The sequence below is a fragment of the Schistocerca serialis genome, chromosome 7 (genome assembly GCF_023864345.2).
Source record: "Schistocerca serialis cubense isolate TAMUIC-IGC-003099 chromosome 7, iqSchSeri2.2, whole genome shotgun sequence".
Taxonomy (NCBI): Eukaryota; Metazoa; Arthropoda; class Insecta; order Orthoptera; family Acrididae; genus Schistocerca; species Schistocerca serialis.
In genome coordinates this window covers 5,824,438-6,977,870 of record NC_064644.1, presented here as the reverse complement: position 1 = coordinate 6,977,870, position 1,153,433 = coordinate 5,824,438, and positions in this window count along the sequence as shown.

Below are 1,153,433 nucleotides of genomic sequence, written 5' to 3'. Positions count from 1 at the left end.
ATTACGGTCCCATTGAATACATTTTCGGAGAGAGGAACATGAGTTGCACCACAGGGCAGTGTGGAGGGTTTCGTGCACGATACATTTTCTTTCTTCGGTAAGCATTTCCTTGTGTTTTACACTTTTGGAATTTTGGTTTCTGACGTTGATTATAAAATGATCTTTTTTCCTTTTTGAAATGTACTAACTCGATTTTTTTTCACAGCAGGTCAACTGGTGTGTGGTTGCAACATTACAGTCCCATTGAATACATTTTCGGAGAGAGGGACATGAGTTGCACCACAGGGCAGGGTGGAGGGTTTCGTGCACGATACATTTTCTTTCTTCGGTAAGCATTTCTTTGTGTTTTATACTTTTGGAATTTTGGTTTCTGACGTTGATTATAAAATGACCTTTTTTCCTTTTTGAAATGTACTAACTCGATTTTTCCTCACAGCAGGTCAACTGGTGTGTGGTTGCAACATTACGGTCCTATTGAATACATTTTCGGAGAGAGGGACATCAGTTGCACCACAGGGCAGGGTGGAGGGTGCCGTGCACGATACATTTTCTTTCTTCTGTAAGCATTTCTTTGTGTTTTATACTTTTGGAATTTCGGTTTTTGACGTTGATTACAAAATGACACTTTTCATGTTTGAAATGTACTAACTCGATTTTTCCTCACAGCAGGTCAACTGGTGTGTGGTTGCAACATTACGGTCCCATTGAGTACATTTTCGAAGAGAGGGACATCAGTTGCACCACAGGGCAGGGTGGAGGGTGCCGTGCACGATACATTTTCTTTCTTCGGTAAGCATTTCTTTGTGTTTTATACTTTTGGAATTTTGCTTTTTGACGTTGATTATAAAATGACCTTTTTTTCTTTTTGAAATGTACTAACTCGATTTTTCCTCACAGCAGGTCAACTGGTGTGTGGTTGCAACATTACGGTCCCATTGAGTACATTTTCGGAGAGAGGGACATCAGTTGCACCACAGGGCAGGGTGGAGGGTTTCGTGCACGATACATTTTCTTTCTTCGGTAAGCATTTCTTTGTGTTTTATACTTTTGGAATTTTGGTTTATGACGTTGATTATAAAATGACCTTTTTCCAGTTTGAAATGTACTAACACGATTTTTCCTCACAGCAGGTCAACTGGTGTGTGGTTGCAACATTACGGTCCCATTGAGTACATTTTCGGAGAGAGGGACATCAGTTGCACCACAGGGCAGGGTGGAGGGTGCCATGCACGATACATTTTCTTTCTTCAGTAAGCATTTCTTTGTGTTTTATACTTTTGGAATTTTGGTTTCTGACGTTGATTATAAAATGACCTTATTTCCTTTTTGAAATGTACTAACTCGATTTTTCCTAACAGCAGGTCAACTGGTGTGTGGTTGCAACATTACAGTCCCATTGAATACATTTTCGGAGAGAGGGACATGAGTTGCACCACAGGGCAGGGTGGAGGGTTTCGTGCACGATACATTTTCTTTCTTCGGTAAGCATTTCTTTGTGTTTTACACTTTTAGAATTTTGGTTTCTGACTTTGATTATGAAATGACCTTTTTTCCTTTTTGAAATGTACTAACTCAATTTTTCCTCACAGCAGGTCAACTGGTGTGTGGTTGCAACATTACGGTCCCATTGAATACATTTTCGGAGAGAGGGACATCAGTTGCACCACAGGGCAGGGTGGAGGGTTTAGTGCACGATACATTTTCTTTCTTCGGTAAGCATTTCTTTGTGTTTTATACTTTTGGAATTTTGGTTTCTGACGTTGATTATAAAATGACCTTTTTCCTTTTTGAAATGTACTAACTCGATTTTTCCTCACAGCAGGTCAACTGGTGTGTGGTTGCAACATTACGGTCCCATTGAATACATTTTCGGAGAGAGGGACATGAGTTGCAAAACAGGGCAGGGTGGAGGGTGCCGTGCACGATACATTTTCTTTCTTCGGTAAGCATTTCTTTGTGTTTTATACTTTTGGAATTTTCGTTTCTGACGTTGATTATAAAATGACCTTTTTTCCTTTTTGAAATGTACTAACTCGATTTTTCCTCACAGCAGGTCAACTGGTGTGTGGTTGCAACATTACGGTCCCATTGAATACATTTTCGGAGAGAGGGACATCAGTTGCACCACAGGGCAGGGTGGAGGGTGCCGTGCACGATACATTTTCTTTCTTCGGTAAGCATTTCTTTGTGTTTTATACTTTTGGAATTTCCGTTTTTGACGTTGAATACAAAATGACACTTTTCATGTTTGAAATGTACTAACTCGATTTTTTCTCGCAGCAGGTCAACTGGTGTGTGGTTGCAACATTACGGTCCCATTGAGTACATTTTCGGAGAGAGGGACATCAGTTGCACCACAGGGCAGGGTGGAGGGTGCCGTGCACGATACATTTTCTTTCTTCGGTAAGCATTTCTTTGTGTTTTATACTTTTGGAATTTAGCTTTTTGACGTTGATTATAAAATGACCTTTTTTTCTTTTTGAAATGTACTAACTCGATTTTTCCTCACAGCAGGTCAACTGGTGTGTGGTTGCAACATTACGGTCCCATTGAGTACATTTTCGGAGAGAGGGACATCAGTTGCACCACAGGGCAGGGTGGAGGGTTTCGTGCACGATACATTTTCTTTCTTCGGTAAGCATTTCTTTGTGTTTTATACTTTTGGAATTTTTGTTTCTGACGTTGATTATAAAATGACATTTTACCAGTTTGAAATGTACTAACACGATTTTTCCTCACAGCAGGTCAACTGGTGTGTGGTTGCAACATTACGGTCCCATTGAATACATTTTCGGAGAGAGGGACATCAGTTGCACCACAGGGCAGGGTGGAGGGTGCCATGCACGATACATTTTCTTTCTTCGGTAAGCATTTCTTTGTGTTTTATACTTTTGGTATTTTGGTTTCTGACGTTGATTATAAAATGACCTTATATCCTTTTTGAAATGTACTAACTCGATTTTTCCTCACAGCAGGTCAACTGGTGTGTGGTTGCAACATTACAGTCCCATTGAACACATTTTCGGAGAGAGGGACATCAGTTGCACCACAGGGCAGGGTGGAGGGTGCCGTGCACGATACATTTTCTTTCTTCGGTAAGCATTTCTTTGTGTTTTATACTTTTGGAATTTTGGTTTCTGACATTGATTATAAAATGACCTTTTTCCTGTTTGAAATGTACTAACTCGATTTTTCCTCACAGCAGGTCAACTAGTGTGTGGTTGCAACATTACGGTCCCATTGAGTACATTTTCGGAGAGAGGGACATGAGTTGCACCACAGGGCAGGGTGGAGGGTGCCGTGCACGATACATTTTCTTTCTTTGGTAAGCATTTCTTTGTGTTTTATACTTTTGGAATTTTAGTTTCTAACGTTGATTATAAAATGACCTTTTTCCTGTTTGAAATGTACTAACTCGATTTTTCCTCACAGCAGGTCAACTGGTGTGTGGGTGCAACATTACGGTCCCATTGAGTACATTTTCGGAGAGAGGGACGTGAGTTGCACCACAGGGCAGGGTGGAAGGTGCCATGCACGATACATTTTCTTTCTTCGGTAAGCATTTCTTTGTGTTTTATACTTTTGGAATTTTGCTTTTTGACGTTGATTATAAAATGACCTTTTTTCCTTTTTGAAATGTACTAACTCGATTTTTCCTCACAGCAGGTCAACTGGTGTGTGGTTGCAACATTACGGTCCCATTGAATACATTTTCGGAGAGAGGGACATCAGTTGTACCACAGGGGAGGTTGGAGGGTGCCGTGCACGATACATTTTCTTTCTTCGGTAACCATTTCTTTGTGTTTTATACTTTTGGAATTTTGGTTTCTGACGTTGATTATAAAATGACCTTCTTTCCTTTTTGAAATGTACTAACTCGATTTTTCCTCACAGCAGGTCAACTGGTGTGTGGTTGCAACATTACTGTCCCATTGAATACATTTTCGGAGAGAGGGACATCAGTTGCACCACAGGGCAGGGTGGAGGGTGCCGTGCACGATACATTTTCTTTCTTCGGTAAGCATTTCTTTGTGTTTTATACTTTTGGAATTTTGCTTTTTGACGTTGATTATAAAATGACTTTTTTTCCTTTTTGAAATGTACTAACTCGATTTTTCCTCACAGCAGGTCAACTGGTGTGTGGTTGCAACATTATGGTCCCATTGAATACATTTTCGGAGAGAGGGACATGAGTTGCACCACAGGGCAGGGTGGAGGGTGTCGTGCACGATACATATTCTTTCTTCGGTAAGCATTTCTTTGTGTTTTATACTTTTGGAATTTTGCTGTTTGACGTTGATTATAAAATGAACTTTTTTCCTTTTTGAAATGTACTAACTCGATTTTTCCTCACAGCAGGTCAACTGGTGTGTGGTTGCAACATTACGGTCCCATTGAATACATTTTCGGAGAGAGGGACATCAGTTGCACCACAGGGCAGGGTGGAGGGTGCCGTGCACGATACTTTTTCTCTCTTCGGTAAGCATTTCTTTGTGTTTTATACTTTTGGAATTTTGGTTTCTGACATTGATTATAAAATGACCTTTTTTCCTTTCTGAAAGGTACTAACTCGATTTTTCCTCACAGCAGATCAACTGGTGTGTGGTTGCAACATTACGGTCCCATTGAATACATTTTCGGAGAGAAGGACATCAGTTGCACCACAGGGCAGGGTGGAGGGTGCCGTGCACGATACATTTTCTTTCTTCGGTAAGCATTTCTTTGTGTTTTATACTTTTGGAATTTTGGTTTCTGACGTTGATTATAAAATGACCTTTTTCCTTTTTTGAAATGTACTAACTCGATTTTTCCTCACAGCAGGTCAACTTGTGTGTGGTTGCAACATTACAGTCCCATTGAGTATATTTTTGGAGAGAGGGACATGAGTTGCACCACAGGGCAGGGTGGAGGGTGCCGTGCACTATACATTTTCTTTCTTCGGTAAGCATTTCTTTGTGTTTTATACTTTTGGAATTTTGCTTTTTGACGTTGATTATAAAATGACCTTTTTTCCTTTTTGAAATGTACTAACTCAATTTTTCCTCACAGCAGGTCAGCTGGTGTGTGGTTGCAACATTACGGTCCCATTGAATACATTTTCGGAGAGAGGGACATGAGTTGCACCACAGGGCAGGGTGGAGGGTTTCGTGCACGATACATTTTCTTTCTTCGGTAAGCATTTCTTTGTGTTTTATACTTTTGGAATTTTGGTTTCTGACGTTGATTATAAAATGACCTTTTTTCCTTTTTGAAATGTACTAACTCGATTTTTCCTCACAGCAGGTCAACTGGTGTGTGGTTGCAACATTACGGTCCCATTGAATACATTTTCGGAGAGAGGGATATGAGTTGCACCACAGGGCAGGGTGGAGGGTGCCGTGCACGATACATTTTCTATCTTCGGTAAGCATTTCTTTGTGTTTTATACTTTTGGAATTTTGGTTTCTGACATTGATTATAAAATGACCTTTTTCCTGTTTGAAAGGTACTAACTCGATTTTTCCTCACAGCAGGTCAACTAGTGTGTGGTTGCAACATTACGGTGCCACTTAATACATTTTCGGGTAGAGGGACATCAGTTGCACCACAGGGCAAGGTGGACGGTGCCGTGCACGATACATTTTCTCATTCGGTAAGCATTTCTTTGTGTTTTATACTTTTGGAATTTTGGTTTCTGACGTTGATTATAAAATGACCTTTTTCCTGTTTGAAATGTACTAACTCGATTTTTCCTCACAGCAGGTCAACTGGTGTGTGGTTGCAACATTACGGTCCCATTGAGTACATTTTCGGAGAGAGGGACATGAGTTGCACCACAGGGCAGGGTGGAGGGTGCCGTGCACGATACATTTTCTTTCTTCGTAAGCATTTCTTTGTGTTTTATACTTTTGGAATTTTGGTTTCTGACGTTGATTATAAAATGACCTTTTTTCCTTTTTGAAATGTACTAACTCGATTTTTCCTCACAGCAGGTCAACTGGTGTGTGGTTGCAACATTACGGTCCCATTGAATACACTTTCGGAGAGAGGGTCATGAGTTGCACCACAGGGCAGTGTGGAGGGTTTCGTGCACGATACATTTTCTTTCTTCGGTAAGTATTTCTTTGTGTTTTATACTTTTGGAATTTTGATTTCTGATGTTGATTATAAAATGACCTTTTTTCCTTTTTGAAATGTACTAACTCGATTTTTCCTCACAGCAGGTCAACTGGTGTGTGGTTGCAACATTACGGTCCCATTGAATACATTTTCGGAGAGAGGGACATCAGTTGCACCACAGGGCAGGGTGGAGGGTGCCGTGCACGATACATTTTCTTTGTTCGGTAAGCATTTCTTTGTGTTTTATACTTTTGGAATTTTGCTTTTTGACGTTGATTATAAAATGACCTTTTTTCCTTTTTGAAAAGTACTAACTCGATTATTCCTCACAGCAGGTCAACTGGTGTGTGGTTGCAACATTAAGGTCCCATTGAATACATTTTCGGAGAGAGGGACATGAGTTGCACCACAGGGCAGGGTGGAGGGTCCCGTGCACGATACATATTCTTTCTTCGGTAAGCATTTCTTTGTGTTTTATACTTTTGGAATTTTGCTTTTTGACGTTGATTATAAAATGACCTTTTTTCCTTTTTGAAATGTACTAACTCGATTTTTCCTCACAGCAGGTGAACTGGTGTGTGGTTGCAACATTACGGTCCCATTGAATACATTTTCGGAGAGAGGGACATCAGTTGCACCACAGGGCAGGGTGGAGGGTGCCGTGCACGATACATTTCCTTTCTTCGGTAAGCATTTCTTTGTGTTTTATACTTTTGGAATTTTGGTTTCTGTCGTTGATTATAAAATGACCTTTTTTCCTTTTTGAAATGTACTAACTCAATTTTTCCTCACAGCAGGTCAACTGGTGTGTGGTTGCAACATTACGGTCCCATTGAGGACATTTTCGGAGAGAGGGACATGAGTTGCACCACAGGGCAGGGTGGAGGGTGCCGTGCACGATACATTTTCTTTCTTCGGTAAGCATTTCTTTGTGTTTTATACTTTTGGAATTTTGCTTTTTGACGTTGATTATAAAATAACCTTTTTTCCTTTTTGAAATGTACTAACTCAATTTTTCCTCACAGCAGGTCAGCTGGTGTGTGGTTGCAACATTACGGTCCCATTGAATACATTTTCGGAGAGAGGGACATGAGTTGCACCACAAGGCAGGGTGGAGGGTTTCGTGCACGATACATTTTCTTTCTTCGGTAAGCATTTCTTTGTGTTTTATACTTTTGGAATTTTGCTTTTTGACGTTGATTATAAAATGACCTTTTTTCCTTTTTGAAATGTACTAACTCAATTTTTCCTCACAGCAGGTCAGCTGGTGTGTGGTTGCAACATTACGGTCCGATTGAATACATTTTCGGAGAGAGGGACATGAGTTGCACCACAGGGCAAGGTGGAGGGTTTCGTGCACGATACATTTTCTTTCTTCGGTAAGCATTTCTTTGTGTTTTATACTTTTGGAATTTTGGTTTCTGACGTTGATTATAAAATGACCTTTTTTCCTTTTTGAAATGTACTAACTCGATTTTTCCTCACAGCAGGTCAACTGGTGTGTGGTTGCAACATTACGGTCCCATTGAATACATTTTCGGAGAGAGGGATATGAGTTGCACCACAGGGCAGGGTGGAGGGTGCCGTGCACGATACATTTTCTTTCTTCGGTAAGCATTTCTTTGTGTTTTATACTTTTGGAATTTTGGTTTCTGACATTGATTATAAAATGACATTTTTCCTGTTTGAAATGTACTACCTCGATTTTTCCTCACAGCAGGTCAACTGGTGTGTGGTTGCAACATTACGGTCCCATTGAGGACATTTTCGGAGAGAGGGACATGAGTTGCGCCACAGGGCAGGGTGGAGGGTGCCGTGCACGATACATTTTCTTTCTTCGGTAAGCATTTCTTTGTGTTTTATACTTTTGGAATTTTGGTTTCTGACATTGATTATAAAATGACCTTTTTCCTGTTTGAAATGTACTAACTCGATTTTTCCTCACAGCAGGTCAACTGGTGTGTGGTTGCAACATTACGGTCCCATTGAGGACATTTTCGGAGAGAGGGACATGAGTTGCACCACAGGGCAGGGTGGAGGGTGCCGTGCACGATACATTTTCTTTCTTCGGTAAGCATTTCTTTGTGTTTTATACTTTTGGAATTTTGGTTTCTGACGTTGATTATAAAATGACCTTTTTTCCTTTTTGAAATGTACTAACTCGATTTTTCCTCACAGCAGGACAACTGGTGTGTGGTTGCAACATTACGGTCCCATTGAATACACTTTCGGAGAGAGGGACATGAGTTGCACCACAGGGCAGGGTGGAGGGTTTCGTGCACGATACATTTTCTTTCTTCGGTAAGCATTTCTTTGTGTTTTATACTTTTGGAATTTTGGTTTCTGACGTTGATTATAAAATGACCTTTTTTCCTTTTTGAAATGTACTAACTCGATTTTTCCTCACAGCAGGTGAACTGGTGTGTGGTTGCAACATTACGGTCCCATTGAATACATTTTCGGAGAGAGGGACATCAGTTGCACCACAGGGCAGGGTGGAGGGTGCCGTGCACGATACATTTCCTTTCTTCGGTAAGCATTTCTTTGTGTTTTATACTTTTGGAATTTTGGTTTCTGTCGTTGATTATAAAATGACCTTTTTTCCTTTTTGAAATGTACTAACTCAATTTTTCCTCACAGCAGGTCAACTGGTGTGTGGTTGCAACATTACGGTCCTATTGAATACATTTTCGGAGAGAGGGCCATCAGTTGCACCACAGGGCAGGGTGGAGGGTGCCGTGCACGATACATTTTCTTTCTTCGGTAAGCATTTCTTTGTGTTTTATACTTTTGGAATTTTGCTTTTTGACGTTGATTATAAAATAACCTTTTTTCCTTTTTGAAATGTACTAACTCAATTTTTCCTCACAGCAGGTCAGCTGGTGTGTGGTTGCAACATTACGGTCCCATTGAATACATTTTCGGAGAGAGGGACATGAGTTGCACCACAAGGCAGGGTGGAGGGTTTCGTGCACGATACATTTTCTTTCTTCGGTAAGCATTTCTTTGTGTTTTATACTTTTGGAATTTTGCTTTTTGACGTTGTTTATAAAATGACCTTTTTTCCTTTTTGAAATGTACTAACTCAATTTTTCCTCACAGCAGGTCAGCTGGTGTGTGGTTGCAACATTACGGTCCGATTGAATACATTTTCGGAGAGAGGGACATGAGTTGCACCACAGGGCAAGGTGGAGGGTTTCGTGCACGATACATTTTCTTTCTTCGGTAAGCATTTCTTTGTGTTTTATACTTTTGGAATTTTGGTTTCTGACGTTGATTATAAAATGACCTTTTTTCCTTTTTGAAATGTACTAACTCGATTTTTCCTCACAGCAGGTCAACTGGTGTGTGGTTGCAACATTACGGTCCCATTGAATACATTTTCGGAGAGAGGGATATGAGTTGCACCACAGGGCAGGGTGGAGGGTGCCGTGCACGATACATTTTCTTTCTTCGGTAAGCATTTCTTTGTGTTTTATACTTTTGGAATTTTGGTTTCTGACATTGATTATAAAATGACATTTTTCCTGTTTGAAATGTACTACCTCGATTTTTCCTCACAGCAGGTCAACTAATGTGTGGTTGCAACATTACGGTCCCATTGAATACATTTTCGGAGAGAGGGACATCAGTTGCACCACAGGGCAGGGTGGACGGTGCCGTGCACGATACATTTTCTTTCTTCGGTAAGCATTTCTTTGTGTTTTATACTTTTGGAATTTTGTTTTCTGACGTTGATTATAAAATGACCTTTTTCCTGTTTGAAATGTACTAACTCGATTTTTCCTCACAGCAGGTCAACTGGTGTGTGGTTGCAACATTACGGTCCCATTGAGGACATTTTCGGAGAGAGGGACATGAGTTGCACCACAGGGCAGGGTGGAGGGTGCCGTGCACGATACATTTTCTTTCTTCGGTAAGCATTTCTTTGTGTTTTATACTTTTGGAATTTTGGTTTCTGACGTTGATTATAAAATGACCTTTTTTCCTTTTTGAAATGTACTAACTCGATTTTTCCTCACAGCAGGACAACTGGTGTGTGGTTGCAACATTACGGTCCCATTGAATACACTTTCGGAGAGAGGGACATGAGTTGCACCACAGGGCAGGGTGGAGGGTTTCGTGCACGATACATTTTCTTTCTTCGGTAAGCATTTCTTTGTGTTTTATACTTTTGGAATTTTGGTTTCTGACGTTGATTATAAAATGACCTTTTTTCCTTTTTGAAATGTACTAACTCGATTTTTCCTCACAGCAGGTCAACTGGTGTGTGGTTGCAACATTACGGTCCCATTGAATACATTTTCGGAGAGAGGGACATCAGTTGCACCACAGGGCAGGGTGGAGGGTGCCGTGCACGATACATTTTCTTTGTTCGGTAAGCATTTCTTTGTGTTTTATACTTTTGGAATTTTGCTTTTTGACGTTGATTATCCTATGACCTTTTTTCCTTTTTGAAAAGTACTAACTCGATTATTCCTCACAGCAGGTCAACTGGTGTGTGGTTGCAACATTACGGTCCCATTGAATACATTTTCGGAGAGAGGGACATGAGTTGCACCACTGGGCAGGGTGGAGGGTGCCGTGCACGATACATATTCTTTCTTCGGTAAGCATTTCTTTGTGTTTTATACTTTTGGAATTTTGCTTTTCGACGTTGATTATAAAATGACCTTTTTTCCTTTTTAAAATGTACTAACTCGATTTTTCCTCACAGCAGGTCAACTGGTGTGTGGTTGCAACATTACGGTCCCATTGAATACATTTTCGGAGAGAGGGACATCAGTTGCACCACAGGGCAGGGTGGAGGGTGCCGTGCACGATACATTTTCTTTCTTCGGTAAGCATTTCTTTGTGTTTTATACTTTTGGAATTTTGCTTTTTGACGTTGATTATAAAATGACCTTTTTTCCTTTTTGAAATGTACTAACTCAATTTTTCTTCACAGCAGGTCAACTGGTGTGTGGTTGCAACATTACGGTCCCATTGAATACATTTTCGGAGAGAGGGACATGAGTTGCACCACAGGGCAGGGTGGAGAGTGCCGTGCACGATACATTTTCTTTCTTCGGTAAGCATTTCTTTGTGTTTTATACTTTTGGAATTTTGGTTTCTGACGTTGATTATAAAATGACCTTCTTTCCTTTTTGAAATGTACTAACTCGATTTTTCCTCACAGCAGGTCAACTGGTGTGTGGTTGCAACATTACGGTCCCATTGAATACATTTACGGAGAGAGGGACATGAGTTGCACCACAGGGCAGGGTGGAGGGTTTCGTGCACGATACATTTTCTTTCTTCGGTAAGCATTTCTTTGTGTTTTATACTTTTGGAATTTTGGTTTCTGACGTTGATTATAAAATGACCTTGTTTCCTTTTTGAAATGTACTAACTCGATTTTTCCTCACAGCAGGTCAGCTGGTGTGTGGTTGCAACATTACGGTCCCATTGAATACATTTTCGGAGAGAGGGACATGAGTTGCACCACAGGGCAGGGTGGAGGGTTTCGTGCACGATACATTTTCTTTCTTCGGTAAGCATTTCTTTGTGTTTTATACTTTTGGATTTGTGGTTTCTGACGTTGATTATAAAATGACCTTTTTTACTTTTTGAAATGTACTAACTCGATTTTTCCTCACAGCAGGTCAAATGGTGTGTAGTTGCAACATTACGGTCCCATTTAGTACATTGTCGGAGAGAGGGACATGAGTTGCACCACAGGGCAGGGTGGAGGGTTTCGTGCACGATACATTTTCTTTCTTCGGTAAGCATTTCTTTGTGTTTTATACTTTTGGAATTGTGGTTTCTGACGTTGATTATAAAATGACCTTTTTTCCTTTTTGAAATGTACTAACTCGATTTTTCCTCACAGCAGGTCAGCTGGTGTGTGGCTGCAACATTACGGTCCCATTGAATACATTTTCGGAGAGACGGACATGAGTTGCACCACAGGGCAGAGTGGAGGGTTTCGTGCACGATACATTTTCTTTCTTCGGTAAGCATTTCTTTGTGTTTTATACTTTTGGAATTTTGGTTTCTGACGTTGATTGTAAAATGACCTTTTTTCCTTTTTGAAATGTACTAACTCGATTTTTCCTCACAGCAGGTCAGATGGTGTGTGGTTGCAACATTACGGTCCCATTGAATACATTTTCGGAGAGAGGGACATGAGTTGCACCACAGGGCAGGGTGGAGGGTTTCGTGCACGATACATTTTCTTTCTTCGGTAAGCATTTCTTTGTGTTTTATACTTTTGGAATTTTGGTTTCTGACGTTGATTATAAAATGACCTTTTTTCCTTTTTGAAATGTACTAACTCGATTTTTCCTCACAGCAGGTCAACTGGTGTGTGGTTGCAACATTACGGTCCCATTGAATACATTTTCGGAGAGAGGGACATGAGTTGCACCACAGGGCAGGGTGGAGGGTTTCGTGCACGATACATTTTCTTTCTTCGGTAAGCATTTCTTTGTGTTTTATACTTTTGGAATTTTGGTTTCTGACGTTGATTATAAAATGACCTTTTTTCCTTTTTGAAATGTACTAACTCGATTTTTCCTCACAGCAGGTCAGCTGGTGTGTGGTTGCAACATTACGGTCCCATTGAATACATTTTCGGAGAGAGGGACATGAGTTGCACCACATCGCAGGGTGGAGGGTTTCGTGCACGATACATTTTCTTTCTTCGGTAAGCATTTCTTTGTGTTTTATACTTTTGGAATTTTGGTTTCTGATGTTGATTATAAAATGACCTTTTTTCCTTTTTGAAATGTACTAACTCGATTTTTCCTCACAGCAGGTCAACTGGTGTGTGGTTGCAACATTACGGTCCCATTGAATACATTTTCGGAGAGAGGGACATGAGTTGCACCACAGAGCAGGGTGGGGGGTTTCGTGCACGATACATTTTCTTTCTTCGGTAAGCATTTCTTTGTGTTTTATACATTTGGAATTTTGGTTTCTGACGTTGATTATAAAATGACCTTTTTTTCATTTTGAAATGTACTAACTCGATTTTTCCTCACAGCAGGTCAACTGGTGTGTGGTTGCAACATTACGGTCCCATTGAATACATTTTCGGAGAGGGGGGCATGAGTTGCACCACAGGGCAGGGTGGAGGGTTTCGTGCACGATACATTTTCTTTCTTCGGTAAGCATTTCTTTGTGTTTTATACTTTTGGAATTTTGGTTTCTGACGTTGATTATAAAATGACCTTTTTCCTGTTTGAAATGTACTAACTCGATTTTTCCTCACAGCAGGTCAACTGGTATGTGGTTGCAACATTACGGTCCCGTTGAATACATTTTCGGAGAGAGGGACATGAGTTGCACCACAGGGCAGGGTGGGGGGTTTAGTGCACGATGCATTTTCTTTCTTCGGTAAGCATTTCTTTGTGTTTTATACTTTTGGAATTTTGGTTTCTGACGTTGATTATAAAGTGACCTTTTTCCTGTTTGAAATGTACTAACTCGATTTTTCCTCACAGCAGGTCAACTGGTGTGTGGTTGCAACATTACGGTCCCATTGAATACATTTTCGGAGAGAGGGACATGAGTTGCACCACAGGGCAGGGTGGAGGGTTTCGTGCACGATACATTTTCTTTCTTCGGTAAGCATTTCTTTGTGTTTTATACTTTTGGAATTTTGGTTTCTGACGTTGATTATAAAATGACCTTTTTCCTTTTTGAAATGTACTAACTCGATTTTTCCTCACAGCAGGTCAGCTGGTGTGTGGTTGCAACATTACGGTCCCATTGAATACATTTTCGGAGAGAGGGACATGAGTTGCACCACATCGCAGGGTGGAGGGTTTCGTGCACGATACATTTTCTTTCTTCGGTAAGCATTTCTTTGTGTTTTATACTTTTGGAATTTTGGTTTCTGATGTTGATTATAAAATGACCTTTTTTCCTTTTTGAAATGTACTAACTCGATTTTTCCTCACAGCAGGTCAACTGGTGTGTGGTTGCTACATTACGGTCCCATTGAATACATTTTCGGAGAGAGGGACATGAGCTGCACCACAGGGCAGGGTCGGGGGTTTCGTGCACGATACATTTTCTTTCTTCGGTAAGCATTTCTTTGTGTTTTATACATTTGGAATTTTGGTTTCTGACGTTGATTATAAAATGACCTTTTTTTCATTTTGAAATGTACTAACTCGATTTTTCCTCACAGCAGGTCAACTGGTGTGTGGTTGCAACATTACGGTCCCATTGAATACATTTTCGGAGAGGGGGGCATGAGTTGCACCACAGGGCAGGGTGGAGGGTTTCGTGCACGATACATTTTCTTTCTTCGGTAAGCATTTCTTTGTGTTTTATACTTTTGGAATTTTGGTTTCTGACGTTGATTATAAAATGACCTTTTTCCTGTTTGAAATGTACTAACTCGATTTTTCCTCACAGCAGGTCAACTGGTATGTGGTTGCAACATTACGGTCCCATTGAATACATTTTCGGAGAGAGGGACATGAGTTGCACCACAGGGCAGTGTGGGGGGTTTCGTGCACGATGCATTTTCTTTCTTCGGTAAGCATTTCTTTGTGTTTTATACTTTTGGAATTTTGGTTTCTGACGTTGATTATAAAATGACCTTTTTCCTGTTTGAAATGTGCTAACTCGATTTTTCCTCACAGCAGGTCAACTGGTGTGTGGTTGCAACATTACGGTCCCATTGAATACATTTTCGGAGAGAGGGACATGAGTTGCACCACAGGGGAGGGTGGAGGGTTTCGTGCACGATACATTTTCTTTCTTCGGTAAGCATTTCTTTGTGTTTTATACTTTTTGAATTTTGGTTTCTGACGTTGATTATAAAATGACGTTTTTTCCTTTTTGAAATGTACTAACTCGATTTTTCCTCACAGCAGGTCAACTGGTGTGTGGTTGCAACATTACGGTCCCATTGAATACATTTTCGGAGAGAGGGACATGAGTTGCACCACAGGGCAGGGTGGGGGGTTTCGTGCACGATACATTTTCTTTCTTCGGTAAGCATTTCTTTGTGTTTTATACTTTTGGAATTTTGGTTTCTGATGTTGATTATAAAATGACCTTTTTCCTGTTTGAAATGTACTAACTCGATTTTTCCTCACAGCAGGTCAACTGGTGTGTGGTTGCAACATTACGGTCCCATTGAATACATTTTCGGAGAGAGGGACATGAGTTGCACCGCAGGGCAGGGTGGAGGGTTTCGTGCACGATACATTTTCTTTCTTTGGTAAGCATTTCTTTGTGTTTTATACTATTGGAATTTTGGTTTCTGACGTTGATTATAAAGTGACCTTTTTTCATTTTTGAAATGTACTACCTCGATTTTTCCTCACAGCAGGTCAACTGGTGTGTGGTTGCAACATTACGGTCTATTGAATACATTTTCGGAGAGGGGGACATGAGTTGCACCACAGGGCAGGGTGGAGGGTTTCGTGCACGATACATTTTCTTTCTTCGGTAAGCATTTCTTTGTGTTTTATACTTTTGGAATTTTGGTTTCTGACGTTGATTATAAAATGACCTTTTTTCCTTTTTGAAATGTACTAACTCGATTTTTCCTCACAGCAGGTCAACTGGTGTGTGGTTGCAACATTACGGTCCCATTGAATACATTTTCGGAGAGAGGGACATGAGTTGCACCACAGGGCAGGGTGGAGGGTTTCGTGCACGATACATTTTCTTTCTTCGGTAAGCATTTCTTTGTGTTTTATAGTTTTGGAATTTTGGTTTCTGACGTTGATTGTAAAATGACCTTTTTTCCTTTTTGAAATGTACTAACTCGATTTTTCCTCACAGCAGGTCAGCTGGTGTGTGGTTGCAACATTACGGTCCCATTGAATACATTTTCGGAGAGAGGGACATGAGTTGCACCACAGGGCAGGGTGGAGGGTTTCGTGCACGATACATTTTCTTTCTTCGGTAAGCATTTCTTTGTGTTTTATACTTTTGGAATTTTGGTTTCTGACGTTGATTATAAAATGACCTTTTTTCCTTTTTGATATGTACTAACTCGATTTTTCCTCACAGCAGGTCAACTGGTGTGTGGTTGCAACATTACGGTCCCATTGAATACATTTTCGGAGAGAGGGACATGAGTTGCACCACAAGGCAGGGTGGAGGGTTTCGTGCACGATACATTTTCTTTCTTCGGTAAGCATTTCTTTGTGTTTTATACTTTTGGAATTTTTGTTTCTGACGTTGATTATAAAATGACCTTTTTTCCTTTTTGAAATGTACTAACTCGATTTTTCCTCACAGCAGGTCAACTGGTGTGTGGTTGCAACATTACGGTCCCATTGAATACATTTTCGGAGAGAGGGACATGAGTTGCACCACAGGGCAGGGTTGAGGGTTTCGTGCACGATACATTTTCTTTCTTCGGTAAGCATTTCTTTGTGTTTTATACTTTTGGAATTTTGGTTTCTGACGTTGATTATAAAATGACCTTTTTTCCTTTTTGAAATGTACTAAATCGATTTTTCCTCACAGCAGGTCAACTGGTGTGTGGTTGCAACATTACGGTCCCATTGAATACATTTTCGGAGAGAGGGACATGAGTTGCACCACAGGGCAGGGTGGAGGGTTTCGTGCACGATACATTTTCTTTCTTCGGTAAGCATTTCTTTGTGTTTTATACTTTTGGAATTTTGGTTTCTGACGTTGATTATAAAAACCCTTTTTTCCTTTTTGAAATGTACTAACTCGATTTTTCCTCACAGCAGGTCAACTGGTGTGTGGTTGCAACATTACGGTCCCATTGAATACATTTTCGGAGAGAGGGACATGAGTTGCACCACAGAGCAGGGTGGAGGGTTTCGTGCACGATACATTTTCTTTCTTCGGTAAAAATTTCCTTGTGTTTTATACTTTTGGAATTTTGGTTTCTGACGTTGATTATAAAATGAACTTTTTTCCTTTTTGAAATGTACTAACTCGATTTTTCCTCACAGCAGGTCAACTGGTGTGTGGTTGCAACATTACGGTCCCATTGAATACATTTTCGGAGAGAGGGACATGAGTTGCACCACAGGGCATCGTGGAGGGTTTCGTGCACGATACATTTTCTTTCTTCGGTAAGCATTTCTTTGTGTTTTATACTTTTGGAATTTTGGTTTCTGACGTTGATTATAAAATGACCTTTTTTCCTTTTTGAAATGTACTAACTCGATTTTTCCTCATAGCAGGTCAGCTGGTGTGTGGTTGCAACATTACGGTCCCATTGAATACATTTTCGGAGAGAGGGACATGAGTTGCATTACATCGCAGGGTGGAGGGTTTCGTGCACGATACATTTTCTTTCTTCGGTAAGCATTTCTTTGTGTTTTATACTTTTGGAATTTTGGTTTCTGATGTTGATTATAAAATGACCTTTTTTCCTTTTTGAAATGTACTAACTCGATTTTTCCTCACAGCAAGTCAACTGGTGTGTGGTTGCAACATTACGGTCCCATTGAATACATTTTCGGAGAGAGGGACATGAGTTGCACCACAGGGCAGGGTGGGGGGTTTCGTGCACGATACATTTTCTTTCTTCGGTAAGCATTTCTTTGTGTTTTATACATTTGGAATTTTGGTTTCTGACGTTGATTAAAAATGACCTTTTTTTCATTTTGAAATGTACTAACTCGATTTTTCCTCACAGCAGGTCAACTGGTGTGTGGTTGCAACATTACGGTCCCATTGAATACATTTTCGGAGAGAGGGACATGAGTTGCACCACAGGGCAGGGTGGAGGGTTTCGTGCGCGATACATTTTCTTTCTTCGGTAAGCATTTCTTTGTGTTTTATACTTTTGGAATTTTGGTTTCTGACGTTGATTATAAAATGACCTTTTTCCTGTTTGAAATGTACTAACTCGATTTTTCCTCACAGCAGGTCAACTGGTGTGTGGTTGCAACATTACGGTCCCATTGAATACATTTTCGGAGAGAGGGACATGAGTTGCACCACAGAGCGGGGTGGGGGGTTTCGTGCACGATACATTTTCTTTCTTCGGTAAGCATTTCTTTGTGTTTTATACTTTTGGAATTTTGGTTTCTGACGTTGATTATAAAATGACCTTTTTCCTGTTGGAAATGTACTAACTCGATTTTTCCTCACAGCAGGTCAACTGGTGTGTGGTTGCAACACTACGGTCCCATTGAATACATTTTCGGAGAGAGGGACATGAGTTGCACCACAGGGCAGGGTGGAGGGTTTCGTGCACGATACATTTTCTTTCTTCGGTAAGCATTTCTTTGTGTTTTATACTTTTGGAATTTTGGTTTCTGACGTTGATTATAAAATGACCTTTTTTCCTTTTTGAAATGTACTAACTCGATTTATCCTCACAGCAGGTCAACTGGTGTGTGGTTGCAACATTACGGTCCCATTGAATACATTTTCGGAGAGAGGGACATGAGTTGCACCACAAGGCAGGGTGGAGGGTTTCGTGCACGATACATTTTCTTTCTTCGGTAAGCATTTCTTTGTGTTTTATACTTTTGGAATTTTGATTTCTGACGTTGATTATAAAATGACCTTTTTTCCTTTTTGAAATGTACTAACTCGATTTTTCCTCACAGCAGGTCAACTGGTGTGTGGTTGCAACATTACGGTCCCATTGAATACATTTTCGGAGAGAGGGACATGAGTTGCACCACATCGCAGGGTGGAGGGTTTCGTGCACGATACATTTTCTTTCTTCGGTAAGCATTTCTTTGTGTTTTATACTTTTGGAATTTTGGTTTCTGATGTTGATTATAAAATGACCTTTTTTCCTTTTTGAAATGTACTAACTCGATTTTTCCTCACAGCAAGTCAACTGGTGTGTGGTTGCAACATTACGGTCCCATTGAATACATTTTCGGAGAGAGGGACATGAGTTGCACCACAGGGCAGGGTGGGGGGTTTCGTGCACGATACATTTTCTTTCTTCGGTAAGCATTTCTTTGTGTTTTATACATTTGGAATTTTGGTTTCTGACGTTGATTATAAAATGACCTTTTTTTCATTTTGAAATATACTAACTCGATTTTTCCTCACAGCAGGTCAACTGGTGTGTGGTTGCAACATTACGGTCCCATTGAATACATTTTCGGAGAGAGGGACATGAGTTGCACCACAGGGCAGGGTGGAGGGTTTCGTGCACGATACATTTTCTTTCTTCGGTAAGCATTTCTTTGTGTTTTATACTTTTGGAATTTTGGTTTCTGATGTTGATTATAAAATGACCTTTTTGCTTTTTGAAATGTACTAACTCGATTTTTCCTCACAGCAAGTCAACTGGTGTGTGGTTGCAACATTACGGTCCCATTGAATACATTTTCGGAGAGAGGGACATGAGTTGCACCACAGGGCAGGGTGGGGGGTTTCGTGCACGATACATTTTCTTTCTTCGGTAAGCATTTCTTTGTGTTTTATACATTTGGAATTTTGGTTTCTGACGTTGATTATAAAATGACCTTTTTTTCATTTTGAAATGTACTAACTCGATTTTTCCTCACAGCAGGTCAACTGGTGTGTGGTTGCAACATTACGGTCCCATTGAATACATTTTCGGAGAGGGGGACATGAGTTGCACCACAGGGCAGGGTGGAGGGTTTCGTGCGCGATACATTTTCTTTCTTCGGTAAGCATTTCTTTGTGTTTTATACTTTTGGAACTTTGGTTTCTGACGTTGATTATAAAATGACCTTTTTCCTGTTTGAAATGTACTAACTCGATTTTTCCTCACAGCAGGTCAACTGGTGTGTGGTTGCAACATTACGGTCCCATTGAATACATTTTCGGAGAGAGGGACATGAGTTGCACCACAGGGCGGGGTGGGGTTTTCGTGCACCATACATTTTCTTTCTTCGGTAAGCATTTCTTTGTGTTTTATACTTTTGGAATTTTGATTTCTGACGTTGATTATAAAATGACCTTTTTTCCTTTTTGAAATGTACTAACTCGATTTTTCCTCACAGCAGGTCAACTGGTGTGTGGTTGCAACATTACGGTCCCATTGAATACATTTTCGGAGAGAGGGACATGAGTTGCACCACATCGCAGGGTGGAGGGTTTCGTGCACGATACATTTTCTTTCTTCGGTAAGCATTTCTTTGTGTTTTATACTTTTGGAATTTTGGTTTCTGATGTTGATTATAAAATGACCTTTTTTCCTTTTTGAAATGTACTAACTCGATTTTTCCTCACAGCAAGTCAACTGGTGTGTGGTTGCAACATTACGGTCCCATTGAATACATTTTCGGAGAGAGGGACATGAGTTGCACCACAGGGCAGGGTGGGGGGTTTCGTGCACGATACATTTTCTTTCTTCGGTAAGCATTTCTTTGTGTTTTATACATTTGGAATTTTGGTTTCTGACGTTGATTATAAAATGACCTTTTTTTCATTTTGAAATATACTAACTCGATTTTTCCTCACAGCAGGTCAACTGGTGCGTGGTTGCAACATTACGGTCCCATTGAATACATTTTCGGAGAGAGGGACATGAGTTGCACCACAGGGCAGGGTGGAGGGTTTCGTGCACGATACATTTTCTTTCTTCGGTAAGCATTTCTTTGTGTTTTATACTTTTGGAATTTTGGTTTCTGATGTTGATTATAAAATGACCTTTTTGCTTTTTGAAATGTACTAACTCGATTTTTCCTCACAGCAAGTCAACTGGTGTGTGGTTGCAACATTACGGTCCCATTGAATACATTTTCGGAGAGAGGGACATGAGTTGCACCACAGGGCAGGGTGGGGGGTTTCGTGCACGATACATTTTCTTTCTTCGGTAAGCATTTCTTTGTGTTTTATACATTTGGAATTTTGGTTTCTGACGTTGATTATAAAATGACCTTTTTTTCATTTTGAAATGTACTAACTCGATTTTTCCTCACAGCAGGTCAACTGGTGTGTGGTTGCAACATTACGGTCCCATTGAATACATTTTCGGAGAGGGGGACATGAGTTGCACCACAGGGCAGGGTGGAGGGTTTCGTGCGCGATACATTTTCTTTCTTCGGTAAGCATTTCTTTGTGTTTTATACTTTTGGAACTTTGGTTTCTGACGCTGATTATAAAATGACCTTTTTCCTGTTTGAAATGTACTAACTCGATTTTTCCTCACAGGAGGTCAACTGGTGTGTGGTTGCAACATTACGGTCCCATTGAATACATTTTCGGAGAGAGGGACATGAGTTGCACCACAGGGCGGGGTGGGGGGTTTCGTGCACCATACATTTTCTTTCTTCGGTAAGCATTTCTTTGTGTTTTATACTTTTGGAATTTTGGTTTCTGACGTTGATTATAAAATGACCTTTTTCCTGTTGGAAATGTACTAACTCGATTTTTCCTCACAGCAGGTCAACTGGTGTGTGGTTGCAACATTACGGTCCCATTGAATACATTTTCGGAGAGAGGGACATGAGTTGCACCACAGGGCAGGGTGGAGGGTTTCGTGCACGATACATTTTCTTTCTTCGGTAAGCATTTCTTTGTGTTTTATACTTTTGGAATTTTGGTTTCTGACGTTGATTATAAAATGACCTTTTTTCCTTTTTGAAATGTACTAACTCGATTTTTCCTCACAGCAGGTCAACTGGTGTGTGGTTGCAACATTACGGCCCCATTGAATACATTTTCGGAGAGAGGGACATGAGTTGCACCACAGGGCAGGGTGGAGGGTTTCGTGCACGATACATTTTCTTTCTTCGGTAAGCATTTCTTTGTGTTTTATACTTTTGGAATTTTGGTTTCTGACGTTGATTGTAAAATGACCTTTTTTCCTTTTTGATATGTACTAACTCGATTTTTCCTCACAGCAGGTCAGCTGGTGTGTGGTTGCAACATTACGGTCCCATTGAATACATTTTCGGAGAGAGGGACATGAGTTGCACCACAGGGCAGGGTGGAGGGTTTCGTGCACGATACATTTTCTTTCTTCGGTAAGCATTTCTTTGTGTTTTATACTTTTGGAATTTTGGTTTCTGACGTTGATTATAAAATGACCTTCTTTCCTTTTTGAAATGTACTAACTCGATTTTTCCTCACAGCAGGTCAACTGGTGTGTGGTTGCAACATTACGGTCCCATTGGATACATTTTCGGAGAGAGGGACATGAGTTGCACCACAAGGCAGGGTGGAGGGTTTCGTGCACGATACATTTTCTTTCTTCGGTAAGCATTTCTTTGTGTTTTATACTTTTGGAATTTTGATTTCTGACGTTGATTATAAAATGACCTTTTTTCCTTTTTGAAATGTACTAACTCGATTTTTCCTCACAGCAGGTCAACTGGTGTGTGGTTGCAACATTACGGTCCCATTGAATACATTTTCGGAGAGAGGGACATGAGTTGCACCACAGGGCAGGGTGGAGGGTTTCGTGCACGATACATTTTCTTTCTTCGGTAAGCATTTCTTTGTGTTTTATACTTTTGGAATTTTGGTTTCTGACGTTCATTATAAAATGACCTTTTTTCCTTTTTGAAATGTACTAACTCGATTTTTCCTCACAGCAGGTCAACTGGTGTGTGGTTGCAACATTACGGTCCCATTGAATACATTTTCGGAGAGAGGGACATGAGTTGCACCACAGGGCAGGGTGGAGGGTTTCGTGCACGATACATTTTCTTTCTTCGGTAAGCATTTCTTTGTGTTTTATACTTTTGGAATTTTGGTTTCTGACGTTGATTATAAAATGACCTTTTTTCCTTTTTGAAATGTACTAACTCGATTTTTCCTCACAGCAGGTCAGCTGGTGTGTGCAACATTACGGTCCCATTGAATACATTTTCGGAGAGAGGGACATGAGTTGCACCACATCGCAGGGTGGAGGGTTTCGTGCACGATACATTTTCTTTCTTTGGTAAGCATTTCTTTGTGTTTTATACTTATGGAATTTTGGTTTCTGACGTTGATTATAAAGTGACCTTTTTTCATTTTTGAAATGTACTACCACGATTTTTCCTCACAGCAGGTCAACTGGTGTGTGGTTGCAACATTACGGTCCCATTGAATACATTTTCGGAGAGAGGGACATGAGTTGCACCACAGGGCAGGGTGGAGGGTTTCGTGCACGATACATTTTCTATCTTCGGTAAGCATTTCTTTGTGTTTTATACTTTTGGAATTTTGCTTTTTGATGTTGATTTTAAAATGACCTTTTTCCTGTTTGAAATGTACTAACTCGATTTTTCCTCACAGCAGGTCAACTGGTGTGTGGTTGCAACATTACGGTCCCATTGAATACATTTTCGGAGAGAGGGACATGAGTTGCACCACAGGGCAGGGTGGAGGGTTTCGTGCACGATACATATTCTTTCTTCGGTAAGCATTTCTTTGTGTTTTATACTTTTGGAATTGTGGTTTCTGACGTTGATAATAAACTGAAGTTTTTTCCTTTTTGAAATGTACTAACTCGATTTTTCCTCACAGCAGGTCAACTGGTGTGTGGTTGCAACATTACGGTCCCATTGAATACATTTTCGGAGAGGGGGACATGAGTTGCACCACAGGGCAGGGTGGAGGGTTTCGTGCACGATACATTTTCTTTCTTCGGTAAGCATTTCTTTGTGTTTTATACTTTTTGAATTTTGCTTTCTGACGTTGATTATAAAATGACTTTTTTTCCTTTTTGAAATGTTCTAACTCGATTTCTCCTCACAGCAGGTCAACTGGGGGGTTGGTACAACATTACGGTCCCATTGAATACATTTTCGGAGAGAGGGACATGAGTTGCACCACAGGGCAGGGTGGAGGGTTTCGTGCACGATACATTTTCTTTCTTCGGTAAGCATTTCTTTGTGTTTTATACTTTTGGAATTTTGGTTTCTGAAGTTGATTATAAAATGACCTTTTTCCTGTTTGAAATGTACTAACTCGATTTTTCCTCACAGCAGGTCAACTGGTGTGTGGTTGCAACATTACGGTCCCATTGAATACATTTTCGGAGAGAGGGACATGAGTTGCACCACAGGGCAGGGTGGAGGGTTTCGTGCACGATACATTTTCTTTCTTCGGTAAGCATTTCTTTGTGTTTTATACTTTTGGAATTTTGGTTTCTGACGTTGATTATAAAATGACCTTTTTCCTGTTTGAAATGTACTAACTCGATTTTTCCTCACAGCAGGTCAACTGGTGTGTGGTTGCAACATTACGGTCCCATTGAATACATTTTCGGAGAGAGGGACATGAGTTGCACCACAGGGCAGGGTGGAGGGTTTCGTGCACGATACATTTTCTTTCTTCGGTAAGCATTTCTTTGTGTTTTATACTTTTGGAATTGTGGTTTCTGACGTTGATTATAAAATGACCTTTTTTCCTTTTTGAAATGTACTAACTCGATTTTTCCTCACAGCAGGTCAACTGGTGTGTGGTTGCAACGTTACGGTCCCATTGAATACATTTTCGGAGAGAGGGACATGAGATGCACCACAGGGCAGGGTGGAGGGTTTTGTGCACGTTACATTTTCTTTCTTCGGTAAGCATTTCTTTGTGTTTTATACTTTTGGAATTTTGGTTTCTGACGTTGATTATAAAATGACCTTTTTCCTGTTTGAAATGTACTAACTCGATTTTTCCTCACAGCAGGTCAACTGGTGTGTGGTTGCAACATTACGGTCCCATTGAATACATTTTCGGAGAGAGGGACATGAGTTGCACCACAGGGCAGGGTGGAGGGTTTCGTGCACGATACATTTTCTTTCTTCGGTAAGCATTTCTTTGTGTTTTATACTTTTGGAATTTTGGTTTCTGACGTTGATTATAAAATGACCTTTTTTCCTTTTTGAAATGCACTAACTCGATTTTTCCTCACAGCAGGTCAACTGGTGAGTGGTTGCAACATTACGGTCCCATTGAATACATTTTCGGAGAGAGGGACATGAGTTGCACCACAGGGCAGGGTGGAGGGTTTCGTGCACGATACATTTTCTTTCTTCGGTAAGCATTTCTTTGTGTTTTATACTTTTGGAATTTTGGTTTCTGACGTTGATTATAAAATGACCTTTTTTCCTTTTTGAAATGTACTAACTCGATTTTTCCTCACAGCAGGTCAACTGGTGTGTGGTTGCAACATTACGGTCCCATTGAATACATTTTCATAGAGGGACATGAGTTGCACCACAGGGCAGGGTGGAGGGTTTCGTGCACGATACATTTTCTTTCTTCGGTAAGCATTTCTTTGTGTTTTATACTTTTGGAATTTTGGTTTCTGACGTTGATTATAAAAACCCTTTTTTCCTTTTTGAAATGTACTAACTCGATTTTTCCTCACAGCAGGTCAACTGGTGTGTGGTTGCAACATTACGGTCCCATTGAATACATTTTCGGAGAGAGGGACATGAGTTGCACCACAGAGCAGGGTGGAGGGTTTCGTGCACGATACATTTTCTTTCTTCGGTAAGCATTTCTTTGTGTTTTATACTTTTGGAATTTTGGTTTCTGACGTTGATTATAAAATGACCTTTTTTCCTTTTTGAAATGTACTAACTCGATTTTTCCTCACAGCAGGTCAACTGGTGTGTGGTTGCAACATTACGGTCCCATTGAATACATTTTCGGAGAGAGGGACATGAGTTGCACCACAGGGCAGGGTGGAGGGTTTCGTGCACGATACATTTTCTTTCTTCGGTAAGCATTTCTTTGTGTTTTATACTTTTGGAATTTTGGTTTCTGACGTTGATTATAAAATGACCTTTTTTCCTTTTTGAAATGTACTAACTCGATTTTTCCTCATAGCAGGTCAGCTGGTGTGTGGTTGCATCATTACGGTCCCATTGAATACATTTTCAGAGAGAGGGACATGAGTTGCACCACATCGCAGTGTGGAGGGTTTCGTGCACGATACATTTTCTTTCTTCGGTAAGCATTTCTTTGTGTTTTATACTTTTGGAATTTTGGTTTCTGATGTTGATTATAAAATGACCTTTTTTTCATTTTGACATGTACTGACTCGATTTTTCCTCACAGCAGGTCAACTGGTGTGTGGTTGCAACATTACGGTCCCATTGAATACATTTTTGGTGAGGGGGACATGAGTTGCACCACAGGGCAGGGTGGAGGGTTTCGTGCACGATACATTTTCTTTCTTCGGTAAGCATTTATTTGTGTTTTATACTTTTGGAATTTTGGTTTCTGACGTTGATTATAAAATGACCTTTTTCCTGTTTGAAATGTACTAACTCGATTTTTCCTCACAGCAGGTCAACTGGTGTGTGGTTGCAACATTACGGTCCCATTGAATACATTTTCGGAGAGAGGGACATGAGTTGCACCACAGGGCAGGGTGGGGGGTTTCGTGCACGATACATTTTCTTTCTTCGGTAAGCATTTCTTTGTGTTTTATACTTTTGGAATTTTGGTTTCTGACGTTGATTAAAAAATGACCTTTTTCCTGTTGGAAATGTACTAACTCGATTTTTCCTCACAGCAGGTCAACTGGTGTGTGGTTGCAACATTACGGTCCCATTGAATACATTTTCGGAGAGAGGGACATGACTTGCACCACAGGGCAGGGTGGAGGGTTTCGTGCACGATACATTTTCTTTCTTCGGTAAGCATTTCTTTGTGTTTTATACTTTTTGAATTTTGGTTTCTGACGTTGATTATAAAATGACGTTTTTTCCTTTTTGAAATGTACTAACTCGATTTTTCCTCACAGCAGGTCAACTGAAGTGTGGTTGCAACATTACGGTCCCATTGAATACATTTTCGGAGAGAGGGACATGAGTTGCACCACAGAGCAGGGTGGGGGGTTTCGTGCACGATACATTTTCTTTCTTCGGTAAGCATTTCTTTGTGTTTTATACATTTGGAATTTTGGTTTCTGACGTTGATTATAAAATGACCTTTTTTTCATTTTGGAATGTACTAACTCGATTTTTCCTCACAGCAGGTCAACTGGTGTGTGGTTGCAACATTACGGTCCCATTGAATACATTTTCGGAGAGAGGGACATGAGTTGCACCACAGGGCAGGGTGGAGGGTTTCGTGCACGATACATTTTCTTTCTTCGGTAAGCATTTCTTTGTGTTTTATACTTTTGGAATTTTGGTTTCTGACGTTGATTATAAAATGACCTTTTTTCCTTTTTGAAATGTACTAACTCGATTTTTCCTCATAGCAGGTCAGCTGGTGTGTGGTTGCAACATTAAGGTCCCATTGAATACATTTTCGGAGAGAGGGACATGAGTTGCACCACATCGCAGTGTGGAGGGTTTCGTGCACGATACATTTTCTTTCTTCGGTAAGCATTTCTTTGTGTTTTATACTTTTGGAATTTTGGTTTCTGACGTTGATTATAAAATGACCTTTTTTCCTTTTTGAATTGTACTAACTCGATTTTTCCTCACAGCAGGTCGACTGGTGTGTGGTTGCAACATTACGGTCCCATTGAATACATTTTCGGAGAGAGGGACGTGAGTTGCACCACAGGGCAGGGTGGGGGGTTTCGTGCACGATACATTTTCTTTCTTCGGTAAGCATTTCTTTGTGTTTTATACATTTGGAATTTTGGTTTCTGACGTTGATTATAAAATGACCTTTTTTTCATTTTGAAATGTACTGACTCGATTTTTCCTCACAGCAGGTCAACTGGTGTGTGGTTGCAACATTACGGTCCCATTGAATACATTTTCGGAGAGGGGGACATGAGTTGCACCACAGGGCAGGGTGGAGGGTTTCGTGCACGATACATTTTCTTTCTTCGGTAAGCATTTCTTTGTGTTTTATACTTTTGGAATTTTGGTTTCTGACGTTGATTATAAAATGACCTTTTTCCTGTTTGAAATGTACTAACTCGATTTTTCCTCACAGCAGGTCAACTGGTGTGTGGTTGCAACATTACGGTCCCATTGAATACATTTTCGGAGAGAGGGACATGAGTTGCACCACAGGGCAGGGTGGGGGGTTTCGTGCACGATACATTTTCTTTCTTCGGTAAGCATTTCTTTGTGTTTTATACTTTTGGAATTTTGGTTTCTGACGTTGATTAAAAAATGACCTTTTTCCTGTTGGAAATGTACTAACTCGATTTTTCCTCACAGCAGGTCAACTGGTGTGTGGTTGCAACATTACGGTCCCATTGAATACATTTTCGGAGAGAGGGACATGACTTGCACCACAGGGCAGGGTGGAGGGTTTCGTGCACGATACATTTTCTTTCTTCGGTAAGCATTTCTTTGTGTTTTATACTTTTTGAATTTTGGTTTCTGACGTTGATTATAAAATGACGTTTTTTCCTTTTTGAAATGTACTAACTCGATTTTTCCTCACAGCAGGTCAACTGAAGTGTGGTTGCAACATTACGGTCCCATTGAATACATTTTCGGAGAGAGGGACATGAGTTGCACCACAGAGCAGGGTGGGGGGTTTCGTGCACGATACATTTTCTTTCTTCTTTAAGCATTTCTTTGTGTTTTATACATTTGGAATTTTGGTTTCTGACGTTGATTATAAAATGACCTTTTTTTCATTTTGGAATGTACTAACTCGATTTTTCCTCACAGCAGGTCAACTGGTGTGTGGTTGCAACATTACGGTCCCATTGAATACATTTTCGGAGAGAGGGACATGAGTTGCACCACAGGGCAGGGTGGAGGGTTTCGTGCACGATACATTTTCTTTCTTCGGTAAGCATTTCTTTGTGTTTTATACTTTTGGAATTTTGGTTTCTGACGTTGATTATAAAATGACCTTTTTTCCTTTTTGAAATGTACTAACTCGATTTTTCCTCATAGCAGGTCAGCTGGTGTGTGGTTGCAACATTAAGGTCCCATTGAATACATTTTCGGAGAGAGGGACATGAGTTGCACCACATCGCAGTGTGGAGGGTTTCGTGCACGATACATTTTCTTTCTTCGGTAAGCATTTCTTTGTGTTTTATACTTTTGGAATTTTGGTTTCTGATGTTGATTATAAAATGACCTTTTTTCCTTTTTGAATTGTACTAACTCGATTTTTCCTCACAGCAGGTCGACTGGTGTGTGGTTGCAACATTACGGTCCCATTGAATACATTTTCGGAGAGAGGGACGTGAGTTGCACCACAGGGCAGGGTGGGGGGTTTCGTGCACGATACATTTTCTTTCTTCGGTAAGCATTTCTTTGTGTTTTATACATTTGGAATTTTGGTTTCTGACGTTGATTATAAAATGACCTTTTTTTCATTTTGAAATGTACTGACTCGATTTTTCCTCACAGCAGGTCAACTGGTGTGTGGTTGCAACATTACGGTCCCATTGAATACATTTTCGGAGAGGGGGACATGAGTTGCACCACAGGGCAGGGTGGAGGGTTTCGTGCACGATACATTTTCTTTCTTCGGTAAGCATTTCTTTGTGTTTTATACTTTTGGAATTTTGGTTTCTGACGTTGATTATAAAATGACCTTTTTCCTGTTTGAAATGTACTAACTCGATTTTTCCTCACAGCAGGTCAACTGGTGTGTGGTTGCAACATTACGGTCCCATTGAATACATTTTCGGAGAGAGGGACATGAGTTGCACCACAGGGCAGGGTGGGGGGTTTCGTGCACGATACATTTTCTTTCTTCGGTAAGCATTTCTTTGTGTTTTATACTTTTGGAATTTTGGTTTCTGACGTTGATTAAAAAATGACCTTTTTCCTGTTGGAAATGTACTAACTCGATTTTTCCTCACAGCAGGTCAACTGGTGTGTGGTTGCAACATTTCGGTCCCATTGAATACATTTTCGGAGAGAGGGACATGAGTTGCACCACAGGGCAGGGTGGAGGGTTTCGTGCACGATACATTTTCTTTCTTCGGTAAGCATTTCTTTGTGTTTTATACTTTTTGAATTTTGGTTTCTGACGTTGATTATAAAATGACGTTTTTTCCTTTTTGAAATGTACTAACTCGATTTTTCCTCACAGCAGGTCAACTGGTGTGTGGTTGCAACATTACGGTCCCATTGAATACATTTTCGGAGAGGGGGACATGAGTTGCACCACAGGGCAGGGTGGAGGGTTTCGTGCACGATACATTTTCTTTCTTCGGTAAGCATTTCTTTGTGTTTTATACTTTTGGAATTTTGGTTTCTGACGTTGATTATAAAATGACCTTTTTCCTGTTTGAAATGTACTAACTCGATTTTTCCTCACAGCAGGTCAACTGGTGTGTGGTTGCAACATTACGGTCCCATTGAATACATTTTCGGAGAGAGGGACGTGAGTTGCACCACAGGGCAGGGTGGAGGGTTTCGTGCACGATACATTTTCTTTCTTTGGTAAGCATTTCTTTGTGTTTTATACTTTTGGAATTTTGGTTTCTGACGTTGATTATAAAGTGACCTTTTTTCATTTTTGAAATGTACTACCTCGATTTTTCCTCACAGCAGGTCAACTGGTGTGTGGTTGCAACATTACGGTCCCATTGAATACATTTTCGGAGAGAGGGACATAAGTTGCACCACAGGGCAGGGTGGAGGGTTTCGTGCACGATACATTTTCATTCTTCGGTAAGCATTTCTTTGTGTTTTATACTCTTGGAATTTTGGTTTCTGACGTTGATTATAAAATGACCTTATTTCCTTTTTGAAATGTACTAACTCGATTTTTCCTCACAGCAGGTCAACTGGTGTGTGGTTGCAACATTACGGTCCCATTGAATACATTTTCGGAGAGAGGGACATGAGTTGCACCACAGGGCAGGGTGGAGGGTTTCGTGCACGATACATTTTCTTTCTTCGGTAAGCATTTCTTTGTGTTTTATACTTTTGGAATTTTGGTTTCTGACGTTGATTATAAAATGACCTTTTTTCCTTTTTGAAATGTACTAACTCGATTTTTCCTCACAGCAGGTCAACTGGTGTGTGGTTGCAACATTACGGTCCCATTGAATACATTTTCGGAGAGAGGGACATGAGTTGCACCACAGGGCAGGGTGGAGGGTTTCGTGCATGATACATTTTCTTTCTTCGGTAAGCATTTCTTTGTGTTTTATACTTTTGGAATCTTGGTTTCTGACGTTGATTATAAAATGACCTTTTTTCCTTTTTGAAATGTACTAACTCGACTTTTCCTCACAGCAGGACAGCTGGTGTGTGGTTGCAACATTACGGTCCCATTGAATACATTTTCGGAGAGAGGGACATGAGTTGCACCACATCGCAGGGTGGAGGGTTTCGTGCACGATACATTTTCTTTCTTCGGTAAGCATTTCTTTGTGTTTTATACTTTTGGAATTTTGGTTTCTGACGTTGATTATAAAATGACCTTTTTTCCTTTTTGAAATGTACTAACTCGATTTTTCCTCACAGCAGGTCAGCTGGTGTGTGCTTGCAACATTACGGTCCCATTGAATACATTTTCGGAGAGAGGGACATGAGTTGCACCACATCGCAGGGTGGAGGGTTTCGTGCACGATACATTTTCTTTCTTCGGTAAGCATTTCTTTGTGTTTTATACTTTTGGAATTTTGGTTTCTGATGTTGATTATAAAATGACCTTTTTTCCTTTTTGAAATGTACTAACTCGATTTTTCCTCACAGCAGGTCAACTGGTGTGTGGTTGCAACATTACGGTCCCATTGAATACATTTTCGGAGAGAGGGACATGAGTTGCACCACAGGGCAGGGTGGGGGGTTTCGTGCACGATACATTTTCTTTCTTCGGTAAGCATTTCTTTGTGTTTTATACATTTGGAATTTTGGTTTCTGACGTTGATTATAAAATGACCTTTTTTTCATTTTGAAATGTACTAACTCGATTTTTCCTCACAACAGGTCAACTGGTGTGTGGTTGCAACATTACGGTCCCATTGAATACATTTTCGGAGAGGGGGACATGAGTTGCACCACAGGGCAGGGTGGAGGGTTTCGTGCACGATACATTTCCTTACTTCGGTAAGCATTTCTTTGTGTTTTATACTTTTGGAATTTTGGTTTCTGACGTTGATTATAAAATGACCTTTTTCCTGTTTGAAAAGTACTAACTCGATTTTTCCTCACAGCAGGTCAACTGGTGTGTGGTTGCAACATTACGGTCCCATTGAATACATTTTCGGAGAGAGGGACATGAGTTGCACCACAGGGCAGGGTGGGGGGTTTCGTGCACGATACATTTTCTTTCTTCGGTAAGCATTTCTTTGTGTTTTATACTTTTGGAATTTTGGTTCCTGACGTTGATTATAAAATGACCTTTTACCTGTTTGAAATGTACTAACTCGATTTTTCCTCACAGCAGGTCAACTGGTGTGTGGTTGCAACATTACGGTCCCATTGAATACATTTTCGGAGAGAGGGACATGAGTTGCACCACAGGGCAGGGTGGAGGGTTTCGTGCACGATACATTTCCTTTCTTCGGTAAGCATTTCTTTGTGTTTTATACTTTTTGAATTTTGGTTTCTGACGTTGATTATAATATGACGTTTTTTCCTTTTTGAAATGTACTAACTCGATTTTTCCTCACAGCAAGTCAACTGGTGTGTGGTTGCAACATTACGGTCCCATTGAATACATTTTCGGAGAGAGGGACATGAGTTGCACCACAGGGCAGGGTGGGGGGTTTCGTGCACGATACATTTTCTTTCTTCGGTAAGCATTTCTTTTTGTTTTATACATTTGGAATTTTGGTTTCTGACGTTGATTATAAAATGACCTTTTTTTCATTTTGAAATGTACTAACTCGATTTTTCCTCACAGCAGGTCAACTGGTGTGTGGTTGCAACATTACGGTCCCATTGAATACATTTTCGGAGAGGGGGACATGAGTTGCACCACAGGGCAGGGTGGAGGGTTTCGTGCACGATACATTTTCTTTCTTCGGTAAGCATTTCTTTGTGTTTTATACTTTTGGAATTTTGGTTTCTGACGTTGATTATAAAATGACCTTTTTCCTGTTTGAAATGTACTAACTCGATTTTTCCTCACAGCAGGTCAACTGGTGTGTGGTTGCAACATTACGGTCCCATTGAATACATTTTCGGAGAGAAGGACATGAGTTGCACCACAGGGCAGGGTGGAGGGTTTCGTGCACGATACATTTTCTTTCTTCGGTAAGCATTTCTTTGTGTTTTATACTTTTGGAATTTTGGTTTCTGACGTTGATTATAAAGTGACCTTTTTTCATTTTTGAAGTGTACTACCTCGATTTTTCCTCACAGCAGGTCAACTGGTGTGTGGTTGCAACATTACGGACCCATTGAATACATTTTTGGAGAGAGGGACATGAGTTGCACCACAGGGCAGGGTGGAGGGTTTCGTGCACGATACATTTTCTTTCTTCGGTAAGCATTTCTTTGTGTTTTATACTTTTGGAATTTTGGTTTCTGACGTTGATTATAAAATGACCTTTTTTCCTTTTTGAAATGTACTAACTCGATTTTTCCTCACAGCAGGTCAACTGGTGTGTGGTTGCAACATTACGGTCCCATTGAATACATTTTCGGAGAGAGGGACATGAGTTGCACCACAGGGCAGGGTGGAGGGTTTCGTGCACGATACATTTTCTTTCTTCGGTAAGCATTTCTTTGTGTTTTATACTTTTGGAATTTTGCTTTTTGATGTTGATTTTAAAATGACCTTTTTCCTGTTTGAAATGTACTAACTCGATTTTTCCTCACAGCAGGTCAACTGGTGTGTGGTTGCAACATTACGGTCCCATTGAATACATTTTCGGAGAGAGGGACATGAGTTGCACCACAGGGCAGGGTGGAGGGTTTCGTGCACGATACATATTCTTTCTTCGGTAAGCATTTCTTTGTGTTTTATACTTTTGGAATTGTGGTTTCTGACGTTGATAATAAAATGAACTTTTTTCCTTTTTGAAATGTACTAACTCGATTTTTCCTCACAGCAGGTCAACTGGTGTGTGGTTGCAACATTACGGTCCCATTGAATACATTTTCGGAGAGAGGGACATGAGTTGCACCACAGGTCAGGGTGGAGGGTTTCGTGCACGATACATTTTCTTTCTTCGGTAAGCATTTCTTTGTGTTTTATACTTTTGGAATTTTGCTTTCTGACGTTGATTATAAAATGACCTTTTTTCCTTTTTGAAATGTACTAACTCGATTTTTCCTCACAGCAGGTCAACTGGTGTGTGGTTGCAACATTACGGTCCCATTGAATACATTTTCGGAGAGAGGGACATGAGTTGCACCACAGGGCAGGGTGGAGGGTTTCGTGCACGATACATTTTCTTTCTTCGGTAAGCATTTCTTTGTGTTTTATACTTTTGGAATTTTGGTTTCTGAAGTTGATTATAAAATTACCTTTTTCCTGTTTGAAATGTACTAACTCGATTTTTCCTCACAGCAGGTCAACTGGTGTGTGGTTGCAACATTACGGTCCCATTGAATACATTTTCGGAGAGAGGGACATGAGTTGCACCACAGGGCAGGGTGGAGGGTTTCGTGCACGATACATTTTCTTTCTTCGGTAAGCATTTCTTTGTGTTTTATACTTTTGGAATTTTGGTTTCTGATGTTGATTATAAAATGACCTTTTTCCTTTTTGAAATGTACTAACTCGATTTTTCTTCACAGCAGGTCAACTGGTGTGTGGTTGCAACATTACGGTCCCATTGAATACATTTTCGGAGAGAGGGACATGAGTTGCACCACAGGGCAGGGTGGAGGGTTTCGTGCACGATACATTTTCTTTCTTCGGTAAGCATTTCTTTGTGTTTTATACTTTTGGAATTTTGGTTTCTGACGTTGATTATAAAATGACCTTTTCCTGTTTGAAATGTACTAACTCGATTTTTCCTCACAGCAGGTCAACTGGTGTGTGGTTGCAACATTACGGTCCCATTGAATACATTTTCGGAGAGAGGGACGTGAGTTGCACCACAGGGCAGGGTCGAGGGTTTCGTGCACGATGCACTTTCATTCTTCGGTAAGCATTTCTTTGTGTTTTATACTTTTGGAATTTTGGTTTCTGACGTTGATTATAAAATGACTTTTTTCCTGTTTGAAATGTACTAACTCGATTTTTCCTCACAGCAGGTCAACTGGTGTGTGGTTGCAACATTACGGTCCCATTGAATACATTTTCGGAGAGGGGGACATGAGTTGCACCACAGGGCAGGGTGGAGGGTTTCGTGCACGATACATTTTCTTTCTTCGGTAAGCATTTCTTTGTCTTTTATACTTTTGGAATTTTGGTTTCTGACGTTGATTATAAAATGACCTTTTTCCTGTTTGAAATGTACTAACTCGATTTTTCCTCACAGCAGGTCAACTGGTGTGTGGTTGCAACATTACGGTCCCATTGAATACATTTTCGGAGAGGGGGACATGAGTTGCACCACAGGGCAGGGTGGAGGGTTTCGTGCACGATACATTTTCTTTCTTCGGTAAGCATTTCTTTGTGTTTTATACTTTTGGAATTTTGGTTTCTGGCGTTGATTATAAAATGACCTTTTTCCTGTTTGAAATGTACTAACTCGATTTTTCCTCACAGCAGGTCAACTGGTGTGTGGTTGCAACATTACGGTCCCATTGAATACATTTTCGGAGAGGGGGACATGAGTTGCACCACAGGGCAGGGTGGAGGGTTTCGTGCACGATACATTTTCTTTCTTCGGTAAGCATTTCTTTGTGTTTTATACTTTTGGAATTTTGGTTTCTGACGTTGATTATAAAATGACCTTTTTCCTGTTTGAAATGTACTAACTCGATTTTTCCTCACAGCAGGTCAACTGGTGTGTGGTTGCAACATTACGGTCCCATTGAATACATTTTCGGAGAGAAGGACATGAGTTGCACCACAGGGCAGGGTGGAGGGTTTCGTGCACGATACATTTTCTTTCTTCGGTAAGCATTTCTTTGTGTTTTATACTTTTGGAATTTTGGTTTCTGACGTTGATTATAAAGTGACCTTTTTTCATTTTTGAAGTGTACTACCTCGATTTTTCCTCACAGCAGGTCAACTGGTGTGTGGTTGCAACATTACGGACCCATTGAATACATTTTTGGAGAGAGGGACATGAGTTGCACCACAGGGCAGGGTGGAGGGTTTCGTGCACGATACATTTTCTTTCTTCGGTAAGCATTTCTTTGTGTTTTATACTTTTGGAATTTTGGTTTCTGACGTTGATTATAAAATGACCTTTTTTCCTTTTTGAAATGTACTAACTCGATTTTTCCTCACAGCAGGTCAACTGGTGTGTGGTTGCAACATTACGGTCCCATTGCATACATTTTCGGAGAGAGGGACATGAGTTGCACCACAGGGCAGGGTGGAGGGTTTCGTGCACGATACATTTTCATTCTTCGGTAAGCATTTCTTTGTGTTTTATACTCTTGGAATTTTGGTTTCTGACGTTGATTATAAAATGACCTTATTTCCTTTTTGAAATGTACTAACTCGATTTTTCCTCACAGCAGGTCAACTGGTGTGTGGTTGCAACATTACGGTCCCATTGAATACATTTTCGGAGAGAGGGACATGAGTTGCACCACAGGGCAGGGTGGAGGGTTTCGTGCACGATACATTTTCTTTCTTCGGTAAGCATTTCTTTGTGTTTTATACTTTTGGAATTTTGGTTTCTGACGTTGATTATAAAATGACCTTTTTTCCTTTTTGAAATGTACTAACTCGATTTTTCCTCACAGCAGGTCAACTGGTGTGTGGTTGCAACATTACGGTCCCATTGAATACATTTTCGGAGAGAGGGACATGAGTTGCACCACAGGGCAGGGTGGAGGGTTTCGTGCATGATACATTTTCTTTCTTCGGTAAGCATTTCTTTGTGTTTTATACTTTTGGAATCTTGGTTTCTGACGTTGATTATAAAATGACCTTTTTTCCTTTTTGAAATGTACTAACTCGACTTTTCCTCACAGCAGGACAGCTGGTGTGTGGTTGCAACATTACGGTCCCATTGAATACATTTTCGGAGAGAGGGACATGAGTTGCACCACATCGCAGGGTGGAGGGTTTCGTGCACGATACATTTTCTTTCTTCGGTAAGCATTTCTTTGTGTTTTATACTTTTGGAATTTTGGTTTCTGACGTTGATTATAAAATGACCTTTTTTCCTTTTTGAAATGTACTAACTCGATTTTTCCTCACAGCAGGTCAGCTGGTGTGTGCTTGCAACATTACGGTCCCATTGAATACATTTTCGGAGAGAGGGACATGAGTTGCACCACATCGCAGGGTGGAGGGTTTCGTGCACGATACATTTTCTTTCTTCGGTAAGCATTTCTTTGTGTTTTATACTTTTGGAATTTTGGTTTCTGATGTTGATTATAAAATGACCTTTTTTCCTTTTTGAAATGTACTAACTCGATTTTTCCTCACAGCAGGTCAACTGGTGTGTGGTTGCAACATTACGGTCCCATTGAATACATTTTCGGAGAGAGGGACATGAGTTGCACCACAGGGCAGGGTGGGGGGTTTCGTGCACGATACATTTTCTTTCTTCGGTAAGCATTTCTTTGTGTTTTATACATTTGGAATTTTGGTTTCTGACGTTGATTATAAAATGACCTTTTTTTCATTTTGAAATGTACTAACTCGATTTTTCCTCACAACAGGTCAACTGGTGTGTGGTTGCAACATTACGGTCCCATTGAATACATTTTCGGAGAGGGGGACATGAGTTGCACCACAGGGCAGGGTGGAGGGTTTCGTGCACGATACATTTCCTTACTTCGGTAAGCATTTCTTTGTGTTTTATACTTTTGGAATTTTGGTTTCTGACGTTGATTATAAAATGACCTTTTTCCTGTTTGAAATGTACTAACTCGATTTTTCCTCACAGCAGGTCAACTGGTGTGTGGTTGCAACATTACGGTCCCATTGAATACATTTTCGGAGAGAGGGACATGAGTTGCACCACAGGGCAGGGTGGGGGGTTTCGTGCACGATACATTTTCTTTCTTCGGTAAGCATTTCTTTGTGTTTTATACTTTTGGAATTTTGGTTCCTGACGTTGATTATAAAATGACCTTTTACCTGTTTGAAATGTACTAACTCGATTTTTCCTCACAGCAGGTCAACTGGTGTGTGGTTGCAACATTACGGTCCCATTGAATACATTTTCGGAGAGAGGGACATGAGTTGCACCACAGGGCAGGTTGGAGGGTTTCGTGCACGATACATTTCCTTTCTTCGGTAAGCATTTCTTTGTGTTTTATACTTTTGGAATTTTGGTTTCTGACGTTGATTATAAAATGACGTTTTTTCCTTTTTGAAATGTACTAACTCGATTTTTCCTCACAGCAGGTCAACTGGTGTGTGGTTGCAACATTACGGTCCCATTGAATACATTTTCGGAGAGAGGGACATGAGTTGCACCACAGGGCAGGGTGGGGGGTTTCGTGCACGATACATTTTCTTTCTTCGGTAAGCATTTCTTTTTGTTTTATACATTTGGAATTTTGGTTTCTGACGTTGATTATAAAATGACCTTTTTTTCATTTTGAAATGTACTAACTCGATTTTTCCTCACAGCAGGTCAACTGGTGTGTGGTTGCAACATTACGGTCCCATTGAATACATTTTCGGAGAGGGGGACATGAGTTGCACCACAGGGCAGGGTGGAGGGTTTCGTGCACGATACATTTTCTTTCTTCGGTAAGCATTTCTTTGTGTTTTATACTTTTGGAATTTTGGTTTCTGACGTTGATTATAAAATGACCTTTTTCCTGTTTGAAATGTACTAACTCGATTTTTCCTCACAGCAGGTCAACTGGTGTGTGGTTGCAACATTACGGTCCCATTGAATACATTTTCGGAGAGAAGGACATGAGTTGCACCACAGGGCAGGGTGGAGGGTTTCGTGCACGATACATTTTCTTTCTTCGGTAAGCATTTCTTTGTGTTTTATACTTTTGGAATTTTGGTTTCTGACGTTGATTATAAAGTGACCTTTTTTCATTTTTGAAGTGTACTACCTCGATTTTTCCTCACAGCAGGTCAACTGGTGTGTGGTTGCAACATTACGGACCCATTGAATACATTTTTGGAGAGAGGGACATGAGTTGCACCACAGGGCAGGGTGGAGGGTTTCGTGCACGATACATTTTCTTTCTTCGGTAAGCATTTCTTTGTGTTTTATACTTTTGGAATTTTGGTTTCTGACGTTGATTATAAAATGACCTTTTTTCCTTTTTGAAATGTACTAACTCGATTTTTCCTCACAGCAGGTCAACTGGTGTGTGGTTGCAACATTACGGTCCCATTGAATACATTTTCGGAGAGAGGGACATGAGTTGCACCACAGGGCAGGGTGGAGGGTTTCGTGCACGATACATTTTCTTTCTTCGGTAAGCATTTCTTTGTGTTTTATACTTTTGGAATTTTGCTTTTTGATGTTGATTTTAAAATGACCTTTTTCCTGTTTGAAATGTACTAACTCGATTTTTCCTCACAGCAGGTCAACTGGTGTGTGGTTGCAACATTACGGTCCCATTGAATACATTTTCGGAGAGAGGGACATGAGTTGCACCACAGGGCAGGGTGGAGGGTTTCGTGCACGATACATATTCTTTCTTCGGTAAGCATTTCTTTGTGTTTTATACTTTTGGAATTGTGGTTTCTGACGTTGATAATAAAATGAACTTTTTTCCTTTTTGAAATGTACTAACTCGATTTTTCCTCACAGCAGGTCAACTGGTGTGTGGTTGCAACATTACGGTCCCATTGAATACATTTTCGGAGAGAGGGACATGAGTTGCACCACAGGGCAGGGTGGAGGGTTTCGTGCACGATACATTTTCTTTCTTCGGTAAGCATTTCTTTGTGTTTTATACTTTTGGAATTTTGCTTTCTGACGTTGATTATAAAATGACCTTTTTTCCTTTTTGAAATGTACTAACTCGATTTTTCCTCACAGCAGGTCAACTGGTGTGTGGTTGCAACATTACGGTCCCATTGAATACATTTTCGGAGAGAGGGACATGAGTTGCACCACAGGGCAGGGTGGAGGGTTTCGTGCACGATACATTTTCTTTCTTCGGTAAGCATTTCTTTGTGTTTTATACTTTTGGAATTTTGGTTTCTGAAGTTGATTATAAAATTACCTTTTTCCTGTTTGAAATGTACTAACTCGATTTTTCCTCACAGCAGGTCAACTGGTGTGTGGTTGCAACATTACGGTCCCATTGAATACATTTTCGGAGAGAGGGACATGAGTTGCACCACAGGGCAGGGTGGAGGGTTTCGTGCACGATACATTTTCTTTCTTCGGTAAGCATTTCTTTGTGTTTTATACTTTTGGAATTTTGGTTTCTGATGTTGATTATAAAATGACCTTTTTCCTTTTTGAAATGTACTAACTCGATTTTTCTTCACAGCAGGTCAACTGGTGTGTGGTTGCAACATTACGGTCCCATTGAATACATTTTCGGAGAGAGGGACATGAGTTGCACCACAGGGCAGGGTGGAGGGTTTCGTGCACGATACATTTTCTTTCTTCGGTAAGCATTTCTTTGTGTTTTATACTTTTGGAATTTTGGTTTCTGACGTTGATTATAAAATGACCTTTTCCTGTTTGAAATGTACTAACTCGATTTTTCCTCACAGCAGGTCAACTGGTGTGTGGTTGCAACATTACGGTCCCATTGAATACATTTTCGGAGAGAGGGACATGAGTTGCACCACAGGGCAGGGTGGAGGGTTTCGTGCACGATGCACTTTCATTCTTCGGTAAGCATTTCTTTGTGTTTTATACTTTTGGAATTTTGGTTTCTGACGTTGATTATAAAATGACTTTTTTCCTGTTTGAAATGTACTAACTCGATTTTTCCTCACAGCAGGTCAACTGGTGTGTGGTTGCAACATTACGGTCCCATTGAATACATTTTCGGAGAGGGGGACATGAGTTGCACCACAGGGCAGGGTGGAGGGTTTCGTGCACGATACATTTTCTTTCTTCGGTAAGCATTTCTTTGTCTTTTATACTTTTGGAATTTTGGTTTCTGACGTTGATTATAAAATGACCTTTTTCCTGTTTGAAATGTACTAACTCGATTTTTCCTCACAGCAGGTCAACTGGTGTGTGGTTGCAACATTACGGTCCCATTGAATACATTTTCGGAGAGGGGGACATGAGTTGCACCACAGGGCAGGGTGGAGGGTTTCGTGCACGATACATTTTCTTTCTTCGGTAAGCATTTCTTTGTGTTTTATACTTTTGGAATTTTGGTTTCTGGCGTTGATTATAAAATGACCTTTTTCCTGTTTGAAATGTACTAACTCGATTTTTCCTCACAGCAGGTCAACTGGTGTGTGGTTGCAACATTACGGTCCCATTGAATACATTTTCGGAGAGGGGGACATGAGTTGCACCACAGGGCAGGGTGGAGGGTTTCGTGCACGATACATTTTCTTTCTTCGGTAAGCATTTCTTTGTGTTTTATACTTTTGGAATTTTGGTTTCTGACGTTGATTATAAAATGACCTTTTTCCTGTTTGAAATGTACTAACTCGATTTTTCCTCACAGCAGGTCAACTGGTGTGTGGTTGCAACATTACGGTCCCATTGAATACATTTTCGGAGAGAGGGACATGAGTTGCACCACAGGGCAGGGTGGAGGGTTTCGTGCATGATACATTTTCTTTCTTCGGTAAGCATTTCTTTGTGTTTTATACTTTTGGAATCTTGGTTTCTGACGTTGATTATAAAATGACCTTTTTTCCTTTTTGGAATGTACTAACTCGACTTTTCCTCACAGCAGGTCAGCTGGTGTGTGGTTGCAACATTACGGTCCCATTGAATACATTTTCGGAGAGAGGGACATGAGTTGCACCACATCGCAGGGTGGAGGGTTTCGTGCACGATACATTTTCTTTCTTCGGTAAGCATTTCTTTGTGTTTTATACTTTTGGAATTTTGGTTTCTGACGTTGATTATAAAATGACCTTTTTTCCTTTTTGAAATGTACTAACTCGATTTTTCCTCACAGCAGGTCAGCTGGTGTGTGGTTGCAACATTACGGTCCCATTGAATACATTTTCGGAGAGAGGGACATGAGTTGCACCACATCGCAGGGTGGAGGGTTTCGTGCACGATACATTTTCTTTCTTCGGTAAGCATTTCTTTGTGTTTTATACTTTTGGAATTTTGGTTTCTGATGTTGATTATAAAATGACCTTTTTTCCTTTTTGAAATGTACTAACTCGATTTTTCCTCACAGCAGGTCAACTGGTGTGTGGTTGCAACATTACGGTCCCATTGAATACATTTTCGGAGAGAGGGACATGAGTTGCACCACAGGGCAGGGTGGGGGGTTTCGTGCACGATACATTTTCTTTCTTCGGTAAGCATTTCTTTGTGTTTTATACATTTGGAATTTTGGTTTCTGACGTTGATTATAAAATGACCTTTTTTTCATTTTGAAATGTACTAACTCAATTTTTCCTCACAACAGGTCAACTGGTGTGTGGTTGCAACATTACGGTCCCATTGAATACATTTTCGGAGAGGGGGACATGAGTTGCACCACAGGGCAGGGTGGAGGGTTTCGTGCACGATACATTTTCTTTCTTCGGTAAGCATTTCTTTGTGTTTTATACTTTTGGAATTTTGGTTTCTGACGTTGATTATAAAATGACCTTTTTCCTGTTTGAAATGTACTAACTCGATTTTTCCTCACAGCAGGTCAACTGGTGTGTGGTTGCAACATTACGGTCCCATTGAATACATTTTCGGAGAGAGGGACATGAGTTGCACCACAGGGCAGGGTGGGGGGTTTCGTGCACGATACATTTTCTTTCTTCGGTAAGTATTTCTTTGTGTTTTATACTTTTGGAATTTTGGTTCCTGACGTTGATTATAAAATGACCTTTTTCCTGTTTGAAATGTACTAACTCGATTTTTCCTCACAGCAGGTCAACTGGTGTGTGGTTGCAACATTACGGTCCCATTGAATACATTTTCGGAGAGAGGGACATGAGTTGCTTTACAGGGCAGGGTGGAGGGTTTCGTGCACGATACATTTCCTTTCTTCGGTAAGCATTTCTTTGTGTTTTATACTTTTTGAATTTTGGTTTCTGACGTTGATTATAAAATGACGTTTTTTCCTTTTTGAAATGTACTAACTCAATTTTTCCTCACAGCAGGTCAACTGGTGTGTGGTTGCAACATTACGGTCCCATTGAATACATTTTCGGAGAGAGGGACATGAGTTGCACCACAGGGCAGGGTGGGGGGTTTCGTGCACGATACATTTTCTTTCTTCGGTAAGCATTTCTTTTTGTTTTATACATTTGGAATTTTGGTTTCTGACATTGATTATAAAATGACCTTTTTTTCATTTTGAAATGTACTAACTCGATTTTTCCTCACAGCAGGTCAACTGGTGTGTGGTTGCAACATTACGGTCCCATTGAATACATTTTCGGAGAGGGGGACATGAGTTGCACTACAGGGCAGGGTGGAGGGTTTCGTGCACGATACATTTTCCTTCTTCGGTAAGCATTTCTTTGTGTTTTATACTTTTGGAATTTTGGTTTCTGACGTTGATTATAAAATGACCTTTTTCCTGTTTGAAATGTACTAACTCGATTTTTCCTCACAGCAGGTCAACTGGTGTGTGGTTGCAACATTACGGTCCCATTGAATACATTTTCGGAGAGAGGGACATGAGTTGCACCACAGGGAAGGGTGGAGGGTTTCGTGCACGATACATTTTCTTTCTTCGGTAAGCATTTCTTTGTGTTTTATACTTTTGGAATTTTGGTTTCTGACGTTGATTATAAAGTGACCTTTTTTCATTTTTGAAGTGTACTACCTCGATTTTTCCTCACAGCAGGTCAACTGGTGTGTGGTTGCAACATTACGGTCCCATTGAATACATTTTTGGAGAGAGGGACATGAGTTGCACCACAGGGCAATGTGGAGGGTTTGGTGCACGATACATTTTCTTTCTTCGGTAAGCATTTCTTTGTGTTTTATACTTTTGGAATTTTGGTTTCTGACGTTGATTATAAAATGACCTTTTTTCCTTTTTGAAATGTACTAACTCGATTTTTCCTCACAGCAGGTCAACTGGTGTGTGGTTGCAACATTACGGTCCCATTGAATACATTTTCGGAGAGAGGGACATGAGTTGCACCACAGGGAAGGGCGGAGGGTTTCGTGCACGTTACATTTTCTTTCTTCGGTAAGCATTTCTTTGTGTTTTATACTTTTGGAATTTTGCTTTTTGATGTTGATTTTAAAATGACCTTTTTCCTGTTTGAAATGTACTAACTCGATTTTTCCTCACAGCAGGTCAACTGGTGTGTGGTTGCAACATTACGGTCCCATTGAATACATTTTCGGAGAGAGGGACATGAGTTGCACCACAGGGCAGGGTGGAGGGTTTCGTGCACGATACATATTCTTTCTTCGGTAAGCATTTCTTTGTGTTTTATACTTTTGGAATTGTGGTTTCTGACGTTGATAATAAAATGAACTTTTTTCCTTTTTGAAATGTACTAACTCGATTTTTCCTCACAGCAGGTCAACTGGTGTGTGGTTGCAACATTACGGTCCCATTGAATACATTTTCGGAGAGAGGGACATGAGTTGCACCACAGGGCAGGGTGGAGGGTTTCGTGCACGATACATTTTCTTTCTTCGGTAAGCATTTCTTTGTGTTTTATACTTTTGGAATTTTGCTTTCTGACGTTGATTATAAAATGACCTTTTTTCCTTTTTGAAATGTACTAACTCGATTTTTCCTCACAGCAGGTCAACTGGTGTGTGGTTGCAACATTACGGTCCCATTGAATACATTTTCGGAGAGAGGGACATGAGTTGCACCACAGGGCAGGGTGGAGGGTTTCGTGCACGATACATTTCCTTTCTTCGGTAAGCATTTCTTTGTGTTTTATACTTTTTGAATTTTGGTTTCTGACGTTGATTATAAAATGACCTTTTTCCTGTTTGAAATGTACTAACTCGATTTTTCCTCACAGCAGGTCAACTGGTGTGTGGTTGCAACATTACGGTCCCATTGAATACATTTTCGGAGAGAGGGACATGAGTTGCACCACAGGGCAGGGTGGGGGGTTTCGTGCACGATACATTTTCTTTCTTCGGTAAGTATTTCTTTGTGTTTTATACTTTTGGAATTTTGGTTTTTGACGTTGATTATAAAATGACCTTTTTCCTGTTTGAAATGTACTAACTCGATTTTTCCTCACAGCAGGTCAACTGGTGTGTGGTTGCAACATTACGGTCCCATTGAATACATTTTCGGAGAGAGGGACATGAGTTGCACCACAGGGCAGGTTGGAGGGTTTCGTGCACGATACATTTCCTTTCTTCGGTAAGCATTTCTTTGTGTTTTATACTTTTTGAATTTTGGTTTCTGACGTTGATTATAAAATGACGTTTTTTCCTTTTTGAAATGTACTAACTCGATTTTTCCTCACAGCAGGTCAACTGGTGTGTGGTTGCAACATTACGGTCCCATTGAATACATTTTCGGAGAGAGGGACATGAGTTGCACCACAGGGCAGGGTGGGGGATTTCGTGCACGATACATTTTCTTTCTTCGGTAAGCATTTCTTTTTGTTTTATACATTTGGAATTTTGGTTTCTGATGTTGATTATAAAATGACCTTTTTTTCATTTTGAAATGTACTAACTCGATTTTTCCTCACAGCAGGTCAACTGGTGTGTGGTTGCAACATTACGGTCCCATTGAATACATTTTCGGAGAGGGGGACATGAGTTGCACCACAGGGCAGGGTGGAGGGTTTCGTGCACGATACATTTTCTTTCTTCGGTAAGCATTTCTTTGTGTTTTATACTTTTGGAATTTTGGTTTCTGACGTTGATTATAAAATGACCTTTTTCCTGTTTGAAATGTACTAACTCGATTTTTCCTCACAGCAGGTCAACTGGTGTGTGGTTGCAACATTACGGTCCCATTGAATACATTTTCGGAGAGAGGGACATGAGTTGCACCACAGGGCAGGGTGGAGGGTTTCGTGCACGACACATTTTCTTTCTTCGGTAAGCATTTCTTTGTGTTTTATACTTTTGGAATTTTGGTTTCTGACGTTGATTATAAAGTGACCTTTTTTCATTTTTGAAGTGTACTACCTCGATTTTTCCTCACAGCAGGTCAACTGGTGTGTGGTTACAACATTACGGTCCCATTGAATACATTTTTGGAGAGAGGGACATGAGTTGCACCACAGGGCAGGGTGGAGGGTTTCGTGCACGATACATTTTCTTTCTTCGGTAAGCATTTCTTTGTGTTTTATACTTTTGGAATTTTGGTTTCTGACGTTGATTATAAAATGACCTTTTTTCCTTTTTGAAATGTACTAACTCGATTTTTCCTCACAGCAGGTCAACTGGTGTGTGGTTGCAACATTACGGTCCCATTGAATACATTTTCGGAGAGAGGGACATGAGTTGCACCACAGGGCAGGGTGGAGGGTTTCGTGCACGATACATTTTCTTTCTTCGGTAAGCATTTCTTTGTGTTTTATACTTTTGGAATTTTGCTTTTTGATGTTGATTTTAAAATTACCTTTTTCCTGTTTGAAATGTACTAACTCGATTTTTCCTCACAGCAGGTCAACTGGTGTGTGGTTGCAACATTACGGTCCCATTGAATACATTTTCGGAGAAAGGGACATGAGTTGCACCACAGGGCAGGGTGGAGGGTTTCGTGCACGATACATATTCTTTCTTCGGTAAGCATTTCTTTGTGTTTTATACTTTTGGAATTGTGGTTTCTGACGTTGATAATAAAATGAACTTTTTTCCTTTTTGAAATGTACTAACTCGATTTTTCCTCACAGCAGGTCAACTGGTGTGTGGTTGCAACATTACGGTCCCATTGAATACATTTTCGGAGAGAGGGACATGAGTTGCACCACAGGGCAGGGTGGAGGGTTTCGTGCACGATACATTTTCTTTCTTCGGTAAGCATTTCTTTGTGTTTTATACTTTTGGAATTTTGCTTTCTGACGTTGATTATAAAATGACATTTTTTCCTTTTTGAAATGTACTAACTCGATTTTTCCTCACAGCAGGTCAACTGGTGTGTGGTTGCAACATTACGGTCCCATTGAATACATTTTCGGAGAGAGGGACATGAGTTGCACCACAGGGCAGGGTGGAGGGTTTCGTGCACGATACATTTTCTTTCTTCGGTAAGCATTTCTTTGTGTTTTATACTTTTGGAATTTTGGTTTCTGACGTTGATTATAAAATGACCTTTTTCCTGTTTGAAATGTACTAACTCGATTTTTCCTCACAGCAGGTCAACTGGTGTGTGGTTGCAACATTACGGTCCCATTGAATACATTTTCGGAGAGAGGGACATGAGTTGCACCACAGGGCAGGGTGGGGGGTTTCGTGCACGATACATTTTCTTTCTTCGGTAAGTATTTCTTTGTGTTTTATACTTTTGGAATTTTGGTTCCTGACGTTGATTATAAAATGACCTTTTTCCTGTTTGAAATGTACTAACTCGATTTTTCCTCACAGCAGGTCAACTGGTGTGTGGTTGCAACATTACGGTCCCATTGAATACATTTTCGGAGAGAGGGACATGAGTTGCACCACAGGGCAGGGTGGAGGGTTTCGTGCACGATACATTTCCTTTCTTCGGTAAGCATTTCTTTGTGTTTTATACTTTTTGAATTTTGGTTTCTGACGTTGATTATAAAATGACGTTTTTTCCTTTTTGAAATGTACTAACTCAATTTTTCCTCACAGCAGGTCAACTGGTGTGTGGTTGCAACATTACGGTCCCATTGAATACATTTTCGGAGAGAGGGACATGAGTTGCACCACAGGGCAGGGTGGGGGGTTTCGTGCACGATACATTTTCTTTCTTCGGTAAGCATTTCTTTTTGTTTTATACATTTGGAATTTTGGTTTCTGACATTGATTATAAAATGACCTTTTTTTCATTTTGAAATGTACTAACTCGATTTTTCCTCACAGCAGGTCAACTGGTGTGTGGTTGCAACATTACGGTCCCATTGAATACATTTTCGGAGAGGGGGACATGAGTTGCACTACAGGGCAGGGTGGAGGGTTTCGTGCACGATACATTTTCCTTCTTCGGTAAGCATTTCTTTGTGTTTTATACTTTTGGAATTTTGGTTTCTGACGTTGATTATAAAATGACCTTTTTCCTGTTTGAAATGTACTAACTCGATTTTTCCTCACAGCAGGTCAACTGGTGTGTGGTTGCAACATTACGGTCCCATTGAATACATTTTCGGAGAGAGGGACATGAGTTGCACCACAGGGAAGGGTGGAGGGTTTCGTGCACGATACATTTTCTTTCTTCGGTAAGCATTTCTTTGTGTTTTATACTTTTGGAATTTTGGTTTCTGACGTTGATTATAAAGTGACCTTTTTTCATTTTTGAAGTGTACTACCTCGATTTTTCCTCACAGCAGGTCAACTGGTGTGTGGTTGCAACATTACGGTCCCATTGAATACATTTTTGGAGAGAGGGACATGAGTTGCACCACAGGGCAATGTGGAGGGTTTCGTGCACGATACATTTTCTTTCTTCGGTAAGCATTTCTTTGTGTTTTATACTTTTGGAATTTTGGTTTCTGACGTTGATTATAAAATGACCTTTTTTCCTTTTTGAAATGTACTAACTCGATTTTTCCTCACAGCAGGTCAACTGGTGTGTGGTTGCAACATTACGGTCCCATTGAATACATTTTCGGAGAGAGGGACATGAGTTGCACCACAGGGAAGGGCGGAGGGTTTCGTGCACGTTACATTTTCTTTCTTCGGTAAGCATTTCTTTGTGTTTTATACTTTTGGAATTTTGCTTTTTGATGTTGATTTTAAAATGACCTTTTTCCTGTTTGAAATGTACTAACTCGATTTTTCCTCACAGCAGGTCAACTGGTGTGTGGTTGCAACATTACGGTCCCATTGAATACATTTTCGGAGAGAGGGACATGAGTTGCACCACAGGGCAGGGTGGAGGGTTTCGTGCACGATACATATTCTTTCTTCGGTAAGCATTTCTTTGTGTTTTATACTTTTGGAATTGTGGTTTCTGACGTTGATAATAAAATGAACTTTTTTCCTTTTTGAAATGTACTAACTCGATTTTTCCTCACAGCAGGTCAACTGGTGTGTGGTTGCAACATTACGGTCCCATTGAATACATTTTCGGAGAGAGGGACATGAGTTGCACCACAGGGCAGGGTGGAGGGTTTCGTGCACGATACATTTTCTTTCTTCGGTAAGCATTTCTTTGTGTTTTATACTTTTGGAATTTTGCTTTCTGACGTTGATTATAAAATGACCTTTTTTCCTTTTTGAAATGTACTAACTCGATTTTTCCTCACAGCAGGTCAACTGGTGTGTGGTTGCAACATTACGGTCCCATTGAATACATTTTCGGAGAGAGGGACATGAGTTGCACCACAGGGCAGGGTGGAGGGTTTCGTGCACGATACATTTCCTTTCTTCGGTAAGCATTTCTTTGTGTTTTATACTTTTTGAATTTTGGTTTCTGACGTTGATTATAAAATGACCTTTTTCCTGTTTGAAATGTACTAACTCGATTTTTCCTCACAGCAGGTCAACTGGTGTGTGGTTGCAACATTACGGTCCCATTGAATACATTTTCGGAGAGAGGGACATGAGTTGCACCACAGGGCAGGGTGGGGGGTTTCGTGCACGATACATTTTCTTTCTTCGGTAAGTATTTCTTTGTGTTTTATACTTTTGGAATTTTGATTTTTGACGTTGATTATAAAATGACCTTTTTCCTGTTTGAAATGTACTAACTCGATTTTTCCTCACAGCAGGTCAACTGGTGTGTGGTTGCAACATTACGGTCCCATTGAATACATTTTCGGAGAGAGGGACATGAGTTGCACCACAGGGCAGGTTGGAGGGTTTCGTGCACGATACATTTCCTTTCTTCGGTAAGCATTTCTTTGTGTTTTATACTTTTTGAATTTTGGTTTCTGACGTTGATTATAAAATGACGTTTTTTCCTTTTTGAAATGTACTAACTCGATTTTTCCTCACAGCAGGTCAACTGGTGTGTGGTTGCAACATTACGGTCCCATTGAATACATTTTCGGAGAGAGGGACATGAGTTGCACCACAGGGCAGGGTGGGGGATTTCGTGCACGATACATTTTCTTTCTTCGGTAAGCATTTCTTTTTGTTTTATACATTTGGAATTTTGGTTTCTGATGTTGATTATAAAATGACCTTTTTTTCATTTTGAAATGTACTAACTCGATTTTTCCTCACAGCAGGTCAACTGGTGTGTGGTTGCAACATTACGGTCCCATTGAATACATTTTCGGAGAGGGGGACATGAGTTGCACCACAGGGCAGGGTGGAGGGTTTCGTGCACGATACATTTTCTTTCTTCGGTAAGCATTTCTTTGTGTTTTATACTTTTGGAATTTTGGTTTCTGACGTTGATTATAAAATGACCTTTTTCCTGTTTGAAATGTACTAACTCGATTTTTCCTCACAGCAGGTCAACTGGTGTGTGGTTGCAACATTACGGTCCCATTGAATACATTTTCGGAGAGAATGACATGAGTTGCACCACAGGGAAGGGTGGAGGGTTTCGTGCACGACACATTTTCTTTCTTCGGTAAGCATTTCTTTGTGTTTTATACTTTTGGAATTTTGGTTTCTGACGTTGATTATAAAGTGACCTTTTTTCATTTTTGAAGTGTACTACCTCGATTTTTCCTCACAGCAGGTCAACTGGTGTGTGGTTACAACATTACGGTCCCATTGAATACATTTTTGGAGAGAGGGACATGAGTTGCACCACAGGGCAGGGTGGAGGGTTTCGTGCACGATACATTTTCTTTCTTCGGTAAGCATTTCTTTGTGTTTTATACTTTTGGAATTTTGGTTTCTGACGTTGATTATAAAATGACCTTTTTTCCTTTTTGAAATGTACTAACTCGATTTTTCCTCACAGCAGGTCAACTGGTGTGTGGTTGCAACATTACGGTCGCATTGAATACATTTTCGGAGAGAGGGACATGAGTTGCACCACAGGGCAGGGTGGAGGGTTTCGTGCACGATACATTTTCTTTCTTCGGTAAGCATTTCTTTGTGTTTTATACTTTTGGAATTTTGCTTTTTGATGTTGATTTTAAAATTACCTTTTTCCTGTTTGAAATGTACTAACTCGATTTTTCCTCACAGCAGGTCAACTGGTGTGTGGTTGCAACATTACGGTCCCATTGAATACATTTTCGGAGAAAGGGACATGAGTTGCACCACAGGGCAGGGTGGAGGGTTTCGTGCACGATACATATTCTTTCTTCGGTAAGCATTTCTTTGTGTTTTATACTTTTGGAATTGTGGTTTCTGACGTTGATAATAAAATGAACTTTTTTCCTTTTTGAAATGTACTAACTTGATTTTTCCTCACAGCAGGTCAACTGGTGTGTGGTTGCAACATTACGGTCCCATTGAATACATTTTCGGAGAGAGGGACATGAGTTGCACCACAGGGCAGGGTGGAGGGTTTCGTGCACGATACATTTTCTTTCTTCGGTAAGCATTTCTTTGTGTTTTATACTTTTGGAATTTCGCTTTCTGACGTTGATTATAAAATGACCTTTTTTCCTTTTTGAAATGTACTAACTCGATTTTTCCTCACAGCAGGTCAACTGGTGTGTGGTTGCAACATTACGGTCCCATTGAATACATTTTCGGAGAGAGGGACATGAGTTGCACCACAGGGCAGGGTGGAGGGTTTCGTGCACGATACATTTTCTTTCTTCAGTAAGCATTTCTTTGTGTTTTATACTTTTGGAATTTTGGTTTCTGACGTTGATTATAAAATGACCTTTTTCCTGTTTGAAATGTACTAACTCGATTTTTCCTCACAGCAGGTCAACTGGTGTGTGGTTGCAACATTACGGTCCCATTGAATACATTTTCGGAGAGAGGGACATGAGTTGCACCACAGGGCAGGGTGGGGGGTTTCGTGCACGATACATTTTCTTTCTTCGGTAAGTATTTCTTTGTGTTTTATACTTTTGGAATTTTGGTTCCTGACGTTGATTATAAAAACCCTTTTTCCCTTTTTGAAATGTACTAACTCGATTTTTCCTCACAGCAGGTCAACTGGTGTGTGGTTGCAACATTACGGTCCCATTGAATACATTTTCGGAGAGAGGGACATGAGTTGCACCACAGGGCAGGGTGGAGGGTTTCGTGCACGATACATTTCCTTTCTTCGGTAAGCATTTCTTTGTGTTTTATACTTTTTGAATTTTGGTTTCTGACGTTGATTATAAAATGACGTTTTTTCCTTTTTGAAATGTACTAACTCAATTTTTCCTCACAGCAGGTCAACTGGTGTGTGGTTGCAACATTACGGTCCCATTGAATACATTTTCGGAGAGAGGGACATGAGTTGCACCACAGGGCAGGGTGGGGGGTTTCGTGCACGATACATTTTCTTTCTTCGGTAAGCATTTCTTTTTGTTTTATACATTTGGAATTTTGGTTTCTGACATTGATTATAAAATGACCTTTTTTTCATTTTGAAATGTACTAACTCGATTTTTCCTCACAGCAGGTCAACTGGTGTGTGGTTGCAACATTACGGTCCCATTGAATACATTTTCGGAGAGGGGGACATGAGTTGCACTACAGGGCAGGGTGGAGGGTTTCGTGCACGATACATTTTCCTTCTTCGGTAAGCATTTCTTTGTGTTTTATACTTTTGGAATTTTGGTTTCTGACGTTGATTATAAAATGACCTTTTTCCTGTTTGAAATGTACTAACTCGATTTTTCCTCACAGCAGGTCAACTGGTGTGTGGTTGCAACATTACGGTCCCATTGAATACATTTTCGGAGAGAGGGACATGAGTTGCACCACAGGGAAGGGTGGAGGGTTTCGTGCACGATACATTTTCTTTCTTCGGTAAGCATTTCTTTGTGTTTTATACTTTTGGAATTTTGGTTTCTGACGTTGATTATAAAGTGACCTTTTTTCATTTTTGAAGTGTACTACCTCGATTTTTCCTCACAGCAGGTCAACTGGTGTGTGGTTGCAACATTACGGTCCCATTGAATACATTTTTGGAGAGAGGGACATGAGTTGCACCACAGGGCAATGTGGAGGGTTTCGTGCACGATACATTTTCTTTCTTCGGTAAGCATTTCTTTGTGTTTTATACTTTTGGAATTTTGGTTTCTGACGTTGATTATAAAATGACCTTTTTTCCTTTTTGAAATGTACTAACTCGATTTTTCCTCACAGCAGGTCAACTGGTGTGTGGTTGCAACATTACGGTCCCATTGAATACATTTTCGGAGAGAGGGACATGAGTTGCACCACAGGGAAGGGCGGAGGGTTTCGTGCACGTTACATTTTCTTTCTTCGGTAAGCATTTCTTTGTGTTTTATACTTTTGGAATTTTGCTTTTTGATGTTGATTTTAAAATGACCTTTTTCCTGTTTGAAATGTACTAACTCGATTTTTCCTCACAGCAGGTCAACTGGTGTGTGGTTGCAACATTACGGTCCCATTGAATACATTTTCGGAGAGAGGGACATAAGTTGCACCACAGGGCAGGGTGGAGGGTTTCGTGCACGATACATATTCTTTCTTCGGTAAGCATTTCTTTGTGTTTTATACTTTTGGAATTGTGGTTTCTGACGTTGATAATAAAATGAACTTTTTTCCTTTTTGAAATGTACTAACTCGATTTTTCCTCACAGCAGGTCAACTGGTGTGTGGTTGCAACATTACGGTCCCATTGAATACATTTTCGGAGAGAGGGACATGAGTTGCACCACAGGGCAGGGTGGAGGGTTTCGTGCACGATACATTTTCTTTCTTCGGTAAGCATTTCTTTGTGTTTTATACTTTTGGAATTTTGCTTTCTGACGTTGATTATAAAATGACCTTTTTTCCTTTTTGAAATGTACTAACTCGATTTTTCCTCACAGCAGGTCAACTGGTGTGTGGTTGCAACATTACGGTCCCATTGAATACATTTTCGGAGAGAGGGACATGAGTTGCACCACAGGGCAGGGTGGAGGGTTTCGTGCACGATACATTTCCTTTCTTCGGTAAGCATTTCTTTGTGTTTTATACTTTTTGAATTTTGGTTTCTGACGTTGATTATAAAATGACCTTTTTCCTGTTTGAAATGTACTAACTCGATTTTTCCTCACAGCAGGTCAACTGGTGTGTGGTTGCAACACTACGGTCCCATTGAATACATTTTCGGAGAGAGGGACATGAGTTGCACCACAGGGCAGGGTGGGGGGTTTCGTGCACGATACATTTTCTTTCTTCGGTAAGTATTTCTTTGTGTTTTATACTTTTGGAATTTTGGTTTTTGACGTTGATTATAAAATGACCTTTTTCCTGTTTGAAATGTACTAACTCGATTTTTCCTCACAGCAGGTCAACTGGTGTGTGGTTGCAACATTACGGTCCCATTGAATACATTTTCGGAGAGAGGGACATGAGTTGCACCACAGGGCAGGTTGGAGGGTTTCGTGCACGATACATTTCCTTTCTTCGGTAAGCATTTCTTTGTGTTTTATACTTTTTGAATTTTGGTTTCTGACGTTGATTATAAAATGACGTTTTTTCCTTTTTGAAATGTACTAACTCGATTTTTCCTCACAGCAGGTCAACTGGTGTGTGGTTGCAACATTACGGTCCCATTGAATACATTTTCGGAGAGAGGGACATGAGTTGCACCACAGGGCAGGGTGGGGGATTTCGTGCACGATACATTTTCTTTCTTCGGTAAGCATTTCTTTTTGTTTTATACATTTGGAATTTTGGTTTCTGATGTTGATTATAAAATGACCTTTTTTTCATTTTGAAATGTACTAACTCGATTTTTCCTCACAGCAGGTCAACTGGTGTGTGGTTGCAACATTACGGTCCCATTGAATACATTTTCGGAGAGGGGGACATGAGTTGCACCACAGGGCAGGGTGGAGGGTTTCGTGCACGATACATTTTCTTTCTTCGGTAAGCATTTCTTTGTGTTTTATACTTTTGGAATTTTGGTTTCTGACGTTGATTATAAAATGACCTTTTTCCTGTTTGAAATGTACTAACTCGATTTTTCCTCACAGCAGGTCAACTGGTGTGTGGTTGCAACATTACGGTCCCATTGAATACATTTTCGGAGAGAATGACATGAGTTGCACCACAGGGAAGGGTGGAGGGTTTCGTGCACGACACATTTTCTTTCTTCGGTAAGCATTTCTTTGTGTTTTATACTTTTGGAATTTTGGTTTCTGACGTTGATTATAAAGTGACCTTTTTTCATTTTTGAAGTGTACTACCTCGATTTTTCCTCACAGCAGGTCAACTGGTGTGTGGTTACAACATTACGGTCCCATTGAATACATTTTTGGAGAGAGGGACATGAGTTGCACCACAGGGCAGGGTGGAGGGTTTCGTGCACGATACATTTTCTTTCTTCGGTAAGCATTTCTTTGTGTTTTATACTTTTGGAATTTTGGTTTCTGACGTTGATTATAAAATGACCTTTTTTCCTTTTTGAAATGTACTAACTCGATTTTTCCTCACAGCAGGTCAACTGGTGTGTGGTTGCAACATTACGGTCCCATTGAATACATTTTCGGAGAGAGGGACATGAGTTGCACCACAGGGCAGGGTGGAGGGTTTCGTGCACGATACATTTTCTTTCTTCGGTAAGCATTTCTTTGTGTTTTATACTTTTGGAATTTTGCTTTTTGATGTTGATTTTAAAATTACCTTTTTCCTGTTTGAAATGTACTAACTCGATTTTTCCTCACAGCAGGTCAACTGGTGTGTGGTTGCAACATTACGGTCCCATTGAATACATTTTCGGAGAAAGGGACATGAGTTGCACCACAGGGCAGGGTGGAGGGTTTCGTGCACGATACATATTCTTTCTTCGGTAAGCATTTCTTTGTGTTTTATACTTTTGGAATTGTGGTTTCTGACGTTGATAATAAAATGAACTTTTTTCCTTTTTGAAATGTACTAACTCGATTTTTCCTCACAGCAGGTCAACTGGTGTGTGGTTGCAACATTACGGTCCCATTGAATACATTTTCGGAGAGAGGGACATGAGTTGCACCACAGGGCAGGGTGGAGGGTTTCGTGCACGATACATTTTCTTTCTTCGGTAAGCATTTCTTTGTGTTTTATACTTTTGGAATTTTGCTTTCTGACGTTGATTATAAAATGACCTTTTTTCCTTTTTGAAATGTACTAACTCGATTTTTCCTCACAGCAGGTCAACTGGTGTGTGGTTGCAACATTACGGTCCCATTGAATACATTTTCGGAGAGAGGGACATGAGTTGCACCACAGGGCAGGGTGGAGGGTTTCGTGCACGATACATTTTCATTCTTCGGTAAGCATTTCTTTGTGTTTTATACTTTTTGAATTTTGGTTTCTGAAGTTGATTATAAAATTACCTTCTTCCTGTTTGAAATGTACTAACTCGATTTTTCCTCACAGCAGGTCAACTGGTGTTTGGTTGCAACATTACGGTCCCATTGAATACATTTTCGGAGAGAGGGACATGAGTTGCACCACAGGGCAGGGTGGAGGGTTTCGTGCACGATACATTTTCTTTCTTCGGTAAGCATTTCTTTGTGTTTTATACTTTTGGAATTTTGGTTTCTGATGTTGATTTTAAAATGACCTTTTTCCTTTTTGAAATGTACTAACTCGATTTTTCCTCACAGCAGGTCAACTGGTGTGTGGTTGCAACATTACGGTCCCATAGAATACATTTTCGGAGAGAGGGACATGAGTTGCACCACAGGGCAGGGTGGAGGGTTTCGTGCACGATACATTTTCTTTCTTCGGTAAGCATTTCTTTGTGTTTTATACTTTTGGAATTTTGGTTTCTGACGTTGATTATAAAATGACCTTTTCCTGTTTGAAATGTACTAACTCGATTTTTCCTCACAGCAGGTCAACTGGTGTGTGGTTGCAACATTACGGTCCCATTGAATACATTTTCGGAGAGAGGGACATGAGTTGCACCACAGGGCAGGGTGGAGGGTTTCGTGCACGATGCACTTTCATTCTTCGGTAAGCATTTCTTTGTGTTTTATACTTTTGGAATTTTGGTTTCTGACGTTGATTATAAAATGACCTTTTTTCCTTTTTGAAATGTACGCACCACAGGGCAGGGTGGAGGGTTTCGTGCACGATACATTTTCTTTCTTCGGTAAGCATTTCTTTGTGTTTTATACTTTTGGAATTTTGGTTTCTGACGTTGATTATAAAATGACCTTTTTTCCTTTTTGAAATGTACTAACTCGATTTTTCCTCACAGCAGGTCAACTGGTGTGTGGTTGCAACATTACGGTCCCATTGAATACATTTTCGGAGTGAGGGACATGAGTTGCACCACAGGGCAGGGTGGAGGGTTTCGTGCACGATACATTTTCTTTCTTCGGTAAGCATTTCTTTGTGTTTTATACTTTTTGAATTTTGGTTTCTTACGTTGATTATAAAATGACCTTTTTTCCTTTTTGAAATGTACTAACTCGATTTTTCCTCACAGCAGGTCAACTGGTGTGTGGTAGCAACATTACGGTCCCATTGAATACATTTTCGGAGAGGGGGACATGAGTTGCACCACAGGGCAGGGTGGAGGGTTTCGTGCACGATACATTTTCTTTCTTCGGTAAGCATTTCTTTGTGTTTTATACTTTTGGAATTTTGGTTTCTGACGTTTATTATAAAATGACCTCTTTCCTGTTTGAAATGTACTAACTCGATTTTTCCTCACAGCAGGTCAACTGGTGTGTGGTTGCAACATTACAGTCCCATTGAATACATTTTCGGAGAGAGGGACATGAATTGCACCACAGGGCAGGGTGGGGGGTTTCGTGCACGATACATTTTCTTTCTTCGGTAAGCATTTCTTTGTGTTTTATACTTTTGGAATTGTGGTTTCTGACGTTGATATTAAAATTACTTTTTTTCCATTTCGAAATGTACTAACTCGATTTTTCCTCACAGCAGGTCAACTGGTGTGTGGTTGCAACATTACGGTCCCATTGAATACATTTTCGGAGAGAGGGACATGAGTTGCACCACAGGGCAGGGTGGAGGGTTTCGTGCACGATACATTTTGTTTCTTCGGTAGGCATTTCTTTGTGTTTTATACTTTTGGAATTTTGCTTTCTGACGTTGATTATAAAATGACCTTTTTTCCTTTTTGAAATGTACTAACTCGATTTTTCCTCACAGCAAGTCAGCTGGTGTGTGGTTGCAACATTACGGTCCCATTGAATACATTTTCGGAGAGAGGGACATGAGTTGCACCACAGGGCAGGGTGGAGGGTTTCGTGCACGATACATTTCCTTTCTTCGGTAAGCATTTCTTTGTGTTTTATACTTTTTGAATTTTGGTTTCTGACGTTGATTATAAAATGACCTTTTTCCTGTTTGAAATGTACTAACTCGATTTTTCCTCACAGCAGGTCAACTGGTGTGTGGTTGCAACACTACGGTCCCATTGAATACATTTTCGGAGAGAGGGACATGAGTTGCACCACAGGGCAGGGTGGGGGGTTTCGTGCACGATACATTTTCTTTCTTCGGTAAGTATTTCTTTGTGTTTTATACTTTTGGAATTTTGGTTTTTGACGTTGATTATAAAATGACCTTTTTCCTGTTTGAAATGTACTAACTCGATTTTTCCTCACAGCAGGTCAACTGGTGTGTGGTTGCAACATTACGGTCCCATTGAATACATTTTCGGAGAGAGGGACATGAGTTGCACCACAGGGCAGGTTGGAGGGTTTCGTGCACGATACATTTCCTTTCTTCGGTAAGCATTTCTTTGTGTTTTATACTTTTTGAATTTTGGTTTCTGACGTTGATTATAAAATGACGTTTTTTCCTTTTTGAAATGTACTAACTCGATTTTTCCTCACAGCAGGTCAACTGGTGTGTGGTTGCAACATTACGGTCCCATTGAATACATTTTCGGAGAGAGGGACATGAGTTGCACCACAGGGCAGGGTGGGGGATTTCGTGCACGATACATTTTCTTTCTTCGGTAAGCATTTCTTTTTGTTTTATACATTTGGAATTTTGGTTTCTGATGTTGATTATAAAATGACCTTTTTTTCATTTTGAAATGTACTAACTCGATTTTTCCTCACAGCAGGTCAACTGGTGTGTGGTTGCAACATTACGGTCCCATTGAATACATTTTCGGAGAGGGGGACATGAGTTGCACCACAGGGCAGGGTGGAGGGTTTCGTGCACGATACATTTTCTTTCTTCGGTAAGCATTTCTTTGTGTTTTATACTTTTGGAATTTTGGTTTCTGACGTTGATTATAAAATGACCTTTTTCCTGTTTGAAATGTACTAACTCGATTTTTCCTCACAGCAGGTCAACTGGTGTGTGGTTGCAACATTACGGTCCCATTGAATACATTTTCGGAGAGAATGACATGAGTTGCACCACAGGGAAGGGTGGAGGGTTTCGTGCACGACACATTTTCTTTCTTCGGTAAGCATTTCTTTGTGTTTTATACTTTTGGAATTTTGGTTTCTGACGTTGATTATAAAGTGACCTTTTTTCATTTTTGAAGTGTACTACCTCGATTTTTCCTCACAGCAGGTCAACTGGTGTGTGGTTACAACATTACGGTCCCATTGAATACATTTTTGGAGAGAGGGACATGAGTTGCACCACAGGGCAGGGTGGAGGGTTTCGTGCACGATACATTTTCTTTCTTCGGTAAGCATTTCTTTGTGTTTTATACTTTTGGAATTTTGGTTTCTGACGTTGATTATAAAATGACCTTTTTTCCTTTTTGAAATGTACTAACTCGATTTTTCCTCACAGCAGGTCAACTGGTGTGTGGTTGCAACATTACGGTCCCATTGAATACATTTTCGGAGAGAGGGACATGAGTTGCACCACAGGGCAGGGTGGAGGGTTTCGTGCACGATACATTTTCTTTCTTCGGTAAGCATTTCTTTGTGTTTTATACTTTTGGAATTTTGCTTTTTGATGTTGATTTTAAAATTACCTTTTTCCTGTTTGAAATGTACTAACTCGATTTTTCCTCACAGCAGGTCAACTGGTGTGTGGTTGCAACATTACGGTCCCATTGAATACATTTTCGGAGAAAGGGACATGAGTTGCACCACAGGGCAGGGTGGAGGGTTTCGTGCACGATACATATTCTTTCTTCGGTAAGCATTTCTTTGTGTTTTATACTTTTGGAATTGTGGTTTCTGACGTTGATAATAAAATGAACTTTTTTCCTTTTTGAAATGTACTAACTCGATTTTTCCTCACAGCAGGTCAACTGGTGTGTGGTTGCAACATTACGGTCCCATTGAATACATTTTCGGAGAGAGGGACATGAGTTGCACCACAGGGCAGGGTGGAGGGTTTCGTGCACGATACATTTTCTTTCTTCGGTAAGCATTTCTTTGTGTTTTATACTTTTGGAATTTTGCTTTCTGACGTTGATTATAAAATGACCTTTTTTCCTTTTTGAAATGTACTAACTCGATTTTTCCTCACAGCAGGTCAACTGGTGTGTGGTTGCAACATTACGGTCCCATTGAATACATTTTCGGAGAGAGGGACATGAGTTGCACCACAGGGCAGGGTGGAGGGTTTCGTGCACGATACATTTTCATTCTTCGGTAAGCATTTCTTTGTGTTTTATACTTTTTGAATTTTGGTTTCTGAAGTTGATTATAAAATTACCTTCTTCCTGTTTGAAATGTACTAACTCGATTTTTCCTCACAGCAGGTCAACTGGTGTTTGGTTGCAACATTACGGTCCCATTGAATACATTTTCGGAGAGAGGGACATGAGTTGCACCACAGGGCAGGGTGGAGGGTTTCGTGCACGATACATTTTCTTTCTTCGGTAAGCATTTCTTTGTGTTTTATACTTTTGGAATTTTGGTTTCTGATGTTGATTTTAAAATGACCTTTTTCCTTTTTGAAATGTACTAACTCGATTTTTCCTCACAGCAGGTCAACTGGTGTGTGGTTGCAACATTACGGTCCCATAGAATACATTTTCGGAGAGAGGGACATGAGTTGCACCACAGGGCAGGGTGGAGGGTTTCGTGCACGATACATTTTCTTTCTTCGGTAAGCATTTCTTTGTGTTTTATACTTTTGGAATTTTGGTTTCTGACGTTGATTATAAAATGACCTTTTCCTGTTTGAAATGTACTAACTCGATTTTTCCTCACAGCAGGTCAACTGGTGTGTGGTTGCAACATTACGGTCCCATTGAATACATTTTCGGAGAGAGGGACATGAGTTGCACCACAGGGCAGGGTGGAGGGTTTCGTGCACGATGCACTTTCATTCTTCGGTAAGCATTTCTTTGTGTTTTATACTTTTGGAATTTTGGTTTCTGACGTTGATTATAAAATGACCTTTTTTCCTTTTTGAAATGTACGCACCACAGGGCAGGGTGGAGGGTTTCGTGCACGATACATTTTCTTTCTTCGGTAAGCATTTCTTTGTGTTTTATACTTTTGGAATTTTGGTTTCTGACGTTGATTATAAAATGACCTTTTTTCCTTTTTGAAATGTACTAACTCGATTTTTCCTCACAGCAGGTCAACTGGTGTGTGGTTGCAACATTACGGTCCCATTGAATACATTTTCGGAGTGAGGGACATGAGTTGCACCACAGGGCAGGGTGGAGGGTTTCGTGCACGATACATTTTCTTTCTTCGGTAAGCATTTCTTTGTGTTTTATACTTTTTGAATTTTGGTTTCTTACGTTGATTATAAAATGACCTTTTTTCCTTTTTGAAATGTACTAACTCGATTTTTCCTCACAGCAGGTCAACTGGTGTGTGGTAGCAACATTACGGTCCCATTGAATACATTTTCGGAGAGGGGGACATGAGTTGCACCACAGGGCAGGGTGGAGGGTTTCGTGCACGATACATTTTCTTTCTTCGGTAAGCATTTCTTTGTGTTTTATACTTTTGGAATTTTGGTTTCTGACGTTTATTATAAAATGACCTCTTTCCTGTTTGAAATGTACTAACTCGATTTTTCCTCACAGCAGGTCAACTGGTGTGTGGTTGCAACATTACAGTCCCATTGAATACATTTTCGGAGAGAGGGACATGAATTGCACCACAGGGCAGGGTGGGGGGTTTCGTGCACGATACATTTTCTTTCTTCGGTAAGCATTTCTTTGTGTTTTATACTTTTGGAATTGTGGTTTCTGACGTTGATATTAAAATTACTTTTTTTCCATTTCGAAATGTACTAACTCGATTTTTCCTCACAGCAGGTCAACTGGTGTGTGGTTGCAACATTACGGTCCCATTGAATACATTTTCGGAGAGAGGGACATGAGTTGCACCACAGGGCAGGGTGGAGGGTTTCGTGCACGATACATTTTCTTTCTTCGGTAAGCATTTCTTTGTGTTTTATACTTTTGGAATTTTGGTTTCTGATGTTGATTATAAAATGACCTTTTTTCCTTTTTGAAATGTACTAACTCGATTTTTCCTCACAGCAGGTCAGCTGGTGTGTGGTTGCAACATTACAGTCCCATTGAATACATTTTCGGAGAGGGGGACATGAGTTGCACCACAGGGCAGGGTGGAGGGTTTCGTGCACGATACATTTTGTTTCTTCGGTAGGCATTTCTTTGTGTTTTATACTTTTGGAATTTTGCTTTCTGACGTTGATTATAAAATGACCTTTTTTCCTTTTTGAAATGTACTAACTCGATTTTTCCTCACAGCAAGTCAGCTGGTGTGTGGTTGCAACATTACGGTCCCATTGAATACATTTTCGGAGAGGGGGACATGAGTTGCACCACAGGGCAGGGTGGAGGGTTTCGTGCACGATACATTTTCTTTCTTTGGTAAGCATTTCTTTGTGTTTTATACTTTTGGAATTTTGGTTTCTGACGTTGATTATAAAATGACCTTTTTCCTGTTTGAAATGTACTAACTCGATTTTACCTCACAGCAGATCAACTGGTGTGTGGTTGCAACATTACGGTCCCATTGAATACATTTTCGGAGAGAGGGACATGAGTTGCACCACAGGGCAGGGTGGAGGGTTTCGTGCACGATACATTTTCTTTCTTCGGTAAGCATTTCTTTGTGTTTTATACTTTTGGAATTTTGGTTTCTGACGTTGATTATAAAATGACCTTTTTTCCTTTTTGAAATGTACTAACTCGATTTTTCCTCACAGCAGGTCAACTGGTGAGTTGTTGCAACATTACGGTCCCATTGAATACATTTTCGGAGAGAGGGTCATGAGTTGCACCACAGGGCAGGGTGGAGGGTTTCGTGCACGATACATTTTCTTTCTTCGGTAAGCATTTCTTTGTGTTTTATACTTTTGGAATTTTGGTTTCTGACGTTGATTATAAAATGACCTTTTTTTCCTTTTTGAAATGTACTAACTCAATTTTTCCTCACAGCAGGTCAACTGGTGTGTGGTTGCAACATTACGGTCCCATTGAATACATTTTCGGAGAGAGGGACATGAGCTGCACCACAGGGCAGGGTGGAGGGTTTCGTGCACGATACATTTTCTTTCTTCGGTAAGCATTTCTTTGTGTTTTATACTTTTGGAATCTTGGTTTCTGACGTTGATTATAAAATGACCTTTTTTCCTTTTTGAAATGTACTAACTCGATTTTTCCTCACAGCAGGTCAACTGGTGTGTGGTTGCAACATTACGGTCCCATTGAATACATTTTCGGAGAGAGGGACATGAGTTGCACCACAGGGCAGGGTGGAGGGTTTCGTGCACGATACATTTTCTTTCTTCGGTAAGCATTTCTTTGTGTTTTATACTTTTGGAATTTTGGTTTCTGACGTTGATTGCCCGCATCTCGTGGTCGTGCGGTAGCGTTCTCGCTTCCCACGCCCGGGTTCCCGGGTTCGATTCCCGGCGGGGTCAGGGATTTTCTCTGCCTCGTGATGGCTGGGTGTTGTGTGCTGTCCTTAGGTTAGTTAGGTTTAAGTAGTTCTAAGTTCTAGGGGACTTATGACCACAGCAGTTGAGTCCCATAGTGCTCAGAGCCATTTGAACCAGCCATTTTGACGTTGATTATAAAATGACCTTTTTTCCTTTTTGAAATGTACTAACTCGATTTTTCCTCACAGCAGGTCAACTGGTGTGTGGTTGCAACATTACGGTCCCATTGAATACATTTTCGGAGAGAGGGACATGAGTTGCACCACAGGGCAGGGTGGAGGGTTTCGTGCACGATACATTTTCTTTCTTCGGTAAGCATTTCTTTGTGTTTTATACTTTTGGAATTGTGGTTTCTGACGTTGATTATAAAATGACCTTTTTTCCTTTTTGAAATGTACTAACTCGATTTTTCCTCACAGCAGGTCAACTGGTGTGTGGTTGCAACGTTACGGTCCCATTGAATACATTTTCGGAGAGAGGGACATGAGATGCACCACAGGGCAGGGTGGAGGGTTTTGTGCACGTTACATTTTCTTTCTTCGGTAAGCATTTCTTTGTGTTTTATACTTTTGGAATTTTGGTTTCTGACGTTGATTATAAAATGACCTTTTTCCTGTTTGAAATGTACTAACTCGATTTTTCCTCACAGCAGGTCAACTGGTGTGTGGTTGCAACATTACGGTCCCATTGAATACATTTTCGGAGAGAGGGACATGAGTTGCACCACAGGGCAGGGTGGAGGGTTTCGTGCACGATACATTTTCTTTCTTCGGTAAGCATTTCTTTGTGTTTTATACTTTTGGAATTTTGGTTTCTGACGTTGATTATAAAAACCCTTTTTTCCTTTTTGAAATGTACTAACTCGATTTTTCCTCACAGCAGGTCAACTGGTGTGTGGTTGCAACATTACGGTCCCATTGAATACATTTTCGGAGAGAGGGACATGAGTTGCACCACAGGGCAGGGTGGAGGGTTTCGTGCACGATACATTTTCTTTCTTCGGTAAGCATTTCTTTGTGTTTTATACTTTTGGAACTTTGGTTTCTGACGTTGATCATAAAATGACCTTTTCTCCTTTTTGAAATGTACTAACTCGATTTTTCCTCACAGCAGGTCAACTGGTGTGTGGTTGCAACATTACGGTCCCATTGAATACATTTTCGGAGAGAGGGACATGAGTTGCACCACAGGGCAGGGTGGAGGGTTTCGTGCACGATACATTTTCTTTCTTCGGTAAGCATTTCTTTGTGTTTTATACTTTTGGAATTTTGGTTTCTGACGTTGATTATAAAATGACCTTTTTTTCCTTTTTGAAATGTACTAACTCAATTTTTCCTCACAGCAGGTCAACTGGTGTGTGGTTGCAACATTACGGTCCCATTGAATACATTTTCGGAGAGAGGGACATGAGTTGCACCACAGGGCAGGGTGGAGGGTTTCATGCACGATACATTTTCTTTCTTCGGTAAGCATTTCTTTGTGTTTTATACTTTTGGAATTTTGGTTTCTGACGTTGATTATAAAATGACCTTTTTTCCTTTTTGAAATGTACTAACTCGATTTTTCCTCACAGCAGGTCAACTGGTGTGTGGTTGCAACATTACGGTCCCATTGAATACATTTTCGGAGAGAGGGACATGAGTTGCACCACAGGGCAGGGTGGAGGGTTTCGTGCACGATACATTTTCTTTCTTCGGTAAGCATTTCTTTGTGTTTTATACTTTTGGAATTTTGGTTTCTGACGTTGATTATAAAATGACCTTTTTTCCTTTTTGAAATGTACTAACTCGATTTTTCCTCACAGCAGGTCAACTGGTGTGTGGTTGCAACATTACGGTCCCATTGAATACATTTTCGGAGAGAGGGACATGAGTTGCACCACAGGGCAGAGTGGAGGGTTTCGTGCACGATACATTTTCTTTCTTCGGTAAGCATTTCTTTGTGTTTTATACTTTTGGAATTTTGGTTTCTGACGTTGATTATAAAAACCCTTTTTTCCTTTTTGAAATGTACTAACTCGATTTTTCCTCACAGCAGGTCAACTGGTGTGTGGTTGCAACATTACGGTCCCATTGAATACATTTTCGGAGAGAGGGACATGAGTTGCACCACAGGGCAGGGTGGAGGGTTTCGTGCACGATACATTTTCTTTCTTCGGTAAGCATTTCTTTGTGTTTTATACTTTTGGAATTTTGGTTTCTGACGTTGATTATAAAATGACCTTTTTTCCTTTTTGAAATGTACTAACTCGATTTTTCCTCACAGCAGGTCAACTGGTGTGTGGTTGCAACATTACGGTCCCATTGAATACATTTTCGGAGAGAGGGACATGAGTTGCACCACAGGGCAGGGTGGAGGGTTTCGTGCACGATACATTTTCTTTCTTCGGTAAGCATTTCTTTGTGTTTTATACTTTTGGAATTTTGGTTTCTGACGTTGATTATAAAATGACCTTTTTTCCTTTTTGAAATGTACTAACTCGATTTTTCCTCACAGCAGGTCAACTGGTGTGTGGTTGCAACATTACGATCCCATTGAATACATTTTCGGAGAGAGGGACATGAGTTGCACCACAGGGCAGGGTGGAGGGTTTCGTGCACGATACACTTTCTTTCTTCGGTAAGCATTTCTTTGTGTTTTATACTTTTGGAATTGTGGTTTCTGACGTTGATTATAAAATGACCTTTTTTCCTTTTTGAAATGTACTAACTCGATTTTTCCTCACAGCAGGACAACTGGTGTGTGGTTGCAACATTACGGTCCATTGAATACATTTTCGGAGAGAGGGACATGAGTTGCACCACAGGGCAGGGTGGAGGGTTTCGTGCACGATACATTTTCTTTCTTCGGTAAGCATTTCTTTGTGTTTTATACTTTTGGAATTTTGGTTTCTGACGTTGATTATAAAATGACGTTTTTTCCTTTTTGAAATGTACTAACTCGATTTTTCCTCACAGCAGGTCAACTGGTGTGTGGTTGCAACATTACGGTCCCATTGAATACATTTTCAGAGAGAGGGACATGAGTTGCACCACAGGGCAGGGTGGAGGGTTTCGTGCACGATACATTTTCTTTCTTCGGTAAGCATTTCTTTGTGTTTTATACTTTTGGAATTTTGGTTTCTGACGTTGATTATAAAATGACCTTTTTTCCTTTTTGAAATGTACTAACTCGATTTTTCCTCACAGTAGGTCAACTGGTGTGTGGTTGCAACATTACGGTCCCATTGAATACATTTTCGGAGAGAGGGACATGAGTTGCACCACAGGGCAGGGTGGAGGGTTTCGTGCACGATACATTTTCTTTCTTCGGTATGCATTTCTTTGTGTTTTATACTTTTGGAATTGTGGTTTCTGACGTTGATTATAAAAACCCTTTTTTCCTTTTTGAAATGTACTAACTCGATTTTTCCTCACAGCAGGTCAACTGGTGTGTGGTTGCAACATTACGGTCCCATTGAATACATTTTCGGAGAGAGGGACATGAGTTGCACCACAGGGCAGGGTGGAGGGTTTCGTGCACGATACATTTTCTTTCTTCGGTAAGCATTTCTTTGTGTTTTATACTTTTGGAATTTTGGTTTCTGACGTTGATTATAAAATGACCTTTTTTCCTTTTTGAAATGTACTAACTCGATTTTTCCTCACAGCAGGTCAACTGGTGTGTGGTTGCAACATTACGGTCCCATTGAATACATTTTCGGAGAGAGGGACATGAGTTGCACCACAGGGCAGGGTGGAGGGTTTCGTGCACGATACATTTTCTTTCTTCGGTAAGCATTTCTTTGTGTTTTATACTTTTGGAATTTTGGTTTCTGACGTTGATTATAAAATGACCTTTTTTCCTTTTTGAAATGTACTAACTCGATTTTTCCTCACAGCAGGTCAACTGGTGTGTGGTTGCAACTATACGGTCCCATTGAATACATTTTCGGAGAGAGGGACATGAGTTGCACCACAGGGCAGGGTGGAGGGTTTCGTGCACGATACATTTTCTTTCTTCGGTAAGCATTTCTTTGTGTTTTATACTTATGGAATTTTGGTTTTTGACGTTGATTATAAAAACCCTTTTTTCCTTTTTGAAATGTACTAACTCGATTTTTTTCTCACAGCGGGTCAACTGGTGTGTGGTTGCAACATTACGGTCCCATTGAATACATTTTCGGAGAGAGGGACATGAGTTGCACCACAGGGCAGGGTGGAGGGTTTCGTGCACGATACATTTTCTTTCTTCGGTAAGCATTTCTTTGTGTTTTATACTTTTGGAATTTTGGTTTCTGACGTTGATTATAAAATGACCTTTTTCCTGTTTGAAATGTACTAACTCGATTTTTCCTCACAGCAGGTCAACTGGTGTGTGGTTGCAACATTATGGTCTCATTGAATACATTTTCGGAGAGAGGGACATGAGTTGCACCACAGGGCAGGGTGGAGGGTTTCGTGCACGATACATTTTCTTTCTTCGGTAAGCATTTCTTTGTGTTTTATACTTTTGGAATTTTGGTTTCTGACATTGATTATAAAATGACCTTTTTTCCTTTTTGAAATGTACTAACTCGATTTTTCCTCACAGCAGGTCAACTGGTGTGTGGTTGCAACATTACGGTCCCATTGAATACATTTTCGGAGAGAGGGACATGAGTTGCACCACAGGGCAGGGTGGAGGGTTTCGTGCACGATACATTTTCTTTCTTCGGTAAGCATTTCTTTGTGTTTTATACTTTTGGAATTGTGGTTTCTGACGTTGATTATAAAATGACGTTTTTTCCTTTTTGAAATGTACTAACTCGATTTTTCCTCACAGCAGGTCAACTGGTGTGTGGTTGCAACATTACGGTCCCATTGAATACATTTTCAGAGAGAGGGACATGAGTTGCACCACAGGGCAGGGTGGAGGGTTTCGTGCACGATACATTTTCTTTCTTCGGTAAGCATTTCTTTGTGTTTTATACTTTTGGAATTTTGGTTTCTGACGTTGATTATAAAATGACCTTTTTTCCTTTTTGAAATGTACTAACTCGATTTTTCCTCACAGCAGGTCAACTGGTGTGTGGTTGCAACATTACGGTCCCATTGAATACATTTTCGGAGAGAGGGACATGGGTTGCACCACAGGGCAGGGTGGAGGGTTTTGTGCACGATACATTGTCTTTCTTCGGTAAGCATTTCTTTGTGTTTTATACTTTTGGAATTTTGGTTTCTGACATTGATTATAAAATGAACTTTTTTCCTTTTTGAAATGTACTAACTCGATTTTTCCTCACAGCAGGTCAACTGGTGTGTGGTTGCAACATTACGGTCCCATTGAATACATTTTCGGAGAGAGGGACATGAGTTGCACCACAGGGCAGGGTGGAGGGTTTCGTGCACGATACATTTTCTTTCTTCGGTAAGCATTTCTTTGTGTTTTATACTTTTGGAATTTTGGTTTCTGACGTTGATTATAAGAACCCTATTTTCCTTTTTGAAATGTACTAACTCGAGTTTTGCTCACAGCAGGTCAACTGGTGTGTGGTTGCAACATTACGGTCCCATTGAATACATTTTCGGAGAGAGGGACATGAGTTGCACCACAGGGCAGGGTGGAGGGTTTCGTGCACGATACATTTTCTTTCTTCGGTAAGCATTTCTTTGTGTTTTATACTTTTGGAATTTTGGTTTCTGACGTTGATTATAAAATGACCTTTTTTCCATTTTGAAATGTACTAACTCGATTTTTCCTCACAGCAGGTCAACTGGTGTGTGGTTGCAACATTACGGTCCCATTGAATACATTTTCGGAGAGAGGGACATGAGTTGCACCACAGGGCAGGGTGGAGGGTTTCGTGCACGATACATTTTCTTTCTTCGGTAAGCATTTCTTTGTGTTTTATACTTTTGGAATTTTGGTTTCTGACGTTGATTATAAAATGACCTTTTTTCCTTTTTGAAATGTACTAACTCGATTTTTCCTCACAGCAGGTCAACTGGTGTGTGGTTGCAACATTACGGTCCCATTGAATACATTTTCGGAGAGAGGGACATGAGTTGCACCACAGGGCAGGGTGGAGGGTTTCGTGCACGATACATTTTCTTTCTTTGGTAAGCATTTCTTTGTGTTTTATACTTTTGGAATTTTGGTTTCTGACGTTGATTATAAAATGACCTTTTTTCCTTTTTGAAATGTACTAACTCGATTTTTCCTCACAGCAGGTCAACTGGTGTGTGGTTGCAACTATACAGTCCCATTGAATACATTTTCGGAGAGAGGGACATGAGTTGCACCACAGGGCAGGGTGGAGGGTTTCGTGCACGATACATTTTCTTTCTTCGGTAAGCATTTCTTTGTGTTTTATACTTTTGGAATTTAGGTTTCTGACGTTGATTATAAAAACCCTTTTTTCCTTTTTGAAATGTACTAACTCGATTTTTTTCTCACAGCGGGTCAACTGGTGTGTGGTTGCAACATTACGGTCCCATTGAATACATTTTCGGAGAGAGGGACATGAGTTGCACCACAGGGCAGGGTGGAGGGTTTCGTGCACGATACATTTTCTTTCTTCGGTAAGCATTTCTTTGTGTTTTATACTTTTGGAATTTTGGTTTCTGATGTTGATTATAAAATGACCTTTTTTCCTTTTTGAAATGTACTAACTCGATTTTTCCTCACAGCAGGTCAACTGGTGTGTGGTTGCAACATTACGGTCCCATTGAATACATTTTCGGAGAGAGGGACATGAGTTGCACCACAGGGCAGGGTGGAGGGTTTCGTGCACGATACATTTTCTTTCTTCGGTAAGCATTTCTTTGTGTTTTATACTTTTGGAATTTTGGTTTCTGACGTTGATTATAAAATGACCTTTTTCCTGTTTGAAATGTACTAACTCGATTTTTCCTCACAGCAGGTCAACTGGTGTGTGGTTGCAACATTATGGTCCCATTGAATACATTTTCGGAGAGAGGGACATGAGTTGCACCACAGGGCAGGGTGGAGGGTTTCGTGCACGATACATTTTCTTTCTTCGGTAAGCATTTCTTTGTGTTTTATACTTTTGGAATTTTGGTTTCTGACATTGATTATAAAAACCCTTTTTTCCTTTTTGAAATGTACTAACTCGATTTTTCCTCACAGCAGGTCAACTGGTGTGTGGTTGCAACATTACGGTCCCATTGAATACATTTTCGGAGAGAGGGACATGAGTTGCACCACAGGGCAGGGTGGAGGGTTTCGTGCACGATACATTTTCTTTCTTCGGTAAGCATTTCTTTGTGTTTTATACTTTTGGAATTTTGGTTTCTGACGTTGATTATAAAATGACCTTTTTTCCTTTTTGAAATGTACTAACACGATTTTTCCTCACAGCAGGTCAACTGGTGTGTGGTTGCAACATTACGGTCCCATTGAATACATTTTCGGAGAGAGGGACATGAGTTGCACCACAGGGCAGGGTGGAGGGTTTCGTGCACGATACACTTTCTTTCTTCGGTAAGCATTTCTTTGTGTTTTATACTTTTGGAATTGTGGTTTCTGACGTTGATTATAAAATGACCTTTTTTCCTTTTTGAAATGTACTAACTCGATTTTTCCTCACAGCAGGTCAACTGGTGTGTGGTTGCAACATTACGGTCCCATTGAATACATTTTCGGAGAGAGGGACATGAGTTGCACCACAGGGCAGGGTGGAGGGTTTCGTGCACGATACACTTTCTTTCTTCGGTAAGCATTTCTTTGTGTTTTATACTTTTGGAATTGTGGTTTCTGACGTTGATTATAAAATGACCTTTTTTCCTTTTTGAAATGTACTAACTCGATTTTTCTTCACAGCAGGTCAACTGGTGTGTGGTTGCAACATTACGGTCCCATTGAATACATTTTCGGAGAGAGGGACATGAGTTGCACCACAGGGCAGGGTGGAGGGTTTCGTGCACGATACATTTTCTTTCTTCGGTAAGCATTTCTTTGGGTTTTATACTTTTGGAATTTTGGTTTCTGACGTTGATTATAAAATGACCTTTTTTCCTTTTTGAAATGTACTAACTCGATTTTTCCTCACAGCAGGTCAACTGGTGTGTGGTTGCAACATTACGGTCCCATTGAATACATTTTCGGAGAGAGGGACATGAGTTGCACCACAGGGCAGGGTGGAGGGTTTCGTGCACGATACATTTTCTTTCTACGGAATGCATTTCTTTGTGTTTTATACTTTTGGAATTGTGGTTTCTGACGTTGATTATAAAAACCCTTTTTCCCTTTTTGAAATGTACTAACTCGATTTTTCCTCACAGCAGGTCAACTGGTGTGTGGTTGCAACATTACGGTCCCATTGAATACATTTTCGGAGAGAGGGACATGAGTTGCACCACAGGGCAGGGTGGAGGGTTTCGTGCACGATACATTTTCTTTCTTCGGTAAGCATTTCTTTGTGTTTTATACTTTTGGAATTTTGGTTTCTGACGTTGATTATAAAAACCCTTTTTTCCTTTTTGAAATGCACTAACTCGATTTTTCCTCACAGCAGGTCAACTGGTGTGTGGTTGCAACATTACGGTCCCATTGAATACATTTTCGGAGAGAGGGACATGAGTTGCACCACAGGGCAGGGTGGAGGGTTTCGTGCACGATACATTTTCTTTCTTCGGTAAGCATTTCTTTGTGTTTTATACTTTTGGAATTTTGGTTTCTGACGTTGATTATAAAATGACCTTTTTTTCCTTTTTGAAATGTACTAACTCGATTTTTCCTCACAGCAGGTCAACTGGTGTGTGGTTGCAACATTACAGTCCCATTGAATACATTTTCGGAGAGAGGGACATGAGTTGCACCACAGGGCAGGGTGGAGGGTTTCGTGCACGATACATTTTCTTTCTACGGAATGCATTTCTTTGTGTTTTATACTTTTGGAATTGTGGTTTCTGACGTTGATTATAAAAACCCTTTTTCCCTTTTTGAAATGTACTAACTCGATTTTTCCTGACAGCAGGTCAACTGGTGTGTGGTTGCAACATTACGGTCCCATTGAATACATTTTCGGAGAGAGGGACATGAGTTGCACCACAGGGCAGGGTGGAGGGTTTCGTGCACGATACATTTTCTTTCTTCGGTAAGCATTTCTTTGTGTTTTATACTTTTGGAATTTTGGTTTCTGACGTTGATTATAAAAACCCTTTTTTCCTTTTTGAAATGTACTAACTCGATTTTTCCTCACAGCAGGTCAACTGGTGTGTGGTTGCAACATTACGGTCCCATTGAATACATTTTCGGAGAGAGGGACATGAGTTGCACCACAGGGCAGGGTGGAGGGTTTCGTGCACGATACATTTTCTTTCTTCGGTAAGCATTTCTTTGTGTTTTATACTTTTGGAATTTTGGTTTCTGACGTTGATTATAAAATGACCTTTTTTTCCTTTTTGAAATGTACTAACTCGATTTTTCCTCACAGCAGGTCAACTGGTGTGTGGTTGCAACATTACAGTCCCATTGAATACATTTTCGGAGAGAGGGACATGAGTTGCACCACAGGGCAGGGTGGAGGGTTTCGTGCACGATACATTTTCTTTCTTCGGTAAGCATTTCTTTGTGTTTTATACTTTTGGAATTTTGGTTTCTGACGTTGATTATAAAATGTCCTTTTTTCCTTTTCGAAATGTACTAACTCCATTATTCCTCACAGCAGGTCAACTGGTGTGTGGTTGCAACATTACGGTCCCATTGAATACATTTTCGGAGAGAGGGACATGAGTTGCACCACAGGGCAGGGTGGAGGGTTTCGTGCACGATACATTTTCTTTCTTCGGTAAGCATTTCTTTGTGTTTTATACTTTTGGAATTTTTGTTTCTGACGTTGATTATAAAAACCCTTTTTTTCTTTTTGAAATGTACTAACTCGATTTTTCATCACAGCAGGTCAACAAGTGTGTGGTTGCAACATTACGGTCCCATTGAATACATTTTCGGAGAGAGGGACATGAGTTGCACCACAGGGCAGGGTGGAGGGTTTCGTGCACGATACATTTTCTTTCTTCGGTAAGCATTTCTTTGTGTTTTATACTTTTGGAATTTTGGTTTCTGACGTTGATTATAAAATGACCTTTTTCCTGTTTGAAATGTACTAACTCAATTTTTCCTCACAGCAGGTCAACTGGTGTGTGGTTGCAACATTATGGTCCCATTGAATACATTTTCGGAGAGAGGGACATGAGTTGCACCACAGGGCAGGGTGAAGGGTTTCGTGCACGATACATTTTCTTTCTTCGGTAAGCATTTCTTTGTGTTTTATACTTTTGGAATTTTGGTTTCTGACGTTGATTATAAAATGACCTTTTTTCCTTTTTGAAATGTACTAACTCAATTTTTCCTCACAGCAGGTCAACTGGTGTGTGGTTGCAACATTATGGTCCCATTGAATACATTTTCGGAGAGAGGGACATGAGTTGCACCACAGGGCAGGGTGGAGGGTTTCGTGCACGATACATTTTCTTTCTACGGAATGCATTTCTTTGTGTTTTATACTTTTGGAATTGTGGTTTCTGACGTTGATTATAAAAACCCTTTTTCCCTTTTTGAAATGTACTAACTCGATTTTTCCTCACAGCAGGTCAACTGGTGTGTGGTTGCAACATTACGGTCCCATTGAATACATTTTCGGAGAGAGGGACATGAGTTGCACCACAGGGCAGGGTGGAGGGTTTCGTGCACGATACATTTTCTTTCTTCGGTAAGCATTTCTTTGTGTTTTATACTTTTGGAATTTTGGTTTCTGACGTTGATTATAAAAACCCTTTTTTCCTTTTTGAAATGCACTAACTCGATTTTTCCTCACAGCAGGTCAACTGGTGTGTGGTTGCAACATTACGGTCCCATTGAATACATTTTCGGAGAGAGGGACATGAGTTGCACCACAGGGCAGGGTGGAGGGTTTCGTGCACGATACATTTTCTTTCTTCGGTAAGCATTTCTTTGTGTTTTATACTTTTGGAATTTTGGTTTCTGACGTTGATTATAAAATGACCTTTTTTTCCTTTTTGAAATGTACTAACTCGATTTTTCCTCACAGCAGGTCAACTGGTGTGTGGTTGCAACATTACAGTCCCATTGAATACATTTTCGGAGAGAGGGACATGAGTTGCACCACAGGGCAGGGTGGAGGGTTTCGTGCACGATACATTTTCTTTCTAAGGAATGCATTTCTTTGTGTTTTATACTTTTGGAATTGTGGTTTCTGACGTTGATTATAAAAACCCTTTTTCCCTTTTTGAAATGTACTAACTCGATTTTTCCTCACAGCAGGTCAACTGGTGTGTGGTTGCAACATTACGGTCCCATTGAATACATTTTCGGAGAGAGGGACATGAGTTGCACCACAGGGCAGGGTGGAGGGTTTCGTGCACGATACATTTTCTTTCTTCGGTAAGCATTTCTTTGTGTTTTATACTTTTGGAATTTTGGTTTCTGACGTTGATTATAAAAACCCTTTTTTCCTTTTTGAAATGTACTAACTCGATTTTTCCTCACAGCAGGTCAACTGGTGTGTGGTTGCAACATTACGGTCCCATTGAATACATTTTCGGAGAGAGGGACATGAGTTGCACCACAGGGCAGGGTGGAGGGTTTCGTGCACGATTCATTTTCTTTCTTCGGTAAGCATTTCTTTGTGTTTTATACTTTTGGAATTTTGGTTTCTGACGTTGATTATAAAATGACCTTTTTCCTGTTTGAAATGTACTAACTCAATTTTTCCTCACAGCAGGTCAACTGGTGTGTGGTTGCAACATTACAGTCCCATTGAATACATTTTCGGAGAGAGGGACATGAGTTGCACCACAGGGCAGGCTGGAGGGTTTCGTGCACGATACATTTTCTTTCTTCGGTAAGCATTTCTTTGTGTTTTATACTTTTGGAATTTTGGTTTCTGACGTCGATTATAAAATGTCCTTTTTTCCTTTTTGAAATGTACTAACTCCATTATTCCTCACAGCAGGTCAACTGGTGTGTGGTTGCAACATTACGGTCCCATTGAATACATTTTCGGAGAGAGGGACATGAGTTGCACCACAGGGCAGGGTGGAGGGTTTCGTGCACGATACATTTTCTTTCTTCGGTAAGCATTTCTTTGTGTTTTATACTTTTGGAATTTTTGTTTCTGACGTTGATTATAAAAACCCTTTTTTTCTTTTTGAAATGTACTAACTCGATTTTTCATCACAGCAGGTCAACAAGTGTGTGGTTGCAACATTACGGTCCCATTGAATACATTTTCGGAGAGAGGGACATGAGTTGCACCACAGGGCAGGGTGGAGGGTTTCGTGCACGATACATTTTCTTTCTTCGGTAAGCATTTCTTTGTGTTTTATACTTTTGGAATTTTGGTTTCTGACGTTGATTATAAAATGACCTTTTTCCTGTTTGAAATGTACTAACTCAATTTTTCCTCACAGCAGGTCAACTGGTGTGTGGTTGCAACATTATGGTCCCATTGAATACATTTTCGGAGAGAGGGACATGAGTTGCACCACAGGGCAGGGTGAAGGGTTTCGTGCACGATACATTTTCTTTCTTCGGTAAGCATTTCTTTGTGTTTTATACTTTTGGAATTTTGGTTTCTGACGTTGATTATAAAATGACCTTTTTTCCTTTTTGAAATGTACTAACTCGATTTTTCCTCACAGCAGGTCAACTGGTGTGTGGTTGCAACATTACGGTCCCATTGAATTCCTTTTTGGAGAGAGGGACATGAGTTGCACCACAGGGCAGGGTGGAGGGTTTCGTGCACGATACATTTTCTTTCTTCGGTAAGCATTTCTTTGTGTTTTATACTTTTGGAATTTTGGTTTCTGACGTTGATTATAAAATGACCTTTTTTCCTTTTTGAAATGTACTAACTCAATTTTTCCTCACAGCAGGTCAACTGGTGTGTGGTTGCAACATTATGGTCCCATTGAATACATTTTCGGAGAGAGGGACATGAGTTGCACCACAGGGCAGGGTGGAGGGTTTCGTGCACGATACATTTTCTTTCTTCGGTAAGCATTTCTTTGTGTTTTATACTTTTGGAATTTTGGTTTCTGACGTTGATTATAAAATGACCTTTTTTCCTTTTTGAAATGCACTAACTCGATGTTTCCTCACAGCAGGTCAACTGGTGTGTGGTTACAACATTACGGTCCCATTGAATACATTTTCGGAGAGAGGGACATGAGTTGCACCACTGGGCAGGGTGGAGGGTTTCGTGCACGATACATTTTCTTTCTTCGGTAAGCATTTCTTTGTGTTTTATACTTTTGGAATTTTGGTTTCTGACGTTGATTATAAAAACCCTTTTTTCCTTTTTGAAATGTACTAACTCGATTTTTCCTCACAGCAGGTCAACTGGTGTGTGGTTGCAACATTACGGTCCCATTGAATACATTTTCGGAGAGAGGGACATGAGTTGCACCACAGGGCAGGGTGGAGGGTTTCGTGCACGATACATTTTCTTTCTTCGGTGAGCATTTCTTTGTGTTTTATACTTTTGGAATTTTGGTTTCTGACGTTGATTATAAAATGACTTTTTTCCTTTTTGAAATGTACTAACTCGATTTTTCCTCACAGCAGGTCAACTGGTGTGTGGTTGCAACATTACGGTCCCATTGAATACATTTTCAGAGAGAGGGACATGAGTTGCACCACAGGGCAGGGTGGAGGGTTTCGTGCACGACACATTTTCTTTCTTCGGTAAGCATTTCTTTGTGTTTTATACTTTTGGAATTTTGGTTTCTGACGTTGATTATAAAATGACCTTTTTTCCTTTTTGTAATGTACTAACTCGATTTTTCCTCACAGCAGGTCGACTGGTGTGTGGTTGCAACATTACGGTCCCATTGAATACATTTTCGGAGAGAGGGACATGAGTTGCACCACAGGGCAGGGTGGAGGGTTTCGTGCACGATACGTTTTCTTTCTTCGGTAAGCATTTCTTTGTGTTTTATACTTTTGGAATTTTGGTTTCTGACGTTGATTATAAAATGACCTTTTTTCCTTTTTGAAATGTACTAAGTCGATTTTTCCTCACAGCAGGTCAACTGGTGTGTGGTTGCAACATTACGGTCCCATTGAATACATTTTCGGAGAGAGGGACATGAGTTGCACCACAGGGCAGGGTGGAGGGTTTCGTGCACGATACATTTTCTTTCTTCGGTAAGCATTTCTTTGTGTTTTATACTTTTGGAATTTTGGTTTCTGACGTTGATTATAAAAACACTTTTTTCCTTTTTGAAATGTACTAACTCGATTTTTCCTCACAGCAGGTCAACTGGTGTGTGGTTGCAACATTACGGTCCCATTGAATACATTTTCGGAGAGAGGGACATGAGTTGCAACACAGGGCAGGGTGGAGGGTTTCGTGCACGATACATTTTCTTTCTTCGGTAAGCATTTCTTTGTGTTTTATACTTTTGGAATTTTGGTTTCTGACGTTGATTATAAAATGACCTTTTTTTCCTTTTTGAAATGTACTAACTCGATTTTTCCTCACAGCAGGTCAACTGGTGTGTGGTTGCAACATTACAGTCCCATTGAATACATTTTCGGAGAGAGGGACATGAGTTGCACCACAGGGCAGGGTGGAGGGTTTCGTGCACGATACATTTTCTTTCTTCGGTAAGCATTTCTTTGTGTTTTATACTTTTGGAATTTTGGTTTGTGACGTTGATTATAAAATGTCCTTTTTTCCTTTTTGAAATGTACTAACTCGATTATTCCTCACAGCAGGTCAACTGGTGTGTGGTTGCAACATTACGGTCCCATTGAATACATTTTCGGAGAGAGGGACATGAGTTGCACCACAGGGCAGGGTGGAGGGTTTCGTGCACGATACATTTTCTTTCTTCGGTAAGCATTTCTTTGTGTTTTATACTTTTGGAATTTTGGTTTCTGACGTTGATTATAAAAACCCTTTTTTTCTTTTTGAAATGTACTAACTCGATTTTTCATCACAGCAGGTCAACTGGTGTGTGGTTGCAACATTACGGTCCCATTGAATACATTTTCGGAGAGAGGGACATGAGTTGCACCACAGGGCAGGGTGGAGGGTTTCGTGCACGATACATTTTCTTTCTTCGGTAAGCATTTCTTTGTGTTTTATACTTTTGGAATTTTGGTTTCTGACGTTGATTGTAAATTGACCTTTTTCCTGTTTGAAATGTACTAACTCAGTTTTTCCTCACAGCAGGTCAACTGGTGTGTGGTTGCAACATTATGGTCCCATTGAATACATTTTCGGAGAGAGGGACATGAGTTGCACCACAGGGCAGGGTGGAGGGTTTCGTGCACGATACATTTTCTTTCTTCGGTAAGCATTTCTTTGTGTTTTATACTTTTGGAATTTTGGTTTCTGACGTTGATTATAAAATGACCTTTTTTCCTTTTTGAAATGTACTAACTCGATTTTTCCTCACAGCAGGTCAACTGGTGTGTGGTTGCAACATTACGGTCCCATTGAATTCCTTTTTGGAGAGAGGGACATGAGTTGCACCACAGGGCAGGGTGGAGGGTTTCGTGCACGATACATTTTCTTTCTTCGGTAAGCATTTCTTTGTGTTTTATACTTTTGGAATTTTGGTTTCTGACGTTGATTATAAAATGACCTTTTTTCCTTTTTGAAATGTACTAACTCAATTTTTCCTCACAGCAGGTCAACTGGTGTGTGGTTGCAACATTATGGTCCCATTGAATACATTTTCGGAGAGAGGGACATGAGTTGCACCACAGGGCAGGGTGGAGGGTTTCGTGCACGATACATTTTCTTTCTTCGGTAAGCATTTCTTTGTGTTTTATACTTTTGGAATTTTGGTTTCTGACGTTGATTATAAAATGACCTTTTTTCCTTTTTGAAATGCACTAACTCGATGTTTCCTCACAGCAGGTCAACTGGTGTTTGGTTGCAACATTACGGTCCCATTGAATACATTTTCGGAGAGAGGGACATGAGTTGCACCACTGGGCAGGGTGGAGGGTTTCGTGCACGATACATTTTCTTTCTTCGGTAAGCATTTCTTTGTGTTTTATACTTTTGGAATTTTGGTTTCTGACGTTGATTATAAAAACCCTTTTTTCCTTTTTGAAATGTACTAACTCGATTTTTCCTCATAGCAGGTCAACTGGTGTGTGGTTGCAACATTACGGTCCCATTGAATACATTTTCGGAGAGAGGGACATGAGTTGCACCACAGGGCAGGGTGGAGGGTTTCGTGCACGATACATTTTCTTTCTTCAGTGAGCATTTCTTTGTGTTTTATACTTTTGGAATTTTGGTTTCTGACGTTGATTATAAAATGACTTTTTTCCTTTTTGAAATGTACTAACTCGATTTTTCCTCACAGCAGGTCAACTGGTGTGTGGTTGCAACATTACGGTCCCATTGAATACATTTTCGGAGAGAGGGACATGAGTTGCACCACAGGGCAGGGTGGAGGGTTTCGTGCACGATACACTTTCTTTCTTCGGTAAGCATTTCTTTGTGTTTTATACTTTTGGAATTGTGGTTTCTGACGTTGATTATAAAATGACCTTTTTTCCTTTTTGAAATGTACTAACTCGATTTTTCCTCACAGCAGGTCAACTGGTGTGTGGTTGCAACATTACGGTCCCATTGAATACATTTTCGGAGAGAGGGACATGAGTTGCACCACAGGGCAGGGTGGAGGGTTTCGTGCACGATACATTTTCTTTCTTCGGTAAGCATTTCTTTGTGTTTTATACTTTTGGAATTTTGGTTTCTGACGTTGATTATAAAATGACCTTTTTTCCTTTTTGAAATGTACTAACTCGATTTTTCCTCACAGCAGGTCAACTGGTGTGTGGTTGCAACATTACGGTCCCATTGAATTCCTTTTTGGAGAGAGGGACATGAGTTGCACCACAGGGCAGGGTGGAGGGTTTCGTGCACGATACATTTTCTTTCTTCGGTAAGCATTTCTTTGTGTTTTATACTTTTGGAATTTTGGTTTCTGACGTTGATTATAAAATGACCTTTTTTCCTTTTTGAAATGTACTAACTCGATTTTTCCTCACAGCAGGTCAACTGGTGTGTGGTTGCAACATTACGGTCCCATTGAATACATTTTCGGAGAGAGGGACATGAGTTGCACCACAGGGCAGGGTGGAGGGTTTCGTGCACGATACGTTTTCTTTCTTCGGTAAGCATTTCTTTGTGTTTTATACTTTTGGAATTTTGGTTTCTGACGTTGATTATAAAATGACCGTTTCCTTTTTGTAATGTACTAACTCGATTTTTCCTCACAGCAGGTCGACTGGTGTGTGGTTGCAACATTACGGTCCCATTGAATACATTTTCGGAGAGAGGGACATGAGTTGCACCACAGGGCAGGGTGGAGGGTTTCGTGCACGATACATTTTCTTTCTTCGGTAAGCATTTCTTTGTGTTTTATACTTTTGGAATTTTGGTTTCTGACGTTGATTATAAAATGACCTTTTTTCCTTTTTGAAATGTACTAACTCGATTTTTCCTCACAGCAGGTCAACTGGTGTGTGGTTGCAACATTACGGTCCCATTGAATTCCTTTTTGGAGAGAGGGACATGAGTTGCACCACAGGGCAGGGTGGAGGGTTTCGTGCACGATACATTTTCTTTCTTCGGTAAGCATTTCTTTGTGTTTTATACTTTTGGAATTTTGGTTTCTGACGTTGATTATAAAATGACCTTTTTTCCTTTTTGTAATGTACTAACTCGATTTTTCCTCACAGCAGGTCGACTGGTGTGTGGTTGCAACATTACGGTCCCATTGAATACATTTTCGGAGAGAGGGACATGAGTTGCACCACAGGGCAGGGTGGAGGGTTTCGTGCACGATACGTTTTCTTTCTTCGGTAAGCATTTCTTTGTGTTTTATACTTTTGGAATTTTGGTTTCTGACGTTGATTATAAAATGACCTTTTTTCCTTTTTGAAATGTACTAAGTCGATTTTTCCTCACAGCAGGTCAACTGGTGTGTGGTTGCAACATTACGGTCCCATTGAATACATTTTCGGAGAGAGGGACATGAGTTGCACCACAGGGCAGGGTGGAGGGTTTCGTGCACGATACATTTTCTTTCTTCGGTAAGCATTTCTTTGTGTTTTATACTTTTGGAATTTTGGTTTCTGACGTTGATTATAAAAACACTTTTTTCCTTTTTGAAATGTACTAACTCGATTTTTCCTCACAGCAGGTCAACTGGTGTGTGGTTGCAACATTACGGTCCCATTGAATACATTTTCGGAGAGAGGGACATGAGTTGCACCACAGGGCAGGGTGGAGGGTTTCGTGCACGATACATTTTCTTTCTTCGGTAAGCATTTCTTTGTGTTTTATACTTTTGGAATTTTGGTTTCTGACGTTGATTATAAAATGACCTTTTTTTCCTTTTTGAAATGTACTAACTCGATTTTTCCTCACAGCAGGTCAACTGGTGTGTGGTTGCAACATTACAGTCCCATTGAATACATTTTCGGAGAGAGGGACATGAGTTGCACCACAGGGCAGGGTGGAGGGTTTCGTGCACGATACATTTTCTTTCTTCGGTAAGCATTTCTTTGTGTTTTATACTTTTGGAATTTTGGTTTGTGACGTTGATTATAAAATGTCCTTTTTTCCTTTTTGAAATGTACTAACTCGATTATTCCTCACAGCAGGTCAACTGGTGTGTGGTTGCAACATTACGGTCCCATTGAATACATTTTCGGAGAGAGGGACATGAGCTGCACCACAGGGCAGGGTGGAGGGTTTCGTGCACGATACATTTTCTTTCTTCGGTAAGCATTTCTTTGTGTTTTATACTTTTGGAATTTTGGTTTCTGACGTTGATTATAAAAACCCTTTTTTTCTTTTTGAAATGTACTAACTCGATTTTTCATCACAGCAGGTCAACTGGTGTGTGGTTGCAACATTACGGTCCCATTGAATACATTTTCGGAGAGAGGGACATGAGTTGCACCACAGGGCAGGGTGGAGGGTTTCGTGCACGATACATTTTCTTTCTTCAGTGAGCATTTCTTTGTGTTTTATACTTTTGGAATTTTGGTTTCTGACGTTGATTATAAAATGACTTTTTTCCTTTTTGAAATGTACTAACTCGATTTTTCCTCACACCAGGTCAACTGGTGTGTGGTTACAACATTACGGTCCCATTGAATACATTTTCGGAGAGAGGGACATGAGTTGCACCACAGGGCAGGGTGGAGGGTTTCGTGCACGATACACTTTCTTTCTTCGGTAAGCATTTCTTTGTGTTTTATACTTTTGGAATTGTGGTTTCTGACGTTGATTATAAAATGACCTTTTTTCCTTTTTGAAATGTACTAACTCGATTTTTCCTCACAGCAGGTCAACTGGTGTGTGGTTGCAACATTACGGTCCCATTGAATACATTTTCGGAGAGAGGGACATGAGTTGCACCACAGGGCAGGGTGGAGGGTTTCGTGCACGATACATTTTCTTTCTTCGGTAAGCATTTCTTTGTGTTTTATACTTTTGGAATTTTGGTTTCTGACGTTGATTATAAAATGACCTTTTTTCCTTTTTGAAATGTACTAACTCGATTTTTCCTCACAGCAGGTCAACTGGTGTGTGGTTGCAACATTACGGTCCCATTGAATTCCTTTTTGGAGAGAGGGACATGAGTTGCACCACAGGGCAGGGTGGAGGGTTTCGTGCACGATACATTTTCTTTCTTCGGTAAGCATTTCTTTGTGTTTTATACTTTTGGAATTTTGGTTTCTGACGTTGATTATAAAATGACCTTTTTTCCTTTTTGAAATGTACTAACTCGATTTTTCCTCACAGCAGGTCAACTGGTGTGTGGTTGCAACATTACGGTCCCATTGAATACATTTTCGGAGAGAGGGACATGAGTTGCACCACAGGGCAGGGTGGAGGGTTTCGTGCACGCTACATTTTCTTTCTACGGAATGCATTTCTTTGTGTTTTATACTTTTGGAATTGTGGTTTCTGACGTTGATTATAAAAACCCTTTTTCCCTTTTTGAAATGTACTAACTCGATTTTTCCTCACAGCAGGTCAACTGGTGTGTGGTTGCAACATTACGGTCCCATTGAATACATTTTCGGAGAGAGGGACATGAGTTGCACCACAGGGCAGGGTGGAGGGTTTCGTGCACGATACATTTTCTTTCTTCGGTAAGCATTTCTTTGTGTTTTATACTTTTGGAATTTTGGTTTCTGACGTTGATTATAAAATGACCTTTTTTCCTTTTTGAAATGTACTAACTCGATTTTTCCTCACAGCAGGTCAACTGGTGTGTGGTTGCAACATTACGGTCCCATTGAATACATTTTCGGAGAGAGGGACATGAGTTGCACCACAGGGCAGGGTGGAGGGTTTCGTGCACGATACATTTTCTTTCTTCGGTAAGCATTTCTTTGTGTTTTATACTTTTGGAATTTTGGTTTCTGACGTTGATTATAAAATGACCTTTTTTCCTTTTTGAAATGTACTAACTCGATTTTTCCTCACAGCAGGTCAACTGGTGTGTGGTTGCAACATTACGGTCCCATTGAATACATTTTCGGAGAGAGGGACATGAGTTGCACCACAGGGCAGGGTGGAGGGTTTCGTGCACGATACATTTTCTTTCTTCGGTAAGCATTTCTTTGTGTTTTATACTTTTGGAATTTTGGTTTCTGACGTTGATTATAAAAACCCTTTTTTCCTTTTTGAAATGTACTAACTCGATTTTTTTCTCACAGCAGGTCAACTGGTGTGTGGTTGCAACATTACGGTCCCATTGAATACATTTTCGGAGAGAGGGACATGAGTTGCACCACAGGGCAGGGTGGAGGGTTTCGTGCACGATACATTTTCTTTCTTCGGTAAGCATTTCTTTGTGTTCTATACTTTTGGAATTTTGGTTTCTGACGTTGATTATAAAATGACCTTTTTTGCTTTTTGAAATGTACTAACTCGATTTTTCCTCACAGCAGGTCAACTGGTGTGTGGTTGCAACATTGCGGTCCCATTGAATACATTTTCGGAGAGAGGGACATGAGTTGCACCACAGGGCAGGGTGGAGGGTTTCGTGCACGATACATTTTCTTTCTTCGGTAAGCATTTCTTTGTGTTTTATACTTTTGGAATTTTGGTTTCTGACGTTGATTATAAAATGACCTTTTTTCCTTCTTGAAATGTACTAACTCGATTTTTCCTCACAGCAGGTCAACTGGTGTGTGGTTGCAACATTACGGTCCCATTGAATACATTTTCGGAGAGAGGGACATGAGTTGCACCACAGGGCAGGGTGGAGGGTTTCGTGCACGATACATTCTCTTTCTTCGGTAAGCATTTCTTTGTGTTTTATACTTTTGGAATTTTGGTTTCTGACGTTGATTATAAAATGACCTTTTTTTCCTTTTTGAAATGTACTAACTCGATTTTTCCTCACAGCAGGTCAACTGGTGTGTGGTTGCAATATTACGGTCCCATTGAATACATTTTCGGAGAGAGGGACATGAGTTGCACCACAGGGCAGGGTGGAGGGTTTCGTGCACGATACATTTTCTTTCTTCGGTAAGCATTTCTTTGTGTTTTATACTTTTGGAATTTTGGTTTGTGACATTGATTATAAAATGACCTTTTTTCCTTTTTGAAATGTACTAACTCGATTATTCCTCACAGCAGGTCAACTGGTGTGTGGTTGCAACATTACGGTCCCATTGAATACATTTTCGGAGAGAGGGACATGAGTTGCACCACAGGGCAGGGTGGAGGGTTTCGTGCACGATACATTTTCTTTCTTCGGTAAGCATTTCTTTGTGTTTTATACTTTTGGAATTTTGGTTTCTGACGTTGATTATAAAATGACCTTTTTTCCTTTTTGAAATGTACTAACTCGATTTTTCCTCACAGCAGGTCAACTGGTGTGTGGTTGCAACATTACGGTCCCATTGAATACATTTTCGGAGAGAGGGACATGAGTTGCACCACAGGGCAGGGTGGAGGGTTTCGTGCACGATACACTTTCTTTGTTCGGTAAGCATTTCTTTGTGTTTTATACTTTTGGAATTGTGGTTTCTGACGTTGATTATAAAATGACCTTTTTTCCTTTTTGAAATGTACTAACTCGATTTTTCCTCACAGCAGGTCAACTGGTGTGTGGTTGCAACATTACGGTCCCATTGAATACATTTTCGGAGAGAGGGACATGAGTTGCACCACAGGGCAGGGTGGAGGGTTTCGTGCACGATACATTTTCTTTCTTCGTAAGCATTTCTTTGTGTTTTATACTTTTGGAATTTTGGTTTCTGACGTTGATTATAAAATGACCTTTTTTCCTTTTTGAAATGTACTAACTCGATTTTTCCTCACAGCAGGTCAACTAGTGTGTGGTTGCAACATTACGGTCCCATTGAATACATTTTCGGAGAGAGGGACATGAGTTGCACCACAGGGCAGGGTGGAGGGTTTCGTGCACGATACATTTTCTTTCTTCGGTAAGCATTTCTTTGTGTTTTATACTTTTGGAATTTTGGTTTCTGACGTTGATTATAAAATGACCTTTTTTCCTTTTTGAAATGTACTAACTCGATTTTTCCTCACAGCAGGTCAACTGGTGTGTGGTTGCAACATTACGGTCCCATTGAATACATTTTCGGAGAGAGGGACATGAGTTGCACCACAGGGCAGGGTGGAGGGTTTCGTGCACGATACATTTTCTTTCTTCGGTATGCATTTCTTTGTGTTTTATACTTTTGGAATTGTGGTTTCTGACGTTGATTATAAAAACCCTTTTTCCCTTTTTGAAATGTACTAACTCGATTTTTCCTCACAGCAGGTCAACTGGTGTGTGGTTGCAACATTACGGTCCCATTGAATACATTTTCGGAGAGAGGGACATGAGTTGCACCACAGGGCAGGGTGGAGGGTTTCGTGCACGATACATTTTCTTTCTTCGGTAAGCATTTCTTTGTGTATTATACTTTTGGAATTTTGGTTTCTGACGTTGATTATAAAAACCCTTTTTTCCTTTTTGAAATGTACTAACTCGATTTTTCATCACAGCAGGTCAACTGGTGTGTGGTTGCAACATTACGGTCCCATTGAATACATTTTCGGAGAGAGGGACATGAGTTGCACCACAGGGCAGTGTGGAGGGTTTCGTGCATGATACATTTTCTTTCTTCGGTAAGCATTTCTTTGTGTTTTATACTTTTGGAATTTTGGTTTCTGACGTTGATTATAAAATGACCTTTTTCCTGTTTAAATGTACTAACTCGATTTTTCCTCACAGCAGGTCAACTGGTGTGTGGTTGCAACATTACGGTCCCATTGAATACATTTTCGGAGAGAGGGACATGAGTTGCACCACAGGGCAGGGTGGAGGGTTTCGTGCACGATACATTTTCTTTCTTCGGTAAGCATTTCTTTGTGTTTTATACTTTTGGAATTTTGATTTCTGACGTTGATTATAAAAACCCTTTTTTCCTTTTTGAAATGTACTAACTCGATTTTTCATCACAGCAGGTCAACTGGTGTGTGGTTGCAACATTACGGTCCCATTGAATACATTTTCGGAGAGAGGGACATGAGTTGCACCACAGGGCAGGGTGGAGGGTTTCGTGCACGATACATTTTCTTTCTTCGGAATGCATTTCTTTGTGTTTTATACTTTTGGAATTGTGGTTTCTGACGTTGATTATAAAAACCCTTTTTTCCTTTTTGAAATGTACTAACTCGATTTTTCCTCACAGCAGGTGAACTGGTGTGTGGTTGCAACATTACGGTCCCATTGAATACATTTTCGGAGAGAGGGACATGAGTTGCACCACAGGGCAGGGTGGAGGGTTTCGTGCACGATACATTTTCTTTCTTCGGTAAGCATTTCTTTGTGTTTTATACTTTTGGAATTTTGGTTTCTGACGTTGATTATAAAATGACCTTTTTTCCTTTTTGAAATGTACTAACTCGATTTTTCCTCACAGCAGGTCAACTGGTGTGTGGTTGCAACATTACGGTCCCATTAAATCCATTTTCGGAGAGAAGGACGTGAGTTGCACCACAGGGCAGGGTGGAGGGTTTCGTGCACGATACATTTTCTTTCTTCGGTAAGCATTTCTTTGTGTTTTATACTTTTGGAATTTTGGTTTCTGACGTTGATTATAAAATGACCTTTTTTCCTTTTTGAAATGTACTAACTCGATTTTTCCTCACAGCAGGTCAACTGGTGTGTGGTTGCAACATTACGGTCCCATTGAATACATTTTCGGAGAGAGGGACATGAGTTGCACCACAGGGCAGGGTGGAGGGTTTCGTGCACGATACATTTTCTTTCTTCGGTAAGCATTTCTTTGTGTTTTATACTCTTGGAATTTTGGTTTCTGACGTTGATTATAAAAACCCTTTTTTCCTTTTTGAACTGTACTAACTCGATTTTTTTCTCACAGCAGGTCAACTGGTGTGTGGCTGCAACATTACGGTCCCATTGAATACATTTTCGGAGAGAGGGACATGAGTTGCACCACAGGGCAGGGTGGAGGGTTTCGTGCACGATACATTTTCTTTCTTCGGTAAGCATTTCTTTGTGTTTTATACTTTTGGAATTTTGGTTTCTGACGTTGATTATAAAATGACCTTTTTTCCTTTTTGAAATGTACTAACTCGATTTTTCCTCACAGCAGGTCAACTGGTGTGTGGTTGCAACATTACGGTCCCATTGAATACATTTTCGGAGAGAGGGACATGAGTTGCACCACAGGGCAGGGTGGAGGGTTTCGTGCACGATACATTTTCTTTCTTCGGTAAGCATTTCTTTGTGTTTTATACTTTTGGAATTTTGGTTTCTGACGTTGATTATAAAATGACCTTTTTTCCTTCTTGAAATGTACTAACTCGATTTTTCCTCACAGCAGGTCAACTGGTGTGTGGTTGCAACATTACGGTCCCATTGAATACATTTTCGGAGAGAGGGACATGAGTTGCACCACAGGGCAGGGTGGAGGGTTTCGTGCACGATACATTTTCTTTCTTCGGTAAGCATTTCTTTGTGTTTTATACTTTTGGAATTGTGGTTTCTGACGTTGATTATAAAATGACCTTTTTTTCCTTTTTGAAATGTACTAACTCGATTTTTCCTCACAGCAGGTCAACTGGTGTGTGGTTGCAACATTACGGTCCCATTGAATACATTTTCGGAGAGAGGGACATGAGTTGCACCACAGGGCAGGGTGGAGGGTTTCGTGCACGATACATTTTCTTTCTTCGGTAAGCATTTCTTTGTGTTTTATACTTTTGGAATTTTGGTTTTTGACGTTGATTATAAAATGACCTTTTTTCCTTTTTGAAATGTACTAACTCGATTATTCCTCACAGCAGGTCAACTGGTGTGTGGTTGCAACATTACGGTCCCATTGAATACATTTTCGGAGAGAGGGACATGAGTTGCACCACAGGGCAGGGTGGAGGGTTTCGTGCACGATACATTTTCTTTCTTCGGTAAGCATTTCTTTGTGTTTTATACTTTTGGAATTTTTGTTTCTGACGTTGATTATAAAAACCCTTTTTTCCTTTTTGAAATGTACTAACTCGATTTTTCATCACAGCAGGTCAACTGGTGTGTGGTTGCAACATTACGGTCCCATTGAATACATTTTCGGAGAGAGGGACATGAGTTGCACCACTGGGCAGGGTGGAGGGTTTCGTGCACGATACATTTTCTTTCTTCGGTAAGCATTTCTTTGTGTTTTATACTTTTGGAATTTTTGTTTCTGACGTTGATTATAAAAACGCTTTTTTTCTTTTTGAAATGTACTAACTCGATTTTTCCTCACAGCAGGTCAACTGGTGTGTGGTTGCAACATTACGGTCCCATTGAATACATTTTCGGAGAGAGGGACATGAGTTGCACCACAGGGCAGGGTGGAGGGTTTCGTGCACGATACATTTTCTTTCTTCGGTAAGCATTTCTTTGTGTTTTATACTTTTGGAATTTTGGTTTCTGATGTTGATTATAAAATGACCTTTTTTCCTTTTTGAAATGTACTAACTCGATTTTTCCTCACAGCAGGTCAACTGGTGTGTGGTTGCAACATTACGGTCCCATTGAATACATTTTCGGAGAGAGGGACATGAGTTGCACCACAGGGCAGGGTGGAGGGTTTCGTGCACGATACACTTTCTTTCTTCGGTAAGCATTTCTTTGTGTTTTATACTTTTGGAATTGTGGTTTCTGACGTTGATTATAAAATGACCTTTTTTCCTTTTTGAAATGTACTAACTCGATTTTTCCTCACAGCAGGTCAACTGGTGTGTGGTTGCAACATTACGGTCCCATTGAATACATTTTCGGAGAGAGGGACATGAGTTGCACCACAGGGCAGGGTGGAGGGTTTCGTGCACGATACATTTTCTTTCTTCGTAAGCATTTCTTTGTGTTTTATACTTTTGGAATTTTGGTTTCTGACGTTGATTATAAAATGACCTTTTTTCCTTTTTGAAATGTACTAACTCGATTTTTCCTCACAGCAGGTCAACTGGTGTGTGGTTGCAACATTACGGTCCCATTGAATACATTTTCGGAGAGAGGGACATGAGTTGCACCACAGGGCAGGGTGGAGGGTTTCGTGCACGATACATTTTCTTTCTTCGGTAAGCATTTCTTTGTGTTTTATACTTTTGGAATTTTGGTTTCTGACGTTGATTATAAAATGACCTTTTTTCCTTTTTGAAATGTACTAACTCGATTTTTACTCACAGCAGGTCAACTGGTGTGTGGTTGCAACATTACGGTCCCATTGAATACATTTTCGGAGAGAGGGACATGAGTTGCACCACAGGGCAGGGTGGAGGGTTTCGTGCACGATACATTTTCTTTCTTCGGTATGCATTTCTTTGTGTTTTATACTTTTGGAATTGTGGTTTCTGACGTTGATTATAAAAACCCTTTTTTCCTTTTTGAAATGTACTAACTCGATTTTTCCTCACAGCAGGTCAACTGGTGTGTGGTTGCAACATTACGGTCCCATTGAATACATTTTCGGAAAGAGGGACATGAGTTGCACCACAGGGCAGGGTGGAGGGTTTCGTGCACGATACATTTTCTTTCTTCGGTAAGCATTTCTTTGTGTTTTATACTTTTGGAATTTTGGTTTCTGACGTTGATTATAAAATGAGCTTTTTTTCCTTTTTGAAATGTACTAACTCGATTATTCCTCACAGCAGGTCAACTGGTGTGTGGTTGCAACATTACGGTCCCATTGAATACATTTTCGGAGAGAGGGACATGAGTTGCACCACAGGGCAGGGTGGAGGGTTTCATGCACGATACATTTTCTTTCTTCGGTAAGCATTTCTTTGTGTTTTATACTTTTGGAATTTTGGTTTCTGACGTTGATTATAAAAACCCTTTTTTCCTTTTTGAAATGTACTAAGTCGATTTTTCATCACAGCAGGTCAACTGGTGTGTGGTTGCAACATTACGGTCCCATTGAATACATTTTCGGAGAGAGGGACATGAGTTGCACCACAGGGCAGGGTGGAGGGTTTCGTGCATGATACATTTTCTTTCTTCGGTAAGCATTTCTTTGTGTTTTATACTTTTGGAATTTTGGTTTCTGACGTTGATTATAAAATGACCTTTTTCCTGTTTGAAATGTACTAACTCGATTTTTCCTCACAGCAGGTCAACTGGTGTGTGGTTGCAACATTATGGTCCCATTGAATACATTTTCGGAGAGAGGGACATGAGTTGCACCACAGGGCAGGGTGGAGGGTTTCGTGCACGATACATTTTCTTTCTTCGGTAAGCATTTCTTTGTGTTTTATACTTTTGGAATTTTGGTTTCTGACGTTGATTATAAAATGACCTTTTTTCCTTTTTGAAATGCACTAACTCGATGTTTCCTCACAGCAGGTCAACTGGTGTGTGGTTGCAACATTACGGTCCCATTGAATACATTTTCGGAGAGAGGGACATGAGTTGCACCACTGGGCAGGGTGGAGGGTTTCGTGCACGATACATTTTCTTTCTTCGGTAAGCATTTCTTTGTGTTTTATACTTTTGGAATTTTGGTTTCTGACGTTGATTATAAAAACCCTTTTTTCCTTTTTTAAATGTACTAACTCGATTTTTCCTCACAGCAGGTCAACTGGTGTGTGGTTGCAACATTACGGTCCCATTGAATACATTTTCGGAGAGAGGGACATGAGTTGCACCACAGGGCAGGGTGGAGGGTTTCGTGCACGATACATTTTCTTTCTTCGGTAAGCATTTCTTTGTGTTTTATACTTTTGGAATTTTGGTTTCTGACGTTGATTATAAAATGACCTTTTTTCCTTCTTGAAATGTACTAACTCGATTTTTCCTCACAGCAGGTCAACTGGTGTGTGGTTGCAACATTACGGTCCCATTGAATACATTTTCGGAGAGAGGGACATGAGTTGCACCACAGGGCAGGGTGGAGGGTTTCGTGCACGATACATTTTCTTTCTTCGGTAAGCATTTCTTTGTGTTTTATACTTTTGGAATTGTGGTTTCTGACGTTGATTATAAAATGACCTTTTTTTCCTTTTTGAAATGTACTAACTCGATTTTTCCTCACAGCAGGTCGACTGGTGTGTGGTTGCAACATTACGGTCCCATTGAATACATTTTCGGAGAGAGGGACATGAGTTGCACCACAGGGCAGGGTGGAGGGTTTCGTGCACGATACATTTTCTTTCTTCGGTAAGCATTTCTTTATGTTTTATACTTTTGGAATTTTGGTTTGTGACGTCGATTATAAAATGACCTTTTTTCCTTTTTGAAATGTACTAACTCGATTATTCCTCACAGCAGGTCAACTGGTGTGTGGTTGCAACATTACGGTCCCATTGAATACATTTTCGGAGAGAGGGACATGAGTTGCACCACAGGGCAGGGTGGAGGGTTTCGTGCACGATACATTTTCTTTCTTCGGTAAGCATTTCTTTGTGTTTTGTACTTTTGGAATTTTGGTTTCTGACGTTGATTATAAAAACCCTTTTTTCCTTTTTGAAATGTACTAACTCGATTTTTCATCACAGCAGGTCAACTGGTGTGTGGTTGCAACATTACGGTCCCATTGAATACATTTTCGGAGAGAGGGACATGAGTTGCACCACGGGGTAGGGTGGAGGGTTTCGTGCACGATACATTTTCTTTCTTCGGTAAGAATTTCTTTGTGTTTTATACTTTTGGAATTTTGGTTTGTGACGTTGATTATAAAATGACCTTTTTTCCTTTTTGAAATGCACTAACTCGATGTTTCCTCACAGCAGGTCAACTGGTGTGTGGTTGCAACATTACGGTCCCATTGAATACATTTTCGGAGAGAGGGACATGAGTTGCACCACTGGGCAGGGTGGAGGGTTTCGTGCACGATACATTTTCTTTCTTCGGTAAGCATTTCTTTGTGTTTTATACTTTTGGAATTTTGGTTTCTGACGTTGATTATAAAAACCCTTTTTTACTTTTTGAAATGTACTAACTCGATTTTTCCTCACAGCAGGTCAACTGGTGTGTGGTTGCAACATTACGGTCCCATTGAATACATTTTCGGAGAGAGGGACATGAGTTGCACCACAGGGCAGGGTGGAGGGTTTCGTGCACGATACATTTTCTTTCTTCGGTAAGCATTTCTTTGTGTTTTATACTTTTGGAATTTTGGTTTCTGACGTTGATTATAAAATGACCTTTTTTCCTTTTTGAAATGTACTAACTCGATTTTTCCTCACAGCAGGTCAACTGGTGTGTGGTTGCAACATTACGGTCCCATTGAATACATTTTCGGAGAGAGGGACATGAGTTGCACCACAGGGCAGGGTGGAGGGTTTCGTGCACGATACACTTTCTTTCTTCGGTAAGCATTTCTTTGTGTTTTATACTTTTGGAATTTTGGTTTCTGACGTTGATTATAAAATGACCTTCTTTCCTTTTTGAAATGTACTAACTCGATTTTTCCTCACAGCAGGTCAACTGGTGTGTGGTTGCAACATTACGGTCCCATTTAATACATTTTCGGAGAGAGGGACATGAGTTGCACCACAGGGCAGGGTGGAGGGTTTCGTGCACGATACATTTTCTTTCTTCGTAAGCATTTCTTTGTGTTTTATACTTTTGGAATTTTGGTTTCTGACGTTGATTATAAAATGACGTTTTTTCCTTTTTGAAATGTACTAACTCGATTTTTCCTCACAGCAGGTCAACTGGTGTGTGGTTGCAACATTACGGTCCCATTGAATACATTTTCGGAGAGAGGGACATGAGTTGCACCACAGGGCAGGGTGGAGGGTTTCGTGCACGATACATTTTCTTTCTTCGGTAAGCATTTCCTTGTGTTTTATACTTTTGGAATTTTGGTTTCTGACGTTGATTATAAAATGACCTTTTTTCCTTTTTGAAATGTACTAACTCGATTTTTTCTCACAGCATTTCAACTGGTGTGTGGTTGCAACATTACGGTCCCATTGAATACATTTTCGGAGAGAGGGACATGAGTTGCACCACAGGGCAGGGTGGAGGGTTTCGTGCACGATACATTTTCTTTCTTCGGTATGCATTTCTTTGTGTTTTATACTTTTGGAATTGTGGTTTCTGACGTTGATTATAAAAACCCTTTTTTCCTTTTTGAAATGTACTAACTCGATTTTTCCTCACAGCAGGTCAACTGGTGTGTGGTTGCAACATTACGGTCCCATTGAATACATTTTCGGAAAGAGGGACATGAGGTGCACCACAGGGCAGGGTGGAGGGTTTCGTGCACGATACATTTTCTTTCTTCGGTAAGCATTTCTTTGTGTTTTATACTTTTGGAATTTTGGTTTCTGACGTTGATTATAAAATGACCTTTTTTCCTTTTTGAAATACACTAACTCGATGTTTCCTCACAGCAGGTCAACTGGTGTGTGGTTGCAACATTACGGTCCCATTGAATACATTTTCGGAGAGAGGGACATGAGTTGCACCACTGGGCAGGGTGGAGGGTTTCGTGCACGATACATTTTCTTTCTTCGGTAAGCATTTCTTTGTGTTTTATACTTTTGGAATTTTGGTTTCTGACGTTGATTATAAAAACCCTTTTTTCCTTTTTTAAATGTACTAACTCGATTTTTCCTCACAGCAGGTCAACTGGTGTGTGGTTGCAACATTACGGTCCCATTGAATACATTTTCGGAGAGAGGGACATGAGTTGCACCACAGGGCAGGGTGGAGGGTTTCGTGCACGATACATTTTCTTTCTTCGGTAAGCATTTCTTTGTGTTTTATACTTTTGGAATTTTGGTTTCTGACGTTGATTATAAAATGACCTTTTTTCCTTTTTGAAATGTACTAACTCGATTTTTCCTCACAGCAGGTCAACTGGTGTGTGGTTGCAACATTACGGTCCCATTGAATACATTTTCGGAGAGAGGGACATGAGTTGCACCACAGGGCAGGGTGGAGGGTTTCGTGCACGATACACTTTCTTTCTTCGGTAAGTATTTCTTTGTGTTTTATACTTTTGGAATTGTGGTTTCTGACGTTGATTATAAAATGACCTTTTTTCCTTTTTGAAATGTACTAACTCGATTTTTCCTCACAGCAGGTCAACTGGTGTGTGGTTGCAACATTACGGTCCCATTGAATACATTTTCGGAGAGAGGGACATGAGTTGCACCACAGGGCAGGCTGGAGGGTTTCGTGCACGATACATTTTCTTTCTTTGGTAAGCATTTCTTTGTGTTTTATACTTTTGGAATTTTGGTTTCTAAAGTTGATTATAAAATGACCTTTTTTCCTTTTTGAAATGTACTAACTCGATTTTTCCTCACAGCAGGTCAACTGGTGTGTGGTTGCAACATTACGGTCCCATTGAATACATTTTCGGAGAGAGGGACATGAGTTGCACCACAGGGCAGGGTGGAGGGTTTCGTGCACGATACATTTTCTTTCTTCGGTAAGCATTTCTTTGTGTTTTATACTTTTGGAATTTTGGTTTCTGACGTTGATTATAAAATGACCTTTTTTCCTTTTTGAAATGTACTAACTCGATTTTTCCTCACAGCAGGTCAACTGGTGTGTGGTTGCAACATTACGGTCCCATTGAATACATTTTCGGAGAGAGGGACATGAGTTGCACCACAGGGCAGGGTGGAGGGTTTCGTGCACGATACATTTTCTTTCTTCGGTATGCATTTCTTTGTGTTTTATACTTTTGGAATTGTGGTTTCTGACGTTGATTATAAAAACCCTTTTTTCCTTTTTGAAATGTACTAACTCGATTTTTCCTCACAGCAGGTCAACTGGTGTGTGGTTGCAACATTACGGTCCCATTGAATACATTTTCGGAGAGAGGGACATGAGTTGCACCACAGGGCAGGGTGGAGGGTTTCGTGCACGATACATTTTCTTTCTTCGGTAAGCATTTCTTTGTGTTTTATACTTTTGGAATTTTGGTTTCTGACGTTGATTATAAAATGACCTTTTTTCCTTTTTGAAATGTACTAACTCGATTTTTCCTCACAGCAGGTCAACTGGTGTGTGGTTGCAACATTACGGTCCCATTGAATACATTTTCGGAGAGAGGGACATGAGTTGCACCACAGGGCAGGGTGGAGGGTTTCGTGCACGATACATTTTCTTTCTTCGGTAAGAATTTCTTTGTGTTTTATACTTTTGGAATTTTGGTTTCTGACGTTGATTATAAAATGGCCTTTTTTCCTTTTTGAAATGTACTAACTCGATTTTTCCTCACAGCAGGTCAACTGGTGTGTGGTTGCAACATTACGGTCCCATTGAATACATTTTCGGAGAGAGGGACATGAGTTGCACCACAGGGCAGGGCGGAGGGTTTCGTGCACAATACATTTTCTTTCTTCGGTAAGCATTTCTTTGTGTTTTATACTTTTGGAATTTTGGTTTCTGACGTTGATTATAAAAACCCTTTTTTCCTTTATGAAATGTACTAACTCGATTTTTTTCTCACAGCAGGTCAACTGGTGTTTGGTTGCAACATTACGGTCCCATTGAATACATTTTCGGAGAGAGGGACATGAGTTGCACCACAGGGCAGGGTGGAGGGTTTCGTGCACGATACATTTTCTTTCTTTGGTAAGCATTTCTTTGTGTTTTATACTTTTGGAATTTTGGTTTCTGACGTTGATTATAAAATGACCTTTTTTCCTTTTTGAAATGTACTAACTCGATTTTTCCTCACAGCAGGTCAACTGGTGTGTGGTTGCAACATTACGGTCCCATTGAATACATTTTCGGAGAGAGGGACATGAGTTGCACCACAGGGCAGGGTGGAGGGTTTCGTGCACGATACATTTTCTTTCTTCGGTAAGCATTTCTTTGTGTTTTATACTTTTGGAATTTTGGTTTCTGACGTTGATTATAAAATGACCTTTTTTCCTTTTTGAAATGTACTAACTCGATTTTTCCTCACAGCAGGTCAACTGGTGTGTGGTTGCAACATTACGGTCCCATTGAATACATTTTCGGAGAGAGGGACATGAGTTGCACCACAGGGCAGGGTGGAGGGTTTCGTGCACGATACATTTTCTTTCTTTGGTAAGCATTTCTTTGTGTTTTATACTTTTGGAATTTTGGTTTGTGACGTTGATTATAAAATGACCTTTTTTCCTTTTTGAAATGTACTAACTCGATTATTCCTCACAGCAGGTCAACTGGTGTGTGGTTGCAACATTACGGTCCCATTGAATACATTTTCGGAGAGAGGGACATGAGTTGCACCACAGGGCAGGGTGGAGGGTTTCGTGCACGATACATTTTCTTTCTTCGGTAAGCATTTCTTTGCGTTTTATACTTTTGGAATTTTGGTTTCTGACGTTGATTATAAAAACCCTTTTTTCCTTTTTGAAATGTACTAACTCGATTTTTCATCACAGCAGGTCAACTGGTGTGTGGTTGCAACATTACGGTCCCATTGAATACATTTTCGGAGAGAGGGACATGAGTTGCACCACAGGGCAGGGTGGAGGGTTTCGTGCACGATACATTTTCTTTCTTCGGTAAGCATTTCTTTGTGTTTTATACTTTTGGAATTTTGGTTTCTGACGTTGATTATAAAATGACCTTTTTCCTGTTTGAAATGTACTAACTCGATTTTTCCTCACAGCAGGTCAACTGGTGTGTGGTTGCAACATTATGGTCCCATTGAATACATTTTCGGAGAGAGGGACATGAGTTGCACCACAGGGCAGGGTGGAGGGTTTCGTGCACGATACATTTTCTTTCTTCGGTAAGCATTTCTTTGCGTTTTGTACTTTTGGAATTTTCGTTTCTGACGTTGATTATAAAATGACCTTTTTTCCTTTTTGAAATGCACTAACTCGATGTTTCCTCACAGCAGGTCAACTGGTGTGTGGTTGCAACATTACGGTCCCATTGAATACATTTTCGGAGAGAGGGACATGAGTTGCACCACTGGGCAGGGTGGAGGGTTTTGTGCACGATACATTTTCTTTCTTCGGTAAGCATTTCTTTGTGTTTTATACTTTTGGAATTTTGGTTTCTGACGTTGATTACAAAAACCCTTTTTTCCTTTTTGAAATGTACTAACTCGATTTTTCCTCACAGCAGGTCAACTGGTGTGTGGTTGCAACATTACGGTCCCATTGAATACATTTTCGGAGAGAGGGACATGAGTTGCACCACAGGGCAGGGTGGAGGGTTTCGTGCACGATACATTTTCTTTCTTCGGTAAGCATTTCTTTGTGTTTTATACTTTTGGAATTTTGGTTTCTGACGTTGATTGTAAAATGACCTTTTTTCCTTTTTGAAATGTACTAACTCGATTTTTCCTCACAGCAGGTCAACTGGTGTGTGGTTGCAACATTACGGTCCCATTGAATACATTTTCAGAGAGAGGGACATGAGTTGCACCACAGGGCAGGGTGGAGGGTTTCGTGCACGATACACTTTCTTTCTTCGGTAAGCATTTCTATGTGTTTTATACTTTTGGAATTGTGGTTTCTGACGTTGATTATAAAATGACTTTTTTTCCTTTTTGAAATGTACTAACTCGATTTTTCCTCACAGCAGGTCAACTGGTGTGTGGTTGCAACATTACGGTCCCATTGAATACATTTTCGGAGAGAGGGACATGAGTTGCACCACAGGGCAGGGTGGAGGGTTTCGTGCACGATACATTTTCTTTCTTCGGTAAGCATTTCTTTGTGTTTTATACTTTTGGAATTTTGGTTTCTGACGTTGATTATAAAATGACCTTTTTTCCTTTTTGAAATGTACTAACTCGATTTTTCCTCACAGCAGGTCAACTGGTGTGTGGTTGCAACATTACGGTCCCATTGAATACATTTTTGGAGAGAGGGACATGAGTTGCACCACAGGGCAGGGTGGAGGGTTTCGTGCACGATACATTTTCTTTCTTCGGTAAGCATTTCTTTGTGTTTTATACTTTTGGAATTTTGGTTTCTGACGTTGATTATAAAACGACTTTTTTTCCTTTTTGAAATGTACTAACTCGATTTTTCCTCACAGCAGGTCAACTGGTGTGTGGTTGCAACATTACGGTCCCATTGAATACATTTTCGGAGAGAGGGACATGAGTTGCACCACAGGGCAGGGTGGAGGGTTTCGTGCACGATACATTTTCTTTCTTCGGTATGCATTTCTTTGTGTTTTATACTTTTGGAATTGTGGTTTCTGTCGTTGATTATAAAATGACCTTTTTTCCTTTTTGAAATGTACTAACTCGATTTTTCCTCACAGCAGGTCAACTGGTGTGTGGTTGCAACATTACGGTGCCATGGAATACATTTTCGGAGAGAGGGACATGAGTTGCACCACAGGGCAGAGTGGAGGGTTTCGTGCACGATACATTTTCTTTCTTCGGTAAGCTTTTCTTTGTATTTTATACTTCTGGAATTTTGCTTTTTGACGTTGATTATAAAACGACCTTTTTTCCTTTTTGTAATTTACTAACTCGATTTTTCCTCACAGCAGGTCAACTGGTGTGTGGTTGCAACATTACGGTCCCATTGAATACATTTTCGGAGAGAGGGACATGAGTTGCACCACAGGGCAGGGTGGAGGGTTTCGTGCACGATACATTTTCTTTCTTCGGTAAGCATTTCTTTGTGTTTCATACTTTTGGAATTTTGCTTTTTGACGTTGATTATAAAATGGCCTTTTGTCCTTTTTCGAAATGTACTAACTCAATTTTTCCTAACAGCAGGTCAACTGGTGTGTGGTTGCAACATTACGGTCCCATTGAATACATTTTCGGAGAGAGGGACATAAGTTGCACCACAGGGCAGGGTGGAGGGTTTCGTGCACGATACATTTTCTTTCTTCGGTAAGCATTTCTTTGTGTTTTATACTTTTTTAATTTATGTTTCGGATGTTGATTATAAAATGACCTTTTTACCTTTTTGAAATGTACTAACTCGATTTTTCCTCACAGCAGGTCAACTGGTGTGTGGTTGCAACATTACGGTCCCATTGAATACATTTTCGGAGAGAGGGACATGAGTTGCACCACAGGGCAGGGTGGAGGGTTTCGTGCACGATACATTTTCTTTCTTCGGTAAGCATTTCTTTGTGTTTTATATTTTTGGAATTTTGCTTTCTGATGTTGATTATAAAATGACCTTTTTTCCTTTTTGAAATGTACTAACTCGATATTTCCTCACAGCAGGTCAACTGGTGTGTGGTTGCAACATTACGGTCCCATTGAATACATTTTCGGAGAGGGGGACATGAGTTGCAGCACAGGGCAGGGTGGAGGGTTTCGTGCACGATACATTTTCTTTCTTCGGTAAGCATTTCTTTGTGTTTTATACTTTTGGAATTTTGCTTTCTGACGTTGATTATAAAATGACTTTTTTTCCTTTTTGAAATGTACTAACTCGATTTTTCCTCACAGCAGGTCAACTGGTGTGTGGTTGCAACATTACGGTCCCATTGAATACATTTTCAGAGAGAGGGACATGAGTTGCACCACAGGGCAGGGTGGAGGGTTTCGTGCACGATACATTTTCTTTCTTCGGTAAGCATTTCTTTGTGTTTTATACTTTTGGAATTTTGCTTTCTGACGTTGATTATAAAATGACCTTTTTTCCTTTTTGAAATGTACTAACTCGATTTTTCCTCACAGCAGGTCAACTGGTGTGTGGTTGCAACATTACGGTCCCATTGAATACATTTTCGGAGAGGGGGACATTAGTTGCACCACAGGGCAGGGTGGAGGATTTCGTGCACGATACATTTTCTTTCTTCGGTAAGCATTTCTTTGTGATTTATACTTTTGGAATTTTGCTTTCTGACGTTGATTATAAAATGACCTTTATTCCTTTTTGAAATGTACTAACTCGATTTTTCCTCACAGCAGGTCAACTGGTGTGTGGTTGCAACATTACGGTCCCATTGAATACATTTTCGGAGAGGGGGACATGAGTTGCATCACAGGGCAGGGTGGAGGGTTTCGTGCACGATACATTTTCTTTCTTCGGTAAGCATTTCTTTGTGTTTTATACTTTTGGAATTTTTGTTTCTGACGTTGATTATAAAATGACCTTTTTCCTGTTTGAAATGAACTAACTCGATTTTTCCTCACAGCAGGTCAACTGGTGTGTGGTTGCAACATTACGGTCCCATTGAATACATTTTCGGAGAGAGGGACATGAGTTGCACCACAGGGCAGGGTGGAGGGTTTCGTGCACGATACATTTTCTTTCTTCGGTAAGCATTTCTTTGTGTTTTATACTTTTGGAATTTTGCTTTCTGACGTTGATTATAAAATGACCTTTTTTCCTTTTTGAAATGTACTAACTCGATTTTTCCTCACAGCAGGTCAACTGGTGTGTGGTTGCAACATTACGGTCCCATTGAATACATTTTCGGAGAGGGGGACATGAGTTGCACCACAGGGCAGGGTGGAGGGTTTCGTGCACGATACATTTTCTTTCTTCGGTAAGCATTTCTTTGTGTTTTATACTTTTGGAATTTTGGTTTCTGACGTTGATTATAAAATGACCTTTTTTCCTTTTTGAAATGTACTAACTCGATTTTTCCTCACAGCAGGTCAACTGGTGTGTGGTTGCAACATTACGGTCCCATTGAATACATTTTCGGAGAGAGGGACATGAATTGCACCGCAGGGCAGGGTGGAGGGTTTCGTGCACGATACATTTTCTTTCTTCGGTAAGCATTTCTTTGTGTTTTATACTTTTGGAATTTTGCTTTCTGACGTTGGTTATAAAATGACCTTTTTTCCTTTTTGAAATGTACTAACTCGATTTTTCCTCACAGCAGGTCAACTGGTGTGTGGTTGCAACATTACGGTCCCATTGAATACATTTTCGGAGAGGGGGACATGAGTTGCACCACAGGGCAGGGTGGAGGGTTTCGTGCACGATACATTTTCGTTCTTCGGTAAGCATTTCTTTGTGTTTTATACTTTTGGAATTTTGGTTTCTGACGTTGATTATAAAATGACCTTTTTTCCTGTTTGAAATGTACTAACTCGATTTTTCCTCACAGCAGGTCAACTGGTGTGTGGTTGCAACATTACGGTCCCATTGAATACATTTTCGGAGAGAGGGACATGAGTTGCACCACAGGGCAGGGTGGAGGGTTTCGTGCACGATACATTTTCTTTCTTCGGTAAGCATTTCTTTGTGTTTTATACTTTTGTAATTGTGGTTTCTGACGTTGATTTTAAAATTACCTTTTTTCTTTTTGAAATGTACTAACTCGATTTTTCCTCACAGCAGGTCAACTGGTGTGTGGTTGCAACATTACGGTCCCATTGAATACATTTTCGGAGAGAGGGACATGAGTTGCACCACAGGGCAGGGTGGAGGGTTTCGTGCACGATACATTTTCTTTCTTCGGTAAGCATTTCTTTGTGTTTTATACTTTTGGAATTGTGGTTTCTGACGTTGATTTTAAAATTACCTTTTTTCCTTTTTGAAATGTACTAACTCGATTTTTCCTCACAGCAGGTCAACTGGTGTGTGGTTGCAACATTACGGTCCCATTGAATATATTTTCGGAGAGAGGGACATGAGTTGCACCACAGGGCAGGGTGGAGGGTTTCGTGCACGATACATTTTCTTTCTTCGGTAAGCATTTCTTTGTGTTTTATACTTTTGGAATTTTGGTTTCTGACGTTGATTATATAATGACCTTTTCTCCTTTTTGAAATGTACTAACTCGATTTTTCCTCACAGCAGGTCAGCTGGTGTGTGGTTGCAACATTACGGTCCCATTGAATACATTTTCGGAGAGGGGGACATGAGTTGCACCACAGGGCAGGGTGGAGGGTTTCGTGCACGATACATTTTCTTTCTTCGGTAAGCATTTCTTTGTGTTTTATACTTTTGGAATTGTGGTTTCTGACGTTGATTTTAAAATTACCTTTTTTCCTTTTTGAAATGTACTAACTCGATTTTTCCTCACAGCAGGTCAACTGGTGTGTGGTTGCAAAAAACGGTCCCATTGAATACATTTTCGGAGAGGGGGACATGAGTTCCACCACAGGGCAGGTTGGAGGGTTTCGTGCACGATACATTTTCTTTCTTCGGTAAGCATTTCTTTGTGTTTTATACTTTTGGAATTGTGGTTTCTGACATTGATTTTAAAATGACCTTTTTTCCTTTTTGAAATGTACTAACTCGATTTTTCCTCACAGCAGGTCAACTGGTGTGTGGTTGCAACATTACGGTTCCATTGAATACATTTTCGGAGAGAGGGACATGAGTTGCACCACAGGGCAGGGTGGAGGGTTTCGTGCACGATACATTTTCTTTCTTCGGTAACCATTTCTTTGTGTTTTATACTTTTGGAATTGTGGTTTCTGACGTTGATTTTAAAATTACCTTTTTTCCTTTTTGAAATGTACTAACTCGATTTTTCCTCACAGCAGGTCAACTGGTGTGTGGTTGCAACATTACGGTCCCATTGAATACATTTTCGGAGAGGGGGACATGAGTTGCACCACAGGGCAGGGTGGAGGGTTTCGTGCACGATACATTTTCTTTCTTCGGTAAGCATTTCTTTGTGTTTTATACTTTTGGAATTGTGGTTTCTGACGTTGATTTTAAAATTACCTTTTTTCCTTTTTGAAATGTACTAACTCGATTTTTCCTCACAGCAGGTCAACTGGTGTGTGGTTGCAAAAAACGGTCCCATTGAATACATTTTCGGAGAGGGGGACATGAGTTGCACCACAGGGCAGGTTGGAGGGTTTCGTGCACGATACATTTTCTTTCTTCGGTAAGCATTTCTTTGTGTTTTATACTTTTGGAATTGTGGTTTCTGACGTTGATTTTAAAATGACCTTTTTTCCTTTTTGAAATGTACTAACTCGATTTTTCCTCACAGCAGGTCAACTGGTGTGTGGTTGCAACATTACGGTCCCATTGAATACATTTTCGGAGAGAGGGACATGAGTTGCACCACAGGGCAGGGTGGAGGGTTTCATGCACGATACATTTTCTTTCTTTGGTAAGCATTTCTTGTGTTTTATACTTTTGGAATTGTGGTTTCTGACGTTGATTTTAAAATTACCTTTTTTCCTTTTTGAAATGTACTAACTCGATTTTTCCTCACAGCAGGTCAACTGGTGTGTGGTTGCAACATTACGGTCCCATTGAATACATTTTCGGAGAGAGGGACATGAGTTGCACCACAGGGCAGGGTGGAGGGTTTCGTGCACGACACATTTTCTTTCTTCGGTAAGCATTTCTTTGTGTTTTATACTTTTGGAATTTTGGTTTCTGACGTTGATTATAAAATGAACTTTTTTCCTTTTTGAAATGTACTAACTCGATTTTTCCTCACAGCAGGTCAGCTGGCGTGTGGTTGCAACATTATGGTCCCATTGAATACTTTTTCGGAGAGGGGGACATGAGTTGCACCACAGGGCAGGGTGGAGGGTTACGTGCACGATACATTTTCTTTCTTCGGTAAGCATTTCTTTGTGTTTTATACTTTTGGAATTGTGGTTACTGACGTTGATTTTAAAATTACCTTTTTTCCTTTTTGAAATGTACTAACTCGATTTTTCCTCACAGCAGGACAACTGGTGTGTGGTTGCAACATTACGGTCCCATTGAATACATTTTCGGAGAGAGGGACATGAGTTGCACCACAGGGCAGGGTGGAGGGTTTCGTGCACGATACATTTCCTTTCTTCGGTAAGCATTTCTTTGTGTATTATACATTTGGAGTTGTGGTTTCTGACGTTGATTTTAAAATTACCTTTTTTTCCTTTTTGAAATGTACTAACTCGATTTTTCCTCACAGCAGGTCAACTGGTGTGTGGTTGCAACATTACGGTCCCATTGAATACATTTTCGGAGAGAGGGACATGAGTTGCACCACAGGGCAGGGTGGAGGGTTTCGTGCACGATACATTTTCTTTCTTCGGTAAGCATTTCTTTGTGTTTTATACTTTTGGAATTTTGGTTTCTGACGTTGATTATAAAATGACCTTTTCTCCTTTTTGAAATGTACTAACTCGATTTTTCCTCACAGCAGGTCAGCTGGTGTGTGGTTGCAACATTACGGTCCCATTGAATACATTTTCGGAGAGGGGGACATGAGTTGCACCACAGGGCATGGTGGAGGGTTTCGTGCACGATACATTTTCTTTCTTCGGTAAGCATTTCTTTGTGTTTTATACTTTTGGAATTGTGGTTTCTGACGTTGATTTTAAAATTACCTTTTTTCCTTTTTGAAATGTACTAACTCGATTTTTCCTCACAGCAGGTCAACTGGTGTGTGGTTGCAAAAAACGGTCCCATTGAATACATTTTCGGAGAGGGGGACATGAGTTCCACCACAGGGCAGGTTGGAGGGTTTCGTGCACGATACATTTTCTTTCTTCGGTAAGCATTTCTTTGTGTTTTATACTTTTGGAATTGTGGTTTCTGACATTGATTTTAAAATGACTTTTCTTCCTTTTTGAAATGTTTTAACTCGATTTTTCCTCACAGCAGGTCAACTGGTGTGTGGTTGCAACATTACGGTCCCATTGAATACATTTTCGGAGAGAGGGACATGAGTTGCACCACAGGGCAGGGTGGAGGGTTTCGTGCACGATACATTTTCTTTCTTCGGTAAGCATTTCTTTGTGTTTTATACTTTTGGAATTGTGGTTTCTGACGTTGATTTTAAAATTACCTTTTTTCCTTTTTGAAATGTACTAACTCGATTTTTCCTCACAGCAGGTCAACTGGTGTGTGGTTGCAACATTGCGGTCCCATTGAATACATTTTCGGAGAGAGGGACATGAGTTGCACCACAGGGCAGGGTGGAGGGTTTCGTGCACGATACATTTTCTTTCTTCGGTAAGCATTTCTTTGTGTTTTATACTTTTGGAATTGTGGTTTCTGACGTTGATTTTAAAATTACCATTTTTCCTTTTTGAAATGTACTAACTCGATTTTTCCTCACAGCAGGTCAACTGGTGTGTGGTTGCAACATTACGGTCCCATTGAATACATTTTCGGAGAGAGGGACATGAGTTGCACCACAGGGCAGGGTGGAGGGTTTCGTGCACGATACATTTTCTTTCTTCGGTAAGCATTTCTTTGTGTTTTATACTTTTGGAATTTTGGTTTCTGACGTTGATTATAAAATGTCCTTTTTTCCTTTTTGAAATGTACTAACTCGATTTTTCCTCACAGCAGGTCAGCTGGTGTGTGGTTGCAACATTACGGTCCCATTGAATACATTTTCGGAGAGGGGGACATGAGTTGCACCACAGGGCAGGGTGGAGGGTTTCGTGCGCGATACATCTTCTTTCTTCGGTAAGCATTTCTTTGTGTTTTATACTTTTGGAATTGTGGTTTCTGACGTTGATTTTAAAATTACCTTTTTTCCTTTTTGAAATGTACTAACTCGATTTTTCCTCACAGCAGGTCAACTGGTGTGTGGTTGCAAAAAACGGTCCCATTGAATACATTTTCGGAGAGGGGGACAAGAGTTGCACCACAGGGCAGGTTGGAGGGTTTCGTGCACGATACATTTTCTTTCTTCGGTAAGCATTTCTTTGTGTTTTATACATTTGGAATTGTGGTTTCTGACGTTGATTTTAAAATGACCTTTTTTCCTTTTTGAAATGTACTAACTCGATTTTTCCTCACAGCAGGTCAACTGGTGTGTGGTTGCAACATTACGGTCCCATTGAATACATTTTCGGAGAGAGGGACATGAGTTGCACCACAGGGCAGGGTGGAGGGTTTCGTGCACGATACATTTTCTTTCTTCGGTAAGCATTTCTTTGTGTTTTATACTTTTGGAATTGTGGTTTCTGACGTTGATTTTAAAATTACCTTTTTTCCTTTTTGAAATGTACTAACTCGATTTTTCCTCACAGCAGGTCAACTGGTGTGTGGTTGCAACATTACGGTCCCATTGAATACATTTTCGGAGAGAGGGACATGAGTTGCACCACAGGGCAGGGTGGAGGGTTTCGTGCACGATACATTTTCTTTCTTCGGTAAGCATTTCTTTGTGTTTTATACTTTTGGAATTTTGGTTTCTGACGTTGATTATAAAATGAACTTTTTTCCTTTTTGAAATGTACTAACTCGATTTTTCCTCACAGCAGGTCAGCTGGCGTGTGGTTGCAACATTATGGTCCCATTGAATACTTTTTCGGAGAGGGGGACATGAGTTGCACCACAGGGCAGGGTGGAGGGTTACGTGCACGATACATTTTCTTTCTTCGGTAAGCATTTCTTTGTGTTTTATACTTTTGGAATTGTGGTTTCTGACGTTGATTTTAAAATTACCTTTTTTCCTTTTTGAAATGTACTAACTCGATTTTTCCTCACAGCAGGACAACTGGTGTGTGGTTGCAACATTACGGTCCCATTGAATACATTTTCGGAGAGAGGGACATGAGTTGCACCACAGGGCAGGGTGGAGGGTTTCGTGCACGATACATTTCCTTTCTTCGGTAAGCATTTCTTTGTGTATTATACATTTGGAGTTGTGGTTTCTGACGTTGATTTTAAAATTACCTTTTTTTCCTTTCTGAAATGTACTAACTCGATTTTTCCTCACAGCAGGTCAACTGGTGTGTGGTTGCAACATTACGGTCCCATTGAATACATTTTCGGAGAGAGGGACATGAGTTGCACCACAGGGTAGGGTGGAGGGTTTCGTGCACGATACATTTTCTTTCTTCGGTATGCATTTCTTTTATGTTTTATACTTTTGGAATTTTGCTTTCTGACGTTGATTATAAAATGACCTTTTTTCCTTTTTGAAATGTACTAACTCGATTTTTCCTCACAGCAGGTCAGCTGGTGTGTGGTTGCAACATTACGGTCCCATTGAATACATTTTCGGAGAGGGGGACATGAGTTGCACCACAGGGCAGGGTGGAGGGTTACGTGCACGATACATTTTCTTTCTTCGGTAAGCATTTCTTTATGTTTTATACTTTTGGAATTGTGGTTTCTGACGTTGATATTAAAATTACCTTTTTTCCTTTTTGAAATGTACTAACTCGATTTTTCCTCACAGCAGGTCAACTGGTGTGTGGTTGCAACATTACGGTCCCATTGAATACATTTTCGGAGAGTGGGACATGAGTTGCACCACAGGGCAGGGTGGAGGGTTTCATGCACGATACATTTTCTTTCTTCGGTAAGCATTTCTTTGTGTTTTATACTTTTGGAATTTTGCTTTCTGACGTTGATTATAAAATGACCTTTTTTTCCTTTTTGAAATGTACTAACTCGATTTTTCCTCACAGCAGGTCAGCTGGTGTGTGGTTGCAACATTACGGTCCCATTGAATACATTTTCGGAGAGGGGGACATGAGTTGCACCACAGGGCAGGGTGGAGGGTTACGTGCACGATACATTTTCTTTCTTCGGTAAGCATTTCTTTGTGTTTTATACTTTTGGAATTGTGGTTTCTGACATTGATTTTAAAATTACCTTTTTTCCTTTTTAAAATGTACTAACTCGATTTTTCCTCACAGCAGGTTAACTGGTGTGTGGTTGCAACATTACGGTCCCATTGAATACATTTTCATAGAGAGGGACATGAGTTGCACCACAGGGCAGGGTGGAGGGTTTCGTGCACGATACATTTTCTTTCTTCGGTAAGCATTTCTTTGTGTATTATACATTTGGAATTGTGGTTTCTGACGTTGATTTTAAAATTACCTTTTTTCCTTTTTGAAATGTACTAACTCGATTTCTCCTCACAGCAGGTCAACTGGTGTGTGGTTGCAACATTACGGTCCCATTGAATACATTTTCGGAGAGAGGGACATGAGTTGCACCACAGGGCAGGGTGGAGGGTCTCATGCACGATACATTTTCTTTCTACGGTAAGCATTTCTTTGTGTTTTATACTTTTTGAATTTTGGTTTCTGACGTTGATTATAAAATGACCTTTTACATGTTTGAAATGTACTAACTCGATTTTTCCTCACAGCAGGTCAACTGGTGTGTGGTTGCAACATTACGGTCCCATTGAATACATTTTCGGAGAGAGGGACATGAGTTGCACCACAGGGCAGGGTGGAGGGTGTCGTGCACGATACATTTTCTTTCTTCGGTAAGCATTTCTTTGTGTTTTATACTTTTGGAATTTTGGTTTCTGACGTTGATTATAAAATGACCTTTTTTCCTTTTTGGAATGTACTAACTCGATTTTTCCTCACAGCAGGTCAACTGGTGTGTGGTTGCAACTTTACGGTTCCATTGAATACATTTTCGGAGATAGGGACATGAGTTGCACCACAGGGCAGTGTGGAGGGTTTCGTGCACGATACATTTTCTTTCTTCGGTAAGCATTACTTTGTGTTTTATACTTTTCGAATTTTGGTTTCTGACGTTGATCATAAAATGACCTTTTTTCCTGTTTGAAATGTACTAACTCGATTTTTCCTCACAGCAGGTCAACTGGTGTGTGGTTGCAACATTACGGTCCCATCGAATACATTTTCGGAGAGATGGACATGAGTTGAACGACAGGGCAGGGTGGAGGGTTTCGTGCACGATACATTTTCTTTCTTCGGTAAGGATTTCTGTCTGTTTTATACTTTTGGAATTGTGGTTTCTGACGTTGTTTATAAAATGACCTTATTTCCTTTTTGAAATGTACTAACTCGATTTTTCCTCACAGCAGGTCAACTGGTGTGTGGTTGCAACGTTACAGTCCCATTGAATACATTTTCGGAGAGAGGGACATGAGTTGCACCACAGGGCAGGGTGGAGGGTTTCGTGCACGTTACATTTTCTTTCTTCGGTAAGCATTTCTTTGTGTTTTATACTTTTGGAATTTTGGTTTCTGACGTTGATTATAAAATGACCTTTTTCCTGTTTGAAATGTACTAACTCGATTTTTCCTCACAGCAGGTCAACTGGTGTGTGGTTGCAACATTACGGTCCCATTGAATACATTTTCGGAGAGAGGGACATGAGATGAACCACAGGGCAGGGTGGAGGGTTTCGTGCACGATACATTTTCTTTCTTCGGTAAGCATTTCTTTGTGTTTTATACTTTTGGAATTTTGGTTTCTGACGTTGATTATAAAATGACCTTTTTTCCTTTTTGAAATGTACTAACTCGATTTTTCCTCACAGCAGGTCAACTGGTGTGTGGTTGCAACATTACGGTCCCATTGAATACATTTTCGGAGAGAGGGACATGAGTTCCACCACAGGGCAGTGTGGAGGGTTTCGTGCACGATACATTTTCTTTCTTCGGTAAGCTTTTCTTTGTGTTTTATACTTTTGGAATTTTGGTTTCTGACGTTGATTATAAAATGACCTTTTTTCCTTTTTGAAATGTACTAACTCGATTTTTCCCCACAGCAGGTCAACTGGTGTGTGGTTGCAACATTACGGTCCCATTGAATACATTTTCGGAGAGAGGGACATGAGTTGCACCACAGGGCAGGGTGGAGGGTTTCGTGCACGATACATTTTCTTTCTTCGGTAAGCATTTCTTTGTGTATTATACATTTGGAGTTGTGGTTTCTGACGTTGATTTTAAAATTACCTTTTTTCCTTTTTGAAATGTACTAACTCGATTTTTCCTCACAGCAGGTCAACTGGTGTGTGGTTGCAACATTACGGTCCCATTGAATACATTTTCGGAGAGAGGGACATGAGTTGCACCACAGGGCAGGGTGGAGGGTTTTGTGCGCGATACATTTTCTTTCTTCGGTAAGCATCTCTTTGTGTTTTATACTTTTGGAATTTTGCTTTCTGACGTTGATTTTAAAATTACCTTTTTTCCTTTTTGAAATGTACTAACTTGATTTTTCCTCACAGCAGGTCAGCTGGTGTGTGGTTGCAACATTACGGTCCCATTGAATACATTTTCGGAGAGGGGGACATGAGTTGCACCACAGGGCAGGGTGGAGGGTTACGTGCACGATACATTTTCTTTCTTCGGTAAGCATTTCTTTGTGTTTTATACTTTTGGAATTGTGGTTTCTGACATTGATTTTAAAATTACCTTTTTTCCTTTTTAAAATGTACTAACTCGATTTTTCCTCACAGCAGGTTAACTGGTGTGTGGTTGCAACATTACGGTCCCATTGAATACATTTTCATAGAGAGGGACATGAGTTGCACCACAGGGCAGGGTGGAGGGTTTCGTGCACGATACATTTTCTTTCTTCGGTAAGCATTTCTTTGTGTATTATACATTTGGAATTGTGGTTTCTGACGTTGATTTTAAAATTACCTTTTTTCCTTTTTGAAATGTACTAACTCGATTTCTCCTCACAGCAGGTCAACTGGTGTGTGGTTGCAACATTACGGTCCCATTGAATACATTTTCGGAGAGAGGGACATGAGTTGCACCACAGGGCAGGGTGGAGGGTCTCGTGCACGATACATTTTCTTTCTACGGTAAGCATTTCTTTGTGTTTTATACTTTTTGAATTTTGGTTTCTGACGTTGATTATAAAATGACCTTTTACATGTTTGAAATGTACTAACTCGATTTTTCCTCACAGCAGGTCAACTGGTGTGTGGTTGCAACATTACGGTCCCATTGAATACATTTTCGGAGAGAGGGACATGAGTTGCACCACAGGGCAGGGTGGAGGGTGTCGTGCACGATACATTTTCTTTCTTCGGTAAGCATTTCTTTGTGTTTTATACTTTTGGAATTTTGGTTTCTGACGTTGATTATAAAATGACCTTTTTTCCTTTTTGGAATGTACTAACTCGATTTTTCCTCACAGCAGGTCAACTGGTGTGTGGTTGCAACTTTACGGTTCCATTGAATACATTTTCGGAGATAGGGACATGAGTTGCACCACAGGGCAGTGTGGAGGGTTTCGTGCACGATACATTTTCTTTCTTCGGTAAGCATTACTTTGTGTTTTATACTTTTGGAATTTTGGTTTCTGACGTTGATCATAAAATGACCTTTTTTCCTGTTTGAAATGTACTAACTCGATTTTTCCTCACAGCAGGTCAACTGGTGTGTGGTTGCAACATTACGGTCCCATCGAATACATTTTCGGAGAGATGGACATGAGTTGAACCACAGGGCAGGGTGGAGGGTTTCGTGCACGATACATTTTCTTTCTTCGGTAAGGATTTCTGTCTGTTTTATACTTTTGGAATTGTGGTTTCTGACGTTGTTTATAAAATGACCTTATTTCCTTTTTGAAATGTACTAACTCGATTTTTCCTCACAGCAGGTCAACTGGTGTGTGGTTGCAACGTTACAGTCCCATTGAATACATTTTCGGAGAGAGGGACATGAGTTGCACCACAGGGCAGGGTGGAGGGTTTCGTGCACGTTACATTTTCTTTCTTCGGTAAGCATTTCTTTGTGTTTTATACTTTTGGAATTTTGGTTTCTGACGTTGATTATAAAATGACCTTTTTCCTGTTTGAAATGTACTAACTCGATTTTTCCTCACAGCAGGTCAACTGGTGTGTGGTTGCAACATTACGGTCCCATTGAATACATTTTCGGAGAGAGGGACATGAGATGAACCACAGGGCAGGGTGGAGGGTTTCGTGCACGATACATTTTCTTTCTTCGGTAAGCATTTCTTTGTGTTTTATACTTTTGGAATTTTGGTTTCTGACGTTGATTATAAAATGACCTTTTTTCCTTTTTGAAATGTACTAACTCGATTTTTCCTCACAGCAGGTCAACTGGTGTGTGGTTGCAACATTACGGTCCCATTGAATACATTTTCGGAGAGAGGGACATGAGTTCCACCACAGGGCAGTGTGGAGGGTTTCGTGCACGATACATTTTCTTTCTTCGGTAAGCTTTTCTTTGTGTTTTATACTTTTGGAATTTTGGTTTCTGACGTTGATTATAAAATGACCTTTTTTCCTTTTTGAAATGTACTAACTCGATTTTTCCCCACAGCAGGTCAACTGGTGTGTGGTTGCAACATTACGGTCCCATTGAATACATTTTCGGAGAGAGGGACATGAGTTGCACCACAGGGCAGGGTGGAGGGTTTCGTGCACGATACATTTTCTTTCTTCGGTAAGCATTTCTTTGTGTATTATACATTTGGAGTTGTGGTTTCTGACGTTGATTTTAAAATTACCTTTTTTCCTTTTTGAAATGTACTAACTCGATTTTTCCTCACAGCAGGTCAACTGGTGTGTGGTTGCAACATTACGGTCCCATTGAATACATTTTCGGAGAGAGGGACATGAGTTGCACCACAGGGCAGGGTGGAGGGTTTTGTGCGCGATACATTTTCTTTCTTCGGTAAGCATCTCTTTGTGTTTTATACTTTTGGAATTTTGCTTTCTGACGTTGATTTTAAAATTACCTTTTTTCCTTTTTGAAATGTACTAACTTGATTTTTCCTCACAGCAGGTCAACTGGTGTGTGGTTGCAACATTACGGTCCCATTGAATACATTTTCGGAGAGAGGGACATGAGTTGCACCACAGGGCAGGGTGGAGGGTTTCGTGCACGATACATTTTCTTTCTTCGGTAAGCATTTCTTTGTGTTTTATACTTTTGGAATTTTGGTTTCTGACGTTGATTATAAAATGACCTTTTTTCCTTTTTGAAATGTACTAACTCGATTTTTCCTCACAGCAGGTCAGCTGGCGTGTGGTTGCAACATTATGGTCCCATTGAATACTTTTTCGGAGAGGGGGACATGAGTTGCACCACAGGGCAGGGTGGAGGGTTACGTGCACGATACATTTTCTTTCTTCGGTAAGCATTTCTTTGTGTTTTATACTTTTGGAATTGTGGTTTCTGACGTTGATTTTAAAATTACCTTTTTTCCTTTTTGAAATGTACTAACTCAATTTTTCCTCACAGCAGGTCAACTGGTGTGTGGTTGCAACATTACGGTCCCAGTGAATACATTTTCGGAGAGAGGGACATGAGTTGCACCACAGGGCAGGGTGGAGGGTTTCGTGCACGATACATTTCCTTTCTTCGGTAAGCATTTCTTTGTGTATTATACATTTGGAGTTGTGGTTTCTGACGTTGATTTTAAAATGACCTTTTTTCCTTTTTGAAATGTACTAACTCGATTTTTCCTCACAGCAGGTCAACTGGTGTGTGGTTGCAACATTACGGTCCCATTGAATACATTTTCGGAGAGAGGGACATGCGTTGCACCACAGGGCAGGGTGGAGGGTTTCGTGCACGATACATTTTCTTTCTTCGGTAAGCATTTCTTTGTGTTTTATACTTTTGGAATTTTGGTTTCTGACGTTGATTATAAAATGACCTTTTTTCCTTTTTGAAATGTACTAACTCGATTTTTCCTCACAGCAGGTCAGCTGGCGTGTGGTTGCAACATTATGGTCCCATTGAATACTTTTTCGGAGAGGGGGACATGAGTTGCACCACAGGGCAGGGTGGAGGGTTACGTGCACGATACATTTTCTTTCTTCGGTAAGCATTTCTTTGTGTTTTATACTTTTGGAATTGTGGTTTCTGACGTTGATTTTAAAATTACCTTTTTTCCTTTTTGAAATGTACTAACTCGAGTTTTCCTCACAGCAGGGCAACTGGTGTGTGGTTGCAACATTACGGTCCCATTGAATACATTTTCGGAGAAAGGGACATGAGTTGCACCACAGGGCAGGGTGGAGGGTTTCGTGCACGATACATTTTCTTTCTTCGGTAAGCATTTCTTTGTGTTTTATACTTTTGGAATTTTGGTTTCTGACGTTGATTATAAAATGACCTTTTTTCCTTTTTGAAATGTACTAACTCGATTTTTTCTCACAGCAGGTCAGCTGGTGTGTGGTTGCAACATTACGGTCCCATTGAATACATTTTCGGAGAGGGGGACATGAGTTGCACCACAGGGCAGGGTGGAGGGTTACATGCACGATACATTTTCTTTCTTCGGTAAGCATTTCTTTATGTTTTATACTTTTGGAATTGTGGTTTCTGACGTTGATTTTAAAATTACCTTTTTTCCTTTTTGAAATGTACTAACTCGATTTTTCCTCACAGCAGGTCAACTGGTGTGTGGTTGCAACATTACGGTCCCATTGAATACATTTTCGGAGAGTGGGACATGAGTTGCACCACAGGGCAGGGTGGAGGGTTTCATGCACGATACATTTTCTTTCTTCGGTAAGCATTACTTTGTGTTTTATACTTTTGGAATTTTGCTTTCTGATGTTGATTATAAAATGACCTTTTATCCTTTTTGAAATGTACTAACTCGATTTTTCCTCACAGCAGGTCAGCTGGTGTGTGGTTGCAACATTACGGTCCCATTGAATACATTTTCGGAGAGGGGGACATGAGTTGCACCACAGGGCAGGGTGGAGGGTTACGTGCACGATACATTTTCTTTCTTCGGTAAGCATTTCTTTGTGTTTTATACTTTTGGAATTGTGGTTTCTGACATTGATTTTAAAATGACCTTTTTTCCTTTTTAAAATGTACTAACTCGATTTTTCCTCACAGCAGGTTAACTGGTGTGTGGTTGAAACATTACGGTCCCATTGAATACATTTTCGGAGAGAGGGACATGAGTTGCACCACAGGGCAGGGTGGAGGGTTTCGTGCACGATACATTTTCTTTCTTCGGTAAGCATTTCTTTGTGTATTATACATTTGGAATTGTGGTTTCTGACGTTGATTTTAAAATTACCTTTTTTCCTTTTTGAAATGTACTAACTTGATTTTTCCTCACAGCAGGTCAACTGGTGTGTGGTTGCAACATTACGGTCCCATTGAATACATTTTCGGAGAGAGGGACATGAGTTGCACCACAGGGCAGGGTGGAGGGTCTCGTGCACGATACATTTTCTTTCTACGGTAAGCATTTCTTTGTGTTTTATACTTTTCGAATTTTGGTTTCTGACGTTGATTGTAAAATGACCTTTTTTCCTTTTTGAAATGTACTAACTCGATTTTTCCTCACAGCAGGTCAACTGGTGTGTGGTTGCAACATTACGGTCCCATTGAATACATTTTCGGAGAGAGGGACATGAGTTGCACCACAGGGCAGGGTGGAGGGTGTCGTGCACGATACATTTTCTTTCTTCGGTAAGCATTTCTTTGTGTTTTATACTTTTGGAATTTTGGTTTCTGACGTTGATTATAAAATGACCTTTTTACCTTTTTGAAATGTACTAACTCGATTTTTCCTCACAGCAGGTCAACTGGTGTGTGGTTGCAACATTACGGTCCCATTGAATACATTTTCGGAGAGAGGGACATGAGTTGCACCACAGGGCAGGGTGGAGGGTTTCGTGCACGATACATTTTCTTTCTTCGGTAAGCATTTCTTTGTGTTTTATACTTTTGGAATTTTGGTTTCTGACGTTGATTATAAAATGACCTTTTTTCCTTTTTGAAATGTACTAACTCGATTTTTCCTCACAGCAGGTCAACTGGTGTGTGGTTGCAACATTACGGTCCCATTGAATACATTTTCGGAGAGAGGGACATGAGTTGCACCACAGGGCAGGGTGGAGGGTTTCGTGCACGATACATTTTCTTTCTTCGGTAAGCATTTCTTTGTGTTTTATACTTTTGGATTTGTGGTTTCTGACTTTGATTTTAAAATTACCTTTTTTCCTTTTTGAAATGTACTAACTCGATTTTTCCTCACAGCAGGTCAACTGGTGTGTGGTTGCAACATTACGGTCCCATTGAATACATTTTCCAAGAGAGGGACAAGAGTTGCACCACAGGGCAGGGTGGAGGGTTTCGTGCACGATACATTTTCTTTCTTCGGTAAGCATTTCTTTGTGTTTTATACTTTTGGAATTTTGATTTCTGACGTTGATTATAAAATGACCTTTTTTCCTTTTTGAAATGTACTAACTCGATTTTTCCTCACAGCAGGTCAGCTGGTGTGTGGTTGCAACATTACGGTCCCATTGAATACATTTTCGGAGAGGGGGACATGAGTTGCACCACAGGGCAGGGTGGAGGGTTTCGTGCACGATACATTTTCTTTCTTCGGTAAGCATTTCTTTGTGTTTTATACTTTTGGAATTTTGCTTTCTGACGTTGATTATAAAATGACCTATTTTTCTTTTTGAAATGTACTAACTCGATTTTTCCTCGCAGCAGGTCAACTGGTGTGTGGTTGCAACATTACGGTCCCAATGAATACATTTTCGGAGAGAGGGACATGAGTTGCACCACAGGGCAGGGTGGAGGGTTTCGTGCACGATACATTTTCTTTCTTCGGTAAGCATTTCTTTGTGTTTTATACTTTTGGAAATTTGCTTTCTGACGTTGATTATGAAATGACCTTTTTTCCGTTTTGAAATGTACTAACTCGATTTTTCCTCACAGCAGGTCAGCTGGTGTGTGGTTGCAACATTACGGTCCCATTGAATACATTTTCGGAGAGGGGGACATGAGTTGCACCACAGGGCAGGGTGGAGGGTTTCGTGCACGATACATTTTCTTTCTTCGGTAAGCATTTCTTTGTGTTTTATACTTTTGGAATTTTGGTTTCTGACGTTGATTATAAAATGACCTTTTTCCTGTTTGAAATGTACTAACTCGATTTTTCCTCACAGCAGGTCAACTGGTGTGTGGTTGCAACATTACGGTCCCATTGAATACATTTTCGGAGAGGGGGACATGAGGTGCACCACAGGGCAGGGTGGAGGGTTTCGTGCATGATACATTTTCTTTCTTCGGTAAGCATTTCTTTGTGTTTTATACTTTTGGAATTTTGGTTACTGACGTTGATTATAAAATGACCTTTTTCCTGTTTGAAATGTACTAACTGGAATTTTCCTCACAGCAGGTCAGCTGGTGTGTGGTTGCAACATTACGGTCCCATTGAATACATTTTCGGAGAGAGGGACATGAGTTGCACCACAGGGCAGGGTGGAGGATTTCGTGCACGATACATTTTCTTTCTTCGGTAAGCATTTCTTTGTGTTTTATACTTTTGGAATTGTGGTTTCTGACGTTGATTATAAAATGACCTTTTTTCCTTTTTGAAATGTACTAACTCGATTTTTCCTCACAGCAGGTCAACTGGTGTGTGGTTGCAACGATACGGTCCCATTGAATACATTTTCGGAGAGAGGGACATGAGTTGCACCACAGGGCAGGGTGGAGGGTTTCGTGCACGATACATTTTCTTTCTTCGGTAAGCATTTCTTTGTGTTTTATACTTTTGGAATTTTGGTTTCTGACGTTGATTATAAAATGACCTTTTTCCTGTTTGAAATGTACTAACTCGATTTTTCCTCACAGCAGGTCAACTGGTGTGTGGTTGCAACATTACGGTCCCATTGAATACATTTTCGGAGAGAGGGACATGAGTTGCACCACAGGGCAGGGTGGAGGATTTCGTGCACGATACATTTTCTTTCTTCGGTAAGCATTTCTTTGTGTTTTATACTTTTGGAATTGTGGTTTCTGACGTTGATTATAAAATGACCTTTTTTCCTTTTTGAAATGTACTAACTCGATTTTTCCTCACAGCAGGTCAACTGGTGTGTGGTTGCAACGTTACGGTCCCATTGAATACATTTTCGGAGAGAGGGACATGAGTTGCACCACAGGGCAGGGTGGAGGTTTTCGTGCACGTTACATTACCTTTCTTCGGTAAGCATTTCTTTGTGTTTTATACTTTTGGAATTTTGGTTTCTGACGTTGATTATAAAATGACCTTTTTCCTGTTTGAAATGTACTAACTCGATTTTTCCTCACAGCAGGTCAACTGGTGTGTGGTTGCAACATTACGGTCCCATTGAATACATTTTCGGAGAGAGGGACATGAGTTGCACCACAGGGCAGGGTGGAGGGTTTCGTGCACGATACATTTTCTTTCTTCGGTAAGCATTTCTTTGTGTTTTATACTTTTGGAATTTTGGTTTCTGACGTTGATTATAAAATGACCTTTTTTCCTTTTTGAAATGGACTAACTCGATTTTTCCTCACAGCAGGTCAACTGGTGTGTGGTTGCAACATAAGGGCCCCTTTGAATACATTTTCGGAGAGGGGGACATGAGTTGCACCACAGGGCAGGGTGGAGGGTTTCGTGCACGATACATTTTCTTTCTTCGGTAAGCATTTCATTGTGTTTCATACTTTTGGAATTTTGGTTTCTGACGTTGATTATAAAATGACCTTTTTCCTGTTTGAAATGTAATAACTCGATTTTTCCTCACAGCAGGTCAACTGGTGTGTGGTTGCAACATTACGGTCCCATTGAATACATTTTCGGAGAGAGGGACATGAGTTGCACCACAGGGCAGGGTGGAGGATATCGTGCACGATACATTTTCTTTCTTCGGTAAGCATTTCTTTGTGTTTTATACTTTTGGAATTTTGGTTTCTGACGTTGATTATAAAATGACCTTTTTTCCTTTTTGAAATGTACTAACTCGATTTTTCCTCACAGCAGGTCAACTGGTGTGTGGTTGCAACATTACGGTCCCATTGAATACATTTTCGGAGAGAGGGACATGAGTTGCACCACAGGGCAGGGTGGAGGGTTTCGTGCACGATACATTTTCTTTCCTCGGTAAGCATTTATTTGTGTTTTATACTTTTGGAATTTTGCTTTTTGGCGTTGATTATAAAATGGCCTTTTTTCCTTTTTGAAATGTACTAACTCGATTTTTCCTCACAGCAGGTCAACTGGTGTGTGGTTGCAACATTACGGTCCCGTTGAATACATTTTCGGAGAGAGGGACATGAGTTGCACCACAGGGCAGGGTGGACGGTTTCGTGCACGATACATTTTCTTTCTTCGGTAATCATTTCTTTGTGTTTTATACTTTTTGAATTTTGGTTTCTGACGTTGATTATAATATGACCTTTTTTCCTTTTTGAAATGTACTGACTCGATTATTCATCACAGCAGGTCAACTGGTGTGTGTTTGCAACATTACGGTCCCATTGAATACATTTTCGGAGAGAGGGACATGAGTTGCACCACAGGGCAGGGTGGAGGGTTTCGTGCACGATACATTTTCTTTCTTCGGTAAGCATTTCTTTGTGTTTTATACTTTTTGAATTTTGGTTTCTGACGTTGATTATAAAATGACCTTTTTTCCTTTTTGAAATGTACTAACTCGATTTTTCCTCACAGCAGGTCAACTGGTGTGTGGTTGCAACATTACGGTCCCATTGAATACATTTTCGGAGAGAGGGACATGAGTTGCAACACAGGGCAGGGTGGAGGGTTTCGTGCACGATACATTTTCTTTCTTCGGTAAGCATTTCTTTGTGTTTTATACTTTTGGAATTGTGGTTTCTGACTTTGATTTTAAAATTACCTTTTTTCCTTTTTGAAATGTACTAACTCGATTTTTCCTCACAGCAGGTCAACTGGTGTGTGGTTGCAACATTACGGTCCCAATGAATACATTTTCGGAGAGAGGGACATGAGTTGCACCACACGGCAGGGTGGAGGGTTTCGTGCACGATACATTTTCTTTCTTCGGTAAGCATTTCTTTGTGTTTTATACTTTTGGAAATTTGCTTTCTGACGTTGATTATAAAATGACCTTTTTTCCGTTTTGAAATGTACTAACTCGATTTTTCCTCACAGCAGGTCAGCTGGTGTGTGGTTGCAACATTACGGTCCCATTGAATACATTTTCGGAGAGGGGGACATGAGTTGCACCACAGGGCAGGGTGGAGGGTTTCGTGCACGATACATTTTCTTTCTTCGGTAAGCATTTCTTTGTGTTTTATACTTTTGGAATTTTGGTTTCTGACGTTGATTATAAAATGACCTTTTTCCTGTTTGAAATGTACTAACTCGATTTTTCCTCACAGCAGGTCAACTGGTGTGTGGTTGCAACATTACGGTCCCATTGAATACATTTTCGGAGAGGGGGACATGAGGTGCACCACAGGGCAGGGTGGAGGGTTTCGTGCATGATACATTTTCTTTCTTCGGTAAGCATTTCTTTGTGTTTTATACTTTTGGAATTTTGGTTACTGACGTTGATTATAAAATGACCTTTTTCCTGTTTGAAATGTACTAACTGGAATTTTCCTCACAGCAGGTCAGCTGGTGTGTGGTTGCAACATTACGGTCCCATTGAATACATTTTCGGAGAGAGGGACATGAGTTGCACCACAGGGCAGGGTGGAGGATTTCGTGCACGATACATTTTCTTTCTTCGGTAAGCATTTCTTTGTGTTTTATACTTTTGGAATTGTGGTTTCTGACGTTGATTATAAAATGACCTTTTTTCCTTTTTGAAATGTACTAACTCGATTTTTCCTCACAGCAGGTCAACTGGTGTGTGGTTGCAACGATACGGTCCCATTGAATACATTTTCGGAGAGAGGGACATGAGTTGCACCACAGGGCAGGGTGGAGGGTTTCGTGCACGATACATTTTCTTTCTTCGGTAAGCATTTCTTTGTGTTTTATACTTTTGGAATTTTGGTTTCTGACGTTGATTATAAAATGACCTTTTTCCTGTTTGAAATGTACTAACTCGATTTTTCCTCACAGCAGGTCAACTGGTGTGTGGTTGCAACATTACGGTCCCATTGAATACATTTTCGGAGACAGGGACATGAGTTGCACCACAGGGCAGGGTGGAGGGTTTCGTGCACGATACATTTTCTTTCTTCGGTAAGCATTTCTTTGTGTTTTATACTTTTGGAATTTTGGTTTCTGACGTTGATTATAAAATGACCTTTTTTCCTTTTTGAAATGTACTAACTCGATTTTTCCTCACAGCAGGTCAACTGGTGTGTGGTTGCAACATAAGGGCCCCTTTGAATGCATTTTCGGAGAGGGGGACATGAGTTGCACCACAGGGCAGGGTGGAGGGTTTCGTGCACGATACATTTTCTTTCTTCGGTAAGCATTTCATTGTGTTTCATACTTTTGGAATTTTGGTTTCTGACGTTGATTATAAAATGACCTTTTTTCTGTTTGAAATGTAATAACTCGATTTTTCCTCACAGCAGGTCAACTGGCGTGTGGTTGCAACATTACGGTCCCATTGAATACATTTTCGGAGAGAGGGACATGAGTTGCACCACAGGGCAGGGTGGAGGATTTCGTGCACGATACATTTTCTTTCTTCGGTAAGCATTTCTTTGTGTTTTATACTTTTGGAATTTTGGTTTCTGACGTTGATTATAAAATGACCTTTTTTCCTTTTTGAAATGTACTAACTCGATTTTTCCTCACAGCAGGTCAACTGGTGTGTGGTTGCAACATTACGGTCCCATTGAATACATTTTCGGAGAGAGGGACATGAGTTGCACCACAGGGCAGGGTGGAGGATTTCGTGCACGATACATTTTCTTTCTTCGGTAAGCATTTCTTTGTGTTTTATACTTTTGGAATTTTGGTTTCTGACGTTGATTATAAAATGACCTTTTTTCCTTTTTGAAATGTACTAACTCGATTTTTCCTCACAGCAGGTCAACTGGTGTGTGGTTGCAACATTACGGTCCCATTGAATACATTTTCGGAGAGAGGGACATGAGTTGCACCACAGGGCAGGGTGGAGGGTTTCGTGCACGATACATTTTCTTTCTTCCGTAGGCATTTCTTTGTGTTTTATACTTTTGGAATTTTGGTTTCTGACGTTGACTATAAAATGACCTTTTTTCTGTTTGAAATGTACTAACTCGATTATTCCTCACAGCAGGTCAACTGGTGTGTGGTTGCAACATTACGGTCCCATTGAATACATTTTCGGAGAGAGGGACATGAGTTGCACCACAGGGCAGGGTGGAGGGTTTCGTGCACGATACATTTTCTTTCTTCGGTAAGCATTTCTTTGTGTTGTATACTTTGGAATTTTGGATTCTGACGTTGATTATAAAATGACCTTTTTTCCTTTTTGAAATGTACTAACTCGATTTTCCCTCACAGCAGGTCAACTGGTGTGTGGTTGCAACATTACGGTCCCATTGAATACATTTTCGGAGAGAGGGACATGAGTTGCACCACAGGGCAGGGTGGAGGGTTTCGTGCACGATACATTTTCTTTCTTCGGTAAGCATTTCTTTGTGTTTTATACTTTTGGAATTTTGGTTTCTGACGTTGATTATAAAATGACCTTTTTCCTGTTTGAAATGTACTAACTCGATTTTTCCTCACAGCAGGTCAACTGGTGTGTGGTTGCAACATTACGGTCCCATTGAATACATTTTCGGAGAGAGGGACATGAGTTGCACCACAGAGCAGGGTGGAGGGTTTCGTGCACGATACATTTTCTTTCTTCGGTAAGCATTTCTTTGTGTTTTATACTTTTGGAATTTTGGTTTCTGACGTTGATTATAAAATGACCTTTTTTCCTTTTTGAAATGTACTAACTCGATTTTTCCTCACAGCAGGTCAACTGGTGTGTGGTTGCAACATTACGGTCCCATTGAATACATTTTCGGAGAGAGCGACATGAGTTGCACCACAGGGCAGGGTGGAGGGTTTCGTGCACGATACATTTTCTTTCTTCGGTAAGCATTTCTTTGTGTTTTATACTTTTGGAATTGTGGTTTCTGACGTTGATTATAAAATGACCTTTTTTCCTTTTTGAAATGTACTAACTCGATTTTTCCTCACAGCAGGTCAACCGGTGTGTGGTTGCAACATTACGGTCCCATTGAATACATTTTCGGAGAGAGGGACATGAGTTGCACCACAGGGCAGGGTGGAGGGTTTCGTGCACGATACATTTTCTTTCTTCGGTATGCATTTCTTTGTGTTTTATACTTTTGGAATTGTGGTTTCTGACGTAGATTATAAAAACCCTTTTTTCCTTTTTGAAATGTACTAACTCGATTTTTCCTCACAGCAGGTCAACTGGTGTGTGGTTGCAACATTACGGTCCCATTGAATACATTTTCAGAAAGAGGGACATGAGTTGCACCACATGGCAGGGTGGAGGGTTTCGTGCACGATACATTTTCTTTCTTCGGTAAGCATTTCTTTGTGTTTTATACTTTTGGAATTTTGGTTTCTGACGTTGATTATAAAATGACCTTTTTTTCCTTTCTGAAATGTACTAACTCGATTATTCCTCACAGCAGGTCAACTGGTGTGTGGTTGCAACATTACGGTCCCATTGAATACATTTTCGGAGAGAGGGACATGAGTTGCACCACAGGGCAGGGTGGAGGGTTTCATGCACGATACATTTTCTTTCTTCGGTAAGCATTTCTTTGTGTTTTATACTTTTGGAATTTTGGTTTCTGACGTTGATTATAAAAACCCTTTTTTCCTTTTTGAAATGTACTGACTCGATTTTTCCTCACAGCAGGTCAACTGGTGTGTGGTTGCAACATGACGGTCCCATTGAATACATTTTCGGAGAGAGGGACATGAGTTGCAACACAGGGCAGTTTGGAGGGTTTCGTGCACGATACATTTTCTTTCTTCGGTAAGCATTTCTTTGTGTTTTATACTTTTGGAATTTTGCTTTTTGACGTTGATTATAAAATGACCTTTTTTCCTTTTTGAAATGTACTAACTCGATTTTTCCTCACAGCAGGTCAACTGGTATGTGGTTGCAACATTACGGTCCCATTGAATACATTTTCGGAGAGAGGGACATGAGTTGCACCACAGGGCAGGGTGGAGGGTTTCGTGCACGATACATTTTCTTTCTTCGGTAAGCATTTCTTTGTGTTTTATACTTTTGGAATTTTGCTTTTGGCGTTGATTATAAAATGACCTTTTTTCCTTCTTGAAATGTACTAACTCGATTTTTCCTCACAGCAGGTCAACTGGTGTGTGGTTGCAACATTACGGTCCCATTGAATACATTTTCGGAGAGAGGGACATGAGTTGCACCACAGGGCAGGGTGGAGGGTTTCGTGCACGATACATTTTCTTTCTTCGGTAAGCATTTCTTTGTGTTTTATACTTTTGGAATTTTGCTTTTTGACGTTGATTATAAAATGACCTATTTTCCTTTTTGAAATGAACTAACTCGATTTTTCCTCACAGCAGGTCAACTGGTGTGTGGTTGCAACATTACGGTCCCATTGAATACATTTTCGGAGAGAGGGACATGAGTTGCACCACAGGGCAGAGTGGAGGGTTTCGTGCACGATACATTTTCTTTCTTCGGTAAGCATTTCTTTGTGTTTTATACTTTTGGAATTTTGCTTTTTTACGTTGATTATAAAATGACCTTTTTTCCTTTTTGAAATGTACTAACTCGATTTTTCCTCACAGCAGGTCAACTGGTGTGTGGTTGCAACATTACGGTCCCATTGAATACATTTTCGGAGAGAGGGGCATGAGTTGCACCACAGGGCAGGGTGGAGGGTTTGGTGCACGATACATTTTCTTTCTTCCGTAAGCATTTCTTTGTGTTTTATGCTTTTGGAATTTTGCTTTTTGACGTTGATTATAAAATAGCCTTTTTTCCTTTTTGAAATGTACTAACTCGATTTTTCCTCACAGCAGGTCAACTGGTGTGTGGTTGCAAGATTACGGTCCCATTGAATACATTTTCGGAGAGAGGGACATGAGTTGCATTACAGGGCAGGGTGGAGGGTTTCGTGCATGATACATTTTCTTTCTTCGGTAAGCATTTCTTTGTGTTTTTACTTTTGGAATTTTGCTTTTTGACGTTGATTATAAAATGACCTTTTTTCCTTTTTGAAATGTACTAACTCGATTTTTCCTCACAGCAGATCAACTGGTGTGTGGTTGCAACATTACGGTCCCATTGAATACATTTTCGGAGAGAGGGACATGAGTTGCACCACAGGGCAGGGTGGAGGGTTTCGTGCACGATACATTTTCTTTCTTCGGTAAGCATTTCTTTGTGTTTTATACTTTTGGAACTTTTTGTTTCTGACGTTGATTATGAAATGACCTTTTTTCCTTTTTGAAATGTACTAACTCGATTTTTCCTCACAGCAGGTCAACTGATGTGTGGTTGCAACATTACGGTCCCATTGAGTACATTTTCGGAGAGAGGGACATGAGTTGCACCACAGGGCAAGGTGGAGGGTTTCGTGCACGATACATTTTCTTTCTTCGGTAAGCAATTCTTCGTGTTTTATACTTTTGGAATTTTGCTTTTTGACGTTGATTATAAATAGACCTTTTTTCCTTTTTGAAATGTACTAACTCTATTTTTCCCCACAGCAGGTCAACTCGTGTGTGGTTGCAACATTACGGTCCCATTGAATACATTTTCGGAGAGAGGGACATGAGTTGCACCACAGGGCAGGGTGGAGGGTTTCGTGCACGATACATTTTCTTTCTTCGGTAAGCATTTCTTCGTGTTTTATACTTTTGGAATTTTGCTTTTTGACGTTGATTATAAAATGACCTTTTTTCCTTTTTGAAATGTACTAACTCGATTTTTCCTCACAGCAGGTCAACAGGTGTGTGGTTGCAACATTACGGTCCCATTGAATACATTTTCGGAGAGAGGGACATGAGTTGCACCACAGGGCCTTGTGGAGGGTTTCGTGCACGATACATTTTCTTTCTTCGGTAAGCATTTCTTTGTGTTTTATACTTTTGGAATTTTGGTTTCTGACGTTGATTATAAAATGACCTTTTTTCCTTTTTGAAATGTACTAACTCGATTTTTCCTCACAGCAGGTCAACTGGTGTGCGGTTGCAACATTACGGTCCCATTGAGTACATTTTCGGAGAGAGGGACATGAGTTGCACCACAGGGCAGGGTGGAGGGTTTCGTGCACGATACATTTTCTTTCTTCGGTAAGCATTTCTTTGTGTTTTATAATTTTGGAATTTTGGTTTCTGACGTTGATCATAAAATGACTTTTTTCCTTTTTGAAATGTACTAACTCGATTTTTCCTCACAGCAGGTCAACTGGTGTGTGGTTGCAACATTACGGTCCCATTGAATACATTTTTGGAGAGAGGGACATCAGTTGCACCACAGGGCAGGGTGGAGGGTTTCGTGCACGGTACATTTTCTTTCTTCGGTAAGCATTTCTTTGTGTTTTATACTTTTGGAATTTTTGTTTCTGACGTTGATTATAAAATGACCTTTTTTCCTTTTTGAAATGTACTAACTCGATTTTTCCTCACAGCAGGTCAACTGGTGTGTGGTTACAACATTACGGTCCCATTGAATACATTTTCGGAGAGAGGGACATGAGTTGCACCACAGGGCAGGGTGGAGGGTTTCGTGCACGATACATTTTCTTTATTTGGTAAGCATTTCTTTGTGTTTTATACTTTTGGAATTTTGCTTTTTGACGTTGATTATAATGTAGCCTTTTTTCCTTTTTTAAATGTACTAACTCGATTTTTCCTCACAGCAGGTCAACTGGTGTGTGGTTGCAACATTACGGTCCCATTGAATACATTTTCGGAGAGTGGGACATGGGTTGCACCACAGGGCAGGGTGGAGGGTTTCGTGCACGATACATTTTCTTTCTTCGGTAAGCATTTCTTTGTGTTTTATACTTTTGGAATTTTGCTTTTTGACGTTGATTATAAAATGGCCTTTTTTCCTTTTTGAAATGTACTAACTCGATTTTTCCTCACAGCAGGTCAACTGGTGTGTGGTTGCAACATGACGGTCCCATTGAATACATTTTCGGAGAGAGGGACATGAGTTGCACCACAGGGCAGGGTGGAGGGTTTCGTGCACGATACATTTTCTTTCTTCGGTAAGCATTTCTTTGTGTTTTACACTTTTGGAATTTTTGTTTCTGACGTTGATTATAAAATGACCTTTTTTCCTTTTTGAAATGTACTAACTCGATTTTTCCTCACAGCAGGTCAACTGGTGTGTGGTTGCAACATTACAGTCCCATTGAATACATTTTCGGAGAGAGGGACATGAGTTGCACCACAGGGCAGGGTTGAGGGTTTCGTGCACGATACATTTTCTTTCTTCGGTAAGCATTTCTTTGTGTTTTATAATTTTGGAATTTTGGTTTGTGACGTTGATTATAAAATGACCTTTTTTCCTTTTTGAAATGTACTAACTCGATTTTTCCTCACAGCAGGTCAAATGGTGTGTGGTTGCAACATTACGGTCCCATTGAATACATTTTCGGAGAGAGGGACATGAGTTGCACCACAGGGCAGGGTGGAGGGTTTCGTGCACGATACATTTTCTTTCTTCGGTAAGCATTTCTTTGTGTTTTATACTTTTGGAATTTTGCTTTTTGACGTTGATTATAATGTGGCCTTTTTTCCTTTTTGAAATGTACTAACTCGATTTTTCCTCACAGCAGGTCAACTGGTGTGTGGTTACAACATTACGGTCCCATTGAATACATTTTCGGAGAGAGGGACATGAGTTGCACCACAGGGCAGGGTAGAGGGTTTCGTGCACGATACATTTTTTTTCTTCGGTAAGCAATTCTTTGTGTTTTATACTTTTGGAATTTTGCTTTTTGACGTTGATTATAATGTGGCCTTTTTTCCTTTTTTAAATGTACTAACTCGATTTTTCCTCACAGCAGGTCAACTGGTGTGTGGTTGCAACATTACGGTCCCATTGAATACATTTTCGGAGAGAGGGACATGAGTTGCACCACAGGGCAGGGTGGAGGGTTTCGTGCACGATACATTTTCTTTCTTCGGTAAGCATTTTTTTGTGTTTTATACTTTTGGAATTTGGTTTTTGACGTTGATTATAACGTGGCCTTTTTTCCTATTTGAAATGTACTAACTCGATTTTTCCTCACAGCAGGTCAACTGGTGTGTGGTTGCAACATTACGGTCCCATTGAATACATTTTCGGAGAGAGGGACATGAGTTGCACCACAGGGCAGGGTGGAGGGTTTCGTGCACGATACATTTTCTTTCTTCGGTAAGCATTTTTTTGTGTTTTATACTTTTGGAATTTTTGTTTCTGACGTTGATTATAAAATGACCTTTTTTCCTTTTTGAAATGTACTAACTCGATTTTTCCTCACAGCAGGTCAACTGGTGTGTGGTTGCAACATTACGGTCCCAATGAATACATTTTCGGAGAGAGGGACATGAGTTGCACCACACGGCAGGGTGGAGGGTTTCGTGCACGATACATTTTCTTCCTTCGGTAAGCATTTCTTTGTGTTTTATACTTTTGGAATTTTGCTTTTTGACGTGTATTATAATGTGGCCTTTTTTCCTTTTTTAAATGTACTAACTCGATTTTTCCTCACAGCAGGTCAACTGGTGTGTGGTTGCAACATTACGGTCCCATTGAATACATTTTCGGAGAGAGGGACATGAGTTGCACCACAGGGCAGGGCGGAGGGTTTCGTGCACGATACATTTTCTTTCTTCGGCAAGCATTTCTTTGTGTTTTATACTTTTGGAATTTTGCTTTTTGACGTTGATTATAAAATGGCCTTTTTTCCTTTTTGAAATGTACTAACTCGATTTTTCCTCACAGCAGGCCAACTGGTGTGTGGTTGCAACATTACGGTCCCATTGAATACATTTTCGGAGAGAGGGACATGAGTTGCACCACAGGGCAGGGAGGAGGGTTTCGTGCACGATACATTTTCTTTCTTCGGTAAGCATTTCTTTGTGTTTTATACTTTTGGAATTTTGGTTTTTGACGTTGATTATAAAATGACCTTTTTTCCTTTTTGAAATGTACTAACTCGATTTTTCCTCACAGCAGGCCAACTGGTGTGTGGTTGCAACATTACGGTCCCATTGAATACATTTTCGGAGAGAGGGACATGAGTTGCACCACAGGGCAGGGAGGAGGGTTTCGTGCACGATACATTTTCTTTCTTCGGTAAGCATTTCTTTGTGTTTTATACTTTTGGAATTTTGGTTTTTGACGTTGATTATAAAATGACCTTTTTTCCTTTTTGAAATGTACTAACTCGATTTTTCCTCACAGCAGGTCAACTGGTGTGTGGTTGCAACATTACTGTCCCATTGAATACATTTTCGGAGAGAGGGACATGAGTTGCACCACAGGGCAGGGTGGAGGGTTTCGTGCACGATACATTTTCTTTCTTCGGTAAGCATTTCTTTGTGTTTTATACTTTTGGAATTTTTGTTTCTGACGCTGATTATAAAATGACCTTTTTTCCTTTTTGAAATGTACTAACTCGATTTTTCCTCACAGCAGGTCAACTGGTGTGTGGTTGCAACATTACGGTCCCATTGAATACATTTTCGGAGAGAGGGACATGAGTCGCACCACAGGGCAGGGTGGAGGGTTTCGTGCACGATACATTTTCTTTCTTCGGTAAGCATTTCTTTGTGTTTTATACTTTTGGAATTTTGCTTTTTGACGTTGATTATAATGTGGCCTTTTTTCCTTTTTTAAATGTACTAACTCGATTTTTCCTCACAGCAGGTCAACTGGTGTGTGGTTGCAACATTACGGTCCCATTGAATACATTTTCGGAGAGTGGGACATGGGTTGCACCACAGGGCAGGGTGGAGGGTTTCGTGCACGATACATTTTCTTTCTTCGGTAAGCATTTCTTTGTGTTTTATACTTTTGGAATTTTGCTTTTTGACGTTGATTATAAAATGGCCTTTTTTCCTTTTTGAAATGTACTAACTCGATTTTTCCTCACAGCAGGTCAACTGGTGTGTGGTTGCAACATGACGGTCCCATTGAATACATTTTCGGAGAGAGGGACATGAGTTGCACCACAGGGCAGGGTGGAGGGTTTCGTGCACGATACATTTTCTTTCTTCGGTAAGCATTTCTTTGTGTTTTACACTTTTGGAATTTTTGTTTCTGACGTTGATTATAAAATGACCTTTTTTCCTTTTTGAAATGTACTAACTCGATTTTTCCTCACAGCAGGTCAACTGGTGTGTGGTTGCAACATTACAGTCCCATTGAATACATTTTCGGAGAGAGGGACATGAGTTGCACCACAGGGCAGGGTTGAGGGTTTCGTGCACGATACATTTTCTTTCTTCGGTAAGCATTTCTTTGTGTTTTATAATTTTGGAATTTTGGTTTGTGACGTTGATTATAAAATGACCTTTTTTCCTTTTTGAAATGTACTAACTCGATTTTTCCTCACAGCAGGTCAAATGGTGTGTGGTTGCAACATTACGGTCCCATTGAATACATTTTCGGAGAGAGGGACATGAGTTGCACCACAGGGCAGGGTGGAGGGTTTCGTGCACGATACATTTTCTTTCTTCGGTAAGCATTTCTTTGTGTTTTATACTTTTGGAATTTTGCTTTTTGACGTTGATTATAATGTGGCCTTTTTTCCTTTTTGAAATGTACTAACTCGATTTTTCCTCACAGCAGGTCAACTGGTGTGTGGTTACAACATTACGGTCCCATTGAATACATTTTCGGAGAGAGGGACATGAGTTGCACCACAGGGCAGGGTAGAGGGTTTCGTGCACGATACATTTTTTTTCTTCGGTAAGCAATTCTTTGTGTTTTATACTTTTGGAATTTTGCTTTTTGACGTTGATTATAATGTGGCCTTTTTTCCTTTTTTAAATGTACTAACTCGATTTTTCCTCACAGCAGGTCAACTGGTGTGTGGTTGCAACATTACGGTCCCATTGAATACATTTTCGGAGAGAGGGACATGAGTTGCACCACAGGGCAGGGTGGAGGGTTTCGTGCACGATACATTTTCTTTCTTCGGTAAGCATTTCTTTGTGTTTTATACTTTTGGAATTTGGTTTTTGACGTTGATTATAACGTGGCCTTTTTTCCTATTTGAAATGTACTAACTCGATTTTTCCTCACAGCAGGTCAACTGGTGTGTGGTTGCAACATTACGGTCCCATTGAATACATTTTCGGAGAGAGGGACATGAGTTGCACCACAGGGCAGGGTGGAGGGTTTCGTGCACGATACATTTTCTTTCTTCGGTAAGCATTTTTTTGTGTTTTATACTTTTGGAATTTTTGTTTCTGACGTTGATTATAAAATGACCTTTTTTCCTTTTTGAAATGTACTAACTCGATTTTTCCTCACAGCAGGTCAACTGGTGTGTGGTTGCAACATTACGGTCCCAATGAATACATTTTCGGAGAGAGGGACATGAGTTGCACCACACGGCAGGGTGGAGGGTTTCGTGCACGATACATTTTCTTCCTTCGGTAAGCATTTCTTTGTGTTTTATACTTTTGGAATTTTGCTTTTTGACGTGTATTATAATGTGGCCTTTTTTCCTTTTTTAAATGTACTAACTCGATTTTTCCTCACAGCAGGTCAACTGGTGTGTGGTTGCAACATTACGGTCCCATTGAATACATTTTCGGAGAGAGGGACATGAGTTGCACCACAGGGCAGGGCGGAGGGTTTCGTGCACGATACATTTTCTTTCTTCGGCAAGCATTTCTTTGTGTTTTATACTTTTGGAATTTTGCTTTTTGACGTTGATTATAAAATGGCCTTTTTTCCTTTTTGAAATGTACTAACTCGATTTTTCCTCACAGCAGGCCAACTGGTGTGTGGTTGCAACATTACGGTCCCATTGAATACATTTTCGGAGAGAGGGACATGAGTTGCACCACAGGGCAGGGAGGAGGGTTTCGTGCACGATACATTTTCTTTCTTCGGTAAGCATTTCTTTGTGTTTTATACTTTTGGAATTTTGGTTTTTGACGTTGATTATAAAATGACCTTTTTTCCTTTTTGAAATGTACTAACTCGATTTTTCCTCACAGCAGGCCAACTGGTGTGTGGTTGCAACATTACGGTCCCATTGAATACATTTTCGGAGAGAGGGACATGAGTTGCACCACAGGGCAGGGAGGAGGGTTTCGTGCACGATACATTTTCTTTCTTCGGTAAGCATTTCTTTGTGTTTTATACTTTTGGAATTTTGGTTTTTGACGTTGATTATAAAATGACCTTTTTTCCTTTTTGAAATGTACTAACTCGATTTTTCCTCACAGCAGGTCAACTGGTGTGTGGTTGCAACATTACTGTCCCATTGAATACATTTTCGGAGAGAGGGACATGAGTTGCACCACAGGGCAGGGTGGAGGGTTTCGTGCACGATACATTTTCTTTCTTCGGTAAGCATTTCTTTGTGTTTTATACTTTTGGAATTTTTGTTTCTGACGCTGATTATAAAATGACCTTTTTTCCTTTTTGAAATGTACTAACTCGATTTTTCCTCACAGCAGGTCAACTGGTGTGTGGTTGCAACATTACGGTCCCATTGAATACATTTTCGGAGAGAGGGACATGAGTCGCACCACAGGGCAGGGTGGAGGGTTTCGTGCACGATACATTTTCTTTCTTCGGTAAGCATTTCTTTGTGTTTTATACTTTTGGAATTTTGCTTTTTGACGTTGATTATAATGTGGCCTTTTTTCCTTTTTTAAATGTACTAACTCGATTTTTCCTCACAGCAGGTCAACTGGTGTGTGGTTGCAACATTACGGTCCCATTGAATACATTTTCGGAGAGAGGGACATGAGTTGCACCACAGGGCAGGGTGGAGGGTTTCGTGCACGATACATTTTCTTTCTTCGGTAAGCATTTCTTTGTGTTTTATACTTTTGGAATTTTGCTTTCTGACGTTGATTATAAAATGGCCTTTTTTTTTTTTTGAAAAGTACTAACTCGATTTTTCCTCACAGCAGGTCAACTGGTGTGTGGTTGCAACATTACGGTCCCATTGAATACATTTTCGGAGAGAGGGACATGAGTTGCACCACAGGGCAGTGTGGAGGGTTTCGTGCACGATACATTTTCTTTCTTCAGTAAGCATTTCTTTGTGTTTTATAATTTTGGAATTTTTGTTTCTGACGTTGATTATAAAATGACCTTTTTTCCTTTTTGAAATGTACTAACTCGATTTTTCCTCACAGCAGGTCAACTGGTGTGTGGTTGCAACATTACGGTCCCATTGAATACATTTTCGGAGAGAGGGACATGAGTTGCACCACAGGGCTGGGTGGAGGGTTTCGTGCACGATACATTTTCTTTCTTCGGTAAGCATTTCTTTGTGTTTTATACTTTTGGAATTTTGCTTTTTGACGTTGATTATAAAATGACGTTTTTTCCTTTTTGAAATGTACTAACTCGATTTTTCCTCATAGCAGGTCAACTGGTAAGTGGTTGCAACATTACGGTCCCATTGAATACATTTTCGGAGAGAGGGACATGAGTTGCACCACAGGGCAGGGTGGAGGGTTTCGTGCACGATACATTTTCTTTCTTCGGTAAGCATTTCTTTGTGTTTTATACTTTTGGAATTTTTGTTTCTGACGTTGATTATAAAATGACCTTTTTTCCTTTTTGAAATGTACTAACTCGATTTTTCCTCACAGCAGGTCAACTGGTGTGTGGTTACAACATTACGGTCCCATTGAATACATTTTCGGAGAGAGGGACATGAGTTGCACCACAGGGCAGGGTGGAGGGTTTCGTGCACGATACATTTTCTTTCTTCGGTAAGCATTTCTTTGTGTTTTATACTTTTGGAATTTTGCTTTTTGACGTTGATTATAATGTGGCCTTTTTTCCTTTTTTAAATGTACTAACTCGATTTTTCCTCACAGCAGGTCAACTGGTGTGTGGTTGCAACATTACGGTCCCAATGAGTACATTTTCGGAGAGAGGGACATGAGTTGCACCACAGGGCAGGGTGGAGGGTGCTGTGCACGATACCCTTTCTTTCTTCGGTAAGCATTTCTTTGTGTTTTATACTTTTGGAATTTTGGTTTCTGATGTTGATTATAAAATGACCTTTTTTCCTTTTTGAAATGTACTAACTCGATTTTTCCTCACAGCAGGTCAACTGGTGTGTGGTTGCAACATTACGGTCCCATTGAATACATTTTCGGAGAGAGGGACATGAGTTGCACCACAGGGCAGGGTGGAGGGTTTCGTGCACGATACATTTTCTTTCTTCGGTAAGCATTTCTTTGTATTTTTTCTTTTGGAATTTTGCTTTTTGACGTTGATTATAAAATGACCTTTTTTCCTTTTTGAAATGTACTAACTCGATTTTTCCTCACAGCAGGTCAACTGGTGTGTGGTTGCAACATTACGGTCCCATTGAATACATTTTCGGAGAGAGGGACATGAGTTGCACCACAGGGCAGGGTAAAGGGTTTCGTGCACGATACATTTTCTTTCTTCGGTAAGCATTTCTTTGTGTTATATACTTTTGGAATTTTGCTTTTTGACGTTGATTATAAAATGACCTTTTTTCCTTTTTGAAATGTACTAACTCGATTTTTCCTCACAGCAGGTCAAATGGTGTGTGGTTGCAACATTACGGTCCCAATAAATACATTTTCGGAGAGAGGGACATGAGTTGCACCACAGGGCAGGGTGGAGGGTTTCGTGCACGATACATTTTCTTTCTTTGGTAAGCATTTCTATGTGTTTTATACTTTTGTTATTTTGGTTTCTGACGTTGATTATAAAATGACCTTTTTCCTTTTTGAAATGTACTAACTCGATTTTTCGTCACAGCAGGTCAACTGGTGTGTGGTTGCAACATTACGGTCCCATTGAATACATTTTCGGAGAGAGGGACATGAGTTGCACCACAGGGCAGGGTGGAGGGTTTCGTGCACGATACATTTTCTTTCTTCGGTAAGCATTTCTATGTGTTTTTCCTTTTGGACTTTTGCTTTTTGACGTTGATTATAAAATGACCTTTTTTCCTTTTTGAAATGTACTAACTCGATTTTTCTTCACAGCAGGTCAACTGGTGTGTGGTTGCAACATTACGGTCCCATTGAATACATTTTCGGAGAGAGGGTCATGAGTTGCACTACAGGGCAGGGTGGAGGGTGCCGTGTACGATACATTTTCTTTCTTCGGTAAGCATTTCGTTGTGTTTTATACTTTTGGAATTTTGCTTTTTGATGTTGATTATAAAATGACCTTTTTTCCTTTTTGAAATGTACTAACTCGATTTTTCCTCACAGCAGGTCAACTGGTGTGTGGTTGCAACATTACGGTCCCATTGAATACATTTTCGGAGAGAGGGACATGAGTTGCACCACAGGGCAGGGTGGAGGGTTTCGTGCACGATACATTTTCTTTCTTCGGTAAGCATTTCTTTGTGTTTTATACTTTTGGAATTTTTGTTTCTGACGTTGATTATAAAATGACCTTTTTTCCTTTTTGAAATGTACTAACTCGATTTTTCCTCACAGCAGGTCAACTGGTGTGTGGTTGCAACATTACGGTCCCATTGAATACATTTTCGGAGAGAGGGACATGAGTTGCACCACAGGGCAGGGTGGAGGGTTTCGTGCACGACACATTTTCTTTCTTCGGTAAGCATTTCTTTGTGTTTTATACTTCTGGAATTTTGGTTTCTGACGTTGATTATAAAATGACCTATTTTCCTTTTTGAAATGAACTAACTCGATTTTTCCTCACAGCAGGTCAACTGGTGTGTGGTTGCAACATTACGGTCCCATTGAATACATTTTCGGAGAGAGGGACATGAGTTGCACCACAGGGCAGGGTGGAGGGTTTCGTGCACGATACATTTTCTTTCTTCGGTAAGCATTTCTTTGTGTTTAATACTTTTGGAATTTTGGTTTCTGACGTTGATTATAAAATGACCTTTTTTCCTTTTTGAAATGTACTAACTCGATTTTTCCTCACAGCAGGTCAACTGGTGTGTGGTTGCAACATTACGGTCCCATTGAATACATTTTCGGAGAGAGGGACATGAGTTGCACCACAGGGTAGAGTGGAGGGTTTCGTGCACGATACATTTTCTTTCTTCGGTAAGCATTTCTTTGTGTTTTATACTTTTGGAATTTTGGTTTCTGACGTTGATTATAAAATGACCTTTTTTCCTTTTTGAAGTGTACTAACTCGATTTTTCCTCACAGCAGGTCAACTGGTGTGTGGTTGCAACATTACAGTCCCATTGAATACATTTTCGGAGAGAGGGACATCAGTTGCACCACAGGGCAGGGTGGAGGGTGCCGTGCACGATACATTTTCTTTCTTCGGTAAGCATTTCTTTGTGTTTTATACTTTTGGAATTTTGGTTTCTGACGTTGATTATAAAATGACCTATTTTCCTTTTTGAAATGAACTAACTCGATTTTTCCTCACAGCAGGTCAACTGGTGTGTGGTTGCAACATTACGGTCCCAATGAGTACATTTTCGGAGAGAGGGACATGAGTTGCACCACAGGGCAGGGTGGAGGGTGCTGTGCACGATACACTTTCTTTCTTCGGTAAGCATTTCTTTGTGTTTTATATTTTTGGAATTTTGGTTTCTGACGTTGATTATAAAATGACCTTTTTTCCTTTTTGAAATGTACTAACTCGATTTTTCCTCACAGCAGGTCAACTGGTGTGTGGTTGCAACATTACGGTCCCAATGAGTACATTTTCGGAGAGAGGGACATGAGTTGCACCACAGGGCAGGGTGGAGGGTGCTGTGCACGATACACTTTTTTTCTTCGGTAAGCATTTCTTTGTGTTTTATACTTTTGGAATTTTGGTTTCTGACGTTGATTATAAAATGACCTTTTTTCCTTTTTGAAATGTACTAACTCGATTTTTCCTCACAGCAGGTCAACTGGTGTGTGGTTGCAACATTACGGTCCCATTGAATACATTTTCGGAGAGAGGGACATGAGTTGCACCACAGGGCAGGGTGGAGGGTTTCGTGCACGATACATTTTCTTTCTTCGGTAAGCATTTCTTTGTGTTTTATACTTTTGGAATTTTGGTTTCTGACGTTGATTATAAAATGACCTATTTTCCTTTTTGAAATGAACTAACTCGATTTTTCCTCACAGCAGGTCAACTGGTGTGTGGTTGCAACATTACGGTCCCATTGAATACATTTTCGGAGAGAGGGACAGGAGTTGCACCACAGGGCAGGGTGGAGGTTTTCGTGCACGATACATTTTCTTTCTTCGGTAAGCATTTCTTTGTGTTTTATAGTTTTGGAATTTTTGTTTCTGACGTTGATTATAAAATGACCTTTTTTTCTTTTTGAAATGTACTAACTCGATTTTTCCTCACAGCTGGTCAACAGGTGTGTGGTTGCAACATTACGGTCCCATTGAATACATTTTCGGAGAGAGGGACATGAGTTGCACCACAGGGCAGGGTGGAGGGTTTCGTGCACGATACATTTTCTTTCTTCGGTAAGCATTTCTTTGTGTTTTATACTTTTGGAATTTTTGTTTCGGACGTTGATTATAAAATGATCTCTTTTCCTTTTTGAAATGTACTAACTCGATTTTTCATCACAGCAGGTCAACTGGTGTGTGGTTGCAACATTACGGTCCCATTGAATACATTTTCGGAGAGAGGGACATGAGTTGCACCACAGGGCAGGGTGGAGGGTTTCGTGCACGATACATTTTCTTTCTTCGGTGAGCATTTCTTTGTGTTTTATACTTTTGTAATTTTGGTTTCTGACGTTGATTATAAAATGACCTTCTTTCCTTTTTGAAATGTACTAATTCGATTTTTCCTCACAGCAGGTCAACTGGTGTGTGGTTGCATCATTACGGTCCCATTGAGTACGTTTTCGGAGAGAGGGACATGAGTTGCACCACAGGGCAGGTTGGAGGGTTTCGTGCACGATACATTTTCTTTCTTCGGGAAGCATTTCTTTGTGTTTTATACTTTTGGAATTTTGCTGTTTGACGTTGATTATAAAATGACCTTTTTTCCTTTTTTAAATGTACTAACTCGATTTTTCCACACAGCAGGTCAACTGGTGTGTGGTTGCAACATTACGGTCCCATTGAGTACATTTTCGGAGAGAGGGACATGAGTTGCACCACAGGGCAGGGTGGAGGGTTTCGTGCACGATACATTTTCTTTCTTCGGTAAGCATTTTTTTGTGTTTTATACTTTTGGAATTTTGGTTTCTGACGTTGATTATAAAATGACCTTTTTCATGTTTGAAATGTACTAACTCGATTTTTCCTCACAGCAGGTCAACTGGTGTGTGGTTGCAACATTACGGTCCCATTGAGTACATTTTCGGACAGAGGGACATCAGTTGCACCACAGGGCAGGGTGGAGGGTGCCGTGCACGATACCTTTTCTTTCTTCGGTAAGCATTTCTTTGTGTTTTATACTTTTGGAATTTTGGTTTTTGACGTTGATTATAAAATGACCTTTTTTCCTTTTTGAAATGTACTAACTCGATTTTTCCTCACAGCAGGTCAACTGGTGTGTGGTTGCAACATTACGGTCCCATTGAGTACATTTTCGGGGAGAGGGACATGAGTTGCACCACAGGGCAGGGTGGAGGTTTTCGTGCTCGATACATTTTCTTTCTTCGGTAAGCATTTCTTTGTGTTTTATACTTTTGGAATTTTTGTTTCTGACGTTGATTATAAAATGACCTTTTTTCCTTTTTGAAATGTACTAACTCGATTTTTCCTCACAGCAGGTCAACTGGTGTGTGGTTGCAACATTACGGTCCCATTGAATACATTTTCGGAGAGAGGGACATGAGTTGCACCACAGGGCAGGGTGGAGGGTTTCGTGCACGATACATTTTCTTTCTTCGGTGAGCATTTCTTTGTGTTTTATACTTTTGTAATTTTGGTTTCTGACGTTGATTATAAAATGACCTTCTTTCCTTTTTGAAATGTACTAACTCGATTTTTCCTCACAGCAGGTCAACTGGTGTGTGGTTGCAACATTACGGTCCCATTGAATAGATTTTCGGAGAGAGGGACATGAGTTGCACCACAGGGCAGGGTGGAGGTTTTCGTGCACGATACATTTTCTTTCTTCGGTAAGCATTTCTTTGTGTTTTATACTTTTGGAATTTTGGTTTCTGACATTGATTATAAAATGACCTATTTTCCTTTTTGAAATGAACTAACTCGATTTTTCCTCACAGCAGGTCAACTGGTGTGTGGTTGCAACATTACGGTCCCATTGAATACATTTTCGGAGAGAGGGACATGAGTTGCACCACAGGGCAGGGTGGAGGTTTTCGTGCACGATACATTTTCTTTCTTCGGTACGCATTTCTTTGTGTTTTATACTTTTGGAATTTTGGTTTCTGACGTTGATTATAAAATGACCTTTTTTCCTTTTTGAAATGTACTAACTCGATTTTTCCTCACAGCAGGTCAACTGGTGTGTGGTTGCAACATTACGGTCCCATTGAATACATTTTCGGAGAGAGGGACATGAGTTGCACCACAGGGCAGGGTGGAGGGTTTCGTGCACGATACATTTTCTTTCTTCGGTAAGCATTTTATGTGTTTTATACTTTTGGAATTTTGGTTTCTGACGTTGATTATAAAATGACCTTTTTTCCTTTTTGAAATGTACTAACTCGATTTTTCCTCACAGCAGGTCAACTGGTGTGTGGTTGCAACATTACGGTCCCATTGAATACATTTTCGGAGAGAGGGACATGAGTTGCACCACAGGGCAGTGTGGAGGGTTTCGTGCACGATACATTTTCTTTCTTCGGTGAGCATTTCTTTGTGTTTTATACTTTTGTAATTTCGGTTTCTGACGTTGATTATAAAATGACCTTCTTTCCTTTTTGAAATGTACTATCTCGATTTTTCCTCACAGCAGGTCAACTGGTGTGTGGTTGCATCATTACGGTCCCATTGAGTACGTTTTCGGAGAGAGGGACATGAGTTGCACCACAGGGCAGGTTGGAGGGTTTCGTGCACGATACATTTTCTTTCTTCGGTAAGCATTTCTTTGTGTTTTATATTTTTGGAATTTTGCTTTTTGACGTTGATTATAAAATGACCTTTTTTCCTTTTTGAAATGTACTAACTCGATTTTTCCTCACAGCAGGTCAACTGGTGTGTGGTTGCAACATTACGGTCCCATTGAGTACATTTTCGGAGAGAGGGACATCAGTTGCACCACAGGGCAGGGTGGAGGGTGCCGTGCACGATACATTTTCTTTCTTCGGTAAGCATTTCTTTGTGTTTTATACTTTTGGAATTTTGGTTTCTGACGTTGATTATAAAATGACCTTTTTTCCTTTTTGATGTGTACTAACTCGATTTTTCCTCACAGCAGGTCAACTGGTGTGTGGTTGCAACATTTTGGTCCCATTGAATATATTTTCGGAGAGAGGGACATCAGTTGCACCACAGGGCGGGGTGGAGGGTGCTGTGCACGATACATTTTCTTTCTTCGGTAAGCATTTCTTTGTGTTTTATACTTTTGGAATATTGGTTTCTGACGTTGATTATAAAATGACCTTTTTCTTAATTGAAATGTACTAACTCGATTTTTCCCCACAGCAGGTCAACTGGTGTGTGGTTGCAACATTACGGTCCCATTGAGTACAATTTCGGAGAGAGGGACATGAGTTGCACCACAGGGCAGGGTGGAGGGTTTCGTGCACGATACATTTTCTTTCTTCGGTAAGCGTTTCTTTGTGTTTTATACTTTTGGAATTTTGCTTTTTGACGTTGATTATAAAATGACCTTTTTTCCTTTTTGAAATGTACTAACTCGATTTTTCCTCACAGCAGGTCAACTGGTGTGTGGTTGTAACATTACGGTCCCATTGAGTACATTTTCGGAGACAGGGACATGAGTTGCACCACAGGGCAGGGTGGAGGGTTTCGTGCACGATACATTTTCTTCCTTCGGTAAGCATTTTTTTGTGTTCTATACTTTTGAAATTTTGGTTTCTGACGTTGATTATAAAATGACCTTTTTCATGTTTGAAATGTACTAACTCGATTTTTCCTCACAGCAGGTCAACTGGTGTGTGGTTGCAACATTACGGTCCCATTGAGTACATTTTCGGACAGAGGGACATCAGTTGCACCACAGGGCAGGGTGGAGGGTGCCGTGCACTATACATTTTCTTTCTTCGGTAAGCATTTCTTTGTGTTTTATACTTTTGGAATTTTTGTTTTTGACGTTGATTATAAAATGACCTTTTTTCCTTTTTGAAATGTACTAACTCGATTTTTCCTCACAGCAGGTCCACTGGTGTGTGGTTGCAACATTACGGTCCCATTGAGTACATTTTCGGAGAGAGGGACATGAGTTGCACCACAGGGCAGGGTGGAGGGTTTCGTGAAGGATACATTTTCTTTCTTCGGTAAGCATTTCTTTGTGTTTTATACTTTTGGAATTTTGGTTTCTGACGTTGATTATAAAATGACCTTTTTCCTGTTTGAAATGTACTAACTCGATTTTTCCTCACAGCAGGTCAACTGGTGTGTGGTTGCAACATTACGGTCCCATTGAGTACATTTTCGGAGAGAGGGACATGAGTTGCACCACAGGGCAGGGTGGAGGGTTTCGTGCACGATACATTTTCTTTCTTCGGTAAGCATTTATTTGTGTTTTATACTTTTGGAATTTTGCTTTTTGATGTTGATTATAAAATGACCTTTTTTCTTTTTGAAATGTACTACCTCGATTTTTCCTCACAGCAGGTCAACTGGTGTGTGGTTGCAACATTACGGTCCCATTGAGTACATTTTCGGAGAGAGGGACATGAGTTGCACAACAGGGCAGGGTGGAGGGTTTCGTGCACGATACATTTTCTTTCTTCGGTAAGCATTTCTTTGTGTTATATACTTTTGGAATTTTGGTTTCTGACGTTGATTATAAAATGACCTTTTTCCTATTTGAAATGTACTAACTCGATTTTTCCTCACAGCAGGTCAACTGGTGTGTGGTTGCAACATTGCAGTCCCATTGAGTACATTCTCGGAGAGAGGGACATGAGTTGCACCACAGGGCAGGGTGGAGGGTTTCGTGCACGATACATTTTCTTTCTTCGGTAAGCATTTCTCTGTGTTTTATACTTTTGGAATTTTGGTTTCTGACGTTGATTATAAAATTACCTTTTTTCCTTTTTGAAGTGTACTAACTCAATTTTTCCTCACAACAGGTCAACTGGTGTGTGGTTGCAACATTACAGTCCCATTGAATACATTTTCGGAGAGAGGGACATCAGTTGCACCACAGGGCAGGGTGGAGGGTGCCGTGCACGATACATTTTCTTTCTTCGGTAAGCATTTCTTTGCGTTTTATACTTTTGGAATTTTGCTTTTTGACGTTGACTATAAAATGACCTTTTTTCCTTTTTGAAATGTACTATCTCGATTTTTCCTCACAGCAGGTCAACTGGTGTGTGGTTGCAACATTACGGTCCCATTGAATACACTTTCGGAGAGAGGGACATGAGTTGCACCACAGGGCCGGGTGGAGGGTTTCGTGCATGATACATTTTCCTTCATCGGTCAGCATTTCTTTGTGCTTTATACTTTTGGAATTTTGGTTTTTGACGTTGATAATAAAATGACCTTTTTCATGTTTGAAATGTACTAACTCGATTTTTCCTCACAGCAGGTCAACTGGTGTGTGGTTGCATTATTACGGTCCCATTGAGTACATTTTCGGAGAGAGGGACATGAGTTGCACCACAGGGCAGGGTGGAGGGTGCCGTGCACGATACATTTTCTTTCTTCGGTAAGCATTTCTTTGTGTTTTATACTTTTGGAATTTTGGTTTCTGACGTTGATTATAAAATGACCTTTTTCCTGTTTGAAATGTACTAACTCGATTTTTCCTCACAGCAGGTCAACTAGTGTGTGGTTGCAACATTACAGTCCCATTGAGTACATTTTCGGAGAGAGGGACATCAGTTGCACCACAGGGCAGGGTGGAGGGTGCCGTGCACAATACATTTTCTTTCTTCGGTAAGCATTTCTTTGTGTTTTATACTTTTGGAATTTTGGTTTCTGACGTTGATTATAAAATGACCTTTTTCATGTTTGAAATGTACTAACTCGATTTTTCCTCACAGCAGGTCAACTGGTGTGTGGTTGCAACATTACAGTCCCATTGAATACATTTTCGGAGAGAGGGACATGAGTTGCACCACAGGGCAGGGTGGAGGGTGCCGTGCATGATACATTTTCTTTCTTCAGTCAGCATTTCTTTGTGCTTTGTACTTTTGGAATTTTGGTTTTTGACGTTGATAATAAAATGACCTTTTTCATGTTTGAAATGTACTAACTCGATTTTTCCTCACAGCAGGTCAACTGGTGTGTGGTTGCATTATTACGGTCCCATTGAGTACATTTTCGGAGAGAGGGACATCAGTTGCACCACAGGGCAGGGTGGAGGGTGCCATGCACGATAGATTTTCTTTCTTCGGTAAGCATTTCTTTGTGTTTTATACTTTTGGAATTTTGGTTTCTGACGTTGATTATAAAATGACCTTTTTTCCTTTTTGAAATGTAGTAACTCGATTTTTCCTCACAGCAGGTCAACTGGTGTGTGGTTGCAACATTACAGTCCCATTGAATACATTTTCGGAGAGAGGGACATCAGTTGCACCACAGGGCAGGGTGGTGGGTGCCGTGCACGATACCTTTTCTTTCTTCGGTCAGCATTTCTTTGTGTTTTATACTTTTGGAATTTTGGTTTCTGACGTTGATTATAATATGACCTTTTTCCTTTTTGAAATGTACTAACTCGATTTTTCCTCACAGCAGGTCAACTGGTGTGTGGTTGCAACATTACGGTCCCATTGAATACATTTTCGGAGAGAGGGACATCAGTTGCACCACAGGGCAGGGTGGAGGGTTTCGTGCACGATACATTTTCTTTCTTCGGTAAGCATTTCTTTGTGTTTTATACTTTTGGAATTTTGCTTTTTGATGTTGATTATAAAATGACCTTTTTTCCTTTTTTAAATGTACTAACTCGATTTTTCCTCACAGCAGGTCAACTGGTGTGTGGTTGCAACATTACGGTCACATGGAATACATTTTCGGAGAGAGGGACATGAGTAGCACCACAGGGCAGGGTGGAGGGTTTCGTGCACGATACATTTTCTTTCTTTCTGTAAGCATTTCTTTGTGTTTTATACTTTTGGAATTTTGGTTTTTGACGTTGATTATAAAATGACCCTTTTTCCTTTTTCAAATGTACTAACTCGATTTTTCCTCACAGCAGGTCAACTGGAGTGTGGTTGCAACATTACGGTCCCATTGAATACATTTTCGGAGAGAGGGACATCAGTTGCACCACAGGGCATGGTGGGGGGTTTCGTGCATGATACATTTTCTTTCTTCGGTAAGCATTTCTTTGTGTTTTATACTTTTGGAATTTTGGTTTCTGACGTTGATTATAAAATGACCTTTTTTCCTTTTTGAAATGTACTAACTCGATTTTTCCTCACAGCAGGTCAACTGGTGTGTGGTTGCAACATTACGGTCCCATTGAGTACATTTTCGGAGAGAGGGACATCAGTTGCACCACAGGGCAGGGTGGAGGGTGCCGTGCACGATACATTTTCTTTCTTCGGTAAGCATTTCTTTGTGTTTTATACTTTTGGAATTTTGGTTTCTGACGTTGATTATAAAATGACGTTTTTCCTGTTTGAAATGTACTAACTCGATTTTTCCTCACAGCAGGTCAACTAGTGTGTGGTTGCAACATTACGGTCCCATTGAGTACATTTTCGGAGAGAGGGACGTCAGTTGCACCACAGGGCGGGGTGGAGGGTGCCGTGCACGATACATTTTCTTTCTTCGGTAAGCATTTCTTTGTGTTTTATACTTTTGGAATTTTTGTTTCTGACGTTGATTATAAAATGACCTTTTTCCTGTTGGAAATGTACTAACTCGATTTTTCCTCACAGCAGGTCAACTAGTGTGTGGTTGTAACATTACAGTCCCATTGAGTACATTTTCGGAGAGAGGGACATCAGTTGCACCACAGGGCAAGGTGGAGGGTGCCGTGCACGATACATTTTCTTTCTTGGGTAAGCATTTCTTTGTGTTTTATACTTTTGGAATTTTGGTTTCTGACGTTGATTATAAAATGACCTCTTTCCTGTTTGAAATGTACTAACTCGATTTTTCTTCACAGCAGGTCAACTGGTGTGTGGTTGCAACATTACGGTCCCATTGAATACATTTTCGGAGAGAGGGACATCAGTTGCACCACAGGGCAGGGTGGGGGGTTTCGTGCACGATACATTTTCTTTCTTCGGTAAGCATTTCTTTGTGTTTTATACTTTTGGAATTTTGGTTTTTGATGTTGATTATAAAATGACCTTTTTTCCTTTTTGAAATGTACTAACTCGATTTTTCCTCACAGCAGGTCAACTGGTGTGTGGTTGCAACATTACAGTCCCATTGAATACATTTTCGGAGAGAGGGACATGAGTCGCACCACAGGGCAGGGTGGAGGGTTTCGTGCACGATACATTTTCTTTCTTTGGTAAGCATTTCTTTGTGTTTTATACTTTTGGAATTTTGCTTTTTGACATTGATTATAAAATGACCTTTTTTCCTTTTTGAAATGTACTAACTCGATTTTTCCTCACAGCAGGTCAGCTGGTGTGTGGTTGCAACATTACGGTCCCATTGAATACATTTTTGGAGAGAGGGACATCAGTTGCACCACAGGGCAGGGTGGAGGGTGCCTTGCACGATACATTTTCTTTCTTCGGTAAGCATTTCTTTGTGTTTTATACTTTTGGAATTTTGGCTTCTGACGTTGATTATAAAATGACCTTTTTTCCTTTTTGAAATGTACTAACTCGATTTTTCCTCACAGCAGGTCAACTGGTGTGTGGTTGCATCATTACGGTCCCATTGCGTACATTTTCGGAGAGATTAGATTAGATTAGATTAGATTTACTTTCATTCCAATTGATCCGTAGTGAGGAGGTCCTCCAGGATGTGGAACATGTCAGAAAAACAACAATACATGACAAATATTTAAACTAAAACAAATAAGCTAATGTACCATTCCACAGGTCCCAAGTGGAATGATCGTCATTTTTTAATGAACACTAAGAGTCATTTTACAAATATTATTGCACTGAATTTAAAATAAAAAAGTTTTATATTTATTTATAAGGTAAGAAACATGTAATACAACCACTGTAATACTTATTTACAATGAACACATTACTGCACTAAAATGGTGCAGAAGTTAGATTATACTTACTCACACACACACACACACACACACACGAATTTTCAGTGAACACATTACTGCACTGAAATTGTGTAGAAGTTATGTTGTACTTATATACAAATCAGTTGGTTTTCCTCAGAAATTCATCAATGGAGTAGAAGGAGTTGGCCACCAATAAATCCTTTAGGCTTCTCTTAAACTGAATTTCATTGGTTGTTAAGCTTTTTATGGCTGCTGGCAAGTTATTGAAAATGTGTGTTCCTGAATAATGCACACCTTTTTGTACAAGACTAAGTGACTTTAAATCCTTGTGAAGATTATTCTTATTTCTAGTATTGATTCCATGAATTGAGCTGTTGGTTTGAAAAAGTGATATATTTTTAATGACAAATTTCATTAAGGAATAAATATATTGGGAAGCTGTAGTTAGTATCCCTAGTTCCCTAAACAGGCTTCTGCAGGATGTTCTTGAGTTCACACCACATATAATTCTTACTGCACGTTTTTGTGCCCGGAAAACTTTAGCTTGGCTTGATGAATTACCCCAGAAAATAATCCCATATGACATTATGGAATGAAAGTAAGCATAGTATGCCAGCTTTTTCATTTTTATATCCCCTATGTCTGACAAAATTCGCATTGCAAACAGAGATTTGTTAAGACGCTTCAGCAGTTCTGTGGTGTGCTCCTCCCAGTTGAATTTATTATCAAGCTGTAATCCCAAGAATTTAACACCGTCCACTTCTTCTATCTTCTTGTCATCATATGTTAGACATATACTCTTGGGACACCCCTTGCAAGTTCTGAACTGCATGTAGTGTGTTTTTTCAAAGTTTAGTGACAAAGAATTGGCTAGGAACCAGTGATTAATGTCTACAAATATTTTATTGGCTGATCTTTCTAAGACTACACTTGATTTGCTATTTATTGCAATGTTTGTATCATCAGCAAACAAAACAAACTTGGCATCTGGTAATGATACTGATGAAAGGTCATTGATATACACAAGAAAAAGTAAGGGCCCCAAAATGGAACCTTGTGGGACCCCACATGTAATTAGTTCCCAGTTGGATGATGCCTGATAGCTTGATACATGTCTCTTTCCTAATAACACCCTTTGTTTCCTGCCAGAGATATAAGATTTGAACCATTTTGCAGCATTTCCTGTTACACTATAATATTCTAGTTTACTTAAAAGGATATTGTGATTTACACAGTCAAATGCCTTTGACAGATCACAAAATATACCAGTTGCCTGCAATTTTTTGTCTAATGAATTAAGTACATTTTCACTGTAAGTGTAGATAGCCTTCTCAATATCAGAACCTTTTAGAAATCCAAACTGTGACTTTGACAGTATGTTATTTGAGATAAGATGGTTATAAAGACGACTGTACATTACTTTTTCGAAAATTTTTGAGAATGCTGGCAACAGTGAAATTGGACGGAAATTTGATGCTATTTCTTTATCTCCCTTCTTAAACAGTGGCTTAACTTCAGCATATTTCAGCCATTCGGGAAATATTCCACTGATAAACGACTGGTTACACAGATAGCTTAATATGTTACTTAGCTCAGAATCACATTCTTTAATTAACTTTGTTGATATTTCATCATACCCACTAGATGTTTTTGATTTTAAAGATTTTATGATGGACATTATTTCTGTTGGGGTAGTGAGGGTCAAATTCATATTATGGAAGTTACTTGAAATGTCTGGTCTAAGGTAATCCATAGCAGCATCTACCGAACCTGACAACCCCATCTTTTCTGTAACAGTTATAAAATGTTTGTTAAAAAGTTCTGCAACACTATACACATCTGTCACCAATGCATCATTTACTCTTAATGCTATTTGTTCCTCTTCATGTCTGGTTCTACCGGTCTCCTCCTTCACTATATCCCATATTGTCTTTATTTTGTTATCTGATATGACTATCTTTTCCTTGTAATATATTTGCTTTGACATCCGTATTACAGTCTTTAATATTTTGCAGTATTTCTTATAATGTGCTATAGCATCAACATTGGAAATGTTTCGGATTGACAGATACAGTTTTCTTTTTGTTTTACAAGATACCCCTATTCCTCGAGTAATCCATGGCTTCTTTGTAGACTTTGCTCTAACCTTGGTAAGTTTTGGGGGAAAGCAGTGTTCAAATAAGGTAAGCACTTTATTAGCAAAAATGTTATATTTTTCATTCATGCCATGAGCACTGTAAACATCAGTCCAGTGAATGTCTCTGAGGAGTGTCCTAAAATAATCAATTTTTGGCTTACTGATTACCCTCTTGAGCTCAGATTTAACAGATTTTATATCCTGTTCAGTATTAACATTTAACAGAAGGAACTGCATGTCATGGTCTGAGAGGCCATTGACTATTGGTTTTGTAATATAATTTTGTTCATTTGACTTTTCTATAAAGATATTATCAATGGCTGTTTGTGAGCAAGTGGTTATCCTAGTGGGGAACTTTACTGTGGGAATTAAGTTGAATGATAGTGTTACTAACTCAAATAGGTTCTTATTGGGAGAGTCTTTAAGGAAATCTACATTGAAATCACCAGCAACCACTATTTCTTTGTTTTTGGTTGTTAAATGGGCCAGTACAGCTTCAAGGTGGTTTACAAACAGATTAAAGTTACCTGCAGGTGCTCGATATACACTTAATATTATGAAAGATTTTTTGTGAAAATCTAATTCTGTTGCACATGCTTCCATATGCTGTTCTAGGCAAAATTTATGAATGTCTATGTTCTTAAATTTATGACAGTTCCTGATGAATGTGGCAACTCCTCCTTTCTCCATTTCTGATCTACAATAGTGAGATGCTAACCTAAACCCTGTAACACTTAAAAGTTCTATACCAGTGGTCACATGATGTTCAGAGAGGCAGATTATGTCAGCTGGGTTTGAAGACTCTAATTCATCTGTGCAGATAGTTAATTCATTAATTTTATTTCTCAGTCCTCGAATATTTTGATGCAATAAAGATAGCTGACATTTCACATTGACTGACTTAAAATTGGATGGAGTTAAAATATCTGCTGACAGTTGAAAATTCTTAACCAATGGCTGTTTATGTTGATGTAATAAGCTGGAATTATGTTTTTTGATTTCTTTCTCAAACTGAAGGTTTGTCTCAGTTCTAACCTCTCTTAAAATTTGTTTTCTTTCTGTCCTCCCTACCCTAAAAAAGGGTCTTTTCTGAATCCTATAACCACTGGTATTTTACCACTCATGACAGTGCCTCCCCCCTTTAACTTTCCTGCTATTTCCCCAGCCAATTTACCCTTCCCCTTCCTGTTGAGGTGAAGGCCATGCCTAGTATAATCCCACCTACTGACAGAATCAACATGAACCACACCAATGTGTGACCCCGCACCCGACATGAGCAGCCGTTCCAGCTCCAAATTAACTCTCTTGACAGAAGAGTTCAAATGAGGTCGGTCATGGCGCCCAAGAACAGATACAAACTCAACACTGGTATGCCTCGATGCTGATGCAATCTTCGCCAGGTCACACTCTATGCTGTACCCAGGATCTCTGTCAATACTGTTACCTGCCCCACCCACTATAACCACGGTGTCTTCCTTAGTGAAATCTTTGCAAAGTGATCCTAAATCCTCTGTCACCTGCTCCAGACCAGCACTAGGTTTAAAAAAATTGGTGACCTGGTATTCTGATCCTAGTTCATCCTGCAAGAGTTGGCCAACACCTCTTCCATGGGAACTACCTAACAACAACACTTTCTTTCTCTTTACTGATTTCCCTACATTCTTACTTTTCAATTTGCTGCTGAAAGTTTGTTGTGCCCTGTCTACACCTGTAACTGCTTGAGGCTCACCAGCTTCTAACTGAAGCAACAGGTCAAATCTATTTTCCACATTCACCATAAAGCTGTCAGACAAAGTTCTAGGCCTGTTCCTCCTGTTGCCTGTTGCCACTTCCCACCTCTCTTTACCCTTCTCCCTCCTTAACCTGTCAAGATCTCCCCTGGCCTTGTCTAACTCAGCCTGAAGGGCAGCAATTTTCCCCTCCTGTTCCAGTATCTTCCTATCTCTACTACAAATCCTACAAAACCACTGATGAGTCTCATTTACTTCCCCTATTCCCACGCCACTACAGTCACCCACATGGAAAAAACTACAGCACCCATCACACCAAAGCCCCGACCTAACAATTCTACGGCAAGTCAAGCACTTTTCACTCATGATAAACGTAATAATTTATTAAGAATAAGTCAGTTAAATTACAGATATACACGAAAATATGGTTACACAAATTTGGCCTATACGCAACTGTGTGTAAACAAAAACAAAAGTGCAAAGTTTCTGAAACAACAAGTTAAACTTTACGCTACTTTCCGGAATGCTAGTTAAATAATGAAGAGGTACGCTAAGTTAAATTGCTGGAGAGAGCAAGGAACAACTAAACGAAATTCTATAGATTTGCTGCAGCAGAACGTAAACAGAAAATACGACTGTACGGTCTTTTCGCGTTTTCTGCTATATTACGTAATGAGAAATGAAACCTTTAATGGTACACTTAAACGGCACACTAATACACTTATTTACCACGTAATCAGTACTAATCTATGTGTTTTATAATCTAAAATAACTTATCTTTACGAGAACACCAAACCTCGCGCTAGTCGCTTGGCTGCAGGGCCAGGGACATGAGTTGCACCACAGGGCAGGGTGGAGGGTGCCGTGCACGATACATTTTCTTTCTTCGGTGAGCATTTCTTTGTGTTTTATACTTTTGGAATATTTGTTTCTGACATTGATTATAAAATGACCTCTTTCCTGTTTGAAATGTACTAACTCGATTTTTCCTCACTGCAGGTCAACTGGTGTGTGGTTGCAACATTACGGTCCCATTGAGTACATTTTCGGAGAGAGGGACATGAGTTGCACCACAGGGCAGGGTGGAGGGTGCCGTGCACGATACATTTTCTTTCTTCGATAAGCATTTCTTTGTGTTTTATACTTTTGGAATTTTGGTTTCTGACGTTGATTATAAAATGACCTTTTTCTTGTTTGAAATGTACTAACTCGATTTTTCCTCACAGCAGGTCAACTGGTGTGTGGTTGCATTATTACGGTCCCATTGAGTACATTTTCGGAGAGAGTGACATCAGTTGCACCACAGGGCAGAGTGGAGGGTGCCGTGCACGATACATTTTCTTTCTTCGGTAAGCATTTCTTTGTGTTTTATACTTTTAAAAATTTGGTTACTGACGTTGATTATAAAATGACCTTTTTCCTGTTTGAAATGTACTAACTCGATTTTTCCTCACAGCAGGTCAACTGGTGTGTGGTTGCAACATTACGGTCCCATTGAGTACATTTTCGGAGAGAAGGACATCAGTTGCACCACAGGGCAGGGTGGAGGGTTTCGTGCACGATACATTTTCTTTCTTCGGTAAGCATTTCTTGTGCTTTATACTTTTGGAATTTTGCTTTTTGACGTTGATTATAAAATGACCATTCTTCCTTTTTGAAATGTACTAACTCGATTTTTCCTCACAGCAGGTCAACTGGTGTGTGGTTGCATTATTACGGTCCCATTGAGTACATTTTCGGAGAGAGGGACATCAGTTCCACCACAGGGCAGGGTGGAGGGTGCCGTGCATGATACATTTTCTATCTTCGGTAAGCATTTCTTTGTGTTTTATACTTTTGGAATTTTGGTTTCTGACGTTTATTATAAAATGATCTTTTTCCTGTTTGAAATGTACTAACTCGATTTTTCCTCACAGCAGGTCAACTGGTGTGTGGTTGCAACATTACGGTCCCATTGAGTACATTTTCGGAGAGAGGGACATCAGTTGCACCACAGGGCAGGGTGGAGGGTGCCGTGCACGATACATTTTCTTTCTTCGGTAAGCATTTTTTGTGTTTTATACTTTTGGAATTTTGCTTTTTGACGTTGATTATAAAATGACCTTTTTTCCTTTTTGAAATGTACTAACTCGATGTTTCCTCACAGCAGGTCAACTGGTGTGTGGTTGCATTATTACGGTCCCATTGAGTACATTTTCGGAGAGAGGGACATCAGTTGCACCACAGGGCAGGGTGGAGGGTTTCGTGCACGATACATTTTCTTTCTTTGGTAAGCATTTCTTTGTGCTTTATACTTTTGGAATTTTGGTTTCTGACGTTGATTATAAAATGACCTTTTTCCTGTTTGAAATGTACTAACTCGATTTTTCCTCACAGCAGGTCAACTGGTGTGTGGTTGCAACATTATGGTCCCATTGAGTATATTTTCGGAGAGAGGGACATCAGTTGCACCACAGGGCAGGGTGGAGGGTTTCGTGCACGATACATTTTCTTTCTTCGGTAAGCATCTCTTTGTGTTTTATACTTTTGGAATTTTGCTTTTTGACGTTGATTATAAAATGACCTTTTTTCCTTTTTGAAATGTACTAATTCGATTTTTCCTCACAGCAGGTCAACTGGTGTGTGGTTGCAACATTACAGTCCCATTGAATACATTTTCGGAGAGAGGGACATGAGTCGCACCACAGGGCATGGTGGAGGGTTTCGTGCACGATACATTTTCTTTCTTCGGTAAGCATTTATTTGTGTTTTATACTTTTGGAATTTTGCTTTTTGACATTGATTATAAAATGACCTTTTTTCCTTTTTGAAATGTACTAACTCGATTTTTCCTCACAGCAGGTCAACTGGTGTGTGGTTGCAACATTACGGTCCCATTGAATACATTTTCGGAGAGAGGGACATGAGTTACACCACAGGGCAGGGTGGAGGGTTTCGTGCATGATACATTTTCTTTCTTCGGTAAGCATTTCTTTGTGTTTTATACTTTTGGAATTTTGGTTTCTGACGTTGATTATAAAATGACCTTTTTCCTGTTTGAAATGTACTAACTCGATTTTTCCTCACAGAAGGTCAACTGGTGTGTGGTTGCAACATTACGGTCCCATTGAGTACATATTCGGAGAGAGGGACATCAGTTGCACCACAGGGCAGGGTGGAGGGTGCCGTGCACAATACATTTTCTTTCTTCGGTAAGCATTTCTTTGTGTTTTATACTTTTAGAATTTTGGTTTCTGACGTTGATTATAAAATGACCTTTTTTCCTTTTTGAAATGTACTAACTCGATTTTTCCTCACAGCAGGTCAACTGGTGTGTGGTTGCATCATTACAGTCCCATTGCGTACATTTTCGGAGAGAGGGACATGAGTTGCACCACAGGGCAGGGTGGAGGGTTTCGTGCACGATACATTTTCTTTCTTCGGTAAGCATTTCTTTGTGCTCTATACTTTTGGAATTTTGGTTTCTGACGTTGATTATAAAATTACCTCTTTCATGTTTGAAATGTACTAACTCGATTTTTCCTCACAGCAGGTCAACTAGTGTGTGGTTGCAACATTACGGTCCCATTGAGTACATTTTCGGAGAGAGGGACATGAGTTGCACCACAGGGCAGGGTGGAGGGTGCTGTGCACGATACATTTACTTTCTTCGGTGAGCATTTCTTTGTGTTTTATACTTTTGGAATTTTGGTTTCTGACATTGATTATAAAATGACCTCTTTCCTGTTTGAAATGTACTAACTCGATTTTTCCTCACAGCAGGTCAACTGGTGTGTGGTTGCAACATTACGGTCCCATTGAGTACATTTTCGGAGAGAGGGACATGAGTTGCACCACAGGGCAGGGTGGAGGGTGCCGTGCACGATACATTTTCTTTCTTCGGTAAGCATTTCTTTGTGTTTTATACTTTTGGAATTTTGGTTTCTGACGTTGATTATAAAATGACCTTTTCCTGTTTGAAATGTACTAACTCGAATTTAGCTCACAGCAGGTCAACTGGTGTGTGGTTGCAACATTACAGTCGCATTGAATACATTTTCGGAGAGAGGGACATCAGTTGCACCACAGGGCAGGGTAGAGGGTGCCGTGCATGATTCATTTTCTTTCTTCGGTAAGCATTTCTTTGTGTTTTATACTTTTGGAATTTTGGTTTTTGACGTTGATAATAAAATAACCTTTTTCATGTTTGAAATGTACTAACTCGATTTTTCCTCACAGCAGGTCAACTGGTGTGTGGTTGCATTATTACGGTCCCATTGAGTACATTTTCGGAGAGTGGGACATCAGTTGCACCACAGGGCAGGGTGGAGGGTGCCGTGCACGATACATTTTCTTTCTTCGGTAAGCATTTCTTTGTGTTTTATACTTATGGAATTTTGCTTTTTGACGTTGATTATAAAATGACCTTCTTTCCTTTTTGAAATGTACTAACTCGATTTTTCCTCACAGCAGGTCAACTGGTGTGTGGTTGCAACATTACGGTCCAATTGAGTATATTTTCGGAGAGAGGGACATGAGTTGCACCACAGGGCAGGGTGGAGGGTTTCGTGCACGATACATTTTCTTTCTTCGGTAAGCATTTCTTTGTGTTTTATACTTTTGGAATCTTGGTTTCTGACGTTGATTATAAAATGACCTTTTTCCTGTTTGAATGTACTAACTCGATTTTTCCTCACAGCAGGTCAACTGGTGTGTGGTTGCATTATTCCGGTCCCATTGAGTACATTTTCGGAGAGAGGGACATCAGTTGCACCACAGGGCAGGGTGGAGGGTTTCGTGCACGATACATTTTCTTCTTCGGTAAGCATTTCTTTGTGTTTTATACTTTTGGAATTTTAATTTTTGACGTTGATTATAAAATGACCTTTTTCCTGTTTGAAATGTACTAACTCGATTTTTCCTCACAGCAGGTCAACTGGTGTGTGGTTGCAACATTACGGTCCCATTGAATACATTTTCGGTGAGAGGGACATCAGTTGCACCACAGGGCAGGGTGGAGGGTGCCGTGCACGATACATTTTCTTTCTTCGGTAAGCATTTTTTTGTGTTTTACACTTTTGGTATTTTGGTTTTTGACGTTGATTATAAAATGACCTTTTTCCTGTTTGAAATGTACTAACTCGATTTTTTCTCACAGCAGGTCAACTGGTGTGTGGTTGCAACATTACGGTCCCATTGAGTACATTTTCGGAGAGAGGGACATCAGTTGCACCACAGGGCAGGGTGGAGGGTGCCGTGCACGATACATTTTCTTTCTTCGGTAAGCATTTTTTTGTGTTTTACACTTTTGGTATTTTGGTTTTTGACGTTGATTATAAAATGACCTTTTTCCTGTTTGAAATGTACTAACTCGATTTTTCCTCACAGCAGGCCAACTGGTGTGTGGTTGGAACATTACGGTCCCATTGAATACATTTTCGGAGAGAGGGACATGAGTTGCACCACAGGGCAGGGTGGAGGGTTTCATGCACGATACATTATCTTTCTTCGGTAAGCATTTCTTTGTGTTTTATACTTTTGGAATTTTGGTTTCTGACGTTGATTATAAAATGACCTTCTTTCCTTTTTGAAATGTACTAACTCGATTTTTCCTCACAGCAGGTCAACTGGTGTGTGGTTGCAACATTACGGTCCCATTGAATACATTTTCGGAGAGAGGGACGTGAGTTGCACCACAGGGCAGTGTGGAGGGTTTCGTGCACAATAGATTTTCTTTCGTCGGTAAGCATTCCTTTGTGTTTTATACATTTGGAATTTTGGTTTCTGACGTTGATTATAAAATGACCTTTTTTCCTGTTTGAAATGTACTAACTCGATTTTTCCTCACAGCAGGTCAACTGGTGTGTGGTTGCAACATTACGGTCCCATTGAATACATTTTCGGAGAGAGGGACATGAGTTGCACCACAGGGCAGGGTGGAGGGTTTCGTGCACGATACATTTTCTTTCTTCGGTAAGCATTTCTTTGTGTTTTATACTTTTGGAATTTTGGTTTCTGACGTTGATTATAAAATGACCTTTTTTCCTTTTTGAAACGTACTAACTCGATTTTTCCTTACAGCAGGTCAACTGGTGTGTGGTTGCAACATTACGGTCCCATTGAATACATTTTTGGAGAGAGGGACATCAGTTGCACCACAGGGCAGGGTGGAGGGTGCCATGCACGATACATTTTCTTTTTTCGGTGAGCATTTTTTTGTGTTTTACACTTTTGTTACTTTGGTTTTTGACGTTGATTATAAAATGACCTTTTTCCTGTTTGAAATGTACTAACTCGATTTTTCCTCACAGCAGGTCAACTGGTGTGCGGTTGCAACATTACGGTCCCATTGAATACATTTTCGGAGAGAGGGACATCAGTTGCACCACAGGGCAGGGTGGAGGGTTTCGTGCACGATACATTTTCTTTCTTCGGTAAGCATTTCTTTGTGTTTTATACTTTTGGAATTTTGGTTTCTGACGTTGATTATAAAATGACCTTTTTTCCTTTTTGAAATGTACTAACTCGATTTTTCCTCACAGCAGGTCAACTGGTGTGTGGTTGCAACATTACGGTCCCATTGAATACATTTTCGGAGAGAGGGACATCAGTTGCACCACAGGGGAGGGTGGAGGGTGCCGTGCACGATACATTTTCTTTCTTCGGTAAGCATTTTTTTGTGTTTTACACTTTTGGTATTTTGGTTTTTGACGTTGATTATAAAATGACCTTTTTCCTGTTTGAAATGTACCAACTCGATTTTTCCTCACAGCAGGTCAACTGGTGTGTGGTTGCAATATTACGGTCCCATTGAGTACATTTTCGGAGAGAGGGACATCAGTTGCACCACAGGGTAGGGTGGAGGGTGCCGTGCACGATACATTTTCTTTCTTCGGTAAGCATTTCTTTGTGTTTTATACTTTTAAAATTTTGGTTTCTGACGTTGATTATAAAATGACCTTTTTCCTGTTTGAAATGTACTAACTCGATTTTTCCTCACAGCAGGTCAACTGGTGTGTGGTTGCAACATTACGGTCCCATTGAGTACATTTTCGGAGAGAGGGACATCAGTTGCACCACAGGGCAGGGTGGAGGGTGCCGTGCACGATACATTTTCTTTCTTCGGTAGGCATTTCTTTGTGTTTTATACTTTTGGAATTTTGGTTTCTGACGTTGATTATAAAATGACCTTTTTCCTGTTTGAGATGTACTAACTCGATTTTTCCTCACAGCAGGTCAACTGGTGGGTGGTTGCAACATTACGGTCCCATTGAGTACATTTTCAGAGAGAGAGACATCAGTTGCACCACAGGGCAGGGTGGAGGGTTTCGTGCACGATACATTTTCTTTCTTCGGTAAGCATTTCTTTGTGTTTTATACTTTTGGAATTTTGGTTTCTGACGTTGATTATAAAATGACCTTTTTCCTGTTTGAAATGTACTAACTCGATTTTTCCTCACAGCAGGTCAACTGGTGTGTGGTTGCAACATTACGGTCCCATTGAATACATTTTCGGAGAGAGGGACATCAGTTGCACCACAGGGGAGGGTGGAGGGTGCCGTGCACGATACATTTTCTTTCTTCGGTAAGCATTTTTTTGTGTTTTACACTTTTGGTATTTTGGTTTTTGACGTTGATTATAAAATGTCCTTTTTCCTGTTTGAAATGTACTAACTCTATTTTTCCTCACAGCAGGTCAACTGGTGTGTGGTTGCAACATTACGGTCCCATTGAGTACATTTTCGGAGAGAGGGATATCAGTTGCACCACAGGGTAGGGTGGAGGGTGCCGTGCACGATACATTTTCTTTCTTCGGTAAGCATTTCTTTGTGTTTTATACTTTTAAAATTTTGGTTTCTGACGTTGATTATAAAATGACCTTTTTCCTGTTTGAAATGTACTAACTCGATTTTTCCTCACAGCAGGTCAACTGGTGTGTGGTTGCAACATTACGGTCCCATTGAGTACATTTTCGGAGAGAGGGACATCAGTTGCACCACAGGGCAGGGTGGAGGGTGCCGTGCACGATACATTTTCTTTCTTCGGTAGGCATTTCTTTGTGTTTTATACTTTTGGAATTTTGGTTTCTGACGTTGATTATAAAATGACCTTTTTCCTGTTTGAGATGTACTAACTCGATTTTTCCTCACAGCAGGTCAACTGGTGGGTGGTTGCAACATTACGGTCCCATTGAGTACATTTTCAGAGAGAGGGACATCAGTTGCACCACAGGGCAGGGTGGAGGGTTTCGTGCACGATACATTTTCTTTCTTCGGTAAGCATTTCTTTGTGTTTTATACTTTTGGAATTTTGGTTTCTGACGTTGATTATAAAATGACCTTTTTCCTGTTTGAAATGTACTAACTCGATTTTTCCTCACAGCAGGTCAACTGGTGTGTGGTTGCAACATTACGGTCCCATTGAGTACATTTTCGGAGAGAGGGACATGAGTTGCACCACAGGGCAGGGTGGAGGGTGCCATGCATGATACATTTTCTTTCTTCGGTAAGCATTTCTTTGTGTTTTATACTTTTGGAATTTTGGTTTCTGACGTTGATTATAAAATGACCTTTTTCATGTTTGAAATGTACTAACTCGATTTTTCCTCACAGCAGGTCAACTGGTGTGTGGTTGCAACATTACGGTCCCATTGAGTACATTTTCGGAGAGAGGGACATCAGTTGCACCACAGGGCAGGGTGGAGGGTGCCGTGCACGATACATTTTCTTTCTTCGGTGAGCATTTCTTTGTGTTTTATACTTTTGGAATTTTGGTCTCTGACGTTGATTATAAAATGACCTTTTTCCTGTTTGAAATGTACTAACTCGATTTTTCCTCACAGCAGGTCGACTGGTGTGTGGTTGCAACATTACGGTCCCATTGAGTACATTTTCGGAGAGAGGGACATCAGTTGCACCACAGGGCAGGGTGGAGGGTGCCGTGCACGATACATTTTCTTTCTTCGGTAAGCATTTCTTTGTGTTTTATACTTTTGGAATTTTGGTTTCTGACGTTTATTATAAAATGATCTTTTTCCTGTTTGAAATGTACTAACTCGGTTTTTCCTCACAGCAGGTCAACTGGTGTGTGGTTGCAACATTACGGTCCCATTGAGTACATTTTCGGAGAGAGGGACATCAGTTGCACCACAGGGCAGGGTGGAGGGTGCCGTGCACGATACATTTTCTTTCTTTGGTATGCATTTTTTGTGTTTTATACTTTTGGAATTTTGCTTTTTGACGTTGATTATAAAATGACATTTTTCCTTTTTGAAATGTACTAACTCGATGTTTCCTCACAGCAGGTCAACTGGTGTGTGGTTGCATTATTACGGTCCCATTGAGTACATTTTCGGAGAGAGGGACATCAGTTGCACCACAGGGCAGGGTGGAGGGTTTCGTGCACGATACATTTTCTTCCTTCGGTAAGCATTTCTTTGTGCTTTATACTTTTGGAATTTTGGTATCTGATGTTGATTATAAAATGACCTTTTTCCTGTTTGAAATGTACTAACTCGATTTTTCCTCACAGCAGGTCAACTGGTGTGTGGTTGCAACATTACGGTCCCATTGAGTACATTTTCGGAGAGAGGGACATCAGTTGCACCACAGGGCAGGGTGGAGGGTGCCGTGCACGATACATTTTCTTTCTTCGGTAGGCATTTCTTTGTGTTTTATATTTTTGGAATTTTGGTTTCTGACGTTGATTATAAAATGACCTTTTTCCTGTTTAAGATGTACTAACTCGATTTTTCCTCACAGCAGGTCAACTGGTGTGTGGTTGTAACGTTACGGTCCCATTGAGTACATTTTCGGAGAGAGGGACATGAGTTGCACCACAGGGCAGGGTGGAGGGTGCCATGCACGATACATTTTCTTTCTTCGGTAAGCATTTCTTTGTGTTTTATACTTTTGGAATTTTGGTTTCTGACGTTGATTATAAAATGACCTTTTTCATGTTTGAAATGTACTAACTCGATTTTTCCTCACAGCAGGTCAACTGGTGTGTGGTTGCATTATTACGGTCCCATTGAGTACATTTTCGGGGAGAGGGACATCAGTTGCACCACAGGGCAGGGTGGAGGGTGCCGTGCACGATACATTTTCTTTCTTCGGTAAGCATTTTTTTGTGTTTTACACTTTTGGTATTTTGGTTTTTGACATTGATTATAAAATGACCTTTTTGCTGTTTGAAATGTACTAACTCGATTTTTCCTCACAGCAGGTCAACTGGTGTGTGGTTGGAACATTACGGTCCCATTGAATACATTTTCGGACAGAGGGACATGAGTTGCACCACAGGGCAGGGTGGAGGGTATCGTGCACGGTACATTTTCTTTCTTCGGTAAGCATTTCTTTGTGTTTTATACTTTTGGAATTTTGGTTTCTGACGTTGATTATAAAATGACCTTCTTTCCTTTTTGAAATGTACTAACTCGATTTTTCCTCACAGCAGGTCAACTGGTGTGTGGTTGCAACATTACGGTCCCATTGAATACATTTTCGGAGAGAGGGACATGAGTTGCACCACAGGGCAGGGTGGAGGGTTTCGTGCATGATACATTTTCTTTCTTTAGTAAGCATTTCTTTGTGTTTTATACTTTTGGAATTTTGGTTTCTGACGTTGATTATAAAATGACCTTTTTTCCTGTTTGAAATGTACTAACTCGATTTTTCCTCACAGCAGGTCAACTGGTGTGTGGTTGCAACATTACGGTCCCATTGAATACATTTTCGGAGAGAGGGACATGAGTTGCACCACAGGGCAGGGTGGAGGGTTTCGTGCACGATACATTTTCTTTCTTCGGTAAGCATTTCTTTGTGTTTTATACTTTTGGAATTTTGGTTTCTGACGTTGATTATAAAATGACCTTATTTCCTTTTTGAAACGTACTAACTCGATTTTTCCTCACAGCAGGTCAACTGGTGTGTGGTTGCAACTTTACGGTCCCATTGAATACATTTTTGGAGAGAGGGACATCAGTTGCACCACAGGGCAGGGTGGAGGGTTTCGTGCACGATACATTTTCTTTCTTCGGTAAGCATTTCTTTGTGTTTTATACTTTTGGAATTTTAATTTTTGACGTTGATTATAAAATGACCTTTTTCCTGTTTGAAATGTACTAACTCGATTTTTCCTCACAGCAGGTCAACTGGTGTGTGGTTGCAACATTACGGTCCCATTGAATACATTTTCGGTGAGAGGGACATCAGTTGCACCACAGGGCAGGGTGGAGGGTGCCGTGCACGATACATTTTCTTTATTCGGTAAGCATTTTTTTGTGTTTTACACTTTTGGTATTTTGGTTTTTGACGTTGATTATAAAATGACCTTTTTCCTGTTTGAAATGTACTAACTCGATTTTTCCTCACAGCAGGCCAACTGGTGTGTGGTTGGAACATTACGGTCCCATTGAATACATTTTCGGAGAGAGGGACATGAGTTGCACCACAGGGCAGGGTGGAGGGTTTCATGCACGATACATTATCTTTCTTCGGTAAGCATTTCTTTGTGTTTTATACTTTTGGAATTTTGGTTTCTGACGTTGATTATAAAATGACCTTCTTTCCTTTTTGAAATGTACTAACTCGATTTTTCCTCACAGCAGGTCAACTGGTGTGTGGTTGCAACATTACGGTCCCATTGAATACATTTTCGGAGAGAGGGACGTGAGTTGCACCACAGGGCAGTGTGGAGGGTTTCGTGCACAATAGATTTTCTTTCGTCGGTAAGCATTTCTTTGTGTTTTATACATTTGGAATTTTGGTTTCTGACGTTGATTATAAAATGACCTTTTTTCCTGTTTGAAATGTACTAACTCGATTTTTCCTCACAGCAGGTCAACTGGTGTGTGGTTGCAACATTACGGTCCCATTGAATACATTTTCGGAGAGAGGGACATGAGTTGCACCACAGGGCAGGGTGGAGGGTTTCGTGCACGATACATTTTCTTTCTTCGGTAAGCATTTCTTTGTGTTTTATACTTTTGGAATTTTGGTTTCTGACGTTGATTATAAAATGACCTTTTTTCCTTTTTGAAACGTACTAACTCGATTTTTCCTTACAGCAGGTCAACTGGTGTGTGGTTGCAACATTACGGTCCCATTGAATACATTTTTGGAGAGAGGGACATCAGTTGCACCACAGGGCAGGGTGGAGGGTGCCATGCACGATACATTTTCTTTTTTCGGTGAGCATTTTTTTGTGTTTTACACTTTTGTTACTTTGGTTTTTGACGTTGATTATAAAATGACCTTTTTCCTGTTTGAAATGTACTAACTCGATTTTTCCTCACAGCAGGTCAACTGGTGTGCGGTTGCAACATTACGGTCCCATTGAATACATTTTCGGAGAGAGGGACATCAGTTGCACCACAGGGGAGGGTGGAGGGTGCCGTGCACGATACATTTTCTTTCTTCGGTAAGCATTTTTTTGTGTTTTACACTTTTGGTATTTTGGTTTTTGACGTTGATTATAAAATGACCTTTTTCCTGTTTGAAATGTACTAACTCGATTTTTCCTCACAGCAGGTCAACTGGTGTGTGGTTGCAACATTACGGTCCCATTGAGTACATTTTCGGAGAGAGGGACATCAGTTGCACCACAGGGTAGGGTGGAGGGTGCCGTGCACGATACATTTTCTTTCTTCGGTAAGCATTTCTTTGTGTTTTATACTTTTAAAATTTTGGTTTCTGACGTTGATTATAAAATGACCTTTTTCCTGTTTGAAATGTACTAACTCGATTTTTCCTCACAGCAGGTCAACTGGTGTGTGGTTGCAACATTACGGTCCCATTGAGTACATTTTCGGAGAGAGGGACATCAGTTGCACCACAGGGCAGGGTGGAGGGTGCCGTGCACGATACATTTTCTTTCTTCGGTAGGCATTTCTTTGTGTTTTATACTTTTGGAATTTTGGTTTCTGACGTTGATTATAAAATGACCTTTTTCCTGTTTGAGATGTACTAACTCGATTTTTCCTCACAGCAGGTCAACTGGTGGGTGGTTGCAACATTACGGTCCCATTGAGTACATTTTCAGAGAGAGAGACATCAGTTGCACCACAGGGCAGGGTGGAGGGTTTCGTGCACGATACATTTTCTTTCTTCGGTAAGCATTTCTTTGTGTTTTATACTTTTGGAATTTTGGTTTCTGACGTTGATTATAAAATGACCTTTTTCCTGTTTGAAATGTACTAACTCGATTTTTCCTCACAGCAGGTCAACTGGTGGGTGGTTGCAACATTATGGTCCCATTGAGTACATTTTCAGAGAGAGGGACATCAGTTGCACCACAGGGCAGGGTGGAGGGTTTCGTGCACGATACATTTTCTTTCTTCGGTAAGCATTTCTTTGTGTTTTATACTTTTGGAATTTTGGTTTCTGACGTTGATTATAAAATGACCTTTTTCCTGTTTGAAATGTACTAACTCGATTTTTCCTCACAGCAGGTCAACTGGTGGGTGGTTGCAACATTACGGTCCCATTGAGTACATTTTCAGAGAGAGAGACATCAGTTGCACCACAGGGCAGGGTGGAGGGTTTCGTGCACGATACATTTTCTTTCTTCGGTAAGCATTTCTTTGTGTTTTATACTTTTGGAATTTTGGTTTCTGACGTTGATTATAAAATGACCTTTTTCCTGTTTGAAATGTACTAACTCGATTTTTCCTCACAGCAGGTCAACTGGTGTGTGGTTGCAACATTACGGTCCCATTGAGTACATTTTCGGAGAGAGGGACATCAGTTGCACCACAGGGCAGGGTGGAGGGTTTCGTGCACGATACATTTTCTTTCTTCGGTAAGCATTTCTTTGTGTTTTATACTTTTGGAATTTTGGTTTCTGACGTTGATTATAAAATGACCTTTTTTCCTTTTTGAAATGTACTAACTCGATTTTTCCTCACAGCAGGTCAACTGGTGTGTGGTTGCAACATTACGGTCCCATTGAATACATTTTCGGAGAGAGGGACATCAGTTGCACCACAGGGGAGGGTGGAGGGTGCCGTGCACGATACATTTTCTTTCTTCGGTAAGCATTTTTTTGTGTTTTACACTTTTGGTATTTTGGTTTTTGACGTTGATTATAAAATGACCTTTTTTCCTTTTTGAAATGTACTAACTCGATTTTTCCTCACAGCAGGTCAACTGGTGGGTGGTTGCAACATTACGGTCCCATTGAGTACATTTTCGGAGAGAGGGACATCAGTTGCACCACAGGGCAGGGTGGAGGGTGCCGTGCACGATACATTTTCTTTCTTCGGTAAGCATTTCTTTGTGTTTTATACTTTTGGAATTTTGGTTTCTGACGTTGATTATAAAATGACCTTTTTTCCTTTTTGAAATGTACTAACTCGATTTTTCCTCACAGCAGGTCAACTGGTGGGTGGTTGCAACATTACGGTCCCATTGAATACATTTTCGGAGAGAGGGACATCAGTTGCACCACAGGGCAGGGTGGAGGGTTTCGTGCACGATACATTTTCTTTCTTCGGTAAGCATTTCTTTGTGTTTTATACTTTTGGAATTTTGGTTTCTGACGTTGATTATAAAATGACCTTTTTTCCTTTTTGAAATGTACTAACTCGATTTTTCCTCACAGCAGGTCAACTGGTGTGCGGTTGCAACATTACGGTCCCATTGAGTACATTTTCGGAGAGAGGGACATCAGTTGCACCACAGGGCAGGGTGGAGGGTTTCGTGCACGATACATTTTCTTTCTTCGGTAAGCATTTCTTTGTGTTTTATACTTTTGGAATTTTGGTTTCTGACGTTGATTATAAAATGACCTTTTTTCCTTTTTGAAATGTACTAACTCGATTTTTCCTCACAGCAGGTCAACTGGTGTGTGGTTGCAACATTACGGTCCCATTGAATACATTTTCGGAGAGAGGGACATCAGTTGCACCACAGGGGAGGGTGGAGGGTGCCGTGCACGATACATTTTCTTTCTTCGGTAAGCATTTTTTTGTGTTTTACACTTTTGGTATTTTGGTTTTTGACGTTGATTATAAAATGACCTTTTTCCTGTTTGAAATGTACTAACTCGATTTTTCCTCACAGCAGGTCAACTGGTGTGTGGTTGCAACATTACGGTCCCATTGAGTACATTTTCGGAGAAAGGGACATCAGTTGCACCACAGGGTAGGGTGGAGGGTGCCGTGCACGATACATTTTCTTTCTTCGGTAAGCATTTCTTTGTGTTTTATACTTTTAAAATTTTGGTTTCTGACGTTGATTATAAAATGACCTTTTTCCTGTTTGAAATGTACTAACTCGATTTTCCTCACAGCAGGTCAACTGGTGTGTGGTTGCAACATTACGGTCCCATTGAGTACATTTTCGGAGAGAGGGACATCAGTTGCACCACAGGGCAGGGTGGAGGGTGCCGTGCACGATACATTTTCTTTCTTCGGTAGGCATTTCTTTGTATTTTATACTTTTGGAATTTTGGTTTCTGACGTTGATTATAAAATGACCTTTTTCCTGTTTGAGATGTACTAACTCGATTTTTCCTCACAGCAGGTCAACTGGTGGGTGGTTGCAACATTACGGTCCCATTGAGTACATTTTCAGAGAGAGGGACATCAGTTGCACCACAGGGCAGGGTGGAGGGTCTCGTGCACGATACATTTTCTTTCTTCGGTAAGCATTTCTTTGTGTTTTATACTTTTGGAATTTTGGTTTCTGACGTTGATTATAAAATGACCTTTTTCCTGTTTGAAATGTACTAACTCGATTTTTCCTCACAGCAGGTCAACTGGTGTGTGGTTGCAACATTACGGTCCCATTGAGTACATTTTCGGAGAGAGGGACATGAGTTGCACCACAGGGCAGGGTGGAGGGTGCCATGCATGATACATTTTCTTTCTTCGGTAAGCATTTCTTTGTGTTTTATACTTTTGGAATTTTGGTTTCTGACGTTGATTATAAAATGACCTTTTTCATGTTTGAAATGTACTAACTCGATTTTTCCTCACAGCAGGTCAACTGGTGTGTGGTTGCAACATTACGGTCCCATTGAGTACATTTTCGGAGAGAGGGACATCAGTTGCACCACAGGGCAGGGTGGAGGGTGCCGTGCACGATACATTTTCTTTCTTCGGTGAGCATTTCTTTGTGTTTTATACTTTTGGAATTTTGGTCTCTGACGTTGATTATAAAATGACCTTTTTCCTGTTTGAAATATACTAACTCGATTTTTCCTCACAGCAGGTCGACTGGTGTGTGGTTGCAACATTACGGTCCCATTGAATACATTTTCGGAGAGAGGGACATCAGTTGCACCACAGGGCAGGGTGGAGGGTGCCGTGCACGATACATTTTCTTTCTTCGGTAAGCATTTCTTTGTGTTTTATACTTTTGGAATTTTGGTTTCTGACGTTTATTATAAAATGATCTTTTTCCTGTTTGAAATGTACTAACTCGGTTTTTCCTCACAGCAGGTCAACTGGTGTGTGGTTGCAACATTACGGTCCCATTGAGTACATTTTCGGAGAGAGGGACATCAGTTGGACCACAGGGCAGGGTGGAGGGTGCCGTGCACGATACATTTTCTTTCTTTGGTATGCATTTTTTGTGTTTTATACTTTTGGAATTTTGCTTTTTGACGTTGATTATAAAATGACATTTTTCCTTTTTGAAATGTACTAACTCGATGTTTCCTCACAGCAGGTCAACTGGTGTGTGGTTGCATTATTACGGTCCCATTGAGTACATTTTCGGAGAGAGGGACATCAGTTGCACCACAGGGCAGGGTGGAGGGTTTCGTGCACGATACATTTTCTTCCTTCGGTAAGCATTTCTTTGTGCTTTATACTTTTGGAATTTTGGTATCTGATGTTGATTATAAAATGACCTTTTTCCTGTTTGAAATGTACTAACTCGATTTTTCCTCACAGCAGGTCAACTGGTGTGTGGTTGCAACATTACGGTCCCATTGAGTACATTTTCGGAGAGAGGGACATCAGTTGCACCACAGGGCAGGGTGGAGGGTGCCGTGCACGATACATTTTCTTTCTTCGGTAGGCATTTCTTTGTGTTTTATATTTTTGGAATTTTGGTTTCTGACGTTGATTATAAAATGACCTTTTTCCTGTTTGAGATGTACTAACTCGATTTTTCCTCACAGCAGGTCAACTGGTGTGTGGTTGTAACGTTACGGTCCCATTGAGTACATTTTCGGAGAGAGGGACATGAGTTGCACCACAGGGCAGGGTGGAGGGTGCCATGCACGATACATTTTCTTTCTTCGGTAAGCATTTCTTTGTGTTTTATACTTTTGGAATTTTGGTTTCTGACGTTGATTATAAAATGACCTTTTTCATGTTTGAAATGTACTAACTCGATTTTTCCTCACAGCAGGTCAACTGGTGTGTGGTTGCATTATTACGGTCCCATTGAGTACATTTTCGGGGAGAGGGACATCAGTTGCACCACAGGGCAGGGTGGAGGGTGCCGTGCACGATACATTTTCTTTCTTCGGTAAGCATTTTTTTGTGTTTTACACTTTTGGTATTTTGGTTTTTGACATTGATTATAAAATGACCTTTTTGCTGTTTGAAATGTACTAACTCGATTTTTCCTCACAGCAGGTCAACTGGTGTGTGGTTGGAACATTACGGTCCCATTGAATACATTTTCGGACAGAGGGACATGAGTTGCACCACAGGGCAGGGTGGAGGGTATCGTGCACGGTACATTTTCTTTCTTCGGTAAGCATTTCTTTGTGTTTTATACTTTTGGAATTTTGGTTTCTGACGTTGATTATAAAATGACCTTCTTTCCTTTTTGAAATGTACTAACTCGATTTTTCCTCACAGCAGGTCAACTGGTGTGTGGTTGCAACATTACGGTCCCATTGAATACATTTTCGGAGAGAGGGACATGAGTTGCACCACAGGGCAGGGTGGAGGGTTTCGTGCATGATACATTTTCTTTCTTTAGTAAGCATTTCTTTGTGTTTTGTACTTTTGGAATTTTGGTTTCTGACGTTGATTATAAAATGACCTTTTTTCCTGTTTGAAATGTACTAACTCGATTTTTCCTCACAGCAGGTCAACTGGTGTGTGGTTGCAACATTACGGTCCCATTGAATACATTTTCGGAGAGAGGGACATGAGTTGCACCACAGGGCAGGGTGGAGGGTTTCGTGCACGATACATTTTCTTTCTTCGGTAAGCATTTCTTTGTGTTTTATACTTTTGGAATTTTGGTTTCTGACGTTGATTATAAAATGACCTTATTTCCTTTTTGAAACGTACTAACTCGATTTTTCCTCACAGCAGGTCAACTGGTGTGTGGTTGCAACTTTACGGTCCCATTGAATACATTTTTGGAGAGAGGGACATCAGTTGCACCACAGGGCAGGGTGGAGGGTGCCATGCACAATACATTTTCTTTTTTCGGTGAGCATTTTTTTGTGTTTTACACTTTTGGTATTTTGGTTTTTGACGTTGATTATAAAATGACCTTTTTCCTGTTTGAAATGTACTAACTCGATTTTTCCTCACAGCAGGTCAACTGGTGTGTGGTTGCAACATTACGGTCCCATTGAATACATTTTCGTAGAGAGGGACATCAGTTGCACCACAGGGGAGGGTGGAGGGTGCCGTGCACAATACATTTTCTTTCTTCGGTAAGCATTTTTTTGTGTTTTACACTTTTGGTATTTTGGTTTTTGACGATGATTATAAAATGACCTTTTTCCTGTTTGAAATGTACTAACTCGATTTTTCCTCACAGCAGGTTAACTGGTGTGTGGTTGCAACATTACGGTCCCATTGAGTACATTTTCGGAGAGAGGGACATCAGTTGCACCACAGGGCAGGGTGGAGGGTGCCGTGCACGATACATTTTCTTTCTTCGGTAAGCATTTCTTTGTGTTTTATACTTTTGGAATTTTGGTTTCTGACGTTGATTATAAAATGACCTTTTTCCTGTTTGAAATGTATTAACTCGATTTTTCCTCACAGCAGGTCAACTGGTGTGTGGTTGCAACATTACGGTCCCATTGAGTACATTTTCGGAGAGAGGGACATCAGTTGCACCACAGGGCAGGGTGGAGGGTGCCGTGCACGATACATTTTCTTTCTTCGGTAGGCATTTCTTTGTGTTTTATACTTTTGGAATTTTGGTTTCTGACGTTGATTATAAAATGACCTTTTTTCTGTTTGAGATGTACTAACTCGATTTTTCCTCACAGCAGGTCAACTGGTGTGTGGTTGCAACATTACGGTCTCATTGAGTACATTTTCGGAGAGAGGGACATCAGTTGCACCACAGGGCAGGGTGGAGGGTTTCGTGCACGATACATTTTCTTTCTTCGGTAAGCATTTCTTTGTGTTTTATACTTTTGGAATTTTGGTTTCTGACGTTGATTATAAAATGACCTTTTTCCTGTTTGAAATGTACTAACTCGATTTTTCCTCACAGCAGGTTAACTGGTGTGTGGTTGCAACATTACGGTCCCATTGAGTACATTTTCGGAGAGAGGGACATGAGTTGCACCACAGGGCAGGGTGGAGGGTGCCATGCACGATACATTTTCTTTCTTCGGTAAGCATTTCTTTGTGTTTTATACTTTTGGAATTTTGGTTTCTGACGTTGATTATAAAATGACCTTTTTCCATGTTTGAAATGTACTAACTCGATTTTTCCTCACAGCAGGTCAACTGGTGTGTGGTTGCATTATTACGGTCCCATTGAGTACATTTTCGGGGAGAGTGACATCAGTTGCACCACAGGGCAGGGTGGAGGGTGCCGTGCATGATACATTTTCTTTCTTCGGTAAGCATTTCTTTGTGTTTTATACTTTTGGAAATTTGGTTACTGACGTTGATTATAAAATGACCTTTTTCCTGTTTGAAATGTACTAACTCGATTTTTCCTCACAGCAGGTCAACTGGTGTGTGGTTGCAACATTACGGTCCCATTGAGTACATTTTCGGAGAGAAGGACATCAGTTGCACCACAGGGCAGGGTGGAGGGTTTCGTGCACGATACATTTTCTTTCTTCGGTAAGCATTTCTTGTGCTTTATACTTTTGGAATTTTGCTTTTTGACGTTGATTATAAAATGACCTTTTTTCCTTTTTGAAATGTACTAACTCGATTTTTCCTCACAGCAGGTCAACTGGTGTGTGGTTGCATTATTACGGTCCCATTGAGTACATTTTCGGAGAGAGGGACATCAGTTGCACCACAGGGCAGGGTGGAGGGTGCCGTGCATGATACATTTTCTATCTTCGGTAAGCATTTCTTTGTGTTTTATACTTTTGGAATTTTGGTTTCTGACGTTTATTATAAAATGATCTTTTTCCTGTTTGAAATGTACTAACTCGATTTTTCCTCACAGCAGGTCAACTGGTGTTTTTTTGCAACATTACGGTCCCATTGAGTACATTTTCGGAGAGAGGGACATCAGTTGCACCACAGGGCAGGGTGGAGGGTGCCGTGCACGATACATTTTCTTTCTTCGGTAAGCATTTTTTGTGTTTTATACTTTTGGAATTTTGCTTTTTGACATTGATTATAAAATGACCTTTTTTCCTTTTTGAAATGTACTAACTCGATGTTTCCTCACAGCAGGTCAACTGGTGTGTGGTTGCATTATTACGGTCCTATTGAGTACATTTTCGGAGAGAGGGACATCAGTTGCACCACACGGCAGGGTGGAGGGTTTCGTGCACGATACATTTTCTTTCTTTGGTAAGCATTTCTTTGTGCTTTATACTTTTGGAATTTTGGTTTCTGACGTTGATTATAAAATGACCTTTTTCCTGTTTGAAATGTACTAACTCGATTTTTCCTCACAGCAGGTCAACTGGTGTGTGGTTGCAACATTACGGTCCCATTGAGTACATTTTCGGAGAGAGGGATATCAGTTGCACCACAGGGCAGGGTGGAGGGTTTCGTGCACGATACATTTTCTTTCTTCGGTAAGCATTTCTTTGTGTTTTATACTTTTGGAATTTTGGTTTCTGACGTTGATTATAAAATGACCTTTTTCCTGTTTGAAATGTACTAACTCGATTTTTCCTCACAGCAGGTTAACTGGTGTGTGGTTGCAACATTACGGTCCCATTGAGTACATTTTCGGAGAGAGGGACATGAGTTGCACCACAGGGCAGGGTGGAGGGTGCCATGCATGATACATTTTCTTTCTTCGGTAAGCATTTCTTTGTGTTTTATACTTTTGGAATTTTGGTTTCTGACGTTGATTATAAAATGACCTTTTTCATGTTTGAAATGTACTAACTCGATTTTTCCTCACAGCAGGTCAACTGGTGTGTGGTTGCATTATTACGGTCCCATTGAGTACATTTTCGGGGAGAGTGACATCAGTTGCACCACAGGGCAGGGTGGAGGGTGCCGTGCACGATACATTTTCTTTCTTCGGTAAGCATTTCTTTGTGTTTCATACTTTTAAAAATTTGGTTACTGACGTTGATTATAAAATGACCTTTTTCCTGTTTGAAATGTACTAACTCGATTTTTCCTCACAGCAGGTCAACTGGTGTGTGGTTGCAACATTACGGTCCCATTGAGTACATTTTCGGAGAGAAGGACATCAGTTGCACCACAGGGCAGGGTGGAGGGTTTCGTGCACGATACATTTTCTTTCTTCGGTAAGCATTTCTTGTGCTTTATACTTTTGGAATTTTGCTTTTTGACGTTGATTATAAAATGACCATTTTTCCTTTTTGAAATGTACTAACTCGATTTTTCCTCACAGCAGGTCAACTGGTGTGTGGTTGCATTATTACGGTCCCATTGAGTACATTTTCGGAGAGAGGGACATCAGTTCCACCACAGGGCAGGGTGGAGGGTGCCGTGCATGATACATTTTCTATCTTCGGTAAGCATTTCTTTGTGTTTTATACTTTTGGAATTTTGGTTTCTGACGTTTATTATAAAATGATATTTTTCCTGTTTGAAATGTACTAACTCGATTTTTCCTCACAGCAGGTCAACTGGTGTGTGGTTGCAACATTACGGTCCCATTGAGTACATTTTCGGAGAGAGGGACATCAGTTGCACCACAGGGCAGGGTGGAGGGTGCCGTGCACGATACATTTTCTTTCTTCGGTAAGCATTTTTTGTGTTTTATACTTTTGGAATTTTGCTTTTTGACGTTGATTATAAAATGACCTTTTTTCCTTTTTGAAATGTACTAACTCGATGTTTCCTCACAGCAGGTCAACTGGTGTGTGGTTGCATTATTACGGTCCCATTGAGTACATTTTCGGAGAGAGGGACATCAGTTGCACCACAGGGCAGGGTGGAGGGTTTCGTGCACGATACATTTTCTTTCTTTGGTAAGCATTTCTTTGTGCTTTATACTTTTGGAATTTTGGTTCCTGACGTTGATTATAAAATGACCTTTTTCCTGTTTGAAATGTACTAACTCGATTTTTCCTCACAGCAGGTCAACTGGTGTGTGGTTGCAACATTACGGTCCCATTGAGTATATTTTCGGAGAGAGGGACATCAGTTGCACCACAGGGCAGGGTGGAGGGTGCCGTGCACGATACATTTTCTTTCTTCGGTAGGCATTTCTTTGTGTTTTATACTTTTGGAATTTTGGTTTCTGACCTTGATTATAAAATGACCTTTTTCCTGTTTGAGATGTACTAACTCGATTTTTCCTCACAGCAGGTCAACTGGTGTGTGGTTGCAACATTACGGTCCCATTGAGTACATTTTCGGAGAGAATGACATGAGTTGCACCACAGGGCAGGGTGGAGGGTGCCATGCACGATACATTTTCTTTCTTCGGTATGCATTTCTTTGTGTTTTATACTTTTGGAACTTTGGTTTCTGACGTTGATTATAAAATGACCTTTTTCATGTTTGAAATGTACTAACTCGATTTTTCCTCACAGCAGGTCAACTGGTGTGTGGTTGCATTATTACGGTCCCATTGAGTACATTTTCGGGGAGAGGGACATCAGTTGCACCACAGGGCATGGTGGAGGGTGCCGTGCACGATACATCTTCTTTCTTCGGTAAGCATTTCTTTGTGTTTTATACTTTTGGAAATTTGGTTACTGACGTTGATTATAAAATGACCTTTTTCCTGTTTGAAATGTACTAACTCGATTTTTCCTCACAGCAGGTCAACTGGTGTGTGGTTGCAACATTACGGTCCCATTGTGTACATTTTCGGAGAGAGGGACATCAGTTGCACCACAGGGCAGGGTGGAGGGTGCCATGCACGATACATTTTCTTTCTTCGGTAAGCATTTCTTTGTGTTTTATACTTTTGGAATTTTGGTCTCTGACGTTGATTATAAAATGACCTTTTTCCTGTTTGAAATGTACTAACTCGATTTTTCCTCACAGCAGGTCAACTGGTGTGTGGTTGCAACATTACGGTCCCATTGAGTACATTTACGGAGAGAGGGACATCAGTTGCACCACAGGGCAGGGTGGAGGGTTTCGTGCACGATACATTTTCTTTCTTCGGTAAGCATTTCTTGTGCTTTATACTTTTGGAATTTTGCTTTTTGACGTTGATTATAAAATGACCTTTTTTCCTTTTTGAAATGTACTAACTCGATTTTTCCTCACTGCAGGTCAACTGGTGTGTGGTTGCATTATTACGGTCCCATTGAGTACATTTTCGGAGAGAGGGACATCAGTTGCACCACAGGGCAGGGTGGAGGGTGCCGTGCATGATACATTTTCTTTCTTCGGTAAGCATTTCTTTGTGTTTTATACTTTTGGAATTTTGGTTTCTGACGTTTATTATAAAATGATCTTTTTCCTGTTTGAAATGTACTAAGTCGATTTTTCCTCACAGCAGGTCAACTGGTGTGTGGTTGCAACATTACGGTCCCATTGAGTACATTTTCGGAGAGAGGGACATCAGTTGCACCACAGGGCAGGGTGGAGGGTGCCGTGCACGATACATTTTCTTTCTTCGGTAAGCATTTTTTGTGTTTTATACTTTTGGAATTTTGCTTTTTGACGTTGATTATAAAATGACCTTTTTTCCTTTTTGAAATGTACTAACTCGATGTTTCCTCACAGCAGGTCAACTGGTGTGTGGTTGCATTATTACGGTCCCATTGAGTACATTTTCGGAGAGAGGGACATCAGTTGCACCACAGGGCAGGGTGGAGGGTTTCGTGCATGATACATTTTCTTTCTTCGGTAAGCATTTCTTTGTGCTTTATACTTTTGGAATTTTGGTTTTTGACGTTGATTATAAAATGACCTTTTTCCTGTTTGAAATGTACTAACTCGATTTTTCCTCACAGCAGGTCAACTGGTGTGTGGTTGCAACATTACAGTCCCATTGAGTACATTTTCGGAGAGAGGGACATCAGTTGCACCACAGGGCAGGGTGGAGGGTGCCGTGCACGATACATTTTCTTTCTTCGGTAGGCATTTCTTTGTGTTTTATACTTTTGGAATTTTGGTTTCTGACGTTGATTATAAAATGACCTTTTTCCTGTTTGAGATGTACTAACTCGATTTTTCCTCACAGCAGGTCAACTGGTGTGTGGTTGCAACATTACGGTCCCATTGAGTACATTTTCGGAGAGAATGACATGAGTTGCACCACAGGGCAGGGTGGAGGGTGCCATGCACGATACATTTTCTTTCTTCGGTAAGCATTTCTTTGTGTTTTATACTTTTGGAATTTTGGTTTCTGACGTTGATTATGAAATGACCTTTTTCATGTTTGAAATGTACTAACTCAATTTTTCCTCACAGCAGGTCAACTGGTGTGTGGTTGCATTATTACGGTCCCATTGAGTACATTTTCGGGGAGAGGGACATCAGTTGCACCACAGGGCAGGGTGGAGGGTGCCGTGCACGATACATCTTCTTTCTTCGGTAAGCATTTCTTTGTGTTTTATACTTTTGGAAATTTGGTTACTGACGTTGATTATAAAATGACCTTTTTCCTGTTTGAAAAGTACTAACTCGATTTTTCCTCACAGCAGGTCAACTGGTGTGTGGTTGCAACATTACGGTCCCATTGAGTACATTTTCGGAGAGAGGGACATCAGTTGCACCACAGGGCAGGGTGGAGGGTGCCATGCACGATACATTTTCTTTCTTCGGTAAGCATTTCTTTGTGTTTTGTACTTTTGGAATTTTGGTCTCTGACGTTGATTATAAAATGACCTTTTTCCTGTTTGAAATGTACTAACTCGATTTTTCCTCACAGCAGGTCAACTGGTGTGTGGTCGCAACATTACGGTCCCATTGAGTACATTTTCGGAGAGAGGGACATGAGTTGCACCACAGGGCAGGGTGGAGGGTTTCGTGCACGATATATTTTCTTTCTTCGGTAAGCATTTCTTTGTGTTTTATACTTATGGAATTTTGCTTTTTGACGTTGATTATAAAATGATCTTCTTTCCTTTTTGAAATGTACTAACTCGATTTTTCCTCACAGCAGGTCAACTGGTGTGTGGTTGCAACATTACGGTCCCATTGAATACATTTTCGGAGAGAGGGACATGAGTTGCACCACAGGGCAGGGTGGAGGGTTTCGTGCACGATACATTTTCTTTCCTCGGTAAGCATTTCTTTGTGTTTTATACTTTTGGAATTTTGGTTTCTGACGTTGATTATAAAATGACCTTTTTCCTGTTTGAAATGTACTAACTCGATTTTTCTTCACAGCAGGTCAACTGGTGTGTGGTTGCATTATTCCGGTCCCATTGAATACATTTTCGGAGAGAGGGACATCAGTTGCACCACAGGGCAGGGTGGAGGGTTTCGTGCACGATACATTTTCTTTCCTTGGTAAGCATTTCTTTGTGTTTTATACTTTTGGAATTTTGGTTTCTGACGTCGATTATAAAATGACCTTTTTCCTGTTTGAAATGTACTAACTCGATTTTTCCTCACAGCAGGTCAACTGGGGTGTGGTTGCAACGTTACGGTCCCATTGAGTACATTTTCGGAGAGAGGGACATGAGTTGCACAACAGGTCAGGGTGGAGGGTGCCGTGCACGATACATTTTCTTTCTTCGGTAAGCATTTTTTTGTGTTTTACACTTTTGGTATTTTGGTTTTTGACGTTGATTATAAAATGACCTTTTTCCTGTTTAAAATGTACTAACTCGATTTTTCCTCACAGCAGGTCAACTGGTGTGTGGTTGCAACATTACGGTCCCATTGAATACATTTTGGGAGAGAGGGACATGAGTTGCACCACAGGGCAGGGTGGAGGGTTTCGTGCACAATACATTTTCTTTCTTCGGTAAGCATTTCTTTGTGTTTTATACTTTTGGAATTTTGGTTTCTGACGTTGATTATAAAATGACCTTTTTTCCTTTTTGAAATGTACTAACTTGATTTTTCCTCACAGCAGGTCAACTGGTGTGTGGTTGCAACATTACGGTCCCATTGAATACATTTTCGGAGAGAGGGACATGAGTTGCACCACAGGGCAGGGTGGAGGGTTTCGTGCACGATACATTTTCTTTCTTCGGTAAGCATTTCTTTGTGTTTTATACTTAAAGAATTTTGGGTTCTGACGTTGATTATAAAATGACCTTTTTTCCTGTTTGAAATGTACTAACTAGATTTTTCCTCACAGCAGGTCAACTGGTGTGTGTTTGCAACATTACGGTCCCATTGAATACATTTTCGGAGAGAGGGACATGAGTTGCACCACAGGGCAGGGTGGAGGGTTTCGTGCACGATACATTTTCTTCCTTCGGTAAGCATTTCGTTGTGTTTTATACTTTTGGAATTTTGGTTTCTGACTTTGATTATAAAATGACCTTTTTTCCTTTTTGAAACGTACTAACTCGATTTTTCCTCACAGCAGGTCAACTGGTGTGTGGTTGCAACATTACGGTCCCATTGAATACATTTTTGGAGAGAGGGACATCAGTTGCACCACATGGCAGGGTGGAGGGTGCCGTGCATGATACATTTTCTTTCTTCGGTGAGCATTTTTTTGTGTTTTACACTTTTGGTATTTTGGTTTTTGACGTTGGTTATAAGATGACCGTTTTCATGTTTGAAATGTACTAACTCGATTTTTCCTCACAGCAGGTCAACTGGTGTGTGGTTGTATTATTACGGTCCCATTGAGTACATTTTCGGAGAGAGGGACACCAGTTGCACCACAGGGCAGGGTGGAGGGTCTCGTGCACGATACATTTTCTTTCTTCGGTAAGCAATTCCTTGTGTTTTATACTTTTGGAATTTTGCTTTTTGACGTTGATTATAAAATGACCTTTTTTCCTTGTTGAAATGTACTAACTCGATTTTTCCTCGCAGCAGGTCAACTGGTGTGTGGTTGCAACATTACGGTCCCATTGAGTACATTTTCGGAGAGGGACATCAGTTGCACCACAGGGCAGGGTGGAGGGTTTCGTGCACGATACATTTTCTATCTTCGGTAAGCATTTCTTTGTGTTTTATACTTTTGGAATTTTGGTTTCTGACGTTGATTATAAAATGACCTTTTTTCCTTTTTGAAATGTACTAACTTGATTTTTCCTCACAGCAGGTCAACTGGTGTGTGGTTGCAACATTACGGTCCCATTGAATACATTTTCGGAGAGAGGGACATGAGTTGCACCACAGGGCAGGGTGGAGGGTTTCGTGCACGATACATTTTCTTTCTTCGGTAAGCATTTCTTTGTGTTTTATACTTAAAGAATTTTGGGTTCTGACGTTGATTATAAAATGACCTTTTTTCCTGTTTGAAATGTACTAACTAGATTTTTCCTCACAGCAGGTCAACTGGTGTGTGTTTGCAACATTACGGTCCCATTGAATACATTTTCGGAGAGAGGGACATGAGTTGCACCACAGGGCAGGGTGGAGGGTTTCGTGCACGATACATTTTCTTCCTTCGGTAAGCATTTCGTTGTGTTTTATACTTTTGGAATTTTGGTTTCTGACTTTGATTATAAAATGACCTTTTTTCCTTTTTGAAACGTACTAACTCGATTTTTCCTCACAGCAGGTCAACTGGTGTGTGGTTGCAACATTACGGTCCCATTGAATACATTTTTGGAGAGAGGGACATCAGTTGCACCACATGGCAGGGTGGAGGGTGCCGTGCATGATACATTTTCTTTCTTCGGTGAGCATTTTTTTGTGTTTTACACTTTTGGTATTTTGGTTTTTGACGTTGGTTATAAGATGACCGTTTTCATGTTTGAAATGTACTAACTCGATTTTTCCTCACAGCAGGTCAACTGGTGTGTGGTTGTATTATTACGGTCCCATTGAGTACATTTTCGGAGAGAGGGACACCAGTTGCACCACAGGGCAGGGTGGAGGGTCTCGTGCACGATACATTTTCTTTCTTCGGTAAGCAATTCCTTGTGTTTTATACTTTTGGAATTTTGCTTTTTGACGTTGATTATAAAATGACCTTTTTTCCTTGTTGAAATGTACTAACTCGATTTTTCCTCGCAGCAGGTCAACTGGTGTGTGGTTGCAACATTACGGTCCCATTGAGTACATTTTCGGAGAGGGACATCAGTTGCACCACAGGGCAGGGTGGAGGGTTTCGTGCACGATACATTTTCTATCTTCGGTAAGCATTTCTTTGTGTTTTATACTTTTGGAATTTTGGTTTCTGACGTTGATTATAAAATGACCTTTTTCCTGTTTGAAATGTACTAACTCGATTTTTCCTCACAGCAGGTCAACTGGTGTGTGGTTGCAAAATTACGGTCCCATTGAGTACATTTTCGGAGAGAGGGACATCGGTTGCACCACAGGGCAGGGTGGAGGGTGCCATGCACGATACATTTTCTTTCTTCGGTAAGCAATTCTTTGTGTTTTATACTTTTGGAATTTTGGTTTCTGACGTTGATTATAAAATGACCTTTTTCCTGTTTGAAATGTACTAACTCGATTTTTCCTCACAGCAGGTCAACTGGTGTGTGGTTGCAACATTACGGTCCCATTGAGTACATTTTCGGAGAGAGGGACATGAGTTGCACCACAGGGCAGGGTGGAGGGTTTCGTGCACGATACATTTTCCTTCTTCGGTAAGCATTTCTTTGTGTTTTATACTTTTGGAATTTTGGTTTCTGACGTTAATTATAAAATGACCTTTTTCCTGTTTGAAATGTACTAACTCGATTTTTCCTCACAGCAGGTCAACTGGTGCGTGGTTGCATTACTACAGTCCCATTGAGTACATTTTCGGAGAGAGGGACATCAGTTGCACCACAAGGCAGGGTGGAGGGTGCCGTGCACGATACATTTTCTTTCTTCGGTAAGCATTTCTTTGTGTTTTATACTTTTTGAATTTTGGTTTCTGACTTTGATTATAAAAGGACCTTTTTCCTGTTTGAAATGTACTAACTCGATTTTTCCTCACAGCAGGTCAACTGGTGTGTGGTTGCGTTTTTACGGTCCCATTGAGTACATTTTCGGAGAGAGGGACATCAGTTGCACCACAGGACAGGGTGGAGGGTGCCGTGCACGATACATTTTCTTTCTTCGGTAAGAATTTTTTTGTGTTTTACACTTTTGGTATTTTGGTTTTTGACGTTGATTATAAAATGACCTTTTTCCTGTTTGAAATGTACTAACTTGATTTTTCCTCACAGCAGGTCAACTGGTGTGTGGTTGCAACGTTACGGTCCCATTGAGTACATTTTCGGAGAGAGGGACATCAGTTGCACCACAGGGCAGGGTGGAGGGTGCCATGCACGATACAATTTCTTTCTTCGGTAAGAATTTTTTTGTGTTTTATACTTTTGGAATTTTGCTTTTTGACGTTGATTATAAAATGACCTTTTTTCCTTTTTGAAATGTACTAACTTGATTTTTCCTCACAGCAGGTCAACTGGTGTGTGGTTGCAACATTACGGTCCCATTGAATACATTTTCGGAGAGGGGGACATGAGTTGCACCACAGGGCAGGGTGGAGGGTTTCGTGCACGATACATTTTCTTTCGTCGGTAAGCATTTCTTTGTGTTTTATACTTTTGGAATTTTGGGTTCTGACGTTGATTATAAAATGACCTTTTTTCCTGTTTGAAATGTACTAACTAGATTTTTCCTCACAGCAGGTCAACTGGTGTGTGTTTGCAACATTACGGTCCCATTGAATACATTTTCGGAGAGAGGGACATGAGTTGCACCACAGGGCAGGGTGGAGGGTTTTGTGCACGATACATTTTCTTTCTTCGGTAAGCATTTCTTTGTGTTTTATACTTTTGGAATTTTGGTTTCTGACGTTGATTATAAAATGACCTTTTTTCCTTTTTGAAACGATCTAACTCGATTTTTCCTCACAGCAGGTCAACTGGTGTGTGGTTGCAACATTACGGTCCCATTGAATACATTTTTGGAGAGAGGGACATCAGTTGCACCACAGGGCAGGGTGGAGGGTGCCGTGCATGATACATTTTCTTTCTTCGGTGAGCATTTTTTTGTGTTTTAACCTTTGGTATTTTGGTTTTTGACGTTGGTTATAAGATGACCTTTTTCATGTTTGAAATGTACTAACTCGATTTTTCCTCACAGCAGGTCAACTGGTGTGTGGTTGCATTATTACGGTCCCATTGAGTACATTTTCGGAGAGAGGGACATCAGTTGCACCACAGGGCAGGGTGGAGGGTCTCGTGCACGATACATTTTCTTTCTTCGGTAAGCAATTCCTTGTGTTTTATACTTTTGGAATTTTGCTTTTTGACGTTGATTATAAAATGACCTTTTTGCCTTTTTGAAATGTACTAACTCGATTTTTCCTCGCAGCAGGTCAACTGGTGTGTGGTTGCAACATTACGGTCCCATTGAGTACATTTTCGGAGAGGGACATCAGTTGCACCACAGGGCAGGGTGGAGGGTTTCGTGCACGATACATTTTCTTTCTTCGGTAAGCATTTCTTTGTGTTTTGTACTTTTGGAATTTTGGTTTCTGACGTTGATTGTAAAATGACCTTTTTCCTGTTTGAAATGTACTAACTCGATTTTTCCTCACAGCAGGTCAACTGGTGTGTGGTTGCAACATTACGGTCCCATTGAGTACATTTTCGGAGAGAGGGACATGAGTTGCACCACAGGGCAGGGTGGAGGGTTTCGTGCACGATACATTTTCTTTCTTCGGTAAGCATTTCTTTGTGTTTTATACTTTTGGAATTTTGGTTTCTGACGTTGATTATAAAATGACCTTTTTCCTGTTTGAAATGTACTAACTCGATTTTTCCTCACAGCAGGTCAACTGGTGCGTGGTTGCATTACTACAGTCCCATTGAGTACATTTTCGGAGAGAGGGACATCAGTTGCACCACAAGGCAGGGTGGAGGGTGCCGTGCACGATACATTTTCTTTCTTCGGTAAGCATTTCTTTGTGTTTTATACTTTTTGAATTTTGGTTTCTGACATTGATTATAAAAGGACCTTTTTCCTGTTTGAAATGTACTAACTCGATTTTTCCTCACAGCAGGTCAACTGGTGTGTGGTTGCGTTTTTACGGTCCCATTGAGTACATTTTCGGAGAGAGGGACATCAGTTGCACCACAGGGCAGGGTGGAGGGTGCCGTGCACGATACATTTTCTTTCTTCGGTAAGAATTTTTTTGTGTTTTACACTTTTGGTATTTTGGTTTTTGACGTTGATTATAAAATGACCTTTTTCCTGTTTGAAATGTACTAACTCCATTTTTCCTCACAGCAGGTCAACTGGTGTGTGGTTGCAACATTACGGTCCCATTGAGTACATTTTCGGAGAGAGGGACATGAGTTGCACCACAGGGCAGGGTGGAGGGTTTCGTGCACGATACATTTTCTTTCTTCGGTAAGCATTTCTTTGTGTTTTATACTTTTGGAAATTTGGTTTCTAAAGTTGATTATAAAATGACCTTTTTCCTGTTTGAAATGTACTAACTCGATTTTTCCTCACAGCAGGTCAACTGGTGTGTGGTTGCAACATTACGGTCCCATTGAGTACATTTTCGGAGAAAGGGACATGAGTTGCACCACAGGGCAGGGTGGGGGGTGCCATGCACGATACGTTTTCTTTCTTCGGTAAGCATTTCTTTGTGTTTTATACTTTTGGAATTTTGCTTTTTGACGTTGATTATAAAATGACCTTTTTCCTGTTTGAAATGTACTAACTCGATTTTTCCTCACAGCAGGTCAACTGGTGTGTGGTTGCAACGTTACGGTCCCATTGAGTACATTTTCGGAGAGAGGGACATCAGTTGCACCAAAGGGCAGGGTGGAGGGTGCCGTGCACGATACATTTTCTTTCTTCGGTAAGAATTTCTTTGTGGTTTATACTTTTGGAATATTGGCTTCTGACGTTGATTATTAAATGACCTTTTTCCTGTTTGAAATGTACTAACTCGATTTTTCCTCACAGCAGGTCAACTGGTGTGTGGTTGCAACGTTACGGTCCCATTGAGTACATTTTCGGAGAGAGGGACATGAGTTGCACCACAGGGCAGGGTGGAGGGTTTCGTGCACGATACATTTTCTTTCTTCGGTAAGCATTTCTTTGTGTTTTATACTTTTGGAATTTTGGTTTCTGACGTTGATTATAAAATGACCTTTTTCCTGTTTGAAATGTACTAACTCGACTTTTCCTCACAGCAGGTCAACTGGTGTGTGGTTGCAACATTACGGTCCCATTGAGTACATTTTCGGAGGGAGGGACATGAGTTGCACCACAGGGCAGGGTGGAGGGTTTCGTGCATGATACATTTTCTTTCTTCGGTAAGCATTTCTTTGTGTTTTATACTTTTGGAATTTTGGTTTCTGACGTACATTATAAAATGACCCTTTTCCTGTTTGAAATGTACTAACTCGATTTTTCCTCACAGCAGGTCAACTGGTGTGTGGTTGCAACATTACGGTCCCATTGAATACATTTTCGGAGAGAGGGCCATCAGTTGCACCACAGGGCAGGGTGGAGGGTGCCATGCATGATACATTTTCTTTCTTCGGTAAGCATTTTTTTGTGTTTTATACTTTTGGAATTTTGGTTTCTGACGTTGATTATAAAATGACCTTTTTCCTGTTTGAAATGTACTAACTCGATTTTTCCTCACAGCAGGTCAACTGGTGTGTGGTTGCAACATTACGGTCCCATTGAGTACATTTTCGGAGAGAGGGACATGAGTTGCACCACAGGGCAGGGTGGAGGGTTTCGTGCACGATACATTTTCTTTATTCGGTAAGCATTTCTTTGTGTTTTATACTTTTGGAATTTTGGTTTCTAACGTTGATTATAAAATGACCTTTTTCCTGTTTGAAATGTACTAACTCGATTTTTCCTCGCAGCAGGTCAACTGGTGTGTGGTTGCAACATTACGGTCCCATTGAGTACATTTTCGGAGAGAGGGACATGAGTTGCACCACAGGGCAGGGTGGAGGGTGCCATGCATGATACATTTTCTTTCTTCGGTAAGCATTTTTTTGTGTTTTATACTTTTGGAATTTTGGTTTCTGACATTGATTATAAAATGACCTTTTTCCTGTTTGAAATGTACTAACTCGATTTTTCCTCACAGCAGGTCAACTGGTGTGTGGTTGCAACGTTACCGTCCCATTGAGTACATTTTCGGAGAGAGGGACATCAGTTGCACCACAGGGCAGGGTGGAGGGTGCCATGTACGATACATTTTCTTTCTTCGGTAAGCATTTCTTTGTGTCTTATACTTTTGGAATTTTGGTTTATGACGTTGATTATAAAATGACCTTTTTCCTGTTTGAAATGTACTAACTCGATTTTTCCTCACAGCAGGTCAACTGGTGTGTGGTTGCAACGTTACGGTCCCATTGAGTACATTTTCGGAGAGAGGGACATCAGTTGCACCACAGGGCAGGGTGGAGGGTGCCATGCACGATACATTTTCTTTCTTCGGTAAGCATTTTTTTTGTCTTATACTTTTGGAATTTTGGTTTCTGACGTTGATTATAAAATGACCTTTTTCCTGTTTGAAATGTACTAACTCGATTTTTCCTCACAGCAGGTCAACTGGTGTGTGGTTGCAACATTACGGTCCCATTGAGTACATTTTCGGAGAGAGGGACATCAGTTGCACCACAGGGCAGGTTGGAGGGTGCCATGCACGATACATTTTCTTTCTTCGGTAAGCATTTTTTTGTGTTTTATACTTTTGGAATTTTTGTTTCTGACGAAGATTATAAAATGACCTTTTTCCTGTTTGAAAAGTACTAACTCGATTTTTCCTCACAGCAGGTCAACTGGTGTGTGGTTGTAACGTTACGGTCCCATTGAGTACATTTTCGGAGAGAGGGACATCAGCTGCACCACAGGGCAGGGTGGAGGGTGCCATGCACGATACATTTTCTTTCTTCAGTAAGCATTTTTTTGTGTTTTATACTTTTGTAATTTTGGTTTCTGACGTTGCTTATAAAATGACCTTTTTCCTGTTTGAAATGTACTAACTCGATTTTTCCTCACAGCAGGTCAACTGGTGTGTGGTTGCAACATTACGGTCCCATTGAATACATTTTCGGAGAGAGGGCCATCAGTTGCACCACAGGGCAGGGTGGAGGGTGCCATGCACGATGCATTTGCTTTCTTCGGTAAGCATTTTTTTGTGTTTTATACTTTTGGAATTTTGGTTTCTGACGTTGATTATAAAATGACCTTTTTCCTGTTTTGAAATGTACTAACTCGATTTTTCCTCACAGCAGGTCAACTGGTGTGTGGTTGCAACATTACGGTCCCATTGAATACATTTTCGGAGAGAGGGACATGAGTTGCACCACAGGGCAGGGTGGAGGGTGCCATGCACGATACATTTTCTTTCTTCGGTAAGCATTTTTTTGTGTTTTATACTTTTGGAATTTTGGTTTCTGACGTTGATTATAAAATGGCCTTTTTCCTGTTTGAAATGTACTAACTCGATTTTTCCTAACAGCAGGTCAACTGGTGTGTGGTTGCAACGTTACGGCCCCATTGTGTACATTTTCGGAGAGAGGGACATCAGTTGCACCACAGGGCAGGGTGGAGGGTGCCATGCACGATACATTTTCTTTCTTCGGTAAGCATTTTTTTGTGTTTGATACTTTTGGAATTTTCATTTCTGACGTTGATTATAAAAGGACCTTTTTCCTGTTTGAAATGTACTAACTCGATTTTTCCTCACAGCAGGTCAACTGGTGTGTGGTTGCAACAATATGGTCCCATTGAATACATTTTCGGAGAGAGGGCCATCAGTTGCACCACAGGGCAGGGTGGAGGGTGCCATGCACGATGCATTTTCTTTCTTCGGTAAGCATTTTTTTGTGTTTTATACTTTTGGAATTTTGGTTTCTGACGTTGATTATAAAATGACCTTTTTCCTGTTTGAAATGTACTAACTCGATTTTTCCTCACAGCAGGTCAACTGGTGTGTGGTTGCAACATTACGGTCCCATTGAGTACATTTTCGGAGAGAGGGACATGAGTTGCACCACAGGGCAGGGTGGAGGGTGCCGTGCACGATAAATTTTCTTTCTTCGGTAAGCATTTCTTTGTGTTTTATACTTTTGGAATTTTGGTTTCTGACGTTGATTATAAAATGACCTTTTTCCTGTTTCAAATGTACTAACTCGATTTTTCCTCACAGCAGGTCAACTAGTGTGTGGTTGCAACATTACGGTCCCATTGAGTACATTTTCAGAGAGAGGGACATGAGTTGCACCACAGGGCAGGGTGGAGGGTGCCATGCACGATACATTTTCTTTCTTCGGTAAGCATTTTTTTGTGTTTTATACTTTTGGAATTTTGGTTTCTGACGTTGATTATAAAATGACCTTTTTCCTGTTTGAAATGTACTAACTCGATTTTTCCTCACAGCAGGTCAACTGGTGTGTGGTTGCACTGTTACGGTCCCATTGAGTACATTTTCGGAGAGAGGGACATCAGTCGCGCCACAGGGCAGGGTGGAGGGTGCCATGCACGATACATTTTCTTTCTTCGGTAAGCATTTTTTTGTGTTTTATACTTTTGGAATTTTGGTTTCTGACGTTGATTATAAAATGACCTTTTTCCTGTTTGAAATGTACTAACTCGATTTTTCCTCACAGCAGGTCAACTGGTGTGTGGTTGTAACGTTACGGTCCCATTGAGTACATTTTCGGAGAGAGGGACATCAGTTGCACCACAGGGCAGGGTGGAGGGTGCCATGCACGATACATTTTCTTTCTTCGGTAAGCATTTTTTTTTTTTTGTGTTTTATGCCGGCCGAAGTGGCCGTGCGGTTAAAGGCGCTGCAGTCTGGAACCGCAAGACCGCTACGGTCGCAGGTTCGAATCCTGCCTCGGGCATGGATGTTTGTGATGTCCTTAGGTTAGTTAGGTTTAGCTAGTTCTAAGTTCTAGGGGACTAATGACCTCAGCAGTTGAGTCCCATAGTGCTCAGAGCCATTTGAACCATTTTTTTTTTTTTTGTGTTTTATACTTTTGGAATTTTGGTTTCTGACGTTGATTATAAAGTGACCTTTTTCCTGTTTGAAATGTACTAACTCGATTTTTCCTCACAGCAGGTCAACTGGTGTGTGGTTGCAACATTACGGTCCCATTGAGTACATTTTCGGAGAGGGACATGAGTTGCACCACAGGGCAGGGTGGAGTGTTTCGTGCACGATACATTTTCTTTCTTCGGTAACCATTTTTTTGTGTTTTATACTTTTGGAATTTTGGTTTCTGACGTTGATTATAAAATGACCTTTTTCCTGTATGAAATGTACTAACTCGATTTTTCCTCACAGCAGGTCAACTGGTGTGTGGTTGCAACGTTACGGTCCCATTGAGTACATTTTCGGAGAGAGGGACATCAGTTGCACCACAGTGCAGGGTGGAGGGTGCCATGCACGATACATTTTCTTTCTTCGGTAAGCATTTTTTTGTGTTTTGTACTTTTGGAATTTTGGTTTCTGACGTTGATTATAAAATGACCTTTTTCCTGTTTGAAATGTACTAACTCGATTTTTCCTCACAGCAGGTCAACTGGTGTGTGGTTGTAACGTTACGGTCCCATTGAGTACATTTTCGGAGAGAGGGACATCAGTTGCACCACAGGGCAGGGTGGAGGGTGCCATGCACGATACATTTTCTTTCTTCGGTAAGCATTTTTTTTTTTGTGTTTTATGCCGGCCGAAGTGGCCGTGCGGTTAAAGGCGCTGCAGTCTGGAACCGCAAGACCGCTACGGTCGCAGGTTCGAATCCTGCCTCGGGCATGGATGTTTGTGATGTCCTTAGGTTAGTTAGGTTTAGCTAGTTCTAAGTTCTAGGGGACTAATGACCTCAGCAGTTGAGTCCCATAGTGCTCAGAGCCATTTGAACCATTTTTTTTTTTTTTGTGTTTTATACTTTTGGAATTTTGGTTTCTGACGTTGATTATAAAGTGACCTTTCTCCTGTTTGAAATGTACTAACTCGATTTTTCCTCACAGCAGGTCAACTGGTGTGTGGTTGCAACATTACGGTCCCATTGAGTACATTTTCGGAGAGGGACATGAGTTGCACCACAGGGAAGGGTGGAGTGTTTCGTGCACGATACATTTTCTTTCTTCGGTAAGCATTTTTTTGTGTTTTATACTTTTGGAATTTTGGTTTCTGACGTTGATTATAAAATGACCTTTTTCCTGTTTGAAATGTACTAACTCGATTTTTCCTCACAGCAGGTCAACTGGTGTGTGGTTGCAACTTTACGGTCCCATTGAGTACATTTTCGGAGAGAGGGACATCAGTTGCACCACAGGGCAGTGTGGAGGGTGCCATGCACGATACATTTTCTTTCTTCGGCAAGCATTTTTTTGTGTTTGATACTTTTGGAATTTTGGTTTCAGACGTTGATTATAAAATGACCTTTTTCCTGTTTGAAATGTACTAACTTGATTTTTCCTCACAGCAGGTCAACTGGTGTGTGGTTGCAACATTACGGTCCCATTGAGTACATTTTCGGAGAGAGGGACATGGTGATGGGTAACAGCGGCTGGAAGCCGACTGTTGGACATGAGCTGCACCACAGGGCAGGGTGGAGGTTGCCATGCATGATACAATTTCTTTCTTCGGTAAGCATTTTTTTGTGTTTTATACTTTTGGAATTTTGGTTTCTGACGTTGATTATAAAATGACCTTTTTCCTGTTTGAAATGTACTAACTCGATTTTTCCTCACAGCAGGTCAACTGGTGTGTGGTTGCAACATTACGGACCCATTGAATACATTTTCGGAGAGAGGGACATCAGTTGCACCGCAGGGCAGTGTGGAGGGTGCCATGCACGATGCATTTTCTTTCTTCGGTAAGCATTTTTTTGTGTTTTATACTTTTGGAAATTTGGTTTCTGACGTTGATTATAAAATGACCTTTTTCCTGTTTGAAATGTACTAACTCGATTTTTCCTCACAGCAGGTCAACTGGTGTGTGGTTGCAACATTACGGTCCCATTGAGTACATTTTCGGAGAGAGGGACATGAGTTGCACCACAGGGCAGGGTGGAGGGTTTCGTGCATGATACATTTTCTTTCTTCGGTAAGCATTTTTTTGTGTTTTATACTTTTGGAATTTTGGTTTCTGACGTTGATTATAAAATGACCTTTTTCCTGTTTGAAATGTACTAACTCGATTTTTCCTCACAGCAGGTCAACTGGTGTGTGGTTGCAACGTTACGGTCCCATTGAGTACATTTTCGGAGAGAGGGACATCAGTTGCACCACAGGGCAGGGTGGAGGGTGCCATGCACGATACATTTTCTTTCTTCGGTAAGCATTTTTTTGTGTTTGATACTTTTGGAATTTTGGTTTCTGACGTTGATTATAAAATGACCTTTTTCCTGTTTGAAATGTACTAACTCGATTTTTCCTCACAGCAGGTCAACTGGTGTGTGGTTGCAACATTACGGTCCCATTGAGTAAATTTTCGGAGAGAGGGACATGAATTGCACCACAGGGCAGTGTGGAGGGTGCCATGCATGATACATTTTCTTTCTTCAGTAAGCATTTTTTTGTGTTTCATACTTTTGGAATTTTGGTTTCTGACGTTGATTATAAAATGACCTTTTTCCTGTTTGAAATGTACTAACTCAATTTTTCCTCACAGCAGGTCAACTGGTGTGTGGTTGCAACATTACGGTCCCATTGAATACATTTTCGGAGAGAGGGACATCAGTTGCACCGCAGGGCAGGGTGGAGGGTGCCATGGACGATGCATTTTCTGTCTTCGGTAAGCATTTTTTCGTGTTTTATACTTTTGGAATTTTGGTTTCTGACATTGATTATAAAATGACCTTTTTCCTGTTTGAAATGTACTAACTCGATTTTTCCTCACAGCAGGTCAACTGGTGTGTGGTTGCAACATTACGGTCCCATTGAGTACATTTTCGGAGAGAGGGACATGAGTTGCACCACAGGGCAGGGTGGAGGGTTTCGTGCACGATACATTTTCTTTCTTCGGTAAGCATTTCTTTGTGTTTTATACTTTTGGAATTTTGGTTTCTGACGTTGATTATAAAATGACCTTTTACCTGTTTGAAATGTACTAACTCGATTTTTCCTCACAGCAGGTCAACTAGTGTGTGGTTGCAACATTACGGTCCCATTGAGTACATTTTCGGAGAGAGGGACATGAGTTGCACCACAGGGCAGGGTGGAGGGTGCCATGCACGATGCATTTTCTTTCTTCGGTAAGCATTTTTTTGTGTTTTATACTTTTGGAATTTTGGTTTCTGACGTTGATTATAAAATGACCTGGTTCCTGTTTGAAATGTACTAACTCGATTTTTCCTCACAGCAGGTCAACTGGTGTGTGGTTGCAACATTACGGTCCCATTGAGTATATTTTCGGAAGGAGGGACATGAGTTGCACCACAGGGCAGGGTGGAGGGTGCCATGCACGATACATTTTCTTTCTTCGGTAAGCATTTTTTTGTGTTTTATACTTTTGGAATTTTGGTTTCTGACGTTGATTATAAAATGACCTTTTTCCTGTTTGAAATGTACTAACTCGATTTTTCCTCACAGCAGGTCAACTAGTGTGTGGTTGCAACATTACGGTCCCATTGAGTACATTTTCGGAGAGAGGGACATGAGTTGCACCACAGGGCAGGGTGGAGGGTGCCATGCATGATACATTTTCTTTCTTCGGTAAGCATTTTTTTGTGTTTCATACTTTTGGAATTTTGGTTTCTGACGTTGATTATAAAATGACCTTTTTCCTGTTTGAAATGTACTAACTCGATTTTTCCTCAGAGCAGGTCAACTGGTATGTGGTTGCAACATTACGGTCCCATTGAGTACATTTTCGGAGAGAGGGACATGAGTTGCACCACAGGGCAGGGTGGAGGGTTTCGTGCACGATACATTTTCTTTCGTCGGTAAGCATTTTTTTGTGTTTTATACTTTTGGAATTTTGGTTTCTGACGTTGATTATAAAATGACCTTTTTCCTGTTTGAAATGTACTAACTCGATTTTTCCTCACAGCAGGTCAACTGGTGTGTGGTTGCAACATTACGGTCCCATTGAGTACATTTTCGGAGAGAGGGACATGAGTTGCACCACAGGGCAGGGTGGAGGGTGCCATGCACGATACATTTTCTTTCTTCGGTAAGCATTTTTTTGTGTTTTATACTTTTGGAATTTTGGTTTCTGACGTTGATTATAAAATGACCTTTTTCCTGTTTGAAATGTACTAACTCGATTTTTCCTTACAGCAGGTCAACTGGTGTGTGGTTGCAACATTACGGTCCCATTGAGTACATTTTCGGAGAGAGGGACATGAGTTGCACCACAGGGCAGGGTGGAGGGTTTCGTGCACGATACATTTTCTTTCTTCGGTAAGCATTTTTTTGTGTTTTATACTTTTGGAATTTTGGTTTCGGACGTTGAGTATAAAATGACCTTTTTCCTGTTTGAAATGTACTAACTCGGTTTTTCCTCACAGCAGGTCAACTGGTGTGTGGTTGCATCGTTACGGTCCCATTGAGTACATTTTCGGAGAGAGGGACATCAGTTGCACCACAGGGCAGGGTGGAGGGTGCCATGCATGATACATTTTCTTTCTTCGGTAAGCATTTTTTTGTGTCTTATACTTTTGGAATTTTGGTTTCTGACGTTGATTATAAAATGACCTTTTTCCTGTTTGAAATGTACTAACTCGATTTTTCCTCACAGCAGGTCAACTGGTGTGTGGTTGCAACATTACGGTCCCATTGAGTACATTTTCGGAGAGAGCGACATCAGTTGCACCACAGGGCAGGGTGGAGGGTGCCATGCACGATATATTTTCTTTCTTCGGTAAGCATTTTTTTGTGTTTTATACTTTTGGAATTTTGGTTTCTGACGTTGATTATAAAATGACCTTTTTCCTGTTTCAAATGTACTAACTTGATTTTTCCTAACAGCAGGTCAACTGGTGTGTGGTTGCAACGTTACGGTCCCATTGAGTACATTTTCGGAGAGAGGGACATCAGTTTCACCACAGGGCAGGGTGGAGGGTGCCATGCACGATACATTTTCTTTCTTCGGTAAGCATTTTTTGTGTTTGATACTTTTGGAATTTTGGTTTCTGACGTTGATTATAAAAGGACCTTTTTCCTGTTTGAAATGTACTAACTCGATTTTTCCTCACAGCAGGTCAACTGGTGTGTGGTTGCAACATTACGGTCCCATTGAGTACATTTTCGGAGAGAGGGACATGAGTTGCACCACAGGGCAGGTTGGAGGGTTTCGTGCACGATACATTTTCTTTCTTCGGTAAGCATTTTTTTGTGTTTTATACTTTTGGAATTTTGGTTTCTGACGTTGATTATAAAATGACCTTTTTCCTGTATGAAATGTACTAACTCGATTTTTCCTCACAGCAGGTCAACTGGTGTGTGGTTGCAACATAACGGTCCCATTGAGTACATTTTCGGAGAGAGGAACATGAGTTGCACCACAGGGCAGGGTGGAGGGTTTCGTGCACGATACATTTTCTTTCTTCGGTAAGCATTTCTTTGTGTTTTATACTTTTGGTATTTTGGTTTCTGTCGTTGATTATAAAATGACCTTTTTCCTGTTTGAAATGTACTAACTCGATTTTTCCTCACAGCAGGTCAACTGGTGTGTGGTTGCAACATTACGGTCCCATTGAGTACATTTTCGGAGAGAGGGACATGAGGTGCACCACAGGGCCGGGTGGAGGGTTTGGTGCACGATACATTTTCTTTCTTCGGTAAGCATTTCTTTGTGTTTTATACTTTTGGAATTTTGGTTTCTGACGTTGATTATAAAATTACCTTTTTCCTGTTTGAAATGTACTAACTCGATTTTTCCTCACAGCAGGTCAACTAGTGTGTGGTTGCAACATTACGGTCCCATTGAGTACATTTTCGGAGAGAGGGACATGAGTTGCACCACAGGGCAGGGTGGAGGGTGCCATGCATGATACATTTTCTTTCTTCGGTAAGCATTTTTTTGTGTTTCATACTTTTGGAATTTTGGTTTCTGACGTTGATTGTAAAATGACCTTTTTCCTGTTTGAAATGTACTAACTCGATTTTTCCTCACAGCAGGTCAACTGGTATGTGGTTGCAACATTACGGTCCCATTGAGTACATTTTCGGAGAGAGGGACATGAGTTGCACCACAGGGCAGGGTGGAGGGTTTCGTGCACGATACATTTTCTTTCGTCGGTAAGCATTTTTTTGTGTTTTATACTTTTGGAATTTTGGTTTCTGACGTTGATTATAAAATGACCTTTTTCCTGTTTGAAATGTACTAACTCGATTTTTCCTCACAGCAGGTCAACTGGTGTGTGGTTGCAACATTACGGTCCCATTGAGTACATTTTCGGAGAGAGGGACATGAGTTGCACCACAGGGCAGGGTGGAGGGTGCCATGCACGATACATTTTCTTTCTTCGGTAAGCATTTTTTTGTGTTTTATACTTTTGGAATTTTGGTTTCTGACGTTGATTATAAAATGACCTTTTTCCTGTTTGAAATGTACTAACTCGATTTTTCCTTACAGCAGGTCAACTGGTGTGTGGTTGCAACATTACGGTCCCATTGAGTACATTTTCGGAGAGAGGGACATGAGTTGCACCACAGGGCAGGGTGGAGGGTTTCGTGCACGATACATTTTCTTTCTTCGGTAAGCATTTTTTTGTGTTTTATACTTTTGGAATTTTGGTTTCGGACGTTGAGTATAAAATGACCTTTTTCCTGTTTGAAATGTACTAACTCGGTTTTTCCTCACAGCAGGTCAACTGGTGTGTGGTTGCAACGTTACGGTCCCATTGAGTACATTTTCGGAGAGAGGGACATCAGTTGCACCACAGGGCAGGGTGGAGGGTGCCATGCATGATACATTTTCTTTCTTCGGTAAGCATTTTTTTGTGTCTTATACTTTTGGAATTTTGGTTTCTGACGTTGATTATAAAATGACCTTTTTCCTGTTTGAAATGTACTAACTCGATTTTTCCTCACAGCAGGTCAACTGGTGTGTGGTTGCAACATTACGGTCCCATTGAGTACATTTTCGGAGACAGCGACATCAGTTGCACCACAGGGCAGGGTGGAGGGTGCCATGCACGATACATTTTCTTTCTTCAGTAAGCATTTTTTTGTGTTTTATACTTTTGGAATTTTGGTTTCTGACGTTGATTATAAAATGACCTTTTTCCTGTTTCAAATGTACTAACTTGATTTTTCCTAACAGCAGGTCAACTGGTGTGTGGTTGCAACGTTACGGTCCCATTGAGTACATTTTCGGAGAGAGGGACATCAGTTGCACCACAGGGCAGGGTGGAGGGTGCCATGCACGATACATTTTCTTTCTTCGGTAAGCATTTTTTGTGTTTGATACTTTTGGAATTTTGGTTTCTGACGTTGATTATAAAAGGACCTTTTTCCTGTTTGAAATGTACTAACTCGATTTTTCCTCACAGCAGGTCAACTGGTGTGTGGTTGCAACATTACGGTCCCATTGAGTACATTTTCGGGGAGAGGGACATGAGTTGCACCACAGGGCAGGGTGGAGGGTTTCGTGCACGATACATTTTCTTTCTTCGGTAAGCATTTTTTTGTGTTTTATACTTTTGGAATTTTGGTTTCTGACGTTGATTATAAAATGACCTTTTTCCTGTTTGAAATGTACTAACTCGATTTTTCCTCACAGCAGGTCAACTGGTGTGTGGTTGCAACATAACGGTCCCATTGAGTACATTTTCGGAGAGAGGAACATGAGTTGCACCACAGTGCATGGTGGAGGGTTTCGTGCACGATACATTTTCTTTCTTCGGTAAACATTTCTTTGTGTTTTATACTTTTGGAATTTTGGTTTCTGACGTTGATTATAAAATGACGTTTTTCCTGTTTGAAATGTACTAACTCGATTTTTCCTCACAGCAGGTCAACTGGTGTGTGGTTGCATATTACGGTCCCATTGAGTACATTTTCGGAGAGAGGGACATGAGTTGCACCACAGGGCAGGGTGGAGGGTTTCGTGCACGATACATTTTCTTTCTTCGGTAAGCATTTCTTTGTGTTTTATACTTTTGGTATTTTGGTTTCTGACGTTGATTATAAAATGACCTTTTTCCTGTTTGAAATGAACTAACTCGATTTTTCCTCACAGCAGGTCAACTGGTGTGTGGTTCCAACATTACGGTCCCATTGAATACATTTTCGGAGAGAGGGACATGAGTTGCACCACAGGGCAGGGTTGAGGGTTTCGTGCATGATACATTTTCTTTCTTCGGTAAGCATTTTTTTGTGTTTTATACTGTTGGAATTTTGGTTTCGGACGTCGAGTATAAAATGACCTTTTTCCTGTTTGAAATGTACTAACTCGATTTTTCCTCACAGCAGGTCAACTGGTGTGTGGTTGCAACGTTACGGTCCCATTGAGTACATTTTCGGAGAGAGGGACATCAGTTGCACCACAGGGCAGGGTGGAGGCTGCCATGCACAATACATTTTCTTTCTTCGGTAAGCATTTTTTTGTGTTTCATACTTTTGGAATTTTGGTTTCTGACGTTGATTATGAAATGACCTTTTTCCTGTTTGAAATGTACTAACTCGATTTTTCCTCACAGCAGGTCAACTGGTGTGTGGTTGCAACATTACGGTCCCATTGAGTACATTTTCGGAGAGAGGGACATGAGTTGCACCACAGGGCAGGGTGGAGGGTGCCGTGCACGATACATTTTCTTTCTTCGGTAAGCATTTTTTTGTGTTTTATACTTTTGGAATTTTGGTTTCTGACGTTGATTATAAAATGACCTTTTTCTTGTTTGAAATGTACTAACTCGATTTTTCCTCACAGCAGGTCAACTGGTGTGTGGTTGCAACATTACGGTCCCTTTGAGTACATTTTCGGAGAGAGGGACATGAGTTGCACCACAGGGCAGGGTGGAGGGTTTCGTGCACCATACATTTTCTTTCTTCGGTAAGGATTTCTTTGTGTTTTATACTTTTGGAATTTTGGTTTCTGACGTTGATTATAAAATGACCTTTTTCCTGTTTGAAATGTACTAACTCGATTTTTCCTCACAGCAGGTCAACTGGTGTGTGGTTGCAACATTACGGTCCCTTTGAGTACATTTTCGGAGAGAGGGACATGAGTTGCACCACAGGGCAGGGTGGAGGGTTTCGTGCACGATACATTTTCTTTCTTCGGTAAGCATTTCTTTGTGTTTTATACTTTTGGTATTTTGGTTTCTGACGTTGATTATAAAATAACCTTTTTCCTGTTTGAAATGTACTAACTCGATTTTTCCTCACAGCAGGTCAACTGGTGTGTGTTTCCAACATTACGGTCCCATTGAATACATTTTCGGAGAGAGGGACATCAGTTGCACCACAGGGCAGGGTGGAGGGTTTCGTGCACGATACATTTTCTTTCTTCGGTAAGCATTTTTTTGTGTTTTGTACTTTTGGAATTTTGGTTTCGGACGTTGAGTATAAAATGACCTTTTTCCTGTTTGAAATGTACTAACTCGATTTTTCCTCACAGCAGGTCAACTGCTGTGTGGTTGCAACGTTACGGTCCCATTGAGTACATTTTCGGAGAGAGGGACATCAGTTGCACCACAGGGCAGGGTGGAGGCTGCCATGCACAATACATTTTCTTTCTTCGGTAAGCATTTTTTTGTGTTTTATGCTTTTGGAATTTTGGTTTCTGACGTTGATTATAAAATGACCTTTTTCCTGTTTGAAATGTACTAACTCGATTTTTCCTCACAGCAGGTCAACTGGTGTGTGGTTGCAACATTACGGTCCCATTGAGTACATTTTCGGAGAGAGGGACATGAGTTGCACCACAGGGCAGGGTGGAGGGTGCCGTGCACGATACATTTTCTTTCTTCGGTAAGTATTTTTTTGTGTCTTATACTTTTTGAATTTTGGTTTCTGACGTTGATTATAGAGTGACCTTTTTCTTGTTTGAAATGTACTAACTCGATTTTTCCTCACAGCAGGTCAACTGGTGTGTGGTTGCAACATTACGGTCCCATTGAGTACATTTTCGGAGAGAGGGACATGAGCTGCACCACAGGGCAGGGTGGAGGGTTTCGTGCACGATACATTTTCTTTCTTCGGTAAGCATTTCTTTGTGTTTTATACTTTTGGAATTTTGGTTTCTGACGTTGATTATAAAATGACCTTTTTCCTGTTTGAAATGTACTAACTCGATTTTTCCTCACAGCAGGTCAACTGGTGTGCGGTTGCAACATTACGGTCCCTTTGAGTACATTTTCGCAGAGAGGGACATGAGTTGCACCACAGGGCAGGGTGGAGGGTTTCGTGCACGATACATTTTCTTTCTTCGGTAAGCAATTTTTTGTGTTTTATACTTTTTGAATTTTGGTTTCTGACGTTGATTATAAAATGACCTTTTTCTTGTTTGAAATGTACTAACTCGATTTTTCCTCACAGCAGGTCAACTGGTGTGTGGTTGCAACATTACGGTCCCATTGAGTACATTTTCGGAGAGAGGGACATGAGCTGCACCAAAGGGCAGGGTGGAGGGTTTTGTGCACGATACATTTTCTTTCTTCGGTAAGCATTTCTTTGTGTTTTATACTTTTGGAATTTTGGTTTCTGGCGTTGATTATAAAATGACCTTTTTCCTGTTTGAAATGTACTAACTCGATTTTTCCTCACAACAGGTCAACTGGTGTGTGGTTGCAACATTACGGTCCCATTGAGTACATTTTCGGAGAGAGGGACATGAGTTGCACCACAGGGCAGGGTGGAGGGTTTCGTGCACGATACATTTTCTTTTTTTCTTTAAGCATTTCTTTGTGTTTTATACTTTTGGTATTTTGGTTTCTGACGTTGATTATAAAATGACCTTTTTCCTGTTTGAAATGTACTAACTCGATTCTTCCTCACAGCAGATCAACTGGTGTGTGGTTGCAACATTACGGTCCCATTGAGTACATTTTCGGAGAGAGGGACATCAGTTGCACCACAGGGCAGGGTGGAGGGTTTCGTGCATGATACATTTTCTTTCTTCGGTAAGCATTTTTTTGTGTTTTATACCTTTGGTATTTTGGTTTCTGACATTGATTATAAAATGACCTTTTTCCTGTTTGAAATGTACTAACTCGATTTTTCCTCACAGCAGGTCAACTGGTGTGTGGTTCCAACATTACGGTCCCATTGAATACATTTTCGGAGAGAGGGACATCAGTTGCACCACAGGGCGGGGTGGAGGGTTTCGTGCACGATACATTTTCTTTCTTCGGTAAGCATTTCTTTGTGTTTTATACTTTTGGAATTTTAGTTTCTGACGTTGATTATAAAATGACTTTTTTCCTGTTTGAAATGTACTAACTCGATTTTTCCTCACAGCAGGTCAACTGGTGTGTGGTTGCAACATTACGGTCCCATTGAGTACATTTTCGGAGAGAGGGACATGAGTTGCACCACAGGGCAGGGTGGAGGGTTTCGTGCACGATACATTTTCTTTCTTCGGTAAGCATTTTATGTGTTTTATACTTTTGGAATTTTGGTTTCTGACGTTGATTATAAAATGACCTTTTTCCTGTTTGAAATGTACTAACTCGATTTTTCCTCACAGCAGGTCAACTGGTGTGTGGTTGCAACATTACGGTCCCTTTGAGTACATTTTCGGAGAGAGGGACATGAGTTGCACCACAGGGCAGGGTGGAGGGTTTCGTGCACGATACATTTTCTTTCTTCGGTAAGCATTTCTTTGTGTTTTATACTTTTGGTATTTTGGTTTCTGACGTTGATTATAAAATAACCTTTTTCCTGTTTGAAATGTACTAACTCGATTTTTCCTCACAGCAGGTCAACTGGTGTGTGTTTCCAACATTACGGTCCCATTGAATACATTTTCGGAGAGAGGGACATCAGTTGCACCACAGGGCAGGGTGGAGGGTTTCGTGCACGATACATTTTCTTTCTTCGGTAAGCATTTTTTTGTGTTTTGTAGTTTTGGAATTTTGGTTTCGGACGTTGAGTATAAAATGACCTTTTTCCTGTTTGAAATGTACTAACTCGATTTTTCCTCACAGCAGGTCAACTGCTGTGTGGTTGCAACGTTACGGTCCCATTGAGTACATTTTCGGAGAGAGGGACATCAGTTGCACCACAGGGCAGGGTGGAGGCTGCCATGCACAATACATTTTCTTTCTTCGGTAAGCATTTTTTTGTGTTTTATGCTTTTGGAATTTTGGTTTCTGACGTTGATTATAAAATGACCTTTTTCCTGTTTGAAATGTACTAACTCGATTTTTCCTCACAGCAGGTCAACTGGTGTGTGGTTGCAACATTACGGTCCCATTGAGTACATTTTCGGAGAGAGGGACATGAGTTGCACCACAGGGCAGGGTGGAGGGTGCCGTGCACGATACATTTTCTTTCTTCGGTAAGTATTTTTTTGTGTCTTATACTTTTTGAATTTTGGTTTCTGACGTTGATTATAGAGTGACCTTTTTCTTGTTTGAAATGTACTAACTCGATTTTTCCTCACAGCAGGTCAACTGGTGTGTGGTTGCAACATTCCGGTCCCATTGAGTACATTTTCGGAGAGAGGGACATGAGCTGCACCACAGGGCAGGGTGGAGGGTTTCGTGCACGATACATTTTCTTTCTTCGGTAAGCATTTCTTTGTGTTTTATACTTTTGGAATTTTGGTTTCTGACGTTGATTATAAAATGACCTTTTTCCTGTTTGAAATGTACTAACTCGATTTTTCCTCACAGCAGGTCAACTGGTGTGTGGTTGCAACATTACGGTCCCTTTGAGTACATTTTCGCAGAGAGGGTCATGAGTTGCACCACAGGGCAGGGTGGAGGGTTTCGTGCACGATACATTTTCTTTCTTCGGTAAGCATTTTTTTGTGTTTTATACTTTTTGAATTTTGGTTTCTGACGTTGATTATAAAATGACCTTTTTCTTGTTTGAAATGTACTAACTCGATTTTTCCTCACAGCAGGTCAACTGGTGTGTGGTTGCAACATTACGGTCCCATTGAGTACATTTTCGGAGAGAGGGACATGAGCTGCACCACAGGGCAGGGTGGAGGGTTTTGTGCACGATACATTTTCTTTCTTCGGTAAGCATTTCTTTGTGTTTTATACTTTTGGAATTTTGGTTTCTGGCGTTGATTATAAAATGACCTTTTTCCTGTTTGAAATGTACTAACTCGATTTTTCCTCACAACAGGTCAACTGGTGTGTGGTTGCAACATTACGGTCCCATTGAGTACATTTTCGGAGAGAGGGACATGAGTTGCACCACAGGGCAGGGTGGAGGGTTTCGTGCACGATACATTTTCTTTTTTTCGGTAAGCATTTCTTTGTGTTTTATACTTTTGGTATTTTGGTTTCTGACGTTGATTATAAAATGACCTTTTTCCTGTTTGAAATGTACTAACTCGATTTTTCCTCACAGCAGATCAACTGGTGTGTGGTTGCAACATTACGGTCCCATTGAGTACATTTTCGGAGAGAGGGACATCAGTTGCACCACAGGGCAGGGTGGAGGGTTTCGTGCATGATACATTTTCTTTCTTCGGTAAGCATTTTTTTGTGTTTTATACCTTTGGTATTTTGGTTTCTGACATTGATTATAAAATGACCTTTTTCCTGTTTGAAATGTACTAACTCGATTTTTCCTCACAGCAGGTCAACTGGTGTGTGGTTCCAACATTACGGTCCCATTGAATACATTTTCGGAGAGAGGGACATCAGTTGCACCACAGGGCGGGGTGGAGGGTTTCGTGCACGATACATTTTCTTTCTTCGGTAAGCATTTCTTTGTGTTTTATACTTTTGGAATTTTAGTTTCTGACGTTGATTATAAAATGACTTTTTTCCTGTTTGAAATGTACTAACTCGATTTTTCCTCACAGCAGGTCAACTGGTGTGTGGTTGCAACATTACGGTCCCATTGAGTACATTTTCGGAGAGAGGGACATCAGTTGCACCACAGGGCAGGGTGGAGGGTGCCGTGCACGATACATTTTCTTTCTTCGGTAAGCATTTCTTTGTGTTTTATACTTTTGGAATTTTGGTTTCTGACGTTGATTATAAATGACCTTTTTCCTGTTTGAAATGTACTAACTCAATTTATTCTCACAGCAGGTCAACTGGTGTGTGGTTGCAACATTACGGTCCCATTGAGTACATTTTCGGAGAGAGGGACATGAGTTGCACCACAGGGCAGGGTGGAGGGTTTCGTGCACGATACATTTTCTTTCTTCGGTAAGCATTTTATGTGTTTTATACTTTTGGAATTTTGGTTTCTGACGTTGATTATAAAATGACCTTTTTCTTGTTTGAATTGTACTAACTCGATTTTTCCTCACAGCAGGTCAACTGGTGTGTGGTTGCAACATTACGGTCCCATTGAGTACATTTTCGGAGAGAGGGACATGAGCTGCACCACAGGGCAGGTTGGAGGGTTTTGTGCACGATACATTTTCTTTCTTCGGTAAGCATTTCTTTGTGTTTTATACTTTTGGAATTTTGGTTTCTGACGTTGGTTATAAAATGACCTTTTTCCTGTTTGAAATGTACTAACTCGATTTTTCCTCACAGCAGGTCAACTGGTGTGTGGTTGCAACATTACGGTCCCATTGAGCACATTTTCGGAGAGAGGGACATGAGTTGCACCACAGGGCGGGGTGGAGGGTTTCGTGCACGATACATTTTCTTTCTTCGGTAAGCATTTCTTTGTGTTTTATACTTTTGGTATTTTGGTTTCTGACGTTGATTATAAATGACCTTTTTCCTGTTTGAAATGTACTAACTCAATTTATTCTCACAGCAGGTCAACTGGTGTGTGGTTGCAACATTACGGTCCCATTGAGTACATTTTCGGAGAGAGGGACATCAGTTGCACCACAGGGCAGGGTGGAGGGTGCCGTGCACGATACATTTTCTTTCTTCGGTAAGCATTTCTTTGTGTTTTATACTTTTGGAATTTTGGTTTCTGATGTTGATTATAAAATGATCTTTTCCCTGTTTCAAATGTACTAACTCGATTTTTCCTCACGGCAGGTCAACTGGTGTGTGGTTGCAACGTTACGGTTACATTGAGTACATTGTCGGAGAAAGGGACATTAGTTGCACCACAGGGCAGGGTGGAGGGTTTCGTGCACGATACATTTTCTTTCTTCGGTAAGCATTTTTTTGTGTTTCATACTTTTGGAATTTTGGTTTCTGACGTTGATTATAAAATGACCTTTTTCCTGTTTGAAATGTACTAACTCGATTTTTCCTCACAGCAGGTCAACTGGTATGTGGTTGCAACATTACGGTCCCATTGAGTACATTTCCGGAGAGAGGGACATGAGTTGCACCACAGGGCAGGGTGGAGGGTTTCGTGCACGATACATTTTCTTTCGTCGGTAAGCATTTTTTTGTGTTTTATACTTTTGGAATTTTGGTTTCTGACGTTGATTATAAAATGACCTTTTTCCTGTTTGAAATGTACTAACTCGATTTTTCCTCACAGCAGGTCAACTGGTGTGTGGTTCCAACGTTACGGTCCCATTGAGTACATTTTCGGAGAGAGGGACATCAGTTGCACCACAGGGCAGGGTGGAGGGTGCCATGCACGATACATTTTCTTTCTTCGGTAAGCATTTCTTTGTGTTTTATACTTTTGGAAATTTGGTTTCTGTCGTTGATTATAAAATGACCTTTTTCCTGTTTGAAATGTACTAACTCGATTTTTCCTCACAGCAGGTCAACTAGTGTGTGGTTGCAACGTTACGGTCCCATTGAGTACATTTTCGGAGAGAGGGACATGAGTTGCACCACAGGGCAGGATGGAGGGTTTCGTGCACGATACATTTTCTTTCTTCGGTAAGCATTTCTTTGTGTTTTATACTTTTGGAATTTTGGATTCTGACGTTGATTATAAAATGACCTTTTTCCTGTTTGAAATGTACTAACTCGATTTTTCCTCACAGCAGGTCAACTAGTGTGTGGTTGTAACATTACGGTCCCACTGAGTAAATTTTCGGAGAGAGGGACATGAGTTGCACCACAGGGGAGGGTGGAGGGTTTCGTGCACGATACATTTTATTTCTTCGGTAGGCATTTTTTTGTGTTTTATACTTTTGGAATTTTGGTTACTGAAGTTGATTATGAAATGACCTTTCTCCTGTTTGAAATGTACTAACTCGATTTTTCCTCACAGCAGGTCAACTGGTGTGTCATTGCAATATTACGGTTCCATTGAGTACATTTTCGGAGAGATGGACATCAGTTGCACCACAGGGCAGGGTGGAGGGCGCCGTGCATGATACATTTTCTTTCTTCGGAAAGCATTTTTTTGTGTTTTATACTTTTGGAATTTTGGTTTTTGACGTTGATTATGAAATGACCCTTTTTTCCTTTTTGAAATGTACTAACTCGATTTTTCCTCACAGCAGGTCAACTGGTGTGTGGTTGCAACATTACGGTCCCATTGAGTACATTTTCGGAGAGAGGGACATGAGTTGCACCACAGGGCAGGGTGGAGGGCGCCGTGCATGATACATTTTCTTTCTTCGGTAAGCATTTCTTTGTGTTTTATACTTTTGGAATTTTGGTTTTTGACGTTGATTATAAGATGACCTTTTTCATGTTTGAAATGTACTAACTTGATTTTTCCTCACAGCAGGTCAACTGGTGTGTCATTGCAATATTACGGTTCCATTGAGTACATTTTCGGAGAGAGGGACATCAGTTGCACCACAGGGCAGGGTGGACGGTGCCGTGCATGATACATTTTCTTTCTTCGGTAAGCATTTCTTTGTATCTTATACTTTTGGAATTTTGTTTTTTGACGTTGATTATAAGATGACCTTTTTCATGTTTGAAATGTACTAACTCGATTTTTCCTCACAGCAGGTCAACTGGTGTGTCATTGCAATATTACGGTTCCATTGAGTACATTTTCGGAGAGAGGGACATCAGTTGCACCACAGGGCAGGGTGGACGGTGCCGTGCATGATACATTTTCTTTCTTCGGAAAGCATTTTTTTGTGTTCTATACTTTTGGAATTTTGGTTTTTGACGTTGATTATGAAATGACCTTTTTTCCTTTTTGAAATGTACTAACTCCATTTTTCCTCACAGCAGGTCAACTGGTGTGTGGTTGCAACATTACAGTCCCATTGAGTACATTTTCGGAGAGAGGGACATGAGTTGCACCACAGGGCAGGGTGGAGGGCACCGTGCATGATACATTTTCTTTCTTCGGTAAGCATTTCTTTGTGTTTTATACTTTTGGAATTTTGGTTTTTGACGTTGATTATAAAATGACCTTTTTCTTGTTTGAAATGTACTAACTCGATTTTTCCTCACAGCAGGTCAACTGGTGTGTCATTGCAATATTACGGTTCCATTGTGTACATTTTCAGAGAGAGGGACATCAGTTGCACCACAGGGCAGGGAGGACGGTGCCGTGCATGATACATTTTCTTTCTTCGGAAAGCATTTTTTTGTGTTTTATACTTTAGGAATTTTGGTTTTTGACGTTGATTATGAAATGACCTTTTTTCCTTTTTGAAATGTACTAACTCGATTTTTCCTCACAGCAGGTCAACTGGTGTGTGGTTGCAACATTACGGTCCCATTGAGTACATTTTCGGAGAGAGGGACATGAGTTGCACCACAGGGCAGGGTGGAGGGCGCCGTGAAAGATACATTTTCTTTCTTCGGTAAGCATTTCTTTGTGTTTTATACTTTTGGAATTTTGGTTTTTGACGTTGATTATAAGATGACCTTTTTCATGTTTGAAATGTACTAACTCGATTTTTCCTCACAGCAGGTCAACTGGTGTGTCATTGCAATATTACGGTTCCATTGAGTACATTTTCGGAGAGAGTTACATCAGTTGCACCACAGGGCAGGGTGGACGGTGCCGTGCATGATACATTTTCTGTCTTCGGTAAGCATTTCTTTGTGTTTTATACTTTTGGCATTTTGGTTTTTGACGTTGATTATAAGATGACCTTTTTCATGTTTGAAATGTACTAACTCGATTTTTCCTCACAGCAGGTCAACTGGTGTGTCATTGCAATATTACGGTTCCATTGAGTACATTTTCGGAGAGAGGGACATCAGTTGCACCACAGGGCAGGGTGGACGGTGCCGTGCATGATACATTTTCTTTCTTCGGAAAGCATTTCTTTGTGTTTTATACTTTTGGAATTTTGGTTTTTGACGTTGATTATAAGATGACCTTTTTCATGTTTGAAATGTACTAACTCGGTTTTTCCTCACAGCAGGTCAACTGGTGTGTCATTGCAATATTACGGTTCCATTGAGTACATTTTCGGAGAGAGGGACATCAGTTGCACCACAGGGCAGGGTGGACGGTGCCGTGCATGATACATTTTCTTTCTTCGGTAAGCATTTCTTTGTGTTTAATACTTTTGGAATTTTGGTTTTTGACGTTGATTATAAGATGACCTTTTTCATGTTTGAAATGTACTAACTCGATTTTTCCTCACAGCAGGTCAACTGGTGTGTCATTGCAATATTACGGTTCCATTGAGTACATTTTCGGAGAGAGGGACATCAGTTGCACCACAGGGCAGGGTGGACGGTGCCGTGCATGATACATTTTCTTTCTTCGGTAAGCATTTCTTTGTGTTTTATACTTTTGGAATTTTGGTTTTTGACGTTGATTATAAGATGACCTTTTTCATGTTTGAAATGTACTAACTCGATTTTTCCTCACAGCATGTCAACTGGTGTGTCATTGCAATATTACGGTTCCATTGAGTACATTTTCAGAGAGAGGGACATCAGTTGCACCACAGGGCAGGGTGGACGGTGCCGTGCATGATACATTTTCTTTCTTCGGTAAGCATTTCTTTGTGTTTTATACTTTTGGAATTTTGGTTTTTGACGTTGATTATAAGATGACCTTTTTCATGTTTGAAATGTACTAACTCGATTTTTCCTCACAGCAGGTCAACTGGTGTGTCATTGCAATATTACGGTTCCATTGAGTACATTTTCGGAGAGAGGGACATCAGTTGCACCACAGATCAGGGTGGACGGTGCCGTGCATGATACATTTTCTTTCTTCGGTAAGCATTTCTTTGTGTTTTATACTTTTGGGAATTTTGGTTTTTGACGTTGATTATAAGATGACCTTTTTCATGTTTGAAATGTACTAACTCGATTTTTCCTCACAGCAGGTCAACTGGTGTGTAATTGCAATACTACGGTTCCATTGAGTACATTTTCGGAGAGAGGGACATCAGTTGCACCACAGGGCAGGGTGGACGGTGCCGTGCATGATACATTTTCTTTCTTCGGTAAGCATTTCTTTGTGTTTTATACTTTTGGAATTTTGGTTTTTGACGTTGATTATAAGATGACCTTTTTCATGTTTGAAATGTTCTAACTCGATTTTTCCTCACAGCAGGTCAACTGGTGTGTCATTGCAATATTACGGTTCCATTGAGTACATTTTCGGAGAGAGGGACATCAGTTGCACCACAGGGCAGGGTGGACGGTGCCGTGCATGATACATTTTCTTTCTTCGGTAAGCATTTCTTTGTGTTTTACACTTTTGGAATTTTGGTTTTTGACGTTGATTATAAGATGACCTTTTTCATGTTTGAAATGTACTAACTCGATTTTTCCTCACAGTAGGTCAACTGGTGTGTCATTGCAATATTACGGTTCCATTGAGTACATTTTCGGAGAGAGGGACATCAGTTGCACCACAGGGCAGGGTGGACGGTGCCGTGCATGATACATTTTCTTTCTTCGGTAAGCATTTCTTTGTGTTTTATACTTTTGGAATTTTGGTTTTTGACGTTGATTATAAGATGACCTTTTTCATGTTTGAAATGTACTAACTCGATTTTTCCTCACAGCAGTTAAACTGGTGTGTCATTGCAATATTACAGTTCCATTGAGTACATTTTCGGAGAGAGGGACATCAGTTGCACCACAGGGCAGGGTGGACGGTGCCGTGCATGATACATTTTCTTTCTTCGGTAAGCATTTCTTTGTGTTTTATACTTTTGGAATTTTGGTTTTTGACGTTGATTATAAGATGACCTTTTTCATGTTTGAAATGTACTAACTCGATTTTTCCTCACAGCAGGTCAACTGGTGTGTCATTGCAATATTACGGTTCCATTGAGTACATTTTCGGAGAGAGGGACATCAGTTGCACCACAGGGCAGTGTGGACGGTGCCGTGCATGATACATTTTCTTTCTTCGGTAACCATTTTTTTGTGTTTTATACTTTTGGAATTTTGGTTTTTGACGTTGATTATAAGATGACCTTTTTCATGTTTGAAATGTACTAACTCGATTTTTCCTCACAGCAGGTCAACTGGTGTGTCATTTCAATATTACGGTTCCATTGAGTACATTTTCGGAGAGAGGGACATCAGTTGCACCACAGGGCAGGGTGGACGGTGCCGTGCATGATACATTTTCTTTCTTCGGAAAGCATTTCTTTGTGTTTTATACTTTTGGAATTTTGGTTTTTGACGTTGATTATAAGATGACCTTTTTCATGTTTGAAATGTACTAACTCGATTTTTCCTCACAGCAGGTCAACTGGTGTGTCATTGCAATATTACGGTTCCATTGAGTACATTTTCGGAGAGAGGGACATCAGTTGCACCACAGGGCAGGGTGGACGGTGCCGTGCATGATACATTTTCTTTCTTCGGTAAGCATTTCTTTGTGTTTTATACTTTTGGAATTTTGGTTTTTGACGTTGATTATAAGATGACCTTTTTCATGTTTGAAATGTACTAACTCGATTTTTCCTCACAGCAGGTCAACTGGTGTGTCATTGCAATATTACGGTTCCATTGAGTACATTTTCGGAGAAAGGGACATCAGTTGCACCACAGGGCAGGGTGGACGGTGCCGTGCATGATACATTTTCTTTCTTCGGTAAGCATTTCTTTGTGTTTTATACTTTTGGAATTTTGGTTTTTGACGTTGATTATAAGATGACCTTTTTCATGTTTGAAATGTACTAACTCGATTTTTCCTCACAGCAGGTCAACTGGTGTGTCATTGCAATATTACGGTTCCATTGAGTACATTTTCGGAGAGAGGGACATCTGTTGCACCACAGGGCAGGGTGGACGGTGCCGTGCATGATACATTTTCTTTCTTCGGTAAGCATTTCTTTGTGTTTTATACTTTTGGAATTTTGGTTTTTGACGTTGATTATAAGATGACCTTTTTCATGTTTGAAATGTACTAACTCGATTTTTCCTCACAGCAGGTCAACTGGTGTGTCATTGCAATATTACGGTTCCATTGAGTACATTTTCGGAGAGAGGGACATCAGTTGCACCACAGGGCAGGGTGGACGGTGCCGTGCATGATACATTTTCTTTCTTCGGTAAGCATTTCTTTGTGTTTTATACTTTTGGAATTTTGGTTTTTGACGTTGATTATAAGATGACCTTTTTCATGTTTGAAATGTACTAACTCGATTTTTCCTCACAGCAGGTCAACTGGTGTGTCATTGCAATATTACGGTTCCATTGAGTACATTTTCGGAGAGAGGGACATCAGTTGCACCACAGGGCAGGGTGGACGGTGCCGTGCATGATACATTTTCTTTCTTCGGTAAGCATTTCTTTGTGTTTTATACTTTTGGAATTTTGGTTTTTGACGTTGATTATAAGATGACCTTTTTCATGTTTGAAATGTACTGACTCGATTTTTCCTCACAGCAGGTCAACTGGTGTGTCATTGCAATATTACGGTTCCATTGAGTACATTTTCGGAGAGAGGGACATCAGTTGCACCACAGGGCAGGGTGGACGGTGCCGTGCATGATACATTTTCTATCTTCGGTATCATTTCTTTGTGTTTTATACTTTTGGAATTTTGGTTTTTGACGTTGATTATAAGATGACCTTTTTCATGTTTGAAATGTACTAACTCGATTTTTCCTCACAGCAGGTCAACTGGTGTGTCATTGCAATATTACGGTTCCATTGAGTACATTTTCGGAGAGAGGGACATCAGTTGCACCACAGGGCAGGGTGGACGGTGCCGTGCATGATACATTTTCTTTCTTCGGTAAGCATTTCTTTGTGTTTTATACTTTTGGAATTTTGGTTTTTGACGTTGATTATAAGATGACCTTTTTCATGTTTGAAATGTACTAACTCGATTTTTCCTCACAGCAGGTCAACTGGTGTGTCATTGCAATATTACGGTTCCATTGAGTACATTTTCGGAGAGAGGGACATCAGTTGCACCACAGGGCAGGGTGGACGGTGCCGTGCATGATACATTTTCTTTCTTCGGTAAGCATTTCTTTGTGTTTTATACTTCTGGAATTTTGGGTTTTGACGTAGATTATAAGATGACCTTTTTCATGTTTGAAATGTACCAACTCGATTTTTCCTCACAGCAGGTCAACTGGTGTGTCATTGCAATATTACGGTTCCATTGAGTACATTTTCGGAGAGAGGGATATCAGTTGCACCACAGGGCAGGGTGGACGGTGCCGTGCATGATACATTTTCTTTCTTCGGTAAGCATTTCTTTGTGTTTTATACTTTTGGAATTTTGGTTTTTGGCGTTGATTATAAGATAACCTTTTTCATGTTTGAAATGTACTAACTCGATTTTTCCTCACAGCAGGTCAACTGGTGTGTGGTTGCAACATTACAGTCCAATTGAGTACATTTTCGGAGAGAGGGACATGAGTTGCACCACAGGGCAGGGTGGAGGGCGCCGTGCATGATACATTTTCTTTCTTCGGTAAGCATTTCTTTGTGTTTTATACTTTTGGAATTTTGGTTTTTGACGTTGATTATAAGATGACCTTTTTCATGTTTGAAATGTACTAACTCGATTTTTCCTCACAGCAGGTCAACTGGTGTGTCATTGCAATATTACGGTTCCATTGAGTACATTTTCGGAGAGAGGGACATCAGTTGCACCACAGGGCAGGGTGGACGGTGCCGTGCATGATACATTTTCTTTCTTCGGTAAGCATTTCTTTGTGTTTTATACTTTTGGAATTTTGGTTTTTGACGTTGATTATAACATGACCTTTTTCATGTTTGAAATGTACTAACTCGATTTTTCCTCACAGCAGGTCAACTGGTGTGTCATTGCAATATTACGGTTCCATTGAGTACATTTTCGGAGAGTGGGACATCAGTTGCACCACAGGGCAGGGTGGACGGTGCCGTGCATGATACATTTTCTTTCTTCGGAAAGCATTTCTTTGTGTTTTATACTTTTGGAATTTTGGTTTTTGACGTTGATTTTAAGATGACCTTTTTCATGTTTGAAATGTACTAACTCGATTTTTCCTCACAGCAGGTCAACTGGTGTGTCATTGCAATATTACAGTTCCAATGAGTACATTTTCGGAGAGAGGGACATCAGTTGCACCACAGGGCAGGGTGGACGGTGCCGTGCATGATACGTTTTCTTTCTTCGGTAAGCATTTCTTTGTGTTTTATACTTTTGGAATTTTGGTTTTTGAAGTTGATTATAAGATGACCTTTTTCCCGTTTGAAATGTACTAACTCGATTTTTCCTCACAGCAGGTCAACTGGTGTGTCATTGCAATATTACGGTTCCATTGAGTACATTTTCGGAGAGAGGGACATCAGTTGCACCACAGGGCAGGGTGGACGGTGCCGTGCATGATACATTTTCTTTCTTCGGTAAGCATTTCTTTGTGTTTTATACTTTTGGAATTTTGGTTTTTGACGTTGATTATAAGATGACCTTTTTCATGTTTGAAATGTACTAACTCGATTTTTCCTCACAGCAGGTCAACTGGTGTGTCATTGCAATATTACGGTTCCATTGAGTACATTTTCGGAGAGAGGGACATCAGTTGCACCACAGGGCAGGGTGGACGGTGCCGTGCATGATACTTTTTCTTCCTTCGGTAAGCATTTCTTTGTGTTTTATACTTTTGGAATTTTGGTTTTTGACATTGATTATAAGATGACCTTTTTCATGTTTGAAATGTACTAACTCGATTTTTCCTCACAGCAGGTCAACTGGTGTGTCATTGCAATATTACGGTTCCATTGAGTACATTTTCGGAGAGAGTGACATCAGTTGAACCACAGGGCAGGGTGGACGGTGCCGTGCATGATACATTTTCTTTCTTCGGAAAGCATTTTTTTGTGTTTTATACTTTTGGAATTTTGGTTTTTGACGTTGATTATGAAATGACCTTTTTTCCTTTTTGAAATGTACTAACTCGATTTTTCCTCACAGCAGGTCAACTGGTGTGTGGTTGCAACATTACGGTTCCATTGAGTACATTTTCGGAGAGAGGGACATCAGTTGCACCACAGGGCAGGGTGGACGGTGCCGTGCATGATACATTTTCTTTCTTCGGAAAGCATTTTTTTGTGTTTTATACTTTTGGAATTTTGGTTTTTGACGTTGACTATGAAATGACCTTTTTTCCTTTTTGAAATGTACTAACTCGATTTTTCCTCACAGCAGGTCAACTGGTGTGTAGTTGCAACATTACAGTCCCATCGTGTACATTTTCGGAGAGAGGGACATGAGTTGCACCACAGGGCAGGGTGGAGGGCGCCGTGCATGATACATTTTCTTTCTTCGGTAAGCATTTCTTTGTGTTTTATACTTTTGGAATTTTGGTTTTTGACGTTGATTATAAGATGACCGTTTTCATGTTTGAAATGTACTAACTCGATTTTTCCTCACAACAGGTCAACTGGTGTGTCATTGCAATATTACGGTTCCATTGAGTACATTTTCGGAGAGAGGGACATCAGTTGCACCACAGGGCAGGGTGGACGGTGCCGTGCATGATACATTTTCTTTCTTCGGTAAGCATTTTTTTGTGTTTTATACTTTTGGAATTTTTGTTTTTGACGTTGATTATGAAATGACCTTTTTTCCTTTTTGAAATGTACTAACTCGATTTTTCCTCACAGCAAGGTCAACTGGTGTGTGGTTGCAATATTACGGTCCCATTGAGTACATTTTCGGAGAGAGGGACATGAGTTGCACCACAGGGCAGGGTGGAGGGCGCCGTGCATGATACATTTTCTTTCTTCGGTAAGCATTTTTTTGTGTTTTATACTTTTGGAATTTTGGTTTTTGACGTTGATTATGAAATGACCTTTTTTCCTTTTTGAAATGTACTAACTCGATTTTTCCTCACAGCAGGTCAACTGGTGTGTGGTTGCAACATTACGGTCCCATTGAGCACATTTTCGGAGAGAGGGACATGTGTTGCACCACAGGGCAGGGTGGAGGGCGCCGTGCATGATACATTTTCTTTCTTCGGTAAGCATTTCTTTGTGTTTTATACATTTGGAATTTTGGTTTTTGACGTTGATTGTAAGATGACCTTTTTCATGTTTGAAATGTTCTAACTCGATTTTTCCTCACAGCAGGTCAACTGGTGTGTCATTGCAATATTACGGTTCCATTGAGTACATTTTCGGAGAGAGGGACATCAGTTGCACCACAGGGCAGGGTGGACGGTGCCGTGCATGATACATTTTCTTTCTTCGGTAAGCATTTCTTTGTGTTTTACACTTTTGGAATTTTGGTTTTTGACGTTGATTATAAGATGACCTTTTTCATGTTTGAAATGTACTAACTCGATTTATCCCCACAGTAGGTCAACTGGTGTGTCATTGCAATATTACGGTCCCATTGAGTACATTTTCGGAGAGAGGGACATCAGTTGCACCACAGGGCAGGGTGGACGGTGCCGTGCATGATACATTTTCTTTCTTCGGTAAGCATTTCTTTGTGTTTTATACTTTTGGAATTTTGGTTTTTGACGTTGATTATAAGATGACCTTTTTCATGTTTGAAATGTACTAACTCGATTTTTCCTCACAGCAGGTCAACTGGTGTGTCATTGCAATATTACAGTTCCATTGAGTACATTTTCGGAGAGAGGGACATCAGTTGCACCACAGGGCAGGGTGGACGGTGCCGTGCATGATACATTTTCTTTCTTCGGTAAGCATTTCTTTGTGTTTTATACTTTTGGAATTTTGGTTTTTGACGTTGATTATAAGATGACCTTTTTCATGTTTGAAATGTACTAACTCGATTTTTCCTCACAGCAGGTCAACTGGTGTGTCATTGCAATATTACGGTTCCATTGAGTACATTTTCGGAGAGAGGGACATCAGTTGCACCACAGGGCAGTGTGGACGGTGCCGTGCATGATACATTTTCTTTCTTCGGTAACCATTTTTTTGTGTTTTATACTTTTGGAATTCTGGTTTTTGACGTTGATTATAAGATGACCTTTTTCATGTTTGAAATGTACTAACTCGATTTTTCCTCACAGCAGGTCAACTGGTGTGTCATTGCAATATTACGGTTCCATTGAGTACATTTTCGGAGAGAGGGACATCAGTTGCACCACAGGGCAGGGTGGACGGTGCCGTGCATGATACATTTTCTTTCTTCGGAAAGCATTTCTTTGTGTTTTATACTTTTGGAATTTTGGTTTTTGACGTTGATTATAAGATGACCTTTTTCATGTTTGAAATGTACTAACTCGATTTTTCCTCACAGCAGGTCAACTGGTGTGTCATTGCAATATTACGGTTCCATTGAGTACATTTTCGGAGAGAGGGACATCAGTTGCACCACAGGGCAGGGTGGACGGTGCCGTGCATGATACATTTTCTTTCTTCGGTAAGCATTTCTTTGTGTTTTATACTTTTGGAATTTTGGTTTTTGACGTTGATTATAAGATGACCTTTTTCATGTTTGAAATGTACTAACTCGATTTTTCCTCACAGCAGGTCAACTGGTGTGTCATTGCAATATTACGGTTCCATTGAGTACATTTTCGGAGAAAGGGACATCAGTTGCACCACAGGGCAGGGTGGACGGTGCCGTGCATGATACATTTTCTTTCTTCGGTAAGCATTTCTTTGTGTTTTATACTTTTGGAATTTTGGTTTTTGACGTTGATTATAAGATGACCTTTTTCATGTTTGAAATGTACTAACTCGATTTTTCCTCACAGCAGGTCAACTGGTGTGTCATTGCAATATTACGGTTCCATTGAGTACATTTTCGGAGAGAGGGACATCTGTTGCACCACAGGGCAGGGTGGACGGTGCCGTGCATGATACATTTTCTTTCTTCGGTAAGCATTTCTTTGTGTTTTATACTTTTGGAATTTTGGTTTTTGACGTAGATTATAAGATGACCTTTTTCATGTTTGAAATGTACTAACTCGATTTTTCCTCACAGCAGGTCAACTGGTGTGTCATTGCAATATTACGGTTCCATTGAGTACATTTTCGGAGAGAGGGACATCAGTTGCACCACAGGGCAGGGTGGACGGTGCCGTGCATGATACATTTTCTTTCTTCGGTAAGCATTTCTTTGTGTTTTATACTTTTGGAATTTTGGTTTTTGACGTTGATTATAAGATGACCTTTTTCATGTTTGAAATGTACTAACTCGATTTTTCCTCACAGCAGGTCAACTGGTGTGTCATTGCAATATTACGGTTCCATTGAGTACATTTTCGGAGAGAGAGACATCAGTTGCACCACAGGGCAGGGTGGACGGTGCCGTGCATGATACATTTTCTTTCTTCGGTAAGCATTTCTTTGTGTTTTATACTTTTGGAATTTTGGTTTTTGACGTTGATTATAAGATGACCTTTTTCATGTTTGAAATGTACTAACTCGATTTTTCCTCACAGCAGGTCAACTGGTGTGTCATTGCAATATTACGGTTCCATTGAGTACATTTTCGGAGAGAGGGACATCAGTTGCACCACAGGGCAGGGTGGACGGTGCCGTGCATGATACATTTTCTTTCTTCGGTATCATTTCTTTGTGTTTTATACTTTTGGAATTTTGGTTTTTGACGTTGATTATAAGATGACCTTTTTCATGTTTGAAATGTACTAACTCGATTTTTCCTCACAGCAGGTCAACTGGTGTGTCATTGCAATATTACGGTTCCATTGAGTACATTTTCGGAGAGAGGGACATCAGTTGCACCACAGGGCAGGGTGGACGGTGCCGTGCATGATACATTTTCTTTCTTCGGTAAGCATTTCTTTGTGTTTTATACTTTTGGAATTTTGGTTTTTGACGTTGATTATAAGATGACCTTTTTCATGTTTGAAATGTACTAACTCGATTTTTCCTCACAGCAGGTCAACTGGTGTGTCATTGCAATATTACGGTTCCATTGAGTACATTTTCGGAGAGAGGGACATCAGTTGCACCACAGGGCAGGGTGGACGGTGCCGTGCATGATACATTTTCTTTCTTCGGTAAGCATTTCTTTGTGTTTTATACTTCTGGAATTTTGGGTTTTGACGTAGATTATAAGATGACCTTTTTCATGTTTGAAATGTACCAACTCGATTTTTCCTCACAGCAGGTCAACTGGTGTGTCATTGCAATATTACGGTTCCATTGAGTACATTTTCGGAGAGAGGGATATCAGTTGCACCACAGGGCAGGGTGGACGGTGCCGTGCATGATACATTTTCTTTCTTCGGTAAGCATTTCTTTGTGTTTTATACTTTTGGAATTTTGGTTTTTGGCGTTGATTATAAGATAACCTTTTTCATGTTTGAAATGTACTAACTCGATTTTTCCTCACAGCAGGTCAACTGGTGTGTGGTTGCAACATTACAGTCCAATTGAGTACATTTTCGGAGAGAGGGACATGAGTTGCACCACAGGGCAGGGTGGAGGGCGCCGTGCATGATACATTTTCTTTCTTCGGTAAGCATTTCTTTGTGTTTTATACTTTTGGAATTTTGGTTTTTGACGTTGATTATAAGATGACCTTTTTCATGTTTGAAATGTACTAACTCGATTTTTCCTCACAGCAGGTCAACTGGTGTGTCATTGCAATATTACGGTTCCATTGAGTACATTTTCGGAGAGAGGGACATCAGTTGCACCACAGGGCAGGGTGGACGGTGCCGTGCATGATACATTTTCTTTCTTCGGTAAGCATTTCTTTGTGTTTTATACTTTTGGAATTTTGGTTTTTGACGTTGATTATAAGATGACCTTTTTCATGTTTGAAATGTACTAACTCGATTTTTCCTCACAGCAGGTCAACTGGTGTGTCATTGCAATATTACGGTTCCATTGAGTACATTTTCGGAGAGAGGGACATCAGTTGCACCACAGGGCAGGGTGGACGGTGCCGTGCATGATACATTTTCTTTCTTCGGTAAGCATTTCTTTGTGTTTTATACTTCTGGAATTTTGGGTTTTGACGTAGATTATAAGATGACCTTTTTCATGTTTGAAATGTACCAACTCGATTTTTCCTCACAGCAGGTCAACTGGTGTGTCATTGCAATATTACGGTTCCATTGAGTACATTTTCGGAGAGAGGGATATCAGTTGCACCACAGGGCAGGGTGGACGGTGCCGTGCATGATACATTTTCTTTCTTCGGTAAGCATTTCTTTGTGTTTTATACTTTTGGAATTTTGGTTTTTGACGTTGATTATGAAATGACCTTTTTTCCTTTTTGAAATGTACTAACTCGATTTTTCCTCACAGCAGGTCAACTGGTGTGTGGTTGCAACATTACGGTTCCATTGAGTACATTTTCGGAGAGAGGGACATCAGTTGCACCACAGGGCAGGGTGGACGGTGCCGTGCATGATACATTTTCTTTCTTCGGAAAGCATTTTTTTGTGTTTTTTACTTTTGGAATTTTGGTTCTTGACGTTGACTATGAAATGACCTTTTTTCCTTTTTGAAATGTACTAACTCGATTTTTCCTCACAGCAGGTCAACTGGTGTGTAGTTGCAACATTACAGTCCCATCGTGTACATTTTCGGAGAGAGGGACATGAGTTGCACCACAGGGCAGGGTGGAGGGCGCCGTGCATGATACATTTTCTTTCTTCGGTAAGCATTTCTTTGTGTTTTATACTTTTGGAATTTTGGTTTTTGACGTTGATTATAAGATGACCTTTTTCATGTTTGAAATGTACTAACTCGATTTTTCCTCACAACAGGTCAACTGGTGTGTCATTGCAATATTACGGTTCCATTGAGTACATTTTCGGAGAGAGGGACATCAGTTGCACCACAGGGCAGGGTGGACGGTGCCGTGCATGATACATTTTCTTTCTTCGGTAAGCATTTTTTTGTGTTTTATACTTTTGGAATTTTGGTTTTTGACGTTGATTATGAAATGACCTTTTTTCCTTTTTGAAATGTACTAACTCGATTTTTCCTCACAGCAGGTCAACTGGTGTGTGGTTGCAATATTACGGTCCCATTGAGTACATTTTCGGAGAGAGGGACATCAGTTGCACCACAGGGAAGGGTGGACGGTGCCGTGCATGATACATTTTCTTTCTTCGGAAAGCATTTTTTTGTGTTTTATACTTTTGGAATTTTGGTTTTTGACGTTGATTATGAAATGACCTTTTTTCCTTTTTGAAATGTACTAACTCGATTTTTCCTCACAGCAGGTCAACTGGTGTGTGGTTGCAACATTACGGTCCCATTGAGTACATTTTCGGAGAGAGGGACATGAGTTGCACCACAGGGCAGGGTGGAGGGCGCCGTGCATGATACATTTTCTTTCTTCGGTAAGCATTTCTTTGTGTTTTATACATTTGGAATTTTGGTTTTTGACGTTGATTATAAGATGACCTTTTTCATGTTTGAAATGTACTAACTCGATTTTTCCTCACAGCAGGTCAACTGGTGTGTCATTGCAATATTACGGTTCCATTGAGTACATTTTCGGAGAGAGGGACATGAGTTGCACCACAGGGCAGGGTGGAGGGCGCCGTGCATGATACATTTTCTTTCTTCGGTAAGCATTTTTTCGTGTTTTATACTTTTGGAATTTTGGTTTTTGACGTTGATTATGAAATGACCTTTTTTCCTTTTTGAAATGTACTAACTCGATTTTTCCTCACAGCAGGTCAACTGGTGTGTGGTTGCAGCATTACGGTCCCATTGAGTACATTTTCGGAGAGAGGGACATGAGTTGCACCACAGGGCAGGGTGGAGGGCGCCGTGCATGATACATTTTCTTTCTTCGGTAAGCATTTCTTTGTGTTTTATACATTTGGAATTTTGGTTTTTGACGTTGATTATAAGATGACCTTTTTCATGTTTGAAATGTACTAACGCGATTTTTCCTCACAGCAGATCAACTGGTGTGTCATTGCAATATTACGGTTCCATTGAGTACATTTTCGGAGAGAGGGACATGAGTTGCACCACAGGGCAGGGTGGAGGGCGCCGTGCATGATACATTTTCTTTCTTCGGTAAGCATTTCTTTGTGTTTTATACATTTGGAATTTTGGTTTTTGACGTTGATTATAAGATGACCTTTTTCATGTTTGAAATGTACTAACTCGATTTTTCCTCACAGCAGGTCAACTGGTGTGTCATTGCAATATTACGGTTCCATTGAGTACATTTTCGGAGAGAGGGACATGAGTTGCACCACAGGGCAGGGTGGAGGGCGCCGTGCATGATAGATTTTCTTTCTTCGGTAAGCATTTCTTTGTGTTTTATACATTTGGAATTTTGGTTTTTGGCGTTGATTATAAGATGACCTTTTTCATGTTTGAAATGTACTAACTCGATTTTTCCTCACAGCAGGTCAACTGGTGTGTCATTGCAATATTACGGTTCCATTGAGTACATTTTCGGAGAGAGGGACATGAGTTGCACCACAGGGCTGGGTGGAGGGCGCCGTGCATGATACATTTTCTTTCTTCGGTAAGCATTTCTTTGTGTTTTATACATTTGGAATTTTGGTTTTTGACGTTGATTATAAGATGACCTTTTTCATGTTTGAAATGTACTAACTCGATTTTTCCTCACAGCAGGTCAACTGGTGTGTCATTGCAATATTACGGTTCCATTGAGTACATTTTCGGAGAGAGGGACATGAGTTGCACCACAGGGCAGGGTGGAGGGCGCCGTGCATGATACATTTTCTTTCTTCGGTAAGCATTTTTTTGTGTTTTATACTTTTGGAATTTTGGTTTTTGACGTTGATTATGAAATGACCTTTTTTCCTTTTTGAAATGTACTGACTCGATTTTTCCTCACAGCAGGTCAACTGGTGTGTGGCTGCAACATTACGGTCCCATTGAGTTCATTTTCGGAGAGAGGGACATGAGTTGCACCACAGGGCAGGGTGGAGGGCGCCGTGCATGATACATTTTCTTTCTTCGGTAAGCATTTCTTTGTGTTTTATACATTTGGAATTTTGGTTTTTGACGTTGATTATAAGATGACCTTTTTCATGTTTGAAATGTACTAACTCGATTTTTCCTCACAGCAGGTCAACTGGTGTGTCATTGCAATATTACGGTTCCATTGAGTACATTTTCGGAGAGAGGGACATGAGTTGCACCACAGGGCAGGGTGGAGGGCGCCGTGCATGATACATTTTCTTTCTTCGGTAAGCATTTTTTTGTGTTTTATACTTTTGGAATTTTGGTTTTTGACGTTGATTATGAAATGACCTTTTTTCCTTTTTGAAATGTACTAACTCGATTTTTCCTCACAGCAGGTCAACTGGTGTGTGGTTGCAACATTATGGTCCCATTGAGTACATTTTCGGAGAGAGGGACATGAGTTGCACCACAGGGCAGGGTGGAGGGCGCCGTGCATGATACATTTTCTTTCTTCGGTAAGCATTTCTTTGTGTTTTATACATTTGGAATTTTGGTTTTTGACGTTGATTATAAGATGACCTTTTTCATGTTTGAAATGTACTAACTCGATTTTTCCTCACAGCAGGGCAACTGGTGTGTCATTGCAATATTACGGTTATATTGAGTACATTTTCGGAGAGAGGGACATGAGTTGCACCACAGGGCAGGGTGGAGGGCGCCGTGCATGATACATTTTCTTTCTTCGGTAAGCATTTTTTTGTCTTTTATACTTTTGGAATTTTGGTTTTTGACGTTGATTATGAAATGACCTTTTTTCCTTTTTGAAATGTACTGACTCGATTTTTCCTCACAGCAGGTCAACTGGTGTGTGGCTGCAACATTACGGTCCCATTGAGTACATTTTCGGAGAGAGGGACATGAGTTGCACCACAGGGCAGGGTGGAGGGTTTCGTGCATGATACATTTTCTTTCTTCGGTAAGCATTTTTTTGTGTTTTATACTTTTGGAATTTTGGTTTTTGACGTTGATTATGAAATGACCTTTTTTCCTTTTTGAAATGTACTAACTCGATTTTTCCTCACAGCAGGTCAACTGGTGTGTGGTTGCAACATTACGGTCCCATTGAGTACATTTTCGGAGAGAGGGACATGAGTTGCACCACAGGGCAGGGTGGAGGGCGCCGTGCATGATACATTTTCTTTCTTCGGTAAGCATTTCTTTGTGTTTTATACATTTGGAATTTTGGTTTTTGACTTTGATTATAAGATGACCTTTTTCATGTTTGAAATGTACTAACTCGATTTTTCCTCACAGCAGGTCAACTGGTGTGTCATTGCAATATTACGGTTCCATTGAGTACATTTTTGGAGAGAGGGACATGAGTTGCACCACAGGGCAGGGTGGACGGTGCCGTGCATGATACATTTTCTTTCTTCGGTAAGCATTTCTTTGTGTTTTATACTTTTGGAATTTTGGTTTTTGACGTTGATTATGAAATGACCTTTTTCCCTTTTTGAAATGTACTAACTCGATTTTTCCTCACAGCAGGTCAACTGGTGTGTGGTTGCAACATTACGGTCCCATTGAGTACATTTTCGGAGAGAGGGACATGAGTTGCACCACAGGGCAGGGTGGAGGGCGCCGTGCATGATACATTTTCTTTCTTCGGTAAGCATTTTTTTGTGTTTTATACTTTTGGAATTTTGGTTTTTGACGTTGATTATAAGATGACCTTTTTCATGTTTGAAATGTACTAACTCGATTTTTCCTCACAGCAGGTCAACTGGTGTGTCATTGCAATATTACGGTCCCATTGAGTACATTTTTGGAGAGAGGGACATGAGTTGCACCACAGGGCAGGGTGGACGGTGCCGTGCATGATACATTTTCTTTCTTCGGTAAGCATTTTTTTGTGTTTTATACTTTTGGAATTTTGGTTTTTGACGTTTATTATGAAATGACCTTTTTTCCTTTTTGAAATGTACTAACTCGATTTTTCCTCACAGCAGGTCAACTGGTGTGTGGTTGCAACATTACGGTCCCATTGAGTACATTTTCGGAGAGAGGGACATGAGTTGCACCACAGGGCAGCGTGGAGGGCGCCGTGCATGATACATTTTCTTTCTTCGGTAAGCATTTTTTTGTGTTTTATACTTTTGGAATTTTGGTTTTTGACGTTGATTATGAAATGACCTTTTTTCCTTTTTGAAATGTACTAACTCGATTTTTCCTCACAGCAGGTCAACTTGTGTGTGGTTGCAACATTACGGTCCCATTGAGTACATTTTCGGAGAGAGGGACATGAGTTGCACCACAGGGCAGGGTGGAGGGCGCCGTGCATGATACATTTTCTTTCTTCGGTAAGCATTTTTTTGTGTTTTATACTTTTGGAATTTTGGTTTTTGACGTTGATTATGAAATGACCTTTTTTCCTTTTTGAAATGTACTAACTCGATTTTTCCTCACAGCAGGTCAACTGGTGTGTGGTTGCAACATTACGGTCCCATTGAGTACATTTTCGGAGAGAGGGACATGAGTTGTACCACAGGGCAGGGTGGAGGGCGCCGTGCATGATACATTTTCTTTCTTCGGTAAGCATTTCTTTGTGTTTTATACATTTGTAATTTTGGTTTTTGACGTTGATTATAAGATGACCTTTTTCATGTTTGAAATGTACTAACTCGATTTTTCCTCACAGCAGGTCAACTGGTGTGTCATTGCAATATTACGGTTCCATTGAGTACATTTTCGGAGAGAGGGACATGAGTTGCACCACAGGGCAGGGTGGAGGGCGCCGTGCATGATACATTTTCTTTCTTCGGTAAGCATTTTTTTGTGTTTTATACTTTTGGAATTTTGGTTTTTGACGTTGATTATGAAATGACCTTTTTTCCTTTTTGAAATGTACTGACTCGATTTTTCCTCACAGCAGGTCAACTGGTGTGTGGCTGCAACATTACGGTCCCATTGAGTACATTTTCGGAGAGAGGGACATGAGTTGCACCACAGGGCAGGGTGGAGGGCGCCGTGCATGATACATTTTCTTTCTTCGGTAAGCATTTCTTTGTGTTTTATACATTTGGAATTTTGGTTTTTGACGTTGATTATAAGATGACCTTTTTCATGTTTGAAATGTACTAACTCGATTTTTCCTCACAGCAGGTCAACTGGTGTGTCATTGCAATATTACGGTTCCATTGAGTACATTTTCGGAGAGAGGGACATGAGTTGCACCACAGGGCAGGGTGGAGGGCGCCGTGCATGATACATTTTCTTTCTTCGGTAAGCATTTTTTTGTCTTTTATACTTTTGGAATTTTGGTTTTTGACGTTGATTATGAAATGACCTTTTTTCCTTTTTGAAATGTACTGACTCGATTTTTCCTCACAGCAGGTCAACTGGTGTGTGGCTGCAACATTACGGTCCCATTGAGTACATTTTCGGAGAGAGGGACATGAGTTGCACCACAGGGCAGGGTGGAGGGCGCCGTGCATGATACATTTTCTTTCTTCGGTAAGCATTTCTTTGTGTTTTATACATTTGGAATTTTGGTTTTTGACGTTGATTATAAGATGACCTTTTTCATGTTTGAAATGTACTAACTCGATTTTTCCTCACAGCAGGTCAACTGGTGTGTCATTGCAATATTACGGTTCCATTGAGTACATTTTCGGAGAGAGGGACATCAGTTGCACCACAGGGCAGGGTGGACGGTGCCGTGCATGATACATTTTCTTTCTTCGGAAAGCATTTTTTTGTGTTTTATACTTTTGGAATTTTGGTTTTTGACGTTGATTATGAAATGACCTTTTTTCCTTTTTGAAATGTACTAACTCCATTTTTCCTCACAGCAGGTCAACTGGTGTGTGGTTGCAACATTACGGTCCCATTGAGTACATTTTCGGAGAGAGGGACATGAGTTGCACCACAGGGCAGGGTGGAGGGCGCCGTGCATGATACATTTTCTTTCTTTGTTAAGCATTTCTTTGTGTTTTATACATTTGGAATTTTGGTTTTTGACGTTGATTATAAGATGACCTTTTTCATGTTTGAAATGTACTAACTCGATTTTTCCTCACAGCAGGTCAACTGGTGTGTCATTGCAATATTACGGTTCCATTGAGTACATTTTCGGAGAGAGGGACATCAGTTGCACCACAGGGCAGGGTGGACGGTGCCATGCATGATACATTTTCTTTCTTCGGTAAGCATTTTTTTGTGTTTTATACTTTTGGAATTTTGGTTTTTGACGTTGATTATGAAATGACCTTTTTTCCTTTTTGAAATGTACTGACTCGATTTTTCCTCACAGCAGGTCAACTGGTGTGTGGCTGCAACATTACGGTCCCATTGAGTACATTTTCGGAGAGAGGGACATGAGTTGCACCACAGGGCAGGGTGGAGGGCGCCGCGCATGATACATTTTCTTTCTTCGGTAAGCATTTCTTTGTGTTTTATACATTTGGAATTTTGGTTTTTGACGTTGATTATAAGATGACCTTTTTCATGTTTGAAATGTACTAACTCGATTTTTCCTCACAGCAGGTCAACTGGTGTGTGGTTGCAACATTACGGTCCCATTGAGTACATTTTCGGAGAGAGGGACATGAGTTGCACTACAGGGCAGGGTGGAGGGCGCCGTGCATGATACATTTTCTTTCTTCGGTAAGCATTTCTTTGTGTTTTATACATTTGGAATTTTGGTTTTTGACGTTGATTATAAGATGACCTTTTTCATGTTTGAAATGTACTAACTCGATTTTTCCTCACAGCAGGTCAACTGGTGTGTCATTGCAATATTACGGTTCCATTGAGTACATTTTCGGAGAGAGGGACATCAGTTGCACCACAGGGAAGGGTGGACGGTGCCGTGCATGATACATTTTCTTTCTTCGGAAAGCATTTTTTTGTGTTTTATACTTTTGGAATTTTGGTTTTTGACGTTGATTATGAAATGGCCTTTATTCCTTTTTGAAATGTACTAACTCGATTTTTCCTCACAGCAGGTCAACTGGTGTGTGGTTGCAACATTACGGTCCCATTGAGTACATTTTCGGAGAGAGGGACATGAGTTGCACCACAGGGCAGGGTGGACGGCGCCGTGCATGATACACTTTCTTTCTTCGGTAAGCATTTCTTTGTGTTTTATACTTTTGGAATTTTGGTTTTTGACGTTTATTATAAGATGAACTTTTTTCCTTTTTGAAATGTACTAACTCGATTTTTCCTCACAGCAGGTCAACTTGTGTGTGGTTGCAACATTACGGTCCCATTGAGTACATTTTCGGAGAGAGGGACATGAGTTGCACCACAGGGCAGGGTGGAGGGCGCCGTGCATGTTACATTTTCTTTCTTCGGTAAGCATTTCTTTGTGTTTTATACTTTTGGAATTTTGGTTTTTGACGTTGATTATAAGATGAACTTTTTTCCTTTTTGAAATGTACTAACTCGATTTTTCCTCACAGCAGGTCAACTTGTGTGTGGTTGCAACATTACGGTCCCATTGAGTACATTTTCGGAGAGAGGGACATGAGTTGCACCACAGGGCAGGGTGGACGGTGCCGTGCATGATACATTTTCTTTCTTCGGAAAGCATTTCTTTGTGTTTTATACTTTTGGAATTTTGGTTTTTGACGTTGATTATGAAATGACCTTTTTTCCTTTTTGAAATGTACTAACTCGATTTTTCCTCACAGCAGGTCAACTGGTGTGTCATTGCAATATTACGGTTCCATTGAGTACATTTTCGGAGAGAGGGACATCAGTTGCACCACAGGGCAGGGTGGACGGTGCCGTGCATGATACATTTTCTTTCTTCGGTAAGCATTTCTTTGTGTTTTATACTTTTGGAATTTTGGTTCTTGACGTTGATTATAAGATGAACTTTTTTCCTTTTTGAAATGTACTAACTCGATTTTTCCTCACAGCAGGTCAACTTGTGTGTGGTTGCAACATTACGGTCCCATTGAGTACATTTTCGGAGAGAGGGACATGAGTTGCACCACAGGGCAGGGTGGACGGTGCCGTGCATGATACATTTTCTTTCTTCGGAAAGCATTTCTTTGTGTTTTATACTTTTGGAATTTTGGTTTTTGACGTTGATTATGAAATGACCTTTTTTCCTTTTTGAAATGTACTAACTCGATTTTTCCTCACAGCAGGTCAACTGGTGTGTCATTGCAATATTACGGTTCCATTGAGTACATTTTCGGAGAGAGGGACATCAGTTGCACCACAGGGCAGGGTGGACGGTGCCGTGCATGATAGATTTTCTTTCTTCGGTAAGCATTTCTTTGTGTTTTATACTTTTGGAATTTTGGTTTTTGACGTTGATTATAAGATGAACTTTCTTCCTTTTTGAAATGTACTAACTCGATTTTTCCTCACAGCAGGTCAACTTGTGTGTGGTTGCAACATTACGGTCCCATTGAGTACATTTTCGGAGAGAGGGACATGAGTTGCACCACAGGGCAGGGTGGAGGGCGCCGTGCATGATACATTTTCTTTCTTCGGTAAGCATTTCTTTGTGTTTTATACTTTTGGAATTTTGGTTTTTGACGTTGATTATGAAATGACCTTTTTTCCTTTTTGAAATGTACTAACTCGATTTTTCCTCACAGCAGGTCAACTGGTGTGTCATTGCAATATTACGGTTCCATTGAGTACATTTTCGGAGAGAGGGACATCAGTTGCACCACAGGGCAGGGTGGACGGTGCCGTGCATGATACATTTTCTTTCTTCGGTAAGCATTTCTTTGTGTTTTATACTTTTGGAATTTTGGTTTTTGACGTTGATTATAAGATGAACTTTTTTCCTTTTTGAAATGTACTAACTCGATTTTTCCTGACAGCAGGTCAACTTGTGTGTGGTTGCAACATTACGGTCCCATTGAGTACATTTTCGGAGAGAGGGACATGAGTTGCACCACAGGGCAGGGTGGAGGGCGCCGTGCATGATACACTTTCTTTCTTCGGTAAGCATTTCTTTGTGTTTTATACTTTTGGAATTTTGGTTTTTGACGTTGATTATAAGATGAACTTTTTTCCTTTTTGAAATGTACTAACTCGATTTTTCCTCACAGCAGGTCAACTTGTGTGTGGTTGCAACATTACGGTCCCATTGAGTACATTTTCGGAGAGAGGGACATGAGTTGCACCACAGGGCAGGGTGGAGGGCGCCGTGCATGATACATTTTCTTTCTTCGGTAAGCATTTTTTTGTGTTTTATACTTTTGGAATTTTGGTTTTTGACGTTGATTATGAAATGACCTTTTTTCCTTTTTGAAATGTACTAACTCGATTTTTCCTCACAGCAGGTCAACTGGTGTGTGGTTGCAACATTACGGTCCCATTGAGTACATTTTCGGAGAGAGGGACATGAGTTGCACCACAGGGCAGGGTGGACGGCGCCGTGCATGATACACTTTCTTTCTTCGGTAAGCATTTCTTTGTGTTTTATACTTTTGGAATTTTGGTTTTTGACGTTGATTATAAGATGAACTTTTTTCCTTTTTGAAATGTACTAACTCGATTTTTCCTCACAGCAGGTCAACTTGTGTGTGGTTGCAACATTACGGTCCCATTGAGTACATTTTCGGAGAGAGGGACATGAGTTGCACCACAGGGCAGGGTGGAGGGCGCCGTGCATGATACATTTTCTTTCTTCGGTAAGCATTTTTTTGTGTTTTATACTTTTGGAATTTTGGTTTTTGACGTTGATTATGAAATGACCTTTTTTCCTTTTTGAAATGTACTAACTCGATTTTTCCTCACAGCAGGTCAACTGGTGTGTCATTGCAATATTACGGTTCCATTGAGTACATTTTCGGAGAGAGGGACATCAGTTGCACCACAGGGCAGGGTGGACGGTGCCGTGCATGATACATTTTCTTTCTTCGGTAAGCATTTCTTTGTGTTTTATACTTTTGGAATTTTGGTTTTTGACGTTGATTATAAGATGACCTTTTTCATGTTTGAAATGTACTAACTCGATTTTTCCTCACAGCAGGTCAACTGGTGTGTCATTGCAATATTACAGTTCCATTGAGTACATTTTCGGAGAGAGGGACATCAGTTGCACCACAGGGCAGGGTGGACGGTGCCGTGCATGATACTTTTTCTTTCTTCGGTAAGCATTTCTTTGTGTTTTATACATTTGGAATTTTGGTTTTTGACGTTGATTATAAGATGACCTTTTTCATGTTTGAAATGTACTAACTCGATTTTTCCTCACAGCAGGTCAACTGGTGTGTCATTGCAATATTACGGTTCCATTGAGTACATTTTCGGAGAGAGGGACATCAGTTGAACCTCAGGGCAGGGTGGACGGTGCCGTGCATGATACATTTTCTTTCTTCGGAAAGCATTTTTTTGTGTTTTATACTTTTGGAATTTTGGTTTTTGACGTTGATTATGAAATGACCTTTTTTCCTTTTTGAAATGTACTAACTCGATTTTTCCTCACAGCAGGTCAACTGGTGTGTGGTTGCAACATTACGGTCCCATTGAGTACATTTTCGGAGAGAGGGACATGAGTTGCACCACAGGGCAGGGTGGAGGGCGCCGTGCATGATACATTTTCTTTCTTCGGTAAGCATTTTTTTGTGTTTTATACTTTTGGAATTTTGGTTTTTGACGTTGATTATAAGATGACCTTTTTTCCTTTTTGAAATGTACTAACTCGATTTTTCCTCACAGCAGGTCAACTGGTGTGTGGTTGCAACATTACGGTCCCATTGAGTACATTTTCGGAGAGAGGGACATGAGTTGCACCACAGGGCAGGGTGGAGGGCGCCGTGCATGATACATTTTCTTTCTTCGGTAAGCATTTCTTTGTGTTTTATACTTTTGGAATTTTGGTTTTTGACGTTGATTATAAGATGACCTATTTTCCTTTTTGAAATGTACTAACTCGATTTTTCCTCACAGCAGGTCAACTGGTGTGTCATTGCAATATTACAGTTCCATTGAGTACATTTTCGGAGAGAGGGACATCAGTTGCACCACAGGGCAGGGTGGACGGTGCCGTGCATGATACTTTTTCTTTCTTCGGTAAGCATTTCTTTGTGTTTTATACATTTGGAATTTTGGTTTTTGACGTTGATTATAAGATGACCTTTTTCATGTTTGAAATGTACTAACTCGATTTTTCCTCACAGCAGGTCAACTGGTGTGTCATTGCAATATTACGGTTCCATTGAGCACATTTTCTTAGAGAGGGACATCAGTTGCACCTCAGAGCAGGGTGGACGGTGCCGTGCATGATACATTTTCTTTCTTCGGAAAGCATTTTTTTGTGTTTTATACTTTTGGAATTTTGGTTTTTGACGTTGATTATGAAATGACCTTTTTTCCTTTTTGAAATGTACTAACTCGATTTTTCCTCACAGCAGGTCAACTGGTGTGTGGTTGCAACATTACGGTCCCATTGAGTACATTTTCGGAGAGAGGGACATGAGTTGCACCACAGGGCAGGGTGGAGGGCGCCGTGCATGATACATTTTCTTTCTTCGGTAAGCATTTTTTTGTGTTTTATACTTTTGGAATTTTGGTTTTTGACGTTGATTATAAGATGACCTTTTTTCCTTTTTGAAATGTACTAACTCGATTTTTCCTCACAGCAGGTCAACTGGTGTGTGGTTGCAACATTACGGTCCCATTGAGTACATTTTCGGAGAGAGGGACATGAGTTGCACCACAGGGCAGGGTGGAGGGCGCCGTGCATGATACATTTTCTTTCTTCGGTAAGCATTTCTTTGTGTTTTATACTTTTGGAATTTTGGTTTTTGACGTTGATTATAAGATGACCTTTTTTCCTTTTTGAAATGTACTAACTCGATTTTTCCTCACAGCAGGTCAACTGGTGTGTCTTTGCAACATTACGGTTCCATTGAGTACATTTTCGGAGAGAGGGACATCAGTTGCACCTCAGGGCAGGGTGGACGGTGCCGTGCATGATACGTTTTCTTTCTTCGGAAAGCATTTTTTTGTGTTTTATACTTTTGGAATTTTGGTTTTTGACGTTGATTATGAAATGACCTTTTTTCCTTTTTGAAACGTACTAACTCGATTTTTCCTCACAGCAGGTCAACTGGTGTGTGGTTGCAACATTACGGTCCCATTGAGTACATTTTCGGAGAGAGGGACATGAGTTGCACCACAGGGCAGGGTGGAGGGCGCCGTGCATGATACATTTTCTTTCTTCGGTAAGCATGTTTTTGTGTTTTATACTTTTGGAATTTTGGTTTTTGACGTTGATTATGAAATGACCTTTTTTCCTTTTTGAAATGTACTAACTCGATTTTTCCTCACAGCAGGTCAACTGGTGTGTCATTGCAATATTACGGTTCCATTGAGTACATTTTCGGAGAGAGGGACATCAGTTGCACCACAGGGCAGGGTGGACGGTGCCGTGCATGATACATTTTCTTTCTTCGGTAAGCATTTCTTTGTGTTTTATACTTTTGGAATTTTGGTTTTTGACGTTGATTATAAGATGACCTTTTTCATGTTTGAAATGTACTAACTCGATTTTTCCTCACAGCAGGTCAACTGGTGTGTCATTGCAATATTACGGTTCCATTGAGTACATTTTCGGAGAGAGGGACATCAGTTGCACCACAGGGCAGGGTGGACGGTGCCGTGCATGATACATTTTCTTTCTTCGGTAAGCATTTCTTTGTGTTTTATACTTTTGGAATTTTGGTTTTTGACGTTGATTATAAGATGACCTTTTTCATGTTTGAAATGTACTAACTCGATTTTTCCTCACAGCAGGTCAACTGGTGTGTCATTGCAATATTACGGTTCCATTGAGTACATTTTCGGAGAGAGGACATCAGTTGCACCACAGGGCAGGGTGGAGGGCACCGTGCACGATACATTTTCTTTCTTCGGAAAGCATTTTTTTGTGTTTTATACTTTTGGAATTTTGGTTTTTGACGTTGATTATAAGATGACCTTTTTCATGTTTGAAATGTACTAACTCGATTTTTCCTCACACCAGGTCAACTGGTGTGTCATTGCAATATTACGGTTCCATTGAGTACATTTTCGGAGAGAGGGACATCAGTTGCACCACAGGGCAGGGTGGACGGTGCCGTGCATGATACATTTTCTTTCTTCGGAAAGCATTTTTTTGTGTTTTATACTTTTGGAATTTTGGTTTTTGACGTTGATTATGAAATGACCTTTTTTCCTTTTTGAAATGTACTAACTCGATTTTTCCTCACAGCAGGTCAACTGGTGTGTGGTTGCAACATTACGGTCCCATTGAGTACATTTTCGGAGAGAGGGACATGAGTTGCACCACAGGGCAGGGTGGAGGGCGCCGTGCATGATACATTTTCTTTCTTCGGTAAGCATTTCTTTGTGTTTTATACTTTTGGAATTTTGGTTTTTGACGTTGATTATAAGATGACCTTTTTCATGTTTGAAATGTACTAACTCGATTTTTCCTCACAGCAGGTCAACTGGTGTGTCATTGCAATATTACGGTTCCATTGAGTACATTTTCGGAGAGAGGGACATCAGTTGCACCACAGGGCAGGGTGGACGGTGCCGTGCATGATACATTTTCTTTCTTCGGTAAGCATTTCTTTGTGTTTTATACTTTTGGAATTTTGAGTTTTGACGTTGATTATAAGATGACCTTTTTCATGTTTGAAATGTACTAACTCGATTTTTCCTCACAGCAGGTCAACTGGTGTGTCATTGCAATATTACGGTTCCATTGAGTACATTTTCGGAGAGAGGGACATGAGTTGCACCACAGGGCAGGGTGGAGGGCGCCGTGCATGATACATTTTCTTTCTTCGGAAAGCATTTTTTTGTGTTTTATACTTTTGGAATTTTGGTTTTTGACGTTGATTATGAAATGACCTTTTTTCCTTTTTGAAATGTACTAACTCGATTTTTCCTCACAGCAGGTCAACTGGTGTGTCATTGCAATATTACGGTTCCATTGAGTACATTTTCGGAGAGAGGGACATCAGTTGCACCACAGGGCAGGGTGGACTGTGCCGTGCATGATACATTTTCTTTCTTCGGTAAGCATTTCTTTGTGTTTTATACTTTTGGAATTTTGGTTTTTGACGTTGATTATAAGATGACCTTTTTCATGTTTGAAATGTACTAACTCGATTTTTCCTCACAGCAGGTCAACTGGTGTGTCATTGCAATATTACGGTTCCATTGAGTACATTTTCGGAGAGAGGGACATCAGTTGCACCACAGGGCAGGGTGGACGGTGCCGTGCATGATACATTTTCTTTCTTAGGTAAGCATTTCTTTGTGTTTTATACTTTTGGAATTTTGGTTTTTGACGTTGATTATAAGATGACCTTTTTCATGTTTGAAATGTACTAACTCGATTTTTCCTCACAGCAGGTCAACTGGTGTGTCATTGCAATATTACGGTTCCATTGAGTACATTTTCGGAGAGAGGGACATCAGTTGCACCACAGGGCAGGGTGGACGGTGCCGTGCATGATACATTTTCTTTCTTCGGTAAGCATTTCTTTGTGTTTTATACTTTTGGAATTTTGGTTTTTGACGTTGATTATAAGATGACCTTTTTCATGTTTGAAATGTACTAACTCGATTTTTCCTCACAGCAGGTCAACTGGTGTGTCATTGCAATATTACGGTTCCATTGAGTACATTTTCGGAGAGAGGGACATCAGTTGCACCACAGGGCAGGGTGAAGGGTGCCGTGCACGATGCATTTTCTTTCTTCGGTAAGCATTTTTTTGTGTTTAATACTATTGGAATTTTGGTTTTTGACGTTGATTATAAAATGACCTTTTTCATGTCTGAAATGTACTAACTCGATTTTCGCTCACGGCAGGTCAACTGGTGTGAGGTTGCAACATTACAGTCCCATTGAGTACATTTTCGAAGAGAGGGACATCAGTTGCACCACAGGGCAGGGTGGAGTGTGCCGTGCATGATACATTCTCTTTCTTCGGTAAGCATTTTTCTGTGATTTATACTTTTGGAATTTTGGTTTTTGACGTTGATTATAAAATGACCTTTTTCCTGTTTGAAATGTACTAACTCGATTTTCCCTCACGGCAGGGTAACTGCTGTGTGGTTGCAACATTACGGTCCCATTGAGTACATTTTCGGAGAGAGGGACATCAGTTGCACCACAGGGCAGGGTGGAGGGTGCCGTGCACGATACATTTTCTTTCTTCGGTAAGCATTTCTTTGTGTTTTATACTTTTGGAATTTTGGTTTTTGACGTTGATTATAAAATGACCTTTTTCATGTTTGAAAAGTACTAACTCGATTTTTCCTCACAGCAGGGCAACTGGTGTGTGGTTGCAACATTACGGTCCCATTTAGTACATTTTCGGAGAGAGGGACATCAGTTGCACCACAGGGCAGAGTGGAGGGGACCGTGCACGATACATTTTCTTTCTTTGGTAAGCATTTCTTTGTGTTTCATACTTTTGGAATTTTGGTTTTTGACGTTGATTATAAGATGACCTTTTTCATGTTTGAAATGTACTAACTCGATTTTTCCTCACAGCAGGTCACCTGGTGTGTGGTTGCAATATTACGGTTCCATTGAGTACATTTTCGGAGAGAGGGACATCAGTTGCACCACAGGGCATGGTGGACGGTGCCGTGCCCGATACATTTTCTTTCTTCGGAAAGCATTTTTTTGTGTTTTAAACTTTTGGAATTTTGGTTTTTTATGTTGATTATAAAATGACCTTTTTCATGTTAGAAATGCACTAACTCGATTTTCCCTCACAGCAGGTCGACTGGTGTGAGGTTGCAACATTACAGTCCCATTGAGTACATTTTCGGAGAGGTAGACATCAGTTGCACCACAGGACAGGGTGGAGGGTACCGTGCACGATACATTTTCTTTCTTCGGTAAGCATTTTTTTGTGTTTTGTACTTTTGGAATTTTGGTTTTTGACGTTGATTATAAAATGACCTATTTCATGTCTGAAATGTACTAACTCGAATTTTCCTCATAGCAGGTCAACTGGTGTGAGGTTGCAACATTACAGTCCCATTGAGTACATTTTCGGAGAGAGGGACATCAGTTGCACCACAGGGCAGGGTGAAGGGTGCCGTGCACGATGCATTTTCTTTCTTCGGTAAGCATTTTTTTGTGTTTAATACTTTTGGAATTTTGGTTTTTGACGTTGATTATAAAATGACCTTTTTCATGTCTGAAATGTACTAACTCGATTTTCCCTTACAGCAGGTCAATTGGTGTGAGGTTGCAACATTACAGTCCCATTGAGTACATTTTCGAAGAGAGGGACATCAGTTGCACCACAGGGCAGGGTGGAGGTTGCCGTGCATGGTACATTTTCTTTCTTCGGTAAGCATTTTTTTGTGTTTTATAGTTTTGGAACTTTGGTTTTTCATGTTGATTATAAAGTGACCTTTTTCATGTCTGAAATGTACTAACTCGAATTTTGCTCACATCAGGTCAACTAGTGTGAGGTTGCAACATTACAGTCCCATTGAGTACATTTTCGGAGAGAGGGACATCAGTTGCACCACAGGGCAGTGTGGAGGGTGCCGTGCACGATACATTCTCTTTCTTCGGAATGCATTTTTTTGTGTTTTATACTTTTGGAATTTTGGTTTTTGACGTTGATTATAAAATGACCTATTTCATGTCTGAAATGTACTAACTCGAATTTTCCTCACAGCAGGTCAACTGGTGTGTGGTTGCAACATTACGGTCCCATTGAGTACATTTTCGGAGAGAGGGACATCAGTTGCACCACAGGGCAGGGTGGACGGTGCCGTGCACGATACATTTTCCTTATTCGGTAAGAATTTTTTGTGTTTTATACTTTTGGAATTTTGGTTTTTGACGTTGATTATAAAATGACCTTTTTTCCTTTTTGAAATGTACTTACTGGAATTTTCCTCACAGCAGGTCAACTGGTGTGTGGTTGCAACATTACGGTCCCATTGAGTACGTTTTCGGAGAGAGGGACATCAGTTGCACCACAGGGCAGGGTGGAGGGTGCCGTGCATGATACATTTTCTTTCTTCGGTAAGCATTTCTTTGTGTTTTATACTTTTGGAAATTTGGTTTCTGTCGTTGATTATAAAATGACCTTTTTTCCTTTTTGAAATGTACTAACTCGATTTTTCCTCACAGCAGGTCAACTGGTGTGTGGTTGCAACATTACGGTCCCATTGAGTACATTTTCGGAGAGAGGGACATCAGTTGCACCACAGGGCAGGGTGGAGGGTGCCGTGCATGATATATTTTCTTTATTCGGTAAGCATTTCTTTGTGTTTTATACTTTTGGAATTTTGGTTTCTGACGTTGATTATAAAATGACCTTTTTTCCTTTTTGAAATGTGCTAACTCGATTTTTCCTCACAGCAGGTCAACTGGTGTGTGGTTGCAACATTACGGTCCCATTGAGTACATTTTCGGAGAGAGGGACATGAGTTGCACCAGAGGGCAGGGTGGAGGGTTTCGTGCACGATACATTTTCTTTCTTCGGTAAGCATTCCTTTGTGTTTTATACTTTTGTAATTTTGGTTTCTGACGTTGATTATAAAATGACCTTTTTTCCTTTGTGAAATGTACTAACTCGATTTTTCCTCGCAGCAGGTCAACTGGTGTGTGGTTGCAACATTACGGTCCCATTGAGTACATTTTCGGAGAGAGGGACATCAGTTGCACCACAGGGCAGGGTGGAGGGTTTCGTGCACGATACATTTTCTTTCTTCGGTAAGCATTTCCTTGTGTTTTCTACTTTTGGAATTTTGGTTTCTGACGTTGATTATAAAATGACCTTTTTTCCTTTTTGAAATGTACTAACTCGATTTTTCCTCACAGCAGGTCAACTGGTGTGTGGTTGCAACATTACGGTCCCATTGAGTACATTTTCGGAGAGAGGGACATCAGTTGCACCACAGGGCAGGGTGGAGGGTTTCGTGCACGATACATTTTCTTTCTTCGGTAAGCATTTCTTTGTGTTTTATACTTTTGGAATTTTGGTTTCTGACGTTGATTATAAAATGACCTTTTTCCTGTTTGAAATGTACTAACTCGAGTTTTCCTCACTGCAGGTCAACTGGTGTGTGGTTGCAACATTACAGTCCCATTGGATACATTTTCGGAGAGAGGGACATCAGTTGCACCACAGGGCAGGGTGGAGGGTGCCGTGCATGATACATTTTCTTTATTCGGTAAGCATTTCTTTGTGTTTTATACTTTTGGAATTTTGGTTTCTGACGTTGATTATAAAATAACCCTTTTTTCCTTTTTGAAATGTACTAACTCGGTTTTTCCTCACAGCAGGTCAACTGGTGTGTGGTAGCAACATTACGGTCCCATTGAGTAAATTTTCGGAGAGAGGGACATGAGTTGCACCACAGGGCAGGGTGGAGGGTTTCGTGCACGATACATTCTCTTTCTTCGGTAAGCATTTCTTTGTGTTTTATACTTTTGGAATTTTGGTTTCTGACGTTGATTATAAAATGACCTTTTTCCTGTTTGAAATGTACTAACTCGATTTTCCCTCACGGCTGGGTAACTGCTGTGTGGTTGCAACATTACGGTCCCATTGAGTACATTTTCGGGGAGAGGGACATCAGTTACACCACAGGGCAGGGTGGAGGGTGCCATGCACGATACATTTTCTTTCTTCGGTAAGCATTTTTTTGTGTTTTATACTTTTGGAATTTTGTTTAATACGTTGATTATAAAATGACCCTTTTCATGTTTGAAATGTACTAACTCGATTTTTCCTCACAGCAGTTCAACTGGTGTGTGGTTGCAACATTACGGTCCCATTGAGTACATTTTCGGAGAGAGGGACATCAGTTGCACCGCAGGGCAGGGCGGAGGGTGCCGTGCACGATACATTCTCTTTCTTCGGTAAGCTTTTCTTTGTGTTTTATACTTTTGGAATTTTGGTTTTTGACGTTGATTACAAAATGACCTTTTTCATGTTTGAAATGTACTAACTCGATTTTTCCTCACAGCAGGGCAACTGGTGTGTGGTTGCAACAATACGGTCCCATTGAGTACATTTTCGGAGAGAGGGACATGAGTTGCACCACAGGGCAGGGTGGAGGGTTTCGTGCACGATACATTTTCTTTCTTCTGTAAGCATTTCTTTGTTTTTTATACTTTTGGAATTTTGGTTTCTGACGTTGATTATAAAATGACCTTTTTCCTGTTTGAAATGTACTAACTCAATTTTCCCTCACGGCAGGGTAACTGCTGTGTGGTTGCAACATTACGGTCCCATTGAGTACATTTTCGGGGAGAGGGACATCAGTTACACCACAGGGCAGGGTGGAGGGTGCCATGCACGATATATTTTCTTTCTTCGGTAAGCATTTCTTTGTGTTTTATACTTTTGGAATTTTGGTTTCTGACGTTGATTATAAAATGACCTTTTTCCTGTTTGAAATGTACTAACTCGATTTTTCCTCACAGCAGGTCAACTGGTGTGTGGTTGCAATATTACGGTTCCATTGAGTACATTTTCGGAGAGAGGGACATGAGTTGCACCACAGGGCAGGGTGGAGGGTGCCGTGCATGATACATTTTCTTTCTTCGGTAACCATTTCTTTGTGTTTTATACTTTTGGAATTTTGGTTTCTGACGTTGATTATAAAATAACCCTTTTTTTCTTTTTGAAATGTACTAACTCGGTTTTTCCTCACAGCAGGTCAACTGGTGTGTGGTTGCAACATTACAGTCCAATTGAATACATTTTCGGAGAGAGGGACATCAGTTGCACCACAGGGCAGGGTGGAGGGTGCCGTGCACGATACATTCTCTTTCTTCGGAATGCATTTTTTTTTGTTTTATACTTTTGGAATTTTGGTTTTTGACGTTGATTATAAAATGACCTATCTCATGTTTGAAATGTACTAACTCGATTTTTCCTCACAGCAGGTCAACTGGTGTGTGGTTGCAACATTACGGTCCCATTGAGTACATTTTCGGAGAGAGGGACATCAGTTGCACCACAGGGCAGGGTGGAGGGTGCCGTGCACGATACATTTTCCTTCTTCGGTAAGAATTTTTTGTGTTTTATACTTTTGGAATTTTGGTTTTTGACGTTGATTATAAAATGACCTTTTTCATGTTTGAAATGTACTAACTCGATTTTTCCTCACAGCAGGTCAACTGGTGTGTGGTTGCAATATTACGGTTCCATTGAGTACATTTTCTGAGAGAGGGACATCAGTTGCACCACAGGGCAGGGTGGACGGTGCCGTCCCCGATACATTTTCTTTCTTCGGAAAGCATTTTTTTGTGTTTTATACTTTTGGAATTTTGGTTTTTGACGTTGACTATAAAATGACCTTTTTTCCTTTTTGAAATCTACTAACCCGATTTTTCCTCACAGCAGGTCAACTGGTGTGTGGTTGCAACATTACGGTCCCATTGAGTACATTTTCGGAGAAAGGGACATCAGTTGCACCACAGGGCAGGGTGGAGGGTGCCGTGCATGATACATTCTCTTTCTACGGTAAGCATTTCTTTGTGTTTTATACTTTTGGAATTTTGTTTTCTGACGTTGATTATAAAATGACCTTTTATCCTTTTTGAAATGTATTAACTCGAATTTTCCTCACAGTAGGTCAACTGGTGTGTGGTTGCAACATTACGGTCCCATTGAGTACTTTTTCGGAGAGAGGGACATCAGTTGCACCACAGGGCAGGGTGGAGGGTGCGGTGCATGATACATTTTCTTTCTTCGGTAAGCATTTCTTTGTGTTTTATACTTTTGGAATTTTGGTTTCTGACGTTGACTATAAAATGACCTTTTTTCCTTTTTGAAATGTACTTACTCGAATTTTCCTCACAGCAGGTCAACTGGTGTGTGGTTGCAACATTACGGTCCCATTGAGTACATTTTCGGAGAGAGGGACATCAGTTGCACCACAGGGCAGGGTGGAGGGTGCCGTGCATGATACATTTTCTTTCTTCGGTTAGCATTTCTTTGTGTTTTATACTTTTGGAATTTTGGTTTCTGACGTTGATTATAAAATGACCTTCTTTCCTTTTTGAAATGTACTTACTCCAATTTTCCTCACAGCAGGTCAACTTGTGTGTGGTTGCAACATTACGGTCCCATTGAGTACATTTTCGGAGAGAGGGACATCAGTTGCACCACAGGGCATTGTGGAGGGTGCCGTGCATGATACATTTTCTTTCTTCGGTAAGCATTTCTTTGTGTTTTATACTTTTGGAATTTTGGTTTCTGACGTTGATTATAAAATGACCTTTTTTCCTTTTTGAAATGTACTAACTCGATTTTTCCTCACAGCAGGTCAACTGGTGTGTGGTTGCAACATTACGGTCCCATTGAGTACATTTTCGGAGAGAGGGACATCAGTTGCACCACAGGGCAGGGTGGAGGGTGCCGTGCATGATACATTTTCCTTCTTCGGTAAGCATTTCTTTGTGTTTTATACTTTTGGAATTTCTGTTTCTGACGTTGATTATAAAGTGACCTTTTTTCCTTTTTGAAATGTACTAACTCGATTTTTCCTCACAGCAGGTCAGCTGGTGTGTGGTTGCAACATTACGGTCCCATTGAGTACATTTTCGGAGAGAGGGACATGAGTTGCACCACAGGGCAGGGTGGAGGGTTTCGTGCACGATACATTTTCTTTCTTCGGTAAGCATTTCTTTGTGTTTTATACTTTTGGAATTTTGGTTTCTGACGTTGATTATCAAATGACTTTTTTCCTGTTTGAAATGTACTAACTCGATTTTTCCTCACAGCAGGTCAACTGGTGTGTGGTTGCAACATTACAGTCCCATTGGATACATTTTCGGAGAGAGGGACATCAGTTGCACCACAGGGCAGGGTGGAGGGTGCCGTGCATGATACATTCTCTTTCTTCGGTAAGCATTTTTCTGTGATTTATACTTTTGGAATTTTGGTTTTTGACGTTGATTATAAAATGACCTTTTTCCTGTTTGAAATGTACTAACTCGATTTTCCCTCACGGCAGGGTAACTGCTGTGTGGTTGCAACATTACGGTCCCATTGAGTACATTTTCGGGGAGAGGGACATCAGTTGCAGCACAGGGCAGGGTGGAGGGTGCCATCCACGATACATTTTCTTTCTTCGGTAAGCATTTTTTTGTGTTTTATACTTTTGGAATTTTGGTTTTTCATGTTGATTGTAAAATGACCTTTTTCATGTCTGAAATGTACTAACTCGAATTTTGATCACATCAGGTCAACTAGTGTGAGGTTGCAACATTACAGTCCCATTGAGTACATTTTCGGAGAGAGGGACATCAGTTGCACCACAGGGCAGGGTGGAGGGTGCCGTGCACGATACATTTTCCTTCTTCGGTAAGAATTTTTTGTGTTTTATACTTTTGGAATTTTGGTTTTTGACGTTGATTATAAAATGACCTTTTTCATGTTTGAAATGTACTAACTCGATTTTTCCTCACAGCAGGTCAACTGGTGTGTGGTTGCAATATTACGGTTCCATTGAGTACATTTTCGGAGAGAGGGACATCAGTTGCACCACAGGGCAGGGTGGACGGTGCCGTGCCCGATACATTTTCTTTCTTCGGAAAGCATTTTTTTGTGTTTTATACTTTTGGAATTTTGGTTTTTGACGTTGATTATAAAATGACCTTTTTTCCTTTTTGAAATGTACTAACTCGATTTTTCCTCACAGCAGGTCAACTGGTGTGTGGTTGCAACATTACGGTCCCATTGAGTACATTTTCGGAGAGAGGGACATCAGTTGCACCACAGGGCAGGGTGGAGGGTGCCGTGCATAATACATTTTCTTTCTTCGGTAAGCATTTCTTTGTGTTTTATGCTTTTGGAATTTTGGTTTCTGACGTTGATTATAAAATGACCTTTTTTCCTTTTTGAAATGTACTTACTCGAATTTTCCTCACAGCAGGTCAACTGGTGTGTGGTTGCAACATTACGGTCCCATTGAGTACATTTTCGGAGAGAGGGACATCAGTTGCACCACTGGGCAGGGTGGAGGGTGCCGTGCATGATACATTTTCTTTCTTCGGTAAGCATTTCTTTGTGTTTTATACTTTTGGAATTTTGGTTTCTGACGTTGATTATAAAATGACCTTTTTTCCTTTTTGAAATGTACTAACTCGATTTTTCCTCACAGCAGGTCAACTGGTGTGTGGTTGCAACATTACGGTCCCATTGAGTACATTTTCGGAGAGAGGGACATGAGTTGCAACACAGGGCAGGGTGGAGGGTTTCGTGCACGATACATTTTCTTTCTTCGGTAAGCATTTCTTTGTGTTTTATACTTTTGGAATTTCTGTTTCTGACGTTGATTATAAAGTGACCTTTTTCCTGTTTGAAATGTACTAACTCGATTTTTCCTCACAGCAGGTAAACTGGTGTGTGGTTGCAACATTACAGTCCCATTGGATACATTTTCGGAGAGAGGGACATCAGTTGCACCACAGGGCAGGGTGGAGGGTGCCGTGCATGATACATTCTCTTTCTTCGGTAAGCATTTTTCTGTGATTTATACTTTTGGAATTTTGGTTTTTGACGTTGATTATAAAATGACCTTTTTCCTGTTTGAAATGTACTAACTCAATTTTCCCTCACGGCAGGGTAACTGCTGTGTGGTTGCAACATTACGGTCCCATTGAGTACATTTTCGGGGAGAGGGACATCAGTTGCACCACAGGGCAGGGTGGAGGGTGCCATGCACGATACATTTTCTTTCTTCGGTAAGCATTTTTTTGTGTTTTATACTTTTGGAATTTTGGTTTATGACGTTGATTATAAAATGACCTTTTTCATGTTTGAAATGTACTAACTCGATTTTTCCTCACAGCAGTTCAACTGGTGTGTGGTTGCAACATTACGGTCCCATTGAGTACATTTTCGGAGAGAGGGACATCAGTTGCAACACAGGGCAGGGTGGAGGGTGCCGTGCACGATACATTTTCTTTCTTCGGTAAGCATTTCTTTGTGTTTTATACTTTTGGAATTTTGGTTTTTGACGTTGATTATAAAATGACCTTTTTCCTGTTTGAAATGTACTAACTCGATTTTTCCTCACAGCAGGGCAACTGGTGTGTGGTTGCAACATTACGGTCCCATTGAGTACATTTTCGGAGAGAGGGACATCAGTTGCACCACAGGGCAGAGTGGAGGGTGCCGTGCACGATACATTTTCTTTCTTTGGTAAGCACTTCTTTGTGTTTTATACTTTTGGAATTTTGGTTTTTGACGTTGATTATAAGATGACCTTTTTCATGTTTGAAATGTACTAACTCTATTTTTCCTCACAGCAGGTCAATTGGTGTATGGTTGCATCATTACGGTCCCATTGAGTACATTTTCGGAGAGAGGGACATCAGTTGCACCACAGGGCAGGGTGGAGGGTGCCATGCACGATACATTTTCTTTCTTCGATAAGCATTTTTTTGTGTTTTGAACTTTTGGAATTTTGGATTTTGACGTTGATTATAAAATGACCATTTTCATGTTTGAAATGTACTAACTCGAATTTTCCTGACAGCAGGTCAACTGGTGTGAGGTTGCAACATTACAGTCCCATTGAGTACATTTTCGGAGAGAGGGACATCAGTTGCACCACAGGGCAGGGGGAAGGGTGCCGTGCACGATGCATTTTCTTTCTTCGGAAAGCATTTCTTTGTGTTTTATACTTTTGGAATTTTGGTTTTTGACGTTGATTATAAAATGACCGTTTTCATGTTTCAAATGTACTAACTCGATTTTTTCTCACAGCAGGTCAACTGGTGTGTGGTTGCAACATTACGGTCCCATGGAGTACATTTTCGGAAAGAGGGACATCAGTTGCACCACAGGGTAGGGTGGAGGGTGCCGTGCCCGATACATTTTCTTCCTTCGGTAAGAATTTTTTTGTGTTTTATACCTTTGGAATTTTGGATTTTGACATTGATTATAAGATGAGCTTTTTTATGTTTGAAATGTACTAACTCGATTTTCCCTCACAGCAGGTAACTAGTGTGTGGTTGCAACATTACAGTCCCATTGAGTACATTTTCGGAGAGAGGGACGTCAGTTGCACCATAGGGCAGGGTGAAGGGTGCCGTGCACGATACATTTTCTTTCTTCGGTAAGCATTGTTTTGTATTTTATACTTATGGAATTTTAGTTTTTGACGTTGATTATAAAATGACCTTTTTCCTGTTTGAAATGTACTAACTTGATTTTTCCTCACAGCAGGTCAACTGCTGTGTGGTTGCAACATAACGGTCCCATTGAGTACATTTTCGGAGAGAGGGACATAAGTTGCACCACAGGGCAGGGTGGAGGGTGCCGTGCACGATACATTTTCTTTCTTCGGTAAGCATTTTTTTGTGTTTTATACTTTTGGAGTTTTGGTTTTGACGTTGATTATAAAATAACCTTTTTCATGTTTGAAATGGACTAACTGGATATTCCCTCACAGCAGGTCAACTAGTGTGTGGTTGCAACATTACGGTCCCATTGAGTACATTTTCGGAGAGAGGGACATCAGTTGCACCACAGGGCAGGTTGGAGGGTGCCAAGCTCTATACATTTTCCTTCTTGGGTAAGCATTTTTTTGTGTTTTATGCTTTTGGAATTTTGGTTTTTGACGTTGATTATAATATGACCTTTTTCATGTTTGAAATGTACTAACACGTTTTTTCCCCACAGCAGGTCAACTGGTGTGTGGTTGCAACATTATGGTCCCATTGAGTACATTTTCGGAGAGATGGTCATCAGCTGCACCACAGGGCAAGGTGGAGGGTGCCGTGCATGATACATTCTCTTTTTTCGGTAAGCATTTTTCTGTGATTTATACTTTTGGAATTTTGGTTTTTGACGTTGTTTATAAAATGACCTTTTTCCTGTTTGAAATGTACTAACTCGATTTTCCCTCACGGCAGGGTAACTGCTGTGTGGTTGCAACATTACGGTCCCATTGAGTACATTTTCGGGGAGAGGGACATCAGTTGCACCACAGGGCAGGGTGGAGGGTGCCATGCACGATACATTTTCTTTCTTCGGTAAGCATTTCTTTGTGTTTTATACTTTTGGAATTTTGGTTTTTCATGTTGATTGTAAAATGACCTTTTTCATGTCTGAAATGTACTAACTCGAATTTTGCTCACATCAGGTCAACTAGTGTGAGGTTGCAACATTACAGTCCCATTGAGTACATTTTCGGAGAGAGGGACATCAGTTGCACCACAGGGCAGGGTGGAGGGTGCCGTGCACGATACATTCTCTTTCTTCGGAATGCATTTTTTTGTGTTTTATACTTTTGGAATTTTGGTTTTTGACGTTGATTATAAAATGACCTATTTCATGTCTGATATGTACTAACTCGAATTTTGCTCACAGCAGGTCAACTGGTGTGTGGTTGCAACATTACGGTCCCATTGAGTACATTTTCGGAGAGAGGGACATCAGTTGCACCACAATGCAGGGTGGAGGGTGCCGTGCATGATACATTTTCTTTCTTTGGTAAGCATTTCTTTGTGTTTTATACTTTTGGAATTTTGGTTTCTGACGTTGATTATAAAATGACCTTTTTTCCTTTTTGAAATGTACTAACTCGATTTTTCCTCACAGCAGGTCAGCTGGTGTGTGGTTGCAACATTACGGTCCCATTGAGTACATTTTCGGAGAGAGGGACATGAGTTGCACCACAGGGCAGGGTGGAGGGTTTCGTGCACGATACATTTTCTTTCTTCGGTAAGCATTTGTTTGTGTTTTATACTTTTGGAATTTTGGTTTTTGACGTTGATTATAAAATGACCTTTTTCCTGTTTGAAATGTACTAACTCGATTTTTCGTCACAGCAGGGCAACTGGTGTGTGGTTGCAACATTACGGTCCCATTGAGTACATTTTCGGAGAGAGGGACATCAGTTGCATCACAGGGCAGAGTGGAGGGTGCCGTGCACGATACATTTTCTTTCTTTGGTAAGCACTTCTTTGTGTTTTATACTTTTGGAATTTTGGTTTTTGACATTGATTATAAGATGACCTTTTTCATGTTTGAAATGTACTAACTCTATTTTTCCTCACAGCAGGTCAACTGGTGTGTGGTTGCAACATTACGGTCCCATTGAGTACATTTTCGGAGAGAGGGACATCAGTTGCACCACAGGGCAGGGTGGAGGGTGCCGTGCACGATACATTTTCTTTCTTTGATAAGCATTTTTTTGTGTTTTGTACTTTTGGAATTTTGGTTTTTGACGTTGATTATAAAATGACCATTTTCATGTTTGAAATGTACTAACTCGAATTTTCCTGACAGCAGGTCAACTGGTGTGAGGTTGTAACATTACAGTCCCATTGAGTATATTTTCGGAGAGAGGGACATCAGTTGCACCACAGGGCAGGGTGGAGGGTGCCGTGCACGATACGTTTTCTTTCTTTGGTAAGCATTGTTTTGTGTTTTATACTTTTGGAATTTTGGTTTTTGACGTTGATTATAAAATGATCTTTTTCATGTCTGAAATGCACTAACTCGAATTTCCCTCACAGCAGGTCGACTGGTGTGAGGTTGCAACATTACAGTCCCATTGAGTACATTTTCGGAGAGGTAGACATCAGTTGCACCACAGGACAGGGTGGAGGGTACCGTGCACGATACATTATCTTTCTTCGGTAAGCATTTTTCTGTGTTTTGTACTTTTGGAATTTTGGTTTTTGACGTTGATTATAATATGACCTATTTCATGGCTGAAATGTACTAACTCGAATTTTCCTCACAGCAGGTCAACTGGTGTGAGGTTGCAACATTACAGTCCCATTGAGTACATTTTCAGAGAGAGGGACATCAGTTGCACCACAGGGCAGGGTGGAGGGTTTCGTGCACGATGCATTTTCTTTCTTCGGAAAGCATTTTTTTGTGTTTTATACTTTTGGAATTTTGGTTTTTGACGTTGATTATAAAATGACCTTTTTCCTGTTTGAAATGTACTAACTTGATTTTTCCTCACAGCAGGTCAACTGCTGTGTGGTTGCAACATAACGGTCCCATTGAGTACATTTTCGGAGAGAGGGACATAAGTTGCACCACAGGGCAGGGTGGAAGGTGCCGTGTACGATACATTTTCTTTTTCGGTAAGCATTATTTTGTGTTTTATACTTTTGGAATTTTGGTTTTGACGTTGATTATAAAATAACCTTTTTCACGTTTGAAATGGACTAACTGGATATTCCCTCACAGCAGGTCAACTAGTGTGTGGTTGCAACATTACGGTCCCATTGAGTACATTTTCGGAGAGAGGGACATCAGTTGCACTACAGGGCAGGTTGGAGGGTGCCAAGCTCTATACATTTTCCTTCTTCAGTAAGCATTTTTTTGTGTTTTATGCTTTTGGAATTTTGGTTTTTGACGTTGATTAAGATATGATCTTTTTCATGTTTGAAATGTACTAACACGTCTTTTCCCCACAGCAGGTCAACTGGTGTGTGGTTGCAACATTATGGTCCCATTGAGTACATTTTCGGAGAGATGGTCATCAGCTGCACCACAGGGCAAGGTGGAGGGTGCCGTGCACGATACAATTTCTTTCTTCGGTAAGCATTTTTTTGTGTTTTATACTTTTGGAATTTTGGTTTTTGACGTTGATTATGAAATGACCTTTAACATGTTTGAAATGTATGAACTCGATTTTCCCTCACAGCAGGTCAACTGGTGTGTGGTTGCAACATTACGGTCCCATGGAATACATTTTCGGCGAAAGTGACATCAGTTGCACCACAGGGCAGGGTGGAGGGTGCCGTGCACGATACATTTTCTTTCTTCGGTAAGCATTTTTTTGTGTTCTATGCTTTTGAAATTTTGGTTTTTGACGTTGATTATAAAATGACCTTTTTCATGTTTGAAATGTACTAACTCGTTTTTTCCTCACAGCAGGACAACTGGTGTGTGGTTGCAACATTACGGTCCCATTGAGTACATTTTCGGAGAGAGGTACATCAGTCGCACCACAGGGCAGGGTGGAGGGTGCCGTGCACGATACATTTTCTTTCTTCGGTAAGCATTTTTTTGTGTTTTATACTTTTGGAATTTAGGTTTTGAAGTTGATTATAAAATGACCTTTCTCATGTTTCAAATGTACTAAATCGATTTTCTCTCACAGCAGGTCAACTGGTGTGTGGTTGCAACATTACGGTCCCATGGAGTACATTTTCAGAGAGAGGGACATCAGTTGCACCACATGGCAGGGTGGAGGGTGCCGTGCCCGATACATTTTCTTTCTTCGGTAAGCATTTTTTTGTGTTTTATACTTTTGGAATATTGGTGTTTGACGTTGATTATAAAATGACCTTTTTCATGTTTGAAATGTACTAACTCGATTTTCTCTCACAGCAAGTAACTAGTGTGTGGTTGCAACATTAAATTCCCACTGAGTACATTTTCGGAGAGAGGGACATCAGTTGCACCACAGGGCAGGGGTGAGGGTGCCGTGCACGATACATTTACTATTTTCGGTAAGCATTTTTTTGTGTTTTGTACTTTTGGAATTTTGGTTTCTGACGTTGATTATAAAATGACCTTTTTCATGTTTGAAATGTACTAACTCGATTTTTCCTCACAGCAGGTCATCTGGTGAGTGGTTGAACATTACGGTCCCATTGAGTACATTTTCGGAGAGAGGGACATCAGTTGCACCACAGGGCAGGGTGGAGGGTGCGGAGCTCTATACATTTTCCTTCTTCGGTAAGCATTTTTTTGTGTTTTACACTTTTGGAATTTTGGTTTTTGACGTTGATTAAGATATGATCTTTTTCATGTTTGAAATGTACTAACACGTCTTTTCCCCACAGCAGGTCAACTGGTGTGTAGTTGCAACATTATGGTCCCATTGAGTACATTTTCGGAGAGATGGTCATCAGCTGCACCACAGGGCAAGGTGGAGGGTGCCGTGCACGATACAATTTCTTTCTTCGGTAAGCATTTTTTTGTGTTTTATACTTTTGGAATTTTGGTTTTTGACGTTGATTATGAAATGACCTTTAACATGTTTGAAATGTATGAACTCGATTTTCCCTCACAGCAGGTCAACTGGTGTGTGGTTGCAACATTACGGTCCCATGGAATACATTTTTGGCGAAAGTGACATCAGTTGCACCACAGGGCAGGGTGGAGGGTGCCGTGCACGATACATTTTCTTTCTTCGGTAAGCATTTTTTTGTGTTCTATGCTTTTGAAATTTTGGTTTTCGACGTTGATTATAAAATGACCTTTTTCATGTTTGAAATGTACTAACTCGTTTTTTCCTCACAGCAGGACAACTGGTGTGTGGTTGCAACATTACGGTCCCATTGAGTACATTTTCGGAGAGAGGTACATCAGTCGCACCACAGGGCAGGGTGGAGGGTGCCGTGCACGATACATTTTCTTTCTTCGGTAAGCATTTTTTTGTGTTTTATACTTTTGGAATTTAGGTTTTGAAGTTGATTATAAAATGACCTTTCTCATGTTTCAAATGTACTAAATCGATTTTCTCTCACAGCAGGTCAACTGGTGTGTGGTTGCAACATTACGGTCCCATGGAGTACATTTTCAGAGAGAGGGACATCAGTTGCACCACATGGCAGGGTGGAGGGTGCCGTGCCCGATACATTTTCTTTCTTCGGTAAGCATTTTTTTGTGTTTTATACTTTTGGAATATTGGTGTTTGACGTTGATTATAAAATGACCTTTTTCATGTTTGAAATGTACTAACTCGATTTTCTCTCACAGCAAGTAACTAGTGTGTGGTTGCAACATTAAATTCCCACTGAGTACATTTTCGGAGAGAGGGACATCAGTTGCACCACAGGGCAGGGGTGAGGGTGCCGTGCACGATACATTTACTATTTTCGGTAAGCATTTTTTTGTGTTTTGTACTTTTGGAATTTTGGTTTCTGACGTTGATTATAAAATGACCTTTTTCATGTTTGAAATGTACTAACTCGATTTTTCCTCACAGCAGGTCATCTGGTGAGTGGTTGAACATTACGGTCCCATTGAGTACATTTTCGGAGAGAGGGACATCAGTTGCACCACAGGGCAGGGTGGAGGGTGCGGAGCTCTATACATTTTCCTTCTTCGGTAAGCATTTTTTTGTGTTTTATACTTTTGGAATTTTGGTTTTTGACGTTGATTATAAAAAGACCTTTTCCATGTTTGAAATGTACTAACTCGATTTTCCCTCACAGCAGGTAACTAGTGTGTGGTTGCAACATTAAATTCCCACTGAGTACATTTTCGGAGATAGGGACATCAGTTGCACCACAGGGCAGGGTGGAGGGTGCCGTGGACGATACATTTTCTTTCTTCGGTATGCATTTTTTTTTGTTTTATACTTTTGGAATTTTGGTTTTTGACGTTGATTATGAAAAGACCTTTTCCATGTTTGAAATGTACTAACTCGACTTTCCCTCACAGCAGGTTACTAGTGTGTGGTTGCAACATTAAATTCCCACTGAGTACATTTTCGGAGATAGGGACATCAGTTGCACCACAGGGCAGGGTGGAGGGTGCCGTGCACGATACATTTTCTTTCTTCGGTAAGCATATTTTGTGTTTTATGCTTTTGGAACTTTGGTTTGTGACGCTGATTATAAAATTACCTTTTTGATGTTTGGAATGTACTAACTCGATTTTTCGTCACAGCAGGTAACTAGTGTGTGGTTGCAACATAACGGTCCCATTGAGTACATTTTCGGAGAGAGGGACATCAGTTGACCCACAGGGCAGGGTGGAGGGTGCCGTGCACGATACATTTTCTTTCTTCGGTAAGCATATTTTGTGTTTTATGCTTTTGGAATTTTGGTTTGTGACGTTGATTATAAAATAACATTTTTCATGTTTGAAATGGACTATTTGGATATTCCCTCACAGCAGGTCAACTAGTGTGTGGTTGCAACATTACGGTCCCATTAAGTACATTTTCGGAGAGAGGGACATCAGTTGCACCACAGGGCAGTTTGGAGGGTGCCAGGCTCCATACATTTTCTTTCTTCGGTAAATATTTTTTTGTGTTTTATACTGTTGGAATATTGGTTTTTGACATTGATTATAGAATGACCTTTTTCATAATTGAAATGTACTAACTCGATTTTCCCTCACAGCAGGTCAACTAGTGTGTGGTTGCAACATTACGGTCCCATTGAGTACATTTTTGGAGAGAGGGACATCAGTTGCACCACAGGGCAGGGTGGAGGGTGCCATGCATGATACATTTTCTGTCTTCGGTAAGCATTTCTTTGTGTTTTATACTTTTGGAATTTTGGTTTTTGACGTTGATTATAAAATGACCTTTAGCATGTTTGAAATGTACTAACTCGATTTTCTCTCACAGCAGGTCAACTGGTGTGTGGTTGCAACATTACGGTCCCATGGAGTACATTTTCAGAGAGAGGGACATCAGTTGCACCACAGGGCAGGGTGGAGGGTGCCGTGCCCGATACATTTTCTTTCTTCGGTAAGCAATTTTTTGTGTTTTATACTTTTGGAATTTTGGTTTTGACGTTGATTATAAAATGACCTTTTTCATGTTCGAAATGTACTAACTCGATTTTCCCTCACAGCAGGTAACTAGTGTGTGGTTGCAACGTTACACTCCCTTTGAGTACATTTTCTGAGAGAGGGACATCAGATGCACCACAGGGCAGGGTGGAGGGTGCCGTGCACGATACATTTTCTTTCTTCGGTAAACATTTTTTTGTGTTTTGTACTTTTGGAATTTTGGTTTTTGACGTTGATTATAAAATGACCTTTTTCATGTTTGAAATGTACTAACTCGATTTTCCCTCACAGCAGGTCAACTGGTGTGTGGTTGCAACATTACGGTCCCATTGAGTGCATTTTCGGAGAGAGGGACAACAGTCGCACCACAGGGCAGGGTGGAGGGTGCTGTGCACGATACATTTTCTTTCTTCGGTAAGCATTTTTTTGTGTTTTATACTCTTGGAATTTAGGCTTTTGAAGTTGATTATAAAATGACCTTTCTCATGTTTCAAAAGTAATAACTCGATTTTCTCTCACAGCAGGTCAACTGGTGTGTGGTTGCAACATTACGGTCCCATGGAGTACATTTTCAGAGAGAGGGACGTCAGTTGAACCACATGGCAGGGTGGAGGGTGCCATGCATGATACATTTTCTTTCTTCGGTAAGCATTTCTTTGTGTTTTATACTTTTGCAATTTTGGTTTTTGACGTTGATTATAAAATGACCTTTAGCATGTTTGAAATGTACTAACTCGATTTTCTCTCACAGCAGGTCAACTGGTGTGTGGTTGCAACATTATGGTCCCATGGAGTACATTTTCAGAGAGAGGGACATCAGTTGCACCACAGGGCAGGGTGGAGGGTGCCGTGCCCGATACATTTTCTTTCTTCGGTAAGCATTTTTTTGTGTTTTATACTTTTGGAATTTTGGTTTTTGACGTTGATTATAAAATGACCTTTTTCATGTTCGAAATGTACTAACTCGATTTTCCCTCACAGCAGGTAACTAGTGTGTGGTTGCAACGTTACACTCCCATTGAGTACATTTTCTGAGAGAGGGACATCAGATGCACCACAGGGCAGGGTGGAGGGTGCCGTGCACGATACATTTTCTTTCTTCGGTAAACATTTTTTTGTGTTTTGTACTTTTGGAATTTTGGTTTTTGACGTTGATTATAAAATGACCTTTTTCATGTTTGAAATGTACTAACTCGATTTTTCCTCACAGCAGGTCGACTGGTGTGTGGTTGCAACATTACGGTCCCATTGAGTGCATTTTCGGAGAGAGGGACAACAGTCGCACCACATGGCAGGGTGGAGGGTGCTGTGCACGATACATTTTCTTTCTTCGGTAAGCATTTTTTTGTGTTTTATACTCTTGGAATTTAGGCTTTTGAAGTTGATTATAAAATGACCTTTCTCATGTTTCAAAAGTAATAACTCGATTTTCTCTCACAGCAGGTCAACTGGTGTGTGGTTGCAACATTACGGTCCCATGGAGTACATTTTCAGAGAGAGGGACGTCAGTTGCACCACATGGCAGGGTGGAGGGTGCCGTGCCCGATACATTTTCTTTTTTCGGTAAGCATTTTTTTGTGTTTTGTACTTTTGGAATATTGGTGTTTGACGTTGATTATAAAATGACCTTTTTCATGTTTGAAATGTACTAACTCGATTTTCCCTCACAGCAGGTAACTAGTGTGTGGTTGCAACATTAAATTCCCACTGAGTACATTTTCGGAGAGGGGGACATCAGTTGCACAACAGGGCAGGGTGGAGGGTGCCGTGCACGATACATTTTCTTTCTTCGGTAAGCATTTTTTTGTGACCTATACTTTTGGAATTTTGATTTTTGACGTTGATTATAAAATGACCTTTTTGATGTTTGGAATGTACTCACTCGATTTTTCGTCACAGCAGGTCAACTGGTGTGTGGTTGCAACATTACGGTCCCATTGAGTACATTTTTGGAGAGAGGGACATCAGTTGCACCACAGGGCAGGGTGGAGGGTGCCGTGCACGATACATTTTCTTTCTTTGGTATGCATTTTTCTGTGTTTTATACTTTTGGAATTCTGGTTTTTGGCGTTGATAATAAAATGACCTTTTTCATGTTTGAAATGTACTAACTCGATTTTCCCTCACAGCAGGTAACTAGTGTGTGGTTGCAACATTAATATCCCACTGAGTACATTTTCGGAGAGAATGACATCAGTTGCACCACAATGCAGGGTGCAGGGTGCCGTGCACGATACATTTTCTTACTTCGGTAAGCATATTTTTGTGTCTCATGCTTTTGGAATTTTGGTATTTGGCGTCGATTATAAAATAACCTTTTTCATTTTTGAAATGTACTAACTCGATTTTCCCTCACAGCAGGTAACTAGTGTGTGGTTGCAACATTAAATTCCCACTGAGTACATTTTCGGAGAGAGGGACATCAGTTGCACCACAGGGCAGGGTGGATTGTGCCGTGCACGATTCATTATCTTTCTTCGGTATGCATTTTTTTTTTGTTTTATAGTTTTGGAATTTTGGTTTTCGACGTTGATTATAAAATGACCTTTTTCATCTTTGAAATGTACTAACTCGATTTTCCCTCACAGCAGGTAACTAGTGTGTGGTTGCAACATTAATTTCCCACTGAGTACATTTTCGGAAAGGGGGACATCAGTTGCACCACAGGGCAGGGTGGAGGGTGCTGTGCACGATACATTTTCTTTCTTCGGTAAGCATTTTTTTGTTTTCTTTACTTTTGGAATTTTGGTTTTTGACGTTGATTATAAAATGACCTTTTTGATGTTTGGAATGTACTAACTCTATTTTTCGTCACAGCAGGTCAACTGGTGTGTGGTTGCAACATTATGGTCCCATTGAGTACATTTTTGGAGAGAGGGACATCAGTTGCACCACAGGGCAGGGTGGACGGTGCTGTGCACGATACTTTTTCTTTCTTTCGTATGCATTTCTTTGTGTTTTATACTTTTGGAATTCTGGCTTTTGGCGTTGATTATAAAATGACCTTTTTCATGTTTGAAATGTACTAACTCGATTTTTCCTCACAGCAGGTCAACTAGTGTGTGGTTGCAACATTACGGTCCCATTGAGTACATTTTCGGAGAGAGGGACATCAGTTGCACCACAGGGCAGGGTGGAGGGTGCCGTGCACGACACATTTTCTTTCTTCGGTAAGCATTTTTTTGTGTTCTATACTTTTGGAATTTTGATTTTTGACGTTGATTATAAAATGACCTTTTTGATGTTTGGAATGTAGTAACTCGATTTTTCGTCACAGCAGGTCAACTGGTGTGTGGTTGCAACATTACGGTCCCATTGAGTACATTTTTGGAGAGAGGGACATCAGTTGCACCACAGGGCAGGGTGGAGGGTGCCGTGCACGATACATTTTCTTTCTTTGGTATGCATTTTTTTGTGTTTTATACTTTTGGAATTCTGGTTTTTGGCGTTGATTATAAAATGACCTTTTTCATGTTTGAAATGTACTAACTCGATTTTCTCTCACAGCAGGTCAACTGGTGTGTGGTTGCAACATTACGGTCCCATGGAGTACATTGTCAGAGAGAGCGACATCAGTTGCACCACATGGCAGGGTGGAGGGTGCCGTGCACGATACATCTTCTTTCTTCGGTAAGCATTTTTTTGTGTTTTATACTTTTGGAATATTGATGTTTGACGTTGATTATAAAATGACCTTTTTCATGTTTGAAATGTACTAACTCGATTTTCCCTCACAGCAGGTCAACTGGTGAGTGGTTGCAACATTACGGTCCCATTGATTACATTTTCGGAGAGAGGGACATCAGTTGCACCACAGGGCAGGGTGGAGGGTGCCGTGCACAATACATTTTCTTTCTTTGGTATGCATTTTTTTCTGTTTTATACTTTTGGAATTTTGGTTTTTGACGTTGATTATAAAAACACCTTTTCCATGTTTGAAATGTACTAACTCGATTTTCCGTCACAGGAGGTAACTAGTGTGTGGTTGCAACATTAAATTCCCACTGAGTGCATTTTCGGAGAGTGGGACATCAGTTGCACCACAGGGCAGGGTGGAGGGTGCCGTGCACGATACATTTTCTTTCTTCGGTATGCATTTTTTTGAGTTTTATACTTTTGGAATTTTGGTTTTGACGTTGATTATAAAATGACCTTTTTCATGTTTGAAATGTACTAACTCGATTTTCCCTCACAGCAGGTAACTAGTGTGTGGTTGCAACATTAAATTCCCACTGAGTACATTTTCAGAGACGGGGACATCAGTTGCAAAACAGGGCAGGGTAGAGGGTGCCGTGCACGATACCTTTTCTTTCTTCGGTAAGCATTTTTTTGTGTTCTATACTTTTGGAATTTTTATTCTTGACGTTGATTATAAAATGACCTTTTCTATGTTTGGAATGTACTAACTCGATTTTTCGTCACAGCAGGTCAACTGGTGTGTGGTTGCAACATTACGGTCCCATTGAGTACATTTTTGGAGAGAGGGACATGAGTTGCACCACAGGGCAGGGTGGAGTGTGCCGTGCACGATACATTTTGTTTCTTTGGTATGCATTTTTTTGTGTTTTATACTTTTGGAATTTTGGTTTTTGACATTGATTATAAAGTGACATTTTTCATGTTTGAAATGTACTAACTCGATTTTCCCTCACAGCAGGTAACTAGTGTGTGGTTGCAACATTAAATTCCCACTGAGTACATTTTCGGAGAGAGGGACATCAGTTGCACCACAGGGCAGGGTGGAGGGTGCCGTGCGCGATACATTTTCTTTCTTTGGTAAGCATTTTTTTGTGTTCTATACTTTTGGAATTTTGATTTTTGACGTTGATTATAAAATGACATTTTTGATGTTTGGAATGTACTAACTCTATTTTTCGTCACAGCAGGTCAACTGGTGTGTGGTTGCAACATTACGGTCCCATTGAGTACATTTTTGGAGAGAGGGACATCAGTTGCACCACAGGGCAGGGTGGAGGGTGCCGTGCACGATACATTTTCTTTCTTTGGTATGCATTTTTTTGTGTTTTATACTTTTGGACTTCTGGTTTTTGGCGTTGATTATAAAGTGACCTTTTTCATGTTTGAAATGTACTAAATCGATTTTTCCTCACAGCAGGTCAACTAGTGTGTGGTTGCAACGTTACGGTCCCATTGAGTACATTTTCGGAGAGAGTGACATCAGTTGCACCACAGAGCAAGTTGGAGGGTGCCGTGCACGATACATTTTCTTTCTTCGGTAAGCATTTTTTTGTGTTCTATACTTTTGGAATTTTGATTTTTGACGTTGATTATAAAATGACCTTTTTGATGTTTGGAATGTACTAACTCGATTTTTCGTCACAGCAGGTCAACTGGTGTGTGGTTGCAACATTACGGTCCCATTGAGTACATTTTTGGAGAGAGGGACATCAGTTGCACCACAGGGCAAGGTGGAGGGTGCCGTGCACGATACATTTTCTTTCTTTGGTATGCATTTTTTGGTGTTTTATACTTTTGGAAATCTGGTTTTTGGCGTTGATTATAAAATGACCTTTTTCATGTTTGAAATGTACTAAATCGATTTTTCCTCACAGCTGGTCAACTAGTGTGTGGTTGCAACATTACGGTCCCATTGAGTACATTTTCGGAGAGAGGGACATCAGTTGCACCACAGGGCAGTGTGGAGGGTGCCGTGCAGGATACATTTTCTTTCTTTGGTATGCATTTTTTTATGTTTTATACTTTTGGAATTTTGGTTTTTGACGTCGATTATAAAATGACCTTTTTCATGTTTGAAATGTACTAAATCGATTTTCCCTCACAGCAGGTAACTAGTGTGTGGTTGCAACATTAAATTTACACTTAGTACATTTTCGGAGAGAATGACATTAGTTGCACCGCAATGCAGGGTGGAGGGTGCCGTGCACGATACATTTTCTTTCTTCGGTAAGCATTTAATTGTGTTTTATACTTTTGGAATTTTGGTTTTTGGCGTCAATTATAAAATGACCTTTTTCATGTTTGAAATGTGCTAATTCGATTTTTCGTCACAGCAGGTCAACTGGTGTGTGGTTGCAACATTACGGTCCCATTGAGTACATTTTTGGAGAGAGGGACATCAGTTGCACCACAGGGCAGGGTGGAGGGTGCCGTTCACGATACATTTTCTTTCTTTGGTATGCATTTTTTTGTGATTTATACTTTTGAATTTTGGTTTTTGACGTTGATTATAAAATGACCTTTTTGATGTTTGGAATGTACTAACTCGATTTTCCCTCTCAGCAGGTAACTAGTGTGTGGTTGCAACCATAAATTCCCACTGAGTACATTTTCGGAGAGAGGGACATCAGTTGCACCACAGGGCAGGGTGGAGGGTGCCGTGCACGATACATTTTCTTTCTTCGGTAAGCATTTTTTTGTGTTCTATACTTTTGGAATTTTGATTTTTGACGTTGATTATAAAATGACCTTTTTGATGTTTGGAATGTACTAACTCTATTTTTCGTCACAGCAGGTCAACTGGTGTGTGGTTGCAACATTACGGTCCCATTGAGTACATTTTTGGAGAGAGGGACATCAGTTGCACCACAGGGCAGGGTGGAGGGTGCCGTGCACGATACATTTTCTTTCTTTCGTATGCATTTTTTTGTGTTTTATACTTTTGGAATTCTGGTTTTTGGCGTTGATTATAAAATGACCTTTTTCATGTTTGAAATGTACTAAATCGAGTTTTCCTCACAGCAGGTCAACTAGTGTGTGGTTGCAACATAACGGTCCCATTGAGTACATTTTCGGAGAGAGGGACATCAGTTGCACCACAGGGCAGGTTGGAGGGTGCCGTGCACGATACATTTTCTTTCTTCGGTAAGCATTTTTTTTTGTTCTATACTTTTGGAATTTTGATTTTTGACGTTGATTATAAAATGACCTTTCTGATGTTTGGAATGTACTAACTCTATTTTTCGTCACAGCAGGTCAACTGGTGTGTTGGTTGCAACATTACGGTCCCATTGAGTACATTTTCGGAGAGAGGGACATCAGTTGCACCACAGGGCAGGTTGGAGGGCGCCGTGCACGATACATTTTCTTTCTTTGGTATGCATTTTTTTATATTTCATACTTTTGGAATTTTGGTTTTTGACGTCGATTATAAAATGATCTTTTTCATGTTTGAAATGTACTAACTCGATTTTCCCTCACAGCAGGTAAGTAGTGTGTGGTTGCAACATTAAATTCCCACTGAGTACATTTTCGGAGAGAATGACATCAGTTGCACCACAATGCAGGGTGGAGGGTGCCGCGCACGATACATTTTCTTTCTTTGGTATGCATATTTTTGTGTTTTATACTTTTGGAATTTTGGTTTTTGACGTTGATTATAAAATGACCTTTTTGATGTTTGGAATGTACTAACTCGATTTTCCCTCACAGCAGGTAACTAGTGTGTGGTTGCAACATTAAATTCCCACTGAGTACATTTTCGGAGAGAGGGACATCAGTTGCACCACAGGGCAGGGTGGAGGGTGCCGTTCACGATACATTTTCTTTCTTCGGTAAGCATTTTTTTGTGTTTTATACTTTTGGAATTTTGGTTTTTGACGTTGATTATAAAATGACCTTTTTCATGTTCGAAATGTACTAACTCGATTTTCCCTCACAGCAGGTAACTAGTGTGTGGTTGCAACGTTACACTCCCATTGAGTACATTTTCTGAGAGAGGGACATCAGATGCACCACAGGGCAGGGTGGAGGGTGCCGTGCACGATACATTTTCTTTCTTCGGTAAACATTTTTTTGTGTTTTGTACTTTTGGAATTTTGGTTTTTGACGTTGATTATAAAATGATCTTTTTCATGTTTGAAATGTACTAACTCGATTTTTCCTCACAGCAGGTCAACTGGTGTGTGGTTGCAACATTACGGTCCCATTGAGTGCATTTTCGGAGAGAGGGACAACAGTCGCACCACAGGGCAGGATGGAGGGTGCTGTGCACGATACATTTTCTTTCTTCGGTAAGCATTTTTTTGTGTTTTATACTCTTGGAATTTAGGCTTTTGAAGTTGATTATAAAATGACCTTTCTCATGTTTCAAAAGTAATAACTCGATTTTCTCTCACAGCAGGTCAACTGGTGTGTGGTTGCAACATTACGGTCCCATGGAGTACATTTTCAGAGAGAGGGACGTCAGTTGCACCACATGGCATGGTGGAGGGTGCCGTGCCCGATACATTTTCTTTTTTCGGTAAGCATTTTTTTGTGTTTTATACTTTTGGAATATTGGTGTTTGACGTTGTTTATAAAATGACCTTTTTCATGTTTGAAATGTACTAACTCGATTTTCCCTCACAGCAGGTAACTAGTGTGTGGTTGCAACAGTAAATTCCCACTGAGTACATTTTCGGAGAGGGGGACATCAGTTGCACAACAGGGCAGGGTGGAGGGTGCCGTGCACGATACATTTTCTTTCTTCGGTAAGCCTTTTTTTGTGATCTATACTTTTGGAATTTTGATTTTTGACGTTGATTATAAAATGACCTTTTTGATGTTTGGAATGTACTCACTCGATTTTTCGTCACAGCAGGTCAACTGGTGTGTGGTTGCAACATTACGGTCCCATTGAGTACATTTTTGGAGAGAGGGATATCAGTTGCACCACAGGGCAGGGTGGAGGGTGCCATGCACGATACATTTTCTTTCTTTGGTATGCATTTTTCTGTGTTTTATACTTTTGGAATTCTGGTTTTTGGCGTTGATAATAAAATGACCTTTTTCATGTTTGAAATGTACTAACTCGATTTTCCCTCACAGCAGGTAACTAGTGTGTGGTTGCAACATTAAATTCCCACTGAGTACATTTTCGGAGAGAATGACATCAGTTGCACCACAATGCAGGGTGCAGGGTGCCGTGCACGATACATTTTCTTACTTCGGTAAGCATATTTTTGTGTCTCATGCTTTTGGAATTTTGGTTTTTGGCGTCGATAATAAAATAACCTTTTTCATTTTTGAAATGTACTAACTCGATTTCCCCTCACAGCAGGTAACTAGTGTGTGGTTGCAACATTAAATTCCCACTGAGTACATTTTCGGAGAGAGGGACATCAGTTGCACCACAGGGCAGGGTGGATTGTGCCGTGCACGATTCATTATCTTTCTTCGGTATGCATTTTTTTTTTGTTTTATAGTTTTGGAATTTTGGTTTTTGACGTTGATTATAAAATGACCTTTTTCATGTTTGAAATGTACTAACTCGATTTTCCCTCACAGCAGGTAACTAGTGTGTGGTTGCAACATTAATTTCCCACTGAGTACATTTTCGGAAAGGGGGACATCAGTTGCACCACAGGGCAGGGTGGAGGGTGCCGTGCACGATACATTTTCTTTCTTCGGTAAGCATTTTTTTGTTTTCTTTACTTTTGGAATTTTGATTTTTGACGTTGATTATAAAATGACCTTTTTGATGTTTGGAATGTACTAACTCTATTTTTCGTCACAGCAGGTCAACTGGTGTGTGGTTGCAACATTATGGTCCCATTGAGTACATTTTTGGAGAGAGGGACATCAGTTGCACCACAGGGCAGGGTGGACGGTGCTGTGCACGATACTTTTTCTTTCTTTCGTATGCATTTCTTTGTGTTTTATACTTTTGGAATTCTGGCTTTTGGCGTTGATTATAAAATGACCTTTTTCATGTTTGAAATGTACTAAGTCGATTTTTCCTCACAGCAGGTCAACTAGTGTGTGGTTGCAACATTACGGTCCCATTGAGTACATTTTCGGAGAGAGGGACATCAGTTGCACCACAGGGCAGGGTGGAGGGTGCCGTGCACGACACATTTTCTTTCTTCGTAAGCATTTTTTTGTGTTCTATACTTTTGGAATTTTGATTTTTGACGTTGATTATAAAATGACCTTTTTGATGTTTGGAATGTAGTAACTCGATTTTTCGTCACAGCAGGTCAACTGGTGTGTGGTTGCAACATTACGGTCCCATTGAGTACATTTTTGGAGAGAGGGACATCAGTTGCACCACAGGGCAGGGTGGAGGGTGCCGTGCACGATACATTTTCTTTCTTTGGTATGCATTTTTTTGTGTTTTGTACTTTTGGAATTCTGGTTTTTGGCGTTGATTATAAAATGACCTTTTTCATGTTTGAAATGTACTAACTCGATTTTCTCTCACAGCAGGTCAACTGGTGTGTGGTTGCAACATTACGGTCCCATGGAGTACATTGTCAGAGAGAGGGACATCAGTTGCACCACATGGCAGGGTGGAAGGTGCCGTGCACGATACATCTTCTTTCTTCAGTAAGCATTTTTTTGTGTTTTATACTTTTGGAATATTGGTGTTTGACGATGATTATAAAATGACCTTTTTCATGTTTGAAATGTACTAACTCGATTTTCCCTCACAGCAGGTCAACTGGTGAGTGGTTGCAACATTACGGTCCCATTGATTACATTTTCGGAGAGAGGGACATCAGTTGCACCACAGGGCAGGGTGGAGGGTGCCGTGCACAATAAATTTTCTTTCTTTGGTATGCATTTTTTTCTGTTTTATACTTTTGGAATTTTGGTTTTTGACGTTGATTATAAAAACACCTTTTCCATGTTTGAAATGTACTAACTCGATTTTCCCTCACAGGAGGTAACTAGTGTGTGGTTGCAACATTAAATTCCCACTGAGTGCATTTTCGGAGAGTGGGACATCAGTTGCACCACAGGGCAGGGTGGACGGTGCCGTGCACGATACATTTTCTTTCTTCGGTATGCATTTTTTTGAGTTTTATACTTTTGGAATTTTGGTTTTGACGTTGATTATAAAATGACCTTTTTCATGTTTGAAATGTACTAACTCGATTTTCCCTCATAGCAGGTAACTAGTGTGTGGTTGCAACATTAAATTCCCACTGAGTACATTTTCAGAGAGGGGGACATCAGTTGCACAACAGGGCAGGGTAGAGGGTGCCGTGCACTATAACTTTTCTTTCTTCGGTAAGCATTTTTTTGTGTTCTATACTTTTGGAATTTTTATTCTTGACGTTGATTATAAAATGACCTTTTCTATGTTTGGAATGTACTAACTCGATTTTTCGTCACAGCAGGTCAACTGGTGTGTGGATGCAACATTACGGTCCCATTGAGTACATTTTTGGAGAGAGGGACATGAGTTGCACCACAGGGCAGGGTGGAGTGTGCCGTGCACGATACATTTTGTTTCTTTGGTATGCATTTTTTTGTGTTTAATACTTTTGGAATTTTGGTTTTTGACGTTGATTATAAAGTGACATTTTTCATGTTTGAAATGTACTAACTCGATTTTCCCTCACAGCAGGTAACTAGTGTGTGGTTGCAACATTAAATTCCCACTGAGTACATTTTCGGAGAGAGGGACATCAGTTGCACCACAGGTCAGGGTGGAGGGTGCCGTGCACGATACATTTTCTTTCTTCGGTATGCAATTTTTTGTGTTTTATACTTTTGGAATTTTGGTTTTTGACGTTGATTATAAAATGACCTTTTTCATGTTTGAAATGTACTAACTCGATTTTCCCTCACAGCAGGTAACTGGTGTGTGGTTGCAACATTAAATTCCCACTGAGTACATATTTGGAGAGAGGGACATCAGTTGCACCACAGGGCAGGGTGGAGGGTGCCGTGTACGATACATTTTCTTTCTTCGGTAAGCTTTTTTTTGTGTTCTATACTTTTGGAATTTTGGTTCTTGACGTTGATTATGAAATGACCTTTTTCAAGTTTGAAATGTACTAACTCGATTTTTCGTCACAGCAGGTCAACTGGTGTGTGGTTGCAACATTAAATTCCCTTTGAGTACATTTTTGGAGAGTGGGACATCAGTTGCACCACAGGGCAGGGTGGAGGGTGCCGTGCACGATACAATTTCTTTCTTTGGTATGCATTTTTCTGTGTTTTATACTTTTGGAATTCTGGTTTTTGGCGTTGATTATAAAATGACCTTTTTCATGTTTGAAATGTACTAAATCGATTTTTCCTCACAGCAGGTCAACTAGTGTGTGGTTGCAACATTACGGTCCCATTGAGTACATTTTCGGAGAGAGGGACATCAGTTGCACCACAGGGCAGGGTGGAGGGTGCCGTGCACGATACATTTTCTTTCTTTGGTATTCATTTTTTTGTGTTTTATACTTTTGGAATTTTGGTTTTTGACGTCGATTATAAAATGACCTTTTTCATGTTTGAAATGTACTAACTCGATTTTCCCTCACAGCAGGTAACTAGTGTGTGGTTGCAACATTAAATTCCCACTGAGTATATTTTCGGAGAGAATGACATCAGTTGCACCACAATGCGGGGTGGAGGGTGCCGTGCACGATACATTTTCTTACTTTGGTAAGCATTTTTTTGTGTCTCATGCTTTTGGAATCTTGGTTTTTGGCATCGATTATAAAATGACCTTTTTCATGTTTGAAATGTACTAACTCGATTTTCCCTCACAGCAGGTAACTAGTGTGTGGTTGCAACCATAAATTCCCACTGAGTACATTTTCGGAGAGAGGGACATCAGTTGCACCACAGGGCAGGGTGGAGGGTGCCGTGCACGATACATTTTCTTTCTTCGGTATGCATTTTTTTTTTGTTTTATAGTTTTGGAATTTTGGTTTTTGACGTTGATTATAAAATGACCTTTTTCATGTTTGAAATGTACTAACTCGATTTTCCCTCACAGCAGGTAACTAGTGTGTGGTTGCAACATTAAATTCCCACTGAGTACATTTTCGGAGAGAGGGACATCAGTTGCACCACAGGGCAGGGTGGAGGGTGCCGTGCACGATACATTTTCTTTCTTTGGTAAGCATTTTTTTGTGTTCTATACTTTTGGAATATTGATTTTTGACGTTGATTATAAAATGACATTTTTGATGTTTGGAATGTACTAACTCTATTTTTCGTCACAGCAGGTCAACTGGTGTGTGGTTGCAACATTACGGTCCCATTGAGTACATTTTTGGAGAGAGGGACATCAGTTGCACCACAGGGCAGGGTGGAGGGTGCCGTGCACGATACATTTTCTTTCTTTGGTATGCATTTTTTTGTGTTTTATACTTTTGGAATTCTGGTTTTTGGCGTTGATTATAAAATGACCTTTTTCATGTTTGAAATGTACTAAATCGATTTTTCCTCACAGCAGGTCAACTAGTGTGTGGTTGCAACGTTACGGTCCCATTGAGTACATTTTCGGAGAGAGTGACATCAGTTGCACCACAGAGCAAGTTGGAGGGTGCCGTGCACGATACATTTTCTTTCTTCGGTAAGCATTTTTTTGTGTTCTATACTTTTGGAATTTTGATTTTTGACGTTGATTATAAAATGACCTTTTTGATGTTTGGAATGTACTAACTCGATTTTTCGTCACAGCAGGTCAACTGGTGTGTGGTTGCAACATTACGGTCCCATTGAGTACATTTTTGGAGAGAGGGACATCAGTTGCACCACAGGGCAAGGTGGAGGGTGCCGTGCACGATACATTTTCTTTCTTTGGTATGCATTTTTTGGTGTTTTATACTTTTGGAACTCTGGTTTTTGGCGTTGATTATAAAATGACCTTTTTCATGTTTGAAATGTACTAAATCGATTTTCCCTCACAGCAGGTAACTAGTGTGTGGTTGCAACATTAAATTTACACTTAGTACATTTTCGGAGAGAATGACATCAATTGCACCGCAATGCAGGGTGGAGGGTGCCGTGCACGATACATTTTCTTTCTTCGGTAAGCATTTTATTGTGTTTTATACTTTTGGAATTTTGGTTTTTGGCGTCAATTATAAAATGACCTTTTTCATGTTTGAAATGTACTAATTCGATTTTTCGTCACAGCAGGTCAACTGGTGTGTTGTTGCAACATTACGGTCCCATTGAGTACATTTTTGGAGAGAGGGACATCAGTTGCACCACAGGGCAGGGTGGAGGGTACCGTTCACGATACATTTTCTTTCTTTGGTATGCATTTTTTTGTGTTTTATACTTTTGAATTTTGGTTTTTGACGTTGATTATAAAATGACCTTTTTGATGTTTGGAATGTACTAACTCGATTTTCCCTCTCAGCAGGTAACTAGTGTGTGGTTGCAACATTAAATTCCCACTGAGTACATTTTCGGAGAGAGGGACATCAGTTGCACCACAGGGCAGGGTGGAGGGTGCCGTGCACGATACATTTTTTTTCTTCGGTATGCACTTTTTTTGGAATTTTGGTTTTTGACGTTGACTATAAAGTGAGCTTTTTCATGTTTGAAATGTACTAACTCGATTTTCTCTCACAGAAGGTAACTAGTGTGTGGTTGCAACATTAAATTCCCACTGAGTACATTTTCGGAGAGGATGACATCAGTTGCACCACAATGCGGGGTGGAGGGTGCCGTGCACGATATATTTTCTTACTTCGGTAAGCATTTTTTTGTGTCTCATGGTTTTGGAATTTTGGTTTTTGGCGTCGATTATAAAATGACCTTTTTCATGTTTGAAATGTACTAAATCGATTTTCCCTCACAGCAGGTAACTAGTGTGTGGTTGCAACCATAAATTCCCACTGAGTACATTTTCGGAGAGAGGGACATCAGTTGCACCACAGGGCAGGGTGGAGGGTGCCGTGCACGATACATTTTCTTTCTTCGGTAAGCATTTTTTTGTGTTCTATACTTTTGGAATTTTGATTTTTGACGTTGATTATAAAATGACCTTTTTGATGTTTGGAATGTACTAACTCTATTTTTCGTCACAGCAGGTCAACTGGTGTGTGGTTGCAACATTTCGGTCCCATTGAGTACATTTTTGGAGAGAGGGACATCAGTTGCACCACAGGGCAGGGTGAAGGGTGCCGTGCACGATATATTTTCTTTCTTTCGTATGCATTTTTTTGTGTTTTATACTTTTGGAATTCTGGTTTTTGGCGTTGATTATAAAATGACCTTCTTCATGTTTGAAATGTACTAAATCGAGTTTTCCTCACAGCAGGTCAACTAGTGTGTGGTTGCAACATTACGGTCCCATTGAGTACATTTTCGGAGAGAGGGACATCAGTTGCACCACAGGGCAGGTTGGAGGGTGCCGTGCACGATACATTTTCTTTCTTCGGTAAGCATTTTTTTTTGTTCTATACTTTTGGAATTTTGATTTTTGACGTTGATTATAAAATGACCTTTCTGATGTTTGGAATGTACTAACTCTATTTTTCGTCACAGCAGGTCAACTGGTGTGTTGGTTGCAACATTACGGTCCCATTGAGTACATTTTCGGAGAGAGGGACATCAGTTGCACCACAGGGCAGGTTGGAGGGCGCCGTGCACGATACATTTTCTTTCTTTGGTATGCATTTTTTTATATTTCATACTTTTGGAATTTTGGTTTTTGACGTCGATTATAAAATGATCTTTTTCATGTTTGAAATGTACTAACTCGATTTTCCCTCACAGCGGGTAAGTAGTGTGTGGTTGCAACATTAAATTCCCACTGAGTACATTTTCGGAGAGGATGACATCAGTTGCACCACAATGCGGGGTGGAGGGTGCCGTGCACGATATATTTTCTTACTTCGGTAAGCATTTTTTTGTGTCTCATGGTTTTGGAATTTTGGTTTTTGGCGTCGATTATAAAATGACCTTTTTCATGTTTGAAATGTACTAACTCGATTTTCCCTCACAGCAGGTAACTAGTGTGTGGTTGCAACCATAAATTCCCACTGAGTACATTTTCGGAGAGAGGGACATCAGTTGCACCACAGGGCAGGGTGGAGGGTGCCGTGCACGATACATTTTCTTTCTTCGGTAAGCATTTTTTTGTGTTCTATACTTTCGGAATTTTGATTTTTGACGTTGATTATAAAATGACCTTTTTGATGTTTGGAATGTACTAACTCTATTTTTCGTCACAGCAGGTCAACTGGTGTGTGGTTGCAACATTACGGTCCCATTGAGTACATTTTTGGAGAGAGGGACATCAGTTTCACCACAGGGCAGGGTGAAGGGTGCCGTGCACGATATATTTTCTTTCTTTCGTATGCATTTTTTTGTGTTTTATACTTTTGGAATTCTGGTTTTTGGCGTTGATTATAAAATGACCTTCTTCATGTTTGAAATGTACTAAATCGAGTTTTCCTCACAGCAGGTCAACTAGTGTGTGGTTGCAACATTACGGTCCCATTGAGTACATTTTCGGAGAGAGGGACATCAGTTGCACCACAGGGCAGGTTGGAGGGTGCCGTGCACGATACATTTTCTTTCTTCGGTAAGCATTTTTTTTTGTTCTATACTTTTGGAATTTTGATTTTTGACGTTGATTATAAAATGACCTTTCTGATGTTTGGAATGTACTAACTCTATTTTTCGTCACAGCAGGTCAACTGGTGTGTTGGTTGCAACATTACGGTCCCATTGAGTACATTTTCGGAGAGAGGGACATCAGTTGCACCACAATGCAGGGTGCAGGGTGCCGTGCACGATACATTTTCTTACTTCGGTAAGCATATTTTTGTGTCTCATGCTTTTGGAATTTTGGTTTTTGGCGTCGATAATAAAATAACCTTTTTCATTTTTGAAATGTACTAACTCGATTTTCCCTCACAGCAGGTAACTAGTGTGTGGTTGCAACATTAAATTCCCACTGAGTACATTTTCGGAGAGAGGGACATCAGTTGCACCACAGGGCAGGGTGGATTGTGCCGTGCACGATTCATTATCTTTCTTCGGTATGCATTTTTTTTTTGTTTTATAGTTTTGGAATTTTGGTTTTTGACGTTGATTATAAAATGACCTTTTTCATGTTTGAAATGTACTAACTCGATTTTCCCTCACAGCAGGTAACTAGTGTGTGGTTGCAACATTAATTTCCCACTGAGTACATTTTCGGAAAGGGGGACATCAGTTGCACCACAGGGCAGGGTGGAGGGTGCCGTGCACGATACATTTTCTTTCTTCGGTAAGCATTTTTTTGTTTTCTTTACTTTTGGAATTTTGATTTTTGACGTTGATTATAAAATGACCTTTTTGATGTTTGGAATGTACTAACTCTATTTTTCGTCACAGCAGGTCAACTGGTGTGTGGTTGCAACATTATGGTCCCATTGAGTACATTTTTGGAGAGAGGGACATCAGTTGCACCACAGGGCAGGGTGGACGGTGCTGTGCACGATACTTTTTCTTTCTTTCGTATGCATTTCTTTGTGTTTTATACTTTTGGAATTCTGGCTTTTGGCGTTGATTATAAAATGACCTTTTTCATGTTTGAAATGTACTAAGTCGATTTTTCCTCACAGCAGGTCAACTAGTGTGTGGTTGCAACATTACGGTCCCATTGAGTACATTTTCGGAGAGAGGGACATCAGTTGCACCACAGGGCAGGGTGGAGGGTGCCGTGCACGACACATTTTCTTTCTTCGTAAGCATTTTTTTGTGTTCTATACTTTTGGAATTTTGATTTTTGACGTTGATTATAAAATGACCTTTTTGATGTTTGGAATGTAGTAACTCGATTTTTCGTCACAGCAGGTCAACTGGTGTGTGGTTGCAGCATTACGGTCCCATTGAGTACATTTTTGGAGAGAGGGACATCAGTTGCACCACAGGGCAGGGTGGAGGGTGCCGTGCACGATACATTTTCTTTCTTTGGTATGCATTTTTTTGTGTTTTGTACTTTTGGAATTCTGGTTTTTGGCGTTGATTATAAAATGACCTTTTTCATGTTTGAAATGTACTAACTCGATTTTCTCTCACAGCAGGTCAACTGGTGTGTGGTTGCAACATTACGGTCCCATGGAGTACATTGTCAGAGAGAGGGACATCAGTTGCACCACATGGCAGGGTGGAGGGTGCCGTGCACGATACATCTTCTTTCTTCGGTAAGCATTTTTTTGTGTTTTATACTTTTGGAATATTGGTGTTTGACGTTGATTATAAAATGACCTTTTTCATGTTTGAAATGTACTAACTCGATTTTCCCTCACAGCAGGTCAACTGGTGAGTGGTTGCAACATTACGGTCCCATTGATTACATTTTCGGAGAGAGGGACATCAGTTGCACCACAGGGCAGGGTGGAGGGTGCCGTGCACAATAAATTTTCTTTCTTTGGTATGCATTTTTTTCTGTTTTATACTTTTGGAATTTTGGTTTTTGACGTTGATTATAAAAACACCTTTTCCATGTTTGAAATGTACTAACTCGATTTTCCCTCACAGGAGGTAACTAGTGTGTGGTTGCAACATTAAATTCCCACTGAGTGCATTTTCGGAGAGTGGGACATCAGTTGCACCACAGGGCAGGGTGGAGGGTGCCGTGCACGATACATTTTCTTTCTTCGGTATGCATTTTTTTGAGTTTTATACTTTTGGAATTTTGGTTTTGACGTTGATTATAAAATGACCTTTTTCATGTTTGAAATGTACTAACTCGATTTTCCCTCACAGCAGGTAACTAGTGTGTGGTTGCAACATTAAATTCCCACTGAGTACATTTTCAGAGAGGGGGACATCAGTTGCACAACAGGGCAGGGTAGAGGGTGCCGTGCACTATAACTTTTCTTTCTTCGGTAAGCATTTTTTTGTGTTCTATACTTTTGGAATTTTTATTCTTGACGTTGATTATAAAATGACCTTTTCTATGTTTGGAATGTACTAACTCGATTTTTCGTCACAGCAGGTCAACTGGTGTGTGGATGCAACATTACGGTCCCATTGAGTACATTTTTGGAGAGAGGGACATGAGTTGCACCTCAGGGCAGGGTGGAGTGTGCCGTGCACGATACATTTTGTTTCTTTGGTATGCATTTTTTTGTGTTTTATACTTTTGGAATTTTGGTTTTTGACGTTGATTATAAAGTGACATTTTTCATGTTTGAAATGTACTAACTCGATTTTCCCTCACAGCAGGTAACTAGTGTGTGGTTGCAACATTAAATTCCCACTGAGTACATTTTCGGAGAGAGGGACATCAGTTGCACCACAGGTCAGGGTGGAGGGTGCCGTGCACGATACTTTTTCTTTCTTCGGTATGCAATTTTTTGTGTTTTATACTTTTGGAATTTTGGTTTTTGACGTTGATTATAAAATGACCTTTTTCATGTTTGAAATGTACTAACTCGATTTTCCCTCACAGCAGGTAACTAGTGTGTGGTTGCAACATTAAATTCCCACTGAGTACATATTTGGAGAGAGGGACATCAGTTGCACCACAGGGCAGGGTGGAGGGTGCCGTGTACGATACATTTTCTTTCTTCGGTAAGCATTTTTTTGTGTTCTATACTTTTGGAATTTTGGTTCTTGACGTTGATTATAAAATGACCTTTTTCAAGTTTGAAATGTACTAACTCGATTTTTCGTCACAGCAGGTCAACTGGTGTGTGGTTGCAACATTAAATTCCCTTTGAGTACATTTTTGGAGAGTGGGACATCAGTTGCACCACAGGGCAGGGTGGAGGGTGCCGTGCACGATACATTTTCTTTCTTTGGTATGCATTTTTCTGTGTTTTATACTTTTGGAATTCTGGTTTTTGGCGTTGATTATAAAATGACCTTTTTCATGTTTGAAATGTACTAAATCGATTTTTCCTCACAGCAGGTCAACTAGTGTGTGGTTGCAACATTACGGTCCCATTGAGTACATTTTCGGAGAGAGGGACATCAGTTGCACCACAGGGCAGGGTGGAGGGTGCCGTGCACGATACATTTTCTTTCTTTGGTATTCATTTTTTTGTGTTTTATACTTTTGGAATTTTGGTTTTTGACGTCGATTATAAAATGACCTTTTTCATGTTTGAAATGTACTAACTCGATTTTCCCTCACAGCAGGTAACTAGTGTGTGGTTGCAACCATAAATTCCCACTGAGTACATTTTCGGAGAGAGGGACATCAGTTGCACCACAGAGCAAGTTGGAGGGTGCCGTGCACGATACATTTTCTTTCTTCGGTAAGCATTTTTTTGTGTTCTATACTTTTGGAATTTTGATTTTTGACGTTGATTATAAAATGACCTTTTTGATGTTTGGAATGTACTAACTCGATTTTTCGTCACAGCAGGTCAACTGGTGTGTGGTTGCAACATTACGGTCCCATTGAGTACATTTTTGGAGAGAGGGACATCAGTTGCACCACAGGGCAAGGTGGAGGGTGCCGTGCACGATACATTTTCTTTCTTTGGTATGCATTTTTTGGTGTTTTATACTTTTGGAACTCTGGTTTTTGGCGTTGATTATAAAATGACCTTTTTCATGTTTGAAATGTACTAAATCGATTTTTCCTCACAGCTGGTCAACTAGTGTGTGGTTGCAACATTACGGTCCCATTGAGTACATTTTCGGAGAGAGGGACATCAGTTGCACCACAGGGCAGGGTGGAGGGTGCCGTGCAGGATACATTTTCTTTCTTTGGTATGCATTTTTTTATGTTTTATACTTTTGGAATTTTGGTTTTTGACGTCGATTATAAAATGACCTTTTTCATGTTTGAAATGTACTAAATCGATTTTCCCTCACAGCAGGTAACTAGTGTGTGGTTGCAACATTAAATTTACACTTAGTACATTTTCGGAGAGAATGACATCAATTGCACCGCAATGCAGGGTGGAGGGTGCCGTGCACGATACATTTTCTTTCTTCGGTAAGCATTTTATTGTGTTTTATACTTTTGGAATTTTGGTTTTTGGCGTCAATTATAAAATGACCTTTTTCATGTTTGAAATGTACTAATTCGATTTTTCGTCACAGCAGGTCAACTGGTGTGTTGTTGCAACATTACGGTCCCATTGAGTACATTTTTGGAGAGAGGGACATCAGTTGCACCACAGGGCAGGGTGGAGGGTACCGTTCACGATACATTTTCTTTCTTTGGTATGCATTTTTTTGTGTTTTATACTTTTGAATTTTGGTTTTTGACGTTGATTATAAAATGACCTTTTTGATGTTTGGAATGTACTAACTCGATTTTCCCTCTCAGCAGGTAACTAGTGTGTGGTTGCAACATTAAATTCCCACTGAGTACATTTTCGGAGAGAGGGACATCAGTTGCACCACAGGGCAGGGTGGAGGGTGCCGTGCACGATACATTTTTTTTCTTCGGTATGCACTTTTTTTGGAATTTTGGTTTTTGACGTTGACTATAAAGTGAGCTTTTTCATGTTTGAAATGTACTAACTCGATTTTCTCTCACAGAAGGTAACTAGTGTGTGGTTGCAACATTAAATTCCCACTGAGTACATTTTCGGAGAGGATGACATCAGTTGCACCACAATGCGGGGTGGAGGGTGCCGTGCACGATATATTTTCTTACTTCGGTAAGCATTTTTTTGTGTCTCATGGTTTTGGAATTTTGGTTTTTGGCGTCGATTATAAAATGACCTTTTTCATGTTTGAAATGTACTAACTCGATTTTCCCTCACAGCAGGTAACTAGTGTGTGGTTGCAACCATAAATTCCCACTGAGTACATTTTCGGAGAGAGGGACATCAGTTGCACCACAGGGCAGGGTGGAGGGTGCCGTGCACGATACATTTTCTTTCTTCGGTAAGCATTTTTTTGTGTTCTATACTTTTGGAATTTTGATTTTTGACGTTGATTATAAAATGACCTTTTTGATGTTTGGAATGTACTAACTCTATTTTTCGTCACAGCAGGTCAACTGGTGTGTGGTTGCAACATTACGGTCCCATTGAGTACATTTTTGGAGAGAGGGACATCAGTTGCACCACAGGGCAGGGTGAAGGGTGCCGTGCACGATATATTTTCTTTCTTTCGTATGCATTTTTTTGTGTTTTATACTTTTGGAATTCTGGTTTTTGGCGTTGATTATAAAATGACCTTCTTCATGTTTGAAATGTACTAAATCGAGTTTTCCTCACAGCAGGTCAACTAGTGTGTGGTTGCAACATTACGGTCCCATTGAGTACATTTTCGGAGAGAGGGACATCAGTTGCACCACAGGGCAGGTTGGAGGGTGCCGTGCACGATACATTTTCTTTCTTCGGTAAGCATTTTTTTTTGTTCTATACTTTTGGAATTTTGATTTTTGACGTTGATTATAAAATGACCTTTCTGATGTTTGGAATGTACTAACTCTATTTTTCGTCACAGCAGGTCAACTGGTGTGTTGGTTGCAACATTACGGTCCCATTGAGTACATTTTCGGAGAGAGGGACATCAGTTGCACCACAGGGCAGGTTGGAGGGCGCCGTGCACGATACATTTTCTTTCTTTGGTATGCATTTTTTTATATTTCATACTTTTGGAATTTTGGTTTTTGACGTCGATTATAAAATGATCTTTTTCATGTTTGAAATGTACTAACTCGATTTTCCCTCACAGCAGGTAAGTAGTGTGTGGTTGCAACATTAAATTCCCACTGAGTACATTTTCGGAGAGAATGACATCAGTTGCACCACAATGCAGGGTGGAGGGTGCCGCGCACGATACATTTTCTTTCTTTGGTATGCATTTTTTTGTGTTTTATACTTTTGGAATTTTGGTTTTTGACGTTGATTATAAAATGACCTTTTTGATGTTTGGAATGTACTAACTCGATTTTCCCTCACAGCAGGTAACTAGTGTGTGGTTGCAACATTAAAATCCCACTGAGTACATTTTCGGAGAGAGGGACATCAGTTGCACCACAGGGCAGGGTGGAGGGTGCCGTTCACGATACATTTTCTTTCTTTGGTATGCATTTTTTTGTGTTTTATACTTTTGGAATTTTGGTTTTTGACGTTGATTATAAAATGACCTTTTTGATGTTTGGAATGTACTAACTCGATTTTCCCTCACAGCAGGTAACTAGTGTGTGGTTGCATGGTTGCAACATTAAATTCCCACTGAGTACATTTTCGGAGAGAGGGACATCAGTTGCACCACAGGGCAGGGTGGAGGGTGCCGTGCACGATACATTTTCTTTCTTCGGTAAGCATTTTTTTGTGTTCTATACATTTGGAATTTTGGTTTTTGACGTTGATTATAAAATGACCTTTTTCATGTTTGAAATGTACTAACTCGAATTTTCGTCACAGCAGGTCAACTGGTGTGTGGTTGCAACATTACGGTCCCATTGAGTACATTTTTGGAGAGAGGGACATCAGTTGCACTACAGGGCAGGGTGGAGGGTGCCGTGCACGATACATTTTCTTGCTTTGGTATGCATTCTTTTGTGTTTTATACTTTTGGAATTCTGGTTTTTGGCGTTGATTATAAAATGACCTTTTTCATGTTTGAAATGTACTAAATCGATTTTTCCTCACAGCAGGTCAACTAGTGTGTGGTTGCAACATTACGGTCCCATTGAGTACATTTTCGGAGAGAGGGACATCAGTTGCACCACAGGGCAGGGTGGAGGGTGCCGTGCACGATACATTTTCTTTCTTTGGTAAGCATTTTTTTGTGTTTTATACTTTTGGAAATTTGGTTTTTGACGTTGATTATAAAATGACCTTTTTCATGTTTGAAATGTACTAACTCGATTTTCCCTCACAGCGGGTAAGTAGTGTCTGGTTGCAACATTAAATTCCCACTGAGTACATTTTCGGACAGAGGGACATCAGTTGCACCACAGGGCAGGGTGGAGGGTGCGGTGCACGATACCTTTCCTTTCTTCGGGAAGCATTTTTTTGTGTTCTATACATTTGGAATTTTAATTTTTGACGTTGATTATAAAATGACCTTTTTCATGTTTGAAATGTACTAACTCGAATTTTCGTCACAGCACGTCAACTGGTGTGTGGTTGCAACATTACGGTCCCATTGAGTACATTTTCGGAGAGAGGGACATCAGTTGCACCACAATGCAGGGTGGAGGGTGCCGTGCAAGATACATTTTCTTTCTTCGGTAAGCATTTCTTTGTGTTTTATAATTTTGGAATTTTGGTTTTTGACGTTGATTATAAAATCACCTTTTTCATGTTTGAAATGTACTAACTCCATTTTCCATCACAACAGGTCAACTGGTGTTTGGTTGCAACATTACGGTCCCATTGAGTACATTTTCGGAGAGAGGGACATCAGTTGCACCACAGGGCAGGGTGGAGGGTGCCGTGCATGATACATTTTCTTTCTTCGGTAAGCATTTCTTTGTGTTTTATAATATTGGAATTTTGGTTTTTGACGTTGATTATAAAATGACCTTTTTCATGTTTGAAATGTACTAACTCGATTTTCCCTCACAGCAGGTAACTAGTGTGTGGTTGCAACATTAAATTCCCACTGAGTACATATTCGGACAGAGGGACATCAGTTGCACCACAGGGCAGGGTGGAGGGTGCGGTGCACGATACATTTTCTTTTCGGTAAGCATTTTTTTGTGTTCTATACATTTGGAATTTTGGTTTTTGACGTTGATTATAAAATGACCTTTTTCATGTTTGAAATGTACTAACTCGAATTTTCGTCACAGCGGGTGAACTGGTGTGTGGTTGCAACATTACGGTCCCATTGAGTACATTTTCGGAGAGAGGGACATCAGTTGCACCACAGGGCAGGGTGGAGGGTGCCGTGCATGATACATTTTCTTTCTTCGGTAAGCATTTCTTTGTGTTTTATAATATTGGAATTTTGGTTTTTGACGTTGATTATAAAATGACCTTTTTCATGTTTGAAATGTACTAAATCGATTTTTCCTCACACTAGGTCAACTAGTGTGTGGTTGCAACATTATGGTCCCATTGAGTGCATTTTCGGAGAGAGGGACATCAGTTGCACCACAGGGCAGGGTGGAGGGTGCCGTGCACGATACATTTTCTTGCTTTGGTATGCATTCTTTTGTGTTTTATACTTTTGGAATTCTGGTTTTTGGCGTTGATTATAAAATGACCTTTTTCATGTTTGAAATGTACTAACTCGATTTTCCCTCACAGCGGGTAACTTGTGTCTGGTTGCAACATTAAATTCCCACTGAGTACATATTCGGACAGAGGGACATCAGTTGCACCACAGGGCAGGGTGGAGGGTGCGGAGCTCGATACATTTTCTTTCTTCGGTAAGCAATTTTTTGTGTTTTATGCTTTTGAATTATGGTTTTTGACGTTGATTATAAAATGACCTTTTTCATGTTAGAAATGTACCAAATTGATTTTTCCTCACAGCAGGTCAACTAGTGTGTGGTTGCAACATTACGGTCCCATTGAGTACATTTTCGGAGAGAGGGACATCAGTTGCACCACAGGGCAGGGTGGAGGGTGCCGTGCACGATACATTTTCTTGCTGTGGTATGCATTCTTTTGTGTTTTATACTTTTGGAATTCTGGTTTTTGGCGTTGATTATAAAATGACCTTTTTCATGTTTGAAATGTACTAACTCGATTTTCCCTCACAGCGGGTAACTAGTGTCTGGTTGCAACATTAAATTCCCACTGAGTACATATTCGGACAGAGGGACATCAGTTGCACCACAGGGCATGGTGGAGGGTGCGGAGCTCGATACATTTTCTTTCTTCGGTAAGCAATTTTTTGTGTTTTATGCTTTTGAATTATGGTTTTTGACGTTGATTATAAAATGACCTTTTTCATGTTAGAAATGTACCAAATTGATTTTTCCTCACAGCAGGTCAACTAGTGTGTGGTTGCAACATTACGGTCCCATTGAGTACATTTTCGGAGAGAGGGACATCAGTTGCACCACAGGGCAGGGTGGAGGGTGCCGTGCACGATACATTTTCTTTCTTTGGTATGCATTCTTTTGTGTTTTATACTTTTGGAATTCTGGTTTTTGTCGTTGATTATAAAATGACCTTTTTCATGTTTGAAATGTACTAACTCGATTTTCCCTCACAGCGGGTAACTAGTGTCTGGTTGCAACATTAAATTCCCACTGAGTACATATTCGGACAGAGGGACATCAGTTGCACCACAGGGCAGGGTGGAGGGTGCGGAGCTCGATACATTTTCTTTCTTCGGTAAGCAATTTTTTGTGTTTTATGCTTTTGAATTATGGTTTTTGACGTTGATTATAAAATGACCTTTTTCATGTTAGAAATGTACCAAATTGATTTTTCCTCACAGCAGGTCAACTAGTGTGTGGTTGCAACATTACGGTCCCATTGAGTACATTTTCGGAGAGAGGGACATCAGTTGCACCACAGGGCAGGGTGGAGGGTGCCGTGCACGATACATTTTCTTTCTTCGGTAAGCATTTTTTTGTGTTTTATACTTTTGGAATTTTGGTTTTTCAAGTAGATTATAAAATGACCTTTTTTATGTTTGAAATGTACTAACTCAATTTTTCCTGACAGCAGGTCAACTTGTGTGTGGTTGCAACATTACGGTCCCATTGATTACATTTTTGGAGAGAGGGACATCAGTTGCACCACAGGGCAGGGTGGAGGGTGCGGTGCACGATACATTTTCTTTCTTTGGTAAACATTTTTTTGTGTTTTATACTTTTGGAATTTTGGTTTTTCATGTTGATTATAAAATGACCTTTTTCATGTTTGAAATGTACTAACTCGATTTTTCCTCACAGCAGGTCAACTTGAGTGTGGTTGCAACATTACGGTCCCATTGAGTACATTTTTGGAGAGAGGGACATCAGTTGCACCACAGGGCAGGGTGGAGGGTGCCGTGCACGATACATTTTCTTTCTTCGGTAAGCATCTTTTTGTGTTTTATACTTTTGCAATTTTGGTTTTTCATGTTGATTATAAAATGACCTTTCTCATGTTTGAAATGTACTAACTCAATTTTTCCTCACAGCAGGTCAACTTGTGTGTGGTTGCAACATTACGGTCCCATTGAGTACATTTTTGGAGAGAGGGACATCAGTTGCACCACAGGGCAGGGTGGAGGGTGCCGTGCACGATACATTTTCTTTCTTCAGTAAGCATTTTTTTGTGTTTTGTACTTTTAGAATTTTGGTTTTTGACGTTGATTATAAAATGACCTTATTCGTGTTTGAAATGTACTAACTCGATTTTCCCTCACAGCAGGTAACTAGTGTGTGGTTGCAACATTAAATTCCCACTGAGTACATTTTCGGAGAGAGGGACATCAGTTGCACCACAGGGCAGGGTGGAGGGTGCCGTGCACGATACATTTTCTTTCTTCGGTATGCATTTTTTTGTGTTTTATACTTTTGGAATTTTGGTTTTTGGCATTGATTATAAAATGACCTTTTTCATGTTTGAAATGTACTAAATCGATTTTTCCTCACAGCAGGTCAACTAGTGTGTGGTTGCAACATTACGGTCCCATTGAGTACATTTTCGGAGAGAGGGACATCAGTTGCACCACAGGGCAGGGTGGAGGGTGCCGTGCACGATACATTTTCTTTCTTTCGTATGCATTTTTTTGTGTTTTATACTTTTGGAATTTTGGTTTTTGACGTCGATTATAAAAAGAACTTTTTCATGTTTGAAGTGTACTAACTCGATTTTCCCTCACAGCAGGTAACTAGTGTGTGGTTGCAACATTAAATTCCCACTGAGTACTGTACTGGATGGCGGGTATGGGCAGGCGGTGGGCGTTATGGAATAATAGAGTAATTTTTAGAGAAAGGCCATTTATTGGGTAAAGCATGTTGAAAAGGGGCTACATATGCCTAGGGAGGTGAGGGTGAGCCAGAGCTTGCAATTTGGCGAACATTGTTCGCGAAGCTACCGAAAGTTGTTGTCTGCCAAAACTAAGTCCACAGTGCCACAGCACCGGGAGAAGCTGGAGAATGTTCAAAGCTACAGGGCGCGCATCCGACTCGCGGGTGAGCAAGAATACAAGAGAGCGGGCCCGGCGACGGGCGGCCGGGTATGTTCGACGCACCACGCGGCTTCCTCCACCCTGATTGGTCAGGACCGAGCAAACCGTGCGGGCGGCATGGAACTTTCCAGAGCGTTGCCTGCTAAGCGACGCCTGGGGCGGCGTTACCTCGTCAGCACTTGAGAGAGGCGCGTGAACAAGGTGCCCTTCATCGGTGCTGACTTCCTGTTACTAATCCGTGGGACGAAAGACTTTACAGGCAGCTAACGCTGCCGGCTGTGGCTTGGCCGCAATGGAAAAATGAAGTTACTGGTTGGAGGCTCATATAATAAAGTAAAATCTCCTATTGTCTGGCTCATCCTTTACATTCCTCCCCCTTTCGTGGGAGCGGAGAACGTACGTGAATTCGCTCAATGTAATTATTATTTGAATGTAAACAAATTTAGCTTGTAAAGCAAAGTAAACATTACTTGATTAAGAATGGCCCTCACGGAAGACGGCAGGGGTCTTAATCTATGGGAGGGTATAGAGACTCTAAAGACCTCCTAAGGGTCGCAAGGGGACTTACACATGTCAACAATATTGTGTGTATACAAGAATCATCATAAAACATCAAAACATCGTAAAACATCAGAACATCATAAAATATCATAGAATATCAAAACAAAATTAGAACAAAACATAACAGTGTGAATTAGGTAAACATGCTAAGTGTTCTTGTCGCTAAGATGAGGTAAAAATGTCTTTTTTTTTTGCTTTTGTTTGAATAAGTTGAAAATTTAAACACATCACCACTGATGAGTCACGGCGAGGGCGACAGACGCGAGGCGGCGTGGGGTGTTGTCCTCAGCGGGCAGTGCGCAGGCTGCCGGCAGGAAGGGGGCGTGGCCGTGGCCAGGTCCGTGCACTGGAACTCAGCGCAGGGGGAGTATGAGGGGAGATTCACACGTTTCAAAACACAGTTGAAAAGGGAGTTATTACTAAGAGACCACTTCACTACACTAGTTTCTCCAATATTAGAATTGCACTCTTAAAACTAAGGGAGGGCACATGCCTGATAGGTTCTTGTTTTCTCTTTATTGTTGAGTTTAGTTTGTGGCTGTTTACCATTCATTTAAGTGCCAACAGGCGAACGTAAGAAATTTGTCCTTTTTCATGTTTTAGCAAATCATCAGTTGACGATAGGTGATCATTTGATTTATTAGATCAAGTTGGCAAGTTAGCTGACAGAGGAACCATGAATAGGCTTTCAGGTATAAAAAACATAATTAAAGGGGTGTGAATACTAAGTAAGCCGTAGTGGCATGAAAGGTTATTAATGGTGTTCCAACAGGAACCGTTTGCTGAAGATCTGCGCGGAGGCTACGTCAGAGTGGCAGCTGACTGCAAGGCCAATCTCGCGCTAAGTCAGGCAGGCGCGCGGCAGATAATTTCCAAGGCCAGCGCGGCGTCGGGGCTGCACGCGGCAGCTGAGAAGCGAAGCCGAGGGGGCTACGAGCGCAAGCAGTGCGCACGTGCGCGGCGCAGGAAGCATGCGTCAGGTTTAAGAGCGAGAGAGAGATGAAGCATACCGACGCTGTTCACTGCGCCGTCTGTACTTCACACTCTATCCACATGTTCTTGGGCTCCTGCGCCCGATGAGCGTATTTATCTGCTTCGAAGTGAGAGGTGATGAATACAAATGTCACAAAAAGGGGTATAACATTACTGAATAAAGGGGAATAGATATGCGTAATCGATATGTTTTTTTTTCAACAATGACCAACAATACAGAAGTGGAATTACGCGTGACAAAGCTAGATGAGTTACTCAGTGGGTTCTGTTTAAAATTACATTATGCATTAGTAAGTTGGTTCGTAACCAAGTTCCTATGAAATCCATTTTAGCCCAAACATAATTGTTATAAAAACATGAAAATATAAAAGCGAAGTACACAAATATCATATTAAATTTACTGCATATTCCATATCGGTAAACAAAGAAAGTTAAGTGCCTCTTTGGGCTGACCCTCTACGTGTAATAACATTCACATTTTGAGAAGAATTTTCTCGTCACTCAATATATTTGCTGCACGCCGTTAAGTGAGAGTGACGAAGAAAAGTGACACCAGTTTGGTGCAGGTGGGACATAGATTGTGTCGTAGGATGTCAACGCTGTTGCTAACGAAAGGAGAGAAACAAAACTCGACGATGTCCATAGTGGACACAGAGAGTATAAGGAATTGGATTAGAAAAGACTAATTTGAGCGTAATTTCTGAAGGACTTTCCCTTTATGAAGGTATAGTGCACGGCGCATCGTTGACAAGACGTTATCGCCTACTTAACTGTGTATATGACAATGCTGCGACTGCAAGATAGCTGCTACTTACTTCTTCCTAAAACACGGCTTCTCTCACTTAAAAAAAAAAATCTTTACTGTGCGACCAAATTCGCCGTCTTTATCCTCTCAACATCTTGCGACTAACTTTACTTTGCGACCAAATTCGCCGTCTTCATCATCTCAACATTTCGCGACTAAACTCGCCGTCTCTATAACACCATGGTGCTGGCCTCCTTGGGCCCAGCTGGTTGCTTAAAACTCCGTCTATCATTGGTTATCTCGCAGTGTCCTGGGACACGTCATACAGTTAAATGCTACTTCTTCAATAGTCGGTATTCCTTCGGAAAATACAATGGGAAAACAAAGAAGGCTCAAGGTTTTGAACAGAGATTTCCGCTTACTGGCGTTTAGCTGCGGGCTAGACGCGGTTCGCATCTGACGTTGCCTGATCAGCTGTCGTCAGAGAGCACGGAACACTGTTCTCGTGAACTCTTCTTCGAGATGGAAGATCAAAGTCTGGGCTGAATAGTTTTGTGTGTTGAAAGTTGACAGATCAAAGTGGGTAGAACGGACTATGCCGCGAAACGGAAAAGTGAAGAAACGACACAGACAGCTAAGGGACCACGCGGGTGCCAGCCGCGTCACGTAAGATACGTGCCCTTGCGGGTGGAGCATGACTCTTCAAGGGTTGTTCTGTTGATAGTGCAAAGATGAAAGTGGGTAGAACAGACTATGTCGCGGAACGGAAAAGTGAAGAAACGACACAGACAGTTAAGGGACCGCGCGGGTGCCAGCCGCGTCACGTAAGGTACGTGCTCTTGCGGGTGGAGCATGACTCTTCAAGGGTTGTTCTGTTGATAGTGGAAAGATGAAAGTGGGTAGAACAGACTATGTCGCGGAACGGAAAAGTGAAGAAACGACACAGACAGCTAAGGGACCGCGCGGGTGCCAGCCGCGTCACATAAGGCACGTGCCCTTGCGGGTGGAGCATGACTCTTCAAGGGTTGTTCTGTTGGTAGTGGAAAGATGAAAGTGGGTAGAACAGACTATGTCGCGGAACGGAAAAGTGAAGAAACGACACAGACAGCTAAGGGACCGCGCGGGTGCCAGCCGCGTCACGTAAGGCAAGTGCCCTTGCGGGTGGAGCATGACTCTTCAAGGGTTGTTCTGTTGATAGTGGAAAGATGAAAGTGGGTAGAACAGACTATGTCGCGGAACGGAAAAGTGAAGAAACGACACAGACAGCTAAGGGACCGCGCGGGTGCCAGCCGCGTCACGTAAGGTACGTGCCCTTGCGGGTGGAGCATGACTCTTCAAGGGTTGTTCTGTTGATAGTGGAAAGATGAAAGTGGGTAGAACAGACTATGTCGCGGAACGGAAAAGTGAAGAAACGACACAGACAGCTAAGGGACCGCGCGGGTGCCAGCCGCGTCACGTAAGGTACGTGCCCTTGCGGGTGGAGCATGACTCTTCAAGGGTTGTTCTGTTGATAGTGGAAAGATGAAAGTGGGTAGAACAGACTATGTCGCGGAACAGAAAAGTGAAGAAACGACACAGACAGCTGAGGGACCGCGCGGGTGCCAGCCGCGTCACGTAAGGTACGTGCCCTTGCGGGTGGAGCATGACTCTTCAAGGGTTGTTCTGTTGATAGTGGAAAGATGAAAGTGGGTAGAACAGACTATGCGCGGAACGGAAAAGTGAAGAAACGACACAGACAGCTAAGGGACCGCGCGGGTGCCAGCCGCGTCACATAAGGCACGTGCCCTTGCGGGTGGAGCATGACTCTTCAAGGGTTGTTCTGTTGATAGTGGAAAGATGAAAGTGGGTAGAACAGACTATGTCGCGGAACGGAAAAGTGAAGAAACGACACAGACAGCTAAGGGACCGCGCGGGTGCCAGCCGCGTCACGTAAGGTACGTGCCCTTGCGGGTGGAGCATGACTCTTCAAGGGTTGTTCTGTTGATAGTGGAAAGATGAAAGTGGGTAGGACAGACTATGTCGCGGAACGGAAAAGTGAAGGAACGACACAGACAGCTAAGGGACCGCGCGGGTGCCAGCCGCGTCACGTAAGGTACGTGCCCTTGCGGGTGGAGCATGACTCTTCAAGGGTTGTTCTGTTGATAGTGGAAAGATGAAAGTGGGTAGAACAGACTATGCGCGGAACGGAAAAGTGAAGAAACGACACAGACAGCTAAGGGACCGCGCGGGTGCCAGCCGCGTCACATAAGGCACGTGCCCTTGCGGGTGGAGCATGACTCTTCAAGGGTTGTTCTGTTGATAGTGGAAAGATGAAAGTGGGTAGAACAGACTATGTCGCGGAACGGAAAAGTGAAGAAACGACACAGACAGCTAAGGGACCGCGCGGGTGCCAGCCGCGTCACGTAAGGCACGTGCCCTTGCGGGTGGAGCATGACTCTTCAAGGGTTGTTCTGTTGATAGTGGAAAGATGAAAGTGGGTAGAACAGACTATGTCGCGGAATGGAAAAGTGAAGAAACGACACAGACAGCTAACGGACCGCGCGGGTGCCAGCCGCGTCACGTAAGGTACGTGCCCTTGCGGGTGGAGCATGACTCTTCAAGGGTTGTTCTGTTGATAGTGGAAAGATGAAAGTGGGTAGAACAATGTCGGGGAACGGAAAAGTGAAGAAACGACACAGACAGCTAAGGGACCGCGCGGGTGCCAGCCTCATCACATAAGGTACGTGCCCTTGCGGGTGGAGCATGACTCTTCAAGGGTTGTTCTGTTGATAGTGGAAAGATGAAAGTGGGTAGAACAGACTATGTCGCGGAACGGAAAAGTGAAGAAACGACACAGACAGCTAAGGGACCGCGCGGGTGCCAGCCGCGTCACGTAAGGTACGTGCCCTTGCGGGTGGAGCATGACTCTTCAAGGGTTGTTCTGTTGATAGTGGAAAGATGAAAGTGGGTAGAACAGACTATGTCGCGGAACGGAAAAGTGAAGGAACGACACAGACAGCTAAGGGACCGCGCGGGTGCCAGCCGCGTCACGTAAGGTACGTGCCCTTGCGGGTGGAGCATGACTCTTCAAGGGTTGTTCTGTTGATAGTGGAAAGATGAAAGTGGGTAGGACAGACTATGTCGCGGAACGGAAAAGTGAAGGAACGACACAGACAGCTAAGGGACCGCGCGGGTGCCAGCCGCGTCACGTAAGGTACGTGCCCTTGCGGGTGGAGCATGACTCTTCAAGGGTTGTTCTGTTGATAGTGGAAAGATGAAAGTGGGTAGAACAGACTATGTCGCGGAACGGAAAAGTGAAGAAACGACACAGACAGCTAAGGGACCGCGCGGGTGCCAGCCGCGTCACGTAAGGTACGTGCCCTTGCGGGTGGAGCATGACTCTTCAAGGGTTGTTCTGTTGATAGTGGAAAGATGAAAGTGGGTAGAACAGACTATGCGCGGAACGGAAAAGTGAAGAAACGACACAGACAGCTAAGGGACCGCGCGGGTGCCAGCCGCGTCACATAAGGCACGTGCCCTTGCGGGTGGAGCATGACTCTTCAAGGGTTGTTCTGTTGATAGTGGAAAGATGAAAGTGGGTAGAACAGACTATGTCGCGGAACGGAAAAGTGAAGAAACGACACAGACAGCTAAGGGACCGCGCGGGTGCCAGCCGCGTCACGTAAGGCACGTGCCCTTGCGGGTGGAGCATGACTCTTCAAGGGTTGTTCTGTTGATAGTGGAAAGATGAAAGTGGGTAGAACAGACTATGTCGCGGAATGGAAAAGTGAAGAAACGACACAGACAGCTAACGGACCGCGCGGGTGCCAGCCGCGTCACGTAAGGTACGTGCCCTTGCGGGTGGAGCATGACTCTTCAAGGGTTGTTCTGTTGATAGTGGAAAGATGAAAGTGGGTAGAACAATGTCGGGGAACGGAAAAGTGAAGAAACGACACAGACAGCTAAGGGACCGCGCGGGTGCCAGCCTCATCACATAAGGTACGTGCCCTTGCGGGTGGAGCATGACTCTTCAAGGGTTGTTCTGTTGATAGTGGAAAGATGAAAGTGGGTAGAACAGACTATGTCGCGGAACGGAAAAGTGAAGAAACGACACAGACAGCTAAGGGACCGCGCGGGTGCCAGCCGCGTCACGTAAGGTACGTGCCCTTGCGGGTGGAGCATGACTCTTCAAGGGTTGTTCTGTTGATAGTGGAAAGATGAAAGTGGGTAGAACAGACTATGTCGCGGAACGGAAAAGTGAAGAAACGACACAGACAGCTAAGGGACCGCGCGGGTGCCAGCCGCGTCACGTAAGGTACGTGCCCTTGCGGGTGGAGCATGACTCTTCAAGGGTTGTTCTGTTGATAGTGGAAAGATGAAAGTGGGTAGAACAGACTATGCGCGGAACGGAAAAGTGAAGAAACGACACAGACAGCTAAGGGACCGCGCGGGTGCCAGCCGCGTCACGTAAGGTACGTGCCCTTGCGGGTGGAGCATGACTCTTCAAGGGTTGTTCTGTTGATAGTGGAAAGATGAAAGTGGGTAGAACAGACTATGCGCGGAACGGAAAAGTGAAGAAACGACACAGACAGCTAAGGGACCGCGCGGGTGCCAGCCGCGTCACATAAGGCACGTGCCCTTGCGGGTGGAGCATGACTCTTCAAGGGTTGTTCTGTTGATAGTGGAAAGATGAAAGTGGGTAGAACAGACTATGTCGCGGAACGGAAAAGTGAAGAAACGACACAGACAGCTAAGGGACCGCGCGGGTGCCAGCCGCGTCACGTAAGGCACGTGCCCTTGCGGGTGGAGCATGACTCTTCAAGGGTTGTTCTGTTGATAGTGGAAAGATGAAAGTGGGTAGAACAGACTATGTCGCGGAATGGAAAAGTGAAGAAACGACACAGACAGCTAACGGACCGCGCGGGTGCCAGCCGCGTCACGTAAGGTACGTGCCCTTGCGGGTGGAGCATGACTCTTCAAGGGTTGTTCTGTTGATAGTGGAAAGATGAAAGTGGGTAGAACAATGTCGGGGAACGGAAAAGTGAAGAAACGACACAGACAGCTAAGGGACCGCGCGGGTGCCAGCCTCATCACATAAGGTACGTGCCCTTGCGGGTGGAGCATGACTCTTCAAGGGTTGTTCTGTTGATAGTGGAAAGATGAAAGTGGGTAGAACAGACTATGTCGCGGAACGGAAAAGTGAAGAAACGACACAGACAGCTAAGGGACCGCGCGGGTGCCAGCCGCGTCACGTAAGGTACGTGCCCTTGCGGGTGGAGCATGACTCTTCAAGGGTTGTTCTGTTGATAGTGGAAAGATGAAAGTGGGTAGAACAGACTATGTCGCGGAACGGAAAAGTGAAGAAACGACACAGACAGCTAAGGGACCGCGCGGGTGCCAGCCGCGTCACGTAAGGTACGTGCCCTTGCGGGTGGAGCATGACTCTTCAAGGGTTGTTCTGTTGATAGTGGAAAGATGAAAGTGGGTAGGACAGACTATGTCGCGGAACGGAAAAGTGAAGGAACGACACAGACAGCTAAGGGACCGCGCGGGTGCCAGCCGCGTCACGTAAGGTACGTGCCCTTGCGGGTGGAGCATGACTCTTCAAGGGTTGTTCTGTTGATAGTGGAAAGATGAAAGTGGGTAGAACAGACTATGTCGCGGAACGGAAAAGTGAAGAAACGACACAGACAGCTAAGGGACCGCGCGGGTGCCAGCCGCGTCACGTAAGGTACGTGCCCTTGCGGGTGGAGCATGACTCTTCAAGGGTTGTTCTGTTGATAGTGGAAAGATGAAAGTGGGTAGAACAGACTATGCGCGGAACGGAAAAGTGAAGAAACGACACAGACAGCTAAGGGACCGCGCGGGTGCCAGCCGCGTCACATAAGGCACGTGCCCTTGCGGGTGGAGCATGACTCTTCAAGGGTTGTTCTGTTGATAGTGGAAAGATGAAAGTGGGTAGAACAGACTATGTCGCGGAACGGAAAAGTGAAGAAACGACACAGACAGCTAAGGGACCGCGCGGGTGCCAGCCGCGTCACGTAAGGCACGTGCCCTTGCGGGTGGAGCATGACTCTTCAAGGGTTGTTCTGTTGATAGTGGAAAGATGAAAGTGGGTAGAACAGACTATGTCGCGGAATGGAAAAGTGAAGAAACGACACAGACAGCTAACGGACCGCGCGGGTGCCAGCCGCGTCACGTAAGGTACGTGCCCTTGCGGGTGGAGCATGACTCTTCAAGGGTTGTTCTGTTGATAGTGGAAAGATGAAAGTGGGTAGAACAATGTCGGGGAACGGAAAAGTGAAGAAACGACACAGACAGCTAAGGGACCGCGCGGGTGCCAGCCTCATCACATAAGGTACGTGCCCTTGCGGGTGGAGCATGACTCTTCAAGGGTTGTTCTGTTGATAGTGGAAAGATGAAAGTGGGTAGAACAGACTATGTCGCGGAACGGAAAAGTGAAGAAACGACACAGACAGCTAAGGGACCGCGCGGGTGCCAGCCGCGTCACGTAAGGTACGTGCCCTTGCGGGTGGAGCATGACTCTTCAAGGGTTGTTCTGTTGATAGTGGAAAGATGAAAGTGGGTAGAACAGACTATGTCGCGGAACGGAAAAGTGAAGAAACGACACAGACAGCTAAGGGACCGCGCGGGTGCCAGCCGCGTCACGTAAGGTACGTGCCCTTGCGGGTGGAGCATGACTCTTCAAGGGTTGTTCTGTTGATAGTGGAAAGATGAAAGTGGGTACAACAGACTATGTCGCGGAACGGAAAAGTGAAGAAACGACACAGACAGGTAAGGGACCGCGCAGGTGCCAGCCGCGTCACGTAAGGTACGTGCCCTTGCGGGTGGAGCATGACTCTTCAAGGGTTGTTCTGTTGATAGTGGACAGATGAAAGTGGGTAGAACAGACTATGTCGCGGAACGGAAAAGTGAAGAAACGACACAGACAGCTAAGGGATCGCGCGCATGCCAGCCGCGTCACGTAAGGCACGTGCCCTTGCGGGTGGAGCATGACTCTTCAAGGGTTGTTCTGTTGATAGTGGAAAGATGAAAGTGGGTAGAACAGACTATGTCGCGGAACGGAAAAGTGAAGAAACGACACAGACAGCTAAGGGACCGCGCGGGTGCCAGCCGCGTCACGTAAGGTACGTGCCCTTGCGGGTGGAGCATGACTCTTCAAGGGTTGTTCTGTTGATAGTGGAAAGATGAAAGTGGGTAGAACAGACTATGTCGCGGAACGGAAAAGTGAAGAAACGACGCAGACAGCTAAGGCACCGCGCGGGTGCCAGCCGTGTCACGTAAGGCACGTGCCCTTGCGGGTGGAGCATGACTCTTCAAGGGTTGTTCTGTTGATAGTGGAAAGATGAAAGTGGGTAGAACAGACTATGTCGCGGAACGGAAAAGTGAAGAAACGACACAGACAGCTAAGGGACCGCGCGGGTGCCAGCCGCGTCTCGTAAGGTACGTGCCCTTGCGGGTGGAGCATGACTCTTCAAGGGTTGTTCTGTTGATAGTGGAAAGATGAAAGTGGGTAGAACAGACTATGTCGCGCAACGGAAAAGTGAAGAAACGACACAGACAGCTAAGGGACCGCGTGGGTGCCAGCCGCGTCACGTAAGGCACGTGCCCTTGCGGGTGGAGCATGACTCTTCAAGGGTTGTTCTGTTGATAGTGGAAAGATGAAAGTGGGTAGAACAGACTATGTCGTGGAACGGAAAAGTGAAGAAATGACACAGACAGCTAAGGGACCGCGCGGGTACGAGCCGCGTCATGTAAGGTACGTGCCCTTGCGGGTGGAGCATGACTCTTCAAGGGTTGTTCTGTTGATAGTGGAAAGATGAAAGTGGGTAGAACAGACTATGTCGTGGAACGGAAAAGTGAAGAAAAGACACAGACAGCTAAGGCACCGCGCGGGTGCCAGCCGTGTCACGTAAGGCACGTGCCCTTGCGGGTGGAGCATGACTCTTCAAGGGTTGTTCTGTTGATAGTGGAAAGATGAAAGTGGGTAGAACAGACTATGTCGCGGAACGGAAAAGTGAAGAAACGACACAAACAGCTAAGGGACCGCGCGGGTGCCAGCCGCGTCTCGTAAGGTACGTGCCCTTGCGGGTGGAGCTTGACTCTTCAAGGGTTGTTCTGTTGATAGTGGAAAGATGAAAGTGGGTAGAACAGACTATGTCGCGGAACGGAAAAGTGAAGAAACGACACAGACAGCTAAGGGACAGGGCGGGTGCCAGCCGCGTCACGTAAGGCACGTGCCCTTGTGGGTGGAGCATGACTCTTCAAGGGTTGTTCTGTTGATAGTGGAAAGATGGAAGTGGGTAGAACAGACTATGTCGCGGAACGGAAAAGTGAAGAAACGACACAGACAGCTAAGGGACCGCGCGGGTGCCAGCCGCGTCTCGTAAGGTACGTGCCCTTTCGGGTGGAGCATGACTCTTCAAGGGTTGTTCTGTTGATAGTGGAAAGATGAAAGTGGGTAGGATGGAGTATTTCGCGAAACTGACAAGTGAAGAAACGACACAGACAGCTAAGGGACCGCGCGGGTGCCAGCCGCGTCACGTAAGGCACGTGCCCTTGCGGGTGGAGCATGACTCTTCAAGGGTTGTTCTGTTGATAGTGGAAAGATGAAAGTGGGTAGACAGACTATGATGCGGAACGGAAAAGTGAAGAAAAGACACAGACAGCTAAGGCACCGCGCGGGTGCCAGCCGTGTCACGTAAGGCACGTGCCCTTGCGGGTGGAGCATGTCTCTTCAAGGGTTGTCCTGTTGATAGTGGAAAGATGAAAGTGGGTAGAACAGACTATGTCGCGGAACGGAAAAGTGAAGAAACGACACAGACAGCTAAGGGACCGCGCGGGTGCCAGCGGCGTCTCGTAAGGTACGTGCCCTTGCGGGTGGAGCATGACTCTTCAAGAGTTGTTCTGTTGATAGTGGAAAGATGAAAGTGGGTAGAACAGACTATGTCGCGGAACGGAAAAGTGAAGAAACGACACAGACAGCTAAGGGACCGCGCGGGTGCCAGCCGCGTCTCGTAAGGTACGTGCCCTTGCGGGTGGAGCATGACTCTTCAAGGGTTGTTCTGTTGATAGTGGAAAGATGAAGGTGGGTAGACAGACTATGACGCGGAACGGAAAAGTGAAGAAAAGACACAGACAGCTAAGGGACAGGGCGGGTGCCAGCCGCGTCACGTAAGGCACGTGCCCTTGCGGGTGGAGCATGACTCTTCAAGGGTTGTTCTGTTGATAGTGGAAAGATGGAAGTGGGTAGAACAGACTATGTCGCGGAACGGAAAAGTGAAGAAACGACACAGACAGCTAAGGGACCGCGCGGGTGCCAGCCGCGTCTCGTAAGGTACGTGCCCTTGCGGGTGGAGCATGACTCTTCAAGGGTTGTTCTGTTGATAGTGGAAAGATGAAAGTGGGTAGGATGGCCTATGTCGCGAAACTGAAAAGTGAAGAAACGACACAGACAGCTAAGGGACCGCGTGGGTGCCAGCCGCGTCACGTAAGGCACGTGCCCTTGCGGGTGGAGCATGACTCTTCAAGGGTTGTTCTGTTGATAGTGGAAAGATTAAAGTGGGTAGAACAGACTATGTAGCGGAACGGAAAAGTGAAGAAAAGACACAGACAGCTAAGGCACCGCGCGGGTGCCAGCCGTGTCACGTAAGGCATGTGCCCTTGCGGGTGGAGCATGACTCTTCAAGGGTTGTTCTGTTGATAGTGGAAAGATGAAAGTGGGTAGAACAGAATATGTCGCGGAACAGAAAAGTGAAGAAACGACACAGACAGCTAAAGGACCGTGCGGGTGCCAGCCGCGTCTCGTAAGGTACGTGCCCTTGCGGGTGGAGCATGACTCTTCAAGGGTTGTTCTGTTGATAGTGGAAAGATGAAAGTGGGTAGAACAGACTATGTCGCGGAACGGAAAAGTGAAGAATCGACACAGACAGCTAAGGGACAGGGCGGGTGCCAGCCGCGTCACGTAAGGCACGTGCCCTTGTGGGTGGAGCATGACTCTTCAAGGGTTGTTCTGTTGATAGTGGAAAGATGGAAGTGGGTAGAACAGACTATGTCGCGGAACGGAAAAGTGAAGAAAAGACACAGACAGCTAAGGCACCGCGCGGGTGCCAGCCGTGTCACGTAAGGCACGTGCCCTTGCGGGTGGAGCATGACTCTTCAAGGGTTGTTCTGTTGATAGTGGAAAGATGAAAGTGGGTAGAACAGACTATGTCGCGGAACGGAAAAGTGAAGAAACGACACAGACAGCTAAGGGACCGCGCGGGTGCCAGCCGCGTCTCGTAAGGTACGTGCCCTTGCGGGTGGAGCATGACTCTTCAAGGGTTGTTCTGTTGATAGTGGAAAGATGAAAGTGGGTAGAACAGACTATGTCGCGGAACGGAAAAGTGAAGAAACGACACAGACAGCTAAGGGACAGGGCGGGTGCCAGCCGCGTCACGTAAGGCACGTGCCCTTGTGGGTGGAGCATGACTCTTCAAGGGTTGTTCTGTTGATAGTGGAAAGATGGAAGTGGGTAGAACAGACTATGTCGCGGAACGGAAAAGTGAAGAAACGACACAGACAGCTAAGGGACCGCGCGGGTGCCAGCCGCGTCACGTAAGGTACGTGCCCCTGCGGGTGGAGCATGACTCTTCAAGGGTTGTTCTGTTGATAGTGGAAAGATGAAAGTGGGTAGAACAGACTATGTCGTGGAACGGAAAAGTGAAGAAACGACACAGACAGCTAAGGGACCGCGCGGGTGCCAGCCGCGTCACGTAAGGTACGTGCCCTTGCGGGTGGAGCATGACTCTTCAAGGGTTGTTCTGTTGATAGTGGAAAGATGAAAGTGGGTAGAACAGACTATGTCGCGGAACGGAAAAGTGAAGAAACGACACAGACAGGTAAGGGACCGCGCAGCTGCCAGCCGCGTCACGTAAGGTACGTGCCCTTGCGGGTGGAGCATGACTCTTCAAGGGTTGTTCTGTTGATAGTGGACAGATGAAAGTGGGTAGAACAGACTATGTCGCGGAACAGAAAAGTGAAGAAACGACACAGACAGCTAAGGGACCGCGCGCGTGCCAGCCGCGTCACGTAAGGCACGTGCCCTTGCGGGTGGAGCATGACTCTTCAAGGGTTGTTCTGTTGATAGTGGAAAGATGAAAGTGGGTAGAACAGACTATGTCGCGGAACGGAAAAGTGAAGAAACGACACAGACAGCTAAGGGACCGCGCGGGTGCCAGCCGCGTCACGTAAGGTACGTGCCCTTGCGGGTGGAGCATGACTCTTCAAGGGTTGTTCTGTTGATAGTGGAAAGATGAAAGTGGGTAGAACAGACTATGTCGCGGAACGGAAAAGTGAAGAAACGACGCAGACAGCTAAGGCACCGCGCGGGTGCCAGCCGTGTCACGTAAGGCACGTGCCCTTGCGGGTGGAGCATGACTCTTCAAGGGTTGTTCTGTTGATAGTGGAAAGATGAAAGTGGGTAGAACAGACTATGTCGCGGAACAAAAAAGTGAAGAAACGACACAGACAGCTAAGGGACCGCGTGGGTGCCAGCCGCGTCTCGTAAGGTACGTGCCCTTGCGGGTGGAGCATGACTCTTCAAGGGTTGTTCTGTTGATAGTGGAAAGATGAAAGTGGGTAGAACAGACTATGTCGCGGAACGGAAAAGTGAAGAAACGACACAGACAGCTAAGGGACCGCGTGGGTGCCAGCCGTGTCACGTAAGGCACGTGCCCTTGCGGGTGGAGCATGACTCTTCAAGGGTTGTTCTGTTGATAGTGGAAAGATGAAAGTGGGTAGAACAGACTATGTCGTGGAACGGAAAAGTGAAGAAACGAAACAGACAGCTAAGGGACCGCGCGGGTACCAGCCGCGTCACGTAAGGTACGTGCCCTTGCGGGTGGAGCATGACTCTTCAAGGGTTGTTCTGTTGATAGTGGAAAGATTAAAGTGGGTAGAACAGACTATGTCGCGGAACGGAAAAGTGAAGAAACGACACAGACAGCTAAGGGAACGCGCGGGTGCCAGCCGCGTCACGTAAGGCACGTGCCCTTGCGGGTGGAGCATGACTCTTCAAGGGTTGTTCTGTTGATAGTGGAAAGATGAAAGTGGGTAGAACAGACTATGTCGCGGAACGGAAAAGTGAAGAAACGACACAGACAGCTAAGGGACAGCGAGGGTGCCAGCCGCGTCACGTAAGGTACGTGCCCTTGCGGGTGGAGCATGACTCTTCAAGGTTGTTCTGTTGATAGTGGAAAGATGAAAGTGGGTAGACAGACTATGACGCGGAACGGAAAAGTGAAGAAAAGACACAGACAGCTAAGGCACCGCGCGGGTGCCAGCCGTGTCACGTAAGGCACGTGCCCTTGCGGGTGTAGCATGACTCTTCAAGGGTTGTTCTGTTGATAGTGGAAAGATGAAAGTGGGTAGAACAGACTATGTCGCGGAACGGAAAAGTGAAGAAACGACACAGACAGCTAAGGGACCGCGTGGGTGCCAGCCGCGTCACGTAAGGCACGTGCCCTTGCGGGTGGAGCATGACTCTTCAAGGGTTGTTCTGTTGATAGTGGAAAGATGAAAGTGGGTAGAACAGACTATGTCGTGGAACGGAAAAGTGAAGAAACGACACAGACAGCTAAGGGACCGCGCGGGTGCCAGCCGCGTCTCGTAAGGTACGTGCCCTTGCGGGTGGAGAATGACTCTTCAAGGGTTGTTCTGTTGATAGTGGAAAGATGAAAGTGGGTAGACAGACTAAGACTCGGAACGGAAAAGTGAAGAAAAGACACAGACAGCTAAGGGACAGGGCGGGTGCCAGCCGCGTCACGTAAGGCACGTGCCCTTGCGGGTGGAGCATGACTCTTCAAAGGTTGTTCTGTTGATAGTGGAAAGATGGAAGTGGGTAGAACAGACTATGTCGCGGAACGGAAAAGTGAAGAAACGACACAGACAGCTAAGGGAACGTGCGGGTGCCAGCCGCGTCACGTAAGGCACGTGCCCTTGCGGGTGGAGCATGACTCTTCAAGGGTTGTTCTGTTGATAGTGGAAAGATGAAAGTGGGTAGAACAGACTATGTCGCGGAACGGAAAAGTGAAGAATCGACACAGACAGTTAAGGGACCGCGAGGGTGCCAGCCGTGTCATGTAAGGTACGTGCCCTTGCGGGTGGAGCATGACTCTTCAAGGGTTGTTCTGTTGATAGTGGAAAGATGAAAGTGGGTAGGATGGACAATGTCGCGAAACTGAAAAGTGAAGAAACGGCACAGACAGCTAAGGGACCGCGAGGGTGCCAGCCGTGTCATGTAAGGTACGTGCCCTTGCGGGTGGAGCATGACTCTTCAAGGGTTGTTCTGTTGATAGTGGAAAGATGAAAGTGGGTAGAACAGACTATGTCGCGGAACGGAAAAGTGAAGAAACGACACAGACAGCTAAGGGACCGCGCGGGTGCCAGCCGCGTCACGTAAGGTACGTGCCCTTGCGGGTGGAGCATGACTCTTCAAGGGTCGTTCTGTTGATAGTGGAAAGATGAAAGTGGGTAGAACAGACTATGTCGCGGAACGGAAAAGTGAAGAAACGACACAGACAGGTAAGGGACCGCGCAGGTGCCAGCCGCGTCACGTAAGGTACGTGCCCTTGCGGGTGGAGCATGACTCTTCAAGGGTTGTTCTGTTGATAGTGGACAGATGAAAGTGGGTAGAACAGACTATGTCGCGGAACGGAAAAGTGAAGAAACGACACAGACAGCTAAGGGACCGCGCGCGTGCCAGCCGCGTCACGTAAGGCACGTGCCCTTGCGGGTGGAGCATGACTCTTCAAGGGTTGTTCTGTTGATAGTGGAAAGATGAAAGTGGGTAGAGCAGACTATGTCGCGGAACGGAAAAGTGAAGAAACGACACAGACAGCTAAGGGACCGCGCGGGTGCCAGCCGCGTCACGTAAGGTACGTGCCCTTGCGGGTGGAGCATGACTCTTCAAGGGTTGTTCTGTTGATAGTGGAAAGATGAAAGTGGGTAGAACAGACTATGTCGCGGAACGGAAAAGTGAAGAAACGACGCAGACAGCTAAGGCACCGCGCGGGTGCCAGCCGTGTCACGTAAGGCACGTGCCCTTGCGGGTGGAGCATGACTCTTCAAGGGTTGTTCTGTTGATAGTGGAAAGATGAAAGTGGGTAGAACAGACTATGTCGCGGAACAAAAAAGTGAAGAAACGACACAGACAGCTAAGGGACCGCGCGGGTGCCAGCCGCGTCTCGTAAGGTACGTGCCCTTGCGGGTGGAGCATGACTCTTCAAGGGTTGTTCTGTTGATAGTGGAAAGATGAAAGTGGGTAGAACAGACTATGTCGCGGAACGGAAAAGTGAAGAAACGACACAGACAGCTAAGGGACCGCGTGGGTGCCAGCCGCGTCACGTAAGGCAAGTTCCCTTGCGGGTGGAGCATGACTCTTCAAGGGTTGTTCTGTTGATAGTGGAAAGATGAAAGTGGGTAGAACAGACTATGTCGTGGAACGGAAAAGTGAAGAAACGACACAGACAGCTAAGGGACCGCGCGGGTACCAGCCGCGTCACGTAAGGTACGTGCCCTTGCGGGTGGAGCATGACTCTTCAAGGGTTGTTCTGTTGATAGTGGAAAGATTAAAGTGGGTAGAACAGACTATGTCGCGGAACGGAAAAGTGAAGAAACGACACAGACAGCTAAGGGAACGCGCGGGTGCCAGCCGCGTCACGTAAGGCACGTGCCCTTGCGGGTGGAGCATGACTCTTCAAGGGTTGTTCTGTTGATAGTGGAAAGATGAAAGTGGGTAGAACAGACTATGTCGCGGAACGGAAAAGTGAAGAAACGACACAGACAGCTAAGGGACAGCGAGGGTGCCAGCCGCGTCACGTAAGGTACGTGCCCTTGCGGGTGGAGCATGACTCTTCAAGGGTTGTTCTGTTGATAGTGGAAAGATGAAAGTGGGTAGAACAGACTATGTCGCGGAACGGAAAAGTGAAGAAACGACACAGACAGCTAAGGGACCGCGCGGGTGCCAGCCGCGTCTCGTAAGGTACGTGCCCTTGCGGGTGGAGAATGACTCTTCAAGGGTTGTTCTGTTGATAGTGGAAAGATGAAAGTGGGTAGACAGACTAAGACGCGGAACGGAAAAGTGAAGAAAAGACACAGACAGCTAAGGGACCGCGAGGGTGCCAGCCGTGTCATGTAAGGTACGTGCCCTTGCGGGTGGAGCATGACTCTTCAAGGGTTGTTCTGTTGATAGTGGAAAGATGAAAGTGGGTAGGATGGACAATGTCGCGAAACTGAAAAGTGAAGAAACGACACAGACAGCTAAGGGACCGCGAGGATGCCAGCCGTGTCACATAAGGTACGTGCCCTTGCGGGTGGAGCATGACTCTTCAAGGGTTGTTTTGTTGATAGTAGAAAGACGACAGTGGGTAGGATGGACTATGTCGCGAAACTGAAAAGTGAAGAAACGACACAGACAGCTAAGGGACCGCGTGGGTGCCAGCCGTGTCACGTAAGGTACGTGCCCTTGCGGGTTGTACGTGACTCTTCAAGTGTTGTTCTGTTGATAGTAGATAGACGAAAGTGGGTAGGATGGACTATGTCGCGAAACTGAGAAGTGAAGAAACGACACAGACAGCTAAGGGACCGCGCGGGTGCCAGCCGCGTCACGTAAGGTACGTGCCTTTGCAGGTGGAACATGACTTTTCAAGGGTTGTTCTGTTGATAGTGGAAAGATGAAAGTGGGTAGAACAGACTATGTCGCGGAACGGAAAGGTGAAGAAACGACACAGACAGCTAAGGGACCGCCCGGGTGCCAGCCGCGTCACGTAAGGTACGTGCCCTTGCGGGTTGTACATGACTCTTCAAGTGTTGTTCTGTTGATAGTAGGAAGACGAAAGTGGGTAGAACAGACTATGTCGCGGAACGGAAAAGTGAAGAAATGACGCAGACAGCTAAGGGACCGCGCGGGTGCCAGCCGCGTCACGTAAGGTACGTGCCCTTGCGGGTGGAGCATGACTCTTCAAGAATTGTTCTGTTGATAGTGGAAAGATGAAAGTGGGTAGAACAGACTATGTCGCGGAACAGAAAAGTGAAGAAACGACACAGACAGCTAAGAGACCGCGCGGGGGCCAGCCGCGTCACGTAAGGTACGTGCCCTTGCGGGTGTAGCATGACTCTTCAAGTGTTGTTCTGTTGATAGTAGAAAGACGAAAGTGGGTAGGATGGACTATGTCGCGAAACTGAAAAGTGAAGAGACGACACAGACAGCTAAGGGACCGCGCGGGTGCCAGCCGCGTCACGTAAGGCACGTGCCCTTGCAGGTGGAGCATGACTCTTCAAGGGTTGTTCTGTTGATAGTGGAAAGATGAAAGTGGGTAGAATAGACTATGTCGCGGAACAGAAAAGTGAAGAAACGACACAGACAGCTAAGGAACCGCGCGGGTGCCAGTCGCGTCACGTAAGGCACGTGCCGTTGCGGGTGTAGCATGACTCTTCAAGGGTTGTTATGTTGATAGTGGAAAGATGAAAGTGGGTAGAACAGACTATGTCGCGGAACGGAAAAGTGAAGAAACGACACAGACAGCTAAAGCACCGCGAGGGTGCCAGCCGCGTCACGTAAGGCACGTGCCCTTGCGGGTGGAGCATGACTCTTCAAGGGTTGTTCTGTTGATAGTGGAAAGATGAAAGTGGGTAGAACAAACTATGTCGCGGAACGGAAAAGTGAAGAAACGACACAGACAGCTAAGGGACCGCGCGGGTGCCATCCGCGTCACGTAAGGTACGTGCCCTTGTGGGTGGAGCATGACTCTTCAAGGGTTGTTCTGTTGATAGTTGAAAGATGAAAGCGGGTAGATCAGACTATGTCGCGGAACGGAAAAGTGAAGAAACGACACAGACAGCTAAGGGACCGCGCGGGTGCCAGCCGCGTCACGTAAGGCACGTGCTCTTGCGGGTGGAGCATGACTCTTCAAGGGTTGTTCTGTTGATAGTGGAAAGATGAAAGTGGGTAGAACAGACTATGTCGCGGAACGGAAAAGTGAAGGAACGACACAGACAGCTAAGGGACCGCGCGTGTGCCAGCCGCGTCACGTAAGGCACGTGCCCTTGCGGGTGGAGCATGACTCTTCAAGGGTTGTTCTGTTGATAGTGGAAAGATGACAGTGGGTAGAACAGACTATGTCGCGGAACGGAAAAGTGAAGGAACGACACAGACAGCTAAGGGACCGCGCGGGTGCCAGCCGCGTCACGTAAGGTACGTACCCTTGCGGGTGGAGCATGACTCTTCAAGGGTTGTTCTGTTGATAGTGGAAAGATGAAAGTGGGTAGAACAGACTATGTCGCGGAACGGAAAAGTGAAGAAACGACACAGACAGCTAAGGGACCGCACGGGTGCCAGCCGCGTCACGTAAGGCACGTGCCCTTGCGGGTGGAGCATGACTCTTCAAGGGTTGTTCTGTTGATAGTGGAAAGATGAAAGTGGGTAGAACAGACTATGTCGCGGAACAGAAAAGTGAAGAAACGACACAGACAGCTAAGGGACCTCGCGGGTGCCAGCTGCGTCACGTAAGGTACATGCCCTTGCGGGTGTAGCATGACTCTTCAAAAGTTGTTCTGTTGATAGTGGAAAGATGAAAGTGGGTAGAACAGACTATGTCGCGGAACGGAAAAGTGAAGAAACGACAGAGACAGCTAAGGGACCGCACGGGTGCCAGCCGCGTCACGTAAGGTACGTGCCCTTGCGGGTGGAGCATGACTCTTCAAGGGTTGTTCTGTTGATAGTGGAAAGATGAAAGTGGGTTGAACAGACTATGTCGCGGAACGGAAAAGTGAAGAAACGACACAGTCAGCTAAGGAACCGCGCGGGTGCTAGCCGCGTCACGTAAGGTACGTGCCCTTGCGGGTGTAGCATGACTCTTCAACGGTTGTTCTGTTGATAGTGGAAAGATGAAAGTGGGTAGAACAGACTATGTCGCGGAACGGAAAAGTGAAGAAACGACACAGACAGCTAAGGGACCGCGCGGGTGCCAGCCGCGTCACGTAAGGTACGTGCCCTTGCGGGTGGAGCATGACTCTTCAAGGGTTGTTCTGTTGATAGTGGAAAGATGAAAGTGGGTTGAACAGACTATGTCGCGGAACAGAAAAGTGAAGAAACAACACAGTCAGCTAAGCGACCGCGCGGGTGCCAGCCGCGTCACGTAAGGTACGTGCCCTTGCGGGTGTAGCATGACTCTTCAAGGGTTGTTCTGTTGATAGTGGAAAGATGAAAGTGGGTAGAACAGACTATGTCGCGGAACGGAAAAGTGAAGAAACGACACAGACAGCTAAGGGACAGCGAGGGTGCCAGCCGCGTCACGTAAGGTACGTGCCCTTGCGGGTGGAGCATGACTCTTCAAGGGTTGTTCTGTTGATAGTGGAAAGATGAAAGTGGGTAGACAGACTATGACGCGGAACGGAAAAGTGAAGAAAAGACACAGACAGCTAAGGCACCGCGCGGGTGCCAGCCGTGTCACGTAAGGCACGTGCCCTTGCGGGTGGAGCATGACTCTTCAAGGGTTGTTCTGTTGATAGTGGAAAGATGAAAGTGGGTAGAACAGACTATGTCGCGGAACGGAAAAGTGAAGAAACGACACAGACAGCTAAGGGACCGCGCGGGTGCCAGCGGCGTCTCGTAAGGTACGTGCCCTTGCGGGTGGAGCATGACTCTTCAAGAGTTGTTCTGTTGATAGTGGAAAGATGAAAGTGGGTAGAACAGACTATGTCGCGGAACGGAAAAGTGAAGAAACGACACAGACAGCTAAGGGACCGCGCGGGTGCCAGCCGCGTCACGTAAGGCACGTGCCCTTGCGGGTGGAGCATGACTCTTCAAGGGTTGTTTTGTTGACAGTAGAAAGACGACAGTGGGTAGGATGGACTATGTCGCGAAACTGAAAAGTGAAGAAACGACACAGACAGCTAAGGGACCGCGTGGGTGCCAGCCGTGTCACGTAAGGTACGTGCCCTTGCGGGTTGTACGTGACTCTTCAAGTGTTGTTCTGTTGATAGTAGATAGATGAAAGTGGGTAGGATGGACTATGTCGCGAAACTGAGAAGTGAAGAAACGACACAGACAGCTAAGGGACCGCGCGGGTGCCAGCCGCGTCACGTAAGGTACGTGCCTTTGCAGGTGGAGCATGACTTTTCAAGGGTTGTTCTGTTGATAGTGGAAAGATGAAAGTGGGTAGAACAGACTATGTCGCGGAACGGAAAGGTGAAGAAACGACACAGACAGCTAAGGGACCGCCCGGGTGCCAGCCGCGTCACGTAAGGTACGTGCCCTTGCGGGTTGTACATGACTCTTCAAGTGTTGTTCTGTTGATAGTAGAAAGACGAAAGTGGGTAGAACAGACTATGTCGCGGAACGGAAAAGTGAAGAAATGACGCAGACAGCTAAGGGACCGCGCGGGTGCCAGCCGCGTCACGTAAGGTACGTGCCCTTGCGGGTGGAGCATGACTCTTCAAGGGTTGTTCTGTTGATAGTGGAAAGATGAAAGTGGGTAGAACAGACTATGTCGCGGAACAGAAAAGTGAAGAAACGACACAGACAGCTAAGAGACCGCGCGGGGGCCAGCCGCGTCACGTAAGGTACGTGCCCTTGCGGGTGTAGCATGACTCTTCAAGTGTTGTTCTGTTGATAGTAGAAAGACGAAAGTGGGTAGGATGGACTATGTCGCGAAACTGAAAAGTGAAGAAACGACACAGACAGCTAAGGGACTGCGCGGGTGCCAGCCGCGTCACGTAAGGCACGTGCCCTTGCAGGTGGAGCATGACTCTTCAAGGGTTGTTCTGTTGATAGTGGAAAGATGAAAGTGGGTAGAATAGACTATGTCGCGGAACAGAAAAGTGAAGAAACGACACAGACAGCTAAGGAACCGCGCGGGTGCCAGTCGCGTCACGTAAGGCACGTGCCGTTGCGGGTGTAGCATGACTCTTCAAGGGTTGTTATGTTGATAGTGGAAAGATGAAAGTGGGTAGAACAGACTATGTCGCGGAACGGAAAAGTGAAGAAACGACACAGACAGCTAAAGCACCGCGAGGGTGCCAGCCGCGTCACGTAAGGCACGTGCCCTTGCGGGTGGAGCATGACTCTTCAAGGGTTGTTCTGTTGATAGTGGAAAGATGAAAGTGGAAAGAACAGACTATGTCGCGGAACGGAAAAGTGAAGAAACGACACAGACAGCTAAGGGACCGCACGGGTGCCAGCCGCGTCACGTAAGGCACGTGCCCTTGCGGGTGGAGCATGACTCTTCAAGTGTTGTTCTGTTGATAGTGGAAAGATGAAAGTGGGTAGAACAAACTATGTCGCGGAACGGAAAAGTGAAGAAACGACACAGACAGCTAAGGGACCGCGCGGGTGCCATCCGCGTCACGTAAGGTACGTGCCCTTGTGGGTGGAGCATGACTCTTCAAGGGTTGTTCTGTTGATAGTTGAAAGATGAAAGCGGGTAGATCAGACCATGTCGCGGAACGGAAAAGTGAAGAAACGACACAGACAGCTAAGGGACCGCGCGGGTGCCAGCCGCGTCACGTAAGGCACGTGCTCTTGCGGGTGGAGCATGACTCTTCAAGGGTTGTTCTGTTGATAGTGGAAAGATGAAAGTGGGTAGAACAGACTATGTCGCGGAACGGAAAAGTGAAGGAACGACACAGACAGCTAAGGGACCGCGCGTGTGCCAGCCGCGTCACGTAAGGCACGTGCCCTTGCGGGTGGAGCATGACTCTTCAAGGGTTGTTCTGTTGATAGTGGAAAGATGACAGTGGGTAGAACAGACTATGTCGCGGAACGGAAAAGTGAAGGAACGACACAGACAGCTAAGGGACCGCGCGGGTGCCAGCCGCGTCACGTAAGGTACGTACCCATGCGGGTGGAGCATGACTCTTCCAGGGTTGTTCTGTTGATAGTGGAAAGATGAAAGTGGGTAGAACAGACTATGTCGCGGAACGGAAAAGTGAAGAAACGACACAGACAGCTAAGGAACCGCGCGATTGCCATCCGCGTCACGTAAGGCACGTGCCCTTGCGGGTGGAGCATGACTCTTCAAGGGTTGTTCTGTTGATAGTGGAAAGATGAAAGTGGGTAGAACAGACTATGTCGCGGAACGGAAAAGTGAAGGAACGACACAGACAGCTAAGGGACCGCGCGGGTGCCAGCCGTGTCACGTAAGGCACGTTCTCTTGCGGGTGGAGCATGACTCTTCAAGGGTTGTTCTGTTGATAGTGGAAAGATGAGAGTGGGTAGAACAGAATATGTGGCGGAACGGAAAAGTGAAGAAATGACACAGACAGCTAAGGAACCGCGCAGGTGCCAGCCGCGTCACGTATGGCACGTGCCCTTGCGGGTGGAGCATGACTCTTCAAGGGTTGTTCTGTTTATAGTGGAAAGATGAAAGTGGGTAGAACAGACTATGTCGCGGAACGGAAAAGTGAAGAAACGACACAGACAGCTAAGGGACCGCACGGGTGCCAGCCGCGTCACGTAAGGCACGTGCCCTTGCGGGTGGAGCATGACTCTTCAAGGGTTGTTCTGTTGATAGTGGAAAGATGAAAGTGGGTAGAACAGACTATGTCGCGGAACAGAAAAGTGAAGAAACGACACAGACAGCTAAGGGACCTCGCGGGTGCCAGCTGCGTCACGTAAGGTACGTGCCCTTGCGGGTGTAGCATGACTCTTCAAAAGTTGTTCTGTTGATAGTGGAAAGATGAAAGTGGGTAGAACAGACTATGTCGCGGAACGGAAAAGTGAAGAAACGACAGAGACAGCTAAGGGACCGCACGGGTGCCAGGTGCGTCACGTAAGGTACGTGCCCTTGCGGGTGGAGCATGACTCTTCAAGGGTTGTTCTGTTGATAGTGGAAAGATGAAAGTGGGTTGAACAGACTATGTCGCGGAACGGAAAAGTGAAGAAACGACACAGTCAGCTAAGGAACCGCGCGGGTGCTAGCCGCGTCACGTAAGGTACGTGCCCTTGCGGGTGTAGCATGACTCTTCAAGGGTTGTTCTGTTGATAGTGGAAAGATGAAAGTGGGTAGAACAGACTATGTCGCGGAACGGAAAAGTGAAGAAACGACAGAGACAGCTAAGGGACCGCGCGGGTGCCAGCCGCGTCACGTAAGGTACGTGCCCTTGCGGGTGGAGCATGACTCTTCAAGGGTTGTTCTGTTGATAGGGGAAAGATGAAAGTGGGTTGAACAGACTATGTCGCGGAACAGAAAAGTGAAGAAACAACACAGTCAGCTAAGCGACCGCGCGGGTGCCAGCCGCGTCACGTAAGGTACGTGCCCTTGCGGGTGTAGCATGACTCTTCAAGGGTTGTTCTGTTGATAGTGGAAAGATGAAAGTGGGTAGAACAGACTATGTCGCGGAACGGAAAAGTGAAGAAACGACACAGACAGCTAAGGGACCGCGCGGGTGCCAGCCGCGTCACGTAAGGTACGTACCCTTGCGGGTGGAGCATGACTCTTCAAGGGTTGTTCTGTTGATAGTGGAAAGATGAAAGTGGGTAGAACAGACTATGTCGCGGAACGGAAAAGTGAAGAAACGACACAGACAGCTAAGGAACCGCGCGATTGCCATCCGCGTCACGTAAGGCACGTGCCCTTGCGGGTGGAGCATGACTCTTCAAGGGTTGTTCTGTTGATAGTGGAAAGATGAAAGTGGGTAGAACAGCCTATGTCGCGGAACGGAAAAGTGAAGGAACGACACAGACAGCTAAGGGACCGCGCGGGTTCCAGCCGCGTCACGTAAGGTACGTACCCTTGCGGGTGGAGCATGACTCTTCAAGGGTTGTTCTGTTGATAGTGGAAAGATGAAAGTGGGTAGAACAGACCATGTCGCGGAACGGAAAAGTGAAGAAACGACACAGACAGCTAAAGAACCGCGCGATTGCCATCCGCGTCACGTAAGGCACGTGCCCTTGCGGGTGGAGCATGACTCTTCAAGGGTTGTTCTGTTGATAGTGGAAAGATGAAAGTGGGTAGAACAGACTATGTCGCGGAACGGAAAAGTGAAGGAACGACACAGACAGCTAAGGGACCGCGCGGGTGCCAGCCGTGTCACGTAAGGCACGTTCTCTTGCGGGTGGAGCATGACTCTTCAAGGGTTGTTCTGTTGATAGTGGAAAGATGAGAGTGGGTAGAACAGAATATGTGGCGGAACGGAAAAGTGAAGAAATGACACAGACAGCTAAGGAACCGCGCAGGTGCCAGCCGCGTCACGTATGGCACGTGCCCTTGCGGGTGGAGCATGACTCTTCAAGGGTTGTTCTGTTTATAGTGGAAAGATGAAAGTGGGTAGAACAGACTATGTCGCGGAACGGAAAAGTGAAGAAACGACACAGACAGCTAAGGGACCGTACGGGTGCCAGCCGCGTCACGTAAGGCACGTGCCCTTGCGGGTGGAGCATGACTCTTCAAGGGTTGTTCTGTTGATAGTGGAAAGATGAAAGTGGGTAGAACAGACTATGTCGCGGAACAGAAAAGTGAAGAAACGACACAGACAGCTAAGGGACCTCGCGGGTGCCAGCTGCGTCACGTAAGGTACGTGCCCTTGCGGGTGTAGCATGACTCTTCAAGGGTTGTTCTGTTGATAGTGGAAAGATGAAAGTGGGTAGAACAGACTATGTCGCGGAACGGAAAAGTGAAGAAACGACACAGACAGCTAAGGGACCGCGCGGGTGCCAGCCGCGTCACGTAAGGTACGTACCCTTGCGGGTGGAGCATGACTCTTCAAGGGTTGTTCTGTTGATAGTGGAAAGATGAAAGTGGGTAGAACAGACTATGTCGCGGAACGGAAAAGTGAAGAAACGACACAGACAGCTAAGGAACCGCGCGATTGCCATCCGCGTCACGTAAGGCACGTGCCCTTGCGGGTGGAGCATGACTCTTCAAGGGTTGTTCTGTTGATAGTGGAAAGATGAAAGTGGGTAGAACAGCCTATGTCGCGGAACGGAAAAGTGAAGGAACGACACAGACAGCTAAGGGACCGCACGGGTGCCAGCCGCGTCACGTAAGGTACGTACCCTTGCGGGTGGAGCATGACTCTTCAAGGGTTGTTCTGTTGATAGTGGAAAGATGAAAGTGGGTAGAACAGACTATGTCGCGGAACGGAAAAGTGAAGAAACGACAGAGACAGCTAAGGGACCGCGCGGGTGCCAGCCGCGTCACGTAAGGTACGTGCCCTTGCGGGTGGAGCATGACTCTTCAAGGGTTGTTCTGTTGATAGTGGAAAGATGAAAGTGGGTTGAACAGACTATGTCGCGGAACAGAAAAGTGAAGAAACAACACAGTCAGCTAAGCGACCGCGCGGGTGCCAGCCGCGTCACGTAAGGTACGTGCCCTTGCGGGTGTAGCATGACTCTTCAAGGGTTGTTCTGTTGATAGTGGAAAGATGAAAGTGGGTAGAACAGACTATGTCGCGGAACGGAAAAGTGAAGAAACGACACAGACAGCTAAGGGACCGCGCGGGTGCCAGCCGCGTCACGTAAGGTACGTACCCTTGCGGGTGGAGCATGACTCTTCAAGGGTTGTTCTGTTGATAGTGGAAAGATGAAAGTGGGTAGAACAGACTATGTCGCGGAACGGAAAAGTGAAGAAACGACACAGACAGCTAAGGGACCGCACGGGTGCCAGCCGCGTCACGTAAGGCACGTGCCCTTGCGGGTGGAGCATGACTCTTCAAGGGTTGTTCTGTTGATAGTGGAAAGATGAAAGTGGGTAGAACAAACTATGTCGCGGAACGGAAAAGTGAAGAAACGACACAGACAGCTAAGGGACCGCGCGGGTGCCATCCGCGTCACGTAAGGTACGTGCCCTTGTTGGTGGAGCATGACTCTTCAAGGGTTGTTCTGTTGATAGTTGAAAGATGAAAGCGGGTAGATCAGACTATGTCGCGGAACGGAAAAGTGAAGAAACGACACAGACAGCTAAGGGACCGCGCGGGTGCCAGCCGCGTCACGTAAGGCACGTGCTCTTGCGGGTGGAGCATGACTCTTCAAGGGTTGTTCTGTTGATAGTGGAAAGATGAAAGTGGGTAGAACAGACTATGTCGCGGAACGGAAAAGTGAAGGAACGACACAGACAGCTAAGGGACCGCGCGGGTGCCAGCCGTGTCACGTAAGGCACGTTCTCTTGCGGGTGGAGCATGACTCTTCAAGGGTTGTTCTGTTGATAGTGGAAAGATGAGAGTGGGTAGAACAGAATATGTGGCGGAACGGAAAAGTGAAGAAATGACACAGACAGCTAAGGAACCGCGCGAATGCCATCCGCGTCACGTAAGGCACGTGCCCTTGCGGGTGGAGCATGACTCTTCAAGGGTTGTTCTGTTTATAGTGGAAAGATGAAAGTGGGTAGAACAGACTATGTCGCGGAACGGAAAAGTGAAGAAACGACACAGACAGCTAAGGGACCGCACGGGTGCCAGCCGCGTCACGTAAGGCACGTGCCCTTGCGGGTGGAGCATGACTCTTCAAGGGTTGTTCTGTTGATAGTGGAAAGATGAAAGTGGGTAGAACAGACTATGTCGCGGAACAGAAAAGTGAAGAAACGACACAGACAGCTAAGGGACCTCGCGGGTGCCAGCTGCGTCACGTAAGGTACGTGCCCTTGCGGGTGTAGCATGACTCTTCAAAAGTTGTTCTGTTGATAGTGGAAAGATGAAAGTGGGTAGAACAGACTATGTCGCGGAACGGAAAAGTGAAGAAACGACAGAGACAGCTAAGGGACCGCACGGGTGCCAGCCGCGTCACGTAAGGTACGTGCCCTTGCGGGTGGAGCATGACTCTTCAAGGGTTGTTCTGTTGATAGTGGAAAGATGAAAGTGGGTTGAACAGACTATGTCGCGGAACGGAAAAGTGAAGAAACGACACAGTCAGCTAAGGAACCGCGCGGGTGCTAGCCGCGTCACGTAAGGTACGTGCCCTTGCGGGTGTAGCATGACTCTTCAAGGGTTGTTCTGTTGATAGTGGAAAGATGAAAGTGGGTAGAACAGACTATGTCGCGGAACGGAAAAGTGAAGAAACGACAGAGACAGCTAAGGGACCGCGCGGGTGCCAGCCGCGTCACGTAAGGTACGTGCCCTTGCGGGTGGAGCATGACTCTTCAAGGGTTGTTCTGTTGATAGTGGAAAGATGAAAGTGGGTTGAACAGACTATGTCGCGGAACAGAAAAGTGAAGAAACAACACAGTCAGCTAAGCGACCGCGCGGGTGCCAGCCGCGTCACGTAAGGTACGTGCCCTTGCGGGTGTAGCATGACTCTTCAAGGGTTGTTCTGTTGATAGTGGAAAGATGAAAGTGGGTAGAACAGACTATGTCGCGGAACGGAAAAGTGAAGAAACGACACAGACAGCTAAGGGACCGCGCGGGTGCCAGCCGCGTCACGTAAGGTACGTACCCTTGCGGGTGGAGCATGACTCTTCAAGGGTTGTTCTGTTGATAGTGGAAAGATGAAAGTGGGTAGAACAGACTATGTCGCGGAACGGAAAAGTGAAGAAACGACACAGACAGCTAAGGAACCGCGCGATTGCCATCCGCGTCACGTAAGGCACGTGCCCTTGCGGGTGGAGCATGACTCTTCAAGGGTTGTTCTGTTGATAGTGGAAAGATGAAAGTGGGTAGAACAGCCTATGTCGCGGAACGGAAAAGTGAAGGAACGACACAGACAGCTAAGGGACCGCGCGGGTGCCAGCCGCGTCACGTAAGGTACGTACCCTTGCGGGTGGAGCATGACTCTTCAAGGGTTGTTCTGTTGATAGTGGAAAGATGAAAGTGGGTAGAACAGACTATGTCGCGGAACGGAAAAGTGAAGAAACGACACAGACAGCTAAGGAACCGCGCGATTGCCATCCGCGTCACGTAAGGCACGTGCCCTTGCGGGTGGAGCATGACTCTTCAAGGGTTGTTCTGTTGATAGTGGAAAGATGAAACTGGGTAGAACAGACTATGTCGCGGAACGGAAAAGTGAAGGAACGACAGAGACAGCTAAGGGACCGTGCGGGTGCCAGCCGTGTCACGTAAGGCACGTTCTCTTGCGGGTGGAGCATGACTCTTCAAGGGTTGTTCTGTTGATAGTGGAAAGATGAGAGTGGGTAGAACAGAATATGTGGCGGAACGGAAAAGTGAAGAAATGACACAGACAGCTAAGAAACCGCGCAGGTGCCAGCCGCGTCACGTATGGCACGTGCCCTTGCGGGTGGAGCATGACTCTTCAAGGGTTGTTCTGTTTATAGTGGAAAGATGAAAGTGGGTAGAACAGACTATGTCGCGGAACGGAAAAGTGAAGAAACGACACAGACAGCTAAGGGACCGCACGGGTGCCAGCCGCGTCACGTAAGGCACGTGCCCTTGCGGGTGGAGCATGACTCTTCAAGGGTTGTTCTGTTGATAGTGGAAAGATGAAAGTGGGTAGAACAGACTATGTCGCGGAACAGAAAAGTGAAGAAACGACACAGACAGCTAAGGGACCTCGCGGGTGCCAGCTGCGTCACGTAAGGTACGTGCCCTTGCGGGTGTAGCATGACTCTTCAAGGGTTGTTCTGTTGATAGTGGAAAGATGAAAGTGGGTAGAACAGACTATGTCGCGGAACGGAAAAGTGAAGAAACGACACAGACAGCTAAGGGACCGCGCGGGTGCCAGCCGCGTCACGTAAGGTACGTACCCTTGCGGGTGGAGCATGACTCTTCAAGGGTTGTTCTGTTGATAGTGGAAAGATGAAAGTGGGTAGAACAGACTATGTCGCGGAACGGAAAAGTGAAGAAACGACACAGACAGCTAAGGAACCGCGCGAATGCCATCCGCGTCACGTAAGGCACGTGCCCTTGCGGGTGGAGCATGACTCTTCAAGGGTTGTTCTGTTGATAGTGGAAAGATGAAAGTGGGTAGAACAGCCTATGTCGCGGAACGGAAAAGTGAAGGAACGACACAGACAGCTAAGGGACCGCGCGGGTGCCAGCCGCGTCACGTAAGGTACGTACCCTTGCGGGTGGAGCATGACTCTTCAAGGGTTGTTCTGTTGATAGTGGAAAGATGAAAGTGGGTAGAACAGACTATGTCGCGGAACGGAAAAGTGAAGAAACGACAGAGACAGCTAAGGGACCGCGCGGGTGCCAGCCGCGTCACGTAAGGTACGTGCCCTTGCGGGTGGAGCATGACTCTTCAAGGGTTGTTCTGTTGATAGTGGAAAGATGAAAGTGGGTTGAACAGACTATGTCGCGGAACAGAAAAGTGAAGAAACAACACAGTCAGCTAAGCGACCGCGCGGGTGCCAGCCGCGTCACGTAAGGTACGTGCCCTTGCGGGTGTAGCATGACTCTTCAAGGGTTGTTCTGTTGATAGTGGAAAGATGAAAGTGGGTAGAACAGACTATGTCGCGGAACGGAAAAGTGAGGAAATGACACAGACAGCTAAGGGACCGCGCGGGTGCCAGCTGCGTCACGTAAGGTACGTACCCTTGCGGGTGGAGCATGACTCTTCAAGGGTTGTTCTGTTGATAGTGGAAAGATGAAAGTGGGTAGAACAGACTATGTCGCGGAACGGAAAAGTGAAGAAACGACACAGACAGCTAAGGAACCGCGCGATTGCCATCCGCGTCACGTAAGGCACGTGCCCTTGCGGGTGGAGCATGACTCTTCAAGGGTTGTTCTGTTGATAGTGGAAAGATGAAAGTGGGTAGAACAGCCTATGTCGCGGAACGGAAAAGTGAAGGAACGACACAGACAGCTAAGGGACCGCGCGGGTGCCAGCCGCGTCACGTAAGGTACGTACCCTTGCGGGTGGAGCATGACTCTTCAAGGGTTGTTCTGTTGATAGTGGAAAGATGAAAGTGGGTAGAACAGACTATGTCGCGGAACGGAAAAGTGAAGAAACGACACAGACAGCTAAGGAACCGCGCGATTGCCAACCGCGTCACGTAAGGCACGTGCCCTTGCGGGTGGAGCATGACTCTTCAAGGGTTGTTCTGTTGATAGTGGAAAGATGAAAGTGGGTAGAACAGACTATGTCGCGGAACGGAAAAGTGAAGGAACGACACAGACAGCTAAGGGACCGCGCGGGTGCCAGCCGTGTCACGTAAGGCACGTTCTCTTGCGGGTGGAGCATGACTCTTCAAGGGTTGTTCTGTTGATAGTGGAAAGATGAGAGTGGGTAGAACAGAATATGTGGCGGAACGGAAAAGTGAAGAAATGACACAGACAGCTAAGGAACCGCGCAGGTGCCAGCCGCGTCACGTATGGCACGTGCCCTTGCGGGTGGAGCATGACTCTTCAAGGGTTGTTCTGTTTATAGTGGAAAGATGAAAGTGGGTAGAACAGACTATGTCGCGGAACGGAAAAGTGAAGAAACGACACAGACAGCTAAGGGACCGCACGGGTGCCAGCCGCGTCACGTAAGGCACGTGCCCTTGCGGGTGGAGCATGACTCTTCAAGGGTTGTTCTGTTGATAGTGGAAAGATGAAAGTGGGTAGAACAGACTATGTCGCGGAACAGAAAAGTGAAGAAACGACACAGACAGCTAAGGGACCTCGCGGGTGCCAGCTGCGTCACGTAAGGTACGTGCCCTTGCGGGTGTAGCATGACTCTTCAAGGGTTGTTCTGTTGATAGTGGAAAGATGAAAGTGGGTAGAACAGACTATGTCGCGGAACGGAAAAGTGAAGAAACGACACAGACAGCTAAGGGACCGCGCGGGTGCCAGCCGCGTCACGTAAGGTACGTACCCTTGCGGGTGGAGCATGACTCTTCAAGGGTTGTTCTGTTGATAGTGGAAAGATGAAAGTGGGTAGAACAGACTATGTCGCAAAAGGAAAAGTGAAGGAACGACACAGACAGCTAAGGGACCGCGCGGGTGCCAGCCGCGTCACGTAAGGCACGTGCCCTTGCGGGTGGAGCATGACTCTTCAAGGGTTGTTCTGTTGATAGTGGAAAGATGAAAGTGGGTAGAACAGCCTATGTCGCGGAACGGAAAAGTGAAGGAACGACACAGACAGCTAAGGGACCGCGCGGGTGCCAGCCGCGTCACGTAAGGTACGTACCCTTGCGGGTGGAGCATGACTCTTCAAGGGTTGTTCTGTTGATAGTGGAAAGATGAAAGTGGGTAGAACAGACTATGTCGCGGAACGGAAAAGTGAAGAAATGACACAGACAGCTAAGGAACCGCGCGATTGCCATCCGCGTCACGTAAGGCACGTGCCCTTGCGGGTGGAGCATGACTCTTCAAGGGTTGTTCTGTTGATAGTGGAAAGATGAAAGTGGGTAGAACAGACTATGTCGCGGAACGGAAAAGTGAAGGAGCGACACAGACAGCTAAGGGACCGCGCGGGTGCCAGCCGCGTCACGTAAGGTACGTACCCTTGCGGGTGGAGCATGACTCTTCAAGGGTTGTTCTGTTGATAGTGGAAAGATGAAAGTGGGTAGAACAGACTATGTCGCGGAACGGAAAAGTGAAGAAACGACACAGACAGCTAAGGAACCGCGCGATTGCCATCCGCGTCACGTAAGGCACGTGCCCTTGCGGGTGAAGCATGACTCTTCAAGGGTTGTTCTGTTGATAGTGGAAAGATGAAAGTGGGTAGAACAGACTATGTCGCGGAACGGGAAAGTGAAGGAACGACACAGACAGCTAAGGGACCGCGCGGGTGCCAGCCGCGTCACGTAAGGTACGTACCCTTGCGGGTGGGGCATGACTCTTCAAGGGTTGTTCTGTTGATAGTGGAAAGATGAAAGTGGGTAGAACAGACTATGTCGCGGAACGGAAAAGTGAAGAAACGACACAGACAGCTAAGGAACCGCGCGATTGCCATCCGCGTCACGTAAGGCACGTGCCCTTGCGGGTGGAGCATGACTCTTCAAGGGTTGTTCTGTTGATAGTGGAAAGATGAAAGTGGGTAGAACAGACTATGTCGCGGAACGGAAAAGTGAAGGAACGACACAGTCAGCTAAGGGACCGCGCGGGTGCCAGCCGCGTCACGTAAGGTACGTACCCTTGCGGGTGGAGCATGACTCTTCAAGGGTTGTTCTGTTGATAGTGGAAAGATGAAAGTGGGTAGAACAGACTATGTCGCGGAACGGAAAAGTGAAGAAACGACACAGACAGCTAAGGAACCGCGCGATTGCCATCCGCGTCACGTAAGGCACGTGCCCTTGCGGGTGGAGCATGACTCTTCAAGGGTTGTTCTGTTGATAGTGGAAAGATGAAAGTGGGTAGAACAGACTATGTCGCGGAACGGAAAAGTGAAGGAACGACACAGACAGCTAAGGGACCGCGCGGGTGCCAGCCGCGTCACGTAAGGTACGTACCCTTGCGGGTGGAGCATGACTCTTCAAGGGTTGTTCTGTTGATAGTGGAAAGATGAAAGTGGGTAGAACAGACTATGTCGCGGAACGGAAAAGTGAAGAAACGACACAGACAGCTAAGGAACCGCGCGATTGCCATCCGCGTCACATAAGGCACGTGCTCTTGCGGGTGGAGCATGACTCTTCAAGGGTTGTTCTGTTGATAGTGGAAAGATGAAAGTGGGTAGAACAGACTGTCGCGGAACGGAAAAGTGACGAATGACACAGATAGTTAAGGGACCGCGCGGGTGCCAGCCGTGACACGTAAGGCACGTGCCCTTGCGGGTGAAGCATGACTCTTCAAGGGTTGTTCTGTTGATAGTGGAAAGATGAATGTGGGTAGAACAGACTATGTCGCGGAACGGAAAAGTGAAGAAACGACACAGACAGCTAAGGTACGGCGCGGGTGCCAGCCGCGTCACGTAAGGCAGGTGCCCTTGCGGGTGGAGCATGACTCTTCAAGGGTTGTTCTGTTGATAGTGGAAAGAAGAAAGTGGGTAGAACAGACTATGTCGCGGAACAGAAAAGTGAAGAAACGACACAGTCAGCTAAGCGACCGCGCGGGTGCCAGCCGCGTCACGTAAGGTACGTGCCCTTGCGGGTGTAGCATGGCTCTTCAAGGGTTGTTCTGTTGATAGTGGAAAGATGAAAGTGGGTAGAACAGACTATGTCGTGGAACGGAAAAGTGAAGAAACGACACAGACAGCTAAGGGACCGCGCTGGTGCCAGCCGCGTCACGTAAGGCACGTGCCCTTGCGGGTGGAGCATGACTCCTCAAGGGTTGTTCTGTTGATAGTGGAAAGATGAAAGTGGGTAGAACAGACTATGTCGCGGAACGGAAAAGTGAAGAAACGACACAGACAGCTAAGGGACCGCGCGGGTGCCAGCCGCGTCACGTAAGGCACGTGCCCTTGCGGGTGGAGCATGACTCTTCAAGGGTGGTTCTGTTGATAGTGGAAAGATGAAAGTGGGTAGAACAGACTATGTCGCGGAACGGAAAAGTGAAGAAACGACACAGACAGCTAAGGGACCACGCGGGTGCCAGCCGCGTCACGTAAGGCACGTGCCCTTGCGGGTGGAGCATGCCTCTTCAAGAGTTTTTCTGTTGATAGTGGAAAGATGAAAGTGGGTAGAACAGACTATGTCGCGGAACGGAAAAGTGAAGGAATGACACAGACAGCTAAGGGACAGCGCGGGTGCCAGCCGCGTCACGTAAGGTACGTGCCCTTGCGGGTGGAGCATGACTCTTCAAGGGTTGTTCTGTTGATAGTGGAAAGATGAAAGTGGGTAGAACAGACTATGTCGCGGAACGGAAAAGTGAAGGAAAGATACAGACAGCTAAGGGACCGCACGTGTGCCAGCCGCGTCACGTATGGCACGTTCCCTTGCGGGTGGAGCATGACTCTTCAAGGGTTGTTCGGTTGATAGTGGAAAGATGAAAGAGGGTAGAACAGACTATGTCGTGGAACGGAAAAGTGAAGAAACGACACAGACAGCTAAGGGACCGCGCAGGTGCCAGCCGCGTCACGTAAGGCACGTGCCCTTGCGGGTGGAGCATGACTCTTCAAGGGTTGTTCTGTTGATAGTGGAAAGATGAAAGTGGGTAGAACAGACTATGTCGCGGAACGGAAAAGTGAAGAAACGACACAGACAGCTAAGGGACCGCGCGGGTGCCAGCCGCGTCACATAAGGCACGTGCCCTTGCGGGTGGAGCATGACCCTTCAAGGGTTTTTCTGTTGATAGTGGAAAGATGAAAGTGGGTAGAACAGACTATGTCGCGGAACGGAAAAGTGAAGGAACGTTACAGACAGCTAAGGGACCGCGCGGGTGCCAGCCGCGTCACATAAGGCACGTGCCCTTGCGGGTGGAGCATGACCCTTCAAGGGTTTTTCTGTTGATAGTGGAAAGATGAAAGTGGGTAGAACAGACTATGTCGCGGAACGGAAAAGTGAAGGAACGATACAGACAGCTAAGGGACCGCGCGTGTGCCAGCCGCGTCACGTATGGCACGTTCCCTTGCGGGTGGAGCATGACTCTTCAAGGGTTGTTCAGTTGATAGTGGAAAGATGAAAGAGGGTAGAACAGACTATGTCGTGGAACGGAAAAGTGAAGAAACGACACAGACAGCTAAGGGACCGCGCAGGTGCCAGCCGCGTCACGTAAGGCACGTGCCCTTGCGGGTGGAGCATGACTCTTCAAGGGTTGTTCTGTTGATAGTGGAAAGATGAAAGTGGGTAGAACAGACTATGTCGCGGAACGGAAAAGTGAAGAAACGACACAGACAGCTAAGGGACCGCGCGGGTGCCAGCCGCGTCACATAAGGCACGTGCCCTTGCGGGTGGAGCATGACCCTTCAAGGGTTTTTCTGTTGATAGTGGAAAGATGAAAGTGGGTAGAACAGACTATGTCGCGGAACGGAAAAGTGAAGGAACGACACAGACAGCTAAGGGACCGCGCGGGTGCCAGCCGCGTCACATAAGGCACGTGCCCTTGCGGGTGGAGCATGACCCTTCAAGGGTTTTTCTGTTGATAGTGGAAAGATGAAAGTGGGTAGAACAGACTATGTCGCGGAACGGAAAAGTGAAGGAACGATACAGACAGCTAAGGGACCGCGCGTGTGCCAGCCGCGTCATGTATGGCACGTTCCCTTGCGGGTGGAGCATGACTCTTCAAGGGTTGTTCGGTTGATAGTGGAAAGATGAAAGAGGGTAGAACAGACTATGTCGTGGAACGGAAAAGTGAAGAAACGACACAGACAGCTAAGGGACCGCGCAGGTGCCAGCCGCGTCACGTAAGGCACGTGCCCTTGCGGGTGGAGCATGACTCTTCAAGGGTTGTTCTGTTGATAGTGGAAAGATGAAAGTGGGTAGAACAGACTATGTCGCGGAACGGAAAAGTGAAGAAACGACACAGACAGCTAAGGGACCGCGCGGGTGCCAGCCGCGTCACATAAGGCACGTGCCCTTGCGGGTGGAGCATGACCCTTCAAGGGTTTTTCTGTTGATAGTGGAAAGATGAAAGTGGGTAGAACAGACTATGTCGCAGAACGGAAAAGTGAAGGAACGACACAGACAGCTAAGGGACCGCGCGGGTGCCAGCCGCGTCACATAAGGCACGTGCCCTTGCGGGTGGAGCATGACCCTTCAAGGGTTTTTCTGTTGATAGTGGAAAGATGAAAGTGGGTAGAACAGACTATGTCGCGGAACGGAAAAGTGAAGGAACGATACAGACAGCTAAGGGACCGCACGTGTGCCAGCCGCGTCACGTATGGCACGTTCCCTTGCGGGTGGAGCATGACTCTTCAAGGGTTGTTCGGTTGATAGTGGAAAGATGAAAGAGGGTAGAACAGACTATGTCGTGGAACGGAAAAGTGAAGAAACGACACAGACAGCTAAGGGACCGCGCAGGTGCCAGCCGCGTCACGTAAGGCACGTGCCCTTGCGGGTGGAGCATGACTCTTCAAGGGTTGTTCTGTTGATAGTGGAAAGATGAAAGTGGGTAGAACAGACTATGTCGCGGAACGGAAAAGTGAAGAAACGACACAGACAGCTAAGGGACCGCGCGGGTGCCAGCCGCGTCACATAAGGCACGTGCCCTTGCGGGTGGAGCATGACCCTTCAAGGGTTTTTCTGTTGATAGTGGAAAGATGAAAGTGGGTAGAACAGACTATGTCGCGGAACGGAAAAGTGAAGAAACGACACAGACAGCTAAGGGACCGCGCTGGTGCCAGCCGCGTCACGTAAGGCACGTGCCCTTGCGGGTGGAGCATGACTCCTCAAGGGTTGTTCTGTTGATAGTGGAAAGATGAAAGTGGGTAGAACAGACTATGTCGCGGAACGGAAAAGTGAAGAAACGACACAGACAGCTAAGGGACCGCGCGGGTGCCAGCCGCGTCACGTAAGGCACGTGCCCTTGCGGGTGGAGCATGACTCTTCAAGGGTGGTTCTGTTGATAGTGGAAAGATGAAAGTGGGTAGAACAGACTATGTCGCGGAACGGAAAAGTGAAGGAACGATACAGACAGCTAAGGGACCGCGCGTGTGCCAGCCGCGTCACGTATGGCACGTTCCCTTGCGGGTGGAGCATGACTCTTCAAGGGTTGTTCGGTTGATAGTGGAAAGATGAAAGAGGGTAGAACAGACTATGTCGTGGAACGGAAAAGTGAAGAAACGACACAGACAGCTAAGGGACCGCGCAGGTGCCAGCCGCGTCACGTAAGGCACGTGCCCTTGCGGGTGGAGCATGACTCTTCAAGGGTTGTTCTGTTGATAGTGGAAAGATGAAAGTGGGTAGAACAGACTATGTCGCGGAACGGAAAAGTGAAGAAACGACACAGACAGCTAAGGGACCGCGCGGGTGCCAGCCGCGTCACATAAGGCACGTGCCCTTGCGGGTGGAGCATGACCCTTCAAGGGTTTTTCTGTTGATAGTGGAAAGATGAAAGTGGGTAGAACAGACTATGTCGCGGAACGGAAAAGTGAAGGAACGACACAGACAGCTAAGGGACCGCGCGGGTGCCAGCCGCGTCACATAAGGCACGTGCCCTTGCGGGTGGAGCATGACCCTTCAAGGGTTTTTCTGTTGATAGTGGAAAGATGAAAGTGGGTAGAACAGACTATGTCGCGGAACGGAAAAGTGAAGGAACGATACAGACAGCTAAGGGACCGCGCGTGTGCCAGCCGCGTCACGTATGGCACGTTCCCTTGCGGGTGGAGCATGACTCTTCAAGGGTTGTTCGGTTGATAGTGGAAAGATGAAAGAGGGTAGAACAGACTATGTCGTGGAACGGAAAAGTGAAGAAACGACACAGACAGCTAAGGGACCGCGCAGGTGCCAGCCGCGTCACGTAAGGCACGTGCCCTTGCGGGTGGAGCTTGACTCTTCAAGGGTTGTTCTGTTGATAGTGGAAAGATGAAAGTGGGTAGAACAGACTATGTCGCGGAACGGAAAAGTGAAGAAACGACACAGACAGCTAAGGGACCGCGCGGGTGCCAGCCGCGTCATATAAGGCACGTGCCCTTGCGGGTGGAGCATGACCCTTCAAGGGTTTTTCTGTTGATAGTGGAAAGATGAAAGTGGGTAGAACAGACTATGTCGCGGAACGGAAAAGTGAAGAAACGACACAGACAGCTAAGGGACCGCGCTGGTGCCAGCCGCGTCACGTAACGCACGTGCCCTTGCGGGTGGAGCATGACTCCTCAAGGGTTGTTCTGTTGATAGTGGAAAGATGAAAGTGGGTAGAACAGACTATGTTGCGGAACGGAAAAGTGAAGAAACGACACAGACAGCTAAGGGACCGCGCGTGTGCCAGCCGCGTCACGTAAGGCACGTGCCCTTGCGGGTGGAGCATGACTCTTCAAGGGTGGTTCTGTTGATAGTGGAAAGATGAAAGTGGGTAGAACAGACTATGTCGCGGAACGGAAAAGTGAAGGAACGATACAGACAGCTAAGGGACCGCGCGTGTGCCAGCCGCGTCACGTATGGCACGTTCCCTTGCGGGTGGAGCATGACTCTTCAAGGGTTGTTCGGTTGATAGTGGAAAGATGAAAGAGGGTAGAACAGACTATGTCGTGGAACGGAAAAGTGAAGAAACGACACAGACAGCTAAGGGACCGCGCGGGTGCCAGCCGCGTCACGTAAGGCACGTGCCCTTGCGGGTGGAGCATGACTCTTCAAGGGTTGTTCTGTTGATAGTGGAAAGATGAAAGTGGGTAGAACAGACTATGTCGCGGAACGGAAAAGTGAAGAAACGACACAGACAGCTAAGGGACCGCGCGGGTGCCAGCCGCGTCACGTAAGGAACGTGCCCTTGCGGGTGGAGCATGACTCTTCAAGGGTTGTTCTGTTGATAGTGGAAAGATGAATGTGGGTAGAACAGACTATGTCGCGGAACGGAAAAGTGAAGAAACGACACAGACAGCTAAGGGACCGCGCGGGTGCCAGCCGCGTCACGTAAGGCACGTGCCCTTGCGGGTGGAGCATGACTCTTCAAGGGTTGTTCTGTTGATAGTGGAAAGATGAAAGTGGGTAGAACAGACTATGTCGCGGAACGGAGAAGTGAAGGAACGACACAGACAGCTAAGGGACCGCGCGTGTGCCAGCCGCGTCACGTAAGGCACGTGCCCTTGCGGGTGGAGCATGACTTTTCAAGGGTTGTTCAGTTGATAGTGGCAAGATGAAAGTGGGTAGAACAGACTATGTCGCGGAACGGAAAAGTGAAGGAACGACACAGACAGCTAAGGGACCGCGCGTGTGCCAGCCGCGTCACGTAAGGCACGTACCCTTGCGGGTGGAGCATGACTCTTCAAGGGTTTTTCTGTTGATAGTGGAAAGATGAAAGTGGGTAGAACAGACTATGTCGCGGAACGGAAAAGTGAAGGAACGACACAGACAGCTAAGGGACCGCGCGGGTGCCATCCGCATCACGTAAGGCACGTGCGATTGCGGGTGGAACATGACTCTTCAATGGTTGTTCTGTTGATAGTGGAAAGATGAAAGTGGGTAGAACAGACTATGTCGCGGAACGGAAAAGTGAAGGAACGACACAGACAGCTAAGGGACCGCGCGGGTGCCAGCCGCGTCACGTAAGGCACGTGCCCTTGCGGGTGGAGCATGAATCTTCAAGGGTTGTTCTGTTGATAGTGGAAAGATGAAAGTGGGTAGAACAGACTATGTCGCGGAACGGAAAAGTGAAGGAACGACACAGACAGCTAAGGGACCGCGCGGGTGCCAGCCGCGTCACGTAAGGCACGTGCCCTTGCGGGTGGAGCATGACTCTTCAAGGGTTGTTCTGTTGGTAGTGGGAAGGTGAAAGTGGGTAGAACAGACTATGTCGCGGAACGGAAAAGATAAGGGACGACACAGACAGCTAAGGGACCGCGCGGGTGCCAGCCGCGTCACGTAAGGCACGTGCCCTTGCGGGTGGAGCATGAATCTTCAAGGGTTGTTCTGTTGATAGTGGAAAGATGAAAGTGGGTAGAACAGACTATGTCGCGGAACGGAAAAGTGAAGGAACGACACAGACAGCTAAGGGACCGCGCGGGTGCCAGCCGCGTCACGTAAGGTACGTGCCCTTGCGGGTGGAGCATGACTCTTCAAGGGTTGTTCTGTTGATAGTGGGAAGGTGAAAGTGGGTAGAACAGACTATGTCGCGGAACGGAAAAGAGAAGGGACGACACAGACAGCTAAGGGACCACGCGTGTGCCAGCCGCGTCACGTAAGGCACGTGCCCTTGCGGGTGGAGCATGACTCTTCAAGGTTTGTTCTGTTGATAGTGGAAAGATGAAAGTGGGTAGAACAGACTATGTCGCGGAACGGAAAAGTGAAGGAACGACACAGACAGCTAAGGGACCGCGCGGGTGCCAGCCGCGTCACGTAAGGCACGTGCCCTTGCGGGTGGAGCATGAATCTTCAAGGGTTGTTCTGTTGATAGTGGAAAGATGAAAGTGGGTAGAACAGACTATGTCGCGGAACGGAAAAGTGAAGGAACGACACAGACAGCTAAGGGACCGTGCGGGTGCCAGCCGCGTCACGCAAGGCACGTGCCCTTGCGGGTGGATCATGACTCTTGAAGGGTTGTTCTGTTGATAGTGGAAAGATGGAAGTGGGTAGAACAGACTACGTCGCGGAACGGAAAAGAGAAGGGACGACACAGACAGCTAAGGGACCGCGCGGGTGCCAGCCGCGTCACGCAAGGCACGTGCCCTTGCGGGTGGAGCATGACTCTTCAAGGGTTGTTCTGTTGATAGTGGAAAGATGGAAGTGGGTAGAACAGACTATGTCGCGGAACGGAAAAGTGAAGGAACGACACAGACAGCTAAGGGACCGCGCGGGTGCCAGCCGCGTCACGTAAGGCACGTGCCCTTGCGGGTGGAGCATGAATCTTCAAGGGTTGTTCTGTTGATAGTGGAAAGATGAAAGTGGGTAGAACAGACTATGTCGCGGAACGGAAAAGTGAAGGAACGACACAGACAGCTAAGGGACCTCGCGGGTGCCAGCCGCGTCACGTAAGGCACGTGCCCTTGCGGGTGGAGCATGACTCTTCAAGGGTTGTTCTGTTGATAGTGGGAAGGTGAAAGTGGGTAGAACAGACTATGTCGCGGAACGGAAAAGAGAAGGGACGACACAGACAGCTAAGGGACCGCGCGGGTGCCAGCCGCGTCACGTAAGGCACGTGCCCTTGCGGGTGGAGCATGAATCTTCAAGGGTTGTTCTGTTGATAGTGGAAAGATGAAAGTGGGTAGAACAGAATATGTCGCGGAACGGAAAAGTGAAGGAACGACACAGACAGCTAAGGGACCGCGCGGGTGCCAGCCGCGTCACGTAAGGTACGTGCCCTTGCGGGTGGAGCATGACTCTTCAAGGGTTGTTCTGTTGATAGTGGGAAGGTGAAAGTGGGTAGAACAGACTATGTCGCGGAACGGAAAAGAGAAGGGACGACACAGACAGCTAAGGGACCACGCGTGTGCCAGCCGCGTCACGTAAGGCACGTGCCCTTGCGGGTGGAGCATGACTCTTCAAGGTTTGTTCTGTTGATAGTGGAAAGATGAAAGTGGGTAGAACAGACTATGTCGCGGAACGGAAAAGTGAAGGAACGACACAGACAGCTAAGGGACCGCGCGGGTGCCAGCCGCGTCACGTAAGGCACGTGCCCTTGCGGGTGGAGCATGAATCTTCAAGGGTTGTTCTGTTGATAGTGGAAAGATGAAAGTGGGTAGAGCAGACTATGTCGCGGAACGGAAAAGTGAAGGAACGACACAGACAGCTAACGGACCGCGCGGGTGCCAGCCGCGTCACGTAAGGCACGTGCCCTTGCGGGTGGAGCATGACTCTTCAAGGGTTGTTCTGTTGATAGTGGAAGATGAAAGTGGGTAGAACAGACTATGTCGCGGAACGGAAAAGTGAAGGAACGACACAGACAGCTAAGGGACCGTGCGGGTGCCAGCCGCGTCACGCAAGGCACGTGCCCTTGCGGGTGGAGCATGACTCTTCAAGGGTTGTTCTGTTGATAGTGGAAAGATGGAAGTGGGTAGAACAGACTACGTCGCGGAACGGAAAAGAGAAGGGACGACACAGACAGCTAAGGGACCGCGCGTGTGCCAGCCGCGTCACGTAAGGTACGTGCCCTTGCGAGTGGAGCATGACTCTTCAAGGGTTGTTCTGTTGATAGTGGAAAGATGAAAGTGGGTAGAACAGACTATGTCGCGGAACGGAAAAGTGAAGGAACGACACAGACAGTTAAGGGACCGCGCGGGTGCCAGCCGCGTCACGTAAGGCATGTGCCCTTGCGGGTGGAGCATGACTCTTCAAGGGTTGTTCTGTTGATAGTGGAAAGATGTAAGTGGGTAGAACAGACTATGTCGCGGAACGGAAAAGTGAAGGAACGACACAGACAGCTAAGGGACCGCGCGTGTGCCAGCCGCGTCACGTAAGGCACGTGCCCTTGCGGGTGGAGCATGACTCTTCAAGGGTTGTTCTGTTGATAGTGGAAAGATGAAAATGGGTAGAACAGACTATGTCGCGGAACGGAAAAGTGAAGGAACGACACAGACAGCTAAGGGACCGTGCGGGTGCCAGCCGCGTCACGTGAGGTACGTGCCCTTGCGGGTGGAGCATGACTCTTCAAGGGTTGTTCTGTTGATAGTGGAAAGATGAAAATGGGTAGAACAGGCTATGTCGCGGAACGGAAAAGTGAAGGAAAGACACAGACAGCTAAGGGACCGCACGTGTGCCAGCCGCGTCACGTAAGGCACGTGCCCTTGCGGGTGGAGCATGACTCTTCAAGGTTTGATCTGTTGATAGTGGAAAGATGAAAGTGGGTGGAACAGACTATGTCGCGGAACGGAAAAGTGAAGAAATGACACAGACAGCTAAGGGACTGCGCGGGTGCCAGCCGCGTCACGTAAGGCACGTGCCCTTGCGGGTGGAGCATGACTCTTCAAGGGTTGTTTTGTTGATAGTGGAAAGATGAAAGTGGGTGGAACAGGTTATGTCGCGGAACGAAAAAGTGAAGGAACGACACAGACAGCTAAGGGACTGCGCGTGTGCCAGCCGCGTCACGTAAGGCACGTGCCCTTGCGGGTGGAGCATGACTCTTCAAGGGTTGTTCTGTTGATAGTGGAAAGATGACAGTGGGTAGAACAGACTATGTCGCGGAACGGAAAAGTGAAGGAACGACACAGACAGCTAAGGAACCGCGCGTGTGCCAGCCGCGTCCCGTAAGGCACGTGCCCTTGCGGGTGGAGCATGGCTCTTCAAGGGTTGTTCTGTTGATAGTGGAAAGATGAAAGTGGGTAGAACAGACTATGTCGCGGAACGGAAAAGTGAAGGAACGACACAGACAGCTAAGGGACCGCGCGGGTGCCAGCCGCGTCATGTAAGGCACGTGCCCTTGAGGGTGGAGCATGACTCTTCAAGGGTTGTTCTGTTGATAGTGGGAAGATGAAAGTGGGTAGAACAGACTATGTCGCGGTACGGAAAAGTGAAGGAACGACACAGAGAGCTAAGGGACCGCGCGGGTGCCAGCCGCGTCACGTAAGGTACGTGCCCTTGCGGGTGGAGCATGACTCTTCAAGGGTTGTTCTGTTGATAGTGGAAAGATGAAAGTGGGTAGAACAGACTATGTCGCGGAACGGAAAAGTGAACGAACGACACAGACAGCTAAGGGACCGCGCGGGTGCCAGCCGCGTCACGTAAGGCACGTGCCCTTGCGGGTGGAGCATGACTCTTCAAGGGTTGTTCTGTTGATAGTGGAAAGATGAAAGTGGGTAGAACAGACTATGTCGCGGAACGGAAAAGTGAAGGAACGACACAGACAGCTTTGGGACCGCGCGTGTGCCAGCCGCGTCACGTAAGGCACGTGCCCTTGCGGGTGGAGCATGACTCTTCAAGGGTTGTTCTGTTGATAGTGGAAAGATGAAAGTGGGTAGAACAGACTATGTCGCGGAACGGAAAAGTGAAGGAACGGCACAGACAGCTAAGGGACCGTGCGGGTGCCAGCCGCGTCACGTGAGGTACGTGCCCTTGCGGGTGGAGCATGACTCTTCAAGGGTTGTTCTGTTGATAGTGGAAATATGAAAGTGGGTAGAACAGACTATGTCGCGGAACGGAAAAGTGAAGGAACGACACAGACAGCTAAGGGACCGCGCGTGTGCCAGCCGCGTCACGTAAATCACGTGCCCTTGCGGGTGGAGCATGACTCTTCAAGGGTTGTTCTGTTGATAGTGGAAAGATGAAAGTGGGTAGAACAGACTATGTCGCGGAACGGAAAAGTGAAGAAATGACACAGACAGCTAAGGGACCGCGCGGGTGCCAGCCGCGTCACGTAAGGCACGTGCCCTTGCGGGTGGAGCATGACTCTTCAAGGGTTGTTTTGTTGATAGTGGAAAGATGAAAATGGGTAGAACAGGCTATGTCGCGGAACGGAAAAGTGAAGGAACGACACAGACAGCTAAGGGACCGCACGTGTGCCAGCCGCGTCACGTAAGGCACGTGCCCTTGCGGGTGGAGCATGACTCTTCAAGGTTTGATCTGTTGATAGTGGAAAGATGAAAGTGGGTGGAACAGACTATGTCGCGGAACGGAAAAGTGAAGAAATGACACAGACAGCTAAGGGACTGCGCGGGTGCCAGCCGCGTCACGTAAGGCACGTGCCCTTGCGGGTGGAGCATGACTCTTCAAGGGTTGTTTTGTTGATAGTGGAAAGATGAAAGTGGGTGGAACAGGTTATGTCGCGGAACGAAAAAGTGAAGGAACGACACAGACAGCTAAGGGACTGCGCGTGTGCCAGCCGCGTCACGTAAGGCACGTGCCCTTGCGGGTGGAGCATGACTCTTCAAGGGTTGTTCTGTTGATAGTGGAAAGATGACAGTGGGTAGAACAGACTATGTCGCGGAACGGAAAAGTGAAGGAACGACACAGACAGCTAAGGAACCGCGCGTGTGCCAGCCGCGTCCCGTAAGGCACGTGCCCTTGCGGGTGGAGCATGGCTCTTCAAGGGTTGTTCTGTTGATAGTGGAAAGATGAAAGTGGGTAGAACAGACTATGTCGCGGAACGGAAAAGTGAAGGAACGACACAGACAGCTAAGGGACCGCGCGGGTGCCAGCCGCGTCACGTAAGGCACGTGCCCTTGAGGGTGGAGCATGACTCTTCAAGGGTTGTTCTGTTGATAGTGGGAAGATGACAGTGGGTAGAACAGACTATGTCGCGGTACGGAAAAGTGAAGGAACGACACAGAGAGCTAAGGGACCGCGCGGGTGCCAGCCGCGTCACGTAAGGTACGTGCCCTTGCGGGTGGAGCATGACTCTTCAAGGGTTGTTCTGTTGATAGTGGAAAGATGAAAGTGGGTAGAACAGACTATGTCGCGGAACGGAAAAGTGAAGGAACGACACAGACAGCTAAGGGACCGCGCGGGTGCCAGCCGCGTCACGTAAGGCTCGTGCCCTTGCTGGTGGAGCATGACTCTTCAAGGGTTGTTCTGTTGATAGTGGAAAGATGAAAGTGGGTAGAACAGACTATGTCGCGGAACGGAAAAGTGAAGGAACGACACAGACAGCTACGGGACCGCGCGTGTGTCAGCCGCGTCACGTAAGGCACGTGCCCTTGCGGGTGGAGCATGACTCTTCAAGGGTTGTTCTGTTGATAGTGGAAAGATGAAAGTGGGTAGAACAGACTATGTCGCGGAACGGAAAAGTGAAGGAACGGCACAGACAGCTAAGGGACCGTGCGGGTGCCAGCCGCGTCACGTGAGGTACGTGCCCTTGCGGGTGGAGCATGACCCTTCAAGGGTTGTTTTGTTGATAGTGGAAAGATGAAAGTGGGTAGAACAGACTATGTCGCGGAACGGAAAAGTGAAGGAACGACACAGACAGCTATGGGACCGCGCGTGTGCCAGCCGCGTCACGTGAGGTACGTGCCCTTGCGGGTGGAGCATGACTCTTCAAGGGTTGTTTTGTTGATAGTGGAAAGATGAAAGTGGGTAGAACAGACTATGTCGCGGAACGGAAAAGTGAAGGAACGACACAGACAGCTATGGGACCGCGCGTGTGCCAGCCGCGTCACGTGAGGTACGTGCCCTTGCGGGTGGAGCATGACTCTTCAAGGGTTGTTTTGTTGATAGTGGAAAGATGAAAGTGAGTAGAACAGACTATGTCGCGGAACGGAAAAGTGAAGGAACGACAGAGACAGCTAATGGACCGCGCGGGTGCCAGCCGCGTCACGTAAGGCACGTGCCCTTGCGGGTGGAGCATGACTCTTCAAGGGTTGTTCTGTTGATAGTGGAAAGATGAAAATGGGTAGAACAGACTATGTCGCGGAACGGAAAAGTGAAGGAACGACACAGACAGCTATGGGACCGCGCGTGTGCCAGCCGCGTCACGTAAGGCACGTGCCCTTGCGGGTGGAGCATGACTCTTCAAGGGTTGTTCTGTTGATAGTGGAAAGATGAAAGTGGGTAGAACAGACTATGTCGCGGAACGGAAAAGTGAAGGAACGGCACAGACAGCTAAGGGACCGTGCGGGTGCCAGCCGCGTCACGTGAGGTACGTGCCCTTGCGGGTGGAGCATGACTCTTCAAGGGTTGTTCTGTTGATAGTGGAAATATGAAAGTGGGTAGAACAGACTATGTCGCGGAACGGAAAAGTGAAGGAACGACACAGACAGCTAAGGGACCGCGCGTGTGCCAGCCGCGTCACGTAAATCACGTGCCCTTGCGGGTGGAGCATGACTCTTCAAGGGTTGCTCTGTTGATAGTGGAAAGATGAAAGTGGGTAGAACAGACTATGTCGCGGAACGGAAAAGTGAAGAAATGACACAGACAGCTAAGGGACCGCGCGGGTGCCAGCCGCGTCACGTAAGGCACGTGCCCTTGCGGGTGGAGCATGACTCTTCAAGGGTTGTTTTGTTGATAGTGGAAAGATGAAAGTGGGTAGAACGGGTTATGTCGCGGAAGGGAAAAGTGCAGGAACGACACAGACAGCTAAGGGACCGCGCGTGTGCCAGTCGTGTCACGTAAGGCACGTGCCCTTGCGGGTGGAGCATGACTCTTCAAGGGTTGCTCTGTTGATAGTGGAAAGATGAAAGTGGGTAGAACAGACTATGTCGCGGAACGGAAAAGTGAAGGAACGACACAGACAGCTAAGGAACCGCGCGTGTGCCAGCCGCGTCACGTAAGGCACGTGCCCTTGAGGGTGGAGCATGGCTGTTCAAGGGTTGTTCTGTTGATAGTGGAAAGATGAAAGTGGGTAGAACAGACTAAGTCGCGGAACAGAAAAGTGAAGGAACGACACAGACAGCTAAGGGACCGCGCGGGTGCCAGCCGCGTCACGTAAGGCACGTGCCCTTGCGGGTGGAGCATGACTCTTCAAGGGTTGTTCTGTTGATAGTGGAAAGATGAAAGTGGGTAGAACAGACTATGTCGCGGTACGGAAAAGTGAAGGAACGACACAGAGAGCTAAGGGACCGCGCGGGTGCCAGCCGCGACACGTAAGGTACGTGCCCTTGCGGGTGGAGCATGACTCTTCAAGGGTTGTTCTGTTGATAGTGGAAAGATGAAAGTGGGTATAACAGACTATGTCGCGGAACGGAAAAGTGAAGGAACGACACAGACAGCTAAGGGACCGCGCGTGTGCCAGCCGCGTCACGTAAGGCACGTGCCCTTTCGGGTGGAGCATGGCCTTTCAAGGGTTGTTTTGTTGATAATGGAAAGATGAAAGTGGGTAGAACAGACTATGTCGCGGAACGGAAAAGTGAAGGAACGACACAGACAGCTAAGGGACCACGCGGGTGCCAGCTGCGTCACGTAAGGCACGTGCTCTTGCGGGTGGAGCATGACTCTTCAAGGGTTGTTCTGTTGATAGTGGAAAGATGAAAGTGGGTAGAGCAGACTATGTCGCGGAACGGAAAAGTGAAGGAACGACACAGACAGCTAAGGGTCCGCGCGTGTGCCAGCCGCGTCACGTAAGGTACGTGCCCTTGCGGTCGGAGCATGACTCTTCAAGGGTTGTTCTGTTGATAGTGGAAAGATGAAAGTGGGTAGAACAGACTACGTCGCGGAACGGAAAAGTGAAGGAACGACACAGACAGCTAAGGGACCGCGCGTGTGCCAGCCGCGTCACGTAAGGCACGTGCCCTTTCGGGTGGAGCATGGCTCTTTAAGGGTTGTTTTGTTGATAATGGAAAGATGAAAGTGGGTAGAACAGACTATGTCGCGGAACGGAAAAGTGAAGGAACGACACAGACAGCTAAGGGACCACGCGGGTGCCAGCTGCGTCACGTAAGGCAAGTGCCCTTGCGGGTGGAGCATGACTCTTCAAGGGTTGTTCTGTTGATAGTGGAAAGATGAAAGTGGGTAGAACAGACTATGTCGCGGAACGGAAAAGTGAAGGAACGACACAGACAGCTAAGGGAGCACGCGGGTGCCAGCCGCGTCACGTAAGGTACGTGCCCTTGCGGGTGGAGCATAACTCTTCAAGGGTTGTTCTGTTGATAGTGGAAAGATGAAAGTGGGTAGAACAGACTATGTCGCGGAACGGAAAAGTGAAGGAACGACACAGACAGCTAAGGGACCGCGCGTGTGGCAGCCGCGTCACGTAAGGCACGTGCCCTTGCGGGTGGAGCATGACTCTTCAAGGGTTGTTCTGTTGATAGTGGAAAGATGAAAGTGGGTAGAACAGACTATGTCGCGGAACGGAAAAGTGAAGGAACGACACAGACAGCTAAGGGACCGTGCGGGTTCCAGCCGCGTCACGTGAGGTACGTGCCCTTGCGGGTGGAGCATGACTCTTCAAGGGTTGTTCTGTTGATAGTGGAAATATGAAAGTGGGTAGAACAGACTATGTCGCGGAACGGAAAAGTGAAGGAACGACAGAGACAGCTAAGGGACCACGCGTGTGCCAGCCGCGTCTCGTAAGGCACGTGCCCTTGTGCGTGGAGCATGACTCTTCAAGGGTTGTTCTGTTGATAGTGGAAAGATGAAAGTGGGTAGAACTGACTATGTCGCGGAACGGAAAAGTGAAGAATTGACACAGACAGCTAAGGGACCGCGCGGGTGCCAGCCGCGTCACGTAAGGCAAGTGCCCTTGCGGGTGGAGCATGACTCTTCAAGGGTTGTTTTGTTGATAGTGGAAAGATGAAAATGGGTAGAACAGACTATGTCGCGGAACGGAAAAGTGAAGGAACGACACAGACAGCTAAGGGACCGCGCGTGTAACAGCCGCGTCACGTAAGGCACGTGCCCTTGCGGGTGGAGCATGACTCTTCAAGGGTTGTTCTGTTGATAGTGGAAAGATGAAAGTGGGTAGAACAGACTATGTCGCGGAACGGAAAAGTGAAGGAACGACACAGACTGCTAAGGGACCGCGCGTGTGCCAGCCGCGTCACGTAAGGCACGTGCCCTTGCGGGTGGATCATGACTCTTCAAGGGTTGTTCTGTTGATAGTGGAAAGATGGAAGTGTGTAGAACAGACTATGTCGCGGAACGGAAAAGTGAAGGAACGACACAGACAGCTAAGGGACCACGCGGGTGCCAGCCGCGTCACGTAAGGTACGTGCCCTTGCGGGTGTAGCATGACTCTTCAAGGGTTGTTCTGTTGATAGTGGAAAGATGAAAGTGGGTAGAACAGACTATGTCGCGGTACGGAAAATGGAAGGAACGACACAGACCACTAAGGGACCGCGCGGGTGCCAGCCGCGTCTCGTAAGGCACGTGCCCTTGCGGGTGGAGCATGACTCTTCAAGGGTTGTTCTGTTGATAGTGGAAAGATGAAAGTGGGTAGAACAGACTATGTTGCGGAACGGAAAAGTGAAGGAACGACATAGACAGCTAAGGGACCGCGCGTGTGCCAGCCGCGTCACGTAAGGCACGTGCCCTTGCGGGTGGAGCATGACTCTTCAAGGGTTGTTCTGTTGATAGTGGAAAGATGAAAGTGGGTAGAACAGACTATGTCGCGGAACGGAAAAGTGAAGGAACGACACAGACAGCTAAGGGACCGCGCGTGTGCCTGCCGCGTCACGTAAGGTACGTGCCCTTGCGGTCGGAGCATGACTCTTCAAGGGTTGTTCTGTTGATAGTGGAAAGATGAAAGTGGGTAGAACAGACTACGTCGCGGAACGGAAAAGTGAAGGAACGACACAGACAGCTAAGGGACCGCGCGTGTGCCAGCCGCGTCACGTAAGGCACGTGCCCTTGCGGGTGGAGCATGACTCTTCAAGGGTTGTTCTGTTGATAGTGGAAAGATGAAAGTGGGTAGAACAGACTATGTCGCGGAACGGAAAAGTGAAGGAACGACACAGACAGCTAAGGGACCGCGCGGGTGCCAGCCGCGTCACGTAAGGCACGTAGCCTTGCGGTCGGAGCATGACTCTTCAAGGGTTGTTCTGTTGATAGTGGAAAGATGAAAGTGGGTAGAACAGACTATGTCGCGGTACGGAAAAGTGAAGGAACGACACACAGAGCTAAGGGACCGCGCGGGTGCCAGCCGCGACACGTAAGGTACGTGCCCTTGCGGGTGGAGCATGACTCTTCAAGGGTTGTTCTGTTGATAGTGGAAAGATGAAAGTGGGTAGAACAGACTATGTTGCGGAACGGAAAAGTGAAGGAACGACACAGACAGCTAAGGAACCGCGCGGGGGCCAGCCGCGTCACGTAAGGTACGTGCCCTTGCGGGTGGAGCATGACTCTTCAAAGGTTGTTCTGTTGATAGTGGAAAGATGAAAGTGGGTAGAACAGACTATGTCGCGGTACGGAAAAGTGAAGGAACGACACACAGAGCTAAGGGACCGCGCGGGTGCCAGCCGCGACACGTAAGGTACGTGCCCTTGCGGGTGGAGCATGACTCTTCAAGGGTTGTTCTGTTGATAGTGGAAAGATGAAAGTGGGTAGAACAGACTATGTTGCGGAACGGAAAAGTGAAGGAACGACACAGACAGCTAAGGGACCGCGCGTGTGCCAGCCGCGTCACGTAAGGCACGTGCCCTTTCGGGTGGAGCATGGCTCTTCAAGGGTTGTTTTGTTGATAATGGAAAGATGAAAGTGGGTAGAACAGACTATGTCGCGGAACGGAAAAGTGAAGGAACGACACAGACAGCTAAGGGACCACGCGGGTGCCAGCTGCGTCACGTAAGGCACGTGCTCTTGCGGGTGGAGCATGACTCTTCAAGGGTTGTTCTGTTGATAGTGGAAAGATGAAAGTGGGTAGAACAGACTATGTCGCGGAACGGAAAAGTGAAGAAACGACACAGACAGCTAAGGGACCGCGCGGGTGCCAGCCGTGTCACGTAAGGCACGTGCCCTTGCGGGTGGAGCATGACTCTTCAAGGGTTGTTCTGTTGATAGTGGAAAGATGAAAGTGGGTAGAACAGACTATGTCGCGGAACGGAAAAGTGGAGGAACGACACAGACAGCTAAGGGACCGCGCGTGTGCCAGCCGCATCACGTAAGGCACGTGCCCTTGCGGGTGGAGCATGACTCTTCAAGGGTTGTTCTGTTGATAGTGGAAAGATGAAAGTGGGTAGAACAGACTATGTCACGGAACGGAAAAGTGAAGGAACGACACAGACAGCTAAGGGACCACGCGGGTGCCAGCCGCGTCACGTAAGGCACGTGCCCTTGCGGGTGGAGCATGACTCTTCAAGGGTTGTTCTGTTGATAGTGGAAAGATGAAAGTGGGTAGAACAGACTATGTCGCGGAACGGAAAAGTGAAGGAACGACACAGACAGCTAAGGGACCGCGCGTGTGCCAGCCGCGTCACGTAAGGCACGTGTCCTTGCGGGTGGAGCATGACTCTTCAAGGGTTGTTCTGTTGATAGTGGAAAGATGAGAGTGGGTAGAACAGACTATGTCGCGGAACGGAAAAGTGAAGGAACGACACAGACAGCTAAGGGACCGCGCGGGTGCCAGCCGCGTCACGTAAGGCACGTGCCCTTGCGGGTGGAGCATGACTCTTCAAGGGTTGTTCTGTTGATAGTGGAAAGATGAAAGTGGGTAGAACAGACTATGTCGCGGAACGGAAAAGTGAAGGAACGACACAGACAGCTAAGGGAGCACGCGGGTGCCAGCCGCGTCACGTAAGGTACGTGCCCTTGCGGGTGGAGCATGACTCTTCAAGGGTTGTTCTGTTGATAGTGGAAAGATGAAAGTGGGTAGAACAGACTATGTCGCGGAACGGAAAAGTGAAGGAACGACACAGACAGCTAAGGGACCGCGCGTGTGCCAGCCGCGTCACGTAAGGCACGTGCCCTTGCGGGTGGAGCATGACTCTTCAAGGGTTGTTCTGTTGATAGTGGAAAGATGAAAGTGGGTAGAACAGACTATGTCGCGGAACGGAAAAGTGAAGGAACGACACAGACAGCTAAGGGACCGTGCGGGTGCCAGCCGCGTCACGTGAGGTACGTGCCCTTGCGGGTGGAGCATGACTCTTCAAGGGTTGTTCTGTTGATAGTGGAAATATGAAAGTGGGTAGAACAGACTATGTCGCGGAACGGAAAAGTGAAGGAACGACACAGACAGCTAAGGGACCGCGCGTGTGCCAGCCGCGTCACGTAAGGCACGTGCCCTTGCGCGTTTAGCATGACTCTTCAAGGGTTGTTCTGTTGATAGTGGAAAGATGAAAGTGGGTAGAACTGACTATGTCGCGGAACGGAAAAGTGAAGAAATGACACAGACAGCTAAGGGACCGCGCGGGTGCCAGCCGCGTCACGTAAGGCACGTGCCCTTGCGGGTGGAGCATGACTCTTCAAGGGTTGTTTTGTTGATAGTGGAAAGATGAAAGTGGGTAGAACAGACTATGTCGCGGAACGGAAAAGTGAAGGAACGACACAGACAGCTAAGGGACCGCGCGTGTGCCAGCCGCGTCACGTAAGGCACGTGCCCTTGCGGGTGGAGCATGACTCTTCAAGGGTTGTTCTGTTGATAGTGGAAAGATGAAAGTGGGTAGAACAGACTATGTCGCGGAACGGAAAAGTGAAGGAACGACACAGACAGCTAAGGGACCGCGCGTGTGCCAGCCGCGTCACGTAAGGCACGTGCCCTTGCGGGTGGAGCATGACTCTTCAAGGGTTGTTCTGATGATAGTGGAAAGATGGAAGTGGGTAGAACAGACTATGTCGCGGAACGGAAAAGTGAAGGAACGACACAGACAGCTAAGGGACCGCAAGGGTGCCAGCCGCGTCACGTAAGGTACGTGCCCTTGCGGGTGAAGCATGACTCTTCAAGGGTTGTTCTGTTGATAGTGGAAAGATGAAAGTGGGTAGAACAGACTGTGTCGCGGAACGGAAAATGGAAGGAACGACACAGACCACTAAGGGTCCGCGCGGGTGCCAGCCGCGTCTCGTAAGGCACGTGCCCTTGCGGGTGGAGCATGACTCTTCAAGGGTTGTTCTGTTGATAGTGGAAAGATGAAAGTGGGTAGAACAGACTATGTTGCGGAACGGAAAAGTGCAGGAACGACATAGACAGCTAAGGGACCGCGCGTGTGCCAGCCGCGTCACGTAAGGCACGTGCCCCTTGCGGGTGGAGCATGACTCTTCAAGGGTTGTTCTGTTGATAGTGGAAAGATGAAAGTGGGTAGAACAGACTATGTCGCGGAACGGAAAAGTGAAGGAACGACACAGACAGCTAAGGGACCGCGCGTGTGCCAGCCGCGTCACGCAAGGTACGTGCCCTTGCGGTCGGAGCATGACTCTTCAAGGGTTGTTCTGTTGATAGTGGAAAGATGAAAGTGGGTAGAACAGACTACGTCGCGGAACGGAAAAGTGAAGGAACGACACAGACAGCTAAGGGAGCGCGCGTGTGCCAGCCGCGTCACGTAAGGCACGTGCCCTTGCGGGTGGAGCATGACTCTTCAAGGGTTGTTCTGTTGATAGTGGAAAGATGAAAGTGGGTAGAACAGACTATGTCGCGGAACGGAAAAGTGAAGGAACGACACAGACAGCTAAGGGACCGCGCGGGTGCCAGCCGCGTCACGTAAGGCACGTAGCCTTGCGGTCGGAGCATGACTCTTCAAGGGTTGTTCTGTTGATAGTGGAAAGATGAAAGTGGGTAGAACAGACTATGTCGCGGAACGGAAAAGTGAAGAAACGACACAGATTGCTAAGGAACCGCGCGGGTGCCAGCCGCGTCACTTAAGGTACGTGCCCTTGCGGGTGGAGCATGACTCTTCAAGGGTTGTTCTGTTGATAGTGGAAAAATGAAAGTGGGTAGAACAGACTATGTCGCGGAACGGAAAAGTGAAGAAACGACACAGACAGCTAAGGAACCGCGCGGGTGCCAGCCGCGTCACGTAAGGCACGTACCCTTGCGGTCGGAGCATGACTCTTCAAGGGTTGTTCTGTTGATAGTGGAAAGATGAAAGTGGGTAGAACAGACTATGTCGCGGAACGGAAAAGTGAAGAAACGACACAGACAGCTAAGGAACCGCGCGGGTGCCAGCCGCGTCACGTAAGGTACGTGCCCTTGCGGGTGGAGCATGACTCTTCAAGGGTTGTTCTGTTGATAGTGGAAAGATGAAAGTGGGTAGAACAGACTATGTCGCGGAACGGAAAAGTGAAGAAACGACACAGACAGCTAAGGAACCGCGCGGGTGCCAGCCGCGTCACGTAAGGTACGTGCCCTTGCGGGTGGAGCATGACTCTTCAAGGGTTGTTCTGTTGATATTGGAAAAATGAAAGTGGGTACAACAGACTATGTCGCGGAACGGAAAAGTGAAGAAACGACACAGACAGCTAAGGAACCGCGCGGGTGCCAGCCGCGTCACGTAAGGTACGTGCCCTTGCGGGTGGAGCATGACTCTTCAAGGGTTGTTCTGTTGATAGTGGAAAGATGAAAGTGGGTAGAACAGACTAAGTCGCGGAACGGAAAAGTGAAGGAACGACACAGACAGCTAAGGAACCGCGCGGGTGCCAGCCGCGTCACGTAAGGTACGTGCCCTTGCGGGTGGAGCATGACTCTTCAAGGGTTGTTCTGTTGATAGTGGAAAAATTAAAGTGGGTACAACAGACTATGTCGCGGAACGGAAAAGTGAAGAAACGACACAGACAGCTAAGGAACCGCGAGGGTGCCAGCCGCGTCACGTAAGGTACGTGCCCTTGCGGGTGGAGCATGACTCTTCAAGGGTTGTTCTGTTGATAGTGGAAAGAAGAAAGTGGGTAGAACAGACTATGTCGCGGAACGGAAAAGTGAAGGAACGACACAGACAGCTAAGGGACCACGCGGGTGCCAGCCGCGTCACGTAAGGTACGTGCCCTTGCGGGTGGAGCATGACTCTTCAAGGGTTGTTCTGTTGATAGTGGAAAGATGAAAGTGGGTACAACAGACTATGTCGCGGAACGGAAAAGTGAAGGAACGACACAGACAGCTAAGGGACCGCGCGTGTGCCAGCCGCGTCACGTAAGGCACGTGCCCTTGCGGGTGGAGCATGACTCTTCAAGGGTTGTTCTGTTGATAGTGGAAAGATGAAAGTGGGTAGAACAGACTATGTCGCGGAACGGAAAAGTGAAGGAACGACACAGAGAGCTAAGGGACCGCGCGTGTGCCAGCCGCGTCACGTAAGGCACGTGACCTTGCGGGTGGAGCATGACTCTTCAAGGGTTGTTCTGTTGATAGTGGAAAGATGAAAGTGGGTAGAACAGACTAAGTCGCGGAACGGAAAAGTGAAGGAACGACACGGACAGCTAAGGGACCACGCGGGTGCCAGCCGCGTCACGTAAGGTACGTGCCCTTGCGGGTGGAGCATGACTCTTCAAGGGTTGTTCTGTTGATAGTGGAAAAATGAAAGTGCGTACAACAGACTATGTCGCGGAACGGAAAAGTGAAGAAACGACACAGACAGCTAAGGAACCGCGCGGGTGCCAGCCGCGTCACGTAAGGTACGTGCCCTTGCGGGTGGAGCATGTCTCTTCAAGGGTTGTTCTGTTGATAGTGGAAAGATGAAAGTGGGTAGAACAGACTATGTCGCGGAACGGAAAAGTGAAGGAACGACACAGACAGCTAAGGAACCGCGCGGGTGCCAGCCGCGTCACGTAAGGTACGTGCCCTTGCGGGTGGAGCATGACTCTTCAAGGGTTGTTCTGTTGATAGTGGAAAGATGAAAGTGGGTAGAACATACTATGTCGCGGAACGGAAAAGTGAGGAAACGACACAGACAGCTAAGGAACCGCGCGGGTGCCAGCCGCGTCACGTAAGGTACGTGCCCTTGCGGGTGGAGCATGACTCTTCAAGGATTGTTCTGTTGATAGTGGAAAGATGAAAGTGGGTAGAACAGACTATGTCGTGGAACGGAAAAGTGAAGAAACGACACAGACAGCTAAGGAACCGCGCGGGTGCCAGCCGCGTCACGTAAGGTACGTGCCCTTGCGGGTGGAGCATGACTCTTCAAGGGTTGTTCTGTTGATAGTGGAAAAATGAAAGTGGGTACAACAGACTATGTCGCGGAACGGAAAAGTGAAGAAACGACACAGACAGCTAAGGAACCGCTCGGGTGCCAGCCGCGTCACGTAAGGTACGTGCCCTTGCGGGTGGAGCATGACTCTTCAAGGGTTGTTCTGTTGATAGTGGAAAGATGAAAGTGGGTAGAACAGACTAAGTCGCGGAACGGAAAAGTGAAGGAACGACACAGACAGCTAAGGAACCGCGCGGGTGCCAGCCGCGTCACGTAAGGTACGTGCCCTTGCGGGTGGAGCATGACTCTTCAAGGGTTGTTCTGTTGATAGTGGAAAAATTAAAGTGGGTACAACAGACTATGTCGCGGAACGGAAAAGTGAAGAAACGACACAGACAGCTAAGGAACCGCGCGGGTGCCAGCCGCGTCACGTAAGGTACGTGCCCTTGCGGGTGGAGCATGACTCTTCAAGGGTTGTTCTGTTGATAGTGGAAAGATGAAAGTGGGTAGAACAGACTATGTCGCGGAACGGAAAAGTGAAGGAACGACACAGACAGCTAAGGGACCACGCGGGTGCCAGCCGCGTCACGTAAGGTACGTGCCCTTGCGGGTGGAGCATGACTCTTCAAGGGTTGTTCTGTTGATAGTGGAAAGATGAAAGTGGGTACAACAGACTATGTCGCGGAACGGAAAAGTGAAGGAACGACACAGACAGCAAAGGGACCGCGCGTGTGCCAGCCGCGTCACGTAAGGCATGTGCCCTTGCGGGTGGAGCATGACTCTTCAAGGGTTGTTCTGTTGATAGTGGAAAGATGAAAGTGGGTAGAACAGACTATGTCGCGGAACGGAAAAGTGAAGGAACGACACAGAGATCTAAGGGACCGCGCGTGTGCCAGCCGCGTCACGTAAGGCACGTGACCTTGCGGGTGGAGCATGACTCTTCAAGGGTTGTTCTGTTGATAGTGGAAAGATGAAAGTGGGTAGAACAGACTAAGTCGCGGAACGGAAAAGTGAAGGAACGACACGGACAGCTAAGGGACCACGCGGGTGCCAGCCGCGTCACGTAAGGTACGTGCCCTTGCGGGTGGAGCATGACTCTTCAAGGGTTGTTCTGTTGATAGTGGAAAAATGAAAGTGGGTACAACAGACTATGTCGCGGAACGGAAAAGTGAAGAAACGACACAGACAGCTAAGGAACCGCGCGGGTGCCAGCCGCGTCACGTAAGGTACGTGCCCTTGCGGGTGGAGCATGTCTCTTCAAGGGTTGTTCTGTTGATAGTGGAAAGATGGAAGTGGGTAGAACAGACTATGTCGCGGAACGGAAAAGTGAAGGAACGACACAGACAGCTAAGGAACCGCGCGGGTGCCAGCCGCGTCACGTAAGGCACGTACCCTTGCGGTCGGAGCATGACTCTTCTAGGGTTGTTCTGTTGATAGTGGAAAGATGAAAGTGGGTAGAACAGACTATGTCGCGGAACGGAAAAGTGAAGGAACGACACAGACAGCTAAGGAACCGCGCGGGTGCCAGCCGCGTCACGTAAGGCACGTACCCTTGCGGTCGGAGCATGACTCTTCAAGGGTTGTTCTGTTGATAGTGGAAAGATGAAAGTGGGTAGAACAGACTATGTCGCGGAACGGAAAAGTGAAGAAACGACACAGACAGCTAAGGAACCGCGCGGGTGCCAGCCGCGTCACGTAAGGCACGTGCCCTTGCGGGTGGAGCATGACTCTTCAAGGGTTGTTCTGTTGATAGTGGAAAGATGAAAGTGGGTAGAACAGAATATGTCGCGGAACGGAAAAGTGAAGGAACGACACAGACAGCTAAGGGAACGCGCGTGTGCCAGCCGCGTCACATAAGGCACGTGCCCTTGCGGGTCGAGCATGACTCTTCAAGGGTTGTTCTGTTGATAGTGGAAAGATGAAAGTGGGTAGAACAGACTATGTCGCGGATCGGAAAAGTGAAGAAACGACACAGACAGCTAAGGAACCGCGCGTGTGCCAGCCGCGTCACGTAGGGTACGTGCCCTTGCGGGTGGAGCATGACTCTTCAAGGGTTGTTCTGTTGATAGTGGAAAAATGAAAGTGGGTAGAACAGACTATGTCGCGGAACGGAAAAGTGAAGGAACGACACAGACAGCTAAGGAACCGCGCGGGTGTCAGCCGCGTCACGTAAGGAACGTACCCTTGCGGTGGGAGCATGACTCTTCAAGGGTTGTTCTGTTGATAGTGGAAAGATGAAAGTGGGTAGAACAGACTATGTCGCGGAACGGAAAAGTGAAGGAACGACACAGACAGCTAAGGAACCGCGCGGGTGCCAGCCGCGTCACGTAAGGCACGTACCCTTGCGGTCGGAGCATGACTCTTCAAGGGTTGTTCTGTTGATAGTGGAAAGATGAAAGTGGGTAGAACAGACTATGTCGCGGAACGGAAAAGTGAAGGAACGACACAGACAGCTAAGGAACCGCGCGGGTGCCAGCCGCGTCACGTAAGGTACGTGCCCTTGCGGGTGGAGCATGACTCTTCAAGGGTTGTTCTGTTGATAGTGGAAAAATGAAAGTGGGTACAACAGACTATGTCGCGGAACGGAAAAGTGAAGAAACGACACAGACAGCTAAGGAACCGCGCGGGTGCCAGCCGCGTCACGTAAGGCACGTAACCTTGCGGTCGGAGCATGACTCTTCAAGGGTTGTTCTGTTGATAGTGGAAAGATGAAAGTGGGTAGAACATACTATGTCGCGGAACGGAAAAGTGAAGGAACGACACAGACAGCTAAGGGACCGCGCGGGTGCCAGCCGCGTCACGTAAGGTACGTGCCCTTGCGGGTGGAGCATGACTCTTCAAGGGTTGTTCTGTTGATAGTGGAAAGATGAAAGTGGGTAGAACATACTATGTCGCGGAACGGAAAAGTGAAGAAACGACACAGACAGCTAAGGAACCGCGCGGGTGCCAGCCGCGTCTCGTAAGGTACGTGCCCTTGCTGGTGGAGCATGACTCTTCAAGGGTTGTTCTGCTGATAGTGGAAAAATGAAAGTGGGTACAACAGACTATGTCGCAGAACGGAAAAGTGAAGAAACGACACAGACAGCTAAGGAACCGCGCGGGTGCCAGCCGCGTCACGTAAGGCACGTACCCTTGCGGTCGGAGCATGATTCTTCAAGGGTTGTTCTGTTGATAGTGGAAAGATGAAAGTGGGTAGAACATACTATGTCGCGGAACGGAAAAGTGAAGGAACGACACAGACAGCTAAGGGACCGCGCGGGTGCCAGCCGCGTCACGTAAGGTACGTGCCCTTGCGGGTGGAGCATGACTCTTCAAGGGTTGTTCTGTTGATAGTGGAAAAATGAAAGTGGGTACAACAGACTATGTCGCGGAACGGAAAAGTGAAGAAACGACACAGACAGCTAAGGAACCGCGCGGGTGCCAGCCGCGTCACGTAAGGTACGTGCCCTTGCGGGTGGAGCATGACTCTTCAAGGGTTGTTCTGTTGATAGTGGAAAAATGAAAGTGGGTACAACAGACTATGTCGCGGAGCCGAAAAGTGAAGAAACGACACAGACAGCTAAGGAACCGCGCGGGTGCCAGCCGCGTCACGTAAGGCACGTACCCTTGCGGTCGGAGCATGACTCTTCAAGGGTTGTTCTGTTGATAGTGGAAAGGTGAAAGTGGGTAGAACATACTATGTCGCGGAACGGAAAAGTGAAGGAACGACACAGACAGCTAAGGGACCGCGCGGGTGCCAGCCGCGTCACGTAAGGTACGTGCCCTTGCAGGTGGAGCATGACTCTTCAAGGGTTGTTCTGTTGATAGTGGAAAAATGAAAGTGGGTACAACAGACTATGTCGCGGAACGGAAAAGTGAAGAAACGACACAGACAGCTAAGGAACCGCGAGGGTGCCAGCCGCGTCACGTAAGGCACGTGCCCTTGCGGTCGGAGCATGACTCTTCAAGGGTTGTTCTGTTGATAGTGGAAAGATGAAAGTGGGTAGAACATACTATGTCGCGGAACGGAAAAGTGAAGGAACGACACAGACAGTTAAGGGACCGCGCGGGTGCCAGCCGCGTCACGTAAGGTACGTGCCCTTGCGGGTGGAGCATGACTCTTCAAGGGTTGTTCTGTTGATAGTGGAAAGATGAAAGTGGGTAGAACATACTATGTCGCGGAACGGAAAAGTGAAGAAACGACACAGACAGCTAAGGAACCGCGCGGGTGCCAGCCGCGTCACGTAAGGTACGTGCCCTTGCGGGTGGAGCATGACTCTTCAAGGGTTGTTCTGTTGATAGTGGAAAAATGAAAGTGGGTACAACAGACTATGTCGCGGAACGGAAAAGTGAAGAAACGACACAGACAGCTAAGGAACCGCGCGGGTGCCAGCCGCGTCACGTAAGGCACGTACCCTTGCGGTCGGAGCATGACTCTTCAAGGGTTGTTCTGTTGATAGTGGAAAGATGAAAGTGGGTAGAACATACTATGTCGCGGAACGGAAAAGTGAAGGAACGACACAGACAGCTAAGGGACCGCGCGGGTGCCAGCCGCGTCACGTAAGGTACGTGCCCTTGCGGGTGGAGCATGATTTTTCAAGGGTTGTTCTGTTGATAGTGGAAAAATGAAAGTGGGTACAACAGACTATGTCGCGGAACGGAAAAGTGAAGAAACGACACAGACAGCTAAGGAACCACGCGGGTGCCAGCCGCGTCACGTAAGGTACGTGCCCTTGCGGGTGGAGCATGACTCTTCAAGGGTTGTTCTGTTGATAGTGCAAAAATGAAAGTGGGTAGAACAGACTATGTCGCGGAACGGAAAAGTGAAGAAACGACACAGACAGCTAAGGAACCGCGCGGGTGCCAGCCGCGTCACGTAAGGCACGTACCCTTGCGGTCGGAGCATGACTCTTCAAGGGTTGTTCTGTTCATAGTGGAAAGATGAAAGTGGATAGAACATACTATGTCGCGGAACGGAAAAGTGAAGGAACGACACAGACAGCTAAGGGACCGCGCGGGTGCCAGCCGCGTCATGTAAGGTACGTGCCCTTGCGGGTGGAGCATGACTCTTCAAGGGTTGTTCTGTTGATAGTGGAAAGATGAAAGTGGGTAGAACAGAATATGTCGCGGAACGGAAAAGTGAAGGAACGACACAGACAGCTAAGGAACCGCGCGGGTTCCAGCCGCGTCACGTAAGGCACGTGCCCTTGCGGGTGGAGCATGACTCTTCAAGGGTTGTTCTGTTGATAGTGGAAAGATGAAAGTGGGTAGAACAGAATATGTCGCGGAACGGAAAAGTGAAGGAACGACACAGACAGCTAAGGGACCGCGCGTGTGCCAGCCGCGTCACATAAGGCACGTGCCCTTGCGGGTGGAGCATGACTCTTCAAGGGTTGTTCTGTTGATAGTGCAAAGATGAAAGTGGGTAGAACAGACTATGTCGCGGATCGGAAAAGTGAAGGAACGACACAGACAGCTAAGGAACCGCGCGGGTGCCAGCCGCGCCACGTAAGGCACGTGCCCTTGCGGGTGGAGCATGACTCTTCAAGGGTTGTTCTGTTGATAGTGGAAAAATGAAAGTGGGTACAACAGACTATGTCGCGGAACGGAAAAGTGAAGAAACGACACAGACAGCTAAGGAACCGCGCGGGTGCCAGCCGCGTCACGTAAGGCACGTGCCCTTGCGGGTGGAGCATGACTCTTCAAGGGTTGTTCTGTTGATAGTGGAAAGATGAAAGTGGGTAGAACAGAATATGTCGCGGAACGGAAAAGTGAAGGAACGACACAGACAGCTAAGGGACCGCGCGTGTGCCAGCCGCGTCACATAAGGCACGTGCCCTTGCGGGTCGAGCATGACTCTTCAAGGGTGTTCTGTTGATAGTGGAAAGATGAAAGTGGGTAGAACAGACTATGTCGCGGATCGGAAAAGTGAAGGAACGACACAGACAGCTAACGAACCGCGCGGGTGCCAGCCGCGTCACGTAAGGCACGTGCCCTTGCGGGTGGAGCATGACTCTTCAAGGGTTGTTCTGTTGATAGTGGAAAAATGAAAGTGGGTACAACAGACTATGTCGCGGAACGGAAAAGTGAAGAAACGACACAGACAGCTAAGGAACCGCGCAGGTGCCAGCCGCGTCACGTAAGGCACGTACCCTTGCGGTCGGAGCATGACTCTTCAAGGGTTGTTCTGTTGATAGTGGAAAGATGAAAGTGGGTAGAACAGACTATGTCGCGGAACGGAAAAGTGTAGAAACGACACAGACAGCTAAGGAACCGCGCGGGTGCCAGCCGCGTCACGTAAGGCACGTACCCTTGCGGTCGGAGCATGACTCTTCAAGGGTTGTTCTGTTGATAGTGGAAAGATGAAAGTGGGTAGAACAGAATATGTCGCGGAACGGAAAAGTGAAGGAACGACACAGACAGCTAAGGGACCGCGCGTGTGCCAGCCGCGTCACATAAGGCACGTGCCCTTGCGGGTCGAGCATGACTCTTCAAGGGTTGTTCTGTTGATAGTGGAAAGATGAAAGTGGGTAGAACAGACTATGTCGCGGATCGGAAAAGTGAAGGAACGACACAGACAGCTAAGAGACCGCGCGGGTGCAAGCTGCGTCACGTAAGGTACGTGCCCTTGCGGGTGGAGCATGACTCTTCAAGGGTTGTTCTGTTGATAGTGGAAAGATGAAAGTGGGTAGAACAGACTATGTCGCGGAACGGAAAAGTGAAGAAACGACACAGACAGCTAAGGAACCGCGCGGGTGCCAGCCGCGTCACGTAAGGCACGTACCCTTGCGGTCGGAGCATGACTCTTCAAGGGTTGTTCTGTTGATAGTGGAAAGATGAAAGTGGGTAGAACAGACTATGTCGCGGAACGGAAAAGTGAAGGAACGACACAGACAGCTAAGGGACCGTGCGTGTGCCAGCCGCGTCACGTAAGGCACGTGCCCTTGCGGGTGGAGCATGACTCTTCAAGGGTTGTTCTGTTGATAGTGGAAAGATGAAAGTGGGTAGAACAGACTATGTCGCGGAACGGAAATGTGAAGGAACGACACAGACAGCTAAGGGACCGCGCGGGTGCCAGCCGCGTCACGTGAGGTACGTGCCCTTGCGGGTGTAGCATGACTCTTCAAGGGTTGTTCTGTTGATAGTGGAAAGATGAAAGTGGGTAGAACAGACTATGTCGCGGAACGGAAAAGTGAAGAAACGACACAGACAGCTAAGGAACCACGCGGGTGCCAGCCGCGTCACGTAAGGTACGTGCCCTTGCGGGTGGAGCATGACTCTTCAAGGGTTGTTCTGTTGATAGTGCAAAAATGAAAGTGGGTAGAACAGACTATGTCGCGGAACGGAAAAGTGAAGAAACGACACAGACAGCTAAGGAACCGCGCGGGTGCCAGCCGCGTCACGTAAGGCACGTACCCTTGCGGTCGGAGCATGACTCTTCAAGGGTTGTTCTGTTCATAGTGCAAAGATGAAAGTGGGTAGAACAGACTATGTCGCGGATCGGAAAAGTGAAGGAACGACACAGACAGCTAAGGAACCGCGCGGGTGCCAGCCGCGTCACGTAAGGCACGTGCCCTTGCGGGTGGAGCATGACTCTTCAAGGGTTGTTCTGTTGATAGTGGAAAAATGAAAGTGGGTACAACAGACTATGTCGCGGAACGGAAAAGTGAAGAAACGACACAGACAGCTAAGGAACCGCGCGGGTGCCAGCCGCGTCACGTAAGGCACGTGCCCTTGCGGATGGAGCATGACTCTTCAAGGGTTGTTCTGTTGATAGTGGAAAGATGAAAGTGGGTAGAACAGAATATGTCGCGGAACGGAAAAGTGAAGGAACGACACAGACAGCTAAGGGACCGCGCGTGTGCCAGCCGCGTCACATAAGGCACGTGCCCTTGCGTGTCGAGCATGACTCTTCAAGGGTGTTCTGTTGATAGTGGAAAGATGAAAGTGGGTAGAACAGACTATGTCGCGGATCGGAAAAGTGAAGGAACGACACAGACAGCTAACGAACCGCGCGGGTGCCAGCCGCGTCACGTAAGGCACGTGCCCTTGCGGGTGGAGCATGACTCTTCAAGGGTTGTTCTGTTGATAGTGGAAAAATGAAAGTGGGTACAACAGACTATGTCGCGGAACGGAAAAGTGAAGAAACGACACAGACAGCTAAGGAACCGCGCGGGTGCCAGCCGCGTCACGTAAGGCACGTACCCTTGCGGTCGGAGCATGACTCTTCAAGGGTTGTTCTGTTGATAGTGGAAAGATGAAAGTGGGTAGAACAGACTATGTCGCGGAACGGAAAAGTGTAGAAACGACACAGACAGCTAAGGAACCGCGCGGGTGCCAGCCGCGTCACGTAAGGCACGTACCCTTGCGGTCGGAGCATGACTCTTCAAGGGTTGTTCTGTTGATAGTGGAAAGATGAAAGTGGGTAGAACAGAATATGTCGCGGAACGGAAAAGTGAAGGAACGACACAGACAGCTAAGGGACCGCGCGTGTGCCAGCCGCGTCACATAAGGCACGTGCCCTTGCGGGTCGAGCATGACTCTTCAAGGGTTGTTCTGTTGATAGTGGAAAGATGAAAGTGGGTAGAACAGACTATGTCGCGGATCGGAAAAGTGAAGGAACGACACAGACAGCTAAGAGACCGCGCGGGTGCAAGCTGCGTCACGTAAGGTACGTGCCCTTGCGGGTGGAGCATGACTCTTCAAGGGTTGTTCTGTTGATAGTGGAAAGATGAAAGTGGGTAGAACAGACTATGTCGCGGAACGGAAAAGTGAAGAAACGACACAGACAGCTAAGGAACCGCGCGGGTGCCAGCCGCGTCACGTAAGGCACGTACCCTTGCGGTCGGAGCATGACTCTTCAAGGGTTGTTCTGTTGATAGTGGAAAGATGAAAGTGGGTAGAACAGACTATGTCGCGGAACGGAAAAGTGAAGGAACGACACAGACAGCTAAGGGACCGTGCGTGTGCCAGCCGCGTCACGTAAGGCACGTGCCCTTGCGGGTGGAGCATGACTCTTCAAGGGTTGTTCTGTTGATAGTGGAAAGATGAAAGTGGGTAGAACAGACTATGTCGCGGAACGGAAATGTGAAGGAACGACACAGACAGCTAAGGGACCGCGCGGGTGCCAGCCGCGTCACGTGAGGTACGTGCCCTTGCGGGTGTAGCATGACTCTTCAAGGGTTGTTCTGTTGATAGTGGAAAGATGAAAGTGGGTAGAACAGACTATGTCGCGGAACGGAAAAGTGAAGAAACGACACAGACAGCTAAGGGACCGCGCGGGTGCCAGCCGCGTCATGTAAGGCACGTGCCCTTGCCGGTGAACCATGACTCTTCAAGGGTTGTTCTGTTGATAGTGGAAAGATGAAAGTGGGTAGAACAGACTATGTCGCGGAACGGAAAAGTGAAAGAACGACACAGACAGCTAAGGGACCGCGCGGGTGCCAGCCGCGTCACGTAAGGTACGTGCCCTTGCGGGTGGAGCATGACTCTTCAAGGGTTGTTCTGCTGATAGTGCAAAGATGAAAGTGGGTAGAACAGACTATGTCGCGGAACGGAAAAGTGAAGGAACGACACAGACAGCTAAGAAACCGCGCGTGTGCCAGCCGCGTCACGTAAGGCACGTGCCCTTGCGGGTGGAGCATGACTCTTCAAGGGTTGTTCTGTTGATAGTGGAAAGATGAAAGTGGGTAGAACAGACTATGTTGCGGAACGGAAAAGTGAAGGAACGACACAGACAGCTAAGGGACCGCGCGGGTGCCAGCCGCGTCACGTAAGGCAAGTGCCCTTGCGGGTGGAGCATGACTCTTCAAGGGTTGTTCTGCTGATAGTGCAAAGATGAAAGTGGGTAGAACAGACTATGTCGCGGAACGGAAAAGTGAAGGAACGACACAGACAGCTAAGAAACCGCGCGTGTGCCAGCCGCGTCACGTAAGGCACGTGCCCTTGCGGGTGGAGCATGACTCTTCAAGGGTTGTTCTGTTGATAGTGGAAAGATGAAAGTGGGTAGAACAGACTATATCACGGAACGGAAAAGTGAAGGAACGACACAGACAGCTAAGGGACCGCTCGTGTGCCAGCCGCGTCACGTAAGGCACGTGCCCTTGCGGGTGGAGCATGACTCTTCAAGGGTTGTTCTGTTGATAGTGGAAAGATGAAAGTGGGTAGAACAGACTATGTCGCGGAACGGAAAAGTGAAGGAACGACACAGACAGCTAAGGGACCGCGCGGGTGCCAGCCGCGTCACGTAAGGCAAGTGCCCTTGCGGGTGGAGCATGACTCTTCAAGGGTTGTTCTGTTGATAGTGGAAAGAGGAAAGTGGGTAGAACAGACTATGTCGCGGAACGGAAAAGTGAAGGAACGACACAGACATCTAAGGGAAAGCACGGGTGCCGGCCGCGTCACGTAAGGTACGTGCCCATGCGGGTGGAGCATGACTCTTCAAGGGTTGTTCTGTTGATAGTGGAAAGATGAAAGTGGGTAGAACAGACTATGTCGCGGAACGGAAAAGTGAAGGAACGACACAGACAGCTAAGGGACCGCGCGGGTGCCAGCCGCGTCACGTAAGGTACGTGCCCTTGCGGGTGTAGCATGACTCTTCAAGGGTTGTTCTGTTGATAGTGGAAAGATGAAAGTGGGTAGAACAGACTATGTCGCGGAACGGAAAAGTGAAGGAACGACACAGACAGCTAAGGGACCGCGCGGGTGCCAGCCACGTCACGTAAGGTACGTGCCCTTGCGGGTGTAGCATGACTCTTCAAGGGTTGTTCTGTTGATAGTGGAAAGATGAAAGTAGGTAGAACAGACTATGTTGCGGAACGGAAAAGTGAAGGAACGACACAGACAGCTAAGAAACCGCGCGTGTGACAGCCGCGTCACGTAAGGCACGTGCCCTTGCGGGTGGAGCATGACTCTTCAAGGGTTGTTCTGTTGATAGTGGAAAGATGAAAGTGGGTAGAACAGACTATGTTGCGGAACGGAAAAGTGAAGGAGCGACACAGACAGCTAAGGTACCGCGTGGGTGCCAGCCGCGTCACGTAAGGTACGTGCCCTTGGGGGTGGAGAATGACTCTTCAAGGGTTGTTCTGTTGATAGTGGAAAGATGAAAGTGGGTAGAACAGACTATGTCGCGGAACGGAAAAGTGAAGAAACGACACGGACAGCTAAGGAACCGCGCGGGTGCCAGCAGCGTCACGTAAGGCACGTGCCCTTGCGGGTGGAGCATGATTCTTCAAGGGTTGTTCTGTTGATAGTGGAAAGATGAAAGTGGGTAGAAGAGACTATGTCGCGGAATTGAAATGTGAAGAAACGATACAGACAGCTAAGGAACCGCGCGGGTGCCAGCCGCGTCACGTAAGGCACGTGCCCTTGCGGGTGGAGCATGCCTCTTCAAGGGTTGTTCTGTTGATAGTGGAAAGATGAAAGTGGGTAGAACAGACTATGTCGCGGAACTGAAAAGTGAAGGAACGACACAGACAGCTAAGGGACCGCGCGTGTGCCAGCCGCGTCACGTAAGGCACGCGCCCTTGCAGGTGGAGCATGACTCTTCAAGGGTTGTTCTGTTGATAGTGGAAAGATGAAAGTGGGTTGAACAGACTATGTCGCGGAACGGAAAAGTGAAGGAACGACACAGACATCTAACTGAAAGCACGGGTGCCAGCCGCGTCACGTAAGGTACGTGGCGTTGCGGGTGGAGCATGTCTCTTCAAGGGTTGATCTGTTGATAGTGGAAAGATGAAAGTGGGTAGAACAGACTATGTCGCGGAACGGAAAAGTGAAGAAACGACACAGACAGCTAAGGGACCGCGCGGGTGCCAGCCGCGTGACGTAAGGCACGTGCCCTTGCGGGTGGAGCATGACTCTTCAAGGGTTGTTCTGTTGATAGTGGAAAGATGAAAGTGGGTAGAACAGACTATGTCGCGGAACGGAAACGTGAAGGAACGAGACAGACAGCTAAGGGACCGCGCTGGTGCCAACCGCGTCTTGTAAGGCACGTGCCCTTGCGGGTGGAGCATGACTCTTCAAGGGTTGTTCTGTTGATAGTGGAAAGATGAAAGTGGGTAGAACAGACTATGTCGCGGAACGGAAAAGTGAAGGAACGACACAGACAGCTAAGGTACCGCGCGGGTGCCAGCCGCGTCACGTAAGGTACGTGCCCTTGCGGGTGGAGCATGACTCTTCAAGGGTTGTTCTGTTGATAGTGGAAAGATGAAAGTGGGTAGAAGAGACTATGTCGCGGAACGGAAAAGTGAAGAAACGACACAGACAGATAAGGGACTGCGTGGGTGCCAGCCGCGTCACGTAAGGCACGTGCCCTTGCGGGTGTAGCATGACTCTTCAAGGGTTGTTCTGTTGATAGTGGAAAGATGAAAGTGGGTAGAACAGACTATGTTGCGGAACGGAAAAGTGAAGGAACGACACAGACAGCTAAGGGACCGCGCGGGTGCCAGCCGCGTCACGTAAGGCAAGTGCCCTTGCGGGTGGAGCATGACTCTTCAAGGGTTGTTCTGCTGATAGTGCAAAGATGAAAGTGGGTAGAACAGACTATGTCGCGGAACGGAAAAGTGAAGGAACGACACAGACAGCTAAGAAACCGCGCGTGTGACAGCCGCGTCACGTAAGGCACGTGCCCTTGCGGGTGGAGCATGACTCTTCAAGGGTTGTTCTGTTGATAGTGGAAAGATGAAAGTGGGTAGAACAGACTATATCACGGAACGGAAAAGTGAAGGAACGACACAGAAAGCTAAGGGACCGCTCGTGTGCCAGCCGCGTCACGTAAGGCACGTGCCCTTGCGGGTGGAGCATGACTCTTCAAGGGTTGTTCTGTTGATAGTGGAAAGATGAAAGTGGGTAGAACAGACTATGTCGCGGAACGGAAAAGTGAAGGAACGACACAGACAGCTAAGGGACCGCGCGGGTGCCAGCCGCGTCACGTAAGGCACGTGCCCTTGCGGGTGGAGCATGACTCTTCAAGGGTTGTTCTGTTGATAGTGGAAAGATGAAAGTGGGTAGAACAGACTATGTCGCGGAACGGAAAAGTGAAGGAACGACACAGACAGCTAAGGGACCGCGCGTGTGCCAGCCGCGTCACGTAAGGCACGTGCCCTTGCGGGTGGAGCATGACTCTTCAAGGGTTGTTCTGTTGATAGTGGAAAGATGAAAGTGGGTAGAACAGACTATGTTGCGGAACGGAAAAGTGAAGGAGCGACACAGACAGCTAAGGTACCGCGTGGGTGCCAGCCGCGTCACGTAAGGTACGTGCCCTTGGGGGTGGAGAATGACTCTTCAAGGGTTGTTCTGTTGATAGTGGAAAGATGAAAGTGGGTAGAACAGACTATGTCGCGGAACGGAAAAGTGAAGAAACGACACGGACAGCTAAGGAACCGCGCGGGTGCCAGCAGCGTCACGTAAGGCACGTGCCCTTGCGGGTGGAGCATGATTCTTCAAGGGTTGTTCTGTTGATAGTGGAAAGATGAAAGTGGGTAGAAGAGACTATGTCGCGGAATTGAAATGTGAAGAAACGATACAGACAGCTAAGGAACCGCGCGGGTGCCAGCCGCGTCACGTAAGGCACGTGCCCTTGCGGGTGGAGCATGCCTCTTCAAGGGTTGTTCTGTTGATAGTGGAAAGATGAAAGTGGGTAGAACAGACTATGTCGCGGAACTGAAAAGTGAAGGAACGACACAGACAGCTAAGGGACCGCGCGTGTGCCAGCCGCGTCACGTAAGGCACGCGCCCTTGCAGGTGGAGCATGACTCTTCAAGGGTTGTTCTGTTGATAGTGGAAAGATGAAAGTGGGTAGAACAGACTATGTCGCGGAACGGAAACGTGAAGGAACGAGACAGACAGCTAAGGGACCGCGCTGGTGCCAACCGCGTCTTGTAAGGCACGTGCCCTTGCGGGTGGAGCATGACTCTTCAAGGGTTGTTCTGTTGATAGTGGAAAGATGAAAGTGGGTAGAACAGACTATGTCGCGGAACGGATAAGTGAAGGAACGACACAGACAGCTAAGGTACCGCGCGGGTGCCAGCCGCGTCACGTAAGGTACGTGCCCTTGCGGGTGGAGCATGACTCTTCAAGGGTTGTTCTGTTGATAGTGGAAAGATGAAAGTGGGTAGAAGAGACTATGTCGCGGAACGGAAAAGTGAAGAAACGACACAGACAGATAAGGGACTGCGTGGGTGCCAGCCGCGTCACGTAAGGCACGTGCCCTTGCGGGTGGAGCATGACTCTTCAAGGGTTGTTCTGTTGATAGTGGAAATATGAAAGTGGGTAGAACAGACTATGTCGCGGAACGGAAAAGTGAAGGAACGACACAGACAGCTAAGGGACCGCGCGGGTGCCAGCCGCGTCACGTAAGGTACGTGCCCTTGCAGGTGGAGCATGACTCTTCAAGGGTTGTTCTGTTGATAGTGGAAAGATGAAAGTGGGTAGAAGAGACTATGTCGCGGAACGGAAAAGTGAAGAAACGACACAGACAGATAAGGGACTGCGTGGGTGCCAGCCGCGTCACGTAAGGCACGTGCACTTGCGGGTGGAGCATGACTCTTCAAGGGTTGTTCTGTTGATAGTGGAAAGATGAAAGTGGGTAGAACAGACTATGTCGCGGAACGGAAAAGTGAAGGAACGACACAGACAGCTAAGGGACCGCGCGGGTGCCAGCCACGTCACGTAAGGTACGTGCCCTTGCGGGTGTAGCATGACTCTTCAAGGGTTGTTCTGTTGATAGTGGAAAGATGAAAGTAGGTAGAACAGACTATGTTGCGGAACGGAAAAGTGAAGGAACGACACAGACAGCTAAGAAACCGCGCGTGTGACAGCCGCGTCACGTAAGGCACGTGCCCTTGCGGGTGGAGCATGACTCTTCAAGGGTTGTTCTGTTGATAGTGGAAAGATGAAAGTGGGTAGAACAGACTATGTTGCGGAACGGAAAAGTGAAGGAGCGACACAGACAGCTAAGGTACCGCGTGGGTGCCAGCCGCGTCACGTAAGGTACGTGCCCTTGGGGGTGGAGAATGACTCTTCAAGGGTTGTTCTGTTGATAGTGGAAAGATGAAAGTGGGTAGAACAGACTATGTCGCGGAACGGAAAAGTGAAGAAACGACACGGACAGCTAAGGAACCGCGCGGGTGCCAGCAGCGTCACGTAAGGCACGTGCCCTTGCGGGTGGAGCATGATTCTTCAAGGGTTGTTCTGTTGATAGTGGAAAGATGAAAGTGGGTAGAAGAGACTATGTCGCGGAATTGAAATGTGAAGAAACGATACAGACAGCTAAGGAACCGCGCGGGTGCCAGCCGCGTCACGTAAGGCACGTGCCCTTGCGGGTGGAGCATGCCTCTTCAAGGGTTGTTCTGTTGATAGTGGAAAGATGAAAGTGGGTAGAACAGACTATGTCGCGGAACTGAAAAGTGAAGGAACGACACAGACAGCTAAGGGACCGCGCGTGTGCCAGCCGCGTCACGTAAGGCACGCGCCCTTGCAGGTGGAGCATGACTCTTCAAGGGTTGTTCTGTTGATAGTGGAAAGATGAAAGTGGGTTGAACAGACTATGTCGCGGAACGGAAAAGTGAAGGAACGACACAGACATCTAACTGAAAGCACGGGTGCCAGCCGCGTCACGTAAGGTACGTGGCGTTGCGGGTGGAGCATGTCTCTTCAAGGGTTGATCTGTTGATAGTGGAAAGATGAAAGTGGGTAGAACAGACTATGTCGCGGAACGGAAAAGTGAAGAAACGACACAGACAGCTAAGGGACCGCGCGGGTGCCAGCCGCGTGACGTAAGGCACGTGCCCTTGCGGGTGGAGCATGACTCTTCAAGGGTTGTTCTGTTGATAGTGGAAAGATGAAAGTGGGTAGAACAGACTATGTCGCGGAACGGAAACGTGAAGGAACGAGACAGACAGCTAAGGGACCGCGCTGGTGCCAACCGCGTCTTGTAAGGCACGTGCCCTTGCGGGTGGAGCATGACTCTTCAAGGGTTGTTCTGTTGATAGTGGAAAGATGAAAGTGGGTAGAACAGACTATGTCGCGGAACGGAAAAGTGAAGGAACGACACAGACAGCTAAGGTACCGCGCGGGTGCCAGCCGCGTCACGTAAGGTACGTGCCCTTGCGGGTGGAGCATGACTCTTCAAGGGTTGTTCTGTTGATAGTGGAAAGATGAAAGTGGGTAGAAGAGACTATGTCGCGGAACGGAAAAGTGAAGAAACGACACAGACAGATAAGGGACTGCGTGGGTGCCAGCCGCGTCACGTAAGGCACGTGCCCTTGCGGGTGTAGCATGACTCTTCAAGGGTTGTTCTGTTGATAGTGGAAAGATGAAAGTGGGTAGAACAGACTATGTTGCGGAACGGAAAAGTGAAGGAACGACACAGACAGCTAAGGGACCGCGCGGGTGCCAGCCGCGTCACGTAAGGCAAGTGCCCTTGCGGGTGGAGCATGACTCTTCAAGGGTTGTTCTGCTGATAGTGCAAAGATGAAAGTGGGTAGAACAGACTATGTCGCGGAACGGAAAAGTGAAGGAACGACACAGACAGCTAAGAAACCGCGCGTGTGACAGCCGCGTCACGTAAGGCACGTGCCCTTGCGGGTGGAGCATGACTCTTCAAGGGTTGTTCTGTTGATAGTGGAAAGATGAAAGTGGGTAGAACAGACTATATCACGGAACGGAAAAGTGAAGGAACGACACAGAAAGCTAAGGGACCGCTCGTGTGCCAGCCGCGTCACGTAAGGCACGTGCCCTTGCGGGTGGAGCATGACTCTTCAAGGGTTGTTCTGTTGATAGTGGAAAGATGAAAGTGGGTAGAACAGACTATGTCGCGGAACGGAAAAGTGAAGGAACGACACAGACAGCTAAGGGACCGCGCGGGTGCCAGCCGCGTCACGTAAGGCACGTGCCCTTGCGGGTGGAGCATGACTCTTCAAGGGTTGTTCTGTTGATAGTGGAAAGATGAAAGTGGGTAGAACAGACTATGTCGCGGAACGGAAAAGTGAAGGAACGACACAGACAGCTAAGGGACCGCGCGTGTGCCAGCCGCGTCACGTAAGGCACGTGCCCTTGCGGGTGGAGCATGACTCTTCAAGGGTTGTTCTGTTGATAGTGGAAAGATGAAAGTGGGTAGAACAGACTATGTTGCGGAACGGAAAAGTGAAGGAGCGACACAGACAGCTAAGGTACCGCGTGGGTGCCAGCCGCGTCACGTAAGGTACGTGCCCTTGGGGGTGGAGAATGACTCTTCAAGGGTTGTTCTGTTGATAGTGGAAAGATGAAAGTGGGTAGAACAGACTATGTCGCGGAACGGAAAAGTGAAGAAACGACACGGACAGCTAAGGAACCGCGCGGGTGCCAGCAGCGTCACGTAAGGCACGTGCCCTTGCGGGTGGAGCATGATTCTTCAAGGGTTGTTCTGTTGATAGTGGAAAGATGAAAGTGGGTAGAAGAGACTATGTCGCGGAATTGAAATGTGAAGAAACGATACAGACAGCTAAGGAACCGCGCGGGTGCCAGCCGCGTCACGTAAGGCACGTGCCCTTGCGGGTGGAGCATGCCTCTTCAAGGGTTGTTCTGTTGATAGTGGAAAGATGAAAGTGGGTAGAACAGACTATGTCGCGGAACTGAAAAGTGAAGGAACGACACAGACAGCTAAGGGACCGCGCGTGTGCCAGCCGCGTCACGTAAGGCACGCGCCCTTGCAGGTGGAGCATGACTCTTCAAGGGTTGTTCTGTTGATAGTGGAAAGATGAAAGTGGGTAGAACAGACTATGTCGCGGAACGGAAACGTGAAGGAACGAGACAGACAGCTAAGGGACCGCGCTGGTGCCAACCGCGTCTTGTAAGGCACGTGCCCTTGCGGGTGGAGCATGACTCTTCAAGGGTTGTTCTGTTGATAGTGGAAAGATGAAAGTGGGTAGAACAGACTATGTCGCGGAACGGATAAGTGAAGGAACGACACAGACAGCTAAGGTACCGCGCGGGTGCCAGCCGCGTCACGTAAGGTACGTGCCCTTGCGGGTGGAGCATGACTCTTCAAGGGTTGTTCTGTTGATAGTGGAAAGATGAAAGTGGGTAGAAGAGACTATGTCGCGGAACGGAAAAGTGAAGAAACGACACAGACAGATAAGGGACTGCGTGGGTGCCAGCCGCGTCACGTAAGGCACGTGCCCTTGCGGGTGGAGCATGACTCTTCAAGGGTTGTTCTGTTGATAGTGGAAATATGAAAGTGGGTAGAACAGACTATGTCGCGGAACGGAAAAGTGAAGGAACGACACAGACAGCTAAGGGACCGCGCGGGTGCCAGCCGCGTCACGTAAGGTACGTGCCCTTGCAGGTGGAGCATGACTCTTCAAGGGTTGTTCTGTTGATAGTGGAAAGATGAAAGTGGGTAGAAGAGACTATGTCGCGGAACGGAAAAGTGAAGAAACGACACAGACAGATAAGGGACTGCGTGGGTGCCAGCCGCGTCACGTAAGGCACGTGCACTTGCGGGTGGAGCATGACTCTTCAAGGGTTGTTCTGTTGATAGTGGAAAGATGAAAGTGGGTAGAACAGACTATGTCGCGGAACGGAAAAGTGAAGGAACGACACAGACAGCTAAGGGACCGCGCGGGTGCCAGCCGCGTCACGTAAGGCACGTGCCCTTGCGGGCGGAGCATGACTCTTCAAGGGTTGTTCTGTTGATAGTGGAAAGATGAAAGTGGGTAGAACAGACTATGTCGCAGAACGGAAAAGTGAAGAAACGACACAGACAGATAAGGGACTGCGTGGGTGCCAGCCGCGTCACGTAAGGCACGTGCCCTTGCGGGTGGAGCATGACTCTTCAAGGGTTGTTCTGTTGATAGTGGAAAGATGAAAGTGGGTAGAACAGACTATGTCGCGGAACGGAGAAGTGAAGGAACGACACAGACAGCTAAGGGACCGTGCGGGTGCCAGCCGCGTCACGTAAGATACGTGCCCTTGCGGGTGGAGCATGACTCTTCAAGGGTTGTTCTGTTGATAGAGGAAAGATGAAAGTGGGTAGAAGAGACTATGTCGCTTAACGGAAAAGTGAAGGAACGACACAGACAGCTAAGCGGCCGCGCGTGTGCCAGCCGCGTCACATAAGGCACGTGCCCTTGCGGGTGGAGCATGCCTCTTCAAGGGTTGTTCTGTTGATAGTGGAAAGATGAAAGTGGGTAGAACAGACTATGTCGCGGAACGGGAAAGTGAAGGAACGACACAGACAGCTAAGGGACCGCGCGTGTGCCAGCCGCGTCACGTAAGGCACGTGCCCTTGCGGGTGGAGCATGACTCTTCAAGGGTTGTTCTGTTGATAGTGGAAAGATGAAAGTGGGTAGAACAGACTATGTCGCGGAACGGAAAAGTGAAGGAACGACACAGACATCTAAGGGAAAGCGCGGGTGCCAGCCGCGTCACGTAAGGTACGTGCCCTTGCAGGTGGAGCATGACTCTTCAATGGGTTGTTCTGTTGATAGTGGAAAGATGAAAGTGATTAGAACAGACTATGTCGCGGAACGGAAAAGTGAAGAAACGACACAGACAGCTAAGGTACCGCGCGGGTGCCAGCCGCGTCACGTAAGGTACGTGCCCTTGCGGGTGTAGCATGACTCTTCAAGGGTTGTTCTGTTGATAGTGGAAAGATGAAAGTGGGTAGAACAGTCTATGTTGCGGAACGGAAAAGTGAAGGAACGACACAGACAGCTAAGGGACCGCGCGGGTGCCAGCCGCGTCACGTAAGGCACGTGCCCTTGCGCGTGGAGCATGACTCTTCAAGGGTTGTTCTGTTGATAGTGGAAAGATGAAAGTGGGTAGAACAGACTATGTCGCGGAACGGAAAAGTGAAGGAACGACACAGACAGCTAAGGGACCGCGCGGGTGCCAGCTGCGTCACGTAAGGCACGTGCCCTTGCGGGTGGAGCATGACTCTTCAAGGGTTGTTCTGTTGATAGTGGAAAGATGAAAGTGGGTAGAACAGACTATGTCGCGGAACGGAAAAGTGAAGGAACGACACAGACAGCTAAGGGACCGCGCGGCAGCCAGCCGCATCACGTAAGGTACGTGCCCTTGCGGGTGGAGAATGACTCTTCAAGGGTTGTTCAGTTGGTAGTGGAAAGATGAAAGTGGGTAGAACAGACTATGTCGCGGAACGGAAAAGTGAAGAAACGACACGGACAGATAAGGAACCGCGTGGGTGCCAGCCGCGTCACGTAAGGCACGCGCCCATGCGGGTGGAGCATGACTCTTCAAGGGTTGTTCTGTTGATAGTGGAAAGATGAAAGTGGGTAGAACAGACTATGTCGCGGAACGGAAAAGTGAAGAAACGACACAGACAGCTAAGGGACTGCGTGGGTGCCAGCCGCGTCACGTAAGGCACGTGCCCTTGCGGGTGGAGCATGGCTCTTCAAGGGTTGTTCTGTTGATAGTGGAAAGATGAAAGTGGGTAGAAGAGACTATGTCGCGGAACGGAAAAGTGAAGGAACGACACAGACAGCTAAGGGACTGCGTGGGTGCCAGCCGCGTCACGTAAGGCACGTGCCCTTGCGAGTGGAGCATGACTCTTCAAGGGTTGTTCTGTTGATAGTGGAAAGATGAAAGTGGGTAGAACAGACTATGTCGCGGAACGGAAAAGTGAAGGAACGACACAGACAGCTAAGGGACCGCACGGGTGCCAGCCGCGTCACGTAAGGTACGTGCCCTTGCGGGTGTAGCATGATTTTTCAAGGGTTGTTCTGTTGATAGTGGAAAGATGAAAGTGGGTAGAACAGACTATGTCGCGGAACGGAAAAGTGAAGAAACGACACAGACAGCTAAAGGACCGCGCGTGTGCCAGCCGCGTCACGTAAGGCACGTGCCCTTGCGGGTGAAGCATGACTCTTCAAGGGTTGTTCTGTTGATAGTGGAAAGATGAAAGTGGGTAGAAGAGACTATGTCGCGGAACGGAAAAGTGAAGGAACGACACAGACAGCTAAGGGACTGCGTGGGTGCCAGCCGCGTCACGTAAGGCACGTGCCCTTGCGGGTGGAGCATGGCTCTTCAAGGGTTGTTCTGTTGATAGTGGAAAGATGAAAGTGGGTAGAAGAGACTATGTCGCGGAACGGAAAAGTGAAGGAACGACACAGACAGCTAAGGGACCGCGCGGGTGCCAGCCGCGTCACGTAAGGTACGTGCCCTTGCGGGTGGAGCATGACTCTTCAAGGGTTGTTCTGTTGATAGTGGAAAGATGAAAGTGGGTAGAACAGACTATGTCGCGGAACGGAAAAGTGAAGGAACGACACAGACAGCTAAGGGACCGCACGGGTGCCAGCCGCGTCACGTAAGGTACGTGCCCTTGCGGGTGTAGCATGATTTTTCAAGGGTTGTTCTGTTGATAGTGGAAAGATGAAAGTGGGTAGAACAGACTATGTCGCGGAACGGAAAAGTGAAGAAACGACACAGACAGCTAAAGGACCGCGCGTGTGCCAGCCGCGTCACGTAAGGCACGTGCCCTTGCGGGTGAAGCATGACTCTTCAAGGGTTGTTCTGTTGATAGTGGAAAGATGAAAGTGGGTAGAACAGACTATGTCGCGGAACGGAAACGTGAAGGAACGACACAGACAGCTAAGGGACCGCGCGGGTGCCAGCCACGTCACGTAAGGTACGTGCCCTTGCGGGTGTAGCATGACTCTTCAAGGGTTGTTCTGTTGATAGTGGAAAGATGAAAGTGGGTAGAACAGACTATGTCGCGGAACGGAAAAGTGAAGAAACGACACAGACATCTAAGGGACCGCGCGGGTGCCAGCTGCGTCACGCAAGGCACGTGCCCTTGCGGGTGGAGCATGACTCTTCAAGGGTTGTTCTGTTGATGGTGGAAAGATGAAAGTGGGTAGAACACACTATGTCGCGGAACGGAAAAGTGAAGGAACGACACAGACAGCTAAGGGACCGCGCGGGTGCCAGCCGCGTCACGTAAGGTACGTGCCCTAGCGGGTGGAGCATGACTCTTCAAGGGTTGTTCTGTTGATAGTGGAAAGATGAAAGTGGGTAGAACAGACTATGTCGCGGAACGGAAAAGTGAAGAAACGACACAGACAGCTAAGGAACCGCGCGGGTGCCAGCCGCGTCACGTAAGGCACGTGATCTTGCGGGTGGAGCATGACTCTTCAAGGGTTGTTCTGTTGATAGTGGAAAGATGAAAGTGGGTAGAACAGACTATGTCGCGGAACGGAAAAGTGAAGGAACGACACAGACAGCTAAGGGACCGCGCGTGTGCCAGCCGCGTCACATAAGGCACGTGCCCTTGCGGGTGGAGCATGACTCTTCAAGGGTTGTTCTGTTGATAGTGGAAAGATGAAAGTGGGTAGGACAGACTATGTCGCGGAACGGAAAAGTGAAGGAACGACACAGACAGCTAAGGGACCGCGCGGGTGCCAGCCGCGTCACGTAAGGTACGTGCCCTTGCGGGTGGAGCATGACTCTTCAAGGGTTGTTCTGTTGATAGTGGAAAGATGAAAGTGGGTAGAACAGACTATGTCGCGGAACAGAAAAGTGAAGAAACGACACAGACAGCTAAGGAACCGCGCGGGTGCCAGCCGCGTCACGTAAGGCACGAGCCCTTGCGGGTGGAGCATGACTCTTCAAGGGTTGTTCTGTTGATAGTGGAAAGATGAAAGTGGGTAGAACAGACTATGTCGCGGAACGGAAAAGTAAAGGAACGACACAGACAGATAAGGGACCGCGCGTGTGCCAGCCGCGTCACGTAAGGCACGTGCCCATGCGGGTGGAGCATTACTCTTCAAGAGTTGTTCTGTTGATAGTGGAAAGACGAAAGTGGGTAGAACAGACTATGTCGCGGAACGGAAAAGTGAAGGAAGGACACAGACATCTAAGGGAAAGCGCGGGTGCCAGCCGCGTCACGTAAGGTACGTGCCCATGTGGGTGGAGCATGACTCTTCAAGGGTTGTTCTGTTGATAGTGGAAAGATGAAAGTGGGTAGAACAGACTATGTCGCGGAACGGAAAAGTGAAGGAACGACACAGACAGCTAAGGGACCGCGCGGGTGCCAGCCGCGTCACGTAAGGTACGTGCCCCTGCGGGTGTAGCATAACTCTTCAAGGGTTGTTCTGTTGATAGTGGAAAGATGAAAGTGGGTAGAACAGACTATGTTGCGGAACGGAAAATTGAAGGAATGACACAGACAGCTAAGGGACCGCGCGGGTGCCAGCCGCGTCACGTAAGGCAAGTGCCCTTGCGGGTGGAGCATGACTCTTCAAGGGTTGTTCTGTTGATAGTGGAAAGATGAAAGTGGGTAGAAAAGACTATGGCGCGGAACGGAAAAGTGAAGGAACGACACAGACAGCTAAAGGACCGCGCGTGTGCCAGCCGCGTCACGTAAGGCACGTGCCCTTGCGGGTGGAGCATGACTCTTCAAGGGTTGTTCTGTTGATAGTGGAAAGATGAAAGTGGGTAGAACAGACTATGTCGCGGAACGGAAAAGTGATGGAACGACACAGACAGCTAAGGGACCGCGCGGGTGCCAGCCGCGTCACGTAAGGTACGTGCCCTTGCGGGTGGAGAGTGGCTCTTCAAGGGTTGTTCTGTTGATAGTGGAAAGATGAAAGTGGGTAGAACAGACTATGTCGCGGAACGGAAAAGTGAAGAAACGACACGGACAGCTAAGAAAAACGCGCGGGTGCCAGCAGCGTCACGTAAGGCACGTGCCCTTGCGGGTGGAGCATGACTCTTCAAGGGTTGTTCTGTTGATAGTGGAATGATGAAAGTGGGTAGAACAGACTATGTCGCGGAACGGAAAAGTGAAGGAACGACACAGACAGCTAAGGGACCGCGCGGGTGCCAGCCGCGTCACGTAAGGCACGTGCCCTTGCGGGTGGAGCATGACTCTTCAAGGGTTGTTCTGTTGATAGTGGAAAGATGAAAGTGGGTAGAACAGACTATGTCGCGGAACGGAAAAGTGAAGGAACGACACAGACAGCTGAGGGACCGCGCGGGTGCCAGCCGCGTCACGTAAGGTACGTGCCCTTGCGGGTGGAGCATGACTCTTCAAGGGTTGTTCTGTTGATAGTGGAAAGATGAGAGTGGGGTAGAACAGACTATGTCGCGGAACGGAAAAGTGAAGAAACGACACAGACAGCTAAGGAACCGCGCGGGTGCCAGCCGCGTCACGTAAGGCACGTGCCCTTGCGGGTGGAGCATGACTCTTCAAGGGTTGTTCTGTTGATAGTGGAAAGATGAAAGTGGGTAGAACAGACTATGTCGCAGAACGGAAAAGTGAAGGAACGACACAGACAGCTAAGGGACCGCGCGGGTGCCAGCCACGTCACGTAAGGTACGTGCCCTTGCGGGTGTAGCATGACTCTTCAAGGGTTGTTCTGTTGGTAGTGGAATGATGAAAGTGGGTAGAACAGACTATGTCGCGGAACGGAAAAGTGAAGGAACGACACAGACAGCTAAGGGACCGCGCGGGTGCCAGCCGCGTCACGTAAGGTACGTGCCCTTGCGGGTGGAGCATGACTCTTCAAGGGTTGTTCTGTTGATAGTGGAAAGATGAAAGTGGGTAGAAGAGACTATGTCGCGGAACGGAAAAGTGAAGGAACGACACAGACAGCTAAGGGACTGCGTGGGTGCCAGCCGCGTCACGTAAGGCACGTGCCCTTGCGAGTGGAGCATGACTCTTCAAGGGTTGTTCTGTTGATAGTGGAAAGATGAAAGTGGGTAGAACAGACTATGTCGCGGAACGGAAAAGTGAAGGAACGACACAGACAGCTAAGGGACCGCACGGGTGCCAGCCGCGTCACGTAAGGTACGTGCCCTTGCGGGTGTAGCATGACTTTTCAAGGGTTGTTCTGTTGATAGTGGAAAGATGAATGTGGGTAGAACAGACTATGTCGCGGAACGGAAAAGTGAAGAAACGACACAGACAGCTAAAGGACCGCGCGTGTGCCAGCCGCGTCACGTAAGGCACGTGCCCTTGCGGGTGAAGCATGACTCTTCAAGGGTTGTTCTGTAGATAGTGGAAAGATGAAAGTGGGTAGAACAGACTATGTCGCGGAACGGAAACGTGAAGGAACGACACAGACAGCTAAGGGACCGCGCGGGTGCCAGCCACGTCACGTAAGGTACGTGCCCTTGCGGGTGTAGCATGACTCTTCAAGGGTTGTTCTGTTGATAGTGGAAAGATGAAAGTGGGTAGAACAGACTATGTCGCGGAACGGAAAAGTGAAGAAACGACACAGACATCTAAGGGACCGCGCGGGTGCCAGCCGCGTCACGTAAGGCACGTGCCCTTGCGGGTGAAGCATGACTCTTCAAGGGTTGTTCTGTTGATAGTGGAAAGATGAAAGTGGGTAGAACAGACTATGTCGCGGAACGGAAAAGTGAAGGAACGACACAGACAGCTAAGGGACCGCACGGGTGCCAGCCGCGTCACGTAAGGTACGTGCCCTTGCGGGTGTAGCATGACTCTTCAAGGGTTGTTCTGTTGATAGTGGAAAGATGAAAGTGGGTAGAACAGACTATGTCGCGGAACGGAAAAGTGAAGGAACGACACAGACAGCTAAGGGACCGCACGGGTGCCAGCCGCGTCACGTAAGGCACGTGCCCTTGCGGGTGAAGCATGACTCTTCAAGGGTTGTTCTGTTGATAGTGCAAGGGAACAGTAGAACAACCATAGACAATATTTTTGTTCATTCGTCATTATTAGAAGGGCATTCTGTTAGCAAAAAAGTGAATGGCCTTTCAGATCATGATGCACAAATTTTAAGTCTAAAAGATTTTTGTGCTTCAACACATGTTAAATATAGTTACCAACTTTTTAGGAAAGCTGATCCAGTTGCTGTACAGACTTTTGTAAACCTTATCAAGGAACAAGATTGGCAAGATGTTTATAGTGCTGATACAGTAGACGATAAATATAATGCTTTCCTCAAGACTTTTCTCGTGCTCTTTGAAAGTTGCTTTCCGTTAGAACGTTTAAAACAGGGTACTAGCACAAACAGGCAGCCTGGGTGGCTGACTAAAGGGATAAGATTATCTTGTAGAACAAAGTGGCAATTATATCAAAACGTTAGAAACAGTCAAAATCTAAATGCAGCAGCCCATTACAAACAGTATTGTAAGGTGCTTAAAAAAGTTATTAGGAAGGCAAAAAGTATGTGGTATGCAGATAGAATAGCTAAGTCTCAGGATAAAATTAAAACCATATGGTCAGTCGTAAAGGAAGTGGCTGGTCTGCAGAGACAGGTCGAGGATATAGAATCAGTGCGTAGTGGGGATGTCCATGTTGCTGATAAGTCGCATATATGTACAGTACTTAATAATCACTTTCTGAATATAGCAGGTGAACTAAATAGAAACCTAGTCCCAACAGGGAATCATATAGCGCTCTTAGAAAAAAGTGTTCCGAGACTGTTACCTGAAATGCTCCTCCATGATACTGACAAGAGGGAGATTGAGTTAATAATTAAATCACTAAAGACCAAGAACTCTCATGGATATGACGGGGTATCTAGCAGAATACTGAAGTATTGTTCCACGTATATTAGCTCAGTACTTAGCCATATCTGTAACTTTTCCTTTAGCAGTGGTCGGTTTCCTGACCGATTAAAGTACTCGGTAGTGAAGCCACTTTATAAAAAGGGAGACAGGGATAATGTTGACAATTATAGACCTATTTCTATGCCATCGGTGTTTGCTAAAGTTATCGAGAGGCTTGTATATACAAGGTTACTGCAGCATTTAAATTCACATAATTTGCTGTCAAATGTACAGTTTGGTTTTAGAAATGGCTTAACAACTGAAAATGCTATATTCTCTTTTCTCTGTGAGGTTTTGGACGGATTAAATAAAAGGTTGAGAACGTTAGGTGTTTTCTTTGATTTAACGAAGGCTTTTGACTGTGTTGACCACAAAATATTACTGCAGAAGTTGGACCATCATGGAGTAAGGGGAGTAGCTTACAATTGGTTCGCCTCCTACTTTAAGAACAGAAAGCAGAAGGTAATCCTCCGCAATATTGAGAGTGGTAATGATGTTCAGTCCCAATGGGGCACTGTTAAATGGGGCGTTCCCCAAGGGTCGGTGCTGGGGCCACTGCTGTTCCTTATTTATGTAAATGATATGCCTTCTAGTATTACAGGTGATTCAAAAATATTTCTGTTTGCTGATGACACCACCTTGGTAGTGAAGGATCTTGTGTGTAATATTGAAACATTATCAAATAATGTAGTTCATGAAGTAAGTTCATGGCTTGTGGAAAATAATTTGATGCTAAATCACAGTAAGACTCAGTTTTTACAGTTTCTAACCCACAATTCAACAAGAACTGACATTTTAATCAGACAGAATGGGCATGTTATAAGCGAGACGGAACAGTTCAAGTTCCTAGGCGTACGGATAGATAGTAAGCTGTTGTGGAAAGCCCATGTTCAGGATCTTGTTCAGAAACTAAATGCCGCTTTATTTACCATTAGAACAGTATCTGAAATAAGTGACATTTCAACACGAAAAGTAGTATACTTCGCATATTTTCATACGCTTATGTCATATGGTATTATTTTTTGGGGTAATTCTTCTGATTCAAAAAGGGTATTTTTGGCTCAAAAACGGGCTGTTCGAGCTATGTATGGTGTAAGTTCGAAAACCTCTTGTCGACCACAATTCAATAGTCTGGGAATTTTGACATTGCCCTCACAGTATGTATTTTCTTTAATGTCGTTTGTTGTTAGCAATATTAGCTTATTCCCAAGAGTTAGCAGCTTTCACTCAGTTAATACTAGGCAGAAATCAAATCTGCATGTGGAATGCACTTCCTTGACTCTTGTGCAGAAAGGAGTGCAGTATTCTGCTGCATCCATTTTCAATAAGCTACCACAAGAACTCAAAAATCTTAGCAGTAGCCCAAACACTTTTAAGTCTAAACTGAAGAGTTTCCTCATGGCTCACTCCTTCTATTCTGTCGAGGAGCTCCTGGAAGAGATAAAAAATTAAGCAAATTCCAGTGTTACATTCTTGATTTTCTTTATTTAAACTAACGACTTGTTTCATTTTATCTGTTTCTACAATCGTGTTATAATTTCATGTATTGACTCGTTCCATGACCATGGAGACTTCTCCTAAATGTGGTCCCACGGAACAATAAATAAATAAATAAATAAATAAATAAATAGTGGAAAGATGAAAGTGGGTAGAACAGACTATGTCGCGGAACGGAAACGTGAAGGAACGACACAGACAGCTAAGGGACCGCGCGGGTGCCAGCCACGTCACGTAAGGTACGTGCCCTTGCGGGTGTAGCATGACTCTTCAAGGGTTGTTCTGTTGATAGTGGAAAGATGAAAGTGGGTAGAACAGACTATGTCGCGGAACGGAAAAGTGAAGAAACGACACAGACATCTAAGGGACCGCGCGGGTGCCAGCCGCGTCACGTAAGGCACGTGCCCTTGTGGGTGGAGCATGACTCTTCAAGGGTTGTTCTGTTGATGGTGGAAAGATGAAAGTGGGTTGAACACACTATGTCGCGGAACGGAAAAGTGAAGGAACGACACAGACAGCTAAGGGACCGCGCGGGTGCCAGCCGCATCACGTAAGGTACGTGCCCTTGCGGGTGGAGCATGACTCTTCAAGGGTTGTTCTGTTGATAGTGGAAAGATGAAAGTGGGTAGAACAGACTATGTCGCGGAACAGAAAAGTGAAGAAACGACACAGACAGCTAAGGAACCGCGCGGGTGCCAGCCGCGTCACGTAAGGCACGAGCCCTTGCGGGTGGAGCATGACTCTTCAAGGGTTGTTCTGTTGATAGTGGAAAGATGAAAGTGGGTAGAACAGACTATGTCGCGGAACGGAAAAGTAAAGGAACGACACAGACAGATAAGGGACCGCGCGTGTGCCAGCCGCGTCACGTAAGGCACGTGCCCTTGCGGGTGGAGCATTACTCTTCAAGGGTTGTTCTGTTGATAGTGGAAAGACGAAAGTGGGTAGAACAGACTATGTCGCGGAACGGAAAAGTGAAGGAAGGACACAGACATCTAAGGGAAAGCGCGGGTGCCAGAAGCGTCACCTAAGGTACGTGCCCATGTGGGTGGAGCATGACTCTTCAAGGGTTGTTCTGTTGATAGTGATAAGATAAAAGTGGGTAGAACAGACTATGTCGCGGAACGGAAAAGTGAAGGAACGACACAGACAGCTAAGGGACCGCGCGGGTGCCAGCCGCGTCACGTAAGGTACGTGCCGCTGCGGGTGTAGCATAACTCTTCAAGGGTTGTTCTGTTGATAGTGGAAAGATGAAAGTGGGTAGAACAGACTATGTTGCGGAACGTAAAAGTGAAGGAATGACACAGACAGCTAAGGGACCGCGCGGGTGCCAGCCGCGTCACGTAAGGCAAGTGCCCTTGCGGGTGGAGCATGACTCTTCAAGGGTTGTTCTGTTGATAGTGGAAAGGTGAAAGTGGGTAGAACCGACTATGTCGCGGAACGGAAAAGTGAAGGAACGACACAGACAGCTAAGGGACCGCGCGGGTGCCAGCCGCGTCACGTAAGGCACGTGCCCTTGCGGGTGGAGCATGACTCTTCAAGGGTTGTTCTGTTGATAGTGGAAAGATGAAAGTGGGTAGAACAGACTATGTCGCGGAACGGAAAAGTGAAGGAACGACACAGACAGCTAAGGGACCGCGCGGGTGCCAGCCGCGTCACGTAAGGTACGTGCCCTTGCGGGTGGAGCATGACTCTTCAAGGGTTGTTCTGTTGATAGTGGAAAGATGAAAGTGGGTAGAACAGACTATGTCGCGGAACGGAAAAGTGAAGGAACGACACAGACAGCTAAGGGACCGCGCGGGTGCCAGCCGCGTCTCGTAAGGTACGTGCCCTTGCGGGTGGAGCATGACTCTTCAAGGGTTGTTCTGTTGATAGTGGAAAGATGAAAGTGGGTAGAACAGACTATGTCGCGGAACGGAAAAGTGAAGGAACGACACAGACAGCTAAGGGACCGCGCGTGTGCCAGCCGCGTCACGTAAGGTACGTGGCGTTGCGGGTGGAGCATGACTCTTCAAGGGTTGTTCTGTTGATAGTGGAAAGATGAAAGTGGGTAGAACAGACTATGTCGCGGAACGGAAAAGTGAAGGAACGACACAGACATCTAAGGGAAAGCGCGGGTGCCAGCCGCGTCACGTAAGGTACGTTCCCTTGCGGGTGGAGCATGACTCTTCAAGGGTTGTTCTGTTGATAGTGGAAAGATGAAAGTGGGTACAAGAGACTATGTCGCGGAACGGAAAAGTGAAGGAACGACACAGACAGCTAAGGGACCGCGCGGATGCCAGCCGCGTCACGTAAGGTACGTGCCCTTGCGGGTGGAGCATGACTCTTCAAGGGTTGTTCTGTTGATAGTGGAAAGATGAAACTGGGTAGAACAGACTATGTCGCGGAACGGAAAAGTGAAGGAACGACACAGACAGCTAAGGGACCGCGCGTGTGCCAGCCGCGTCACATAAGGCACGTGCCCTTGCGGGTGGAGCATGACTCTTCAAGGGTTGTTCTGTTGATAGTGGAAAGATGAAAGTGGGTAGAAGAGACTATGTCGCGGAACGGAAAAGTGAAGGAACGACACAGACAGCTAAGGGACCGCGCGTGTGCCAGCCTCGTCACATAAGGCACGTGCCCTTGCGGGTGGAGCATGACTCTTCAAGGGTTGTTCTGTTGATAGTGGAAAGATGAAAGTGGGTAGAACAGACTATGTCGCGGAACGGAAAAGTGTAGGAACGACACAGACAGCTAAGGGACCGCGCGTGTGCCAGCCGCGTCACATAAGGCACGTGCCCTTGCGGGTGGAGCATGACTCTTCAAGGGTTGTTCTGTTGATAGTGGAAAGATGAAAGTGGGTAGAAGAGACTATGTCGCGGAACGGAAAAGTGAAGGAACGACACAGACAGCTAAGTGACCGCGCGTGTGCCAGCCGCGTCACATAAGGCACGTGGCCTTGCGGGTGGAGCATGACTCTTCAAGGGTTGTTCTGTTGATAGTGGAAAGATGAAAGTGGGTAGAAGAGACTATGTCGCGGAACGGAAAAGTGAAGGAACGACACAGACAGCTAAGGGACTGCGCGTGTGCCAGCCGCGTCACATAAGGCACGTGCCCTTGCGGGTGGAGCATGACTCTTCAAGGGTTGTTCTGTTGATAGTGGAAAGATGAAAGTGGGTAGAACAGACTATGTCGCGGAACGGAAAAGTGAAGGAACGACACAGACAGCTAAGGGACCGTGCGGGTGCCAGCCGCGTCACGTAAGGTACGTGCCCTTGCGGGTGGAGCATGACTCTTCAAGGGTTGTTCTGTTGATAGTGGAAAGATGAAAGTGGGTAGAAGAGACTATGTCGCGGAACGGAAAGGTGAAGGAACGACACAGACAGCTAAGGGACCGCGCGGGTGCCAGCCGCGTCACGTAAGGTACGTGCCCTTGCGGGTGGAGCATGACTCTTCAAGGGTTGTTCTGTTGATAGTGGAAAGATGAAAGTGGGTAGAACAGACTATGTCGCGGAACGGAAAAGTGAAGGAACGACACAGACAGCTAAGGGACCGCGCGTGTGCCAGCCGCGTCACGTAAGGTACGTGCCCTTGCGGGTGGAGCATGACTCTTCAAGGGTTGTTCTGTTGATAGTGGAAAGATGAAAGTGGGTAGAACAGACTATGTCGCGGAACGGAAAAGTGAAGGAACGACACAGACAGCTAAGGGACCGCGCGGGTGCCAGCCGCGTCACGTAAGGTACGTGCCCTTGCGGGTGGAGCATGACTCTTCAAGGGTTGTTCTGTTGATAGTGGAAAGATGAAAGTGGGTAGAAGAGACTATGTCGCGGAACGGAAAAGTGAAGGAACGACACAGACAGCTAAGGGACCGCGCGGGTGCCAGCCGCGTCACGTAAGGTACGTGCCCTTGCGGGTGGAGCATGACTCTTCAAGGGTTGTTCTGTTGATAGTGGAAAGATGAAAGTGGGTAGAACAGACTATGTCACGGAACGGAAAAGTGAAGGAACGACACAGACAGCTAAGGGACCGCGCGGGTGCCAGCCGCGTCACGTAAGGTACGTGCCCTTGCGGGTGGAGCATGACTCTTCAAGGGTTGTTCTGTTGATAGTGGAAAGATGAAAGTGGGTAGAACAGACTATGTCGCGGAACGGAAAAGTGAAGGAACGACACAGACAGCTAAGGGACCGCGCGGGTGCCAGCCGCGTCACGTAAGGTACGTGCCCTTGCGGGTGGAGCATGACTCTTCAAGGGTTGTTCTGTTGATAGTGGAAAGATGAAACTGGGTAGAACAGACTATGTCGCGGAACGGAAAAGTGAAGGAACGACACAGACAGCTAAGGGACCGCGCGGGTGCCAGCCGCGTCACGTAAGGTACGTGCCCTTGCGGGTGGAGCATGACTCTTCAAGGGTTGTTCTGTTGATAGTGGAAAGATGAAACTGGGTAGAACAGACTATGTCGCGGAACGGAAAAGTGAAGGAACGACACAGACAGCTAAGGGACCGCGCGGGTGCCAGCTGCGTCACGTAAGGTACGTGCCCTTGCGGGTGGAGCATGACTCTTCAAGGGTTGTTCTGTTGATAGTGGAAAGATGAAAGTGGGTAGAACAGACTATGTCGCGGAACGGAAAAGTGAAGGAACGTCACAGACAGCTAAGGGACCGCGCGGGTGCCAGCCGCGTCACGTAAGGTACGTGCCCTTGCGGGTGGAGCATGACTCTTCAAGGGTTGTTCTGTTGATAGTGGAAAGATGAAAGTGGGTAGAAGAGACTATGTCGCGGAACGGAAAAGTGAAGGAACGACACAGACAGCTAAGGGACCGCGCGTGTGCCAGCCGCGTCACATAAGGCACGTGCCCTTGCGGGTGGAGCATGACTCTTCAAGGGTTGTTCTGTTGATAGTGGAAAGATGAAAGTGGGTAGAACAGACTATGTTGCGGAACGGGAATATGAAGGAACGACACAGACAGCTAAGGGACCACGCGGGTGCCACCCACGTCACGTAAGGTACGTGCCCTTGCGGGTGGAGCATGACTCTTCAAGGGTTGTTCTGTTGATAGTGGAAAGATGAAAGTGGGTAGAACAGACTATGTCGCGGAATTGAAAAGTGAAGAAACGACACAGACAGCTAAGGAACCGCGCGTGTGCCAGCCGCGTCACGTAAGGCACGTGCCCTTGCGGGTGGAGCATGCCTCTTCAAGGGTTGTTCTGTTGATAGTGGAAAGATGAAAGTGGGTAGAACACACTATGTCGCGGAACGGAAAAGTGGAGGAACGACACAGACAGCTAAGGGACCGCGCGTGTGCCAGCCGCGTCACGTAAGGCACGTGCCCTTGCGGGTGGAGCATGACTCTTCAAGGGTTGTTCTGTTGATAGTGGAAAGATGAAAGTGGGTAGAACAGACAATGTCGCGGAACGGAAAAGTGAAGGAACGACACAGACATCTAAGGGAAAGCGCGGGTGCCAGCCGCGTCACGTAAGGTACGTGCCCTTGCGGGTGGAGCATGACTCTTCAAGGGTTGTTCTGTTGATAGTGGAAAGATGAAAGTGGGTAGAACAGACTATGTCGCGGAACGGAAAAGTGAAGGAACGACACAGACAGCTAAGGGACCGCGCGTGTGCCAGCCGCGTCACGTAAGGCACGTGCCCTTGCGGGTCTAGCATGACTCTTCAAGGGTTGTTCTGTTGATAGTGGAAAGATGAAAGTGGGTAGAAGAGACTATGTTGCGGAACGGAAAAGTGAAGGAACGACACAGACAGCTAAGGGACCGCGCGGGTACCAGCCGCGTCGCATAAGGTACGTGCCCTTGCGGGTGGAGCATGACTCTTCAAGGGTTGTTCTGTTGATAGTGGAAAGATGAAAGTGGGTAGAACAGACTATGTCGCGGAACGGAAAAGTGAAGGAACGACACAGACAGCTAAGGGACCGCGCGTGTGCCAGTCGCGTCACATAAGGCACGTGCCCTTGCGGGTGGAGCATGACTCTTTAAGGGTTGTTCTGTTGATAGTGGAAAGATGAAAGTGGGTAGAACAGACTATGTCGCGGAACGGAAAAGTGTAGGAACGACACAGACAGCTAAGGGACCGCGCGTGTGCCAGCCGCGTCACATAAGGCACGTGCCCTTGCGGGTGGAGCATGAGTCTTCAAGGGTTGTTCTGTTGATAGTGGAAAGATGAAAGTGGGTAGAAGAGACTATGTCGCGGAACGGAAAAGTGAAGGAACGACACAGACAGCTAAGTGACCGCGCGTGTGCCAGCCGCGTCACATAAGGCACGTGCCCTTGCGGGTGGAGCATGACTCTTCAAGGGTTGTTCTGTTGATAGTGGAAAGATGAAAGTGGGTAGAAGAGACTATGTCGCGGAACGGAAAAGTGAAGGAACGACACAGACAGCTAAGGGACCGCGCGTGTGCCAGCCGCGTCACATAAGGCACGTGCCCTTGCGGGTGGAGCATGACTCTTCAAGGGTTGTTCTGTTGATAGTGGAAAGATGAAAGTGGGTAGAACAGACTATGTCGCGGAACGGAAAAGTGAAGGAACGACACAGACAGCTAAGGGACCGTGGGGGTGCCAGCCGCGTCACGTAAGGTACGTGCCCTTGCGGGTGGAGCATGACTCTTCAAGGGTTGTTCTGTTGATAGTGGAAAGATGAAAGTGGGTAGAAGAGACTATGTCGCGGAACGGAAAAGTGAAGGAACGACACAGACAGCTAAGGGACCGCGCGGGTGCCAGCCGCGTCACATAAGGTACGTGCCCTTGCGGGTGGAGCATGACTCTTCAAGGGTTGTTCTGTTGATAGTGGAAAGATGAAAGTGGGTAGAACAGACTATGTCGCGGAACGGAAAAGTGAAGGAACGACACAGACAGCTAAGGGACCGCGCGTGTGCCAGCCGCGTCACGTAAGGTACGTGCCCTTGCGGGTGGAGCATGACTCTTCAAGGGTTGTTCTGTTGATAGTGGAAAGATGAAAGTGGGTAGAACAGACTATGTCGCGGAACGGAAAAGTGAAGGAACGACACAGACAGCTAAGGGACCGCGCGGGTGCCAGCCGCGTCACGTAAGGTACGTGCCCTTGCGGGTGGAGCATGACTCTTCAAGGGTTGTTCTGTTGATAGTGGAAAGATGAAAGTGGGTAGAAGAGACTATGTCGCGGAACGGAAAAGTGAAGGAACGACACAGACAGCTAAGGGACCGCGCGGGTGCCAGCCGCGTCACGTAAGGTACGTGCCCTTGCGGGTGGAGCATGACTCTTCAAGGGTTGTTCTGTTGATAGTGGAAAGATGAAAGTGGGTAGAACAGACTATGTCGCGGAACGGAAAAGTGAAGGAACGACACAGACAACTAAGGGACCGCGCGGGTGCCAGCCGCGTCTCGTAAGGTACGTGCCCTTGCGGGTGGAGCATGACTCTTCAAGGGTTGTTCTGTTGATAGTGGAAAGATGAAAGTGGGTAGAACAGACTATGTCGCGGAACGGAAAAGTGATGGAACGACACAGACAGCTAAGGGACCACGCGTGTGCCAGCCGCGTCACGTAAGGTACGTGCCCTTGCGGGTGGAGCATGACTCTTCAAGGGTTGTTCTGTTGATAGTGGAAAGATGAAAGTGGGTAGAACAGACTATGTCGCGGAACGGAAAAGTGAAGGAACGACACAGACATCTAAGGGAAAGCGCGGGTGCCAGCCGCGTCACGTAAGGTACGTTCCCTTGCGGGTGGAGCATGACTCTTCAAGGGTTGTTCTGTTGATAGTGGAAAGATGAAAGTGGGTACAAGAGACTATGTCGCGGAACGGAAAAGTGAAGGAACGACAAAGACAGCTAAGGGACCGCGCGGGTGCCAGCCGCGTCACGTAAGGTACGTGCCCTTGCGGGTGGAGCATGACTCTTCAAGGGTTGTTCTGTTGATAGTGGAAAGATGAAAGTGGGTAGAACAGACTATGTCGCGGAACGGAAAAGTGAAGGAACGACACAGACAGCTAAGGGACCGCGCGGGTGCCAGCCGCGTCACGTAAGGTACGTGCCCTTGCGGGTGGAGCATGACTCTTCAAGGGTTAATCTGTTGATAGTGGAAAGATGAAACTGGGTAGAACAGACTATGTCGCGGAACGGAAAAGTGAAGGAACGACACAGACAGCTAAGGGACCGCGCGTGTGCCAGCCGCGTCACATAAGGCACGTGCCCTTGCGGGTGGAGCATGACTCTTCAAGGGTTGTTCTGTTGATAGTGGAAAGATGAAAGTGGGTAGAAGAGACTATGTCGCGGAACGGAAAAGTGAAGGAACGACACAGACAGCTAAGGGACCGCGCGTGTGCCAGCCGCGTCACATAAGGCACGTGCCCTTGCGGGTGGAGCATGACTCTTCAAGGGTTGTTCTGTTGATAGTGGAAAGATGAAAGTTGGTAGAACAGACTATGTCGCGGAACGGAAAAGTGTAGGAACGACACAGACAGCTAAGGGACCGCGCGTGTGCCAGCCGCGTCACATAAGGCACGTGCCCTTGCGGGTGGAGCATGACTCTTCAAGGGTTGTTCTGTTGATAGTGGAAAGATGAAAGTGGGTAGAAGAGACTATGTCGCGGAACGGAAAAGTGAAGGAACGACACAGACAGCTAAGTGACCGCGCGTGTGCCAGCCGCGTCACATAAGGCACGTGCCCTTGCGGGTGGAGCATGACTCTTCAAGGGTTGTTCTGTTGATAGTGGAAAGATGAAAGTGGGTAGAAGAGTCTATGTCGCGGAACGGAAAAGTGAAGGAACGACACAGACAGCTAAGGGACCGCGCGTGTGCCAGCCGCGTCACATAAGGCACGTGCCCTTGCGGGTGGAACATGACTCTTCAAGGGTTGTTCTGTTGATAGTGGAAAGATGAAAGTGGGTAGAACAGACTATGTTGCGGAACGGGAATATGAAGGAACGACACAGACAGCTAAGGGACCACGCGGGTGCCACCCACGTCACGTAAGGTACGTGCCCTTGCGGGTGGAGCATGACTCTTCAAGGGTTGTTCTGTTGATAGTGGAAAGATGAAAGTGGGTAGAACAGACTATGTCGCGGAATTGAAAAGTGAAGAAACGACACAGACAGCTAAGGAACCGCGCGTGTGCCAGCCGCGTCACGTAAGGCACGTGCCCTTGCGGGTGGAGCATGCCTCTTCAAGGGTTGTTCTGTTGATAGTGGAAAGATGAAAGTGGGTAGAACACACTATGTCGCGGAACGGAAAAGTGAAGGAACGACACAGACAGCTAAGGGACCGCGCGTGTGCCAGCCGCGTCACGTAAGGCACGTGCCCTTGTGGGTGGAGCATGACTCTTCAAGGGTTGTTCTGTTGATAGTGGAAAGATGAAAGTGGGTAGAACAGACAATGTCGCGGAACGGAAAAGTGAATTAACGACACAGACATCTAAGGGAAAGCGCGGGTGCCAGCCGCGTCACGTAAGGTACGTGCCCTTGCGGGTGGAGCATGACTCTTCAAGGGTTGTTCTGTTGATAGTGGAAAGATGAAAGTGGGTAGAACAGACTATGTCGCGGAACGGAAAAGTGAAGGAACGACACAGACAGCTAAGGGACCGCGCGGGTGCCAGCCGCGTCACGTAAGGTACGTGCCCTTGCGGGTGTAGGATGACTCTTCTAGGGTTGTTCTGTTGATAGTGGAAAGATGAAAGTGGGTAGAACAGACTATGTTGCGGAACGGAAAAGTGAAGGAACGACACAGACAGCTAAGGGACCGCGCGGGTGCCAGCCGCGTCACGTAAGGCACGTGCCCTTGCGGGTGGAGCATGACTCTTCAAGGGTTGTTCTGTTGATAGTGGAAAGATGAAAGTGGGTAGAACAGACTATGTCGCGGAACGGAAAAGTGAAGGAACGACACAGACAGCTAAGGGACCGCGCGGGTGCCAGCCGCGTCACGTAAGGCACGTGCCCTTGCGGGTGGAGCATGACTCTTCAAGGGTTGTTCTGTTGATAGTGGAAAGATGAAAGTGGGTAGAACAGACTATGTTGCGGAACGGAAAAGTGAAGGAACGACACAGACAGCTAAGGGACCGCGCGTGTGCCAGCCGCGTCACGTAAGGCACGTGCCCTTGCGGGTCTAGCATGACTCTTCAAGGGTTGTTCTGTTGATAGTGGAAAGATGAAAGTGGGTAGAAGAGACTATGTTGCGGAACGGAAAAGTGAAGGAACGACACAGACAGCTAAGGGACCGCGCGGGTGCCAGCCGCGTCGCGTAAGGTACGTGCCCTTGCGGGTGGAGCATGACTCTTCAAGGGTTGTTCTGTTGATAGTGGAAAGATGAAAGTGGGTAGAACAGACTATGTCGCGGAACGAAAAGTGAAGGAACGACACAGACAGCTAAGGGACCGCGCGTGTGTCAGCCGCGTCACATAAGGCACGTGCCCTTGCGGGTGGAGCATGACTCTTTAAGGGTTGTTCTGTTGATAGTGGAAAGATGAAAGTGGGTAGAACAGACTATGTCGCGAATGGGAAAAGTGAAGGAACGACACAGACAGCTAAGGGACCGCGCGGGTGCCAGCCGCGTCACGTAAGGTACGTGCCCTTGCGGGTGGAGCATGACTCTTCAAGGGTTGTTCTGTTGATAGTGGAAAGATGAAAGTGGGTAGAACAGAGTATGTCGCGGAATTGAAAAGTGAAGAAACGACACAGACAGCTAAGGAACCGCGCGGGTGCCAGCCGCGTCATGTAAGGCACGTGCCCTTGCGGGTGGAGCATGCCTCTTCAAGGGTTGTTCTGTTGATAGTGGAAAGATGAAAGTGGGTAGAACAGACTATGTCGCGGAACGGAAAAGTGAAGGAACGACACAGACAGCTAAGGGACCGCGCGTGTGCCAGCCGCGTCACGTAAGGCACGTGCCCTTGCGGGTGGAGCATGACTCTTCAAGGGTTGTTCTGTTGATAGTGGAAAGATGAAAGTGGGTACAACAGACTATGTCGCGGAACGGAAAAGTGAAGGAACGACACAGACATCTAAGGGAAAGCGCGGGTGCCAGCCGCGTCACGTAAGGTACGTGCCCTTGCGGGTGGAGCATGACTCTTCAAGATTTGTTCTGTTGATAGTGGAAAGATGAAAGTGGGTAGAAAAGACTATGTCGCGGAACGGAAAAGTGAAGAAACGACACAGACAGCTTAGGGACCGCGCGGGTGCCAGCCGCGTCACGTAAGGCACGTGCCCTTGCGGGTGGAGCATAACTCTTCAAGGGTTGTTCTGTAATAGTGGAAAGATGAAAGTGGGTAGAACAGACTATGTCGCGGAACGGAAAAGTGAAGGAACGACACAGATAGCTAAGGGACCGCGCGGGTGCCAGCCGCGTCACGTAAGGTACGTGCCCTTGCGGGTGGAGCATAACTCTTCAAGGGTTGTTCTGTAATAGTGGAAAGATGAAAGTGGGTAGAACAGACTATGTCGCGGAACGGAAAAGTGAAGAAACGACGCAGACAGGTAAGGAACCGCGCGGGTGCCAGCCGCGTCACGTAAGGCACGTGCCCTTGCGGGTGGAGCATAACTCTTCAAGGGTTGTTCTGTAATAGTGGAAAGATGAAAGTGGGTGGAACAGACTATGTCGCGGAACGGAAAAGTGAAGGAACGACACAGATAGCTAAGGGACCGCGCGGGTGCCAGCCGCGTCACGTAAGGCACGTGCCCTTGCGGGTGGAGCATAACCCTTCAAGGGTTGTTCTGTAATAGTGGAAAGATGAAAGTGGGTAGAACAGACTATGTCGCGGAACGGAAAAGTGAAGAAACGACGCAGACAGGTAAGGAACCGCGCGGGTGCCAGCCGCGTCACCTAAGGCACGTGCCCTTGCGGGTGGAGCATAACTCTTCAAGGGTTGTTCTGTAATAGTGGAAAGATGAAAGTGGGTAGAACAGACTATGTCGCGGAACGGAAAAGTGAAGGAACGACACAGATAGCTAAGGGACCGCGCGGGTGCCAGCCGCGTCACGTAAGGTACGTGCCCTTGCGGGTGGAGCATGACTCTTCAAGGGTTGTTCTGTTGATAGTGGAAAGATGAAAGTGGGTAGAACAGACTATGTCGCGGAATGGAAAAGTGAAGGAACGACACAGACAGCTAAGGAACCGCGCGTGTGCCAGCCGCGTCACGTAAGGTACGTGCCCTTGCGGGTGGAGCATGACTCTTCAAGGGTTGTTCTGTTGATAGCGGAAAGATGAAAGTGGGTAGAACAGACTATGTCGCGGAACGGAAAAGTGAAGGAACGACACAGACAGCTAAGGTACCGCGCGGGTGCCAGCCGCGTCACGTAAGGTACGTGCCCTTGCGGGTGGAGCATGACTCTTCAAGATTTGTTCTGTTGATAGTGGAAAGATGAAAGTGGGTAGAACAGACTATGTCGCGGAACGGAAAAGTGAAGGAACGACACAGATAGCTAAGGGACCGCGCGGGTGCCAGCTGCGTCACGTAAGGCACGTGCCCTTGCGGGTGGAGCATGACTCTTCAAGATTTGTTCTGTTGATAGTGGAAAGATGAAAGTGGGTAGAACAGACTATGTCGCGGAACGGAAAAGTGAAGGAACGACACAGATAGCTAAGGTACCGCGCGGGTGCCAGCCGCGTCACGTAAGGCACGTGCCCTTGCGGGTGAAGCATAACTCTTCAAGGGTTGTTCTGTAATAGTGGAAAGATGAAAGTGGGTAGAACAGACTATGTCGCGGAACGGAAAAGTGAAGAAACGACGCAGACAGGTAAGGAACCGCGCGGGTGCCAGCCGCGTCACGTAAGGTACGTGCCCTTGTGGGTGGAGCATAACTCTTCAAGGGTTGTTCTGTAATAGTGGAAAGATGAAAGTGGGTAGAACAGACTATGTCGCGGAACGGAAAAGTGAAGGAACGACACAGATAGCTAAGGGACCGCGCGGGTGCCAGCCGCGTCACGTAAGGTACGTGCCCTTGCGGGTGGAGCATGACTCTTCAAGATTTGTTCTGTTGATAGTGGAAAGATGAAAGTGGGTAGAACAGACTATGTCGCGGAACGGAAAAGTGAAGGAACGACACAGATAGCTAAGGGACCGCGCGGGTGCCAGCCGCGTCACGTAAGGCACGTGCCCTTGCGGGTGGAGCATAACTCTTCAAGGGTTGTTCTGTAATAGTGGAAAGATGAAAGTGGGTAGAACAGACTATGTCGCGGAACGGAAAAGTGAAGAAACGACGCAGACAGGTAAGGAACCGCGCGGGTGCCAGCCGCGTCACGTAAGGCACGTGCCCTTGCGGGTGGAGCATAACTCTTCAAGGGTTGTTCTGTAATAGTGGAAAGATGAAAGTGGGTAGAACAGACTATGTCGCGGAACGGAAAAGTGAAGGAACGACACAGATAGCTAAGGGACCGCGCGGGTGCCAGCCGCGTCACGTAAGGCACGTGCCCTTGCGGGTGGAGCATAACTCTTCAAGGGTTGTTCTGTAATAGTGGAAAGATGAAAGTGGGTAGAACAGACTATGTCGCGGAACGGAAAAGTGAAGGAACGACACAGATAGCTAAGGTACCGCGCGGGTGCCAGCCGCGTCACGTAAGGTACGTGCCCTTGCGGGTGGAGCATGACTCTTCAAGATTTGTTCTGTTGATAGTGGAAAGATGAAAGTGGGTAGAACAGACTATGTCGCGGAACGGAAAAGTGAAGGAACGACAAAGATAGCTAAGGTACCGCGCGGGTGCCAGCCGCGTCACGTAAGGCACGTGCCCTTGCGGGTGGAGCATAACTCTTCAAGGGTTGTTCTGTAATAGTGGAAAGATGAAAGTGGGTAGAACAGACTATGTCGCGGAACGGAAAAGTGAAGAAACGACGCAGACAGGTAAGGAACCGCGCGGGTGCCAGCCGCGTCACGTAAGGCACGTGCCCTTGCGGGTGGAGCATAACTCTTCAAGGGTTGTTCTGTAATAGTGGAAAGATGAAAGTGGGTAGAACAGACTATGTCGCGGAACGGAAAAGTGAAGAAACGACGCAGACAGGTAAGGAACCGCGCGGGTGCCAGCCGCGTCACGTAAGGCACGTGCCCTTGCGGGTGGAGCATAACTCTTCAAGGGTTGTTCTGTAATAGTGGAAAGATGAAAGTGGGTAGAACAGACTATGTCGCGGAACGGAAAAGTGAAGGAACGACACAGATAGCTAAGGTACCGCGCGGGTGCCAGCCGCGTCACGTAAGGTACGTGCCCTTGCGGGTGGAGCATGACTCTTCAAGATTTGTTCTGTTGATAGTGGAAAGATGAAAGTGGGTAGAACAGACTATGTCGCGGAACGGAAAAGTGAAGGAACGACACAGATAGCTAAGGTACCGCGCGGGTGCCAGCCGCGTCACGTAAGGCACGTGCCCTTGCGGGTGGAGCATAACTCTTCAAGGGTTGTTCTGTAATAGTGGAAAGATGAAAGTGGGTAGAACAGACTATGTCGCGGAACGGAAAAGTGAAGAAACGACGCAGACAGGTAAGGAACCGCGCGGGTGCCAGCCGCGTCACGTAAGGTACGTGCCCTTGTGGGTGGAGCATAACTCTTCAAGGGTTGTTCTGTAATAGTGGAAAGATGAAAGTGGGTAGAACAGACTATGTCGCGGAACGGAAAAGTGAAGGAACGACACAGATAGCTAAGGGACCGCGCGGGTGCCAGCCGCGTCACGTAAGGTACGTGCCCTTGCGGGTGGAGCATGACTCTTCAAGATTTGTTCTGTTGATAGTGGAAAGATGAAAGTGGGTAGAACAGACTATGTCGCGGAACGGAAAAGTGAAGGAACGACACAGATAGCTAAGGGACCGCGCGGGTGCCAGCCGCGTCACGTAAGGCACGTGCCCTTGCGGGTGGAGCATAACTCTTCAAGGGTTGTTCTGTAATAGTGGAAAGATGAAAGTGGGTAGAACAGACTATGTCGCGGAACGGAAAAGTGAAGAAACGACGCAGACAGGTAAGGAACCGCGCGGGTGCCAGCCGCGTCACGTAATGCACGTGCCCTTGCGGGTGGAGCATAACTCTTCAAGGGTTGTTCTGTAATAGTGGAAAGATGAAAGTGGGTAGAACAGACTATGTCGCGGAACGGAAAAGTGAAGGAACGACACAGATAGCTAAGGGACCGCGCGGGTGCCAGCCGCGTCACGTAAGGCACGTGCCCTTGCGGGCGGAGCATAACTCTTCAAGGGTTGTTCTGTAATAGTGGAAAGATGAAAGTGGGTAGAACAGACTATGTCGCGGAACGGAAAAGTGAAGAAACGACGCAGACAGGTAAGGAACCGCGCCGGTGCCAGCCGCGTCACGTAAGGCACGTGCCCTTGCGGGTGGAGCATAACTCTTCAAGGGTTGTTCTGTAATAGTGGAAAGATGAAAGTGGGTGGAACAGACTATGTCGCGGAACGGAAAAGTGAAGGAACGACACAGATAGCTAAGGGACCGCGCGGGTGCCAGCCGCGTCACGTAAGGTACGTGCCCTTGCGGGTGGAGCATGACTCTTCAAGGGTTGTTCTGTTGATAGTGGAAAGATGAAAGTGGGTAGAACAGACTATGTCGCGGAATGGAAAAGTGAAGGAACGACACAGACAGCTAAGGAACCGCGCGTGTGCCAGCCGCGTCACGTAAGGTACGTGCCCTTGCGGGTGGAGCATGACTCTTCAAGGGTTGTTCTGTTGATAGCGGAAAGATGAAAGTGGGTAGAACAGACTATGTCGCGGAACGGAAAAGTGAAGGAACGACACAGACAGCTAAGGTACCGCGCGGGTGCCAGCCGCGTCACGTAAGGTACGTGCCCTTGCGGGTGGAGCATGACTCTTCAAGATTTGTTCTGTTGATAGTGGAAAGATGAAAGTGGGTAGAACAGACTATGTCGCGGAACGGAAAAGTGAAGGAACTACACAGATAGCTAAGGGACCGCGCGGGTGCCAGCCGCGTCACGTAAGGCACGTGCCCTTGCGGGTGGAGCATAACTCTTCAAGGGTTGTTCTGTAATAGTGGAAAGATGAAAGTGGGTAGAACAGACTATGTCGCGGAACGGAAAAGTGAAGAAACGACGCAGACAGGTAAGGAACCGCGCGGGTGCCAGTCGCGTCACGTAAGGCACGTGCCCTTGCGGGTGGAGCATAACTCTTCAAGGGTTGTTCTGTAATAGTGGAAAGATGAAAGTGGGTAGAACAGACTATGTCGCGGAACGGAAAAGTGAAGGAACGACACAGATAGCTAAGGGACCGCGCGGGTGCCAGCCGCGTCACGTAAGGTACGTGCCCTTGCGGGTGGAGCATGACTCTTCAAGGGTTGTTCTGTTGATAGTGGAAAGATGAAAGTGGGTAGAACAGACTATGTCGCGGAATGGAAAAGTGAAGGAACGACACAGACAGCTAAGGAACCGCGCGTGTGCCAGCCGCGTCACGTAAGGTACGTGCCCTTGCGGGTGGAGCATGACTCTTCAAGGGTTGTTCTGTTGATAGCGGAAAGATGAAAGTGGGTAGAACAGACTATGTCGCGGAACGGAAAAGTGAAGGAACGACACAGACAGCTAAGGTACCGAGCGGGTGCCAGCCGCGTCACGTAAGGTACGTGCCCTTGCGGGTGGAGCATGACTCTTCAAGGGTTGTTCTGTTGATAGTGGAAAGATGAAAGTGGGTAGAACAGACTATGTCGCGGAACGGAAAAGTGAAGGAACGACACAGACAGCTAAGGTACCGCGCGGGTGCCAGCCGCGTCACGTAAGGTACGTGCCCTTGCGGGTGGAGCATGACTCTTCAAGGGTTGTTCTGTTGATAGTGGAAAGATGAAAGTGGGTAGAACAGACTATGTCGCGGAACGGAAAAGTGAAGAAACGACACAGACAGCTAAGGGACTGCGTGGGTGCCAGCCGCGTCACGTAAGGCACGTGCCCTTGCGGGTGGAGCATAACTCTTCAAGGGTTGTTCTGTTGATAGTGGAAAGATGAAAGTGGGTAGAACAGACTATGTCGCGGAACGGAAAAGTGAAGAAACGACAGAGACAGCTAAGGGACTGCATGGGTGCCAGCCGCGTCACGTAAGGCACGTGGCCTTGCGGCTGGAGCATGACTCTTCAAGGGTTGTTCTGTTGATAGTGGAAAGATGAAAGTGGGTAGAACAGACTATGTCGCGGAACGGAAAAGTGAAGAAACGACACAGACAGCTAAGTGACCGCGCGGGTGCCAGCCGCGTCAGGTAAGGCACGTGCCCTTGCGGGTGGAGCATGACTCTTCAAGGGTTGTTCTGTTGATAGTGGAAAGATGAAAGTGGGTAGAAGAGACTATGTCGTGGAACGGAAAAGTAAAGGAACGACACAGACAGCTAAGGGACCGCGCGTGTGCCAGACGCGTCACGTAAGGCACGTGCCCTTACGGGTGGAGCATGTCTCTTCAAGGGTTGTTCTGTTGATAGTGGAAAGATGAAAGTGGGTAGAACAGACTATGTCGCGGAACGGAAAAGTGAAGAAACGACAGAAACAGCTAAGGGACTGCATGGGTGCCAGCCGCGTCACGTAAGGCACGTGGCCTTGCGGCTGGAGCATGACTCTTCAAGGGTTGTTCTGTTGATAGTGGAAAGATGAAAGTGGGTAGAAGAGACTATGTCGCGGATCGGAAAAGTGAAGAAACGACACAGACAGCTAAGTGACCGCGCGGGTGCCAGCCGCGTCACGTAAGGCACATGCCCTTGCGGGTGGAGCATGACTCTTCAAGGGTTGTTCTGTTGATAGTGGAAAGATGAAAGTGGTTAGAAGAGACTATGTCGTGGAACGGAAAAGTAAAGGAACGACACAGACAGCTAAGGGACCGCGCGTGTGCCAGACGCGTCACGTAAGGCACGTGCCCTTACGGGTGGAGCATGACTCTTCAAGGGTTGTTCTGTTGATAGTGGAAAGATGAAAGTGGGTAGAACAGACTTCGTCGCGGAACGGAAAAGTGAAGGAACGACACAGACAGCTAAGGGACCGCGCGGTCGCCAGCCGCGTCACGTAAGGCACGTGCCCTTGCGGGTGGAGCATGACTCTTCAAGGGTTGTTCTGTTGATAGTGGAAAGATGAAAGTGGGTAGAACAGATTATGTCGCGGAACGGAAAAGTGAAGGAACGACACAGACAGCTAAAGGACCGCGCGTGTGCCAGCCGCGTCACGTAAGGCCCGTGCCCTTGCGGGTGGAGCATGACTCTTCAAGGGTTGTTCTGTTGATAGTGGAAAGATGAAAGTGGGCAGAACAGACTATGTCACGGAACGGAAAAGTGAAGGAACGACACAGACAGCTAAGGGACCACACGGGTGCCAGCCGCGTCACGTAAGGCACGTGCCCTTGCGGGTGGAGCATGACTCTTCAAGGGTTGTTCTGTTGATAGTGGAAAGATGAAAGTGGGTAGAACAGACTATGTCGCGGAACGGAAAAGTGAAGGAACGACACAGACAGCTAAGGGACCGCGCGGGTGCCAGCCGCGTCACGTAAGGTACGTGCCATTGCGGGTGGAGCATGACTCTTCAAGGGTTGTTCTGTTGATAGTGGAAAGATGAAAGTGGGTAGAAGAGACTATGTTGCGGAACGGAAAAGTGAAGAAACGACACAGACAGGTAAGGAACCGCGCGGGTGCCAGCCGCGTCACGTAAGGCACGTGCCCTTGCGGGTGGAGCATGACTCTTCAAGGGTTGTTCTGTTGATAGTGGAAAGATGAAAGTGGGTAGAACAGACTTTGTCGCGGAATGGAAAAGTGAAGGAACGACACAGACAGCTAAGGTACCGCGCGTGTGCCAGCCGCGTCACGTAAGGCACGTGCCCTTGCGGGTGGAGCATGACTCTTCAAGGGTTGTTCTGTTGATAGTGGAAAGATGAAAGTGGGTAGAACAGACTATGTCGCGTAACGGAAAAGTGAAGGAACGACACAGACAGCTAAGGGACCGCGCGGGTGCCAGCCGCGTCACGTAAGGTACGTGCCCTTGCGGGTGGAGCATGACTCTTCAAGGGTTGTTCTGTTGATAGTGGAAAGATGAAAGTGGGTAGAACAGACTATGTCGCGGAACGGAAAAGTGAAGAAACGACACAGACAGCTAAGGAAACGCGCGGGTGCCAGCCGCGTCACGTAAGGCACGTGCCCTTGCGGGTGGAGCATGACTCTTCAAGGGTTGTTCTGTTGATAGTGGAAAGATGAAAGTGGGTAGAACAGACTATGTCGCGGAACGGAAAAGTGAAGGAACGACACAGACAGCTAAGGGACCGCGCGTGTGCCAGCCGCGTCACGTAAGGCACGTGCCCTTGTGGGTGGAGCATGACTCTTCAAGGGTTGTTCTGTTGATAGTGGAAAGATGAAAGTTCGTAGAACAGACTATGTCGCGGAACGGAAAAGTGAAGGAACGACACAGACAGCTAAGGGACCGCGCGTGTGCCAGCCACGTCACGTAAGGCACGTGCCCTTGCGGGTGGAGCATGACTCTTCAAGGGTTGTTCTGTTGATAGTGGAAAGATGAAAGTGGGTAGAACAGACTATGTCGCGGAACGGAAAAGTGAAGGAACGACACAGACAGCTGAGGGACCGCGCGGGTGCAAGCCGCGTCACGTAAGGTACGTGCCCTTGCGGGTGGAGCATGACTCTTCAAGGGTTGTTCTGTTGATAGTGGAAAGATGAAAGTGGGTAGAACAGACTATGTCGCGGAACAGAAAAGTGAAGGAACGACACAGACAGCTAAGGGACCGCGCGTGTGCCAGCCGCGTCAAGTAAGGTACGTGCCCTTGCGGGTGTAGCATGACTTTTCAAGAGTTGTTCTGTTGATAGTGGAAAGATGAAAGTGGGTAGAACAGACTATGTTGCGGAACGGAAAAGTGAAGGAACGACACAGACAGCTAAGGGACCGCGCGGGTGCCAGCCGCGTCACGTAAGGCACGTGCCCTTGCGGGTGGAGCATGACTCTTCAAGGGTTGTTCTGTTGATAGTGGAAAGATGAAAGTGGGTAGAACAGACTATGTCGCGGAACGGAAAAGTGAAGGAACGATACAGACAGCTAAGGGACCGCGCGTGTGCCAGCCGCGTCACGTAAGGCACGTGCCCTTGCGGGTGGAGAATGACTCTTCAAGGGTTGTTCTGTTGATAGTGGAAAAATGAAAGTGGGTAGAACAGACTATGTCGCGGAACGGAAAAGTGAAGGAACGATACAGACAGCTAAGGGACCGCGCGGGTGCCAGCCGCGTCACGTAAGGCACGTGCCCTTGCGGGTGGAGCATGATTCTTCAAGTGTTGTTCTGTTGATAGTCAAAAGATGAAAGTGGGTAGAACAGACTATGTCGCGGAACGGAAAAGTGAAGGAACGACACAGACAGCTAAGGGACCGCGCGTGTGCCAGCCGCGTCACGTATGGCACGTGCCCTTGCGGGTGGAGCATGACTCTTCAAGGGTTGTTCTGTTGATAGTGGAAAGATGAAAGTGGGTAGAACAGACTATGTCGCGGAACGGGAAAGTGAAGGAACGACACAGACAGCTAAGGGACCGCGAGGGTGCCAGCCGCGTCACGTAAGGCACGTGCCCTTGCGGGTGGAGAATGACTCTTCAAGGGTTGTTCTGTTGATAGTGGAAAAATGAAAGTGGGTAGAACAGACTATGTCGCGGAACGGAAAAGTGAAGGAACGACACCGACAGCTAGGGGACCGCGCGTGTGCCAGCCGCGTCACGTAAGGCACGTGCCAATGCGGGTGGAGCATGACTCTTCAAGGGTTGTTCTGTTGATAGTGGAAAGATGAAAGTGGGTAGAACAGACTATGTCGCGGAACGGAAAAGTGAAGAAACGACACAGACAGCTAGGGGACCGCGCGTGTGCCTGCCGCGTCACGTAAGGCACGTGCCCTTGCGGGTGGAGCGTGACTCTTCAAGGGTTGTTCTGTTGATAGTGGAAAGATGAAAGTGGGTAGAACAGACTATGTCGCGGAACGGAAAAGTGAAGGAACGACACAGACAGCTAAGGGACCGCGCGGGAGCCAGCCGCGTCACGTAAGGCACGTGCCCTTGCGGGTGGAGCATGACTCTTCAAGGGTTGTTCTGTTGATAGTGGAAAGATGAAAGTGGGTAGAACAGACTATGTCGCGGAACGGAAAAGTGAAGGAACGACACAGACAGCTAAGGGACCGCGCGTGTGCCAGCCGCGTCACGTAAGGCACATGCCCTTGCGGGTGGAGCATGACTCTTCAAGGGTTGTTCTGTTGATGGTGGAAAGATGAAAGTGGGTAGAACAGACTATGTCGCGGAACGGAAAAGTAAAGGAACGACACAGACAGCTTAGGGACCGCGCGTGTGCCAGCCGCGTCACGTAAGGCACGTGCCCTTGCGGGTGGAGCATGACTCTTCAAGGATTGTTCTGTTGATAGTGGAAAGATGAAAGTGGGTAGAACAGACTATGTCGCGGAACGGAAAGTGAAGGAACGACACGGACAGCTAAGGGACCGAGCGTGTGCCAGCCGCGTCACGTAAGGCACGTGCCCATGCGGGTGGAGCATGACTCTTCAAGGGTTGTTCTGTTGATAGTGGAAAGATGAAAGTGGGTAGAACAGACTATGTCGCGGAACGGAAAAGTGAAGGAACGACACAGACAGCTAAGGGACCGCGCGTGTGCCAGCCGCACCACGTAAGGCACGTGCCCTTGCGGGTGGAGCATGACTCTTCAAGGGTTGTTCTGTTGATAGTGGAAAGATGAAAGTGGGTAGAACAGACTATGTCGCGGAACGGAAAAGTGAAGGAACGACACAGACAGCTAAGGGGCCGCGCGTGTGCCAGCCGCGTCACGTAAGGCACGTGCCCTTGCGGGTGGAGCATGACTCTTCAAGGGTTGTTCTGTTGATAGTGGAAAGATGAAAGTGGGTAGAACAGACTATGTCGCGGAACGGAAAAGTGAAGGAACGACACAGACAGTTAAAGGACCGCGCGTGTGCCAGCCAAGTCACGTAAGGCACGTGCCCTTGCGGTGGAGCATGACTCTTCAAGGGTTGTTCTGTTGATAGTGGAAAGATGAAAGTGGGTAGAACAGACTATGTCGTGGAACGGAAAAGTGAAGGAACGACACAGACAGCTAAGGGACCGCGCGTGTGCCAGCCACGTAACGTAAGGCACGTGCCCTTGCGGGTGGAGCATGACTCTTCAAGGGTTGTTCTGTTGATAGTGGAAAGATGAGAGTGGGTAGAACAGACTATGTCGCGGAACGGAAAAGTGAAGGAACGACACAGACAGCTAAGGGACCGCGCGGAAGCCAGCCGCGTCACGTAAGGTACGTGCCCTTGCGGGTGTAGCATGACTCTTCAAGGGTTGTTCTGTTGATAGTGGAAAGATGAAAGTGGGTAGAACAGACTATGTCGCGGAACGGAAAAGTGAAGAAACGACACAGACAGCTAGGGGACCGCGCGGGTGCCAGCCGCGTCACGTAAGGCACGTGCCCTTGCGGGTGGAGCATGACTGTTCAAGGGTTGTTCTGTTGATAGTGGAAAGATGAAAGTGGGTAGAACAGACTATGTCGCGGAACGGAAAAGTAAAGGAACGACACAGACAGCTAAGGGACCGCGCGGGTGCCAGCCGCGTCACGTAAGGCACGTGCCCTTGCGGGTGTAGCATGACTCTTCAAGGGTTGTTCTGTTGATAGTGGAAAGATGAAAGTGGGTAGAACAGACTATGTCGCGGAACGGAAAAGTGGAGGAACGACACAGACAGCTAAGGGACCGCGCGGGTGCCAGCCGCGTCACGTAAGGCACGTGCCCTTGCGGGTGGAGCGTGACTCTTCAAGGGTTGTTCTGCTGATAGTGGAAAGATGAAAGTGGGTAGAACAGACTATGTCGCGGAACGGAAAAGTGAAGGAACGGCACCGACAGCTAGGGGACCGCGCGTGTGCCAGCCGCGTCACGTAAGGCACGTGCCAATGCGGGTGGAGCATGACTCTTCAAGGGTTGTTCTGTTGATAGTGGAAAGATGAAAGTGGGTAGAACAGACTATGTCGCGGAACGGAAAAGTGAAGAAACGACACAGACAGCTAGGGGACCGCGCGTGTGCCAGCCGCGTCACGTAAGGCACGTGCCAATGCGGGTGGAGCATGACTCTTCAAGGGTTGTTCTGTTGATAGTGGAAAGATGAAAGTGGGTAGAACAGACTATGTCGCGGAACGGAAAAGTGAAGAAACGACACAGACAGCTAGGGGACCGCGCGTGTGCCAGCCGCGTCACATAAGGCACGTGCCAATGCGGGTGGAGCATGACTCTTCAAGGGTTGTTCTGTTGATAGTGGAAAGATGAAAGTGGGTAGAACAGACTATGTCGCGGAACGGAAAAGTGAAGAAACGACACAGACAGCTAGGGGACCGCGCGTGTGCCAGCCGCGTCACATAAGGCACGTGCCCTTGCGGGTGGAGTGTGACTCTTCAAGGGTTGTTCTGTTGATAGTGGAAAGATGAAAGTGGGTAGAACAGACTATGTCGCGGAACGGAAAAGTAAAGGAACGACACAGACAGCTTAGGGACCGCGCGTGTGCCAGCCGCGTCACGTAAGGCACGTGCCCTTGCGGGTGGAGCATGACTCTTCAAGGGTTGTTCTGTTGATAGTGGAAAGATGAAAGTGGGTAGAACAGACTATGTCGCGGAACGGAAAAGTAAAGGAACGACACAGACAGCTTAGGGACCGCGCGTGTGCCAGCCGCGTCACGTAAGGCACGTGCCCTTGCGGGTGGAGCATGACTCTTCAAGGGTTGTTCTGTTGATAGTGGAAAGATGAAAGTGGGTAGAACAGACTATGTCGCGGAACGGAAAAGTGAAGGAACGACACAGACAGCTAAGGGGCCGCGCGTGTGCCAGCCGCGTCACGTAAGGCACGTGCCCTTGCGGGTGGAGCATGACTCTTCAAGGGTTGTTCTGTTGATAGTGGAAAGATGAAAGTGGGTAGAACAGACTATGTCGCGGAACGGAAAAGTGAAGGAACGACACAGACAGCTAAGGGGCCGGGCGTGTGCCAGCCGCGTCTCGTAAGGCACGTGCCCTTGCGGGTGGAGCATGACTCTTCAAGGGTGGTTCTGTTGATAGTGGAAAGATGAAAGTGGGTAGAACAGACTATGTCGTGGAACGGAAAAGTGAAGGAACGACACAGACAGCTAAGGGGCCGCGCGTGTGCCAGCCGCGTCACGTAAGGCACGTGCCCTTGCGGGTGGAGCATGACTCTTCAAGGGTTGTTCTGTTGATAGTGGAAAGATGAAAGTGGGTAGAACAGACTATGTCGCGGAACGGAAAAGTGAAGGAACGACACAGACAGCTAAGGGGCCGGGCGTGTGCCAGCCGCGTCACGTAAGGCACGTGCCCTTGCGGGTGGAGCATGACTCTTCAAGGGTTGTTCTGTTGATAGTGGAAAGATGAAAGTGGGTAGAAGAGACTATGTCGCGGAACGGAAAAGTGAAGGAACGACACAGACAGCTAAGGGGCCGCGCGTGTGCCAGCCGCGTCACGTAAGGCACGTGCCCTTGCGGGTGGAGCATGACTCTTCAAGGGTTGTTCTGTTGATAGTGGAAAGATGAAAGTGGGTAGAACAGACTATGTCGCGGAACGGAAAAGTAAAGGAACGACACAGACAGCTAAAGGACCGCGCGTGTGCCAGCCGCGTCACGTAAGGCACGTGCCCTTGCGGTGGAGCATGACTCTTCAAGGGTTGTTCTGTTGATAGTGGAAAGATGAAAGTGGGTAGAACCGACTATGTCGTGGAACGGAAAAGTGAAGGAACGACACAGACAGCTAAGGGACCGCGCGTGTGCCAGCCGCGTAACGTAAGGCACGTGCCCTTGCGGGTGGAGCATGACTCTTCAAGGGTTGTTCTGTTGATAGTGGAAAGATGAAAGTGGGTAGAACAGACTATGTCGCGGAACGGAAAAGTGAAGGAACGACACAGACAGCTAAGGGACCATGCGGGTGCCAGCCGCGTCACGTAAGGTACGTGCACTTGCGGGTGTAGCATGACTCTTCAAGGGTTGTTCTGTTGATAGTGGAAAGATGAAAGTGGGTAGAACAGACTATGTCGCGGAACGGAAAAGTGAAGGAACGACACAGACAGCTAAGGGGCAGCGCGTGTGCCAGCCGCGTCACGTAAGGCACGTGCCCTTGCGGGTGGAGCATGACTGTTCAAGGGTTGTTCTGTTGATAGTGGAAAGATGAAAGTGGGTAGAACAGACTATGTCGTGGAACGGAGAAGTGAAGGAACGACACAGACAGCTAAGGGACCGCGCGGGTGCCATCCGCGTCACGTAAGGTACGTGCCCTTGCGGGTGTAGCATGACTCTTCAAGGGTTGTTCTGTTGATAGTGGAAAGATGAAAGTGGGTAGAACAGACTATGTCGCGGAACGGAAAGGTAAAGGAACGACACAGACAGCTAAAGGACCGCGCGTGTGCCAGCCGCGTCACGTAAGGCACGTGCCCTTGCGGTGGAGCATGACTCTTCAAGGGTTGTTCTGTTGATAGTGGAAAGATGAAAGTGGGTAGAACAGACTATGTCGTGGAACGGAGAAGTGAAGGAACGACACAGACAGCTAAGGGACTGCGCGGTTGCCAGCCGCGTCACGTAAGGCACGTGCCCTTGCGGGTGGAACATGACTCTTCAAGGGTTGTTCTGTTGATAGTGGAAAGATGAAAGTGGGTAGAACAGACTATGTCGTGGAACGGAAAAGTGAAGGAACGACAAAGACAGCTAAGGGGCCGCGCGTGTGCCAGCCGCGTCACGTAAGGCACGTGCCCTTGCGGTGGAGCATGACTCTTCAAGGGTTGTTCTAATGATAGTGGAAAGATGAAAGTGGGTAGAACAGACTATGTCGTGGAACGGAAAAGTAAAGGAACGACAGAGACAGCTAAAGGACCGCGCGTGTGCCAGCCGCGTAACGTAAGGCACGTGCCCTTGCGGGTGGAGCATGACTCTTCAAGGGTTGTTCTGTTGATAGTGGAAAGATGAAAGTGGGTAGAACAGACTATGTCGCGGAACGGAAAAGTGAAGGAACGACACAGACAGCTAAGGGACTGCGCGGTTGCCAGCCGCGTCACGTAAGGCACGTGCCCTTGCGGGTGGAACATGACTCTTCAAGGGTTGTTCTGTTGATAGTGGAAAGATGAAAGTGGGTAGAACAGACTATGTCGCGGAACGGAAAAGTGAAGGAACGACACAGACAGCTAAGGGGCCGCGCGTGTGCCAGCCGCGTCACGTAAGGTACGTGCCCTTGCGGGTGGAGCACGACTCTTCAAGGGTTGTTCTGTTGATGGTGGAAAGATGAAAGTGGGTAGAACAGACTATGTCGCGGAACGGAAAAGTGAAGGAACGACACAGACAGCTAAGGGGCCGCGCGTGTGCCAGCCGCGTCACGTAAGGCACGTGCCCTTTCGGGTGGAGCATGACTCTTCAAGGGTTGTTCTGTTGATAGTGGAAAGATGAAAGTGGGTAGAACAGACTATGTCGCGGAACGGAAAAGTGAAGGAACGACACAGACAGCTAAGGGACCGCGAGTGTGCCAGCCGCGTCATGTAAGGCACGTGCCCTTGCGGGTGGAGCATGACTCTTCAAGGGTTGTTCTGTTGATAGTGGAAAGATGAAAGTGGGTAGAACAGACTATGTCGCGGAACGGAAAAGTGAAGGAACGACACAGACAGCTAAGGGACTGCGCGGTTGCCAGCCGCGTCACGTAAGGCACGTGCCCTTGCGGGTGGAGCATGACTCTTCAAGGGTTGTTCTGTTGATAGTGGAAAGATGAAAGTGGGTAGAACAGACTATGTCGCGGAACGGAAAAGTGAAGGAACGACACAGACAGCTAAGGGGCCGCGCGTGTGCCAGCCGCGTCACGTAAGGTACGTGCCCTTGCGGGTGGAGCATGACTCTTCAAGGGTTGTTCTGTTGATAGTGGAAAGATGAAAGTGGGTAGAACAGACTATGTCGCGGAACGGAAAAGTGAAGGAACGACAAAGACAGCTAAGGGACTGCGCGGTTGCCAGCCGCGTCACGTAAGGCACGTGCCCTTGCGGGTGGAGCATGACTCTTCAAGGGTTGTTCTGTTGATAGTGGAAAGATGAAAGTGGGTAGAACAGACTATGTCGCGGAACGGAAAAGTTAAGGAACGACACAGACAGCTAAGGGGCCGCGCGTGTGCCAGCCGCGTCACGTAAGGCACGTGCCCTTGCGGGTGGAGCATGACTCTTCAAGGGTTGTTCTGTTGATAGGGGAAAGATGAAAGTGGGTAGAACAGACTATGTCGCGGAACGGAAAAGTAAAGGAACGACACAGACAGCTAAAGGACCGCGCGTGTGCCAGCCGCGTCACGTAAGGCACGTGCCCTTGCGGTGGAGCATGACTCTTCAAGGGTTGTTCTGTTGATAGTGGAGAGATGAAAGTGGGTAGAACAGACTATGTCGTGGAACGGAAAAGTGAAGGAACGACACAGACAGCTAAGGGGCCGCGCGTGTGCCAGCCGCGTCACGTAAGGCACGTGCCCTTGCGGGTGGAGCATGACTCTTCAAGGGTTGTTCTGTTGATAGTGGAAAGATGAAAGTGGGTAGAACAGACTATGTCGTGGAACGGAAAAGTGAAGGAACGACACAGACAGCTAAGGGACCGCGCGTGTGCCAGCCGCGTCACGTAAGGTACGTGCCCTTGCGGGTGTAGCATGACTCTTCAAGGGTTGTTCTGTTGATAGTGGAAAGATGAAAGTGGGTAGAACAGACTATGTCGTGGAACGGAAAAGTGAAGGAACGACACAGACAGCTAAGGGACCGCGCGGGTGCCAGCCGCGTCACGTAAGGTACGTGCCCTTGCGGGTGTAGCATGACTCTTCAAGGGTTGTTCTGTTGATAGTGGAAAGATGAAAGTGGGTAGAACAGACTATGTCGCGGAACGGAAAAGTAAAGGAACGACACAGACAGCTAAAGGACCGCGCGTGTGCCAGCCGCGTCACGTAAGGTACGTGCCCTTGCGGGTGTAGCATGACTCTTCAAGGGTTGTTCTGTTGATAGTGGAAAGATGAAAGTGGGTAGAACAGACTATGTCGCGGAACGGAAAAGTAAAGGAACGACACAGACAGCTAAAGGACCGCGCGTGTGCCAGCCGCGTCACGTAAGGCACGTGCCCTTGCGGTGGAGCATGACTCTTCAAGGGTTGTTCTGTTGATAGTGGAAAGATGAAAGTGGGTAGAACAGACTATGTCGTGGAACGGAAAAGTGAAGGAACGACACAGACAGCTAAGGGACTGCGCGGTTGCCAGCCGCGTCACGTAAGGCACGTGCCCTTGCGGGTGGAACATGACTCTTCAAGGGTTGTTCTGTTGATAGTGGAAAGATGAAAGTGGGTAGAACAGACTATGTCGTGGAACGGAAAAGTGAAGGAACGACACAGACAGCTAAGGGGCCGCGCGTGTGCCAGCCGCGTCACGTAAGGCACGTGCCCTTGCGGTGGAGCATGACTCTTCAAGGGTTGTTCTGTTGATAGTGGAAAGATGAAAGTGGGTAGAACAGACTATGTTGTGGAACGGAAAAGTAAAGGAACGACACAGACAGCTAAAGGACCGCGCGTGTGCCAGCCGCGTAACGTAAGGCACGTGCCCTTGCGGGTGGAGCATGACTCTTCAAGGGTTGTTCTGTTGATAGTGGAAAGATGAAAGTGGGTAGAACAGACTATGTCGCGGAACGGAAAAGTGAAGGAACGACACAGACAGCTAAGGGACTGCGCGGTTGCCAGCCGCGTCACGTAAGGCACGTGCCCTTGCGGGTGGAACATGACTCTTCAAGGGTTGTTCTGTTGATAGTGGAAAGATGAAAGTGGGTAGAACAGACTATGTCGCGGAACGGAAAAGTGAAGGAACGACACAGACAGCTAAGGGGCCGCGCGTGTGCCAGCCGCGTCACGTAAGGTACGTGCCCTTGCGGGTGGAGCATGACTCTTCAAGGGTTGTTCTGTTGATAGTGGAAAGATGAAAGTGGGTAGAACAGACTATGTCGCGGAACGGAAAAGTGAAGGAACGACACAGACAGCTAAGGGGCCGCGCGTGTGCCAGCCGCGTCACGTAAGGCACGTGCCCTTGCGGGTGGAGCATGACTCTTCAAGGGTTGTTCTGTTGATAGTGGAAAGATGAAAGTGGGTAGAACAGACTATGTCGCGGAACGGAAAAGTGAAGGAACGACACAGACAGCTAAGGGACCGCGAGTGCGCCAGCCGCGTCATGTAAGGCACGTGCCCTTGCGGGTGGAGCATGACTCTTCAAGGGTTGTTCTGTTGATAGTGGAAAGATGAAAGTGGGTAGAACAGACTATGTCGCGGAACGGAAAAGTGAAGGAACGACACAGACAGCTAAGGGACTGCGCGGTTGCCAGCCGCGTCACGTAAGGCACGTGCCCTTGCGGGTGGAGCATGACTCTTCAAGGGTTGTTCTGTTGATAGTGGAAAGATGAAAGTGGGTAGAACAGACTATGTCGCGGAACGGAAAAGTGAAGGAACGACACAGACAGCTAAGGGGCCGCGCGTGTGCCAGCCGCGTCACGTAAGGTACGTGCCCTTGCGGGTGGAGCATGACTCTTCAAGGGTTGTTCTGTTGATAGTGGAAAGATGAAAGTGGGTAGAACAGACTATGTCGCGGAACGAAAAAGTGAAGGAACGACACAGACAGCTAAGGGACTGCGCGGTTGCCAGCCGCGTCACGTAAGGCACGTGCCCTTGCGGGTGGAGCATGACTCTTCAAGGGTTGTTCTGTTGATAGTGGAAAGATGAAAGTGGGTAGAACAGACTATGTCGCGGAACGGAAAAGTGAAGGAACGACACAGACAGCAAAGGGGCCGCGCGTGTGCCAGCCGCGTCACGTAAGGCACGTGCCCTTGCGGGTGGAGCATGACTCTTCAAGGGTTGTTCTGTTGATAGTGGAAAGATGAAAGTGGGTAGAACAGACTATGTCGCGGAACGGAAAAGTAAAGGAACGACACAGACAGCTAAAGGACCGCGCGTGTGCCAGCCGCGTCACGTAAGGCACGTGCCCTTGCGGTGGAGCATGACTCTTCAAGGGTTGTTCTGTTGATAGTGGAAAGATGAAAGTGGGTAGAACAGACTATGTCGTGGAACGGAAAAGTGAAGGAACGACACAGACAGCTAAGGGACCGCGCGTGTGCCAGCCGCGTAACGTAAGGCACGTGCCCTTGCGGGTGGAGCATGACTCTTCAAGGGTTGTTCTGTTGATAGTGGAAAGATGAAAGTGGGTAGAACAGACTATGTCGCGGAACGGAAAAGTGAAGGAACGACACAGACAGCTAAGGGACCGCGCGGGTGCCAGCCGCGTCATGTAAGGAACGTGCCCTTGCGGGTGGAGCATGACTCTTTAAGGGTTGTTCTGTTGATAGTGGAAAGATGAAAGTGGGTTGAACAGACTATGTCGCGGAACGGAAAAGTGAAGAAACGACACAGACAGCTAAGGAACCGCGCGGGTGCCAGCCGCGTCACGTAAGGCACGTGCCCTTGCGGGTGGAGCATGACTCTTCAAGGGTTGTTCTGTTGATAGTGGAAAGATGAAAGTGGGTAGAACAGACTATGTCGCAGAATGGAAAAGTGAAGGAACGACACAGACAGCTAAGGGACCGCGCGGGTGCCAGCCGCGTCACGTAAGGAACGTGCCCTTGCGGGTGGAGCATGACTCTTTAAGGGTTGTTCTGTTGATAGTGGAAAGATGAAAGTGGGTAGAACAGACTATGTCGCGGAACGGAAAAGTGAAGGAACGACACAGACAGCTAAGGGACCGCGCGTGTGCCAGTCGCGTAACGTAAGGCACGTGCCCTTGCGGGTGGAGCATGACTCTTCAAGGGTTGTTCTGTTGATAGTGGAAAGATGAAAGTGGGTAGAACAGACTATGTCGCAGAATGGAAAAGTGAAGGAACGACACAGACAGCTAAGGGACCGCGCGGGTGCCAGCCGCGTCACGTAAGGAACGTGCCCTTGCGGGTGGAGCATGACTCTTTAAGGGTTGTTCTGTTGACAGTGGAAAGATGAAAGTGGGTTGAACAGACTATGTCGCGGAACGGAAAAGTGAAGGAACGACACAGACAGCTAAGGGACCGCGCGTGTGCCAGCCGCGTCACGTAAGGCACGTGCCCTTGCGGGTGGAGCATGACTCTTCAAGGGTTGTTCTGTTGATAGTGGAAAGATGAAAGTGGGTAGAACAGACTATGTCGCAGAATGGAAAAGTGAAGGAACGACACAGACAGCTAAGGGACCGCGCGGGTGCCAGCCGCGTCACGTAAGGAACGTGCCCTTGCGGGTGGAGCATGACTCTTTAAGGGTTGTTCTGTTGATAGTGGAAAGATGAAAGTGGGTTGAACAGACTATGTCGCGGAACGGAAAAGTGAAGAAACGACACAGACAGCTAAGGAACCGCGCGGGTGCCAGCCGCGTCACGTAAGGCACGTGCCCTTGCGGGTGGAGCATGACTCTTCAAGGGTTGTTCTGTTGATAGTGGAAAGATGAAAGTTGGTAGAACAGACTATGTCGCAGAATGGAAAAGTGAAGGAACGACACAGACAGCTAAGGGACCGCGCGGGTGCCAGCCGCGTCACGTAAGGAACGTGCCCTTGCGGGTGGAGCATGACTCTTTAAGGGTTGTTCTGTTGATAGTGGAAAGATGAAAGTGGGTAGAACAGACTATGTCGTGGAACGGAAAAGTGAAGGAACGACACAGACAGCTAAGGGACCGCGCGTGTGCCAGCCGCGTAACGTAAGGCACGTGCCCTTGCGGGTGGAGCATGACTCTTCAAGGGTTGTTCTGTTGATAGTGGAAAGATGAAAGTGGGTAGAACAGACTATGTCGCAGAATGGAAAAGTGAAGGAACGACACAGACAGCTAAGGGACCGCGCGGGTGCCAGCCGCGTCACGTAAGGAACGTGCCCTTGCGGGTGGAGCATGACTCTTTAAGGGTTGTTCTGTTGATAGTGGAAAGATGAAAGTGGGTTGAACAGACTATGTCGCGGAACGGAAAAGTGAAGAAACGACACAGACAGCTAAGGAACCGCGCGGGTGCCAGCCGCGTCACGTAGGGCACGTGCCCTTGCGGGTGGAGCATGACTCTTCAAGGGTTGTTCTGTTGATAGTGGAAAGATGAAAGTGGGTAGAACAGACTATGTCGCGGAACAGAAAAGTGAAGGAACGACACAGACAGCTAAGGGACGGCGCGTGTGCCAGCCGCGTCATGTAAGGCACGTGCCCTTGCGGGTGGAGCATGACTCTTCAAGGGTTGTTCTGTTGATAGTGGAAAGATGAAAGTGGGTAGAACAGACTATGTCGCGGAACGGAAAAGGGAAGGAACGACACAGACAGCTAAGGGACTGCGCGGGTGCCAGCCGCGTCACGTAAGGTACGTGCCCTTGCGGGTGGAGCATGACTCTTCAAGGGTTGTTCTGTTGATAGTGGAAAGATGAAAGTGGGTAGAACAGACTATGTCGCGGAACGGAAAAGTGAAGAAACGACACAGACAGTTAAGGAACCGCGCGGGTGCCAGCCGCGTTACGTAAGGCACGTGCCCTTGCGGGTGGAGCATGACTCTTCAAGGGTTGTTCTGTTGATAGTGGAAAGATGAAAGTGGGTAGAACAGACTATGTCGCGGAATGGAAATGTGAAGGAACGACACAGACAGCTAAGGGACGGCGCGTGTGCCAGCCGCGTCACGTAAGGCACGTGCCCTTGCGGGTGGAGCATGACTCTTCAAGGGTTGTTCTGTTGATAGTGGAAAGATGAAAGTGGGTAGAACAGACTATGTCGCGGAACGGAAATGTGAAGAAACGACACAGACAGCTAACGGACTGGGCGGGTGGCAGCCGCGTCACGTAAGGCACGTGCCCTTGCGGGTGGAGCACGACTCTTCAAGGGTTGTTCTGTTGATAGTGGAAAGATGAAAGTGGGTAGAACAGACTATGTCGCGGAACGGAAATGTGAAGAAACGACACAGACAGCTAAGGGACTGGGCGGGTGGCAGCCGCGTCACGTAAGGCACGTGCCCTTGCGGGTGGAGCATGACTCTTCAAGGGTTGTTCTGTTGATAGTGGAAAGATGAAAGTGGGTAGAACAGACTATGTCGCGGAACGGAAAAGTGAAGGAACGACACAGACAGCCAAGGGACCGCGCGGGTGCCAGCCGCGTCACGTAAGGTACGTGCCCTTGCGGGTGGAGCATGACTCTTCAAGGGTTGTTCTGTTGATAGTGGAAAGATGAAAGTGGGTAGAACAGACTATGTCGCGGAACGGAATAGTGAAGAAACGACACAGACAGCTAAGGGACCGCGCGTGTGCCAGCCGCGTCACGTAAGGCACGTGCCCTTGCGGTTGGAGCATGACTCTTCAATTGTTGTTCTGTTGATAGTGGAAAGATGAAAGTGGGTAGAACAGACTATGTCGCGGAACGGAAAAGTGAAGGAACGACACAGACAGCTAAGGGACCGCGCGGGTGCCAGCCGCGTCACGTAAGGTACGTGCCCTTGCGGGTGGAGCATGACTCTTCAAGGGTTGTTCTGTTGATAGTGGAAAGATGAAAGTGGGTAGAACAGACTATGTCGCGGAACGGAAAAGTGAAGGAACGACACAGACAGCTAAGGGACCGCGCGGGTGCCAGCCGCGTCACGTAAGGTACGTGCCCTTGCGGGTGGAGCATGACTCTTCAAGGGTTGTTCTGTTGATAGTGGAAAGATGAAAGTGGGTAGAACAGACTATGTCGCGGAACGGAAAAGTGAAGAAACGACACAGACAGCTAAGGAACCGCGCGGGTGCCAAACGCGTCACGCAAGGCACGTGCCCTTGCGGGTGGAGCATGACTCTTCAAGGGTTGTTCTGTTGATAGTGGAAAGATGAAAGTGGGTAGAACAGACTATGTCGCGGAACGGAAAAGTGAAGGAACGACACAGACAGCTAAGGGACCGCGCGTGTGCCAGCCGCGTCACGTAAGGTACGTGCCCTTGCGGGTGGAGCATGACTCTTCAAGGGTTGTTCTGTTGATAGTGGAAAGATGAAAGTGGGTAGAACAGACTATGTCGCGGAACGGAAAAGTGAAGGAACGACACAGACAGCTAAGGGACCGCGCGGGTGCCAGCCGCGTCACGTAAGGTACGTGCCCTTGCGGGTGGAGCATGACTCTTCAAGGGTTGTTCTGTTGATAGTGGAAAGATGAATGTGGGTAGAACAGACTATGTCGCGGAACGGAACAGTGAAGAAACGACACAGACAGCTAAGGAACCGCGCGGGTGCCAGCCGCGTCACGCAAGGCACGTGCCCTTGCGGGTGGAGCATGACTCTTCAAGGGTTGTTCTGTTGATAGTGGAAAGATGAAAGTGGGTAGAACAGACTATGTCGCGGAACGGAAAAGTGAAGGAACGACACAGACAGCTAAGGGACCGCGCGTGTGCCAGCCGCGTCACGTAAGGTACGTGCCCTTGCGGGTGGAGCATAACTCTTCAAGGGTTGTTCTGTTGATAGTGGAAAGATGAAAGTGGGTAGAACAGAATATGTCGCGGAACGGAAAAGTGAAGAAACGACACAGACAGCTAAGGGGCTGGGCGGGTGACAGCCGCGTCACGTAAGGTACGTGCCCTTGCGGGTGGAGCATGACTCTTCAAGGGTTGTTCTGTTGATAGTGGAAAGATGAAAGTGGGTAGAACAGACTATGTCGCGGAACGGAAAAGTGAAGGAACGACACAGACAGCTATGGGACTGGGCGGGTGGCAGCCGCGTCACGTAAGGCACGTGCCCTTGCGGGTGGAGCATGACTCTTTAAGGGTTGTTCTGTTGATAGTGGAAAGATGAATGTGGGTAGAACAGACTATGTCGCGGAACGGAAAAGTGAAGGAACGACACAGACAGCTAAGGGACCGCGAGGGTGCCAGCCGCGTCACGTAAGGCACGTGCCCTAGCGGGTGGAGCATGACTCTTCAAGGGTTGTTCTGTTGATAGTGGAAAGATGAAAGTGGGTAGAACAGACTATGTCGCGGAACGGAAAAGTGAAGAAACGACACAGACAGCCAAGGGACCGCGCGGGTGCCAGCCGCGTCACGTAAGGCACGTGCCCTTGCGGGTGGAGCATAACTCTTCAAGGGTTGTTCTGTTGATAGTGGAAAGATGAAAGTGGGTAGAACAGAATATGTCGCGGAACGGAAAAGTGAAGAAACGACACAGACAGCTAAGGGGCTGGGCGGGTGACAGCCGCGTCACGTAAGGTACGTGCCCTTGCGGGTGGAGCATGACTCTTCAAGGGTTGTTCTGTTGATAGTGGAAAGATGAAAGTGGGTAGAACAGACTATGTCGCGGAACGGAAAAGTGAAGGAACGACACAGACAGCTAAGGGACCGCGCGTGTGCCAGCCGCGTCACGTAAGGCACGTGCCCTTGCGGGTGGAGCATGACTCTTCAAGGGTTGTTCTGTTGATAGTGGAAAGATGAAAGTGGGTAGAACAGACTATGTCGCGGAACGGAAATGTGAAGAAACGACACAGACAGCTAACGGACTGGGCGGGTGGCAGCCGCGTCACGTAAGGCACGTGCCCTTGCGGGTGGAGCACGACTCTTCAAGGGTTGTTCTGTTGATAGTGGAAAGATGAAAGTGGGTAGAACAGACTATGTCGCGGAACGGAAATGTGAAGAAACGACACAGACAGCTAAGGGACTGGGCGGGTGGCAGCCGCGTCACGTAAGGCACGTGCCCTTGCGGGTGGAGCATGACTCTTCAAGGGTTGTTCTGTTGATAGTGGAAAGATGAAAGTGGGTAGAACAGACTATGTCGCGGAACGGAAAAGTGAAGGAACGACACAGACAGCCAAGGGACCGCGCGGGTGCCAGCCGCGTCACGTAAGGTACGTGCCCTTGCGGGTGGAGCATGACTCTTCAAGGGTTGTTCTGTTGATAGTGGAAAGATGAAAGTGGGTAGAACAGACTATGTCGCGGAACGGAATAGTGAAGAAACGACACAGACAGCTAAGGGACCGCGCGTGTGCCAGCCGCGTCACGTAAGGCACGTGCCCTTGCGGTTGGAGCATGACTCTTCAATTGTTGTTCTGTTGATAGTGGAAAGATGAAAGTGGGTAGAACAGACTATGTCGCGGAACGGAAAAGTGAAGGAACGACACAGACAGCTAAGGGACCGCGCGGGTGCCAGCCGCGTCACGTAAGGTACGTGCCCTTGCGGGTGGAGCATGACTCTTCAAGGGTTGTTCTGTTGATAGTGGAAAGATGAAAGTGGGTAGAACAGACTATGTCGCGGAACGGAAAAGTGAAGGAACGACACAGACAGCTAAGGGACCGCGCGGGTGCCAGCCGCGTCACGTAAGGTACGTGCCCTTGCGGGTGGAGCATGACTCTTCAAGGGTTGTTCTGTTGATAGTGGAAAGATGAAAGTGGGTAGAACAGACTATGTCGCGGAACGGAAAAGTGAAGAAACGACACAGACAGCTAAGGAACCGCGCGGGTGCCAAACGCGTCACGCAAGGCACGTGCCCTTGCGGGTGGAGCATGACTCTTCAAGGGTTGTTCTGTTGATAGTGGAAAGATGAAAGTGGGTAGAACAGACTATGTCGCGGAACGGAAAAGTGAAGGAACGACACAGACAGCTAAGGGACCGCGCGTGTGCCAGCCGCGTCACGTAAGGTACGTGCCCTTGCGGGTGGAGCATGACTCTTCAAGGGTTGTTCTGTTGATAGTGGAAAGATGAAAGTGGGTAGAACAGACTATGTCGCGGAACGGAAAAGTGAAGGAACGACACAGACAGCTAAGGGACCGCGCGGGTGCCAGCCGCGTCACGTAAGGTACGTGCCCTTGCGGGTGGAGCATGACTCTTCAAGGGTTGTTCTGTTGATAGTGGAAAGATGAATGTGGGTAGAACAGACTATGTCGCGGAACGGAACAGTGAAGAAACGACACAGACAGCTAAGGAACCGCGCGGGTGCCAGCCGCGTCACGCAAGGCACGTGCCCTTGCGGGTGGAGCATGACTCTTCAAGGGTTGTTCTGTTGATAGTGGAAAGATGAAAGTGGGTAGAACAGACTATGTCGCGGAACGGAAAAGTGAAGGAACGACACAGACAGCTAAGGGACCGCGCGTGTGCCAGCCGCGTCACGTAAGGTACGTGCCCTTGCGGGTGGAGCATGACTCTTCAAGGGTTGTTCTGTTGATAGTGGAAAGATGAAAGTGGGTAGAACAGACTATGTCGCGGAACGGAAAAGTGAAGAAACGACACAGACAGCTAAGTAACCGCGCGGGTGCCAGCCGCGTCACGTAAGGCTCGTGCCCTTGCGGGTGGAGCATGACACTTCAAGGGTTGTTCTGTTGATAGTGGAAAGATGAAAGTGGGTAGAACAGACTATGTCGCGGAACGGAAAAGTGAAGGAACGACACAGACAGCTAAGGGACCGCGCGTGTGCCAGCCGCGTCACGTAAGGTACGTGCCCTTGCGGGTGGAGCATGACTCTTCAAGGTTTGTTCTGTTGATAGTGGAAAGATGAAAGTGGGTAGAACAGACTATGTCGCGGAACGGAAAAGTGAAGGAACGACACAGACAGCTAAGGGACCGCGCGGGTGCCAGCCGCGTCACGTAAGGTACGTGCCCTTGCGGGTGGAGCATGACTCTTCAAGGGTTGTTCTGTTGATAGTGGAAAGATGAAAGTGGGTAGAACAGACTATGTCGCGGATCGGAAAAGTGAAGAAACGACACAGACAGCTAAGGAACCGCGCGGGTGCCTGCCGCGTCACGCAAGGCACGTGCCCTTGCGGGTGGAGCATGACTCTTCAAGGGTTGTTCTGTTGATAGTGGAAAGATGAAAGTGGGTAGAACAGACTATGTCGCGGAACGGAAAAGTGAAGAAACGACACAGACAGCTAAGGGACCGCGCGGGTGCCAGCCGCGTCACGTAAGGTACGTGCCCTTGCGGGTGTAGCATGACTCTTCAAGTGTTGTTCCGTTGATAGTGGAAAGATGATAGTGGGTAGAACAGACTATGTCGCGGAACTGAAAAGTGAAGAAACGACACAGACAGCTAAGGGACCGCGTGGGTGCCAGTCGCGTCACGTAAGGCACGTGCCCTTGCGGGTGGAGCATGACTCTTCAAGGGTTGTTCTGTTGATAGTGGAAAGATGAAAGTAGGTAGAACAGACTATGTCGCGGAACGGAAAAGTGAAGAAACGATACAGACAGCTAAGGGACCGCAGGGGGGCCAGCCGCGTCACGTAAGGTACGTGCCCTTGCGGGTGGAGCATGACTCTTTAAGGGTTGTTCTCTTGATAGTGGAAAGATGAAAGTGGGTAGAACAGACTATGTCGCGGAACGGAAAAGTGAAGAAACGACACAGACAGCTAAGGGACTGCGCGGGTGCCAGCCGCGTCACGTAAGGTACGTGCCCTTGCGGGTGAAGCATGACTCTTCAAGGGTTGTCTTGTTGATAGTGGAAAGATGAAAGTGGGTAGAAGATACTATGTCGTGGAACGGAAAAGTGAAGAAACGACACAGACAGCTAAGGAACCGCGCGGGTGCCCGCCGCGTCACGCAAGGCACGTGCCCTTGCGGGTGGAGCATGACTCTTCAAGGGTTGTTCTGTTGATAGTGGAAAGATGAAAGTGGGTAGAACAGACTATGTCGCGGAACTGAAAAGTGAAGAAACGACACAGACAGCTAAGGGACCGCGCGGGTGCCAGCCGCGTCACGTAAGGTACGTGCCCTTGCGGGTTGTACATGACTCTTCAAGTGTTGTTCTGTTGATAGTGGAAAGATGAAAGTGGGTAGAACAGACTATGTCGCGGAACGGAAATGTAAAGGAACGACACAGACAGCTAAGGGACCGCGCGTGTGCCAGCCGCGTCACGTAAGGCACGTGCCCTTGCGGGTGGAGCATGACTCTTCAAGGGTTGTTCTGTTGATAGTGGAAAGATGAAAGTGGGTATAACAGACTATGTCGCGGAACGGAAAAGTGAAGGAACGACACAGACAGCTAAGGGACCGCGCGGGTGCCAGCCGCATCACGTAAGGCACGTGCCCTTGCGGGTGGAGCATGACTCTTCAAGGGTTGTTCTGTTGATAGTGGAAAGATGAAAGTGGGTAGAACAGACTATGTCGCGGAACGGAAAAGTGAAGAAACGACACAGACAGCTAAGGAACCGCGCGGGTGCCAAACGCGTCACGCAAGGCACGTGCCCTTGCGGGTGGAGCATGACTCTTCAAGGGTTGTTCTGTTGATAGTGGAAAGATGAAAGTGGGTAGAACAGACTATGTCGCGGAACGGAAAAGTGAAGGAACGACACAGACAGCTAAGGGACCGCGCGTGTGCCAGCCGCGTCACGTAAGGTACGTGCCCTTGCGGGTGCAGCATGACTCTTCAAGGGTTGTTCTGTTGATAGTGGAAAGATGAAAGTGGGTAGAACAGACTATGTCGCGGAACGGAAAAGTGAAGGAACGACACAGACAGCTAAGGGACCGCGCGGGTGCCAGCCGCGTCACGTAAGGTACGTGCCCTTGCGGGTGGAGCATGACTCTTCAAGGGTTGTTCTGTTGATAGTGGAAAGATGAATGTGGGTAGAACAGACTATGTCGCGGAACGGAACAGTGAAGAAACGACACAGACAGCTAAGGAACCGCGCGGGTGCCAGCCGCGTCACGCAAGGCACGTGCCCTTGCGGGTGGAGCATGACTCTTCAAGGGTTGTTCTGTTGATAGTGGAAAGATGAAAGTGGGTAGAACAGACTATGTCGCGGAACGGAAAAGTGAAGGAACGACACAGACAGCTAAGGGACCGCGCGTGTGCCAGCCGCGTCACGTAAGGTACGTGCCCTTGCGGGTGGAGCATGACTCTTCAAGGGTTGTTCTGTTGATAGTGGAAAGATGAAAGTGGGTAGAACAGACTATGTCGCGGAACGGAAAAGTGAAGAAACGACACAGACAGCTAAGTAACCGCGCGCGTGCCAGCCGCGTCACGTAAGGCTCGTGCCCTTGCGAGTGGAGCATGACACTTCAAGGGTTGTTCTGTTGATAGTGTAAAGATGAAAGTGGGTAGAACAGACTATGTCGCGGAACGGAAAAGTGAAGGAACGACACAGACAGCTAAGGGACCGCGCGTGTGCCAGCCGCGTCACGTAAGGTACGTGCCCTTGCGGGTGGAGCATGACTCTTCAAGGTTTGTTCTGTTGATAGTGGAAAGATGAAAGTGGGTAGAACAGACTATGTCGCGGAACGGAAAAGTGAAGGAACGACACAGACAGCTAAGGGACCGCGCGGGTGCCAGCCGCGTCACGTAAGGTACGTGCCCTTGCGGGTGGAGCATGACTCTTCAAGGGTTGTTCTGTTGATAGTGGAAAGATGAAAGTGGGTAGAACAGACTATGTCGCGGATCGGAAAAGTGAAGAAACGACACAGACAGCTAAGGAACCGCGCGGGTGCCTGCCGCGTCACGCAAGGCACGTGCCCTTGCGGGTGGAGCATGACTCTTCAAGGGTTGTTCTGTTGATAGTGTAAAGATGAAAGTGGGTAGAACAGACTATGTCGCGGAACGGAAAAGTGAAGAAACGACACAGACAGCTAAGGGACCGCGCGGGTGCCAGCCGCGTCACGTAAGGTACGTGCCCTTGCGGGTGTAGCATGACTCTTCAAGTGTTGTTCCGTTGATAGTGGAAAGATGATAGTGGGTAGAACAGACTATGTCGCGGAACTGAAAAGTGAAGAAACGACACAGACAGCTAAGGGACCGCGTGGGTGCCAGTCGCGTCACGTAAGGCACGTGCCCTTGCGGGTGGAGCATGACTCTTCAAGGGTTGTTCTGTTGATAGTGGAAAGATGAAAGTAGGTAGAACAGACTATGTCGCGGAACGGAAAAGTGAAGAAACGATACAGACAGCTAAGGGACTGCAGGGGGGCCAGCCGCGTCACGTAAGGTACGTGCCCTTGCGGGTGGAGCATGACTCTTTAAGGGTTGTTCTCTTGATAGTGGAAAGATGAAAGTGGGTAGAACAGACTATGTCGCGGAACGGAAAAGTGAAGAAACGACACAGACAGCTAAGGGACTGCGCGGGTGCCAGCCGCGTCACGTAAGGTACGTGCCCTTGCGGGTGAAGCATGACTCTTCAAGGGTTGTCTTGTTGATAGTGGAAAGATGAAAGTGGGTAGAAGATACTATGTCGTGGAACGGAAAAGTGAAGAAACGACACAGACAGCTAAGGAACCGCGCGGGTGCCCGCCGCGTCACGCAAGGCACGTGCCCTTGCGGGTGGAGCATGACTCTTCAAGGGTTGTTCTGTTGATAGTGGAAAGATGAAAGTGGGTAGAACAGACTATGTCGCGGAACTGAAAAGTGAAGAAACGACACAGACAGCTAAGGGACCGCGCGGGTGCCAGCCGCGTCACGTAAGGTACGTGCCCTTGCGGGTTGTACATGACTCTTCAAGTGTTGTTCTGTTGATAGTGGAAAGATGAAAGTGGGTAGAACAGACTATGTCGCGGAACGGAAATGTAAAGGAACGACACAGACAGCTAAGGGACCGCGCGTGTGCCAGCCGCGTCACGTAAGGCACGTGCCCTTGCGGGTGGAGCATGACTCTTCAAGGGTTGTTCTGTTGATAGTGGAAAGATGAAAGTGGGTATAACAGACTATATCGCGGAACGGAAAAGTGAAGGAACGACACAGACAGCTAAGGGACCGCGCGGGTGCCAGCCGCATCACGTAAGGCACGTGCCCTTGCGGGTGGAGCATGACTCTTCAAGGGTTGTTCTGTTGATAGTGGAAAGATGAAAGTGGGTAGAACAGACTATGTCGCGGAACGGAAAAGTGAAGGAACGACACAGACAGCTAAGGGACCGCGCGGGTGCCAGCCGCGTCACGTAAGGTACGTGCCCTTGCGGGTGGAGCATGACTCTTCAAGGGTTGTTCTGTTGATAGTGGAAAGATGAATGTGGGTAGAACAGACTATGTCGCGGAACGGAACAGTGAAGAAACGACACAGACAGCTAAGGAACTGCGCGGGTGCCAGCCGCGTCACGCAAGGCACGTGCCCTTGCGGGTGGAGCATGACTCTTCAAGGGTTGTTCTGTTGATAGTGGAAAGATGAAAGTGGGTAGAACAGACTATGTCGCGGAACGGAAAAGTGAAGGAACGACACAGACAGCTAAGGGACCGCGCGTGTGCCAGCCGCGTCACGTAAGGTACGTGCCCTTGCGGGTGGAGCATGACTCTTCAAGGTTTGTTCTGTTGATAGTGGAAAGATGAACGTGGGTAGAACAGACTATGTCGCGGAACGGAAAAGTGAAGGAACGACACAGACAGCTAAGGGACCGCGCGGTTGCCAGCCGCGTCACGTAAGGTACGTGCCCTTGCGGGTGGAGCATGACTCTTCAAGGGTTGTTCTGTTGATAGTGGAAAGATGAAAGTGGGTAGAACAGACTATGTCGCGGATCGGAAAAGTGAAGAAACGACACAGACAGCTAAGGAACCGCGCGGGTGCCTGCCGCGTCACGCAAGGCACGTGCCCTTGCGGGTGGAGCATGACTCTTCAAGGGTTGTTCTGTTGATAGTGGAAAGATGAAAGTGGGTAGAACAGACTATGTCGCGGAACGGAAAAGTGAAGAAACGACACAGACAGCTAAGGGACCGCGCGGGTGCCAGCCGCGTCACGTAAGGTACGTGCCCTTGCGGGTGTAGCATGACTCTTCAAGTGTTGTTCCGCTGATAGTGGAAAGATGATAGTGGGTAGAACAGACTATGTCGCGGAACTGAAAAGTGAAGAAACGACACAGACAGCTAAGGGACCGCGTGGGTGCCAGTCGCGTCACGTAAGGCACGTGCCCTTGCGGGTGGAGCATGACTCTTCAAGGGTTGTTCTGTTGATAGTGGAAAGATGAAAGTGGGTAGAACAGACTATGTCGCGGAACGGAAAAGTGAAGAAACGATACAGACAGCTAAGGGACCGCAGGGGGGCCAGCCGCGTCACGTAAGGTACGTGCCCTTGCGGGTGGAGCATGACTCTTTAAGGGTTGTTCTCTTGATAGTGGAAAGATGAAAGTGGGTAGAACAGACTATGTCGCGGAACGGAAAAGTGAAGAAACGACACAGACAGCTAAGGGACTGCGCGGGTGCCAGCCGCGTCACGTAAGGTACGTGCCCTTGCGGGTGAAGCATGACTCTTCAAGGGTTGTCTTGTTGATAGTGGAAAGATGAAAGTGGGTAGAAGATACTATGTCGTGGAACGGAAAAGTGAAGAAACGACACAGACAGCTAAGGAACCGCGCGGGTGCCCGCCGCGTCACGCAAGGCACGTGCCCTTGCGGGTGGAGCATGACTCTTCAAGGGTTGTTCTGTTGATAGTGGAAAGATGAAAGTGGGTAGAACAGACTATGTCGCGGAACTGAAAAGTGAAGAAACGACACAGACAGCTAAGGGACCGCGCTGGTGCCAGCCGCGTCACGTAAGGTACGTGCCCTTGCGGGTTGTACATGACTCTTCAAGTGTTGTTCTGTTGATAGTGGAAAGATGAAAGTGGGTAGAACAGACTATGTCGCGGAACGGAAATGTAAAGGAACGACACAGACAGCTAAGGGACCGCGCGTGTGCCAGCCGCGTCACGTAAGGCACGTGCCCTTGCAAGTGGAGCATGACTCTTCAAGGGTTGTTCTGTTGATAGTGGAAAGATGAAAGTGGGTATAACAGACTATGTCGAGGAACGGAAAAGTGAAGGAACGACACAGACAGCTAAGGGACCGCGCGGGTGCCAGCCGCATCACGTAAGGCACGTGCCCTTGCGGGTGGAGCATGACTCTTCAAGGGTTGTTCTGTTGATAGTGGAAAGATGAAAGTGTGTAGAACAGACTATGTCGCGGAACGGAAAAGTGAAGGAACGACACAGACAGCTAAGGGACCGCGCGTGAGCCAGCCGCGTCACAAAAGGCACGTGCCCTTGCGGGTGGAGCATGACTCTTCAAGGGTTGTTCTGTTGATAGTGGAAAGATGAAAGTGGGTAGAAGAGACTATGTCGCGGAACGGAAAAGTGAAGAAACGACACAGACAGCTAAGGGACCGCGCGTGTGCCAGCCACGTCTTGTAAGGCACGTGCCCTTGCGGGTGGAGCATGACTCTTCAAGGGTTGTTCTGTTGATAGTGGAAAGATGAAAGTGGGTAGAACAGACTATGTCGCGGAACGGAAAAGTGAAGAAACGACACAGACAGCTAAGGGACTGCGCGGGTGCCAGCCGCGTCACGTAAGGCACGTGCCCTTGCGGGTGGAGCATGACTCTTCAAGGGTTGTTCTGTTGATAGTGGAAAGATGAAAGTGGGTAGAACAGACTATGTCGCGGAACGGAAAAGTGAAGGAACGACACAGACAGCTAAGGGACCGCGCGGGCGCCAGCCACGTCACGTAAGGTACGTGCCCTTGCGGGTGGAGCATGACTCTTCAAGGGTTGGTCTGTTGATAGTGGAAAGATGAAAGTGGGTAGAAGACACTATGTCGTGGAACGGAAAAGTGAAGAAACGACACAGACAGCTAAGGAACCGCGCGGGTGCCCGCCGCGTCATGTAAGGCACGTGCCCTTGCGAGTGGAGCATGACTCTTTAAGGGTTGTTCTGTTGATAGTGGAAAGATGAAAGTGGGTAGAACAGACTATGTCGCGGAACGGAAAAGTGAAGAAACGACACAGACAGCTAAGGGACCGCGCGTGTGCCAGCCGCGTCACGCAAGGCACGTGCCCTTGCGGGTGGAGCATGACTCTTCAAGGGTTGTTCTGTTGATAGTGGAAAGATGAAAGTGGGTAGAACAGACTATGTCGCGGTACGGAAAAGTGAAGAAACGATACAGACAGCTAAGGGACCGCGCGGGTGCCAGCCGCGTCATGTAAGGCACGTGCCCTTGCGAGTGGAGCATGACTCTTTAAGGGTTGTTCTGTTGATAGTGGAAAGATGAAAGTGGGTAGAACAGACTATGTCGCGGAACGGAAAAGTGAAGAAACGACACAGACAGCTAAGGGACCGCGCGTGTGCCAGCCGCGTCACGTAAGGCACGTGCATTTGCGGGTGGAGCATGACTCTTCAAGGGTTGTTCTGTTGATAGTGGAAAGATGAAAGTGGGTAGAACAGACTATGTCGCGGACCGGAAAAGTAAAGGAACGACACAGACAGCTAAGGGACCGCGCGTGTGCCAGCCGCGTCTCGTAAGGCACGTGCCCTTGCGGGTGGAGCATGACTCTTCAAGGGTTGTTCTGTTGATAGTGGAAAGATGAAAGTGGGTAGAACAGACTATGTTGCGGAACGGAAAAGTGAAGGAACGACACAGACAGCTAAGGGACCGCGCGGGTGCCAGCCGCGTCACGTAAGGCATGTGCCCTTGCGGGTGGAGCATGACTCTTCAAGGGTTGTTCTGTTGATAGTGGAAAGATGAAAGTGGGTAGAACAGACTATGTCGCGGAACGGAAAAGTGAAGGAACGACACAGACAGCTAAGCGACCGCGCGTGTGAAAGCCGCGTCACGTAAGGCACGTGCCCTTGCGGGTGGAGCATGACTCTTCAAGGGTTGTTCTGTTGATAGTGGAAAGATGAAAGTGGGTAGAACAGACTATGTCGCGGAACGGAAAAGTGAAGAAACGACACAGACAGCTAAGGGACTGCGCGGGTGCCAGCCGCGTCACGTAAGGCACGTGCCTTTGCAGGTGGAGCATGACTCTTCAAGGGTTGTTCTGTTGATAGTGGAAAGATGAAAGTGGGTAGAACAGACTATGTCGCGGAACGGAAAAGTGAAGAAACGACACAGGCAGCTAAGGAACCGCGTGGGTGCCAGCCGCGTCACGTAAGGTACGTGCCCTTGCGGTTGGAGCATGACTCTTTAAGGGTTGTTCTGTTGATAGTGGAAAGATGAAAGTGGGTAGAACAGACTATGTCGCGGAACGGAAAAGTGAAGAAACGACACAGACAGCTAAGGGAACCGCGCGTGTGCCAGCCGCGTCACGTAAGGTACGTGCCCTTGCGGGTGGAGCATGACTCTTCAAGGGTTGGTCTGTTGATAGTGGAAAGATGAAAGTGGGTAGAAGACACTATGTCGTGGAACGGAAAAGTGAAGAAACGACACAGACAGCTAAGGAACCGCGCGGGTGCCCGCCGCGTCATGTAAGGCACGTGCCCTTGCGAGTGGAGCATGACTCTTTAAGGGTTGTTCTGTTGATAGTGGAAAGATGAAAGTGGGTAGAACAGACTATGTCGCGGAACGGAAAAGTGAAGAAACGACACAGACAGCTAAGGGACCGCGCGTGTGCCAGCCGCGTCACGCAAGGCACGTGCCCTTGCGGGTGGAGCATGACTCTTCAAGGGTTGTTCTGTTGATAGTGGAAAGATGAAAGTGGGTAGAACAGACTATGTCGCGGTACGGAAAAGTGAAGAAACGATACAGACAGCTAAGGGACCGCGCGGGTGCCAGCCGCGTCATGTAAGGCACGTGCCCTTGCGAGTGGAGCATGACTCTTTAAGGGTTGTTCTGTTGATAGTGGAAAGATGAAAGTGGGTAGAACAGACTATGTCGCGGAACGGAAAAGTGAAGAAACGACACAGACAGCTAAGGGACCGCGCGTGTGCCAGCCGCGTCACGTAAGGCACGTGCATTTGCGGGTGGAGCATGACTCTTCAAGGGTTGTTCTGTTGATAGTGGAAAGATGAAAGTGGGTAGAACAGACTATGTCGCGGACCGGAAAAGTAAAGGAACGACACAGACAGCTAAGGGACCGCGCGTGTGCCAGCCGCGTCTCGTAAGGCACGTGCCCTTGCGGGTGGAGCATGACTCTTCAAGGGTTGTTCTGTTGATAGTGGAAAGATGAAAGTGGGTAGAACAGACTATGTTGCGGAACGGAAAAGTGAAGGAACGACACAGACAGCTAAGGGACCGCGCGGGTGCCAGCCGCGTCACGTAAGGCATGTGCCCTTGCGGGTGGAGCATGACTCTTCAAGGGTTGTTCTGTTGATAGTGGAAAGATGAAAGTGGGTAGAACAGACTATGTCGCGGAACGGAAAAGTGAAGGAACGACACAGACAGCTAAGCGACCGCGCGTGTGAAAGCCGCGTCACGTAAGGCACGTGCCCTTGCGGGTGGAGCATGACTCTTCAAGGGTTGTTCTGTTGATAGTGGAAAGATGAAAGTGGGTAGAACAGACTATGTCGCGGAACGGAAAAGTGAAGAAACGACACAGACAGCTAAGGGACTGCGCGGGTGCCAGCCGCGTCACGTAAGGCACGTGCCTTTGCAGGTGGAGCATGACTCTTCAAGGGTTGTTCTGTTGATAGTGGAAAGATGAAAGTGGGTAGAACAGACTATGTCGCGGAACGGAAAAGTGAAGAAACGACACAGGCAGCTAAGGAACCGCGTGGGTGCCAGCCGCGTCACGTAAGGTACGTGCCCTTGCGGTTGGAGCATGACTCTTTAAGGGTTGTTCTGTTGATAGTGGAAAGATGAAAGTGGGTAGAACAGACTATGTCGCGGAACGGAAAAGTGAAGAAACGACACAGACAGCTAAGGGAACCGCGCGTGTGCCAGCCGCGTCACGTAAGGCACGTGCATTTGCGGGTGGAGCATGACTCTTCAAGGGTTGTTCTGTTGATAGTGGAAAGATGAAAGTGGGTAGAACAGACTATGTCGCGGACCGGAAAAGTAAAGGAACGACACAGACAGCTAAGGGACCGCGCGTGTGCCAGCCGCGTCACGTAAGGCACGTGCCCTTGCGGGTGGAGCATGACTCTTCAAGGGTTGTTCTGTTGATAGTGGAAAGATGAAAGTGGGTAGAACAGACTATGTTGCGGAACGGAAAAGTGAAGGAACGACACAGACAGCTAAGGGACCGCGCGGGTGCCAGCCGCGTCACGTAAGGCACGTGCCCTTGCGGGTGGAGCATGACTCTTCAAGGATTGTTCTGTTGATAGTGGAAAGATGAAAGTGGGTAGAACAGACTATGTCGCGGAACGGAAAAGTGAAGGAACGACACAGACAGCTAAGGGACCGCGCGTGTGAAAGCCGCGCCACGTAAGGCACGTGCCCTTGCGGGTGGAGCATGACTCTTCAAGGGTTGTTCTGTTGATAGTGGAAAGATGAAAGTGGGTAGAACAGACTATGTCGCGGAACGGAAAAGTGAAGAAACGACACAGACAGCTAAGGGACTGCGCGGGTGCCAGCCGCGTCACGTAAGGCACGTTCCCTTGCGGGTGGAGCATGACTCATCAAGGGTTGTTCTGTTGATAGTGGAAAGATGAAAGTGGGTAGAACCGACTATGTCGCGGAACGGAAAAGTGAAGGAACGACACAGACAGCTAAGTAACCGCGCGGGTGCCAGCCGCGTCACGTAAGGTACGTGCCCTTGCGGGTGGAGCATGACTCTTCAAGGGTTGTTCTGTTGATAGTGGAAAGATTAAAGTGGGTAGAAGAGACTATGTCGCGGAACGGAAAAGTGAAGAAACGACACAGACAGCTAAGGGACCTCGCGTGTGCCAGCCGCGTCTTGTAAGGCACGTGCCCTTGCAGGTGGAGGCTGACTCTTCAAGGGTTGTTCTGTTGATAGTGGAAAGATGAAAGTGGGTAGAACAGACTATGTCGCAGAACGGAAAAGTGAAGGAACGACACAGACAGCTAAGGGACCGCGCGTGTGCCAGCCCCGTCACGTAAGGCACGTGCCCTTGCGGGTGGAGCATGACTCTTCAAGGGTTGTTCTGTTGATAGTGGAAAGATGAAAGTGGGTAGAACAGACTATGTCGCGGAACGGAAAAGTGAAGGAACGACACAGACAGCTAAGGGACCGCGCGTGTGCCAGCCGCGTCACGTAAGGTACGTGCCCTTGCGGGTGGAGCATGACTCTTCAAGGGTTGTTCTGTTGATAGTGGAAAGATGAAAGTGGGTAGAACAGACTATGTCGCGGAACGGAAATGTGAAGAAACGACACAGACAGCTAAGGAACCGCGCGGGTGCCAGCCGCGTCACGCAAGGCACGTGCCTTGCGGGTGGAGCATGACTCTTCAAGGGTTGTTCTGTTGATAGTGGAAAGATGAAAGTGGGTAGACTAGACTATGTCGCGGAACGGAAAAGTGAAGAAACGACACAGACAGCTAAGGGACCGCGCGGGTGCCAGCCGCGTCACGTAAGGTACGTGCCCTTGTGGTTGTACATGACTCTTCAAGTGTTGTTCTGTTGATAGTGGAAAGATGAAAGTGGGTAGAACAGACTATGTCGCGGTACGGAAAAGTGAAGAAACGACACAGACACCTAAGGGACCGCGTGGGTGCCAGCCGCGTCACGTAAGGTACGTTCCCTTGCGGGTTGTACATGACTCTTCAAGTGTTGTTCTGTTGATAGTGGAAAGATGAAAGTGGGTAGAACAGACTATGTCGCGGAACGGAAAAGTGAAGAAACGACACAGGCAGCTAAGGAACCGCGTGGGTGCCAGTCGCGTCATGTAAGGCACGTGCCCTTGCGAGTGGAGCATGACTCTTCAAGGGTTGTTCTGTTGATAGTGGAACGATGAAAGTAGGTAGAACAGACTATGTCGCGGAACGGAAAAGTGAAGAAACGATACAGACAGCTAAGGGACCGCGCGGGTGCCAGCCGCGTCACGTAAGGTACGTGCCCTTGCGGTTGGAGCATGACTCTTTAAGGGTTGTTCTGTTGATAGTGGAAAGATGAAAGTGGGTAGAACAGACTATGTCGCGGAACGGAAAAGTGAAGAAACGACACAGACAGCTAAGGGACCGCGCGTGTGCCAGCCGCGTCACGTAAGGCACGTGCATTTGCGGGTGGAGCATGACTCTTCAAGGGTTGTTCTGTTGATAGTGGAAAGATGAAAGTGGGTAGAACAGACTATGTCGCGGACCGGAAAAGTAAAGGAACGACACAGACAGCTAAGGGACCGCGCGTGTGCCAGCCGCGTCACGTAAGGCACGTGCCCTTGCGGGTGGAGCATGACTCTTCAAGGGTTGTTCTGTTGATAGTGGAAAGATGAAAGTGGGTAGAACAGACTATGTTGCGGAACGGAAAAGTGAAGGAACGACACAGACAGCTAAGGGACCGCGCGGGTGCCAGCCGCGTCACGTAAGGCACGTGCCCTTGCGGGTGGAGCATGACTCTTCAAGGGTTGTTCTGTTGATAGTGGAAAGATGAAAGTGGGTAGAACAGACTATGTCGCGGAACGGAAAAGTGAAGGAACGACACAGACAGCTAAGGGACCGCGCGTGTGAAAGCCGCGTCACGTAAGGCACGTGCCCTTGCGGGTGGAGCATGACTCTTCAAGGGTTGTTCTGTTGATAGTGGAAAGATGAAAGTGGGTGGAACAGACTATGTCGCGGAACGGAAAAGTGAAGAAACGACACAGACAGCTAAGGGACTGCGCGGTTGCCAGCCGCGTCACGTAAGGCACGTTCCCTTGCGGGTGGAGCATGACTCATCAAGGGTTGTTCTGTTGATAGTGGAAAGATGAAAGTGGGTAGAACAGACTATGTCGCGGAACGGAAAAGTGAAGGAACGACACAGACAGCTAAGTAACCGCGCGGGTGACGGCCGCGTCACGTAAGGTACGTGCCCTTGCGGGTGGAGCATGACTCTTCAAGGGTTGTTCTGTTGATAGTGGAAAGATTAAAGTGGGTAGAAGAGACTATGTCGCGGAACGGAAAAGTGAAGAAACGACACAGACAGCTAAGGGACCTCGCGTGTGTCAGCCGCGTCTTGTAAGGCACGTGCCCTTGCAGGTGGAGGCTGACTCTTCAAGGGTTGTTCTGTTGATAGTGGAAAGATGAAAGTGGGTAGAACAGACTATGTCGCAGAACGGAAAAGTGAAGGAACGACACAGACAGCTAAGGGACCGCGCGTGTGCCAGCCGCGTCACGTAAGGCACGTGCCCTTGCGGGTGGAGCATGACTCTTCAAGGGTTGTTCTGTTGATAGTGGAAAGATGAAAGTGGGTAGAACAGACTATGTCGCGGAACGGAAAAGTGAAGGAACGACACAGACAGCTAAGGGACCGCGCGTGTGCCAGCCGCGTCACGTAAGGTACGTGCCCTTGCGGGTGGAGCATGACTCTTCAAGGGTTGTTCTGTTGATAGTGGAAAGATGAAAGTGGGTAGAACAGACTATGTCGCGGAATGGAAAAGTGAAGGAACGACAGAGACAGCTAAGGGACCGCGCGGGTGCCAACCGCGTCACGTAAGGTACGTGCCCTTGCGGGTGGAGCATGACTCTTCAAGGGTTGTTCTGTTGATAGTGGAAAGATGAAAGTGGGTAGAACAGACTATGTCGCGGAACGGAAAAGTGAAGAAACGACACAGACAGCTAAGGGACCGCGCGGGTGCCAGCCGCGTCACGTAAGGTACGTGCCCTTGTGGTTGTACATGACTCTTCAAGTGTTGTTCTGTTGATAGTGGAAAGATGAAAGTGGGTAGAACAGACTATGTCGCGGAACGGAAAAGTGAATAAACGACACAGACAGCTAAGGAACCGCGTGGGTGCCAGTCGCGTCACGTAAGGCACGTGCCCTTGCGGGTGGAGCATGACTCTTCGAGGGTTGTTCTGTTGATAGTGGAAAGATGAAAGTAGGTAGAACAGACTATGTCGCGGAACGGAAAAGTGAAGAAATGATACAGACAGCTAAGGGACCGCGCGGGTGCCAGCCGCGTCACGTAAGGTACGTGCCCTTGCGGGTGGAGCATGACTCTTTAAGGGTTGTTCTGTTGATAGTGGAAAGATGAAAGTGGGTAGAACAGACTATGTCACGGAACGGAAAAGTGAAGAAACGACACAGACAGCTAAGGGACCGCGCGTGTGCCAGCCGCGTCACGTAAGGCACGTGCTATTGCGGGTGGAGCATGACTCTTCAAGGGTTGTTCTGTTGATAGTGGAAAGATGAAAGTGGGTGGAACAGACTTATTCGCGGAACAGAAAAGTAAAGGAACGACACAGACAGCTAACGGACCGCGCGTGTGCCAGCCGCGTCACGTAAGGCACGTGCCCTTGCGGGTGGAGCATGACTCTTCAAGGGTTGTTCTGTTGATAGTGGAAAGATGAAAGTAGGTAGAACAGACTATGTCGCGGAACGGAAAAGTGAAGAAATGATACAGACAGCTAAGGGACCGCGCGGGTGCCAGCCGCGTCACGTAAGGTACGTGCCCTTGCGGGTGGAGCATGACTCTTTAAGGGTTGTTCTGTTGATAGTGGAAAGATGAAAGTGGGTAGAACAGACTATGTCGCGGAACGGAAAAGTGAATAAACGACACAGACAGCTAAGGAACCGCGTGGGTGCCAGTCGCGTCACGTAAGGCACGTGCCCTTGCGGGTGGAGCATGACTCTTCGAGGGTTGTTCTGTTGATAGTGGAAAGATGAAAGTAGGTAGAACAGACTATGTCGCGGAACGGAAAAGTGAAGAAATGATACAGACAGCTAAGGGACCGCGCGGGTGCCAGCCGCGTCACGTAAGGTACGTGCCCTTGCGGGTGGAGCATGACTCTTTAAGGGTTGTTCTGTTGATAGTGGAAAGATGAAAGTGGGTAGAACAGACTATGTCGCGGAACGGAAAAGTGAATAAACGACACAGACAGCTAAGGAACCGCGTGGGTGCCAGTCGCGTCACGTAAGGCACGTGCCCTTGCGGGTGGAGCATGACTCTTCGAGGGTTGTTCTGTTGATAGTGGAAAGATGAAAGTAGGTAGAACAGACTATGTCGCGGAACGGAAAAGTGAAGAAATGATACAGACAGCTAAGGGACCGCGCGGGTGCCAGCCGCGTCACGTAAGGTACGTGCCCTTGCGGGTGGAGCATGACTCTTTAAGGGTTGTTCTGTTGATAGTGGAAAGATGAAAGTGGGTAGAACAGACTATGTCACGGAACGGAAAAGTGAAGAAACGACACAGACAGCTAAGGGACCGCGCGTGTGCCAGCCGCGTCACGTAAGGCACGTGCCCTTGCGGGTGGAGCATGACTCTTCAAGGGTTGTTCTGTTGATAGTGGAAAGATGAAAGTGGGTGGAACAGACTTATTCGCGGAACAGAAAAGTAAAGGAACGACACAGACAGCTAACGGACCGCGCGTGTGCCAGCCGCGTCACGTAAGGCACGTGCCCTTGCGGGTGGAGCATGACTCTTCAAGGGTTGTTCTGTTGATAGTGGAAAGATGAAAGTGGGTAGAACAGACTATGTCGCGGAACGGAAAAGTGAAGGAACGACACAGACAGCTAAGGGACCGCGCGTGTGCCAGCCGCGTCACGTAAGGCACGTGCATTTGCGGGTGGAGCATGACTCTTAAAGGGTTGTTCTGTTGATAGTGGAAAGATGAAAGTGGGTACAACAGACTATGTCGTGGAACGGAAAAGTGAAGAAACGACACAGACAGCTAAGGGACCGCGCGTGTGCCAGCCGCGTCACGTAAGGCACGTGCCCTTGCGGGTGGAGCATGACTCTTCAAGGGTTGTTCTGTTGATAGTGGAAAGATGAAAGTGGGTAGAACAGACTATGTTGCGGAACGGAAAAGTGAAGGAACGACACAGACAGCTAAGGGACCGCGCAGGTGCCAGCCGCGTCACGTAAGGCACGTGCCCTTGCGGGTGGAGCATGACTCTTCAAGGGTTGTTCTGTTGATAGTGGAAAGATGAAAGTGGGTAGAACAGACTATGTCGCGGAACGGAAAAGTGAAGGAACGACACAGACAGCTAAGGGACCGCGCATGTGAAAGCCGCGTCACGTAAGGCACGTGCCCTTGCGGGTGGAGCATGACTCTTCAAGGGTTGTTCTGTTGATAGTGGAAATATGAAAGTGGGTAGAACAGACTATGTCGCGGAACGGAAAAGTGAAGAAACGACACAGACAGCTAAGGGACTGCGCGGGTGCCAGCCGCGTCACGTAAGGCACGTGCCCTTGCGGGTGGAGTATGACTCTTCAAGGGTTGTTCTGTTGATAGTGGAAAGATGAAAGTGGGTAGAACAGACTATGTCGCGGAACGGAAAAGTGAAGGAACGACACAGACAGCTAAGTAACCGCGCGGGTGCCAGCCGCGTCACGTAAGGTACGTGCCCTTGCGGGTGGAGCATGACTCTTCAAGGGTTGTTCTGTTGATAGTGGAAAGATTAAAGTGGGTAGAAGAGACTATGTCGCGGAACGGAAAAGTGAAGAAACGACACAGACAGCTAAGGGACCGCGCGTGTGCCAGCCGCGTCTTGTAAGGCACGTGCCCTTGCAGGTGGAGGCTGACTCTTCAAGGGTTGTTCTGTTGATAGTGGAATGATGAAAGTGGGTAGAACAGACTATGTCGCAGAACGGAAAAGTGAAGGAACGACACAGACAGCTAAGGGACCGCGCGTGTGCCAGCCGCGTCACGTAATCACGTGCCCTTGCGGGTGGAGCATGACTCTTCAAGGGTTGTTCTGTTGATAGTGGAAAGATGAAAGTGGGTAGAACAGACTATGTCGCGGAACGGAAAAGTGAAGGAACGACACAGACAGCTAAGGGACTGCGCGTGTGCCAGCCGCGTCACGTAAAGTACGTGCCCTTGCGGGTGGAGCATGACTCTTCAAGGGTTGTTCTGTTGATAGTGGAAAGATGAAAGTGGGTAGAACAGACTATGTCGCGGAACGGAAAAGTGAAGAAACGACACAGACAGCTAAGGAACCGCGCGGGTGCCAGCCGCGTCACGCAAGGCACGTGCCCTTGCGGGTGGAGCATGACTCTTCAAGGGTTCTTCTGTTGATAGTGGAAAGATGAAAGTGGGTAGAACAGACTATGTCGCGGAACGGAAAAGTGAAGAAACGACACAGACAGCTAAGGGACCGCGCGGGTGCCAGCCGCGTCACGTAAGGTACGTGCCCTTGTGGTTGTACATGACTCTTCAAGTGTTGTTCTGTTGATAGTGGAAAGATGAAAGTGGGTAGAACAGACTATGTCGCGGAACGGAAAAGTGAATAAACGACACAGACAGCTAAGGAACCGCGTGGGTGCCAGTCGCGTCACGTAAGGCACGTGCCCTTGCGGGTGGAGCATGACTCTTCAAGGGTTGTTCTGTTGATAGTGGAAAGATGAAAGTAGGTAGAACAGACTATGTCGCGGAACGGAAAAGTGAAGAAATGATACAGACAGCTAAGGGACCGCGCGGGTGCCAGCCGCGTCACGTAAGGTACGTGCCCTTGCGGGTGGAGCATGACTCTTTAAGGGTTGTTCTGTTGATAGTGGAAAGATGAAAGTGGGTAGAACAGACTATGTCACGGAACGGAAAAGTGAAGAAACGACACAGACAGCTAAGGGACCGCGCGTGTGCCAGACGCGTCACGTAAGGCACGTGCCCTTGCGGGTGGAGCATGACTCTTCAAGGGTTGTTCTGTTGATAGTGGAAAGATGAAAGTGGGTAGAACAGACTTATTCGCGGAACAGAAAAGTAAAGGAACGACACAGACAGCTAACGGACCGCGCGTGTGCCAGCCGCGTCACGTAAGGCACGTGCCCTTGCGGGTGGAGCATGACTCTTCAAGGGTTGTTCTGTTGATAGTGGAAAGATGAAAGTGGGTAGAACAGACTATGTCGCGGAACGGAAAAGTGAAGGAACGACACAGACAGCTAAGGGACCGCGCGGGTGCCAGCCGCCTCACGTAAGGCACGTGCCCTTGCGGGTGGAGCATGACTCTTCAAGGGTTATTCTGTTGATAGTGGAAAGATGAAAGTGGGTAGAACAGACTATGTCGCGGAACGGAAAAGTGAAGGAACGACACAGACAGCTAAGGGACCGCGCGTGTGCCAGCCGCGTCACGTAAGGCACGTGCCCTTGCGGGTGGAGCATGACTCTTCAAGGGTTGTTCTGTTGATAGTGGAAAGATGAAAGTTGGTAGAACAGACTATGTCGCGGAACGGAAAAGTGAAGAAACGACACAGACAGCTAAGGGACCGCGCGGGTGCCAGCCGCGTCACGTAAGGTACGTGCCCTTGTGGTTGTACATGACTCTTCAAGTGTTGTTCTGTTGATAGTGGAAAGATGAAAGTGGGTAGAACAGACTATGTCGCGGAACGGAAAAGTGAATAAACGACACAGACAGCTAAGGAACCGCGTGGGTGCCAGTCGCGTCACGTAAGGCACGTGCCCTTGCGGGTGGAGCATGACTCTTCAAGGGTTGTTCTGTTGATAGTGGAAAGATGAAAGTAGGTAGAACAGACTATGTCGCGGAACGGAAAAGTGAAGAAATGATACAGACAGCTAAGGGACCGCGCGGGTGCCAGCCGCGTCACGTAAGGTACGTGCCCTTGCGGGTGGAGCATGACTCTTTAAGGGTTGTTCTGTTGATAGTGGAAAGATGAAAGTGGGTAGAACAGACTATGTCACGGAACGGAAAAGTGAAGAAACGACACAGAAGGCTAAGGGACCGCGCGTGTGCCAGACGCGTCACGTAAGGCACGTGCCCTTGCGGGTGGAGCATGACTCTTCAAGGGTTGTTCTGTTGATAGTGGAAAGATGAAAGTGGGTAGAACAGACTTATTCGCGGAACAGAAAAGTAAAGGAACGACACAGACAGCTAACGGACCGCGCGTGTGCCAGCCGCGTCACGTAAGGCACGTGCCCTTGCGGGTGGAGCATGACTCTTCAAGGGTTGTTCTGTTGATAGTGGAAAGATGAAAGTGGGTAGAACAGACTATGTCGCGGAACGGAAAAGTGAAGGAACGACACAGACAGCTAAGGGACCGCGCGGGTGCCAGCCGCCTCACGTAAGGCACGTGCCCTTGCGGGTGGAGCATGACTCTTCAAGGGTTATTCTGTTGATAGTGGAAAGATGAAAGTGGGTAGAACAGACTATGTCGCGGAACGGAAAAGTGAAGGAACGACACAGACAGCTAAGGGACCGCGCGTGTGCCAGCCGCGTCACGTAAGGCACGTGCCCTTGCGGGTGGAGCATGACTCTTCAAGGGTTGTTCTGTTGATAGTGGAAAGATGAAAGTTGGTAGAACAGACTATGTCGCGGAACGGAAATGTGAAGGAACGACACAGACAGCTAAGGGACCGCGCGTGTGCCAGCCGCGTCACGTAAGGCACGTGCCCTTGTGGGTGGAGCATGACTCTTCAAGGGTTGTTCTGTTGATAGTGGAAAGATGAAAGTGGGTAAAACAGACTATGTCGCGGAACGGAAAAGTGAAGGAACGACACCGACAGCTAAGGGACCGCGCGTGTGCCAGCCGCGTCACGTAAGGCACGTGCCCTTGCGGGTGGAGCATGACTCTTCAAGGGTTGTTCTGTTGATAGTGAAAAGATGAAAGTGGGTAGAACAGACTATGTCGCGGAACGGAAAAGTGAAGGAACGACACAGACAGCTAAGGGACCGCGCGTGTGCCAGCCGCGTCACTTAAGACACGTGCCCTTGCGGGTGGAGCGTGACTCTTCAAGGGTTGTTCTGCTGATAGTGGAAAGATGAAAGTGGGTAGAACAGACTATGTCGCGGAACGGAAAAGTGAATAAACGACACAGACAGCTAAGGTAACGCGCGTGTGCCAGCCGCGTCACGTAAGGCACGTGCCCTTGCGGGTGGAGCATGACTCTTCAAGGGTTGTTCTGTTGATAGTGGAAAGATGAAAATGGGTAGAACAGACTATGTCGCGGAACGGAAAAGTGAAGGAACGACACAGACAGCTAAGGGACCGCGCGGGTGCCAGCCGCGTCACGTAAGGCACGTACCCTTGCGGGTGGAGCATGACTCTTCAAGGGTTGTTCTGTTGATAGTGGAAACATGAAAGTGGGTAGAACAGACTATGTCGCGGAACGGAAAAGTGAAGGAACGACACAGACAGCTAAGGGACCGCGCGGGTGCCAGCCGCGTCACGTAAGGTACGTGCCCTTGCGGATGGAGCATGACTCTTCAAGGGTTGTTCTGTTGATAGTGGAAAGATGAAAGTGGGTAGAACAGACTATGTCGCGGAACGGAAAAGTGAAGAAACGACACAGACAGCTAAGGGACCGCGCGGGTGCCAGCCGCGTCACGCAAGGTACGTGCCCTTGCGGGTTGTACATGACTCTTCAAGGGTTTTTCTGTTGATAGTGGAAAAATGAAAGTGGGTAGAACAGACTATGTCGCGGAACGGAAAAGTGAAGGAACGACACAGACAGCTAAGGAACCGCGCGTTTGCGAGCCGCGTCACGCAAGGCACGTGCCCTTGCGGGTGGAGCATGACTCTTCAAGGGTAGTTCTGTTGATAGTGGAAAGATGAAAGTGGGTAGAACAGACTATGTCGCGGAACGGAAAAGTGAAGAAACGACACAGACAGCTAAGGGACCGCGCGGGTGCCAGCCCCGTCATGCAAGGTACGTGCCCTTGCGGGTTGTACATGACTCTTCAAGTGTTGTTCTGTTGATAGTGGAAAGATGAAAGTGGGTAGAACAGACTATGTCGCGGAACGCAAAAGTGAAGAAACGACACAAACAGCTAAGGAACCGCGTGGGTGCCAGTCGCGTCACGTAAGGCACGTGCCCTTGCGGGTGGAGCATGACTCTTCAAGGGTTGTTCTGTTGATAGTGGAAAAATGAAAGTAGGTAGAACAGACTATGTCGCGGAACGGAAAAGTGAAGAAACGATACAGACAGCTAAGGGACCGCGCGGGTGCCAGCAGCGTCACGTAAGGTACGTGCCCTTGCGGGTGGAGCATGACTGTTTAAGGGTTGTTCTGTTGATAGTGGAAAGATGAAAGTGGGTAGAACAGACTATGTCGCGGAACGGAAAAGTGAAGAAACGACACAGACAGCTAGGGACCGCGCGTGTGCCAGCCGCGTCACGTAAGGCACGTGCCCTTACGGGTGGAGCATGACTCTTCAAGGGTTGTTCTGTTGATAGTGGAGAGATGAAAGTGGGTAGAACAGACTATGTCGCGGAACGGAAAAGTGAAGAAACGACAGAGACAGCTAAGGGACCGCGCGGGTGCCAGCCGCGTCACGTAAGGCACGTGCCCTTGCGGGTGGAGCATGACTCTTCAAGGGTTGTTCTGTTGATAGTGGAAAGATGAAAGTGGGTAGAACAGACTATGTCGCGGAACGGAAAAGTGAAGAAACGACACAGACAGCTAAGGGACCGCGCGGGTGCCAGCCGCGTCACGTACGGCACGTGCAGTAGCGGGTGGAGCATGACTCTTCAAGGGTTGTTCTGTTGATAGTGGAAAGATGAAAGTGGGTAGAACAGACTATGTCGCGGAACGGAAAAGTGAAGGAACGACACAGACAGCTAAGGGACCGCGCGGGTGCCAGCCACGTCACGTAAGGTACGTGCCCTTGCGGGTGGAGCATGACTCTTCAAGGGTTGGTCTGTTGATAGTGGAAAGATGAAAGTGGGTAGAAGACACTATGTCGTGGAACGGAAAAGTGAAGAAACGACACAGACAGCTAAGGAACCGCGCGGGTGCCCGCCGCGTCACGCAAGGCACGTGCCCTTGCGGGTGGAGCATGACTCTTCAAGGGTTGTTCTGTTGATAGTGGAAAGATGAAAGTGGGTAGAACAGACTATGTCGCGGAACGGAAAAGTGAAGAAACGACACAGACACCTAAGGGACCGCGCGGGTGCCAGCCGCGTCACGTAAGGTACGTGCCCTTGCGGGTTGTACATGACTCTTCAAGTGTTGTTCTGTTGATAGTGGAAAGATGAAAGTGGGTAGAACAGACTATGTCGCGGAACGGAAAAGTGAAGAAACGACACAGGCAGCTAAGGAACCGCGTGGGTGCCAGTCGCGTCTTGTAAGGCACGTGCCCTTGCGATTGGAGCATGACTCTTCAAGGGTTGTTCTGTTGATAGTGGAAAGATTAAAGTAGGTAGAACAGACTATGTCGCGGAACGGAAAAGTGAAGAAACGATACAGACAGCTAAGGGACCGCGCGGGTGCCAGCCGCGTCACGTAAGGTACGTGCCCTTGCGGTTGGAGCATGACTCTTTAAGGGTTGTTCTGTTGATAGTGGAAAGATGAAAGTGGGTAGAACAGACTATGTCGCGGAACGGAAAAGTGATGAAACGACACAGACAGCTAAGGGACCGCGCGTGTGCCAGCCGCGTCACGTAAGGCACGTGCCCTTGCGGGTGGAGCATGACTCTTCAAGGGTTGTTCTGTTGATAGTGGAAAGATGAAAGTGGGTAGAACAGACTTTGTCGCGGACCGGAAAAGTAAAGGAACGACACAGACAGCTAAGGGACCGCGCGTGTGCCAGCCGCGTCACGTAAGGCACGTGCCCTTGCGGGTGGAGCATGACTCTTCAAGGTTTGTTCTGTAGATAGTGGAAAGATGAAAGTGGGTAGAACAGACTATGTCGCGGACCGGAAAAGTAAAGGAACGACACAGACAGCTAAGGGACCGCGCGTGTGCCAGCCGCGTCACGTAAGGCACGTGCCCTTGCGGGTGGAGCATGACTCTTCAAGGGTTGTTCTGTAGATAGTGGAAAGATGAAAGTGGGTAGAACAGACTATGTCGCGGACGGGAAAAGTGAAGGAACGACACAGACAGCTAAGTAACCGCGCGGGTGCCAGCCGCGTCACGTAAGGTACGTGCCCTTGCGGGTGGAGCATGACTCTTCAAGGGTTGTTCTGTTGATAGTGGAAAGATTAAAGTGGGTAGAAGAGACTATGTCGCGGAACGGAAAAGTGAAGAAACGACACAGACAGCTAAGGGACCGCGCGTGTGCCAGCCGCGTCTTGTAAGGCACGTGCCCTTGCAGGTGGAGGCTGACTCTTCAAGGGTTGTTCTGTTGATAGTGGAAAGATGAAAGTGGGTAGAACAGACTATGTCGCAGAACGGAAAAGTGAAGGAACGACACAGTCAGCTAAGGGACCGCGCGTGTGCCAGCCGCGTCACGTAAGGCACGTGCAGTTGCGGGTGGAGCGTGACTCTTCAAGGGTTGTTCTGTTGATAGTGGAAAGATGAAAGTGGGTAGAACAGACTATGTCGCGGAACGGAACAGTGAAGGAACGACACAGACAGCTAAGGGACCGCGCGTGTGCCAGCCGCGTCACGTAAGGTACGTGCCCTTGCGGGTGGAGCATGACTCTTCAAGGGTTGTTCTGTTGATAGTGGAAAGATGAAAGTGGGTAGAACAGACTATGTCGCGGAACGGAAAAGTGAAGAAACGACACAGACAGCTAAGGATCCGCGCGGGTGCCAGCCGCGTCACGCAAGGCACGTGCCCTTGCGGGTGGAGCATGTCTCTTCAAGGGTTGTTCTGTTGATAGTGGAAAGATGAAAGTAGGTAGAACAGACTATGTCGCGGAACGGAAAAGTGAAGAAACGACACAGACAGCTAAGGGACCGTGCGGGTGCCAGCCGCGTCACGTAAGGTACGTGCCCTTGAGGTTGTACATGACTCTTCAAGTGTTGTTCTGTTGATAGTGGAAAGATGAAAGTGGGTAGAACAGACTATGTCGCGGAACGGAAAAGTGAATAAACGACACAGACAGCTAAGGAACCGCGTGGGTGCCAGTCGCGTCACGTAAGGCACGTGCCCTTGCGGGTGGAGCATGACTCTTCAAGGGTTGTTCTGTTGATAGTGGAAAGATGAAAGTAGGTAGAACAGACTATGTCGCGGAACGGAAAAGTGAAGAAATGATACAGACAGCTAAGGGACCGCGCGGGTGCCAGCCGCGTCACGTAAGGTACGTGCCCTTGCGGGTGGAGCATGACTCTTTAAGGGTTGTTCTGTTGATAGTGGAAAGATGAAAGTGGGTAGAACAGACTATGTCGCGGAACGGAAAAGTGAAGAAACGACACAGACAGCTAAGGGACCGCGCGTGTGCCAGCCGCGTCACGTAAGGCACGTGCCCTTGCGGGTGGAGCATGACTCTTCAAGGGTTGTTCTGTTGATAGTGGAAAGATGAAAGTGGGTAGAACAGACTTATTCGCGGAACAGAAAAGTAAAGGAACGACACAGACAGCTAACGGACCGCGCGTGTGCCAGCCGCGTCACGTAAGGCACGTGCCCTTGCGGGTGGAGCATGACTCTTCAAGGGTTGTTCTGTTGATAGTGGAAAGATGAAAGTGGGTAGAACAGACTATGTCGCGGAACGGAAAAGTGAAGGAACGACACAGACAGCTAAGGGACCGCGCGGGTGCCAGCCGCCTCACGTAAGGCACGTGCCCTTGCGGGTGGAGCATGACTCTTCAAGGGTTATTCTGTTGATAGTGGAAAGATGAAAGTGGGTAGAACAGACTATGTCGCGGAACGGAAAAGTGAAGGAACGACACAGACAGCTAAGGGACCGCGCGTGTGCCAGCCGCGTCACGTAAGGCACGTGCCCTTGCGGGTGGAGCATGACTCTTCAAGGGTTGTTCTGTTGATAGTGAAAAGATGAAAGTGGGTAGAACAGACTATGTCGCGGAACGGAAAAGTGAAGGAATGACACAGACAGCTAAGGGACCGCGCGTGTGCCAGCCGCGTCACGTAAGGCACGTGCCCTTGCGGGTGGAGCATGACTCTTCAAGGGTTGTTCTGTTGATAGTGGAAAGATGAAAGTGGGTAGAACAGACTATGTCGCGGAACGGAAAAGTGAAGGAATGACACAGACAGCTAAGGGACCGCGCGTGTGCCAGCCGCGTCACGTAAGGCACGTGCCCTTGCGGGTGGAGCATGACTCTTCAAGGGTTGTTCTGTTGATAGTGAAAAGATGAAAGTGGGTAGAACAGACTATGTCGCGGAACGGAAAAGTGAAGGAACGACACAGACAGCTAAGGGACCGCGCGTGTGCCAGCCGCGTCACGTAAGGCACGTGCCCTTGCGGGTGGAGCATGACTCTTCAAGGGTTGTTCTGTTGATAGTGGAAAGATGAAAGTGGGTAGAAAAGACTATGTCGCGGAACGGAAAAGTGAAGAAACGACACCGACAGCTAAGGGACCGCGCGTGTGCCAGCCGCGTCACGTAAGGCACGTGCCCTTGCGGGTGGAGCATGACTCTTCAAGGGTTGTTCTGTTGATAGTGAAAAGATGAAAGTGGGTAGAACAGACTATGTCGCGGAACGGAAAAGTGAATAAACGACACAGACAGCTAAGGTAGCGCGCGTGTGCCAGCCGCGTCACGTAAGGCACGTGCCCTTGCGGGTGGAGCATGACTCTTCAAGGGTTTTTCTGTTGATAGTGGAAAGATGAAAGTGGGTAGAACAGACTATGTCGCGGAACGGAAAAGTGAAGAAACGACACAGACAGCTAAGGAACCGCGCGGGTGCGAGCCGCGTCACGCAAGGCACGTGCCCTTGCGGGTGGAGCATGACTCTTCAAGGGTTGTTCTGTTGATAGTGGAAAGATGAAAGTGGGTAGAACAGACTATGTCGCGGAACGGAAAAGTGAAGAAACGACACAGACAGCTAAGGGACCGCGCGGGTGCCAGCCGCGTCACGCAAGGTACGTGCCCTTGCGGGTTGTACATGACTCTTCAAGTGTTGTTCTGTTGATAGTGGAAAGATGAAAGTTTGTAGAACAGACTATGTCGCGGAACGCAAAAGTGAAGAAACGACACAGACAGCTAAGGGACCGCGCGGGTGCCAGCCGCGTCACGTAAGGCACGTGCCCTTGCGGGTGGAGCATGACTCTTCAAGGGTTGTTCTGTTGATAGTGGAAAGATGAAAGTGGGTAGAACAGACTATGTCGCGGACCGGAAAAATGAAGAAACGACACAGACAGCTAAGGAACCGCGCGGGTGCGAGCCGCGTCACGCAAGGCACGTGCCCTTGCGGGTGGAGCTTGACTCTTCAAGGGTTGTTCTGTTGATAGTGGAAAGATGAAAGTGGGTAGAACAGACTATGTCGAGGAACGAAAAAGTGAAGGAACGACACAGACAGCTAAGGGACCGCGCGTGTGCCAGCCGCGTCACGTAAGGCACGTGCCCTTGCGGGTGGAGCATGACTCTTCAAGGGTTGTTCTGTTGATAGTGGAAAGATGAAAGTTTGTAGAACAGACTATGTCGCGGAACGGAAAAATGAAGAAACGACACAGACAGCTAAGGAACCGCGCGGGTGCGAGCCGCGTCACGCAAGGCACGTGCCCTTGCGGGTGGAGCTTGACTCTTCAAGGGTTGTTCTGTTGATAGTGGAAAGATGAAAGTGGGTAGAACAGACTATGTCGCGGAACGGGAAAGTGAAGAAACGACACAGACAGCTAAGGGACCGCGCGGGTGCCAGCCGCGTCACGTAAGGCACGTGCCCTTGCGGGTGGAGCATGACTCTTCAAGGGTTGTTCTGTTAATAGTGGAAAGATGAAAGTGGGTAGAACAGACTATGTCGCGGAACGGAAAAGTGAAGAAACGACACAGACAGCTAAGGGACCGCGCGGGTGCCAGCCACGTCACGTACGGCACGTGCAGTTGCGGGTGGAGCATGACTCTTCAAGGGTTGTTCTGTTGATAGTGGAAAGATGAAAGTGGGTAGAACAGACTATGTCGCGGAACGGAAAAGTGAAGGAACGACACAGACAGCTAAGGGACCGCGCGTGTGCCAGCCACGTCACGTAAGGCACGTGCCCTTGCGGGTGGAGCATGACTCTTCAAGGGTTGTTCTGTTGATAGTGGAAAGATGAAAGTGGGTAGAACAGACTATGTCGTAGAACGGAAAAGTGAAGGAACGATACAGACAGCTAAGGGACCGCGCGGGTGCCAGCCGCGTCACGTAAGGCACGTGCCCTTGCGGGTGGAGGATGACTCTTCAAGGGTTGTTCTGTTGATAGTGGAAAGATGAAAGTGGGTAGAACAGACTATGTCGCGGAACGGAAAAGTGAAGAAACGACACAGACAGCTAAGGGACCGCGCGGGTGCCAGCCGCGTCACGTAAGGCACGTGCCCTTGCGGGTGGAGCATGACCCTTCAAGGGTTGTTCTGTTGATAGTGGAAAGATGAAAGTGGGTAGAACAGACTATGTCGTGGAACGGAAAAGTGAAGAAACGACACAGACAGCTAAGGGTCCGCGCGGGTGCCAGCCGCGTCACGTACGGCACGTGCAGTTGCGGGTGGAGCATGACTCTTCAAGGGTTGTTCTGTTGATAGTGGAAAGATGAAAGTGGGTAGAACAGACTATGTCGCGGAACGGAAAAGTGAAGGAACGACGCAGACAGCTAAGGGACCGCGCGGGTGCCAGCCGCGTCACGTAAGGTACGTGCCCTTGCGGGTGGAGCATTACTCTTCAAGGGTTGTTCTGTTGATAGTGGAAAGATGAAAGTGGGTAGAACAGACTATGTCGCGGAACGGAAAAGTGATGGAACGACGCAGACAGCTAAGGAACGGCGCGTGTGCCAGCCACGTCACGTAAGGCACGTGCCCTTGCGGGTGGAGCATGACTCTCCAAGGGTTGTTCTGTTGATAGTGGAAAGATGAAAGTGGGCAGAACAGACTATGTCGCGGAACGGAAAAGTGAAGAAACGACACAGACAGCTAAGGGACCGCGCGTGTGCCAGCCGCGTCACGTAAGGCACGTGCCCTTGCGGGTGGAGCATGACTCTTCAAGGGTTGTTCTGTTGATAGTGGAAAGATGAAAGTGGGTAGCACAGACTATGTCGCGGAACGGAAAAGTGAAGAAACGACACAGACAGCTAAGGGACCGCGCGTGTGCCAGCCGCGTCACGTAAGGCACGTGCCCTTGCGGGTGGAGCATGACTCTTCAAGGGTTGTTCTGTTGATAGTGGAAAGATGAAAGTGGGTAGAACAGACTATGTCGCGGAACGGAAAAGTGAAGAAACGACACAGACAGCTAAGGGACCGCGCATGTGCCAGCCGCGTCACGTAAGGCACGTGCCCTTGCGGGTGGAGCATGACTCTTCAAGGGTTGTTCTGTTGATAGTGGAAAGATGAAAGTGGGTAGAACAGACTATGTCGCGGAACGGAAAAGTGATGGAACGACACAGACAGCTAAGGAACGGCGCGTGTGCCAGCCACGTCACGTAAGGCACGTGCCCTTGCGGGTGGAGCATGACTCTCCAAGGGTTGTTCTGTTGATAGTGGAAAGATGAAAGTGGGCAGAACAGACTATGTCGCGGGACGGAAAAGTGAAGAAACGACACAGACAGCTAAGGGACCGCGCGTGTGCCAGCCGCGTCACGTAAGGCACGTGCCCTTGCGGGTGGAGCATGACTCTTCAAGGGTTGTTCTGTTGATAGTGGAAAGATGAAAGTGGGTAGCACAGACTATGTCGCGGAACGGAAAAGTGAAGAAACGACACAGACAGCTAAGGGACCGCGCGTGTGCCAGCCGCGTCACGTAAGGCACGTGCCCTTGCGGGTGGAGCATGACTCTTCAAGGGTTGTTCTGTTGATAGTGGAAAGATGAAAGTGGGTAGAACAGACTATGTCGCGGAACGGAAAAGTGAAGAAACGACACAGACAGCTAAGGGACCGCGCATGTGCCAGCCGCGTCACGTAAGGCACGTGCCCTTGCGGGTGGAGCATGACTCTTCAAGGGTTGTTCTGTTGATAGTGGAAAGATGAAAGTGGGTAGAACAGACTATGTCGCGGAACGGAAAAGTGAAGGAACGACACAGACAGCTAAGGAACCGGGCGTGTGCCAGCCACGTCACGTAAGGCACGTGCCCTTGCGGGTGGAGCATGACTCTTCAAGGGTTGTTCTGCTGATAGTGCAAAGATGAAAGTGGGTAGAACAGACTGTGTCGCGTAACGGAAAAGTGAAGAAACGACACAGACAGCTAAGGGACCGCGCGTGTGCCAGCCGCGTCACGTAAGGCACGTGCCCTTGCGGGTGGAGCTTGACTCTTCAAGGGTTGTTCTGTTGATAGTGGAAAGATGAAAGTGGGTAGAACAGACTACGTCGCGGAACGGAAAAGTGAGGAAACGACACAGACAGCTAAGGGACCGCGCGTGTGCCAGCTGCGTCACGTAAGGTACGTGCCCTTGCGGGTGGAGCATGACTCTTCAAGGGTTGTTCTGTTGATAGTGGAAAGATGAAAGTGGGTAGAACAGACTATGTCGCGGAACGGAAAAGTGAAGGAACGACACAGACAGCTAAGGAACCGCGCGCGTGCCAGCCGCGTCACGTAAGGTACGTGCCCTTGCGGGTGGAGCATGACTCTTCAAGGGTTGTTCTGTTGATAGTGGAAAGATGAAAGTGGGTAAAACAGACTATGTCGCGGAACGGAAAAGTGAAGAAACGACACAGACAGCTAAGGGACCGCGCGTGTGCCAGCCGCGTCACGTAAGGCACGTGCCCTTGCGGGTGGAGCATGACTCTTCAAGGCTTGTTCTGTTGATAGTGGAAAGATGAAAGTGGGTAGTACAGAGTATGTCGCGGAACGGAAAAGTGAGGGAACGACACAGACAGCTAAGGAACCGCGCGTGTGCCAGCCACGTCACGTAAGGCACGTGCCCTTGCGGGTGGAGCATGACTCTTCAAGGGTTGTTCTGTTGATAGTGGAAAGATGAAAGTGGGTAGAACAGACTATGTCGCGGAACGGAAAAGTGAAGGAACGACACAGACAGCTAAGGGACCGCGCGTGTGCCAGCCGCGTCACGTAAGGCACGTGCCCTTGCGGGTGGAGCATGACTCTTCAAGGGTTGTTCTGTTGATAGTGGAAAGATGAAAGTGTGTAGAACAGACTATGTCGCGGAACGGAAAAGTGAAGAAACGACACAGACAGCTAAGGGACCGCGCGTGTGCCAGCCGCGTCACGTAAAACACGTGACCTTGCGGGTGGAGCATGACTCTTCAAGGGTTGTTCTGTTGATAGTGGAAAGATGAAAGTGGGTAGAACAGACTATGTCGCAGAACGGAAAAGTGAAGAAACGACACAGACAGCTAAGGGACCGCGCGGGTGCCAGCCGCGTCACGTAAGGCACGTGCCCTTGCGGGTGGAGCATGACTCTTCAAGGGTTGTTCTGTTGATAGTGGAAAGATGAAAGTAGGTAGAACAGACTATGTCGCGGAACGGAAAAGTGAAGGAACGACACAGACAGCTAAGGAACCGTGCGTGTGCCAGCCACGTCACGTAAGGCACGTGCCCTTGCGGGTGGAGCATGACTCTTCAAGGGTTGATCTGTTGATAGTGCAAAGATGAAAGTGGGTGGAACAGACTGTGTCGCGTAACGGAAAAGTGAAGAAACGACACAGACAGCTAAGGGACCGCGCGTGTGCCAGCCGCGTCACGTAAGGCACGTGCCCTTGCGGGTGGAGCTTGACTCTTCAAGGGTTGTTCTGTTGATAGTGGAAAGATGAAAGTGGGTAGAACAGACTACGTCGCGGAACGGAAAAGTGAGGAAACGACACAGACAGCTAAGGGACCGCGCGTGTGCCAGCTGCGTCACGTAAGGTACGTGCCCTTGCGGGTGGAGCATGACTCTTCAAGGGTTGTTCTGTTGATAGTGGAAAGATGAAAGTGGGTAGAACAGACTATATCGCGGAACGGAAAAGTGAAGGAACGACACAGACAGCTAAGGAACGGCACGTGTGCCAGCCACGTCACGTAAGGCACGTGCCCTTGCGGGTGGGGCATGACTCTCCAAGGGTTGTTCTGTTGATAGTGGAAGGATGAAAGTGGGCAGAACAGACTATGTCGCGGAACGGAAAAGTGAAGAAACGACACAGACAGCTAAGGGACCGCGCGTGTGCCAGCCGCGTCACGTAAGGCACGTGCCCTTGCGGGTGGAGCATGACTCTTCAAGGGTTGTTCTGTTGATAGTGGAAAGATGAAAGTGGGTAGCACAGACTATGTCGCGGAACGGAAAAGTGAAGAAACGACACAGACAGCTAAGGGACCGCGCGTGTGCCAGCCGCGTCACGTAAGGCACGTGCCCTTGCGGGTGGAGCATGACTCTTCAAGGGTTGTTCTGTTGATAGTGGAAAAATGAAAGTGGGTAGAACAGACTATGTCGCGGAACGGAAAAGTGAAGGAACGACACAGACAGCTAAGGAACCGCGCGTGTGCCAGCCACGTCACGTAAGGCACGTGCCCTTGCGGGTGGAGCATGACTCTTCAAGGGTTGTTCTGTTGATAGTGGAAAGATGAAAGTGGGTAGAACAGACTATGTCGCGGAACGGAAAAGTGAAGAAACCACACAGACAGCTAAGGGACCGCGCGTGTGCCAGCCGCGTCGCGTAAGGCACGTGCCCTTGCGGGTGGAGCATGACTCTTCAAGGGTTGTTCTGTTGATAGTGGAAAGATGAAAGTGGGTAGAACAGACTATGTCGCGGAACGGAAAAGTGAAGGAACGACACAGACAGCTAAGGAACCGCGCGCGTGCCAGCCGCGTCACGTAATGTACGTGCCCTTGCGGGTGGAGCATGACTCTTCAAGGGTTGTTCTGTTGATAGTGGAAAGATGAAAGTGGGTAAAACAGACTATGTCGCGGAACGGAAAAGTGAAGAAACGACACAGACAGCTAAGGGACCGCGCGTGTGCCAGCCGCGTCACGTAAGGCACGTGCCCTTGCGGGTGGAGCATGACTCTTCAAGGCTTGTTCTGTTGATAGTGGAAAGATGAAAGTGGGTAGTACAGACTATGTCGCGGAACGGAAAAGTGAGGGAACGACACAGACAGCTAAGGAACCGCGCGTGTGCCAGCCACGTCACGTAAGGCACGTGCCCTTGCGGGTGGAGCATGACTCTTCAAGGGTTGTTCTGTTGATAGTGGAAAGATGAAAGTGGGTAGAACAGACTATGTCGCGGAACGGAAAAGTGAAGGAACGACACAGACAGCTAAGGGACCGCGCGTGTGCCAGCCGCGTCACGTAAAACACGTGACCTTGCGGGTGGAGCATGACTCTTCAAGGGTTGTTCTGTTGATAGTGGAAAGATGAAAGTGGGTAGAACAGACTATGTCGCGGAACGGAAAAGTGAAGAAACGACACAGACAGCTAAGGGACCGCGCGGGTGCCAGCCGCGTCACGTAAGGCACGTGCCCTTGCGGGTGGAGCATGACTCTTCAAGGGTTGTTCTGTTGATAGTGGAAAGATGAAAGTGGGTAGAACAGACTATGTCGCGGAACGGAAAAGTGAAGAAACGACACAGACAGCTAAGGGACCGCGCGGGTCCCAGCCGCGTCACGTAAGGTATGTGCCCTTGCGGGTGGAGCATGACTCTTCAAGGGTTGTTCTGTTGATAGTGGAAAGATGAAAGTGGGTAGAACAGACTATGTCGCAGAACGGAAAAGTGAAGAAACGACACCGACAGCTAAGGGACCGTGCGGGTGACAGCCGCGTCACGTAAGGCACGTGCCCTTGCGGGTGGAGCATGACTCTTCAAGGGTTGTTCTGTTGATAGTGGAAAGATGATAGTGGGTGGAACAGACTATGTCGCAGAACGGAAAAGTGAAGGAACGACACAGACAGCTAAGGGACCGCGCCGGTGCCAGTCGCGTCACGTAAGGTACGTGCCCTTGCGTGTGGAGCATGACTCTTCAAGGGTTGTTCTGTTGATAGTGGAAAGATGATAGTGGGTGGAACAGACTATGTCGCGGAACGGAAAAGTGAAGGAACGACACAGACAGCTAAGGGACCGCGCCGGTGCCAGTCGCGTCACGTAAGGTACGTGCCCTTGCGGGTGGAGCATGACTCTTCAAGATTTGTTCTGTTGATAGTGGAAAGATGAAAGTGGGTAGAACAGACTATGTCGCGGAACGGAAAAGTGAAGAAACGACACAGACAGCTAAGGGACCGCGCGTGTGCCAGCCGCGTCACGTAAGGCACGTGCCCTTGCGGGTGGAGCATGACTCTTCAAGGGTTGTTCTGTTGATAGTGGAAAGATGAAAGTGGGTAGAACAGACTATGTCGCGGAACGGAAAAGTGAAGGAACGACACAGACAGCTAAGGAACCGCGCGTGTGCCAGCCACGTCACGTAAGGCACGTGCCCTTGCGGGTGGAGCATGACTCTTCAAGGGTTGTTCTGTTGATAGTGGAAAGATGAAAGTGGGTAGAACAGACTATGTCGCGGAACGGAAAAGTGAAGAAACGACACAGACAGCTAAAGGACCGCGCGTGTGCCAGCCGCGTCGCGTAAGGCACGTGCCCTTGCGGGTGGAGCATGACTCTTCAAGGGTTGTTCTGTTGATAGTGGAAAGATGAAAGTGGGTAGAACAGACTATGTCGCGGAACGGAAAAGTGAAGGAACGACACAGACAGCTAAAGGACCGCGCGTGTGCCAGCCACGTCACGTAAGGCACGTGCCCTTGCGGGTGGAGCATGACTCTTCAAGGGTTGTTCTGTTGATAGTGCAAAGATGAAAGTGGGTAGAACAGACTGTGTCGCGTAACGGAAAAGTGAAGAAACGACACAGACAGCTAAGGGACCGCGCGTGTGCCAGCCGCGTCACGTAAGGCACGTCCCCTTGCGGGTGGAGCATGACTCTCCATGGGTTGTTCTGTTGATAGTGGAAAGATGAAAGTGGGTAGAACAGACTATGTCGCGGAACGGAAAAGTGATGGAACGACACAGACAGCTAAGGGACCGCGCGTGTGCCAGCCACGTCACGTAAGGCACGTGCCCTTGCGGGTGGAGCATGACTCTCCAAGGGTTGTTCTGTTGATAGTGGGAAGATGAAAGTGGGCAGAACAGACTATGTCGCGGAACGGAAAAGTGAAGAAACGACACAGACAGCTAAGGGACCGCGCGTGTGCCAGCCGCGTCACGTAAGGCACGTGCCCTTGCGGGTGGAGCATGACTCTTCAAGGGTTGTTCTGTTGATAGTGGAAAGATGAAAGTGGGTAGCACAGACTATGTCGCGGAACGGAAAAGTGAAGAAACGACACAGACAGCTAAGGGACCGCGCGTGTGCCAGCCGCGTCACGTAAGGCACGTGCCCTTGCGGGTGGAGCATGACTCTTCAAGGGTTGTTCTGTTGATAGTGGAAAGATGAAAGTGGGTAGAACAGACTATGTCGCGGAACGGAAAAGTGAAGGAACGACACAGACAGCTAAGGAACCGCGCGTGTGCCAGCCACGTCACGTAAGGTACGTGCCCTTGCGGGTGGAGCATGACTCTTCAAGGGTTGTTCTGTTGATAGTGGAAAGATGAAAGTGGGTAGAACAGACTATATCGCGGAACGGAAAAGTGAAGGAACGACACAGACAGCTAAGGAACCGCGCGTGTGCCAGCCACGTCACGTAAGGCACGTGCCCTTGCGGGTGGAGCATGACTCTTCAAGGGTTGTTCTGTTGATAGTGGAAAGATGAAAGTGGGCAGAACAGACTATGTCGCGGAACGGAAAAGTGAAGAAACGACACAGACAGCTAAGGGACCGCGCGTGTGCCAGCCGCGTCGCGTAAGGCACGTGCCCTTGCGGGTGGAGCATGACTCTCCATGGGTTGTTCTGTTGATAGTGGAAAGATGAAAGTGGGTAGAACAGACTATGTCGCGGAACGGAAAAGTGATGGAACGACACAGACAGCTAAGGGACCGCGCGTGTGCCAGCCACGTCACGTAAGGCACGTGCCCTTGCGGGTGGAGCATGACTCTCCAAGGGTTGTTCTGTTGATAGTGGAAAGATGAAAGTGGGCAGAACAGACTATGTCGCGGAACGGAAAAGTGAAGAAACGACACAGACAGCTAAGGGACCGCGCGTGTGCCAGCCGCGTCACGTAAGGCACGTGCCCTTGCGGGTGGAGCATGACTCTTCAAGGGTTGTTCTGTTGATAGTGGAAAGATGAAAGTGGGTAGCACAGACTATGTCGCGGAACGGAAAAGTGAAGAAACGACACAGACAGCTAAGGGACCGCGCGTGTGCCAGCCGCGTCACGTAAGGCACGTGCCCTTGCGGGTGGAGCATGACTCTTCAAGGGTTGTTCTGTTGATAGTGGAAAGATGAAAGTGGGTAGAACAGACTATGTCGCGGAACGGAAAAGTGAAGGAACGACACAGACAGCTAAGGAACCGCGCGTGTGCCAGCCACGTCACGTAAGGCACGTGCCCTTGCGGGTGGAGCATGACTCTTCAAGGGTTGTTCTGTTGATAGTGGAAAGATGAAAGTGGGTAGAACAGACTATGTCGCGGAACGGAAAAGTGAAGAAACGACACAGACAGCTAAGGGACCGCGCGTGTGCCAGCCGCGTCACGTAAGGCACGTGCCCTTGCGGGTGGAGCATGACTCTTCAAGGCTTGTTCTGTTGATAGTGGAAAGATGAAAGTGGGTAGTACAGACTATGTCGCGGAACGGAAAAGTGAAGAAACGACACAGACAGCTAAGGGACCGCGCGTGTGCCAGCCACGTCACGTAAGGCACGTGCCCTTGCGGGTGGAGCATGACTCTTCAAGGGTTGTTCTGTTGATAGTGGAAAGATGAAAGTGGGTAGAACAGACTATGTCGCGGAACGGAAAAGTGAAGGAACGACACAGACAGCTAAGGAACCGCGCGTGTGCCAGCCACGTCACGTAAGGCACGTGCCCTTGCGGCTGGAGCATGACTCTTCAAGGGTTGTTCTGTTGATAGTGGAAAGATGAAAGTGGGTAGAACAGACTATGTCGCGGAACGGAAAAGTGAAGAAACGACACAGACAGCTAAGGGACCGCGCGTGTGCCAGCCGCGTCGCGTAAGGCACGTGCCCTTGCGGGTGGAGCATGACTCTTCAAGGGTTGTTCTGTTGATAGTGGAAAGATGAAAGTGGGTAGAACAGACTATGTCGCGGAACAGAAAAGTGAAGGAACGACACAGACAGCTAAGGAACCGCGCGTGTGCCAGCCGCGTCACGTAAGGTACGTGCCCTTGCGGGTGGAGCATGACTCTTCAAGGGTTGTTCTGTTGATAGTGGAAAGATGAAAGTGGGTAAAACAGACTATGTCGCGGAACGGAAAAGTGAAGAAACGACACAGACAGCTAAGGGACCGCGCGTGTGCCAGCCGCGTCACGTAAGGCACGTGCCCTTGCGGGTGGAGCATGACTCTTCAAGGGTTGTTCTGTTGATAGTGGAAAGATGAAAGTGGGTAGTACAGACTATGTCGCGGAACGGAAAAGTGAGGGAACGACACAGACAGCTAAGGAACCGCGCGTGTGCCAGCCACGTCACGTAAGGCACGTGCCCTTGCGGGTGGAGCATGACTCTTCAAGGGTTGTTCTGTTGATAGTGGAAAGATGAAAGTGGGTAGAACAGACTATGTCGCGGAACGGAAAAGTGAAGGAACGACACAGACAGCTAAGGGACCGCGCGTGTGCCAGCCGCGTCACGTAAGGCACGTGCCCTTGCAGGTGGAGCATGACTCTTCAAGGGTTGATCTGTTGATAGTGGAAAGATGAAAGTGTGTAGAACAGACTATGTCGCGGAACGGAAAAGTGAAGAAACGACACAGACAGCTAAGGGGCCGCGCGTGTGCCAGCCGCGTCACGTAAAACACGTGCCCTTGCGGGTAGAGCATGAGTCTTCAAGGGTTGTTCTGTTGATAGTGGAAAGATGAAAGTGGGTAGAACAGACTATGTCGCGGAACGGAAAAGTGAAGAAACGACACAGACAGCTAAGGGACCGCGCAGGTGCCAGCCGCGTCACGTAAGGCACGTGCCCTTGCGGGTGGAGCATGACTCTTCAAGGGTTGTTCTGTTGATAGTGGAAAGATGAAAGTGGGTAGAACAGACTATGTCGCGGAACGGAAAAGTGAAGAAACGACACAGACAGCTAAGGGACCGCGCGGGTCCCAGCCGCGTCACGTAAGGTACGTGCCCTTGCGGGTGGAGCATGACTCTTCAAGGGTTGTTCTGTTGATAGTGGAAAGATGAAAGTGGGTAGAACAGACTATGTCGCAGAACGGAAAAGTGAAGAAACGACACAGACAGCTAAGGGACCGTGCGGGTGCCAGCCGCGTCACGTAAGGCACGTGCCCTTGCGGGTGGAGCATGACTCTTCAAGGGTTGTTCTGTTGATAGTGGAAAGATGATAGTGGGTGGAACAGACTATGTCGCGGAACGGAAAAGTGAAGGAACGACACAGACAGCTAAGGAACCGCGCGTGTGCCAGCCACGTCACGTAAGGCACGTGCCCTAGCGGGTGGAGCATGACTCTTCAAGGGTTGTTCTGTTGATAGTGGAAAGATGAAAGTGGGTAGAACAGACTATGTCGCGGAACGGAAAAGTGAAGGAACGACACAGACAGCTAAGGGACCTCGCGTGTGCCAGCCGCGTCACGTAAGGCACGTGCCCTTGCGGGTGGAGCATGACTCTTCAAGGGTTGTTCTGTTGATAGTGGAAAGATGAATGTGTGTAGAACAGACTATGTCGCGGAACGGAAAAGTGAAGAAACGACACAGACAGCTAAGGGACCGCGCGTGTGCCAGCCACGTCACGTAAAACACGTGCCCTTGCGGGTGGAGCATGACTCTTCAAGGGTTGTTCTGTTGATAGTGGAAAGATGAAAGTGGGTAGAACAGACTATGTCGCGGAACAGAAAAGTGAAGAAACGACACAGACAGCTAAGGGACCGCGCGGGTCCCAGCCGCGTCACGTAAGGTACGTGCCCTTGCGGGTGGAGCATGACTCTTCAAGGGTTGTTCTGTTGATAGTGGAAAGATGAAAGTGGGTAGAACAGACTATGTCGCAGAACGGAAAAGTGAAGAAACGACACAGACAGCTAAGGGACCGTGCGGGTGCCAGCCGCGTCACGTAAGGCACGTGCCCTTGCGGGTGGAGCATGACTCTTCAAGGGTTGTTCTGTTGATAGTGGAAACATGATAGTGGGTGGAACAGACTATGTCGCGGAACGGAAAAGTGAAGGAACGACACAGACAGCTAAGGGACCGCGCGGGTGCCAGCCGCGTCACGTAAGGCACGGGCCCTTGCGGGTGGAGCATGACTCTTCAAGGGTTGTTCTGTTGATAGTGGAAAGATGAAAGTGGGTAGAACAGAGTATGTCGCGGAACAGAAAAGTGAAGGAACGACACAGACTTCTAAGGGACCGCGCGGGTGCCAGCCGCGTCACGTAAGGCACGTGCCCTTGCGGGTGGAGCATGACTCTTCAAGGGTTGTTCTGTTGATAGTGGAAAGATGATAGTGGGTGGAACAGACTATGTCGCAGAACAGAAAAGTGAAGAAACGACACAGACAGCTAAGGGACCGCGCCGGTGCCAGTCACGTCACGTAAGGCACGGGCCCTTGCGGGTGGAGCATGACTCTTCAAGGGTTGTTCTGTTGATAGTGGAAAGATGAAAGTGGGTAGAACAGACTATGTCGCGGAACGCAAAAGTGAAGAAACGACACAGACAGGTAAGGGACCGCGCGGTTGCCAGCCGCGTCACGTAAGGTACGTGCCCTTGCGGTTGGAGCATGACTCTTCAAGGGTTGTTCTGTTGATAGTGGAAAGATGAAAGTGGGTAGAACAGACTATGTCGCGGAACAGAAAAGTGAAGGAACGACACAGACTGCTAAGGGACCGCGCGGGTGCCAGCCGCGTCACATAAGGCACGTGCTCTTGCGGGTGGAGCATGACTCTTCAAGGGTTGTTCTGTTGATAGTGGAAAGATGAAAGTGGGTAGAACAGACTATGTCGCGGAACGGAAAAGTGAAGAAACGACACAGACAGCTAAGGAACCGCGCGGGTGCCAGCCGCGTCACGTGAGGTACGTGCCCTTGCGGGTGGAGCATGACTCTTCAAGGGTTGTTCTGTTGATAGTGGAAAGATGAAAGTGGGTAGAACAGACTATTTCGCGGAACGGAAAAGTGAAGAAACAACACACACAGCTAAGGAACCGCGCGGGTGTCAGCCGCGTCACGTTAGGCACGTGCCCTTGCGGGTGGAGCATGACTCTTCAAGGGTTGTTCTGATGATAGTGGAAAGATGAAAGTGGGTAGAACAGACTATGTCGCGGAACGGAAAAGTGAAGAAACGACGCAGACAGCTAAGGGACCGCGCGGTTGCCAGCCGCGTCACGTAAGGTACGTGCCCTTGCGGTTGGAGCATGACTCTTCAAGGGTTGTTCTGTTGATAGTGGAAAGATGAAAGTGGGTAGAACAGAGTATGTCGCGGAACGGAAAAGTGAAGGAACGACACAGACAGCTAAGGGACCGCGCGGGTGCCAGCCGCGTCACGTAAGGCGCGTGCTCTTGCGGGTGGAGCATGACTCTTCAAGGGTTGTTCTGTTGATAGTGGAAAGATGAAAGTGGGTAGAACAGACTATGTCGCGGAACGGAAAAGTGAAGAAACGACACAGACAGCTAAGGGACCGCGCGGTTGCCAGCCGCGTCACGTAAGGTACGTGCCCTTGCGGTTGGAGCATGACTCTTCAAGGGTTGTTCTGTTGATAGTGGAAAGATGAAAGTGGGTGGAACAGACTATGTCGCAGAACGGAAAAGTGAAGAAACGACACAGACAGCTAAGGGACCGCGCCGGTGCCAGTCGCGTCACGTAAGGTACGTGCCCTTGCGGTTGGAGCATGACTCTTCAAGGGTTGTTCTGTTGATAGTGGAAAGATGAAAGTGGGTAGAACAGACTATGTCGCGGAACGGAAAAGTGAAGGAACGACACAGACAGCTAAGGGACCGCGCGGTTGCCAGCCGCGTCACGTAAGGCGCGTGCTCTTGCGGGTGGAGCATGACTCTTCAAGGGTTGTTCTGTTGATAGTGGAAAGATGAAAGTGGGTAGAACAGACTATGTCGCGGAACGGAAAAGTGAAGAAACGACACAGACAGCTAAGGGACCGCGCGGTTGCCAGCCGCGTCACGTAAGGTACGTGTCCTTGCGGTTGGAGCATGACTCTTCAAGGGTTGTTCTGTTGATAGTGGAAAGATGAAAGTGGGTAGAACAGACTATGTCGCGGAACGGAAAAGTGAAGAAACGACACAGACAGCTAAGGGACCGCGCGGTTGCCAGCCGCGTCACGTAAGGTACGTGCCCTTGCGGTTGGAGCATGACTCTTCAAGGGTTGTTCTGTTGATAGTGGAAAGATGAAAGTGGGTAGAACAGACTATGTCGCGGAACGGAAAAGTGAAGAAACGACACAGACAGCTAAGGGACCGCGCGGTTGCCAGCCGCGTCACGTAAGGTACGTGCCCTTGCGGTTGGAGCATGACTCTTCAAGGGTTGTTCTGTTGATAGTCGAAAGATGAAAGTGGGTAGAACAGACTATGTCGCGGAACGGAAAAGTGAAGGAACGACACAGACAGCTAAGGGACCGCGCGGTTGCCAGCCGCGTCACGTAAGGTACGTGCCCTTGCGGGTGGAGCATGACTCTTCAAGGGTTGTTCTGTTGATAGTGGAAAGATGATAGTGGGTAGAACAGAGTATGTCGCGGAACAGAAAAGTGAAGGAACGACACAGACTTCTAAGGGACCGCGCGGTTGCCAGCCGCGTCACGTAAGGCACGTGCCCTTGCGGGTGGAGCATGACTCTTCAAGGGTTGTTCTGTTGATAGTGGAAAGATGATAGTGGGTGGAACAGACTATGTCGCAGAACGGAAAAGTGAAGAAACGACACAGACAGCTAAGGGACCGCGCCGGTGCCAGTCGCGTCACGTAAGGCACGGGCCCTTGCGGGTGGAGCATGACTCTTCAAGGGTTGTTCTGTTGATAGTGGAAAGATGAAAGTGGGTAGAACAGACTATGTCGCGGAACGCAAAAGTGAAGAAACGACACAGACAGGTAAGGGACCGCGCGGTTGCCAGCCGCGTCACGTAAGGTACGTGCCCTTGCGGTTGGAGCATGACTCTTCAAGGGTTGTTCTGTTGATAGTGGAAAGATGAAAGTGGGTAGAACAGAGTATGTCGCGGAACAGAAAAGTGAAGGAACGACACAGACTGCTAAGGGACCGCGCGGGTGCCAGCCGCGTCACATAAGGCACGTGCTCTTGCGGGTGGAGCATGACTCTTCAAGGGTTGTTCTGTTGATAGTGGAAAGATGAAAGTGGGTAGAACAGACTATGTCGCGGAACGGAAAAGTGAAGAAACGACACAGACAGCTAAGGAACCGCGCGGGTGCCAGCCGCGTCACGTAAGGTACGTGCCCTTGCGGGTGGAGCATGACTCTTCAAGGGTTGTTCTGTTGATAGTGGAAAGATGAAAGTGGGTAGAACAGACTATTTCGCGGAACGGAAAAGTGAAGAAACAACACACACAGCTAAGGAACCGCGCGGGTGTCAGCCGCGTCACGTTAGGCACGTGCCCTTGCGGGTGGAGCATGACTCTTCAAGGGTTGTTCTGATGATAGTGGAAAGATGAAAGTGGGTAGAACAGACTATGTCGCGGAACGGAAAAGTGAAGAAACGACGCAGACAGCTAAGGGACCGCGCGGTTGCCAGCCGCGTCACGTAAGGTACGTGCCCTTGCGGTTGGAGCATGACTCTTCAAGGGTTGTTCTGTTGATAGTGGAAAGATGAAAGTGGGTAGAACAGAGTATGTCGCGGAACGGAAAAGTGAAGGAACGACACAGACAGCTAAGGGACCGCGCGGGTGCCAGCCGCGTCACGTAAGGCGCGTGCTCTTGCGGGTGGAGCATGACTCTTCAAGGGTTGTTCTGTTGATAGTGGAAAGATGAAAGTGGGTAGAACAGACTATGTCGCGGAACGGAAAAGTGACGAAACGACACAGACAGCTAAGGAACCGCGCGGGTGCCAGCCGCGTCACGTAAGGCACGTGCCCTTGCGGGTGGAGCATGACTCTTCAAGGGTTGTTCTATTGATAGTGGAAAGATGAAAGTGGGTAGAACAGACTATGTCGCGGAACGGAAAAAAGACGAAACGACACAGACAGCTAAGGAACCGCGCGTGTGCCAGCCGCGTCACGTAAGGCACGTGCCCTTGCGGGTGGAGCATGACTCTTCAAGGGTTGTTCTGTTGACAGTGGAAAGATGAAAATGGGTAGAACAGACTATGTCGCGGAACGGAAAAGTGAAGGAACGACACAGACAGCCAAGGGACCGCACGTGTGCCAGCCGCGTCACATAACGCACGTGCCCTTGCTTGTGGAGCATGACTCTTCAAGGGTTGTTCTGTTGATAGTGGAAAGATGGAAGTGGGTAGAACAGACTATGTCGTGGAACGGAAAAGTGAAGGAACGACACAGACAGCTAAGGGACCGCGCGGGTGCCAGCCGCGTCACGTAAGGCACGTGCCCTTGCGGGTGGAGCATGACTCTTCAAGGGTTGTTCTGTTGATAGTGGAAAGATGAAAGTGGGTAGAACAGACTATGTCGCGGAACGGAAAAGTGAAGAAACGACACAGACTGCCAAGGGAACTCGCGGGTGCCAGCCGCGTCACGTAAGGTACGTGCCCTTGCGGGTTGTACATGACTCTTCGAGTGTTGTTCTGTTGATAGTAGAAAGACGAAAGTGGGTAGGATGGGCTATGTCGCGAAACTGAAAAGTGAAGAAACGACACAGACAGCTAAGGGACCGCACGGGTGCCAGCCGCGTCACGTAAGGTACGTGCCCTTGCGGGTTGTACATGACTCTTCAAGTGTTGTTCTGTTGATAGTAGAAAGACGAAAGTGGGTAGGATGGACTATGTCGCGAGACTGAAAAGTGAAGAAACGACACAGACAGCTAAGGGACCGTGCGGGTGCCAGCAGCGTCACGTAAGGCACGTGCCTTTGCGGGTGGTGAATGACTCTTCATGTGTTGTTCTGTTGATAGTAGAAAGATGAAAGTGGGTAGGATGGACTATATCGCGAAACTGAAAAGTGAAGAAACGACACAGACAGCTAAGGGACCGCGTCGGTGCCAGCCGTGTCACGTAAGGTACGTGCCCTTGCGGGTTGTACATGACTCTTCAAGTATTGTTCTGTTGATAGTAGAACGACGAAAGTGGGTAGAATGGACTATGTCGCGGAACGGAAAAGTGAAGAAACGACACAGTCAGCTAAGGGACCGCGCGGGTGCCAGCCGCGTCACGTAAGGTACGTGCCCTTGCGGGTGGAGCATGACTCTTCAAGGGTTGTTCTGTTGATAGTGGAAAGATGAAAGTGGGTAGAACAGACTATGTCGCGGAACGGAAAAGTGAAGAAACGACACAGACTGCCAAGGGACCTCGCGGGTGCCAGCCGCGTCACGTAAGGTACGTGCCCTTGCGGGTTGTACATGACTCTTCGAGTGTTGTTCTGTTGATAGTAGAAAGACGAAAGTGGGTAGGATGGGCTATGTCGCGAAACTGAAAAGTGAAGAAACGACACAGACAGCTAAGGGACCGCACGGGTGCCAGCCGCGTCACGTAAGGTACGTGCCCTTGCGGGTTGTACATGACTCTTCAAGTGTTGTTCTGTTGATAGTAGAAAGACGAAAGTGGGTAGGATGGACTATGTCGCGAGACTGAAAACTGAAGAAACGACACAGACAGCTAAGGGACCGTGCGGGTGCCAGCAGCGTCACGTAAGGCACGTGCCTTTGCGGGTGGTGAATAACTCTTCATGTGTTGTTCTGTTGATAGTAGAAAGATGAAAGTGGGTAGGATGGACTATATCGCGAAACTGAAAAGTGAAGAAACGACACAGACAGCTAAGGGACCGCGTCGGTGCCAGCCGTGTCACGTAAGGTACGTGCCCTTGCGGGTTGTACATGACTCTTCAAGTATTGTTCTGTTGATAGTAGAACGACGAAAGTGGGTAGAATGGACTATGTCGCGGAACGGAAAAGTGAAGAAACGACACAGTCAGCTAAGGGACCGCGCGGGTGCCAGCCGCGTCACGTAAGGTACGTGCCCTTGCGGGTGGAGCATGACTCTTCAAGGGTTGTTCTGTTGATAGTGGAAAGATGAAAGTGGGTAGAACAGACTATGTCGCGGAACGGAAATGTGAAGAAACGACACAGACAGGTAAGGGAGCGCGCGGTTGCCAGCCGCGTCACGTAAGGTACGTGCCCTTGCGGTTGGAGCATGACTCTTCAAGGGTTGTTCTGTCGATAGTGGAAAGATGAAAGTGGGTAGAACAGAGTATGTCGCGGAACAGAAAAGTGAAGGAACGACACAGACTGCTAAGGGACCGCGCGAGTGCCAGCCGCGTCACATAAGGCACGTGCTCTTGCGGGTGGAGCATGACTCTTCAAGGGTTGTTCTGTTGATAGTGGAAAGATGAAAGTGGGTAGAACAGACTATGTCGCGGAACGGAAAAGTGAAGAAACGACACAGACAGCATAGGATCCGCGCGGGTGCCAGCCGCGTCACGTAAGGCACGTGCCCTTGCGGGTGGAGCATGACTCTTCAAGGGTTGTTCTGTTGATAGTGGAAAGATGAAAGTGGGTAGAACAGACTATGTCGCGGAACGGAAAAGTGAAGGAACCTCACAGACAGCTAAGGGACCGCGCGGGTGCCAACTGCGTCACGTAAGGTACGTGCCCTTGCGGGTGGAGCATGACTCTTGAAGGGTTGTTCTGTTGATAGTGGAAAGATGAAAGTGGGTAGAACAGACTATTTCGCGGAACGGAAAAGTGAAGAAACAACACAGACAGCTAAGGAACCGCGCGGGTGTCAGCCGCGTCACGTTAGGCACGTGCCCTTGCGGGTGGAGCATGACTCTTCAAGGGTTGTTCTGTTGATAGTGGAAAGATGAAAGTGGGTAGAACAGACTATGTCGCGGAACGGAAAAGTGAAGAAACGACGCAGACAGCTAAGGGACCGCGCGGTTGCCAGCCGCGTCACGTAAGGTACGTGCCCTTGCGGTTGGAGCATGACTCTTCAAGGGTTGTTCTGTTGATAGTGGAAAGATGAAAGTGGGTAGAACAGAGTATGTCGCTGAACGGAAAAGTGAAGGAACGACACAGACAGCTAAGGGACCGCGCGGGTGACAGCCGCGTCACGTTAGGCACGTGCTCTTGCGGGTGGAGCATGACTCTTCAAGGGTTGTTCTGTTGATAGTGGAAAGATGAAAGTGGGTAGAACAGACTATGTCGCGGAACGGAAAAGTGACGAAACGACACAGACAGCTAAGGAACCGCGCGGGTGCCAGCCGCGTCACGTAAGGCATGTGCCCTTGCGGGTGGAGTATGACTCTTCAACGGTTGTTCTGTTGATAGTGGAAAGATGAAAGTGGGTAGAACAGACTATGTCGCGGAACGGAAAAGTGAAGGAACGACACAGACAGCCAAGGTACTGCACGTGTGCCAGCCGCGTCACATAACGCACGTGCCCTTGCTTGTGGAGCATGACTCTTCAAGGGTTGTTCTGTTGATAGTGGAAAGATGGAAGTGGGTAGAACAGACTATGTCGTGGAACGGAAAAGTGAAGGAACGACACAGACAGCTAAGGAACCGCGCGGGTGCCAACCGCGTCACGTAAGGCACGTGCCCTTGCGGGTGGAGCATGACTCTTCAAGGGTTGTTCTGTTGATAGTGGAAAGATGAAAGTGGGTAGAACAGACTATGTCGCGGAACAGAAAAGTGAAGGAACGACACAGACAGCTAAGGGAACGCGCGGGTGCCAGCCGCGTCACGTAAGGTACGTGCCCTTGCGGGTTGTACATGACTCTTCAAGTGTTGTTCTGTTGATAGTAGAAAGACGAAAGTGGGTAGGATGGACTATGTCGCGAAACTGAAAAGTGAAGAAACGACACAGACAGCTAATGGACCGCGCGGGTGCCAGCCGCGTCACGTAAGGCATGTGCCCTTGTGGGTGGATCATGACTCTTCAAGGGTTGTTCTGTTGATAGTGGAAATATGAAAGTGGGTAAAACAGACTATGTCGCGGAACGGAAAAGTGAAGGAACGACACAGACAGCTAAGGGACCGAGCGGGTGCCAGCCGCGTCACGTAAGGTACGTGCCCTTGCGGGTTGTACATGACTCTTCAAGTGTTGTTCTGTTGATAGTAGAAAGACGTAAGTGCTTAGGATGGACTATGTCGCCAAACTGAAAAGTGAAGAAACGACACAGACAGCTAAGGGACCGCGCGGGTGCCAGCCGCGTCACGTAAGGTACGTGCCCTTGCGGGTGGAGCATTACTCTCCAAGGGTTGTTCTGTTGATAGTGGAAAGATGAAAGTGGGTAGAACAGACTATGTCGCGGAACGGAAAAGTGAAGGAACGACACAGACAGCCAAGGGACCGCACGTGTGCCAGCCGCGTCACATAAGGCACGTGCCCTTGCTTGTGGAGCAAGACACTTCAAGGGTTGTTCTGTTGATAGTGGAAAGATGAAAGTGGGTAGAACAGAATATGTCGCGGAACGGAAAAGTAAAGGAACGATACAGACAGCCAAGCGACCGCGCGGGTGCCAGTCGCGTCACGTAAGGTACGTGCCCTTGCGGGTGGAGCATGACTCCTCAAGGGTTGTTTTGTTGATAGTGGAAAGATGAAAGTGGGTAGAACAGACTATGTCGCGGAACGGAAAAGTGACGAACGACACAGACAGCTAAGGAACCGCGCGGGTGCCATCCGCGTCACGTAAGGTACGTGCCCTTGCGGGTGGAGCATGACTCTTGTAGGGTTTTTCTGTTGATAGTGGAAAGATGAAAGTGGGTAGAACAGACTATGTCGCGGAATGGAAAAGTGAAGAAACGACACAGACAGCTAAGGAACCGCGCGGGTGCCAGCCGCGTCACGTAAGGCATGTGCCCTTGCGGGTGGAGCATGACTCTTCAACGATTGTTCTGTTGATAGTGGAAAGATGAAAGTGGGTAGAACAGACTATGTCGCGGAACGGAAAAGTGAAGGAACGACACAGACAGCCAAGGGACTGCACGTGTGCCAGCCGCGTCACATAACGCACGTGCCCTTGCTTGTGGAGCATGACTCTTCAAGGGTTGTTCTGTTGATAGTGGAAAGATGGAAGTGGGTAGAACAGACTATGTCGTGGAACGGAAAAGTGAAGGAACGACACAGACAGCTAAGGGACCGCGCGGGTGCCAGCCGCGTCACGTAAGGCACGTGCCCTTGCGGGTGGAGCATGACTCTTCAAGGGTTGTTCTGTTGATAGTGGAAAGATGAAGGTGGGTAGAACAGACTATGTCGCGGAGTGGAAAAGTGAAGAAACGACACAGACAGCTAAGGGACCGCGCAGGTGCCAGCCGTGTCACAAAAGGTATGTGCCCTTGCGGGTTGTACATGACTCTTCAAGTGTTGTTCTGTTGATAGTAGAAAGACGAAAGTTGGTAGGATGGACTAAGTCGCGAAACTGAAGAGTGAAGAAATGACACAGACAGCTAAGGGACCGCGCGGGTGCCTGCCGCGTCACGTAGGGCACGTGACCTTGCGGGTGGAGCATGACTCTACAAGGGTTGTTCTGTTGATAGTGGAAAGATGAAAGTGGGTAGAACAGACTATGTCGCGGAACGGAAAAGTGAAGAAACGACACAGACTGCCAAGGGACCTCGCGGGTGCCAGCCGCGTCACGTAAGGTACGTGCCCTTGCGGGTTGTACATGACTCTTCGAGTGTTGTTCTGTTGATAGTAGAAAGACGAAAGTGGGTAGGATGGGCTATGTCGCGAAACTGAAAAGTGAAGAAACGACACAGACAGCTAAGGGACCGCACGGGTGCCAGCCGCGTCACGTGAGGTACGTGCCCTTGCGGGTTGTACATGACTCTTCAAGTGTTGTTCTGTTGATAGTAGAAAGACGAAAGTGGGTAGGATGGACTATGTCGCGAGACTGAAAAGTGAAGAAACGACACAGACAGCTAAGGGACCGTGCGGGTGCCAGCAGCGTCACGTAAGGCACGTGCCTTTGCGGGTGGTGAATGACTCTTCATGTGTTGTTCTGTTGATAGTAGAAAGATGAAAGTAGGTAGGATGGACTATATCGCGAAACTGAAAAGTGAAGAAACGACACAGACAGCTAAGGGACCGCGTCGGTGCCAGCCGTGTCACGTAAGGTACGTGCCCTTGCGGGTTGTACATGACTCTTCAAGTGTTGTTCTGTTGATAGTAGAACGACGAAAGTGGGTAGAATGGACTATGTCGCGGAACGGAAAAGTGAAGAAACGACACAGACTGCTAAGGGATCTCGCGGGTGCCAGCCGCGTCACGTAAGGTACGTGCCCTTGCGGGTTGTACATGACTCTTCAAGTGTTGTTCTGTTGATAGTAGAACGACGAAAGTGGGTAGAATGGACTATGTCGCGGAACGGAAAAGTGAAGAAACGACACAGTCAGCTAAGGGACCGCGCGGGTGCCAGCCGCGTCACGTAAGGTACGTGCCCTTGCGGGTGGAGCATGACTCTTCAAGGGTTGTTCTGTTGATAGTGGAAAGATGAAAGTGGGTAGAACAGACTATGTCGCGGAACGGAAAAGTGAAGAAACGACACAGACTGCTATGGGACCTCGCGGGTGCCAGCCGCGTCACGTAAGGTACGTGCCCTTGCGGGTTGTACATGACTCTTCGAGTGTTGTTCTGTTGATAGTAGAAAGACGAAAGTGGGTAGGATGGACTATGTCGCGAAACTGAAAAGTGAAGAAACGACACAGACAGCTAAGGGACCGCGCGGGTGCCAGCCGCGACACGTAAGGTACGTGCCCTTGCGGGTGGAGCATGACTCTTCAAGGGTTGTTCTGTTGATAGTGGAAAGATGAAAGTGGGTAGAACAGACTATGTCGCGGAACGGAAAAGTGAAGAAACGACACAGACTGCTAAGGGACCTCGCGGGTGCCAGCAGCGTCACGTAAGGTACGTGCCCATGCAGGTTGTACATGACTCTTCGAGTGTTGTTCTGTTGATAGTAGAAAGACGAAAGTGGGTAGGATGGACTATGTCGTGAAACTGAAAAGTGAAGAAACGACACAGACAGCTAAGGGACCGCGCGGGTGCCAGCCGCGTCACGTAAGGTACGTGCCCTTGCGGGTTGTACATGACTCTTCGAGTATTGTTCTGTTGATAGTAGAAAGACGAAAGAGGGTAGGATGGACTATGTCGCGAAACTGAAAAGTGAAGAAACGACACAGACAGCTAAGGGACCGCGCGGTTGTCAGCAGCGTCACGTAAGGCACGTGCCTTTGCGGGTGGTGAATGACGCTTCATGTGTTGTTCTGTTGATAGTAGAAAGATGAAAGTGGGTAGGATGCACTATATCGCGAAACTGAAAAGTGAAGAAACGACACAGACAGCTAAGGGACCGCGCGGGTGCCAGCCGCGTCACGTAAGGTACGTGCCCTTGCGGGTTGTACATGACTCTTCAAGTGTTGTTCTGTTTATAGTAGAACGACGAAAGTGGGTAGGATGGACTATGTCGCGAAACTGAAAACTGAAGAAACGACACAGACAGCTAAGGGACCGCGCGGGTGCCAGCCGCGTCACGTAAGGCACGTGCCCTTGCGGGTGGAGCATGACTCTTCAAGGGTTGTTCTGTTGATAGTGGAAAGATGAAAGTGGGTAGAACAGACTATGTCGCGGAACGGAAAAGTGAAGGAACGACACAGACTGCTAAGGGACCTCGCGGGTGCCAGCCGCGTCACGTAAGGTACGTGCCCTTGCGGGTTATACATGACTCTTCGAGTGTTGTTCTGTTGATAGTAGAAAGACGAAAGTGGGTACGATGGACTATGTCGCGAAACTGAAAAGTGAAGAAACGACACAGACAGCTAAGGGAGCGCGCGGGTGCCAGCCGCGTCACATATGGTACGTGCCCTTGCGGGTTATACATGACTCTTATAGTGTTGTTCTGTTGATAGTAGAAAGACGAAAGTGGGTAGGATGGACTATGTCGCAAAACTGAAAAGAGAAGAAACGACACAGACAGCGAAGGGACCGCGCGGGTGCCAGACGCGTCACGAAAGGTACGTGCCCTTGTGGGTGGAGCATGACTCTTCAAGGGTTGTTCTGTTGATAGTGGAAAGATGAAAGTGGGTAGAACAGACTATGTCGCGGAACGGAAATGTGAAGAAACGACACAGACAGCTAACGGACCGCGCGGGTGCCAGCCGCGTCACGTAAGGTACGTGCCCTTGCAGGTGGAGCATGACTCTTCAAGGGTTGTTCTGTTGATAGTGGAAAGATGAAAGTGGGTAGAACAGACTATGTCGCGGCACGGAAAAGTGAAGAAACGACACAGACAGCTAAGGGACCGCGCGGGTGCCAGCTGCGTCACGTAAGGTATGTGCCTTTGCGCGTGGTGAATGACTCTTCATGTGTTGTTCTGTTGATAGTAGAGAGATGAAAGTGGGTAGGATGGACTATATAGCGAAACTGAAGCGAAACTGAAAAGTGAAGAAACGACACAGACAGCTAAGGGACCGCGCGGGTGCCAGCCGCGTCACGTAAGGTATGTGCCTTTGCGGGTGGTGAATGTCTCTTCATGTGTTGTTCTGTTGATAGTAGAAAGATGAAAGTGGGTAGGATGGACTATATAGCGAAACTGAAAAGTGAAGAAACGACACAGACAGCTAAGGGACCTCACGGGTGCCAGCCGCGTCACGTAAGGTACGTGCCCTTGCGGGTTATACATGACTCTTCGAGTGTTGTTCTGTTGATAGTAGAAAGACGAAAGTGGGTAGGATGGACTATGTCGCGAAACTGAAAAGTGAAGAAACGACACAGACAGCGAAGGGACCGCGCGGGTGCCAGACGCGTCACGAAAGGTACGTGCCCTTGCGGGTGGAGCATGACTCTTCAAGGGTTGTTCTGTTGATAGTGGAAAGATGAAAGTGGGTAGAACAGACTATGTCGCGGAACGGAAAAGTGAAGAAACGACACAGACAGCTAAGGGACCGCGCGGGTGCAAGCCGCGTCACGTAAGGTATGTGCCTTTGCGGGTGGTGAATGACTCTTCATGTGTTGTTCTGTTGATAGTAGAAAGATGAAAGTGGGTAGGATGGACTATATAGCGAAACTGAAGCGAAACTGAAAAGTGAAGAAACGACACAGACAGCTAAGGGACCGCGCGGGTGCCAGCCGCGTCACTTAAGGTATGTGCCTTTGCGGGTGGTGAATGACTCTTCATGTGTTGTTCTGTTGATAGTAGAAAGATGAAAGTGGGTAGGATGGACTATATAGCGAAACTGAAAAGTGAAGAAACGACACAGACAGCTAAGGGACCGCACGGGTGCCAGCCGCGTCACGTAAGGTATGTGCCTTTGCGGGTGGTGAATGACTCTTCATGTACTGTTCTGTTGATAGTAGAAAGATGAAAGTGGGTAGGATGGACTATATAGCGAAACTGAAGCGAAACTGAAAAGTGAAGAAACGACACAGACAGCTAAGGGACCGTGCGGGTGCCAGCCGCGTCACATATGGTACGTGCCCTTGCGGGTTATACATGATTCTTCAAGTGTTGTTCTGTTGATAGTAGAAAGACGAAAGTGGGTAGGATGGACTATGTCGCGAAACTGAAAAGTGAAGAAACGACACAGACAGCGAAGGGACCGCGCGGGTGCCAGACGCGTCACGAAAGGTACGTGCCCTTGCGGGTGGAGCATGACTCTTCAAGGGTTGTTCTGTTGATAGTGGAAAGATGAAAGTGGGTAGGATGGACTATATAGCGAAACTGAAGCGAAACTGAAAAGTGAAGAAACGACACAGACAGCTAAGGGACCGCGCGGGTGCCAGCCGCGTCACTTAAGGTATGTGCCTTTGCGGGTGGTGAATGACTCTTCATGTGTTGTTCTGTTGATAGTAGAAAGATGAAAGTGGGTAGGGTGGACTATATAGCGAAACTGAAAAGTGAAGAAACGACACAGACAGCTAAGGGACCGCGCGGGTGCCAGCCGCGTCACGTGAGGTATGTGCCTTTGCGGGTGGTGAATGACTCTTCATGTGTTGTTCTGTTGATAGTAGAAAGATGAAAGTGGGTAGGATGGACAATATAGCGAAAGTGAAATGTGAAGAAACGGCACAGACAGCTAAGGGACCGCGTGGGTGCCAGCCGCGTCACGTAAGGCACGTGCCCTTGCGGGTGGAGCATGACTCTTCAAGGGTTGTTCTGGTGATAGTGGAAAGATGAAAGTGGGTAGAGCAGACTATGTCGCGGAACGGAAAAGTGAAGAAACGACACAGACAGGTAAGGGACCGCGCGGGTGCCTGATGCGTCACGTAAGGTACGTGCCCTTGCGGGTTGTACATGACTCTTCAAGTGTTGTTCTGTTGATAGTAGAAAGACGACAGTGGGTAGGATGGACTATGCCGCGAAACTGAAAAGTGAAGAAACGACACAGACAGCTAAGGGACCGCGCGGATGCCATCCGCGTCACGTAAGGTACGTGCCCTTGCGAGTTGTACATGACTCTTCAAGTGTTGTTCTGTTGATAGTAGAAAGACGAAAGTGGGTAGGATGGACTATGTCACGAAACTGAAAAGTGAAGAAACGACACAGACAGCTAAGGGACCGCGCGGGTGCCAGCCGCGTCACGTAAGGTATGTGCCCTTGCGAGTTGTACATGACTCTTCAGGTGTTGTTCTGTTGATAGAAAGACGACAGTGGGTAGGATGGACTATGCCGCGAAACTGAAAAGTGAAGAAACGACACAGACAGCTAAGGGACCGCGCGGATGCCATCCGCGTCACGTAAGGTACGTGCCCTTGCGAGTTGTACATGACTCTTCAAGTGTTGTTCTGTTGATAGTAGAAAGACGAAAGTGGTAGGATGGACTATGTCGCGAAACTGAAAAGTGATGAAACGACACAGACAGCGAAGGAACCGAGCGGGTGGCAGACGCGTCACGAAAGGTACGTGCCCTTGCGGGTGGAGCATGACTCTTCAAGGGTTGTTCTGTTGATAGTGGAAAGATGAAAGTGGGTAGGATGGACTATATAGCGAAACTGAAGCGAAACTGAAAAGTGAAGAAACGACACAGACAGCTAAGGGACCGCGCGGGTGCCAGCCGCGTCACTTAAGGTATGTGCCTTTGCGGGTGGTGAATGACTCTTCATGTGTTGTTCTGTTGATAGTAGAAAGACGAAAGTGGGTAGGATGGAGTATGTCACGAAACTGAAAAGTGAAGAAACGACACAGACAGCTAAGGGACCGCGCGGGTGCCAGCCGCGTCACGTAAGGTACGTGCCCTTGCGAGTTGTACATGACTCTTCAAGTGTTGTTCTGTTGATAGTAGAAAGACGAAAGTGGGTAGGATGGACTATGTCACGAAACTGAAAAGTGAAGAAACGACACAGACAGCTAAGGGACCGCGCGGGTGCCAGCCGCGTCACGTAAGGTACGTGCCCTTGCGAGTTGTACATGACTCTTCAAGTGTTGTTCTGTTGATAGTAGAAAGACGAAAGTGGGTAGGATGGACTATGTCACGAAACTGAAAAGTGAAGAAACGACACAGACAGCTAAGGGACCGCGCGGGTGCCAGCCGCGTCACGTAAGGTACGTGCCCTTGCGAGTTGTACATGACTCTTCAAGTGTTGATCTGTTGATAGTAGAAAGACGAAAGTGGGTAGGATGGACTATGTCGCGAAACTGAAAAGTGAAGAAACGACACAGACAGCTAAGGGACCGCGCGGGTGCCAGCCGCGTCAGGTAAGGTACGTGCCCTTGCGGGTTGTACATGACTCTTCAAGTGTTGTTCTGTTGATAGTAGAAAGACGAAAGTGGGTAGGATGGACTATGTCGCGAAACTGAAAAGTGAAGTAACGACACAGACAGCTAAGGGACCGCGCGGGTGCCAGCCGCGTCAGGTAAGGTACGTGCCCTTGCGGGTTGTACATGACTCTTCAAGTGTTGTTCTGTTGATAGTAGAAAGACGAAAGTGGGTAGGATGGACTATGTCGCGAAACTGAAAAGTGAAGAAACGACACATACAGCTAAGGGACCGCGCGGATGCCATCCGCGTTACGTAAGGTACGTGCCCTTGCGAGTTGTACATGACTCTTCAAGTGTTGTTCTGTTGATAGTAGAAAGACGAAAGTGGGTAGGATGGACTATGTCACGAAACTGAAAAGTGAAGAAACGACACAGACAGCTAAGGGACCGCGCGGGTGCCAGCCGCGTCACGTAAGGTACGTGCCCTTGCGAGTTGTACATGACTCTTCAAGTGTTGTTCTGTTGATAGTAGAAAGACGAAAGTGGGTAGGATGGACTATGTCGCGAAACTGAAAAGTGAAGAAACGACACAGACAGCTAAGGGACCGCGCGGGTGCCAGCCGCGTCAGGTAAGGTACGTGCCCTTGCGGGTTGTACATGACTCTTCAAGTGTTGTTCTGTTGATAGTAGAAAGACGAAAGTGGGTAGGATGGAGTATGTCACGAAACTGAAAAGTGAAGAAACGACACAGACAGCTAAGGGACCGCGCGGGTGCCAGCCGCGTCAGGTAAGGTACGTGCCCTTGCGGGTTGTACATGACTCTTCAAGTGTTGTTCTGTTGATAGTAGAAAGACGAAAGTGGGTAGGATGGACTATGTCGCGAAACTGAAAAGTGAAGAAACGACACAGACAGCTAAGGGACCGCGCGGGTGCCAGCCGCGTCAGGTAAGGTACGTGCCCTTGCGGATTGTACATGACTCTTCAAGTGTTGTTCTGTTGATAGTAGAAAGACGACAGTGGGTAGGATGGACTATGCCGCGAAACTGAAAAGTGAAGAAACGACACAGACAGCTAAGGGACCGCGCGGGTGCCAGCCGCGTCAGGTAAGGTACGTGCCCTTGCGGGTGGAGCATGACTCTTCAAGTGTTGTTCTGTTGATAGTAGAAAAACGAAAGTGGGTAGGATGGACTATGCCGCGAAACTGAAAAGTGAAGAAACGACACAGACAGCTAAGGGACCGCGCGGATGCCATCCGCGTCATGTAAGGTACGTGCCCTTGCGAGTTGTACATGACTCTTCAAGTGTTGTTCTGTTGATAGTAGAAAGACGAAAGTGGGTAGGATGGAGTATGTCACGAAACTGAAAAGTGAAGAAACGACACAGACAGCTAAGGGACCGCGCGGGTGCCAGCCGCGTCACGTAAGGTACGTGCCCTTGCGAGTTGTACATGACTCTTCAAGTGTTGATCTGTTGATAGTAGAAAGACGAAAGTGGGTAGGATGGACTATGTCGCGAAACTGAAAAGTGAAGAAACGACACAGACAGCTAAGGGACCGCGCGGGTGCCAGCCGCGTCACGTGAGGTACGTGCCCTTGCGGGTGGAGCATGACTCTTCAAGTGTTGTTCTGTTGATAGTAGAAAGACGAAAGTGGGTAGGATGGACTATGTCGCGAAACTGAAAAGTGAAGAAACGACACAGACAGCTAAGGGACCGCGCGGGTGCCAGCCGCGTCAGGTAAGGTACGTGCCCTTGCGGGTTGTACATGACTCTTCAAGTGTTGTTCTGTTGATAGTAGAAAAACGAAAGTGGGTAGGATGGACTATGTCGCGAAACTGGAAAGTGAAGAAACGACACCGACAGCTAAGGGACCGCGCGGGTGCCAGCCGCGTCACGTAAGGCACGTGCCCTTGCGGGTGGAGGATGACTCTTCAAGGGTTGTTCTGTTGATAGTGGAAAGATGAAAGTGGGTAGAACAGACTATGTCGCGGAACGGAAAAGTGAAGGAACGACACAGACAGCTAAGGGACTGCGCGAGTGCCAGCCGCGTCACGTAAGGTACGTGCCCTTGCGGGTTGTACATGACTCTTCAAGTGTTGTTCTGTTGATAGTAGAAAGACGAAAGTGGGTAGGATGGACTATGTCGCGAAACTGAAAAGTGAAGAAACGACACAGAAAGCTAAGGGACCGCGCGGGTGCCAGCCGCGTCACGTAAGGTACGTGCCCTTGCGGGTGGAGCATGACTCTCCAAGGGTTGTTCTGTTGATAGTGGAAAGATGAAAGTGGGTAGAACAGACTATGTCGCGGAACAGAAAAGTGAAGGAACGACACAGACAGCTAAGGGAACGCGCGGGTGCCAGCCGCGTCACGTAAGGTACGTGCCCTTGCGGGTTGTACATGACTCTTCAAGTGTTGTTCTGTTGATAGTAGAAAGACGAAAGTGGGTAAGATGGACTATGTCGCGAAACTGAAAAGTGAAGAAACGACACAGACAGCTAAGTGACCGCGCGGGTGCCAGCCGCGTCACGCAAGGTATGTGCCCTTGCGGGTGGAGCATGACTCTTCATGGGTTGTTCTGTTGATAGTGGAAAGATGAAAGTGGGTAGAACAGACTATGTCGCGGAACGGAAAAGTGAAGGAACGACACAGACAGCTAAGGGACCGCGCGGGTGCCAGCCGCGTCACGTAAGGTACGTGCCCTTGCGGGTTGTACATGACTCTTCAAGTGTTGTTCTGTTGATAGTAGAAAGACGAAAGTGGGTAGGATGGACTATGTCGCGAAACTGAAAAGTGAAGAAACGACACAGACAGCTAAGGGACCGCGCGGGTCCCAGCTGCGTCACGTAAGGCACGTGCCCTTGCGGGTGGAGCATGACTCTTCAAGGGTTGTTCTGTTGATAGTGGAAAGATGAAAGTGGGTAGAACAGACTATGTCGAGGAACGGAAAAGTGGAGGAACGACACAGACAGCTGAGGGACCGTGCGGGTGCCAGCCGCGTCACGTAAGGTACGTGCCCTTGCGGGTTGTACATGACTCTTCAAGTGTTGTTCTCTTGATAGTAGGAATACGAAAGTGGGTAGGATGGACTATGTCGCGAAACTGAAATGTGAAGAAACGACACCGACAGCTAAGGGACCGCGCGGGTGCCAGCCGCGTCACGAAAGGCACGTGCCCTTGCGGGTGGAGGATGACTCTTCAAGGGTTGTTCTGTTGATAGTGGAAAGATGAAAGTGGGTAGAACAGACTATGTCGCGGAACGGAAAAGTGAAGGAACGACACAGACAACTAAGGGACTGCGCGAGTGCCAGCCGCGTCGCGTAAGGTATGTGCCCTTGCGGGTTGTACATGACTCTTCAAGTGTTGTTCTGTTGATAGTAGAAAGACGAAAGTGGGTAGGATGGACTATGTCGCGAAACTGAAAAGTGAAGAAACGACACAGAAAGCTAAGGGACCGCGCGGCTGCCAGCCGCGTCACGTAAGGTACGTGCCCTTGCGGGTGGAGCATGACTCTCCAAGGGTTGTTCTGTTGATAGTGGAAAGATGAAAGTGGGTAGAACAGACTATGTCGCGGAACAGAAAAGTGAAGGAACGACACAGACAGCTAAGGGAACGCGCGGGTGCCAGCCGCGTCACGTAAGGTACGTGCCCTTGCGGGTTGTACATGACTCTTCAAGTGTTGTTCTGTTGATAGTAGAAAGACGAAAGTGGGTAGGATGGACTATGTCGCGAAACTGAAAAGTGAAGAAACGACACAGACAGCTAATGGACCGCGCGGGTGCCAGCCGCGTCACGTAAGGCATGTGCCCTTGTGGGTGGATCATGACTCTTCAAGGGTTGTTCTGTTGATAGTGGAAAGATGAAAGTGGGTAAAACAGACTATGTCGCGGAACGGAAAAGTGAAGGAACGACACAGACAGCTAAGGGACCGAGCGGGTGCCAGCCGCGTCACGTAAGGCACGTGCCCTTGCGGGTGGAGCATGACTCTTCAAGGGTTGTTCTGGTGATAGTGGAAAGATGAAAGTGGGTAGAGCAGACTATGTCGCGGAACGGAAAAGTGAAGAAACGACACAGACAGGTAAGGGACCGCGCGGGTGCCTGATGCGTCACGTAAGGTACGTGCCCTTGCGGGTTGTACATGACTCTTCAAGTGTTGTTCTGTTGATAGTAGAAAGACGACAGTGGGTAGGATGGACTATGCCGCGAAACTGAAAAGTGAAGAAACGACACAGACAGCTAAGGGACCGCGCGGATGCCATCCGCGTCACGTAAGGTACGTGCCCTTGCGAGTTGTACATGACTCTTCAAGTGTTGTTCTGTTGATAGTAGAAAGACGAAAGTGGGTAGGATGGACTATGTCACGAAACTGAAAAGTGAAGAAACGACACAGACAGCTAAGGGACCGCGCGGGTGCCAGCCGCGTCACGTAAGGTATGTGCCCTTGCGAGTTGTACATGACTCTTCAGGTGTTGTTCTGTTGATAGAAAGACGACAGTGGGTAGGATGGACTATGCCGCGAAACTGAAAAGTGAAGAAACGACACAGACAGCTAAGGGACCGCGCGGATGCCATCCGCGTCACGTAAGGTACGTGCCCTTGCGAGTTGTACATGACTCTTCAAGTGTTGTTCTGTTGATAGTAGAAAGACGAAAGTGGTAGGATGGACTATGTCGCGAAACTGAAAAGTGATGAAACGACACAGACAGCGAAGGAACCGAGCGGGTGGCAGACGCGTCACGAAAGGTACGTGCCCTTGCGGGTGGAGCATGACTCTTCAAGGGTTGTTCTGTTGATAGTGGAAAGATGAAAGTGGGTAGGATGGACTATATAGCGAAACTGAAGCGAAACTGAAAAGTGAAGAAACGACACAGACAGCTAAGGGACCGCGCGGGTGCCAGCCGCGTCACTTAAGGTATGTGCCTTTGCGGGTGGTGAATGACTCTTCATGTGTTGTTCTGTTGATAGTAGAAAGACGAAAGTGGGTAGGATGGAGTATGTCACGAAACTGAAAAGTGAAGAAACGACACAGACAGCTAAGGGACCGCGCGGGTGCCAGCCGCGTCACGTAAGGTACGTGCCCTTGCGAGTTGTACATGACTCTTCAAGTGTTGTTCTGTTGATAGTAGAAAGACGAAAGTGGGTAGGATGGACTATGTCACGAAACTGAAAAGTGAAGAAACGACACAGACAGCTAAGGGACCGCGCGGGTGCCAGCCGCGTCACGTAAGGTACGTGCCCTTGCGAGTTGTACATGACTCTTCAAGTGTTGTTCTGTTGATAGTAGAAAGACGAAAGTGGGTAGGATGGACTATGTCACGAAACTGAAAAGTGAAGAAACGACACAGACAGCTAAGGGACCGCGCGGGTGCCAGCCGCGTCACGTAAGGTACGTGCTCTTGCGAGTTGTACATGACTCTTCAAGTGTTGATCTGTTGATAGTAGAAAGACGAAAGTGGGTAGGATGGACTATGTCGCGAAACTGAAAAGTGAAGAAACGACACAGACAGCTAAGGGACCGCGCGGGTGCCAGCCGCGTCAGGTAAGGTACGTGCCCTTGCGGGTTGTACATGACTCTTCAAGTGTTGTTCTGTTGATAGTAGAAAGACGAAAGTGGGTAGGATGGACTATGTCGCGAAACTGAAAAGTGAAGTAACGACACAGACAGCTAAGGGACCGCGCGGGTGCCAGCCGCGTCAGGTAAGGTACGTGCCCTTGCGGGTTGTACATGACTCTTCAAGTGTTGTTCTGTTGATAGTAGAAAGACGAAAGTGGGTAGGATGGACTATGTCGCGAAACTGAAAAGTGAAGAAACGACACATACAGCTAAGGGACCGCGCGGATGCCATCCGCGTTACGTAAGGTACGTGCCCTTGCGAGTTGTACATGACTCTTCAAGTGTTGTTCTGTTGATAGTAGAAAGACGAAAGTGGGTAGGATGGACTATGTCACGAAACTGAAAAGTGAAGAAACGACACAGACAGCTAAGGGACCGCGCGGGTGCCAGCCGCGTCACGTAAGGTACGTGCCCTTGCGAGTTGTACATGACTCTTCAAGTGTTGTTCTGTTGATAGTAGAAAGACGAAAGTGGGTAGGATGGACTATGTCGCGAAACTGAAAAGTGAAGAAACGACACAGACAGCTAAGGGACCGCGCGGGTGCCAGCCGCGTCAGGTAAGGTACGTGCCCTTGCGGGTTGTACATGACTCTTCAAGTGTTGTTCTGTTGATAGTAGAAAGACGAAAGTGGGTAGGATGGAGTATGTCACGAAACTGAAAAGTGAAGAAACGACACAGACAGCTAAGGGACCGCGCGGGTGCCAGCCGCGTCAGGTAAGGTACGTGCCCTTGCGGGTTGTACATGACTCTTCAAGTGTTGTTCTGTTGATAGTAGAAAGACGAAAGTGGGTAGGATGGACTATGTCGCGAAACTGAAAAGTGAAGAAACGACACAGACAGCTAAGGGACCGCGCGGGTGCCAGCCGCGTCAGGTAAGGTACGTGCCCTTGCGGATTGTACATGACTCTTCAAGTGTTGTTCTGTTGATAGTAGAAAGACGACAGTGGGTAGGATGGACTATGCCGCGAAACTGAAAAGTGAAGAAACGACACAGACAGCTAAGGGACCGCGCGGGTGCCAGCCGCGTCAGGTAAGGTACGTGCCCTTGCGGGTGGAGCATGACTCTTCAAGTGTTGTTCTGTTGATAGTAGAAAAACGAAAGTGGGTAGGATGGACTATGCCGCGAAACTGAAAAGTGAAGAAACGACACAGACAGCTAAGGGACCGCGCGGATGCCATCCGCGTCATGTAAGGTACGTGCCCTTGCGAGTTGTACATGACTCTTCAAGTGTTGTTCTGTTGATAGTAGAAAGACGAAAGTGGGTAGGATGGAGTATGTCACGAAACTGAAAAGTGAAGAAACGACACAGACAGCTAAGGGACCGCGCGGGTGCCAGCCGCGTCACGTAAGGTACGTGCCCTTGCGAGTTGTACATGACTCTTCAAGTGTTGATCTGTTGATAGTAGAAAGACGAAAGTGGGTAGGATGGACTATGTCGCGAAACTGAAAAGTGAAGAAACGACACAGACAGCTAAGGGACCGCGCGGGTGCCAGCCGCGTCACGTGAGGTACGTGCCCTTGCGGGTGGAGCATGACTCTTCAAGTGTTGTTCTGTTGATAGTAGAAAGACGAAAGTGGGTAGGATGGACTATGTCGCGAAACTGAAAAGTGAAGAAACGACACAGACAGCTAAGGGACCGCGCGGGTGCCAGCCGCGTCAGGTAAGGTACGTGCCCTTGCGGGTTGTACATGACTCTTCAAGTGTTGTTCTGTTGATAGTAGAAAAACGAAAGTGGGTAGGATGGACTATGTCGCGAAACTGGAAAGTGAAGAAACGACACCGACAGCTAAGGGACCGCGCGGGTGCCAGCCGCGTCACGTAAGGCACGTGCCCTTGCGGGTGGAGGATGACTCTTCAAGGGTTGTTCTGTTGATAGTGGAAAGATGAAAGTGGGTAGAACAGACTATGTCGCGGAACGGAAAAGTGAAGGAACGACACAGACAGCTAAGGGACTGCGCGAGTGCCAGCCGCGTCACGTAAGGTACGTGCCCTTGCGGGTTGTACATGACTCTTCAAGTGTTGTTCTGTTGATAGTAGAAAGACGAAAGTGGGTAGGATGGACTATGTCGCGAAACTGAAAAGTGAAGAAACGACACAGAAAGCTAAGGGACCGCGCGGGTGCCAGCCGCGTCACGTAAGGTACGTGCCCTTGCGGGTGGAGCATGACTCTCCAAGGGTTGTTCTGTTGATAGTGGAAAGATGAAAGTGGGTAGAACAGACTATGTCGCGGAACAGAAAAGTGAAGGAACGACACAGACAGCTAAGGGAACGCGCGGGTGCCAGCCGCGTCACGTAAGGTACGTGCCCTTGCGGGTTGTACATGACTCTTCAAGTGTTGTTCTGTTGATAGTAGAAAGACGAAAGTGGGTAAGATGGACTATGTCGCGAAACTGAAAAGTGAAGAAACGACACAGACAGCTAAGTGACCGCGCGGGTGCCAGCCGCGTCACGCAAGGTATGTGCCCTTGCGGGTGGAGCATGACTCTTCATGGGTTGTTCTGTTGATAGTGGAAAGATGAAAGTGGGTAGAACAGACTATGTCGCGGAACGGAAAAGTGAAGGAACGACACAGACAGCTAAGGGACCGCGCGGGTGCCAGCCGCGTCACGTAAGGTACGTGCCCTTGCGGGTTGTACATGACTCTTCAAGTGTTGTTCTGTTGATAGTAGAAAGACGAAAGTGGGTAGGATGGACTATGTCGCGAAACTGAAAAGTGAAGAAACGACACAGACAGCTAAGGGACCGCGCGGGTCCCAGCTGCGTCACGTAAGGCACGTGCCCTTGCGGGTGGAGCATGACTCTTCAAGGGTTGTTCTGTTGATAGTGGAAAGATGAAAGTGGGTAGAACAGACTATGTCGAGGAACGGAAAAGTGGAGGAACGACACAGACAGCTGAGGGACCGTGCGGGTGCCAGCCGCGTCACGTAAGGTACGTGCCCTTGCGGGTTGTACATGACTCTTCAAGTGTTGTTCTCTTGATAGTAGGAATACGAAAGTGGGTAGGATGGACTATGTCGCGAAACTGAAATGTGAAGAAACGACACCGACAGCTAAGGGACCGCGCGGGTGCCAGCCGCGTCACGAAAGGCACGTGCCCTTGCGGGTGGAGGATGACTCTTCAAGGGTTGTTCTGTTGATAGTGGAAAGATGAAAGTGGGTAGAACAGACTATGTCGCGGAACGGAAAAGTGAAGGAACGACACAGACAACTAAGGGACTGCGCGAGTGCCAGCCGCGTCGCGTAAGGTATGTGCCCTTGCGGGTTGTACATGACTCTTCAAGTGTTGTTCTGTTGATAGTAGAAAGACGAAAGTGGGTAGGATGGACTATGTCGCGAAACTGAAAAGTGAAGAAACGACACGGAAAGCTAAGGGACCGCGCGGCTGCCAGCCGCGTCACGTAAGGTACGTGCCCTTGCGGGTGGAGCATGACTCTCCAAGGGTTGTTCTGTTGATAGTGGAAAGATGAAAGTGGGTAGAACAGACTATGTCGCGGAACAGAAAAGTGAAGGAACGACACAGACAGCTAAGGGAACGCGCGGGTGCCAGCCGCGTCACGTAAGGTACGTGCCCTTGCGGGTTGTACATGACTCTTCAAGTGTTGTTCTGTTGATAGTAGAAAGACGAAAGTGGGTAGGATGGACTATGTCGCGAAACTGAAAAGTGAAGAAACGACACAGACAGCTAATGGACCGCGCGGGTGCCAGCCGCGTCACGTAAGGCATGTGCCCTTGTGGGTGGATCATGACTCTTCAAGGGTTGTTCTGTTGATAGTGGAAAGATGAAAGTGGGTAAAACAGACTATGTCGCGGAACGGAAAAGTGAAGGAACGACACAGACAGCTAAGGGACCGAGCGGGTGCCAGCCGCGTCACGTAAGGTACGTGCCCTTGCGGGTTGTACATGACTCTTCAAGTGTTGTTCTGTTGATAGTATAAAGACGAAAGTGGGTAGGATGTATTATGTCGCGAAACTGAGAAGTGAAGAAACGACACAGACAGCTAAGGGACCGCGCGGGTGCCAGCCGCGTCACGTAAGGTACGTGCCCTTGCGGGTTGTACATGACTCTTCAAGTGTTGTTCTGTTGATAGTAGAAAGACGTAAGTGCTTAGGATGGACTATGTCGCCAAACTGAAAAGTGAAGAAACGACACAGACAGCTAAGGGACCGCGCGGGTGCCAGCCGCGTCACGTAAGGTACGTGCCCTTGCGGGTGGAGCATTACTCTCCAAGGGTTGTTCTGTTGATAGTGGAAAGATGAAAGTGGGTAGAACAGACTATGTCGCGGAACGGAAAAGTGAAGGAACGACACAGACAGCTAAGGGACCGCGCGGGTGTTAGCCGCGACACGTAAGGCACGTGCCCTTATGGGTTGTACATGACTCTTGAAGTGTTGTTCTGTTGATAGTAGAAAGACGAAAGTGGGTAGAACAGACTATGTCGCGAAACTGAAAAGTGAAGAAACGACACAGACAGCTAAGGGACCGCGCGGGTGCCAGCCGCGTCTCGTAAGGTACGTGCCCTTGCGGGTTGTACATGACTTTTCAAGTGTTGTTCTGTTGTTAGTAGAAAGACGAAAGTGGGTAGGTAGGACTATGTCGCGAAACTGAAAAGTGAAGAAACGACACAGACAGCTAAGGGACCGCGCGGGTGCCAGCCGCGTCACGTAAGGCACGTGCCTTTGCGGGTGGAGCATGACTCTTCAAGGGTTGTTCTGTTGATAGTGGAAAGATGAAAGTGGGTAGAACAGACTATGTCGCAGAACGGAAAAGTGAAGGAACAACACAGACAGCTAAGGGACCGCGCGGGTGCCAGCCGCGTCACGTAAGGCACGTGCCCTTGCGGGTGGAGCATGACTCTTCAAGGGTTGTTCTGTTGATAGTGGAAAGATGAAAGTGGGTAGAACAGACTATATCGCGGAACGGAAAAGTGAAGAAACGACACAGACAGCTAAGGGACCGCGCGGGTGCCAGCCGCGTCACGTAAGGTACGTGCCCTCGCGGGTTGTACATGACACTTGAAGTGTTGTTCTGTTGATAGTAGAAAGACGAATGTGGGTAGAACAGACTATGTCGCGAAACTGAAAAGTGAAGAAACGACACAGACAGCTAAGGGACCGCGCAGGTGCCAGCCGCGTCACGTAAGGTACGTGCCCTTGCGGGGTGTACATGACTCTTGAAGTGTTGTTCTGTTGATAGTAGAAAGACGAATGTGGGTAGAAAAGACTATGTCGCGAAACTGAAAAGTGAAGAAACGACACAGACAGCGAAGGGACCGCGCGTGTGCCAGACGCGTCACGAGAGGTACGTGCCCTTGCGGGTGGAGCATGACTCTTCAAGGGTTGTTCTGTTGATAGTGGAAAGTTGAAAGTGGGTAGAACAGACTATGTCGCGGAACGGAAAAGTGAAGAAACGACACAGACAGCTAAGGGACCGCGCGGGTGCAAGCCGCGTCACGTAAGGTATGTGCCTTTGCGGGTGGTGAATGACTCTTCATGTGTTGTTCTGTTGATAGTAGAAAGATGAAAGTGGGTAGGATGGACTATATAGCGAAACTGAAGCGAAACTGAAAAGTGAAGAAACGACACAGACAGCTAAGGGACCGCGCGGGTGCCAGCCGCGTCACTTAAGGTATGTGCCTTTGCGGGTGGTGAATGACTCTTCATGTGTTGTTCTGTTGATAGTAGAAAGATGAAAGTGGGTAGGATGGACTATATAGCGAAACTGAAAAGTGAAGGAACGACACAGACAGCTAAGGGACCGCACGGGTGCCAGCCGCGTCACGTAAGGTATGTGCCTTTGCGGGTGGTGAATGACTCTTCATGTGTTGTTCTGTTGATAGTAGAAAGATGAAAGTGGGTAGGATGGACTATATAGCGAAACTGAAGCGAAACTGAAAAGTGAAGAAACGACACAGACAGCTAAGGGACCGCGCGGGTGCCAGCCGCGTCACATATGGTACGTGCCCTTGCGGGTTATACATGATTCTTCAAGTGTTGTTCTGTTGATAGTAGAAAGACGAAAGTGGGTAGGATGGACTATGTCGCGAAACTGAAAAGTGAAGAAACGACACAGACAGCGAAGGGACCGCGCGGGTGCCAGACGCGTCACGAAAGGTACGTGCCCTTGCGGGTGGAGCATGACTCTTCAAGGGTTGTTCTGTTGATAGTGGAAAGATGAAAGTGGGTAGGATGGACTATATAGCGAAACTGAAGCGAAACTGAAAAGTGAAGAAACGACACAGACAGCTAAGGGACCGCGCGGGTGCCAGCCGCGTCACTTAAGGTATGTGCCTTTGCGGGTGGTGAATGACTCTTCATGTGTTGTTCTGTTGATAGTAGAAAGATGAAAGTGGGTAGGGTGGACTATATAGCGAAACTGAAAAGTGAAGAAACGACACAGACAGCTAAGGGACCGCGCGGGTGCCAGCCGCGTCACGTGAGGTATGTGCCTTTGCGGGTGGTGAATGACTCTTCATGTGTTGTTCTGTTGATAGTAGAAAGATGAAAGTGGGTAGGATGGACAATATAGCGAAAGTGAAATGTGAAGAAACGGCACAGACAGCTAAGGGACCGCGTGGGTGCCAGCCGCGTCACGTAAGGCACGTGCCCTTGCGGGTGGAGCATGACTCTTCAAGGGTTGTTCTGTTGATAGTGGAAAGATGAAAGTGGGTAGAGCAGACTATGTCGCGGAACGGAAAAGTGAAGAAACGACACAGACAGGTAAGGGACCGCGCGGGTGCCTGATGCGTCACGTAAGGTACGTGCCCTTGCGGGTTGTACATGACTCTTCAAGTGTTGTTCTGTTGATAGTAGAAAGACGACAGTGGGTAGGATGGACTATGCCGCGAAACTGAAAAGTGAAGAAACGACACAGACAGCTAAGGGACCGCGCGGATGCCATCCGCGTCACGTAAGGTACGTGCCCTTGCGAGTTGTACATGACTCTTCAAGTGTTGTTCTGTTGATAGTAGAAAGACGAAAGTGGGTAGGATGGACTATGTCACGAAACTGAAAAGTGAAGAAACGACACAGACAGCTAAGGGACCGCGCGGGTGCCAGCCGCGTCACGTAAGGTATGTGCCCTTGCGAGTTGTACATGACTCTTCAAGTGTTGTTCTGTTGATAGTAGAAAGACGACAGTGGGTAGGATGGACTATGCCGCGAAACTGAAAAGTGAAGAAACGACACAGACAGCTAAGGGACCGCGCGGATGCCATCCGCGTCACGTAAGGTACGTGCCCTTGCGAGTTGTACATGACTCTTCAAGTGTTGTTCTGTTGATAGTAGAAAGACGAAAGTGGGTAGGATGGACTATGTCGCGAAACTGAAAAGTGATGAAACGACACAGACAGCGAAGGAACCGCGCGGGTGGCAGACGCGTCACGAAAGGTACGTGCCCTTGCGGGTGGAGCATGACTCTTCAAGGGTTGTTCTGTTGATAGTGGAAAGATGAAAGTGGGTAGGATGGACTATATAGCGAAACTGAAGCGAAACTGAAAAGTGAAGAAACGACACAGACAGCTAAGGGACCGCGCGGGTGCCAGCCGCGTCACTTAAGGTATGTGCCTTTGCGGGTGGTGAATGACTCTTCATGTGTTGTTCTGTTGATAGTAGAAAGACGAAAGTGGGTAGGATGGACTATGTCGCGAAACTGAAAAGTGAAGAAACGACACAGAAAGCTAAGGGACCGCGCGGCTGCCAGCCGCGTCACGTAAGGTACGTGCCCTTGCGGGTGGAGCATGACTCTCCATGGGTTGTTCTGTTGATAGTGGAAAGATGAAAGTGGGTAGAACAGACTATGTCGCGGAACAGAAAAGTGAAGGAACGACACAGACAGCTAAGGGAACGCGCGGGTGCCAGCCGCGTCACGTAAGGTACGTGCCCTTGCGGGTTGTACATGACTCTTCAAGTGTTGTTCTGTTGATAGTAGAAAGACGAAAGTGGGTAGGATGGACTATGTCGCGAAACTGAAAAGTGAAGAAACGACACAGACAGCTAATGGACCGCGCGGGTGCCAGCCGCGTCACGTAAGGCATGTGCCCTTGTGGGTGGATCATGACTCTTCAAGGGTTGTTCTGTTGATAGTGGAAAGATGAAAGTGGGTAAAACAGACTATGTCGCGGAACGGAAAAGTGAAGGAACGACACAGACAGCTAAGGGACCGAGCGGGTGCCAGCCGCGTCACGTAAGGTACGTGCCCTTGCGGGTTGTACATGACTCTTCAAGTGTTGTTCTGTTGATAGTATAAAGACGAAAGTGGGTAGGATGTATTATGTCGCGAAACTGAGAAGTGAAGAAACGACACAGACAGCTAAGGGACCGCGCGGGTGCCAGCCGCGTCACGTAAGGTACGTGCCCTTGCGGGTTGTACATGACTCTTCAAGTGTTGTTCTGTTGATAGTAGAAAGACGTAAGTGCTTAGGATGGACTATGTCGCCAAACTGAAAAGTGAAGAAACGACACAGACAGCTAAGGGACCGCGCGGGTGCCAGCCGCGTCACGTAAGGTACGTGCCCTTGCGGGTGGAGCATTACTCTCCAAGGGTTGTTCTGTTGATAGTGGAAAGATGAAAGTGGGTAGAACAGACTATGTCGCGGAACGGAAAAGTGAAGGAACGACACAGACAGCTAAGGGACCGCGCGGGTGTTAGCCGCGACACGTAAGGCACGTGCCCTTATGGGTTGTACATGACTCTTGAAGTGTTGTTCTGTTGATAGTAGAAAGACGAATGTGGGTAGAACAGACTATGTCGCGAAACTGAAAAGTGAAGAAACGACACAGACAGCTAAGGGACCGCGCGGGTGCCAGCCGCGTCTCGTAAGGTACGTGCCCTTGCGGGTTGTACATGACTTTTCAAGTGTTGTTCTGTTGTTAGTAGAAAGACGAAAGTGGGTAGGTAGGACTATGTCGCGAAACTGAAAAGTGAAGAAACGACACAGACAGCTAAGGGACCGCGCGGGTGCCAGCCGCGTCACGTAAGGCACGTGCCCTTGCGGGTGGAGCATGACACTTCAAGGGTTGTTCTGTTGATAGTGGAAAGATGAAAGTGGGTAGAACAGACTATGTCGCAGAACGGAAAAGTGAAGGAACAACACAGACAGCTAAGGGACCGCGCGGGTGCCAGCCGCGTCACGTAAGGCACGTGCTCTTGCGGGTGGAGCATGACTCTTCAAGGGTTGTTCTGTTGATAGTGGAAAGATAAAAGTGGGTAGAACAGACTATATCGCGGAACGGAAAAGTGAAGAAACGACACAGACAGCTAAGGGACCGCGCGGGTGCCAGCCGCGTCACGTAAGGTACGTGCCCTCGCGGGTTGTACATGACACTTGAAGTGTTGTTCTGTTGATAGTAGAAAGACGAATGTGGGTAGAACAGACTATGTCGCGAAACTGAAAAGTGAAGAAACGACACAGACAGCTAAGGGACCGCGCAGGTGCCAGCCGCGTCACGTAAGGTACGTGCCCTTGCGGGGTGTACATGACTCTTGAAGTGTTGTTCTGTTGATAGTAGAAAGACGAATGTGGGTAGAAAAGACTATGTCGCGAAACTGAAAAGTGAAGAAACGACACAGACAGCGAAGGGACCGCGCGGGTGCCAGACGCGTCACGAAAGGTACGTGCCCTTGCGGGTGGAGCATGACTCTTCAAGGGTTGTTCTGTTGATAGTGGAAAGATGAAAGTGGGTAGAACAGACTATGTCGCGGAACGGAAAAGTGAAGAAACGACACAGACAGCTAAGGGACCGCGCGGGTGCAAGCCGCGTCACGTAAGGTATGTGCCTTTGCGGGTGGTGAATGACTCTTCATGTGTTGTTCTGTTGATAGTAGAAAGATGAAAGTGGGTAGGATGGACTATATAGCGAAACTGAAGCGAAACTGAAAAGTGAAGAAACGACACAGACAGCTAAGGGACCGCGCGGGTGCCAGCCGCGTCACTTAAGGTATGTGCCTTTGCGGGTGGTGAATGACTCTTCATGTGTTGTTCTGTTGATAGTAGAAATATGAAAGTGGGTAGGATGGACTATATAGCGAAACTGAAAAGTGAAGGAACGACACAGACAGCTAAGGGACCGCACGGGTGCCAGCCGCGTCACGTAAGGTATGTGCCTTTGCGGGTGGTGAATGACTCTTCATGTGTTGTTCTGTTGATAGTAGAAAGATGAAAGTGGGTAGGATGGACTATATAGCGAAACTGAAGCGAAACTGAAAAGTGAAGAAACGACACAGACAGCTAAGGGACCGCGCGGGTGCCAGCCGCGTCACATATGGTACGTGCCCTTGCGGGTTATACATGATTCTTCAAGTGTTGTTCTGTTGATAGTAGAAAGACGAAAGTGGGTAGGATGGACTATGTCGCGAAACTGAAAAGTGAAGAAACGACACAGACAGCGAAGGGACCGCGCGGGTGCCAGACGCGTCACGAAAGGTACGTGCCCTTGCGGGTGGAGCATGACTCTTCAAGGGTTGTTCTGTTGATAGTGGAAAGATGAAAGTGGGTAGGATGGACTATATAGCGAAACTGAAGCGAAACTGAAAAGTGAAGAAACGACACAGACAGCTAAGGGACCGCGCGGGTGCCAGCCGCGTCACTTAAGGTATGTGCCTTTGCGGGTGGTGAATGACTCTTCATGTGTTGTTCTGTTGATAGTAGAAAGATGAAAGTGGGTAGGGTGGACTATATAGCGAAACTGAAAAGTGAAGAAACGACACAGACAGCTAAGGGACCGCGCGGGTGCCAGCCGCGTCACGTGAGGTATGTGCCTTTGCGGGTGGTGAATGACTCTTCATGTGTTGTTCTGTTGATAGTAGAAAGATGAAAGTGGGTAGGATGGACAATATAGCGAAAGTGAAATGTGAAGAAACGGCACAGACAGCTAAGGGACCGCGTGGGTGCCAGCCGCGTCACGTAAGGCACGTGCCCTTGCGGGTGGAGCATGACTCTTCAAGGGTTGTTCTGTTGATAGTGGAAAGATGAAAGTGGGTAGAGCAGACTATGTCGCGGAACGGAAAAGTGAAGAAACGACACAGACAGGTAAGGGACCGCGCGGGTGCCTGATGCGTCACGTAAGGTACGTGCCCTTGCGGGTTGTACATGACTCTTCAAGTGTTGTTCTGTTGATAGTAGAAAGACGACAGTGGGTAGGATGGACTATGCCGCGAAACTGAAAAGTGAAGAAACGACACAGACAGCTAAGGGACCGCGCGGATGCCATCCGCGTCACGTAAGGTACGTGCCCTTGCGAGTTGTACATGACTCTTCAAGTGTTGTTCTGTTGATAGTAGAAAGACGAAAGTGGGTAGGATGGACTATGTCACGAAACTGAAAAGTGAAGAAACGACACAGACAGCTAAGGGACCGCGCGGGTGCCAGCCGCGTCACGTAAGGTATGTGCCCTTGCGAGTTGTACATGACTCTTCAAGTGTTGTTCTGTTGATAGTAGAAAGACGACAGTGGGTAGGATGGACTATGCCGCGAAACTGAAAAGTGAAGAAACGACACAGACAGCTAAGGGACCGCGCGGATGCCATCCGCGTCACGTAAGGTACGTGCCCTTGCGAGTTGTACATGACTCTTCAAGTGTTGTTCTGTTGATAGTAGAAAGACGAAAGTGGGTAGGATGGACTATGTCGCGAAACTGAAAAGTGATGAAACGACACAGACAGCGAAGGAACCGCGCGGGTGGCAGACGCGTCACGAAAGGTACGTGCCCTTGCGGGTGGAGCATGACTCTTCAAGGGTTGTTCTGTTGATAGTGGAAAGATGAAAGTGGGTAGGATGGACTATATAGCGAAACTGAAGCGAAACTGAAAAGTGAAGAAACGACACAGACAGCTAAGGGACCGCGCGGGTGCCAGCCGCGTCACTTAAGGTATGTGCCTTTGCGGGTGGTGAATGACTCTTCATGTGTTGTTCCGTTGATAGTAGAAAGACGAAAGTGGGTAGGATGGAGTATGTCACGAAACTGAAAAGTGAAGAAACGACACAGACAGCTAAGTTACCGCGCGGGTGCCAGCCGCGTCACGTAAGGTACGTGCCCTTGCGAGTTGTACATGACTCTTCAAGTGTTGTTCTGTTGATAGTAGAAAGACGAAAGTGGGTAGGATGGACTATGTCACGAAACTGAAAAGTGAAGAAACGACACAGACAGCTAAGGGACCGCGCGGGTGCCAGCCGCGTCACGTAAGGTACGTGCCCTTGCGAGTTGTACATGACTCTTCAAGTGTTGTTCTGTTGATAGTAGAAAGACGAAAGTGGGTAGGATGGACTATGTCACGAAACTGAAAAGTGAAGAAACGACACAGACAGCTAAGGGACCGCGCGGGTGCCAGCCGCGTCACGTAAGGTACGTGCCCTTGCGAGTTGTACATGACTCTTCAAGTGTTGATCTGTTGATAGTAGAAAGACGAAAGTGGGTAGGATGGACTATGTCGCGAAACTGAAAAGTGAAGAAACGACACAGACAGCTAAGGGACCGCGCGGGTGCCAGCCGCGTCAGGTAAGGTACGTGCCCTTGCGGGTTGTACATGACTCTTCAAGTGTTGTTCTGTTGATAGTAGAAAGACGAAAGTGGGTAGGATGGACTATGTCGCGAAACTGAAAAGTGAAGTAACGACACAGACAGCTAAGGGACCGCGCGGGTGCCAGCCGCGTCAGGTAAGGTACGTGCCCTTGCGGGTTGTACATGACTCTTCAAGTGTTGTTCTGTTGATAGTAGAAAGACGAAAGTGGGTAGGATGGACTATGTCGCGAAACTGAAAAGTGAAGAAACGACACAGACAGCTAAGGGACCGCGCGGATGCCATCCGCGTCACGTAAGGTACGTGCCCTTGCGAGTTGTACATGACTCTTCAAGTGTTGTTCTGTTGATAGTAGAAAGACGAAAGTGGGTAGGATGGACTATGTCACGAAACTGAAAAGTGAAGAAACGACACAGACAGCTAAGGGACCGCGCGGGTGCCAGCCGCCTCACGTAAGGTACGTGCCCTTGCGAGTTGTACATGACTCTTCAAGTGTTGATCTGTTGATAGTAGAAAGACGAAAGTGGGTAGGATGGACTATGTCGCGAAACTGAAAAGTGAAGAAACGACACAGACAGCTAAGGGACCGCGCGGGTGCCAGCCGCGTCAGGTAAGGTACGTGCCCTTGCGGGTTGTACATGACTCTTCAAGTGTTGTTCTGTTGATAGTAGAAAGACGAAAGTGGGTAGGATGGACTATGTCGCGAAACTGAAAAGTGAAGAAACGACACAGACAGCTAAGGGACCGCGCGGGTGCCAGCCGCGTCAGGTAAGGTACGTGCCCTTGCGGATTGTACATGACTCTTCAAGTGTTGTTCTGTTGATAGTAGAAAGACGACAGTGGGTAGGATGGACTATGCCGCGAAACTGAAAAGTGAAGAAACGACACAGACAGCTAAGGGACCGCGCGGATGCCATCCGCGTCATGTAAGGTACGTGCCCTTGCGAGTTGTACATGACTCTTCAAGTGTTGTTCTGTTGATAGTAGAAAGACGAAAGTGGGTAGGATGGAGTATGTCACGAAACTGAAAAGTGAAGAAACGACACAGACAGCTAAGGGACCGCGCGGGTGCCAGCCGCGTCACGTAAGGTACGTGCCCTTGCGAGTTGTACATGACTCTTCAAGTGTTGATCTGTTGATAGTAGAAAGACGAAAGTGGGTAGGATGGACTATGTCGCGAAACTGAAAAGTGAAGAAACGACACAGACAGCTAAGGGACCGCGCGGGTGCCAGCCGCGTCACGTGAGGTACGTGCCCTTGCGGGTGGAGCATGACTCTTCAAGTGTTGTTCTGTTGATAGTAGAAAGACGAAAGTGGGTAGGATGGACTATGTCGCGAAACTGAAAAGTGAAGAAACGACACAGACAGCTAAGGGACCGCGCGGGTGCCAGCCGCGACAGGTAAGGTACGTGCCCTTGCGGGTTGTACATGACTCTTCAAGTGTTGTTCTGTTGATAGTAGAAAGACGAAAGTGGGTAGGATGGACTATGTCGCGAAACTGGAAAGTGAAGAAACGACACCGACAGCTAAGGGACCGCGCGGGTGCCAGCCGCGTCACGTAAGGCACGTGCCCTTGCGGGTGGAGGATGACTCTTCAAGGGTTGTTCTGTTGATAGTGGAAAGATGAAAGTGGGTAGAACAGACTATGTCGCGGAACGGAAAAGTGAAGGAACGACACAGACAGCTAAGGGACTGCGCGAGTGCCAGCCGCGTCACGTAAGGTACGTGCCCTTGCGGGTTGTACATGACTCTTCAAGTGTTGTTCTGTTGATAGTAGAAAGACGAAAGTGGGTAGGATGGACTATGTCGCGAAACTGAAAAGTGATGAAACGACACAGAAAGCTAAGGGACCGCGCGGGTGCCAGCCGCGTCACGTAAGGTACGTGCCCTTGCGGGTGGAGCATGACTCTCCAAGGGTTGTTCTGTTGATAGTGGAAAGATGAAAGTGGGTAGAACAGACTATGTCGCGGAACAGAAAAGTGAAGGAACGACACAGACAGCTAAGGGAACGCGCGGGTGCCAGCCGCGTCACGTAAGGTACGTGCCCTTGCGGGTTGTACATGACTCTTCAAGTGTTGTTCTGTTGATAGTAGAAAGACGAAAGTGGGTAAGATGGACTATGTCGCGAAACTGAAAAGTGAAGAAACGACACAGACAGCTAAGTGACCGCGCGGGTGCCAGCCGCGTCACGCAAGGTATGTGCCCTTGCGGGTGGAGCATGACTCTTCATGGGTTGTTCTGTTGATAGTGGAAAGATGAAAGTGGGTAGAACAGACTATGTCGCGGAACGGAAAAATGAAGGAACGACACAGACAGCTAAGGGACCGCGCGGGTGCCAGCCGCGTCACGTAAGGTACGTGCCCTTGCGGGTTGTACATGACTCTTCAAGTGTTGTTCTGTTGATAGTAGAAAGACGAAAGTGGGTAGGATGGACTATGTCGCGAAACTGAAAAGTGAAGAAACGACACAGACAGCTAAGGGACCGCGCGGGTCCCAGCTGCGTCACGTAAGGCACGTGCCCTTGCGGGTGGAGCATGACTCTTCAAGGGTTGTTCTGTTGATAGTGGAAAGATGAAAGTGGGTAGAACAGACTATGTCGAGGAACGGAAAAGTGGAGGAACGACACAGACAGCTGAGGGACCGTGCGGGTGCCAGCCGCGTCACGTAAGGTACGTGCCCTTGCGGGTTGTACATGACTCTTCAAGTGTTGTTCTCTTGATAGTAGGAATACGAAAGTGGGTAGGATGGACTATGTCGCGAAACTGAAATGTGAAGAAACGACACCGACAGCTAAGGGACCGCGCGGGTGCCAGCCGCGTCACGAAAGGCACGTGCCCTTGCGGGTGGAGGATGACTCTTCAAGGGTTGTTCTGTTGATAGTGGAAAGATGAAAGTGGGTAGAACAGACTATGTCGCGGAACGGAAAAGTGAAGGAACGACACAGACAGCTAAGGGACTGCGCGAGTGCCAGCCACGTCGCGTAAGGTATGTGCCCTTGCGGGTTGTACATGACTCTTCAAGTGTTGTTCTGTTGATAGTAGAAAGACGAAAGTGGGTAGGATGGACTATGTCGCGGAACAGAAAAGTGAAGGAACGACACAGACAGCTAAGGGAACGCGCGGGTGCCAGCCGCGTCACGTAAGGTACGTGCCCTTGCGGGTTGTACATGACTCTTCAAGTGTTGTTCTGTTGATAGTAGAAAGACGAAAGTGGGTAGGATGGACTATGTCGCGAAACTGAAAAGTGAAGAAACGACACAGACAGCTAATGGACCGCGCGGGTGCCAGCCGCGTCACGTAAGGCATGTGCCCTTGTGGGTGGATCATGACTCTTCAAGGGTTGTTCTGTTGATAGTGGAAAGATGAAAGTGGGTAAAACAGACTATGTCGCGGAACGGAAAAGTGAAGGAACGACACAGACAGCTAAGGGACCGAGCGGGTGCCAGCCGCGTCACGTAAGGTACGTGCCCTTGCGGGTTGTACATGACTCTTCAAGTGTTGTTCTGTTGATAGTATAAAGACGAAAGTGGGTAGGATGTATTATGTCGCGAAACTGAGAAGTGAAGAAACGACACAGACAGCTAAGGGACCGCGCGGGTGCCAGCCGCGTCACGTAAGGTACGTGCCCTTGCGGGTTGTACATGACTCTTCAAGTGTTGTTCTGTTGATAGTAGAAAGACGTAAGTGCTTAGGATGGACTATGTCGCCAAACTGAAAAGTGAAGAAACGACACAGACAGCTAAGGGACCGCGCGGGTGCCAGCCGCGTCACGTAAGGTACGTGCCCTTGCGGGTGGAGCATTACTCTCCAAGGGTTGTTCTGTTGATAGTGGAAAGATGAAAGTGGGTAGAACAGACTATGTCGCGGAACGGAAAAGTGAAGGAACGACACAGACAGCTAAGGGACCGCGCGGGTGTTAGCCGCGACACGTAAGGCACGTGCCCTTATGGGTTGTACATGACTCTTGAAGTGTTGTTCTGTTGATAGTAGAAAGACGAAAGTGGGTAGAACAGACTATGTCGCGAAACTGAAAAGTGAAGAAACGACACAGACAGCTAAGGGACCGCGCGGGTGCCAGCCGCGTCTCGTAAGGTACGTGCCCTTGCGGGTTGTACATGACTTTTCAAGTGTTGTTCTGTTGTTAGTAGAAAGACGAAAGTGGGTAGGTAGGACTATGTCGCGAAACTGAAAAGTGAAGAAACGACACAGACAGCTAAGGGACCGCGCGGGTGCCAGCCGCGTCACGTAAGGCACGTGCCCTTGCGGGTGGAGCATGACTCTTCAAGGGTTGTTCTGTTGATAGTGGAAAGATGAAAGTGGGTAGAACAGACTATGTCGCAGAACGGAAAAGTGAAGGAACAACACAGACAGCTAAGGGACCGCGCGGGTGCCAGCCGCGTCACGTAAGGCACGTGCCCTTGCGGGTGGAGCATGACTCTTCAAGGGTTGTTCTGTTGATAGTGGAAAGATGAAAGTGGGTAGAACAGACTATATCGCGGAACGGAAAAGTGAAGAAACGACACAGACAGCTAAGGGACCGCGCGGGTGCCAGCCGCGTCACGTAAGGTACGTGCCCTCGCGGGTTGTACATGACACTTGAAGTGTTGTTCTGTTGATAGTAGAAAGACGAATGTGGGTAGAACAGACTATGTCGCGAAACTGAAAAGTGAAGAAACGACACAGACAGCTAAGGGACCGCGCAGGTGCCAGCCGCGTCACGTAAGGTACGTGCCCTTGCGGGGTGTACATGACTCTTGAAGTGTTGTTCTGTTGATAGTAGAAAGACGAATGTGGGTAGAAAAGACTATGTCGCGAAACTGAAAAGTGAAGAAACGACACAGACAGCTAAGGGACCGCGCGGGTGCCAGCCGCGTCACGTAAGGTACGTGCCCTTGCGGGTTGTACATGACTCTTCAAGTGTTGTTCTGTTGATAGTAGAAAGACGAAAGTGGGTAGAATGGACTATGTCGCGAAACTGAAAAGTGAAGAAACGACACAGACAGCTAAGGGACTGCGCGGGTGCCAGCCGCGTCACGTAAGGCAAGTGCCCTTGCGGGTGGAGCATGACTCTTCAAGGGATGTTCTGTTGATAGTGGAAAGATGAAAGTGGGTAGAACAGACTATGTCGCAGAACGGAAAAGTGAAGGAACGACACAGACAGCTAAGGGACCGCGCGGGTGCCAGCCCCGTCACGTAAGGCACGTGCCCTTGCGGGTGGAGCATGACTCTTCAAGGGTTGTTCTGTTGATAGTGGAAAGATGAAAGTGGGTAGAACAGACTATGTCGCGGAACGGAAAAGTGAAGAAACGACACAGACAGCTAAGGGACCGCGCGGGTGCCAGCCGTGTCACGTAAGGTACGTGCCCTTGCAGGTTGTACATGACTCTTGAAGTGTTGTTCTGTTGATAGTAGAAAGACGAATGTGGGTAGAACAGACTATGTCGCGAAACTGAAAAGTGATGAAACGACACAGACAGCTAAGGGACCGCGCAGGTGCCAGCCGCGTCACGTAAGGTACGTGCCCTTGCGGGTTGTACATGACTCTTCAAGTGTTGTTCTGTTGATAGTAGAAAGGCGAAAGTGGGTAGAATGGACTATGTCGCGAAACTGAAAAGTGAAGAAACGACACAGACAGCTAAGGGACTGCGCGGGTGCCAGCCGCGTCACGTAAGGTACGTGCCCTTGCGGGGTGTACATGACTCTTGAAGTGTTGTTCTGTTGATAGTAGAAAGACGAATGTGGGTAGAAAAGACTATGTCGCGAAACTGAAAAGTGAAGAAACGACACAGACAGCTAAGGGACCGCGCGGGTGCCAGCCGCGTCACGTAAGGTACGTGCCCTTGCGGGTTGTACATGACTCTTCAAGTGTTGTTCTGTTGATAGTAGAAAGACGAAAGTGGGTAGAATGGACTATGTCGCGAAACTGAAAAGTGAAGAAACGACACAGACAGCTAAGGGACCGCGCAGGTGCCAGCCGCGTCACGTAAGGTACGTGCCCTTGCGGGGTGTACATGACTCTTGAAGTGTTGTTCTGTTGATAGTAGAAAGACGAATGTGGGTAGAAAAGACTATGTCGCGAAACTGAAAAGTGAAGAAACGACACAGACAGCTAAGGGACCGCGCGGGTGCCAGCCGCGTCACGTAAGGTACGTGCCCTTGCGGGTTGTACATGACTCTTCAAGTGTTGTTCTGTTGATAGTAGAAAGACGAAAGTGGGTAGAATGGACTACGTCGCGAAACTGAAAAGTGAAGAAACGACACAGACAGCTAAGGGACTGCGCGGGTGCCAGTCGCGTCACGTAAGGCAAGTGCCCTTGCGGGTGGAGCATGACTCTTCAAGGGTTGTTCTGTTGATAGTGGAAAGATGAAAGTGGGTAGAACAGACTATGTCGCGGAACGGAAAAGTGAAGAAACGACACAGACAGCTAAGGGACCGCGCAGGTGCCAGCCGCGTCACGTAAGGTACGTGCCCTTGCGGGGTGTACATGACTCTTGAAGTGTTGTTCTGTTGATAGTAGAAAGACGAATGTGGGTAGAAAAGACTATGTCGCGAAACTGAAAAGTGAAGAAACGACACAGACAGCTAAGGGACCGCGCGGGTGCCAGCCGCGTCACGTAAGGTACGTGCCCTTGCGGGGTGTACATGACTCTTGAAGTGTTGTTCTGTTGATAGTAGAAAGACGAATGTGGGTAGAAAAGACTATGTCGCGAAACTGAAAAGTGAAGAAACGACACAGACAGCTAAGGGACCGCGCGGGTGCCAGCCGCGTCACGTAAGGTACGTGCCCTTGCGGGTTGTACATGACTCTTCAAGTGTTGTTCTGTTGATAGTAGAAAGACGAAAGTGGGTAGAATGGACTATGTCGCGAAACTGAAAAGTGAAGAAACGACACAGACAGCTAAGGGACCGCGCAGGTGGCAGCCGCGTCACGTAAGGTACGTGCCCTTGCGGGGTGTACATGACTCTTGAAGTGTTGTTCTGTTGATAGTAGAAAGACGAATGTGGGTAGAAAAGACTATGTCGCGAAACTGAAAAGTGAAGAAACGACACAGACAGCTAAGGGACCGCGCGGGTGCCAGCCGCGTCACGTAAGGTACGTGCCCTTGCGGGTTGTACATGACTCTTCAAGTGTTGTTCTGTTGATAGTAGAAAGACGAAAGTGGGTAGAATGGACTATGTCGCGAAACTGAAAAGTGAAGAAACGACACAGACAGCTAAGGGACCGCGCAGGTGCCAGCCGCGTCACGTAAGGTACGTGCCCTTGCGGGGTGTACATGACTCTTGAAGTGTTGTTCTGTTGATAGTAGAAAGACGAATGTGGGTAGAAAAGACTATGTCGCGAAACTGAAAAGTGAAGAAACGACACAGACAGCTAAGGGACCGCGCGGGTGCCAGCCGCGTCACGTAAGGTACGTGCCCTTGCGGGTTGTACATGACTCTTCAAGTGTTGTTCTGTTGATAGTAGAAAGACGAAAGTGGGTAGAATGGACTACGTCGCGAAACTGAAAAGTGAAGAAACGACACAGACAGCTAAGGGACTGCGCGGGTGCCAGTCGCGTCACGTAAGGCAAGTGCCCTTGCGGGTGGAGCATGACTCTTCAAGGGATGTTCTGTTGATAGTGGAAAGATGAAAGTGGGTAGAACAAACTATGTCGCAGAACGGAAAAGTGAAGGAACGACACAGACAGCTAAGGGACCGCGCGGGTGCCAGCCCCGTCACGTAAGGCACGTGCCCTTGCGGGTGGAGCATGACTCTTCAAGGGTTGTTCTGTTGATAGTGGAAAGATGAAAGTGGGTAGAACAGACTATGTCGCGGAACGGAAAAGTGAAGAAACGACACAGACAGCTAAGGGACCGCGCGGGTGCCAGCCGTGTCACGTAAGGTACGTGCTCTTGCAGGTTGTACATGACTCTTGAAGTGTTGTTCTGTTGATAGTAGAAAGACGAATGTGGGTAGAACAGACTATGTCGCGAAACTGAAAAGTGAAGAAACGACACAGACAGATAAGGGACCGCGCAGGTGCCAGCCGCGTCACGTAAGGTACGTGCCCTTGCGGGTTGTACATGACTCTTCAAGTGTTGTTCTGTTGATAGTAGAAAGGCGAAAGTGGGTAGAATGGACTATGTCGCGAAACTGGAAAGTGAAGAAACGACACAGACAGCTAAGGGACTGCGCGGGTGCCAGCCGCGTCACGTAAGGCAAGTGCCCTTGCGGGTGGAGCATGACTCTTCAAGGGTTGTTCTGTTGATAGTGGAAAGATGAAAGTGGGTAGAACAGACTATGTTGCAGAACGGAAAAGTGAAGGAACGACACAGACAGCTATGGGACAGCGCGGGTGCCAGCCGCGTCACGTAAGGTACGTGCCCTTGCGGGTTGTACATGACTCTTCAAGTGTTGTTCTGTTGATAGTAGAAAGACGAAAGTGGGTAGGATCGACTATGTCGCGAAACTGAAAGGTGAAGGAACGACACAGACAGTTAAGGGACCGCGCGGGTTCCAGCCGCGTCACGTAAGGCACGTGCCCTTTCGGGTGGAGCATGACTCTTCAAGGGTTGTTCTGTTGATAGTGGAAAGATGACAGTGGGTAGAACAGACTATGTCGCGGAACGGAAAAGTGAAGAAACGACACAGACAGCTAAGGGACCGCGCGGTTGCCAGCCGCGTCACATAAGGTACGTGCCCTTGCGGGTTGTACATGTCTCTTCAAGTGTTGTTCTGTTGATAGTAGAAAGACGAAAGTGGGTAGGATGGACTATGTCGCGAAACTGAAAAGTGAAGAAACGACACAGACAGCTAAGGGACCGCGCGGGTGCCAGCCTCGTCACGTAAGGTACGTGCCGTTGCGGGTTGTACATGACTCTTCAAGTGATGTTCTGTTGATAGTAGAAAGACGAAAGTGGGTAGGATGGACCATGTCGCGAAACTGAAAAGTGAAGAAACGACACAGACAGCTAAGGAACCGCGCGGGTGCCAGCCGCGTCACGTAAGGTACCTGCCCTTGCGGGTTGTACATGACTCTTCAAGTGTTGTTCTGTTGATAGTAGAAAGACGAAAGTGGGTAGGATGGACTATGTCGCGAAACTAGAAAGTGAAGAAACGACACAGACAGCTAAGGGACCGCGCGGGTGCCAGCCGCGTCACGTAAGGTACGTGCCCTTGCGGGTTGTACATGACTCTTCAAGTATTGTTCTGTTGATAGTAGAAAGACGAAAGTGGGTAGGATGGACTATGTCGCAAAACTGAAAAGTGAAGAAACGACACAGACAGCTAAGGGACCGCGCAGGTGCCAGCCGCGTCACGTAAGGCACGTGCCCTTGCGGGTGGAGCATGACTCTTCAAGGGTTGTTCTGTTGATAGTGGAAAGATGAAAGTGGGTAGAACAGACTATGTCGCGGAACGGAAAAGTGAAGAAATGACACAGTCAGCTAAGGGACCGCGCGGGTGCCAGCCGAGTCACGTAAGGTACGTGCTCTTGCGGGTTGTAAATGACTCTCCAAGTGTTGTTCTGTTGTTAGTAGAAAGACGAAAGTGGGTAGGATGGACTATGTCGCGAAACTGAAAAGTGAAGAAACGACACAGACAGCTAAGGGACCGCGCGGGTGCCAGCCGCGTCACGTAAGGCACGTGCCCTTGCGGGTGGAGCATGACTCTTCAAGGGTTGTTCTGTTGATAGTGGAAAGATGAAAGTGGGTAGGACAGGCTATGTCGCAGAACGGAAAAGTGAAGGAACGACACAGACAGCTATGGGACCGCGCGGGTGCCAGCCGCGTCACTTAAGGTACGTGCCCTTGCGGGTTGTACATGACTCTTCAAGTGTTGTTCTGTTGATAGTAGAAAGACGAAAGTGGGTAGGATGGACTATGTCGCGAAACTGAAAAGTGAAGAAACGACACAGACAGCTAAGGGACCGCGCGGGTGCCAGCCGTGTCACGTAAGGCACGTGCCCTTGCGGGTGGAGCATGACTCTTCAAGGGTTGTTCTGTTGATAGTGGAAAGATGAAAGTGGGTAGAACAGACTATGTCGCGGAACGGAAAAGTGAAGAAACGACACAGACAGCTAAGGGACCGCGCGGGTGCCAGCGGCGTCACGTAAGGTGCGTGCCCTTGCGGGTTCTACATGACTCTTCAAGTGTTGTTCTGTTGATAGTAGAAAGACGAAAGTGGGTAGGATGGACTATGTCGCGAAACTGGAAAGTGAAGAAACGACACAGACAGCTAAGGGACCGCGCGGGTGCCAGCCGCGTCACGTAACGCACGTGCCCTTGCGGGTGGAGCATGACCCTTCAAGGGTTGTTCTGTTGATATTTGAAAGACGAAAGTGGGTAGAACAGACTATGTCGCGGAACGGAAAAGTGAAGGAACGACACAGACAGCTAAGGGATCGCGCGGGTGCCAGCCGCGTCACGTAAGGTACGTGCCCTTGCGGGTTGTACATGACTCTTCAAGTGTTGTTCTGTTGATAGTAGAAAGACGAGAGTGGGTAGGATGGACTATGTCGCGAAACTGGAAAGTGAAGGAACGACACAGACAGCTAAGGGACCGCGCGGGTGCCAGCCGCGTCACGTAACGCACGTGCCCTTGCGGGTGGAGCATGACTCTTCAAGGGTTGTTCTGTTGATATTTGAAAGATGAAAGTGGGTAGAACAGACTATGTCGCGGAACGGAAAAGTGAAGGAACGACACAGACAGCTAAGGGACCGCGCGGGTGCCAGCCGCGTCACGTAAGGTACGTGCCCTTGCGGGTTGTACATGACTCTTCAAGTGTTGTTCTGTTGATAGTAGAAAGACGAAAGTGGGTAGGATGGACTATGTCGCGAAACTGAAAAGTGAAGAAACGACACAGACAGCTAAGGGACCGCGCGGGTGCCAGCCGCGTCACGTAAGGTACGTGCCCTTGCGGGTTGTACATGACTCTTCAAGTGTTGTTCTGTTGATAGTAGAAAGACGAAAGTGGGTAGGATGGACTATGTCGCGAAACTGGAAAGTGAAGAAACGACACAGACAGCTAAGGGACCGCGCGGGTGCCAGCCGCGTCACGTAACGCACGTGCCCTTGCGGGTGGAGCATGACTCTTCAAGGGTTGTTCTGTTGATATTTGAAAGATGAAAGTGGGTAGAACAGACTATGTCGCGGAACGGAAAAGTGAAGGAACGACACAGACAGCTAAGGGACCGCGCGGGTGCCAGCCGCGTCACGTAAGGTACGTGCCCTTGCGGGTTGTACATGACTCTTCAAGTGTTGTTCTGTTGATAGTAGAAAGATGAAAGTGGGTAGGATGGACTATGTCGCGAAACTGAAAAGTGAAAAGGCGACACAGACAGCTAAGGGACCCCGCGGGTGCCAGCCGCGTCACGTAAGGCACGTGCCCTTGCGGGTGGAGCATGACTCTTCAAGGGTTGTTCTGTTGTTAGTGGAAAGATGAAAGTGGGTAGAACAGACTATGTCGCGGAACGGAAAAGTGAAGAAACGACCAGGCAGTGAAGGGACCGCGCGGGTGCCAGCCGCGCCACGAAAGGCACGTGCCCTTGCGGGTGGAGCATGACTCTTCAAGGGTTGTTCTGTTGATAGTGGAAAGATGAAAGTGGGTCGAAGAGACTATGTCGCGGAACGGAAAAGTGAAGAAACGACACAGACAGCTAAGGGACCGCGCGGGTGCCAGCCGCGTCACGTAAGGCACGTGCCCTTGCGGGTGGAGCATGACTCTTCAAGGGTTGTTCTGTTGATAGTGGAAAGATGAAAGTAGGTAGAACAGACTATGTCGCGGAACGGAAAAGTGAAGAAACGACACAGACAGCTAAGGGACCGCGCAAGTGCCAGCCGCGTCACGTATGGTACGTGCCCTTGCGGGTTGTACATGACTCTTCAAGTGTTGTTCTGTTGATAGTAGAAAGACGAAAGTGGGTAGGATGGACTATGTCGCGAAACTGAAAAGTGAAGAAACGACACAGACAGGTAAGGGACCGCGCGGGTGCCAGCCGCGTCACGTAAGGCACGTGCCCTTGCGGGTGGAGCATGACTCTTCAAGGGTTGTTCTGTTGATAGTGGAAAGATGAAAGTGGGTAGAACAGACTATGTCGCGGAACGGAAAAGTGAAGAAACGACACAGACAGCTAAGGGACCGTGCGGGTGCCAGCTGCGTCACGTAAGGTACGTGCCATTGCGGGTTGTACATGACTCTTCAAGTGTTGTTCTGTTGAAATTAGAAAGACGAAAGTGGGTAGGATGGACTATGTCGCGAAACTGAAAAGTGAAGAAACGACACAGACAGCTAAGGGACCGCGCGGGTGCCAGCCGCGACACGTAAGGCACGTGCCCTTGCGGGTGAAGCATGACTCGTCAAGGGTTGTTCTGTTGATAGTGGAAAGATGAAAGTGGGTAGAACAGACTATGTCACGGAACGGAAAAGTGAAGAAATGACACAGACAGCTAAGGGACCGCGCGGGTGCCAGCCGCGTCACGTAAGGCACGTGCCCTTGCGGGTGGAGCATAACTCTTCAAGGGTTGTTCTGTTGATAGTGGAAAGATGAAAGTGGGTAGAACAGACTATGTCGCGGAACGGAAAAGTGAAGAAACGACACAGACAGCTAAGGGACCGCGCGGGTGACAGCCGCGTCACGTATGGTATGTGCCCTTGCGTGTTGTACATGACTCTTCAAGTGTTGTTCTGTTGATAGTAGAAAGACGAAAGTGGGAATAACAGACTATGTCGCGGAGCGGAAAAGTGAAGAAACGACACAGACAGCTAAGGGACCGCGCGGGTGCCTGCAGCGTCACGTAAGGCACGTGCCCTTGCGGGTGGAGCATGACTCTTCAAGGGTTGTTCTGTTGACAGTGGAAAGATGAAAGTGGGTAGAACAGACTATGTCGCGGAACAGAAAAGTGAAGAAACGACACAGACAGCTAAGGGATAGCGCGGGTGCCAGCCGCGTCACGTATGGTACGTGCCCTTGCGGGTTGTACATGACTCTTCAAGTGTTGTTCTGTTGATAGTAGAAAGACGAAAGTGGATAGAACAGACTATGTCGTGGAACGGAAAAGTAAAGAAACGACACAGACAGCTAAGGGACCGTGCGGGTGCCAACCGCGTCACGTAAGGTACGTGCCCTTGCGGGTTGTACATGACTCTTCAAGTGTTGTTCTGTTGATAGTAGAAAGACGAAAGTGGGTAGGATGGACTATGTCGCGAAACTGAAAAGTGAAGAAACGACACAGACAGCTAAGGAACCGCGTGGGTGCCAGCCGCGTCACGTAAGGCACGTGCCCTTGCGGGTGGAGCATGACTCTTCAAGGGTTGCTCTGTTGATAGTGGAAAGATGAAAGTGGGTAGAACAGACTGTGTCGCGGAACGGAAAAGTGAAGAAACGACACAGACAGCTAAGGGACCGCGCGAGTGCCAGCCGCGTCACGTATGGTACGTGCCCTTGCGGGTTGTACTTGACTCTCCAAGTGTTGTTCTGTTGATAGTAGAAAGACGAAAGTGGGTAGAACAGACTATGTCGCGGAACGAAAAAGTGAAGAAACGACACAGACAGCTAAGGGACCGCGCGGGTGCCAGCAGCGTCACGTAAGGCACGTGCCCTTGCGGGTGGAGCATGACTCTTCAAGGGTTCTTCTGTTGACAGTGGAAAGATGAAAGTGGGTAGAACAGACTATGTCGCGGAACAGAAAAGTGAAGAAACGACACAGACAGCCAAGGGACCGCGCGGGTGCCAGCCGCGGCATGTAAGGCACGTGCCCTTGCGGGTGGAGCATGACTCTTCAAGGGTTGTTCTGTTGATAGTGGAAAGATGAAAGTGGGTAGAACAGACTATGTCGCGGAACGGAAAAGTGAAGAAACGACACAGACAGCTAAGGGACCACGCAGGTGCCAGCCGCGTCACGTAAGGCACGTGCCCTTGTGGGTGGATCATGACTCTTCAAGGGTTGTTCTGTTGATAGTGGAAAGATGAAAGTGGGTAGAACAGACTATGTCGCGGAACGGAAAAGTGAAGAAACGACACAGACAGCTAAGGGACCGCGCGGATGCCAGCCGCGTCACGTAAGGTACGTGCCCTTGCGGGTGGAGCATGACTCTTCAAGGGTTGTTCTGTTGATAGTGGAAAGATGAAAGTGGGTAGAACAGACTATGTCGCGGAACGGAAAAGTGAAGGAACGACACAGAGAGCTAAGGGACTTCGCGGGTGCCAGCCGGGTCACGTAAGGTACCTGCCCTTGCGGGTTGTACATGACTCTTCAAGTGTTGTTCTGTTGATAGTAGAAAGACGAAAGTGGGTATGATGTACTATGTCGCGAAACTGAAAAGTGAAGAAACGACACAGACAGCTAAGGGACCGCGCGGGTGCTAGCCGCGTCACGAAAGGCACGTGCCCCTGTGTGTGGATCATGACTCTTCAAGGGTTGTTCTGTTGATAGTGGAAAGATGAAAGTGGGTAGAACAGACTATGTCGCGGAACGGAAAAGTGAAGGAACGACACAGACAGCTAAGTGACCGCGCGGGTGCCAGCCGCGTCACGTAAGGTACGTGCTTTTGCGGGTTGTACATGACTCTTCAAGTGTTGTTCTGTTGATAGTAGAAATACGAAAGTGGGTAGGATGGACTATGTCGCGAAACTGGAAAGTGAAGAAACGACACAGACAGCTAAGGGACCGTGCTTGTGCCAGCCGCGTCACGTAAGGTACGTGCCCTTGCGGGTTATACATGACTCTTCAAGTGTTGTTCTGCTGATAGTAGAAAGACCAAAGTGGGTAGGATGGACTATGTCGCGAAACTGAAAAGTGAAGAAACGACACAGACAGCTAAGGGACCGCGAGGGTGCCAGCCGCGTCACGTAAGGCACGTGCCCTTGCGGGTGGAGCATGACTCTTCAAGGGTTGTTCTGTTGATAGTGGAAAGATGAAAGTGGGTAGAAAAGACTATGTCGCAGAACGGAAATGTGAAGGAACGACACAGACAGCTAAGGGACCGCGCGGGTGCCTGCCGCGTCACGTAAGGTACGTGCCCTTGCGGGTTGTACATGACTCTTCAAGTGTTGTTCTGTTAATAGTAGAAAGACGAAAGTGGGTAGGATGGACTATGTCGCGGAACGGAAAAGTGAAGAAACGACACAGACAGCCAAGGGACCGCGCGGGTGCCAGCCGCGTCACGTAAGGTACGTGCCCTTGCGGGTTGTACATGACTCTTCAAGTGTTGTTCTGTTAATAGTAGAAAGACGAAAGTGGGTAGGATGGACTATGACGCGAAACTGAAAAGTGAAGAAACGACACAGACAGCTAAGGGACCGCGCGGGTGCCAACCGCGTCACGTAAGGTACGTGCCCTTGCGGGTTGTACATGACTCTCCAAGTGTTGTTCTGTTGATAGTAGAAAGACGAAAGTGGTAGGATGGACTATGTCGCGAAACTGAAATGTGAAGAAACGACACAGACAGCTAAGGGACCGCGCGGGTGCCAGTCGCGTCACGTAAGGCACGTGCCCTTGCGGGTGGAGCATGACTCTTCAAGGGTTGTTCTGTTGATAGTGGAAAGATGAAAGTGGGTAGAACAGAATATGTCGCGGAACGGAAAGTGAAGAAACGACACAGACAGCTAAGGGACCGCGCGGGTGCCAGCCGCGGCATGTAAGGCACGTGCCCCTGCGGGTTGTACATGACTCTTCAAGGGTTGTTCTGTTGATAGTAGAAAGATGAAAGTGGGTAGGACGGACTATGTCGCGGAACGGAAAAGTGAAGAAACGACACAGACAGCTAAGGGCCCGCGCGGGTGCCAACCGCGTCACGTAAGGTACGTGCCCTTGCGGGTTGTACATGACTCTTCAAGTGTTGTTCTGTTGATAGTGGAAAGATGAAAGTGGTAGGATGGACTATGTCGCGAAACTGAAAAGTGAAGAAACGACACAGACAGCTAAGGGACCGCGCGGGTGCCAGCAGCGTCACGTAAGGTACGTGCCCCTGCGGGTTGTACATGACTCTTCAAGTGTTGTTCTGTTGATAGTAGAAAGATGAAAGTGGGTAGGACGGACTATGTCGCGGAACGGAAAAGTGAAGAAACGACACAGACAGCTAAGGGACCGCGCGGGTGCCAACCGCGTCACGTAAGGTACGTGCCCTTGCGGGTTGTACATGACTCTTCAAGTGTTGTTCTGTTGATAGTAGAAAGACGAAAGTGGTAGGATGGACTATGTCGCGAAACTGAAAAGTGAAGAAACGACACAGACAGCTAAGGGACCGTGCGGGTGCCAGTCGCGTCACGTAAGGCACGTGCCCTTGCGGGTGGAGCATGACTCTTCAAGGGTTGTTCTGTTGATAGTGGAAAGATGAAAGTGGGTAGAACAGACTATGTCGCGGAACGGAAAGTGAAGAAACGACACAGACAGCTAAGGGACCCCGCGGGTGCCAGCCGCGGCATGTAAGGCACGTGCCCCTGCGGGTGGAGCATGTCTCTTCAAGGGTAGTCCTGTTGATAGTAGAAAGACGAAAGTGGGTAGGATGGACTATGTCGCGAAACTGAAAAGTGAAGAAACGACACAGACAGCTAAGGGACCGCGCGGGTGCCAGCAGCGTCACGTAAGGCACGTGCCCTTGCGGGTGGAGCATGACTTTTCAAGGGTTGTTCTGCTGATAGTGGAAAGATGAAAGTGGGTAGAACAGACTATGTCGCGGAACGGAAAAGTGAAGAAACGACACAGACAGCCAAGGGACCGCGCGGGTGCCAGCCGCGTCACGTAAGGTACGTGCCCTTGCGGGTTGTACATGACTCCTCAATTGTAGTTCTGTTGATAGTAGAAAGACGAAAGTGGGTAGGATGGACTATGTCGCGAAACTGAAAAGTGAAGAAACGACACAGACAGGTAAGGGACCGCTCGGGTGCCAGCCGCGTCACGTAAGGCACGTGCCCTTGCGGGTGGAGCATGACTCTTCAAGGGTTGTTCTGTTGATAGTGGAAAGATGAAAGTGGGTAGAACAGACTATGTCGCGGAACGGAAAGTGAAGAAACGACACAGACAGCTAAGGGACCGCGCGGGTGCCAGCCGCGGCATGTAAGGCACGTGCCCCTGCGGGTGGAGCATGTCTCTTCAAGGGTAGTCCTGTTGATAGTAGAAAGACGAAAGTGGGTAGGATGGACTATGTCGCGAAACTGAAAAGTGAAGAAACGACACAGACAGCTAAGGGACCGCGCGGGTGCCAGTCGCGTCACGTAAGGCACGTGCCCTTGCGGGTGGAGCATGACTCTTCAAGGGTTGTTCTGTTGATAGTGGAAAGATGAAAGTGGGTAGAACAGACTATGTCGCGGAACGGAAAAGTGAAGAAACGACACAGACAGCCAAGGGACCGCGCGGGTGCCAGCCGCGTCACGTAAGGTACGTGCCCTTGCGGGTTGTACATGACTCCTCAATTGTAGTTCTGTTGATAGTAGAAAGACGAAAGTGGGTAGGATGGACTATGTCGCGAAACTGAAAAGTGAAGAAACGACATAGAGAGGTAAGGGACCGCTCGGGTGCCAGCCGCGTCACGTAAGGCACGTGCCCTTGCGGGTGGAGCATGACTCTTCAAGGGTTGTTCTGTTGATAGTGGAAAGATGAAAGTGGGTAGAACAGACTATGTCGCGGAACGGAAATGTGAAGAAACGACACAGACAGATAAGGGACCGCGCGGGTGCCAGCCGCGTCACGTAAGGTACGTGCCCTTGCCGGTTGTACATGACTCTTCAAGTGTTGTTCTGTTGATAGTAGAAAGACGAAAGTGGGTAGGATGGACTATGTCGCGAAACTGAAAAGTGAAGAAACGACACAGACAGCTAAGGGACCGCGTGGGTGCCAGCCGCGTCACGTAAGGCACGTGCCCTTGCGGGTGGAGGATGACTCTTCAAGGGTTGTTCTGTTGATAGTGGAAAGATGTAAGTGAGTAGAACAGACTATGTCGCGGAACAGAAAAGTGAGGAAACGACACAGACAGCTACGGGACCGCGTGGGTGCCAGCCGCGTCACGTATGGCACGTGCCCTTGCGGGTTGTACATGACTCTTCAAGGGTAGTTCTGTTGATAGTAGAAAGACGAAGTGGGTAGGATGGACTATGTCGCGAAACTGAAAAGTGAAGAAACGACACAGACAGCTAAGGGACCGCGCGGGTGCCAGCCGCGTCACGTAAGGCACGTGCCCTTGCGGGTGGAGCATGACTCTTCAAGGGTTGTTCTGTTGATAGTGGAAAGATGAAAGTGGGTAGAACAGACTATGTCGCGGAACGGAAAAGTGAAGAAACGACACAGACAGCTAAGGGACCACGCAGGTGCCAGCCGCGCCACGTAAGGCACGTGCCCTTGTGGGTGGATCATGACTCTTCAAGGGTTGTTCTGTTGATAGTGGAAAGATGAAAGTGGGTAGAACAGACTATGTCGCGGAACGGAAAAGTGAAGAAACGACACAGACAGCTAAGGGACCGCGCGGATGCCAGCCGCGTCACGTAAGGTACGTGCCCTTGCGGGTGGAGCATGACTCTTCAAGGGTTGTTCTGTTGATAGTGGAAAGATGAAAGTGGGTAGAACAGACTATGTCGCGGAACGGAAAAGCGAAGGAACGACACAGAGAGCTAAGGGACTTCGCGGGTGCCAGCCGCGTCACGTAAGGTACCTGCCCTTGCGGGTTGTACATGACTCTTCAAGTGTTGTTCTGTTGATAGTAGAAAGACGAAAGTGGGTATGATGTACTATGTCGCGAAACTGAAAAGTGAAGAAACGACACAGACAGCTAAGGGACGGCGCGGGTGCTAGCTGCGTCACGAAAGGCACGTGCCCCTGTGTGTGGATCATGACTCTTCAAGGGTTGTTCTGTTGATAGTGGAAAGATGAAAGTGGGTAGAACAGACTATGTCGCGGAACGGAAAAGTGAAGGAACGACACAGACAGCTAAGTGACTGCGCGGGTGCCAGCCGCGTCACGTAAGGTACGTGCTTTTGCGTGTTGTACATGACTCTTCAAGTGTTGTTCTGTTGATAGTAGAAAGACGAAAGTGGGTAGGATGGACTATGTCGCGAAACTGGAAAGTGAAGAAACGACACAGACAGCTAAGGGACCGCGCTTGTGCCAGCCGCGTCACGTAAGGTACGTGCCCTTGCGGGTTGTACATGACTCTTCAAGTGTTGTTCTGCTGATAGTAGAAAGACCAAAGTTGGTAGGATGGACTATGTCGCGAAACTAAAAAGTGAAGAAACGACACAGACAGCTAAGGGACCGCGAGGGTGCCAGCCGCGTCACGTAAGGCACGTGCCCTTGCGGGTGGAGCATGACTCTTCAAGGGTTGTTCTGTTGATAGTGGAAAGATGAAAGTGGGTAGAAAAGACTAAGTCGCAGAACGGAAATGTGAAGGAACGACACAGACAGCTAAGGGACCGCGCGGGTGCCTGCCGCGTCACGTAAGGTACGTGCCCTTGCGGGTTGTACATGACTCTTCAAGTGTTGTTCTGTTAATAGTAGAAAGACGAAAGTGGGTAGGATGGACTATGTCGCGGAACGGAAAAGTGAAGAAACGACACAGACAGCCAAGGGACCGCGCGGGTGCCAGCCGCGTCACGTAAGGTACGTGCCCTTGCGGGTTGTACATGACTCTTGAAGTGTTGTTCTGTTAATAGTAGAAAGACGAAAGTGGGTAGGATGGACTATGACGCGAAACTGAAAAGTGAAGAAACGACACAGACAGCTAAGGGACCGCGCAGTTGCCAGCCGCGTCACGTAAGGCACATGCCCTTGCGGGTGGAGCATGACTCTTCAAGGGTTGTTCTGTTGATAGTGGAAAGATGAAAGTGGGTAGAACAGACTATGTCGCGGAATGGAAAAGTGAAGGAACGACACAGACAGCTAAGTGACCGCGCGGGTGCCAGCCGCGTCACGTAAGGTACGTGCTTTTGCGGGTTGTACATGACTCTTCAAGTGTTGTTCTGTTGATAGTAGAAAGACGAAAGTGGGTAGGATGGACTATGTCGCGAAACTGGAAAGTGAAGAAACGACACAGACAGCTAAGGGACCGCGAGGGTGCCAGCCGCGTCACGTAAGGCACGTGCCCTTGCGGGTGGAGCATGACTCTTCAAGGGTTGTTCTGTTGATAGTGGAAAGATGAAAGTGGGTAGAACAGACTATGTCGCGGAACGGAAAAGTGAAGAAACGACACAGACAGCCAAGGGACCGCGCGGGTGCCAGCCGCGTCACGTAAGGTACGTGCCCTTGCGGGTTGTACATGACTCTTCAAGTGTTGTTCTGCTGATAGTAGAAAGACCAAAGTGGGTAGGATGGACTATGTCGCGAAACTGAAAAGTGAAGAAACGACACAGACAGCTAAGGGACCGCGAGGGTGCCAGCCGCGTCACGTAAGGCACGTGCCCTTGCGGGTGGAGCATGACTCTTCAAGGGTTGTTCTGTTGATAGTGGAAAGATGAAAGTGGGTAGAACAGACTATGTCGCGGAACGGAAAAGTGAAGAAACGACACAGACAGCCAAGGGACCGCGCGGGTGCCAGCCGCGTCACATAAGGTACGTGGCCTTGCGGGTTGTACATGACTCTTGAAGTGTTGTTCTGTTGATAGTAGAAAGACGAAAGTGGGTAGAACAGACTATGTCGCGAAACTGAAAAGTGAAGAAACGACACAGACAGCTAAGGGACCGCGCGGGTGCCAGCCGCGTCACGTAAGGCACGTGCCCTTGCGGGTGGAGCATGACTCTTCAAGGGTTGTTCTGTTGATAGTAAAAAGATGAAAGTGGGTAGAACAGACTATGTCGCGGAACGGAAAAGTGAAGAAACGACACAGCCAGCTAAGGGAGCGCGCGGTTGCCAGCCGCGTCACGTAAGGTACGTGCCTTTGCGGGTTGTACATGACTCTTCAAGTGTTGTTCTGTTGATAGTAGAAAGACGAAAGTGGGTGGGATGGACTATGTCGCGAAACTGAAAAGTGAAGAAACGACACAGACAGCTAAGGGACTGCGCGGGTGCCAGCTGCGTCAGGTAAGGTACGTGCCCTTGCGGGTTGTACATGACTCTTCAAGTGTTGTTCTGTTGATAGTAGAAAGGCGAATGTGGGTAGGATGGACTATGTCGCGAACCTGGAAAGTGAAGAAACGACACAGACAGCTGAGGGACCGCGCGGGTGCCAGCCGCGTCAGGTAAGGTACGTGCCCTCGGGGGTTGTACATGACTCTTCAAGTGTTGTTCTGTTGATAGTAGAAAGACGAAAATGGGTAGGATGGACTATGTCGCGAATCTGGAAAGTGAAGAAACGACACAGACAGCTAAGGGACCGCGCGGGTGCCAGCCGCGTCACGTAAGGTATGTGCCCTTGCGGGTGGAGCATGACTCTTCAACGGTTGTTCTGTTGATAGTGGAAAGATGAAAGTGGGTAGAACAGACTATGTCGCAGAACGGAAAAGTGAAGGAACGACACAGACAGCTAAGGGACCGCGCGGGTGCCAGCCGCGTCACGTAAGGCACGTGCCCTTGCGGGTTGTACATGACTCTTCAAGTGTTGTTCTGTTGATAGTAGAAAGACGAAAGTGGGTAGGATGGACTATGTCGCGAAACTGAAAAGTGAAGAAACGATACAGACAGCTAAGGGACCGCGCGGGTGCCAGCCGCGTCACGTAAGGCACGTGCCCTTGCGATGGAGCATGACTCTTCAAGGGTTGTTCTGTCGATAGTGGAAAGATGAAAGTGGGTAGAACAGACTACGTCGCGGAACAGAAACGTGAAGAAACGACACAGACAGCTAAGGGACCGCGCGGGTGCCAGCCGCGTCACGTAAGGTATGTGCCCTTGCGGGTTGTACATGACTCTTGAAGTGTTGTTCTGTTGATAGTAGAAAGAGGAAAGTGGGTAGAACAGACTATGTCGCGAAACTGAAAAGTGAAGAAACGACACAGACAGCTAAGGGACCGCGCAGGTGCCAGCCGCGTCACGTAAGGTTTGTGCCCTTGCGGGTTGTACATGACTCTCCAAGTGTTGTTCTGTTGATAGTAGAAAGACGAAAGTGGGTAGGATGGACTATGTCGCGAATCTGGAAAGTGAAGAAACGACACAGACAGCTAAGGGACCGCGAGGGTGCCAGCCGCGTCACGTAAGGCACGTGCCCTTGCGGGTGGAGCATGACTCTTCAACGGTTGTTCTGTTGATAGTGGAAAGATGAAAGTGGGTAGAACAGACTATGTCGCAGAACGGAAAAGTGAAGGAACGACACAGACAGCTAAGGGACCGCGCGGGTGCCAGCCGCGTCACGTAAGGCACGTGCCCTTGCGGGTTGTACATGACTCTTCAAGTGTTGTTCTGTTGATAGTAGAAAGACGAAAGTGGGTAGGATAAACTATGTCGCGAAACTGAAAAGTGAAGAAACGATACAGACAGCTAAGGGACCGCGCGGGTGCCAGCCGCGTCACGTAAGGCACGTGCCCTTGCGATGGAGCATGACTCTTCAAGGGTTGTTCTGTCGATAGTGGAAAGATGAAAGTGGGTAGAACAGACTACGTCGCGGAACAAAAACGTGAAGAAACGACACAGACAGCTAAGGGACCGCGCGGGTGCCAGCCGCGTCACGTAAGGTATGTGCCCTTGCGGGTTGTACATGACTCTTGAAGTGTTGTTCTGTTGATAGTAGAAAGAGGAAAGTGGGTAGAACAGACTATGTCGCGAACCTGGAAAGTGTAGAAACGACACAGACAGCTGATGGACCGCGCGGGTGCCAGCCGCGTCAGGTAAGGTACGTGCCCTCGGGGGTTGTACATGACTCTTCAAGTGTTGTTCTGTTGATAGTAGAAAGACGAAAATGGGTAGGATGGACTATGTCGCGAATCTGGAAAGTGAAGAAACGACACAGACAGCTAAGGGACCGCGAGGGTGCCAGCCGCGTCACGTAAGGCACGTGCCCTTGCGGGTGGAGCATGACTCTTCAACGGTTATTCTGTTGATAGTGGAAAGATGAAAGTGGGTAGAACAGACTATGTCGCAGAACGGAAAAGTGAAGGAACGACACAGACAGCTAAGGGACCGCGCGGGTGCCAGCCGCGTCACGTAAGGCACGTGCCCTTGCGGGTTGTACATGACTCTTCAAGTGTTGTTCTGTTGATAGTAGAAAGACGAAAGTGGGTAGGATGGACTATGTCGCGAAACTGAAAAGTGAAGAAACGATACAGACAGCTAAGGGACCGCGCGGGTGCCAGCCGCGTCACGTAAGGCACGTGCCCTTGCGATGGAGCATGACTCTTCAAGGGTTGTTCTGTCGATAGTGGAAAGATGAAAGTGGGTAGAACAGACTACGTCGCGGAACAGAAACGTGAAGAAACGACACAGACAGCTAAGGGACCGCGCGGGTGCCAGCCGCGTCACGTAAGGTATGTGCCCTTGCGGGTTGTACATGACTCTTGAAGTGTTGTTCTGTTGATAGTAGAAAGAGGAAAGTGGGTAGAACAGACTATGTCGCGAAACTGAAAAGTGAAGAAACGACACAGACAGCTAAGGGACCGCGCAGGTGCCAGCCGCGTCACGTAAGGTACGTGCCCTTGCGGGTTGTACATGACTCTCCAAGTGTTGTTCTGTTGATAGTAGAAAGACGAAAGTGGGTAGGATGGACTATGTCGCAAAACTGAAAAGTGAAGAAACGACACAGACAGCAAAGGGACCGCGCGGGTGCCAGCCGCGTCACGTAAGGCACGTGCCCTTGCAGGTTGTACATGACTCTTCAAATGCTGTTCTGTTGATAGTAGAAAGACGAAAGTGGGTAGGATGGAATATGTCGCGAAACTGGAAAGTGAAGAAACGACACAGACAGCTATGGGACCGCGCGGACGCCAGCCGCGTCACGTAAGGTACGTGCCCTTGCGGGTTGTACATGACTCTTCAAGTGTGGTTCTGTTGATAGTAGAAAGACGAAAGTGGGTAGGATGGACTATGTCGCGAAACTGAAAAGTGAAGAAACGACACAGACAGCTAAGGGACCGCGCGGGTGCCAACCGCGTCAGGTAAGGTACGTGCCCTTGGGGGTTGTACATGACTCTTCAAGTGTTGTTCTGTTGATAGTAGAAAGACGAAAATGGGTAGGATGGACTATGTCGCGAATCTGGAAAGTGAAGAAACGACACAGACAGCTAAGGGACCGCGCGGGTGCCAGCCGCGTCACGTAAGGCACGTGCCCTTGCGGGTGGAGCATGACTCTTCAAGGGTTGTTCTGTTGATAGTGGAAAGATGAAAGAGGGTAGAACAGACTATGTCGCAGAACGGAAAAGTGAAGGAACGACACAGACAGCTAAGGGACCGCGCGGGTGCCAGCCGCGTCACGTAAGGCACGTGCCCTTGCGGGTTGTACATGACTCTTCAAGTGTTGTTCTGTTGATAGTAGAAAGACGAAAGTGGGTAGGATGGACTATGTCGCAAAACTGAAAAGTGAAGAAGCGACACGGACAGCAAAGGGACCGCGCGGGTGCCAGCCGCGTCACGTAAGGCACGTGCCCTTGCGGGTTGTACATGACTCTTCAAGTGTTGTTCTGTTGATAGTAGAAAGACGAAAGTGGGTAGGATGGAATATGTCGCGAAACTGGAAAGTGAAGAAACGACACAGACAGCTATGGGACCGCGCGGGTGCCAGCCGCATCACGTAAGATACGTGCCCTTGCGGGTTGTACATGACTCTTCAAGTGTTGTTCTGTTGATAGTAGAAAGACGAAAGTGGGTAGGATGGACTATGTGGCGAAACTGAAAAGTGAAGAAACGACACAGGCAGCTAAGGGACCGCGCGGGTGCCAGCCGCGTCAGGTAAGGTACGTGCCCTTGGGGGTTGTACATGACTCTTCAAGTGTTGTTCTGTTGATAGTAGAAAGACGAAAATGGGTAGGATGGACTATGTCGCGAATCTGGAAAGTGAAGAAACGACACAGACAGCTAAGGGACCGCGCGGGTGCCAGCCGCGTCACGTAAGGCACGTGCCCTTGCGGGTGGAGCATGACTCTTCAAGGGTTGTTCTGTTGATAGTGGAAAGATGAAAGTGGGTAGAACAGACTATGTCGCAGAACGGAAAAGTGAAGGAACGACACAGACAGCTAAGGGACCGCGCGGGTGCCAGCCGCGACACGTAAGGCACGTGCCCTTGCGGGATGTACATGACTCTTCAAGTGTTGTTCTGTTGATAGTAGAAAGACGAAAGTGGGTAGAACAGACTATGTCGCGAAACTGAAAAGTGAAGAAACGACACAGACAGCTAAGGGACCGCGCAGTTGCCAGCCGCGTCACGTAAGGTACGTGCCCTTGCGGGTTGTACATGACTCTCCAAGTGTTGTTCTGTTGATAGTAGAAAGACGAAAGTGGGTAGGATGGACTATGTCGCAAAACTGAAAAGTGAAGAAACGACACAGACAGCAAAGTGACCGCGCTGGTGCCAGCCGCGTCACGTAAGGCACGTGCCCTTGCGGGTTGTACATGACTCTTCAAGGGTTGTTCTGTTGATAGTAGAAAGACGAAAGTGGGTAGGATGGAATATGTCGCGAAACTGGAAAGTGAAGAAACGACACAGACAGCTAAGGGACCACGCGGGTGCCAGCCGCGTCACGTAAGGCACGTGCCCTTGCGGGTGGAGCATGACTCTTCAAGGGTTGTTCTGTCGATAGTGGAAAGATGAAACTGGGTAGAACAGACTATGTCGCGGAACAGAAAAGTGAAGAAACGACACAGACAGCTAAGGGACCGCGCGGGCGCCAGCCGCGTCACGTAAGGTACGTGCCCTTGCGGGTTGTACATGACTCTTCAAGTGTTGTTCAGTTTGATAGTATAAGACGAAAGTGGATAGGATGGACTATGTCGCGAAACTGAAAAGTGAAGAAACGACACAGACAGCTAAGGGACCACGCGGGTGCCAGCCGCGTCACGTAAGGCACGTGCCCTTGCGGCTGGAGCATGACTCTTCAAGGGTTGTTCTGTTGATGGTGGAAAGATGAAAGTGGGTAGAACAGACTATGTCGCAGAACAGAAAAGTGAAGAAACGACACAGACAGCTAAGGGACCGCGCGGTTGCCAGCCGCGTCACGTAAGGTACGTGCCCTTGCGGGTTGTACATGACTCTTCAAGTGTTGTTCTCTTGATAGTAGGAAGACGAAAGTGGGTAGGATGGACTATGTCGCGAAACTGAAATGTGAAGAAACGACACAGACAGCTAAGGGACCGCGTGGGTGCCAGCCGCGTCACGTAAGGCACGTGCCCTTGCGGGTGGAGCATCACCCTTCAAGGGTTGTTCTGTCGATAGTGGAAAGATGAAAGAGGGTAGAACAGACTATGTCGCGGAACAGAAAAGTGAAGAAACGACACAGACAGCTAAGGGACCGCGCGGGTGCCAGCCGCGTCACGTAAGGTACGTGCCCTTTCGGGTTGTACATGACTCTTCAAGTGTTGTTCTGTTGATAGTAGAAAGACGAAAGTGGGTAGGATGGACTATGTCGCGAAACTGAAAAGTGAAGAAACGACACAGACAGCTAAGGGACCGCGCGGGTGCCAGCCGCGTCACGTAAGGCACGTGCCCTTGCGGCTGGAGCATGACTCTTCAAGGGTTGTTCTGTCGATAGTGGAAAGATGAAAGTGGGTAGAACAGACTATGTCGCGGAACAGGAAAGTGAAGAATCGACACAGACAGCTAAGGGACCGCGCGGGTGCCAGCCGCGTCACGTAAGGTACGTGCCCTTGCGGGTTGTACATGACTCTTCAAGTGTTGTTCTGTTGATAGTAGAAAGACGAAAGTGGGTAGGATGGACTATGTCGCGAAACTGAAAAGTGAACAAACGACACAGACAGCTAAGGGACCGCGCGGGTGCCAGCCGCGTCACGTAAGGTACGTGCCCTTGCGGGTTGTACATGACTCTTCAAGTGTTGTTCAGTTTGATAGTAGAAAGACGAAAGTGGATAGGATGGACTATGTCGCGAAACTGAAAAGTGAAGGAACGACACAGACAGCTAAGGGTCCGCGCGGGTGCCAGCCGCGTCACGTAAGGTACGTGCCCTTGCGGGTTGTACATGACTCTTCAAGTGTTGTTCTCTTGATTGTAGGAAGACGAAAGGGGGTAAAATGGACTATGTCGCGAAACTGAAAAGTGAAGAAACGACACAGACAGCTAAGGGACCGCGCGGGTACCAGCCGCGTCACGTAAGGCACGTGCCCTTGCGGCTGGAGCATGACTCTTCAATGGTTGTTCTGTCGATAGTGGAAAGATGAAAGTGGGTAGAACAGACTATGTCGCGGAACAGAAAAGTGAAGAAACGAACAGACAGCTAATAGACCGCGCGGGTGCCAGCCGCGTCACGTAAGGTACGTGCCCTTGCGGGTTGTACATGACTCTTCAAGTGTTGTTCTGTTGATAGTAGAAAGACGAAAGTAGGTAGGATGGACTATGTCGCGAAACTGAAAAGTGAAGAAACGACACAGACAGCTAAGGGACCGCGCGGGTGCCAGCCGCGTCACGTAAGGCACGTGCCCTTGCGGCTGGAGCATGACTCTTCAAGGGTTGTTCAGTTCATAGTGGAAAGATGAATGTGGGTAGAACAGAGTATGTCGCGGAACGGAAAAGTGAAGGAACGACACAGACAGCTAAGGGACCGCGCGGGTGCCAGCCGCGTCACGTAAGGTACGTGCCCTTGCGGGTTGTACATGACTCTTCAAGTGTTGTTCATTTTGATAGTAGAAAGACGAAAGTGGATAGGATGGACTATGCCGCGAAACTGAAAAGTGAAGAAACGACACAGACAGCTAAGGGACGGCGTGGGTGCCAGCCGTGTCACATAAGGCACGTGCCCTTGCGGGTGGAGCATGACTCTTCAAGGGTTGTTCTGTTGATAGTGGAAAGATGAAAGTGGGTAGAACAGACTATGTCGCAGAACGGAAAAGTGAAGGAACGACACAGACAGCTAAGGGACCGCGCGGGTGCCAGCCGCGTCACGTAAGGTACGTGCCCTTGCGGGTTGTACATGACTCTTCAAGTGTTGTTCTGGTGATAGTAGAAAGACGAAAGTGGGTAGGATGGACTATGTCGCGAAACTGATAAGTGAAGAAACGACACAGACAGCTAAGGGACCGCGCGGGTGCCAGCCGCGTCACGTAAGGCACGTGCCCTTGCGGGTGGAGCATGACTCTTCAAGGGTTGTTCTGTCGATAGTGGAAAGATGAAAGTGGGTAGAACAGACTATGTCGCGGAACAGAAAAGTGAAGAAACGACACAGACAGCTAAGGGACCGCGCGGGCGCCAGCCGCGTCACGTAAGGTATGTGCCCTTGCGGGTTGTACATGACTCTTCAAGTGTTGTTCTGTTGATAGTAGAAAGACGAAAGTGGGTAGGATGGAATATGTCGCGAAACTATAAAGTGAAGAAACGACACAGACAGCTATGGGACCGCGCGGGTGCCAGCCGCGTCACGTAAGGTACGTGCCCTTGCGGGTTGTACATGACTCTTCAAGTGTTGTTCTGTTGATAGTAGAAAGACGAAAGTGGGTAGGATGGACTATGTCGCGAAACTGAAAAGTGAAGAAACGACACAGACAGCTAAGGGACCGCGCGGGTGCCAGCCGCGTCACGTCAGGCACGTGCCCTTGCGGCTGGAGCATGACTCTTCAAGGGTTGTTCTGTCGATAGTGGAAAGATGAAAGTGGGTAGAACAGACTATGTCGCGTAACAGAAAAGTGAAGAAACGACACAGACAGCTAAGGGACCGCGCGGGTGCCAGCCGCGTCACGTAAGGCACGTGCCCTTGTGGCTGGAGCATGACTCTTCAAGGGTTGTTCTGTTCATAGTGGAAAGATGAATGTGGGTAGAACAGAGTATGCCGCGGAACGGAAAAGTGAAGGAACGACAGAGACAGCTAAGGGACCGCGCGGGTGCCAGCCGCGTCACGTAAGGTACGTGCCCTTGCGGTTGTACATGACTCTTCAAGTGTTGTTCTGTTGATAGTAGAAAGACGAAAGTGGGTAGGATGGACTATGTCGCGAAACTGAAAAGTGAAGAAACGACACAGACTGCTAAGGGACCGCGCGGGTGCCAGCCGCGTCACGTAAGGCACGTGCCCTTTCTTCTGGAGCATGACTCTTCAAGGGTTGTTCTGTCGATAGTGGAAAGATGAAAGTGGGTAGAACAGACTATGTCGCGTAACAGAAAAGTGAAGAAACGACACAGACAGCTAAGGGACCGCGCGGGTGCCAGCCGCGTTACGTAAGGTATGTGACCTTGCGGGTTGTACATGACTCTTCAAGTGTTTTTCAGTTTGATAGTAGAAAGACGAAAGTGGGTAGGATGGACTATGTCGCGAAACTGAAAAGTGAAGAAACGACACAGACAGCTAAGGGACCGCGCGGGTGCCAGCCGCGTCACGTAAGGCACGTGCCCTTGTGGGAGGAGCATGACTCTTCAAGGGTTGTTCTGTTGATAGTAGAAAGGCGAAAGTGGGTAGGATGGAATATGTCGCGAAACTGGAAAGTGAAGAAACGACACATTCAGCTAAGGGACCGCGCGGGTGCCAGCCGCGTCACGTAAGGTACGTGCCCTTGCGGGTTGTACATGACTCTTGAAGTGTTGTTCTGTTGATAGTAGAAAGACGAAAGTGGGTAGAACAGACTATGTCGCGAAACTGAAAAGTGAAGAAACGACACAGACAGCTAAGGGACCGCGCAGGTGCCAGCCGCGTCACGTAAGGCACGTGCCCTTGCGGCTGGAGCATGACTCTTCAAGGGTTGTTCTGTCGATGGTGGAAAGATGAAAGTGGGTAGAACAGACTATGTCGCGTAACAGAAAAGTGAAGAAACGACACAGACAGCTAAGGGACCGCGCGGGTGCCAGCCGCGTCACGTAAGGTATGTGCCCTTGCGGGTTGTACATGACTCTTGAAATGTTGTTCTGTTGATAGTAGAAAGACGAAAGTGGGTAGAACAGACTATGTCGCGAAACTGAAAAGTGAAGATACGACACAGACAGCTAAGGGACCGCGCGGGTTCCAGCCGCGCCACGTAAGGCACGTGCCCTTGCGGGTTGTACATGACTCTTCAAGTGTTGTTCTGTTGATAGTAGAAAGACGAAAGTGGGTAGGATGGACTATGTCGCGAAACTGAAAAGTGAAGAAACGACACAGACAGCTAAGGGACCGCGCGGGTGCCAGCCGCGCCACGTAAGGCAGTGCCCTTGCGGGTTGTACAAGACTCTTCAAGTGTTGTTCTGTTGATAGTAGAAAGACGAAAGTGGGTAGGATGGAATATGTCGCGAAACTGGAAAGTGAAGAAACGACACAGACAGCTATGGGACCGCGCGGGTGCCAGCCGCGTCACGTAAGGTACGTGCCCTTGCGGGATGTACATGACTCTTCAAGTGTTGTTCTGTTGATAGTAGAAAGACGAAAGTGGGTAGGATGGACTATGTCGCGAAACTGAAAAGTGAAGAAACGACACAGACAGCTAAGGGACCGCGCGGGTGCCAGCCGCGTCACGTAAGGCATGTGCCCTTGCGGCTGGAGCATGACTCTTCAAGGGTTGTTCTGTTGATAGTGGAAAGATGAATGTGGGTAGAACAGAGTATGTCGCGGAACGGAAAAGTGAAGGAACGACACAGACAGCTAAGGGACCGCGCGGGTGCCAGCCGCGTCACGTAAGGTACGTGCCCTTGCGGGTTGTACATAACTCTTCAAGTGTTGTTCTGTTGATAGTAGAAAGACGAAAGTGGGTGGGATGGAATATGTCGCGAAACTGGAAAGTGAAGAAACGACACAGACAGCTATGGGACCGCGCGTGTGCCAGCCGCGTCACGTAAGGTACGTGCCCTTGCGGGTTTTACATGACTCTTCAAGTGTTGTTCTGTTGATAGTAGAAAGACGAAAGTGGGTAGGATGGACTATGTCGCGAAACTGAAAAGTGAAGAAACGACACAGACAGCTAAGGGACCGCGCGGGTGCCAGCCGCGTCACGTAAGGCACGTGCCCTTGCGGGTGGAGCATGACTCTTCAAGGGTTGTTCTGTTGATAGTGGAAAGATGAAAGTGGGTAGAACAGACTAAGTCGCGGAACGGAAAAGTGAAGAAACGACACAGACAGCTAAGGGACCGCGCGGGTGCCAGCCGCGTCACGTAAGGCACGTGCCCTTGCGGGTTGTACATGACTCTTCAAGTGTTGTTCTGTTGATAGTAGAAAGACGAAAGTGGGTAGGATGGAATATGTCGCGAAACTGGAAAGTGAAGAAACGACACAGACAGCTATGGGACCGCGCGGGTGCCAGCCGCGTCACGTAAGGTACGTGCCCTTGCGGGTTGTACATGACTCTTCAAGTGTTGTTCTGTTGATAGTAGAAAGACGAATGTGGGTAGGATGGACTATGTCGCGAAACTGAAAAGTGAAGAAACGACACAGACAGCTAAGGGACCGCGCGGGTGCCAGCCGCGTCACGTAAGGCACGTGCCCTTGCGGCTGGAGCATGACTCTTCAAGGGTTGTTCTGTCGATAGTGGAAAGATGAAAGTGGGTAGAACAGACTATGTCGCGTAACAGAAAAGTGAAGAAACGACACAGACAGCTAAGGGACCGCGCGGGTGCCAGCCGCGTCACGTAAGGTATGTGCCCTTGCGGGTTGTACATGACTCTTCAAGTGTTGTTCAGTTTGATAGTACAAAGACGAAAGTGGGTAGGATGGACTATGTCGCGAAACTGAAAAGTGAAGAAACGACACAGACAGCTAAGGGACCGCGCGCGTGCCAGCCGCGTCACGTAAGGCACGTGCCCTTGTGGGAGGAGCATGACTCTTCAAGGGTTGTTCTGTTGATAGTAGAAAGACGAAAGTGGGTAGGATGGAATATGTCGCGAAACTGGAAAGTGAAGAAACGACACAGACAGCTAAGGGACCGCGCGGGTGCCAGCCGCGTCACGTAAGGTACGTGCCCTTGCGGGTTGTACATGACTCTTGAAGTGTTGTTCTGTTGATAGTAGAAAGACGAAAGTGGGTAGAACAGACTATGTCGCGAAACTGAAAAGTGAAGAAACGACACAGACAGCTAAGGGACCGCGCGGGTGCCAGCCGCGTCACGTAAGGCACGTGCCCTTGTGGGTGGAGCATGACTCTTCAAGGGTTGTTCTGTTGATAGTAGAAAGACGAAAGTGGGTAGGATGGAATATGTCGCGAAACTGGAAAGTGAAGAAACGACACAGACAGCTAAGGGACCGCGCGGGTGCCAGCCGCGTCACGTAAGGTACGTGCCCTTGCGGGTTGTACATGAGTCTTGAAGTGTTGTTCTGTTGATAGTAGAAAGACGAAAGTGGGTAGAACAGACTATGTCGCGAAACTGAAAAGTGAAGAAACGACACAGACCGCTAAGGGACCGCGCAGGTGCCAGCCGCGTCACATAAGGTCCGTGCCCTTGCGGGTTGTACATGACTCTTCAAGTGTTGTTCTTTTGATAGTAGAAAGACGAAAGTGGGTAGGATGGAGTATGTCGCGAAACTGAAAAGTGAAGAAATGACACAGACAGCTAAGGGACCGCGCGGGTGCCAGCCGCGTCACGTAAGGCACGTGCCCTTGCGGGTTGTACATGACTCTTCAAGTGTTGTTCTGTTGATAGTAGAAAGACGAAAGTGGGTAGGATGGAATATGTCGCGATTCTGGAAAGTGAAGAAACGACACAGACAGCTAAGGGACCGCGCGGGTGCCAGCCGCGTCACGTAAGGTACGTGCCCTTGCGGGTTGTACATGACTCTTCAAGTGTTGTTCAGTTTGATAGTAGAAAGACGAAAGTGGGTAGGATGGACTATGTCGCGAAACTGAAAAGTGAAGAAACGACACAGACAGCTAAGGGTCCGCGCGGGTGCCAGCCGCGTCACGTAAGGCACGTGCCCTTGTGGGTGGAGCATGACTCTTCAAGGGTTGTTCTGTTGATAGTAGAAAGACGAAAGTGGGTAGGATGGAATATGTCGCGAAACTGAAATGTGAAGAAACGACACAGACAGCTAAGGGACCGCGCGGGTGCCAGCCGCGTCAAGTAAGGCACGTGCCCTTGCGGGTTGTACATGGCTCTTCAAGTGTTGTTCTGTTGATAGTAGAAAGACGAAAGTGGGTAGGATGGTCTATGTCGCGAAACTGAAAAGTGAAAAAACGACACAGACAGCTAAGGGACCGCGCGGGTGCCAGCCGCGTCACGTAAGGCACGTGCTCTTGCGGGTGGAGCATGACTCTTCAAGGGTTGTTCTGTCGATAGTGGAAAGATGAAAGTGGGTAGAACAGACTATGTCGCGGAACAGAAAAGTGAAGAAACGACACAGACAGCTAAGGGACCGCGCGGATGCCAGCCGCGTCACGTAAGGTATGTGCCCTTGCGGGTTGTACATGACTCTTGAAATGTTGTTCTGTTGATAGTAGAAAGACGAAAGTGGGTAGAACAGACTATGTCGCGAAACTGAAAAGTGAAGAAACGGCACAGACCGCTAAGGGACCGCGCAGGTGCCAGCCGCGTCACATAAGGTACGTGCCCTTGCGGGTTGTACATGACTCTTCAAGGGTTGTTCTGTTGATAGTAGAAAGACGAAAGTGGGTAGGATGGACTATGTCGCGAAACTGAGAAGTGAAGAAACGACACAGACAGCTAAGGGACCGCGCGGGTGCCAGCCGCGTCACGTAAGGCACGTGCCCTTGCGGGTTGTACATGACTCTTCAAGTGTTGTTCTGTTGATAGTAGAAAGACGAAAGTGGGTAGGATGGACTATGTCGCGAAACTGAAAAGTGAAAAAACGCCACAGACAGCTAAGGGACCGCGCGGGTGCCAGCCGCGTCACGTAAGGCACATGCCCTTGCGGGTGGAGCATGACTCTTCAAGGGTTGTTCTGTCGATAGTGGAAAGATGAAAGTGGGTAGAACAGACTATGTCGCGGAACAGAAAAGTGAAGAAACGACACAGACAGCTAAGGGACCGCCCGGGTGCCAGCCACGTCACGTAAGGCACGTGCCCTTGCGGGTTGTACATGACTCTTCAAGTGTTGTTCTGTTGATAGTAGAAAGACGAAAGAGGGTAGGATGGACTATGTCGCGAAACTGAAAAGTGAAGAAACGACACAGACCGCTAAGGGACCGCGCAGGTGCCAGCCGCGTCACATAAGGTACGTGCCCTTGCGGGTTGTACATGACTCTTCAAGTGTTGTTCTGTTGATAGTAGAAAGACGAAAGTGGGTAGGATGGACTATGTCGCGAAACTGAAAAGTGAAGAAACGACACAGACAGCTAAGGGACCGCGCGGGTGCCAGCCGCGTCACGTAAGGCACGTGCCCTTGCGGGTTGTACATGACTCTTCAAGTGTTGTTCTGTTGATAGTAGAAAGACGAAAGTGGGTAGGATGGAATATGTCGCGAAACTGGAAAGTGAAGAAACGACACAGACAGCTAAAGGACCGCGCGGGTGCCAGCCGCGTCACGTAAGGTACGTGCCCTTGCGGGTTGTACATGACTCTTCAAGTGTTGTTCAGTTTTATAGTAGAAAGACGAAAGTGGGTTGGATGGACTACGTCGCGAAACTGAAAAGTGAAGAAACGACACAGACAGATAAGAGACCGCGCGGGTGCCAGCCGCGTCACGTAAGGCACGTGCCCTTGTGGGTGGAGCATGACTCTTCAAGGGTTGTTCTGTTGATAGTAGAAAGACGAAAGTGGGTAGGATGGAATATGTCGCGAAACTGAAAAGTGAAGAAACGACACAGACAGCTAAGGGACCGCGCGGGTACCAGCCGCGACACGTAAGGCACGTGCCCTTGCGGGTTGTACATGACTCTTCAAGTGTTGTTCTGTTGATAGTAGAAAGACGAAAGTGGGTAGGATGGACTATGTCGCGAAACTGAAAAGTGAAAAAACGACACAGACAGCTAAGGGACCGCGCGGGTGCCAGCCGCGTCACGTAAGGTATGTGCCCTTGCGGGTTGTACATGACTCTTGAAGTGTTGTTCTGTTGATAGTAGAAAGACGAAAGTGGGTAGAACAGACTATGTCGCGAAACTGAAAAGTGAAGAAACGACACAGACAGCTAAGGGACCGCGCAGGTGCCAGCCGCGTCACGTAAGGCACGTGCCCTTGTGGGTGAAGCATGACTCTTCAAGGGTTGTTCTGTTGATAGTGGAAAGATGAAAGTGGGTAGAACAGACTATGTCGCGGAACAGAAAAGTGAAGAAACGACACAGACAGCTAAGGGACCGCGCGTGTGCCAACCGCGTCATGTAAGGTATGTGCCCTTGCGGGTTGTACATGACTCTTGAAGTGTTGTTCTGTTGATAGTAGGAAGACGAAAGTGGGTAGAACAGACTATGTCGCGAAACTGAAAAGTGAAGAAACGACACAGACAGCTAAGGGACCACGCAGGTGCCAGCCGCGTCACGTAAGGCACGTGATCTTGTGGGTGGAGCATGACTCTTCAAGGGTTGCTCTGTCGATAGTGGAAAGATGAAAGTGGGTAGAACAGACTATGTCGCGGAACAGAAAAGTGAAGAAACGACACAGACAGCTAAGGGACCGCGCGGGTGCCAGCCGCGTCACGTAAGGTACGTGCCCTTGCAGGTTGTACATGACTCTTCAAGTGTTGTTCAGTTTGATAGTAGAAAGACGAAAGTGGGTAGGATGGACTATGTCGCGAAACTGAAAAGTGAAGAAACGACACAGACAGCTAAGGGACCGCGCGGGTGCCAGCCGCGTCACGTAAGGCACGTGCCCTTGCGGGTTGTACATGACTCTTCAAGTGTTGTTCTGTTGATAGTAGAAAGACGAAAGTGGGTAGAACAGACTATGTCGCGAAACTGAAAAGTGAAGAAACGACACAGACAGCTAAGGGACCGCGCAGGTGCCAGCCGCGTCACGTAAGGCACGTGCCCTTGTGGGTGGAGCATGACTTTTCAAGTGTTGTTCAGTTTGATAGTAGAAAGACGAAAGTGGGTATGATGGACTATGTCGCGAAACTGAAAAGTGAAGAAACGACACAGACAGCTAAGGGACCGCGCAGGTGCCAGCCGCGTCACGTAAGGCACGTGCCCTTGTGGGTGGAGCATGACTCTTCAAGGGTTGTTCTGTTGATAGTGGAAAGATGAAAGTGGGTAGAACAGACTATGTCGCGGAACAGAAAAGTGAAGAAACGACACAGACAGCTAAGGGACCGCGCGGGTGCCAGCCGTGTCACGTAAGGTATGTGCCCTTGCGGGTTGTACATGACTCTTGAAGTGTTGTTCTGTTGATAGTAGAAAGACAAAAGTGGGTAGAACAGACTATGTCGCGAAACTGAAAAGTGAAGAAACGACACAGACAGCTAAGTGACCGCGCAGGTGCCAGCCGCGTCACGTAAGGCACGTGCCCTTGTGGGTGGAGCATGACTCTTCAAGGGTTGTTCTGTTGATAGTGGAAAGATGAAAGTGGGTAGAACAGACTATGTCGCGGAACAGAAAAGTGAAGAAACGACACAGACAGCTAAGGGACCGCGCGGGTGCCATCCGCGTCACGTAAGGTATGTGCCCTTGCGGGTTGTACATGACTCTTGAAGTGTTGTTCTGTTGATAGTAGAAAGACGAAAGTGGGTAGAACAGACTATGTCGCGAACACTTTATAGGAAATACAAAAAGTTAGTTATATGTGGTGACTTCAATATTAATTGTATAAGTGATTGTGCAAGGAAAAGGATGCTGGTAGACCTCCTTAATTCATATAATCTTATGCAAACCGTATTCTTTCCAACGAGAGTGCAAGGGAACAGTAGAACAACAATAGACAATATTTTTGTTCATTCGTCATTATTAGAAGGGCATTCTGTTAGCAAAAAGGTGAATGGCCTTTCAGATCATGATGCACAAATTTTAAGTCTAAAAGATTTTTGTGCTTCAACACATGTTAAATATAGTTACCAACTTTTTAGGAAAGCTGATCCAGTTGCTGTACAGACTTTTGTAAACCTTATCAAGGAACAAGATTGGCAAGATGTTTATAGTGCTGATACATTAGACGATAAATATAATGCTTTCCTCAAGACTTTTCTCGTGCTCTTTGAAAGTTGCTTTCCGTTAGAACGTTTAAAACAGGGTACTAGCACAAACAGGCAGCCTGGGTGGCTGACTAAAGGGATAAGAATATCTTGTAGAACAAAGTGGCAATTATATCAAAACGTTAGAAACAGTCAAAATCTAAATGCAGCAGCCCATTACAAACAGTATTGTAAGGTGCTTAAAAAAGTTATTAGGAAGGCAAAAAGTATGTGGTATGCAGATAGAATAGCTAAGTCTCAGGATAAAATTAAAACCATATGGTCACTCGTAAAGGAAGTGGCTGGTCTGCAGAGACAGGTCGAGGATATAGAATCAGTGCGTAGTGGGGATGTCCGTGTTGCTGATAAGTCGCATATATGTACAGTACTTAATAATCACTTTCTGAATATAGCAGGTGAACTAAATAGAAACCTAGTCCCAACAGGGAATCATATAGCGCTCTTAGAAAAAAGTGTTCCGAGACTGTTACCTGAAATGCTCCTCCATGATACTGACAAGAGGGAGATTGAGTTAATAATTAAATCACTAAAGACCAAGAACTCTCATGGATATGACGGGGTATCTAGCAGAATACTGAAGTATTGTTCCACGTATATTAGCTCAGTACTTAGCCATATCTGTAACTTTTCCTTTAGCAGTGGTCGGTTTCCTGACCGATTAAAGTACTCGGTAGTGAAGCCACTTTATAAAAAGGGAGACAGGGATAATGTTGACAATTATAGACCTATTTCTATGCCATCGGTGTTTGCTAAGGTTATTGAGAGGCTTGTATATACAAGGTTACTGCAGCATTTAAATTCACATAATTTGCTGTCAAATGTACAGTTTGGTTTTAGAAATGGCTTAACAACTGAAAATGCCATATTCTCTTTTCTCTGTGAGGTTTTGGACGGATTAAATAAAAGGTTGAGAACGTTAGGTGTTTTCTTTGATTTAACGAAGGCTTTTGACTGTGTTGACCACAAAATATTACTGCAGAAGTTGGACCATCATGGAGTAAGGGGAGTAGCTTACAATTGGTTCGCCTCCTACTTTAAGAACAGAAAGCAGAAGGTAATCCTCCGCAATATTGAGAGTGGTAATGATGTTCAGTCCCAATGGGGCACTGTTAAATGGGGCGTTCCCCAAGGGTCGGTGCTGGGGCCACTGCTGTTCCTTATTTATGTAAATGATATGCCTTCTAGTATTACAGGTGATTCAAAAATATTTCTGTTTGCTGATGACACCACCTTGGTAGTGAAGGATCTTGTGTGTAATATTGAAACATTATCAAATAATGTAGTTCATGAAGTAAGTTCATGGCTTGTGGAAAATAATTTGATGCTAAATCACAGTAAGACTCAGTTTTTACAGTTTCTAACCCACAATTCAACAAGAACTGACATTTTAATCAGACAGAATGGGCATGTTATAAGCGAGACGGAACAGTTCAAGTTCCTAGGCGTACGGATAGATAGTAAGCTGTTGTGGAAAGCCCATGTTCAGGATCTTGTTCAGAAACTAAATGCCGCTTTATTTACCATTAGAACAGTATCTGAAATAAGTGACATTTCAACACGAAAAGTAGTATACTTCGCATATTTTCATACGCTTATGTCATATGGTATTATTTTTTGGGGTAATTCTTCTGATTCAAAAAGGGTATTTTTGGCTCAAAAACGGGCTGTTCGAGCTATGTATGGTGTAAGTTCGAAAACCTCTTGTCGACCCCTATTCAATAGTCTGGGAATTTTGACATTGCCCTCACAGTATGTATTTTCTTTAATGTCGTTTGTTGTTAGCAATATTAGCTTATTCCCAAGAGTTAGCAGCTTTCACTCAGTTAATACTAGGCAGAAATCAAATCTGCATGTGGAATGCACTTCCTTGACTCTTGTGCAGAAAGGAGTGCAGTATTCTGCTGCATCCATTTTCAATAAGCTACCACAAGAACTCAAAAATCTTAGCAGTAGCCCAAACACATTTAAGTCTAAACTGAAGAGTTTCCTCATGGCTCACTCCTTCTATTCTGTCGAGGAGCTCCTGGAAGAGATAAAAAATTAAGCAAATTCCAGTGTTACATTCTTGATTTTCTTTATTTAAACTAACGACTTGTTTCATTTTATCTGTTTCTACAATCGTGTTATAATTTCATGTATTGACTCGTTCCATGACCATGGAGACTTCTCCTAAATGTGGTCCCACGGAACAATAAATAAATAAATAAATAAATAAAAAAACTGAAAAGTGAAGAAACGACACAGACAGCTAAGGGACCGCGCGGGTGCCAACCGCGTCACGTAAGGTATGTGCCCTTGCGGGTTGTACATGACTCTTGAAGTGTTGTTCTGTTGATAGTAGAAAGACAAAAGTGGGTAGAACAGACTATGTCGCGAAACTGAAAAGTGAAGAAACGACACAGACAGCTAAGGGACCGCGCAGGTGCCAGCCGCGTCACGTAAGGCACGTGCCCTTGTGGGTGGAGCATGACTCTTCAAGGGTTGTTCTGTTGATAGTAGAAAGACAAAAGTGGGTAGAACAGACTATGTCGCGAAACTGAAAAGTGAAGAAACGACACAGACAGATAAGGGACCGCGCAGGTGCCAGCCGCGTCACGTAAGGCACGTGCCCTTGTGGGTGGAGCATGACTCTTCAAGGGTTGTTCTGTTGATAGTAGAAAGACGAAAGTGGGTAGGATGGAATACGTCGCGAAACTGAAAAGTGAAGAAACGACACAGACAGCTAAGGGACCGCGCGGGTGCCAGCCGCGTCACGTAAGGCACGTGCCCTTGCGGGTTGTACATGACTCTTCAAGTGTTGTTCTGTTGATAGTAGAAAGACGAAAGTGGGTAGGATGGACTATGTCGCGAAACTGAAAAGTGAAAAAACGACACAGACAGCTAAGGGACCGCGCGGGTGCCAGCCGCGTCACGTAAGGCACGTGCCCTTGCGGGTGGAGCATGACTCTTCAAGGGTTGTTCTGTCGATAGTGGAAAGATGAAAGTGGGTAGAACAGACTATGTCGCGGAACAGAAAAGTGAAGAAACGACACAGACAGCTAAGGGACCGCGCGGGTGCCAGCCTCGTCACGTAAGGCACGTGCCCTTGCGGGTTGTACATGACTCTTCAAGTGTTGTTCTGTTGATAGTAGAAAGACGAAAGTGGGTAGGATGGACTATGTCGCGAAACTGAAAAGTGAAAAAACGACACAGACAGCTAAGGGACCGCGCGGGTGCCAGCCGCGTCACGTAAGGCACGTGCCCTTGTGGGTGGAGCATGACTCTTCAAGGGTTGTTCTGTTGATAGTAGAAAGACGAAAGTGGGTAGGATGGAATATGTCGCGAAACTGAAAAGTGAAGAAACGACACAGACAGCTAAGGGACCGCGCGGGTGCCAGCCGCGTCACGTAAGGCACGTGCCCTTGCGGGTTGTACATGACTCTTCAAGTGTTGTTCTGTTGATAGTAGAAAGACGAAAGTGGGTAGGATGGACTATGTCGCGAAACTGAAAAGTGAAAAAACGACACAGACAGCTAAGGTACCGCGCGGGTGCCAGCCGCGTCACGTAAGGCATGTGCCCTTCTGGGTGGAGCATGACTCTTCAAGGGTTGTTCTGTTGATAGTAGAAAGACGAAAGTGGGTAGGATGGAATATGTCGCGAAACTGAAAAGTGAAGAAACGACACAGACAGCTAAGGGACCGCGCGCGTGCCAGCCGCGTCACGTAAGACACGTGCCCTTGCGGGTTGTACATGACTGTTCAAGTGTTGTTCTGTTGATAGTAGAAAGACGAAAGTGGGTAGGATGGACTATGTCGCGAAACTGAAATGTGAAAAAACGACACAGACAGCTAAGGGACCGCGCGGGTGCCAGCCGCGTCACGTAAGGCACGTGCCCTTGTGGGTGGAGCATGACTCTTCAAGGGTAGTTCTGTTGATAGTAGAAAGACGAAAGTGGGTAGGATGGAATATGTCGCGAAACTGAAAAGTGAAGAAACGACACAGACAGCTAAGGGACCGCGCGGGTGCCAGCCGCGTCACGTAAGGCACGTGCCCTTGCGGGTTGTACATGACTCTTCAAGTGTTGTTCTGTTGATAGTAGAAAGACGAAAGTGGGTAGGATGGACTATGTCGCGAAACTGAAAAGTGAAGAAACGACACAGACAGCTAAGGGACCGCGCAGGTGCCAGCCGCGTCACGTAAGGCACGTGCCCTTGTGGGTGGAGCATGACTCTTCAAGGGTTATTCTGTTGATAGTGGAAAGATGAAAGTGGGTAGAACAGACTATGTCGCGGAACAGAAAAGTGAAGAAACGACACAGACAGCTAAGGGAACGCGCGGGTGCCAGCCGCGTCACGTAAGGTATGTGCCCTTGCGGGTTGTACATGACTCTTGAAGTGTTCTGTTGATAGTAGAAAGACGAAAGTGGGTAGAACAGACTATGTCGCGAAACTGAAAAGTGAAGAAACGACACAGACAGCTAAGGGACCGCGCAGGTGCCAGCCGCGTCACGTAAGGCACGTGCCCTTGTGGGTGGAGCATGACTCTTCAAGGGTTGTTCTGTTGATAGTGGAAAGATGAAAGTGGGTAGAACAGACTATGTCGCGGAACAGAAAAGTGAAGAAACGACACAGACAGCTAAGGGATCGCGCGTGTGCCAGCCGCGTCATGTAAGGTATGTGCCCTTGCGGGTTGTACATGACTCTTGAAGTGTTGTTCTGTTGATAGTAGAAAGACGAAAGTGGGTAGAACAGACTATGTCGCGAAACTGAAAAGTGAAGAAACGACACAGACAGCTAAGGGACCGCGCAGGTGCCAGCCGGGTCACGTAAGGCACGTGCCCTTGTGGGTGGAGCATGACTCTTCAAGGGTTGTTCTGTCGATAGTGGAAAGATGAAAGTGGGTAGAACAGACTATGTCGCGGAACAGAAAAGTGAAGAAACGACACAGACAGCTAAGGGACGGCGCGGGTGCCAGTCGCGTCACGTAAGATATGTGCCCTTGCGGGTTGTACATGACTCTTGAAGTGTTGTTCTGTTGATAGTAGAAAGACGAAGTGGGTAGAACAGACTATGTCGCGAAACTGAAAAGTGAAGAAACGACACAGACAGCTAAGGGACCGCGCGGGTGCCAGCCGCGTCACGTAAGGCACGTGCCCATGCGGGTTGTACATGACTCTTCAAGTGTTGTTCTGTTGATAGTAGAAAGACGAAAGTGGGTAGGATGGAATATGTCGCGAAACTGGAAAGTGAAGAAACGACACAGACAGCTATGGGACCGCGCGGGTGCCAGCCGCGTCACGTAAGGTACGTGCCCTTGCGGGTTGTAGATGACTCTTCAAGTGTTGTTCTGTTGATAGTAGAAAGACGAAAGTGGGTAGGATGGACTATGTCGCGAAACTGAAAAGTGAAGAAACGACACAGACAGCTAAGGGACCGCGCGTGTGCCAGCCGCGTCACGTAAGGTACGTGCCCTTGCGGGTTGTACATGACTCTTCAAGTGTTGTTCTGTTGATAGCAGAAAGACGAAAGTGGGTAGGATGGACTATGTCGCGAAACTGAAAAGTGAAGAAACGACACAGACAGCTAAGGGACCGCGCGGGTGCCAGCCGCGTCACGAAAGGCACGTGCCCTTGCGGGTGGAGAATGACTCTTCAAGGGTTGTTCTGTTGATAGTGGAAAGATGAAAGTGGGTAGAACAGACTATGTCGCGGAACGGAAAAGTGAAGAAACGACACAGACAGCTAAGGGACCGCGCGGGTGCCAGCCGCGTCACGTAAGGCTTGTGCCCTTGTGCGTGGAGCATGACTTTTCAAGGGTTGTTCTGTTGATAGTGGAAAGATGAAAGTGGGTAGAACAGACTATGTCGCGGAACGGAAAAGTGAAGAAACTACACAGACAGCTAAGGGACCGCGCGGGTGCCAGCCGCGTCACGTAAGGCACGTGCCCTTGCGGGTGGAGCATGACTCTTCAAGGGTTGTTCCGTTGATAGTGGAAAGATGAAAGTGGGTAGAACAGACTATGTCGCGGAACGGAAAAGTGAAGAAACGACACAGACAGCTAAGGGACCGCGCGGGTGCCAGCCGCGTCACGTAAGGCACGTGCATTTGCGGGTGGAGCATGACTCTTCAAGGGTTGTTCTGTTGATAGTGGAAAGATGAAAGTGGGTAGAAGAGACTATGTCGCTGAACGGAAAAGTGAAGAAACGATACAGACAGCTAATTGACCGCGCGGGTGCCAGCCGCGTTACGTAAGGCACCTGCCCTTGCGGGTGGAGCATAACTCTTTAAGGGTTGTTCTGTTGATAGTGGAAAGATGAAAGTGGGTAGAACAGACTATGTCGTGGAACGGAAAAGTGAAGAAACGACACAGACAGCTAAGGGACTGCGCAGGTGCCAGCCGCGTCACGTAAGGTACGTGCCCTTGCGGGTTGTACATGACTCTTCAAGTGTTGGTCTGTTGATAGTAGAAAGATGAAAGTGGGTAGGACGGACTATGTCGCGGTACGGAAAAGTGAAGAAACGACACAGGCAGCTAAGGGACCGCGCGGGTGCCAGCCGCGTCACGTAGAGTACGTGCCCTTGCGAGTTGTACATGACTCTTCAAGTGTTGTTCTGTTGATAGTAGAAAGACGAAAGTGGGTAGGATGGACTATGTCGCGAAACTGAAAAGTGAAGAAACGACACAGACAGCTAAGGGACCGCGTGGGTGCCAGCCGCGTCACGTAAGGCACGTGCCCTTGCGGGTGGAGCATGACTCTTCAAGGGTTGTTCTGTTGATAGTGGAAAGATGAAAGTGGGTAGAACAGACTATGTCGCGGAACGGAAAAGTGAGGAAACGACACAGACAGCTAAAGGGCCGCGCGGGTGCCAGCCGCATCACGTATGGTACGTGCCCTTGCGGGTTGTACATGACTCTTCAAGTGTTGTTCTGTTGATAGTAGAAAGACGAAAGTGGGTAGAACAGACTATGTCGCGGAACGGAAAAGTGAAGATACAACACAGACAGCTAAGGGACCGCGCGGGTGCCAGCCGCGTCACGTAAGGTACGTGCCCTTGCGGGTGGAGCATGACTCTTCAAGGGTTGTTCTGTTGATAGTGGAAAGATGAAAGTGGGTAGAACAGACTATGTCGCGGAACGGAAAAGTGAAGAAACGACACAGACAGCTAAGGGACCGCGCGGGTGCCAGCCGCGTCACGTAAGGCACGTGCCCTTGCGGGTGAAGCATGACTCGTCAAGGGTTGTTCTGTTGACAGTGGAAAGATGAAAGTGGGTAGAACAGACTATGTCGCGGAACGGAAAAGTGAAGAAACGACACAGACAGCTAAGGGACCGCGCGGGTGCCAGCCGCGTCACGTAAGGCACGTGCCCTTGCGGGTGGAGCATGACTCTTCATGGGTTTTTCTGTTGATAGTGGAAAGATGAAAGTGAGTAGAACAGACTATGTCGCGGAACGGAAAAGTGAAGAAACGACACAGACAGCTAAGGGACCGCGCGGGTGCCAGCCGCGTCACCTAAGGCACGTGCCCTTGCGGTTGGAGCATGACTCGTCAAGGGTTGTTCTGTTGATAGTGGAAAGATGAAAGTGGGTAGAAGAGACTATGTCGCGGAACGGAAAAGTGAAGAAACGACACAGACAGCTAAGGGACCGCGCGGGTGCCAGCCGCGTCACGTAAGGCACGTGCCCTTGCGGGTGGAGCATGACTCTTCAAGGGTTGTTCTGTTGATAGTGGAAAGATGAAAGTGGCTAAAACAGACTATGTTGCGGAACGGAATAGTGAAGAAACGACACAGACAGCTAAGGGACTGCGCGGGTGCCAGCCACGTCACGTAAGGCACGTGCCCTTGCGGGTGGAGCATGACTCTTCAAGGGTTGTTCTGTAGATAGTGGAAAGATGAAAGTGGGTAGAACAGACTATGTCGCGGAACGGAAAAGTGAAGAAACGACACAGACAGCTAAGGGACCGCGCGGGTGCCAGCCGCATCACGTAAGGCACGTGCCTTTGCGGGTGGAGCATGACTCTTCAAGGGTTTTTCTGTTGATAGTTAAAAAGATGAAAGTGGGTAGAACAGACTATGCGCGGAACGGAAAAGTGAAGAAACGACACAGACAGCTAAGGGACCGCGCTGGTGCCAGCTGCGTCACGTAAGGCACGTGCCCTTGCGGGTGGAGCATGACTCTTCAAGGGTTGTTCTGTTGATAGTGGAAAGATGAAAGTGGGTAGAACAGACTATGTCGCGGAACTGAAAAGTGAAGAAACGATACAGACAGCTAAGGGACCGCGCGGGTGCCAGCTGCGTCACGTAAGGCACGTGCCCTTGCGGGTGGAGCATGACTCTTCAAGCGTTGTTCTGTTGATAGTGGAAAGATGAAAGTGGGTAGAAGAGACTATGTCGCGGTACGGAGAAGTGGAGAAACGACACAGACAGCTAAAGGACCGCGCGGGTGCCAGCCGCGTCACGTAAGGCACGTGCCCTTGCGGGTGGAGCATGACTCTTCAAGGGTTGTTCTGTTGATAGTGGAAAGATGAAAGTGGGTAGAACAGACTATGTCGCGGAACTGAAAAGTGAAGAAACGATACAGACAGCTAAGGGACCGCGCGGGTGCCAGCTGCGTCACGTAAGGCACGTGCCCTTGCGGGTGGAGCATGACTCTTCAAGCGTTGTTCTGTTGATAGTGGAAAGATGAAAGTGGGTAGAACAGACTATGTCGCGGAACTGAAAAGTGAAGAAACGATAAAGACAGCTAAGGGACCGCGCGGGTGCCAGCTGCGTCACGTAAGGCACGTGCCCTTGCGGGTGGAGCATGACTCTTCAAGCGTTGTTCTGTTGATAGTGGAAAGATGAAAGTGGGTAGAAGAGACTATGTCGCGGTACGGAGAAGTGGAGAAACGACACAGACAGCTAAAGGACCGCGCGGGTGCCAGCCGCGTCACGTAAGGCACGTGCCCTTGCGGGTGGAGCATGACTCTTCAAGGGTTGTTCTGTTGATAGTGGAAAGATGAAAGTGGGTAGAACAGACTATGTCGCGGAACTGAAAAGTGAAGAAACAATACAGACAGCTAAGGGACCGCGCGGGTGCCAGCTGCGTCACGTAAGGCACGTGCCCTTGCGAGTGGAGCATGACTCTTCAAGCGTTGTTCTGTTGATAGTGGAAAGATGAAAGTGGGTAGAACAGACTATGTCGCGGAACTGAAAAGTGAAGAAACGATACAGACAGCTAAGGGACCGCGCGGGTGCCAGCTGCGTCACGTAAGGCACGTGCCCTTGCGGGTGGAGCATGACTCTTCAAGCGTTGTTTTGTTGATAGTGGAAAGATGAAAGTGGGTAGAAGAGACTATGTCGCGGTACGCAGAAGTGGAGAAACGACACAGACAGCTGAAGGACCGCGCGGGTGCCAGCCGCGTCACGTAAGGCACGTGCCCTTGCGGGTGGAGCATGACTCTTCAAGGGTTGTTCTGTTGATAGTGGAAAGATGAAAGTGGGTAGAACAGACTATGTCGCGGAACTGAAAAGTGAAGAAACGATACAGACAGCTAAGGGACCGCGCGGGTGCCAGCTGCGTCACGTAAGGCACGTGCCCTTGCGGGTGGAGCATGACTCTTCAAGGGTTGTTCTGTTGATAGTGGAAAGATGAAAGTGGGTAGAAGAGACTATGTCGCGGTACGCAGAAGTGGAGAAACGACACAGACAGCTGAAGGACCGCGCGGGTGCCAGCCGCGTCACGTAAGGCACGTGCCCTTGCGGGTGGAGCATGACTCTTCAAGCGTTGTTTTGTTGATAGTGGAAAGATGAAAGTGGGTAGAACAGACTATGTCGCGGAACTGAAAAGTGAAGAAACGATACAGACAGCTAAGGGACCGCGCGGGTGCCAGCTGCGTCACGTAAGGCACGTGCCCTTGCGGGTGGAGCATGACTCTTCAAGCGTTGTTTTGTTGATAGTGGAAAGATGAAAGTGGGTAGAAGTGACTATGTCGCGGAACTGAAAAGTGAAGAAACAATACAGACAGCTAAGGGACCGCGCGGGTGCCAGCCGCGTCACGTAAGGCACGTGCCCTTGCGAGTGGAGCATGACTCTTCAAGCGTTGTTCTGTTGATAGTGGAAAGATGAAAGTGGGTAGAACAGACTATGTCGCGGAACTGAAAAGTGAAGAAACGATACAGACAGCTAAGGGACCGCGCGGGTGCCAGCTGCGTCACGTAAGGCACGTGCCCTTGCGGGTGGAGCATGACTCTTCAAGCGTTGTTTTGTTGATAGTGGAAAGATGAAAGTGGGTAGAAGAGACTATGTCGCGGTACGCAGAAGTGGAGAAACGACACAGACAGCTGAAGGACCGCGCGGGTGCCAGCCGCGTCACGTAAGGCACGTGCCCTTGCGGGTGGAGCATGACTCTTCAAGGGTTGTTCTGTTGATAGTGGAAAGATGAAAGTGGGTAGAACAGACTATGTCGCGGAACTGAAAAGTGAAGAAACGATACAGACAGCTAAGGGACCGCGCGGGTGCCAGCTGCGTCACGTAAGGCACGTGCCCTTGCGGGTGGAGCATGACTCTTCAAGGGTTGTTCTGTTGATAGTGGAAAGATGAAAGTGGGTAGAACAGACTATGTCGCGGAACTGAAAAGTGAAGAAACGATACAGACAGCTAAGGGACCGCGCGGGTGCCAGCTGCGTCACGTAAGGCACGTGCCCTTGCGGGTGGAGCATGACTCTTCAAGCGTTGTTCTGTTGATAGTGGAAAGATGAAAGTGGGTAGAAGTGACTATGTCGCGGTACGGAGAAGTGGAGAAACGACACAGACAGCTAAAGGACCGCGCGGGTGCCAGCCGCGTCACGTAAGGCACGTGCCCTTGCGGGTGGAGCATGACTCTTCAAGGGTTGTTCTGTTGATAGTGGAAAGATGAAAGTGGGTAGAACAGACTATGTCGCGGAATGGAAAAGTGAAGAAACGACACAGACAGCTAAGGGACCGCGCGGGTGCCAGCCGCGTCACGTATGGTACGTGCCCTTGCGGGTTGTACATGACTCTTCAAGTGTTGTTCTGTTGATAGTAGAAAGACGAAAGTGGGTAGGATGGACTATGTCGCGAAACTGAAAAGAAAAGAAGCAACACAGACAGCTAAGGGGCCGCGCTGGTGCCAGCCGCGACACGTAAGGCACGTGCCCTTGCGGGTGAGGCATGACTCTTCAAGGGTTGTTCTGTTGATAGTGGAAAGATGAAAGTGGGTAGAACAGACCATGTCGCGGAACGGAAAAGTGATGAAACGACACAGACAGCTAAGGGGCCGCGCGGGTGCCTGCCGCGTCACGTATGGTACGTGCCCTTGCGGGTTGTACATGACTCCTCAAGTGTTGTTCTGTTGATAGTAGAAAGACGAAAGTGGGTAGAACAGACTATGTCGCGGAACGGAAAAGTGAAGAAACGACACAGACAGCTAAGGGACCGCGCGGGTGCCAGCCGCGTCACGTAAGGTACGTGCCCTTGCGGGTTGTACATGACTCTTCAAGGGTAGTTCTGTTGATAGTTGAAAGACGAAAGTGGGTAGGACGGACTATGTCGCGGAACGGAAAAGTGAAGAAACGACAAAGACAGCTAAGGGACCGCGCGGGTGCCAGCCGCGTCACGTAAGGCACGTGCCCTTGCGGGTGGAGCATGACTCTTCAAGGGTTGTTCTGTTGATAGTGGAAAGATGAAAGTGGGTAGAACAGACAATGTCGCGGAACGGATAAGTGAAGAAACGACACAGACAGCTAAGGGGCCGCGCGGGTGCCAGCCGCGTCACGTGTGGTACTTGCCCTTGCGGGTTGTACATGACTCTTAAAGTGTTGTTCTGTTGATAGTAGAAAGACGAAAGTGGGTAGAACAGACTATGTCGCGGAACGGAAAAGTGAAAAGACGACACAGACAGCTAAGGGACCTCGCGGGTGCCAGCCGCGTCACGTAAGGTACGTGCCCTTGCGGGTTGTACATGACTCTTCAAGTGTTGTTCTGTTGATAGTAGAAAGATGAAAGTGGGAAGGACGGACTATGTCGCGGAACGGAAAAGTGAAGAAACGACACAGACAGCTAAGGGGCCGCGCGGGTGCCAGCCGCGTCACGTATGGTACGTGCCCTTGCGGGTTGTACATGACTCTTCAAGTGTTGTTCTGTTGATAGTAGAAAGACGAAAGTGGGTAGAACAGACTATGTCGCGGAACGGAAAAGTGAAGAAACAACACAGACTGCTAAGGGACCGCGCGGGTGCCAGCCGCGTCACGTAAGGTACGTGCCCTTGCGGGTGGAGCATGACTCTTCAAGGGTTGTTCTCTTGACAGTGGAAAGATGAAAGTGGGTAGAACAGACTATGTCGCAGGACGGAAAAGTGAAGAAACGACACAGACAGCTAAGGGACCGCGCGTGTGCCAGCCGCGTCCCGTAAGGCACGTGCCCTTGCGGGTGGAGCATGACTCTTCAAGGGTTGTTCCGTTGATAGTGGAAAGATGGAAGTGGGTAGAAGAGACTATGTCGCGGAACGGAAAAGTGAAGAAACGACACAGACAGCTAAGGGACCGCGCGGGTGCCAGCCGCGTCACGTAAGGCACGTGCCCTTGCGGGTGGATCATGACTCTTGAAGGGTTGTTCTGTTGATAGTGGAAAGATGAAAGTGGCTAGAACAGACTATGTTGCGGAACGGAAAAGTGAAGGAACGACACAGACAGCTAAGGGACCGCGCGGGTGCCAGCCGCGTCACGTAAGGCACGTGCCCTTGCGGGTGGAGCATGACTCTTCAAGGGTTGTTCTGTAGATAGTGGAAAGATGAAAGTGGGTAGAACAGACTATGTTGCGGAACGGAAAAGTGAAGAAACAACACAGACTGCTAAGGGACCGCGCGGGTGCCAGCCGCGTCACGTAAGGTACGTGCCCTTGCGGGTGGAGCATGACTCTTCAAGGGTTGTTCTCTTGACAGTGGAAAGATGAAAGTGGGTAGAACAGACTATGTCGCAGGACGGAAAAGTGAAGAAACGACACAGACAGCTAAGGGACCGCGCGTGTGCCAGCCGCGTCCCGAAAGGCACGTGCCCTTGCGGGTGGAGCATGACTCTTCAAGGGTTGTTCCGTTGATAGTGGAAAGATGGAAGTGGGTAGAAGAGACTATGTCGCGGAACGGAAAAGTGAAGAAACGACACAGACAGCTAAGGGACCGCGCGTGTGCCAGCCGCGTCCCGTAAGGCACGTGCCCTTGCGGGTGGAGCATGACTCTTCAAGGGTTGTTCCGTTGATAGTGTAAAGATGGAAGTGGGTAGAAGAGACTATGTCGCGGTACGGAAAAGTGAAGAAACGACACAGACAGCTAAGGGACCGCGCGGGTGCCAGCCGCGTCACGTAAGGCACGTGCCCTTGCGGGTGGATCATGACTCTTGAAGGGTTTTTCTGTTGATAGTGGAAAGATGAAAGTGGCTAGAACAGACTATGTTGCGGAACGGAAAAGTGAAGGAACGACACAGACAGCTAAGGGACCGCGCGGGTGCTAGCCGCGTCACGTAAGGCACGTGCCCTTGCGGGTGGAGCATGACTCTTCAAGGGTTGTTCTGTAGATAGTGGAAAGATGAAAGTGGGTAGAACAGACTATGTTGCGGAACGGAAAAGTGAAGAAACGACACAGACAGCTAAGGGACCGCGCGGGTGCCAGCCGCGTCACGTAAGGCACGTGCCCTTGCGGGTTGTACATGACTCTTCAAGTGTTGTTCTGTTGATAGTAGAAAGACGAAAGTGGGTAGGATGGACTATGTCGCGAAACTGAAAAGTGAAGAAACAACACAGACAGCTAAGGGACCGCGCGGGTGCCAGCCACGTCACGCAAGGCACGTGCCCTTGCGGGTGGAGCATGACTCTTCAAGGGTTGTTCTGTAGATAGTGGAGAGATGAAAGTGGGTAGAACAGACTATGTCGCGGTACGGAAAAGTGAAGAAACGACACAGACAGCTAAGGGACCGCGCGGGTGCCAGCCGCGTCACGTAAGGCACGTGTCCTTGCGGGTGGAGCATGACTCTTCAAGGGTTTTTCTGTTGATAGTAAAAAGATGAAAGTGGGTAGAACAGACTATGCGCGGAACGGAAAAGTGAAGAAACGACACAGACAGCTAAGGGACCACGCTGGTGTTAGCTGCGTCACGTAAGGCACGTGCCCTTGCGGGTGGAGCATGACTCTTCAAGGGTTCTTCTGTTGATAGTGGAAAGATGAAAGTGGGTAGAACAGACTATGTCGCGGAACGGAAAAGTGAAGAAACGACACAGACAGCCAAGGGACCGCGCGGGTGCTAGCCGCGTCTCGTAAGGCATGTGCCCTTGCGGGTGGAGCATGACTCTTCAAGGGTTGTTCTGTTGATAGTGGAAAGATGAAAGTGGGTAGAAGAGACTATGTCGCGGTACGGAGAAGTGGAGAAACGACACAGACAGCTAAGGGACCGCGCGGGTGCCAGCCGCGTCACGTAAGGCACGTGCCCTTGCGGGTGGAGCATGACTCTTCAAGGGTTGTTCTGTTGATAGTGGAAAGATGAAAGTGGGTAGAACAGACTATGTCGCGGAATGGAAAAGTGAAGAAACGACACAGACAGCTAAGGGACCGCGCGGGTGCTCGCCGCGTCACGTAAGGCACGTGTCCTTGCGGGTGGAGCATGACTCTTCAAGGGTTTTTCTGTTGATAGTAAAAAGATGAAAGTGGGTAGAACAGACTATGCGCGGAACGGAAAAGTGAAGAAACGACACAGACAGCTAAGGGACCGCGCGGGTGCCAGCCGCGTCACGTAAGGCACGTGCCCTTGCGGGTGGAGCATGACTCTTCAAGGGTTGTTCTGTTGATAGTGGAAAGATGAAAGTGGGTAGAACAGACTATGTCGCGGAATGGAAAAGTGAAGAAACGACACAGACAGCTAAGGGACCGCGCGGGTGCCAGCCGCGTCACGTAAGGCACGTGTCCTCGCGGGTGGAGCATGACTCTTCAAGGGTTTTTCTGTTGATAGTAAAAAGATGAAAGTGGGTAGAACAGACTATGCGCGGAACGGAAAAGTGAAGAAACGACACAGACAGCTAAGGGACCGCGCGGGTGCCAGCCGCGTCACGTAAGGCACGTGCCCTTGCGGATGGAGCATGACTCTTCAAGGGTTGTTCTGTTGATAGTGGAAAGATGAAAGTGGGTAGAACAGACTATGTCGCGGAATGGAAAAGTGAAGAAACGACACAGACAGCTAAGGGACCGCGCGGGTGCCAGCCGCGTCACATATGGTACGTGCCCTTGTGGGTTGTACATGACTCTTCAAGTGTTGTTCTGTTGATAGTAGAAAGACGAAAGTGGGTAGGATGGACTATGTCGCGAAACTGAAAAGTGAAGAAACGACACAGACAGCTAAGGGACCGCGCGGGTGCCAGCCGCGACACGTAAGGCACGTGCCCTTGCGGGTGAGGCATGACTCTTCAAGGGTTGTTCTGTTGATAGTGGAAAGATGAAAGTGGGTAGAACAGACTATGTCGCGGAACGGAAAAGTGAAGAAACGACACAGACAGCTAAGGGACCGCGCGGGTGCCAGCCGCGTCACGTAAGGCACGTGCCCTTGCGGGTGGAGCATGACTCTTCAAGGGTTGTTCTGTTGATAGTGGAAAGATGAAAGTGGGTAGAACAGACTATGTCGCGGGACGGAAAAGTGAAGAAACGATACAGACAGCTAAGGGACCGCGCGGGTGCCAGCCGCGTCACGTAAGGTACGTGCCCTTGCGGGTTGTACATGACTCTTCAAGTGTTGTTCTGTTGATAGTAGAAAGACGAAAGTGGGTAGAACAGACTATGTCGCGGAACGGAAAAGTGAAGAAACGACACAGACAGCTAAGGGACCGCGCGGGTGCCAGCCGCGTCACGTATGGTACGTGCCCTTGCGGGTTGTACATGACTCTTCAAGGGTAGTTCTGTTGATAGTAGAAAGACGAAAGTGGGTAGGACGGACTATGTCGCGGAACGGAAAAGTGAAGAAACGACACAGACAGCTAAGGGACCGCGCGGGTGCCAGCCGCGTCACGTAAGGCACGTGCCCTTGCGGGTGGAGCATGACTCTTCAAGGGTTGTTCTGTTGATAGTGGAAAGATGAAAGTGGGTAGAACAGACTATGTCGCGGAACGGAAAAGTGAAGAAACGACACAGACAGCTAAGGGGCCACGCGGGTGCCAGCCGCGTCACGTATGATACTTGCCCTTGCGGGTTTTACATGACTCTTTAAGTGTTGTTCTGTTGATAGTAGAAAGACGAAAGTGGGTAGAACAGACTATGTCGCGGAAGGGAAAAGTGAAGAAACGACACAGACAGCTAAGGGACCGCGCGGGTGCCAGCCGCGTCACGTAAGGTACGTGCCCTTGCGGGTTGTACATGACTCTTCAAGTGTTGTTCTGTTGATAGTAGAAAGATGAAAGTGGGAAGGACGGACTATGTCGCGGAACGGAAAAGTGAAGAAACGACACAGACAGCAAAGGGACCGCGCGGGTGCCAGCCGCAACACGTAACGCACGTGCCCTTGCGGGTGGAGCATGACTCTTCAAGTGTTGTTCTGTTGATAGTGGAAAGATGAAAGTGGGTAGAACAGACTATGTCGCGGAACGGAAAAGTGAAGAAACGACACAGACAGGCAAGGGACCGCGTGGGTGCCAGCCGCGTCACGTAAGGTACGTGCCCTTGCGGGTTGTACATGACTCTTCAGGGGTAGTTCTGTTGATAGTAGAAAGACGAAAGTGGGTAGAACAGACTATGTCGCGGAACGGAAAAGTGAAGAAACGACACAGACAGCTAAGGGAACGCGCGGGTGCCAGCCGCGTCACGTAAGGCACGTGCCCTTGCGGGTGGAGCATGACTCTTCAAGGGTTGTTCTGTTGATAGTGGAAAGATGAAAGTGGGTAGAACAGACTATGTCGCGGAACGGAAAAGTGAAGAAACGACACAGACAGTTAAGGGACCGCGCGGGTGCCAGCCGCGTCACGTAAGGCACGTGCCCTTGCGGGTGGAGCATGACTCTTCAAGGGTTGTTCTGTTGATAGTGGGAAGATGAAAGTGGGTAGAACAGACTATGTCGCGGAACGGAAAAGTGAAGAAACGACACAGACAGCTAAGGGACCGCGCGGGCGCCAGCCGCGTCTCGTAAGGTACGTGCCCTTGCGGGTTGTACATGACTCTTCAAGGGTAGTTCTGTTGATAGTAGAAAGACGAAAGTGGGTCGGATGGACTATGTCGCGAAACTGAAAAGTGAAGAAGCGACACAGACAGCTAACGGACCGCGCGGGTGCCAGCCGCGTCACGTAAGGCACGTGCCCTTGCAGGTGGAGCATGACTCTTCAATGGTTTTTCTGTTGATAGTGGAAAGATGAAAGCGGGTAGAACAGACTATGTCGCGGAACGGAAAAGTGAAGAAACGACACAGACAGCTAAGGGACCGCGCGGGTGCCAGCCGCGTCACGTAAGGCACGTGCCCTTGCGGGTGGAGCATGACTCTTCAAGGGTTGTTCCGTTGATGGTGGAATGATGAAAGTGGGTAGAACAGACTATGTCGCGGAACGGAAAAGTGAAGAAACGACACAGACAGCTAAGGGACCGCGCGGTAGCCAGCCGGGTCACGTAAGGCACGTGCCCTTGTGGGTGGAGCATGACTCTTCAAGGGTTGTTCTGTTGATAGTGGAAAGATGAAAGTGGGTAGAACAGACTATATCGCGGAACGGAAAAGTGAAGAAACGACACAGACAGCTAAGGGACCGCGCGGGTGCCAGCCGCGTCACGTAAGGCACGTGCCCTTGCGGGTGGAACATGACTCTTCAAGGGTTGTTCTGTTGATAGTGGAAAGATGAAAGTGGGTAGAACAGACTATGTCGCGGAACGGAAAAGTGAAGAAACGACACAGACAGCTAAGGAACCGCGCGGGTGCCAGCCGCGTCTCGTAAGGCACGTGCCCTTGCGGGTGGAGCATGACTCTTCAAGGGTTGTTCTGTTGATAGTGGAAAGATGAAAGTGGGTAGAACAGACTATGTCGCGGAACGGAAAAGTGAAGAAACGACACAGACAGCTAAGGAACCGCGCGGGTGCCAGCCGCGTCACGTAAGGCACGTGCCCTTGCGGGTGGAGCATGACTCTTCAAGGGTTGTTCTGTTGATAGTGGAAAGATGAAAGTGGGTAGAACAGACTATGTCGCGGAACGGAAAAGTGAAGAAACGACACAGACAGCTAAGGGACCGCGCGGCTGCCAGCCGCGTCACGTAAGGCACGTGCCCTTGCTGGTGGAACATGACTCTTCAAGGGTTGTTCTGTTGATAGTGGAATGATGAAAGTGGGTAGAACAGACTATGTCGCGGAACGGAAAAGTGAAGAAACAACACAGACAGCTAAGGGACCGCGCGGGTGCCAGCCGCGTCACGTAAGGCACGTGCCCTTGCGGGTGGAACATGACTCTTCAAGGGTTGTTCCGTTGATAGTGGAATGATGAAAGTGGGTAGAACAGACTATGTCGCGGAACGGAAAAGTGAAGAAACGACACAGACAGCTAAGGAACCGCGCGGGTGCCAGCCGCGTCACGTAAGGCACGTGCCCTTGCGGGTGGAACATGACTCTTCAAGGGTTGTTCCGTTGATAGTGGAATGATGAAAGTGGGTAGAACAGACTATGTCGCGGAACGGAAAAGTGAAGAAATGACACAGACAGCTAAGGGACCGTGCGGGTGCCAGCCGCGTCACGTAAGGTACAAGCCCTTGCGGGTTGTACATGACTCTTCAAGTGTTGTTATGTTGATAGTAGAAAGACGAAAGTGGGTAGGATGGACTATGTCGCGAAACTGAAAAGTGAAGAAACGACACAGACAGCTAAGGGACCGCGCGGGTGCCAGCCACGACACGTAAGGCACGTGCCCTTGCGATTGAAGCGTGACTCTTCAAGGGTTGTTCTGTTGATAGTGGAAAGATGGAAGTGGGTAGAACAGACTATGTCGCGGAACGGAAAAGTGAAGAAACGACACAGACAGCTAAGGGACCGCGCGGGTGCCAGCCGCGTCACGTAAGGCACGTGCCCTTGCGGGTGGGGCATGACCCTTCAAGGGTTGTTCTATTGATAGTGGAAAGATGAAAGTGGGTAGAACAGACTATGTCGCGGAACGGAAAAGTGAAGAAACGACACAGACAGCTAAGGGACCGCGCGGGTGCCAGCCGCGTCACGTAGGGCACGTGCCCTTGCGGGTGGAACATGACTCTTCAAGGGTTGTTCTGTTGATAGTGGAAAGATGAAAGTGGGTAGAACAGACTATGTCGCGGAACGGAAAAGTGAAGAAACGACACAGACAGCTAAGGAACCGCGCGGGTGCCAGCCGCGTCACGTAAGGCACGTGCCCTTGCGGGTGGAGCATGACTCTTCAAGGGTTGTTCTGTTGATAGTGGAAAGATGAAAGTGGGTTGAACAGACTATGTCGCGGAACGGAAAAGTGAAGAAACGACACAGACAGCTAAGGGACCGCGCGGGTGCCAGCCGCGTCACGTAAGGCACGTGCCCTTGCGGGTGGAACATGACTCTTCAAGGGTTGTTCTGTTGATAGTGGAAAGATGAAAGTGGGTAGAACAGACTACGTCGCGGAACGGAAAAGTGAAGAAACGACACAGACAGCTAAGGAACCGCGCGGGTGCCAGCCGCGTCACGTAAGGCACGTGCCCTTGCGGGTGGAGCATGACTCTTCAAGGGTTGTTCTGTTGATAGGGGAAAGATGAAAGTGGGTAGAAGAGACTATGTCGCGGAACGGAAAAGTGAAGAAACGACACAGACAGCTAAGGGACCGCGCGGGTGCCAGCCGCGTCACGTAAGGCACGTGCCCTTGCGGGTGGAGCATGACTCTTCAAGGGTTGTTCTGTTGATAGTGGAAAGATGAAAGTGGGTAGAACAGACTATGTCGCGGAACGGAAAAGTGAAGAAACGACACAGACAGCTAAGGGACCGTGCGGGTGCCAGCCGCGTCACGTAAGGTACAAGCCCTTGCGGGTTGTACATGACTCTTCAAGTGTTGTTATGTTGATAGTAGAAAGACGAAAGTGGGTAGGATGGACTATGTCGCGAAACTGAAAAGTGAAGAAACGACACAGACAGCTAAGGGACCGCGCGGGTGCCAGCCACGACACGTAAGGCACGTGCCCTTGCGATTGAAGCGTGACTCTTCAAGGGTTGTTCTGTTGATAGTGGAAAGATGGAAGTGGGTAGAACAGACTATGTCGCGGAACGGAAAAGTGAAGAAACGACACAGACAGCTAAGGGACCGCGCGGGTGCCAGCCGCGTCACGTAAGGCACGTGCCCTTGCGGGTGGAGCATGACCCTTCAAGGGTTGTTCTATTGATAGTGGAAAGATGAAAGTGGGTAGAACAGACTATGTCCCGGAACGGAAAAGTGAAGAAACGACACAGACAGCTAAGGGACCGCGCGGGTGCCAGCCGCGTCACGTAAGGCACGTGCCCTTGGGGTGGAGCATGTCTCTTCAAGGGTAGTTCTGTTGATAGTAGAAAGACGAAAGTGGGTAGGATGGACTATGTCGCGAAACAGAAAAGTGAAGAAACGACACAGACAGCTAAGGGACCGCGCGGGTGCCAGCAGCGTCATGTAAGGCACGTGCCGTTGCGGGTGGAGCATGACTCTTCAAGTGTTGTTCTGTTGATAGTGGAGAGATGAAAGTGGGTAGAACAGACTATGTCGCGGAACGGAAAAGTGAAGAAACGACACAGACAGCTAAGGGACCGCGCGGGTGCCAGCCGCGTCACGTAAGTCACGTGCCCTTGCGGGTGGAGCATGACTCTTCAAGGGTAGTTCAATTGATAGTAGAAAGACGAAAGTGGGTAGGATGGACTATGTCGCGAAACTGAAAAGTGAAGAAACGACACAGACAGCTAAGGGACCGCGCGGGTGCCAGCCGCGTCACGTAAGGCACGTGCCCTTGCGGGTGGAGCATGACTCTTCAAGGGTTGTTCTGTTGATAGTAGAAAGATGAAAGTGGGTAGTACAGACTATGTCGCGGAACGGAAAAGTGAAGAAACGGCACAGACAGCTAAGGGACCGCGCGGGTGCCAGCCGCGTCACGTAAGGCACGTGCCCTTGCGGGTGGATCATGTCTCTTCAAGGGTAGTTCTGTTGATAGTAGAAAGACGAAAGTGGGTAGGATGGACTATGTCGCGAAACTGAAAAGTGAAGAAACGACACAGACAGCTAAGGGACCGCGCGGGTGCCAGCAGCGTCACGTAAGGCACGTGCCCTTGCGGGTGGAGCATGACTCTTCAAGTGTTGTTCTGTTGATAGTGGAAAGATGAAAGTGGGTAGAACAGACTATGTCGCGGAACGGAAAAGTGAAGAAACGACACAGACAGCCAAGGGACCGCGCGGGTGCCAGCCGCGTCACGTAAGGTACGTGCCCTTGTGGGTTGTACATGACTCTTCAAGGGTAGTTCTGTTGATAGTAGAAAGTCGAAAGTGGGTAGAACAGACTATGTCGCGGAACGGAAAAGTGAAGAAACGACACAGACAGCTAAGGGACCGCGCGGGTGCCAGCCGCGTCACGTAAGGCACGTGCCCTTGCGGGTGGAGCATGACTCTTCAAGGGTTGTTCTGTTGACAGTGGAAAGATGAAAGTGGGTAGAACAGACTATGTCGCGGAACGGAAAAGTGAAGAAACGACACAGACAGCTAAGGGACCGCGCGGATGCCAGCCGTGTCACGTAAGTCACGTGCCCTTGCGGGTTTAGCATGAATCTTCAAGGGTAGTTCGATTGATAGTAGAAAGACGAAAGTGGGTAGGATGGACTATGTCGCGAAACTGAAAAGTGAAGAAACGACACAGACAGCTAAGGGACCGCGCGGGTGCCAGCCGCGTCACGTAAGGCACGTGCCCTTGCGGGTGGAGCATGACTCTTCAAAGGTTGTTCTGTTGATAGTGGAAAGATGAAGGTGGGTAGAACAGACTATGTCGCGGAACGGAAAAGCGAAGAAACGACACAGACAGCTAAGGGACCGCGCGGGTGCCAGCCGCGTCACGTAAGGCACATGCCCTTGCGGGATGTACATGACTCTTCAAGTGTTGTTCTGTTGATAGTAGAAAGACGAAAGTGGGTAGAACAGACTATGTCGCGGAACGGAAAAGTGAAGAAACGACACAGACAGTCAAGGGACCGCACGGGTGCCAGCCGCGTCACGTAAGGCACGTGCCCTTGCGGGTTGTACATGACTCTTCAAGTGTTGTTCTGTTACTAGTAGAAAGACGAAAGTGGGTAGGATGGACTATGTCGCGAAATTGAAAAGTGAAGAAACGACACAGACAGCTAAGGGACCGCGTGTGTGCCAACCGCGTCACGTAAGGCACGTGCCCTTGCGGGTTGTACATGACTCTTCAAGTGTTGTTCTGTTACTAGTAGAAAGACGAAAGTGGGTAGGATGGACTATGTCGCGAAATTGAAAAGTGAAGAAACGACACAGACAGCTAAGGGACCGCGTGTGTGCCAGCGGCGTCACGTAAGGCACGTGCCCTTGCGGGTGGAGCATGACTCTCCAAGGGTTGTTCTGTTGATAGTGGAAAGATGAAAGTGGGTAGAACAGACTATGTCGCGGAACGGAAAAGTGAAGAAACGACACAGACAGCTAAGGGACCGCGCGGGTGCCAGCCGCGTCACGTAAGGCACGTGCCCTTGCGGGTGGAGCATGACTCTTCAAAGGTTGTTCTGTTGATAGTAGAAAGTCGAAAGTGGGTAGAACAGACTATGTCGCGGAACGGAAAAGTGAAGAAACGACACAGACAGCTAAGGGACCGCGCGGGTGCCAGCCGCGTCACGTAAGGCACGTGCCCTTGCGGGTGGAGCATGACTCTTCAAGGGTTGTTCTGTTGATAGTGGAAAGATGAAAGTGGGTAGAACAGACTATGTCGCGGAACGGAAAAGTGAAGAAACGACACAGACAGCTAAGGGACCGCGCGGATGCCAGCCGTGTCACGTAAGTCACGTGCCCTTGCGGGTGGAGCATGACTCTTCAAGGGTAGTTCGATTGATAGTAGAAAGACGAAAGTGGGTAGGATGGACTATGTCGCGAAACTGAAAAGTGAAGAAACGACACAGACAGCTAAGGGACCGCGCGGGTGCCAGCCGCGTCACGTAAGGCACGTGCCCTTGCGAGTGGAGCATGACTCTTCAAAGGTTGTTCTGTTGATAGTGGAAAGATGAAGGTGGGTAGAACAGACTATGTCGCGGAACGGAAAAGCGAAGAAACGACACAGACAGCTAAGGAACCGCGCGGATGCCAGCCGTGTCACGTAAGTCACGTGCCCTTGCGGGTGGAGCATGACTCTTCAAGGGTAATTCGATTGATAGTAGAGAGACGAAAGTGGGTAGGATGGACTATGTCGCGAAACCGAAAAGTGAAGAAACGACACAGACAGCTAAGGGACCGCGCGGATGCCAGCCGCGTCACGTAAGGCACATGCCCTTGCGGGATGTACATGACTCTTCAAGTGTTGTTCTGTTACTAGTAGAAAGACGAAAGTGGGTAGGATGGACTATGTCGCGAAATTGAAAAGTGAAGAAACGACACAGACAGCTAAGGGACCGCGTGTGTGCCAACCGCGTCACGTAAGGCACGTGCCCTTGCGGGTTGTACATGACTCTTCAAGTGTTGTTCTGTTACTAGTAGAAAGACGAAAGTGGGTAGGATGGACTATGTCGCGAAATTGAAAAGTGAAGAAACGACACAGACAGCTAAGGGACCGCGCGGGTGCCAGCCGCGTCACGTAAGGCACGTGCCCTTGCGGGTGGAGCATAACTCTTCAAAGGTTGTTCTGTTGATAGTGGAAAGAGTGAAGGTGGGTAGAACAGACTATGTCGCGGAACGGAAAAGCGAAGAAACGACACAGACAGCTAAGGGACCGCGCGGGTGCCAGCCGCGTCACGTAAGGCACGTGCCCTTGCGGGTTGTACATGACTCTTCAAGTGTTGTTCTGTTACTAGTAGAAAGACGAAAGTGGGAAGGATCGACTATGTCGCGAAACTGAAAAGTGAAGAAACGACACAGACAGCTAAGGGACCGCGCGGGTGCCAGCCGCATCACGTAAGGCACGTGCCCTTGCGGGTTGTACATGACTCTTCAAGTGTTGTTCTGTTACTAGTAGAAAGACGAAAGTGGGTAGGATCGACTATGTCGCGAAATTGAAAAGTGAAGAAACGACACAGACAGCTAAGGGACCGCGTGTGTGCCAACCGCGTCACGTAAGGCACGTGCCCTTGCGGGTTGTACATGACTCTTCAAGTGTTGTTCTGTTACTAGTAGAAAGACGAAAGTGGGTAGGATGGACTATGGCGCGAAATTGAAAAGTGAAGAAACGACACAGACAGCTAAGGGACCGCGCGCGTGCCAGCCGCGTCACGTAAGGCACGTGCCCTTGCGGGTGGAGCATGACTCTTCAAAGGTTGTTCTGTTGATAGTGGAAAGATGAAGGTGGGTAGAACAGACTATGTCGCGGAACGGAAAAGCGAAGAAACGACACAGACAGCTAAGGGACCGCGCGGGTGCCAGCCGCGTCACGTAAGGCACGTGCCCTTGTGGGATGTACATGACTCTTCAAGGGCAGTTCTGTTGATAGTAGAAAGACGAAAGTGGGTAGGATCGACTATGTCGCGAAACTGAAAAGTGAAGAAACGACACAGACAGCTAAGGGACCGCGCGGGTGCCAGCCGCATCACGTAAGGCACGTGCCCTTGCGGGTGGAGCATGACTCTTCAAGGGTTGTTCTGTTGATAGTGGAAAGATGAAAGTGGGTAGAACAGACTATGTCGCGGAACGGAAAAGTGAAGAAACGACACAGACAGCTAAGGGACCGCGCGGGTGCCAGCCGCGTCACGTAAGGTACGTGCCCTTGCGGGTTGTACATGACTCTTCAAGTGTTGTTCTGTTGATAGTAGAAAGACGAAAGTGGGTAGGATGGACTATGTCGAGAAAATGAAAAGTGAAGAAACGACAGAGACAGCTAAGGGACCGCGCGGGTGCCAGCCCCGTCACGTAAGGCACGTGCCCTTGCGGGTGGAGCATGACTCTTCAAGGGTTGTTCTGTTGATAGTAGAAAGATGAAAGTGGGTAGAACAGACTATGTCGCGGAACGGAAAAGTGAAGAAACGACACAGACAGCTAAGGGACCGCGCGGGTGCCAGCCGCGTCACGTAAGGCACGTGCCCTTGCGGGTGGAGCATGACTATTCAAAGGTTGTTCTGTTGATAGTGGAAAGATGAAGGTGGGTAGAACAGACTATGTCGCGGAACGGAAAAGCGAAGAAACGACACAGACAGCTAAGGGACCGCGCGGGTGCCAGCCGCGTCACGTAAGGCACATGCCCTTGCGGGATGTACATGACTCTTCAAGTGTTGTTCTGTTGATAGTAGAAAGACGAAAGTGGGTAGAACAGACTATGTCGCGGAACGGAAAAGTGAAGAAACGACACAGACAGTCAAGGGACCGCACGGGTGCCAGCCGCGTCACGTAAGGCACGTGCCCTTGCGGGTTGTACATGACTCTTCAAGTGTTGTTCTGTTACTAGTAGAAAGACGAAAGTGGGAAGGATCGACTATGTCGCGAAACTGAAAAGTGAAGAAACGACACAGACAGCTAAGGGACCGCGCGGGTGCCAGCCGCATCACGTAAGGCACGTGCCCTTGCGGGTTGTACATGACTCTTCAAGTGTTGTTCTGTTACTAGTAGAAAGACGAAAGTGGGTAGGATGGACTATGTCGCGAAATTGAAAAGTGAAGAAACGACACAGACAGCTAAGGGACCGCGCGGGTGCCAGCCGCATCACGTAAGGCACGTGCCCTTGCGGGTGGAGCATGACTCTTCAAGGGTTGTTCTGTTGATAGTGGAAAGATGAAAGTGGGTAGAACAGACTATGTCGCGGAACGGAAAAGTGAAGAAACGACACAGACAGCTAAGGGACCGCGCGGGTGCCAGCCGCGTCACGTAAGGTACGTGCCCTTGCGGGTTGTACATGACTCTTCAAGGGTTGTTCTGTTGATAGTAGAAAGACGAAAGTGGGTAGGATCGACTATGTCGCGAAACTGAAAAGTGAAGAAACGACACAGACAGCTAAGGGACCGCGCGGGTGCCAGCCGCATCACGTAAGGCACGTGCCCTTGCGGGTGGAGCATGACTCTTCAAGGGTTGTTCTGTTGATAGTGGAAAGATGAAAGTGGGTAGAACAGACTATGTCGCGGAACGGAAAAGTGAAGAAACGACACAGACAGCTAAGGGACCGCGCGGGTGCCAGCCGCGTCACGTAAGGTACGTGCCCTTGCGGGTTGTACATGACTCTTCAAGTGTTGTTCTGTTGATAGTAGAAAGACGAAAGTGGGTAGGATGGACTATGTCGAGAAAATGAAAAGTGAAGAAACGACAGAGACAGCTAAGGGACCGCGCGGGTGCCAGCCGCGTCACGTAAGGCACGTGCCCTTGCGGGTGGAGCATGACTCTTCAAGGGTTGTTCTGTTGATAGTAGAAAGATGAAAGTGGGTAGAACAGACTATGTCGCGGAACGGAAAAGTGAAGAAACGACACAGACAGCTAAGGGACCGCGCGGGTGCCAGCCGCGTTTACGTAAGGCACGTGCCCTTGCGGGTGGAGCATGACTCTTCAAGGGTTGTTCTGTTGATAGTGGAAAGATGAATGTGGGTAGAACAGACTATGTCGCGGAACGGAAAAGTGAAGAATCGACACAGACAGTCAAGGGACCGCACGGGTGCCAGCCGCGTCACGTAAGGCACGTGCCCTTGCGGGTTGTACATGACTCTTCAAGTGTTGTTCTGTTACTAGTAGAAAGACGAAAGTGGGTAGGATGGACTATGTCGCGAAATTGAAAAGTGAAGAAACGACACAGACAGCTAAGCGACCGCGTGTGTGCCAACCGCGTCACGTAAGGCACGTGCCCTTGCGGGTGGAGCATGACTCATCAAGGGTTGTTCTGTTGATAGTGGAAAGATGAAAGTGGGTAGAACAGACTATGTCGCGGAACGGAAAAGTGAAGAAACGACACAGACAGCTAAGGGACCACGCGGGTGCCAGCCGCGACACGTAAGGTACGTGCCCTTGCGGGTGGAGCATGACTCTTCAAGGGTAGTTATGTTGATAGTAGAAAGACGAACGTAGGTAGGATGGACTATGTCGCGAAACTGAAAAGTGAAGAAACGACACAGACAGCTAAGGGACCGCGCGGGTGCCAGCCGCGTCACGTAAGGCACGTGCCCTTGCGGGTGGAGCATGACTCTTCAAGGGTAGTTCTGTTGATAGTGGAAAGATGAAAGTGGGTAGAACAGACTATGTCGCGGAACGGAAAAGTGAAGAAACGACACAGACAGCTAAGGGACCGCGCGGGTGCCGGCCGCGTCACGTAAGGCACGTGCCCTTGCGGGTGGAGCATGACTCTTCAAGGGTAGTTCTGTTGATAGTGGAAAGATGAAAGTGGGTAGAACAGACTATGTCGCGGAACGGAAAAGTGAAGAAACGACACAGACAGCTAAGGGACCGCGCGGGTGCCAGCCGCGTCACGTTAGGCACGTACCCTTGCGGGTGGAGCATGACTCTTCAAGGGTTGTTCTGTTGATAGTGGAAAGATGAAAGTGGGTAGAAGAGACTATGTCGCGGAACGGAAAAGTGAAGAAACGACACAGACAGCTAAGGGACCGCGCGGGTGCCAGCCGCGTCACGTAAGGCACGTGCCCTTGCGGATGGAGCATGACTCTTCAAGGGTTGTTCTGTTGATAGTGGAAAGATGAAAGTGGGTAGAACAGACTATGTCGCGGAACGGAAAAGTGAAGAAACGACACAGACAGCTAAGGGACCGCGCGGGTGCCAGCCGCGTCACGTAAGGCACGTGCCCTTGTGGGTGGAGCATGACTCTTCAAGGGTAGTTCTGTTGATAGTGGAAAGATGAAAGTGGGTAGAACAGACTATGTCGCGGAACGGAAAAGTGAAGAAACGACACAGACAGCTAAGGGACCGCGCGGGTGCCAGCCGCGTCACGTACGGCACGTACCCTTGCGGGTGGAGCATGACTCTTCAAGGGTTGTTCTGTTGATAGTGGAAAGATGAAAGTGGGTAGAAGAGACTATGTCGCGGAACGGAAAAGTGAAGAAACGACACAGACAGCTAAGGGACCGCGCGGGTGCCACCCGCGTCACGTAAGGCACATGCCCTTGTGGGTTGTACATGACTCTTCAAGTGTTGTTCTGTTGATAGTAGAAAGACAAAAGTGGGTAGGATGGACTATGTCGCGAAACTGAAAAGTGAAGAAACGACACAGACAGCTAAGGGACCACGCGGGTGCCAGCCGCGTCACGTAAGGCACGTGCCCTTGCGGGTGGAGCATGTCTCTTCAAGGGTAGTTCTGTTGATAGTGGAAAGATGAAAGTGGGTAGAAGGGTAAATTGGCTGGGGAAATAGCAGGAAAGTTAAAGGGGGGAGGCACTGTCATGAGTGGTAAAATACCAGTGGTTATAGGATTCAGAAAAGACCCTTTTTTAGGGTAGGGAGGACAGAAAGAAAGCAAATTTTAAGAGAGGTTAGAACTGAGACAAACCTTCAGTTTGAAAAAGAAATCAAAAAACATAATTCCAGCTTATTACATCAGCGTAAACAGCCATTGGTTAAGAATTTTCAACTGTCAGCAGATATTTTAACTCCACCCAATTTTAACTCAGACAATGTGAAATGTCAGCTATCTTTATTGCATCAAAATATTCGAGGACTGAGAAATAAAATTAATGAATTAACTATATGCATAGATGAATTAGAGTCTTCAAACCCAGCTGACATAATCTGCCTCTCTGAACATCATGTGACCACTGGTATAGAACTTTTAAGTGTTACAGGGTTTAGGTTAGCATCTCACTTTTGTAGATCAGAAATGGAGAAAGGAGGAGTTGCCACATTCATCAGGAACTGTCATAAATTTAAGAACATAGACATTCATAAATTTTGCCTAGAACAGCATATGGAAGCATGTGCAACAGAATTAGATTTTCACAAAAAATCTTTCATAATATTAAGTGTATATCGAGCACCCGCAGGTAACTTTAATCTGTTTGTAAACCACCTTGAAGCTGTACTGGCCCATTTAATAACCAAAAACAAAGAAATAGTGGTTGCTGGTGATTTCAATGTAGATTTCCTTAAAGACTCTCCGAATAAGAACTTATTTGAGTTATTAACACTATCATTCAACTTAATTCCCACAGTAAAGTTCCCCACTAGGATAGCCACTTGCTCACAAACAGCCATTGATAATATCTTTATAGAAAAGTCCAATGAACAAAATTATATTACAAAACCAATAGCCAATGGCCTCTCAGACCATGACATGCAGTTGCTTCTGTTAAATGTTAATACTGAACAGGATATAAAATCTGTTAAATCTGAGCTCAAGAGGGTAATCAGTAAGCCAAAAATTGATTATTTTAGGACACTCCTCAGAGACATTCACTGGACTGATGTTTACAGTGCTCATGGCATGAATGAAAAATATAACATTTTTGCTAATAAAGTGCTTACCTTATTTGAACACTGCTTTCCCCCAAAACTTACCAAGGTTAGAGGAAAATCTACAAAGAAGCCATGGATTACTCGAGGAATAAGGGTATCTTGTAAAACAAAAAGAAAACTGTATCTGTCAATCCGAAACATTTCCAATGTTGATGCTATAGCACATTATAAGAAATACTGCAAAATATTAAAGACTGTAATATGGATGTCAAAGCAAATATATTACAAGGAAAAGATAGTCATATCAGATAACAAAATAAAGACAATATGGGATATAGTGAAGGAGGAGACCGGTAGGACCAGACATGAAGAGGAACAAATAGCATTAAGAGTAAATGATACATTGGTGACAGATGTGTATAGTGTTGCAGAACTTTTTAACAAACATTTTATAACTGTTACTGAAAAGATGGGGTTGTCAGGTTCGGTAGATGTTGCTATGGATTACCTTGGACCAGACATTTCAAGTAATTTCCATAATATGAATTTGACCCTCACTACCCCAACAGAAATAATGTCCATCATAAAATCTTTAAAATCAAAAACATCTAGTGGGTATGATGAAATATCAACAAAGTTAATTAAAGAATGTGATTCTGAGCTAAGTAACATATTAAGCTATCTGTGTAACCAGTCGTTTATCAGTGGAATATTTCCTGAATGGCTGAAATATGCTGAAGTTAAGCCACTGTTTAAGAAGGGAGATAAAGAAATAGCATCAAATTTCCGTCCAATTTCACTGTTACCAGCATTCTCAAAAATTTTCGAAAAAGTAATGTACTGTCGTCGTTATAACCATCTTATCTCAAATAACATACTGTCAAAGTCACAGTTTGGATTTCTAAAAGGTTCTGATATTGAGAAGGCTATCTTCACTTACAGTGAAAATGTGCTTAATTCATTAGACAAAAAATTGCAGGCAACTGGTATATTTTGTGATCTATCAAAGGCATTTGACTGTGTAAATCACAATATCCTTTTAAGTAAACTAGAATATTATAGTGTAACAGGAAATGCTGCAAAATGGTTCAAATCTTATATCTCTGGCAGGAAACAAAGGGTGTTATTAGGAAAGAGCTTGATACATGTCTATCAGGCATCATCCAACTGGGAACTAGTTACATGTTGGGTCCCACTAGGTTCCATTTTGGGTCCCTTACTTATTCTTGTGTATATCAATGACCTTTCATCAGTAACATTACCAGATGCCAAGTTTGTTTTGTTTGCCGATGATACAAACATTGCAATAAATAGCAAATCAAGTGTAGTCTTAGAAAGATCAGCCAATAAAATATTTGTGGACATTAATCACTGGTTCCTAGCCAATTCTTTGTCACTAAACTTTGAGAAAACACACTACATGCAGTTCAGAACTTGTAAGGGGTGTCCCAAGAGTATATGTCTAACATATGATGACAAGAAGATAGAAGAAGTGGACAGTGTTAAATTCTTGGGATTACAGCTTGATAATAAATTCAATTGGGAGGAGCACACCACAGAACTGCTGAAGCGTCTTAACAAATCTCTGTTTGCAATGCGAATTTTGTCAGACGTAGGGGATATAAAAATGAAAAAGCTGGCAGACTATGCTTACTTTCATTCCATAATGTCATATGGGATTATTTTTTGGGGTAATTCATCAAGCCAAGCTAAAGTTTTCCGGGCACAAAAACGTGCAGTAAGAATTATATGTGGTGTGAACTCAAGAACATCCTGCAGAAGCCTGTTTAGGGAACTAGGGATACTAACTACAGCTTCCCAGTATATTTATTCCTTAATGAAATTTGTCATTAAAAATATATCACTTTTTCAAACCAACAGCTCAATTCATGGAATCAATACTAGAAATAAGAATAATCTTCACAAGAATTTAAAGTCACTTAGTCTTGTACAAAAAGGTGTGCATTATTCAGGAACACACATTTTCAATAACTTGCCAGCAGCCATAAAAAGCTTAACAACCAATGAAATTCAGTTTAAGAGAAGCCTAAAGGATTTATTGGTGGCCAACTCCTTCTACTCCATTGATGAATTTCTTAGTAAAACCAACTGATTTGTATATAAGTACAACATAACTTCTGCACAATTTCAGTGCAGTAATGTGTTCAATGTAAATTTGTGTGTGTGTGTGTGTGTGTGTGTGTGTGTGTGTGTGTGTGTGTGTGTGTGTGTGTAAGTATAACCTAACTTCTGCACCATTTCAGTGCAGTAATGTGTTCATTGTAAATAAGAATTACAGTAGTTGTATTACATGTTTATTACCTTATAAATAAATAAAAAACGTTTTTTACTTTAAATTCAGTGCAATAGTATTTGTAAAATGACTCTTAGTGTTCAATAAAAATGACGATCATTCCACTTGGGACCTGTGGAATGGTACATTAGTTTATTTGTTTTAGTTGTAAATATTTGTCATGTATTGTTGTTTTCCTGACATGTTCCACATCCAGGAGGACCTCCTCACTATGGATCAATTGGAATGAAGTAAATCTAATCTAATCTAATAATCTAATCAGACTATGTCGCGGAACGGAAAAGTGAAGAAACGACACAGACAGCTAAGGGACCGCGCGGGTGCCAGCCGCGTCACGTAAGGCACGTGCCCTTGCGGGTGGAGCATGACTCTTCAAGGGTAGTTCTGTTGATAGTGGAAAGATGAAAGTGGGTAGAACAGACTATGTCGCGGAACGGAAAAGTGAAGAAACGACACAGACAGCTAAGGGACCGCGCGGGTGCCAGCCGCGTCACGTAAGGCACGTACCCTTGCGGGTGGAGCATGACTCTTCAAGGGTTGTTCTGTTGATAGTGGAAAGATGAAAGTGGGTAGAAGAGACTATGTCGCAGAACGGAAAAGTGAAGAAACGACACGGACAGCTAAGGGACCGCGCGGGTGCCAGCCGCGTCACGTAAGGCACGTGCCCTTGTGGGTTGTACATGACTCTTCAAGTGTTGTTCTGTTGATAGTAGAAAGACAAAAGTGGGTAGGATGGACTATGTCGCGAAACTGAAAAGTGAAGAAACGACACAAACAGCTAAGGGACAGCACGGGTGCTAGCCGCGTCACGTAAGGCACGTACCCTTGCGGGTGGAGCATGACTCTTCAGGGGTAGTTCTGTTGATAGTGGAAAGATGAAAGTGGGTAGAACAGACTATGTCGCGGAACGGAAAAGTGAAGAAACGACACAGACAGCTAAGGGACCGCGCGGGTGCCAGCCGCGTCACGTAAGGTACGTGCCCTTGTGGGTTGTACATGACTCTTCAAGTGTTGTTCTGTTGATAGTAGAAAGACGAAAGTGGGTAGGATGGACTATGTCGCGGAACGGAAAAGTGAAGAAACGACACAGACAGCTAAGCGACAGCACGGGTGCTAGCCGCGTCACGTAAGGCACGTGCCCTTGCGGGTTGTACATGACTCTTCAAGTGTTGTTCTGTTGATAGTAGAAAGACGAAAGTGGGTAGGACGGACTATGTCGCGAAACTGAAAAGTGAAGAAACGACACAGACAGCTAAGGGACCGCGCGGGTGCTAGCCGCGTCACGTAAGGTACGTGCCCTTGCGGGTTGTACATGACTCTTCAAGTGTTGTTCTGTTGATAGTAGAAAGACGAAAGTGGGTAGGATGGACTATGTCGCGAAACTGAAAAGTGAAGAAACGACACAGACAGCTAAGGGACCACGCGGGTGCCAGCCGCGTCACGTAAGGCACGTGCCCTTGTGGGTTGTACATGACTCTTCAAGTGTTGTTCTGTTGATAGTAGAAAGACGAAAGTGGGTAGGATGGACTATGTCGCGGAACGGAAAAGTGAAGAAACGACACAGACAGCTAAGGGACAGCACGGGTGCTAGCCGCGTCACGTAAGGTACGTGCCCTTGCGGGTTGTACATGACTCTTCAAGTGTTGTTCTGTTGATAGTAGAAAGACGAAAGTGGGTAGGATGGACTATGTCGCGAAACTGAAAAGTGAAGAAACGACACAGACAGCTAAGGGACCGCGCGGGTGCCAGCCGTGTCACGTAAGGCACGTGCCCTTGCGGGTGGAGCATGACTCTTCAAGGGTTGTTCTATTGATAGTGGAAAGATGAATGTGGGTAGAACAGACTATGTCGCGGAACGGAAAAGTGAAGAAACGACACAGACAGCTAAGGGACCGCGCGGGTGCTAGCCGCGTCGCGTAAGGTACGTGCCCTTGCGGGTTGTACATGACTCTTCAAGTGTTGTTCTGTTGATAGTAGAAAGACGAAAGTGGGTAGGATGGACTATGTCGCGAAACTGAAAAGTGAAGAAACGACACAGACAGCTAAGGGACCGCGCGGGTGCCAGCCGCGTCACGTAAGGCACGTGCCCTTGTGGGTTGTACATGACTCTTCAAGTGTTGTTCTGTTGATAGTAGAAAGACGAAAGTGGGTAGGATGGACTATGTCGCGGAACGGAAAAGTGAAGAAACGACACAGACAGCTAAGGGACAGCACGGGTGCTAGCCGCGTCACGTAAGGTACGTGCCCTTGCGGGTTGTACATGACTCTTCAAGTGTTGTTCTGTTGATAGTAGAAAGACGAAAGTGGGTAGGATGGACTATGTCGCGAAACTGAAAAGTGAAGAAACGACACAGACAGCTAAGGGACCGCGCGGGTGCCAGCCGCGTCACGTAAGGCACGTGCACTTGTGGGTTGTACATGACTCTTCAAGTGTTGTTCTGTTGATAGTAGAAAGACGAAAGTGGGTAGGATGGACTATGTCGCGGAACGGAAAAGTGAAGAAACGACACAGACAGCTAAGGGACAGCACGGGTGCTAGCCGCGTCACGTAAGGCACGTGCCCTTGCGGGTTGTACATGACTCTTCAAGTGTTGTTCTGTTGATAGTAGAAAGACGAAAGTGGGTAGGATGGACTATGTCGCGAAACTGAAAAGTGAAGAAACGACAGAGACAGCTGAGGGACCGCGCGGGTGCCAGCCGCGTCACGTAAGGCACGTGCCCTTGCGGGTGGAGCATGACTCTTCAAGGGTTGTTCTGTTGATAGTGGAAAGATGAATGTGGGTAGAACAGACTATGTCGCGGAACTGAAAAGTGAAGAAACGACACAGACAGCTAAGGGACCGCGCGGGTGCCAGCCGCGTCACGTAAGGTACGTGCCCTTGTGGGTTGTACATGACTCTTCAAGTGTTGTTCTGTTGATAGTAGAAAGACGAAAGTGGGTAGGATGGACTATGTCGCGGAACGGAAAAGTGAAGAAACGACACAGACAGCTAAGGGACAGCACGGGTGCTAGCCGCGTCACGTAAGGTACGTGCCCTTGCGGGTTGTACATGACTCTTCAAGTGTTGTTCTGTTGATAGTAGAAAGACGAAAGTGGGTAAGATGGACTATGTCGCGAAACTGAAAAGTGAAGAAACGACACAGACAGCTAAGGGACCGCGCGGGTGCCAGCCGCGTCACGTAAGGCACGTGCCCTTGCGGATGGAGCATGACTCTTCAAGGGTTGTTCTGTTGATAGTGGAAAGATGAAAGTGGGTAGAACGGACTATGTCGCGGAACGGAAAAGTGAAGGAACGACACAGACAGCTAAGGGACCGCGCGGGTGCCAGCCGCGTCACGTAAGGCACGTGCCCTTGCGGGTGGAGCATAACTCTTCAAGGGTTGTTCTGTTGATAGTGGAAAGATGAATGTGGGTAGAACAGACTATGTCGCGGAACGGAAATATGAAGAAACGACACAGACAGCTAAGGGACCGCGCGGGTGCCAGCCGCGTCACGTAAGGCACGTGCCCTTGCGGGTGGAGCATGACTCTTCAAGGGTTGTTCTGTTGATAGTGGAAAGATGAATGTGGGTAGAACAGACTATGTCGCGGAACGGAAATATGAAGAAACGACACAGACAGCTAAGGGACCGCGCGGGTGCCAGCCGCGTCACGTAAGGCACGTGCCCTTGTGGGTTGTACATGACTCTTCAAGTGTTGTTCTGTTGATAGTAGAAAGACGAAAGTTGGTAGGATGGACTATGTCGCGGAACGGAAAAGTGAAGAAACGACACAGACAGCTAAGGGACAGCACGGGTGCTAGCCGCGTCACGTAAGGTACGTGCCCTTGCGGGTTGTACATGACTCTTCAAGTGTTGTTCTGTTGATAGTAGAAAGACGAAAGTGGGTAGGATGGACTATGTCGCGAAACTGAAAAGTGAAGAAACGACACAGACAGCTAAGGGACCGCGCGGGTGCCAGCCGCGTCACGTAAGGCACGTGCCCTTGCGGATGGAGCATGACTCTTCAAGGGTTGTTCTGTTGATAGTGGAAAGATGAAAGTGGGTAGAACAGACTATGTCGCGGAACGGAAAAGTGAAGGAACGACACAGACAGCTAAGGGACCGCGCGGGTGCCAGCCGCGTCACGTAAGGCACGTGCCCTTGCGGGTGGAGCATGACTCTTCAAGGGTTGTTCTGTTGATAGTGGAAAGATGAATGTGGGTAGAACAGACTATGTCGCGGAACTGAAAAGTGAAGGAAGGACACAGACAGCTAAGGGACCACGCGGGTGCCAGCCGTGTCACGTAAGGCACGTGCCCTTGCGGGTGGAGCATGACTCTTCAAGGGTTGTTCTGTTGATAGTGGAAAGATGATAGTGGGTACAACAGACTATGTCGCGGAACGGAAATATGAAGAAACGACACAGACAGCTAAGGGACCGCGCGGTTGCCAGCCGCGTCACGTAAGGCACGTGCTCTTGCGGGTGGAGCATGACTCTTCAAGGGTTGTTCTGTTGATAGTGGAAAGATGAATGTGGGTAGAACAGATTATGTCGCGGAACGGAAATATGAAGAAACGACACAGACAGCTAAGGGACCGCGCGGGTGCCAGCCGCGTCACGTAAGGCACGTGCCCTTGTGGGTTGTACATGACTCTTCAAGTGTTGTTCTGTTGATAGTAGAAAGACGAAAGTTGGTAGGATGGACTATGTCGCGGAACGGAAAAGTGAAGGAACGACACAGACAGCTAAGGGACCGCGCGGGTGCCAGCCGCGTCACGTAAGGCACGTGCCCTTGCGGGTGGAGCATGACTCTTCAAGGGTTGTTCTATTGATAGTGGAAAGATGAAAGTGGGTAGAACAGACTATGTCGCGGAACGGAAAAGTGAAGAAACGACACAGACAGCTAAGGGACCGCGCGGGTGCCAGCCGCGTCACGTAAGGTACGTGCCCTTGTGGGTTGTACATGACTCTTCAAGTGTTGTTCTGTTGATAGTAGAAAGACGAAAGTGGGTAGGATGGACTATGTCGCGGAACGGAAAAGTGAAGAAACGACACAGACAGCTAAGGGACAGCACGGGTGCTAGCCGCGTCACGTAAGGTACGTGCCCTTGCGGGTTGTACATGACTCTTCAAGTGTTGTTCTGTTGATAGTAGAAAGACGAAAGTGGGTAAGATGGACTATGTCGCGAAACTGAAAAGTGAAGAAACGACACAGACAGCTAAGGGACCGCGCGGGTGCCAGCCGCGTCACGTAAGGCACGTGCCCTTGCGGATGGAGCATGACTCTTCAAGGGTTGTTCTGTTGATAGTGGAAAGATGAAAGTGGGTAGAACGGACTATGTCGCGGAACGGAAAAGTGAAGGAACGACACAGACAGCTAAGGGACCGCGCGGGTGCCAGCCGCGTCACGTAAGGTACGTGCCCTTGTGGGTTGTACATGACTCTTCAAGTGTTGTTCTGTTGATAGTAGAAAGACGAAAGTGGGTAGGATGGACTATGTCGCGGAACGGAAAAGTGAAGAAACGACACAGACAGCTAAGGGACAGCACGGGTGCTAGCCGCGTCACGTAAGGTACGTGCCCTTGCGGGTTGTACATGACTCTTCAAGTGTTGTTCTGTTGATAGTAGAAAGACGAAAGTGGGTAAGATGGACTATGTCGCGAAACTGAAAAGTGAAGAAACGACACAGACAGCTAAGGGACCGCGCGGGTGCCAGCCGCGTCACGTAAGGCACGTGCCCTTGCGGATGGAGCATGACTCTTCAAGGGTTGTTCTGTTGATAGTGGAAAGATGAAAGTGGGTAGAACGGACTATGTCGCGGAACGGAAAAGTGAAGGAACGACACAGACAGCTAAGGGACCGCGCGGGTGCCAGCCGCGTCACGTAAGGCACGTGCCCTTGCGGGTGGAGCATAACTCTTCAAGGGTTGTTCTGTTGATAGTGGAAAGATGAATGTGGGTAGAACAGACTATGTCGCGGAACGGAAATATGAAGAAACGACACAGACAGCTAAGGGACCGCGCGGGTGCCAGCCGCGTCACGTAAGGCACGTGCCCTTGCGGGTGGAGCATGACTCTTCAAGGGTTGTTCTGTTGATAGTGGAAAGATGAATGTGGGTAGAACAGACTATGTCGCGGAACGGAAATATGAAGAAACGACACAGACAGCTAAGGGACCGCGCGGGTGCCAGCCGCGTCACGTAAGGCACGTGCCCTTGTGGGTTGTACATGACTCTTCAAGTGTTGTTCTGTTGATAGTAGAAAGACGAAAGTTGGTAGGATGGACTATGTCGCGGAACGGAAAAGTGAAGAAACGACACAGACAGCTAAGGGACAGCACGGGTGCTAGCCGCGTCACGTAAGGTACGTGCCCTTGCGGGTTGTACATGACTCTTCAAGTGTTGTTCTGTTGATAGTAGAAAGACGAAAGTGGGTAGGATGGACTATGTCGCGAAACTGAAAAGTGAAGAAACGACACAGACAGCTAAGGGACCGCGCGGGTGCCAGCCGCGTCACGTAAGGCACGTGCCCTTGCGGATGGAGCATGACTCTTCAAGGGTTGTTCTGTTGATAGTGGAAAGATGAAAGTGGGTAGAACAGACTATGTCGCGGAACGGAAAAGTGAAGGAACGACACAGACAGCTAAGGGACCGCGCGGGTGCCAGCCGCGTCACGTAAGGCACGTGCCCTTGCGGGTGGAGCATGACTCTTCAAGGGTTGTTCTGTTGATAGTGGAAAGATGAATGTGGGTAGAACAGACTATGTCGCGGAACTGAAAAGTGAAGGAAGGACACAGACAGCTAAGGGACCACGCGGGTGCCAGCCGTGTCACGTAAGGCACGTGCCCTTGCGGGTGGAGCATGACTCTTCAAGGGTTGTTCTGTTGATAGTGGAAAGATGATAGTGGGTACAACAGACTATGTCGCGGAACGGAAATATGAAGAAACGACACAGACAGCTAAGGGACCGCGCGGTTGCCAGCCGCGTCACGTAAGGCACGTGCTCTTGCGGGTGGAGCATGACTCTTCAAGGGTTGTTCTGTTGATAGTGGAAAGATGAATGTGGGTAGAACAGATTATGTCGCGGAACGGAAATATGAAGAAACGACACAGACAGCTAAGGGACCGCGCGGGTGCCAGCCGCGTCACGTAAGGCACGTGCCCTTGTGGGTTGTACATGACTCTTCAAGTGTTGTTCTGTTGATAGTAGAAAGACGAAAGTTGGTAGGATGGACTATGTCGCGGAACGGAAAAGTGAAGGAACGACACAGACAGCTAAGGGACCGCGCGGGTGCCAGCCGCGTCACGTAAGGCACGTGCCCTTGCGGGTGGAGCATGACTCTTCAAGGGTTGTTCTATTGATAGTGGAAAGATGAAAGTGGGTAGAACAGACTATGTCGCGGAACGGAAAAGTGAAGAAACGACACAGACAGCTAAGGGACCGCGCGGGTGCCAGCCGCGTCACGTAAGGTACGTGCCCTTGTGGGTTGTACATGACTCTTCAAGTGTTGTTCTGTTGATAGTAGAAAGACGAAAGTGGGTAGGATGGACTATGTCGCGGAACGGAAAAGTGAAGAAACGGCACAGACAGCTAAGGGACAGCACGGGTGCTAGCCGCGTCACGTAAGGTACGTGCCCTTGCGGGTTGTACATGTCTCTTCAAGTGTTGTTCTGTTGATAGTAGAAAGACGAAAGTGGGTAAGATGGACTATGTCGCGAAACTGAAAAGTGAAGAAACGACACAGACAGCTAAGGGACCGCGCGGGTGCCAGCCGCGTCACGTAAGGCACGTGCCCTTGCGGATGGAGCATGACTCTTCAAGGGTTGTTCTGTTGATAGTGGAAAGATGAAAGTGGGTAGAACAGACTTTGTCGCGGAACGGAAAAGTGAAGAAACGACACAGACAGCTAAGGGACCGCGCGGGTGCCAGCCGCGTCACGTAAGGTACGTGCCCTTGTGGGTTGTACATGACTCTTCAAGTGTTGTTCTGTTGATAGTAGAAAGACGAAAGTGGGTAGGATGGACTATGTCGCGGAACGGAAAAGTGAAGAAACGACACAGACAGCTAAGGGACAGCACGGGTGCTAGCTGCGTCACGTAAGGCACGTGCCCTTGCGGGTTGTACATGACTCTTCAAGTGTTGTTCTGTTGATAGTAGAAAGACGAAAGTGGGTAGGACGGACTATGTCGCGAAACTGAAAAGTGAAGAAACGACACAGACAGCTAAGGGACCGCGCGGGTGCTAGCCGCGTCACGTAAGGTACGTGCCCTTGCGGGTTGTACATGACTCTTCAAGTGTTGTTCTGTTGATAGTAGAAAGACGAAAGTGGGTAGGATGGACTATGTCGCGAAACTGAAAAGTGAAGAAACGACACAGACAGCTAAGGGACCACGCGGGTGCCAGCCGCGTCACGTAAGGCACGTGCCCTTGTGGGTTGTACATAACTCTTCAAGTGTTGTTCTGTTGATAGTAGAAAGACGAAAGTGGGTAGGATGGACTATGTCGCGGAACGGAAAAGTGAAGAAACGACACAGACAGCTAAGGGACAGCACGGGTGCTAGCCGCGTCACGTAAGGTACGTGCCCTTGCGGGTTGTACATGACTCTTCAAGTGTTGTTCTGTTGATAGTAGAAAGACGAAAGTGGGTAGGATGGACTATGTCGCGAAACTGAAAAGTGAAGAAACGACACAGACAGCTAAGGGACCGCGCGGGTGCCAGCCGTGTCACGTAAGGCACGTGCCCTTGCGGGTGGAGCATGACTCTTCAACGGTTGTTCTATTGATAGTGGAAAGATGAATGTGGGTAGAACAGACTATGTCGCGGAACGGAAAAGTGAAGAAACGACACAGACAGCTAAGGGACCGCGCGGGTGCTAGCCGCGTCGCGTAAGGTACGTGCCCTTGCGGGTTGTACATGACTCTTCAAGTGTTGTTCTGTTGATAGTAGAAAGACGAAAGTGGGTAGGATGGACTATGTCGCGAAACTGAAAAGTGAAGAAACGACACAGACAGCTAAGGGACCGCGCGGGTGCCAGCCGCGTCACGTAAGGCACGTGCCCTTGTGGGTTGTACATGACTCTTCAAGTGTTGTTCTGTTGATAGTAGAAAGACGAAAGTGGGTAGGATGGACTATGTCGCGGAACGGAAAAGTGAAGGAACGACACAGACAGCTAAGGGACAGCACGGGTGCTAGCCGCGTCACGTAAGGTACGTGCCCTTGCGGGTTGTACATGACTCTTCAAGTGTTGTTCTGTTGATAGTAGAAAGACGAAAGTGGGTAAGATGGACTATGTCGCGAAACTGAAAAGTGAAGAAACGACACAGACAGCTAAGGGACCGCGCGGGTGCCAGCCGCGTCACGTAAGGCACGTGCCCTTGCGGGTGGAGCATGACTCTTCAAGGGTTGTTCTGTTGATAGTGGAAAGATGAATGTGGGTAGAACAGACTATGTCGCGGAACGGAAATATGAAGATACGACACAGACAGCTAAGGGACCGCGCGGGTGCCAGCCGCGTCACGTAAGGCACGTGGCCTTGCGGGTGGAGCATGACTCTTCAAGGGTTGTTCTGTTGATAGTGGAAAGATGAATGTGGGTAGAACAGACTATGTCGCGGAACGGAAATATGAAGAAACGACACAGACAGCTAAGGGACCGCGCGGGTGCCAGCCGCGTCACGTAAGGCACGTGGCCTTGCGGGTGGAGCATGACTCTTCAAGGGTTGTTCTGTTGATAGTGGAAAGATGAATGTGGGTAGAACAGACTATGTCGCGGAACGGAAATATGAAGAAACGACACAGACAGCTAAGGGACCGCGCGGGTGCCAGCCGCGTCACGTAAGGCACGTGCCCTTGCGGGTGGAGCATGACTCTTCAAGGGTTGTTCTGTTGATAGTGGAAAGATGAATGTGGGTAGAACAGACTATGTCGCGGAACGGAAATATGAAGAAACGACACAGACAGCTAAGGGACCGCGCGGGTGCCAGCCGCGTCACGTAAGGCACGTGGCCTTGCGGGTGGAGCATGACTCTTCAAGGGTTGTTCTGTTGATAGTGGAAAGATGAATGTGGGTAGAACAGACTATGTCGCGGAACGGAAATATGAAGAAACGACACAGACAGCTAAGGGACCGCGCGGGTGCCAGCCGCGTCACGTAAGGCACGTGGCCTTGCGGGTGGAGCATGACTCTTCAAGGGTTGTTCTGTTGATAGTGGAAAGATGAATGTGGGTAGAACAGACTATGTCGCGGAACGGAAATATGAAGAAACGACACAGACAGCTAAGGGACCGCGCGGGTGCCAGCCGCGTCACGTAAGGCACGTGCCCTTGCGGGTGGAGCATGACTCTTCAAGGGTTGTTCTGTTGATAGTGGAAAGATGAATGTGGGTAGAACAGACTATGTCGCGGAACGGAAATATGAAGAAACGACACAGACAGCTAAGGGACCGCGCGGGTGCCAGCCGCGTCACGTAAGGCACGTGCCCTTGTGGGTTGTACATGACTCTTCAAGTGTTGTTCTGTTGATAGTAGAAAGACGAAAGTTGGTAGGATGGACTATGTCGCGGAACGGAAAAGTGAAGAAACGACACAGACAGCTAAGGGACAGCACGGGTGCTAGCCGCGTCACGTAAGGTACGTGCCCTTGCGGGTTGTACATGACTCTTCAAGTGTTGTTCTGTTGATAGTAGAAAGACGAAAGTGGGTAGGATGGACTATGTCGCGAAACTGAAAAGTGAAGAAACGACACAGACAGCTAAGGGACCGCGCGGGTGCCAGCCGCGTCACGTAAGGCACGTGCCCTTGCGGATGGAGCATGACTCTTCAAGGGTTGTTCTGTTGATAGTAGAAAGATGAAAGTGGGTAGAACAGACTATGTCGCGGAACGGAAAAGTGAAGGAACGACACAGACAGCTAAGGGACCGCGCGGGTGCCAGCCGCGTCACGTAAGGCACGTGCCCTTGCGGGTGGAGCATGACTCTTCAAGGGTTGTTCTGTTGATAGTGGAAAGATGAATGTGGGTAGAACAGACTATGTCGCGGAACTGAAAATTGAAGGAAGGACACAGACAGCTAAGGGACCACGCGGGTGCCAGCCGTGTCACGTAAGGCACGTGCCCTTGTGGGTGGAGCATGACTCTTCAAGGGTTGTTCTGTTGATAGTGGAAAGATGATAGTGGGTACAACAGACTATGTCGCGGAACGGAAATATGAAGAAACGACACAGACAGCTAAGGGACCGCGCGGTTGCCAGCCGCGTCACGTAAGGCACGTGCCCTTGCGGGTGGAGCATGACTCTTCAAGGGTTGTTCTGTTGATAGTGGAAAGATGAATGTGGGTAGAACAGATTATGTCGCGGAACGGAAATATGAAGAAACGACACAGACAGCTAAGGGACCGCGCGGGTGCCAGCCGCGTCACGTAAGGCACGTGCCCTTGTGGGTTGTACATGACTCTTCAAGTGTTGTTCTGTTGATAGTAGAAAGACGAAAGTTGGTAGGATGGACTATGTCGCGGAACGGAAAAGTGAAGGAACGACACAGACAGCTAAGGGACCGCGCGGGTGCCAGCCGCGTCACGTAAGGCACGTGCCCTTGCGGGTGGAGCATGACTCTTCAAGGGTTGTTCTATTGATAGTGGAAAGATGAAAGTGGGTAGAACAGGCTATGTCGCGGAACGGAAAAGTGAAGAAACGACACAGACAGCTAAGGGACCGCGCGGGTGCCAGCCGCGTCACGTAAGGTACGTGCCCTTGTGGGTTGTACATGACTCTTCAAGTGTTGTTCTGTTGATAGTAGAAAGACGAAAGTGGGTAGGATGGACTATGTCGCGGAACGGAAAAGTGAAGAAACGACACAGACAGCTAAGGGACAGCACGGGTGCTTGCCGCGTCACGTAAGGTACGTGCCCTTGCGGGTTGTACATGACTCTTCAAGTGTTGTTCTGTTGATAGTAGAAAGACGAAAGTGGGTAAGATGGACTATGTCGCGAAACTGAAAAGTGAAGAAACGACACAGACAGCTAAGGGACCGCGCGGGTGCCAGCCGCGTCACGTAAGGCACGTGCCCTTGCGGATGGAGCATGACTCTTCAAGGGTTGTTCTGTTGATAGTGGAAAGATGAAAGTGGGTAGAACAGACTATGTCGCGGAACGGAAAAGTGAAGAAACGACACAGACAGCTAAGGGACCGCGCGGGTGTCAGCCGCGTCACGTAAGGTACGTGCCCTTGTGGGTTGTACATGACTCTTCAAGTGTTGTTCTGTTGATAGTAGAAAGACGAAAGTGGGTTGGATGGACTATGTCGCGGAACGGAAAAGTGAAGAAACGACACAGACAGCTAAGGGACAGCACGGGTGCTAGCCGTGTCACGTAAGGTACGTGCCCTTGTGGGTTGTACATGACTCTTCAAGTGTTGTTCTGTTGATAGTAGAAAGACGAAAGTGGGTAGGATGGACTATGTCGCGGAACGGAAAAGTGAAGAAACGACACAGACAGCTAAGGGACAGCACGGGTGCCAGCCGTGTCACGTAAGGCACGTGCCCTTGTGGGTTGTACATGACTCTTCAAGTGTTGTTCTGTTCATAGTAGAAAGACGAAAGTGGGTAAGATGGACTATGTCGCGAAACTGAAAAGTGAAGAAACGACACAGACAGCTAAGGGACCGCGCGGGTGCCAGCCGCGTCACGTAAGGCACGTGCCCTTGCGGGTGGAGCATGACTCTTCAAGGGTTGTTCTATTGATAGTGGAAAGATGAAAGTGGGTAGAACAGACTATGTCGCGGAACGGAAAAGTGAAGAAACGACACAGACAGCTAAGGGAACGCGCGGGTGTCAGCCGCGTCACGTAAGGTACGTGCCCTCGTGGGTTGTACATGACTATTCAAGTGTTGTTCTGCTGATAGTAGAAAGACGAAAGTGGGTAGGATGGACTATGTCGCGGAACGGAAAAGTGAAGAAACGACACAGACAGCTAAGGGACAGCACGGGTGCTAGCCGTGTCACGTAAGGTACGTGCCCTTGCGGGTTGTACATGACTCTTCAAGTGTTGTTCTGTTGATAGTAGAAAGACGAAAGTGGGTAAGATGGACTATGTCGCGAAACTGAAAAGTGAAGAAACGACACAGACAGCTAAGGGACCGCGCGGGTGCCAGCCGCGTCACGTAAGGCACGTGCCCTTGTGGATGGAGCATGACTCTTCAAGGGTTGTTCTGTTGATAGTGGAAAGATGAAAGTGGGTAGAACAGACTATGTCGCGGAACGGAAAAGTGAAGGAACGACACAGACAGCTAAGGGACCGCGCGGGTGCCAGCCGCGTCACGTAAGGCACGTGCCCTTGTGGGTTGTACATGACTCTTCAAGTGTAGTTCTGTTGATAGTAGAAAGACGAAAGTGGGTAGGATGGACTATGTCGCGGAACGGAAAAGTGAAGAAACGACACAGACAGCTAAGGGACAGCACGGGTGCTAGCCGCGTCACGTAAGGTACGTGCCCTTGCGGGTTGTACATGACTCTTCAAGTGTTGTTCTGTTGATAGTAGAAAGACGAAAGTGGGTAAGATGGACTATGTCGCGAAACTGAAAAGTGAAGAAACGACACAGACAGCTAAGGGACCGCGCGGTTGCCAGCCGCGTCACGTAAGGCACGTGCCCTTGCGGGTGGAGCATGACTCTTCAAGGGTTGTTCTGTTGATAGTGGAAAGATGAATGTGGGTAGAACAGATTATGTCGCGGAACGGAAATATGAAGAAACGACACAGACAGCTAAGGGACCGCGCGGGTGCCAGACGCGTCACGTAAGGTACGTGCCCTTGTGGGTTGTACATGACTCTTCAAGTGTTGTTCTGTTGATAGTAGAAAGACGAAAGTGGGTAGGATGGACTATGTCGCGGAACGGAAAAGTGAAGAAACGACACAGACAGCTAAGGGACAGCACGGGTGCCAGCCGCGTCACGTAAGGTACGTGCCCTTGCGGGTTGTACATGACTCTTCAAGTGTTGTTCTGTTGATAGTAGAAAGACGAAAGTGGGTAAGATGGACTATGTCGCGAAACTGAAAAGTGAAGAAACGACACAGACAGCTAAGGGACCGCGCGGGTGCCAGCCGCGTCACGTAAGGCACGTGCCCTTGCGGATGGAGCATGACTCTTCAAGGGTTGTTCTGTTGATAGTGGAAAGATGAAAGTGGGTAGAACAGACTATGTCGCGGAACGGAAAAGTGAAGGAACGACACAGACAGCTAAGGGACCGCGCGGGTGCCAGCCGCGTCACGTAAGGCACGTGCCCTTGCGGGTGGAGCATGACTCTTCAAGGGTTGTTCTGTTGATAGTGGAAAGATGAATGTGGGTAGAACAGACTATGTCGCGGAACGGAAATATGAAGAAACGACACAGACAGCTAAGGGACCGCGCGGGTGCCAGCCGCGTCACATAAGGCACGTGCCCTTGCGGGTGGAGCATGACTCTTCAAGGGTTGTTCTGTTGATAGTGGAAAGATGAATGTGGGTAGAACAGACTATGTCGCGGAACGGAAATATGAAGAAACGACACAGACAGCTAAGGGACCGCGCGGGTGCCAGCCGCGTCACGTAAGGCACGTGCCCTTGCGGGTGGAGCATGACTCTTCAAGGGTTGTTCTGTTGATAGTGGAAAGATGAATGTGGGTAGAACAGACTATGTCGCGGAACGGAAATATGAAGAAACGACACAGACAGCTAAGGGACCGCGCGGGTGCCAGCCGCGTCACGTAAGGCACGTGCCCTTGTGGGTTGTACATGACTCTTCAAGTGTTGTTCTGTTGATAGTAGAAAGACGAAAGTGGGTAGGATGGACTATGTCGCGAAACTGAAAAGTGAAGAAACGACACAGACAGCTAAGGGACCGCGCGGGTGCCAGCCGCGTCACGTAAGGCACGTGCCCTTGCGGATGGAGCATGACTCTTCAAGGGTTGTTCTGTTGATAGTGGAAAGATGAAAGTGGGTAGAACAGACTATGTCGCGGAACGGAAAAGTGAAGGAACGACACAGACAGCTAAGGGACCGCGCGGGTGCCAGCCGCGTCACGTAAGGCACGTGCCCTTGCGGGTGGAGCATGACTCTTCAAGGGTTGTTCTGTTGATAGTGGAAAGATGAATGTGGGTAGAACAGACTATGTCGCGGAACTGAAAAGTGAAGGAACGACACAGACAGCTAAGGGACCACGCGGGTGCCAGCCGTGTCACGTAAGGCACGTGCCCTTGCGGGTGGAGCATGACTCTTCAAGGGTTGTTCTGTTGATAGTGGAAAGATGATAGTGGGTACAACAGACTATGTCGCGGAACGGAAATATGAAGAAACGACACAGACAGCTAAGGGACCGCGCGGTTGCCAGCCGCGTCACGTAAGGCACGTGCCCTTGCGGGTGGAGCATGACTCTTCAAGGGTTGTTCTGTTGATAGTGGAAAGATGAATGTGGGTAGAACAGATTATGTCGCGGAACGGAAATATGAAGAAACGACACAGACAGCTAAGGGACCGCGCGGGTGCCAGCCGCGTCACGTAAGGCACGTGCCCTTGCGGGTGGAGCATGACTCTTCAAGGGTTGTTCTGTTGATAGTGGAAAGATGAAAGTGGGTAGAACAGACTATGTCGCGGAACGGAAAAGTGAAGGAACGACACAGACAGCTAAGGGACCGCGCGGGTGCCAGCCGCGTCACGTAAGGCACGTGCCCTTGCGGGTGGAGCATGACTCTTCAAGGGTTGTTCTGTTGATAGTGGAAAGATGAATGTGGGTAGAACAGATTATGTCGCGGAACGGAAATATGAAGAAACGACACAGACAGCTAAGGGACCGCGCGGGTGCCAGCCGCGTCACGTAAGGCACGTGCCCTTGTGGGTTGTACATGACTCTTCAAGTGTTGTTCTGTTGATAGTAGAAAGACGAAAGTTGGTAGGATGGACTATGTCGCGGAACGGAAAAGTGAAGGAACGACACAGACAGCTAAGGGACCGCGCGGGTGCCAGCCGCGTCACGTAAGGCACGTGCCCTTGCGGGTGGAGCATGACTCTTCAAGGGTTGTTCTGTTGATAGTGGAAAGATGAATGTGGGTAGAACAGACTATGTCGCGGAACGGATTATGAAGAAACGACACAGACAGCTAAGGGACCGCGCGGGTGCCAGCCGCGTCACGTAAGGCACGTGCCCTTGCGGGTGGAGCATGACTCTTCAAGGGTTGTTCTGTTGATAGTGGAAAGATGAATGAGGGTAGAACAGATTATGTCGCGGAACGGAAATATGAAGAAACGACACAGACAGCTAAGGGACCGCGCGGGTGCCAGCCGCGTCACGTAAGGCACGTGCCCTTGTGGGTTGTACATGACTCTTCAAGTGTTGTTCTGTTGATAGTAGAAACACGAAAGTTGGTAGGATGGACTATGTCGCGGAACGGAAAAGTGAAGGAACGACACAGACAGCTAAGGGACCGCGCGGGTGCCAGCCGCGTCACGTAAGGCACGTGCCCTTGCGGGTGGAGCATGACTCTTCAAGGGTTGTTCTGTTGATAGTGGAAAGATGAATGTGGGTAGAACAGACTATGTCGCGGAACTGAAAAGTGAAGGAACGACACAGACAGCTAAGGGACCACGCGGGTGCCAGCCGTGTCACGTAAGGCACGTGCCCTTGCGGGTGGAGCATGACTCTTCAAGGGTTGTTCTGTTGATAGTGGAAAGATGAAAGTGGGTAGAACAGACTATGTCGCGGAACGGAAAAGTGAAGGAACGACACAGACAGCTAAGGGACCGCGCGGGTGCCAGCCGCGTCACGTAAGGCACGTGCCCTTGCGGGTGGAGCATGACTCTTCAAGGGTTGTTCTGTTGATAGTGGAAAGATGAAAGTGGGTAGAACAGACTATGTCGCGGAACGGAAATATGAAGAAACGACACAGACAGCTAAGGGACCGCGCGGGTGCCAGCCGCGTCACGTAAGGCACGTGCCCTTGTGGGTTGTACATGACTCTTCAAGTGTTGTTCTGTTGATAGTAGAAAGACGAAAGTTGGTAGGATGGACTATGTCGCGGAACGGAAAAGTGAAGGAACGACACAGACAGCTAAGGGACCGCGCGGGTGCCAGCCGCGTCACGTAAGGCACGTGCCCTTGCGGGTGGAGCATGACTCTTCAAGGGTTGTTCTGTTGATAGTGGAAAGATGAATGTGGGTAGAACAGATTATGTCGCGGAACGGAAATATGAAGAAACGACACAGACAGCTAAGGGACCGCGCGGGTGCCAGCCGCGTCACGTAAGGCACGTGCCCTTGTGGGTTGTACATGACTCTTCAAGTGTTGTTCTGTTGATAGTAGAAACACGAAAGTTGGTAGGATGGACTATGTCGGGGAACGGAAAAGTGAAGGAACGACACAGACAGCTAAGGGACCGCGCGGGTGCCAGCCGCGTCACGTAAGGCACGTGCCCTTGTGGGTTGTACATGACTCTTCAAGTGTTGTTCTGTTGATAGTGGAAAGATGAAAGTGGGTAGAACAGACTATGTCGCGGAACGGAAAAGTGAAGGAACGACACAGACAGCTAAGGGACCGCGCGGGTGCCAGCCGCGTCACGTAAGGCACGTGCCCTTGCGGGTGGAGCATGACTCTTCAAGGGTTGTTCTGTTGATAGTGGAAAGATGAATGTGGGTAGAACAGATTATGTCGCGGAACGGAAATATGAAGAAACGACACAGACAGCTAAGGGACCGCGCGGGTGCCAGCCGCGTCACGTAAGGCACGTGCCCTTGTGGGTTGTACATGACTCTTCAAGTGTTGTTCTGTTGATAGTAGAAACACGAAAGTTGGTAGGATGGACTATGTCGCGGAACGGAAAAGTGAAGGAACGACACAGACAGCTAAGGGACCGCGCGGGTGCCAGCCGCGTCACGTAAGGCACGTGCCCTTGCGGTTGGAGCATGACTCTTCAAGGGTTGTTCTGTTGATAGTGGAAAGATGAATGTGGGTAGAACAGATTATGTCGCGGAACGGAAATATGAAGAAACGACACAAACAGCTAAGGGACCGCGCGGGTGCCAGCCGCGTCACGTAAGGCACGTGCCCTTGTGGGTTGTACATGACTCTTCAAGTGTTGTTCTGTTGATAGTAGAAACACGAAAGTTGGTAGGATGGACTATGTCGCGGAACGGAGAAGTGAAGGAACGACACAGACAGCTAAGGGACCGCGCGGGTGCCAGCCGCGTCACGTATAGCACGTGCCCTTGCGGGTGGAGCATGACTCTTCAAGGGTTGTTCTGTTGATAGTGGAAAGATGAATGTGGGTAGAACAGACTATGTCGCGGAACTGAAAAGTGAAGGAACGACACAGACAGCTAAGGGACCACGCGGGTGCCAGCCGTGTCACGTAAGGCACGTGCCCTTGCGGGTGGAGCATGACTCTTCAAGGGTTGTTCTGTTGATAGTGGAAAGATGAAAGTGGGTAGAACAGACTATGTCGCGGAACGGAAAAGTGAAGGAACGACACAGACAGCTAAGGGACCGCGCGGGTGCCAGCCGCGTCACGTAAGGCACGTGCCCTTGCGGGTTGAGCATGACTCTTCAAGGGTTGTTCTGTTGATAGTGGAAAGATGAATGTGGGTAGAACAGATTATGTCGCGGAACGGAAATATGAAGAAACGACACAGACAGCTAAGGGACCGCGCGGGTGCCAGCCGCGTCACGTAAGGCACGTGCCCTTGTGGGTTGTACATGACTCTTCAAGTGTTGTTCTGTTGATAGTAGAAAGACGAAAGTTGGTAGGATGGACTATGTCGCGGAACGGAAAAGTGAAGGAACGACACAGACAGCTAAGGGACCGCGCGGGTGCCAGCCGCGTCACGTAAGGCACGTGCCCTTGCGGGTGGAGCATGACTCTTCAAGGGTTGTTCTGTTGATAGTGGAAAGATGAATGTGGGTAGAACAGATTATGTCGCGGAACGGAAATATGAAGAAACGACACAGACAGCTAAGGGACCGCGCGGGTGCCAGCCGCGTCACGTAAGGCACGTGCCCTTGTGGGTTGTACATGACTCTTCAAGTGTTGTTCTGTTGATAGTAGAAACACGAAAGTTGGTAGGAAGGACTATGTCGCGGAACGGAAAAGTGAAGGAACGACACAGACAGCTAAGGGACCGCGCGGGTGCCAGCCGCGTCACGTAAGGCACGTGCCCTTGTGGGTTGTACATGACTCTTCAAGTGTTGTTCTGTTGATAGTAGAAACACGAAAGTTGGTAGGATGGACTATGTCGCGGAACGGAGAAGTGAAGGAACGACACAGACAGCTAAGGGACCGCGCGGGTGCCAGCCGCGTCACGTATAGCACGTGCCCTTGCGGGTGGAGCATGACTCTTCAAGGGTTGTTCTGTTGATAGTGGAAAGATGAATGTGGGTAGAACAGACTATGTCGCGGAACTGAAAAGTGAAGGAACGACACAGACAGCTAAGGGACCACGCGGGTGCCAGCCGTGTCACGTAAGGCACGTGCCCTTGCGGGTGGAGCATGACTCTTCAAGGGTTGTTCTGTTGATAGTGGAAAGATGAAAGTGGGTAGAACAGACTATGTCGCGGAACGGAAAAGTGAAGGAACGACACAGACAGCTAAGGGACCGCGCGGGTGCCAGCCGCGTCACGTAAGGCACGTGCCCTTGCGGGTGGAGCATGACTCTTCAAGGGTTGTTCTGTTGATAGTGGAAAGATGAATGTGGGTAGAACAGATTATGTCGCGGAACGGAAATATGAAGAAACGACACAGACAGCTAAGGGACCGCGCGGGTGCCAGCCGCGTCACGTAAGGCACGTGCCCTTGTGGGTTGTACATGACTCTTCAAGTGTTGTTCTGTTGATAGTAGAAAGACGAAAGTTGGTAGGATGGACTATGTCGCGGAACGGAAAAGTGAAGGAACGACACAGACAGCTAAGGGACCGCGCGGGTGCCAGCCGCGTCACGTAAGGCACGTGCCCTTGTGGGTGGAGCATGACTCTTCAAGGGTTGTTCTGTTGATAGTAGAAAGACGAAAGTTGGTAGGATGGACTATGTCGCGGAACGGAAAAGTGAAGGAACGACACAGACAGCTAAGGGACCGCGCGGGTGCCAGCCGCGTCACGTAAGGCACGTGCCCTTGCGGGTGGAGCATGACTCTTCAAGGGTTGTTCTGTTGATAGTGGAAAGATGAATGTGGGTAGAACAGACTATGTCGCGGAACTGAAAAGTGAAGGAACGACACAGACAGCTAAGGGACCGCGCGGGTGCCAGCCGCGTCACGTAAGGCACGTGCCCTTGTGGGTTGTACATGACTCTTCAAGTGTTGTTCTGTTGATAGTAGAAAGACGAAAGTTGGTAGGATGGACTATGTCGCGGAACGGAAAAGTGAAGGAACGACACAGACAGCTAAGGGACCGCGCGGGTGCCAGCCGCGTCACGTAAGGCACGTGCCCTTGCGGGTGGAGCATGACTCTTCAAGGGTTGTTCTGTTGATAGTGGAAAGATGAATGTGGGTAGAACAGACTATGTCGCGGAACTGAAAAGTGAAGGAACGACACAGACAGCTAAGGGACCACGCGGGTGCCAGCCGTGTCACGTAAGGCACGTGCCCTTGCGGGTGGAGCATGACTCTTCAAGGGTTGTTCTGTTGATAGTGGAAAGATGAAAGTGGGTAGAACAGACTATGTCGCGGAACGGAAAAGTGAAGGAACGACACAGACAGCTAAGGGACCGCGCGGGTGCCAGCCGCGTCACGTAAGGCACGTGCCCTTGCGGGTGGAGCATGACTCTTCAAGGGTTGTTCTGTTGATAGTGGAAAGATGAATGTGGGTAGAACAGACTATGTCGCGGAACTGAAAAGTGAAGGAACGACACAGACAGCTAAGGGACCACGCGGGTGACAGCCGTGTCACGTAAGGCACGTGCTCTTGCGGGTGGAGCATGACTCTTCAAGGGTTGTTCTGTTGATAGTGGAAAGATGAAAGTGGGTAGAACAGACTATGTCGCGGAACGGAAAAGTGAAGGAACGACACAGACAGCTAAGGGACCGCGCGGGTGCCAGCCGCGTCACGTAAGGCACGTGCCCTTGCGGGTGGAGCATGACTCTTCAAGGGTTGTTCTGTTGATAGTGGAAAGATGAATGTGGGTAGAACAGATTATGTCGCGGAACGGAAATATGAAGAAACGACACAGACAGCTAAGGGACCGCGCGGGGGCCAGCCGCGTCACGTAAGGCACGTGCCCTTGTGGGTTGTACATGACTCTTCAAGTGTTGTTCTGTTGATAGTAGAAAGACGAAAGTTGGTAGGATGGACTATGTCGCGGAACGGAAAAGTGAAGGAACGACACAGACAGCTAAGGGACCGCGCGGGTGCCAGCCGCGTCACGTAAGGCACGTGCCCTTGCGGGTGGAGCATGACTCTTCAAGGGTTGTTCTGTTGATAGTGGAAAGATGAATGTGGGTAGAACAGATTATGTCGCGGAACGGAAATATGAAGAAACGACACAGACAGCTAAGGGACCGCGCGGGTGCCAGCCGCGTCACGTAAGGCACGTGCCCTTGTGGGTTGTACATGACTCTTCAAGTGTTGTTCTGTTGATAGTAGAAAGACGAAAGTTGGTAGGATGGACTATGTCGCGGAACGGAAAAGTGAAGGAACGACACAGACAGCTAAGGGACCGCGCGGGTGCCAGCCGCGTCACGTAAGGCACGTGCCCTTGTGGGTTGTACATGACTCTTCAAGTGTTGTTCTGTTGATAGTAGAAACACGAAAGTTGGTAGGATGGACTATGTCGCGGAACGGAAAAGTGAAGGAACGACACAGACAGCTAAGGGACCGCGCGGGTGCCAGCCGCGTCACGTAAGGCACGTGCCCTTGCGGGTGGAGCATGACTCTTCAAGGGTTGTTCTGTTGATAGTGGAAAGATGAATGTGGGTAGAACAGATTATGTCGCGGAACGGAAATATGAAGAAACGACACAGACAGCTAAGGGACCGCGCGGGTGCCAGCCGCGTCACGTAAGGCACGTGCCCTTGTGGGTTGTACATGACTCTTCAAGTGTTGTTCTGTTGATAGTAGAAACACGAAAGTTGGTAGGATGGACTATGTCGCGGAACGGAAAAGTGAAGGAACGACACAGACAGCTAAGGGACCGCGCGGGTGCCAGCCGCGTCACGTAAGGCACGTGCCCTTGCGGGTGGAGCATGACTCTTCAAGGGTTGTTCTGTTGATAGTGGAAAGATGAATGTGGGTAGAACAGATTATGTCGCGGAACGGAAATATGAAGAAACGACACAGACAGCTAAGGGACCGCGCGGGTGCCAGCCGCGTCACGTAAGGCACGTGCCCTTGTGGGTTGTACATGACTCTTCAAGTGTTGTTCTGTTGATAGTAGAAAGACGAAAGTTGGTAGGATGGACTATGTCGCGGAACGGAAAAGTGAAGGAACGACACAGACAGCTAAGGGACCGCGCGGGTGCCAGCCGCGTCACGTAAGGCACGTGCCCTTGCGGGTGGAGCATGACTCTTCAAGGGTTGTTCTGTTGATAGTGGAAAGATGAATGTGGGTAGAACAGATTATGTCGCGGAACGGAAATATGAAGAAACGACACAGACAGCTAAGGGACCGCGCGGGTGCCAGCCGCGTCACGTAAGGCACGTGCCCTTGTGGGTTGTACATGACTCTTCAAGTGTTGTTCTGTTGATAGTAGAAACACGAAAGTTGGTAGGATGGACTATGTCGCGGAACGGAAAAGTGAAGGAACGACACAGACAGCTAAGGGACCGCGCGGGTGCCAGCCGCGTCACGTAAGGCACGTGCCCTTGTGGGTTGTACATGACTCTTCAAGTGTTGTTCTGTTGATAGTAGAAACACGAAAGTTGGTAGGATGGACTATGTCGCGGAACGGAAAAGTGAAGGAACGACACAGACAGCTAAGGGACCGCGCGGGTGCCAGCCGCGTCACGTAAGGCACGTGCCCTTGCGGGTGGAGCATGACTCTTCAAGGGTTGTTCTGTTGATAGTGGAAAGATGAAAGTGGGTAGAACAGACTATGTCGCGGAACGGAAAAGTGAAGGAACGACACAGACAGCTAAGGGACCGCGCGGGTGCCAGCCGCGTCACGTAAGGCACGTGCCCTTGCGGGTGGAGCATGACTCTTCAAGGGTTGTTCTGTTGATAGTGGAAAGATGAATGTGGGTAGAACAGATTATGTCGCGGAACGGAAATATGAAGAAACGACACAGACAGCTAAGGGACCGCGCGGGTGCCAGCCGCGTCACGTAAGGCACGTGCCCTTGTGGGTTGTACATGACTCTTCAAGTGTTGTTCTGTTGATAGTAGAAAGACGAAAGTTGGTAGGATGGACTATGTCGCGGAACGGAAAAGTGAAGGAACGACACAGACAGCTAAGGGACCGCGCGGGTGCCAGCCGCGTCACGTAAGGCACGTGCCCTTGCGGGTGGAGCATGACTCTTCAAGGGTTGTTCTGTTGATAGTGGAAAGATGAATGTGGGTAGAACAGATTATGTCGCGGAACGGAAATATGAAGAAACGACACAGACAGCTAAGGGACCGCGCGGGTGCCAGCCGCGTCACGTAAGGCACGTGCCCTTGTGGGTTGTACATGACTCTTCAAGTGTTGTTCTGTTGATAGTAGAAACACGAAAGTTGGTAGGATGGACTATGTCGCGGAACGGAAAAGTGAAGGAACGACACAGACAGCTAAGGGACCGCGCGGGTGCCAGCCGCGTCACGTAAGGCACGTGCCCTTGTGGGTTGTACATGACTCTTCAAGTGTTGTTCTGTTGATAGTAGAAACACGAAAGTTGGTAGGATGGACTATGTCGCGGAACGGAAAAGTGAAGGAACGACACAGACAGCTAAGGGACCGCGCGGGTGCCAGCCGCGTCACGTAAGGCACGTGCCCTTGCGGGTGGAGCATGACTCTTCAAGGGTTGTTCTGTTGATAGTGGAAAGATGAATGTGGGTAGAACAGACTATGTCGCGGAACTGAAAAGTGAAGGAACGACACAGACAGCTAAGGGACCACGCGGGTGCCAGCCGTGTCACGTAAGGCACGTGCCCTTGCGGGTGGAGCATGACTCTTCAAGGGTTGTTCTGTTGATAGTGGAAAGATGAAAGTGGGTAGAACAGACTATGTCGCGGAACGGAAAAGTGAAGGAACGACACAGACAGCTAAGGGACCGCGCGGGTGCTCGCCGCGTCACGTAAGGCACGTGCCCTTGCGGGTGGAGCATGACTCTTCAAGGGTTGTTCTGTTGATAGTGGAAAGATGAATGTGGGTAGAACAGATTATGTCGCGGAACGGAAATATGAAGAAACGACACAGACAGCTAAGGGACCGCGCGGGTGCCAGCCGCGTCACGTAAGGCACGTGCCCTTGTGGGTTGTACATGACTCTTCAAGTGTTGTTCTGTTGATAGTAGAAACACGAAAGTTGGTAGGATGGACTATGTCGCGGAACGGAAAAGTGAAGGAACGACACAGACAGCTAAGGGACCGCGCGGGTGCCAGCCGCGTCACGTAAGGCACGTGCCCTTGTGGGTTGTACATGACTCTTCAAGTGTTGTTCTGTTGATAGTAGAAACACGAAAGTTGGTAGGATGGACTATGTCGCGGAACGGAAAAGTGAAGGAACGACACAGACAGCTAAGGGACCGCGCGGGTGCCAGCCGCGTCACGTAAGGCACGTGCCCTTGCGGGTGGAGCATGACTCTTCAAGGGTTGTTCTGTTGATAGTGGAAAGATGAATGTGGGTAGAACAGACTATGTCGCGGAACTGAAAAGTGAAGGAACGACACAGACAGCTAAGGGACCACGCGGGTGCCAGCCGTGTCACGTAAGGCACGTGCCCTTGCGGGTGGAGCATGACTCTTCAAGGGTTGTTCTGTTGATAGTGGAAAGATGAAAGTGGGTAGAACAGACTATGTCGCGGAACGGAAAAGTGAAGGAACGACACAGACAGCTAAGGGACCGCGCGGGTGCCAGCCGCGTCACGTAAGGCACGTGCCCTTGCGGGTGGAGCATGACTCTTCAAGGGTTGTTCTGTTGATAGTGGAAAGATGAATGTGGGTAGAACAGATTATGTCGCGGAACGGAAATATGAAGAAACGACACAGACAGCTAAGGGACCGCGCGGGTGCCAGCCGCGTCACGTGAGGCACGTGCCCTTGTGGGTTGTACATGACTCTTCAAGTGTTGTTCTGTTGATAGTAGAAAGACGAAAGTTGGTAGGATGGACTATGTCGCGGAACGGAAAAGTGAAGGAACGACACAGACAGCTAAGGGACCGCGCGGGTGCCAGCCGCGTCACGTAAGGCACGTGCCCTTGCGGGTGGAGCATGACTCTTCAAGGGTTGTTCTGTTGATAGTGGAAAGATGAATGTGGGTAGAACAGATTATGTCGCGGAACGGAAATATGAAGAAACGACACAGACAGCTAAGGGACCGCGCGGGTGCCAGCCGCGTCACGTAAGGCACGTGCCCTTGTGGGTTGTACATGACTCTTCAAGTGTTGTTCTGTTGATAGTAGAAACACGAAAGTTGGTAGGATGGACTATGTCGCGGAACGGAAAAGTGAAGGAACGACACAGACAGCTAAGGGACCGCGCGGGTGCCAGCCGCGTCACGTAAGGCACGTGCCCTTGCGGGTGGAGCATGACTCTTCAAGGGTTGTTCTGTTGATAGTGGAAAGATGAATGTGGGTAGAACAGATTATGTCGCGGAACGGAAATATGAAGAAACGACACAGACAGCTAAGGGACCGCGCGGGTGCCAGCCGCGTCACGTAAGGCACGTGCCCTTGTGGGTTGTACATGACTCTTCAAGTGTTGTTCTGTTGATAGTAGAAACACGAAAGTTGGTAGGATGGACTATGTCGCGGAACGGAAAAGTGAAGGAACGACACAGACAGCTAAGGGACCGCGCGGGTGCCAGCCGCGTCACGTAAGGCACGTGCCCTTGCGGGTGGAGCATGACTCTTCAAGGGTTGTTCTGTTGATAGTGGAAAGATGAATGTGGGTAGAACAGACTATGTCGCGGAACGGATTATGAAGAAACGACACAGACAGCTAAGGGACCGCGCGGGTGCCAGCCGCGTCACGTAAGGCACGTGCCCTTGCGGGTGGAGCATGACTCTTCAAGGGTTGTTCTGTTGATAGTGGAAAGATGAATGTGGGTAGAACAGACTATGTCGCGGAACGGAAATATGAAGAAACGACACAGACAGCTAAGGGACCGCGCGGGTGCCAGCCGCGTCACGTAAGGCACGTGCCCTTGCGGGTGGAGCTTGACTCTTCAAGGGTTGTTCTGTTGATAGTGGAAAGATGAATGTGGGTAGAACAGACTATGTCGCGGAACGGAAATATGAAGAAACGACACAGACAGCTAAGGGACCGCGCGGGTGCCAGCCGCGTCACGCAAGGTACGTGCCCTTGCGGGTGGTGTATGACTCTTCATGTGTTGTGTTGAGAGAGGAAAGATGGAAGTGGATAGGATGGTCTATGTCGCGAAACGGAAAAGTGAAGAAACGACACAGACAGCTAAGGGACCGCGCGGGTGCCAGCCGCGTCACGTAAGGCACGTGCCCTTGCGGGTGTGGTTCTCTTGTTCATCCAACAAACCAGGTATATAGCCAAAACTTGCTCGTTCTGGGGGTATGATTCACTCTGTTTACGTCATCTATCACGGGGGTAGGCATGTGGTATGTCCCTCCTGACAAACATTCAAATAAAAATGATAATAAAGCATGGTTAAATCCTAAACTACTCTTCCAAAACAATTTATCACCTAAGACTTCATTATTATTAAACAAATAATTGGCAGTACTCGGGGACTTACTCTAGCATGCTTGATATCCTACAAAATTATTATCTTCATCAGTATAGTAACACAGCGACACATGGAAACACTAGGTTGATACAAATACTAAATTACTGGTGCTGGCAAACTCTAGCTAAAACTGTCTAAACATTTGATAATAGCATAAATAAGACCTGGACAGAATGAACAATAGTAAAAATAGTAAATCGAATTAGTAATTAGACATAACTAATTGGATGTAAGTAATTGGACATAAGCAATTGGACATAATCAATTAGACACAAGCAATTTGACATAAGTAATTGGCAACTCGTCATAGTGATATAAGCGGTGGCAAAACCGTAACAAAAGCAAATGTTTTAAATATTATTTCCTTCAAACAAAACTTCCTTATCCTCCAGTTACATTTCGTAGCAAAATGAATGTAAGCATCCCTTGGTATTCCTTTATGCTCTCGTTTGTGTCTTCATACCAACTAATAGTCCTTGGTACTTTTACCTAGAAGAAAACTGTCGTTAAGTCATGGCAATGTTATGTGTAATGCTGTGGAATAGTGTAATGTCACGTTAATACTTCCAGTAACTAGATTCTGATGAAAAATGATTTTATGTCTCCTTCAATGAACAGCCCAAAAATTATTAAACGTGCGATAAACCGTTTCCTGTGTTGATTTGTATTTGCAAATATTGACGATCATCAGTCACCCAATCAATCATTCCGGTGTGTATTGGTTGTTCCTTTTGTTCATTCTCTCACTTACCTGCTTCCATATAATCAATATTGGCGGCTCGACGAAGCTAGTTGCATCTCGGAAGACGTCGATATGACTTACCTGTCGGTTCTTTGGTTTTTTATAAAATTAGAGTTCATTTGACATATAAAAAGTGTGTAGGGAGCAAAGTAAGTTCCTGACTATTGAAAATGTGCATAAAGTTATTCATAGGGTTCGTTATATCATGGTTAAGAATTTCTGTGTTGAGATTCAGTGCAGCTTGAGGTGCTAAGGTGCGACACGCGTCGCGCTCGTGAGATTGTAAGTTGCTGACAGCACAGCTGACAGTACGGCTGCGTCCGGTTACACTGGCTCGGCTGCATAACTGGCGTTCACGCTGGGTCCGTCCTCTTACTACGCATGGAGTTTGTCTCTCGGTACAGTCACAAAATTTCCTTCCAGAGTTATCTTATGTTGTTCACGACAGTTATGCGTGGAGGATGTTCTTTTCTAAAGGCAGAGGGCAGCGCGGCGGCGTGCGGCCCACGTGGCTGACTAGCGTGGGCTGCCTCGCTGCAGCGCGCGCCTTGTGCGTGTTTAGTGGAGCAGCCACGGCCCACGTGGAGCAAACGTGGCGGCCGGTTGGCGCATTCCATGCGCGAAGTTCACGGCGTCTCGCCGGGAAAAATTTTGTGTAGCGACAAAGTCACTACGGGAACGCATCCACACACCTGACACCAATTGTACAGGATGGCGGGTATGGGCAGGCGGTGGGCGTTATGGAATAATAGAGTAATTTTTAGAGAAAGGCCATTTATTGGCTAAAGCATGTTGAAAAGGGGCTACATATGCCTAGGGAGGTGAGGGTGAGCCAGAGCTTGCAATTTGGCGAACATTGTTCGCGAAGCTACCGGAAGTGGTTGTCTGCCAAAACTAAGTCCACAGTGCCGCAGCACCGGGAGAAGCGGGAGATGATCAATGTTACAGGGCGCGCATCCGACTCACGGGTGAGCAAGAATACAAGAGAGCGGGCCCGGCAACGGGCAGCCGGGTATATTCGACGCACCACGCGGCTTCCTCCACCCTGATTGGTCAGGACCGAGCAAACCGTGCGGGCGGCATGGAACTTTCCAGAGCGTTGCCTGCTAAGCGACGCCTGGGACGGCGTTACCTCGTCAGCACACGAGAGAGGCGCGTGAACAAGGTGCCCTTTCTCGGTGCTGACTTCCTGTTACTAGACCGTGGGACGAAAGAATTTACAGGCAGCTAACACTGCCGGCCGTGGCTTGGCCGTAATGGAGTAATGAAGTTACTAGTTGGAGGCTCATATAATAAAGTAAAATCTCCTATTGTCTGGCTCATCCTTTACATTCCTCCCCCTTCCGTGGGAGCGGAGAACGTATGTGAATTCACTCATTGTAATTAGCATTTAAATGTAAACAAATTTAGCTTGCAAAACAAAGTAAACATTACTTGGTTAAGAATGGCCCTCACGGAAGACGGCAGGGGTCTTAACCTACGGGAGGATATAGAGACTCTGAAGACCTCTTAGGGGTCGCAAAGGGACTTACATCAATAATATTGTGTGTATACAAGAATCATCATAAAACATCAAAACATCGTAAAACATCAGAACATCATAAAATATCATAGAATATCAAAACAAAATTAGAACAAAACATAACAGTGTGAATTAGGTAAACATGCTAAGTGTTCTTGTCGCTAAGATGAGGTAAAAATGTCTTTTTTTTTTTGCTTTTGTTTGAATAAGTTGAAAATATAAACATATCACCACTGAAGAGTCACTGCGGGGGCGCCTGGCGCGAGGCGGCGTGGTGTGTTGTCCTCAGCGGGCAGGGCGCAGGCTGCCGGCCTGAGAGAGAGACAGAGAATGACATCAGTTGCACCACAAGGCAGGGTGGAAGGTGCCGTGCACGATACATTTTCTTTCTTCGGTAAGCATTTTTTTGTGTTTAATACTTTTGGAATTTTGGTTTTTGATGTTGATTATAAAATGACCTTTTTCATGTTTGAAATGTACTAACTCCATTTTCCATCACAGCAGGTCAACTGGTGTGTGGTTGCAACATTACGGACCCATTGAGTACATTTTTGGAGAGAGGGACATCAGTTGCACCACAGGGCAGGGTGGAGGGTGCCGCGCACGATACATTTTCTTTCTTCGGTAAGCATTTTTTTGTGTTTTATACTTTTGGAATTTTGGTTTTTGACGTTGATTATAAAATGATCTTTTTCATGTTTGAAATGTACTAACTCCATTTTCCATCACAACAGGTCAACTGGTGTTTGGTTGCAACATTACGGTCCCATTGAGTACATTTTCGGAGAGAGGGACATCAGGGCAGGGTGGAGGGTGCGGAGCTCGATACATTTTCTTTCTTCGGTAAGCAATATTTTGTGTTTTATGCTTTTGAAGTTTTGGTTTTTGACGTTGATTATAAAATGACCTTTTTCATGTTTGAAATGTACTAACTCAATTTTTCCTCACAGCAGGTCAACTAGTGTGTGGTTGCAACATTACGGTCCCATTGAGTACATGTTTGAAGAGAGGGACATCAGTTGCACCACAGGGCAGGGTGGAGGGTGCCGTGCACGGTACATTTTCTTTCTTCGGTAAGCATTTTTTTGTGTTTTATACTTTTGGAATTTTTGTTTTTCATGTTGATTGAAATGAAGCAGGCAAAAAGGAATACAAACGTCTCAAAAATGAGATCGACAGGAAGTGCAAAATGGCTAAGCAGGGATGGCTAGAGGATAAATGTAAGGATGTAGAGGCCTATCTCACTAGGGGTAAGATAGATACCGCCTACAGGAAAATTAAAGAGACCTTTGGAGATAAGAGAACGACTTGTATAAATATCAAGAGCTCAGATGGAAACCCAGTTCTAAGCAAAGAAGGGAAAGCACACAGGTGGAAGGAGTATATAGAGGGTCTATACAAGGGCGATGTACTTGAGGACAATATTATGGAAATGGAAGAGGATGTAGATGAAGATGAAATGGGAGATATGATACTGCGTGAGGGGTATGACAGAGCACTGAAAGACCTGAGTCGAAACAAGGCCCCCGGAGTAGACAATATTCCATTGGAACTACTGACGGCCGTGGGAGAGCCAGTCCTGACAAAAATCTACCATCTGGTGAGCAAGATGTATGAAACAGGCGAAATACCCTCAGACTTCAAGAAGAATGTAATAATTCCAATCCCAAAGAGAGCTGGTGTTGACAGATGTGAAAATTACCGAACTATCAGCTTAATAAGTCATAGCTGCAAAATACTAACACGAATTCTTTACAGACGAATGGAAAAACTAGTAGAAGCCAACCTCGGGGAAGATCAGTTAGGATTCCGTAGAAACACTGGAACACGTGAGGCAATACTGACCTTACAACTTATCTTAGAAGAAAGATTAAGGAAAGGCAAACCTACGTTTGTAGCATTTGTAGACTTAGAGAAAGCTTTTGACAATGTTGACTGGAATACTCTCTTTCAAATTCTAAAGGTGGCAGGGGTAAAATACAGGGAGCGAAAGGCTATTTACAATTTGTACAGAAACCAGATGGCAGTTATAAGAGTCGAGGGACATGAAAGGGAAGCAGTGGTTGGGAAGGGAGTAAGACAGGGTTGTAGCCTCTCCCCGATGTTGTTCAATCTGTATATTGACCAAGCAGTAAAGGAAACAAAAGAAAAATTCGGAGTAGGTATTAAAATTCATGGAGAAGAAATAAAAACTTTGAGGTTCGCCGATGACATTGTAATTCTGTCAGAGACAGCAAAGGACTTGGAAGAGCAGTTGAATGGAATGGACAGTGTCTTGAAAGGAGGATATAAGATGAACATCAACAAAAGGAAAACAAGGATAATGGAATGTAGTCGAATTAAGTCGGGTGATGCTGAGGGAATTAGATTAGGAAATGAGGCACTTAAAGTAGTAAAGGAGTTTTGCTATTTGGGGAGCAAAATAACTGATGATGGTCGAAGTAGAGAGGATATAAAATGTAGGCTGGCAATGGCAAGGAAAGCGTTTCTGAAGAAGAGAAATTTGTTAACATCCAGTATTGATTTAAGTGTCAGGAAGTCATTTCTGAAAGTATTCGTATGGAGTGTAGCCATGTATGGAAGTGAAACATGGACGATAAATAGTTTGGACAAGAAGAGAATAGAAGCTTTCGAAATGTGGTGCTACAGAAGAATGCTGAATATTAGATGGGTAGATCACATAACTAAAAAGGAAGTATTGAATAGGATTGGGGAGAAGAGAAGTTTGTGGCACAACTTGACCAGAAGAAGGGATCGGTTGGTAGGACATGTTCTGAGGCATCAAGGGATCACCAATTTAGTATTGGAGGGCAGCGTGGAGGGTAAAAATCGTAGAGGGAGACCAAGAGATCAATACACTAAGCAGATTCAGAAGGATGTAGGTTGCAGTAGGTACTGGGAGATGAAAAAGCTTGCACAGGATAGAGTAGCATGGAGAGCTGCATCAAACCAGTCTCAGGACTGAAGACCACAACAACAACAACAACATGTTGATTATAAAATGACCTTTTTCATGTTTGAAATGTACTAACTCAGTTTTTCCTCACAGCAGGTCAACTTGAGTGTGGTTGCAACATTACGGACCTATTGAGTACATTTTTGGAAACACGGACATCAGTTGCACCACAGGTGCGGTGCACGATACATTTTCTTTTTTCGATTAGCATTTTTTTGTTCTTTATACTTTTGGAATTTTGGTTTTTCATGTTGATTGTCAAATGACCATTATCATGTTTGTAATGTACTAACTCAATTTCTCCTCACAGCAGGTCAACTTGTGTGTGGTTGCAACATTACGGTCCCATTGAGTACGTTTTTGGAGAGAGGGACATCAGTTGCACCACAGGGCATGGTGGAGGGTGCCGTGCACAATACATTTTCTTTCTTTGGTAAGCATTTTTTTGTGTTTTATACTTTTGGAATTTTGGTTTTTCATGTTGATTATAAAATGACCATTTTCATGTTTGAAATGTACTAACTCAATTTTTCCTCACAGCAGGTCAACTAGTGTGTGGTTGCAACTTTACGGTCCCATTGAGTAGATTTTTGGAGAGAGGGACATCAGTTGCACTACAGGGCAGGGTGGAGGGTGCGGTGCACGATACATTTTCTTTCTTCGGTAAGCATTTTTTTGTGTTTTATACTTTTGGAATTTTGGTTTTTCATGTTGATTATAAAATGACAGTTTTCATGTTTGAAATGTACTAACTCAATTTTTCCTCACAGCAGGTCAACTTGTGTGTGGTTGCAACATTACGGTCCCAATTGAGTACATTTTTGAAGAGAGGGACATCAGTTGCAGCACAGGGCAGAGTGGAGGGTGCGGTGCACGATACATTTTCTTTCTTCGGTAAGCATTTTTTTGTGTTTTATACTTTTGGAATTTTGGATTTTTGTGTCGATTATAAAATGACCATTTTCATGTTTGAAATGTACTAACTCAATTTTTCCTCACAGCAGGTCAACTTGTGTGTGGTTGCAACATTACGGTCCCATTGAGTACATTTTTGGAGAGAGAGACTTAAGTTGCACCACAGGGCAGGGTGGAGGGTGCAGTGCACATACATTTTCTTTCTTCGGTAAGCATTTTTTTGTGTTTTATACTTTTGGAATTTTGGTTTTTCATGATGATTATAAAATGACCTTTTTCATGTTTGAAATGTAATAACTCAATTTTTCCTCACAGCAGGTCAATTTGTGTGTGGTTGCAACATTACGGTCCCATTGAGTACATTTTTGGAGAGAGGGACATCAGTTGCACCACAGGGCAGGGTGGAGGGTGCCATGCAAGTTACTTTTTCTTACTTCGGTAATTTTTTTTTTGTGTTTTATACTTATTTTGGTTTTTCATGTTGATTATAAAATGACCATTTTCATGTTTGAAATGTACTAACTCAATTTTTCCTCACAGCAGGTCAACTTGCGTGTGGTTGCAACATTACGGTCCCAATTGAGTACATTTTTGAAGAGAGGGACGTCAGTTGCACCACAGGGCAGAGTGGAGGGTGCGGTGCACGATACATTTTCTTTCTTCGGTAAGCATTTTTTTGTGTTTTATACTTTTGGAATTTTGGATATTCGTGTTGATTATAAAATGACCATTTTCACGTTTTAAATGTAGTAACTCAATTTTTCCTCACAGCAGGTCAACTTGTGTGTGGTTGCAACATTACGGTCCAATTGAGTACATTTTTTGAGAGAGGGACATCAGTTGCACCACAGGGCAGGGTGGATGGTGCGTTGCACGATACATTTTCTTTCTTCGGTAAGCATTTTTTTGTGTTTTATACTTTTGGAATTTTGGTTTTTCATGTTGATTATAAAAAGACCATTTTCATGTTTGAAATGTACTAACTCAATTTTTCCTCACAGCAGGTCAACTTGTGTGTGGTTGCAACATTACGGTCCCAATTGAGTACATATTTGGAGAGAGGGACATCAGTTGCACCACAGGGCAGGGTGGAGGGTGCGGTGCACGATACATTTTCTTTCTTCGGTAAGCATTTTTTTGTGTTTTATACTTTTGGAATTTTGGTTTTTCATGTTGATTGTAAAATGACCTTATTCATGTTTGAAATGTACTAACTTAATTTTTCCTCACAGCAGGTCAACTTGTGTGTGGTTGCAACATTACGGTCCCAATTGAATACATTTTTGGAGAGAGGGACATCAGTTGCACCACAGGGCAGGGTGGAGGGTGCCGTGCACGATACATTTTCTTTCTTCGGTAAGCATTTTTTGTGTTTTATACTTTTGGAATTTTGGTTTTTCATACTGATTATAAAATGACCATTTTCATGTTTGAAATGTACTAACTCAATTTTTCCTCACAGCAGGTGAACTTGTGTGTGGTTGCAACATTACGGTCCCATTGAGTACATGTTTGGAGAGAGGGACATCGGTTGCACCACAGGGCAGGGTGGAGGGTGCCGTGCACGGTACATTTTCTTTCTTCGGTAAGCATTTTTTTGTGTTTTATACTTTTGGAATTTTTGTTTTTCATGTTGATTGAAATGAAGCAGGCAAAAAGGAATACAAATGTCTCAAAAATGAGATCGACAGGAAGTGCAAAATGGCTAAGCAGGGATGGCTAGAGGATAAATGTAAGGATGTAGAGGCCTATCTCACTAGGGGTAAGATAGATACCGCCTACAGGAAAATTAAAGAGACCTTTGGAGATAAGAGAACGACTTGTATAAATATCAAGAGCTCAGATGGAAACCCAGTTCTAAGCAAAGAAGGGAAAGCACACAGGTGGAAGGAGTATATAGAGGGTCTATACAAGGGCGATGTACTTGAGGACAATATTATGGAAATGGAAGAGGATGTAGATGAAGATGAAATGGGAGATATGATACTGCGTGAGGGGTATGACAGAGCATTGAAAGACCTGAGTCGAAACAAGGCCCCCGGAGTAGACAATATTCCATTGGAACTACTGACGGCCGTGGGAGAGCCAGTCCTGACAAAAATCTACCATCTGGTGAGCAAGATGTATGAAACAGGCGAAATACCCTCAGACTTCAAGAAGAATGTAATAATTCCAATCCCAAAGAAAGCAGGTGTTGACAGATGTGAAAATTACCGAACTATCAGCTTAATAAGTCATAGCTGCAAAATACACGAATTCTTTACAGACGAATGGAAAAACTAGTAGAAGCCAACCTCGGGGAAGATCAGTTTGGATTCCGTAGAAACACTGGAACATGTGAGGCAATACTGACCTTACAACTTATCTTAGAAGAAAGATTAAGGAAAGGCAAACCTACGTTTGTAGCATTTGTAGACTTAGAGAAAGCTTTTGACAATGTTGACTGGAATACTCTCTTTCAAATTCTAAAGGTGGCAGGGGTAAAATACAGGGAGCGAAAGGCTATTTACAATTTGTACAGAAACCAGATGGCAGTTATAAGAGTCGAGGGACATGAAAGGGAAGCAGTGGTTGGGAAGGGAGTAAGACAGGGTTGTAGCCTCTCCCCGATGTTGTTCAATCTGTATATTGACCAAGCAGTAAAGGAAACAAAAGAAAAATTCGGAGTAGGTATTAAAATTCATGGAGAAGAAATAAAAACTTTGAGGTTCGCCGATGACATTGTAATTCTGTCAGAGACAGCAAAGGACTTGGAAGAGCAGTTGAATGGAATGGACAGTGTCTTGAAAGGAGGATATAAGATGAACATCAACAAAAGGAAAACAAGGATAATGGAATGTAGTCGAATTAAGTCGGGTGATGCTGAGGGAATTAGATTAGGAAATGAGGCACTTAAAGTAGTAAAGGAGTTTTGCTATTTGGGGAGCAAAATAACTGATGATGGTCGAAGTAGAGAGGATATAAAATGTAGGCTGGCAATGGCAAGGAAAGCGTTTCTGAAGAAGAGAAATTTGTTAACATCCAGTATTGATTTAAGTGTCAGGAAGTCATTTCTGAAAGTATTCGTATGGAGTGTAGCCATGTATGGAAGTGAAACATGGACGATAAATAGTTTGGACAAGAAGAGAATAGAAGCTTTCGAAATGTGGTGCTACAGAAGAATGCTGAAGATTAGATGGGTAGATCACATAACTAATGAGGAAGTATTGAATAGGATTGGGGAGAAGAGAAGTTTGTGGCACAACTTGACCAGAAGAAGGGATCGGTTGGTAGGACATGTTCTGAGGCATCAAGGGATCACCAATTTAGTATTGGAGGGCAGCGTGGAGGGTAAAAATCGTAGAGGGAGACCAAGAGATCAATACACTAAGCAGATTCAGAAGGATGTAGGTTGCAGTAGGTACTGGGAGATGAAAAAGCTTGCACAGGATAGAGTAGCATGGAGAGCTGCATCAAACCAGTCTCAGAACTGAAGACCACAACAACAACAACAACATGTTGATTATAAAATGACATTTTTCATGTTTGAAATGTACTAACTCAGTTTTTCCTCACAGCAGGTCAACTTGAGTGTGGCTGCAACATTACGGTCCCATTGAGTACATTTTTGGAAAGAGGGACATCAGTTGCACCACAGGTGCGGTGCACGATACATTTTCTTTCTTCGATAAGCATTTTTTTGTTTTTTATACTTTTGGAATTTTGGTTTTTCATGTTGATTGTCAAATGACCATTTTCATGTTTGTAATGTACTAACTCAATTTCTCCTCACAGCAGGTCAACTTGTGTGTGGTTGCAACATTACGGACCCATTGAGTACGATTTTGGAGAGAGGGACATAAGTTGCACCACAGGGCATGGTGGAGGGTGCCGTGCACGATACATTTTCTTTCTTTGGTAAGCATTTTTTTGTATTTTATACTTTTGTAATTTTGGTTTCTCATGTTGATTATAAAATGACCATTTTCATGTTTGAAATGTACTAACTCAATTTTTCATCACAGCAGGTCAACTAGTGTGTGGTTGCAACATTACAATCCCATTGAGTAGATTTTTGGAGAGAGGGACATCAGTTGCACCACAGGGCAGGGTGGAGGGTGCAGTGAACGATACATTTTCTTTCTTCGGTAAGCATTTTTTTGTGTTTTATACTTTTGGAATTTTGGTTTTTCATGTTGATTATAAAATGACCGTTTTCATGTTTGAAATGTACTAACTCAATTTTTCCTCACAGCAGGTCAACTTGTGTGTGGTTGCAACATTACGGTCCCAATTGAGTACATTTTTGAAGAGAGGGACATCAGTTGCACCACGGGGCAGAGTGGAGGGTGCGGTGCACGATACATTTTCTTTCTTCGGTAAGCATTTTTTTGTGTTTTATACTTTTGGAATTTTGGATTTTCGTGTTGATTATAAAATGATCATTTTCATGTTTGAAATGTACTAACTCAATTTTTCCTCACAGCAGGTCAACTTGTGTGTGGTTGCAACATTACGGTCCAATTGAGTACATTTTTGGAGAGAGGGACTTAAGTTGCACCACAGGGCAGGGTGGAGGGTGCAGTGCACGATACATTTTCTTTCTTCGGTAAGCATTTTTTTGTGTTTTATACTTTTGGAATTTTGGTTTTTCATGATGATTATAAAATGACCTTTCTCATGTTTGAAATGTAATAACTCAATTTTTCCTCACAGCAGGTCAATTTGTGTGTGGTTGCAACATTACGGTCCCATTGAGTACATGTTTGGAGAGAGGGACATTAGTTGCACCACAGGGCAGGGTGGAGGGTGCCATGCACGTTACCTTTTCTTTCTTCGGTAATTTTTTTTTTGTGTTTTATACTTTTGGGATTTTGGTTTTTCATGTTGATTATAAAATGACCATTTTCATGTTTGAAATGTACTAACTCAATTTTTCCTCACAGCAGGTCAACTTGTGTGTGGTTGCAATATTACGGTCCCAATTGAGTACATTTTTGAAGAGAGGGACATCAGTTGCACCACAGGGCAGAATGGAGGGTGCGGTGCACGATACATTTTCTTTCTTCGGTAAGCATTTTTTTGTGTTTTATACTTTTGGAATTTTGGTTTTTGATACTGATTATAAAATGACCATTTTCATGTTTGAAATGTACTAACTCAATTTTTCCTCACAGCAGGTGAACTTGTGTGTGGTTACAACATTACGGTCCCATTGAGTACATGTTTGGAGAGAGGGACATCGGTTGCACCACAGGGCAGGGTGGAGGGTGCCATGCACGGTACATTTTATTTCTTCGGTAAGCATTTTTTTGTGTTTTATACTTTTGGAATTTTGGTTTTTCATGTTGATTATAAAATGACCTTTTTCATGTTTGACATGTACTAACTCAATTTTTCCTCACAGCAGGTCAACTTGTGTGTGGTTGCAACATTACGGTCCAATTGAGTACATTTTTTGAGAGAGGGACATCAGTTGCACCACAGGGCAGCATGGATGCTGCGGTGCACGATACATTTTCTTTCTTCGGTAAGCATTTTTTTGTGTTTTATACTTTTGGAATTTTGGTTTTTCATACTGATTATAAAGAGACCATTTTCATGTTTGAAATGACTAACTCAATTTTTCCTCACAGCAGGTCAACTTGTGTGTGGTTTTAACATTACGGTCCCAATTGAGTACATATTTGGAGAGAGGGACATCAGTTGCACCTCAGGGCAGGGTGGAGGGTGCGGTGCACGATACATTTTCTTTCTTCGGTAAGCATTTTTTTGTGTTTTATACTTTTGGAATTTTGGTTTTTCATGTTGATTATAAAATGACCTTTTTCATGTTAGAAATGTACTAACTTAATTTTTCCTCGCAGCAGGTCAACTTGTGTGTGGTTGCAACATTACGGTCCCAATTGAATACATTTTTGGATAGAGGGACATCAGTTGCACCACAGGGCAGGGTGGAGGGTGCCGTGTATGATACATTTTCTTTCTTCGGTAAGCATTTTTTGTGTTTTATACTTTTGGAATTTTGGTTTTTCATACTGATTATAAAATGACCATTTTTATGTTTGAAATGTACTAACTCAATTTTTCCTCACAGCAGGTCAACTTGTGTGTGGTTGCAACATTACGGTCCCATTGAGTACATGTTTGGAGAGAGGGACATCGGTTGCACCACAGGGCAGGGTGGAGGGTGCCGTGCACGGTACATTTTCTTTCTTCGGTAAGCATTTTTTTGTGTTTTATACTTTTGGAATTTTTGTTTTTCAAGTTGATTGAAATGAAGCAGGCAAAAAGGAATACAAACGTCTCAAAAATGAGATCGACAGGAAGTGCAAAATGGCTAAGCAGGGATGGCTAGAGGATAAATGTAAGGATGTAGAGGCCTATCTCACTAGGGGTAAGATAGATACCGCCTACAGGAAAATTAAAGAGACCTTTGGAGATAAGAGAACGACTTGTATAAATATCAAGAGCTCAGATGGAAACTCAGTTCTAAGCAAAGAAGGGAAAGCAGAAAGGTGGAAGGAGTATATAGAGGGTCTATACAAGGGCGATGTACTTGAGGACAATATTATGGAAATGGAAGAGGATGTAGATGAAGATGAAATGGGAGATATGATACTGCGTGAGGGGTATGACAGAGCACTGAAAGACCTGAGTCGAAACAAGGCCCCCGGAGTAGACAATATTCCATTGGAACTACTGACGGCCGTGGTAGAGCCAGTCCTGACAAAAATCTACCTTCTGGTGAGCAAGATGTATGAAACAGGCGAAATACCCTCAGACTTCAAGAAGAATGTAAAAATTTCAATCCCAAAGGAAGCAGGCGTTGACAGATGTGAAAATTACCGAACTATCAGCTTAATAAGTCACAGCTGCAAAATACTGACACAAATTCTTTACAGACGAATGGAAAAACTAGTAGAAGCCAACCTCGGGGAAGATCAGTTAGGATTCCGTAGAAACACTGGAACATGTGAGGCAATACTGACCTTACAACTTATCTTAGAAGAAAGATTAGGGAAAGGCAAACCTACGTTTCTAGCATTTGTAGACTTAGAGAAAGCTTTTGACAATGTTGATTGGAATACTCTCTTTCAAATTCTAAAGGTGGCAGGGGTAAAATACAGGGAGCGAAAGGCTATTTACAATTTGTACAGAAACCAGATGGCAGTTATAAGAGTCGAGGGACATGAAAGGGAGGCAGTGGTCGGGAAGGGAGTAAGACAGGGTTGTAGCCTCTCCCCGACGTTGTTCAATCTGTATATCGACCAAGCAGTAAAGGAAACAAAAGAAAAATTCGGAGTAGGTATTAAAATTCATGGAGAAGAAATAAAAACTTTGAGGTTCGCCGATGACATTGTAATTCTGTCAGAGACAGCAAAGGACTTGGAAGAGCAGTTGAATGGAATGGACAGTGTCTTGAAAGGAGGATATAAGATGAACATCAACAAAAGGAAAACAAGGATAATGGAATGTAGTCGAATTAAGTCGGGTGATGCTGAGGGAATTAGATTAGGAAGTGAGGCACTTAAAGAAGTAAAGGAGTTTTGCTATTTGGGGAGCAAAATAACTGATGATGGTCGAAGTAGAGAGGATATAAAATGTAGGCTGGCAATGGCAAGGAAAGCGTTTCTGAAGAAGAGAAATTTGTTAACATCCAGTATTGATTTAAGTGTCAGGAAGTCATTTCTGAAAGTATTCGTATGGAATGTAGCCATGTATGGAAGTGAAACATGGACGATAAATAGTTTGGACAAGAAGAGAATAGAAGCTTTCGAAATGTGGTGCTACAGAAAAATGCTGAAGATTAGATGGGTAGATCACATAACTAATGAGGAAGTATTGAATAGGATTGGGGAGAAGAGAAGTTTGTGGCACAACTTGACCAGAAGAAGGGATTGGTTGGTAGGACATGTTCTGAGGCATCAAGGGATCACCAATTTAGTATTGGAGGGCAGCGTGGAGGGTAAAAATCGTAGAGGGAGACCAAGAGATCAATACACTAAGCAGATTCAGAAGGATGTAGGTTGCAGTAGGTACTGGCAGACGAAAAAACTTGCACAGGATAGAGTAGCATGGAGAGCTGCATCAAACCAGTCTCAGGACTGAAGACCACAGCAACAACAACAACATGTTGATTATAAAATGACCTTTTTCATATTTGAAATGTACTAACTCAGTTTTTCCTCACAGCAGGTCAACTTGTGTGTGGTTGCAACATTACGGTCCCATTGAGTACATTTTTGGAAAGAGGGACATCAGTTGCACCACAGGTGCGGTGCACGATACATTTTCTTTTTTTGATAAGCATTTTTTTGTTTTTTATACCTTTGGAATTTTGGTTTTTCATGTTGATTGTCAAATGACCATTTTCATGTTTGTAATGTACTAACTCAATTTCTCCTCACAGCAGGTCAACTTGTGTGTGGTTGCAACATTACGGTCCCATTGAGTACGTTTTTGGAGAGAGGGACATCAGTTGCACCACAGGGCATGGTGGAGGGTGCCGTGCACGATATATTTTCTTTCTTCGGTAAGCATTTTTTTCTGTTTTATACTTTTGGAATTTTGGTTTTTCATGTTGATTATAAAATGACCATTTTCATGTTTGAAATGTACTAACTCAATTTTTCCCCACAGCAGGTCAACTTGTCTGTGGTTGCAACATTACGGTCCCATTGAGTACATTTTTGGAGAGAGGGACATCAGTTGCACCACAGGGCAGGGTTAAGAGTGCGGTGCACGATACATTTTCTTTCTTCGGTAAGCATTTTTTTGTGTTTTATACTTTTGGAATTTTGGTTTTTCATGTTGATTATAAAATGACCGTTTTCATGTTTGAAATGTACTAACTCAGTTTTTCCTCACAGCAGGTCAACTTGTGTGGTGTTGCAGCATTACGGTCCCGTTGAGTACATGTTTGGAGAGAGGGACATCGGTTGCACCACAGGGCAGGGTGGAGGGTGCCGTGCACTGTACATTTTCTTTCTTCGGTAAGCATTTTTTTGTGTTTTATACTTTTGGAACTTTGGTTTTTCCTTTTTAGTTATAAATTGACCTTTTTCATGTTTGAAATGTACTAACTCAATTTTTCCTCACAGCAGGTCAACTTGTGTGTGGTTGCAACATTACGGTCCCATTGAGTACATGTTTGGAGAGAGGGACATCGGTTGCACCACAGGGCAGGGTGGAGGGTGCCGTGCACGGTACATTTTCTTTCTTCGGTAAGCATTTTTTTGTGTTTTATACTTTTGGAACTTTGGTTTTTCCTATTTAGTTATAAAATGACCTTTTTCATGTTTGAAATGTACTAACTCAATTTTTCCTCACAGCAGGTCAACTTGTGTGTGGTTGCAACATTATGGTCCAATTGAGTACAATTTTGGAGAGAGGGACATCAGTTGCACCACAGGGCAAGGTGGATGGTGCGGTGCACGATACATTTTTTTTCTTCGGTAAGCATTTTTTTGTGTTTTATACTTTTGGAATTTTTGTTTTTCAAGTTGATTGAAATGAAGCAGGCAAAAAGGAATACAAACGTCTCAAAAATGAGATCGACAGGAAGTGCAAAATGGCTAAGCAGGGATGGCTAGAGGATAAATGTAAGGATGTAGAGGCCTATCTCACTAGGGGTAAGATAGATACCGCCTACAGGAAAATTAAAGAGACCTTTGGAGATAAGAGAACGACTTGTATAAATATCAAGAGCTCAGATGGAAACTCAGTTCTAAGCAAAGAAGGGAAAGCAGAAAGGTGGAAGGAGTATATAGAGGGTCTATACAAGGGCGATGTACTTGAGGACAATATTATGGAAATGGAAGAGGATGTAGATGAAGATGAAATGGGAGATATGATACTGCGTGAGGGGTATGACAGAGCACTGAAAGACCTGAGTCGAAACAAGGCCCCCGGAGTAGACTATATTCCATTGGAACTACTGACGGCCGTGGTAGAGCCAGTCCTGACAAAAATCTACCTTCTGGTGAGCAAGATGTATGAAACAGGCGAAATACCCTCAGACTTCAAGAAGAATGTAATAATTCCAATCCCAAAGGAAGCAGGTGTTGACAGATGTGAAAATTACCGAACTATCAGCTTAATAAGTCACAGCTGCAAAATACTAACACGAATTCTTTACAGACGAATGGAAAAACTAGTAGAAGCCAACCTCGGGGAAGATCAGTTAGGATTCCGTAGAAACACTGGAACACGTGAGGCAATACTGACCTTACAACTTATCTTAGAAGAAAGATTAAGGAAAGGCAAACCTACGTTTCTAGCATTTGTAGACATAGAGAAAGCTTTTGACAATGTTGACTGGAATACTCTCTTTCAAATTCTAAAGGTGGCAGGGCTAAAATACAGGGAGCGAAAGGCTATTTACAATTTGTACAGAAACCAGATGGCAGTTATAAGAGTCGAGGGACATGAAAGGGAGGCAGTGGTCGGGAAGGGAGTAAGACAGGGTTGTAGCCTCTCCCCGATGTTGTTCAAACTGTATATCGACCAAGCAGTAAAGGAAACAAAAGAAAAATTCGGAGTAGGTATTAAAATTCATGGAGAAGAAATAAAAACTTTGAGGTTCGCCGATGACATTGTAATTCTGTCAGAGACAGCAAAGGACTTGGAAGAGCAGTTGAATGGAATGGACAGTGTCTTGAAAGGAGGATATAAGATGAACATCAACAAAAGGAAAACAAGGATAATGGAATGTAGTCGAATTAAGTCGGGTGATGCTGAGGGAATTAGATTAGGAAATGAGGCACTTAAAGTAGTAAAGGAGTTTTGCTATTTGGGGAGCAAAATAACTGATGATGGTCGAAGTAGAGAGGATATAAAATGTAGGCTGGCAATGGCAAGGAAAGCGTTTCTGAAGAAGAGAAATTTGTTAACATCCAGTATTGATTTAAGTGTCAGGAAGTCATTTCTGAAATTATTCGTATGGAATGTAGCCATGTATGGAAGTGAAACATGGACGATAAATAGTTTGGACAAGAAGAGAATAGAAGCTTTTGAAATGTGGTGCTACTGAAGAATGCTGAAGATTAGATGGGTAGATCACATAACTAATGAGGAAGTATTGAATAGGATTGGGGAGAAGAGAAGTTTGTGGCACAACTTGACCAGAAGAAGGAATCGGTTGGTAGGACATGTTCTGAGGCATCAAGGGATCACCAATTTAGTATTGGAGGGCAGCGTGGAGGGTAAAAATCGTAGAGGGAGACCTAGAGATCAATACACTAAGCAGATTCAGAAGGATGTAGGTTGCAGTAGGTACTGGGACATGAAAAAACTTGCACAGGATAGAGTAGCATGGAGAGCTGCATCAAACCAGTCTCAGGACTGAAGACCACAGCAACAACAACAACATGTTGATTATAAAATGACCTTTTTCATGTTTGAAATGTACTAACTCAGTTTTTCCTCACAGCAGGTCAACTTGTGTGTGGTTGCAACATTACGGTCCCATTGAGTACGTTTTTGGAGAGAGGGACATCAGTTGCACCATAGGGCATGGTGGAGGGTGCCGTGCACGATATATTTTCTTTCTTCGGTAAGCATTTTTTTCTGTTTTATACTTTTGGAATTTTGGTTTTTCATGTTGATTATAAAATAACCATTTTCATGTTTGAAATGTACTAACTCAATTTTTCCCCACAGCAGGTCAACTTGTGTGTGGTTGCAACATTACGGTCCCATTGAGTACATTTTTGGAGAGAGGGACATCGGTTGCACCACAGGGCAGGGTGGAGGGTGCCGTGCACGGTACATTTTCTTTCTTCGGTAAGCATTTTTTTGTGTTTTATACTTTTGGAACTTTGGTTTTTCCTTTTTAGTTATAAAATGACCTTTTTCATGTTTGAAATGTAGTAACTCAATTTTTCCTCACAGCAGGTCAACTTGTGTGTGGTTGCAACATTACGGTCCCATTGAGTACATGTTTGGAGAGAGGGACATCGGTTGCACCCCAGGGCAGGGTGGAGGTTGCCTTGCACAGTACATTTTCTTTCTTCGGTAAGCATTTTTTTGTGTTTTATACTTTTGGAACTTTGGTTTTTCCTTTTTAGTTATAAAATGACCTTTTTCATGTTTGAATTGTACTAACTCAATTTTTCCTCACAGCAGGTCAACTTGTGTGTGGTTGCAACATTATGGTCCAATTGAGTACATTTTTGGAGAGAGGGACATCAGTTGCACCACAGAGCAGGGTGGATGGTGCGGTGCACGATACATTTTTTTTCTTCGGTAAGAATTTTGTGTGTTTTAAACTTTTGGAATTTTTGTTTTTCATGTTGATTGAAATGAAGCAGGCAAAAAGGAATACAAACGTCTCAAAAATGAGATCGACAGGAAGTGCAAAATGGCTAAGCAGGGATGGCTAGAGGATAAATGTAAGGATGTAGAGGCCCATCTCACTAGGGGTAAGATTGGTACCCCCTACAGGAAAATTAAAGAGACCTTTGGAGGTAAGAGAACGACTTGTATGAATATCAAGAGCTCAGATGGAAACCCAGTTCTAAGCAAAGAAGGGAAAGCAGAAAGGTGGAAGGAGTATATAGAGGGTCTATACAAGGGCGATGTACTTGAGGACAATATTATGGAAATGGAAGAGGATGTAGATGAAGATGAAATGGGAGATATGATACTGCGTGAGGGGTATGACAGAGCACTGAAAGACCTGAGTCGAAACAAGGCCCCCGGAGTAGACAATATTCCATTGGAACTACTGACGGCCGTGGGAGAGCCAGTCCTGACAAAAATCTACCATCTGGTGAGCAAGATGTATGAAACAGGCGAAATACCCTCAGACTTCAAGAAGAATATAATAATTCCAATTCCAAAGAAAGCAGGTGTTGACAGAAGTGAAAATTACCGAACTATCAGCTTAATAAGTCACAGCTGCAAAATACTAACACGAATTCTTTACAGACGAATGGAAAAACTAGTAGAAGCCAACCTCGGGGAAGATCAGTTTGGATTCCGTAGAAACACTGGAACACGTGAGTCAATACTGACCTTACAACTTATCTTAGAAGAAAGATTAAGGAAAGGCAAACCTACATTTCTAGCATTTGTAGACTTAGAGAAAGCTTTTGACAATGTTGACTGGAATACTCTCTTTCAAATTCTAAAGGTGGCAGGGGTAAAATACAGGGAGCGAAAGGCTATTTACAATTTGTACAGAAACCAGATGGCAGTTATAAGAGTCGAGGGACATGAAAGGGAAGCAGTGGTTGGGAAGGGAGTAAGACAGGGTTGTAGCCTCTCCCCGATGTTGTTCAATCTGTATATTGACCAAGCAGTAAAGGAAACAAAAGAAAAACTCGGAGTAGGTATTGAAATTCATGGAGAAGAAATAAAAACTTTGAGGTTCGCCGATGACATTGTAATTCTGTCAGAGACAGCAAAGGACTTGGAAGAGCAGTTGAATGGAATGGACAGTGTCTTGAAAGGAGGATATAAGATGAACATCAACAAAAGGAAAACAAGGATAATGGAATGTAGTCGAATTAAGTCGGGTGATGCTGAGGGAATTAGATTAGGAAATGAGGCACTCAAAGTAGTAAAGGAGTTTTGCTATTTGGGGAGCAAAATAACTGTAGATGGTCGAAGTAGAGAGGATATATAATGTAGGCTGGCAATGGCAAGGAAAGCGTTTCTGAAGAAGAGAAATTTGTTAACATCCAGTATTGATTTAAGTGTCAGGAAGTCATTTCTGAAAGTATTCATATGGAGTGTAGCCATGTATGGAAGTGAAACATGGACGATAAATAGTTTGGACAAGAAGAGAATAGAAGCTTTCGAAATGTGGTGCTACAGAAGAATGCTGAAGATTAGATGGGTAGATCACATAACTAATGAGGAAGTATTGAATAGGATTGGGGAGAAGAGAAGTTTGTGGCACAACTTGACCAGAAGAAGGGATCAGTTGGTAGGACATGTTCTGAGGCATCAAGGGATCACCAATTTAGTATTGGAGGGCAGCGTGGAGGATAAAAATCCTAGAGGGAGACCAAGAGATCAATACACTAAGCAGATTCAGAAGGATGTAGGTTGCAGTAGGTACTGGGAGATGAAAAAGCTTGCACAGGATAGAGTAGCATGGAGAGCTGCATCAAACCAGTCTCAGGACTGAAGACCACAGCAACAACAACAACATGTTGATTATAAAATGACCTTTTTCATGTTTGAAATGTACTAACTCAGTTTTTCCTCACAGCAGGTCAACTTGTGTGTGGATGCAACATTACGGTCCCATTGAGTACATTTTTGGAGAGAGGAACATCAGTTGCACCACAGGGCAGGGTGGAGGGTGCCGTGCACGTTACCCTTTCTTTCTTCGGTAAGCATTTTTTTGTGTTTTATCCTTTTGGAATTTTGGTTTTTCATGTTGATTATCAAATGACCTTTTTCATGTTTGAAATGTACTAACTCAATTTTTCCTCACAGCAGGTCAACTTGTGTGTGGTTGCAACATTACGGTCCCATTGAGTACATTTTTGGAGAGAGGGACATAAGTTGCACCACAGGGCAGGGTGGAGGGTGCCGTGCACGTTACATTTTCTTTCTTCGGTAAGCATTTTTTTGTGTTTTATAGTTTTGGAATTTTGGTTTTTCATGTTGATTATAAAATGACCATTTTCATGTCTAAAATGTACTAACTCAATTTTTCCTCACAGCAGGTCAACTAGAGTCTGGTTGCAACATTACGGTCCCATTGAGTAGATTTTTGGAGAGAGGGACATCAGTTGCACCACAGGGCAGGGTGGAGGGTGCGGTGCACGATACATTTTCTTTCTTCGGTAAGCATATTTTTGTGTTTTATACTTTTGGAATTTTGGTTTTTCATGTTGATTTTAAAATGACCTTTATCATGTTTGAAATGTACTACATCAATTTTTTCCTCACAGCAGGTAAACTTGTGTGTGGTTGCACCATTACGGTCCCATTGAGTACATTTTTGGAGAGAGGGACTTCAAATGCACAACAGGGCAGGGTGGAGGGTGCCGTGCACGATACATTTTTTTTCTTCGGTAAGCATTTTTTTGTGTTTTATACTTTTGGAATTTTGGTTTTTCGTGTTGATTATGAAATGGCCTTTTTCATGTTTGAAATGTACTCACTCAATTTTTCCTCACAGCAGGACAACTTGTGTGTAGTTACAACATTACGGTCCCATTGAGTAGATTTTTGGAGAGAGGGACATCAGTTGCACCAGAGGGCGGGGTGGAGGGTGCCGTGCACGATACATTTTTTTCTTCGGTAAGAATTTTTTTGTGTTTTATACTTTTGGAATTTTGGTTTTTCATGTTGATTATAAAATGACCATCTTCATGTTTGAAATGTACTACATCAATTTTTTCCTCACAGCAGGTCAACTTGTGTGTGGTTGCACCATTACGGTCCCATTGAGTACATTTTTGGAAAGAGGGACATCAGTTGTACCACAGGGCAGGGTGGAGGGTGCCGTGCACGATACATTTTCTTTCTTCGGAAAGCATTTTTTTGTGTTTTATACTTTTGGAATTTTGGTTTTTCATGTTGATTATAAAATGACCGTTTTCATGTTTGAAATGTACTAACTCAAATTTTCCTCACAGCCGGTCAACTTGTGTGGTGTTGCAACATTACGGTCCCATTGAGTACATTTTTGGAGAGAGGGACATCAGTTGCACCACAGGGCAGGGTGGAGGGTGCCGTGCACAATACATTTCCTTTCTTCGGTAAGCATTTTTTTGTGTTTTATACTTTTGGAATTTTTTGTTTTTCATGTTGATTATAAAATGACCTTTTTCATGTTTGAAATGTACTAACTCAATTTTTTCCTCACAGCAGGTCAACTTGCATGTGGTTGCTACATTACGGTCCCATTGAGTAGATTTTTGGAGAGAGGGACATCAGTTGCACCACAGGGCATGGTGGAGGGTGCCGTGCACGATACATTTTCTTTCTTCGGTAAGCATTTTTTTGTGTTTTATACTTTTGGAATTTTGGTTTTTCATGTTGATTATAAAATGACCGTTTTCATGTTTGAAATGTACTAACTCAAATTTTCCTCACAGCCGGTCAACTTGTGTGGTGTTGCAACATTACGGTCCCATTGAGTACATATTTGGAGAGAGGGACATCAGTTGTACCACAGGGCAGGGTGGAGGGTACCGTGCACGTTACATTTTCTTTCTTCGGTTAGCATTTTTTTGTGTTTTATCCTTTTGGAATTTGGGTTTTTCATGTTGATTATAAAATGACCGTTTTCATGTTTGAAATGTACTAACTCAAATTTTCCTCACAGCCGGTCAACTTGTGTGGTGTTGCAACATTACGGTCCCATTGAGTACATTTTTGGAGAGAGGGACATCAGTTGCAACACAGGGTAGGGTGGAGGGTGCCGTGCACAATACATTTTCTTTCTTCGGTAAGCATTTTTTTGTGTTTTATACTTTTGGAATTTTTTGTTTTTCATGTTGATTATAAAATGACCTGTTTCATGTTTGAAATATACTAACTCAATTTTTTCCTCACAGCATGTCAACTTGCATGTGGTTGCAACATTACGGTCCCATTGAGTAGATTTTTGGGTAGAGGGACATCAGTTGCACCACAGGGCAGGGTGGAGGGTGCCGTGCACGATACATTTTCTTGCTTCGGTAAGCATTTTTTTGTGTTTAATACTTTTGGAATTTTGGTTTTTCATGTTGATTATAAAATGACCTTTTTCATGTTTGAGATGTATTAACTCAATTTTTCCTCACAGCAGGTCAACTTGTGTGGTTTTACAACATTACGGTCCAATTCAGTACATTTTTTGAGAGAGGGACATCAGTTGCACCACAGGGCAGGGTGGAGTGTGCCGTGCACGATACATTTTCCTTCTTCGGTAAGCATTTTTTTTGTGTTTTATACTTTTTGAATTCTGGTTTTTCATGTTGATTATAAAATGACCTTTTTCATGTTTGAAATGTACTAACTCAATTTTTCCTCACAGCAGGTCAACTTGTATGTGGTTGCAACATTACGGTCCCAATTGAGTACATTTTTGGAGAGAGGGACAACAGTTGCACCACAGGGCAGGGTGGAGGGTGCGGTGCACGATTCATTTTCTTTCTTCGGTTAGCATTTTTTTGTGTTTTATACTTTTGGAATTTTGGTTTTTCATGTTGATTATAAAATGACCTTTTTCATGTTTGAAATGTACTAACTCAATTTTTCCTCACAGCAGGTCAACTTGTGTGTCGTTGCAACATTACGGTCCCATTGAGTACATTTTTGGAGAGAGGGACATCAGTTGCACCACAGGGCAGGGTGGAGGGTGCGGTCAGGATACATTTTCTTTCTTCGGTTAGCATCTTTTTGTGTTTTATACTTCTGGAATTTTGGTTTTTGGCGTTGAATATAAAATGCCCTGTTTCATGTTTGAAATGTACTAACTCAATTTTTCCTCACAGCAGGTCTACTTTTATGTGGTTGCAACATTACGGTCCCATTGAGTACATTTTTGGAGAGAGGGACATCAGTTGCACCACAGAGCAGTGTGGAGGGTGCCGTGCACGATACATTTTATTCCTTCAATTAGCACTTTTTTGTGTTTTATATTTTTGGAATTATGGTTTTTCATGTTGTTTATAAAAGGACCTTTTTCATGTTTGAAATGTACTAACTCAATTCTTCCTCACAGCAGGTGAACTTTTGTGTGTTTGCAACATTACGGTCCCATTGAGTACATGTTTGGAGAGAGGGACATCGGTTGCACCACAGGGCAGGGTGGAGGGTGCCGTGCACGGTACATTTTCTTTCTTCGGTAAGCATTTTTTTGTGTTTTATACTTTTGGAATTTTGGTTTTTCATGTTGATTATAAAAAGACCTTCTTCATGTTTGAAATGTACTAACTCATTTGTTCCTCACAGCAGGAAAACTTGTGTGTGTTTGCAACATTACGGTCCCATTGAGTACATTTTTGGAGAGAGGGACAACAGTTGCACCACAGGGCAGGTTGAGGGTGCCGTGCACGATACATTTTCTTTCTTCGGTAAGCATTTTTTTGTGTTTTATACTTTCGGAATTTTGGTTTTTCATATTGATTGTAAAATGACCTTTTTCATGTTTGAAATGTACTAACTCAATTTTTACTCACAGCGCGTCAACTGGTGTGTGGTTGCAACATTACGGTCCCATTGAGTAGATTTTTGGAGAGAGGGACATCAAGTGCACCACAGGGCAGTGTGGAGGGTGCCGTGCACGATACATTTTCTTTCTTTGGTAAACATTTTTTTGTGTTTTATACTTTTGGAATTTTGGTTTTTCATGTTGATTATAAAATGACCTTTTTCATGTTTGAAATGTACTAACTCAATTTTTCCTCACAGCAGGTCAACTTGTGTGTGGTTGCAACATTATGGTCCAATTGAGTACATTTTTGGAGAGAGGGACATCAGTTGCCCCAGAGGGCAGGGTGGAGGGTGCCGTGCACGATACATTTTCTTTCTTCGGTAAGCATCTTTTTGTGTTTCATACTTTTGGAATTTTGGATTTTCATGTTGATCATAACATGACCTTTTTCATGTTTGAAATGTCCTAACTCAGTTTTTCCTCACAGCAGGTCAACTTGTGTGTGGTTGCAACATTACGGTCCCATTGAGCAGATTTTCTGAGAGAGGGCCATCAAGTGCACCACAGGGCAGGCTGGAGGGTGCCGTGCACGATACATTTTCTTCCTTCGGTAAGCATTTTTTTGTGTTTTTTACTTTTGGAATTTTGCTTTTTCATGTTGATTATAAAACGACCTTTTTCATGTTTGAAATGTACAAATTCAATTTTTCCTCACAGCAGGTCAACTTGTGTGTTGTTGAAACATTACGGTCCCATTGAGTACATATTTGGAGAGAGGGACATCAGTTGCACCTCAGGGAAGGGAGGAGGGTGCCGTGCACAATATATTTTCTTTCTTCGGTAAGCATTTTTTTGTGTTTTACACTTTTGGAATTTGGTTTTTCATGCTGATTATAAAATGACCTTCTTCATGTTTGAAATGTACTAACTCAATTTTTCCTCACAGCAGGTCAACTTGTGTGTGGTTGCAACATTACGGTCCCATTGAGTACATGTTTGGAGAGAGGGACATCAGTTGCACCTTAGGGCAGTGTGGAGGGTGCCGTGCACGATACATTTTCTTTCTTCGGGAGGCTTTTTTTTGTGTTTTATACTTTTGGAATTTTTAGTTTTTCATGTTGATTTCAAAATGACCCTTTTCATGTTTGAAATGTACTAACTCAATTTTTCCTCACAGCAGGTCAACTTGTGTGTGGTTGCAACATTACGGTCCAATTCAGTACATTTTTGGAGAGAGGGACATCAGTTGCACCAGAGGGCAGGGTGGAGGATGCGGTTCACGATACACTTTCATTCTCGGTTAGCATTTTTTCGTGTTTTATGCTTTTGGAATTTTGGTTTTTCATGTTGATTATAAAATGACCTTTTTCATGTTTGAAATGTACTAACTCAATTTTTCCTCACAGGAGGTCAACTTGTGTGTGGTTGCAACATTACGGTCACATTGAGTACATTTTTGGAAAGAAGGACGCCAGTTGCACCACAGGGCAGGGTGGAGGATGCTGTGCAAGATACATTTTCTTTCTTCGGTAAGCATTTTTTTGTGTTTCATACTTTTGGAATTTTGGTTTTTCATGTTGATTATAAAATGACGTTTTTAATGTTTGAAATGTACTAACTAAATTTTTCCTCACAGCTGGTCAACTTGTGTGTGGTTGCGACATTACGGTCCCATAAAGTACATTTTTTGAGAGAGGGACATCAGTTGCACCACAGGGCAGGTTGGAGGGTACCGTGCATGATACATTTTCCTTTTTCGGTAAGCATTTTTTTGGGTTTTATACTTTTGGAATTTTGGTTTTTCAAATTGATTGTAAAATGACCGTTTTCATGTTTGAAATGTACTAACTCAATTTTTCCTCACAGCAGGTCAACTTGTGTGTGGTTGGAATATTACGGTCCCATCGAGTACATTTTTGAAGAGAGGGACATCAGTTGCGCCACAGGGCAGGGTGGAGGGTGCCGTGCACGATACATTTTCTTTCTTCAGTAAGCATTTATTTGTGTTTAATACCTTTGGAATTTTGGTTTTTCATGTTGATTATAAAATGACCTTTTTAACGTCTGAAATGTACAAACTCAATTTTTCCTCACAGCAGGTCAACTTGTGTGTGGTTGGAACATTACGGTCCCATTGAGTACATTTTTGGAGAGAGGGACATCAGTTGCACCACAGGGCAGGGTGGAGGGTGCCGTGCACGATACATTTTCTTTCTTCGGTAAGCATTTTTTTGTGTTTTATACTTTTGGAATTTTGGTTTTTCATGTTGATTACAAAATGACCTTTTTCATGTTTGAAATGTACTAACTCAATTTTTCCTCACAGCAGGTCAACTTGTGTGTGGTTGCAACATTACGGTCCGATTAAGTAGATTTTTGGAGAGAGGGGCATCAGTTGCACCACAGTGCAGGGTGGAGGGTGCCGTGCACGATACATTTCCTTTCTTCGGTAAGCATTTTTTTGTGTTTTATACTTTTTGAATTATGGTTTTTCATGTTGTTTATAAAATGACCTTTTTCATGTTTGAAATGTACTAACTCAATTTTTCCTCGCAGCAGGTGAACTTGTGTGTGGTTGCAACATTACGGTCCCATTGAGTACATGTTTGGAAAGCGGGACATCAGTTGCACCACAGGGCAGGGTGGAGGGTGCCGTGCACGGTACATTTTCTTTCTTCGGCAAGCATTTTTTTGTGTTTTATACTTTTGGAATTTTGGGTTTTCATGTTGATTATAAAATGACCTTCTTCATGTTTGAAATGTACTAACTCAATTTTTCCTCACAGCAGGAAAACTTGTGTGTGGTTGCAACATTACGGTCCCATTGAGTACATTTTTGGAGAGAAGGACACCAGTTGCACCACAGGGCAGGGTGGAGGATGCTGTGCACGATACACTTTCATTCTTCGGTAAGCATTTCTTTGTGTTTTATACTTTCGGAATTTTGGTTTTTCATGTTGATTATAAAATGACCTTTTTCATGTTTGAAAAGTACTAACTCAATTTTTCCTCACAGCAGGTCAACTTGTATGTGGTTGCAACATTACGGTCCCATTGAGTACATTTTTGGAGAGAGGGACATCAGTTGCACCACAGGGCAGTGTGGAGGGTGCGGTGCACGATACATTTCATTCCTTCGGTAAGTATTTTTTTGTGTTTTATACTTTTGAAATTTTGGTTTTTCATGTTGATTATAAAATGACCTTTTTCATGTTTGGAATGTACTAACTCAATTTTTCCTCACTGCAGGTCAACTTGTGTGTTGTTTTCAACATTAAGCTCCAATTGAGTACATTTTTGGAGAGAGGGACATCAGTTGCACCAGAGGGCAATGTGGAGGGTGCGGTGCACGATACATTTTCTTTCTTCGGTGAGCATGTTTTTGTGTTTTATACTTTTGGAATTTTGGTTTTTCATTTTAATTATAAAATTACCTTTTTCTTTTTTGAAATGTACTAACTCAATATTTCCTCACAGCAGGTCAACTTGTGTGTGGTTGCAACATTACGGTCCCATTGAGTAGATTTTTTGAGAGAGGGAAATCAAGTGCACCACAGGGCAGTGTGGAGGGTGCAGTGCACGATACATTTTCTTTCTTCGGTAAGCATTTTTTTGAGTTTTATACTTTTGGAATTTTGGTTTTTCGTGTTGATTATAAAATGACTTTTTTTATGTTTGAAATGTACTAACTCAATTTTTCCTCACAGCAGGTCGACTTGTGTGTGGTTGCAACATTATGGTCCAATTGAGTACATTTTTGGAGAGAGGGACATCAGTTGCACCAGAGGGCAGGGTGGACGGTGCCGTGCACGATACATTTTCTTTCTTCTCTAAGCATCTTTTTGTGTTTTATAGTTTTGGAATTTTGGGTTTTCATGTTGATTATAAAATGACCTTTTTCATGTTTCAAATGTACTAACTCAATTTTTCCTTACAGCAGGTCAACTTGTGTGTGTTTGCAACATTATGGTCCAATTGAGTACATTTTTGGAGAGAGGGACATCAGTTGCCCCAGACGGCAGGGTGGAGGGTGCCTTGCACGATACATTTTCTTTCTTCATTAAGCATCTTTTTGTGTTTCATACTTTTGGAATTTTGGATTTTCATGTTGATTATAAAATGACCTTTTTCATGTTTGAAATGTACTAACTCAGTTTTTCCTCACAGCAGGTCAAGTTGTGTGTGGTTGCAACATTACGGTCCCATTGAGTACATTTTTGGAGAGAGGGACATCAGTTGCACCTCAGGGCAGGGTGGAGGGTGCCGTGCACGATACATTTTCTTTCTTCGGTAAGCATTTTTTTGTGTTTTATACTTTTGGAATTTTGGTTTTTCACGTTGATTATAAAATGCCCTTTTTCATGTTTGAAATGTACTAACTCAATCTTTCCTCACAGCAGGTTAACTTGTGTGTTGTTGCAACATTACGGTCCCATTGAGTACATTTTTGGAGAGAGGGACACAAGTTGCACCTCGGGGAAGGGTGGAGGGTGCCGTGCACGATACATTTTCTTTCTTCGGTAAGCATTTTCTTGTGTTTTATACTTTTGGAATTTTGGTTTTTCATGTTGATTATAAAATGGCCTTTTTCGTGTTTGAAATGTACTAACTCAATTTTTCCTCACAGCAGGTCAACTTGTGTGTGGTTGCAACATTACGGTCCCATTGAGTACATGTTTGGAGAGAGGGACATCAGTTGCACCTTAGGGCAGTGTGGAGGGTGCCGTGCACGATACATTTTCTTTCTTCGGGAGGCATTTTTTTGTGTTTTATACTTTTGGAATTTTTGGTTTTTCATGTTGATTTCAAAATGACCTTCTTCATGTTTCAAATGTATTAACTCAATTATTTCTCACAGCAGGTCAACTTGTGTGTGGTTGCAACATTACGGTCCAATTCAGTACATTTTTGGAGAGAGGGACATCAGTTGCATCAGAGGGCAGGGTGGAGGGTGCCGTGCACGATACATTTTCTTTCTTCGGTAAGCATTTTTTTGTGTTTTATACTTTTGGAACTTTGGTTTTTCATGTTGATTATAAAATGACCTTTTTCATGTTTGAAATGTACTAACTCAACTTTTCCCCACAGCAGGTCAACTTGTGTGTGGTTGCAACATTACGGTCCCATTGAGTACATTTTTGGAGAGAGGGACATCAGTTGCACCTCAGGGCAGGGTGGAGGGTGAAGTGCATGATACATTCTCTTTCTTCGGTAAGCATTTTTTTGTGTTTTATACTTTTCCAATTTTGGTTTTTCATGTTGATTGTAAAATGACCTTTTTCATGTTTGAAATGTACTAACTCAATTTTTCCTCACAGCAGGTCAACTTGTGTGTGGTTACAACATTACGGTCCAATTGAGTACATGTTTGGAGAGATTGACATCAGTTGCACCTTAGGGCAGTGTGGAGGGTGCCGTGCACGATACATTTTCTTTCTTCGGGAGGCATTTTTTTGTGTTTTAGACTTTTGGAATTTTTGGTTTTTCATTTTGATTTCAGAATGACCTTTTTCATGTTTGAAATGTACTAACTCAATTTTTCCTCACAGCCGGTCAACTTGTGTGTGGTTGCAACATTACGGTCCAATTCAGTACATTTTTGGAGAGAGGGACATCAGTTGCACCAGAGGGCAGGGTGGAGGGTGCTGTGCACGATACATTTTCTTTCTTCGGTAAGTATTTTTTTGTGTTTTATACTTTTGGAATTTTGGTTCTTCATGTTGATTATAAAATGACCTTTTTCATGTTTGAAATGTACTAACTCAATTTTTCCTCACAGCAGGTCAACTTGTGTGTGGTTGCAACATTACGGTCCCATTGAGTACATTTTTGGAGAGAGGGACATCAGTTGCACCTCAGGGGAGGGTGGAGGGTGCCGTGCACAATACATTCTCTTTCTTCGGTAAGCATTTTTTTGTGTTTTATACTTTTGGAATTTTGGTTTTACATGTTGATTATAAAATGACCTTTTTCATGTTTGAAATGCACTAACTCAATTTTTCCTCACAGCAGGTCAACTTGTCTGTGGTTCCAACATTACGGTCCCATTGAGTACATGTTTGGAGAGAGAGACATCAGTTGCACCTTAGGGCAGTGTGTATGGTGCTGTGGACGGTACATTTTCTTTCTTCGGTAAGCATTTTTTGTGTTTTATACTTTTGAAATTTTGGTTTATCATGTTGATTATAAAATGACCTTCTTCATGTTTGAAATGTACTAACTCAATTTTTCTTCACAGCTGGTCAACTTGTGTGTGGTTGCAACATTATGGTCCCATTGAGTACATTTTTGGAGAGAAGGACACCAGTTGCACTACAGGGCAGGGTGGAGGATGCGGTGCACGATACATTTTCTTTCTTCGGTTAGCATTTTTTTGTGTTTTATGCTTTTGGAATTTTGGTTTTTCATGCTGATTATAAAATGACCTTTTTCATGTTTGAAATGTACTAACTCAATTTTTCCTCACAGCAGGTCAACTTGTGTGTGGTTGCAACATTACGGTACTAATTGAATACATTTTTGGGGAGAGGGACATCAGTTGCACCACAGGGCAGGGTGGAGGGTGCGTTGCACGATACATTTTCTTTCTTCGGTAAGCATTTTTTTTGTTTTATACTTTTATAACTTTGGTTTTTCATGTTGATTATAAAATGACCTTCTTCATGTTTGAAATGTACTAACTCAATTTTTCCTCACAGCAGGTCAACTTGTGTGTGGTTGCAACATTACGGTCCCATTGAGTAGATTTTTGGAGAGAGGGGCATCAGTTGCACCACAGGGCAGGGTGGAGGGTGCCGCGCAGGATACATTTTCTTTCTTCATTAAGCATCTTTTGGTGTTTCATACTTTTGGAATTTTGGATTTTCATGTTGATTATAAAATGACCTTTTTCATGTTTGAAATGTACTAACTCAGTTTTTCCTCACAGCAGGTCAAGTTGTGTGTGGTTGCAACATTACGGTCCCATTGAGTAGATTTTCTGAGAGAAGGCCATCAAGTGCACCACAGGGCAGGGTGGAGGGAGCCGTGCACGATACATTTTCTTCCTTCGGTAAGCATTTTTTTGTGTTTTATACTTTTGGAATTGTGGTTGTCCATGTTGATTATAAAATGACCTTTTTCATGTTTGAAATGTACTAACTTAAATTTTCCTCACAGCAGGTCAACTTGTGTGTTGTTGCAACATTACGGTCCCATTGAGTACATTTTTGGAGAGAGGGACATAAGTTGCACCTCAGGGAAGGGTGGAGGGTGCCGTGCACGATACATTTTCTTTCTTCGGTTAGCATTTTTTTGTGTTTTATACTTTTGGAATTTTGGTTTTTCATATTGATTATAAAATGACCTTCTTCATGTTTGAAATGTACTAACTCAATCTTTCCTCACAGCAGGTCAACTTGTGTGTGGTCGCAACATTACGGTCCCATTGAGTACATTTTTGGAGAGAGGGAAATCAGTTGCACCTCAGGGCAGGGTGGAGGGTGCCGTGCACGATACATTTTCTTTCTTCGGTAAGCATTTTTTTGTGTTTTATACTTTTGGAATTTTGGTTTTTCATGTTGATTATAAAATGGCCTTTTTGATGTTTGAAATGTACTAACTCAATTTTTCCTCACAGCAGGTCAACTTGTGTGTGGTTGCAACATTACGGTCCAATTGAGTACATGTTTGGAGAGAGGGATATCAGTTGCACCTTAGGGCTGTGTGGAGGGTGCCGTGCACGATACATTTTCTTTCTTCGGGAGGAATTTTTTTGTGTTTTATACTTTTGGAATTTTTGGTTTTTCATGTTGATTTCAAAATGACCTTTTTCATGTTTGAAATGTACTAACTCAATTTTTCCTCACAGCAGGTCAACTTGTGTGTGGTTGTAACATTTCGGTCCAAATCAGTACATTTTTGGAGAGAGGGACATCAGTTGCACCAGAGGGCAGGGTGGAGGGTGTCGTGCACGATACATTTTCTTTCTTCGGTAAGCATTTTTTTGTGTTTTATACTTTTGGAATTTCGGTTTTTCATGTTGATTATAAAATGACCTTTTTCATGTTTCAAATGTACTAACTCAATTTTTCCTCACAGCATTACAACTTGTCTGTGGTTCCAACATTACGGTCCCATTGAGTACATGTTTGGAGAGAGGGAGATCAGTTGCACCTTAGGGCAGTGTGGATGGTGCTGTGGACGGTACATTTTCTTTCTTCGGTAAGCATTTTTTTGTGTTTTATACTTTTGGAATTTTGGTTTATCATGTTGATTATAAAATGACCTTCTTAATTTTTGAAATGTACTAACTCAATTTTTCCTCACAGCAGGTCAACTTGTGTGTGGTTGCAACATTACGGTCCCATTGAGTACATTTTTGGAGAGAAGGACACCAGTTGCACCACAGGGCATGGTGGAGGATGCGGTGAACGATACATTTTCTTTCTTCGGTTAGCATTTTTTTGTGTTTTATGCTTTTGGAATTTTGGTTTTTCATGTTGATTATAAAATGACCTTTTTCATGTTTGAAATGTACTAACTCAATTTTTCCTCACAGCAGGTCAACTTGTGTGTGGTTGCAACATTACGGTCCCATTGAGTACATTTTTGGAGAGAGGGACATCAGTTGCACCACAGGGGGGGGTGGAGGGTGCCGTGCACGATACATTTTCTTTCTTCGGTAAGCATTTATTTGTGTTTTATACTTTTGGAATTTTGGTTTTTCTAGTTGATTATAATATGACCTTTTTCATGTTTGAAATGTACTAACTCAATTTTTCCTCACAGCAGGTCAACTTGTGTGTGGTTGCAACATTACAGTCCCAATTGAATACATTTTTGGAGAGAGGGACATCAGTTGCACCACAGGGCATTGTGGAGGGTGCGTTGCACAATACATTTTCTTTCTTCGGTAAGCATTTTTTTTGTTTTATACTTTTATAACTCTGGTTTTTCATGTTGATTATAAAATGACCTTCTTCATGTTTGAAATGTACTAACTCAATTTTTCCTCACAGCAGGTCAACTTGTGTGTGGTTGCAACATTACCGTCCCATTGAGTAGATTTTTGGAGAGAGGGACATCAGTTGCACCACAGGGCATGGTGGAGGGTGCCGTGCATGATACATTTTCTTTCTTCGGTAAGCATTTTTTTGTGTTTTATACTTTTGGAATTTTGGTTTTTCATGTTGATTATAAAATGACCTTTTTCATGTTTGAAATGTACTAACTCAATTTTTCCTCACAGCAGGTCGACTTGTGTGTGGTTGCAACATTACGGTCCCATTGAGTACATTTTTGGAGAGAGGGACATCAGTTGCACCAGAGTTCAGGGTGGAGGGTGCCGTGCACGATACATTTTCTCTCTTCGGTAAGCATTTTTTTGTGTTTTATACTTTTGGAATTTTGGTTTTTCATGTTGATTATAAAATGACCTTTTTCATGTTTGAAATGTGCTAACTCAAATTTTCCTCACAGCCGCTCACTTATGTGTGGTTGCAACATTACGGTCCAATTGAGTACATTTTTGGAGACAGGGACATGAGTTGCACCACAGGGCAGGGTGGAGGGTGCCGTGCACGATACATTTTCTTTCTTCGGTAAGCATTTTTTTGTGTTTTATACTTTTGGAATTTTGGTTTTTCATGTTGATTATAAAATGACCTTTTTCATGTTTGAAATGTACTAACTCAATTTTTCCTCACAGCAGGTCAACTTGTGTGTGGTTGCAACATTACGGTCCCATTGAGTAGATTTTTGGAGAGAGGGGCATCAGTTGCACCACAGGGCAGGGTGGAGGGTGCCGTGCACGATACATTTTCTTTCTTCGGTAAGCATTTTTTTGTGTTTTTTAGTTTTGGAATTTTGGGTTTTCATGTTGATTATAAAATGACCTTTTTCATGTTTCAAATGTACTAACTCAATTTTTCCTCACAGCAGGTCAAGTTGTGTGTGGTTGCAACATTACTCTCCCATTGAGTAGATTTTCTGAGAGAGGGCCATCAAGTGCACCACAGGGCAGGGTGGAGGGAGCCGTGCACGATACATTTTCTTCCTTCGGTAAGCATTTTTTTGTGTTTTATACTTTTGGAATTTTGGTTATCCGTGTTGATTATAAAATGACCTTTTTCATGTTTGAAATGCACAAACTCAATTTTTCCTCACAGCAGGTCAACTTGTGTGTTGTTGCAACATTACGGTCCCATTGAGTACATTTTTGGAGAGAGGGACATAAGTTGCACCTCAGGGAAGGGTGGAGGGTGCCGTGCACGATACATTTTCTTTCTTCGGTAAGCATTTTTTTGTGTTTTATACTTTTGGAATTTTGGTTTTTCATATTGATTATAAAATGACCTTCTTCATGTTTGAAATGTACTAACTCAATCTTTCCTCACAGCAGGTCAACTTGTGTGTGGTTGCAACATTACGGTCCCATTGAGTACATTTTTGGAGAGAGGGACATCAGTTGCACCTCAAGGCAGGGTGGAGGGTGCCGTGCACGATACATTTTCTTTCTTCGGTAAGCATTTTTTTGTGTTTTATACTTTTGGAATTTTGGTTTTTCATGTTGATTATAAAATGGCCTTTTTCATGTTTGAAATGTACTAACTCAATTCTTCCTCACAGCAGGTCAACTTGTGTGTGGTTGCAACATTACGGTCCCATTGAGTACATGTTTGGAGAGAGGGACATCATTTGCACCTTAGGGCAGTGTGGAGGGTGCCGTGCACGATACATTTTCTTTCTTCGGGAGGAATTTTTTTGTGTTTTATACTTTTGGAATTTTTGGTGTTTCATGTTGATTTCAAAATGACCTTTTTCATGTTTGAAATGTACTAACTCAATTTTTCCTCACAGCAGGTCAACTTGTGTGTGGTTGCAACATTTCGGTCCAAATCAGTACATTTTTGGAGAGAGGGACATCAGTTGCACCAGAGGGCAGGGTGGAGGGTGCCGTGCACGATACATTTTCTTTCTTCGGTAAGCATTTTTTTTGTGTTTTATACTTTTGTTATTTTGGTTTTTCATGTTGATTATAAAATGACCTTTTTCATGTTTCAAATGTACTAACTCAATTTTTCCTCACAGCAGGACAACTTGTCTGTGGTTCCAACATTACCGACCCATTGAGTAGATTTTTGGAGAGAGGGACATCAGTTGCACCACAGGGCATGGTGGAGGGTGCCGTGCATGATACATTTTCTTTCTTCGGTAAGCATTTTTTTGTGTTTTATACTTTTGGAATTTTGGTTTTTCATGTTGATTATAAAATGACCTTTTTCATGTTTGAAATGTACTAACTCAATTTTTCCTCACAGCAGGTCAACTTGTGTGTGGTTGCAACATTACGGTCCCATTGAGTACACTTTTGGAGAGAGGGACATCAGTTGTACCAGAGTTCAGGGTGGAGGGTGCCGTGCACGATACATTTTCTCTCTTCGGTAAGCATTTTTTTGTGTTTTATACTTTTGGAATTTTGTTTTTTCATGTTGACTAAAAATTGACCATTTTCATGTTTGAAATGTACTAACTCAATTTTTCCTCACAGCAGGTCAACTTGTGTGTGGTTGCAACATTACGGTCCCATTGAGTAGATTTTTGGAGAGAGGGACATCAGTGGCACCAGAGGGTGCACCCTGGAGGGTGCCGTGCACGATACATTTTCTTTCCTCGGTATGCATTTTTTTGTGTTTTATACTTTTGGAATTTTGGTTTTTCATGTTGATTATAAAATGACCTATTTCATGTTTGAAATGTACTAGCTCAATTTTTCCTCACAGCAGGTCAACTTGTGTGTGGTTGCAACATTACGGTCCCATTGAGTACATTTTTGGAGAGAGGGACATCAGTTGCACCACAGGGCAGGGTGGAGGGTGCCGTGCACGATACATTTTCTTTCTTCGGTTAGCATTTTTTTGTGTTTTATACTTTTGGAATTTTGGTTTCTCATGTTGATTATAAAATGACCTTTTTCATGTTTCAAATGTACTAACTCAATTCTTCCTCACAGCAGGTCAACTTGTGTGTGGTTGCAACATTACGGTCCCATTGAGTACATGTTTGGAGAGAGGGACATCATTTGCACCTTAGGGCAGTGTGGAGGGTGCCGTGCACGATACATTTTCTTTCTTCGGGAGGAATTTTTTTGTGTTTTATACTTTTGGAATTTTTGGTTTTTCATGTTGATTTCAAAATGACCTTTTTCATGTTTGAAATGTACTAACTCAATTTTTCCTCACAGCAGGTCAACTTGTGTGTGGTTGCAACATTTCGGTCCAAATCAGTACATTTTTGGAGAGAGGGACATCAGTTGCACCAGAGGGCAGGGTGGAGGGTGCCGTGCACGATACATTTTCTTTCTTCGGTAAGCATTTTTTTTGTGTTTTATACTTTTGTTATTTTGGTTTTTCATGTTGATTATAAAATGACCTTTTTCATGTTTCAAATGTACTAACTCAATTTTTCCTCACAGCAGGTCAACTTGTCTGTGGTTCCAACATTACCGACCCATTGAGTAGATTTTTGGAGAGAGGGACATCAGTTGCACCACAGGGCATGGTGGAGGGTGCCGTGCATGATACATTTTCTTTCTTCGGTAAGCATTTTTTTGTGTTTTATACTTTTGGAATTTTGGTTTTTCATGTTGATTATAAAATGACCTTTTTCATGTTTGAAATGTACTAACTCAATTTTTCCTCACAGCAGGTCAACTTGTGTGTGGTTGCAACATTACGGTCCCATTGAGTACACTTTTGGAGAGAGGGACATCAGTTGTACCAGAGTTCAGGGTGGAGGGTGCCGTGCACGATACATTTTCTCTCTTCGGTAAGCATTTTTTTGTGTTTTATACTTTTGGAATTTTGTTTTTTCATGTTGACTAAAAATTGACCATTTTCATGTTTGAAATGTACTAACTCAATTTTTCCTCACAGCAGGTCAACTTGTGTGTGGTTGCAACATTACGGTCCCATTGAGTAGATTTTTGGAGAGAGGGACATCAGTGGCACCAGAGGGTGCACCCTGGAGGGTGCCGTGCACGATACATTTTCTTTCCTCGGTATGCATTTTTTTGTGTTTTATACTTTTGGAATTTTGGTTTTTCATGTTGATTATAAAATGACCTATTTCATGTTTGAAATGTACTAGCTCAATTTTTCCTCACAGCAGGTCAACTTGTGTGTGGTTGCAACATTACGGTCCCATTGAGTACATTTTTGGAGAGAGGGACATCAGTTGCACCACAGGGCAGGGTGGAGGGTGCCGTGCACGATACATTTTCTTTCTTCGGTTAGCATTTTTTTGTGTTTTATACTTTTGGAATTTTGGTTTCTCATGTTGATTATAAAATGACCTTTTTCATGTTTCAAATGTACTAACTCAGTTTTTCCTCACAGCAGGTCAAGTTGTGTGTGGTTGCAACATTACGGTCCCATTGAGTAGATTTTCTGAGAGAGGGCCATCAAGTGCACCACAGGGCAGGGTGGAGGGTGCCGTGCACGATACATTTTCTTCCTTCGGTAAGCATTTTTTTGTGTTTTATTTTTTTGGAATTTTGGTTTTTCATGTTGATTATAAAATGACCTTTTTCATGTTTGAAATGTACTAACTCAATTTTTCCTCATAGCAGGTCAACTTGTGTGTTGTTGCAACATTACGGTCCCATTGAGTACATTTTTGGAGAGAGGGACATAAGTTGCACCTCAGGGAAGGGTGGAGGGTGCAGTGCACGATACATTTTCTTTCTTCGGTAAGCATTTTTTTGTGTTTTATACTTTTGGAATTTTGGTTTTTCACATTGATTATAAAATGACCTTCTTCATGTTTGAAATGTACTAACTCAATCTTTCCTCACAGCAGGTCAACTTGTGTGTGGTTGCAACATTACGGTCCCATTGAGTACATTTTTGGAGGGAGGGACATCAGTGGCACCTCAGGGCAGGGTGGAGGGTGCCGTGCACGATACATTTTCTTTCTTCGGTAAGCATTTTTTTGTGTTTTATACTTTTGGAATTTTGGTTTTTTATGTTGATTATAAAATGGCCTTTTTCATGTTTGAAATGTACTAACTCAATTTTTCCTCACAGCAGGTCAACTTGTGTGTGGTTGCAACATTACGGTCCCATTGAGTACATGTTTGGAGAGAGGGACATCAGTTGCACCTTAGGGCAGTGTGGAGGGTGCCGTGCACGATACATTTTCTTTCTTCGGGAGGCATTTTTTTGTGTTTTATACTTTTAGAATTTTTGGTTTTTCATGTTGATTTCAAAGTGTCCTTTTTCATGTTTGAAATGTACTTACTCAATTTTTCCTCACAGCAGGTCAACTTGTGTGTGGTTGCAACGTTACGGTCCAATTCAGTACATTTTTGGAGAGAGGGACATCAGTTGCACCAGAGGGCAGGGTGGAGGGTGCCGTGCACGATACATTTTCTTACTTCGGTAAGCATTTTTTTGAGTTTTATACTTTTGGAATTTTGGTTTTTCATGTTGATTATAAAATGACCTTTTTCATGTTTGAAATGTACTAACTCAATCTTTCCTCACAGCAGGTCAACTTGTGTGTGGTTGCAACATTACGGTCCCATTGGGTACATTTTTGGAGAGAGGGACATCAGTTGCACCTCAGGGCAGGGTGGAGGGTGCCGTGCATGATACATTCTCTTTCTTCGGTAAGCATTTTTTTGTGTTTTATACTTTTGGATTTTTGGTTTATCATGTTGATTATAAAATGACCTTCTTCATGTTTGAAATGTACTAACTCAATTTTTCCTCACAGCAGGTCAATTTGTGTGTGGTTGCAACATTACGGTCCCATTGAGTACATTTTTGGAGAGAGGGACATCAGTTCCACAAGAGTTAAGGGTGGAGGGTGCCGTGCACGATACATTTTCTCTCTTCGGTAAGCATTTTTTTGTGTTTTATACTTTTGGAATTTTGGTTTTTGATGTTGATTATAAAATGACCTTTTTCATGTTTGAAATGTGCTAACTCAAATTTTCCTCACAGCCGCTCACTTATGTGTGGTTGCAACATTACGGTCCAATTGAGTACATTTTTGGAGACAGAGACATCAGTTGCACCACAGGGCAGGGTGGAGGCTGCCGTGCACGATACATTTTCTTTCTTCGGTAAGCATTTTTTTGTGTTTTATACTTTTGGAATTTTGGTTTTTCATGTTGATTATAAAATGACCTATTTCATGTTTGAAATGTACTAACTCAATTTTTCCTCACAGCAGGTCAACTTGTGTGTGGTTGCAACATTACGGTCCCATTGAGTACATTTTTGGAGAGAGGGACATCAGTTGCCCCAGAGGGCAGGGTGGAGGGTGCCGTGCACGATACATTTTCTTTCTTCATTAAGCATCTTTTTGTGTTTCATACTTTTGGAATTTTGGATTTTCATGTTGATTATAAAATGACCTTTTTCATGTTTGAAATGTACTAACTCAGTTTTTCCTCACAGCATGTCAAGTTGTGTGTGGTTGCAACATTACGATCCCATTGAGTAGATTTTCTGAGAGGGGGCCATCAAGTGTACCACAGGGCAGGGTGGAGGGTGCCGTGCACGATACATTTTCTTCCTTCGGTAAGCATTTTTTTGTGTTTTATACTTTTGGAATTTTGGTTTTCCATGTTGATTATAAAATGACCTTTTTCATGTTTGAAATGTACTAACTCAATTTTTCCTCATAGCAGGTCAACTTGTGTGTTGTTGCAACATTACGGTCCCATTGAGTACATTTTTGGAGAGAGGGACATAAGTTGCACCTCAGGGAAGGGTGGAGGGTGCAGTGCACGATACATTTTCTTTCTTCGGTAAGCATTTTTTTGTGTTTTATACTTTTGGAATTTTGGTTTTTCACATTGATTATAAAATGACCTTCTTCATGTTTGAAATGTCCTAACTCAATCATTCCTCACAGCAGGTCAACTTGTGTGTGGTTGCAACATTACGGTCCCATTGAGTACATTTTTGGAGGGAGGGACATCAGTTGCACCTCAGGGCAGGGTGGAGGGTGCCGTGCACGATACATTTTCTTTCTTCGGTAAGCATTTTTTTGTGTTTTATACTTTTGGAATTTTGGTTTTTCATGTTGATTATAAAATGGCCTTTTTCATGTTTGAAATGTACTAACTCAATTTTTCCTCACAGCAGGTCAACTTGTGTGAGGTTGCAACATTACGGTCCCATTGACTACATGTTTGGAGAGAGGGACATCAGTTGCACCTTAGGGCAGTGTGGAGGGTGCCGTGCACGATACATTTTCTTTCTTCGGGAGGCATTTTTTTGTGTTTTATACTTTTGGAATTTTTGGTTTTTCATGTTGATTTCAAAATGACCTTTTTCATGTTTGAAATGTACTAACTCAATTTTTCCTCACAGCAGGTCAACTTGTGTGTGGTTGCAACATTACGGTCCAATTCAGTACATTTTTGGAGAGAGGGACATCAGTTGCACCAGAGGGCAGGGTGGAGGGTGCCATGCACGATACATTTTCTTTCTTCGGTAAGCATTTTTTTGTGTTTTATACTTTTGGAGATTTGGTTTTTCATGTTGATTATAAAATGACCTTTTTCATGTTTGAAATGTACTAACTCAATTTTTCCTCACAGCAGGTCAACTTGTCTGTGGTTCCAACATTACGGTCCCATTGAGTACATGTTTGGAGAGAGGGACATCAGTTGCACCTTAGGGCAGTGTGGATGGTGCTGTGGACGGTACATTTTCTTTCTTCGGTAAGCATTTTTTTGTGTTTTATACTTTTGGAATTTTGGTTTATCATGTTGATTATAAAATGACCTTCTTCAAGTTTGAAATGTACTAACTCAATTTTTCCTCACAGCTGGTCAACTTGTGTGTGGTTGCAACATTACGGTCCCATTGAGTACATTTTTGGAGAGAAGGACACCAGTTGCACCACAGGGCAGGGTGGAGGATGCGGTGCACAATACATTTTCTTTCTTCGGTTGGCATTTTTTTGTGTTTTATGCTTTTGGAATTTTGGTTTTTCATGTTGATTATAAAATGACCTTTTTCATGTTTGAAATGTACTAACTCAATTTTTCAGCACTGCAGGTCAACTTGTGTGTGGTTGCAACATTACGGTCCCATTGAGTAAATTTTTGGAGAGAGGGACATCAGTTGCACCACAGGGCAGGGTGGAGGGTGCCGTGCACGATACATTTTCTTTCTTCGGTAAGCATTTTTTTTTGTGTTTTATAATTTTGGAATTTTGGTTTTTCTAGTTGATTATAAAATGACCTTTTTCATGTTTGAAATGTACTAACTCAATTTTTCCTCACAGCAGGTCAACTTGTGTGTGGTTGCAACATTACGGTCCCAATTGAATACATTTTTGGAGAGAGGGACAACAGTTGCACCACAGGGCAAGGTGGAGGGTGCGTTGCACGATACATTTTCTTTCTTCGGTAAGCATTTTTCTGTGTTGTATGCTTTTATAACTTTGGTTTTTCATGATGATTATAAAATGTCCATTTTCTTGTTTGAAATGTACTAACTCAATCTTTTCTCACAGCAGGTCAACTTGTGTGTGCTTGCAACATTACGGTCCCATTGAGTAGATCTTTGGAGAGAGGGACATCAGTTGCACCACAGGGCATGGTGGAGGGTGCCTTGCATGATACATTTTCTTTCTTCGGTAAGCATTTTTTTGTGTTTTATACTTTTGGAATTTTGGTTTTTCATGTTGATTATAAAATGACCTTTTTCATGTTTGAAATGTACTAACTCAATTTTTCCTCACAGCAGGTCAACTTGTGTGTGGTTGCAACATTACGGTCCCATTGAGTACATTTTTGGAGAGAGGGACATCAGTTGCACAAGAGTTCAGGGTGGAGGGTGCCGTGCACGATACATTTTCTCTCTTCGGTAAGCATTTTTTTGTGTTTTATACTTTTGGAATTTTGGTTTTTCATGTTGATTATAAAATGACCTTTTTCATGTTTGAAATGTGCTAACTCAAATTTTCCTCACAGCCGCTCACTTATGTGTGGTTGCAACATTACGGTCCAATTCAGTACATTTTTGGAGACAGGGACATCAGTTGCACCACAGGGCAGGGTGGAGGCTGCCGTGCACGATACATTTTCTTTCTTCGGTAAGCATTTTTTTGTGTTTTATACTTTTGGAATTTTGGTTTTTCATGTTGATTATAAAATGACCTTTTTCATGTTTGAAATGTACTAACTCAATTTTTCCTCACAGCAGGTCAACTTGTGTGTGGTTGCAACATTACGGTCCCATTGAGTAGATTTTTGGAGAGAGGGGCATCAGTTGCACCACAGGGCAGGGTGGAGGGTGCCGTGCACGATACATTTTCTTTCTTCGGTAAGCATTTTTTTGTGTTTTATAGTTTTGGAATTTTGGGTTTTCATGTTGATTAGAAAATGATCTTTTTCATGTTTCAAATGTACTAACTCAATTTTTCCTCACAGCAGGTCTACTTGTGGGTCGTTGCAACATTATGGTCCAATTGAGTACATTTTTGGAGAGAGGGACATCAGTTGCCCCAGAGGGCAGGGTGGAGGGTGCCGTGCACGATACATTTTCTTTCTTCATTAAGCATCTTTTTGTGTTTCATACTTTTGGAATTTTGTATTTTCATGTTGATTATAAAATGACCTTTTTCATGTTTGAAATGTACTAACTCAGTTTTTCCTCACAGCAGGTCAAGTTGTGTGTGGTTGCAGCATTACGGTCCCATTGAGTAGATTTTCTGAGAGATGGCCATCAAGTGCACCACAGGGCAGGGCGGAGGGTGCCGTGCACGATACATTTTCTTCCTTCGGTAAGCACTTTTTTTGTGTTTTATACTTTTGGAATTTTGATTTTCCATGTTGATTATAAAATGACCTTTTTCATGTTTGAAATGTACTAACTCAATTTTTCCTCACAGCAGGTCAACTTGTGTGTTGTTGCAACATTACGGTCCCATTGAGTACATTTTTGGAGAGAGGGACATAAGTTGCACCTCAGGGAAGGGTGGAGGGTGCCGTGCACGATACATTTTCTTTCTTCGGTAAGCATTTTTTTGTGTTTTATACTTTTGGAATTTTGGTTTTTCATATTGATTATAAAATGACCTTCTTCATGTTTGAAATGTACTAACTCAATCTTTCCTCACAGCAGGTCAACTTGTGTGTGGTTGCAACATTACGGTCCCATTGAGTACATTTTTGGAGAGAGGGACATCAGTTGCACCTCAGGGCAGGGTGGAGGGTGCCGTGCACGATACATTTTCTTTCTTCGGTAAGCATTTTTTTGTGTTTTATACTTTTGGAATTTTGGTTTTTCATGTTGATTATAAAATGGCCTTTTTCATGTTTGAAATGTACTAACTCAATTTTTCCTCACAGCAGGTCAACTTGTGTGTGGTTGCAACATTACGGTCCCATTGAGTACATGTTCGGAGAGAGGGACATCAGTTGCACCTTAGGGCAGTGTGGAGGGTGCCGTGCACGATACATTTTCTTTCTTCGGGTGGCATTTTTTTGTGTTTTATACTTTTGGAATTTTTGGTTTTTCATGTTGATTTCAAAATGACCTTTTTCATGTTTGAAATGTACTAACTCAATTTTTCCTCACAGCATGTCAACTTGTGTGTGGTTGCAACATTACGGTCCAATTCAGCACATTTTTGGAGAGAGGGACAGCAGTTGCACCAGAGGGCAGGGTGGAGGGTGCCGTGCACGATACATTTTCTTTCTTCGGTAAGCATTTTTTTGTGTTTTATACTTTTGGAATTTTGGTTTTTCATGATGATAATAAAATGACCTTTTTCATGTTTGAAATGTACTAACTCAATTTTTCCTCACAGCAGGTCAACTTGTGTGTGGTTGCAACATTACGGTCCCAAAGAGTACATTTTTGGAGAGAGGAACATCAGTTGCACCTCAGGGCAGTATGGAGGGTGCCGTGCATGATACATTCTCTTTCTTCGGTAAGCATTTTTTTGTGTTTTATACTTTTGGAATTTTGGTTTTTCATGTTGATTATAAAATGACCTTTTTCATGTTTGAAATGTACTAACTCAATTTTTCCTCACGGCAGGTCAACTTGTCTGTGGTTCCAACATTACGGTCCCATTGAGTAAATGTTTGGAGAGAGGGACATCAGTTGCACATTAGGGCAGTGTGGATGGTGCTGTGGACGGTACATTTTCTTTCTTCGGTAAGCATTTTTTTGTGTTTTATACTTTTGGAATTTTGGTTTATCATGTTGATTATAAAATGACCTTCTTCATGTTTGAAATGTACTAACTCAATTTTTCCTCACAGCAGGTCAACTTGTGTGTGGTTGCAACATTACGGTCCAATTGAGTACATTTTTGGAGAGAGGGACATCAGTTGCACCAGAGTTCAGGGTGGAGGGTGCCGTGCACAATACATTTTCTCTCTTCGGTAAGCATTTTTATGTGTTTTATACTTTTGGAATTTTGGTTTCTCATGTTGATTATAAAATGACCTTTTTCATGTTTGAAATGTGCTAACTCAAATTTTCCTCACAGCCGCTCACTTATGTGTGGTTGCAACATTACGGTCCAATTGAGTACATTTTTGGAGACAGGGACATCAGTTGCACCACAGGGCCGGGTGGAGGGTGCCGTGCACGAAACATTTTCTTTCTTCGGTAAGCATTTTTTTGTGTTTTATACTTTTGGAATTTTAGTTTTTCATGTTGATTATAAAATGACCATTTTCATGTTTGAAATGTACTAACTCAATTTTTCCTCACAGCAGGTCAACTTGTGTGTGGTTGCAACATTACGGTCCCATTGAGTACATTTTTGATAAGAAGGACTCCAGTTGCACCACAGGGCAGGGAGGAGGATGCTGTGCAAGATACATTTTCTTTTTTCGGTAAGCATTTTCTTGTGTTTCATACTTTTGGAATTTTGATTTTTCATGTTGATTATAAAATGACGTTTTTAAGGTTTGAAATGTACTAACTCAATTTTTCCTCACAGCTGGTCAACTTGTGTGTGGTTGCAACATTACGGTCCCATAGAGTACATTTTTGGAGAGAGGGACATCAGTTGCACCACAGGGCAGGTTGGCGGGTACCGTGCACGATACATTTTCTTTTTTCGGTAAGCATTTTTTTGTGTTTTGTACTTTTGGAATTTTGGTTTTTCAAATTGATTGTAAAATGACCTTTTTCATGTTTGAGATGTACTAACTCATTTTTTCCTCACAGCAGGTCAACTTGTGTGTGGTTGCAATATTACGGTCCCATTGAGTACATTTTTGAAGAGAGGGACATCAGTTGCGCCACAGGGCAGTGTGGAGGGTGCCGTGCACGATACATTTTCTTTCTTCATTAAGCATTTATTTGTGTTTTATACCTTTGGAATTTTGGTTTTTCATGTTGATTATAAAATGACCTTTTTAATGTCTGAAATGTACATACTCAATTTTTCCTCACAGCAGGTCAACTTGTGTGTGGTTGGAACATTACGGTCCCATTGAGTACATTTTTGGAGAGAGGGACATCAGTTGCACCACAGGGCAGGGTGGAGGGTGCCGTGCACGATACATTTTCTTTCTTCGGTGAGCATTTTTTTGTGTTTTATACTTTTGGAATTTTGGTTTTTCATGTTGATTATAAAATGACCTTCTTCATGTTTGAAATGTACTAACTCAATTTTTCCTCACAGCAGGTCAACTTGTGTGTGGTTGCAACATTACGGTCCCATTGAGTACATTTTTGGAGAGAGGGACATCAGTTGCACCTCAGGGCAGGTTGGAGGGTGCCGTGCTCGATACATTTTCTTTCTTCGGTAAACATTTTTTTGTGTTTTATACTTTTGTAATTTTGGTTTTTCATGTTGATTATAAAATGACCTTTTTCATGTTTGAAATGTACTAACTCAACTTTTCCTCACAGCAGGTCAACTTGTGTGTGGTTGCAACATTACGGCCCCATTGAGTACATGTTTGGAGAGAGGGACATCAGTTGCACCTTAGGGCAGTGTGGAGGGTGCCGTGCACGATACATTTTCTTTCTTTTGTAAGCATTGTTTTGTGTTTTATACTTTTGGAATTTTGGTTTTTCATGTTGATTATAAAATGACCTTTTTCATGTTTGAAATGTACTAACTCAATTTTTCCTCACAGCAGGTCTACTTGTGGGTGGTTGCAACATTATGGTCCAATTGAGTACATTTTTGTAGAGAGGGACATCAGTTGCCCCAGAGGGCAGGGTGGAGGGTGCCGTGCACGATACATTTTCTTTCTTCATTAAGCATCTTTTTGTGTTTCATACTTTTGGAATTTTGAATTTCATGTTGATTATAAAATGACCTTTTTCATGTTTGAAATGTACTAACTCAATTTTTTTTCACAGCAGGTCAAGTTGTGTGTGGTTGCAACATTACGGTCCCATTGAGTAGATTTTCTGAGAGAGGGCCATCAAGTGCACCACAGGGCAGGGTGGAGGGTGCCGTGCACGATACATTTTCTTCCTTCGGTAAGCATTTTTTTGTGTTTTATACTTTTGGAATTTTGGTTTTCCATGTTGATTATAAAATGACCTTTTTCATGTTTGAAATGTACTAACTCAATTTTTCCTCACAGCAGGTCAACTTGTGTGTTGTTGCAACATTACGGTCCCATTGAGTACATTTTTGGAGAGAGTAACATAAGTTCCACCTCAGGGAAGGGTGGAGGGTGCCGTGCATGATACATTTTCTTTCTTCGGTAAGCATTTTTTTGTGTTTTATACTTTTGGAATTTTGGTTTTTCATATTGATTATAAAATGACCTTCTTCATGTTTGAAATGTACTAACTCAATCTTTCCTCACAGCAGGTCAACTTGTGTGTGGTTGCAACATTACGGTCCCATTGAGTACATGTTTGGAGAGAGGGACATCAGTTGCACCTTAGGGCAGTGTGGAGGGTGCCGTGCACGATACATTTTCTTTCTTTGGGAGGCATTTTTTTGTGATTTATACTTTTGGAATTTTTGGTTTTTCATGTTGATTTCAAAATGACCTTTTTCATGTTTGAAATGTACTAACTCAATTTTTCCTCACAGCAGGTCAACTTGTGTGTGGTTGCAACATTACGGTCCAATTCAGTACATTTTTGGAGAGAGGGACATCAGTTGCACCAGAGGGCAGGGTGGAGGGTGCCGTGCACGATACATTTTCTTTCTTCGGTAAGCATTTTTTTGTGTTTTATACTTTTGGAATTTTGGTTTTTCATGTTGATTATAAAATGACCTTTTTCATGTTTGAAATGTACTAACTCAATTTTTCTTCACAGCAGGTCAACTTGTGTGTGGTTGCAACATTACGGTCCCATTGAGTACGTTTTTGGAGAGAGGAACATCAGTTGCACCTCAGGGCAGTGTGGAGGGTGCCGTGCATGATACATTCTCTTTCTTCGGTAAGCATTTTTTTGTGTTTTATACTTTTGGAATTTTGGTTTTTCATGTTGATTATAAAATGACCTTTTTCATGTTAGAAATGTACTAACTCAATTTTTCCTCACAGCAGGTCCACTTGTCTGTGGTTCCAACATTACGGTCCCATTGAGTACATGTTTGGAGAGAGGGACATCAGTTGCACCTTAGGGCAGTGTGGATGGTGCTGTGGACGGTACATTTTCTTTCTTCGGTAAGCATTTTTTTGTGTTTTATACTTTTGGAATTTTGGTTTATCATGTTGATTATAAAATGACCTTCTTCATGTTTGAAATGTACTAACTCAATTTTTCCTCACAGCAGGTCAACTTGTGTGTGGTTGCAACATTACGGTCCCATTTAACAACCAAAAACAAAGAAATAGTGGTTGCTGGTGATTTCAATGTAGATTTCCTTAAAGACTCTCCCAATAAGAACCTATTTGAGTTAGTAACACTATCATTCAACTTAATTCCCACAGTAAAGTTCCCCACTAGGATAACCACTTGCTCACAAACAGCCATTGATAATATCTTTATAGAAAAGTCAAATGAACAAAATTATATTACAAAACCAATAGTCAATGGCCTCCCAGACCATGACATGCAGTTCCTTCTGTTAAATGTTAATACTGAACAGGATATAAAATGTGTTAAATCTGAGCTCAAGAGGGTAATCAGTAAGCCAAAAATTGATTATTTTAGGACACTCCTCAGAGACATTCACTGGATTGATGTTTACAGTGCTCATGGCATGAATGAAAAATATAACATTTTTGCTAATAAAGTGCTTACCTTATTTGAACACTGCTTTCCCCCAAAACTTACCAAGGTTAGAGCAAAGTCTACAAAGAAGCCATGGATTACTCGAGGAATAGGGGTATCTTGTAAAACAAAAAGAAAACTGTATCTGTCAATCCGAAACATTTCCAATGTTGATGCTATAGCACATTATAAGAAATACTGCAAAATATTAAAGACTGTAATACGGATGTCAAAGCAAATATATTACAAGGAAAAGATAGTCATATCAGATAACAAAATAAAGACAATATGGGATATAGTGAAGGAGGAGACCGGTAGAACCAGACATGAAGAGGAACAAATAGCATTAAGAGTAAATGATGCATTGGTACAGATGTGTATAGTGTTGCAGAACTTTTTAACAAACATTTTATAACTGTTACTGAAAAGATGGGGTTGTCAGGTTCGGTAGATGCTGCTATGGATTACCTTAGACCAGACATTTCAAGTAACTTCCATAATATGAATTTGACCCTCACTACCCCAACAGAAATAATGTCCATCATAAAATCTTTAAAATCAAAAACATCTAGTGGGTATGATGAAATATCAACAAAGTTAATTAAAGAATGTGATTCTGAGCTAAGTAACATATTAAGCTATCTGTGTAACCAGTCGTTTGTCAGTGGAATATTTCCCGAATGGCTGAAATATGCTGAAGTTAAGCCACTGTTTAAGAAGGGAGATAAAGAAATAGCATCAAATTTCCGTCCAATTTCACTGTTGCCAGCATTCTCAAAAATTTTCGAAAAAGTAATGTACAGTCGTCTTTATAACCATCTTATCTCAAATAACATACTGTCAAAGTCACAGTTTGGATTTCTAAAAGGTTCTGATATTGAGAAGGCTATCTACACTTACAGTGAAAATGTACTTAATTCATTAGACAAAAAATTGCAGGCAACTGGTATATTTTGTGATCTGTCAAAGGCATTTGACTGTGTAAATCACAATATCCTTTTAAATAAACTAGAATATTATAGTGTAACAGGAAATGCTGCAAAATGGTTCAAATCTTATATCTCTGGCAGGAAACAAAGGGTGTTATTAGGAAAGAGACATGTATCAAGCTATCAGGCATCATCCAACTGGGAACTAATTACATGTGGGGTCCCACAAGGTTCCATTTTGGGGCCCTTACTTTTTCTTGTGTATATCAATGACCTTTCATCAGTAACATTACCCGATGCCAAGTTTGTTTTGTTTGCTGATGATACAAACATTGCAATAAATAGCAAATCAAGTGTAGTCTTAGAAAGATCAGCCAATAAAATATTTGTAGACATTAATCACTGGTTCCTAGCCAATTCTTTGTCACTAAACTTTGAAAAAACACACTACATGCAGTTCAGAACTTGTAAGGGGTGTCCCAAGAGTATATGTCTAACATATGATGACAAGAAGATAGAAGAAGTGGACGGTGTTAAATTCTTGGGATTACAGCTTGATAATAAATTCAACTGGGAGGAGCACACCACAGAACTGCTGAAGCGTCTTAACAAATCTCTGTTTGCAATGCGAATTTTGTCAGACATAGGGGATATAAAAATGAAAAAGCTGGCATACTATGCTTACTTTCATTCCATAATGTCATATGGGATTATTTTCTGGGGTAATTCATCAAGCCAAGCTAAAGTTTTCCGGGCACAAAAACGTGCAGTAAGAATTATATGTGGTGTGAACTCAAGAACATCCTGCAGAAGCCTGTTTAGGGAACTAGGGATACTAACTACAGCTTCCCAATATATTTATTCCTTAATGAATTTTGTCATTAAAAATATATCACTTTTTCAAACCAACAGCTCAATTCATGGAATCAATACTAGAAATAAGAATAATCTTCACAAGGATTTAAAGTCACTTAGTCTTATACAAAAAGGTGTGCATTATTCAGGAACACACATTTTCAATAACTTGCCAGCAGCCATAAAAAGCTTAACAACCAATGAAATTCAGTTTAAGAGAAGCCTAAACGATTTATTGGTGGCCAACTCCTTCTACTCCATTGATGAATTTCTGAGGAAAACCAACTGATTTGTATATAAGTACAACATAACTTCTGCACAATTTCAGTGCAGTAATGTGTTCACTGAAAATTTGTGTGTGTGTGTGTGTGTGTGTGTGTGTGTGTAAGTATAATCTAACTTCTGCACCATTTCAGTGCAGTAATGTGTTCATTGTAAATAAGTATTACAGTAGTTGTATTACATGTTTCTTACCTTATAAATAAATATAAAACTTTTTTATTTTAAATTCAGTGCAATAGTATTTGTAAAATGACTCTTAGTGTTCATTAAAAAATGACGATCATTCCACTTGGGACCTGTGGAATGGTACATTAGCTTATTTGTTTTAGTTTAAATATTTGTCATGTATTGTTGTTTTTCTGACATGTTCCACATCCTGGAGGACCTCCTCACTACGGATCAATTGGAATGAAAGTAAATCTAATCTAATCTAATCTTGAGTACATTTTTGGAGAGAAGGACACCAGTTGCACCACAGGGCAGGGTGGGGGATGCGGTGCACGATACATTTTCTTTCTTCGGTTAGCATTTTTTTGTGTTTTATGCTTTTGGAATTTTGGTTTTTCATGTTGATTATAAAATGACCTTTTTCATGTGTGAAATGTACTAACTCAATTTTTCCGCACTGCAGGTCAACTTGTGTGTGGTTGCAACATTACGGTCCCATTGAGCACATTTTTGGAGAGAGGGACATCAGTTGCACCACAGGGGGGGGGGGGTGGAGGGTGCCGTGCACGATACATTTTCTTTCCTCGGTAAGCATTTTTTTGTGTTTTATACTTTTGGAATTTTGGCTTTTCTAGTTGATTATAAAATGACTTTTTTCATGTTTGAAATGTACTAACTCAATTTTTCCTCACAGCAGGTCAACTTGTGTGTGGTTGCAACATTACGGTCCCAATTGAATACATTTTTGGAGAGAGGGTCATCAGTCGCACCACAGGGCAGGGTGGAGGGTGCGTTGCACGATGCATTTTCTTTCTTCGGTAAGCATTTTTTTGTGTTTTATGCTTTTATAACTTTGGTTTTTCATGTTGATTATAAAATGACCATTTTCATGTTTGAAATGTACTAACTCAATTTTTCCTCACAGCAGGTCAACTTGTGTGTGGTTGCAACATTACCGTCCCATTGAGTAGATTTTTGGAGAGAGGGACATCAGTTGCACCACAGGGCATGGTGGAGGGTGCCGTGCATGATACATTTTATTTCTTCGGTAAGCATTTTTTTGTGTTTTATACTTTTGGAATATTGGTTTTTCATGTTGATTATAAAATGACCTTTTTCATGTTTGAAATGTACTAACTCAATTTTTCCTCACAGCAGGTCAACTTGTGTGTGGTTGCAACATTACGGTCCCATTGAGTACATTTTTGGAGAGAAAGACATCAGTTGCACCAGAGTTCAGGGTGGAGGGTGCCGTGCACAATACATTTTCTCTCTTCGGTAAGCATTTTTTTGTGTTTTATACTTTTGGAATTTTGGTTTCTCATGTTGATTATAAAATGACCTTTTTCATGTTTGAAATGTACTAACTCAATTTTTCCTCACAGCAGGTCAACTTGTGTGTGGTTGCAACATTACGGTCCCATTGAGTAGATTTTTGGAGAGAGGGGCATCAGTTGCACCACAGGGCAGGGTGGAGGGTGCCGTGCACGATACATTTCCTTTCTTCGGTAAGCATTTTTTTGTGTTTTATACTTTTGGAATTATGGTTTTTCATGTTGTTTATAAAATGACCTTTTTCCTGTTTGAAATGTACTAACTCAATTTTTCCTCGCAGCAGGTGAACTTGTGTGTGGCTGCAACATTACGGTCCCATTGAGTACATGTTTGGAAAGCGGGACATCAGTTGCACCACAGGGCAGGGTGGAGGGTGCCGTGCACGGTACATTTTCTTTCATCGGCAAGCATTTTTTTGTGTTTTATACTTTTGGAATTTTGGTTTTTCATGTTGATTATAAAATGACCTTCTTCATGTTTGAAATGTACTAACTCAATCTTTCCTCACAGCAGGAAAACTTGTGTGTGGTTGCAACATTACGGTCCCATTGAGTACATTTTTGGAGAGAAGGACACCAGTTGCACCACAGGGCAGGGTGGAGGATGCTGTGCACGATACATTTTCATTCTTCGGTAAGCATTTCTTTGTGTTTTATACTTTTGGAATTTTGGTTTTTCATGTTGATTATAAAATGACCTTTTTCATGTTTGAAAAGTACTAACTCAATTTTTCCTCACAGCAGGTCAACTTGTATGTGGTTGCAACATTACGGTCCCATTGAGTACATTTTTGGAGAGAGGGACATCAGTTGCACCACAGGGCAGTGTGGTGGGTGCGGTGCACGATACATTTTATTCCTTCAGTAAGTATTTTTTTGTGTTTTATACTTTTGAAATTTTGGTTTTTCATGTTGATTATAAAATGACCTATTTCATGTTTGAAATGTACTAACTCAAATTTTCATCACTGCAGGTCAACTTGTGTGTGGTTGCAACATTAAGGTCCAATTGAGTACATTTTTGTAGAGAGGGACATCAGTTGCACCAGAGGGCAATGTGGAGGGTGCGGTGCATGATACATTTTCTTTCTTCGGTAAGCATTCTTTTGTGTTTTATACTTTTGGAATTTTGGTTTTTCATGTTGATTATAAAATGACCTTTTTCATGTTTCAGATGTACTAACTCAATTTTTCCGCACAGCAGGTCAACTTGTGTGTGGTTGCAACATTACGGTCCCATTGAGTAGATTTTTGGAGAGAGGGCCATCAAGTGCACCACAGGGCAGGGTGGAGGGTGCCGTGCATGATACATTATCGTTCTTCGGTAAGCATTTTTTTGTGTTTATACTATTAGAATTTTAGTTTTTCATGTTGATTATAAAATGACCTTTTTCATGTTTGAAATGTACTAACTCAATTTTTCCTCACAGCAGGTCAACTTGTGTGTGGTTGCAACATTACGGTCCCATTGAGTAGATTTTTGGAAAGAGGAACATCAGTTGCATCACCGGGCAGGGTGGAGGGTGCCGTGCACGATACACTTTCTTTCTTCGGTAAGCATTTTTTTGTGTTTTATACTTTTGGAATTTTGGTTTTTCATGTAGATTATAAAATGACCTTCTTCATGTTTGAAATGTACTAACTCAATTTTTCCACACAGCAGGTCAACTTGTGTGTGGTTGCAACATTACTATCCCATTGAGTACATTTTTGGAAAGAAGGACGCCAGTTGCACCACAGGGCGGGGTGGAGGATGCTGTGCACGATACATTTTCTTTCTTCGGTAAGCATTTTTTTGTGTTTTATACTTTTGGAATTTTGGTTTTTCATGTTGATTATAAAATGAACTTTTTCATGTATGAAATGTACTAACTCAATTTTTCCTGACAGCAGGTCAAATTGTGTGTGGTTGCAAAATTACGGTCACATTGAGTACATTTTTGAAGAGAGGGACATCAGTTGCACCACGGGGCAGGGTGGAGGGTGCCGTGCACGATACATTTTCTTACTTCGGTAAGCATTTCTTTGTGTTTTATACTTTTGGAATTTTGGTTTTTCATTTTGATTAAAAAAGGACCATTTTCATGTTTGAATTGTACTAACTCAATTTTTCCTCACAGCAGGTCAACTTGTGTGTGGTTGCAACATTACGGTCCCATTGAGTACATTTTTGGAAAGAAGGACGCCAGTTGCACCACAGGGCAGGGAGGAGGATGCTGTGCAAGATACATTTTCTTTTTTCGGTAAGCATTTTTTTGTGTTTCATACTTTTGGAATTTTGGTTTTTCATGTTGATTATAAAATGACGTTTTTAATGTTTGAAATGTACTAACTCAAGTTTTCCTCACAGCTGGTCAACTTGTGTGTGGTTGCAACATTACGGTCCCATAGAGTACATTTTTGGAGAGAGGGACATCAGTTGCATCAGAGGGCAGGGTGGAGGGTGCCGTGCACGATACATTTTCTTTCTTCATTAAGCATTTATTTGTGTTTTATACCTTTGGAATTTTGGTTTTTCATGTTGATTATAAAATGACCTTTTTAATGTCTGAAATGTACAAACTCAATTTTTCCTCACAGCAGGTCAACTTGTGTGTGGTTGGAACATTAAGGTCCCATTGAGTACATTTTTGGAGAGAGGGACATCAGTTGCACCTCAGGGCAGGTTGGAGGGTGCCGTGCTCGATACATTTTCTTTCTTCGGTAAACATTTTTTTGTGTTTTATACTTTTGGAATTTTGGTTTTTTATGTTGATTATAAAATGACCTTTTTCATGTTTGAAATGTACTAACTCAACTTTTCCTCACAGCAGGTCAACTTGTGTGTGGTTGCAACATTACGGCCCCATTGAGTACATGTTTGGAGAGAGGGACATCAGTTGCACCTTAGGGCAGTGTGGAGGGTGCCGTGCACGATACATTTTCTTTCTTCGGTAAGCATTTTTTTGTGTTTTTAACTTTTGGAATTTTGGTTTTTCATGTTGATTATAAAATGACCTTTTTCATGTTTGAAATGTACTAACTCAATTTTTCTACACAGCAGGTCAACTTGTGTGTGGTTGCAACATTACGGTCCAATTCAGTACATTCTTGGAGAAAGGGACATCAGTTGCATCAGAGGGCAGGGTGGAGGGTGCCGTGCACGATACATTTTCTTTCTTCGCTAAGCATTTTTTTGTGTTTTATACTTTTGGAATTTTGGTTTTTCAGGTTGATTATAAAATGACCTTTTTCATGTTTGAAATGTACTAACTCAATTTTTCCTCACAGCAGGTCACCTTGTGTGTGGTTGCAACATTACGGTCCCATTGAGTACATTTTTGGAGAGAGGGACATCAGTTGCACCTCAGGGCAGGGTGGAGGGTGCCGTGCACGATACATTTTTATTCTTCGGTAAGCATTTTTTTTCGTGTTTTAAACTTTTGGGAATTTGGTTTTTCATGTTGATTATAAAATGACCCTTTTCATGTTTGAAATGTACTAACTCAATTTTTCCTCACAGCAGGTCAACTTGTCTGTGGTTCCAACATTACGGTCCCATTGAGTACATGTTTGGAGAGAGGGACATCAGTTGCACCTTAGGGCAGTGTGGAGGGTGCCGTGCACGGTACATTTTCTTTCTTCAGTAAGCATTTTTTTGTGTAGTATACTTTTGGAATTTTGGTTTTTCATGTTGATTATAAAATGACCTTTTTCATTATTGAAATGTACTACATCAATTTTTCCTCACAGCAGGTCAACTTGTGTGTGGTTGCAACATTACGGTCCCATTGAGTACATTTTTGGAGAGAAGGACACCAGTTGCACCACAGGGCAGGGAGGAGGGAGCGGTGCACGATACATTTTCTTTCTTCGGTTAGCATTTTTTTGTGTTTTATGCTTTTGGAATTTTGGTTTTTCATGTTGATTATAAAATGACCTTTTTCATGTTTGAAATGTACTAACTCAATTTTTCCTCACAGCAGGTCAACTTGTGTGTGGTTGCAACATTACGGTCCCATTGAGTACATTTTTGGAGAGAAGGACACCAGTTGCACCACAGGGCAGGGAGGAGGGTGCGGTGCACGATACATTTTCTTTCTTCGGTTAGCATTTTTTTGTGTTTTATGCTTTTGGAGTTTTGGTTCTTCATGTTGATTATAAAATGACCTTCTTCATTTTTGAAATGTACTAACTCAATTTTTCCTCACAGCAGGTCAACTTGTGTGTGGTTGCAACATTACGGTCCCATTGAGTACATTTTTGGAGAGAAGAACACCAGTTGCACCACAGGGCAGGGTGGAGGATGCGGTGCACGATACATTTTCTTTCTTCGGTAAGTACATTTTTGGAGAGAGGGACATCAGTTGCACCACAGGGCATGGTGGAGGGTGCGGTGCACGATAAATTTTCTTTTTTCGGTAAGCATTTTTTTGCTTTTTATACATTTGGAATTTTGGTTTTTCATGTTGATTGTCAAATGACCTTTTTCTTGTTTGTATGTACTAACTCAATTTTTTCTCACAGCAGGTCAACTTGTGTGTAGTTGCAACATTACGGTCCCATTGAGTACATTTCTGGAGAGAGGGACATCAGTTGCACCACAGGGCAGGGGGGAGGGTGCCGTGCACGATACATTTTCTTTCTTCGGTAAGCATTTTTTTGTGTTTTATACTTTTGGAATTTTGGTTTTTCATGTTGATTATAAAATGACCTATTTCATGCTTGAAATGTACTAACTCAATTTTTCCTCACAGCAGGTCAACTTGTGTGTGGTTGCAACATTACGGTCCCATTGAGTAAATGTTTGGGGAGAGGGTCATCAGTTGCACCTTAGGGCAGGGTGGAGGGTGCCGTGCACGGTACATTTTCTTTCTTCGGTAAGCATTTTTTTGTGTTTTATACTTTCGGAATTTTGGTTTTTCATGTTGATTATAAAATGACCTTCTTCATTTTTGTAATGTACTAACTCAATTTTTCCTCACAGCAGGTTAACTTGTGTGTGGTTGCAACATTACGGTCCCATTGAGTTCATTTATGGAGAGAGGGACATCATTTGCACCACAGGTGCGGTGCATGATAAATTTTCTTTTTTCGGTAAGCATTTTTTTGTTTTGTATGCTTTTGGAATTTTGGTTTTTCATGTTGATTGTCAAACGACCTTCTTCATTTTTGAAATGTACTAACTCAATTTTTCCTCACAGCAGGTCAACTTGTGTGTGGTTGCAATATTACGGTCCCATTGAGTACATTTCCGGGGAGAGGGACACCAGTTGCACCACAGGGCAAGTTGGAGAGTGCCGTGCACGATACATTTTCTTTCTTCGGTAGGCATTTTTTTGTGTTTTATACTTTTGGAATTTTGGTTTTTCATGTTGATTATAAAATGACATTTTTCATGTTTGAAATGTACTAACTCAATTTTTCCTCACAGCAGGTCAACTTGTGTGTTGATGCAACATTACGGTCCCACTGAGTACATTTTTGGAGAGAGGGACATCAGTTGCACCACAGGGCAAGGTGGAGGCTGCCGTGCACGATACATTTTCTTTCTTCGGTAAGCATTTTTTTGTATTATGTACTTTCGGAATTTTGGTTTTTCATGTTGATTATAAAATGATCATTTTCATGTTTGAAATGTGCTAACTCAATTTTTCCTCACAGCAGGTCAACTTGTGTGTAGTTGCCACATTACGGACCCATTGAGTACATTTTTGGAGAGAAGGACTTCAGTTGCACCACAGGGCAGTGTGGAGGGTGCCGTGCACGATACATTTTCTTTCTTCGGTAAGCATTTTTTTGCGTTTTATACTTTTGGAATTTTGGTTTTTAATGTTGATTATAAAATGACCTTTTTCATGTTTGAAATGTACTAACTCGAATTTTCCTCACAGCAGGTCAACTTGTGTGTGGTTGCAACATTACTGTCCCATTGAGTACATTTTTGGCGATAGGGACATCAGTTGCACCACTGGGCAGGGTGGAGGGTGCAGTGCACGATACATTTCCTTTCTTCGGTAGGCATTTTTTTGTGTTTTATACTTTTGGAATTTTGGTTTTTCATGTTGATTATAAAATGACCTTTTTCATGATTGAAGTGTACTAACTCAATTTTTCCTGACTGCAGGTCAACTTGTGTGTGGTTGTAACATTACGGTCCCATTAAGTACATTTTTGGAGAGAGGGACATCAGTTGCACCACAGAACAGGGTGGACGGTGCATGCACGATACATTATCTCTCTTCAGTAAGCGTTTTTTTGTGTTTTATACTTTTGGAATTTTGGTTTTTCATGTTGATTATAAAATGACCTTTTTCATGTTTGAAACGTACTAACTCAATTTTTCCTCACAGCAGGTCAACTTGTGTGTGGTTGCAACATTGTGGTCCCATTGAGTTCATTTTTGGAGAGAGGGACATCACTTGCACCACAGGTGCGGTGCATGATAAATTTTCTTTTTTCGGTAAGCATTTTTTTGTTTTTTATACTTTTGGAATTTTGGTTTTTCATGTTGATTGTCAAATGACCTTGTTCATGTTTGTAATGTACTAACTCAATTTTTTCTCACAGCAGGTCAACTTGTGTGTAGTTGCAACATTACGGTCCCATTGAGTACATTTTTGGTGAGAGGGACATCAGTTGCACCACAGAGCAGGGGGGAAGGTGCCGTGCACGATACATTTTCTTTCTTCGGTAAGCATTTTTGTTTGTTTTATTCTTTGGGAATTCTGGTTTTTCATGTTGACTATAAAATGACCTTTTTCATGTTTGAAATATACTAACTCAATTTTCCTCACAGCAGTTCAACTTGTGTGGTGTTGCAACATTACGGTCCCATTGAGTAAATGTTTGAGGAGAGGGTCATCAGTTGCACCTTAGGGCAGGGTGGAGGGTGCCGTGCACGGTACATTTTCTTTCTTCGGTAAGCATTTTTTTGTGTTTTATACTTTTGGAATTTTTGTTTTTCATGTTGATTATAAAATGACCTTCTTCATGTTTGAAATGTACTAACTCAATTTTTCCTCACAGCAGGTCAACTTGTGTGTGATTGCAACATTACGGTCCCATTGAGTTCGTGTATGGAGAGAGGGACATCATTTGCACCACTGGTGCGGTGCATGATAAATTTTCTTTTTTCGGTAAGCATTTTTTTGTTTTTTATACTTTTGGAATTTTGGTTTTCCATGTTGATTTTAAAATGACCTTCTTCATGTTTGAAATGTAGTAACTCAATTTTTTCTCACAGCAGGTCAACTTCTGTGTGGTTGCAACATTATGGTCCCATTGAGTACATTTTTGGAGAGAGGGACATCAGTTGCACCACAGGGCAGGGTGGAGGGTGCCGAGCACAATACATTTTCTTTCTTCGGTAAGCATTTTTTTGTGTTTTATACTTTTGGAATTTTTGTTTTTCATGTTGATTATGAAATGACCTTTTTCATGTTTGAAATGTGCTAACTCAATTTTTCCTCACAGCAGGTCAACTTGTGTGTAGTTGCCACATTACGGTCCCATTGAGTACATTTTTGGAGAGAAGGACTTCAGTTGCACCACAGGGCAGGGTGGAGGGTGCCGTGCACGATACATTTTCTTTCTTCGGTATGCATTTTTATATGTTTTATTCTTTTGGAATTTTGGTTTTTAATGTTAATTATAAAATGACATTTTTCATGTTCTAAATGTACTAACTCGAATTTTCCTCACAGCAGGTCAACTTGCGTCTGGTTGCAACATTACGGTCCCATTGAGTACATTTTTGGTGAGAGGGATATCAGTTGCACCAATGGGCAGGGTGGGGGTTCCGTGCACGATACATTTTCTTTCTTCGGTAAACATTTTTTTGTGTTTTATACTTATGGAATTTTGGTTTTTCATGTTGATTACAAAATGACCTTTTTCATGTTTGAAATGTACTAACTCAATTTTTCCTCACTGCAGGTCAACTTGTGTGTGGTTGCAACATTACGATCCCATTGAGTACATTTTATGAGAGAGGGACTTCAGTTGCACCACGGGGCAGGGTGGAGGGTGCCGTGCACGATACATTTTCTTTCTTTGGTAGGCATTTTTATGTGTTTTATTCTTTTGGAATTTTGGTTTTTAATGTTAATTATAAAATGACATTTTTCATGTTTGAAATGTACTAACTCGAATTTTCCTCACAGCAGGTCAACTTGTGTGTGGTTGGAACATTACGGTCCCATTGAGTACATTTTTGGAGAGAAGGACATCATTTGCACCAAAGGGCAGGGTGGGGGTTCCGTGCACGATACATTTTCTTTCTTCGGTAAACATTTCTTTGTGTTTTATACTTATGGAATTTTGGTTTTTCATTTTGATTATAAAATGACCTTTTTCACGTCTGAAATGTACTAACTCAATTTTTCCTCACAGCAGGTCAACTTGTGTGTGGTTGCAACATTACTGTCCCATTGAGTACATTTTTGGAGAGAGGGACATCAGTTGCTCCACAGGGGGGGGTGGAGGGTGCCGTGCACGATACATTTTCATTCTTTGGTAAGCATTTTTTTGTGTTTTATACTTTTGGAATTTTGGTTTTTCATGTTGATTATAAAATGACCTTTTTCATGTTTGAAATGTACTAACTCAATTTTTCCTCACAGCTGGTCAACTTGTGTGTGGTTGCAACATTACGATCCCATAGAGTACATTTTTGGAGAGAGGGACATCAGTTGCACCACAGGGCAGGTTGGAGGGTACCGTGCACGATACATTTTCTTTTTTCGGTAAGCATTTTTTTGTGTTTTGTACTTTTGGAATTTTGGTTTTTCAAATTGATTGTAAAATGACCTTTTTCATGTTTGAAATGTACTAACTCATTTTTTCCTCACAGCAGGTCAATTTGTGTGTGGTTGCAATATTACGTTCCCATTGAGTACATTTTTGAAGAGAGGGACATCAGTTGCGCCACAGGGCAGGGTGGAGGGTGCCGTGCACGATACATTTTCTTTCTTCATTAAGCATTTATTTGTGTTTTATACCTTTGGAATTTTGGTTTTTCATGTTGATTATAAAATGACCTTTTTAATGTCTGAAATGTACAAACTCAATTTTTCCTCACAGCAGGTCAACTTGTGTGTGGTTGGAATATTACAGTCCCATTGAGTACATTTTTGGAGAGAGGGACATCAGTTGCACCACAGGGCAGGGGTGAGGGTGCCGTGCACGATACATTTTTTTTCTTCGGTAAGCATTTTTTGTGTTTTATACTTTTGGAATTTTGGTTTTTCATGTTGATTATAAAATGACTTTCTTCATGTTTGAAATGTACTAACTCAATTTTTCCTCACAGCAGGTCAACTTGTGTGTGGTTGCAACATTACGGTCCCATTGAGTACATTTTTGGAGAGAGGGACATCAGTTGCACCTCAGGGCAGGTTGGAGGGTGCCGTGCTCGATACATTTTCTTTCTTCGGTAAACATTTTTTTGCGTTTTATACTATTGGAATTTTGGTTTTTCATGTTGATTATAAAATGACCTTTTTCATGTTTGAAATGTACTAACTCAACTTTTCCTCACAGCAGGTCAACTTGTGTGTGGTTGCAACATTACGGCCCCATTGAGTACATGTTTGGAGAGAGGGACATCAGTTGCACCTTAGGGCAGGGTGGAGGGTGCCGTGCACGATACATTTTCTTTCTTCTGTAAGCATTTTTTTGTGTTTTTAACTTTTGGAATTATGGTTTTCATGTTGATTATAAAACGACCTTTTTCATGTTTGAAATGTACTAACTCAATTTTTCTACACAGCAGGTCAACTTGTGTGTGGTTGCAACATTACGGTCCAATTCAGTACATCTTTGGAGAAAAAGACATCAGTTGCATCAGAGGGCAGGGTGGAGGGTGCCGTGCACGATACATTTTCTTTCTTCGGTAAGCATTTTTTTGTGTTTTATACTTTTGGAATTTTGGTTTTTCATGTTGATTATAAAATGACCTTTTTCATGTTTGAAATGTGCTAACTCAAATTTTCCTCACAGCCGCTCACTTATGTGTGGTTGCAACATTACGGTCCAATTGAGTACATTTTTGGAGACAGGGACATCAGTTGCACCAGAGTTCAGGGTGGAGGGTGCCGTGCACGATACATTTTCTCTCTTCGGTAAGCATTTTTTTGTGTTTTATACTTTTGGAATTTTGGTTTTTCATGTTGATTATAAAATGACCTTTTTCATGTTTGAAATGTGCTAACTCAAATTTTCCTCACAGCCGCTCACTTATGTGTGGTTGCAACATTACGGTCCAATTGAGTACATTTTTGAAGAGAGGGACATCAGTTGCGCCACAGGGCAGGTTGGAGGGTGCCGTGCACGATACATTTTCTTTCTTCATTAAGCATTTATTTGTGTTTTATACCTTTGGAATTTTGGTTTTTCATGTTGATTATAAAATGACCTTTTTAATGTCTGAAATGTACAAACTCAATTTTTCCTCACAGCAGGTCAACTTGTGTGTGGTTGGAATATTACAGTCCCATTGAGTACATTTTTGGAGAGAGGGACATCAGTTGCACCACAGGGCAGGGGTGAGGGTGCCGTGCACGATACATTTTTTTTCTTCGGTAAGCATTTTTTGTGTTTTATACTTTTGGAATTTTGGTTTTTCATGTTGATTATAAAATGTCTTTCTTCATGTTTGAAATGTACTAACTCAATTTTTCCTCACAGCAGGTCAACTTGTGTGTGGTTGCAACATTACGGTCCCATTGAGTACATTTTTGGAGAGAGGGACATCAGTTGCACCTCAGGGCAGGTTGGAGGGTGCCGTGCTCGATACATTTTCTTTCTTCGGTAAACATTTTTTTGTGTTTTATACTATTGGAATTTTGGTTTTTCATGTTGATTATAAAATGACCTTTTTCATGTTTGAAATGTACTAACTCAACTTTTCCTCACAGCAGGTCAACTTGTGTGTGGTTGCAACATTACGGCCCCATTGAGTACATGTTTGGAGAGAGGGACATCAGTTGCACCTTAGGGCAGGGTGGAGGGTGCCGTGCACGATACATTTTCTTTCTTCTGTAAGCATTTTTTTGTGTTTTTAACTTTTGGAATTATGGTTTTCATGTTGATTATAAAACGACCTTTTTCATGTTTGAAATGTACTAACTCAATTTTTCTACACAGCAGGTCAACTTGTGTGTGGTTGCAACATTACGGTCCAATTCAGTACATCTTTGGAGAAAAAGACATCAGTTGCATCAGAGGGCAGGGTGGAGGGTGCCGTGCACGATACATTTTTTTCTTCGGTAAGCATTTTTTTGTGTTTTATACTTTTGGAATTTTGGTTTTTCATGTTGATTATAAAATGACCTTTTTCATGTTTGAAATGTGCTAACTCAAATTTTCCTCACAGCCGCTCACTTATGTGTGGTTGCAACATTACGGTCCAATTGAGTACATTTTTGGAGACAGGGACATCAGTTGCACCAGAGTTCAGGGTGGAGGGTGCCGTGCACGATACATTTTCTCTCTTCGGTAAGCATTTTTTTGTGTTTTATACTTTTGGAATTTTGGTTTTTCATGTTGATTATAAAATGACCTTTTTCATGTTTGAAATGTGCTAACTCAAATTTTCCTCACAGCCGCTCACTTATGTGTGGTTGCAACATTACGGTCCAATTGAGTACATTTTTGGAGACAGGGACATCAGTTGCACCACAGGGCAGGGTGGAGGGTGCCGTGCACGATACATTTTCTTTCTTCGGTAAGCATTTTTTTGTGTTTTATACTTTTGGAATTTTGGTTTTTCATGTTGATTATAAAATGACCTTTTTCATGTTTGAAATGTACTAACTCAATTTTTCCTCACAGCAGGTCAACTTGTGTGTGGTTGCAACATTACGGTCCCATTGAGTAGATTTTTGGAGAGAGGGACATCAGTTGCACCACAGGGCAGGGTGGAGGGTGCCGTGCACGATACATTTTCTTTCTTCGGTAAGCATTTTTTTGTGTTTTATAGTTTTGGAATTTTGGGTTTTCATGTTGATTATAAAATGACCTTTTTCATGTTTCAAATGTACTAACTCAATTTTTCCTCACAGCAGGTCTACTTGTGGGTGGTTGCAACATTATGGTCCAATTGAGTACATTTTTGGAGAGAGGGACATCAGTTGCCCCAGAGGGCAGGGTGGAGGGTGCCGTGCACGATACATTTTCTTTCTTTATTAAGCATCTTTTTGTGTTTCATACTTTTGGAATTTTGGATTTTCATGTTGATTATAAAATGACCTTTTTCATGTTTGAAATGTACTAACTCAGTTTTTCCTCACAGCAGGTCAAGTTGTGTGTGGTTGCATCATTACGGTCCCATTGAGTAGATTTTCTGAGAGAGGGCCATCAAGTGCACCACAGGGCAGGGTGGAGGGTGCCGTGCACGATACATTTTCTTCCTTCAGTAAGCATTTTTTTTGTGTTTTATACTTTTGGAATTTTGGTTTTCCATGTTGATTATAAAATGACCTTTTTCATGTTTGAAATGTACTAACTCAATTTTTCCTCACAGCAGGTCAACTTGTGTGTTGTTGCAACATTACGGTCCCATTGAGTACATTTTTGGAGAGAGTAACATAAGTTGCACCTCAGGGAAGGGTGGAGGGTGCCGTGCATGATACATTTTCTTTCTTCGGTAAGCATTTTTTTGTGTTTTATACTTTTGGAATTTTGGTTTTTCATATTGATTATAAAATGACCTTCTTCATGTTTGAAATGTACTAACTCAATCTTTCCTCACAGCAGGTCAACTTCTGTGTGGTTGCAACATTACGGTCCCATTGAGTACATTTTTGGAGAGAGGGACATCAGTTGCACCTCAGGGCAGGGTGGAGGGTGCCGTGCACGATACATTTTCTTTCTTCGGTAAGCATTTTTTTGTGTTTTATACTTTTGGAATTTTGGTTTTTCATGTTGATTATAAAATGGCCTTTTTCATGTTTGAAATGTACTAACTCAATTTTTCCTCACAGCAGGTCAACTTGTGTGTGGTTGCAACATTACGGTCCCATTGAGTACATGTTTGGAGAGAGGGACATCAGTTGCACCTTAGGGCTGTGTGGAGGGTGCCGTGCACGATACATTTTCTTTCTTTGGGAGGCATTTTTTTGTGTTTTATACTCTTGGAATTTTTGGTTTTTCATGTTGATTTCAAAATGACCTTTTTCATGTTTGAAATGTACTAACTCAATTTTTCCTCACAGCAGGTCAACTTGTGTGTGGTTGCAACATTACGGTCCAATTCAGTACATTTTTGGAGAGAGGGACATCAGTTGCACCAGAGGGCAGGGTGGAGGGTGCCATGCACGATACATTTTCTTTCTTCGGTAAGCATTTTTTTGTGTTTTATACTTTTGGAATTTTGGTTTTTCATGTTGATTATAAAATGACGTTTTTCATGTTTGAAATGTACTAACTCAATTTTTCCTCACAGCAGGTCAACTTGTCTGTGGTTCCAACATTACGGTCCCATTGAGTACATGTTTGGAGAGAGGGACATCAGTTGCACCTTAGGGCAGTGTGGATGGTGCTGTGGACGGTACATTTTCTTTCTTCGGTAAGCATTTTTTTGTGTTTTATACTTTTGGAATTTTGGTTTATCATGTTGATTATAAAATGACCTTCTTCATGTTTGAAATGTACTAACTCAATTTTTCCTCACAGCAGGTCAACTTGTGTGTGGTTGCAACATTACGGTCCCATTTAACAACCAAAAACAAAGAAATAGTGGTTGCTGGTGATTTCAATGTAGATTTCCTTAAAGACTCTCCCAATAAGAACCTATTTGAGTTAGTAACACTATCATTCAACTTAATTCCCACAGTAAAGTTCCCCACTAGGATAACCACTTGCTCACAAACAGCCATTGATAATATCTTTATAGAAAAGTAAAATGAACAAAATTATATTACAAAACCAATAGTCAATGGCCTCTCAGACCATGACATGCAGTTCCTTCTGTTAAATGTTAATACTGAACAGGATATAAAATCTGTTAAATCTGAGCTCAAGAGGGTAATCAGTAAGCCAAAAATTGATTATTTTAGGACACTCCTCAGAGACATTCACTGGACTGATGTTTACAGTGCTCATGGCATGAATGAAAAATATAACATTTTTGCTAATAAAGTGCTTACCTTATTTGAACACTGCTTTCCCCCAAAACTTACCAAGGTTACAGCAAAGTCTACAAAGAAGCCATGGATTGCTCGAGGAATAGGGGTATCTTGTAAAACAAAAAGAAAACTGTATCTGTCAATCCGAAACATTTCCAATGTTGATGCTATAGCACATTATAAGAAATACTGCAAAATATTAAAGACTGTAATACGGATGTCAAAGCAAATATATTACAAGGAAAAGATAGTCATATCAGATAACAAAATAAAGGCAATATGGGATATAGTGAAGGAGGAGACCGGTAGAACCAGACATGAAGAGGAACAAATAGCATTAAGAGTAAATGATGCATTGGTGACAGATGTGTATAGTGTTGCAGAACTTTTTAACAAACATTTTATAACTGTTACTGAAAAGATGGGGTTGTCAGGTTCGGTAGATGCTGCTATGGATTACTTTAGACCAGACATTTCAAGTAACTTCCATAATATGAATTTGACCCTCACTACCCCAACAGAAATAATGTCCATCATAAAATCTTTAAAATCAAAAACATCTAGTGGGTATGATGAAATATCAACAAAGTTAATTAAAGAATGTGATTCTGAGCTAAGTAACATATTAAGCTATCTGTGTAACCAGTCGTTTATCAGAGGAATATTTCCCGAATGGCTGAAATATGCTGAAGTTAAGCCACTGTTTAAGAAGGGAGATAAAGAAATAGCATCAAATTTCTGTCCAATTTCACTGTTGCCAGCATTCTCAAAAATTTTCGAAAAAGTAATGTACAGTCGTCTTTATAACCATCTTATCTCAAATAACATACTGTCAAAGTCACAGTTTGGATTTCTAAAAGGTTCTGATATTGAGAAGGCTATCTACACTTACAGTGAAAATGTACTTAATTCATTAGACAAAAAATTGCAGGCAACTGGTATATTTTGTGATCTGTCAAAGGCATTTGACTGTGTAAATCACAATATCCTTTTAAGTAAACTAGAATATTATAGTGTAACAGGAAATGCTGCAAAATGGTTCAAATCTTATATCTCTGGCAGGAAACAAAGGGTGTTATTAGGAAAGAGACATGTATCAAGCTATCAGGCATCATCCAACTGGGAACTAATTACATGTGGGGTCCCACAAGGTTCCATTTTGGGGCCCTTACTTTTTCTTGTGTATATCAATGACCTTTCATCAGTAACATTACCCGATGCCAAGTTTGTTTTGTTTGCTGATGATACAAACATTGCAATAAATAGCAAATCAAGTGTAGTCTTAGAAAGATCAGCCAATAAAATATTTGTAGACATTAATCACTGGTTCCTAGCCAATTCTTTGTCACTAAACTTTGAAAAAACACACTACATGCAGTTCAGAACTTGTAAGGGGTGTCCCAAGAGTATATGTCTAACATATGATGACAAGAAGATAGAAGAAGTGGACGGTGTTAAATTCTTGGGATTACAGCTTGATAATAAATTCAACTGGGAGGAGCACACCACAGAACTGCTGAAGCGTCTTAACAAATCTCTGTTTGCAATGCGAATTTTGTCAGACATAGGGGATATAAAAATGAAAAAGCTGGCATACTATGCTTACTTTCATTCCATAATGTCATATGGGATTATTTTCTGGGGTAATTCATCAAGCCAAGCTAAAGTTTTCCGGGCACAAAAACGTGCAGTAAGAATTATATGTGGTGTGAACTCAAGAACATCCTGCAGAAGCCTGTTTAGGGAACTAGGGATACTAACTACAGCTTCCCAATATATTTATTCCTTAATGAATTTTGTCATTAAAAATATATCACTTTTTCAAACCAACAGCTCAATTCATGGAATCAATACTAGAAATAAGAATAATCTTCACAAGGATTTAAAGTCACTTAGTCTTGTACAAAAAGGTGTGCATTATTCAGGAACACACATTTTCAATAACTTGCCAGCAGCCATAAAAAGCTTAACAACCAATGAAATTCAGTTTAAGAGAAGCCTAAACGATTTATTGGTGGCCAACTCCTTCTACTCCATTGATGAATTTCTGAGGAAAACCAACTGATTTGTATATAAGTACAACATAACTTCTGCACAATTTCAGTGCAGTAATGTGTTCACTGAAAATTTGTGTGTGTGTGTGTGTGTGTGTGTGTGCGTAAGTATAATCTAACTTCTGCACCATTTCAGTGCAGTAATGTGTTCATTGTAAATAAGTATTACAGTAGTTGTATTACATGTTTCTTACCTTATAAATAAATATAAAACTTTTTTATTTTAAATTCAGTGCAATAGTATTTGTAAAATGACTCTTAGTGTTCATTAAAAAATGACGATCATTCCACTTGGGACCTGTGGAATGGTACATTAGCTTATTTGTTTTAGTTTAAATATTTGTCATGTATTGTTGTTTTTCTGACATGTTCCACATCCTGGAGGACCTCCTCACTACGGATCAATTGGAATGAAAGTAAATCTAATCTAATCTAATCTTGAGTACATTTTTGGAGAGAAGGACACCAGTTGCACCACAGGGCAGGGTGGGGGATGCGGTGCATGATACATTTTCTTTTTCGGTTAGCATTTTTTTGTGTTTTATGCTTTAGGAATTTTGGTTTTTCATGTTGATTATAAAATGACCTTTTTCATGTGTGAAATGTACTAACTCAATTTTTCCGCACTGCAGGTCAACTTGTGTGTGGTTGCAACATTACGGTCCCATTGAGTACATTTTTGGAGAGAGGGACATCAGTTGCACCACAGGGGGGGGTGGAGGGTGCCGTGCACGATACATTTTCTTTCTTCGGTAAGCATTTTTTTGTGTTTTATACTTTTGGAATTTTGGATTTTCTAGTTGATTATAAAATGACCTTTTTCATGTTTGAAATGTACTAACTCAATTTTTCCTCACAGCAGGTCAACTTGTGTGTGGTTGCAACATTACGGTCCCAATTGAATACATTTTTGGAGAGAGGGTCATCAGTTGCACCACAGGGCAGGGTGGAGGGTGCGTTGCACGATGCATTTTCTTTCTTCGGTAAGCATTTTTTTGTGTTTTATGCTTTTATAACTTTGGTTTTTCATGTTGATTATAAAATGACCATTTTCATGTTTGAAATGTACTAACTCAATTTTTCCTCACAGCAGGTCAACTTGTGTGTGGTTGACACATTACCGTCCCATTGAGTAGATTTTTGGAGAGAGGGACATCAGTTGCACCACTGGGCATGGTGGAGGGTGCCGTGCATGATACATTTTATTTCTTCGGTAAGCATTTTTTTGTGTTTTATCCTTTTGGAATTTTGGTTTTTCATGTTGATTATAAAACGACCTTTTTCATGTTTGAAATGTACTAACTCAATTTTTCCTCACAGCAAGTCAACTTGTGTGTGGTTGCAACATTACGGTCCCATTGAGTACATTTTTGGAGAGAGGGACATCAGTTGCACCAGAGTTCAGGGTGGAGGCTGCCGTGCACAATACATTTTCTCTCTTCGGTAAGCATTTTTTTGTGTTTTATACTTTTGGAATTTTGGTTTCTCATGTTGATTATAAAATGACCTTTTTCATGTTTGAAATGTGCTAACTCAAATTTTCCTCACTGCCGCTCACTTATGTGTGGTTGCAACATTACGGTCCAATTGAGTACATTTTTGGAGAGAGGGACATCAGTTGCACCAGAGTTCAGGGTGGAGGGTGCCGTGCACAATACATTTTCTCTCTTCGGTAAGCATTATTTTGTGTTTTATACTTTTGGAATTTTGGTTTTTCATGTTGATTATAAAATGACCCTCATCATGTTTGAAATGTACTAACTCAATCTTTCCTCACAGCAGGAAAACTTGTGTGTGGTTGCAACATTACGGTCCCATTGAGTACATTTTTGGAGAGAAGGACACCACTTGCACCACAGGGCAGGGTGGAGGATGCTGTGCACGATACATTTTCATTCTTCGGTAAGCATTTCTTTGTGTTTTATACTTTTGGAATTTTGGTTTTTCATGTTGATTATAAAATGACCTTTTTCATGTTTGAAAAGTACTAACTCAATTTTTCCTCACAGCGGGTCAACTTGTATGTGGTTGCAACATTACGGTCCCATTGAGTACAGTTTTGGAGAGAGGGACATCAGTTGCACCACAGGGCAGTGTAGAGGGTGCGGTGCACGATACATTTTATTCCTTCAGTGAGTATTTTTTTGTGTTTTATACTTTTGAAATTTTGGTTTTTCATGTTGATTATAAAATGACCTTTTTCATGTTTGAAATGTACTAACTCAATTTTTCCTCACTGCAGGTCAACTTGTGTGTGGTTGCAACATTACGGTCCCATTGAGTAGATTTTTGGAGAGAGGGCCATCAAGTGTACCACAGGGCAGGGTGGAGGGTGCCGTGCATGATACATTTTCGTTCTTCGGTAAGCATTTTTTTGTGTTTATACTTTTAGAATTTTAGTTTTTCATGTTGATTATAAAATGACCTTTTTCATGTTTGAAATGTACTAACTCAATTTTTCCTCACAGCAGGTCAACTTGTGTGTGGTTGCAACATTACGGTCCCATTGAGTAGATTTTTGGAAAGAGGAACATCAGTTGCATCACCGGGCAGGGTGGAGGGTGCCGTGCACGATACACTTTCTTTCTTCGGTAAGCATTTTTTTGTGTTTTATACTTTTGGAATTTTGGTTTTTCATGTTGATTATAAAATGACCTTCTTCATGTTTAAAATGTACTAACTCAATTTTTCCACACAGCAGGTCAACTTGTGTGTGGTTGCAACATTACGGTCCCATTGAGTACATTTTTGGAAAGAAGGACGCCAGTTGCACCACAATGCGGGGTGGAGGATGCTGTGCACGATACATTTTCTTTCTTCGGTAAACATTTTTTTGTGCTTCATACTTTTGGAATTTTGGTTTTTCATGTTGATTATATAATGACCTTTTTAATGTTTGGAATGTACTAACTCAAATTTTCTTCACAGCTGGTCAACTTGTGTGTGGTTGCAACATTACGGTCCCATAGAGTACATTTTTGGAGAGAGGGACATCAGTCGCACCACAGGGCAGGTTGGAGGGTGCCGTGCATGATACATTTTCTTTCTTCGGTAAGCATTTTTTTGTGTTTTATACTTTTGGAATTTTGGTTTTTCAAATTGATTGTAAAATGACCTCTTTCATGTTTGAAATGTACAAACTCAATTTTTCCTCACAGCAGGTCAACTAGTGTGTGGTTGGAACATTACGGTCCCATTGAGTACATTTTTGGAGAGGGGGATATCAGTTGCACCATAGGGCAAAGTGGAGGGTGCCGTTCACGATACATTTTCTTTCTTCGGTAAGCATTTTTTTATGTTTTTTACTTTTGGAATTTTGGTTTTTCATGTTGATTATAAAATGAACTTTTTCATGTATGAAATGTACTAACTCAATTTTTCCTGACAGCAGGTCAAATTGTGTGTGGTTGCAAAATTACGGTCACATTGAGTACATTTTTGAAGAGAGGGACATCAGTTGCACCACAGGGCAGGGTGGAGGGTGCCATGCACGATACATTTTCTTACTTCGGTAAGCATTTCTTTGTGTTTTATACTTTTGGAATTTTGGTTTTTCATTTTGATTATAAAATGACCATTTTCATGTTTGAAATGTACTAACTCAATTTTTCCTCACAGCAGGTCAACTTGTGTGTGGTTGCAAAATTACGGTCCCATTGAGTACATTTTTGGAAAGAAGGACGCCAGTTGCACCACAGGGCAGGGAGGAGGATGCTGTGCAAGATACATTTTCTTTTTTCGGCAAGCATTTTTTTGTGTTTCATACTTTTGGAATTTTGGTTTTTCATGTTGATTATAAAATGACGTTTTTAATGTTTGAAATGTACTAACTCAATTTTTCCTCACAGCTGGTCAACTTGTGTGTGGTTGCAACATTACGGTCCCATAGAGTACATTTTTGGAGAGAGGGACATCAGTTGCACCACAGGGCAAGTTGGAGGGTACCGTGCACGATACATTTTCTTTTTTCGGTAAGCATTTTTTTGTGTTTTGTACTTTTGGAATTTTGGTTTTATCAAATTGATTGTAAAATGACCTTTTTCATGTTTGAAATGTACTAACTCAATTTTTCCTCACAGCAGGTCAACTTGTGTGTGGTTGCAATATTACGGTCCCATTGAGTACATTTTTGAAGAGCGGGACATCAGTTGCGCCACAGGGCAGGGTGGAGGGTGCCGTGCACGATACATTTTCTTTCTTCATTAAGCATTTATTTGTGTTTTATACCTTTGGAATTTTGGTTTTTCATGTTGATTATAAAATGACCTATTTAATGTCTGAAATGTACAAACTCAATTTTTCCTCACAGCAGGTCAACTTGTGTGTGGTTGGAACATTACTGTCCCATTGAGTACATTTTTGGAGAGAGGAACATCAGTTGCACCACAGGGCAGGGTGGAGGGTGCCGTGCACGATATATTTTCTTTCTTCGGTAAGCATCTTTTTTTGTTTTATACTTTTGGAATTTTGGTTTTTCATGTTGATTATAAAATGACCTTTTTCATGTTTGAAATGTACTAACTCAACTTTTCCTCACAGCAGGTCAACTTGTGTGTGGTTGCAACATTACGGCCCCATTGAGTACATGTTTGGAGAGAGGGACATCAGTTGCACCTTAGGGCAGTGTGGAGGGTGCCGTGCACGATACATTTTCTTTCTTCGGTAAGCATTTTTTTGTGTTTTTAACTTTTGGAATTTTGGTTTTTCATGTTGATTATAAAATGACCTTTTTCATGTTTGAAATGTACTAACTCAATTTTTCTACACAGCAGGTCAACTTGTGTGTGGTTGCAACATTACGGTCCAATTCAGTACATTTTTGGAGAAAGGGACATCAGTTGCATCAGAGGGCAGGGTGGAGGGTGCCGTGCACGATATATTTTCTTTCTTCGGTAAGCATTTTTTTGTGTTTTATACTTTTGGGATTTTGGTTTTTCATGTTGATTATAAAATGACCTTTTTCATGTTTGAAATGTACTAACTCAATTTTTCTACACAGCAGGTCAACTTGTGTGTGGTTGCAACATTACTGTCCCATTGAGTACATTTTTGGAGAGAGGAACATCAGTTGCACCACAGGGCAGGGTGGAGGGTGCCGTGCACGATATATTTTCTTTCTTCGGTAAGCATTTTTTTGTGTTTTATACTTTTGGGATTTTGGTTTTTCATGTTGATTATAAAATGACCTTTTTCATGTTTGAAATGTACTAACTCAATTTTTCCTCACAGCAGGTCAACTTGTGTGTGTTTGCAACATTACGGTCCCATTGAGTACATGTTTGGAGAGAGGGACATCAGTTGCACTTTAGGGCAGTGTGGAGGGTGCCGTGCACGGTACATTTTCTTTCTTCAGTAAGCATTTTTTTGTGTAGTATACTTTTGGAATTTTGGTTTTTCATGTTGATTATAAAATGACCTTTTTCATGTTTGAAATGTACTACATCAATTTTTCCTCACAGCAGGTCAACTTGTGTGTGGTTGCAACATTACGGTCCCATTGAGTACATTTTTGGAGAGAAGGACACCAGTTGCACCACAGGGGAGGGAGGAGGGTGCGGTGCACGATACATTTTCTTTCTTCGGTTAGCATATTTTTGTGTTTTATGCTTTTGGAATTTTGGTTTTTCATGTTGATTATAAAATGACCTTTTTCATGTTTGAAATGTACTAACTCAATTTTTCCTCACAGCAGGTCAACTTGTGTGTGGTTGCAACATTACGGTCCCATTGAGTACATTTTTGGAGAGAGGAACATCAGTTGCATCACAGGGCAGGGTGGAGGGTGCCGTGCACGATATATTTTCTTTCTTCGGTAAGCATCTTTTTTTGTTTTATTCTTTTGGAATTTTGGTTTTTCATGTTGACTATAAAATGACCTTTTTCATGTTTGAAATGTACTAACTCAATTTTTCCTCACAGCAGGTCAACTTGTGTGTGGTTGCAACATTACGGTCCCATTGAGTAAATGTTTGGGGAGAGGGACATCAGTTGCACCTTAGGGCAGGGTGGAGGGTGCCGTGCACGGTACATTTTCTTTCTTCGGTAACCATTTTTTTGTGTTTTGTGCTTTTGGAATTTTGGTTCTTCATGTTGATTATAAAATGACCTTCTTCATTTTTGAAATGTACTAACTCAATTTTTCCTCACAGCAGGTCAACTTGTGTGTGGTTGCAACATTACGGTCCCATTGAGTACATTTTTGGAGAGAAGGACACCAGTTGCACCACAGGGCAGGGTGGAGGATGCGGTTCACAATACATTTTCTTTCTTCGGTAAGTACATTTTTGGAGAGAGGGACATCAGTTGCACCACAGGGCATGGTGGAGGGTGCGGTGCACGATAAATTTTCCCTTTTCGGTAAGCATTTTTTTGTTTTTTATACATTTGGAATTTTGGTTTTTCATGTTGATTGTCAAATGACCTTTTTCTTGTTTGTAATGTACTAACTCAATTTTTTCTCACAGCAGGTCAACTTGTGTGTAGTTGCAACATTACGGTCCCATTGAGTACATTTCTGGAGAGAGGGACATCAGTTGCACCACAGGGCAGGGGGGAGGGTGCCGTGCACGATACATTTTCTTTCTTCGGTAAGCATTTTTTTGTGTTTTATACTTTTGGAATTTTTGTTTTTCATGTTGATTATAAAATGACCTATTTCATGCTTGAAACGTACTAACTCAATTTTTCCTCACAGCAGGTCAACTTGTGTGTGGTTGCAAGATTACGGTCCCATTGAGTACATGTTTGGAGAGAGGGACATCAGTTGCACCACAGGGCAGGGTGGAGGGTGCCGTGCACGATACATTTTCTTTCTTCGGTAAGCATTTTTTTTTGTTTTATTCTTTTGGAGTTTTGGTTTTTCATGTTGACTATAAAATGACCTTTTTCATGTTTGAAATGTACTAACTCAATTTTCCTCACAGCAGGTCAACTTGTGTGGTGTTGCAACATTACGGTCCCATTGAGTAAATGTTTGGGGAGAGGGTCATCAGTTGCACCTTAGGGCAGGGTGGAGGGTGCCGTGCATGGTACATTTTCTTTCTTCGGTAAGCATTTTTTTGTGTTTTATACTTTTGGAATTTTGGTTTTTCATGTTGATTATAAAATGAACTTTTTCATGTATGAAATGTACTAACTCAATTTTTCCTGACAGCAGGTCAAATTGTTTGTGGTTGCAAAATTACGGTCACATTGAGTACATTTTTAAAGAGAGGGACATCAGTTGCACCACAGGGCAGGGTGGAGGGTGCCATGCACGATACATTTTCTTACTTCGGTAAGCATTTCTTTGTGTTTTATACTTTTGGAATTTTGGTTTTTCATTTTGATTATAAAATGACCATTTTCATGTTTGAAATGTACTAACTCAATTTTTCCTCACAGCAGGTCATCTTGTGTGTGGTTGCAACATTACGGTCCCATTGAGTACATTTTTGGAAAGAAGGACGCCAGTTGCACCACAGGGCAGGGAGGAGGATGCTGTGCAAGATACATTTTCTTTTTTCGGTAAGCATTTTTTTGTGTTTCATACTTTTGGAATTTTGGTTTTTCATGTTGATTATAAAATGACGTTTTTAATGTTTGAAATGTACTAACTCAATTTTTCCTCACAGCTGGTCAATTTGTGTGTGGTTGCAACATTACGGTCCCATAGAGTACATTTTTGGAGAGAGGGACATCAGTTGCACCACAGGGCAAGTTGGAGGGTACCGTGCACGATACACTTTCTTTTTTCGGTAAGCATTTTTTTGTGTTTTGTACTTTTGGAATTTTGGTTTTTCAAATTGATTGTAAAATGACCTTTTTCATGTTTGTAATGTACTAACTCAATTTTTCCTCACAGCAGGTCAACTTGTGTGTGGTTGCAATATTACGGTCCCATTGAGTACATTTTTGAAGAGCGGGACATCAGTTGCGCCACAGGGCAGGGTGGAGGGTGCCGTGCACGATACATTTTCTTTCTTCATTAAGCATTTATTTGTGTTTTATACCTTTGGAATTTTGGTTTTTCATGTTGATTATAAAATGACCTTTTTAATGTCTGAAATGTACAAACTCAATTTGTCCTCACAGCAGATCAACTTGTGTGTGGTTGCAACATTACGGTCCCATTGAGTACATTTTTGGAGAGAGGGACATCAGTTGCACCACAGGGCAGGCTGGAGGGTGCCGTGCACGATACATTTTCTTTCTTCGGTAAGCATTTTTTTGTGTTTTATACTTTTGGAATTTTGGTTTATCATGTTGATTATAAAATGACCTTCTTCATGTTTGAAATGTACTAACTCAATTTTTCCTCACAGCAGGTCAACTTGTGTGTGGTTGCAACATTACGGTCCCATTGAGTACATTTTTGGAGAGAGGGACATCAGTTGCACCTCAGGGCAGGTTGGAGGGTGCCGTGCTCGATACATTTTCTTTCTTCGGTAAACATTTTTTTGTGTTTTATACTTTTGGAATTTTGGTTTTTCATGTTGATTATAAAATGACCTTTTTCATGTTTGAAATGTACTAACTCAACTTTTCCTCACAGCAGGTCAACTTGTGTGTGGTGGCAACATTACGGCCCCATTGAGTACATGTTTGGAGAGAGGGACATCAGTTGCACCTTAGGGCAGTGTGGAGGGTGCCGTGCACGATACATTTTCTTTCTTCGGTAAGCATTTTTTGTGTTTTTAACTTTTGGAATTTTGGTTTTTCATGTTGATTATAAAATGACCTTTTTCATGTTTGAAATGTACTAACTCAATTTTTCTACACAGCAGGTCAACTTGTGTGTGGTTGCAACATTACGGTCCAATTCAGTACATTTTTGGAGAAAGGGACATCAGTTGCATCAGAGGGCAGGGTGGAGGGTGCCGTGCACGATACGTTTTCTTTCTTCGGTAAGCATTTTTTTGTGTTTTATACTTTTGGAATTTTGGTTTTTCATGTTGATTATAAAATGACCTTTTTCATGTTTGAAATGTACTAACTCAATTTTTCCTCACAGCAGGTCAACTTGTGTGTGTTTGCAACATTACGGTCCCATTGAGTACATGTTTGGAGAGAGGGACATCAGTTGCACCTTAGGGCAGTGTGGAGGGTGCCGTGCACGGTACATTTTCTTTCTTCAGTAAGCATTTTTTTGTGTAGTATACTTTTGGAATTTTGGTTTTTCATGTTGACTATAAAATGACCTTTTTCATGTTTGAAATGTACTACATCAATTTTTCCTCACAGCAGGTCAACTTGTGTGTGGTTGCAACATTACGGTCCCATTGAGTACATTTTTGGAGAGAAGGACACCAGTTGCACCACAGGGCAGGGAGGAGGGTGCGGTGCACGATACATTTTCTTTCTTCGATTAGCATTTTTTTGTGTTTTATGCTTTTGGAATTTTGGTTTTTCATGTTGATTATAAAATGACCTTTTTCATGTTTGAAATGTACTAACTCAATTTTTCCTCACAGCAGGTCAACTTGTGTGTGGTTGCAACATTACAGTCCCATTGAGTACATTTTTGGAGAGAGGAACATCAGTTGCACCACAGGGCAGGGTGGAGGGTGCCGTGCACGATATATTTTCTTTCTTCGGTAAGCATCTTTTTTTGTTTTATTCTTTTGGAATTTTGGTTTTTCATGTTGACTATAAAATGACCTTTTTCATGTTTGAAATGTACTAACTCAATTTTTCCTCACAGCAGGTCAACTTGTGTGTGGTTGCAACATTACGGTCCCATTGAGTAAATGTTTGAGGAGAGGGACATCAGTTGCACCTTAGGGCAGGGTGGAGGGTGCCGTGCACGGTACATTTTCTTTCTTCGGTAACCATTTTTTTGTGTTTTGTGCTTTTGGAATTTTGGTTCTTCATGTTGATTATAAAATGACCTTCTTCATTTTTGAAATGTACTAACTCAATTTTTCCTCACAGCAGGTCAACTTGTGTGTGGTTACAACATTACGGTCCCATTGAGTACATTTTTGGAGAGAAGGACACCAGTTGCACCACAGGGCAGGGTGGAGGATGCGGTTCACAATACATTTTCTTTCTTCGGTAAGTACATTTTTGGAGAGAGGGACATCAGTTGCACCACAGGGCATGGTGGAGGGTGCGGTGCGCGATAAATTTTCTCTTTTTGGTAAGCATTTTTTTGTTTTTTATACATTTGGAATTTTGGTTTTTCATGTTGATTGTCAAATGACCTTTTTCTTGTTTGTAATGTACTAACTCAATTTTTTCTCACAGCAGGTCAACTTGTGTGTAGTTGCAACATTACGGTCCCATTGAGTACATTTCTGGAGAGAGGGACATCAGTTGCACCACAGGGCAGGGGGGAGGGTGCCGTGCACGATACATTTTCTTTCTTCGGTAAGCATTTTTTTTTGTTTTATTCTTTTGGAATTTTGGTTTTTCATGTTGACTATAAAATGACCTTTTTCATGTTTGAAATGTACTAACTCAATTTTCCTCACAGCAGGTCAACTTGTGTGGTGTTGCAACATTACGGTCCCATTGAGTAAATGTTTGGGGAGAGGGTCATCAGTTGCACCTTAGGGCAGGGTGGAGGGTGCCGTGCATGGTACATTTTCTTTCTTCGGTAAGCATTTTTTTGTGTTTTATACTTTTGGAATTTTGGTTTTTCATGTTGATTATAAAATGACCTTCTTCATGTTTCTAATGTACTAACTCAATTTTTCCTCACAGCAGGTTAACTTGTGTGTGGTTGCAACATTACGGTCCCATTGAGTTCATTTATGGAGAGAGGGACATCATTTGCACCACAGGTGCGGTGCATGATAAATTTTTTTTTTTCGGTAAGCATTTTTTTGTTTTTTATACTTTTGGAATTTTGGTTTTTCATGTTGATTGTCTAATGACCTTCTTCATTTTTGAAATGTACTAACTCAATTTTTCCTCACAGCAGGTCAACTTGTGTGTGGTTGCAATATTACGGTCCCATTGAGTACATTTGTGGAGAGAAGGACACCAGTTGCACCACAGGGGAAGTTGGAGAGTGCCGTGCACGATACATTTTCTTTCTTCGGTAGGCATTTTTTTGTGTTTTATACGTTTGGAGTTTTGGTTTTACATGTTGATTATAAAATGACCTTTTTCATGTTTGAAATGTACTAACTCGAATTTTCCTCACAGCAGGTCAACTTGTGTGTGGTTGCAACATTACGGTCCCATTGAGTACATTTTTGGCGATAGGGACATCAGTTGCACCACTGGGCAGGGTGGAGGGTGCAGTGCACGATACATTTTCTTTCTTCGGTAGGCATTTTTTTGTGTTTTATAGTTTTGGAATTTTGGTTTTTCATGTTGATTATAAAATGACCTTTTACATTATTGAAGTGTACTAACTCAATTTTTCCTCACAGCAGGTCAACTTGTGTGTAGTTGCCACATTGCGGTCCCATTGAGCACATTTTTGGAGAGAAGGACTTCAGTTGCACCACAGGGCAGGGTGGAGGGTTTCGTGCACGATACATTTTCTTTCTTCGGTAGGCTTTTTTTTGTGTTTTATACTTTTGGAATTTTGGTTTTTCATGTTGATTATAAAATGAACTATTTCACGCTTGAAATGTACTAACTCAATTTTTCCTCACAGCAGGTCAACTTGTGTGTGGTTGCAAGATTACGGTCCCATTGAGTACATGTTTGGAGAGAGGGACATCAGTTGCACCACAGGGCAGGGTGGAGGGTGCCGTGCACGATACATTTTCTTTCTGCGGTAAGCATTTTTTTGTTTTTTATTCTTTTGGAATTTTGGTTTTTAATGTTGATTATGCAATGACATTTTTCATGTTGGAAATGTACTAACTCAATTTTTCCTCACTGCAGGTCAACTTGTGTGTGGTTGCAACATTACGGTCCCATTGAGTAGATTTTCTGAGAGAGGGCCATCAAGTGCACCACAGGGCAGGGTGGAGGGTGCCGTGCACGATACAATTTCTTTCTTCGGTAAGCATTTTTTGATTCTTTATACTTTTGAAATTTTGGTTTTTCATGTTGATTATAAAATAACCTTTTTCATGTTTGAAATGTACCAAATCAATTTTTCCTCACAGCGGGTCAACTTGTGTGTGGTTGCAACATTATGGTCCCATTGAGTACATTTTTGGATAGAGGGACATCAGTTGCACCACAGGGCAGTGTGGAGGGTGCCGTGCACAGTACATTTTCTTTCTTCGATAAGCATTTTTTTGTGTTTTATACTTTTGGAATTTTGGTTTTTCATGTTGATTATAAAATGACCTTCTTCATTTTTGAAATGTACTAACTGAATTTTTCCTCACAGCAGGTCAACTTGTGTGTGGTTGCAACATTACGGTCCCATTGAGTACATTTTTGGAGAGAAGGACACCAGTTGCACCACAGGGCAGGGTGGAGGATGTGGTGCACGATACGTTTTCTTTCTTCGGTAAGCATTTTTTTGTGTTTTATATTTTTGGAATTTTGGTTTTTCATGTTGATTGTAAAATGACCTTTTTCATGTTTGTAATGTACTAACTCAATTTTTTCTCACAGCAGGTCAACTTGTGTGTAGTTGCAACATTACGGTCCCATTGAGTACATTTTTGGTGAGAGGGACATCAGTTGCACCACAGGGCAGGGGGGAAGGTGCCGTGCACGATACATTTTCTTTCTTCGGTAAGCATTTTTGTTGGTTTATTCTTTTGGAATTCTGGTTTTTCATGTTGACTATAAAATGACCTTTTTCATGTTTGAAATATTCTAACTCAATTTTCCTCACAGCAGTTCAACTTGTGTGGTGTTGCAACATTACGGTCCCATTGAGTAAATGTTTGCGGAGAGGGTCATCAGTTGCACCTTAGGGCAGGGTGGAGGGTGCCGTGCACGGTACATTTTCCTTCTTCGGTAAGCATTTTTTTGTGTTTTATACTTTAGGAATTTTTGTTTTTCATGTTGATTATAAAATGACCTTCTTCATGTTTGAAATGTACTAACTCAATTTTTCCTCACAGCAGGTCAACTTGTGTGTGATTGCAACATACGGTCCCATTGAGTTCATGTATGGAGAGAGGGACATCATTTGCACCACTGGTGCGGTGCATGATAAATTTTCTTTTTTCGGTAAGCATTTTTTTGTTTTTTATACTTTTGGAATTTTGGTTTTCCATGTTGATTATAAAATGACCTTCTTCATGTTTGAAATGTACTAACTCAATTTTTTCTCACAGCAGGTCAACTTGTGTGTGGTTGCAACATTATGGTCCCATTGAGTACATTTTTGGAGAGAGGGACATCAGTTGCACCACAGGGCAGGGTGGAGGGTGCCGAGCACAATACATTTTCTTTCTTCGGTAAGCATTTTTTTGTGTTTTATACTTTTGGAATTTTTGTTTTTCATGTTGATTATAAAATGACCTTTTTCATGTTTGAAATGTGCTAACTCAATTTTTCCTCACAGCAGGTCAACTTGTGTGTAGTTGCCACATTACGGTCCCACTGAGTACATTTTTGGAGAGAAGGACTTCAGTTGCACCACAGGGCAGGGTGGAGGGTGCCGTGCACCATACATTTTCTTTCTTCGGTAAGCATTTTTTTGTGTTTTATACCTTTGGAATTTTGGTTTTTCATGATGATTATAAAATGACCTTTTTCATGTTTGAAATGTACTAACTCAATTTTTCCTCACAGCAGGTCAACTTGTGTGTGGTTGCAACATTACGGTCCCATTGAGTACATTTTTGGAGAGAGGGACTTCAGTTGCACCACAGGGCAGGGTGGAGGGTGCCGTGCACGATACATTTTCTTTCTTCGGTATGCATTTTTATATGTTTTATTCTTTTGGAATTTTGGTTTTTAATGTTAATTATAAAATGACATTTTTCATGTTCTAAATGTACTAACTCGAATTTTCCTCACAGCAGGTCAACTTGTGTCTGGTTGCAACATTACGGTCCCATTGAGTACATTTTTGGAGAGAGGGATATCAGTTGCACCAAAGGGCAGGGTGGGGGTTCCGTGCACGATACATTTTCTTTCTTCGGTAAACATTTTTTTGTGTTTTATACTTATGGAATTTTGGTGTTTCATGTTGATTATAAAATGACCTTTTTCATGTTTGAAATGTACTAACTCAATTTTTCCTCACTGCAGGTCAACTTGTGTGTGGTTGCAACATTACGGTCCCATTGAGTACATTTTTGGAGAGAGGGACTTCAGTTGCACCACGGGGCAGGGTGGAGGGTGCCGTGCACGATACTTTTCTTTCTTCGGTAAGCATTTTTATGTGTTTTATATTTTTTGGAATTTTGGTTTTTAATGTTAATTATAAAATGACATTTTTCATGTTTGAAATGTACTAACTCGAATTTTCCTCACAGTAGGTCAACTTGTGTGTGGTTGCAACATTACGGTCCCATTGAGTACATTTCTGGAGGGAGGGACACCAGTTGCACCACAGGGCAGGTTGGAGAGTGCCGTGCAGGATACATTTTCTTTCTTTGGTAGGCATTTTTATGTGTTTTATTCTTTTGGAATTTTGGTTTTTAATGTTAATTATAAAATGACATTTTTCATGTTTGAAATGTACTAACTCGAATTTTCCTCACAGCAGGTCAACTTGTGTGTGGTTGCAACATTACGGTCCCATTGAGTACATTTTTGGAGAGAAGGACATCAGTTGCACCAAAGTGCAGGGTGGGGGTTCCGTGCACGATACATTTTCTTTCTTCGGAAAACATTTCTTTGTCTTTTATACTTATGGAATTTTGGTTTTTCATTTTGATTATAAAATGACCTTTTTCACGTCTGAAATGTACTAACTCAATTTTTCCTCACAGCAGGTCAACTTGTGTGTGGTTGCAACATTACGGTCCCATTGAGTACATTTTTGGAGAGAGGGACTTCAGTTGCACCACAGGGCAGGGTGGAGGGTTCCGTGCACGATACATTTTCTTTCTTCGGTAAGCATTTTTTTGTGTTTTATTTTTTTGGAATTTTGGTTTTTAATGTTAATTATAAAATGACCTTTTTCATGTTTGAAATGTACTAACTCAATTTTTCCCTACAGCAGGTCACCTTGTGTGTGGTTGCAACATTACGATCCCATTGAGTACATTTCTGGAGAGAGGGACACCAGTTGCACCACAGGGCAGGTTGGAGAGTGCCGTGCACGATACATTTTCTTTCTTCGGTAAGCATTTATTTGTGTCTTATACTTTTGGAAATTTGGTTTTTCATGTTGATCATAAAATGACCATTTTCCTGTTTGAAATGTACTAACTCAATTTTTCCTCACTGCAGGTCAACTTGTGTGTGGTTGCAACATTACGGTCCCATTGAGTACATATTTGGAAAGAGGGACTTCAGTTGCACCACAAGGCAGGGTGGAGGGTGCCGTGCACGATACATTTTCTTTCTTCGGTAAGCTTTTTTTCGTTTTTTATACTTTTGGAATTTTGGTTTTTCATGTTGATTATAAAATGACCTTTTTCATGTTTGAAATGTGTTAGCTTAATTTTTCCTCACAGCAGGTCAACTTGTGTGTGGTTGCAACATTACGGTCCCATTGAGTACATTTTTGGAGAGAGGGACATCATTTGCACCACAGGTGCGGTGGACGATACATTTTCTCTCTTCGGTAAGCATTTTTTGATTTTTTATACTTTTGGAATTTTGGTTTTTCATGTTGATTATAAAATGACCTTTTTCATTTTTGAAATGTACTAACTCAATTTTTCCTCTCAGCAGGTCAACTTGCGTGTGGTTGCTACATTACGGTCCCATTGAGTACATTTTTGGAGAGAGGGACATCAGTTGCACCACAGGGCAGGGTGGAGGGTGCGGTGCGTGATACATTTTCTTTCTTCGGTAAGCATTTTTTTGTGTTTTATACATTTGAAATTTTGGTTTTTGATGTTGATTATAAAATGACCTTTTTCATGTTCGAAATGTACTAACTCAATTTTTCCTCACAGCAGGTCAACTTGTAAGTGGTTGCAACATTACGGTCCCATTGAGTACATTTTTGGAGAGAGGGACTTCAGTTGCACCACAGGGCAGGGTGGAGGGTGCCGTGCACGATACATTTTCTTTCTTCGGTAAGCATTTTTTTGAGTTTTAGAGTTTTGGAATTTTGGTTTTTGATGTTGATTATAAAATGACCCTTTTCATGTTTGAAATGTACTAACTCAATTTTTCCTCACAGCAGGTCAACTTGTGTGTGGTTGCAACATTACGGTCCCAGTGAGTACATTTTTGGAGAGAGGGACTTCAGTTGCACCACAGGGCAGGGTGGAGGGTGTGGTGCACGATACATTTTCTTTCTTCGGTAAGCATTTATTTGTGTCTTATACTTTTGGAAATTTGGTTTTTCATGTTGATCATAAAATGACCATTTTCCTGTTTGAAATGTACTAACTCAATTTTTCCTCACTGCAGGTCAACTTGTGTGTGGTTGCAACATTACGGTCCCATTGAGTACATATTTGGAAAGAGGGACTTCAGTTGCACCACAAGGCAGGGTGGAGGGTGCCGTGCACGATACATTTTCTTTCTTCGGTAAGCATTTTTTTGTTTTTTATACTTTTGGAATTTTGGTTTTTCATGTTGATTATAAAATGACCTTTTTCATGATTGAAATGTACTAACTTAATTTTTCCTCACAGCAGGTCAACTTGTGTGTGGTTGCAACATTACGGTCCCATTGAGTACATTTTTGGAGAGAGGGACATCATTTGCACCACAGGTGCGGTGCATGATACATTTTATTTCTTCGGTAAGCATTTTTAGATTTTTTATACTTTTGGAATTTTGGTTTTTCATGTTGATTATAAAATGACCTTTTTCATTTTTGAAATGTACTAACTCAATTTTTCCTCACAGCAGGTCAGCCTGTGTGTGGTTGTAACATTATGGTCCCATTAAGTACATTTTTGGGGAGAGGGACTTCAGTTGCACCGCAGGGCAAGGTGGAGGGTGCCGTGCATGATATGTTTTCTTTCTTCGGTAAGCATTTTTTTGTTTTTTATACTTTTGGAATTTTCTTTTTTCATGTTGATTATAAAATGACCTTTTCCATGTTTGAAATGTGTTAACTCAATTTTTCCTTACAGCAGGTCAACTTGTGTGTGGTTGCAACATTACGGTCCCATTGAGTACATTTTTGGAGAGAGGGACATCAGTTGCACCACAGGGCAGGATGGAGGGTGCCATGCACGATACATTGTCTTTCTTCGTCAAGCATTTTTTTCTGTTTTATACTTTTGGAATTTTGGTTTTTCATGTTGATTATAAAATGACCTTTTTCCTGTTTGAAATGTACTAACTTGATTTTTCTTCACAGCAGGACAACTTGTGTGTGGTTGCAACATTACGGTCCAATTGAGTACATTTTTGGACAGAAAGACTTCAGTTGCACCACAGGGCAGGGTGGAGGGTGCCATGCACGATACATTTCCTTTCTTCGGTAAGCATTTTTTTGTGCTTATTACTTTGGGAATATTGGTTTTTCATGTTGATTATAAAATGACCTTTTTCATGATTGAAATGTACTAACTCAATTTTTCCTCACAGCAGGTCAACTTGTGTGTGGTTGCAACATTACGGTCCCATTGAGTACAGTTTTGGAGAGAGGGACATCAGTTGCACCACAGCGCAGGATGGAGGGTGTCATGCACGATACATTTTCTTTTTCGGTAAGCATTTTTTTGTGTTTTATACTTTTGGAATTTTGGTTTTTAATGTTGATTATAAAATGACCTTTTTCATGTTTGAAATGTACTTACTCGATTTTTCCTCACAGCAGGTCAACTTGAGCGTGTTTGCACATTACGGTCCCATTGAGTACATTTTTGGAGAGAGGGACTAAAGTTGCACCACAGGGCCTGGTGGAGGGTACCGTGCACGGTACATTCTCTTTCTTCGGTAAGCATTTTTTTGTGTTTTATACTTTTGGAATTTTGGTTTTGCATGTTGATTATGAAATGACCTTTCTCCTGTTTGAAACATACTAACTCGATTTTTCCTCACAGCAGATCAACTTGTGTGTGGTTGCAACATTACGGTCCCATTGAGTACATTTTTGGAGAGAGGGACTTCAGTTGCACCACAGGGCAGGGTGGATGGTGCCATGCACGATACATTTCCTTTCTTCGGTAAGCATTTTTTTGTGTTTTTTACTTTTGGAATATTGGTTTTTCATGTTGATTATAAAATGACCTTTTTCATGTTTGAAATGTACTAACTCAATTTTTCCTCACTGCAGGTCAACTTGTGTGTGGTTGCAACATGACAGTCCCATTGAGTACATTTTCGCAGAGAGGGACATCAGTTGCACCACAGGGCGGGGTGTAGGGTGCCGTGCAGGATACATTTTCTTTCTTCGGTAAGCATTTTTTTGTGTTTTATACTTTAGTTATTTTGGTCTTTCATGTTGATTATAAAATGACCTTTTTCATGTTTGAAATGTACTAACTCAATTTTTCGTCACAGCAGGTCAACTTGTGTGAGGTTGCAACATTACGGTCCCATTGAGAACATTTTTGGAGAGAGGGACATCAGTTGCACCATAGGGCAGGATGGAGGGTGCCATGCACGATATATTTTCTTTCTTCGGTAAGCATTTTTTTGTGTTTTATACTTTTGGAATTTTGGTTTTTCATGTTGATTATAAAATGACCTTTTTCATGTTTGAAATGTACTAATTCGATTTTTCCTCACATCAGGTACACTTGAGCGTGGTTGCAACATTACGGTCCCATTGAGTACATTTTTGTGGAGAGGGACTTCAGTTGCACCACAGGGCAGGGTGGAGGTTGCCATGCAAGATACATTTTCTTTCTTCGGTAAGCATTTTTTTGTGTTTCATACTTTTGGAATTTTGGTTTTTCATGTTGATTATAAAATGACCTTTTCCCTGTTTGAAATGTACTAATTCAATTTTTCCTCACAGCAGATCAACTTGTGTGTGGTTGCAATTTTACAGTCCCATTGAGTACATTTTTGGAGAGAGGGACATCAGTTGCACCACTGGTGCGGTGCACGATACATTATCTTTCTTCGGTAAGCTTCTTTTCGTTTTTTACGCTTTTGGAATTTTGGTTTTTCATGTTGATTATAAAATGACCTTTTTCATGTTTGAAATGTACTAACTCAATTTTTCCTCACAGCAGGTCAACTTGTGTGTGGTTGCAACATTACGGTCCCATTGAGAACATTTTTGGAGAGAGGGACATCAGTTGCACCACTGGGCAGGGTGGAGGGTGCAGTGCACGATACATTTTCTTTCTTCGGTAGGCATTTTTTTGTGTTTTATAGTTTTGGAATTTTGGTTTTTCATGTTGATTATAAAATGACCTTTTACATGATTGAAGTGTACTAACTCAATTTTTCCTCACAGCAGGTCAACTTGTGTGTAGTTGCCACATTACGGTCCCATTGAGCACATTTTTGGAGAGAAGGACTTCAGTTGCACCACAGGGCAGGGTGGAGGGTTTCGTGCACGATACATTTTCTTTCTTCGGTAGGCTTTTTTTTGTGTTTTATACTTTTGGAATTTTGGTTTTTCATGTTGATTATAAAATGAACTATTTCACGCTTGAAATGTACTAACTCAATTTTTCCTCACAGCAGGTCAACTTGTGTGTGGTTGCAAGATTACGGTCCCATTGAGTACATGTTTGGAGAGAGGGACATCAGTTGCACCACAGGGCAGGATGGAGGGTGCCGTGCACGATACATTTTCTTTCTGCGGTAAGCATTTTTTTGTTTTTTATTCTTTTGGAATTTTGGTTTTTAATGTTGATTATGCAATGACATTTTTCATGTTGGAAATGTACTAACTCAATTTTTCCTCACTGCAGGTCAACTTGTGTGTGGTTGCAACATTACGGTCCCATTGAGTAGATTTTCTGAGAGAGGGCCATCAAGTGCACCACAGGGCAGGGTGGAGGGTGCCGTGCACGATACAATTTCTTTCTTCGGTAAGCATTTTTTGATTCTTTATACTTTTGAAATTTTGGTTTTTCATGTTGATTATAAAATGACCTTTTTCATGTTTGAAGTGTACCAAATCAATTTTTCCTCACAGCAGGTCAACTTGTGTGTGGTTGCAACATTATGGTCCCATTGAGTACATTTTTGGATAGAGGGACATCAGTTGCACCACAGGGCAGTGTGGAGGGTGCCGTGCACAGTACATTTTCTTTCTTCGATAAGCATTTTTTTGTGTTTTATACTTTTGGAATTTTGGTTTTTCATGTTGATTATAAAATGACCTTCTTCATTTTTGAAATGTACTAACTGAATTTTTCCTCACAGCAGGTCAACTTGTGTGTGGTTGCAACATTACGGTCCCATTGAGTACATTTTTGGAGAGAAGGACACCAGTTGCACCACAGGGCAGGGTGGAGGATGTGGTGCACGATACATTTTCTTTCTTCGGTAAGCATTTTTTTGTGTTTTATATTTTTGGAATTTTGGTTTTTCATGTTGATTGTAAAATGACCTTTTTCATGTTTGAAATGTACTAACTCAATTTTTCCTCACAGCTGGTCAACTTGTGTGTGGTTGCAACATTACGGTCCCATTGAGTACATTTTTGGAGAGAGGGACATCAGTTGCACCACAGGGCAGCGTGGAGGGTGCCGTGCACGATAAACTTTGTTTCTTCGGTAACCATTTTTTTGTGTGTTATACTTTTGGAATTTTGGATCTTCATATTGACTGTAAAATGACCTTTTTCGTGTTTGTAATGTACTAACTCAATTTTTCCTCACAGCAGGTCAACTTGTGTGTGGTTGCAACATTACGGTCCCATTGAGTACATTCTTGAAGTGAGGGACATCAGTTGCACCACAGTGCAGGGTGGATTGTGCTGTGCACAACACATTTTCTTTCTTCGGTAAGCATTTTTTTGTGTTTTATGCATTAGGAATTTAAGTTTTTCATATTGATTGTTAAATGACCTTTTTCATGTTTGAAATGTACTAACTCAATTTTTCCTCACAGCAGGTCAACTTGTGTGTGGTTGTAACATTACGGTCCCATTAAGTACATTTTTGGAGAGAGGGACATCAGTTGCATCACAGAACAGGGTGGACGGTGCATGCACGATACATTATCTCTCTTCAGTAAGCGTTTTTTTGTGTTTTATACTTTTGGAACTTTTGGTTTTTCATGTTGATTATAAAATGACCTTTTTCATGTTTGAAACGTACTAACTCAATTTTTCCTCACAGCAGGTTAACTTGTGTGTGGTTGCAACATTATGGTCCCATTGAGTTCATTTTTGGAGAGAGGGACATCACTTGCACCACAGGTGCGGTGTATGATAAATTTTCTTTTTTCGGTAAGCATTTTTTTGTTTTTTATACTTTTGGAATTTTGGTTTTTCATGTTGATTGTCAAATGACCTTTTTCATGTTTGTAATGTACTAACTCAATTTTTTCTCACAGCAGGTCAACTTGTGTGTAGTTGCAACATTACGGTCCCATTGAGTACATTTTTGGTGAGAGGGACATCAGTTGCACCACAGGGCAGGGGGGAAGGTGCCGTGCACGATACATTTTCTTTCTTCGGTAAGCATTTTTGTTGGTTTATTCTTTTGGAATTCTGGTTTTTCATGTTGACTATAAAATGACCTTTTTCATGTTTGAAATATACTAACTCAATTTTCCTCACAGCAGTTCAACTTGTGTGGTGTTGCAACATTACGGTCCCATTGAGTAAATGTTTGCGGAGAGGGTCATCAGTTGCACCTTAGGGCAGGGTGGAGGGTGCCGTGCACGGTACATTTTCCTTCTTCGGTAAGCATTTTTTTGTGTTTTATACTTTAGGAATTTTTGTTTTTCATGTTGATTATAAAATGACCTTCTTCATGTTTGAAATGTACTAACTCAATTTTTCCTCACAGCAGGTCAACTTGTGTGTGATTGCAACATACGGTCCCATTGAGTTCATGTATGGAGAGAGGGACATCATTTGCACCACTGGTGCGGTGCATGATAAATTTTCTTTTTTCGGTAAGCATTTTTTTGTTTTTTATACTTTTGGAATTTTGGTTTTCCATGTTGATTATAAAATGACCTTCTTCATGTTTGAAATGTACTAACTCAATTTTTTCTCACAGCAGGTCAACTTGTGTGTGGTTGCAACATTATGGTCCCATTGAGTACATTTTTGGAGAGAGGGACATCAGTTGCACCACAGGGCAGGGTGGAGGGTGCCGAGCACAATACATTTTCTTTCTTCGGTAAGCATTTTTTTGTGTTTTATACTTTTGGAATTTTTGTTTTTCATGTTGATTATAAAATGACCTTTTTCATGTTTGAAATGTGCTAACTCAATTTTTCCTCACAGCAGGTCAACTTGTGTGTAGTTGCCACATTACGGTCCCACTGAGTACATTTTTGGAGAGAAGGACTTCAGTTGCACCACAGGGCAGGGTGGAGGGTGCCGTGCACCATACATTTTCTTCCCTCGGTAAGCATTTTTTTGTGTTTTATACCTTTGGAATTTTGGTTTTTCATGATGATTATAAAATGACCTTTTTCATGTTTGAAATGTACTAACTCAATTTTTCCTCACAGCAGGTCAACTTGTGTGTGGTTGCAACATTACGGTCCCATTGAGAACATTTTTGGAGAGAGGGACATCAGTTGCACCATAGGGCAGGATGGAGGGTGCCATGCACGATATATTTTCTTTCTTCGGTAAGCATTTTTTTGTGTTTTATACTTTTGGAATTTTGGTTTTTCATGTTGATTATAAAATGACCTTTTTCATGTTTGAAATGTACTAATTCGATTTTTCCTCACATCAGGTACACTTGAGCGTGGTTGCAACATTACGGTCCCATTGAGTACATTTTTGTGGAGAGGGACTTCAGTTGCACCACAGGGCAGGGTGGAGGTTGCCATGCAAGATACATTTTCTTTCTTCGGTAAGCATTTTTTTGTGTTTCATACTTTTGGAATTTTGGTTTTTCATGTTGATTATAAAATGACCTTTTCCCTGTTTGAAATGTACTAATTCAATTTTTCCTCACAGCAGATCAACTTGTGTGTGGTTGCAATTTTACAGTCCCATTGAGTACATTTTTGGAGAGAGGGACATCAGTTGCACCACTGGTGCGGTGCACGATACATTATCTTTCTTCGGTAAGCTTCTTTTCGTTTTTTACGCTTTTGGAATTTTGGTTTTTCATGTTGATTATAAAATGACCTTTTTCATGTTTGAAATGTACTAACTCAATTTTTCCTCACAGCAGGTCAACTTGTGTGTGGTTGCAACATTACGGTCCCATTGAGAACATTTTTGGAGAGAGGGACATCAGTTGCACCACTGGGCAGGGTGGAGGGTGCAGTGCACGATACATTTTCTTTCTTCGGTAGGCATTTTTTTGTGTTTTATAGTTTTGGAATTTTGGTTTTTCATGTTGATTATAAAATGACCTTTTACATGATTGAAGTGTACTAACTCAATTTTTCCTCACAGCAGGTCAACTTGTGTGTAGTTGCCACATTACGGTCCCATTGAGCACATTTTTGGAGAGAAGGACTTCAGTTGCACCACAGGGCAGGGTGGAGGGTTTCGTGCACGATACATTTTCTTTCTTCGGTAGGCTTTTTTTTGTGTTTTATACTTTTGGAATTTTGGTTTTTCATGTTGATTATAAAATGAACTATTTCACGCTTGAAATGTACTAACTCAATTTTTCCTCACAGCAGGTCAACTTGTGTGTGGTTGCAAGATTACGGTCCCATTGAGTACATGTTTGGAGAGAGGGACATCAGTTGCACCACAGGGCAGGGTGGAGGGTGCCGTGCACGATACATTTTCTTTCTGCGGTAAGCATTTTTTTGTTTTTTATTCTTTTGGAATTTTGGTTTTTAATGTTGATTATGCAATGACATTTTTCATGTTGGAAATGTACTAACTCAATTTTTCCTCACTGCAGGTCAACTTGTGTGTGGTTGCAACATTACGGTCCCATTGAGTAGATTTTCTGAGAGAGGGCCATCAAGTGCACCACAGGGCAGGGTGGAGGGTGCCGTGCACGATACAATTTCTTTCTTCGGTAAGCATTTTTTGATTCTTTATACTTTTGAAATTTTGGTTTTTCATGTTGATTATAAAATGACCTTTTTCATGTTTGAAGTGTACCAAATCAATTTTTCCTCACAGCAGGTCAACTTGTGTGTGGTTGCAACATTATGGTCCCATTGAGTACATTTTTGGATAGAGGGACATCAGTTGCACCACAGGGCAGTGTGGAGGGTGCCGTGCACAGTACATTTTCTTTCTTCGATAAGCATTTTTTTGTGTTTTATACTTTTGGAATTTTGGTTTTTCATGTTGATTATAAAATGACCTTCTTCATTTTTGAAATGTACTAACTGAATTTTTCCTCACAGCAGGTCAACTTGTGTGTGGTTGCAACATTACGGTCCCATTGAGTACATTTTTGGAGAGAAGGACACCAGTTGCACCACAGGGCAGGGTGGAGGATGTGGTGCACGATACATTTTCTTTCTTCGGTAAGCATTTTTTTGTGTTTTATATTTTTGGAATTTTGGTTTTTCATGTTGATTGTAAAATGACCTTTTTCATGTTTGAAATGTACTAACTCAATTTTTCCTCACAGCTGGTCAACTTGTGTGTGGTTGCAACATTACGGTCCCATTGAGTACATTTTTGGAGAGAGGGACATCAGTTGCACCACAGGGCAGCGTGGAGGGTGCCGTGCACGATAAACTTTGTTTCTTCGGTAACCATTTTTTTGTGTGTTATACTTTTGGAATTTTGGATCTTCATATTGACTGTAAAATGACCTTTTTCGTGTTTGTAATGTACTAACTCAATTTTTCCTCACAGCAGGTCAACTTGTGTGTGGTTGCAACATTACGGTCCCATTGAGTACATTCTTGAAGTGAGGGACATCAGTTGCACCACAGTGCAGGGTGGATTGTGCTGTGCACAACACATTTTCTTTCTTCGGTAAGCATTTTTTTGTGTTTTATGCATTAGGAATTTAAGTTTTTCATATTGATTGTTAAATGACCTTTTTCATGTTTGAAATGTACTAACTCAATTTTTCCTCACAGCAGGTCAACTTGTGTGTGGTTGTAACATTACGGTCCCATTAAGTACATTTTTGGAGAGAGGGACATCAGTTGCATCACAGAACAGGGTGGACGGTGCATGCACGATACATTATCTCTCTTCAGTAAGCGTTTTTTTGTGTTTTATACTTTTGGAATTTTGGTTTTTCATGTTGATTATAAAATGACCTTTTTCATGTTTGAAACGTACTAACTCAATTTTTCCTCACAGCAGGTTAACTTGTGTGTGGTTGCAACATTATGGTCCCATTGAGTTCATTTTTGGAGAGAGGGACATCACTTGCACCACAGGTGCGGTGCATGATAAATTTTCTTTTTTCGGTAAGCATTTTTTTGTTTTTTATACTTTTGGAATTTTGGTTTTTCATGTTGATTGTCAAATGACCTTTTTCATGTTTGTAATGTACTAACTCAATTTTTTCTCACAGCAGGTCAACTTGTGTGTAGTTGCAACATTACGGTCCCATTGAGTACATTTTTGGTGAGAGGGACATCAGTTGCACCACAGGGCAGGGGGGAAGGTGCCGTGCACGATACATTTTCTTTCTTCGGTAAGCATTTTTGTTGGTTTATTCTTTTGGAATTCTGGTTTTTCATGTTGACTATAAAATGACCTTTTTCATGTTTGAAATATACTAACTCAATTTTCCTCACAGCAGTTCAACTTGTGTGGTGTTGCAACATTACGGTCCCATTGAGTAAATGTTTGCGGAGAGGGTCATCAGTTGCACCTTAGGGCAGGGTGGAGGGTGCCGTGCACGGTACATTTTCCTTCTTCGGTAAGCATTTTTTTGTGTTTTATACTTTAGGAATTTTTGTTTTTCATGTTGATTATAAAATGACCTTCTTCATGTTTGAAATGTACTAACTCAATTTTTCCTCACAGCAGGTCAACTTGTGTGTGATTGCAACATACGGTCCCATTGAGTTCATGTATGGAGAGAGGGACATCATTTGCACCACTGGTGCGGTGCATGATAAATTTTCTTTTTTCGGTAAGCATTTTTTTGTTTTTTATACTTTTGGAATTTTGGTTTTCCATGTTGATTATAAAATGACCTTCTTCATGTTTGAAATGTACTAACTCAATTTTTTCTCACAGCAGGTCAACTTGTGTGTGGTTGCAACATTATGGTCCCATTGAGTACATTTTTGGAGAGAGGGACATCAGTTGCACCACAGGGCAGGGTGGAGGGTGCCGAGCACAATACATTTTCTTTCTTCGGTAAGCATTTTTTTGTGTTTTATACTTTTGGAATTTTTGTTTTTCATGTTGATTATAAAATGACCTTTTTCATGTTTGAAATGTGCTAACTCAATTTTTCCTCACAGCAGGTCAACTTGTGTGTAGTTGCCACATTACGGTCCCACTGAGTACATTTTTGGAGAGAAGGACTTCAGTTGCACCACAGGGCAGGGTGGAGGGTGCCGTGCACCATACATTTTCTTTCCTCGGTAAGCATTTTTTTGTGTTTTATACCTTTGGAATTTTGGTTTTTCATGTTGATTATAAAATGACCTTTTTCATGTTTGAAATGTGCTAACTCAATTTTTCCTCACAGCAGGTTAACTTGTGTGTGGTTGCAACATTATGGTCCCATTGAGTTCATTTTTGGAGAGAGGGACATCACTTGCACCACAGGTGCGGTGCATGATAAATTTTCTTTTTTCGGTAAGCATTTTTTTGTTTTTTATACTTTTGGAATTTTGGTTTTTCATGTTGATTGTCAAATGACCTTTTTCATGTTTGTAATGTACTAACTCAATTTTTTCTCACAGCAGGTCAACTTGTGTGTAGTTGCAACATTACGGTCCCATTGAGTACATTTTTGGTGAGAGGGACATCAGTTGCACCACAGGGCAGGGGGGAAGGTGCCGTGCACGATACATTTTCTTTCTTCGGTAAGCATTTTTGTTGGTTTATTCTTTTGGAATTCTGGTTTTTCATGTTGACTATAAAATGACCTTTTTCATGTTTGAAATATACTAACTCAATTTTCCTCACAGCAGTTCAACTTGTGTGGTGTTGCAACATTACGGTCCCATTGAGTAAATGTTTGCGGAGAGGGTCATCAGTTGCACCTTAGGGCAGGGTGGAGGGTGCCGTGCACGGTACATTTTCCTTCTTCGGTAAGCATTTTTTTGTGTTTTATACTTTAGGAATTTTTGTTTTTCATGTTGATTATAAAATGACCTTCTTCATGTTTGAAATGTACTAACTCAATTTTTCCTCAAAGCAGGTCAACTTGTGTGTGATTGCAACATACGGTCCCATTGAGTTCATGTATGGAGAGAGGGACATCATTTGCACCACTGGTGCGGTGCATGATAAATTTTCTTTTTTCGGTAAGCATTTTTTTGTTTTTTATACTTTTGGAATTTTGGTTTTCCATGTTGATTATAAAATGACCTTCTTCATGTTTGAAATGTACTAACTCAATTTTTTCTCACAGCAGGTCAACTTGTGTGTGGTTGCAACATTATGGTCCCATTGAGTACATTTTTGGAGAGAGGGACATCAGTTGCACCACAGGGCAGGGTGGAGGGTGCCGAGCACAATACATTTTCTTTCTTCGGTAAGCATTTTTTTGTGTTTTATACTTTTGGAATTTTTGTTTTTCATGTTGATTATAAAATGACCTTTTTCATGTTTGAAATGTGCTAACTCAATTTTTCCTCACAGCAGGTCAACTTGTGTGTAGTTGCCACATTACGGTCCCACTGAGTACATTTTTGGAGAGAAGGACTTCAGTTGCACCACAGGGCAGGGTGGAGGGTGCCGTGCACCATACATTTTCTTTCCTCGGTAAGCATTTTTTTGTGTTTTATACCTTTGGAATTTTGGTTTTTCATGATGATTATAAAATGACCTTTTTCATGTTTGAAATGTACTAACTCAATTTTTCCTCACAGCAGGTCAACTTGTGTGTGGTTGCAACATTACGGTCCCATTGAGTACATTTTTGGAGAGAGGGACTTCAGTTGCACCACAGGGCAGGGTGGAGGGTGCCGTGCACGATACATTTTCTTTCTTCGGTATGCATTTTTATATGTTTTATTCTTTTGGAATTTTGGTTTTTAATGTTAATTATAAAATGACATTTTTCATGTTCTAAATGTACTAACTCGAATTTTCCTCACAGCAGGTCAACTTGTGTCTGGTTGCAACATTACGGTCCCATTGAGTACATTTTTGGAGAGAGGGATATCAGTTGCACCAAAGGGCAGGGTGGGGGTTCCGTGCACGATACATTTTCTTTCCTCGGTAAGCTTTTTTTCGTTTTTTATACTTTTGGAATTTTGGTTTTTCATGTTGATTATAAAATGACCTTTTTCATGTTTGAAATGTGTTAGCTTAATTTTTCCTCACAGCAGGTCAACTTGTGTGTGGTTGCAACATTACGGTCCCATTGAGTACATTTTTGGAGAGAGGGACATCATTTGCACCACAGGTGCGGTGGACGATACATTTTCTCTCTTCGGTAAGCATTTTTTGATTTTTTATACTTTTGGAATTTTGGTTTTTCATGTTGATTATAAAATGACCTTTTTCATTTTTGAAATGTACTAACTCAATTTTTCCTCACAGCAGGTCAACTTGCGTGTGGTTGCTACATTACGGTCCCATTGAGTACATTTTTGGAGAGAGGGACATCAGTTGCACCACAGGGCAGGGTGGAGGGTGCGGTGCGTGATACATTTTCTTTCTTCGGTAAGCATTTTTTTGTGTTTTATACATTTGAAATTTTGGTTTTTGATGTTGATTATAAAATGACCTTTTTCATGTTCGAAATGTACTAACTCAATTTTTCCTCACAGCAGGTCAACTTGTAAGTGGTTGCAACATTACGGTCCCATTGAGTACATTTTTGGAGAGAGGGACCTCAGTTGCACCACAGGGCAGGGTGGAGGGTGCCGTGCACGATACATTTTCTTTCTTCGGTAAGCATTTTTTTGAGTTTTAGAGTTTTGGAATTTTGTTTTTTGATGTTGATTATAAAATGACCCTTTTCATGTTTGAAATGTACTAACTCAATTTTTCCTCACAGCAGGTCAACTTGTGTGTGGTTGCAACATTACGGTCCCATTGAGTACATTTTTGGAGAGAGGGACTTCAGTTGCACCACAGGGCAGGGTGGAGGGTGTGGTGCACGATACATTTTCTTTCTTCGGTAAGCATTTATTTGTGTCTTATACTTTTGGAAATTTGGTTTTTCATGTTGATCATAAAATGACCATTTTCCTGTTTGAAATGTACTAACTCAATTTTTCCTCACTGCAGGTCAACTTGTGTGTGGTTGCAACATTACGGTCCCATTGAGTACATATTTGGAAAGAGGGACTTCAGTTGCACCACAAGGCAGGGTGGAGGGTGCCGTGCACGATACATTTTCTTTCTTCGGTAAGCATTTTTTTGTTTTTTATACTTTTGGAATTTTGGTTTTTCATGTTGATTATAAAATGACCTTTTTCATGATTGAAATGTACTAACTTAATTTTTCCTCACAGCAGGTCAACTTGTGTGTGGTTGCAACATTACGGTCCCATTGAGTACATTTTTGGAGAGAGGGACATCATTTGCACCACAGGTGCGGTGCATGATACATTTTATTTCTTCGGTAAGCATTTTTAGATTTTTTTATACTTTTGGAATTTTGGTTTTTCATGTTGATTATAAAATGACCTTTTTCATTTTTGAAATGTACTAACTCAATTTTTCCTCACAGCAGGTCAACTTGTGTGTGGTTGCTACATTACGGTCCCATTGAGTACATTTTTGGAGAGAGGGACATCAGTTGCACCACAGGGCAGGGTGGAGGGTGCGGTGCGTGATACATTTTCTTACTTCGGTAAGCATTTTTTTGTGTTTTATACTTTTGAAATTTTGGTTTTTTCATGTTAATTATAAAATGACCTTTTTCATGTTTGAAATGTACTAACTCAATTTTTCCTCACAGCAGGTCAGCCTGTGTGTGGTTGTAACATTATGGTCCCATTAAGTACATTTTTGGGGAGAGGGACTTCAGTTGCACCGCAGGGCAAGGTGGAGGGTGCCGTGCATGATATGTTTTCTTTCTTCGGTAAGCATTTTTTTGTTTTTTATACTTTTGGAATTTTCTTTTTTCATGTTGATTATAAAATGACCTTTTCCATGTTTGAAATGTGTTAACTCAATTTTTCCTTACAGCAGGTCAACTTGTGTGTGGTTGCAACATTACGGTCCCATTGAGTACATTTTTGGAGAGAGGGACATCAGTTGCACCACAGGGCAGGATGGAGGGTGCCATGCACGATACATTGTCTTTCTTCGTCAAGCATTTTTTTCTGTTTTATACTTTTGGAATTTTGGTTTTTCATGTTGATTATAAAATGACCTTTTTCCTGTTTGAAATGTACTAACTTGATTTTTCTTCACAGCAGGACAACTTGTGTGTGGTTGCAACATTACGGTCCAATTGAGTACATTTTTGGACAGAGGGACTTCAGTTGCACCACAGGGCAGGGTGGAGGGTGCCATGCACGATACATTTCCTTTCTTCGGTAAGCATTTTTTTGTGCTTATTACTTTGGGAATATTGGTTTTTCATGTTGATTATAAAATGACCTTTTTCATGATTGAAATGTACTAACTCAATTTTTCCTCACAGCAGGTCAACTTGTGTGTGGTTGCAACATTACGGTCCCATTGAGTACAGTTTTGGAGAGAGGGACATCAGTTGCACCACAGCGCAGGATGGAGGGTGTCATGCACGATACATTTTCTTTTTCGGTAAGCATTTTTTTGTGTTTTATACTTTTGGAATTTTGGTTTTTAATGTTGATTATAAAATGACCTTTTTCATGTTTGAAATGTACTTACTCGATTTTTCCTCACAGCAGGTCAACTTGAGCGTGTTTGCACATTACGGTCCCATTGAGTACATTTTTGGAGAGAGGGACTAAAGTTGCACCACAGGGCCTGGTGGAGGGTACCGTGCACGGTACATTCTCTTTCTTCGGTAAGCATTTTTTTGTGTTTTATACTTTTGGAATTTTGGTTTTGCATGTTGATTATGATATGACCTTTCTCCTGTTTGAAACATACTAACTCGATTTTTCCTCACAGCAGATCAACTTGTGTGTGGTTGCAACATTACGGTCCCATTGAGTACATTTTTGGAGAGAGGGACTTCAGTTGCACCACAGGGCAGGGTGGATGGTGCCATGCACGATACATTTCCTTTCTTCGGTAAGCATTTTTTTGTGTTTTTTACTTTTGGAATATTGGTTTTTCATGTTGATTATAAAATGACCTTTTTCATGTTTGAAATGTACTAACTCAATTTTTCCTCACTGCAGGTCAACTTGTGTGTGGTTGCAACATGACAGTCCCATTGAGTACATTTTCGCAGAGAGGGACATCAGTTGCACCACAGGGCGGGGTGGAGGGTGCCGTGCAGGATACATTTTCTTTCTTCGGTAAGCATTTTTTTGTGTTTTATACTTTAGTTATTTTGGTCTTTCATGTTGATTATAAAATGACCTTTTTCATGTTTGAAATGTACTAACTCAATTTTTCGTCACAGCAGGTCAACTTGTGTGAGGTTGCAACATTACGGTCCCATTGAGAACATTTTTGGAGAGAGGGACATCAGTTGCACCATAGGGCAGGATGGAGGGTGCCATGCACGATATATTTTCTTTCTTCGGTAAGCATTTTTTTGTGTTTTATACTTTTGGAATTTTGGTTTTTCATGTTGATTATAAAATGACCTTTTTCATGTTTGAAATGTACTAATTCGATTTTTCCTCACATCAGGTACACTTGAGCGTGGTTGCAACATTACGGTCCCATTGAGTACATTTTTGTGGAGAGGGACTTCAGTTGCACCACAGGGCAGGGTGGAGGTTGCCATGCAAGATACATTTTCTTTCTTCGGTAAGCATTTTTTTGTGCTTCATACTTTTGGAATTTTGGTTTTTCGTGTTGATTATAAAATGACCTTTTCCCTGTTTGAAATGTACTAATTCAATTTTTCCTCACAGCAGATCAACTTGTGTGTGGTTGCAATTTTACAGTCCCATTGAGTACATTTTTGGAGAGAGGGACATCAGTTGCACCACTGGTGCGGTGCACGATACATTATCTTTCTTCGGTAAGCTTCTTTTCGTTTTTTACGCTTTTGGAATTTTGGTTTTTCATGTTGATTATAAAATGACCTTTTTCATGTTTGAAATGTACTAACTCAATTTTTCCTCACAGCAGGTCAACTTGTGTGTGGTTGCAACATTACGGTCCCATTGAGAACATTTTTGGAGAGAGGGACATCAGTTGCACCATAGGGCAGGATGGAGGGTGCCATGCACGATATATTTTCTTTCTTCGGTAAGCATTTTTTTGTGTTTTATACTTTTGGAATTTTGGTTTTTCATGTTGATTATAAAATGACCTTTTTCATGTTTGAAATGTACTAACTCGATTTTTTCTCACATCAGGTCAACTTGAGCGTGGTTGCAACATTACGGTCCCATTGAGTACATTTTTTGGGAGAGGGACCTCAGTCGCACCACAGGGCAGGGTGGAGGGTGCCATGCACGATACATTTTCTTTCTTCGGTAAGCATTTTTTTGTGTTTCATACTTTTGGAATTTTGGTTTTTCATGTTGATTATAAAGTGGCCTTTTCCCTGTTTGAAATGTACTAACTCGATTTTTCCTCACAGCAGGTCAACTTGTGTGTGGTTGCAACATTACGGTCCCATTGAGTTTATTTTTGGAGAGAGGGACTTCAGTTGCACCACAGGGCAGGTTGGAGGGTGCCGTGCACGATACATTTTCTTTCTTCGGTAAGCATTTTTTTGTGTTTTTTACTTTTGGAATATTGGTTTTGCATGTTGATTATAAGATGACCTTATTCATGTTTGAAATAAACTAACTCAATTTTTCCTCACAGCAGGTCAACTTATGTGTGGTTGCAACATTACGGTCCCATTGAGTACATTTTTGGAGAGAGGGACTTCAGTAGCACCACAGGGCAGGGTGGAGGGTGCCGTGCACGATACATTTTCTTTCTTCGGTAAGCATTTTTTTGTGTTTTATACTTTTGGAATTTTGGTTTTTCATGTTGATTATAAAATGACCTTTTTCATGTTTGAAATGTACTAACTCAATTTTTCCTCACAGCAGGTCAACTTGTGTGTGGTTGCAACATTACGGTCCCATTGAGTACATTTTTGGAGAGAGGGACTACACTTGCACCACAGGGCAGTTTGGAGGGTGCCATGCACGATACATTTTCTTTCTTCGGTAAGCATTTTTTTGTGTTTTTTACTTTTGAAATATTGGTTTTTCATATTGATTATAAAATGACCTTTTTCATGTTTGAAATGTACTAACTCAATTTTTCCTCACTGCAGGTCAACTTGTGTGTGGTTGCAACATGACAGTCCCATTGAGTACATGTTCGGAGAGAGGGACATCAGTTGCACCACAGGGCAGGGTGGAGGGTGCCGTGCAGGATACATTTTCTTTCTTCGGTAAGCATTTTTATGTGTTTTATACTTTAGTTATTTTGGTTTTTCATCTTGATTAAAAAACGACCTTTTCAATGTTTGAAGTGTACTAACTCGATTATTCCTCACAGCAGGTCAACTTGTGTGTGGTTGCAACATTACGGTCCCATTGAGTACATTTTTGGAGAGACGGACATCAGTTGCACCACAGGGCAGGTTGGAGGGTGCCGTGCATGATACATTTTCTTTCTTCGGTAAGCTTTTTTTTGTGTTTTATACTTTTGGAATTTTGGTTTTTCATGTTGATTATAAGATGACCTTATTCATGTTTGAAATAAACTAACTCAATTTTTCCTCACAGCAGGTCAACTTATGTGTGGTTGCAACATTACGGTCCCATTGAGTACATTTTTGGAGAGAGGGACTTCAGTAGCACCACAGGGCAGGGTGGAGGGTGCCGTGCACGATACGTTTTCTTTCTTCGGTAAGCATCTTTTTGTGTTTTATACTTTTGGAATTTTGGTTTTGCATGTTGATTATAAAATGACCTTTTTCCTGTTTGAAATGTACTAACTCATTTTTCCTCACAGCAGGTCAACTTGTGTCTGGTTGCAACATTACGGTCCCATTGAGTACATTTTTGGAGAGAGGGACTACACTTGCACCACAGGGCAGGGTGGAGGGTGCCATGCACGATACATTTTCTTTCTTCGGTAAGCATTTTTTTGTGTTTTTTACTTTTGGAATATTGGTTTTTCATATTGATTATAAAATGACCTTTTTCATGTTTGAAATGTACTAACTCAATTTTTCCTCACTGCAGGTCAACTTGTGTGTGGTTGCAACATGACAGTCCCATTGAGTACATTTTCGGAGAGAGGGACATCAGTTGCACCACAGGGCAGGGTGGAGGGTGCCGTGCAGGATACATTTTCTTTCTTCGGTAAGCATTTTTATGTGTTTTATACTTTAGTTATTTTGGTTTTTCATCTTGATTAAAAAACGACCTTTTTCATGTTTGAAGTGTACTAACTCGATTATTCCTCACAGCAGGTCAACTTGTGTGTGGTTGCAACATTACGGTCCCATTGAGTACATTTTTGGAGAGACGGACATCAGTTGCACCACAGGGCAGGTTGGAGGGTGCCGTGCATGATACATTTTCTTTCATCGGTAAGCTTTTTTTTTGTGTTTTATACTTTTGGAATTTTGGTTTTTCATGTTGATTATAAAATGACCTTTTTCATGTTTGAAAAGTACTGACTCGATTTTTCCTCACATCAGGTCAACTTGAGCGTGGTTGCAACATTACGGTCCCATTGAGTACATTTTTGGGGAGAGGGACTTCAGTTGCACCACAGGGCAGGGTGGAGGGTGCCATGCACGATACATTTTCTTTCTTCGGTAAGCATCTTTTTGTGTTTCATGCTTTTGGAATTTTGGTTTTTCATGTTGATTATAAAATGACCTTTTCCCTGTTTCAAATGTACTAACTCGATTTTTCCTCACAGCAGGTCAACTTGTGTGTGGTTGCAACATTACGGTCGCATTGTTTACATTTTTGGAGAGAGGGACTTCAGTTGCAGCACAGGGCAGGGTGGAGGATCCCGTGCACGATACATTTTCTTTTATCGGTAAGCATTTTTTTGTGTTTTCTACTTTTCTAATATTGCTTTTTCATGTTGATTATAAAATGACCTTTTTCATGTTTGAAATGTACAAACTCAATTTTTCCTCACTGCAGGTCAACCTGTGTGTGGTTGCAACTTTACAGTCCCATTGAGTACATTTTCGGTGAGAGGGAAGACAGTTGCACCACAGGGCAGGGTGGAGGGTGCCGTGCACGATACATTTTCTTTCTTCGGTAAGTATTTTTTTGTGTTTTATACTTTTGGAATCTTGGTTTTTCATGTTGATTATAAAATGACCTTTTTCATGTTTGAAAAGTACTAACTCGATTTTTCCTCACAGCAGGTCAACTTGTATGTGGTTGCAACATTACGGTCCCATTGAGTACATTTTTGGAGAGAGGGACTTCAGTAGCACCACAGGGCTGGCTGGGGGGTGCCGTGCACGATAGATTTTCTTTCTTCGGTAAGCATTTTTTGTGTTTTATACTTTTGGAATTTTAGTTTTTCATGTTGGTTTTAAAATGACGTTTTTTATGTTTGAAATGTACTAACTCAATTTTTCCTCACAGCAGGTCAACTTGTGTGTGGTTGCAACATTGCGGTCCCATTGAGTGCATTTTTGGAGAGAGGGACATCATTTGCACCACAGGTGCGATGCGCGATACATTTTCTTTCATCGGTAAGCATTTTTTTGTGTTTTATACTTTTGGAGTTTTGGTTTTTCATGTTGATTATAAAATGACCTTATTCATGTTTGAAATAAACAACTCAATTTTTCCTCATAGCTGGTCAACTTATGTGTGGTTTCAATATTACGGTCCGATTGAGTACATTTTTGGAGAGAGGGACTTCAGTTGCACCACAGGGCAGGGTGGAGGGTGCCGTGCACGATATATTTTCTTTCTTCGGTAAGCATTTTTTTGTGTTTTAAATTTTTGGAATTTTGGTTTTCATGTTGATTATAAAATGACCTTTTTCATGTTTGAAATGTACTAACTCGATTTTTCCTCACATCAGGTCAACTTGAGGGTGGTTGCAGCATTACGGTCCCATTGAGTACATTTTTTGGGAGAGGGACCTCAGTTGCACCACAGGTCAGGGTGGAGGGTGCCATGCATGATGCATTTTTTTCTTCGGTAAGCATTTTTTTGTGTTTCATACTTTTGGAATTTTGGTTTTTCATGTTGATTATAAAATGACCTTTTCTCTGTTTGAAATGTACTAACTCGATTTTTCCTCACAGCAGGTCAACTTGTGTGTGGATGCAACATTACGGTCCCATTGAGTACATTTTTGGAGAGAGGGGCTTCAGTTGCACCACAGGGCAGGGTGGAGGGTGCCGTGCACGATACATTTTCTTTCTTCGGTAAGCATTATTTTGTGTTTTTTACTTTTGGAATATTGGTTTTTCATGTTGATTATAAAATGACCTTTTTCATGTTTGAAATGTACTAACTCAATTTTTCCTCACTGCAGGTCAACTTGTATGTGGTTGCAACTTTACAGTCCCATTGAGTACATTTTCGGAGAGAGGGACATCAGTTGCACCACAGGGCAGGGTGGAGGGTGCCGTGCACGATACATTTTCTTTCTTCGGTGAGCATTTTTTTGTGTTTTATACTTTAGGAATTTTGGTTTTTCATGTTGATAAAAAAATGACCTTTTTCATGTTTGAAGTGTACTAACTCGATTTTTCCTCACAGCAGGTCAACTTGTATGTGGTTGCAACATTACGGTCCCATTGAGTACATTTTTGGAGAGACGGTCATCAGTTGCACCACAGGGCAGGTTGGAGGGTGCCATGCACGAAACATTTTCTTTCTTCGGTAAGTATTTTTTTGTGTTTTATACTTTTGGAATCTTGGTTTTTCATGTTGATTATAAAGTGACCTTTTTCATGTTTGAAATGTACTAACTCGATTTTTCCTCACAGCAGGTCAACTTGTATGTGGTTGCAACATTACGGTCCCATTGAGTACATTTTTGGAGAGAGGGACATAATTTGCAACACAGGTGCGGTGCACGATAAATTTTCTTTCATCGGTAAGCATTTTTTTGTGTTTTATACTTTTGGAATTTCGGTTTTTCATGTTGATTATAAAATGACCTATTTCATGTTTGAAATGTACTAACTCGATTTTTCCTCACATCAGGTCAACTAGAGCGTGGTTGCAACATTACGGTCCCATTGAGAACATTTTTGGAGAGAGGGACATCAGTTGCACCATAGGGCATGATAGAGGGTGCCATGCACGATATATTTTCTTTCTTCGGTAAGCATTTTTTTGTGTTTTATACTTTTGGAATTTTGGTTTTTCATGTTGATTATAAAATGACCTTTTTCATGTTTGAAATGTACTAACTCGATTTTTCCTCACAGCAGGTCAACTTGTGTGTGGTTGCAACATTACGGTCACATTGAGTACATATTTGGAGAGAGGGACTTCAGTTGCTTCACAGGGCAGGGTGGAGGGTGCCGTGCACGAAACATTCTCTTTCTTCGGTAAGCATTTTTTTTTGTTTTTTACTTTTGGAATATTGGTTTTTCATGTTGATTATAAAATGACCTTTTTCATGTTTGAGATGTACTAACTCGTTATTTCCTCACAGCAGGTCAACTTGTGTGTGGTTGCAATATTACGGTCCCATTGAGTACATTTTTGGAGAGAGGGACATAAGTTGCACCACAGGGCAGGGTGCAGGGTGCCGTGCAGGAAACATTTTCTTTCTTCGGTAAGCATTTTTTTGTGTTTTATACTTTTGGAGTTTTGGTTTTTCATGTTGATTATAAAATGACCTTATTCATGTTTGAAATATACTAACTCAATTTTTCCTCACAGCTGGTCAACTTATGTGTGGTTTCAACATTACGGTCCCATTGAGTACATTTTTGGAGAGAGGGACTTCAGTAGCACCACAGGGCAGGGTGGAGGGTGCCGTGCACGATACATTTTCTTTCTTCGGTAAGCATTTTTTTGTGTTTTATACTTTTGGAGTTTTGGTTTTTCATGTTGATTATAAAATGACCTTATTCATGTTTGAAATATACTAACTCAATTTTTCCTCACAGCTGGTCAACTTGTGTGTGGTTGCAACATTACGGTCCCATTGAGTACATTTTTGGAGAGAGGGACATCATTTGCACCACAGGTGCGGTGCATGATACATTTTATTTCTTCGGTAAGCATTTTTTGATTTTTTATACTTTTGGAATTTTGGTTTTTCATGTTGATTATAAAATGACCTTTTTCATGTTTGAAATGTACTAACTCAACTTTTCCTCACAGCAGGTCAACTTGTGTGTGGTTGCTACATTACGGTCCCATTGAGTACATTTTTGGAGAGAGGGACATCAGTTGCACCACAGGCCAGGGTGGAGGGTGCGGTGCGTGATACATTTTCTTTCTTCGGTAAGCATTTTTTTGTGTTTTATACTTTTGAAATTTTGGTTTTTTCATGTTAATTATAAAATGACCTTTTTCATGTTTGAAATGTACTAACTCAATTTTTCCTCACAGCAGGTCAGCCTGTGTGTGGTTGTAACATTATGGTCCCATTGAGTACATTTTTGGAGAGAGGGACTTCAGTTGCACCACAGGGCAAGGTGGAGGGTGCCGTGCATGATATGTTGTCTTTCTTCGGTAAACATTTTTTTGTTTTTTATACTTTTGGAATTTTGGTTTTTCATGTTGATTATAAAATGACCTTTTCCATGTTTGAAATGTGTTAACTCAATTTTTCCTTACAGCAGTTCAACTTGTGTGTGGTTGCAACATTACGGTCCCATTGAGTACATTTTTGGAGAGAGGGACATCAGTTGCACCACAGGGCAGGATGGAGGGTGCCATGCACGATACATTGTCTTTCTTCGGCAAGCATTTTTTTCTGTTTTATACTTTTGGAATTTTGGTTTTTCATGTTGATTATAAAATGACCTTTTTCCTGTTTGAAATGTACTAACTTGATTTTTCTTCACAGCAGGACAACTTGTGTGTGGTTGCAACATTACGGTCCCATTGAGTACATTTTTGGAGAGAGGGACATCATTTGCACCACAGGTGCGGTGCATGATACATTTTATTTCTTCGGTAAGCATTTTTTGATTTTTTATACTTTTGGAATTTTGGTTTTTCATGTTGATTATAAAATGACCTTTTTCATTTTTGAAATGTACTAACTCAATTTTTCCTCACAGCAGGTCAACTTGTGTGTGGTTGCTACATTACGGTCCCATTGAGTACATTTTTGGAGAGAGGGACATCAGTTGCACCACAGGGCAGGGTGGAGGGTGCGGTGCGTGATACATTTTCTTACTTCAGTAAGCATTTTTTTGTGTTTTATACTTTTGAAATTTTGGTTTTTTCATGTTAATTATAAAATGACCTTTTTCATGTTTGAAATGTACTAACTCAATTTTTCCTCACAGCAGGTCAGCCTGTGTGTGGTTGTAACATTATGGTCCCATTGAGTACATTTTTGGAGAGAGGGACTTCAGTTGCACCACAGGGCAAGGTGGAGGGTGCCGTGCATGATATGTTTTCTTTCTTCGGTAAACATTTTTTTGTTTTTTATACTTTTGGAATTTTCGTTTTTCATGTTGATTATAAAATGACCTTTTCCATGTTTGAAATGTGTTAACTCAATTTTTCCTTACAGCAGTTCAACTTGTGTGTGGTTGCAACATTACGGTCCCATTGAGTACATTTTTGGAGAGAGGGACATCAGTTGCACCACAGGGCAGGATGGAGGGTGCCATGCACGATACATTGTCTTTCTTCGGCAAGCATTTTTTTCTGTTTTATACTTTTGGAATTTTGGTTTTTCATGTTGATTATAAAATGACCTTTTCCCTGTTTGAAATGTACTAATTCAATTTTTCCTCACAGCAGATCAACTTGTGTGTGGTTGCAATTTTACAGTCCCATTGAGTACATTTTTGGAGAGAGGGACATCAGTTGCACCACTGGTGCGGTGCACGATACATTATCTTTCTTCGGTAAGCTTCTTTTCGTTTTTTACGCTTTTGGAATTTTGGTTTTTCATGTTGATTATAAAATGACCTTTTTCATGTTTGAAATGTACTAACTCAATTTTTCCTCACAGCAGGTCAACTTGTGTGTGGTTGCAACATTACGGTCCCATTGAGAACATTTTTGGAGGGAGGGACATCAGTTGCACCATAGGGCAGGATGGAGGGTGCCATGCACGATATATTTTCTTTCTTCGGTAAGCATTTTTTTGTGTTTTATACTTTTGGAATTTTGGTTTTTCATGTTGCTTATAAAATGACCTTTTTCATGTTTGAAATGTACTAACTCGATTTTTTCTCACATCAGGTCAACTTGAGCGTGGTTGCAACATTACGGTCCCATTGAGTACATTTTTTGGGAGAGGGACCTCAGTTGCACCACAGGGCAGGGTGGAGGGTGCCATGCACGATACATTTTCTTTCTTCGGTAAGCATTTTTTTGTGTTTCATACTTTTGGAATTTTGGTTTTTCATGTTGATTATAAAGTGGCCTTTTCCCTGTTTGAAATGTACTAACTCGATTTTTCCTCACAGCAGGTCAACTTGTGTGTGGTTGCAACATTACGGTCCCATTGAGTACATTTTTGGAGAGAGGGACTTCAGTTGCACCACGGGGCAGGTTGGAGGGTGCCGTGCACGATACATTTTCTTTCTTCGGTAAGCATTTTTTTGTGTTTTTTACTTTTGGAATATTGGTTTTTCATGTTGATTATAAAATGACCTTTTTCATGTTTGAAATACACTAATTCGATTTTTCCTCACAGCAGGTCAACTTGAGCGTGTTTGCAACATTACGGTCCCATTGAGTACATTTTTGGAGAGACGGACTTCAGTAGCACCACAGGGCAGGGTGGAGGGTGCCGTGCACGATACATTTTCTTTCTTCGGTAAGCTTTCTTTTGTGTTTTATACTTTTGGAATTTTGGTTTTGCATGTTGATTATAAGATGACCTTATTCATGTTTGAAAGAAACTAACTCAATTTTTCCTCACAGCAGGTCAACTTATGTGTGGTTGCAACATTACGGTCCCATTGAGTACATTTTTGGAGAGAGGGACTTCAGTAGCACCACAGGGCAGGATGGAGGGTGCCGTGCACGATACATTTTCTTTCTTCGGTAAGCATTTTTTTGTGTTTTATACTTTTGCAATTTTGGTTTTTCATGTTGATTATAAAATGACCTTTTTCATGTTTGAAATGTACTAACTCAATTTTTCCTCACAGCAGGTCAACTTGTGTGTGGTTGCAACAATTCGGTCCCATTGAGTACATTTTTGGAGAGAGGGACTACACTTGCACCACAGGGCAGGGTGGAGGGTGCCATGCACGATACATTTTCTTTCTTCGGTAAGCATTTTTTTGTGTTTTTTACTTTTGGAATATTGGTTTTTCATATTGTTTATAAAATGACCTTTTTCATGTTTGAAATGTACTAACTCAATTTTTCCTCACTGCAGGTCAACTTGTGTGTGGTTGCAACATGACAGTCCCATTGAGTACATTTTCGGAGAGAGGGACATCAGTTGCACCACAGGGCAGGGTGGAGGGTGCCGTGCAGGATACATTTTCTTTCTTCGGTAAGCATTTTTATGTGTTTTATACTTTAGTTATTTTGGTTTTTCATCTTGATTAAAAAACGACCTTTTTCATGTTTAAGTGTACTAACTCGATTATTCCTCACAGCAGGTCAACTTGTGTGTGGTTGCAACATTACGGTCCCATTGAGTACATTTTTGGAGAGACGGACATCAGTTGCACCACAGGGCAGTTTGGAGGGTGCCGTGCATGATACATTTTCTTTCATCGGTAAGCTTTTTTTTTGTGTTTTATACTTTTGGAATTTTGGTTTTTCATGTTGATTATAAAATGACCTTTTTCATGTTTGAAAAGTACTGACTCGATTTTTCCTCACATCAGGTCAACTTGAGCGTGGTTGCAACATTACGGTCCCATTGAGTACATTTTTGGGGAGAGGGACCTCAGTTGACCCACAGGGCAGGGTGGAGGGTGCCATGCACGATACATTTTCTTTCTTCGGTAAGCATCTTTTTGTGTTTCATGCTTTTGGAATTTTGGTTTTTCATGTTGATTATAAAATGACCTTTTCCCTGTTTCAAAAGTACTAACTCGATTTTTCCTCACAGCAGGTCAACTTGTGTGTGGTTGCAACATTACGGTCCCACTGAGTACATTTTTGGAGAGAGGGACTTCAGTTGCAGCACAGGGCAGGGTGGAGGGTCCCGTGCACGATACATTTTCTTTCTTCGGTAAGCATTTTTTTGTGTTTTTTACTTTTCTAATATTGCTTTTTCATGTTGATTATAAAATGACCTTTTTCATGTTTGAAATGTACTAACTCAATTTTTCCTCACTGCAGGTCAACTTGTGTGTGGTTGCAACTTTACAGTCCCATTGAGTACATTTTCGGTGAGAGGGAAGTCAGTTGCACCACAGGGCCGGGTGGAGGGTGCCGTGCACGATACATTTTCTTTCTTCGGTAAGCATTTTCTTGTGTTTTATACTTTAGGAATTTTGGTTTTTCATGTTGATTAAAAAATGACCTTTTTCATGTTTGAAGTGTACTAACTCGATTTTTCCTCACAGCAGGTCAACTTGTATGTGGTTGCAACATTACGGTCCCATTGAGTACATTTTTGGAGAGACGGTCATCAGTTGCACCACAGGGCAGGTTGGAGGGTGCCATGCACGATACATTTTCTTTCTTCGGTAAGTATTTTTTTGTGTTTTATACTTTTGGAATCTTGGTTTTTCATGTTGATTATAAAATGACCTTTTCTCTGTTTGAAATGTACTAACTCGATTTTTCCTCACAGCAGGTCAACTTGTGTGTGGTTGCAACATTGCGGTCCCATTGAGTACATTTTTGGAGAGAGGGACATCATTTGCACCACAGGTGCGATGCGCGATACATTTTCTTTCATCGGTAAGCATTTTTTTGTGTTTTATACTTTTGGGGATTTGGTTTTTCATGTTGATTATAAAATGACCTTATTCATGTTTGAAATAAACTAACTCAATTTTTCCTCACAGCTGGTCAACTTATGTGTGGTTTCAACATTACGGTCCCATTGAGTACATTTTTGGAGAGAGGGACTTCAGTTGCACCACAGGGCAGGGTGGAGGGTGCCGTGCACGATATATTTTCTTTCTTCGGTAAGCATTTTTTTGTGTTTTATATTTTTGGAATTTTGGTTTTTCATTTTGATTATAAAATGACCTTTTTCATGTTTGAAATGTACTAACTCGATTTTTCCTCACATCAGGTCAACTTGAGGGTGGTTGCAGCATTACGGTCCCATTGAGTACATTTTTTGGGAGAGGGACCTCAGTTGCACCACAGGGCAGGGTGGAGGGTGCCATGCATGATGCATTTTTTTCTTCGGTAAGCATTTCTTTGTGTTTCATACTTTTGGAATTTTGGTTTTTCATGTTGATTATAAAATGACCTTTTCTCTGTTTGAAATGTACTAACTCGATTTTTCCTCACAGCAGGTCAACTTGTGTGTGGATGCAACATTACGGTCCCATTGAGTACATTTTTGGAGAGAGGGACTTCAGTTGCACCACAGGGCAGGGTGGAGGGTGCCGTGCACGATACATTTTCTTTATTCGGTAAGCATTTTTTTGTGTTTCTTACTTTTGGAATATTGGTTTTTCATGTTGATTATAAAATGACCTTTTTCATGTTTGAAATGTACTAACTCAATTTTTCCTCACTGCAGGTCAACTTGTATGTGGTTGCAACTTTACAGTCCCATTGAGTACATTTTCGGAGAGAGGGACATCAGTTGCACCACAGGGCAGGGTGGAGGGTGCCGTGCACGATACATTTTCTTTCTTCGGTGAGCATTTTTTTGTATTTTATTCTTTAGGAATTTTGGTTTTTCATTTTGATAAAAAAATGACCTTTTTCATGTTTGAAGTATACTAACTCGATTTTTCCTCACAGCAGGTCAACTTGTATGTGGTTGCAACATTACGGTCCCATTGAGTACATTTTTGGAGAGACGGTCATCAGTTGCACCACAGGGCAGGTTTGAGGGTGCCATGCACGATACATTTTCTTTCTTCGGTAAGTATTTTTTTGTGTTTTATACTTTTGGAATCTTGGTTTTTCATGTTGATTATGAAGTGACCTTTTTCATGTTTGTAATGTACTAACTCGATTTTTCCTCACAGCAGGTCAACTTGTATGTGGTTGCAATATTACGGTCCCATTGAGTACATTTTTGGAGAGAGGGACTTCAGGTGCACCACAGGGCTGGCTGGGGGGGGCCGTGCACCATAGATTTTCTTTCTTCGGTAAGCATTTTTTTGTGTTTTATACTTTTGGAATTTTGGTTTTTCATGTTGGTTTTAAAATGACGTTTTTCATGTTTGAAATGTACTAACTCAATTTTTCCTCACAGCAGGTGAACTTGTGTGTGGTTGCAACATTGCGGTCCCATTGAGTACATTTTTGGAGAGAGGGACATCATTTGCAACACAGGTGCGGTGCACGATACATTTTCTTTCATCGGTAAGCATTTTTTTGTGTTTTATACTTTTGGAATTTTGGTTTTTCATGTTGATTATAAAATGACCTATTTCAAATTTGAAATGTACTAACTCGATTTTTCCTCACATCAGGTCAACTTGAGCGTGGTTGCAACATTACGGTCCCATTGAGTACATTTTTGGAGAGAGGGACATAAGTTGCACCACAGGGCAGGGTGGAGGGTGCCGTGCACGAAACATTTTCTTTCTTCGGTAAGCATTTTTTTGTGTTTTATACTTTTGGAGTTTTGGTTTTTCATGTTGATTATAAAATGACCTTATTCGTGTTTGAAATATACTAACTCAATTTTTCCTCACAGCTGGTCAACTTATGTGTGGTTTCAACATTACGGTCCCATTGAGTACATTTTTGGAGAGAGGGACTTCAGTAGCACCACAGGGCAGGGTGGAGGGTGCCGTGCACGATACATTTTCTTTCTTCGGTAAGCATTTTTTTGTGTTTTATACTTTTGCAATTTTGTTTTTTCATGTTGATTATAAAATGACCTTTTTCATGTTTGAAGTGTACTAACTCAATTTTTCCTCACAGCAGGTCAACTTGTGTGTGGTTGCAGCATTACGGTCCCATTGAGAATATTTTTGGAGAGAGGGACATCAGTTGCACCATAGGGCAGGATGGAGGGTGCCATGCACGATACGTTTTCTTTCTTCGGTAAGCATTTTTTTGTGTTTTATACTTTTGGAATTTTGGTTTTTCATGTTGATTATAAAATGACCTTTTTCATGTTTGAAATGTACTAACTCGATTTTTCCTCACATCAGGTCAACTTGAGCGTGGTTGCAACATTACGGTCCAATTGAGTACACTTTTGGGGAGAGAGAACTTCAGTTGCACCACAGGGCAGGGTGGAGGGTGTCGTGCACGATACATTTTCTTTCTTCGGTAAGCATTTTTTTGTGTTTCATACTTTTGGAATTTTGGTTTTTCATGTTGATTATAAAATGACCTTTTCATTGTTTGAAATGTACTAACTCGATTTTTCCTCACAGCAGGTCAACTTGTGTGTGGTTGCAACATTACGGTCCCATTTAGTACATTTTTGGAGAGAGGGACTTCAGTTGCTTCACAGGGCAGGGTGGAGGGTGCCGTGCACGAAACATTTTCTTTCTTCGGTAAGCATTTTTTTGTGTTTTTTACTTTTGGAATATTGGTTTGTCATGTTGATTATAAAATGACCTTTTTCATGTTTGAAATGTACTAACTCAATTTTTCCTCACTGCAGGTCAACTTGTGTGTGGTTGCAACTTTACAGTCCCATTGAGTAGATTTTCGGAGAAAGGGACATCAGTTGCACCACAGGGCAGGGTGGAGGGTGCCGTGCATGATACAATTTCTTTCTTCATTAAGCATTTTTTTGTGCTTTATACTTTAGGAATTTTTTTTTTTTCATGTTGATTATAAAATGACCTTTTTCATGTTTGAAATGTACTATCTCAAATTTTCCTCACAGCAGGTCAACTTGTGTGTGGTTGCAACAGTACGGTCCCATTGAGTACATTTTTGGAGGGAGGGACATCAGTTGCACCACTGGTGCGGTGCACGATACATTATCTTTCTTCTGTAAGCTTCTTTTCATTTTTTACGCACTTGGAATTTTGGTTTTTCATGTTGATTATAAAATGACCTTTTTCATGTTTGAAATGTACTAACTCAATTTTTCCTCACAGCAGGTCAACTTATGTGTGGTTGCAACATTACGGTCCCATTGAGTACATTTTTGGAGAGAGGGACATAAGTTGCACCACAGGGCAGGGTGGAGGGTGCCGTGCACGATATATTTTATTTCTTCGGTAAGCATTTTTTTGTGTTTTATACTTTTGGAGTTTTGGTTTTTCATGTTGATTATAAAATGACCTTATTCATGTTTGAAATAAACTAACTCAATTTTTCCTCACAGCTGGTCAACTTATGTGTGGTTTCAACATTACGGTCCCATTGAGTACATTTTTGGAGAGAGGGACTTCAGTAGCACCACAGGGCAGGGTGGAAGGTGCCGTGCACGATACATTTTGTTTCTTCGGTAAGCATTTTTTTGTGTTTTATACTTTTGCAATTTTGGTTTTTCATGTTGATTATAAAATGACCTTTTTCATGTTTGAAATGTACTAACTCAATTTTTCCTCACAGCAGGTCAACTTGTGTGTGGTTGCAACATTACGGTCCCATTGAGAATATTTTTGGAGAGAGGGACATCAGTTGCACCATAGGGCAGGATGGAGGGTGCCATGCACGATACGTTTTCTTTCTTCGGTAAGCATTTTTTTGTGTTTTATACTTTTGGAATTTTGGTTTTTCATGTTGATTATAAAATGACCTTTTTCATGTTTGAAATGTACTAACTCGATTTTTCCTCACAGCAGGTCAACTCGTATGTGGTTGCAACATTACGGTCCCATTGAGTACATTTTTGGAGAGAGGGACTTCAGTTGCACCACAGCGCAGGATGGAGGGTGCCATGCACGATACGTTTTCTTTCTTTGGTAAGAAATTTTTTGTGTTTTATTCTTTTGGAATTTTGGTTTCTTATGTTGATTATAAAATGACCTTTTTCATGTTTGAAATGTACTTACTCGATTTTTCCTCACAGCAGGTCAACTTGAGCGTGTTTGCAACATTACGGTCCCATTGAGTACAATTTTGGAGAGAGGGACTTCAGTTGCACCACAGGGCAGGGTGGAGGGTGCCGTGCAGGATAAATTTTCTTTCTTCGGTAAGCATTTTCTTGTGTTTTATACTTTAGTTATTTTGGTTTTCCATGTTGTTTAAAAAATGACCTTTTTCATGTTTGAAGTGTACTAAATCGATTTTTCCTCACAGCAGGTCAACTTGTGTGTGGCTGCAACATTACGGTCCCATTGAGTACATTTTTGGAGAGATGGACATCAGTTGCACCACAGGGCAGGTTGGAGGGTGCCGTGCATGATACATTTTCTTTCTTCGGTAAGCTTTTCTTTGTGTTTTATACTTTTGGAATTTTGGTTTTTCTGGTTGATTATAAAATGACCTTCTTCATGTTTGAAATGTACTAACTCAATTTTTCCTCACAGCGGGTCAACTTGTGTGTGGTTGCAACCTTACGGTCCCATTTAGTACATTTTTGGAGAGAGGGACATCAGTTGCACCACAGGTGCAGTGCATGATACATTATTTTTCTTTGGTAAGCTTTTTTTCATTTTTTATACTTTTGGAATTTTGGTTTTTCATGTTGATTTTAAAATGACCTATTTCATGTTTGAAATGTACTAACTCAATTTTTCCTCACAGCAGGTCAACTTGTGTGTGGTTGCAACATTACGGTCACATTGTGTACATTTTTGGAGAGAGGGACATCGGTTGAACCATAGGTGCGGTGCACGATACATTATCTTTATTCGGTAAGCTTTTTTTCGTTTTTTATACTTTTGGAATTTTGGTTTTTCACTTTGATTATAAAATGCCCTTTTTCATGTTTGAAATGTACTAACTCAATTTTTCCTCACAGCAGGTCAACTTGTGTGTGGTTGCAACATTACGGTACCATTTAGTACCATTTTGGTAAGAGGGACATCAGTTGCACCACAGGTGCGGTGCACGATACATTATCTTTCTTTGGTAAGCATTTTTTCGTTTTTTCTACTTTTGGAATTTTGGTTTTTCATGTTGATTTTAAAATGACCTATTTCATGTTTGAAATATACTAACCCAATTTTTCCTCACAGCAGGTCAACTTGTGTGTGGTTGCAACATTACGGTCCCATTGAGTTCATTTTTGGGGAGAGGGACATCGTTTGCACCATAGGTGCGGTGCACGATACATTATCTTTCTTCGGTAAGCTTTTTTTTCGTTTTTTATACTTTTGGAATTTTTATTTTTCATGTTGATTTTAAAATGACCTATTTCATGTTTGAAATGTACTAACTCAATTTTTCCTCACAGCAGGTCAACTTGTGTGTGGTTGCAACATTACGGTCCCATTTAGTACATTTTTGGAGAGAGGGACATCAGTTGCACCACAGGTGCAGTGCATGATACATTATCTTTCTTTGGTAAGCTTTTTTTCGTTTTTTATACTTTTGGAATTTTGGTTTTTCATGTTGATTTTAAAATGACCTATTTCATGTTTGAAATGTACTAACTCAATTTTTCCTCACAGGAGGTCAACTTGTGTGTGGTTGCATCATTACGAACCCATTGAGTACAATTTTGGAGAGAGGGACATCGTTTGCACCATAGGTGCGGTGCACGATACATTATCTTTCTTCGGTAAGCTTTTTTTCGTTTTTTATACTTTTGGAATTTTGGTTTTTTTGTTGACTTTAAAATGACCTATTTCGTGTTTGAAATGTACTAACTCAATTTTTCCTCACAGCAGGTCAACTTGTGTGTGGTTGCAACATTACGGTCCCATTTAGTACATTTTTGGAGAGAGGGACATCAGTTGCACCACAGGTGCGGTGCATGATACATTATCTTTCTTTGGTAAGCTTTTTTTCGTTTTTTATACTTTTGGAATTTTGGTTTTTTATGTTGATTTTAAAATGACCTATTTCATGTCTGAAATGTACTAACTCAATTTTTCCTCACAGCAGGTCAACTTGAGTGTGGTTGCAACATTACGGTCCCATTGAGTACATTTTTGGAGAGAGGGACATCGGTAAGCTTTTTTTCGTTTTTTATACTTTTGGAATTTTGGTTTTTCATGTTGATTTTAAAGTGACCTATTTCATGTTTGAAATGTACTAACTCAATTTTTCCTCACAGCAGGTCAACTTGTTAGTGGTTGCAACATTACGGTCCCATTTAGTACATTTTTGGAGAGAGGGACATCAGTTGCACCATAGGGGCGGTGCACAGTACATTATCTTTCTTTGGTAAGCTTTTTTTCGTTTTTTATACTTTTGGAATTTTGGTTTTTCATGTTGATTATAAAATGACCTTTTTCATGTTTGAAATGTACTAACTCAATTTTTCCTCACATCAGGTCAACTTGTGTGTGGTTGCAACATTACGGTCCCATTGAGTACATTTTTGGAGAGAGGGACATCGTTTGCACCATAGGTGCGGTGCACGAAACATTATCTTTCTTCGGAAAGCTTTTTTTCGTTTTTTATACTTTTGGAATTTTGGATTTTCATGTTGATTTTAAAATGACGTTTTTCATGTTTGATATGTACTAACTCACTTTTTCCTCACAGCAGGTCAACTTGTGTGTGGTTGCAACGTTACGGTCCCATTGAGTACAGTTTTGGAGAGAGGGACATCAGTTGCACCACAGCGCAGGATGGAGGCTGCCATGCACGATACGTTTTCTTTCTTCGGTAAGCATTTTTTTGTGTTTTATACTTTTGGAATTTTGGTTCTTCATGTTGATTATAAAATGACCTTTTTCATGTTTGAAATGTACTAACTCGATTTTTCGTCACAGCAGGTCAACTTGAGTGTGTTTGCAACATTACTTTCCCATTAAGTACATTTTTGGAGAGAGGGACTTCAGTTGCACCACAGGGCAGTTTGGAGGGTACCGTGCACGATACATTCTCTTTCTTCGGTAAGCATTTTTTGTGTTTTATACTTTTGGAATTTTGGTTTTGCATGTTGATTATAAAATGACCTTTTTCCTGTTTCAAAATGTACTAACTCGATTTTTCCTCACAGCAGGTCAACTTGTGTGTGGTTGCAACATTACGGTCCCAATGAGTACATTTTTGGAGAGAGGGACTTCAGTTGCACCACAGGGCAGGGTGGAGGGTGCCATGCACGATACATTTTCTTTCTTTGGTAAGCATTTTTTTGTGTTTTTTACTTTTGGAATATTGGTTTTTCATGTTGATTATAAAATGACCTTTTTCATGTTTGAAATGTACTAACCCAATTTTTCCTCACTGCAGGTCAACTTGTGTGTGGTTGCAACATGACAGTCCCATTGAGTACATTTTCGGAGAGATGGACATCAGTTGCACCACAGGGCAGGGTGGAGGGTGCCGTGCAGGATACATTTTGTTTCTTCGGTAAGCATTTTTTTGTGTTTTATACTTTAGTTATTTTGGTTTTTCATGTTTTTTAAAAAATGACCTTTTTCATGTTTGAAGTGTACTAACTCGATTTTTCCTCACAGCAGGTCAACTTGTGTGTGGTTGCAACATTACGGTCCCATTGAGTACATTTTTGAAGAGACGGACATCAGTTGCACCACAGAGCAGGTTGGAGGGTGCCCTGCATGATACATTTTTTTCTTCGGTAAGCTTTTTTTTGTGTTTTATGCTTTTGGAATTTTGGTTTGTCATGTTGATTATAAAATGACCTTTTTCATGTTTGAAATGTACTAACTCAATTTTTCCTCACAGCAGGTCAACTTGTGTGTGGTTGCATCATTACGGTCCCATTGAGTACATTTTTGGAGAGAGGGACATCATTTGCACCACAGGTGCGGTGCACGATACATTTTCTTTCTTCGGTAAGCATTTTTTTGTGTTTTATACGTTTGGAATTTTGGTTTTTCATGTTGATTTTAAAATGACCTTTTTCATGTTTGAAATGTACTAACTCGATTGTACCTCACAGCAGTTCAACTTGTGTGTGGTTGCAACATTACGGTCCCATTGAGTACATTTTTGGAGAGTAGGACATCAGTTGCACCACAGGGCAGGGAAGAAGGTGCGGTGCACGATACATTTTCTTTCTACGGTAAGGATATTTTTGTGTTTTATACTTTTGGAATTTTGGTTTTTCATGTTGATTATAAAATGACCTTTTTCATGTTTGAAATGTACTAACTCAATTTTTCCTCACAGCAGGTCAACTTGTGTGTGGTTGCAACATTACGGTCCCATTGAGTACATTTTTGGAGAGAGGGACATCGTTTGCACCATAGGTGCGGTGCACGATACATTTTCTTTCTTCGGTAAGCTTTTTTTCGTTTTTTATACTTTTGGAATTTTGGTTTTTCATGTTGATTATAAAATGACCTTTTTCATGTTTGAAATGTACTAACTCAATTTTTCCTCACAGCAGGTCAACTTGTGTGTGGTTGCAACATTACGGTCCCATTGAGTACATTTTTGGAGAGAGTGACATCGTTTGCACCATAGGTGCGGTGCACGATACATTTTCTTTCTTCGGTAAGCTTTTTTTCGATTTTTATATTTTTGGAATTTTGGTTTTACATGTTGATTTTAAAATGACGTTTTTCATGTTTGAAATGTACTAACTTAATTTTTCCTCAAAGCAGGTTAACTTGTGTGTGGTTGCAACATTTCGGTCCCATTGAGTACATTTTTGGAGAGAGGGAAATCAGTTACACCACAGGGCAGGGTGGAGGGTGCCGTGCACGATACATTTTCTTTCTTAGATAAGCATTTTTTTGTGTTTTATATTATTGGAGTTTTAGTTTTTCATGTTGATTATAAAATGACCTTTTTCATGTTTGAAATGTACTAACTCAATTTTTCCTCACAGAAGTCAACTTGTGTGTGGTTGCATCATTACGGTCCCATTGAGTACATTTTTGGAGAGAGGGACATCAGTTGCACCAAAGGTGCGGTGCACGATACATTTTCTTTCTTCGGTAAGCTTTATTTTGTGTTTTATACTTTTGGAATTTTGGTTTTTCATGTTGATTATAAAATGACCTTTTATATGTTTGAAATGTACTAACTCAATTTTTCCTCACAGCAGGTCAACTTGTGTGTGGTTGAAACATTACGGTCCCATTGAGTACATTTTTGGAGAGAGGGACATCGTTTGCACCATAGGTGCGGTGCACGATACATTTTCTTTCTTCGGTAAGCTTTTTTTCGTTTTTTATACTTTTGGAATTTTGGTTTTTCATGTTGATTTTAAAATGACATTTTTCATGTTTGAAATGTACTAACTCAATTTTTCCTCAAAGCAGGTTAACTTGCGTGTGGTTGCAACATTTCGGTCCCATTGAGTACATTTTTGGAGAGAGGGACATCAGTTGCACCACAGGGCAGGGTGGATGGTGCCGTGCACGATACATTTTCTTTCTTAGATAAGCATTTTTTTGTGTTTTATATTTTTGGAATTTTGGTTTTTCATGTTGATTATAAAATGACCTTTTTCATGTTTGAAATGTACTAACACAATTTTTTCCTCACAGCAGGTCAACTTGTGTGTGGTTGCATCATTACGGTCCCATTGAGTACATTTTTGGAGAGAGGGACATCATTTGCACCACAGGAGCGGTGCTTGATACATTTTCTTTCTTCGGTAAGCATTTTTTTGTGTTTTATACTTTTGAAATTTTGGTTTTTCATGTTGATTTTAAAATTACCTTTTTCATGTTTGAAATGTACTAACTCGATTGTACCTCACAGCAGGTCAACTTGTGTGTGGTTGCAACATTACGGTCGCATTGAGTACATTTTTGGAGAGTAGGACATCAGTTGCACCACAGGGCAGGGTGGAAGGTGCGGTGCACGATACATTTTCTTTCTTCGGTAAGGATATTTTTGTGTTTTATACTTTTGGAATTTTGGTTTTTGATGTTGATTATAAAACGACCTTTTTCATGTTTGAAATGTACTAACTCAATTTTTCCTCACAGCAGGTCAACTTGTGTGTGGTTGCAACATTACGGTCCCATTGAGTACATTTTTGGAGAGAGGGACATCGTTTGCACCTCAGGTGCGGTGCACATTACATTTTCTTTCTTCGGTAAGCATTTTTTTGTGTTTTATACTTTTGGAATTTTGGGTTTTCATGTTGATTATAAAATGACCTTCTTCATGTTTGAAATGTACTAACTCAATTTTTCCTCACACCAGGTCAACTTGTGTGTGGTTGCATCATTGCGGTTTCATTGAGTACATTTTTGGAGAGAGGGCCATCGTTTGCACCACAGGTGCGGTGCACGATACATTTTCTTTCTTCGGTAAGCATTATATTGTTTTTTATAATTTTGGAACTTTGGTTTTTGTTGTTGATTATAAAACGACCTTTTTCATGTTTGAAATTTTCTAACTCGGTTTTTCCTCACAACAGGTCTACTTGTATGTGGTTGCAACATTACGGTCACATTGAGTACATTTTTGGAGAGAGGGACATCATTTGCACCACAGGTGGGTAACTTTTTTTCGTTTTTTATACTTTTGGAATTTTGGTTTTTCATGTTGATTTTAAAATGACCTTTTTCATGTTTGAAATGAAGTAACTCAATTTTTTCGCACAGCAGGTCAACTTGAGTGGGGTTGCAACATTACGGTCCCATTGAGTACATTTTTGGAGAGAGGGTCATCAGTTGCACCACGGGGCAGGATGGAGGGTGCCGTGCACGATACATCTTCTCTCTTCGGTAAGCATTTTTTTGTGTTTTATACCTTTGGAATTTTGGTATTTCATGTTGATTAAAAAATGACCTTTTTCATGTTTCAAATGTACTAACTCAATTTTTCCTCACAGCAGGTCAACTTGTGTGTGGTTGCAACATTACGGTCCCATTGAGTACATTTTTGGAGAGAGGGACATCATTTGCACCACAGGTGGGGTGCACGATACATTCTCTTTCTTCGGTAAGCATTTTTTTGTTTTTTATACTTTTGTAATTTTGGTTTTTCATGTTGAATTTAAAATGACCTTTTTCATGTTTGAAATGTACTAACTCGATTTCACCTCACAGCAGGTCAACTTGTGTGTGGTTGCAACATTACGGTCCCATTGATTACATTTTTGGAGAGTAGGACATCAGTTGCACCACAGGGCAGGGTGGAAGGTGCGGTGCACGATACATTTTCTTTCTTCGGTAAGGATATTTTTGTGTTTTATACTTTTGGAATTTTGGTTTTTGATGTTGATTATAAAACGACCTTTTTCATGTTTGAAATGTACTAACTCAATTTTTCCTCACAGCAGGTCAACTTGTGTGTGGTTGCAACATTACGGTCCCATTGAGTACATTTTTGGAGAGAGGGACATCGTTTGTACCTCAGGTGCGGTGCACATTACATTTTCTTTCTTCGGTAAGCATTTTTTTGTGTTTTATACTTTTGGAATTTTGGGTTTTCATGTTGATTATAAAATGACCTTCTTCATGTTTGAGATGTACTAACTCAATTTATCCTCACACCAGGTCAACTTGTGTGTGGTTGCATCATTGCGGTTTCATTGAGTACGTTTTTGGAGAGAGGGCCATCATTTGCACCACAGGTGCGGTGCACGATACATTTTCTTTCTTCGGTAAGCATTATATTGTTTTTTATAATTTTGGAACTTTGGTTTTTGTTGTTGATTATAAAACGACCTTTTTCATGTTTGAAATTTTCTAACTCGGTTTCTCCTCACAACAGGTCTACTTGTATGTGGTTGCAACATTACGGTCACATTGAGTACATTTTTGGGGAGAGGGACATCATTTGCACCACAGGTGGGTAACTTTTTTTCGTTTTTTATACTTTTGGAATTTTGGTTTTTCATGTTGATTTTAAAATGACCTTTTTCATGTTTGAAATGAACTAACTCAATTTTTCCGCACAGCAGGTCAACTTGAGTGTGGTTGCAACATTACGGTCCCATTGAGTACATTTTTGGAGAGAGGGACATCAGTTGCACCACGGGGCAGGATGGAGGGTGCCGTGCACAATACATCTTCTTCCTTCGGTAAGCATTTTTTTGTGTTTTATACTTTTGGAATTTTGGTATTTCATGTTGATTAAAAAATGACCTTTTTCATGTTTCAAATGTACTAACTCAATTTTTCCTCACAGCAGGTCAACTTGTGTGTGGTTGCAACATTACGGTCCCATTGAGTACATTTTTGGAGAGAGGGACACCATTTGCACCACAGGTGGGGTGCACGATACATTCTCTTTCTTCGGTAAGCATTTTTTTGTTTTTTATACTTTTGTAATATTGGTTTTTCATGTTGAATTTAAAATGACCTTTTTCATGTTTGAAATGTACTAACTCGATTTCACCTCACAGCAGGTCAACTTGTGTGTGGTTGCAACATTACGGTCCCATTGAGTACATTTTTGGAGAGTAGGACATCAGTTGCACCACAGGGCAGGGTGGAAGGTGCGGTGCACGATACATTTTCTTTCTTCGGTAAGGATATTTTTGTGTTTTATACTTTTGGAATTTTGGTTTTTGATGTTGATTATAAAACGACCTTTTTCATGTTTGAAATGTACTAACTCAATTTTTCCTCACAGCAGGTCAACTTGTGTGTGGTTGCAACATTACGGTCCCATTGAGTACATTTTTGGAGAGAGGGACATCGTTTGCACCTCAGGTGCGGTGCACATTACATTTTCTTTCTTCGGTAAGCATTTTTTTGTGTTTTATACTTTTGGAATTTTGGGTTTTCATGTTGATTATAAAATGACCTTCTTCATGTTTGAAATGTACTAACTCAATTTTTCCTCACACCAGGTCAACTTGTGTGTGGTTGCATCATTGCGGTTTCATTGAGTACGTTTTTGGAGAGAGGGCCATCATTTGCACCACAGGTGCGGTGCACGATACATTTTCTTTCTTCGGTAAGCATTATATTGTTTTTTATAATTTTGGAACTTTGGTTTTTGTTGTTGATAATAAAACGACCTTTTTCATGTTTGAAATTTTCTAACTCGGTTTTTCCTCACAACAGGTCTACTTGTATGTGGTTGCAACATTACGGTCACATTGAGTACATTTTTGGGGAGAGGGACATCATTTGCACCACAGGTGGGTAACTTTTTTTCGTTTTTTATACTTTTGGAATTTTGGTTTTTCATGTTGATTTTAAAATGACCTTTTTCATGTTTGAAATGAACTAACTCAATTTTTCCGCACAGCAGGTCAACTTGAGTGTGGTTGCAACATTACGGTCCCATTGAGTACATTTTTGGAGAGAGGGACATCAGTTGCACCACGGGGCAGGATGGAGGGTGCCGTGCACAATACATCTTCTTTCTTCGGTAAGCATTTTTCTGTGTTTTATACTTTTGGAATTTTGGTATTTCATGTTGATTAAAAAATGACCTTTTTTATGTTTCAAATGTACTAACTCAATTTTTCCTCACAGCAGGTCAACTTGTGTGTGATTGCAACATTACGGTGCCATTGAGTACATTGTTGGAGAAAGGGACATCATTTGCACCACAGGTGGGGTGCACGATACATTCTCTTTCTTCGGTAAGCATTTTTTTGTTTTTAATACTTTTGGAATTTTGGTTTTTCATGTTGAATTTAAAATGACCTTTTTCATGTTTGAAATGTACTAACTCGATTTTACCTCACAGCAGGTCAACTTGTGTGTGGTTGCAACATTACGGTCCCATTGAGTACATATTTGGAGAGAGGGACATCAGTTGCACCACAGGGCAGGGTGGAGGGTGCCGTGCACGATACATTTTCTTTCTTCGGTAAGCATTTATTTGTGGTTTATACTTTTGGAATTTTGGTTTTTCATGTTGATTATAAAATGACCTTTTTCATGTTTGAAATGTACTAACTCAATTTTTCCTCACAGCAGGTCAACTTTTGTGTGGTTGCAGCATTACGATCACATTGAGTACATTTTTGGAGAGAGGGACATCATTTGCACCACAGGTGCGGTGCACGATACTTTTTTTATCTTCGGTAAGCATTTTTTTGTTATTTATACTTTTGGAATTTTGGTTTTTCATGTTGATTTTAAAATTACCTTTTTCATGTTTGAAATATACTAACTCAATTTTTCCTCACAGCAGGTCAACTTGTGTGTGGCTGCAACATTTCGGTCCCATTGAGTACATTTTTGGAAAGTAGGACATCAGTTGCACCACAGGGCAGGGTGGAGGGTGCGGTGGACGATACATTTTCTTTTTTCGGTAAGCATTCTTTTGTGTTTTATACTTTTGGAATTTTGGTTTTTGTTGTTGATCATAAAACGACCCTTTTCATGTTTGAAATGTACTAACTCGATTTTTCTTCACAGCAGGTCAACTTGTGTGTGGTTGCAACATTACGGTCCCATTGAGTACATTTTTGGAGAGAGGGACATCGTTTGCACCATAGGTGCGGTGCACGATACATTTTCTTTCTTCGGTAAGCTTTTTTTCGTTTTTTATACTTTTGGAATTTTGGTTTTTCATGTTGATTTTAAAATGACATTTTTCATGTTTGAAATGTACTAACTCAATTTTTCCTCAAAGCAGGTTAACTTGCGTGTGGTTGCAACATTTCGGTCCCATTGAGTACATTTTTGGAGAGAGGGACATCAGTTGCACCACAGGGCAGGGTGGATGGTGCCGTGCACGATACATTTTCTTTCTTAGATAAGCATTTTTTTGTTATTTATACTTTTGGAATTTTGGTTTTTCATGTTGATTATAAAATGACCTTTTTCATGTTTGAAATGTACTAACACAATTTTTTCCTCACAGCAGGTCAACTTGTGTGTGGCTGCAACATTTCGGTCCCATTGAGTACATTTTTGGAGAGTAGGACATCAGTTGCACCACAGGGCAGGGTGGAAGGTGCGGTGCACGATACATTTTCTTTCTTCGGTAAGGATATTTTTGTGTTTTATACTTTTGGAATTTTGGTTTTTGATGTTGATTATAAAACGACCTTTTTCATGTTTGAAATGTACTAACTCAATTTTTCCTCACAGCAGGTCAACTTGTGTGTGGTTGCAACATTACGGTCCCATTGAGTACATTTTTGGAGAGAGGGACATCGTTTGCACCTCAGGTGCGGTGCACATTACATTTTCTTTCTTCGGTAAGCATTTTTTTGTGTTTTATACTTTTGGAATTTTGGGTTTTCATGTTGATTATAAAATGACCTTCTTCATGTTTGAAATGTACTAACTCAATTTTTCCTCACACCAGGTCAACTTGTGTGTGGTTGCATCATTGCGGTTTCATTGAGTACGTTTTTGGAGAGAGGGCCATCGTTTGCACCACAGGTGCGGTGCACGATACATTTTCTTTCTTCGGTAAGCATTATATTGTTTTTTATAATTTTGGAACTTTGGTTTTTGTTGTTGATTATAAAACGACCTTTTTCATGTTTGAAATTTTCTAACTCGGTTTTTCCTCACAACAGGTCTACTTGTATGTGGTTGCAACATTACGGTCACATTGAGTACATTTTTGGAGAGAGGGACATCATTTGCACCACAGGTGGGTAACTTTTTTTCGTTTTTTATACTTTTGGAATTTTGGTTTTTCATGTTGACTTTAAAATGACCTTTTTCATGTTTGAAATGAAGTAACTCAATTTTTTCGCACAGCAGGTCAACTTGAGTGTGGTTGCAACATTACGGTCCCATTGAGTACATTTTTGGAGAGAGGGTCATCAGTTGCACCACGGGGCAGGATGGCGGGTGCCGTGCACGATACATCTTCTCTCTTCGGTAAGCATTTTTTTGTGTTTTATACCTTTGGAATTTTGGTATTTCATGTTGATTAAAAAATGACCTCTTTCATGTTTCAAATGTACTAACTCAATTTTTCCTCACAGCAGGTCAACTTGTGTGTGGTTGCAACATTACGGTCCCATTGAGTACATTTTTGGAGAGAGGGACATCATTTGCACCACAGGTGGGGTGCACGATACATTCTCTTTCTTCGGTAAGCATTTTTTTGTTTTTTATACTTTTGTAATTTTGGTTTTTCATGTTGAATTTAAAATGACCTTTTTCATGTTTGAAATGTACTAACTCGATTTCACCTCACAGCAGGTCAACTTGTGTGTGGTTGCAACATTACGGTCCCATTGATTACATTTTTGGAGAGTAGGACATCAGTTGCACCACAGGGCAGGGTGGAAGGTGCGGTGCACGATACATTTTCTTTCTTCGGTAAGGATATTTTTGTGTTTTATACTTTTGGAATTTTGGTTTTTGATGTTGATTATAAAACGACCTTTTTCATGTTTGAAATGTACTAACTCAATTTTTCCTCACAGCAGGTCAACTTGTGTGTGGTTGCAACATTACGGTCCCATTGAGTACATTTTTGGAGAGAGGGACATCGTTTGTACCTCAGGTGCGGTGCACATTACATTTTCTTTCTTCGGTAAGCATTTTTTTGTGTTTTATACTTTTGGAATTTTGGGTTTTCATGTTGATTATAAAATGACCTTCTTCATGTTTGAGATGTACTAACTCAATTTATCCTCACACCAGGTCAACTTGTGTGTGGTTGCATCATTGCGGTTTCATTGAGTACGTTTTTGGAGAGAGGGCCATCATTTGCACCACAGGTGCGGTGCACGATACATTTTCTTTCTTCGGTAAGCATTATATTGTTTTTTATAATTTTGGAACTTTGGTTTTTGTTGTTGATTATAAAACGACCTTTTTCATGTTTGAAATTTTCTAACTCGGTTTCTCCTCACAACAGGTCTACTTGTATGTGGTTGCAACATTACGGTCACATTGAGTACATTTTTGGGGAGAGGGACATCATTTGCACCACAGGTGGGTAACTTTTTTTCGTTTTTTATACTTTTGGAATTTTGGTTTTTCATGTTGATTTTAAAATGACCTTTTTCATGTTTGAAATGAACTAACTCAATTTTTCCGCACAGCAGGTCAACTTGAGAGTGGTTGCAACATTACGGTCCCATTGAGTACATTTTTGGAGAGAGGGACATCAGTTGCACCACGGGGCAGGATGGAGGGTGCCGTGCACAATACATCTTCTTTCTTCGGTAAGCATTTTTTTGTGTTTTATACTTTTGGAATTTTGGTATTTCATGTTGATTAAAAAATGACCTTTTTCATGTTTCAAATGTACTAACTCAATTTTTCCTCACAGCAGGTCAACTTGTGTGTGGTTGCAACATTACGGTCCTATTGAGTACATATTTGGAGAGAGGGACATCAGTTGCACCACAGGGCAGGGTGGAGGGTGCCGTGCACGATACATTTTCTTTCTTCGGTAAGCATTTATTTGTGGTTTATACTTTTGGAATTTTGGTTTTTCATGTTGATTATAAAATGACCTTTTTCATGTTTGAAATGTACTAACTCAATTTTTCCTCACAGCAGGTCAACTTTTGTGTGGTTGCAGCATTACGATCACATTGAGTACATTTTTGGAGAGAGGGACATCATTTGCACCACAGGTGCGGTGCACGATACTTTTTTTATCTTCGGTAAGCATTTTTTTGTTATTTATACTTTTGGAATTTTGGTTTTTCATGTTGATTTTAAAATTACCTTTTTCATGTTTGAAATATACTAACTCAATTTTTCCTCACAGCAGGTCAACTTGTGTGTGGCTGCAACATTTCGGTCCCATTGAGTACATTTTTGGAAAGTAGGACATCAGTTGCACCACAGGGCAGGGTGGAGGGTGCGGTGGACGATACATTTTCTTTTTTCGGTAAGCATTCTTTTGTGTTTTATACTTTTGGAATTTTGGTTTTTGTTGTTGATCATAAAACGACCCTTTTCATGTTTGAAATGTACTAACTCGATTTTTCTTCACAGCAGGTCAACTTGTGTGTGGTTGCAACATTACGGTCCCATTGAGTACATATTTGGAGAGAGGGACATCAGTTGCACCACAGGGCAGGGTGAAGGGTGCCGTGCATGATACATTTTCTTTCTTCGGTAAGCATTTTTTTGTGTTTTATACTTTTTTAATTTTGGTTTTTCATGTTGATTATAAAATGACCTTTTTCATGTTTGAAATGTACTAACTCAATTTTCCGTCACAGCAGGTCAACTTGTGTGTGGTTGCAACATTATGGTCAAATTGAGTACATTTTTGGAGAGAGGGACTTCAGTTGCACCACAGGGCAGGGTGGAGGGTGCCGTGCACGATACATTTTCTTTCTTCGGTAAGCATTTTTTGTGTTTTATACTTTTGGAATTTTGGTTTTTCATGTTGATTATAAAATGACCTTCTTCATGTTTGAAATGTACTAACTCAATTTTTCCTCACAACAGGTCAACTTGTGTGTGGTTGCAACATTACGGTCCCATTAGGTACATTTTTGGAGAGAGGGACATCAGTTGCACCACAGGGCAGTGTGTACGGTGCTGTGCACCATACATTTTCTTTCTTCGGTAAGCATTTTTTTGTGTTTTATACTTTTGGAATTTTGGTTTTTCATGTTGATTATAAAACGACCTTTTTCATGTTTGAAATGTACTAACTCGATTTTTCTTCACAACGGGTCAACTTGTGTGTGGTTGCAACATTACGGTCCCATTGAGTACATATTTGGAGAGAGGGACATCAGTTGCTCCATAGGGCAGGGTGGAGGGTGCCGTGCACAATACGTTTTCTTTCTTCGGTAAGCATTTTTTTGTGTTTTATACTTTTGGAATTTTCGTTTTTCATGTTGATTATAAAATGACCTTTTTCATGTTTGAATTGTACCACCTCAATTTTTCCTCACAGCAGGTAAACTTGTGTGTGGTTGAAGCATTACGGTCCAATTGAGTACATTTTTGAAGAGAGGGACATCATTTGCACCACAGGTGCGAGCACGATACATATTCTTTCTTCGGTAAGAATTTTTTTGTTTTTTATACTTTTGGAATTTTGGTTTTTCATGTTGATTTTAAAATTACCTTTTTCATGTTTGAAATGTTCTAACTCGATTTTACCTCACAGCAGGTCAACTTGTGTGTGGTTGCAACATTACGGTCCCATTGAGTACACTTTTGGGGAGTAGGACATCAGTTGCACCACAGGGTAGGGTGGAGGGTGCGGTGCACGATACATTTTCTTTCTTCGGTAAGCATTTTTTTGTGTTTTACACTATTGGAATTTTGGTTTTTGATGTTGATTATAAAATGACCTTTTTCATGTTTGAAATGTACGAACTCGATTTTTCTTCACAACAGGTCAACTTGTGTGTTGTTGCAACATTACGGTCCCAATGAGTACATATTTTGAGAGAGGGACATCAGTTGCACCACAGGGCAGGGTGGAGGGTGCCGTGCACGTTACATATCCTTTTTTCGGTTAGCATTTTTTTGTGTTTTATACATTTGGAACTTTGGTTTTTCATAATGATTACAAAAGGACCTTTTTCATGTTTGAATTGTACTAACTCGATTTTTCTTCACAACAGGTCAACTTGTGTGTGGTTGCAACATTACGGTCCCATTGAGTTCATATTTGCAGAGAGGGACATCAGTTGCAAAACAGGGCAGAGTGGAGGGTGCGTTGCACGATACATTTCCTTTCTTCGGTAAGAATTTTTTTGTGTTTTATACTTTTGGAATTTTGGTTTTTTCTGTTGTTTATGAAATGACCTTTTTCATGTTTGAAATGTACGAACCCAATTTTTCGTCACAGCAGGTCAACTTGTGTGTGGTTGCAACATTGCGGTCCCATTGAGTACATTTTTGGAGACAGGGACATCATTTGCACCACAGGTGCGGTGCACGATACATTTTCTTTCTTCGGTAAATATTTTTTTTTTTTTTTTACCTTCGGAATTTTGGTTTTTCATGTTGATTATAAAATGACCTTATTCATGTTTGAAATGTACTAACTCGATTTTTCCTCACAGCAGGTAAACTTGTGTGTGGTTTCAACATTACGGTCCCATTGAGTACATTTTTGGAGAGAGGGACATCAGTTGCACCACAGGACAGGGTGGAGGGTGCCGTGCACGATACATTTTCTTTCTTCGGTAAGCATATTTTTGTGTTTTATACTTTTGGAATTTTGGTTCTTCATGTTGATTATAAAATGTCCTTTTTCATGTTTGAAATGTACTAACTCAATTTTTTTCACAGCGGGTCAACTTTTTTTGTGTTTTATACCTTCGGAATTTTGGTTTTGCAAGTTGTTTATAAAATGACCTTTTTCATGTTTGAAACAGACTAACTCAATTTTTCCCCAGAGCAGGTCAACTTGTGTGTGGTTGCAACATTACGGTCCCATTAAGTACGATTTTGGAGAGAGGGACATCAGTTGCACCACGGGGCAGGGTGGAGGGTGCCGTGCATGATACATTTTCTTTCTTCGGTAAGCATTTTTTTGTGTTTTATACTTTTGGAATTTTGGCTTTTCATGTTGATTATAAAATGACCTTTTTCATGTTTGAAATGTAATAACTCAATTTTTTCTCACAGCAGGTCAACTTGTGTGTGGTTGCAACATTACGGTCCCATTGAGTACATGTTTGGAGAGAGGGACATAAGTTGCACCACAGGGCAGGGTGGAGGGTGCCGTGCACGATACATATTCCTTTTTCGGTAAGCATTTTTTTGTGATTTGTACATTTGGAACTTTGGTTTTTCATAATGATTAAAAAATGACCTTTTTCATGTTTGAATTATACTAACTCCATTTTTCCTCACAGCAGGTCAACTTGTGAGTGGTTGCAACATTACGGTCCATTGAGTACATTTTTGGAGAGAGGGGCATCATTTGCACCACAGGTGCGGTGCACGATACATTTTCTTTCTTCGGTAAGCATCTTTTTGTTATTTATACCTTTGGAATTTTGGTTTTTCATGTTGATTTTAAAATGACCTTTTTCATGTTTGAAATGTACAAAATCGATTTTACCTCACACCAGGTCAACTTGTGTGTGGTTGCAACATTACGGTCCCATTGAGTACATTTTTGGAGAGTAGGACATCAGTTGCACCACAGGACAGGGTGGAGGGTGCGGTGCACGATACATTTTCTTTCTTCGGAAATCATTTTTTTGTGTTTCATACTTTTGGAATTTTGGTTTTTGATGTTGATTATAAAACGACCTTTTTCATGTTTGAAATGTACTAACTCGATTTTTCTTCACAACAGGTCAACTTGTGTGTGGTTGCAACATTACGGTCCCATTGAGTACATATTTGGAGAAAGGGACATCAGTTGCAAAACAGGGCAGAGTGGAGGGTGCGTTGCACGATACATTTCCTTTCTTCGGTAAGAATTTATTTGTGTTTTATACTTTTGGAATTTTGGTTTTTTCTGTTGATTATGAAATGACCTTTTTCATGTTTGAAATGTACTAATCCAATTTTTCGTCACAGCAGGTCAACTTGTGTGTGGTTGCAACATTACGGTCCCATCGAGTACATTTTTGGAGAGAGGGACATCATTTGCACCACAGGTGCGGTGCACGATACATTTTCTTCCTTCGGTAAGCATTTTTTCGTTTTTTATACTTTTGGAATTTTGGTTTTTCATGTTGATTTTAAAATGACCTTTTTCATATTTGAAATGTACTAACACAATTTTTCCTCACAGCAGGTCAACATGTGTGTGGTTGCAACAGTACGGTCGCATTGAGTACATTTTTGGAGAGAGGGACATCATTTGCACCACGATACATTTTCTTTCTTCGGTAAACATTTTTTTTTTTTATACTTTTGGAATTTTGGTTTTTCGTGATGATTATAAAATGACCTTATTCGTGTTTGTAATGTACTAACTCGATTTTTCCTCACAGGAGGTAAACTTGTGTGTGGTTTCAACATTACAGTCCCATTGAGTACATTTTTGGAGAGAGGGACATCAGTTCCACCACAGGACAGTGTGGAGGGTGCCGTGCACGATACATTTACATTCTTCGGTAAGCATTTTTTTGTGTTTTATACTTTTGGAGTTATGGTTTTTCATGTTGGTTATAAAATGACCTTTTTCATGTTTGAAATGGACTAACTCAATTTTTCCTCACAGCAGGTCAACTTGTGTGAGGTTGCAACATTACGGTCCCATTGAGTACATTTTTGGAGAGAGGGACATCAGTTGCACCACAGGTGCGGTGGACGATACATTTTCTCTCTTCGGTAAGCATTTTTTTGTGTTTTATACTTTTGGAATTTTGGTTTTTCATGTTGATTTTAAAATGACCTTTTTCATATTTGAAATGTACTAACTCAATTTTTCCTCACAGCAGGTCAACATGTGTGTGGTTGCAACAGTACGGTCCCATTGAGTACATTTTTGGAGAGAGGGACATCATTTGCACCACGATACATTTTCTTTCTTCGGTAAACATTTTTTTTTTTTATACTTTTGGAATTTTGGTTTTTCATGATGATTATAAAATGACCTTATTCGTGTTTGTAATGTACTAACTCGATTTTTCCTCACAGGAGGTAAACTTGTGTGTGGTTTCAACATTACGGTCCCATTGAGTACATTTTTGGAGAGAGGGACATCAGTTCCACCACAGGACAGGGTGGAGGGTGCCGTGCACGATACATTTTCATTCTTCGGTAAGCATTTTTTTGTGTTTTATACTTTTGGAGTTATGGTTTTTCATGTTGATTATAAAATTACCTTTTTCATGTTTGAAATGGACTAACTCAATTTTTCCTCACAGCAGGTCAACTTGTGTGAGGTTGCAACATTACGGTCCCATTGAGTACATTTTTGGAGAGAGGGACATCAGTTGCACCACAGGTACGGTGGACGATACATTTTCTCTCTTCGGTAAGCATTTTTTTGTGTTTTATACTTTTGGAATTTTGGTTTTTCATGTTGATTATAAAATGACCTTATTCATGTTTGAAATGTACTAACTCGATTTTTCCTCACAGCAGGTCAACTTGTGTGTGGTTGTAACATTACGGTCCCATTGAGTACATTTTTGGAGAGTAGGACATCAGTTGCACCACAGGGCAGGGTGGAGGGTGCGGTGCACGATACATTTTCTTTCTTCGGTAAGCATTTTTTTGTGATTTATACTTTTGGAATTTTAGTTTTTGATGTTGATTATAAAACGACCTTTCTCATGTTTGAAATGTACTAACTCGATTTTTCTTCACAACTGGTCAACTTGTGTGTTTTTCAACATTAAAGTCCCATTGAGTGCATATTTGGAGAGAGGGACATCAGTAGCACCACAGGGCAGGGTGGATGGTGCGGTGCACGATACATTTTCTTTCTTCGGTAAGCATTTTTTTGTGATTTATTCTTTTGGAATTTTGGTTTTTCATGTTGATTATAAAATGACCTTATTCATGTTTGAAATAAACTAACTCAATTTTTCCTCACAGCAGGTCAACTTGTGTGTGGTTGCAACATTACGGTCCCATTGAGAACATTTTTGGAGAGAGGGACATCAGTTGCAACACAGGTGCGGTGGACGATACTTTTTCTCTCTTCGGTAAGCATTTTTTTGTGTTTTATACTTTTGGAATTTTGGTTTTTCATGTGGATTATAAAATGACCTATTTCATGTTTGAAATGTACTAACTCAATTTTTCCTCACAGCAGCTCAACTTGTGTGTGGTTGCAACATTACGGTCCCATTGAGTACATTTTTGGAGAGAGGGACATCAGTTGCACCACAGGTGCGGTGGACGATACATTTTCTCTCTTCGGTAAGCATTTTTTTGTGTTTTGTACTTTTGGAATTTTGGTTTTTCATGTTGATTATAAAATGACCTTTTTCATGTTTGAAATGTACTATCTCAATTTTCCCTCACAGCAGGTCAACTTGTGTGTGGTTGCAACATTACGGTCCCATTGAGTACATTTTTGGAAAGAGGGGCATCAGTTGCACCACAGGTGCGGTGGACGATACATTTTCTCTCTTTGGTAAGCATTTTTTTGTGTTTTATACGTTTGGAATTTTGGTTTTTCATGTTGATTATAAAATGACCTTTTTCATGTTTGAAATGTACTAACTCGATTTTTCCTCACAGCAGGTAAACTTGTGTGTGGTTTCAACATTACGGTCCCATTGAGTACATTTTTGGAGAGAGGGACATCAGTTGCACCACAGGACAGGGTGGAGGGTGCCGTGCACGATACATTTTCTTTCTTCGGTAAGCATTTTTTTGTGTTTTATACTTTTGGAGTTTTGGTTTTTCATGTTGATTATAAAATGACCTTTTTCATGTTTGCAATGGACTAACTCAATTTTTCCTCACAGCAGGTCAACTTGTGTGAGGTTGCAACATTACGGTCCTATTGAGTACATTTTTGGAGAGAGGGACATCAGTTGCACCACAGGTGCGGTGGACGATACATTTTCTTTCTTCGGTAAACTTTTTTTTGTGTTTTATACTTTTGGAATTTTGGTTTTTCATGTTGATTATAATACGACCTTTTTCATGTTTGAAATGTACTAACTCAAATTTTCCTCACAGCAGGTCAACTTGGGTGTGGTTGCAACATTGCGGTCCCATTGAGTACATTTTTGGAGAGAGGGACATCAGTTGCACCACAGGGCAGGGTGGAGGGTGCCGTGCACGATACATTTTCTTTCTTCGGTAAACATTTTTTTGTGTTTTATACTTTTGGAATTTTGGTTTTTCATGTTGATTATAAAATGACCTTTTTCATGTTTGAAATGTACTAACTCGATTTTTCCTCACAGCAGTTCAACTTGTGTGTGGTTGCAACATTACGGTCCCATTGAGTGCATAATTGGAGAGAGGGACATCAGTTGCTCCACAGGGCAGGGTGGATGGTGCGGTGCACGATACATTTTCTTTCTTTGGTAAGCATTTTTTTGTGATTTATTCTTTTGCAATTTTGGTTTTTCAATTTGATTATAAAATGACCTTTTTCATGTTTGAAATGTACTAACTCGATTTTTCCTCACAGCAGTTCAACTTGTGTGTGGTTGCAACATTACGGTCCCATTGAGTGCATAATTGGAGAGAGGGACATCAGTTGCTCCACAGGGCAGGGTGGATGGTGCGGTGCACGATACATTTTCTTTCTTTGGTAAGCATTTTTTTGTGATTTATTCTTTTGCAATTTTGGTTTTTCAATTTGATTATAAAATGACCTTTTTCATGTTTGAAATGTACTAACTCAATTTTTCCTCACAGCAGGTCAACTTGTGTGTGGTTGCAACATTACGGTCCCATTGAGTACATTTTTGGAGAGAGGGACATCAGTTGCACCACAGGTGCGGTGGACGATACATTTTCTCTCTTCGGTAAGCATTTTTTTGTGTTTTATACTTTTGGAATTTTGGTTTTTCATGTTGATTATAAAATGACCTTTTTCATGTTTGAAATGTACTAACTGAATTTTTCCTCACAGCAGGTCAACTTGTGTGTGGTTGCAACATTAGGGTCCCATTGAGTACATTTTTGGAGAGAGGGACATCAGTTGCCCCACAGGTGCGGTGGATGATATATTTTCTCTCTTCGGTAAGCATTTTTTTGTGTTTTATACTTTTGGAATTTTGGTTTTTCATGTTGATTATAAAATTACCTTTTTCATGTTTGAAATGTACTAACTCGATTTCTCCTCACAGCAGGTCAACTTGTGTGTGGTTGCAACATTACGGTCCCATGGAGTACATTTTTGGAGAGTAGGACATCAGTTGCACCACAGGGCAGTGTGGAAAGTGCGGTGCACGATACATTTTCTTTCTTCGGTAAGCATTTTTTTGTTATTTATACTTTTGGAATTTTAGTTTTTGATGTTGATTATAAAACGACCTTTTTCATGTTTGAAATGTACTAACTCAATTTTTCCTCACAGCAGGTCAAATTGAGTGTGTTTGCAACATTACGGTCCTATTGAGTACATTTTTGGAGAGAGGGACATCAGTTGCACCACAGGTGCGGTGGACGATACATTTTCTTTCTTCGGTAAACTTTTTTTTGTGTTTTATACTTTTGGAATTTTGGTTTTTCATGTTGATTATAAAACGACCTTTTTCATGTTTGAAATGTACTAACTCAAATTTTCCTCACAGCAGGTCAACTTGGGTGTGGTTGCAACATTGCGGTCCCATTGAGTACATTTTTGGAGAGAGGGACATCAGTTGCACCGCAGGGCAGGGTGGAGGGTGCCGTGCACGATACATTTTCTTTCTTCGGTAAACATTTTTTTGTGTTTTATACTTTTGGAATTTTGGTTTTTCATGTTGATTATAAAATGACCTTTTTCATGTTGGAAATGTACTAACTCGATTTTTCCTCACAGCAGTTCAACTTGTGTGTGGTTGCAACATTACTGTCCCATTGAGTGCATAATTGGAGAGAGGGACATCAGTTGCTCCACAGGGCAGGGTGGATGGTGCGGTGCACGATACATTTTCTTTCTTTGGTAAGCATTTTTTTGTGATTTATTCTTTTGCAATTTTGGTTTTTCAATTTGATTATAAAATGACCTTTTTCATGTTTGAAATGTACTAACTCAATTTTTCCTCACAGCAGGTCAACTTGTGTGTGGTTGCAACATTACGGTCCCATTGAGTACATTTTTGGAGAGAGGGACATCAGTTGCACCACAGGTGCGGTGGACGATACATTTTCTCTCTTCGGTAAGCATTTTTTTGTGTTTTATACTTTTGGAATTTTGGTTTTTCATGTTGATTATAAAATGACCTTTTTCATGTTTGAAATGTACTAACTGAATTTTTCCTCACAGCAGGTCAACTTGTGTGTGGTTGCAACATTACGGTCCCATTGAGTACATTTTTGGAGAGAGGGACATCAGTTGCACCACAGGTGTGGTGGACGATACATTTTCTCTCTTCGGTAAGCATTTTTTTGTGTTTTATACTTTTGGAATTTTGGTTTTTCATGTTGATTATAAAATGACCTTTTTCATGTTTGAAATGTACTAACTCAATTTTTCCTCACAGCAGGTCAAATTGAGTGTGGTTGCAACATTACGGTCCCATTGAGTACATTTTTGGAGAGAGGGACATCAGTTGCACCACAGGTGCGGTGGACGATACATTTTCTTTCTTCGGTAAACATTTTTTTGTGTTTTATACTTTTGGAATTTTGGTTTTTCATGTTGATTATAAAATGACCTTTTTCATGTTTGAAATGTACTAACTCAATTTTTCCTCACAGCAGGTCAACTTGTGTGTGGTTGCAACATTACGGTCCCATTGAGTACATTTTTGGAGAGAGGGACATCAGTTGCACCACAGGGCAGGGTGGAGGGTGCCGTGCACGATACATTTTCTTTCTTCGGTAAACATTTTTTTGTTTTTTATACTTTTGGAATTTTTCTTTTTCATGTTGATTTTAAAATGACCTTTTTCATATTTGAATTGTACTTACTCGATTTTACCTCACAGCAGGTCAACTTGTGTGTGGTTGCAACATTACGGTCCCGTTGAGTACATTTTTGGAGAGAGGGGAATCAGTTGCACCACAGGGCAGTGTGGTGGGTGCCGTGCACGATACATTTTCTTTCTTCGGTAAACATTTTTTTGTGTTTTATACTCTTGGAATTTTGGTTTTTGATGTTGATTATAAAACGACCTCATTCATGTTTGAAATGTACTAACTCGATTTTTCTTCACAACAGGTCAACTTGTGTGTGGTTGCAACATTACGGTCCCATGGAGTACATTTTTGGAGAGTAGGACATCAGTTGCACCACAGGGCAGTGTGGAAAGTGCGGTGCACGATACATTTTCTTTCTTCGGTAAGCATTTTTTTGTGATTTATACTTTTGGAATTTTAGTTTTTGATGTTAATTATAAAACGACCTTTTTCATGTTTGAAATGTACTAACTCAATTTTTCTTCACAACAGGTCAGCTTGTGTGTGGTTGCAACATTACAGTCCCATTGAGTGTATATTTGGAGAGAGGGACATCAGTGGCACCACAGGGCAGGGTGGATGGTGCGGTGCACGATACATTTTCTTTCTTCGGTAAGCTTTTTTTTGTGATTTATCCTTTTGGAATTTTGGCTTTTCATGTTGATTATAAAATAACCTTTTTCATGTTTGAAATGTACTAACTCAATTTTTCCTCACAGCAGGTCAACTTGTGTGTGGTTGCAACATTACGGTCCCATTGAGTACATTTTTGGAGAGAGGGACATCAGTTGCACCACAGGTGCGGTGGACGATACATTTTCTCTCTTCGGTAAGCATTTTTTTGTGTTTTATACTTTTGGAATTTTGGTTTTTCATGTTGATTATAAAATGACCTTTTTCATGTTTGAAATGTACTAACTGAATTTTTCCTCACAGCAGGTCAACTTGTGTGTGGTTCCAACATTACGGTCCCATTGAGTACATTTTTGGAAAGAGGGACATCACTTGCACCACAGGTGCGGTGGACGATACATTTTCTCTCTTCGGTAAGCATTTTTTTGTGTTTTATACTTTTGGAATTTCGGTTTTTCATGTTGATTATAAAATGACCTTTTTCATGTTTGAAATGTACTAACTCAATTTTTCCTCACAGCAGGTCAAATTGAGTGTGGTTGCAACACTACGGTCCCATTGAGTATAATTTTGGAGAGAGGGACATCAGTTGCACCACAAGTACGGTGGACGATACATTTCCTTTCTTCGGTAAACATTTTTTTGTGTTTTATACTTTTGGAATTTTGGTTTTTCATGTTGATTATAAAATGACCTTTTTCATGTTTGAAATGTACTAACTCAATTTTTCCTCACAGCAGGTCAACTTGTGTGTGGTTGCAACATTACGGTCCCATTGAGTGCATTTTTGGAGAGAGGGACATCAGTTGCACCACAGGGCAGGGTGGAGGGTGCCGTGCACGATATATTTTCTTTCTTCGGTAAACATTTTTTTGTGTTTTATACTTTTGGAATTTTGGTTTTTCATGTTGATTATAAAATGACCTTTTTCATGTTTGAAATGTACTAACTCAATTTTTCCTCACAGCAGGTCAAATTGTGTGTGGTTGCAACATTACGGTCCCATTGAGTAAATTTTAGGAGAGAGGGACATCATTTGCACCACAGGTGCGGTGCACGATACATTTTCTTTCTTCGGTAAGCATTTTTTGGTTTTTTATACTTTTGGAATTTTGGTTTTTCATGTTGATTTTAAAATGACCTTTATTCATGTTTGAAATGTTCTAACTCGATTTTACCTCATAGCAGGTCAATTTGTGTGTGGTTGCAACATTACGGTCCCATTGAGTACATTTTTGGAGAGTAGGACATCAGTTGCACCACAGGGCAGGGTGGAGGGTGCGGTGCACGATATATTTTCTTTCTTCGGTAAGCATTTTTTTGTGTTTTATACTTTTGGAATTTTGGTTTTTGATGTTGATTATAAAACGACCTTTTTCATGTTTGAAATGTACTAACTCGATTTTTCTTCACAACAGGTCAACTTGTGTGTGGTTGCAACATTACGGTCCCATTGAGTACATTTTTGGAGAGAGGGACATCATTTGCACCACAGGTGCGGTGCATGATATATTTTCTTTCTTCGGTAAGCTTTTTTTCGTTTTTTATACTTTTGGAGTTTTGGTTTTTCATGTTGATTTTAAAATGACCTTTTCCATGTTTGAAATGTACTAACTCAATTTTTCCTCACAGCAAGTCAACTTGTGTGTTGTTGCAACATTACGGTCCCATTGAGTAAATTTTTGGAGAGAGGGACATCATTTGCACCACAGGTGCGGTGCACGATACATTTTCTTTCTTCGGAAAACATTTTTTTTTTTTTTATACTTTTGGAATTTTGGTTTTTCATGTTGATTATAAAATGACCTTATTCATGTTTGAAATGTACTAACTCGATTTTTCCTCACAGCAGGTAAACTTGTGTTTGGTTTCAACATTACGGTCCCATTGAGTACATTTTTGGAGAGAGGGACATCAGTTGCACCACAGGACAGGGTGGAGGGTGCTGTGCACGATACATTTTCTTTCTTCGGTAAGCATTTTTTTGTTTTTTATTCTTTTGGTATTTTGGTTTTTGATGTTGATTTTAAAATGACCTTTTTCATGTTTGAAATGTTCTAACTCGATTTTACCTCACAGCAGGTCAACTTGTGTGTGGTTGCAATATTACGGCCCCATTGAGTACATTTTTGGAGAGTAGGACATCAGTTACACCACAGGGCAGGGTGGAGGGTGCGGTGCATGATACATTTTCTTTCTTCGGTAAGCATTTCTTTGTGTTTATACTTTTGGAATTTTAGTTTTTGATGTTGATTATAAAACGACCTTTTTCATGTTTGAAATGTACTAACTCGATTTTTATTCACAACAGGTCAACTTGTGTGTGGTTGCAACATTACGGTACATATTTGGAAAGAGGAAAAACTAGTAGAAGCTGACCATGGGGAAGATCACTTTGCATTCCGTAGAAATATTGGAACACGTTAGGCAATACTGACCCTACAACTTATCTTAGAAGAAAGATTAAGGAAAGGTAAACCTACGTTCCTAGCATTTGTAGACTTAGAGAAAGCTTTTGACAATGTGTACTGGAATACTCTCTTTCAAATTCTGAAGGTGGCAGTTGTAAAATACAGAGAGCGAAAGGCTATTTACAATTTGTACAGAAACCAGATGGCAGTTATAAGAGCCGAGGGACATGAAAGGGAAGCAGTGGTTGGGAAGGGAGTGAGACAGGGTTGTAGCCTCTCTTCGATGTTATTCAATCTGTATATTGAGCAGGTAGTTAAGGAAACAAAAGAAAAGTTGGAAGTTGGTATTAAAATCCATGGACAAGAAATAAAACCTTTGAGGTTCACCAATGACACTGTAATTCTGTCAGAGACAGCAAAGGACTTGGAAGAGCAGTTGAACAGAATGGACAGTGTCTTGAAAGGAGGATATAAGATGAACATCAACAAATGCAAAATGAGGATAGTGGAATGTAGTTGAATTAAGTCAGGTGATGCTGAGGGAATTAGATTAGGAAATGAGACACTATTTGGGGAGCAGAATAACCTAATTAAGGTCAAAGTAGAGAGGATATAAAATGTAGACTGGCAATGGCAAGGAAAGCGTTTCTGAAGTAGAGAAATTTGTTAACATCGAGTATAGATTTAAGTGTCAGGAAGTCGTCTCTGAAAGTATTTTTATGGAGTGTAGCCTTGTGTGGAAGTGAAACATGGACGATAAATAGTTTGGACAAGATGAGAATAGAAGCTTTTGAAATGTGGTGCTACAGAAGAATGCTGTAGAAATAGATGGGTAGATCACATAACTAATGAGGAGGTATTGAATAGAATTGAGGAGAAGAGGAGTTTATGGCACAACTTGACAAGAAGAAGGGACCGGTTGGTAGGACACGTATTTTCAGTCACAGATATTGATTTGTGTTAAAAACAGGGATTTAATTTTGAGTATTCTATCATAAACCTGTTCTGATAGTAAAACAAGTAGAAACATGCTAAAAAATAAGCTCATCTGCTATGTATCCAAATCATTGTTCACCCAGAGAGGTGCTGGTGAGTATCCACAACACTGATGGCATTTACCTAAGAGGATTCCATTTAAATAGGTCTCATTTCTCCTGCTGCCTTTGTACACCATTTGCATCTAGTAGTGAGTTTGTATACTTGATCAAGTTCATGCCGTATTACCTCCTAATAATATGGAAGGAGGAGGTCGGAATTGAAAAAAGTGCTGTAATTGTAGCTCTGCATCACAAAGGCTATTCTAGCAAGGCAATAGTAACAAAATTTGCTTAACCAAGCCTACAGTGGTGTATACATTGCTCCAGTTCAAGCAGACTGGTGCCAGCACAAGTGTTTGACAATCTGGAAGACCCTGAGTAACATCGTAAAGCAAAGATTAGTTCATATGTGTACAGAGTAAATGTGAGGACTCTTCCTGCACCTGAAATTAACAACAAAGTAAACAATATGTGAGAAGCTCCAGCCTTTGTCTCAGCAGAGCAATGCCATTTATGTGACCATGACTTAAATGGATGGAGAGAAAGAAGTTGAACTGATTGCAATGGGCACAGCAACGTAAAACCTGGAGAGTGCAGCAATGGTCCAAGGTGGTGTTCGTGGATGAATCAAGTTTTAAATTTGGAACCCTTCACTGAATGTTTACACATTGACTTCATGGAGAACATATGAAGTCAGTATTTAATGCCAATGACAAAGAATGGTGGAGGTTCGGTCACTGTGTGGGGATGTTTTGTGGGTGATAGAATCAGTTTTGTAGTGAGAATTAATGGAACATTAAAGAAGGAAGGATATGACAATATACTGATCAACAATTCAGTTCAATCTGCCAAGAGACATATTAGTTGTGGGTTTTTCTGCAGCAAGACAATGCTCCCAGACAGACTTCTAAGTTGTGCCGACAGTAAGTCAATAGAGGAGAGAAATTTGGGAAACTGAAGAATACGGTCTGGTGAAGTCAGCCACCTCACTTAAATCCCATCAAATACTTACGGGATGAACTTGAGGGAGGAAGGAAGGAGATTAGTGTTTAATGTCCCATTGACAATGATGTTATTAGAGACGGAGCACAAGCTTGGATTAGGGAAGGATGGGGAGGGAAGTCAACTGTGCCCTTTCACAGGAACCATCACAGCATTTGCCTGAAGCGATTTAGGGAAATCACAGAAAATCTAAATCAAGATGGCTGGACATGGGTTTGAACCGTTGTCCTCCTGAATGCGAGTCCAGTGTGCTAACCACTGCACCACCTCATGCACTGGGATGAAGACGGCAGAGAGATCAGAGAACTGAGGTCATCTAATGTTGAAAATCTATGGATTACGGATGTATTGGACTGTAATCTCTGCAAAAATATTATCTCCGTAATGGCAACAGTCTGTGCAGCTGTTCTTAGCATGAAGGGTACTTAATGACAGAGAGAGAAAATATTTGTCTTGTTAGCCTATTTAGTTTGAAGAGTGTGGTTGTCAATTAAAATAAAGTGTACAGCTTTTTTCATATGTGATCGAATACTTTTGACCTGTAGTATATACTTAGTAACAACAATAAACAGAAAATAAGCAAATATTGAGATCCTTGTCAAGGAAGGTGATTTATTTACTAAACTAGACAGGTTACAATGAAATGCGTACCATGTACTCTGCTGAAAAAGGAAACGACAACACCCCCAAAGAAATGGTAATTTTTTGTCACATGATGTGACATCATTGTAATTCAGGTAAAATGAAACATGTGTCACAGTGAAGGGTGTCCTATCACATCACTACAATGCAGGTGTATATTGTCACACACATAGATGATCATAAATGTGCCAAATGGCATCCTGTGATACATTGCCCCAAAGCATCTTGGGCTGTTTGTTGCAACTTGGCAATGGTCCTTGCAAGCTCTGGAGAAAAGTATGTTCCCAGACAGACAGACAGAACCTACTCTCAGCAATGACAACAGAGCACCTCTTCATATTCCATTTGACCCCTTCACGACACCCGTGTCAGTGGTAATCTGGCCAGATGATAACAAGTGTTCATCAGAGAAAAGGGTATCATCATGAGTGCCCCATGGAAGTGTGATAGGGCCAATATTATTTTCTGTATACATAAATGATATGGAGGGAAGCAATCTGCAGCTGCGTGCTGCGGTGTATGGGAAGGAAGAGTGAATGTAGAAGGATACAAGGTTACAGACAACATTTAGCTAGTGTCATGAATGGCTGCTAGCTCTAATGTAGAAACATGTAAGTTAATGCAGATGAGCTGGAAAAACAAAACCTGTAATGTTCAAATACAGAACACACAGATGTAGACATCTTCTATTTCACTCAATCACATCATTTAAATACCGGGATGGAAAGTTAGACGGCAATATGAAATGGAACGAGCATCTGAGGACTGTGGTAGGGAAGACAAACAGTCTGCTCTGGTTTATTGGCAGATTTTTGAAAAAGTGTGCTTCATCTATATAGGACACAACTGCACACTTTCTCAAGTACTGATCAACTACTTGGGATCAGCACCAGGTCAGTTAAAAGTGAAACATCAAAGCAAGTCAGAGGTGTGCTGCTAGATTTGTTACCACACCTTGAGGTGTGGTATGGTTCAACTAAGTGCAAGATCTGACATGCCTCCACAAAACAGTCATATGGTGTCATATCACATGACACCAGTGGCCAGTTCAGATCGTCATTGCAAAGATGAGACAAGCAGGAAATCTTTCTGTTAGCACCCTAGTTGTTTCAACAAGCATTGTGGCAGGTTGCCCTCATCCTATTGGCTGTCTTTCACATTCACATTCAATTCTTGCCCTTGCAATTGCACCCATAAAAACTGTGTCATCATCTGGCAATAACAATCACCAGTCACTGTCACTGCATTTCTAGTCTTGCCTTCAAGAAAGTATGGCCCATTTAGTCAGCCAGCCCACAACCTGCACAAAACAGTGACTTGTTCTGGGTAAAGACACTTCTCACTGACTTTGTAAGGATTCTCTGTGCCCCAAACCTGGCAATTATGTTTATTCACATAACCTTTAAGCCAGAAAGGTGCCTTGTCACAGAAAATTATTACTATTTTTTTTTATGAAAACCCAATCAGCAAACACTTGTCCCTTGACCTCAGCTCATGTGTTTTTTTCTATCATAAAAGAATGCAAATGCAGATCTTTTGTTAAAATTCAATGCAAATTCCTTCTCAGAAGGGCTCACCATTGAGAATGGCAGTGAATTCACTTCACTGCACTTGTAGCAGTAGGACACTAAAGACCGAGACATTCCCTACCAGTTGACAAGAATGAGGACATCCATGTGATTTTATGTTTCCTGTCAATCCTGTATCTTAAAATTTCCTTACCAGTCTCTGCACTGTTGACACATTAGGCACATTTTGGATACAAAAATTACACAACTTCAAATGGTCTCTGCATGGCATTCAATGTACTTGAAATGCCCTTTCAAAATCTGGATTGTTCATTCATCATGTATCACTCTATTATAGCTGATAACAATACACACAAATGCCAGTTGACAATGACAGTCAGTAATCGCAATATAGTCAGATAGCAGTAGCTTAAATTTCATATCTGGCAACCTAACAAACTGAAAAAGGTGCTCAATTGAAAAACTGCATTCCTTATGGGACACCCCTTATATACTCTCTACTTCAGCCATTGTCAGCTACTTTACTGCTCATTTACTACTTTTTGTGTCACATTTCCTAACCTACTACATTTTAGAACAACATTAATTGATGCTTTTCTTATAAACTCTTTCCAAGATATTACTAATCCCATTCAGCTGCCCTTCATCCTTAGTCTTCACTGTCATAATACATTTCTTTTATTTCTTCTTTCCTGACCTGTAAGTCCCACTCCAAATTTGTCTTTGGTTTCCTTTACTGCCTGCTCAGTGTAGAGACTGAATAACATTTGGGATAGGCTGCAGCCCTGTCTCTCCTCCTTCTCAGTTACCACTTCCCTTTCATGTCCTTTGACTCTTGTAATGGCAATGTCCTTTGTGCACAACCTGTACACTGCCTTTTGCTCCCTCTATTTTATCCCCATAGCTTCAGAATTTTAAATCTGGGTTCTTGTCATCAGTGTCAAAAGCTTGGGTTCTTCATATGACCATCAATTTTGAAGACTGCATAATTTTCATTGAGTGTACAACCCTTATGAATCTACATAATCTTAAACTTTTCATTTTTTCAGTAATTCCATGCCTAATATATGCTACAGACAGCCTGTTAACAGAAAGAACATTGAGAACTTTTCCACTTGTGTCCTGACAGGAACAGTACTTGACTAAAAAATAAGACATTCTTGCAACTTGACAACAAGTTATGTCAAATACCTCCTAATTCACATTTCTGCTACAAACATGCTGATTTGGCACATTAATATGAGAATGTGTGTGGCCTAATTACATGTGGGAGATTGAGCAAAGAAATTCTTCAATAAACCATGACAACTGGCAATTATAAAGAAGTGATTTGCTCTAAGTAAGCAAGTATGCAAACTTTCTACTACCTAAAATTTTATTTCTTTTGAGTCAACCTTCACATGTTGTAATGCACACATAGCAAAATGATTTTTAAAGTTCTGCTAATTGTACTTTACTTTCGTATTCCTTGCTATGATCCTCCTTTCTCCCAAAGCCCTTCAATCTGTAATGCCAACCAACTGCTGTAGCATTAAGAGTTAAATTAATCTCCTTATCTTGGCCTCTTTTCTGTTTAATTTCATTATAAACATGCAGATCTCCAATACTGTGGTAAACATTCACACTGGCATTACTTACAACTGCTTCATTGTTCTTCGTCAACACTTTATAGTAATACAACAGTCTGCTGAAACGTTTGAGTTGATCTGCTGAAACGTTTGAGTTCAGCTACTTATGCAATAAGGGTCATTGCAAATTTTGGTGATAAACATCTTAGTAAATTAGCTTACTACACCTATTTTCACTCATTGCTTTCATATGGCATCATATTTTGGGGTAATTCATCACTGAGGAATAAAGTATTTATTGCACAGAAGCGTGTAATCAGAATAATAGCTGGAGTCCACCCAAGATCATCCTGCAGACATTTATTTAAGGATCTAGGGATATTCACAGTAGCTTCTCAGTATATATACTCTCTTATGAAATTTTATATAAAAACAAAGATGAGGTGACTTACCGAACAAAAGCGCTGGCAGGTCGATAGACACACAAACAAACACAAACATACACACAAAATTCAAGCTTTCGCAACAAACTGTTGCCTCATCAGGAAAGAGGGAAGGAGAGGGGAAGACGAAAGGAAGTGGGTTTTAAAGGAGAGGGTAAGGAGTCATTCCAATCCTGGGAGCGGAAAGACTTACCTTAGGGGGAAAAAAGGACAGGTATACACTCGCGCACACGCACATATCCATCCACACATACAGACACAAGCAGACATATTTGTCTTTAAATATGTCTGCTTGTGTCTGTATGTGTGGATGGATATGTGCGTGTGTGCGAGTGTATACCTGTCCTTTTTTCCCCCTAAGGTAAGTCTTTCCGCTCCCGGGATTGGAATGACTCCTTACCCTCTCCTTTAAAACCCACTTCCTTTTGTCTTCCCCTCTCCTTCCCTCTTTCCTGATGAGGCAACAGTTTGTTGCGAAAGCTTGAATTTTGTGTGTATGTTTGTGTGTCTATCGACCTGCCAGCGCTTTTGTTCGGTAAGTCACCTCATCTTCGTTTTTATATATAATTTTTCCCACGTGGAATGTTTCCTTCCATTATATTGATACTCTTATGAAATTTGTTATTAACAACCAAACCCAATTCAAAAGTAATAGCAGTGTGCATAACTACAATACTAGGAGAAAGGACGATCTTCACTATTCAAGATTAAATCTAACTTTGGCACAGAAAGGGGTGAATTATACTGGCACTAAAGTCTTTGGTCACTTACCAAATAGTATCAAAAGTCTGACAGATAACCAACAAGTATTTAAGAAGAAATTAAAAGAATTTCTGAATGACAACTCCTTCTAATCCATAGAGGAATTTTTAGATATAAATTAAGAAAAAAAAAATATTAAAAAAATATAAAAAATAAAAATAAAAAAACACAAAAAAATAAAGTAGTTATATTAACTTAAGTATGTTGTTAAATTAACCTAATTATGTCATGTATTGGAAAATTCGACTCATTCCACATCATTACGAAATATCGTATTCATGATCCATGGAACTAGTATTAATCTAATCTAATCTAATCTAATCTAATCTAATCATATTATTATCCATACTCATTGCTTCATGTAACAGTGTATCATACAACTTTTAATACCCAATGAAGAATATTAACAGTCTATATGTTTAACAACATGTCATAAATCCACACATCAAAATATTATATGCAATTTGCAGCTAACACAAGCCGATTACAATGCATGTTGTCTCATGATGATTTAGTTAGTGTAAGGTTGAGACATACTAGGAATTAGGCCCAATCCAACAGATTCATGTATAGTAAATTGTTCTTTAAAATCATTTATTTGCAACATAACACCCTAGTACTGGGTGAATATATTTAAAATGCAACTGCTCACAGGGGTCCAGTGTGTGCTGTACTTATCATGTGGTAGCAAAACTTGGTAGATATTATAATGCATAAATACAGAAGTGATATTTTTTTTCCACAGTACAACTTCCAGTTTTGGCCAACGAGTGCAAATCTGGCACTGTGAATGCAAGAAAGATGTATAGACATGTTTGCACATGAAGTGGATTAGGAACAGGACACGAGTAGAAAAGTTCGAACAAGACAGAAGAGAATAATTGTCAGTTTATTACTAAGCACTTCTTACACAATTTGTTCAATATGAGCACCAGAGATGTCTACAAAATGCTGTATGGCATTAGATTTGCACCTGGTGGCAAAAATTGAAATTAATTTTTTCCCAATGTAAATTGGTTCTGCATTATCCCATTAGTGTATCTACCAAGTTTCACCACCATATGGTAATTACAGCCCACAATGGATCTCCCTGAGCAGCCGCACTTCAGTTGTAACCACTCAGCATTTTACTCGAGTTCAGAATCAGACATCCCCAACTACAATAATAAATAAGTCATAATGCATAGTAAAGAATAATAATACAGTACATAACTACAGTATTTTAATTATGTGATGATTTGTAAGTAATTCTTTAAAAATCATGATAAAACACAGTTTTATGTTTCTATTCTTTATTGAAACCACACAATTTCAATTTTACAACAGGCTGTTTGCAGGTTTCTACCGACAAAGTTAACAGAAACACTATAAATAAGGGAACTGGCCTTGTCATTGGATGTGACCAGAGTGTCACATTATAAATGAGGAACGTGTTGTAGAAGAGCACAAACTGAGTCATTCAGCAAACAGAATATGAGTATTAGATGATAACATTTTTCATTTATACTTTATTGGAGGGCTTTGTAGTTGAGTGATTAAGTGCATGCATGGAAATCTTTTGGTGACTGTAATAGGTAATGTATTCATGAAATCTCAATCAAAAAACAATTATGAGAAGTTAATCTTCGAGACCTACAGTCATGAAAGAGTTTGTAAATGACAATATGTTCACCTTTTGACTGTAAAAGTGTTGATTTGTTAATCCCAATATTGCAATTTTGATCATGTGGGAATAACTGCACGTTAGCACATGTCAAAGAGAGATGGTTTCATCACATTGTGTTCCTGATTACAACATTTTGTATGTACTGCACTGTTCCATAACATTTTGTGGGGTAAATGATTCCATATTTCTTTTTGTTTCATATAAAATAGAAGCTGGTTTCACCGCATGTTTTTCTGTGGGTTCACTTATGTTTGTTCCTGCGTACAAATCTGCATGTGAACTACTTGATGTTAATGCGTTTTAATATGTTGCGCATTTTCTACTTTATGTTCACACCATTCTTCTGTACTTTCTCACATTTAATGGAGAACTTCATGCTAGCAAGCTTTTGAAAAAATTGGTATTTAACTTTTTTACATCTTGTCATTGAATGACTATGCAATTCTGCTTTGAATACTATTGCTTTTTGCCACAGACTATGTTTTGTAGTCTCATTGACTAGAGAATTCTTCCTCACAAATACTAAAAAATTCAACAGCAGCTACAAATATTTTTTCACACATTATTGACAAGTACTAAAAACAATACATTTTAGCAAAAATTGATTCACTAGAATCATCCTCCCACTCCAATGAGTTCTCCATTAAATGCAAAAATGTATGAAAATGAACACAAACAAAAATAAGGTAGAATATGAGCAATATACTTACAATTTAGCAGTTCATACATGGCTTTGTAAGCAGAAACAAATATATATGAGCCTACAGAAAATCATGTGATTAAAGTAGCTTCTATTTTATATGAAACAAAAACACAATATGAACAGTATTATGAAAAAGATGGACTGCTATTCACCACATGGAGCAATCAGTGAGCTGCGGACAGGTATAATGAAAAGAGTACTAAACATTTAAGCTTTTGGCTGAAAGGCCATGTTCAGAGATAGAAAGCACTTATATATTCAGACACTCGTGGCCACTGCCACCTAATGTGGAATCATTTATCCCCTGCAATATTACTGGTATTAGCAAAAATCAGACAGAGTAGGAGTAACATATTTACAACACGATTTATGGGAACAGGTTACGAGTAACGGTGTATGGAATAAACTTCCCCCAGTAATATTTGCACATACATATATTTCGACAATTATCATACACATGCACACAGCACAAGGTATAAGAATGGACTGAATTAAAATGGCGGCTCAGATGAGTGGCCTGAGTCCCAAAGATTTATGTTGTCTATCGTCGATATGACCTATCAACGCTACACAGCCCCCCTGCCCCCTGGCAGTAAGGAGTACTGCATATGAGTCTTGAGGGAAGACCGTGTGGGCATCGATATTGCTGGTATTCGTACGAGCTGGGAGTGGCACAATGAGGATCACCACCCCTACCGGGGCGGAATTCAGAGGCAAAGCAACAGGAGGCAGGTCCACCTTGAAGTCGTTGAGCCAGTGAGGGTGGATGATGCGGCGGCCAGCCTGAGAGCAGGTGGGTTGAACAGCGGGTAGTGAGGTGTGTGTGTGTGTGTGTGTGTGTGTGTGTGTGTGTGTGTGTGTGTGTGTGTGTGTGGCAAGCCCGGATGCTGATCGCGCTGTCCGGTGAGATGAAGGCGCAAATTGTCATAAGGTCACACTCACAAGGGAGGGTGAGGCTATGCACAACACTGATGTTTAACTGGTCATTGGGTGGCGGGGCTGTGGTGTCTGTGAGTAGAATGAGAACTCAAACATTGAGAGTGATGACTGAAATGTTGTCCACGCGATGTGGGGGTACATTGCAGATGAGGGTGACTATGGGAGATGGTGTCTCCATAGTCGATGAGGTAGCAGCAAAACCTGCACACGAGGTGGAGGGTGATGTGTCTGAGAAACCCGCAAAAGGTCACAGGGAGGTGTCAGGTGAATAGAACAGTGTGGTGGCCCGAGGAGATACGTTGTCAGACTCCACAGCAGGAGGGAGACTGGCTGGAGAGTCATTAGGAGGATCAGACTGAGCCAGCAGAGGGACATCGTGGTCCACGAATGCTGGTTCGAGTTGGTGTAACAAAACAGTTTGAGGACTGTCCTTGACGTTGATGTTGAAAGTTGTATCGCCCTGCTGGAGGACTTTAAAGGGGCCTAGATAAGGTGGTTGCAGAGGTTGTCAGACCGAATTGTCTCTCAGCATTACATGGGAGCAAGTGTTGAGAGTGGTTGGCAAGTAAGTGTCTGGCGGGAGTGGGTCCAGACGTGCATGTTTGAAGTGGGTGTGCACGCAACTTATGACATTGGGGGGGGAGGGGGGGGGAGAAGTCTTCAGGTACTTGAGGCTGAATAAATTCCCCTGGTAGGATGGGGTTCTCCACAAAAAACGAATTCTGAGATAGTTCCGTGTAAGTCAGGCTTGAAAGTTGAACGGACACTGAGCAGTCCTCAAGGAAGTGCTTCAGACCAGAGGCAGTTGTGGCACCTGAGTTCTGCCTTTAGAGTGCGGTGCCACCATTCCACTAGCCCGTTGCTTTGTGGGTGGTAGGCTGTGGTGTGAATTTTCTTTATGCCACAGATGTTACATAAAATGATGAACAGGGAAGACTCAAACTGCCGACCTCGATGAGTGGTGATGGTGGTTGGATGACCGAACCTAGCGATCCGTGAGGAGATAAAACCCTCGGCCACAGTCTCGGCAGTGATGTTACGTAAGGGGACTGCCTCTACTCAGCAGGATGTGTGGTCAATTGTGGATAGAATGTATCTGTGTCCCTCCGCGACGGTGGAAGAGGATCGATTTGTTGCATTGGCAGGGGATGCAGCTGTGTGCCCACGTCTGACAGTCCCATTTTATATTTTTCCAAATGAAACGCTCAGAGATGAGCCGTGGACTGGAGCAGACACCTCGGTGAGTAAGGTTATGTAGAGTTCGAAGGCCTGCCAGCGCAGAGGGAAGGGGGGGGGGGGGGGTGAGTAACGGGTGTAAGGTACTGGTAGAAGAGTCGCACCACACTTTGTCCACAATGCTGGGGAATATAGCTTTAGTAAACACAAGGGATGTTTAAGAGTCCATGAGGCGATCTTGAGATCCCTCGTCACAGGCTTGTAGAGTGGCCAGGTTGGATAAGTCAATGATGCGTGAAATAGTATTGATCTGCGGCGATATTTGATATAGCGAACATTGGTTATGAATTGGGAGACTAGATTAAAGTGACAGAAATGCGGGGAGGAGGGGGGGGGGGGGGGGGTTGCAGAAAGCATCTGTGAGTGGTTTGTGGTTTGTGATCTGTGAGGATGAAGAACGAGTGACCCTCCACATCGGGGCAGAAGTGTTTGACAGCCTTGTAGACCACAAGGAGTTCTCTATCGAAAGTGGAGAATTTCTTCTGAGCTGTTTACAGAAGAAATGAAGAGGGGAAACCATGTCTATCTTGCGTTGCTGTAGTACCACTCCCACTCCAATGTCACTGGCGTCCGTAGTGATGAACAGCTCAGCCAAGAGGTCAGGGTGGGCGAGTGTCACGGCATGAGCTAAATAAGTCTTTAATGATACGTAAGATGGCGCCGATAGAAGAGTGTTGTGACACATCTCAGTCCTCAAAAAAGGTTAAATTAAATAGTTCATCGTGTAGGGAATATTCAAAACGCGTCATGAAAGGCATCTTTTGTGTGAAGTGTAACTACTGGTTTCATGAAAAATGCGCGAAAGTGAATTTAAAACTCATAAAAGACGAGTTTCCATGGTCGTGTCCACATTGTTTGCGTATGGAGACGGCCGAACGCGTAAGTACCGTGAACTCAAAAGAAGAAATTATTAAATTGCTTCAAAGTGACATTGAAGCGCTGAAGGCGGAAATTTTAGCATTGAAACAAGAAAATTCTGAACTGGTTATTGAAAGAAAATCCTGCGTGTGTAGAAATCAACCCATTACTGAACAAAGTGGCAAACATCCGCATTTGTGTAATACGGCAAATAATACAACAGAGAGCTCTGTCAGTGAAACAAGTGATAAGTATAAATGGAAAACAGTTTCCTATAATAAGAAGGGCAAACGTAAAAGTGCAACGAACAAAGAAGATGACAAAAACGATTTTCTGTTAATAGGTGATTCTATATTAAAAAATGTTATTGTGCCGGACTGCAAGGTCGATGTTCGACCTGGAATCCGATCGCATCAGCTCAACAAACACTTTAAGAATGTATTGTCCACGAAAAGAAACACGGGCGAAACTGGTAACAAAACTTTAAGTACCGACGATTACAGAGGTGTCTTAATCCACGTGGGCACAAACTCCATCCGCGGTAACAGTGAGGAAGAAATCGTGAATGAAACGCGGAATCTGATTAGATCGGCGAAAACTGTATACCCAACAGCCAGGCTGGTAATTAGTGGAATCATTCATCGAAGATCGGTAAGTGATACTTACATCAACAGAATAAATACCGGCATTAGGGAACAGTGCAACAGACTCGGTGCAGTATTCATTGACCCAAACAAATTCTTAAACTGCAAGTGTCTGGGAAAAGACGGCCTGCACTTGAATAGATTAGGCTCTGTGAACCTTAGTAAAATGTTCATAGACGTGTGTAAAGTCCTAAGAAGCAAGGGAAACTAATTCATTGTGATAGGGGTGACAAAGAAAAAATTCAAACTGAAAATAAAAAGTTTAGGTACCAAACAAAGGATGCACGCGAAATAACTAAAAGAAAAAATGATCTATTGATGCACTTGAATATAAATGGCTTAGGGGCAGAGGGGCAGAAATACCAAATCGTAAATTCTCAAAAATCGACGAACTAAAAATTCTGCTTTCAGAATCCGTAAATATTAAAATAATCTGCCTAAATGAACACTGGTTAACAGAAGATAGTATAAAAGTACTAAATAGTATTAATAATTTTAAGGTAGCTGCTAGCTTTTGTAGAATAAGCAAATCTCGTGGAGGCTCCTGCATTCTTGTCAATTCTTCCATAAGTTATACAGTAAGAGATAGTTTTAATTATTTAAATGAAGAGAGCGTGTTTGAAAGTTGCTCTGTAGAGCTGAGTGATCTGAATACATTGGTTATAGCAATCTACAGAATTCCTGGATGTGCGGTAACAAAAGTGTTTTTAACCAAATTCGAATGCCTCCTGGAAAAACTCCAGAAAGAAAGTAAGAAAAAAGTTGTTATAGCAGCAGACTTCAACTTAAATGTCTTAGTTGAAAGCAATGATTCCACAAAATTTCGTGACTTAATTCAGAAATCTGGTTTCAAGCTAAATTTTTCTGAAGGCACTAGGGAAAACAGCAGATCAGTGACCTGCATTGATAATATTATTACTAACTACATATTTGACAGTGGAAATAAGCACAAATACTGCTTAGACTTGGGTATTTCAGATCACTCAGCTCTGTTTATTGAGCTCCCAAAAGCAAATGACCTAAAGTCTCCAGAAGTGTGTATAAAAAGGGATCTCAGTAAAAGTAAAATGGATTTATTCCGCAGTAAATTAAGTATAATAAGCTGGCCTGTAGACTACAATAGTTCAAGCTCGATTAACTATGACAAATTCTTAAATTGTTTCTTAGAGGTATTTAATGAATCATTTCCTCGTAGATATAAGCAAAAGAAGGTTAATGGTAAACTCAAATGGATTACAACAGGAATAAAGATCTCTAGTGCCAGAAAGAGAGAGCTCCACAATGAGTTAAAATCAAACAGAAATCCAGATTTTGTCATTTATGTCAAACAGTATAAAGCTGTATTTAGAAAAGTTGTAGCGGCAGCTAAAAAAATGGCAAATAATAAATTCATACGAGAACACAGAAATAAGACAAAAGCAGTGTGGTCAGTTGTTCAGTCTGAACTAGGAGCCAAAGTAAAAATTCATGAGATTTTGAAAATTAGACATGAAAATGAAATTATAGTAAACCCTGTTCAGATGTCAAGTTGTTTCAATGAATTCTTCCTAAACGTAGTAAGATCGGATGTGGATATGACATTCTATCAGGGCATCACAAATTTGGAAAACAGCCAGAATACATCTTTCAAACAATTTGAAAAAATAACCCAAAGGGATGTGGAAAAGGAAATATTGTCTCTAAAAAACAAAACCTCACATGGGTGGGATGAAATAACAACATCTGTGATCAAGTATGTGTATGATATTATTTCCCAACCACTGTCAACTATTATAAATCAATCTTATGAACAGGGATGCTTTCCAGAGGTATTGAAATATGGTGAGATCAAACCTCTATTCAAGAAAGGATCGACAGAAGATATGGGGAATTACCGCCCTATCTCTCTCTTGCCGATCTTCTCTAAAGTGTTTGAAAAGATTGCAGCAAAACAAATTAATAACTTTCTTACTGTAAATGATATAATTTTTAAAAACCAGTTCGGATTCCAACAGGGTAAAAGCACTGCGAATGCTATAAATGAGTTTATCCAAAAAATATGCTCCACGTTAGATAAAGGTAGAAAGGTCACAGGTATATTCTGTGATCTGACTAAAGCTTTTGATTCAGTGAACCATGCATTACTCCTCCACAAATTACAGATGTATGGAATCAGAGACACTGCTTTAAAATGGTTTAGCTCTTACCTGTCAGGTAGGAAACAAAGAGTAATTTTAACTTCAAATGGAACCAATTATTCATCAGACTGGAAAACAGTTCCCCAAGGAGTCCCACAAGGTTCGATATTGGGTCCCTATCTGTTTCTTTTTTACATAAATGACCTACCACTTGCTATTGATGTTCATTCAGTCTTATTTGCTGATGATACATCAGTTCTAATTGAAAATGAGGTATCTGAAAATATTCCAGAAAAAGCCAAAAACACTGTAGAAAAACTTGAATCTTGATTCTATCAAAATGGACTAAAACTAAATGTAACCAAAGCCAAAATGATGCAATTTGAAGCTAAATCAGTAGAAAGGAGTGAAATAAAGATAACTTGCAATGATCAGGATATCACAGAAGCAAACCACGTGAAGTTCTTAGGCCTAAATCTTGACAAAAATTTAAATTGGAAGGTACACATAGATTACTTAGCAAATCAACTGAACAACTTAGCATTTGCAATGTGTATTTTGTCAGGTGCCACAAACATAGATACCAGAAAGATAGTTTATCACTGCTACTTTGAGTCAGTTATTCGTTATGGCATAATCTTCTGGGGAAATTCAGCAAATGTCACTAGGCTCCTAGTATTACAAAAGAAAGTAATTAGAAACATGTGTGTTGCAAAAAAACGGGAATCCTGTCGACCACTGTTAAAAAATTTAAAAGTACTATCTATCCCCTCACTTTACATATATGAGATGGTGGTGTTCCTATATAGAAATCAACATACACTAGACAATTTCCGTTTTGACCACAACTACAGCACTCGCCACAGAGATAACTTCAAACTTCCAACACATCGGTTAAAACTTTATGCCCAAACGCCAGAGTATATGGGGTTAAAAATTTTCAATAAAATAAAAGGCAGTAATATATTTAAAATGGAGATTGGTTCACTGAAAAGATTGCTCTTTACTCTCCTGGTGGAAAAGTGTTATTATTCTGTCGATGAATTCATTGAGGACAGCTTCACAATCTGAACACAGGGATTGTAATACATTTATTATTTTATGTACATGTGTAGCTGTAACTTAGAAATGTAAAATATAATGTAAACTTTTGTAGTTCTCTTAAAAAAGTGAAAAAAGTTTCTTTTGTAAACCTTGACATGTCTCCTGTACATCAAATCAAATGATTTGAAAATTGTATGTAATGAGATGAATAAACCACATGACATAACATAACATAACATCGAAAGCCTCCAGCATAGGTGCAGTCCAGTGAACGGGTTTGAGTCCTGAAGTCTGTTTACCCAACAGCGTGTCTGTCAGTGGGGCCTGCACGGCAGCAGCAGAAGGCAGGTGACAACGGCAGTAACTTATTGTGCCCAGGAAACATCGGAGTTCTTTGTAAGTAGCCAGGGGCGGCAGTGAAGTGACAGCTTGCACACGAGATTTGGGAGGCTGTATTATGTCAGTGGAGATGGTGTGACCCAAGAAAGTGATGGAAGGCTGACACAACTGTAATTTTTCTTTGTTGACCTCAATGCCGTTGGATAAATGATTTTCAAGTTCCTCAGCTGACTTGCTGGAAAGTAGTATATCGTCCAGGTATGTGGAGCAAAACTCTAACTGTCATAGGATGGAGTCAATGAAACGCCACTGCATTTCTTAGGCCAAATGGCATGAAGTGGTATTGGAACAAACCGAGTGGCACGATAATAGCTGTTTTAGGGATGTCATCCGATGCTATGGGAATCTGATGGTAGGCATGTTTACAGTCGATAACACTGAAGATTATAGGCATGGGGTAATTGTACATGACAGGACGAATAGCAGTGTACAGAATAAACTGTTCCCACTAATATGTGCACATATGTATATTTCAATAACTATCATACACATGCACACAGTACAAGATATAAGAACAGACTGGATTAACATGGTGACTCAAATGAGTGACCTGAGTTCCAAAGATTACTGTTATCTATGGTCAATACGACCTACCGACACCACAGATTCAAAGAGTGCAATACAAACAAGAAGTAATAACCAGGAACGCAATGGAATGAAACCAGCTTCTGTTTACTATGAAACAAAAACAATATTGAATACTTTAAATTACTTAACAAGAAAATGATGTGTGCTTCACACGGTTTGGCAGCAAACCAAGGTGATGTTACTCAAAGTCCCTACTTAAGTTTCATCCCCCTGGTAGCACCAATCGAATAAAATGACAAAACTTGTGTAACATTACAACAAACATAAGGCTGTAAGTGAACCTGTCCGTCACAGCTTCTCATATCATTATATCATATGAAAGTAAATGCATAAATAATAAAATTCCTACCACCTACATCAAATTGTTATGCTACTTTAGAATCAAGTTGCCTAGTCATTTGGATATACCATTTGGTACTTGAAAGATATATTGGTCCACCAGAAGAAAAACGAACTGACAGTCAATGTCAAGAGTTCTTTATCATTCAGGAAAGAATGAAATAAAGTAATGTAATTAAGAAAAAACAAGAGAAAAAGGAAACACATTTGATATTAACTACAGCCACTCATTTCAGTTTATAACATTGGTGAGTAGGTTGTTTAATGACTAAAGAAAATTCACCATTCCTCTGTTGCATAAATATATTGACAAAATTATTACTGTACTGAAAATGCCGATTAACAACAATTGTGAATCAGACCTACTGCAGCTGTTGACTATGGCTGATGGTGACAGAGTGCATATCTGTTCCCTGAACAGTGCTGAACTATTTGAAGAGTTAAAACAAGAAGTATTGCACATAAAGCAATTCAACAGCTGTAAGAATGACCATGCATGTAAAAGCATTATAATGTAACCAGGCATTCATTAGTACAATTAAATGCTGTGATGCAGACAGTGCTATGAATATAATTGCATGGAACAACTAGAATTAGCATTGTTTCATACCTTGTACAAGAATGATTGGTTTTAAAAATCTACTAGTCAACTTTGACAGCCAATTTACATACATCATAGCTGGAAAGGAGAAAAAATTAAGCACCTGTATTATATACTGGCTACGCAAAAGCTTGTGCTAAACAGGAAGTTTTAGCAGAAATGAAAGTTTCTATCCTCTAGAAGACAGAAATGAGTATTAACAACTTTCATTTATTAACAGTTATGAAAAGGGTAGATTGCTACTCACTGTAAAGAGTTGCAGACAGGCACATGAAATAGATTGTTTAACACTGAGTTTTTGGTCAAAGCCTTCTCCAAAAAATAAAAGAAATCACACATGTGTATGCAACACAGACAGGTTAAAATATGCCATTGTCAGGCCTCTCTACAAAAAGGGGGACACCTCAAATGTCAATAATCATCGGCCAGTATCCTTGCTTACAGCATTTTCAAAAATCCTTGAGAAAATAAGGTACTCAATAATGGTTAGCCATCTCAACAGTAATGGGATACTTAGTAAATCACAGCTCGGATTTCAAAAACGCTGTTCCACTGAGACAGCAATATACAATTTCACTGTCCACATTATAGAGTCTTTAAATAGTAAAACATCACCAATAGGAATTTTCTGTGACTTGTCCAAAGCATTATGTTATAGGAATTACAATTCTATGGAATAGCGTATGAGTGGTTTAAGTCACCTACAGAACAGGAACCAAAAAGTTTCCTTATATGGGTCAAGTGATTGAAATAAGTTTACCACTTCATCTAACTAGTGTTAAATTACATTAGGTGTTCAACAGGATTCAATCATCGGTCCCCTTCTGTTCTTGATATATGTGAACAACCTCCCTTCTTATCTGAAACATGAAGCTGAACTGACACTGTTTGCTGATGATACAAGCATCATTATTAATCCAATAGAAGAAAGTCCAATTGAAAATGATACAAATAAGGGCTTTGGAAAAGTCATTAATTGGTTTTCTGCAAATGGGCTTGCTCTAAACTTTGAAGAAACACAGTACATCCAATTTTCTGCTGCAAAAAGTACAGTTCCTTCAATAAATATAACACATAAAAAGAAGTCAGTAGACAGGGTAGAGCACACTAAGATTGAGTGTACATATAGATGGGAATCTTAATTGGAAAATTCGTATTTTAGATCTTCTAAAGTGACTAGATTCAGCAACTTTTTCACTCAGAATAATTGCCAATTTTGAGGATATAGAAGTTAGTAAGTTAACATACTTTGCATATTTTCACTCTCTAATGTCACGCAGCATAATATTTTGGGGTAACTCAACATTTAGGCAAAAAGTATTCATTGCTCAAAAGAAAGTGGTTAGAACAATGTGTGGGGTTTGTAGTTGCTCATCTTGTAGGCATCTTTTTAAAAGACGTTTGATACCCTTTTTATAATGAGAACTGCCTAACTCCTCAAAATAGCCATTAACTGCCGACATCATGTCTTCATTTGTAGAAAATTTTCGACCACCAAGTCTTTTTTTTCAAGTTTGAGAACAGAAAATAATCCAATGCAGCTAAATCTGGTGAATAGAGTGCATGAGGTAGCAAGTGAAACTTTAATTCATTAATTTTGGCCATTGAAATGAGGGACTTGTGAGCTGGTGCTTTGTCCTGAAGAAACAACACTTTATTTTTGGTCGTTTTTGCTTGATTTCTTTGCCCAAATGTTGCAGTAAGTTTGCATAATGCTCGCCACTGATAGTTTCTCCTTTTTCAATGTAGTCAATGAAAACTATCCCAAAAAAACTGACACCATGACAATATGTGATGTACCACACATTCTGAAATGCACTTACAGTAGACTATCATCCAGTACTGCTTTGTGGATTTTTTTCACCATTTCTGGAGTCATCACCTCATTTGGTCAACCACTGCGATGCTCATCTTGGCAGCTCATACGGCCTTGCTTAAACTCAGGCGCCCAATATTTTACTGTTGTCAACAAAGGAGCAGACTCTCTCAAAGTAGAAGCTTTAATATTGGTTGCACTGTAGCGTTTCAAATAATATATTGCATCAGGTAACAATGACCAATTTTCTCCATTTTAACAAGTTCACACAACATTCACTACTGGTGGCTGCCAAACAAATACTAAACAATGTGGCGTCTTCAGACTTGAAACATATGCTTCATAGATCATATACTTTCTAACTCAGAGGAATTTTTCAACAACAACTGCCATCATTCAGTCAGTCCAGGTAATTATGGGACCACCCTCGTATATGGGCTTCATTTCTGGATCCTGATAAATGTGTAATAAAATTTTAAGATCTTTTTATAATATTTGTAGAATATTTAGTTTTCTTCCATTTAGCCATTCCAATTTTTCGTAACAGAAATATGCCCTCTTGATTTACTTCTTCCTGTGATATTCATGATTTTCTGATACTTCTTGTTACATTGCTCAAATATGACCAATTTAATGTACAAAATTCTCATTCTCTTCATTTCAGGAACTTCATCACTCAGCTCATGGAACTATTCCAGTCAGACATTAAGATTGCTGCTAAACTCTGTCCTAGTTTTCTTTTATCTAAGATGTTTATTCCACAAACTGGAGGTGCAGAGAGCATTATTTCTCATAGGTAAGTATTCTATGTAAAAAGCAAATTAACTGTAATTAGTTTTGATATACCTAAAGTAATGTACATAAAAGTTCAAGCGAATGTAGGAAACCAGTGAAGTAATGTACACTTTGTTTCAGATTGTAGCACTTGTACTTGTGCAGATGACAAGTGTCCTCCAAACTATAATAATGTTTCACAAACAGTTCAACCCAATGTAACTGAAAGCCAATGATGGCTGAAGCTTACAGATAGAGAGTTAAGGGCATGAACTCCATCCACCTGAGACAAAATGTAGATGGGAAAATCATGTGGGGCAAGTGTCACCTGCACAAGCAATGGAGGGTTAAAAGAGGAACTGGTATCTGCATGAAGCAAATACTCAGACTGTAATAAATGGAAGACAAGCAGCATCAATAATAAAAATGGGTAGCATGCACGAATAGTAAGATGAACTAGCAACACCTATTACAGCACCTCGACGATGGCAAGATGCAATGCTGATGTAGCAGCTGGGCATTCCACTGAATTCCACAGCCATAACCCACTGTGTTGATGTTGGGTTTTCGGGTACCTCGAAGAGTCTTTACATGAGTTTGAGTGCTTACTGGCAAATGATATTTTAGTGCAGAGTCATGCTACAATTAGCAGTATTTTGAGAGATTCTGAGAGTGTGGTTTGAAATATTTTCAGTAAAAAACAATGGTCTGATCACAATTTGTATTAACCACTGCAGACATCATAAAAATTAAGAGTTAAGCATCATATATTTCCTAAGAACAATTACACCCAACAAAAATGATTAAAAAGCTTATAAACATAATGATTCACTTTCACTTGCTAATGCTTTTGCATGGTTTATGAATAGGATTTGACAAGCAAACCATTGAATCTTCCTCTGAAACACAAGTTGGAACCTGATGATGTGCCAGCTGCGTTTCCCATGCTACAGAATGGATGTAGGTGGAAATAATGAGCCTAATATCAGGATGCTAAACTGGATATAAAAACGAAATTACTGTAAAGAAGTAGAAGAGATTGTGCAAGTAAAGACAGGGTGAATCATGTAAAACGCACACGGCAAATCTTGTGGAAATGGGAACAGGTGTGGTTTTCACAAAATGAATTGGTAGTCAGGAGCTCATATTGTTAACCAAGAAACAGATCATAATAATACTTAGAAAGTGTATTCCTTGTGCAAACATACAATTTTTTAAGTGGAACAATGCCTATTGACATCAAGAAACTAAAAGTGGTATGCCTCAGAATGTCAGTGGGGTTTGTTGCAGGAATCTAGTACGAGTCATTTATGCATTGTAATATTGTACACAGTTTCCACACTGACACTTGTCTGTGCCATTAAACCTGCATAGTTGCTAAGTACAATGTTCTTATGTTTGCTTACAGTGTGCTTGTATGTTTCTTGAGTGCATAAAGACTTGCTAATCAGTTAATATGTGACAGTCCAAGCAGTAGGTCATGAGTGGTTGACGGGATTTACTAATGCCTAAAAAGCAGACACACTCATGATAAACAAAGAGTTTCATAAGACTGTAGTTAATTCTTGTACAGTGTACGAGGCAAGATATCCCAATAGATATTGACCATCTTGGCAATTATTTATAATCTTCAATGAGTTACTAAAAGTGGTAGCATAACACCTAAACATTGTAATGGAAATAAACAAATTAGGACAGAAGATGGGGCAATTAATATCCTTGCTACTGTTTGCAGTTGATCTGCACATTAGTTCCTACAGAATCGCAAGAGGAAGTGGTACGAGTCAGACAATTGTCCTCCACATTCTTCACTGACACAGGTTCCATTCCTATCACATCTCTAAAACATTACTATGAATTAATTTTGATTTAAGTTAAAGTACTCACCATTGCTGGTGATCTGTCGCAGCAGAAAACAGCGACTGTAGGATTTAACCATAAAGTTAAATGAATTTTTAATCTAGTATAATGTTTCAGCTGAATATTTATTATCATCTCAAAGTAAATAAAACCATCTTGACAAATCTAAAATAAGTTGTAACATACTTACAATAATGAAATGAAACATGCTCAACAAGCAACACACTTTCTGTCCAAATACACACAAAGTACTGACCCCCTATGTGTAAATTCCAAACAATCACGAACAATCTGCAGCGTTGTTTAGGATCATTTTTTGATTAACTAACAATTAAAATTAACATATAAAAACTGAAAATACATATATAAACGTATGTTTACTCCAGAACAACAAGTACAATTCTATTTGAGTATAATTTCTCGAATACATAATTGCAATAATGAATTTACATGTCTCATTAAGTACTTGAGTCTCCCTTCATGGAAATTGTTCCCTTCTTGTATAGAGCTTCTACACTTTGAAGTAAATGAAATCAAGCAGTTATTTTTGCAGTTATAATTTTCTCTAGATGAGTTACATATTTTTTTGTATGCATGTGTAATTCTGAATTCATCTGGAGAATGCATGTTTTAAGTGAGTCTGTTATGTTTCAACACACCCAAAAGGATTTGTGAAACTGAAAGTTGAACAAAACCTTTTCTGACACATGGAGGAACAAGAATTTTACTTATGGTATGAAATAAATCCACTATTTGATTAAGTATGTAAATTAATATGAAGCATAATACAAAATTATTACTCAATAGCAGAAGGAAAGAACAAGTTCTTTCTTAACTATATGAGCTAATATGTAACTTAGAGTTTCAAAGCTAGTAAAAATTCTAAAGTGTAAATGCAGTAATCTCTGTACTTTACATAAATGTAAATAGTCTTGATATTTGCAGCATGCAGACTACTTCGTAGAGAATCTTGAAGTGTGCAGTACGCAGACTGCTTTATAAGATGGCATGCCTGACCAAGTATCTTCAAGAGTGCAGAAATACTAGCTTGTTTCCCAGATCCTCCTGTGAAATAGGCTTTTGTCAACAATGGCAAGTGTTGACACGGTAAGCTAGAAGGATCTCAGCAATAGAGGCATATGCATGTGGACAGAGGGAAGGAGAGCTTGGTACTCTGATGAGAAGTAAGAAATTAAATAGAAGATTCAGAGTGTTGGAGTTGAATAAGAAAAGATGACAGACCCCAAAGACAAGACACCCCCCTACCCAGGACCCCCACTGTTCCAGAACGTCACTGTGGCACTGGAGAGAGAAGAGTGTTCAGCATTCCCTGCAGAATGGACTTGACACTGCTTCGCCTTCCCAGTCCTCGAATATTAACCCCAACACTCCCTACTGACTAATCAACAAAGGGTGAACAATTTGCATTCTGCAGGACAGAGTAAATGACATATATAATGCTGTACTGGTTAATTCAAGTAACAAGTGCTAGATACTACCAACCGACTTACAAGCAGCCCCTCTAATATCTGGGTTTGATCTTACATAAACATGAAATATTGGAACCTCTGACATATCTGAGACATAAACATGAAAATAATAAAGAGAGGTACAGAATTACTGTGTTCCTCTGATATCTGTTGCTGCTCAAACATAAATTAGTACATAAACATGAAAATATAGAAATAAGGTAGCCAAATGCATCAAATTACAACATATCCCATATCAATTAATAAACAAAGTCAACTAACTGCCTCGTTGGGCAGATCATACAAATGTAAAATGTTCATATTGTAAGAAGTACTTTGTCATGCATCAATATGTTTGCTAAACACCATAAAGTCAAGTATAAAAAAATTATGTCACATTTTCAAAATTAAACAGAAGGCAAGTCTGAGATACAAAATTTTAGGTTCCTAAAATCTTGGCTGAGTGACATGTTCTCCTTCCAATAGACAAAACATGTATGAAGTGCTATTTCAAGTGTCATGTTCTCCTTCCAATAGACAAAACATATATGAAGTGCTATTTCAAGTTCAAGGACATATTTCATGTGTTTATAATGTTACAAAATTATATATAAGGCAAAGGTAAAAGATGTATATTTTTTCAAACTCCAGTACATATAAATAAACAGTTGTTAGCAGAGTGATGTAATTAATTAAGTCAAGATATTGTTATTAATAACTGCTGGGGTATGCTGTACACCACAAGAAAGCGGTTCACATTTAAGGTCAGGAAACCACAAGGATGGACAGAGGAATTTGCCCTCAATAATTGTCAAAGGCACCTTGTTCTCGTAGCTAGAAAGCCATCATCCCAATTATTTATTTATTTACTTTGTAGAGACTGAGAGCCACCATGGCCAGATGCCACTGTAGAATCAGGTTTATACTGGTAAGTTAAGTACCCACAGGGTACTTCCAGAATGTATACTGCTCAATAACCAGTTGACGGTCGTCTCGTTGATCATCACCACACTAGACATGATGTAGCAACATCACATCAGACAGTAAATAAAACCGGGCACAGATAAAGGTAAATTCTGACATAGATTAATTTAAAGGGTGAAGTACCACTAGTTACATATGAATGAGTAAAAAAAAAAATTGGAACAAAATGGATAGTTCGGCCATCCTAAAGGTTTGATCTATATGTATATATTTTCTCATCAGTCATAAAATAATGAATTAACAAGACTTCAGTTGAAAGTAGATGTCTGAAGAAACAATAGCTATACCATGAATACAAATCCTCATGGGCTGCAGACAAATACCTAATCTTTGAAACATTATTTTATCATAGATTTGCCTTGTGCTGCACATTACATTCCAATTGTTTATGACTGTCAGAATACAAATAATACAATAACATAATATTGGACTGGTTTTCATGAAGTACACATTAGTGAAAAGCATTGGCTTGCTGCAACATTGAACAGCACCTAACCTACTTTCTTCATCATTACAAATTTTCCGTTCAAACATCCTACGTCACCTGAGATTTATAGCTGAGCAGTTTGGTGATTTGAGCAGACATTATGACAAAAGTAATATGCAGAACACCTTATATCTGTATCAGACAGATAGCATAATACATATAGATACCAGACATGGAGCAATCATCCAAGTATGTCTGAATACACAGTGCACCAAACCCTTCTAAAGATGGGCCTCTGCAGTCAATGACCCGTGCACGTGCCACTGTTAAACCACAACATCGGCAACTACAACTGAAATGGGCATGTGACCATTGGCACTGGAAATTAGTACAGTGACAGAGCATTGCTCGGTCTGGTGAATTGTGATACTTTTTTAATCACGCTGATGGGAGGGTGCAAAGCCTCTGTCTTCCAAAGGAACAGATGGCGGTGGCTCTATTATGCTCTGAGGACATTCAAGTGGGCATCCATAGGTCCGGTGGAGCTCGTGCAAGGAGTATTGTACACCCCCTTCTTAACAATTATGTTTTCCAATGGCAGTGGCATTTTTCAGCAAGATAATGCACCGTGTCATTAGGCAAAGAGAGAGTGACCGAGTGGTTCGAGGAACACAGTGGCAAGTCCAGTTGATGTTCTGGTCCCCCAACTCACCATATCTGAAATTGGTCAGGATGTGACTGAACGTGGCATCAGAGATCAGCATCCCTCCCCGGAATTTATGGGAATTAGGTAACTTATGTGGTGCCAGCTACCTACCAAGACCTCATTGCTTCCATACCACAATGCATTGCCACTGTCATCCCTGTCGGAAGCGGCCATACTGGTCATTAGGTAGGTGATCGTGCTGTTCTGGCTGATCAGTGTATGCACAAGTATATTATGTGTATTAATGACCTTGCGGACAATATTAAAAGTAAACTCAGGCTTTTTCCAGTTGATGCAGTTATCTATAATGAAGTACTGCCTGAATGAATCTTCATAAATATTCAGTTAGATCTTGATCAGATTTGAAAGTGGTGTTCTTCAACTTGATGTAAATGTTCACTAGTGTAAAATTGTGCACTTCACAAAATGAAAAAAGCATAGTAACCTGTAACTATAATATCAATGAGTCACTGTTGGAATCAGCAAACTTATACAAATACCAGGGTGTTACACTTTGTGAGGATATTAAAGGGGGATGATAACGTGGGCTGAGTCATGGGTAAAGAAGGTGCCATATTTTGATTTATTGGAGAATGCTGCGGAAATGCCCTCACTCTACAAAGGAGATTGCTTACAAATCACTCGTGTGACCCATCCTAGAATACTGCTCAAATGTGTAGGAACCGTACCAGATAGGACTAACAGGGGATATTGAACATATACAGGCAAGGGCAGCACAAATGGTCACAGGTTTGTTTAATCCATTAATCCAAGGGAGAGTGCCACAGAGATGCTGAAGAAATGGAAGTGGCAGGCTCTTAATAATAATTACAGCACACATGAAGGTATCCAAACAATCATTCTTCCTGCACTCCATATGTGAATGAAATGAGAAGAAATCCCTGTACCTGGTATATAAGGCTATCACCAAGAGAATCTTGTAAAATCAAATTCAGACAATTTACAATTTTGACAGTTCCATCTATGTATGTATGTGAAACTATCATGTATGTCAAAGCAAACTGTGCACTAATGCTAAACAGAGAAGTACACATTTGTAGCACAAAAGTTAAAGTTTGTTATCACATAGTCTGTTACCACATCAATGGTACTTGACTACAACTGGCTGATAAAGGTCCTGCTAAAGCTAGGTGCTTATTACACAACAGGCTACCAAACAGTTTACAAAATACAAAAGCATTACCAGTCTTTAAAACAAAAGTAAGAGAGTTCTAGACAATAGTTTGGCTGTACAAAGTTAAGGAATACTTTGGGAATAGTCCAAAAGAATCGGAAAGAAATTGCTCTACTATGGCACTTTCCTCAGAAATGTGTTACATATAAGGCATCGATGACAAGTAAATGTGAAAAGTTTCTTATGTTTTGTCAACACTCAAGTACTGCAGCTGAAAGAAAAGTTGAGTGCCTATATTTATTAAATTAAATTATAAATAAAGTTTTGGTTTTTCCTTTTCATTAATTATTATATGTATCTACACAAGTAAGTCTACTGTAAAATAACCTGTGTGCTCAGTTTCTAATTCGCCCTGTACTTGTAATTGTAATGGCCATAAATAAGTAAATATTTGTTGAAAAGGAACACACTCACTCTCTCTCTCTCTCTCTGTGGTTTCAGTTGCCTAAGATGCAGTCATGTGTGTGAGTTGCATTTTGTGTGTGTGCGCGTGTGTGCACATGCACACATATGTGTCTGTCATCTATTTTTGACAGAGGCCTTTTGTGAGTCTCTTTGTTGTGGCCATCTGCGACTCAGCATCTCTGCTATATGGTTAGTAGCAACTTTCCTTTTCATAGTACTGTTACGTTTCATCCTGGATTTTACAGTGTTGAAATATTTGGTGATTTTAATATAGATGCAAATCCAAAGAATGTAGTAAATTTGAAGCTCACTGACATATTAAACTCATAAAATCTTTTAAATATAATACATCTACATCTACATCAATACTACACAAGCTACTGTATGGTGCATGGTGTAGGATGCCCTGAACAATTACTTCTTATTTCCTTTCCTGTTCCATTTGCAAACAGAACAAGGGAAAAATGACTGTCTACATTCTTCCATGAGAATCCTTATTTATCACGTCTAATCTTCATTATCCTTGCATGAAATGTAAGTTGGTGACAGTAGAATTGTACTGCAATAAGCCTCAGATGCTAGTTCTCTAAATTTTCTCAATAGTGTTCCTAGAGAAGAATGTTTCCTTACCTCCAGGGTTTCCCATTTGAGTTCCCTAAGCATCTCCACAATACTTGCATGTTGACTGAACTTGCCAGTAACAAATATAATGGCCCACCTCTGAATTGTTTTATGTCTTCCTTTAATCTGACCCAAAAACTCAAATAGTACCATGGCTTTCACTAGTATGTCATCTGAACGACACTTTACTAAAAGTCAATCATTCACCGTCCCTACTACAGTCCTCACATGCTTGTTTCATTTCACATCGCTTTGTACCATTATGCCTAGACATTTAATTGACACGAATGTTTCGAGCATTACACTAGTAACACTTATTCAAGCATTTCTGGTTTGTTTTTTCTACTCATCCACATTAATTTACATTTTTAGACATTTAGAGCTAGCTGAGATTTATCACACGAAATAGAAATTTTTGTCTAAGATATCTTGTATTCTCCTAGAGTCAGTCAATGATGACAGCTTCCTGTGTGTGACAGCATCATCGACAAATGGCTGCAGATTGCTGCTCACCCTGTCTGACACATCATTTGAGCCTACAGAAAAAAATAGCAGTCCTTTCACATCTCCCTGGGGCACTCCTTACAATATCCTTGTCACTGACTGACACCAGCCCTCAAGGACAGCACACAGGGTCCTGCTACGTGAGAAGTCTTTGAGCCACTTTCATTTCTGGAGACCTAACCTTTATGCTCATGCCTTCAGTAACAGTCTGCAGTGGGGCACAATATCCAATGCTTTTTGGAAATCTGAGAATATGAAGTCACCCTGTTGCCCTTTTTCCATAGTTTGCAGTATATCATGTGAGAGAAAGGCAAGCTGAGCTTCACATGAGTAATACTTGCTAAAACCATGCTGATTTGTGGACATAAGTTTCACAGTATCTAGGAAATTTATTGCATTCGAATTCAGATTGTGTTCTACAATTTTGCAAGAAACCGAATGTTAATGATACTGGTCTGTAATTTTTTGGGTCCTTCGTTTTTCCTTCTTATACACAAGAGTCAACTGTGCCTTTTTCCAGGCACCTGGAACTTTTCAGTGGATGAGAGGTTCATTAATTCAAGCTAAGTAAAAGGGCAATGCCATAAACTACTCTTTGTAAAAGCTAATTAGGGTTCCATCTGGACCTGCGACTTATTTGTTTCTAACTATTTCAGTTATTTTGTTATGCCAGGGGTGACCATTACTGTTGTATGTTTGTATGATTGTCCTGTGTGGATGATTTCTTAAACACAAAATTTAAAACTTCAGCTTTCTTTTTGCTGTCTTCTACCTGCATGCAGGTTGGTCAATGAGTGACTGGATAAAAGCCTAAGACTTCATTAGTAGTCTTATAGATGACCAGAATTTTCTTGTGTTCTCAACAATATCTTTTGCTTAGGTATGACAGTTGTACGGATTACACATTTATCTTTTTACAGATGCTTGAATCTCTACTAACGTTTTCCTGTGATCATTTGTTCATTCTCTTTTGAACTGAGAGTGCAACAGCCTTTACTTTCCCAGTATTTTCCTAATTTCAGTGGTAAACCACAAAGGATATTTTCTGTCCTTCATCCACTTAATCAGTACATACATCTCCAGAGCATGATATACAGTCCATTTAAACTTTTCCTACAATTCCTCTACATCCATCATACTGGATGAAACATGGTACCTACCAGAATTAAAGAAAATGTGGAAGGAAGGACGCAAACATGTAACTTACTTTTCACACAACCTGTATATTTAACAATATACAACCATACCTGCAGCCTACATGTTATTGGGTCAAATGGCAGTGTTTACTATTGCACTGGACAAAGCCTCTGCTATTACATGCCTTTCTGCAACATATGAAAATTATATAAGCACCATTGATGACAAGAGTGTTTAAGTTACTCAAAACAGATGACATAATTTTTAATTAGAAGGCTGTATGTCTAAAGGTTCTGGGTTAATATGTGCTTAAAGATTAAACAGATTAGGAAACAATATGACAATGATAAAGCTTACTTAAAAGCAACCAACTTTCTAATTTCAATCAACAGCCAAGGTGCGATTGGATCCCAACCTGTCCCTTTTGACAATCTTATTTTGACTAATGCCCTGGTGACAGTTGGCTGTTAATATTTTCAAAGTTAAACTGATTTCAGTTATTAAGACCGTTCTGAAGGAACGTCTTAAAACATCACTTGTGAATACTTAGTACAAGAGAACTCACTTGCCAGAACCACAAGATCCAGCTAAAATACACCAATAATGATCTGGTCTTTCAAACACACCTTAGTACAACAGGTTGTTCAGATTATAACTAAAGATTTAAAAATGTAAATGCAATCAAATAACTGAACTGGTTAACACCTAAATCTAACTAGAAGGTCCCTCTTTTGTTTAATGGCAAAATGTGCATTAGTATAATTGTTCTGGCTGTATTTATGGCCAGGAGCTGGTCATTAGAACATTAATGACTGGGTGCAAACCAGAAAGGAAAGGAAATATAATAGTGGGACAAATTTTCAAATGACAACCAGTGTCTCAGTACAATATTATGGCCTCTATTAATGACCAAAGAGCCGACTGAGTAAAACTCTGAGGGTCAGGTACAAACTGGAAAATCATAAGCAGGGCAGGTAGGCAATGACAAAAATCAACACGAGGATTACAGAATGTTACTTCACTTTATTAGCAAGCAGTTCCTTGGATCCATGGTGTGTTACAGTGGTTACTGAGTGGTGCCAATGAAAGCCAGGTAGAAGAGGGCAGCCAGGCCACGAGCAGTCGTCCAACACAAATGTTGCCAACCAACTGACAGGATGTCAGCTTGCTGCTTGTAGTCAATGCTGACCCCAGTGAAGTACTCTGGTATCGTAACTCTGCAGAGGCCCTCCTTGCACAGCTTGTGGTTTTGGCCACTCGGACCTTGTAGCCACCTCTTGTTGTGATGCTACTGCAATCGGCAAACTTTGTGCCTCCCTTCTCAGGCCAGCAGACCCCTCTCAAGGACCTTTTAAGGACACAGACCACAGATATCCACTCTTTCTCACAGATATTGACAATGGGGCCACAAGAGTGATAGTCGATACAGTTCTTGAGCCACTGATGCCAGACAGAACAGTCTACTAACTCAATGGCGCCACATCTCAACATCCCCCTCTCAAACCTGAACAAGCCTTCCCCCAGATCTAAGAACCCTTCACTCTGCTGGAAATTTTAATTTGCCTGAGATGAGCTTCCTCTTTTCTGGGTCCCTGACCAAAAGATTGACTGGGCTTAAAATTTTGACAATGGAATATGGACCTAGGAAATGTGGGGCAAGTTTCTCTAAACATTTATCCTGGGAAGTCCACCCAGAAATGTTTCTGATGTAGACAATATCCCCTATCTCCCCTTGAAAGGGGCACTTGTTTCTGTTATAGTGACAGGCCTGAAAATCGTGAACGTTCCTAATATTTGGTCCCTTTGCTCTCTAAGTACCTTCGGACTGATAGATGGAGGTGAAAGATGATTTATCTTACATAAATTGGAGAGTCAGGAATTCACGGGATATGCAAGCATTAGGCTAGCTGGGGTGGCACGGGATTCTTCATTCCACATGGAGTTAAACACTAAGTTTAATCAGGGTGAGGTTGTATCCCACTTCTTGGATGATTTATGGTGGTAAATAATCAATGCTGACTTCAAGTTGCAGTTAATCCTTTTGGCACAGGAACTGTAAGGATAATAAGGTGTGGTGGTAACATGATTTATCCCATTGCCAAAACAGAATTGTCTAAACAATCTTGACAGAAATCCAGGAATGCTATCCATAACCAATGGCTGCAGTGGCCCAAACCATGTAAATACATTAGTACCATGAGAGATGGTGATAAGAGCGCTCTCACCCCAGCTAGGTATGAACCTGGAGAAGGTGTCCACTACTATGAGAATATACAGATTGCCTTTTTTTGTCCAGGGAAGCTGGCCCACATAATAAACAAACAATTTGACCAGTGGATGCTCTTCCCATTCCGACTGCAGCAATCCCCTTGCCAGGGAGTTACTTGGTCTTCCATTCTTACAATCTCGGCATTCTTTGACTAAACCTCTAATGTTTTTATAAAGTGTTGGCCAGGTCAGCTGCTACTTGACTATCTCTAACGTTTTATAAAGTCATGAAAGTACCGGAAGACCAGAATAACTAAGGGTCAAGGGAGATAAAATCTAGCTACCCCAGACCTACCCCTGCAGTTACACAGAATCCCATTCTTCAGAAAACAGTCACTGGATTCCTGTCCATCTAGTATTTGCTTCCTGAGCCACCCCCCCCCCCCCAAAATGGGTATTATTCTTGTTCAGTTTACAAATTATTAAACAGTTTGGGTACCTCAGCAAGGATAGTACATACTAGTTAACTGTCTGGCATTTCCTCATCAAGCTCATGCTGTTGGAACATCCTGCTAAGGGCATCAGCAGACTGATTATCAAAGCCCTCAATGTCCTGAACCTTAAAATGGAAAGCCAAAATGCGGACCGCCCATCTTGCAATACGCTCTGTCTTCTTAGGACAAGCTAGGTCCCAACTAAGGACCTAATTATCCATCTCTAGATCAAATTCATTATGTTTGAGATAGAACCAAAATTTTTCCAGAGCAAATAACACAGCTAACGCTTCACACTCATATACCGAGTAATTGAGTTCAGGCCCCTCCAGATGTTGGGAAGCAGATGCCTGATATCTTGATCTTTCTGTAAAAGAACTGCTGCGATACCAGTAATGCAAGCATCAGTGTGGGCCACAAATCATTTCTTAAAGTCAGGTATGGCTAAAACCAGTGGGTTGGACATCACAGTTTTGATTCCCTCAAAGGCTGCCTGCTGACTTTCAGCTCACATGAATTTCTCATTATTTCTGCATAACAAATTTAATGGAGCTGAAGGTTGCACAGAGTTTGGGACAAATTTGTGGAAATAATTAGTCATTGCTACAAATCAGGCAACCTCCCTCTTATTCCATGGTTGCGGAAAATTCCTCAATGCCTTAGTTCATTCTGGATCAATGCTAATTCCATCACCAGATACCAAGTGACCCAAAAATGACACTTGGTGCTTAGCCAAGGTTATCTTTGAGGGTTTCACAGTCAGGACCACATCCCTAAGCCTGGAGAGTACCTTCCAGATGTGAGATGTGCTCTAAATGCTCTTCAAAGGAGGCACTGAATATGACTGCATTGTCCCAATAACTGAAGACACAATTAAACTTTGAATCACCTAAAATTTTATCCAATAAATGGGATAAAACTGCTGCACTGATTGACAAACCAAATGGAACTCGGATGAACTCATATAAATTCCAATCCAGGGTGAAGGCGATGAGATGCTTAGATTCCTCTGTTAAGGGTATCTGGTAATAAGCCTGATTAAGATCTAACACAGTAAACCAATATGCTCCCTAAAACCAGGCAAACCAGCACATCATCCATAACATGAATATGGTATCAAATGATGTCTGTGACTCCCAACCTGTCATGAAGTACTTCGGGAAATTCTCCCAAAAGTTCACTTAACTGGAAAATAATAAGGAGGGCAGGTAGGCAATGACACAAATCACCATGAGTATTACAGAATGTTACTCCCCTTTATCAGCAAGCAGTGCCATGGATCCACTGTGCTTACTGAGTGTGCCAATGAAAGCCAGGCAGAAGAGGGCAGCCAGGCCACAAGTGGTCATCTGACATTAATGTTGATAACCAACCGACAAAATGTCAGCCTGCTGCTTGTAGTTGATGCTGACCCCAGTGAAGTACTCTGGTATCTTCACTCTGTGCAGGCCCACCTTGCATAGCTCACGGCTTTGGCCGTTCAGACCTCATGACCATCTCTTGTCGCAATGCTACCACCAATCTCCAAACTTCGTGCCTCCCTTCTCAGGCCAGTGAACCCCGTGTATATATCGGCAAGCAAAGACCTTCTAAGGACACAACCCACAGATGCCCACTCTTCCTCATAGATATTGACAATGGGGTTGCACGAGGGACAGTTGGTACTACTCTTGAGTCAGTGGCTCCAGTCTACTAACTCAATGGCACTACGGCTCACTGGAACAAAATGATGTCAGTTCATTATCTAAGTGGGGATGCCAACAACTACTTACACTATGTGATCAAAAGTGTCCAGACACCTGGCTGAAAATGAGGTGCAAGTCCGTGGTGCCCTCCACCGGTAATGCTGGAATTCAATATGGTTGTTGGCCATCCTTACCCTTGATGACAGCATCCACTCTCTCAGGCATGCATTCAACGAGGTGCTCAATGGTTTCTTGGGGAATGGCAGCCCATTCTTCACAGAGTGCTGTACTGAGGAGAGGTGCTGATGTCGGTTGGTGAGACTTGGAATGAAGTCGGCATTCCTAAACATCCCAAAGGTGTTTTACAGGTTTCGAGTCAGAACTCTGTGCAGGCCAGTCCATTACAGGGATGTTGTTGTCATGTAACCACTCTGCCACAGACAGTGCATTATGAACAGGTGCTTGATCATGTTGAAAGATGCAATCACCATCCCTGAATAGCTCTTCAACAGTGGCAAGCAAGAAGGTGCTTAAAACATCAATGTAGCCTGTGCTGTGATAGTGCCACACAAAACAACAAGAGGTGCAAGGTCACTTGATGAAAAACATGACCACACAATAACACCACCGCCTCCGCATTTTACTGTTGCCACTGCACATGCTGGCAGATGACATTCACTGGGCATTCGCCATATCCACACCTCGCCATTCGATCACCACATTTTGTACCATGATTCATCACTCCACACAATGTTTTTTCACTGTTTAATCATCCAATGATTACGCTCCTTACACCAAGCAAGACATCGTTTGGCATTTACTGGCGTGATGTGTGGCTTATGAGCAGCCGCTCAACCATTAAATCGAAGTTTTCTCACCTCCCACCTAACTGTCATAGTACCTGCAGTGGATCCAGATGCAGTTTGGAATACCTATGTGATGGTCTGCGTAGATGTATGCCTACTACACACTGTGACTCTCTTAAACTGTCAGTCAACAGACGACGTCGGCCTGTACGCTTTTGTGCTGTTTCCACTTCACTATCACATTGAAAACAGTGGTCCTAGTTATGTTTAGGAGTGTGGAAATCTTGCATAAAGATGTCTGACGCAAGTGACACCCAATCACCTGAACATGTTGGAAGTCTGTGAGTTCTGCAGAGAGACATTCTGCTCTCTCACGATGTCTAATGACTACTGAGGTTGCTGATATGTTGTACTTGGCAGAAGGTGGCAACACAATGCACCTAATATGAAAAACGTATGATTTTGGGGGTGTCCTGACACTTTTGATCACATAGTGTATCTGCTGTTTCTAGCTCAAGACAGTTTTTGGAAAATATGTTCAAAAGTACTTTTCAAGATTGTCTGTCTGTACCCCTGCAATGAATCTGTATGTACCAGTCCATACTCAGTAGGTTAAAGACACCTAAAACTAATGTTGTATAATCTGGGTATTTAGGTGCTTCTGACTGAAGACTTTCTTGAATGACTGTAGAACTGTCACAATGAAATTGGGTAACCAGTAAAAACATGCAACAATTAACTTGATTTCATCTAGACCTGTTAGACATGACCAAGTAAATTCACTGTCACATTCGAATTCAGTATCAGTAGAGTCAATATTTTTGTTAACTGCAATGAAGCCTCAGCTTCTTGTTGCATCAGGTACTAGAGTAAATGACAAATACTCCACTAAAATGGATTATTCTATAACCACCAGGAATTTTTATAGGTCAGGTAGCCTAGCTTTAAATTATTTTGATCACTTTTGTCATGTGGTAGAGTACATAAATTCAGTCATAGAAAAATAACAAAGAGGATGTTCTGCTGAAATTAACTCTGAATAGATTGAATAGTAATGCCTTTAAATACAATCAGAGGAGAAATGAGGTTCTGTGTACCAGGTGTAAGGAACTGATAACAAATGGAATAAGTTCTATGAAACCCTGATGAGACCTTATGACTATTGCCACTGTTTCAGAGAAACCCTTCAGGTACTTAAACATTACCAAAATGGAAGTAATCCTAGAATGAAATTCCCCCAAATCTGATTAGGCTCAGTCAAATATACATCTAAACCTACTTTATAAAGCTAATGCTGTACAGTTTTTGAAGGAGAAATGAAATGAGGCAAAGAAAACTTTTAACACTGAAATTGCTAATCTTAGGAAATGGATTAGCAACAAAACAATAGAGCAGTCTGATAATAAAAGTAAAGCTTTCTGAGAACTAATTCAAGAATGAATTTAAGTTCAAAGATGATGAACATGAACCATTTAGCATAAGACATGATGGTGAAACATCCAAACACAATCTCTATATATAATGCCCTGACTGACTGCCTCATCATTGCCCAGTCCAGTGATAGATACGATAGAAACTTGAAATTTGGAGGTGTGGATCTTATATTGCCGGTGTCATTTAAGCAGGGATTTTTTGAAATACCAACATCAAGGGGGTGAAATATGGGATGAAGGGTTTTTTCAAAAATGTTTCTATTAAGGCAATTTTGAAGCTAGACTTACAAAAATTGGTATTTGGTTTCTTGGTCAGGAACAAAGAATTAAGTGTTTCAGCATTTTTGGAAATTTAACAAGAGACTAGACTGTTGTTTCAGTTGTTAAGGCTTTCTCTTAACTGATACTTGTATTACTGTCCATGTTTAACACCTCTTGAGTTGTCTCACCAAATATTGTTTATATATTACTTGATTCATTTATTTAATGCAAACTGTTACAAAGTTCTGTACCACCACACTCTCAAAGGCTGCATTTACAATATGTTCCCTCAGATGCCTCCATTTTCCTGCATCTATTTATTTCTGTTTGTCTTATTGATATTGCTTAAGTTCCTTATGTATTCAGTAGATACATTAGTAGTAGTATTATCTTTATTCATCTGTAGATGTCTTTTTACAAGGGCATAGGACATGGCAAAGTATTTATAAGTTTATATCAATTTAAAATAAGCTAATTTGTGTACACAAAAATTTACAGAATTCTAGTTGGAGACAATCATCAAATCTACTTCTGCAGTGTTATTATTATTTATTTGTATAACATTTTTTATGAAACCCCTACTCTGTTTTATCTAAGTAATCCTTCAATGTATAAAATGTATTGCATAATAGGTAATTTTTAGCTGCCTTTTTAAATAAGTGTATTTTTGTAATTTCTTTAATCTCTTTTGGTAATTTATTGTACAGTTTTATTCCATGGTAGAAAATGCTGTTTTGAGTTTTATGTTTATTTTTTCTTGGTAAATGTAAGTTGAGTCTATATCTTGTTGCATGGTCATGGACAGAGCTGTTTGTGCAGTAATTACCAATGTTATTTTTGATGTGTACAACTGACTGGCAAATGTATTCACATGGAGCAGTTAAAATCCCTAGTGTTTTGAACAGATCTTTACAATGAGCTTGACTAGTATTTTTGGTTATTGTTCTTATGGCTCTTTTCTGGAGTTTGAAAATTGCATTCATATTCTGTGCATTTGTTCCCCAAAAAAGAAGGCCATAGCTAAGAATTGAGAGAACATATGAATAATATGTAACTAAAAGGCAAAAAAATGGTTCAAATGGCTCTGAGCACTATGCGACTTAACTTCTGAGGTCATCAGTCGCCTAGAACTTAGAACTAATTAAACCTAACTAACCTAAGGACATCACACACATCAATGCCCGAAGCAGGATTCGAACCTGTGACTGTAGCAGTCACTCGGCTCCAGACTGTAGCACCCAGAACCGCACGGCCACTCCGGCCGGCAACTAAAAGACACTGCATGTTAGACACTGATGATAGGATTATAAGGGTATAACATGCTGATGATTGTTTCTTCTTTCAATAGGTTTGTGTATCACTCTCCATTTTTTTATACCTCCTGATGTAGCCTTGTCAAGTACTAATTTTATTTTATTAGTTTTGTTTATTAATAGAAACTGTTATGTAGGCATGCTGTTCCTATTTTGTGTTAAAGTTTTTCCTGTTTAGTCCATTTTTATCTATTTACTTGACAGTCTTCAATGCACTACCACCACACTGTCAAAGATGTTGCTTGCTGTATGTTTTTGCTTCTCTTTCAATGTTGTTTGTAAACATTGCAACTTCTTTGGTGAAAATACGCAGTAAATGTCTGAAGATGGCCTTGTAAGCCGAAAACTGGTTAACACAACAAAAGTAATGTTGTAGAGCAAAAACAAACTGGTGCTTTTCATTTATTATAATGTTGTTCTACCAAGAACTGAAGGAAGATTCTGTTAACATAATATTTTGTTAATGTAATTACTGTCATATTATTATTTATGACATTTACAAAATCCAGCATTCCGCTGGCTCTATGCAAATAAAATGTACTACCTAAATAAATCTTCAGGCCAATGGTGGCCCAAACTCTTTGGGCTTCCAGATTTAGGTTTCCCATTTTCTCCACTGCTTATAGTCATTGCCTGGATTGTTACTTAGAAAGGACACACTCAATTTCTCTTTCCTTCCTTTCCCAATATGATCTCATCCCCAATCTCTGATGACCTCATCACTGATAGCATATTAAACACTTATATTCCATGGCAACCTGAAGACCGGTATAACAGTTTGCCTCTTCAGGAACTGACAAATATTCTCCAACCACAGAATTTCAAAAAAATGCAAGCTTTCCAATCTGTTCTGTAGGGATAACGTGTCAACAAAAATAACCAATGTTTGAAAATATTACTGGATAGATACAAGATCTACTTGCCAAGTGTTGACTGGAGAAAACACATACAAGGATCATGGAAATACACAAGCATTTGGAGCCATTGGCTCCTTCTTCTGGCAGGAGGACTGAAGGGAAAGGTAGAGTGATGAAGGAAGAAGGTGGGTGAGATTTAGGAAACAGTGAGAGTTATGGAAAAGTTGCCCCGAACCTAGGGTCATGGGAGACTTTATAGATTGGATGAAGGAGAATAGGGTACTAAGCAAGATAGAGATTACTGAAAAATAAATCATGCAAGAGTCAATAAGAGCAGAAAGTAAAGTGCATTATACATGCTAGACAGGTGTTGGAGAGGGCAGTGAGGTGGGGGAATAGGCAGGTTGCAAAATTAAAGATATAGAAAAACGGAAGGGGAGTGAAAAAGAGCAACAGTTACTGAAAATAAAAGCTGAGATCACAGAAACTAGTACAAATGAAGGCCAGGTGGCTGGTAAGAACCAACCACATGGCAGTTCCAACATGCAGAATTCTGAGAAACTTGTGAGAGGCACATATCTGGAAACAGGCACTGAGGTCATAACAGTCATGTTGTAGAGCATCCTCTGATACAGGATATTGTGTGTTGCCAGTATACATCTTCTGTCTATGCCCACAAATTGTAACTGATAACTTGGGCAAACAGTGTTCATCTATATCTACATCATACACCACAAGCCACATATAGGTGTATGGTGGAGGGTGCTCTTTGTACCACTAACTGAGTCCTCCACTCATGAACAGCACTTGGAAAGAAGCCTCGTATTGGCTCTGCTTTCTTGAATTTTCTTCTTGTGGTCATTACATGAAATGTATGTGGGAGAAAGTAATATGTCATCTGACTGTTCCCAGAAAGCGCTCTTTCAAAATTTCAATAGTAAATCTCTCTCAGTGATGCACAATGTGTCTCTTATAACATCTGCCAATGGAGTTTGTTGAGCATCTCCATAACACTCTCATGCAACTAGGTGATGATGTAATGAAACATGCCACTCTTCATTGGATCTTCTCTATCTATGCTATCAGTCCTATCTGGTACAGATCCCAGACAGATAAACAATACTCATCAATCAGTCAGACAAGCACCTTGTAAGCCACTTCCTTCATGGATGAGTTACATTTCCTTAAGATTATTCATATGAATCTAAGTTTGGCTTCTGCTTTTCCAACTACTTGTTTTATGTGGTCATTCCCCTTAAGGTTGCTCTGAATAGTTACTCCTAGATATTTTGTGGCAGATACTATTTCCAGTGGTTTTTCATCAATAGTGTGGCTACAGAATAGTGGATTTCTTTTTCTATGTAAGAACAATATGTTACATTTATTTACATTCTGGGTCAACTGCCAACTATTCATCAATTCTCTGAAGCTCATTCTGCAAATCATTACTGTCTTATGGCATTGCTACTTTGACTGCAATATCAGTGAACATTCCATGTGGGAAAAATATATCTAAAAACAAAGATGATGTGACTTACCAAACTAAAGTGCTGGCAGGTCGATAGACACACAAATATACACACAAAATTCAAGCTTTCGCAACCAATGGTTGCTTCATCAGGAAAGAGGGAAGGAGAGGGAAAGATGAAAGGATGTGGGTTTTAAGGGAGAGGATAAGGAGTCATTCCAATCCTGGGAGAGGAAAGACTTACCTTAGGCGGAAAAAAGGACAGGTATACACTCGCACACACACCCATATCCAACCACACATACACAGACACAAACCCTGGGGGTTGCCTAATACTATCTGCCTCCATTGTGGCATGATGTATTGCTGGTGGGATGTCAGATATCAGTGAAACCTTTGCACTGCACTTGCCGAGAAATTGAGAATGCTAAGTCTGGCAAGTAAAATGTCAAAGCTGACAGTATCAAAGGCATTACTATACTGTAATAAGCTCATAATAGTTGCTTCTTGTGCATCCATGGCAATGTCTGCTTGTGCCTGTGCACGTGCGGCTGGACACGGGTGTGTATGCGAGCGCACACCCGCCCCTCCCTCCCCCCAAGGCAAGTCCCCCCACTCCCGGGACTGGAACAACTCCCCACCCTCTCCCCCAAAAAACCCACATCCCCCCATCCCTCCCCCTGTTCACCACAGGATCAACAAGCCCAGCTATAACCAACACTTTTTCGCCTTTTTTCACACCAGATCTCCAGTTGCTTTCCAGTTCACCCTTATCTCTCCCCATATATTTATATTTTTATTTTCATTTTCATTTCAACCTCATGTTACACTTTCCACCTTCTAATACCATGTCACCCTCACACCATCCCCACAATGACCCCATTAAGTTTTATTTACATTCCCTCTGCAAACATGCCTTTGCCCTAGCCAGATTACACTACCATATTTTATTTTCTCAAGCTTGTCTGACATTTGGCATTACCCCCAAAGGCCTCACACTTAAAGTTCCCATCTCTGGCTGTAACCCTTCTTTCCATCAGTCCCTATACCAGTTCCAAACTGAACAATCCATTGCCGTCACCCACCTAATCCTTCACCTACACATCAACTCAGCCAATGAACACACCCGTCAACTCCTATCCTTAATAAAAGTCCTCAGTCTTTCCTCTCCCACATCCACACCAGCTGTTCAGAGCATCCTCCTACAGGCCAACCGCAAATTAGAACAGCATGCCACCTTCCACCTCAAAAAACTATCCAATCTCCTGGTTTCCCACCTCTGGAAAGGCAACTCTCTCACCCTTCACAACCTTTCCAGCAAACCTCAACCTCCTCTCATTGCACACAGACCCAGTCTCTCCCATCTACTCAATCTCCCACTTCCAGCTCCACTCCCCCCAAAACCTCAAAATGCCAATCAACACAATCTGGAACCACAACACCCTAATTCAGTAGTTAACCTCTCTCCCAATCCGAAATCTCTGTCCTATCCAAAGGCCTCACCTTCAGCCCCACTCCCAGATTGAACCAAACAGCCCTTGTCAAAGATTTACTGTCCTACACCCGTACTCTCTGCTGGAAATATCACTTTGCCATGAAGAAAAATGATCCTAATCCTACTCCTAATGATCCAACTCCCCAAGACACTATCCAAATTGAACCCTGCCTGGAACAGTTCCGTCCTCCGTCACAGCGGGACCCACCTCTTCTTCCTCAAAATCACCCTCTCCAAACTCTCCAGGAATTTCTGACTTCCAGCCTTGCCTCTCAATCCCTCTTAAAAAACCTTAATCCTACTCCCAACATCACCACTGCTGAAGCCCAGGCTATCCGTGATCTGAAGGCTGACTGATCCATTGTCATTCTTCCGGCAGACAAGGGTTCCACGACCGTGGTACTTGATCATTGGGAGTATGTGGCTGAGGGACTGCGTCAGCTTTCAGACAATACTACTTACAAAGTTTGCCAAGGTAATCCCATTCCTGATGTCCAGGCGGAGCTTCAAGGAATCCTCAGTACCTTAGACCCCCTACAAAACCTTTCACCTGACTCCATCAACCTCCTGACCCCACCAACACCCCGCACCCCTGCCTTCTACCTTCTTCCTAAAATTCACAAACCCAATCATCCCGGCCATCCCATTGTAGCTGGTTACCAAGCCCCCACTGAACGTATCTCTGCCTATGTAGATCAACACCTTCAATCCATTACATGCAGTCTCCCATCCTTCATCAAAGACACCAACCACTTTCTCGAACGCCTGGAATCCTTACCCAGTCTGTTACCCCCGGAAACAATCTTTTTAACCATTGATGCCACTTCCTTATACACAAATATTCCGCAAATCCAGGGCCTCGCTGTGATGGAGCACTTCCTTTCATGCCAATCACCTGCCACCCTACCTAAAACCTCTTTCCTCATTACCTTAGCCAGCTTCATCCTGACCCACAACTTCTTCACTTTCGAAGGCCAGACATACCAACAATTAAAGGGAACACCCATGGGTACCAGGATGGCCCCCTCGTACGCCAACTTATTCATGGGTCACTTAGAGGAAGCCTTCTTGGTTACCCAGGCCTGCCAACCCAAAGTTTGGTGCAGACGTATTGATGATATTTTCATGATCTGGACTCACAGTGAAGAACAACTCCAGAATTTCCTCTCCAACCTCAACTCCTTTGGTTCCATCAGATTCACCTGGTCCTACTCCAAATCCCATGCCACTTTCCTTGACATTGACCTCCATTTGTCCAATGGCCAGCTTCACACATCCGTCCACATCAAACCCACCAACAAGCAACAGTACCTCCATTATGACAGCTGCCACCCATTCCACATCAAACGGTCCCTTCCCTACAGCCTAGGTCTTCGTGGCAAACGAATCTGCTCCAGTCTGGAATCCCTGAACCATTACTCCAACAACCTGAAAACAGCTTTCGCATCACGCAACTACCCTCCTGACCTGGTACAGAAGCAAATAACCAGAGCCACTTCCTCATCTCCTCAAACCCAGAACCTCCCACAGAAGAACCCCAAAAGTGCCCCACTTGTGACAGGATCAGACTCTGAATGTGGGTCTCCAACAGGGATATGACTTCCTCAAATCCTGCCCTGAAATGAGATCCATCCTTCATGAAATCCTCCCCACTCCACCAAGAGTGTCTTTCCACCGTCCACCTAACCTTCGTAACCTCTTAGTTCAACCCTATGCAATCCCCAAACCACCTTCCCTACCCTCTAGCTCCTACCGTTGTAACCGCCCCCAGTGTAAAACCTGTCCCATGCACCCTCCCACCACCACCTACTCCAGTCCTGTAACCCGGAAGGTGTACACGATCAAAGGCAGAGCCACGTGTGAAAGCACCCACGTGATTTACCAACTGACCTGCCTACACTGTGAAGCTTTCTATGTGGGAATGACCAGCAACAAACTGTCCATTCGCATGATTGGACACAGGCAGACAGTGTTTGTTGGTAATGAGGATCACCCTGTGGCTAAACATGCCTTGGTGCACGGCCAGCACATCTTGGCACAGTGTTACACCATCCGGGTTATCTGGTTACTTCCCACTAACACCAACCTGTCAGAACTCCAGAGATGAGAACTTGCCCATCAGCATATCCTCTCTTCTCGTTATCCGCCAGGCCTCAATCTCCGCTAATTTCGAATTTCAATTTGCCGCCGCTCATACCTCACCTGTCTTTCAACATCATCTTTGCCCCTGTACTTCCGCCTCGACTGACATCTCTGCCCAAACTCTTTGCCGTTACTGTGTGTGTGTGTGTGTGTGTGTGTGTGTGTGTGTGTGTGTGTGTGTGTGTGTGTGGGCGCCTCGACTGACATCTCTGCCCAAACTCTTTGCCCTTACTGTGTGTGTGTGTGTGTGTGTGTGTGTGTGTGTGTGTGTGTGTACCTGTCCTTTTTCCCCCCTAAGGTGGGTCTTTCCACTCCCGGGATTGGAGTGACTCCTTGCCCTCTCCCTTAGGGCCCACATCCTTTCGTCTTTCCCTCTCCTTCCTTCTTTCCTGATGGGGCGGCTGTTGGTTGCGAAAGCTGTAATACCTGCCACAGGGGGTAGGTCAAAATGCACAGAGGCATAGTGTGCCAAGTCAATTCGATCACATGGGCATAGCTTTGTTTCCTGGAGAGCTACTACGAGTGGACAGTGCAAGCATAGCAGCAACTTTAAGTCGTTGCAGTTGGAGTGAATGCTGTGAATATTCCAATGAAGAAGTGCCATCATGAGAAGAAAAAGAAAAAGGAGAAGCAAGAAGGGGTCACCTCGAAGGCCACTGAGGGCCTGGCTTCAAGCGACCACTGCTGCCACCATCAATAGGTGGAGAGTCATCCTCCATTTTTTCAATAGGTTCGTTGGCCACCGTGTTAAGATGGCCGGGAGGGGGAGCTTCATCCGCCGGTGAACAGCCAGATGTTCGGCTACCAGTGGTGCGGCCATGCGAAACGGATGACGGCCTGGGGCAGCAACCGCTGGGTGGTGCAGGAGAAGAAACGCGCCATGGTGGAGAAGGAGAACTTTGCTTCCTATGAGCCTTCTTGGAAGGTTGTTTAGTTGAAGTACTGGTTGATGGCTGGGAGTTCGGGGTACGTAGGAAGTCCTCACGGCACGGTTCCTTCTTGAAGGCCCATGCATCTGGCAGAAGCTGATGAAGGTGCTTGTGTCTTAGGGGTGACGGGAGGAAGAGATGTTGACCGGGCGATCTTAGCACTGGCCGAACGAACGACCGTAGCGCTAAAGGTCAGATCGCATGTCTGTGTCGACAACTCCCTGGTAGGTTGAGGAGACGTGAGGACAGTACTGTATTTCCCCACTGGGAGCAGCGTTGGCTTCCTACTAGCAAATAGCTTGTGAGCAGCCGAGGTGGACACTTTCTCTTTGACCCGAATTTCCTGTATACAGCGTTCATCCTTGTAGATGGGACAGTCGCAGGAGGATGCTGCATGGTCACCCTGACAGTTCACACAATGAGGAGATGGAGGTGGACAGTCACCCTCATGGGTGTCCCTGCCACAAGTGACGCATTTAGCTGCATCAGAACACGACTGGCGGGTGTGATTAAAATGCTGACACTGGTAGCAGCGCGTAGGTGTCGGGACGTAGGGGCGAACAGAAATAACCTCATAGCCTGCTTTGATGCACGACGGCAGCTGAACACTATCAAAGGTCAAGAAAAGGGTCCGGGCCAGTACAAGGTCATTGTCGACCCTTTTCATGACCCTATGGACAGCCGTCACACCCTGCTCAGCAATGAAAGACTGAATCTCCTCATCAGTCAATCCGTCGAGTGATCTAGTATATACCACACCACGCGAAGAATTCAAAGTGTGGTGAGCCACCATCCGGACAGGGAATGTGTACAGGAGTGTGGCCCGAAGGAGTTTTTATACCTGAAAGGCGCTCTCAGTTTCTAACTGTACAAGACTTGACAGGTCCGGCTATGGCATCTACGCCCTTCTGAACAATGAAAGGGTTGACAGATGAAAAATCTTTTCCGTCCTCAGATCTAGAAACTACGAGGAACTTTGGGGCAGGCAGTAGCATTTTTGTCACTGGGGCTGGACAAGTTTATGCTTTTGGGCAGAAGTCGCGAGAGAAGAAGAAGAGAAATCCATTGCGGATGAATCCCCCATGATTGCCAGAGTCTCAGATGGCGGGCTCCTTCCTTGTGGGGACCCTCTCAGAGGGCGCTCCCACCTTAGGTGAATGTTTACACCTCCTGAGAAATGGACGGAGGGACCAATCGGCATGGTCGGAAGGTGTCAGCTCAGGCAATCGCCTCTTCCTGGGCCTGGCCTTTATCAGGGGGTATGTGCGTGCCTTACTTGTCTACCCAGGGAGGGGAATTATGCATTACCCCATCATTGGCTATGCGTGTGAACGCGTGGGTTGGCCTCCAGGCACACACGGGGAGGAAAGAAGAATAGGAAAAAAAGGGGGAGAGAGGCAGATAAAGGACAGACTGTCTCAAACACCGAGGTGGAGACCATAGGGTGGACAAGAAGGCAAGGAGTAGAAGGCAAGGTAAAAAGTAAGGAAGACAGTGAGACAGGGAGAACAAAGAAAGGAAACAAACAAAGGAAGGAAGAAACCAGAATAAGCGAAAAACCAAAATAACCACAAATGTAAGTCATTGAACCGTCCACCTCTGGACGCAGATGCAAACAACCCCCTTGAGGGGGAGGGACTCCTTTTAGTCGCCTCTTACGACAGGCAGGAATACCTTGGGCCTATTCTTACCCCAAACCCACAGGGGGAGCGCGTTAGACTAGCCACTCTAATTTAAACTCTTTAATTTTATAAAAAGTCACTGCGTACTGCAGGGCGCATACTAGTAATTATGTAAGGAAGTGTCCACTGCACACAGATGAGATACCGACGTGCGGATAATCAACATATCACTAGTGATTCATGTTGTATTCCCAATGTAAGTCATTATAGTTATGATTAATGTTATTGTGATTTCGTTATTTGTTTAATCCATGATCCAAAAATTTCAACATTATATGTAAACTGTATTTTCAGTATTTACCTCATTTTAGGTCAGAAATAACATGGCCCATGAACCTCCTCCTTACGGTGACGAAATTGTCAAAGCATATGTCCAATGCCATCCTATCATGGTTTAAATACATTCGCTGATTTTTAATTATTTCCCTCCATATCAATTCAGTTCAACAAAAATTATAAGAAAACATAAAATAATATAAATAATCATATTTACATACATATGTATTAAATTATTTACATTGACAACACGTTGGCCAGAACGTTATTGGTGAGCTAATTTCTTCTTTCATTAACTCGCGATATATAGTGAAGTTTAGCAAAAGTTAAAAAGTGATTTTTACTGCTGAGTTTGATTTTTTTTTAAAAAAAATTATTCAGATTTTCAAAGTACGACAATAATTATTGCAAAATGGCTGATACACAGCTCAGTGGAGACAACATGGCGTGTAGATACATCATCAATAATAGATCAACTCTATGCATTGTTTGAATAACAGTTACATACAAGCTAAACATTGTAGATACTCATTTGCTGTAGAGATGAGTTTAAAAATATTTCATGCATTTACTTTACTGAATTTTCAGAAAAAAGTTACTACACTTTTGCTATTGATATGGTCATGACTCGTAGTATGGCAAATAGAATGGATAACATAAACAGTTCACCTACTGCAAGTTCCGTATCCAATGAAGATGCATAGAATTAAATTACGCTTGCTCAAAACACTAATGCTCAAACAAGCGAAACAGTAAATGAAATACAGAACCTAAATAATCTAACCGTAGCAACCAACAGTAACATAGAGTCACAAGATATGGAAACGGAATCAGAAGCAGTAAATTCTCACGATTCACTGGAGGCAGATAATGTTCTAACAGTAAATTTCTCACAACTTATCAATACAATCATGCAACAATTTCAGCTGATGAATACAAGTTTAGAGAACAATGACAAATAGTTTACGGAAAAATTTCAGGAAATAAACAAAAAACTTGATGCTAATGACACTAAATTAAGCAAAATTGGTACTGACTTAAACAAAAGGATCAATGAAATGGCCACCTAGTTTTCAAAATTAACAGTTTTAGCAAAACATAATGAAACCAAAATCAATGTTCTTGAAACCAATGTCAAATAGTTAAGTTGCACGTGTGACACCATGAAGACAAAAGTAGGAAAGTGCGTCACTGCTCATGATGACATCACGAAGCGTGTCACACAAGTAGAGACAGATTTAGAAACCATGACAAAGACAATTGACCAGACAATCAAATTAGAGACAGACAGATGAATTTCGAATGAATGAATGAGAGAGAGAGAGAGAGAGAGAGAGAGAGAGAGACAGCAGTGCTTGGATGAGGATGAATAGGTGATGATGAGGACAACACAACACCCAGTCCCTGAGCGGAGAAAATCTCTGATCCAGCTGGGGATGAAACCCGGGCCCTTAAGATTGACAGTATGTCACACTGACCACTCAGCTACCGTGGGTGGACAATGATTTAATAGAAACAAGCAGACTGCAAACTGACTTATTCAACAACCTTGGACACTGAAGCCAATAATCAGTCTACTTTATTTATTACTTTTGGCCATATAAATACATAGTATCTGATCCGTTTGGTTTGTTTACTGAATCAATGAGAAACATCAGCTTAAAAAAGTAAAATAGCATCATAGTGTTCTCAGTAACTATTCCCTTTCTTTGCTCCCCTTTCATTTTTCTGTATCTTTCATTTTGCAGCCTGTCTATCCCCCCCCCCCCCCCCCCCCCCCACACACATCTCCACCCTCTTCCCCCTCCCCATATATGCCTATCATGTACAATGCACTTAGCTTTCAGCTCATATTGACTCCACATGATTTTTTTCAGTAAATTGTGTCTTGCTGATTACCATATCTTCCATCGTTAAGCTCTCAGGTTTTCGAATCTCATCCAGTGCAGGCAGCAAGGATCAGTCTTTCCTTCTCATCCTGTCTGGTAAGTCTCCTCTGACCTAGGGTTTTGGGCAACTTTTCCACAACTCTCTCCATTTCTTAAGTCTTGCCAGTTTTCTTTCTTCAGTTCTCATTCTTTCCCTTCAAATCTTCTGCTAGAAGGAAGAGCCATTGGCTCTGAAAGCTTCCACATTTCTATATCCTTTATACATAGTTTCTGCTGCCACCAGCTTGGTGAGTAGATCATCTTATTTATCCAATTATACTGCAGCCATCTTCATGATAGTGTTGGCAACATGGCTGTGAATGAGGTCATGGTTGGTGTGAGAGTCAGTTACCATCTGATATCGGTTTACGAGTACTCAGCAAAAAGATTATGAGAATTCAGTTCCATACAGTTGGAACCAAAAACAAAAAATTGGTAGTTCATACCACCACAAGACCATAAATGAAAAAGTTGTTATTAATAATCTGTGTCCCTGACATTCTATCTACAAGTAAGTTTCAGTATACCATTTCACACTGAACACTTAGTCTGCTATTGACACTATTTTACTCAACTCCATTTGGTTGTGACAATTGCAATGATGCATCAAACGGGCTACAGTACATTTTCCTACATTTTTATTACATGATACATTATTATCTTTTTTGCAGTTTTAGGAAAATGGTGGACACTGACACTTAAGTAAAATGCTAATCCGTGTGCATGCACAGTACTGTATTGCAGGTTTTCTAATACAAACTACTCTATCAACAATATATTAGATGGAGCAAGTGCTGGACTGAGTATAATGGAGCAGCTAGATGAGGCAAGCAAATAAATCTGTAACAGTTATGCTACATACGAAGAGTTTTTGCTTGTCTTTTATTGTTAGCCAAAATTAGCAGCAATGTCTTTGTGTACATGGTAACTCCAAACTGTGACAAGCTTTGAGAGCACTTGCCTGCTAAAGGCAAAGGATCCAAGTTCGAGCCTCAGTCTTAATCTGCCAGGAAGTTTCACATCAGCACACACTCCACTGCAGAGTGAAAATTTCATTCTGTAAACATCCCCCACTCTGTGACAAGCCATGTCTTTGCTATATCCTTTCTTCCAGGAGTGCTAGTTCTGCAGCATTGCAGGACAGCTTCTGTGAAGTTCGGATGGTAGGAGATGAGGTACTGGAGGAAGTAAAGCTGTGAGGATGGGTCATGAGTCATGCTTAGGTAGCTCATCTGGTAGAGCACTTTCCCACAAAAGGCAAAGGTACTGAGATAGAGTCTCAGTACAGCACACAGTTTTAATCTGCCAGAAAGTTTTGTATCAGCGCACACTTTGCTGCAGAGTGAAAATTTCATTCTGGAAGCTTTGAGAGGTTGTGTGTTTGGGTGGGAAGGAGTGTTTTATGACTGTGGAACATGTATTATGATTAGTTGGGTTTATTAGCACAGAATAGAACTACTGAAGCTAATAAGTTATTGGAGGTAATTTGCCATACTTTTTGTGGATTTTAGAAGCAGAGTGTTCATGACTTTGCAATACAAATATTCAGAATAAATCTCTGAGATTGTATTATTAAGGTGACTTGAAGTTCCCTCGATCCCATTCAGTAGCGGCTGGTCTCACCGTAGCGGCAGTGGCAGCACCAGCAGACCTCTTCTGTGGCTGTGTGTTGGTTGGCCAAATATTTGACAAGTCTCCTTACACATCGGTGTAGCAGCTGTGAACTGAAGTTCATCTGTGAGGAGAGATTGTGTTGATTGATCTGATTTCTCAGTGTGAGAGAAACCTCAAATTGCCAAATTTTTCTATACATGCTTAATTTTAATGGCTGTGTTCTGGATCTTCCAACCTCTGACTGACAAAAATGCTCCTCAGAGAGCACAACTCCCCTTCCCTGGGCTATGTTTTACTCGGGTAACCAGTGCTTCCCTTTCTGCTATACTCCTCAGAAAAAGTTGTGCCTCGCTATTTCTATCTCTATCCCCCATCAATGAGGCAGCTTCCTTGTGGCTCTGTTGGGCTCTCTGTCACTCTGAAAAACATCAAGATGAACCACTGTCCATAGGTCTTAAATCCTTAAACAAAGTTTTTGTAAGAGCTATGTGTTTGGTGGCATCTCAAGAATTTCAAAGGCCTAGCTGGGAGTTCGGCTGTAAGATAGCAATCTCTGGCACGCATCCCAAAGCCAAATTTCCTGCATTTGGCAGTCAATAGCATCTTTCACTAACATTACTCCTCACTCCAACTCGTAAAACATTTGTGTGAGCGAACACTACAGAATGTCTCGACTGTTGTCCAATTGCACAGTGGTGCCGTTAGGGATCATAAAGACATTTACTGGGCCAGCCTGCCACAGTGAATGTTTCCCCTCACTGCTGCTTTTCAGACGAGCTCAGCCGGGTCCCCGACTGTTCAAGTGCTCAGCTCAGTCTGTGTCACTGAGTGTGCTTCCAAACATCCCCTTATTCCCAGCTAACGTACAAATCTGTTTTAAATTACTCTCTAAACTGACAATCACTCACACATTTAATATCAATACCATGCTTCATTCATAATTAATTGTGCAGCTCAAGGTAGGCCTCTACTATGAACTCACAAGAATTTGTGTATGTTGTATGACAGTGTTGAAATATTGTCCTGTGACAGTTATTATAGCTTCATACTTAGGTCTACATCATTTTATGGCCACAGAAAGAAAGTTCCTGTTTCAATTGAAATTTAAGCTTGGAATGTGAAATATTTTAAAATGTTGTGTAAATGCCCCATTCCATCACATTAGTTAGTGTAGGTGGTCAAAGTTTGGAAGAGTCCATTCAGGATGGCAGACAGCTGGTCATACATCATACCCTCATAGAGTACCATGCGTGAATAGAGTGTAAGAAGATTTGCTAGCTGATTCTCAAGGGAATGAAATATATGGTGAGAACCTGGGATCAGGATGACATACAAATGCACTAGCATATGGTTTAAGTCAAGTGATAGCATACTGTTATGGGAAGCAAAAACAAAATTTTGACCACGATATTCCTCATGTCAAGCTATGACAAAGTGGGCAAAGTTCTGTTGAAAGATGTAGCCAATTTTCAAAAAGCCTGTAAATGTTGGTAAGTGAAGTATTCATTTGTTAGCAAGCAATTTAATCAAATACATTGGCAGTGTAAGAAAAAACTTTGGTTCTGCGATTAGACATGTCTGTTATCCAGCCTGGCAGCCAAATTCTGAGCCCTGTAAGAAACCACGTGTGATTTTCACATCTTGATGAAACATTGTGGGTGAAGCTCTCTGTACTGTGCTATGTGGGTAAGGTTCAATAAGGGTGCAACCAGCCCTTGTAAGGCCAACTGAGGAGCTACTCGACTGGGAAGTAGCATCGCCACTGCCAAAAAATTGACAACGGCCGGGACAGAGGTGTGCTGACCCCGTGCCCCTCCAGTGAATTTTGTTAGCTGAGGATGACACAGTTGTAAGTCAGTACCATCACTGTTTAGACGTCCAAGGCCTGTTCACATAGATTTTTTTTTTTAGGTTCAAGTCATCGCTCAAATGTACTGATTGTTATTTAGAAATTTTTTTTATGGAAGAGTAAAATATATGATTATTAAGCTGTCGTTATAAAAGTGTGCTTGTAGCCCATCATATGTACAAAGACTCTCTCAAAGGAGGAGGCTAAAAGACTGATAGTATTCACAGGTTCCTAATATATCTAAACTCCACCTAATGCTCACTATTATTGTATCATTCAGCTTTTCTGTAAATTCACAGTGGGGCACTGACTGACTTGTAAATAAAGTTCAAATTTCACAATGACAAAAATAAATATAGATCAACCCAGAGCACAATCTTTTTTAAATCTCGTCTTCACCAAGAAACAAGTAAAGCTGAGTTACATACAGGTTCCACATGTCACCTGTGAAAGATGAGGAGAACAGCTAGTTATGTCTTTAGATTTTTCTGTTTTCTTCGTAGATTAATTCTTAAATTCCATTAGTTTTCTTCTATTTAAGAGGTACAGTCTCACATTTTTGTAAAGTCATCATTTGCAAAGTCATCATTTCTCTTGAATGACCAACTACACTGCTCGATTAGGCATGTGGACCGTCAATGTGGAGGCTGGCTGTCCGGCCTCGCCCATTCCTCTGTGAGTCACTCCTCCGACGGCATCTGAGCAAGCACACAGGAGGAGAGGTTTACCACTTATTGGGACCACTAGTGTTGGACACATTAAGGAGATCCTTAGGGAAATATTGTTCAGAGCCAGAAAGATAGCCAATATGCACTCGGTATGTCTGTCAGGGAGCGTCATACGAGATGTGGTGGCTTTGCCTGTGGCTATCGAGCTTGCAGGGTGCAGTCATCTGCAAGGAGTGGCATAAGTTCCGACAATGCCTTTTGTGAGGGTTCTGAGGTCATCCTCAGTTCGTACAGATGACTGGTGTAGGTGGTGGAGGCTGCTAGCCTCACATATGGAGTGCAAGCACGGCTCATGATGTGCAGTATAGTTTCCAGAGTTGACTGGGGTCCTACGGTCTGGAGCCGAGTGGACAATCTCTGCCAGAGGCTTTGTTGAGTCTGACAGTCTTGGCTGGACCTGCATTATTGGATGGATAATTGTAGGACTCTCCTTGACAGGTCAGGGTACACTACACAAAGGGAGCAGCTACTAAGTTAGGTAAGTACTTGCGGGGTGCTAATGGTGGTTTTTAGGCTAGATGGTAATCTGAGATACTCTGATGAACACTCATCGGTTGACATGCAGATAACAAAATCAGACTGCATTCAGAGTGAAGACACTTTGAGAAATTATATTAGTTAATTGTTGAAGTATTTGCAACAAAATTCCCAAATTTATTTATTTATGGCTTATTTAGCCTGACTAGATTAGATGCTTAAGGCCCTAACTTATGTATGACCAGGAACAACACATACAAACAATATTACACAATAATAATAATTTGCATTATTAATGAAAAATAATAACTGATAATAATAACAGTAACATTAATAATGATGATAAAATAATGTATTATAACAATAAGCTAAGACACAACAAACTCAATGCTAATAATTTGGATTATTAATAAAAAGTAACCCCCCACCCCCCCCCCCCCCACCCCCATGGACCTTGCCATTGGTGGGGAAGCTTGCGTGCCTCAGCAATACAGATAGCCGTACCGTAGGTGCAACCACAACAGAGGGGTATCTGTTGAGAGGCCCGACGAATGTGTGGTTCCTGAAGAGGGGCAGCAGCCTTTTCAGTAGTTGCAGGGGCAACTGATATGGCCCTGCTGTGCTGGTACTGTGAACGGTTGAAAGCAAGGGGAAACTACAGCCGTAAATTTTCCTGAGGGCATGCAGCTTTACCATATGGTTAAATGATGATAGTGTCCTCTTGGTTAAAATATTCCGGAGGAAAATAGTCCCCCATCGGATCTCCGGGCGGGGACTACTCAAGAGGACATCGTTATAAGGAGAAAGAAAACTGGCATTCTGCGGATTGGAGCATGGAATGTCAGATCCCTTAACTGGGCAGGTATGTTAGAAAATTTAAAAAGAGAAATGGATAGGTTAAAGTTAGATACAGTGGGAATTAGTGAAGTTCAGTGGCAAGAGGAATAAGACTTTTGGTCAGGTGACTACAGGGTTATAAACACAAAATCAAATAGGGGTAATGCAGGAGTAGGTTTAATAATAAATAAAAAATAGGAGTGCAGGTAAGCTACTACAAACAGCATAGTGATCACATTATTGTGGCCAAGATAGACACGAAGCCCACACCTACTACAGTAGTACAAGTTTATATGCCAACTAGCTCTGCCGATGATGAAGAAATTGAAGAAATGTATGATGAAGTAAAAGAAATTATTCAGGTAGTGAAGGGAGACGAAAATTTAATAGTCATGTGTGACTGGAATTCAAGAGTAGGAAAAGGGAGGGAAGGAAACATAGTAGGTGAATATGGATTGGGGCTAAGAAATGAAAGAGGAAGCTGCCTGGTAGACTTTTGCGCAGAGTATAACTTAATCATAGCTAACACTTGGTTCAAGAATCATAAAAGATGGTTGTATACATGGAAGAAGCCTGGAGATACTGACAGGTTTCAGATAGATTATATAATGGTAAGACAGAGATTTAGGAACCAGGTTTTAAATTGTAAGACATTTCCAGGGGCAGATGTGGACTTTGACCACAATCTATTAGTTATGAACTGTAAATTAAAACTGAAGACACTGCAAAAAGGTAGGAATTTAAGGAGATGGGACCTGGATAAACTGATTGTACAACCTCTGGTTTAGAGTTTTAGAGAGAGCATAAGGGAACAATTGTCACAAATGGGGGAAAGAAATACAGTAGAAGAAGAATGGGTAGCTTTGAGGGATGAAGTAGTGAAGGCAGCAGAGGATCAAGAAGGTAAAAAGACGAGGGCTGCTAGAAATCCTTGGGTAACAGAAGAAATATTTAACTTAATTGATGAAATGAGAACATACAAAAATGCAGTAAATGAAGCAGGCAAACATGAATACAAACGTCTCAAAAATGAGATCGACAGGAAGTGCAAAATGGCTAAGCATGGATGGCTAGAGGACAAATGTAAGGATGTAGAGGCACATATCACCATGGGTAAGATAGATACTGCCTACAGGAAAATTAAAGAGACCTTTGGAGAAAAGAGAACCACTTGTGTGAATATCAAGAGCTCAGATGGAAACCCAGTTTTAAGCAAAGAAGGGAAAGCAGAAAGGTAGAAGGAGTATATGGTGGGTCTACTTGAGGACAATTTTATGGAAATGGAAGAGGATGTAGGTGAAGATGAAATGAGAGATATGATACTGCGTGAAGAGTTTGACAGAGCAGTGAAAGACCTGAGTCGAAACAAGGCCCCCGGAGTAGACAACATTCCATTAGAACTACTGACAGCCTTGGGAGAGCCAGTCCTGACAAGACTCTACCATCTGGTGAGCAAGATGTACGAGACAGGCAAAATACCCTCAGACTTCAAGAAGAATATAATAATTCCAATCCTAAAGAAAGCAGGTGTTAACAGATGTGAAAATTACCAAACTATCAGTTTAATAAGTCACTGCAGCAAAATACTAACGCGAATTCTTTACAGACAAATGGAAAAACTAGTAGAAGCTGACCTTGGAGAAGATCAGTTTGGATTCCATAGAAATATTGGAACACGTGAGGCAATACTGACCCTACGACTTATCTTAAAAGCTAGATTAAGGAAGGGCAAACCTACGTTTCTAGCATTTGTGGACTTAGAGAAAGCTTTTGACAATGTTGAGTGGAATACTTTTTCAAATCCTGAAGGTGGCAGGGGTAAAATACAGGGAGCGAAAGGCTATTCACAATTTGTACAGAAACCAGATGGCAGTTATAAGAGTTGAGGGACATGAAAGGGAAGCAGTGGTTGGGAAGGGAGTGAGACAGGGTTGTACCCTCTCTTCTATGTTATTCAGTCTGTATATTGAGCAAGCAGTAAAGGAAACAAAAGAAAAGTTCGGAGTAGGAATTAAAATCCATGGAGAAGAAATAAAAACTTTGAAGTTCACCGATGACATTTTAATTCTGTCAGAAACAGCAAAGAACTTGTAAGAGCAGTTGAATGGAATGGATAGTGTCTTGAAGAGAGGATATAAGATGAACATCAACAAAAGCAAAACGAGGATAATGGAATGTAGTTGAATTAAGTCGGGTGATGCTGAGTGAATTAGATTAGGAAATGAGCCACTCAAAGTAGTAAAGGAGTTTTGCTATTTGGGGAGCAAAATAACTGATGATGGTCGAAGTAGAGAGGATATAACATGTAGACTGGCGATGGGAAGGAAAGCGTTTCTATAGAAGAGAAATTTGTTAACATCGAGTATAGATTTAAGTGTCAGGAAGTCATTTCTGAAAGTATTTGTATGGAGTGTAGCCATGTATGGAAGTGAAACATGGATGATAACTAGTTTGGACAAGAAGAGAATAGAAGCTTTCGAAATGTGGTGCTACAGAAGAATGCTGAAGATTAGATGTGTAGATCACATAACTAATGCGGAGGTATTGAATAGGATTGGGGAGAAGAGAAGTTTGTGGCACAACTTGACTAGAAGAAGGGATCGGTTGGTAGGACATGTTCTGAGACATCAAGGGATCACCAATTTAGTATTGGAGGGCACCGTGGAGGGTAAAAATCGTAGAGGGAGACCAAGAGATGAATACACTAAGCAGATTCAGAAGGATGTAAGTTGCAGTAGGTACTGGGAGATGAAGAAGCTTGCACAGGATAGAGTAGCATGGAGAGCTGCATCAAACCAGTCTCAGGACTGAAGACGACAACAACAACAATAAAAAGTAATAATAATAGTAATAATAATAATAATAATAATAATAATGAACCCCTTGGAGGCCCGGGATAAGAATAGGCCTCCGGTATGTTCTGCCAGTCGTAAAAGATGACAAAAAGAACAAACCACTAATAGGGCTAACCCCCCTTTTAGTGTGATTACTTGGTTCAGGACAGAACTAAAGAAGCCTTGGACAAGCGCCGTCATGGTCGGGGACGACGCTTGAACCATATGCCCGCCCACAATGGTAACGACACTGCTAGCCAACTGGAAAATGATTTAAATCCAAATAGAGGTGTTTTGCAGGATATGCTTCCTGCAACCACCCTAGACAGAAAATAAAGACAAAGGATGAGATGGTCAGATGAAGTTAATCGACACCTCATGTTCTGTTATTACCAGGCAACAAACCTAGGAACCAACACAACTGGATACAGACCACAAGTATACACAACATTTGTTACCAGATACCCAGAATTAACTTTTTTTAACATAACAATGACTAGCTGATCAGATCCTTGTAATAATCAAAAATAAGAGGCTACCCCAGTCAGAATTAGGAAACATCAAACAACAAGTACAACAAATATTGGAACAAAATAATGCTCAATCAGAAGAAGAAGAAAATACAGTAATGGACTCAAACATCCCAGAGCAAACAAACAAAGAACAACACGCATCAATTAAACAATCAGAGGAAAACGAAATCTTAAGACAGCCACCAGAAAAAGCACAAATAGAACACAAAGTAACACACATGTTAGATATAGAAGAAAAATTTCAGCTGACATATAGAATACAAACACACAAATACAGACATTAGACCATTCTTGCATAGACCACCAAACAACCCACAAGTCAAACCAACAATAACAACTATCAACACAATCATACACAACAAAATAGATAAAAATACAACTATGGAAGAGTTACAACTACTGGTTTATATAGGAGCACTCACTACACTAAATATACACACTAGGCAGACATCAGAACCAAGAAACCCACAAAACCAGCATGGCAACACAGACTACAGATCAGAATAGAAAAACTGAAAAAAAGACATCGGACAGCTAACACAATTAATAAGAAATAAAATATCAGACAAAAAACGAAAAAGTTTAGGTAGAATCTCACAACAAGAAGCGATAGAGCAATTAGATCAAAGGAAGCAGAAATTACAAGCATTGGTCAAACGACTTAGAAGATACAAAAAGAGTGAAAATAGAATGAAACAAAACCAAACATTCAACACAAACCAAAAGAAATTTTACCAGATAATAGATAACACACAAATTAAAATAGACAATCCACCAAACATAACAGACATGGAACACTTCTGGAGTAAAATATGGTCAAACCCGCTACAACATAACAGACATGCACGGTGGATACAAGCAGAAACAGACACATACAAGGTGATGCCTGAAGTGATAATTTTGCAACATGAAGTCACCCGAGCAATTAATTCTATGCACAACTGGAAAGCCCTTGGAAAAGATAAAATAGCAGATTTCTGGCTGAAGAAGTCCACCTCAACACATTCACATCTAACTAAATTATTTAACAATTACATTGCAGACCCATACACTGTCCCTGATACACTTACACAAGGAATAACTTATCTGAAAGCTAAAGATAAAGCACACACAGCAAACCCAGTGAATTATTGCCCCATAACATGCCTACCAATATGCAAAATATTAACTTCAGTCATTACACAGAAATTAATGACACATACAACACAGAACAAAATTATAAATGAAGAACAAAAAGGCTGCTGCAAAGGAGCATGAGGTTGTAAAGAGCAACTGATAATAGATGCAGAGGTGACATATCAAGCTAAAACTAAACAAAGGTCACTACACTACGCGTACATTGATTACCAAAAAGCTTTTGATAGTGTACCCCACTCATGGTTACTTCAAGTATTGGAAATATACGAAGTAGATCCTGAATTGATACAGTTCCTAAACATAGTAATGAAAAACTGGAAAACCACACTTAATATCCAAACAAATCCAGATAATATCACACCACAGTCAATACAGATTAAGCGTGGAATATACCAAGGAGACTCATTAAGTCCATTCTGGCTCTGTCTTGCTCTGAACCCAGTATCCAACATGCTAAATAATACAAATTATGGATAGAATATTACTGGAACATACCCACACAAAATAACACATTTGCTATACATGGATGATGTAAAACTACTCGCAGCAACAAATCAACAACTCAAGCAATTACTAAACATAACAGAGATAACAGAAGTGTTCAGCAATGATATAAATATGGCTTTTGGAACGGACAAATCTAAGAAAAATAGCATAGTCAAGGGAAAACACACTAAACAAGAAGATTACATGTTGGATAACCACAGCGGCTGCACAGAAGCGATGGAAAAAACAGATGCCTATAAATATCTGGGATACAGACAAAAAATAGGAATAGATAATACAAATATTAAAGAAGGCCTAAAAGAAAATTATACACAAAGACTAACAAAAATGCTGAAAAAAAATTGACAGCAAGCAACAAGACAAAAGCTATAAATACTTATGCTATACCAATATTGACCGATTCATTTGGAGTAGTGAAATGGAGTAACACAGACTTAGAAGCACTCAATACACTTACACAATCACAATGCCACAAATATAGAATATATCACATACATTCAGCAACAGAAAGATTCACATTAAGCAGAAAGGAAGGAGGAAGGGGATTTACTGACATAAAAGAACCTGCATTATGGACAGGTAGACAATTTAAGGAAATTCTTTATAGAACAAGCAGAAACTAGCAAAATACACAAAGCAATCACTCATATAAATACATCGGCTACACCATTGCAGTTTCATAACCACTTCTACAACCCTTTAGATCAACAGATACAAGGAAAGTAAATTGGAAACACTACATGGCAAGCACCCGTATCATCTGACACAGCCACACATCGATCAAGATTCATCCAACACATGGCTAAGAATAGGCAATATGTATAGAGAGATGGAAGGATTCATGATTGCAATACAGGATCAAACAATAAACACCAGATATTACAGCAAGCATATTATTAAAGATCCCAATACCACAATAGATAAATGCAGACTTTGTAAACAACAAATAGAAACAGTAGATCACATCACAAGTGGATGTACAATACTAGCAAATACAGAATATAGCAGAAGACATGACAATGTAGCAAAAATAATACATCAACAACTTGCCATACAACATACACTTTACTGGAACAGAACCATTATAAAAGATAAAACAACACCACATAACAAACCTGACATCATACTCATCAATAAAGGAAGAAATTAACACAACTAATCGAAATATCCATACCCAATACAACAAATACACAGAAGATAACAGGAAAAAAAATTGAAAAATACATCCAACTGGCTGAGGAAGTCAAGGACATATGGCATCAGGATAAAGTTGACATTATACTGTCAACTACAGGAGTCATACTACACAATATCCACCAGTACATCAACGCAATACAGCTACATCCAAATGTATATATACAACTACAGAAATCTGTAATTACTGATACATGTTCAATTACCCAAAAGTTCCTAAATGCAATGTAACATATGCCGTACAGTTAAAAGGAAGTCACAGTTCATCAAGGTCCGTGTCACTTTCCATTTTTAACCAGACGTAACGTCTGAGAAAGGAAAAAAGTAATAATAAAGTTATAGTAATAAGAACAATAAAATAACAGAGGCATTATGAATGATATTGATTAGTTTGAAGCCTTCCTTGGTATTAGAAGAAGTGGAAGAAATAATGGAGGAGGAAAGGGTTGAAATTAAAGTGACAATGGCTTGTAGGAAAGAAGGTAATATCAACAGAGAACTCTGTAAACAAGAGGAGGGAAAAGTAGAGGGGGAGGGAGGGTTGACGACAGTGAGTTGCAAGAAGAGATACTTCACTGTTGTGATAGAAAGTGAGTCATTAGCTCTCTTCTGAAGTTTGAAATGATTTTATTTCTCTAATCTTTTGAGAAAGATTGTTCCAAAGTCAGGATCCTCATACAGAAAATGATTTACAGAAAATGGCAGTGCTGTGTTGTGACGCAGAGAGGAGTTTACTTTATTGAGAATGAGTATATCTGCTGTGCTATTCAGACAGCAGTGTAAGACTCGAAGATAAATAGGCAGGAGTGCAATGATTGAGAAGATGATGCAGCAAACCATGTGGAGTGGCCACACAGTTTGAGGCACCGTGGCATGGTTTGCATGGCCCCTCCCACTGGAGGTTTGAGTCCTCCCTTGGGCATGGGTGTGTGTATTATTAGTTTAAGTAGTGTGTAAGTCTAAGGACTGATGACTCACAGGTTTGGTCCCTTAGGAATTCCCACACATTTGAACATCTGAACGATGCAGCAAACACAATGTATGTCTATCAGCACATAGGCATGACAATTGTTCATAGGAGTGATATGGTAGAAATAGTGTAAGTCACAAATGTATCGCAGAAGCATTTTTTGTCAGTTCCAACTGACATGAGCTCTCACACGAAAATCCTCAGAGAATAGGATCACCGTAAACAACGAGGGGAGTATTAGTGATTCTACAAGTTTCTTTTTAAGTTTGAGAGGAAATACCTTTTTATATTTCTGTAGTGAATGAAGTGTTCTGCATCCATAGTGATAAGGCAAGTAGGTCAGCATTTACTTTCTGGATGGCTGGGCGAAGATTTGTTCAGCTTGCACTTACGTATAACTGCAGGTCTTCAGCATATAAATCATATTCACAGTGGGAGACAATACTCGACACATCATTAATATATAACGAGGAAAGTAATGGGCTCAATACAGATCCTTGTGGGTCCCTTGATACTAAGCTCTTTCTCTGTGACTTCTCTGCTTCAATCGTTACACATTACTGATGGCATGTAAGATATGAGTGGAACCACTGTACAGCATGATGTGTACATTATGAAACCGATTCTAAAAAGTACTGGATGGATCATTTCTAGTCTGCACATGCCTTATATGTGAAACCAGAAGCCTTAGAATTCTCCAGTGAAGAAGAATTTTTAAAATGGAAAAAAGAAATGGAATGTGTAGCACATTCCAAATTCATTAACAGTTGTGGCATTAAATTTTAGAATGATGGCACCACATGTTGTCATGTTTGCCATCGCTCACGTCATTATCTCCAAAGGTGATGGGAGCAGACATCTAAAATTGACAGGGAGCAACAAAATCAGTGAAAAGTGCCCTGCAGACATTAAAATCTAATACAAGGAAGGAAAATGCCATGTTACTTTTGTGTCAACTCATGTTGGTCACGATCTGGACCTAGGTCATCTGAATCTGACAGAAAAAGAATGGATGAAGATAGCTGAAGACATTGCTGCATGAATCTCATTTCCTACTGTCCTCCAAACAATTGAAGAAATAGTGCACAATTCAAATTTGGAGAAAGTGCATCTTACAATGATGCAGGATTTGCATAATTTGCAGCTGCATATAAACTGTCTTCAAAGTCAGTCAGACATACAAATGACGTGATCAGCGTTGAAGCTTGGGTGCAAGAAGTGCAGCAAAGTGATAATCCATGTGTATTGTTCTATAGGCCTCAAGAAACAATTAATAATCTACACTCTGCACTGAGAAGTGAAGACTTTGTGTTAATTATAATGAATGACATATAAGCAAAATATGGAAGTGATTGTATTTGTGTTCATGGAACTCATAGCCTAATGGCTACGATTTTGAAGTTACAACATTACTTGTACTGGGTGATATGAGGCAAGGATTTCTGTGTGCTTTCCTCATATCTAACAGGAATGACTCTGATGTTTTGAGTATATTTTTCAATTGTGTCAAGTTTCAGGTTGAACATATTTCCCCAAAAGTATTCATGACAGTTCTGGCAGAATCGTATAGTATTGCTTGGAACAAATCAATGGGACCTCCTGAAATGAGACTATTCTGTACCTGGGATGTCGACAGAGCTTGGAGAACCAATATTAAGAGCAAAATTCAAAATTTTGACAAGAGAAATGAGGTGTACAAACTCCTTAAGACGTTAATGCAGGTAAGAGGCATTGCCGTGTTTCAGGAATCATTGATAAAAGCACTTCAGAAACTCAACAGCGATTCAGAGACATCACAATATGGTCACTACTTCCAGATGTAATACGAAAAAGATGTGAAGTGTTGGGCATATTGTCATAGGATGCGAACCGGCTCAACACAGACATGCACCTGGTTAGTATGCATAAGACACTGAAATACATACATGGTAACGCAAAGCAGGTAAAACATTTGGATAAAGGTATACCTGCACACATGTTGCTTGTAACAGCAAAGCTCTTTGACAGTCTCTTTTAATTTCTCTCCTTTCTGATACTTACCCACTGCCCCCTCTTCACCTTCTCTCCTGTCCTCTGTCTAAACTGCTACACTTTACTGTCCACCACTCCCACCATAATATCCCTCCACCTCCCCGCCCCAGCCTCCTCCTTACCACCACCCAGTTGCCACTGGTGCTGCTGCTCGCAGTGTGGTTTCAGTTTTCTGAGACTGCAGGCGTGTGTGCAAGTTGCATTTGCATGAGTGTGTGTGCGTGTGTATGTGTATCCACTGCTGACAAAGGCCTCATTGGCCGAAAGCTATAATTGTGTGAATCCTTTTTGTTGTGCCTATCACAACTCAGCATATTGAGTGAATGCTTGGAGAATCGAGTGCTTTCTAAGTATGGCAGATTAAGTATTTTCAGGTTCCAGCAGAACTGATAGAATTACTGGGTGAAAACTCAGTGGCATACACGGCAGTGAGATATGCAACATTTATCACCTGGTATGTGAATGTAATTTATCTTTTATTTCACACATACACAGTGCCATGTTTCTGTTCTATGTATGGAACATGATTTAAAAACCTATAAGTGTCAGTACACGTGTGCAACAAACTTTGAGTCAACCAAGGCATCAACAGCTCCAACACACCACACCAGGTACGAGATTAAATCTGTCTTATGTACTACACTAAAATGTCTTGAGAGCCATCCCTAAATTCACATATGCTCAAAGTTACTTTTCTGTTCTGATGCAGTATGCCTGCATGCTATTTTAATCTTTACTTACAGCATCTGTCAGTGAATCTGAAGAAAGAGTTTGTGACTTACCATAGCAGTAGACCAGGTATGAGATTAATTCTGTGTTACACACAATACTGAAATGTCTTGTGAGATCTCTATAAATTGAAATATGCTCAACGTTACTTTTCTGATTGAATGCACAATGCCTGCACTCTGATTTAATGTTTAATTGTTTACTTAAAGGGCCTGTCACTGAGTGTAAGGGGGCAAGCTTTTGGCATACAATGCCAGTAAGAGCATCCACACCAGGAATGAGATTAATTCTGTGATATGCAGAATTGTGTAATACCTTGTGAGACATCTATAAATCCAAATACGCTCATTGTTACTTTTGTGTTCATATGGACAATGGTCACATTCCGATTTAATAAAATTACTTGATGCCTTCCTAAGAAAGGCTCCCCATTCCTTCCAAGCTAATTATGTAAGGGTAGACCAGATATGGCTCAAATTCAAAGATACAGTATCGACAGCAATAGATAGATTCATACCACATAAGTTAATAAGAGACGGGACTGATCCACTGTGGTAGACAAAACATGTCAGCACACTGTTGCAGAAGCAATGAATAAAGCATGCCAAATTCAGAAGAATGCAAAATCCCCAAGACTGGCTAAGTTTCACAGAAGCTCGAATTTTAGTGTGGACGTCATTGTGAGATGCTTTTGATAGTTTCCACAATGAAACATTGTCTCAAAATATGGTTTTGTATGTTTGGAAGGTAGGAAACGAGGTACTGGCGGAAGTAAAGCTGTGAGTACCGGGCGTGAGTCGTGCTTCGGTAGCTCAGTTGGTAGAGCACTTGCCCGCGAAAGGCAAAGGTCCCGAGTTCGAGTCTCGGTCGGGCACACAGTTTTAATCTGCCAGGAAGTTTCATATCAGCGCACACTCCGCTGCAGAGTGAAAATCTCATTCTGGAAACATCCCCCAGGCTGTGGCTAAGCCATGTCTCCGCAATATCCTTTCTTTCAGGAGTGCTAGTTCTGCAAGGTTCGCAGGAGAGCTTCTGTAAAGTTTGGAAGGTAGGAGACAAGGTACTGGCAGAAGTAAAGCTGTGAGTACCGGGCGTGAGTCGTGCTTCGGTAGCTCAGTTGGTAGAGCACTTGCCCGCGAAAGGCAAAGGTCCCGAGTTCGAGTCTCGGTCGGGCACACAGTTTTAATCTGCCAGGAAGTTTAATACCATCACTGCTTGATAGGGATGGAAATGTTACCAATGATGGTGGCACTAAAGCGGAGTTACTAAATACAGTTTTCTGTCATTCCTCCACGAATGAAGACAAAGTAAATATTCCAGAATTTGAAAACAGAGCAGCTGTTAGTATGAGTGACATGAAAGTAGATATTTTAGGTGTTGCAAAATAACTCAAATCAATGGCAACAACAGCTTCCACACAGCACACCAGGTATGCGATTATTTCTGCCTTATGCACAGTAGTGAAATTCCTTGTGAGACATCAATGAATTTAAATACACTCAATGTTACTTTTCTGTGCCAATGCCCAATGCCTGTATTTTTATTTCGTGTTTAATTGCTTACTCACAGTGACTGTCACTGAGTAAGAGGGGCAAGCTTTTGACATATCATGGCAGCAAGAGCTTCTACTCAGCAGACCAGGTATGTCACTAATTTTGTGTTATGCACAATACTGAAATCCCTTGTGAGACCTCGATAAATTCAAATATGCTCAATATTACTTTTCTGTTCCAATGCACAATGCCTGTATTCTGCTTTAATGATTAATTGTGTATTTACAGTGCCTGTGACTGAGTGTAAGGTGAAATCTTTTGGTATTCCATAGCAGGTAATGTTTTCTCACAGCACACCAGCTACATGATTTATGCTGAGTTACACAAATTACTGAAATGCCTCGTGAGTTATCCCTATATTCATTTATGTCCAATGGTACCGAGTGTGGGGGGAAGCTTTTGGCATACCATGACAGTAAGAGCTTCCACACAGCCCACTAGGTATGAGATTAATTCTGTGTTATGCACAAAAATGAAATGCCTTGTGATACGTCTACGAATTCAAATATACTCAGTGTCACTTTTCTGTTCCAATTCACAATGACTGCATTTTGATTTAAGTTTAATTGAATGCTATTTTTTGTTTTATGTTTATATTTTCTTGGTAAATGCAACTTGAGTCTTGCTCTTGTTCCATCGTCATGGACAGGAAGGTTTGTGCAGTAATTACCAATGTTATTTTTGATATGTACAACTGACTGGTAAAGGTGTTCACATGGTGCAGTTAGAATCCACAGTGTTTAGAACAGATCTTTGCAATGAGCTCAACTACTATTTTTGGTTATCATTCTTATGGCTCTTTTCTGAAGTTCAAAAATTGTGTTCATATTTTGTGCATTTTTTCCTCAAAACAGAATGCCATAGCTAATAACTGACTGTACTTTGAATAGTATGTAACTAGAAGACTTGGCATGTTATAAACTGATGATGGGATTCTAAGGGCATAACATGCTGATGACATTTAGTTTGCAAGTATCTTTATGTGTTCTCATCACTTCAACTGAGAATCAATATTCATTCCTAGAAATTTTGCATTTGTTAGACAGTCTATATAGGTGAAATCTACATTTAATTTAACATTGTCATTTTCCCTCTTCAAACTGAAATTCATGGCAATAATTTTCGTTATGTTAAATGTCACTTTGTCGATTATTGACCAAGGCACAGATTAGACAATTTTAACGTCCTTCACTGGAATGTACAGTGTTTATCTAATAAGGTGGAAGTAGTGGAAGATGTCATAGAGACTTATCACTTAGATGTAGTCTGTCTCGTAGAACACTGGTTAAAGCTTGATGAAATAGATCTATACTGGCCTGAGGGCTACACCCTAGCTGACAACTAATAAAAATCATGGTGGGTGTGTTATATTTCTAAAAAATTGATTAAATATGAACCAACAGCAAAAGTTAAAGCATTATCTCTAGAAATGTTACATGAAATTGCAGCTGTTAGGTTAACAGATTTAAATTTGATAGTTGTAACTTTGTACTCAACTAAGACTAGAGGCAATTCAACAGATGATTTTTTTAACAAGTTAGTGTCTTTATGTGAGACAGTCTGTAAGTATAAGTGTAGGAAAGTAATCTGTGGAGATTTCAATTTGAATTTTCAGTTGTCCACTATCTATAACTCATATGTAAATAATTTATTAAATTCTTTTGGTATTTATATTCCAGCCACTGAAATAACAAGGCCACATTATAAAGGTACTAGTACCTGTATTGACAATATATTTGTATCAAATGAGTTAATGCATCTCAAGTCAAGGATAATTAAGACCTGAGTATCTGACCACTGGCCACTACTTCTTAAAACAGATATAACAAGAAATTGTAACACTGACTCAGTGCACATGGCAGGAAAGAAAGTATGTGTGGTCAATTATGATAATCTAAATATGTTGAAGTCTCATATTGATAAAAGTAATTGGTTGCAGGTTTATTGAGAACATGCAATAGATAGAAAGGTGGAAGAACTCATGTCTATTCTTTCTGTATATGCTAAGATGTCCTTTCCCATTAAGTTACTAAATAATAAAAAGGCACTAAGAGTAAATAAGGTCAAGAGTGAAAAGGTGTTGAAGATCAAGAGGGAGTGTGATGACTGGTATAGAAGTATAGGTTCTCAAGTATTTTAAGACATGCTCACAGTGAAAAAGAAAAGATTAAGACAGGCTTTAAGGGAAGCTAGGTGTAAAAAAAAAAATGAAGATATAATACTAACATCTGAAAATAAGACACGTGCAATGTGGAATGTGGAATATCATTAACAGTCAGTACAACAGGAAAATGACTTCACAGGCTGAAGGCAGTAATCTGAATGCTGCACAGTTAAATACATTCTTCACTGAGAAGGTGCAGGAAATAATAAAGGTGATTGGCACTTCCAATATAGCCACTGACCATAAACACTACCTGAGAAACACCACAAAGCCTGAAAATATATTTAGCTTTAAACTGGTCAAGGTACAGGATGTTACTAATATACTGAGGAAAATGAGGAACAGTTTTAGTAATGATGTTTATGGTTTAAGTTCAGCCATGTTAAAGTGTGATTCAGTTCAACTGCCAGAATTGATAACACATGTAGTAAATACATGTATTTTGGAGGCTCAGTTCCCAAAGGCACTAAAGTTTGTTAAAGTCACTCCAATACACAAAAAACGCAGCCTCTCAAGTTGTGATAATTTTAGGCCTGTTTCAATTGTGCCAATCTTGTCTAAAGTGATAGAAGCTATATTAAATAATCAAATAGTAAAATACTTCGAAGAAAATGAAATCTTCACTGACAGTCAATTTGGCTCCAGATCAGGGTTAGGAACTGTTAAATCTGCCTTATCACTTTTAACACAGTGTGTGAAGCAACTAGAAAGCAAGCTAGTGGTTCAGAATAAACTCTTTGATTTATCAATAGCTTTCGACACTGTGTCTCATGAAATCTTATTGAACAAACTGCAATTCTATGGCTTTACAGGAAGTGCTCTGGAATTGATAAAATCTTATCTAAGTAATAGAGTGCAGAAGGTGGATTTTAATGGTGCAGAATCAGATTACTTACCTGTGGGCATGTTCTGTGCTTGGCCCAATTCTATTTATTATTTATATAAATGACTTACCATCTAACATAGTTGGGCCGTCAACTAGGACGTACTTATTTGCAGATGATCTTGCAGTCTGTATAACTGCAGAAACAGCACAGAAGGTGAAATATGAAGCAGACCAGAGCACTGTCAAAGTTGAAAATTGGTGTAAAGCTAATTCCCTTTGTGTCAACAACAACAACAAAAAAAAAGTACAAGACCTGTATGTATCGTGGAATAATAACACTGAACTTGAGCAGAGCTCAAATGCTGTTAATTTCCTTGGAATCTCAACTGATTCAAAATTATCCTGGGGTAGCCAGCATTAGCAAATGAATATTTGCTCTAAGGAAGCTGCATCTTTGTCTAAACGTGCCAGTACTTAAAGTGGTTTATTTTGCTTTAATACACAGTCACATTTCCTATGGTACAACACTGTGGGGACATCAAAACAAGGCAGCTAATGTCTTCAAACTACAAAAGAAGGCAATAAGACTGATATGTAGCTTAGCACCCAGAGCTCACTGTAGGCCAAGCTCTAAAAAATTACAGATTATGACCCTGCTGTCAATATTTATACTACAGTGTGTAATGCATGTTAAGGAAAACTATCCAAATTATCAACAGTATGACATACGACATAATTATAACACAAGAAACAAGCAGGACCAAGATTCTTCCCAATGTAACTATAAAAAAACACAAAAGTGCTTCTTATACAAGTCCATAAAAATTTTTAATGCCATACACCAACATATCAGAGATCAATTCAAAAAAAAAAAAAAAAAAAAAAAAAAAAAAAAAAAAAAAAAAAAAAAAAAAGCAAAAGAATTTTTTCTTGAGCTCAGCATTTATGAAACTGATGAATTTTTAAGGGAGACAAAGAATATGGTATGACTGCACTTTGTGATCAGTTTTTATATGCTTCTATATAGGAGTAAGTCTGTAATTGGCTAAATTTACTATGCAATATCAATTTGTACCGGAAGTTTCCCTGTTTTGTTTTTGTGTGAAGGTACCATAATTATTTGTGTAATATTTTCTTGTTTTTGTAATTATTTGTGTAACATTTATACTATGTAATATTGACTTTTGTAATGCCCTTTTAGGTCTCTATGACAATAAAAATCAATCAATTGTAAACTTCCGTGAGAGTTTCATATGCTTTCTCTGAGAGTAGTTCTCTTGTTTTCTCAGTGACTATAATATTGCTGTCATCAGCGAAGAGAATTTTTTCGCCATGAGAAACACTACTGGGAAAGTCATTGATGTATATCAGGAATAGTATTGGTCATAATTTGATACCTTGTGGAAATCGCATATTAAAGTATTTTTGGCCGGCCGTGGTGACCGAGCAGTTCTAGGCACTTCAGTCCGGAACCGCACGACTGCTACGGTCGCAGGTTCGAATCCTGCCTCGGGCATGGATGTGTGTGATGTCCTTAGGTTTGTTCTGATAAGTGTTTTACTAAATGTTTAGATCTATTTGAAGTATGTGTTATCTCTATTCTTTGTACCCTATCTGCTAGGTATGATCAAAACCAGTCCTTAGCTACCACTCTTATTCCTAATGCTTCTAATTTATTTAATGGAATCTTGTGGTCAACTGTATCAAAGGACTTAGAAAGATCATAAAGGAACCCTCTGACAGACTCTTCTTTATCAAGAGCATCAAGTACAACTTTTTTGCATTCTACCACAGCGGACTCCGTATTTTTGCCACATTAGAAACGAAACTTTTAAGTGAATCAAAGATTGTATTTATTCAGGTAATTCATTAATCTATTTTTCATAATTGCTTCTATTATTTTTGAGAATGGTGACAGCAGGAAAACCAGCTGGTAATTTTCTGCATTACCTTTCTTAACCAAAGGCACAACTCTTGCCTGTTTTAACTGCTCTGGAAATGTCCCTGATGTAAAGGATTCATTTATTATGTGTATTAAGGGACCTTGTATAACCTCTACGCATTGTTTTAGTACACACATTGGTACTTCATCTAAGCCTACTGACTTTTAATTTTTTAATTTTTGAACAGTTTTACTGGCTTCATTATTTGTGATTTGAAGTAACATCATTGTATTTAGTGGAACATTATTTACAGGGGTTATATTTGTTTTGGGGAATTTTTGTTGTAACTTCCCTGCCATACTTGAAAAATGCTCATTTACATAGTTTGATAAGTGTTGTGGCTTATTTATTACCTTATCCCCCTCCCTCAGCAGTATGTTATTCTGTGTTTCTTTGCTTCTCCCCGTTCCCGTTTTTATAACATCCCAGACTGCCTTGCTTTTATTCCCTGCATTATATATTACTATGTCATTAAACGACTTTTTTGCAGCTATCAGCACCTTCCTATAGATCTTTTTGTATCTATGATAGAAATTTAAGAATTCTGGATCATTGTGACTCTTTTTCATGGAAGTGAGGTATTTAAGTGTTTGGGACGACTTCTTAATACCTGCTGTTATCCATCTACTTTTGTGTGACATTGATACAGACATGCATACTTTTGGAAATGCCTTTTCAAAGTTCAATTTAAATAATGTGGATTCTTATTCACATTGGTTTCCTTATACACTTCATCCCAGCATTGTTTTGCTAGTTCCTTTGAAAAACCTTTTATTTTCATTTCTGATGGGTGTCGTTTGTAGGCTTGTAGTTTAGGGAATGATTTGATGTCTCATTTTACTGTTGTTATTTGACAGAGATGGTCTGATAATCCGAGATCTTTTACAGCTACATCACATTTTTCCCTGTCCATATTTGTGGCCACATGGTCAATTACTGATGAAGTCATTGTAGTAACCTTTGTTCCACTATTGACCAATAGGGACAGGCCAAAACTTTTAAGTATATTTATGAGGGTGCTGCTGGATTCATTTACGATGTTCATGTTGATTTTAATGTCCCCACACAGAATTGTGCTGAGCTTTGTACTTGAGACTTTATTTAGAAATTCTTTTAATTTATTGAAAAACAGTGTCCACACTATCACTGGGAGATCTATACACACACAAAATTATTAATATCTTGGTGATATCAAGCCCTGTTAATTCAAACTGCTGGAGATACTCTTTAGGCAGGGGAACCTGTTGTCTAGATTTATTCTAAAAAGACCTACCTCTCATACTGATGACAACAGGTATTTGACCATGTGTGGCCCGAGATCCACCCCCTATACTTTCACGAATCAGCTGTACCAATCTTCCCTTGTCAGTCCTGTTTAGGTATAGGCCACACCTAGTGAAACCCCATCTGTCGATAGTCCTGACGGGCACCAGAGAAACGTGAGCAAAGTTGGCTACCCTCAGAGCCACCCCTAACCCCGCATTGATTTGCCTCACATCTCCATCAAGGTGTGGCCAATCGTGACACCAGAACATCTCAACAAAGTGTACGTTGGTGCCACAAGTCAGGGAAGCTATCTTGCCCAGGTCACCACCTATGTCATATGCCCCATCCATGTCCAAACTGTTTCCCACCCCACCCGCTATCACTACATGGTCTTCTTTTGTAAAGTCCTTACGTAAAGACCCTAAGTCCTCTATCACATAACTTAGCCCTTGCATTTGGCTGGAAGATACTGGTGGCCTGGTATGCTGCACCTAAACTTTCCTGTAACTCGGGGCCAACAACTCACCCATGGCTACTACCTAGCAGCAGCACTTTCTTCTTCCTAACATTTTGTATATTTCTAAGCTTCTTGGCCTAAGTTGAAGTGCGCTGCACATTTCTTGCTCCTCTTTCTACCAGAGGCTCTGGCAGTGGTAGACACATGTTTTTGGGGTTGATGATAAAACTATCAGATCATGTTCTCTTTCTTCCTATCCTCCTACAAGCTGCCAGTCCACAACCACCCTCCTCCTACTCCCTAGCTCTCTTGATCCTTATCAGTTCCTTCTTTCAACTGTGCCTCAAGGGCACAGATTTTCCTTTCCTGTAGCCCAATCAATATGTTCCTCGCATACTCTGCAGTTCCAGGAGAGAGCCTCTTCTGTTCTCCCAACATTCTCCCCACTACATCTCCCCCCACCTCTCCCTCCCCCAATGAAAATATTTCCTACAAGATTAGCAACAAATCCCTCTACTCACAACGCTATAACAGCTTCGACATTTCTCACTCATGATCAGTTTCAAAAGAATAATTAAGTTTTAAATTTGTCAAGGACATGAGATTGGCTATATGTAAACAAAAACAACACGAAGGTCTTACGTGCCGTTATTGTTGTTTTTGTACTGATTTACAGATACAATGACAGAAGAATGTATTAGTAATTACGTTGCTGTTAGAGAATTTACTTTAGTGTTTGGTCAGGCTTTAAATGTTTATAACTCCAAAAATTTATGCCTTGATCACCTCTAACTAGTTAACAATATGAAATGTGTTAGTTAAATAGAATTTAAAAACTTTTAATTATTCTTTTATTGTGACAATAGACACTGATGAAACTAGTAGCTGTCTTTATAAAACGAATTTTGCACTATCAAGAAAACTTGAATAGAATTTTTTGTGTTTTGGCATGCAAAATTTCACATTATGTCGCAATTATCGGGACTTCAGATTACACTAAGTCCCCCCCCCCCCCCCCCCCCCCTCCCCAAGAATAAGCTCTATGGGGACGCAAATATTCAGTTGTGTGACAAGAATGGACACTACAGCAAATATACGAAACAAAGGAAATTTAAATTTGACACTATTTCCTCTCAAATAAGTTCTTTGTGCAATTCCTGGCCGATTTGGAGAATTTATCCTCTCAGAGGTCGGGTGTTGTGTTGCGCTTATCACCATTTTACCTTTTGTTTAGATGCAAAAAAAAACCAGTATCAACTGATGTAGACTTGCAGTAGGCGGCCGATTGCTCCTGCATACGATCTCCTGGCCAGAAATGCCATACTGTCGTTTCATTTCACGCTAGGTATGAAACTGATTCTCTGTTATGCACATTATTGAAATGCATTGTGAGTCATCTCTGAATTAGTATATGCTCAGTCAGTTTAATATTAATTTGCAGGGCTCTAGAGTAAGCAGTGTGTAGTTGTGCACTATGGTCCATTGTCGTGACCCCTAGCATGGCAATACAGCATGCGACTGTAACGGTGTCAACAGCACTGGGTAGTGTTGTCTACTTCGCTGGATGGTGGTGCATGAGAAACAGAGTTGTCATGATGGCCAGTATGACCTCAGTACCGCAGGTTTCCATGTTGGCCAGTGGGTATTTGGAGCAAATCCATTAACACTCAGATATGAAGATTTGTTTATCTTTGACATCACGGAATCATGTTTCTATATCTGCTCCATCCCTCCATACCCCCTCCCCACTCCCCAGTGGAAGGGGGTCACAATTATTTTGTGAGTTTGTGCATGGAACACATGAGGCTTCTAGTAATTGGATCCTATCTGCATTAACTTTCCCGTGCTCGTCCATCCCTGTCCTCAATCCTTCCCCTCTTCCCCTTCTTTACATCTCTGTTTCCTTGTTTACATTGGCCTGGCTATCTTTTTTTTCTATCCCTTACAGTATTATTCTTCTTGCTTTACACTTTCCTTTTTAGAGTTTTTGGTCCCTCTTTGGGGATTCAACTCCTCTAAATTTTGTCTCCATGGTGTGAGCCAGCTGGGGAACAACACCATACATGAAGTCTTTGGCATGTGGCCTTACCACCTCTTCCATTTTTTACCTGAAGCCATTGTCCTTTTTGTGCTATACAGCTAGCACAGTAGTCATTTCGTGTGCTTGGGGTGTAATGTACTCTTTTGATGGAGTCCTCTGAAAACGCAGGGATGACAGTTCTGATACACGAGCTGCTACCTCCCTGTGTATGCCTAGGAGTAGTGGCTTGTCATTCTGGAGCATTGGAACTCCCAGCAACAGCCCCTATGCCATGTGCTCTTCAGAAATATGATCAGCTTCGCCTTGTGTCTACAACATCTACCATTGACTCTGATACATCCTTTCCCCCTCCTCCTCCTTACCCCAGTGATGCCTCACTCTTCTCTCCCTCTCCCCTGAACACAACTCCCTCTGCTCCTTTCATCCAGCAGAGAAGTGCCTCTTCTCTGGTGTCTGCTGGTACACATCGGCCGTGGAGCCATCAGCTCTAGCACCACCAAGGTTGCCTGGTCTCTCTTTATAGAACTAGCAGAAGCCTCTCTCCCCATCCCCTTGCCTCTCTGGCCACTGGCTTCTGTCCTCCTCTACCTATGAAAGAGAAGAAGGAACATAAGTCCTGGGATGAGGAAACTCTCATTGCCCAGGAGGATGGCATTCCACAGGTTTCAGTGTTAAGTATCCTTTTCCTCATCACTATTAAAGGACTTGTGACCTCCGTCAAACTGTTGGTCACCCCTGCTCTGCATGTGGACAACTTCTGTGTCTGAGTTATTTAACACTTGGTGGCCTTTGTGAAGTGACAGTTCCAGGGTGCCATGTGGTATGCTTCTGCATGGACCTTCTCACACAGTTTTCAGTTTTCTCCTCTTAAATTGTGGGTGGTGCATTTGTGTCACCATATTGTGTTCGGTACCTTCTGGAGCTCTATCTCGAGACCCAATTTCTGATTGTGATCCCCCAGTTCCATTCCTTGGGTCTTCTTTTTGACAAGAAATTTACTTAGTCACCCCATATCCGCCTTCTGGAGATTGGCTGTCTCCATAAACTCAATGTCCTCCACTTCCTTTCCTTTCCCACACCTCTGGGGGGGGGGGGGGGGGGGCGTGCAGATTGTTTGACTCCTCACCATCTTTGTTTTTGTCCCTTCTGGTCCATGGTTGCCAAATTTATGGCTCAGCTGCTCCTTCCATACTGATCCTCTTGGATCAGGTCCACCATTGTGGTATCTGTCTGATCATCAGTACCTTTTGCACTAGCCCTATTGTTTCCTGGTTGAAGCTGGGGTTGTCCCCCACTCGCTGCCCTTTTGGTTCAACAGTCTAAGCTTCTTGTTTCCTATGCCATCACCATCTTCTCTTTCCCCTCACACCCTTTCTATTTTAAATTTTAGCAGCTCCAGGACATTGCCCACCCTTCAGGTGAGTTTAGCAGTTGGGCTCCACCTTGCTGCTCTTTGCCACGATTTTTATCTTCCCTCTTTGTCCTGTTCCCCATTCTCTCCAAACACCTCCTTCCCCTTGGTTAGTTCCTTGATCCCAGATTCAGAGAGATCTCTCCTGGGGGGTCTTTGTTTCATTGTTGTTCTGCCAGATTTTATGGGAGTTTCAGGCTGCTGTTGTGTTTTAATGTAATGGCTCTAGGCTCTAAATCTGCTAATCACAAGGGATGTGCCTTCATGCCTTCTGCTGGCAAGTAACACCATCTATTACCTGCCACATGTTGCATGTGTACTGCATAGCTAATGACCGTTTACCAGGCTCTTTAGTATGTTAAACAGTCCTCTCTCACCCATGTTATGTGCAGACTCGATAAGTGCCCTTGAGGCAATCAGACAGTGGTTTTCCCTCCCTCTTCTTGGTCTATGACATCTTGACCATGCTGGTTGTTCAATTGACTTTCTTTGGGTTCCCACTCATGTGGGTATCCCAGGTAATGAGCTGCTGATCCTGTGGCTTGGGGGTGTAGCCCTTTTCTGTGACCTCTCTGGTGCTGGGTTTGCAGCTTCATGTCAGATTCCTTTTTGCTCAGCCTTGAGCTGACTCTTGGAGGCCAACCCCCTGCCCAATAAACTTATTGCGATAAGGGGACTCTTGCCGCATGGCCCACTGGGGATCTACCATCCTCTGCTATCTTCGTATTGGTCATACAAGGTTGAATCATAGCCTCTTACTCCATAATGATTTGTTCCCCCACCCCTCACTGTCAACCATATTTTACAAGACTCTACTATCATTTCGCCTTTAGCACTAAATACGCTCTTCCATTCTCCATTGTCACAGATAGTAGCAGACAACCTTACATACTTACATCTGTCTTTGGTTTTCATCATAAAAGTGGTTTGTCCCCTAGATTTAAGTACCTGAATTCTCTTCCACAATTAGAGGCCCTCAGTTTGGAAGGCCTTCATCATTGCTTTCATGCTGGTCAGGTTTTCCTCCCCATTTTGAGTTGTTTCATCCCGTCCCCATTGTGTCACAGTCATGGTGTGAAGTGGGAACTGGGGTGGGTTAGCAGCGATTCCAGCACCATGTCACACATAGCGCCATTGGGGTGTCTTATGATCTTCCCCTTCCTCCCTCCAGTTCTTTACTCTTCCTGCCACCCAAGTATTCCGTCTGCATCTTCATTTGCCTGTTTTGCTTTGCCATTGACTAGATTGTGCTGTTGGTTTGCTGCTCCCACAGTCTCTGCCACTTTGGACCTTGGGACTAATGATGTCACTGTTTGGTCCCTCTCCTCATTCAGACAATCAATCAGCATCTGCAGCCAGCAGGCAAGCAGACTAGGTATCTGATCTGTTAGTGTCTGTGTCAGGGTGTTACTAGTATTAATGACAAGTTTGAAATTATTACCTGTTTCCAAATACAAATAGGCATTTTTGTTCCCTGATCAATTAGAACTACAAAACTATATGCCTAAATTTAGGAAATAATGACCAGTTAAAAACAGAACATTCTGGAATATGAGTTATTTGGTTACAGATAACTTTTGAAATAGGGCTTTTTTTAAAAAAGTAAAATTATACTGCAAATTGGAACCAAAAAGGCTTTCAGTTGAGTTATATTGCTACATTCAGAATTACTCATTCCTAATTCCAACTGCATGTGTTTATACTGATACTGAAATTAGTATTTATTCGCAAAATTTATTTTTTGGTAAATGAGTTACATTATCAGGAAAATTGATTGTGAACAATCAGGTGTTAGTATATTCCTTGCTAGAATATGAAAATATTTAATCTGTTTAACAGTTGTACTAGTGTTACTAGATCAAAAATAAATACATATAACAAGTTGTTGATTGCAACTCACTCTGTTGTAATTTTGGGATGGTTGTCAAATGTGCGGCCATCACCAGCAGTGCACTGAGCCTCAATCACAGTCATCACAGCTTGGGAGGGGATTGACCCAGCGATGCTAGCATTCTAGGCTGGTGGCACAAGCCGCATCAGTTTCTGGTGATCCCACGTGTCAGCAGAACTGCCGTATCAGAGGCTGGTGAAGAAGGAAGGAATATCGACATTTGACATTCTGTCAACAGTGAGGTCGTCAGAGACAGAGCAAAAGCTCTGATGGTTTCAAGGATGGGGAAGAAAATCGGCCTTGGCCTTTCAAAGGAACCATTACAGCATTTGCCTTGATTGATTTAGGGAAATAATGGAAAACCTAAAACTGGCTGGCAGGACACGGAATAAAGCCAACATGTTCCTGAATAATGTGGTGTAAACCTTCATCCAGAAGTGTTCTCACTAACTTTGTTTCTTCTGTATCAGGAACTGCCATGGGTAGGCAGCTTGAGGAATTTGTTTTCTTTGCTGAAAACAGTCTCCTCTGTGGTGCACGTTTTCTCTTGTGACTCCTTTGTGGACTAATGAAAGAGATACTACTACTGGCATGAACAGCACCTACACTAGCCTTCAATGAAGTTACCATTTTGTTGACCAGCTGAACTTGAGTAACTGACATACCAGAAACAATTTCTGCCAGTACCTCTGTGTCACAGGAACTGACTGGCTTCAGAATTTTCTTCTCTCTCATTAATGAAAGAAATGCCTCCAACATTTGTAACTAGTACATCTGGTAATTGTAACTAGTACATCTGGTAATTCAGAAATTTCAAACGGATTTTCTTCTGTACTCTCTACTTGGCAAACATTATGTATATGCTTGGACATATTTAACTTAATGCTATAATCAATACATGTGTAGTAATATCTATGAATGCTTACTTTACAGTCAGTGCCCACTTTCTTCCAAAAGGCAAACTTCAAGTGATTTTGTGGCTGGTACTTCCCAACCTCTGCCTATCTTTCTAGTTGAGTCCTTATTCATCAAAATACTGAATTTGTGCTTATGGTGAATGTTTTTCACTTTACTTGTTAGTTTTTCTTTCACAATGACAATGAGCCTGTCAAACAGATTTGCTGTTACAAGCAACGTGAATGCAAATATACCTTTATCCAAATGATTCAATGGCTTTGCATTACCATGTAGAGGAAGTGGTGGTAAAATGGACCCTGCAACAAATATGCCCCCCCTTAATATCTTAATAACATTTAGCTGAACTCTAGTGTTGATAGCTGGAACTAGTGTTCTAGTATGCTCACTGGCCTGTAGGAGCAATGGAAGCAGGTCAGTAAAGTGGTTGAGTGGCTGTGAGGTTATATTTTTCAAGCTCCTGTTCAAAACTTTGAGAGGTATGTGAATTTCACTTTATTAATGTACCATTATTGGTTAATACTTAGATGCAAGCACCATGCATACAACCTAGTAAGTATTGGCATCAGTTTCAAATAGAGTAAAAGGTGTGGTATTATTGCATTTTAAAGCTGTTTACACTAGTTTACAAGGTGTAAGTGACTGTAATATGGCCCCCATTGGTGCTTCTAATGTGGACCCCAGGGTCCATATTATAAGCAGACCGTTAAATGTTTTTATTTCTGTTTTCAGCTGCCTAGGACTAATCTGGCACTTAAATGAACCCCCAAAAGGCAGGTGTGGGATGAAAACAAAATGTGAGAGGCAGTGTCTGCTGTTGTAGGAAAAACGATGGGAGTTAAAAAAGCAAGCATCGAAACATTTTGCTGTCCCAAATACAACTCTGCGCCAGTATGTGTATGAGGCTAATACCTTACAGATGGCAGATGTTGAAACTAAAAAGCTTGGAAGAAAACCAGCTCTATCAGCAGCCCTAGAAAGTGAACTAGTGGTTTACTTACAGTATATGGAGACGAAAATTCTATGCTTTTACTAGTATGGATGTTAGAAAAATGGCCTACCAACTTGCAGTTAGGAATGGAATTGCAACAAACCTCAGAAATGAAATTGCTGGAAGGGCTTGTCTTGACCATTTTCTTCGACGTCATCAAGATAAGCTTTCAAATAGAAAGCCAACTGGATCATCATATGCTCGAGCAAAAGGCTTTTTCCATTCTACGACTTGCTATAAGCTGAATACTGGAAACATAAATATCCAGAAGATCGTGTATGGAACGTTGACAAAACAGGCCTTAGTGTAGTTCAGACTAAGATACCACAAGTAATTGCAAGCAGAGGTAAACGCCAAATTTGTTCTCTGACTGCTGCAGAGTGTGGGTCTCTAGTAATGGTCATCTGTTTGCTGAGTGCAGGAGGTCCTTGGTCCTTATGTTGCCCTGATGTTCATATTCCCGAGAACGGAAGAGGGGGGAGACCACTGTTTCAAATGATTTGCTATACAAAAAGAGTTAGAAGCCATTATTAAGAAAAAAGAGGAAAAGAACTTTGCCAAAGACCCCCTAGTCAGATAAGCCTCTACATCCTTACATTTGTCCTCTAGCCATGCCTGCTTAGCCATTTTGCACTTCATGTCGATCTCATGTTTGAGACGTCTGTGTTCCTTGTTGCCTGCTTCATTTACTGCATTTTTATATTTTCTCCTTTCATCAATTAAATTCAATATCTCTTCTGTTACCCAAGGATTTCTAATAGCCCTCGCCTTTTTACCTATTTGATCCTCTGCTGCCTTCACTACTTCATCCTTCAAAGCTACCCATTCTTCTTCTACTGTATTTCCTTCCCTTGCCAAAGAGACACACTATATTATAGGATCCAACAGGTTTGCTTTCATGGAGAATCCACTGCCAAATATTCTCGCTGTAGTGAGTCTTAAGTGCACCCATAAATGTACGATCTAGCGGTTGCAGGACTAGAAAAATTAGCCTCAATAACTTGGTCATTCTTAGGCGGCAGTTCATTGTTACAATTTGCTGAAACCTGCCAGCTTGATCATCCAACCTGTTGGCGTCGTCTTTTTTAGCTGGTGTGCTAAGTGAAGGCAATTCCAATCGTTCAGCTCCAGATATAATAAACCTCTTCCATAACAGTTGTGATGATAAAATTTATTACAGGTTAGTGACAGATCCATTTCACATTGACGTGGATGTGTTGCCAGACAGACTACAAGAGGAAGTCTTAGAAATAAAAAATGATTCCGCAGCGAAGTATGACTTTAATAAGATGGATAAGCCTTTATTTTGGGTGAAATATCTCACGGTGTATCCCAGCACAGCAGAACAAGCACTGAAACTGTATTTACCATTTTCAAGCACTTATTTGTGCGAAAGAGCATTTTCAGAGATAGTGGCGATAAAAAATAAGCTTAGAAGCAAACTCAGTATTGCCAATGATTTACGTTGCGCAGTTTCTGCTATTCAGCCAAGAATTCAAAATCTTGTCAAAAATTTGCAAGCTCATCCTTCACATTGATTTATTTGTTTGTTTCTTGCCATATGTATGTGGAAATAATATTTTTATAATAAATACGTAACATTATAAGAGAACTTGTTATTTTCCTCCTAACTGTCCTTACATGTAGGTAAAACTGTAAAGTTACAAAAAACTATTTCGAAGAAACAATATAAAATAAACATAGTGAATCTGATTTAAATATAAATACTGCGTGTCATCCTTATGGATTCTGATGTAACGTGTGGTATATTATTTCAACTAATAATAGTATTTCTTCTGGATGAAGACACAGCGAAAGTTTATCCTAGATATAGCAAGCGTAGTTCTAAAATCGTATACTGGTGAAGAAATGGTGTGCAGCAAGGGAATATAATCAAGGTAAGGAAGTTGTTATATTCATATTTTTTAAAGTTCTGTGTAGTCTGCAAAATTATTTCGTAAAACTTATTTTTATATATTTTTACTTTTTTGGTTCTGGGAACTGAGCCTTTGTCGCTGTTCGGTAACTGTCGTCGTTGACATAAATGCCAACCTATGCGCAATGACAATGGGGAGCGCTATAGGCGTACAAAGCAGTGATGTTCGTTAACACTGTGACTGAGTGACTATTTTTGATAATGAGTGAAAGTAATAAGCTGTACTCAACTTAAAATAACGGCCCCCATCCACTAGTCTGCAAAGGTCGCAACTATTTTTCCTTGTTTACCAAGGACTTTCTTTGCTTTAGGAGTGGCTTATAATCACTAGACTAGACTGATGACGTAATAACTGTGACTCGATACATTAACAGCCCACCATGTTACTTGACGTCACCATCACAAATTTTTCAATAGTTTCTAGATAATTTATAAAAATCTCTATTTTTTTATTTTTGGGGGGGGGGCAGGGAAGTTTTCTTTTCAGCAGAAGGGGGGCATGAAAAACAAAGTTTTGGGAACCTCTGGACTACATGATGTCCATAAACTTGTACTTGGCTCTCGTCTGTAGAACATCACGTCATTCTTCAGCAAATAATGGTGACAAATGTTAATTGAGTTTTTATCTTTCCACTTATGTTTGACCCTTAACACCTCTGGGTCTTTGTTCTGTTCGTTTGAAATGTTTGAGAAAGCTGTTTTATGTAGTTTTGAAAAGGAAGTCCTCTTATGTAGTACATACCAGTTTGGTCTTCATCTGCCCCGAACTTCGTTTTACTTGGGTTTGCACCATGTGGACACCGGGCAAAAGAATTTGCTAAGGTGTTTGTCGGCCCTGGACGTATTTTACATAGAAATCATACTCTTGCAAGATTAAAATCCACCCTGCTACTTCCTTTAGGTTTGTCTCCTCGTCACACATCTGTGTAATCGTGTTTAATTTGGATTTTAGAACCTGGCAAGTAGTCTTTAAGTGTGACAGTACTTCACGCTTAGATTCTGGGGAGTCGTCTGATTGTATGTTAAGTGTATGTGTACTCGCACCCTGATTCTACTCGTTATCATATTTGTTATCGGCCACTGTGAGTTGCAGATTCATATTTTCAGCTGTGTTGTCATTTATTACGACGCTGTTTTCTATGTCTGGTGTGGTGATTACATAGTATGGGTAATACTACCGTACTATGTCCTCATATGTCCCAAAATTGTATACATTTGGATCTGAGTTATTAGACCACATACTTTACTATCTTGTTCGTTTTCCGATCCAGACGAAATATTGGCTCCGTTATTTTTCTCTCCATTATCGACTTGTTCTTCCCAGTTTTGTTCGATTCCCTCTACCCACAATGCCTCAGACACTTTCTGCTTGTCTTACAAAGTTTTGTGGAAGGATTTTAGTAGATCTTGTAGCTTGTTGAACTTTTGATCAGGTGTACTTATCCGTACTTCCCTCTTTTTTTCTATGACCTATATTAGCGGTATTTTGTCGATTAATACTATCGTCTTGATCAATCCTAGCTTTACCGGTTACAGCAGGATTTGTATCAAGTCCGATGTCAGTTTTGTCTGCCGGGAGGAAGTCTGCATTGGTGAATACGGACGGGTCCGTGGTCCATACTCCAGTAGCTTCGAAACCTTTGATAGCGGTTTTCATTGTTGCACTTTTGATGAAAGCTGAACCAAAAGCTTTGAAATTTGAAGGACCACCGCGCCCTGCACATCCCTCGGTCCATACGCGGAGTCAGTGGAGCTGAGAGGCGACTGGTATATATACCACACCACCCGCCAGCCTAGGACGTCAGTCAACAGGAGTAACCTGACGATGATGGCACGCTACGCCGTGACTGGAACACGATAGTAGGAAAAGGAAGAGAAGGAAACGTAGTAGGTGAATATGGATTGGGGTTAAGAAATGAAAGAGGAAGCCGCCTGGTAGAATTTTCCACAGAGCATAACTTAATTATAACTGCATGCCCGAGGGACCTTCAAGCACATTCATATTATATTAATATCCAGAAAAACTTGAATTTCTTATCATTACTGAATTTCAACACAGTCTAACATGTGTTGGACTGTGACGATACGGTAACAACTTTGATACAGCTTCCAGTTTGCGGAACTGGCGGCTGTTTAGGGGAGGCCCTTTGGGCCGGACTTAATCCGGATGAAATCCTGGCACTGAGGGCACGTGTCGGTTATGCCGTCGGCACACGGACTGTTCATTCGAACGTAGAGCATTCAGAATGCCGAGTTTCTGCCGTCATGGCATGGAAAACGCACGCTGGGGAGTCTTTCCAAACGTGCGGAGCAATATCTAGCAAGACAGATATTCTGAAAGTGTGTTTGAATGTTGACCAACGAGATGGAAGAACGCCGCGTACGTCACATGCACGCCATCTTTCTTCAGTACAGACTCGCCATACGCCATACTGGCTTTCAGTTGATGTTGGTTTCAAGGTATAGTCTGTCTGTAAACTCGAGAGCGAACAGCGCTTTTCGTGGGGCAAGTGGCATTTTCCGGAAGAACCATGCCACTGGCCTACAGGGGCACCCAAAATCAGTTGCCCGTTACCTGTCTAGCGGCGTAGATCGGCGTGCAGTGATGTACAATACGTCGTTTCTGTTCGTGAGGTCTTAGTTGCTAGTGTCAGTCAGTTAACGTTGTGTAGGCCCTACTCACTGATATACTTCGGTAACTGGAAGTGCTGGACAACCGCCATGCATTGCAAGAAAATTGCAGAAAACGTAGAGGAGCTATTTGCGGAGTACATTTCCCCACCATGTTACAGTTCTGGGTGGAGATTTTAGTTTGCCAGATATACCGGGTGATCAAGAAGTCAGCCGGCCGAGGTGGCCGAGTGGTTCTAGGCGCTTCAGTCTGGAACCGCGCGACCGCTACGCTCGCAGGTTCGAATCCTGCCTTGGGCATGGATGTGTGTGATGTCCTTAGGTTAGTTAGGTTTAAGTAGTTCTAAGTTCTAGGGGACTGATGACCTCAGCTGTTAAGTCCCATAGTGCTCAGAGACATTTTAACCATTTGATCAAGAAGTCAGTATAAATTTGAGAACTGAATAAATCACGGAATAATGTAGATAGGGAGGCACAAATTGACACACATGCTTAGAATGACATGGGATTTCATTAGAACAATAAATAAATAAATAAATAAATACAAAAGCTAAAAAAATGTCCGACAGATGGCGCTTCATCTCATCAGAATAGCAATAATTAGCATAACAAAGCAAAGATGATGTTCTTTACAGGAAATGCTCAATATGTCCACCATCATTACTCAACAATAGCTGTAATCGAGGAATAATGTTGTGGACAGCACTGTAAAGCGTGTCCGGAGTTTATGGTGAGGAATTGGCGTCGGATGTTGTCTTTCAGCATCCCTAGAGATGTCGGCCGATCACGATACACTTGCGACTTCAGGTAACCCCAAAGCCAATAGTTGCACGGACTGAGGTCTGGGGACCTGGGAGGCCAAGCATGACGAAAGTGATGGCTGAGCACACGATCATCACCAAACGACGATCATCACCAAACGACGCGCGCAAGAGATCTGTCGCACATTTTGTGAGCTTCGTTTTTTTCTGTTCTAATGAAACCCCATGTCATTCCAAGCATGTGTGTCAATTTTTACCTCACTATCTACATTATTCCGTGGTTTATTACGTTTTCAAATTTATACTGACTTTTTGATCACCCGGTAAACTGAAACATTCATAACGGGTGGCAGGGTCAAAGAATTCAGTGAAATTTTTTTAAAGTGCTTTATCTGAAAACTACCTTGAGCAGTTAAACAGAGAACCGACTCGTGGCGATAACATATTAGACCTTCTGGTGACAAACAGACCCGAACTATTTGAAACAGTTAACGCAGAACAGGGAATCAGCGTTCATAAAGCGGTTACTGCATCGATGATTTCTGCCGTAAATAGAAATATTAAAAAAGGTGGGAAGATTTTTCTGTTTAGCAAAAGTGACAAAAAGCAGATTTCAGAGTACCTGACGGCTCAACACAAAAGTTTTGTCTCAAGTACAGATAGTGTTGACGATCAGTGGAAAAAGTTGAAAACCATCGTACAATATGCGTTAGATGAGTATGTGCCAAGGAAGATCGTAAGAGATGGAAAAGAGCCACCGTGGTACCGCAACTGCTGCGGAAGCAAACATAAACATAGCCAAAGCCTTGCAGACAAACAAAAATTACGCGAAGCGAAATGTAGTGTGAGAAGGGAAGGCTATGCGAGAGGCGTTCAATGAATTCGAAACTAAAGTTCTATGTACTGACTTGGCAGAAAATCCTAATTTTGGTCTTATATCAAAGCGGTAGGTGGATCAAAACAAAATGTCCAGACACTCTGTGACCAAAACGGTACTGAAACAGAGGATGACAGACTAAAGGCCGGAATACTAAATGTCTTTTTCCAAAGCTGTTTCACAGAGGAAGACTGTATTGTAGTTCCTTCTCTAGACTGTCGCACAGATGACAAAATGTTAAATATCGAAATAGACGGCAGAGGGATAGAGAAACAATTAAAATCGCTCAAAAGAGGAAAGGTCGCTGGACCTGGTGGGATACCAGTTCGATTTTACACAGAGTACGCGAAGGAACTTGCCCCCCTTCTTGCAGCGGTGTACCGTAGGTCTCTAGAAGAGCGTAGCGTTCCAAACGATTGGAAAAGGGCACAGGTCATCCACGTTTTCAAGAAGGGACGTCGAACAGATGTGCAGAACTATAGACCTATATCTTTAACGTCGATCAGTTGTAGAATTTTGGAACACGTATTATGTTCGAGTATAATGACTTTTCTGGAGACTAGAAATCTACTCTGTAGGAATCAGCATGGGTTTCGAAAAAGACGATCGTGTGAAACCCAGCTCGCGCTATTCGTCCACGACACTCAGAGGGCCATAGACACGGGTTCCCAGGTAGATGCCGTGTTTCTTGACTTCCGCAAGGCGTTCGATACAGTTCCCCACAGGCGTTTAATGGACAAAGTAAGAGCATATGGACTATCAGACCAATTGTGTGATTGGATTGAAGAGTTCCTAGATAATATAACGCAGCATGTCATTCTCAATGGAGAGAAGTCTTCCGAAGTAAGAGTGATTTCAGTTGTGTCGCAGGGGAGTGTCGTAGAACCGTTGCTATTCACAATATACATAAATGACCTTGTGGATGACATCGGAAGTTCACTGAGGCTTTTTGCGGATGATCTGTGGTATATCGAGAGGTTGTAACAATAGAAAATTGTACTGAAATGCCGGAGGATCTGCAGCGAACTGAAGCATTGTGCAGGGAATGGCAATTGAATCTCAATGTAGACAAGTGTAATGTGCTGCATGGAAAGATAGATCCCTTATCATTTAGCTACAAAATAGCAGGTCAGCAACTGGAAGCAGTTAATTCCATAAATTATCTGGGAGTACGCATTAGGAGTGATTTAAAATGGAATGATCATATAGAGTTAATCGTCGGTAAAGCAGATGCTAGACTGAGATTCATTGCAAGAATCCTAAGGAAATGCAATCCGAAAACAAAGGAAGTAGGTTACAGTAAGCTTGTTCGCCCACTGCTTGAATACTGCTCAGCAGTGTGGGATCCGTACCAGATAGGGTTGATAGAAGAGAGAGAGAGAGAAGATCCAACGGAGAGCAGCGCGCTTCGTTACAGGATGGTTTAGTAATCGCGAAAGCGTTACGGAGATGATAGATAAACTCCAGTGGAAGACTCTGCAGGAGAGACGCTCAGTAGCTTGGTACGGGCTTTTGTTGAAGTTTCGAGAACATACCTTCACCGACGAGTCAAGCAGTATATTGCCCCCTCCTACGTATATCTCGCGAAGAGACCGTGAGGATAAAATCAGAGAGATTAGAGCCCACACAGAGGCATACCGACAGTCCTTCTTTCCACGAACAATACGAGAACTGGTAGAGGTACTCAAGGTACCCTCGGCCACACACCGTCAGGTGGCTTGCGGAGTATGGATGTAGGTGTAGATTTAACGAGCGTTCGATCGTCTGTAATGTTATGTTACAGCGTGTGTTAAGGAGGTGACACGAAAAGAACTGTTGGCTACTGTTAACCGTTCCAAGCAAAGGGCTCCAATTTATGGAAACGTCAGCCTCGCCACAACAGGACGCTTAAGGACGGAACGCGAAAATAAACCGCGTGGTTTACAGGGATCGCCACGAAGGAAAACTAGTAATTTTGGGAGGAAACCCGTCGTCGTAGACAATTTCATAAAATCGATCCTTCCGCAAACGATGGAGGACTTTTACATGAACCAAAAAATAGTGCCGACATTACGGAAACTACTTATTGCCGTGAAACAAAAAATCCATTTTCCATGTTTATACCAGTTTTACTCATAATAGACTCACCAAAAGGAGTATTTAACTTTTCTAAAATTCCATACACTTTATTCTTAAAACAAACTTTATTAAAGATTTTCTAATATATTTTTACACAAAACAAATAATCGTTGATGCTACCAAAACACATGTATCCTTTTTGACAGCAGACAATAGAGCAAATAGCCAATGTGTATAACATTGTACGCATACTTTTCAGACACGTTTACTAAGGCAGTGACAAAAAATGTGGTGCAAATCGGACTAGTACAACACACGAAATTGTAAATTTCTTGTTACTTTTTAAACATTCATCGTGTTGCAAAGACTTGTTAAGTTTCAACGCAGTCCTTAAAGAAAACTTCTATCCTTTAGTAGAAACACAAAGTGAGAATAATTCTTAAATTCTACAGATTCATTGCGCATTATGGGGTAGCAGTAGAGGAACATACATTCACATGAACAGGCATTCGGTTCCCATGTTTGCAGAAGAATCCTGACTTACGTTCATATGTTAATATCATTTACTCTATAGCGTTGTGTTTCGGAAGAAGCTATCGTCTTTTGTATTCTTTACGGTATTAAAACATTTGTCTAAAAATTAACGCTGCCGGGCCGTATATGTACACGGGGTCGCCACCGATCTAAAGCGCGCGCCGAGGTAGCTGGTAATGTGATTCTTGTTTGCGCCTCAGCAGATCCAAATATTTTTATTACTAGTCTTCGCTTTTTCTATTAGGATCTGATACTTTCTTTTCAGTGCAATAAAAGTATATTCTCTAATATTTGATGTTACGTAAGTATAAGTACGTTCCATCTGAGGAAGGAGTTTGTTCGAATGGTTTAATCTACAAGACAGATTGCACTACTTGCAGTAAGATATTTCACACTTTGTCGTTATAAGTTTTCTTATTTCACATGTTGTGAAGATTCTGCTGCTGAATAGGAACAGTTATAAAATAAGACTTTGAATCGCGCTATTTGTTACGGAACTTTTAGAAGCTGATGTCCTTTCTGACTGGACTTGACACTTCTCTTTCTGCCTTATAACATGTCCACGGATACTAAAGGCAGAACAACGTGACTCTCACATGGACAAGAGAGCAAAGGCGCGTTTTGATAGCGCTAGCTTAAGAATTTTACACCCATCCATTTTGTAAAGTGGGTGATAGAGAGAAACGTGTGACGAGGGCCTCCCGACCGCGCACCTGGTGCAAGTCTTTCGACTTGACGCCACTTCGGCGACTTGCGCATCGATGGGGACGAAATGATGACGATTAGGACAACACGACACCCAGTCCCTGAGCGGAGAAAATCTCCGACCCAGCCGGGAATCGAACCCGGGCCCTTAGGATTGACAGTCTGTCACGCTGACCACTCAGCTACCGGGGGCGGACAACCGGGTGATGTGTGACCCAGATGCAGCCGACGGCTGCCGCTGGCGAGCGCTGCGATCGCGTGTACCACACTGAGACGCACGTGCTGTGTGCACGAGTCACATCGTTTCAGGGCGGTCAGCAGCACTTTCAACTTGGCACGCTCAACACTGGCGTTCGCAACACCGTCCGTGTAGTGACGGCATTACGCTTCCCTAGAACAGTGCGCGGAGAGCAGCGCAAATACTGTTGAGTGTTTCTGATAGGTAAATAAATTAGTGAAATCAATGTGAAGTGAAGTAGAAATTAGAAAAAAAATGAAAAACTTAGTTTAGCTTAGAAGAGTTACACACTGGCAAACAGCGGGCAGAGCAGCAGAGGCAATGACCGTGAAGTCAGCACGTTCGGAAGCCATCGCCCTCCCCACATAAGCAGAAGCTGTCGATTCAGCCGTTAGGGCATCGCCCGTACGGCTCACGTGTTTCTCAGTTGTCACATGTGATCAAAGGCCCTCGCCTACATTCCGAAAGCCAATGACCGACGTTAAGAAGATTCTTCGCGAAGCTTTTCGACGTAACAGAAGAGGCAATGACCGTGAAGTCGTTCACCTCCAGTAAACTGAAGTGAATGAATACGCGAGACGCAGTGGGCCCGACAGTAGTAGCTTTCAGTTCAGTTCCGGTACAGTCGGTGCTGAAGACCGTCATGCAGGAAGAGACTACATCGTACACAGAAGCACCGAGTCCGCTGCTGTAATGGAATAGCGAGCAGCAGCCTCGGCGCCAGAAGACAGAAGTTAGAAGGTATTTGAGGCCTGATTTTTATGTACTCGAGTGACTGGTGAGGACGGGAAGGAGACGGCCTCACATCAGCAGTCACGTGTGACCTGGGACGAAGATCTGACAGCCGAAGACTGGCAAGCGGGAGTCCGTTGTTCGAGTCTGGGACACTGGCCTTCTCCCGCCGCGCCGCTCCGCTGGCCGACACACGACACACGCGGCCGCTTAGAGAAGAGAAACACTGGGACGCCACATCCGAGGTATCACCGTCCGATTCACAGCTTCGTCCTCAATAATTAAACGGGCCACCATGCGATGCGCGTCTCCAGTCAACTGGGCGAAACGGCGACACGAGATACACACCACCGTGCGTAATCAGACTCCGCCGCTCACGCAAGCAGAAGGCTTTTCAAACGACACAGCTGCCGCTCTCACAGTCAAAACAATCCAGTAAGGAAACCATTGTACAAAACTTTCGATAAAAGTTATCTTATGTAAAAATGCCTTTTGATTCTACCTCATACCTGAGCCAAGGAAGAACCCACCCTGCACAAATGTTAAGAGAGGAAAAGTAATTTATTTAGTGTTTTTCACCCTGACATAATGCTTTAGAATCAAATGCCCTTTCCAGTAATGCTCATCCTGACAGCTGACCAGCAGCAACAGAGAAAACCTAGTTACAATACGGAGTAGCGGGGAGCAGAGAGTATTCGTCGTGAAGGGGTACCGTTGAGAATAACGACGACTATAGATACGACGTGTCCTCTGTGACAGGGGATGAAAAGCAGTTCGCTATAAAATTAACGAAGAATGCTAACAAGTTGGAAATTACTACAATAATAGTGATTGCGATATTTCTGTCGGCAGTTTAAACTGAGTAGGTGAGCGAGTAAGGTAACCAGGAAAATAACAATAACTGCAGTTGTGCCATAGCGTACAATGTAAAGAATTTCAGGCAAATAGTGTCAGATTAAGTAATACTACAGTTGATGGTAACAGTCGAAGACACTAGTAGGAAGACAATTGCGGAGTTACAGTTACAAGAACAATAGGTAAAGGCACAGAAACAGAGATAGTTGCAGAGTTGATACAATTTCAAGATAGTATTCAGAGGAGGAGAGATGTTGCAAAAGATTAGTATTAAATTAAGGTGAGAGGCGTTAAGGTTTCGCTTTGGCTAACGTAGTTTCTCTTAATGCTGTTCAGTCCTGACACGTTTGTAAATGCATTCTTTTCAGGGGCTGTCTTAATTACGCTGCCGTCCAGAGTTCGTACATTCTGAAGGCTGAAATGGGGTGTGGTGCTGTTTTAAATCCTTAGACGGTACTTTGTAAGACCTTGTCTTATTGCAAGCCCTGTCCTTGCTAATTTTTTTTTCTTGTGGCTGAAGATCTGCGTCCTTTTTCGGTGTGAGACAAACTTGACAATTATTAGACGAGATTTCGAAGCACCTTATAATCTACGCACCATCCAATAACTCCTATCAATGTCTACCTTACCTATGTCAGTGCCTAATATTTCTCGTGCAACCTGTATAAGGAGGTCGTCTGTGTCTTCCGGCTCATCTTCGCTACGCCAAACAGCAGCACGCTATTTCGCCTTTTTATGTACACTGAAGGTGAACTGAGGAGAAAGGAAACGGAAGGAACTATTAAGGTAAGCTGCCCTGGGACCTTACGCGGAATCAGCGGCGATGCGGGAAAATGTATGCCACACTGGGACTCGAACCCGGGGTCTCCTGCTGACTAGCCGTCGCGTGAACCACTGTGGCAGCCGGACGCGGCGCCGAGTGCTGCCTCGGCACCCCCCGAGCCCGCCCACGCCCCCTACCGGCAGTCCCCGGCTGTGCCCTCCACTCTCCCTACTCTGAGATTCCCGCGGCAGGTCGAACGCAACTGTGCGCCCGCACTCAGTGTGGTAGATTCATTGCTCCTAGAGGCGAATCAGCTATATGAAAGCGTGTTGCCTGTTTATTCAAACATGTCAGAAAGAACAGACATCGCGTAGCCCTAATATTTCGCCTTTACTACCCTCTCGGAAATTAGTCACACTCAAATTATTCTCGGGACCGAGAGCTGTCTGAGACTCCAAGTATACAGCTCTGAAATGTTTGCCGATTCGTGAAACGTGTATCGAAAAGACATATTCAACGCCACTGAAGGGGAAGCGTTTACCGATTGCGACAAAAACGTTGTTTCTACTCAAGTCGGATTTGAGTGTGGCTGTGAAGTTATCTGGTAATGTATGACAGGTCTAGGTGAAAAGAAGGTAATGTTGGATGTTATTACCGGCCTCCCGATTCCGTCGAGACAGAGTTATTCAAAGAAAGTCTACACTCAATAGTGCGGAAGCACCCAAATCGTGCAGTATTAGTTCCGAGCGTAGACTAGGACACCTGTGGATTCGTTACAAGGTTTCCACATAAGTAGCCTTGCGAAGTACTGTTGAACACGTTTTTTCGAAAACTGTCTTGAGCAGTTAGTTCGAGAGCGCACATACAATGCAAATACACACATAAAAAAAAAATCTGCATGACCCCGGTTCCCAGAACTCCTGAAGATAAACGTTGACTGTGGATATCGTATCACACACACAGTCTCTTTGACTGTTCAAAGATGTCACTAAACCCGACCAAAGATGTGAGCAACCGTGTATGAGCAGCGCCTATTACACGGACGGGGTCCGACAGCCGATCCGTTCCAGTCATTCCACCACAAAGTAGGTACACGGCTCGTGTTGTCTGTAGTTCAACCGTGCCTAGACCGTCAATACAGCGGTCCGCATTGTTAGTTTGTGCCAGGAAGGGCTCTCAACAAGGGAAGTGTAGAGGCGACTCGGAGTAAACGAAAGCGATGTTGTTCGGACATAGAGTAGATACAGAGACACGGGAACTGTCGATGATATATCTCGCTCAAGCTGCCCGGGGGCTACTACGACAATGGATGACCGCTGCCTACGGATTATGGCTCGGAGGAACCCCGACAGCAACGCCAACATGTTGAATAATGCTTTTCGTGCAGCCACAGGATGTCGTGTTACGACTCAAACTGTGCACAGTAACCTGCACGATGCACGTCTTCACTCCCGACGTCCGTGGCGAGGTCCATCTTTGCAACCACGACACCGTGCAGCGCGGTACAGATGGGCCCAACGACATGCCGGATGGACCTCTCAGCATTGGCATCACGTGCTCTTCACCGATGAGTCTCATACATACCTTCAACCAGACAATCGTCGGAGACGTGCTTGGAGGCAACCCGGTCAAGCTCAACCCTTTAAACACACTGTCCAGCGAGTGCAGCAAGATGAAGGTTCCCTGCTGTTTTGGGGTGGCATTATGTGGGGCCAATGTATTCTCTGGTGGTCATGGAAGGCGCCGTAGCGGCTGTACGATACGTGAATGCCATCCTCCGACCGATTTTTAAATATTTTTTTTTAATTTTTAGTGCAACGATATCGGCAGCATACTGGCGACGCATTCGTCTTCATGGACGACAATTCGCGGCCCCATCGTCTTGTGGCTGACTTCCTTCAGGATAACGACATCGCTCGACTAGTGTGGCCAGCATGTTCTCCAGACATGTGCCGGCCGGAGCGGCCGTGCGGTTCTAGGCGTTACAGTCTGGAGCCGGGCGACCGCTACGGTCGCAGGTTCGAATCCTGCCTCGGGCATGGATGTGTGGGATGTACTTAGGTTAGTTAGGTTTAATTAGTTCAAAGTTCTAGGCGACTCACGACCTCAGAAGTCAAGTCGCATTGTGCTGAGAGCCATTTGAACCATTTTTGTCCAGACATGTACCCTATCGAACATACCTGGGATAGACTGAAGAAGGGTGTTCATGGTCGACGTGGCCCCCCAGCCACACTGAGTGATCTACGCTGAATCGCCGTTAGGAGTGGGGCGATCTACGTTGATGAACTTGTGGATAGTATTCCACGACGAATACAGGCGTGTATTAATTCAAGAGGACGTGGTAGTGGGTATTAGAGGTTCATGTGTGTACACCAATCTGGGCAACCACCTCTGAAGGTCTCGCTGTGTGGTGGTACAACATGCAATGTGTGGTTTTTATGAGCAATAAAAAGGGTGGAAACGATGTTTATGTTGATCTTCATTCCAATTTTCTGTGCAGGTTCCGGAACTCTAGGAACAGAGATGATGCAAAACTTTTTTTGATGTGAGTATTTTAGAGCATGTAGCTACAAAGATGCCTGGACTCATCGACGGTGACACTACAGAAACAGGCGTTAGTGATAATGACGTCATCGTAGTGACGATGGTTACTTAAGTTATTAAATCAATCAAGAAAGCTAGGAGAGTAGTTTTGCTAGAAAGAGCAGAAAAGCGGTTATTAGAATCTCAGACAGTGAATGGACATTATTTAGTTCCAGTATGATGGATGTAGAGTAATTATAGGGGAAGTTTGAACAGATTGTAAATCGTACTGTGGAAAAGTATGTGCCTAGTAAGTGATTGAAGGATGGAAAAGATCCATTGCGGAAAATGAAGAGGAAGCAAAGACTGTTGCACTCTCAGTTCAACAGAGAGCGGGCTAACGACAAGTAAAGGTTAGTAGAGATTCGTGCGTCTGTGGAAAGATCGATGCTCGAGCATAAAGCTGTCACCGTCATACCTTAACAAATTATCTTGAAGGGATCGCGAGACTATTCTGGTCCTACGTAAAACCGCTAAGTAGGGCGAAGCTTCTGCCCAGTCGTTGACCAGCCTGGTGTGCTAGTAGAAAATAACAAAAGGAATGCTCAAGTTTTAAATTTCATGTTTAAGAAATATTTCACGCAGGAGGATCGTAGAAACATACAGTCGTCCAACTCTCATGTCGACACCATGGTAATAGACATCCCTGGCCTAGAGATGCAGCTGGGAGATTTCGTAACGAATAAGTCGCCAGGTCCTGACGGAATACCGATTCGGTTTCACAAACAGTACTCTACGGCATTGGCCCCTTACTTAGATTGCATTTATCGTGAATCTCTCGCCTAACGCAAAGTCCCACGTGACTCCTATATACACTACACTATTGGCTATTAAGATTGCTACACTACGAAGATGACGTGCTACAAACGCGAAATTTAACCGACAAGAAGTAGATGCTGCGATATGCAAATGATTAGCTTTTCAAAGGTTGGCGCCGGTGGCGACACCTACAACGTGCTGACATGAGGGAAGTTTCCAACCGATTTCTCATACATAAACACGACCGGCGTTGCCTGGTGAAACGTTGTTGTATGCCTCGTGTAAGGAGGAGAAATGCGTACCATCACGTTTCCGACTTTCATAAAGGTCGGATTGTAGCCTATCGCGATTGCGGTTTATCGTATCGCGACATTGCTGCTCGCGTTGGTCGAGATCCAATGACTGTCAGCAGAATATGGAATCGGTGCTTTCAGGAGGGTAATACGGAACGCCGTGCTGGATCCCAACGGCCTCGTATCACTAGCAGTCGAGATGACAGGCATCTTATCCGCATGGCTGAAACGGATCGTGCAGCCACGTCTCGATCCCTGAGTCAACAGGTGGGGACGTTTGAGAGACAACAACCATCTGCCGAACAGTTCGACGACGTTTGCAAGTCAAGAGCGCGTGCTATGGTGTACTCGACGACGAACCTGGGTGCACGAATGGGAAAACGTCATTTTTTCGGATGAATGCAGGTTCTGTTTACAGCATCATGATGGTCGCATCCGTGTTTGGCGACATCGCGGTGAATGCACACTGAAAGCATGTATTCGTCATCGCCATACTGGCGTATCACCCGGCGTGATGGTATGGGGTGCCATTGGTTACACGTCTCGGTCACCTCTTATTCGCATTGACGGCACTTTGAACAGTGGACGTTACATTTCAGATGTGTTACGACCCGTGGCTCTACCCTACATTTCAGCAGGATAATGCAAGACCGCATGTTGCAGGTCCTGTACGGGCCTTTCTGGATACAGAAAATTTTCAAAGGCTGCCCTGGCCAGCACATACTCCAGATCTCTCACCAACTGAAAAGGCCTGGTGAATGGTGGCCGAGCAACTGGCTCGTCACAATACGCCAGTCACTACTCTTGATGAACTGCGGTATCGTGTTGAAGCTGCATGGGCAGTTGAACCTGTACACGCCATCCGAGCTCTGTTTGACTCAATGCCCAGGAGTATCAAGGCCGTTATTACGGCCAGAGGTGGTTGTTCTGGGTACTGATTTCTCAAGATCTATGCAGCCAAATTGCGTGAAAATGCAATCACATGTCAGTTCTAGTATAATATATTTGTCCAATGAATACCCGTTTATCATCTGCATTTCTTCTTGGTGTAGCAATTTTAATGGCCAGTAGTGTATAAGAACAGTAATAGGACGGACCTGCAAAATTACAGACCAATATCGTTAACACCCGTTTACTGCAGAATTCTTGAACATACACCGACGGAAAAAATCGCAACACTACATGCAGTTGTGCGAGATAAACGAAAGTTGGTAGGCGTGTTTTTATATTTGAAAAATAATGTCTATTTAAATTTCGCGCCAGGCGCATAAGAGTGGTGTTACTAGCGGCACTATGAGGGTGAAAATCAGGTTTGCTTTAAATAGACGCCGTGAGCGTTAGTTACCTTCTAGATTGGAGGTGGTGATTTGATCTTAGCCAAGAATGCCTTTGAGGAGACAGAGACGCCGTATGACCATCTTACTGAGTTTGAACGAGGTCGTGTAATGGGGCCACGGGAAGCTGGATATTCCTCCAGCTATATCGCAGGAAGACTTGGCAGAAATGTATCCCTGTACACGATTACTGGGAGCGGTGACCGCGAGAATGTACGGTTGCAGAAAGCCCGGGCTCCGACCGGTCACGTGGCGCTACCGAGAGGGAAGGCAGTCGTGTCTGGCGTACGGCTCTGGCGCATCACATCTCTTCTGCAGCAGCAACTTGAACAGCAGTCGGCGACATAACGAAATGTTAAAAATCGGTTACTTCAGGGACAGCCCCGAGCCAGGAGCCCAGTAGCATGCATTTCACTGACCCCCAAACCACCGCCATTTGCGACACAAACTGATATCGCACACCTTTACAACACAATGCGTGCCCGTTTCAATGCTTGCATTCAACATGCTGATCGTTACATCTGTTATTAATTTACCAGCATGTCACTTTTGCAACGGCTTATTTCGCGCTTACATTGCCCTGTGATGCTGCAATGTTAATCACTTAAATATGCTATATAGACAGGCGTATTCCCGAAATTTCATTACTCTACATGATTTTTTTTTTTTTTTGTTTGTTGCTGTGATTTTTTTACCACCAGTTCATTTGTCCAGTCGCAGAAGCCGTCAGGCGCTGACGCCACCCTGCAACACTCCTCTGCCAGGCAGGCTGCGTCAAGCACAGCCCCTGTAAATCATTAACTGCACAGTCCAGCGAGCTGAGAAATTTCCAGCTCGGTCCGCAGAGGTCCTTCGTGTACACGAGACACTAGAACAAGTGGTGCACATAACTGCGACAGGGTCACTCCTGCTACGGACCTTCTGCTGCATCCACCGTGACACGTGTGGCCCCTCGAATGTAAGTGTGCCTACCGGGCAGTCCCGCCGTAGCCAACAACTGGTGCCCACGGCTACGAACCCAGCGTCGCCCCCGACTGCATGCCGCCTTCGCTTCCAGTGGACAGTGTTAACTATACAGATGGCGCTTCTATGAAATCGGCAAAAAATTAGATACACCATTTAGAGGACATTACGTTTTTGAAGAAAACTACACTGTCAAAAATTCCCTTTAACTAACAGCTGAAATTAAAAACTTTTCCATTCCTGATGATGGTAATTTCGTATCCTTTAACGTAGTTAATTTACTTACTAACATTCACATTTATGAGACTATTAAAATTACTGAAGAGAATCTTCTCCAACACAAAAACCTAATGTACAAGAAATTAAAGATGTCATTAGGTTATTACTTCTGATACTCTCCTATAACTACTTCAAGTTTAACGCTGAAATTTTTTTACGACCGGAAGCCTTTGCCACGCGCATTTGTATAGCAAGTACGCTTGCTAACAGTTTTGTTAAACATGACAAAAGGCAGTACTTTAAGAAATTCCCCGTCAGAGCTAATAAAATTTAATATTATAGTATCTACATGGACGAAATCTTTGTGTCATTTAGAAGATCACTCAGTGACACTGTCACTACGTTGACATAACTGAATAGTATATACACTAGCATTAATTTTCACTATTGCACAGATAATGATATCTACAATAATTTCTGCCTCCCACGAACCCAGAGAACGCATTTTTCCTTTCTATGATTCACACATTAGTCAGCCTTCCCCTAGAGCAGAACGAAATTGCAATGAACTAAGAATCCTTAGACATGTAGCACTGAACGACTTTTTCATTGCACAAATAACTGGTAAAACGTTCGCTGCAAAATTACTCAGTCGCAATACTACTGGTGAGATTACATTGCAGAAAGAGCAAGAAGCTAACACTATTTGTCCCTACCATAACGTGGACCTGTTTCAGGCTGAATAGCTGAACAGTTTCGTAACAACGAAGTAAGAACAGGCTTCCGTACCGACGACACGTTAGGCGTGACCGTACGTCACAGCCTACAACACAATAAACCTTCCACACACTCTGGGTTCCATAGGGCCTGTAGCGTAGTAAAGTCAGCATGTTACATATTTATAAGAAGTGCCCAGATTCACAGCTATGTGATATTAATTTTCATTTCTTTCACTTTCATTATAGATTTATTTCGGCTAAACTGCCATTATCGATTATATAAAGTCTAGATGGACTAACATACAAGTAACATCTTTGGTAACAGTATTTTGACTGTCGTTCTCTATTTGTTCAATTAAGGCAGTAATTAAAAAGTTATGACAGTAATTTCACAGTTTTGGAGCTACGAGGTAAACGTATGAGACTGTGGCTCCAAAGCTGTTAATGTCGTAACAAATTAATTACTATTTTAAATCAACAGTGTACGTCAGCTTATCTAGACAATACGTACGTTATTTGATAATGACGGTTTAGCCGAAACAGATCTGTAGTGAAAGTGAAAGAAATAAAAATTAATGTCATAAAGCAGCGAGTCTGGACGTTCCTAATAAAATCGTAGTCTCGGCTTTATAAAATTAACTGTAGGAATGAACTAAGTTTAATACAGGACAGAACATTCGTTCTAGAGAACAGTACACCAGTGACAGTTTTAGATCGCTGTCTGCGAACCATATTCGGACGACTAATAGAGATGGGGCCCCTCCACGCCCGCACCAACGTGGTGACCAAACCAAAAGTTCTACTGTCACCTCCGTAAACATGTTAGTTGTCTAGTAAGTGGATCACAGGATGCTGCTGGGCTGACGTTATCCGTGCGTCTGGGTAAGGCTACGCATTAACACGGTCCATCAGGTGATAGATAGTGGACGAAACGCGAGTGAGGGTAGCGATTTGAAGAGCAGAGGGAAAAAAGTACCATGGCTCGTGCCGTGGGAAAAAAACCTCTGCGACAGTGGGATGGGTAGTAAGAGCAGTAGTGGCTTACTAGCTGCGATAGCTCATGCAAGGTTGGATTTGTTAGTATAGGTATCATGCATCATTACCGTGACAAGCGATGGCGATGTGTCCCAGTTGCTGCAGCTGCTACATTCCTGGAACAATCGAGATCGTTATACAGTAGTGGGAGGTCGGCCATAGATCATCTCACTGTGTGGGGGATGTGTGGAGCTTGTTTGCATGCAGTGTACGGTACGGCTTCCCTGTGTGGTGCCAGTTATTCGGCAGTGTATTTCAGCTGGATATCCAGTAAATGCGTCTGATTAACAGGGTCTCGCCTGTGCCGTTATGTTTGCGTGTGCTTGGCCGTAGATGTTATGTCCTTGCAAGTATGTCTTTTGGTCTTTTATGTTTCCATCTATGGTTGTGGTCGTAGTTCCCCAGATTCAGAATAAACGGGTTCTGCGAATGTCTGGAGTTTCTGTATAGTCTTGTGGTGAGTTTGTGGATTACCTCCGTGAGAGTCTCAAGTCGGTATTCCCGGTGAAGGTCCGCGATGCGTGTGTATCGTGGAGCATTGCTTATGATTTTGAGTACTTTGTTTTGTATGAGCTGCAGACGGCGCAGGCGTGTAGGCGCAGCGTATCCCCAGACGGGAGCTGCGTACGTCGTCAGGGGTCGGATGTCATGTACATGGACCTCGACACCCTTCTGTTCAGTGTGCTACGCCTGTTGAGCATAGGATAGAGCTGTTTGAGCCTCGCGCTAGCTCGGTTGGTCATGTGTTGTATGTGGTCCCCCCAGAGTAATTTCCGGTCCAGCCAGACACCGAGGTATTTGACTTTCTCGCGGAAACGTATTGGACGTCCATGTAGAGTTATTGGTCTGCAGTATCGGTGTTTGCGCAGTTGCTTCGGTCTTCTAGTGAACAGAACGGCTTCGCACTTGTCGACGTTTACTCTAACACGCCATTTCTCCAACCAAGGCTCGGCCACTCTGAGTGCCGTCTGTAAGCGTGACGTAATGTTTGATGGTTTCCAATCTTGCGCAAGGATGGCTGTGTCATCCGCGTAGATTGCCATCATTGTGTTGTGTGTGGTTGGGAGATCGTTTATGTAGAGGTTAAACAGTAGGGGCCCTAGGATGCTTCCCTGGGGTACTCCCGCGTGTATACCGTGTCGTGTTGATTGTTTTCCCTGCACGTCAGTGTTGAAACTCCTGTCTGTGAGGTATGAGTGTATTAGACGCAGCAGCCCGTCGGGGAATCCCGCGTCGCTGAGTTTGCGGATGAGGCTGTTGTGCCGTAGACGGTCGAAAGCCTTTTCGATGTCCAGGAACACTGCCCCTGTAGCTTTGTTTATGTTGAAGCCATGTGTTATATGTTCAACAACCCGTAGGAGTTGTTGTGTTGTGGAGTGGTGATTCCTGAAGCCGAATTGCTCCGGTCTCAGGATGTCATTTGTTATGCAGTGCCTAGTGATGCGTTTGAGAATCACCTTCTCAACAACCTTACTGAGCGAGCTCAGAAGGCTGATGGGTCGGTAATTTTGTGGGAGGCTGTGGTTTTTCCCCGGCTTCCTGAACATCAGGACCTTGGCCGTCTTCCAAAAGGCGGGGAAGTGTTGGTGTTTTAGTATGGCATTCGTTATGTGTGTTAGGTACTCAGTTGCTTTATCCGTGAACTCCTGGAGGACACGGTTTTGAATGCCATCATGACCAGGGCCTTTCCTAGCAGCGGAATGCATTATAGCCCAGGAGACTTCGGCTGTGCTAGCATGTCGAATGTCGTCGCGCGATGGTTGGGCTAGAATGCGTGTAACCTCTTGGTCAGTAGCAAGTGTGAACGCTGGATCTGATGGTACCAGGTTCGGTGTGAATGACGCTGCGAGTGTTCGGGCCATTAATTCTGCTTTCCCTTCCGCTGAGTATGCAGGTCCGTCAGGCCCTTGAAGCGTTGGGGTGTATATTTTCTCCCTGGTGAAGTGGCGGGCTAGTTGCCACACGCCAGGTCGTGTGGTGTCCAGCCCTTCGAGTTTTTGGTTCCACTGTTGTGTTCTGTGTGTTTGTATTTTATTGTGTATGATGCCCTGTAGTCTGTTAATGTGCCGTTTGAAGTACGGGCGCCTGGTGCGCTGCCATTGTCTCCTGAGACGATTCCTCATTGAGATTAGGCCCAGGATTTCCTGGGGCAGGGCTGCACTGCGTTGTTGTGAGGTGCGATCAGGTATGGTGCCTGCCATTGCGCCCTGAACGGCGTTGGTGAGGGTTTCTACTGCCTCGTCAATTTGTGCTGTTTCGTTAATTTCGTGTATAGGTGGGATGTGGCTATCAAGCGTTTGCTTGAACAATGTCCAATTCGCACGCCCGTAGTCCAACATCTTGCGTTGTTCCGTGTGCTGCAGTGTTTCCTCAATGTATAGTATTACAGGTTGGTGGGTTGAGGGCAGATCGTTTTCAACGGCGACGTTGAGTGTCGCTGTAATGCCCTTGATGAGGGCCATGTCTATCACGTCTGGCCTGTGTCCCCTCTGATAGGGAATGTGCGTCGGTTCAGTCGGCGCTAGTATGATGTAGTTTCTACCTAGCGAATGTTCGTACAGTTTTTTGCCGTTGGGATTTCGTATGCGTGAATTCCATTCTGGGTGTTTTGCGTTCAGAACTCCAGCGACTATTACTCGCGGTGAAATGTTGAGTAATGTGCTGATATCACGTGTTGAGATGCCTACAGGGCTGTTGTATACCGATATCAGTGTGGTGTAGGCTCCGTTGAACTTGACTCTGACGGCCGTAGCCTCGATTTTTTCCAGTTCAGGGAGCTCTATGTTTGTGTGCTCAATGTCTTTGTGTATGACGATTGCAGTTCCACCTGTCACGGCGTCGCCCGGTCGGTCGGGACGATAGACACAATAGCCAGGAAAGTTTAATTGCTTGTGCGGTTTAAGTTTAGTCTCGCTCAGTAGCGCGACAAGGATTCCCTTGCGCTCCATGAACGCGGCAAATTCTGACCTTTTGTTGTGGATCGAGTCTGCATTCCAGAACAGGATCTGTGATAGTGTGGGCGGGTCTGCGTTATGGGCCGGGTGTGGCATATTATTCATGTAAGAGTGTGAAAGAGTGTTGTGATGGCAGTGTGTATGACAGCCCAGTATTGCCCGGGTTCGGCGCTCATGAGCTGGGTGATGAGTGTAGTGACGGGCGTCAGCACCTTGGTAAGGATTTGAACGGTCGTGTGTCGGGGGAATAGTGTTTCCAGTATTCCCCCAGGTGGTGTGTTGGTGTTGGGTGTGACAGCCCGAGGTGCTGTTGTGGAGTTAGCGGCCGCTTGTGCGGGTATTGGCGTGTTGTTAGGAGCGGCATTTGCGCTTTGTGACAGAGGTTGTGGCGCCTGTGTTACTTCTGTGGTGAGGGGGATGGTAGTGTGAGTTACAGTCTCGGTGTCTTGTTGACTGTTTTCCTGTGTGTTGCTGTTCTGTTGTTGCTGTGTGGCCTGTTGTGGTGATTTCGTGTTCCCCGCCCTGTGTTTGCATGTACGTCTATTCCTCCTCTGGGCTTGGGGTTCGGGGGGTTCTTGTGTGGATGTGTTTTCCTGTAAATGGTGCGTTTCTTCGCAGCACGTGATTTCCGGGAGTGGGGTCGTGTTGTTTGGGGGCATAGGTGTTGGTACCGATGCTTGTTGGGCCTCAGGTGTTGCCTGTGGCTGTTGTGTGGCTGTTGCAGCGGTTGTTTCACGTGTGTGTGTAGGGCGCTGAGGTTCCGCAGCCTGTGCCGTTCCGCCAGGGCGTGCAACCGTGGCAAACGTTACGCCGTTCCTTACTGGGTTCGGCGCTGGCCTTGGGCGTGGTATGTCGTACAGTACCCTGCTTTTGTCTTGTTTTCGCTTCAGCGCCTGTTTGTATGACCTGCACTGTCTGAAGTTTGCCGCATGGGGCCCACCGCAGTTGGCACAGCGTCGCTGGTTTGGCTGTGTTTGTGTGCATGTGTTGGATCTGTGATTGCCAGCGCATCCGCGGCAGCGAGTTGCCAGGCCGCAGCGGAGGGCCGAGTGGCCGAACCGCTGGCAGTTGTTGCATTGTTGGGGACGTTGGGTGGTTCGTAGAGTTCTACACGTACGTCAATCCGCAGAAAGCTCTTTATCTGCAGGATGGCGCGGGAATCAGCCGTGTCGGCTAACTCAACCATGTAGTGTGGTAACGGTGCGTGTGTACGGAACCCTGTCATCCGGGAGGCACTTTTACAGTCGAATCCCAGATAACAAAGGGCCGCATGTACTGTCTCGTTGGGGGTGCTGGGGTCCACTCCCTTGATCACGTACTGCTGGGTTCTCTCGTCCAGCGTTCTGTACGTGTAATGTTCGATCTTCCGATCTTTGAGGAAGGTCAGAAGATCTTTATATTCGTTGTCTGTGGCAACGTACAGTGAGGCCCTATCCCCCGAGTACTTTGCATGTAATGTGCTGTTTATGCGCCTCTCCGCGAATGCAGTGTTAAGGGCACTAAGGTCCCCGTAGTTTTGTATAACGACTGGGGGGAAACCAGTCTTGTGTTGTGTGGGCACTGCTGTGGCTTTGTGTGCTTTGTTGTTGTTCGCCACAGCTGTGTTTGCGTTTTGTTTTGTGTGAATGTTGCTAGCCTGAGGTGAGCTAGTGGGTGTAGGCAACAGCGCCTTTCGGCTGCCTAGCGAGTTTGGTTGCTCGCTTGTTTGTGCTGGTGTTTTTTTGGGTCTGCGTTTTGGGCCCTCCACCTGCCAGGGCTCTGTGTAGTGGTTTTCTGTGTATACATCCGCCACCGCTGCCTCGGTCTCTTGAGGCTGCGGCGTCGGTGGGAGAATGGTACATGACTGTCCAGTGACAGGTGAGTGTAACGTGATGTTGAGTGTAGTTGTCTTGGTGGGAGAGACGTCCGCCCCGAAAAGTTCGGTGATTAGCCGGCGCGACTCGAGCTGCTTCTGCGCTTTCGCGCCAAGCTGTCGAGCGTCGCCAGCCGCTCCCTTGCCTTCGGTAGCGGGCGGGGCGCGAGTTTCGGCGGGTGCAGTCGATCCTCGCGCCTCTTGTGTTGCAGTCTTGCTGCGGGTGATAGCAGGGGAAGTGCTCGTAGCGTCCGCCATCTCACACTTAGGATTATTTATTGGGTGGGAAGGGGGAAACGACAGTTTTACTTTTCACGAAAGGCGAGAGAAGTGTTATTTGTTCCCTATGGAAGTGGGTGGTCCCTACTTTACGCTAACAAGCGCTGTTCGTGCAAGCGCGGCACCTAAATGAGGTGCGGAAGAAGAATGGCCTGCAGCACGCGGGCTTGGTCCCGTGAAGGAGCCCTGGTACTGCCTCAGAGTCCCTAAAAGAACGTGAGAATCACGTTGGGGGCGTTGGGTAACCAGAGGCTACTGGGAGCTGCGAGCCGAAGCTCTTTCGCGGCAGTCCGCGACTCGTTGCGCGGCTTTGCGTCGAGAGGCAGCAGGCTCAACCCTTCGGCACTCGACCGGTAGTCGCTGGACGGCTGCGCCAGGATCGTCTAATGCGCACTCCCCGGGCGCTGCCGGGCGACTGACTGCGGAGCGCTGGTAGCGGTCGGCTGGCGCGCGGCCGGCTGGAGGGGGTAGCGGGAGAGGTACGGCTACTGGCGATCGGCGGCTACGCTGCGTGGTCCTCTCCGCTCGGCGTCCACGCGACGACTCGCTGACGGGCTCCCAAAAGAAAATCCTGTCGTTGCCAGAGAAACGTTACTCGATTTAGAAGGAGAAGTCATAGAACCCATAGCATTTCATAGCGGCGCAAATTCTGTGTTAATTTGTCAATGTGAGGGAACGAGGGATGCAGTAAGGAAGGAATACTGCATCGGTAAGGAGATAGTCGTATCCCAAAAGAAAATCCTGTCGATTCCGTAGTAACGTTTCTCGATTTAGAATGAGAAGTCATAGATCACATAGTAGTTCATAACGACGCAATTTCTGTGTTAATTCGGCGATGTGAGGGAGCGAGGGACGCAGTAAAGAAGGAATAGTGCATCGGAAGAGAGATACTCGTATCCCAAAAGAAAATCCTGTCGTTTCCATAGAAACGTTACTCTATTTAGAAAGAGATGACGTAGAACTCATAGTATTTCATAGCGACGCCATTTCTGTGTTAATTCGTCAATGTGAGGGAGCGAGGGATGCAGTAAGGAAGGAATAGAGCATCGGTAAGGAGATAGTCGTATCCCAAAAGAAAATCCTGTCGTTTCCGTAGTAACGTTTCTCGATTTAGAATGAGAAGTTATAGATCACATAGTAGTTCATAACGACGCAATTTCTGTGTTAATTCGACAATGTGAGGGAGCGAGGGATGCAGTAAAACAGGAATAGTGCATCGGTAAGGAGGTACTCGTATCCCAAAAGAAAATCCTGTTGTTTCCATAGAAACGTTTCTCTATTTAGAAAGAGATGACATAGAACCCATAGTATTTCATAGCGACACAATTTCTGTGTTAATTCGTCAATGTGAGAGAGCTAGGGATGCAGTAAAGAAGGAATAGTGCATCGGAAAGGAGATACCCGTATCCCAAAAGAAAATCCTGTCGTTTCCGTAGAAACGTTACTCTATTTAGAAGAAGATGTCATAGAACACATAGTATTTCATATGGACGTAATTTCATTGTTAATTCGTCAATGTGAATGAGCGAGGGATGCAGTAAAGAAGGAATAGTGCATGGAAAAGGAGAAAGTCGTATCCCAAAAGAAAATCCTGTGGTTTCCATAGAGACGTTACACGATTTACAAGGAGAAGTCATGGATCCCATAGTATTTCATAGCGACGCAATTTCTATGTTTATTCGTCAATGTGAGGAAGCGAGGGATGCAGTAAAGAAGGAATAGTGCATCGAAATGGTGATACTCGTATCCCAAAAGAAAATCATGTCGTTTCCATAGAAACGATACTCGATTTAGAAGGAGAAGTCATAGAACCCATAGTATTTCATAGCGACGCAATTTCTGTGTTAATTCGTCAATGAGAGGGAGCGAGGGATGCAGGAAAGAAAAAATAGTGCATCGGAAAGGAGATTCTCGTCTCCCAAAAGAAAATCCTGTCGTTTCCATAGAAACGTTAGTCGATTTAGAAGGAGAAGTCATATAATCCATAATATTTCATAGCGACTCAATTTCTGTGTTATTTCGTCAATGTGAGGTAGCTAGGGATGCAGTAAAGAAGGAATAGTGCATCGAAATGGTGATACTCGTATCCCAAAAGAAAATCCTGTCATTTCCATAGAAACGTTACTCGATTTAGAAGGAGAAGTCATGGAAAACATAGTATTTCATATCGACGCAATATCTGTGGTAATTCGTCAATGAGAGGGAGCGAGGGATGCAGTAAAGAAGGAATAGTGCATCGGAAAGGAGATACTCGTATCCCAAGAGATAATCCCGTCGTTTCCATAGAAACTTTACTCGATTTAGAAGGAGTAGTCATAGAACCCATAGTATTTCATAGCGACGCAATTTCTGTGTTAATTCATCAATGTGAGGGAGCTAGGGATGCAGTAAAGATGGAATAGTGCATCCGAAAGGAGATAGTCGTATCCCAAAAGAAAATCCTTTCGTTTCCATAGAAACGTTACTCGATTTAGAAGGAGATTGCTTAGAACCCATAGTATATCATAGCGACGTTATTTCTGTGTTAATTCATCAATGTGAGGGAGTGAGGGATGCAGAAAAGAATGAATAGTGCATCGGAAAGGGGATTGTCGTATCCCAAAAGAGAATCCTGTGGTCTCCATAGAAACGTTACTCGATTTAGATGGAGAAGTCATCGAACCCATTGTATTTCATAGCGACGCAATATCTGTGTTAATTCGTCAATGTGCTGGAGCGAGGGATGCAGTAAAGAAGGAATAGTGCATCGGATAGGAGATAGACGTATCCCAAAAGATAATCCTGTCGTTTCCATAGAAACGTTACTCAATTTAGAAGGAGAAGTCATTGATCTCATAGTAATTCGTAGCGACGCAATTTCTGTGTTAATTCGTCAATGTGAGGGAGCGAGGGATGCAGTAAAGAAGGAATAGTGCATCCGAAAAGTGATACTCGTCTCACAAAAGAAAAACCTGTCGTTTCCATAGAAACGTTACTCGATTTAGAAGGAGATGTCATAGAATCCATAGTATTTCATAGCGACTCAAGTTCTGTGTTAATTCCTCAATGTGAGGGAGCGAGGGATGCAGTAAAGAAGGTTTAGTGCATGGAAAAGGAGATACTCGTATCCCAAAAGAAAATACTGTTGTTTCCATAGAAACATTACTCTTGTTAGAAGGAGATTATATAGAACCCATAGTATTTCATAGCGACGCAATTTCTGTGTTAATTCGTCAATGTGTGGGAGCGAGGGATGCGGAAAAGAAGGAATAGTGCATGGGAAAGGAGATACTCGTATCCCAAAAGAAAATACTGTCGTTTCCATAGAAACGTTACTCTTGTTAGAAGGAGATTATATAGAACCCATAGTATTTCATAGCGACGCAATTTCTGTGTTAATTCGTCAATGTGTGGGAGCGAGGGATGCGGAAAAGAAGGAATAGTGCATCGGAATCTAGAAAGTCGTATCCCAAAAGAAAATCCGCTGGTCTCCTTAGAAACGTTACTCGATTTAGAAGGAGAAGTCATAGAACTCAGAGTATTTCATAGCGACCCAATTCCTGGGTAAATTCATCAGTGTGAGGGAATGAGGGATGCAGTAAAGAAGGAATAGTGCATCGAAAAGGAGATACTCATATCCTAAAAGAAAATCCTCTTGCTTCCATAGAAACGTTACTCTATTTAGAAGAAGATGTCATAGAACACATAGTATTTCATATGGACGTAATTTCATTGTTAATTCGTCAGTGTGAGGGAGCGAGGGATGCAGTAAAGAAGGAATAGTGCATGGGAAAGGAGATAGTCGTATCCCACAAGAAAATGCTGTCGTTTCCATAGAAACGTAACTCGATTTAGAAGGAGAAGTCGTAGAAACCATAGTATTTCATTGTGACGCTATTTCTGTGTTAAATCGTCAATGTGAGGGAGCGAGGGACGCAGTAAAGAAGGTATAGTGCATCGGAAACGAGATACTCGTATCCCAAAAGAAAATCCTGTCGTTTCCATAGAAACGTTACTCTATTTAGATGGAGGTGACATAGAATCCATAGTATTTCATAGCGACGCAACTGCTGTGTTTATTCGATAAAGTGAGGGAGCGAGGTATGCAGTAAGGAAGGAATAGTGCATCGGAAAGGAGTAAGTCGTATCCCAAAAGAAAATCCTGTGCTTTCCATTGAAACGTTACTCGATTTAGAAGGAGAAGTCATAAGACCCATAGCATTTCATAGCGACGCAATTTCTGTGTTAATTCGTCAATGTGAGGGAGCGAGGGATGCAGTAAAGAAGGAATAGTGCATCCGAAAGGAGATAGTCGTATCTCACAAGGAAATCCTGTTATTTCCATAGAAACGTTACTCGATTTAGAAGGAGAAGTCACAGAATGCATAGTATTTCATAGCAACGCAATTTCTCAGTTAATTCGTCATTGTGAGGGAGCATGGAATGCAGTAAAGATGGAATAGTGCATCGGAAAGGAGATACTCGTATCCCAAAAGAAAATCCTGTCATTTCCATAGAAACAATACTCGATTTAGAAGGAGAAGTCATAGAACCCATAGTATTTCATAGCGACGCAATTTCTGTGATAATTCGTCAATGAGAGGGAGCGAGGGAAGCAGTAAAGAAAAAATAGTGCATCGGAAAGGAGATACTCATCTCCCAAAAGAGAATCCTGTCGTTTCCATCGAAACGTAACTCGATTTAAAAGGAGAAGTCATAGAATCCATAGTATTTCATAGCGACTCAATTTCTGTGTTATTTTGTCAATGTGAGGTAACTAGTGATGCAGCAAAGAAGGAATAGTGCATCGGAAAGGAGATACTCGTATCCCTAAAGATAATCCTGTGGTCTCCATAGAAACGTTACTCGATTTAGATGGAGAAAGCATCGAACCCATAGCATTTCATAGCGACGCAATATCTGTGTTAATTCGTCAATGTGCTGGAGCGAGGGATGCAGTAAAGAAGGAATAGTGCTTCGGAAAGGAGATAGTTGTATCCCAAAAGATAATCCTGACGTTTCCATAGAAACGTTTCTCAATTTAGAAGGAGAAGTCATAGATCTCATAGTAATTCGTAGCGACGCAATTTCTGTGTTAATTCGTCAATGTGAGGGAGCGAGGGATGCAGTAAAGAAGGAATAGTGCATCGGAAAGGAGATACTCGTATCTCAAAAGAAAATCCTGTTGTTTCCATAGAAACAATACTCGATTTAGAGGGAGAAGTCATAGAACCCATGGTATTTCATAGAGACGCAAATTCTGTGTTAATTCGTCAATGTGAGGGAGCGAGGGATGCAGCAAAGAAGGAATAGTGCATCGGAAAGGAGATACTCGTATCCCAAAAGATAATCCCGTCGTTTCCATAGAAACGTTACTCGATTTAGAAGGAGAAGTCATAGAATCCATAGTATTTCATAGCGACTATATTTCTGTGTTAATTCGTCAATGTGAGGGAGCTAGGGATGCAGTAAAAAAGGAATAGTGCATCTGAAATGAGATAGTCGTTTCCCAAAAGATAATCCTTTCGTTTCCGTAGAAACGTTACTCGATTTAGAAGGAGATGTCTTAGAACCCACAGTATTTCATTGCGACGTTATTTCTGTGTTAATTCATCAATGTGAGGGAGTGAGGGATGCAGAAAAGAAGGAATAGTGCATCGGAAAGGGGATTGTCGTATCCCAAAAGAAAATCCTGTGGTTTCCATAGAAACGTTACTCGATTTAGATGGAGAAGTCATCGAACCCATTGTATTTCATAGCGACGCAATATCTGTGTTAATTCGTCAATGTGCTGGAGCGAGGGATGCAGTAAAGAAGGAATAGTGCATCTGAAAGGAGATAGTCGTATCCCAAAAGATAATCCTGTCGTTTCCATAGAAACGTTACTCAATTTAGAAGGAGAAGTCATTGATCTCATAGTAATTCGTAGCGACGCAATTTCTGTGTTAATTCGTCAATGTGTGGGAGCGAGGGATGCGGTAAAGAAGGAATAGTGCATCCGAAAGGAGATAGTCGTGTCCTAAAGGAAAATCCTTTCGTTTCTATAGAACGTTACTCGATTTACAGGGAGATGTCTTAGAACACATTGTATTTCATAGCGACGTAATGTCTGTGTTAATTCGTCAATGTGCGGGAGCGAGGGATGCAGTAAAGAGGGAATTGTGCATCGGAAAGGAGATAGTCGTATCCCAAAAGAAAATCCTGTCGTTTCCATAGAAACGTTACTCGATTTAGAAGGAGAAGTCATAGATCTCATACTGATTAATAGCGACGCAGTTGTTGTGTTAATCGTCAATGTGAGGGAGCGAGGTATGCAGCAAAGAAAGAATAGTGCATCGGAACACAGAAAGTGGTATCCCAAAAGATAATTCTCAGGTGTCCTTAGAAACGTTACTCGATTTAGAAGGAGAAGTCATAGAACCCATAGTATTTCATAGCGACGCAATATCTGTGTTAATTCGTCAATGTGCTGGAGCGAGGGATGCAGTAAAGAAGGAATAGTGCATCTGAAATGAGATAGTCGTATCCCAAAAGATAATCCTTTCGTTTCCGTAGAAATGTTACTCGATTTAGAAGGAGATGTCTTAGATACCATAGTATTTCATAGCGACGTAATTTCTGTGTTAATTCATCAATGTGAGGGAGTGAGGGATGCGGTAAAGAAGGAATAGTGCATCGGAAAGGGGATTGTCGTATTCCAAAAGATAATCCCGTGGTCTTCATAGAAACGTTACTCGATTTAGATGGAGAAAGCATCGAACCCATAGCATTTCATAGCGACGCAATATCTGTGTTAATTCGTCAATGTGCTGGAGCGAGGGATGCAGTAAAGAAGGAATAGTGCATCGGAAAGGAGATTCTCGTCTCCCAAAAGAAAATCCTGTCGTTTCCATAGAAACGTTACTCGATTTAGAAGGAGATGTCATAGAATCCTTAGTATTTCATAGCGACTATATTTCTATGTTAATTCGTCAATGTGAGGGAGCTAGGGATGCAGTAAAGAAGGAATAGTGCCTCAGAAGGGAGATACTCGTATCCCAAAAGATAATCCCGTCGTTTCCATAGAAACGTTACTCGATTTAGAAGGAGAAGTCATAGAATCCATAGTATTTCATAGCGACTATATTTCTATGTTAATTCGTCAATGTGAGGGAGCTAGGGATGCAGTAAAGAAGGAATAGTGCATCTGAAATGAGATAGTTGTATCCCAAAAGATAATCCTTTCGTTTCCGTAGACACATTATTCGATTTAGAAGGAAATGACATAGAACCCATAGTCTTTCATAGCGCCGCAATTTCTGTGTTAAATCGTCAATGCGTGCGAGCGAGGGATGCAGTAAAGAAGGAATAGTGCATCCGAAAGGAGATAGTCGTATCCCAAAAGAGAATCCATTCGTTTCCATAGAACGTTACTCGATTTACATGGAGATGTCTTAGAACCCATTGTATTTCATAGCGACGTAATGTCGGTGACAATTCGTCAATGTGAGGGAGTGAGGAATGCAGTAAAGAAGGAATAGTGCATCGGAAAGAAGATTGTCGTATCCCAAAAGAAAATTTTTTGTTGTTTCCTTAGAAAGGTCACTCGATTTGGATAGAGAAGTGATAGAACCCATAGCATTTCAAAGTGACGCAATTTCTGTGTTAATTCGTCAATGTGCGGGAGCGAGGGATCCATTAATGAAGGAATTGTGCATCGGAAAGGAGACAGTCGTATCCCAAAAGAAAATTATGTCGTATCCAAGGAAACGCTACTCGATTTAGAGGGAGAAGTCATCGAACCCATTGTATTTCATAGCGACGCAATATCTGTGTTAATTCGTCAATGTGCTGGAGCGAGGGATGCAGTAAAGATGGAAAAGTGCTTCGGAAAGGAGGTAGTCGTATCCCAAAAGATAATCCTGTCGTTTCCATAGAAACGTTACTCAATTTAGAAGGAGAAGTCATAGATCTCATAGAAATTCGTAGCGACGCAATTTCTGTGTTAATTCGTCAATGTGAGGGAGCGAGGGATGCAGTAAAGAAGGAATAGTGGATCGGAAAGGAGATACTCGTCTCCCAAAAGAAAATCCTGTCGTTTCCATAGAAACGTTACTCGATTTAGAAGGAGATATCATAGAATCCATAGTATTTCATAGCGACTCAATTTCTGTGTTAAATCGTCAGTGTGAGGGAGCGAGTGATGCAGCAAAGAAGGAATAGTGAATCGGAAAGGAGATACTCGTATCGCAAAAGATAATCCCATCGTTTCCATAGAAACGTTACTCGATTTAGATGGAGATGTCATAGAACCCATAGGATCTCATAGCGACGCAATTTCTGTGTTAATTCCTCAATGTGAGGGAGCGAGGGTGCAGTAAAGAAGGATTAGCGCATGGGAAAGGAGATACTCGTATCCCAAAAGAAAATCCTGTCGTTTCCATAGAAACGTTACTCTATTTAGAAGGAGATGAAACAGAACCCATAGTATTTCATAGCGAAGCAATTTCTGTGTTAATTCGTCAATGTGTGGTAGCGAGGGATGCAGTAAAGAATGAATAGTGCATCCGAAAGGAGATAGTCGTATCCCAAAAGAAAATCCTTTCGTTTCCATAGAACGTTAGTCGATTTACATAATGTCTTAGAACCCATTCTATTTCATAGCGACGTAATGTCTGTGACAATTCGTCAATGTGAGGGAGTGAGGAATGCAGTAAAGAAGGAATTGTGCATCGGAAATGAGAGTGTCGTATCCCAAATGAAAATCCTGTGGTTTCCATAGAAACGTTACTCGATTTAGAAGGAGAAGTTATAGAACCCATAGTATTTCATAGCGACGCAATTTCTGTGTTAATTCGTCAATGTGAGGGAACGAGGGATGCAGTAAGATAGGAATAGTGCATCAGAATGGAGATAGTCGTATCCCACAAGAATATCCTGTCGTTTCCATAGAAACGTTACTCGAATTAGAAGGAGAAGTCATAGAAAACTCAGTATTTCACAGCGACGCAATTTCTCTCTTAAATCGTCAATGTGAGGGAGCGAGGGTTGCAGTAAAGAAGGAATAGTTCATCGGAAAGGAGATACTGGTATCCGAAAAGAAAATCCTGTCGTTTCTATGGAAACGTTACTCGATTTAGAAGGAGATGTCATAGAACACATAGTATGTCATAACGACGCAATTTCTCTGCTAATACGTCAATGTGAGGGAGCGAGGGATGCAGTAAAGAAGGAATAGTGCATCGGAAAGGAGATAGTCCTATCCCAAAAGAAAATCCTGCCGTTTAAATTAAAGAGTTACTCGATTTAGAAGGAGATGTCATAGAACCCATAAAATTTCATAGCGACGCAATTTCTTTGTCAATTCATCAATGTGAGGGAGCGAAGGATGCAGTAAAAAGGGAATAGTGCATCGGAAAGGAGAAAATCATATCCCAAAAGAAAATCCCGTGGTTTCCATAGAAACGTTACTCGATTTAGAAGGAGAAGTCATAGAACCCATAGTAATTCATAGCGACGCAATTTCTGTGTTAATTCGTCAATGTGAGGGAGCGAGGGATGCAGTAAAGAAGGAATAGTGCATCCGAAAAGTGATACTCGTCTCACAAAAGAAAAACCTGTCGTTTCCAGAGAAACGTTACTCTATTTAGAAGGAGATGTCATAGAATCCATAGTATTTCATAGCGACTAAAGTTCTGTGTTAATTCCTCAATGTGAATGAGCGAGGGATGCAGTAAAGAAGGTTTAGTGCATGGGAAGGGAGATACTCGATCCCAAAAGAAAATACTGTCGTTTCCATAGAAACGTTACTCTTTTTAGAAGGAGATTATATAGAACCCATAGTATTTCATAGCGACGCAATTTCTGTGTTAATTCGTCAATGTGTGGGAGCGAGGGATGCGGTAAAGAAGGAATAGTGCATCGGAATCTAGAAAGTCGTATCCCAAAAGAAAATCCGCTGGTATCCTTAGAAACGTTACTCGATTTAGAAGGAGAAGTCATAGAACTCAGAGTGTTTCATAGCGACCCAATTCCTGGGTAAATTCATCAGTGTGAGGGAATGAGGGATGCAGTAAAGAAGGAATAGTGCATCGAAAAGGAGATACTCATATCCTAAAAGAAAATCCTCTTGCTTCCATAGAAACGTTACTCTATTTAGAAGAAGATGTCATAGAACACATAGTATTTCATATGGACGTAATTTCATTGTTAATTCGTCAGTGTGAGGGAGCGAGGGATGCAGTAAAGAAGGAATAGTGCATGGGAAAGGAGATAGTCGTATCCCACAAGAAAATCCTGTCGTTTCCATAGAAACGTTACTCGATTTAGAAGGAGAAGTCGTAGAACCCATAGTATTTCATTGTGACGCTATTTCTGTGTTAAATCGTCAATGTGAGGGAGCGAGGGACGCTGTAAAGAAGGTATAGTGCATCGGAAACGAGATACTCGTATCCCAAAAGAAAATCCTGTCGTTTCCATAGAAACGTTACTCTATTTAGATGGAGGTGACATAGAATCCATAGTATTTCATAGCGACGCAACTTCTGTGTTAATTCGATAAAGTGATGGAGCGAGGGATGCAGTAAAGAAGGAATAGTGCATCCGAAAGGAGAGAGTCGTATCTCACAAGGAAATCCTGTTATTTCCATAGAAATGTTACTCGATTTAGAAGGAGAAGTCACAGAATGCATAGTATTTCATAGCAAAGCAATTTCTCAGTTAATTCGTCATTGTGAGGGAGCATGGAATGCAGTAATGATGGAAAAGTGCATCGGAAAGGAGATACTCGTATCCCAAAAGAAAATCCTGTCATTTCCATAGAAACAATACTCGATTTAGAAGGAGAAGTCATAGAACCCATAGTATTTCATAGCGACGCAATTTCTGTGATAATTCGTCAATGAGAGGGAGCGAGGGAAGCAGTAAAGAAAGAATAGTGCATCGGAAAGGAGATACTCATCTCCCAAAAGAGAATCCTGTCGTTTCCATCGAAACGTTACTCGATTTAAAAGGAGAAGTCATAGAATCCATAGTATTTCATAGCGACTCAATTTCTGTGTTATTTCGTCAATGTGAGGTAGCTAGTGATGCAGCAAAGAAGGAATAGTGCATCGGAAAGGAGATACTCGTATCCCAAAAGATAATCCTGTGGTCTCCATAGAAACGTTACTCGATTTAGATGGAGAAAGCATCGAACCCATAGCATTTCATAGCGACGCAATATCTGTGTTAATTCGTCAATGTGCTGGTGCGAGGGATGCAGTAAAGAAGGAATAGTGCTTCGGAAAGGAGATAGTTGTATCCCAAAAGATAATCCTGTCGTTTCCATAGAAACGTTTCTCAATTTAGAAGGAGAAGTCATAGATCTCATAGTAATTCGTAGCCACGCAATTTCTGTGCTAATTCGTCAATGTGAGGGAGCGAGGGATGCAGTAAAGAAGGAATAGTGCATCGGAAAGGAGATACTCGTATCCCAAAAGATAATCCCGTCGTTTCCATAGAAACGTTACTCGATTTAGAAGGAGAAGTCATAGAATCCATAGTATTTCATAGCGACTATATTTCTGTGTTAATTCGTCAATGTGAGGGAGCTAGGGATGCAGTAAAGAAGGAATAGTGCATCGGAAATGAGATAGTCGTATCCCAAAAGATAATCCTTCGTTTCCGTAGACACGTTACTCGATTTAGAAGGAGAAGTTATAGAACCCATAGTATTTCATAGCGACGCAATATCTGTCATGTGCTGGAGCGAGGGATGCAGTAAAGATGGAATAGTGCTTCGGAAAGGAGGTAGTCGTATCCCAAAAGATAATCCTGTCGTTTCCATAGAAACGTTACTCAATTTAGAAGGAGAAGTCATAGATCTCATAGAAATTCGTAGCGACGCAATATCTGTGTTAATTCGTCAATGTGAGGGAGCGAGGGATGCAGTAAAGAAGGAATAGTGGATCGGAAAGGAGATACTCGTCTCCCAAAAGAAAATCCTGTCGTTTCCATAGAAACGTTACTCGATTTAGAAGGAGATATCATAGAATCCATAGTATTTCATAGCGACTCAATTTCTGTGTTAATTCGTCAGTGTGAGGGAGCGAGTGATGCAGCAAAGAAGGAATAGTGAATCGGAAAGGAGATACTCGTATCGCAAAAGATAATCCCATCGTTTCCATAGAAACGTTACTCGTTTTAGATGGAGAAGTCATAGAACCCATAGGATCTCGTAGCGACGCATTTTCTGTGTTAATTCCTCAATGTGAGGGAGCGAGGGTGCAGTAAAGAAGGATTAGCGCATGGGAAAGGAGATACTCGTATCCCAAATGAAAATCCTGTGGTTTCCATAGAAACGTTACTCGATTTAGAAGGAGAAGTTATAGAACCCATAGTATTTCATAGCGACGCAATTTCTGTGTTAATTCGTCAATGTGAGGGAACGAGGGATGCAGTAAGAGAGGAATAGTGCATCAGAATGGAGATAGTCGTATCCCACAAGAATATCCTGTCGTTCCCATAGAAACGTTACTCGAATTAGAAGGAGAAGTCATAGAAAACTCAGTATTTCACAGCGACGCAATTTCTCTCTTAAATCGTCAATGTGAGGGAGCGAGGGTTGCAGTAAAGAAGGAATAGTTCATCGGAAAGGAGATACTGGTATCCGAAAAGAAAATCCTGTCGTTTCTATGGAAACGTTACTCGATTTAAAAGGAGATGTCATAGAACACATAGTATGTCATAACGACGCAATTTCTCTGTTAATACGTCAATGTGAGGGAGCGAGGGATGCAGTAAAGAAGGAATAGTGCATCGGAAAGGAGATACTCGTATCCCAAAAGATAATCCCGTCGTTTCCATAGAAACGTTACTCGATTTAGAAGGAGAAGTCATAGGATCCATAGTATTTCATAGCGACTATATTTCTGTGTTAATTCGTCAATGTGAGGGAGCTAGGGATGCAGTAAAGAAGGAATAGTGCATCGGAAATGAGATAGTCGTATCCCAAAAGATAATCCTTCGTTTCCGTAGACACGTTACTCGATTTAGAAGGAGATGACATAGAACCCATAGTCTTTCATAGCGACGTAATGTCGGTGACAATTCGTCAATGTGAGGGAGTGAGGAATGCAGTAAAAAAGGAATAGTGCATCGGAAAGAAGATTGTCGTATCCCAAAAGAAAATTTTTTGTTGTTTCCTTAGAAAGGTCACTCGATTTGGATAGAGAAGTGATAGAACCCATAGCATTTCAAAGTGACGCAATTTCTGTGTTAATTCGTCAATGTGCGGGAGCGAGGGATCCATTAATGAAGGAATTGTGCATTGGAAAGGAGACAGTCTTATCCCAAAAGAAAATTATGTCGTATCCAAGGAAACGCTACTCGATTTAGAGGGAGAAGTCATAGATCTCATAGGAATTCATAGCGACGCAGTTTCTGTGTTAATTCGTCAAAGTGAGGGAGCGAGGGATGCAGTAAAGAAGGAATAGTGCATCCGATAAGAGATACTCGTCTCACAAAAGAAAAACCTGTCGTTTCCATAGAAACGTTACTCGATTTGGAAAGAGATGTCATAGAATCCATAGTATTTCATAGCGACTCAAGTTCCGTGTTAATTCCTCAATGTGAGTGAGCGAGGGATGCAGTAATGAAGGTTATGTGCATGGGAAAGGAGATACTCGTATCCCAAAAGAAAATACTGTCGTTTCCATAGAAACGTTACTCTTTTTAGAAGGAGATTATATAGAACCCATAGTATTTCATAGCGCCGCAATTTCTGTGTTAATTCGTCAATGCGTGCGAGCGAGGGATGCAGTAAAGAAGGAATAGTGCATCCGAAAGGAGATAGTCGTATCCCAAAAGAGAATCCATTCGTTTCCATAGAACGTTACTCGATTTACATGGAGATGTCTTAGAACCCATTGTATTTCATAGCGACGTAATGTCTGTGTTAATTCGTCAATGTGCGGGAGCGAGGGATGCAGTAAAGAGGGAATTGTGCATCGGAAAGGAGATAGTCGTATCCCAAAAGAAAATCCTGTCGTTTCCATAGAAACGTTACTCGATTTAGAAGGAGAAGTCATAGATCTCATACTGATTAATAGCGACGCAGTTGTTGTGTTAATTCGTCAATGTGAGGGAGCGAGGTATGCAGCAAAGAAAGAATAGTGCATCGGAACATAGAAAGTGGTATCCCAAAAGATAATTCTCAGGTGTCCTTAGAAACGTTACTCGATTTAGAAGGAGAAGTCATAGAACGCATAGTATTTCATAGCGACGCAATATCTGTGTTAATTCGTCAATGTGCTGGAGCGAGGGATGCAGTAAAGAAGGAATAGTGCATCTGAAATGAGATAGTCGTATCCCAAAAGATAATCCTTTCGTTTCCGTAGAAATGTTACTCGATTTAGAAAGAGATGTCTTAGATCCCATAGTATTCCATAGCGACGTAATTTCTGTGTTAATTCATCAATGTGAGGGAGTGAGGGATGCGGTAAAGAAGGAATAGTGCATCGGAAAGGGGATTGTCGTATTCCAAAAGATAATCCCGTGGTCTTCATAGAAACGTTACTCGATTTAGATGGAGAAAGCATCGAACCCATAGCATTTCATAGCGACGCAATATCTGTGTTAATTCGTCAATGTGCTGGAGCGAGGGATGCAGTAAAGAAGGAATAGTGCATCGGAAAGGAGATTCTCGTCTCCCAAAAGAAAATCCTGTCGTTTCCATAGAAACGTTACTCGATTTAGAAGGAGATGTCATAGAATCCTTAGTATTTCATAGCGACTATATTTCTATGTTAATTCGTCAATGTGCGGGAGCTAGGGATGCAGTAAAGAAGGAATAGTGCATCGGAAGGGAGATACTCGTATCCCAAAAGATAATCCCGTCGTTTCCATAGAAACGTTACTCGATTTAGAAGGAGAAGTCATAGAATCCATAGTATTTCATAGCGACTATATTTCTATGTTAATTCGTCAATGTGAGGGAGCTAGGGATGCAGTAAAGAAGGAATAGTGCATCTGAAATGAGATAGTTGTATCCCAAAAGATAATCCTTTCGTTTCCGTAGACACATTATTCGATTTAGAAGGAGATGACATAGAACCCATAGTCTTTCATAGCGCCGCAATTTCTGTGTTAAATCGTCAATGCGTGCGAGCGAGGGATGCAGTAAAGAAGGAATAGTGCATCCGAAAGGAGATAGTCGTATCCCAAAAGAGAATCCATTCGTTTCCATAGAACGTTACTCGATTTACATGGAGATGTCTTAGAACCCATTGTATTTAATAGCGACGTAATGTCGGTGACAATTCGTCAATGTGAGGGAGTGAGGAATGCAGTAAAGAAGGAATAGTGCATCGGAAAGAAGATTGTCGTATCCCAAAAGAAAATTTTTTGTTGTTTCCTTAGAAAGGTCACTCGATTTGGATAGAGAAGTGATAGAACCCATAGCATTTCAAAGTGACGCAATTTCTGTGTTAATTCGTCAATGTGCGGGAGCGAGGGATCCATTAATGAAGGAATTGTGCATCGGAAAGGAGACAGTCGTATCCCAAAAGAAAATCCTGTCGTATCCAAGGAAACGCTACTCGATTTAGAGGGAGAAGTCATAGATCTCAAAGGAATTCATAGCGACGCAGTTTCTGTGTTAATTCGTCAATGTGAGGGAGCGAGGGATGCAGTAAAGAAGGAATAGTGGATCGGAAAGGAGATACTCGTCTCCCAAAAGAAAATCCTGTCGTTTCCATAGAAACGTTACTCGATTTAGAAGGAGATATCATAGAATCCATAGTATTTCATAGCGACTCAATTTCTGTGTTAATTCGTCAGTGAGAGGGAGCGAGTGATGCAGCAAAGAAGGAATAGTGAATCGGAAAGGAGATACTCGTATCGCAAAAGATAATCCTATCGTTTCCATAGAAACGTTACTCAATTTGGAAGGAGAAGTCATAGATCTCATAGAAATTCGTAGCGGTGCAATTTCTGTGTTAATTCGTCAATGTGAGGGAGCGAGGGATGCAGTAAAGAAGGAATAGTGGATCGGAAAGGAGATACTCGTCTCCCAAAAGAAAATCCTGTCGTTTCCATAGAAACGTTACTCGATTTAGAAGGAGATATCATAGAATCCATAGTATTTCATAGCGACTCAATTTCTGTGTTAATTCGTCAGTGAGAGGGAGCGAGTGATGCAGCAAAGAAGGAATAGTGAATCGGAAAGGAGATACTCGTATCGCAAAAGATAATCCTATCGTTTCCATAGAAACGTTAGTCGATTTAGATGGAGAAGTCATAGAACCCATAGGATCTCATAGCGACGCAATTTCTGTGTTAATTCCTCAATGTTAGGGAGCGAGGGTGCAGTAAAGAAGGATTAGCGCATGGGAAAGGAGATACTCGTATCCCAAAAGAAAATCCTGTCGTTTCCATAGAAACGTTACTCTATTTAGAAGGAGATTAAACAGAACCCATAGTATTTCATAGCGAAGCAATTTCTGTGTTAATTCGTCAATGTGTGGTAGCGAGGGATGCAGTAAAGAAGGAATAGTGCATCCGAAAGGAGATAGTCGTATCCCAAAAGAAAATCCTTTCGTTTCCATAGAACGTTAGTCGATTTACATGATGTCTTAGAACCCATTCTATTTCATAGCGACGTAATGTCTGTGACAATTCGTCAATGTGAGGGAGTGAGGAATGCAGTAAAGAAGGAATTGTGCATCGGAAATGAGAGTGTCGTATCCCAAATGAAAATCCTGTGGTTTCCATAGAAACGTTACTCGATTTAGAAGGAGAAGTTATAGAACCCATAGTATTTCATAGCGACGCAATTTCTGTGTTAATTCGTCAATGTGAGGGAACGAGGGATGCAGTAAGATAGGAATAGTGCATCAGAATGGAGATAGTCGTATCCCACAAGAATATCCTGTCGTTTCCATAGAAACGTTACTCGAATTAGAAGGAGAAGTCATAGAAAACTCAGTATTTCACAGCGACGCAATTTCTCTCTTAAATCGTCAATGTGAGGGAGCGAGGGTTGCAGTAAAGAAGGAATAGTTCATCGGAAAGGAGATACTGGTATCCGAAAAGAAAATCCTGTCGTTTCTATGGAAACGTTACTCGATTTAGAAGGAGATGTCATAGAACACATAGTATGTCATAACGACGCAATTTCTCTGTTAATACGTCAATGTGAGGGAGCGAGGGATGCAGTAAAGAAGGAATAGTGCATCGGAAAGGAGATAGTCGTATCCCACAAGAAAATCCTGTCGTTTCCATAGAAACGTTACTCTTTTTAGAAGGAGATTATATAGAACCCATAGTATTTCATAGCGACGCAATTTCTGTGTTAATTCGTCAATGTGTGGGAGCGAGGGATGCGGTAAAGAAGGAATAGTGCATCGGAATCTACAAAGTCGTATCCCAAAAGAAAATCCGCTGGTATCCTTCGAAACGTTACTCGATTTAGAAGGAGAAGTCATAGAACTCAGAGTGTTTCATAGCGACCCAATTCCTGGGAAATTCATCAGTGTGAGAGAATGAGGGATGCAGTAAAGAAGGAATAGTGCATCGAAAAGGAGATACTCATATCCTAAAAGAAAATCCTCTTGCTTCCATAGAAACGTTACTCTATTTAGAAGAAGATGTCATAGAACACATAGTATTTCATATGGACGTAATTTCATTGTTAATTCGCCAGTGTGTGGGTGCGAGGGATGCAGTAAAGAAGGAATAGTGCATGGGAAAGGAGATAGTCGTATCCCACAAGAAAATCCTGTCGTTTCCATAGAAACGTTACTCGATTTAGAAGGAGAAGTCGTAGAACCCATAGTATTTCATTGTGACGCTATTTCTGTGTTAAATCGTCAATGTGAGGGAGCGAGGGACGCTGTAAAGAAGGTATAGTGCATCGGAAACGAGATACTCGTATCCCAAAAGAAAATCCTGTCGTTTCCATAGAAACGTTACTCTATTTAGATGGAGGTGACATAGAATCCATAGTATTTCATAGCGACGTAACTTCTGTGTTAATTCAATAAAGTGATGGAGCGAGGTATGCAGTAAGGAAGAAGTAGTGCATCGGAAAGGAGAAAGTCGTATCCCAAAAGAAAATCCTGTGCTTTCCATTGACACGTTACTCGATTTAGAAGGAGAAGTCATAAGACCCATAGTATTTCATAGCGACGCAATTTCTGTGTTAATTCGTCAATGTCAGGGAGCGAGGGATTCAGTAAAGAAGGAATAGTGCATCCGAAAGGAGATAGTCGTATCTCACAAGGAAATCCTGTTATTTCCATAGAAACGTTACTCGATTTAGAAGGAGAAGTCACAGAATGCATAGTATTTCATAGCAACGCAATTTCTCAGTTAATTCGTCATTGTGAGGGAGCATGGAATGCAGTAATGATGGAATAGTGCATCGGAAAGAGATAATCGTATCCCAAAAGAAAATCCTGTCATTTCCATAGAAACAATACTCGATTTTGAAGGAGAAGTTATGGAACCCATAGTATTTCATAGCGACGCAATTTCTGTGATAATTCGTCAATGAGAGGGAGCGAGGGAAGCAGTAAAGAAAAAATAGTGCATCGGAAAGGAGATACTCATCTCCCAAAAGAGAATCCTGTCGTTTCCATCGAAACGTTACTCGATTTAAAAGGAGAAGTCATAGAATCCATAGTATTTCATAGCGACTCAATTTCTGTGTTATTTCGTCAATGTGAGGTAGCTAGTGATGCAGCAAAGAAGGAATAGTGCATCGGAAAGGAGATACTCGTATCCCAAAAGATAATCCTGTGGTCTCCATAGAAACGTTACTCGATTTAGATGGAGAAAGCATCGAACCCATAGCATTTCATAGCGACGCAATATCTGTGTTAATTCGTCAATGTGCTGGTGCGAGGGATGCAGTAAAGAAGGAATAGTGCTTCGGAAAGGAGATAGTTGTATCCCAAAAGATAATCCTGTCGTTTCCATAGAAACGTTTCTCAATTTAGGAGAAGTCATAGATCTCATAGTAATTCGTAGCCACGCAATTTCTGTGGTAATTCGTCAATGTGAGGGAGCGAGGGATGCAGTAAAGAAGGAATAGTGCATCGGAAAGGAGATACTCGTATCCCAAAAGATGATCCCGTCATTTCCATAGAAACGTTACTCGATTTAGAAGGAGAAGTCATAGAATCCATAGTATTTCATAGCGACTATATTTCTGTGTTAATTCGTCAATGTGAGGGAGCTAGGGATGCAGTAAAGAAGGAATAGTGCATCGGAAATGAGATAGTCGTATCCCAAAAGATAATCCTTTCGTTTCCGTAGACACGTTACTCGATTTAGAAGGAGATGACATAGAACCCATAGTTTTTCATAGCGACGTAATGTCGGTGACAATTCGTCAATGTGAGGGAGTGAGGAATGCAGTAAAGAAGGAATAGTGCATCGGAAAGAAGATTGTCGTATCCCAAAAGAAAATTTTTTGTTGTTTCCTTAGAAAGGTCACTCGATTTGGATAGAGAAGTGATAGAACCCGTAGCATTTCAAAGTGACGCAATTTCTGTGTTAATTCGTCAATGTGCGGGAGCGAGGGATCCATTAATGAAGGAATTGTGCATTGGAAAGGAGACAGTCGTATCCCAAAAGAAAATTATGTCGTATCCAAGGAAACGCTACTCGATTTAGAGGGAGAAGTCATAGATCTCAAAGGAATTCATAGCGACGCAGTTTCTGTGTTAATTCGTCAAAGTGAGGGAGCGAGGCATGCAGCAAAGAAAGAATAGTGCATCGGAACATAGAAAGTCGTATCCCAAAAGATAATCCTCAGGTGTCCTTAGAAACATTACTCGATTTCGAAGGAGAAGTCATAGAATCCATAGTATTTCATAGCAACGCAATATCTGTGTTAATTCGTCAATGTGCTGGAGCGAGGAATGCAGTAAAGATGGAATAGTGCTTCGGAAAGGAGATAGTCGTATCCCAAAAGATAATCCTGTCGTTTAGATAGAAACGTTACTCAATTTAGAAGGAGAAGTCATAGATCTCATAGAAATTCGTAGCGACGCAATTTCTGTGTTAATTCGTCAATGTGAGGGAGCGAGGGATGCAGTAAAGAAGGAATAGTGCATCGGAAAGGAGATACTCGTCTCCCAAAAGAAAATCCTGTCGTTGCCATAGAAACGTTACTCGATTTAGAAGGAGATATCATAGAATCCATAGTATTTCATAGCGACTCAATTTCTGTGTTATTTAGTCAATGTGAGGGAGCTAGGGATGCAGTAAAGAAGGAATAATGCATCGTAAAGGAAATACTCGTATCCCAAAACAAAATCCTGTCGTTTCCATAGAAACGTTACTCGATTTAGAATGAGAAGTCATAAAACCCATAGTATTTCATTGCGACGCAAATTCAGTGTTAATTCGTCAGTGTGAGGGAGCGAGTGATGCAGCAAAGAAGGAATAGTGAATCGGAAAGGAGATACTCGTACCGCAAAAGATAATCCCATCGTTTCCATAGAAACGTTACTCGATTTAGATGGAGAAGTCATAGAACCCATAGGATCTCATAGCGACGCAATTTCTGTGTTAATTCCTCAATGTGAGGGAGCGAGGGATGCAGTAAAGAAGGAATAGTGCATCCGAAAGGAGATACTCGTATCCCAAAAGAAAATCCTTTCGTTTGCATAGAACGTTAGTCGATTTACATGATGTCTTAGAACCCATTGTATTTCATAGCGACGTAATGTCTGTGACAATTCGTCAATGTGAGGGAGTGAGGAATGCAGTAAAGAAGGAATTGTGCATCGGAAATGAGAGTGTCGTATCCCAAATGAAAATCCTTTGGTTTCCATAGAAACGTTACTCGATTTAGAAGGAGAAGTTATAGAACCCATAGTATTTCATAGCGACGCAATTTCTGTGTTAATTCGTCAATGTGAGGGAACGAGGGATGCAGTAAGATAGGAATAGTGCATCAGAATGGAGATAGTCGTATCCCACAAGAATATCCTGTCGTTTCCATAGAAACGTTACTCGAATTAGAAGGAGAAGTCATAGAAAACTCAGTATTTCACAGCGACGCAATTTCTCTCTTAAATCGTCAATGTGAGGGAGCGAGGGTTGCAGTAAAGAAGGAATAGTTCATCGGAAAGGAGATACTGGTATCCCAAAAGAAAATCCTGTCGTTTCTATGGAAACGTTACTCGATTTAGAAGGAGATGTCATAGAACACATAGTATGTCATAACGACGCAATTTCTCTGTTAATACGTCAATGTGAGGGAGCGAGGGATGCAGTAAAGAAGGAATAGTGCATCGGAAAGGAGATAGTCGTATCCCAAAAGAATATCCCGTCGTTTAAATAAAAGGGTTACTCGATTTAGAAGGAGATGTCATAGAACACATAAAATTTCATAGCGACGCAATTTCTTTGTCAATTCATCAATGTGAGGGAGCGAAGGATGCAGTAAAAAAGGAATAGTGCATCGGAAAGGAGAAAATCATATCCCAAAAGAAAATCCCGTGGTTTCCATAGAAACGTTACTCGATTTAGAAGGAAAAGTCATAGAACCCATAGTAATTCATAGCGACGCAATTTCTGTGTTAATTCGTCAATGTGAGGGAGCTAGGGATGCAGTAAAGAAGGAATAGTGCATCGAAAAGGAGATACTCGTATCCCACAGAAAATCCTGTCGTTTCCATAGAAACGATACTCGATTTAGAAGGAGAAGTCATAGAATCCATTGTATTTCATTGCGACGCAATTGCTGTGTTATTTCGTCAATGTGAGGGAGCGAGGGATGCAGTAAGGAAGGAATACTGCATCGGAAAGGAGACACTCGTCTCCCAAAAGAAAATCCTGTCGTTTCCATAGAAACGATACTCGATTTAGAAGGAGATGTCATAGAACACATAGTATTTCGTAGCGACGCAAATTCTGTGTCAATTCGTCAATGTGAGGGAACGAGGGATACAGTAAAGAAGGAATAGTGCATCGGAATGGAGAAAGTCGTATCCCAAAAGAAAATCCTTTGGTTCCATACAAACGTTACTCGATTTAGAAGGAGAAGTCATAGAACCCATAGTATTCCATTGCGACGCAATTGCTGTGTTAATTCGTCAATGTGAGGGAGCGAGGGATGCATTAAAGAGGGAATTGTGCATCGGAAAGGAGATAGTCGTATCCCAAAACAAAATCCTGTCGTTTCCAAAGAAACGCTACTCGATTTAGAGGGAGAAGTCTTAGAACACGTAGTATTTCATAACGACGCAATTTCTGTGTTAATTCGTCAATGTGAGGGAGCGAGGGATTCAGTAAAGAAGGAATAGTGCATCGGAAAGGAGATTGTCGTATCCCAAAAGAAAATCCTGTCGTTTCCATAGAAGAGTTACTCGATTTAGAAGAAATGTCGTAGAACCCATAGTAATTCATAGCGACGCAATTTCTGTGTTAATTCGGCAGTGTGAGGGAGCGAGGGATGCAGTAAAGAAGGAATAGTGCAACGGAAAGGAGATAATCGTACCCCAAATGAAAATCCTGTCGTTTCCATAGAAACGTTACTCAAATTAGAAGAGGATGTCATAGAACACGTAGTATTTCATATGGACGTAATTTCATTGTGAATTTGTCAGTGTGAGGGAGCGAGTGATGCAGTAAAGATGGAATAGTGCATCGCAAAGGAGATACTCTAATCCCAAAAGAAAATCCTGTCGTTTCCATAGAAACGTTACTCGATTTAGAATGAGAAGTCATAGATCTCATAGTAATTCATAGCGACGCAATTTCTGTGATAATTCGTCAATGAGAGGGAGCAAGGGGTGCAGTAAAGAAGGAATGGTGCATCGAAAAGGAGATACTCGTATCCCAATAGAAAATCTTGTCGTTTCCATAGAAACGATACTCGATATAGAAGGAGAAGTCATAGAACACATAGTATTTCATTGCGACGCAAGTGCTATGTTAATTCGTCAATGTGAGGGAGCGAGGGATGCAGTAAAGTAGGAATATTGCATCGGAAAGGAGATACTCGTATAACAATAGAAAATCCTGTCGTTTAAATAGAAACGACTCTCGAATTAGATGGTGAAGCCATAGAACCCATAATATTTCGTAGCGACGCAAATTCTGTGTTAATTCGTCAATGTGAGGGAGCGAGGGATGCAGCAAAGAAATAATTGTGCATCGGAAGGGAGATACTCTTATCCCAAAAGATAATCCCGTCGTTTCCATAGAAACGTTACTCGATTTAGAAGGAGAAGTCATAGAACCCATAGTGTCTCATAACGACGCAATTTCTGGGTTAATCCATTAGTGTGAGGGGGTGAGGGATGCAGTATAGAAGGAATTGTGCATCGGAAATGAGAGTGTCGTATCCCAAAAGAAAATCCTGTCGTTTCCATAGAAACGTTACTCGAATTTGAATGAGAAGTCATAGATCTTATTGTAATTCATAGCGATGCAATTTCTGTGTTAATTCATCTATGTGAGGGAGCGAGGGATGCGGTACAGAAGGAATAGTGCATCGGAAAGGAGATACTCGTCTCCCAAAAGAAAATCCTTTCGTTTCCATTGGAACATCACTCGATTTACAAGGAGATGTCATAGAACACATAGTATTTAATAGCGACTCAATTTCTGTGTTATTTCGTCAATGTGAGGGAGCTAGGGATACAGTAAAGAAGGAATAGTGCATCGGAAAGGAGATACTCGTATCCCAAAAGAAAATATTTTCGTTTCCATAGAAACGCTACTCGATTTAGAAGCAGACGTCATGGAACCCACAGTGTATCATTGCGACGCAATTACTGTGTTAATTCGTCACTGTGAGGGAGCGAGGGATGCAGTAAGGATGGAATAGTGCATCGGAAAGGAGATACTCGTATCCCAAAAGGAAATCCTGTCGTTTCCATGGAAACGTTACTCGATTTAGAAGGAGATATCATAGAACCCATAGCATTTCACAGCGACGGAAATTCTGCGTTTATTCGTCAATGTGAGAGAGCGAGGGATGCCGTAAAGAAGGAATAGTGCATCGGAAAGGAGATACTCGTATCCCAAAAAAAAATCCTGGCGTTTCCATAGAAACGATACTCGAATTAGAAAGAGATGTCATAGAACACATAGTATTTCATAACGACGCAATTTCAGTGTTAATTCGTCAATGTGCTGGAACAAGAGATGCAGTAAAGAAGGAATAGTGCATCGGAAAGGAGAGAGTCGTATCCCAAAAGAAAATTCTGTTGTTTCCATAGAAACGATACTCGATTTAGAAGGAGAAGACATAGAACACATAGTATTTCACAGCGACGCAATTTCTGTGTTAATTGGTCAATGTGTGGGAGCGAGGGATGCAGTAAGGAAGGAATAAAGCATCGGAAACGAGATAGTCGTATCCCAAAAGAAAATCCTTTCGTTTCCACATAAACGATACTCGACTTAGAAGGAGATGTCATAGAACCCATAGTATTTCATAGCGAAGTAATTTCTGTGTTAATTCATCAATGTGATGGAGTGGGGGCTGCATTAAAGAAGGAATAGTGCATCGGTAGGGGGATTGTAGTATCCCAAAAGAAAATCCTGTCGTTTCCATAGAAACGTTATGGATTTAGATGGCGAAGTCATAGAATCCATAGTATTTCATAGCGACTAAATTTCTGTGTTAATTCGTCAATGTGAGGGAGCTAGGGATGCAGTAAAGAAGGAATAGTGCATCGAGAAGGAGATACTCGTATCCCAAACGAAAATCCTGTCGTTTCCATAGAAACGATACTAGATTTAGAAGGAGAAGTCATAGAACCCATAGTATTTCATTGCGACGCGATTGCTGTGTTAATTCGTCAAAGTGAGGGAGCGAGGGATGCAGTAAAGAAGGTATAGTGCAGCGGAAAGGAGATACTCGTATCCCAAAAGAAAACCCTGTGTTTCCCATAGAAACGATACTCGATTTAGAAGGAGAAGTTATAGAACCCATAGTATTTCATAGCGACGCAATTTCTGTGTTAATTCGTCAATGTGAGGGAGCGAGGAATGCAGTAAAGAAGGAATAGTGCATCGGAAAGGAGATAGTCGTAAACCCACAAAAGAATCCTTTCGTTTCCATAGAAATGTTTCTCGATTTAGAAGGAGAAGTCATAGAAAACATAGTATTTCATAGCGACGCAATTTCTCTGTTAATCCGTCAATGTGAGGGAGCGAGGGATGCAGCAAAGAAGAAATAGTGCATCGCACAGGAGAAAGTCGTACCCCAAATGAAAATCCTGTGGTTTCCATAGAAACGATACTCGATTTAGAAGGAGAAGTCATAGAACCGAAAGTATTTCATACCGACGCTATTTCTGTGTTAATTCATCAATTTGAGGGAGCGAGGGATACAGTAAAGAAGGAATAGTGCATCGGAAAGGAGAAAGTCGTATCCCAGAAGAAAATCCTTGGGTTTCCATAGAAACGTTACTCGATTTAGAAGGAGAAGTCGTAGAACCCATAGTATTTTATAACGACGCAATTTCCGTGTGAATTCGTCAATGAGTGGGAGTGAGGGATGCAGTAAAGAAGGATTAGTGGATCGGAAATGTGATTCTCGTATCCCAAAAGAATACCCTGTCGTTTCCATAGAAACGTTACTCGATTTAGAAGGAAATGTCTTAGAACACATAGTATTTCATAGCGACGCAATTTCCGTGTGAATTCATCAATGTGTGGGAGTGAGGGATGCGGTAAAGAAGGATTAGTGGATCGGAAATGTGATTGTCGTAACCCCAACAGAAGATCCTGTCGTTTCCATAGAAACGTTACTCGATTGAGAAGGAGAAGTCATAGAACCCATAGTATTTCATAGCGACGCAATTTCCGTGTGAATTCGTCAATGAGTGGGAGTGAGGGATGCAGTAAAGAAGGATTAGAGGATCGGAAATGTGATTGTCGTATCCCAAAAGAAAATCCTGTCGTTTCCATAGAAACGTTACTCGAATTAGAAGGAAATGTCTTAGAACACATAGTATTTCATAGCGACGCAATTTCCGTGTGAATTCGTAAATGAGTGGGAGTGAGGGAAGCAGCAAAGTAGGATTAGTGGATCGGAAATGTGATTGTCGTATCCCAAAAGAAAATCCTGTCGTTTCCATAGAAACGTTACTTGATTTAGAAGGAAATGTCTTAGAATACATAGTATTTCATTGCGACGCAATTTCCGTGTGACTTCGTCAATGAGTGGGAGTGAGGGATGCAGTAAAGAAGGATAAGTGGATCGGAAATGTGATTGTCGTATCCCAAAAGAAAATCCTGTCGTTTCCATAGAAACGTTACTCGATTTAGAAGCAAATGTCTTAGAACACATAGTATTTCATAGCGACGCAATTTCCGTGTGAATTCGGCAATGAGTGGGAGTGAGGGATGCAGTAGAGAAGGATTAGTGGATCGGAAATGTGATTGTCGTATCCCAAAAGAAAATCTTGTCGTTTCCATAGAAACGTTACTCGATTTAGAAGAAAATGTCTTAGAACACATAGTATTTCATAGCGACGCAATTTCCGTGTGAATTCGACAATGAGTGGAAGTAAGGGATGCAGTAAAGAAAGATTAGTGGATCGGAAATGTTATTATCGTATCCCAAAAGAAAATCCTGTCGTTTCCATAGAAACGTTACTCGATTTAGAAGGAAATGTCTTAGAACACATAGTATATCATAGTGACGCAATTTCCGTGTGAATTCGTCACTAAGTGGGAGTGAGGGATGCAGTAAAGAAGGATTAGTGGATCGGAAATGTGATTGTCGTATCCCAAAAGAAAATCCTGTCGTTTCCATAGAAACGTTACTCGAATTAGAAGGAAATGTCTTAGAACACAAAGTATTTCATAGCGACGCAATTTCCGTGTGAATTCGACAATGAGTGGGAGTGAGGGATGCAGTAAAGAAGGATTAGTGGATCGGAAATGTGATCGTCGTATTCCAAAAGAAAATCCTGTCGTTTCCATAGAAACGTTACTCGAATTAGAAGGAAATGTCTTAGAACACAAAGTATTTCATAGCGACGCAATTTCCGTGTGAATTCGACAATGAGTGGGAGTGAGGGATGCAGTAAAGAAGGATTAGTGGATCGGGAATGTGATTGTCGTATCCCAAAAGAAAATCCTGTCGTTTCCATAGAAACCTTACTCGATTTAGAAGGAAATGTCTTAGAACGCATAGTATTTCAAGCGACGCAATTTCCGTGTGAATTCGTCAATGAGTGGGAGTGAGGGATGCAGTAAAGAAGGATTAGTGGATCGGAAATGTGATTGACGTATCCCAAAAGAAAATCCTGTCGTTTCCACAGAAATGTTACTCGATTTAGAAGGAAATGTCTTAGAACACATAGTATTTCATAGAGACGCAATTTCCGTGTGAATTCGTCAATGAGTGGGAGTGAGGGATGCAGTAAAGAAGGATTAGTGGATCGGAAATGAGATTGTCGTATCCCAAAAGAAAATCCTGTCGTTTCCATAGAAACGTTACTCGATTTACAAGGAAATGTCTTAGGACACATAGTATTTCATAGCGACGCAATTTCCGTGTGAATTCATCAATGAGTGGGAGTGAGGGATGCAGTAAAGAAGGATTAGTGGATCGGAAATGAGATTGTCGTATCCCAAAAGAAAATCCTGTCGTTTCCATAGCAACGTCACTCGATTTAGAAGGAAATGTCTTAGAACACATAGTATTTCAAAGCAACGCATTTTCCGTGCGAATTCGTCAATGTGTGAGAGTGAGGGATGCAGTAAAGAAGGATTAGTGGATCGGAAATGTGATTGTCGTATCCCAAAAGAAAATCCTGTCGTTTCCATAGAAACGTTACTCGATTTAGATGGAAGTGTCTTAGAACACATAGTATTTCATAGCGACGCAACTTCCGTGTGAATTCGTCAATGTGTGGGAGTGAGGGATGCAGTAAAGAAGGATTAGTGCATCGGAAATGTGATTGTCGTATCCCAAAAGAAAATCCTGTCGTTTCCATAGAAACGTTACACGATTTCGAAGGAAATGTCTTAGAACACATAGTATTTCATAGCGACGCAATTTCCGAGTGAATTCGTCAATGAGTGGGAGTGAGGGATGCAGTAAAGAAGGATTAGTGGATCGGAAATGAGATTGTCGTATCCCAAAAGAAAATCCTGTCGTTTCCATAGAAACGTTACTCGATTTAGAAGGAAATGTCTTAGAACACACAGTATTTCATATTGACGCAATTTCCGTGTGAATTCGTCAATGAGTGGGAGTGAGGGATGCAGTTCAGAAGGATTAGTGGATCGGAAATGTGATTGTCGTATCCCAAAAGAAAATCCTGTCGTTTCCATAGAAACGTTACTCCATTTAGAAGGAAATGTCTTAGAACACATAGTATTTCATAGCGACGCAATTTCCGTGAGAATTCGTCAATGAGTGGGAGTGAGGGATGCAGTAAAGAAGGATTAGTGGATCGGAAATGTGATTGTCGTATCCCAAAAGAAAATCCTGTCGTTTCCATAGAAACGTTACTCGAATTAGAAGTAAATGTCTTAGAACACATAGTTTTTCATAGCGACGCAGTTTCCGTGTGAATTCGTCAATGAGTGGGAGTGAGGGATGCAGTAAAGAAGGATTAGTGGATCGGAAATGTGATTGTCGTATCCCAAAAGAAAATCCTGTCGTTTCCATAGAAACGTTACTCGAATTAGAAGGAAATGTCTTAGAACACAAAGTATTTCATAGCGACGCAATTTGCGTGTGAATTCGACAATGAGTGGGAGTGAGGGATGCAGTAAAGAAGGATTAGTGGATCGGAAATGTGATCGTCGTATTCCAAAAGAAAATCCTGTCGTTTCCATAGAAACGTTACTCGATTTAGATGGAAGTGTCTTAGAACACATAGTATTTCATAGCGACGCAACTTCCGTGTGAATTCGTCAATGTGTGGGAGTGAGGGATGCAGTAAAGAAGGATTAGTGCATCGGAAATGTGATTGTCGTATCCCAAAAGAAAATCCTGTCGTTTCCATAGAAACCTTACTTGATTTAGAAGGAAATGTCTTAGAACGCATAGTATTTCATAGCGACGCAATTTCCGTGTGAATTCGTCAATGAGTGGGAGTGAGGGATGCAGTAAAGAAGGATTAGGGGATCGGAAATGTGATTGTCGTGTCCCAAAAGAAAATCCTGTCGTTTCCATAGAAACGTTACTCGAATTAGAAGGAAATGTATTAGAACACATAGTTTTTCATAGCGACGCAGTTTCCGTGTGAATTCGTCAATGAGTGGGAGTGAGGGATGCAGTAAAGAAGGATTAGTGGATCGGAAATGTGATTGTCGTATCCCAAAAGAAAATCCTGTCGTTTCCATAGAAACGTTACTCGAATTAGAAGGAAATGTCTTAGAACACAAAGTATTTCATAGCGACGCAATTTCCGTGTGAATTCGACAATGAGTGGGAGTGAGGGATGCAGTAAAGAAGGATTAGTGGATCGGAAATGTGATCGTCGTATTCCAAAAGAAAATCCTGTCGTTTCCATAGAAACGTTACTCGAATTAGAAGGAAATGTCTTAGAACACAAAGTATTTCATAGCGACGCAATTTCCGTGTGAATTCGACAATGAGTGGGAGTGAGGGATGCAGTAAAGAAGGATTAGTGGATCGGGAATGTGATTGTCGTATCCCAAAAGAAAATCCTGTCGTTTCCATAGAAACCTTACTCGATTTAGAAGGAAATGTCTTAGAACGCATAGTATTTCATAGCGACGCAATTTCCGTGTGAATTCGTCAATGAGTGGGAGTGAGGGATGCAGTAAAGAAGGATTAGTGGATCGGAAATGTGATTGACGTATCCCAAAAGAAAATCCTGTCGTTTCCACAGAAATGTTACTCGATTTAGAAGGAAATGTCTTAGAACACATAGTATTTCATAGAGACGCAATTTCCGTGTGAATTCGTCAATGAGTGGGAGTGAGGGATGCAGTAAAGAAGGATTAGTGGATCGGAAATGAGATTGTCGTATCCCAAAAGAAAATCCTGTCGTTTCCATAGAAACGTTACTCGATTTACAAGGAAATGTCTTAGGACACATAGTATTTCATAGCGACGCAATTTCCGTGTGAATTCATCAATGAGTGGGAGTGAGGGATGCAGTAAAGAAGGATTAGTGGATCGGAAATGAGATTGTCGTATCCCAAAAGAAAATCCTGTCGTTTCCATAGAAACGTTACTCCATTTAGAAGGAAATGTCTTAGAACACATAGTATTTCATAGCGACGCAATTTCCGTGTGAATTCGTCAATGAGTGGGAGTGAGGGATGCAGTAAAGAAGGATTAGTGGATCGGAAATGTGATTGTCGTATCCCAAAAGAAAATCCTGTCGTTTCCATAGAAACGTTACTCGAATTAGAAGTAAATGTCTTAGAACACATAGTTTTTCATAGCGACGCAGTTTCCGTGTGAATTCGTCAATGAGTGGGAGTGAGGGATGCAGTAAAGAAGGATTAGTGGATCGGAAATGTGATTGTCGTATCCCAAAAGAAAATCCTGTCGTTTCCATAGAAACGTTACTCGAATTAGAAGGAAATGTCTTAGAACACAAAGTATTTCATAGCGACGCAATTTGCGTGTGAATTCGACAATGAGTGGGAGTGAGGGATGCAGTAAAGAAGGATTAGTGGATCGGAAATGTGATCGTCGTATTCCAAAAGAAAATCCTGTCGTTTCCATAGAAACGTTACTCGATTTAGATGGAAGTGTCTTAGAACACATAGTATTTCATAGCGACGCAACTTCCGTGTGAATTCGTCAATGTGTGGGAGTGAGGGATGCAGTAAAGAAGGATTAGTGCATCGGAAATGTGATTGTCGTATCCCAAAAGAAAATCCTGTCGTTTCCATAGAAACCTTACTTGATTTAGAAGGAAATGTCTTAGAACGCATAGTATTTCATAGCGACGCAATTTCCGTGTGAATTCGTCAATGAGTGGGAGTGAGGGATGCAGTAAAGAAGGATTAGGGGATCGGAAATGTGATTGTCGTGTCCCAAAAGAAAATCCTGTCGTTTCCATAGAAACGTTACTCGAATTAGAAGGAAATGTATTAGAACACATAGTTTTTCATAGCGACGCAGTTTCCGTGTGAATTCGTCAATGAGTGGGAGTGAGGGATGCAGTAAAGAAGGATTAGTGGATCGGAAATGTGATTGTCGTATCCCAAAAGAAAATCCTGTCGTTTCCATAGAAACGTTACTCGAATTAGAAGGAAATGTCTTAGAACACAAAGTATTTCATAGCGACGCAATTTCCGTGTGAATTCGACAATGAGTGGGAGTGAGGGATGCAGTAAAGAAGGATTAGTGGATCGGAAATGTGATCGTCGTATTCCAAAAGAAAATCCTGTCGTTTCCATAGAAACGTTACTCGAATTAGAAGGAAATGTCTTAGAACACAAAGTATTTCATAGCGACGCAATTTCCGTGTGAATTCGACAATGAGTGGGAGTGAGGGATGCAGTAAAGAAGGATTAGTGGATCGGGAATGTGATTGTCGTATCCCAAAAGAAAATCCTGTCGTTTCCATAGAAACCTTACTCGATTTAGAAGGAAATGTCTTAGAACGCATAGTATTTCATAGCGACGCAATTTCCGTGTGAATTCGTCAATGAGTGGGAGTGAGGGATGCAGTAAAGAAGGATTAGTGGATCGGAAATGAGATTGACGTATCCCAAAAGAAAATCCTGTCGTTTCCACAGAAATGTTACTCGATTTAGAAGGAAATGTCTTAGAACACATAGTATTTCATAGAGACGCAATTTCCGTGTGAATTCGTCAATGAGTGGGAGTGAGGGATGCAGTAAAGAAGGATTAGTGGATCGGAAATGAGATTGTCGTATCCCAAAAGAAAATCCTGTCGTTTCCATAGAAACGTTACTCGATTTACAAGGAAATGTCTTAGGACACATAGTATTTCATAGCGACGCAATTTCCGTGTGAATTCATCAATGAGTGGGAGTGAGGGATGCAGTAAAGAAGGATTAGTGGATCGGAAATGAGATTGTCGTATCCCAAAAGAAAATCCTGTCGTTTCCATAGAAACGTTACACGATTTAGAAGGAAATGTCTTAGAACACACAGTATTTCATATTGACGCAATTTCCGTGTGAATTCGTCAATGAGTGGGAGTGAGGGATGCAGTTCAGAAGGATTAGTGGATCGGAAATGTGATTGTCGTATCCCAAAAGAAAATCCTGTCGTTTCCATAGAAACGTTACTCCATTTAGAAGGAAATGTCTTAGAACACATAGTATTTCATAGCGACGCAATTTCCGTGTGAATTCGTCAATGAGTGGGAGTGAGGGATGCAGTAAAGAAGGATTAGTGGATCGGAAATGTGATTGTCGTATCCCAAAAGAAAATCCTGTCGTTTCCATAGAAACGTTACTCGAATTAGAAGGAAATGTCTTAGAACACATAGTTTTTCATAGCGACGCAGTTTCCGTGTGAATTCGTCAATGAGTGGGAGTGAGGGATGCAGTAAAGAAGGATTAGTGGATCGGAAATGTGATTGTCGTATCCCAAAAGAAAATCCTGTCGTGTCCATAGAAACGTTACTCGATTTAGAAGGAAATATCTTAGAACACATAGTATTTCATAGCGACGCAATTTCCGTGTGAATTCGTCAATGAGTGGGAGTGAGTTATGCAGTATAGAAGGATTAGTGGATCGGAAATTAGATTGTCGTATCCCAAAAGAAAATCCTGTCGTTTCCATAGAAACGTTACTCGATTTAGAAGGAAATGTCTTAGAACACAAAGTATTTCATAGCGACGCAATTTCCGTGTGAATTCGACAATGAGTGGGAGTGAGGGATGCAGTAAAGAAGGATTAGTGGATCGGGAATGTGATTGTCGTATCCCAAAAGAAAATCCTGTCGTTTCCATAGAAACGTTACTCGATTTAGATGGAAGTGTCTTAGAACACATAGTATTTCATAGCGACGCAACTTCCGTGTGAATTCGTCAATGTGTGGGAGTGAGGGATGCAGTAAAGAAGGATTAGTGCATCTGAAATGTGATTGTCGTATCCCAAAAGAAAATCCTGTCGTTTCCATAGAAACGTTACTCGATTTCGAAGGAAATGTCTTAGAACACATAGTATTTCATAGCGACGCAATTTCCGAGTGAATTCGTCAATGAGTGGGAGTGAGGGATGCAGTAAAGAAGGATTAGTTAATCGGAAATGAGATTGTCGTATCCCAAAAGAAAATCCTGTCGTTTCCATAGAAACGTTACTCGATTTAGAAGGAAATGTCTTAGAACACATAGTATTTCAAAGCAACGCATTTTCCGTGCGAATTCGTCAATGTGTGAGAGTGAGGGATGCAGTAAAGAAGGATTAGTGGATCGGAAATGTGATTGTCGTATCCCAAAAGAAAATCCTGTCGTTTCCATAGAAACGTTACTCGATTTAGATGGAAGTGTCTTAGAACACATAGTATTTCATAGCGACGCAACTTCCGTGTGAATTCGTCAATGTGTGGGAGTAAGGGATGCAGTAAAGAAGGATTAGTGCATCGGAAATGTGATTGTCGTATCCCAAAAGAAAATCCTGTCGTTTCCATAGAAACGTTACACGATTTCGAAGGAAATGTCTTAGAACACATAGTATTTCATAGCGACGCAATTTCCGAGTGAATTCGTCAATGAGTGGGAGTGAGGGATGCAGTAAAGAAGGATTAGTGGATCGGAAATGAGATTGTCGTATCCCAAAAGAAAATCCTGTCGTTTCCATAGAAACGTTACTCGATTTACAAGGAAATGTCTTAGGACACATAGTATTTCATAGCGACGCAATTTCCGTGTGAATTCATCAATGAGTGGGAGTGAGGGATGCAGTAAAGAAGGATTAGTGGATCGGAAATGAGATTGTCGTATCCCAAAAGAAAATCCTGTCGTTTCCATAGCAACGTCACTCGATTTAGAAGGAAATGTCTTAGAACACATAGTATTTCAAAGCAACGCATTTTCCGTGCGAATTCGTCAATGTGTGAGAGTGAGGGATGCAGTAAAGAAGGATTAGTGGATCGGAAATGTGATTGTCGTATCCCAAAAGAAAATCCTGTCGTTTCCATAGAAACGTTACTCGATTTAGATGGAAGTGTCTTAGAACACATAGTATTTCATAGCGACGCAACTTCCGTGTGAATTCGTCAATGTGTGGGAGTGAGGGATGCAGTAAAGAAGGATTAGTGCATCGGAAATGTGATTGTCGTATCCCAAAAGAAAATCCTGTCGTTTCCATAGAAACGTTACACGATTTCGAAGGAAATGTCTTAGAACACATAGTATTTCATAGCGACGCAATTTCCGAGTGAATTCGTCAATGAGTGGGAGTGAGGGATGCAGTAAAGAAGGATTAGTGGATCGGAAATGAGATTGTCGTATCCCAAAAGAAAATCCTGTCGTTTCCATAGAAACGTTACTCGATTTAGAAGGAAATGTCTTAGAACACACAGTATTTCATATTGACGCAATTTCCGTGTGAATTCGTCAATGAGTGGGAGTGAGGGATGCAGTTCAGAAGGATTAGTGGATCGGAAATGTGATTGTCGTATCCCAAAAGAAAATCCTGTCGTTTCCATAGAAACGTTACTCCATTTAGAAGGAAATGTCTTAGAACACATAGTATTTCATAGCGACGCAATTTCCGTGTGAATTCGTCAATGAGTGGGAGTGAGGGATGCAGTAAAGAAGGATTAGTGGATCGGAAATGTGATTGTCGTATCCCAAAAGAAAATCCTGTCGTTTCCATAGAAACGTTACTCGAATTAGAAGTAAATGTCTTAGAACACATAGTTTTTCATAGCGACGCAGTTTCCGTGTGAATTCGTCAATGAGTGGGAGTGAGGGATGCAGTAAAGAAGGATTAGTGGATCGGAAATGTGATTGTCGTATCCCAAAAGAAAATCCTGTCGTTTCCATAGAAACGTTACTCGAATTAGAAGGAAATGTCTTAGAACACAAAGTATTTCATAGCGACGCAATTTGCGTGTGAATTCGACAATGAGTGGGAGTGAGGGATGCAGTAAAGAAGGATTAGTGGATCGGAAATGTGATCGTCGTATTCCAAAAGAAAATCCTGTCGTTTCCATAGAAACGTTACTCGATTTAGATGGAAGTGTCTTAGAACACATAGTATTTCATAGCGACGCAACTTCCGTGTGAATTCGTCAATGTGTGGGAGTGAGGGATGCAGTAAAGAAGGATTAGTGCATCGGAAATGTGATTGTCGTATCCCAAAAGAAAATCCTGTCGTTTCCATAGAAACCTTACTTGATTTAGAAGGAAATGTCTTAGAACGCATAGTATTTCATAGCGACGCAATTTCCGTGTGAATTCGTCAATGAGTGGGAGTGAGGGATGCAGTAAAGAAGGATTAGTGGATCGGAAATGTGATTGTCGTGTCCCAAAAGAAAATCCTGTCGTTTCCATAGAAACGTTACTCGAATTAGAAGGAAATGTATTAGAACACATAGTTTTTCATAGCGACGCAGTTTCCGTGTGAATTCGTCAATGAGTGGGAGTGAGGGATGCAGTAAAGAAGGATTAGTGGATCGGAAATGTGATTGTCGTATCCCAAAAGAAAATCCTGTCGTTTCCATAGAAACGTTACTCGAATTAGAAGGAAATGTCTTAGAACACAAAGTATTTCATAGCGACGCAATTTCCGTGTGAATTCGACAATGAGTGGGAGTGAGGGATGCAGTAAAGAAGGATTAGTGGATCGGAAATGTGATCGTCGTATTCCAAAAGAAAATCCTGTCGTTTCCATAGAAACGTTACTCGATTTAGAAGGAAGTGTCTTAGAACACATAGTATTTCATAGCGACGCAATTTCCGTGTGAATTCGTCAATGAGTGGGAGTGAGGGATGCTGTAAAGAAGGATTAGTGGATCGGAAATGTGATTGTCGTATCCCAAAAGAAAATCCTGTCGTTTCCATGGAAACGTTACTCGAATTAGAAGGAAATGTCTTAGAACACATAGTTTTTCATAGCGACGCAGTTTCCGTGTGAATTCGTCAATGAGTGGGAGTGAGGGATGCAGTAAAGAAGGATTAGTGGATCGGAAATGTGATTGTCGTATCCCAAAAGAAAATCCTGTCGTGTCCATAGAAACGTTACTCGATTTAGAAGGAAATATCTTAGAACACATAGTATTTCATAGCGACGCAATTTCCGTGTGAATTCGTCAATGAGTGGGAGTGAGTTATGCAGTATAGAAGGATTAGTGGATCGGAAATTAGATTGTCGTATCCCAAAAGAAAATCCTGTTGTTTCCATAGAAACGTTACTCGATTTAGAAGGAAATGTCTTGGAACACATAGTATTTCATAGCGACGCAATTTCCGTGTGAATTCGTCAATGAGTGGGAGTGAGGAATGCAGTAAAGAAGGATTAGTGGATCGGAAATGAGATTGTCGTATCCCAAAAGAAAATCCTGTCGTTTCCATAGAAACGCTTCTCGATTTTGATGGAAATGTCTTAGAACACATAGTATTTCATAGCGACGCAATTTTCGTGTGAATTCGTCAATGAGTGGGAGTGAGGGATGCAGTAAAGAAGGATTAGTGGATCGGAAATGAGATTGTCGTATCCCAAAAGAAAATCCTGTCGTTTCCATAGAAACGTCACTGGATTTAGAAGGAAATGTCATAGAACACATAGTATTTCATAGTGACGCAATTTCCGTGTGAATTCGTCAATGTGTGGGAGTGAGGGATGCAGTAAAGAAGGATTAGTGGATCGGAAATGAGATTGTCGTATCCCAAAAGAAAATACTGTCGTTTCCATAGAAACGTTACTCGATTTAGATGGAAATGTCTTAGAACACATAGTATTTCATAGCGACGCAATTTCCGTGTGAATTCGTCAATGAGTGGGAGTGAGGGATGCAGTAAAGAAGGATTAGTGGATCGGAAATGAGATTGTCGTATCCCAAATGAAAATCCTGTCGTTTCCATAGAAACGTTACTCGATTTAGAAGGAAATGTCTTAGAACACATAGTATTTCATAGCGACGCAATTTCCGTGTGAATTCGTCAATGAGTGGGAGTGAGGGATGCAGTAAAGAAGGATTAGTGGATCGCAAATGAAATTGTCGTATCCCAAAAGAGAATCCTGTCGTTTCCATAGAAACTTTACTCGATTTAGAAGGAAATGTCTTAGAACACATAGTATTTCATAGAGACGCAATTTCCGTGTGAATTCGTCAATGAGTGGGAGTGAGGGATGCAGTAAAGAAGGATTAGTGGATCGGAGTTGAGGTTGTCGTATCCCAAAAGATAATCCTGTCGTTTCCATAGAAACGTTACTCGATTTAGAAGGAAATGTCTTAGAACACATAGAATTTCATAGCGACGCAATTTCCGTGTGAATTCGTCAATGAGTGGGAGTGAGGGATGCAGTAAAGTAGGATTAGCGGATCGTAAATGAGATTGTCGTATACCAAAAGAAAATCCTGTCGTTTCCATAGAACCGTTACTCGATGTAGAAGGAAATGTCTTAGAACACATAGTATTTCATAGCGACGCAATTTCCGTGTGAATTCATCAATGAGTGGGAGTGAGGGATGCAGTAAAGAAGGATTAGTGGATCGGAAATGAGATTGTCGTATCCCAAAAGAAAATCCTGTCGTTTCCATAGAAACGTTACTCGATTTAGAAGGAAATGTCATAGAACACATTGTATTTCATATATGACGCAATTTCCGTGTGAATTCGGCAATGAGTGGGAATGAGGGATGCAGTAAAGAAGGATTAGTGGATCGGAAATGAGATTGTCGTATCCCAAAGAAAATCCTGTCGTTTCCATAGAAACGTTACTAAATTTAGAAGGAAGTGTCTTAGAACACATAGTATTTCATAGCGACGCAATTTCCGTGTGAATTCGTCAATGGGTGGGAGTGAGGGATGCAGTAAAGAAGGATTAGTGGATCGGAAATGAGACTGTCGCATCCCAAAAGAAAATCCTGTAGTTTCCATAGAAACGTTACTCGATTTAGAAGGAAATGTCTTAGAACACATAGTATTTCATAGAGACGCAATTTCCGTGTGAATTAGTCAATGAGTGGGAGTGAGGGATGCAGTAAAGAAGGATTAGTGGATCGGGAATGAGATTGTCGTATCCCTAAAGAAAATCCTGTCGTTTCCATAGAAACTTTACTCGATTTAGAAGGAAATGTCTTAGAACACATAGAATTTCATAGCGACGCAATTTCCGTGTGAATTCGTCAATGAGTGGGAGTGAGGGATGCAGTAAAGTAGGATTAGCGGATCGTAAATGAGATTGTCGTATACCAAAAGAAAATCCTGTCGTTTCCATAGAACCGTTACTCGATGTAGAAGGAAATGTCTTAGAACACATAGTATTTCATAGCGACGCAATTTCCGTGTGAATTCATCAATGAGTGGGACTGAGGGATGCAGTAAAGAAGGATTAGTGGATCGGAAATGTGATTGTCGTATCCCAAAAGAAAATCCTGTCGTTTCCATAGTAACGTTACTCGATTTAGAAGGAAATGTCATAGAACACATTGTATTTCATATATGACGCAATTTCCGTGTGAATTCGGCAATGAGTGGGAATGAGGGATGCAGTAAAGAGGGATTAGTGGATCGGAAATGAGATTGTCGTATCCCAAAAGAAAATCCTGTCGTTTCCATAGAAACGTTACTCGATTTAGAAGGAAGTGTCTTAGAACACATAGTATTTCATAGCGACGCAATTTCCGTGTGAATTCGTCAATGAGTGGGAGTGAGGGATGCAGTAAAGAAGGATTAGTGGATCGGAAATGAGACTGTCGCATCCCAAAAGAAAATCCTGTCACTTCCGTAGCAACGTTACTCGATTTAGAAGGAAATGTCTTAGAACACATAGTATTTCATAGCGACGCAATTTCCGTGTGAATTCGTCAATGAGTGGGAGTGAGGGATGCAGTAAAGATGGATTAGTGGATCGGAAATGAGATTGTCGTATCCCAAAAGAAAATCCTGTCGTTTCCATAGAAACGTTACTCGATTTAGAAGGAAATGTCTTAGAACACATAGTATTTCATAGCGACGCACTTTCCGTGTGAATTCGTCAATGAGTGGGAGTGAGGGATGCAGTAAAGAAGGATTAGTGGATAGGAAATGAGATTGTCGTATCCCAAAAGAAAATCCTGTCGTTTCCATAGAAACGTTACTCGATTTAGAAGGAAATGTCTTAGAACATATAGTATTTCATAGCGACGCAATTTCCGTGTGAATTCGTCAATGAGTGGGAGTGAGGGATGCAGTAAAGAAGGATTAGTGGATCGGAAATGAGATAGTCGTATCCCAGAAGAAAATCCTGTCGTTTCCATAGAAACGTTACTCGATTTAGAAGGAAATGCCTTAGAACACATAGTATTTCATAGCGACGCAATTTCCGTGTGAATTCGTCAATGAATGGAGTGAGGGATGCAGTAAAAAAGGATTAGTGGATCAGAAATGAGATTGTCGTATCCCAAACGAAAATCCTGTCGTTTCCATAGAAACGTTACTCGATTTAGAAGGAAATGACTTAGAGCACATAGTATTTCATAGCGACGCAATTTCCGTATGAATTCGTCAATGAGTGGGAGTGAGGGATGCAGTAAAGAAGGATTAGTGGATCGGAAATGTGATTGTCGTATCCCAAAAGAAAATCCTGTCGTTTCCATAGAAACGTTACTCGATTTAGAAGGAAATGTCTTAGAAGACATAGTATTTCATAGCGACGCAATTTCCGTGTGAATTCGTCAATGAGTGGGAGTGAGGGATGCAGTAAAGAAGGATTAGTGGATCGGAAATGAGACTGTCGCATCCCAAAAGAAAATCCTGTCGTTTCCATAGAAACGTTACTCGATTTAGAAGGAAATGTCTTAGAACACATAGTATTTCATAGAGACGCAATTTCCGTGTGAATTCGTCAATGAGTGGGAGTGAGGGATGCAGTAAATAAGGATTAGTGGATCGGGAATGAGATTGTCGTATCCCAAAAGAAAATCCTGTCGTTTCCATAGAAACGTTACTCGATTTAGAAGGAAAAGTCTTAGAACTCATAGTATTTCATAGCGACGCAATTTCCGTCTTATCGTATCCCAAAAGAAAATCCTGTCGTTTCCATAGAAACGTTACTCGATTTAGAAGGAAATGAGTTAGAACACATAGTATTTCATAGCGACGCAATTTCCGTGTGAATTCATCAATGAGTGGGAGTGAGGGATGCAGTAAAGAAGGATTAGTGGATCGGAAATGAGATTGTCGTATTTTAATAGAAAATCCTGTCGTTTCCATAGAAACGTTACTCGATTTAGAAGGAAATGACTTAGAACACATAGTATTTCATAGCGACGCAATTTCCGTGTGAGTTCGTCAATGAGTGGGAGTGAGGGATGCAGTAAAGAAGGATTAGTGGATCGGAAATGTGATTGTCGTATCACAAATTAAAATCCTGTCGTTTCTATAGAAAGGTTACTCGATTTAGAAGGAAATGTCTTAGAACACATAGTATTTCATAGCGACGCAATTTCCGTGTGAATTCATCAATGAGTGGGAGTGAGGGATGCAGTAAAGAAGGATTAGTGGATCGGAAATGTGATTGTCGTATCCCAAAAGAAAATCCTGTCGTTTCCATAGTAACGTTACTCGATTTAGAAGGAAATGTCATAGAACACATTGTATTTCATATATGACGCAATTTCTGTGTGAATTCGGCAATGAGTGGGAATGAGGGATGCAGTAAAGAGGGATTAGTGGATCGGAAATGAGATTGTCGTATCCCAAAAGAAAATCCTGTCGTTTCCATAGAAACGTTACTCGATTTAGAAGGAAGTGTCTTAGAACACATAGTATTTCATAGCGACGCAATTTCCGTGTGAATTCGTCAATGAGTGGGAGTGAGGGATGCAGTAAAGAAGGATTAGTGGATCGGAAATGAGACTGTCGCATCCCAAAAGAAAATCCTGCCACTTCCGTTGCAACGTTACTCGATTTAGAAGGAAATGTCTTAGAACACATAGTATTTCATAGCGACGCAATTTCCGTGTGAATTCGTCAATGAGTGGGAGTGAGGGATGCAGTAAAGATGGATTAGTGGATCGGAAATGAGATTGTCGTATCCCAAAAGAAAATCCTGTCGTTTCCATAGAAACGTTACTCGATTTAGAAGGAAATGTCTTAGAACACATAGTATTTCATAGCGACGCACTTTCCGTGTGAATTCGTCAATGAGTGGGAGTGAGGGATGCAGTAAAGAAGGATTAGTGGATAGGAAATGAGATTGTCGTATCCCAAAAGAAAATCCTGTCGTTTCCATAGAAACGTTACTCGATTTAGAAGGAAATGTCTTAGAACATATAGTATTTCATAGCGACGCAATTTCCGTGTGAATTCGTCAATGAGTGGGAGTGAGGGATGCAGTAAAGAAGGATTAGTGGATCGGAAATGTGATTGTCGTATCACAAATGAAAATCCTGTCGTTTCCATAGAAACGATACTCGATTTAGAAAGAAATGTCTTAGAACACATAGTATTTCATAGCGACGCAATTTCCGTGTGAATTCGTCAATGAGTGGGAGTGAGGGATGCAGTAGAGAAGGATTAGTGGATCGGAAATGAGATTGTCATATCCCAAAAGAAAATCATGTCGTTTCCATAGAAACGTTACTCGATTTAGAAGGAAATGTCTTAGAACACATAGTATTTCATAGCGACGCAATTTCCGTGTGAATTCGTCAATGAGTGGGAGTAAGGGATGCAGTAAAGTAGGATTAGCGGATCGTAAATGAGATTGTCGTATACCAAAAGAAAATCCTGTCGTTTCCATAGAAACGTTACTCGATTTAGAAGGAAATGTCTTAGAACACATAGTATTTCATAGCGACGCAATTTCTGTGTGAATTCGTCAATGAGTGGGAGTGAGGGATGCAGTAAAGAGGGATTAGTGGATCGGAAATGAGATTGTCGTATCCCAAAAGAAAATCCTGTCGTTTCCATAGAAACGTTACTCGATTTAGAAGGAAATGTCATAGAACACATTGTATTTCATATATGATGCAATTTCCGTGTGAATTCGGCAATGAGTGGGAATGAGGGATGCAGTAAAGAAGGACTAGTGGATCGGAAATGAGATTGTCGTATCCCAAAAGAAAATCCTGTCGTTTCCATAGAAACGTTACTCGATTTAAAAGGAAGTGTTTTAGAACACATAGTATTTCATAGCGACGCAATTTCCGTGTGAATTCGTCAATGGGTGGGAGTGAGGGATGCAGTAAAGAAGGATTAGTGGATCGGAAATGAGACTGTCGCATCCCAAAAGAAAATCCTGTAGTTTCCATAGAAACGTTACTCGATTTAGAAGGAAATGTCTTAGAACACATAGTATTTCATAGAGACGCAATTTCCGTGTGAATTCGTCAATGAGTGGGAGTGAGGGATGCAGTAAAGAAGGATTAGTGGATCGGGAATGAGATTGTCGTATCCCAAAAGAAAATCCTGTCGTTTCCATAGAAACTTTACTCGATTTAGAAGGAAATGTCTTAGAACACATAGAATTTCATAGCGACGCTATTTCCGTGTGAATTCGTCAATGAGTTGGAGTGAGGGATGCAGTAAAGTAGGATTAGCGGATCGTAAATGAGATTGTGGTATACCAAAAGAAAATCCTGTCGTTTCCATAGAACCGTTACTCGATGTAGAAGGAAATGTCTTAGAACACATAGTATTTCATAGGGACGCAATTTCCGTGTGAATTCATCAATGAGTGGGAGTGAGGGATGCAGTAAAGAAGGATTAGTGGATCGGAAATGTGATTGTCGTATCCCAAAAGAAAATCCTGTCGTTTCCATAGTAACGTTACTCGATTTAGAAGGAAATGTCATAGAACACATTGTATTTCATATATGACGCAATTTCCGTGTGAATTCGGCAATGAGTGGGAATGAGGGATGCAGTAAAGAGGGATTAGTGGATCGGAAATGAGATTGTCGTATCCCAAAAGAAAATCCTGTCGTTTCCATAGAAACGTTACTCGATTTAGAAGGAAGTGTCTTAGAACACATAGTATTTCATAGCGACGCAATTTCCGTGTGAATTCGTCAATGAGTGGGAGTGAGGGATGCAGTAAAGAAGGATTAGTGGATCGGAAATGAGACTGTCGCATCCCAAAAGAAAATCCTGTCACTTCCGTAGCAACGTTACTCGATTTAGAAGGAAATGTCTTAGAACACATAGTATTTCATAGCGACGCAATTTCCGTGTGAATTCGTCAATGAGTGGGAGTGAGGGATGCAGTAAAGATGGATTAGTGGATCGGAAATGAGATTGTCGTATCCCAAAAGAAAATCCTGTCGTTTCCATAGAAACGTTACTCGATTTAGAAGGAAATGTCTTAGAACACATAGTATTTCATAGCGACGCACTTTCCGTGTGAATTCGTCAATGAGTGGGAGTGAGGGATGCAGTAAAGAAGGATTAGTGGATAGGAAATGAGATTGTCGTATCCCAAAAGAAAATCCTGTCGTTTCCATAGAAACGTTACTCGATTTAGAAGGAAATGTCTTAGAACATATAGTATTTCATAGCGACGCAATTTCCGTGTGAATTCGTCAATGAGTGGGAGTGAGGGATGCAGTAAAGAAGGATTAGTGGATCGGAAATGAGATTGTCGTATTTTAATAGAAAATCCTGTCGTTTCCATAGAAACGTTACTCGATTTAGAAGGAAATGACTTAGAACACATAGTATTTCATAGCGACGCAATTTCCGTGTGAATTCGTCAATGAATGGAGTGAGGGATGCAGTAAAAAAGGATTAGTGGATCGGAAATGACATTGTCGTATCCCAAACGAAAATCCTGTCGTTTCCATAGAAACGTTACTCGATTTAGAAGGAAATGACTTAGAGCACATAGTATTTCATAGCGACGCAATTTCCGTATGAATTCGTCAATGAGTGGGAGTGAGGGATGCAGTAAAGAAGGATTAGTGGATCGGAAATGTGATTGTCGTATCCCAAAAGAAAATCCTGTCGTTTCCATAGAAACGTTACTCGATTTAGAAGGAAATGTCTTAGAAGACATAGTATTTCATAGCGACGCAATTTCCGTGTGAATTCGTCAATGAGTGGGAGTGAGGGATGCAGTAAAGAAGGATTAGTGGATCGGAAATGAGACTGTCGCATCCCAAAAGAAAATCCTGTCGTTTCCATAGAAACGTTACTCGATTTAGAAGGAAATGTCTTAGAACACATAGTATTTCATAGAGACGCAATTTCCGTGTGAATTCGTCAATGAGTGGGAGTGAGGGATGCAGTAAATAAGGATTAGTGGATCGGGAATGAGATTGTCGTATCCCAAAAGAAAATCCTGTCGTTTCCATAGAAACGTTACTCGATTTAGAAGGAAATGTCTTAGAACTCATAGTATTTCATAGCGACGCAATTTCCGTCTTATCGTATCCCAAAAGAAAATCCTGTCGTTTCCATAGAAACGTTACTCGATTTAGAAGGAAATGAGTTAGAACACATAGTATTTCATAGCGACGCAATTTCCGTGTGAATTCATCAATGAGTGGGAGTGAGGGATGCAGTAAAGAAGGATTAGTGGATCGGAAATGAGATTGCCGTATTTTAATAGAAAATCCTGTCGTTTCCATAGAAACGTTACTCGATTTAGAAGGAAACGACTTAGAACACATAGTATTTCATAGCGACGCAATTTCCGTGTGAGTTCGTCAATGAGTGGGAGTGAGGGATGCAGTAAAGAAGGATTAGTGGATCGGAAATGTGATTGTCGTATCACAAATTAAAATCCTGTCGTTTCTATAGAAAGGTTACTCGATTTAGAAGGAAATGTCTTAGAACACATAGTATTTCATAGCGACGCAATTTCCGTGTGAATTCGTCAATGAGTGGGAGTGAGGGATGCAGTAAAGAAGGATTAGTGGATCGGAAATGAGACTGTCGCATCCTAAAAGAAAATCCTGTCGTTTCCATAGAAACGTTACTCGATTTAGAAGGAAATGTCTTAGAACACATAGTATTTCATAGAGACGCAATTTCCGTGTGAATTCGTCAATGAGTGGGAGTGAGGGATGCAGTAAATAAGGATTAGTGGATCGGGAATGAGATTGTCGTATCCCAAAAGAAAATCCTGTCGTTTCCATAGAAACGTTACTCGATTTAGAAGGAAATGTCTTAGAACACATAGTATTGTATAGCGACGCAATTTCCGTGTAAATTCGTCATTGAGTGGGAGTGAGGGATGCAGTAAAGAAGGATTAGTGGATCGGAAATGAGATTGTCGTATCCCAAAAGAAAATCCTGTCACTTCCGTAGCAACGTTACTCGATTTAGAAGGAAATGTCTTAGAACACATAGTATTTCATAGCGACGCAATTTCCGTGTGAATTCGTCAATGTGTGGGAGTGAGGGATGCAGTAAAGAAGGATTGGTGGATCGGAAATGAGACTGTCTTATCCCAAAAGAAAATCCTGTCGTTTCCATAGAAACGTTACTCGATTTGGAAGGAAATGTCGTAGAACACATAGTATTTCATAGCGACGCAATTTCAGTGTGAATTCGTCAGTGAGTGGGAGTGAGGGATGCAGTAAAGAAGGATTAGTGGATCGGAAATGAGATTGTCGTATCCCAAAAGAAAATCCTGTCGTTTCCATAGAAACGTTACTCGATTTAGAAGGAAATGTCTTAGAACACATAGTATTTCATAGCGACGCAATTTCCGTGTGAATTCATCAATGAGTGGGAGTGAGGGATGCAGTAAAGAAGGATTAGTGGATCGGAAATGAGATTGTCGTATTTTAATAGAAAATCCTGTCGTTTCCATAGAAACGTTACTCGATTTAGAAGGAAATGACTTAGAACACATAGTATTTCATAGCGACGCAATTTCCGTGTGAGTTCGTCAATGAGTGGGAGAGAGGGATGCAGTAAAGAAGGATTAGTGGATCGGAAATGTGATTGTCGTATCACAAATGAAAATCCTGTCGTTTCCATAGAAACGATACTCGATTTAGAAAGAAATGTCTTAGAACACATAGTATTTCATAGCGACGCAATTTCCGTGTGAATTCGTCAATGAGTGGGAGTGAGGGATGCAGTAAAGAAGGATTAGTGGATCGGAAATGAGATTGTCATATCCCAAAAGAAAATCGTGTCGTTTCCATAGAAACGTTACTCGATTTAGAAGGAAATGTCTTAGAACACATAGTATTTCATAGCGACGCAATTTCCGTGTGAATTCGTCAATGAGTGGGAGTAAGGGATGCAGTAAAGTAGGATTAGCGGATCGTAAATGAGATTGTCGTATACCAAAAGAAAATCCTGTCGTTTCCATAGAAACGTTACTCGATTTAGAAGGAAATGTCTTAGAACACATAGTATTTCATAGCGACGCAATTTCCGTGTGAATTCGTCAATGAGTGGGAGTGAGGGATGCAGTAAAGAAGGATTAGTGGATCGGAAATGAGAATGTCGTATCCCAAAAGAAAATCCTGTCGTTTCCATAGGAACGTTACTTGATTTAGAAGGAAATGTCTTAGAACACATAGTATTTCATAGAGACGCAATTTCCGTGTGAATTCGTCAATGAGTGGGAATGAGGGATGCAGTAAAGAAGGATTAGTGGATCGGAAATGAGATTGTCGTATCGCGAAAGTAAATCCTGTCGTTTCCATAGAAACGTTACTCGATTTAGAAGGAAATGTCTTAGAACACATAGTATTTCATTGCGAAAAATTCCCGTGTGAATTCGTCAATGAGTGGGAGTGAGGGATGCAGTAAAGAAGGATTAGTGGATCGGAAATGAGATTGCCGTATCCCAAAAGAAAATCCTGTCGTTTCCATAGAAACGTTACTCGATTTAGAAGGAAATGTCTTAGAACACATAGTATTTCATAGAGGCGCAATTACCATGTGAATTCGTCAATGAGTGGGAGTGAGTAATGCAGTAAAGAAGGATTAGTTGATCGGAAATGAGATTGTCGCATCCCAAAAGAAAATCCTGTCGTTTCCATAGAAACGTTACTCGATTTAGAAGGAAATGTCATAGAACACATAGTATTTCATAGAGACGCAATTTCCGTGTGAATTCGTCAATGAGTGGGAAAGAGGGATGCAGTAAAGAAGGATTAGTGCATCGGAAATGAGATTGTCGTGTCCCAAAAGAAAATCCTGTCGTTTCCATAGAAACGATACTCGATTTAGAAGGAAATGTCACAGAACGCATAGTATTTCATAGAGACGCAATTTCCGTGTGAATTCGTCAATGATTGGGAGTGAGGGATGCAGTAGAGAAGGATTAGGGGATCGCAATTGAGATTGTCGTATCCCAAAAGATAATCCTGTCGTTTCCATAGAAACGTTACTCGATTTAGAAGGAAATGTCTTAGAACACATAGTATTTCATAGAGACGCAATTTCCGTGTGAATTCGTCAATGAGTGGGAGTGAGGGATGCAGTAAAGAAGGATTAGTGGATCGGAAATGAGATTGTCGTATCCCAAAAGAGAATCCTGTCGTTTCCATAGAAACGTTACTCGATTTAGAGGGAAATGTCTTAGAACACATAGTATTTCATAGAGACGCAATTTCCGTGTGAATTCGTCAATGAGTGGGAGTGAGGGATGCAGTAAAGAAGGATTAGGGGATCGCAAATGAGATTGTCGTATCCCAAAAGATAATCCTGTCGTTTCCATAGAAACGTTACTCGATTTAGAAGGAAATGCCTTAGAACACATAGTATTTCATAGAGACGCAATTTCCGTGTGAATTCGTCAATGAGTGGGAGTGAGGGATGCAGTAAAGAAGGATTAGTGGATCGGAAATGAGACTGTCGCATCCCAAAAGAAAATCCTGTCACTTCCGTAGCAACGTTACTCGATTTAGAAAGAAATGTCTTAGAACACATAGTATTTCATAGCGACGCAATTTCCGTGTGAATTCGTCAATGAGTGGGAGTGAGGGATGCAGTAAAGATGGATTAGTGGATCGGAAATGAGATTGTCGTATCCCAAAAGAAAGTCCTGTCGTTTCCATAGAAACGTTACTCGATTTAGAAGGAAATGTCTTAGAACACATAGTATTTCATAGCGACGCAATTTCCGTGTGAATTCGTCAATGAGTGGGAGTGAGGGATGCAGTAAAGAAGGATTAGTGGATAGGAAATGAGATTGTCGTATCCCAAAAGAAAATCCTTTCGTTTCCATAGAAACGTTACTCGATTTAGAAGGAAATGTCTTAGAACATATAGTATTTCATAGCGACGCAATTTCCGTGTGAATTCGTCAATGAGTGGGAGTGAGGGATGCAGTAAAGAAGGATTAGTGGATCGGAAATGAGATAGTCGTATCCCAAAAGAAAATCCTGTCGTTTCCATAGAAACGTTACTCGATTTAGAAGGAAATGCCTTAGAACACATAGTATTTCATAGCGACGCAATTTCCGTGTGAATTCGTCAATGAATGGAGTGAGGGATGCAGTAAAGAAGGATTAGCGGATCGGAAATGAGATTGTCGTATCCCAAAAGAAAATCCTGTCGTTTCCATAGAAACGTTACTCGATTTAGAAGGAAATGACTTAGAGCACATAGTATTTCATAGCGACGCAATTTCCGTGTGAATTCATCAATGAGTGGGAGTGAGGGATGCAGTAAAGAAGGATTAGTGGATCGGAAATGAGATTGTCGTATTTTAATAGAAAATCCTGTCGTTTCCATAGAAACGTTACTCGATTTAGAAGGAAATGACTTAGAACACATAGTATTTCATAGCGACGCAATTTCCGTGTGAGTTCGTCAATGAGTGGGAGTGAGGGAAGCAGTAAAGAAGGATTAGTGGATCGGAAATGTGATTGTCGTATCACAAATTAAAATCCTGTCGTTTCTATAGAAACGTTACTCGATTTTGAAGGAAATGTCTTAGAACACATAGTATTTCATAGCGACGCAATTTCCGTGTGAATTCGTCAATGAGTGGGAGTGAGGGATGCAGTAAAGAACGATTAGTGGATCGGAAATGAGACTGTCGCATCCCAAAAGAAAATCCTGTCGTTTCCATAGAAACGTTACTCGATTTAGAAGGAAATGTCTTAGAACACATAGTATTTCATAGAGACGCAATTTCCGTGTGAATTCGTCAATGAGTGGGAGTGAGGGATGCAGTAAATAAGGATTAGTGGATCGGGAATGAGATTGTCGTATCCCAAAAGAAAATCCTGTCGTTTCCATAGAAACGTTACTCGATTTAGAAGGAAATGTCTTAGAACACATAGTATTTTATAACGACGCAATTTCCGTGTAAATTCGTCAATGAGTGGGAGTGAGGGATGCAGTAAAGAAGGATTAGTGGATCGGAAATGAGATTGTCGTATCCCAAAAGAAAATCCTGTCACTTCCGTAGCAACGTTACTCGATTTAGAAGGAAACGTCTTAGAACACATAGTATTTTATAGCGACGCAATTTCCGTGTGAATTCGTCAATGTGTGGGAGTGAGGGATGCAGTAAAGAAGGATTGGTGGATCGGAAATGAGACTGTCTTATCCCAAAAGAAAATCCTGTCGTTTCCATAGAAACGTTACTCGATTTGGAAGGAAATGTCGTAGAACACATAGTATTTCATAGCGACGCAATTTCAGTGTGAATTCGTCAATGAGTGGGAGTGAGGGATGCAGTAAAGAAGGATTAGTGGATCGGAAATGAGATTGTCGTATCCCAAAAGAAAATCCTGTCGTTTCCATAGAAACGTTACTCGATTTAGAAGGAAATGTCTTAGAACACATAGTATTTCATAGCGACGCAATTTCCGTGTGAATTCATCAATGAGTGGGAGTGAGGGATGCAGTAAAGAAGGATTAGTGGATCGGAAATGAGATTGTCGTATTTTAATAGAAAATCCTGTCGTTTCCATAGAAACGTTACTCGATTTAGAAGGAAATGACTTAGAACACATAGTATTTCATAGCGACGCAATTTCCGTGTGAGTTCGTCAATGAGTGGGAGTGAGGGATGCAGTAAAGAAGGATTAGTGGATCGGAAATGTGATTGTCGTATCACAAATGAAAATCCTGTCGTTTCCATAGAAACGTTACTCGATTTAGAAGGAAATGTCTTAGAACACATAGTATTTCATTGCGAAAAATTCCCGTGTGAATTCGGCAATGAGTGGGAGTGAGGGATGCAGTAAAGAAGGATTAGTGGATCGGAAATGAGATTGCCGTATCCCAAAAGAAAATCCTGTCGTTTCCATAGAAACGTTACTCGATTTAGAAGGAAATGTCTTAGAACACATAGTATTTCATAGAGGCGCAATTACCGTGTGAATTCGTCAATGAGTGGGAGTGAGTAATGCAGTAAAGAAGGATTAGTTGATCGGAAATGAGATTGTCGCATCCCAAAAGAAAATCCTGTCGTTTCCATAGAAATGTTACTCGATTTAGAAGGAAATGTCATAGAACACATAGTATTTCATAGAGACGCAATTTCCGTGTGAATTCGTCAATGAGTGGGAATGAGGGATGCAGTAAAGAAGGATTAGTGCATCGGAAATGAGATTGTCGTGTCCCAAAAGAAAATCCTGTCGTTTCCATAGAAACGTTACTCGATTTAGAAGGAAATGTCTTAGAACACATAGTATTTCATAGAGACGCAATTTCCGTGTGAATTCGGCAATGATTGGGAGTGAGGGATGCAGTAGAGAAGGATTAGGGGATCGCAAATGAGATTGTCGTATCCCAAAAGATAATCCTGTCGTTTCCATAGAAACGTTACTCGATTTAGAAGGAAATGTCTTAGAACACATAGTATTTCATAGAGACGCAATTTCCGTGTGAATTCGTCAATGAGTGGGAGTGAGGGATGCAGTAAAGAAGGATTAGTGGATCGGAAATGAGATTGTCGTATCCCAAAAGAGAATCCTGTCGTTTCCATAGAAACGTTACTCGATTTAGAAGGAAATGTCTTAGAACACATAGTATTTCATAGAGACGCAATGTCCGTGTGAATTCGTCAATGAGTGGGAGTGAGGGATGCAGTAAAGAAGGATTAGGGGATCGCAAATGAGATTGTCGTATCCCAAAAGATAATCCTGTCGTTTCCATAGAAACGTTACTCGATTTAGAAGGAAATGCCTTAGAACACATAGTATTTCATAGAGACGCAATTTCCGTGTAAATTCGTCAATGAGTGTGAGTGAGGGATGCAGTAAAGAAGGATTAGTGGATCGGAAATGAGATTGTCGTATCCCAAAAGAGAATCCTGTCGTTTCCATAGAAACGTTACTCGATTTAGAAGGAAATGTCTTAGAACACATAGTATTTCATAGCGACGCAATTTCCGTGTGAATTCATCAATGAGTGGGTGTGAGGGATGCAGTAAAGAAGGATTAGTGGATCGGAAATGAGATTGTCGTATTTTAATAGAAAATCCTGTCGTTTCCATAGAAACGTTACTCGATTTAGAAGGAAATGACTTAGAACACATAGTATTTCATAGCGACGCAATTTCCGTGTGAATTCGTCAATGAGTGGGAGTGAGGGATGCAGTAAAGAAGGATTAGTGGATCGGAAATGTGATTGTCGTATCCCAAATGAAAATCCTGTCGTTTCCATAGAAACGTTACTCGATTTAGAAGGAAATGTCTTAGAACACATAGTATTTCATAACGACGCAATTTCCGTGAGAATTCGTCAACGAGTGGGAGTGAGGGATGCAGTAAAGAAGGATTAGTGGATCGGAAATAAGATTGTCATATCCCAAAAGAAAATCCTGTCGTTTCCATAGAAACGTTACTCGATTTAGAAGGAAATGGCTTAGAACACATAGTATTTCATAGCGACGCAATTTCCGTGTGAATTCGTCAATGAGTGGGAGTGAGGGATGCAGTAAAGTAGGATTAGCGGATCGTAAATGAGTTTGTCGTATACCAAAAGAAAATCCTGTCGTTTCCATAGAAACGTTACTCGATTTAGAAGGAAATGTCTTAGAACACATAGTATTTCATAGCGACGCAATTCCCGTGTGAATTCGTCAATGAGTGGGAGTGAGGGATGCAGTAAAGAAGGATTAGTGGATCGGAAATGAGATTGCCGTATCCCAAAAGAAAATCCTGTCGTTTCCATAGAAACGTTACTCGATTTAGAAGGAAATGTCTTAGAACACATAGTATTTCATAGAGGCGCAATTACCGTGTGAATTCGTCAATGAGTGGGAGTGAGTAATGCAGTAAAGAAGGATTAGTTGATCGGAAATGAGATTGTCGCATCCCAAAAGAAAATCCTGTCGTTTCCATAGAAACGTTACTCGATTTAGAAGGAAATGTCTTAGAACACATAGTATTTCATAGAGACGCAATTTCCGTGTGAATTCGTCAATGAGTGGGAATGAGGGATGCAGTAAAGAAGGATTAGTGGATTGGAAATGAGATTGTCGTATCCCAAAAGAAAATCCTGTCGTTTCCATAGAAACGTTACTCGATTTAGAAGGAAATGTCTTAGAACACATAGTATTTCATAGAGACGCAATTTCCGTGTGAATTCGTCAATGAGTGGGAGTGAGGGATGCAGTAAAGAAGGATTAGGGGATCGCAAATGAGATTGTCGTATCCCAAAAGATAATCCTGTCGTTTCCATAGAAACGTTACTCGATTTAGAAGGAAATGTCTTAGAACATATAGTATTTCATAGCGACGCATTTTCCGTGTAAATTCGTCAATGAGTGGGAGTGAGGGAAGCAGTAAAGAAGGATTAGTGGATCGGAAATGTGATTGTCGTATCCCAAAAGAAAATCCTGTCGTTTCCATAGAAACGTTACTCGATTTAGAAGGAAATGTCTTAGAACACATAGTAATTCATAGCGACGCAATTTCCGTGTGAATTCGTCAATGAGTGGGAGTGAGGGATGCAGTAAAGAAGGATTAGTGGATCGGAAATGAGATTGTCGTATCCCAAAAGAGAATCCTGTCGTTTCCATAGAAACGTTACTCGATTTAGAAGGAAATGTCTTAGAACACATAGTATTTCATAGCGACGCAATTTCCGTGTGAATTCGTCAATGAGTGGGAGTGAGGGATGCACTAAAGAAGGATTAGTGGATCGGAAATGTGATTGTCGTATCCCAAAAGAAAATCCTGTCGTTTCCATAGAAACGTTACTCGATTTAGAAGGAAATGTCTTAGAACACATAGTATTTCATAGAGACGCAATTTCCGTGTGAATTCGTCAATGAGTGGGAGTGAGGGATGCAGTAAAGAAGGATTAGGGGATCGCAAATGAGATTGTCGTATCCCAAAAGATAATCCTGTCGTTTCCATAGAAACGTTTTTCGATTTAGAAGGAAATGTCCTAGAACACATAGTATTTCATAGAGACGCAATTTCCGTGTGAATTAGTCAATGAGTGGGAGTGAGGGATGCAGTAAAGAAGGATTAGTGGATCGGAAATGAGATTGTCGTATCCCAAAAGAGAATCCTGTCGTTTCCATAGAAACGTTACTCGATTTAGAAGGAAATGTCTTAAAACACATTGTATGTCATAGCGACGCAATTTCCGTGTGAATTCATCAATGAGTGGGAGTGAGGGATGCAGTAAAGAAGGATTAGTGGATCGGAAATGAGATTGTCGTATTTTAATAGAAAATCCTGTCGTTTCCATAGAAACGTCACTCGATTTAGAAGGAAATGACTTAGAACACATAGTATTTCATAGCGACGCAATTTCCGTGTGAATTCGTCAATGAGTGGGAGTGAGGGATGCAGTAAAGAAGGATTAGTGGATCGGAAATGTGATTGTTGTATCACAAATGAAAATCCTGTTGTTTCCATAGAAACGTTACTCGATTTAGAAGGAAATGACTTATAACACATAGTATTTCATAGCGACGCAATTTCCGTGTGAATTCGTCAATGAGTGGGAGTGAGGGATGCAGTAAAGAAGGATTAGTGGATCGGAAATGAGATTGTCATATCCCAAAAGCAAATCCTGTCGTTTCCATAGAAACGTTACTCGATTTAGAAGGAAATGTCTTAGAACACATAGTATTTCATAGCGACGCAAATTCCGTGTGAATTCGTCAATGAGTGGGAGTGAGGGATGCAGTAAAGTAGGATTAGCGGATCGTAAATGAGATTGTCGTATACCAAAAGAAAATCCTGTCGTTTCCATAGAAACGTTACTCGATTTAGAAGGAAATGTCTTAGAACACATAGTATTTCATAGCGACGCAATTTCCGTGTGAATTCGTCAATGAGTGGGAGTGAGGGATGCAGTAAAGAAGGATTAGTGGATCGGAACTGAGAATGTCGTATCCCAAAAGAAAATCCTGTCGTTTCCATAGGAACGTTACTCGATTTAGAAGTAAATGTCTTAGAACACATAGTATTTCATAGAGACGCAATTTCCGTGTGAATTCGTCAGTGAGTGGGAATGAGGGATGCAGTAGAGAAGGATTAGTGGATCGGAAATGAGATTGTCGTATCCGAAAAGAAAATCCTGTCGTTTCCATAGAAACGTTACTCGATTTGGAAGGAAATGTCTTAGAACCTATAGTATTTCATAGCGACGCAATTCCCATGTGAATTCGTCAATGAGTGGGAGTGAGGGATGCAGTAAAGAAGGATTAGTGGATCGGATATGAGATTGCCGTATCCCAAAAGAAAATCCTGTCGTTTCCATAGAAACGTTACTCGATTTAGAAGGAAATGTCTTAGAACACATAGTATTTCATAGAGGCGCAATTACCGTGTGAATTCGTCAATGAGTGGGAGTGAGTAATGCAGTAAAGAAGGATTAGTTGATCGGAAATGAGATTGTCGCATCCCAAAAGAAAATCCTGTCGTTTCCATAGAAACGTTACTCGATTTAGAAGGAAAATATCTTAGAACACATAGTATTTCATAGAGACCCAATTTCCGTGTGAATTCGTCAATGAGTGGGAATGAGGGATGCAGTAAAGAAGGATTAGTGGATTGGAAATGAGATTGTCGTATCCCAAAAGAAAATCCTGTCGTTTCCATAGAAACGTTACTCGATTCAGAAGGAAATGTCTTAGAACACATAGTATTTCATAGAGACGCAATTTCCGTGTGAATTCGTCAATGAGTGGGAGTGAGGGATGCAGTAAAGAAGGATTAGGGGATCGCAAATGAGATTGTCGTATCCCAAAAGATAATCCTGTCGTTTCCATAGAAACGTTACTCGATTTAGAAGGAAATGTCTTAGAACACATAGTATTTCATAGCGACGCATTTTCCGTGTGAATTCGTCAATGAGTGGGGGTGAGGGATGCAGTAAAGAAGGATTAGTGGAACGGAAAAGAGATTGTCGTATCTCTATAGAAAATCCTGTCGTTTCCATAGAAACGTTACTCGATTTAGAAGGAAATGACCTTTGAACACATAGTATTTCATAGCGACGCAATTTCCGTATGAATTCTTCAATGAGTGGGAGTGAGGGATGCAGTAAAGAAGGATTAGTGGATCGGAAATGTGATTGTCGTATCCCAAAAGAAAATCCTGTCGTTTCCATAGAAACGTTACTCGATTTAGAAGGAAATGTCTTAGAACACATAGTATTTCATAGCGACGCAATTTCCGTGTGAACTCGTCAATGAGTGGGAGTGAGGGATGCAGTAAAGATGGATTAGTGGATCGGAAATGAGATTGTCGTATCTCAAAAGAAAATCCTGTCGTTTCCATAGAAACGTTACTCGATTTAGAAAAAAATGTCTTAGACACATAGGATTTCATAGCGACGCAGTTTCCGTGTGAATTCGTCAATGAGTGGGAGTGAGGGATGCAGTAAAGAAGGATTAGTGGATCGGAAATGTGATTGTCGTATCCCAAAAGAAAATCTTTTCGTTTCCATAGAAACGTTACTCGATTTAGAAGGAAATGTCTTAGAACTCATAGTATTTCATAGCGACGCAATTCCCGTGTGAATTCGTCAATGTGTGGGAGTGAGGGATGCAGTAAAGAAGGATTGGTGGATCGGAAATGAGATTGTCTTATCCCAAAAGAAAATCCTGTCGTTTCCATAGAAACGTTACTCGATTTAGAAGAAAATGTCGTAGAACACATAGTATTTCATAGCGACGCAATTTCAGTGTGAATTCGTCAATGAGTGGGAGTGAGGGATGCAGTAAAGAGGGATTAGTGGATCGGAAATGAGATTGTCGTATCCAAAAAGAAAATCCTGTCGTTTCCATAGAAACGTTAATCGATTTAGAAGGAAATGTCTTAGAACACATAGTATTTCATAGCGACGCACAATCCGTGTGAATTCGCCAATGAGTGGGAGTGAGGGATGTAGTAAAGAAGGATTAGTGGATCGGAAATGAGATTGTCGTATCCCAATAGAAAATCCTGTCGTTTCCATAGAAACGTTACTCGATTTAGAAGGAAATGACTTAGAACGCATAGTATTTCATAGCGACGCAATTTCCGTGTGAATTCGTCAATGAGTGGGAGTGAGGGATGCAGTAAAGAAGGATTAGTGGATCGGAAATGTGATTGTCGTATCACAAATGAAAATCCTGTTGTTTCCATAGAAACGTTACTCGATTTAGAAGGAAATGTCTTAGAACACATAGTATTTAATAGCGACGCAATTTCCGTGTGAAGTCGTCAATGAGTGGGAGTGAGGGATGCAGTAAAGAAGGATTAGTGGATCGGAAATGAGATTGTCATATCCCAAAAGAGAATCCTGTCGTTTCCATTGAAACCTTACTCGATTTAGAAGCAAATGTCTTAGAACACATAGTATTTCATAGCGACGCAATTTCCGTGTGAATTCGTCCATGAGTGGGAGTGAGGGATGCAGTAAAGTAGGATTAGCGGATCGTAAATGAGATTGTCGTATACCAAAAGAAAATCCTGTCGTTTCCATAGAAACGTTACTCGATTTAGAAGGAAATGTCTTAGAACACATAGTATTTCATAGCGACGCAATTTCCGTGTGAATTCGTCAATGAGTGGGAGTGAGGGATGCAGTAAAGAAGGATTAGTGGATCGGAAATGAGATTATCGTATCCCAAAAGAAAATCCTGTCGTTTCCATAGAAACCTTACTCGATTTAGAAGGAAATGTCTTAGAACACATAGTATTTCATAGCGACGCAATTTCCGTGTAAATTCGTCAATGAGTGGGAATGAGGGATGCAGTAAAGAAGGATTAGTGGATCGGAAATGAGATTGTCGTATCCCAAAAGAAAATCCTGTCGTTTCCATAGAAACGTTACTCGATTTAGAAGGAAATGTCTTAGAACACATAGTATTTCATGGCGACGCAATTTCCGTGTGAATTCGTCAATGAGTGAGAGTGAGGGATGCAGTAAAGAAGGATTAGTGGATCGGGAATGAGATTGCCGTATCCCAAAAGAAAATCCTGTCGTTTCCATAGAAACGTTACTCGATTTAGAAGGAAATGTCTTAGAACACATAGTATTTCATAGCGACGCAATTTCCGTGTGAATTCGTCAATGAGTGGGAGTGAGGGATGCAGTAAAGAAGGATTAGTGGATCGGAAATGAGATTGCGTATCCCAAAAGAAAATCCTGTCGTTTCCACAGAAACGTTACTCGATTTAGAAGGAAATGTCTTAGAACACATAGTATTTCATGGCGATGCAATTTCCGTGTGAATTCGTCAATGAGTGGGAGTGAGGGATGCAGTAAAGAACGATTAGTGGATCGGGAATGAGATTGTCGTATCCCAAAAGAAAATCCTGTCGTTTCCCTAGAAACGTTACTCGATTTAGAAGGAAATGTCTTAGAACACATAGTATTTCATAGCGACGCAATTTCCGTGTGAATTCGTCAATGTGTGGGAGTGAGGGATGCAGTAAAGAAGGATTAGTGGATCGGAAATGAGATTGTCTTATCCCAAAAGAAAATCCTGTCGTTTCCATAGAAACGTTACTCGATTTAGAAGGAAATGTCTTAGAACACATAGTATTTCATGGCGACGAAATTTCCGTGTGAATTCGTCAATGAGTGGGAGTGAGGGATGCAGTAAAGAAGGATTAGTGGATCGGGAATGAGATTGTCGTATCCCAAAAGAAAATCCTGTCGTTTCCCTAGAAACGTTACTCGATTTAGAAGGAAATGTCTTAGAACACATAGTATTTCATAGCGACGCAATTTCCGTGTGAATTCGTCAATGTGTGGGAGTGAGGGATGCAGTAAAGAAGGATTAGTGGATCGGAAATGAGATTGTCTTATCCCAAAAGAAAATCCTGTCGTTTCCATAGAAACGTTACTCGATTTAGAAGGAAATGTCTTAGAACACATAGTATTTCATAGCGACGCAATTTCCGTGTGAATTCGTCAATGTGTGGGAGTGAGGGATGCAGTAAAGAAGGATTAGTGGATCGGAAATGAGATTGTCTTATCCCAAAAGAAAATCCTGTCGTTTCCATAGAAACGTTACTCGATTTAGAAGGAAATGTCTTAGAACACATAGTATTTCATGGCGACGCAATTTCCGTGTAAATTCGTCAATGAGTGGGAGTGAGGGATGCAGTAAAGAAGGATTAGTGGATCGGGAATGAGATTGTCGTATCCCAAAAGAAAATCCTGTCGTTTCCCTAGAAACGTTACTCGATTTAGAAGGAAATGTCTTAGAACACATAGTATTTCATAGCGACGCAATTTCCGTGTGAATTCGTCAATGAGTGGGAGAGAGGGATGCAGTAAAGAAGGATTAGTGGATCGGAAATGAGATTGTCGTATCCCAAAAGAAAATCCTTTTATTTCCATAGAAACGTTACTCTATTTAGAAGGAAATGTCTTAGAACACATAGTATTTCATAGCGACGCAATTTCCGTGTGAATTCGTCAATGTGTGGGAGTGAGGGATGCAGTAAAGAAGGATTAGTGGATCGGAAATGAGATTGTCTTATCCCAAAAGAAAATCCTGTCGTTTCCATAGAAACGTTACTCGATTTAGAAGGAAATGTCTTAGAACACATAGTATTTCATGGCGACGCAATTTCCGTGTGAATTCGTCAATGAGTGGGAGTGAGGGATGCAGTAAAGAAGGATTAGTGGATCGGGAATGTGATTGTCGTATCCCAAAAGAAAATCCTGTCGTTTCCCTAGAAACGTTACTCGATTTAGAAGGAAATGTCTTAGAACACATAGTATTTCATAGTGACGCAATTTCCGTGTGAATTCGTCAATGTGTGGGAGTGAGGGATGCAGTAAAGAAGGATTAGTGGATCGGAAATGAGATTGTCTTATCCCAAAAGAAAATCCTGTCGTTTCCATAGAAACGTTACTCGATTTAGAAGGAAATGTCTTAGAACACATAGTATTTCATAGCGACGCAATTTCCGTGTGAATTCGTCAATGTGTGGGAGTGAGGGATGCAGTAAAGAAGGATTAGTGGATCGGAAATGAGAATGTCTTATCCCAAAAGAAAATCCTGTCGTTTCCATAGAAACGTTACTCGATTTAGAAGGAAATGTCTTAGAACACATAGTATTTCATGGCGACGCAATTTCCGTGTGAATTCGTCAATGAGTGGGAGTGAGGGATGCAGTAAAGAAGGATTAGTGGATCGGGAATGAGATTGTCGTATCCCAAAAGAAAATCCTGTCGTTTCCCTAGAAACGTTACTCGATTTAGAAGGAAATGTCTTAGAACACATAGTATTTCATAGCGACGCAATTTCCGTGTGAATTCGTCAATGAGTGGGAGAGAGGGATGCAGTAAAGAAGGATTAGTGGATCGGAAATGAGATTGTCGTATCCCAAAAGAAAATCCTTTTATTTCCATAGAAACGTTACTCTATTTAGAAGGAAATGTCTTAGAACACATAGTATTTCATAGCGACGCAATTTCCGTGTGAATTCGTCAATGAGTGGGAGTGAACGATGCTGTAAAGAAGGATTAGTGGATCGGAAATGAGATTGTCGTATCCCAAAAGAAAATCCTGTCGTTTCCATAGAAACGTTACTCGATTTAGAAGGAAATGTCTTAGAACACATAGTATTTCATAGCGACGCAATTTCCGTGTGAATTCGTCAATGAGTGGGAGTGAGGGAAGCAGTAAAGAAGGATTAGTGGATCGGAAAGGTGATTGTCGTATCCCAAAAGAAAATCCTGTCGTTTCCATAGAAACGTTACTCGATTTAGAAGGAAATGTCTTAGAACACATAGTATTTCATAGCGACGCCATTTCCGTGTGAATTCGTCAATGAGTGGGAGTGAGGGATGCAGTAAAGAAGGATTAGTGGATCGGAAATGAGATTGTCGTATCCCAAAAGAAAATCCTGTCGTTTCCATAGAAACGTTACTCGATTTAGAAGGAAATGTCTTAGAACACATAGTATTTCATAGCGACGCAATTTCCGTGAGAATTCGTCAATGAGTGGGAGTGAGGGATGCAGTAAAGAAGGATTAGTGGATCGGAAATGAGATTGTCGTATCCCAAAAGAAAATCCTGTCGTTTCCATAGAAACGTTACTCGATTTAGAAGAAAATGTCTTAGACACATAGTATTTCATAGCGACGCAATTTCCGTGTGAATTCGTCAATGAGTGGGAGTGAGGGATGCAGTAAAGAATGATTAGTGGATCGGAAATGTGATTGTCGTATCCCAAAAGAAAATCCATTCGTTTCCATAGATACGTTACTCGATTTAGAAGGAAATGTCTTAGAACTCACATTATTTCATAGCGGCGCAATTTCCGTGTGAATTCGTCAATGTGTGGGAGTGAGGGATGCAGTAAAGAAGGATTAGTGGATCGGAAATGAGATTGTCTTATCGCAAAAAAAATGGTTCAAATGGCTCTGAGCACTATGGGACTCAACTGCTGTGGTCATAAGTCCCCTAGAACTTAGAACTACTTAAACCTAACTAACCTAAGGACAGCACACAACACCCAGCCATCACGAGGCAGAGAAAATCCCTGACCCCGCCGGGAATCGAACCCGGGAACCCGGGCGTGGGAAGCGAGAACGCTACCGCACGACCACGAGATGCGGGCCAAAAAGAAAATCCTGTCGTTTCCATAGAAACGTTACTCGATTTAGAAGGAAATGTCTTAGAACACATAGTGTTTCATAGCGACGCAATTTCCGTGTGAATTCGTCAATGAGTGGGAGTGAGGGATGCAGTAAAGAAGGATTAGTGGATCGGAAATGAGATTGTCGTATCCCAAAAGAAAATCCTGTCGTTTCCATAGAAACATTACTCGATTTAGAAGGAAATGTCTTAGAACACATAGTATTTCATAGCGACGCAATTTTCGTGTGAATTCGTCAATGAGTGGGAGTGAGGGATGCAGTAAAGAAGGATTAGAGGATCGGAAATGAGATTGTCGTATCCCAATAGAAAATCCTGTCGTTTCCGTAGAAACGTTACTCGATTTGGAAGGAAATGACTTAGAACATATAGTATTTCATAGCGACGCAATTTCCGTGTGAATTCGTCAATGAGTGGGAGTGAGGGATGCAGTAAAGAAGGATTAGTGGTTCGGAAATGTGATTGTCGTATCCCAAATGAAAATCCTGTCGTTTCCATAGAATAGTTACTCGATTTAGAAGGAAATGTCTTGGAACACATAGTATTTCATAGCGACGCAATTTCCGTGTGAATTCGTCAATAAGTGGGAGTGAGGGATGCAGTAAAGAAGGATTAGTGGATCGGAAATGAGATTGTCGTATCCCAAAAGAAAATCCTGTCGTTTCCATAGAAACGTTACTCGATTTAGAAGGAAATCTCTTAGAACACATAGTATTTAATAGCGACGCAATTTCCGTGTGAATTCGTCAATGAGTGGGAGTGACTGATGCAGTAAAGAAGGATTAGTGGATCGGAAATGAGATTGTCGTATCCCAAAAGAAAATCCTGTCGTTTCCATAGAAACGTTACTCGATTTAGAAGGAAATGTCTTAGAATACATAGTATTTCATAGCGACGAAATTTCCGTGTGAATTCGTCAATGAGTGGGAGTGAGGGATGCAGTAAAGAAGGATTAGTGGATCGGAAATGTGATTGTCGCATCCCAAAAGAAAATCCTGCCGTTTCCATAGAAACGTTACTCGATTTAGAAGGAAATGTCTTAGAACACATAGTATTTCATAGTGACGCAATTTCCGTGTGAATTCGTCAACGAGTGGGAGTGAGGGATGCAGTAAAGAAGGATTAGTGGATCGGAAATGAGATTGTCGTATCCCAAAAGAAAATCCTGTCGTTTCCATAGAATAGTTACTCGATTTAGAAGGAAATGTCTGGGAACACATAGTATTTCATAGCGACGCAATTTCCGTGTGAATTCGTCAATGAGTGGGAGTGAGGGATGCAGTAAAGAAGGATTAGTGGATCGGAAATGAGATTGTCGTATCCCAAAAGAAAATCCTGTCGTTTCCATAGAAACGTTACTCGATTTAGAAGGAAATGTCTTAGAACACATAGTATTTCATAGCGACGCAATTTCCGTGTGAATTCGTCAATGAGTGGGAGTGAGGGATGCAGTAAAGAAGGATTAGTGGATCGGAAATGAGATTGTCGTATCCCAAAAGAAAATCCTGTCGTTTCCATAGAAACGTTACTCGATTTAGAAGGAAATGTCTTAGAACACATAGTATTTCATAGCGACGAAATTTCCGTGTGAATTCGTCAATGAGTGGGAGTGAGGGATGCAGTAAAGAAGGATTAGTGGATCGGAAATGAGATTGTCGTATCCCAAAAGAAAATCCTGTCGTTTCCATAGAAACGTTACTCGATTTAGAAGGAAATGTCTTAGAACACACAGTATTTCATAGCGACGCAATTTCCGTGTGAATTCGTCAATGAGTGGGAGTGAGGGATGCAGTAAAGAAGGATTAGTAAATCGGAAATGAGATTATCGTATCCCAAAAGAAAATCCTGTCGTTTCCATAGAAACGTTACTCGGTTTAGAAGGAAATGTCTTAGAACACATAGTATTTCATAGCGACGCAATTTCCGTGTGAATTCGTCAATGAGTGGGAGTGAGGGATGCAGTAAAGAAGGATTAGTGGATCGGAAATAAGATTGTCGTATCCCAAAAGAAAATCCTGTCGTTTCCATAGAAACGTTACTTGATTTAGAAGGAAATGTCTTAGAACACATAGTATTTCATAGTGACGCAATTTCCGTGTGAATTCGTCAATGAGTGGGAGTGAGGGATGCAGTAAAGAGGGATTAGTGGATCGGAAATGAGATTGTCGTATCCCAAGAGAAAATCCTGTCGTTACCATAGAAACGTTACTCGATTTAGAAGGAAATGTCTTAGAACACATAGTATTTCATAGCGACGCAATTTCCGTGTGAATTCGTCAATGAGTGGGAGTGAGGGATGCAGTAAAGAAGGATTAGTGGATCGGAAATAAGATTGTCGTATAGCAAAAGAAAATCCTGTCGTTTCCATAGAAACGTTACTCGATTTAGAAGGAAATGTCTTAGAACACATAGTATTTCATAGTGACGCAATTTCCGTGTGAATTCGTCAATGAGTGGGAGTGAGGGATGCAGTAAAGAGGGATTAGTGGATCGGAAATGAGATTGTCGTATCCCAAGAGAAAATGCTGTCGTTACCATAGAAACGTTACTCGATTTAGAAGGAAATGTCTTAGAACACATAGTATTTCATAGCGACGCAATTTCCGTGTGAATTCGTCAATGAGTGGGAGTGAGGGATGCAGTAAAGAAGGATTAGTGGATCGGAAATGGGTATGTCGTATCCCAAAAGAAAATCCTGTTGTTTCCATAGAAACGTTACTCGATTTAGAAGGAAATGTCTTAGAACACATAGTATTTCATAGCGACGCAATTTCCGTGTGAATTCGTCAGTGAGTGGGAGTGAGGGATGCAGTAAAGAAGGATTAGTGGATCGGAAATGAGATTGTCGTATCCCAAAAGAAAATCCTGTCGTTTCCATTGAAACGTTACTCGATTTAGAAGGAAATGTCTTAGAACACATAGTATTTCATAGCGACGCAATTTCCGTGTGAATTCGTCAATGAGTGGGAGTGAGGGATGCAGTAAAGAAGGATTAGTGGATCGGAAATGAGATTGTCGTATCCCAAAAGAAAATCCTGTCGTTTCCATAGAAACGTTACTCGATTTAGAAGGAAATCTCTTAGAACACAAGGTATTTCATAGCGACGCAATTTCCGTGTGAATTCGTCAATGAGTGGGAGTGACTGATGCAGTAAAGAAGGATTAGTGGATCGGAAATGAGATTGTCGTATCCCAAAAGAAAATCCTGTCGTTTCCATAGAAACGTTACTCGATTTAGAAGGAAATGTCTTAGAATACATAGTATTTCATAGCGACGAAATTTCCGTGTGAATTCGTCAATGAGTGGGAGTGAGGGATGCAGTAAAGAAGGATTAGTGGATCGGAAATGTGATTGTCGCATCCCAAAAGAAAATCCTGTCGTTTTCATAGAAACGTTACTCGATTTAGAAGGAAATGTCTTAGAACACACAGTATTTCATAGCGACGCAATTTCCGTGTGAATTCGTCAATGAGTGGGAGTGAGGGATGCAGTAAAGAAGGATTAGTAAATCGGAAATGAGATTTTCGTATCCCAAAAGAAAATCCTGTCGTTTCCATAGAAACGTTACTCGGTTTAGAAGGAAATGTCTTAGAACACATAGTATTTCATAGCGACGCAATTTCCGCGTGAATTCGTCAATGAGTGGGAGTGAGTGATGCAGTAAAGAAGGATTAGTGGATCGGAAATAAGATTGTCGTATCCCAAAAGAAAATCCTGTCGTTTCCATAGAAACATTACTCGATTTAGAAGGAAATGTCTTAGAACACATAGTATTTCATAGTGACGCAATTTCCGTGTGAATTCGTCAATGAGTGGGAGTGAGGGATGCAGTAAAGAAGGATTAGTGGATCGGAAATGAGATTGTCGTATCCCAAAAGAAAATCCTGTCGTTTCCATAGAATAGTTACTCGATTTAGAAGGAAACGTCTTGGAACACATAGTATTTCATAGCGACGCAATTTCCGTGTGAATTCGTCAATGAGTGGGAGTGAGGGATGCAGTAAAGAAGGATTAGTGGATCGGAAATGAGATTGTCGTATCCCAAAAGAAAATCCTGTCGTTTCCATAGAAACGTTACTCGATTTAGAAGGAAATGTCTTAGAACACATTGTATTTCATAGCGACGCAATTTCCGTGTGAATTCGTCAATGAGTGGGAGTGAGGGATGCAGTAAAGAAGGATTAGTGGATCGGAAATGAGATTGTCGTATCCCAAAAGAAAATCCTGTCGTTTCCATAGAAACGTTACTCGATTTAGAAGGAAATGTCTTAGAACACATAGTATTTCATAGCGACGAAATTTCCGTGTGAATTCGTCAATGAGTGGGTGTGAGGGATGCAGTAAAGAAGGATTAGTGGATCGGAAATGTGATTGTCGCATCCCAAAAGAAAATCCTGTCGTTTCCATAGAAACGTTACTCGATTTAGAAGGAAATGTCTTAGAACACACAGTATTTCATAGCGACGCAATTTCCGTGTGAATTCGTCAATGAGTGGGAGTGAGGGATGCAGTAAAGAAGGATTAGTAAATCGGAAATGAGATTATCGTATCCCAAAAGAAAATCCTGTCGTTTCCATAGAAACGTTACTCGGTTTAGAAGGAAATGTCTTAGAACACATAGTATTTCATAGCGACGCAATTTCCGTGTGAATTCGTCAATGAGTGGGAGTGAGGGATGCAGTAAAGAAGGATTAGTGGATCGGAAATAAGATTGTCGTATCCCAAAAGAAAATCCTGTCGTTTCCATAGAAACGTTACTCGATTTAGAAGGAAATGTCTTAGAACACATAGTATTTCATAGTGACGCAATTTCCGTGTGAATTCGTCAATGAGTGGGAGTGAGGGATGCAGTAAAGAGGGATTAGTGGATCGGAAATGAGATTGTCGTATCCCAAGAGAAAATCCTGTCGTTACCATAGAAACGTTACTCGATTTAGAAGGAAATGTCTTAGAACACATAGTATTTCATAGCGACGCAATTTCCGTGTGAATTCGTCAATGAGTGGGAGTGAGGGATGCAGTAAGGAAGGATTAGTGGATCGGAAATGGGTATGTCGTATCCCAAAAGAAAATCCTGTTGTTTCCATAGAAACGTTACTCGATTTAGAAGGAAATGTCTTAGAACACATAGTACTTCATAGCGACGCAATTTCCGTGTGAATTCGTCAGTGAGTGGGAGTGAGGGATGCAGTAAAGAAGGATTAGTGGATCGGAAATGAGATTGTCGTATCCCAAAAGAAAATCCTTTCGTTTCCATAGATACGTTACTCGATTTAGAAGGAAATGTCTTAGAACTCATAGTATTTCATAGCGACGCAATTTCCGTGGGAATTCGTCAATGAGTGGGAGTGAGGGATGCAGTAAAGAAGGATTAGTGGATCGGAAATGAGATTGTCGTATCCCAAAAGAAAATCCTGTCGTTTCCATAGAAACGTTACTCGATTTAGAAGGAAATGTCTTAGAACACAGAGTATTTCATAGCGACGCAATTCCCGTGTGAATTCGTCAATGAGTGGGAGTGAGGGATGCAGTAAAGAAGGATTAGTGGATCGGAAATGAGATTGTCGTATCCCAATAGAAAATCCTGTCGTTTCCATAGAAACGTTACTCGATTTAGAAGGAAATGACTTAGAACACATAGTATTTCATAGCGACGCAATTTCCGTGTGAATTCGTCAATGAGTGGGAGTGAGGGATGCAGTAAAGAAGGATTAGTGGATCGAAAATGTGATTGTCGTATCCCAAATGAAAATCCTGTCGTTTCCATGGAAACGTTACTCGATTTAGAAGGAAATGTCTTAGAACACATAGTATTTCATAGTGACGCAATTTCCGTGTGAATTCGTCAATGAGTGGGAGTGAGGGATGCAGTAAAGAAGGATTAGTGGATCGGAAATGAGATTGTCGTATCCCAAAAGAAAATCTTGTCGTTTCCATAGAAACGTTACTCGATTTAGAAGGAAATGTCTTGGACACATAGTATTTCATAGCGACGCAATTTCCGTGTGAATTCGTCAATGAGTGGGAGTGAGGGATGCAGTAAAGAAGGATTAGTGGATCGGAAATGAGATTGTCGTATCCCAAAAGAAAATCCTGTCGTTTCCATAGAAACGTTACTCGATTTAGAAGGAAATGTCTTAGAACACATAGTATTTCATAGCGACGCAATTTCCGTGTGAATTCGTCAATGAGTGGGAGTGAGGGATGCAGTAAAGAAGGATTAGTGGATCGGAAATGAGTTTGTCGTATCCCAAAAGAAAATCCTGTCGTTTCCATAGAAACGTTACTCGATTTAGAAGGAAATGTCTTAGAACACATAGTATTTCATAGCGACGAAATTTCCGTGTGAATTCGTCAATGAGTGGGAGTGAGGGATGCAGTAAAGAAGGATTAGTGGATCGGAAATGTGATTGTCGCATCCCAAAAGAAAATCCTGTCGTTTCCATAGAAACGTTACTCGATTTAGAAGGAAATGTCTTAGAACACACAGTATTTCATAGCGACGCAATTTCCGTGTGAATTCGTCAATGAGTGGGAGTGAGGGATGCAGTAAAGAAGGATTAGTAAATCGGAAATGAGATTTTCGTATCCCAAAAGAAAATCCTGTCGTTTCCATAGAAACGTTACTCGGTTTAGAAGGAAATGTCTTAGAACACATAGTATTTCATAGCGACGCAATTTCCGTGTGAATTCGTCAATGAGTGGGAGTGAGGGATGCAGTAAAGAAGGATTAGTGGATCGGAAATAAGATTGTCGTATCCCAAAAGAAAATCATGTCGTTTCCATAGAAACGTTACTCGATTTAGAAGGAAATGTCTTAGAACACATAGTATTTCATAGTGACGCAATTTCCGTGTGAATTCGTCAATGAGTGGGAGTGAGGGATGCAGTAAAGAGGGATTAGTGGATCGGAAATGAGATTGTTGTATCCCAAGAGAAAATCCTGTCGTTACCATAGAAACGTTACTCGATTTAGAAGGAAATGTCTTAGAACACATAGTATTTCATAGCGACGCAATTTCCGTGTGAATTCGTCAATGAGTGGGAGTGAGGGATGCAGTAAAGAAGGATTAGTGGATCGGAAATATGTATGTCGTATCCCAAAAGAAAATCCTGTCGTTTCCATAGAAACGTTACTCGATTTAGAAGAAAATGTCTTAGACACGTAGTATTTCATAGCGACGCAATTTGCGTGTGAATTCGTCAATAAGTGGGAGTGAGGGATGCAGTAAAGAAGGATAAGTGGATCGGAAATGTGATTGCGTATCCGAAAAGAAAATCCTTTCGTTTCCATAGATACGTTACTCGATTTAGAAGGAAATGTCTTAGAACTCATAGTATATCATAGCGACGCAAATTCCGTGTGAATTCGTCAATGTGTTTGAGTGAGGGATGCAGTAAAGAAGGATTAGTGGATCGGAAATGAGATTGTCTTATCCCAAAAGAAAATCCTGTCGTTTCCATAGAAACGTTACTCGATTTAGAAGGAAATGTCGTAGAACACATAGTATTTCATAGCGACGCAATTTCCGTGGGAATTCGTCAATGAGTGGGAGTGAGGGATGCAGTAAAGAAGGATTAGTGGATCGGAAATGAGATTGTCGTATCCCAAAAGAAAATCCTGTCGTTTCCATAGAAACGTTACTCGATTTAGAAGGAAATGTCTTAGAACATAGAGTATTTCATAGCGACGCAATTCCCGTGTGAATTCGTCAATGAGTGGGAGTGAGGGATGCAGTAAAGAAGGATTAGTGGATCGGAAATGAGATTGTCGTATCCCAATAGAAAATCCTGTCGTTTCCATAGAAACGTTACTCGATTTAGAAGGAAATGACTTAGAACACATAGTATTTCATAGCGACGCAATTTCCGTGTGAATTCGTCAATGAGTGGGAGTGAGGGATGCAGTAAAGAAGGATTAGTGGATCGAAAATGTGATTGTCGTATCCCAAATGAAAATCCTGTCGTTTCCATGGAAACGTTACTCGATTTAGAAGGAAATGTCTTAGAACACATAGTATTTCATAGTGACGCAATTTCCGTGTGAAATCGTCAATGAGTGGGAGTGAGGGATGCAGTAAAGAAGGATTAGTTGATCGGAAATGTGATTGTCGTATCCCAAAAGAGAATCCTGTCGTTTCCATAGAAACGTTACTCGATTTAGAAGGAAATGTCTTAGAACACATAGTATTTCATAGTGACGCAATTTCCGTGTGAATTCGTCAATGAGTGGGAGTGAGGGATGCAGTAAAGAAGGATTAGTGGATCGGAAATGAGATTGTCGTATCCCAAAAGAAAATCCTGTCGTTTCCATAGAAACGTTATTCGATTTAGAAGGAAATGTCTTAGAACACATAGTATTTCATAGCGACGCAATTTCCGTGTGAATTCGTCAATGAGTGGGAGTGAGGGATGCGGTAAAGAAGGATTAGTGGATCGGAAATGAGATTGTCGTATCCCAAAAGAAAATCCTGTCGTTTCTATAGAAACGTTACTCGATTTAGAAGAAAATGTCTTAGACACATAGTATTTCATAGCGACGCAATTTCCGTGTGAATTCGTCAATAAGTGGGAGTGAGGGATGCAGTAAAGAAGGATTAGTGGATCGGAAATGTGATTGCGTATCCGAAAAGAAAATCCTTTCGTTTCCATAGATACCTTACTCGATTTAGAAGGAAATGTCTTAGAACTCATAGTATTTCATAGCGACGCAATTTCCGTGTGAATTCGTTAATGTGTGGGAGTGAGGGATGCAGTAAAGAAGGATTAGTGGATCGGAAATAGGATTGTCTTATCCCAAAAGAAAATCCTGTCGTTTCCATAGAAACGTTACTCGATTTAGAAGGAAATGTCGTAGAACACATAGTATTTCATAGCGACGTAATATCCGTGTGAATTCGTCAATGAATGGGAGTGAGGGTTGCAGTAAAGAAGGATTAGTGGATCGGAAATGAGATTGTCGTATCCCAAAAGAAAATCCTGTCGTTTCCATAGAAACGTTACTCGATTTAGAAGGAAATGTCTTAGAACACAGAGTATTTCATAGCGACGCAATTCCCGTGTGAATTCGTCAATGAGTGGGAGTGAGGGATGCAGTAAAGAAGGATTAGTGGATCGGAAATGAGATTGTCGTATCCCAATAGAAAATCCTGCTGTTTCCATAGAAACGTTACTCGATTTAGAAGGAAATGACTTAGAACACATAGTATTTCATAGCGACGCAATTTCCGTGTGAATTCGGCAATGAGTGGGAGTGAGGGATGCAGTAAAGAAGGATTAGTGGATCGGAAATGTGATTGTCGTATCCCAAATGAAAATCCTGTCGTTTCCATGGAAACGTTACTCGATTTAGAAGGAAATGTCTTGGAACACATAGTACTTCATAGCGACGCTATTTGCGTGTGAATTCGTCAATGAGTGGGAGTGAGGGATGCAGTAAAGTAGGATTAGTGGATCGGAAATGAGATTGTCGTATCCCAAAAGAAAATCCTGTCGTTTCCATAGAAACGTTACTCGATTTAGAAGGAAATGTCTTAGAACACATAGTGTTTCATAGTGACGCAATTTCCGTGTGAATTCGTCAATGAGTGGGAGTGAGGGATGCAGTAAAGAAGGATTAGTGGATCGGAAATGAGATTGTCGTATCCCAAAAGAAAATCCTGTCGTTTCCATAGAAACGTTACTCGATTTAGAAGGAAATGTCTTAGAACACACAGTATTTCATAGCGACGCAATTTCCGTGTGAATTCGTCAATGAGTGGGAGTGAGGGATGCAGTAAAGAAGGATTAGTGGATCGGAAATGAGATTGTCGTATCCCAAAAGAAAATCCTGCCGTTTCCATATAAACGTTACTCGATTTAGAAGGAAATGTCTTAGAACACATAGTATTTCATAGCGACGCAATTTCCGTGTGAATTCGTCAATGAGTGGGAGTGAGGGATGCAGTAAAGAAGGATTAGTGGATCGGAAATGTGATTGTCGTATCCCAAAAGAAAATCTTGTCGTTTCCATAGAAACGTTACTCGATTTAGAAGGAAATGTCTTGGAACACATAGTATATCATAGCGACGCTATTTCAGTGTGAATTCGTCACTCAGTGGAAGTGAGGGATGCAGGAAAGAAGGATTAGTGGATCGGAAATGAGATTGTCGTATCCCAAAAGAAAATCCTGTCGTTTCCATAGAAACGTTACTCGATTTCGAAGGAAATGTCTTAGAACACATAGTATTTCATAGCGACGCAATTTCCGTGTGAATTCGTCAATGAGTGGGAGTGAGGGATGCAGTAAAGAAGGATTAGTGGATCGGAAATGAGATTGTCGTATCCCAAAAGAAAATCATGTCGTTTCCATAGAAACGTTACTCGATTTAGAAGGAAATGTCTTTGAACACATAGTATTTCATAGCGACGCAATTTCCGTGTGAATTCGTCAATGAGTGGGAGTGAGGGATGCAGTAAAGAAGGATTAGTGGATCGGAAATGTGATTGTCGTATCCCAAAAGAAAATCCTGTCGTTTCCATAGAAACGTTACTCGATTTAGAAGGAAATATCTTAGAACACATAGTATTTCATAGCGACGCAATTTCCGTGTGAATTAGTCAATGAGTGGGAGTGAGGGATGCAGTAAAGAACGATTAGTGGATCGGAAATGAGATTGTCGTATCCCAACAGAAAATCCTGTCGTTTCCATAGAAACGTTACTCGATTTAGAAGGAAATGTCTTAGAACACATAGTATTTCATAGCGACGCAATTTCCGTGTGAATTCGTCAATGAGTGGGAGTGAGGGATGCAGTAAAGGAGGATTAGTGGATCGGAAATGAGACTGTCGTATCCCAAAAGAAAATCCTGTCGTTTCCATAGAAACGTTACTCGATTTAGAAGGAAATGTCTTAGAACACATAGTATTTCATAGCGACGCAATTTCCGTGTGAATTCGTCAATGAGTGGGAGTGAGGGATGCAGTAAAGAAGGATTAGTGGATCGGAAATGAGATTGTCGTATCCCAAAAAAAAATCCTGTCGTTTCCATAGAAACGTTACTCGATTTAGAAGGAAATGTCTTAGAAAACATAGTATTTCATAGCGACGCAATTTCCGTGTGAAATCGCCAATGAGTGGGAGTGAGGGATGCAGTAAAGAAGGATTAGTGGATCGGAAATGAGCATGTCGTATCCCAAAAGAAAATCCTGTCGTTTCCATAGAAACGTTACTCGATTTAGAAGGAAATGACTTAGAACACATAGTATTTCATAGCGACGCAATTGCCGTGTGAATTCGTCATGAGTGGGAGTGAGGGATGCAGTAAAGAAGGGTTAGTGGATCGGAAATGAGATTGTCGTGTCCCAAAAGAAAATCCTGTCGTTTCCATAGAAACGTTACTCGATTTAGAAGGAAATGTCTTAGAACACATAGTATATCATAGCGACGCAATTTCCGTGTGAATTCGTCAATGAGTGGGAGTGAGGGATGCAGTAAAGAAGGATTAGTGCATCGGAAATGAGATAGTCGTATCCCAAAAGAAAATCCTGTCGTTTCCATAGAAACGTTACTCGATTTAGAAGGAAGTGTCTTAGAAAACATAGTATTTCATAGCGACGCAATTTCCGTGTGAATTCGTCAATGAGTGGTAGTGAGGGATGCAGTAAAGAAGGATTAGTGGATCGGAAATGAGATTATCGTATCCCAAAAGAAAATCCTGTCGTCTCCATAGCAACGTTACTCGATTTAGAAGGAAATGTCTTAGAACACATAGTATTTCATAGCGACGCAATTTCCATGTGAATTCGTCAATGAGTGGGAGTGAGGGATGCAGTAAAGAAGGATTAGTGGAACGGAAATGTGATTGTCGTATCCCAAAAGAAAATCCTGTCGTTTCCAAAGAAACGTTGCTCGATTTAGAAGGAAATGTCTTAGAACACACAGTATTTCATAGCGACGAAATTTCCGTGTGATTTCGTCAATGAGTGGTAGTGAGGGATGCAGTAAAGAAGGATTAGTGAATCGGAAATGTGATTGTCGTATCCCAAAAGAGAATCCTGTCGTTTCCATTGAAACGTTACTCGATTTAGAAGGAAATGTCTTAGAACACATAATACTTCATAGCGACGCAATTTGCGTGTGAATTCGTCAGCGAGTGGGAGTGAGGGATGCAGTAAAGAAGGATTAGTGGATCGGAAATGAGATTGTCGTATCCCAAAAGAAAATCCTGTCGTTTCCATAGAAACGCTACTCGATTTAGAAGGAAATGTCTTAGAACACATAGTATTTCATAGCGACGCAATTTCCGTGTGAATTCGTCAATGAGTGGGAGTGAGGGATGCAGTAAAGAAGGAGTAGTGGATCGGAAATGAGATTGTCGTATCCCAAATAAAATCCTGTCGTTTCCATAGAAACGTTACTCGATTTAGAAGGAAATGTCTTAGAACACATAGTATTTCATAGTGACGCAATTTCCGTGTGAATTCGTCAATGAGTGGGAGTGAGGGATGCAGTAAAGAAGGATTAGTGGATCGGAAATGAGATTGTCGTATCCCAAAAGAAAATCCTGTCGTTTCCACAGAAACGTTACTCGATTTAGAAGGAAATGTCTTAGAACACATAGTATTTCATAGCGACGCAATTTCCGTGTGAATTCGTCAATGAGTGGGAGTGAGGGATGCAGTAAAGAAGGATTAGTGGATCGGAAATGAGATTGTCGTATCCCAAAAGAAAATCCTGTCGTTTCCATTGAAACATTACTCGATTTAGAAGGAAATGTCTTAGAACACATAGTATTTCATAGCGACGCAATTTCCGTGTGAATTCGTCAATGAGTGTTAGTGAGGGATGCGGTAAAGAAGGATTAGTGGATCGGAAATGAGCATGTCGTATCCCAATAGAAAATCCTGTCGTTTCCATAGTAACGTTACTCGATTTAGAAGAAAATGTCTTAGACACATAGTATTTCATAGCGACGCAATTTCCGTGTGAATTCGTCAATAAGTGGGAGTGACGGATGCAGTAAAGAAGGGTTAGTGGATCGGAAATGAGATTGTCGTATCCCAAAAGAAAATCCTGTCGTTTCCATAGAAACGTTACTCGATTTAGAAGGAAATGTCTTAGAACACATAGTATTTCATAGCGACGCAATTTCAGTGTGAATTCGTCAATGAGTGGGAGTGAGGGATGCAGTACAGAACGATTAGTGAATCGGAAATGAGATTGTCGTATCCGAAAAGAAAATCCTGTCGTTTCCATAGAAACGTTACTCGATTTAGAAGGAAACGTCTTAGAACACATAGTATTTCATAGCGACGCAATTTCCGTGTGAATTCGTCAATGAGTGGGAGTGAGGGATGCAGTGAAGAAGGATTAGTGGATCGGAAATGAGATTATCGTATCCCAAAAAAAAATCCTGTCGTTTCCATAGAAACGTTACTCGATTTAGAAGGAAATGTGTTAGAAAACATAGTATTTCATAGCGACGCAATTTCCGTGTGAATTCGTCAATGAGTGGGAGTCAGGAATGCAGTAAAGAAGGATTAGTGGATCGGAAATGAGATTGTCGTGTCCCAAAAGAAAATCCTGTCGTTTCCGTAGAAACGTTACTCGATTTAGAAGGAAATGTCTTAGAACACATGGTATTTCATAGCGACGCAATTTCCGTGTGAATTCAACAATGAGTGGGAGTGAGGGGTGAAGTAAAGAAGGATTAGTGGATCGGAAATGAGATTGTCGTATCCCAAAGGAAAATCCTGTCGTTTCCAAAGAAACGTTACTCGATTTAGAAGGAAATGTCTTAGAACACATAGTATTTTATAGCGACGCAATTTCCGTGTGAATTCGTCAATGAGTAAGAGTAAGGGATGCAGTAAAGAAGGATTAGTGGATCGGAAATGTGATTGTCGTATCCCAAAATAAAATCCTGTCGTTTCCATAGAAACGTTACTCGATTTAGAAGGAAATGTCTTAGAACACATAGTATTTCATGGCGACGCAATTTCCGTGTGAATTCGTCATGAGTGTGAGTGAGGGATGCAGTAAAGAGGGATTAGTGGATCGGAAATGTGATTGTCGTATCCCAAAAGAAAATCCTGTCGTTTCCATAGATACGTTACTCGATTTAGAAGGAAATGTCTTAGAACAATTAGTAATTCATAGCGAGGCAATTTCTGTGTGAATTCGTCAATGAGTGGGAGTGAGGGATGCAGTAAAGAAGGATTAGTGGATCGGAAATGTGATTGTCGTATCCCAAATAAAAATCCTGTAGTTTCCATAGAAACGTTACTCGATTTAGAAGGAAATGTCATAGAACACATAGTATTTCATAGCGACGCAATTTTCGTGTGAATTCGTCAATGAGTGGGAGTGAGGGATGCAGTAATGAAGGATTAGTGGATCGGAAATGTGATTGTCGTATCCCAAATGAAAATCCTGTCGTTTCCATAGAAACGTTACTCGATTTAGAAGGAAATGTCTTAGAACACATAGTATTTCATAGCGACGCAATTTCCGTGTGAATTCGTCTATGAGTGGGAGTGAGGGATGCAGTAAAGAAGGATTAGTGGATCGGAAATGAGATTGTCGTATCCCAAAAGAAAATCCTGTCGTTTCCATAGAAACGTTACTCGATTTAGAAGGAAATGTCTTAGAACACATAGTATTTCGTAGCGACGCAATTTCCGTGTGAATTCGTCAATGAGTGGGAGTGAGGGATGCAGTAAAGAAGGATTAGTGGATCGGAAATGAGATTGTCGTATCCCAAAAGAAAATCCTGTCGTTTCCATAGAAACGTTACTCGATTTAGAAGGAAATGTCTTAGAACACATAGTATTTCATAGCGACGCAATTTCCGTGTGAATTCGTCAATGAGTGGGAGTGAGGGATGCAGTAAAGAAGGATTAGTGGATCGGAAATGAGATTGTCGTATCCCAAAAGAAAATCCTGTCGTTTCCATAGAAACGTTACTCGATTTAGAAGAAAATGTCTTAGACACATAGTATTTCATATCGACGCAATTTCCGTGTGAATTCGTCAATAAGTGGGAGTGAGGGATGCAGTAAAGAAGGATTAGTGGATCGGAAATGTGATTGCGTATCCGAAAAGAAAATCCTTTCGTTTCCATAGATACGTTACTCGATTTAGAAGGAACTGTCTTAGAACTCATAGTATTTCATAGCGACGCAATTTCTGTGTGAATTCGTCAATGTGTGGGAGTGAGGGATGCAGTAAAGAAGGATTAGTGGATCGGAAATGAGATTGTCTTATCCCAAAAGAAAATCCTGTCATTTCCATAGAAACGTTACTCGATTTAGAAGGAAATGTCGTAGAACACATAGTATTTCATAGTGACGCAATTTCCGTGTGAATTCGTCAATGAGTGGGAGTGAGGGATGCAGTAAAGAAGGATTAGTGGATCGGAAATGAGATATTCGTATCCCAAAAGAAAATCCTGTCGTTCCCATAGAAACGTTACTCGATTTAGAAGGAAATGTCTTAGAACACATAGTATTTCATAGCGACGCAATTTCCGTGTGAATTCGTCAATGAGTGGGAGTGAGGGATGCAGTAAAGAAGGATTGGTGGATCGGAAATGTGATTGTCGTATCCCAAAAGAAAATCCTGTCGTTTCCATAGAAACGTTACTCGATTTAGAAGGAAATGTCTTAGAACACATAGTATTTCATAGCGACGCAATTTCCGTGTGAATTAGTCAATGAGTGGGAGTGAGGGATGCACTAAAGGAGGAGTAGTGGATCGGAAATGAGACTGTCGTATCCCAAAAGAAAATCCTGTCGTTTCCATAGAAACGTTACTCGATTTAGAAGGAAATGTCTTAGAACACATAGTATTTCATAGCGACGCAATTTCCGTGTGAATTCGTCAATGAGTGGGAGTGAGGGATGCAGTACAGAAGGATTAGTGAATCGGAAATGAGATTGTCGTATCCGAAAAGAAAATCCTGTCGTTTCCATAGAAACGTTACTCGATTTAGAAGGAAATGTCTTAGAAAACATAGTATTTCACAGCGACGCAATTTCCGTGTGAATTCGTCAATGAGTGGGAGTGAGGGATGCAGTAAAGAAGTATTAGTGGATCGGAAATGAGATTGTCGTATCCCAAAAGAAAATCCTGTCGTTTCCATAGAAACGTTACTCGATTTAGAAGGAAATGTCTTAGAACACATGGTATTTCATAGCGACGCAATTTTCGTGTGAATTCAACAATGAGTGGGAGTGAGGGATGAAGTAAAGAAGGATTAGTGGATCGGAAATGAGATTGTCGTATCCCAAAGGAAAATCCTGTCGTTTCCGAAGAAACGTTACTCGATTTAGACGGAAATGTCTTAGAACACATAGTATTTTATAGCGACGCAATTTCCGTGTGAATTCGTCAATGTGTGGGAGTGAGGGATGCAGTAAAGAAGGATTAGTGGATCGGAAATGTGATTGTCGTATCCCAAAAGAAAATCCTGTCGTTTCCATAGAAACGTTACTCGATTTAGAAGGAAATGTCTTAGAACACATAGTATTTCATGGCGACGCAATTTCCGTGTGAATTCGTCATGAGTGTGAGTGAGGGATGCAGTAAAGAGGGATTAGTGGATCGGAAATGTGATTGTCGTATCCCAAAAGAAAATCCTGTCGTTTCCATAGAAACGTTACTCGATTTAGAAGGAAATGTCTTAGAACAATTAGTAATTCATAGCGAGGCAATTACTGTGTGAATTCGTCAATGAGTGGGAGTGAGGGATGCAGTAAAGAAGGATTAGTGGATCGGAAATGTGATTCTCGTATCCCAAATGAAAATCCAGTAGTTTCCATAGAAACGTTACTCGATTTAGAAGGAAATGTCATAGAACACATAGTATTTCATAGCGACGCAATTTCCGTGTGCATTCGTCAATGAGTGAGAGTGAGGGATGCAGTAATGAAGGATTAGTGGATCGGAAATGTGATTGTCGTATCCCAAAAGAAAATCCTGTCGTTTCCATAGAAACGTTACTCGATTTAGAAGGAAATGTCTTAGAACACATAGTATTTCATAGCGACGCAATTTCCGTGTGAATTCGTCTATGAGTGGGAGTGAGGGATTCAGTAAAGAAGGATTAGTGGATCGGAAATGAGATTGTCGTATCCCAAAAGAAAATCCTGTCGTTTCCATAGAAACGTTACTCGATTTAGAAGGAAATGTCTTAGAACACATAGTATTTCATAGCGACGCAATTTCCGTGTGAATTCGTCAATGAGTGGGAGTGAGGGATGCAGTAAAGAAGGATTAGTGGATCGGAAATGTGATTGTCGTATCCCAAAAGAAAATCCTTAAATCCTTTCTTTTCCATAGAAACGTTACTCGATTTAGAAGGAAATGTCTTAGAACACATAGTATTTCATAGCGACGCAATTTCCGTGTGAATTCGTCAATGAGTGGGAGTGAGGGATGCAGTAAAGAAGGATTAGTGGATCGGAAATGAGATTGTCGTATCCCAAAAGAAAATCCTGTCGTTTCCATAAAAGCGTTACTCGATTTAGAAGGAAGTGTCTTAGAACACTTAGTATTTCATAGCGACGCAATTTCCGTGTGAATTCGGCAATGAGTGGGAGTGAGGGATGCAGTAAAGAAGGATTAGTGGAACGGAAATGTGATTGTCGTATCCCAAAATATAATCCTGTCGTTTCCATAGAAACGTTACTCGATTTAGAAGGAAATGTCTTAGAACACATAGTATTTCATAGCGACGCAATTTCCGTGTGAATTCGTCAATGAGTGGGAGTGAGGGATGCAGTAAAGAAGGATTAGTGGAACGGAAATGTGATTGTCGTATCCCAAAAGAAAATCCTGTCGTTTCCATAGAAACGTTACTCGATTTAGAAGGAAATGTCTTAGAACACATAGTATTTCATAGCGACGCAATTTCCGTGTGAATTCGTCAATGAGTGGTAGTGAGGGATGCAGTAAAGAAGGATTAGTGGAACGGAAATGTGATTGTCGTATCCCAAAAGAAAATCCTGTCGTTTCCATAGAAACGTTACTCGATTTAGAAGGAAATGTCTTAGAACACATACTACTTCATAGCGACGCAATTTCCATGTAAATTCGTCAATGAGTGGGAGTGAGGGATGCAGTAAAGAAGGATTAGTTGATCGGAAATGTGATTGTCGTATCCCAAAAGAGAAACCTGTCGTCTCCATAGAAACGTTACTCGTTATAGAAGGAAATGTCTTAGCACACACAGTATTTCATAGCGACGCAATTTCCGTGTGAATTCGTCAATGAGTGGGAGTGAGGGATGCAGTAAAGAAGGATTAGTGGATCGGAAATGAGATTGTCGTATCCCAAAAGAAAATCCTATCGTTTCCATAGAAACGTTACTCGATTTAGAAGGAAATGTCTTAGAACACATAGTATTTCATAGCGACGCAATTTCCGTGTGAATTCGTCAATGAGTGGGAGTGAGGGATGCAGTAAAGAAGGATTAGTGGACCGGAAATGAGCATGTCGTATCCCAAAAGAAAATCCTGTCGTTTCCATAGAATCGTTACTCGATTTAGAAGGAAATGTCTTAGGACACATAGTATTTCATAGCGACGCAATTTCCGTGTGAATTCGTCAATGAGTGGGAGTGAGCGATGCAGTAAAGAAGGATTAGTGGATCGGAAATGAGATTGTCGTATCCCAAAAGAAAATCCTGTCGTTTCCATAGAAACGTTACTCGATTTAGATGGAAAAGTCTTAGAACAGAAAGTATTTCATAGCGACGCAATTTCCGTGTGAATTCGTCAATGAGTGGGAGTGAGGGATGCAGTAAAGAAGGATTAGGGGATCGGAATTGTAATTGTCGTAACCCAAATGAAAATTTTGTCGTTTCCATAGAAACGTTACTCGATTTAGAAGGAAATGTCTTAGAACACATAGTATTTCATAGCGACGCAATTTCCGTGTGAATTCGTCAATGAGTGGGAGTGAGGGATGCAGTAAAGAAGGATTAGTGGATCGGAAATGAGATTGTCGTATCCCAAAAGAAAATCCTCTCGTTTCCATAGAAACGTTACTCGAATTAGAAGGAAATGTCTTAGAACACATAGTATTTCATAGCGACGCAATTTCCGTGTGAATTCGTCAATGAGTGGGAGTGAGGGATGCAGTAAAGAAGGATTAGTGGATCGGAAATGAGATTGTCGTATCCCAAAAGAAAATCCTGTCCTTTCCATAGAAACGTTACTCGATTTAGAAGGAAATGTCTTAGAACACATAGTATTTCATAGCGACGCAATTTCCGTGTGAATTCGTCATGAGTGGGAGTGAGGGATGCAGTAGAGAAGGATTAGTGGAACGGAAATGAGATTGTCGTATCCCAAAAGAAAATCCTGTCGTTTCCAAAGAAACGTTACTCGATTTAGAAGGAGATGTCTTAGAACAGAAAGTATTTCATAGCGACGCAATTTCCGTGTGAATTCGTCAATGAGTGGGAGTGAGTGATGCAGTAAAGAAGGATTAGTGGATCGGAAATGTGATTGTCGTATCCCAAAAGAAAATCCTGTCGTTTCCATAGAAACGTTACTCGAATTAGATGGAGAAGTTAAAGAACCCATAGTATTTAATAGCGATTCAATTTCCGTGTGAATTCGTCAATGTGTGGGAGTGAGGGATGCAGTAAAGAAGGATTAGTGGATCGGAAATGAGATTGTCGAATCCCAAAAGAAAATCCTGTCGTTTCCATAGAAACGTTACTCGATTTAGAAGGAAATGTCTTAGAACACATAGTATTTCATAGCTACGCAATTTCCGAGTGAATTCGTCAATGAGTGGGAGTGAGGGATGCAGTAAAGAAGGATTAGTGGATCGGAAATGAGATTGTCGTATCCCAAAAGAAAATCCTGTCGTTTCCATAGAAACGTTACTCGATTTAGAAGGAAATGTCTTAGAACACATAGTATTTCATAGCGACGCAAATTCCGTGTGAATTCGTCAATGAGTGGGAGTGAGGGATGCAGTAAAGAAGGATTAGTGAATCGGAAATGTGATTGTCGTATCCCAAAAGAGAATCCTGTCGTTTCCATAGAAACGTTACTCGATTTAGAAGGAAATGTCTTAGAACACATAGTATTTCATAGCGACGCAATTTCCGTGTGAATTCGTCAATGTGTGGGAGTGAGGGATGCAGTAAAGAAGGATCAGTGGATCGGAAATGTGATTGTCGTATCCCAAAAGAAAATCCTTTCGTTTCCATAGAAACGTTACTCGATTTAGAATTAAATGTCTTAGAACACATAGTATTTCATAGCGACGCAATTTCCGTGCGAATCCGTCAATGAGTGGGAGTGAGGGATGCAGTAAAGAAGGATTAGTGGATCGGAAATGAGCATGTCGTATCCCAAAAGAAAATCCTGTCGTTTCCATAGAAACGTTACTCGATTTAGAAGGAAATGTCTTAGAACACATAGTACTTCATAGCGACGCAAATTCCGTGTGAATTCGTCATGAGTGGGAGTGAGGGATGCAGTAAAGAAGGGTTAGTGGATCGGAAATGAGATTGTCGTGTCCCAAAAGAAAATCCTGTCGTTTCCATAGAAACGTTACTCGATTTAGAAGGAAATGTCTTAGAAAACATAGTATTTCATAGCGACGCAATTTCCGTGTGAATTCGTCAATGAGTGGTAGTGAGGGATGCAGTAAAGAAGGATTAGTGGATCGGAAATGAGATTATCGTATCCCAAAAGAAAATCCTGTCGTTTCCATAGCAACGTTACTCGATTTAGAAGGAAATGTCTTAGAACACATAGTATTTCATAGCGACGCAATTTCCGTGTGAATTCGTCAATGAGTGGGAGTGAGGGATGCAGTAAAGAAGGATTAGTGGATCGGAAATGAGCATGTCGTATCCCAAAAGAAAATCCTGTCGTTTCCATAGAAACGTTACTCGACTTAGAAGGAAATGTCTTAGAACACATAGTATTTCATAGCGACGCAATTTCCGTGTGAATACGTCATGAGTGGGAGTGAGGGATGCAGTAAAGAAGGATTAGTGGAACGGAAATGTGATTGTCGTATCCCAAAAGAAAATCCTGTCGTTTCCATAGAAACGTTACTCGATTTAGAAGGAAATGTCTTAGAACACATAGTATTTCATAGCGACGCAATTTCCGTGTGAATTCGTCAATGAGTGGGAGTGAGGGATGCAGTAAAGAAGGATTAGTGGAACGGAAATGTGATTGTCGTATCCCAAAAGAAAATCCTGTCGTTTCCATAGAAACGTTACTCGATTTAGAAGGAAATGTCTTAGAACACATAGTATTTCATAGCGACGCAATTTCCGTGTGAATTCGTCAATGAGTGGGAGTGAGGGATGCAGTAAAGAAGGATTAGTGGAACGGAAATGTGATTGTCGTATCCCAAAAGAAAATCCTGTCGTTTCCATAGAAACGTTACTCGATTTAGAAGGAAATGTCTTAGAACACATACTACTTCATAGCGACGCAATTTCCGTGTGAATTCGTCAATGAGTGGGAGTGAGGGATGCAGTAAAGAAGGATTAGTTGATCGGAAATGTGATTGTCGTATCCCAAAAGAGAATCCTGTCGTCTCCATAGAAACGTTACTCGTTTTAGAAGGAAATGTCTTAGCACACATAGTATTTCATAGCGACGCAATTTCCGTGTGAATTCGTCAATGAGTGGGAGTGAGGGATGCAGTAAAGAAGGATTAGTGGATCGGAAATGAGATTGTCGTATCCCAAAAGAAAATCCTATTGTTTCCATAGAAACGTTACTCGATTTAGTAGGAAATGTCTTAGAACACATAGTATTTCATAGCGACGCAATTTCCGTGTGAATTCGTCAATGAGTGGGAGTGAGGGATGCAGTAAAGAAGGATTAGTGGATCGGAAATGAGCATGTCGTATCCCAAAAGAAAATCCTGTCGTTTCCATAGAAACGTTACTCGATTTAGAAGGAAATGTCTTAGGACACATAGTATTTCATAGCGACGCAATTTACGTGTGAATTCGTCAATGAGTGGGAGTGAGCGATGCAGTAAAGAAGGATTAGTGGATCGGAAATGAGATTGTCGTATCCCAAAAGAAAATCCTGTCGTTTCCATAGAAACGTTACTCGATTTAGATGGAAATGTCTTAGAACACATAGTATTTCATAGCGACGCAATTTCCGTGTGAATTCGTCAATGAGTGGGAGTGAGGGATGCAGTAAAGAAGGATTAGTGGATCGGAATTGTAATTGTCGTGACCCAAATGAAAATTCTGTCGTTTCCATAGAAACGTTACTCGATTTAGAAGGAAATGTCTTAGAACACATAGTATTTCATAGCGACGCAATTTCCGTGTGAATTCGTCAATGAGTGGGAGTGAGGGATGCAGTAAAGAAGGATTAGTGGATCGGAAATGAGCATGTCGTATCCCAAAAAAAAGTCCTGTCGTTTCCATAGAAACGTTACTCGATTTAGAAGGAAATGTCTTAGGACACATAGTATTTCATAGCGACGCAATTTCCGTGTGAATTCGTCAATGAGTGGGAGTGAGCGATGCAGTAAAGAAGGATTAGTGGATCGGAAATGAGATTGTCGTATCCCAAAAGAAAATCCTGTCGTTTCCATAGAAACGTTACTCGATTTAGATGGAAATGTCTTAGAACACATAGTATTTCATAGCGACGCAATTTCCGTGTGAATTCGTCAATGAGTGGGAGTGAGGGATGCAGTAAAGAAGGATTAGTGGATCGGAATTGTACTTGTCGTAACCCAAATGAAAATCCTGTCGTTTCCATAGAAACGTTACTCGATTTAGAAGGAAATGTCTTAGAACACATAGTATTTCATAGCGACGCAATTTCCGTGTGAATTCGTCAATGAGTGGGAGTGAGGGATGCAGTAAAGAAGGATTAGTGGATCGGAAATGAGATTGTCGTATCCCAAACGAAAATCCTATCGTTTCCATAGAAGCGTTACTCGATTTAGAAGGAAATGTCTTAGAACACATAGTATTTCATAGCGACGCAATTTCCGTGTGAATTCGTCAATGAGTGGGAGTGAGCGATGCAGTAAAGAAGGATTAGTGGATCGGAAATGAGATTGTCGTATCCCAAAAGAAAATCCTCTCGTTTCCATAGAAACGTTACTCGAATTAGAAGGAAAGGTCTTAGAACACATAGTATTTCATAGCGACGCAATTTCCGTGTGAATTCGTCAATGAGTGGGAGTGAGGGATGCAGTAAAGAAGGATTAGTGGATCGGAAATGAGATTGTCGTATCCCAAAAGAAAATCCTGTCGTTTCCATAGAAACGTTACTCGATTTAGAACGAAATGTCTTAGAACACATAGTATTTCATAGCGACGCAATTTCCGTGTGAATTCTTCGATGAGTGGGAGTGAGGGATGCAGTACAGAAGGATTAGTGGATCGAAAATGAGATTGTCGTATCCCAAAAGAAAATCCTGTCGTTTCCATAGAAACGTTACTCGATTTAGAAGGAAATGTCTTAGAACAGATAGTATTTCATAGCGACGCAATTTCCGTGTGAGTTCGTCAATGAGTGGGAGTGAGGGATGCAGTAAAGAAGGATTAGTGGATCGGAAATGAGATTGTCGTATCCCAAAAGAAAATCCTGTCGTTTCCAAAGAAACGTTACTCGATTTAGAAGGAAATGTCTTAGAACAGAAAGTATTTCATAGCGACGCAGTTTCCGTGTGAATTCGTCAATGAGTGGGAGTGAGGGATGCAGTAAAGAGGGATTAGTGGATCGGAAATGTGATTGTCGTATCCCAAAAGAAAATCGTGTCGTTTCCGTAGAAACGTTACTCGAATTAGAAGGAGAAGTTAAAGAACCCATAGTATTTAATAGCGACGCAATTTCCGTGTGAATTCGTCAATGTGTGGGAGTGAGGGATGCAGTAAAGAAGGATTAGTGGATCGGAAATGAGATTGTCGTATCCCAAAAGAAAATCCTGTCGTTTCCATAGAAACGTTACTCGATTTAGAAGGAAATGTCTTAGAACACATAGTATTTCATAGCGACGCAATTTTCGTGTGAATTCGTCAATGAGTGGGAGTGAGGGATGCAGTAAAGAAGGATTAGTGGATCGGAAATGAGATTGTCGTATCCCAAAAGAAAATCCTGTCGTTTCCATAGAAACGTTACTCGATTTAGAAGGAAATGTCTTAGAACACATAGTATTTCATAGCGACGCAATTTCCGTGTGAATTCGTCAATGAGTGGGAGTGAGGGATGCAGTAAAGAAGGATTAGTGAATCGGAAATGTGATTGTCGTATCCCAAAAGAGAATCCTGTCGTTTCCATAGAAACGTTACTCGATTTAGAAGGAAATGTCTTAGAACACATAGTATCTCATAGCGACGCAATTTCCGTGTGAATTCGTCAATGTGTGGGAGTGAGGGATGCAGTAAAGAAGGATTAGTGGATCGGAAATGTGATTGTCGTATCCCAAAAGAAAATCCTGTCGTTTCCATAGAAACGTTACTCGATTTAGAATTAAATGTCTTAGAACACATAGTATTTCATAGCGACGCAATTTCCGTGCGAATTCGTCAATGAGTGGGAGTGAGGGATGCAGTAAAGAAGGATTAGTGGATCGGAAATGAGCATGTCGTATCCCAAAAGAAAATCCTGTCGCTTCCATAGAAACGTTACTCGATTTAGAAGGAAATGTCTTAGAACACATAGTACTTCATAGCGACGCAATTTCCGTGTGAATTCGTCATGAGTGGGAGTGAGGGATGCAGTAAAGAAGGGTTAGTGGATCGGAAATGAGATTGTCGTGTCCCAAAAGAAAATCCTGTCGTTTCCATAGAAACGTTACTCGATTTAGAAGGAAATGTCTTAGAACACATAGTATATCATAGCGACGCAATTTCCGTGTGAATTCGTCAATGAGTGGGAGTGAGGGATGCAGTAAAGAAGGATTAGTGCATCGGAAATGAGATAGTCGTATCCTAAAAGAAAATCCTGTCGTTTCCATAGCAACGGTACTCGATTTAGAAGGAAATGTCTTAGAAAACATAGTATTTCATAGCGACGCAATTTCCGTGTGAATTCGTCAATGAGTGCTGGTGAGGGATGCAGTAAAGAAGGATTAGTGGATCGGAAATGAGATTATCGTATCCCAAAAGAAAATCCTGTCGTTTCCATAGCAACGTTACTCGATTTAGAAGGAAATGTCTTAGAACACATAGTATCTCATAGCGACGCAATTTCCGTGTGAATTCGTCAATGAGTGGGAGTGAGGGATGCAGTAAAGAAGGATTAGTGGAACGGAAATGTGATTGTCGTATCCCAAAAGAAAATCCTGTCGTTTCCATAGAAACGTTACTCGATTTAGAAGGAAATATCTTAGAACACACAGTATTTCATAGCGACGAAATTTCCGTGTGAATTCGTCAATGAGTGGGAGTGAGGGATGCAGTAAAGAAGGATTAGTGGATCGGAATTGTAATTGTCGTAACCCAAATGAAAATCCTGTCGTTTCCATAGAAACGTTACTCGATTTAGAAGGAAATGTCTTAGAACACATAGTATTTCATTGCGACGCAATTTCCGTGTGAATTCGTCAATGAGTGGGAGTGAGGGATGCAGTAAAGAAGGATTAGTGGATCGGAAATGAGCATGTCGTATCCCAAAAGAAAATCCTGTCGTTTCCATAGAAACGTTACTCGATTTAGAAGGAAATGTCTTAGGACACATAGTATTTCATAGCGACGCAATTTCCGTGTGAATTCGTCAATGAGTGGGAGTGAGCGATGCAGTAAAGAAGGATTAGTGGATCGGAAATGAGATTGTCGTATCCCAAAGAAAATCCTGTCGTTTCCATAGAAACGTTACTCGATTTAGATGGAAATGTCTTAGAACACATAGTATTTCATAGCGACGCAATTTCCGTGTGAATTCGTCAATGAGTGGGAGTGAGGGATGCAGTAAAGAAGGATTAGTGGATCGGAATTGTAATTGTCGTAACCCAAATGAGAATCCTGTCGTTTCCATAGAAACGTTACTCGATTTAGAAGGAAATGTCTTAGAACACATAGTATTTCATAGCGACGCAATTTCCGTGTGAATTCGTCAATGAGTGGGAGTGAGGGATGCTGTAAAGAAGGATTAGTGGATCGGAAATAAGATTCTCGTATCCCAAACGAAAATCCTATCGTTTCCATAGAAGCGTTACTCGATTTAGAAGGAAATGTCTTAGAACACATAGTATTTCATAGCGACGCAATTTCCGTGTGAATTCGTCAATGAGTGGGAGTGAGGGATGCAGTAAAGAAGGATTCGTGGATCGGAAATGAGATTGTCGTATCCCAAAAGAAAATCCTGTCGTTTCCAAAGAAACGTTACTCGATTTAGAAGGAAATGTCTTAGAACAGAAAGTATTTCATAGCGACGCAATTTCCGTGTGAATTCGTCAATGAGTGGGAGTGAGGGATGCAGTAAAGAAGGATTAGTGGATCGGAAATGTGATTGTCGTATCCCAAAAGAAAATCCTGTCGTTTCCGTAGAAACGTTACTCGAATTAGAAGGAGAAGTTAAAGAACGCATAGTATTTAATAGCGACGCAATTTCCGTGTGAATTCGTCAATGTATGGGAGTGAGGGATGCAGTAAAGAAGGATTAGTGGATCGGAAATGAGATTGTCGTATCCCAAAAGAAAATCCTGTCGTTTCCATAGAAACGTTACTCGATTTAGAAGGAAATGTCTTAGAACACATAGTATTTCATAGCGACGCAATTTCCGTGTGAATTCGTCAATGAGTGGGAGTGAGGGATACAGTAAAGAAGGATTAGTGGATCGGAAATGAGCATGTCGTATCCCAAAAGAAAATCCTGTCGTTTCCATAGAAACGTTACTCGATTTAGAAGGAAATGTCTTAGGACACATAGTATTTCATAGCGACGCAATTTCCGTGTGAATTCGTCAATGAGTGGGAGTGAGCGATGCAGTAAAGAAGGATTAGTGGATCGGAAATGAGATTGTCGTATCCCAAAAGAAAATCCTGTCGTTTCCATAGAAACGTTACTCGATTTAGATGGAAATGTCTTACAACACATAGTAATTCATAGCGACGCAATTTCCGTGTGAATTCGTCAATGAGTGGGAGTGAGGGATGCAGTAAAGAAGGATTAGTGGATCGGAAATGAGATTGTCGTATCCCAAAAGAAAATCCTGTCGTTTCCAAAGAAACGTTACTCGATTTAGAAGGAAATGTCTTAGAACAGAAAAAATTTCATAGCGACGCAATTTCCGTGTGAATTCGTCAGTGAGTGGGAGTGAGGGATGCAGTAAAGAAGGATTAGTGGATCGGAATTGTGATTGTCGTATCCCAAAAGAAAATCCTGTCGTTTCCGTAGAAACGTTACTCGAATTAGAAGGAGAAGTTAAAGAACCCATAGTATTTAATAGCGACGCAATTTCCTTGTGAATTCGTCAATGTGTGGGAGTGAGGGATGCAGTAAAGAAGGATTAGTGGATCGGAAATGAGATTGTCGTATCCCAAAAGAAAATCCTGTCGTTTCCATAGAAACATTACTCGAATTAGATGGAGAAGTTAAAGAACCCATAGTATTTAATAGCGATTCAATTTCCGTGTGAATTCGTCAATGTGTGGGAGTGAGGGATGCAGTAAAGAAGGATTAGTGGATCGGAAATGAGATTGTCGTATCCCAAAAGAAAATCCTGTCGTTTCCATAGAAACGTTACTCGATTTAGAAGGAAATGTCTTAGAACACATAGTATTTCATAGCTACGCAATTTCCGTGTGAATTCGTCAATGAGTGGGAGTGAGGGATGCAGTAAAGAAGGATTAGTGGATCGGAAATGAGATTGTCGTATCCCAAAAGAAAATCCTGTCGTTTCCATAGAAACGTTACTCGATTTAGAAGGAAATGTCTTAGAACACATAGTATTTCATAGCGACGCAATTTCCGTGTGAATTCGTCAATGAGTGGGAGTGAGGGATGCAGTAAAGAAGGATTAGTGAATCGGAAATGTGATTGTCGTATCCCAAAAGAGAATCCTGTCGTTTCCATAGAAACGTTACTCGATTTAGAAGGAAATGTCTTAGAACACATAGTATTTCATAGCGACGCAATTTCCGTGTGAATTCGTCAATGTGTGGGAGTGAGGGATGCAGTAAAGAAGGATCAGTGGATCGGAAATGTGATTGTCGTATCCCAAAAGAAAATCCTTTCGTTTCCATAGAAACGTTACTCGATTTAGAATTAAATGTCTTAGAACACATAGTATTTCATAGCGACGCAATTTCCGTGCGAATCCGTCAATGAGTGGGAGTCAGGGATGCAGTAAAGAAGGATTAGTGGATCGGAAATGAGCATGTCGTATCCCAAAAGAAAATCCTGTCGTTTCCATAGAAACGTTACTCGATTTAGAAGGTAATGTCTTAGAACACATAGTACTTCATAGCGACGCAAATTCCGTGTGAATTCGTCATGAGTGGGAGTGAGGGATGCAGTAAAGAAGGGTTAGTGGATCGGAAATGAGATTGTCGTGTCCCAAAAGAAAATCCTGTCGTTTCCATAGAAACGTTACTCGATTTAGAAGGAAATGTCTTAGAACACATAGTATATCATAGCGACGCAATTTCCGTGTGAATTCGTCAATGAGTGGGAGTGAGGGATGCAGTAAAGAATATTAGTGCATCGGAAATGAGATTGTCGTATCCCAAAAGAAAATCCTGTCGTTTCCATAGAAACGTTACTCGATTTAGAAGGAAATGTCTTAGAAAACATAGTATTTCATAGCGACGCAATTTCCGTGTGAATTCGTCAATGAGTGGTAGTGAGGGATGCAGTAAAGAAGGATTAGTGGATCGGAAATGAGATTATCGTATCCCAAAAGAAAATCCTGTCGTTTCCATAGCAACGTTACTCGATTTAGAAGGAAATGTCCTAGAACACATAGTATTTCATAGCGACGCAATTTCCGTGTGAATTCGTCAATGAGTGGGAGTGAGGGATGCAGTAAAGAAGGATTAGTGGATCGGAAATGAGCATGTCGTATCCCAAAAGAAAATCCTGTCGTTTCCATAGAAACGTTACTCGACTTAGAAGGAAATGTCTTAGAACACATAGTATTTCATAGCGACGCAATTTCCGTGTGAATACGTCATGAGTGGGAGTGAGGGATGCAGTAAAGAAGGATTAGTGGAACGGAAATGTGATTGTCGTATCCCAAAAGCAAATCCTGTCGTTTCCATAGAAACGTTACTCGATTTAGAAGGAAATGTCTTAGAACACATAGTATTTCATAGCGACGCAATTTCCGTGTGAATTCGTCAATGAGTGGGAGTGAGGGATGCAGTAAAGAAGGATTAGTGGAACGGAAATGTGATTGTCGTATCCCAAAAGAAAATCCTGTCGTTTCCATAGAAACGTTACTCGATTTAGAAGGAAATGTCTTAGAACACATAGTATTTCATAGCGACGCAATTTCCGTGTGAATTCGTCAATGAGTGGGAGTGAGGGATGCAGTAAAGAAGGATTAGTGGAACGGAAATGTGATTGTCGTATCCCAAAAGAAAATCCTGTCGTTTCCATAGAAACGTTACTCGATTTAGAAGGAAATGTCTTAGAACACATACTACTTCATAGCGACGCAATTTCCGTGTGAATTCGTCAATGAGTGGGAGTGAGGGATGCAGTAAAGAAGGATTAGTTGATCGGAAATGTGATTGTCGTATCCCAAAAGAGAATCCTGTCGTCTCCATAGAAACGTTACTCGTTTTAGAAGGAAATGTCTTAGCACACATAGTATTTCATAGCGACGCAATTTCCGTGTGAATTCGTCAATGAGTGGGAGTGAGGGATGCAGTAAAGAAGGATTAGTGGATCGGAAATGAGATTGTCGTATCCCAAAAGAAAATCCTATTGTTTCCATAGAAACGTTACTCGATTTAGTAGGAAATGTCTTAGAACACATAGTATTTCATAGCGACGCAATTTCCGTGTGAATTCGTCAATGAGTGGGAGTGAGGGATGCAGTAAAGAAGGATTAGTGGATCGGAAATGAGCATGTCGTATCCCAAAAGAAAATCCTGTCGTTTCCATAGAAACGTTACTCGATTTAGAAGGAAATGTCTTAGGACACATAGTATTTCATAGCGACGCAATTTCCGTGTGAATTCGTCAATGAGTGGGAGTGAGCGATGCAGTAAAGAAGGATTAGTGGATCGGAAATGAGATTGTCGTATCCCAAAAGAAAATCCTGTCGTTTCCATAGAAACGTTACTCGATTTAGATGGAAATGTCTTAGAACACATAGTATTTCATAGCGACGCAATTTCCGTGTGAATTCGTCAATGAGTGGGAGTGAGGGATGCAGTAAAGAAGGATTAGTGGATCGGAATTGTAATTGTCGTGACCCAAATGAAAATTCTGTCGTTTCCATAGAAACGTTACTCGATTTAGAAGGAAATGTCTTAGAACACATAGTATTTCATAGCGACGCAATTTCCGTGTGAATTCGTCAATGAGTGGGAGTGAGGGATGCAGTAAAGAAGGATTAGTGGATCGGAAATGAGCATGTCGTATCCCAAAAAAAAGTCCTGTCGTTTCCATAGAAACGTTACTCGATTTAGAAGGAAATGTCTTAGGACACATAGTATTTCATAGCGACGCAATTTCCGTGTGAATTCGTCAATGAGTGGGAGTGAGCGATGCAGTAAAGAAGGATTAGTGGATCGGAAATGAGATTGTCGTATCCCAAAAGAAAATCCTGTCGTTTCCATAGAAACGTTACTCGATTTAGATGGAAATGTCTTAGAACACATAGTATTTCATAGCGACGCAATTTCCGTGTGAATTCGTCAATGAGTGGGAGTGAGGGATGCAGTAAAGAAGGATTAGTGGATCGGAATTGTACTTGTCGTAACCCAAATGAAAATCCTGTCGTTTCCATTGAAACGTTACTCGATTTAGAAGGAAATGTCTTAGAACACATAGTATTTCATAGCGACGCAATTTCCGTGTGAATTCGTCAATGAGTGGGAGTGAGGGATGCAGTAAAGAAGGATTAGTGGATCGGAAATGAGATTGTCGTATCCCAAACGAAAATCCTATCGTTTCCATAGAAGCGTTACTCGATTTAGAAGGAAATGTCTTAGAACACATAGTATTTCATAGCGACGCAATTTCCGTGTGAATTCGTCAATGAGTGGGAGTGAGGGATGCAGTAAAGAAGGATTAGTGGATCGGAAATGAGATTGTCGTATCCCAAAAGAAAATCCTCTCGTTTCCATAGAAACGTTACTCGAATTAGAAGGAAAGGTCTTAGAACACAAAGTATTTCATAGCGACGCAATTTCCGTGTGAATTCGTCAATGAGTGGGAGTGAGGGATGCAGTAAAGAAGGATTAGTGGATCGGAAATGAGATTGTCGTATCCCAAAAGAAAATCCTGTCGTTTCCATAGAAACGTTACTCGATTTAGAACGAAATGTCTTAGAACACATAGAATTTCATAGCGACGCAATTTCCGTGTGAATTCTTCAATGAGTGGGAGTGAGGGATGCAGTACAGAAGGATTAGTGGATCGAAAATGAGATTGTCGTATCCCAAAAGAAAATCCTTTCGTTTCCATAGAAACGTTACTCGATTTAGAAGGAAATGTCTTAGAACAGATAGTATTTCATAGCGACGCAATTTCCGTGTGAGTTCGTCAATGAGTGGGAGTGAGGGATGCAGTAAAGAAGGATTAGTGGATCGGAAATGAGATTGTCGTATCCCAAAAGAAAATCCTGTCGTTTCCAAAGAAACGTTACTCGATTTAGAAGGAAATGTCTTAGAACAGAAAGTATTTCATAGCGACGCAGTTTCCGTGTGAATTCGTCAATGAGTGGGAGTGAGGGATGCAGTAAAGAAGGATTAGTGGATCGGAAATGTGATTGTCGTATCCCAAAAGAAAATCGTGTCGTTTCCGTAGAAACGTTACTCGAATTAGAAGGAGAAGTTAAAGAACCCATAGTATTTAATAGCGACGCAATTTCCGTGTGAATTCGTCAATGTGTGGGAGTGAGGGATGCAGTAAAGAAGGATTAGTGGATCGGAAATGAGATTGTCGTATCCCAAAAGAAAATCCTGTCGTTTCCATAGAAACGTTACTCGATTTAGAAGGAAATGTCTTAGAACACATAGTATTTCATAGCGACGCAATTTTCGTGTGAATTCGTCAATGAGTGGGAGTGAGGGATGCAGTAAAGAAGGATTAGTGGATCGGAAATGAGATTGTCGTATCCCAAAAGAAAATCCTGTCGTTTCCATAGAAACGTTACTCGATTTAGAAGGAAATGTCTTAGAACACATAGTATTTCATAGCGACGCAATTTCCGTGTGAATTCGTCAATGAGTGGGAGTGAGGGATGCAGTAAAGAAGGATTAGTGAATCGGAAATGTGATTGTCGTATCCCAAAAGAGAATCCTGTCGTTTCCATAGAAACGTTACTCGATTTAGAAGGAAATGTCTTAGAACACATAGTATCTCATAGCGACGCAATTTCCGTGTGAATTCGTCAATGTGTGGGAGTGAGGGATGCAGTAAAGAAGGATTAGTGGATCGGAAATGTGATTGTCGTATCCCAAAAGAAAATCCTGTCGTTTCCATAGAAACGTTACTCGATTTAGAATTAAATGTCTTAGAACACATAGTATTTCATAGCGACGCAATTTCCGTGCGAATTCGTCAATGAGTGGGAGTGAGGGATGCAGTAAAGAAGGATTAGTGGATCGGAAATGAGCATGTCGTATCCCAAAAGAAAATCCTGTCGCTTCCATAGAAACGTTACTCGATTTAGAAGGAAATGTCTTAGAACACATAGTACTTCATAGCGACGCAATTTCCGTGTGAATTCGTCATGAGTGGGAGTGAGGGATGCAGAAAAGAAGGGTTAGTGGATCGGAAATGAGATTGTCGTGTCCCAAAAGAAAATCCTGTCGTTTCCATAGAAACGTTACTCGATTTAGAAGGAAATGTCTTAGAACACATAGTATATCATAGCGACGCAATTTCCGTGTGAATTCGTCAATGAGTGGGAGTGAGGGATGCAGTAAAGAAGGATTAGTGCATCGGAAATGAGATAGTCGTATCCTAAAAGAAAATCCTGTCGTTTCCATAGAAACGTTACTCGATTTAGAAGGAAATGTCTTAGAAAACATAGTATTTCATAGCGACGCAATTTCCGTGTGAATTCGTCAATGAGTGCTGGTGAGGGATGCAGTAAAGAAGGATTAGTGGATCGGAAATGAGATTATCGTATCCCAAAAGAAAATCCTGTCGTTTCCATAGCAACGTTACTCGATTTAGAAGGAAATGTCTTAGAACACATAGTATCTCATAGCGACGCAATTTCCGTGTGAATTCGTCAATGAGTGGGAGTGAGGGATGCAGTAAAGAAGGATTAGTGGAACGGAAATGTGATTGTCGTATCCCAAAAGAAAATCCTGTCGTTTCCATAGAAACGTTACTCGACTTAGAAGGAAATATCTTAGAACACACAGTATTTCATAGCGACGAAATTTCCGTGTGAATTCGTCAATGAGTGGGAGTGAGGGATGCAGTAAAGAAGGATTAGTGGATCGGAATTGTAATTGTCGTAACCCAAATGAAAATCCTGTCGTTTCCATAGAAACGTTACTCGATTTAGAAGGAAATGTCTTAGAACACATAGTATTTCATTGCGACGCAATTTCCGTGTGAATTCGTCAATGAGTGGGAGTGAGGGATGCAGTAAAGAAGGATTCGTGGATCGGAAATGAGCATGTCGTATCCCAAAAGAAAATCCTGTCGTTTCCATAGAAACGTTACTCGATTTAGAAGGAAATGTCTTAGGACACATAGTATTTCATAGCGACGCAATTTCCGTGTGAATTCGTCAATGAGTGGGAGTGAGCGATGCAGTAAAGAAGGATTAGTGGATCGGAAATGAGATTGTCGTATCCCAAAGAAAATCCTGTCGTTTCCATAGAAACGTTACTCGATTTAGATGGAAATGTCTTAGAACACATAGTATTTCATAGCGACGCAATTTCCGTGTGAATTCGTCAATGAGTGGGAGTGAGGGATGCAGTAAAGAAGGATTAGTGGATCGGAATTGTAATTGTCGTAACCCAAATGAAAATCCTGTCGTTTCCATAGAAACGTTACTCGATTTAGAAGGAAATGTCTTAGAACACATAGTATTTCATAGCGACGCAATTTCCGTGTGAATTCGTCAATGAGTGGGAGTGAGGGATGCAGTAAAGAAGGATTAGTGGATCGGAAATGAGCATGTCGTATCCCAAAAGAAAATCCTGTCGTTTCCATAGAAACGTTACTCGATTTAGAAGGAAATGTCTTAGGACACATAGTATTTCATAGCGACGCAATTTCCGTGTGAATTCGTCAATGAGTGGGAGTGAGCGATGCAGTAAAGAAGGATTAGTGGATCGGAAATGAGATTGTCGTATCCCAAAAGAAAATCCTGTCGTTTTCATAGAAACGTTACTCGATTTAGATGGAAATGTCTTAGAACACATAGTATTTCATAGCGACGCAATTTCCGTGTGAATTCGTCAATGAGTGGGAGTGAGGGATGCAGTAAAGAAGGATTAGTGGATCGGAAATGAGATTGTCGTATCCCAAAAGAAAATCCTGTCGTTTCCAAAGAAACGTTACTCGATTTAGAAGGAAATGTCTTAGAACAGAAAAAATTTCATAGCGACGCAATTTCCGTGTGAATTCGTCAGTGAGTGGGAGTGAGGGATGCAGTAAAGAAGGATTAGTGGATCGGAATTGTGATTGTCGTATCCCAAAAGAAAATCCCATCGTTTCCGTAGAAACGTTACTCGAATTAGAAGGAGAAGTTAAAGAACCCATAGTATTTAATAGCGACGCAATTTCCTTGTGAATTCGTCAATGTGTGGGAGTGAGGGATGCAGTAAAGAAGGATTAGTGGATCGGAAATGAGATTGTCGTATCCCAAAAGAAAATCCTGTCGTTTCCATAGAAACGTTACTCGATTTAGAAGGAAATGTCTTAGAACACATAGTATTTCATAGCGACGCAATTTCCGTGTGAATTCGTCAATGAGTGGGAGTGAGGGATGCAGTAAAGAAGGATTAGTGGATCGGAAATGAGATTGTCGTATCCCAAAAGAAAATCCTGTCGTTTCCATAGAAACGTTACTCGATTTAGAAGTAAATGTCTTAGAACACATAGTATTTCATAGCGACGCAATTTCCGTGTGAATTCGTCAATGAGTGGGAGTGAGGGATGCAGTAAAGAAGGATTAGTGAATCGGAAATGTGATTGTCGTATCCCAAAAGAGAATCCTGTCGTTTCCATAGAAACGTTACTCGATTTAGAAGGAAATGTCTTAGAACACATAGTATTTCATAGCGACGCAATTTCCGTGTGAATTCGTCAATGTGTGGGAGTGAGGGATGCAGTAAAGAAGGATTAGTGCATCGGAAATGTGATTGTCGTATCCCAAAAGAGAATCCTGTCGTTTCCATAGAAACGTTACTCGATTTAGAAGGAAATGTCTTAGAAAACATAGTATTTCACAGCGACGCAATTTCCGTGTGAATTCGTCAATGTGTGGGAGTGAGGGATGCAGTAAAGAAGGATTAGTGGATCGGAAATGTGATTGTCGTATCCCAAAAGAAAATCCTGTCGTTTCCATAGAAACGTTACTCGATTTAGAATTAAATGTCTTAGAACACATAGTATTTCATAGCGACGCAATTTCCGTGCGAATTCGTCAATGAGTGGGAGTGAGGGATGCAGTAAAGAAGGATTAGTGGATCGGAAATGAGCATGTCGTATCCCAAAAGAAAATCCTGTCGTTTCCATAGAAACGTTACTCGATTTAGAAGGAAATGTCTTAGAACACATAGTACTTCATAGCGACGCAATTTCCGTGTGAATTCGTCATGAGTGGGAGTGAGGGATGCAGTAAAGAAGGGTTAGTGGATCGGAAATGAGATTGTCGTGTCCCAAAAGAAAATCCTGTCGTTTCCATAGAAACGTTACTCGATTTAGAAGGAAATGTCTTAGAACACATAGTATATCATAGCGACGCAATTTCCGTGTGAATTCGTCAATGAGTGGGAGTGAGGGATGCAATAAAGAAGGATTAGTGCATCGGAAATGAGATTGTCGTATCCCAAAAGAAAATCCTGTCGTTTCCATAGAAACGTTACTCGATTTAGAAGCAAATGTCTGAGAAAGCATAGTCTTTCATAGCGACGCAATTTCCGTGTGAATTCGTCAATGAGTGGTAGTGAGGGATGCAGTAAAGAAGGATTAGTGGATCTGAAATGAGATTATCGTATTCCAAAAGAAAATCCTGTCGTTTCCATAGAAACGTTACTCGATTTAGAAGGAAATGTCTTAGAACACATAGTATTTCATAGCGACGCAATTTCCGTGTGAATTCGTCAATGAGTGGGAGTGAGGGATGCAGTAAAGAAGGATTAGTGGATCGGAAATGAGCATGTCGTATCCCAAAAGAAAATCCTGTCGTTTCCATAGAAACGTTACTCGACTTAGAAGGAAATGTCTTAGAACACATAGTATTTCATAGCGACGCAATTTCCGTGTGAATACGTCATGAGTGGGAGTGAGGGATGCAGTAAAGAACTATTAGTGGAACGGAAATGTGATTGTCGTATCCCAAAAGAAAATCCTGTCGTTTCCATAGAAACGTTACTCGATTTAGAAGGAAATGTCTTAGAACACATAAAATTTCATAGCGACGCAATTTCCGTGTGAATTCGTCAATGAGTGAGAGTGAGGGATGCAGTAAAGAAGGATTAGTGGAACGGAAATGTGATTGTCGTATCCCAAAAGAAAATCCTGTCGTTTCCATAGAAACGTTACTCGATTTAGAAGGAAATGTCTTAGAACACATAGTATTTCATAGCGACGCAATTTCCGTGTGAATTCGTCAATGAGTGGGAGTGAGGTATGCAGTAAAGAAGGATTAGTGGAACGGAAATGTGATTGTCGTATCCCAAAAGAAAATCCTGTCGTTTCCATAGAAACGTTACTCGATTTAGAAGGAAATGTCTTAGAACACATAGTATTTCATAGCGACGCAATTTCCGTGTGAATTCGTCAATGAGTGGGAGTGAGGGATGCAGTAAAGAAGGATTAGTGGAACGGAAATGTGATTGTCGTATCCCAAAAGAAAATCCTGTCGTTTCCATAGAAACGTTACTCGATTTAGAAGGAAATGTTTTAGAACACATACTACTTCATAGCGACGCAATTTCCGTGTGAATTCGTCAATGAGTGGGAGTGAGGGATGCAGTAAAGAAGGATTAGTTGATCGGAAATGTGATTGTCGTATCCCAAAAGAGAATCCTGTCGTCTCCATAGAAACGTTACTCGTTTTAGAAGGAAATGTCTTAGCACACATGGTATTTCATAGCGACGCAATTTCCGTGTGAATTCGTCAATGAGTGGGAGTGAGGGATGCAGTAAAGAAGGATTAGTGGATCGGAAATGAGATTGTCGTATCCCAAAAGAAAATCCTATCGTTTCCATAGAAACGTTACTCGATTTAGAAGGAAATGTCTTAGAACACATAGTATTTCATAGCGACGCAATTTCCGTGTGAATTCGTCAATGAGTGGGAGTGAGGGATGCAGTAAAGAAGGATTAGTGGATCGGAAATGAGATTGTCGTATCCCAAAAGAAAATCCTGTCGTTTCCGTAGAAACATTACTCGAATTAGAAAGAGAAGTTAAAGAACCCATAGTATTTAATAGCGACGCAATTTCCGTGTGAATTCGTCAATGAGTGGGAGTGAGGGATGCAGTAAAGAAGGATTAGTGGATCAGAAATAAGATTGTCGTATCCCAAAAGAAAATCCTGTCGTTTCCATAGAAACGTTACTCGATTTAGAAGGAAATGTCTTAGAACACATAGTATTTCATAGCGACGCAATTTCCGTGTGAATTCGTCAATTAGTGGGAGTGAGGGATGCAGTAAGGAAGGATTAGTGAATCGGAAATGTGATTGTCGTATCCCAAAAGAGAATCCTGTCGTTTCCATAGAAACGTTACTCGATTTAGAAGGAAATGTCTTAGAACACATAGTATTTCATAGGGACGCAATTTCCGTGTGAATTCGTCAATGTGTGGGAGTGAGGGATGCAGTAAAGAAGGATTAGTGGATCGGAAATGAGCATGTCGTATCCCAAAAGAAAATCCTGTCGTTTCCATAGAAACGTTACTCGATTTAGAAGGAAATGTCTTAGAACACATAGTACTTCATAGCGACGCAATTTGGGTGTGAATTCGTCATGGGTGGGAGTGAGGGGTGCAGTAAAGAAGGGTTAGTGGATCGGAAATGAGATTGTCGTGTCCCAAAAGAAAATCCTGTCGTTTCCATAGAAACGTTACTCGATTTAGAAGGAAATGTTTTAGAACACATACTACTTCATAGCGACGCAATTTCCGTGTGAATTCGTCAATGAGTGGGAGTGAGGGATGCAGTAAAGAAGGATTAGTGGATCGGAAATGAGATTGTCATATCCCAAAAGAAAATCCTGTCGTTTCCGTAGAAACATTACTCGAATTAGAAAGAGAAGTTAAAGAACCCATAGTATTTAATAGCGACGCAATTTCCGTGTGAATTCGTCAATGTGTGGGCGTGAGGGATGCAGTAAGGAAGGAATAGTGGATCAGAAATGAGATTGTCGTATCCCAAAAGAAAATCCTGTCGTTTCCATAGAAACGTTACTCGATTTAGAAGGAAATGTCTTAGAACACATAGTATTTCATAGCGACGCAATTTCAGTGTGAATTCGTCAATGAGTGGGAGTGAGGGATGAGGTAAAGAAGGATTAGCGGATCGAAAATGAGATTGTCGTATCCCAAAAGAAAATCCTGTCGTTTCCATAGAAACGTTACTCGATTTAGAAGGAAATGTCTTAGAACACATAGTATTTCATAGCGACGCAATTTCCGTGTGAATTCGTCAATGAGTGGGAGTGAGGGATGCAGTAAAGAAGGATTAGTGAATCGGAAATTTGATTGTCGTATCCCAAAAGAGAATCCTGTCGTTTCCATAGAAACGTTACTCGATTTAGAAGGAAATGTCTTAGAACACATAGTATTTCATAGCGACGCAATTTCCGTGTGAATTCGTCAATGTGTGGGAGTGAGGGATGCAGTAAAGAAGGATTAGTGGATCGGAAATGTGATTGTCGTATCCCAAAAGAAAATCCTGTCGTTTCCATAGAAACGTTACTCGATTTAGAATTAAATGTCTTAGAGCACATAGTATTTCATAGCGACGCAATTTCCGTGCGAATTCGTCAATGAGTGGGAGTGAGGGATGCAGGAAAGAAGGATTAGTGGATCGGAAATGAGCATGTCGTATCCCAAAAGAAAATCCTGTCGTTTCCATAGAAACGTTACTCGATTTAGAAGCAAATGTCTGAGAAAACATAGTATTTCATAGTGATGCAATTTCCGTGAGAATTCGTCAATGAGTGGTAGTGAGGGATGCAGTAAAGAAGGATTAGTGGATCGGAAATGAGATCATCGTATCCCAAAAGAAAATCCTGTCGTTTCCATAGAAACGTTACTCGATTTAGAAGGAAATGTCTTAGAACACATAGTATTTCATAGCGACGCAATTTCCGTGTGAATTCGTCAATGAGTGGGAGTGAGGGATGCAGCAAAGAAATATTAGTGGAACGGAAATGTGATTGTCGTATCCCAAAAGAAAATCCTGTCGTTTCCATAGAAACGTTACTCGATGTAGAAGGAAATGTCTTAGAACACACAGTATTTCATAGCGACGAAATTTCCGTGTGAATTCGTCAACGAGTGGGAGTGAGGGATGCAGTAAAGAAGGATTAGTGAATCGGAATGTGATTGTCGTATCCCAAAAGAGAATCCTGTCGTTTCCATTGAAACGTTACTCGATTTAGAAGGAAATGTCTTAGAACACATAGTATTTCATAGCGACGCAATTTCCGTGTGAATTCGTCAATGTGTGGGAGTGAGGGATGCAGTAAAAAAGGATTAGTGGATCGGAAATGAGATTGTCGTATCACAAAAGAAAATCCTGTCGTTTCCATAGAAACGTTACTCGATTTAGAAGGAAATGTCTTAGAACACATAGTATTTCATAGCGACGCAATTTCCGTGTGAAATCGTCAATGAGTGGGAGTGAGGGATGCAGTAAAGAAGGATTAGTGGATCGGAAATGATCATGTCGTATCCCAAAAGAAAATCCTGTTGTTTCCATAGAAACGTTACTCGATTTAGAAGGAAATGTCTTAGAACACATAGTATTTCATAGCGACGCAATTTCCGTGTGAATTCGTCATGAGTGGGAGTGAGGGATGCATTAAGAAGGGTTAGTGGATCGGAAATGAGATTGTCGTGTCCCAAAAGAAAATCCTGTCGTTTCCATAGAAACGTTACTCGATTTAGAAGGAAATGTCTTAGAACACATAGTATATCATAGCGACGCAATTTCCGTGTGAATTCGTCAATGAGTGGGAGTGAGGGATGCAGTAAAGAAGGATTAGTGGATCGGAAATGAGATTGTCGTATCCCAAAAGAAAATCCTGTCGTTTCCATAGAAACGTTACTCGATTTAGAAGGAAATGTCTTAGAAAGCATAGTATTTCATAGCGACGCAATTTCCGTGTGAATTCGTCAATGAGTGGTAGTGAGGGATGCAGTAAAGAAGGAATAGTGGATCGGAAATGAGATTGCAGTATCCCAAAAGAAAATCCTGTCGTTTCCATAGAAACGTTACTCGATTTAGAAGGAAATGTCTTAGAACACATAGTATTTCATAGCGACGCAATTTCCGTGTGAATTCGTCAATGAGTGGGAGTGAGGGATGCAGGAAAGAAGGATTAGTGGATCGGAAATGAGATTGTCGTATCCCAAAAGAAAAACCTGTCGTTTCCATAGAAACGTTACTCGATTTAGAAGGAAATGTCTTAGAATGCATAGTATTTCATAGCGACGTAATTTCCGTGTGAATTCGTCAATGTGTGGGAGTGAGGGATGCAGTAAAGAAGGATTAGTGGATCGGAAATGAGATTGTCGTATCCCAAAATAAAATCCTGTCGTTTCCATAGAAACGTTACTCGATTTAGAAGGAAATGTCTTGGAACACATAGTATTTCATAGCGACGCAATTTCCGTGTGAATTCGTCAATGAGTGGGAGTGAGGGATGCAGTAAAGAAGGATTAGTGGATCGGAAATAAGATTGTCGTGTTCCAAAAGAAAATCCTGTCGTTTCCATAGAAACGTTACTCGATTAAGAGGGAAATGTCTTAGAACACATAGTATTTCATAGCGACGCAATTTCCGTGTGAATTCGTTGATGAGTGGGAGTGGGGGATGCAGTAAAGAAGGATTACTGGATCGGAAACGTGATTGTCGTATCCCAAAAGAAAATCCTGTCGTTTCCATAGAAACGTTACTCGATTTAGAAGGAAAAGTCTTAGAACACATAGTATTTCATAGCGACGCAATTTCCGTGTGAATTCGTCTATGAGTGGGAATGAGGGATGCAGTAAAGAAGGATTAGTGGATCGGAAATGAGATTGTCGTATCCCAAAAGAAAATCCTGTCGTTTCCGTAGAAAAGTTACTCAATTTAGAAGGAAATGTCTTAGAACACATAGTATTTCATAGCGACGCAATTTCCGTATGAATTCGTCAATGAGTGGGAGTGAGGGATGCAGTAAAGAAGGATTAGTGGATCAGAGATGAGATTGTCGTATCCCAAAATAAAATCCTGTCGTTTCCATAGAAACGTTACTCGAATTAGAAGGAGAAGTTAAAGAACCCATAGTATTTAATAGCGACGCAATTTCCGTGTGAATTCGTCAATGTGTGGGAGTGAGGGATGCAGTAAAGAAGGATTAGTGGATCGGAAATGAGATTGTCGTATCCCAAAAGAAAATCCTGTCGTTTCCATAGAAACGTTACTCGATTTAGAAGTAAATGTCTTAGAACACATAGTATTTCATAGCGACGCAATTTCCGTGCGAATTCGTCAATGAGTGGGAGTGAGGGATGCAGTAAAGAAGGATTAGTGGATCGGAAATGAGCATGTCGTATCCCAAAAGAAAATCCTGTCGTTTCCATAGAAACGTTACTCGATTTAGAAGGAAATGTCTTAGAACACATAGTACTTCATAGCGACGCAATTTCCGTGTGAATTCGTCATGAGTGGGAGTGAGGCATGCAGTAAAGAAGGGTTAGTGGATCGGAAATGAGATTGTCGTGTCCCAAAAGAAAATCCTGTCGTTTCCATAGAAACGTTACTCGATTTAGAAGGAGAAGTCATAGAACACATAGTATATCATAGCGACGCAATTTCCGTGTGAATTCGTCAATGAGTGGGAGTGAGGGATGCAGTAAAGAAGGGTTAGTGGGTCGGAAATGAGATTGTCGTGTCCCAAAAGAAAATCCTGTCGTTTCCATAGAAACGTTACTCGATTTAGAAGGAAATGTCTTAGAACACATAGTATATCATAGCGACGCAATTTCCGTGTGAATTCGTCAATGAGTGGGAGTGAGGGATGCAGTAAAGAAGGATTAGTGCATCGGAAATGAGATTGTCGTATCCCAAAAGAAAATCCTGTCGTTTCCATAGAAACGTTACTCGATTTAGAAGCAAATGTCTTAGAAAACATAGTATTTCATAGCGACGCAATTTCCGTGTGAATTCGTCAATGAGTGGTAGTGAGGGATGCAGTAAAGAAGGATTAGTGGATCGGAAATGAGATTATCGTATCCCGAAAGAAAATCCTGTCGTTTCCATAGAAACGTTACTCGATTTAGAAGGAAATGTCTTAGAACACATAGTATTTCATAGCGACGCAATTTCCGTGTGAATTCGTCAATGTGTGGGAGTGAGGGATGCAGTAAAAAAGGATTAGTGGCTCGGAAATGAGATTGTCGTATCACAAAAGAAAATCCTGTCGTTTCCATAGAAACGTTACTCGATTTAGAAGAAAATGTCTTAGAACACATAGTATTTCATAGCGACGCAATTTCCGTGTGAATTCGTCAATGAGTGGGAGTGAGGGATGCAGTAAAGAAGGATTAGTGGATCGGAAATGAGCATGTCGTATCCCAAAAGAAAATCCTGTCGTTTCCATAGAAACGTTACTCGATTTAGAAGGAAATGTCTTAGAACACATAGTATTTCATAGCAACACAATTTCCGTGTGAATTCGTCATGAGTGGGAGTGAGGGATGCAGTAAAGAAGGGTTAGTGGATCGGAAATGAGATTGTCGTATCACAAAAGAAAATCCTGTCGTTTCCATAGAAACGTTACTCGATTTAGAAGTAAATGTCTTAGAACACATAGTATTTCATAGCGACGCAATTTCCGTGTGAATTCGTCAATGAGTGGGAGTGAGGGATGCAGTAAAGAAGGATTAGTGGATCGGAAATGAGCATGTCGTATCCCAAAAGAAAATCCTGTCGTTTCCATAGAAACGTTACTCGATTTAGAAGGAAAAGTCTTAGAACACATAGTATTTCATAGCGACGCAATTTCCGTGTGAATTCGTCATGAGTGGGAGTGAGGGATGCAGTAAAGAAGGGTTAGTGGATCGGAAATGAGATTGTCGTATCCCAAAAGAAAATCCTGTCGTTTCCATAGAAACGTTACTCGATTTAGAAGGAAATGTCTTAGAACACATAGTATATCATAGCGACGCAATTTCCGTGTGAATTCGTCAATGAGTGGGAGTGAGGGATGCAGTAAAGAAAAATTAGTGGATCGGAAATGAGATTGTCGTATCCCAAAAGAAAATCCTGTCGTTTCCATAGAAACGTTACTCGATTTAGAAGGAAATGTCTTAGAACACATAGTATTTCATAGCGACGCAATTACCGTATGAATTCGTCAATGAGTGGGAGTGAGGGATGCAGTAAAGAAGGATTAGTGGATCAGAGATGAGATTGTCGCATCCCAAAAGAAAATCGTGTCGTTTCCATAGAAACGTTACTCGAATTAGAAGGAGAAGTTAAAGAACCCATAGTATTTAATAGCGACGCAATTCCCGTGTGAATTCGTCAATGTGTGGGAGTGAGGGATGCAGTAAAGAAGGATTAGTGGATCGGAAATGAGATTGTCGTATCCCAAAAGAAAATCCTGTCGTTTCCATAGAAACGTTACTCGATTTAGAAGTAAATGTCTTAGAACACATAGTATTTGATAGCGTCGCAATTTCCGTGCGAATTCGTCAATGACTGGGAGTGAGGGATGCAGTAAAGAAGGATTAGTGGATCGGAAATGAGCATGTCGTATCCCAAAAGAAAATCCTGTCGTTTCCATAGAAACGTTACTCGATTTAGAAGGAAATGTCTTAGAACACATAGTACTTCATAGCGACGCAATTTCCGTGGGAATTCGTCATGAGTGGGAGTGAGGGATGCAGTAAAGAAGGGTTAGTGGATCGGAAATGAGATTGTCGTGTCCCAAAAGAAAATCCTGTCGTTTCCATAGAAACGTTACTCGATTTAGAGGGAAATGTCTTAGAACACATAGTATATCATAGCGACGCAATTTCCGTGTGAATTCGTCAATGAGTGGGAGTGAGGGATGCAGTAAAGAAGGATTAGTGGATCGGAAATGAGATTGTCGTATCCCAAAAGAAAATCCTGTCGTTTCCATAGAAACGTTAGTCGATTTAGAAGGAAATGTCTTAGAAAGCATAGTATTTCATAGCGACGCAATTTCCGTGTGAATTCGTCAATGAGTGGTTATGAGGGATGCAGTAAAGAAGGATTAGTGGATCGGAAATGAGATTGTCGTATCCCAAAAGAAAATCCTGTCGTTTCCATAGAAACGTTACTCGATTTAGAAGGAAATGTCTTAGAACACATAGTATTTCATAGCGACGCAATTTCCGTGTGAAGTCGTCAATGAGTGGGAGTGAGGGATGCGGTAAAGAAGGATTAGTGGAACGGAAATGAGATTGTCGTATCCCAAAAGAAAATCCTGTCGTTTCCATAGAAACGTTACTCGATTTAGAAGGAAATGTCTTAGAACACATAGTATTTCATAGCGACGAAATTTCCGTGTGAATTCGTCAATGAGTTGGAGTGAGGGTGCAGTAAAGAAAGATTAGTGAATCGGAAATGTGATTGTCGTATCCCAAAAGAGAATCCTGCCGTTTCCATTGAAACGTTACTCGATTTAGAAGGAAGTGTCTTAGAACACATAGTATTTCATAGCGACGCAATTTTCGTGTGAATTCGTCAATGTGTGGGAGTGAGGGATGCAGTAAAAAAGGATTAGTGGATCGGAAATGAGATTGTCGTATCACAAAAGAAAATCCTGTCGTTTCCATAGAAACGTTACTCGATTTAGAAGTAAATGTCTTAGAACACATAGTATTTCATAGCGACGCAATTTCCGTGTGAATTCGTCATGAGTGGGAGTGACGGATGCAGTAAAGAAGGGTTAGTGGATCGGAAATGAGATTGTCGTGTCCCAAAAGAAAATCCTCTCGTTTCCATAGAAACGTTACTCGATTTAGAAGGAAATGTCTTAGAACACATAGTATATCATAGCGATGCAATTTCCGTGTGAATTCGTCAATGAGTGGGAGTGAGGGATGCAGAAAAGAAGGATTAGTGGATCAGAAATGAGATTGTCGTATCCCAAAAGAAAATCCTGTCGTTTCCATAGAAACGTTACTCGATTTAGAAGGAAATGTCTTAGAAAACATAGTATTTCATAGCGACGCAATTTCAGTGTGAATTCGTCAATGAGTGGTAGTGAGGGATGCAGTAAAGAAGGATTAGTGGATCGGAAATGAGATTGTCGTATCCCAAAAGAAAATCCTGTCGTTTCCATAGAATCGTTACTCGATTTAGAAGGAAATGTCTTAGAACACATAGTATTTCATAGCGACGCAATTTCCGTGTGATTTCGTCAATGAGTGGGAGTGAGGGATGCAGGAAAGAAGGATTAGTGGATCGGAAATGAGATTGTCGTATCCCAAAAGAAAAACCTGTAGTTTCCACAGAAACGTTACTCGATTTAGAAGGAAATGTCTTAGAACGCATAGTATTTCATAGCGACGCAATTTCCGTGTGAATTCGTCAATGTGTGGGAGTGAGGGATGCAGTAAAGAAGGATTAGTGGATCGGAAATGAGATTGTTGTATCCCAAAATAAAATCCTGTCGTTTCCATAGAAACGTTACTCGATTTAGAAGGAAATGTCTTAGAACACATAGTATTTCATAGCGACGCAATTTCCGTGTGAATTCGTCAATGAGTGGGGGTGAGGGATGCAGTAAAGAACGATTAGTGGATCGGAAATGGGGTTGTCGTATTCCAAAAGAAAATCCTGTCGTTTCCATAGAAACGTTACTCGAATAAGAGGGAAAGGTCTTAGAACACATAGTATTTCATAGCGACGCAATTTCCGTGTGAATTCGTCAATGAGTGGGAGTGGGGGATGCAGTAAAGAAGGATTACTGGATCGGAAACGTGATTGTCGTATCCCAAAAGAAAATCCTGTCGTTTCCATAGAAACGTTACTCGATTTAGAAGGAAAAGTCTTAGAACACATAGTATTTCATAGCGACGCAATTTCCGTGTGAATTCGTCAATGAGTGGGAGTGAGGGATGCAGTAAAGAAGGATTAGTGGATCAGAGATGAGATTGTCGTATCCCGAAAGAAAATCGTGTCGTTTCCATAGAAACGTTACTCGAATTAGAAGGAGAAGTTAAAGAACCCATAGTATTTAATAGCGACGCAATTTCCGTGTGAATTCGTCAATGTGTGGGAGTGAGGGATGCAGTAAAGAAGGATTAGTGGATCGGAAATGAGATTGTCGTATCCCAAAAGAAAATCCTGTCGTTTCCATAGAAACGTTACTCGATTTAGAAGGAAATGTCTTAGAACACATTTTATTTCTTAGCGACGCAATTTCCGTGTGAATTCTTCATTGAGTGGGAGTGAGGGATGCAGTAAAGAAGGATTAGTGGATCGGAAATGAGAATGTCGTATCCCAAAAGAAAATCCTGTCGTTTCCACAGTAACGTTACTCGATTTAGAAGGAGATGTCTTAGAACACATAGTATGTCATAGAGACGCAATTTCCGTGTGAATTCATCAATGAGTGGGAGTGAGGGATGCAGTAAAGAAGGATTAGTGGATCGGAAATGAGATTGTCGTATCCCAAAAGAAAATCCTGTCGTTTCCATAGAAACGTTACTCGATTTAGAGGGAAATGTCTTAGAACACATAGTATTTCATAGCGACGCAATTTCCGTCAGAATTCGTCAAAGTGTGGGAGTGAGGGATGCAGTAAAGAAGGATTAGTGGATCGGAAATGTGATTGTCGTATGCCAAAAGAAAATCCTGTCGTTTGCATAGAAACGATACTCTATTTAGATGGAAATGTCTTAGAACACATAGTATTTCATAGCGACGCAATTTCCGTGTGAATTCGTCAATGAGTGGGTGTGAGGGATGCAGTAAAGAAAGATTAGTGGATCGGAAATGAGATTGTCGTATCCCAAAAGAAAATCCTATCGTTTCCATAGAAACGTTACTCGATTTTGAAGGAGAAGTCATAGAACCCATAGTAATTCATAGCGACGCAATTTCAGTGTGAATTAATCAATGAGTGGGAGTGAGGGATGCAGTATAGAAGGATTAGTGGATCGGAAATGAGATTGTCGTATCCCAAAAGAAAATCCTGTCGTTTCCATAGAATCGTTACTCGATTTAGAAGGAAATGTCTTAGAACACATAGTATTTCATAGCGATGCCATTTCCGTGTGAATTCGTCAATGTGTGGGAGTGAGGGATGCAGTAAAGAAGGATTAGTGGATCGGAAATGTGATTGTCGTATCCCAAAAGGAAATCCTGTCGTTTCCATAGAAACGTTACTCGATTTAGAACGAGAAGTCATAGAACCCATAGTATTTCATAGCGACGCAATTTCCGTGTCAATTCGACAATGAGTGGGAGTGAGGGATGCAGTAAAGAAGGATTAGTGGATCGGGAATGTGATTGTCGTATCCCAAAAGAAAATCCTGTCGTTTCCATAGAAACGTTACTCGATTTAGGAGGAAATGTCTTAGAACACATAGTATTTCATAGCGACGCAATTTCCGTGTCAATTCGTCAATGAGAGGGAGTGAGGGATGCAGTAAAGAAAGATTAGTGGATCGGAAATGAGATTGTCGTATCCCAAAAGAAAATCCTATCGTTTCCATAGAAACGTTACTCGATTTAGAAGGAGAAGTCATAGAACCAATAGTAATTCATAGCGACGCAATTTCCGTGTGAATTAATCAATGAGTGGGAGTGAGGGATGCAGTATAGAAGGCATAGTGGATCGGAAATGAGAATGTCGTATCCCAAAAGAAAATCCTGTCGTTTCCATAGAATCGTTACTCGATATAGAAGGAAATGTCTTAGAACACATAGTATTTCATAGCGATGCAATTTCCGTGTGAATTCGTCAATGTGTGGGAGTGAGGGATGCAGTAAAGGAGGATTAGGGGATCAGTAATGTGATTGTCGTATCCCAAAAGGAAATCCTGTCGTTTCCATAGAAACGTTACTCGATTTAGAACGAGAAGTCATAGAACCCATAGTATTTCATAGCGACGCAATTTCCGTGTCAATTCGACAATGAGTGGGAGTGAGGGATGCAGTAAAGAAGGATTAGTGGATCGGAAATGTGATTGTCGTATCCCAAAAGAAAATCCTGTCGTTTCCATAGAAACGTTACTCGATTTAGGAGGAAATGTCTTAGAACACATAGTATTTCATAGCGACGCAATTTCCGTGTGAATTCGTCAATGAGTGGGAGTGAGGGATGCAGTAAAGAAGGATTAGTGGATCGGAAATGAGCATGTCGTATCCCAATAGAAAATCCTGTCATTTCCATAGAAACGCTACTCGATTTAGAAGGAAATGTCTTAGAACACATAGTATTTCATAGCGACGCAATTTCCGTGTGAATTCGTCATGAGTGGGAGTGAGGGATGCAGTAAAGAAGGGTTAGTGGATCGGAAATGAGATTGTCGTGTCCCAAAAGAAAATCCTGTCGTTTCCACAGAAACGTTACTCGATTTAGAAGGAAATGTCTTAGAACACATAGTATATCATAGTGACGCAATTTCCGTGTGAATTCGTCAATGAGTGGGAGTGAGGGATGCAGTAAAGAAGGATTAGTGGATCGGAAATGAGATTGTCGTATCCCAAAAGAAAATCCTGTCGTTTCCATAGAAAAGGTACTCGATTTAGAAGGAAATGTCTTAGAAAACATAGTATTTCATAGCGACGCAATTTCCGTGTGAATTCGTCAATGAGTGGTAGTGAGGGATGCAGTAAAGAAGGATTAGTGGATCGGAAATGAGATTGTCGTATCCCAAAAGAATATCCTGTCGTTTCCATAGAAACGTTACTCGATTTAGAAGGAAATGTCTTAGAACACATAGTATTTCATAGCGACGCAATTTCCGTGTGAATTCGTCAATGAGTGGGTGTGAGGGATGCAGTAAAGAAGGATTAGTGGATCGGAAATGAGCATGTCGTATCCCAAAAGAAAATCCTGTCGTTTCCATAGAAACGCTACTCGATTTAGAAGGAAATGTCTTAGAACACATAGTATTTCATAGCGACGCAATTTCCGTGTGAATTCGTCATGAGTGGGAGTGAGGGATGCAGTAAAGAAGGGTTAGTGGATCGGAAATGAGATTGTCGTGTCCCAAAAGAAAATCCTGTCGTTTCCACAGAAACGTTACTCGATTTAGAAGGAAATGTCTTAGAACACATAGTATATCATAGTGACGCAATTTCCGTGTGAATTCGTCAATGAGTGGGAGTGAGGGATGCAGTAAAGAAGGATTAGTGGATCGGAAATGAGATTGTCGTATCCCAAAAGAAAATCCTGTCGTTTCCATAGAAAAGTTACTCGATTTAGAAGGAAATGTCTTAGAAAACATAGTATTTCATAGCGACGCAATTTCCGTGTGAATTCGTCAATGAGTGGTAGTGAGGGATGCAGTAAAGAAGGATTAGTGGATCGGAAATGAGATTGTCGTATCCCAAAAGAATATCCTGTCGTTTCCATAGAAACGTTACTCGATTTAGAAGGAAATGTCTTAGAACGCATAGTATTTCATAGCGACGCAATTTCCGTGTGAATTCGTCAATGTGTGGGAGTGAGGGATGCAGTAAAGAAGGATTAGTGGATCGGAAATGAGATTGTCGTATCCCAAAAGAAAATCCTGTCGTTTCCATAGAAACGTTACTCGATTTAGAAGGAAATGTCTTAGAACACATAGTATTTCATAGCGACGCAATTTCCGTGTGAATTCGTCAATGTGTGGGAGTGAGGGATGCAGTAAAGAAGGACTAGTGGATCGGAAATGAGATTGTCGTATCCCAAAAGAAAATCCTGTCGTTTCCATAGAAACGTTACTCGATTTAGAAGGAAATGTCTTAGAACACATAGTGTTTCATAGCGACGCAATTTCCGTGTAAATTCTTCATTGAGTGGGAGTGAGGGATGCAGTAAAGAAGGATTAGTGGGTCGGAAATGAGATTGTCGTATCCCAAAAGAAAATCCTGTCGTTTCCACAGTAACGTTACTCGATTTAGAAGGAGATGTCTTAGAACACATAGTATTTCATAGAGACGCAATTTCCGTGTGAATTCATCAATGAGTGGGAGTGAGGGATGGAGTAAAGAAGGATTAGTGGATCGGAAATGAGATTGTCGTATCGCAAAAGAAAATCCTGTCGTTTCCATAGAAACGTTACTCGATTTAGAAGGAAATGTCTTAGAACACATAGTATTTCATAGCGACGCAATTTCCGTCAGAATTCGTCAAAGTGTGGGAGTGAGGGATGCAGTAAAGAAGGATTAGTGGATCGGAAATGTGATTGTCGTACGCCAAAGAAAATCCTGTCGTTTGCATAGAAACGATACTCGATTTAGATGGAAATGTCTTAGAACACATAGTATTTCATAGCGACGCAATTTCCGTGTGAATTCGTCAATGAGTGGGTGTGAGGGATGCAGTAAAGAAGGATTAGTGGATCGGAAAAGAGATTGTCGTATCCCAAAAGAAAATCCTATCGTTTCCATAGAAACGTTACTCGATTTAGAAGGAGAAGTCATAGAACCCATAGTAATTCATAGCGACGCAATTTCCGTGTGAATTAATCAATGAGTGGGAGTGAGGGATGCAGTATAGAAGGATTAGTGGATCGGAAATGAGATTGTGGTATCCCAAAAGAAAATCCTGTCGTTTCCATAGAATCGTTACTCGATTTAGAAGGAAATGTCTTAGAACACATAGTATTTCATAGCGAAGCAATTTCCGTGTGAATTCGTCAATGTGTGGGAGTGAGGGATGCAGTAAAGAAGGATTAGTGGATCGGAAATGTGATTGTCGTATCCCAAAAGGAAATCCTGTCGTTTTCATAGAAACGTTACTCGATTTAGAGCGAGAAGTCATAGAACCCATAGTATTTCATAGCGACGCAATTTCCGTGTGAATTCGTCAATGAGTGGGAGTGAGGGATGCAGTAAAGAAGGATTAGTGGACCGGAAATGTGATTGTCGTATCCCAAAAGAAAATCCTGTCGTTTCCATAGAAACGTTACTCGATTTAGGAGGAAATGTCTTAGAACACATAGTATTTCATAGCGACGCAATTTCCGTGTGAATTCGTCAATGAGTGGGAGTGAGGGATGCAGTAAAGAAGGATTAGTGGATCGGAAATGAGATTGTCGTATCCCAAAAGAAAATCCTGTCGTTTCCATAGAAACGTTACTCGATTTAGAAGGAAATGTCTTAGAACACATAGTATTTCATAGCGACGCAATTTCCGTGTGAATTCGTCAATGAGTGGTTATGAGGGATGCAGTAAAGAAGGATTAGTGGATCGGAAATGAGATTGTCGTATCCCAAAAGAAAATCCTGTCGTTTCCATAGAAACGTTACTCGATTTAGAAGGAAATGTCATAGAACACATAGTATTTCATAGCGACGCAATTTCCGTGTGAATTCGTCAATAGTGGGAGTGAGGGATGCGGTAAAGAAGGATTAGTGGAACGGAAATGAGATTGTCGTATCCCAAAAGAAAATCCTGTCGTTTCCATAGAAACGTTACTCGATTTAGAAGGAGATATCGTAGGACATATAGCATTTCATAGCGACGGAAATTCTGCGTTATTTCGTCAATGTGAGAGAGCGAGGGATGGCGTAATGAAGGAATAGTGCATCGGAAAGGAGATACTCGTATCCCAAAGAGAAATCCTGTCGTTTCCATAGAAACGATACTCGAGTTAGAAGGAGATATCAAAGAACACATAGTATTTCATAACGACGCAATTTCAGTGTTAATTCGTCAATGTGCTGGAGCCAGGGATGCACTACAGAGGGAATAGTGCATCGGAAAGGAGAGAGTCGTATCCCAAAAGAAAATTCTGTGGTTTCCATAGAAACGTTACTCGATATAGAAGGAGAAGACATAGTACACATAGTATTTCATAGCGACGCAATTTCTGTGTTAAATGGTCAATGTGTGGGAGCAAGGGATGCAGTAAGGAAGGAATAGTGCATCGGAAAGGAGATACTCGTCTCCCAAAAGAAAATCCTGTCGTTTCCATAGAAACGTTACTCGATTTAGAATGTGAAGCCATACATCTCATAGTAATTAATAGCGACGCAATTTCTATAATAATTCGTCAATGAGAGGGAGCAAGGCATGCAGTAAAGAAGGAATAGTGCATCGGAAAGGAGATACTCGTCTCCCAAAAGAAAATCCTGTCGTTTCCATAGAAACGTTACTCGATTTACAAGGAAATGTCATAGAACCCATAGTATTTCTTAGCGACGCAATTTCCGTGTGAATTCGTCAATGAGTGGGAATGAGGGATGCAGTAAAGAAGGATTAGTGGATCGGAAATGTGATTGTCGTATCCCAAAAGAAAAACCTGTTGTTTCCATAGAAACGTTACTCGATTTAGAAGGAAATGTCTTAGAACACATAGTATTTCATAGCGACGCAATTTCCGTGTGAATTCGTCAATGAGTGGGAGTGAGGGATGCAGGAAAGAAGGATTAGACGATCGGAAATGAGATTGTTTTATCCCAAAAGAAAATCCTGTTGTTTCCATAGAAACGTTACTCGATTTAGAAGGAGAAGTCATAGAACACATAGTATTTCATAGCGACTCAATTTCTGTGTTAATACGTCAATGTGAGGGAGCTAGGGATGTAATAAAGAAGGAATAGTGCATCGAGAAGGAGATACTCGTATCGCAAAAGAAAAGCCAGTCATTTCCATAGAAACGTTACTCGATTTAGAAGGAGATATCATAGAACTCATAGCATTTAATAGCGACGGAAATTCTGCATTATTTCGTCAATGTGAGAGAGCGAGGGATGCCGTAATGAAGGAATAGTGCATCGGAAAGGAGATACTCGTATCCCAAAAAAAAAAAAAATCCTGTCATTTCCATAGAAACGATACTCGAGTTAGAAGGAGATATCAAAGAACACATAGTATTTCATAACGACGCAATTTCAGTGTTAATTCGTCAATGTGCTGGAGCCAGGGATGCAGTAAAGAAGGAATAGTGCATCGGAAAGGAGAGTGTCGTATCCCAAAAGAAAATTCTGTGGTTTCCATAAAAACGTTACTCGATTTAGAAGGAGAAGACGTAGTACACATAGTATTTCATAGCGAGCAATTTCTGTGTTAAATGGTCAATGTGTGGGAGCGAGGGATGCAGTAAGGGAGGAATAGTGCATCGGAAAGGAGATACTCGTCTCCCAAAAGAAAATCCTGTCGTTTCCATAGAAACGTTACTCGATTTAGAATGTGAAGCCATACATCTCATAGTAATTAATAGCGACGCAATTTCTGTAATAATTCGTCAATGAGAGGGGGCAAGGCATGCAGTAAAGAAGGAATAGTGCATCGGAAAGGAGATACTCGTCTCCCAAAAGAAAATCCTGTCGTTTCCATAGAAACGTTACATGATTTAGAGGGAAATGTCATAGAACGCATAGTATTTCATAGCGACGCAATTTCCGTGTGAATTCGTCAATGAGTGGGTGTGAGGGATGCAGTAAAGAAGGATTAGTGGATCGGAAATGAGATTGTCGTATAACAAACGAAAATCCTGTCGTTTCCATAGAAACGTTACTCGATTTAGAAGGAAATGTCTTAGAACACATAGTATTTCATAGCGACGCAATTTCCTTGTGAATTCGTCAATGTGTGGGAGTGAGGGATGCAGTAAAGAAGGATTAGTGGATCGGAAATGAGATTGTCGTATCCCAAAAGAAAATCCAGTCGTTTACATAGAAACGTTACTCGATTTAGAAGGAGAAGTCATAGAACCCATAGTATTTCATAGCGACGCAATTTCTCTGTTAATTCGTCAATGAGAGGGAGCGAGGGATGCAGCAAAGAAGGAATAGTGCATCGGAAAGGAGAAAGTCGTATCCTAAATGAAAATCCGATGGTTCCCATAGAAACGATACTCGATTTAGAAGGAGGAGTCATAGAACCCAAAGTATTTCATACCGACGCAGTTTCTGTGTTAATTCATCAATGTGAGGGAGCGAGGGATACAGTAAAGAAGGAATAGTGCATCGGAAAGGCGAAAGTCGTATTCCAAAAGAAAATCCTTGGATTTCCATAGAAACGTTACTCGATTTAGAAGGAGAAGTCATAGAACCCATAGTATTTCACAGCGACGCAATTTCCGTGTGCATTCGTCAATGAGTGGGAGTGAGGGATGCAGTAAAGAAGGATTAGTGGATCGGAAATGTGATTGTCGTATCCCAAAAGAAAATCCTGTCCTTTCCATAGAAACGTTACTCGATTTAGAAGGAAATGTCTTAGAACACATAGTATTTCATAGCGACTCAATTTCGGTGTTAATTAGTCAATGTGAGGGAGCTAGGGATGCAATAAAGAAGGAATAGTGCATAGAGAAGGAGATAATCGTATTGCAAAAGAATAGCCAGACGTTTCCATAGAAACGATACTCGATTTAGAAGGAGAAGTCACAGAACCCATAGTATTTCATTGCGATGCAATTGCTGTGTTAATTCGTCAATGTGTGGGAGTGAGGGATGCAGTAAAGAAGGATTAGTGGATCGGAAATGTGATTGTCGTATCCCAAAAGAAAATCCTGTCGTTTCCATAGAAACGTTACTCGATTTAGAAGGACAAGTCATAGAACCCATGGTATTTCATAGCGACGCAATTTCCATGTGAATTCGTCAATGAGTGGGAGTGAGGGATGCAGTAAAGAAGGATTAGTGGATCGGAAAAATGATTGTCGTATCCCAAAAGAAAATCCTGTCGTTTCCATAGAAACGTTACTCGATTTAGAAGGAAATGTCTTAGAACACATAGTATTTCATAGCGACGCAATTTCCGTGTGAGTTCGTCAATGTGTGGGAGTGAGGGATGCAGTAAAGAAGGATTAGTGGATCGGAAATGTGATTGTCGTATCCCAAAGAAAATCCTGTTGTTTCCATAGAAACGTTACTCGATTTAGAAGGAAATGTCTTAGAACACATAGTATTTCATAGCGACGCAATTTCCGTCTGAATTCGTCAATGAGTGGGAGTGAGGGATGCAGTAAAGAAGGATTAGTGGATCGGAAATGAGATTGTTGTATCCCAAAAGAAAATCCTGTCGTTTCCATAGAAACGTTACTCGATTTAGAAGGAGAGGTCATAGAACAGATAGTATTACATAGCGACGCAATTTCCGTGTGAATTCGACAATGTGTGGGAGTGAGGGATGCAGTAAAGAAGGATTAGTGGATCGGAAATGTGATTGTCGTATCCCAAAAGAAAATCCTGTCGTTTCCATAGAAACGTTACTCGATTGAGAAGGAAATGTCATTGAACAAATAGTATTTCATACCGACACAATTTCCGTGTGAATTCGTCAATGAGTGGGAGTGAGGGATGCAGTAAAGAAGGATTAGTGGATCGGAAATGAGATTGTCGTATCCCAAAAGAAAATCCTGTCGTTTCCATAGAAACGTTACTCGATTTACAAGGAAATGTCATAGAACCCGTAGTATTTCATAGCGACGCAATTTCCGTGTGAATTCGTCAATGTGTGGGAGTGAGGGATGCAGTAAAGAAGGATTAGTGGATCGGAAATGTGATTGTCGTATCACAAAAGAAAATCCTGTCGTTTCCATAGAAACGTTACTCGATTTAGAAGGAAATGTCTTAGAACACATAGTATTTCATAGCGACGCAATATCCGTGTGAATTCGTCAATGTGTGGGAGTGAGGGATGCAGTAAAGAAGGATTAGTGGATCGGAAATGAGATTGTCGTATCCCAAAAGAAAATCCAGTCGTTTACATAGAAACGTTACTCGATTTAGAAGGAGAAGTCATAGAACCCATAGTACTTCATAGCGACGCAATTTCTCTGTTAATTCGTCAATGAGAGGGAGAGAGGGATGCAGCAAAGAAGGAATAGTGCATCGGAAAGGAGAAAGTCGTATCCTAAATGAAAATCCGATGGTTCCCATAGAAACGATACTCGATTTAGAAGGAGGAGTCATAGAACCCAAAGTATTTCATACCGACGCAGTTTCTGTGTTAATTCATCAATGTGAGGGAGCGAGGGATACAGTAAAGAAGGAATAGTGCATCGGAAAGGCGAAAGTCGTATTCCAAAAGAAAATCCTTGGATTTCCATAGAAACGTTACTCGATTTAGAAGGAGAAGTCATAGAACCCATAGTATTTCACAGCGACGCAATTTCCGTGTGCATTCGTCAATGAGTGGGAGTGAGGGATGCAGTAAAGAAGGATTAGTGGATCGGAAATGTGATTGTCGTATCCCAAAAGAAAATCCTGTCCTTTCCATAGAAACGTTACTCGATTTAGAAGGAAATGTCTTAGAACACATAGTATTTCATAGCGACTCAATTTCGGTGTTAATTAGTCAATGTGAGGGAGCTAGGGATGCAATAAAGAAGGAATAGTGCATAGAGAAGGAGATACTCGTATTGCAAAAGAATAGCCAGACGTTTCCATAGAAACGATACTCGATTTAGAAGGAGAAGTCACAGAACCCATAGTATTTCATTGCGATGCAATTGCTGTGTTAATTCGTCAATGTGTGGGAGTGAGGGATGCAGTAAAGAAGGATTAGTGGATCGGAAATGTGATTGTCGTATCCCAAAAGAAAATCCTGTCGTTTCCATAGAAACGTTACTCGATTTAGAAGGACAAGTCATAGAACCCATGGTATTTCATAGCGACGCAATTTCCATGTGAATTCGTCAATGAGTGGGAGTGAGGGATGCAGTAAAGAAGGATTAGTGGATCGGAAAAATGATTGTCGTATCCCAAAAGAAAATCCTGTCGTTTCCATAGAAACGTTACTCGATTTAGAAGGAAATGTCTTAGAACACATAGTATTTCATAGCGACGCAATTTCCGTGTGAGTTCGTCAATGTGTGGGAGTGAGGGATGCAGTAAAGAAGGATTAGTGGATCGGAAATGTGATTGTCGTATCCCAAAGAAAATCCTGTTGTTTCCATAGAAACGTTACTCGATTTAGAAGGAAATGTCTTAGAACACATAGTATTTCATAGCGACGCAATTTCCGTGGGAATTCGTCAATGAGTGGGAGTGAGGGATGCAGTAAAGAAGGATTAGTGGATCGGAAATGAGCATGTCGTATCCCAAAAGAAAATCCTGTCGTTTCCATAGAAACGCTACTCGATTTAGAAGGAAATGTCTTAGAACACATAGTATTTCATAGCGACGCAATTTCCGTGTGAATTCGTCATGAGTGGGAGTGAGGGATGCAGTAAAGAAGGGTTAGTGGATCGGAAATGAGATTGTCGTGTCCCAAAAGAAAATCCTGTCGTTTCCACAGAAACGTTACTCGATTTAGAAGGAAATGTCTTAGAACACATAGTATATCATAGTGACGCAATTTCCGTGTGAATTCGTCAATGAGTGGGAGTGAGGGATGCAGTAAAGAAGGATTAGTGGATCGGAAATGAGATTGTCGTATCCCAAAAGAAAATCCTGTCGTTTCCATAGAAAAGTTACTCGATTTAGAAGGAAATGTCTTAGAAAACATAGTATTTCATAGCGACGCAATTTCCGTGTGAATTCGTCAATGAGTGGTAGTGAGGGATGCAGTAAAGAAGGATTAGTGGATCGGAAATGAGATTGTCGTATCCCAAAAGAATATCCTGTCGTTTCCATAGAAACGTTACTCGATTTAGAAGGAAATGTCTTAGAACGCATAGTATTTCATAGCGACGCAATTTCCGTGTGAATTCGTCAATGTGTGGGAGTGAGGGATGCAGTAAAGAAGGATTAGTGGATCGGAAATGAGATTGTCGTATCCCAAAAGAAAATCCTGTCGTTTCCATAGAAACGTTACTCGATTTAGAAGGAAATGTCTTAGAACACATAGTATTTCATAGCGACGCAATTTCCGTGTGAATTCGTCAATGTGTGGGAGTGAGGGATGCAGTAAAGAAGGACTAGTGGATCGGAAATGAGATTGTCGTATCCCAAAAGAAAATCCTGTCGTTTCCATAGAAACGTTACTCGATTTAGAAGGAAATGTCTTAGAACACATAGTGTTTCATAGCGACGCAATTTCCGTGTGAATTCTTCATTGAGTGGGAGTGAGGGATGCAGTAAAGAAGGATTAGTGGGTCGGAAATGAGATTGTCGTATCCCAAAAGAAAATCCTGTCGTTTCCACAGTAACGTTACTCGATTTAGAAGGAGATGTCTTAGAACACATAGTATTTCATAGAGACGCAATTTCCGTGTGAATTCATCAATGAGTGGGAGTGAGGGATGGAGTAAAGAAGGATTAGTGGATCGGAAATGAGATTGTCGTATCGCAAAAGAAAATCCTGTCGTTTCCATAGAAACGTTACTCGATTTAGAAGGAAATGTCTTAGAACACATAGTATTTCATAGCGACGCAATTTCCGTCAGAATTCGTCAAAGTGTGGGAGTGAGGGATGCAGTAAAGAAGGATTAGTGGATCGGAAATGTGATTGTCGTACGCCAAAGAAAATCCTGTCGTTTGCATAGAAACGATACTCGATTTAGATGGAAATGTCTTAGAACACATAGTATTTCATAGCGACGCAATTTCCGTGTGAATTCGTCAATGAGTGGGTGTGAGGGATGCAGTAAAGAAGGATTAGTGGATCGGAAAAGAGATTGTCGTATCCCAAAAGAAAATCCTATCGTTTCCATAGAAACGTTACTCGATTTAGAAGGAGAAGTCATAGAACCCATAGTAATTCATAGCGACGCAATTTCCGTGTGAATTAATCAATGAGTGGGAGTGAGGGATGCAGTATAGAAGGATTAGTGGATCGGAAATGAGATTGTGGTATCCCAAAAGAAAATCCTGTCGTTTCCATAGAATCGTTACTCGATTTAGAAGGAAATGTCTTAGAACACATAGTATTTCATAGCGAAGCAATTTCCGTGTGAATTCGTCAATGTGTGGGAGTGAGGGATGCAGTAAAGAAGGATTAGTGGATCGGAAATGTGATTGTCGTATCCCAAAAGGAAATCCTGTCGTTTTCATAGAAACGTTACTCGATTTAGAGCGAGAAGTCATAGAACCCATAGTATTTCATAGCGACGCAATTTCCGTGTGAATTCGTCAATGAGTGGGAGTGAGGGATGCAGTAAAGAAGGATTAGTGGACCGGAAATGTGATTGTCGTATCCCAAAAGAAAATCCTGTCGTTTCCATAGAAACGTTACTCGATTTAGGAGGAAATGTCTTAGAACACATAGTATTTCATAGCGACGCAATTTCCGTGTGAATTCGTCAATGAGTGGGAGTGAGGGATGCAGTAAAGAAGGATTAGTGGATCGGAAATGAGATTGTCGTATCCCAAAAGAAAATCCTGTCGTTTCCATAGAAACGTTACTCGATTTAGAAGGAAATGTCTTAGAACACATAGTATTTCATAGCGACGCAATTTCCGTGTGAATTCGTCAATGAGTGGTTATGAGGGATGCAGTAAAGAAGGATTAGTGGATCGGAAATGAGATTGTCGTATCCCAAAAGAAAATCCTGTCGTTTCCATAGAAACGTTACTCGATTTAGAAGGAAATGTCATAGAACACATAGTATTTCATAGCGACGCAATTTCCGTGTGAATTCGTCAATAGTGGGAGTGAGGGATGCGGTAAAGAAGGATTAGTGGAACGGAAATGAGATTGTCGTATCCCAAAAGAAAATCCTGTCGTTTCCATAGAAACGTTACTCGATTTAGAAGGAGATATCGTAGGACGCATAGCATTTCATAGCGACGGAAATTCTGCGTTATTTCGTCAATGTGAGAGAGCGAGGGATGGCGTAATGAAGGAATAGTGCATCGGAAAGGAGATACTCGTATCCCAAAGAGAAATCCTGTCGTTTCCATAGAAACGATACTCGAGTTAGAAGGAGATATCAAAGAACACATAGTATTTCATAACGACGCAATTTCAGTGTTAATTCGTCAATGTGCTGGAGCCAGGGATGCACTACAGAGGGAATAGTGCATCGGAAAGGAGAGAGTCGTATCCCAAAAGAAAATTCTGTGGTTTCCATAGAAACGTTACTCGATATAGAAGGAGAAGACATAGTACACATAGTATTTCATAGCGACGCAATTTCTGTGTTAAATGGTCAATGTGTGGGAGCAAGGGATGCAGTAAGGAAGGAATAGTGCATCGGAAAGGAGATACTCGTCTCCCAAAAGAAAATCCTGTCGTTTCCATAGAAACGTTACTCGATTTAGAATGTGAAGCCATACATCTCATAGTAATTAATAGCGACGCAATTTCTATAATAATTCGTCAATGAGAGGGAGCAAGGCATGCAGTAAAGAAGGAATAGTGCATCGGAAAGGAGATACTCGTCTCCCAAAAGAAAATCCTGTCGTTTCCATAGAAACGTTACTCGATTTACAAGGAAATGTCATAGAACCAATAGTATTTCTTAGCGACGCAATTTCCGTGTGAATTCGTCAATGAGTGGGAATGAGGGATGCAGTAAAGAAGGATTAGTGGATCGGAAATGTGATTGTCGTATCCCAAAAGAAAAACCTGTTGTTTCCATAGAAACGTTACTCGATTTAGAAGGAAATGTCTTAGAACACATAGTATTTCATAGCGACGCAATTTCCGTGTGAATTCGTCAATGAGTGGGAGTGAGGGATGCAGGAAAGAAGGATTAGACGATCGGAAATGAGATTGTTTTATCCCAAAAGAAAATCCTGTTGTTTCCATAGAAACGTTACTCGATTTAGAAGGAGAAGTCATAGAACACATAGTATTTCATAGCGACTCAATTTCTGTGTTAATACGTCAATGTGAGGGAGCTAGGGATGTAATAAAGAAGGAATAGTGCATCGAGAAGGAGATACTCGTATCGCAAAAGAAAAGCCAGTCATTTCCATAGAAACGTTACTCGATTTAGAAGGAGATATCATAGAACTCATAGCATTTAATAGCGACGGAAATTCTGCATTATTTCGTCAATGTGAGAGAGCGAGGGATGCCGTAATGAAGGAATAGTGCATCGGAAAGGAGATACTCGTATCCCAAAAAAAAAAAAAATCCTGTCATTTCCATAGAAACGATACTCGAGTTAGAAGGAGATATCAAAGAACACATAGTATTTCATAACGACGCAATTTCAGTGTTAATTCGTCAATGTGCTGGAGCCAGGGATGCAGTAAAGAAGGAATAGTGCATCGGAAAGGAGAGTGTCGTATCCCAAAAGAAAATTCTGTGGTTTCCATAAAAACGTTACTCGATTTAGAAGGAGAAGACGTAGTACACATAGTATTTCATAGCGAGCAATTTCTGTGTTAAATGGTCAATGTGTGGGAGCGAGGGATGCAGTAAGGGAGGAATAGTGCATCGGAAAGGAGATACTCGTCTCCCAAAAGAAAATCCTGTCGTTTCCATAGAAACGTTACTCGATTTAGAATGTGAAGCCATACATCTCATAGTAATTAATAGCGACGCAATTTCTGTAATAATTCGTCAATGAGAGGGGGCAAGGCATGCAGTAAAGAAGGAATAGTGCATCGGAAAGGAGATACTCGTCTCCCAAAAGAAAATCCTGTCGTTTCCATAGAAACGTTACATGATTTAGAGGGAAATGTCATAGAACGCATAGTATTTCATAGCGACGCAATTTCCGTGTGAATTCGTCAATGAGTGGGTGTGAGGGATGCAGTAAAGAAGGATTAGTGGATCGGAAATGAGATTGTCGTATAACAAACGAAAATCCTGTCGTTTCCATAGAAACGTTACTCGATTTAGAAGGAAATGTCTTAGAACACATAGTATTTCATAGCGACGCAATTTCCTTGTGAATTCGTCAATGTGTGGGAGTGAGGGATGCAGTAAAGAAGGATTAGTGGATCGGAAATGAGATTGTCGTATCCCAAAAGAAAATCCAGTCGTTTACATAGAAACGTTACTCGATTTAGAAGGAGAAGTCATAGAACCCATAGTATTTCATAGCGACGCAATTTCTCTGTTAATTCGTCAATGAGAGGGAGCGAGGGATGCAGCAAAGAAGGAATAGTGCATCGGAAAGGAGAAAGTCGTATCCTAAATGAAAATCCGATGGTTCCCATAGAAACGATACTCGATTTAGAAGGAGGAGTCATAGAACCCAAAGTATTTCATACCGACGCAGTTTCTGTGTTAATTCATCAATGTGAGGGAGCGAGGGATACAGTAAAGAAGGAATAGTGCATCGGAAAGGCGAAAGTCGTATTCCAAAAGAAAATCCTTGGATTTCCATAGAAACGTTACTCGATTTAGAAGGAGAAGTCATAGAACCCATAGTATTTCACAGCGACGCAATTTCCGTGTGCATTCGTCAATGAGTGGGAGTGAGGGATGCAGTAAAGAAGGATTAGTGGATCGGAAATGTGATTGTCGTATCCCAAAAGAAAATCCTGTCCTTTCCATAGAAACGTTACTCGATTTAGAAGGAAATGTCTTAGAACACATAGTATTTCATAGCGACTCAATTTCGGTGTTAATTAGTCAATGTGAGGGAGCTAGGGATGCAATAAAGAAGGAATAGTGCATAGAGAAGGAGATAATCGTATTGCAAAAGAATAGCCAGACGTTTCCATAGAAACGATACTCGATTTAGAAGGAGAAGTCACAGAACCCATAGTATTTCATTGCGATGCAATTGCTGTGTTAATTCGTCAATGTGTGGGAGTGAGGGATGCAGTAAAGAAGGATTAGTGGATCGGAAATGTGATTGTCGTATCCCAAAAGAAAATCCTGTCGTTTCCATAGAAACGTTACTCGATTTAGAAGGACAAGTCATAGAACCCATGGTATTTCATAGCGACGCAATTTCCATGTGAATTCGTCAATGAGTGGGAGTGAGGGATGCAGTAAAGAAGGATTAGTGGATCGGAAAAATGATTGTCGTATCCCAAAAGAAAATCCTGTCGTTTCCATAGAAACGTTACTCGATTTAGAAGGAAATGTCTTAGAACACATAGTATTTCATAGCGACGCAATTTCCGTGTGAGTTCGTCAATGTGTGGGAGTGAGGGATGCAGTAAAGAAGGATTAGTGGATCGGAAATGTGATTGTCGTATCCCAAAGAAAATCCTGTTGTTTCCATAGAAACGTTACTCGATTTAGAGGGAAATGTCTTAGAACACATAGTATTTCATAGCGACGCAATTTCCGTGGGAATTCGTCAATGAGTGGGAGTGAGGGATGCAGTAAAGAAGGATTAGTGGATCGGAAATGAGATTGTTGTATCCCAAAAGAAAATCCTGTCGTTTCCATAGAAACGTTACTCGATTTAGAAGGAGAGGTCATAGAACAGATAGTATTACATAGCGACGCAATTTCCGTGTGAATTCGACAATGTGTGGGAGTGAGGGATGCAGTAAAGAAGGATTAGTGGATCGGAAATGTGATTGTCGTATCCCAAAAGAAAATCCTGTCGTTTCCATAGAAACGTTACTCGATTGAGAAGGAAATGTCATTGAACAAATAGTATTTCATACCGACACAATTTCCGTGTGAATTCGTCAATGAGTGGGAGTGAGGGATGCAGTAAAGAAGGATTAGTGGATCGGAAATGAGATTGTCGTATCCCAAAAGAAAATCCTGTCGTTTCCATAGAAACGTTACTCGATTTACAAGGAAATGTCATAGAACCCGTAGTATTTCATAGCGACGCAATTTCCGTGTGAATTCGTCAATGTGTGGGAGTGAGGGATGCAGTAAAGAAGGATTAGTGGATCGGAAATGTGATTGTCGTATCACAAAAGAAAATCCTGTCGTTTCCATAGAAACGTTACTCGATTTAGAAGGAAATGTCTTAGAACACATAGTATTTCATAGCGACGCAATATCCGTGTGAATTCGTCAATGTGTGGGAGTGAGGGATGCAGTAAAGAAGGATTAGTGGATCGGAAATGAGATTGTCGTATCCCAAAAGAAAATCCAGTCGTTTACATAGAAACGTTACTCGATTTAGAAGGAGAAGTCATAGAACCCATAGTACTTCATAGCGACGCAATTTCTCTGTTAATTCGTCAATGAGAGGGAGAGAGGGATGCAGCAAAGAAGGAATAGTGCATCGGAAAGGAGAAAGTCGTATCCTAAATGAAAATCCGATGGTTCCCATAGAAACGATACTCGATTTAGAAGGAGGAGTCATAGAACCCAAAGTATTTCATACCGACGCAGTTTCTGTGTTAATTCATCAATGTGAGGGAGCGAGGGATACAGTAAAGAAGGAATAGTGCATCGGAAAGGCGAAAGTCGTATTCCAAAAGAAAATCCTTGGATTTCCATAGAAACGTTACTCGATTTAGAAGGAGAAGTCATAGAACCCATAGTATTTCACAGCGACGCAATTTCCGTGTGCATTCGTCAATGAGTGGGAGTGAGGGATGCAGTAAAGAAGGATTAGTGGATCGGAAATGTGATTGTCGTATCCCAAAAGAAAATCCTGTCCTTTCCATAGAAACGTTACTCGATTTAGAAGGAAATGTCTTAGAACACATAGTATTTCATAGCGACTCAATTTCGGTGTTAATTAGTCAATGTGAGGGAGCTAGGGATGCAATAAAGAAGGAATAGTGCATAGAGAAGGAGATACTCGTATTGCAAAAGAATAGCCAGACGTTTCCATAGAAACGATACTCGATTTAGAAGGAGAAGTCACAGAACCCATAGTATTTCATTGCGATGCAATTGCTGTGTTAATTCGTCAATGTGTGGGAGTGAGGGATGCAGTAAAGAAGGATTAGTGGATCGGAAATGTGATTGTCGTATCCCAAAAGAAAATCCTGTCGTTTCCATAGAAACGTTACTCGATTTAGAAGGACAAGTCATAGAACCCATGGTATTTCATAGCGACGCAATTTCCATGTGAATTCGTCAATGAGTGGGAGTGAGGGATGCAGTAAAGAAGGATTAGTGGATCGGAAAAATGATTGTCGTATCCCAAAAGAAAATCCTGTCGTTTCCATAGAAACGTTACTCGATTTAGAAGGAAATGTCTTAGAACACATAGTATTTCATAGCGACGCAATTTCCGTGTGAGTTCGTCAATGTGTGGGAGTGAGGGATGCAGTAAAGAAGGATTAGTGGATCGGAAATGTGATTGTCGTATCCCAAAGAAAATCCTGTTGTTTCCATAGAAACGTTACTCGATTTAGAAGGAAATGTCTTAGAACACATAGTATTTCATAGCGACGCAATTTCCGTGGGAATTCGTCAATGAGTGGGAGTGAGGGATGCAGTAAAGAAGGATTAGTGGATCGGAAATGAGATTGTTGTATCCCAAAAGAAAATCCTGTCGTTTCCATAGAAACGTTACTCGATTTAGAAGGAGAGGTCATAGAACAGATAGTATTACATAGCGACGCAATTTCCGTGTGAATTCTTCAATGTGTGGGAGTGAGGGATGCAGTAAAGAAGGATTAGTGGATCGGAAATGTGATTGTCGTATCCCAAAAGAAAATCCTGTCGTTTCCATAGAAACGTTACTCGATTGAGAAGGAAATGTCATTGAACAAATAGTATTTCATACCGACACAATTTCCGTGTGAATTCGTCAATGAGTGGGAGTGAGGGATGCGGTAGAGAAGGATTAGTGGATCGGAAATGAGATTGTCGTATCCCAAAAGAAAATCCTGTCGTTTCCATAGAAACGTTACTCGATTTACAAGGAAATGTCATAGAACCCGTAGTATTTCATAGCGACGCAATTTCCGTGTGAATTCGTCAATGTGTGGCAGTGAGGGATGCAGTAAAGAAGGATTAGTGGATCGGAAATGTGATTGTCGTATCACAAAAGAAAATCCTGTCGTTTCCATAGAAACGTTACTCGATTTAGAAGGAAATGTCTTAGAACACATAGTATTTCATAGCGACGCAATATCCGTGTGAATTCGTCAATGTGTGGGAGTGAGGGATGCAGTAAAGAAGGGTTAGTGGATCGGAAATGAGATTGTCGTATCCCAAAAGAAAATCCTGTCGTTTCCATAGAAACGTTACTCGATTTAGAAGGAGAAGTCATAGAACCCATAGCATTTTACAGCGACGCAATTTCCGTGTGATTTCGTCAATGAGTGGGAGTGAGGGATGCAGTAAAGATGGATAAGTGGATTGGAAATGTGATTGTCGTATCCCAAATGAAAATCCTGTCGTTTCTTTAGAAACGTTACTCGATTTAGAAGGAAATGTCTTAGAACACATAGTATTTCATAGCGACGCAATTTCCGTGTGAATTCGTCAATGAGTGGGAGTGAGGGATGCAGTAAAGAAGGATTAGTGGATCGGAAATGATATTGTCGTATCCCAAAAGAAAATCCTGTCGTTTCCATAGAAACGTTACTCGATTTAGAAGGAGATGTCGTAGAACACATAGTATTTCATAGCGACTCAATTACTGTGTTAATTCGTCAATGTGAGGGAGCTAGGGATGCAATAAAGAAGGAACAGTGCATCGAGAAGGAGATACTCGTATCGCAAAAGAAAAGCCAGTCGTTTCCGTAGAAACGATACTCGATTTAGAAGGGGAAGTCATAGAACCCATAGTATTTCATTGCGACGCAATTGCTGTGTTAATTCGTCAGTGTGTGGGAGTGAGGGATGCAGTAAAGAAGGATTAGTGGATCGGAAATGTGATTGTCGTATCCCAAAAGAAAATCCTGTCGTTTCCATAGAAACGTTACTCGATTTAGAAGGAAATGTCATAGAACCCATAGTATTTCATGCCGACGCAATATCCGTGTGAATTCGTCAATGAGTGGGAGTGAGGGATGCAGTAAAGAAGGATTAGTGGATCGGAAATGAGATTGTCGTATCCCAATAGAAAATCCTGTCGTTTCCATAGAAACGTTACACGATTTAGAAGGAAATGTCATAGAACCCATAGTATTTCATAGCGACGCAATTTCCGTGTGAATTCGTCAATGAGTGGTAGTGAGGGATGCAGTAAAGAAGGATTAGTGGATCGGAAGTGAGATTGTCGTATCCCAAAAGAAAATACTGTCGTTTCCATAGAAACGTTACCCGATTTAGAAGGAGAAGTCATAGAACACATAGTATTCCATAGCGACGCAATTTCCGTGTGAATTCGTCAATGTGTGGGAGTGAGGGATGCAGTAAAGATGGATTAGTGGATCGGAAATGTGATTGTCGTAACCCAAATGAAAATCCTGTTGTCTCCATAGTCACGTTACTCGATTTAGAAGGAAATGTCTTAGAACACATAGTATTTCATAGCGACGCAATTTCCGTGTGAGTTCGTCAATGGGTGGGAGTGAGGGATGCAGTAAAGAAGGATTAGTGGATCGGAAATGAGATTGTCGTATCCCAAAAGAAAATCCTGTCGTTTCCATAGAAACGTTACTCGATTTAGAACGAGAAGTCGTAGAACACATAGTATTTCATAGCGACTCAATTTCTGTGTTAATTCGTCAATGTGAGGGAGCTAGGGATGCAATAAAGAAGGAATAGTGCATCGAGAAGGAGATACTCGTATCGCAAATAAAAAGCCAGTCGCTTCCATAGAAACGATACTCGATTTAGAAGGAAATGTCATAGAACCCATAGTATTTCATGCCGACGCAATATCCGTGTGAATTCGTCAATGAGTGGGAGTGAGGGATGCAGTAAAGAAGGATTAGTGGATCGGAAATGAGATTGTCGTATCCCAATAGAAAATCCTGTCGTTTCCATAGAAACGTTACTCGATTTAGAAGGAAATGTCTTAGAACACATAGTATTTCATAGCGACGCAATTTCCGTGTGAATTCGTCAATGAGTGGGAGTGAGGGATGCAGTAAAGAAGGATTAGTTGATCGGAAATGAGATTGTCGTATCCCAAAAGAAAATCCTGTCGTTTCCATAGAAACGTTACTCGATTTAGAAGGAGATATCATAGAACCCATAGCATCTCATAGCGACGTAAATTCTGCGTTATTTCGTCAATGTGAGAGAGCGAGGGATGCCGTAATGAAGGAATAGTGCATCGGAAAGGAGATACTCGTATCCCAAAAAAAAAATCCTGTCGTTTCCATAGAAACGATACTCGAGTTAGAAGGAGATATCAAAGAACACATAGTATTTCATAACGACGCAATTTCAGTGTTAATTCGTCAATGTGCTGGAGCCAGGGATGTAGTAAAGAAGGAGTAGTGCATCGGAAAGGAGAGAGTCGTATCCCAAAAGAAAATTCTGTGGTTTCCATAGAAACGTTACTCGATTTAGAAGGAGAAGACATAGTACACATAGTATTTCATAGCGACGCAATTTCTGTGTTAATTGGTCAATGTGTGGGAGGGAGGGATGCAGTGAGGAAGGAATAGTGCATCGGAAAGGAGATGGTCGTCTCCCAAAAGAAAAACCTGTCGTTTCCATAGAAACGTTACTCGATTTAGAATGTGAAGCCATACATCTCATAGTAATTAATAGCGACGCAATTTCTGTAATAATTCGTCAGTGAGAGGGAGCAAGGCAAGCAGTAAAGAAGGATTAGTGGATCGGAAATGAGATTGTCGTATCCCAAACCTAAATCCTGTCGTTTCCATAGAAACGTTACTCGATTTAGAAGGTAATGTCTTAGAACACATAGTATTTCATAGCGACGCATTTTCCGTGTGAATTCGTCAATGTGTGGGAGTGAGGGATGCAGTAAAGAAGGATTAGTGGATCGTAAATGAGATTGTCGTATCCCAAAAAAAAATCCTATCGTTTCCATAGAAACGTTACTCGATTTAGAAGGAGAAGTAATAGAACCCATAGTATATCATAGCGACGCAATTTCTCTGTTAATTCGTCAATGTGAGGGAGCGAGGGATGCAGCAAATAAGGAATAGTGCATCGGAAAGGGGAAAGTCGTATTCCAAAAGAAAATCCTTGGGTTTCCATAGCAACTGTACTCGATTTAGAAGGAGAAGTCATAGAACCCATAGTGTTTCATAGCGACGCAATTTCCGTGTGAATTCGTCAATGTGTGGGACTGAGGGATGCAGTAAAGAAGGATTAGTGGATCGGAAATGTGATTGTCGTTTCCCAAAAGAAAATCCGGTCGTTTCCATAGAAACGTTACTCGATTTAGAAGGAAATGTCATAGAATCCATAGTATTTCATAGCGACACATTTTCCGTGTGAATTCGTGAATGAGTGGGTGTGAGGGATGCAGTAAAGAAGGATTAGTGGATCGGAAATGAGATTGTCGTGTCCCAAAAGAAAATCCTGTCGTTTCAATAGAAACGTTACTCGATTTAGAAGGAAATGTCCTAGAATACATAGTATTTCATAGCGACGCAATTTCCGTGTGAATTCGTCAATGTGTGGGGGTGAGGGATGCAGTAAAGAAGGATTAGTGGATCGGAAATGGGATTGTCGTATCCCAAAAGAAAATCCTGTCGTTTCCATAGAAACGTTACTCGATTTAGAAGAAGAAGTCATAGAACCCATAGTATTTCATAGCGACGCAATTTCCGTGTGAATTCGTCAATGTGTGGGAGTGAGGGATGCAGTAAAGAAGGATTAGTGGATCGGAAATGTGATTGTCGTTTCCCAAAAGAAAATCCTGTCGTTTCCATAGAAACGTCACTCGATTTAGAAGGAAATGTCTTAGAACACATAGTATTTCATACCGACGCAATTTCCGTGTGAATTCGTCAATGTGTGGGAGTGAGGGATGCCGAAAAAAGGGATTAGTGGATCGGAAATGTGATTGTCGTATCCCAAAAGAAAATCCTGTCGTTTCCATAGAAACGTTACTCGATTTAGAAGGAAATGTCTTTGAACCCATAGTATTTCATACCGACGCCATTTCCGTGTGAATTTCTCAATGAGTGGTAGTGAGGGATGCAGTAAAGAAGGATTAGTGGATCGGAAATGTTATTATCGTATCTCAAATGAAAATCCTGTCGTTTCCATAGAAACGTTACTCGATTTAGAAGGAAATGTCTTAGAACACATAGTATTTCATAGCGACCCAATTTCTGTGTTAATTCGTCAATGTGAGGGAGCTAGGGATGCTATAAAGAAGGAATAGTGCATCGAGAAGGAGATACTCGTATCGCAAAAGAAAAGCGAGTCGTTTCCATAGAAACGATAGTCGATTTAGAAGGAGAAGTCATAGATCCCATAGTATTTCTTTGCGACGCAATTGCTGTGTTAATTCGTCAATGTGTGGGAGTGAGGGATGCAGTAGAGAAGGATTAGTGGATCGGAAATGTGATTGTCGTATCCCAAAAGAAAACCTGTCGTTTCCATAGAAACGTTACTCGATTTAGAAGGAAATGTCATAGAACCCATAGAATATCATAGCGACGCAATTTCCGTGTGAATTCGTCAATGTGTGGGAGTGAGGGATGCAGTAAAGAAGGATTAGTGGATCGGAAATGTGATTGTCGTTTCCCAAAAGAAAATCCTGTCGTTTCCATAGAAACGTCACTCGATTTAGAAGGAAATGTCTTAGAACACATAGTATTTCATAGCGACGCAATTTCCGTGTGAATTCGTCAATGAGTGGGAGTGAGGGATGCAGTAAAGAAGGATTAGTGGATCGGAAATGAGATTGTCGTATCCCAAAAGAAAATCCTGTCGTTTCCATAGAAACGTTACTCGATTTAGAAGGAAATGTCTTTGAACCCATAGTATTTCATACCGACGCCATTTCCGTGTGAATTTCTCAATGAGTGGTAGTGAGGGATGCAGTAAAGAAGGATTAGTGGATCGGAAATGTTATTATCGTATCCCAAAAGAAAATCCTGTCGTTTCCATAGAAACGTTACTCGATTTAGATGGAAATGTCTTAGAACACATAATATTTCACAGCGACGCAATTTCCGTGTGAATTCGTCAATGAGTGGGATAGAGGGATGCAGTAAAGAAGGAGTAGCGGATCGGAAATGAGATTGTCGTATCCCAAAAGAAAATCCTGTCGTTTCCATAGAAACGTTACTCCATTTAGAAGGAAATGTCATAGAACCCATAGTATTTCATAGCGACGCAATTTCCGAGTGAATTCGTCAGTGAGTGGGAGTGAGGGATGCAGTTAAGAAGGACTGGTGGATCGGAAATGAGATTGTCGTATCCCAAAAGAAAATCCTGTCGTTACCATAGAAACGTTACTCGATTTAGAAGGAAATGTCTTAGAACACATATAATTTCATAGCGACGCAATTTCCGTGTGAATTCGTCAATGTGTGGGAGTGAGGGATGCAGTAAAGAAGGGTTAGTGGATCGGAAATGAGATTGACGTATCCCAAAAGAAAATCCTGTCGTTTCCATAGAAACGTTACTCGATTTAGAAGGAGAAGTCATAGAACCCATAGAATTTCATAGTGACGCAATTTCCGTGTGAAATCGTCAATGAGTGGGAGTGAGGGATGCAGTAAAGAAGGATTAGTGGATCGGAAATTTGATTGTCGTATCCCAAAAGAAATTCCTGTTGTTTCCATTGAAACGTTACTCGATTTAGAAGGAAATGTCTTAGAACACATAGTATTTCATAGCGACGCAATTTCCGTGTGAATTCGTCAATGAGTGGGAGTGAGGGATGCAATAAAGAAGGAATAGTGCATCGAGAAGGAGATACTCGTATCGCAAAAGAAAAGCCAGTCGTTTCCATAGAAACGATACTCGATTTAGAAGGAGAAGTCATGGAACCCATAGTATTTCATTGCGTCGCAATTGGTGTGTTAATTCCTCAATGTGTGGGAGTGAGGGATGCAGTAAAGAAGGATTAGTGGATCGGAAATGTGATTGTCGTATCCAAAAGAAAATCCTGTCGTTTCCATAAAAACGTTACTCGATTTAGAAGGAGAAGTCATAGAACCCATAGTATTTCATAGCGACGCAATTTCCGTGTGAATTCGTCAATGAGTGGGAGTGAGGGATGAGGTAAAGAAGGATTAGTGGACCGGAAATGTGATAGTCGTATCCTAAAAAAAATCCTGTCGTTTCCATAGAAACGTTACTCGATTTAGAAGGAAATGTCTTAGAACACATAGTATTTCATAGCGACGCAATTTCCGTCTGAATTAGTCAATGAGTGGGAGTGAGGGATGCAGTAAAGAAGGATTAGTGTATCGGAAAAGAGATTGTCGTATTCCAAAAGAAAATCCTGTCGTTACCATAGAAACGTTACTCGATTTACAAGGAGAAGTCATAGAACACATAGTATTTCATAGCGACGCAATTTCCGTGTGAACTCGTCAATGTGTGGGAATGAGGGATGCAGTAAAGAAGGATTAGTGGATCGGAAATGTGATTGTCGTATCCCAAAAGAAAATCATGTCGTTTCCATAGAAACGTTACTCGATTTAGAAGGGGAAGTCATAGAACCCATAGTATTTCATAGCGACGCAATTTCCGTGTGAATTCGTCAATGAGTGGGAGTGAGGGACGCAGTATAGAAGGATTAGTGGATCGGAAATGTGATTGTCGTATCCCAAAAAAAATCCTGTCGTTTCCACAGAAACGTTACTCGATTTAGAAGGAAATGTCATAGAACACATAGTATTTAATAGCGACGCAATTTCCGTGTGAATTCGTCGATGTGTGGGAGTGAGGGATGCAGTACAGAAGGATTAGTGGATCGGAAATGTGATTGTCGTATCCCAAAAAAAATCCTGTCGTTTCCATAGAAACATTACTCGATTTAGAACGAAATGTCTCAGAACACATAGTATTTCATAGCGAGGCAATTTCCGTGTGAATTCGTCAATAAGAGGGAGTGAGGGATGCAGTAAAGAAGGATTAGTGGATCGGAAATGAGATTGTCGTATCCCAAAAGAAAATCCTGTCGTTACCATAGAAACGTTACTCGATTTAGAAGGAGAAGTCATAGAACCCATAGTATTTCATAGCGAAGCAATTTCTGTGTTAATTCGTCAATGTGAGGGAGCGAGTAATGCAGTAACGAAGGAATAGTGCATCGGAAAGGAGATAGTCCTATCCCACAAGAGAATCCTGTCGTTTCCATAGAAATATTACTCGGTATAGAAGGAAAAGTCATAGAAAACATAGTATTTCATAGCGATGCAATTTCTCTGTTAATTCGTCAATGTGAGGGAGCGAGGGATGCAGCAAAGAAGGAATTGTGCATCGGAAAGGAGAAAGTCGAATCCCAAATGAAAATCCTGTGGTTCCCATAGAAACGATACTCGATTTAGAAGGAGAAGTCATAGAACCCGAAGTATTTCATACCGACGCAATTTCTGTGTTAATTCATCAATGTGAGGGAGCGAGGGATACAGTAAAGAAGGAATAGTGCATCGGAAAGGAGAAAGTCGTATCCCAAAAGAAAATCCTTGGGTTTCCATAGAAACGTTACTCGATTTAGAAGGAGAAGTCATAGAACCCATAGTATTTCATAGCGACGCAAATTCCGTGTGAATTCGTCAATGTGTGGGAGTGACGGATGCAGTAAAGAAGGATTAGTGGATCGGAAATGTGATTGTTGTATCCCAAAAGAAATTCCTGTCGTTTCCATAGAAACGTTACTCGATTTAGAAGGAGAAGTCATAGGACCTATAGTATTTTATAGCGACTCAATTTCTGTGTTAATTCGACAATGTGAGGGAGCTAGGGATGCAATAAAGAAGGAATAATGCATCGAGAAGGAGATACTCGTATCGCAAAAGAAAAGCCAGTCGTTTCCATAGAAACGATACTCGATTTAGAGGGAAATGTCTTAAAACACATAGTATTTCATAGCGACGCAATTTCCGTGTGAATTCGTCAATGTGTGGGAGTGAGGGATGCAGTAAAGAAGGATTAGTGGATCGGAAATGTGATTGTCGTATCCCAAAAGAAAATCCTGTCGTTTCCATAGAAACGTTACTCGATTTAGAAGGAAATGTCATAGAACCCATAGTATTTCATTGCGACACAATTGCTGTGTTAATTCGTCAATGTGTGGTAGTGAGGGATGCAGTAAAGAAGGATTAGTGGATCGGAAATGGGATTGTCGTATCCCAAAAGAAAATCCTGTCGTTTCCATAGAAACGTTACTCGATTTAGAAGGAGAAGTAATAGAACACAGAGTATTTCATAGCGACTCAATTTCTGTGTTAATTCGTCACTGTCAGGGAGCTAGGGATGCAATTAAGAAGGAATAGTGCATCGAGAAGGAGATACTCGTATCGCAAAAGAAAAGCCAGTCGTTCCCATAGAAACGATACTCGATTTAGAAGGAGAAGTCATAGAACCCATAGTATTTCATTGCGACGCAATTGCTGTGTTAATTCGTCAATGTGGACGAGTGAGGGATGCAGTAAAGAAGGATTCGTGGATCGGAAATGTGATTGTCGAATCCTAAAAGAAAATCCTGTCGTTACCATAGAAACGTTACTCGATTTAGAAGGAAATGTCTTAGAACACATAGTATTTCATAGCGACGGATTTTCCGTGTGAATTCGTCAATGTGTGGGAGTGAGAGATGCAGTAAAGATGGATTAGTGGATCGGAAATGTGATTAACGTATCCCAAAAGAAAATCCTGTCGTTTCCATAGAAACGTTACTCGATTTAGATGGAAATGTATTATAACACATAATATTTCATAGCGACGCAATTTCCGTGTGAATTCGTCAATGAGTGGGAGTGAGGGATGCAGTAAAGAAGGAGTAGTGGATCGGAAATGAGATTGTCGTATCCCAAAAGAAAATCCTGTCGTTTCCATAGAAACGTTACTCGATTTAGAAGGAAATGTCATAGAACCCATAGTATTTCATAGCGACGCAATTTCCGTGAGAATTCGTCAATGAGTGGGAGTGGGGGATGCAGTTAAGGATTAGTGGATCGGAAATGAGATTGTCGAATCCCAAAAGAAAATCCTGTCGTTTCCATAGAAACGTTACTCGATTTAGAACTAGAAGTCATAGAACCCATATAATTTCATAGCGACGCAATTTCCGTGTGAAATCGTCAATGAGTGGGAGTGAGGGATGCAGTAAAGAAGGATTAGTGGATCGGAAATTTGATTGTCGTATCCCAAAAGAAATTCCTGTCGTTTCCATTGAAACGTTACTCGATTTAGAAGGAAATGTCTTAGAACACATAGTATTTCATAGCGACGCAATTTCCGTGTGAATTCGTCAATGAGTGGGAGTGAGGGATGCAATAAAGAAGGAATAGTGCATCGAGAAGGAGATACTCGTATCGCAAAAGAAAAGCCAGTCGTTTCCATAGAAACGATACTCGATTTAGAAGGAGAAGTCATGGAACCCATAGAATTTCATTGCGACGCAATTGCTGTGTTAATTCGTCAATGTGTGGGAGTGAGGGATGCAGTAAAGAAGGATTAGTGGATCGGAAATGTGATTGTCGTATCCCAAAGAAAATCCTGTCGTTTCCATAAAAACGTTACTCGATTTAGAAGGAGAAGTCATAGAACCCATAGTATTTCATAGCGACGCAATTTCCGTGTGAATTCGTCAATGAGTGGGAGTGAGGGATGAGGTAAAGAAGGATTAGTGGACCGGAAATGTAATAGTCGTATCCCAAAAAAAATCCTGTCGTTTCCATAGAAACGTTACTCGATTTAGAAGGAAATGTCTTAGAACACAAAGTATTTCATAGCGACGCAATTTCCGTGTGAATTCGTTAATGTGTGGGAGTGAGGGATGCAGGAAAGAAGGATTAGTGGATCGGAAATGTGATTGTCGTATCCCAAAGAAAATCCTGTCGTTACCATAGAAACGTTGCTCGATTTAGAACGAAATGTCTCAGAACACATAGTATTTCATAGCGACGCAATTTCCGTCTGAATTCGTCAATGAGTGGGAGTGAGGGATGCAGTAAAGAAGGATTAGTGTATCGGAAAAGAGTTTGTCGTATTCCAAAAGAAAATCCTGTCGTTACCATAGAAACGTTACTCGATTTACAAGGAGAACTCATAGAACACATAGTATTTCATAGCGACGCAATTTCCGTGTGAACTCGTCAATGTGTGGGAGTGAGGGATGCCGTAAAGAAGGATTAGTGGATCGGAAATGTGATTGTCGTATCCCAAAAGAAAATCATGTCGTTTCCATAGAAACGTTACTCGATTTAGAAGGGGAAGTCATAGAACCCATAGTATTTCATAGCGAAGCAATTTCCGTGTGAATTCGTCAATGAGTGGGAGTGAGGGATGAGGTAAAGAAGGATTAGTGGACCGGAAATGTGATAGTCGTATCCCAAAAAAAATCCTGTCGTTTCCATAGAAACGTTACTCGATTTAGAAGGAAATGTCTTAGAACACATAGTATTTCATAGCGACGCAATTTCCGTCTGAATTAGTCAATGAGTGGGAGTGAGGGATGCAGTAAAGAAGGATTAGTGTATCGGAAAAGAGATTGTCGTATTCCAAAAGAAAATCCTGTCGTTACCATAGAAACGTTACTCGATTTACAAGGAGAAGTCATAGAACACATAGTATTTCATAGCGACGCAATTTCCGTGTGAACTCGTCAATGTGTGGGAATGAGGGATGCAGTAAAGAAGGATTAGTGGATCGGAAATGTGATTGTCGTATCCCAAAAGAAAATCATGTCGTTTCCATAGAAACGTTACTCGATTTAGAAGGGGAAGTCATAGAACCCATAGTATTTCATAGCGACGCAATTTCCGTGTGAATTCGTCAATGAGTGGGAGTGAGGGACGCAGTATAGAAGGATTAGTGGATCGGAAATGTGATTGTCGTATCCCAAAAAAAATCCTGTCGTTTCCACAGAAACGTTACTCGATTTAGAAGGAAATGTCATAGAACACATAGTATTTAATAGCGACGCAATTTCCGTGTGAATTCGTCGATGTGTGGGAGTGAGGGATGCAGTACAGAAGGATTAGTGGATCGGAAATGTGATTGTCGTATCCCAAAAAAAATCCTGTCGTTTCCATAGAAACATTACTCGATTTAGAACGAAATGTCTCAGAACACATAGTATTTCATAGCGAGGCAATTTCCGTGTGAATTCGTCAATAAGAGGGAGTGAGGGATGCAGTAAAGAAGGATTAGTGGATCGGAAATGAGATTGTCGTATCCCAAAAGAAAATCCTGTCGTTACCATAGAAACGTTACTCGATTTAGAAGGAGAAGTCATAGAACCCATAGTATTTCATAGCGAAGCAATTTCTGTGTTAATTCGTCAATGTGAGGGAGCGAGTAATGCAGTAACGAAGGAATAGTGCATCGGAAAGGAGATAGTCCTATCCCACAAGAGAATCCTGTCGTTTCCATAGAAATATTACTCGGTATAGAAGGAAAAGTCATAGAAAACATAGTATTTCATAGCGATGCAATTTCTCTGTTAATTCGTCAATGTGAGGGAGCGAGGGATGCAGCAAAGAAGGAATTGTGCATCGGAAAGGAGAAAGTCGAATCCCAAATGAAAATCCTGTGGTTCCCATAGAAACGATACTCGATTTAGAAGGAGAAGTCATAGAACCCGAAGTATTTCATACCGACGCAATTTCTGTGTTAATTCATCAATGTGAGGGAGCGAGGGATACAGTAAAGAAGGAATAGTGCATCGGAAAGGAGAAAGTCGTATCCCAAAAGAAAATCCTTGGGTTTCCATAGAAACGTTACTCGATTTAGAAGGAGAAGTCATAGAACCCATAGTATTTCATAGCGACGCAAATTACGTGTGAATTCGTCAATGTGTGGGAGTGACGGATGCAGTAAAGAAGGATTAGTGGATCGGAAATGTGATTGTTGTATCCCAAAAGAAATTCCTGTCGTTTCCATAGAAACGTTACTCGATTTAGAAGGAGAAGTCATAGGACCTATAGTATTTTATAGCGACTCAATTTCTGTGTTAATTCGACAATGTGAGGGAGCTAGGGATGCAATAAAGAAGGAATAATGCATCGAGAAGGAGATACTCGTATCGCAAAAGAAAAGCCAGTCGTTTCCATAGAAACGATACTCGATTTAGAGGGAAATGTCTTAAAACACATAGTATTTCATAGCGACGCAATTTCCGTGTGAATTCGTCAATGTGTGGGAGTGAGGGATGCAGTAAAGAAGGATTAGTGGATCGGAAATGTGATTGTCGTATCCCAAAAGAAAATCCTGTCGTTTCCATAGAAACGTTACTCGATTTAGAAGGAAATGTCATAGAACCCATAGTATTTCATTGCGACACAATTGCTGTGTTAATTCGTCAATGTGTGGTAGTGAGGGATGCAGTAAAGAAGGATTAGTGGATCGGAAATGGGATTGTCGTATCCCAAAAGAAAATCCTGTCGTTTCCATAGAAACGTTACTCGATTTAGAAGGAGAAGTAATAGAACACAGAGTATTTCATAGCGACTCAATTTCTGTGTTAATTCGTCAATGTCAGGGAGCTAGGGATGCAATTAAGAAGGAATAGTGCATCGAGAAGGAGATACTCGTATCGCAAAAGAAAAGCCAGTCGTTCCCATAGAAACGATACTCGATTTAGAAGGAGAAGTCATAGAACCCATAGTATTTCATTGCGACGCAATTGCTGTGTTAATTCGTCAATGTGGACGAGTGAGGGATGCAGTAAAGAAGGATTCGTGGATCGGAAATGTGATTGTCGAATCCTAAAAGAAAATCCTGTCGTTACCATAGAAACGTTACTCGATTTAGAAGGAAATGTCTTAGAACACATAGTATTTCATAGCGACGGATTTTCCGTGTGAATTCGTCAATGTGTGGGAGTGAGAGATGCAGTAAAGATGGATTAGTGGATCGGAAATGTGATTAACGTATCCCAAAAGAAAGTCCTGTCGTTTCCATAGAAACGTTACTCGATTTAGATGGAAATGTATTATAACACATAATATTTCATAGCGACGCAATTTCCGTGTGAATTCGTCAATGAGTGGGAGTGAGGGATGCAGTAAAGAAGGAGTAGTGGATCGGAAATGAGATTGTCGTATCCCAAAAGAAAATCCTGTCGTTTCCATAGAAACGTTACTCGATTTAGAAGGAAATGTCATAGAACCCATAGTATTTCATAGCGACGCAATTTCCGTGAGAATTCGTCAATGAGTGGGAGTGAGGGATGCAGTTAAGAAGGACTGGTGGATCGGAAATGAGATTGTCGTATCCCAAAAGAAAATTTTGTCGTTACCATAGAAACGTTACTCGATTTAGAAGGAAATGTCTTAGAACACATATAATTTCATAGCGACGCAATTTCCGTGTGAATTCTTCAATGAGTGGGAGTGAGGGATGCAGTAAAGAAGGATTAGTGGATCGGAAATGAGATTGTCTTATCCCAAAAGAAAATCCTGTCGTTTCCATAGAAAAGTTACTCGATTTAGAAGGAAATGTCATAGAACCAATAGCATTTCATAGCGACGTGTTTTCCGTGAGAATTCGTCAATGAGTGGGAGTGGGGGATGCAGTTAAGGATTAGTGGATCGGAAATGAGATTGTCGAATCCCAAAAGAAAATCCCGACGTTTGCATAGAAACGTTACTCGATTTAGAAGGAAATGTCTTCGAACACATAAAATTTCATAGCGGCGCAATTTCCGTGTGAATTCGTCAATGTGTGGGAGTGAGGGATGCAGTAAAGAAGGGTTAGTGGATCGGAAATGAGATTGACGTATCCCAAAAGAAAATCCTGTCGTTTCCATAGAAACGTTACTCGATTTAGAACTAGAAGTCATAGAACCCATATAATTTCATAGCGACGCAATTTCCGTGTGAAATCGTCAATGAGTGGGAGTGAGGGATGCAGTAAAGAAGGATTAGTGGATCGGAAATTTGATTGTCGTATCCCAAAAGAAATTCCTGTCGTTTCCATTGAAACGTTACTCGATTTAGAAGGAAATGTCTTAGAACACAAAGTATTTCATAGCGACGCAATTTCCGTGTGAATTCGTTAATGTGTGGGAGTGAGGGATGCAATAAAGAAGGAATAGTGCATCGAGAAGGAGATACTCGTATCGCAAAAGAAAAGCCAGTCGTTTCCATAGAAACGATACTCGATTTAGAAGGAGAAGTCATGGAACCCATAGAATTTCATTGCGACGCAATTGCTGTGTTAATTCGTCAATGTGTGGGAGTGAGGGATGCAGTAAAGAAGGATTAGTGGATCGGAAATGTGATTGTCGTATCCCAAAGAAAATCCTGTCGTTTCCATAAAAACGTTACTCGATTTAGAAGGAGAAGTCATAGAACCCATAGTATTTCATAGCGACGCAATTTCCGTGTGAATTCGTCAATGAGTGGGAGTGAGGGATGAGGTAAAGAAGGATTAGTGGACCGGAAATGTAATAGTCGTATCCCAAAAAAAATCCTGTCGTTTCCATAGAAACGTTACTCGATTTAGAAGGAAATGTCTTAGAACACAAAGTATTTCATAGCGACGCAATTTCCGTGTGAATTCGTTAATGTGTGGGAGTGAGGGATGCAGGAAAGAAGGATTAGTGGATCGGAAATGTGATTGTCGTATCCCAAAGAAAATCCTGTCGTTACCATAGAAACGTTGCTCGATTTAGAACGAAATGTCTCAGAACACATAGTATTTCATAGCGACGCAATTTCCGTCTGAATTCGTCAATGAGTGGGAGTGAGGGATGCAGTAAAGAAGGATTAGTGTATCGGAAAAGAGTTTGTCGTATTCCAAAAGAAAATCCTGTCGTTACCATAGAAACGTTACTCGATTTACAAGGAGAACTCATAGAACACATAGTATTTCATAGCGACGCAATTTCCGTGTGAACTCGTCAATGTGTGGGAGTGAGGGATGCAGTAAAGAAGGATTAGTGGATCGGAAATGTGATTGTCGTATCCCAAAAGAAAATCATGTCGTTTCCATAGAAACGTTACTCGATTTAGAAGGGGAAGTCATAGAACCCATAGTATTTCATAGCGACGCAATTTCCGTGTGAATTCGTCAATGAGTGGGAGTGAGGGACGCAGTATAGAAGGATTAGTGGATCGGAAATGTGATTGTCGTATCCCAAAAAAAATCCTGTCGTTTCCATAGAAACGTTACTCGATTTAGAAGGAAATGTCATAGAACACATAGTATTTCATAGCGACGCAATTTCCGTGTGAATTCGTCAATGTGTGGGAGTGAGGGATGCAGTACAGAATGATTAGTGGATCGGAAATGTGATTGTCGTATTCCAAAGAAAATCCTGTCGTTTCCATAGAAACATTACTCGATTTAGAACGAAATGTCTCAGAACACATAGTATTTCATAGCGAGGCAATTTCCGTGTGAATTCGCCAATGAGAGGGAGAGAGGGATGCAGTAAAGAAGGATTAGTGGATCGGAAATGAGATTGTCGTATCCCAAAAGAAAATCCTGTCGTTACCATAGAAACGTTACTCGATTTAGAAGGAGAAGTCATAGAACCCATAGTATTTCATAGCGAAGCAATTTCTGTGTTAATTCGTCAATGTGAGGGAGCGAGGAATGCAGTAACGAAGGAATAGTGCATCGGAAAGGAGATAGTCCTATCCCACAAGAGAATCCTGTCGTTTCCATAGAAATATTACTCGGTATAGAAGGAGAAGTCATAGAAAACATAGTATTTCATAGCGACGCAATTTCTCTGTTAATTCGTCAATGTGAGGGAGCGAGGGATGCAGCAAAGAAGGAATTGTGCATCGGAAAGGAGAAAGTCGTATCCCAAATGAAAATCCTGTGGTTCCCATAGAAACGATACTCGATTTAGAAGGAGAAGTCATAGAACCCGAAGTATTTCATACCGACGCAATTTCTGTGTTAATTCATCAATGTGAGGGAGCGAGGGATACAGTAAAGAAGGAATAGTGCATCGGAAAGGAGAAAGTCGTATCCCAAAAGAAAATTCCTTGGGTTTTCATAGAAACGTTACTCGATTTAGGAGGAGAAGTCATAGAACCCATAGTATTTCATAGCGACGCAAATTCCGTGTGAATTCGTCAATGTGTGGGAGTGACGGATGCAGTAAAGAAGGATTAGTGGATCGGAAATGTGATTGTTGTATCCCAAAAGAAATTCCTGTCATTTCCATAGAAACGTTACTCGATTTAGAAGGAGAAGTCATAGGACCCATAGTATTTCATAGCGACTCAATTTCTGTGTTAATTCGACAATGTGAGGGAGCTAATGATGCAATAAAGAAGGAATAATGCATCGAGAAGGAGAAACTCGTATCGCAAAAGAAAAGCCAGTCGTTTCCATAGAAACGATACTCGATTTAGAAGGGGAAGTCATAAAACCCATAGTATTTCATTGCGACGCAATTGCTGTGTTAATTCGTCAATGTGTGGGAGTGAGGGATGCAGTAAAGAAGGATTAGTGGATCGGAAATGAGATTGTCGTATCCCAAAAGAAAATCCTGTCGTTTCCATAGAAACGTTACTCGATTTAGAAGGAAATGTCTTAAAACACATAGTATTTCATAGCGACGCAATTTCCGTGTGGTTTCGTCAATGTGTGGGAGTGAGGGATGCAGTAAAGAAGGATTAGTGGATCGGAAATGTGATTGTCGTATCCCAAAAGAAAATCCTGTCGTTTCCATAGAAACGTTACTCGATTTAGAAGGAGAAGTCATAGAACAGATAGTATTTCATAGCGACGCAATTTCCGTGTGAATTCGTCAATGAGTGGGAGTGAGGGATGAGGTAAAGAAGGATTAGTGGATCGGAAATGTGACTGTCGTATCCCAAAAAAAATCCTGTCGTTTCCATAGAAACGTTACTCGATTTAGAAGGAAATGTCTTAGAACTCAAAGTATTTCATAGCGACGCAATTTCCGTGTGAATTCGTCAATGTGTGGGAGTGAGGGATGCAGTAAAGAAGGATTAGTGGATCGGAAATGTGATTGTCGTATCCCAAAGAAAATCCTGTCGATTCCATAGACACGTTGCTCGATTTAAACGAAATGTCTCAGAACACATAGTATTTCATAGCGACGCAATTTCCGTCTGAATTCGTCAATGAGTGGGAGTGAGGGATGCAGTAAAGAAGGATTAGTGGATCGGAAATGAGATTGTCGTATCCCAAAAGAAAATCCTGTCGTTACCATAGAAACGTTACTCGATTTACAAGGAGGAGTCATAGAACACATAGTATTTCATAGCGACGTAATTTCCGTGTAAACTCGTCAATGTGTGGGAGTGAGGGATGCAGTAAAGAAGGATTAGTGGATCGGAAATGTGATTGTCGTATCCCAAAAGAAAATCCTGTCGTTTCCATAGAAACGTTTCTTGATTTAGAAGGAGAAGTCATAGAACTCATAGTATTTCATAGCGACGCAATTTCCGTGTGAATTCGTCAATGAGTGGGAGTGAGGGATGCAGTAAAGAAGGATTAGTGGATCGGAAATGTGATTGTCGTATCCCAAAAAAAATCCTGTCGTTTCCATAGAAACGTTACTCGATTTAGAAGGAAATGTCTTAGAACACATAGTATTTCATAGCGACGCAATTTCCGTGTGAATTCGTCTATGTGTGGGAGTGAGGGATGCAGTAAAGAAGGATTAGTGGATCAGAAATGTGATTGTCGTATCCCAAAGAAAATCCTGTCGTTTCCATAGGAACGTTACTCGATTTAGAACGAAATGTCTCAGAACACATAGTATTTCATAGCGATGCAATTTCCGTCTGAATTCGTCAATGAGTGGGAGTGGAGGGATGCAGTAAAGAAGGATTAGTGGATCGGAAATGAGATTGTCGTATCCCAAAAGAAAATCCTGTCGTTACCATGGAAACATTACTCGATTTAGAAGGAGAAGAGATAGAACACATAGTATTTCATAGCGACGCAATTGCTGTGTTAATTCGTCAATGTGTGGGAGTGAGGGATGCAGTAAATAAGGATTAGTGGATCGGAAATAAAGATGTCGTATCCCAAAAGAAAATCCTGTCGTTTCCATAGAAACGTTACTCGATTTAGAAGGAAATGTCTTAGAACACATAGTATTTCATAGCGACGCAATTTCCGTGTGAATTCGCCAATGTGTGGGAGTGAGGGATGCTGTAAAGAAGGATTAGTGGATCGGAAATGAGATTGTCGTATCCCAGAAGAAAAACCTGTCGTTTCCATAGAAACGTTACTCGATTTAGAAGGAAATGTCTTAGAACACATAGTATCTCATAGCGACGCAATTTCCGTGTGAATTCGTCAATGAGTGGGAGTGAGAGATGCAGTAAAGAAGGATTAGTGGATCGGAAATAAAGATGTCGTATCCCAGAATAAAATCCTGTCGTTTCCATAGAAACAGTACTCGATTTAGAAGGAAATGTCATAGAACCCATAGTATTTCATAGCGACGCAATTTCCGTGTGTATTCGTCAATGAGTGGGAGTGAGGGATGCAGTAAAGAAGGATTAGTGGATCGGAAATGAGATTGTCGTATCCCAAAAGAAAATACTGTCGTTTCCATAGAAACGTTACTCGATTTAGAAGGAAATGTCTTAGAACCCATAGTATTTCATTGCGACGCAATTGCTGTGTTAATTCGTCAATGTGTGGGAGTGAGGGATGCAGTAAAGAAGGATTAGTGGATCGGAAATGTGATTGTCGTATCCCAAAAGAAAATCCTGTCATTTCCATAGAAACGTTACTCGATTTAGAAGGAGAAGTCATAGAACTCATAGTATTTCATAGCGACGCAATTTCCGTGTGAATTCGTCAATGAGTGGGAGTGAGGGATGCAGTAAAGAAGGATTAGTAGATCGGAAATGTGATTGTCGTATCCCAAAAGAAAATCCTGTCGTTTCCATAGAAACGTTACTCGATTTAGAAGGAAATGTCTTAGAACACATAGTATTTCATAGCGACGCAATTTCCGTGTGAATTCGTCAATGTGTGGGAGTGAGGGATGCAGTAAAGAAGGATTAGTGGATCGGAAATGTGATTATCATATCCCAAAAGAAAATCCTGTCGTTTCCATAGAAACGTTACTCGATTTAGAAGGAAATGTCTTAGAACACATAGTATTTCATAGCGACGCAATTTCCGTGTGAATTCGTCAATGTGTGGGAGTGAGGGATGCAGTAAATAAGGTTTAGTGGATCGGAAATGAGATTGTCGTATCCCAGAAGAAAATCCTGTCGTTTCCATAGAAACGTTACTCGATTTAGAAGGAGAAGTCATAGAAACCATTGTATTTCATAGCGACGCAATTTCCGTGTGAATTCGTCAATGAGTGGGAGTGAGGGATGCAGTAAAGAAGGATTAGTGGATCGGAAATGTGATTGTCGTATCCCTAAAGAAAATCCTGTCGTTTCCATAGAAACGTTACTCGATTTAGAAGGAAATGTCATAGAACCCATAGTATTTCATAGCGACGCAATTTCCGTGTGAATTCGTCAATGAGTGGGAGTGAGGGATGCAGTAAAGAAGGATTAGTGGATCGGAAATGAGATTGTCGTATTCCAAAAGAAAATCCTGTCGTTTCCATAGAAACGTTACTCGATTTAGAAGGAAATGTCTTAGAACACATAGTATTTCATAGCGACGCAATTTCCGTGTGAATTCGTCAATGTGTGGGAGTGAGGGATGCAGTAAATAAGGATTAGTGGATCGGAAATGTGATTGTCGTATCCCAAAAGAAAATCCTGTCGTTTCCATAGAAACGTTACTCGATTTAGAAGGAAATGTCTTAGAACACATAGTATCTCATAGCGACGCAATTTCCGTGTGAATTCGTCAATGAGTGGGAGTGAGAGATGCAGTAACGAAGGATTAGTGGATCGGAAATGAGATTGTCGTATCCCAAAAGAAAATCCTGTCGTTTCCATAGAAACGTTACTCGATTTAGAAGGAGAAGTCATAGAACCCATAGCATTTCATAGCGACGCAATTTCCGTGTGAATTCGTCAATGAGTGGGAGTGAGGGATGCAGTAAAGAAGGATTAGTGGATCGGAAATGAGATTGTCGTATCCCAAAAGAAAATCCTGTCGTTTCCATAGAAACGTGACTCGATTTAGATGGAATTGTCTTAGAACACATAGTATTTCATAGCGACGCAATTTCCGTGTGAATTCGTCAATGTGTGGGAGTGAGGGATGCAGTAAAGAAGTATTAGTGGATCGGAAATGAGATTGTCGTATCCCAGAATAAAATCCTGTCGTTTCCATAGAAACGTTACTCGATTTACAAGGAGAAGTCATAGAACCCATAGTATTTCATAGCGACGCAATTTCCGTGTGAATTCGTCAATGAGTGGGAGTGAGGGATGCAGTAAAGAAGGATTAGTGGATCGGAAATGTGATTGTCGTATCCCAAAAGAAAATCCTGTCGTTTCCATAGAAACGTTACTCGATTTAGAAGGAGAAGTCATAGAACCCATAGCATTTCATAGCGACGCAATTTCCGTGTGAATTCGTCAATGAGTGGGAGTGAGGGATACAGTAAAGAAGGATTAGTGGATCGGAAGTGAGATTGTCGTATCCCAAAAGAAAATCCTGTCGTTTCCATAGAAACGTTACTCGAATTAGAAGGAAATGTCTTAGAACACATAGTATTTCATAGCGACGCAATTTCGGTGTGAATTCGTCAATGTGTGGGAGTGAGGGATGCAGTAAAGAAGGATTAGTGGATCGGAAATGAGATTGTCATATCCCAGAAGAAAATCCTGTCGTTTCCATAGAAACGTTACTCGATTTAGAAGGAGAAGTCATAGAACCCATAGTATTTCATAGCGACGCAATTTCCGTGTGAATTCGTCAATGAGTGGGAGTGAGGGATGCAGTAAATAAGGATTAGTGGATCGGAAATGTGATTGTCGTATCCCAAAAGAAAATCATGTCGTTTCCATAGTAACGTTACTCGATTTAGAAGGAAATGTCTTAGAAAACATAGTATTTCATAGCGACGCAATTTCCGTGTGAATTCGACAATGTGTGGGAGTGAGGGCTGCAGTAAAGAAGGATTAGTGGATCGGAAATGTGATTGTCGTATCCCAAAAGAAAATCCTGTGGTTTCCATAGAAACGTTACTCGATTTAGAAGGAAATGTCTTAGAACACATAGTATTTCATAGCGACGCAATTTCCGTGTGAATTCGTCAATGAGTGGGAGTGAGGGATGCAATAAAGAAGGAATAGTGCATCGAGAAGGAGATACTCGCATCGCAAAAGAAAAGAAAGTCGTTTCCATAGAAACGATACTCGATTTAGAAGGAGAAGTCATAGAACCCATAGTATTTCATAGCGACGCAATTTCCGTGTGAATTCGTCAATGAGTGGGAGTGAATGATGAGGTAAAGAAAGATTAGTGGATCGGAAATGTGATTGTCGTATCCCAAAAAAAATCCTGTCGTTTCCATAGAAACGTTACTCGATTTAGAAGGAAATGTCTTAGAACACAAAGTATTTCATAGCGACGCAATTTCCGTGTGAATTCGTCAATGTGTGGGAGTGAGGGATGCAGTAAAGAAGGATTAGTGGATCGGAAATGTGATTGTCGTATCCCAAAGAAAATCCTGTCGTTTCCATAGAAACGTTGCTCGATTTAGAACGAAATGTCTCAGAACACATAGTATTTCATAGCGACGCAATTTCCGTTTGAATTCGTCAATGAGTGGGAGTGAGGGATGCGGTAAAGAAGGATTAGTGGATCGGAAATGAGATTGTCGTATCCCAAAAGAAAATCCTGTCGTTACCATAGAAACGTTAGTCGATTTACAAGGAGAAGTCATAGAACACATAGTATTTCATAGCGACGCAATTTCCGTGTGAACTCGTCAATGTGTGGGAGTGAGGGATGCTGTAAAGAAGGATTAGTGGATCGGAAATGTGATTGTCGTATCCCAAAAGAAAATCCTGTCGTTTCCATAGAAACGTTACTCGATGTAGAAGGAGAAGTCATAAAACTCATAGTATTTCATAGCGACGCTATTTCCGTGTGAATTCGTCAATGAGTGGGAGTGAGTGATGCAGTGAAGAAGGATTAGTGGATCGGAAATGTGATTGTCGTATCCCAAAAAAAATCCTGTCGTTTCCATAGAAACGTTACTCGATTTAGAATGGAAATGTCTTAGAACACATAGTATTTCATGGCGACGCAATTTCCGTGTGAATTCGTCAATGTGTGGGAGTGAGAGATGCAGTAAAGAAGGATTAGTGGATCGGAAATGTGATTGTCGTATCCCAAAAGAAATTCCTGTCGTTTCCATAGAAACGTTACTCGATTTAGAAGGAGAAGTCATATGACCCATAGTATTTCATAGCGACTCAATTTCTGTGTTAATTCGACAATGTGAGGGAGCTAGGGATGCAATAAAGAAGGAATAGTGCATCGAGAAGGAGATACTCGTATCGCAAACGAAAAGCCACTCGTTTCCATAGAAACGATACTCGATTTAGAAGGAAATGTCTTAAAACACATAGTATTTCATAGCGACGCAATTTCCGTGTGAATTCGTCAATGAGTGGGAGTGAGGGATGCAGTAAAGAAGGATTAGTGGATCGGAAATGTGATTGTCGTATCCCAAAGAAAATCCTGTCGTTTCCATAGAAACGTTGCTCGATTTAAACGAAATGTCTCAGAACACATAGTATTTCATAGCGACGCAATTTCCGTCTGAATTCGTCAATGAGTGGGAGTGAGGGATGCAGTAAAGACGGATTAGTGGATCGGAAATGAGATTGTCGTATCCTAGAAGAAAATCCTGTCGTTATTATAGAAACGTTACTCGATTTACAAGGAGGAGTCATAGAACACATAGTATTTCATAGCGACGCAATTTCCGTGTGAACTCGTCAATGTGTGGGAGTGAGGGATGCAGTAAAGAAGGATTAGTGGATCGGACATGTGATTGTCGTATCCCAAAAGAAAATCCTGTCGTTTCCATTGAAACGTTTCTTGATTTAGAAGGAGAAGTCATAGAACCCATAGTATTTCATAGCGACGCAATTTCCGTGTGAATTCGTCAATGAGTGGGAGTGAGGGATGCAGTAAAGAAGGATTAGTGGATCGGAAATGTGATTGTCGTATCCCAAAGAAAATCCTGTCGTTTCCATAGAAACGTTTCTCGATTTAGAAGGAAATGTCTTAGAACACATAGTATTTCATAGCGACGCAATTTCCGTGTGAATTCGTCAATGTGTGGGAGTGAGGGATGCAGTAAAGAAGGATTAGTGGATCAGAAATGTAATTGTCGTATCCCAAAGAAAATCCTGACGTTTCCATAGAAACGTTACTCGATTTAGAACGAAATGTCTCAGAACACATAGTATTTCATAGCGACGCAATCTCCGTCTGAATTCGTCAATGAGTGGGAGTGGAGGGATGCAGTAAAGAAGGATTAGTGGATCGGAAATGAGATTGTCGTATCCCAAAAGAAAATCCTGTCGTTACCATAGAAACGTTACTCGATTTAGAAGGAGAAGTCATAGAACACATAGTATTTCATAGCGACGCAATTGCTGTGTTAATTCGTCAATGTGTGGGAGTGAGGGATGCAGTAAATAAGGATTAGTGGATCGGAAATGTGATTGTCGTATCCCAAAAGAAAATCCTGTCGTTTCCATAGAAACAGTACTCGATTTAGAAGGAAATGTCATAGAACCCATAGTATTTCATAGCGACGCAATTTCCGTTTGAATTCGTCAATGAGTGGGAGTGAGGGATGCAGTAAAGATGGATTAGTGGATCGGAAATGAGATTGTCGTATCCCAAAAGAAAATCCTGTCGTTTCCATAGAAACGTTACTCGATTTAGAAGGAAATGTCTTAGAACACATAGTATTTCATAGCGACGCAATTTCCGTGTGAATTCGTCAATGTGTGGGAGTGAGGGATGCAGTAAAGAAGGATTAGTGGATCGGAAATGTGATTGTCGTATCCCAAAAGAAAATCCTGTCGTTTCCATAGAAACGTTACTTGATTTAGAAGGAGAAGTCATAGAACTCATAGTATTTTATAGCGACGCAATTTCCGTGTGAATTCGTCAATGAGTGGGAGTGAGGGATGCAGTAAAGAAGGATTAGTGGATCGGAAATGAGATTGTCGTATCCCAAAGGAAAATCCTGTCGTCTCCATAGAAACGTTACTCGATTTAGAAGGAAATGTCTTAGAACACATAGTATTTCATAGCGACGCAATTTCCGTGTGAATTCGTCAATGTGTGGGAGTGAGGGATGCAGTAAAGAAGGATAAGTGGATCGGAAATGTGATTGTCGTATCCCAAAAGAAAATCCTGTCGTTTCCATAGAAACGTTGCTCGATTTAGAAGGAAATGTCTTAGAACACATAGTATTTCATAGCGACGCAATTTCCGTGTGAATTCGTCAATGTGTGGGAGTGAGGGATGCAGTAAAGAAGGATTAGTGGATCGGAAATGAGATTGTCGTATCCCAGAAGAAAATCCTGTCGTTTCCATAGAAACGTTACTCGATTTAGAAGGAGAAGTCATAGAACCCATAGTATTTCATAGCGACGCAATTTCCGTGTGAATTCGTCAATGAGTGGGAGTGAGGGATGCAGTAAAGAAGGATTAGTGGATCGGAAATGTGATTGTCGTATCCCAAAAGAAAATCCTGTCGTTTCCATAGAAACGTTACTCGATTTAGAAGGAAATGTCATAGAACCCATAGTATATCATAGCGACGCCATTTCCGTGTGAATTCGTCAATGAGTGGGAGTGAGGGATGCAGTAAAGAAGGATTAGTGGATCGGAAATGAGATTGTCGTATGCCAAAAGAAAATCCTGTCGTTTCCATAGAAACGTTACTCGATTTAGAAGGAAATGTCTTAGAACGCATAGTATTTCATAGCGACGCAATTTCCGTGTGAATTCGTTAATGTGTGGGAGTGAGGGATGCAGTAAATAAGGATTAGTGGATCGGAAATGTGATTGTCGTATCCCAAAAGAAAATCCTGTCGTTTCCATAGAAACGTTACTCGATTTAGAAGGAAATGTCTTAGAGCACATAGTATCTCATAGCGACGCAATTTCCGTGTGAATTCGTCAATGAGTGGGAGTGAGAGATGCAGTAACGAAGGATTAGTGGATCGGAAATGAGATTGTCGTATCCCAAAAGAAAATCCTGTCGTTTCCATAGAAACGTTACTCGATTTAGAAGGAGAAGTCATAGAACCCATAGCATTTCATAGCGACGCAATTTCCGTGTGAATTCGTCAATGAGTGGGAGTGAGGGGTGCAGTAAAGAAAGATTAGTGGATCGGAAATGAGATTGTCGTATCCCAAAAGAAAATCCTGTCGTTTCCATAGAAACGTTACTCGAATTAGAAGGAAATGTCTTAGAACACATAGTATTTCATAGCGACGCAATTTCCGTGTGAATTCGTCAATGTGTGGGAGTGAGGGATGCAGTAAAGAAGGATTAGTGGATCGGAAATGAGATTGTCATATCCCAGAAGAAAATCCTGTCGTTTCCATAGAAACGTTACTCGATTTAGAAGGAGAAGTGATAGAACCCATAGTATTTCATAGCGACGCAATTTCCGTGTGAATTCGTCAATGAGTGGGAGTGAGGAATGCAGTAAATAAGGATTAGTGGATCGGAAATGTGATTGTCGTATCCCAAAAGAAAATCCTGTCGTTTCCATAGTAACGTTACTCGATTTAGAAGGAAATGTTTTAGAAAACATAGTATTTCATAGCGACGCAATTTCCGTGTGAATTCGTCAATGTGTGTCAGTGAGGGATGCAGTAAAGAAGGATTAGTGGATCGGAAATGTGATTGTCGTATCCCAAAGAAAATCCTGTCGTCTCCATAGAAACGTTACTCGATTTAGAAGGAAATGTCTTAGAACACAAAGTATTTCATAGCGACGTAATTTCCGTGTGAATTCGTCAATGTGCGGGAGTGAGGGATGCAGTAAAGAAGGATTAGTGGATCGGAAATGTGATTGTCGTATCCCAAAGAAAATCCTGTCGTTTCCATAGAAACGTTGCTCGATTTAGAACGAAATGTCTCAGAACACATAGTATTTCATAGCGACGCAATTTCCGTCTGAATTCGTCAATGAGTGGGAGTGACGGATGCGATAAAGAAGGATTAGTGGATCGGAAATGAGATTGTCGTATCCCAAAAGAAAATCCTGTCGTTACCATAGAAACGTTACTCGATTTACAAGGAGAAGTCATAGAACACATAGTATTTCATAGCGACGCAATTTCCGTGTGAACTCGTCAATGTGTGGGAGTGAGGAATGCTGTAAAGAAGGATTAGTGGATCGGAAATGTGATTGTCGTATCCCAAAAGAAAATCCTGTCGTTTCCACAGAAACGTTACACGATTTAGAAGGAGAAGTCATAGAACAAATAGTATTTCATAGCGACGCAATTTCCGTGTGAATTCGTCAATGAGTGGGAGTGAGGGATGCAGTAAAGAAGGATTAGTGGATCGGGAATGTGATTGTCGTATCCAAAAAAAAAATCCTATCGTTTGTATAGAAACGTTACTCGATTTAGAATGGAAATGACTTAGAACACATAGTATTTCGTAGCGACGCAATTTCCTTGTGAATTCTTCAATGTGTGGGAGTGAGGGATGCAGTAAAGAAGGATTAGTGGATCGGAAATGAGATTGTCGTATCCCAAAAGAAAATCCTGTCGTTACCATAGAAACGTTACTCGATTTAGAAGGAGAAGTCATAGAACCCAAAGTATTTCATAGCGAAGCAATTTCTGTGTTAATTCGTCAATGTGAGGGTGCGAGGAATGCTGTAACGATGGAATAGTGCAGCGGAAAGGAGATAGTCCTATCCCACAAGAGAATCCTGTCGTTTCCATAGAAATATTACTCGATTTAGAAGGAGAAGTCATAGAAAACATAGTATTTCTTAGCGGCGCAATTTCTCTGTTAATTCGTCAATGTGAGGGAGCGAGGGATGCAGCAAAGAAGGAATAGTGCATCGGAAAGGTGAAAGTCGTATCCCAAATGAAAATCCTGTGGTTCCCATAGAAACGATGCTCGATTTAGAAGGTGAAGTCATAGAACCCAAAGTATTTCATACCGACGCAATTTCTGTGTTAATTCATCAATGTGAGGGAGCGAGGGATACAGTAAAGAAGGAATAGTGCATCGGAAAGGAGAAAGTCGTATCCCAAAAGAAAATCCTTGGGTTTCCATAGAAACGTTACTCGATTTAGAAGGAGAAGTCAAAGAACCCATAGTATTTCATAGCGACGCAAATTCCGTGTGAATTCGTCAATGAGTGGGAGTGAGGGATGCAGTAAAGAAGGATTAGTGGATCGGAAATGTGATTGTCGTATCCCAAAAGAAAATCCTGTCGTTTCCATAGAAACGTTAATCGATTTAGAAGGAAATGTCTTAGAGCACATAGTATTTCATAGCGACGGAATTTGCGTGTGAACTCGTCAATGTGTGGGAGTGAGTTATGCAGTAAAGAAGGATTAGTGGATCGGAAATGTGATTGTCGTATCCCAAAAGAAAATCCTGTCGTTTCCCTGGAAACGGTACTCGATTTAGAAGGAGAAGTCATAGAACCCATAGTATTTCATAGCGACGCAATTTCCGTGTGAATTCGTCAATGAGTGGGAGTGAGGGATGCAGTAAAGAAGATTAGTGGATCGGAAATGTGATTCTCGTATCCCAAAAAAAATCCTGTCGTTTCCATAGAAACGTTACTTGATTTAGAAGGAAATGTCTTAGAACACATAGCATTTCATAGCGACGCAATTTCCGTGTGAATTCGTCAATGTGTGGGAGTGAGGGATGCAGTAAAGAAGGATTAGTGGATCAGAAATGTGATTGTCGTATCCCAAAGATAATCCTGTCGTTTCCATAGACACGTTACTCGATTTAGAACGAAATGTCTCAGAACACATAGTATTTCATAGCGACGCAATTTCCGTCTGAATTCGCCAATGAGTGGGAGTGAGAGATGCAGTAAAGAAGGATTAGTGGATCGGAAATGTGATTGTCGTATCCCAAAGAAAATCCTGTCGTTTCCATAGAAACGTTGCTCGATTTAGAACGAAATGTCCCAGAACACATAGTATTTCATAGCGACGCAATTTCCGTCTGAATTCGTCAATGAGTGGGAGTGAGGGATGCAGTAAAGAAGGATTAGTGGATCGGAAATGAGATTGTCGTATCCCAAAAGAAAATCCTGTCGTTTCCACAGAAACGTTACTCGATTTAGAAAGAAATGTCTTAGAACACATAGTATTTCGTAGCGACGCAATTTCCGTGTGAACTCGTCAATGTGTGGGAGTGAGGGATGCAGTAAAGAAGGATTAGTGGATCGGAAATGTGATTGTCGTATCCCAAAAGAAAATCCTGTCGTTTCCATAGAAACGTTACTTGATTTGGAAGGAGAAGTCATAGAACCCATAGTATTTCATAGCGACGCAATTTCCGTGCGAATTCGTCAATGAGTGGGAGTGAGGGATGCAGTAAAGAAGATTAGTGGAACGGAAATGTGATTGTCGTATCCCAAAAAAAATCCTGTCGTTTCCATAGAAACGTTACTCGATTTAGAAGGAAATGTCTTAGAACACATAGCATTTCATAGCGACGCAATTTCCGTGTGGATTCGTCAATGTGTGGGAGTGAGGGATGCAGTAAAGAAGGATTAGTGGATCAGAAATGTGATTGTCGTATCCCAAAGATAATCCTGTCGTTTCCATAGAAACGTTACTCGATTTAGAACGAAATGTCTCAGAACACATAGTATTTCATAGCGACGCAATTTCCGTCTGAATTCGCCAATGAGTGGGAGTGAGAGATGCAGTAAAGAAGGATTAGTGGATCGGAAATGAGATTGTCGTATCCCAAAAGAAAATCCTGTCGTTTCCATAGAAACGTTGCTCGATTTAGAAGGAGAAGTCATAGAACCCATAGTATTTCATAGCGACGCAATTTCCGTGTGAATTCGTCAATGAGTGGGGGTGAGGGATGCAGTAAAGAAGGATTAGTGGATCAGAAATGAGATTGTCGTATCCCGAAAGAAAATCCTGTCGTTTCCATAGAAACGTTACTCGATTTAGAAGGAAATGTCTTAGAACACATAGTATTTCATAGCGACGCAATTTCCGTGTGAATTCGTCACTGTGTGGGAGTTAGGGATTCAGTAATCAAGGATTAGTGGATCGGAAATGTGATTGTCGTATCCCAAAAGAAAATCCTGTCGTTTCCATAGAAACGTTAGTCGATTTAGAAGGAAATGTCTTAGAACCCATAGTATTTCATAGCGACGCAATTTCCGTGTGAATTCTTCAATGAGTGGGAGTGAGGGATGCAGTAAAGAAGGATTAGTGGATCGGAAATGAGATTGTCGTATCCCAGAAGAAAATCCTGTCGTTTCCATAGAAACGTTACTCGATTTAGAAGGAGAAGTCATAGAACACATAGTGTCTCATAGCGACGAAATTTCCGTGTGAATTCGCCAATGAGTGGGAGTGAGGGATGCAGTAAAGAAGGATTAGTGGATCGGAAATGTGATTGTCGTATCCCAAAAGAAAATCCTGTCGTTTCCATAGTAACGTTACTCGATTTAGAAGGAAATGTCTTAGAAAACATAGTATTTCATAGCGACGCAATTTCCGTGTGAATTCGACAATGTGTGGGAGTGAGGGCTGCAGTAAAGAAGGATTAGTGCATCGGAAAGGTGAAAGTCGTATCCCAAAAAGAAAATCCTGTGGTTCCCATAGAAACGATACTCGATTTAGAAGGTGAAGTCATAGAACCCAAAGTATTTCATACCGACGCAATTTCTGTGTTAATTCATCAATGTGAGGGAGCGAGGGATACAGTAAAGAAGGAATAGTGCATCGCAAAGGAGAAAGTCGTATCCCAAAAGAAAATCCTTGGGTTTCCATAGAAACGTTACTCGATTTAGAAGGAGAAGTCAAAGAACCCATAGTATTTCATAGCGACGCAAATTCCGTGTGAATTCGTCAATGTGTGGGAGTGAGGGATGCAGTAAAGAAGGATTAGTGGATCGGAAATGTGATTGTCGTATCCCAAAAGAAATTCCTGTCGTTTCCATAGAAACGTTACTCGATTTAGAAGGAGAAGTCATAGGACCCATAGTATTTCATAGCGACTCAATTTCTGTGTTAATTCGACAATGTGAGGGAGCTAGGGATGCAATAAAGAAGGAATAGTGCATCGAGAACGAGATACTCGTATCGCAAAAGAAAAGCCAGTCGTTTCCATAGAAACGATACTCGATTTAGAAGGAAATGTCTTAAAACACATAGTATTTCATAGCGACGCAATTTCCGTGTGAATTCGTCAATGAGTGGGAGTGAGGGATGCAGTAAAGAAGGATTAGTGGATCGGAAATGTGATTGTCGTATCCCAAAAGAAAATCCTGTCGTTTCCATAGAAACGTTAATCGATTTAGAAGGAAATGTCTTAGAGCACATAGTCTTTCATAGCGACGCAATTTCCGTGTGAACTCGTCAATGTGTGGGAGTGAGGGATGCAGTAAAGAAGGATTAGTGGATCGGAAATGTGATTGTCGTATCCCAAAAGAAAATCCTGTCGTTTCTATGGAAACGTTACTCGATTTAGAAGGAGAAGTCATAGAACCCATAGTATTTCATAGCGACGCAATTTCCGTGTGAATTCGTCAATGAGTGGGAGTGAGGGATGAGGTAAAGATGGATTAGTGGATCGGAAATGTGATTGTCGTATCCCAAGAAAAATCCTGTCGTTTCCATAGAAACGTTACTCGATTTAGAAGGTAATGTCTTAGAACACAAAGTATTTCATAGCGACGCAATTTCCGTGTGAATTCGTCAATGTGTGGGAGTGAGGGATGCAGTAAAGAAGGATTAGTGGATCGGAAATGTGATTGTCGTATCCCAAAAGAAAATCCTGTCGTTTCCATAGAAACGTTGCTCGATTTAGAACGAAATGTCCCAGAACACATAGTATTTCATAGCGACGCAATTTCCGTCTGAATTCGTCAATGAGTGGGAGTGAGGGATGCAGTAAAGAAGGATTAGTGGATCGGAAATGAGATTGTCGTATCCCAAAAGAAAATCCTGTCGTTTCCACAGAAACGTTACTCGATTTAGAAAGAAATGTCTTAGAACACATAGTATTTCGTAGCGACGCAATTTCCGTGTGAACTCGTCAATGTGTGGGAGTGAGGGATGCAGTAAAGAAGGCTTAGTGGATCGGAAATGTGATTGTCGTATCCCAAAAAAAAATCCTGTCGTTTCCATAGAAACGTTACTTGATTTGGAAGGAGAAGTCATAGAACCCATAGTATTTCATAGCGTTGCAATTTCCGTGCGAATTCGTCAATGAGTGGGAGTGAGGGATGCAGTAAAGAAGATTAGTGGATCGGAAATGTGATTGTCGTATCCCAAAAAAAATCCTGTCGTTTCCATAGAAACGTTACTCGATTTAGGAGGAAATGTCTTAGAACACATAGCATTTCATAGCGACGCAATTTCCGTGTGGATTCGTCAATGTGTGGGAGTGAGGGATGCAGTAAAGAAGGATTAGTGGATCAGAAATGTGATTGTCGTATCCCAAAGATAATCCTGTCGTTTCCATAGAAACGTTACTCGATTTAGAACGAAATGTCTCAGAACACATAGTATTTCATAGCGACGCAATTTCCGTCTGAATTCGCCAATGAGTGGGAGTGAGAGATGCAGTAAAGAAGGATTAGTGGATCGGAAATGAGATTGTCGTATCCCAAAAGAAAATCCTGTCGTTTCCATAGAAACGTTACTCGATTTAGAAGGAGAAGTCATAGAACCCATAGTATTTCATAGCGACGCAATTTCCGTGTGAATTCGTCAATGAGTGGGAGTGAGGGATGCAGTAAAGAAGGATTAGTGGATCAGAAATGAGATTGTCGTATCCCGAAAGAAAATCCTGTCGTTTCCATAGAAACGTTACTCGATTTAGAAGGAAATGTCTTAGAACACATAGTATTTCATTGCGACGCAATTTCCGTGTGAATTCGTCAATGTGTGGGAGTGAGGGATGCAGTAAAGAAGGATTAGTGGATCGGAAATGTGATTGTCGTATCCCAAAAGAAAATCCTGTCGTTTCCGTAGAAACGTTACTCGATGTAGAAGGAGAAGTCATAGAACCCATAGTATTTCATAGCGACGCAATTTCCGTGTGAATTCGTCAATGAGTGGGAGTGAGGGATGCAGTAAAGAAGGATTAGTGGATCGGAAATGTGATTGTCGTATCCCAAAAAAAATCCTGTCGTTTCCATAGAAACGTTACTCGATTTAGAAGGAAATGTCTTAGAACACATAGTATTTCATAGCGACGCAATTTCGGTGTGTATTCGTCAATGTGTGGGAGTGAGGGATGCAGTAAAGGATTAGTGGATCAGAAATGTGATTGTCGTATCCCAAAGAAAATCCTGTCGTTTCCATAGAAACGTTACTCGATTTAGAACGAAGTGTCTCAGAGCACATAGTATTTCATAGCGACGCAATTTCCGTCTGAATTCGTCAATGAGTGGGAGTGAGGGATGCAGTAAAGAAGGATTAGTGGATCGGAAATGAGATTGTCGTATCCCAAAAGAAAATCCTGTCGTACCATAGAAACGTTACTCGATTTAGAAGGAGAAGTCGTAGAACACATAGTATTTCATAGCGACGCAATTGCTGTGTTAATTCGTCAATGTGTGGGAGTGAGGGATGCAGTAAATATGGATTAGTGGATCGGAAATGTGATTGTCGTATCCCAAAAGAAAATCGTGTCGTTTCCATAGATACGTTACTCGATTTAGAAGGAAATGTCTTAGAACACATAGTATCTCATAGCGACGCAATTTCCGTGTGAACTCGGCAATGAGTGGGAGTGAGGGATGAGGTAAAGATGGATTAGTGGATCGGAAATGTGATTGTCGTATCCCAAGAAAAAGCCTGTCGTTTCCATAGAAACGTTACTCGATTTAGAAGGTAATGTCTTAGAACACAAAGTATTTCATAGCGACGCAATTTCCGTGTGAATTCGTCAATGTGTGGGAGTGAGGGATGCAGTAAAGAAGGATTAGTGGATCGGAAATGTGATTGTCGTATCCCAAAGAAAATCCTGTCGTTTCCATAGAAACGTTGCTCGATTTAGAACGAAATGTCTCAGAACACATAGTATTTCATAGCGACGCAATTTCCGTGTGAATTCATCAATGAGTGGGAGTGAGGGATGCAGTAAAGAAGGATTAGTGGATCAGAAATGAGATTGTCGTATCCCGAAAGAAAATCCTGTCGTTTCCATAGAAACGTTACTCGATTTAGAAGGAAATGTCTTAGAACACATAGTATTTCATAGCGACGCAATTTCCGTGTGAATTCGTCAATGTGTGGGAGTTAGGGATGCAGTAATCAAGGATTAGTGGATCGGAAATGTGATTGTCGTATCCCAAAAGAAAATCCTGTCGTTTCCATAGAAACGTTAGTCGATTTAGAAGGAAATGTCTTAGAACACATAGTATTTCATAGCGACGCAATTTCCGTGTAAATTCGTCAATGAGTGGGAGTGAGGGATGCAGTAAAGAAGGATTAGTGGATCGGAAATGAGATTGTCGTATCCCAGAAGAAAATCCTGTCGTTTCCATAGAAACGTTACTCGATTTAGAAGGAAATGTCTTAGAACCCATAGTATTTCATTGCGACGCAATTGCAGTGTTAATTCGTCAATGTGTGGGAGTGAGGGATGCAGTAAAGAAGGATTAGTGGATCGGAAATGTGATTGTCGTATCCCAAAAGAAAATCCTGTCGTTTCCGTAGAAACGTTACTCGATGTAGAAGGAGAAGTCATAGAACCCATAGTATTTCATAGCGACGCAATTTCCGTGTGAATTCGTCAATGAGTGGGAGTGAGGGATGCAGTAATGAAGGATTAGTGGATCGGAAATGTGATTGTCGTATCCCAAAAAAAATCCTGTCGTTTCCATAGAAACGTTACTCGATTTAGAAGGAAATGTCTTAGAACACATAGTATTTCATAGCGACGCAATTTTGGGTGTGTATTCGTCAATGTGTGGGAGTGAGGGATGCAGTAAAGGATTAGTGGATCAGAAATGTGATTGTCATATCCCAAAGAAAATCCTGTCGTTTCCATAGAAACGTTACTCGATTTAGAAGGAAATGTCTTAGAACACATAGTATTTCATAGCGACGCAATTTCCGTGTGAATTCGTCAATGTGTGGGAGTTAGGGATGCAGTAATCAAGGATTAGTGGATCGGAAATGTGATTGTCGTATCCCAAAAGAAAATCCTGTCGTTTCCATAGAAACGTTAGTCGATTTAGAAGGAAATGTCTTAGAACACATAGTATTTCATAGCGACGCAATTTCCGTGTGAATTCGTCAATGAGTGGGAATGAGGGATGCAGTAAAGAAGGATTAGTGGATCGGAAATGAGATTGTCGTATCCCAGAAGAAAATCCTGTCGTTTCCATAGAAACGTTACTCGATTTAGAAGGAGAAGTCATAGAACACATAGTATTTCATAGCGACGAAATTTCCGTCTGAATTCGTCAATGAGTGGGAGTGAGGGATGCAGTAAAGAAGGATTAGTGGATCGGAAATGTGAATGTCGTATCCCAAAAGAAAATCCTGTCGTTTCCATAGAAACGTTACTCGATTTAGAAGGAAATGTCTTAGAACACATAGTATTTCATACCGACGCAATTTCGGTGTGTATTCGTCAATGTGTGGGAGTGAGCGATGCAGTAAAGGATTAGTGGATCAGAAATGTGATTGTCGTATCCCAAAGAAAATCCTGTCGTTTCCATAGATACGTTACTGGATTTAGAAGGAAATTTTTTAGATCACATAGTATCTCATAGCGACGCAATTTCCGTGTGAACTCGTCAATGAGTGGGAGTGAGGGATGAGGTAAAGATGGATTAGTGGATCGGAAATGTGATTGTCGTATCCCAAGAAAAATCCTGTCGTTTCCATAGAAACGTTACTCGATTTAGAAGGTAATGTCTTAGAACACAAAGTATTTCATAGCGACGCAATTTCCGTGTGAATTCGTCAATGTGTGGGAGTGAGGGATGCAGTAAAGAAGAATTAGTGGATCGGAAATGTGATTGTCGTATCCCAAAGAAAATCCTGTCGTTTCCATAGAAACAATGCTCGATTTAGAACGAAATGTCTCAGAACACATAGTATTTCATAGCGACGCAATTTCCGTCTGAATTCGTCAATGAGTGTTAGTGAGGGATGCAGTAAAGAAGGATTAGTGGATCAGAAATGTGATTGTCGTATCCCAAAGAAAATCCAGTCGTTTCCATAGAAACGTTACTCGATTTCGAACGAAATGTCTCAGAACACATAGTATGTCATAGCGACGCAATTTCCGTGTGAATTCGTCAATGAGTGGGAGTGAGAGATGCAGTAAAGAAGGATTAGTGGATCGGAAATGAGATTGTCGTATCCCAAAAGAAAATCCTGTCGTTTCCATAGAAACGTTACTCTATTTACAAGGAGAAGTCATAGAACACATAGTATTTCATAGCGACGCAATTTCCGTGAGAATTCTCAATGAGTGGGAGTGAGGGATGCAGTAAAGAAGGATTAGTGGATCGGAAATGTGACTGCCGTATCCCAAAGAAAATCCTGTCGTTTCCATAGAAACGATGCTCGATTTAGAACGAAATGTCTCAGAACACATAGTATTTCATAGCGACGCAATTTCCGTCTGAATTCGTCAGTGAGTGGGAGTGAGGGTTGCAGTAAAGAAGGAATAGTGGATCGGAAATGAGATTGTCGTATCCCAAAAGAAAATCCTGTCGTTACCATAGAAACGTTACTCGATTTAGAAGGAGAAGTCATAGAACACATAGTATTTCATAGCGACGCAATTGCTGTGTTAATTCGTCAATGTGTGGGAGTGATGGATGCAGTAAATAAGGATTAGTTGATCGGAAACATGATTGTCGTATCCCAAAAGAAAATCCTGTTGTTTCCATAGAAACGTTACTCGATTTAGAAGGAAATGTCTTAGAACACATAGTATCTCACAGCGACGCAATTTCCGTGTGAATTCGCCAATGAGTGGGAGTGAGAGATGCAGTAAAGACGGATTAGTGGATCGGAAATGAGATTGTCGTATCCCAAAAGAAAATCCTGTCGTTTCCATAGAAACGTTACTCGATTTAGAAGGAGAAGTCATAGAACCCGTAGTATTTCATAGCGACGCAATTTCCGTGTGAATTCGTCAATGAGTGGGAGTGAGGGATGCAGTAAAGAAGGATTAGTGGATCAGAAATGAGATTGTCGTATCCCGAAAGAAAATCCTGTCGTTTCCATAGAAACGTTACTCGATTTAGAAGGAAATGTCTTAGAACACATAGTATTTCATAGCGACGCAATTTCCGTGTGAATTCGTCAATGTGTGGGAGTTAGGGATGCAGTAATCAAGGATTAGTGGACCGGAAATGTGATTGTCGTATCCCAAAAGAAAATCCTGTCGTTTCCATAGAAACGTTAGTCGATATAGAAGGAAATGTCTTAGAACACATAGTATTTCATAGCGACGCAATTTCCGTGTGAATTCGTCAATGAGTGGGAGTGAGGGATGCAGCAAAGAAGGATTAGTGGATCGGAAATGAGATTGTCGTATCCCAGAAGAAAATCCTGTCGTTTCCATAGAAACGTTACTCGATTTAGAAGGAGAAGTCATAGAACACATAGTATTTCATAGCGACGAAATTTCCGTGTGAATTCGCCAATGAGTGGGAGTGAGGGATGCAGTAAAGAAGGATTAGTGGATCGGAAATGTGAATGTCGTATCCCAAAAGAAAATCCTGTCGTTTCCATAGAAACGTTACTCGATTTAGAAGGAAATGTCTTAGAACACATAGTATTTCATAGCGACGCAATTTCGGTGTGTATTCGTCAATGTGTGGGAGTGAGGGATGCAGTAAAGGATTAGTGGATCAGAAATGTGATTGTCGTATCCCAAAGAAAATCCTGTCGTTTCCATATAAACGTTACTCGATTTAGAACGAAATGTCTCGGAACACATAGTATTTCATAGCGACGCAATTTCCGTCTGAATTCGTCAATGAGTGGGAGTGAGGGATGCAGTAAAGAAGGATTAGTGGATCGGAAATGAGATTGTCGTATCCCAAAAGAAAATCCTGTCGTTACCATAGAAACGTTACTCGATTAAGAAGGAGAAGTCATAGAACACATAGTATTTCATAGCGACGCAATTGCTGTGTTAATTCGTCAATGTGTGGGAGTGAGGGATGCAGTAAAGAAGGATTAGTGGATCGGAAATGTGATTGTCGTATCCCAAAAGAAAATCCTGTCGTTTCCATAGATACGTTACTCGATTTAGAAGGAAATGTCTTAGAACACATAGTATCTCATAGGGATGCAATTTCCGTGTGAACTCGTCAATGAGTGGGAGTGAGGGATGAGGTAAAGATGGATTAGTGGATCGGAAATGTGATTGTCGTATCCCAAGAAAAATCCTGTCGTTTCCATAGAAACGTTACTCGATTTAGAAGGTAATGTCTTAGAACACAAAGTATTTCATAGCGACGCAATTTCCGTGTGAATTCGTCAATGTGTGGGAGTGAGGGATGCAGTAAAGAAGGATTAGTGGATCAGAAATGTGATTGTCGTATCCCAAAGAAAATCCAGTCGTTTCCATAGAAACGTTACTCGATTTAGAACGAAATGTCTCAGAACACATAGTATGTCATAGCGACGCAATTTCCGTGTGAATTCGTCAATGAGTGGGAGTGAGAGATGCAGTAAAGAAGGATTAGTGGATCGGAAATGAGATTGTCGTATCCCAAAAGAAAATCCTGTCGTTTCCATAGAAACGTTACTCTATTTACAAGGAGAAGTCATAGAACACATAGTATTTCATAGCGACGCAATTTCCGTGAGAATTCGTCAATGAGTGGGAGTGAGGGATGCAGTAAAGAAGGATTAGTGGATCGGAAATGTGACTGTCGTATCCCAAAAAAAATCCTGTCGTTTCCATAAAAACGTTACTCGATTTAGAAGGAAATGTCTTAGAACACATAGTATGTCATAGCGACGCAATTTCCGTGTGAATTCGTCAATGTGTGGGAGTGAGGGATGCAGTAAAGAAGGATTAGTGGATCAGAAATGTGATTGTCGTATCACAAAAGAAAATCCTGTCGTTTCCATAGAAACGCTACTCGATTTAGAACGAAATGTCTCAGAACACATAGTATTTCATAGCGACGCAATTTCCGTCTGAATTCGTCAATGAGTGGGAGTGAGGGATGCAGTAAAGAAGGAATAGTGGATCGGAAATGAGATTGTCGTATCCCAAAAGAAAATCCTGTCTTTACCATAGAAACGTTACTCGATTTAGAAGGAGAAGTCATAGAACACATAGTATTTCAGAGCGACGCAATTGCTGTGTTAATTCGTCAATGTGTGGGAGTGAGGGATGCAGTAAATAAGGATTAGTGGATCGGAAATGTGATTGTCGTATCCCAAAAGAAAATCCTGTCGTTTCCATAGAAACGATACTCGATTTAGAAGGAAATGTCTTAGAACACATAGTATCTCATAGCGACGCAATCTCCGTGTGAATTCGTCAATGAGTGGGAGTGAGAGATGCAGTAAAGAAGGAATAGTGGATCGGAAATGAGATTGTCGTATCCCAATAGAAAATCCTGTCGTTTCCATAGAAACGTTACTCGATTTAGAAGGAGAAGTCATAGAACCCATAGTATTTCATAGCGGCGCAATTTCCGTGTGAATTCGTCAATGAGTGGGAGTGAGGGATGCAGTAAAGAAGGATTAGTGGATCGGAAATGAGATTGTCGTATCCCAAAAGAAAATCCTGTCGTTTCCATAGAAACGTTACTCGATTAAGAAGGAAATGTCTTAGAACACATAGTATTTCATAGCGACGCAATTTCCGTGTGAATTCGTCAATGTGTGGGAGTGAGGGATGCAGTAAAGAAGGATTAGTGGATCGGAAATGTGATTGTCGTATCCCAAAAGAAAATCCTGTCGTTCCCATAGAAACGTTACTCGATTTAGAAGGAAATGTCTTAGAACACATAGTATTTCATAGCGACGCAATTTCCGTGTGAATTCGTCAATGTGTGGAAGTGAGGGATGCAGTAAAGAAGGATTAGTGGATCGGAAATGTGATTGTCGTATCCCAAAGAAAATCCTGTCGTTTCCATAGAAACGTTGCTCGATTTAGAACGAAATGTCTCAGAACACATAGTATTTCATAGCGACGCAATTTCCGTCTGAATTCGTCAATGAGTGGGAGTGAGGGATGCCGTAAAGAAGGATTAGTGGATCGGAAATGAGATTGTCGTATCCCAAAAGAAAATCCTGTCGTTCCCCATAGAAACGTTACTCGATTTAGAACGAAATGTCTCAGAACACATAGTATTTCATAGCGACGCAATTTCCGTCTGAATTCGTCAATGAGTGGGAGTGAGAGACGCAGTAAAGAAGGATTAGTGGATCGGAAATGAGATTGTCGTATCCCAAAAGAAAATCCTGTCGTTACCATAGAAACGTTACTCGATTTAGAAGGAAATGTCTTAGAACACATAGTATTTCATAGCGACGCAATTTCCGTGTGAATTCGTCAATGTGTGGGAGTGAGGGATGCAGTAAAGGATTAGTGGATCAGAAATGTGATTGTCGTATCCCAAAGAAAATCCTGTCGTTTCCATAGAAACGTTACTCGATTTAGAACGAAATGTCTCAGAACACATAGTATTTCATAGCGACGCAATTGCTGTGTTAATTCGTCAATGTGTGGGAGTGAGGGATGCAGTAAATAAGCATCAGTGGATCGGAAATGAGATTGTCGTATCCCAAAAGAAAATCCTGTCGTTACCATAGAAACGTTACTCGATTTAGAAGGAGAAGTCATAGAACACATAGTATTGCATAGCGACGCAATTGCTGAGTTAATTCGTCAATGTGTGGGAGTGAGTGATGCAGTAAATAAGGATGAGTATATCGGAAATGTGATTGTCGTATCCCAAAAGAAAATCCTGTCGTTTCCATAGAAACGTTACTCGATTTAGAAGGAAATGTCTTAGAACACATAGTATCTCATAGCGACGCAATTTCCGTGTGAATTCGTCAATGAGTGGGAGTGAGAGATGCAGTAAAGAAGGATTAGTGGATCGGAAATGAGATTGTCGTATCCCAAAAGAAAATCCTGTCGTTTCCATAGAAACGTTACTCGATTTAGAAGGAGAAGTCATAGATCCCACAGTATTTCATAGCGACGCAATTTCCGTGTGAATTCGTCAATGAGTGGGAGTGAGGGATGCAGTAAAGAAGGATTAGTGGATCGGAAATGAGATTGTCGTATCCAAAAAGAAAATCCTGTCGTTTCCATAGAAACGTTACTCGATTTAGAAGGAAATGTCTTAGAACACATAGTATTTCATAGCGACGCAATTTCCGTGTGAATTCGTCAATGTGTGGGAGTTAGGGATGCAGTAACGAAGGATTACTGGATCGGAAATGTGATTGTCGTATCCCAAAAGAAAATCCTGTCGTTTCCATAGAAACGTTACTCGATTAGGAAGGAAATGTCTTAGAACACATAGTATTTCATAGCGACGCAATTTCCGTGTGAATTCGTCAATGTGTGGGAGTGAGGGATGCAGTAAAGAAGGATTAGTGGATCGGAAATGTGACTGTCGTATCCCAAAAAAAATCCTGTCGTTGCCATAAAATCGTTACTCGATTTAGAAGGAAATGTCTTAGAACACATAGTATTTCATAGCGACGCAATTTCCGTGTGAATTCGTCAATGTGTGGGAGTTAGGGATGCAGTAACGAAGGATTACTGGATCGGAAATGTGATTGTCGTATCCCAAAAGAAAATCCTGTCGTTTCCATAGAAACGTTACTCGATTTGGAAGGAAATGTCTTAGAACACATAGTATTTCATAGCGACGCAATTTCCGTGTGAACTCGTCAATGAGTGGGAGTGAGGGATGCAGTAAAGAAGGATTAGTGGATCGGAAATGTGACTGTCGTATCCCAAAAAAAATCCTGTCGTTGCCATAAAATCGTTACTCGATTTAGAAGGAAATGTCTTAGAACACATAGTATTTCATAGCGACGCAATTTCCGTGTGAATTCGTCAATGTGTGGGAGTGAGGGATGCAGTAAAGAAGGATTAGTGGATCAGAAATGTGATTGTCGTATCCCAAAGAAAATCCTGTCGTTTCCATAGAAACGTTACTCGATTAAAAACTAAATGTCTCAGAACACATAGTATTTCATAGCGACGCAATTTCCGTCTGAATTCGTCAATGAATGGTAGTGAGGGATGCAGTAAAAAGGGATTAGTTGATCGGAAATGAGATTGTCGTATCCCAAAAGAAAATCCTGTCGTTACCATAGAAACGTTACTCGATTTAGAAGGAGAAGTCATAGAACACATAGTATTTCATAGCGACGCAATTGCTGAGTTAATTCGTCAATGTGACGGAGTGAGTGATGCAGTAAATAAGGATTAGTATATCGGAAATGTGATTGTCGTATCCCAAAAGAAAATCCTGTCGTTTCCATAGAAACGTTACTCGATTTAGAAGGAAATGTCTTAGAACACATAGTATCTCATAGCGACGCAATTTCCGTGTGAATTCGTCAATGAGTGGGAGTGAGAGATGCAGTAAAGAAGGATTAGTGGATCGGAAATGAGATTGTCGTATCCCAAAAGAAAATCCTGTCGTTTCCATAGAAACGTTACTCGATTTAGAAGGAGAAGTCATAGATCCCACAGTATTTCATAGCGACGCAATTTCCGTGTGAATTCGTCAATGAGTGGGAGTGAGGGATGCAGTAAAGAAGGATTAGTGGATCGGAAATGAGATTGTCGTATCCAAAAAGAAAATCCTGTCGTTTCCATAGAAACGTTACTCGATTTAGAAGGAAATGTCTTAGAACACATAGTATTTCATAGCGACGCAATTTCCGTGTGAATTCGTCAATGTGTGGGAGTTAGGGATGCAGTAACGAAGGATTACTGGATCGGAAATGTGATTGTCGTATCCCAAAAGAAAATCCTGTCGTTTCCATAGAAACGTTACTCGATTTGGAAGGAAATGTCTTAGAACACATAGTATTTCATAGCGACGCAATTTCCGTGTGAATTCGTCAATGTGTGGGAGTGAGGGATGCAGTAAAGAAGGATTAGTGGATCGGAAATGAGATTGTCGTATCCCAGATGAAATTCCTGTCGTTTCCATAGAAACCTTACTCCATTTTGAAGGAGAAGTCATAGAACCCATAGTATTTCATAGCGACGCAATTTCCGTGTGAATTCGTCAATGAGTGGGAGTGAGGGATGCAGTAAAGAAGGATTAGTGGATCGGAAATGTGAATGTCGTATCCCAAAAGAAAATTCTGTCGTTTCCATAGAAACAGTACTCGATTTAGAAGGAAATGTCATAGAACCCATAGTATTTCATAGCGACGCAATTTCCGTGTGAATTCGTCAATGAGTGGGAGTGAGGGATGCAGTAAAGAAGGATTAGTGGATCGGAAATGAGATTGTTGTATCCCAGAAGAAAGTCCTGTCGTTTCCATAGAAACGTTACTCGATTTAGATGGAGAAGTCATAGAACCCATAGTATTTCATAGCGACGCATTTTCCGTGTGAATTCGTCAATGTGTGGGAGTGAGGGATGCAGTAAAGAAGGATTAGTGGATCGGAAATATGATTGTCGTATCCCAAAAGAAAATCCTGTCGTTTCCATAGCAACGTTACTCGATTTAGAAGGAAATGGCTTAGAACACATAGTATTTCATAGCGACGCAATTTCCGTGTGAATTCGTCAATGTGTGGGAGTGAGGGCTGCAGTAAAGAAGGATTAGTGGATCGGAAATGAGATTGTCGTATCAAAAAAGAAAATCCTGTCGTTTCCATAGAAACGTTACTCGATTTAGAAGGAGAAGTCATAGAACCCATAGTATTTCATAGCGACGCAATTTCCGTGTGAATTCGTCAATGTGTGAGAGTGAGGGATGAAGTAAAGAAGGATTAGTGGATCGGAAATGAGATTGTCGTATCCCAAAAAAAAATCCTGTCGTTTCCATAGAAACGTTACTCGATTTAGAAGGAAATGTCTTAGAACACATAGTATTTCATAGCGACGCAATTTCCGTGTGAATTCGTCAATGTGTGGGAGTGAGGGATGCAGTAAAGAAGGATTAGTGGATCGAAAATGAGATTGTCGTATCCCGGAAGAAAATCCTGTCGTTTCCATAAAAACGTTACTCGATTTAGAAGGAGAAGTCTTAGAACCCATAGTATTTCATAGCGACGCAATTTCCTTGTGAATTCGTCAATGAGTGGGAGTGAGGGATGCAGTAAAGAAGGATTAGTGGATCGGAAATGTGATTGTCGTATCCCAAAAGAAAATCCTGTCGTTTCCATAGAAACAGTACTCGAGTTAGAAGGAGAAGTCATAGAACCCATAGTATTTCATAGCGACGCAATTTCCTTGTGAATTCGTCAATGAGTGGGAGTGAGGGATGCAGTAAAGAAGGATTAGTGGATCGGAAATGAGATTGTCGTATCCCAAAAGAAAATCCTGTCGTTTCCATAGAAACATTACTCGATTTAGAAGGAAATGTCATAGAACCCATAGTATTTCATAGCGACGCAATTTCCGTGTGAATTCGTCAATGAGTGGGAGTGAGGGATGCAGTAAAGAAGGATTAGTGGATCGGAAATGAAATTGTCGTATCCCAAAAGAAAATCCTGTCGTTTCCATAGAAACGTTACTCGATTTAGAAGGAAATGTCTTAGAACCCATAGTATTTCATTGCGACGCAATTGCTGTGTTAATTCGTGAATGTGTGGGAGTGAGGGATGCAGTAAAGAAAAATTAGTGGATCGGAAATGTGATTGTCGTATCCCAAAAGAAAATCCTGTCGTTTCCATAGAAACGTTACTCGATTTAGAAGGAAATGTCTTAGAACGCATAGTATCTCATAGCGACGCAATTTCCGTGTGAATTAGTTAATGAGTGGGAGTGAGAGATGCAGTAAAGAAAGATTAGTGGATCGGAAATGAGATTGTCGTATCCCAAAAGAAAATCCTGTTGTTTCCACAGAAACGTTACTCCATTTAGAAGGAGAAGTCATAGAACCCATAGTAATTCATTGCGACGCAATTTCCGTGTGAATTCGTCAATGAGTGGGAGTGAGGGATGCAGTAAAGAAGGATTAGTGGATCGGAAATGAGATTGTCGTATCCAAAAAGAAAATCCTGTCGTTTCCATAGAAACGTTACTCGATTTAGAAGGAAATGTCTTAGAACACATAGTATTTCATAGCGACGCAATTTCCGTGTGAATTCGTCAATGTGTGGGAGTTAGGGATGCAGTAACGAAGGATTACTGGATCGGAAATGTGATTGTCGTATCCCAAAAGAAAATCCTGTCGTTTCCATAGAAACGTTACTCGATTAGGAAGGAAATGTCTTAGAACACATAGTATTTCATAGCGACGCAATTTCCGTGTGAATTCGTCAATGTGTGGGAGTGAGGGATGCAGTAAAGAAGGATTAGTGGATCGGAAATGTGACTGTCGTATCCCAAAAAAAATCCTGTCGTTGCCATAAAATCGTTACTCGATTTAGAAGGAAATGTCTTAGAACACATAGTATTTCATAGCGACGCAATTTCCGTGTGAATTCGTCAATGTGTGGGAGTTAGGGATGCAGTAACGAAGGATTACTGGATCGGAAATGTGATTGTCGTATCCCAAAAGAAAATCCTGTCGTTTCCATAGAAACGTTACTCGATTTGGAAGGAAATGTCTTAGAACACATAGTATTTCATAGCGACGCAATTTCCGTGTGAACTCGTCAGTGAGTGGGAGTGAGGGATGCAGTAAAGAAGGATTAGTGGATCGGAAATGTGACTGTCGTATCCCAAAAAAAATCCTGTCGTTGCCATAAAATCGTTACTCGATTTAGAAGGAAATGTCTTAGAACACATAGTATTTCATAGCGACGCAATTTCCGTGTGAATTCGTCAATGTGTGGGAGTGAGGGATGCAGTAAAGAAGGATTAGTGGATCAGAAATGTGATTGTCGTATCCCAAAGAAAATCCTGTCGTTTCCATAGAAACGTTACTCGATTAAAAACTAAATGTCTCAGAACACATAGTATTTCATAGCGACGCAATTTCCGTCTGAATTCGTCAATGAATGGGAGTGAGGGATGCAGTAAAAAGGGATTAGTTGATCGGAAATGAGATTGTCGTATCCCAAAAGAAAATCCTGTCGTTACCATAGAAACGTTACTCGATTTAGAAGGAGAAGTCATAGAACACATAGTATTTCATAGCGACGCAATTGCTGAGTTAATTCGTCAATGTGTCGGAGTGAGTGATGCAGTAAATAAGGATTAGTATATCGGAAATGTGATTGTCGTATCCCAAAAGAAAATCCTGTCGTTTCCATAGAAACGTTACTCGATTTAGAAGGAAATGTCTTAGAACACATAGTATCTCATAGCGACGCAATTTCCGTGTGAATTCGTCAATGAGTGGGAGTGAGAGATGCAGTAAAGAAGGATTAGTGGATCGGAAATGAGATTGTCGTATCCCAAAAGAAAATCCTGTCGTTTCCATAGAAACGTTACTCGATTTAGAAGGAGAAGTCATAGATCCCACAGTATTTCATAGCGACGCAATTTCCGTGTGAATTCGTCAATGAGTGGGAGTGAGGGATGCAGTAAAGAAGGATTAGTGGATCGGAAATGAGATTGTCGTATCCAAAAAGAAAATCCTGTCGTTTCCATAGAAACGTTACTCGATTTAGAAGGAAATGTCTTAGAACACATAGTATTTCATAGCGACGCAATTTCCGTGTGAATTCGTCAATGTGTGGGAGTTAGGGATGCAGTAACGAAGGATTACTGGATCGGAAATGTGATTGTCGTATCCCAAAAGAAAATCCTGTCGTTTCCATAGAAACGTTACTCGATTTGGAAGGAAATGTCTTAGAACACATAGTATTTCATAGCGACGCAATTTCCGTGTGAATTCGTCAATGTGTGGGAGTGAGGGATGCAGTAAAGAAGGATTAGTGGATCGGAAATGAGATTGTCGTATCCCAGAAGAAATTCCTGTCGTTTCCATAGAAACCTTACTCCATTTTGAAGGAGAAGTCATAGAACCCATAGTATTTCATAGCGACGCAATTTCCGTGTGAATTCGTCAATGAGTGGGAGTGAGGGATGCAGTAAAGAAGGATTAGTGGATCGGAAATGTGAATGTCGTATCCCAAAAGAAAATTCTGTCGTTTCCATAGAAACAGTACTCGATTTAGAAGGAAATGTCATAGAACCCATAGTATTTCATAGCGACGCAATTTCCGTGTGAATTCGTCAATGAGTGGGAGTGAGGGATGCAGTAAAGTAGGATTAGTGGATCGGAAATGAGATTGTTGTATCCCAGAAGAAAGTCCTGTCGTTTCCATAGAAACGTTACTCGATTTAGATGGAGAAGTCATAAAACCCATAGTATTTCATAGCGACGCATTTTCCGTGTGAATTCGTCAATGTGTGGGAGTGAGGGATGCAGTAAAGAAGGATTAGTGGATCGGAAATATGATTGTCGTATCCCAAAAGAAAATCCTGTCGTTTCCATAGCAACGTTACTCGATTTAGAAGGAAATGGCTTAGAACACATAGTATTTCATAGCGACGCAATTTCCGTGTGAATTCGTCAATGTGTGGGAGTGAGGGCTGCAGTAAAGAAGGATTAGTGGATCGGAAATGAGATTGTCGTATCAAAAAAGAAAATCCTGTCGTTTCCATAGAAACGTTACTCGATTTAGAAGGAGAAGTCATAGAACCCATAGTATTTCATAGCGACGCAATTTCCGTGTGAATTCGTCAATGTGTGAGAGTGAGGGATGAAGTAAAGAAGGATTAGTGGATCGGAAATGAGATTGTCGTATCCCAAAAAAAAATCCTGTCGTTTCCATAGAAACGTTACTCGATTTAGAAGGAAATGTCTTAGAACACATAGTATTTCATAGCGACGCAATTTCCGTGTGAATTCGTCAATGTGTGGGAGTGAGGGATGCAGTAAAGAAGGATTAGTGGATCGAAAATGAGATTGTCGTATCCCGGAAGAAAATCCTGTCGTTTCCATAAAAACGTTACTCGATTTAGAAGGAGAAGTCTTAGAACCCATAGTATTTCATAGCGACGCAATTTCCTTGTGAATTCGTCAATGAGTGGGAGTGAGGGATGCAGTAAAGAAGGATTAGTGGATCGGAAATGTGATTGTCGTATCCCAAAAGAAAATCCTGTCGTTTCCATAGAAACAGTACTCGAGTTAGAAGGAGAAGTCATAGAACCCATAGTATTTCATAGCGACGCAATTTCCGTGTGAATTCGTCAATGAGTGGGAGTGAGGGATGCAGTAAAGAAGGATTAGTGGATCGGAAATGAGATTGTCGTATCCCAAAAGAAAATCCTGTCGTTTCCATAGAAACATTACTCGATTTAGAAGGAAATGTCATAGAACCCATAGTATTTCATAGCGACGCAATTTCCGTGTGAATTCGTCAATGAGTGGGAGTGAGGGATGCAGTAAAGAGGGATTAGTGGATCGGAAATGAAATTGTCGTATCCCAAAAGAAAATCCTGTCGTTTCCATAGAAACGTTACTCGATTTAGAAGGAAATGTCTTAGAACCCATAGTATTTCATTGCGACGCAATTGCTGTGTTAATTCGTGAATGTGTGGGAGTGAGGGATGCAGTAAAGAAAAATTAGTGGATCGGAAATGTGATTGTCGTATCCCAAAAGAAAATCCTGTCGTTTCCATAGAAACGTTACTCGATTTAGAAGGAAATGTCTTAGAACGCATAGTATCTCATAGCGACGCAATTTCCGTGTGAATTAGTTAATGAGTGGGAGTGAGAGATGCAGTAAAGAAAGATTAGTGGATCGGAAATGAGATTGTCGTATCCCAAAAGAAAATCCTGTTGTTTCCACAGAAACGTTACTCCATTTAGAAGGAGAAGTCATAGAACCCATAGTAATTCATTGCGACGCAATTTCCGTGTGAATTCGTCAATGAGTGGGAGTGAGGGATGCAGTAAAGAAGGATTAGTGGATCGGAAATGAGATTGTCGTATCCCAAAAGAAAATCCTGTCGTTCCCATAGAAACGTTACTCGATTTAGAAGGAAATGTCTTAGAACACATAGTATTTCATAGCGACGCTATTTCCGTGTGAATTCGTCAATGTGTGGGAGTGAGGGATGCAGTAAAGAAGGATTAGTGGATCGGAAATGAGATTGTCGTATCCCAGAAGAAAATCCTGTCGTTTCCATAGAAACGTTACTCGGTTTAGAAGGAGAAGTCATAGAACCCATAGTATTTTATAGCGACGCAATTTCCGTGTGAATTCGTCAATGAGTGGGAGTGAGGGATGCAGTAAAGAAGGATTAGTGGATCGGAAATGTGATTGTCGTATCCCAAAAGAAAATCCTGGTGTTTCCATAGAAACGTTACTCGATTTAGAAGGAAATGTCATAGAACCCATAGTATTTCATAGCGACGCAATTTCCGTCTGAATTCGTCAATGAGTGGGAGTGAGCGATGCAGTAAAGAAGGATTAGTGGATCGGAAATGAGATTGTCGTATCCCAAAAGAGAATCCTGTCGTTTCCATAGAAACGTAACTCGATTTAGAAGGAAGTGTCTTAGAACACATAGTATTTCATAGCGACGCAATTTCCATGTGAATTCGTCATTGTGTGGGAGTGAGGGATGCAGTAAATAAGGATTAGTGGATCGGAAATGTGATTGTCGTATCCCAATAGAAAATCCTGTCGTTTCCTTAGAAACATTACTCGATTTAAAAGGAACTGTCTTAGAACGCATAGTATCTCATAGCGACGCAATTTCCGTGTGAAATCGTCAATGAGTGGGAGTTAGGGATGCAGTAAAGAAGGATTAGAAGATCGGAAATGAGATTGTCGTATCCCAAAAGAAAATCCTGTCGTTTCCATAGAAACGTTACTCGATTCAGAAGGAAATGTCTTAGAACACATAGTATTTCATAGCGACGCAATTTCCGTGTGAATTCGTCAATGTGTGGGAGTGAGGGATGCAGTAAAGAAGGATTAGTGGATCGAAAATGAGATTGTCGTATCCCGGAAGAAAATCCTGTCGTTTCCATAGAAACGTTACTTGATTTAGAAGGAGAAGTCGTAGAACCCATTGTATTTCATAGCGACGCAATTTCCGTGTGAATTCGTCAATGTGTGGGAGTGAGGGATGCAGTAAAGAAGGATTAGTGGATCGGAAATGTGACTGTCGTATCCCAAAAAAAATCCTGTCGTTGCCATAAAATCGTTACTCGATTTAGAACGAAATGTCTTAGAACACATAGTATTTCATAGCGACGCAATTTCCGTGTGAATTCGTCAATGTGTGGGAGTGAGGGATGCAGTAAAGAAGGATTAGTGGATCAGAAATGTGATTGTCGTATCCCAAAGAAAATCCTGTCGTTTCCATAGAAACGTTACTCGATTTAAAACTAAATGTCTCAGAACACATAGTATTTCATAGCGACGCAATTTCCGTCTGAATTCGTCAATGAGTGGGAGTGAGGGATGCAGTAAAGAAGGATTAGTGGATCGGAAATGAGATTGTCGTATCCAAAAAGAAAATCCTGTCGTTTCCATAGAAACGTTACTCGATTTAGAAGGAAATGTCTTAGAACACATAGTATTTCATAGCGACGCAATTTCCGTGTGAATTCGTCAATGTGTGGGAGTTAGGGATGCAGTAACGAAGGATTACTGGATCGGAAATGTGATTGTCGTATCCCAAAAGAAAATCCTGTCGTTTCCATAGAAACGTTACTCGATTTGGAAGGAAATGTCTTAGAACACATAGTATTTCATAGCGACGCAATTTCCGTGTGAATTCGTCAATGTGTGGGAGTGAGGGATGCAGTAAAGAAGGATTAGTGGATCGGAAATGAGATTGTCGTATCCCAGAAGAAAATCCTGTCGTTTCCGTAGAAACCTTACTCGATTTAGAAGGAGAAGTCATAGAACCCATAGTATTTCATAGCGACGCAATTGCCGTGTGAATTCGTCAATGAGTGGGAGTGAGGGATGCAGTAAAGAAGGATTAGTGGATCGGAAATGTGAATGTCGTATCCCAAAAGAAAATTCTGTCGTTTCCATAGAAACAGTACTCGATTTAGAAGGAAATGTCATAGAACCCATAGTATTTCATAGCGACGCAATTTCCGTGTGAATTCGTCAATGAGTGGGAGTGAGGGATGCAGTAAAGAAGGATTAGTGGATCGGAAATGAGATTGTTGTATCCCAGAAGAAAGTCCTGTCGTTTCCATAGAAACGTTACTCGATTTAGATGGAGAAGTCATAGAACCCATAGTATTTCATAGCGACGCATTTTCCGTGTGAATTCGTCAATGTGTGGGAGTGAGGGATGCAGTGAAGAAGGATTAGTGGATCGGAAATATGATTGTCGTATCCCAAAAGAAAATCCTGTCGTTTCCATAGCAACGTTACTCGATTTAGAAGGAAATGGCTTAGAACACATAGTATTTCATAGCGTCGCAATTTCCGTGTGAATTCGTCAATGTGTGGGAGTGAGGGTTGCAGTAAAGAAGGATTAGTGGATCGGAAATGAGATTGTCGTATCCCAAAAGAAAATCCTGTCGTTTCCATAGAAACGTTACTCGATTTAGAAGGAGAAGTCATAGAACCCATAGTATTTCATAGCGACGCAATTTCCGTGTGAATTCGTCAATGTGTGAGAGTGAGGGATGAAGTAAAGAAGGATTAGTGGATCGGAAATGAGATTGTCGTATCCCAAAAAAAAAATCCTGTCGTTTCCATAGAAACGTTACTCGATTTAGAAGGAAATGTCTTAGAACACATAGTATTTCATAGCGACGCAATTTCCGTGTGAATTCGTCAATGTGTGGGAGTGAGGGATGCAGTAAAGAAGGATTAGTGGATCGAAAATGAGATTGTCGTATCCCGGAAGAAAATCCTGTCGTTTCCATAAAAACGTTACTCGATTTAGAAGGAGAAGTCTTAGAACCCATAGTATTTCATAGCGACGCAATTTCCGTGTGAATTCGTCAATGAGTGGGAGTGAGGGATGCAGTAAAGAAGGATTAGTGGATCGGAAATGTGATTGTCGTATCCCAAATGAAAATCCTGTCGTTTCCATAGAAACAGTACTCGAGTTAGAAGGAGAAGTCATAGAACCCATAGTATTTCATAGCGACGCAATTTCCGTGTGAATTCGTCAATGAGTGGGAGTGAGGGATGCAGTAAAGAAGGATTAGTGGATCGGAAATGAGATTGTCGTATCCCAAAAGAAAATCCTGTCGTTTCCATAGAAACGTTACTCGATTTAGAAGGAAATGTCATAGAACCCATAGTATTTCATAGCGACGCAATTTCCGTGTGAATTCGTCAATGAGTGGGAGTGAGGGATGCAGTAAAGAAGGATTAGTGGATCGGAAATGAAATTGTCGTATCCCAAAAGAAAATCCTGTCGTTTCCATAGAAACGTTACTCGATTTAGAAGGAAATGTCTTAGAACCCATAGTATTTCATTGCGACGCAATTGCTGTGTTAATTCGTGAATGTGTGGGAGTGAGGGATGCAGTAAAGAAAAATTAGTGGATCGGAAATGTGATTGTCGTATCCCAAAAGTAAATCCTGTCGTTTCCATAGAAACGTTACTCGATTTAGAAGGAAATGTCTTAGAACGTATAGTATCTCATAGCGACGCAATTTCCGTGTGAATTAGTTAATGAGTGGGAGTGAGAACACATAGTATTTCATAGCGACGCAATTTCCGTGTGAATTCGTCAATGTGTGGGAGTGAGGGATGCAGTAAAGAAGGATTAGTGGATCGGAAATGAGATTGTCGTATCCCAGACGAAAATCCTGTCGTTTCCATAGAAACGTTACTCGATTTAGAAGGAGAAGTCATAGAACCCATAGTATTTTATAGCGACGCAATTTCCGTGTGAATTCGTCAATGAGTGGGAGTGAGGGATGCAGTAAAGAAGGATTAGTGGATCGGAAATGTGATTGTCGTATCCCAAAAGAAAATCCTGTCGTTTCCATAGAAACGTTACTCGATTTAGAAGGAAATGTCATAGAACCCATAGTATTTCATAGCGACGCAATTTCCGTCTGAATTCGTCAATGAGTGGGAGTGAGGGATGCAGTAAAGAAGGATTAGTGGATCGGAAATGAGATTGTCGTATCCCAAAAGAGAATCCTGTCGTTTCCATAGAAACGTTACTCGATTTAGAAGGAAGTGTCTTAGAACACATAGTATTTCATAGCGACGCAATTTCCAAGTGAATTCGTCATTGTGTGGGAGTGAGGGATGCAGTAAATAAGGATTAGTGGATCGGAAATGTGATTGTCGTATCCCAATAGAAAATCCTGTCGTTTCCATAGAAACGTTACTCGATTCAGAAGGAAATGTCTTAGAACACATAGTATTTCATAGCGACGCAATTTCCGTGTGAATTCGTCAATGTGTGGGAGTGAGGGATGCAGTAAAGAAGGATTAGTGGATCCAAAATGAGATTGTCGTATCCCGGAAGAAAATCCTGTCGTTTCCATAGAAACGTTACTCGATTTAGAAGGAGAGGTCATAGAACCCATTGCATTTCATAGCGACGCAATTTCCGTGTGAATTCGTCAATGTGTGGGAGTGAGGGATGCAGTAAAGAAGGATTAGTGGATCGGAAATATGATTGTCGTATCCCAAAAGAAAATCCTGTCGTTTCCATAGCAACGCTACTCGATTTTGAAGGAAATGGCTTAGAACACATAGTATTTCATAGCGACGCAATTTCCGTGTGAATTCGTCAATGTGTGGGAGTGAGGGATGCAGTAAAGAAGGATTAGTGGATCGGAAATGAGATTGTCGTATCCCAAAAGAAAATCCTGTCGTTTCCATTGAAAAGTTACTCGATTTAGAAGGAAATGTCTTAGAACACATAGTATTTCATAGCGACGCAATTTCCGTGTTAATTCGTCAATGAGTGGGAGTGAGGGATGCAGTAAAGATGGATTAGTGGATCGGAAATCAGATTGTTGTATCCCAATTGAAAATCCTCTCGTTTCCATAAAAACGTTACTCGATTTAGAAGGAGAAGTCATAGAACCCATAGTATTTCATAGCGTCGCAATTACCGTGTGAATTCGGCAATGAGTGGGAGTGAGGGATGCAGTAAAGAAGGATTAGTGGACCGGAAATGTGATTGTCGTATCCCAAAAGAGAATCCTGTCGTTTCCATAGAAACATTACTCGATTTAGAAGGAAATGTCTTAGAACACATAGTATATCATAGCGACGGAATTTCCGTGTGAATTCGTCAATGTTTGGGAGTTAGGGATGCAGTAAAGAAGGATTAGTGGATCGGAAATGTGATTGTCGTATCCCAAAAGAAAATCCTGTCGTTTCCATAGAAACGTTACTCGATTTAGAAGGAAATGTCTTAGAGCACATAGTATTTCATAGCGACGCAATTTCCGTGTGAATTCGTCAATGAGTGGGAGTGAGGGATGCAGTAAAGAAGGATTAGTGGATTGGAAATGAGATTGTTGATCCCAAAGGAAAATCCTGTCGTTTCCATAGAAACGTTACGCGATTTAGAAGGAGAGGTCATAGAACCCATAGTATTTCATAGCGACGCAATTTCCGTGTGAATTCGTCAATGTGTGGGAGTGAGGGATACAGTAAAGAAGGATTAGTGCATCGGAAATGAGATTGTCGTATCCCAAAAGAAAATCCTGTCGTTTCCATAGAAACGTTACTCGATTTAGAAGGAAATGTCTTAGAACACATAGTAATTCATAGCGACGCAATTTCCGTGTGAAATCGTCAATGAGTGGGCGTGAGGGATGCAGTAAAGAAGGATTAGTGGATCGGAAATAAGAAAATCCTGTCGTTTCCATAGAAACGTTACTCGATTTAGAAGGAGAAGTCATAGAACCCATAGTATTTCATAGCGTCGCAATTACCGTGTGAATTCGGCAATGAGTGGGAGTGAGGGATGCAGTAAAGAAGGATTAGTGGATCGGAAATGTGATTGTCGTATCCCAAAAGAAAATCCTGTCATTTCCATAGAAACAGTACTCGATTTAGAGGGAGAAGTCATAGAACCCATAGTATTTCATAGCGACGCAATTTCCGTGTGAATTCGTCAATGAGTGGGAGTGAGGGATGCAGTAAAGAAGGATTAGTGGATCGGAAATGAGATTGTCGTATCCCAAAAGAAAATCCTGTCGTTTCCATAGAAACGTTACTCGATTTAGAAGGAAATGTCTTAGAACCCATAGTATTTCATAGCGACGCAATTTCCGTGTGAATTCGTCAATGAGTGGGAGTGAGGGATGCAGTAAAGAAGGATTAGTGGATCGGAAATGTGATTGTCGTATCCCAAAAGAAAATCCTGTCGTTTCCATAGAAACGTTACTCGATTTAGAAGGAAATGTCCTAGAACACATAGTATCTCATAGCGACGCAATTTCCGTGTGAATTCGTCAATGAGTGGGAGTGAGAGATGCAGTAAAGAAGGATTAGTGGATCGGAAATGAGATTGTCGTATCCCAAAAGAAAATTCTGTTGTTTCCACAGAAACGTTATTCGATTTAGAAGGAGAAGTCATAGAACCCATAGTATTTCATAGCGACGCAATTTCCGTGTGAATTCGTCAATGAGTGGGAGTGAGGGATGCAGTAAAGAAGGATTAGTGGATCGGAAATGAGATTGTCGTATCCCAAAAGAAAATCCTGTCGTTTCCATAGAAACGTTACTCGATTTAGAAGGAAATGTCTTAGAACACATAGTATTTCATAGCGACGCAATTTCCGTGTGAATTCGTCAATGTGAGGGAGTGAGGGATGCAGTAAAGAAGGATTAGTGGATCGGAAACGTGATTGTCGTATCCCAAAAGAAAATCCTGTCGTTTCCATAGAAACGTTACTCGATTTAGAAAGAAATGTCTTAGAACACATAGCAATTCATAGCGACGCAATTTCCGTGTGAATTCGTCAATGAGTGGGAGTGAGGGATGCAGTAAAGAAGGATTAGTGGATCGGAAATGAGATTGTCGTATCCCAAAAGAAAATCCTGTCGTTTCCATAGAGACGTTACTCAATTTAGAAGGAAATGTCTTAGAACACCTAGTATTTCATAGCGACTCAATTTCCTTGTGAATTCGTCAGTGAGTGGGAGTGAGGGATGCAGTAAAGAAGGATTAGTGGATCGGAAATGAGATTGTCGTATCCCAAAAGAAAGTCCTGTCGTTTCCATGGAAACGTTACTCGATTTAGATGGAGAAGTCATAGAACCCATAGTATTTCATAGCGACGCATTTTCCGTGTGAATTCGTCAATGTGTGGGAGTGAGGGATGCAGTAAAGAAGGATTAGTGGATCGGAAATGAGATTGTCGTATCCCAAAAGAAAATCCTGTCGTTCCATAGAAACATTACTCGATTTAGTAGGAGAAGTCATAGAACCCATAGTATCTCATAGCGACGCAATTTCCGTGTGAATTCGTCAATGTGTGGGAGTGAGGAACGCAGTAAAGAACGATTAGTGGATCGGAAATATGATTGTCGTATCCCAAAAGAAAATCCTGTCGTTTCCATAGCAACGTAACTCGATTTAGAAGGAAATGTCTTAGAACACATAGTATTTCATAGCGACGCAATTTCCGTGTGAATTCGTCAATATGTGGGAGTGAGGGCTGCAGTAAAGAAGGATTAGTGGATCGGAAATGTGATTGTCGAAACCCAAAAGAAAATCCTGTCGTTTCCATAGAAACGTTACTCGATTTAGAAGAAAATGTCTTAGAACACATAGTATTTCATAGCGACGCAATTTCCGTGTGAATTCGTCAATGAGTGGGAGTGAGGGATGCAGTAAAGATGGATTAGTGGATCGGAAATGAGATTGTTGTATCCCAAAAGAAAATCCTGTCGTTTCCATAGAAACGTTACTCGATTTAGAAGGAGAAGTCATAGAGCCCGTAGTATTTCATAGCGTCGCAATTACCGTGTGAATTCGGCAATGAGTGGGAGTGAGGGATGCAGTAAAGAAGGATTAGTGGATCGGAAATGTGATTGTCGTATCCCAAAAGAAAATCCTAGCGTTTCCATAGAAACGTTACTCGATTTAGAAGGAAATGTCTTAGAACACATAGTATTTCATAGCGACGCAATTTCCGTGTGAATTCGTCAATGAGTGGGAGTGAGGGATGCAGTAAAGAAGGATTAGTGGATCGGAAATGAGATTGTCGTATCCCAAAAGAAAATCCTGTCGTTTTCATAGAAACGTTACTCGATCTAGAAGTAGAAGTCATAGAACCCATAGTATTTCATAGCGACGCAATTACCGTGTGAATTCGTCAATGAGTGGGAGTGAGGGATGCAGTAAAGAAGGATTAGTGGATCGGAAATGAGATTGTCGTATCCCAAAAGAAAATCCTGTCGTTTCCATAGAAACGTTACTCGATTTAGAAGGAAATGTCTTAGAACACATAGTATTTCATAGCGACACAATTTCCGTCTGAATTCGTCAATGAGTGGGAGTCAGGGATGCAGTAAAGAAGGATTAGTGGATCTGAAATGAGATTGTCGTATCCCAAAAGAAAATCCTGTCGTTTCCATAGAAACGTTACTCGATTTAGAAGGAGAAGTTATAGAACCCATAGTATTTCATAGCGACGCAATTTCCGTGTGAATTCGTCAATGTGTGGGAGTGAGGGATGCAGTAAAGAAGGATTAGTGGATCGGAAATGAGGTTGTCGTATCCCAGAAGGGATCCTGTCGTTTCCATAGAAACGTTACTCGATTTAGAAGGAAATGTCTTAGAACACATAGTATATCATAGCGACTCAATTTCTGTGTGAATTCGTCTATGTGTGCTAGTGAAGGATGCAGTAAAGAAGGATTAGTGGACCGGAAATGTGATTGTCGTATCCCAGAAGAAAATCATGTCGTTTCCATAGAAACGTTACTCGATTTAGAACGAAATGTCTTAGAACACATAGTATTTTATAGCGACGCAATTTCCGTGTGAATTCGTCAATGAGTGGGAGTGAGGAATGCAGTAAAGAAGGATTAGTGGATCGGAAATGAGATTGTCGTATCCCAAAAGAAAATCCTGCCGTTTCCATAGAAACGTTACTCGATTTAGAAGGAGAAGTCATAGAACCCATAGTATTTCATAGCGACGCAATTTCCGTGTGAATTCGTCAATGAGTGGGAGGGAGGGATGCAGTAAAGAAGGATTAGTGGATCGGAAATGTGATTGTCGTATCCGAAAAGAAAATCCTATCGTTTCCATAGAAACGTTACTCGATTTTGAAGGAAATTCTTAGAACACATAGTATATCATAGCGACGCAATTTCCGTGTGAATTCGTCAATGTGTGGGAGTGAGGGATGCAGTAAAGAAGGATTAGTGGATCGGAAATGAGATTGTCGTATCCCAAAAGAAAATCCTGTCGTTTCCATAGAAACGTTACTCGATTTAGTAGGAAATGTCTTAGAACACATAGTATTTCATAGCGACGCAATTTCCGTGTGAATTCGGCAATGTGTGGGAGTGACGGATGCAGTAAAGAAGGATTAGTGGATCGGAAATGTGATTGTCGTATCCCAAAAGAAAATCCTGTCGTTTCCATTGAAACGTTACTCGATTTAGAAGGAAATGTCTTAGAACACATAGTATTTCATAGGGACGCAATTTCCGTGTGAATTCGTCAATGAGTGGGAGTGAGGGATGCAGTAAAGAAGGATTAGTGGATCAGAAATGAGATTGTCGTATCCCAAAAGAAAATCCTGCCGTTTCCATAGAAACGTTACTCGATTTAGAAGGAGAAGTCATAGAACCCATAGTATTTCATAGCGACGCAATTTCCGTGTGAATTCGTCAATGAGTGGGAGGGAGGGATGCAGTAAAGAAGGATTAGTGGATCGGAAATGTGATTGTCGTATCCGAAAAGAAAATCCTATCGATTCCATAGAAACGTTACTCGATTTTGAAGGAAATGTCTTAGAACACATAGTATATCATAGCGACGCAATTTCCGTGTGAATTCGTCAATGTGTGGGAGTGAGGGATGCAGTAAAGAAGGATTAGTGGATCGGAAATGTGATTGTCTTATCCCAAAAGAGAATCCTGTCGTTTCCATAGAAACGTTACTCGATGTAGAAGGGAATGTCTTAGAACACATAGTATTTCACAGCGACGCAATTTCCGTGTGAATTCGTGAATGAGTGGGAGTGAGGGATGCAGTAAAGAAGGATTAGTGGACCGGAAATGAGATTGTCGTATCCCAAAAGAAAATCCTGTCGTTTCCATAGAAACGTTACTCGATTTAGAAGGAGAAGTCATAGAATCCATAGTATTTCATAGCGACGCAATTTCCGTGTGAATTCGTCAATGTGTGGGATTGAGGGATGCAGTAAAGAAGGATTAGTGGATCGGAAATGAGACTGTCGTATCCCAAAAGAAAATCCTGTCGTTTCCATAGAAACATTACTCGATTTAGAAGAAGAAGTCATAGAACACATAGTATTTCATAGCGACGCAATTGCTGTGTTAATTCGACAATGTGAGGGAGCCAGGGATGCGATAAAGAAGGAATAGTGCATCGAGAAGGAGTTACTCGAATCGCAAAAGAAAAGCCAGTCGTATCCATAGGAACGATACTCGATTTAGAAGGAGAAGTCATAGAACCCATAGTATTTCAATGCGACGCAATTGCTGTGTTAATTCGTCAATGTGTGGGAATGAGGGATGCAGTAAAGAAGGATTAGTGGATCGGAAATGAGATTGTCGTATCCCAAAAGACAATCCTGTCGTTTCCATAGAAACGTTACTCGATTTAGAAGGAAATGTCTTAGAACACATAGTATATCATAGCGACGCAATTTCCGTGTGAATTCGTCAATGTGTGTGAGTGAGGGATGCAGTAAAGAAGGATTAGTGGATCGGAAATGTGATTGTCGTATCCCAAAAAAAAATCCTGTCGTTTCCATAGAAACGTTACTCGATTCAGGAGGAAATGTCTTAGAAGACATAGTATTTCATAGCGACGCAATTTCCGTGTGAATTCGTCAATGAGTGGGAGTGAGGGATGCAGTAAAGAAGGATTAGTGGATCGGAAATGAGATTGTCGTATCCCAAAAGAAAATCCTGTCGTTTCCATAGAAACGTTACTCGATTTAGAAGGAAATGTCTTAGAACACATAGTATTTCATAGCGACGCAATTTCCGTGTGAATTCGTGAATGAGTGGGAGTGAGGGATGCAGTAAAGAAGGATTAGTGGATTGGAAATGAGATTGTCGTATCCCAAAAGAAAATCCTGTCGTTTCCATAGAAACGTTACTCGATTTAGAAGGAGAGGTCATAGAACCCATAGTATTTCATAGCGGCGCAATTTCCGTGTGAATTCGTCAATGTGTGGGAGTGAGGGATGCAGTAAAGAAGGATTAGAGGATCGGAAATGAGACTGTCGTATCCCAAAAGAAAATCCTGTCGTTTCCATAGAAACATTACTCGATTTAGAAGGAGAAGTCATAGAACACATAGTATTTCATAGCGACGCAATTGCTGTGTTAATTCGTCAATGTGAGGGAGCCAGGGATGCAATAAAGAAGGAATAGTGCATCGAGAAGGAGATACTCGAATCGCAAAAGAAGAGCCAGACGTTTCCATAGAAACGATACTCGATTTGGAAGGAGAAGTCATAGAACCCATAGTATTTCATTGCGACGCAATTGCTATGATAATTCGTCAATGTGTGGGAGTGAGGGATGCAGTAAAGAAGGATTAGTGGATCGGAAATGTGATTGTCGTATCCCAAAAGAAAATCCTGTCGTTTCCATAGAAACGTTACTCGATTTAGAAGGAAATGTCTTAGAACACATAGTATTTCATAGCGACGCAATTTCCGTGTGAATTCGTCAATGTGTGGGAGTGAGGGATGCAGTAAAGAAGGATTAGTGGATCGGAAATGTGATTGTCGTATCCCAAAAGAAAATCCTGTCGTTTCCATAGAAGCGTTACTCGATTTAGAAGGAAATGTCTTAGAACACATAGTATTTCATAGCGACGCAATTTCCGTGTGAATTCGTCAATGAGTAGGAGTGAGGGATGCAGTTAAGAAGGATTAGTGGATCGGAAATTAGATTGTCGTATCCCAAAAGAAAATCCTGTCGTTTCCATAGAAATGTTACTCGATTTAGAAGGAAATGTCTTAGAACCCATAGTATTTCATTGCGACGCAATTGCTGTGTTAATTCGTCAATGTGCGGGACTGAGGGATGCAGTAAAGAAGGATTAGTGGATCGGAAATGTGATTGTCGTAATCCAAAAGAAAATCCTATCGTTTCCATAGAAATGTTACTCGATATAGAAGGAAATGTCTCAGAACACACAGTATTTCATAGCGACGCAATTTCCGTGTGAATTCGTCAATGAGTGGGTGTGAGGGATGCAGTAAAGAAGGATTAGTGGATCGGAAGTGTGATTGTCGTATCCCTAAAGAAAATCCTGTCGTTTCCATATAAACGTTACTCGATTTAGAAGGAAATGTCTTAGAACACATAGTATTTCATAGCGACGCAATTTCCGTGTGAATTCGTGAATGAGTGGGAGTGAGGGATGCAGTAAAGAAGGATTAGTGGATTGGAAATGAGATTGTCGTATCCCAAAAGAAAATCCTGTCGTTTCCATAGAAACGTTACTCGATTTAGAAGGAGAGGTCATAGAACCCATAGTATTTCATAACGACGCAATTTCCGTGTGAATTCGTCAATGTGTGGGAGTGAGGGATGCAGTAAAGAAGGATTAGAGGATCGGAAATGAGACTGTCGTATCCCAAAAGAAAATCCTGTCGTTTCCATAGAAACATTACTCGATTTAGAAGGAGAAGTCATAGAACACATAGTATTTCATAGCGACGCAATTGCTGTGTTAATTCGTCAATGTGAGGGAGCCAGGGATGCAATAAAGAAGGAATAGTGCATCGAGAAGGAGATACTCGAATCGCAAAAGAAGAGCCAGACGTTTCCATAGAAACGATACTCGATTTGGAAGGAGAAGTCATAGAACCCATAGTATTTCATTGCGACGCAATTGCTATGTTAATTCGTCAATCTGTGGGAGTGAGGGATGCAGTAAAGAAGGATTAGTGGATCGGAAATGTGATTGTCGTATCCCAAAAGAAAATCCTGTCGTTTCCATAGAAACGTTACTCGATTTAGAAGGAAATGTCTTAGAACACATAGTATTTCATAGCGACGCAATTTCCGTGTGAATTCGTCAATGTGTGGGAGTGAGGGATGCAGTAAAGAAGGATTAGTGGATCGGAAATGTGATTGTCGTATCCCAAAAGAAAATCCTGTCGTTTCCATAGAAACGTTACTCGATTTAGAAGGAAATGTCTTAGAACACATAGTATTTCATAGCGACGCAATTTCCGTGTGAATTCGTCAATGTGTGGGAGTGAGGGATGCAGTAAAGAAGGATTAGTGGATCGGAAATGTGATTGTCGTATCCCAAAAGAAAATCCTGTCGTTTCCATAGAAGCGTTACTCGATTTAGAAGGAAATGTCTTAGAACACATAGTATTTCATAGCGACGCAATTTCCGTGTGAATTCGTCAATGAGTGGGAGTGAGGGATGCAGTTAAGAAGGATTAGTGGATCGGAAATTAGATTGTCGTATCCCAAAAGAAAATCCTGTCGTTTCCATAGAAATGTTACTCGATTTAGAAGGAAATGTCTTAGAACCCATAGTATTTCATTGCGACGCAATTGCTGTGTTAATTCGTCAATGTGCGGGACTGAGGGATGCAGTAAAGAAGGATTAGTGGATCGGAAATGTGATTGTCGTAATCCAAAAGAAAATCCTATCGTTTCCATAGAAATGTTACTCGATATAGAAGGAAATGTCTCAGAACACACAGTATTTCATAGCGACGCAATTTCCGTGTGAATTCGTCAATGAGTGGGTGTGAGGGATGCAGTAAAGAAGGATTAGTGGATCGGAAGTGTGATTGTCGTATCCCTAAAGAAAATCCTGTCGTTTCCATAGAAACGTTACTCGATTTAGAAGGAAATGTCTTAGAACACATAGTATTTCATAGCGACGCAATTTCCGTGTGAATTCGTGAATGAGTGGGAGTGAGGGATGCAGTAAAGAAGGATTAGTGGATTGGAAATGAGATTGTCGTATCCCAAAAGAAAATCCTGTCGTTTCCATAGAAACGTTACTCGATTTAGAAGGAGAGGTCATAGAACCCATAGTATTTCATAACGACGCAATTTCCGTGTGAATTCGTCAATGTGTGGGAGTGAGGGATGCAGTAAAGAAGGATTAGAGGATCGGAAATGAGACTGTCGTATCCCAAAAGAAAATCCTGTCGTTTCCATAGAAACATTACTCGATTTAGAAGGAGAAGTCATAGAACACATAGTATTTCATAGCGACGCAATTGCTGTGTTAATTCGTCAATGTGAGGGAGCCAGGGATGCAATAAAGAAGGAATAGTGCATCGAGAAGGAGATACTCGAATCGCAAAAGAAGAGCCAGACGTTTCCATAGAAACGATACTCGATTTGGAAGGAGAAGTCATAGAACCCATAGTATTTCATTGCGACGCAATTGCTATGTTAATTCGTCAATCTGTGGGAGTGAGGGATGCAGTAAAGAAGGATTAGTGGATCGGAAATGTGATTGTCGTATCCCAAAAGAAAATCCTGTCGTTTCCATAGAAACGTTACTCGATTTAGAAGGAAATGTCTTAGAACACATAGTATTTCATAGCGACGCAATTTCCGTGTGAATTCGTCAATGTGTGGGAGTGAGGGATGCAGTAAAGAAGGATTAGTGGATCGGAAATGTGATTGTCGTATCCCAAAAGAAAATCCTGTCGTTTCCATAGAAACGTTACTCGATTTAGAAGGAAATGTCTTAGAACACATAGTATTTCATAGCGACGCAATTTCCGTGTGAATTCGTCAATGAGTGGGAGTGAGGGATGCAGTTAAGAAGAATTAGTGGATCGGAAATTAGATTGTCGTATCCCAAAAGAAAATCCTGTCGTTTCCATAGAAACGTTACTCGATTTAGAAGGAGAGGTCATAGAACCCATAGTATTTCATAGCGACGCAATTTCCGTGTGAATTCGTCAATGTGTGGGAGTGAGGGAAGCAGTAAAGAAGGATTAGAGGATCGGAAATGACACTGTCGTATCCCAAAAGAAAATCCTGTCGTTTCCATAGAAACATTACTCGATTTAGAAGGAGAAGTCATAGAACACATAGTATTTCATAGCGACGCAATTGCTGTGTTAATTCGACAATGTGAGGGAGCCAGGGATGCAATAAAGAACGAATAGTGCATCGAGAAGGAGTTACTGGAATCGCAAAGGAAAAGCCAGTCGTTTCCATAGGAATGATACTCGATTTAGAAGGAGAAGTCATAGAACCTATAGTATTCCAATGCGACGCAATTGCTGTGTTAATTCGTCAATGTGTGGGAATGAGGGTTGCAGTAAAGAAGGATTAGTGGATCGGAAATGAGATTGTCGTATCCCAAAAGAAAATCCTGTCGTTTCCATAGAAACGTTACTCGATTTAGAAGGAAATGTCTTAGAACACATAGTATATCATAGCGACGCAATTTCCGTGTGAATTCGTCAATGTGTGTGAGTGAGGGATGCAGTAAAGAAGGATTAGTGGATCGGAAATGTGATTGTCGTATCCCAAAAAAAAATCCTGTCGTTTCCATAGAAACGTTACTCGATTTAGAAGGAAATGTCTTAGAACACATAGTATTTCATAGCGACGCAATTTCCGTGTGAATTCGTCAATGAGTGGGAGTGAGTGATGCAGTAAAGAAGGATTAGTGGATCGGAAATGAGATTGTCGTATCCCAAAAGAAAATCCTGTCGTTTCCATAGAAACGTTACTCGATTTAGAAGGAAATGTCTTAGAACACATAGTATTTCATAGCGACGCAATTTCCGTGTGAATTCGTCAATGAGTGGGAGTGAGGGATGCAGTAAAGAAGGATTAGTGGATTGGAAATGAGATTGTTGTATCCCAAAGGAAAATCCTGTCGTTTCCATAGAAACGTTACGCGATTTAGAAGGAGAGGTCATAGAACCCATAGTATTTCATAGCGACGCAATTTCCGTGTGAATTCGTCAATGTGTGGGAGTGAGGGATGCAGTAAAGAAGGATTAGTGCATCGGAAATGAGATTGTCGTATCCCAAAAGAAAATCCTGTCGTTTCCATAGAAACGTTACTCGATTTAGAAGGAAATGTCTTAGAACACATAGTATTTCATAGCGACGCATTTTCCGTGTGAATTCGTCAATGTGTGGGAGTGAGGGATGCAGTAAAGAAGGATTAGTGGATCGAAAATGAGATTGTCGTATCCCGGAAGAAAATCCTGTCGTTTCCATAAAAACGTTACTCGATTTAGAAGGAGAAGTCATAGAACCCATAGTATTTCATAGCGACGCAATTTCCGTGTGAATTCGTCAATGAGTGGGAGTGAGGGATGCAGTAAAGAAGGATTAGTGGATCGGAAATGTGATTGTCGTATCCCAAAAGAAAATCCTGTCGTTTCCATAGAAACAGTACTCGATTTAGAGGGAGAAGTCATAGAACCCATAGTATTTCATAGCGACGCAATTTCCGTGTGAATTCGTCAATGAGTGGGAGTGAGGGATGCAGTAAAGAAGGATTAGTGGATCGGAAATGAGATTGTCGTATCCCAAAAGAAAATCCTGTCGTTTCCATAGAAACGTTACTCGATTTAGAAGGAAATGTCTTAGAACCCATAGTATTTCATAGCGACGCAATTTCCGTGTGAATTCGTCAATGAGTGGGAGTGAGGGATGCAGTAAAGAAGGATTAGTGGATCGGAAATGTGATTGTCGTATCCCAAAAGAAAATCCTGTCGTTTCCATAGAAACGTTACTCGATTTAGAAGGAAATGTCCTAGAACACATAGTATCTCATAGCGACGCAATTTCCGTGTGAATTCGTCAATGAGTGGGAGTGAGAGATGCAGTAAAGAAGGATTAGTGGATCGGAAATGAGATTGTCGTATCCCAAAAGAAAATTCTGTTGTTTCCACAGAAACGTTACTCGATTTAGAAGGAGAAGTCATAGAACCCATAGTATTTCATAGCGACGCAATTTCCGTGTGAATTTGTCAATGAGTGGGAGTGAGGGATGCAGTAAAGAAGGATTAGTGGATCGGAAATGAGATTGTCGTATCCCAAAAGAAAATCCTGTCGTTTCCATAGAAACGTTACTCGATTTAGAAGGAAATGTCTTAGAACACATAGTATTTCATAGCAACGCAATTTCCGTGTGAATTCGTCAATGTGAGGGAGTGAGGGATGCAGTAAAGAAGGATTAGTGGATCGGAAACGTGATTGTCGTATCCCAAAAGAAAATCCTGTCGTTTCCATAGAAACGTTACTCGATTAGGAAGGAAATGTCTTAGAACACATAGTATTTCATAGCGACGCAATTTCCGTGTGAATTCGTCAATGAGTGGGTGTGAGGGATGCAGTAAAGAAGGATTAGTGGATCGGAAGTGTGATTGTCGTATCCCTAAAGAAAATCCTGTCGTTTCCATAGAAACGTTACTCGATTTAGAAGGAAATGTCTTAGAACACATAGTATTTCATAGCGACGCAATTTCCGTGTGAATTCGTGAATGAGTGGGAGTGAGGGATGCAGTAAAGAAGGATTAGTGGATTGGAAATGAGATTGTCGTATCCCAAAAGAAAATCCTGTCGTTTCCATAGAAACGTTACTCGATTTAGAAGGAGAGGTCATAGAACCCATAGTATTTCATAACGACGCAATTTCCGTGTGAATTCGTCAATGTGTGGGAGTGAGGGATGCAGTAAAGAAGGATTAGAGGATCGGAAATGAGACTGTCGTATCCCAAAAGAAAATCCTGTCGTTTCCATAGAAACATTACTCGATTTAGAAGGAGAAGTCATAGAACACATAGTATTTCATAGCGACGCAATTGCTGTGTTAATTCGTCAATGTGAGGGAGCCAGGGATGCAATAAAGAAGGAATAGTGCATCGAGAAGGAGATACTCGAATCGCAAAAGAAGAGCCAGACGTTTCCATAGAAACGATACTCGATTTGGAAGGAGAAGTCATAGAACCCATAGTATTTCATTGCGACGCAATTGCTATGTTAATTCGTCAATCTGTGGGAGTGAGGGATGCAGTAAAGAAGGATTAGTGGATCGGAAATGTGATTGTCGTATCCCAAAAGAAAATCCTGTCGTTTCCATAGAAACGTTACTCGATTTAGAAGGAAATGTCTTAGAACACATAGTATTTCATAGCGACGCAATTTCCGTGTGAATTCGTCAATGTGTGGGAGTGAGGGATGCAGTAAAGAAGGATTAGTGGATCGGAAATGTGATTGTCGTATCCCAAAAGAAAATCCTGTCGTTTCCATAGAAACGTTACTCGATTTAGAAGGAAATGTCTTAGAACACATAGTATTTCATAGCGACGCAATTTCCGTGTGAATTCGTCAATGAGTGGGAGTGAGGAATGCAGTTAAGAAGAATTAGTGGATCGGAAATTAGATTGTCGTATCCCAAAAGAAAATCCTGTCGTTTCCATAGAAACGTTACTCGATTTAGAAGGAGAGGTCATAGAACCCATAGTATTTCATAGCGACGCAATTTCCGTGTGAATTCGTCAATGTGTGGGAGTGAGGGAAGCAGTAAAGAAGGATTAGAGGATCGGAAATGACACTGTCGTATCCCAAAAGAAAATCCTGTCGTTTCCATAGAAACATTACTCGATTTAGAAGGAGAAGTCATAGAACACATAGTATTTCATAGCGACGCAATTGCTGTGTTAATTCGACAATGTGAGGGAGCCAGGGATGCAATAAAGAACGAATAGTGCATCGAGAAGGAGTTACTGGAATCGCAAAGGAAAAGCCAGTCGTTTCCATAGGAATGATACTCGATTTAGAAGGAGAAGTCATAGAACCTATAGTATTCCAATGCGACGCAATTGCTGTGTTAATTCGTCAATGTGTGGGAATGAGGGTTGCAGTAAAGAAGGATTAGTGGATCGGAAATGAGATTGTCGTATCCCAAAAGAAAATCCTGTCGTTTCCATAGAAACGTTACTCGATTTAGAAGGAAATGTCTTAGAACACATAGTATATCATAGCGACGCAATTTCCGTGTGAATTCGTCAATGTGTGTGAGTGAGGGATGCAGTAAAGAAGGATTAGTGGATCGGAAATGTGATTGTCGTATCCCAAAAAAAAATCCTGTCGTTTCCATAGAAACGTTACTCGATTTAGAAGGAAATGTCTTAGAACACATAGTATTTCATAGCGACGCAATTTCCGTGTGAATTCGTCAATGAGTGGGAGTGAGGGATGCAGTAAAGAAGGATTAGTGGATCGGAAATGAGATTGTCGTATCCCAAAAGAAAATCCTGTCGTTTCCATAGAAACGTTACTCGATTTAGAAGGAAATGTCTTAGAACACATAGTATTTCATAGCGACGCAATTTCCGTGTGAATTCGTCAATGAGTGGGAGTGAGGGATGCAGTAAAGAAGGATTAGTGGATTGGAAATGAGATTGTTGTATCCCAAAGGAAAATCCTGTCGTTTCCATAGAAACGTTACGCGATTTAGAAGGAGAGGTCATAGAACCCATAGTATTTCATAGCGACGCAATTTCCGTGTGAATTCGTCAATGTGTGGGAGTGAGGGATGCAGTAAAGAAGGATTAGTGCATCGGAAATGAGATTGTCGTATCCCAAAAGAAAATCCTGTCGTTTCCATAGAAACGTTACTCGATTTAGAAGGAAATGTCTTAGAACACATAGTATTTCATAGCGACGCATTTTCCGTGTGAATTCGTCAATGTGTGGGAGTGAGGGATGCAGTAAAGAAGGATTAGTGGATCGAAAATGAGATTGTCGTATCCCGGAAGAAAATCCTGTCGTTTCCATAAAAACGTTACTCGATTTAGAAGGAGAAGTCATAGAACCCATAGTATTTCATAGCGACGCAATTTCCGTGTGAATTCGTCAATGAGTGGGAGTGAGGGATGCAGTAAAGAAGGATTAGTGGATCGGAAATGTGATTGTCGTATCCCAAAAGAAAATCCTGTCGTTTCCATAGAAACAGTACTCGATTTAGAGGGAGAAGTCATAGAACCCATAGTATTTCATAGCGACGCAATTTCCGTGTGAATTCGTCAATGAGTGGGAGTGAGGGATGCAGTAAAGAAGGATTAGTGGATCGGAAATGAGATTGTCGTATCCCAAAAGAAAATCCTGTCGTTTCCATAGAAACGTTACTCGATTTAGAAGGAAATGTCTTAGAACCCATAGTATTTCATAGCGACGCAATTTCCGTGTGAATTCGTCAATGAGTGGGAGTGAGGGATGCAGTAAAGAAGGATTAGTGGATCGGAAATGAGATTGTCGTATCCCAAAAGAAAATCCTGTCGTTTCCATAGAAACGTTACTCGATTTAGAAGGAAATGTCCTAGAATACATAGTATCTCATAGCGACGCAATTTCCGTGTGAATTCGTCAATGAGTGGGAGTGAGAGATGCAGTAAAGAAGGATTAGTGGATCGGAAATGAGATTGTCGTATCCCAAAAGAAAATTCTGTTGTTTCCACAGAAACGTTACTCGATTTAGAAGGAGAAGTCATAGAACCCATAGTATTTCATAGCGACGCAATTTCCGTGTGAATTTGTCAATGAGTGGGAGTGAGGGATGCAGTAAAGAAGGATTAGTGGATCGGAAATGAGATTGTCGTATCCCAAAAGAAAATCCTGTCGTTTCCATAGAAACGTTACTCGATTTAGAAGGAAATGTCTTAGAACACATAGTATTTCATAGCAACGCAATTTCCGTGTGAATTCGTCAATGTGAGGGAGTGAGGGATGCAGTAAAGAAGGATTAGTGGATCGGAAACGTGATTGTCGTATCCCAAAAGAAAATCCTGTCGTTTCCATAGAAACGTTACTCGATTTAGAAGGAAATGTCTTAGAACACATAGCAATTCATAGCGACGCAATTTCCGTGTGAATTCGTCAATGAGTGGGAGTGAGGGATGCAGTAAAGAAGGATTAGTGGATCGGAAATGAGATTGTCGTATCCCAAAAGAAAATCCTGTCGTTTCCATTGAGACGTTACTCAATTTAGAAGGAAATGTCTTAGAACACCTAGTATTTCATAGCGACTCAATTTCCGTGTGAATTCGTCAGTGAGTGGGAGTGAGGGATGCAGTAAAGAAGGATTAGTGGATCGGAAATGAGATTGTCGTATCCCAAAAGAAAGTCCTGTCGTTTCCATGGAAACGTTACTCGATTTAGATGGAGAAGTCATAGAACCCATAGTATTTCATAGCGACGCATTTTCCGTGTGAATTCGTCAATGTGTGGGAGTGAGGGATGCAGTAAAGAAGGATTAGTAGATCGGAAATGAGATTGTCGTATCCCAAAAGAAAATCCTGTCGTTTCCATAGAAACGTTACTCGATTTAGTAGGAGAAGTCATAGAACCCATAGTATCTCATAGCGACGCAATTTCCGTGTGAATTCGTCAATGTGTGGGAGTGAGGGACGCAGTAAAGAACGATTAGTGGATCGGAAATATGATTGTCGTATCCCAAAAGAAAATCCTGTCGTTTCCATAGCAACGTAACTCGATTTAGAAGGAAATGTCTTAGAACACATAGTATTTCATAGCGACGCAATTTCCGTGTGAATTCGTCAATGAGTGGGAGTGAGGGATGCAGTAAAGATGGAATAGTGGATCGGAAATGAGATTGTTGTATCCCAAAAGAAAATCCTGTCGTTTCCATAGAAACGTTACTCGATTTAGAAGGAGAAGTCATAGAGCCCATAGTATTTCATAGCGTCGCAATTACCGTGTGAATTCGGCAATGAGTGGCAGTGAGGGATGCAGTAAAGAAGGATTAGTGGATCGGAAATGTGATTGTCGTATCCCAAAAGAAAATCCTAGCGTTTCCATAGAAACGTTACTCGATTTAGAAGGAAATGTCTTAGAACACATAGTATTTCATAGCGACGCAATTTCCGTGTGAATTCGTCAATGAGTGGGAGTGAGGGATGCAGTAAAGAAGGATTAGTGGATCGGAAATGAGATTGTCGTATCCCAAAAGAAAATCCTGTCGTTTTCATAGAAACGTTACTCGATCTAGAAGTAGAAGTCATAGAACCCATAGTATTTCATAGCGACGCAATTACCGTGTGAATTCGTCAATGAGTGGGAGTGAGGGATGCAGTAAAGAAGGATTAGTGGATCGGAAATGAGATTGTCGTATCCCAAAAGAAAATCCTGTCGTTTCCATAGAAACGTTACTCGATTTAGAAGGAAATGTCTTAGAACACATAGTATTTCATAGCGACGCAATTTCCGTGTGAATTCGTCAATGTGTGGGAGTGAGGGATGCAGTAAAGAAGGATTAGTGGATCGGAAATGAGGTTGTCGTATCCCAGAAGGGATCCTGTCGTTTCCATAGAAACGTCACTCGATTTAGAAGGAAATGTCTTAGAACACATAGTATTTCATAGCGACTCAATTTCTGTGTGAATTCGTCTATGTGTGCTAGTGAAGGATGCAGTAAAGAAGGATTAGTGGACCGGAAATGTGATTGTCGTATCCGAAAAGAAAATCCTGTCGTTTCCATAGAATGGTTACTCGATTTTGAAGGAAATGTCTTAGAACACATAGTAATTCATAGCGACGCAATTTCCGTGTGAAATCGTCAATGAGTGGGCGTGAGGGATGCAGTAAAGAAGGATTAGTGGATCGGAAATAAGAAAATCCCGTCGTTTCCATAGAAACGTTACTCGATTTAGAAGGAGAAGTCATAGAACCCATAGTATTTCATAGCGTCGCAATTACCGTGTGAATTCGGCAATGAGTGGGAGTGAGGGATGCAGTAAAGAAGGATTAGTGGATCGGAAATGTGATTGTCGTATCCCAAAAGAAAATCCCGTCGTTTCCATAGAAACGTTACTCGATTTAGAAAGAAATGTCTTAGAACACATAGTATTTCATAGCGACGCAATTTCCGTGTGAATTCGTCAATGAGTGGGAGTGAGGGATGCAGTAAAGAAGGATTAGTGGATCGGAAATGAGATTGTCGTATCCCAAAAGAAAATCCTGTCGTTTTCATAGAAACGTTACTCGATCTAGAAGTAGAAGTCATAGAACCCATAGTATTTCATAGCGACGCAATTACCGTGTGAATTCGTCAATGAGTGGGAGTGAGGGATGCAGTAAAGAAGGATTAGTGGATCGGAAATGAGATTGTCGTATCCCAAAAGAAAATCCTGTGGTTTCCATAGAAACGTTACTCGATTTAGAAGGAGAAGTTATAGAACCCATAGTATTTCATAGCTACGCAATTTCCGTGTGAATTCGTCAATGTGTGGGAGTGAGGGATGCAGTAAAGAAGGATTAGTGGATCGGAAATGAGGTTGTCGTATCCCAGAAGGGATCCTGTCGTTTCCATAGAAACGTTACTCGATTTAGAAGGAAATGTCTTAGAACACATAGTATTTCATAGCGACTCAATTTCTGTGTGAATTCGTCTATGTGTGCTAGTGAAGGATGCAGTAAAGAAGGATTAGTGGACCGGAAATGTGATTGTCGTATCCCAAAAGAAAATCCTGTCGTTTCCATAGAAACGTTACTCGATTTAGAACGAAATGTCTTAGAACACATAGTATTTTATAGCGACGCAATTTCCGTGTGAATTCGTCAATGAGTGGGAGTGAGGGATGAAGTAAAGAAGGATTAGTGGATCGGAAATGAGATTGTCGTATCCCAAAAGAAAATCCTGCCGTTTCCATAGAAACGTTACTCGATTTAGAAGGAGAAGTCTTAGAACCCATAGTATTTCATAGCGACGCAATTTCCGTGTGAATTCGTCAATGAGTGGGAGTGAGGGATGCAGTAAAGAAGGATTAGTGGATCGGAAATGTGATTGTCGTATCCGAAAAGAAAATCCTATCGTTTCCATAGAAACGTTACTCGATTTTGAAGGAAATGTCTTAGAACACATAGTATATCATAGCGACGCAATTTCCGTGTGAATTCGTCAGTGTGTGGGAGTGAGGGATGCAGTAAAGAAGGATTAGTGGATCGGAAATGAGATTGTCGTATCCCAAAAGAAAATCCTGTCGTTTCCATAGAAACGTTACTCGATTTAGAAGGAAATGTCTTAGAACACATAGTATTTCATAGCGACGCAATTTCCGTGTGAATTCGTCAATGTGTGGGAGTGACGGATGCAGTAAAGAAGGATTAGTGGATCGGAAATGAGATTGTCGTATCCCAAAAGAAAATCCTATCGTTTCCATAGAAACGTTAGTCGATTTAGAAGGAAATGTCTTAGAACACATAGTATTTCATAGCGACGCAATTTCCGTGTAAATTCGTCAATGAGTGGGAGTGAGGGATGCAGTAAAGAGGGATTAGTGGATCGGAAATGAGATTGTCGTATCCCAGAAGAAAATCCTGTCGTTTCCATAGAAACGTTACTCGATTTAGAAGGAAATGTCTTAGAACCCATAGTATTTCATTGCGACGCAATTGCAGTGTTAATTCGTCAATGTGTGGGAGTGAGGGATGCAGTAAAGAAGGATTAGTGGATCGGAAATGTGATTGTCGTATCCCAAAAGAAAATCCTGTCGTTTCCGTAGAAACGTTACTCGATGTAGAAGGAGAAGTCATAGAACCCATAGTATTTCATAGCGACGCAATTTCCGTGTGAATTCGTCAATGAGTGGGAGTGAGGGATGCAGTAATGAAGGATTAGTGGATCGGAAATGTGATTGTCGTATCCCAAAAAAAATCCTGTCGTTTCCATAGAAACGTTACTCGATTTAGAAGGAAATGTCTTAGAACACATAGTATTTCATAGCGACGCAATTTTGGGTGTGTATTCGTCAATGTGTGGGAGTGAGGGATGCAGTAAAGGATTAGTGGATCAGAAATGTGATTGTCATATCCCAAAGAAAATCCTGTCGTTTCCATAGAAACGTTACTCGATTTAGAAGGAAATGTCTTAGAACACATAGTATTTCATAGCGACGCAATTTCCGTGTGAATTCGTCAATGTGTGGGAGTTAGGGATGCAGTAATCAAGGATTAGTGGATCGGAAATGTGATTGTCGTATCCCAAAAGAAAATCCTGTCGTTTCCATAGAAACGTTAGTCGATTTAGAAGGAAATGTCTTAGAACACATAGTATTTCATAGCGACGCAATTTCCGTGTGAATTCGTCAATGAGTGGGAATGAGGGATGCAGTAAAGAAGGATTAGTGGATCGGAAATGAGATTGTCGTATCCCAGAAGAAAATCCTGTCGTTTCCATAGAAACGTTACTCGATTTAGAAGGAGAAGTCATAGAACACATAGTATTTCATAGCGACGAAATTTCCGTCTGAATTCGTCAATGAGTGGGAGTGAGGGATGCAGTAAAGAAGGATTAGTGGATCGGAAATGTGAATGTCGTATCCCAAAAGAAAATCCTGTCGTTTCCATAGAAACGTTACTCGATTTAGAAGGAAATGTCTTAGAACACATAGTATTTCATACCGACGCAATTTCGGTGTGTATTCGTCAATGTGTGGGAGTGAGCGATGCAGTAAAGGATTAGTGGATCAGAAATGTGATTGTCGTATCCCAAAGAAAATCCTGTCGTTTCCATAGATACGTTACTGGATTTAGAAGGAAATTTTTTAGATCACACAGTATCTCATAGCGACGCAATTTCCGTGTGAACTCGTCAATGAGTGGGAGTGAGGGATGAGGTAAAGATGGATTAGTGGATCGGAAATGTGATTGTCGTATCCCAAGAAAAATCCTGTCGTTTCCATAGAAACGTTACTCGATTTAGAAGGTAATGTCTTAGAACACAAAGTATTTCATAGCGACGCAATTTCCGTGTGAATTCGTCAATGTGTGGGAGTGAGGGATGCAGTAAAGAAGAATTAGTGGATCGGAAATGTGATTGTCGTATCCCAAAGAAAATCCTGTCGTTTCCATAGAAACAATGCTCGATTTAGAACGAAATGTCGCAGAACACATAGTATTTCACAGCGACGCAATTTCCGTCTGAATTCGTCAATGAGTGTTAGTGAGGGATGCAGTAAAGAAGGATTAGTGGATCAGAAATGTGATTGTCGTATCCCAAAGAAAATCCAGTCGTTTCCATAGAAACGTTACTCGATTTCGAACGAAATGTCTCAGAACACATAGTATGTCATAGCGACGCAATTTCCGTGTGAATTCGTCAATGAGTGGGAGTGAGAGATGCAGTAAAGAAGGATTAGTGGATCGGAAATGAGATTGTCGTATCCCAAAAGAAAATCCTGTCGTTTCCATAGAAACGTTACTCTATTTACAAGGAGAAGTCATAGAACACATAGTATTTCATAGCGACGCAATTTCCGTGAGAATTCGTCAATGAGTGGGAGTGAGGGATGCAGTAAAGAAGGATTAGTGGATCGGAAATGTGACTGCCGTATCCCAAAGAAAATCCTGTCGTTTCCATAGAAACGATGCTCGATTTAGAACGAAATGTCTCAGAACACATAGTATTTCATAGCGACGCATTTTCCGTCTGAATTCGTCAGTGAGTGGGAGTGAGGGTTGCAGTAAAGAAGGAATAGTGGATCGGAAATGAGATTGTCGTATCCCAAAAGAAAATCCTGTCGTTACCATAGAAACGTTACTCGATTTAGAAGGAGAAGTCATAGAACACATAGTATTTCATAGCGACGCAATTGCTGTGTTAATTCGTCAATGTGTGGGAGTGATGGATGCAGTAAATAAGGAGTAGTTGATCGGAAACATGATTGTCGTATCCCAAAAGAAAATCCTGTTGTTTCCATAGAAACGTTACTCGATTTAGAAGGAAATGTCTTAGAACACATAGTATCTCACAGCGACGCAATTTCCGTGTGAATTCGCCAATGAGTGGGAGTGAGAGATGCAGTAAAGACGGATTAGTGGATCGGAAATGAGATTGTCGTATCCCAAAAGAAAATCCTGTCGTTTCCATAGAAACGTTACTCGATTTAGAAGGAGAAGTCATAGAACCCATAGTATTTCATAGCGACGCAATTTCCGTGTGAATTCGTCAATGAGTGGGAGTGAGGGATGCAGTAAAGAAGGATTAGTGGATCAGAAATGAGATTGTCGTATCCCGAAAGAAAATCCTGTCGTTTCCATAGAAACGTTACTCGATTTAGAAGGAAATGTCTTAGAACACATAGTATTTCATAGCGACGCAATTTCCGTGTGAATTCGTCAATGTGTGGGAGTTAGGGATGCAGTAATCAAGGATTAGTGGACCGGAAATGTGATTGTCGTATCCCAAAAGAAAATCCTGTCGTTTCCATAGAAACGTTAGTCGATATAGAAGGAAATGTCTTAGAACACATAGTATTTCATAGCGACGCAATTTCCGTGTGAATTCGTCAATGAGTGGGAGTGAGGGATGCAGCAAAGAAGGATTAGTGGATCGGAAATGAGATTGTCGTATCCCAGAAGAAAATCCTGTCGTTTCCATAGAAACGTTACTCGATTTAGAAGGAGAAGTCATAGAACACATAGTATTTCATAGCGACGAAATTTCCGTGTGAATTCGCCAATGAGTGGGAGTGAGGGATGCAGTAAAGAAGGATTAGTGGATCGGAAATGTGAATGTCGTATCCCAAAAGAAAATCCTGTCGTTTCCATAGAAACGTTACTCGATTTAGAAGGAAATGTCTTAGAACACATAGTATTTCATAGCGACGCAATTTCGGTGTGTATTCGTCAATGTGTGGGAGTGAGGGATGCAGTAAAGGATTAGTGGATCAGAAATGTGATTGTCGTATCCCAAAGAAAATCCTGTCGTTTCCATATAAACGTTACTCGATTTAGAACGAAATGTCTCGGAACACATAGTATTTCATAGCGACGCAATTTCCGTCTGAATTCGTCAATGAGTGGGAGTGAGGGATGCAGTAAAGAAGGATTAGTGGATCGGAAATGAGATTGTCGTATCCCAAAAGAAAATCCTGTCGTTACCATAGAAACGTTACTCGATTAAGAAGGAGAAGTCATAGAACACATAGTATTTCATAGCGACGCAATTGCTGTGTTAATTCGTCAATGTGTGGGAGTGAGGGATGCAGTAAAGAAGGATTAGTGGATCGGAAATGTGATTGTCGTATCCCAAAAGAAAATCCTGTCGTTTCCATAGATACGTTACTCGATTTAGAAGGAAATGTCTTAGAACACATAGTATCTCATAGGGATGCAATTTCCGTGTGAATTCGTCAATGTGTGGGAGTGAGGGATGCAGTAAAGAAGGATTAGTGGATCGGAAATGTGATTGTCGTATCCCAAAAGAAAATCCTGTCGTTTCCATAGAAGCGTTACTCGATTTAGAAGGAAATGTCTTAGAACACATAGTATTTCATAGCGACGCAATTTCCGTGTGAATTCGTCAATGAGTGGGAGTGAGGGATGCAGTTAAGAAGGATTAGTGGATCGGAAATTAGATTGTCGTATCCCAAAAGAAAATCCTGTCGTTTCCATAGAAATGTTACTCGATTTAGAAGGAAATGTCTTAGAACACATAGTATTTCATAGCGACGCAATTTCCGTGTGAATTCGTCAATGAGTGGGAGTGAGGGATGCAGTAGAGAAGGATTAGTGGATCGGAAGTGAGATTGTCGTATCCCAAAAGAAAATCCTGTCGTTTCCATAGAAACGTTACTCGAATTAGAAGGAAATGTCTTAGAACACATAGTATTTCATAGCGACGCAATTTCGGTGTGAATTCGTCAATGTGTGGGAGTGAGGGATGCAGTAAAGAAGGATTAGTGGATCGGAAATGAGATTGTCATATCCCAGATGAAAATCCTGTCGTTTCCATAGAAACGTTACTCGATTTAGAAGGAGAAGTCATAGAACCCATAGTATTTCATAGCGACGCAATTTCCGTGTGAATTCGTCAATGAGTGGGAGTGAGGGATGCAGTAAATAAGGATTAGTGGATCGGAAATGTGATTGTCGTATCCCAAAAGAAAATCATGTCGTTTCCATAGTAACGTTACTCGATTTAGAAGGAAATGTCTTAGAAAACATAGTATTTCATAGCGACGCAATTTCCGTGTGAATTCGACAATGTGTGGGAGTGAGGGCTGCAGTAAAGAAGGATTAGTGGATCGGAAATGTGATTGTCGTATCCCAAAAGAAAATCCTGTGGTTTCCATAGAAACGTTACTCGATTTAGAAGGAAATGTCTTAGAACACATAGTATTTCATAGCGACGCAATTTCCGTGTGAATTCGTCAATGAGTGGGAGTGAGGGATGCAATAAAGAAGGAATAGTGCATCGAGAAGGAGATACTCGCATCGCAAAAGAAAAGAAAGTCGTTTCCATAGAAACGATACTCGATTTAGAAGGAGAAGTCATAGAACCCATAGTATTTCATAGCGACGCAATTTCCGTGTGAATTCGTCAATGAGTGGGAGTGAATGATGAGGTAAAGAAAGATTAGTGGATCGGAAATGTGATTGTCGTATCCCAAAAAAAATCCTGTCGTTTCCATAGAAACGTTACTCGATTTAGAAGGAGAAGTCATATGACCCATAGTATTTCATAGCGACTCAATTTCTGTGTTAATTCGACAATGTGAGGGAGCTAGGGATGCAATAAAGAAGGAATAGTGCATCGAGAAGGAGATACTCGTATCGCAAACGAAAAGCCACTCGTTTCCATAGAAACGATACTCGATTTAGAAGGAAATGTCTTAAAACACATAGTATTTCATAGCGACGCAATTTCCGTGTGAATTCGTCAATGAGTGGGAGTGAGGGATGCAGTAAAGAAGGATTAGTGGATCGGAAATGTGATTGTCGTATCCCAAAGAAAATCCTGTCGTTTCCATAGAAACGTTGCTCGATTTAAACGAAATGTCTCAGAACACATAGTATTTCATAGCGACGCAATTTCCGTCTGAATTCGTCAATGAGTGGGAGTGAGGGATGCAGTAAAGACGGATTAGTGGATCGGAAATGAGATTGTCGTATCCTAGAAGAAAATCCTGTCGTTATTATAGAAACGTTACTCGATTTACAAGGAGGAGTCATAGAACACATAGTATTTCATAGCGACGCAATTTCCGTGTGAACTCGTCAATGTGTGGGAGTGAGGGATGCAGTAAAGAAGGATTAGTGGATCGGACATGTGATTGTCGTATCCCAAAAGAAAATCCTGTCGTTTCCATTGAAACGTTTCTTGATTTAGAAGGAGAAGTCATAGAACCCATAGTATTTCATAGCGACGCAATTTCCGTGTGAATTCGTCAATGAGTGGGAGTGAGGGATGCAGTAAAGAAGGATTAGTGGATCGGAAATGTGATTGTCGTATCCCAAAGAAAATCCTGTCGTTTCCATAGAAACGTTTCTCGATTTAGAAGGAAATGTCTTAGAACACATAGTATTTCATAGCGACGCAATTTCCGTGTGAATTCGTCAATGTGTGGGAGTGAGGGATGCAGTAAAGAAGGATTAGTGGATCAGAAATGTAATTGTCGTATCCCAAAGAAAATCCTGACGTTTCCATAGAAACGTTACTCGATTTAGAACGAAATGTCTCAGAACACATAGTATTTCATAGCGACGCAATCTCCGTCTGAATTCGTCAATGAGTGGGAGTGGAGGGATGCAGTAAAGAAGGATTAGTGGATCGGAAATGAGATTGTCGTATCCCAAAAGAAAATCCTGTCGTTACCATAGAAACGTTACTCGATTTAGAAGGAGAAGTCATAGAACACATAGTATTTCATAGCGACGCAATTGCTGTGTTAATTCGTCAATGTGTGGGAGTGAGGGATGCAGTAAATAAGGATTAGTGGATCGGAAATGTGATTGTCGTATCCCAAAAGAAAATCCTGTCGTTTCCATAGAAACAGTACTCGATTTAGAAGGAAATGTCATAGAACCCATAGTATTTCATAGCGACGCAATTTCCGTTTGAATTCGTCAATGAGTGGGAGTGAGGGATGCAGTAAAGATGGATTAGTGGATCGGAAATGAGATTGTCGTATCCCAAAAGAAAATCCTGTCGTTTCCATAGAAACGTTACTCGATTTAGAAGGAAATGTCTTAGAACACATAGTATTTCATAGCGACGCAATTTCCGTGTGAATTCGTCAATGTGTGGGAGTGAGGGATGCAGTAAAGAAGGATTAGTGGATCGGAAATGTGATTGTCGTATCCCAAAAGAAAATCCTGTCGTTTCCATAGAAACGTTACTTGATTTAGAAGGAGAAGTCATAGAACTCATAGTATTTTATAGCGACGCAATTTCCGTGTGAATTCGTCAATGAGTGGGAGTGAGGGATGCAGTAAAGAAGGATTAGTGGATCGGAAATGAGATTGTCGTATCCCAAAGGAAAATCCTGTCGTCTCCATAGAAACGTTACTCGATTTAGAAGGAAATGTCTTAGAACACATAGTATTTCATAGCGACGCAATTTCCGTGTGAATTCGTCAATGTGTGGGAGTGAGGGATGCAGTAAAGAAGGATAAGTGGATCGGAAATGTGATTGTCGTATCCCAAAAGAAAATCCTGTCGTTTCCATAGAAACGTTGCTCGATTTAGAAGGAAATGTCTTAGAACACATAGTATTTCATAGCGACGCAATTTCCGTGTGAATTCGTCAATGTGTGGGAGTGAGGGATGCAGTAAAGAAGGATTAGTGGATCGGAAATGAGATTGTCGTATCCCAGAAGAAAATCCTGTCGTTTCCATAGAAACGTTACTCGATTTAGAAGGAGAAGTCATAGAACCCATAGTATTTCATAGCGACGCAATTTCCGTGTGAATTCGTCAATGAGTGGGAGTGAGGGATGCAGTAAAGAAGGATTAGTGGATCGGAAATGTGATTGTCGTATCCCAAAAGAAAATCCTGTCGTTTCCATAGAAACGTTACTCGATTTAGAAGGAAATGTCATAGAACCCATAGTATATCATAGCGACGCCATTTCCGTGTGAATTCGTCAATGAGTGGGAGTGAGGGATGCAGTAAAGAAGGATTAGTGGATCGGAAATGAGATTGTCGTATGCCAAAAGAAAATCCTGTCGTTTCCATAGAAACGTTACTCGATTTAGAAGGAAATGTCTTAGAACGCATAGTATTTCATAGCGACGCAATTTCCGTGTGAATTCGTTAATGTGTGGGAGTGAGGGATGCAGTAAATAAGGATTAGTGGATCGGAAATGTGATTGTCGTATCCCAAAAGAAAATCCTGTCGTTTCCATAGAAACGTTACTCGATTTAGAAGGAAATGTCTTAGAGCACATAGTATCTCATAGCGACGCAATTTCCGTGTGAATTCGTCAATGAGTGGGAGTGAGAGATGCAGTAACGAAGGATTAGTGGATCGGAAATGAGATTGTCGTATCCCAAAAGAAAATCCTGTCGTTTCCATAGTAACGTTACTCGATTTAGAAGGAGAAGTCATAGAACCCATAGTATTTCATAGCGACGCAATTTCCGTGTGAATTCGTCAATGAGTGGGAGTGAGGGATGCAGTAAAGAAGGATTAGTGGATCGGAAATGAGATTGTCGTATCCCAAAAGAAAATCCTGTCGTTTCCATAGAAACGTTATTCGATTTAGAAGGAAATGTCTTAGAACACATAGTATTTCATAGCGACGCAATTTCCGTGTGAATTCGTCAATGAGTGGGAGTGAGGGATGCAGTAAAGAAGGATTAGTGGATCGGAAATATCATTGTCGTATCCCAAAAGAAAATCCTGTCGTTTCCATAGAAACGTTACTCGATTTAGAAGGAGAAGTCATAGAACCCATAGCATTTCATAGCGACGCAATTTCCGTGTGAATTCGTCAATGAGTGGGAGTGAGGGGTGCAGTAAAGAAAGATTAGTGGATCGGAAATGAGATTGTCGTATCCCAAAAGAAAATCCTGTCGTTTCCATAGAAACGTTACTCGAATTAGAAGGAAATGTCTTAGAACACATAGTATTTCATAGCGACGCAATTTCCGTGTGAATTCGTCAATGTGTGGGAGTGAGGGATGCAGTAAAGAAGGATTAGTGGATCGGAAATGAGATTGTCATATCCCAGAAGAAAATCCTGTCGTTTCCATAGAAACGTTACTCGATTTAGAAGGAGAAGTGATAGAACCCATAGTATTTCATAGCGACGCAATTTCCGTGTGAATTCGTCAATGAGTGGGAGTGAGGAATGCAGTAAATAAGGATTAGTGGATCGGAAATGTGATTGTCGTATCCCAAAAGAAAATCCTGTCGTTTCCATAGTAACGTTACTCGATTTAGAAGGAAATGTTTTAGAAAACATAGTATTTCATAGCGACGCAATTTCCGTGTGAATTCGTCAATGTGTGTCAGTGAGGGATGCAGTAAAGAAGGATTAGTGGATCGGAAATGTGATTGTCGTATCCCAAAGAAAATCCTGTCGTCTCCATAGAAACGTTACTCGATTTAGAAGGAAATGTCTTAGAACACAAAGTATTTCATAGCGACGTAATTTCCGTGTGAATTCGTCAATGTGCGGGAGTGAGGGATGCAGTAAAGAAGGATTAGTGGATCGGAAATGTGATTGTCGTATCCCAAAGAAAATCCTGTCGTTTCCATAGAAACGTTGCTCGATTTAGAACGAAATGTCTCAGAACACATAGTATTTCATAGCGACGCAATTTCCGTCTGAATTCGTCAATGAGTGGGAGTGACGGATGCGATAAAGAAGGATTAGTGGATCGGAAATGAGATTGTCGTATCCCAAAAGAAAATCCTGTCGTTACCATAGAAACGTTACTCGATTTACAAGGAGAAGTCATAGAACACATAGTATTTCATAGCGACGCAATTTCCGTGTGAACTCGTCAATGTGTGGGAGTGAGGAATGCTGTAAAGAAGGATTAGTGGATCGGAAATGTGATTGTCGTATCCCAAAAGAAAATCCTGTCGTTTCCACAGAAACGATACACGATTTAGAAGGAGAAGTCATAGAACAAATAGTATTTCATAGCGACGCAATTTCCGTGTGAATTCGTCAATGAGTGGGAGTGAGGGATGCAGTAAAGAAGGATTAGTGGATCGGGAATGTGATTGTCGTATCCAAAAAAAAAATCCTATCGTTTGTATAGAAACGTTACTCGATTTAGAATGGAAATGACTTAGAACACATAGTATTTCGTAGCGACGCAATTTCCTTGTGAATTCTTCAATGTGTGGGAGTGAGGGATGCAGTAAAGAAGGATTAGTGGATCGGAAATGAGATTGTCGTATCCCAAAAGAAAATCCTGTCGTTACCATAGAAACGTTACTCGATTTAGAAGGAGAAGTCATAGAACCCAAAGTATTTCATAGCGAAGCAATTTCTGTGTTAATTCGTCAATGTGAGGGTGCGAGGAATGCTGTAACGATGGAATAGTGCAGCGGAAAGGAGATAGTCCTATCCCACAAGAGAATCCTGTCGTTTCCATAGAAATATTACTCGATTTAGAAGGAGAAGTCATAGAAAACATAGTATTTCATAGCGGCGCAATTTCTCTGTTAATTCGTCAATGTGAGGGAGCGAGGGATGCAGCAAAGAAGGAATAGTGCATCGGAAAGGTGAAAGTCGTATCCCAAATGAAAATCCTGTGGTTCCCATAGAAACGATGCTCGATTTAGAAGGTGAAGTCATAGAACCCAAAGTATTTCATACCGACGCAATTTCTGTGTTAATTCATCAATGTGAGGGAGCGAGGGATACAGTAAAGAAGGAATAGTGCATCGGAAAGGAGAAAGTCGTATCCCAAAAGAAAATCCTTGGGTTTCCATAGAAACGTTACTCGATTTAGAAGGAGAAGTCAAAGAACCCATAGTATTTCATAGCGACGCAAATTCCGTGTGAATTCGTCAATGAGTGGGAGTGAGGGATGCAGTAAAGAAGGATTAGTGGATCGGAAATGTGATTGTCGTATCCCAAAAGAAAATCCTGTCGTTTCCATAGAAACGTTAATCGATTTAGAAGGAAATGTCTTAGAGCACATAGTATTTCATAGCGACGCAATTTGCGTGTGAACTCGTCAATGTGTGGGAGTGAGTTATGCAGTAAAGAAGGATTAGTGGATCGGAAATGTGATTGTCGTATCCCAAAAGAAAATCCTGTCGTTTCCCTGGAAACGGTACTCGATTTAGAAGGAGAAGTCATAGAACCCATAGTATTTCATAGCGACGCAATTTCCGTGTGAATTCGTCAATGAGTGGGAGTGAGGGATGCAGTAAAGAAGATTAGTGGATCGGAAATGTGATTCTCGTATCCCAAAAAAAATCCTGTCGTTTCCATAGAAACGTTACTTGATTTAGAAGGAAATGTCTTAGAACACATAGCATTTCATAGCGACGCAATTTCCGTGTGAATTCGTCAATGTGTGGGAGTGAGGGATGCAGTAAAGAAGGATTAGTGGATCAGAAATGTGATTGTCGTATCCCAAAGATAATCCTGTCGTTTCCATAGACACGTTACTCGATTTAGAACGAAATGTCTCAGAACACATAGTATTTCATAGCGACGCAATTTCCGTCTGAATTCGCCAATGAGTGGGAGTGAGAGATGCAGTAAAGAAGGATTAGTGGATCGGAAATGTGATTGTCGTATCCCAAAGAAAATCCTGTCGTTTCCATAGAAACGTTGCTCGATTTAGAACGAAATGTCCCAGAACACATAGTATTTCATAGCGACGCAATTTCCGTCTGAATTCGTCAATGAGTGGGAGTGAGGGATGCAGTAAAGAAGGATTAGTGGATCGGAAATGAGATTGTCGTATCCCAAAAGAAAATCCTGTCGTTTCCACAGAAACGTTACTCGATTTAGAAAGAAATGTCTTAGAACACATAGTATTTCGTAGCGACGCAATTTCCGTGTGAACTCGTCAATGTGTGGGAGTGAGGGATGCAGTAAAGAAGGATTAGTGGATCGGAAATGTGATTGTCGTATCCCAAAAGAAAATCCTGTCGTTTCCATAGAAACGTTACTTGATTTGGAAGGAGAAGTCATAGAACCCATAGTATTTCATAGCGACGCAATTTCCGTGCGAATTCGTCAATGAGTGGGAGTGAGGGATGCAGTAAAGAAGATTAGTGGAACGGAAATGTGATTGTCGTATCCCAAAAAAAATCCTGTCGTTTCCATAGAAACGTTACTCGATTTAGAAGGAAATGTCTTAGAACACATAGCATTTCATAGCGACGCAATTTCCGTGTGGATTCGTCAATGTGTGGGAGTGAGGGATGCAGTAAAGAAGGATTAGTGGATCAGAAATGTGATTGTCGTATCCCAAAGATAATCCTGTCGTTTCCATAGAAACGTTACTCGATTTAGAACGAAATGTCTCAGAACACATAGTATTTCATAGCGACGCAATTTCCGTCTGAATTCGCCAATGAGTGGGAGTGAGAGATGCAGTAAAGAAGGATTAGTGGATCGGAAATGAGATTGTCGTATCCCAAAAGAAAATCCTGTCGTTTCCATAGAAACGTTGCTCGATTTAGAAGGAGAAGTCATAGAACCCATAGTATTTCATAGCGACGCAATTTCCGTGTGAATTCGTCAATGAGTGGGGGTGAGGGATGCAGTAAAGAAGGATTAGTGGATCAGAAATGAGATTGTCGTATCCCGAAAGAAAATCCTGTCGTTTCCATAGAAACGTTACTCGATTTAGAAGGAAATGTCTTAGAACACATAGTATTTCATAGCGACGCAATTTCCGTGTGAATTCGTCACTGTGTGGGAGTTAGGGATTCAGTAATCAAGGATTAGTGGATCGGAAATGTGATTGTCGTATCCCAAAAGAAAATCCTGTCGTTTCCATAGAAACGTTAGTCGATTTAGAAGGAAATGTCTTAGAACCCATAGTATTTCATAGCGACGCAATTTCCGTGTGAATTCTTCAATGAGTGGGAGTGAGGGATGCAGTAAAGAAGGATTAGTGGATCGGAAATGAGATTGTCGTATCCCAGAAGAAAATCCTGTCGTTTCCATAGAAACGTTACTCGATTTAGAAGGAGAAGTCATAGAACACATAGTGTCTCATAGCGACGAAATTTCCGTGTGAATTCGCCAATGAGTGGGAGTGAGGGATGCAGTAAAGAAGGATTAGTGGATCGGAAATGTGATTGTCGTATCCCAAAAGAAAATCCTGTCGTTTCCATAGTAACGTTACTCGATTTAGAAGGAAATGTCTTAGAAAACATAGTATTTCATAGCGACGCAATTTCCGTGTGAATTCGACAATGTGTGGGAGTGAGGGCTGCAGTAAAGAAGGATTAGTGCATCGGAAAGGTGAAAGTCGTATCCCAAAAAGAAAATCCTGTGGTTCCCATAGAAACGATACTCGATTTAGAAGGTGAAGTCATAGAACCCAAAGTATTTCATACCGACGCAATTTCTGTGTTAATTCATCAATGTGAGGGAGCGAGGGATACAGTAAAGAAGGAATAGTGCATCGCAAAGGAGAAAGTCGTATCCCAAAAGAAAATCCTTGGGTTTCCATAGAAACGTTACTCGATTTAGAAGGAGAAGTCAAAGAACCCATAGTATTTCATAGCGACGCAAATTCCGTGTGAATTCGTCAATGTGTGGGAGTGAGGGATGCAGTAAAGAAGGATTAGTGGATCGGAAATGTGATTGTCGTATCCCAAAAGAAATTCCTGTCGTTTCCATAGAAACGTTACTCGATTTAGAAGGAGAAGTCATAGGACCCATAGTATTTCATAGCGACTCAATTTCTGTGTTAATTCGACAATGTGAGGGAGCTAGGGATGCAATAAAGAAGGAATAGTGCATCGAGAACGAGATACTCGTATCGCAAAAGAAAAGCCAGTCGTTTCCATAGAAACGATACTCGATTTAGAAGGAAATGTCTTAAAACACATAGTATTTCATAGCGACGCAATTTCCGTGTGAATTCGTCAATGAGTGGGAGTGAGGGATGCAGTAAAGAAGGATTAGTGGATCGGAAATGTGATTGTCGTATCCCAAAAGAAAATCCTGTCGTTTCCATAGAAACGTTAATCGATTTAGAAGGAAATGTCTTAGAGCACATAGTCTTTCATAGCGACGCAATTTCCGTGTGAACTCGTCAATGTGTGGGAGTGAGGGATGCAGTAAAGAAGGATTAGTGGATCGGAAATGTGATTGTCGTATCCCAAAAGAAAATCCTGTCGTTTCTATGGAAACGTTACTCGATTTAGAAGGAGAAGTCATAGAACCCATAGTATTTCATAGCGACGCAATTTCCGTGTGAATTCGTCAATGAGTGGGAGTGAGGGATGAGGTAAAGATGGATTAGTGGATCGGAAATGTGATTGTCGTATCCCAAGAAAAATCCTGTCGTTTCCATAGAAACGTTACTCGATTTAGAAGGTAATGTCTTAGAACACAAAGTATTTCATAGCGACGCAATTTCCGTGTGAATTCGTCAATGTGTGGGAGTGAGGGATGCAGTAAAGAAGGATTAGTGGATCGGAAATGTGATTGTCGTATCCCAAAAGAAAATCCTGTCGTTTCCATAGAAACGTTGCTCGATTTAGAACGAAATGTCCCAGAACACATAGTATTTCATAGCGACGCAATTTCCGTCTGAATTCGTCAATGAGTGGGAGTGAGGGATGCAGTAAAGAAGGATTAGTGGATCGGAAATGAGATTGTCGTATCCCAAAAGAAAATCCTGTCGTTTCCACAGAAACGTTACTCGATTTAGAAAGAAATGTCTTAGAACACATAGTATTTCGTAGCGACGCAATTTCCGTGTGAACTCGTCAATGTGTGGGAGTGAGGGATGCAGTAAAGAAGGCTTAGTGGATCGGAAATGTGATTGTCGTATCCCAAAAAAAAATCCTGTCGTTTCCATAGAAACGTTACTTGATTTGGAAGGAGAAGTCATAGAACCCATAGTATTTCATAGCGACGCAATTTCCGTGCGAATTCGTCAATGAGTGGAAGTGAGGGATGCAGTAAAGAAGATTAGTGGATCGGAAATGTGATTGTCGTATCCCAAAAAAAATCCTGTCGTTTCCATAGAAACGTTACTCGATTTAGAAGGAAATGTCTTAGAACACATAGTATTTCATAGCGACGCAATTTCGGTGTGTATTCGTCAATGTGTGGGAGTGAGGGATGCAGTAAAGGATTAGTGGATCAGAAATGTGATTGTCGTATCCCAAAGAAAATCCTGTCGTTTCCATAGAAACGTTACTCGATTTAGAACGAAGTGTCTCAGAGCACATAGTATTTCATAGCGACGCAATTTCCGTCTGAATTCGTCAATGAGTGGGAGTGAGGGATGCAGTAAAGAAGGATTAGTGGATCGGAAATGAGATTGTCGTATCCCAAAAGAAAATCCTGTCGTACCATAGAAACGTTACTCGATTTAGAAGGAGAAGTCGTAGAACACATAGTATTTCATAGCGACGCAATTGCTGTGTTAATTCGTCAATGTGTGGGAGTGAGGGATGCAGTAAATATGGATTAGTGGATCGGAAATGTGATTGTCGTATCCCAAAAGAAAATCGTGTCGTTTCCATAGATACGTTACTCGATTTAGAAGGAAATGTCTTAGAACACATAGTATCTCATAGCGACGCAATTTCCGTGTGAACTCGGCAATGAGTGGGAGTGAGGGATGAGGTAAAGATGGATTAGTGGATCGGAAATGTGATTGTCGTATCCCAAGAAAAAGCCTGTCGTTTCCATAGAAACGTTACTCGATTTAGAAGGTAATGTCTTAGAACACAAAGTATTTCATAGCGACGCAATTTCCGTGTGAATTCGTCAATGTGTGGGAGTGAGGGATGCAGTAAAGAAGGATTAGTGGATCGGAAATGTGATTGTCGTATCCCAAAGAAAATCCTGTCGTTTCCATAGAAACGTTGCTCGATTTAGAACGAAATGTCTCAGAACACATAGTATTTCATAGCGACGCAATTTCCGTGTGAATTCATCAATGAGTGGGAGTGAGGGATGCAGTAAAGAAGGATTAGTGGATCAGAAATGAGATTGTCGTATCCCGAAAGAAAATCCTGTCGTTTCCATAGAAACGTTACTCGATTTAGAAGGAAATGTCTTAGAACACATAGTATTTCATAGCGACGCAATTTCCGTGTGAATTCGTCAATGTGTGGGAGTTAGGGATGCAGTAATCAAGGATTAGTGGATCGGAAATGTGATTGTCGTATCCCAAAAGAAAATCCTGTCGTTTCCATAGAAACGTTAGTCGATTTAGAAGGAAATGTCTTAGAACACATAGTATTTCATAGCGACGCAATTTCCGTGTAAATTCGTCAATGAGTGGGAGTGAGGGATGCAGTAAAGAAGGATTAGTGGATCGGAAATGAGATTGTCGTATCCCAGAAGAAAATCCTGTCGTTTCCATAGAAACGTTACTCGATTTAGAAGGAAATGTCTTAGAACCCATAGTATTTCATTGCGACGCAAATGCAGTGTTAATTCGTCAATGTGTGGGAGTGAGGGATGCAGTAAAGAAGGATTAGTGGATCGGAAATGTGATTGTCGTATCCCAAAAGAAAATCCTGTCGTTTCCGTAGAAACGTTACTCGATGTAGAAGGAGAAGTCATAGAACCCATAGTATTTCATAGCGACGCAATTTCCGTGTGAATTCGTCAATGAGTGGGAGTGAGGGATGCAGTAATGAAGGATTAGTGGATCGGAAATGTGATTGTCGTATCCCAAAAAAAATCCTGTCGTTTCCATAGAAACGTTACTCGATTTAGAAGGAAATGTCTTAGAACACATAGTATTTCATAGCGACGCAATTTTGGGTGTGTATTCGTCAATGTGTGGGAGTGAGGGATGCAGTAAAGGATTAGTGGATCAGAAATGTGATTGTCATATCCCAAAGAAAATCCTGTCGTTTCCATAGAAACGTTACTCGATTTAGAAGGAAATGTCTTAGAACACATAGTATTTCATAGCGACGCAATTTCCGTGTGAATTCGTCAATGTGTGGGAGTTAGGGATGCAGTAATCAAGGATTAGTGGATCGGAAATGTGATTGTCGTATCCCAAAAGAAAATCCTGTCGTTTCCATAGAAACGTTAGTCGATTTAGAAGGAAATGTCTTAGAACACATAGTATTTCATAGCGACGCAATTTCCGTGTGAATTCGTCAATGAGTGGGAATGAGGGATGCAGTAAAGAAGGATTAGTGGATCGGAAATGAGATTGTCGTATCCCAGAAGAAAATCCTGTCGTTTCCATAGAAACGTTACTCGATTTAGAAGGAGAAGTCATAGAACACATAGTATTTCATAGCGACGAAATTTCCGTCTGAATTCGTCAATGAGTGGGAGTGAGGGATGCAGTAAAGAAGGATTAGTGGATCGGAAATGTGAATGTCGTATCCCAAAAGAAAATCCTGTCGTTTCCATAGAAACGTTACTCGATTTAGAAGGAAATGTCTTAGAACACATAGTATTTCATACCGACGCAATTTCGGTGTGTATTCGTCAATGTGTGGGAGTGAGCGATGCAGTAAAGGATTAGTGGATCAGAAATGTGATTGTCGTATCCCAAAGAAAATCCTGTCGTTTCCATAGATACGTTACTGGATTTAGAAGGAAATTTTTTAGATCACATAGTATCTCATAGCGACGCAATTTCCGTGTGAACTCGTCAATGAGTGGGAGTGAGGGATGAGGTAAAGATGGATTAGTGGATCGGAAATGTGATTGTCGTATCCCAAGAAAAATCCTGTCGTTTCCATAGAAACGTTACTCGATTTAGAAGGTAATGTCTTAGAACACAAAGTATTTCATAGCGACGAAATTTCCGTGTGAATTCGTCAATGTGTGGGAGTGAGGGATGCAGTAAAGAAGAATTAGTGGATCGGAAATGTGATTGTCGTATCCCAAAGAAAATCCTGTCGTTTCCATAGAAACAATGCTCGATTTAGAACGAAATGTCTCAGAACACATAGTATTTCATAGCGACGCAATTTCCGTCTGAATTCGTCAATGAGTGTTAGTGAGGGATGCAGTAAAGAAGGATTAGTGGATCAGAAATGTGATTGTCGTATCCCAAAGAAAATCCAGTCGTTTCCATAGAAACGTTACTCGATTTCGAACGAAATGTCTCAGAACACATAGTATGTCATAGCGACGCAATTTCCGTGTGAATTCGTCAATGAGTGGGAGTGAGAGATGCAGTAAAGAAGGATTAGTGGATCGGAAATGAGATTGTCGTATCCCAAAAGAAAATCCTGTCGTTTCCATAGAAACGTTACTCTATTTACAAGGAGAAGTCATAGAACACATAGTATTTCATAGCGACGCAATTTCCGTGAGAATTCGTCAATGAGTGGGAGTGAGGGATGCAGTAAAGAAGGATTAGTGGATCGGAAATGTGACTGCCGTATCCCAAAGAAAATCCTGTCGTTTCCATAGAAACGATGCTCGATTTAGAACGAAATGTCTCAGAACACATAGTATTTCATAGCGACGCAATTTCCGTCTGAATTCGTCAGTGAGTGGGAGTGAGGGTTGCAGTAAAGAAGGAATAGTGGATCGGAAATGAGATTGTCGTATCCCAAAAGAAAATCCTGTCGTTACCATAGAAACGTTACTCGATTTAGAAGGAGAAGTCATAGAACACATAGTATTTCATAGCGACGCAATTGCTGTGTTAATTCGTCAATGTGTGGGAGTGATGGATGCAGTAAATAAGGATTAGTTGATCGGAAACATGATTGTCGTATCCCAAAAGAAAATCCTGTTGTTTCCATAGAAACGTTACTCGATTTAGAAGGAAATGTCTTAGAACACATAGTATCTCACAGCGACGCAATTTCCGTGTGAATTCGCCAATGAGTGGGAGTGAGAGATGCAGTAAAGACGGATTAGTGGATCGGAAATGAGATTGTCGTATCCCAAAAGAAAATCCTGTCGTTTCCATAGAAACGTTACTCGATTTAGAAGGAGAAGTCATAGAACCCATAGTATTTCATAGCGACGCAATTTCCGTGTGAATTCGTCAATGAGTGGGAGTGAGGGATGCAGTAAAGAAGGATTAGTGGATCAGAAATGAGATTGTCGTATCCCGAAAGAAAATCCTGTCGTTTCCATAGAAACGTTACTCGATTTAGAAGGAAATGTCTTAGAACACATAGTATTTCATAGCGACGCAATTTCCGTGTGAATTCGTCAATGTGTGGGAGTTAGGGATGCAGTAATCAAGGATTAGTGGACCGGAAATGTGATTGTCGTATCCCAAAAGAAAATCCTGTCGTTTCCATAGAAACGTTAGTCGATATAGAAGGAAATGTCTTAGAACACATAGTATTTCATAGCGACGCAATTTCCGTGTGAATTCGTCAATGAGTGGGAGTGAGGGATGCAGCAAAGAAGAATTAGTGGATCGGAAATGAGATTGTCGTATCCCAGAAGAAAATCCTGTCGTTTCCATAGAAACGTTACTCGATTTAGAAGGAGAAGTCATAGAACACATAGTATTTCATAGCGACGAAATTTCCGTGTGAATTCGCCAATGAGTGGGAGTGAGGGATGCAGTAAAGAAGGATTAGTGGATCGGAAATGTGAATGTCGTATCCCAAAAGAAAATCCTGTCGTTTCCATAGAAACGTTACTCGATTTAGAAGGAAATGTCTTAGAACACATAGTATTTCATAGCGACGCAATTTCGGTGTGTATTCGTCAATGTGTGGGAGTGAGGGATGCAGTAAAGGATTAGTGGATCAGAAATGTGATTGTCGTATCCCAAAGAAAATCCTGTCGTTTCCATATAAACGTTACTCGATTTAGAACGAAATGTCTCGGAACACATAGTATTTCATAGCGACGCAATTTCCGTCTGAATTCGTCAATGAGTGGGAGTGAGGGATGCAGTAAAGAAGGATTAGTGGATCGGAAATGAGATTGTCGTATCCCAAAAGAAAATCCTGTCGTTACCATAGAAACGTTACTCGATTAAGAAGGAGAAGTCATAGAACACATAGTATTTCATAGCGACGCAATTGCTGTGTTAATTCGTCAATGTGTGGGAGTGAGGGATGCAGTAAAGAAGGATTAGTGGATCGGAAATGTGATTGTCGTATCCCAAAAGAAAATCCTGTCGTTTCCATAGATACGTTACTCGATTTAGAAGGAAATGTCTTAGAACACATAGTATCTCATAGGGATGCAATTTCCGTGTGAACTCGTCAATGAGTGGGAGTGAGGGATGAGGTAAAGATGGATTAGTGGATCGGAAATGTGATTGTCGTATCCCAAGAAAAATCCTGTCGTTTCCATAGAAACGTTACTCGATTTAGAAGGTAATGTCTTAGAACACAAAGTATTTCATAGCGACGCAATTTCCGTGTGAATTCGTCAATGTGTGGGAGTGAGGGATGCAGTAAAGAAGGATTAGTGGATCAGAAATGTGATTGTCGTATCCCAAAGAAAATCCAGTCGTTTCCATAGAAACGTTACTCGATTTAGAACGAAATGTCTCAGAACACATAGTATGTCATAGCGACGCAATTTCCGTGTGAATTCGTCAATGAGTGGGAGTGAGAGATGCAGTAAAGAAGGATTAGTGGATCGGAAATGAGATTGTCGTATCCCAAAAGAAAATCCTGTCGTTTCCATAGAAACGTTACTCTATTTACAAGGAGAAGTCATAGAACACATAGTATTTCATAGCGACGCAATTTCCGTGAGAATTCGTCAATGAGTGGGAGTGAGGGATGCAGTAAAGAAGGATTAGTGGATCGGAAATGTGACTGTCGTATCCCAAAAAAAATCCTGTCGTTTCCATAAAAACGTTACTCGATTTAGAAGGAAATGTCTTAGAACACATAGTATGTCATAGCGACGCAATTTCCGTGTGAATTCGTCAATGTGTGGGAGTGAGGGATGCAGTAAAGAAGGATTAGTGGATCAGAAATGTGATTGTCGTATCACAAAAGAAAATCCTGTCGTTTCCATAGAAACGCTACTCGATTTAGAACGAAATGTCTCAGAACACATAGTATTTCATAGCGACGCAATTTCCGTCTGAATTCGTCAATGAGTGGGAGTGAGGGATGCAGTAAAGAAGGAATAGTGGATCGGAAATGAGATTGTCGTATCCCAAAAGAAAATTATGTCTTTACCATAGAAACGTTACTCGATTTAGAAGGAGAAGTCATAGAACACATAGTATTTCAGAGCGACGCAATTGCTGTGTTAATTCGTCAATGTGTGGGAGTGAGGGATGCAGTAAATAAGGATTAGTGGATCGGAAATGTGATTGTCGTATCCCAAAAGAAAATCCTGTCGTTTCCATAGAAACGATACTCGATTTAGAAGGAAATGTCTTAGAACACATAGTATCTCATAGCGACGCAATCTCCGTGTGAATTCGTCAATGAGTGGGAGTGAGAGATGCAGTAAAGAAGGAATAGTGGATCGGAAATGAGATTGTCGTATCCCAATAGAAAATCCTGTCGTTTCCATAGAAACGTTACTCGATTTAGAAGGAGAAGTCATAGAACCCATAGTATTTCATAGCGGCGCAATTTCCGTGTGAATTCGTCAATGAGTGGGAGTGAGGGATGCAGTAAAGAAGGATTAGTGGATCGGAAATGAGATTGTCGTATCCCAAAAGAAAATCCTGTCGTTTCCATAGAAACGTTACTCGATTAAGAAGGAAATGTCTTAGAACACATAGTATTTCATAGCGACGCAATTTCCGTGTGAATTCGTCAATGTGTGGGAGTGAGGGATGCAGTAAAGAAGGATTAGTGGATCGGAAATGTGATTGTCGTATCCCAAAAGAAAATCCTGTCGTTCCCATAGAAACGTTACTCGATTTAGAAGGAAATGTCTTAGAACACATAGTATTTCATAGCGACGCAATTTCCGTGTGAATTCGTCAATGTGTGGAAGTGAGGGATGCAGTAAAGAAGGATTAGTGGATCGGAAATGTGATTGTCGTATCCCAAAGAAAATCCTGTCGTTTCCATAGAAACGTTGCTCGATTTAGAACGAAATGTCTCAGAACACATAGTATTTCATAGCGACGCAATTTCCGTCTGAATTCGTCAATGAGTGGGAGTGAGGGATGCCGTAAAGAAGGATTAGTGGATCGGAAATGAGATTGTCGTATCCCAAAAGAAAATCCTGTCGTTCCCCGTAGAAACGTTACTCGATTTAGAACGAAATGTCTCAGAACACATTGTATTTCATAGCGACGCAATTTCCGTCTGAATTCGTCAATGAGTGGGAGTGAGAGACGCAGTAAAGAAGGATTAGTGGATCGGAAATGAGATTGTCGTATCCCAAAAGAAAATCCTGTCGTTACCATAGAAACGTTACTCGATTTAGAAGGAAATGTCTTAGAACACATAGTATTTCATAGCGACGCAATTTCCGTGTGAATTCGTCAATGTGTGGGAGTGAGGGATGCAGTAAAGGATTAGTGGATCAGAAATGTGATTGTCGTATCCCAAAGAAAATCCTGTCGTTTCCATAGAAACGTTACTCGATTTAGAACGAAATGTCTCAGAACACATAGTATTTCATAGCGACGCAATTGCTGTGTTAATTCGTCAATGTGTGGGAGTGAGGGATGCAGTAAATAAGCATCAGTGGATCGGAAATGAGATTGTCGTATCCCAAAAGAAAATCCTGTCGTTACCATAGAAACGTTACTCGATTTAGAAGGAGAAGTCATAGAACACATAGTATTGCATAGCGACGCAATTGCTGAGTTAATTCGTCAATGTGTGGGAGTGAGTGATGCAGTAAATAAGGATGAGTATATCGGAAATGTGATTGTCGTATCCCAAAAGAAAATCCTGTCGTTTCCATAGAAACGTTACTCGATTTAGAAGGAAATGTCTTAGAACACATAGTATTTCATAGCGACGCAATTTCCGTGTGAATTCGTCAATGTGTGGGAGTTAGGGATGCAGTAACGAAGGATTACTGGATCGGAAATGTGATTGTCGTATCCCAAAAGAAAATCCTGTCGTTTCCATAGAAACGTTACTCGATTAGGAAGGAAATGTCTTAGAACACATAGTATTTCATAGCGACGCAATTTCCGTGTGAATTCGTCAATGTGTGGGAGTGAGGGATGCAGTAAAGAAGGATTAGTGGATCGGAAATGTGACTGTCGTATCCCAAAAAAAATCCTGTCGTTGCCATAAAATCGTTACTCGATTTAGAAGGAAATGTCTTAGAACACATAGTATTTCATAGCGACGCAATTTCCGTGTGAATTCGTCAATGTGTGGGAGTTAGGGATGCAGTAACGAAGGATTACTGGATCGGAAATGTGATTGTCGTATCCCAAAAGAAAATCCTGTCGTTTCCATAGAAACGTTACTCGATTTGGAAGGAAATGTCTTAGAACACATAGTATTTCATAGCGACGCAATTTCCGTGTGAACTCGTCAATGAGTGGGAGTGAGGGATGCAGTAAAGAAGGATTAGTGGATCGGAAATGTGACTGTCGTATCCCAAAAAAAATCCTGTCGTTGCCATAAAATCGTTACTCGATTTAGAAGGAAATGTCTTAGAACACATAGTATTTCATAGCGACGCAATTTCCGTGTGAATTCGTCAATGTGTGGGAGTGAGGGATGCAGTAAAGAAGGATTAGTGGATCAGAAATGTGATTGTCGTATCCCAAAGAAAATCCTGTCGTTTCCATAGAAACGTTACTCGATTAAAAACTAAATGTCTCAGAACACATAGTATTTCATAGCGACGCAATTTCCGTCTGAATTCGTCAATGAATGGGAGTGAGGGATGCAGTAAAAAGGGATTAGTTGATCGGAAATGAGATTGTCGTATCCCAAAAGAAAATCCTGTCGTTACCATAGAAACGTTACTCGATTTAGAAGGAGAAGTCATAGAACACATAGTATTTCATAGCGACGCAATTGCTGAGTTAATTCGTCAATGTGACGGAGTGAGTGATGCAGTAAATAAGGATTAGTATATCGGAAATGTGATTGTCGTATCCCAAAAGAAAATCCTGTCGTTTCCATAGAAACGTTACTCGATTTAGAAGGAAATGTCTTAGAACACATAGTATCTCATAGCGACGCAATTTCCGTGTGAATTCGTCAATGTGTGGGAGTGAGAGATGCAGTAAAGAAGGATTAGTGGATCGGAAATGAGATTGTCGTATCCCAAAAGAAAATCCTGTCGTTTCCATAGAAACGTTACTCGATTTAGAAGGAGAAGTCATAGATCCCACAGTATTTCATAGCGACGCAATTTCCGTGTGAATTCGTCAATGAGTGGGAGTGAGGGATGCAGTAAAGAAGGATTAGTGGATCGGAAATGAGATTGTCGTATCCAAAAAGAAAATCCTGTCGTTTCCATAGAAACGTTACTCGATTTAGAAGGAAATGTCTTAGAACACATAGTATTTCATAGCGACGCAATTTCCGTGTGAATTCGTCAATGTGTGGGAGTTAGGGATGCAGTAACGAAGGATTACTGGATCGGAAATGTGATTGTCGTATCCCAAAAGAAAATCCTGTCGTTTCCATAGAAACGTTACTCGATTTGGAAGGAAATGTCTTAGAACACATAGTATTTCATAGCGACGCAATTTCCGTGTGAATTCGTCAATGTGTGGGAGTGAGGGATGCAGTAAAGAAGGATTAGTGGATCGGAAATGAGATTGTCGTATCCCAGAAGAAATTCCTGTCGTTTCCATAGAAACCTTACTCCATTTTGAAGGAGAAGTCATAGAACCCATAGTATTTCATAGCGACGCAATTTCCGTGTGAATTCGTCAATGAGTGGGAGTGAGGGATGCAGTAAAGAAGGATTAGTGGATCGGAAATGTGAATGTCGTATCCCAAAAGAAAATTCTGTCGTTTCCATAGAAACAGTACTCGATTTAGAAGGAAATGTCATAGAACCCATAGTATTTCATAGCGACGCAATTTCCGTGTGAATTCGTCAATGAGTGGGAGTGAGGGATGCAGTAAAGAAGGATTAGTGGATCGGAAATGAGATTGTTGTATCCCAGAAGAAAGTCCTGTCGTTTCCATAGAAACGTTACTCGATTTAGATGGAGAAGTCATAGAACCCATAGTATTTCATAGCGACGCATTTTCCGTGTGAATTCGTCAATGTGTGGGAGTGAGGGATGCAGTAAAGAAGGATTAGTGGATCGGAAATATGATTGTCGTATCCCAAAAGAAAATCCTGTCGTTTCCATAGCAACGTTACTCGATTTAGAAGGAAATGGCTTAGAACACATAGTATTTCATAGCGACGCAATTTCCGTGTGAATTCGTCAATGTGTGGGAGTGAGGGCTGCAGTAAAGAAGGATTAGTGGATCGGAAATGAGATTGTCGTATCAAAAAAGAAAATCCTGTCGTTTCCATAGAAACGTTACTCGATTTAGAAGGAGAAGTCATAGAACCCATAGTATTTCATAGCGACGCAATTTCCGTGTGAATTCGTCAATGTGTGAGAGTGAGGGATGAAGTAAAGAAGGATTAGTGGATCGGAAATGAGATTGTCGTATCCCAAAAAAAAATCCTGTCGTTTCCATAGAAACGTTACTCGATTTAGAAGGAAATGTCTTAGAACACATAGTATTTCATAGCGACGCAATTTCCGTGTGAATTCGTCAATGTGTGGGAGTGAGGGATGCAGTAAAGAAGGATTAGTGGATCGAAAATGAGATTGTCGTATCCCGGAAGAAAATCCTGTCGTTTCCATAAAAACGTTACTCGATTTAGAAGGAGAAGTCTTAGAACCCATAGTATTTCATAGCGACGCAATTTCCTTGTGAATTCGTCAATGAGTGGGAGTGAGGGATGCAGTAAAGAAGGATTAGTGGATCGGAAATGTGATTGTCGTATCCCAAAAGAAAATCCTGTCGTTTCCATAGAAACAGTACTCGAGTTAGAAGGAGAAGTCATAGAACCCATAGTATTTCATAGCGACGCAATTTCCGTGTGAATTCGTCAATGAGTGGGAGTGAGGGATGCAGTAAAGAAGGATTAGTGGATCGGAAATGAGATTGTCGTATCCCAAAAGAAAATCCTGTCGTTTCCATAGAAACATTACTCGATTTAGAAGGAAATGTCATAGAACCCATAGTATTTCATAGCGACGCAATTTCCGTGTGAATTCGTCAATGAGTGGGAGTGAGGGATGCAGTAAAGAAGGATTAGTGGATCGGAAATGAAATTGTCGTATCCCAAAAGAAAATCCTGTCGTTTCCATAGAAACGTTACTCGATTTAGAAGGAAATGTCTTAGAACCCATAGTATTTCATTGCGACGCAATTGCTGTGTTAATTCGTGAATGTGTGGGAGTGAGGGATGCAGTAAAGAAAAATTAGTGGATCGGAAATGTGATTGTCGTATCCCAAAAGAAAATCCTGTCGTTTCCATAGAAACGTTACTCGATTTAGAAGGAAATGTCTTAGAACGCATAGTATCTCATAGCGACGCAATTTCCGTGTGAATTAGTTAATGAGTGGGAGTGAGAGATGCAGTAAAGAAAGATTAGTGGATCGGAAATGAGATTGTCGTATCCCAAAAGAAAATCCTGTTGTTTCCACAGAAACGTTACTCCATTTAGAAGGAGAAGTCATAGAACCCATAGTAATTCATTGCGACGCAATTTCCGTGTGAATTCGTCAATGAGTGGGAGTGAGGGATGCAGTAAAGAAGGATTAGTGGATCGGAAATGAGATTGTCGTATCCAAAAAGAAAATCCTGTCGTTTCCATAGAAACGTTACTCGATTTAGAAGGAAATGTCTTAGAACACATAGTATTTCATAGCGACGCAATTTCCGTGTGAATTCGTCAATGTGTGGGAGTTAGGGATGCAGTAACGAAGGATTACTGGATCGGAAATGTGATTGTCGTATCCCAAAAGAAAATCCTGTCGTTTCCATAGAAACGTTACTCGATTAGGAAGGAAATGTCTTAGAACACATAGTATTTCATAGCGACGCAATTTCCGTGTGAATTCGTCAATGTGTGGGAGTGAGGGATGCAGTAAAGAAGGATTAGTGGATCGGAAATGTGACTGTCGTATCCCAAAAAAAATCCTGTCGTTGCCATAAAATCGTTACTCGATTTAGAAGGAAATGTCTTAGAACACATAGTATTTCATAGCGACGCAATTTCCGTGTGAATTCGTCAATGTGTGGGAGTTAGGGATGCAGTAACGAAGGATTACTGGATCGGAAATGTGATTGTCGTATCCCAAAAGAAAATCCTGTCGTTTCCATAGAAACGTTACTCGATTTGGAAGGAAATGTCTTAGAACACATAGTATTTCATAGCGACGCAATTTCCGTGTGAACTCGTCAATGAGTGGGAGTGAGGGATGCAGTAAAGAAGGATTAGTGGATCGGAAATGTGACTGTCGTATCCCAAAAAAAATCCTGTCGTTGCCATAAAATCGTTACTCGATTTAGAAGGAAATGTCTTAGAACACATAGTATTTCATAGCGACGCAATTTCCGTGTGAATTCGTCAATGTGTGGGAGTGAGGGATGCAGTAAAGAAGGATTAGTGGATCAGAAATGTGATTGTCGTATCCCAAAGAAAATCCTGTCGTTTCCATAGAAACGTTACTCGATTAAAAACTAAATGTCTCAGAACACATAGTATTTCATAGCGACGCAATTTCCGTCTGAATTCGTCAATGAATGGGAGTGAGGGATGCAGTAAAAAGGGATTAGTTGATCGGAAATGAGATTGTCGTATCCCAAAAGAAAATCCTGTCGTTACCATAGAAACGTTACTCGATTTAGAAGGAGAAGTCATAGAACACATAGTATTTCATAGCGACGCAATTGCTGAGTTAATTCGTCAATGTGACGGAGTGAGTGATGCAGTAAATAAGGATTAGTATATCGGAAATGTGATTGTCGTATCCCAAAAGAAAATCCTGTCGTTTCCATAGAAACGTTACTCGATTTAGAAGGAAATGTCTTAGAACACATAGTATCTCATAGCGACGCAATTTCCGTGTGAATTCGTCAATGAGTGGGAGTGAGAGATGCAGTAAAGAAGGATTAGTGGATCGGAAATGAGATTGTCGTATCCCAAAAGAAAATCCTGTCGTTTCCATAGAAACGTTACTCGATTTAGAAGGAGAAGTCATAGATCCCACAGTATTTCATAGCGACGCAATTTCCGTGTGAATTCGTCAATGAGTGGGAGTGAGGGATGCAGTAAAGAAGGATTAGTGGATCGGAAATGAGATTGTCGTATCCAAAAAGAAAATCCTGTCGTTTCCATAGAAACGTTACTCGATTTAGAAGGAAATGTCTTAGAACACATAGTATTTCATAGCGACGCAATTTCCGTGTGAATTCGTCAATGTGTGGGAGTTAGGGATGCAGTAACGAAGGATTACTGGATCGGAAATGTGATTGTCGTATCCCAAAAGAAAATCCTGTCGTTTCCATAGAAACGTTACTCGATTTGGAAGGAAATGTCTTAGAACACATAGTATTTCATAGCGACGCAATTTCCGTGTGAATTCGTCAATGTGTGGGAGTGAGGGATGCAGTAAAGAAGGATTAGTGGATCGGAAATGAGATTGTCGTATCCCAGAAGAAATTCCTGTCGTTTCCATAGAAACCTTACTCCATTTTGAAGGAGAAGTCATAGAACCCATAGTATTTCATAGCGACGCAATTTCCGTGTGAATTCGTCAATGAGTGGGAGTGAGGGATGCAGTAAAGAAGGATTAGTGGATCGGAAATGTGAATGTCGTATCCCAAAAGAAAATTCTGTCGTTTCCATAGAAACAGTACTCGATTTAGAAGGAAATGTCATAGAACCCATAGTATTTCATAGCGACGCAATTTCCGTGTGAATTCGTCAATGAGTGGGAGTGAGGGATGCAGTAAAGAAGGATTAGTGGATCGGAAATGAGATTGTTGTATCCCAGAAGAAAGTCCTGTCGTTTCCATAGAAACGTTACTCGATTTAGATGGAGAAGTCATAGAACCCATAGTATTTCATAGCGACGCATTTTCCGTGTGAATTCGTCAATGTGTGGGAGTGAGGGATGCAGTAAAGAAGGATTAGTGGATCGGAAATATGATTGTCGTATCCCAAAAGAAAATCCTGTCGTTTCCATAGCAACGTTACTCGATTTAGAAGGAAATGGCTTAGAACACATAGTATTTCATAGCGACGCAATTTCCGTGTGAATTCGTCAATGTGTGGGAGTGAGGGCTGCAGTAAAGAAGGATTAGTGGATCGGAAATGAGATTGTCGTATCAAAAAAGAAAATCCTGTCGTTTCCATAGAAACGTTACTCGATTTAGAAGGAGAAGTCATAGAACCCATAGTATTTCATAGCGACGCAATTTCCGTGTGAATTCGTCAATGTGTGAGAGTGAGGGATGAAGTAAAGAAGGATTAGTGGATCGGAAATGAGATTGTCGTATCCCAAAAAAAAATCCTGTCGTTTCCATAGAAACGTTACTCGATTTAGAAGGAAATGTCTTAGAACACATAGTATTTCATAGCGACGCAATTTCCGTGTGAATTCGTCAATGTGTGGGAGTGAGGGATGCAGTAAAGAAGGATTAGTGGATCGAAAATGAGATTGTCGTATCCCGGAAGAAAATCCTGTCGTTTCCATAAAAACGTTACTCGATTTAGAAGGAGAAGTCTTAGAACCCATAGTATTTCATAGCGACGCAATTTCCTTGTGAATTCGTCAATGAGTGGGAGTGAGGGATGCAGTAAAGAAGGATTAGTGGATCGGAAATGTGATTGTCGTATCCCAAAAGAAAATCCTGTCGTTTCCATAGAAACAGTACTCGAGTTAGAAGGAGAAGTCATAGAACCCATAGTATTTCATAGCGACGCAATTTCCGTGTGAATTCGTCAATGAGTGGGAGTGAGGGATGCAGTAAAGAAGGATTAGTGGATCGGAAATGAGATTGTCGTATCCCAAAAGAAAATCCTGTCGTTTCCATAGAAACATTACTCGATTTAGAAGGAAATGTCATAGAACCCATAGTATTTCATAGCGACGCAATTTCCGTGTGAATTCGTCAATGAGTGGGAGTGAGGGATGCAGTAAAGAAGGATTAGTGGATCGGAAATGAAATTGTCGTATCCCAAAAGAAAATCCTGTCGTTTCCATAGAAACGTTACTCGATTTAGAAGGAAATGTCTTAGAACCCATAGTATTTCATTGCGACGCAATTGCTGTGTTAATTCGTGAATGTGTGGGAGTGAGGGATGCAGTAAAGAAAAATTAGTGGATCGGAAATGTGATTGTCGTATCCCAAAAGAAAATCCTGTCGTTTCCATAGAAACGTTACTCGATTTAGAAGGAAATGTCTTAGAACGCATAGTATCTCATAGCGACGCAATTTCCGTGTGAATTAGTTAATGAGTGGGAGTGAGAGATGCAGTAAAGAAAGATTAGTGCATCGGAAATGAGATTGTCGTATCCCAAAAGAAAATCCTGTTGTTTCCACAGAAACGTTACTCCATTTAGAAGGAGAAGTCATAGAACCCATAGTAATTCATTGCGACGCAATTTCCGTGTGAATTCGTCAATGAGTGGGAGTGAGGGATGCAGTAAAGAAGGATTAGTGGATCGGAAATGAGATTGTCGTATCCCAAAAGAAAATCCTGTCGTGCCCATAGAAACGTTACTCGATTTAGAAGGAAATGTCTTAGAACACATAGTATTTCATAGCGACGCTATTTCCGTGTGAATTCGTCAATGTGTGGGAGTGAGGGATGCAGTAAAGAAGGATTAGTGGATCGGAAATGAGATTGTCGTATCCCAGAAGAAAATCCTGTCGTTTCCATAGAAACGTTACTCGGTTTAGAAGGAGAAGTCATAGAACCCATAGTATTTTATAGCGACGCAATTTCCGTGTGAATTCGTCAATGAGTGGGAGTGAGGGATGCAGTAAAGAAGGATTAGTGGATCGGAAATGTGATTGTCGTATCCCAAAAGAAAATCCTGGTGTTTCCATAGAAACGTTACTCGATTTAGAAGGAAATGTCATAGAACCCATAGTATTTCATAGCGACGCAATTTCCGTCTGAATTCGTCAATGAGTGGGAGTGAGCGATGCAGTAAAGAAGGATTAGTGGATCGGAAATGAGATTGTCGTATCCCAAAAGAGAATCCTGTCGTTTCCATAGAAACGTAACTCGATTTAGAAGGAAGTGTCTTAGAACACATAGTATTTCATAGCGACGCAATTTCCATGTGAATTCGTCATTGTGTGGGAGTGAGGGATGCAGTAAATAAGGATTAGTGGATCGGAAATGTGATTGTCGTATCCCAATAGAAAATCCTGTCGTTTCCTTAGAAACATTACTCGATTTAAAAGGAACTGTCTTAGAACGCATAGTATCTCATAGCGACGCAATTTCCGTGTGAAATCGTCAATGAGTGGGAGTGAGGGATGCAGTAAAGAAGGATTAGAAGATCGGAAATGAGATTGTCGTATCCCAAAAGAAAATCCTGTCGTTTCCATAGAAACGTTACTCGATTCAGAAGGAAATGTCTTAGAACACATAGTATTTCATAGCGACGCAATTTCCGTGTGAATTCGTCAATGTGTGGGAGTGAGGGATGCAGTAAAGAAGGATTAGTGGATCGAAAATGAGATTGTCGTATCCCGGAAGAAAATCCTGTCGTTTCCATAGAAACGTTACTTGATTTAGAAGGAGAAGTCATAGAACCCATTGTATTTCATAGCGACGCAATTTCCGTGTGAATTCGTCAATGTGTGGGAGTGAGGGATGCAGTAAAGAAGGATTAGTGGATCGGAAATGTGACTGTCGTATCCCAAAAAAAATCCTGTCGTTGCCATAAAATCGTTACTCGATTTAGAACGAAATGTCTTAGAACACATAGTATTTCATAGCGACGCAATTTCCGTGTGAATTCGTCAATGTGTGGGAGTGAGGGATGCAGTAAAGAAGGATTAGTGGATCAGAAATGTGATTGTCGTATCCCAAAGAAAATCCTGTCGTTTCCATAGAAACGTTACTCGATTTAAAACTAAATGTCTCAGAACACATAGTATTTCATAGCGACGCAATTTCCGTCTGAATTCGTCAATGAGTGGGAGTGAGGGATGCAGTAAAGAAGGATTAGTGGATCGGAAATGAGATTGTCGTATCCAAAAAGAAAATCCTGTCGTTTCCATAGAAACGTTACTCGATTTAGAAGGAAATGTCTTAGAACACATAGTATTTCATAGCGACGCAATTTCCGTGTGAATTCGTCAATGTGTGGGAGTTAGGGATGCAGTAACGAAGGATTACTGGATCGGAAATGTGATTGTCGTATCCCAAAAGAAAATCCTGTCGTTTCCATAGAAACGTTACTCGATTTGGAAGGAAATGTCTTAGAACACATAGTATTTCATAGCGACGCAATTTCCGTGTGAATTCGTCAATGTGTGGGAGTGAGGGATGCAGTAAAGAAGGATTAGTGGATCGGAAATGAGATTGTCGTATCCCAGAAGAAAATCCTGTCGTTTCCGTAGAAACCTTACTCGATTTAGAAGGAGAAGTCATAGAACCCATAGTATTTCATAGCGACGCAATTTCCGTGTGAATTCGTCAATGAGTGGGAGTGAGGGATGCAGTAAAGAAGGATTAGTGGATCGGAAATGTGAATGTCGTATCCCAAAAGAAAATTCTGTCGTTTCCATAGAAACAGTACTCGATTTAGAAGGAAATGTCATAGAACCCATAGTATTTCATAGCGACGCAATTTCCGTGTGAATTCGTCAATGAGTGGGAGTGAGGGATGCAGTAAAGAAGGATTAGTGGATCGGAAATGAGATTGTTGTATCCCAGAAGAAAGTCCTGTCGTTTCCATAGAAACGTTACTCGATTTAGATGGAGAAGTCATAGAACCCATAGTATTTCATAGCGACGCATTTTCCGTGTGAATTCGTCAATGTGTGGGAGTGAGGGATGCAGTGAAGAAGGATTAGTGGATCGGAAATATGATTGTCGTATCCCAAAAGAAAATCCTGTCGTTTCCATAGCAACGTTACTCGATTTAGAAGGAAATGGCTTAGAACACATAGTATTTCATAGCGACGCAATTTCCGTGTGAATTCGTCAATGTGTGGGAGTGAGGGTTGCAGTAAAGAAGGATTAGTGGATCGGAAATGAGATTGTCGTATCCCAAAAGAAAATCCTGTCGTTTCCATAGAAACGTTACTCGATTTAGAAGGAGAAGTCATAGAACCCATAGTATTTCATAGCGACGCAATTTCCGTGTGAATTCGTCAATGTGTGAGAGTGAGGGATGAAGTAAAGAAGGATTAGTGGATCGGAAATGAGATTGTCGTATCCCAAAAAAAAAATCCTGTCGTTTCCATAGAAACGTTACTCGATTTAGAAGGAAATGTCTTAGAACACATAGTATTTCATAGCGACGCAATTTCCGTGTGAATTCGTCAATGTGTGGGAGTGAGGGATGCAGTAAAGAAGGATTAGTGGATCGAAAATGAGATTGTCGTATCCCGGAAGAAAATCCTGTCGTTTCCATAAAAACGTTACTCGATTTAGAAGGAGAAGTCTTAGAACCCATAGTATTTCATAGCGACGCAATTTCCGTGTGAATTCGTCAATGAGTGGGAGTGAGGGATGCAGTAAAGAAGGATTAGTGGATCGGAAATGTGATTGTCGTATCCCAAATGAAAATCCTGTCGTTTCCATAGAAACAGTACTCGAGTTAGAAGGAGAAGTCATAGAACCCATAGTATTTCATAGCGACGCAATTTCCGTGTGAATTCGTCAATGAGTGGGAGTGAGGGATGCAGTAAAGAAGGATTAGTGGATCGGAAATGAGATTGTCGTATCCCAAAAGAAAATCCTGTCGTTTCCATAGAAACGTTACTCGATTTAGAAGGAAATGTCATAGAACCCATAGTATTTCATAGCGACGCAATTTCCGTGTGAATTCGTCAATGAGTGGGAGTGAGGGATGCAGTAAAGAAGGATTAGTGGATCGGAAATGAAATTGTCGTATCCCAAAAGAAAATCCTGTCGTTTCCATAGAAACGTTACTCGATTTAGAAGGAAATGTCTTAGAACCCATAGTATTTCATTGCGACGCAATTGCTGTGTTAATTCGTGAATGTGTGGGAGTGAGGGATGCAGTAAAGAAAAATTAGTGGATCGGAAATGTGATTGTCGTATCCCAAAAGTAAATCCTGTCGTTTCCATAGAAACGTTACTCGATTTAGAAGGAAATGTCTTAGAACGTATAGTATCTCATAGCGACGCAATTTCCGTGTGAATTAGTTAATGAGTGGGAGTGAGAACACATAGTATTTCATAGCGACGCAATTTCCGTGTGAATTCGTCAATGTGTGGGAGTGAGGGATGCAGTAAAGAAGGATTAGTGGATCGGAAATGAGATTGTCGTATCCCAGACGAAAATCCTGTCGTTTCCATAGAAACGTTACTCGATTTAGAAGGAGAAGTCATAGAACCCATAGTATTTTATAGCGACGCAATTTCCGTGTGAATTCGTCAATGAGTGGGAGTGAGGGATGCAGTAAAGAAGGATTAGTGGATCGGAAATGTGATTGTCGTATCCCAAAAGAAAATCCTGTCGTTTCCATAGAAACGTTACTCGATTTAGAAGGAAATGTCATAGAACCCATAGTATTTCATAGCGACGCAATTTCCGTCTGAATTCGTCAATGAGTGGGAGTGAGGGTTGCAGTAAAGAAGGATTAGTGGATCGGAAATGAGATTGTCGTATCCCAAAAGAGAATCCTGTCGTTTCCATAGAAACGTTACTCGATTTAGAAGGAAGTGTCTTAGAACACATAGTATTTCATAGCGACGCAATTTCCAAGTGAATTCGTCATTGTGTGGGAGTGAGGGATGCAGTAAATAAGGATTAGTGGATCGGAAATGTGATTGTCGTATCCCAATAGAAAATCCTGTCGTTTCCATAGAAACGTTACTCGATTCAGAAGGAAATGTCTTAGAACACATAGTATTTCATAGCGACGCAATTTCCGTGTGAATTCGTCAATGTGTGGGAGTGAGGGATGCAGTAAAGAAGGATTAGTGGATCCAAAATGAGATTGTCGTATCCCGGAAGAAAATCCTGTCGTTTCCATAGAAACGTTACTCGATTTAGAAGGAGAGGTCATAGAACCCATTGCATTTCATAGCGACGCAATTTCCGTGTGAATTCGTCAATGTGTGGGAGTGAGGGATGCAGTAAAGAAGGATTAGTGGATCGGAAATATGATTGTCGTATCCCAAAAGAAAATCCTGTCGTTTCCATAGCAACGCTACTCGATTTTGAAGGAAATGGCTTAGAACACATAGTATTTCATAGCGACGCAATTTCCGTGTGAATTCGTCAATGTGTGGGAGTGAGGGATGCAGTAAAGAAGGATTAGTGGATCGGAAATGAGATTGTCGTATCCCAAAAGAAAATCCTGTCGTTTCCATAGAAAAGTTACTCGATTTAGAAGGAAATGTCTTAGAACACATAGTATTTCATAGCGACGCAATTTCCGTGTTAATTCGTCAATGAGTGGGAGTGAGGGATGCAGTAAAGATGGATTAGTGGATCGGAAATCAGATTGTTGTATCCCAATTGAAAATCCTCTCGTTTCCATAAAAACGTTACTCGATTTAGAAGGAGAAGTCATAGAACCCATAGTATTTCATAGCGTCGCAATTACCGTGTGAATTCGGCAATGAGTGGGAGTGAGGGATGCAGTAAAGAAGGATTAGTGGATCGGAAATGTGATTGTCGTATCCCAAAAGAGAATCCTGTCGTTTCCATAGAAACATTACTCGATTTAGAAGGAAATGTCTTAGAACACATAGTATATCATAGCGACGGAATTTCCGTGTGAATTCGTCAATGTTTGGGAGTTAGGGATGCAGTAAAGAAGGATTAGTGGATCGGAAATGTGATTGTCGTATCCCAAAAGAAAATCCTGTCGTTTCCATAGAAACGTTACTCGATTTAGAAGGAAATGTCTTAGAACACATAGTATTTCATAGCGACGCAATTTCCGTGTGAATTCGTCAATGAGTGGGAGTGAGGGATGCAGTAAAGAAGGATTAGTGGATTGGAAATGAGATTGTTGATCCCAAAGGAAAATCCTGTCGTTTCCATAGAAACGTTACGCGATTTAGAAGGAGAGGTCATAGAACCCATAGTATTTCATAGCGACGCAATTTCCGTGTGAATTCGTCAATGTGTGGGAGTGAGGGATACAGTAAAGAAGGATTAGTGCATCGGAAATGAGATTGTCGTATCCCAAAAGAAAATCCTGTCGTTTCCATAGAAACGTTACTCGATTTAGAAGGAAATGTCTTAGAACACATAGTAATTCATAGCGACGCAATTTCCGTGTGAAATCGTCAATGAGTGGGCGTGAGGGATGCAGTAAAGAAGGATTAGTGGATCGGAAATAAGAAAATCCTGTCGTTTCCATAGAAACGTTACTCGATTTAGAAGGAGAAGTCATAGAACCCATAGTATTTCATAGCGTCGCAATTACCGTGTGAATTCGGCAATGAGTGGGAGTGAGGGATGCAGTAAAGAAGGATTAGTGGATCGGAAATGTGATTGTCGTATCCCAAAAGAAAATCCTGTCGTTTCCATAGAAACAGTACTCGATTTAGAGGGAGAAGTCATAGAACCCATAGTATTTCATAGCGACGCAATTTCCGTGTGAATTCGTCAATGAGTGGGAGTGAGGGATGCAGTAAAGAAGGATTAGTGGATCGGAAATGAGATTGTCGTATCCCAAAAGAAAATCCTGTCGTTTCCATAGAAACGTTACTCGATTTAGAAGGAAATGTCTTAGAACCCATAGTATTTCATAGCGACGCAATTTCCGTGTGAATTCGTCAATGAGTGGGAGTGAGGGATGCAGTAAAGAAGGATTAGTGGATCGGAAATGTGATTGTCGTATCCCAAAAGAAAATCCTGTCGTTTCCATAGAAACGTTACTCGATTTAGAAGGAAATGTCCTAGAACACATAGTATCTCATAGCGACGCAATTTCCGTGTGAATTCGTCAATGAGTGGGAGTGAGAGATGCAGTAAAGAAGGATTAGTGGATCGGAAATGAGATTGTCGTATCCCAAAAGAAAATTCTGTTGTTTCCACAGAAACGTTATTCGATTTAGAAGGAGAAGTCATAGAACCCATAGTATTTCATAGCGACGCAATTTCCGTGTGAATTCGTCAATGAGTGGGAGTGAGGGATGCAGTAAAGAAGGATTAGTGGATCGGAAATGAGATTGTCGTATCCCAAAAGAAAATCCTGTCGTTTCCATAGAAACGTTACTCGATTTAGAAGGAAATGCCTTAGAACACATAGTATTTCATAGCGACGCAATTTCCGTGTGAATTCGTCAATGTGAGGGAGTGAGGGATGCAGTAAAGAAGGATTAGTGGATCGGAAACGTGATTGTCGTATCCCAAAAGAAAATCCTGTCGTTTCCATAGAAACGTTACTCGATTTAGAAAGAAATGTCTTAGAACACATAGCAATTCATAGCGACGCAATTTCCGTGTGAATTCGTCAATGAGTGGGAGTGAGGGATGCAGTAAAGAAGGATTAGTGGATCGGAAATGAGATTGTCGTATCCCAAAAGAAAATCCTGTCGTTTCCATAGAGACGTTACTCAATTTAGAAGGAAATGTCTTAGAACACCTAGTATTTCATAGCGACTCAATTTCCTTGTGAATTCGTCAGTGAGTGGGAGTGAGGGATGCAGTAAAGAAGGATTAGTGGATCGGAAATGAGATTGTCGTATCCCAAAAGAAAGTCCTGTCGTTTCCATGGAAACGTTACTCGATTTAGATGGAGAAGTCATAGAACCCATAGTATTTCATAGCGACGCATTTTCCGTGTGAATTCGTCAATGTGTGGGAGTGAGGGATGCAGTAAAGAAGGATTAGTGGATCGGAAATGAGATTGTCGTATCCCAAAAGAAAATCCTGTCGTTCCATAGAAACATTACTCGATTTAGTAGGAGAAGTCATAGAACCCATAGTATCTCATAGCGACGCAATTTCCGTGTGAATTCGTCAATGTGTGGGAGTGAGGAACGCAGTAAAGAACGATTAGTGGATCGGAAATATGATTGTCGTATCCCAAAAGAAAATCCTGTCGTTTCCATAGCAACGTAACTCGATTTAGAAGGAAATGTCTTAGAACACATAGTATTTCATAGCGACGCAATTTCCGTGTGAATTCGTCAATATGTGGGAGTGAGGGCTGCAGTAAAGAAGGATTAGTGGATCGGAAATGTGATTGTCGAAACCCAAAAGAAAATCCTGTCGTTTCCATAGAAACGTTACTCGATTTAGAAGAAAATGTCTTAGAACACATAGTATTTCATAGCGACGCAATTTCCGTGTGAATTCGTCAATGAGTGGGAGTGAGGGATGCAGTAAAGATGGATTAGTGGATCGGAAATGAGATTGTTGTATCCCAAAAGAAAATCCTGTCGTTTCCATAGAAACGTTACTCGATTTAGAAGGAGAAGTCATAGAGCCCGTAGTATTTCATAGCGTCGCAATTACCGTGTGAATTCGGCAATGAGTGGGAGTGAGGGATGCAGTAAAGAAGGATTAGTGGATCGGAAATGTGATTGTCGTATCCCAAAAGAAAATCCTAGCGTTTCCATAGAAACGTTACTCGATTTAGAAGGAAATGTCTTAGAACACATAGTATTTCATAGCGACGCAATTTCCGTGTGAATTCGTCAATGAGTGGGAGTGAGGGATGCAGTAAAGAAGGATTAGTGGATCGGAAATGAGATTGTCGTATCCCAAAAGAAAATCCTGTCGTTTTCATAGAAACGTTACTCGATCTAGAAGTAGAAGTCATAGAACCCATAGTATTTCATAGCGACGCAATTACCGTGTGAATTCGTCAATGAGTGGGAGTGAGGGATGCAGTAAAGAAGGATTAGTGGATCGGAAATGAGATTGTCGTATCCCAAAAGAAAATCCTGTCGTTTCCATAGAAACGTTACTCGATTTAGAAGGAAATGTCTTAGAACACATAGTATTTCATAGCGACACAATTTCCGTCTGAATTCGTCAATGAGTGGGAGTCAGGGATGCAGTAAAGAAGGATTAGTGGATCTGAAATGAGATTGTCGTATCCCAAAAGAAAATCCTGTCGTTTCCATAGAAACGTTACTCGATTTAGAAGGAGAAGTTATAGAACCCATAGTATTTCATAGCGACGCAATTTCCGTGTGAATTCGTCAATGTGTGGGAGTGAGGGATGCAGTAAAGAAGGATTAGTGGATCGGAAATGAGGTTGTCGTATCCCAGAAGGGATCCTGTCGTTTCCATAGAAACGTTACTCGATTTAGAAGGAAATGTCTTAGAACACATAGTATATCATAGCGACTCAATTTCTGTGTGAATTCGTCTATGTGTGCTAGTGAAGGATGCAGTAAAGAAGGATTAGTGGACCGGAAATGTGATTGTCGTATCCCAGAAGAAAATCATGTCGTTTCCATAGAAACGTTACTCGATTTAGAACGAAATGTCTTAGAACACATAGTATTTTATAGCGACGCAATTTCCGTGTGAATTCGTCAATGAGTGGGAGTGAGGAATGCAGTAAAGAAGGATTAGTGGATCGGAAATGAGATTGTCGTATCCCAAAAGAAAATCCTGCCGTTTCCATAGAAACGTTACTCGATTTAGAAGGAGAAGTCATAGAACCCATAGTATTTCATAGCGACGCAATTTCCGTGTGAATTCGTCAATGAGTGGGAGGGAGGGATGCAGTAAAGAAGGATTAGTGGATCGGAAATGTGATTGTCGTATCCGAAAAGAAAATCCTATCGTTTCCATAGAAACGTTACTCGATTTTGAAGGAAATTCTTAGAACACATAGTATATCATAGCGACGCAATTTCCGTGTGAATTCGTCAATGTGTGGGAGTGAGGGATGCAGTAAAGAAGGATTAGTGGATCGGAAATGAGATTGTCGTATCCCAAAAGAAAATCCTGTCGTTTCCATAGAAACGTTACTCGATTTAGAAGGAAATGTCTTAGAACACATAGTATTTCATAGCGACGCAATTTCCGTGTGAATTCGGCAATGTGTGGGAGTGACGGATGCAGTAAAGAAGGATTAGTGGATCGGAAATGTGATTGTCGTATCCCAAAAGAAAATCCTGTCGTTTCCATTGAAACGTTACTCGATTTAGAAGGAAATGTCTTAGAACACATAGTATTTCATAGGGACGCAATTTCCGTGTGAATTCGTCAATGAGTGGGAGTGAGGGATGCAGTAAAGAAGGATTAGTGGATCAGAAATGAGATTGTCGTATCCCAAAAGAAAATCCTGCCGTTTCCATAGAAACGTTACTCGATTTAGAAGGAGAAGTCATAGAACCCATAGTATTTCATAGCGACGCAATTTCCGTGTGAATTCGTCAATGAGTGGGAGGGAGGGATGCAGTAAAGAAGGATTAGTGGATCGGAAATGTGATTGTCGTATCCGAAAAGAAAATCCTATCGATTCCATAGAAACGTTACTCGATTTTGAAGGAAATGTCTTAGAACACATAGTATATCATAGCGACGCAATTTCCGTGTGAATTCGTCAATGTGTGGGAGTGAGGGATGCAGTAAAGAAGGATTAGTGGATCGGAAATGTGATTGTCTTATCCCAAAAGAGAATCCTGTCGTTTCCATAGAAACGTTACTCGATGTAGAAGGGAATGTCTTAGAACACATAGTATTACACAGCGACGCAATTTCCGTGTGAATTCGTGAATGAGTGGGAGTGAGGGATGCAGTAAAGAAGGATTAGTGGACCGGAAATGAGATTGTCGTATCCCAAAAGAAAATCCTGTCGTTTCCATAGAAACGTTACTCGATTTAGAAGGAGAAGTCATAGAATCCATAGTATTTCATAGCGACGCAATTTCCGTGTGAATTCGTCAATGTGTGGGATTGAGGGATGCAGTAAAGAAGGATTAGTGGATCGGAAATGAGACTGTCGTATCCCAAAAGAAAATCCTGTCGTTTCCATAGAAACATTACTCGATTTAGAAGAAGAAGTCATAGAACACATAGTATTTCATAGCGACGCAATTGCTGTGTTAATTCGACAATGTGAGGGAGCCAGGGATGCGATAAAGAAGGAATAGTGCATCGAGAAGGAGTTACTCGAATCGCAAAAGAAAAGCCAGTCGTATCCATAGGAACGATACTCGATTTAGAGGGAGAAGTCATAGAACCCATAGTATTTCAATGCGACGCAATTGCTGTGTTAATTCGTCAATGTGTGGGAATGAGGGATGCAGTAAAGAAGGATTAGTGGATCGGAAATGAGATTGTCGTATCCCAAAAGACAATCCTGTCGTTTCCATAGAAACGTTACTCGATTTAGAAGGAAATGTCTTAGAACACATAGTATATCATAGCGACGCAATTTCCGTGTGAATTCGTCAATGTGTGTGAGTGAGGGATGCAGTAAAGAAGGATTAGTGGATCGGAAATGTGATTGTCGTATCCCAAAAAAAAATCCTGTCGTTTCCATAGAAACGTTACTCGATTTAGGAGGAAATGTCTTAGAAGACATAGTATTTCATAGCGACGCAATTTCCGTGTGAATTCGTCAATGAGTGGGAGTGAGGGATGCAGTAAAGAAGGATTAGTGGATCGGAAATGAGATTGTCGTATCCCAAAAGAAAATCCTGTCGTTTCCATAGAAACGTTACTCGATTTAGAAGGAAATGTCTTAGAACACATAGTATTTCATAGCGACGCAATTTCCGTGTGAATTCGTGAATGAGTGGGAGTGAGGGATGCAGTAAAGAAGGATTAGTGGATTGGAAATGAGATTGTCGTATCCCAAAAGAAAATCCTGTCGTTTCCATAGAAACGTTACTCGATTTAGAAGGAGAGGTCATAGAACCCATAGTATTTCATAGCGGCGCAATTTCCGTGTGAATTCGTCAATGTGTGGGAGTGAGGGATGCAGTAAAGAAGGATTAGAGGATCGGAAATGAGACTGTCGTATCCCAAAAGAAAATCCTGTCGTTTCCATAGAAACATTACTCGATTTAGAAGGAGAAGTCATAGAACACATAGTATTTCATAGCGACGCAATTGCTGTGTTAATTCGTCAATGTGAGGGAGCCAGGGATGCAATAAAGAAGGAATAGTGCATCGAGAAGGAGATACTCGAATCGCAAAAGAAGAGCCAGACGTTTCCATAGAAACGATACTCGATTTGGAAGGAGAAGTCATAGAACCCATAGTATTTCATTGCGACGCAATTGCTATGTTAATTCGTCAATGTGTGGGAGTGAGGGATGCAGTAAAGAAGGATTAGTGGATCGGAAATGTGATTGTCGTATCCCAAAAGAAAATCCTGTCGTTTCCATAGAAACGTTACTCGATTTAGAAGGAAATGTCTTAGAACACATAGTATTTCATAGCGACGCAATTTCCGTGTGAATTCGTCAATGTGTGGGAGTGAGGGATGCAGTAAAGAAGGATTAGTGGATCGGAAATGTGATTGTCGTATCCCAAAAGAAAATCCTGTCGTTTCCATAGAAGCGTTACTCGATTTAGAAGGAAATGTCTTAGAACACATAGTATTTCATAGCGACGCAATTTCCGTGTGAATTCGTCAATGAGTGGGAGTGAGGGATGCAGTTAAGAAGGATTAGTGGATCGGAAATTAGATTGTCGTATCCCAAAAGAAAATCCTGTCGTTTCCATAGAAATGTTACTCGATTTAGAAGGAAATGTCTTAGAACCCATAGTATTTCATTGCGACGCAATTGCTGTGTTAATTCGTCAATGTGCGGGACTGAGGGATGCAGTAAAGAAGGATTAGTGGATCGGAAATGTGATTGTCGTAATCCAAAAGAAAATCCTATCGTTTCCATAGAAATGTTACTCGATATAGAAGGAAATGTCTCAGAACACACAGTATTTCATAGCGACGCAATTTCCGTGTGAATTCGTCAATGAGTGGGTGTGAGGGATGCAGTAAAGAAGGATTAGTGGATCGGAAGTGTGATTGTCGTATCCCTAAAGAAAATCCTGTCGTTTCCATAGAAACGTTACTCGATTTAGAAGGAAATGTCTTAGAACACATAGTATTTCATAGCGACGCAATTTCCGTGTGAATTCGTGAATTAGTGGGAGTGAGGGATGCAGTAAAGAAGGATTAGTGGATTGGAAATGAGATTGTCGTATCCCAAAAGAAAATCCTGTCGTTTCCATAGAAACGTTACTCGATTTAGAAGGAGAGGTCATAGAACCCATAGTATTTCATAACGACGCAATTTCCGTGTGAATTCGTCAATGTGTGGGAGTGAGGGATGCAGTAAAGAAGGATTAGAGGATCGGAAATGAGACTGTCGTATCCCAAAAGAAAATCCTGTCGTTTCCATAGAAACATTACTCGATTTAGAAGGAGAAGTCATAGAACACATAGTATTTCATAGCGACGCAATTGCTGTGTTAATTCGTCAATGTGAGGGAGCCAGGGATGCAATAAAGAAGGAATAGTGCATCGAGAAGGAGATACTCGAATCGCAAAAGAAGAGCCAGACGTTTCCATAGAAACGATACTCGATTTGGAAGGAGAAGTCATAGAACCCATAGTATTTCATTGCGACGCAATTGCTATGTTAATTCGTCAATCTGTGGGAGTGAGGGATGCAGTAAAGAAGGATTAGTGGATCGGAAATGTGATTGTCGTATCCCAAAAGAAAATCCTGTCGTTTCCATAGAAACGTTACTCGATTTAGAAGGAAATGTCTTAGAACACATAGTATTTCATAGCGACGCAATTTCCGTGTGAATTCGTCAATGTGTGGGAGTGAGGGATGCAGTAAAGAAGGATTAGTGGATCGGAAATGTGATTGTCGTATCCCAAAAGAAAATCCTGTCGTTTCCATAGAAACGTTACTCGATTTAGAAGGAAATGTCTTAGAACACATAGTATTTCATAGCGACGCAATTTCCGTGTGAATTCGTCAATGTGTGGGAGTGAGGGATGCAGTAAAGAAGGATTAGTGGATCGGAAATGTGATTGTCGTATCCCAAAAGAAAATCCTGTCGTTTCCATAGAAGCGTTACTCGATTTAGAAGGAAATGTCTTAGAACACATAGTATTTCATAGCGACGCAATTTCCGTGTGAATTCGTCAATGAGTGGGAGTGAGGGATGCAGTTAAGAAGGATTAGTGGATCGGAAATTAGATTGTCGTATCCCAAAAGAAAATCCTGTCGTTTCCATAGAAATGTTACTCGATTTAGAAGGAAATGTCTTAGAACCCATAGTATTTCATTGCGACGCAATTGCTGTGTTAATTCGTCAATGTGCGGGACTGAGGGATGCAGTAAAGAAGGATTAGTGGATCGGAAATGTGATTGTCGTAATCCAAAAGAAAATCCTATCGTTTCCATAGAAATGTTACTCGATATAGAAGGAAATGTCTCAGAACACACAGTATTTCATAGCGACGCAATTTCCGTGTGAATTCGTCAATGAGTGGGTGTGAGGGATGCAGTAAAGAAGGATTAGTGGATCGGAAGTGTGATTGTCGTATCCCTAAAGAAAATCCTGTCGTTTCCATAGAAACGTTACTCGATTTAGAAGGAAATGTCTTAGAACACATAGTATTTCATAGCGACGCAATTTCCGTGTGAATTCGTGAATGAGTGGGAGTGAGGGATGCAGTAAAGAAGGATTAGTGGATTGGAAATGAGATTGTCGTATCCCAAAAGAAAATCCTGTCGTTTCCATAGAAACGTTACTCGATTTAGAAGGAGAGGTCATAGAACCCATAGTATTTCATAACGACGCAATTTCCGTGTGAATTCGTCAATGTGTGGGAGTGAGGGATGCAGTAATGAAGGATTAGAGGATCGGAAATGAGACTGTCGTATCCCAAAAGAAAATCCTGTCGTTTCCATAGAAACATTACTCGATTTAGAAGGAGAAGTCATAGAACACATAGTATTTCATAGCGACGCAATTGCTGTGTTAATTCGTCAATGTGAGGGAGCCAGGGATGCAATAAAGAAGGAATAGTGCATCGAGAAGGAGATACTCGAATCGCAAAAGAAGAGCCAGACGTTTCCATAGAAACGATACTCGATTTGGAAGGAGAAGTCATAGAACCCATAGTATTTCATTGCGACGCAATTGCTATGTTAATTCGTCAATCTGTGGGAGTGAGGGATGCAGTAAAGAAGGATTAGTGGATCGGAAATGTGATTGTCGTATCCCAAAAGAAAATCCTGTCGTTTCCATAGAAACGTTACTCGATTTAGAAGGAAATGTCTTAGAACACATAGTATTTCATAGCGACGCAATTTCCGTGTGAATTCGTCAATGTGTGGGAGTGAGGGATGCAGTAAAGAAGGATTAGTGGATCGGAAATGTGATTGTCGTATCCCAAAAGAAAATCCTGTCGTTTCCATAGAAACGTTACTCGATTTAGAAGGAAATGTCTTAGAACACATAGTATTTCATAGCGACGCAATTTCCGTGTGAATTCGTCAATGAGTGGGAGTGAGGGATGCAGTTAAGAAGAATTAGTGGATCGGAAATTAGATTGTCGTATCCCAAAAGAAAATCCTGTCGTTTCCATAGAAACGTTACTCGATTTAGAAGGAGAGGTCATAGAACCCATAGTATTTCATAGCGACGCAATTTCCGTGTGAATTCGTCAATGTGTGGGAGTGAGGGAAGCAGTAAAGAAGGATTAGAGGATCGGAAATGACACTGTCGTATCCCAAAAGAAAATCCTGTCGTTTCCATAGAAACATTACTCGATTTAGAAGGAGAAGTCATAGAACACATAGTATTTCATAGCGACGCAATTGCTGTGTTAATTCGACAATGTGAGGGAGCCAGGGATGCAATAAAGAACGAATAGTGCATCGAGAAGGAGTTACTGGAATCGCAAAGGAAAAGCCAGTCGTTTCCATAGGAATGATACTCGATTTAGAAGGAGAAGTCATAGAACCTATAGTATTCCAATGCGACGCAATTGCTGTGTTAATTCGTCAATGTGTGGGAATGAGGGTTGCAGTAAAGAAGGATTAGTGGATCGGAAATGAGATTGTCGTATCCCAAAAGAAAATCCTGTCGTTTCCATAGAAACGTTACTCGATTTAGAAGGAAATGTCTTAGAACACATAGTATATCATAGCGACGCAATTTCCGTGTGAATTCGTCAATGTGTGTGAGTGAGGGATGCAGTAAAGAAGGATTAGTGGATCGGAAATGTGATTGTCGTATCCCAAAAAAAAATCCTGTCGTTTCCATAGAAACGTTACTCGATTTAGAAGGAAATGTCTTAGAACACATAGTATTTCATAGCGACGCAATTTCCGTGTGAATTCGTCAATGAGTGGGAGTGAGGGATGCAGTAAAGAAGGATTAGTGGATCGGAAATGAGATTGTCGTATCCCAAAAGAAAATCCTGTCGTTTCCATAGAAACGTTACTCGATTTAGAAGGAAATGTCTTAGAACACATAGTATTTCATAGCGACGCAATTTCCGTGTGAATTCGTCAATGAGTGGGAGTGAGGGATGCAGTAAAGAAGGATTAGTGGATTGGAAATGAGATTGTTGTATCCCAAAGGAAAATCCTGTCGTTTCCATAGAAACGTTACGCGATTTAGAAGGAGAGGTCATAGAACCCATAGTATTTCATAGCGACGCAATTTCCGTGTGAATTCGTCAATGTGTGGGAGTGAGGGATGCAGTAAAGAAGGATTAGTGCATCGGAAATGAGATTGTCGTATCCCAAAAGAAAATCCTGTCGTTTCCATAGAAACGTTACTCGATTTAGAAGGAAATGTCTTAGAACACATAGTATTTCATAGCGACGCATTTTCCGTGTGAATTCGTCAATGTGTGGGAGTGAGGGATGCAGTAAAGAAGGATTAGTGGATCGAAAATGAGATTGTCGTATCCCGGAAGAAAATCCTGTCGTTTCCATAAAAACGTTACTCGATTTAGAAGGAGAAGTCATAGAACCCATAGTATTTCATAGCGACGCAATTTCCGTGTGAATTCGTCAATGAGTGGGAGTGAGGGATGCAGTAAAGAAGGATTAGTGGATCGGAAATGTGATTGTCGTATCCCAAAAGAAAATCCTGTCGTTTCCATAGAAACAGTACTCGATTTAGAGGGAGAAGTCATAGAACCCATAGTATTTCATAGCGACGCAATTTCCGTGTGAATTCGTCAATGAGTGGGAGTGAGGGATGCAGTAAAGAAGGATTAGTGGATCGGAAATGAGATTGTCGTATCCCAAAAGAAAATCCTGTCGTTTCCATAGAAACGTTACTCGATTTAGAAGGAAATGTCTTAGAACCCATAGTATTTCATAGCGACGCAATTTCCGTGTGAATTCGTCAATGAGTGGGAGTGAGGGATGCAGTAAAGAAGGATTAGTGGATCGGAAATGTGATTGTCGTATCCCAAAAGAAAATCCTGTCGTTTCCATAGAAACGTTACTCGATTTAGAAGGAAATGTCCTAGAACACATAGTATCTCATAGCGACGCAATTTCCGTGTGAATTCGTCAATGAGTGGGAGTGAGAGATGCAGTAAAGAAGGATTAGTGGATCGGAAATGAGATTGTCGTATCCCAAAAGAAAATTCTGTTGTTTCCACAGAAACGTTACTCGATTTAGAAGGAGAAGTCATAGAACCCATAGTATTTCATAGCGACGCAATTTCCGTGTGAATTTGTCAATGAGTGGGAGTGAGGGATGCAGTAAAGAAGGATTAGTGGATCGGAAATGAGATTGTCGTATCCCAAAAGAAAATCCTGTCGTTTCCATAGAAACGTTACTCGATTTAGAAGGAAATGTCTTAGAACACATAGTATTTCATAGCAACGCAATTTCCGTGTGAATTCGTCAATGTGAGGGAGTGAGGGATGCAGTAAAGAAGGATTAGTGGATCGGAAACGTGATTGTCGTATCCCAAAAGAAAATCCTGTCGTTTCCATAGAAACGTTACTCGATTAGGAAGGAAATGTCTTAGAACACATAGTATTTCATAGCGACGCAATTTCCGTGTGAATTCGTCAATGAGTGGGTGTGAGGGATGCAGTAAAGAAGGATTAGTGGATCGGAAGTGTGATTGTCGTATCCCTAAAGAAAATCCTGTCGTTTCCATAGAAACGTTACTCGATTTAGAAGGAAATGTCTTAGAACACATAGTATTTCATAGCGACGCAATTTCCGTGTGAATTCGTGAATGAGTGGGAGTGAGGGATGCAGTAAAGAAGGATTAGTGGATTGGAAATGAGATTGTCGTATCCCAAAAGAAAATCCTGTCGTTTCCATAGAAACGTTACTCGATTTAGAAGGAGAGGTCATAGAACCCATAGTATTTCATAACGACGCAATTTCCGTGTGAATTCGTCAATGTGTGGGAGTGAGGGATGCAGTAAAGAAGGATTAGAGGATCGGAAATGAGACTGTCGTATCCCAAAAGAAAATCCTGTCGTTTCCATAGAAACATTACTCGATTTAGAAGGAGAAGTCATAGAACACATAGTATTTCATAGCGACGCAATTGCTGTGTTAATTCGTCAATGTGAGGGAGCCAGGGATGCAATAAAGAAGGAATAGTGCATCGAGAAGGAGATACTCGAATCGCAAAAGAAGAGCCAGACGTTTCCATAGAAACGATACTCGATTTGGAAGGAGAAGTCATAGAACCCATAGTATTTCATTGCGACGCAATTGCTATGTTAATTCGTCAATCTGTGGGAGTGAGGGATGCAGTAAAGAAGGATTAGTGGATCGGAAATGTGATTGTCGTATCCCAAAAGAAAATCCTGTCGTTTCCATAGAAACGTTACTCGATTTAGAAGGAAATGTCTTAGAACACATAGTATTTCATAGCGACGCAATTTCCGTGTGAATTCGTCAATGTGTGGGAGTGAGGGATGCAGTAAAGAAGGATTAGTGGATCGGAAATGTGATTGTCGTATCCCAAAAGAAAATCCTGTCGTTTCCATAGAAACGTTACTCGATTTAGAAGGAAATGTCTTAGAACACATAGTATTTCATAGCGACGCAATTTCCGTGTGAATTCGTCAATGAGTGGGAGTGAGGGATGCAGTTAAGAAGAATTAGTGGATCGGAAATTAGATTGTCGTATCCCAAAAGAAAATCCTGTCGTTTCCATAGAAACGTTACTCGATTTAGAAGGAGAGGTCATAGAACCCATAGTATTTCATAGCGACGCAATTTCCGTGTGAATTCGTCAATGTGTGGGAGTGAGGGAAGCAGTAAAGAAGGATTAGAGGATCGGAAATGACACTGTCGTATCCCAAAAGAAAATCCTGTCGTTTCCATAGAAACATTACTCGATTTAGAAGGAGAAGTCATAGAACACATAGTATTTCATAGCGACGCAATTGCTGTGTTAATTCGACAATGTGAGGGAGCCAGGGATGCAATAAAGAACGAATAGTGCATCGAGAAGGAGTTACTGGAATCGCAAAGGAAAAGCCAGTCGTTTCCATAGGAATGATACTCGATTTAGAAGGAGAAGTCATAGAACCTATAGTATTCCAATGCGACGCAATTGCTGTGTTAATTCGTCAATGTGTGGGAATGAGGGTTGCAGTAAAGAAGGATTAGTGGATCGGAAATGAGATTGTCGTATCCCAAAAGAAAATCCTGTCGTTTCCATAGAAACGTTACTCGATTTAGAAGGAAATGTCTTAGAACACATAGTATATCATAGCGACGCAATTTCCGTGTGAATTCGTCAATGTGTGTGAGTGAGGGATGCAGTAAAGAAGGATTAGTGGATCGGAAATGTGATTGTCGTATCCCAAAAAAAAATCCTGTCGTTTCCATAGAAACGTTACTCGATTTAGAAGGAAATGTCTTAGAACACATAGTATTTCATAGCGACGCAATTTCCGTGTGAATTCGTCAATGAGTGGGAGTGAGGGATGCAGTAAAGAAGGATTAGTGGATCGGAAATGAGATTGTCGTATCCCAAAAGAAAATCCTGTCGTTTCCATAGAAACGTTACTCGATTTAGAAGGAAATGTCTTAGAACACATAGTATTTCATAGCGACGCAATTTCCGTGTGAATTCGTCAATGAGTGGGAGTGAGGGATGCAGTAAAGAAGGATTAGTGGATTGGAAATGAGATTGTTGTATCCCAAAGGAAAATCCTGTCGTTTCCATAGAAACGTTACGCGATTTAGAAGGAGAGGTCATAGAACCCATAGTATTTCATAGCGACGCAATTTCCGTGTGAATTCGTCAATGTGTGGGAGTGAGGGATGCAGTAAAGAAGGATTAGTGCATCGGAAATGAGATTGTCGTATCCCAAAAGAAAATCCTGTCGTTTCCATAGAAACGTTACTCGATTTAGAAGGAAATGTCTTAGAACACATAGTATTTCATAGCGACGCATTTTCCGTGTGAATTCGTCAATGTGTGGGAGTGAGGGATGCAGTAAAGAAGGATTAGTGGATCGAAAATGAGATTGTCGTATCCCGGAAGAAAATCCTGTCGTTTCCATAAAAACGTTACTCGATTTAGAAGGAGAAGTCATAGAACCCATAGTATTTCATAGCGACGCAATTTCCGTGTGAATTCGTCAATGAGTGGGAGTGAGGGATGCAGTAAAGAAGGATTAGTGGATCGGAAATGTGATTGTCGTATCCCAAAAGAAAATCCTGTCGTTTCCATAGAAACAGTACTCGATTTAGAGGGAGAAGTCATAGAACCCATAGTATTTCATAGCGACGCAATTTCCGTGTGAATTCGTCAATGAGTGGGAGTGAGGGATGCAGTAAAGAAGGATTAGTGGATCGGAAATGAGATTGTCGTATCCCAAAAGAAAATCCTGTCGTTTCCATAGAAACGTTACTCGATTTAGAAGGAAATGTCTTAGAACCCATAGTATTTCATAGCGACGCAATTTCCGTGTGAATTCGTCAATGAGTGGGAGTGAGGGATGCAGTAAAGAAGGATTAGTGGATCGGAAATGTGATTGTCGTATCCCAAAAGAAAATCCTGTCGTTTCCATAGAAACGTTACTCGATTTAGAAGGAAATGTCCTAGAATACATAGTATCTCATAGCGACGCAATTTCCGTGTGAATTCGTCAATGAGTGGGAGTGAGAGATGCAGTAAAGAAGGATTAGTGGATCGGAAATGAGATTGTCGTATCCCAAAAGAAAATTCTGTTGTTTCCACAGAAACGTTACTCGATTTAGAAGGAGAAGTCATAGAACCCATAGTATTTCATAGCGACGCAATTTCCGTGTGAATTTGTCAATGAGTGGGAGTGAGGGATGCAGTAAAGAAGGATTAGTGGATCGGAAATGAGATTGTCGTATCCCAAAAGAAAATCCTGTCGTTTCCATAGAAACGTTACTCGATTTAGAAGGAAATGTCTTAGAACACATAGTATTTCATAGCAACGCAATTTCCGTGTGAATTCGTCAATGTGAGGGAGTGAGGGATGCAGTAAAGAAGGATTAGTGGATCGGAAACGTGATTGACGTATCCCAAAAGAAAATCCTGTCGTTTCCATAGAAACGTTACTCGATTTAGAAGGAAATGTCTTAGAACACATAGCAATTCATAGCGACGCAATTTCCGTGTGAATTCGTCAATGAGTGGGAGTGAGGGATGCAGTAAAGAAGGATTAGTGGATCGGAAATGAGATTGTCGTATCCCAAAAGAAAATCCTGTCGTTTCCATTGAGACGTTACTCAATTTAGAAGGAAATGTCTTAGAACACCTAGTATTTCATAGCGACTCAATTTCCGTGTGAATTCGTCAGTGAGTGGGAGTGAGGGATGCAGTAAAGAAGGATTAGTGGATCGGAAATGAGATTGTCGTATCCCAAAAGAAAGTCCTGTCGTTTCCATGGAAACGTTACTCGATTTAGATGGAGAAGTCATAGAACCCATAGTATTTCATAGCGACGCATTTTCCGTGTGAATTCGTCAATGTGTGGGAGTGAGGGATGCAGTAAAGAAGGATTAGTGGATCGGAAATGAGATTGTCGTATCCCAAAAGAAAATCCTGTCGTTTCCATAGAAACGTTACTCGATTTAGTAGGAGAAGTCATAGAACCCATAGTATCTCATAGCGACGCAATTTCCGTGTGAATTCGTCAATGTGTGGGAGTGAGGGACGCAGTAAAGAACGATTAGTGGATCGGAAATATGATTGTCGTATCCCAAAAGAAAATCCTGTCGTTTCCATAGCAACGTAACTCGATTTAGAAGGAAATGTCTTAGAACACATAGTATTTCATAGCGACGCAATTTCCGTGTGAATTCGTCAATGAGTGGGAGTGAGGGATGCAGTAAAGATGGAATAGTGGATCGGAAATGAGATTGTTGTATCCCAAAAGAAAATCCTGTCGTTTCCATAGAAACGTTACTCGATTTAGAAGGAGAAGTCATAGAGCCCATAGTATTTCATAGCGTCGCAATTACCGTGTGAATTCGGCAATGAGTGGCAGTGAGGGATGCAGTAAAGAAGGATTAGTGGATCGGAAATGTGATTGTCGTATCCCAAAAGAAAATCCTAGCGTTTCCATAGAAACGTTACTCGATTTAGAAGGAAATGTCTTAGAACACATAGTATTTCATAGCGACGCAATTTCCGTGTGAATTCGTCAATGAGTGGGAGTGAGGGATGCAGTAAAGAAGGATTAGTGGATCGGAAATGAGATTGTCGTATCCCAAAAGAAAATCCTGTCGTTTTCATAGAAACGTTACTCGATCTAGAAGTAGAAGTCATAGAACCCATAGTATTTCATAGCGACGCAATTACCGTGTGAATTCGTCAATGAGTGGGAGTGAGGGATGCAGTAAAGAAGGATTAGTGGATCGGAAATGAGATTGTCGTATCCCAAAAGAAAATCCTGTCGTTTCCATAGAAACGTTACTCGATTTAGAAGGAAATGTCTTAGAACACATAGTATTTCATAGCGACGCAATTTCCGTGTGAATTCGTCAATGTGTGGGAGTGAGGGATGCAGTAAAGAAGGATTAGTGGATCGGAAATGAGGTTGTCGTATCCCAGAAGGGATCCTGTCGTTTCCATAGAAACGTCACTCGATTTAGAAGGAAATGTCTTAGAACACATAGTATTTCATAGCGACTCAATTTCTGTGTGAATTCGTCTATGTGTGCTAGTGAAGGATGCAGTAAAGAAGGATTAGTGGACCGGAAATGTGATTGTCGTATCCGAAAAGAAAATCCTGTCGTTTCCATAGAATGGTTACTCGATTTTGAAGGAAATGTCTTAGAACACATAGTAATTCATAGCGACGCAATTTCCGTGTGAAATCGTCAATGAGTGGGCGTGAGGGATGCAGTAAAGAAGGATTAGTGGATCGGAAATAAGAAAATCCCGTCGTTTCCATAGAAACGTTACTCGATTTAGAAGGAGAAGTCATAGAACCCATAGTATTTCATAGCGTCGCAATTACCGTGTGAATTCGGCAATGAGTGGGAGTGAGGGATGCAGTAAAGAAGGATTAGTGGATCGGAAATGTGATTGTCGTATCCCAAAAGAAAATCCCGTCGTTTCCATAGAAACGTTACTCGATTTAGAAAGAAATGTCTTAGAACACATAGTATTTCATAGCGACGCAATTTCCGTGTGAATTCGTCAATGAGTGGGAGTGAGGGATGCAGTAAAGAAGGATTAGTGGATCGGAAATGAGATTGTCGTATCCCAAAAGAAAATCCTGTCGTTTTCATAGAAACGTTACTCGATCTAGAAGTAGAAGTCATAGAACCCATAGTATTTCATAGCGACGCAATTACCGTGTGAATTCGTCAATGAGTGGGAGTGAGGGATGCAGTAAAGAAGGATTAGTGGATCGGAAATGAGATTGTCGTATCCCAAAAGAAAATCCTGTGGTTTCCATAGAAACGTTACTCGATTTAGAAGGAGAAGTTATAGAACCCATAGTATTTCATAGCTACGCAATTTCCGTGTGAATTCGTCAATGTGTGGGAGTGAGGGATGCAGTAAAGAAGGATTAGTGGATCGGAAATGAGGTTGTCGTATCCCAGAAGGGATCCTGTCGTTTCCATAGAAACGTTACTCGATTTAGAAGGAAATGTCTTAGAACACATAGTATTTCATAGCGACTCAATTTCTGTGTGAATTCGTCTATGTGTGCTAGTGAAGGATGCAGTAAAGAAGGATTAGTGGACCGGAAATGTGATTGTCGTATCCCAAAAGAAAATCCTGTCGTTTCCATAGAAACGTTACTCGATTTAGAACGAAATGTCTTAGAACACATAGTATTTTATAGCGACGCAATTTCCGTGTGAATTCGTCAATGAGTGGGAGTGAGGGATGAAGTAAAGAAGGATTAGTGGATCGGAAATGAGATTGTCGTATCCCAAAAGAAAATCCTGCCGTTTCCATAGAAACGTTACTCGATTTAGAAGGAGAAGTCTTAGAACCCATAGTATTTCATAGCGACGCAATTTCCGTGTGAATTCGTCAATGAGTGGGAGTGAGGGATGCAGTAAAGAAGGATTAGTGGATCGGAAATGTGATTGTCGTATCCGAAAAGAAAATCCTATCGTTTCCATAGAAACGTTACTCGATTTTGAAGGAAATGTCTTAGAACACATAGTATATCATAGCGACGCAATTTCCGTGTGAATTCGTCAGTGTGTGGGAGTGAGGGATGCAGTAAAGAAGGATTAGTGGATCGGAAATGAGATTGTCGTATCCCAAAAGAAAATCCTGTCGTTTCCATAGAAACGTTACTCGATTTAGAAGGAAATGTCTTAGAACACATAGTATTTCATAGCGACGCAATTTCCGTGTGAATTCGTCAATGTGTGGGAGTGACGGATGCAGTAAAGAAGGATTAGTGGATCGGAAATGAGATTGTCGTATCCCAAAAGAAAATCCTATCGTTTCCATAGAAACGTTAGTCGATTTAGAAGGAAATGTCTTAGAACACATAGTATTTCATAGCGACGCAATTTCCGTGTAAATTCGTCAATGAGTGGGAGTGAGGGATGCAGTAAAGAGGGATTAGTGGATCGGAAATGAGATTGTCGTATCCCAGAAGAAAATCCTGTCGTTTCCATAGAAACGTTACTCGATTTAGAAGGAAATGTCTTAGAACCCATAGTATTTCATTGCGACGCAATTGCAGTGTTAATTCGTCAATGTGTGGGAGTGAGGGATGCAGTAAAGAAGGATTAGTGGATCGGAAATGTGATTGTCGTATCCCAAAAGAAAATCCTGTCGTTTCCGTAGAAACGTTACTCGATGTAGAAGGAGAAGTCATAGAACCCATAGTATTTCATAGCGACGCAATTTCCGTGTGAATTCGTCAATGAGTGGGAGTGAGGGATGCAGTAATGAAGGATTAGTGGATCGGAAATGTGATTGTCGTATCCCAAAAAAAATCCTGTCGTTTCCATAGAAACGTTACTCGATTTAGAAGGAAATGTCTTAGAACACATAGTATTTCATAGCGACGCAATTTTGGGTGTGTATTCGTCAATGTGTGGGAGTGAGGGATGCAGTGAAGGATTAGTGGATCAGAAATGTGATTGTCATATCCCAAAGAAAATCCTGTCGTTTCCATAGAAACGTTACTCGATTTAGAAGGAAATGTCTTAGAACACATAGTATTTCATAGCGACGCAATTTCCGTGTGAATTCGTCAATGTGTGGGAGTTAGGGATGCAGTAATCAAGGATTAGTGGATCGGAAATGTGATTGTCGTATCCCAAAAGAAAATCCTGTCGTTTCCATAGAAACGTTAGTCGATTTAGAAGGAAATGTCTTAGAACACATAGTATTTCATAGCGACGCAATTTCCGTGTGAATTCGTCAATGAGTGGGAATGAGGGATGCAGTAAAGAAGGATTAGTGGATCGGAAATGAGATTGTCGTATCCCAGAAGAAAATCCTGTCGTTTCCATAGAAACGTTACTCGATTTAGAAGGAGAAGTCATAGAACACATAGTATTTCATAGCGACGAAATTTCCGTCTGAATTCGTCAATGAGTGGGAGTGAGGGATGCAGTAAAGAAGGATTAGTGGATCGGAAATGTGAATGTCGTATCCCAAAAGAAAATCCTGTCGTTTCCATAGAAACGTTACTCGATTTAGAAGGAAATGTCTTAGAACACATAGTATTTCATACCGACGCAATTTCGGTGTGTATTCGTCAATGTGTGGGAGTGAGCGATGCAGTAAAGGATTAGTGGATCAGAAATGTGATTGTCGTATCCCAAAGAAAATCCTGTCGTTTCCATAGATACGTTACTAGATTTAGAAGGAAATTTTTTAGATCACATAGTATCTCATAGCGACGCAATTTCCGTGTGAACTCGTCAATGAGTGGGAGTGAGGGATGAGGTAAAGATGGATTAGTGGATCGGAAATGTGATTGTCGTATCCCAAGAAAAATCCTGTCGTTTCCATAGAAACGTTACTCGATTTAGAAGGTAATGTCTTAGAACACAAAGTATTTCATAGCGACGCAATTTCCGTGTGAATTCGTCAATGTGTGGGAGTGAGGGATGCAGTAAAGAAGAATTAGTGGATCGGAAATGTGATTGTCGTATCCCAAAGAAAATCCTGTCGTTTCCATAGAAACAATGCTCGATTTAGAACGAAATGTCGCAGAACACATAGTATTTCATAGCGACGCAATTTCCGTCTGAATTCGTCAATGAGTGTTAGTGAGGGATGCAGTAAAGAAGGATTAGTGGATCAGAAATGTGATTGTCGTATCCCAAAGAAAATCCAGTCGTTTCCATAGAAACGTTACTCGATTTCGAACGAAATGTCTCAGAACACATAGTATGTCATAGCGACGCAATTTCCGTGTGAATTCGTCAATGAGTGGGAGTGAGAGATGCAGTAAAGAAGGATTAGTGGATCGGAAATGAGATTGTCGTATCCCAAAAGAAAATCCTGTCGTTTCCATAGAAACGTTACTCTATTTACAAGGAGAAGTCATAGAACACATAGTATTTCATAGCGACGCAATTTCCGTGAGAATTCGTCAATGAGTGGGAGTGAGGGATGCAGTAAAGAAGGATTAGTGGATCGGAAATGTGACTGCCGTATCCCAAAGAAAATCCTGTCGTTTCCATAGAAACGATGCTCGATTTAGAACGAAATGTCTCAGAACACATAGTATTTCATAGCGACGCATTTTCCGTCTGAATTCGTCAGTGAGTGGGAGTGAGGGTTGCAGTAAAGAAGGAATAGTGGATCGGAAATGAGATTGTCGTATCCCAAAAGAAAATCCTGTCGTTACCATAGAAACGTTACTCGATTTAGAAGGAGAAGTCATAGAACACATAGTATTTCATAGCGACGCAATTGCTGTGTTAATTCGTCAATGTGTGGGAGTGATGGATGCAGTAAATAAGGATTAGTTGATCGGAAACATGATTGTCGTATCCCAAAAGAAAATCCTGTTGTTTCCATAGAAACGTTACTCGATTTAGAAGGAAATGTCTTAGAACACATAGTATCTCACAGCGACGCAATTTCCGTGTGAATTCGCCAATGAGTGGGAGTGAGAGATGCAGTAAAGACGGATTAGTGGATCGGAAATGAGATTGTCGTATCCCAAAAGAAAATCCTGTCGTTTCCATAGAAACGTTACTCGATTTAGAAGGAGAAGTCATAGAACCCATAGTATTTCATAGCGACGCAATTTCCGTGTGAATTCGTCAATGAGTGGGAGTGAGGGATGCAGTAAAGAAGGATTAGTGGATCAGAAATGAGATTGTCGTATCCCGAAAGAAAATCCTGTCGTTTCCATAGAAACGTTACTCGATTTAGAAGGAAATGTCTTAGAACACATAGTATTTCATAGCGACGCAATTTCCGTGTGAATTCGTCAATGTGTGGGAGTTAGGGATGCAGTAATCAAGGATTAGTGGACCGGAAATGTGATTGTCGTATCCCAAAAGAAAATCCTGTCGTTTCCATAGAAACGTTAGTCGATATAGAAGGAAATGTCTTAGAACACATAGTATTTCATAGCGACGCAATTTCCGTGTGAATTCGTCAATGAGTGGGAGTGAGGGATGCAGCAAAGAAGGATTAGTGGATCGGAAATGAGATTGTCGTATCCCAGAAGAAAATCCTGTCGTTTCCATAGAAACGTTACTCGATTTAGAAGGAGAAGTCATAGAACACATAGTATTTCATAGCGACGAAATTTCCGTGTGAATTCGCCAATGAGTGGGAGTGAGGGATGCAGTAAAGAAGGATTAGTGGATCGGAAATGTGAATGTCGTATCCCAAAAGAAAATCCTGTCGTTTCCATAGAAACGTTACTCGATTTAGAAGGAAATGTCTTAGAACACATAGTATTTCATAGCGACGCAATTTCGGTGTGTATTCGTCAATGTGTGGGAGTGAGGGATGCAGTAAAGGATTAGTGGATCAGAAATGTGATTGTCGTATCCCAAAGAAAATCCTGTCGTTTCCATATAAACGTTACTCGATTTAGAACGAAATGTCTCGGAACACATAGTATTTCATAGCGACGCAATTTCCGTCTGAATTCGTCAATGAGTGGGAGTGAGGGATGCAGTAAAGAAGGATTAGTGGATCGGAAATGAGATTGTCGTATCCCAAAAGAAAATCCTGTCGTTACCATAGAAACGTTACTCGATTAAGAAGGAGAAGTCATAGAACACATAGTATTTCATAGCGACGTAATTGCTGTGTTAATTCGTCAATGTGTGGGAGTGAGGGATGCAGTAAAGAAGGATTAGTGGATCGGAAATGTGATTGTCGTATCCCAAAAGAAAATCCTGTCGTTTCCATAGATACGTTACTCGATTTAGAAGGAAATGTCTTAGAACACATAGTATCTCATAGGGATGCAATTTCCGTGTGAACTCGTCAATGAGTGGCAGTGAGGGATGAGGTAAAGATGGATTAGTGGATCGGAAATGTGATTGTCGTATCCCAAGAAAAATCCTGTCGTTTCCATAGAAACGTTACTCGATTTAGAAGGTAATGTCTTAGAACACAAAGTATTTCATAGCGACGCAATTTCCGTGTGAATTCGTCAATGTGTGGGAGTGAGGGATGCAGTAAAGAAGGATTAGTGGATCAGAAATGTGATTGTCGTATCCCAAAGAAAATCCAGTCGTTTCCATAGAAACGTTACTCGATTTAGAACGAAATGTCTCAGAACACATAGTATGTCATAGCGACGCAATTTCCGTGTGAATTCGTCAATGAGTGGGAGTGAGAGATGCAGTAAAGAAGGATTAGTGGATCGGAAATGAGATTGTCGTATCCCAAAAGAAAATCCTGTCGTTTCCATAGAAACGTTACTCTATTTACAAGGAGAAGTCACAGAACACATAGTATTTCATAGCGACGCAATTTCCGTGAGAATTCGTCAATGAGTGGGAGTGAGGGATGCAGTAAAGAAGGATTAGTGGATCGGAAATGTGACTGTCGTATCCCAAAAAAAATCCTGTCGTTTCCATAAAAACGTTACTCGATTTAGAAGGAAATGTCTTAGAACACATAGTATGTCATAGCGACGCAATTTCCGTGTGAATTCGTCAATGTGTGGGAGTGAGGGATGCAGTAAAGAAGGATTAGTGGATCAGAAATGTGATTGTCGTATCACAAAAGAAAATCCTGTCGTTTCCATAGAAACGCTACTCGATTTAGAACGAAATGTCTCAGAACACATAGTATTTCATAGCGACGCAATTTCCGTCTGAATTCGTCAATGAGTGGGAGTGAGGGATGCAGTAAAGAAGGAATAGTGGATCGGAAATGAGATTGTCGTATCCCAAAAGAAAATCCTGTCTTTACCATAGAAACGTTACTCGATTTAGAAGGAGAAGTCATAGAACACATAGTATTTCAGAGCGACGCAATTGCTGTGTTAATTCGTCAATGTGTGGGAGTGAGGGATGCAGTAAATAAGGATTAGTGGATCGGAAATGTGATTGTCGTATCCCAAAAGAAAATCCTGTCGTTTCCATAGAAACGATACTCGATTTAGAAGGAAATGTCTTAGAACACATAGTATCTCATAGCGACGCAATCTCCGTGTGAATTCGTCAATGAGTGGGAGTGAGAGATGCAGTAAAGAAGGAATAGTGGATCGGAAATGAGATTGTCGTATCCCAATAGAAAATCCTGTCGTTTCCATAGAAACGTTACTCGATTTAGAAGGAGAAGTCATAGAACCCATAGTATTTCATAGCGGCGCAATTTCCGTGTGAATTCGTCAATGAGTGGGAGTGAGGGATGCAGTAAAGAAGGATTAGTGGATCGGAAATGAGATTGTCGTATCCCAAAAGAAAATCCTGTCGTTTCCATAGAAACGTTACTCGATTAAGAAGGAAATGTCTTAGAACACATAGTATTTCATAGCGACGCAATTTCCGTGTGAATTCGTCAATGTGTGGGAGTGAGGGATGCAGTAAAGAAGGATTAGTGGATCGGAAATGTGATTGTCGTATCCCAAAAGAAAATCCTGTCGTTCCCATAGAAACGTTACTCGATTTAGAAGGAAATGTCTTAGAACACATAGTATTTCATAGCGACGCAATTTCCGTGTGAATTCGTCAATGTGTGGAAGTGAGGGATGCAGTAAAGAAGGATTAGTGGATCGGAAATGTGATTGTCGTATCCCAAAGAAAATCCTGTCGTTTCCATAGAAACGTTGCTCGATTTAGAACGAAATGTCTCAGAACACATAGTATTTCATAGCGACGCAATTTCCGTCTGAATTCGTCAATGAGTGGGAGTGAGGGATGCCGTAAAGAAGGATTAGTGGATCGGAAATGAGATTGTCGTATCCCAAAAGAAAATCCTGTCGTTCCCCATAGAAACGTTACTCGATTTAGAACGAAATGTCTCAGAACACATAGTATTTCATAGCGACGCAATTTCCGTCTGAATTCGTCAATGAGTGGGAGTGAGAGACGCAGTAAAGAAGGATTAGTGGATCGGAAATGAGATTGTCGTATCCCAAAAGAAAATCCTGTCGTTACCATAGAAACGTTACTCGATTTAGAAGGAAATGTCTTAGAACACATAGTATTTCATAGCGACGCAATTTCCGTGTGAATTCGTCAATGTGTGGGAGTGAGGGATGCAGTAAAGGATTAGTGGATCAGAAATGTGATTGTCGTATCCCAAAGAAAATCCTGTCGTTTCCATAGAAACGTTACTCGATTTAGAACGAAATGTCTCAGAACACATAGTATTTCATAGCGTCGCAATTGCTGTGTTAATTCGTCAATGTGTGGGAGTGAGGGATGCAGTAAATAAGCATCAGTGGATCGGAAATGTGATTGTCGTATCCCAAAAGAAAATCCTGTCGTTTCCATAGAAACGTTACTCGATTTAGAAGGAAATGTCTTAGAACACATAGTATCTCATAGCGACGCAATTTCCGTGTGAATTCGTCAATGAGTGGGAGTGAGAGATGCAGTAAAGAAGGATTAGTGGATCGGAAATGAGATTGTCGTATCCCAAAAGAAAATCCTGTCGTTTCCATAGAAACGTTACTCGATTTACAAGGAGAAGTCATAGAACACATAGTATTTCATAGCGACGCAATTTCCGTGTGAACTCGTCAATGAGTGGGAGTGAGGGATGCAGTAAAGAAGGATTAGTGGATCGGAAATGTGACTGTCGTATCCCAAAAAAAATCCTGTCGTTGCCATAAAATCGTTACTCGATTTAGAAGGAAATGTCTTAGAACACATAGTATTTCATAGCGACGCAATTTCCGTGTGAATTCGTCAATGTGTGGGAGTGAGGGATGCAGTAAAGAAGGATTAGTGGATCAGAAATGTGATTGTCGTATCCCAAAGAAAATCCTGTCGTTTCCATAGAAACGTTACTCGATTAAAAACTAAATGTCTCAGAACACATAGTATTTCATAGCGACGCAATTTCCGTCTGAATTCGTCAATGAATGGGAGTGAGGGATGCAGTAAAAAGGGATTAGTTGATCGGAAATGAGATTGTCGTATCCCAAAAGAAAATCCTGTCGTTACCATAGAAACGTTACTCGATTTAGAAGGAGAAGTCATAGAACACATAGTATTTCATAGCGACGCAATTGCTGAGTTAATTCGTCAATGTGTGGGAGTGAGTGATGCAGTAAATAAGGATTAGTATATCGGAAATGTGATTGTCGTATCCCAAAAGAAAATCCTGTCGTTTCCATAGAAACGTTACTCGATTTAGAAGGAAATGTCTTAGAACACATAGTATCTCATAGCGACGCAATTTCCGTGTGAATTCGTCAATGAGTGGGAGTGAGAGATGCAGTAAAGAAGGATTAGTGGATCGGAAATGAGATTGTCGTATCCCAAAGGAAAATCCTGTCGTTTCCATAGAAACGTTACTCGATTTAGAAGGAGAAGTCATAGATCCCACAGTATTTCATAGCGACGCAATTTCCGTGTGAATTCGTCAATGAGTGGGAGTGAGGGATGCAGTAAAGAAGGATTAGTGGATCGGAAATGAGATTGTCGTATCCAAAAAGAAAATCCTGTCGTTTCCATAGAAACGTTACTCGATTTAGAAGGAAATGTCTTAGAACACATAGTATTTCATAGCGACGCAATTTCCGTGTGAATTCGTCAATGTGTGGGAGTTAGGGATGCAGTAACGAAGGATTACTGGATCGGAAATGTGATTGTCGTATCCCAAAAGAAAATCCTGTCGTTTCCATAGAAACGTTACTCGATTAGGAAGGAAATGTCTTAGAAGACATAGTATTTCATAGCGACGCAATTTCCGTGTGAATTCGTCAATGTGTGGGAGTGAGGGATGCAGTAAAGAAGGATTAGTGGATCGGAAATGTGACTGTCGTATCCCAAAAAAAATCCTGTCGTTGCCATAAAATCGTTACTCGATTTAGAAGGAAATGTCTTAGAACACATAGTATTTCATAGCGACGCAATTTCCGTGTGAATTCGTCAATGTGTGGGAGTTAGGGATGCAGTAACGAAGGATTACTGGATCGGAAATGTGATTGTCGTATCCCAAAAGAAAATCCTGTCGTTTCCATAGAAACGTTACTCGATTTGGAAGGAAATGTCTTAGAACACATAGTATTTCATAGCGACGCAATTTCCGTGTGAACTCGTCAATGAGTGGGAGTGAGGGATGCAGTAAAGAAGGATTAGTGGATCGGAAATGTGAATGTCGTATCCCAAAAAAAATCCTGTCGTTGCCATAAAATCGTTACTCGATTTAGAAGGAAATGTCTTAGAACACATAGTATTTCATAGCGACGCAATTTCCGTGTGAATTCGTCAATGTGTGGGAGTGAGGGATGCAGTAAAGAAGGATTAGTGGATCAGAAATGTGATTGTCGTATCCCAAAGAAAATCCTGTCGTTTCCATAGAAACGTTACTCGATTAAAAACTAAATGTCTCAGAACACATAGTATTTCATAGCGACGCAATTTCCGTCTGAATTCGTCAATGAATGGGAGTGAGGGATGCAGTAAAAAGGGATTAGTTGATCGGAAATGAGATTGTCGTATCCCAAAAGAAAATCCTGTCGTTACCATAGAAACGTTACTCGATTTAGAAGGAGAAGTCATAGAACACATAGTATTTCATAGCGACGCAATTGCTGAGTTAATTCGTCAATGTGTGGGAGTGAGTGATGCAGTAAATAAGGATTAGTATATCGGAAATGTGATTGTCGTATCCCAAAAGAAAATCCTGTCGTTTCCATAGAAACGTTACTCGATTTAGAAGGAAATGTCTTAGAACACATAGTATCTCATAGCGACGCAATTTCCGTGTGAATTCGTCAATGAGTGGGAGTGAGAGATGCAGTAAAGAAGGATTAGTGGATCGGAAATGAGATTGTCGTATCCCAAAAGAAAATCCTGTCGTTTCCATAGAAACGTTACTCGATTTAGAAGGAGAAGTCATAGATCCCACAGTATTTCATAGCGACGCAATTTCCGTGTGAATTCGTCAATGAGTGGGAGTGAGGGATGCAGTAAAGAAGGATTAGTGGATCGGAAATGAGATTGTCGTATCCAAAAAGAAAATCCTGTCGTTTCCATAGAAACGTTACTCGATTTAGAAGGAAATGTCTTAGAACACATAGTATTTCATAGCGACGCAATTTCCGTGTGAATTCGTCAATGTGTGGGAGTTAGGGATGCAGTAACGAAGGATTACTGGATCGGAAATGTGATTGTCGTATCCCAAAAGAAAATCCTGTCGTTTCCATAGAAACGTTACTCGATTTGGAAGGAAATGTCTTAGAACACATAGTATTTCATAGCGACGCAATTTCCGTGTGAATTCGTCAATGTGTGGGAGTGAGGGATGCAGTAAAGAAGGATTAGTGGATCGGAAATGAGATTGTCGTATCCCAGAAGAAAATCCTGTCGTTTCCATAGAAACCTTACTCGATTTAGAAGGAGAAGTCATAGAACCCATAGTATTTCATAGCGACGCAATTTCCGTGTGAATTCGTCAATGAGTGGGAGTGAGGGATGCAGTAAAGAAGGATTAGTGGATCGGAAATGTGAATGTCGTATCCCAAAAGAAAATTCTGTCGTTTCCATATAAACAGTACTCGATTTAGAAGGAAATGTCATAGAACCCATAGTATTTCATAGCGACGCAATTTCCGTGTGAATTCGTCAATGAGTGGGAGTGAGGGATGCAGTAAAGAAGGATTAGTGGATCGGAAATGAGATTGTTGTATCCCAGAAGAAAGTCCTGTCGTTTCCATAGAAACGTTACTCGATTTAGATGGAGAAGTCATAGAACCCATAGTATTTCATAGCGACGCATTTTCCGTGTGAATTCGTCAATGTGTGGGAGTGAGGGATGCAGTAAAGAAGGATTAGTGGATCGGAAATATGATTGTCGTATCCCAAAAGAAAATCCTGTCGTTTCCATAGCAACGTTACTCGATTTAGAAGGAAATGGCTTAGAACACATAGTATTTCATAGCGACGCAATTTCCGTGTGAATTCGTCAATGTGTGGGAGTGAGGGCTGCAGTAAAGAAGGATTAGTGGATCGGAAATGAGATTGTCGTATCAAAAAAGAAAATCCTGTCGTTTCCATAGAAACGTTACTCGATTTAGAAGGAGAAGTCATAGAACCCATAGTATTTCATAGCGACGCAATTTCCGTGTGAATTCGTCAATGTGTGAGAGTGAGGGATGAAGTAAAGAAGGATTAGTGGATCGGAAATGAGATTGTCGTATCCCAAAAAAAAATCCTGTCGTTTCCATAGAAACGTTACTCGATTTAGAAGGAAATGTCTTAGAACACATAGTATTTCATAGCGACGCAATTTCCGTGTGAATTCGTCAATGTGTGGGAGTGAGGGATGCAGTAAAGAAGGATTAGTGGATCGAAAATGAGATTGTCGTATCCCGGAAGAAAATCCTGTCGTTTCCATAAAAACGTTACTCGATTTAGAAGGAGAAGTCTTAGAACCCATAGTATTTCATAGCGACGCAATTTCCTTGTGAATTCGTCAATGAGTGGGAGTGAGGGATGCAGTAAAGAAGGATTAGTGGATCGGAAATGTGATTGTCGTATCCCAAAAGAAAATCCTGTCGTTTCCATAGAAACAGTACTCGAGTTAGAAGGAGAAGTCATAGAACCCATAGTATTTCATAGCGACGCAATTTCCGTGTGAATTCGTCAATGAGTGGGAGTGAGGGATGCAGTAAAGAAGGATTAGTGGATCGGAAATGAGATTGTCGTATCCCAAAAGAAAATCCTGTCGTTTCCATAGAAACATTACTCGATTTAGAAGGAAATGTCATAGAACCCATAGTATTTCATAGCGACGCAATTTCCGTGTGAATTCGTCAATGAGTGGGAGTGAGGGATGCAGTAAAGAAGGATTAGTGGATCGGAAATGAAATTGTCGTATCCCAAAAGAAAATCCTGTCGTTTCCATAGAAACGTTACTCGATTTAGAAGGAAATGTCTTAGAACCCATAGTATTTCATTGCGACGCAATTGCTGTGTTAATTCGTGAATGTGTGGGAGTGAGGGATGCAGTAAAGAAAAATTAGTGGATCGGAAATGTGATTGTCGTATCCCAAAAGAAAATCCTGTCGTTTCCATAGAAACGTTACTCGATTTAGAAGGAAATGTCTTAGAACGCATAGTATCTCATAGCGACGCAATTTCCGTGTGAATTAGTTAATGAGTGGGAGTGAGAGATGCAGTAAAGAAAGATTAGTGGATCGGAAATGAGATTGTCGTATCCCAAAAGAAAATCCTGTTGTTTCCACAGAAACGTTACTCCATTTAGAAGGAGAAGTCATAGAACCCATAGTAATTCATTGCGACGCAATTTCCGTGTGAATTCGTCAATGAGTGGGAGTGAGGGATGCAGTAAAGAAGGATTAGTGGATCGGAAATGAGATTGTCGTATCCCAAAAGAAAATCCTGTCGTTCCCATAGAAACGTTACTCGATTTAGAAGGAAATGTCTTAGAACACATAGTATTTCATAGCGACGCAATTTCCGTGTGAATTCGTCAATGTGTGGGAGTGAGGGATGCAGTAAAGAAGGATTAGTGGATCGGAAATGAGATTGTCGTATCCCAGAAGAAAATCCTGTCGTTTCCATAGAAACGTTACTCGGTTTAGAAGGAGAAGTCATAGAACCCATAGTATTTTATAGCGACGCAATTTCCGTGTGAATTCGTCAATGAGTGGGAGTGAGGGATGCAGTAAAGAAGGATTAGTGGATCGGAAATGTGATTGTCGTATCCCAAAAGAAAATCCTGGTGTTTCCATAGAAACGTTACTCGATTTAGAAGGAAATGTCATAGAACCCATAGTATTTCATAGCGACGCAATTTCCGTCTGAATTCGTCAATGAGTGGGAGTGAGCGATGCAGTAAAGAAGGATTAGTGGATCGGAAATGAGATTGTCGTATCCCAAAAGAGAATCCTGTCGTTTCCATAGAAACGTAACTCGATTTAGAAGGAAGTGTCTTAGAACACATAGTATTTCATAGCGACGCAATTTCCATGTGAATTCGTCATTGTGTGGGAGTGAGGGATGCAGTAAATAAGGATTAGTGGATCGGAAATGTGATTGTCGTATCCCAATAGAAAATCCTGTCGTTTCCTTAGAAACATTACTCGATTTAAAAGGAACTGTCTTAGAACGCATAGTATCTCATAGCGACGCAATTTCCGTATGAAATCGTCAATGAGTGGGAGTGAGGGATGCAGTAAAGAAGGATTAGAAGATCGGAAATGAGATTGTCGTATCCCAAAAGAAAATCCTGTCGTTTCCATAGAAACGTTACTCGATTCAGAAGGAAATGTCTTAGAACACATAGTATTTCATAGCGACGCAATTTCCGTGTGAATTCGTCAATGTGTGGGAGTGAGGGATGCAGTAAAGAAGGATTAGTGGATCGAAAATGAGATTGTCGTATCCCGGAAGAAAATCCTGTCGTTTCCATAGAAACGTTACTCGATTTAGAAGGAGAAGTCATAGAAACCATTGTATTTCATAGCGACGCAATTTCCGTGTGAATTCGTCAATGTGTGGGAGTGAGGGATGCAGTAAAGAAGGATTAGTGGATCGGAAATGTGACTGTCGTATCCCAAAAAAAATCCTGTCGTTGCCATAAAATCGTTACTCGATTTAGAACGAAGTGTCTTAGAACACATAGTATTTCATAGCGACGCAATTTCCGTGTGAATTCGTCAATGTGTGGGAGTGAGGGATGCAGTAAAGAAGGATTAGTGGATCAGAAATGAGATTGTCGTATCCCAAAGAAAATCCTGTCGTTTCCATAGAAACGTTACTCGATTTAAAACTAAATGTCTCAGAACACATAGTATTTCATAGCGACGCAATTTCCGTCTGAATTCGTCAATGAGTGGGAGTGAGGGATGCAGTAAAGAAGGATTAGTGGATCGGAAATGAGATTGTCGTATCCAAAAAGAAAATCCTGTCGTTTCCATAGAAACGTTACTCGATTTAGAAGGAAATGTCTTAGAACACATAGTATTTCATAGCGACGCAATTTCCGTGTGAATTCGTCAATGTGTGGGAGTTAGGGATGCAGTAACGAAGGATTACTGGATCGGAAATGTGATTGTCGTATCCCAAAAGAAAATCCTGTCGTTTCCATAGAAACGTTACTCGATTTGGAAGGAAATGTCTTAGAACACATAGTATTTCATAGCGACGCAATTTCCGTGTGAATTCGTCAATGTGTGGGAGTGAGGGATGCAGTAAAGAAGAATTAGTGGATCGGAAATGAGATTGTCGTATCCCAGAAGAAAATCCTGTCGTTTCCGTAGAAACCTTACTCGATTTAGAAGGAGAAGTCATAGAACCCATAGTATTTCATAGCGACGCAATTTCCGTGTGAATTCGTCAATGAGTGGGAGTGAGGGATGCAGTAAAGAAGGATTAGTGGATCGGAAATGTGAATGTCGTATCCCAAAAGAAAATTCTGTCGTTTCCATAGAAACAGTACTCGATTTAGAAGGAAATGTCATAGAACCCATAGTATTTCATAGCGACGCAATTTCCGTGTGAATTCGTCAATGAGTGGGAGTGAGGGATGCAGTAAAGAAGGATTAGTGGATCGGAAATGAGATTGTTGTATCCCAGAAGAAAGTCCTGTCGTTTCCATAGAAACGTTACTCGATTTAGATGGAGAAGTCATAGAACCCATAGTATTTCATAGCGACGCATTTTCCGTGTGAATTCGTCAATGTGTGGGAGTGAGGGATGCAGTGAAGAAGGATTAGTGGATCGGAAATATGATTGTCGTATCCCAAAAGAAAATCCTGTCGTTTCCATAGCAACGTTACTCGATTTAGAAGGAAATGGCTTAGAACACATAGTATTTCATAGCGACGCAATTTCCGTGTGAATTCGTCAATGTGTGGGAGTGAGGGTTGCAGTAAAGAAGGATTAGTGGATCGGAAATGAGATTGTCGTATCCCAAAAGAAAATCCTGTCGTTTCCATAGAAACGTTACTCGATTTAGAAGGAGAAGTCATAGAACCCATAGTATTTCATAGCGACGCAATTTCCGTGTGAATTCGTCAATGTGTGAGAGTGAGGGATGAAGTAAAGAAGGATTAGTGGATCGGAAATGAGATTGTCGTATCCCAAAAAAAAAATCCTGTCGTTTCCATAGAAACGTTACTCGATTTAGAAGGAAATGTCTTAGAACACATAGTATTTCATAGCGACGCAATTTCCGTGTGAATTCGTCAATGTGTGGGAGTGAGGGATGCAGTAAAGAAGGATTAGTGGATCGAAAATGAGATTGTCGTATCCCGGAAGAAAATCCTGTCGTTTCCATAAAAACGTTACTCGATTTAGAAGGAGAAGTCTTAGAACCCATAGTATTTCATAGCGACGCAATTTCCGTGTGAATTCGTCAATGAGTGGGAGTGAGGGATGCAGTAAAGAAGGATTAGTGGATCGGAAATGTGATTGTCGTATCCCAAATGAAAATCCTGTCGTTTCCATAGAAACAGTACTCGAGTTAGAAGGAGAAGTCATAGAACCCATAGTATTTCATAGCGACGCAATTTCCGTGTGAATTCGTCAATGTGTGGGAGTGAGGGATGCAGTAAAGAAGGATTAGTGGATCGGAAATGTGACTGTCGTATCCCAAAAAAAATCCTGTCGTTTCCATAAAATCGTTACTCGATTTAGAACGAAGTGTCTTAGAACACATAGTATTTCATAGCGACGCAATTTCCGTGTGAATTCGTCAATGTGTGGGAGTGAGGGATGCAGTAAAGAAGGATTAGTGGATCAGAAATGAGATTGTCGTATCCCAAAGAAAATCCTGTCGTTTCCATAGAAACGTTACTCGATTTAAAACTAAATGTCTCAGAACACATAGTATTTCATAGCGACGCAATTTCCGTCTGAATTCGTCAATGAGTGGGAGTGAGGGATGCAGTAAAGAAGGATTAGTGGATCGGAAATGAGATTGTCGTATCCAAAAAGAAAATCCTGTCGTTTCCATAGAAACGTTACTCGATTTAGAAGGAAATGTCTTAGAACACATAGTATTTCATAGCGACGCAATTTCCGTGTGAATTCGTCAATGTGTGGGAGTTAGGGATGCAGTAACGAAGGATTACTGGATCGGAAATGTGATTGTCGTATCCCAAAAGAAAATCCTGTCGTTTCCATAGAAACGTTACTCGATTTGGAAGGAAATGTTTTAGAACACATAGTATTTCATAGCGACGCAATTTCCGTGTGAATTCGTCAATGTGTGGGAGTGAGGGATGCAGTAAAGGAGGATTAGTGGATCGGAAATGAGATTGTCGTATCCCAGAAGAAAATCCTGTCGTTTCCGTAGAAACCTTACTCGATTTAGAAGGAGAAGTCATAGAACCCATAGTATTTCATAGCGACGCAATTTCCGTGTGAATTCGTCAATGAGTGGGAGTGAGGGATGCAGTAAAGAAGGATTAGTGGATCGGAAATGTGAATGTCGTATCCCAAAAGAAAATTCTGTCGTTTCCATAGAAACAGTACTCGATTTAGAAGGAAATGTCATAGAACCCATAGTATTTCATAGCGACGCAATTTCCGTGTGAATTCGTCAATGAGTGGGAGTGAGGGATGCAGTAAAGAAGGATTAGTGGATCGGAAATGAGATTGTTGTATCCCAGAAGAAAGTCCTGTCGTTTCCATAGAAACGTTACTCGATTTAGATGGAGAAGTCATAGAACCCATAGTATTTCATAGCGACGCATTTTCCGTGTGAATTCGTCAATGTGTGGGAGTGAGGGATGCAGTGAAGAAGGATTAGTGGATCGGAAATATGATTGTCGTATCCCAAAAGAAAATCCTGTCGTTTCCATAGCAACGTTACTCGATTTAGAAGGAAATGGCTTAGAACACATAGTATTTCATAGCGACGCAATTTCCGTGTGAATTCGTCAATGTGTGGGAGTGAGGGTTGCAGTAAAGAAGGATTAGTGGATCGGAAATGAGATTGTCGTATCCCAAAAGAAAATCCTGTCGTTTCCATAGAAACGTTACTCGATTTAGAAGGAGAAGTCATAGAACCCATAGTATTTCATAGCGACGCAATTTCCGTGTGAATTCGTCAATGTGTGAGAGTGAGGGATGAAGTAAAGAAGGATTAGTGGATCGGAAATGGGATTGTCGTATCCCAAAAAAAAAATCCTGTCGTTTCCATAGAAACGTTACTCGATTTAGAAGGAAATGTCTTAGAACACATAGTATTTCATAGCGACGCAATTTCCGTGTGAATTCGTCAATGTGTGGGAGTGAGGGATGCAGTAAAGAAGGATTAGTGGATCGAAAATGAGATTGTCGTATCCCGGAAGAAAATCCTGTCGTTTCCATAAAAACGTTACTCGATTTAGAAGGAGAAGTCTTAGAACCCATAGTATTTCATAGCGACGCAATTTCCGTGTGAATTCGTCAATGAGTGGGAGTGAGGGATGCAGTAAAGAAGGATTAGTGGATCGGAAATGTGATTGTCGTATCCCAAATGAAAATCCTGTCGTTTCCATAGAAACAGTACTCGAGTTAGAAGGAGAAGTCATAGAACCCATAGTATTTCATAGCGACGCAATTTCCGTGTGAATTCGTCAATGAGTGGGAGTGAGGGATGCAGTAAAGAAGGATTAGTGGATCGGAAATGAGATTGTCGTATCCCAAAAGAAAATCCTGTCGTTTCCATAGAAACGTTACTCGATTTAGAAGGAAATGTCATAGAACCCATAGTATTTCATAGCGACGCAATTTCCGTGTGAATTCGTCAATGAGTGGGAGTGAGGGATGCAGTAAAGAAGGATTAGTGGATCGGAAATGAAATTGTCGTATCCCAAAAGAAAATCCTGTCGTTTCCATAGAAACGTTACTCGATTTAGAAGGAAATGTCTTAGAACCCATAGTATTTCATTGCGACGCAATTGCTGTGTTAATTCGTGAATGTGTGGGAGTGAGGGATGCAGTAAAGAAAAATTAGTGGATCGGAAATGTGATTGTCGTATCCCAAAAGAAAATCCTGTCGTTTCCATAGAAACGTTACTCGATTTAGAAGGAAATGTCTTAGAACGTATAGTATCTCATAGCGACGCAATTTCCGTGTGAATTAGTTAATGAGTGGGAGTGAGAACACATAGTATTTCATAGCGACGCAATTTCCGTGTGAATTCGTCAATGTGTGGGAGTGAGGGATGCAGTAAAGAAGGATTAGTGGATCGGAAATGAGATTGTCGTATCCCGGACGAAAATCCTGTCGTTTCCATAGAAACGTTACTCGATTTAGAAGGAGAAGTCATAGAACCCATAGTATTTTATAGCGACGCAATTTCCGTGTGAATTCGTCAATGAGTGGGAGTGAGGGATGCAGTAAAGAAGGATTAGTGGATCGGAAATGTGATTGTCGTATCCCAAAAGAAAATCCTGTCGTTTCCATAGAAACGTTACTCGATTTAGAAGGAAATGTCATAGAACCCATAGTATTTCATAGCGACGCAATTTCCGTCTGAATTCGTCAATGAGTGGGAGTGAGGGATGCAGTAAAGAAGGATTAGTGGATCGGAAATGAGATTGTCGTATCCCAAAAGAGAATCCTGTCGTTTCCATAGAAACGTTACTCGATTTAGAAGGAAGTGTCTTAGAACACATAGTATTTCATAGCGACGCAATTTCCAAGTGAATTCGTCATTGTGTGGGAGTGAGGGATGCAGTAAATAAGGATTAGTGGATCGGAAATGTGATTGTCGTATCCCAATAGAAAATCCTGTCGTTTCCATAGAAACGTTACTCGATTCAGAAGGAAATGTCTTAGAACACATAGTATTTCATAGCGACGCAATTTCCGTGTGAATTCGTCAATGTGTGGGAGTGAGGGATGCAGTAAAGAAGGATTAGTGGATCCAAAATGAGATTGTCGTATCCCGGAAGAAAATCCTGTCGTTTCCATAGAAACGTTACTCGATTTAGAAGGAGAGGTCATAGAACCCATTGCATTTCATAGCGACGCAATTTCCGTGTGAATTCGTCAATGTGTGGGAGTGAGGGATGCAGTAAAGAAGGATTAGTGGATCGGAAATATGATTGTCGTATCCCAAAAGAAAATCCTGTCGTTTCCATAGCAACGCTACTCGATTTTGAAGGAAATGGCTTAGAACACATAGTATTTCATAGCGACGCAATTTCCGTGTGAATTCGTCAATGTGTGGGAGTGAGGGATGCAGTAAAGAAGGATTAGTGGATCGGAAATGAGATTGTCGTATCCCAAAAGAAAATCCTGTCGTTTCCATAGAAAAGTTACTCGATTTAGAAGGAAATGTCTTAGAACACATAGTATTTCATAGCGACGCAATTTCCGTGTTAATTCGTCAATGAGTGGGAGTGAGGGATGCAGTAAAGATGGATTAGTGGATCGGAAATCAGATTGTTGTATCCCAATTGAAAATCCTCTCGTTTCCATAAAAACGTTACTCGATTTAGAAGGAGAAGTCATAGAACCCATAGTATTTCATAGCGTCGCAATTACCGTGTGAATTCGGCAATGAGTGGGAGTGAGGGATGCAGTAAAGAAGGATTAGTGGATCGGAAATGTGATTGTCGTATCCCAAAAGAGAATCCTGTCGTTTCCATAGAAACATTACTCGATTTAGAAGGAAATGTCTTAGAACACATAGTATATCATAGCGACGGAATTTCCGTGTGAATTCGTCAATGTTTGGGAGTTAGGGATGCAGTAAAGAAGGATTAGTGGATCGGAAATGTGATTGTCGTATCCCAAAAGAAAATCCTGTCGTTTCCATAGAAACGTTACTCGATTTAGAAGGAAATGTCTTAGAACACATAGTATTTCATAGCGACGCAATTTCCGTGTGAATTCGTCAATGAGTGGGAGTGAGGGATGCAGTAAAGAAGGATTAGTGGATTGGAAATGAGATTGTTGATCCCAAAGGAAAATCCTGTCGTTTCCATAGAAACGTTACGCGATTTAGAAGGAGAGGTCATAGAACCCATAGTATTTCATAGCGACGCAATTTCCGTGTGAATTCGTCAATGTGTGGGAGTGAGGGATGCAGTAAAGAAGGATTAGTGCATCGGAAATGAGATTGTCGTATCCCAAAAGAAAATCCTGTCGTTTCCATAGAAACGTTACTCGATTTAGAAGGAAATGTCTTAGAACACATAGTAATTCATAGCGACGCAATTTCCGTGTGAAATCGTCAATGAGTGGGCGTGAGGGATGCAGTAAAGAAGGATTAGTGGATCGGAAATAAGAAAATCCTGTCGTTTCCATAGAAACGTTACTCGATTTAGAAGGAGAAGTCATAGAACCCATAGTATTTCATAGCGTCGCAATTACCGTGTGAATTCGGCAATGAGTGGGAGTGAGGGATGCAGTAAAGAAGGATTAGTGGATCGGAAATGTGATTGTCGTATCCCAAAAGAAAATCCTGTCGTTTCCATAGAAACAGTACTCGATTTAGAGGGAGAAGTCATAGAACCCATAGTATTTCATAGCGACGCAATTTCCGTGTGAATTCGTCAATGAGTGGGAGTGAGGGATGCAGTAAAGAAGGATTAGTGGATCGGAAATGAGATTGTCGTATCCCAAAAGAAAATCCTGTCGTTTCCATAGAAACGTTACTCGATTTAGAAGGAAATGTCTTAGAACCCATAGTATTTCATAGCGACGCAATTTCCGTGTGAATTCGTCAATGAGTGGGAGTGAGGGATGCAGTAAAGAAGGATTAGTGGATCGGAAATGTGATTGTCGTATCCCAAAAGAAAATCCTGTCGTTTCCATAGAAACGTTACTCGATTTAGAAGGAAATGTCCTAGAACACATAGTATCTCATAGCGACGCAATTTCCGTGTGAATTCGTCAATGAGTGGGAGTGAGAGATGCAGTAAAGAAGGATTAGTGGATCGGAAATGAGATTGTCGTATCCCAAAAGAAAATTCTGTTGTTTCCACAGAAACGTTATTCGATTTAGAAGGAGAAGTCATAGAACCCATAGTATTTCATAGCGACGCAATTTCCGTGTGAATTCGTCAATGAGTGGGAGTGAGGGATGCAGTAAAGAAGGATTAGTGGATCGGAAATGAGATTGTCGTATCCCAAAAGAAAATCCTGTCGTTTCCATAGAAACGTTACTCGATTTAGAAGGAAATGTCTTAGAACACATAGTATTTCATAGCGACGCAATTTCCGTGTGAATTCGTCAATGTGAGGGAGTGAGGGATGCAGTAAAGAAGGATTAGTGGATCGGAAACGTGATTGTCGTATCCCAAAAGAAAATCCTGTCGTTTCCATAGAAACGTTACTCGATTTAGAAGGAAATGTCTTAGAACACATAGCAATTCATAGCGACGCAATTTCCGTGTGAATTCGTCAATGAGTGGGAGTGAGGGATGCAGTAAAGAAGGATTAGTGGATCGGAAATGAGATTGTCGTATCCCAAAAGAAAATCCTGTCGTTTCCATAGAGACGTTACTCAATTTAGAAGGAAATGTCTTAGAACACCTAGTATTTCATAGCGACTCAATTTCCTTGTGAATTCGTCAGTGAGTGGGAGTGAGGGATGCAGTAAAGAAGGATTAGTGGATCGGAAATGAGATTGTCGTATCCCAAAAGAAAGTCCTGTCGTTTCCATGGAAACGTTACTCGATTTAGATGGAGAAGTCATAGAACCCATAGTATTTCATAGCGACGCATTTTCCGTGTGAATTCGTCAATGTGTGGGAGTGAGGGATGCAGTAAAGAAGGATTAGTGGATCGGAAATGAGATTGTCGTATCCCAAAAGAAAATCCTGTCGTTCCATAGAAACATTACTCGATTTAGTAGGAGAAGTCATAGAACCCATAGTATCTCATAGCGACGCAATTTCCGTGTGAATTCGTCAATGTGTGGGAGTGAGGAACGCAGTAAAGAACGATTAGTGGATCGGAAATATGATTGTCGTATCCCAAAAGAAAATCCTGTCGTTTCCATAGCAACGTAACTCGATTTAGAAGGAAATGTCTTAGAACACATAGTATTTCATAGCGACGCAATTTCCGTGTGAATTCGTCAATATGTGGGAGTGAGGGCTGCAGTAAAGAAGGATTAGTGGATCGGAAATGTGATTGTCGAAACCCAAAAGAAAATCCTGTCGTTTCCATAGAAACGTTACTCGATTTAGAAGAAAATGTCTTAGAACACATAGTATTTCATAGCGACGCAATTTCCGTGTGAATTCGTCAATGAGTGGGAGTGAGGGATGCAGTAAAGATGGATTAGTGGATCGGAAATGAGATTGTTGTATCCCAAAAGAAAATCCTGTCGTTTCCATAGAAACGTTACTCGATTTAGAAGGAGAAGTCATAGAGCCCGTAGTATTTCATAGCGTCGCAATTACCGTGTGAATTCGGCAATGAGTGGGAGTGAGGGATGCAGTAAAGAAGGATTAGTGGATCGGAAATGTGATTGTCGTATCCCAAAAGAAAATCCTAGCGTTTCCATAGAAACGTTACTCGATTTAGAAGGAAATGTCTTAGAACACATAGTATTTCATAGCGACGCAATTTCCGTGTGAATTCGTCAATGAGTGGGAGTGAGGGATGCAGTAAAGAAGGATTAGTGGATCGGAAATGAGATTGTCGTATCCCAAAAGAAAATCCTGTCGTTTTCATAGAAACGTTACTCGATATAGAAGTAGAAGTCATAGAACCCATAGTATTTCATAGCGACGCAATTACCGTGTGAATTCGTCAATGAGTGGGAGTGAGGGATGCAGTAAAGAAGGATTAGTGGATCGGAAATGAGATTGTCGTATCCCAAAAGAAAATCCTGTCGTTTCCATAGAAACGTTACTCGATTTAGAAGGAAATGTCTTAGAACACATAGTATTTCATAGCGACACAATTTCCGTCTGAATTCGTCAATGAGTGGGAGTCAGGGATGCAGTAAAGAAGGATTAGTGGATCTGAAATGAGATTGTCGTATCCCAAAAGAAAATCCTGTCGTTTCCATAGAAACGTTACTCGATTTAGAAGGAGAAGTTATAGAACCCATAGTATTTCATAGCGACGCAATTTCCGTGTGAATTCGTCAATGTGTGGGAGTGAGGGATGCAGTAAAGAAGGATTAGTGGATCGGAAATGAGGTTGTCGTATCCCAGAAGGGATCCTGTCGTTTCCATAGAACCGTTACTCGATTTAGAAGGAAATGTCTTAGAACACATAGTATATCATAGCGACTCAATTTCTGTGTGAATTCGTCTATGTGTGCTAGTGAAGGATGCAGTAAAGAAGGATTAGTGGACCGGAAATGTGATTGTCGTATCCCAGAAGAAAATCATGTCGTTTCCATAGAAACGTTACTCGATTTAGAACGAAATGTCTTAGAACACATAGTATTTTATAGCGACGCAATTTCCGTGTGAATTCGTCAATGAGTGGGAGTGAGGGATGCAGTAAAGAAGGATTAGTGGATCGGAAATGAGATTGTCGTATCCCAAAAGAAAATCCTGCCGTTTCCATAGAAACGTTACTCGATTTAGAAGGAGAAGTCATAGAACCCATAGTATTTCATAGCGACGCAATTTCCGTGTGAATTCGTCAATGAGTGGGAGGGAGGGATGCAGTAAAGAAGGATTAGTGGATCGGAAATGTGATTGTCGTATCCGAAAAGAAAATCCTATCGTTTCCATAGAAACGTTACTCGATTTTGAAGGAAATTCTTAGAACACATAGTATATCATAGCGACGCAATTTCCGTGTGAATTCGTCAATGTGTGGGAGTGAGGGATGCAGTAAAGAAGGATTAGTGGATCGGAAATGAGATTGTCGTATCCCAAAAGAAAATCCTGTCGTTTCCATAGAAACGTTACTCGATTTAGAAGGAAATGTCTTAGAACACATAGTATTTCATAGCGACGCAATTTCCGTGTGAATTCGGCAATGTGTGGGAGTGACGGATGCAGTAAAGAAGGATTAGTGGATCGGAAATGTGATTGTCGTATCCCAAAAGAAAATCCTGTCGTTTCCATTGAAACGTTACTCGATTTAGAAGGAAATGTCTTAGAACACATAGTATTTCATAGGGACGCAATTTCCGTGTGAATTCGTCAATGAGTGGGAGTGAGGGATGCAGTAAAGAAGGATTAGTGGATCAGAAATGAGATTGTCGTATCCCAAAAGAAAATCCTGCCGTTTCCATAGAAACGTTACTCGATTTAGAACTAGAAGTCATAGAACCCATAGTATTTCATAGCGACGCAATTTCCGTGTGAATTCGTCAATGAGTGGGAGGGAGGGATGCAGTAAAGAAGGATTAGTGGATCGGAAATGTGATTGTCGTATCCGAAAAGAAAATCCTATCGTTTCCATAGAAACGTTACTCGATTTTGAAGGAAATGTCTTAGAACACATAGTATATCATAGCGACGCAATTTCCGTGTGAATTCGTCAATGTGTGGGAGTGAGGGATGCAGTAAAGAAGGATTAGTGGATCGGAAATGTGATTGTCTTATCCCAAAAGAGAATCCTGTCGTTTCCATAGAAACGTTACTCGATGTAGAAGGGAATGTCTTAGAACACATAGTATTTCACAGCGACGCAATTTCCGTGTGAATTCGTGAATGAGTGGGAGTGAGGGATGCAGTAAAGAAGGATTAGTGGACCGGAAATGAGATTGTCGTATCCCAAAAGAAAATCCTGTCGTTTCCATAGAAACGTTACTCGATTTAGAAGGAGAAGTCATAGAATCCATAGTATTTCATAGCGACGCAATTTCCGTGTGAATTCGTCAATGTGTGGGATTGAGGGATGCAGTAAAGAAGGATTAGTGGATCGGAAATGAGACTGTCGTATCCCAAAAGAAAATCCTGTCGTTTCCATAGAAACATTACTCGATTTAGAAGAAGAAGTCATAGAACACATAGTATTTCATAGCGACGCAATTGCTGTGTTAATTCGACAATGTGAGGGAGCCAGGGATGCGATAAAGAAGGAATAGTGCATCGAGAAGGAGTTACTCGAATCGCAAAAGAAAAGCCAGTCGTATCCATAGGAACGATACTCGATTTAGAAGGAGAAGTCATAGAACCCATAGTATTTCAATGCGACGCAATTGCTGTGTTAATTCGTCAATGTGTGGGAATGAGGGATGCAGTAAAGAAGGATTAGTGGATCGGAAATGAGATTGTCGTATCCCAAAAGACAATCCTGTCGTTTCCATAGAAACGTTACTCGATTTAGAAGGAAATGTCTTAGAACACATAGTATATCATAGCGACGCAATTTCCGTGTGAATTCGTCAATGTGTGTGAGTGAGGGATGCAGTAAAGAAGGATTAGTGGATCGGAAATGTGATTGTCGTATCCCAAAAAAAAATCCTGTCGTTTCCATAGAAACGTTACTCGATTTAGGAGGAAATGTCTTAGAAGACATAGTATTTCATAGCGACGCAATTTCCGTGTGAATTCGTCAATGAGTGGGAGTGAGGGATGCAGTAAAGAAGGATTAGTGGATCGGAAATGAGATTGTCGTATCCCAAAAGAAAATCCTGTCGTTTCCATAGAAACGTTACTCGATTTAGAAGGAAATGTCTTAGAACACATAGTATTTCATAGCGACGCAATTTCCGTGTGAATTCGTGAATGAGTGGGAGTGAGGGATGCAGTAAAGAAGGATTAGTGGATTGGAAATGAGATTGTCGTATCCCAAAAGAAAATCCTGTCGTTTCCATAGAAACGTTACTCGATTTAGAAGGAGAGGTCATAGAACCCATAGTATTTCATAGCGACGCAATTTCCGTGTGAATTCGTCAATGTGTGGGAGTGAGGGATGCAGTAAAGAAGGATTAGAGGATCGGAAATGAGACTGTCGTATCCCAAAAGAAAATCCTGTCGTTTCCATAGAAACATTACTCGATTTAGAAGGAGAAGTCATAGAACACATAGTATTTCATAGCGACGCAATTGCTGTGTTAATTCGTCAATGTGAGGGAGCCAGGGATGCAATAAAGAAGGAATAGTGCATCGAGAAGGAGATACTCGAATCGCAAAAGAAGAGCCAGACGTTTCCATAGAAACGATACTCGATTTGGAAGGAGAAGTCATAGAACCCATAGTATTTCATTGCGACGCAATTGCTATGTTAATTCGTCAATGTGTGGGAGTGAGGGATGCAGTAAAGAAGGATTAGTGGATCGGAAATGTGATTGTCGTATCCCAAAAGAAAATCCTGTCGTTTCCATAGAAACGTTACTCGATTTAGAAGGAAATGTCTTAGAACACATAGTATTTCATAGCGACGCAATTTCCGTGTGAATTCGTCAATGTGTGGGAGTGAGGGATGCAGTAAAGAAGGATTAGTGGATCGGAAATGTGATTGTCGTATCCCAAAAGAAAATCCTGTCGTTTCCATAGAAGCGTTACTCGATTTAGAAGGAAATGTCTTAGAACACATAGTATTTCATAGCGACGCAATTTCCGTGTGAATTCGTCAATGAGTGGGAGTGAGGGATGCAGTTAAGAAGGATTAGTGGATCGGAAATTAGATTGTCGTATCCCAAAAGAAAATCCTGTCGTTTCCATAGAAATGTTACTCGATTTAGAAGGAAATGTCTTAGAACCCATAGTATTTCATTGCGACGCAATTGCTGTGTTAATTCGTCAATGTGCGGGACTGAGGGATGCAGTAAAGAAGGATTAGTGGATCGGAAATGTGATTGTCGTAATCCAAAAGAAAATCCTATCGTTTCCATAGAAATGTTACTCGATATAGAAGGAAATGTCTCAGAACACACAGTATTTCATAGCGACGCAATTTCCGTGTGAATTCGTCAATGAGTGGGTGTGAGGGATGCAGTAAAGAAGGATTAGTGGATCGGAAGTGTGATTGTCGTATCCCTAAAGAAAATCCTGTCGTTTCCATAGAAACGTTACTCGATTTAGAAGGAAATGTCTTAGAACACATAGTATTTCATAGCGACGCAATTTCCGTGTGAATTCGTGAATGAGTGGGAGTGAGGGATGCAGTAAAGAAGGATTAGTGGATTGGAAATGAGATTGTCGTATCCCAAAAGAAAATCCTGTCGTTTCCATAGAAACGTTACTCGATTTAGAAGGAGAGGTCATAGAACCCATAGTATTTCATAACGACGCAATTTCCGTGTGAATTCGTCAATGTGTGGGAGTGAGGGATGCAGTAAAGAAGGATTAGAGGATCGGAAATGAGACTGTCGTATCCCAAAAGAAAATCCTGTCGTTTCCATAGAAACATTACTCGATTTAGAAGGAGAAGTCATAGAACACATAGTATTTCATAGCGACGCAATTGCTGTGTTAATTCGTCAATGTGAGGGAGCCAGGGATGCAATAAAGAAGGAATAGTGCATCGAGAAGGAGATACTCGAATCGCAAAAGAAGAGCCAGACGTTTCCATAGAAACGATACTCGATTTGGAAGGAGAAGTCATAGAACCCATAGTATTTCATTGCGACGCAATTGCTATGTTAATTCGTCAATCTGTGGGAGTGAGGGATGCAGTAAAGAAGGATTAGTGGATCGGAAATGTGATTGTCGTATCCCAAAAGAAAATCCTGTCGTTTCCATAGAAACGTTACTCGATTTAGAAGGAAATGTCTTAGAACACATAGTATTTCATAGCGACGCAATTTCCGTGTGAATTCGTCAATGTGTGGGAGTGAGGGATGCAGTAAAGAAGGATTAGTGGATCGGAAATGTGATTGTCGTATCCCAAAAGAAAATCCTGTCGTTTCCATAGAAACGTTACTCGATTTAGAAGGAAATGTCTTAGAACACATAGTATTTCATAGCGACGCAATTTCCGTGTGAATTCGTCAATGAGTGGGAGTGAGGGATGCAGTTAAGAAGAATTAGTGGATCGGAAATTAGATTGTCGTATCCCAAAAGAAAATCCTGTCGTTTCCATAGAAACGTTACTCGATTTAGAAGGAGAGGTCATAGAACCCATAGTATTTCATAGCGACGCAATTTCCGTGTGAATTCGTCAATGTGTGGGAGTGAGGGAAGCAGTAAAGAAGGATTAGAGGATCGGAAATGACACTGTCGTATCCCAAAAGAAAATCCTGTCGTTTCCATAGAAACATTACTCGATTTAGAAGGAGAAGTCATAGAACACATAGTATTTCATAGCGACGCAATTGCTGTGTTAATTCGACAATGTGAGGGAGCCAGGGATGCAATAAAGAACGAATAGTGCATCGAGAAGGAGTTACTGGAATCGCAAAGGAAAAGCCAGTCGTTTCCATAGGAATGATACTCGATTTAGAAGGAGAAGTCATAGAACCTATAGTATTCCAATGCGACGCAATTGCTGTGTTAATTCGTCAATGTGTGGGAATGAGGGTTGCAGTAAAGAAGGATTAGTGGATCGGAAATGAGATTGTCGTATCCCAAAAGAAAATCCTGTCGTTTCCATAGAAACGTTACTCGATTTAGAAGGAAATGTCTTAGAACACATAGTATTTCATAGCGACGCAATTTCCGTGTGAATTCGTCAATGAGTGGGAGTGAGGGATGCAGTAAAGAAGGATTAGTGGATCGGAAATGAGATTGTCGTATCCCAAAAGAAAATCCTGTCGTTTCCATAGAAACGTTACTCGATTTAGAAGGAAATGTCTTAGAACACATAGTATTTCATAGCGACGCAATTTCCGTGTGAATTCGTCAATGAGTGGGAGTGAGGGATGCAGTAAAGAAGGATTAGTGGATTGGAAATGAGATTGTTGTATCCCAAAGGAAAATCCTGTCGTTTCCATAGAAACGTTACGCGATTTAGAAGGAGAGGTCATAGAACCCATAGTATTTCATAGCGACGCAATTTCCGTGTGAATTCGTCAATGTGTGGGAGTGAGGGATGCAGTAAAGAAGGATTAGTGCATCGGAAATGAGATTGTCGTATCCCAAAAGAAAATCCTGTCGTTTCCATAGAAACGTTACTCGATTTAGAAGGAAATGTCTCAGAACACATAGTATTTCATAGCGACGCATTTTCCGTGTGAATTCGTCAATGTGTGGGAGTGAGGGATGCAGTAAAGAAGGATTAGTGGATCGAAAATGAGATTGTCGTATCCCGGAAGAAAATCCTGTCGTTTCCATAAAAACGTTACTCGATTTAGAAGGAGAAGTCATAGAACCCATAGTATTTCATAGCGACGCAATTTCCGTGTGAATTCGTCAATGAGTGGGAGTGAGGGATGCAGTAAAGAAGGATTAGTGGATCGGAAATGTGATTGTCGTATCCCAAAAGAAAATCCTGTCGTTTCCATAGAAACAGTACTCGATTTAGAGGGAGAAGTCATAGAACCCATAGTATTTCATAGCGACGCAATTTCCGTGTGAATTCGTCAATGAGTGGGAGTGAGGGATGCAGTAAAGAAGGATTAGTGGATCGGAAATGAGATTGTCGTATCCCAAAAGAAAATCCTGTCGTTTCCATAGAAACGTTACTCGATTTAGAAGGAAATGTCTTAGAACCCATAGTATTTCATAGCGACGCAATTTCCGTGTGAATTCGTCAATGAGTGGGAGTGAGGGATGCAGTAAAGAAGGATTAGTGGATCGGAAATGTGATTGTCGTATCCCAAAAGAAAATCCTGTCGTTTCCATAGAAACGTTACTCGATTTAGAAGGAAATGTCCTAGAACACATAGTATCTCATAGCGACGCAATTTCCGTGTGAATTCGTCAATGAGTGGGAGTGAGAGATGCAGTAAAGAAGGATTAGTGGATCGGAAATGAGATTGTCGTATCCCAAAAGAAAATTCTGTTGTTTCCACAGAAACGTTACTCGATTTAGAAGGAGAAGTCATAGAACCCATAGTATTTCATAGCGACGCAATTTCCGTGTGAATTTGTCAATGAGTGGGAGTGAGGGATGCAGTAAAGAAGGATTAGTGGATCGGAAATGAGATTGTCGTATCCCAAAAGAAAATCCTGTCGTTTCCATAGAAACGTTAGTCGATTTAGAAGGAAATGTCTTAGAACACATAGTATTTCATAGCAACGCAATTTCCGTGTGAATTCGTCAATGTGAGGGAGTGAGGGATGCAGTAAAGAAGGATTAGTGGATCGGAAACGTGATTGTCGTATCCCAAAAGAAAATCCTGTCGTTTCCATAGAAACGTTACTCGATTTAGAAGGAAATGTCTTAGAACACATAGCAATTCATAGCGACGCAATTTCCGTGTGAATTCGTCAATGAGTGGGAGTGAGGGATGCAGTAAAGAAGGATTAGTGGATCGGAAATGTGATTGTCGTATCCCAAAAGAAAATCCTGTCGTTTCCATAGAAACAGTACTCGATTTAGAGGGAGAAGTCATAGAACCCATAGTATTTCATAGCGACGCAATTTCCGTGTGAATTCGTCAATGAGTGGGAGTGAGGGATGCAGTAAAGAAGGATTAGTGGATCGGAAATGAGATTGTCGTATCCCAAAAGAAAATCCTGTCGTTTCCATAGAAACGTTACTCGATTTAGAAGGAAATGTCTTAGAACCCATAGTATTTCATAGCGACGCAATTTCCGTGTGAATTCGTCAATGAGTGGGAGTGAGGGATGCAGTAAAGAAGGATTAGTGGATCGGAAATGTGATTGTCGTATCCCAAAAGAAAATCCTGTCGTTTCCATAGAAACGTTACTCGATTTAGAAGGAAATGTCCTAGAACACATAGTATCTCATAGCGACGCAATTTCCGTGTGAATTCGTCAATGAGTGGGAGTGAGAGATGCAGTAAAGAAGGATTAGTGGATCGGAAATGAGATTGTCGTATCCCAAAAGAAAATTCTGTTGTTTCCACAGAAACGTTACTCGATTTAGAAGGAGAAGTCATAGAACCCATAGTATTTCATAGCGACGCAATTTCCGTGTGAATTTGTCAATGAGTGGGAGTGAGGGATGCAGTAAAGAAGGATTAGTGGATCGGAAATGAGATTGTCGTATCCCAAAAGAAAATCCTGTCGTTTCCATAGAAACGTTACTCGATTTAGAAGGAAATGTCTTAGAACACATAGTATTTCATAGCAACGCAATTTCCGTGTGAATTCGTCAATGTGAGGGAGTGAGGGATGCAGTAAAGAAGGATTAGTGGATCGGAAACGTGATTGTCGTATCCCAAAAGAAAATCCTGTCGTTTCCATAGAAACGTTACTCGATTTAGAAGGAAATGTCTTAGAACACATAGCAATTCATAGCGACGCAATTTCCGTGTGAATTCGTCAATGAGTGGGAGTGAGGGATGCAGTAAAGAAGGATTAGTGGATCGGAAATGAGATTGTCGTATCCCAAAAGAAAATCCTGTCGTTTCCATAGAGACGTTACTCAATTTAGAAGGAAATGTCTTAGAACACCTAGTATTTCATAGCGACTCAATTTCCGTGTGAATTCGTCAGTGAGTGGGAGTGAGGGATGCAGTAAAGAAGGATTAGTGGATCGGAAATGAGATTGTCGTATCCCAAAAGAAAGTCCTGTCGTTTCCATGGAAACGTTACTCGATTTAGATGGAGAAGTCATAGAACCCATAGTATTTCATAGCGACGCATTTTCCGTGTGAATTCGTCAATGTGTGGGAGTGAGGGATGCAGTAAAGAAGGATTAGTGGATCGGAAATGAGATTGTCGTATCCCAAAAGAAAATCCTGTCGTTTCCATAGAAACGTTACTCGATTTAGTAGGAGAAGTCATAGAACCCATAGTATCTCATAGCGACGCAATTTCCGTGTGAATTCGTCAATGTGTGGGAGTGAGGGACGCAGTAAAGAACGATTAGTGGATCGGAAATATGATTGTCGTATCCCAAAAGAAAATCCTGTCGTTTCCATAGCAACGTAACTCGATTTAGAAGGAAATGTCTTAGAACACATAGTATTTCATAGCGACGCAATTTCCGTGTGAATTCGTCAATGAGTGGGAGTGAGGGATGCAGTAAAGATGGAATAGTGGATCGGAAATGAGATTGTTGTATCCCAAAAGAAAATCCTGTCGTTTCCATAGAAACGTTACTCGATTTAGAAGGAGAAGTCATAGAGCCCATAGTATTTCATAGCGTCGCAATTACCGTGTGAATTCGGCAATGAGTGGCAGTGAGGGATGCAGTAAAGAAGGATTAGTGGATCGGAAATGTGATTGTCGTATCCCAAAAGAAAATCCTAGCGTTTCCATAGAAACGTTACTCGATTTAGAAGGAAATGTCTTAGAACACATAGTATTTCATAGCGACGCAATTTCCGTGTGAATTCGTCAATGAGTGGGAGTGAGGGATGCAGTAAAGAAGGATTAGTGGATCGGAAATGAGATTGTCGTATCCCAAAAGAAAATCCTGTCGTTTTCATAGAAACGTTACTCGATCTAGAAGTAGAAGTCATAGAACCCATAGTATTTCATAGCGACGCAATTACCGTGTGAATTCGTCAATGAGTGGGAGTGAGGGATGCAGTAAAGAAGGATTAGTGGATCGGAAATGAGATTGTCGTATCCCAAAAGAAAATCCTGTCGTTTCCATAGAAACGTTACTCGATTTAGAAGGAGAAGTTATAGAACCCATAGTATTTCATAGCGACGCAATTTCCGTGTGAATTCGTCAATGTGTGGGAGTGAGGGATGCAGTAAAGAAGGATTAGTGGATCGGAAATGAGGTTGTCGTATCCCAGAAGGGATCCTGTCGTTTCCATAGAAACGTCACTCGATTTAGAAGGAAATGTCTTAGAACACATAGTATTTCATAGCGACTCAATTTCTGTGTGAATTCGTCAATGAGTGGGAGTGAGGGATGCAGTAAAGAAGGATTAGTGGATCGGAAATGAGACTGTCGTTTCCCAAAAGAAAATCCTGCCGTTTCCATAGAAACGTTACTCGATTTAGAAGGAGAAGTCATAGAACCTATAGTATTTTATAGCGACGCAATTTCCGTGTGAATTCGTCAATGAGTGGGAGTGAGGGATGCAGTAAAGAAGGATTAGTGGATCGGAAATGTGATTGTCGTATCCGAAAAGAAAATCCTGTCGTTTCCATAGAATGGTTACTCGATTTTGAAGGAAATGTCTTAGAACACATAGTAATTCATAGCGACGCAATTTCCGTGTGAAATCGTCAATGAGTGGGCGTGAGGGATGCAGTAAAGAAGGATTAGTGGATCGGAAATAAGAAAATCCCGTCGTTTCCATAGAAACGTTACTCGATTTAGAAGGAGAAGTCATAGAACCCATAGTATTTCATAGCGTCGCAATTACCGTGTGAATTCGGCAATGAGTGGGAGTGAGGGATGCAGTAAAGAAGGATTAGTGGATCGGAAATGTGATTGTCGTATCCCAAAAGAAAATCCCGTCGTTTCCATAGAAACGTTACTCGATTTAGAAAGAAATGTCTTAGAACACATAGTATTTCATAGCGACGCAATTTCCGTGTGAATTCGTCAATGAGTGGGAGTGAGGGATGCAGTAAAGAAGGATTAGTGGATCGGAAATGAGATTGTCGTATCCCAAAAGAAAATCCTGTCGTTTTCATAGAAACGTTACTCGATCTAGAAGTAGAAGTCATAGAACCCATAGTATTTCATAGCGACGCAATTACCGTGTGAATTCGTCAATGAGTGGGAGTGAGGGATGCAGTAAAGAAGGATTAGTGGATCGGAAATGAGATTGTCGTATCCCAAAAAAAAATCCTGTGGTTTCCATAGAAACGTTACTCGATTTAGAAGGAGAAGTTATAGAACCCATAGTATTTCATAGCTACGCAATTTCCGTGTGAATTCGTCAATGTGTGGGAGTGAGGGATGCAGTAAAGAAGGATTAGTGGATCGGAAATGAGGTTGTCGTATCCCAGAAGGGATCCTGTCGTTTCCATAGAAACGTTACTCGATTTAGAAGGAAATGTCTTAGAACACATAGTATTTCATAGCGACGCAATTTCCGTGTGAATTCGTGAATGAGTGGGAGTGAGGGATGCAGTAAAGAAGGATTAGTGGACCGGAAATGAGATTGTCGTATCCCAAAAGAAAATCCTGTCGTTTCCATAGAAACGTTACTCGATTTAGAAGGAGAAGTCATAGAATCCATAGTATTTCATAGCGACGCAATTTCCGTGTGAATTCGTCAATGTGTGTGAGTGAGGGATGCAGTAAAGAAGGATTAGTGGATCGGAAATGTGATTGTCGTATCCCAAAAAAAAATCCTGTCGTTTCCATAGAAACGTTACTCGATTTAGGAGGAAATGTCTTAGAACACATAGTATTTCATAGCGACGCAATTTCCGTGTGAATTCGTCAATGAGTGGGAGTGAGGGATGCAGTAAAGAAGGATTAGTGGATCGGAAATGAGATTGTCGTATCCCAAAAGAAAATCCTGTCGTTTCCATAGAAACGTTACTCGATTTAGAAGGAAATGTCTTAGAACACATAGTATTTCATAGCGACGCAATTTCCGTGTGAATTCGTGAATGAGTGGGAGTGAGGGATGCAGTAAAGAAGGATTAGTGGATTGGAAATGAGATTGTCGTATCCCAAAAGAAAATCCTGTCGTTTCCATAGAAACGTTACTCGATTTAGAAGGAGAGGTCATAGAACCCATAGTATTCCATAGCGACGCAATTTCCGTGTGAATTCGTCAATGTGTGGGAGTGAGGGATGCAGTAAAGAAGGATTAGAGGATCGGAAATGAGACTGTCGTATCCCAAAAGAAAATACTGTCGTTTCCATAGAAACATTACTCGATTTAGAAGGAGAAGTCATAGAACACATAGTATTTCATAGCGACGCAATTGCTGTGTTAATTCGTCAATGTGAGGGAGCCAGGGGTGCAATAAAGAAGGAATAGTGCATCGAGAAGTAGATACTCGAATCGCAAAAGAAGAGCCAGACGTTTCCATAGAAACGATACTCGATTTGGAAGGAGAAGTCATAGAACCCATAGTATTTCATAGCGACTCAATTTCTGTGTGAATTCGTCTATGTGTGCTAGTGAAGGATGCAGTAAAGAAGGATTAGTGGACCGGAAATGTGATTGTCGTATCCCAAAAGAAAATCCTGTCGTTTCCATAGAAACGTTACTCGATTTAGAACGAAATGTCTTAGAACACATAGTGTTTTATAGCGACGCAATTTCCGTGTGAATTCGTCAATGAGTGGGAGTGAGGGATGCAGTAAAGAAGGATTAGTGGATCGGAAATGAGATTGTCGTATCCCAAAAGAAAATCCTGCCGTTTCCATAGAAACGTTACTCGATTTAGAAGGAGAAGTCTTAGAACCCATAGTATTTCATAGCGACGCAATTTCCGTGTGAATTCGTCAATGAGTGGGAGTGAGGGATGCAGTAAAGAAGGATTAGTGGATCGGAAATGTGATTGTCGTATCCGAAAAGAAAATCCTATCGTTTCCATAGAAACGTTACTCGATTTTGAAGGAAATGTCTTAGAACACATAGTATATCATAGCGACGCAATTTCCGTGTGAATTCGTCAGTGTGTGGGAGTGAGGGATGCAGTAAAGAAGGATTAGTGGATCGGAAATGAGATTGTCGTATCCCAAAAGAAAATCCTGTCGTTTCCATAGAAACGTTACTCGATTTAGAAGGAAATGTCTTAGAACACATAGTATTTCATAGCGACGCAATTTCCGTGTGAATTCGTCAATGTGTGGGAGTGACGGATGCAGTAAAGAAGGATTAGTGGATCGGAAATGTGATTGTCGTATCCCAAAAGAAAATCCTGTCGTTTCCATTGAAACGTTACTCGATTTAGAAGGAAATGTCTTAGAACACATAGTATTTCATAGGGACGCAATTTCCGTGTGAATTCGTCAATGAGTGGGAGTGAGGGATGCAGTAAAGAAGGATTAGTGGATCGGAAATGTGATTGTCTTATCCCAAAAGAGAATCCTGTCGTTTCCATAGAAACGTTACTCGATGTAGAAGGGAATGTCTTAGAACACATAGTATTTCACAGCGACGCAATTTCCGTGTGAATTCGTGAATGAGTGGGAGTGAGGGATGCAGTAAAGAAGGATTAGTGGACCGGAAATGAGATTGTCGTATCCCAAAAGAAAATCCTGTCGTTTCCATAGAAACGTTACTCGATTTAGAAGGAGAAGTCATAGAATCCATAGTATTTCATAGCGACGCAATTTCCGTGTGAATTCGTCAATGTGTGTGAGTGAGGGATGCAGTAAAGAAGGATTAGTGGATCGGAAATGTGATTGTCGTATCCCAAAAAAAAATCCTGTCGTTTCCATAGAAACGTTACTCGATTTAGGAGGAAATGTCTTAGAACACATAGTATTTCATAGCGACGCAATTTCCGTGTGAATTCGTCAATGAGTGGGAGTGAGGGATGCAGTAAAGAAGGATTAGTGGATCGGAAATGAGATTGTCGTATCCCAAAAGAAAATCCTGTCGTTTCCATAGAAACGTTACTCGATTTAGAAGGAAATGTCTTAGAACACATAGTATTTCATAGCGACGCAATTTCCGTGTGAATTCGTGAATGAGTGGGAGTGAGGGATGCAGTAAAGAAGGATTAGTGGATTGGAAATGAGATTGTCGTATCCCAAAAGAAAATCCTGTCGTTTCCATAGAAACGTTACTCGATTTAGAAGGAGAGGTCATAGAACCCATAGTATTCCATAGCGACGCAATTTCCGTGTGAATTCGTCAATGTGTGGGAGTGAGGGATGCAGTAAAGAAGGATTAGAGGATCGGAAATGAGACTGTCGTATCCCAAAAGAAAATACTGTCGTTTCCATAGAAACATTACTCGATTTAGAAGGAGAAGTCATAGAACACATAGTATTTCATAGCGACGCAATTGCTGTGTTAATTCGTCAATGTGAGGGAGCCAGGGGTGCAATAAAGAAGGAATAGTGCATCGAGAAGTAGATACTCGAATCGCAAAAGAAGAGCCAGACGTTTCCATAGAAACGATACTCGATTTGGAAGGAGAAGTCATAGAACCCATAGTATTTCATTGCGACGCAATTGCTATGTTAATTCGTCAATGTGTGGGAGTGAGGGATGCAGTAAAGAAGGATTAGTGGATCGGAAATGTGATTGTCGTATCCCAAAAGAAAATCCTGTCGCTTCCATAGAAACGTTACTCGATTTAGAAGGAAATGTCTTAGAACACATAGTATTTCATAGCGACGCAATTTCCGTGTGAATTCGTCAATGTGTGGGAGTGAGGGATGCAGTAAAGAAGGATTAGTGGATCGGAAATGTGATTGTCGTATCCCAAAAGAAAATCCTGTCGTTTCCATAGAAACGTTACTCGATTTAGAAGGAAATGTCTTAGAACACATAGTATTTCATAGCGACGCAATTTCCGTGTGAATTCGTCAATGAGTGGGAGTGAGGGATGCAGTTAAGAAGCATTAGTGGATCGGAAATTAGATTGTCGTATCCCAAAAGAAAATCCTGTCGTTTCCATAGAAATGTTACTCGATTTAGAAGGAAATGTCTTAGAACCCATAGTATTTCATTGCGACGCAATTGCTGTGTTAATTCGTCAATGTGCGGGACTGAGGGATGCAGTAAAGAAGGATTAGTGGATCGGAAATGTGATTGTCGTAATCCAAGAGAAAATCCTATCGTTTCCATAGAAACGTTACTCGATATAGAAGGAAATGTCTCAGAACACATAGTATTTCATAGCGACGCAATTTCCGTGTGAATTCGTCAATGAGTGGGTGTGAGGGATGCAGTAAAGAAGGATTAGTGGATCGGAAGTGTGATTGTCGTATCCCTAAAGAAAATCCTGTCGTTTCCATAGAAACGTTACTCGATTTAGAAGGAAACGTCTTAGAACACATAGTAATTCATAGCGACGCAATTTCCGTGTGAATTCGTCAATGAGTGGGAGTGAGGGATGCAGTAAAGAAGGATTAGTGGATCGGAAATGAGATTGTCGTATCCCAAAAGAAAATCCTGTCGTTTCCATAGAAACGTTACTCGATTTAGAAGGAAATGTCTTAGAACACATAGTATTTCACAGCGACGCAATTTCCGTGTGAATTCGTCAATGAGTGGGAGTGAGGGATGCAGTAAAGAAGGATTAGTGGATTGGAAATGAGATTGTCGTATCCCAAAAGAAAATCCTGTCGTTTCCATAGAAACGTTACTCGATTTAGAAGGAGAGGTCATAGAACCCATAGTATTTCATAGCGACGCAATTTCCGTGTGAATTCGTCAATGTGTGGGAGTGAGGGATGCAGTAAAGAAGGATTAGAGGATCGGAAATGACACTGTCGTATCCCAAAAGAAAATCCTGTCGTTTCCATAGAAACATTACTCGATTTAAAAGGAGAAGTCATAGAACACATAGTATTTCAAAGCGAAGCAATTGCTGTGTTAATTCGTCAATGTGAGGGAGCCAGGGATGCAATAAAGAAGGAATAGTGCATCGAGAAGGAGATACTCGAATCGCAAAAGAAAAGCCAGACGTTTCCATAGAAACGATACTCGATTTGGAAGGAGATGTCATAGAACCCATAGTATTTCATCGCGACGCGATTACTGTGTTAATTCGTCAATGTGTGGGAGTGATGGATGCAGTAAAGAAGGATTAGTGGATCGGAAATGTGATTGTCGTATCCCAAAAGAAAATCCTGTCGTTTCCATAGAAACGTTACTCGATTTAGAAGGAAATGTCTCAGAACGCATAGTATTTCATAGCGACGCAATTTACGTGTGAATTCGTCAATGTGTGGGAGTGAGGGATGCAGTAAAGAAGGATTAGTGGATCGGAAATGTGATTGTCGTATCCCAAAAGAAAATCCTGTCGTTTCCACAGAAACGTTACTCGATTTAGAAGGAAATGTCTTAGAACACATAGTATTTCATAGCGACGCAATTTCCGTGTGAATTCTTCAATGAGTGGGAGTGAGGGATGCAGTTAAAAAGGATTAGTGGATCGGAAATGAGATTGTCGTATCCCAAAAGAAAATCCTGTCGTTTCCATAGAAATGTTACTCGATTTAGAAGGAAATGTCTTAGAACCCATAGTATTTCATTGCGACGCAATTGCTGCGTTAATTCGTCAATGTGCGGGACTGAGGGATGCAGTAAAGAAGGATTAGTGGATCGGAAATGTGATTGTCGTATTCCAAAAGAAAATCCTATCGTTTCCATAGAAACGTTATTCGATATAGAAGGAAATGTCTTAGAACACATAGTATTTCATAGCGACGCAATTTCCGTGTGAATTCGTCAATGAGTGGGTGTGAGGGATGCGGTAAAGAAGGATTAGTGGATCGGAAATGAGATTGTCGTATCCCAAAGGAAAATCCTGTCGTTTCCATAGAAACGTTACTCAATTTCGATGGAAATGTCTTAGAACACATAGTATTTCATAGCGACGCAATTTCCGTGTGAATTCGTCAATGAGTGGGAGTGAGGGATGCAGTAAAGAAGGATTAGTGGATCGGAAATGAGATTGTCGTATCCCAAAAGAAAATCCTGTCGTTTTCATAGAAACGTTACTCGATCTAGAAGGAGAAGTCATAGAACCCATAGTATTTCATAGCGACGCAATTACCGTGTGAATTCGTCAATGAGTGGGAGTGAGGGATGCAGTAACGAAGGATTAGTGGATCGGAAATGAGATTGTCGTATCCCAAAAGAAAATCCTGTCGTTTCCATAGAAACGTTACTCGATTCAGAAGGAAATGTCTTAGAACACATAGTATTTCATAGCGACCAATTTCCGTCTGAATTCGTCAATGAGTGGGAGTGAGGGATGCAGTAAAGAAGGATTAGTGGATCTGAAATGAGATTGTCGTATCCCAAAAGAAAATCCTGTCGTTTCCATAGAAACGTTACTCGATTTAGAAGGAGAAGTCATAGAACCCATAGTATTTCATAGCGACGCAATTTCCGTGTGAATTCGTCAATGAGTGGGAGTGAGGGATGCAGTAAAGAAGGATTAGTGGATCGGAAATGTGATTGTCGTATCCGAAAAGAAAATCCTATCGTTTCCATAGAAACGTTACTCGATTTTGAAGGAAATGTCTTAGAACACATAGTATATCATAGCGACGCAATTTCCGTTTGAATTCGTCAATGTGTGGGAGTGAGGGATGCAGTAAAGAAGGATTAGTGGATCGGAAATGAGATTGTCGTATCCCAAAAGAAAATCCTGTCGTTTCCATAGAAACGTTACTCGATTTAGAAGGAAATGTCTTAGAACACATAGTATTTCATAGCGACGCAATTTCCGTGTGAATTCGGCAATGTGTGGGAGTGACGGATGCAGTAAAGAAGGATTAGTGGATCGGAAATGTGATTGTCGTATCCCAAAAGAAAATCCTGTCGTTTCCATAGAAACGTTACTCGATTTAGAAGGAAATGTCTTAGAACACATAGTATTTCATAGGGACGCAATTTCCGTGTGAATTCGTCAATGAGTGGGAGTGAGGGATGCAGTAAAGAAGGATTAGTGGATCGGAAATGTGATTGTCTTATCCCAAAAGAGAATCCTGTCGTTTCCATAGAAACGTTACTCGATTTAGAAGGGAATGTCATAGAACACATAGTATTTCATAGCGACGCAATTTCCGTGTGAATTCGTGAATGAGTGGGAGTGAGGGATGCAGTAAAGAAGGATTAGTGGACCGGAAATGAGATTGTCGTATCCCAAAAGAAAATCCTGTCGTTTCCATAGAAACGATAGTATTTCATAGCGACGCAATTTCCGTGTGAATTCGTCAATGTGTGGGATTGTGGGATGCAGTAAAGAAGGATTAGTGGATCGGAAATGAGACTGTCGTATCCCAAAAGAAAATCCTCTCGTTTCCATAGAAACATTACTCGATTTAGAGGAAGAAGTCATAGAACACATAGTATTTCATAGCGACGCAATTGCTGTGTTAATTCGACAATGTGAGGGAGCCAAGGATGCGATAAAGAAGGAATAGTGCATCGAGAAGGAGTTACTCGAATCGCAAAAGAAAAGCCAGTCGTATCCATAGGAACGATACTCGATTTAGAAGGAGAAGTCATAGAACCCATAGTATTTCAATGCGACGCAATTGCTGTGTTAATTCGTCAATGTGTGGGAATGAGGGATGCAGTGAAGAAGGATTAGTGGATCGGAAATGAGATTGTCGTATCCCAAAAGAAAATCCTGTCGTTTCCATAGAAACGTTACTCGATTTAGAAGGAAATGTCTTAGAACACATAGTATATCATAGCGACGCAATTTCCGTGTGAATTCGTCAATGTGTGTGAGTGAGGGATGCAGTAAAGAAGGATTAGTGGATCGGAAATGTGATTGTCGTATCCCAAATAAAAATCCTGTCGTTTCCATAGAAACGTTACTCGATTTAGGAGGAAATGTCTTAGAACACATAGTATTTCATAGCGACGCAATTTCCGTGTGAATTCGTCAATGAGTGGGAGTGAGGGATGCAGTAAAGAAGGATTAGTGGATCGGAAATGAGATTGTCGTATCCCAAAAGAAAATCCTGTCGTTTCCATAGAAACGTTACTCGATTTAGAAGGAAATGTCTTAGAACACATAGTATTTCATAGCGACGCAATTTCCGTGTGAATTCGTCAATGAGTGGGAGTGAGGGATGCAGTAAAGAAGGATTAGTGGATTGGAAATGAGATTGTCGTATCCCAAAAGAAAATCCTGTCGTTTTCATAGAAACGTTACTCGATTTAGAAGGAGAGGTCATAGAACCCATAGTATTTCATAGCGACGCAATTTCCGTGTGAATTCGTCAATGTGTGGGAGTGAGGGATGCAGTAAAGAAGGATTAGAGGATCGGAAATGAGACTGTCGTATCCCAAAAGAAAATCCTGTCGTTTCCATAGAAACATTACTCGATTTAGAAGGAGAAGTCATAGAACACATAGTATTTCATAGCGACGCAATTGCTGTGTTAATTCGTCAATGTGTGGGAGCCAGGGATGCAATAAAGAAGGAATAGTGCATCGAGAAGGAGATACTCGAATCGCAAAAGAAAAGCCAGACGTTTCCATAGAAACGATACTCGATTTGGAAGGAGAAGTCATAGAACCCATAGTATTTCATTGCGACGCAATTGCTATGTTAATTCGTCAATGTGTGGGAGTGAGGGATGCAGTAAAGAAGGATTAGTGGATCGGAAATGTGATTGTCGTATCCCAAAAGAAAATCCTGTCGTTTCCATAGAAACGTTACTCGATTTAGAAGGAAATGTCTTAGAACACATAGTATTTCATAGCGACGCAATTTCCGTGTGAATTCGTCAATGTGTGGGAGTGAGGGATGCAGTAAAGAAGGATTAGTGGATCGGAAATGTGATTGTCGTGTCCCAATAGAAAATCCTGTCGTTTCCATAGAAACGTTACTCGATTTAGAAGAAAATGTCTTAGAACACATAGTATTTCATAGCGACGCAATTTCCGTGTGAATTCGTCAATGAGTGGGAGTGAGGGATGCAGTTAAGAAGGATTAGTGGAACGGAAATGAGATTGTCGTATCCCAAAAGAAAATCCTGTCGTTTCCATAGAAATGTTACTCGATTTAGAAGGAATTGTCTTAGAACCCATAGTATTTCAGTGCGACGCAATTGCTGTGTTAATTTGTCAATGTGCGGGACTGAGGGATGCAGTAAAGAAGGATTAGTGGATCGGAAATGTGATTGTCGTAATCCAAAAGAAAATCCTATCGTTTCCATAGAAACGTTACTCGATATAGAAGGAAATGTCTCAGAACACATAGTATTTCATAGCGACGCAATTTCCGTGTGAATTCGTCAATGAGTGGGTGTGAGGGATGCAGTAAAGAAGGATTAGTGGATCGGAAGTGTGATTGTCGTATCCCAAAAGAAAATCCTGTCGTTTCCATAGAAACGTTACTCGATTTAGAAGGAAACGTCTTAGAACACATAGTAATTCATAGCGACGCAATTTCCGTGTGAATTCGTCAATGAGTGGGAGTGAGAGATGCAGTAAAGAAGGATTAGTGGATCGGAAATGAGATTGTCGTATCCCAAAAGAAAATCCTGTCGTTTCCATAGAAACGTTACTCGATTTAGAAGCAAATGTCTTAGAACACATAGTATTTCATAGCGACGCAATTTCCGTGTGAATTCGTCAATGAGTGGGAGTGAGGGATGCAGCAAAGAAGGATTAGTGGATTGGAAATGAGATTGTCGTATCCCAAAAGAAAATCCTGTCGTTTCCATAGAAACATTACTCGATTTAGAAGGAGAGGTCATAGAACCCATAGTATTTCATAGCGACGCAATTTCCGTGTGAATTCGTCAATGTGTGGGAGTGAGGGACGCAGTAAAGAAGGATTAGAGGATCGGAAATGAGACTGTCGTATCCCAAAAGAAAATCCTGTCGTTTCCATAGAAACATTACTCGATTTAGAAGGAGAAGTCATAGAACACACAGTATTTCATAGCGACGCAATTGCTGTGTTAATTCGTCAATGTGAGGGAGCCAGGGATGCAATAAAGAAGGAATAGTGCATCGAGAAGGAGATACTCGAATCGCAAAAGAAAAGCCAGACGTTTCCATAGAAACGATACTCGATTTGGAAGCAGAAGTCATAGAACCCATAGTATTTCATTGCGACGCAATTGCTGTGTTAATTCGTCAATGTGTGGGAGTGAGGGATGCAGTAAAGAAGGATTAGTGGATCGGAAATGTGATTGTCGTATCCCAAAAGAAAATCCTGTCGTTTCCATAGAAACGTTACTCGATTTAGAAGGAAATGTCTTAGAACACATAGTATTTCATAGGGACGCAATTTCCGTGTGAATTCGTCAATGAGTGGGAGTGAGGGATGCAGTAAAGAAGGATTAGTGGATCGGAAATGTGATTGTCTTATCCCAAAAGAGAATCCTGTCGTTTCCATAGAAACGTTACTCGATTTAGAAGGGAATGTCTTAGAACACATAGTATTTCATAGCGACGCAATTTCCGTGTGAATTCGTCAATGTGTGGGATTGAGGGATGCAGTAAAGAAGGATTAGTGGATCGGAAATGAGACTGTCGTATCCCAAAAGAAAATCCTGTCGTTTCCATAGAAACATTACTCGATTTAGAAGGAGAAGTCATAGAACACATAGTATTTCATAGCGACGCAATTGCTGTGTTAATTCGTCAATGTGAGGGAGCCAGGGATGCAATAAAGAAGGAATAGTGCATCGAGAAGGAGATACTCGAATCGCAAAAGAAAAGCCAGACGTTTCCATAGAAACGATACTCGATTTGGAAGGAGAAGTCATAGAACCCATAGTATTTCATTGCGACGCAATTGCTATGTTAATTCGTCAATGTGTGGGAGTGAGGGATGCAGTAAAGAAGGATTAGTGGATCGGAAATGTGATTGTCGTATCCCAAAAGAAAATCCTGTCGTTTCCATAGAAACGTTACTCGATTTAGAAGGAAATGTCTTAGAACACATAGTATTTCATAGCGACGCAATTTCCGTGTGAATTCGTCAATGTGTGGGAGTGAGGGATGCAGTAAAGAAGGATTAGTGGATCGGAAATGTGATTGTCGTATCCCAATAGAAAATCCTGTCGTTTCCATAGAAACGTTACTCGATTTAGAAGAAAATGTCTTAGAACACATAGTATTTCATAGCGACGCAATTTCCGTGTGAATTCGTCAATGAGTGGGAGTGAGGGATGCAGTTAAGAAGGATTAGTGGAACGGAAATGAGATTGTCGTATCCCAAAAGAAAATCCTGTCGTTTCCATAGAAATGTTACTCGATTTAGAAGGAAATGTCTTAGAACCCATAGTATTTCAGTGCGACGCAATTGTTGTGTTAATTCGTCAATGTGCGGGACCGAGGGATGCAGTAAAGAAGGATTAGTGGATCGGAAATGTGATTGTCGTAATCCAAAAGAAAATCCTATCGTTTCCATAGAAACGTTACTCGATATAGAAGGAAATGTCTTAGAACACATAGTATTTCATAGCTACGCAATTTCCGTGTGAATTCGTCAATGAGTGGGTGTGAGGGATGCAGTAAAGAAGGATTAGTGGATCGGAAGTGTGATTGTCGTATCCCAAAAGAAAATCCTGTCGTTTCCATAGAAACGTTACTCGATTTAGAAGGAAATGTCTTAGAACACATAGTAATTCATAGCGACGCAATTTCCGTGTGAATTCGTCAATGAGTGGGAGTGAGGGATGCAGTAAAGAAGGATTAGTGGATCGGAAATGAGATTGTCGTATCCCAAAAGAAAATCCTGTCTTTTCCATAGAAACGTTACTCGATTTAGAAGGAAATGTCTTAGAACACATAGTATTTCATAGCGACGCAATTTCCGTGTGAATTCGTCAATGAGTGGGAGTGAGGGATGCAGTAAAGAAGGATTAGTGGATTGGAAATGAGATTGTCGTATCCCAAAAGAAAATCCTGTCGTTTCCATAGAAACGTTACTCGATTTAGAAGGAGAGGTCATAGAACCCATAGTATTTCATAGCGACGCAAATTCCGTGTGAATTCGTCAATGTGTGGGAGTGAGGGACGCAGTAAAGAAGGATTGGTGGATCGGAAATGAGACCGTCGTATCCCAAAAGAAAATCCTGTCGTTTCCATAGAAACATTACTCGATTTAGGAGGAGAAGTCATAGAACACATAGTATTTCATAGCGACGCAATTGCTGTGTTAATTCGTCAATGTGAGGGAGCCAGGGATGCAATAAAGAAGGACTAGTGCATCGAGAAGGAGATACTCGAATCGCAAAAGAAAAGCCAGACGTTTCCATAGAAACGATACTCGATTTGGAAGGAGAAGTCATAGAACCCATAGTATTTCACTGCGACGCAATTGCTGTGTTAATTCGTCAGTGTGTGGGAGTGAGGGATGCAGTAAAGAAGGATTAGTGGATCGGAAATGTGATTGTCGTAATCCAAAAGAAAATCCTATCGTTTTTATAGAAACGTTACTCGATATAGAAGGAAATGTCTTAGAACACATACTATTTCATAGCTACGCAATTTCCGTGTGAATTCGTCAATGAGTGGGTGTGAGGGATGCAGTAAAGAAGGATTAGTGGATCGGAAATGAGATTGTCGTATCCCAAAAGAAAATCCTGTCGTTTCCATAGAAATGTTACTCGATTTAGAAGGAAATGTCTTAGAACCCATAGTATTTCATTGCGACGCAATTGCTGTGTTAATTCGTCAATGTGCGGGACTGAGGGATGCAGTAAAGAAGGATTAGTGGATCGGAAATGTGATTGTCGTATTCGAAAAGAAAATCCTATCGTTTCCATAGAAACGTTACTCGATATAGAAGGAAATGTCTTAGAACACATAGTATTTCATAGCGACGCAATTTCCGTGTGAATTCGTCAATGAGTGGGTGTGAGGGATGCGGTAAAGAAGGATTAGTGGATCGGAAATGAGATTGTCGTATCCCAAAGGAAAATCCTGTCGTTTCCATAGAAACGTTACTCAATTTCGATGGAAATGTCTTAGAACACATAGTATTTCATAGCGACGCAATTTCCGTGTGAATTCGTCAATGAGTGGGAGTGAGGGATGCAGTAAAGAAGGATTAGTGGATCGGAAATGAGATTGTCGTATCCCAAAAGAAAATCCTGTCGTTTTCATAGAAACGTTACTCGAACTAGAATGAGAAATCATAGAACCCATAGTATTTCATAGCGACGCAATTACCGTGTGAATTCGTCAATGAGTGGGAGTGAGGGATGCAGTAAAGAAGGATTAGTGGATCGGAAATGAGATTGTCGTATCCCAAAAGAAAATCCTGTCGTTTCCATAGAAACGTTACTCGATTCAGAAGGAAATGTCTTAGAACACATAGTATTTCATAGCGACGCAATTTCCGTCTGAATTCGTCAATGAGTGGGAGTGAGGGATGCAGTAAAGAAGGATTAGTGGATCTGAAATGAGATTGTCGTATCCCAAAAGAAAATCCTGTCGTTTCCATAGAAACGTTACTCGATTTAGAAGGAGAAGTTGTAGAACCCATAGTATTTCATAGCGACGCAATTTCCGTGTGAATTCGTCAATGTGTGGGAGTGAGGGATGCAGTAAAGAAGGATTAGTGGATCGGAAATGAGGTTGTCGTATCCCAGAAGGGATCCTGTCGATTCCATAGAAACGTTACTCGATTTAGAAGGAAATGTCTTAGAACACATAGTATTTCATAGCGACTCAATTTCTGTGTGAATTCGTCTATGTGTGCTAGTGAAGGATGCAGTAAAGAAGGATTAGTGGACCGGAAATGTGATTGTCGTATCCCAAAAGAAAATCCTGTCGTTTCCATAGAAACGTTACTAGATTTAGAACGAAATGTCTTAGAACACATAGTATTTTATAGCTACGCAATTTCCGTGTGAATTCGTCAATGAGTGGGAGTGAGGGATGCAGTAAAGAAGGATTAGTGGATCGGAAATGAGATTGTCGTATCCCAAAAGAAAATCCTGTCGTTTCCATAGAAACGTTACTCGATTTAGAAGGAAATGTCTTAGAACACATAGTATTTCATAGCGACGCAATTTCCGTGTGAATTCGTCAATGAGTGGGAGTGAGGGATGCAGTAAAGAAGGATTAGTGGATCGGAAATGTGATGTCGTATCCGAAAAGAAAATCCTGTCGTTTCCACAGAAACGTTACTCGATTTTGAAGGAAATGTCTTAGAACACATAGTATATCATAGCGACGCAATTTCCGTGTGAATTCGTCAATGTGTGGGAGTGAGGGATGCAGTAAAGAAGGATTAGTGGATCGGAAATGAGATTGTCGTATCCCAAAAGAAAATCCTGTCGTTTCCATAGAAACGTTACTCGATTTAGAAGGAAATGTCTTAGAACACATAGTATTTCATAGCGACGCAATTTCCGTGTGAAATCGTCAATGAGTGGGAGTGAGGGATGCAGTAAAGAAGGATTAGTGGATCGGAAATGAGATTGTCGTATCCCAAAAGAAAATCCTGTCGTTTCCATAGAAACGTTACTCGATTTAGAAGTAAATGTCTTAGAACACATAGTGTTTCATAGCGACGCAATTTCCGTGTGAATTCGGCAATGTGTGGGAGTGACGGATGCAGTAAAGAAGGATTAGTGGATCGGAAATGTGATTGTCGTATGCCAAAAGAAAATCCTGTCGTTTCCATAGAAACGTTACTCGATTTAGAAGGAAATGTCTTAGAACACATAGTATTTCATAGGGACGCAATTTCCGTGTGAATTCGTCAATGAGTGGGAGTGAGGGATGCAGTAAAGAAGGATTAGTGGAACGGAAATGTGATTATCGTATCCCAAAAGAGAATCCTGTCGTTTCCATAGAAACGTTACTCGATTTAGAAGGGAATGTCTTAGAACACATAGTATTTCATAGCGACGCAATTTCCGTGTGAATTCGTGAATGAGTGGGAGTGAGGGATGCAGTAAAGAAGGATTAGTGGACCGGAAATGAGATTGTCGTATCCCAAAAGAAAATCCTGTCGTTTCCATAGAAACGTTACTCGATTTAGAAGGAAATGTCTTAGAACACATAGTATTTCATAGCGACGCAATTTCCGTGTGAATTCGTCAATGAGTGGGTGTGAGGGATGCGGTAAAGAAGGATTAGTGGATCGGAAATGAGATTGTCGTATCCCAAAGGAAAATCCTGTCGTTTCCATAGAAACGTTACTCAATTTCGATGGAAATGTCTTAGAACACATAGTATTTCATAGCGAAGCAATTTCCGTGTGAATTCGTCAATGAGTGGGAGTGAGGGATGCAGTAAAGAAGGATTAGTGGATCGGAAATGAGATTGTCGTATCCCAAAAGAAAATCCTGTCGTTTTCATAGAAACGTTACTCGATCTAGAAGGAGAAGTCATAGAACCCATAGTATTTCATAGCGACGCAATTACCGTGTGAATTCGTCAATGAGTGGGAGTGAGGGATGCAGTAAAGAAGGATTAGTGGATCGGAAATGAGATTGTCGTATCCCAAAAGAAAATCCTGTCGTTTCCATAGAAACGTTACTCGATTCAGAAGGAAATGTCTTAGAACACATTGTATTTCATAGCGACGCAATTTCCGTCTGAATTCGTCAATGAGTGGGAGTGAGGGATGCAGTAAAGAAGGATTAGTGGATCTGAAATGAGATTGTCGTATCCCAAAAGAAAATCCTGTCGTTTCCATAGAAACGTTACTCGATTTAGAAGGAGAAGTTGTAGAACCCATAGTATTTCATAGCGACGCAATTTCCGTGTGAATTCGTCAATGTGTGGGAGTGAGGGATGCAGTAAAGAAGGATTAGTGGATCGGAAATGAGGTTGTCGTATCCCAGAAGGGATCCTGTCGTTTCCACAGAAACGTTACTCGATTTAGAAGAAAATGTCTTAGAACACATAGTATTTCATAGCGACTCAATTTCTGTGTGAATTCGTCTATGTGTGCTAGTGAAGGATGCAGTAAAGAAGGATTAGTGGACCGGAAATGTGATTGTCGTATCCCAAAAGAAAATCCTGTCGTTTCCATAGAAACGTTACTCGATTTAGAACGAAATGTCTTAGAACACATAGTATTTTATAGCGACGCAATTTCCGTGTGAATTCGTCAATGAGTGGGAGTGAGGGATGCAGTAAAGAAGGATTAGTGGATCGGAAATGAGATTGTCGTATCCCAAAAGAAAATCCTGTCGTTTCCATAGAAACGTTACTCGATTTAGAAGGAAATGTCTTAGAACACATAGTATTTCATAGCGACGCAATTTCCGTGTGAATTCGTCAATGAGTGGGAGTGAGGGATGCAGTAAAGAAGGATTAGTGGATCGGAAATGTGATTGTCGTATCCGAAAAGAAAATCCTGTCGTTTCCATAGAAACGTTACTCGATTTTGAAGGAAATGTCTTAGAACACATAGTATATAATAGCGACGCAATTTCCGTGTGAATTCGTCAATGTGTGGGAGTGAGGGATGCAGTAAAGAAGGATTAGTGGATCGGAAATGAGATTGTCGTATCCCAAAAGAAAATCCTGTCGTTTCCATAGAAACGTTACTCGATTTAGAAGGAAATGTCTTAGAACACATAGTATTTCATAGCGACGCAATTTCCGTGTGAAATCGTCAATGAGTGGGAGTGAGGGATGCAGTAAAGAAGGATTAGTGGATCGGAAATGAGATTGTCGTATCCCAAAAGAAAATCCTGTCGTTTCCATAGAAACGTTACTCGATTTAGAAGTAAATGTCTTAGAACACATAGTATTTCATAGCGACGCAATTTCCGTGTGAATTCGGCAATGTGTGGGAGTGACGGATGCAGTAAAGAAGGATTAGTGGATCGGAAATGTGATTGTCGTATCCCAAAAGAAAATCCTGTCGTTTCCATAGAAACGTTACTCGATTTAGAATGAAATGTCTTAGAACACATAGTATTTCATAGGGACGCAATTTCCGTGTGAATTCGTCAATGAGTGGGAGTGAGGGATGCAGTAAAGAAGGATTAGTGGATCGGAAATGTGATTGTCGTATCCCAAAAGAGAATCCTGTCGTTTCCATAGAAACGTTACTCGATTTAGAAGGGAAAGTCTTAGAACACATAGTATTTCATAGCGACGCAATTTCCGTGTGAATTCGTGAATGAGTGGGAGTGAGGGATGCAGTAAAGAAGGATTAGTGGACCGGAAATGAGATTGTCGTATCGCAAAAGAAAATCCTGTCGTTTCCATAGAAACGTTACTCGATTTAGAAGGAGAAGTCATAGAATCCATAGTATTTCATAGCGACGCAATTTCCGTGTGAATTCGTCAATGTGTGGGATTGAGGGATGCAGTAAAGAAGGATTAGTGTATCGGAAATGATACTGTCGTATCCCAAAAGAAAATCCTGTCGTTCCGTAGATACATTACTCGATTTAGAAGGAGAAGTCATAGAACACATAGTATTTCATAGCGACGCAATTGCTGTGTTAATCCGACAATGTGAGGGAGCCAGGGATGCAATAAAGAAGGAATAGTGCATCGAGAAGGAGTTACTCGAATCGCAAAAGAAAAGCCAGTCGTTTCCATAGGAACGATACTCGATTTAGAAGGAGAAGTCATAGAACCCATAGTATTTCAATGCGACGCAATTGCTGTGTTAATTCGTCAATGTGTGGGAATGAGGGATGCAGTAAAGAAGGATTAGTGGATCGGAAATGAGATTGTCGTATCCCAAAAGAAAATCCTGTCGTTTCCATAGAAACGTTACTCGATTTAGAAGGAAATGTCTTAGAACACATAGTATATCATAGCGACGCAATTTCTGTGTGAATTCGTCAATGTGTGTGAGTGAGGGATGCAGTAAAGAAGGAATACTGGATCGGAAATGTGATTGTCGTATCCCAAAAAAAATCCTGTCGTTTACATAGAAACGTTACTCGATTTAGGAGGAAATGTCTTAGAACACATAGTATTTCATAGCGACGCAATTTCCGTGTGAATTCGTCAATGAGTGGGAGTGAGGGATGCAGTAAAGAAGGATTAGTGGATCGGAAATGAGATTGTCGTATCCCAAAAGAAAATCCTGTCGTTTCCATAGAAACCTTACACGATTTAGAAGGAAATGTCTTAGAACACATAGTATTTCATAGCGACGCAATTTCCGTGTGAATTCGTCAATGAGTGGGAGTGAGGGATGCAGTAAAGAAGGATTAGTGGATTGGAAATGAGATTGTCGTATCCTAAAAGAAAATCCTGTCGTTTCCATGGAATCGTTACTCGATTTAGAAGGAGAGGTCATAGAACCCATAGTATTTCATAGCGACGCAATTTCCGTGTGAATTCGTCAGTGTGTGGGAGTGAGGGTTGGAGTAAAGAAGGATTAGAGGAGCGGAAATGAGACTGTCGTATCCCAAAAGAAAATCCTGTCGTTTCCATAGAAACATTACTCGATTTAGAAGGAGATGTCATAGAACACATAGTATTTCATAGCGACGCAATTGCTGTGTTAATTCGTCAATGTGAGGGAGCCAGGGATGCAATAAAGAAGGAATAGTGCATCGAGAAGGAGATACTCGAATCGCAAAAGAAAAGCCAGACGTTTCCATAGAAACGATACTCGATTTGGAAGGAGAAGTCATAGAACCCATAGTATTTCATTGCGACGCAATTGCTGTGTTAATTCGTCAATGTGTGGGAGTGAGGGATGCAGTAAAGAAGGATTAGTGGATCGGAAATGTGATTGTCGTATCCCAAAAGAAAATCCTGTCGTTTCCATAGAAACGTTACTCGATTTAGAAGGAAATGTCTTAGAACACATAGTATTTCATAGCGACGCAATTTCCGTGTGAATTCGTCAATGTGTGGGAGTGAGGGATGCAGTAAAGAAGGATTAGTGGATCGGAAATGTGATTGTCGTATCCCAAAAGAAAATCCTCTCTTTTCCATAGAAACGTTACTCGATTTAGAAGGAAATGTCTTAGAACACATAGTATTTCATAGCGACGCAATTTCCGTGTGAATTCGTCAATGAGTGGGAGTGAGGGATCCAGTAAAGAAGGATTAGTGGATCGGAAATGTGATTGTCGTATCCCAAAAGAAAATCCTGTCGTTTCCATAGAAACGTTACTCGATTTAGAAGGAAATGTCTCAGAACACATAGTACTCGTATTTCATTGCGACGCAATTTCCGTGTGAATTCGTCAATGTGTGGGAGTGAGGGATGCAGTAAAGAAGGATTAGTGGATTGGAAATGAGATTGTCGTATCCCAAAAGAAAATCCTGTCGTTTCCATAGAAACGTTACTCGATTTAGAAGGAAATGTCTTAGAACACATAGTACTCGTATTTCATAGCGACGCAATTTCCGTGCGAATAAGTCAATGTGTGGGAGTGAGGGATCCAGTAAAGAAGGATTAGTGGATCGGAAATGAGATTGTCGTATCCCAAAAGAAAATCCTGTCGTTTCCATAGAAACGTTACTCGATTTAGAAGGAAATGTCTTAGAACACATAGTAATTCGTAGCGACGCTAATTCCGTGTGAATTCGTCAATGAGTGGGAGTGAGGGATGCAGTAAAGAAGGGTTAGTGGATCGGAAATGAGATTGTCGTATCCCAAAAGAAAATCCTGTCGTTTCCATACAAACGTTACTCGATTTAGAAGGAAATGTCTTAGAACACATAGTATTTCATAGCGACGCAATTTCCGTGTGAATTCGTCAATGAGTGGGAGTGAGGGATGCAGTAAAGAAGGATTAGTGGATTGGAAATGAGATTGTCGTATCCCAAAAGAAAATCCTGTCGTTTCCATAGAAACGTTACTCGATTTAGAAGGAGAGGTCATAGAACCCATAGTATTTCATAGCGACGCAATTTCCGTGTGTATTCGTCAATGTGTGGGAGTGAGGGATGCAGTAAAGAAGGATTAGTGGATCGGAAATGAGACTGTCGTATCCCAAAAGAAAATCCTGTCGTTTCCATAGAAACATTACTCGATTTAGAAGGAGAAGTCATAGAACACATAGTATTTCATAGCGACGCAATAGCTGTGTTAATTCGTCAATGTGAGGGAGCCAGGGATGCAATAAAGAAGGACTAGTGCATCGAGAAGGAGATACTCGAATCGCAAAAGAAAAGCCAGACGTTTCCATAGAAACGATACTCGATTTGGAAGGAGAAGTCATAGAACCCATAGTATTTCATTGCGACGCAATTGCTGTGTTAATTCGTCAATGTGTGGGAGTGAGGGATGCAGTAAAGAAGGATTAGTGGATCGGAAATGTGATTGTCGTATCCCAAAAGAAAATCCTGTCGTTTCCATAGAAACGTTACTCGATTTAGAAGGAAATGTCTTAGAACACATAGTATTTCATAGCGACGCAATTTCCGTGTGAATTCGTCAATGTGTGGGAGTGAGGGATGCAGTAAAGAAGGATTAGTGGATCGGAAATGTGATTGTCGTATCCGAAAAGAAAATCCTCTCGTTTCCATAGAAACGTTACTCGATTTAGAAGGAAATGTCTTAGAACACATAGTATTTCATAGCGACGCAATTTCCGTGTGAATTCGTCAATGAGTGGGAGTGAGGGATCCAGTAAAGAAGGATTAGTGGATCGGAAATGAGATTGTCGTATCCCAAAAGAAAATCCTGTCGTTTCCATAGAAACGTTACTCGATTTAGAAGGAAATGTCTCAGAACACATAGTACTCGTATTTCATTGCGACGCAATTTCCGTGTGAATTCGTCAATGTGTGGGAGTGAGGGATGCAGTAAAGAAGGATTAGTGGATTGGAAATGAGATTGTCGTATCCCAAAAGAAAATCCTGTCGTTTCCATAGAAACGTTACTCGATTTAGAAGGAAATGTCTTAGAACACATAGTACTCGTATTTCATAGCGACGCAATTTCCGTGCGAATAAGTCAATGTGTGGGAGTGAGGGATCCAGTAAAGAAGGATTAGTGGATCGGAAATGAGATTGTCGTATCCCAAAAGAAAATCCTGTCGTTTCCATAGAAACGTTACTCGATTTAGAAGGAAATGTCTGAGAACACATAGTAATTCGTAGCGACGCAATTTCCGTGTGAATTCGTCAATGAGTGGGAGTGAGGGATGCAGTAAAGAAGGGTTAGTGGATCGGAAATGTGATTGTCGTATCCCAAAAGAAAATCCTGTCGTTTCCATACAAACGTTACTCGATTTAGAAGGAAATGTCTTAGAACACATAGTATTTCATAGCGATGCAATTTCCGTGTGAATTCGTCAATGAGTGGGAGTGAGGGATGCAGTAAAGAAGGATTAGTGGATTGGAAATGAGATTGTCGTATCCCAAAAGAAAATCCTGTTGTTTCCATAGAAACGTTACTCGATTTAGAAGGAGGGGTCATAGAACCCATAGTATTTCATAGCGACGCAATTTCCGTGTGTATTCGTCAATGTGTGGGAGTGAGGGATGCAGTAAAGAAGGATTAGTGGATCGGAAATGAGACTGTCGTATCCCAAAAGAAAATCCTGTCGTTTCCATAGAAACATTACTCGATTTAGAAGGAGAAGTCATAGAACACATAGTATTTCATAGCGACGCAATTGCTGTGTTAATTCGTCAATGTGAGGGAGCCAGGGATGCAATAAAGAAGGACTAGTGCATCGAGAAGGAGATACTCGAATCGCAAAAGAAAAGCCAGACGTTTCCATAGAAACGATACTCGATTTGGAAGGAGAAGTCATAGAACCCATAGTATTTCATTGCGACGCAATTGCTGTGTTAATTCGTCAATGTGTGGGAGTGAGGGATGCAGTAAAGAAGGATTAGTGGATCGGAAATGAGATTGTCGTATCCCAAAAGAAAATCCTATCGTTTCCATAGAAACGTTACTCGATATAGAAGGAAATGTCTTAGAACACATAATATTTCATAGCGACGCAATTTCCGTGTGAATTCGTCAATGAGTGGGTGTGAGGGATGCGGTAAAGAAGGATTAGTGGATCGGAAATGAGATTGTCGTATCCCAAAAGAAAATCCTGTCGTTTCCATAGAAACGTTACTCAATTTCGATGGAAATGTCTTAGAACACATAGTATTTCATAGCGACGCAATTTCCGTGTGAATTCGTCAATGAGTGGGAGTGAGGGTTGCAGTATAGATGGATTAGTGGATCGGAAATGAGATTGTCGTATCCCAAGAGAAAATCCTGTCGTTTCCATAGAAACGTTACTCGATTTAGAAGGAGAAGTCATAGAACCCATAGTATTTCATAGCGACGCAATTTCCGTGTGAATTCGTCAATGTGTGGGAGTGAGGGATGCAGTAAAGAAGGATTAGTGGATCGGAATGTGATTGTCGTTCCCAAAAGAAAATCCTGTCGTTTCCATAGAAACGTTACTCGATTTAGAAGGAAATGTCTTAGAACACATAGTATTTCATAGCGACGCAATTTCCGTGTGAATTCGTCAATGAGTGGGAGTGAGGGATGCAGTAAAGAAGGATTAGTGGATCGGAAATGAGATTGTCGTATCCCAAAAGAAAATCCTGTCGTCTTCATAGAAACGTTACTCGATTTAGATGGAAATGTCTTAGAACACATAGTATTTCATAGCGACGCAGTTTCCGTGTGAATTCGTCAATGAGTGGGAGTGAGGGATGCAGTAAAGAAGGATTAGTGGATCGGAAATGAGATTGTCGTTTCCCAAAAGAAAATCCTTTCGTTTCCATAGAAATGTTACTCGATTTAGAAGGAAATGTCTTAGAACCCATAGTATTTCATTGCGACGCAATTGCTGTTTTAATTCGTCAATCTACATCTACATCTACATTGATACTCCGCAAGCCACCCAACGGTGTGTGGCGGAGGGCACTTTACGTGCCACTGTCATTACCTGCCTTTCCTGTTCCAGTCGCTTATGGTTCGCGGGAAGAACGACTGTCTGAAAGCCTCCGTGCGCGCTCGAATCTCTCTAATTTTACATTCGTGATCTCCTCGGGAAGTATAAGTAGGGGGAAGCAATATATTCGATACCTTATCCAGAAACGCACCCTCTCGAAACCTGGCGAGCAAGCTACACCGCGATGCAGGGCGCCTCTCTTGCAGAGTCTGCCACTTGAGTTTATTAAACATCTCCGTAACGCTATCACGGTTACCAAATAACCCAGTGACGAAACGCGCCGCTCTTCTTTGGATCTTCTCTATCTCCTCCGTCAACCCGACCTGGTACGGATCCCACACTGATGAGCAATACTCAAGTATAGGTCGAACGAGTGTTTTGTAAGCCACCTCCTTTGTTGATGGACTACATTTTCTAAGCACTCTCCCAATGAATCTCAACCTGGTACCCGCCTTACCAACAATTAGTTTTATATGATCATTCCACTTCAAATCGTTCCGTACGCATACTCCCAGATATTTTACAGAAGTAACTGCTACCAGTGTTTGTTCCCCTATCATATAATCATACAATAAAGGATCCTTCTTTCTATGTATTCGCAATACATTACATTTTTCTATGTTAAGGGTCAGTTGCCACTCCCTGCACCAAGTGCCTATCCGCTGCAGATCTTCCTGTATTTCGCTACAATTTTCTAATGCAGCAACGTCTCTGTATACTACAGCATCATCCGCGAAAAGCCGCATGGAACTTCCGACACTATCTACTAAGTCATTTATAGATATTGTGAAAAGCAATGGTCCCATAACACTCCCCTGTGGCACGCCCGCAATGTGCGGGATTGAGGGATGCAGTAAAGAAGGATTAGTGGATCGGAAATGTGATTGCCGTATCCCAAAAGAAAATCCTGTCGTTTCCATAGAAACATTACTTGATTTAGAAGGAGAAGTCATAGAACCCATAGTAATTCATAGCGACGCAATTTAAGTATGAATTCGTCAATGAGTGGGAGTGAGGGATGCAGTAAAGAAGGATTAGTGGATCGGAAATGAGATTGTCGTATCCCAAAAGAAAATCCTGTCGTTTCCATAGAAACGTTACTCGATTTAGAAGGAAATGTCTTAGAACACATAGTATTTCATAGCGACGCAATTTCCGTGTGAATTCGTCAATGTGTGGGAGTGAGGGATGCAGTAAAGAAGGATTAGTGGATCGGAAATGTGATTGTCGTATCCCAAAAGAAAATCCTGTCGTTTCCATAGAAACGTTACTCGATTTAGAAGGAAATGTCTTAGAACACATAGTATTTCATAGCGACGCAATTTCCGTGTGAATTCGTCAATGTGTGGGAGTGAGGGATGCAGTAAAGAAGGATTAGTGGATCGGAAATGTGATTGTCGTATCCGAAAAGAAAATCCTCTCGTTTCCATAGAAACGTTACTCGATTTAGAAGGAAATGTCTTAGAACACATAGTATTTCATAGCGACGCAATTTCCGTGTGAATTCGTCAATGAGTGGGAGTGAGGGATCCAGTAAAGAAGGATTAGTGGATCGGAAATGAGATTGTCGTATCCCAAAAGAAAATCCTGTCGTTTCCATAGAAACGTTACTCGATTTAGAAGGAAATGTCTCAGAACACATAGTACTCGTATTTCATTGCGACGCAATTTCCGTGTGAATTCGTCAATGTGTGGGAGTGAGGGATGCAGTAAAGAAGGATTAGTGGATTGGAAATGAGATTGTCGTATCCCAAAAGAAAATCCTGTCGTTTCCATAGAAACGTTACTCGATTTAGAAGGAAATGTCTTAGAACACATAGTACTCGTATTTCATAGCGACGCAATTTCCGTGCGAATAAGTCAATGTGTGGGAGTGAGGGATCCAGTAAAGAAGGATTAGTGGATCGGAAATGAGATTGTCGTATCCCAAAAGAAAATCCTGTCGTTTCCATAGAAACGTTACTCGATTTAGAAGGAAATGTCTGAGAACACATAGTAATTCGTAGCGACGCAATTTCCGTGTGAATTCGTCAATGAGTGGGAGTGAGGGATGCAGTAAAGAAGGGTTAGTGGATCGGAAATGTGATTGTCGTATCCCAAAAGAAAATCCTGTCGTTTCCATACAAACGTTACTCGATTTAGAAGGAAATGTCTTAGAACACATAGTATTTCATAGCGATGCAATTTCCGTGTGAATTCGTCAATGAGTGGGAGTGAGGGATGCAGTAAAGAAGGATTAGTGGATTGGAAATGAGATTGTCGTATCCCAAAAGAAAATCCTGTTGTTTCCATAGAAACGTTACTCGATTTAGAAGGAGGGGTCATAGAACCCATAGTATTTCATAGCGACGCAATTTCCGTGTGTATTCGTCAATGTGTGGGAGTGAGGGATGCAGTAAAGAAGGATTAGTGGATCGGAAATGAGACTGTCGTATCCCAAAAGAAAATCCTGTCGTTTCCATAGAAACATTACTCGATTTAGAAGGAGAAGTCATAGAACACATAGTATTTCATAGCGACGCAATTGCTGTGTTAATTCGTCAATGTGAGGGAGCCAGGGATGCAATAAAGAAGGACTAGTGCATCGAGAAGGAGATACTCGAATCGCAAAAGAAAAGCCAGACGTTTCCATAGAAACGATACTCGATTTGGAAGGAGAAGTCATAGAACCCATAGTATTTCATTGCGACGCAATTGCTGTGTTAATTCGTCAATGTGTGGGAGTGAGGGATGCAGTAAAGAAGGATTAGTGGATCGGAAATGAGATTTTCGTATCCCAAAAGAAAATCCTATCGTTTCCATAGAAACGTTACTCGATATAGAAGGAAATGTCTTAGAACACATAATATTTCATAGCGACGCAATTTCCGTGTGAATTCGTCAATGAGTGGGTGTGAGGGATGCGGTAAAGAAGGATTAGTGGATCGGAAATGAGATTGTCGTATCCCAAAAGAAAATCCTGTCGTTTCCATAGAAACGTTACTCAATTTCGATGGAAATGTCTTAGAACACATAGTATTTCATAGCGACGCAATTTCCGTGTGAATTCGTCAATGAGTGGGAGTGAGGGTTGCAGTATAGAAGGATTAGTGGATCGGAAATGAGATTGTCGTATCCCAAGAGAAAATCCTGTCGTTTCCATAGAAACGTTACTCGATTTAGAAGGAGAAGTCATAGAACCCATAGTATTTCATAGCGACGCAATTTCCGTGTGAATTCGTCAATGTGTGGGAGTGAGGGATGCAGTAAAGAAGGATTAGTGGATCGGAATGTGATTGTCGTTCCCAAAAGAAAATCCTGTCGTTTCCATAGAAACGTTACTCGATTTAGAAGGAAATGTCTTAGAACACATAGTATTTCATAGCGACGCAATTTCCGTGTGAATTCGTCAATGAGTGGGAGTGAGGGATGCAGTAAAGAAGGATTAGTGGATCGGAAATGAGATTGTCGTATCCCAAAAGAAAATCCTGTCGTCTTCATAGAAACGTTACTCGATTTAGATGGAAATGTCTTAGAACACATAGTATTTCATAGCGACGCAGTTTCCGTGTGAATTCGTCAATGAGTGGGAGTGAGGGATGCAGTAAAGAAGGATTAGTGGATCGGAAATGAGATTGTCGTTTCCCAAAAGAAAATCCTTTCGTTTCCATAGAAATGTTACTCGATTTAGAAGGAAATGTCTTAGAACCCATAGTATTTCATTGCGACGCAATTGCTGTTTTAATTCGTCAATCTACATCTACATCTACATTGATACTCCGCAAGCCACCCAACGGTGTGTGGCGGAGGGCACTTTACGTGCCACTGTCATTACCTGCCTTTCCTGTTCCAGTCGCTTATGGTTCGCGGGAAGAACGACTGTCTGAAAGCCTCCGTGCGCGCTCGAATCTCTCTAATTTTACATTCGTGATCTCCTCGGGAAGTATAAGTAGGGGGAAGCAATATATTCGATACCTTATCCAGAAACGCACCCTCTCGAAACCTGGCGAGCAAGCTACACCGCGATGCAGGGCGCCTCTCTTGCAGAGTCTGCCACTTGAGTTTATTAAACATCTCCGTAACGCTATCACGGTTACCAAATAACCCAGTGACGAAACGCGCCGCTCTTCTTTGGATCTTCTCTATCTCCTCCGTCAACCCGACCTGGTACGGATCCCACACTGATGAGCAATACTCAAGTATAGGTCGAACGAGTGTTTTGTAAGCCACCTCCTTTGTTGATGGACTACATTTTCTAAGCACTCTCCCAATGAATCTCAACCTGGTACCCGCCTTACCAACAATTAGTTTTATATGATCATTCCACTTCAAATCGTTCCGTACGCATACTCCCAGATATTTTACAGAAGTAACTGCTACCAGTGTTTGTTCCCCTATCATATAATCATACAATAAAGGATCCTTCTTTCTATGTATTCGCAATACATTACATTTTTCTATGTTAAGGATCAGTTGCCACTCCCTGCACCAAGTGCCTATCCGCTGCAGATCTTCCTGTATTTCGCTACAATTTTCTAATGCAGCAACGTCTCTGTATACTACAGCATCATCCGCGAAAAGCCGCATGGAACTTCCGACACTATCTACTAAGTCATTTATAGATATTGTGAAAAGCAATGGTCCCATAACACTCCCCTGTGGCACGCCCGCAATGTGCGGGATTGAGGGATGCAGTAAAGAAGGATTAGTGGATCGGAAATGTGATTGCCGTATCCCAAAAGAAAATCCTGTCGTTTCCATAGAAACATTACTTGATTTAGAAGGAGAAGTCATAGAACCCATAGTAATTCATAGCGACGCAATTTAAGTATGAATTCGTCAATGAGTGGGAGTGAGGGATGCAGTAAAGAAGGATTAGTGGATCGGAAATGAGATTGTCGTATCCCAAAAGAAAATCCTGTCGTTTCCATAGAAACGTTACTCGATTTAGAAGGAAATGTCTTAGAACACATAGTATTTCATAGCGACGCAATTTCCGTGTGAATTCGTCAATGTGTGGGAGTGAGGGATGCAGTAAAGAAGGATTAGTGGATCGGAAATGTGATTGCCGTATCCCAAAAGAAAATCCTGTCGTTTCCATAGAAACGTTAATCGATTTAGAAGGAAATGTCTTAGAACACATAGTATTTCATAGCGACACAATTTCCGTGTGAATTCGTCAATGAGTGGGAGTTAGGGATGCAGTAAAGAAGGATTAGTGGATCGGAAATGAGATTGTCGTATCCCAAAAGAAAATCGTGTCGTTTCCATAGCAACGTTACTCGATTTAGAAGGAAATGTCTTAGAACACATAGTATTTCATAGCGACGCAATTTCCGTGTGAATTCGTCAATGAGTGGGAGTGAGGGATGCAGTAAAGAAGGATTAGTGGATCGGAAATGAGATTGTCGTATCCCAAAAGAAAATCCTGTCGTTTTCATAGAAACGTTACTCGATTTAGAAGGAAATGTCTTAGAACACATAGTACTCGTATTTCATTGCGACGCAATTTCCGTGTGAATTCGTCAATGTGTGGGAGTGAGGGATGCAGTAAAGAAGGATTAGTGGATTGGAAATGAGATTGTCGTATCCCAAAAGAAAATCCTGTCGTTTCCATAGAAACGTTACTCGATTTAGAAGGAAATGTCTTAGAACACATAGTACTCGTATTTCATAGCGACGCAATTTCCGTGCGAATAAGTCAATGTGTGGGAGTGAGGGATCCAGTAAAGAAGGATTAGTGGATCGGAAATGAGATTGTCGTATCCCAAAAGAAAATCCTGTCGTTTCCATAGAAACGTTACTCGATTTAGAAGGAAATGTCTTAGAACACATAGTAATTCGTAGCGACGCAATTTCCGTGTGAATTCGTCAATGAGTGGGAGTGAGGGATGCAGTAAAGAAGGGTTAGTGGATCGGAAATGAGATTGTCGTATCCCAAAAGAAAATCCTGTCGTTTCCATAGAAACGTTACTCGATTTAGAAGGAAATGTCTTAGAACACATAGCAATTCGTAGCGACGCAATTTCCGTGTGAATTCGTCAATGAGTGGGAGTGAGGGATGCAGTAAAGAAGGGCTAGTGGATCGGAAATGAGATTGTCGTATCCCAAAAGAAAATCCTGTCGTTTCCATAGAAACACTACTCGATTTAGAAGGAGAAGTCATAGAACACATAGTATTTCATAGCGACGCAATTGCTGTGTTAATTCGTCAATGTGAGGGAGCCAGGGATGCAATAAAGAAGGACTAGTGCATCGAGAAGGAGATACTCGAATCGCAAAAGAAAAGCCAGACGTTTCCATAGAAACGATACTCGATTTGGAAGGAGAAGTCATAGAACCCATAGTATTTCATTGCGACGCAATTGCTGTGTTAATTCGTCAATGTGTGGGAGTGAGGGATGCAGTAAAGAAGGATTAGTGGATCGGAAATGTGATTGTCGTATCCCAAAAGAAAATCCTGTCGTTTCCATAGAAACGTTACTCGATTTAGAAGGAAATGTCTTAGAACACATAGTATTTCATAGCGACGCAATTTCCGTGTGAATTCGTGAATGTGTGGGAGTGAGGGATGCAGTAAAGAAGGATTAGTGGATCGGAAATGTGATTGTCGTATCCGAAAAGAAAATCCTCTCGTTTCCATAGAAACGTTACTCGATTTAGAAGGAAATGTCTTAGAACACATAGTATTTCATAGCGACGCAATTTCCGTGTGAATTCGTCAATGAGTGGGAGTGAGGGATCCAGTAAAGAAGGATTAGTGGATCGGAAATGAGATTGTCGTATCCCAAAAGAAAATCCTGTCGTTTCCATAGAAACGTTACTCGATTTAGAAGGAAATGTCTCAGAACACATAGTACTCGTATTTCATTGCGACGCAATTTCCGTGTGAATTCGTCAATGTGTGGGAGTGAGGGATGCAGTAAAGAAGGATTAGTGGATTGGAAATGAGATTGTCGTATCCCAAAAGAAAATCCTGTCGTTTCCATAGAAACGTTACTCGATTTAGAAGGAAATGTCTTAGAACACATAGTACTCGTATTTCATAGCGACGCAATTTCCGTGCGAATAAGTCAATGTGTGGGAGTGAGGGATCCAGTAAAGAAGGATTAGTGGATCGGAAATGAGATTGTCGTATCCCAAAAGAAAATCCTGTCGTTTCCATAGAAACGTTACTCGATTTAGAAGGAAATGTCTGAGAACACATAGTAATTCGTAGCGACGCAATTTCCGTGTGAATTCGTCAATGAGTGGGAGTGAGGGATGCAGTAAAGAAGGGTTAGTGGATCGGAAATGTGATTGTCGTATCCCAAAAGAAAATCCTGTCGTTTCCATACAAACGTTACTCGATTTAGAAGGAAATGTCTTAGAACACATAGTATTTCATAGCGACGCAATTTCCGTGTGAATTCGTCAATGAGTGGGAGTGAGGGATGCAGTAAAGAAGGATTAGTGGATTGGAAATGAGATTGTCGTATCCCAAAAGAAAATCCTGTTGTTTCCATAGAAACGTTACTCGATTTAGAAGGAGGGGTCATAGAACCCATAGTATTTCATAGCGACGCAATTTCCGTGTGTATTCGTCAATGTGTGGGAGTGAGGGATGCAGTAAAGAAGGATTAGTGGATCGGAAATGAGACTGTCGTATCCCAAAAGAAAATCCTGTCGTTTCCATAGAAACATTACTCGATTTAGAAGGAGAAGTCATAGAACACATAGTATTTCATAGCGACGCAATTGCTGTGTTAATTCGTCAATGTGAGGGAGCCAGGGATGCAATAAAGAAGGACTAGTGCATCGAGAAGGAGATACTCGAATCGCAAAAGAAAAGCCAGACGTTTCCATAGAAACGATACTCGATTTGGAAGGAGAAGTCATAGAACCCATAGTATTTCATTGCGACGCAATTGCTGTGTTAATTCGTCAATGTGTGGGAGTGAGGGATGCAGTAAAGAAGGATTAGTGGATCGGAAATGAGATTGTCGTATCCCAAAAGAAAATCCTATCGTTTCCATAGAAACGTTACTCGATATAGAAGGAAATGTCTTAGAACACATAATATTTCATAGCGACGCAATTTCCGTGTGAATTCGTCAATGAGTGGGTGTGAGGGATGCGGTAAAGAAGGATTAGTGGATCGGAAATGAGATTGTCGTATCCCAAAAGAAAATCCTGTCGTTTCCATAGAAACGTTACTCAATTTCGATGGAAATGTCTTAGAACACATAGTATTTCATAGCGACGCAATTTCCGTGTGAATTCGTCAATGAGTGGGAGTGAGGGTTGCAGTAAAGAAGGATTAGTGGATCGGAAATGAGATTGTCGTATCCCAAGAGAAAATCCTGTCGTTTCCATAGAAACGTTACTCGATTTAGAAGGAAATGTCATAGAACCCATAGTATTTCATAGCGACGCAATTCCGTGTGAATTCGTCAATGTGTGGGAGTGAGGGATGCAGTAAAGAAGGATTAGTGGATCGGAATGTGATTGTCGTTCCCAAAAGAAAATCCTGTCGTTTCCATAGAAACGTTACTCGATTTAGAAGGAAATGTCTTAGAACACATAGTATTTCATAGCGACGCAATTTCCGTGTGAATTCGTCAATGAGTGGGAGTGAGGGATGCAGTAAAGAAGGATTAGTGGATCGGAAATGAGATTGTCGTATCCCAAAAGAAAATCCTGTCGTCTTCATAGAAACGTTACTCGATTTAGATGGAAATGTCTTAGAACACATAGTATTTCATAGCGACGCAGTTTCCGTGTGAATTCGTCAATGAGTGGGAGTGAGGGATGCAGTAAAGAAGGATTAGTGGATCGGAAATGAGATTGTCGTTTCCCAAAAGAAAATCCTTTCGTTTCCATAGAAATGTTACTCGATTTAGAAGGAAATGTCTTAGAACCCATAGTATTTCATTGCGACGCAATTGCTGTTTTAATTCGTCAATCTACATCTACATCTACATTGATACTCCGCAAGCCACCCAACGGTGTGTGGCGGAGGGCACTTTACGTGCCACTGTCATTACCTGCCTTTCCTGTTCCAGTCGCTTATGGTTCGCGGGAAGAACGACTGTCTGAAAGCCTCCGTGCGCGCTCGAATCTCTCTAATTTTACATTCGTGATCTCCTCGGGAAGTATAAGTAGGGGGAAGCAATATATTCGATACCTTATCCAGAAACGCACCCTCTCGAAACCTGGCGAGCAAGCTACACCGCGATGCAGGGCGCCTCTCTTGCAGAGTCTGCCACTTGTGTTTATTAAACATCTCCGTAACGCTATCACGGTTACCAAATAACCCAGTGACGAAACGCGCCGCTCTTCTTTGGATCTTCTCTATCTCCTCCGTCAACCCGACCTGGTACGGATCCCACACTGATGAGCAATACTCAAGTATAGGTCGAACGAGTGTTTTGTAAGCCACCTCCTTTGTTGATGGACTACATTTTCTAAGCACTCTCCCAATGAATCTCAACCTGGTACCCGCCTTACCAACAATTAGTTTTATATGATCATTCCACTTCAAATCGTTCCGTACGCATACTCCCAGATATTTTACAGAAGTAACTGCTACCAGTGTTTGTTCCCCTATCATATAATCATACAATAAAGGATCCTTCTTTCTATGTATTCGCAATACATTACATTTGTCTATGTTAAGGGTCAGTTGCCACTCCCTGCACCAAGTGCCTATCCGCTGCAGATCTTCCTGTATTTCGCTACAATTTTCTAATGCAGCAACGTCTCTGTATACTACAGCATCATCCGCGAAAAGCCGCATGGAACTTCCGACACTATCTACTAAGTCATTTATAGATATTGTGAAAAGCAGCGGTCCCATAACACTCCCCTGTGGCACGCCCGCAATGTGCGGGATTGAGGGATGCAGTAAAGAAGGATTAGTGGATCGGAAATGTGATTGCCGTATCCCAAAAGAAAATCCTGTCGTTTCCATAGAAACATTACTTGATTTAGAAGGAGAAGTCATAGAACCCATAGTAATTCATAGCGACGCAATTTAAGTATGAATTCGTCAATGAGTGGGAGTGAGGGATGCAGTAAAGAAGGATTAGTGGATCGGAAATGAGATTGTCGTATCCCAAAAGAAAATCCTGTCGTTTCCATAGAAACGTTACTCGATTTAGAAGGAAATGTCTTAGAACACATAGTATTTCATAGCGACGCAATTTCCGTGTGAATTCGTCAATGTGTGGGAGTGAGGGATGCAGTAAAGAAGGATTAGTGGATCGGAAATGTGATTGCCGTATCCCAAAAGAAAATCCTGTCGTTTCCATAGAAACGTTACTCGATTTAGAAGGAAATGTCTTAGAACACATAGTATTTCATAGCGACACAATTTCCGTGTGAATTCGTCAATGAGTGGGAGTTAGGGATGCAGTAAAGAAGGATTAGTGGATCGGAAATGAGATTGTCGTATCCCAAAAGAAAATCCTGTCGTTTCCATAGCAACGTTACTCGATTTAGAAGGAAATGTCTTAGAACACATAGTATTTCATAGCGACGCAATTTCCGTGTGAATTCGTCAATGAGTGGGAGTGAGGGATGCAGTAAAGAAGGATTAGTGGATCGGAAATGAGATTGTCGTATCCCAAAAGAAAATCCTGTCGTTTTCATAGAAACGTTACTCGATTTAGAAGGAAATGTCTTAGAACACATAGTACTCGTATTTCATTGCGACGCAATTTCCGTGTGAATTCGTCAATGTGTGGGAGTGAGGGATGCAGTAAAGAAGGATTAGTGGATTGGAAATGAGATTGTCGTATCCCAAAAGAAAATCCTGTCGTTTCAATAGAAACGTTACTCGATTTAGAAGGAGAGGTCATAGAACCCATAGTATTTCATAGCGACGCAATTTCCGTGTGTATTCGTCAATGTGTGGGAGTGAGGGATGCAGTAAAGAAGGATTAGTGGATCGGAAATGAGACTGTCGTATCCCAAAAGAAAATCCTGTCGTTTCCATAGAAACATTACTCGATTTAGAAGGAGAAGTCATAGAACACATAGTATTTCATAGCGACGCAATTGCTGTGTTAATTCGTCAATGTGAGGGAGCCAGGGATGCAATAAAGAAGGACTAGTGCATGGAGAAGGAGATACTCGAATCGCAAAAGAAAAGCCAGACGTTTCCATAGAAACGATACTCGATTTGGAAGGAGAAGTCATAGAACCCATAGTATTTCATTGCGACGCAATTGCTGTGTTAATTCGTCAATGTGTGGGAGTGAGGGATGCAGTAAAAAAGGATTAGTGGATCGGAAATGTGATTGTCGTATCCCAAAAGAAAATCCTGTCGTTTCCATAGAAACGTTACTGGATTTAGAAGGAAATGTCTCAGAACGCATAGTATTTCATAGCGACGCAATTTCCGTGTGAATTCGTCAATGTGTGGGAGTGAGGGATGCAGTAAAGAAGGATTAGTGGATCGGAAATGTGATTGTCGTATCCCAAAAGAAAATCCTGTCGCTTCCATAGAAACGTTACTCGATTTAGAAGGAAATGTCTTAGAACACATAGTATTTCATAGCGACGCAATTTCCGTGTGAATTCTTCAATGAGTGGGAGTGAGGGATGCAGTTAAGAAGGATTAGTGGATCGGAAATGAGATTGTCGTATCCCAAAAGAAAATCCTGTCGTTTCCATAGAAATGTTACTAAATTTAGAAGGAAATGTCTTAGAACACATAGTATTTCATAGCGACGCAATTTCCGTGTGAATTCGTCAATGAGTGGGAGTGAGGGATGCAGTAAAGAAGGATTAGTGGATTGGAAATGAGATTGTCGTATCCCAAAAGAAAATCCTGTCGTTTCCATAGAAACGTTACTCGATTTAGAAGGAGAGGTCATAGAACCCATAGTATTTCATAGCGACGCAATTTCCGTGTGTATTCGTCAATGTGTGGGAGTGAGGGATGCAGTAAAGAAGGATTAGTGGATCGGAAATGAGACTGTCGTATCCCAAAAGAAAATCCTGTCGTTTCCATAGAAACGTTACTCGATTTAGAAGGAAATGTCTTAGAACACATAGTATTTCATAGCGACGCAATTTCCGTGTGAATTCGTCAATGAGTGGGAGTGAGGGATGCAGTAAAGAAGGATTAGTGGATTGGAAATGAGATTGTCGTATCCCAAAAGAAAATCCTGTCGTTTCCATAGAAACGTTACTCGATTTAGAAGGAGAGGTCATAGAACCCATAGTATTTCATAGCGACGCAATTTCCGTGTGTATTCGTCAATGTGTGGGAGTGAGGGATGCAGTAAAGAAGGATTAGTGGATCGGAAATGAGACTGTCGTATCCCAAAAGAAAATCCTGTCGTTTCCATAGAAACATTACTCGATTTAGAAGGAGAAGTCATAGAACACATAGTATTTCATAGCGACGCAATTGCTGTGTTAATTCGTCAATGTGAGGGAGCCAGGGATGCAATAAAGAAGGACTAGTGCATCGAGAAGGAGATACTCGAATCGCAAAAGAAAAGCCAGACGTTTCCATAGAAACGATACTCGATTTGGAAGGAGAAGTCATAGAACCCATAGTATTTCATTGCGACGCAATTGCTGTGTTAATTCGTCAATGTGTGGGAGTGAGGGATGCAGTAAAGAAGGATTAGTGGATCGGAAATGTGATTGTCGTATCCCAAAAGAAAATCCTGTCGTTTCCATAGAAACGTTACTGGATTTAGAAGGAAATGTCTCAGAACGCATAGTATTTCATAACGACGCAATTTCCGTGTGAATTCGTCAATGTGTGGGAGTGAGGGATGCAGTAAAGAAGGATTAGTGGATCGGAAATGTGATTGTCGTATCCCAAAAGAAAATCCTGTCGTTTCCATAGAAACGTTACTCGATTTAGAAGGAAATGTCTTAGAACACATAGTATTTCATAGCGACGCAATTTCCGTGTGAATTCTTCAATGAGTGGGAGTGAGGGATGCAGTTAAGAAGGATTAGTGGATCGGAAATGAGATTGTCGTATCCCAAAAGAAAATCCTGTCGTTTCCATAGAAATGTTACTCGATTTAGAAGGAAATGTCTTAGAACCCATAGTATTTCATTCCGACGCAATTGCTGTGTTAATTCGTCAATGCGCGGGACTGAGGGATGCAGTAAAGAAAGATTAGTGGATCGGAAATGTGATTGTCGTATTCCAAAAGAAAATCCTATCGTTTCCATAGAAACGTTACTCGATATAGAAGGAAATGTCTTAGAACACATAATATTTCATAGCGACGCAATTTCCGTGTGAATTCGTCAATGAGTGGGTGTGAGGGATGCGGTAAAGAAGGATTAGTGGATCGGAAATGAGATTGTCGTATCCCAAAAGAAAATCCTGTCGTTTCCATAGAAACGTTACTCAATTTCGATGGAAATGTCTTAGAACACATAGTATTTCATAGCGACGCAATTTCCGTGTGAATTCGTCAATGAGTGGGAGTGAGGGTTGCAGTAAAGAAGGATTAGTGGATCGGAAATGAGATTGTCGTATCCCAAGAGAAAATCCTGTCGTTTCCATAGAAACATTACTCGATTTAGAAGGAGAAGTCATAGAACCCATAGTATTTCATAGCGACGCAATTTCCGTGTGAATTCGTCAATGTGTGGGAGTGAGGGATGCAGTAAAGAAGGATTAGTGGATCGGAATGTGATTGTCGTTCCCAAAAGAAAATCCTGTCGTTTCCATAGAAACGTTACTCGATTTAGAAGGAAATGTCTTAGAACACATAGTATTTCATAGCGACGCAATTTCCGTGTGAATTCGTCAATGAGTGGGAGTGAGGGATGCAGTAAAGAAGGATTAGTGGATCGGAAATGAGATTGTCGTATCCCAAAAGAAAATCCTGTCGTTTTCATAGAAACGTTACTCGATTTAGATGGAAATGTCTTAGAACACATAGTATTTCATAGCGACGCAGTTTCCGTGTGAATTCGTCAATGAGTGGGAGTGAGGGATGCAGTAAAGAAGGATTAGTGGATCGGAAATGAGATTGCCGTTTCCCAAAAGAAAATCCTTTCGTTTCCATAGAAATGTTACTCGATTTAGAAGGAAATGTCTTAGAACCCATAGTATTTCATTGCGACGCAATTGCTGTTTTAATTCGTCAATCTACATCTACATCTACATTGATACTCCGCAAGCCACCCAACGGTGTGTGGCGGAGGGCACTTTACGTGCCACTGTCATTACCTGCCTTTCCTGTTCCAGTCGCTTATGGTTCGCGGGAAGAACGACTGTCTGAAAGCCTCCGTGCGCGCTCGAATCTCTCTAATTTTACATTCGTGATCTCCTCGGGAAGTATAAGTAGGGGGAAGCAATATATTCGATACCTTATCCAGAAACGCACCCTCTCGAAACCTGGCGAGCAAGCTACACCGCGATGCAGGGCGCCTCTCTTGCAGAGTCTGCCACTTGTGTTTATTAAACATCTCCGTAACGCTATCACGGTTACCAAATAACCCAGTGACGAAACGCGCCGCTCTTCTTTGGATCTTCTCTATCTCCTCCGTCAACCCGACCTGGTACGGATCCCACACTGATGAGCAATACTCAAGTATAGGTCGAACGAGTGTTTTGTAAGCCACCTCCTTTGTTGATGGACTACATTTTCTAAGCACTCTCCCAATGAATCTCAACCTGGTACCCGCCTTACCAACAATTAGTTTTATATGATCATTCCACTTCAAATCGTTCCGTACGCATACTCCCAGATATTTTACAGAAGTAACTACTACCAGTGTTTGTTCCGCTATCATATAATCATACAATAAAGGATCCTTCTTTCTATGTATTCGCAATACATTACATTTGTCTATGTTAAGGGTCAGTTGCCACTCCCTGCACCAAGTGCCTATCCGCTGCAGATCTTCCTGTATTTCGCTACAATTTTCTAATGCAGCAACGTCTCTGTATACTACAGCATCATCCGCGAAAAGCCGCATGGAACATCCGACACTATCTACTAAGTCATTTATAGATATTGTGAAAAGCAATGGTCCCATAACACCCCCCTGTGGCACGCCCGCAATGTGCGGGATTGAGGGATGCAGTAAAGAAGGATTAGTGGATCGGAAATGTGATTGCCGTATCCCAAAAGAAAATCCTGTCGTTTCCATAGAAACATTACTTGATTTAGAAGGAGAAGTCATAGAACCCATAGTAATTCATAGCGACGCAATTTCCGTGTGAATTCGTCAATGAGTGGGAGTGAGGGATGCAGTAAAGAAGGATTAGTGGATCGGAAATGAGATTGTCGTATCCCAAAAGAAAATCCTGTCGTTTCCATAGAAACGTTACTCGATTTAGAAGGAAATGTCTTAGAACACATAGTATTTCATAGCGACGCAATTTCCGTGTGAATTGGTCAATGTGTGGGAGTGAGGGATGCAGTAAAGAAGGATTAGTGGATCGGAAATGTGATTGCCGTATCCCAAAAGAAAATCCTGTCGTTTCCATAGAAACGTTACTCGATTTAGAAGGAAATGTCTTAGAACACATAGTATTTCATAGCGACACAATTTCCGTGTGAATTCGTCAATGAGTGGGAGTTAGGGATGCAGTAAAGAAGGATTAGTGGATCGGAAATGAGATTGTCGTATCCCAAAAGAAAATCCTGTCGTTTCCATAGCAACGTTACTCGATTTAGAAGGAAATGTCTTAGAACACATAGTATTTCATAGCGACGCAATTTCCGTGTGAATTCGTCAATGAGTGGGAGTGAGGGATGCAGTAAAGAAGGATTAGTGGATCGGAAATGAGATTGTCGTATCCCAAAAGAAAATCCTGTCGTTTTCATAGAAACGTTACTCGATTTAGAAGGAAATGTCTTAGAACACATAGTATTTCATAGCGACGCAATTTCCGTGTGAATTCGTCAATGAGTGGGAGTGAGGGATGGAGTAAAGAAGGATTAGTGGATCGGAAATGAGATTATCGTATCCCAAAATAAAATCCAGTCGTTTCCATAGAAACGTTACTCGATTTAGAAGGAAATGTCTTAGAACACATAGTATTTCATAGCGACGCAATTTCCGTGGGAATTCGCCAATGTGTGGGAGTGAGGGATGCAGTAAAGAAGGATTAGTGGATCGGAAATGAGATTGTCGTACCCCAAAAGAAAATCCTGTCGTTTCCATAGAAACGTTACTCGATTTAGAAGGAGGGATGCTGTAAAGAAGGATTAGCGGATCGGAAATGGTATTGTCGTATCCCAAAAGAAAATCCTGTCGTTTCCATAGAAATGTTACTCGATTTAGAAGGAAATGTCTTAGAACACATAGTATTTCCTAGCGACGCAATTTCCGTGTGAATTCGTCAATGAGTGGGAGTGAAGGATGCAGTAAAGAAGGATTAGTGGATCAGAAATGAGATTGTCGTATCCCAAAAGAAAATCCTGTCGTTTCCATATAAACGTTACTCGATTTAGAAGGAAATGTCTTAGAACACATAGTATTTCATAGCGACGCAATTTCCGTGTGAATTCGTCAGTGTGTGGGAGTGAGGGATGCAGTAAAGAAGGATTAGTGGATCGGAAATGAGATTGTCGTATCCCAAAAGAAAATCCTGTCGTTTCCATATAAACGTTACTCGATTTAGAAGGAAATGTCTTAGAACACATAGTATTTCATAGCGACGCAATTTCCGTGTGAATTCGTCAGTGTGTGGGAGTGAGGGATGCAGTAAAGAAGGATTAGTGGATCGGAAATGAGATTGTCGTATCCCAAAAGAAAATCCTTTCGTTTCCATAGAAATGTTACTCGATTTAGAAGGAAATGTCTTAGAACCCATAGTATTTCATTGCGACGCAATTGCTGTTTTAATTCGTCAATCTACATCTACATCTACATTGATACTCCGCAAGCCACCCAACGGTGTGTGGCGGAGGGCACTTTACGTGCCACTGTCATTACCTGCCTTTCCTGTTCCAGTCGCTTATGGTTCGCGGGAAGAACGACTGTCTGAAGGCCTCCGTGCGCGCTCGAATCTCTCTAATTTTACATTCGTGATCTCCTCGGGAAGTATAAGTAGGGGGAAGCAATATATTCGATACCTTATCCAGAAACGCACCCTCTCGAAACCTGGCGAGCAAGCTACACCGCGATGCAGGGCGCCTCTCTTGCAGAGTCTGCCACTTGAGTTTATTAAACATCTCCGTAACGCTATCACGGTTACCAAATAACCCAGTGACGAAACGCGCCGCTCTTCTTTGGATCTTCTCTATCTCCTCCGTCAACCCGACCTGGTACGGATCCCACACTGATGAGCAATACTCAAGTATAGGTCGAACGAGTGTTTTGTAAGCCACCTCCTTTGTTGATGGACTACATTTTCTAAGCACTCTCCTAATGAATCTCAACCTGGTACCCGCCTTACCAACAATTAGTTTTATATGATCATTCCACTTCAAATCGTTCCGTACGCATACTCCCAGATATTTTACAGAAGTAACTGCTACCAGTGTTTGTTCCGCTATCATATAATCATACAATAAAGGATCCTTCTTTCTATGTATTCGCAATACATTACATTTGTCTATGTTAAGGGTCAGTTGCCACTCCCTGCACCAAGTGCCTATCCGCTGCAGATCTTCCTGTATTTCGCTACAATTTTCTAATGCAGCAACGTCTCTGTATACTACAGCATCATCCGCGAAAAGCCGCATGGAACTTCCGACACTATCTACTAAGTCATTTATAGATATTGTGAAAAGCAATGGTCCCATAACACTCCCCTGTGGCACGCCCGCAATGTGCGGGATTGAGGGATGCAGTAAAGAAGGATTAGTGGATCGGAAATGTGATTGCCGTATCCCAAAAGAAAATCCTGTCGTTTCCATAGAAACATTACTTGATTTAGAAGGAGAAGTCATAGAACCCATAGTAATTCATAGCGACGCAATTTCCGTGTGAATTCGTCAATGAGTGGGAGTGAGGGATGCAGTAAAGAAGGATTAGTGGATCGGAAATGAGATTGTCGTATCCCAAAAGAAAATCCTGTCGTTTCCATAGAAACGTTACTCGATTTAGAAGGAAATGTCTTAGAACACATAGTATTTCATAGCGACGCAATTTCCGTGTGAATTGGTCAATGTGTGGGAGTGAGGGATGCAGTAAAGAAGGATTAGTGGATCGGAAATGTGATTGCCGTATCCCAAAAGAAAATCCTGTCGTTTCCATAGAAACGTTACTCGATTTAGAAGGAAATGTCTTAGAACACATAGTATTTCATAGCGACACAATTTCCGTGTGAATTCGTCAATGAGTGGGAGTTAGGGATGCAGTAAAGAAGGATTAGTGGATCGGAAATGAGATTGTCGTATCCCAAAAGAAAATCCTGTCGGTTCCATAGCAACGTTACTCGATTTAGAAGGAAATGTCTTAGAACACATAGTATTTCATAGCGACGCAATTTCCGTGTGAATTCGTCAATGAGTGGGAGTGAGGGATGCAGTAAAGAAGGATTAGTGGATCGGAAATGAGATTGTCGTATCCCAAAAGAAAATCCTGTCGTTTTCATAGAAACGTTACTCGATTTAGAAGGAAATGTCTTAGAACACATAGTATTTCATAGCGACGCAATTTCCGTGTGAATTCGTCAATGAGTGGGAGTGAGGGATGGAGTAAAGAAGGATTAGTGGATCGGAAATGAGATTATCGTATCCCAAAATAAAATCCAGTCGTTTCCATAGAAACGTTACTCGATTTAGAAGGAAATGTCTTAGAACACATAGTATTTCATAGCGACGCAATTTCCGTGAGAATTCGTCAATGTGTGGGAGTGAGGGATGCAGTAAAGAACGATTAGTGGATCGGAAATGAGATTGTCGTATCCCAAAAGAAAATCCTGTCGTTTCCATAGAATCGTTACTCGATTTAGAAGGAAATGTCTTAGAACACATAGTATTTCATAGCGACGCGATTTCCGTGTGAATTCGTCAATGTGTGGGAGTGAGGGAAGCAGTAAAGAAGGATTAGTGGATCGGAAATGTAATTGTCGTATCCCAAAAGAAAATCCTGTCATTTCCATAGAAACGTTACTCGTTTTAGAAGGAAATGTCTTAGAACACATAGTATTTCATAGCGACGCAATTTCCATGTGAATTCGTCAATGTGTGGGAGTGAGGGATGCAGTAAAGAAGGATTAGTAGATCGGAAATGAGATTGTCGTATCCCAAAAGAAAATCCTGTCGTTTCCATAGAAACGTTACTCGATATAGAAGGAGAAGTCATAGAACACATAGTATTTCATAGCGACGCAATTTCCGTGTGAATTCGCCAATGTGTGGGAGTGAGGGATGCAGTAAAGAAGGATTAGTGGATCGGAAATGAGATTGTCGTACCCCAAAAGAAAATCCTGTCGTTTCCATAGAAACGTTACTCGATTTAGAAGGAGGGATGCTGTAAAGAAGGATTAGCGGATCGGAAATGGTATTGTCGTATCCCAAAAGAAAATCCTGTCGTTTCCATAGAAATGTTACTCGATTTAGAAGGAAATGTCTTAGAACACATAGTATTTCCTAGCGACGCAATTTCCGTGTGAATTCGTCAATGAGTGGGAGTGAAGGATGCAGTAAAGAAGGATTAGTGGATCAGAAATGAGATTGTCGTATCCCAAAAGAAAATCCTGTCGTTTCCATATAAACGTTACTCGATTTAGAAGTAAATGTCTTAGAACACATAGTATTTCATAGCGACGCAATTTCCGTGTGAATTCGTCAGTGTGTGGGAGTGAGGGATGCAGTAAAGAAGGATTAGTGGATCGGAAATGAGACTGTCGTATCCCAAAAGAAAATCCTGTCTTTTCCATAGAAACGTTACACGATTTAGAAGGAGAAGTCATAGAACCCATAGTAATTCATAGCGACGCAATTTCCGTGTGAATTCGTCAATGAGTGGGAGTGAGGGATGCAGTAAAGAAGGATTAGTGGATCGGAAATGAGATTGTCGTATCCCAAAAGAAAATCCTGTCGTTTTCATAGAAACGTTACTCGATTTAGAAGGAAATGTCTTAGAACACATAGTATTTCATAGCGACGCAATTTCCGTGTGAATTCGTCAATGAGTGGGAGTGAGGGATGGAGTAAAGAAGGATTAGTGGATCGGAAATGAGATTATCGTATCCCAAAATAAAATCCAGTCGTTTCCATAGAAACGTTACTCGATTTAGAAGGAAATGTCTTAGAACACATAGTATTTCATAGCGACGCAATTTCCGTGAGAATTCGTCAATGTGTGGGAGTGAGGGATGCAGTAAAGAACGATTAGTGGATCGGAAATGAGATTGTCGTATCCCAAAAGAAAATCCTGTCGTTTCCATAGAATCGTTACTCGATTTAGAAGGAAATGTCTTAGAACACATAGTATTTCATAGCGACGCGATTTCCGTGTGAATTCGTCAATGTGTGGGAGTGAGGGAAGCAGTAAAGAAGGATTAGTGGATCGGAAATGTAATTGTCGTATCCCAAAAGAAAATCCTGTCATTTCCATAGAAACGTTACTCGTTTTAGAAGGAAATGTCTTAGAACACATAGTATTTCATAGCGACGCAATTTCCATGTGAATTCGTCAATGTGTGGGAGTGAGGGATGCAGTAAAGAAGGATTAGTAGATCGGAAATGAGATTGTCGTATCCCAAAAGAAAATCCTGTCGTTTCCATAGAAACGTTACTCGATATAGAAGGAGAAGTCATAGAACACATAGTATTTCATAGCGACGCAATTTCCGTGTGAATTCGCCAATGTGTGGGAGTGAGGGATGCAGTAAAGAAGGATTAGTGGATCGGAAATGAGATTGTCGTACCCCAAAAGAAAATCCTGTCGTTTCCATAGAAACGTTACTCGATTTAGAAGGAGGGATGCTGTAAAGAAGGATTAGCGGATCGGAAATGGTATTGTCGTATCCCAAAAGAAAATCCTGTCGTTTCCATAGAAATGTTACTCGATTTAGAAGGAAATGTCTTAGAACACATAGTATTTCCTAGCGACGCAATTTCCGTGTGAATTCGTCAATGAGTGGGAGTGAAGGATGCAGTAAAGAAGGATTAGTGGATCAGAAATGAGATTGTCGTATCCCAAAAGAAAATCCTGTCGTTTCCATATAAACGTTACTCGATTTAGAAGTAAATGTCTTAGAACACATAGTATTTCATAGCGACGCAATTTCCGTGTGAATTCGTCAGTGTGTGGGAGTGAGGGATGCAGTAAAGAAGGATTAGTGGATCGGAAATGAGACTGTCGTATCCCAAAAGAAAATCCTGTCTTTTCCATAGAAACGTTACACGATTTAGAAGGAGAAGTCATAGAACCCATAGTAATTCATAGCGACCCAATTTCCGTGTGAATCCGTCAATGTGTGGGAGTGAGGGATGCAGTAAAGAAGCATTAGTGGATAGGAAATGTGGATGTCGTATCCCAAAAGAAAATCCTGTCGTTTCCATAGAAACGTTACTCGATTTAGGAGAAGAAGTCACAGAACCCATAGTATTTCATAGCGACGCAATTTCCGTGTGAATTCGTCAATGAGTGGGAGTGAGGGATGCAGTAAAGAAGGATTAGTGGATCGGAAACGAGATTGTCGTATCCCAAAAGAAAATCCTGTCGTTTCCATAGAAACGTTACTCGATTTAGAAGGAAATGTCATAGAACCCATAGTATTTCATAGCCACGCAATTTCCGTGTGAATTCGTCAATGAGTGGTAGTAAGGGATGCAGTAAAGAAGGATTAGTGGATCGGAAATGAGATTGTCGTATCCCAAAAGAAAATCCTGTCGTTTCCATAGAAACGTTACTCGATTTAGAAGGAGGGATTCAGTAAAGAAGGATTAGTGGATCGGAAATGAGATTGTCGTATCCCAAAAGAAAATCCTGTCGTTTCTATAGAAACGTTATTTAATTTAGATGGAAATGTCTTAGAACACATAGTATTTCATTGCGACGCAATTTCCGTGTGAATTCGTCAATGAGTGGGAGTGAGGGATGCAGTAAAGAGGGATTAGTGGATCGGAAATGTGATTGTCGTATCCAAAAAGAAAATCCTGTCGTTTCCATAGAAACGTTACTCGATTTAGAAGGAGAAGTCATAGGACCCATAGTATTTCATAGCGACGCAATTTCCGTGTGAATTCGTCAATGAGTGGGAGTGAGGGATGCAGTAAAGAAGGATTAGTGGATCGGAAATGAGATTGTCGTATCCCAAAAGAAAATCCTGTCGTTTCCATAGAAACGTTACTCGATTTAGAAGGAAATGTCATAGAACCCATGGTACTTCATTGCGACGCAATTTCCATTTGAATTCGTCAATGAGTGGGAGTAATGGATGCAGTAAAGAAGGATTAATGGATCGGAAATGAGATTGTCGTATCCCAAAAGAAAATCCTGTCGTTTCCATAGAAACATTCCTCGAATTAGAAGGAAATGTCTTAGAACACATAGTATTTCATAGCGACGCAATTTCCGTGTGGCATCGTCAATGTGTGGGAGTGAGGGATGCAGTAAAGAAGGATTAGTGGATCGGAAATGAGATTGTCGTATCCCAAAAGAAAATCCTGTCGTTTCCATAGAAACGTTAGTCGATTTAGAGGGAGAAGTCATAGAATCCATAGTATTTCATAGCGACGCAATTTCCGTGTGAACTCGTCAATGTGTGGGAGTGAGGGATGCAGTAAAGAAGGATTAGTGGATCGGAAATGAGATTGTCGTATCCCAAAAGAAAATCCTGTCGTTTCCATAGAATCGTTACTCCATTTACAAGGAAAAGTCTTAGAACACATAGTATTTCATATCGACGCAATTTCCGTGGAATTCGACAATTTGTGGGAGTGAGGGATGCAGTAAAGAAGGATTAGTGGATCGGAAATGAGATTGTCGTACCCCAAAAGAAAATCCTGTCGTTGCCATAGAAACGTTACTCGATTTAGAAGGAGGGATGCTGTAAAGAGGGATTAGCGGATCGGAAATGGTATTGTCGTATCCCAAAAGAAAATCCTGTCGTTTCCATAGAAATGTTACTCGATTTAGAAGGAAATGTCTTAGAACGCATAGTATTTCCTAGCGACGCAATTTCCGTGTGAATTCGTCAATGAGTGGGAGTGAAGGATGCAGTAAAGAAGGATTAGTGGATCAGAAATGAGATTGTCGTATCCCAAAAGAAAATCCTGTCGTTTCCATATAAACGTTACTCGATTTAGAAGTAAATGTCTTAGAACACATAGTATTTCATAGCGGCGCAATTTCCGTGTGAATTCGTCAGTGTGTGGGAGTGAGGGATGCAGTAAAGAAGGATTAGTGGATCGGAAATGAGACTGTCGTATCCCAAAAGAAAATCCTGTCGTTTCCATAGAAACGTTACTCGATTTAGGAGAAGATGTCACAGAACCCATAGTATTTCATAGCGACGCAATTTCCGTGTGAATTCGTCAATGAGTGGGAGTGAGGGATGCAGTAAAGAAGGATTAGTGGATCGGAAATGAGATTGTCGTATCCCAAAAGAAAATCCTGTCGTTTCCATAGAAACGTTACTCGATTTAGAAGGAAATGTCATAGAACCCGAAGTATTTCATAGCCACGCAATTTCCGTGTGAATTCGTCAATGAGTGGGAGTAAGGGATGCAGTAAAGAAGGATTAGTGGATCGGAAATGAGATTGTCGTATCCCAAAAGAAAATCCTGTCGTTTCCATAGAAACGTTACTCGATTTAGAAGGAAATGTCTTAGAACACGTAGTATTTCATAGCGACGCAATTTCCGTGTGAAATCGTCAATGTGTGGGAGTGAGGGATGCAGTAAAGAAGGATTAGTGAATCGGAAATGAGATTGTCGTATCCCAAAAGAAAATCCGGTCGTTTCCATAGAAACGTTACTCCATTTAGAAGGAGGGATGCAGTAAAGAAGGATTAGTGGATCGGAAATGAGATTGTCGTATCCCAAAAGAAAATCCTGTCGTTTCTATAGAAACGTTTTTTAATTTAGATGGAAATGTCTTAGAACACATAGTATTTCATTGCGACGCAATTTCCGTGTGAATTCGTCAATGAGTGGGAGTGAGGGATGCAGTAAAGAACGATTAGTGGATCGGAAATGAGATTGCCGTATCCCAAGAGAAAATCCTGTCGTTTCCACAGAAACGTTACTCGATTTAGAAGGAGAAGTCATAGAACCCATAGTATTTCATAGCGACGCAATTTCCGTGTGAATTCGTCAATGTGTGGGAGTGAGGGATGCAGTAAAGAAGGATTAGTGGATCGGAAATGTGATTGACGTACCCAAAAAGAAAATCCTGTCGTTTCTATAGAAACGTTACTCGATTTAGAAGGAGAAGTCATAGGACCCATAGTATTTCATAGCGACGCAATTTCCGTGTGAATTCGTCAATGAGTGGGAGTGAGGGATGCAGTAAAGAAGGATTAGTGGATCGGAAATGAGATTGTCGTATCCCAAAAGAAAATCCTGTCGTTTCCATAGAAACGTTACTCGATTTAGAAGGAAATGTCATAGAACCCATGGTACTTCATTGCGACGCAATTTCCATGTGAATTCGTCAATGAGTGGGAGTAAGGGATGCAGTAAAGAAGGATTAATGGATCTGAAATGAGATTGTCGTATCCCAAAAGAAAATCCTGTCGTTTCCATAGAAACATTCCTCGAATTAGAAGGAAATGTCTTAGAACACATAGTATTTCATGGCGACGCAATTTCCGTGTGACATCGTCAATGTGTGGGAGTGAGGGATGCAGTAAAGAAGGATTAGTGGATCGGAAATGAGACTGTCGTATCCCAAAAGAAAATCCTGTCGTTTCCATGGAAACGTTACTCGATTTAGAAGGAGAAGTCATAGAATCCATAGTATTTCATAGCGACGCAATTTCCGTGTGAACTCGTCAATGTGTGGGAGTGAGGGATGCAGTAAAGAAGGATTAGTGGATCGGAAATGAGATTGTCGTATCCCAAAAGAAAATCCTGTCGTTTCCATAGAATCGTTACTCCATTTACAAGGAAATGTCTTAGAACACATAGTATTTCATAGCGACGCAATTTCCGTGGAATTCGACAATTTGTGGGAGTGAGGGATGCAGTAAAGAAGGATTAGTGGATCGGAAATGTGATTGTCGTATCCCAAAAGAAAATCCTGTCGTTTCCATAGAAACGTTACTCGAATTAGAAGGAAATGTCTTAGAACACATAGTATTTCATAGCGACGCAATTTCCGTGTGAATTCGTCAATGTGTGGGAGTGAGGGATTCAGTAAAGAAGGATTAGTGGATCGGAAATGTGATTGTGGTATCCCAAAAGAAAATCCTGTCGTTTCCATAGAAACGTTACTCGATTTAGAAGGAAATGTCTTAGCACACATAGTATTTCATAGCAACGCAATTTCCGTGTGAATTCGTCAGTGAGTGGGAGTGAGGGATGCAGTAAAGAAGGATTAGTGGATCGGAAATGAGATTGTCGTATCCCAAAAGAAAATCCTGTCGTTTCCATAGAAAAGTTACTCAATTCAGATGGAAATGTCTTAGAACACATAGTATTCAATAGCGACGCAATTTCCGTGTGAATTCGTCAATGAGTGGTAGTGGCGGATGCAGTAAAGAAGGATTAGTGGATCGGAAATGGGATTGTCGTATCCCAAGAGAAAATCCTGTCGTTTCCATAGAAACGCCACTTGACTTAGAAGGAGAAGTCATAGAACTCATAGTATTTCATAGCGACGCAATTTCCGTGTGAATTCGTCAATGTGTGGGAGTGAGGGATGCAGTAAAGAAGGATTAGTGGATCGGAAATGTGATTGTCGTTTCCCAAAAGAAAATCCTGTCGTCTCCATAGAAACGTTACTCGATTTAGAAGGAAATGTCTTAGAACACATAGTATTTCATTGCGACGCAATTTAAGTGTGAATTCGTCAATGAGTGGGAGTAAGGGATGCAGTAAAGAAGGATTAGCGGATCGGAATTGAGATTGTCGTATCCCAAAAGAAAATCCTGTCGTTTCCATAGAAACGTTACTCGATTTAGAAGGAAATGTCTTAGAACACATAGTATTTCACAGCGACGCAATTTCCGTGTGAATTCGTCAATGTGTGGGAGTGAGGGATGCAGTAAAGAAGGATTAGTGGATCAGAAATGTGAGTGTCGTATCCCAAAAGAAAATTCTGTCGTTTTCATAGAAACGTTACTCAAGTCAGATGGAAATGTCTTAGAACACATAGTATTTCATAGCGACGCAATTTCCGTGTGAATTCGTCAATTAGTGGGAGTGACGGATGCTGTAAAGAAGGATTAGTGGATCGGAAATGAGATTGTCGTATCCCAAGAGAAAATCCTGTCGTTTCCATAGAAACGTTACTCGATTTAGAAGGAGAAGTCACAGAACCCATAGTATTTCATAGCGACGCAATTTCCGTGTGAATTCGTCAATGTGTGGGAGTGAGGGATGCAGTAAAGAAGGATTAGTGGATCGGAAATGTGATTGTCGTTTCCCAAAAGAAAATCCTGTCGTCTCCATAGAAACGTTACTCGATTTAGAAGGAAATGTCTTAGAACACATAGTATTTCATAGCGATGCAATTTCCGTGTGAATTCGTCAATGAGTGGGAGTGAGGGATGCAGTAAAGAAGGATTAGTGGATCGGAAATGAGATTATCGTATCCCAAAATAAAATCCTGTCGTTTCCATAGAAACGTTACTCGATTTAGAAGGAAATGTCTTAGAACACATAGTATTTCATAGCGACGCAATTTCCGTGTGAATTCGTGAATGAGTGGGAGTGAGGGATGCAGTAAAGAAGGATTAGCGGATCGGAATTGAGATTGTCGTATCCCAAAAGAAAATCCTGTCGTTTCCATAGAAACATTCCTCGAATTAGTAGGAAATGTCTTAGAACACATAGTATTTCATAGCGACGCAATTTCCGTGTGACATCGTCAATGTGTGGGAGTGAGGGATGCAGTAAAGAAGGATTAGTGGATCGGAAATGAGATTGTCGTATCCCAAAAGAAAATCCTGTCGTTTCCATAGAAACGTTACTCGATTTAGAAGGAGAAGTCATAGAATCCATAGTATTTCATAGCGACGCAATTTCCGTGTGAACTCGTCAATGTGTGGGAGTGAGGGATGCAGTAAAGAAGGATTAGTGGATCGGAAATGAGATTGTCGTATCTCAAAAGAAAACCCTGTCATTTCCATAGAATCGTTACTCCATTTACAAGGAAATGTCTTAGAACACATAGTATTTCATAGCGACGCAATTTCCGTGGAATTCGACAATTTGTGGGAGTGAGGGATGCAGTAAAGAAGGATTAGTGGATCGGAAATGTGATTGTCGTATCCCAAAAGAAAATCCTGTCGTTTCCATAGAAACGTTACTCGAATTAGAAGGAAATGTCTTAGAACACATAGTATTTCATAGCGACGCAATTTCCGTGTGAATTCGTCAATGTGTGGGAGTGAGGGATTCAGTAAAGAAGGATTAGTGGATCGGAAATGAGATTGTCGTATCCCAAGAGAATATCCTGTCGTTTCCATAGAAACGTCACTTGACTTAGAAGGAGAAGTCATAGAACCCATAGTATTTCATAGCGACGCAATTTCCGTGTGAATTCGTCAATGTGTGGGAGTGAGGGATGCAGTAAAGAAGGATTAGTGGATCGGAAATATGATTGTCGTTTCCCAAAAGAAAATCCTGTCGTCTCCATAGAAACGTTACTCGATTTAGAAGGAAATGTCTTAGAACACATAGTATTTCATTGCGACGCAATTTTAGTGTGAATTCGTCAATGAGTGGGAGTAAGGGATGCAGTAAAGAAGGATTAGCGGATCGGAATTGAGATTGTCGTATCCCAAAAGAAAATCCTGTCGTTTCCATAGAAACGTTACTCGATTTAGAAGGAAATGTCTTAGAACAAATAGTATTTCACAGCGACGCAATTTCCGTGTGAATTCGTCTATGTGTGGGAGTGAGGGATGCAGTAAAGAAGGATTAGTGGATCAGAAATGTGAGTGTCGTATCCCAAAAGAAAATTCTGTCGTTTTCATAGAAACGTTACTCAATTCAGATGGAAATGTCTTAGAACACATAGTATTTCATAGCGACGCAATTTCCGTGTGAATTAGTCAATTAGTGGGAGTGACGGATGCTGTAAAGAAGGCCTAGTGGATCGGAAATGAGATTGTCGTATCCCAAGAGAAAATCCTGTCGTTTCCATAGAAACGTTACTCGATTTAGAAGGAGAAGTCACAGAACCCATAGTATTTCATAGCGACGCAATTTCCGTGTGAATTCGTCAATGAGTGGGAGTAAGGGATGCAGTAAAGAAGGATTAGTGGATCGGAAATGAGATTGTCGTATCCCAAAAGAAAATCCTGTCGTTTCCATAGAAACGTTACTCGATATAGAAGGAAATGTCATAGAACCCATAGTATTTCATAGCCACGCAATTTCCGTGTGAATTCGTCAATGAGTGGGAGTAAGGGATGCAGTAAAGAAGGATTAGTGGATCGGAAATGAGATTGTCGTATCCCAAAAGAAAATCCTGTCGTTTCCATAGAAACGTTACTCGATTTAGAAGGAAATGTCTTAGAACACGTAGTATTTCATAGCGACGCAATTTCCGTGTGAAATCGTCAATGTGTGGGAGTGAGGGATGCAGTAAAGAAGGATTAGTGAATCGGAAATGAGATTGTCGTATCCCAAAAGAAAATCCGGTCGTTTCCATAGAAACGTTACTCCATTTAGAAGGAGGGATGCAGTAAAGAAGGATTAGTGGATCGGAAATGAGATTGTCGTATCCCAAAAGAAAATCCTGTCGTTTCTATAGAAACGTTTTTTAATTTAGATGGAAATGTCTTAGAACACATAGTATTTCATTGCGACGCAATTTCCGTGTGAATTCGTCAATGAGTGGGAGTGAGGGATGCAGTAAAGAACGATTAGTGGATCGGAAATGAGATTGTCGTATCCCAAGAGAAAATCCTGTCGTTTCCACAGAAACGTTACTCGATTTAGTAGGAGAAGTCATAGAACCCATAGTATTTCATAGCGACGCAATTTCCGTGTGAATTCGTCAATGTGTGGGAGTGAGGGATGCAGTAAAGAAGGATTAGTGG